This window comes from Festucalex cinctus, chromosome 2 (assembly GCF_051991245.1).
Source record: "Festucalex cinctus isolate MCC-2025b chromosome 2, RoL_Fcin_1.0, whole genome shotgun sequence".
Taxonomy (NCBI): Eukaryota; Metazoa; Chordata; class Actinopteri; order Syngnathiformes; family Syngnathidae; genus Festucalex; species Festucalex cinctus.
Window position 1 is genome coordinate 3,362,562 of NC_135412.1, and position 990,000 is coordinate 4,352,561.

The window sequence follows — 990,000 nt, forward strand, 5'->3', positions numbered from 1 at the left end:
CCAAATGACCTGAAGCCTGCCAGAAAACACAAAAGGAATAGAGTCTCATTTATAGGGATGTAACGATATCCGAACGTCACAATACGATAATTATCACAATATTGTAAAAAAGAGAGCTCATACTAAAAAAAAAAAAGCACAATATTGTGCTTTTGTACATAACAGCAACGCATATAAACCACCTACAATCTCTCATAACAATAATGAGGCACTTGCTTGCTAATGCGAGCACACATTGATCACTTCACAAGCAAATTAGGTTCCCCTTCATAATTTTTAAACATAGAAGGCCAAAACATCCCTAATGAAAATTAAATTGCACTAATAAACTAGCCACTAGAGGGTGCTAGAACTTCACAAATGGAAATCAACCTGACTTTTTTTTTTAACAGATGTGTTCCTTTTAAATATCGTGAACATGACGACGGCGATATTGTGGCAGTTTTAATATCACGATATTGCCCTTATCGTGACATCCCTACTCATTTAGTGTCAGTGTACAGCTGCATCGTTTTATTTTTATCTTCTGAAAAGTGATAGTTTTGGTGGTACGAGGATTCCACCTGACACCGGTGACATATGAAATAACATTTATGTGCAAAAAACTGTATTCGCGCTTCAAAATGTTTGCTTTGTTCTTGTTTACTGCAAAACTGATGTTTATGTACAGCACTTTGTCGACAGCAGCGCCTGTTCTTAAAGCGCTTTATAAATAAAGTTGAGTTGAGTTGCAAGTCTCGCAGCTGGACGCTGGTGTACCAACCTGATTCAACGGAGGCATGTGCAGTAAAGTGGGGCTCCTGACTCCCAGGGGACTTTGCAGCTCCTCACCGGCCGGCACCGAGTTGTGGCTCTGATTGCGCTGGTGCCAGGACCTGAGCTCCTCCGACACCACCTCCCTGGGCGCGACGCGGACGGCGTGATCGGGGTACTCCTTCAGCGAGGGCGTCCGCACCGCCCTCGTGTAAGGGGGCGGGAGCTTGGGCGTCTTCCTGGCCGAAGTCGCGTCTTCCTGCCAAGGCCTTTGCCGGGGGCTGCGCCGGCCCGAGTCCTGAGGGGAGAGGGGCCCCGCCTTCCCGCAACCCGGTGACGCCTTCTTGGGCGCCGCCAAATGGAAACGGTACGGTGGAGGGCAGAGCTTGGGGATCTCGGTGGGCGTGTCCAGGCCTGGCGCGTAGGAGGAGGCCGAGTGCTCGGAGCTGCTGTCGTCCGAGCTGCTGGACTGGTACGGGCGCAGTGGGGAGGAGTCCGGGGAGAGCACCAGGAAGTCGGCGGCGCAGCGCCGCTGCGGCAGGCGGCTTCGCGCTCTGAGGGACTCCGAAATGAGACGCTCCTTGTCGGCGCACGGCTTTCTCTTGGGAAATCTGTCAACGGTCAAAGAGTGTTTTAGATTCCACAACCCATTGACCAGGCAGCACTGACTTACCCCGGGTTTTCACTGGATGCGGTTGCGGTGCGGTTGCGGTGCGGTCCGGCGACGCAAGCAATTAGATTCCATTCATTCGAATGGTGCAGTTTACACCGCTTGCGGGTGCGTTGCGTGTCGACTGCGGAAGGCCTGCGGCGTGCCGCAAGCCTTCCGCAAGGATAGACCTATTTTCTATTTTTTCCGGACGCCGCAGCGGTAGGCCTCCGGCAAATGGCAAGCTAGCACAAAACACATCGAGCGGGACAGGAAGACCGACGCAGTTTCAAAATAAATTTCCGGTTACTTTTCAGAATAAAACACTCGCCAGCTCCTATTTCGCAAGCTTTTCAGCAAAACGTGACGTGGGCGTCGCCGGGCCATGTGCTCATTCACGGTTTAGACACCAGCGAACATGGACGAGGAGAGGTTTATATTGGAGGTGGAAAACCACAAAATAATATATGACACGGCACATCCTTTTTATAAGGACTGTAATGTATTGTGAGTTTGATGTTCGCGATTGCTTGTTGTGCCCGTCTCGCTTGCCGTACTGAGCGGCAGCCGGACGGGGAAGACAGAAATAAAGAGTGGACCCGCACTGACCCGACTCTCGTTATTAATATACTTTACAAGGACAACCAAAAAAAGGATGCTGCATGGAATCTCATAGCAGAAGAAGAAGAAAAGGTTAAATCAAAAGAAGTCCACCTCTCGTTGTGAAATGCCACATGATCGCGCGCGCGCGGTCCCGCGAGACACGTTGGGAAGTGGGCGGCGACGGAGCTGCCGGACCGCAGCTGTGCGGAGCCGGTGTGGATTGACAAAAAAATTGACCCGTCCGGAGCACGCAGTCAAGACGCACCGCACCGCAACCGCACCGCAACCGCATCCAGTGAAAACCCGGGGTTAGACGTTGCACTGAGAAGAATTTTTTTTTAAAAAATTGGTCACGTTATTTAACGTTTGTAACATCAACGGCAGCATCAAAGAATGTCCGTGTGTTTGGTCGTGTTCTTTGACTTTTTGTGGCTTTTTCAGAATGAATGAGGTTCTTTTAAACTCATTTACTCCCAATAACGTATAAATACGTTTTTTTTTAATGTTCTAAGTGTCCCAAAGATGTATTTATACGTTTTTGTTTGTTTGTTTGTTTTTTAATGCTAGAGCATACAGAAGGCTTTGATGCAATATACGTCGTGATTTTATTGTTCGTTATTAAACGTTTTTGGCGGTCAAAGGGTTAATTGCCAAGCCCTACTGGAAACTGGATTAAATTGTGAACTTTTCTCTTTCACCTTTTTGGAAGCGACATGTCAATAACCCTTATAAAGTAGTGTGCATTTTTTTTGTTTGTTTGTTTTTTGCTGTGTATGTTGTGTCACCTGAATGACTGTGAATATTGTCGGCGCACGTGCAGCTCTGGCGTGGTGGGGGCACTCGAGGAGTGATTGTGCCGCAGCGCAGAGTTCTTGATGAACTGCGAGAGAGGAATTCTGCTGGCGTCCGCCGACGCCTGCGTTGCAGCTGTACTGCTGGGTGACAAAACATGAGGGACCTTTGAAAGAAATACTGACGCAAAGAGGGTCGCGCTGGCGTTTCCTTCTGACAAGAGGGCAGAGGTCAACTACTACTCTCACCTGGAGCTTCCGCCGCCGCCGCCGCCAGCAGGCGGAGGTTTTGCCGCCTTGCGATAAGGCTGGTCGAGACTGGACTCCTTCCAGGGAGAATTCCGAATCGGAGAGCGCTCGTAGTCCAAAATGGACGTCTGCAGGTTGGACGCCGGAGCAGAGACGGGGCCGAGCGAGTCCGCATCTGCGCACGGGCAACACGCAAGTCATCAGATGTCGAGAGATGTGCCGTCATCACATACGCCAGCATCAAAGAATTTCCGTGTATATTGTCGTGTTCTTTGACATTTTTTGTGGCTTTTTCAGAATGAATGAGGTTCTTTTTAACTCATTTACTCCCAATAACGTATAAATACGTTTTTTTAATGTTCTAAGTGTCCCAAAGACGTATCTATACGTTTTTTTTTATGCTAGAGTATACAGAAGGCTTTGATGCAGCCTCTCAACTGCAAAGAACGGTTGCAGAAATGGTAGTTATTACACAAACGGCCAGCAGGTGGCAGCAGAGCAAAGGAGATCAACCAGGGCCATGTAGAAAAAAAGCTAAATTACTTCCAATTTTAATTAGATTTGTGGAAATTGATGAAACTTAGCTCTCTTCTAATGCTAATTGCTGCAAAACTGAAACAGATAGAAACATACTTTTTTTTTTCCTGATGAAAGAAGAGACTTTAATCTTTCTTTTGATAGGTTGCATGTTTTTAATAGCAATAGAACACAATATTCTGTGGGCCTTGCAAAATCAGTCAAAATCCAGTAAAACAGCCGGGAGCGAACGGGATTGCGAAACGTGAAAATGGCGGCGAGTGAATGAGTTAAACAGAAAAGACTGTGGTGGTGTTCAAAACAATATACTCTTGAAGAGTGTTTCAGTGTCATGATAGCTGAAGATGATGGCCAGTTGTCACGTGGACAGACAGTTAACACTTTTACTTTGGTAGGGTTCAACTTCCTGTTTCAGTCCATTTCCACGGACCTGATAGAACTCTCAGCCGCCATTGAGCAGATTTTTGCGAATAAACGACATTAATTTGGATCTCCTGTGACTTGTGTAGTGCATTTGAGCCCGTCTGTGATGTTTAACAAAAGTAGCACTCTGATGATGTAGATTGTAGACTGCTACGTTAGCTTGTTGCGCTAACAAATGACTGGACCGGTCACTTGTTCACCAAGCGATAGTTTAGCTTCACGCCAACAATGGTTGATTTTCTTATTATGCCCCATCATCACTTTCACCATTAAAGTCATGTTATGTTTTAACAAAACATACAATAAAAGTGTGTCGCTGTAGCCTTTTTATTACACCAGCTTCGGAACGCTCCACTCAATATCACAACAACGCTCACTCTACTCCCTCAATGTAATCCTAGCAGAGACAGCCCCCTAGTGGTGAAGCTGAACCCATTCAACTATCTCCAAAACACCACAAGTCAGTCAGTTTTGTTGTTTTTAACAGAATATTAGACTGGTTAACTTGACGTTGAACAGTACAGATTGTATTAGAAAAGAAATGCTTTGACAGATTCCATTGAATTGGAGCATTTCTGTCTGAATAAAGACAGAATTATTGAATCAGATCTCATTTGTCGTGTGGACATCTCAACGCAGTCACGAAGATTAAAATTCTTACCTTCATCGAGGGCCACCACATCAGACAGTGAGCTGTCATCAGACGTGTTCAAATCTGCATATGAAATTCAAACCAAACAGTCCAAGTTGAAGCTATTGCAGCAGCACGTTCGGTGTGAGGCGGTGGCAAAAGTCGTTCCTCACCTTTGCTCTTAGCGGCGGCGATATCGCCGACGCACGGAGAGCTGCACTCGCTCCTGATCCTGCACCGGAACACGGCCTCCTGCAGCTCTCGCACCTTCTTCTCCTCGCGCTTGCACTGCTGCACGCGGCTCTTCTTCTGAGGCTTGCTGAGCTTCTCCTCCAGCGAGAGTTTGCGCGCCGCCTCGTAGATCTGCCGCTGGAGGGCCAGCTCCGTCTCAAGGCCGTGCAACTCCGAGTCCTGCGGTCAAGGTAGTCGGTTGTAGCAGGAGGCGCAACATGGGACGGGTGTATCTCAATAATTTGGGAATTTGGAAGCGAAGGATGGCCATGACAACTGCACGTATAAAAATGAATATATTCAAATTAAACCAGCACAAAACACAGACGCAAACTTTCACTTATTTGTTGGCACTGATTTCTTCCTTTTTGGAAACAGTTTGCCTCAGGAGACAAAAGATGCAGACACAATCGTAACAGATCTAATCGTCCAAATTACACTATAAAAACAGGAATTGAATATATATATATATTTTTAATTGTATAATTTTAAACAAGTTATACAAAGAACTTGAGAACACTTCACACACACATTATTAATACAAGAAAAAAAAATACGCCAGGGGGTTACTTAAATAAAAACATTTAAAAAAATAATAATAATAAAAATAAAAAATAAAAAAAGAGCATAAAGCCACAGTTCTCATTGCTTTCTTGTTTGTCGAGTTCAATATTGTATTAATGTATTGTTTGGTTTCCAATTCCAAAACTAAAAACAAAGGTCTTGAATGACTAACTTTAGATTTGTGTAACTGAAAATTAGCCAAAATAATTATCAAGTTAATCATTTACATTTATTTGTTTCGTTCACTATCACCATTACAGAAACCAAACAGTACATTTTTCCAGGAAAGACAGAAAGTAGAGTCAATATAATCAATAATAAATCGAGACACACCTCTTTCCAGAATCTTTTAGTATAAGGGAAATTGAATATGATATGTGAGCTTCAAAACAAAATTGAAAATATTTCTGTCAGTGTCCGTAGTTTCTACTGTTTTGGTCTTAAATTCCTGTATATTTTGTCCTGTTTTCCTCGCGGGGAGCGGAGAAGTCGACAGTTTTTATTTATTTATTTATTTATTTATTTTTTTTTTTTCTTAAGAGCTCAGAATTGTTCATTCGGTAGTCTTACCGATTCAACGTCTTGTCATCATTGCTCTTTTTTTTTTTTTTTTTTTTGTGTGTGTATGTGTGCGTGCGTTTGCGTGCGTGCGTTTGCGTGCGTGCGTGCGTTTGCGTGTGTGCGTTTACGTGCGTGCGCGTGCGTGCGTGTGCGTGCGTGCAAATACGTATAAATTTATACTCATTCATTCACCTAAAACCTTATAAATATCCCATTACCCTTCGCCTTAACCAGGTACTTCAGAATCTTGCCAGAGTCGTGAGGTTTAAATGGTCAGGAGACCAGAGAAAAGGTCAGAAAAAAAAAAAAAAAAAAAAAAAAATCGACAGTTTGGTTTGCGCATACACAATGAGAAATCAATTGTGTTAGTTCCGTGAACGTTGTTTCCGGTACGTGTGGCTTTTGAATGACAAAAAATTTGTAGGTCACGCAGCCTATCTGACAACGCGCATGCGCAAAATTGGCTTACTTGGCTTGTTCTGTGGTCAACAGTCATTGTTCAGTTCAAGTTCATCACCGAATCCCAATGAGTGCCCTTTTCCCGGAGAACTTTTGAGGAAAGGAACTAAGTGGGGTTGTCATTTATGTTGAGCACTATGATGTCTGACTGTTAGTGAACGCAACACAGGTGAAGCAGGAGGGAGGGAGGGACGCGTGCAGTTCAGTTAACGTTGTACTTTTTTTCCTGCTAGCATCGAGAGCTGTTGTACTGTGCTGGTTATATTGTATTATATTGTAATGGGGAAGAATTTCGTTCCTCACTTTCAAGGAAAGACATACGAGAAACATCAGTGGCTAGCTGGCTGTCTAAATAGGTCAGTAAACTTTATTGTTGGTTGAAACCTCTTGCGGCTTTTCTGTTATGTCATTTTTTCCCCCTTCTCCCGGGTTGAGTTTTACATCATGGTCACGAGCCAGTTCCGAATACTGTAAATTCCAACGAATTGGCAAATTGTGATTTTTGTCATTTCATACACCACGGAATTGGTCACATTACAGTGTGTGCGTATCAACCTGCGTCAGTCCTGAATATTTCCACTTTAATTTTCTACCTACACAGCGGTATAAAGTAATATTTAATATTGAAATTAATAATAAAAATACCCCCAAAATGTTCTACTCGTACCCTTACGGGTGCTCGCATATGTGACACTTCAGCATGTCCACTACAAAAACTCACCGCTCGCCACTGTTTGAGTTTAAATGTTGTTGGAAGTCGCTTTTGCACTGCGCTAGTTTAATTTTCGATCTGCGCTAATATTCAAACGAGTTTGACAATTAAAAGCCGAAAGCATTTTGCGAGCCATGTTGTCCCGAGCTGAGCTTTTTACCGAGTATTTGTGTGGCTAGAGCGCAAAGCGTTTGAAGTTGAATGAATGTACACATATGAATGAATATTCCATACCTCTTTCTCCAGATAGATTAGACCTTCATCTAACTTGAAGGATGCACCGATCCTCCTCCTGACCTGCGGGGGGTCCTCATCAGGCATGAGAGGATAGTCCGAGGGCAATTTACCAGTCAGTTCCTGTGGAGGAAAAATAGTAATTCGTACTCCTGTAAATGGCAAATACATTCATAGTAACATACGCAACAATTTTCTTTTGTATCTTTGTTTGGCTATCTATGCCAGCAATGTACAGTGGCAGGCAGAACATTTAAATGTGCTTCTATTAGATGGCAGAAAGTACAATAAACCATATCCACCTGTTGCCATTCATACAGAACAAAACGTGGCTTAAGTCAATTTATAATATTATTATGGAAAAAAGGACAACATCTTTATTATTTAAGTATTCATACTAGGTAGTGTCAAAATGAGTGCATTAATTTTAAAGATCCTTCACACCACAATTTTTTTTCAACGCGCAATTAATGACCGCCCCTTACTTGGAAAGCCTGTACTGGGGGAATTCCAGTTGCAATGCAGCAGACAAGTCCATGTCAAAATTTAGCAATAATAAATTGAATAAATGTATATAATGTGCAGAATTTCACCAGTTACTTCATGTTAAAGATTAGATAGCTCTTAATATGAAAAGAAAAATGCACTGAGCTGTCACCAACCTCTGACAAATGCAATTATGCCATCTAGTGGCAGAAAAAAATGACCAACACAAATCAATAATCACATTTTTTTTTTTTTTTTTACAGAACAGTACATCTTTTAATTTTAACTCAATTTTATGAATTATGAAATTACTGTATTAATGACTAAAAGATGTAGCCATATTTCTATTAGTTAAAAATTTCCCCCAATTTTATGTTAACAAGGGTATGAAAACTTGGGAAAAATGTATTGTACATTTAGAACATATAAAATTTGCGATTAATCGTGAGTTAACTATTAAATATAAATAAATAATAAATAAAATATATAAAAAAAATTAAAGGGATAGTAATGTGAAAAATCATCTTTTTGTAGCTTTTAGCTGTGTTAAAATGCTAATTCCTCACCAAGCACATGACGGAAGTGGTGTTTTCCTCCATTTTGCCCCTCTATGAGAAATTCTAGGTCATTCTGCTCTGCAAGCACCAAGCCCCTCCCAACCTGAGAAAACGAGCTGTTTGCACTTTTTGACGTCATAAGGTGTGGACCCACCCTCTGCGGACTAAATACACGCCCACTTTCTCTGAGACCTCCATTGGATAGTGACAAAAGTAGCCTTTATTGGCAAGCAATCTGTCCAAATGAATTCAAAAGCGATCAATTATCCTTCACATTTGTCTGAAACGTTTTCAACGCTTCTGTTTCTAGTTAAGCTACTTGCACGCTGTTGGGCAGAGATTAGCGCGGTGAACTACTGTCGACAAAAATGTTGCAATATGTCATTTCAGTTGTGCGAGTAGTAGGGGTGTGAATTGCCTAGTACCTGACGATTCGATTCGTATCACGATTCACAGGTCACGATTCGATTCGATACCGATTAATCCCGATACGAATTTATAAGTTGATTGTTGCGATTTTTTTTCATTCAAATTTAGAAAATACTAATCAGTAAGCTTGTAGAGTGTAAGATTTATATGAAAATGTATTATTTATTTATCTGAAATTTCAGTCTTATAGAGGTTGTAATCTGTTTCATGTTTGAACAGCATTAAAATAAAATATTATGGCTTAATGTTCCGTTCATATAACATTCTTCCATGCTCAAGGTGTGAATCCCCAAAAAAAAAAAAAAATAAAAAAAAAAAATAGATTCTGCCGATTATTGAATCGATTCGAGAATCGTGCGATGTAGTATCGCGATATATCGCCGAATCGATTTTTTTTAACACCCCTAGCGAGTAGTAATATTACTCACGGCCTCTCGAATGCATAGCTTCCGCAGCTCCAGCAAGCAGAGCTCCAGACGCCCTTCCAGAGACTGGTGCTTGAGTTTGAGGGCTCTGGTGTGCGTACTTGGATCCTTGACGGGCGATGTGGGGCTCTCCGGACCTGCCCAGCAAGCAGACATCATCAACATCTGTCACTCAGTTGAACACCGTCCCTTCTGGGAACCAAAATATGCACTTGGGCTTGTGTTTAAAATTACTGAGTTCTGACAATTCCATCAGTGGCTGTCCGGCGCAACTCACCAGAGTGCACGATGATCCCACTGTCAGTGTCACTGATCTCCTCTTTGCTCTCAATGGCTGTCATCTTGACTCAAGAACACTCTGTGACACAAAGTAAGGTTAGATATAATTTACATCGAGCACATTATTCTAATCTTATAATAGACCCTTCAAGTAAGGCAATGATGCACAGTATATAGCGCATTCCGTACACAAGGTAATACAATGTGCGTCACATAATACAAGACATTTAATGCCAAAGAGAAAACACACAAATACAAGAAGAATTTAAGACAATTTAAAACAAAGGAATTTTGTTTTTTAACTCATTCACTCCCAGCCATTTTCACGTTTCGCAATCCCGTTCGCTCCCGGCTGTTTTACTGAATTTTGACTGATTTTGCAAGGCCCACAGAATATTGTGTTCAATAGCTATAAAAGCATGGAACCTATCAAAAGAAAGATTAAAGTCTCTTCTTTCATCAGGAAAAAAAAAGTATGTTTCTATCTGTTTCCGTTTTGGAGCAATTAGCATTAGAAGAGAGCTAAGTTTCCTCATTTTTCACAAATCCATTTAAAATTCTAAGTAATTGAGCTTTTTTTCAACATGGCCCTGGTTGATTTCCTTTGCTCTGCTGCCACCTGCTGGCCGTTTGTGTAATAACTACCATTTCTGCAACCGTTCTTTGCAGTTGAGAGGCTGCATCAAAGCCCTCTGTATGCTCTAGCATAAAAAAAAAAAAACTAAACAAAAAACGTATAAATACGTCTTTGGGACACTTAAAACACTAAAAAAACATATTTACATGTTCTTGGGAGCAAATGAGTTAAGTATTTTATCTCAATTACTGAAAGAACGTACAGCGCAAGCATAACAGCTAAATGTTGATTCACCATGTTTGCTTTCAACTCCACTATTTGACACGAATCTGCTGGCATCAGACCCGACAGGGGTGCCCAAGTCCAGTCCTCGAGAGGCCCCTATCCAGCCTGTTTTCCATGTTTCTCTCCACCAACACACCTGATTCATGATCAGGATCGTTATCAGGCTTCTGCATAGCTTGCTGATTAGTTGATCACTAGATTCAGCTGCATTGGAGGAGGGAGACATGAAAAACAGGCTGGGTAGAGTCTCTCTAGGACCAGACTTGGGCACCTCTGGCCGAAAACCGTTCAGTGATTTATAAACCAGAAGCAGAATTTTAAAATCTATTTTTCAGCTGACTGGCAGTGTAAAACTTTAGGACTGTTCTGATCTCTTTGTTTGCACGTACATGTCGTGAATCCGACGGAGATTTTCGCATATGCTTGACTTGAGGGAGCCATTTCATGAAAATTTCACTTTCCAAGACAAATTCCATCCAATCATTTCTACAGCACTTGCTCCCATGAAGGTCAGGAAAATTGCAAAGGGGATTAAAATTGACTCCCACCAATGAAACTAGTTTAGACCTTCTCACATGAAATTGAAATCTGCCCAGTTCTTTCTTCCCCACATCTTCATTCATGCCGGCCTTCTGCTTTACTTAACAAAAGTGAGCAAAGAGTGTCTTTTCACACAACAAGCCAGGCAGCCCCCTGCAATCGTCTTTCTCCCTCCCACGCTCCATCACAAAAGAAGCACACCCCTACGGGGTGACTCGGCACATGTGCGGGGTTAATCCCCCATCGCGCTGTCATGGCGACGGCACACGGCTGACCAAAAGGAGCGTGTGGCCGTGAGGCGCTGTTTCAAAAGTTTCAGACGCCGAAAAAGAAAGCAGATGGCCGCAGGAATGACCCGCAAACCCCAACCCACCCCACCCACCCCACCTTGTCTCATGCTCTGCACCTGTTGTCCCCCGCACACCCCTCCCTCTGTCGCCTATTCAACCAGTGTCCACCAAACCCTCTGGGGGGCTTTGAAGTGGAAGAATGTCTCAATGCTGGGCTAGTCCATGCTGCACCTCGGCACAATGAAGACTCCTGTGACATGCTCACAAAGAGGCGAGCACAAGTCACGTTTATGGCCCACTCTCTTCTTCTTCTTATGTGACCCAACTACTAACAAACCTCTGACAACAAGCAAGACACCGCGCTGATGAGATAACAAAAGCAAAGAGAGGAAAACGATAATAATTAGAACTAGAAGAGGCACTGAAATGGGCCCTTGCGGCGGTTTGAATCGTTGAAATGCTAAAACTGATGCTCCGCCCATAATTTACTGGAATTAGCAATTTAGAATCACACATCTGTCTAGAATGCTTGATTGCCACTGGGGCTCCTTTGGACGAGTTCCCTAGTAGGAGTTTGGGTTTTCAAATGGGATGGTGAATACAGTACACAATGTACATGTAGCATAAAAGTTACTCAGCAAAACCGATTTGCTCACATATACAGGGTGTTCCAAAATGTTTGACCCCATTTCGCAGGCCAATAATTTTGACAATTTTTGTTGGAATGACCTCAAATTTTCACAGCTTGTGTACTAGAAACGTTTCAAGTTTTTGTGCGTAACATCGAGATTACACAAAACGCAGGAAAGGAAGTTCTGAACGTCCTATAAAAGCACTTGGACTGTAATTCCAAAATATAACCTGACACTTGGTTGAACATTTATGAAAATCTGTCATAGAACCAACAAATATTTGTACTTTTCTTTGTAAATTTAACCAATAAAACTTATGACCTTCAACATCAAGTGTATTTAGTTTCCGAGATATTGGCATTTAGAATGGGGTCAACCATCTTGGAACACCCTGTACACTGACTTGCCGCACTGGTTGAGCACATAATCAACCATAAACTGCTTGAACAACAAGTAAAAAACATTCTCAGCTTTGATTGATTGACATTTGACCAAACAAGCGACTGAGCTGCAGGCCGCCATTCAAAACACGACATGGTCGAAAACTGTGGCAAAAATAGCCCCACCAGAAAGACCGCCTTTTATCCTGCTCCATTTATTCGGCATCTCACATGCTTGCTAGTTTTGCCCTCGGACCAGCCTGATCACAAGGGTTGGCATTACAGGAAATAACATGATTAGAGGATGTGCTTTGCTCGCCTCCTCCTTGTGATAGTATCATGACAGCAAAACAGGAAGTAAACAGCAGAGATGCAAACAGGCATATGCTTCCTCCTCTGTGTTTGAAGATGGCTATCTGGGCCCTTTTCCTTTCGGGATCAGGAAGACGCAGAGTACATGTATTAGGATGTGATGATGTAGTCCATATACAGGAGCCAGCTATTCAACACGGCAACTCATGTGCACTGAGTAGCTGCCGGTCACACAATGAGGCGCAGGCAGCCTGACTCGGTAAAACAACAGTACAACAAAAGGCCTTGTGTCCATCCAGCGGCTTCAATATCCTGCTGAGGGTGCGATATTGTGCTGACAACACAGGCGGGAATCCAGCTCGGGAGGCAAAGTAATGCGGGACTTACCCGCTTGCACCCCATAACTCTTTCTGTGGTTATGTTTGGAATGAGTTGGTGGATTTTGGGGGGGGGGGGGTTTGACCGACCTGTTGGGAGCTGAGATGTTGCTACATTTCATTGTGCTGTTGAGGCAATAGCCACTTTTAGACAACTTCTGTCAGTGCTAGGGCTGGGTTTAAAATATCGATATATATCGATATGGTATCGATACACCTTTCCATATCCCAATATTGATACATAAAACCATGTGTCGATATATCGATACATCTCTCTCCTAGGAATTTCGCGAACAAAATAAAATAAAAACAAAGATGCTTTTTTTAAAAAGAAAACTAACTGAAACTACATTTTATGTATACAAAACAAACTAAAATAAAACAAAATAAAAAAATATTACGCACAAGTAATACACATTAAAAAACAAAAAACTAAAACTAATACTGAAACTAACTAAACTAAAACTAAGCATTTATTAAAGAACTAAAACTAATAAAAAACTAACAGAACCACCCTGAAAACTAGTTAAAACTAACTCAATTTAAAAAAAAAAAAAAACTCAAAACTAAATAAAAACTAAAATGAAAAATTCCAAAACTATAATAGCCCTACTGCCATATTACAAATAAATTGGTTTATATATTGTAGCATTTTTCTAAATATGCAAAAGCACAAATAAATTATTTGTACATTTTTTATTGCTAAACACAATTTCTCTTCATAACATTATGTGGCCCTTGCGTCCTTCTGATTTTCTGTATGTGGCCCTCAAATGAAAAAGTTTGGACACCCTTGTTTTAAAGTTTTGTAATGAAACATTATATGTTGTGCAGTTTGGTACTTTGCTTGCAGAAGACTCATTTGAAAAAGCACATATGAAATTGCAATAAGATTAATATGCAGTCCACTGGAGTGGACAGACATAGAATTTGTCCCACAGATGACATGACTGATAGTGATGACCGTCACACCCATCCTCGCAGACCAACCGACCGTGAAAAGTTACATACACGGAAGGGAGTGTTTATGGCGAGATTATAAACGGGGATTCACTGTCTCCCAGCCGCCAAACACCCCCCCCACCCCACCCCACCCCGACCCTTCCCATGAGCCTTGGGAGTCGCGATCGCCTGGAATGACGCCACCGCCCGCGCTCGTTACCACTGCGGTCGAGCCTTGGAATTACCAAGTTGGAGCGGCCTCAGCTCACCGAAAGGAAACGGCTGAGAGGGATGCCTGAAATCAAGCCGAGGCCTGCTGGAAACCAGCAATTAAAATCCTCCACGGAATGCTGATGCGATGGAAGAAAACCAAATGACTTTTCAGCATGCCTGAGTCCGAAGTCAAACCGAGCATCAACGTGGGGGAGCGGCGGAACAAGAGAAATGGAGTGTTTGGTTACAACTTTCCTTGTGGAAGAAAGCCAAAACAAATTGGAGTTGAGTGCGTGCGTGTGCGTGCATACTAGCCACATGGTATTAGCTGCAATCCCAAATATCATTCTGAAGAAATTGTGTTGACACCTCAGAGATTGTGTGGCTTCAACCCGGCACACATGAAACTATTCCACATAGCCCCTGAATTCGCCAGCCCTCGTGGCCTCGTCCTGGTCATGCGCGGGACTTTGTTTACCAGCACAGACAATGCACGGGGTAATCAGCACCACCTGAGCTGAGCGCAGTCCATATGCTGCCGAGCAGACCAGGTCACATAGGGAAGAGATGCCCCATTGTTCTCCTCGGGCAGTTGATTGTGACACCTCATCCCACTGAGTCATCCTTTCAGAACGAAGCAACAGGATGTAGATAGTAGTGATGGGACTTTTGACTCTTTCAGGGGAGCCGTTCATTCGGGAGCCGTTCACGTAAAAGAGCCGTTCAAAAAGACTGGCTCTTTTATTTTTATTTTTTATTTTTTTTTAAGCATTTTTTTTTGTTTATAAATATAACTGTGTAGTGTACAACACTTTACATACATTGACCAGCATGTGTATGTGTACACTGCACCAGTGATGTTTTGACTCTCTAGTCAAATCTACCTTTTAGCTGCTCACTTCTACTAGGTCGCGAGTCCTTCGGCAGCAACTCCTGCTATCCCCCGCCCAGTTTTTCTCCCGGAAAGATGTTATACGCCTCCTCTCCTCTTCATTCCGTCTGTCCGTGACTTGTAAGTTGTTGTGTTCGAACGTCTGCCATGGCGCTAAAGCAGGCGTGTACAGTGAGCGGTGTCCTCTCTCTCTTTTAGTTGTTTGTTTCAGAGTTTAACGAATCAATCACAAGTTAATTGTTTGATTGACGCTAATATGAGAAGTTGACGCTCCCTCCAAAAGCGAACGGTCGGCGCGTGCGCTGGGGGCGGGAGGGAGGTTGTAGGGGGATGAATGACTCTCGATAAAGACTCGGTTCCCATCGTTCACGTTGAAGAGCCGTTCAAAAGACTCGATTCGTTCGTGACCGATACATCCCTAGTAGATAGCAGCTTTTTACCAGGAGTGAAATCAAATTGGGGGATGTGGAGTGAGGGAACACTGCGGGGACGTGTTGTCTTTAACACCGCAAGTCTGTCAACATGTGGACGGTCGACGTTGATTCTGTTGCAGTGGGCACAAACATTCGGTCACAAGTGTCACAGTGTGACGTTTATCTGGTGAAAAGACTATTTACAATACATCAGCCCATTTTGCCCACTCTGAGTGGTCACATATAGTGAATGGCAGGTCTTGAATTTGGTTTGCGTCTTTTAAATCACTATCAACATGGTAATTCCAAGGCTGTATAAAGAGAAACAATAAAGTTCTATCGGTGGAAAATCTCTATTCAGGATACAGTGCATTTATATTCCACAAAAGAGACATGTATGGCATCTCTGATGGATGTTCACAACGATTATCATCATCATCACATATCTATACTGTCTGTGAAAGCAGCTATACAAATAAAGCTTACTTACGTACTTTCACCATTGAGCAGATGGCTCTTAAATGATTTCTTCTGTAAGGCATTTCCATTACATACTGTATGTTTAAAGCTCTTTTCTAACATTAAAAGTATCATTGTAATATTATATCCTGTTGTCTTTTCCAGTAATATTTGTGTTAAAAAAAAAAAAGAAGTAATTTCTAGAAATATTGTAGCCTACATTCTAAGTGAAGTAAATTGCTTAGACATACAGCATGAACATGCAGTAACTTCACTAGACTCATTGTACGAATGCTGATATTAAACCTGGTCTAAAGTTTACTTACAGTTTGCGTTGGTCTTCATGCGCTCATTGCTGGTGGATCAGCTGCGAGACTTTCTCCAAAGGGCCAGCAGCGGTCAAATGTGAGAGCAGAGCCGCTTAGGATATCTGTTCCAGTCTGCTCGAATTTTCCGTTTGAAGGGGGAGGGGAGCTTTGGCTTGATCCAACTAACACGTTTAATTCACAGTTACTGTGCCATTTAGCCAATCCTGGGCATTATGAAATAGTTATAGACTACAAACAACGTATTTCCCCTCGTGTTTACAAAATCACGGTCCAGCAATGATTGGATTGCTCGTGCCTCAACCCCTCTTTGGCCCGTTTGAATGGTTCGGTCCGACTCTGCTGATTTCAGACACGCTTTAGCCTTTTGACTCAGCACGCGACTCGTGGTGACGCTTGGCTAGCGAGCTTATTTGAGCTTTGCTTGCTTTTCCTGCTTATCTTCGAGGCACGGCGATAAACAGAGAAACATTTACCATCTAAAAACAATGTTGCCTCTTCTACAATTGTTTGAAAGCACAAAAACAAAATACAATAATAATACATCTTAATGCTCATTCATTTAGAGCAATAATAAATTAAGAGTAACTTTCCCCCCCCAATTTTTCATTTTGATAAGATTTGATAAAGTACTTTACAAGTCTTTAGTTGTTTACAAAATTCAGCAATCACTAAAATATATAATTAATTTCAGTGTAGTTAAAACTGTAGACATTGACACAATCTTTGGTAGTTTTTAGTCTTAAAAATGTGTATTAGCTTGTGTAATAAAACAAACAAACAAACGAACTTATACATCTCAAATGGACCAATATAAGTGAGTGGCAAATGCTCTTATTTAGCCAAATGTCTCCAGCGCATTAACCGGACCCTTGGGTATTGCCGTGTCCTGAAAAGCCTCCTCCAGATGGTCGGCTTTCTCCTCTCAGTCCGTGAAGGAATGAAAAGATCAGCTCATTAAACAAAGAGTCATATCCATGTGAAAGAGAGGTGCAGTTCCTCGGGGAGCAGAGCCGCATGCAAATCGATCGGCAAACCATTTGAATGAATGGTGTCCAATAAAACACGAGCGAGTCCGTGTTAGCCATACACTTTATTTTCACTGCACTCTGTGAACAGCAAAAGTTGTGACAGAAAACCTTTCATTTTGTGACACTTGATGTTCCAAAACATCCTGAAAATGTAAAGTGGGATAGGAGAGGTGTAACCCGCCCACTGCTTCTTAGTAGCTGCTTTGGGTTAGGCTCAAATAACATCATGACAGTAAAAAACAAAACAAAAAAAAAACATGAAAACCACTCACTCAGCAGATGCAAGACAACTGCAAAGAATAACTGAACGTACGGTAAAACGTATGCCGGACTGTGTTTCTTGGAATAAGTGACTTACTGTTCACAGTCGGACACAAGACACAATTTCAAACCCAGTGAATAAGAGAATCGGGGTTGATTGGCGGGGGACCTCACTGCTCGAACATCTGCGTGCGTCTCAGGTTGTCCTTCACACGAACAAACTCTGGTATCTGCTGCTGGTTCTCCTTCTGCCTGATCTCCTCCTGTTCATACTGCAAACGATAAACGGCAACGTAGTTTCGTCATTCTCCCACCGTAGCATTATTATGACATTAAACAGACTGCACGTTGTAATAGTCACACTTAAAAAGTGCAGATTAACATCCCTGGCACAACATTTTAAAATGGCGGTCTTCCTCGGTGAAATGACCCTGTGCGTCCATTGAACAGCATTGGACTATGGATCGTTGTGATTTGATTTGTGAGGATTATTTTGATTTTAAAGTGTGACGAAATGTCGTTTGACTACTCTAAGGGAGCGTTTTTGTCGTATCATTTCTCTGACGCGTTCCTGACCTCTCGCAGCTTCTGCTGCCTCTTGCGGAGCTCCGTCTCCAGGTCCGAAGGCCGCTGCTGAGCCATCTCCTCCTCCCTGTGCAGCTCCAGTCGCCGCTGCTCCAGCACTCGCTTCAGTTCCGGCTTCTCCTCCAGCACAAGGCCCCTGCAGGTCGAGTCAACGATCGGCAAAAATTGCGACAGCAACCGGACAGGCTTGGCCTTGCGCGCGTACCGCTTGTGACTGAGCAGCAGCTCCCGGTGCAAGTTCTGGTAGCTCGGTGACTCCACAGAAGAACCGTTGAGTTTCCGGGGTTGAGTGTCGTTGCTGCCGTCCAATGTGCACGTGAATGTCTGCGAGTGACTGAGTGACGTGTCTGAGAAAGTCCAACATGCTTGTATCACTACATGGACCACCTTCTACAGTCTACACCATCCAGCTTCAAAACCAATACACATTTGACAAACGTTTTGCGTATCAACAAGAGCTGTCAAACGATTACTTTAAAAAAAATAATCTAAATAATCACATTTTAGAATTTTGATTAATCCCTTAAAAAGGCTTTTTATCAACATTTTTCATTCTTTCAACATTTAATGTCACGAGGACGTCTTCAACATTTTTTTGATCCACTGCACACTCATCCTCCGCTTTTGCTAATCAGTTAATTACTTGCATGATTTAAAATGAGAGAAAAAAAAAAAGACGCCAATATTTTGACATGAACAAATATTCAGAATGTCATACGCAAACATTTATTAAATACTTTCCTTTAACATTTTTATTGCTCAAACACAACCTGTGCTACCTTTAACATAACCATCCACTGTCTAGCTAAAGGATCATCTGCGGTCAAAATTAATAGCATGAATAATCTGCGTTCATCATCAATGCAATATTTTTTTGTGATTAACCAATGAGTTAGCATTTTAAGTTTGACAGCACTAATATCAACATACACTGAGCAGCCACACAAAATTAATATTATTCTAAAAATTCATTTGTTCAAATTAAGTCCTAATGGTAATTTGCAGTTGTTTACATTAAAATCTACGGAGCCCCTAAGGTGACATGGTAGAAAAAACAAACAAAAAAAAACCTTTGCGTTCCCTTGCAAAACATTTTTCCGTTCCTTTGCGAGAGAACGCAAAGTTGTTTTTTTTCGCCTACCATGTCACCTTAGGTGCGTTGTAAACATTTCCGGGTCATCTTCCATGTGACCAAAAGCGACGTGAAAACAAAGCAGTGGGAAAATACATGTTCCATCCTAGTCGCTTTGGGAAAGCTTTCCCACTGCTTTGTTTCATGTTTACAAACGTTCCATCCTCCTCGCTTTTGGTCACATGGAAGATGAGCCGGAAGTGTTTACGGAGCACCTAAGGTGACATGGTAGGGGGAAAACAAAACAACTTTGCGTGCCCTCGCAAAGATTGAGTTCGAAAAAACGCAATTTTTTTTGTTTTAACCATGTGACCTTAGGGGCTCCGTAAAAATCAATCAATCAATCAATAAATAAATAAACAAACTATTAGCAACATTTGGGGGAAAATCCATCACTATCATTGTGATGACAATATAATTCTACTTATTCATCAAAAATTGTTATTTCTTTAAAAAAAATAAAAAATAAAATCTGGAGGCATTATATACCCCCATCCATTTTGATAATTTAATTATTAATTTACCAAGACCTGCAAATTTTACTTTTTTTTTTTTTTTTTATAAATCCTGTTGAAACGATTACTTGCCTCACTCTGAACCTGTTCAACGTATGTTATTAATCTGTGTGCAACTGATGGCATGGGAAGCATAATGTTTCAAATTTGCCTTGGAAAAGGTGTCACAGTGTACCTTTTTGGTGATGTCCGTATTTGCCTTTCTGTGAAGGAAGCACGTGAGGAGAAGAAGAAGAAGAAAAAAAACTGAGTGAATGGACTGTAAACACGTTTGGGAAATCCAGGTCCAGAAATTAAAAAGAAAAAAGTTTGGCTTTAGCCACAGATGCTACTACTCAACTAGCAGGTAAACAAGCTCATCTCCACCTGTTGAATCAAAATGCCCGTGGCTATAAGCCAAACAGTTTTAGGGTTTCTACTTTCCGGACCTGGATCCCCCAACCCTGCATGTAAATGACACGAACATGCCGGCTGAACTGCTTTAACACTCGCATGCAAAACGAGAGTGATGTAACATCGCTGCGGGACGTTCAGAAGGCTTGCGAGGCGTTCATTAAAGGACGCAAGTGCGGTCAACTTCTCACAACTCAACTCAGAAGAAGTGTACAAAGGCGCATTGTGAGCTGGGCGGGAGCCTTGGCGCTCCGATCCTCAGCTCCAGAAGCTTCCAGAGATGTGGAACGTGACCTCTCTGGCAGGGAAGGAGCCTCTGAGTTGGTGAGAGAAGTTGAAAGGTGCCGACTACATCAAGTCAGGCTCGCCTTGAGGCGCAGCTTGGGCTCTGGAAACATCCTCTTGGAGGGGGTCGAACTCTCTTCCACTCTGGAGTTTCCTATTGACAGCTGCTGACCAGGTGTGGGCATACTTAATCAGCCTCCACCAAGTTCTCAGTCATCCACATGACTACAATTGACACCGAACAATGAGACTGAAACACTAATGCTTACTTCCTATGTCAATGAACAGTCATTGTTTACTGTCATATGGAAGTTCACATCACCGACGTTGGTACATTGATCCACAAAACTCGGCCATTTGCATCTGTCACTATTACTAAGGTCCCACGCGATTTACTGCATCATTATCCGTTACATTGATCCTGATCCAAGTACAATTTAAGAATCCTCGTTAAAAAGTAGTAGCGTTAGCAAAGTGACCTGATTGGGTCAATGATTGTGTTGAACACGCAAAAACATACACCAAAAATGTGAGCAAGAAAACGCAACCACTCACTTTGCTTGCATCGGACTCTTCCATGTTATAGAGGGCGGAGCTTGTCTCTTTTGGTCCAGTCTCTTTTTTTCTTTTAGTCCATTGTGTAAAAAAACAAAACCAAACTAAACAATGCCACCGCCTTACATCACCTCTGCTGTCTGATTCTTCCGAGCGCATTGACTCAGGCGTATTGTTGTTGACGCGGAACTTAAGTGTCACCTTGCCGGCCGCGGTAGTAGACGCTCCAATCTGATTACGCCATTCGAGATGACCTCACGGCCCACATGCGGCAAAGGATACTGGATTAGTTAATTAGCGTGGACGCAAATGCAGCTTAAATCCAATATAGCACAGCACTATTACCAGTTCACTGCTCTGTTGTATGGTCCATTATTAATGGATGTCAAGGAACTCAAAGAACTTAGAGGAAAAACCTAAAATGTGGGGAAAATTTGGAGCTATTGTTACAGCAAGTGTCTCTCAATGCATCACATTACTTTTAAATTATTTTCAGTAGAATAACTGTGCAATCCAATACTGTACACTATAGTTTTAACATACCAACCAGCACCGAATGATTAATAATAATATAGTTATGATTAATCATTATAATACTGATGTCATGTTTTGGTTAGGTAGGGTTGTTTTTTTTTGTTTTTTTTTGTATTATCTCCATGTTGTCTTTTGTCTGGTTTGTCTCCCTTGTCTCATTAGCGTTAACCTTGTTCACCTGCGTGTGTCTTCCCTTCCCAGTATATGTGACCAATCAGTGGCCTCAGCCTATTATGTTTCCCACGTGTCTTGTTATTGTCTCGTTAGTGTTGGTGTATTTAGTCAGTGGTGTTTGTTTGTTTGTGTTATTTGCCGTCAAGTCGAGTTTCCCACGTCAAGTCAAGTTTCCCCAAGTCAACTCGAGTTTCACCACGTCAAGTCGAGTTTCACCACGTAAAGTCTAGTTTCCTCACGTCAAGTCCAGTTTCCCAACATCAAGTCCAGTTTCCCCACGTCGAGTTTCCCCAAGTCAAGTCTAGTTTCCCCACGCCAAGTCGAGTTTCCCCACGTCAAGTCGAGTTTCACCACGTCAAGTCGAGTTTCCCAACATCAAGTCGAGTTTCCCCACGTCGAGTTTCCCCACGTCAAGTCGAGTTTCCCCACGCCAAGTCGAGTTTCCCCACGTCAAGTCGAGTTTCACCACGTCAAGTCGAGTTTCCCCACGTCAAGTCGAGTTTCCCAACATCAAGTCGAGTTTCCCCACGTCGAGTTTCCCCACGCCAAGCCGAGTTTCCCCAGGTCAAGTCGAGTTTCCCCAAGTCAAGTCAAGTATCCCCACGTCCCAGGCAAGTTTCATCACGTCCCAGCCAAGTCTTCCACGTCCCTGCCAAGTCTTCCACATCCCTGACAAGTCACCCCTTGTCTCTGCCAAGTCAAGTCGCCCTACATTCAGTCCAGTCAGGGCGACCAGTCCGCTCTCGTCCTGCCCCATCATGGCTACCTGCTTCCCCTTGCCCGGCCGGTCTGGTCTTGGCGACCAGTCCTCTCACATCCCGTCCTGTCTATTACTTGTTTATGGTCAAAGTTGCTCTCATTCCTGTCTGGCTCACTGCCATATTTCCCTGCGTTTGGGTCCACCCACATCGACACCCCCATTCGTGACAGCTTATCCTGTTGAGTTGTAGCGAGCCAGTTGTTCCCAGTTGACATCGGGTGAAAGACAGACTACACTTTGGATTGGTCGCCAGTCAATTACAGGTCATATTGTATATAAAAACAGACAACTATTCTCAATCACAGTCTTATCATCACCTAGTGGGAACTTAACCAACGTGGTCTGTAAAAGGAAGTCAGGCAAATGTACCAGCACATCATCAGTGGCATATTGTAATTTTCATGAATTCATCCTGTGTGGCTTTTAGGGATACTCTTGGTGAAGAGATGATAGGAGAAGAAAAAATAAACAGAGGAAGTCAGTGTGAAGTAAGCGCACTCATATTCTAAACAGAAAAGCCTATGCGGGTGCGGCAAGTACTTTTGTCTTCTGTTTTGACAGATAATAGTGCTGGAACGAGGTCCGGGTCACAAATCTCTTTCAGGTTCTGAATAATTGACGTTATTCGTTAATAAAGATTAATAGATATAGTTTTTGATAACTTGAACCCCTTTTTAGTGGGATACTCAATGTGGCCAAGACCTTGGCTCAACGTAAGAGAATGCAGAATGGTTTATTTTAATTTACGTTTGAATCACAATTTATAATGTTAAAATGATACAACACCATCTGTGCAATGAATGAAGGTTCGATGATGAATAAGTTAATTAGAAATATAATGTATCTCAGTTTGGAAATTTGGTTGTAAAGGTTGACAAAATCAAAGTGACACCAACAACAAGGAATCGTGGTCCAACTTTGATTTATCACCGTATAATCAAATCCAGTTGTTGCAGTGAAGCCAGAGACGGATGGTGCCCACCTTCGACATTGCGTCAGGTGTCCGCCAGTGTGACTTGGAGTCCCTCAACGCGACTGTTGCCTCAACGACAACCAGCGATGGAGCAGCACGTGTGCATGTCGAGCCAAGGCCAGCTGTACTCGTGCTGGTACAGCGAGCTCCACAAACCCGTCCAGCCTTGTCTGCTATTATCCTGGGTTCCACAGGTTTGTTTCCAGTGTGTTCAGGTCCGAGTACCTGCATACAAGACATTTAAATAACTTTGACTGTACACATACTGTACTGTATATATTAACAATTGTATAGACTTGACAGTAAAATTACACATTTACTTTCTGGACTTAAATACATTTCTGTGCCTGTATCATCATTATTATTATTTAGACAGGACTTCAGTCATTATTGATTCATTTTTTAAAAACTCAGTCTCAATCTGGCACGTCTTCAAACGAGCGACTTGAACGAAAACGACTGTGAGTGGAAGAAGGACGTTCCAAAACAGTGCATCCTCTGACTTGTAGAAGTACGCTAGTCTAGTTGGTATCAGCAGTGACCAGTCCTCGACTGACTGGCCAGCTAACAGCCAAGCATTGTTGAGAAGTTACTATCATAAGAATGCTGAGATTATTAGACTTGACCAGATCATTGATTTGGTAACGTTAACTTATTATCATGAGTTAACCAACCTTAAGTAAGGATGGGAACAGTCATACTTTGAAGGTCGTCATGCCACGACGAGACAGGCCGCTGAAATGAATCTAACGCTTAATAATACACTTGTTTGATCTAAATATAGCGTCCTCTCCTGGTTAGAGCCTATGCTGGTTTCAGTATCCTTGCATTGTTCCGAGCTTCTCCGAAACTCCGACACTCCAAAACTGAATTAATTTGACCATCATGTTGTTGAAATATCTCCATGGTTACCGGCCCAGTCGTGACGTGGGGGTGACGTGAGCTACGCTAGCCTGGTAATTTGACAAAGATCAGAATGTTTTTTGTTTAGTTTGATCGGCAGACATTTTAACTAAATGTTGTATTCAGGCAAACGTCCTCATATCAATTTGCACAAATAAATTGCATTTATTTCGGACTATTTTGTTACTTTAAGCCAAGTGTTTATTACCATATTTTTTATTTACTTTTGTTCTTTTTAATTGACGTGTTGTTTTGGAGATGTGTTGGTTTGTGTCGTATTGTTTTAGTAATATTGAGAAAAAAAAAGAAAAAAAAAGATGGGTGGTGCGATTTTCCCATGATGCAACGCGAGTTTATGTATTCCTCCCGGAAGCGGTTGTCGACGTCATAGTTTGAATGGCGTGTGAGAGGGAATGCGTGTTGTGTGCGTGTTTATGGTTGAGTGCGAGTATGAGTACGAATGCGTGTGATTTTTATCCAAAAACCTACACACTGATCTTATTTGATCTGGTCGGAGTTGTGGCCCGACTGTGACCGGAAGTGATAGGAAAACCCGCTCGCTTAGCCTCCGTGGCGATGGGCATCAGGCTTGAGTTCAACCTTCAGGGCCTCCACGCTTTCAAGTTGTGGTCAGAGGTGATGAATTGATCAGATATACTAGTTCGGAGTGCGTTTGGTTTCTTTCCAAACTCCACGACGGACAATGAGTAAAGAGGCGATTCTGATCTAACCACAACGAAAGAAATGAAATCAAACTTAAGATTATAGCTAGCTAAGCTAGCTGAGAGTTAGCTTATTGTCATTGCGTGAATGTGTCGAAAAGAAGTAGAACACAAATGTGCTTCGGGTTCAAGATGGTAAACGGACTTTCAGATGATAGGTATATGTGTTTTAATTGTTAACAACAATAATGTAATAAACACGACTGCGTCTCCGTTGTTTTCCATCGTGAACGTCTACCGCCACATGCTGGACTGGGATGTACTTGCAAGTGTGTAAAATGGGTGCAAAGCATTTCCGGCACCCCGGAAATTCCGGAAAGCGGAAGTGTTTGAAAGCGTTATATAAATAAAGATGACTTGGCTTATAATCACACATAAGATTGTTTTACCCAGGTATTCAATTACAATATCAATTTTTACACTCGACAATTACAAAATCAGCATAATTGTAAAAAAAGATTGTTAATTTAAAAAAAAAAATAGTTTAAATTTATACATTTGCACCGTTTTTAAATTTTAAAATAACTAATTTAATACACTTTAAATATAGTGTTACAAATAATTTCATTTGTCTTGATATTTTTTATTTGTTTTTTACGTTTAAAACAAAATGTTTTGTCCCAAAAAGTAAATGATCGTCTTACTGCACAGTGCACATGCTGCACTCCAACTTCAAGTTTTTGCCAACATAAGTAAATACATATATATGTAATTATACATTTTGTTTGGTCCACAAGGCAAGGCAAGTTTATTTGTATAGCACATTTCATACACAAGGCAACTCAATGTGCTTTACATGAGGAAAGACAACACATAAGCATCAAGAAACAGTAGTTAACATTCAGAGGAAAAAAATAAATAAAAATAGGTTACAAAATGTACTTAAAAAAAAGGAGCTTAAATAATTAGTGTTTTAAAAAAAAATTGGTCTCAATATTTTTAAATGTGCAAACATTTTCTTGTTTTGTAGCAGAAAATAAATGATCGTCCTTTTGCACAGTGCACAAGCTGCACTCCAAGTTTTTGCCAACATATATATATATATATATATATATATATATATATATATATATATAATAAATTTATTTGCTTAATGCTTAAACATTTTTGTCTTGTTTTGTACCAAAAAAAATAAATAATCGTGATTATTTTATTTTATTTTTTTCATAATCGAGCAGCCCTGCCATCAAATTACTTCATGTATTGGTAAAGCTGCCCTAGTTGGAATACAAATACTGTCATCTAGTGGCGGTTTTATTTTATTTATTTTTTTTTTTTAAATTGCGCCCGACAACAACTACGAATCCTCATATAGGGCCTTGGACCACTTACAATGGCAATCTAAATATAAATGAGAACACCTGTATCATCAACATATTTATAAGAGAAGAAATTGAGTTGATGTGAGAAAAATATGGTGGCACACTGCAACTAGATTGTGGGTATTCACATTTGCTAAAGCAAAAGCTAATTATACTTCAGTTGATATTTCAAGATATACATGTTTTGCTTTCGAACCGCAGAAGTCTGAGACGTTATTAAATTGTGTCACTCCCCCCATTCAATGTGTTCATTTATTTGATGTAGCGCTCGAATTACGTAATAACACGTCTGTGCCTTTAAGTGAACCTTGACGCTTGAATGAAGTGCGGCCATTCATAAAAACAGAACCTAAGAGCGCTCCCCTATCTGATTGGTTGTGTTTGACTGACAGATTTGGATGGCCAATGGGAAGGGAGCACTGGGATCGGCTCACACCGAGCGCGGAGGAGTCTCCATTGAGAAAAATCTGCAGTCGCGTTTTTATTCGAAGCTCTGCGGGGAATGTAGGTGTAGAAACACAGGTCGAGTTTAACTCTGACACAGTTGAACAACTAATTTTGCCAGGTGAGACGTGCGGTATATCATTTTTTTCCCATTCTTTTTATTTTACAATCACGCCTTGGCCCTTCGTTGAAGCAGTTGCGGTTAAAGTCGTTCGCCATTTTCTGACGGAGAAACAAGAGTGCGTCCATTTGTTTTAAACTGCTTATCTGTCACCACAGCGCGACCGCACTTTGTGACCGTGTTTTCTCCGGAATGCTTTGTGTCAACCCTACGCGCGTGCGTGTAAATAATGACAAAAATAATGGCGAGCTGCACCAACCTCATCATCCACTCACGCCAGGATCAAGTTTCACTTCACTGTGGAAAACAACACGACCCCGCCCATCGCCGCATCAACTTCATTCGCACTTTTTGTTGATGACCGCAGGAATGTTATGGCTTAAAATTCACGTTACAATAAGAGAATGCTTTATATGTACAGGATGCACAATCTCGACACTCTTTTCGTAAACAAGCCCTCTCATGTGTATTTATTCCAGGGTGACGACTTCTGCAACATGGACTGCTTTCATGACCAACAGGTCCCCTTTGTGGTACCGGAGAGTGTGAGTTTGGAGCACAAGTTGCTATTTTGTTGTCTCGAATGAATGAACGGATGACAATTGATGGCCTAAATCTTGCTGTTTGTGCACAGACATGTCCATCAGACGGAAAAGAGCCATGTCTCAATGACAGGAAGAGGAAGTTCATGGATGCTGGCTTGGATCAAGACACAGAGGGTATGGCCACTAAGTTTTAATTATATCCCCGAAATCTGAAGAAGGTGCGAGAATTGTGGGGTAAAAATACTTTGTTCGGTGTTTGCATGTCCACAAATTGTATTTCTGGATTTCAGAACTTTTCCAAGATCTCAGCCAGCTTCAGGAAATCTGGATAGCAGAAGGTAAAGCACAAGGCATTATGGGACATGTAAGCATTGACTTCCTGGTGTATTATGATGTTTTGTTTTATTATTATTATTATTTTTGCTTCTTGCTTCCACAGCTCAGGCTCCTGATGATGAACAGTTTGTCCCAGATTTCCAGTCCAGTAACTGTGAGTAGATCATTGAAGCTTTTACATACAGCACCGGTACATAAAACCCATTTAAGGGAGAAATTATGACTTTACTCTGCAAATTAAAACAATTCCAAGGAATCTTAACAAGTTTGGGCGGTGCTCTTGTAAAAAAATACCCCAGTGAGAAACATCTTCTCTTGCTGAAATGACCCTGAAAATGGTGGTGTGGTGTTTGCAGCAATGTTTCAAGTGCCGCCAGTCAGCAAAGTGAAGCGAGAGCCCAGCCCAACCGAAGATCTGTCCCCTTGCAGGACACGTCACAGCGACAGGTAGGACGCCTCCCAGGAAAGACAACTTGGGTTGAGGAGGGAAGAGTCTGAAACGTCATCCTTCCCTCCACAGTGCCCGTGACGGGAAAGCGGTTGAGCAGCGGCGGCTCGCTAACAATCCCACCAGGCAGGTGTCCAGCTGCCCCACCCACCACCACCACCAACAACAACACATGCTGGAGGGCAATCAAAGCCATCAATTTGCGTTGCCACATCCTCCCGTTGGCTGCCTTGCTGCAGTTTCAGAGCAGAGGTGAGTGCAAATGCTTAAATAGAAAAAAAACAAACACGTAAAGTCCCCACTAAATGTTTAGCAAGTCAAGTCATCCAATCAAAACAAGTGTTTTTTCACAGATCATAAAACAAAAATGTCGCACCTGACAGTATGAAATTATTATTACCATATCTGTAGGGCTGATTTTGTCCAGTTAAAGCAGTGCTTCTCAAATAGTGGGGAGTAGTTGAGTCTCCATCAAGCGTTTAACCTTGGGTAACATGCTTTTTTATTTTTTTTATTTTTATTTTTTTTACTGTCCTAGAATAAAGTGCAATTGCACCTCCACTACATTAGGGGGCAGTAGCGCTCTCATTATTGGCAGAGTGTGCGCAGGGAGCATTCGCTCGGTGTTTTTTATTTATTTATTTTAATTTTATTATTATTATTTTTTTACTATTTTATACCATAAACTGCATTGTATACTGTTTACCATAGATAAAAAAGGGTAGAAATAGACAATGTTTTATTTTAATAGAAGATATCCTATCTAAAATGATGAAAAAAATGTGCTTGCTTTCTTTGGACCCGTGATTAGGGGCTAATACACGATGCAAAACTTAAAAAAAAAACAAAAAAAAAACATATATGTCATATTTGAGTAAATAACAATGAACAGGTCTGCTCCAAACGAACTTTGAACACGAATGTGCTCCGGAGGAAGCATCCTGGGCATTCGAGTTAGCTCGGCTCCCGAGTGAGTCGCGTTCAGGTACGCTCAGCTTTTTTCAGTTTGGTCGAGAGCCGATTTTTTTTTTTTGGATGAGTTCTGAGACATAAAATTCTAAAATGTTCTGGTCGAAAACCGATTTGGTCGAGAACAGAAGCGTTCGAAAACCGAGGTTTTGACTGTATTATGAATCCCAGTATTCGACTTTTGAGTAAAACATGCCATTTTCAAAAAATGCTTTAAAAAAAAAAAAGCCAGTGTTTTGAACGGCTCTTTTACTCGAACGGCTCCCCTGAAAGAGCCAAAAGTCCCATCACAGCCTGCACTGAAGACAGACATACTGCTGGTCATAATTTCACTGAAGACGTCACAGGGTCTCTTAAAGGGGCAGTTGCCAAAAAATGACAGCAAGGTGGACAGCAATTTCATAGACACATGCAAAATTTTCAATATGATTGTGAGAATAGAACGTACACAATCAAAAGACTTGTTTTTCCAAGTAATTTTTTTTTTTAAGATGCTTGATTGTATAAGTTAATATTTGATGGGTAACTTGGCAGGCACTCCAGAGACCCAACGATTAGTATGCATGAAAATCATCTTAAGCGTGAAGATAACTTACAGTAGAGGTTCCGCTGTATTTACCAGTATGTACATCTGCAAATGTCCTCTCAGGTTTCAGCGGCAGATGTCAGAACCATGTTTGTCCTTTCTACCGGCAAAGAAAACCGCCAAGTTGGCCTTCCCTCACTCACGCCCGCCGTTGTATCAGCGCCACCTGTCCGAGCCTCTGGTTCCGGTCCGTGGCGGAGGCGTTTGCAAACAGGAGACAGTGGATCCGCGTTACCCGGAGGCGATGGCGTGCGGCCCGAGCACGGCGGGCTTCGGCCACATCGCCGTCAAACAGGAGCCAAGGGACTTTAGCTTGGACGCAGGTGTGTGACGAACTGGGTCGCCACAAATCAATTTTTTTGCCTTAAGTTTGATAAAAGTCACCTTTCACTTTTTGGTGTCTTGTAGAGGTTCAAACCTGCCGCTCATCACCCTTCGGCAAAACGTCAGCCTTGTACCCGCCTGGCGGCGCAGGTGAGTGCGGGTCTGTTTTCGTCCTCACTCATGTTTCGTTGTGGATTTCATCTCATTCTCCACTGGCAGGTTTTGCCGGTGACGCCAAAGCTCAGTTCTACTACGACGACGCTTGTGTCGTGCCGGACAAACTGGAAGGTAAGAGCGAAGATGTGACACGTGTGACACTTTGATTCTGACTAAAGTAGTGCTTCTCAAATAGTGGGCCGGGCCACCCCAGGGGGCCGCAAGGCTCCATCAAGGAGGGCGCTTATGACCTCGGGGAACGTGCTTTTTTATTTTTTTATTTTGATGTTTTTTTTTACTGTCCTAGAATAAAGTGCAATTGCACCTCCACTACATTAGGGGGCAGTGGCGCTCTCATTATTGGCAGAGTGTGCGCAGGGGAGCATTCGCTCGATGGTGTTGGGGTTTTGTTTGCACTAATATAAGCATGCGCGCTTTGTACACAGCAAAAAAAAAAAAAAAAATCATCACAAATTATTTTATATATTTTTGTTTTGCAGGTTAAAGGTTTTTTTTTTTTGGTTTTTTTCAAAAATGTCGCACCTGACAGTATGAAATTATTATTACCAAATCTGTCGGGCTGATTTTGTCCACTTAAAGCAGTGCTTCTCAAATAGTGGGGTGCCCCCATCCCCCCCTACCCGGGGGGGGGGGGCTTCATCAAGGGGGGCGCGTTTGACCTCGGGGAACATGCTTTTTTATTTTTTCATTTCATTTGGATTTTTTTTTTTTCTGTCCTAGAATAAAGTGCAATTGCACCTCCACTACATTAGGGGGCAGTGGCGCCCTCATTATTGGCAGTGTGCGCACGGTGGTGTAGGGGTTTTGTTTGCACTGAGCATGCGCGCTTTGCACACAGCAAAAAAATAAATAAAAAATCAGCACAAATTATTTTATTTATTTTTGTTTTGCATGTTAAAGTTTTTTTTTTTTTTTTTTTTTTTTTAATATTGTGTTCCTGAGTTAATGTTGGTGATCAGTTTGAATGCATTATTATTTATTGATTTTATGTCATTTTATTTTTCCGTATCATATGGTTTGACGTGGTCAGTCAAAAAAAATGTTTATAGTTTAATTAAGGATTTAATTTTATTTTTGAATTTCAGATGCACTTTAAATCTTTTCTGTTTCGGTTAATAAAGCTATTCTTTGTTGTAAGTTGGGCCATATTTCTTCTTCTTTTTTTTATTTTTATTCTCTTAGTCGTTAATACGGATACAGTGTTATGCACAGGTGTGCTTATCACAATTTTATAGACAAATGATACTATTTATAGTCGGGGGGGCATGACAGAAAATAATTGAGAAGCACTGGACTAAAGTGTCTTTGTTCCTCAATTCCAGGTAAAATGAAGCCGCATGGTTTGCCTTACCAGCGTCGCGGCTCCCTGCAGCTGTGGCAGTTCCTGCTCACGCTGCTGGACAACCCGGCCAACGCGCATCTGATTGTGTGGACTGGACATAATATGGAATTCAAACTCATTGATTCGGAGGAGGTTCGTCATCTTCTGGCGGCGCGTGGTCCTGAAATCCCAACGTGAGTGGTTTTCATGTCATCTCGTCCCGATCCAGGTGGCTCGGCTCTGGGGCATCCAGAAGAACCGACCCGCCATGAACTACGACAAGCTGAGCCGCTCGCTCAGGTACTACTATGAGAAGGGCATCATGCAGAAGGTAAAAAAAAAAAAAAAAAAGGTCACAAATTGAGAAATGGTGCCGTGACCCGGACGTCAACGCCGAGCGCTCAGCTTCTCTCTTCTGATTGGCTCCTCCGGCAGGTTGCCGGGGAGAGATACGTTTACAAGTTTGTGCGCGACCCAGAGGCCCTCTTCTCCTTGGCATTCGCAGACAAACACAGGCCCGGCGGTCCAAAGTCCGACCCTGACGCCCTCCCACTCGAGGACGATGGCGTGACTCTGCCCCCGTACGAGGAGGAGGAGGGGCCGTACCTGGCGGACGGAGGCGAGCGGTGCATTCAGGGACTGGGCTTCCCCGAAAGCTGCCTGTACTAGTTGACATTTATGTGAGATTTTTGACACTTCAAATCTACAAAAACACCTTTTGAACAATCTGGTCTGTTTGAGCCTACAGAACTATTTTTGTATTACTATTTTGTCCAGGATTTGAATCACAATTTGACCTCAAAACATGCAAATTATTCAAGGGGAAGTTCTAGGATTCAACCCAAAACAAATCTTTTATTTTTTTTATTTTTTATTTTTTTTTCAACCATGCATCTCCTCAACCTGCCTGAAAGGGACATGCTCATATTTTTCAGGCATCCTCATCCGCTTATATATTTGTATATTCAAATGTTTGTTGTTTCAGTTTGAAAGTTAATATTTTTGTCATAATATGAACTTGTGGACTTTTCAAGTAGAACTGTTTTTGACACACACAAAAAAAAAAGTTATACGCCATATTTTTTGATTCACTGTCACTTTGATGGTGCTAAGCATGAGAATTTCTTCAATGTGTCCAGAAAATTTTCTGCATTTTGTATAGTACGCTGTAACAGTCGAGCCGCGCCCGATTTGGGACACGCCTGTTTGCATATTCGCAGATAAAAATTATATATATATATATATAGTTTTTAAAATGAAGACTTTTAAAATATATTTTTTGTGTGTTTGTTTTTTGGGGGATTTTCCCCTATTTTTTCCTATTTCCCCCCATTTTTTTGTGAGAAAATATTGAATCAATGTTTACAGAAGATTTTTTTGAGGTTTAAACTTTTTTTTTTTTTTTTTTTCTTTCCCCAATGCATTTCAATGGGCATCATTTATATGCAGAGTATTCGCAGGCCGGCCCAGTTCCGATCCCCTGCTGACAGCGGGGGGTCGACTGTATAATTATTGTGTATATGAATATATTTTTGCAAAAGGCTGCGAGTTGCACAGTTTCACTTAATGTGTTGGTGGCAGGGCGACGTCTTTCTTTGGTTGTCACTGCAGGAGGTGATTGGCCTTCGCATACTGTACATGTGCCTTCCTGATCTTCCTTTAATCAATAAAATAATATGACTCATTTGATTTGTTTTAATAATAAAAAATATATATTTCAGTTACTGTCGTGTGTTGTTTCTTCATGCATATAACAACTTTAATATATTTACAAAAACTGTGAAGTATTTTCCCCATGTTTTGTGTACAGTGCAGTGCACTACAGTATATGAATTATAGCTACCTACTTTTCAGTAGCTTACTGACATCTGGTGGTCAGATATTGTAAGACAAGTTAAATGAGCAAGGCTTCTTGAGAGTGGGATAACGAGCCAGCCTGATGATGGATGAAAAAAAATAGCTTCCTTAACACACAAAGTTACGGAGCCCCTTTCTCGTCCGCACAAGAAACATTTTTTATTTTTTTTTAATTCTACCATGTCTCTAAAAGTAGATCGTAGTAGTATAAAGTAGATCATTCCTGTAAAGTAAAATTAGACTGGGTCCAACTTTCACAGGATAATCGAATGATTTACATGTTGAGACCAACCTGGTTTGTAAAACTATAAAACACTGACAATTAGTGTATTTTAAACATAGAAGGGCCAAAACATACATAATGAAAATTAAACTGCACTAAAAAAAACTAGCCAACAGAGGGTGCTAGAACTGCACAAATGGAAATCAATCTGACTTTTTTTTTTTTTTTTTTTAACAGATGTGTAGCTTTTAAATATCGTGAACATGACGACGACGACGATATTGTGGTTAGTTTTAATATCACGATATCACGATATGGCCGGTATCGTTACATCCCTATTCGTCCACTAAAATCCACTCAATTTCAAAAGGTTTTCCTTAAAAAAAAAAAAGAGCTGTTATATGATGTAAATGTGATTAATCAAGATCAATTAATTACAAAGCCTGTAATTAATTTTTTTTTTTAAATCATGTCTCACTATATATCACAAAAACTTAGCATTGAACAGTTGTGTAGACTTTTTTTTTTGTAGCCACTGTACTTATTTTGTATTTTCTGTTTAGATTAGTTAACTGCATTTACAACCAATTTTTTGACTGTCAAATCTGTAAAAAACAAAAAACAAAAAAAAACAGCAGACAATATCATAACGGCTCTTTTATTTTGCAAAAAAAACCCAAAACTGTTTTAGTCACCTGGAGCGTTGCCTTAAACACAGCTTCCTCCAAAAGTCACACCATTTTCTTGAATTCCTCTTATAAATTACAACGTCATATTATGCATGCAATACCGCATTAGCCGCTGAGGAGTTTTCACCTTCCACAGACAAAATCCACAATAAACACAAGATTCCCCTCGACGGTCCGGATGAAGCCGTGTGGAAAAGGGGCGGTGCAGAGAAGAGGCCGGCCACAGCATGACGTTTGCGATTGCATAGTACATGAAGGTCCTCGTTGAATGCAGAGCATGCTGCTTTCAATTGCACGTGACCGAAACCTTGCTTACGAAACCATAAACTGTATATCTCTGTGTGGAGCATCTCTCAAGAAGACTCTTTATACATTTCTTAGTAAAATAAATAAATAAATAAATACATAAATGAATAAATCACCTGAACTGAAATGCCCATCTTGTTGCTTTTTGACTGTCATTTTACTTATAATTTCCCTAAATATCTAAGTTTTGATCAACATTTCAGCTAACTGAGGAAAATAAAAATGTATATCCTATCATAAAAGGACATAGAGAAATGAATGTCTCAAATGTTTTCCTTGTTCTGTTAAGCAATATACTTGTTTTTTTTTTTGTTTTTTTTGTTTTTTTGTGGACACTTTTAAATGGGAAATTATTCCTCTTAATCAACCGGAGGTTAATATTGTGTTTTTTTGGGGACATGACAATGGAAAGTCGCTCAGCTTACTTTTTGTGTTTTCATGACGTGCTTCCACAGTTTTAACCTATTGTGTCTTTTTTTTTTTTTTTTTTTTTTTTTTTTTTTAAATGAGGCAAAAAAAATGTAGGACCTGATTTACTAACTTAATCATACTCATGTCAGGTGTGGTCCTCTTCACAATTTTTAAGAAGTTTGTTCGAAATAAATAAGGAAACATGTTTCTGCTTTATGCTACTTTCTCACCAAATCGGAAAAGGCGAACTGGAACTCTTCCTTCGCGAGCGTTTCACCGCCTAAAGTGTTTTTTGGAACGATTGCTGCTCATTGGCGCTTTCGTGCTCACCTGACCGGAGGAGGCGTGTCCATTGGTGAACAAGGAAGTGGAGCACTTTAGCGAGTCAACAAAAAGTGAGCAGCGCCAACTACTTTCACTTCTTTCCTGGGACTAAACAGCCGTGGCACTATTTTCTCCTTTTTTGAGGTACGTGATAGCACTTTCGCTTTTTCAGTGGCAATCGGTCGGCCGGCATTTGTGCTAAAAATAGCTTTGACATGGATGATAAACATTGCGGTACAGCGAAAAAAGTTACTTTTTTTTCCACTGACAATTGTTTGCCTCAACAAAACTGGCTGCTAGTGTTTTTCATCTGGAACTAAATTCATACCAAAAAAAAAAATCAAACAAACAGTAAAACAGCATAAGGTGCCTTAAAATCATTATTAGCTACATCTGTACTTCCATATTTCAGTCTCAGTTCAATCATACTGTCATTTTCTTAATGGCGGTGCAAACACTTTCTAAAACGGTTGCTGCTGTGCCGGGTTGCGTTGCAAGTTTAGAGATCACGTACTGTAGCTGGCTCCACTGATACAAAGTCATATTGTGTCTTTTGCCATTGGCCTCGCTGAAGACCTTTTAAGTTTTTTTTTTTTTTTTTTTTTTTTTTTTTTTAAAGAATGCAAGGTTGGAGGTGAAACTAAATGGAACTTCTCCAAAAATGTTTCAATGGGGAATAAAATAAATGAAGTTGAAAATACGATAATTACGCAGCCAGGAAACCAGGAGCTAAATGCAGGACAATGCAACGAGACACGGATGACCGAGCAGGAAGCTGATTGGCTGACGGAAGTGGGCGGGTCTGGGAAGGACCTGAGGAACCCCAGGTGAAACCAATCACGGGAATTAATTCACTAAAGCAACACCGAAAGCCCAAGCAGAAAGCACAGCTCTCATTTAAATGCTCTCAAAATGAAACCGAAACCTTGGAAAGTTGTCCAAATAAAATTATTCAAACGTCCAAACTGCTTACAACAGGAAGCAGAATACTGTTTTCTCCATTTTAGTCTGACCTGTTTCCAGCAGCAAGGGTCTTTCCCCCATTAATAAGCCACTAAAGTAGGGGTGTCCAAACTACGGCCCGGGGGCCATTTGCGGCCCACCGTCCATTTTTGAGTGGCCCGCGACATATACTAAAAATGGCATTTGACTCAGTTCAAATCAAATAAAAACAAAAATGTTTGGAGATGGTCAAAGTAAGAAGGGAGGGTGTCGAAAAACACAGGTGCTATTAAAGGTTATTTTAATTACCTAAAACCAACGAAGAAATTAAAATTCAAAAAACAATTTCATTAACGAAATAAAATAAAAATGAAGATGCTTTTTTATTTAAAAAAAAGAAAACTAAGTGAAACTACATTTTATGTTTACAAAACTAACTACAATAAAACTAACTACAATTATAGCAAAAGTGTCCTTTGTTTTAGTCTTTGGTAATTAATTGATTGGGATGATTTTAAATGTCATTTTTAGTAGATTTATTTTGATATAAACCGGAATAATGACGCCCATTGTGTTTTTTTAAATATTGCGCACAAGTTACACACAAAAAAATTAAAAACTAACACTGAAACTAACTAACCTAAAACTAAGCATTTATTATAGAACTAACTAAAACTAATAATAAACTATCAGAACCACTCTGAAAACTAATTAAAACTAAATTTAAAAAAACAAAACTCAAAACAAAATAAAAACTAAAATGAAAAATTCCAAAACTACATATAATAACCCTACTGCCATATTACAAATAAATTGGTTTATATACTGTAGCATTTTTCTAAATATGCAAAACCCCAAATAAATTATTTGTACAATTTTTAGGACTAAACACAATTTCTCTTCATTACATTATGTGGCCCTTGCGTCCTTCTAATTTTCTGTATGTGTCCCTCAAATGAAAAAGTTTGGACACCCCTGCGCTAAAGCTATGTCACGTTCAATGACCAAAATAGTTCAAGAATGTGAAGCACCAAATTTTCAACTAGGAGCACGCGGAGACAATCCCCCAAAAAAACACCCGCTGTGAAGCCCTCCCCAGACCACACGTGTCTACGATCTATCGATTAAGAAAATCGGACCGACAGGGCAGATACAAAAAGATCTATGAAGGTTGGAAGGAAGCAAGGAAGGAAGCCGACGTTCATCATCTATTAGCATGCAAGAAGCTAAAAGTTGAGAGAGGGTTTTTACATGTTAGGGAAGGGGTCTGTGTCCAGTGGACCTCCTTTCCCACCTGGTGTGACATCACATCAGCACCGTGTGACCACTACTGATGGCACAATCTATGCAATACGTCTTCTGAGCGTGATCCAGAAGGTCCAGTCGTTGGCTGGGCATCATCAAACTTCAACTTCAATTCACTTCTGTGAATGTTTTGGAGGTTTAATACACAAACGACCCCCCCGCTGAAAATAGGGCAAACTTGGGACAATCTCGGCTCGGTGACGGCGATCATTTTGCGGGAGGAATTTTGGGGCGTTTTGGTCAGCCAGGACGACGCAGCGGGTGTTCAGAGCCGGTGCCGGGAGTCATGGCTGTAGCTGCCCGGGGAGCTGCGGTTGCGGTGCGGCTTGTATGCATCCTGATAGGGGTCCTGGTAGTCCTGGTAGGGGTCCTGCGCCTCTCGGCTGTGCTGCGAGCCCGACGACATCCGATTGCGTCCCTTGTGCGCCCGTTCGTTGTGGTAGTTTTCGTCAGACGTCATCAGGTTGCGACGCTCGTTCGCGGTCGAATGGTCGCCGGTGTGGTTGCTCTGTTGCATTCTTTGGCTCTGCTATTACAAGGGACAAAGCAACACGTGATGCGAATGGGCCTACGTGTCAAGATAACGAGAACGTGAAGTGGCTGAGGCATACTTGCAGTCCAGAGATGCTGGTCGGGTACGCCGTGAGAGTGCTGGGGCCCAGGTTGCGTCCCAGCAAGGGGTTTAGGGGCGTGGCCATGGAGGTATGCGTCGCTTTCCAATAGGCCTCAAGGTATTCTGCAAGGTGCTCACAGGCGTCTTCCAGCTGGTTCTCGTCTAGGATGATGTCAAACATTTCCTGTTGGCAGCAAAAATGCTCAACAGCTATTACGTGCGGTCATTTCAGTGAAAGCGGAACATGCTATGAAGATCGCCACCTACTGGAGGGCATTGAGCGAGTTTGTCTGCAGCCACGAGCTGGACATTCAGGTGCTTGCTTTGGGACTTCCCTCTGGACTTGACTAGCCTCTGTAGAACCTTAGAGGACAAGGACAGACAGATGAAATTAGAGTGTCTTTTTGGGCTTCCTAGGTAGAGATCTGGGTGGTCCCGAGCATGCACTGCTCGTGGTCAGTGCGAGTAAACATTAGCTCCACATGACCAGTGCATCATTCACGACCATATTATTCCTTCCAGACTCAGGAAATTATGGAAAACATCGACCTAAAATAATGTTACATACATTAATATTGGGGAAGTAACAAAATGTTAGTGTTGTCTGTGATCTATCATACTTCATTTTATGCTGCTGGAACTGACCACCATTAATTGACCGCCAAAAATGTTTAAAGGTCCAATCTGCTGGTTTCACTCAGGAAAATGCACTTTTTAAATACAGGATTTAAACAAACAAACTACTTCTCATTCTACACATCTGGGCTTATGTAAACGTTTGGTGGTGATTTTGTCGTAAAAAAAAAAAAAAAGCCTGTTTTTTGCCATTTTGTGTTTGTTTTGTAAACAGCGGGACGTATGTGTGGAAATAGTGTTTACACCCCTCCAGCCAATCGCAGAGCGGGGGGGGTCGCAAACGAACGTGTCGGCTGCATGACGTCACTCCCGCGGCAATTTGAAAGCATGCAGTCTGGCGAGACTCTGAAGTATCTGGTGGCATTTTTATTAGGTTTTAGGTGAATTAATGAGTAGAAATTTACACGTATTTGCATGCATGCACACACATACGCGCACCCACACTAATGCACACATTAAAAAAATAAAATAAAAAAAAAGATTGTAATGCAATCTTTCATTTGGTACCCACATTGTATATGTAGTAAAAGAACAATATTCTGTTTGGCTTGAAAGATGAGTTAAAATGCTTGAAATCGGCTGGCACTGTGTTTTTGTTTTTGTTTTTTGATAAGGTGTGGGAGTAAAAGAGTTAAACTGCATTTGCTCAAGTTTACCTTTGGCGAGGACACTTTGACGTGGACGATGATCGGAGCCAAGGAGGTCTTGAGGAGTTGGGCTGGGTGGTTGATGGTGTCGGCATCCAGCACGACCAGCTGCAGCGAGCGGGCCAACTCAAAGATCCGCTCAATCTCACTTTGCACCTCAGCTGATGATACAAGGCATCAATCAGTAAAGAGCGGCTTGCAGTGCTAACAGGCAGCATTTCTGATGTCGTTTCTTACCTAAGCTGGAACGGGTGTTGGACCGCTCTATGATGGCCCTCTTGCTGGGGTTGTTGAGGACGGACCTCTTGGCTAAAGATATATCTGCAGTCACTCGAGTAATTGATATCCTGCAAGTGTGAGACAATCTGTAAATCGACTTCAAAGAAACAATAAAAGAAAAACAAAGGAAGGAAACGTTGCTTTTGTCTTACCTGCCATCAAATCTGTGCTTGAGAAAGTCGAAGAGTGCTTTCTGCATCATATCAGTCACCTGCATAGAGGAGATTTAATATTTGTCATTTTTTAATGCATCCATCCATCCGGTTCCTTTCAATGGTATCAAAAAGAGGAAGTGACATCATTTGAACCTCGTTAGCAGCCAGGAAGAAAAAAAGTCAAGTTTTTTTTTTTTTTTTTTTAATTGTACTTTTCTTTAAAGATTTTGTCAGGTAACCACGCAAGATATGTTCTTAAATACAAATTTGTGTTGGTTTGTGTCAATAAAAGCATAAAAAAAAGAAAGACGTCAAGTTGGGATGTTCTTTTTTTGCAGTTTTTTCATGTTAGGTCAGTCAAACTCAACCTAACCACACCGTCACGCAATATTTATAATGAAGCTGTTTTTTGTTTTGTTTTTTAAATAAAAAATTTGACACTTTTAATGTAAAGAACATATGTTCAATTGAAAGTATACTCTGAGGTCAGGAACTTGACCACATGGCAAGGCAAGTTTATTTGTAAAGCACATTTCATACACAAGTGCTTTACACAAGGAAAGGCAACATTTGAGCATCAATAAACAATAGTTATCATTAAGAGGAAGAAAAATAAAAATAGGTTACAAAATTTACTTAAAAAAAATCAACAAAAAATATACAATAACAATATTAAAACATTATTCAACAAACTTTAAAACATTTAGCATAAGGAAGTTTAAAATAATAAAAATAATAATTAAAAAGAAAAAAAAAACAATGAAGAACAATGGCCATTTTGAACATATGTGTGTAGTACTCATGTGTTCAAAAATTAATGTTCTGGGAATTTGTTGTGTTGTTTATGTGGGGCTTTGCTTTGGTTTCTTTCTTCTCTTTATTATCTTTGCGCTTGGGATAGGCACGTTTCTTTTTATCTTCCATTGTTTTAATTGTATTTATGTGTTATTGAATAGGAACAATTTGTTAGTATATAAATATGATAGGACTAGATATAAGTACGTGTACTTCTTCCTACTCCTTTAACCTGTAAATGATGGAAATGATATCAGCACTTCAGGGTTTGCCTGGCCAGACTCCATGGCCGCCATATGCTTGCCATCATGCACCATCTTGACGCTTGGCTTCAGAGGGTATGTCCAAAAAATAAAAAATAAATAAAAAATAACACACACGCACAGCTCACATAAAGTCTTCTCAAGCTCACCTCATAACCCTTGAGCGAGGGTCCCACCAGCACCACCGGTCTCATGGAGGGAACCACGTCATATGGGGGGATGTGCTCCGTCTGTCAATCCAAACATTTCGTCAGCGGCAGGCGGCCGAATACGAGTATGACAATGGAGCCCAAAATAACACAATCAGACAGCTCCAATGGGCAGCGGATGAATGCGGATTACAATCAGTTGTTAAAATGATAAGCTGCTCTCGCATGATGCAATCTCACGGAAACCATGTTTCCACCAAGCAGTACAGTTCAGTTTAGCTTAGCATGATATAGCATCTCCTTGAGTGCTTTGGGGTTCCATCGCAAAGTGTTTGGTGCGATTGTGTTAGCTACGTAAACAAAAATGTGCTATCCTAGCCAGTTTTATCCGACAACATCCGACAATATGTTGCTTTTCTTTAGGATGTTATTTCTTAGAACATAAGAAATGTGCTTGAGAAATTGTATTTTGTGGTCTTTCTATCCCATTCCCCTTGTTTTTGAAAATTATGGCACTCTATCATAATGAATATACCGGCTGACGTGTATCTATTTCGACCCTTTTGGTACCCAACGGCGTAAAATATGTTATTTTGGTTACTTTGAGAAGAACATCACCGAAATGGATCCCTTTAATGGCCTACGTCACGATGACGTCACGATGTTTATTGGAGGCAAAAACAACTTGCCGCTGCTGGCAACGGAAGTGCAGCTAGAAGTAAACAACTCTGGTTGTCTGGCGAAAATGTGGTCTTGTTGTGTGTTTTTGGTTGCCAGAACCATAAAAGCACCAACAAAAACTTGAAATTCTATCGCATCCCAGCCTCTGCCAATCAGCGTAATCGCAGACGGCTGTGGTTAAACGCGATTAGGCGAAAGGACTGGACTGAGGCTATCGTCAACAATGCTCGTGTTTGCAGTGCATACTTCATATCAGGTAAGATTCAACTATCAGATTCAGCCTGGACAATGATATGGGCTAGACTTAGTTGCGATTGAAATTATTTAAGTTAGTCATTATTTGTGGGACAAAAAGTCCGTGTTTACATGCTACATGCGCGAATGCTAACCGCTAGCTAACCAAACGTTAGCTGTATGTTTCAGTTTTGTCGAGGCGAAAGCCCCCACAATGGTTCCGATAACTTGTCAAATTTTTGTAGGAGAGGTACATGCCTCATATATCCTCGTCTTCTGTCCCGGTCGTTGACTTGGCAGCACTTGCGACCGCACGGCACAAAAGTCCTCGCTCAAGTTGTTATATTCTAAATTTTGAACATGTCCATTCAAGACGTAGTTGTAGACATCTAATGATTTATAGGCCTTCAGTTTATCTTTAGTATAAACGCTAGGTAGATTTAAATGTCCGGCCATTGCACGCTGGGTAGTCCCGTTAAATCGTCTATCCAGTGCGTGAGTGCGTACGGGTCAGTAAATATCGTCCCATCAGTCAGAGTTAACTTTTTAAAGTAACATTCACGGTCGTGGGGCGTCAGCTTACTCACATATTAACTCAAATGGCCGTTTTCCGCGTCCATTCCGACGTGAACATTCTGTGAAAATATGCTGACCGGTGTTTTTGCCTCCAGCTAAGCCCCGCCCTTTAAATTGCGTCACATTGTTTACAAACTTTGAAGGGGTCTTTAAATCTAACTGTAATGACTGATGAAAACAAGGCTTGAACGTAACAAGAGAATGAATGAAAGGATGAGGAGCAACATGCCAATGTTGTCTGCAAACAGACATTAAACTGGTTGGTTACAGATTGCAGTTTTTAAAAAAAAGACAACTTTGATACTTCAGTGAGCCTGAAGTATGTTGCGCTCCGTGTGATATGTGGCCACTCGCTGCGGCGCCACAAGCTCCTGTCATTCTGCAATGGAGGCCACAAGAGACTCAGTGGATGCTTCATGAGTGGGTCTCACCAACTTACCACTTTCTGTTTCTGCTTTCCTGTGGGAGGGGAGAGAAGACAGCGACGGCGTTGTCAGTGCTTGCTTGGGGAAGGAGTCACAGTCAAAAAAAAACCTGTGCGCCACGAGCAAAGAAAACCTAGCAACTATCAACGAGGATCAAGAAAAATGTGAGTTTCTATGTTCCTATTTATATTCACAAAAATCACATGAGTGCTGTTCAGGGAGGGGGGGGGGGGTTCATAGTCTTGTCGTTGGATTCACACTGTGGTAAGCCCCACTCTCAGAACGCCTGCAGTCCTCAACTGGAGGAAGAGGAGCATCATGGGAAAATGTACCAACAATTGTAGGCAGTGAACTTAGGCTCTAAGCAGAGACAACGGGAAGGCTTTATGTTCTTATACTATGTCGTTGTGCTTCAGGAGGCTCGTCACTAAGCAGGTAGCTGGCTACTTAGGGCCCCCTCCCCCTGTCTGATGTGCTCACCTGCCGAGGATATGAGGGGTCGGATAGAGGCAGAAACCTCATCCTCTACACTGGAAGAGGAGTTCCCTCCAGACTTACTGGAAAACACAAGAGGGGGATAAAGAGAGACAGAAACACAGCGTGGCATTAATGCGGAAAAAAAAAACGTGAGAAGGCGTGAGGAAACGTTAACGTTAGCGGGGGGGGGATCAGTCCGGGAATTCCAGCTAAAGTGAATTTGAACGTGTCCGCTTGTCTGAGACGCTTTTGGTGGCAGTCACCAAGCTCGCAAGCAGAGCGCCGGGGAGCAGTCGGGTCCACAGAGATTAGCGTTAAAAGTCGACTTTGAGGCTTGAAGAAGTGCATGAGTTACTGTACAAATGCCGGGCGACATAACCTTCAAGACACATTACGCACGCGAGAAAGCGCACACAAAGTTCATGGGACCTCTTATTAGGGCCGATGAAAGTGACTGTGTGAGTTGAGGAGATGATATAAACAGATTTGCGCTAGAGAGCCCTTAGAGAATGTCATCTGTTTAACATGACTTTTAACTAGTGCTGTCAAAGTTAAAGCGTTAATAGATTAATTAATCACAAAAAATTATCGCATTAATCATTGCATTACCACAGATTAATCACACTATTAATTTTGACCGCAGATGATCCTTTTTAGCCGACAGCGGATGGTTACGTTAAAGTTCGAGTTTGAGCAATAAACATAACTACATGCATTAAAGTAAAGCATTTAATAAATGTTTACATATGCCGTAGGTCATTTTTTTCCCATTTTAAATTAGGAAAATAATTAATTGATTAGAAAAAGCAGGATGAGTGTGTGCAGTGGATATACATTTTTGAAGACGTCCCCATGACATTAAATGTTGAAAAAATGAACACATAACTGGTGCGCTTCAAATTTAGCAGGCAAAATATGTTGGGGAAAAAAAGCCTTAAGTCAGTGATTAATCACGATTCATCAAAATTCTTAGATGTGATTAATCTGATTAAAAAATGTAATCGTTTGACAGCTCTACTTTTAACGCAAAATATTTTTTATCATTGCCCTTCACTGTAAATACTGAAATGTTGAAAACAGAAGACATTGCACATACAGTATACATCAGAGGTGTCCAAACTACGGCCCGGGGGCCAATTGCGGCCCGCCGTCCATTTTTTAGTGGCCCGCAACATATGCTGAAAATGGCATTTGACACAGTTCATATAAAATAAAAACAAAAATGTTTGGAGATGGTCAAAGTAAGAAGGGAAGGTGTAGAAAAACACAGGTGCTATTAAAGGTTATTTTAGTTAACTAAAACTAACGAAAAAACAAAAATTCAAAAAACAATTTCGTTAACGAAATAAAATAAAAACGAAGATGTTTTTTGTTTTTTTAAAAAGAAAACTAACTGAAACTACATTTTATGTTTACAAAACTAACTAAAACTAACTATAATTATAGCAAACATGTCCTTCGTTTTAGTCTTTGGTACCTAATTAATGCATGAGCCTTTGGGGATGATTTTAAATGTGATTTTTAGTAGATTTATTTTTATATAAACCGGAATAATGACGTCACGCCCATGGTGCACTAATCATGGTGTCTTAATCAGCATCTTGATATGGCACACCTGTGAGGTGGGATGGATCATCTCGGCAAAGGTGAAGTGCTCCCTATCACAGATTTATTCTGGTTTGTGAACAATATTTGAGAGAAATGGTGATATTGTGATATCGTGATAGTCATATACTCATAAAGAAAATGGGAGCAAAACCCAAAGTGTGCGTTTATATTTTTGTTGTGTATATTTATTCACATATCGCATGTACGCAGAATTTACTGGGGGTGCTAATATACACGTTGCCGCACAGCACATTATGCAATATTATCTTGGGGAAGTTTTTTTTTTTTTTAAAGCCGAATTCCAACAAATGTTAAACAACAACGTAGAGCATGTTCTTCTGCTACTTACCCTTGGACTCGTCCTCTTTTCTGCTCCTGCTGGAGCCGGATGTTCTCCAGCTTCAGGGGACTCGGAATGAAGCCGATCTCGCAGCCTTCTTTCACCAAGCGTCCGATCCACCAGTCGTTATTGAACTTCTAGAAAACAAGAACACGGGACACAACCCCACAAAGTTGACTCCACTTGTCTTCACGGCACTAGAAAATAGCTCATCAAAAAAAAATGCCCAAAACAACCTCTTTTATGTGGAGAAAGTCCTTAGCGTCGAAGGAGATGGCTGTGGCGGGAACTGGAACATCCTCATCCAATGCACCACAGTAGCTGACATTGGTCCTCACAGCAAACGCTACAGGTTTAGTCTGGACACACAGTCGCAGTATGCGTTGGGACTAATAATGCACCTGAATTCTTCACAATAATTCGACTGCACGTATGCATGAGGGATGTAACGACATCCAAACATCACGATACGATATTATCACGATATGAAGGTCACGATACGATAATTATCACAATATTGTGGGGGTGGGGGTGGGGTTGATTTTTAACTCATTTGCTCCCAATAACGTGTAAATACGTTTTAAAAAAAAAATGTTTTAAGTGTCCCAAAGACGTATTTATACGTTATTTTGTATTTTATTTTTATTTTTTTATGCTAGAGCATACAGAAGGCTTTGATGCAACCTCTCAACTGCAAAGAACGGTTGCAGAAATGGTAGTTATTACACAAACGGCCAGCAGGTGGCAGCAGAGCAAAGGAGATCAACCAGAGCCAAAAAAAAAGCTAAATTACTTACAATTTTGAATAGATTTGTGAAAACTGATCAAACTTAGCTCACTTCTAATGCTAATTGCTGCAAAACGGAAACAGATAGAAACATACTTTTTTTCCTGATGAAAGAAGAGACTTTAATCTTTCTTTTGATAGGTTCCATGCGTTTATAGCAATAGAACACAATATTCTGTGGGCCTTGCAAAATCAGTCAAAATCCAGTGAAACAGCCGGGAGCGAACGGGATTGCGAAATGTGAAAATGGCGGCGAGTGAACGAGTTAAAAAAAGGTCACAATATTGTGTAAAAAAAAAAAAAAAAAAAAGCAATGTTGTGCTTTTGTACATAATAGCAATGCATATAAACCATCTACAATTTCTAATAACAATATTGAGGCGCTTACTTGCTAATGCACGCACACACTGAGTTCCTCCACATATTGACTCGCTTCAAAGCATATTACGTTCCCCTTCATCTGACAATTAGCATAATTTTAAACAAAGAAGGCCAAAACATCCCTAATGAAAATTAAATTGCACTAATAAACTAGCCACCAGAGGGTGCTAGAACTGCACAAATGGAAATCAACCCGACTTTCTAAACTGATGTGTTCCCTTTAAATATTGTGAACATGACGACGACGATATCGTGGCAGTTTTAACATCACGATATCACCCGTATCATTACATCCCTAGTATGCATATGGCTACCTTGGCTCTCTCCAACTGGATGGTGGCCTGCTGCTCACGCTCCTGCCGGCTCTGTCCCGGTCCTTGGCTCTGGCTTGGGCTCTGGCTCTGGACCTGGGCCTGCACGTCACGCTCCTCCTCCAAAGAGACATCTGAGTCTGATGGTCTACTAGTATAGGAATCAGCTGAACCCTGCAAACATGGCGTACAAAAGCAGACTCTTGCTTAGGCTGTCTGCAATTAACTCATTTACTCCCAATAACGTGTAAATACGTTTTGTTTTTTTTTATGTTCTAAGTGTCCCAAAGACGTATTTATTTATACTTTTTTTTGGTTTTGTTTTTTATGCTAGAGGATACAGAAGGCTTTGATGCAGCCTCTCAACTGCAAAGAAGGGTTGCAGAAATGGTAGTTATTACACAAACGGCCAGCAGGTGGCAGCAGAGCAAAGGAGATCAACCAGGGCCATGTAGAAAAAAAGCTCAATAACTTACAATTTTAAATAGATTTGTGAAAACTGATAAAACTTAGCTCTCTTCTAATGCTAATTGCTGCAAAACGGAAACAGATAGAAAGATACTTTTTTCCATGCCTTTATAGCAATTGAACACAATATTCTGTGGGCCTTGCAAAATCAGTCAAAATTCAGTAAAACAGCCGGGAGCGAACGGGAGTGCTTCTGTGAAAATGGCTGCGAGTGAATGAGTTAAGGATCAGCAATTTAAGGATGTTTGGAATGTTCAATAATGCATTCAGGATCGGGGAAGAATTCAGCTGATTAGGGAGTCTCAAGACCGATGGGGAAGCACTTTTATTCTTGCCATCCCTATTGCCATGCTAGCTCCTCATAAGGTCTGACATAAGCATCATTACGAGCCGACAACATGGATGTCCAAATGATGCAATGCATCCACCGCTCGGCTTGCTCTGTTTTGGTATTGTTGAATAACAGGCACATTCTGCGGATCGTCTGCATCAAGATCAGCTCAGTACAGCGTGCTTAGCCGGGGAAGTGATCTGTGTAATGGCTTTTTTTGGAGGAGACAAAACGGTTACTTCAGCTTGAATACAAATTTATAAAAAAAGATGGGCTACAGAGTGGAGTGGCAGGAAACGAGCGCGAGGGCCAAGGCTGCTCTCTCGCAGGTAATCCAATAAATGCGTGTGTCCTCCTCCACACCATTTTTTTTTTTTTTTTTTACCCTCCATGTCAAATCACTAAGCAAAGCATCTTTTCATCTATGGGGATGCTTTGCAGCATCCGAGCCCTCGTCCAATGGAGTCGCTTCGGCATGTGACTCATCAACATCACAATCCACTTCATGACATCACGATGCGTGATTCTTCCAGTTAGAGCCTTGCACGACGGGCCGCCCTCAGGTGGAGCGGAAAAACGTTCGGTCGCATCTTATTTCGAGCCGAGCCATGTCACGATGAGCATCTTTCCGTCTTCTTCCTGGTGCCGGGATTCGCTGCGTTTGTGGGAGCGTCAGAGCGATTGAGCACCAAATGGTGCCGGACTGCAGCAGCAGCAGCCGCCGCACATCGCGAGCTCACATGGTGGGCCACGGAGATCAAATTGACGGAAGACACATCTGCCAAATGTGCACCCCCACCCTGACAACACACACACACAAAAAACGGAGCCCTTCCGTCCCGCTATGTTGTTAGCTCGAAAGGCCTTTTGACTATGTGAGCACAAGGACAAGCACACACATCCAAACACTCACCGCCTCCGAGTCTTCAAATCCATGCAGGTACAAATTGTCGTACATGGAGGTTTGTTATTCCAACGCGCTCCTCTGACACAGAATGAGAGGGGGGAAGAGCAAGTGTAGAGTCAAAGGAGGAAGGAGGGGGGGCGCTAGTGAATGGGGGGAAAAGGATGGCTGGGATGACGACAATCCCCTCTCTTCACAGCACAGAAGGCTATTTACAAAAAAAAAAAAATATCTCTCTCTCTTTCGCTTCCCGTTGGATGGTGTCTGGTCCTCTGGGGCCTTGATGGATGCAGCGTCTCCCTGGTCCCGCAGAGCTGCTGGCTGGCTCACATTATAGGATGGAGAGGCTCTCCCTGGAGGTAGCAAAATCCTGGCGTTTCATTTCACCACACAGGCAAACGGCGAGCAGCGGTGGCAGCGAGAGCAGCAGCAGCAGCAGCAGCAGCGTATCCTGCCTCAATATCCAAGCCTGATGACTGAGCAAATGTGCACTAATGTGATTGGCTGGCTTGCTGGCCAGTCAGCTTTGAGGCAGCAGGAATCAGTGGGGGAGTAGGGTGGAGCAACATCCTCCATTTCCATTTTCAGCCCTTTTCTCATAGAGCTGAATTATTGTAAGGAAATAATAATAATATTGATTTATATAGTGTAACACTATATAAATAGTATATATATATATATATATATATATATATATATATATATAACAGATGTGTTATTTCATGAGTTTGTGTGTGTGTGCATCGCAAATGCTTAGCACCTGTCTGAGGATGAAGCTGGTCGAGGTGGTGCTGCCGTCAGACCGCTTCAGGCGACTTCTCCGGGAATAAGTCCCCCGGTTCACCTAGATCAAACATAAGTAGCAAAAGAGAAAAGCAGAAAGCTGCCTTACTATAAACACACTATTCAAGTTTATAATAGGCCTATATCACTCACCAATTACGCTATCACACAGTGCTGTAAAGTGTCTTGGTGTCCTAAAAAGATTCTATGATTTCTATGATGAAGAAAGTTCTGGTGAGCACACAGTTGTTTCCCAAATATTATTGGACATAATAATCTGGGAACAAAGCGTCACTTTGCATGGTTGTTCTATTCCGCGGTCTCACTGCTGGTATGAATCTATTACATCTAACGACAATAGTTAAGTGCGAGTGTTTCTTTTTGGGGCGGCACGGTGGAGGAGTGGTCAGCACGTCCGCCTCCCAGTACTGAGGACGCAAGATCAAGTCCAGGCTTCAGGCCTTCCTGCCTGAAGACGGCTGGGATAGGCTCCAGCACCCCCACGACCCTTGTGAGGAGTAAGAGGTTAAGAAAATGTATATATATTCACACATCTGTAGTGATGTGTGCTGACCAAGAGATGGCAGTATAGCCTCAAGGGATCGGGGGCTTCCGGTATTGCTCGAGATGATTCTAGAATGCAGTTCAGAAATAAAGGAAGCTAACGGAGGCTAGCATAAACACGGAATGTGAATGCTTCTCCTTTGAGACTAGAACATTACAACATCTACACACATTTTGTTTTATTTTTTAGATTAAATATTCGACAAATAAATTTGATTTTTTTTTTTTTTAAATAATTAAATATTCAAAGAATGTCAGTGTCAAGGTTTTGTGGTGGTTACGGTCCCAAGTGAAGGGAGGCAAAGCAAGGCGTGGCAGGGGTGCTCTTAAGTGAATTGAATTAAACCAAAACAAAAATTCAACTCCAAAACGTCGCCAAAGCAAGACATTGGGGGGGGGGGGGAAACAAGGCAAACAAACCGGCAGCCATGCTGGATGAAAACAACAATGAACCGACACAGACCGACAGAAGAAAAGAGACAACGAGACACAGCTGGGCAAGACACAAGTGGCAGAGGGTGCTGATTGGTTGACACATGAGGAAGGGCAGGCAAACACAGGTGGGCAAGACAAGGTTTGACAAGACGAGGGGAGACACGAGGAAAGCGGAACAGAAACGTAAAGGAACATGACAAACTCAAAACTAGAACCCCAACAAAAGCAACAAACAAACCAAAACCCAACCCCAAACCAGGACAGTCAAAGTCCAAATTTAAAAGTGGTCAGAAAAAGAGAGACGCAAGATAGATGAAAATTTTCAAAAATTACCTAAAAATGTCCAAGAAGTGACCATAAAATATCCAAAAGGAAGAGGAAAAGCAGAGAATTACTATTAAATATCTTGGGAATTGCGCCCCCCCCCCAAAAAAAAGGCAAAGAGTTGAATAAAAAGGCAGAAAAGGAAACGTTCAAAAAATTAGCCATAAAATGTTCAAAAACAAAAGAAGAAAGGCAGAAAAATAACCATAAAATGTCTTTGGAATTGGCATAAAAAGTCAGAAAATGTATTTTAAAAAAAAGGCAGAAAAGAAAAAGCTCAAATGGATCTATAAAAGGTCCAAAAACAAAACAAGAAATCCCGAAAATTACTCTAAAATGTTCACAAAATTGCCAAAAATGTCAGAAAATTTAATTTATTTAAGAAAAGACAGGAAAGACAATGCTCAAAAAGTATCCCGAAAATGACCATAAAATGTTTTACTCCTTAATTTCTCCTTAACACTTCCTCTCTTTGTCTCCCTCCCACAAAAGCCATACATAAAAGCGGTCTTACACTCTAGAGATCAAAATTAATTATCTGCCAGTGATTTGTTCCAAATCCGTCTATGTCTCCAGGGTGAACGACAATGTCAGAGAAGTCATGGCCCACTTCTCTCAATGTCTAAAACAAGGCTATCAATATGGGTCATCATCTCTCTCTGTCACCAAATGCAAGCCAAGAAAAGCCAAAAAAAGAGAGAGGGCTCTATAAATAGCCTTCTATGACAATTAGATGGCGTTCGAAATCACTCCATTTTGTACAGCAGTCTAACAATGTTTTCAATTAGGACCTGTATCGTTTCGAAAGCTTTAAAGAAATGTGACGTGCAAACTCAAAGGCAAAAGTCTTAAAAACATTAGTAGACCATCGACACATGGTAGAACTGTCCCCACCTGAAGTTTTTATCTGACAATATGAAGTATAAACTGCCATAGTAAACAAAATAAGAATGACAAACATATTCCTGAGCACATTAAGAGGAGATACCTGGAATATGGGCGCTTGGATGCCCTCGCCGATCTTGTTCCGTATGTAGATGTGTCGGGACATTTCAGCCAGGACATCGGTCCAGACTGCCGGCTGCTCCGGTGCGGCCCAGCGGAGGGGTGGCGGCTTGCGGGCTGCGTGCTCCAGCTTCACTCCACGCGGCGGGACATGGGAGCTCTCTTTCTGATCTCCTACCGCTGCCGGGACACGGGTGCTCCTGCTGCTGCTCTTGTGGGCTGGGAGGCTTGAGATGATGATGATGATGATGATGATGATGATGATGATGATGATGATGCTCGCCCACTCAGAAGCAGATGGACTTGAGTGATGGATGATGAGGGAGGGGGGGCTTTATTTAGCCTGCGGAGAGGGATAATTGTAGGCTATTTTTGACACTATTTAAGAGTTACTCCAGACCCATCCTGGATTAGCTGTTGTGTCTAGTTTTTGATGGTTTTGTGTAGTTGTAGTGTTTCCTACCAAAGTGCGTGAGACCTGCTCCATGTTTATAAAGTGATTGCATCTGTTGTGAAATGGAAATGGTAAATAAAATTTACTTGACTGACTTCTGTAACTGCGATTGGCTGGCAACCAGTCCAGGGTGTCCCCCGCCTACTGCCCAGAGCCAGCTGAGATAGGCTCCAGCACCCCCCGCGACCCTTGTGAGGAATAAGCAGTCAAGAAAATGGACGGATGGTTAGAATATACATATTTTAAAAAACAAAACGTAGCAATCTCCAGTCAGTAAATTCAAACATGCTAAAGTGTAGGCGAAGTAAAATTATACCTGCTTCTATGAAGTAACATTTTGTGATTTGATTTTAAAAAAAAAAAACACTAGCATTTTGTAGCAAAGGTTGGGTCAAGAAAATGGATGTATGACTTCTGTAAATGCGACGTCAGCCGGAACCCAGTACGAGCATTTTTTGTAATTCTTACTCGATGACGCTGTCGCGACAAGGGGACTTCCGTGCTGGTTACAGCACCGCCACCTGGCGGTCGTTCGGGACTCATAGAACCGTAGTTACATTCGTAACTTTCGATTTACAAACGGTTTCAACGTTGTCATAGTCCCATTGTAGTGTAAATAACTTCCAGTAGGTGGCATCATTAGAGAAGGAAGTAGCATACAGGATGTTTCACAGTGGGTAACAAGCGATGGCAGCTGCCACCGCTCAATTGCCAATTGACAAATGCGAACATCCGGGCATTTCTGATATTTCTGCAATACAACACAATGGCAAATGCTTCCTTTACATGGTGAAAACAAATGATGTAGTTAACTGTAATGTATACAAACCAGTTCTGAAGTGCTTTCATCACATTTGGAAATCAAAATAATCCTCACAAATCAAATTACAGTGATCTAAAAGCCAATAATTTTCAATGAGTGGAGACACCTACCTTGCGCTTCAGTTTCCTTGCTTGGGACAGAACTTCAGAATATCACGCGAATGCGCGCGCGCACACACACAACCACACAATGAATATACTGTACTGTCTGTGGTGCACTTGTATTTCTGTCTTTATAATTGAACTTGATGTTACATGGTTTCCATCACAGTGTACTTTTTTTTTTTTTGGCGATGTATGAAATGTAGTGGACCAAAACATTTGATCCATTCATCGTTTGGGTACAACAACAGGAGCCAATTCCAGCTGATTTAATATGAGAGGCAGGGACAGGTACACCCTGGAGTGATCACCTGTCAATCACATGAATGACATATAGATACACCAAAAAAGTGAACCTTATTTTACACATTCATGGACATGAAATTTACAAAGAGAAATACTTCGAAGCTTCTGGCTGTGAGGCAAACTCTTCAACTGCCCTACCAGACAACACATTTTTATTTCTCTTGAGCAGTACATTATACAAAAATATAGTGAATATCAACAGTTCAAAAGCCATTGATGGCATTTCATTAAAAAACAAAACAAAACAAAACTGTGAATTCTTTCTGTCAGTCTACAGTCGAAAATTCCAGGAAGCAGGATTTCTTCAGAGAAAGTCTTCCGGTAGGTGATACCAAATAGGTAAAAACAAAAACAAAAGCAAAGCCGATAATGTCTGTGCACAAATCCTGTATTTGTCGTCAGTAATGAGGAAGAAAAACCCTGCTTCTTCATCATCCTCACGTCATCTCCAGGACTGTTTGGTGCTTGTTGACTTTGTGAAGAAAACAAAACTCTGTAGATCTCAAGTGTCTTTGCTCTGCGCGTGCAAGAGTGTGCACTGTAAAAAAAAATAAAAAATTCTGTCGTTTTTACGGGGGGAAAAAAAACGGCAGCTGTGGTTTACCAGGGAAATTCTGGACAAAATACAGTGGGAAAATGTAAACAACTTTACAGAACAACTCGTTTAATTTCATGGTCTTAAATGTACAATAAACAGTAACTGCATGTTAATTTTACATACCTAACTAGTATAAAATCAGCTAAATCCAGTTGTTTCTGGTCCCGTGAAATGAGTCGTTAACCACAAAGCACTACGAGGGCCTTGTAAGGTAGTAACGCGCTATACAAATTAAGTACCATTTTCCGAGCACATGCTGATTTTAGACTTATTTTGTTCTGTAAAATCAACATGCGGATTGTGTTTATTGTACATTGAATCCCAGTAAAATTCAAGCAACAGTTACTGTTGTTTACATTTCCCCACTCTATTTTTTTTACACTAGTGTTGTTCCGATACCGATACTGGTATCGGCAGAGGTGCCGATATTGCATTAAAACAGTGGTATCGGTATCGGTGACTACTCACAAGTAACATGCCGATACCATTAATTCCAACGCTAATATAGGATTTTGGATGCAGCATCTTGTGTCTTGCTCGTGCACGACGTTCACTGATATGTGACATGTTCACTGCATGGCGAGCTAAGGTATCCTATTGGCCCTTGAATGCTCTGAACCAATGGAAGGACAGCTTTTTCATGTTGAGGGAAAAAAAACTTAAGTATCGGTATCGGTATCGGCCGATACTGCAAAGCTGGGTATCGTATCGGGAGCCAAAAAATGGTATCGGAACAACACTAGTAACCACAGCTGCCGGTTTTTCCCCGTAAAAACAATGGAAATTTTTTTACAGTGCATCACAACACAAGTAGTAAAATGTCCAAGGCAGCCAAAACAACAGCGTCCCAATCCTGTGAGTGATGTACCACACCTTGCCGGTATGACTTAACAAAAAAAAACAAAAACAAAAACAAACTAAATATAATAGTAATAACAGTAATATGAGCTTCAGTGAATCCTTGTCCATTTTTATCTTTTCATTTTTTTTTTTTTTTTTTGATCGCTCAGTTACCAAGCTAAACGCCACCAATGCTTGGTTGAGATATTGTGCGACAAGATGAGAAAAAGGTAATGTGGGTATTTCCTCACCCATAAGCACCTGGTGGGTTTTGGCGTTCCACTGGGAGCGGATGCGCTGTTAGCTGTGCACGTAAGCCCTGCATGTCGCTTCCGGCGGAAAGTCATACTTGCTCAGGTTGGGAGGGAAGTAGGTCGTGGCGAACATGTTGCCGGAAGGCACGGAGGAAGCGAAGTGGCGGCTGGTGTCGTCGTTTACATGAAGATTGTTCTTGTGTAGCATCTGCGGGGTTGGGTGAAGCTCCGGTTACCAACATATCGAGGCACAAGCGGGAGATTGTGGAAAAAAATAAAATAAAATGGAAAGATTTGACCGGAACTCACCACCACCTCCATGGGAATGTACTTCTCATTTTTCGGCGTGGCGTTGTCATGCTTGCTGTAGGTGAGGTGGTTGCGCGTGCTGGGGTGGATGACGGCCGACTCTGCGGCCGGTCGGCTCAGATGATGACAATAGGCGACGGCCAGCGCGGACAAGAGGGCAGCTGCAAAGAAACTGGCCATGCCGACGGCGACCAGCTGGAACAACGTGAAAGCTGTCAATGAGAAGAAGGGAGGTGAGTGAGCGAGATGAATAAGCTGCAGGAATCCAAAGACAATTCTTTTTTTTTTTTTTCCCCTCCCACTTACTTCCACAGTTGTGGTCCTCCTCTTCAGGCAAAATGACTAAAATGGCACAAATGGGGGGGAGACACGTCATAATTAACTCATTTGCTCCAAAAGACATATTTATACATTTTTTGTTTTATGCTAGAGCATACAGAAGGCTTTGATGCAGCCTCTGAACTGAAGAGAATGCTTGAATCTAAGGTAGTTATTACAAAAACGGCCAGCAGGTGGCAGCAGAGTATAAGAGATCAACCGGGGCCATGTTGCAAAAAACTATTTTCCCTACTGTTTTAAACAGATTTGTGAGTAATGATTAAACTTAGCTATATTCCAATGCTAATTGACCATCTCCAAACATTTTTGTTTTTATTTTATTTGAACTGAGTCAAATGTCATTTTTAGCATATGTCGCCGGCCACTTAAAAAAAAAAAAAAGGACAGCGGGCCGCGAATGGCCCCCGCGGCCGTAGTTTGGACACCTCTGATCTAGACTATTTAACTCATTCACTCGCAGCCATTTTCACATTTCGCAATCCCGTTCGCTCCCGGCTGTTTTACTGGATTTTGACTGATTTTGCAAGGCCCACAGAATATTGTGTTCTATTGCTATAAAAAACATGGAACCTATCAAAAGAAAGATTAAAGTCTCTTCTTTTATCAGGAAAAAAAGTATGTTTCTATCCGTTTCCATTTTGCAGCAATTAGCATTAGAAGAGAGCTAAGTTTCATCAGTTTTCACAAATCTATTCAAAATTGCAAGTAATTGAGCTTTTTTTCTAGATGGCCCTGGTTGATCTCCTTTGCTCTGCTGCCACCTGCTGGCCGTTTGTGTAATAACTACCATTTTTGCAACCGGTCTTTGCAGTTGAGAGGCTGCATCAAAGCCTTCTGTATGCTCTAGCATTAAAAAAAAAACAACAACAACGTATAAATACGTCTTTGGGTCACTTAGAACATAAAAAAAAACGTATTTACACGTTATTGGGAGCAAATGAGTTAACAGTGAAACAATTGTGCGGCGTTTACCTGCCACCTCGTGTGTCTGGCACGGTCTGGCCTGGCTTAGGTTAGCCTTGCACAAGTTAGCGTTCTGGCTATCGCCGCAGGAGCGAGAGCGGTACTGCAAGCCCTCCTCATCACAGTCCCCCCAGTCTGACCACACCCCCCAACCTGATGACCAGTGAAAAAACAAACCATTCAAAAATGGCAATACGATGAGTCAATGCAGTCACAGAGAATCGAACGGATGATTGTACCTTCACAAGCGTGTGTGTTGCAAAGTGCCTCTTCAGTGTGTAAACCGATACAGATCCCACCTCCGTTGGCAGGAAGTGGATTATCACATGACCTTGTCCGCTGAAAATGACCACCCCCGCAGCTCACAGTACATTGGGACCATGAAGACCAACATGACCAGGCTCCGCCCACTGAAACAAAAGCACAGTCAGTTTTACAGTGTTTGATTGATTGATTGAATTTGGTGATAACACACAACACATACTTCCAATCACTCAGTCAGGCATCACCGAGGATAAAACCACAACAAAGCCAGAAGGCTTATTTCCATTGTGGTCCTCAACACGTAACGTAACAAAAAAAAAACAAGAGACATAAAAGATAACATCATTTCATCAACAAAGGTTAATAAGATAAAAATTTAAAAAGTCAAACATTCAAATTTTAAAACGTTACTTTACGTAGCATTCAATAGTTAAGAGTTACTTTGTAACCATAATTTAAGAGCTATTTTAACTCATTTGCTCCCAATAACGTGTAAATACGTTTTTTTTTAATGTTCTAAGTGTCCCAGAGACGTATTTATACGTTTTGGGGTTTTTTTTTATGATAGAGCATGCAGAAGGCTTTGATGCAGCCTCTCAACTGCAAAGAAGGGTTGCAGAAATGGTAGTTATTACACAAACGGCCAGCAGGTGGCAGCAGAGCAAAGGAGATCAACCAGGGCCATGTAGAAAAAAAGCTCAATTACTTACAATTTTAAATAGATTTGTGAAAACTGATGAAACTTAGCTCTCTTCTAATGCTAATTGCTGCGAAACGGAAATAGATAGAAACATACTTTTTTTTTTCCTGGTGAAAGAAGAGACTTTAATCTTTCTTTTGATAGGTTCCATGCTTTTATAGCAATAGAACACAATATTCTGTGGGCCTTGCAAAATCAGTCAAAATCCAGTAAAATAGCCGGGAGCGAACGGGACTGCTTCTGTGAAAATGGCGGCGAGTGGATGAGTTAAAAACATGTAAAGATCCACTCATTTTGAATTCTTTTGGCAGTTGGTTCCATTGTACTGCTGCACTGGACAAAAAACTGTTTTCACCCATTAGGGTTTTAAATTTGAACGGGACAAAATCTGTTGAACTACCTCGTGTAGAATACTGATGTGTTTGGCAAACGAGGGAAAAATAATTAGCAGGTTTGCAGGTGTTCCAACATTTTTATTTTTTTTTTAAGTTATCCCTTGACCAAGTCGCATTCACAAAATCTGCCACAGTATATACGGCAACACGCATTCTACCTGAGCACGGTTGCATGTTGCAATCTTGATATTCCACCGGGGATCCTACACATGCGCTTGGATTGGTCCTTCCCTCTGCCGTTGAGCAACCTCGTCTCCGGGTTCGAAAGCCTCTGGAACATTCCCGGGAACAGGTGGACCACGTTTCCCAAAGTCCCCAGTGCGTATCTTTGGGCTGTGACAAAGCCCGGCCACCAGACTTTACCAAGTCATCAACCAGAGCTGGAAGCAAGATGCAAAAAAAAAAAAAAAAAAAATTACAAAAATCAGGCTTATGCTTCTCAATCCACATAATTAATGCCTCGTGGTCCCAAATACTCAACAGTCAGTCTGGCAGGTTCCCGAAGCGTCATTTGGACAAAACCTGCTCTCTATTTTCTTCTTTCCTAATTGAAGTTGCTGGACGTCCCTTAGCAATGCCCGGCACGTGTATCTGTATCTCTGCTCTTGGCGTGACCCGTCCTGACTGACGTTGACCGGCATCCAGGGTGTCCACGGGGTGTTGCGACGCACCTCGGGGCAAGCCTCCAGGTTACAGGTCTCGTACTCCTGAACGGCAGAATCGGTAGCTTCGCTGTTAACGGTCCGTTAAAAGACATGAGAATCAAGTGACACAAGCAGAGCGGTACCAAAGCACATCCAGGACAGCTGTTTCCATTCTCACAGGTTCTGGTTCGGGCGTGTACTCCTCCTCCGCATTCAGCATTGCACTGAGCCCAAGACCCCCATGCAGTCCACAGAACTGGTAACGGGCATGCTTTTCTTTCATTGCACAGCCTGAAAATACAGTACACGATTCTTCATAAATATTTGTTTGTGTTCTCATTTGCTCACAATAACGTGTAAATACGTTTTTTTATGTTCTAAGTGACCCAAAGACGTATTTATACGTTTTTTTTGTTTTGTTTTTACGCTAGAGCATACAGAAGGCTTTGATGCAGCCTCTCAACTGCAAAGAACGGTTGCAGAAATGGTAGTTATTACACAAACGGCCAGCAGGTGGCAGCAGAGCAAAGGAGAGCAACCAGGGCCATGTAGGAAAAAAGCTAAATTACTTAGAATTTTAAATAGATTTGTGAAAAATGAGGAATCTTAGCTCTCTTCTAATGCTAATTGCTGCAAAACGGAAACAGATAGAAACATACTTTTTTTCCTGATGAAAGAAGAGACTTTAATCTTTCTTTTGATAGGTTCCATGCTTTTATAACAATTGAATACAATATTCTGTGGGCCTTGCAAAATCAGTCAAAATCCAGTAAAACAGCCGCGAGCGAACGGGATTGCAAAATGTGAAAATGGCGGCGAGTGAATGAGTTAATGTTCACCATGTGCAAATGTTTTTGTTTTTTTCACTTTCCTCTCATTCCTTCTCACCTCTCCTCTCGACCTTGCCCAACACATATCCGACCTCCGTAACGAGGTGAGGGGTTGTTGCAGGAGCGTTGCCTCACTTCAAAACCCACACCGCAGCTGCTGCTGCAGTGGCCCCATGAAGACCAGGGAGTCCAGCCACCATTCCTGAACAGCAGGTGGAAAGTCAATTATATACTTTTCAACGTGTCTTCTTGCGTCATCCACTAATACAGTCAAACCTCGGTTTTCGAACGCTTCTGTTCTCGACCAAATCGGTTTTCGACCAGAAAATTTGAGAATTTTATGTCTCAGAACTTGTCCGAAAAATCGGCTCTCGACCAAACTGAAAAAAGCCGAGCGTACCTGAACGCGACTCACTCGGGAGCCGAGCTAACTCAAATGTTTCCTCCGTAGCGCATTCGTGTTCAAAGTTCGTTCGGAGCAGACCTGTTCATTGTTATTTATGCAAATCTGACTTTTTTTTTTTTTTTTTTTTTTTTTTTTTAAGTTTTGCATCATGTATTAGCCCCTAATCATGGGTCCAAAGAAAGAAAGTGCATTTTGGAATTTTTTTTCATCATTTTAGATAGGATATCTAAATAAAATTGTCTATTTCTACCCTTTTCTATTTATGGTAAACAGTATACAGTGCAGTTTATGGGTGTAAAATAGTAAAAAAAAAAAAAAAAAAAAAAACTTGGAAAAAGTTTTTAGACCCGGAACGGATTAAAATTATTTACATTAATTATAATGGGAAAAATAGTTTCGGATTTCGAACAATTCGCTTTTGGAACAGCCTTCTGAAACGGATTATGTTCAAAAACCGAGGTTTGACTGTATAGTATTAAAATGTTGGTGTTGATGTTGATGTTTAATGGAATGAGTATTTTTTTAATTTTATTTCAATATTTGGGTTTGATAAGCCAGTTCTTGCTTTGAATGCAGCCACTTTGATTTCCTTTATATTTGAGTTGAATTATTTGAATGCAGGGCGGATGACTGGTTAACACGTCCGCCTCCCAGTTTTGAGGACTCGGGTTCGAGTCCAGGCTCCGGCCATCCGGGGTGGAGTTTGCATCTTCTCCCTGTGCCTGCGTGCGTCTTCTCCGGTCTCCTCCCACATTCCAAAAGACATGCATGGCAGGTTATTTGGATGCTCCAAATTGTCCCTAGATGTGATTGTGAGCGTGGATGGCGACCAGCTCAGGGTGTACCCCGCCTACTGCCCAAAGCCAGCTGAGATAGGCTCCAGCACCCCCCGCGACCCTTGTGAGGAATACGCAGTCAAGAAAATGCATCTTGTGTCTTGCTGGTGCACGACATTCACTGATATGTGACATGTTCACTGCATGCCGATCTAAGATATCCTATTGGCCCTTGAATGCTCTGAACCAATAGCAGGAAAGCTTTTTTATGTTGAGGAAAAAAAAACAACTTAAGTATCGGTATCGGCCGATACTGCAAAGCTGGGTATCGGAATCGGTACTGGGGGCCAAAAAATGGTACCGGAACATCACTAATGATAAACCAAACTGGACGCTGTTGCTTGGTGGAAAGGTGGCTCCGAAACATTAGCTGTCCAGTGTTGCTATAATGCTAGTAATAAATAATAATGAGCCATTTGTCCCACTGGCTAATACCATCAGCTTACCTGGAGCAGTTGGCCACCTGGATGTTTGGGCCCTTACAGTCGACCCCACCACACCGGGCCACAGGTCCGTCACACGAGCGGGACCGGCAAACGCAACTGCTGATGGAACCCTCGCCATCATCGTGGTTGCAAGGTTGCCACGGTGCCCACGGGCCAAACCCGCCATCCTGCTTTAGATTCCGCACCTTGAGGAAGAACAAATGTGTGCGCGTGTGTGTGTGTGTGTGTGGGAGGGAGAAAGAGGGGCGGAGTTATCAAGTACAAAACTTACTGGGCACTGCGTGATGTTCTGAGTCCACTGGTTTATGTCAGCGATCCCTTCGATGGTTGTACAACGTCCCCCTTTGTGATCCCAGCCACAATACGGGTCCCGTGCTTCTAAGCAGTGTCTAATTAGAAGAAGTGGTTAATCAATATGTTGGTCAAAATTCTATTTTTAGAAACAATTATTACCATCTATAACAGACACATCCCAATCAAGGAATTTGGGAAGAAAAAAAAAAGTCCTTGAAGAGGGGGTAAACTAGGGGTGTTAAAAAAAAATCGATTCGGCGATATATCGCGATACTACATCGCGCGATTCTCGAATCGATTCAATAATCGGCAGAATCGATTTTTTTTTTTTTTTTTTTTTTTTTTTTTAGGATTCACACCTTGAGCATGGAAGAATGTTATATGAACGGAACATTAAGCCTTAATATTTTATTTTAATGCTGTTCAAACATGAAACAGATTACAACCTCTACAAGACTGAAATTTCAGATAAATAAATAATACATTTTCATATCAATCTTACACTCTACAAGCTTACTGATTAGTATTTTCTAAATTTGAATGAAAAAAATCGCAACAATCGACTTATAAATTCGTATCGGGATTAATCGGTATCGAATCGAATCGTGACCTGTGAATCGTGATACGAATCGAATCGTCAGGTACTAGGCAATTCACACCCCTAGGGTAAACTATGGTTAACAAATGGTTTGGAAAAAACTTGTACAGTACAAAGAAAAATAAGCTATATTGGTAATTTATGAAATATCAAAAGAGATATAAAAAAAGAAATACAAAAACAAATTGACATCTATTTTGAGATGCCAAAAAGATTATTATGACCAGTTTAAAAAAACAAACAAACAAACAAAACAAAAAAACATCAAGCCTACTTGGAGTGCTCTAAATGAGTTGATTAAAAATTGTCATAATCAAAATTGTTAAACATGACAAATCCGTTACTGATAATATAGAGAGTATTGTGAACGAATGAAATGATTTTTGTTGTTGTTGTTAAAGTAGGCCCAAATGTGACAAGAGGGATGGACCAGATGACTTATAAAGTTTGATTGTGCTTTGAATAATTGTCATTCCATGTTTCTTGGAGGGGTCTGTTTGAGTGGTGTGTTAGAAGATGTTAAAAAGTTTAAGAGAAGAAAATAAATCATTGTTATTATAGATGTCAAATGATTTTGATTTTTAAATCTGATTAGTAATTCTTTCGACGTTTATGTTAGGAGGATGTCGTCAACATTTTTTGATCCACTGCATTTGACATGAACAAAGATTCTGAATGTCATAGGCAAACATTTATTAAATTCTTTACTTTCATGGCTGTAGCTATATTTATTGTTCAAACACAACCTGTGCTAACTTCAATGTAACCAACCATTGTCAAGTTAAAGGATCATCTATGGTCAAAATTAGTAGTGCGATTAATCTGCTTTAATGCATGATTAATGCAATAATTTTTTTGTTTGCAACAAATGCTTTTTAACGAGTATTTTTCCTAATAAAATGAAGATAGCAAAAGTGATACCAATTTATAAAAAATGGTGAAAAGCATATCAAATTATCGCTATAACACGGTTGACTTTTCATGGCATTGCTGTTTCATGATTTTTTTAGTGCAATTTTGCATGCATTTTTAAAATAAACTTTATGAAGGTTTGAACATTGACAATGTTTATGTTTGTATTTTCTTTTTGGTGTTACTTTTGCGGCCAAAATAAACCATTCATTCATTCATTTGACACATGCAGGATTATTTCATATTCATTTCCATACCGCTCAGTTAGATGGCCAGAGCATCGTTCTAACGGGATTTTCAGCAGTCTGTCATCAAGCCCCACAAACAGAGATCTGTCACTGTGCAGGATCTGCAGACTCTTGATTGACCCGGTTTGCCCATCAGGAAGGATCCTCAGCTCCTCCAGGTAGCAGCCGTGGAGAATTGTATTTGTTGTGGCCAGAGTCTTCAAGATGGAGCCATATTCTGATCGACCGAGAGGAAACGGTCAAGGCTTTCAAAATGGATTCGAATTGAAATTGGTGTCGCGCCACGTTTACCGGTGCCGATGTACATGACGTGGTAAATGGCGTCACGGCCCTGCACAATGTCCACTACCAGCTTAGAGAAGCGTAGGTTGTCCTGAGTCAGCAGAGGGTTGACTGTCACCGGCTGCACCACATCGTGCATCAGAAAAAGCCGCTGAGCATCCTGCAGGTTGCGTTCGGTCAGGTTCCCGCCAGCGCCACCTTCATCCAGCGTGCCACACTGACGATACCAGCGGGGAAAAACATCCTTTTTGCTGCCCACTAGAAAAGCTTCTCTGCTTAAATACGTGAACATCCACGTGGAGTTACCTGAAAGTTGGCGATGGGATTTGGAGCGGAGAGCCAGGAAGCGCGGGGGTTCTCCTGGTAGCGGAAAGGTCCGTTGAAGGCTTGCGTGATGGCGGTCAGGTTGAAGGCACAAACAGCAGTCGCTGACATGCTGTTTCTGTGAGCGGTTAATCACAATTAGATTACGGGCTGTTACAGAAAAATCAATAACACTTTTGCACACGCGGTTGCAAAAGAAGCAAGCATGAAGATAATGGCCGTTTCTCAATACGCATTTTTTTTTTTTATTGTACATTTCCCAATACGCATTCTTGTCCGTACTTAAGTCCTCGTGATGTCTTGAAACGTCATCAGTCGCGGCCCAAGTACCGTTCCAATTGCAAGTACTCAAAAAGAAATACAGTCTTCCCTCGCTATAACGCGGTTCACTTTTCGCGGTCTCACTGTATCGCGGATTTTTTTTAAGTGCAATTTTGCATATTTTTTTACAGTAATATACCCATTTTATAAAATTTATGAAGGTTTGAACATTGTCAATGTTTGAACAAGAGAGAAATGTGAGAACATGTAAATGCCTCAATGAGAAAAGTGTCTAAATTGTGTGGTAGGGGATTTTAGAGCCTTAAAACATTTATAAGAATTGTAAAACATAAAGCTAACTACTTCGCGGATTTCATTTATTGCGGGTATTTTTTGGAACCTAACCCCAGCGGAAAACGAGGGAACACTACTCAAAAAGAAATAGCATTGAATGGACGGAATACCCGGATGTTGTTCTTACTGCGAGCGTCCTGCTTGTGACGCATTGCCGTAACTGTACCACGTGACTAGATGTTATATAATTACGAGTACTATTTTAAAATATCATTTGAAATTAAATTATACATGGGCTTTATCCAATTTACGGTAATATTTTTTTTTTTTTTTGGGGGGGGGGGGGGGGGGGGGATAAAAAAGATGGAAAGATACCGGTGAGAGTTGCAGGTTTTGTTCCGATTTTTCTGACATTGTGATGATGCGTCCTATGTTCAAGTGTGCAGATCCCAAAAACATGGGAAGGAAATCAAGTTTGACGAAATTTATTCCAAAACACAGCTGCAAAAATACAACAGTACACTTGCAAATGAAAGGAACGAGCTTGCAAAAGGCAAGAAACAAAACCACCGAAACAAGAATAACGCCCCCCACTCCCATAAATAAATAAATAAATAAATAAATAAATAAATGATCAAACAAGCACAAGACTGCGGTGAGACGGGAATCAAAGGTGAGACTAGTTGGGCAAAGTCGGTGGATCAGCAAGAGGATAAGTACGACAAACTAGTGTACTCAGCTGCCAAAGAAAGCCTAATCAACACAAAACAGGTGTGTGGGAAGAAATAATAAAAAACGTGATGCTCCTCCGCTCCCATTCGTTCCTTGAAGTACGAAATCCATCTTGGGATATATTAACAGCCAAGCCTTCACCAAGCAACAACCGATGCATCCTTGGTTTTAAGCTAGCAATCAAGAACGACATCCGGGAATTCCGTGTGGTCTTGATGACGTCTCGCAAAATCACAAGGATGTAAGTAAAGTTTTTAACCCCTGTATTTTGTACAAACACATTTTGAAACATCCAAATAGTAGTACAAATCCATTGTAAGCAAGTCACATGATATAACCGCGATGAATTACGGAAATACGGCAGCGAGATATGCGTGCTTGGGAAGTACGTTCTTGAGACCGCGCTGACCAAGACCCTGCTCGTTGCGTCACAATAACGTACTCTTGTGTTCTTGATATTGAGAAACGGCCAATGTTTAATCGCAGCATTATTAAAAGTCACTCACACGTTAGTCGTGAAAATGCCATAAATGACGTCCTGCTCTGGTAGGTAGAAGGTGCTCTGTAGTTCGTTGTAATGAAATGGGATCTCTCCTGAGCGTGAGCAGTTTAGTCGAGCCTTCATAAAGGTAGTCCAGGTGTCCTCCAAAAGGAAACGACCGCCCATGTCGTTTTTACACACTCTTGCCACGCGAGAGAACACCATCTTTCCACAGTCGTTTTCAACAGCAGTTTCCCTCAGGAAGAAGTAGGCGAATTGGCCAATATCATAAGCAGACACAAATTGAGGCTCTAGAAGGGACAAAGTTATAAAAAACAGAACGAATGAGATGAAATGAAGTAGGGCTGGGTATTGCCGCCAACCTCATCACGATCACGATACATTTGTATCCCAATAGTTGATCTTCAAGGCGATACGTATCCCAACGTATTACATTAATTTACTTGCATTTTATAATAACAGTCATATGTAAAACTAAAGGATATGTATATTATGCTGACTGACAAAAAATGTTTTTATTAGCAGCTGTTTCTGGTTTACCACCAAGCGGCATGCCTGGTTTAAATGTGTACGCACTGCAGAGCAAGGAGCAGTTTTCACAAACACACCGGGAAAATTTACTCATAGGCATGAGCCGATATGAGCCAAAGTATCAAAGTATTATAATTATAGCTCCACAATGTGCTTATTTGAGATATTTGGGGAAATAAAAACAGCATTTTTTTCATGTAACACATTCTATTTCGTTTTTAAACAAAATATATGAAATTTGTAGGGGTGTGCTGAAAAAAATCGATACGGCAATATATCGTTGCGGGCCTCATTACAATACACGTATCGATACGCAGGCGTCAGAATCGATATTGCTCATTAACTTTAAATAGGCAGTTAACGTTTGCCTTTGCAGCTTGCATTGTACCTAAAAAATAAAAATCAGCAGCGTCTTTGAAGTTAATTGCCTTCAATTAATCCAAAAATAGCTCACCAGTGATTGGACACTGTCTTGCTAAGAAAAATGAAAGCAGAGGAAGAATATCAACATTTATTTACTTATAAACTTAACATGGCACGTGTCTTAATGTACCAATTTTCTAATTATTTTGTTTAAAAACGAAATAGAATGTGTTACATGAAAAAAAAAATGCTTTTTATTTCCCCAAATATTTCAAATAAGCACATTTTAGAGCTGTAATTCTAATAATTTGATATTTTTGCTCATAACGTCTTATGCCTAATAAATTTAGACCAGGCATGCCGCTAGGTGGTAAACCAGAAGAGCTACTAACTAAAATATTTTTGTCAGTCAGCATAACAAACATATCCTTTAGGTATACATATGACAGTTTTTATAAAATGCAAGAAAATTAATGTAATATATCGGAACGTATCGCCTTGAAGATCAAGTATTGGGATACATATGTATCGCGATACGTATCGTATCGTGACACATGTATCGTGATACGTATCGTATCGTGAGGTTGGCGGGAATACCCAGCCCTAGAAATTTGGTACATTAAGACACGTCCCATGTTAAGTTTATAAGTAAATAAATGTTGATATTCTTCCTCTGCTTTCATTTTTCTTAGCAAGACACAGGTGAGCTATTTTTGCATTAACTGAAGGCAATTAACTTCAAAGACGCTGCTGGTTTTGATTTTTTTAGGTACAACGCAAGCTGCAAAGACAAACGTGAACTGCCTATTTAAAGTTAACGAGCAATATCGATTCTGAAGCCTCCGTATGGATACGTGTATTGTAAGGACGCCCACAACGATATATTTTGCCGTATCGATTTTTTTTAGCACACCCCTAAAGTGAAGGCTGATGGACTATTACGCGTCTTTGTTTTACCATTGAGCCATTTCGAGTTGTACTGTGCCGTGCGCAGTGGGTGCATGTTGCCCAGGCTCCTGTAGATGACAGGGTCGCGTCCAGAGAAGTCGATCACCGTGGCCGCGTACAGCTCGCCCTTCTCGGAAAGCATGGCGGTGGAGTTGTGACGGGGGTCATACGGACATCGCGCCACACCGTTCACCGTGTCTAACACTTGACTGATGTTATCAATCTGACAGCAAACAGGAAAGCATGACACAGTGTGTGTGTGTGAAGGCTGTTTTTGGAGGTCTGGAGGACGATGACTTGCATTGATTGGTGAAACATCAAGCGAGCACCAACCTGCCTGGTCATACAGATAGGAGTGAAAGCATTGGTCCCGCACGTGACAAGCGTCCTCCCACTGAGCAATAAAACCCGTATGTAGTTCTGACACTCCTCCTGCATACAAGCACGACATTAGCCACGTGTCACGGACTACATTTTGAAAGGACACTTTGGAATCTACCTCTGTCTTGCCCTTGCTCTTGCAAGAGCGTATTGTGTCTTCATCGGGCGTCCATTCTGTTGCCTGAGTCAAAAGAAAAGAAAGGGGAAAAAAAACACTAGTTTAGGAACATTTAACTCATTTGCTCCCAAAAACGTGTAAATATGTTTTTTATGTTCTAAGTGTCCCAAAGACGTATTTATACGTTTTTTTTTTTGTTTTTTTTTTATGCTAGAGCATACAGAAGGCTTTGATGCAGCCTCTCAACTTAAAAGAACGGTTGTAGAAATGGTAGTTATTACACAAACGGCCAGCAGGTGGCAGCAGAGCAAAGGAGATCAACCAGGGCCATGTAGGAAAAAAGCTAAATTACTTACAATTTTGAATAAATTTGTGAAAACTGATGAAACTTAGCTCTCTTGCTGCAAAACGGAAACAGATAGAAACATACTTTTTTTTTCCTGATGAAAGAAGAGACTTTAATCTTTCTTTTGATGGGTTCCATGTTTTTATAGTAATAGAACACAATATTCTGTGGGCCTTGCAAAATCAGTCAAAATCCAGTAAAACAGCCGGGAGCGAACGGGACTGCTTCTGTGAAAATGGCGGCGAGTGAATGTGTTAAAGTCTCTTCTTTCATCAGGAAAAAATAAAGTATGTTTCTATCTGTTTCCATTTTGCAGAAATTAGCATTAGAATAGAGCTAAGTTTCATCAGTTTTCACAAATCGGGAGCGAACGGGACTGCTTCTGTGAAAATGGCTGGGAGTGAATGAATTAATGATCAATTCCCTACTAGATGGAACTAAATCCAAACTGTTACCTGTATGAGTGAGACGTTGCCTAAACTAAGGCTGAAGAGGAAGTTTCTGTAAAAGACATCATAAAGCAGGTCATTATTTCTCAGTTGTTTCTTTTCTGCTTGGCGTGTAATTACTTGCACCTCGCTCCCACAATAAGCCGCTTTCTGCTCGGGTCCAAGGCCAACTGAGAGAAGTCCTTTACTCCTGGGTGTGAGAACTCCGACACCCATGTCTTCAATCCTGTGAAAACATGGAAAAGTCAAATTGCTATGTTTACGTATACAGTAAAAGTAGCAGGATACCTGGCCAATGAACCACAGGAACTGATAATGGAAGAAAATATAGTTGTGTCATTTGTAGTGCAATTTTTTAGTACAGTATTTTCTATAGAATAGTATGTTAATTCAGTCAAGCGGTAATTGAGGCAAGACAAGAGTTGAGTTACACTTTAACTTAAATAGACTTTCTGGCAAACTGCCATCAAAAGCTGAGCTAAAAAGCCCACTTTTGCTAATTTTACTCATGATGTCCTCACCTTGATTGGACACGACAGGATGCTCCTTTCGATCGCAGTCTTCAGGTTTGATAGGGGGCGGCTGGGACAGACACGCAAGTACACACATGACCAGCGCAAGGCCGCAGGGAGGGCGGGCCCATGCCCCCCACCTTAATGTGACCATCGTTACAACTGCATCCAATCAATCCTCTATGGGGTGCTGTGGAACCACCTGCAGAAGCCAAAGAGACACCTGTCAATCTTAACAACAGTCATATTCAACGTCCATATCTCTTAAAGTGGAGTTTTCGCCACCTGCCGGTGCATCAGACTAATTGAATTTCCTCGTGGACTGTCTGCTTGGTGTCCAGCCTCTCTTTTCATTATCAGCAGGACTTTGCCATGGCTATTTCAAACTCAAAAGCCCAAACCAATGATTTATAGCACTGGCTATAAAACGTAGGGTGTCGCCGACAGCACCCTTTGTGACTTAACGGACCCATTCAGTGACCAGCCTGGGCTCAGTGCCAGTGTCAGACTTAAGTCGCATCAGAGGGCCTACTGCAGTGGTGTCCAAACTTTTTCGTTTGAGGGTCGCATATAGACAAATGAAAGGTTGCAAGGGTAACTTTTTAAAATTCTCCCATTTTAATTGATTAAACAATTGAATTCAGTCATTTCAATATATATAAATCAAGCAATAAATTATAGATCGTATCCGTCAGTCCTATAGCATATCACCCATATTCACCCACAGGTACATATGAAATTATAAATATGCTTAAGTACTGTTGTAAAATACAATACATGTACACTGCACTGTGTATCGATGCAGGGGTGTCAAACATAAGGCCCGCGGGCCGGATCAGGCCTGCAAAGGGTTTTAATCCGGCCCACGGGATGATTTTGTAAATGTAAAGTAAAAAAAAAGAATAAATAAAAAATTGTAATGTCAGACTAATTAATCAGCCGGCCACAATCAAAATAGATAAAATTTGTATTTTCACAAGCAGTCCTCAGATGAGCAATGCAACTTGTACGGGGAATCGTCATCTTGGTTGTCATTATTTTACACACAACTTAAAGTTATGTTATTATTATTATTATTATTATTATTATTATTATTATTTTATTTTGTTTATTTCTTTATTTTTTTTAATCATAGACCGCCATGTTAAATACTAAAAAAATTCAATTACTAGTAAGGATTAGCGTCCTTTTAACGTCATTAACTGCGCCACACAATGCATTCTGGGAACAATATATATGCAAAAGAGGTGGATTTAACACGTCCGGAACGTATACCGGCAAAGTGTTGCCGCATACCATTTGCATTTGTGTTATTTTTCGGAACAACATGATCACAGTTGTATTTTAGGGCTGGTCCACGAAAATCTGTGTATAAATGACGGCAATCGTTTTTGAGTTAGCCTATATACCGTTATTTTATTTTATTTTACCGATGCGGCCCACTTGATAATATATTTTCCTCCATGCGGCCCCTGAGCTAACATGAGTTTGACACCGCTGATCTATGGCTTTGCAGTGAATGGCTGTCTCACTTAAAGATGCTGAATGTAGGATTTTGCCCAATAATATCTGAACAATCGCTTTCTTATTTAGCAATTTATGACTCAAACATCTTCTAATTAGCAGATTAACACCATATAGCTACTCACAATGGTTACTCCTGCAAGCCTCTGGCCAATAATTTTTAGACTGGATTCAGGTTTGAATTTCCGGCCCTCTGTCATGCACGTTCTCGTGTTAGCTGGTTATCTCAGAGTCGCGACCAAGGAGCTAGTTTTTCACTATCACGGATTCTACATTTGCTCAAGAGATTGGCATCTGGTACGTCCCACAGCACCCACAGTTACTCCGCCGCAGGAGGCTAAAAAACAAACAAACATGAAACTTGATAGTAGTGGTCGACGCCAGTTTGATTGTTTTCACATTTGGAGAGATATAAGATCTATCTTGGGCTTGAAAAGCGACAAACAAATGTCTTTCTTTCTACTCTAAAGGTAAGAAGTGATGATATTGGCATGCCATTTACAAAGAAATGTGTTGTGTTGATTTCAATTAGCAGTTACCTCAAGCTTTGCCCACTTTTCGGTCATAACCGAGGGTGAAAGTGAAGTGGATGGTGACGTTTAGCATAAAAGGAATGCCAAGAATGGAAGCTGTTCGATTCCATTCAGGCTAAATGTCGCCGTCTTTTCCACGGTGAGGATAGTATGCTAGCGGAATGTCAACGCTTCTGGTATCAGATCGCATCAAATCGTCTTGATTGGAGAGATTTACACCCATAGTATATACTTTTCTAACATAGTACAGACAAGCAGAATATAGTCAGAAAACAAACAAGTCCACGGTCCACTTGTGTTCTCACTGTAAACTGTGGGGAGCTGGTTTACTCCAGAAACACGCATACTGTCAATGTGTATTATGTGGAGGATCTGTTGTAACAAAAAAAAAAAAAAGAGTACCCTTCCCCATAAATTAAAGTTATTATATGTTTGTAGTTTACTATTACAGTCCTTTTCTCCTTTACATAACTTTTATCAGCTTTAGTTTACTTACTGACTTCCCACTAGGGGTGTCAATTGCCTCGTACCTGACGATTCGATCTGTATCACGATTCATAGGTCACGATTCGATTCGATACCTATTAATCCCGATTAGAATTTACAAGTCGATTGTTACGATTTTTTTTTACTCTATTTAGAAAATAGCATTCAGTAAACTTGTACATGTACACTGTAAGATTTGTATGAAAATTTATTATTTATTGATCTCAAACGTCAGTGTTATAACTGTGAGCCACTTTATTTAACAAACAGGTTGCAACCTTTTTCACGTTAGAACAGCATTGAAATAAAATATTAAGGCTTAATGTTCCGTTAATATAACATTCTTCCATGCTTAAGGTGTGAAAGTTCGACATTTTGTTGAATATTTTTTCATCAAAAATGGATGTTAAAAAATCGATTCGGCGGCCTATTGAATCGATTCGAGAATTACGTGCTGTAGTATCGCAATATATTGCCGAATCGATTTTTTTTTTAACACCCCTACTTCCCACGCAATTTTTTTGGAGCAGGAAGTACCCCAAAACCACATCAAACTACCCGCACGCCCTTTGTAGCAACCAAGCACCCCCTAAACGTCTTTATAGCACCCCTAAAAGTCTGATCCTAGAATCGCTTCTGCCCCAGTGTCGCTACCTCACGCGACCTCATTTCAGCCAGTGGACTGATATGAGATGAAACTTTAACAATACTATGTTGTTTGGGGTTCTCATTTATACAACGATGTGTTATGAAACGCAAACATGCAAACTTTTTCTCACTGAATGACAGATGTTATGGAAGAATCTGCAGCCATTTTGAATTTGTGACCCCAGGAGAAAATTCAAACAAATCAAGAGACCAACATGGAGTTAATCTTTCAATAAACAAGCTTGATGGATCATTTGATGTTTTGTGTGGCGGCCTGGGTTGGAAGAACCATTTAAAGCCTTAATAACCTGTGAAGAGATCAGCAGCACAGCGTGTCCAATTCATGTGACATGTATGTTTGGACGGGAGGAAACGGCCATAACACTGAGTGAGCATGTGACTACCAGACAGAAACGGACAGGAACAAAGGTCAAAAGCAGAGCACTGATGGAGATTTTTGCCCAAGAGCTCATTGTTAACCAACTCCTCTCGTCTTGCAGGTTTAACCAAAACCTCTCTGGGTGGGCTCATACCTTGTCACTGTGTGCTACACTGCAATAATCACACACTGCAGATGCCTTCACTTTGCATGGAGCATGTTGTGTGCTGAGAGGTTTGGATCCCAAAGGCGCGGACACAAATAAGAGTTTATCTATTTATTCGCATCGAAAGGCAGAAACTCAGAGACGCAGTACACACACTTTAGTTTTTCCTCTGGTCTCTTGAGATCTCCTTAATTTGTTGGAATTTAGAGGTTTCTGGGGTTGGCGTAAGACTCTGATTTTGTAACCATGTGCATGTGTAATAACCTTATTTATTGATTGATTTAATTTGTATTTTTCATATTATCATCATTATTATTATTATTAATTCAATCTCTGGTGTAATAACCTTATTTATTTATTGATTGATTTTTTGTTTTGTTTTTATTATTATCATTATTAATTCAATCTCTGGTGTAATAACCTTATTTATTGATTGATTGAATTATTTTTTATTTTAATATCTGTTCTCATTGCTGCTGGACATGTAAATTTCCCAGAGGGTGCCATCTCAAAGGGATCAATAAAGTCAAGTCTAAGTCTAATTCTAAAAAATAAATAAATAAATAAGTATTGAGAAAAAAAATCTGCAGCTGAGCTGTGAGTATTCAGGACCCCCTATAGTATAGGAAATATAATAATTTTCTTGGCCTTCAGCAAGAAAAATATATGATTATTAATATATTTTTAGTGCTGTCAAAGTTAAAGCGTTAACTCATTGATTAGTCACAGCAAAATTACCACACTAATCATGTATTAATTAACCACACTTAATTTTGAATGCAGATTGTTATTTAGCTTGACAACGGATGGTTACATTAAATGTATTTAATTTATTTAATTTTTAAGAGTCTTTCAATCGAGTCTTTCACTGGCCCTTGAACTCTCCAAATGTACCCTTTATCTTTTGAATGGATTGATTTGATAAAAGAGGGATATGGAAGGCAGTCTGCAGGTTTGAAATACAGTCTTCCCTCGCTATAACGCGGTTCACTTTTCGCGGTCTCGCTGTATCGCGGATTTTTTTTTTTAAGTGCAATTTTGCATATTTTTTTGACAGTAATATACCCATTTTATAAAATTTATGAAGGTTTGAACATTGTCAAAGTTTGAACAAGAGAGAAATGTGAGAACATGTAAATGCCTCAATGAGAAAAGTGTCTAAATTGTGCGGTCGGGGATTTTAGAGCCTTAAAACATTTATAAGAGTTGTAAAACATAAAGCTAACTACTTCGCGGATTTCATTTATTGCGGGTATTTTTTGGAACCTAACCCCAGCGGAAAACGAGGGAACACTGTAGTCCAACAGGACCTCCATCTTCACGCTGTGACGTGACTATTTCTTTTCCTTGTCAGCGTGTGTAAACGTTCACAAAAACAGCAAGAATTATTTGTGATTCAACTACTTGCGCTCGGCTCCTAGCAAACGGACATGCTGAGACACTGAATGCACACATGAAGAGAGGTTCATTAAAATCCAGTCAAGGCCTCTTTAACCGGCATTATTTAGAACGGGGATATTGATCACAAGTCGTAATGTCCTCATTCAAAAGGGCTTTAATTTGTTCCACATGGCATCCCAAATAAAAGAGGTGCCTTGGGTCTGACTTTGTATATATGAGCCTTGTCTAAACCAGAGTACTTGGACTCCATCCAAACATAATCAAGAGGCACAGCGAATCTCTCTCTCTCTCTCTCTCTCTGCACTCACCCACCTGCCTCCTGCGAGTCCAAAAATGTGCGCTTTTTCTTGAGATCGAAGCAAAAACAAAAACCACAATTTCATCATTGACAGCTTCCATGTGACAATGAAGAAATACATCGAGTCTCCTCTATAGGACATAGTTGGAGAGCAGTGAAGTCAGGTCATGCAGACAGGAGCATGTAAGGACCTCAGAAGGCATCCAAAGTCTCCCCATTAAAATATTCAAGCGGGCGGGGGGGTGGGGGGGGGGGCATTTCCGAGGCAGTTCTCAGCTCCTTCCTACGGAGGTGAATGGCCTCTCTGTGCAACCTGCCAACTATCTGCCAATGGGCGACACTCTTTTACAAGTGAATGGACTTAGTTTCGCTACACTTAAAAGGAAACACTAACGGGCTATGGCCACATCACAATGGGCGTTCGTAAATTGCCAAACCTAATGATCGCGGTTTGGCAGTGGTGAGAGGAGGTAGGGAGCGGGAATCCTTAAAGAGGCACAGCTGCACTGGATGCCCATCTTCACTTCTCTCGCTCGTCACGCAAGCTTTGCAGCTCTGTCCGCCGACAAGGTACAGATGTCGGGTCAGTGATCATTTATGCTACAGTACAAGTAATTAGCTGTCGGGCTATATCAACTCAAAAAGGACGTCCGCGAATCGTCTCAAGTTTCTCATTTGTAGCAAGAGAACTTGTCGAAAACAATGCAAAACCTCACATGCACAACATCAACAAATGCCTCGTTGACATATTGTCATTCAAATCAAGCATGTATACAAACAGCAAACTCCACGTTCTGATTGGCCCATGGGACACATGCACCGATGAACATGCTATTTTTTTTTTTTTTTAGAAATGTGCATAGAATATATTTTGAAACCTACTTGTTCACCATCACCAAAGTAAAGTTGATCCCGCGCTTCACATGTTGACGAAAGAGATGAGAAACAAGAGCGAGGCAAGTTGTTACTTGCCTGTTCGCAAGGGAGGAGGGAGGCGGAAAGTGGAAGTGTGAAGGGTGCTGAAGTTTATACACACTGGACTGTTTACTGCAGGGGGTGGGGTGTATTTTTCAAGACTATCATTTGGTTTTCAGCCTACTTTAAGCTTCACACTTTTTTAATACTACTCCAATAATTCCATTTTGAGGCCAACTCATTCAAACTCTGGTGATGTCTTCAACTAAAAATTGTTGAAAGGAATAGACATTGTGTTTAACCCAGTGCTTCTCAATTATTTTCTGTCATGCCCCCCCCCCCAGTAAGAAGAAAACATCTACCCACATCATGAAATGGATCATTCCTGTGTTCAAGGTATCATACTTTTTTTTTCTAGCATCCCCACACTACATGCCACTTTGGATCTGACATAAATAATTAACGACGTGATTTCCAGTTGGCCCTGGTGATTGGCTGGCAACCAGTCCAGGGTGTCCCCTGCCTACTGCCCAGAGCTAGCTGAGATAGGCTCCAGCACCCCCCACGACCCTTGTGAGGAATAAGCGGTCAAGAAAATGGATGGATGGATGGATGGATGGATGGATGGATGGATGGATGGATTTCCAGTTGAGCGAAGAGTCAATAAGAATTCCAAAAAATGTATTCTCGTATGTGGCATGCCCTTTCCTGACTTTGTGGATGGTGAGTGTGCAACATGTTGATCAGATGTGGCTAAATTTCCATCCATCCATCCATCCATCCATCCATCCATCCATCCATCCATCCATTTTCTGAACCGCTTGCTCCTCACAAGGGTCGCGGAGGGTGCTGGAGCCTATCTCAGCTGGCTTTGGGCAGTAGGCGGAGGACACCCTGGACTGGTTGCCAGCCAATCGCAGGTGGCTAAATTTGCTTTGTTTAAATGCGACATCACATTTAAAAAATTCGGCTGAATCTGAAGAGCGCAATCAAGCACTAGAATACGTCAAGAGCCGTCATGGCAACACTGTTTAGCATGATTTGGGTTTATTAATCTCCAGAGAGCTACACGAATCCACAAGCAGCAGCAAAAGAAGCCCACAGTGGTTAGCCTGCTCCGTATCCCCACCCCTCACGTAATGAACTTCAATGGCAGCCTTGTGCAGCACATAACACTCCAGTGTCAAGCAAGCATGGATGTCACCAGGAAATATTGACTTTAAGTGCTTCAAACACGCAGCTTGCCTCATAAAACAAGATGCCTTAACAAGCTTGGCAGTGTTGGAGTATCAAACCCCTGCAGATGCTGAAAATTTACCTGCCCGTGCAGAGATCACGCACACATAAATAGATGGTTAGACAAATAATGAATCAAGGTTGACTGGAGAGAGAAATTCTGGGAAATTGGTTGACATGAAAAGTATCCAGCGCGGGGCTGCAGGAGGAAGGAGGTCATGTTTATTTACATGTGTGTAGGAATGGAAATGTGAGGCAGACAAGTAAATTCTCTTCCATTCGATGGCATAAAGTACAACAATCAACAGATAAGTCATGGCTTCCCGCCAGTATGTCAGCTTTGTGCTCAATTAAACAGGCTCAGATTGCACAATGATTCAGTACATTTGTGAGCTAATAGACCAGAATTATTTCAGTGTTTATACTATTTGGTTTCTATATTTTTTTAGACGGTGTCAAGGCGCAGCTATGCTTAAGCAAAACAAACAAACAAACAAACAAACAATTCAAACAAGCAAACTGGCACATCCTGATTTTTGTGCCAGTTGTGGGCGTTACACGTAAATATAATGTATGCACAAAACAATTTGTGGCCATTCAATACACATTTTTGCTCCCTACTGACCAACCAGGTAAGCAAATGGAGAGCTCTTTTTATGTAAAACAGTAAGGTAGAGAGGGACAGGGCAACGCTAAAGACAATAGACAGGGTTCAGAGTCAGATTGAATTTTATTTTAAGGCTGGTGTTAAGAGATTATGTCCTCAATTGATTCTTCATATGTACTCATGTGTAATGTTGCGCTTGTGCCACTGTGAGGCGCTCGAACACTTTGTTTTTTTTTATCTTTCTTTTACTTCCGCGGTGTTAAGCCTGAATGATGTTGAGTGCAGACGTGCTTATGTTGTGCTCCGAAATAAATAAGCCATACTTGGCTAAAGAAACTTCATCTTTCCGTCATCCATTCATCCGAATGCATCGTTAAGCTGCCAAAACTTAACAGCTGGGAATAAGATAGACATTTTCAAAAACCTTACATTTACATAGTAGGCGTTTGATGAGAACAGCGTAGTAAATAACTCTTGTCTTTTCAAGCTGCTCTTCGTAACAATTTGCCCCAAAATATCTTTATAATAGCCTTTTTATTTGACCATTTATGACTGAAGCATCTTCCGCCCTCTGTCTGCGGATGTGACGTCATGTGTGCATTGAGTACATGAAAGAGGCTGTGTGAAGTTTTCCTGGCTTCTCTTTGTTTTCGTTTTCTTTGTATTAATAACTTCCTTGTACCCAATTGTTGAAATATATATATATATATATATATATATATATATATATATATATATATATATATATATATATATATATATATATATATATATATATATATATATATAAGTGTGTGCAGTTTCATTTTTCGACCAAATGTGGCAGTAGCGATTCGAAATGGACAGAGCCGCTCTGGAAATGGAATATTCTGCGTTCAGCAGCTGTAGTTTCCCACAAAGATGCACACCGTTTGCTCACCCTTACCAGATATCAAAGTTGGTCATGGGAATTTCAGCCCATTATATCTATTTCATGGGCAAAAAATATTACTTTGTGTCCACATTTCATACATATGCAGACTCTTGTGAAAACCAAAAAATATATATAGAATATACTCGAAAAGTTGAATAATTTCCACTAGGGCTGCACAATATATCGAAAAAATATCGATATCGCAATATTGGCCCTTGCAATATGCATATCGCAAAGGCATGCAATAAGTTTTATATGGAATTTTATGCTTTTTATAGGAATTTGACCCGTCAGATGCTAACTAAAATGTGCATCGCCATTCAATAGTTGAAAATTATCAAGACATAATTACAATTAATTAACTAAGATTGCATTAAGGTAGCTTATTTTGCCACATGAAAAATGTTTTTCTTTCATTAGGTAATAAAAATGTAATTTTTTTAGGTACATGTTAAATATCGCAATAATATCGATATCGCTATGATCAGCAAGTATATCGCATATCGCATGTTTTTCCAATATCGTACAGCCATAATTTCCACAATACCATTAAAAAAAAAGTCACATTTTCATATGCTGTCAGCTTTGTTTTTGGGTCTGGTAGCCCTCATTTTCCTCTTGACAATATTGAATTGTGGCCCTAATTTTTCTCCTACAATACTGTATTATCAAGGGGGTGGTGGGGGGGGGGGGTCTTTTGTACTTCTTAAGTAGGCCTACATTTCAGAGCATTTATATATATATTTATTTTGCACAGGTATACAAGAATTTACTTCTACTTATTCTTCTTTTTCTTCTTCTTCTTTTTTTTTTTAACAAGTAAATGTACTTCTCTGAGCGTGGAAGTGTTTTTGCTAACTCTGCCATCCCTCAAAGTCAAGACGTGACACAGGCACAGATGGCACAGGCTTCAAGAGCAATCTTTTCAGTTAGATTGCCATCTACTGGAGAAAGTTGTAAAAATCCAACCGGAGTTTCAAGCTGTCATGAACCTATCTGTCATATAATTCAATCAATCAATCAATCAATCAATCAATCAATCAATCAATCAATCAGAAAAATAACTTGATACACTACAATCCACACAGAATTTAGAGTAGAGTAGTAAATACTGAGCAATAAACAATAAAATAAACAAAAAATAAAAATTGTGGATGTACAGCGCTCTTAAAAATGTTATTACTTTATACGTTCGTAATATAAGATTTTTACGTGTTTTTACGGTTACATAACATGACAGTCCTGAATATTTTCTTTTCTTTCAACACAATAACTAGAAAATGCTCAGAATAATTTGTGATTGCCACCACGCACAAAGGTTTTATGTTGTATCATCACATGTTGTATCATAGTTTGAAAACAAATATTGAGTTTAAAATCCTGCCTCTCTTAAAAGTAAACTATAGGCTATATCGCACACAACTGACAATTCCGAACATGCCTGCATTTCTGATATTTACGCAATAATTCAAATGCTTCCTTTACACGGCGAAAACAAACGGCGTATTGTATTGCTTTTGCCTGTGAATGGCATACAAACCAGGCAGATTCTTATAGTAGTCAAACGACATTCCATCACATTTTGAAATCGAAATAGGCTAAGCCTCCCAATTTTCAATGAGATGGAGAGCTTCCTTTCATTGAGTTGACCGCCATTTTGACGCGTGACGTAAGCTCGGAATTGTCAATTGACCGCATTGTTGCTTTTTATGTTTTATTGTTCATATTCTTAACGTTTTCCCGCGATTTGGTACATTTCTTCGCGAATTGGAAAGGGACACTCACGACTCCGTCCAATTGACGAGCAGAAAAAAATTGTGCCAATGGCGTGCATCTTTGAGATATCATCTGGCCAATGGGTGTTAAGAAGAGTCGCTAAAATAAACCAATAGGAGGCTCGAATCGTTGAGCGACTGGAGCTGCCTGGAACTGCCGGGCTGAAGTCGCCGCGTCTCCACCCGGCTGGTCTTCTTGGCTCTCTGCAATGGCGGAACAGCAGCAATTCTACCTCTTGCTGGCTAACCTGATGAGCCCTGACAACAATGTCAGGAAACAATCGGAGGTAAGGATTCGTTGGTTCCGTTAGTTTTCACGCCTGCCAAGTGGGAGATTGGTGCCAAGTGGTGTGTCTGCTGTAGCCAAAGCTAACCGCCATGCTATTGCTATGTGTAGCCGCGCATCAGGTTCGGTTAGCCCACGTGCAATGTGAGCCAGCGTTGGGTAGTGGTCAGCTAACACTACAATGTTAACCTGCTGGACCGTGGTGCGTAGTTTTGTGGGCGCGAGTACGCTCAGAAAACGAATCGTCTTCGTGACGTTCGCAGACTTTCATAAACATGAATGGCTTCGTGTCGTTGCCAGTCGTTTAGATTTGGTGTAAAAATGTCCCGGTGGAGATGAAGCATCTAAAATCTCCAGCTGGTATGGAAGCTAGGTGTCTAGCTAACTGTAGTGTACAGGAAGTAGCATGGCGCTACAAAACGTAAGCTACTTCCCTGTGGCTAACTTACTTAGCAGGTAAACTAGCATTGGGCATTAGCACTATTGTGAGGGTCATTTGATTTTTTTTTTCCCCCTTGTGCTTTTCGAATGGTGTTATTAATTAAAACAAATGTTACGGAAGCAAGGATCGAGCTATCTAAGCAACATTACTAAATATCCATTGATGTGTTAATGTTACACAAAAGCACTCTGTTCGCGAAATAAGGAGCCGTCTCAAACTACCAACCAGCCGTGTTTACGATATATCGACTGGCTTGTTTGGTTTTGAGTCGAGCTGTCGTCTTTACTGCGCAATGACGCCAAAGCTTTGTCACTACGCGTGTGGTCCTGGACCGTCTGCAAGTTTTTCTTCGAGATATTTGGGACTTTTCAACAATCAGCAGCCAGTCAGCACTCTGACGTATTTTAAAACGCGAACTATCTTCATCGATCCTACTAAAATAATCGGATTACGCTTTCATTTGATTCCCACGTAATGACAACTTGTAATCAATTACGCTGAGCAATTTATTTGCATATTATGTAGCGTGTGCAGCGTCAGTGGCACTTTTGTCATGTCATGTAATTAGTTTATTTTGGAAGTGCTTTATCTCGATTGGTATGTTCATGTTTTCCGATGTGAAGGAACATTGCAATTTTGTTGTTAAGGTCCTCTTCTCATCTATTTTTAACAAACACAAGCAACACATAAATATGTGTTGCAATAAATACCATGTCCTAAGTAGTATTAATAAACAAAGTGACTATTTTGCCGTGACTGGTTATTTTGCCGTGAAACGTGTGAGAACTAAAAGTACAAATTCTGTGCCAGTGAATGTGTACTACCTTGTGGCCTAATTTTTAAAGTGGTCACCCCGAAAGTGCGGGGTCATGGGTTAGAATCCTCCTCTGTGCATCTCATAGATTAGACAGGTGTGCAAATAAAGGTTTATCTGCTAAAATGATACTTATTAACTTACTAAACACTTTGATTTACAGTCTTTAAAGGGATTGTTCAGATTTTTTTTGACATGAATCTCTATTTCATCCTCACCTCCAGTGTGTGCGATCAGCACCGACTTTCCCTTGACGGCGTTCTGTGACACGAGTTCTGGTCCGGTGTTGGACGAGAGGAAAATAGTCCAGCAAGTTGGCTGGGGTCACCGAAATAAAGCGTTTTTCTTCTAAAAACAATTTGTGTTCAAAGGAGTGATACATTTGCACACAAAACTTCCTCCTGAAAAAAGTCAAGACTCCATTACCGTCAGGCACTACTTTTCTGTTCGTTCGTATCACTGCGCGACACCCTGTAGACAGCTGATAGTTGCGCCTTCCGCCTTCGAAAAGACAAACTTGTAGATTAGTGCGCATCTATCAGCTGTATGCGGGTTGCCGCACAGTGATACGAACGAACAGAAAAGTAGTGCCCGGTGATACCGAAGTCCGTGACTCATAGAACCGTAGTTACAATCGTAACTTTTGTTTTAAATGTAAAAATAGCCATGCCACATCCGCAGTCTGGTCTGTTTCTCTGTGTGATTGCCACTTCAAGACTCAGGGCCGACACAATGAATCTGGTATATTTTACAGAGCATGTTTTCCCAGAGTATGATTGAGCCAGGTAAATTTTGTTCTGCCACTGCAGATCCAAGCAACTGGCTCAGCATTTTGGGGGGTTTCTGGATATATCAGTTAGATTGATTTAACATTGCTAACATCAACTTAGCTACTTGTTATAATGACATGGCACATTTTGGGGGACACTGTGGCCACTTTAACTGTTCATTATCAACAACAAAAATTGGAAGTGGTAGGAAAAATGTGAATTTAGCATTTTTTATTTGATTTTTTTTACATAAGAATATTATCTTAAAATAAAATATAGCACCACAGGACGTGCTTCACTTGTCCCCTCCTTTTGGTGACAAATCCAGTTGCTGAGCTGCAGCCTACTTTATGTCCAAGCTTCTTGTTGTTACACTGCCACGGTGCATATCGCAAATGTGTCACTTCAAGGGACAACAAAAAAAAAAATCTGAATTTTCACTTGAACCATGCGGTGGCATATATTACTGTTTAACCAATGTCCATTCTGTATTTCCAGGAGACCTATGACACCATCCCTGGTCAGACAAAGATCACGCTACTGCTTCAGGCCATCCGAGATCCATCTGCTGCAGAGGAGGTGCGTGCACATCTGTACACTTGTGAGAATCCACCATCCATGTGGTGAATGTGACAAATGCAGTCTTCTCGCTTTGGCCATGACAACTGCTTGCTATGAGTCATAGCTTTGGTATTGGGGCACTTGTTTATCCTGAGTCTACCAGCTGCTTGGTCACTGCGGCTTCTCTTTACCTCCATCCATCTTCTACCGCTTATCCGAGGTCGGGTCGCGGGGGCAGCAGCTCAGGAGGGAAGCCCAGACTTCCCTCTCCCCAGCCACTTCAACCAGCTCCTCCGGCAGGATCCCAAGGCGTTCCCAGGCCAGCCGAGGGACAAAGTCTCTCCAGCATGTCCTGGGTCGTCCGCGGGGCGACATGCCCAGAACACTTCCCCAGGGAGGCGTCCAGGAGGCATCCGAACCAGATGCCCGAGCCACCTCAGCTGGCTCCTCTCAACGCGGAGGAGCAGCGGCTCGACTCTGAGTCCCTCCCGGACACCCTGCGGAGGAAACTCATTTCGCTCGCTTGTATCTGTATCTGTATCGGGATCTTTTTCTTTCGGTCACGACCCACAGCTCGTGACCATAGGTGAGGGTAGGAATGTAGATCGACCGGTAAATCGAGAGCTTCGCCTTTTGGCTCAGCTCTTTCTTCACCACGACGGACCGATACAGAGTCCGCATCACTGCAGACGCTGCACCGATCCGCCTGTGGATCTCCCGCTCCATCCTGCCCTCACTCGTGAACAAGACACAAAGATACTTGAACTCCTCCACTTGGGGCAGGATCTCATCCCCGACCCGGAGAGGACACGCCACCTTTTTCCGACTTAGGACCATGGTCTCGGATTTGGAGGTGCTGATCCTCATCCCAACCGCTTCACACTCGGCTGCGAACCGCTCCAGTGAGAGTTGGAGACTTTACCTCCAAGCTGATATTTTTAGTCTTGCATTGGGAGAAGTCCTTGAGGCACCTGCTTAGACTGCAAAAAGTTTGGCCAGGCAAAGATTTGGGGTCAAACAAATGTAATGTTTTTTGTTTTTTTTGTTCTCCATCCGCCAGGTCAGACAGATGGCAGCAGTGCTTCTGCGACGGCTGCTGTCATCCTCCTTTGAAGAGATCTACCCAGGCCTCACAGTTGACATGCAGACAGCCATCAAAACCGAACTTCTGACCAGCATCCAACAGGAGACTTCAGCGAACATCCGCAAGAAGGTCTGCGACATCGCAGCAGAGCTGTCCCGCAACCTCATCGGTAATATTTGAATACTTCCTTTCTTAAGCTTTAAAAAAAAAAAAAAAAAAAATCACATGAAGTTCATTTTACATAACCGGATTTAGATTTTTTTTTTTTTCAAATCTAGATGATGATGGGAACAACCAGTGGCCCGAGGTGCTTAAATTCCTTTTCGATTCTGTCAATTCGGACAACGTTGGCCTGCGAGAGGCCGCCCTACACATATTCTGGTGAGATTATTTCTGTTCAGTGTATCGACTGCAGTCTTGTGACGTCAGATGTGATATTGATCAACATGATTCGAAAGCATTCGAAATTGCGAGACCTCGTCCTTAAGACATTTGGTGACTATAAAGCAGTGGTGTCCAAACTACGGCCCCGGGGGCCATTTGCGGCCCGCCGTCCATTTTTCAGTGGCCCGCGACATATGCTAGAAATGGCATTTGATCCAGTTCAAATAAAATAAACAAAACAAACATGTTTTGGAGATGGTCAAAGTAAGAAGGGAGGGTATCGAAAAACGGGTGCCATTAAAGGTTATTTCGTTAACTAAAACTAATGAAAAAACTAAAATTAAAATTCAAAAACAATATTGTTACCGAAATAAAATAAAAACGAAAATGCTTTTTAAAAAAACGAAAACTAACTGAAATTACATTTTATGTTTACAAAACAAACTAAAACAAGTTTTTGGTAATTAATTTAATGCATGAGCCTTTAGGGATGATTTTAAATGTGATTTTGATATAAACCGGAATAATGACGATTGAAAGTATGTCACACAGAAAATCTCATGGTGTTTTTTTAATATTGCACACAAGTAATGTGCATTAAAAAAAACTGATACTGAAACTAACTAAACTAAAACTAAGTGTTTTTTTTTTTTAAATAACTAAACTATTAAAAACTAAAATGAAAAACTATAATAACCCTAATGCCATATTACAAATAAATTGGTTTATATACTGTAGCATTTTTCTAAATATGCGAAAGCACAAATAAATTATTTGTACAATTTTTAGGACTAAACACAATTTCTCTTCATAACATTATGTGGCCCTTGCGTCCTTCTGATTTTCGGTATGTGGCCCTCAAATGAAAAAGTTTGGACACCCCTGCGATAAAGTTTTGTCTTGCTTGGTTCTAGGAACTTCCCAGGAATCTTTGGCAACCAGCAGCAGCATTACATGGATGTGATCAAGCGCATGCTTGTCCAGTGCATGCAGGACCAAGCAAACCCTCAGGTAATTTTGTGTTCCAAGTTGAGGTCATAGCAGGCGGTTGACACGCAATGTTTCTTATGCGTTCGTCTTTCAGATCCGCACACTGGCCGCCCGGGCTGCGTCCTCGTTTGTCCTGTCCAATGAAAGCAATTCGGCTCTGCTCAAGCATTTTGCCGACTTGCTGCCGGGTATCCTGCAGGTAAGAAGACTCTTGACCATTTTTCCTTCACAAATTTGTTGTGCTGAGTTTTGCACAACTCTCAAATTGTGTTCTCATGATACCAAAATTTAACATCAGGAAAAAAGAAGGGGGATAATGGTTCGCAGCAAAATAACTTCAAATTTGTTTTATTTATATTTAAAAAAAAAAAATAACGATAATAGCTACCGGTAGATTAGCCTTCTATTGATAAAATAAATTTAAAAAATCCCATTTGAACATTTTCCAACACTTTTAGAGCACGTGTCAAGATCCAATCCTCGATGGCCGGAGTCCTGCATGTTTTTGAGGTTTCTCTACTCCCAACACGCCTGATTCAACAATCAGGATCATTATCAGACTCCTGCAGAGCTTGCTGATGAACTTTAAATATGAATCAGCTGTGTTGAACATGGGAAACCTCCAAAACATGCAGCGCTCAGGTTGAGGACCGGACTTTGACACCATTGCTCGAGAGCAATTGAGGAAAAATACTTAACATGGTTAAAGGGTGCAAAAAAAAAAATCAAAATTGAGATATTGATATATTTCAATTCTGCATTTAATTCCCTCTAAAATGATATATCATACATTGATGTAGCTCAAAAATTGACAAAGTTACAGCAGTTTTAATGTTGGAAGGTTGAAATCACTAGTTTTGAGAAAAAGGGCTTTAAAGTTTTGGTACTTGCATCTTACAAATGTCCATAGCAACCAGTACCTTAGAAAAAAGATCTGAACCTGACATTTCCAGTAACTGTTAAAATATCAGTGGAAAGTCAATTCGAATAGCAGGCAAGGTCATCGTCCAAGATTTGAACCCTTTAAACGTTTTGGAAATTTGACCTCTCAAGAGATACCAAAAAAACCCAGCCGAGAGTGAAGAGGGTTGCTTCAGGGAAAATGGCTGCGTGTGAATGAGTTAATTGACTCATTCACTCCCAGCCATTTTCACAGAAGCAATTCCATTCGCTCTTGGCTGTTTTACTGGATTTTGACTGATTTTGCAAGGCCCACAGAATATTGTGTTCTATTGCTATAAATACATGGAACCTATCAAAAGAAAGATTAAAGTCTCTTCTTTCTTCAGCAAAAAAAAAAAGAAGTATCTTTCTATCTGTTTCCGTTTTGCAGCAATTAGCATTCGAAAAGAGCTAAGTTTAATCAGTTTTCACAAATCTATTTAAAATTGTAATTGAGCTTTTTTTTTTTTTTTCTTTTTTTTTTCTCTCTACATGGCCCTGGTTGATCTCCTTTGCTCTGCTGCCACCTGCTGGCCGTTTGTTTAATAACTACCATTTCTGCAGCCGTTCTTTGCAGTTGAGAGGCTGCATCAAAGCATTTTGTATGCTCTAGCATTAAAAAAAAACACCAAACAATTCATATACATACGTCTTTGGGATACTTAAAACATAAAAAAAAAACGTAATTACACGTTATTGGGCGCAAATGAGTTAATGAAGCTATAAGGATGTCAGTCCCCCCCCCAAAAAACTGTGACTTTAGGTTGTGTGTAAAGGGGTGGCACCCAGGTCAATTGCTACTAAGAATTAACATAAATCTTATAAATATACATATACTTTTAGAAATAGCGTCTTAATGGATATGTCAGACATGTGTCCATACCTTGGAATAAGTTCTCGCCCATCTCTAGATTTGATGAGCCTAGTGTATAGCCACCTGAATTTGCATGCACGTTTAACACCTGCCATTGCCGGCTCTGCTCAGGCAGTGAATGAGTCCTGCTACCAGGGAGACGACTCTGTCCTCAAGTCTTTGGTGGAAATTGCCGACACGGCGCCGAAATATCTGCGTCCAAACCTGGAGGCCACTCTGCAACTCTGCTTGAAGGTGAGATGGGAACCCCTGCAAAACATAAGTTGTTTTTTTGTTTTTTTTGCGCTGCACTCCATGCTCTGCTTTTGATGTCGACACTTGCCGTGATTCCTCAGCTGTGCGCAGATAGCAACTTGCCCAACATGCAGAGACAGTTGGCTTTGGAAGTCATCGTCACCTTATCAGAGACTGCAGCGGCCATGTTGAGGAAACACACCGCCGTTGTGGCGCAGAGTGGTGAGTAATTCTTTACGGTGCGTGGAACTATCAGTTTGTTACTAGGGACAAAAAAACGATTTACCGGGATATCGTTCGTCAAGGACCGTATCTGTAGCAGACTCAATTGATACCAAATTTGCCGGGAACCCTTAGATACATTGCTTGTACTAGTGATGGGATTTTCGGCTCTTTTCGGTGACCCGGTTCATTTGGATCGGCTCTTTTTAGCTTTAGGTTGTTTTTTTGTTTGTTTTTTTTTTTAAATATTTATGACAAATTTACCATACATTTTGATAAATGACTTGGTGAACTAAATGTTGCACTCTACTGACTGCGAATAGCAACAATTATAAAGCAAAGAAAATGTTTTTTTTTCTCATTTTATTGAACAATAATAGGCTGCATACAATAAAAAACAAAAACAAAATTAAAACTTCAACCAACAACAAGCAAAATAACAATCAAATAACACAAATAGTGAGTAGTAATTTAACTGAAACAGCAGCAGCGAACAAAACAAACATTAGCTACTCACCCGGTCCAGGATAAAAAGACCTATGCTTTATTTTAAATTTGCATTTAAAAAAAAAAGCAACAACAACAAAAAAAAACGTATCAACTTGGACGGGCTGATCCGGCTCCTTCTCTCATCTGACTTGAACCAATTAAAATGTCTCCAAATGTTAACTGCGTTTTCGGCTCATCTCGTACAAACCGCGTTTGTGTGTCGTCCTTTCCTCTCCGGTTTTCTCCTCCTCCTCCTGTCTCTCTCTGTCTGCGGCTGCGCAGATGAGGCGGAGCAATGTGCTCCGCGCGCAGTACCGCCTCCCTCTCTGAGCACGGCAGCTGAGACACTGCCAAACCTCGCTTCAGACAGTTTATATACTGTAGCATTTTTCTAAATATGCAAAAGCACAAAGAAATCATTTGTGCAATTTCTCTTCATAACATTATGTGGCCCTTGCGTGCTTCAGATATTCTGTATGTGGCCCTCAAATGAAAAAGTTTGGACACCCCTGGTCTAAAGGAACAAATGTCAACTATATTGTTTTGAATATTGAAATGAATCGTATCGCTCCCAAATTGCAAACCTGTGTATCAAGATATACGTATCGACTCGGCCTCATGGCAGAGATTCTCACCCCTAATTGTTACTACCGTATTTTCACGACTATAAAGCGCACCTAAGAGCCTTCAATTTTTTCAAAAGCTGACCATGCGCCTTAGAATCCAGTGCGCCTTATATATGGATCAATATTGAGCCGCAACAGGTCTCGCTGTCAAGACGCTATCGGTGACCCTTCACGATCGGTGACGCGCATGCGCAGAAGGTCCCGCCATCTTGGATCGCTAGCTAATACTAAGACTTTACCTCAGAGAAAATAATAAAACGTCTGTTTATTCATTTTGGGAGTGAATGGAGTTGTCAGAAAGCTGGTTTGTAATCTATTCCTAAAGTTTGACTGACCTATCTGACTGTTTTGTTGACATTCCCTTTAGCGCAGCACCATCTAATGGATGCATAACGTAACCCCAGCCTCTACTGTAGCGCCTTATAGATGGAAAAAGTTTCAAAATATGTCACTCATTGAAGGTGCGCCTTATAGTCGTGAAAATACGGTAATCCTTTTATACCTGATGATATTATTTGCAATACTCGGTCATTAAGGAGTTTGTTTTGAATGTCTTAGTGCCCCAGATGCTGGCTATGATGGTGGACCTCGAAGAAGATGAAGACTGGGCCATGGCTGACGAGCTGGAAGACGATGATTTTGACAGGTAACGTGATGTTGCTGGCAGAATCAAAAACGTGCGAGCAACGTTGCCACCAACTCTGTTTGTTCTGTCGCCCAACAGCAATGCCGTTGCAGGAGAAAGCGCTCTGGACAGAATCGCCTGTGGTCTGGGAGGAAAGGTCATTTTGCCTCTGATCAAGCAGCACATCAGGCAGATGCTGCAGAACAGTGAGTACACGTCCAAACGGCGGCCAGCAACTGCACTTGAACGGAGCTTGAAAATAAAAGCTGTGGCGTTGGTTGCCAGCTGACTGGAAGTACCGCCACGCCGGGCTGATGGCGCTGTCGGCCATCGGCGAAGGCTGCCACCAGCAGATGGAGGCCATCCTCAACGAGACCGTCATCTCCGTGCTGCACTTTTGCGCAGACCCGGTAACGAAGTCCTTCCGGTTGGCATGACGCTGCTCGTTTAAACTGTGGCAAAGTGACTGAAAAAAGTCAAATCCTCCACAGCATCCGAGGGTGCGGTACGCCGCCTGCAACGCCATCGGACAAATGGCGACGGATTTTGCACCGACTTTCCAAAAGAAGTTCCATGATAAGGTAAAGTCAAATTGAAGCGGGAGCTTTCCGTTTTGCGGAAGACGACGACGACGACGAGTTTCCTCCCTTTTGCCAGGTGATCCCCGCGCTGCTTCAGACCATGAATGACCAGAGCAACCCCCGAGTGCAGGCGCACGCCGCTGCCGCGCTCATCAATTTCACAGAAGACTGCCCCAAATCTCTGCTCATCCCTTACCTGGACAGCTTGGTCAAGCACCTCCACGTCATCATGGTCGCCAAGTTGCAAGAGGTACACATTCGGCATAGGGCTGCTCGATGATGGGGGAGGGAAATAATAATCACGGTTATTTTTGCATTAATTGAAATCATGGTTATTCAAATGATTATTTTTTGGTACAAAACAAGAAAACGTTTTCACATTTAAAATATTAAAACCAATTTAAAAAAAATAAATAAATAGAAACGCAATAATTTCGAAAGTTCTTTTTGGCCCAAACAGAATTCATAATAATTATGTATTTATTTATTTACTTATGTATGCATGTATTAATTTATTTAATTTATTTATTTATGTTGGCAAAAACTTGAAGTGCACTGTGCAGTAGGATGATCATTTATTTTTTTGGTACAAAACAAGAAAATGTTTAAAAGTAAAAAAAAAAATGAATTAAAAAAAAAAATATATATATATTTTATGCAAGTACCTTTTGGAAGAAAAAAATATGAAATTAGTTATTTTAAAATAAAAAAAATGTAAATATATAAATTTAAAAAAAATTAGTATTAAAAGGATACTTTACTTACTTAGCCATTTTTGGCAGTCAAATATTGTGCCTATAATAAATTTGATATTTTCATTATTTTTCATGTGCAATTGGTACCTTTTTTTTAAAATACATTTTGCAACTTGCTGTCGACTGAAAATGACGTCACAAGGGCTCAGGTAACCAATCAGAGCGCAGCTTGTGAATGTCACATGACCAAACCAAGAAATCAGGTGAGCTGTGATTGGTTACCTGAGCCCTTGTGATGTCATTTTCAGTCGACAGCAAGTTGCAAAATGTGTTTTTAAAGGTACTAACTGTACATGAAAAATAATGAAAGTATCAAATGCTGATTTTGTAATTGGAGTATAATAATTAAAATTGTAATTGAATTTCGATTAATTGCACAGCCCTACGTCGGCACAAATCTTTCAGCCACTTGAGTGAGTCAAGTGGCTGCTCGGTTTCAAGTTGTTGAACGGTCTTTCTTTCTTTCGTTGGTTTCCTCTCGCTAGTTATTCCAGAAGGGCACCAAACTGGTCCTGGAGCAGGTGGTGACCTCCATTGCGTCGGTGGCGGACACGGCGGAGGAGAAGTTTGTGCCCTACTACGACTCGTTTATGCCCTCGCTCAAACATATCGTGGAAATTGCCGTGCAGAAGGAGCTGCGGCTGCTTCGGGGCAAGACCATCGAGTGCATCAGCCTCATCGGTCTCGCCGTCGGCAAGGAGAAGGTACGTCGCCCGAGTCGCCGATGGATGCCTGCGCTCTCATTTCTGCGTTCCAAACCAATTTTTTATTTATTTATTTTTTTCTTGTTAGTTCATGCCAGATGCGTACGCCGTCATGCAGCTGCTACTCAAAACCCAGACCGACTTTAATGACCTGGAAGATGATGATCCGCAGGTGAGAGGTTTTGGCAGTACTTGAAACTGGTGTTCATTTTATCAGCCATTTTTAAATTTAGCCTTAAGGCCTCAGTATATACTTCTGCTTGAGGCTCACGCGGAGACGTTACGCAATACACATCACAATACACATCGGTGTCTGCTGTGGGTTCACTCCAAGTCGGGCTGTTGCTACGGCAACAAAAATATAGGATTTTGGATGCAGCATCTTGTGTCTTGCTCGTGCTCACTGCATGCCCATCTAAGATATCCTATTGGCCCTTGAATGCTCTGAACCAATGGCAGGACAGCTTTTTCATATCGAAGGAAAAAAAAATGTAGGTCACGGTATGATATTGGTATCGGCCGATACTGCAAAGCTGGGTATCGGGATCGGGGGCCAAAAAACGGTATCGGAACAACACTAGTTTTTATTCATGAACTAAAATGTCCATAGATTTTAGTTTTAGCTTTTATTAACTCATTCACTCGCAGCCATTTTCACATTTCGCAATCCCGTTCACTCCCGGCTGTTTTACTGGATTTTGACTGATTTTGCAAGGCCCACAGAATATTGTGTTCTATTGCTATAAAAGCATGGAACCTATCAAAAGAAAGATTAAAGTCTCTTCTTTCATCAGAGAAAAAAAAAGTGTTTATATCTGTTTCCGTTTTGCAGCAATTAGCAATAGAAGAGAGCTAAGTTACATCAGTTTTTACAAATCTATTTAAAATTCTAAGTAATTGAGCTTTTTTTCTACATGGCCCTGGTTGATCTCCTTTGCTCTGCCGCCACCTGATGGCCGTTTGCGTAATAACTACCATTTCTGCAACCGGTCTTTGCAGTTGAGAGGCTGCATCAAAGCCTTCTGTATGCTCTAGCATTAAAAAAAACAAAAAAACGTATAAATACGTCTTTGGGACACTTGGAACATAAAAAAACATGTTTATACGTTATTGGAAGCAAATGAGTTAAATGAAGTACACTTTCGCCTAGTCTTCATTAGTCGACAAGAAATGTATACTGATTTAGTCCTAGTCTGGTGAAAAAATGTGTGTTGGCACAATAATTTTTGTTTCGTTTTCATTGACGAAATTAATCTTACTTGAAACACTTTCAAGGTATCCGTGGGTTGGCAATTTCTATGATTTCTTTTTTTTTTTTTCCCCCTTGGACTAAAGATCTCATACATGATCTCAGCCTGGGCCAGGATGTGCAAGATCCTGGGGAAGGAGTTTCAGCAGTACCTCCCGGTGGTGATGGGCCCCTTATTGAAGACGGCCGCCATCAAACCCGAGGTGGCGCTGCTTGACAGTAAGTCGCTTTCGCGCTCGCGCTTCTCGGACGAAGGTCACGCCAAGCAATGTTTGCTGTAGCCCAGGATATGGAGAACATATCGGAGGACGACGGCTGGGAGTTCGTCAACCTTGGAGACCAGCAGAGTTTTGGCATCAAGACCGCCGGGCTGGAGGAAAAGTCCACCGCTTGCCAGATGCTGGTAAAGTGACTCATGTTTTGTGACGTTAAACATAATAGCAGAGGTGGACGTGTCCATGAATTTTGAGGGTCTGTCATCCGACAATCGTCAACAGTCGGGACACACTTCGGTCGTCGTCAAAACGCCAATATTTCAATTCGTACCGTCATTCGTTGTTTGCGCAGCAAGTGAGAGTGCGTCAATGTTTCCATCATTTGAGGTGGGCATCCGTCTAGTGCTGTCACTCTTAAAGGGATACTTTACTTAATTAGCCATTTTTGGCAGTCAAACATGAATATTTTGCCTATAATAAATTTGATATTTTTATTATTTTTCATGTACAATTAGTACCTTTAAAAACAATTTGGCAACTTGCTGTCGACTGAAAATGACGTCACAAGGGCTCAGGTAACCAATCACAGCGCAGCTTGTGAATGTCACATGACCAAACTTAGAAAAGAGGTGAGCTGTGATTGGTTACCTGAGTCCCTGTGATGTCATTTTCAGTCGACAGCAAGTTGCAAAATGTGTTTTTAAAGGTACTAATTGTACGTGAAAAATAATGAAAGTATCAAAATAATTATAGGCAAAATATTCATGTTTGACTGCCAAAAATGGCTAATTAAGTATCCCTTTAAATATTTTTAGAATAGATTAATCGACTAATCAGATTAAATTTTCCCACCAGCAAAAAAAAAAAAAATTTTTTTTTTTTCATTTTATTTTTTTTCACACGTTAGGACGAGAATCCGCCAGTGATTTATTTTTTTTTGATTATTATTATTATTTTTTTTTTTTTACTGGTGGGAATGGGCTTCCATACAGGACAGCTTTTTCATGTTGAGAGAAAAAAACAAACTTTGATGTCGGTATGGTATCGGCGGATATTGCAAGGCTGGGTATCGGAATCTGTATCGGGGGCCAAAAAACGGTATCGGAACAACACGAGTAAAAGTACATCAAGCCCACCCAGAATGTGGCTATCGATAAGCTAATATTTGTGTTTCAGGTGTGTTATGCCAAAGAGCTGAAGGAAGGTTTTGTGGAGTACACTGAACAAGTAGTGAAGCTGATGGTTCCTTTACTCAAGTTCTACTTCCACGATGATATCCTTGTTGTTGACCACAACTGACATCTTTTGAATGGTTTCCAAACAAAACCTGGTCTCTCTCTCAAAAAAAAAAAAAGTCGCAACCAGGAAGAGTCACACTTGCTCAAGAATGATTTCCCTTAACTTGATCACGCGTGCGAGTGGCGGCCGCCGAGTCCATGCCGCTGCTGTTGGAGTGCGCGCGAGTTCGGGGGCCCGAGTACCTCACCCAGATGTGGCTGTTCATGTGCGACGCCCTCATCAAGGCCATCGGGACGGAACCCGACTCGGACGTCCTGTCGGAAATCATGCATTCTTTTGCCAAGGTAACGAAGCCTCGCACGAAACGTTTTCACTGGAACAGATGCTGCTGTCGGCAGATCTTCAAATGAAGCAAAGTTTACAACAACCGTTTTTCAAGACATAATCACGAGGGCTGCACGATATTGGAAAAACATGCGAAATAGTTGCTGAATATATCTATCATTACGATGTTTAACATGTGTCTAAAACGTTATTTTATTTATTTATAATAACCTTATTTATTGATTGATTGAATTTGTATTGGAAGTGACCTGATTTCAACAGGAAGTAACCCAGAACTGACCCTGGTTGATCTCCTTTGCTCTGCTGCCACCTGCTGGCCGTTTGTGTAATAACTACCATTTCTGCAACCGTTCTTTGCAGTTGAGAGGCTGCATCAAAGCCTTCTGTATGCTCTTTTATTAAAAAAAAAAAAAAAAAAAAAAACAACGTATAAATATGTCTTTGGGACACTTAAAACATTATTTAAAAAAAACATATTTACACGTTATTGGGAGCAAATGAGTTAAGCGACGAATAGCCATGCAATTTTTTTTTATTTTTTTTTATTTATTTTTTTAAGCCCACTAAGGTTGAACCTGAGTTGAATTTAGTGGATATAAATACTAATTATCTTCTGCACATATTAACACCAACCAAATTAGCCAATGCTAATCGATTAACAGTCGCAATTAGCATTAGCCCTGAATAAACTCGAATCACTTACTTTAGTGTACCTTTCCTGAAAATCACTTCATAGTCCAACATGGCATGGGAAGAAGGACCTTGAAAAAAAATAATTGCATATTAATAAATTAAAAACTCGATCATTATTCCAAGTGTACTTAAATGTATCCCGAACCGCTTGCCAATATTCCAAATGCGTCTTTCTTGTCACGCAGTGCATCGAGCTGATGGGAGACGGCTGTTTGAACAACGAGCACTTTGAAGAGCTGGGCGGCATTTTGAAAGGCAAACTGGAGGAGCATTTTAAGAACCAGGAGCTGCGGCAGGGTGAGGACGAGCAGCGTTATTTTGTGTGCGCAAGTTTCTCACGTTGCCGCCTCTCGTGTCCTTCCAGCGAAGAGACAGGACGAAGACTATGACGAGCAGGTGGAGGAAACCTTGCAAGATGAGGTAAATGTTTGCTGCATGGAAGTTTGTGGGGCGAACGCAACTCCTTACTGGATCCCCATCTGGCGCGTCAGGACGAGAACGACGTGTACATCCTGACCAAGGTGTCGGACGTCCTGCATTCGGTTTTCAGCAGCTACAAAGAGAAGGTGCTGCCGTGGTTCGAACAGCTGCTCCAGCTCATAGTCCAGCTCATAGTAGGTGTTCCTCCGAATGAAAATGAATCCATTGCTCCTCATCTGACTGGATTTTGTCCTCCCAGTGTCCAAACAGGCCTTGGGCCGACCGGCAGTGGGGTCTGTGCATCTTTGACGACGTGGTGGAGCACTGCAGCCCGTCGTCCTTCAAGTACGCCGAGTACTTCCTGCGGCCCATGTTGCAGTCCCTGTGCGACAACAGCCCCGAAGTTCGCCAGGCGGCCGCCTACGGCGTTGGCGTCATGGCGCAATATGGCGGAGAGAACTACCGGCCGTTCTGCACAGGTGCGACCTGCACACCTGACAACCTGTATTCATTTTTTATTTTTTATTTTGCTGCATAGCGGGTGTGGTCCGTTCAGGATGATTTCTAGTGAGAGACTAGGGGATGTAACGATATCCAAACATCACGATATGAAGGTCACGATACGATAATTATCACGATATTGTGAGGGGGTTGACCATATTTAAAAAAAAGGTCATAATGTTGTGTTAAAAAAAAAAAAAGCACAATATTTTCTAGGGGTGTGAATTGCCTAGTACCTGACGATTCGATTTGTATCACGATTCACAGGTCACGATTCGATTCGATACCGATTAATCCCGATACGAATTTATAAGTCGATTGTTGCGATTTTTTTTCATTCAAATTTAGAAAATACTAATCAGTAAGCTTGTAGAGTGTAAGATTTATATGAAAATGTATTATTTATTTATCTGAAATTTCAGTCTTATAGAGGTTGTAATCTGTTTCATGTTTGAACAGCATTAAAATAAAATATTAAGGCTTAATGTTCCGTTCATATAACATTCTTCCATGCTCAAGGTGTGAATCCTAACCCGAAGTCAGACGTTTTGTTGAATATTTTTCCATTAAAAATGGAAGTTTAAAAATCAATTCACACACACACACAAAAATGATAAGACGTTGAATCGGTAAGACTACCGAATGAACAATTCTGAGCTCTTTTAAAGAAAAAAAAAAAAAAAATTATTGAATCGATTCGAGAATCGCGCGATGTAGTATCGCGATATATCGCCGAATCGTTTTTTTTTTTTTTTTTTTTAACACCCCTAATATTTTCTGTCATTTGGTAGATTCAGTAATATCGCGTGGGTATTGAAAATTTTGAAATTTTCTAAAATGGCCGGCAGTGAATGAGTTAACATAGAAGGCCAAAACATCCCTAATGAAAATTAAATTGCACTAATAAAATAGCCACTAGAGGGTGCTAGAACTGCACAAATGGAAATCAACGGGACATTTTTAGCAGTTGTGTTCCTTTTAAGTATTGTGAACAAACGATGATGATGTTGTGGCAGTATTAATATCAAGATATTGCCCTTATCGTTTGTTTATTGTTTATTCATTTTTTCCTGTCGGACACATTACAGTTTACATCAATCACATCACATCATTTGCAACATTGACATCCGAAAGAAGGGCTGATGGGTAGAAGCTGAGGCTTGTTCGAGACCCGTCCCCATCGACCCATTACTAAAACGCATCAATCATACACATTATTTAGAATAGTCATGAATTTTTATCGTTATCCATCCAATACTATCCCAGACACTGCTCGCTCAGTTCCTCTTGAATGTCCGTGTGTAGATTGTGGCTAGTCCCAGTCATTTGGAACTGATGAGTCGGTTCCCAGACGCCACCAGCAGGCGAGCAGCCAAGGCAAGCGCAATTCTTCTCTTTCACCAGTAGGGTCTTCGCTGACCTCGGATCAGCTTTCACACATGTTGTGCTTTCCAGAAGAGTAGATCGGCTTGCATTCGGCCCATTGCGATTCAAGCAATTTCAGCACTCGATTCTGGTCAGGTAGCACCACTGGTTGCTAGCATGTTGTGGATCTGATGACTCCTGTGCGCTGCCCACGCCAGCCGCATTCCAGGAACCAGACCACCAACCCCCATTTTGCGTATTGACAGCAGATTCATTGGAGCCACAATACAGCCTCATCATGTAGCCTTGACTGTTAGAACAAATGTCCAAACGGAATTCGAGCCAGACAATATTTAGATTCAAACGGGAACAGCAATACATGTTATCAATGCAGGTGTATAAACAAGAGTTAGCCTTGGCAAAGTCAGCAAATAATCATATACAACTCCAGCCAAATCTCTGAGTTGAAGTGTCACTTGCTGTTCCACAGTCGTTGCATCCCTAGTGAGAGGCAGACTAAGATGTCACATGTCATCTGATTTGTGCTCCAGAGGCCATCCCCTTACTGGTGCGAGTCATCCAGGCCGCCGATTCCCGCTCAAAGGAGAACGTCAACGCTACCGAAAACTGCATCTCTGCTGTTGGCAAGGTCATGCGATTCCGGCCCGAGTGCGCCAACGTCAACGAAATTCTCCCCCACTGGATCAGCTGGTTACCTCTCAATGAAGATAAAGAGGAGGCGGTCCACACTTTTGACTTCCTGTGTGATCTAATTGAAAGGTATGATGGAGAGGTGTCAATCGTAATTAGTCGCATGACTTCAATGATTGACTGACAATTAAATCGCAAATTTTATATCAAAATTAACAATAAAATGTAAAAAAAAAAAAAAAAAAAACTAATTTAAATGTTTTTTTTTTGTCATTGATAGAGTAATTTCATAACAATTCAATAAAAAAAAGTTTAAAAAAAAAAAAAAACATTGATAAAGTAATTTCATAACATTTCAATAAAAAGTTTAAACAAAATATGTATTGTACTGTAAAACCAAAGTGTGACTGATTTTTTTATTTTTATTTTTGGTCATTTTTCTGTCACTACAAAATGGCATAATTGCATTTGTAAGACATTGATGACAGCTCAGTGCATTTTTCTTTTCATATTGGGAGCTGCCTAATTTTTAACATGAAGTAACTTGTGAAATTATGCACGTTTTTAAAACTGTAAAATACAACACAATCCCCACAAATGTATGCATTCGCTGATGCTTTTATTTTGTTAAGTGAAATAGGATGTACATTGTAAAATGACGAATTTTTTACGTCATAGGAACCAGAAATAATCTGTTTTTTTCCATATTAAGAGCTATATAATTTTAAACAATAAGTAACTTGCGAGTTTCTGCACATTTTAAAATCGTAAAATATAATTTGACGCCAATCCCCGCAAATATATGCAGTATCATTTAATGTATTGCTGCTAAATTGTTATAGTGACTCATTTTCACAACATTGGACACTTTTATTTTGTTAAGTTCTCGGGAGCGCCATGACGCAGCTGAGGCCGCTCAAATGTTACAGCGAACACGACACTTTTCAGTTTCACCCTTATCAGATATTTTGTGGAGATGCTGAATAAAATGCACCTCACATTTAAAGATAAATAGGCTTGTGCTCACTCCAACGGACAAGACGGCGTCCATTCGGCTCTTTACTCTCACGGGGGTTTCAAGAGTGCCCATGGACGCCTCTTGGTGCTAACGGCTAACCGAGTGCGTTCTTTCAAAGCAAGGCACGGGTGGGCGTGGTGAGACAGTCCAAATTAGCTCCTCCGCGCTACGTTCTGCCCCTTAAACACTGTTTTAGCTCCAGTTCATTTCTATTGTGTAGTTTTGACGTGGACGTTTCTACTGCGTGGTGACTGGAATTCCCCGAGTAGAGGCTTTCCAAATAAGGAGCGGTCGTTAATCGAACGTTTATAAAAAAAAAAAAAAAAAAAAAAAAAAAGTGCCTTTAAAAAAACAACCATGTATAGTAAGGAGTTTTTTTTTTTTTTTTTTTTTTTTTTTAATAATTTAATTTCTTTTTGAATGACCATGTATAGTAAGGCTTTTTTTTTTTTTTTTTGAACAGCCTTTTTTTTTTTAACGACCATGTATAGTAAGGCTTTTTTTTTTTTTTTTTAAAGGCACTAAGTTAACAAGATAACGTGATAATTTTGACACCCATACTATGATGACATTCAATCTGCCAAAAAAAAAAAAAAAAAAACTTAAAATGATGCTTTTCTCTTAATCGTCCCATCTTGTTTGCGCGCAGCAACAACCCCGTCGTCCTCGGCCCCGACAACTCCAACCTGCCCAAACTCTTCGTCATCATTGCTGACGGGGTAGCAAACGAGTCCGTGAAGAGCGAAGACGCCTGCAGTAAACGTCTGGCAAATGTGGTCCGTCAAGTACAGGTGAAACTCGGCATCCGCTCTCGTCACGTCGGCTGAGCGAACTTGTCGGCTGCGTGACAATCACCCGTTTTTGTTTTGTATTTCTTGTCCCTTAGGTGTCAGGAGGCTTGTGGTCCCAGTGCATAGCGACGCTAAATGAGACTCAACAGAAAGCCATACAAGATTTACTGAATGCCGCCTGAGCCTCCTGGGTTAGACTTCCCACCTTTTAAAGTCCCTGAAGAAAAGTTGACTCTTCCCCTCCAACACGTACATACAGACTCCTTGATCTGCAGGGTGTAGGATGCTGGCTTCACCCCCCCTCCCCCCTTTCTATTATACACACTGCACTCAATTGACTAAGCAAAAATAATGGGAGGACCCTGACATCAAGGACCGACTTGTCTCATCTCCTTTAGCTTAGATGTTTGTTTCCAACCATCCCCCCCCCCCTCAAGTGTGACTTGGCTCTGCCCAGAGAGACATATACAAACTCACTAATAAGGATCGGCGGGGGCGGGGGGGCTTTTTGGTGGGGAGAAAGGGTAGCATGGGACAGGACTCTATTGGACTGCACAGCTCAGTGAGTTGAAAAATGCACACTGGGCGATCACTGCCTGTCTCCTGTGAATTTTTTTCTTTCTTTCTTTTTTCGAGCCCCCCTTTTTGGTTACTTTGGGTGCGGGGGATGTTTCCAAAGTCAGGCATGTTTTAAGTGGCTAACTAGTGAACATAGTGAATTTACTTTTCAGATTAATTAGTTGTTTTTTTCTCTGTGAATGTCAAAGCACCACTTTTTAGGTAGCAAAGGTAAAAGGGGGTTAAAAAAAAAATAAATCATTTGGTCGCTGCCAACCAAGTTGAAGTCGAACTGCTTGTAGAGTATCCGTGTGTGTGCGCTACCGTACTCTGCTATTATGGTGTAACCCTTTTACGGCGCTGCAGGTATGTGATGACAATTCACAAACTACCTACAATAAAATCCCATTGAGAATTCTGAAAATGTTTACATGAACTTGTTACTTGATGGAGTTTCGTCCATATTCATGATTTCATTTGCATGGTTAATCAGACTCGTTTCAACATGCTTTTTATTTCGACATCAAAGCAAAGTAAAAGTTCACATTTAAAGCTCTCAACCAGAACAATGTGACACGAGCATTCCTGGAAACTTGATTTCTTCAACACCAACAGAAAATGCACCGAAAATCTAATTGGTAGAACAACCTCACCATCTACTTCAGGGATGGGCAACCAACTGCCACATATAAATGAAAATATATCAAATACTATGCAGAAAACACTAAGCAATTCATTGATTTCCATGAAGATTTTTTTTTTTTCTGATTTGGGAAATACCCAAAATATACTAATTAAAAATAAATAAAAAAAAGTCAATGGGTGCTGAACCTTGAGTACAGTATGCAAGCGTTGACTGTAGTTTTAACTTGTAATATCAGCAACTGTGCTCCTTATGAATCCAAAAATCCACGAATGAGTTGGACGTGGAATCTCCTGCACACGCCGCTTGGGATCGCGTGTGGTATTTATAAAAGGAAATTGCGTGCATATGAGTGTGTACAGTTTTGTTTTTTTGTATGTGAAGTTTAGGTTTTGTTTGTAGTACTTCTATAGGCAAGTTCTCATGTAGCTACAGTTTTCCAAATGATGTCCCAGGTTTGGAAGTATGTGGTCCTCTCTTGCTTATAAGTTGCCCATCCCTGATCTACTTTTAAGATGTTTGTTGAGAAATTTAAAATGGATGACTTAAAGGCCGAGTCTGCCGGTTTGATTCTGGAAAAGGCACTTTTTAAATACACGATTTAAACAATCAAACTACTTCTCAATTTACAGATCAGGGCTTGTCTGCAATTGTCTGGGGTGGAGGTTTAGGACAAAATCACCACCAGAAATGAACACAAGCCCTGATCTGTAAATTGAGAAATAGTTTGTTTAAATCCTGGATTTAAAAAGTGCCTTTTCCAGAGTGAAACTGGCAGAATTCGGCCTTTAAAACTACCTTGAAGGTGGCTGCTGCTGAATTTCTTGATTCATCTACACACCAACACTTGTGGAAATTTGTATTGCGTTTCACTTAACATGGTAAATCCACAGACCAGCTGGGAAACGGGAGCTAGAGTGAAGTGGAAAGTCTCACTTGCTTAAGACTGAATGCTTTGAGCAGTTAGTGGGTGAAGCTAAACGCATTCTCAAGGTCATTCTCGCAGGTTGCGCCCCTTATTTTCACCTTGTGCACATTAAAGTAGACATGCTTTCATCTGCATTTAAAGTGGCAGGTGATCAGTGTTTTTGTCTCAATATGAATATTTGAAGCGTGACCCGTGTGGGTGTGCCGGTGTCAGAAGTTGGATTATTTACAGTGAACGTTCCGTACAAGCTGGGGGGGTCGCCAGTGGCTTGGGGATGAAAAGAAACGTCGACACAGTCGGGTCGGTAACTTCTCGCTCGCCGACGACGTTCTCTACTGGAGCATATCCACGAAGGCGTCGAACTCGTCGATGTTTCTCTCGTAGATGGCCAGTTTCTCCGGCAGCGAGTCCTGAACACATTTTCCTTGGCTGTTAGTGGCAACTTAACTTTACAATTTTTTCTCCTGAATTTTGTCTCCTGAATTTTGTCACTCTTTGACCGCCAAAAACGTTTAATAACGTCTAGTAAAATCACGATGTATGCCGCCAAAAACGTTAAGTGACGTCAACTACTTTTTTATTTTTTATTTTTATTTTTATTTTTGGAATATATGAGTGGTCAGTCCAAGTGCAGCAATGCAGCTCAATAAGTTGTGAAATCAAAAACATCCACTAACTATGGCCAGCAGATGGCAGCATTGTATCTCTTTTCAATGGGCGGCCGGTGTATGGAATTACGCAACTCAACTCAAGTTTATTAAACCTCACAGCGGTAGCTGCTCGGGCCCTAACTAGAGCTGCGAATTACAATGGAACGTTTTCAAGGCTGACGTGAATGATCAAAGCATTAAACCTAATTTGACGGAGCGTCACTACACACGAAATATTCGTATCAAAGTCACTGTTGTGGAGAAAATGTATCTTTTCTTTTCAGTTTTTGCTCAATGTCACTCAAATGGTGATTACTAAAGAATGGAATAAGGTAGAAACATACTTTTTTTTTTTAAATGAAAGAATGGAATGTGATCTTTCATGTGGGACGATACGGGTAAACCACGATTCGATACTGTGACGATATTTGACTCACGATATCGATAATATCATGATACACGATATCTGCGATTTTTGATATATTGTCAAAAGAATTTAGCAATATATCACAATATGTGACTGAAAAAGCCAAACAAATGCCCAGAAAAAGGAAAATGTCTAATTACGCATTTATTTAATGCCAAAACTTGTACAATGTACAAAGTTCTGCATTGTCCCTCACTGCCTTTTAGCCTTTTAGTTATAAACATTGTACAGTGAGACAAATTAAAGTGCATAAACATTTATAACATAACACATGACATCGATCTCTACTGTCAGTGTATCAATAATTTATTGCAACAGAGAGCGCAATAATATATTGCGATATCGATTTTTTTTCTACAACCCCTAGTGGTAGCCATGTTGTATATGTAGCAAAAGAACACAATATTCTGTTTGCTTCGAAAAATGAGTTAAAATGCTCGAAATCCGCCGGCTTTGTTTTTTTTTTTTTTTTTTTTTTTTAATAACGTGTGGCAGTAAAAGAGTTAAAAAAAAACGAAAAAAAATAATACATACTACGAGATCATCAGCCATGGACTGTGAACTGATGTGAAGCGAGAGGCTGGCCAGTTGCGGAGGGTTCTGGAACTCCCTGTAGAACGTTCCTAAATCCATCGGCAGCAGGTCGTCTTTGGAGAAAGCTGGCCGCTGAGAACGCGAAACGTCGGTGAGAGGAACGAAAACGCGGCGATTCCCAAAAACGCTTGAGACGAGCAACGTACAAAGTCGACCATGACAAAGTCGTCCTGCTGCCCCGAGCCGTCTGAGCCCTGCGAGTGGAGGCTGGCCTGCAGAGGGGACATGCGGCAAGGAGAATCTGGAGGATGCACCTGACGCACGCACACACGCACGCACGCACGCAATCAGATTGTCAGTCGTCGGGGCCAGTGCGAAGTGCAACCGCGCTTACCATCGGATCGTTCTCCTCGGAGTCGAGGCCTCTGGGAGCAAACGCAGCAAATGGCAGGTCCATTGTGGCTGATCGCTAAAATCACACCAGAAGCAAAGAAAAACTATTGTTGATATGGATGGAAAATGCATGCTTCGCTAACATATGAAAAGTCTACACACCCCTGTTGACATATTGTTTTGTGGTGTAACAAAAAGGGGAGCAAGATAATCCATTTTAAAAGCCCTTCCACTATTACGACCTCTTCAAAATAAAATCATTGAAAATATTTCTGTCCTCTAAAATACAATACCGCAGTTCTACTGTTTTGCTCTTAACTCATTCACTCGCCGCCATTTTCACATTTCGCAATCCCGTTTGCTCTCGGCTGTTTTACTGGATTTTGACTGATTTTGCAAGGCCCACAGAATATTGTGTTCTATTGCTATAAAAGCATGGAACCTATCAAAAGAAAGATTAAAGTCTCTTCTTTCATCAGGGGAAAAAAAAAAGTATGTTTCCGTTTTGCAGCAATTAGCATTAGAAGAGAGCTAAGTTTCATCAGTTTTCACAAATTATTTAAAATTGTGAGTAATTGAGCTTTTTTTCTACATGGCCCTGGTTGATCTCCTTTGCTCTGCTGCCACCTGCTGGCCGTTTGTGTAATAACTACCATTTCTGTAACCTTCTGTAAAGCCTTCTGTATGCTCTAGCATAAAAACAACAAAAAAACGTATAAATACGTCTTTGGGACACTTGGAACATAAAAAAAAAACGTATTTATACGTTATCAAAATCAAATGACAAAGACTAAACAGATGTCTGTTCAATAAGTGCAACAATGAGGCCCTCTACTGGACTAATAAGACACTACATCAGCGAGTGGATTTCACCGAGGCCATCAATGCGATCAACACACAGATGATAAATTGCCTCATTAGGTCAACGAGGACCCACTTGCAAAACTTAAAATATTAAATTGATGACTTAAAACCAAGTTTTTACTGGCGTCTACAAAGGCCACAATGCCAAATATCTGCAAAAAAACTGCGCAAGGCTTAACAGTTAACCTGGCGTTGTAAAACGATGCTTTCATTTTGTACATCGATGCATATTTTAAGCAGTTGACATCGATATTCCATCGATTTCCGATGCATCGCTACATCCCTAACTCATTGACTGCCATTGACGGAAAAAGACGTCAAATAATGCATTTTTGCTGGGCTGGCAGTGAATGTGTTAATAGTAGGGGTGTTAAAAAAAATCGATTCGGCGATATATCGCGATACTACATCGCGCGATTCTCGAATCGATTCAATAATAGGCAAAATCGATTTTTTTTTTTTTTTTTTTTTAACGATTCACACCTTAAGCATGGAAGAATGTTATATGAACGGAACATTAAGCCTTAATATTTTATTTTAATGCTGTTTAAACATGAAACAGATTACAACCTCTATAAGACTGAAATTTCAGATAAATAAATAATACATTTTCATATAAATCTTACACTCTACAAGCTTACTGATTAGTATTTTCTAAATTTGAATGAAAAAAAATCGCAACAATCGACTTATAAATTCGTATCGGGATTAATCGGTATCGAATCGAATCGTGACCTGTGAATCGTGATACGAATCGAATCGTCAGGTACGAGGCAATTCACACCCCTAGTTAATAGTCATGTGATTGGACGTACTCGTGCATGGGGCTTGTTGACAAACGCTCCAGCTTTCCTGGTGAACGCGTTAAGAGACTCGACCGGGTCGCAGGGAGACGCGCTCCTCCTTCCCTCCGCGCTGTGAGACAAAATGTCGTCGTCTCCGCTGGGAAGAGACGCAACATTTCAGGTCAACGGCAAACAGCTGCCAACATAGCACGGAACGGCATCGTCTGATCATTCCATTTGTACAATTACCTGCTGCCAGGCGTGTTGGCCAAGTGCTCCACCGTCAGGTGCGCATCAGCGCCGTGATACGGCTGCGCCGGATGCAACGCAACCCCGTCCTCCTTCCCGGCATGCAGTGTCTGATGAGCGCATCATTTCAATGTTTGTCTTGAACGCGTCCACGCCTCCTATTCACCAGTCCGATTGTTACCTGGTTTGGATTGGTCGCAGTGTGGCAAAGCTCAGTCGTTCCTGCTAGAACAGGATGCTGGTAGGACAGCCTAGAAGCGTACAGCTGCATTTGCAGACAAAAATGAGAACGGATGTCATGAATAATCTTGTCCGTGTGGATCAATTGGGCTTGTTCTTGACTCTTTGACTGCCAAACATTATCCAAAAAACCCCAACGGTGCCAGCCGATTTGGAGCATTTTCACTCATCTTTCAAAGCAAATTGTGTGGTATGACGATGTACATATTGTGAATACCATATGAAAGGTTGGATTCCATTCTTTCATGAGAACAAAAAAAAAAAAGTATGTTTCCACCTTATTCTTTAGTAATCACCATTTAAAATTAGGGCATTTGAGTGACATAAACGAAAATACAAAAATGTTAAGAGAAAAACAAGCTTTTTGTAAAAAGATACATTTTTTTCTGCACAACAGTGACTTTGACACTAATATTTTTTGTTTAGTGACAAGGCAGTCCAGCACAAGACGTTGAGAAAAAAAACAAAACAAAAAAAAACGTAATAAACGTAAATTAACGTTTATGGCAGCATTCATTAGGATTTTACAATACGTCATTAAACGTTTTTGGCGGTCAAAGAGTTAAGTTGAGATAAGTAAAGAGTGATGGGAAAAGGGGCAAGATCTTTGATCAGCAAAAGTGTAAGCAGGCAGAGTGCAGTCAAACAAAAGCAAAAAGGTGCGCCAGCGGAGACTCACGGTATGAGTGACAAGCCCGGGAACCAGCGGAAACTGCGGATTGTCCAGAGGAAGGCCCTTGGACAGTTTAGAAGGCGAAGGGCTCAGCGTGCAGATGCACTGAAAAGCCGCCCAGTGGCAAGAATGAAAGCGAGAAGAAAATGTGAAATCAAAAACATGCAAGGAAGTCAAGAAAGAGTCCCGTAAAATCACATCTTTTGAGTGCATTGCTTTATTACATATACTGTGCTGCCCCCTATGATGTCGACTGGCAGTAGTGTCACACAGGTAGCGATGATTGATGATATTAACATTTTCTTTTTACTCCCACGTTAGGCCTACATATTTTTTTATATAGATTACATCACGGTATTTTAAGCCCTTCCACAGTTAATTATAAGCGTATGATAATTAAATCGTACCTTTGACACCACGGCAATGCAATTTTTTTTAATGAAATATTAGGTGATTTGGTTACTTTTATCATACGGAAGCAAAAACGCCCGGTCCAGTGGGAGGAGGAGGAAAAAAAAAAAACCCAAACAAACCCAAACCTGAGCAGGTTGTGAACCGGGTAGATAGGTCTTTAGTGCTGTTTAATTTTCACAAGGCATGTTTTGGCCGTTTTCTATGTTTAAAATCCACACTAATGGTCAGATATGTATTGAGGACCAAAACGCCAAAATTAAAAATAAATTACTAAATGAATGAATAAATAAATAAATGACTAACAGTTCTAATATAAATGGATATAAAAAAAATATAATCCAAGTTATATACCAAAAAATTGCAAACTGCCTTTCAATGGTGGAGTGAGCGGGTCGGCAAACATTTCGTCCTGACAGTGTGTCTGCAGCATGAAATCAATCAATCAATCAATAAATGTGAGTGCAGAGCGTTTTTATTTATTGATTGATATTTAATTCTATTTATATATTTATTGTTGTATTTATTTTGAAATATATATTTTTAATTTATTTTTTGAGTCTCGTTTCTTATTTTTGTATTTATTTTTTATATGTATTGCTCCTATGTACAAAAGCACAATATTGTGTGTGTGTGTGTGTGTGTTTTTTAATTTTTTTTATTATGAGCTATTTTTTTTGTTTACAATATTGTGACCTTTATTTATTTATTTTTTATTTTTGTTTTTAGATCGCCAACCTCCCCACAATATCATGAAAATTATCGTATCGCGACCTTGATATCGTGTTGATATCGCATCGTTACATCTAGTTTATTGTCTTTATACTGTACGCTAAGTGAAAAGGGGGCGTGTCATCTTACCTGAGAGGGAGGGGAAGTGGAGAAGGAAGTAGTGCAAACCTCCTGCGAATCCTGAACCCCTGCAAATGCTTCTCCATCATCATCGTCATCTGGTGCTCTGTGGGATAATTATCTCTTTTTTTTTTCAATTCTAGCAAGTATCAGCTTTATGTTCAACTAAACAGGTCCAGATTTTACACTAAGTAGTAGTCTTTGGGAGTAAATTGATACATGAACATTATTTCATCACACTCGATATACTGTATATACTTTTTTTTTTTTTTTTTTACATTTGTTGTTGGTGGTATGGTATGAAATTTTTTTGAATGTAAAATATGAGTCTTGGCTGGATAAGGGCTGGGAAACAAAACATTCATAGCCCTTTTGACTCGTGCATTGGGTACCTGTAGTTGCAGGGCTGACCCATATTTACAGGTCGCTGGCTGCCACAGGGAGCATCCACAAAGTGGTCCACAATGATCCCCATGATGGGCGCAGACCGCTCAAACTGTCTGCAAGGCCAAGATGCATTTGTTTAAAAAGAAAAAAGAAAAAAAAAGGGCAACACATTCACTGCACATTCTATGAAGACAGCTACAGTATAAAGTGTCACAAGGCACAGCAGATGTTATCTACCTGTTGGACATTAAAGCCAGGTTGGTGCGATAGGCGCAAGAAAGTGTGACAGTGCCGATAGGGGTTCCCACAACGCCGATACGCACCGTCTGGAAACCTTCAAAAAAAAAGAAAAAAAAAAGTAACGACTTGATTGCGTAAGATATTGCAGTTTTGGAGGATGAGAAAAACATCTAATTATTTTTCTTGATGATGGGAAAGGGGATACAGTAGTTACTAGGGATGTAACGATATCCAAATGTCACGATACGATAATTATCACGATATTGTAGGGAGGTTGGCAATATTTAAAAAAGGTCACAATATTGTAAAAAAAAAAAAAAAAAAAAAAAAAAAAAAAAGCTCATACTAAAAACAAGTACAATATTGTGCTTTTGTACATAGCATCAATGTTATGTTATTATTATTGTTTTTTTATTATGTTATCATTATTATGTGTTGTTGTTATTTGAGTTCCTGCACATATTGACTTGCTTCACAGGCATGTTACGTTCTCCTGCATCTGACAATTAGTGTAGATTTTAAACATAGAAGGGCCAAAACATCCCTAATGAAAATTAAATTGCACTAAAAAAACTAGTCACCAGAGGGTGCTAGAACTGCACAAATGAAAATCAACATGACTGTTTTTAAACAAATGTGTTCCTTTTAAATATTGGGAACATGACGACGATGATGTTGTGGCAGTTTTAATATCATGATATTGCGCTTATCGTTATATCCCTAATAGTTACCACCTACAATCTATGACCAAATAATAAACTACCTTCTCCTAATCCTCTCATCTGAACGTCTCCAAAATAGACCCTAGACAAAAAAAAAAAGGCACAAAGAATGAGCAGAGTTGGGTGAAAAGTGATGAGAAAGTGAGGCAACTCACCTGTATAATATCACATAATCATGTCCCTGCTTTCGGGACAGTTTGTAGGCAGGCGTTACTCTCGTGATGGCCAGCAGAGATTTCAGAAGGACAGACAGACGGTCGTACACGGTATACGACACTTTTATGTCCTTATCACACCTACAGAAGAAAAAAAACACGCGGACTCGTCATGTTTCTGCATTTTCTGGCTGGATTCAAACTTCAGGTCCAAGCGTCCGAGAAAGATTGCGTCTGTTTTTTTCACTGTCTATTTCCATGTTCATCTCAAAGGACACATATCTCATGTCTGTGTTTACACTGTGAAACATAAGCCACATGTGCAGATGGCCAAACTGCAATCATTGCACAAGGATCAAGCGCAAGCACAGAAGAGTAACAGCAGAAGGAACCAGTGATACACAAATAATGCATAATGAATTGATTAAAACAAGGCTAACGTCAGCATGAAGACACTTGCCACCGAATGATGGGCACGTCTCTAAAAGTATCACACTTGGACCTTTTGCTATAGTTTCGATTGAAAGCATTTTTATGTTCATTTGCGTTGTTTGAACAGATGCAGGTGTGCTCGCCAACATATTCCAATGGCGCCAAGCTCACATTGATGGTGTACATCTCATCTGTCAGTCTCTTTAAGCAGATACGTGTGGACAAAACTGTTTGCAACCCCATCGCTCATCTTAACTCATTTACTTCCAAAAACGTATAAATACGTTCTATTTTAAATATTACCACGCTCCCAAAGATGTAATTATACGTTTTGGCTTTGATGCAACCTTTGAACTGAAGAGAATGCTTGAAACAGAGTATAAGAGATCAAAAAGCTCTTTTCCCCACTATTTTAAACAGATTTGTGAATAATAATAATAGTGATAGACCGATATGGTTTTTTCAAGGCCGATACCGAGACAGATTATTCGTAAACAAGGAGACCGATAACCGATATTTCAAGCCGATATTCAATTTTCAATATAATAGAACAAATATATATATAAAAACAATATTGACAATTTGTCAACAAAAATTGCAGCGCTTCCAGGGTCATTAGCATGGGTTAAGCTAAATTAAAATAATAATAATAATAATTAAAAAGCAAGTAAATAGCTTCCCAAGTTTTCTAAAATTTCAACATAATTTCTTGATTTAATTTTTTAAAATAAAAAGTGTAAGTGTCAGTTTTTTTTTTCTTTCCCTCCAATAAAGTGGAAATTTAAATAGACCCATAAATGAAAAGTTCCCCATATCTCACGGAGTGACAAATGCATGCTAATATAGCTAATTTGGGTTTTTTATTCGGGTTCGTAAAACGTTACAAAAGATCTTCGCAGTGAGAAATTGTCTGAATATGTTCCAAATGTGTTTACGATAAATAAAAACTGACTGAATATCTTAAAATTCCTGATGAAAACCACAAATTCGTTACATTCACAAGTATTCACTGCTCAATGAGATTACAGCTTTATCGGCCTTCAGATTCAAAAAATGGCCGATGCCGATATTTGTCAAAATGCCAAATATCGGCACCGATAATCGGCCCGGCCGATAATCGGTCTATCCCTAAATAATAATGAAACTTAGCCATGTTCTAATGCTAATTGATGCCAAATGGAAACGGCAAGATATACACTTTTTTTTTCCTGATGAAAGAAGAGACTTTAATCTTTCTTTTGGTAGGTTCCATGTTTTTATAGCAATAGGACACAATACGTTATGGGCCTTGCAAAATCAGTCAAAATCCAGTAAAACAGCGAAAATGTCCTGGGAGTGAATGAGTTAAGAAAGCATGATATTTCCTTTCAATGCTATGTGGATGACAGTCAGATCTAAGCAAAAAAAAAAAAAAAAGACACTTTCGCTTTAGGCCACTAAACCACCATATGTCACTGAACTTCTTGAATGTTAATTCAAAGAAAACACAAGTTATGACATTTGGTCCGAGTGGCCCTGGTACATCCCAATCATTTGACTTGGGCTCCATGGCGTCTTATCTAAAGATAACTTCGTATTCCTCATAGTGCTACTACAAGATGAAACCGGGTAAGCGTTCTATTTATCACGACTGTGCACTTCCATCATAGCATGCCATTATGAATCACCATGTTTGAGCATCACGCATGTTAGGAGGGGCGTGTAATGAGTTCCAAATACTTAAATGAATAATGCCTTTGAGCGCTAAGCTCGTGTCTTCGCTTTTTTTTTTTTTTTCTACGTTTGTAAGAAGAAGAAAAAATACCTTACTTTTCATTCATCTCCAGGCACCAAGTCTCTAACTCCATTGAGTCCCCCTGGATGAAAGAAAGGCAGATGATTGTCCAGTAGAGCAGGTCCGTTCTTGAATAGCATCAATTCATCCTTTTAATTTTTGCCCTGAATCGGGATTCACAAGTTTGATGTCCTACAGTGTGTACCAATTCTATTTTGAGTCCTCCGATTGGCTGATGGTGGCTGATTGGCAAGATGAATTTGTCCACTGTCTTTGCGCCAAGCAATAAGATAAATATATAAATAAGTTATACTATTGGAAATGTGTAGCAGCAGATTATAGGGCTGTAAAATTCTATATAGTAACTTATATACACAATGGGGAGTGTCAAAGATGTCGGATGATCTGTGACAGAAGAGCACTGGCGCGCATATTATATATATATATATATATATATATATATATATATATATATATATATATATATATATATATATATATATATATATATATATATATGTATATATATTTTTTTTTAATTTTTTTTTTATTGTATATTCAACCAATAGAACATTTGCACATGTATTTTTTTGTTCTATTTGGTTGGGTATTTTTAGTGAATGAGTCAGAATAGTACGGGTCTATAAAATGTTGCATTTAAAAAAATAAAGAAATGAAGGTTTTACCTCTGAAGTCTTTAGCGAGATCTCCACGCACATCGAGTGTCCGACGCCTGGAAGTTGTCCAGCCAAAATTTTCTTGGCTTCATGGGTCACTTCTGGGATGTCTTTGATTGCTACATTAAACTACAAAATAAAGCATTTCAAAAGGAATTACACTTACAATTAACATGAAAAAAAAAATGAAAGAATCACATTTAAAATATAGTAGTATTTATTTAGATTAAAAATGCATTGTGGGCAAAACAAAAATAACAATACACAGATAAACTGCTAATAAGTTTCTATAAAAAAAAAAAATAGGGTTGGCTCTCCCAAAAACACAACACAATTTATTTTCTTGTCCGAACCACGAGCATTGAGTGTACTAAATCATTTGAATCAGTTACAAAGATTAGTTCAAAAGATTTGTTAATTAAAAACAACAAACAAACATTGCAGCTGTAGAATAAATACGGAATGAATTTTTTTTTTGTCACTGCACACGTCACAACTACAGAGCAACGGAATTCGTTTTACAGTTTCAACTCATCCAAGAAACACAAAGTTTCTATTTCCACAAATATTTACAAGGTGCATTAATGTAACCGGATTCTACGTTGGCTACAATGTGACATGGGATTCTAACATTTTAAGATAAAAAGGAAAACTTAAACGTAAGTTTTATAGCTAACGTTACGTTATCCTCTTGCGCTGTTGGAGGCAGAGCTCGCTCTGTTCCGATTTTTCAATGTATTGTAACTTTTTACTTACCTTCTACTGCCTCCAGTGGTCTACAGATAAAAACTTTACATATGTGCCATTTAAGAAACAAAACAAAACCGAGCAAAAACCATTTTAGTTACCCAATCAGAGCCAGTTGGGGACGAAGACGAGCGAGTACATATCTTCTCACCAAGGCGAGCCTGGACTATCACCTGAACAGTCTACAAATAAATCAACAATAACATCATAAAATGCACAATTCATTTTTACAGTTACAAAGAAAAAATGTCATTCTAATATATTATCAACCACCTTCTCACCTTTAAGGCAAAGAACTTCACGAACTTATCCAAGTCTTTTTTATCCTGGGGATTCAGGTCACCGTCCATGTTGTTATGACCCTGCAATCGAGCACGAGCATATATTGAAGCTGTTTAAAAAGCATAAATGACAACAAGCAGCAAACATCACCATTTTAATGCTACAGTAGTAGTTGTAGTTAAAAAACCAAACAGCAACAAATATACACTATTCTCCATTGGACATAATTCCCTGCTTGCTTTCGGAAACACAAACAAACAAATATATATATATATATATATATATATATATATATATATATATATATATATATATATATATATATATATATATATATATATATATATATATACACACATATATATACACACACACATATATATATATATATATTAGGGGTGTTAAAAAAAATCGATTCGGCGATATATCGCGATACTACATCGCGCGATTCTCGAATCGATTCAATAATCGGCAGAATCGATTTTTTTTTTATTTTTTATTTTTTTTAGGATTCACACCTTGAGCATGGAAGAATGTTATATGAACGGCACATTAAGCCTTAATATTTTTATTTTAATGCTGTTCAAATGTGAAACAGATTGCAAACTGTTTGTGTACAGTGGCTCACGGTTATAAGCCTCAAGTTTTAGATAAATATATTCATACAAATCTTACAGTGTACATGTACAAATTTACTGATAGTATTTTCTAAATTTGAATGGAAAAAAATCGCAACAATCGACTTATAAATTCGTATCGGGATTAATCGGTATCGAATCGTGACCATTCGTATCGGGATTAATCGGTATCGAATCGAATCGTGACCTGTGAATCGTGATACGAATCGAATCGTCAGGTACTAGGCAATTCACACCCCTAATATATATATATATATATATATATATATAAATATATATATATATATATATATATATATATATATATATATATATATATATATATATATATATATATATATATATATATATATGGCTTCCAAAGTTATACCCATTCAAATTAGTACGACACAGAATGAAGTGGTTGACAACCATTGTTAGATCACAAACTATTACAGGCCTCTGCGTCGCTATTACAATGTCCATTGATCTACTCTATAGAAATGAATGGAAAATGTAATCAATTGAGGGACACTTTGCAATGTACACTATCTCATATTGTAAATGTAGTAAATTAGGTTATGCATCAAAGGAACTGATGAATCATTAGTACAAGGCTAATGCTAGGCTGCCCAACAAGCTAGCTGGACATCGCGCACTTTAACCCGACCACAAAAAGCAAACCTACATGAGCGTTTCCTTTAGGAACTCGGCTTTGGTGAGGTACAAATCAGTTCAATAAATAGGACCTTCGATTCAGTTTTCCAGAAACACGAATAAGACCAATTCTGATGTAAGTAATGCCAACAGCGGCTGTGCGACAATTCTGTTTATCTTCCCCATGTCGACGTGTTTAGATAGCAACGCTTTCCCAATGGCACTTTCGCGAAATTTGTGTGCACAAAATATAAAACAAGAAAAATAGAGAGAAGAATTTGGCTGTTTTAATATATGACAGTTTAGACATAAGAAAAGCCCAATTATGCCTTCAGAAGCGATATGCACAAAGCATATATATTTTTCTTTTTTTACTTCTTTGCTGAATCTGCGAACTAGTGCGGTCAGACACTTTTTCTTGGTAGACGTAGCTGGCTGAGAAGGTAAGTCGTAAGGTAAATAACGAAAACAAAATGCATTGTTTTATCGTTCACGTGCATCGTGTTTCATTATTTCTGATATTGTATGTAAGTATTGTAGGCCTATCGTGAGCTTGTTTTCTCTGACACGTTTCTCTGACTTTGAGATGAAGTTGGTGATTTAGCACTTTGGTTTCAATTAATTGGGTTGTTATTAAGCTAATGTTAACATCCGATTCGACAAAAAAAAGAAGAAAAAAAAAGATTCCTTTCAGAAACGAGGTAAAATTTATTTATATATAGATTATATACGTTTGTATAAACAGTCAAAGAAAACAATGGGGGAAGTTTGAATACGTTAAACCTTAATTGGAATATATTGCAACACTGTATTATGTATTTGTTATTATTACACACAGCATGGCGATCTCAATAGCCATTTTGGACTGTGATCTAATGTTGCATGGCCGTGGTCACAAGACCCTGGACCGCTTTGACTTGGGTTCCGTATCGGATGACTTCCTCCTCACACAGTTTGGCTTCCCCAGAGAGTTCATCCTCTACTTGGTAGAGTTACTCAGAGAGGTAAACATCTCTGCGCTTACAAGGGCACACCATCAGATCTTTCCGATAGCGACCACAGTATTTTGTGTTACTCTTACGTTCCAGGCCCTCTGTAGACGCACACAGAGATCGAGAGCCATCAGTCCTGAGGTCCAGGTACTGGCCGCGTTGGGCTTCTACACATCAGGCTCTTTCCAGACATCAATGGGAGATACTATTGGAATCAGCCAAGCATCAATGTCCAGATGTGTTTCCAATGTGACCAAAGCTCTGGTTGAGAAAGCTCCTCGGTTTATTACATTGAATAGGTAAATAAATAATTGAAGACGTTTATCTTGCTGCGATGACGTCTAAAGAAAAATGGTGTTTCTTTGCACAGAGACGCCATGATCCGAGAGGAGAACTTCCAGGAGTTCCAGAGGGTAGCGGGATTGACGGGCGTTCTCGGAGTGCTGGACTGTGTTCAGGTCTCCATCAAGGCTCCGAACAGTGAAGAGTCATCATATGTGAACAAGAAGGGATTTCACTCCATTGGCTGTCAGCTTGTTTGTGATGCCCGAGGCTTGTTACTCAGCGCAGAGACTCACTGGCCCGGAAGGCTCAAAAGTGTAGAGGTTCTGGAAAGATCTGCCCTTTACAAAGAACTTCAAAAAACCGAAGAGGGCTATTTACTGGGTGAGAATTGTTTGCCATGTAACATCTGGAAGGTGAGTTCATTGATGGTGAAGAGGTTTTCTGCTTGTTAGGTGACAGCCGTTATCCTCTAAGGAAGTGGTTGATGACCCCGGTGGAGTGCCCTGAATCCCCTGCAGAGTTTGGATACAATCTTGCTCACTCGGCTACGCATGAAATTGTGGATAGAACCTTTAGAGCCATCCAGACTAGATTCAGGTGTTTAGATGACACCAAAGGATACTTGCAGGTGTTTCACTTCTAATTACATTGAGAACGCAAACACATATTCTTCTGACATGCACAATTAACTAAACCGATGTTGTTATCTGCTCTGTGCAGTACTCACCAGAAAGGAGTGCATCCATCGTGTTGGCTTGTTGTGTTCTCCACAACGCCTCCCTGCAGTCAGGATTAGATGCCTGGACTCTGGAAAGGACGGACCCCCCGGAGCAACCCGAAACTCTGGATCAGAGACCCGAGGACCGTGATGTTCAGGCCGAGGAGCTGCGCAAGCAGCTCATCCTCAAACACTTCAGCTAATGTGCGCCTGACATCTGCAGGGATTTGCTCAACACCAAGTGACACTCGCGCAGGGCGGAGTTGTCAAGAAAGAAAGTCAAGACACAGTGATGCTGATGCAGATTTTTAATATTTTGCTGGTTTCTACTCTACGGACTACACTAATATAATAGGCATATATGGAGGAACATGCAAGACACTGTACAACAACAATAACAATCCTTTGTGAACATTACTTGATTTACTTTCTCAAGTATTTGTGACCCAAACTTTTTCCAAACAAGTTTAGTTTCATTGTTGTCAAGGTTTGGAAAAAAGTGACCGAACCCTCCATCCATCCATACTCCTCCCCCATTAAACGACAACATAATTCCACAGGCACTGATGTTGCAATCCACCACCGAGACCCGTATTTACAACTGCACATTATTTATGTACACGAATGCATTGAGATTGCTCAGGCAACTGTGGCAACATTTTGTGGGTTGATCAACCAAATACAGTGGATGGATATAGAGAATGATCATCCCAATGGTCAATAGAGTGCATGAGAATCTACATACTGTATATATTTATTTCTTTTACATGAACTAAACATGAGTGATTTTTTATTTTTTTTTAACTCCATTTGAAGATGGTCGTGGTGTTTCACATCTGGGAATGTAGTTCGATATATATACACATTTTCTAGAAACAGCAATAAATACGTACACACAAGCATTTATTTTACTTATCCAAAATATTTGAAATCCAGTTTGTGCTAAATTGGAGTCGGTCAAAGTGTAATTTTTGCCCTGATGTTACTACTTATTTGAAGAAAAAAAAAAAAAAAAGATTTTTGAGCAATAGTCGTGAAACCTAAGACAGAATTACAGCAAAAAGACACAACTCCCCCTGGTGGATGCCCACAGAACTACATCAACTACACACCACCATCTAAATCTTTACACAATCACAATGGTAAACACGTCTTTGCTTTTTTTTTTTTTGTTGCATAAAAATGCTTTTTTTTGATGCGAAGAATATATTTTGAAGCAATATTATCGTCATTTTTATACTTTTATAACATTATTTAAAAAAAAGCAAAATTATATGAACTAATCTTTAAAATAGTACATGTAATATTTTTGTTGCATAATTTAAATATGCTCATTTTTATGCTGCAACTATATATATACACACGCACACTTTTTAATTCCATAAAAACATTTTGTCATGTTTCCCACTCTCCCATCAGAACTCTTCAATAGGAAAATATGAATAGAATGTTTTTTTTTTGGTTGCAAAATTAATTCATTTTGAGTAGAACCCTCTTGATTGCCGAGTTCGCCCTCACAAATGAATTGATGAACTGCGATCTCGACATTTCATTCGCGGGGTCGAAAGTTGGCATACTTGACTATCATAAGGGTCGAGCGGAAGGCACTTGTCAGGCTTCCTGTGTCGGAGGACATGAGCATGTCTACTTTGAAACATGTTAGCGGCAACGCTAACGTGCCCAGTGGGGGTGCGCATGATGAAATAGAAACAGTGGCGGTCAATGTGCGCTTACATAGAAATAAGTGAGATCTATGAGGTCATTCATTCCATGTAACAATGTGAGATCTTCATATTGATATATATATATATATATATATATCTACAGTATATATATATAATATGTGCCGTGGGGTTGAGGGGGGCCGTGAAGTTTGAGGGAGGGTCAGCTGGAGTCGGAAGTGCGGTCCGAGCTGTCTGTCAGAAAATTCCTGAACCGTCGTTGGGTTTAGTTTCTCTGAGGGGGGGGCAAAAAAGTCATTGTCAACAAGTCAACATGTAACGTGCACCACTTTTGAGGTCAGAGTGGTGTAATCGCACCTGTGGTCCGACTCGGGCCCGCTTGTCTGGTTCTGGCGGCTGGTCTGCATGTGTATTTGTGATTGCAGCCTCCCCACTAGTAACGTCGCGGGCGTTTCCTCCACCGGAGACCCTTCGTCAAAGAAGAGTAAGCTGCGGGAGCGGACTGTAATACACATAGTCGATTGTCATTTGGTTGTCTTGGACGGTATCAATAAGTGTCTGAATAATGTTTAGGTGAATTGCATGCAACCCCCCCCCCCCCCCCCCCCCAGCCTGTATTTTACCATTTTGTGTTTGTTTTGTAAACAGCGGGACGTTTCTTAACTCATTCACTGCCATTGACGGAAAAAGACGTCAAATGATGCATTTTTTTTTGATGGTCTGGCAATGAATGTGTTAATAAATAACTTTTAAAAAAAATAAATAATCAAAGTGGCCCTTGCAGCTTTCTATTTTTCTGTCTGTGGCCCTCAGAGGAAAACGTTTGGACACCCATGGTGTACATTACATCAACAATTTATAATTGCTTCATTGATTTTTACCCCGTTTAACTCATTCACCGCCATTGACGGAAAAATACGTCAAATGATGCATTTTTTGCTGGTCTGGCAATGAATGTGTTAACACTTATCAGCCCACATTCACTTGGAGGGTTCTAAATGAAAGATACTATTTACTTGAGAGGCAACATACCCTTATTGGTGGTGTATAGGTCCTCTGACTGGGGAGACGGAGAGGGAGAAACATGTAAGGAGGAAGAAGACGCATGGGTGACGAAGGAGAGGCAAGGAGAGAAGGAGCCCAACACCAGGACGAAACACAATGCCATCATCTGCACAGAGAGAACACAATTTATGTGCGTTCAAAAATCCGCAGGAGGAGAAGACGAGCAGCCGCGCTTACCATGAGGCACGTCCCGGTTTGAGTTGAGGCCATTTTACAAGTGCGCGGGACAACTTTCCCTGAAATGAGCGACTGGAGTTTCTGGAGCTGCTGGAGAAGTGTTCTGCAGACACACAATGGATAGTTTGACTACTTTATTTAGCCCACGGTCAACAAATGTAAATCTAATATTGAGAAAAAAAAGAAAAGATCAAGACGTTACATATGACATTAATGTTCAAGTTGTGTTCAAGTATGTGTCACTAATTCAAGACTTGACCTTAGTTTAAACTCAACTCAACTTTATTTATAAAGCACTTTAAGAACAGGCGTTGCTGTATACAAAGTGCTGTACATAAACATCAGTTTTGCAGTAAACGAAAACAAAGCAAACATTTTGAAGTGCGAATACAGGTTGTTGTTGTTGTTGTTTTTTACAAGTAAATACATTATACATCAGTGAACAAATAAGAAGTAGTGAATAAAGAGATAAATAAAAACATAAATAAGTAGAGTAAACATCAAACTCATCCACACCACAAAACGCCAAGAACAAGTCTCATGTTGCGCCAAAAGCCAAAGAATACAGAAACAAATGCACGCATTTTCAATTAATTTAATCCATAATCAACAATGTTGACCCCCCCTCTTGTTCTTGACACCCGTCGCCGTCAGACTGGACCGATACAAGAACGACACATTTGCGTGGCCTGGAGAGCAGGGTTGTGATGGTTATGTGCTGCAATGGCACAACGCGAACACTAGGGGGAGACACGCTCACAAGACCTCATCTGCACATTTACGACATCAACCGCTGAGGCTCCAAAGGCAACCGAATGAACCCGATGAAATGGAGTCAGTCAAGTCAGATATTCGACTGGCACAGCGAGCGAGTCAGTCAGCCGTTCGGCCTTTGTCACTCCCTTGCGAGAGAACACACACACACACACACACTTTGATGTCAAACAGCAATGATTAATGGCTGCTTCAAATATACAGCACGTCTAAAAAGGTCCCACTGGCTGTTTTTTTTTTTTTTAAGTGAATGTGGCTGGATGAAAACATAAAAGTGTACTGGATCGTCATCTCGACTTAAACGCGACACATTTCATACCAACAAACTTGTTTTTAGACTTGTCGTGTTGACTCACGTTGACTAGTTTGCCGAGTGATGGTTTATGAGTGTGTTTACGTGGGTGGGCTGGATGCGGAGGGTGGGTGGGCGTTCCAAGATGAAAACTTTAATTACAGACTGCAGCAGACAGAACCCCCCCCCCCCCCCCCCACCACCACCATCTCGGTCCTCCACCAGCACCAGCTCTACTTGTCTTCTACCCAAGCCTATCACTCGCCAAGAAAATGGCAGATTGGACTCAGAGCAAAAACAACCGTTTCATTCCTATAAATAGAGAGTATGGAGGAGAGATATGTTCAGCATTTGACATAAAGCGCGATATAAAAAGCATTCCATTTACCATATGGGATGCAGACACTGAGATATTATTGTTTCTTTTCTGCTGTCCAACATCAAGACGCATTCTTTAAACTGATAATCCAAACACAAAAATGAGAGTCCCCCCCCTCATTCCAGTTTTGGTCTGTATGTATAATTAAGGTTTAATCTTGCTAAGGTTAAGTGTTACTTCTATATGTGAGCGTCTCTACTTCTGACATGAAAAGTTGCAGTGTTTTGAGAGCAACATATCAAAGTCACTGCGATTGGCTGGCAACCAGTTCAGGGTGTCCCCTGCCTACTGCCCAAAGCCAGCTGAGATAGGCTCCAGCACCCCCCACCACTTTACTGGTGACCCACAGATTAATCCACCCCAACATCCCCCACTGGGGGGGGGGAAAAAAGCTTTTTATTTTTATTTTATTTTATTTTTTAACAATTGAAATTGTAATGGAGTGAATCTGATATAAAAAAAAAAAATGCTGAAGATGCTGGATAAAAGCAGATGCAGGACAACAAAAAATTGGCCGTAATAATAATAATAATAATAATAATAATAATAATAATAATAATGATAATAATAATCATGAATAAGGTGTGTGAAGGCTTTAGCTTCAGCCTTCACACAATAATAATGCGTTTAATGAATTGATTTCTGCAATAATTGAGAGGATTTGATGCACATTGTTGTCATATTTATGAATTAAATGCGCGTCCGCAGAGCTGAAAAATCGGTCCACATCAAGCAAATTCATGAAAGACGCTTAAATATGGTTTCAGCTGAGCTGGGTGTTACATTTAATCTTTCAGGTAGGAAACTGTCAGGTGCGCCATGTGAAAGGAAACGACCTCAATACGCTGTAACGCCGCTGCAGCATGGCGCAGAGAGGAACCAAATTCCCAAACACGGACATCGAGGCTTGCGTCAGCTCAAAAATCAAAAAACGCCGTTTGCAAATATACATCCCATAATGTGCAAGTCGAAGCCGTGTCTTATCAGAGGGGGTGGAAACGAGACAAAAAGAGAATTAACCAATATGAGGCTTAAAAAATGAGTGTTGTACACACTAAATAGGAAGCACGTGTCAATTTGTCAATTTGACGTGATATATGATGTCCTTGAGTTGAGCGTGTGCAGTGGGCTTCACCTGTTGGCTGTCTCCAGGTTTTCCACCTTTCCCCACAAGTCACCGTTTTCTGACGTGTAGTTCTCCACTCTAGGACAACAAGAACAAGCATATCCGAATTTTATTCAGACACAAAATAAACAAGAGTATGGTTTGTAATAAACAAGGTAAGGGAAGGCAAAGCAAAGCATTTTTATTTCCTTACACAAGGCAACTCAATGTGCTTTAGACAAGCAAGAATATAACACCAGAAAATATCAACAAACTGAAAAAAAAAATGGTTTGGGAGAAGCAAAGTTTTCAACCTGGATTTAAAAGCATTTACACTCTGGGCTGACGTCACTTCTGTTAGCTTATTCCGTTTGTGTGCAGCATAACAGCTAAAAACAGCTTCACCATGTTTACTTTGAACTCTGGGTTCCACTATTGATCGAAGTATATTATATTCAATCAGCATTTTTTGAATATATTCAGGACCCAACCCGTTCAGTGATTTATAGACCAGCATCGCAGAATTTTGAACTCTATTCTACAGCTGACTGGGAGCCAGCGTAAATAAAGCCTTAATGTTCCGTTCTCTTTGTTTTGGTCCGCATCCGAGTCGCGGCGCTCTGAAAAAAGCTTTTTTTTGCGAAAGTCCAGTCGGAAAACCATTCGTTACATGAATCATGGCGTCTCCTGGAGATAAAAGCCTGGATGAGCTTCTCTTGGTCTGCCTGCTGGAATATGCAGTCCTTCAGTCTGGAGATGATTTTCAGCTGGTAAAATGCTGTCTTAGTGATTGATTTGATGTGATTGCTGAAAGTCAGGTCTGAGTCTATTAGCGTCCCAAGATTTCGAACTTGGTCTTTGCTTTCCAAAGACAGTGACTCAAGTTGTTTTCTAACAGCAATCGTCTTTTCTTTATTGCCAAAAACAAAAACAAATGACCTCCGTTTTGTTTTCGTTGAGCTGAAGGAAATTTTGGTTCATCCAGTTATTAATTTGCTCTAGACCAGGGGTGTCAAACATACGGCCCGCGGGCCGGATCAGGCACGAAAAAGGGTTGAATTCGGCCCACAAGACGACAATGTGAAGTAAAAAAAAAAAAAAAAAAAAAAAAAAAATGTAATGTCAGACCAATTAACTCATTCACTGCCTTTGACAAGTATACTTGTCAATTGTATTTTTTAGAGCGGTGCTAAATGGGGGCGAATCTGAGCATGCTCCACTGTAAATATCAAACTTGGAAACAACTTTACTGATGCCCAACCACCGGTAGATGACATCATTGCCCCATTTTATAGGAAATAAACACAGTTTCAGAGTCCATGGGAGAAATGGCTGTATTTTGGCAAACCTACATTTTTCTGCTGTCAATTATAAAAGAACGGGACGGGACAAAAAGTAGGGAGTCTATTCTGTTATTTGGTAGATTCGGTTTATATATAATTATTGAATGTAATATCACGTGAGTATTGGAAATGTAAACATTTTCTATAATGACTGGCAGTGAATGAGTTTTAATCAGCCAGCCACAATCAATTATTCAAATTTGTAATTTCCCAAGAAGTCCTCAGATGAATAATATAACTTGTACACGGAATCGACGTAGAAGTCATTATTTTACACAAAACTTAAAGTTATGGTTTGTTTAAAAAAACGTTGTTTTTTTTTTGTTTTTTTTTGTTTTTTTTTAATCATAGACCAACATAAACGTGTTAAATACGACACAAAATTCAAATACTGGTAACACAAATACATATGACAGGGATTAACGTCCTTATAACTTCATTAACTGTGCCACACAATGCATTCTGGGAACTATACAGGGTGTTCCAAAATGGTCGACCCCATTCTAAATACACTTTATGTTGAAGGTCACAAGTTTTATTGGTTAAATTTACAAATAAAAGAAAATTTGTGAAGAAGGCATGCTGCACTGTCTTCGGTGACTGAGTCCGAGAATGCTCTAACACGCAAGATGCCTTTTCTTTTGAAATGAATGACATTTCTTAACCTGAAAAGATAGAAATGCCAAACGTTACACACAAAAACTTGAAACGTTTCTACACAAGCTGTGAAAATTTGAGGTCATTCCAACAAAAATTGACAAAATTATTGGCCTGCGAAATGGGTTCAAAACATTTTGGAACACGCTGTATAGATGCAAAACAGGAAGACTTAACACGTCCGGAGTGTTAGCGAGTTTCATTTGCAGTCGTGTTATTTTTTTCAACAATAGATTATAGTTCAGCTCCGTAATTTTGGGCTGGCCCAAAAATCGCAAAAATCTACGTATAATTGACGGCAATTGTTTTTAAGTTATATAGCATTATTTTACCGATTCGGCCCACTTAGTATCGTATTTTCCGCACTATAAGGCGCACCTAAAAGCCTTCAATTTTTTCAAAAGCAGACCATGCGCCTTATAATCCAGTGCGCCTTATATATGGATCAATATTGAGCCGCAACAGGTCTCGCTGTCAAGACGCTATCGATGACCCTGCACGATCGGCGACGCGCATGCGCAGAAGATCCCGCCATCTTGGATCGCTAGCTAATACTAATACTTAACCTCAGAGAAAATAATAAACCAGCTGTTTATTCATTTTGGGAGTGAATGTAGTTGTCAGAAAGCTGGTTTGTAATCTATTAATAAAGTTTGACTGACCTATCTGACTGTTTTGTTGACATTCCCTTTAGCGCAGCACCATCTAATGGCTGCATAACGTAACCCCAGCCTCTACTGTAGCGACTTTATTTGGAAAAAGTTTGAACATATGTCATTCATTGAAGGTGCGCCTTATAATGCGGAAAACACGGTAATATGTTTTCCTCCATGCGGCCCCTGAGCTAACATGAGTTTGACACCCCTGCTCTAGACAGTGATACAATACGTTAGTTGAATTGTTGTTGTTTGGGGACATCGGTAAGTACAGTTGTGTATCATCTGTTGAGACGATCTTTCCCTCTGGTCTCATGAGGCCATCCAACAGGTTTTCTCCTGATGCACACATAAGCCAAGAGGATGATGTTCCCTTCTTATTCACTTTTTAACAGTGACTAGAAATAAACGGTCTACCTTCAAATCCCATTTTCACTGGGCTGCACGTTAGGTGATATAATCTCACTGATCTCGTCCCAAAGTGAAAGATCGGTGATAATCATTGCTGTTTGCTTTGAAAGCATCTCATTCCAAGTGTGCTCCCCTTAGCCAGCCGCCTGCTGTTTGCTTCTTACGGCATCATTCAATAATCCTGCAGCTCATACGGCGACTACAACCTGACACAAAAGATCATTTCAAGAGACCGCGCTCTGCTCTTTTATGATGAGTCTCGTCTGACCTGCGGCAGCGGTTGCACACTGAGCTGGGAAAACTTTTAAATTACAAACAGCTGGATTTCAACCCCCCCCCCTTCCCATCACTGGCGCGTGGCTGGCGTGCATTCTCACGATGTACACAAGTGGAATGGGGAAGAGACTGCCGGTTTGCTTTCAGGCTTTTGTTGGGTGAATTGTGATTTAAGTGGACGTACAAAACCGGGTGTGCCACTGAGGCACTGTTGTATTTTAGAAGGGTAGAATTTTCAGACAGATAACTTGAAGATAGATTAGATTAGAGAACTGAAGGGGGAAATTGGCGAGAAAAATGGAAACTCACTTTTTCTCCAGACATTCCACATACTCTTTCTTCTTCCGCCGACTCTCCTGAGCTGAGATCTGTTTTTTTTTTTTGTTTTTTTAAAAGCAAATATCAAATTATTTTCATGTTATTGGCAGAAACACGTTACATTTCAGTTTTTTTTAATGCAAAGTTACAAAACAAATGTATTTCAATTTAGGCTTATATTTAACTCATTTACTCCCAATAACGTATAAATACGTTATTTTTTATGTTCTAAGTGTCCCTAAGACGTATTTATACGTTTTTTTTTTGTTTTTTTTTATGCTAGAGCATACAGAAAGCTTTGATGCAGCCTCTCAACTGCAAAGAACGGTTGCGGAAATGGTAGTTATTACACAAACGGCCAGCAGGTGGCAGCAGAGCAAAAAAAGCTCAATTACTTACAATTCTAAATAGATTTGTGAAAACTGATGAAACTTAGCTCTCTTCTAATGCTAATTGCTGCAAAAGGGAAACAGATGGAAACATACTTTTTTTGTCCTGATGAAAGAAGAGACTTTAATCTTTCTTTTGATAGGTTCCATGTTTTTATAGCAATTGAACACAATATTCTGTGGGCCTTGCAAAATCAGTCAAAATCCAGTAAAACAGTCGGGAGCGAACGGGATTGCGAAATGTGAAAATGGCGGCGAGTGAATGAGTTTTAAGTACCGTAATTTCCAGACTATAGAGAGCACCTGATTATAAGCTGCACCCAGTATATTTCTAAAGGAAAAAGCATTTTGTCCATACATAAGCCGCACCTGACTATAAGCCGCATGTGCCCACATTGAAACATGAGATATTTACAAAGAAAGATGGTACACAGAAAGAGTTTTCAAAGGTTGAATAATATACCTTAGCTTTTCTTTCCAAACAGTCCCCGTGACGCTGCAGTAACACAGCAGCAATACGGTAGTATGGTACGGTACGGTAATACGGTAGTAACTAACAGGGCTGGTTAAAAATAACATCCCGGTAAAAGTCACTCAGACTGAGACTTCTTGTATTTTCCATGTTGAGGGTCTGTTCATGCTCATTTTATTCATGCACAAAGCGCAAAGTTATATTAAACTTGTGTCTTCCTCAACACATATATTCCACCTATCTCACTCTCATATTTTCTGCTGGAGCGCCGCTGGCGGCCGTTGCAAAAAAAAAAAAATGCATAAATTAGCCGATTTGTTGTGTAAGCCGCAGGGTTGAAAGCGTGTGACAAAAGTCGGGGCTTATAGTCCGGAAATTGCAGTAAGTAGCCGTTCGGAAAGAACAGCTGACTACAATGCTTAGATCAGGGGTCCCCAACTGGCGGACTGCGGTCCAGCTCTGGACCCCGAGATCCTTTCATCCGGACCTCCAAGAATATGTATTGGTGGGAAAATATATTCAGTTTTAGCGATAGACGATTTTTGAATAGGCGCACACGAGGGCATCTACGCTTGAGCCGGGGGTCCTTTGACAGAGCCGGGGTCCGGTAAGTTTGCAAACTTGTTTGTTTCTCGATGTACACACTTTCGCACGACAAACGTGATGAAGTATAGCTTATCAAAAGTAGGGATGTCACAATAAGGACAATATCGTGATATCGTGATATTAAAACTGCCACAATATCGTCGTCGTCATGTTCACAATATTAAAAGGGAACACATCTGCTAAAAAAAAAAGTCAGGTTGATTTCTATTTGTGTTCTAGCACCCTCGAGTGGCTAGTTTATTAGTGGAATTTAATTTTCAATAGGGATGTTTTGGCCTTCTATGTTAAAAATCTATGCTAATTGTCAAATGAAAGGGAACCTAATTTGCTTGTGAAGCGATCAATGTGTGCTTGCATTACCAAGTAAGTGCCTCAATATTGTTATTAGAGATTGTAGGTGGTTTATATGCATTGCTGTTATGCACAAAAGCAAAATATTGTGCTTTTTTTAAGTATGAGCTCTCTTTTTTTTTTTTACAACATTGTGATATTTTTTAAATATCGCCAACGCCCCCACAATATCGTGATAATTATCGTATCGTGACCTTCATATCGTGATAGTATCGTATCGTGATGTTTGGATATCGTTACATCCCTGTCAACTGGGGTGCGCAAACCAATGAATGTACTGTATGATGTCAACGAATTGAAAATATACAGCACAAGGTACCTTATTTTTAATCTTTCGTCGAACTCTCTTCAGAGCCTTCTCTTCACTCTTGGTGAGAGGAAGTTTGTTGGGTACAGGGTATCCCTCAGCAACGAGGGTCCTCTTCTCTTCGTCTGTCAGCAAGAGGGGTCCAGAACCCTGCAGTTTCTGCACAAACAACAATAATGGCCATTAGCGAAAGCAGGTTTTAATTGGCGATTGGGAATCACAGGAGGCGGCTACTGACGTGCGGCGCAGTGAGTAGCGGCGAAGACGAGATTGCCGTGGACGAGGATGCAGAGCCGCGGCCCGCTGGCCTCTGTTGCGGCTGCGGGGAAGACGGAGGCAGGGCGAGGTGCGGGGAGGATGGTGGCAGGGAGCCGTCACTGTCGCCGTGGTTGCTGCTGGGCGGGGTGGGCGGAAGCTGCAGGGCGTCATCTGGGAGGAAGCGGGGCGAGCGAGGAAGTGCTGTGACGACGGCGGACCGACAAACGGAGGGCAAAACGTGGATGGCGCGCGTACCGGTGGGCAGGCCCAGGTACTGTCCCATCTCTCTGGGTTCATCTTTAATCGCCACAGGCTTCACGTCATCCGGCGGACGCACCTGAACGGATCAGACGCACTCCTTCACATGTCGAGCAGAAAAAACGTGACGTGTCGCTGATTTGCGGGATGCTCACTGTGTGTCTCCATAGCGACCCTCTCCGCACAGGGGCGGGGCTTAGGATAAGGGGCGGGCCTTCCACGGGCTGCAGGTCTGACGTTTGAGTCACATCCGGCTCCTCCTGTTTCACTAAGATGGTCGACAAGTCCTGACTGAAGCTCCATTCAAATTCTGAGAGAGAGAAAGAGAGAAATGTACTGTTTACTATTTCCTACTTCAGAGCCACAATATAATTCAGACAATGTGTATTTTAATTACAGCTGTCAAACAATGACATTTTTTAACGAGGTTAATCACATCTAATTGAGGTATAATAATCAAAATTTTGATTATCCACAATTAAAGGCCCAGTCTGCCGGTTTGACTCTGGAAAAGGCACTTTTTAAATACAGGATTTAAACAAACAAACTACTTCTCAATTTACAGATCAGGGCTTGTCTTCATTTCTGGTGGTGATTTTGTCCTAAGACCCCCCCCCAGCCTGTATTTTGCCATTTTGTGTTTGTTGCGTACACAGCGGGACGTTTCTGTGGAAAGACAGTGTTTACACCCCTCCAGCCAATCGCAGAGCGGGGGGGGGGGGGGGGGGGGAATGAGGGAGTGAAAAAAAAATAATAATCCGTGCGTGCTTTCAAATTGTCGCGGGAGTGACGTCACGACTATAAATCTAAATATAAATAAATAAATATAATTATCTCCGTCTCTCACCGCCTGTCTTCTCATACCTGTTAAGTATTTTTTTTATGGCGTCACTTGAGGGTCTGCTACACTTCGTGCCTACACTTCATACTCGTACTCGTTTGTGCTGTGTGCAAGAAACCCCTACACCACCGAGCGAATGCTCCCTGCGCACACTCTGCCAATGAGAGTGCCAGTGCCCCCTAATGTAGTGGAGGTGCCATTGCACTTTATTCTAAGACAGTAAAAATAAAAAAATAAAAAATAAAATAAAAAAATAAAAAAGCACGTTCCCCTTGACGAAGCCTCGCGCGCCGCCCTGGGGGGGCCCGCCCCGCTATTTGAGAAGCAATGTATTAGCCACTCTTAGTTTGTTTAGTCTTGTGCAATTGTCCCTTGTTATGATAATGTTGTCAGCTACGATGCAGTTGCTATATTCCTTGTGATGATGATGATGATGATGATGATGCTATGCTCTGTTCCTGTAATTGTCACTCTTATTTAGGTTCTGCATTTATGACACTTATTTTGTAATATAAACTTTTATTGTAACATACAGAATTGTGCATTCAAAATATTATATTATAAATATATTATAGTGATTTTTTTTTTATATCTATAAGAATAACCGTAAAAAACGTGTTTTTTTTTGTTTTTGTTTTTTTCTCAGACTATAATCATACACTGCAATTGGCCGGCACCCATTTCAAGGATGTACCCCGCCTACTGCCCGAAGCCAGCTGGGATAGACTCCAGCACCCCCCGCGACCCTTGTGAGCAGCAAGCGGTTAAGAAAATGGATGGGTGGATATAATCGTACATCAAAATCTGAAACCGTTGCACCCCTAATAAACACCCTCTGTTTTCCAAATCCCATGTCTGCGTCTGGGTCCAAATTCCACACCTCACGTGACAGACGCTCTTTGTTTCTTGTGCTCCATGAGGTCGTGTATGTCTGACATTCTTCAGCCCGTCCCTCAATTTATTCTCCAAGTCAGGAAGCACAATGCAGTAACCGCCCGTTCGTCATGTGCTGCTCACGTTTACATCATATGTCTCCCACATTCTTCAACTGTTTTTCTCATGGTCTTCTTCTGTCTAATCCATATACGTATCTCTGAGGGTCCACAAAAATGATTCGTCTACCTGAAGCTTCGCGTCCCTGATTTTTCTCAGGCTCCTCCCACACGCTTGCCATGTTCCTCTGCTATTTCTCCCATTTTGTTCTCATGTTTTTGTTTTTGTTTTTGAACATCCACCTTTGGTTGTTTGGTCGTAGGGATGTCACGATAAGGACAATATCGTGATATCGTGATATTAAAACTGCCACAATATCGTCGTCGTCATGTTCACAATATTTAAAAGGAACACATTTGTGAAAAAAAAAAAAAGTCAGGTTGATTTCCATTTGTGCAGTTCTAGCACCTTCTAGTGGCTAGTTTATTAATGCAATTTAATTTTCATTATGGATGTTTTGGCCTTCTATGTTTAAAATCTACACTAATTGTCAGATGAAGGGGAACTTAATTTGGTTGTGAAGCGATTAATGTGGGCAAGTAAGTGCCTCAATATTCTTATTAGAGATTGTAGGTAGTTTATATGCATTGTTGTTATGTACAAAAGCACAATATTGTGCTTTTTCTTTTAGTATGAACTCTTTTTGACAATATTGTGATCATTATTAAATATCGCCAAATATCGTGATAATTATCGTATCGTGAACTTCATATCGTGATAATATCGTATCGTGATGTTTGGATATCATTACATCCCTATTTGGGAGTAGAGCAACCTTCTCTGTACATATAAATCTGTTGTTTTTCACTCCTTGCATGTCACTTTACAGATTTGTTTTCAAAAGAGAGCGAATTATGTGTTCTTTTGCCAGAGAGAAGCAACACAGAAGTCTTAAATCAAAAGCACTTCCTGACAAGCCTCGTCATTATAGACCACAGGAGGATAGTGCTCCATCATGCAACCATGGTGCACAATTTGGCCCCGGTGAGTATGTGTCGACAACACATATCAAAGACCAGAAGCTTGTCTCCAGGGTCCTTTCACTTTAAAATGTTATTACACACACACGCACAGTCTTTATGTACTATAAAAGAGGGGACTTCTCTGACATAATACCTCAACCATCACAAATTAATGCATATTCCTCAGCCTTACCCTAACCCAGTGCTTCTCAATTATTTTCTTAAAGTGCATCTGAAATTCAAAAATAAAATAAAATCCTTAATTAAACTATAAACATTTTTTGACTATGTCAAACCATATGATACGGAAAAATAAATTTACATAAAATCAAGAAATAATAATGCATTCAAACTGATCACCAACATTAACTCAGGCGCACAATATTAAAAAAAAAAAAACTTTAACCTGCAAAACAAAAATATAAAATAATTTGTGCTGATTTTTTATTTATTTTTTTTGCTGTGTGCAAAGCACGCATGCTCAGTGCAAACAAAACCCTGACACCACCGAGCGAATGCTCCCTGCGCACACTCTGCCAATAATGAGAGCGCCACTGCCCCCTAATGTAGTGGAGGTGCACCTGCACTTTATTCTAGAGCAGTAAAAAAATCAAAATCAAAAAATAAAAAGCATGTTCCCCGAGGTCAAGGCATTATAAGGCGCACCTTCAATGAATGACATATTTTAAAACTTTTTCCATATATAAGGCGCTACAGTAGAGGCTGGGGTTACGTTATGCATCCATTAGAAGGTGCTGCGCTAAAGGGAATGTCAACAAAACAGTCAGATAGGTCAGTCCAACTTTATGAATAGATTACAAACCAGCTTTCTGACAACTACATTCACTCCCAAAATGAATAAACAGCTGTTTTATTATTTTCTCTGAGGTAAAGTATTAGTATTAGCTAGCAATCCAAGATGGCGGGATCTTCTGCGCATGCGCGTCACCGATCGTGAAGGGTCACCGATAGCGTCTTGACAGCGAGACTTGTTGCGGCTCAATATTGATCCATATATAAGGCGCACTGGATTATAAGGCGCATGGTCTGCTTTTGAAAAAAATTGAAGGCTTTTAGGTGCGCCTTATAATGCGGAAAATAACGTACATTTGTTTAAGATGAGTTGTGACGCAAAATCCAACTGTTTTTATCCATCTTAGGGGGCGGCCATTTTGCCACTTGCTGTCGACTGAAGATGACATCACAGTTGCTCAGGGCAACGACCAATCACAGCTCACCTGTTTTCTAAAGCTGAGTTGTGATTGGTTGTTACCTGAGACCGGAACAACTGCGATGTCAGTTTCACTTGACAGCAAGTGGCAAAATGGCTGCCTTCTGATGTTGGTAAAAACTGCTGGATTTTGCTGCTTAACTCAAATTCAAGCTTTTGAAAAAAATTGAAGGCTTTTAGGTGCGCCTTATAGTCGTGAAAATACGGCAAATAGTAGAGTTTATGAGGCATTAATGCCACTTGATTAGAATGAGATATTTACATCAAATCATACACTGTCAGGATTTTGTTCACTGAAATTATGGTTGAAAATAAAAGCCTGCAGACTGTCATCCCAGCGGGTCAACAGAGAAAACTCTGTGATCTCGGCAGGACGGAAGCTGTAATAAAACAACAGTTGGTGGAGCACGGCAGGCGGGCAGATGCAGTAAAACGCGCAGATTTTCCTCGACATGGACCTTAATAAATCAGCGTTAGTCAAGTTGAGCACAACATTTGGGATGTAAATGTGAGCCTCCACATGTGAGCCTATAATAATAGTGCTGAACCTGCAACAGCTAAAATCCCTGAATGGACACAGATGGGCCAAAATTATGTTAACTCATTCACTCCCAAAAACGTATTTATACGTTTGTTTGTTGTTGTTGTTGTTGTTGTTGTTTTTAATGCTAGAGCATACAGAAGGCTTTGATGTAGCTTCAGACCTGAAAAGGTCGCTTAAAGCAATGGTAGTTATTACAAAAAAACGGTCAGCAGGTGGCAACAGAGTATAAGAGAGCAGCACGGGCCATGTTGCAACAAGCTCTTTTTCCCAGTGTTCTTAACAGGTTTGTGAATAATGATGAAACGTGGCTAAATTCTAATGCTAATTGCTGCAAAACAGAAACAGATAAAAAATATATCTTTTTTTCCTGATGAAAGAAGAGACTAATCTTTCTTTTGGTATGTTTCATGTTTTTATAGCAATAGAACACAATATCCTGCTGTGGGCATTGCAAAATCAGTCGAAAAAACAATAAAACAGTGAAAATGCTTGGGAGTGAATGAGTTAACATGTTTTTTTTTTATGTATTTGCTTTCAGCATCTTAATGAAATAATATGCACATTTTTTTTGCCTCCTCACCTATAACAAACATTTCAATACAATGTTAACAACAAACCAACAAAAAAAACATGATACATATTTGAAGAGGAGTGAGAAGAAACTGTTCTGAATCCCCACCTTTAAATCACTCAGTTATAAATAAAATCACTTCTTCCACTTTTTTGTTCTTCATTACATTGTGAAAAATCAAAAGGAAAACAAAATACAAAATTATATATATATATATATAAACACTAGAAGGCGGGGCAGCCAAGATTGTCACGTGGCAATGTGGAGAACCCGTCTTCAGCCCATCAACCCCCTGAGTAAGACATGATACAGACATGACCCCAAACTCGCCCCTAGATTGATTGTGTTTGTGTTTACTGTGTCCACTTCTGTGATGGGTCAAACACAGAGGTCAAATTTCGTGCACATGTGCATACAAGACAAATAGAGTCATGTTCCTATGAACTGTTTGAGGTTTTTTCTTTCCTTTTCTTTTTTTTTTTCTTTTTAAATTCCTCACAAGGGTCGCGGGGGGGTGCTGGAGCCTATCTCAGCTGGCTCTGGGCAGTAGGCGGGGGACACCCTGGACCGGTTGCCAGCCAATCGCAAGGCACGGGTATTGATTCATTAATAAACTATAAATCCTTTTTTTTTTACTTTTTTAGACAAAGCACATAATTCTACAAGGATTTAATTACATTGAGGAGAGAGAGAGAAAGAAAGAGAGAGAGAGAGAGAGAGAGAGAGAGAGAGAGAGTTTTTCTTCTGGCCTCGGCTGCACCACACTCAAAACCATATGCTTGTCATAGTGGAGTGTGTGTGCGCACGTGATAGGTGGGCAGGGCTTACTTAGTTGGGAAAGCTGCACAGACAGAAGGATACCCGGGATAAATGGAGAACGGAGGCGTGTACAGTCAATCGGACAGAGATGCAAAACCAGCCCAGGAGGAGAGCAAGAGAAACCTGCACATCTCGCACACGTATTGTGTGATAATAACGATGACGTGAGAAAATGACAGGAGGTGTTGCATCAAACAAAGCAGCCAGTAGCCTACCTCTATTATCTATTCTTCATGAGATGAAGAGGTTGACAAAAGCAAGTCATGAGAAAGATGAGTCACCCACCAGACTCTTGGTCCATCTTGACTGACAGGGCGGGGCTCTGGGGGGCGGAGTCTTCACTTAACGAGTAGCTGTGTTCACCTTGGATGTCTGCGAAGCCACAAATTGAAGCAGGTCACGAGTGCATTTGTGTTGCTGACAAAATAATCTATGCATACTTTATGCCAGTGGTGTCCAAACTACGGCCCGGGGGCCATTTGCGGCCCGCCATACATTTTTTTTTGGCGGCCCGCGGCAAATAGTAAAAATAATTTTTCAATGCTGTTTATTAAAAAAAAAAAAAAAAAAAAAAAAAAAAAAGAAGAGGGTGGATGAAACATTTCTAGCTACGCAAAGACACAAATTTTCAGCTAATAATTCAGTTCCAGAAATAAAAATTGTTTCATCCACTTGTTTCTTAGTGTCAACGTCCAATTTGTGAAAACATCACATTAATTAATGGTTAATTATTAATGAAAAAAAATGTAAAAACATCACATTAATGGTTAAGTGTGGTCAGTTGACGACCGATTGTTCTTCTTGTGGTTCAGAATGTCAAGTTGGGATCAGTTGCTGCTCAGTGGAGAGGCATATCTATTATAGTGGCACACAGGGGTCACTATTTGCCTTGTGACTGTTAGCAGTTTTCAATAAGTAACTGCACCTTATATCAGCAATTTATAATTGCTTCATTGATTTTTACCATGTTCAACTCATTCACTGCCATTGACGGAAAAAGACGTCAAATGATGCATTTTTTTTTTTTGCTGTCTGGCAATGAATGTGTTAATAAATAACTTTAAAAAAAAATCAAAGTGGCCCTTGCACCTTTCTATTTTTCTGTATGTGGCCCTCAAGAGGAAAAAGTTTGGACACCCCTGCTTTATGCAGACACGGTTGCATGTTAAGAAAATGGAAATATGGAATTGTGTGTTTTTGAAGGAGGGATTACTTTGCGGTTACCACTTTGGTTGACACTTTCGTCTGTTAAGAGTCCCCAATTTTGAAAGCCAAAGCTAATATACACTTGTGAATTTTGGGAATTTGACCTCTCGACTAGGAAGGAGGTGAGCTAAAGGCTGTTTTGAGGGGAAACTCGATACAGTTGGTCTTCATGCCGAGTTGGCTTTGAAATGTAGCCCAATAGAGACTTTGGGGTTCATTTTTGCGCAGATGTTGGCTGAGAGGTCAAGCAACTGGCCAACGTACAGAAATCCAAGGAAATGAAAAGGCAATTGAAAGATGTTATTGGGGCTCCAAAGTGTTTCTTGGATTTCAACCGCTTGAAAGCACACATTCGCATATTTGAGCCGCAATCGGCAGCAAGCGAGAGATCATTCATACTGTGCTGTTTGACCTTTTTTTTTGCAGTATCAGATAAGCATCAAAGTCAAAGATGTTAATTGTGACCTGGGCTGCTGTCTATGTCCATGTGGAGGAAAGAATGTCTGTCTGCCAGCAGGGGGCGCTCCAGCAGGTGGTCTTCAAAGAACGTGCTGAATAATTCACTGCTGAAATCGTCCATCTGGTCACCTGAGAAAGGCTGCAACACAAAAAGTTACAAATGGATTCAAGAAGGTGAGACAGATGCTGGGGAAAGAAGGAAGGGGAACATGACGAAAATACGACTTTTTCTGAGTTGGTATTTCTTTTAGTGATAGACCGATATGGTTTCTTTCAAGGCCGATACAGATACAGATTATTAGTAGTCAAGGAGGCCGAAAACTGATATTTTTGCAGTTAAGTGGGGGAAAAAAAAACTTTTTCTTTTAAACTATATTGACAGATTTGTTCAAAAAAATATAACACAAATTGCAGAGCTTCCAGGGTCATTAGCATGTGTTAAGCTAAATTAAATAATAATGATAATAAAAAAATAAATCAATAAAAAGCAAGTAAATAGATCCCTAAAGATTTCTACTGTAAATAAAGTCTTCTAAAAGTTCAACATAATTTCTTGATTTATTATTATTATTTTTAATAAAAACTGTGGGGAGTTTCTATTTTTTTATAAAGTGGAAATTTAAATAGATCCATAAATAAAAAGTTCCCTGCATCTTACTAAGTGACAAATGCATGTGAATGTATAGCTAATTTGTTTGTTTGTTTTTTGTTAGGGTTTGTAAAACATTTCAAAAGATCTTTGTCGTGAAAAATTGTCTGAATATGTTCCAAATGTGTTTACGACAAGTAAAAACTAATTATGAACATTTTACAATTCCCGATGAAAGCTCCAAATTCGCTGCATTTGCAAGTATTCGCCGCTCAGTGAGATACCAGCTTTATCGGCCTTCAGATTCAAAGAATGGCCGATGCCGATATTTTTCAAAATGCCAAATATCGGCACCGATAATCAGCCCGGCCAATAATCGGTCTATCCCTAATTTCTTTAGCAACAGAGGCTGATTTCGCTGTGTTTGCATTTTGCTGTAAATGGCACAAGATCACACACGTGGGAAAGAAGTACACAAACAGCACTGCACTTCTTGAATTAGGTCTGAGTCAGTGTCAGGAAGCAGACTAGCCAACAACTAGTTGCTATTTTATTTATTTATTTATTGTCCACAGTGGGACTTCAAACATAGCCCTCCAGTTCTGAATTCAAATTATTCTGACAGAAGAATTTGTGTACCTACAGCACGTCCAAATTTGGACAGTTTGATACATTTTCACAAATGGACGCTCTTAGTCGGTGCCCACATGGGTCTGTTATTATTTATTATATTATAATTTATTTTTTATTTTTTTTTACATTTTTGACCAATCTAAAGTGTTGTAAATGGCTTTCTCTTGTTGAAAACGTTAACTCATTTGCTCCCAAAAACGTATAAATACGTTCTATTTTAAATATTATCATACTTCCAAAGATGTATTTATCCGTTTTTTAATTTTTTTTTAAATGTTTTTTCATGATAGATCATACAGAAGGCTTTGATGCAGCCTCTGAACTGAAGAGAATGCTTCAAGCACGGCCATCAGGTGGCAGCAGAGTATAAGAGATCAACCAGTGCCATGTTGCAACAAGCTCTTTTCCCCACTGTTCTAAACAGATTTGTGAATAATGATGAAACCTAGCTATATTCTAATGCTAATTACTGCAGAACTGAAACGGATAGAAACATATTTTCTCTTCCTGATGAAAGAAGAGACTTTAATCTTTCTTTTGGTAGGTTCCATGATTTTACATCAATAGAACACTATATTCTGTGGGCCTTGCAAAATCAGTCAAAATCCAGTAAAACCGCCGGAGCGAAGGGGGTTGCTTCAGTGAAAATGGCTGAGTGAATGAGTTAATAGCTGCATTTGACTGCAAGGAAAATCCCATTGACCACTTTCAGACTCTTAAATCTCCATCTGATCTTGTCACATCTGCTTTTCATTCGTTGACCTTATGTAGGATCTGACATTTGTGCTCCCTCAGATCTTGAATACAGTTCCATAGATCTGATTGAAAAGGTTACCTTAGACACTTATTCATGGATATACAAAGTAAATGGAATTTCTTTCAGGCATTCAGGCAAGTCCAACAGTCCGAAAATGACCTGATTGTCACCCCCAGTGTGCTGATGTCATTACATACAACACATGTTCATCCTGAACTCAGATGAGTCAGTGAGCTGAGACGTTCTGGAAGCCTGGGACAGTGCGGTGCAAGGACTTCACGAGCTTCTAGAGCAGGGGTGTCCAAACTACAGCCAGAGGGGCCATTTGCGGCCCGCCGTCCATTTTTTAGTGGCCCGCCACACATGCTAAAAATGGCATTTGACTCAGTTCAAATCAAATAAAAACAAAAATGTTTGGAGATGGTCAAAGTAAGAAGGGAGGGTGTCGAAAAACATTTTATGTTTACAAAACTAACTAAAATAAAACTAACTTTAATTATAGCAAAAACGTCCTTCGTTTTAATCTTTGGTAATTAATTTAATGCATGAGCCTTTGGGGATGATTTTAAATGTGATTTTTAGTAGATTTATTTTTATATCAACCGGAATAATGACGTCACGCCCATGCTGTTTTTTTTAAATATTGTGCACAAGTAATACACATAAAAAAACTAAAACTAATACTGAAACAAACTAAACTAAAACTAAGCATTTATTAAAGAACTAAAACTAATAGACAAACTAACAGAACCACCCTGAAAACTAATAAAAACTAACTAAACTAAAAAAAACAAAAAAACTAAACAAAACTCAAAAACAAAATAAAAACTAAAATGAAAAATTCCAAAACTATAATAACCCAACTGCCATATTACAAATAAATTGTTTTATATACTGTACAATTTTTATAAATATGCAAAAGGACAAACAAATTATTTGTACAATTTTTAGGACTAAACAAAATTTCTCTTCATAACATTATGTGGCCCTTGCGTCCTTCTGATTTTCCGGATGTGGCCCTCAAATGAAAAAGTTTGGACACCCCTGCTCTAATAGATCAAAATGTTGACGACGACCTCATGACATTAAATTTACAAAGAATTAAAACACACATGTCCTTTTCAAATTTGGCGGGCAAAAAATGTTGATTGAAAAGCTTTTTTAATTAAGCGATAAATCAAAATAATAAAATGTGATTAATCTGATTTAAAAAAAATGTAATTGTTTGAAAGCCCTACTAAGAAGTGTCTCTAGTGTAAGCCTCCATAGATGTCTCCACTGTATAAATGCTCAAGTCAAATGTCTCTTATCTGTCTTTGCCTTGCCAGATTGCAGACCTCAGTCTGTTTTGCACAGCCGTCCAACATGATCATTATAATCGTTGGAAGTTCCCAAAATGCCTCCCGTGTGATTACTCAACCACAAGAACCGTAGAAATGCAAACAGAGAGGTTAGTTCTAACATTAGGAGGACAGACGCTTGTTGCGAGAACAACTGTAGTCCGAGTGGCCCTTTCATTTACTTCACACGGTGCTCTATGATGGGAAACACTTTCACTCTTACAGTTTACTCTCATGATTGTGTGTCATTAGCAAGGAAGAAAAGCGAGCAGCTAGGAAAGAGTCGACAGATGTAAGGAGCAATTATGAACGCAGGGAGTGTGGTTAAGCCTGTAATTAACAACGTTTTGTCCCAAACTATCTATCACACCTTCACCGCGCCAACTGTCACGCCAATACTAGCTTGCATCTTCACCTATTATGACCTACGGAGCCCCTAAGGTGACATGGTAGAAAAAACAAACAAAAAACTTTGCGTTCCCTCGCAAAGATTGCGTTCGCGAGGGAACGCAAAGTTGTTGTTTTTCGCCTACCATGTCACCTTCGCCGCGCCGTAAACACTTCCGGGTCATCTTCCATGTGAACAAAAGCGACGAGGATGGACCGTTTGTAAACATGAAACAAAACAGTGGGAAAGCTTTCCCAAAGCGACGAGGATGGAGCATGTATTTTTCCACTGCTTTGTTTACGCGTCACATGGAAGATGACCCGGAAGTGTTTACGGCGCAGCGCAGGTGACATGGTAGGCGAAAAAAACAACTTTGCGTTCCCACGCAAACGCAATCTTTGCGAGGGAACGCAAAGTTTTTTTTTCTTTCTACCATGTCACCTTAGGGGCTCCGTAATGACCACCAATTTTTAAAAAATAAAAAATACGCTTAAATAAAAAGTAACGCTGGAGACGATTACCACAACACACAGCGCACACATATATCTACCTAACTCCACCCACATTTGTAGTCTCCCCCAAAATCAAATGTCATTTTGGCCTGTGGGGGGCAGCACTATGCTACAGGGCATCCAGTTTGCCAGAAAAGGAAAAGAAGAAAAAAGTCCAATCATAGAAAATGAAATAGATGATGTTAGGCTAACTTTTAGCGTACCTGGTTAATATATGGAAGTTGCAATCTATTCTTGTCTTTTTTATTGTGGTGAAGTTTCATTTTTTTTGGCAGGAGTGATTTGAAATTAAATTTCCTACATAAGCGGCTTGAAACACGTTTCACACTAAACTCGCTCAGTATGAAATGGTCGCGTGGCAGCGTGGAACAACGACAGTGCCCCTAGTGGCTAGCATGCCAATATTTGGACGTGCTGACATAGCAGCGCCAAGAAGTAAAAACAGAGACTCTTGTCACTGGTTGAGATGAAAAGTAGACCACACCTCGACAAGATGTATCTTTCAAATGGTGGAAAAAAAAAAAAAAAAAGCAGCAGAAAAACATAGAATGGTGCATTGTTTACTAATTGTTCAGCAGAAATTTGGATAATTTAATCTCATTCGTGTGCTACATAATGAATGGGTTCGTAGATGTAATGCTGCGCACTACTAAGTGCAGTATGAAAAGGGCTTTAATGTTCAATTATGGGTTATAGTCAACTTTCTGAATAACATCTATCGTTGAACACTTAGGGCTACTACGTGACTGCATTTTACTGTTGTCCTTATGGTGTTACTTAGAGAGCTTAGTATCTTTCGAGGTGGTACTTTGTGTTTAAAAAAAAAAAAACGCTAACACATCCCACAACACACCATCTTTTAGAGCAGTGCTTCTCAAATAGCCTCGGGGAACATGCTTTTTATTTTATTTTATTTTTTTATTTTTTTTTACTGCCCTAGAATAAAGTGCAATTGCACCTCCACTACATTAGGGGGCAGTGGCGCTCTCATTATTGGCAGAGTGTGCGCAGGGAGCATTCGCTCGGTGGTGTAGGGGTTTTGTTTGCACTGAGCATGTGGGCTTTGCACACAGCAAAAAAAAAAATCAGCACAAATTATTTTATATATTTTTGTTTTGCAGGCTAAAGTTTTTTTTATTATTATTTTTTTTTATTTTAATATTATGCTCCTGAGTTAATGTTGGTGATCAGTTGGAATGCATTATTATTTATTGTTACTGGGGGGGCATGACAGAAAATAATTTAGTTTAGAAGCACTGTTTTAGAGTGATCTGATAATCGGACTTTTTGGAACGGGGAATGTGCTTTGTGCATGTGACATCACACTTGAGCTAATAAATTGTGACTGATGGAATTGATTTCTTTTAACGATAATATTCTTCTGACAATTTAAAGAATGAAACTGCGATTGTGCCATCGAGTTCAAAGATGAACGCAGTTCTCCCTACTGTATTTGATTTTATGCGGCTACAGCGGTTTGGCTGCATTTAGCTTCACTCGAGTTAATGTGGAGACTAAAGTCAACTATAGTTCTTAAGAAAACAGGACACACAAGATTTGACTTTCTCTCTCTCTCTCTCTCTCTCTCTCTCTCTCTCTCTCTCTCTCTCTCTCTCTCTCTCTCTCTCTCTCTCTCACAGCATGTCTGCTCACATTCTTCTGGCAGCTGCACGGCCAATCAGAAGTGAGCATGCAAATAAGATGGGTGTGTTTTTCTACAGCTGGAGTGCAGGGTTTGAATGGGGAGTAGCACAAAAAAAAGAAAAAAAAAGAGAAATCACAATATAACACGTATAAATCAGTGATGACTAATTCATTTTGTCACAGGCCGCAATGAAGTTCTGATTCCTCTCAGAGGGTTGTTAACTGAAACCATATAAATGTCTTTTGGACTCACCATATTAAAACATACACGACAAATAGATGGTGGATAACTACTTTTTGTAATCAGATGTCAATGACGATTTTGTTTCAACTATTTGTTGAATGTTCTTTCTCAAAAGGGGTTTGGTGACAAAACATTGTATTATTTTAACATTATTAAATTGGATCCAGATTTGGGCAAGAAACATGAAGAAGATGCACATGATTCGGTTTAGGGGACCACATAAAATAATGTATAGTGGGCCAGCACCAGCCTTTTGAGTTTGACACCAGTGATATAAAGGAACTGAAACAAAACGTGACAAAAGTCCCAAAAGTGAATATTTTAGATGTCCATTTTACACATGAACAGCATTTATGTATATAGTATGCCTAACAAATTCACGTGCCCCCCTGTTATAAAGTATCACAAAGTGCTTTAATACCAACTATTTCAATCTGATGAGCACTTAATTGACAATTTTGAATAAGAGACTGAATTCAGATTTTTACAGCCAAATTTGTGACTGCTCACGAGAGAATTAGAAAAAAAGAAAGAAATATGGACCAACTTACAACAAAGAATAGCTTTATTAACTGTAAGAGAAAAGATTTAAAGTGCATCTGAAATTCAAAAATAAAATTAAATCCTTAATTAAACTATAAAATTTTTTTGACTGACCATGTCAAGCCATATGATACAGAAAAATAAAATGACATAAAATCAATAAATAATAATGCATTCAAACTGATCACTAACATTAACTCAGAACACAATATTTAAAAAAAACTTTAACCTGCAAAATAAAAATATATAAAATAATTTGTGCTGATTTTTATTTTTTTTTTTTGCTGTGTGCAAAGCGCACATGCTCAGTGCAAACAAAACCCCTACACCACCCAGCGAATGCTCCCTGCACACACTCTGCCAATAATGAGAGCGCCACTGCCCCCTAATGTAGTGGAGGTGCAATTGCACTTTATTCTAGGACAGTAAAAAAAATAACAATAAAAATAAAAAAAATAAAAAAGCATGTTCCCAGAGGTCAAACGCGCCCCCCTTGATGGAGCCCCCCCCCCCGGCACTATTTGAGAACTACTGGGATAAGGTTACAAAGTATACAAAGTCAGGTGTGCTTTGGCTCCCATTTATCTAGCCCTTTTTGCTGAATCACACAAAATGCCACCTGTTTGGCAGCAATGTGCTTCTTTTCACATGCTACTATTGCTTCCACACTATTAGCACATAATAAGCATGGTCGCATATCCAATTTGTCACACTGCATTGCATCAGTTGTGATTAAGAAATGATACCGGGTGCTGCTGTTGCTTGTGAATGAATGGCGGGCAACTGTACAATGAGAACACGTTCAGCACTGGTTCCTCATAGCGAGAGCTTTCTGCGGGCATTTGTTCGAACTGTAACTGGACCGCACATGAATATTCGGTGCGCTGAAGACTCTAGATTTTCTGTATCTGTAAATGTGAATGTGACTTGACCCATCCTCTGACTGAACGGTGAATGAGTGACCAGCAAAAAGTTCAAATGCGGCGTGATGGATTGAAAGCTAATTAGCATTAGCATTATTAGTCACGGGGGTCCAAATTCAATAAGCGACTTCAAACTCCACTTTTAAAGTCAAAAGAAACGAATAAAAGTCCAAACACACTACTTGAATCCATTTCACAACTGAACCAGAACCGGAAGTCGACTTGGAGGCTTGGTCAAAGAACACACGTGTCATCAGCAAGGTGATTGACAGGAGGTTAATTAGCAATAGGCTCATTAGCTCAGCCACAGGATGTCAACAAAGTCAACAAACAATTTCAAAGTCCAAATTCTCTGTTGATAAACAACAACAACAGAGAATCTGACAGAAAAACAAAGACACTCAAATAATAAAAAAAGTAATAATTAATAATAAATAATACAATCTGACATAAAAACAAAGACATGAATGAAAACATCCAATGTGGCAAAGTGTGGACTATGGAGTACTACAAATGATAATAAAGTGTTCGGAGCTAAGGCACACAAACAGAATAAGCTAATGTTAGCATGTGTGATTATTTTTTGTATGCTCAAAAGTGACAATGACACGATGATGACAAATGTGCTTGGCTAATTCGCGAACCTTAACTGGTGCCCCTGCTGACCAGGTACTACAAATACTACCGAGCATTTCTTCCAGGTACAATAATCTTGAGCACAGTGCTTCTCAATTATTTTTTTATGCAAATCATCCTATGAACAAGAAGATAATGTTTCCCCTAACTGTCTGCTGTGACAATAAATAGTATCTTTTGTCTGTAAAATTGTTAGCATGTTAGCACGTTAGCACGAGTTTGCATCTTCTCCCCGTGCCCGCGTGGGTCTTCTCCGGGTACTCCGGTCTCCTCCCACATTCCAAAGACATGCATGGCAAGTTAATTGGGCGCTCCGAATTGTCCCTAAGTGTGCTTGTGAGTGAGGATGGTTGTTCGTCTCTGTGTGCCCTGCGATTGGCTGGCAGTCCAGGGTGTCCCCCGCCTTCTGCCCGGAGCCAGCTGAGATAGGCGCCAGCAGCCCCCGCGACCCTTGTGAGGAATAAGCAGTCGAGAAAATGGATGGATGGATGTCTGTCAAATTGTTGTAACTACACCCCTGCTGAAGAGCTAATACTCACTGAGCACCACTGCCACCTACTGTACTGGATGTGCAATTACACTTTATTTTCAGAGGGCAAATAAAAAAAAAATAAAATAAAAAAAAAGTTCCATGGGGTCACATGTGCCCCCACCGGCATTGCACAGCACTCTATTTAAGAACAACTTTGAGTCAATCAATAGCAAGATTGTGGTTATAGAAGCATTTGTGTCATGGTACTCCAAAAAGAAGATCATATCACTGATCCAAGTCAGTGAAGGCCTGATTATCGGCTGACTCTGAAAGATAATGAAAGATAAGCCTGAGTGATTATCCGGTGATGTGGTGTGTTAAGAGTGACCCCTCCCCCCGCCCCCCCCCCCCCCCCCCCCCACCCACCTCATTCTATGGTTGTGGCTGACAATCACAAATGTGTGTTTATGATGACAAATCCTTATTTGTGCGGTCAAAACAGAAATTGGCATCGCAGATTCTGTGTAAGGTTAACTGGCGTTTTACCCATTTTTGATACGCCTTTTCCGGAGTTTTACACTTTATAAAGATTCATGAGTGTGAAGAAGGCTAAGCTTACTTATACACTGAATTAGTATTGACGCACATGCACCCACACGCACACATGGCGCACACAAAGGTGAAAAGGTAACAGCACCGGATGTCAATAGGGATCTGTGATCCGAGGTCCGGGTCCGGCTGTGCACATCCCAGCTATATAGTTGAGTTTGCTTTCAAGGCAATTAAAAGGCAGACGGCAGGCGCACAAGAAGTGAGCGGCGTGTGTTGACTCACCACATTGGTGAGAAAATCTCCCTCGTTGAGTTCCTCCAGGTCCAACAGGTTGGTGCCTCCGGGTGGGTAGAGTTTATCGGCCGTTAAAGTGTCTAAGATAGACTCCATCATAGCGTATGGCCGCACACGTGATAAGAACTAATTCATTACATTAAAAAAAAAAAAAAAATCCAGTTCCGAACGTCTGTCATGCGTGCAGCCGCGATACCAGCGTCCGTGGAGGACGCGACTCAGTCACGAGTGACACGCTCGATTGGTGGTGACGTTCACATCTGTGCGGGCACGACACCGGCCGTCCGTCTCCATCCAGCTTGCGAGAGAGCCGAGCTCCGTCTTCGTTGTCCAACCGCAGCGCTCGCCGTCTCTCCCACGCTCTGATGAATAGGCAGCAAGCCACGCCCACCCAGCGTCATCGTGTGGCGCACACACCCAAAATAGACCAAAACGATGAATTCACACAGAAATGTTATGTAGCCTGTCTAATCTATAGCGTCTGTGGCATCAAGTAGCTAATAAATATATCCCAACGAACAAGAAATATAGCATACTTAACGCCTAATTTGTTTTCTTGTTCAAATTAGCCTGTTTTGAGTGGGTGACCCTTTATGCATCTCAGGGGGCAGCCATTTTTAACCGGTCAATGTTAGGTTTGGAGACTATACTGTTCTCTTGGCAATTATTGTTAATTTGTATTGAAAATGTTTGATTGTTGCCATGTTTGTATGTTTTACAGAAAAAAAAGAAAAAAAAAAAAAAAAAGAAAAAAAAAGGTTGTTTGTTTGTTTGTTTCCCACGGCCTCGGCGCTTCTTGTTTTCGTCACAGCCACGTATCCCGCCCCCAAACGCACCTTTGCTTTTTGATTGGTCCAAACCGTGGCTCGGCTTGCAGAAACTCAGAGGGCAAATTGGTACAAGATGGATTCTCGGGTGTTTGTGCAATGCACAAATACCACAAGAACACCATTTTGCTACTTGCTGTCGACTGAAAGTGACATTTTGCAAATGTTACGTGGCTAAATCCAGAAAACAGGTGAGATGTTGGACTGTGAGGATGTTATTTTCAGTCAAAAACAAATGGGCAAAATGGCAGCCCCCTGATATGGGTAAAAATGTGTGAATTTTGCTGCTTAGTTCATATTCCACAAACAAAATATTAATCAGAATGCCGTGTTTAGACTAGTGGGGGTGCATAGATATAGGAAAGGGCATTTTTGACTTGACTTCCACATTAACTCATTAGCTCCCAAAAACGTATAAATACGTCATATTTTAAATGTTTTAAGTGTCCCAAAGACGTATTTATACGTTTTTTATTGTTTTTAATGCCAGAGCATAGAGAAGGCTTTGATGCACTCTCTCTACTGCAGAAAATGTGGCAGCAGAGTATAAGAGATCAACCAGGTCATATTAAAACAAGTTGATTTCCCCACAGTTCTAAGCAGAATCGTGAAAAACGATGAAACTTAGCTATGTTCTATTGCTAATTGCTGCACAGCGGAAACAGATAGGAATATACTTTTTTTTCCCTGATAAAAGAAGAGACTCAAATCTCTCTTTTGGTATGTTCCATATTTTTATAGCAATAGAACATAATATTTCGCGGGCCTTGAAAAATCAGTCAAAATCCAGGAAAACACTTAAGTGAAAATGGTTGGGAGTGAATGAGTTAATATGGGTCAAAGACAACTAAAGTAGATGTAAAATGCAATTTGTAAATGCTTTCATTTATCAAGTGAGAAATCTAGCTCTTTGAGAAAAGGTTGGTGATTCATCATTAACTGAGACTCAGTTAAGCTGCATTCATTTCACTGGTCGCACTCTGACCTGATTTAGCACAAGATTTGTTTAACCGAGAAATCATTTCAATACCTGTCAGACAAACTTGAATTAGGCCAAAAGAGCTCAAAAAGCAACATATCCATCTGAAGAAAGAGAAGAACAGATGACGCCTGAAAGCTAAGTCTGGAAAAGGTTACTAAGCCATTTCTAAGGCTTTGGGACTGCAGCAAAGCCACAGATGGAGAAAACTCCAAACAGTAGTGAACCTTCCCAGGACTTCTCACACAAGCAAAATTATTCCAAGAGTGAGACAATGACACGATGACTCATCCAGGAGGTCAGAAAAGAACCAAGGATGACATCCAAAGAAGTGCAGGCCCAGCTGCGGGCCTCAGTCATGTTCTGTGTTCACGATGCAAGACACAGGGCAAAAAAAATGGCATCCACGGGAAAGTACCAAGGCAAAGAGAACTATGCTGTGCTTATAGACAAAGGTTTAACTTTTTAACACGAAATCTTTGTGTTCCCACGCAATTTTTTCCTACCATGTCACCTTAGGGGCTCCGTAGTTTTGCCAGGGAACGCAAAGTTGTTTTATTTTCGCCTACCATGTCACCTTAGGTGCGCCGTAAACACTTCCGGGTCCTCTGCCCTGTGACCAAAAGCGACGTGTAAACAAAGCAGTGGGAAAATAAATGCTTAAAAAAAAAAGAAAAGAAATACATGCTCCAACCTAGTCGCTTTGGGAAAGCGTTCCCACTGCTTTGTTTCATGTTTACAAACGTTCCGTCCTCGTCGCTTTTGGTCACATAGAAGATGACCCGGAAGTGTTTACGGCGCACCTAAGGTGACATGGTAGGCGAAAAATACAACTTTGCGTTCCTTCGCAAAGATTGACGCAAAGTTGTTTTGCGAGGGAACGCAGTTATTTTTTTTTCTATTAATGGCTAAAACATGTGCCAAAAACAACTAATTTCAAATATAATTTAAATACAAAGTAGAGCCATCACTCAACATTTTACTGGTGATTAGACTCACCACAAAGGCTTTCTTTCATTTTATGATTTCAGCTAAGCGTGTGACAACCAGATCTTACGTTCACGGCACAATTACTTTTTCACAGAGGGAACATTTTGCATTTATTATAGAATAATTGTTTAGAAATTGTGCATCTATCGGGTAGGCTGTGTCTTTGTGAGATATTAAAACCAATTTGATTATTTTAAGCATGGAAATGTGACAAGGAAGGGGGCAAATACTTTTTTTTTTCCCCATGCCATTGCTTAAATACTGTATTATACGATACAAGTCAAACAAAGTTGTCAAATTCGAATTACAGAGTCCAAACATAAATGTGTGGTTCTCTATTGCTGACGGTTGCCACCTTACCAATTTCTGACCCGTGTATTTCAATTTCTTTTTAAACTGTTTGTTAAGCCTTAATTTCAAATTGTAACCCTGTAGTCCCCCAAACCAAATCTTTGTTGACTAACTCCCCATTGGAAAAAAAAAAATTGAGGAAGCATTGCCGTTCTAGATCCCACTATTTTTGTTTCCCTTCTGACGGAACAAGACTGTAATTTAGAAGAGTGAGAAGAGTCACGCCTATTGTAAGTGTACTCCTTTGTTTGCATCTCTGACTTGTTACACAATCTGTGATTTCATTGAGAAGATTATTTATGGTGCATCTGTAGATTTAGATTTTACATTCACTATATTCAGTAGTTTGCTGAAATACGTTGGGTAAATTTAAACCTGCCCATCCTGTTGTCGACAAAAAAAAATTAGTATGAATAATTGAAATGGTGTTGGTGTTTCCCTGGGATGAATTCTTACATAAGTTATGCATGTAAGCGGGTCCTCACATTGGTATTTAGCCCCAAGCGCCAAAGTTCAACCTTGCAAATCCATTTTGGAATCTGTCTGAGCTTGCCAGTGGATTTGCTCCAGAATCGTGAAATCTGGGGCATTTCCAAAAGTGTCAGAATAAAACTCTTTTTACACACAACGGTGGCCGATTATCATCAGTTAATAAGACTACCTTGTCTCTTGTTACATAATAATCGCCTGCTAGTCTTCAACCTACTTCCTTTATTGTTATCTTCATCTCATCTGCCGCTATCCTTATTGGATATCATTTTACAAAGTCCTAACTCCTTAAGGGAAAATGTGTTCTTTCTACTGGTAATAAAGACACCTATCTGTGCTATGCTGCCCACACAGCCACCTGCCAGCTGGTTTCTTCATACAAGAGTCAATAGTTTTGATAGTCTACAACTGGAACCTCTAAACTTGAGCACAATGTTTTTATGTCATGCTGATTAACCAAATTATAGCAATTAAAAAAACAAACATTTTCCCCATCAAAAATAATTTGAAGTGGCTATCAACGGCATCTGCATGGTAAAGTCATTTGTGTAGGTGATTATTATTTATATATATATATATATATATATATATATATATATATATATATATATATAAATGTTTTGCTCATATTGTATTGAGCAGCCAGACAAAAGTAAGTTCCGAGCATTGTCACTCTTTTCCTCTTTGCCATCCTCATGTGTGTCATCATCACAAAAAGAGGACAGTAAAAATGTGTCACTGTGTTAAAGTTTCACAAGACATTGCATATGTGACGTCTTGTATTATAACAGTTTGAAATTTTAAGTTTCGTTTAAACTTTTGAGGCCTATTTTTTTTTTTTTTCTTGATATGAGGGGTAGAAATTCTACAGTTGTAGCACCTTTGGAATGATTTCCTGTATCTAAAACCACCAAAACCTCCACGAAGTAATAGTTTTTATTTCACAAGACCGTGTCATAGGTTGGAATTTACTTTTATCTATGGTATTTTTGTTAGAGAAACGTTACAATTTATGAAACCTCTTCCACATTTTTTTTAATTATTTTTTTTTAAAGGAAAACACTCCTGTCATCATGTTTTGTCATTTCATCATCACGGATGGATGGATGGATGGATGGATGGATGGATGGATGGATGGATGGATGGATGGATGGATGGATGGACAGACAGACGGACGGATGGATGGAGAGACGGACGGATGGATGGATGGATGGATGGATGGACGGATGGATGGATGGAGAGATGGATGGATGGATGCATGGATGGATGGATGGATGATGGATGGATGGACGGATGGAGGGATTGACGGATGGATGGAGAGACGGACGGATGGATGGAGAGACGGATGGATGGATGCATGGATGGATGGATGGATGGAGAGACGGATGGATGGATGGAGAGACGGACGGATGGATGGATGGACGGATGGAGAGACGGATGGATGGATGCATGGATGGATGGATGATGGATGGACGGATGGAGAGATTGACGGCTGGATGGAGAGACGGACGGATGGATAGAGAGACGGACGGATGGATGTAGAGACGGATGGATGGATGCATGGATGGATGGATGGATGGAGAGACGGATGGATGGATGGAGAGACGGACGGACGGACGTCACTGTTCCTGTCATTCCTCACTGTTTGTTTCCATTCATGAGCAGTAAGTCAGCGATTGGCTGAGTACGTAATAATGCACTATGACTCATCATCTATTCTGAGCCAAAAGAGTTTACTTGCCACTTTGACCTTTTGTCTCCTAGGTGACCACTGTGATGTCATCAAGCCTCCTCATCAACATCCAACACCACTCACTCACATGACTGCCATTCAATCAGCAGCTGTTAAAAGTCATGGGATAGATAGTCATGATGGTGAATATTGATTTATGCTTATCCTTCCAACAAGGCTGGCAAATAATACATTTTAAAAATTAAAACCTGTATTTGGATTTTGCATTGGTGAGGAAATTTTAGCTTGTATGACCTTTTTACAGGTGGTAAATTAGACATCTGTTGACATGTTGCGGCGAGTCTTCTCTTACAGTGATAGTTTTGTTGTTGTTGTTTTTGTTGTTGTGTCCCGCCCCCTCCCCACCGTCTTATAATACCAAAGAAATCACTGGAGGTACAAAAGCAGGCTAATAGCGAGGAAAACTGAGCCAAGACTGCAATCAAAAGCCCTATTTCATTTGTTATTCTTCTCTGCCGCTATATAAATGATTACATTGTCATCACATGCTTACAGTGTGAAATTACTCAATTGCGCATGTAACTAACTGTTTTGGTAAATCAATGTGAGGCTGGTGAGGCTTTAAATGGAAGTACACATTGCCATCTACTGGAGGTGAAGCACATCGCATGCTAGCGTAGTTTATCGCCATCATTTAAGAATTTGTTTTGTACACTCAAATAATTTAAAAACTACCAATACATGAAAAAAATCATTTGCAAATTGAACAAATTTCAATTAAATAAATCACTCATTCAACAGTTTGGATAATATTTTATTCACTTTTGTACATTTTTCAAGCCCCACCCCAACAAAGCTTGTTCTCAGGAGTGAAAACTCTTAAGGTGGCTACAACAACAACAACAACAAGGACTCGTTTAAATTAAACGCTGCAAGACTGAGTTCAGAGAAGTGTGGATTGTTTCAATAACCCGAAGAGTGTAATGGGACGCGTGCGTGCTGGTGTTTAACAAATGGAGGGCTCGTCGACAGCAGCGGCGCCCTCTGTGCTGGCTTTCACACACTTGGCCATTGTCTGCGAGGCTCTGCTGATGGAGTCTGAAGAAGAAGAAGAAGAAGGGGAACAGAAAAAAAAAAAGTATTGACTCAGGCAGCTGGACTCTGCTTTGGCCTTTCCAACTGTAAGTATTGTACATACCCGTCATGTAGAAGTCCTTTACTGAAAGCTGAGGCGGTATCAGAGGAGCCGCGATGAGGTCCTGCTTCACTCCCTGATGGAGAAACGAATGAAGGAGCAGGTGTATGTGTTCATATTTTAGAATTGCAGCAATGATGAACTATATTAATCAATGTGAAAACAATTCAGAGAGCTTTCCATTTGGGTTTGTTTGTTAGCAGGATACTTTGTGGTTAAAAGAGAATGGGAAACACAGCAGGTGTCAATATGATTGGGACAGTCGGACGGACTCGTGTGGCAAAGAAAAATGGAGACCACCCTTATCCGGATCAACAAAATGGATGAAATGAAATGCAATTGGTTAAAATGTAATTGGTTGCCTGTTTGCTGTGTCCAATTCAGTTCATGTCATACTGATGACTGGGAATGTAAAGATAAGGGCAATATCGTGATATTGAAACTGCCACAATATCGTCGTCGTCATGTTCACAATATTTAAAAGGAACACATGTGACTTTTTTTTTTTAGCAGGTTGATTTATGTAGTTCTAGCACCCTCTAGTGGCTAGTTTATTAGTGCAATTTAATTTTCATTAGGGATGTTTTGGCCTTCTACGTTTAAAATTACACTAATTGTCAGATGAAGGGGAATGTAATTTGCTTGTGAAGCGATCAATGTGTGCTTGCATTAGCAAGTAAGTGCCTCAATATTGTTGAGATTGTAGGTGGTTTATATGCATTGCTGTTATGTACAAAAGCACAATATTGTGCTTTTTTTAGTATAAGCGCTTTTGTTTTTTTGTTTTTTACAATATTGTGATCTTTTTTAAATATTGCCGACCCCCCCCTACAATATCGTGATAATTATCGTATCGTGATAATATCACAATATCATTTTTAGTATGAGCTCTTTTTTTTCTTTTTCTTTTTTTTTTTTTAAAACACAATTTTGTGACCTTTTTTAAATATCGACAACCCCCGCACAATATCGTGATAATTATCGTATCGTGATAATATCGTATCGTGATGTTTGGATATCGTTACATCCCTACTGATGACTTTGAAAAGGGCTCTGAAAAACAAAATTAAGACGCAATAAAAAGCAATGAACGCACATTTACCTTAGCGAGTTCGTTTGCTTGCTTAAAATAGTTTGCCTCTTCCACGTCATCATACCGCACCAGGTTTGGAGACACCTCAGCGAGCCTGGATCGAACCTCATCCAGCGTGTCGTAGGGCAGCGTCACACCTGCCAGCTGCGGGCGCACGAGCGCATCTCTTTTAGTGCGGCTGCGAACGCATCGGAATTCAATATGGCGCAACCCTCACGCCCACCTCCGCCACAGCTCTGACGATCTTCCAGTCCTCTCGAGCCATTCCCGGCGCCGTCACGGCTACCCGGGTTTGCTGGCTCCTCCCCTCCGTGTTGACATATGTGGCATTTTTCTCTGTGTACGCAGCACCGGGGAGGATTATGTCCGCCGTTGTTGCGCCAACGTCGCCGTGATGACCTGGAGGAATTTAAAAAGTATACTCTGGCATTACTTAGTAACGCGTTGGTGTCGTGAGCGTGGATTTACCCTGGTAGATGATGATACTGTCTTTAGGAAGGTCAGCTCGGGTGATAGAACCACCGTCAGCTCCCAGCAAGAACAAGACTTTGGGTGGGTTCGTCCTGATGGCATCCACGCCTGCCTTGTAGCCCAGGTCCAAAGCCGCGACTTGACTGGCAACTCTGCTCAAACCGAGAAGCTCAGATTTGACACCCAATTCAACTGTTGCCATAGCTGTGCAGCATCTGCCCTTTTTGTACCTGTGCAGGACATTAAGAACTTTCCAGCCTTCCTCCACTCCGCTACTGGTTCGAGCATTCTGAGCGATGGTGGACACCGAGCTCAAAATGGCAGCACCATCCTCTCTCTGTAGAGCGCTACTGCCTACGACGACGACCGGGCGCTTTGCAGCTGCAAGGACCTGTGGGCGAAGAAAGTAGCCAGTGAGCTTGGTGACGTTGGCAACCGCTCAGCCGAGTAAGAATGTTACCTGGCAGAATGGATGCGTTCCATTGGCCAGCTCTTTCAGCACGGACGTTTCCTCCCCGAGATGGTCATAGGTGTAACTCAGGTCGATATCGTGACCAACCAGGGCAACGCGCAGCTCATTATGAAGCCAGCTGGATCAGAAAGACATAAAGCATGGCAGAGACATGTGAAGTTTTTTTTTTTTTTTTTTAAGAAAACACACCACAAAGGTAAGGCAACAAAAGTTTCACACAAGGCTTATAGCAAAACTTGCATTTATTTTGACATTGACAAAAGAATATTTCAGAGCCACCCATGTTTCATGTTTGAACAGCATTGAAATAAAATATTATGGCTAAATGTTCCATTAATATAACATTCTTCCATGCTTAAGGTGTGAAAGTTAGACGTTCTGTTTAATATTTTTCCATCAAAAATGGATGTTAAAAAAATCGATTCGGCGGCCTACTGAATCGATTCGAGAATTGCGTGCGGTAGTATCGTGATATATTGCCGAATCGATTTTTTTTAACACCCCTATTCCCATCACTCCAAGTTATTGATATAACTCTAGCATAAAGAACATGGTAACAAGTTTACCAAACTATCAGTTTCACTCCAAATCACTAAATCCAATAAAATCTTCATCCTCGGTGTCACTTTTAAGCAACTCCCCCAACTCGGGAGGTAGACGATGCTCTTCCACCTGCAATGTTGAACTTATCAACACAGGCCTAGAGCGCCCTCTTGCAGTTTAGTGTGAAAATAACATGTGAAATGATATAATAATGTGTTAATTTCACACATAAGTCGCACCAGAGTATAAATCGCACCCCCGGCCAAACTATGAAAAAAACTGCGACTTATAATCCGAAAAATACGGTAAGGATGTAAACTTTTGATCACAACTACATGAGTTGAATGTGCTGGCAAGCTAATGTGGTTTTACCTCTTGCGGATTCTGGCGTTGAACAACGGGGCTTCATAACGTGGGTTAGTCCCAACCAGCAGAAGCAGGTCACAGTCCTCAATGCCAGCGATGCGCGAGTTCAACAGGTAGTTGGACCGCAAATCGGCGCTGTAGAGGGAGTAGGAACAGAGGGAAATACATGGAGACACATGGGAGGCTTGTGCTGCATTTTTTTTTCCTTTTCTACATACCCAGCTCCAGCCATCGGGAAGACCTCCTCAGTGCAGAGGCTTTCCGAGTTCAACCTGTTGAGGAGATCTTTAAGGGAGACGAGCGCTTCAGCGTCTGCCATGCCTCCCGCTATGGCCGCCACTTCGCTGCCCTGTACACCTTGCAGCTAAACACAGAGCGGATCTCATGTCTGTCCTTGATGTTTCGAGTGCGACCCAGAAATTGTTGTCATGCCATAATATTAGGCAGCATCTCAATTCTCTTAACTCATTCACTGCCAGCCCAGTAAAAATGGAAATTGGACGTGTATAGCCGTCAATGGCACTGAATGAGTTAATCACATCTTAGAATTTCGATTTATTACCTAATCAAAAAGGCTTTTTCAAAAATTTTTTGAAGAACACCTGTTGTGTGTTAATTCTTTCTACATTTATGAGCACATCTTGAACATTTTTTGATCCTCTGCACACTTGCTCATCCTACTCTTATTTTAATCAGTTAATTACTTTAATTTTTTTTTTATACATTTCCTCCATAAAACAATAACAGATCATTTTAAATGAAAACATATATCCCAATATAGTATTTTACCTTAAAATTGCATGAGGTTAATAGTAATTTTCTGCTTCTAATTCATATTTCCTGTAAAACGGCCACAAGGGGGTGTAAGAGTACATATACTTTGATTTTATTTTATTTTTTTTAACAAAAATTAAAGCTGTCAAGTGATTATTTTTTTATAACCATTAACTCACTCACTGCCAGCCCAGTAAAAATGGATCTTTGACGTGTATAGCCGTCAATGGCACTGAATGAGTTAAATCCACATTGAGGAGCAAGGCGGTTACAAATTGCGAATTATGCCGCACTCATGAGGGATGATGGAGTCTTCGGAAGGATGCTGAGCAAGCAATGACACTTACAGCTCCAGCAACACGAGTCAGTGCATCCTCCCAGCTGGCTGGGGTCAGCTGACCCGACCCATCCTTTACCATTGGCTGAGTCAACCGCTGCCTCTTCAGACCATCATAGGCAAACCTACAAAACAACACACAATCTCTTTTTTTATTATCCTCTTTTTGTGAAACTGATGGAGCAGGGATTTTTACCTGGTCTTGTCCGAGATCCATTCTTCATTAATGTCTTCATGCAGCCTGGGCAGCACCCTCATCACCTCACCTCCTCTTGTGCTCACTATGATGTTACTGCCCACGGCATCCAGCACGTCAATTGACTCCGTTTTCCTGCAATGTAGTCAACATTTCAAATGACGGTCTTTTTTTCTTTTCATGCCAGCACACCTGTAATGTTACCCACCTCGTTTCCCATGGTCGCGCGGTGAAGGCGTACGGCTTGGAGGTGAGTGCGCCGACGGGGCAAATATCAATAACGTTTCCTGACAGCTCAGACATGAACATTTTCTCCACGTAAGTCCCGATTTGCAAGTTGTTCCCTCTTCCTGTTGTTCCCAATTCTTCAACTCCAGCAATTTCACTGGCAAAACTGGAAGAAAACAGTATTGAATGTATTTGTTTGGAGCTAAGACTCACATATGATCACATAATTTCAGACGTCTCTGCTACCGGACGCAGCGTGTGCACTGGATGCAGCGAGTCATGATCGTTTTGATGAGCGGTCCAATGTTCTCGTCTTCCACTGCTCGCTTAGGCTCTGTGAAACGACTGCGGTCGGAACCAAACTGCATGGACTGATCCTGGAAGCACCGCAGCCAAAAATACCGAGTAGTAAATATAATTTCTTCTCTTTTTGTTTCCAATAAAATGGTTACCTGCAAGTCACACTCTCCTCCCTGATCACAAATTGGGCAGTCCAATGGGTGGTTGGCCAACAGGAATTCCATCACCCCCTCTCTGGTAACACAAAGCATCATTAGGTCAGTTTGCCTCCACTTTAAAGACTTAGTAGCAACAGTTGGACGATTTTTGCCAATAACTAAAGCCTGAACCTGGCTTTGCGAGTCTTCTCTGAGTTTGTGAGGATATTCCAACCCTTCATGACGGGCATGGCACAGGCTGCCACCGGCTGGAAGGAGGAACAAAATTACAGCAGCCATCCTGTTATCAAGTGTCTGATATTTGTAGATTTTTTGACAGATCATGTGGACTAGCTGACCTTTGGAGCTTTCTCAATCTCTACTAGACACATGCGGCAATTTCCAGCCACTGAGAGGCGCTCGTGATAGCAGAACCTTGGGATTTGGATTCCTACCTTTTCACAGGCCTGATGGGAAACAGAAACAAAACAATAAAGAACATAAAAACGGATACTGTAAGCTGTCCAAATCTACCTAGTTTAACGGAGTAAAGATGGGTTGAGGACTACTTCTACTTACATTGATTTGGATTAAAATATTAATACATTACCACATCGTTAATCAGTTTCTGTGAATTAGCGTTTAAGTCGACGAATTGCTGTATTTACCTGTAACACAGTAGTACCAGGCTCCACCTCCACTGGTTTTCCGTCAACAAACACCTCCACCATGTTGCTAGCAGAACGCACTAAAACAAATGCATCAACATCGTTTCCGTTAAAATGTAAATGCACAGACCAACGCATACATAGTCAAGCAAAATTTACCGGTGTAGGGTGGAGCCAGGCTGCCCTTGGAGGCTCCGGCCAAAGCTCGGCCAACATTCGGCAGGCGCAACATGATTCTTCATGAAAGAGGGAACAATGTTAACCTTTATTGACATCACAAAAATCTCACAGCACAATATCAACAAAATGATGATGATATAATGATTAGCTCTTCTCAATTTACTTATTCAGTTGATAAAAAAGGAGAAAGTCATGTCTTTTTTTACTGTATGGATACATGTTTACATCTAATGGAAGAGCATTTCATTGTTCTTTCTGTCACTCGACGTCGTTAGCATAGACTGGTGAACATGGATAAAACGTAATTAACAAATAACACATTTCGGACAACTTGAGTGAAACTGGGACAGGTTTAACAAGGCACAGTTGATGATCTGACGGGGGGGGGGGGATGTCAACAACAAAAAAATCTAGTGCTAGTGACAGGACGTACAACAACCCTCAGAAAAACATTTAAGATATTATAATATATGTTTCAGGTACATGCTGACATTAAAGTACGTAAAAATGCAATTTCATACGAGAGAAGTAGCTAATTAGTGACACGAAGCAACCAAATGACTCCTTGCTGGAAGGAGAATGGCATTAGCTAATCGCGCTATTCAAGGACATAGTGTTATAACAACTTTTCTGGTGAATGCACTGGATATCACATCGTTACATCGTTTTACAAACAGGTTTGTAATATTGACACAGTTATGGGATTTTGCCAAAACTAACCTGTCGCTATTTGGCCTTCTGGACCAGAACAGCGGTGAATATATTCTTGCAATCCACAGGGAACGACGTAGTTAGCGGAACTAGCTAGCCTTTCCACTTCCGTTTGAGACGAGGCCTCGAAACTCACATTAAAAGTAATTTTGCCATCTAGTGGACGAACCAGGAAAAGGTTATACAACTGTGATCGGATGATATTAATTACATCTAACCATTATACGGACACATAATTTCAATATCTAGCGCTACCTTGTGTATATTGGACTCGGTATATATCGTTCTTGATCGAGTGTGCACTGGCGTTGTTTGGTCAGTTAGCAAACTACATTACCCATAATGCCCTCTCGTTATTACCGGAAGCTTCTACGTGTTCGGTTTCGCGACACTTGAAGCATCATAACAGCTACACGACACAAGCAAGAAAAAGTTGCTGTCCTTTAGAAAAGGGACAGACACAAAGGTAAATCTATGCAGATGAAAGTAAATATTATTGTAACAGCGTTAGCTGCTTCTGTCAGCATCACTGGAACCTTTTTTTTTTTTTAGTAGTTGTTAGCAGGAAGCTAAATGTGTCTGTTAGCAACAGCATATTAGCATGATTTGAAATGAGGAAAATATTATTTATGGTGAGGTTGATATATTAAATTAGCATTCATTTATAGCACTTCTTTACGTCTGTCTGTGAAGGATGTAGTGAACACAAATGAAAAAACTTATTGTGCGAGATTTGTGTTTACATGCTACTAAGGTACAGTAAAGTGAAGTGTATGTTGTATGTTTTAAAGAACATTATTATTGTTATTCATTGTAATGAATGTGTTATTTTCGATCTTTCTGAACAACACCGTTTTGATTAAGCTGCCTTTTTTAAAGTGCTTTATAATCAATGTTGAGTATGCCGAGCTTTATACAAACACACCCACACACATTCATTATGCGGTACAAGCGTATATAAGCATCTACAATACATGCATTTTGTTTCTTGATAAATTGGCATTTAGCACTGTAGTATATGTACGAAAAAAAAAAAAAAAAACACCCACTCGCACACTCAAGTCCTCCATACTCAAAGAACGTGCTTCTACAATCACTGTTATTTATTTTTTTTAGGTCCATGTTGCCAACCACCAGCCAACACCGCAATGGTTCCCTCAGTTCGAGGGATGCTGCACGTCACACAGCGGGCGCCAAGCGCTACAAGTACCTGCGAAGGCTGCTCCATTTTAAGCAGATGGACTTTGAATTTGCCCTGTGGCAGATGCTTTATTTGTTCACGTCACCGCAGAGAGTCTACCGCAACTTCCACTACAGGAAACAAACCAAGGACCAGTGGGCGAGGGACGACCCGGCTTTCCTGGTGCTGCTCAGCGTCTGGTTATGCGGCAAGTCTGGCGTCGCTCGATAACGTGATGATGTTACATTGTAAAGGCAGAGTGATTCGTCTTTGATATCCTTGTATGTGTACGTGTAGTTTCAACAATAGGCTTTGGTCTGGTGCTGGACATGGGAGTTCTTGAGACATTGAAGCTTCTGCTGTGGGTGGTTTTTGTTGATTGCATAGGAGTGGGTCTCGTCATATCAACCCTGATGTGGTAAGATACACTGACACAATAGCTGCTATAAAAACATTGCTGACCAGTGACACTAATGTTTATCCTTTCAGGGTGATAAGCAACAAATATTTGCTGAAACACCCCAGCCGTGAGTTTGACGTTGAGTGGGGTTACGCCTTTGACGTCCACCTCAACGCTTTCTACCCTCTCCTTGTCATTCTGCACTTCCTGCAGCTGTTTTTCATTAACCGTAAGTGAATCAATTGAATCAACGCTTAGGGGTGGGAACCTCACGATATGACGATACGACGATTATCGATATGTTGCTCACGTAATAAATCTACAATAATCTACAACAAAACTACTCGTAAAATAAAAATAAAAATAAAATAAATAAATAATAAAAATAAATACAAATAATAATATAAATATAATATAAATACATAATATATAAATATATATAATATAGATGTAAATTTAAAAAAATTATAAAAATACTAAGCTCATGAGTCTTCTTCACCTGAAGACTTCCGTCCATTTTCCCGCCACTCTTATGAGGCCCCCCCCCCCCCCCCCCCCCCCTAGTGGCCCGCCAAGTAATTGCTCAATAAGTCATGAACAATGGAGCCGTTATAGTGGATGAATATTAACTACACATATCGCGATACTTGCGTAGACGTATCGATAATCTATCGGGAGACAAGGTATCACGATTTATCGCGATATCGATATATCGTCACACTCCTATCAACGCTCCTCAGTGAAAAGTTCACCTTGGCTACATTCACACTGCAGCTCGATTCTGGGGGGTTTTTTTGTTTGTTTTTTCCACGCGTATATGATTTTTTTTCCCTGTAGTGTGAATGGCACAATTCTCTTATTTTTTTCACACCCGACCTGGGCGTCTTATGTATGTGGCTATAAATCAGATATGTATACGATGCGTTTGCACTTTGAACGCACATCCGCATGCATCCACCCGATCTATGCTCTAGCATAAAAAAAAAAATAAAAAAAAACGACAAACGTATAAATACGTCTTTGGGACACTTAAAACATTAAAAAAAACATATTTACACGTTATTGGGAGCAAATGAGTTAATGTAAATATACATATTTTTACTAATGTATTAAATTAGAGCAAGAAGTTTCTACTATTTGCAGCATTGGTACTTTTGACTGTCTAAAATAGGTGCTGCATGAATTCCTCAACTAAATCGAAAATCGTTGTGAATCGAATCGAATCGTTCCCTTGTGAATCAAATCAAATCGATGCTGGAAATCTGAATCAATACCCGGCCCTACTGTCCAGCATGGTGAATGAGAGTCAGGCCATACGAGTTACGTGCAAACAAAAAACGTATAAATACGTCTTTGGGACACTTAAAACATAAAAAAAAAAAACGTATTTACACGTTATTGGGAGCAAATGAGTTAAGGAGAAGATGAACAGGGTCATGTACAGTATTGTGAGATTTCAGCCAACAACCTCTTTCCCTCAGTCGAGCATTGAAGATGGGTCGTGGTTGGTTCTAAGAGTCTAAAGTGCTTCATTTGTGGTATCGTGTGTTTCAGATGTGATCGTGAGGGAACTTGACTGGTTCCTTGGATACTTTTTGGGCAACACCTTGTGGCTGATAGCCATCGGTTATTATGTCTACATCACCTTCCTGGGCTACAACGGTGAGGCCTCGTTCCATTTCAGATACACAGTCTGCATATCTAAAAAGTCCAAAAAAGATGAGATTGTCTGTGCTGTGTTTAATGTGTTGAAAACGTGCTCAAACAGCTCTTCCATTCCTGAAGAACACGGTGGTGCTTCTGTACCCCTTTGCCCCACTGGTGCTACTCTACATTCTGTCCATCTCACTGGGATGGAACTTCACTCGAGGTCTCTGCTGGTTCTACAAGTACAGAGTCCGGTAGGAGCGGCGCGATGGAAGCCGGACGTCGGTTTGGTTGGCGCACAGCATCAAAGATGCAGTGAATAACTTGGCAGGACTGATTCTAGCTCTGGAATGACTCCATTTTGTTTTCTGTCAGATCATCTCTGTCTGCATGTGGCGACATTGCAGGAACAAAAGGAGATGAGCTACAGCTTTTTGTTGTTTTGTATGATTTTTTTTTTTTTTTTTTGTAAATACAGTTCTGTGAGCTTGTAATATATACACGCAAAGAAATGAGAAGACTTGTGTTTTTGTTTTTCTTTAAAAGTCAGAAAAAAAACAGCTTCAAATGAAAACATGAAACAGTCTTTATTTTATTTTTTTTCTTGAGGGACACATTCCAGAGACTATCAATAAAATGTTTTCTTGACTTTCAACATACAAATTTGACTACATGGTGGGATTTAATGTCTTCTCATTCATCTTCACAACAGATAAATTACAACCCACATCCATCAGGCCATACCACTTTTCACAGGGTATAGGGAAAAAAATCTGTCCCCTCTGCCTCCCTTCACGCTGCTATTTTTCAGTAGAAGTAACTGTTGCTGCCGATTTTGTCCACCAGAGGGCTCACTCAGGACACGAAACATGGCATTCTAAAATTGTCTGCTCGTAGTTCAACACCTGATACGACTGCACTTGTGAGGAGTGAAAGATGCCAAGTTTCAGGTGCACAGTAAGTCGACTTCACATAAAATGCTGGGCCACCTTTGCATTGTGAAGAATGTAATATATAATGTGGCAAAAATAGGAACAGCTTCAGCTCAAAAGAGGTTGATTTGGTGCAATGCTTTTGTTTTCATGCACTGCCATATGTAGCCTGTGTAATTTTATTAGTGCAGTCAAACGATCAAAAGTGTCAAATTAATCACACAAGATTATGTAAAAAAAAAAAAAAATTTGAAACTGAAAAAAATTTGTTGAAACCTCCCAGAAATAAGACCTGAATCTGAAAAAAAAAAAACATGCAACTGAAAAAAATAAGACCTCAAATGTCAAAATATATATGGAAGCAAAAAATGAAAATAATTTATTCAAAGGCAGGACCGAAGTGAATCAAAATTACTTTTGACCCGAAAAAGGTTTTCACATGCTTATTTTTATTTTGAATACCTTTTTATATTTTATGAAATTCAAGATCAACACAACAATTTTCAGTTTCAAGTTGTTGTTTTTTTTTCCCCAAGTACAAAAAGGTTGACCCGAGTTTAACTCCATAGAGTTTTCTGACTTCCGACCATCCTCGAATGCAGCATTAGCTTAGCATAGTTTGCGCCAAAGCACGTCACTTAATCGCTAAGCAGTGAGTTTGTGTTGAGTGTAACGCGACGGGAATATTGATGGACATGTTTACAAAAAAAATAAATAAAGAGCAGGCAAATGTGACAGTTACGGCAGGATCAAGCAAAGAGACTGCCTGACTCGCATGAAAATTAATATGAAAATCAAATGTTTACTTTGAAGTTAGCGTACCTGTACTGCTATTTAACAAAATTCATTTGCTTATCCCTGTCGGACATTTTACAGAAAAAATAAAATACCACTACTGCCACAACTTGTAAAATGATGGCTTAAGCCCCTCCTACTTCAGTGCATTCATCAGCAGTTGCTTAAACACTTCCTGGTCGATTTTCTTCAAGATGGTGACCTTATATTGCTTATGCAGCACGTCAATGTAGTCCAGCACCATCATGCCTCTGGTGTTTTTTCCCTCCAACTCCACCGTAACGGCCACCTGCGCCAGACATGTTTCTTCACATCTTGCCGACGCCAGCTTCTCGAAGAATTGAAGAGAAGCACTTACCTTCTCGCTTTCCGTCACCACGTCGTCACTGATCGCCGCAGCCACCGCGTACGTGTCGCACGTGTTGAATCCAGGTCCTGAAACCAGCTCCTTTTGATAGCGATCTGTCTGAACCATCTGCAGGGTTAACATGTAAATGTGGGATCTGTACAAGTCTCTTCAATGTCCTCATAACAGAAGCTTGAACTTGCTGTACATAGTCGAGATGACTTTTGCACACTGGTGCTACATAATATCATTTTTTACCTTGCGGGTGTGAGCATAAATAGTCTCCATAAAACGAGCCTTTGGTGTATTTTGGGCCAGCCAGGTATCACAAAAGGACTAGGACACAAATATACAGTCAGATATGATTTACATGGAACAGTCATCGAAAAAAAAAAAAAAAACTGGATTCTGACAAGTGAATAGGAAAAATGGACCACTCTACCACTGAGCCATGCCACCCCGATAACAACAATTGAATGTATCGCTATCGAAATGTCGACAACGCACTGGAAACCTGGAAAGTTTCTCTTTCACCGGAAATGAGGGCGTGGTCAATTTGCTTATGACTTAGGGAAAAATTTTTTTTTTATCCTAACACTGCATATTTGACCAAACAGTGGAAATTTTAACACTGTTGTGCATCTGCTCCTCACCCACGGCAGGCTGTTCCTGCAGCTGAACTCCCAGGAGGCGATAGTGGTCGGACACGTGTAGCGCTCCAGAACAATGTAGGCGGCCTCGGGGTCAGCCAGGAAGTTAAATTCTCCGCACACAGTTGTGTTCCCCCTCGCTACATCAATAAATACGCAAGTGTTCGTCATTCTGAACGTTTGCTTGGCAGCGTGAGTTGCATCATTTGGTCATTTACATTCGATGTTGCCTCCCATGATGTAGAGGCCCTTCAGTCTGGAAGGCAAGCAGGGGTCCATTTTGACAGCGAGGGCCAGGTTGGTGAGGGGTCCCGTTGCGACCAGGATCACCTGAACACACAAGAAACGTCATGAACAAAACAAAATGGAATTTCTTTAGATTCTTCATCCACTCACCTGCCCGGGATTTTGCTTGGAAATGGAAATGATGGCCTCCACGGCATTCGTCTTCTGGACCAGTTCCAGACCCGGAGCATCTGGATCAGGGGCGTCGCCCAGCCCATCCTTCCCGTGAAAGTCTCCTGCGTGTATTTTGTTGCCCAGCAGGGGCTCCTCGAAGCCAGGGTACACCTTTACCTGTGACGCATGACATTCCAAAGTTTGACCCCCAAGAAGAGGCAAATATTGAGCATGCAGTAAGATTTATTTGTAGTAATGTTATTGAAAATTTGGTTTTGTTTTATGACCATGTTGTTTTGGGTTATTTTGTAAAGAGTAGGGATGGGCGAGTACCGATACCAGGTATCGGTATCAGGCCGATACCAGGTATCGGTATCAGGCCGATACCAGCCTTTTTTTCAAGTACTCGAGTACTCGTGACGCAGACGAGTACAAGCGAGCGATGGCAGAGTGGGAAGACGTGAAGTGAGTCCTCCTTGCCTGTAAGTGGCGCTAGCTAGCTTGCAGCAGTTTTTCACCAAAACTTCACCGGTTTGGAAATACTTCAAAATTGCGACTCTTAAACTAAAAGAATATTTTTGTGTTTTATTTTGAGCGTTAGACTATTGAAGAGTGACTGTGCTGTTTTTTGTTTTGTGAAAAATTAAAGGAAATATATTTGTTTAAAAATATCTTTTAGTGATTTTTTTTTATTTGTCAAAATGTACTACTGGTATCGGCAGTTGGTATCGGTATCGGTGAGTACTGAGGGTCTGAAAAAAAAGTGGTATCGAACATCCCTAGTAAAGAGTGGTAAATATGACAAAGAAATGGTCTTTGTGGTAAATTTGCTAATTATATTAGCAAAATTCTATTTACACAAATGTAAATTTGGGACTCACAAACCGCTATTTTCTTTATTTTATAAAGACTTTCAATTATATATGCAATCAATCAGTGGCTGCCAGAATAGAAAGGCTGCGAGGACTTTGAATATATGTGCGAAGTTTGAGTTATATGGTTAAAAAGTGACATTTTATTTTCATTCATGTATTTTTGTTTCGAATGTTGTATTCCCCTGGCATTTTAATAGGTTTTTTTTTGTTCTTTTTTTTGTTGGATTGTTGCATTGGTTTGATCGTCTTGTTGATATTTACTGTAAGTTTGCAACAGTTTGTTCAATAAAGCATTAAAAAAAAAAAATCTGTTCAGCAAAATAAATAAATAAATAAATTGGATATTTTCATTAATTTTCATGTACAATTAGTACCTTTAAAAAACACATTTGGCAACTTGCTGTCGACTGAAAATGACATCACAAGGGCTCAGGTAACCAATCACAGCTCAGGTGTTTTCTAGGTTTGGTCATGTGACGTTCACAAGCTGAGCTGTGATTGGTTACCTGAGCCCTTGTGATGTCATTTTCAGTCGACAGCAAGTTGCAAAATGTTTTTTTTTTTTAAAGCTACTAATTGTACATGAAAAATAATGAAAGTATCAAATTAATTACAGACAAAATATTAACTTTTTATTGCTATAATGGGCTAAATAAGTGACGTATCCGCTTTAATGCTCACATCCAGCCTGTTGCACATTTTCAAGACACGGAGAGTGTTTTTCAGGGCGTTCTGAAGGGGCGTGTTCCCGTGAGTGCAGGTGATCCCCAATATTTCCACGTTGGGGGCTGCCAGGGCCATCATGATGCCCTGAGCATCATCCACCCCTGTGTCCACATCGAGGATCAGCCTCTTCATTGTATCTGGAGGAAGTAGAAGGAGGAGATTTGGCATCAATCACATGTCATAAAAATCATCCATTTGTGCACGTTCACAGCTGCTACGAATGAACTCATCTAGGGGGAGCTTTAATACAGGTGAGTTGGCTATGGCTTGTTTAGTTGGTAGCAAAAGCAACCTTCCTGCTGTCTCGACAGGAAGGAACGTTATAATGTTGCACAGTTGCTCGTTCTGATAACATTGACAGGAAACGACCTAGTTTGGTGCAACTCTTCTCAAAACCACACAGCGGGATAACGAGTGTTGTCGGTAACGCCTACTCCATAAAATTTACTTTCCAAAGTGCTAGTAGTACTTTATTCTACAAAGTAGTCTGATTAAAGTTACTATCCAGAGATTCAATGCGTTATTACACATTTTCACGAAGAAGGCAAAATATCGCACTGTCGTAACAGTCACAAACAACTTCCGCTAACTACCAAAATGAGGCGGAAGTCATTGATCACCACACTGAATTCAGCCATGGTCTGGTCGTGAATGGTTTTCACATTCAAAACAAAAGTGATGATACTTTTACTACTAGTTTTTTTTAACCAACAGGCACACAACGCAACAAAAAAAGGTGTACATTATGGATAATAAAAGTGATAAAAAATAATTTATTTCCATCCTCAACTGGTCCGTGAAGCATTATGGGATGAGGTCGTCTCCGCCCTCTCGCCAGGGGGCGTGACGTCAGAGAAGTCACGTTTTCAGCATGCACGAGTCGACTCAAGTGTACACACTGGAATAGCGGAACAAACAAAAGAGGAATTAAGGGGATTTTCATTTTCAACCTGGATAGGTTTTTATTTTTTGTTTTATAAAAAGTATTTATGTTACAAGAAGTCAAGAGAGACTGCCTATTTTGTTTTTCATACAAAAAAAAACTTTATTTTCATGTTAAAAATGCACTTTCAATAAAGTATTTGGAACTCCGTTTCTCCCGCATTATTTTTATGTTGAGATGGTGTTATCGGCAGCTGCTGAAAGTAACTAAAAAAAGTAACTTTTAATCTAACTTAGTTACTTTTAAAATCAAGTAATCAGTAACGCAATTTAGTTACTTTTAAAACCAAGTAATCAGTAAAGTAACTAAGTTACTTTTTCAAAGTTTTCTTTTGTTTTGCTTTTTTAAATCTATGCCAATTTTGACTAGAGATACGCGTTAAGTCCATAAAGATCTTGAAAAGATGTTGCTAAGTACGTTTTAGAGTGAGGTCTACAAAAAGATCAACGTAACCTACCAGGCAAGGTTGTATGATGTATGGAGACTCCTCAGTCAGGAAGTAATGCTTCCTTGTGCTTCAAGCTGCTTTTTATACATGGGGTGGGGCTGGGGTGTGGAAATGTGGGAAGGGTTGCGTAACAGCCACCAGTAAACAATGTCTGCTGGTTAGTGAGGACAATATGTTTGGCAAAAACAAAAAGCCTGAAGCGATTTACTAAAGTTACATAAATTGAGAGACTCCGCCCTTGTCACCATGTCTTCCTGTCAGAATTACTTTCAAAGTCATATGAAGAAACACACCTTATAGGGTCTGATAGTAACTTAACACATGTCTGTCATTCCTCAAAACCACCAAGTTGTTTTCCGTTTTTGTATTTTCAAAGCTGTCTTGTTGATTTGAAAACAACACGGTCTGACTTGAATGCTTTTTGCATGCACTGGTGGCTGTTAGGACAAAAATGGGAAATGTCTGTTAGACATGTGATTACATGCGCTCTGTTTTCCTTTGAAGCCACATAGCCATTATTCTTCGGAGCCCTCATATGACTCTTATACTGCTGCCTCTGACCAGAGAAGAAGGCGCCAGGCAGCTAGTCTGCTGTATTTGGGACTTTTCAGTAACCGGCCCATCGCCTCGGCCAGACTGCCACATCAGCACGTAACTCGTATGGCCTGACTCTCTGGACAGTAGTTCCGGGTATTGATTCAGATTTCCAGAATCGATTCGATTTGATTCACGAGGGAACGATTCGATTCGATTCACGATTCACAACGATTTTCGATTTAGTTGAGGAATTCATGCAGCACCTATTTTAGACAGTCAAAAGTACCAATGCTGCAAATAGTAGGGGTGTGAATTGCCTAGTACCTGACGATTCGATTCGTATCACGATTCACAGGTCACGATTCGATTCGATACCGATTAATCCCGATACGAATTTATAAGTCGATTGTTACGATTTTTTTTCATTCAAATTTAGAAAATACTAATCAGTAAGCTTGTAGAGTGTAAGATTTATATGAAAATGTATTATTTATTGATCTGAAATTTCAGTCTTATAGAGGTTGTAATCAGTTTCATGCTTGAACAGCATTAAAATAAAATATTAAGGCTTAATGTTCCGTTCATATAACATTCTTCCATGCTCAAGGTGTGAATCCTAACCCGAAGTCAGACGTTTTGTTGAATATTTTTTTAAAAGTTTAAAAATCGATTCACACACACAAAAAAAAAAAAAAAAAAAAAAAAGGCAATGATGATAAGACGTTGAATCGGTAAGACTACCGAATGAACAATTCTGAGCTCTTAAAAAAACAAAACAAAAAAAAAAACAATTTTTTTTTGGGAATCGATTCGAGAATCGCGCGATGTAGTATCGCGATATATCGCCGAATCGATTTTTTTTAACACCCCTAGCAAATAGTAGAAACTTCTTGCTCTAATTTAATACATTAATAAAAAATATGAATATTTACATTAACTCATTTCTCCCAATAATGTGTAAATACGTTTTTGTTTTTTTGTTTTTTTAATGTTCTAAGTGTCACAAAGACGTATTTGTACGTTTTTGTTTTTTTATGCTAGAGCATACATAAGGCTTTGATTCAGCCTCTCAACTGCAAAGAACGGTTGCAGAAATGGTAGTTATTACACAAACGGCCAGCAGGTGGCAGCAGAGCAAAGGAGATCAACCAGGGCCATGTAGAAAAAAAGCTAAATTACTTACAATTTTAAATAGATTTGTGAAAACTGATGAAATTGAGCTCAACTCAACGAAATTTGCACACTCTTCGGGCCCGGCGAAAAATTTGATATTCTGATGTTGTCATAACAATGAGACTCTATAGCGCCCCCTAGCATAAAAAAATAAAAACCAATCCCGGCACGTTTGACCTAGAGCTACGAAATTTGGAAGACACTTGTAGCACCCCGGGACGCACAAAAAGTCAATTGGGACCATGGAGCAAAAATGTACAGGAAGTGAATTTTTGAATGTCCAATTTTGGCCCATTTTTGCACATTCACTGTGGTCATACTTTTCCACCCTTTGCAAACAGTTTTAATCCGATTGACTTCAAACTTGGCATGTATCATCTCAAGACCTGAGACAACAACTGGGCAAAATATCTTGACTTTTCGGGATACTATACGACGGGGGCGGGGCATCAAATATTGCCTTTAAAAATTCATTTGTCCAGAAAGACAAAATGCTTAATAACTCCCATGTACAAGCTCCAAAAAATCTCAAACTTCTCATGCAACTTAATAGTCACGGCCTGAAAAACCCAGCCGTACTGGACAGAACTACAGTCAATCTGTTACTGTACTTCCAGAAAACGAAGGTAAATGAAAGCTTTACTTTCATTTGATTCTTTGAGAGGATATTGGGAAACATCCTCCATGGCAATGTATGTTGTATACTTGTCTTACCCAGTGTGGAAAGCGCTGTCGAGATAAAGTTGAATTGAGTTGGCTTGAGTTTTTCTTCAGGCTAACTCATACCAGAGCTGCTTGAGTGCAGCTAAGGACGAGCCCCACATCTGTTTTTGGTCGCATAATAACCACACCCACTCCACGCCACAGAGTTTCTCAGTTAATGACTTCAAAGCGGGCCTGGAGGAAATTCCAGAGCAAAAGTCACTTTAAATGCTGCATCCAAATTTCATTTCAAAGCCAAAAGATAGTAGCGCTCTGTGTTGTGGCAGCAGCTCATCTGTGAAAACTTTTTGGTTTTGGACATAGTTCAAGCACGCATGCAGAAAGAATGTAAAAATTTCAAATGGAACCTTAAAACATGCTATCGCAGCTGAGATGTCGCAGCGGTCAATGAGGAATCTCAACAGCAGAGTTCAGGAATGCAGGAGGACGCCGTAATTAAAAACAAAAAAAGAAAGAAAAAAAAGAAAAGAAAATGCCATCGTTGTTTCTAAAGGGATGTTTTAAGGTTTCAATTGCCATGAACAAAATATTTTGCTTCTCTCACTCTTGGTTCTATTGGACTGTTAAAAAGTTTCTTTTTTTTTTGTGTCACTATAGGGTTTGTTTAAAAACATCTGAACACACGAATATTTGCAGTTCATCATTCCCTTTAAATTACTACACTAATACGGAACGTGTTTGAATGTCATTGATCAGTTATGTACACAGCCACAATCCCAGTTTTAAGAGGATGTTCTTAAGTTGTTACTGTCACGTTTTTAGTCTGTCACTCTAATTTTAGCTTGTTTCCATTATTCACGATAGAAATGATAATAAATGTGCACCTTTTTTGTAGCCTCTGTGCAGTTCTACAGTAAAGCTGATGGAGTTTTCCCCACAAAGATTTTCCTGCAATTCACTATTTCCATCCCTCCATCCATCTTCTTGACCGCCTATTCCTCACAAGGGACACGGGGGGTGCTGGCGCCTATCCCAGCTGGCTCTGGGCAGTAGGCGGGGGTCACCCTGGACTGGTTGCCAGCCAATCGCAGGGCACACAGAGACGAACAAGCATCCACACCTCGGGACAATTCGGAGCGCCCAATTAACCTGCCATGCATGTCTTTGGAAAGTGGGAGGGGACCGGAGTACCCGGAGAAGACCCACGCGGGCACCGGGGAGAACATGCAAACTCCACCCAGGAAGGCCGGAGCCTGGACTCGAACCCGAGTCCTCAGAACTGGGAGGCGGACGTGCTAACCAGTCATCCACCGTGCGGCGGATGGCTCCCAAAAGGGCCTAATTGAAATGAAAATGGCCAAGAGACATGTAACCAAATATTAGCATATAAATATGTATATTTTTTGTGACGACTCAGCAGAGTCGATGAACAACAGATCCCAAAAATGCAGGCTCAGAGCAGGAAAACAATCTCGATTTATTCTTTTTGATAGACCGATTGCACAAAGCTTGCTCGCAGGCAAGTAGGCGAAATTTACAGAGGTGTCCCTGCACACAGGCGAGGAACACGGAAGTAACACAAGGCACTTGCAAAAGGCAAGGAGGAATTGGGAAACACAAATCTCCTGCAAAAGGCAGGGAACACGAATGTAACAAAAAGCGCTTGCAACTGCAAGGAAAACTAACATAACCAAAATCGCTTGCAAACGGCAAGGAGAACTAACGTAACAAAAAACACTTGCTAACAGCAAGGACAAGAAAAACATAACTCACTTGCAACCGGCAAGGACGACACGAAATGTACACGGTATCAATCAACACGAGTATATCAAACAAAAGGCGACGCGGAAACACACACGTGAATACAAGTAAACTAAAGACGACGGCAGATTCAAAAAACTTTTACCAACAGGGAAACGCGGAGAACACTTGGACACGGAGGTGAGCAAATAATAATCCGACAGCTGTCAGTGCTGTTCGGAGTCCTTTTAAAGCCTTGATTACCAACGCGTTGCAGGTGCGACGCTGGGGAACGCCCCCCTCGTTACAGGCACTGAAAGAGACAAGCACAACAGGGCTGAGAACCGAACCATGACAGTACCCCCCCCTTAACGGACGCCCCTTGGCGGACCACCTGGTTTCTCTGGGTGTGCTGTATGAAAGGTGGTCAATAATGACGGGTCCAGGATCCAGGAGCGGGGGACCCACTGCCGCTCTTCAGGTCCGTAGCCCTCCCAGTCGACCAGGTACTGGAAGCCCCGGCCCCTGCACCTTGAGTCCAAAATCTCTTTCACAGTGTAGACAGGGTCCCCGTCGACCAATCGGGGAGGAGGCGGAGCTGGTGCAGGTGGATTCAACGGACTAGGAGTCTCTGGCTTGAGGAGGGAAACGTGGAACACTGGATGCACCTTGAGTGAGGGTGGAAGACGGAGCTTTACAGTCACTGGATTGATGACGGTAAGAATCTCGAAGGGACCGATGTAGCGCGGACCCAATTTCTTGGAGCACCCCGCCAGGCGCATGTCCCGGGACGAGAGCCAGACCTTGTCCCCGGGCCGGTAAGTGGGTTCCGGACGCCGCCGCCGATCCGCAATCTCTTTGTTACGGGCTGCTGAGCGGGATAGCGCCGCTCGGGTCTCCCGCCATACCTTGTGGGCCCGCCGTAGGTGGTGCTGAACGGTGGGTAGTTCGATGGAACTCTCCTGAGACGGGAACAGGGGTGGCTGATAGCCGTATGCCGCCCTAAAGGGTGAGTGTCCCGTCGCCGATGATGGCAGAGTGTTCGTGGCGTACTCGATCCAGGAGAGGTGCGAAGACCAGGATTCAGGGTTGTGTAGGCAAACACATCGGAGGGCAGCCTCGAGGTCCTGGTTGGCCCTCTCTGTCTGGCCGTTGGTCTGGGGATGATACCCAGACGACAAACTGGCTGTGGCGCCCAACAGCTTGCAGAACTTCTTCCAGACCTGGGAGATGAATTGTGGTCCACGGTCGGACACCAAGTCCACCGGGATGCCGTGGAGCCTGAATACATGACGGACGAGGAGTTGTGCAGTCTCCCAGGATGACGGCAGTTTGGAGAGGGCAACAAAGTGAGACAGCTTGGAGAACCGGTCGACCACGGTCATGATAACCGTGTTTCCTCTTGACTTAGGAAGGCCGGTGATGAAGTCCAGGGAGACGTGCGACCACGGCCGCGACGGAATGGGTAGCGGCCTTAATAAGCCCATCGGCGGCTGGTGGGAGGCTTTCCCACACGCACAAGCTGTACATGCCTTGATGAATTCAGTAGTGTCTTTCTTCATGTCTGGCCACCAGAATCGCTGGCCGATTAGGGCTAGGGTCCTGTTAATCCCTGGATGACAGGCAACTCGAGAGGTATGCCCCCACCGTAGGACCTCGGCACGCAATTGATTGGGAACAAAGAGTCTCTCGGTCGGGCATTCCGGAGGAATGGCAATTCCTTCCAGCGCGTCCATGACCCTCTTCTCGACCTCCCAACGTACCGCACCCAAGAAACAACGTTCAGGTAAGACCGGTTCCGTCCCGGTCTCAGGAGTGGCAGCATCGTGCATCCGGGACAAGGCATCTGGTTTCTGGTTCCGGGATCCCTGGCGGTAGTCCACGACAAAGTTGAACCTGGTGAACAGCAATGCCCATCGCGCTTGTCGAGAGTTGAGTCTTTTGGCGGACCGAAGGTACGCCAGGTTCTTGTGGTCCGTCAAAACCTTGAACGGCTCCTTGGCGCCCTCCAGCCAGTGTCGCCATTCTTGCAGCGCCAAGACAATCGCCAGCAGTTCCCGATTCCCGACGTCGTAGTTGGCCTCTGCGGGGCTTAGTCGCCGGGAGAAGAAGGCGCAGGGATGGAGCTTCCCGTCTTCTGGCGACCGCTGGGACAGGACCGCCCCCACTCCTGAATCCGATGCGTCAACCTCGACCACAAAAGGCAAATCCGTATTAGAGTGGATGAGTACTGGTGGGTTTACAAACTGCTGTTTTAGTTTCAAAAATGCATTTTCGGCACCAGGTGACCACTTAAAAGGAACCTTGCTCGACGTCAGTTTCGTAAGGGGGGCTGCCCGTGAACTATAATCCTTAAAGCGACGATAGAAATTGGCGAATCCCAAAAATCGTTGTAGCTGTTTACGACTTTTGGGACTCGGCCACTCAACCACGGCCTGAGTCTTTACTGGATCTGCTCGTAATTGCCCTCCCTCAATAATAAAACCAAGGAATTGCACCGACTTAGCGTGGAATTCGCACTTCTCCGCCTTAACATAGAGTCGGTTCTCTAAGAGACGCTGGAGAACCAGGCGGACATGTTGCCTGTGCTCGTGCTCATCGCGGGAGAAGATTAGGATGTCGTCTAAATAAACAAAACAAAAGATATTCAGCATATCCCTGAGTACATCATTAATCAGACATTGAAACACTGCAGGGGCGTTAGTCAGACCAAAAGGCATTACACAGTACTCAAAATGTCCGAGTGGTGTCTTAAAGGCAGTCTTCCACTCGTCCCCTTCCCGTATCCTCACCAGATGATAGGCGCTTCGTAGGTCTAACTTAGTAAAAATTCTTGCGGACTGTAACGGGGCGAATGCTGAGTCTAACAGGGGGAGCGGATATTTATTTTTCACGGTAATATCATTCAAGCCGCGATAGTCGACGCATGGACGGAGAGTTTTATCCTTCTTCTCGATGAAGAAAAACCCGGCCCCTACGGGAGATTTTGACGGGCGTATCTGTCCAGTCGCGAGCGAAGTCGTAATATACTCCCGTAAAGCGTCCTGTTCTGGCTGGGACACCTGATAAAGGCGTGAACCCGGCAACGGTGCATTTGGGATCAACTCAATCGCACAATCATAAGGCCTATGGGGCGGCAATGCCTGCGCGCAATCTTTGCTAAAAACCTTACTTAGGTCATGGTATTCCTCGGGGACATGATCAAGACAAACGGGTTCTGGAGCTACGCTAACCGGTACAGTGGTAGCCCCTCCTGCCGACTTCAGACAATGGGCATGGCAGAAGGGACTCCAGTTCTCTAAGGCCGGCTTCTCCCAGTCAATATCGGGATTATGCGTCTTAAGCCACGGCAACCCCAACACTAGGGGGGCAGAACGGGACGGCATAACAAAAAACCTCCGTCTCTCCACGTGATTTCCTGAAAGTCTCAAGATCAGGGGACCGGTGGAATGTCGAACCTCCGCCAGCAGACGTCCGTTGAGGTCGAAAACCTCCTTGACCTCCTCTAACGTTTCCAGCGGGCTTCCTAACGCTTCCACGACACACGGGTCTACGAAACAATCATCTGCACCCGAATCAATAAACGCGATTATCTTAAGACTCACCCCGTACCCTGACAGCTCTCCCGACAATTCTAGCCGTTTATTGCTAAGAATCGACCTCGACGATGGGCTTGGTTCGGTTCCCCCCGGTTCGTGCTTACCCTGATGTGCGTCCATTCCAGACCCCTGGGTCTCGTCGGCTCGGCCTCCCAGTCGAGTCAGGCGTGGAGGTCTTGCTGGACACGAAGCAACCCGATGCCCAGGTTGACCGCAGTAGAGACAGGCTCCGGCGAGCCACCGGCGACGACGCTCCTCGGGGTGCAGGCGTCCACCTCCAATTTGCATGGGCTCCCCTCCGTTGGCTGGAGGTCCCGGAAGGGTATGCGTTTCCGCGACGTCGACGAGAGTGAGTCCGGACATGTTGTTGACTGCCGCTCCCTGTCGCTCAACAGCACGCTCCCGGCACCGTTCTCGTAACCGGTTATCCAAACGTATGGTAAGTTCAATAAGTCCCTCAAGAGACCTCGTGTTGTCGCGGACTGCCAGTTCATCCTTAAGTCCAGTGTTCAGTCCCCGACGGAAGATACTACGCAACGCACAGTCATCAAAACCGCTCTCGGCAGCCAAAATACGAAATTCGATGGAGTAATCCGCGACCGATCTTTCTCCCTGTTCTAAATCTAACAACCGACCTCCGGCCTCTTTCCCCTTGACTGGATGATCAAACACGCGTTGAAACTCAACAACAAAATTGGGGAAAGAAGACCGAAGGTCTGGTCGTGCGTTGCTCACCACCATCGCCCACGTAGCGGCTTGACCAGACAGGAGGCTCATAATGAACGCCACTTTGGACTGATCACGAGCGTATGTAAATGGTTGCTGGTCGAAAATGAGAGAACACTGGTGCAAAAACTGACCGCAACCTCCGGGCTGTCCTTCGTAGCGTGACGGGTGGGGCAAAACGGGTTCAGGGAGCGCCGACGTGGCAGTGTCTGAACGCGACAGTTCCGGGTTTGGCACTTCGCGAGAACCGAGCTGCACGAGCCTAGCAAACATTTCCTCACACTGGTGAGCTAGCCTGTCCACGACCTCTTGTAGACCGGCTAATACAGTTTCGGTTTGCCCAACCCGTTGCCCCTGGCTGGCCAACGCCCTTCTCACCTTCTCTGAGTCTGCGGGATCCATGGTCGGATTATTCTGTGACGACTCAGCAGAGTCGATGAACAACAGATCCCAAAAATGCAGGCTCAGAGCAGGAAAACAATCTCGATTTATTCTTTTTGATAGACCGATTGCACAAAGCTTGCTCGCAGGCAAGTAGGCGAAATTTACAGAGGTGTCCCTGCACACAGGCGAGGAACACGGAAGTAACAAAAGGCACTTGCAAAAGGCAAGGAGGAATTGGGAAACACAAATCTCCTGCAAAAGGCAGGGAACACGAATGTAACAAAAAGCGCTTGCAACTGCAAGGAAAACTAACATAACCAAAATCGCTTGCAAACGGCAAGGAGAACTAACGTAACAAAAAACACTTGCTAACAGCAAGGACAAGAAAAACATAACTCACTTGCAACCGGCAAGGACGACACGAAATGTACACGGTATCAATCAACACGAGTATATCAAACAAAAGGCGACGCGGAAACACACACGTGAATACAAGTAAACTAAAGACGACGGCAGATTCAAAAAACTTTTACCAACAGGGAAACGCGGAGAACACTTGGACACGGAGGTGAGCAAATAATAATCCGACAGCTGTCAGTGCTGTTCGGAGTCCTTTTAAAGCCTTGATTACCAACGCGTTGCAGGTGCGACGCTGGGGAACGCCCCCCTCGTTACAGGCACTGAAAGAGACAAGCACAACAGGGCTGAGAACCGAACCATGACATTTTTGACCCAGCAGATTTGCTCACTTTTTCTGTTAAACTCCTAATAAAGTCATAAAACAACACAATTTCACAAATGTTTTTTGTGACAATAAAATATCCGTTTCAATTACTCTATCAGAGAAAAATCAGCGTTATAGAAATAACTGGAAGTTAAGGACAGCCATGACATCAATGATGTTCTGTGTGTAAACTTTTGATCACAACTCTAAAACTACCAGTGAAACATCAAGTGTGCAAACGAGGCACCAAATTTCAGTTTGTTCACGTAAACCAACATAAAACAAAACAAATCTTTCTTTTCTTAATAAAGCTTTTATTTTGACTTATTGAGCACAATTATGAATTCCCATCTCAGCATGTTGCAAACACATCCTACTGGAGTGCCTTGACGAGCATCTGCTTGAACTTCTCCAAGTCGACTTTCTTGATGATGGTCACCTTGTGCTTCTTCTTCAGCAGGTCCATGTAGTCCAGCACCATCATGCCTCGGGTAAAGGCCCCGTTCAGCTCCACTGTCACAGCCACCTGAAGGCCCAGCACAAGCAGTGGCTGGGTGCATTTGTTTTCCATTTCAAACCAGGATAAAAAGCCACCGTCGTTCACCTGCTCGCTCTCCGTGATGAGTGAGTTATCGATGGCGGCGGCCAGGGCGTAGGTGTCGCAAGCGTTGAACCCTTTCCCCGCTGTGATTTCCTTCTGGTAATCCGCGGACTGAGATTTCTGTTGTTGTGTGAAGAGTGATAAAATGTCAGGTTTGAGGGGTGAGGTCTTTTGCAAACTTGTGTTGTATGAGCTTAAAGGGGAAGTCAACCTTAAACATTTCTTGACAATGTTATATATGTGACCTAGCTAGTATAACTCATTCACTGCCATCCCAGTTAAAATGGATAATTAACGTCTAAAGCCGTCATTGGCAATGAACGCGTTAAACGACATTCTGATTTAAATTACCGTATTTTCCGCACTATAAGGCGCACCTTCAACGAATGACATATTTTGAAACTTTTTACATATATAAGGCGCTACAGTAGAGGCTGGGGTTACGTTATGCATCCATTAGATGGTGCTGCGCTAAAGGGAATGTCAACAAAACAGTCAGATAGGTCAGTCAAACTTTATTAATAGATTACAAAGCAGCTTTCTGACAACTCCATTCACTCCCAAAATGAATAAACAGCTGTTTTATTATTTTCTCTGAGGTAAAGTATTAGCATTAGCTAGCGATCCAAGATGGCGGGATCTTCTGCGCATGCGCGTCACCGATTGTGCAGGGTCACCGATAGCGTCTTGACAGCGAGACCTGTTGCGGCTCAATATTGATCCATATATAAGGCGCAGTGGATTATAAGGCGCATGGTCAGTTTTTGAAAAAATTGAAGGCTTTTAGGTGCGCTTTAGAGTGCAGAAAATAACGTACATTTGTTTAATATGAGTTGTGACGCAAAATCCAGCTGTTTTTATCCATCTTAGGGGGCGGCCATTTTGCCAGTTGCTGTCGACTGAAGATGACATCACAGTTGCTCAGGGCAACGGCCAATCACAGCTCACCTGTTTTCAAAAGTTGAGCTGTGGTTGGTTGTTACCTGAGACCGGAACAACAGTGATGTCAGTTTCACTTGACAGCAAGTGGCAAAATGGCTGCCTTCTAATGTTGATACAACTGCTGGATTTTGCTGCTTAACTCAAATTCAACTAACACAATATTAACTTATTTACTCCCCAAAACGTATAAATGCGTTATATTTTACATGTTTTAAGTGTCCCGAAGACGTATTTATACGTTTTTTTATGTTTTTTATTTTTATTTTTAATGCTAGAGCATACAGAAGGCTTTGATGCAACCTCTCAATTGCAAAAAACGGTTGAAGAAATGGCAGTTATTACACAAACTGCCAGCAGGTGGCAGATGAGCAAAGGAGGTCAACCAGGGCCATGTTGGAAAAAAAAAAAAAAAAAAAGCTCCATTACAATTCCAAATAGATTTGTGAATAACGGTGAAACTTAGCCATATTCTAATGCTAATTGTTGCAAAAAGGAAACAGATAAAAATACATTTTTTTGTCTTGATGAAAGACTAGACTTTAATCTTTATTTTGGTTGGTTCCATGTTTTTATAGCAATAGAAGACAATATTCTGTGATTCTTGTCAAAATCCAGTAAAACAGCTGGGAGTGAATAAGTTAACCAGAATATCCTATTTAGAGTAGTGTGACTGTATAGAACATATTTTTGTCAATTTTTTGGAGGGTTAATTTCATCTTTATAGGGCACATAGTAGGGAAAATTTACTTTTGAATTGCTTGTATATAAAAAGTGTTTTACAATCAGGAGTGTAACTTTTCTCTCTTACCGTCCTGGAAAGGCATGAAATGTTTTTCATGAAGGCGGCTTTCTCGGTCTTTAGAGAAAGCCACTGGTCACAAAAAGACTGAGGAGGGAAGACAAGACAAAAAAAATAAAAAATAAAAAACAAAAAAAGTCAATGTAGAAAGAATTTACTTTAGTGCATGGGTGTCCAAACTTTTTCATTTGAGGGCCACATACAGAAAATCAGAAGGACGTAAGGGCCACATCATGTTATGAAAGAGAAATTGTGTTTCGTCACATAATTTATTTGTGCTTTTGCATATTTAGAAAAATTCTGCAGTTTTCAAACCAATTTATTTGTAATATGGCAGTAGGGAATTTTTCATTTGAGTTCGTTTTGATTAGTTTTCAGGGTGGTTCTGTTAGTTTTTATTAGTTTAGTTCTTTCAAAAATGCTTAGTTTTAGTTTAGTTAGTTAGTTTCAGTATTAGTATTAGTTTTTTTTTAATGTGTATTACTTGTGTACAAGTGAAGGTGAAGGTGCTTTTCTATTGGCTGCTGCTCGATGACATCACTTCTGTGTGACATACTTTCAGACGTCATTATTCCGGTTAATATTGACATAAATATTTTTAAAATCACGTTTAAAATTATCCCCGAAGGCTCATGCATTAAATTAATTACCAAAGACTAAAACGAAAGACGTGTGCTATAATTATAGTTAGTTTTAGTTACTTTTGTAAACATAAAATGTAGTTTCAGTTAGTTTTCGTTTTTTAAAAAGAATTTTCGTTTTTATTTTATTTCGGTAACAATATTGTTTTTTGAATTTTAGTTTTATTTTTTTCATTATTTTTAGTTGGCTAACATAACCTTTAACTCATTTGCTCCCTTTTTTTTTTTTTATGTTTTAAGTGTCCCAAAGACGTATTTATACCTTTTTTTGTTGTTTTTTTATGCTAGGCTAGAGCATACAGAAGGCTTTGATGCAGCCTCTCAACTGTAAAGAACGGTTGCAGAAATTGTAGTTATTACACAAACGGCCAGCAGGTGGCAGCAGAGCAAAGGAGAGCAACCAGGTCCATGTAGAAAAAAAGCTCAATTACTTACAATTTTAAATAGATTTGTGAAAACTGATGAAACTTAGCTCTCTTCTAATGCTAATTGCTGCAAAACGGAAACAGATAGAAACTTTTTTTTTCCTGATGAAAGAAGAGACTTTAATCTTTCTTTTGATAGGTTCCATGCTTTTATAGCAATAGAACACAATATTCTGTGGGCCTTGCAAAATCAGTCAAAATTCAGTAAAACAGACTGGACGGGATTGCTTCTGTGAAAATGAGTTAATGGCACCTGTTTTTCGATACCCTCCCTTCTTTACTTTGACCATCTCCAAACATTTTTTTATTTTGTTTATTTTATTTGAACCGAGTCAAATGCCATTTTTAAGCGTATGTCACGGGCCACTGCAAAACGGACGGCGGGCCGCAAATGGCCCCCTGGGGCCCGTAGTTTGGACACCTCCGCTTTCGCGCAAATTGGGACTCCATTGGTCTTACCCATGGCAGGCTGTTACTGCAGGTGAACTCCCAGGAAGCGATGGTGGTGGGGCAGGTGTAGCGTTCCAAAACAATGTAGGCAGCCTCCGTGTCGGCGACAAAGTTAAACTCGCCGCATGTTGTGGTGTTGCCCCTGGCTGTACACATCACACAGCATGTCACGCAAGAGGTCGCTGAGGAAAAGAGCTTCGAGTGCATTTAGGAAAGGATCGACTACAGTCAATGTTGCCTCCCATGATGTAGAGAGCCTTAAGCTTCTTGGGAAGGGAAGGATCCAGTTGCACTGCGACCGCGAGGTTCGTCAAAGGTGCTGTGGCCACCAGAGTCACCTACGGGACAATTAAGACACGTCCTGCTGACTCTCACCCGGGATTGACATTTACACCGGATGCAGTTGCGGTGCGTGTGCGTTGCGTGTCGACTGCGTCCTTCCGCAAGGATCGACCTTTATTTTCAATAATATTTACCCATCTAAAGAATTATTGAGATTACGATTTCATATTGAGGATAACATCTGTTCGTTCTGTGATGGAGATGTTGAAACTACTGACCATATGTTCTTTTCATGTCCTATGACTCAACTATTTTGGAAAGCTTTAAGTCTCTGGATTACACCTGTGTTCGCCTCATTCCCAGCATCTTTATCCATTGATCATATCATTTTCGGGCTCATCCTTCGAAACAAAAATGAAGAAATTTCTGTTAATATCATTTTATGTATGGCAAAATTTTTCATTCACAAGAAAAAATTTCAAAAATCTCCCCCCATCCTTCAAAATTTTGTAAACGAATTTAGAATGTATATTAAATCTTTGCAATTGATTAAAAGGCCCAAAGTACAAATTATATATAATATCTTGAAAAAAAATACCTCTTGTGTTGTGAATGCCCTGATTTCATTTTTGTAATTTTTTTTTTTTGTTTATTTACAATTGTATGTGTACATTCTATGTTTGATCATTGTGTATATTTTTCTGTAAACTACTGTTCCTTTGGCAATTATTGTTGACTTATACTGAAAATCTTTGATTGTTACCATGTTTGTATGTCTTACAGCAAAAAAAAAAAAAAAGACCTTTATTTTCTATTTTTGCCGGACGCTGCAGCGGTCGGCTTCCGGCAAATGGCAAGCTAGCACAAAACACATCGAGCGGGACAGGAAGACCGACGCAGTTTCAAAAATAAATTTCCGGTTACCTTTCAAGATAAAACACTCGCCAGCTCCTATTTCGCAAGCATGCTAGCAAAACGTGACGTGGGCGTAAGACGGCGAGGTGCTCATTCACGGTTTAGGCACCAGCGAACATGGACGAGGAGAGGTTTATAATGGAGGTAGAAAGCCAGAAAATAATAAAAGTCCACCTCTCTTTCTGCTTCTCTGTTGAGCACAGACTTTCTGTGTGTTTGTCGTTGTTTTTAATGCCACGTGATCGCGCGCGGTCACGCGAGACACGGCGGGAAGTGGTCGGCGACGGAGCTTTTAAAAAAAATATATATATATTTTTATTTTTTTTTAAGTCTAGTTTTGTATTTTTTACCTAAAACTGTTGTTTTCATTTATTTATTTATTTTTATTTCACACTTTCAAATACAAAACAATGAATACAAAGCTCAACAAAACAAAAACAAATTAACCTTCCAGGGGTTATACAAGACTCGACAATCATACATAAATGTTTTCATATCGCTCAGACTTGATACAATGAAGGGATTGTAAATATAACTTAAATTCTATCAGAAAAACAGCAAAGATGAGAGGCGATTTGAGAAGTCTTCGTTTGTGAATAAAGAATTTGGCAAAGCCTAAAATTAAATTATAGCACAGTTCTTCGTTTTTGTCTCCAAGAAAAGTTCCAAATGTTACAATGTCTCTTGTTATAAGTCGATCTCCAATGTCTGTAATGTCTGATTTATCGTATTTATTTCCAATGTTATTATTGTTGCATTTACCAGGGAAAAAGAGTACTAGTAAGATATTGTCTAATGAACTTGTTTGTGCATTTTCTGTCAGTGAGAGAAATCCCTTGAATATTAATGGTACCCAATTGTGGGTGGTCGGCGACGGAGCTGCCGGACCGCAGCTGTGCGGAGCCGGCGCGAGTTGCCCAAAAAAAATTGACGCGTCCGGAGCACGCAGTCAAGTCGCACCACACCGCAGCCGCACCGCAACCGGTGTCAACCCGGGGTCACTCCGAAATGAAAACTCGCTTAGCTCGTTTGCCTTACCTCGCCCTGGTTCTGCTTGACCATTTTGATTAAGGCCTGGACCCCTTTTTTCTTCTTTACCAGTTCCAAACCCGGAGCATCAGGATCTGGGACGTCACCCAGCCCGTCCTTCCCATGGTAATCGCTGGCATGTTGTTTGTTCGACAGGAGTGGTTGCGAGCATCCCGCGTACACTGGGATCTTTGGATTTAACAGCTTAGCAACACTCCGAAGCGTTTACGTACGGTATAGCTGAATTAGAACGAAAAACCGCAGCTACTTACATCCAGCCTGTTGCACACCTTGAGAACCCGGAGGGTGTTTTTCAGGACTTTCTCAAGGGGGGTGTTGCCATGGCAGCAAGTGATGCCCAGTATCTCCACATCGGGCGCTGACAGGGCCATCATGATGGCCTGAGCGTCATCCACCCCTGTGTCCACATCGAGGATTAGCTTCCTTTTCATCCTGCAATCAAGCACAAGAAGAAGAAGCATGTGTCAGATGGAAATTTACGCTCAACTGATCTTGACACTCGCCGCCATTTTCACATTTCGCAATCCCGTTCGCTCCCGGCTGTTTTACTGGATTTTGACTGATTTCGCAAGACCCACAGAATATTTTGTTCTATTGCTATTAAAAAACATGGAACCTATCAAAAGAAAGATTAAAGTCTCTTCTTTCATCAGGAAGAGAAAATATGTTTCTATCTTTCTATCCGTTTTGCAGCAATTAGCATTAGAAGAGAGCTAAGTTTACTTAGTTTTCAAAAATCTATTCAAAATTGTAAGTAATTTAACTTTTTTTCTATATGCCTCTGGTTGATCTCCTCCTTTGCTCTGCTGCCACCTGCTGGCCGTTTGTATAATAACTACCATTTCTCTGCAACCGTTCTTTGCAGTTGAGAAGCTGCATCAAAGCCTTCTGTATGCTCTAGCATAAAAAAATAAATAAATAAAAAGAATTTTAAAAAAAAGAAGTAAAAATACGTCTTTGGGAAACTTAAAACGTAAAAAAAAAGTATTTACATGTTATTGGGAGCAAATGAGTTAAGTGTCATGGACACAGCTGACAAAATATGAGGTTAGCAAAACAAAATAAAAAAACTAAACAAAAAAACAAAGCAACAACAACAAACAAAGCATTTGAAACATAGGCATAAGTCAAATATATTTGACGTACTCATGCATGCATGTTCATGTGTATAAAGTGTGAATGCTCACAATGGAGAAGAAAAAAAAAATTGTGTAATAGGACACATAAGGAAGCCAGTTTCTGCCAGTAAAAAAAAAAAAAAAAAAAAAAAACTTAATGGAGGAAGCCTGTTTCTGTGCCTGTAAAAAAAAGATTATTTTTTTTAACTCTATGGAAAACATAAAAAAAAAGAAAAAAGAAGAGATCTATATAATACACAAAGAGATGCACTATAATTAAAAACAAAGACATATTTAAATGACAGCACAACTCACCTGGAGAGAATTTGTTGAAAGATGATCTTCTGTTTGCTGCCTCGAACTGTGAGAGAGACTTGCAGAACCTCTTTTTTTTATAAGACACTCGAGTTTCTTACACAATAGGCCCCGCCTATGCCCGGAGGCGTAATAAATTGCTTGTCTTAGCAAAACTCGGGAGTTTTACAACACGTGTTGAAATCACACGTCGTACTTGTTTTTATGGCATCGAAATACCGTAACCGTTTTGGAGGCATCCTGGTTAAAAGTAAAGTTTATTAAATCACCATTCAACAGTCAGCAAGACATCTGCCAGTGCGTCGTAACTCGAAACCCCTTGGGAGATGATGAATTAAATCAGAATGGTTTTAGTGGTGCAGATGGATAGATGAAATGCATTTCCCATGTGGAATATTACAGGACATTTTGTTATTTGAAATAAGTCCTTAACAAACCCCTTTGAGCACTGAACTGCTTGTAGCAGGTTTGTGCAAACCTGTTTGCTCCTTCAATAGCTCGAGTGCCTGCAGGTCCTTGAGCAAGTGTCACCAGATAAATACGTTTTCGATTGAAGGGTTATTCTTTTGATGAAACCATTAAAAGAGCAATCATCATTTAAGCGCAGACATCTATACATAGAATGGGGTAAACGCCACGGAAGAGGCGGGACTGTTTTTTTGCACATCAGTTTGTTTCCGGTTCGGTTTGCGACGTGTTAAAATAATTGTGCTTCCGACTTTGTGCCACGAGGTTGCGCGTTCGCAACCCGGACCGGAAGAAATAAACTGTTGTGCAAAATGACGTCATGCCTTTTCCGTGGCATATACCCCATAAGACTCCTTTTTGAATACTCCTGGAAGTTATTGCATGTCAAACTCACTGAACAGATTGGCACCAAAAGCAACTTTTAGTTATTTGTAATTTGATCATTATGTATGTTACTCTCACATTTAGCATATTGGAATATTTATGATCGCAGTTTGACACTTATCACTTAAAGGTGCATGATGCAAAAAAAACAAAATAAAACTTAGCCTAATGTCGGACCAATTAACTCATTCACTGCCATTGATGTGTATATCCGTCAATGGCAGTGAATGAGTTAAGTCAATTCCGTTCCCATTGACGTGTATATCCGTCAATGGCAGTGAATGAGTTAATCAGCCAGCCACAATCAAATATATAAATTTGTAATTTCACAAGCCAGGTGAGTAATATAACGTACACAGAATCGCCCTGGAAGTCATTATTTTACACACAACTTAAAATTATGGTTTAATTTTTGATTTGTTTTTAAAGCATAGACCAACATAAACGTGTTAAATATGACAAATTCAATTACTGGTAACACAAATACCCGATACATATGACAGAGATGATCGTCTTTATAACTTCATTAACTGTGCCACACAATGCATTCTGGGAACTATACAAATGCAAAAGAGTAGATTTAACACGTCCGGAACTCATACAGGCAAAGTCTTGCCACCTTTCATTTGTATTCGTGTTATTATTTTTTTTTAAACAACAGATTACAGTTGAGCTCCATAATTTAGGGCTGGCCCAAAAATCTAAAAAAAAAAATCTGCATCTAATTGTCGACAATTGTTTTTAAGTCATATACCATTATTTTACCGATTCGGCCCACTTAGTAATAAATTTTCCTCCATGTGGCCCCTGTTTGCATAACCAAAGAATTTCGACACAAACTGTCAGAAACCGTCACAGGGAAGCTCATCTGCATGCAGTTGGTCATCGTAACATTTGGTGTCACCTGGCATGTTGAAGAGGTCGTCACAGATGATAACAAACTGATCAACCGCGTGAAGACGATGTTGAGGCAAACGATGGTCACAGCAGATAACTGACCGGTTTCCTGACATCGCAGACACCCACAATAAAGCAAAAACAGCACATTTCAGAGTGGTCATCTATTGTGGCTCGCCTAAGGCACACCTGTGCAAAAATTAATCTGTCTAAATCAGCATCATGATTTGCCACACCTGCGAGTAGGGATGGATTATCTCGACAAAAGGAGAAATGCTCTCTAACACAGATTTGTGAGCAATATTTGAGGGAGATGACCTTTTGTGTATGTAGGAAAAATTTAGATCTTTGAATCCAACTCACAAAAAAAAATGGGAGCAAAATCAAAAGTGTTGCATTTATATTTTTGTCCAGTGTATATTAATGCACTGTACTGTACAACCAAGTTTTTATACTAAATATTTGATTGTGGAGGTTTTTTTTTTTTTAATGTTTTAAAATATTTTTAATGAATTTTTGCTTCACTTTTTTTTTTTTTTTTTTTATTTTGCACAAGAGAAATACACATACAGTAATTTTAAAAACAAATCAAAACTAATAGCAAAACATATAAAAAGTAAACTTAAAACAAAGGATTTTCAAAAAATAAAACAAGCTAATAAAGATTTTTCCTTGCTATTTTTATGGTGGTGAGTGAGCACATTGCAAAAACTCAAAACAACCATTTTCCCTTTTATTTTAGTCCTGCAACAGTGCCAGCTTCAGCAAGCGTCATCGACTGCGTTGTTCCGTTTCACTTGACAATCTATGACAGGGGTGTCCAAACTTTTTCATTTGAGGGCCACATACAGGAAATCAGAAGGACGCAAGGGCCACATAATGCTATGAAGAGAAATTGTGTTTAGTCCTAAAAATTGTACAAATAATTTCTTTGTGCTTTTGCATATTTTGAAAAATGCTACAGTATATAAACCAATTTATTTGTAATATGGCAGTAAGGTTATTATAGTTTTGGAATTTTTAATTTTAGTTAGTTTTTCAGTTTTCAGGGTGGTTCTGTTAGTTTTTAGTAGTTAAAAAATGCTTAGTTTTAGTTTAGTTTGTTAGTTTTAGTATTAGTATTCTTTTTTTTTTTTTTTTTAAATGTGTATTGTGCGCGATATTTAAAAAAGAACAGCATGGGAGCGGCGTCTATCTTTTGGTGCTTTTCTATTGGCTGCTGCGCGATGATGTCACTTCTGTGCGACACGCTTTCAAACGTCATTATTCCGGTTTATATCAAAATAAATCTACTAAAAATCACATTTCAAATCATCCCCAAAGGCTCATGCATTAAATTAATTACCAAAGACTAAAACCAAGGACATGTTTGCTATAATTATTTAGCTAGTTTTAGTTAGTTTTGAAAAGCATTTTCGTTTTTATTTTATTTCGTAACAATATTGTTTTTGAATTTTAGTTTTAGTTTAAAAAAAAATTAGTTTTAGTTAACTAAAATAACCTTTAATGGCACCAGTTTTTCGACACCCTCCCTTCTTACTTTGACCATCTCCAAACGTTTTTGTTTTGTTTATTTTATTTGAACTGAGTCAAATTCCATTTTTAGCATATGTCGCGGGCCACTGAAAAATGGACAGCGGGCCGCAAATGGCCCCCGGGCCGTAGTTTGGACACCCCGGGTCTATGATCATACACAAGGATTTGTGAATGTGACTTTTTGTGGAAATGTGGCAGATGTCCAACTTTGAACAAACATGAAGAGTTCCGTGCAAATAAATGTTTGCTTCTCCATCTCGTACTTCTGCTTTTCATGAACGTACCATCGATTCTACATTTAAATAACAGAATCCGCTGAGCTGTCCTCATCCTGACTCATCCTGACACGGGCCTGGTCCACCGCATCCAGCAGGTTCTTGGAGTTCAGCGCCAGTGTGTGCGCGGCGGCCAGCATCTGTCGTTGGCACTCCTGCTTCAGAGTTGTCACCGAGTTCTGCTGGGCCAATCTCATCTTGTTGATCAACTCCCCTAAATCCTTGTTCAGGAGCTTCTTTGTGCCGACGATCTGAGAAAGGCCCGTGAAAAAAAAAAGCACAAAACGTCCTTTCTTTTTTAATTGTTGTTTCTCTGCTGTTTGTTTTTATGTCTATATGATCAATCAATCAATCAATCAATCAATCAATCAATCAATCAATCAATCAATCCATCCATTCATCCCTAGTAGACAGTAGGCCAGGGGTGTCCAAACTTTTTCCTCTGAGGGCCACATACAGAAAAATAGAAAGCTGTAAGGGCCACTTTGATATTTTTTTTTTTAAAGTTATTTATTAACACATTCATTGCCAGACCAGCAAAAAAATTTGACGTCTTGTTCCGTCAATGGCAGTGAATGAGTTAAACATGGTAAAAATCAATGAACCAATTATAAATTGTTGATATAATGTACAGTTACTTATTGAAAACTGCTAACAGTCACAAGGCAAATAGTGACCCCTGTGTGTCACTATAATAGATGCGCCTCTCCACTGAGCAGCAGCTGATCCCAACTTGACATTCTGAACCACAACAAGAACAATCGGTCGTCAACTGACCACACTTAAGAACCATTAATCTAATGTGACACTAAGCAACAAGTGGATGAAATTATTTTCATTTCTGAAACTGAATTATTAGCTTCAAATTTGTGTCTTTGCATAGCTAGAAATGTTTAATCCACCCTCTTTAATTTTTTTTGTTTAAACAGCATTGAAAAATTATTTTTAGTATTTGCCACGGCCCGTCACAAAAATGTATGGCGGGCCGCAAATGGCCCCCGGGGGCCGTAGTTTGGACACCCCTGCGGTAGGCATACCAAGAAGTACAATACCTCGTTTGTAACTGAGCTGTGCAGAGAAGGCATGACATCATCAACGTGTTGAATGAGGCTTCGCAAGGTGACGCCAATTGCCTGGAGATGGAGAGGAGCGACGAAGGGGCCAGTTGGCCAGGTTACATCCGATTTAATAAATACAAAAATAAATAAATAAAAAAAAAAAAAATAAATAAAAAAAATAAATAAATAAAAAGCGCACTCTTACTTTGACAGCGTTGGGATACTCTGAGGCAGGCAGCATGTGGACGTCATTCTTCAGCTGCACCACCTGTTTGACAATTGCCATGACGCTCGAGTAAACCTGATCGTTGGATCGGTCCAATTCAGCTGTGGGACGAGACTGCAACACAACTATTCTGTTCTTATTGTCTGCATAAGCACCTAAATAAAATAATAGAAATGTGATGCAATCAGCGGGCCAACAGAGAGATGATGATGGTTTTACCAAGGTGACGTCAGGAGGGGCTGGGGAAGTTGGCGGAGAACCTTTAAAAACAATATTTGTTATTTTTACATACTCTGCATTACCATTTGTGAACGTCAACAAACGGCAAGGCAACTTACCGTCAGCTGGATTTTTCTCCGTAAGCTGCAAATTAAAAAAGGGCCCGATCAGGCTGTTGCTTAACTCTTTTACCGCCAAAAACGTTTAATAACGTTCAGCACAATCACGATGTATGCCGCCATAAACGTTAAGTGACGTCAACTACTTTTTTTTTGTGTGAATATATCAGTGGTCAGTGCAACGTCCAAGTGCAGTGAAGCCGGTTCAATGAGTTGTGAAATCAAAAACTAACTATGGCCAGCAGATGGCAGCGGTAGCTGCTCGGGCCCTAACTAGAGCTGCGAATTACAATGAAACATGACGCAATCTGATGAAATCGAACGTTTTCAAGGCTGACGTGAATGATCAAAGCCTTTGTAACATTAAATCTAATTTGACGGAGCGTCACTAAACACAAAATATTCGTATCAAAGTCACTGTTGTGGAGGAAATGTATCTTTTCTTTTCGATTTTCGCTCAATGTCACTCAAATGACCCATTTTCAAATGGTGATTACTCGGGGTGTGAATTGCCTAGTAACTGACGATTCGATTCGTATCACGATTCACAGGTCACGATCCGATTCGATACCGATTAATACCGATACGAATGTTGCAATTTTTTTTTTTCTTCAAATTTAGAAAATACTAATCAGTAAACTTGTCCAGTGTAAGATTTGTATGAAAATGTATTCTTTATTTATCTGAAACTTATAGAGGTTGTAATCTGTTTCATGTTTGAACAGCATTAAAATAAAATATTAAGGTTTAATGTTCCATTAATATAACATTCTTCCATGCTTAAGGTGTGAACCCTAACCCGAAGTAAGACGTTTTGTTGAATATTTTTTACATTAAAAATGGAAGTTTAAAAATCGATTCAGCCGCCTATTGAATCGATTCGAGAATTGCGCGATTTAATATCGCGATATATTGCCGAATCGATTTTTTTTTAACACCCCTAGTGATTACTAAAGAACGGAATAAGGTAGAAACATACTTTTTTTTTCTAATGAAAGAATGGAATGCGATCTTTCATGTGGTACCCATGTTGTTTATGTAGCAAAAAAAACAACAAAAAAACACAATATTCTGTTTGCTTCGAAAAATGAGTTAAAATGCTCGAAATCCGCTGGCATTGGGGGTTGTTTTTTTTAATAACGTGTGGCAGTAAAAAGAGTTAAGCTGCTGTTTGCAGAACAGCTTTATATCTTTTAAATAGTTAAATGAGTCAAACAGACAGAGGGAGCGCTTGCATTTTAACAGGTGCAACTTTCGAGCACTAATTCAATACACACAAACATCAGTGCAGTAATGCAAATATTTGAGCTGTTGAAACAAACATGGCACCTTGGCGTTTGAGGCTTGCCTCACGGCGGGATCCTGCAAGACAAAAACGCACGAGTCGCACGATTGCGTCGGGGTGCGTGATGACGTGTAGAGGTTGCTGCATCACCATTTGTCGCTCCTCTTGCTCCAGCCACTGTCTGTCCATCGCCATCTCCCTTTTTTGCCTTTCAAGAGTGTCGTCAACTCGTGCTTGCTCTTTCTCCCAAACTGGCGAATCCCAGGCCGTTCCCTAAACACGCCCACACACACGACAAGCTGACATGGCGCAACTCGATATGCACAACATCCACTGCAAATTGAAGCTATCTAACCTAGACTTAAAGACTTATCTCAAGCCATAAAGTCTTATTGATGTTGTTATGAGTATTATTTACTGTACAAGAGCAGAATTTCTAAGATTATTAATAATGTTTTAAGATGATTTGTCTTTTATTTCTTACTTAGTTTGTAAATCCTAAAATTAGTTAATTTTCACGCATAATAAGCTAAAATGCTCTAAGTCTGTTCACTAAAAAAAAAAAAAAATCAGATATCAAACCTAGACTTAAATGCTTATATCAAGCAATAGTCTTCTTTGTCTTGTTTTGAGAATTATATACTTTTTGCAAGAGCAGAATTTCCAAGATTATTCATCTTGTTTTGAGATTATTTGTCTCATTTCTCACTTCGTTTGTAAATCTTAAAATTGGTTCATTTTTTATGCACAATAAGCTAAAACAACCCTAAAACATACTGTTGCATTTTATGGTCCTGGTCATACTTATTAAGCTCATTTGCCTTCTTTCCAGTGAACAGACTAACAGCTCTGTGGTCGAGTGGTCGAGTGTTTACCCTCAGACACGGAGGTTGTGGGTTCGATCCCGGGCTGAGTCAAACCAAATGCAATTAAAAAATGGTGCCATCTCCCTGCTTGACAGTCAACCTTCAGTACAAATAAAGAATGACACTTGATGCTCTCTTTTAGTAGTGATTTACGCTTTTAAAAAACAAAAAAGATGAAGTGTTTTTGGCTTATTTTAAGATTTAATTGCTTGTTTTGGGTACTTAGAATAAGTGCATACATCTTATTTTAAGATTTAATTTCCTTGATTTGTTGCTTAGATTAAGTGTTTTAAGCTCATTTTAAGATTAATATAGAGCTACACATTTTTCTTATTTCAAGAAATCTAAGTAAGTAAATTTATCTTACTGCAACTGGCAGATAATTTCACTTGTTTCTAGTAAATTTACACTAAGAACAAGTGTATTTTATCTCATATTAACTCATTCACTCCCAAAGACGTATTTATACGTTTTTTAGGTTTTTGTTTGCTAGAGTTTTTGTATGAAGGCTTTGATGCAGTTTCTGAAGTGGAAGCTGAAAGCGATGGTAATTATTACAAAAAAAAGTGTTATGAAACAGATGAAGCACACTTTTTTTTTTTTTGTAATAACTACTATCACTTTAAGCGACCACTTCAGGTCAGAAACTGCATCAAAGCCTTCATACAAAAACTCTAGCAAACAAAAACCTAAAAAACGTATACGTTTTTGGGAGTGAATGAGTTAAGCAGACGTGTTTTTGCAGCGTGTGCATGGCACAAATTGTGAGCCAGCAATGCGCTGCAATTTACGGACAGGTGTTGAAGCACACCTGCATGTAGGAGACATGGGGACAGGCGGCGCCGGCTCTGGAAGGCTGAAGAGAGATCAGAAGAGATGACGTGTTAGTGGTTAACAAATTCATTGCCAGACCAGCAAAAAAAAATGCATCATTTGACATCTTTTTCCGTCAATGGCAGTGAATGAGTTACAAAACTGCGAGAAGTTAACTGCGCCTTCTTGTGACCATACAGCACCTTTGGAGGAGGTTCAGTGTCGTCGTAGTCCAGCAGTGGCGAGCTGGAAGTGTTGCAGTGTTGTGTATCTGCCTCTTCTATTTTGAGAATATCCCTTTCGTCAAAGCACAATGAGCGTCAGTATATTTACATTAGGTCAGGCGTGTCTAAATCCGGTTCTCAGGGCCACAATCCTGCATGTTTTAGATGTTTCCCTCTTCCAGCACACCTGATTCAAATGATCAGGATCAGCCTAATAAGGATAACAATGGTTGTTGTTGTTTAAAAAAAATGATTTTAAAATAACATTTCTGTTGAATTTCTACAACACGATACATATGGTAAGGTTTAAATTTTTGAAAACGAGAACTAATACAAACTCAATTAAAGCAAAGCATTTTGTGAACCCCCCCACAAAAAAAACCTGACTGACACTGACACTATTCAGATTTTGAAAATTCAATATTACATGACCTTTGGTTCACTGTGAGTCCCGCTCATATTTTGATCACTCGTTTTTTCCAGTGGCCCTGATCCTCATCATTTGAATCTGGTGTGTTGGAGGAGGGAAACATCTACAACATACAAGATAATTTTATTTGAACTGAGTTAAATGCCATTTTTAGCATATGTCGCGGGCCACTAAAAAATGGACGGCGGGCCGCAGATGGCCCTCGGGCCGTAGTTTGGACACCACTAGAAGTAGAAGTTAGGGACTGTCCACAAATGACATATTGCAGGGTGGCTAGTAGCGGCAATATATCGCGATGCTTACAGCACCCAATTCTCGAATCGATTCAATAGGCAGCCGAATCGATTTTTTAACATCCATTTTTGATGAAAAAAATATTCAACAAACCGTCTAAATTTCACACCTTAAGCATGGAAGAATGTTATATTAATGGAACATTAAGCCTTAATATTTGAATTTCAATGCTGTTCTAACATTTGTTTGTTAAATAAAGTGGCTCACAGTTATAACACTGAAGTTTGAGATCAATAAATAATAAATTTTCATACAAATCTTACAGTGTACATGTACAAGTTTACTGAATGGTATTTTCTAAATTTGAGTAAAAAAAAATCCCAACAATCAACTTGTAAATTCATATCGGGATTAATCGGTATCGAATCGAATCGTGACCTGTGAATCGTGATACGAATCGAATCGTCAGGTACGAGGCAATTCACACCCCTAGTCCCCAACCTAGACGGTAAACATCCAGCCAACTTTTACTCGTGCCAGCTACATTTTGCTGTGCTGAGCATGCTTACCGCTACATTTGTTATGCTGGAATTAGCTTATTTTTAAGAGCGGCTCATTCAGTGAGCCAGCTCAGCTCTCATGGAGGCTTTAAGTAAGAAGCCGAGTACCTCAGGGAGCAGACGAGCTGGCTGAAGCTGGGGCGGATATACGGCTCGTAGGTCCAGCAGCTGCTCAGCAGAGAGTAGACATTGGGCGGGCACAACATCGGCTTGGGAAGTCGGACGCCAGATTCCAGCTGGGTGATCACCTGTCCGTTTTCCAGCCAGAGGAATGGTTGTTGGCCCAAGGAGAAGATCTCCCACACACATACACCTGTTTGGATGCATACACACACACATTCTGGTTTACACGTTGTGTGCAAATGAGCCAGCTGGTCCATCTCAGCGTCTGTTATGGAAACGCAACCAACAAAGTGCTTGTAGCTGGGTGCATATGCAGCTTGGTGGATGTTAACACATTCACTGCCATAGACGGCTATAGACGTCAAAGATTAATTTTTACCGTGCTGGCAGTGAATGAGTTAAGTGGCCTGGGAGACTTTGCATCACGACATTTTGGGCATTTGTCATGGCTCCTTGGTGTTTGCCTTCACAACCATCAAATGGCTGTCACTGCTCAACAAGGTGCTGTCATGCTTATTAAATTTTGGACATCATTTTAGGTGCGGGGAATCCTGTGGGGCGTGCTTTGGGAGTACGGGGTACCTGGCCCCCTGATACGGGCTGTTCGGTCCCTGTACGACCGGTGTCAGAGTTTGGTCCGCATTGCCGGCCGGCAGTAAGTCAGATTCGTTTCCGGTGAGGGTTGGACTCCGCCAAGGTTGCCCTTTGTCACCGATTCTGTTCATAACTTTTATGGACCGAATTTCTAGGCGCAGCCGAGGCGTCGAGGGAGTCCGGTTTGGTGGCGTCAGCATTGCCTCTCTGCTCTTTGCAGATGATGTGGTCCTGTTGGCTTCATCAAGCTGGGACCTCCAACTCTCGTTGGAGCGGTTCGCAGCCGACTGTGAAGTGGTTGGGATGAGGATCAGCACCTCCAAATCCGAGACCATGGTCCTCAGTCGGAGAAGGGTGGAGTGCCGTCTTCGGTTCGGGGATGAGATCCTGTCCTGCCCCAAGTGGAGCAGTTCAAGTATCTTGGGGTCTTGTTCACGAATGAGGGCAGGATGGATCGGGAGATCGACAGGCGGATCGGTGCAGCGTCTGCAGTGACGCTGTATCGGTCCGTCGTGGTGAAGAAGGAGCTGAGTCGAAAGGCAAAGCTCTCGATTTACCGGTCGGTCTGCGTTCCGACCCTCACCTATGGTCACGAGCTGAAAGAACGAGATCCCGGATACAAGCGGCCGAAATGAGTTTCCCTCAAATGGTTCTCCCTTAGAGATTGGGTGAGAAGCTCGGTCATCCGGGAGGGACTCAGAGCCGAGCCGCTGCTCCTCCGCGTCGAGAGGAACCAGTTGAGGTGGCTCGGGCACCTGGTTCGGATGCCTCCCAGGGGAGGTGTTCCGGGCATGTCCCACCGGCGGGAGGCCACTGGGACGACCCAGGACACGCTGGAGAGACTATGCCTCTCGGCTGGCCTGGGATCGCCTTGGGATCCTGTCGGAGGAGTTGTTTGAAGTGGCTGGGGAGAGCGAAGTCTGGGCTTCCGTGCTAAAGCTACTGCCGCCGCGACACGACCCTGGATAAGCGGTAGATGATGGATGGTTGGATGGATTTTAGGTGTCAGAAGAATTGGTCATGTTTCCCTTCCATGATAATACTTGAGAAATGCCCGCACTGATTTTCACCCATTTAGGAGAGCGCCCGATATGCCATCCGTTTGGGGGGGGTGGGGTCAGAACTGTCTTTGGCCAAAAATGTTTCTCCTTCTCTTTCTGCTTATTCTGTATTTGGCTGAGATACGTGTGCATATTCTGGACAGCTTCAGCGGAAGGCACCAGGGTGGGGACGTTCCACTGAGACTTTCAGATGTTCCTCAGCCGAAATAAACTCATTCCGCATTTCCTGGTGGACTTCTTCGAACTCACTGCCTTTCTCAACAAGAACATTTTGTTGTCCGTGATTAAACCAAGAGTTTTGAATAGTTTTCTGGCTTTAACTAGCTCAGTTTGGATAATAAAGAGGCCTGTGTCGTCAAACCCCCACGTTGCCTTCTCAGCTGTGCTCATCTGCATGTACCTTTGTAGTCTATAAGGTCTTCCATACGTTCTAAAAAAAAAATGTAAGGAAATTTGCAACTTGCTTTGCACGCAATGCTATTTTCTGGCTGCTATTTCACCTTTGTTCAACATAGGCACTTTTCCACCGTACCGGTTCCACACCGAAGCGGCAATCTTTGTCCCCGGATGTTAGCGGCTCCACGGGACTTTTTCGGGGCCGAGCCGTTCCGTTGTAACCGCTGTTTAGAACCCTTTCGACAGAGGTTCTGCAGCGCCGGTCGTCGGGGGACTAGCGGGGCCGTGACGTCACCTGTCGCCTGATTGGCCGCCGCAAGCAACGCCGTGGCACACGCCCATTTCCTTGTTTTAAGCGAGAGAGGCAGAAGCGCCCGTCGGTCTTCACCAAAGTCATAAAAATACAGTATATACAATAAATATGATAATGTTTTACAACAATGCTTAACTATATTCATAATTTGAAAGATACTTGTGGATGGATTTGTAATGTTTGTGGTTTAAAAAAACAAAACAAAACAAAACATCGCGAGGCTGCCGTGTGTTCCTATTCACTTGAATGAGAGCTCCAGCGGCAGAAATAGCTGTTTTCGCGAGACGGTCGTGAATCGCAATATTTCATCCATGGTGGTCTATATAAAATAAATAAATTGTAAATATTAGGGGTGTTAAAAAAATCAATTCGGCGATATATCGCGATACTACATCGCGCGATTCTCGAATCGATTCAATAAAAAAAAAATCTTTTTTTTTTTTTTTTTTAAGAGCTCAGAATTGTTCATTCGGTAGTCTTACTGATTCAACGTCTTATCATCATTGCATTTTTATTTTATTTTTTTGTGTGCGTGTGAATCGATTTTTAAACTTCCATTTTTAATGGAAAAATATTCAACAAAACGTCTGACTTCGGGTTAGGATTCACACCTTGAGCATGGAAGAATGTTATATGAACGGAACATTAAGACTTAATATTTTATTTTAATGCTGTTCAAACATGAAACAGATTACAACCTCTATAAGACTGAAATTTCAGATAAATAAATAATACATTTTCATATAAATCTTACACTCTACAAGCGTACTGATTAGTATTTTCTAAATTTGAATGAAAAAAAATCGCAACAATCGACTTATAAATTCGTATCGGGATTAATCGGTATCGAATCGTGACCTGTGAATCGTGATACGAATCGAATCGTCAGGTACTAGGCAATTCACACCCCTAGTAAATATGGTTCAATGTTGGCGCGACTTGCCACTCGGGAAATGTTATTTCAGATCCGCACGCAATGCGGGAGTGCAAGCTTGGCGTGGACGGTTCAAATGTTGCCGCCCCCTTCTCGCCGTGCGCCAGTTGTCATGGAAAACCGGCGGTTGCTGTCTGGTGTGGTTGCGTGAGGTGCGGTGTGGTGTGGTACCCGGCCGTGCGGGCACGATGGAAAAGGCCCACATGTGGTGCCCAATACAGAAAATGGCTGTCAGGACTGTGACATTATTCACACCCCAAATGAAAAAAAGTGACTGAAAAAGGTTCATCCCTGGTTTAGGAGGAACGATGTTGGATTAAAGCCCACATATGCAGACATGTCACCACAAGTACTTAAGGTATGTATAGTGCTTTAAGATCCCTCTGTGTCTTTTTGCGGCTGTTTAAACTGAACCACTTCACTCGCTTTTGGATCCATGACCCCGGAATTATGTGCAAATAATATTAGTCTTTATGGACGCATTGTAAGTGCCAAGTTCTCTTCAGGCCTGGAGCAAACAAGTAGTAATGTCTCTTGCTGTGCATTCCTTTTGTGCTTTTTCGGTAGACAAAAAAAACAAACCTTCACAGACGTTACAATTTGGTGTAGAAGTGTCTTTCATCTGAAATGACACAATAAAGCGTTTCATCCAAAAGTTCTAGTTTTAAATATATTGTATGTGATTAATTGCTTACCTTGTGTTTCACAAGGTTTAACTTGTATCCATCCAATGAAAAACATTAGTTGGCCGAATTGATCAGTTCTTCAAAACACGAACTTCTCCACATTGTATTTCCGAATTTCTAACGTGCAATGTGTATGAGATGCTGCTCTTTATACTATTTGTATTCAGACTAAATCTTGTTGCATTGTTTTGTGTGCTTATTTTTTTTTTCCATCCATCCATTATCTGCCGCTTATCCGGAGTCGGGTGGTGGGGGTAGCAACTTTTACTGTAAATTCCAACGTATTGGCAAATTTGTGGGCATGTGATTGCGTCATTTCACTTACCACGGTGCTGGTTATATTAATTAACTCATTTGCTCCCTATAACGTGTAATAGTACTTTTTTTTTTTTTATATGTTCTAAGTGTCCCAAAGAGGTATTTATACGTTTTTGTTGTTGTTGTTTTTTTATGCTAGAGCATAAATGCATAAATGGCAGTTATTACACAAACGGCCAGCAGGTGGCAGCAGAGCAAAGGAGATCAACCAGGGCCATGTAGAAAAAAAGCTAAATTACTTACAATTTTAAGTAGATTTGTGAAAACAGATGAAACTTAGCTCTCTTCTAATGCTAATTGGTGCAAAACGGAAACAGATAGAAACATACATTTTTTCCTGATGAAAGAAGAGACTTTAATCTTTCTTTTGATAGCTTCCATGCTCTTATAGCAATAGAACACAATATTCTGTGGGCCTTGCAAAATCAGTCCAAATCCAGTAAAACAGCCGGGAGCGAACTGGATTCTTTCTGTGAAAATGGCTGGGAGTGAATGAGATAAAATGTGTGTGCGTTTCAACCTGCGTCAGTCCTAAATATTTCCCCTTTAATTTTATACCTACACGGTGGTATTAAATAATAATGAAATCATATTTAACATTAAAATTAACAATAAAAATACTCCCACATTTTTCAGCTCGCTAAGGGCGCTCGCATTTTTCTCAGTCCAGCATGCCCAGGTCACCGCTCGCCACTGGAACGATCATATGATGTCATAATTATCCATCCATCTTATTAACCGCTTATTCCTCACAACAATCACAGGGGTGCTGGAGCCTATCCCAGTTGGCTTCGGGCAGTAGGCAGGATAAAACCCCGAACTGGTTGCCAGCCAATTGCAAGCAGTGAATGTACTGTATATTAAATATAAATAAATAAATAATTACAGACAAAAGTGGCATGAGAGGGTCTCTAACCAAACATCCAGACGTCACTGGCAACGGTGAACCGACGGAAGTTGATGGATTCTGGTGCCATCCACTTGATTGGCAATCGTGACACAGATGCTGCATAATCAAGGAGAGAAATTTCAATAAATGGGAACACCGGCACCCAAAATCTTCGAAGCTTGGGAATGTGTGCGTACCTTTATAGTACTCCTGGTCGTCTATGTAACGAGAGAGGCCGAAGTCACCGAGCTTGACACAGTCAGGAGATGCCACGAGGATGTTTCTCACTGCTATATCTCTACAGAAGCACGGTAGAAGAATGCACAACAAAAGGCAAAGATGGCACATGGAGGAAAAGGTCATCTGCACGTACCTGTGCACCATGCTGAGGCCCTCCAGGTAAGATAATGCTTTGCAGATTTGTAGACAGTATAGGATTAATGTTGCTGTAGTCAGGACATATTTCTGCTCCTTCAGATACTTTCCAAGCTGACGCCATAGTCACAGAAAAACATAAAATGACTCATTGATTTATTTATTTTTTTTAAGTTTACGGGGTAAGATGCTGAAGTCTGACTATGTTGTTTACTGAGAGGTTTGGATCCCAAGGCGCAGACACAAATAAGGTTTTAACTATTTATTCACATTGAGAGGCAGAAACTAAGAGAGCGGTACACAGAAACAGTTGGACAATAATCCGGCAAACCACACACAATTCTCAGACTGTACCCACAGGCAGTGAATCGTAAAGGACTAAAGAACGACATCACCTAAAGGATTAAAGGTTGACATCACGAACATCATTTTTTGTAAACAGACACTTGTTACATCAGTACCTAAACAGACACATAACAGGTCATGAAATCTGGCGCGACTCAGGCGCATGCGACCCAGGCCATGACGGACTGTGGTCCAATTAATACAAGGTAAAAGCAACCTTTGAGAATCCAGTATCCCCCATTTCTCAGGTGGGATGGGTAACACATTAGATACAACTTAGCAATGCACATTAATGTTTTGAATAGTTTAACTCATTCACTGCCAGTCCAGGACAAAAAAAAAACTTTGACGTCTAAAACCGTCTATGGCAGTGAATGTGTTAAAGTTGGATGTCCGCATGTTTTGAATATTCTTGGAGACTACACAAAAGTTGTTGTTTTTTTAAACTATGTGTAGTAAACGCTACAATTTACTGTTGTTGCTTTAATACCAAGTTGATGCATAACGAAAAAGCTTTTTTTGCACATTGTTTTATTGCGTGTGCAGGAAAAAAATGAATCTTTGACGTCTAAAGCCGTCTATGGCAGTGAATGTGTTAAAGGGGCTCTCTGCCGGTTTCACTCAGGAAAATACACTTTTTAAATACAAGATTTAAATAAACTAACTACTTTTCAATTTATAGATCTGGGCTTTTCATAACGTGTGGGGGTGATTTTGTCCTAAACCCCCACACCCACAGCCTGTATTTTGCCATTTTGTGTTTGTTTTGTAAGCAGCGGGACGTTTCTGTGGAAAGACAGTGTTTACACCCCTCCAGCCAATCGCAGAGTGGGGGGGCGTGTCGCAAACGGGGCCGGGCGAACGTGTCGGCTGCGTGACGTCACTCCCGTGGCAATTTGAAAGCACGCACGGATTTTTTTTTTTCACTCACTCATTCACACATGTAAGCTTCTGTGAGTGAGTGAGTGAAAACAAATCCGCGCGTGCTTTCAAATTGCTGCGGGAGTGACGTCATGCAGCCGGCAAATTCGTCCGACCCCGTTTGCGACACGCCCCCCCCCCGCTCTGCGATTGGCTGGAGAGGTGTAAACACTGTTTTTCCACAGAAACGTCCCGCTGTTTACAAAACAAACACAAAATGGCGAAATACAGGCTGGGGGTGTGGGGGTTTAGGACAAAATCACCCCCACACGTTATGAAAAGCCCATATCTATAAATTGAAAAGTAGTTAATTTGTTTAAATCCTGTATTTAAAAAGTGCATTTTCCTGAGTGAAACCGGCAGACAGCCCCTTTAAATGTCCAAACTTTTTTTTTTTTAACAGTAAAATCCTGGATTAAGTACATTTTCTAATTGTAAAATCAACAGTGTCAATACAATCTTTTACCGTAAACGTAGTAAATGTGTTACCGTAATTTAACGGTACACTTTCGGCAACCACAGCTGCCGGTATTTTACCGTAAAAACAGCATTTTTCTTTTTACAGTGTATACTCTCACCACAGATCACAATGTCATTTGTAAACATCGTAGCCCAGGGGGGGATTCCTGGTTCGCCTCATTAGTCAATCTGTCCATCACCATAGCAAACAAGACGGGACTCAGATACGATCCTTGATGCAGCCCCACGTTAAGTTTTCTGCCACTACTATTTCCTAAGTGATCATTGCAAAGCTGGGCAATTTAATTCCTCCTTAGATTAGATTGGATTAGATTAGATTAGATTAGATTAGATTAGATTAGATGACAAAATTTCAGTCTGTGTTCCTCAGTTTGACGCACAACAATGAGGGGGACAAATCATTGTATGCTGTGATCATAGTCAATCATTTTTTTTTTTTATCTTTCAGCATTAACATGCAATTCGTGTCTAAACATAACATCAATTTTCTAAAAAAAAAAAAAAAATGAATGAATGCACACCTCTCCATGTTCACAGAGTTCCATGACAATCCAGACCGGATCAACATTAATGACTCCAATCAGCCGCACAATGTGGGGGTGGTCCAGATTTTTCATCAAGTCTGCAATTTAATGGCAATTTAAACAGCATTTAAGGCATTTATGTATGTCAGGGGTGTCCAAACTACGGCCCGGGGGCCATTTGCGGCCCGCCGTCCATTTTTTTAGTGGCCCGCGACATATGCTTAAAAATGGCATTTGACTCAGTTCAAATCAAATCAAAACAAAAATGTTTGGAGATGGTCAAAGTAAGAAGGGAAGGTGTCGAAAAACACAGGTGCTATTAAAGGTTATTTTAGTTAACTAAAACTAACGGAAAAAAATACAATTCAAAAAACAATTTCGTTAACGAAATAAAATAAAAACGAAGATGCTTTTTAAAAAAGAAAACCAACTGAAACTACATTTTATGTTTACAAAACTAACTAAAATAAAACTAAATATAATTATCGCAAAAAATTTCCTTTTTTTTTTAGTCTTTGGTAATTAATTGAATACATGAGCCTTTGGGGATGATTTTAAATGTGATTTGAAGTTGATTTATTTTGATATTAACCGGAATAATGACATCACGCCCATGGTGGTTTTTTTAAATATTGCGCACAAGTAATACACATTAAAAAAACTAAATCTAACACTGAAACTAACTAAATTAAAACTAATCATTTATTAAAGAACTAAAACTAATACAAAAACTAACAGAACCACCCTGAAAACTAATTAAAACGAACTAAATAAAAAAAAAAAAAACACAAAACAAAATAAAAACTAAAATGAAAAATTCCAAAACTATAATAAACCTACTGCCATATTACAAATAAATTGGTTTATATAATGTAGCATTTTTGTAAATATGAAAAAGCACAAATAAATTATTTTGTACAATTTTTAGGACTAAACTATTTCTCTTCATAACATTATGTGGCCCTTGCATCCTTCTGATTTTCTGTACGTGGCCCTCAAATGAAAAAGTTTGGACACCCCTGACGTTTGTGATTGATTTCAAGAAAAGTATTACATGGATATTTGGCGTGAACGTGTGAACAAACTGACCCGCTTCACTGAGAAACTTTTCCTTCACGCCCGCTGAGCAGTCCTTGCAGGTTTTGATGGCCACTTGGATCGTCTCACCCGTCTTGATAGACAAAAAACACAGTAGCCGCAATGATTTGATCGCACGGGGTAAGCTGTGCAGTGATGTCATTACAGCGCAGATCAGCTTACCTGGCTTTTGTATACACCATCATGAACCTCGCCAAAAAAGCCCTCCCCCAGGATCTGGTTTGCAGTTACATCAGCTCGGGAGATGCTATGCTTCTCTGAAACTACAAACACATTTTTTTATTATTTTTTTTTTTAATGATCGGGCCACATTCTTTCAGGTATTATTATTGGGTGTGCGGAAACCTGACTCACCAGACGGGTCTATTGTGTTCTCCGGAATCTCAGCATAAATGTCTGAACCTGAAGACAGAAGAGAGAAATGCAGTCTATGCGTGTTAGTTTATTGAAAGTGTGCATGTTTAGTGTGAAACTTAGTCCAACCTCGACTGCGTCCAGTTGAATCATTGCTAAAAGAGATGAAACATATTTCATTAAACTGACAGTATATAGTAGGGCTGCTCGATTATGGAGAAAAAAAAATAATAATCATGATTATTTTGGCAATAATTGAAATCACGATTATTCAAACGATTATTTATGTTTTTGGTACAAAACAAGAACATGTTCAAGCATTTAAGAATATTAAAGGGATACTTTACTTATTTGGCCATTTTTGGTAGTCAATCATTAATATTTTGCCTATAATAAATTTTATATTTTCATTATTTTTCATGTACAATTAGTACCTTTAAAAACACATTTTGCAACTTGCTGTCAACTGAAAATGACATCACAAGGGCTCAGGTAACCAATCACACCTCACCTGTTTTCTAGGTTTGGTCATGTGACATACACAAGCTGAGCTGTGATTGGTTACCTGAGCCCTTGTGATGCCATTTTCAGTCGACGGCAAGTTGCAAAATGTGTTTTTAAAGGTACTAATTGTACATGAAAAATAATGAAAGTATCAAATTAATTATAGACAAAATATTAACTTTTTATTGCTATAATGGGCTAAATAAGTGAAGTATCCCTTTAAGACAGGGGTGTCCAAACTTTTTCATTTGAGGGCCACATACAGAAAATCAGAAGGACGTAAGGGCCACATCATGTTATGAAGAGAAATTGTGTTAGTCCGAAAAATTGTACAAATAATTTATTTGTGCTTTTGCATATTTAGTTATATATATTTTAGCTATATATTTAGTTTACGTTTGTTTTTTTTTTTGTTTTTTTTATTTAGTTAGTTTTAATTATTTTTCAGGGTGGTTCTGTTTTTTCTATTATTAGTTTCAGTTCTTTAATAAATGCTTAGTTTTAGTTTAGTTAGTTTCAGTATTAGTTTTAGTTTGTTTTTTTTAATGTGTATTACTCGTGCGCAACATTTAAAAAACACAATGGGCGCGACGTCATTATTCCGGTTTATATCAAATTAAATATACTAAAAGTCACATTTAAAATCATCCCCAAAGGTTCATGCATTCAATTAATTACCAAAGACTAACATGAAAAATAATGAAGTTATCAAATTCATTCTGCACAAAATGTTAACTATTCACTGCTGAAAATTGTTCAATAAGTCAAGTATAAAAAAAGGTGCAAATATATACATTTAAACAACTCAAAAATTAGTATTAATATTATTTTTTTTTACGATGATGCTAATTTTGTAATTGTGGAGTGTAATAATTGAAATTGTAATTGGATTTTGATTAATTGGACAGCCCTAGTATATAGTAATTTAATATATCAGCTACAAAAGTAAAAACAATCTTTATCAGTTTAATTACTGGTGGTAAGTAATCATATATAAGTTCCAACATTTTTCTAGAGTTGACACGTATGACCATTAAGTACAGTCCATTTTTAAGGTGCCCTTTAAAGGTTTATTAACTCACAGTTTTGGAATGTCGGGCAGTTTCTGTCTCACTATAAGAAAAAAAAAAAATGATACATCATTTTACCAAACGTTCATTTTAAATGACTTCCTCACTTTTAGGCCACTGCTTCAAATGTGTACCTTTTCTAGGCCTGCTAATGAGCGAGCCCTGAGGGGGGGAGCACTCCAGCTGGCAGAAGCCATCAATTAGGTTGGCCATGTTTTCTGCAACAGCCATAGACTCCGTACTCACCGAGAGAGGCTGCGGGGTAGAACAGGATATTTGGGGCTAAATTAAATCACAAGGCCAGAGCACTTTGGTTGTGTAGAAGTGCAAACAATTGTGTAAAAATAAAGACTCAAAGAAGCACAAAAGTAAAATGTATAAATTATTTTCTTACTGTCAATTATTATTTAATAACTTGGCACAACACCAAAAAAATTATACACACAAAATAGCCAAAACAACCAATCACAGCTCACCTGTGACATTCACAAGCTGAGCTGTGTGATTGGCTACCTGAGCCCTTGTGATGTCATTTTCAGTCGACGGCAAGTTGCAAAATGTGTTTTTAAAGGTACTAATTGTACATGAAAAATAATGAAAACATCACATTTATTATAGGCAAAATATTAAATGTTTGACTGCCAAAAATGGCTAAATAAGTAAAGTATCTCTTTAAGCTGTAAGCCATAATCAGCAATATTAAAATAATAAAAGGCTTGCAATATTTCAGTTGATTTGTAATGAATTCAGAATGTATGGCATTTTTGCTTGTTTAATTGCACTACAGAAAATAATGGACTTTATCACAATATTCAAATTTTCCGAGACAGTCCTGTATATTACTGTAAAGAAAATGTTGGGTTGACTTCTCCTTTCAGCAACAATGCATTTGGACTTCATTATTTCCCCCCCATTGCACTGGTGTTTTGTGCAAATCTGACACAATCTCTTACTTAGCATCAAGGTTGTCACGGGAAATTTACCTGCTTGGTTCCCTCTATGTATACAGTGAGAAGCGCTCGGCCATGGCTCTCTGCAGAGAACAAGATACTGCTCACCTGAGGGAACGTGGCTAGGCGGACAGGCTAGGAAAAAAAAAAAAAGTTTATTTCACCAAAATGTATATTTAAAAGCAGGAATTTGTTTTATTTAGAGAGAGTGAGCTTACTATTGAATTGTCAGTTTGCTGACTGATACCTTCAGCCCCAATGACCAGGTCTATAGTTACACGCCAACCATGCTATGGGGAAGCACATAGTACATACATCAATCTATCTTATATGTGGAACACAGAGCAGGACTTGCAAAAATGGGTCAGTGGTAAGATGCTTCCTCTCATCAGCTAGTAGCAAAGGTTTTCACGTGACATTCAGCAGCCACAGCATTTAATACAATTAATAAACCAGAAGCTGATTAAACATTAAACGTCTATTGCTGCGTTCTCACCAAATCGAACTGGAACGCTTCCTTCGTGAGCGTTTCACTGCGTAGTGTTTTTGGAACGATTGCTGCTCATTGGCGCTTTCGTGCTCACCGGGGCGGAGGAGGCGTGTCCATTTGTGAACAAGGAAGTGGAGCACTTTAGCGAGTCAACAAAAAGTGAGCGCCGCCAACTACTTTCACTTCTTTCCTGGGACTAAACAACCGTGGCACTATTTTTTTCCTTTTTTTGAGGTACGTGATAGCACTTTCGCTTTTTTTAGTGGCAATCGGGCGGCCGGCATTTGTGCTAAAAAATAGCTTTGACATGGATGATAAACATTGCGGTGTAGCGAGTAGTGACGGGAGTCGGAGGCGGAGTGTTGAAGTTCGGAGCCAAAGACTGGCGTTTTATTGACACCAGTTTCTCAGTGTTTAACAGCAACTCTTCACTCTGCGCGAGGCTCACAGGCCAACTAACATTTTGTCCTTTTATCCTTTCATCCTAACCAACTCCTCCCACCCGGAACTCCCCCTTCGTCCCAAACTTTCCGTGGGTGAATTATGTTCCCATCACTACAGCGGTACAGTTCATTAGCAGGTAAACAGATTTACCAGCACTTGAATGCTGCTTCTTTGCTCACCATTCTGTCCCGGCTGGCGTGTTGTTGCGCTCGGGTGACAATAGAGAGGAAGCGGTGTGTGACGTCGCGCCCGTACTCGAAGCCGATTGGCTGCCGTGAGGCGAAAAGTGAAAAAAGTTTTTTTTTTTTTTTTTTTTTTTTTTTTTTTTTGGCGAATATGCGATTGTGCGGATTTTCGTCACGAATGTGCGGATTTTCGCTGCTGCTAACCGCGTCCCAGCGCGTGAAACGTGTCCTCGGCGCCGCCCCAGCACTTTCGTTCCGTTGTGCGCAAACTCCATTGACTACAATGCAAACGCGCTCATTTTTAATAAAAAAATAAAAAATATTACGTTTTTATTTCCAGAGAGATAAATGTTTTACCGTTCTTATTTTCACTTTAACTTATTTTGGCATTTTTGTCCTCCTTACGAGCGTGGCAGGTGCAACGTTTGAAAAAGTAATGGCATTTAATTATAATAATCGTGATAATTCACTCAACTTTCCATTATCGATTTCACAAGTGTAAGAAGTTAACAATATTGAAAATGAATTGTGGTTATGTTCCTGTTACTGACTTATCGCTCAATAAAACCAAGGTTGAGGGGGGTTGAAATGAAAAAAAATAAAATAATGCAAACGCGCCGCCGAAACGCCTTCCCCCGCTTTTGGTGAGAACGTAGCATGAGGCACAGGAAGCCAGAGCACTAGTCAGGGCTCTTCGTAAGGCTGTAGGCATATTAATGAAAAAACAACTGCTACAAAAGTACCCCATGTTGTGGTGGGTAAGACAATGTCACAAATGATCTCCTGGAAAGTTAACGTAACTTTCCTTCCGCACACACTCACCACCAGTTGGCAGGCAAATCTCTCCTGTGTATAGCTGTAACATTGAGCCAGTGTACTGAAGAACTTGACCATGCACTGTTCCTGGTTCAGAGTGCCGTAGCCTTGAAATGTCTGCCGGATCATGCGACGCAGCTGCTTCGGCTGACAAGTCAAAAATCACAAAAGTGTAGTGGCGGAGGACACCACACAATATGTACGAGATGGATCGCTACCTTCATGCTGTTGATAAGCTCAATTGGAAAGAACAAGTCCAATCCCACATCCTTCCTAAAGAAAAAAAAATCAGATGTATTAGTGTTCACACATGACCTACAAACACAACATCCAACAGAGTTGGGACGTTGTGGAAAATGTTACAAACAAAATATGATGACGTTAAAACTCGACCATGCAAAGCGAAAGTCAAACATCATCAACACACACAAAATACAACAACTGAGGCCACGGATTGTTGACCGACTGAAGTTGTGCAGTACATCAAGCAAGAATGGAAAAGAATTCCACCAACGAAGCTTCAACACTAGTCGCTAGGGATGTCACGATAAGGGCAATATCGTGATATCGTGATATTAAAACTGCCACAATATCATCGTCGTCATATTCACAATACTTAAAAGGAACACATTTGTTAAAAAAAAAGTCAGGTTGATTTCCATTTGTGCAGTTCTAGCACCCTCTAGTGGCTAGTTTCTTAGCGCAATTTAATTTTCATTAGGGATGTTTTGGCCTTCTATGTTTAAAGTCTATGCTAATTGTCAGATGAAGGGGAACCTATATCTACACTAAATAGTATTGTGATGCAAATGTATCCCTCTTTTGAACACAAATTGTTTTTAGTTGAAAAACGCTTTATTTAGGTGACACCAGCCAGCTTGCTGGACTATTTTCCTCTCGTCCAACACCGGACCAGAACTCGTTGCACAGAACACTATCAAGGGTAAGTCAGTGCTGACCGCACACACTGGAGGTGAGGATGAAATAGAGATTCATGTCAGAAAATCCGAATGATCCCTTTAATATTGTGTCTTTTTTAGTATATTTAATTGAACATAGGTTGAAAATGTTTTCTTCTTTGTATTCTCTTTTTATTTACATTTTACACATTGTCCCTAAATAACTGGAATTGGGTGCTGTTTTAGTGCTGTACGCATTATTAAATTAAAATCCTTGTTTTTGTGCACACAAAACTTGCTTAAAACACTCCAGCGAAAGGGGAAGTTGTTTAATTGCCAACATGAAAAGCGGCACAAAACAAATAGCAAGAAGTATGATTACATCTTTATTTGTTTATGTTTTGCATTCATCCCTTTTATTAATTCAATATTTGCTGGAGTTGTTTTTAATTAATTCAATATTTGTTGGAGTGTTTCTTTGTTTGTTTGTTTTTAAGCACCATAATTAAGAATTGTATTTATAATCAGTTCTTTAAATATTTGGCGACAGTGAAGCCTCCATTTGGAGAATGTTTTCACTTAAAATGCTTCTGAACAGGGCGGCACGGTGGTTGATTGGTTAGCATGTTAGCATGTTAGCGCCCCCAACCCCCCAGTTACAGGCCAGGAGGACTCACTTAACGTCTTCCCCCTCTGCCATCGGTCGCTTGTACTCGTCTGCGTCACGAGTACTCGAGTACTTGAAAAAAGGCTGGTATCGGCCCGATACCGATACCTGGTATCGGTACTCGCCCATCCCAAATGAAAACCAAACCAATCGGCACCAAACTGTCTGTGAGTCATACATACTTCAAACGTCAAAAATATTAGAACAAAAGTCGCAATACGTTTGTAAGCCATTAATTGCCTCCTAAAACAATAACATCACTTAAATGAATGAAAAAAAAACATTACCATCACAAACAGTGATCCATTGTCACTAAAATTTGTGTGCACGCATATATTGTCAAATGTTGTTGACTTACTCTAACAGCTCAAAGTTGGACTTTTTCTCCAGTCCATTTGGATTCATGTCTTTGAAGTATCGCCTGCCAAAGCAATAAAAGAGCAGGCCATTTTTTGGTTGTTTTTTTTTTCATGCAAAAAACAGATACAGATGTGTGTACTTGGAAGTATGCCCTACCTAATCTCCAGGCAACCAAGCTGGAGAGCCATCCCATCACTGACTTTAGAGGCAAACTTCTGCATATAGTCACTGCGTACCTGCAAACACACTCACTTGTAGTTAGGTACCTTAAACCGTTGTGTTTTAAAAGCCCTTCAATCAATAACATAACTGACCTGCTGGTAAAAGTAGAGCATGGTGGTTTCATCCTCTTGGAATTTTTCCAAGAAATCTGACGGAATATATCTGATCCTTAAGTCATATCTGGGGGGGAAAAGTAACATTGGCAGTAACTTCCTTGTTTCATTTCGAGCATATTTACTCTACCACAATCACCTCCACTCGGCCTCCAGGTGCTGCTGCTCAAAACGCTGGGTGAGTTCCGTCATGGTCAGGTCCGGGTGCAGCCAGTGTATCACAGACGACTTGAGGTGTTTGAGGAGTAGACCATAACATTGGGTGTGTTTTATGCCAGGACCCACGCAGCCACCCAGCAGGACACTGTTGATGACTTCCTGTGACAGAAGATGGTGATGTCGCAACACAGGCCACGATACACCCAGAACCCCACAATCCAGAACAAAACTACAATAGTATTTAGTTAGTAGTGATGTAACGACATCCAAACATCACAATACGATATCATGATATGAAGGTCACGATACGATCATTATCACGATATTGTGGGGGCGTTGGCATTATTTAAAAAAGATCGCAATATTGTAAAAAAAGAGCGCACACGAAAAAAAAAAAGCAATGCATATAAACCACCTACAATCTCTAATAACAATAGCACTTACTTGCTAATGCAAGCACACATTGATCACTTCACAAGCAAATTAGGTTCCCCTTCATCTGACAATTAGCATATATTTTAAACATAGAAGGCCAAAACATTCCTAATGAAAATTAAATTGCACTATAAAATAGCCACTAGAAGGTGCTAGAACTGCACAAATGGAAATCAACCTGACTTTTTTTTTTTTTTTTAACAGATGTGTTCCTTTTAAATATTGTGAACATGACGACGACGATATTGTGGCAGTTGTAATATCGCGATATCACGATATTGCTAGTATCGTTACATCCCTATTAGTTAGTGAGCATCGTAGTTGTAAAATACCCTGACTGTCGTTCCTTCGCCGCAGCGGACCAGTTTGAAGTTCTTGCCGAGGTTAAAACTGTTGCTGAGGAAACACACTTTGATAATCTTCGCCGGGAAGATGCTGCTACTGCCGATAGTTGCTGTGGGGGACATGTCTGGGGTCTTGGCTTGGCCGGTGGGAGACATGCTCGTCCAACACAAGGTACTGGTGTCTCCTGCCATCTCACATGCGTACACACTCAGGCAGAGAGCATGTAAACTGCAAATGCCACAGTTTTGTCAAACATCCACGGAAGAACAAACCAGTGCTGCGAACAGGAAAGAAATCATAATGAGTTGTTGTATTTGAGCAAGTAAATGACTTTCTCTCGTACTCACCCATCTTGTGCAAGTCCCACAAGTCCCTGCACAATGATTCTAAGCTGAAACCAAACTTAACTTGTCGCTCCGTTCGTAAAATCCGTTATGTGAGGATTATTTTCTGTCAAATTTGTCGCCTGTCGCCTTTTTGAAGCCTCACCCTGAGAAACATTCATGGCGGTAAGCGAAAGAGGAAGCGACACGCAGTCAAACGAGGAAGTTGAAGAGCCGCTGACAGAAAAGCTGGCAGGACTGATGAATTGCTGTATCGAGTTTTCTTCTTAATGTTGCTGGTTTTCATTAAAAAGATGCATCGAATTGATGCTTTTAAGTTGATGGAATATCATTATTAGGGCCCAAGCTCCAGACTGTGCAAAGGCCTTCTTGGAATTGTGGTGTTGATATTTTTATGACATAGCAACCACTTTTTTGGAGGCCTCATAGTGAAAAGTCACCAATTTTTTTTTTTTTAGGGAGTCCTGAGAACATTCTTGTGTGTTGTGGGGCGGTGGGGGTACTTTGCTCAGTCCCTGGTTGCAATCTTCTTGGCTGGTCTCCCCGACATGACTGTCTGGGCAAGCAAGGCCTCTGTGAAAAAGTCTGTATGGCGTCATTGCATAAATAGTACAGTTCAACAGCACCACCTATTGGTGAAATTACTACACCAAAACAGGAAGTGTCTATTCTGTCACTTCACGTCTCCAATACATTGGACCCAGTCACTGCTCAAGACAGTTTTACGTCAAAGGAGTGGCAGGAGCAGTGGCTCAGCTCACCAATAAGTGAGGTGCTATTTTAGGACACTATTTTAGGACATTTCACCCCCCTTTTTTTCTCCCAGAGCAGTATTAGCTTTAATTGGTTTCTGGCAGTTAAAAAGTTGGATCACAGATCTGTAGTATATTGCCGACTTAGACACTATGTTGGGTGATTGATGGTTCTAATATCCCAATAATACCACCACAAGAATTTTGAGTTGTAAAGGTATATTCTCTTCTAGGGGTGTAAAAAAAAAAAAAATCGATTCGGCGATATATCGCGATACTACATCGCGCGATTCTCGAATCGATTCAATAATCGGCAGAATTTTTTTATTTTTTATTTTTTTTTATTTTATTTTTTATTTTTTTATTTTTTTTTAGGATTCACACCTTGAGCATGGAAGAATGTTATATGAACGGAACATTAAGCCTTAATATTTTATTTTAATGCTGTTCAAACATGAAACAGATTACAACCTCTATAAGTCTGAAATTTCAGATAAATAAATAATACATTTTCATATAAATCTTACACTCTACAAGCTTACTGATTAGTATTTTCTAAATTTGAATGAAAAAAATCGCAACAATCGACTTATAAATTCGTATCGGGATTAATCGGTATCGAATCGAATCGTGACCTGTGAATCGTGATACGAATCGAATCGTCAGGTACTAGGCAATTCACACCCCTATCTCTTCTATATTCTTGTAGACTTAGATCTACAAGGTCTTCTTAGTTGGATAGTGATTTGAGTCAAGCTATGGAGGAAATGGCGACCCCCACCCCCCAAATATGGAGACCAATAAATGAGAATAAACTTTTGGGTTGAACCATCCATCCATCCGTCCATTTTCTTAACTGCTTATTCCTCACAAGGGTCGTAGGGGGTGCAGGCGCCTATTTCAGCTGGCTCTGAGCAGTAGGCGAGTGACACCCTGGACTGGTTGCCAGCCAATCGCAAGGCACACAGAGACAAACAACCATCCACGCTCACAAGGAGACCTAGGGTAAATTTGGAGCACCAATTAACCTGCCATGCATGCCCTGGAATGTGGGAGGAGACCGGAGTACCCGGAGAAGACCCACGCGGGCACGGGGAGAGCATGCAAACTCCACCCAGGAAGGCCGGAGCCTGGACTCGAACCCGAGTCCTCAGAACTGGGAGGCGGACGTGCTAACCACTCAACCGCCCCTGAGTTGAACTAAGCGTAAATACTTTCATTTTTTGAGATATCGAAAATTTAGCAAACCTTTTTGAAATTGCAAACTATTTCAATAATTACTACCAAGACGAAGTGAAAATGATAAGAAATTAAATGCCCCAAGTGAGTGGTAGAGTGTCACAATCGATTATAAAAGAAAAAAATGTGTGACAATTACTGTTCACTTATTTTTAAACCTGCTAATAATGTCGATATACAAAGAACATTTTAAAATATAAACCGTGACCAACCTTGTGCAATTGATCATATGGATGGAAAACTTCAAGATTGCAGCTAAATCAGTGGTCAAGTCTTTTTTTTTTTTTTTTAAGGCATTACCGGTATATTAAATGTATTCACACATTTGTGTAAAGAAAACGTAAAGTTTGAAGAATGTGTTTATCCAGATGTGTGAAGAATATCAAAAGTTGTTCCTCTGGCTAAAAATTCAAAATAACCTCTGATTAGGCAAAACAGCAGACTCATAAGCGTCACCTGTCTTGACTAAACTGATGGAAGGGGTTACCGGTATGTTTAAACAGAATTATTTTTTTAAGTGAACCATCTTCAGTCTGGTGCTCAACATGCATATACAGAAGGGTATTTGACTAGCTCAGCACTTATAGCGCGCCGCTAACCGATTAAAGGCTGCAACAAATTGACTTTAAATTTTAAAGCACATTTTACTGAAAGTGGTTTGTGACGTTACATCGTACCTAAGGGGGCCACTTCTCATCATTGTCCACCAGGTAGCGTCACAACCCCATTTAGCACAGCTGCAAACGGAATGTTACCAGTTACACTCCCCGAATAAAACAATAAAGCAATAATGGCGTGTCTCGCAGCAACAGTAAATATGAACCACTTTACAACACAATCGACCCGTTGAGGCAGACATGAATAGTTGACTGTCTGTATAATGTAGATAGAGAGAGAGAGAGAGAGAGAGACGAGAGAGAGAGAGAGAGAGAGAGAGAGAGAGATGAGAGAGAGAGAGAGAGAGAGAGAGAGAGAGAGAGAGAGAGAGAGAGAGAGAGAGAGAGAGAGAGAGAGAGAGAGAATCCATGTTTTGACATTGGAATATTAGCTGGGGTGATCAACAATGAGTTGTACGTTAGGCCGACTATGCTCCACTTCTGCCCCATTTTAAAAAGACACAATTAATCGTCATTCTACGATGAACGCGGCAGAGCAGACGGTAACGTGGCTCATCACGCTCGGGGTGCTGGAGTCTCCTAAGAAGAGCATCTCTGATCCAGAAGCTTTCCTCCGGACGTCTCTCCAGGACGGGGTGGTGCTGTGCAAACTGCTGGAGCGGCTGAGACCTGGGACGACGGAAAAAGTATGTATTGTTTTTTTTCTCCAAGATTAACAAGAAGAACATTTATTTCAATATAATAGAAAATGTAAACATAAACAGATGACCTCAAACACAAGAGCCTTTGTTTACTGGGGATGGGGTGGGGGGTGACTGGGTGAGTATGACAGTATTGTATCGTCTATATATGCAATGAATGATCTGTAAATTAATTACCAGGTCACATTTGTGTTAAAAAAGGTCGGACATGTCTCTTTCGAAATAAGGGCAACATCCGCCTCTGTGGGAGATACTCATCGATAGAAGCAACTCATTCGTAGCTAATCAACTCATTATAATTGTCTATGTTACGTTTAGGAAATAAATTACTTGTAAGCCACGGTGAAACGAAATAGGATTAGGCCTAAATAAACCTTTACTTTGAAACGTCAACCGGAATTGTAGCTCGATACTGATACTAGCGCTCACCATATCTATACCGACAAGTGCAACAAACTATGCTTGAAATAAACGTTTTTTCGGTGTAGAACACGCTCCTAATTTTTACCAGTTAAAAAAACAAACAATTTGCGTTATATTCTGCTTTAATTGGTCGACTTCTTATGTGTAGTTTTTTCAGGAACCGAGGAGTGACAGCGAGTATCAAGTCAACATTAACGAATTCATCAAAGGGATTGGGGCTTTCGGCGTGGAGGTGGGTTACTCTGTATTAATGTTTTATCTATATGCTTATTGCTTGAATGACAGTTCCATGTACACCCACATTGATATTTCCAGTTTCCACCATTTTTTTTTTTAAATATCTGTTTCCGAACCTGTTGATATGCAGGTGCACCTGCTCTTGTGGTCCGAACAGTTACAGGTGCGCACTATTTGGCAGGAAACGTCACATTAACGCGGAAATCGGACATTGAATGAACTCAGCAGCAGAATGTGAATTACAAACAATGTAGATAATTGTTTTTAGGGGTTCTGTTGAGTGAAAACTTGATACAGAAGTACAATCATATAAATAGATTATATAAAGTAGTTGCGAGCACCAGTGTATGTCAATAATGCTACATCAAGTTAATGTGTGAATGCATTCTACTAGTGGTAGTCATGGCAACAGGAAGCAGGAATAGTTTTGTTTTAAACTGTGACCTTACAGTAGGCGTAGCTCTTAGAATGTATGTAGTAGGTGTACTGTCTGATGCACATAATAATACTATACCTTTTTTTTTCAACACATACATTTGAATGAAGCAGCAAATTAATCCTTCAGTTCTGTTTTCACAATACAATCACACACACAGGTTATTGTTGTGGAATCTAGAAGCAGAATGGAAAAGAGCAGATTACATAACACAGGGTCCATTGCTGATGTCCATAACGTCAGAACCGCATAGTGGGGGTGGCGGGGTGGAGTGGGGAGATGAGTGGGTGGGGGTGGGACTCAGTTCGAAGAACAAAAGATGAAGGAGAGGAGAAGAGTAGTAGGCTGATGTAATGCAACATGTCATGCGGCTAGTGGATTTTCCAATCAGGTTGATTAAAAGTCAACCGTGATGCTGGACGCCAAGGCCTCCATTACTGGCAGCCTGGCTGACATCAGCGTGCTAATTCCGATGATTCGGCCTGTCTCTCCAATTGTGCGGGACATCTAAATCTTGTAGGAGCTGATTGATTTATTAGATGACAATTGTGGTCATATATGTTGGCCTGAGGTAAATTATTTGAGCTGTCTTTCCATGTGAATAGCCAATCGCTGGTACATTTACTCTCTTTTCTATCAACCCGTCAAGTAGAATATTGAGTCAATATTATGTTACAGTAGCAGCCGTACTGAGCTAATGGATATGGTGATAAATTAAAGTAAGGAACCTGTTTTGTGGCTACTCATCAATTGTTATGTGTTGGAAGCAGCTGAATATGTTGTAATGCAGCACTGCAGCAATTAATTACAGTACAAAGTGGATTATTGTAAATTAACTTAGTAGTAGGTTAGAGAGGGGATTTTTTTTTTTTTTTTTTTTACGTCGATGGCTTCTAACTACTACTCAGCCAGGCTACATTAATTAATGAGCACTGCAGTGGACTGCACAGCACTGGGGCTTTGATTTATTGGAACAAATTCAGTGAATATAATTCATGATATCATTCATCAGCCATATTTAATACCGTGCGCCTTGAATACTCCAGTCACGCTTTGGGAATGTTATTGTGTTGTTTCACACGATTAGGCAGGCACCTCAGAGGTATTTTGCCTGTGACTGTGCATGTGTGCGCGCATGTTTAGTGTGTAATGGCGAGATTACCAGGGGGAGCTCAGACTTGAAGTAATCCCGTCTGCTCAGGCTGTAGATGGAATGTGGCATCCTAAACAGTAAACAAAACAGTAAAACTGGAGAATGCCATGATGGATATGAATCAGAAGATGTAAACAAAGAGCCACACAGACGAGCTGCATTTAATGCATTCTGGGGAATTACCGTATTTTCCGCACTATAAGGCGCACCTAAGAGCCTTCAATTTTTCCAAAAGCTGACCATGCGCCTAATAATCCAGTGCGCCTTATATATGGATCAATATTGAGCCGCAACAGGTCGGTGACCCTGCACGATCGGTGACGCGCATACGCAGAAGATCCCGCCATCTTGGATCGCTAGCTAATACAAATACTTTACCTCAGAGAAAATAGCTGTTTATTAATTTTGTGAGTGAATGGAGTTGTCAGAAATCTGGTTTGTAATCTATTAATAAAGTTTGACTGACCTATCTGACTGTTTTGTTAACATTCCCTTTAGCGCAGCACCATCTAATGGATGCATAACGTAACCCCAGCCTCTACTGTAGCGCCTTATATATGGAAAAAGTTTTAAAATATGTAATTCACTGAAGGTGCGCCTTATAATGCGGTGCGCCTTATATACGGAAAAGGTTTTAAAATACAGTCTTCCCTCGCTATAACGCGGTTCACTTTTCATGGTCTCGCTGTATCGCGGATTTTTTTTTAAGTGCAATTTTGCATATTTTTTTTACAGTAATATACCCATTTTATAAAATTTATGAAGGTTTGAACATTGTCAATGTTTGAACAAGAGAGAAATGTGAGAACATGTAAATGCCTCAATGAGAAAAGTGTCTAAATTGTGCGGTCGGGGATTTTAGAGCCTTAAAACATTTATAAGAGTTGTAAAACATAAAGCTAACTACTTCGCGGATTTCATTTATTGTGGGTATTTTTTGGAACCTAACCCCAGCGGAAAACGAGGGAACACTGTATGTCATTTGAAGGTGCGCCTTATAATGTGGTGCGCCTTATAATGCGGAAAATACGGTAGTAAACTTCGGTTTCATCCCGTCAGCCCTTTTTCTTTTCGGATGTAATGAATATATGTTGTTTTGTATTCCACAATGATATGTCCAAAAGGGAAAAACAAAACAAAAAAACCCTCAACCTAAACAAAGTGCTTTCAGATATGTCATCATACTAAAGTTTCATGCGATGATGAAGAGGATGCTATCGTGTGATTGTGCATCGTAATATTATCATGATGTTGCATATAATCCATCTTCTAAATTCTGCAGCCTTTTGAGGTCAATGACCTCCTTCAGGGGCTGAACTTCACCAAGGTCCTAAACTGCTTGGTTGCACTGAACAAAGCCACTGAAGCCACTGAAGGTTTGCATTTGCATAAATGTTTTCAATAGTATACAGTTTAAAAAAAAATATATATTTGAATCTTAATTAACTCATTGTTGTGCAGATTCCGATGTTTCTGATTGCGCGCCACACTCCGCCACATTGAGGATTAAATCATTTGATTCTCTGAACAGCCAAAGTCGTTCCTCCAAACTGCAGCCGCCTCAATTTCGCAGCCTTGTAAGTTATCAACGCAAAGGCAGCGAATAGCGCTTAGCTAATAGCAATCAACAAATACATAATTTCACACTCTGTTCTCCTATGGCATTTTGACGCGTGCGCATTTCTTGTATCACAGGACATGTCTGAGGGCAGTGGGTGCGGCCATTTTCTTTTCAAGGCACGCTTCCCATTCCAGCAGACAAATGAGGACGAACTGTCCTTCTCCAAGGGCGACATCATTAATGTGAGCAGGCAGGAGGAGGGGGGCTGGTGGGAAGGTTCGCTCAATGGCAAGACCGGCTGGTTCCCCAGTAACTATGTGCGGGAATTGAAAGGAAGCGGTGAGTAGGGATGTAACGAGATCCACACATCACGATACGATAATTATCACGATATTGTGGGGGCGTTGGCGATATTTGAAAAAGATCACAATATTGTAAAAAAAAGAGCTCATTCTAAAAAAAAAAGAAAAAAAAAGAACAATAACTTTTGTACATAACAGCAATGCATATAAACCACCTACAATCTCTAATAACAATATTGAGGCACTTACTTGCTAATGCAAGCACACATTGATCGCTTCACAAGCAAATTAGGTTCCCCTTCATCTGACAATTAGCATAGATTTTAAACATAGAAGGCCAAAACATCCCTAATGAAAATTAAATTGCACTAATAAAATAGCCACTAGAGGGTGCTAAAACTGCACAAATGGAAATCAACGTGACCTTTGTTTAACAGATGTGTTCCTTTTAAATATTGTGGACATGACGACGACGATATTGTGGCAGTTTTAATATCACGATATCACGATATTGGCCTTATCGTGACATCCCTAGCGGTGAGTGCAGCAAAGTCAAGACACGTCTACCATCTCTGCAAATATGCAAAGATGTCCGAAGCAGTTAACGCTCAAACACACGAGTAGAGTAGGAAGTTGTGGGTTTTTTTTTTGGAAAGAAAGACAGGAAGGAAACTGGCCTGACAAACAAAGCCAGGAAGTTCCACAGATGCTGGATGTAGAGGAACATCCTGAAAGTGAGTGTAGAGAACATCAACTGTAATTGCAGAGGGCTGGCTGTGGATCGGTCTGGCTAACATCAGTTGCCTGCTGTGAGGCTGCAGGCTATCATCACACATGTCTGCCGTTGTCACTGACCAGCATCAAACAAACAGTTTAAAAGCAATCATCCCAAAGAAACAAAACAAAACAGGATTATATAATTTCCAATAAAAACTCAATTAACTAATTTACTCCCAATGATGTATAAATACGTTTTTTTTATGTTCTGTGTCCCAAAGACGTATTTATATGTTTTTTTTTTTTTTTTTTTTTAATGCTAGAGCATACAGAAGGCTTTGATCAGCCTCTCAACTGCAAAGAACGGTTGCAGAAATGGTAGTTATTACACAAACGGCCAGCAGGTGGCAGCAGAGCAAAGGAGATCAACCAGGGCCATCTTGAAAAAAAAGCTCAATTACTTAAAATTTTAAATAGATTTGTGAAAACTGATTAAACTTAGCTCTCTTCTAATGCTAATTGCTGCAAAACGGAAACGGATAGAAACACTTTTTTTTTCCTGATGAAAGAAGAGACTTTAATCTTTCTTTTGGTAGGATCCATGCTTTTATAGCAATTGAACACAATATTCTGTGGGCCTTGCAAAATCAGTCAAAATCCAGTAAAACAGCCGGGAGCGAACGGGATTGCTTCTGTGAAAATGGCTGGGAGTGAATGAGTTAAACTGCTGAGTGTGCTACTGGTCTGAATATTGTTCTCCCTTTTACTGTGCAGACAAGCCATTAGACAAACCAAAGTCTGGGACGCTGAGAAGTCCACCAAAAGGTTTCGACACGTCTATCATCAGCAAGACCTACTACAATGTGGTTAGTATCTCATCTTCATAGAGCGTATTGTTAGAAGTGGGCGAAATGGGTCTGACCCTCAGTCGATCACAGGACTGACACATAAAATATAGTGGCTATAAAAGTCTACACACATTTGGAAATGAGACTACAAACCAGTACAAACGTTTTTCAACTATTAATTGAAACTAGTAGCAGCTACAGCTCATTAAAAAAATATTTTATTGAGGGGATGTAAAAAATTAAATAACAGTGGATTACGGCTGTCTTCATAATTAACCACTCACATCCAAACTCGTGTTAAATGGGAGTCAGGATATACCTGACACCATTTTTTTTAAGAAGTGCCTCTGATTAGCCCCCAAAAAATTACAGCTTATCTAATAGGCTTTCCTGGCATTACTGTCGTCACATTTTACAGCACAATCCATTGTCCGCAGAGCTTCTTCCACAGCATATGAGGGATCTCGTTGTTCAACGATATCAGTCAAAAGAAGAGTACAGTAGAATTTCCAAGTTATTAAGTAACCATGAAACAGATAAGATAACATTTATTTATTGATTGATTGGATTTTTATTTTATTATTATTATTATTATTATTATTATTATTATTATTATTATTATTATTATTATTATTATTATTATTATTATTATTATTAATCCAATCTCCGGTGTAATAACCTTATTTATTGATTGATTGAATTTTTATTTATTTATTTATTATTATTATTATTATTATTATTATTATTATTATTATTATTATTATTATTATTATTAATCCAATCTCCGGTGTAATAACCTTATTTATTGATTGATGGAATTTTTATTTTCATTTTATTACCTGTTATTTTATTACCTGCTGCTGGCGGATGTTTTTCTTCAGCTAAAACTGGGGCTCTTGTCAAAGTGGAGGAAATGAATGAATAGTTCCAAAATACTAATAAGTGTTAGCAAAAATAAATAAATACAGAAGACAGGAAAATCCTACTGGAATAGCTGAACGTTTTGGGTGTTAATCTGATACACTGTAAGTGGTGGCATGAATGTGATTGGTTAATTGTAAACACAGCCACATCCTCATGGGGGCGGGAATATATGTGCAACTAATATCTCCACTTAGTTGTTTATTTATAAAAAAAAAACAACAACAACCAATCAAACAAACAAACTTGAGTTTTGTAGGTCACGATATTGGTGAAAAAATAAATCTTTGTCCTAGCATTAGATAGAAAGAGAGTGTGTGGACTTTGTGTCTGTGTAATAATGTAGGTTATTTCTTCCATTCCATTGGTTTCTGGGACAGCCTTGCCTCAGGGTTGGTCTGCCTCTTGTTGTGTGCATGTGTTTTAATATTGCAAGCTGCCACAGTCTCCACAGGCCTCTCATCTTCAGTTGGGGGTACCTGAAATCTAGCTTACTAACACATAGACTGACCCGCCTCGGGTAAAATGTGGAAAGGAAAGAGAATCAACATGTTTGGCCTGCCCTCTAATGGATCCCCCTCAAAAGGAAGAAGTGCTGAGATGCTTTTAGCTTTTTGTCTTGTCTGTCTACATTTGTTAAATGTGTGCTTTAAGGTCCTCCAGAACATCTTCGAAGCAGAGAGTGAGTATTCAAGGGAACTACAAAGTCTTTTGGGGTCCTACCTGCGCTCCCTCCAACCCACAGACAGGTTGAGTTATTTTTTTGATATACTTTTCCCATGAATGTAAAGCAGTGGTGTCCAAACTATGGCCCGGGGGCCATTTGCGGCCCGCCGTCCATTTTTTTAGTGACCCGCGACATATGCTAAAAATGGCATTTGACTCAGTTCAAATCAAATAAAACCAAAAATGTTTGGAGATGGTCAAAGTAAAGGGCTGTACAAATAATAATAATAATAATAATAATAATAATAATAATAATAATAATAAATTGTTAATGAAAATTCAAAAAACAATTTCATTCACGAAATAAAACAAAAACGAAGATGCTTTAAAAAAAAAGAAAACTAATGAACTACATTTTATGTTTACAAAACTAACTAAAATAAAACTATAATTATAGCAAAAATGTCCTTCGTTTTAGTCTTTGGTAATTAATTTAATGCATGAGCCTTTGGGGATGATTTTAAATGTGATTTTTAGTAGATTTATTTTGATATAAACTGGAATAATGACGTCGCGCCCATGGTGTTTTTTAAATATTGAGCACAAGTAATACACATTAAAAAAAAACTAAAACTGATACTGAAACTAACTAAACTAAAAGGAAACATTTATTAAAGGACTAAAACTAATAATAAAAAAAACAAAAACTAACAGAACCACCCTGAAAAATAATTAAAACTAACAAAATTTAAAAAAACAAAACTCAAAACAAAATAAAAACTAAAATGAAAAATTCCAAAACTACATATAATAACCCTACTGCCATATTACAAATAAATTGGTTTATATACTGTAGGATTTTTCTAAATATGCTAAAGCACAAATAAATTATTTGTCCAATTTTTAGGACTAAACACAATTTCTCTTCATAACATTATGTGGCCCTTGCGTCCTTCTGATTTTCTGTATGTGGCCCTCAAATGAAAAAGTTTGGACACCCCTGATGTAAAGCAACACAACAGCATGCTGCAGCATGCAACATGCTAGCGTACACACACCAGGGAATACGTAAAAAAATGATTAGAAATAGAACTTGTGAATTATGAATGACTCCTCGCTGATTCTCCGCAGGCTGAGCGGTGATGACATCAGCCACATTCAAGGAAATCTCGAGGAGATTTCGACCTTCCAGCAGATGCTGGTTCAGTCCTTGGAGGAGCACACAAAGTCAGTAGCCGCGTCTGTTTCGTCTGCTAAGGATGCACAAATTCTGTTCAAATGCCACCTATAACCTGTGCAACTCATACTGCATATAATTTGCATATCCGGTGTCCACATGCTGTCTTGCAGCCTAGAAACGCAAGACATGCTGAGTTTCTCGAAATGCACTTTTCTTTTTTGTTAGACTTTTTGTGCTTGAGTGCATAGACATCTGGTGTTAGGTTGCAGTACTGCAGTGCAGTGTCACAGCAAAATTCACGAAAAACAACAAGCAGGGTTCAAGCAAATAGACTATAACTTCATGTCATGTGATATGTTTTTTTTGTTTGTTTTTCTAAGACTTCCAGAATGTCAGCAGAGGGTAGGAGGCTTCTTCTTGAGTTTAATGCCCCAGATGAAGACTCTTTATGTGACTTACTGCTCAAACCATCCATCTGCCGTCAGTGTGCTCACTCAGCAAAGGTCAGGTGCTCCTTTCATAATTAGACATTTTCGCAATGTTTTAGGATAATCCCGTAATGTTTGGACGGAGAAAGAGGAAAAAGTGGCTTAAGAAAGACGAGGATCCATATCTCAAATGTTTGTTTTGCAGCGAGGAGCTGGGGGATTACATGGAATCCAAGGGGGCAACTAGTCCAGGGATTTTGACACTGACCACCAGTCTGAGTAAACCCTTCACTCGCCTGGAGAGATACCCAACCCTGCTCAAGGAAATGGACAGACACATGGAGGTACTTCTGTCCCCTGACAATTCGGAGCGCCCAATTAACCTGCCATGCATGTCTTTGCAATGCGGGAGGAGACCGGAGTACCCGGAGAAGACCCACGCGGGGACGGGGAGAACATGCAAACTCCAGGAAGGCCGGAGCCTGGACTCGAACCCGAATCCTCAGAACTGGGAGGCGGACGTGCTAACCACTCGACCACCTGTTATTCATTCATTATTATTAGGGATGGGCGAGTACCGATACCAGATATCGGTATCGGGCCGATACCAGCCCTTTTTTCAAGTACTCGAGTACTCGTGACGCAGTACAAGCGAGCGATGGCAGAGGGGGAAGACGTTAAGTGAGTCCTCCTTGCCTGTAAGTGGCGCTAGCTTGCAGCAGTTTTTCACCAAAACTTCACCGGTTTGGAAACACTTCAAAATTGTGAATCTTAAACTAAAAGAGCATTTTTGTGTTTTATTTTGAGCGTTAAGACTATTGAAGAGTGACTGTGCTGTTTTTTTGTTGTTGACAAAATTAATGGAAATATATTTGTTTAAAAATATCTTTTAGTGATTTTTTTTTTTATTTGTCAAAATGTACTACTGGTATCGGCAGTTGGTATCGGTATCGGTGAGTACTGAGGGTCTGAGTATCAGTCTGAAAATAAGTGGTATCGAACATCCCTAATTATTATTGTATATTATTAATAATAATAATTATTATTATTATAAATATTATTATTATACCCTTGTGAGGAATAAGCGGTCAAGAAAATGGATGGATGGATATTATTATTATTATTATTATTATTATAAATGAGGCTCCAGATGATAGCATCCGATGACTGATCTATTTCCAAGTAAACAGAAAGCAACAAAATGACTTTTGTTGTGAACAAACATGAATCTGTTTTACGTTCTTGTTCTCAGGAGCAACACCCCGACAGAGTCGACCTCCAAACGTGTATGGCGTCATTTCAAAGCCTTGCAGTAAGACGCAAACGCGTGGCCATCAGTCCACTCAAGTATTCCCGTCCTGCCAGATAATTCATCGAGTGCCGTCTCATGTCTTTTTGTTCAGGCCCAGTGCCAGGAAGTGAGGAAGAAGAAGGACCTGGAGTTACAAATTTTGACCGAGCCAATCAGGAACTGGGAAGGGGAGGACATCAGGACCCTCGGCCCGGTCCTTCACATGTCCCAGGCTGCCGTCCGCTCTCAGAACTGTCAGGTGAACCTTTTTGACCGCACACCGAGTTGCAACGTCGCGAGCGCAAGTGTGTAAGAAACGCTTTGTATGCCTTTTAGGAGTCAAGTGAACGCTACCTTGTCCTCTTCCCTCACACTTTGCTCTTCCTCTCCGCAAGCATGAGGATGAGTGGATTCATCTACCAGGTTTGGTTAGATATTATTTCCTGCCTTGATGTTCAATCATGTCAGCCTCGTAAAGTCATTACAGTGAACCACTTAAAATGTTGCTGTGATGTTGCACAAACAACATTGTGAGTTTGTCTTTGCAGGGGAAGATGTCACTGTCAGGCATGCTGATCTCCAGGATGGAAGATGGGGAAAGCATGAGGAATGCTTTTGAAATTTCTGGTCCGTCTTTGTTTTCTATATGTTATTCGAATCACAGTCTCTAAAGGGATATTTGACTCTTTTAGCCATTTTCAGCAGTAGGAAGTTAAAATTGTCTATAATTAACACATCCACTTCCAGCCATTTTCACAGAAGCAACCCCCTTTGCTCCCGGCTGCCTTACTGGATTTTGACTGATTTTGCAAGGCCCGCAGAATATTGTGTTCTATTGCTATATAAACATGGAACCTACCAAAAGAAAGATTAGAGTCTCTTCTCTCATCAGGAAAATAAACTATATTCGTATCTGTTTCCATTTTGCAGCAATTAGCATTAGAATATAGCTACGTTTCATCATTCACAAATCTGTTTAGAATTGTGAGTAATTGAGCTTTTTTTCAACATGGCCCTGGTCGATCTCCTTTGCTCTGCTGCCACCTGCTGGCCGTTTGCAGTTGAGAGGCTGCATCAAAGCCTTCTGTGTGCTCCATCCATCCATCCATCCATTTTCTTGACCGCTTATTCCTCACAAGGGTCACGGGGGGGTGCTGGCGCCTATCTCAGCTGGCTCTGAGCAGTAGGCAGGGGACACCCTGGACTGGTTGCCAGCCAATCGCGGGGCACACAGAGACGAACACCTTCTGTATGCTCTAGCATTAAAAAAAAACAAAAACAAAAAACAAAACTAAAAAACGTATATATACGTCTTTGGGACACTTAAAACCATTTAAAATAGCACATATTTATAAATTTTTGGCAGCAAATTAGTTAATTTGATAACTTCATTATTTTTCATGTGCAATTAATACCTGTAAAAACACATTTTGCCACTTTGTCGACTGATCATGACATCACGTGTGTTCGGGGCTCAGGTAATGACCTATCATTGACCATCATTGACATGACCAAAGTCTGAAAATAAGTGTGCCGTGATAGGTCATTAACTGAGCCCCGAACACACGTGATGTCATCATCAGTTGACAAAGTGGCAAAATGTGTTTTTCAAGGTCTTAATTGTACATGAAAAATAATTATAGACAAAATACTAACGTTTTATTGCTGAAAAAAATGTTTTCTTCTTTTTTCTGTGCCAATGACTTGGAGTTAAATTTGTTATTGTTTTTCAAAGGCAGTATAGAAACTATAGAACATAATTGACAGGTGGTGTATTTATATGTGTTGTTGTGCAGGTGCCCAATGTGACCGTATGCAGGTGGCATGCAACAATCAGCAGGATCTGCTGGAGTGGCTGGACCTTCTCACCAAACACACGCACACCCCCGCTGCACACGCACACAGGACTCAGTCGGTGTGTCACACAGTAAGTCTGCCTTTCTACTCGATGACAAACCCAGGGAAGGCAGTCATAATCGACTGCTCTCCTGTCACTCCCTCTTAGTTGCCCCCAATGCCCGTCACCCCTTGCCGGCACTCGGAGTCTCGTGGCGGAAGCGCCGCCTTTCACACCCTCCCTCCTCTTTCCTCATTCGGCGGCAGCCCCATGTGGGGGGCCCTGGAGCCACCGAGTACCCCCAAACCCTGGAGCATGAGCTGTCTTCGGCCTGCGCCCCCCCTCAGACCATCTGCCGCCCTTAACAACAAGGAGGTGCCGATTGACTGGCGGATTAAAAAACGAACCACTTACACTTTAGTGGAGCTTTGAAACGCTTGTTCTTTCGTGTCAAACGTCTCCTGTGCTAAGCATGTGAATTGTTTGCAGGATATGAGTAAGAGTCCAAAGAATATGAAGAAGCTGCTTCCCAAGAGGAAACCGGAGAGGAAACCCTCTGAAGAAGACTTCACTGTTAGAAAGAGTAAGTGGGTCAATCAAACCAGGGATGGGCAACTGGTGGCCCGTGTCCCCTTGATTACCGTATTTTACGCACTATAAGGCGCACATAAAAGCCTTCAATTTTTTTAAAAACTGACCATGTACATTCTAATCCAGTGCACCTTATATATGGATCAATATTGAGCTGCAACAGGTCTCGCTGTCAAGACGCTATCGGTGACCCTGCACAATTGGTGACGCGCATGCGCAGAAGATCCCGCCATCTTAGATCACTAGCTAATACTAATACTTTACCTCAGAGAAAATAATAAAACAGCTGCTTATTCATTTTGGGAGTGAATGGAGTTGTCAGAAAGCTGGTTTGTAATCTATTCATAAAGTTTGACTGACCTATCTGACTGTTTTGTTGACATTCCCTTTAGCGCAGCACCATCTAATGGATGCATAACGTAACCCCAGCCTCTACTGTAGCGCCTTATATATGGAAAAAGTTTGAAAATATGTCATTCATTGAAGGTGCGCCTTATAATGCGGTGCCTTTCTATCATATTTAAATAAAAATTATAATATATAACAATACAAATTAAATACTATCATATTTTCCGCCTTATAGTGCGGAAAATATGATAGTTTAAAAAAAAAAAGAAGAAAAAAATATTTACAAATCCCCCAAATTCCTCAAAAAACACCAATGATTTTTTTTTTTTTAAAGTTTTTCTTTGAAAAAACGGGGTGCATCACGGGAAAATACCCAAAATATAAAAAGAATACTGAAAAGATTGAAAAAAAGGGGCTTATTTTGCAGATCTGTGATTATTGATTGATTGATTTTATTGAACATACATCATAAACACACAAACAGAGAGACAGCAGAAAAGAAAATTTTAACATAAAAGAAACATAAAATCAGTCAATAACAAATTATAACAAACAGAAACAAAAGAAAGTCCCTCACCATTAGCACTTTGAGTGAGTTGATTTTTGTGAATTCTTGCACGTAATGTTGGTTTGCTGTTAAACAATTTTGCGCCATCCTTGAATGGTCATTTTTGTACAAGACAGCTGAGTGTAAAACTGGATTTTTTTATTTATTTTATTTAATTTTTTTACCGTGTGTGGTTATTTTGTCATTTACTTCAAACCCTTTATTGTTGGGATCATGACTGCTTTTCTACATGCATTGAGTAATGTATTACGAAAAATGTAACCTTTTAAGAGCATGTATTTTGCATGTATGTGCATAGTTAAAGTGACATTTTTGTTATTTATCTAGTTAGGAAGTATGTGGCGGTCCCATGTGGCCTCCCAGTAGCACGGAGGAAAAATTGTGCCCCCCCCCCTAGCATTTCAGTTGCCCATTCCTGATGAACTAAACTGAGATGTTCTTGTAAAAAAAATAAAAAAAATTGCATGTTGGGTTGAAGAATCACTTGTCCATGATTGTTTTTCAGGCACAGCAGCTCTGGAGGAGGACGCTCAGATATTAAAAGTGATTGAGGCGTACTGCACCAGTGCCAAGACGCGACAGACCCTCAACTCCAGTGAGTCCCCGCACACTTTCCACAAAGTGCCGTGAATATGCATGCTCACCTGAAACTCTTTTTTTTTCTTAGCTTTCAACTCTAACAAGGCTTTTTTCTCTCTTCTCCCTCTTTTTTTTCATCCATTGATTCCTCCACTCTCACCATCCTGTGTATATTATTCTATATGTGTTGTACTTTTTTTTATGCTCGCTAACCACTGTCCTCTTTGTAATTAATATAATTTTTGCTATTTTTCCCGAAAATTCCAATGGATTATCCCCCTCGAGCCATTTTCTCCCTTTGTGTTTGGATTTTTTTTTTTTTTTTTTTTTGGCCCACGCCTCTATTTAATTTTGTTCTGCATCCCAACTTTGTTTTCCTGCACCGTCATTGCCCTCTGTATCCGCCCTGCTGGTGCAGCCTGGCAAGGCACTGACCTCATGCACAACCATGTGCTCGCTGACTCCAGCCTCATCGTTGCTGGCGTCCCGGGCAACCTGCCATGTTCCGACCAATCAGAAGACTCGGATTATGACAGTATCTGGACCGCCACTAGTTACAGGACTGCCTCATTTTCTCGTAAGATTTCGGGTTGTAGCGAGTCCGAATATACTCGGTGGCGACCTGGCTAGCTTGCAAATAGCGTTAGCGCTCTAGAGTCCGTATATGGTGTGTTTGTTTGTGTGTGTAAGTCGCTGCGTTTGCATGTTGTCACATGATCTGTGAGTAAGAACGATTACAGCTGACACTTTTGTCCTGTTTTTGATCAGGTTCCAGCAGGAGGGATGTTCACATGTTGTTCCCAGAGGAAGAGAAGATCATAGTGGAGGAAATCAGGAGTAACGGACAAACTGTAATGGAGGAGAGGTGAGGCAAGTGTGTGGCGTGTAAACAGTGTTGTCGGTAACGCGTTACTACTCCAAAAAATTTGCTTTCCAAAGTAACTAGTAGTCTAACGCGTTACTTTATTCTACAGAGTAGTCTGATTAAAGTTACTCTCCAGAGATTCAATGCGTTACTCCACATTTTCATGAAGAAGGCAAAATATCTCACTGTTGTAACAGTCACAAACAACTTCCGCTAACTACCAAGATGAGGCGGAAGTTCATTGATCACCACACTGAATTCAGCCATGGTCTGGTCGTGAATGGTTTGCACATTCAAAACAAAAGTGATGATACTTTTAACTAATAGTTTTATTAACCAACAGGCACACAATGCAACAAAAAAAAAGTGTACATTATGGACCATAAAAGTGGTAAAAAATAATTTATTTCCATCCTCAACTGGTCCGTGAAGCATTATGGGATGAGGTCGTCTCCGCCCTCTCGCCAGGGGGCGTGACGTCAGACAAGTCACGTTTTCAGCATGCACGAGTCGACTCAAGTGTACACACTGGAATAGCGGAACAAACAATAGAGGAATTAAGGGGATTTTCATTTTCAACCTGGATAGGTTTTTATTTTGTGTTTTATAAAAAGTATTTATGTTACAAGAAGTCAAGAGAGACTGCCTATTTTGTTTTTCAAAAAAACAACTTTATTTTCATGTTAAAACTCATTTGCTCTCAATAACGTTTAAATACGTTTTTTTATGTTTTAAGTGTCCCAAAGACGTATTTATCCGTTTTTTGTTGTTGTTTTTTTTTTATGCTAAAGCATACAGAAGGCTTTGATGCAGCCTCTCAACTGCAAAGAACGGTTGCAGAAATGGTAGTTATTACACAAACGTCCAGCAGGTGGCAGCAGAGCAAAGGAGATCAACTTGGGCCATCTAGAGAAAAAGCTCAATTACTTAGAATTTTAAATATATTTGTGAAAACTGATGAAACTTAGCTCTCTTCTAATGCTAAGTGCTGCAAAACGGTAACAGATAGAAACATGCTTTTTTTTCCTGATGAAAGAAGAGACTTTAATCTTTCTTTTGACAGGTTTCATGCTTTTATAGCAATTGAACACAATATTCTGTGGGCCTTGCAAAATCAGTCAAAATTCAGTAAAACAGCCGGGAGCGAACGGGATTGTTTCTGTGAAAATGGCTGGGAGCGAATGAGTTAAAAATGCACTTTCAATAAAGTATTTGGAAGTCCGTTTCTACCGCATTAATTTTATGTTGAGATGGTGTTATCGGCAGCTGCTGAAAGTAACTAAAAAAGTAACTTTTAATCTAACTTAGTTACTTTTAAAATCAAGTAATCAGTAACGCAGTTTAGTTACTTTTAAAACCAAGTAATCAGTAAAGTAACTAAGTTACTTTTTCAAGGTAACTGTGGCAACACTGCGTGTAAAGCATGATGTGGCCACACTAATATGTGAGAGCAGGTCAGCGTGCATCATGCTGCAGCTGGTGTCAATATAACGCCATGTTGCCGTTCTGCTGCAGGAGCCTGGTTGACACTGTATACAGTTTGAGAGATGAGGTCCAAGAACTCAAACAGGTGAGCGTGCGCCGGCCGTGCTAGCGGAGTGGACGGTATTTGTGGGAGAGACATGTCTTTGTGGTCTTGCAGGACAACAAGAGGATGAAGAGGACATTAGAGGAGGAGCAGCGAGCCAGGAAAGATCTTGAGAGGATCATCAGGAGAGTTTTGAAGAACATGAACGACCCAACCTGGGATGAGACGAACCTCTAAAACTGGGAAAAGGCCACGGAGATTAATGAGGCAGAACCAGCCCAAATAAACTTTCAGGTTTTCAACCACTGAGCTAGTAAGATGACATTTCATCTTGTTAGAACGACCTTCATCAGCCAAGTGAGTGAAAAATGACTTGCTTATTTTTAGACAGTTAAAAGAAATAATCACAGTGAATCAGGTAATTGGTATGTCTCTCAACCAAAGCAATACAATCTGTTATTTTAATGTCAATTATGCAATTCATGATTTTTTTTTTTTTATTGTTAATATTGTTTTTTTAAATATTCTGTGCTGTTTTTATTTTTGCTATTTTGTATACTTGACCTAGATCACGCTGGGGATTGTCAGCAGGCAAGCAAAACATTCCCTTTTCCTCCTAAGCTTATAACACTTTACAATGTCAGCCACAAAAAAAAAAAAAAAAAAAAAAATTGTCACATACAGACATCAACTTTATAAGCTATATAATGCAATATGAGTGTAAATTGTGTATTTGATAGCAGCTAAAATCCTATTGTGTTTTAATGATAATGACTTAGAAGAATCACACACCCCTATTTATTTCACCCGTGTCTTAAAAATAAACTTTTTTTTTTTCCCGGCCATGAATGGTTTTTCTTCAAACATTCAGATCAGAATCATACTCGGTACACTGGAAGACTTCTGTTAGTTGTGGATGAGTTTTACAGGACTAATAGGACTTGTGAGACGATGCATTAATAAATAAAAAATTACAATAACATGCAATGGGCGAGGAGGATGCAGAAGGTACATTCACCAGTAGCATAAATTATTCATCCATTTTCTTAACCGCATATTCCTCACAAGGGTCGCGGGGGTGCCGGAGTCTATCCCAGGTGGCTTCGGGCTGGAGGCGAGGTAGGCTACACCCTGAACCGGTTGCCAGCCAATTCAGCCAAGGAACATAACCGTACTAATTACACACATACTTTGGAAGTGGTAGCACACGTAGTTCTATTTTCTACCACAAGATGTCACAACCCGACAAAAAAAAAAAATAGGCTAACAAAATTGTCAATGGTTATCGTTAATACATAAAGATGAGAGTGGTGTGGCAATAATGTACTGTACAGTTTACACCCAAATAATATTTTATGTGATCATTTGAGCCTCACAAAAAACAAAAAAAAAAAAAAAAACGAACGCCTCCCCAAGTCCTCCAGTACCACAGTGATACTGGTGAATCATCTTTGCTCAGGTCTTGACAAATAACTGCCACATGATGGCGCAGTGCGGACACTTATGAAAGCGGCGTAATGTTGTAGTCACTGATCTGAATATATTGTGGCGGGGTGGTCACTAAAAGTGGGATTGTTTGTGGCAAGGTGGTCATTCAAAAAAAAAAAAAAAAAAGACGATATGTGCTGCATTGAAGATCCCCCTTTTATTGCTCAGTTCCTTAGACACCAATATTAGATTTGTGTAATTCTTTAATTAAAAAAAAGGTCCACATTTGCTCCTGTAAATATCATTAATCATATAATTTATACATGTATTTAAGGCAAGTTGTAATATGTAGTCCTCTTGTTTATGTTTAACAAATTTAAAACATCATAAATCATGCTGTTTTTACGAAGGACCGTCTCAAATGTTATCCAATTTCGATAGTGTAAATTTATAGGATTTATGCCGAGGAAGGTTTCTTGAGAGTAGCAATATGGCAGCCTCAAAAGTCTTGGCCTATAAAGGCTTGGCCATAAATCCCACCCCCGACCCCCGGCCAGCCGACGAGCTGTAGTAGTACTCTGCTCGCGAGATGGGAGGAGCAAAATGGCCGCCTGTCGCTTCACCGGCTTGTACGGACGTGTATGGGCTATCGGCTATCCAGTCATATATGGAGATCAGTGGTACTGCGTACACAACTGTAGAACCACGGTATGCCTGAGGCATTACTGCCATCTAGGGGTAGTGACCGTTCACAACATTAACAGTGTTTTGAACGTTTAATGAATTGTCTATCTTTCAGCTGTTCAGACACATTTATCAGATAATACATCATTCCAAACCAACACGTTTTCGACATATCAGTGTTGAAACTTATTTATTTTTCAGCACATCATCATCCAGTTGTGAGCAGAAGGTAATTCCCTTCCCCGACATTTATATTGTGTATTTAGAAACTTAATTTGACCGTTGTCCATGGTCAACGTGTCACTGATTGACCAGCATCAGCCCGTTTCGTTCTTCTGCTGTCTGTTTATGTAGTAGTTTATTTGGAAAACGTTTGGTGTGGGCTGGTGCTAGGCCACAATTCATTGTTATTTGTTTTATGTAGTTCTGTAACTGGATTTTATGTGGGTAACATTGAATAGAAATGATGAGGAAAACGTCGATGTAATCCCATGCATTTGAAGTGCACTCAAGAGCAACCAAAGTTGAATCGAGGCATTTAGCTTCTTCTTGGTTGTTGAAAGACGCTTCACCTTTCATCGAAAAGGCTTTGTTTTGACTTTTAATTTTTAGGTGTGGTGTCCTCCAATAGTTTATGATCATGAGATTAATTGGTATGTTTGTCCGCCATGTTGGAGGTTGAGCTTGGTCATAATAAGTCAGGTGGAAAGACTAGTAGTAGAATGACTAATCATTTTTCCCTGGTTCTACTATTAGAAATTCTGAACATCTGGATATTTGTTTTATTTCCTCATTGACATCTGAATGTCATGTCTGTGATTCCCCCCCCAACAACAACAAAATCAGGCAGCTGAGTGATTCCATTTTTTTTTTTTTTTTTTTGCCAGGGGTTGTAGATGTCACTTGCACTGGCTTATCAGCCTTAAACCATGTTTAAACACTCAATTACGTCTTCCTATTCTTTGCTGTCTTACAAGCAAGACAATGCAGCAGGTTCTTCTTTTACATTGTCAATAAACTTGTAATCCACATTTGGAAAACACCTTAAAGTGTTGAGTTTAAATTTCTCTTGAGAAACTTTGCCAGTTGGCCACTTGTTCCCAGTGTCACATTGTGGCGCATGTGGATTACGCCTTGGTCTTTATTTAGTCTGCTCCATCACAAGATTTCCATCCTTATGACTGGAGCCATGCTGCTCTATTGTTAAAAGTTAATGAAAGGAACTACTGTGAGAAAACTTGTAATTGTGCCAGGGAACGCTTTGATTGTTCATCTCATGTGATTTATGGAAAACTGATGGTATATTTGAAATTAAGATTCCATCTCGTATGTCAGGAATTATTTTGATTCCTAAATTGAATGTGAACATTTGCAAAGTTATTAAAGATGTACAAGTATTTAAAAGCCGTTGCTCGATACTTTATTGATGCCGCTTTTAGCAGCAATTACAGCCTCAAGTCTATTTTCATATGATGTGATGATCTGCCATTTTTATGACGAAACATGTAGCTTGTCACTTTGACCCATTAACAGTTTGTACGCACCTAAGAAACAAACCCAACGGGAGCGTTTAGGATGCCTTCCTTGAAATGAAGCAGAAGTTGAGGGTTTCTTGTACTTGCTTACTGCAGTCGCTGTGGTTTGCCTTTTTCAGGCTGTGAAGACGCATGCGAGGAAGAGGGTTATGACCTTTTCACATCACCGGGATGAGAGCAAAGCTGTCGGTGGAAGACGAGCTGGAGCAAACACCGGAGGTGCTGTCGACAATCAGTGGTAGGAAACCAATCTTTCAGTTGCATTGCGGGACTGCTCACGTCATGACTTCAACTGTAGGTCTCTATAATAATATAGCTAACCTTCTTAATATACACTATCTCTTATCTACACCACTAAAACGACAACAAAATAATAATAATAAATAGTAGGTGTGTGAATTGCCAAGTACCTGACGATACGATCCGTATCACGATTCATAGGTCACGATTCGATCCAATACCGATTAATCCCGATATGAATTTACAAGTCGATTGTTGCGATTTTTTTTTTTTTTACTCAAATTTAGAAAATACCATTCAGTAAACTTGTACATGTACACTGTAAGATTTGTATGAAAATGTATTATTTATTGATCTCAAACTTCAGTTTTATAACTGTGAGCCACTGTATTTAACAAACAGGTTGTAACCTTTTTTCATATTAGAACAGCATTGAATTAAAATCTTAAGGCTTAATGTTCCATTAATATAACATTCTTCCATGATTAAGGTGTGAAAGTTAGACGTTTTGTTGAATATTTTTTCATCAAAAATGGATGTTAAAAAATCGATTCGGCTGCCTATTGAATCGATTCGAGAATTGCGTGCTTTAGTATCGCGATATATTGCCAAATCGATTTTTTTAACACCCCTAATAAATAGTGATGCACGATAATATCGTTGGCCGATAATTATCGGCACTTATCGACCAATTTGACGTCAAGCAGATAAAACAGATAATAGAGAAACCTGCCGATAATTATCGGCAATTTGATTTCATACAGATAAACCAGATAATAAGAAATCCAGCAATAATTATAGACATGCCACGTTTGTTGTGGTTGTGGCTCATATCAATAAAATTCAGCTTCATGGTGTTTTACATACATTGAAACATTGTGCAAAGTTTAGACAATGTTTCAATGTATTTGTTAGACTTATAGTAGGACTTGAAAGTACATTTGTATTCAAGTTAATTTTGCAAACAATTATCGGCTTACTTATCGGTTATCGACATCGGCACTTCTAAATTATTGGTTTATCGGTATCGGTTGAAAATAGCATTATCGTGCATCCCTAATAATAAATAAACTTTTGGGGGGGGTCATGACTGAATAAAATTGAGAAGCACTGAACTACAGTATGATGCCATTCTGTGAAGACAGCACCAGTAAAACACAGCCTCTAATGCGGGAGCAAAATAATTTTTTGAGGCAGCAATCAGTGGGCTCCGATTATTAGTTTGTTGGGCCTCCTTCGATAGTCTGCTTGGAAAACTGAACAACCGCTGACGTGAAGCCACTCAAACCTTGTCATGTCATGTCAGTCCACATGCCAGTCACTCTTCTTCTACCCTCTCCAGTTCGCCTCCGGTTTGTTGTTCACTTACGTTGGTTGATCTCCTTTGCTCTGCTGCCACCTGCTGGTCGTTTGTGTAATAACTACCATTTCTGCAACCGTTCTTTGCAGTTGAGAGGCTGCATCAAAGCCTTCTGTATAGTCTAGCATAAAAAAACAAAACAAAACAACAACGTATAAATACGTCTTTGGGACACTTACATAAAAAACGTATTTACACGTTATTGGGAGCAAATGAGTTAATACTTTAATTATGGAGTTGTTTTATTCCATTGGCGAAATCAGGTAGTGCACGTAACTATACAGTACACTCTGTAAGTTGGCAGTAATTATTTGCTTTTTTTTTCTGGAACGGAAGGCGCCAGTCAATCTTCCGTCGTGCCCAGAAGGGCGGTTTGCAAATTCATTCGGTACGTTAAGTTGAAAGGAGGCGGTGGGTGATGTCAGAGGACAACCTCCTCCTCTCTCTTCCTGTGATAAAGCCGACCAGACATTAAGAAAAATAAACATGCACAAACAGCAAGCGGTGGGCTAGTACCGGGCTAGCCGAGCCATGTTAATATGACATCAGTTGACCGGGACCATGTCCATGGTGGAGTTGATACAAGAGGTTCAGACTTTGTTGAGTCGACTGCTTCACGGTTTGTCTTTTGGCTCACATGCTGGACATGCATCGAATATCACCGGCGGCCATCATCCCACCTCAGGTCAGTGTTGTCTTTGCCTTGTACTGTACATATCATGGAAACGACACAAATTAACACCTTCAGATTAGCCGCCATACAGTCGTTTCTGTAGCAGTTTGTGTTGTACTGCCACTGGTACGCGGCAGCTTGACCTTTTAGTAACTGATTAGATTTTGCAAGTGGCTAATTGCTAACAGACTTTATGGCTTTATACGCCCGCATGCAGATTTGTGGCTCATCTGACTTGCCACCACAGGTTGAGCAATCAATTTGACTATATGAGAAAAGAATAAGGTCGCAGCCGCACAAGCAAGCGCGTTTGTACTGTTTATCATGAATTGCTGTCTTTGCTGTGGAGGAGCGGGACAAAAAAAGAAACCAGAGTACTCGCGGATCGACAAGACAGGTGAGCGTGGACTTACATTACGTTTCGGGTCACGAGTTGATATGGTTACAGCCGACGCTGAATTGTTACATGGGAATGTTTATCTTGCCGAATCCGTGTTTTCTCACGGTGCATGAAACCAGACAGGCCTTAGGACTTTGCCTTGTTTTGTTGGGACATTTTGTGTTTGAGCATTTCTAAGTAAACAGTGCGCGATCCCTTCGGGCAACTGATGTGTGTTTTGAAGGCGCAGGCGAATCATTCAGTAGCAGTAGTTTGGTATCGAGGTGGAGCTATGCTAATGCTAGCACTTTCCACTTGCTGGCTTATGGTCACTTGAAAGTACATTCAAATTTTGCAGTTTAAGTGGAGGATTACTTGGGCTGGGTATCGATTCAAATTTCCTCAATTCGATTTCGATTCACAAGAGTTGAATTCGATTCGATTTCGATGTTTCCCCCCCCGTTTCGACTCAATTCACCTCAGTTCTAATCTAGAAATCTAGAAAGATTTGCTTTGATTTAATTGTACCTTTCAAGTGAGCCTGAACTGTAATTTTGTTCACATACTAAACACGTAAAACAGTCCGCATGAACAGATATCGTGTACATACATGTAATCAACTATAAGTGTCAACATCAGTCAAAAACGTGGGAAAGAAAACATGGAAGTAATAAATAAATAAATAAATAAATAAATATAATAATAATAATAATAATTAAAATAAAATCTGAATTTTGTCACTTGAAACTTAGTGTAAATACAAGCTTGCATGTTTTTAGTAGGGATGTAACGATATCCAAACATCAAGATACGATATCACGATATGAAGGTCACGATACAATAATTATCACGATATTGTGGGGGCGTTGGCGATATTTAAAAAAGATCACAATATTTTAAAAGAGAGCTCATAATAAAAAATAAAAAAAGCGAGAGCAAGGTAACCTCAGTTCAATTCGATATTAATTATGAAACATCAATTCTTAAATAAAAGACATGATAAAAAATTTGAAAAGGAACAAATGAAATTTTGCAGCCGCAGTGACTGGTTAAATGATTTATTTAATGAAAATAACACGTTATCAGTGAAGTGTTACACAAACATTGACATCAGCATGGATGAGATGACAATGTTTCCATAATTCTAATCCAATAATTGTAAATATAAGTTACAAAGATTCTGAATTGTCTTAAAGTGCTCTAAGTCAGGTCTTTCATAAATGTAAGAAAATACTTTCAAATTCACGTGAACAGTAAATTTCAAGAAAACTACGACGGGGAAAATGGCCTTTAAAATTAAATTTTCTTGTTACGTTAGGGGGGAAAAAGATATTAAAACAATCAATTGATGGTTTTAATAATCGAAAAGGAAAATCGATTATATATATATATATATATATATTTTATTTATTTTTTTAACCCATCCCTAGAAATAGCTTATCCACATCATTGACTGTGCAATGAGCAGATCGCATGCTCACAGGTGCATGTGTCTGTGCATGTGTCTGTGTCTGTGTTTGTGTTTGTGTCTGCATGCGAGTGTAACGTGGGATCAGGGATGTGTGTTTTGGGGTCAGGCCACAAAATGGAACTGCACATCACCATGTCTCATTTGGTCTGATACTTATCTGCAGAGCAGCAGGGAGGCGGGGAAAAAAAAAAAAGGAGGTGTGATCACGCTAGTTTGACAGGTGTAATTGTGCAAGGAGAGCGAGAGACTGCCGGATGCATCAAATGCAATAAGGAGTGCAGGATAAGTTGGGCAGTACTTGTTTCTTAACCTGTGGCGATGAAGATGGGCACCAAAGAGGCGAACGGTGGGAAGGAGCATGGAGGTGAGCGGTTTGTCTGCATCTCACTGGCGGAGATGGAGAGCTACTACAGATACAGCCGGAGCTGTCAACAGCTGCATTGTAAGTCTGTTTGCCTTTTGTCTTATTTCACCTACTTCCACTGTTGCCTCAGTGTGCATGAACAGGAGAACAATTTAGTAAGTGTGCAATCATGGCCAACAAATGAGCTGCTGTCTTTTTAATGATGTCATCCGTCACCCAGGAGCTTGACTTGTCCAGCTTTTAAGGTCTTCAGGATGTGCTCATTGAATTTGAAAAATAATTTAAGCTGCTTTTTAGTTAAATATACCCTTCAAAGCCCTGTCAGCTCATTCGAGTTCTCCTCTTCAATGTTAGACAACATCAACCACAAAGCGACGATTGGGGTTTGTGGCAATTAAAGTTCAAAATGTTTTGCCACAGATCGCATTACATATTTTTACAGCCTGGGAGGAGAACAGCTGGTTCTGAGAAAGTACCACATCCTTGTTTATTCAAGGTGGTTTGATAAGACATTTACATAAATTGTGTGTGCCTGTCAGTGAGTGTGTGTGTGATGATAGAACCTGTTATAGTGAGTATATTTTTGGACCTCAATTGCTTGCTAAGGCTACTCTGATCCATTTCCTTTGGTCTTTATTTAGAGCGGATCTGTGTATTTTTAGTATTTACTACAGCACTCTTGCACATGTGGTGCCACTTAACAGCTTCTGACTCGTCTTACCCCGGGTTTTCACTGGATGCGGTTGCGGTGCGGTTGCAGTGCGGTCCGGCGACGCAAGCAATTAGATTCCATTCATTCGAATGGTGCAGTCTACACCGCTTGCGGGTGCGTTGCGTGTTGACTGCGGAAGGCTTGCGGCGTGCCGCAAGCCTTCCGCAAGGATAGCCTATTTTCTATTTTTGCCGGACGCCGCAGCGGTAGGCCTCCGGCAAATGGCAAGCTAGCACAAAACACATCGAGCGCGACAGGAAGACCGAGGCAGTTTAAAAATAAATTTCCGGTTACCTTTCAGAATAAAATACTCGCCAGCTCCTATTTCGCAAGTTTTTCAGCAAAACGTGACGTGGGCGTCGCCGGGCCATGTGCTCATTCACGGTTTAGACACCAGCGAACATGGACGAGGAGAGGTTTATATTGGAGGTGGAAAACCACAAAATAATATATGACACGGCACATCCTTTTTATAAGGACTGTAATGTATTGTGAGTTTGATGTTCGCGATTGCTTGTTGTGCCCGTCTCGCTTGCCGTACTGAGCGGCAGCCGGACCCGGAAGACAGAAATAAAGAGTGGACCCGCACTGACCCGACTCTCGTTATTAATATACTTTACAAGGACAACCAAAAAAAGGATGCTGCATGGAATCTCATATCTTTCTGCTTCTCTGTTGAGCAGACTTTCTGTATGTTTGTCGTTGTGAAATGCCACATGATCGCGCGCGCGCGGTCCCGCGAGACACATTGGGAAGTGGGCGGCGACGGAGCTGCCGGACCGCAGCTGTGCGGAGCCGGTGTGGATTGACAAAAAAATTGACCCGTCCGGAGCACGCAGTCAAGACGCACCGCACCGCAACCGCACCGCAACCGCATCCAGTGAAAACCCGGGGTTAGTGGTGCTCTGACATCTGTTACTGCCATACTGTATAGTGGCCGAACCGGAGCGACTTAGGATGTGCAGTGCAGATCTATGCCTACACCTACAATCTCTAATAACAATATTGAGGCACTTGCTTGCTAATACAAGCACACATTGATCGCTTCACAAGCAAATTAGGTTCCCCTTCATCTGACAATTAGCATAGATATTAAACATCGAAGGCCAAAACATCCCTAATGAAAATTAAATTGCACTAATAAACTCGCCACTAGAGGGTGCTAGAACTGCACAAATGGAAATCAATCTGACTTTTTTTTAACAAATGTGTTCCTTTTAAATATTGTGAACATGACGACGACGATATCGTGGCAGTTTTAATATCACGATATCACGATATTGCCCTTATTGGGACATCCCTAGTTTTTAGCGCTCACATCGGGCAATGTTTATTTCACGACAAGATGTTGAACACAAAATAGTTATTTGTGTTCAGCACTTCTATCCGCTTCTGTCTCTTGATAATCAACCTGCTGGCGGACTTTTAAAGGAAAAAAAAAAATCAATCGTTGCTTTCTCTATAAGTCTCTAATACTACAAAGTCGCCTGTTTATAATAAAATTGCAAGAGGATATTGCTTGTGACTTGCGCAACCAAATCACCTGCTCATAACTGATTCCAGTGTGTGACCTTCCCATATGTTTGTGCGTTGTGTATTCATATGTGGCGTTGGGGACACTTCCTCTTTCATCGAAACAAAATCACAAGATTGGTCACACTGTGTTGTTCATTATTTCAGTTACTTAATCGGACATGCTTCCATCATGTCCAGTAAGGCGCAAACGTATTTGACCACCTTTGAATGACACATTAGTCATGTTGACATAATACAGTAACTAACACATTTAACAGGATTTTTTTTTTTTTTTTTTTTTTTTTTTTTTTATAGCAACGTTGAGGGGTGGCATACGTATATTGGCATGGAAAAGCTGATTTAGTTTGGTCCAAATCTGGAGACAGGTGGTTGACAGCTGCTGGGTAAAGGAGAACCCATTCCCAATTATGCGCACTCCCCAGATCAACATTTGTCTAATGATCTCTTCTTTAACCGTTCCACAATATCAGTTTGGTAGTAAATTCAGTGACAACACAATAGCAAACAACCAACCATGAAACCATAACCTGCCGTGTGTGATGAATGAGCCTATTTCCTCTGCCGTCCGAGTTGCCTCTCAATTGGCGTCTTCCTGTTTACCATCCATCGACCGGCAGCGGAAGAGTATCAAATAAATACATTTCCTATATTCTGCTACCCACCCCCCTCACACACACACACAGACACCCACACGTCTCCTTTACATCCCGTGGACGCATGTCTGTCTGTGTTCAGATTTAATCCACAATGATCTCATTTCAGTGGAAAGATAGAAATATTTCTCAGTGGGTGGTTTAAACATGATGTGTAAATATTTTAATAAATGACCACAGAGTGAAAACAAAGACAGGAAATAGGCTGCAGTAAAAAAAAAACCCAAAAAAACAAACAAAAACCATCTAGCTTTGTTTTTAGTGTCATTTGTTTAGGCCTAATCCTAATCCCAATCCCAAAACCACGAATATGGAAACATGTGTTTATGCAGCATGTTCACTCTGAGTGATTCTGAATTCAACGTGCACGTAAATGAATTGACTTTACCGTTTCATTTGAATAACATTTCGACTTGGCTGTACGGCTCAAAACTGCCAAAATTCAAAATAAATAAATGACTAAATAAATAAATGCTGAAATAAATAAATAAATGACAAAATAAATAAATAAATAAATGACTAAATAAAGAGATAAATAAATGACTAAATAAATACATGTCTAAATAAATAAATAAATACATGACTAAAAGTGAAAATAAAAACGGTTTTATTTCAATTTATATTTATTTTTTTAGATACAATTTTAGAATTATATATTTTTTATATTCATTTTTACTTTCACTTTTAGTCATTTATTTATTTAGTCATTTATTTATTTCGAATTTTGGCAGTTTTGGTCCTCCATAGCACTGATGCTCTTGTGCAGAAACGGGGTAAAATGTGAAACTGGGGGCGGAGCTTCTGTAGCTCCGCCTACCAGGGGGATACTTTGTATTCAAGTGTGTGTGTGCCACCACTGTGCCGTGACAGCTCAGTGAGCGGCTTCAGCCCTCAGCTGTGCAGAAATGGACTGCCGGTGCCGGAACTTCCACTGGGATGTTCTCTGACAGCATGCGGCTGTGTGCGGGGGTGCTCTCGGGCGTGTGCGTGTTTTTTTGTGTGTGCACGCATCGGAGAAAGGGTCAACTAGGTCCCAGCAATCATGGCTGTCAACCGAGTATCTCAACTGTGCTTTGACATCACCAGGCTTTGGCTGCAACTGAAGATGATGACAGGTAGAGTGACTTGTCAAAAGTTCACACGTTGTTTTTTGTTTTGTAGCTTTTTTTTGTTGTTGTTGTTCCTAATAGGTGCAAAACTGGCATCAGTGTTCTGGGTAGTTTGTATGACCATGCTAGTATGCTACTTTAGTTTAAGTTAGCCACCTGATAAAAGTGGATGTTTCACTTGTGCATATTGAAGTAAACAAATCAAAAAATATTCTTACATATCAATAATATTAAGTGCTCCCATATGTTAGGAAATAAATAAAGCCCAATCTTTATTTGCTGGCATGTCTTGCGCTTGTTAATCTGTCCAATGGAGTGTGATGGTCACAGTTTACTTCTGTAAGATTTTGAAGTGGAAATCCAAACATTGTGGTTAGGGTTAAGATGAGCTAATTAATTTTAATGGATTTTTTTTTCGGTCTATAATGCGCAAAATGTGACAAAATGTAGACATGTAGTATGTAGGAAATGGCTATCTATGAACGTGGGCGTTATGGGCTGTGATGTCATTGCTTTGCTCAGCGGTACCTCGGCAGTTGTCAGGAGGTGCCAGGACTCAAACTCAAACACATGAGCTTCTGTCACCTATCTGGCAATATTGTTTGCCGTTGTTTTTTTGTCAGTGTTATATTTGAAAGGAACTAAAGTGTCGCCTTCGAAGTTCGCACTTAGAGTGGAAATGAGCCCCCCAAAAATTCTTGACAATGTTTAATGCAGTCCTAGTCTAAATATGTTATTCTGTTTAATATTGTGCTAGCTAAATATGAGTAAAGCAGCAAAATAAAGCCATTTTTTATCCATCTCAGGGGGGCGGCCATTTTGCCACTTGCTACCTACTGAAGATGACATCAATGTTTCTTGGGTCTCAGGTAACAACCAATAAAAGCGCAGCTGCACAAAACAGGAGAGCTGTGATTGGTTGTTGCCTCAGCCCTGAGCAACTGCGATGTCATCTTCAGTTGACAGCAAGTGGCAAAACGGTCGCCTCATAACTCATATTCCACAAATGTAATATTAATCAGTATGTCATGTTTAGACTAGTGAGGTCACATACAACATATTATTGTCAACAAATGTTGACTTATACTTTAAACACCCTGTACAGATTGTTGGAAAATCCACAAATGACCTCATGTTGCTCCATGAGGAATAATTTTTTGAATCAGCTGATCATCGCTCAATGTTCCCTTAAGGCGAATGTGTCAAGATCCGGTCCTCGAGGGCCACAGTCCTGCATGTTTTCCAGGTTTCCCTACTCCAACGCACCTGATTCAAGGATCAGGATAATTATCAGGCTCCTGCAGAGCTTGCTGATGAGCTTAAATATGAATCAGCTGTGTTGAAAGGGGGAAACCTCCAAAACCCGCAGGACTGGGGCCCTCGAGGACTGCAGTTTGACACCTATGCTTAAGGCATAAGGATCTGGATTAGGATAATGAATGAAAGAACATGACTTGCCTTTTGTCATCATCATTGATTTTGTTTCATGGTAGCATTCTGAAAGCATCACTCTCCATCAGCCTTACATAATACAAAGCATGGATTTTATCCAGAGGTTAAAAGCATATATTGAAGCAGTGTTTGCGCTTGTGTGTGTATTTTAGGGATGTAACGAGAAGGGCAGTATCGTGACATCGTAATATTAAAACTGCCACAATATCGTCGTCGTCATGTTCACAATATTTAAAAGGAACACATCTGTTAAAAAAAGTCAGGTTGATTTCCAATTGTGCAGTTCTAGCACCCTCTAGTGGCTAGTTTATTAGTGCAATTTAATTTTTGTTATGGATGTTTTGGCCTTCTGTGTTTAAAATATATGCTAATTGTCAGATGAAGGGGAACCTAATTTGCTTGTGAAGCGATCAATGTATGCTTGCATTTGCAAGTAAGTGCCTCAATATTGTTATTAGAGATTGTAGGTTGTTTATATGCATTGCTGTTATGTACAAAAGCACAATATTGTGCTTTTTTAGTATGAGCTATTTTTTATTTATTTATTTTTTTACAATATTGTGACCTTCTTTAAATGATTAATTATCTTATCGTGGCCTTGATATCGTGATATCGTATCGTGATGTTTGGATATCGTTGCATCCCTAGTGTATTTATGTTTTGGCCTATGCACAGATAGTGTTTGTGTTCTTCCTGTTGTTCTCCTGAAACAACATTGAAACAAACTATTATTTGCGTTGAATGTCAAATTGTTATGCATATTTGTGTGTGTGTGTTTGCTATTCAGACAGGTAGCCTAGCCCTCACACACTCTCTCAAAGGCAGTTAAGATATTGGTGCTTGCTGTTTACTTTCTGTTTTGCCAAGTCAGGATTAGAAGTGCTGAGCTCCCATAATGCAGGCTGGAATGTGAGCTGTGCTGCATGCATGTCGGACGAAGTGTAATAACGTACGGCAATGGGGGTTGTAGTGGACTGCATTTGCTCCTCAAGGAGCTACTGAACACCTGCATCCACACAAGGCAGAGGTGTCCAAACTGCTGCCCAGGGGCCATTTGTGGCCCACCATCCATGTTTCAGCGGATATAAATGAAGTATTTACGACTGAAATTAGACCATTTCTCTCGAAAGCACTGTGGTGAATAAAGGTAATTCAATTTTAGAAGCAAAACTCATTTCTTCCACTTTCTGCTGGGTCAAGGTCTGATTTATTTACACAATCTCGAAAGTTTAATAATTGTTATCTTTAGGGATGTTTGTACGACAGTTTTTCCAGACCGTTACAAGTATTGAGTACTCAACTCTTGAGTAGTAACTTTTTTTTTTTTTTTTTTTTTTTTTTTTTTTTGAGGAGGAGGAGGATATTTGCTAATCAGTGGCAACTTTTTAATATTGAGTATATCTATAATATATATATATATATATATATATATATATATATATATATATATATATATATATATATAATTTATTTTTTTTTGATCATCTTTCGGGTTCACATGTACCCTTTGGCAGCACAGAATAACTCTGGTTGTTTTTCCTCTATGTCTTATTTTGCGGATCCAATCAATGATGTCAATGACTGCTTGCGCAAATTATGACATTACTGTCGATCACTGATCTCGCATAAAAATGCCAAATAACGTCCGATTGCAACAATCCAGGCGATCAAATTGGCATAAAGCCCAGTATATAATTTTTGAAGAACACAGTCGACACTGCTCTGACCTATGGAGTCAGAATGAATTTCCCATTCAGGTACTATTACTAACCTTTCAGCAGATGGATCACCTTCCCCTCTCTCAGGCAATTGTTGACCTTTTGATTAGGACACGTTTAACTTTAGCACTGCACTGCATGCGCTGCTGGTGTCAGGTGCATTTTGTTTTTTTCACGACTGTAGAACAAACTTGTGTACTAATAGTCATCACTTGTCTATAGTTTGTCTTGTTTAAAGTTGTTCTCAGTTATATTTGGCTTTCTATCGTAATAACTAATAAGATCAAAGTCATCTAACACTCAGTCAGACTTTTGCCACTGCTTTAACTGTAGGGCAACTCATTCTTGAATGTGCATACCTTTGTTTTTGTTTTTTCATTCCACTATTTTTTCCCTCCTCAACAGTTTGACAAGCATCACTTCACGGCAGCAGCCAAATTATCCAACTCAACCACAAACCAATTTGCAGCTTGGCACTCAGTGTGCTTTGTAAATATAAAATCTTTTGTGACCAACCTTTCTGGCTACAATTTTCCTCTTATCCCTAATTCTGTCTTTGGGGTTGGCAATGGACGACACGACACGACACGACACATACACATTCCACATCGCTGTCGGCCTGGGTGACCCACTTTTTTGTCAAGCATTTTGTGTGTGTGCGTGTGTGTGCGTATCGGTGACAGATGGCATTTTGGTAAAGCCTCACCGTAATGCCCCATAATAGAGCTCTGCTTCACTTACAAGAGTGTGTGCACACGCAGCTGCACAGTGACTGGTAAATCCTGGCATTGCTACAAGCCCGCACGCGTGTGTTGAAAACGCAACTGTCCATTTCTCTGTCGGTATTTGACGAGTGGACCCCTGCGGCGTGTGCGTGTCATCCTTACTAACATACTGTACATGCTTTTGCTTGTTTGCGTTGCCCTCAAGCCGGATTTTGTGCTCGTCTGTGTACATGGTGGCCGAAGCAGTCCAGCTTGTCGGGACTTTGAACTTTGACTGGCCATTAGCATTTGCAGCCATTAACAGCTGGCTGCTGTGTTTGAACTGGCAGTGTGTGTTTAGCAACAATTAAAAGCTGCAGGGAACAAAGGACTGGGCGTGTGTCTCGGTGGTTTGACGCTGTGATTAAAAGTATTGCTTTCATTGCCAGATACAGCAAATTGTTCTTGAATAAATGGTGTGTATTGCAACAAGATTAACGATATAACAGTACAAGGTAGCTGTTGTGGGTCAGTAAAGCAGTCTGTGTATTTTTATTTATTTATTTATTTATTAGTTTTTATTTTCCCCCTAAGAGAGAGCTCAGAATTGTTCATTCAACATCTTAACATCATTGCTCTCTCTCTCTTTTATTTTTATTTATTTTTTTTTATGTCTTTTGTGCGTTTGTGTGTGTGCGTGCATGTGCACATGCGGGTAAATACGTGTAAATTTATACTCATTAATTCACCTAAAACCTAATAAAAATGCCATTACCCTTCACCTTAACCGGATACTTCAGAGTCTCGCCAGAGTCTTGAAGTTCAGAAGGTCAGGAGACCAGAGGAAAGGTCAAAGAAAAGAAAGATAAATCAAAGTGAAATCCAGCACTGACTACACACCTCCACATCCACAATCCACATGGTTACAAAATCAGAGTCTTACGCCAACCCCAGAAACCTCTAAATTTCAACAGATTAAGGAGATCTCAAGAGACCAGAGCAAAGACTAAAGAGAGGAAGGAGGGAAGGACAGATGAACCAGAGTGAGTAGTCTGTGTTTTTTATCCTCACTGCCAAAACACATGGATTTGCGTGTTACTTCTGTCGGGTGAGGGTGGATGCTTGTCAAGTGTTGGAAAGTTTGACGGTGTTGTTGAGCCGTAGTGGAAACTAGTGTTGTTCCGATACCGTTTTTTGGCCCCCGATACCGATTCCGATACTCAGCGTTACAGTATCGGCCGATACGATACCTAAGTTTTTTTTTTTCCTCAACATGAAAAAGCTGTCCTGCCATTGGTTCAGAGCATTCAAGGGCCAATAGGATATCTTAGATCGGCATGCAGTGAACATGTCACATATCAATGAATGTTGTGCACCAGCAAGACACAAAATGCTGCTTCCAAAATCCTATATTAGCTTTGAAATTAATGGTATCGGCATGTTACTTGTGAGTACTCACCGATACCGATACCACTGTTTTAATGCAGTATCGGCACCTCTGCCGATACCAGTATCGGAACAACACGTAGTGGAAACGCATCAGAAGTGTCAACAAGCAGCGGACCAACACATTAAATATGTAGGCATGTGTAAAGAAATCCTTTCCTGGGTTACGCAATTGACAAGCACCTCCATACTCTCCTCCTCCTCCTTTACTTTCTCAGCCAAAACACTCTTTTGGGAAATAAATCATGGCCCTATTTAAATTAATATTTCCTTCCAGGCATGCTCGGATGTTTTATTTCCTCCTAAGCCTATGAACAAGTATGAATGAAGTGAGGAAGGGGCATCCGGTTGGGGGGGAAGGGTGTGAATAACGTGGAGGGACATTCTTTTCTCTGCTCCCCATAATCGCTATTTGAGTGGCCCACTTCCACTGCGTGTGTGCGTGCGTGCGCGATTGTGTGGTTTCACTAGCCACAGTTTGTCATTCAACAGAGTGAATGCAGGCACTTTTAGAGTTCTGCAAAAAAAAGACGCCTGCATGTCTGATGTCTCTCTTTGCAACTTCTATTTCGGAGTTTTTTTGTTTTTCTCTAGAATGCTGCGTTTGACCCAAGTAGCACTGGTCTCGTCAATGTATTTAAAATAACTTCAGGAGAGACAAGTAAGGCCGTCCCACAAAAACAAATCCCAACCTAAAGTATGAGCTGCTAAAGTCTACCTTAACTGACCAGCCAAAATTCATGTAGGGACATACAACAAGGCATGTGTGCTTATATAGCAGTCTTAGTCTGCTGTATACGCTAAGCTAGCAACCAACTGCAATGAGCCATCATGTAGCCAACAAACTGAACACATGCGTAAAAAAAGCCTGTACTGGATTTTCCACATTTCTTAAAAACAACTCTTTACAAATTGCTCTTAATTGTGTACATTTGTTTCACTCTCGTGTAGTACCAGATAATTATAGCAGAGTGGTTGCTGTTGGTCAAATTAGAGGCTTCTGGGCTTTGCTGGAATGCTTGTGGTCTGTTTAAAATCTGCCAATGGGACCTGCGGCTGTGCCACGTCTCCAACTTACCATCGTTTAAGTCAACTTCCATGTGTTTTACTACTTTTCCTGTCCTTCCTCCTTTGCCTAGTGGCTTCAGCACATCTATTATTTATTTAAAAAAAAAAAGACATTAAGCAGGTAGCCTTTTTTTTTTTTTTTTTTGCCTCGATTTCTCTAAGATTGCTGGTTTGAGACTTCTACGCAGTCATAAAAGTTCACCAAAGGTTTTATTTGTGACCGTCAAGTTACAATCTACGCGAAGGTAGGCTACCCTTTTGGTTGATTGTTGAGCTTGTGGGAAGCATATTCCATGTTGACATGAATGGGCTGGGAGGTGAGAAATGACACAGTTGCGTGCTGAGAGTACTTTATAATTCCGCAGTCTGGCCACCAATCAATGCTATGTTTTATGGTAGAAATAATGACTGTTTATAAAATGCATCAATAAAAATAACAATTGATGTTTCAAAACTTTTGATGATATTTGAACTTTGTCTGTATATTTTGAGAACATCTGTTTACACGGCATGCTTACCCCCTACTCTGACCGGTATTTTTTGGTATGGTGCTTTGGATGATGAGTCCGACTCACGGCGGCATGTCTTCCATATTATACATGTGCTGCTATTTTATTAAGCTTGGTCTGAGACAAAGCGTACATTTTAATGTGTTTATGTACAATATTATTACTCACTGGTGATGTATATAACGAACTGACTTGAAGAATAAAAACATGCGCGCAAATGTCTCTTCCCAGATGAAGTTTTGCAGACAGAAGATCTTCCACTGTGTGCAGCCCAAATTGGCAGTGAACTCGGGAAGCAGTTTGCCACCCTACCAGGTCGGTTTGTTTTCTCACTCTTCTGCACTGTACAATCATGTGGCCGCATACAGACAAATGCCGTCCTTTTGCGTGACGCTTCAAACTTTTGCACTCGAGATGTGCGCAGCGAACCACACAGTCGTGTTGGGTTGGGTTGCCATGACGATAACGACTGCTTCATGACGCTATGTGAATAATTCATCACTGTGATTATCTGCTTTGCAACCGGAGCCACTAGTTAAAAAAAAAAAAAAAAAAGATTTTCTTTCTGCTGTCGAACCGCTAAATCAGGGGTGTCCAAACTTTTTCATTTGAGGGGCACATCCAGAAAATCAGAAGGACCCAAGGGCCACATCATGTTATGAAGAGAAATTGGGTTTAATCTTAAAAATTGTACAAATAATTTATTTGTGCTTTTGCATATTTAGAAAAATGCTACAGTATATAAACCAATTTATTTGTAATATGGCAGGAGGGTTATTGTAATCGTTTTGGAATTTTTCATTTTAGTTAGTTTTTATTAGTTTTCAGGGTGATTCTGTTATTTTTATTAATTTAATTCTTTAAAAAATGCTTAGTTTTAGCTTAGTTTGTTAGTTTCAGTATTAGTATGAGTTTTTTTGTGTATTATTTGTGCGCAATATTAAAAAACACCATGGGCGCAACGTCATATGAAGGTGCTTCTCTATTGGCTGCTGCTAGATGACGTCACTTCTGTGTGACATACTTTATTTTGGTTTATGTCAAACTAAATCTACTAAAAATCACATTTAAAATCATCCCCAAAGGCTCATGCATTAAATTAATTACCAAAGATTAAAACAAAGGACATGTTTGCTATAATTATAGTTAATTTTAGTTAGTTTTGTAAACATAAAATGTAGTTTTCAGTTAGTTTCGTTTTTTAAAGAGCATTTACGTTTTTATTTTATTTCGGTAACAATATTGTTTTTTGAATTTTAGTTTTAGTCTTTTCATTAGTTTTAGTGAACTAAAATAACCTTTAATGGCACCTGTTTTTCGATACCCTTCCTTCATACTTTGACCATCTCCAAACATTTTTGTTTATTTTATTTGAACTGAGTCTAATGCCATTTTTAGCATATGGCGCTGGGCCACTGAAAAATGGACGGTGGGCCGCAAATGGCCCCCGGGCCGTAGTTTGGACACCTCTGCGCTAAATGCTCAAGTTTCTGGCCCAGCAAAGATCAGCATTACGCTGTCATTGGTGTGGTTCACTGTGAACGCAACTCTTGCTTGATTTTCCCCTGTCTGCCCGCAGGGGGCCGCGGGACTGATGGCAGCCCCATCGTCATCTTCCCAGAATTCCCAACTTTCAGCGAACTGGAAGAGGACGAGATCAAAAATGTGCTCAACTACCTCACGACTGTGCCCAGGTCAGTTTCACGTTTTTTTTTTTTTTTTTTTTTTTGCCTGTCGGTAATACCGTCTTACACCAACAGATGACAGCGCAAAACCACAGCGCTGCCTGAGGGATGACATCACCGATGGTTTAAAAATAGATCCGAGAGCCGGCATAAGAAAGAAGGAAATAGATATGAAAGATAAAGCACCGAATTTTGTGTAAGGAGTGTAGAACAACGTGCATTTGCGTGGATCGTATAAATATATATGCACACCTATGTGTGTGTGTGTCATGGGTGCCTTTCTGTGTATGTGTTTTTGTTTTGTTTTTTTCCCTTCTTGCGGCGATTGCTCTTCATATCCTGCACCCATCGCCGAGTCCCCTCCCTTTTCCCCACTTGCTCTTTGCACCCAACTGCCGATCTGGCTTCTCTCTACAATGCTGATTGGCTGTGGGAGAACAGAAAGATGCAGAGCTCTTCTGTAATTGGCTGAGTAGGAGATGCTGGTGGATGAGGAGGAGGAGGAGGAGGAGGAGGAGGGGAGGAGGAGGGGGGGGGGATGCTCTTGAAGGATGAGAACAGTCCCCCTCTCTTCGTCTGCAGGCTGCAAACAGATGATCAGCGATGCAGGACAAAATGGAATAACGGAAGATAAAGGAATATATAACATTGGATTATTGAGGATGTACGTGATTTTTTTTTTTTTTAAGGACTGGAATTAGATGGATGATTGTCTTTCATTGAGCTGGTTTGGATTTTGATCATTGTTGGAATGGATTGAAGATTTACTGCTGCTGCATTCGCCAGGTAGCATTACGCTAACCTGCATGCTCGTATGTGCTCATTACCAAATTAGTAGACACCCCACTGGGGGAAAAATATAGATAGTGTTTATATATGATATAGTATATAGAAATTTAAGTTCACATTGCGCGTTGTTGTGTTTTTGCTCGTTTGTGCATGAGCAGGATTGGAGCTGAAATGCTAATGTCCAGCCAGACCTTTACTGAGAAGGCTGGCTTTACACACACACACGCACACACGCACGCACACGCACTGACACCTGCATTATCTTGATGAGATGTCTGCATATGGCACTGTCCTTGGACTGGATGGTGATATGGTTGCATACATACACAAAAAGGCAGAGCCAAGCCAAGGTTGCCATGGTGATGATTTTGAAGGGTTTCAATCGCTGCAAATTGCTGATTGCAAACATTGTTGGCAGCAAGTTATCAAAACATATGCTCCCTAAAGCATTTGACTCCCAATACACACACACCATGCATGCACTTAAAACCCAAATAAAGCCAAAATAAAATGACAACATGAAATATTTATAAATCTACTCGACTTAAAAGGGCTCGCGGGGAAATGCAATGCGAAAATGCGCGACTAAAGAAACAAACGTGTTCTTCTCTCTTGCAGCATTGCCGCATCAGGAGTCGGATTCATTCTAGTCATCGACAGGCGACTGGACCGATGGGCCGCTGTAAGGGCCACCCTGCTTCGAATCGCAGTAAGACGCTCTATGCTAACGTGTGTGTGTGTGTGTGTGTGTGCGGTATGCGTTGTGCGAAGCCACAGAGGGTAGCCTAAAAACATGCTGGTTGTTTGGATGAGAAGTTGTCTCTCTTCTCACAACTGTGTGAATTCCTTTAGCCTGCTAGCCTACTTCATCTGCAGGTCAGTGAGCACTAGAACAGAGAGCCCAAAGGGAAATGCGTCTGTTAACCACCATTAAGCAACTCTTGCTCATCAGGGGATGCATCTTTAGCATAGCACATACATCTGTCGTCAATATGTTTATACTGAGCAACACTGTTGAGCTTGTTTGGTGTATGCATATGTATGCTAATATATGCTAATTGGACACCAAAGCTCACCAGGCCCCGTGTTCCCCCTTACAGCACAATCTCTGCACTTAAGAGGATTATTACTGGTCTATTACATTTATGTATAAAATGATAACCTGTTTTTGTTGTTGTTGTTGGTAAGATTTTTTTTTTTTCAGTCACCTGAAGGTGTCTGCCTGCTTTGTCACCTAGCCATTAATAGCTCTCAATCTGTTGCCCAGTGAAGGTCTCTTCCTGTCCCATGAGAAGCTCCACTGCTCAAGGTCATTGAAGGTCACCTGCTGTTGTTATCCTGCTGGTGATAACGAATGAGGAGAGGCCAGTGTTGACATGTAGATACAGGGATGGTGTTGGCCAGATGAGCAGCGGTGCCTGGTTTCCGCCAAACGTGACATCTGGCATTAACGCCAAAGAGTTCAACGTATGTCCCGTCAGAACAGAACATTTTGTTTCATTTTGCACCATTTCTTCAGATATCTCATCCTCTTGGATGATGGAGTGCCAGAGTTCTGATTTTGCAACAGTTTCACTCCCAATTAAGCTTGTAAAGACGTCTCAAGGATGAATTGGAAACGGGGTGCACCTGAACAATCTTGAGAATCAGGAGAGCCTTACAAAGTTGACATGGCTGACTGGCAGAGTGGAGAAACTGAGAGATTGTGATTAGGGCCCGACCGATATGCACTTTTGGAGGCTGATGCCGATACCGATTTTTGGCAGGAAAAAATACCGATTACCGATTAATCTGCTGATTATTTATTAAAAAATATATGTAATACAAATACTGACAGCTAAGGCTGTTTGAAAGTGCTATATAAATCAAGATAACTTGACTGTTCCTGTGCTTTTTGGCCTCTTGAGGGCAGTGTGGTGCCATGCATCCATGGCATACGCACTTTAAGTGAGTACAGAATAAGGTTTTTCACACATTGGGAAGAATTTGTGCCTTTGCGTAGTGTTATCCCATCTGTTAGTTTGTGCCCCCACAAGATTTGTTTGTGGATATTCATTATTTGAAGGAAAAACACTCCCGAAGTCAATGCTAACTTCCTGTCTTCCTGTTAGCATTTGCTAACTTCCTGTTCGTGCTAGGCTAGCGATGTTTAAGAAACGAAGCTTATTTTGTATATACAGTGGATGTAATTCTTTATGTTGTGTGGTTTTATTTTACAGTTAACTCCAACTGTGTTGTCATTAAACAGCTTAAAGGACACTCAGGGACAACAGAATAACCAGAATAACATACGCTACACACTTGCTAGTTGCTAGGGCACTTTCACAGCGTCGGAAACTTCTGTTTTCTTAGATAACGTTTTAAGGGAGAAATAAACGTCCATTAGGCCCAATTTGCCGATTAATTTTTTTTGGCCGATGTTTGAATCCCAATAATCGGCCGATTATAATCGGTGACCGGTTAATCGGTCGGGCCCTAATTGTGATGCACATCAAGAACATATGCTGGCTGCTCTACAGTTCATCTGAAAGTTGTTTGTGTTTGAGGTCAGGGCAGTGAAGTTTTTCCACACCTTAACCTATCTAACCATCTTGTATTGTCACGTTGAAGCAGAAATTGTCTTTCCCCACTGTTGCTACACAGTTGGAAGTACAGATTTTTTTTCCAGAAGGTCTTGGTAAGATGAGGAGTGAACAACAAAAGAATAAGAGGTCTAAGCCTGATTGGAGGAAAAAAAGTCAATCTTGTGTATTTTAGATATGACTGCTCAGAAAAAGCAGCTGCATTAAAGCCCCCTTTGTCACAAAGGATAGTGGGGGGGGGCTGGAGCTTGTGGATTAGCACGTGGCTATCCTGCTCCCGGGAGAGCGACCGGCACATTGTTTGGAAGACAGCGAAAATTCTCGTCAATGACAGAATATAAATCAGAAACGATTATTCTAATTCTTATCATTTATTTATAAGAGCCTTTGATCTGATAGTCTGACGGCGTGTCTTGTGAGCGTGCACATCATTTGACGGCGAACGCGTGCTTCCAGCCATGTACTGTACGTGTCTGCATTAGCATGTTGAGGCAGAATCTGCATTGTCATGTTAATGTAACAAGGCCACTCGGAATTAATTACTTTTAATGAATTCCACTTGCGGGTGCGTCAGTGTTATTGTAAACATTCAGCTGATCTTTGCACTATGAAAAAAAGCGACATTTTGTTGTTGGTGCCTGTCACTTTCTCCGTCATCCCTCACTCTGACTTCATTGCGGCCTGGATCTTTTCCGAGGTGATTGGTTTCCATAGCAACGTCGTGCATTTCCTGACTAAGATGAATGTGTTTGTGTGGGTCATATTTTTGACCTAGTTTTTGACCAACTATTATTATTATTATTATTATTATTATTATTATTATTATTATTATTATTATTGATGGTGATGATGATGCTCCTCCAGGGCTCCTTCCCAGCGACTGTAAATTTGGTTCTGGTGTTGCGTCCCACTACTTTGCTGCAGCGGGCACTATCGGACTTCCTCTTCAAGTTCAACAAGGATGAGTTCAAGATGAAGGTGGGGCTTTTCTCCCCGTAATTGTCACTCCTGTGACTTCCCGTGTAATTTGGCCAATTTCTCTGCTCTGCTTGCCTCACACGCCACCGCCCGTTTGTTCCAATCTGCGTCCTCGCAGGTGGTCATGCTGAGTTCGGTGACCGAGCTCCATGCTTATATCGACCCAGGACAACTAACCACGGAATTGGGGGGTGCGCAGGAATACTGCCATGAAAGCTGGATTTCACACCGCACGGTATATACAACGCACACATGGGCGCACTCTCATGAGGATCACATCTTTTGTAAAAACGCATATACGTCACCAACTGTTTCTGCATTTCCGACGCAGGCAATTGAAGCGTTTGCTCTCATGGTGAAGACGACGGCTCACACGCTGCAGGCCTTTGGCACTGAGCTCGCAGAAACGGAATTGCCCAATGACGCTGAGGCCACCACCAGCCTTCTCCACTCGCATTCGCTAAAAAAAGACAAAATGAAGGTCTCTTTCTCCCTCTCAGAAAAACTTTTTCTCCTACTTAAGGACTCATTCTGGGTTCTGGAAAGTTGGATTGCTAATTGAGTAATGCTTAAAGCTTTTCAGTGATCATCAAATAGGTACCATATATGTTTTATGGGCTATTTGATTTGTTTTCTGTGATAATCAATGAGCGAAAAAAAAAAAAAAGTAAGATTAAACCTTAGAAGTGGTTCTATAATTCAATTAGGCAATTTTAGCTGAAAGTAACAAATTAATCAAGTAATTAATTAAGTAATTAATTAATGAATGAATTAATTAATTGCCCCATGCTGGCCCGAGTTTTCCAAAAAGTAAATTTTAGATGTTTATATGCTATTAAAGAAATTTTTTTTGTCATGTGGTTAATAGTGATTTAACGATATCAGGAATATCGTGATATTGCGATATTAAATATATCGTCATGTCACGATATTAAAAGCAGCAGATCTGTTAAAAAAATAAATAAAAAAATCAGGCTGATTCCCATTTGTGCAGTTCCAGCACCTTCTGGTGGCGAGGTTTTTTTTGTTTTTTGTTTTTTTTTAAGCGCAGTTTATTTTGCACAAGGCATGTTTTGGCCCTTCTATGTTTCAAATTCACACTAATGGTTAGATGAAGGGGCACATAATATGCTTTTGAGCCGAGTCAATATGTGGAGGAACTCAATGTGTTTGTTTGCATTAGCAAGAATGTTCCTCAATATTAGTGTTATTAATGATAAGTGTTATTAGAGATTGTAGGTTGTTTATATGCACTGCTGTAAAGTACAGTATTGCGTGTATTTGTATTTTTTTTCTTAGTATGAGCTCACTTTTTTTTTTTACAATATTGTGACCTTTTTTTGTATCGCCAACCTCCCCACAATATCGTGATAATTATCGTATCGTCACCTTCATATCGTGATAATATCATATTGTGATGTTTGGATATCCCTAGTGGTTAATGCCTGATGTCTTAAACTGTTTGTGTTCCAGGAGGACCTCCAGGTGTCGCAATCTCAAGGCGCACGTCTGTTGGGCTGCATCAACGAGCCTTTTCAAACTAACACAGAATACAACATGACCCACGATGAGCTGGAGAACTTGGCCACCGTACAGCGGTAGGAGCAACTTGGTTGTGTGTGCATGTTGGATTTCTTCATTCCCTGCAGCGTCAGTCTCCTCCCACCCTCAGACTCTTGGGTCAACTGGATGAGACTGAGGCAGCATTTGATGATTTCTGGGAACGCCACCGGTCCAAGCTGGAACAGTGTTTGCAACTTCGCCATTTTGAGCAACACTTCCGTGAAGTGAGCTGAAACCAATTCAAACCCATGTTTGGCAAGAAAAAACCCCCAATTCTGTCGAATCATGCCTTGCTGTTGTGACGTCGCTCATAGGTGCGCTCCCAACTTGATGCAACGTCGGAGCGGTTATGCGGTTTCTCAGAGGTCAGCGTAAATCCCGCCCATGCCGAGCACGTCCTCCGCGAGCTCAGCAGTCACGAGGAAAAGGCCTGTGTAAGAGCACACGCACACGTTTGTCTTTGTACCTTACTGGGGACATCTCATTGACATCATGCATTTCCTAGCCCCTTATGCTAATATTAGCCATCACAACTTCTTTGACTAACCCCAACCAAAATCCAATTCAAATCTAAAACCAAGTCGACCCTCAAAAAGAGGTCTGAACTTGTGGGGCCCACCAAAATATCCCCACGCGGACAAGTGGTCCCCACAATGACAGTAAAAACTCGGAATATGGGCCCACTCATGGAGCAAGCACACACACACTGCTGAAACTCACACCTATAATTAACCTGCACTCGAAAAACAACTCAAAATGGGTCAAAAAGGGCCCGACACAATTTTTTGGGTTATTCACTTGACCCAAAAAGTTGGTTTAAATCAGGGGTGTCCAAACTTCATTTGAGGGCCAGATACAGAACATCTGGACAACGCAAGGGCCACATAATGTAATGAAGAGAAATTGGGTTTAGTCCTAAAAATTGTGCAAATAATTTATTTGTGTTTTTGCATATTTAGAAAAATGCTACAGTATATAAACTAATTTATTTGTAATATGACAGGAGGGTTATTATAGTTTTGGAATTTTTCATTTTAGTTAGTTTTTATTGGTTTTCCGGGTGGTTCTGTTACTTTTTATTAGTTTAGTTATTTAAAAAATGCTTAATTTTAGTTTACTTTGTTAGTTTCATGGGTGTGATGTCATCATTTTTTTAATTTTTGTTTTTTCATTAGTTTTAGTTAACTAAAATAACCTTTAATGGCACCTGTTTTTCGATACCCTCCCTTCTTACTTTGACCATCTCCAAACATTTTTGTTTTGTTTATTTTATTTGAATTGAGTCAAATGCCATTTTGTAGCAAATGTTGCGGGCCACCGAAAAATGGACGGCGGGCCGCAAATGGCCCCCGGGCCGTACTTTGGACACCACTGGTTTAAATGAATAACCTGCAAAAGACCCCCCCCCCCCAACAAACAAATTAATTAATTAATTAATTAAAAACAAAACAAAACAAAAACTTTGTGGGTTATTAATTTAATTTGACCCAAATATTTGGGTTTGGGTTGGCTAAATGGACTGACTATTTTGCAGTTGAAGTGGTTTGAGTAGAATGAAAAAAAAACAAAAAAAGAATAATTTTGGTGAATAATAGGTTGCTTTTCTTGTACACTTAAAGGCAGTGAGGATGTGAAACATGGTTGGTCAAGCATGTGTTGCATCACGTCGCCAGGTTACAAAAGTTGCAAAAGTCCCCTGAAATCTTGCACTTTATTCTTCAGTTAAATAACTCAGAAAGATGGGTTGGTCCATTCTTGACCCCGTTTGGGTTATTTTTGGCCCAACTGTTTTTAGAGTTGTGGTGGCTCGTTGCAGCTTACTGAAAGAAGAGATGAATTTAGGGGGAATATTTACAATGGCATTTGGATCTGACTTTTCTATGAAGGTTACTGTTTAATTTGGCTACCTATTTATAACGAACGCATTAGTTGCGTGGTTTAACATCTATTGTGGTTATTTTTTTTTAAAGGCTTTTATTTGTACCTCATTAGGGTTGCGTGAGGCCTGACTCCTCTCTCTCCTCATCAATGGACCTAACAAACGTGATTTTTGGAATGCGAGCGTAATCTGGAGTGCAAACCCAAAACACGCAAACGCTAATCAGATGCTTCAAACAGGACGTCCTGGACTACGCACTGTCGCTTGCCAGCGAAGGTGACGGCCTGATCGAGAACGCTCACTATGCGGAGGACTCCATTCGGCCAAAGTGTTGCGAGCTGAGGTCAGTGTGTGAGGAGATCACATCTACTCTGAGGGACAAGAAGAGCCTTCTTCTGACGGCGATGGAGCTCCACCATTCCCTGGAGAAGGTACTCTCTCTCCATGCACACACAAGCTGTATTTTTTCTGAGCGCATATGAAAGTGCATCACGGATTTGTTTGATCAGGCCTCCCGTTGGTGCGAAGAGGGAATTTTTCTGTTGGCGAGCCAGCCGGTGGACCGGTGTCAGTCTCAAGATGGAGCTGAGGCTGCTCTCCAGGAATTGGAGCGATACCTGGAAACCGCACCGCTTCACACCCTCATCGACTGCAGTGCCATCTGCTGCCAGTATGAGGCGGTGCTCACTACTCAGCTCAGGGTCAGTCAGTTGTATACTTGGTATTCTTCTCAGGATGTAGTGACATTATAAAAGGGATGGGAAAAAAAAAAAGATTAACTCATTCGTTCCCAAAAACGTAGAAATACATTCTATTTTAAATGTTTTGTGTCCCAGATGTATTCACATGTTTTTTTATGCTAGAGCATACAGAAGGCTCTCAACTGCAGAGAAGGGGTGAAGCAATGGTAGTTACTACAAAAACAGCCAGCAGGTGGCAGTGGAGTATAAGAGATCAACCAGTGCCATGTTGCAAACAAACTGATTTCCACACAATTCTAAACAGATTCTTGAATAATGATGAAAGTTAGCTATATTCTAACGCTAATTGCTGCAAAGTGGAATCGGATTATTTTTTTTTCCTGATGAAAGAAGAGACTCTAATCTTTCTTTTGGTAGGTTCCATGTTTTTATAGCAATAGAACACAATATTCTGTGGGCCTTGCAAAATCAGTCAAAATCCAGTAAAACAACCGGGAGCGAAGGGGGTTGCTTCAGTGAAAATGGCTGCGAGTGAATGAGTTAATGAACTTGGAAATAAATCTGAGAAAAAAAAAAAGAATAATCTCTATCATGATCCATTTTGATATCTGCCCTCCATCAGGACCAGGTAGAAAGAGTTTTCCAGAAGCAAAGCTCCGTCCAGGAGATGTTCGAGAAGCGACGCGTCAGCCTAAAAAAACTTGCCGCCAAACAGACACGACCAGTCCAGCCAGTGGCTCCAAGACCGGAAGTCAAATCTCCACAGACGTCTCCCAGTATGTTTTCAAGATGACGATGTCATCAAAGACATTGATCAGTTTTTTTCAACCTTTTCTGTGTCTCAGATCAACAGAGAAAAGAGAGGAGATACTCGGCAGATAATGCCCTCTGCAGAAAGGTAAATGCTTGTTGTCCCGTCACGGCTGAATGTGACACGTTGGAAACTTTTGAGAGTCCACTGAGAAAGTGTCTTTTGTCCAGGTGGAGTCTCCCGTGCGCAACGGTGGCACCAGACATGCCTCCCTTTCCGAGGAAGACGAAAACCTGGCTGTGCTTCGACGGTGAGGCGTTTATCTTGTCTGCCTGGACAAAAAAAAAAATCAATAAAATCACATTTTGTGTTTTCTAGTCACGTGATGAATGAACTGCTGGAGACCGAGAGAGCGTATGTGGAGGAGCTTCTGTGCGTTTTAGAGGTGAGCTTCCTCGTGTGGCTCTACCACAGCTGTACAGCTGACGATACGATCACATAACGGACTTTGAATAATGGCGGTCGTGTTGCTGCAGGGCTACGCGGCAGAGATGGACAACCCCTCAATGGCTCACCTCATTCCAAGTACGCTGCTGAGTAAGAAGGACATCCTGTTTGGGAACATGTCCGAAATCTATCAGTTTCATAAAAGGTACTTTTTTGTTTGTTTGCTTTTAAAGAGGACTTGCATTTGTGTACTTCCTGTATGTATCGTAACCATGACTGATATTTAATTTTTAGGACATTTCTGAAGGAATTGGAGGCTTACACAAACTGTCCTGAACTTGTGGGCCGCTGCTTTTTAGAAAGAGTAAGCACTCTTTGGTTTTGAACAAAAGGATGCAAGGATCACCGTTGAAGAAAAACAAACTGGTTGTTCTCTCTGCCCAGATGAAGGACCTACAGATCTATGAAGCTTACTGCCAGAATAAACCTCGCTCGGAGAGCTTGTGGCGGCAGTGCTCGGATTGTGCCTTCTTCCAGGTTCCAAAGCCCGATTTTGTATTTTATTTGGTTGGAACATCCACTCAGTGGACACAACATTCTGTCTTTACAATTTGCGTCTGCGGATCCATTTTCACAATGATAAATCTCGTGCCACTATCGAATGTTTTTAGAATTGATTAATATATTGATTATTCAATCAAACGACTAATCTGATTCATTTTTTAAGTTTGCATTAAAGAGTATCACAAAAGCATTTTTTTTTTCACTGATTACTGTTTATAAAGCAGTGATACTGGGCCTTTAATGTACAATCGCTCACTGCGCTAATAAGCCTCTTTTTTTTTTTTTCCTTTTTTTTGGGGGGGGGGGGGGGGGGCACCAGGAGTGTCAGAAAAAGCTGGAACATAAACTTGGATTAGACTCCTACCTCCTTAAACCCGTCCAGAGAATCACAAAGTACCAGCTGCTGCTGAAGGTGAGCTGCCTTCATGTCGTCATCACATGTGGCGGAGGAGACCGGCTGTGCTTCCCTGTTTTTGTGTTTTGCAGGAGTTGTTAAAGTACAGTAAAGGTTGCGATGGCTGCGACGACCTGCAGGAAGCTCTCTCCTCCATTTTGGGCATCCTGAAAGCTGTCAACGACTCCATGCACCTGATTGCCATCACAGGATACGAGGTCTGATTACATTTGTTTTGTTTTTTTAACTCACTGAAGTTTGCTCCCAGCTGTTTGAATGGATTTTGACTGATGTTGCAAGGACCACAGAATATTGTGTTCTATTACTATAAAAAGATGGAACCTACCAAAAAAAGATTAGGGTCTCTTCTGCCATCCAGAAAAAAAAAGTATGTTTGTATGTGTTTCTGTTTTGCAGCAATTAGCATTAGAATATAGCTAAGTTTCATCATTATTCACAAACTTGTTTAAAACATTGGGGAAAAGAGCTTGCTGCCACACCGCCCTGGTTGATCTCTTATACTCTACTGACACCTGCTGTCTGTTTATTTATTTATTTTATTTTTTTGGGTAATAACTACCACTGCTTTAAGCCACCTCTTCAGGTCAGAAGCTGCATCAAAGCTTTATATAACATTTAAAAAAAAAAAAAAAAAAAAATTTAAAAAAGTGTATACATATGTTTTTGGGAGTGAATGACAAAGTATTAAAAAACACATTTATAAGTTTTTTGGGATTGAATGAGTTAATATATACATTTTTCAAAATTTCATCTTCGACTTTCTGTGCATTCTGTGAGTGAGAGTGTTTCTTCTCTTCTTATTTCAGGGTAACCTCTCAGTGCTGGGTCGCCTGCTGATGCAAGGCTCCTTCAGCATGTGGACGGAGCACAAGAAAGGTCATGCCAAGGTCAAGGACCTGGCCAGGTTCAAGCCCATGCAGAGGCATCTGTTCTTGCATGAGAAGGCCCTGCTCTTCTGCAAGAAGAGGGATGAGAATGGCGAGGGATACGAAAAAGCTCCGTCTTACAGCTTCAAGCACTCCCTCAACGTGAGCCACGTACAGAATCGCACGTATTTCGTGTTGCTAAGCTCACGTTTCCGCTCCGTTTCCCAATCAGATGAGTGCGGTGGGAATTACGGAGAATGCGAAAGGAGACAACAAGAAGTTTGAGGTTTGGTGTAATTCAAGAGAGGAAGTTTTTATTGTCCAGGTAAGCTTTATCGTTCTGGAAAAGAAATCATAACTAAGCAAATAGATTCGAAAGTGTTAAGTTCTGTAGCTCATAATCATCAAGTTCATCATCTTTTTTTTTTTTTTCTTTTTTTTTTGAACTAGCATACTACATATAGTACTAGATAGGGCTGCTCGATTATGAATAAATAATAATCACGATTATTTTAGAAGCAATTGAAATCACAATTATAAAAACTTTTATTTTTTGGTACAAAACAAGAAAATGTTTAAGCATTTAAAAATAGTAAAACTTTAAAAAAACAAACAAAAAACCCCCACTATAATTATGTAATTTCCTTTTGGACCAAACAGAATGTATAATAATTATATTTATGTATGTATTTATTTATTTATGTTGACAAAAACTTGAAGTTTGAGTGCAGGATCTTTTTGTTTTTTTTGTTTTTTTTTTGGACAAAACGAGAAAATGTTCAAGCGTAAAAAACAAAACAAATATAAAATACAGTATTAAGACAAATTAAATTATTTGAAACACTATAATTATGGAGTGTAATAATTGAAATTGTAATTGAATTTCGATTAATTGCGCAGCCCTAGTACTAGAGTATTTTGGAGTTTTAAGAACTATACAATCTTCGATGAGACTAAACCATGCTTTTTGTATGTTATTCACATCAATCATACATTTTACATGATCACAATTGTTTCAATAAAACATTTTTTCCTTAATGACTTTTTCAACCTGAACCCTATATTGAAATGTTTTGTTTGTTTGTTTAGGCGCCAACGCCTGAGATCAAAACATCGTGGGTGAATGAGATCCGCAAAGTTCTCACCCAGCAGCTGAAAGCCTGCAGAGGTACCGCCAACACTTCACTCATTGGCAAAGCCGATCTGCTTGTAAGCTTTTTGGTTCCCTCGTTTGTAGATGCCAGCCAGCAGAAGAGCTGTGAGCCCCCAAACCAAACCACCAACTCACTCAGGTCAGTAGTGTGGGTCGCTCCACACGTCACTTGTTAAACCTTCAAAGTGTGGTGGTGACTCGATTTTGCCGTTTTAACACAGCCCCTTTCGGAGCAGCAGTCAAAAGAACCAGAAGAAGCAGGAGGACAAGAAGGCGGACGCGAACCCCGTGTCCGACAACAGCTCGTCGCTTCCCAAACACAAAGGTGAAAACTCTTGATGGCATCGAGGGCCTGATTTCAAGCTGCTTCGTTATCCTGAACTGATCTTGTGATCCCGCTCTTCCCTTCACCACCTCATCTATCGCGTCTTCTTCTGTGACCGTCTTGCCTCCCATATATCAACTCATTGCTTGCAGATGAGATGGTGACAAGTCCGACCGCCGACAGGTCCTCCGTGGCTAAAAAGCGTTTTACTTTGCAGGGCTTCAGTAATCTCAAGAGTCCAAAAGGTAACAAGATAAATCTTGACTGGCCTTTTTAGAGACGCGCCGCAGACGCTGTAATGATTCAATTTAATTCAAGTTTATTTAGAGAGCGTCAAATCACAAGTTAACAGAAGTCTCAGCACGATTAGTATGAAACATAGCATAACTGTGCTATGACAATTCATGGTTTTGACGCAACCACAATTAATTATGAAGAACGTTCACGATGTTTGGAGGAGTGTCGTACACGCATCAGCTCACTGCTGCGCTCTGTTCCGTACGCAAATAAAAATAATTTGTTCACATTAGAAATCTGACAATAGCCGAGTCTGTAAAATCTGACCTGTGTTATGGAGGGGCATGGCTGTGCACTCAACAAATTACAGCCTAATTGGCACATTTGACACCGATATGTCTGTTACAGTATTAAATCTGTTACACTGTTAAATCTGATGTATCTTGATGACAGGGTTACAGTCTGATCCAAATTCACTGCAGTCTCACTGTTTAAGACACTGAAAGTTGCCATCTTTTTCGATACTTTAGCCCAAGGGTGTCAAACATACGGCCCGCGGGCCGGATCAGGCCCGCAAAGGGGTTTAATCCGGCCCACGAGACGACTTTGTAAAGTTAAAAAAAATAAAAAAAATTCTAATCATAGACAAACATAAATGTGTTAAATACGACACAAATTCAATTACTGGTAACACAAATACATATGACAAGGATTAGGGGCTCGACACACGGGAGGCGACGTCGCTCGCTCGCCATTCATTTCCTATGGAAGCAAGGCGGCAAGGCGAAAATCGCCTTCACATTCGTGCTTGTGAAAAATCGCGGTCCGTGACAGACATCCAAAACAAACTGAGCACACAAAACCGTGCTGCCGAACCACACAATAACGAAAAAGAAAAAAAAAAAAATATAGGAAAAAAAAAAACTCAAAAAGGTCTGATCAGACAGTAATTTCTTCAAGTTATTAAATTCCATGAAACATGTTCAACTTTTGTCGCGTCGCCGATTTCATCGACGAACCAATGAACGCATGAATGCATGCTAGACAGTGCGATACGCGGCAAAATGGGAGGATCTAATTTTAGCAGTGTCCGACCACCCAGTTTTAAATGATACTTCACGCAATGATCCGTGACGTGGACAGGACACTTAGCAACAATAGTTCAGTTAATTCCAGTAATATATTGTGAGTCTTCATCCTCGAACTATGTAGTGGGACGTCCGTTTACAATGATTCCCTCCAATTTATTAGCCAATCAAATCTGTTGTCAACAAGCCGCGCGAGACGGTGACGTCAGTCGCTGCCGTCGTCGCCTCCCGTGTGTGCAGTTTGACATGGGAGGCGACGCGATACGTAATTCGCCGTCGCCCGTGTGTCGAGCCCCTAAAATACCAAGTATCTCAGTCATGCTTTGACCTCTAGTGGCCATAATGCAGAATTGCATGAATCCGTGTAGTTTGTGCTAAAAACCAAATTGATTCTTGTTGTCTGTATCTGTCTGCTCCTTCACTCTCCTTGCCTGTTCAGGCTCGGGCATGAGCCCCGAGCACAGTGCCAAGCACCACTTGGCCAAGAGTGACCCGACTCCGTGTGGGTTCAAAGGTAGAATGTTGTCTCATTATTCAGCAGGGTGTCATCTGTCTTTCCATGCTTCAAACATTTGAGACTCTTCTTGTTGTGTCTGTTTTCATCATCTTGTGTTTTCAACACACTGCGGTTGGCGACTGGCTTTGGTGTTGGAATGGGCACATCCATAATTAGAGGGACCGACACTTCACATTGTCTTGTGTATAATTATTATCCACAGGTCGGAATCATCATCATCATCATCATGTTTTGTAATTTGTGGCGTTTTTGTCCGTTTTCCACGGAGAAGGCTTCTCTTAATTTTTGCTGGCTCTTTGTCCTTGTCTAGCCCCTCACATCAGTCTGAGCAAAGTCAAATGGGCCAGTGCCTCTAGTCTGTTGCAGAGCAAGCGGCGAGGTACAGAGCAGCCATTGTGGGCTTTTGCTGTGACTTGCTGTGCTCGTTGTTTGACTTTGTCAAAATGTGGCCCAAATTCAGGGCTCTAGCGTGGATCATATTTTGGGCTATTGCTACAAGAGGCACAATGCCGGCAAATGTTGCACACATCATGTTCTCGTGTGCCATTCTATCACTTCTTTAAAAAGTTCTTAAACACAAATGACAAGCACAACGGAAACGTGGTGCTGCTGTTGTCCTCTCAAATCAGCAAATATTTGACTAGTTATCAACTGAGACAACATTTGCAGCTAATTAAATATGCTGCTTTTTTTTTTCTAATACAAAGCTCTCATGCAAGCTCACACCTTCTTACAGGTTGGGCCAAAGTGTCGCTCTCGGTGGATGCCTCCGAGGAGAACGATGGCTACTCCAGTGGCGAGGAGCCGTTGAACTCTGACGCTGAGGATGATGCAGGACAGAAGCTGGTGAGAATTGCAAAAATTGGTGCGCTGCGGGGATACCTGGAACTCTTTTACTGCCACACGTTATCAAAAACAAACAAAACAAAAACAAATTTTCGAGCATTTTAACTCATCTTTCAAGGCAAACAGAATTTGTGTTCTTTTACTACATATACAACGTGGGTGCTACTCCGGTCTCCACCCACATTCCAAAGACATGCATGGCAGGTTAATTGGGCGCTCCGAATTGTCCCTAGGTGTGCGTGTTAGTGTGGATGGTTGTTCGTCTCTGTGTGCCCTGCGATTGGTTGGCAACCAGTCCAGGGTGTCCCTCGCCTACTGCCCAGAGCCAGCTGAGATAGGCGCCAGCAGCCCCCGTGACCCTTGTGAGGAATAAGCGGTCAAGAAAATGGATGGATGGATGGACAACGTGGGTGCCACATGAAAGATCACATTCCATTCTTTCATGAGAAAAAAAATGTATGTTTCTACCTTATTCCGTGCTTTAGTAATCACCATTTGAAAATAGGTCATTTGAGTGACATTGAGCGAAAATTGAAAAGATAAGGAAAAAAAAAAAAGCTTTTTGTGAAACGATATTTTTTTTTCCCACAACAGTGAAACTAATTTTTTTTTTTTTTGTGATGCTCTGTGAATTGGGTCTAATGTTACAAAGGCTTTGACCATTCACATCATTGTTGAAAACATTATATTTCGTCAGATTCCGTCATGTTTCATTGCAATTTTATACATTGGCAGCCCATTGAAAAAAAGAGATACAATCCTGCCATCTGCTGGCCATAGTTTGTTGATGTTTTTGTTTTCACAACCCATTAACCAGGCAGCGCTGCACTTAGATGATGTACTTTCCTTTGATTAAAAAAAACAAAAACAAAAAACGTATTTGACGTCATTTAACGTTTATGGCAGCATACATCGTGATTTTACTAATTATTAACTTTTCTACCGCCAAAAATGTTTAATAACATAAACGTTAAATTAACGTTTAATAAACGTTAAATGACGTCAATTAAGTTATTAATTTTATTTTTTTTCTCAGTGAAACGTCTAAGTGCAGTGCTGCCTGGTCAATGTGTTGTGGAATCAAAAACACCCACTCACTATGGCCAGCAGATGGAAGCATTGTATCTCTTTTCGTGAATGATCAAAGCCTTTGTCATATCATAGTTTTGTTTTTGTTTTTTTGATCACGTGTGGCAGTAAAAGAGTCAAAGGTTTTTGCCGGTCATAGACAATCTGTTTTGGGACACTATCTCCAAATTGCATATGAGCTCAGGCATGTTAAGATAGTAATGAAGTAGACAAGAACCTGCTTTGTATGGTTTTTGACTCAAAGAAGATTGTCTTTTTAGATTCCAGGGAAGTACACGGTGGTAGCAGACTCGGAGAAGGCGGGACCTCAGGAGCTGTCAGTCAAGAGCGGAGATGTGGTGCAGCTCGTCAGAGAGGGAGAGGACGGCCAGTGGTAAAAAAGTCTCGTAATGCAGTTTTCGTTGCTCCTCCGCAGCCGACGGCAAACGTTGTTCCCGCGCAGGTTCGTCAGGAATCTTCGCAGCAGCAAGGAGGGCTGGATGGCGCACGCAAACCTGCTCACCTTAATATCGGAGTCCAAGTCCTCGCAGTCGCTCAGCAGCTCAGGTCGGGCTCAGTCATCAGTTCACACTGTGTGCATTGAATTTAATTTTGTTGTGTGCGTGCGTTTTTTTTTTTTGTTTTGTTTTGTTTTTTTTTCTAGTCCAGACCATTGCATTCTGAATTAAAATTGAATTTATCCTGCAGATGACAGCGTGTCGGGAAACCTTAGCACGTCCTCCAGCTGCAGTGAGACCTACACCAGCTTCTCAGACATCAAACCCTGACCCGGCCAGCGCCGCGGACGGAAAACCACGTGAGATGGTCGCCAGTGTTTTAGCTGAGCGTCACACGTCTCTGTATGTTCACTTATGTAGCACTAATGTGGACATGCCTCAAGAATGCTCGATTGTTATCGCGTCCCGCCGCCTGGCAGTGAGTCGCAGCCAGCGAGAAAAAGCAGAGGCATCAAGAGTCCGCAAAAAACGTCCATCCGAATAAGGCTTCTCTGATGTTTGCAGCCGTTCCCATCAACGTTGAATGCCACGCCGCTGGAAGCACCGGCGCCATCTGGTGGTCAGGCATGCTTTTTTTTTTTTTTTAACCTTCCACAAAGCAATCCGAGAGGACGTGGACCTTGTTCCGTATGAGAGAGCTCGCCGGGCTCACCTCTCAGCTGCTCTGGATTAACCTCGGAGGCAGCACGCGGGGGCTGGCAGGTGTGGCCGCATTCCAGCCCCACTTGGACTCGTCTTTTTAAGCGTGCACATTCTTCAACATATACATGCAAATATGTTTTCAGAACAAATCACACGTGCTCGTGTCGCATACGCAAAACGGCATAGCTTAAGTCCACTCAAAGATTTTTTTTTTTCAGGTTCTGTTTACTTATCTCTGGTTTGCACTTTGCAAAACAAAAAACAAAAACAAAAAACAGGCTTTGTCCCATTGTGCTGCTCCCAGCCCAACTCAGGCATGTGACCGTCGTCACTTCTCTCCAAGCAAGTAGACCAAGACCGGCTCAGCTCGTTTGTCCCATCGGCCTGACAACCATCTTCGACAGCGCCGCCATATAACTTGGCGGCCGGGCGCACGCAAAAATGTTTATTTTTATGCGCGAGATACACGGCAAGGATTATGGCGCACCACACCTTGCGACAACATTAGGATGATTAAAGTTTTGCCACCCTCAACGGTGACGAATGCTTCTTACCTTGTTTGCTATGGGCAGACATTTTTACAACCTTCTATTTTTACTGTACTCGCATCACATGGTTTTTTTGTGGCACCTAAATCCAGTGCAGCTCGCTACTGCGGTAAAAGCAGCCCCACCTGTTTATTGCGTGGAATCAGGTCTGTCTTGTGACAATTATCAGTGTTCTTGATGTTTTTTTGGTTGAGAATCACTTTTTCAGTCCAGTGTAATTGTCCGGCACAGGCTGCATGTCTGGGTACGTTGTTGTTCTCATAAAAGCTACAAAAAAAAAACAAAAAACTGGCTGCCGCTGAAATATAGAATTGTTCGCTCTTGTACTGTGCTCTGTCAAATACCTCACCTAATTCTCTCGTGCTTTGCGAGTCATGTCGAGAATATCTTTTGTGAGTCTCTTCCCCCAGAAGACGTTTTACCAGCCATTGTTGTGCATGTTGGAGTATTTATTTTCTGCCCTCATAACGAAAGCTGACACAAGCACTAAAGTTGTTAGTGTTTGATCACAGACACACGATTATTTGTACTGTCAACATGGAGCCGGAGAGATTGTGTTTATATTTTGTACTTTCTTTTTTTACACAGCACATTGCAGCAACCACAATCTTTATTTTCCTACTGTATATCTACTGATTATGGCATTGATTTAAAAAGCTATTAGAAGTGTATATTTGTAAATATGTAATTCTGTATTGTATGTAAAATCAGAAGCAGTTTTAATAAAGTCAGATGGTTTCCTTTTTTTTATTTTTGTTTTTCATTCGAGCAATTAATGCCAGTTAACCACATTAATCCACATCTTATCTTCATTCGGGTCGCAGGTGAGCTGGAGCCTACCTCAACTTGCTTTTTGCGTGAAAGGCAGGGTACATCCTGGACTGGTCGCCAGCCTGCTGCGGAGCACGTCCTATAGAGACAAATAACCATTTCACTTTCACATTTGCGCCAACTGACAATTTAATGTCTTCAATTGGCCTAAGAAATGTGTTTGGAATGTGGGCGGAAGCTAGAATGCTGGAGCTTGTGTAAAACCAGGATTCAAACCACAACGTCAGAACTGTGATGTGCTAACCAGTGGCTCAGTCATGCTAATGACCACAGTTATCGTTTGCTAAATGTCTAAAAAAGATTATTGATAATCCTGTGATTTGATGTGTATCTCGTTATATAAGGTACAATATTACAATATGAAGTTTATTTTAAAAGAGAACGATGAGGTTCAATTTAGTGTAACCCACCGCCTACTGCCCGAAGCCAGCTGGGATAGGCTCCAGCACTCCCCGCGACCCTTGTGAGGAGCAAGCGGTTAAGAAAATGGATGGATGGATGAACTTGTCGGTACTGTGGATGTGGCATTTCCTACAAAAAAATATATATTACTCTCCGTAACAGACGATTTGATAAATATCTTGTGGTGACCTTGGATATTTAACTCTTTGACTGCCAGACATTATCCAAAAAACAACCCCAACAGTGCCAGCCGATTTCGAGCATTTTCACTCATCTTTAAAGGCAAACAAAATATTGTGCGCTACGACTACATAAACATAAAAAAAAAAGTATGTTTCTACCTTATTCTGCTCATTAGTAATCACCATTTGAAAATAGGTAATTTGATTGACATTGAAAAGATACTTTTTTTTTTCTTTTTCTTTTTTGTGCGTATGTGCGTGCGTGTATGTGTGCGTGCCTGCGTGTGAATTCGTGTAAATTTGTAACCTGAATTTTTCTGGTTGTAAGCAGAAAATTTAGGGGCACACACTGTAAATGGACTTGCAAAGTAAAAATTCATCCCACTCATTTCACTATATTACTGATATTTGTCCTGAAGTGTAGTGTGGAGCACAAGTTAGTCAATGTCAAACTACTCAACAATAGCAATTATTTTAAAAAATAATAATCATCGTTAAGAAAGAAAGAAAGAAATCAGCAAATGCTGGTTGCACTGGTGTGAGCTGATGAAAATATTTGCATTGTCTCAAATTTTAGGGCCAAAATCTCAGATTACGTGGATGTGCGTGCGTGTGCGCACGCGCGTGCGTGTCTATCAATGAAGTAATGAACATTTATCGGATAGCGTCACAATGCAATCAGGTGCAACCTAAAAATATTGCGAGCGTGTGAAAAAAACAAAAATAAAAAATCCACATGAATGATACTAACCATTTAAAAAAAAAAAAAAAGAAATTAAAATAATCAATTTTATATCTTATTTACAATGTGTTATATTTAGGACAATTAAAAAAACAAAACAAAAGTCGAGCAGTGTGATGGTGAACGAGAGACGAGACTGACCGCGGTTGCAAAGCTAGCTGTCATGCGAAATCTAACCAGAAGTGACGTAATACCACAGTAAAAGCATTTTAGATTTCAGTATGATATCATCAAATTATACTTTATATTATTATTTATTAAGTGTGGCCCATTAAAATTCGTTTAATCGTATAAATCTGCATTTGTTCTTGTATTTCCAGTACGGAAGCAAAAGGTTAATGTTCGGACTGAAAATTCGCTTTTCTATGAAACTTTGAAACCGGTTTACACCGGAAGTCGCGTAGTTTGCCCTTGCGAGCTCGACAAAAGGCTGGAACGTAACCAGATGGAATTCCGCACTGCCTTCCTAACAGATTCCTCACATTTTAAATTGTTTCGCACACTTTTTAGCCGGCGGCCCAGTGGACTAACAGCCCTGACGTGAAAACCGAAGTTCATCAGGGCGGCTGTGAAGCGCGACAGAAGCGTTGTAGACGCTCAAAGATACAGATTCTTCTCACTGTAAGTATCCTTTCGAGGATAGCTGCTTGTAAAACGCTACTGGCGTGTTTTATTGCCCTTGGTCGTCCTGTGTAACGTCACTCGGGGTCCACTCGCGGATATGTTTCTTGCATTTTCAGTAGCGGTTTGCGGTACAAGGGAGACAACTGTGATTAGCTGTGGAAATCCGTCCGACAAAAAAGCGACTTGAGCCAGGGCGAGAGGGGTGTAGCCTTGTCAAATCACGTTGTCTGGCGCTCTACGTGTGCAGTCTGCTTCTCAAATGTATCAAAAACATGAACCTATTGAGACGCCGTCGGTATATTTACGCCACCATTAGTTGAAGTGCAATGGCTGTTTATTTTGTTTTGCTCTTTTCCACCCTGCTGTTACTTTAGACGTCAGGTGTCAGGTTTAACACGATGACAACAAACCAGCTTCCGGGCATTTTCAATGTAAAACCCGGAAGTTGGATTTATGCCGTGAACGTCATAAGATAGGCAGCAGGGAAGTAGTCTTATGAATGAGGCATTTGCTGGGAAAGGAATCCAGGGCTGAGTCAAAGGCATTTTACGTTAACGACTACACTACCTGTGATTAAAATCTAGAGCTACAAACCAAAAGCCTCGGAGCTTTGAGGCAGACATGATTGCCACATGGTCACTGGGCTGCCTTTACTTAACGAAGTATAATACATTTATTAATGTAGTGTCATAATTACATGCGCTTACATTTCTTTGCTGACTGGCTGCTAAATGTATTCATGGTAGGGGTGGGTGATCTTGCAAAAATAGAACATCACGATTTTTTAATTATAAATTCACGATTTCGATTTTACCATAATTTTTTATTCATAAGAAATACAAATTAAATTACACATGAAATAAGAGACATGTTGAATAAATGCAGTTATTTGTGAGAATGATCAAGTAATAAATACCTTTTGTAAAGTAAAATATAAATTATAAAGCTGCTGCAAAACACCTGAGTAAAGTAGGGATGGGTATCGATTCGGTTTGATTTCAGAAGTGCCCGATTCGATTCGTTATTTGAAGTATAAACACTCCCGAAGTCGATGCTAACTTCCCGTTAGCATTTGCACACTTCCTGTTAGCGCTAGGCTAGCGATGTTTGAAAAATAAAGCGTGTTTTGTATTCATTAAATATACAGTGGATGTAATTCTTAACGTTGTGTATTTAGTTTCACAGTTAACTCCAGCTGTGGTAATTAAACAGCTTAAAGAACGCTTAGGGACAAGAGAAGAACCAGAATAACATACGCTACACACTTGCTAGTTGCTAATGCTACGCAAGCAAAAATGGTACATTCAGGGTACTTTCACAGCATCAGAAACTTTCGCTTTCTTCGATAACGTTTTAAGGCGAAAATAATCGGCTATTTAACTCAATTGGCCGATTGTTTTGGCTGATGTTTGAAGGCCAATAATCGGTCAATTATAATCGGCGGCCGATTAATTGATCAGGCCCTATTTGGCACATTAATTTAAGGGGAAAAAAACTATTAAAAGTATTGATTCATGGTTTTATGAATCGATATTGGGCTATGAAAAGGAATATCGATTCAATATCGATATATTGATATTTTAGACCCAGCCCTAGAGTAAAGCATTAACAAAAGTCACATTTCTGTTTTCAAGTACTGTCGTCTAATCAAAATAGTGAATTTCTTGCACACAATTTGGCTGCTAGTGATGATTAAAGAAAAAAAAAGAAGCATGTAAACAAAGTTGAAAACAACTGCTGCTAGTGGGTAAGTAAAAAGCAACTTTTCATAAGTAAAGATCACAATTTTGTAGCAACCATTGTGGGTGGTGGGTTTATGTAGTTTCCTATGGTCTAGGCAGCCCGTGAATGCAACACACACTTTTTTAATTTAGTGCCATTAAAGGCACCTTTAGTTAACGTGATAATTTTGACTCTCATAATATCGTCATATCGCCCACCCCTAATTCATGGTCATGTTTTCAGCCTTTTTATGGTCATCTTTTTGTGGCCAGAAGTAATGAAGACAAAAAACAAAAAAAATGGCATATTAATTCCAGTCATGACCACAGAGCCGTTTCAATAGTAAAGTGGGCTGTGTTTACACTGCTGGTCCAAGTGCCCGATTTCGATTTCGATAGAAACACATCTATGTAGAATATTGTGTTTATTTGCGTTGTTTGAGCAGATGAGGTTATGTAACCTTGCCTGCAAGATATCTGATTCCGTTTGGGAGTTTTCTCTTTACCATGACACATGTGCCAATTGTGAAACTTGACAGCAACAAATCTGACTTGTCATGTTAACCTTTGCAATGTAAATCCTTGCTTGAGGGTTAAAGACGCAGTGTCTTGACCCTGCAGAGAGGTCACACACTGGCGGCTTTGTCTTGCTTGATGACACCGCAGCGTTGCTCGGGAACCGACCCATTTCGAGAGGTCTTGCACAAGCACGGATGTGGCCGCTTTTATTTTGGATGTCAAATGACTGCTGCTCCTTGTGCTCCTGGCTTGCCCGAGTTTGTATTAGCAACGCCCACAGACACATCAGATAAAAAGAAAGTCCTTGTCTGCGGTGAAAAGTCCCCTCGTGACCGTTCGCATACCTGCCGCAAACTAAAAATATGTGGATCGAGTTACCGTGCGGCGGTGCAGGTACAGTACAATAGTGCATTGTTTAGAAAACGAGCTCAACTACAAGCGTTTATTGTGTCAGGATTTTGCCCCAAATCTGCCACAGCCTTTCAAGAAAAGCTTGCCTGGCAGACCGTTCGAACGCGACGAAGCTGCTTGTTTCTTTCTGAGCATTGCTGATCTTTTTTTTTTAATCGTGTTCGTTTGTGCATGCTTATTTGCTGCACTGCGCTTGGACTAATGTCAAACTTTTACCCAGGTGAAGTTTCATCCAATATTGGCCATCACTAGTGCTTTCAGCTGTGGTGCCTAAACTGACAGATATGTTGTCATAATTGGAGACAGCAGCACAGTTGTTTGTGCAAGCGTGGATCTAAAAGTGCGACTGGTTTGTGTAGACGGCATGTATGCGTGTTCATCTATACCTTAACTCTTTTACTGCCACACGTTATCAAAAAAAAAAAAAAAACAGTGCCAGCCAACTTTGAACATTTTGACTCATCTTTCAAGGCAAAAAGAATATTGTATTGTATTCTACCTTATTCCCTTCTTTATTAATCACCATTTGAAAATAGGTCATTTGAGTGGCATTTAGCGAAAATTGATAAAGATAAGTTGAAAACAACCTTTTTTTGTGTGTAGATTTTCTCCGCAACAGTGACTTTGACACTAATATTTTTGTTTAGCGACACTCTATGAATTAGGTTTAATGTGACAAAGGCTTTGATCATTCACATCATCCTGGAAAATGTTCCATTTCATCAGATTCCGTCACGTTTCATTGTAATTGCATACACCAGCAACCCTTTGAAAAGAGATACAATACTGCCATTTGCTGGCTATAGTTAGTGGGTGTTTTTGATTCCACAACTCATTGACCAGGCAGCGCTCCACTTAGACTTGCACTTCCCATTGATTTAAAAAAAAAAAAAAAAAAAGTAGTTGACATCATTTATCATCATGTGCTCCCAGTAACGTGTAAATACGTTTTTTAAATGTTTTAAGTGTCCCAAAGACTTATTTATACGTTTTTTTTATTTTATTTTTTATGCTTTTATGTTTTTTATGAAGGCTTTGATGCAGCCTCTCAACTGCAAAGAACGGTTGCAGAAATGGTAGTTATTACACAAACGGCCAGCAGGTGGCAGCAGAGCAAAGGAAATCAACCAGGGCCATGTAGAAAAAAAATCTCAATTACTTACAATTTTAAATAGATTTGTGAAAACTGATGGAACTTATCTCTCTTCTAATGCTAATTGCTGCAAAATGGAAACGGATAGAAACATACTTTTTTTTTTTTTTTTCCTGATGAAAGAAGAGACTTTAATCTTTCTTTTGATAGGTTCCATGTTTTTATAGCAAAAGAAGAAAATCCAGTAAAACAGCCGGGAGCGAACGGGATTGCTTCCGTGAAAATGGCGGCGAGTGAATGAGTTAACATTTATGGCGGCATATATCGTGATTTTACTAATCATTATGAACCGTTTTTGGCAGGCAAAGAATTAATGTTTCGTGTATGTGGGCAATTTTCAGTTCCACATAGAAGCAGTGTGTTGGAGGCGGACCCAAGTAGTCAGAGCCAGATTTATGTGTCAGCAGTATAACTTCTGGTCATGCTTCCTGGGTCGAAAAGAAGTGGACTTCAGTGGTGTCTTGGTCCCTGGAGGAGTGGCATGAAAATCACTCACCTTATGGTGAACTTCGCCGTTGTGAAACCAAAATAGGTGACCTACGTGAATCGTGCGGATCCGATGAGAAAATATTTCGGGGGCTTGTGTCACTGAGTTGAACACGGAGCATTTATCCTTCGTCGCTTCTTCATTCCAAGTTCCTGTGAGCGAGCTCGCGCCAATAAACGAGTTTAAGCGTAGTTCATGTTTGTTTCATTTTTGTAAATGCACCGTAAATGAGCCATAACTCTTTGACGGCCAAAAACGTTTAATAACGATTAGTAAAATCACGATGTATGCTGCCATAAACGTGAAATGACGTCATCTACGTGTTTTGTTTTTTTTTTCTTAAATAGACGGAGCAACGTCTAAGTGCAGCGCTGCCTGGTTAATGGGTTGTGGAATCCAAAACACCACCTAACTATGGCCAGCAGATGGCAGCATTGTGTCTCTTTTCAATGGGCTGCTGATGTATGGAATTACAATGAAATGTGACAGAATCTGATGAATGCTCATAATCGGCGAAATGGCACGTTTTTTTTTTTGTTTTGTTTTTCATAATGTGTGGCAGTTAAAGAGTTAACTAAGTTGCCACATGATGGTGTAAAAGACAACATTTTTACATTAGACTTTTTGCCTAGACACAAACAGTGAATAGTTTTTCAGCAAATCGTGCCAAAATGACTGCAAATAGGTGAAATTAGGGAACACTGTTACATCATATCGAACACACGGTCCATGCCTATACGATGATTCTGTGTCAACGGTACGCTATTGACAAAAAAGAAAAAAAAGACAAGTGCATGAGATGCTCCTGGTAGATGTCAAACTTTATTTGTCCTTTTGTGCAACTGAACTGAGCAACATTCAGCTCAGGCCTTTCGGCCATCACTAACCTGTGAGTGTGCGTGATTCCGCCTCGCTTCTCCTCACATGACGAGCACGCGCTCGCATCTTGACCAGTCTGACACGTTGAGGACGGAATGTTTGCGTAACGAGCTTACGTGACGACCAATCCAAATCATCGTACGAACTACAATTCCCATCGCGAGATGCTGTGACTATCGCGTGACCGGTAGCGAGACTGGGAAAATCTAACATGGCGGCGCTCTGTTGCTAAAATAGAATTAGCTTTATATTTCTAATTAAACCCGAATTTAATGATTAGATAAATTCGATTTTTTTCTTTTCTAAGAAAGATCGGAAATATTATCCAGTGTGGACGACCTCGAACGTTTTATTGACGATCATTTTTATAGCTGCGCGATGGATGAGCCGGCGGCTAGTCGGGATAATCCTTCGAAAAAAAAAAGGAAAAATGACTCGTCAACAGACACGGACGATTTAGCAACCGCCGACGTATCGGTGAGTATGCTGGATTCCATAAATAAAAAACTTGACGTCCTCTGTCTTATCCGCGAGGACGTCAAAGAATTAAAGGCAAGTTTGGAATTCGTTAGCCAACAGGTAAGCGATCTCCAATGCGATAACTCCGAGCTACGCTCCTCTCTCGTCGCTGTCACAGCCGAGTTGGAGACGATTAAAAAGGAAAATAAAATGCTAAAGGAAACGGTCTTAGATGTTCAATCCCGTAGTATGCGGGAAAATCTAATATTCTCAGGTATATCCGAAAATTCTCCAGATAATCCAGAGGGTGAGATAAAAAAATTCATGACATCATCGCTAAAGATCCCACAGGAGACGGTAAATAATATCTCTTTTCACCGTGTACACCGGCTCGGAGCTCGTAAGGGCAATAAGCCCCGTCCTATTATTGCTAAGTTCGAACATTTTAAACATAAAGAATTGGTAAAAAGTAAAGGACGGGAGCTCAAAGGGACATCTTTCGGGATGAATGATCAATTCCCAAGAGAGATAAACGAGCGGCGAAAAGTACTGTTTCCTATCATGAAACAAAATAGACAGGAGGGTAAACGGACTTCGATGGTCGTTGATAAATTATATATCGACGGCCAGCTATTCCGAAACCCAACCTCGACCCCTTGGCTGTTCTAACTGACAATTGGTAGAGCCGAGCATTGTGTGATTATTTGACGTAGGTATATGTATATGTATGTGTATGTATATGTGTATATATGTATATATATGTATATGTATATGTATGTATATGTATGGATAATGGGTTACGAAATAGAATATGAATTTATATTATGCATAGGCTATATAGTAATAATAATAATAATAATAATAATAATAATAATAATAATAATATAGAAATATATTCTTAAAAAAAATAAATTAATAATAATAATAATAATCTCGCTTAGGTCACCATTTACTGGTGTATTGTTATGTTGAATCCCCCACAGATTTCCTTCACACTCACTTCCCCCCACGTTTCTTCACTATTATACTTATCTACTTGCTATCTCTCTCTTTATATAAATTATATAAATTGCCTAATTACTCTTTTGCTATCCTACAATATGTTAATATTAATAAGCAGCTTATATAGATGTATACATAAGACTGAGTCTATATTGCTTGTATGCAGAAATTAGTTCTGGTCTCCTGGAATGTGTGTGGCGCTCGCTCCCAGGCAAAAAGAATAAAAATTTTAGACCATCTCTCAAAATTTAAGGCAGATATTTGTCTCCTACAAGAAACCCACTTACAAAAATCAGAAGAAAAATTATTTATAGATAAAAATTTTAGTCAAGTTTACTCTGCCTCCTATAATAGTAGACAAAGAGGTGTCTCTATACTTATACATAAGAATTTATTCTTTACTCTAAATAATATAGTAACAGATTTAGAGGGCCGATATATTATTATCCAGGTAACTATATTTAATAAAGTATATACAATTGGTAATTTATATGCCCCAAATAATGATGACCCTGATTTTTTCCATGAATTTTTCTCTCGGTTACTCGATTTAGCAACAAATTCTACTATTATTATTGGAGGTGATTTTAACACGGTCTTGAACCCGTTAATAGATCGTTCTAATAATACGATATATACAAGGCGATTACGATCCGCTAAAGTAATAGATGAATATATGGAGGATTTTGGCCTCAGCGATGGCTGGAGACTTCAAAACCCAACTAAGAAGGAATTTACTTTCTTCTCTGCTGTGCACCGATCATTCTCAAGAATTGATTTTTTCCTTACAAATAATTCTATTGTTGATAAAACTGCTATAAAAATACATTCTATAATTATAAGTGATCATGCACCAGTCTCCCTCACTCTACAAATTGACTCTACCTTTAAACCTCCCCCGATATGGCGTTTTAACATCTCATTACTGAAAGACGTAGAGTTTGATAAAATTATTAGAAGGGAGTGGGCAGATTTTTTGGAAATAAATGACTCTCCAAATATATCTCCATCTCTTCTCTGGGAAGCAGGGAAAGCGGTAATTAGAGGGAAAATTATATCATATTCAACTTATAAAAAGAAACAGGATCAAAAATTAGAAAAATACCTGGAAGATAAAATTAAACAACTAACGGATGAATATGTATTAAACCCAAATAATCAAATATGGATAGAACTACAGAATATAAAAATACAGTTAGATAACATGTTATCTAAAAAGACAGAGTTTATAATACAACAGTTGAGATATAATAATTTTGAACATAATAATAAATCAGGTAAATTCCTGGCAAATCAACTTCAACGGAATCGGGAAAAATCTCTTATAACGGCTATTAAAGATATAAATGGTGAATGCACACAATCACCAGAAGAAATTAACCATATTTTTTATAACTATTATCGAAATCTATACACAGAAATTAATAGACCTAACCCTGAATATATTGAGGAATTCCTAAACAGCTTAAATATACCTCAGTTATCTATTGAACATAAAGATATTCTCGATACCCCGCTTACTATAGATGAGTTGTATCGTGCTTTAGACAGTATGCCTAATGGCAGAGCACCTGGTCCAGACGGCTTTCCGGCTATATTTTTTAAACATTTCTGGTTAATGTTTGCTCCATTATTTCTAAGAGTAGTAACTGAAATTAAAAGTAAAGGTGATATACGTCAAGATATGAATATAGCAGCAATTAAACTTTTATTAAAGCCAGAAAAAGACCCTACCCTCCCGTCAAGTTACCGACCGATATCACTAATTAATACCGATATTAAAATTATCGCTAAGGCCTTGGCATCTCGATTAGTGACGGTAATCTCGACAATTATTCATAGTGATCAAACAGGTTTTATTAAAGGTCGTCATTCTACTAATAATATTAGGAGACTCTTTAACTTGATCAGTATGTCACAGCGGTATGATAAAAAGGCAGTTGTTATTTCGCTGGATGCAGAAAAAGCATTCGATAAAGTTAACTGGTCCTTCCTCTTTGCTGTCTTAAATAAATTCGGCTTCGGGGAGTCATTCATTCAATGGGTCTCAATATTATATGATTCTCCTAAAGCTACAGTTACTACTAATGGGATTACATCACAGAGTTTTACTTTACAAAGGGGAACAAGACAAGGGTGCCCAATTTCTCCTTTATTATTTGCTATATTTATTGAGCCGCTTGCATTAGCTATACGTCAGGATAGACGGATCCAAGGAATCCACTCCGGGACAATAGAACATAAAATTAATCTATATGCCGATGATATATTACTCTATTTAGAAGAACCTGCTATCTCGCTAGGGGAAGCATTTAAATTAATAACTAAATTCTCTCACTTATCAGATTACTCTATTAACTGGACAAAATCAACATTATTACCTATTACAGAAAATTCATGGAATCCTACAAGTCAGGATCCACACTACTCCTTTCCTACAGGTAATTTAAAATACTTAGGTGTTAAAATTTCACCTAAGTTAACTGAATTAACTTCTTTAAATTTTTCACCATTATTGGATAGTATCCGTAGTGACCTGGAGCGCTGGAATAATCTTCCGATCTCTTTAATAGGACGGATAGCTACTATAAAAATGAAAGTTTTACCAAAGATTAATTATTTATTTTCAATGATTCCATTTAAACCTACGTCTAACTGGTTCCAATCGCTGGACTCTGCTATCATAAAATTCTATTGGAATAAAAAAAAAGCCAAAATTAGTCTATCTACTCTTCAGGAAAGTAAATCTAAAGGAGGTTTAGAGGCACCAAACTTTATGTACTATTATCTAGCTAATCAACTACAATATCTTGTGCTATGGACACAACCCAACAGAGATACTAACTGTTGGTTGGAATTGGAGCAGAAGGATTGTAATAATCTTAGACTGTCAGATTTACTCTTTATTACAAAATCAATAAGACGACATAATTGTTTTAAAAACCCAATGATAGCCGCCACCCTGACTGCCTGGTGGAAGGCATTAGAAATTACAAACTCCCAATTGGCGCCCTGTGGGCTCTCTCCCATTTGGCATAACCCCGACTTTCAACTTAATAATCAGTCGTTCCATTTAAGCCTATGGGAGCAGAAAGGAATTACACACCTTCATCATCTTTTCTCAGATAATAAGTTTATATCGTATACAAACTTGGTCCAGAAATATGAAATAAAAAAGGGAAATTTCTTACATTATCTGCAAGTTAAAAATATGGTTAAGAAACAAATCCCAACACTTCAGGATACGCTCCAACTGCCTGTCTTAGCTAAAGATATTATAAAGCTTTCTCCAACAACAATAAAGAAAATATCAAAAATATATAAGTTATTTTTATACACAAATAAAACGTATTTACCGACTTTAAAATGGGAAAAAGACTTGTCTATAGTTCCGGAACCAGACTTTTGGACCCAAATCTGTGAAAATGTATTTAAAATGACCAAACAGACAAATTTGCAACTTATCCAATATAAGATACTTCATAGAACATATATTACACAATATATGATGAAAAAAATGGGACTCTCTGACTCCGACATTTGTCTCCAGTGCTCACAAAACACTGCCGATACTTATCTTCATGCTTTATGGTCATGTACTCCAGTGCTGCATTTCTGGACTAAAATCTTGGAAAAGCTCGCTGATATATTAAACTGTAGGCTTCCTTTATCTCCAAGACTGTGTTTACTAGGTGACTTAACAATAACTGAGCTACCATGTAAACAATCTCAATCTATATTTATAGCCCTTACTATTGCTAAAAAAATAATCCTTGTCAATTGGAAAAATAAACAATCTCTAAATATCGACCACTGGTTAAACTTACTAATAAATTATATCTCAATGGAAAAAATCTCTGCCTTAAATAAAAATCAAGTATCAAGATTTAAACAAATATGGTCTATGTACATAGAATATTTTAATCTCAATTTGGCAACTTAATCCTGCCAAGATTCTGCCTGTTAACGAGAGCCACCACATCGTTACAACTTCTGTTTTCGCTGCTCCTGTATTTGGTATTTTGTATCTGATTGTTTTTATTTTTATATAGTCAGGAACCTAGTTGCTGCTAGTGGGCTCGAGCATACCACACTATACGACACTATACTCAATAACTCCTTAAGATCTATTTCTAGTGGGCACTAAGCATCAACACTTGGTGTTACTGCATGCTAATTAGTCAATTTTCTTGACGCCGTCCCCTGTGGTCGGGCGGGGGTGGTTCTGCCCCCCCCGTTGTCTGCTCGGTGGCGGTTGCGTCTTGGCCGCTCCCTGGGCCCCCTGTGGGGTGCGGTGTTGGGGTGCTTCCCCTGGTGCCCGGGGCGGTGCCGTCCCGGCGCGGTCCGCTGCTCCGTGCCCGGCGGCGCGGTTCGGGGTGGGTGGGCCTCCGGTGTGCCCCGTGGTTCCCTCTCCCCTCCCCCTTCCTCCCCCCCGTCGCCTCTCCCTCCTCGCCTCCTCCCGCCCATCCTCCTCTGCCTCCCGGTCCCTTTTCCCTTGTCGCCCTCCCTCCTCCTCTCCCCCCCCCGCCTCCTGCCCTGCAGCCGCCCTTTCGCCTTCTTGTCGTCTTCTCCCCGCTTCCCCCGCCCCCCCCCCCCTTCCCTGTCTGCCCTGCGGCCCCTCCCCCTCCCTCTCCCTGGGCCTGGGGCTCCCTCCCCGGCCCGGGCGTCGGGCTCCAGGGGCCGGGCGAGGGTTTGGGGCCTGCCCCACTCCGGTATAACTCCTGGCGCCCCGGGCGGGCTCCGGTGGCCGGTGGGCTGTCCGGTAGCCCTGCTGCGCTGGCTGTCCGCCCATTGTGGTGCCGGGTGGATGAGGTGGGGGGCGGCAGGGGGTGGGGGTGCTGGGGGGCGGGCGTGCCACCTACACCCGCCGGGTTGGGTGAGGCCCCGCTGGTCGCTCCTCTTACTCACTTCACTAGCTTGCACTATACACTTTGTAAATATACACATAGGGCACACAACACATTTCTTGGTGGGGTGGGGAAGGGTGGAAACACCGTCTTCACCCTTCAACTCCCCTCCAATTTTAATGCACCTCACGTCCAAGGGGAGGGGTGAGTTGGGGCGGGGAGCCATCAGAGGGGATGGACTGCAGTGCCTGGCAGCGCTGTGGTCCCCCCCATTTGTGTCCCTGCCCCACCACTTTGTCCCTCCATTCCCTTTTTTAATGCACCACACATATACATATTCATTTTTTGGGGGGGGGGTACGGGTGGGTCGGAATAGGGGAAATTTTTTCCCTCTGCTCCGACTCACCTGCTCCCAATTTTAATGCACCACACGCACACACTTGTATATACACTGGGTGGGGCCACATTCACGGTGTAAGGGTAGAGCTCGCCAGTCGGCGAGCTGGCGGACTCAGTAACAGGGTTAGGTGTCACTTGTACTCTGGCGTGACGACCGGGGCCTCTCCCCACCGGGCTCGGTGTTCTGGTGTTCCGCCTTCTCCCCTGGTGCTTCCTCCTCTGCTTCCCCCCTCCCGCCGCTGTGCAAATCTCGCGCGGCTGGAGGTGGGGTGGGCACATCTTCCCTCTCTGCGCTGCTGCCCGGTGCCGGTTTCCGGGGGGGGGTGGGGGGTTCTCGCGGGGGGCCGGGTTTGCGGGGGGGGGGTGGCGGCCGTCGGGGGGGGGCGGCTTGTTTGGGGGGGGGGTGGAGGTATGGGTGGGTGGGGGGTTGGGTGCTGGGGGTCGGGGTGTGTTCGGGGGTTTGGGGGTCGGGGGTGGTGGGGCCTGGGTCGTGGTGGATGGCGGGTTTGGGTGGGGTGCGGGGGGGTCGTGGGGGGATGGGGGCTGGGGACCGGTGGGGCGCTGTGGGGGCCCGCTGGGCCTCGTTCTGCGGCCTTGGGCTCGGGGGTGTGGGCCGGGGCTGGGGCGGGGGTGTTCCGGGTGTCTGGGTCGGCTCGCCGACCGGTGTCCGCTCGGGTGGCTTGGGGGTGGCCTTGGTGCTGCCGCGGCCTGGGGATTCCGGGGGGGGGGTGCTCGCTTTGCTGGACCGCGGTTGACGGCTTCTTTCTTTGGTGGTGGTCCTTATGCATGCCAGATCCGTCGCACCAGCATCTACTGAAACTCAACAGAAGTACCCTCTCCCTCCCACAGCCCCTTGAATCAGTTGGTGCTGGTGTCTGTGGTTCTCACTTTGCTTTATCTATCCTTCCCTCCTTCCTCTCTTTAGTTTTTCCTCTGGTCACTTGAGATCTTAATTTATTAGAAGTATGAGGTTTCTGGGGTTGGCATAAGACTCCGGTTTTGTAACCACGCAGGAGGGGTCTTGTTGGTGCTGGACTTCACTTTGATGGATTGGATGTACTGGCTTCTATTGATCTCACTCTGCCTTATCGATCCTTCCCTCCTTCCTCTCTTTAGTTTTTCCTCTGGGCTCTTGAGATCTCGCTAAATTTGCTGGAATTTAGAGGCTTCCGGGGTTGGCGTAAGACTTTGATTTTGTAATCATGGGGAAGGCAGGAAGTGTTTGGTCGGTGCTGGATGTCACTTTGATTTACCTTTCTTTTCTCTTTATTTCTTTTTTTTTCTGACCTTTTCTCTGGTCTCCTGACCATTTAAATCTCACGACTCTGGCAAGATTCTGAAGTACCTGGCTAAGGCGAAGGGTAATGGGATATTTATAAGGTTTTAGGTGAATGAATGAGTATAAATTTATAAGTATTTGCACGCACGCACGCAAACGCACGCAAACGCACACACGCAAACGCACGCACGCACGCAAACGCACGCACGCACGCAAACGCACGCACACATACACAAAAAAAAAAAAAAAAAAAAAAAAAAAAAAAGAGCAATGATGACAAGACGTTGAATCGGTAAGACTACCGAATGAACAATTCTTAGCTCTTCAAAAAAAAAAAAAAAAAGAGTTAACTAAGTTGCCACATGATGGTGTAAAAGACAACATTTTTACATTAGACTTTTTGCCTAGACACAAACAGTGAATAGTTTTTCAGCAAATCGTGCCAAAATGACTGCAATTAGGTGAAATTAGGGAACACTGTTACATCATATCGAACACACGGTCCATGCCTATACGATGATTCTGTGTCAAAACGGTACGCTATTGACAAAAAAAAAAAAAAAGAAAAGTGCATGAGATGCTCCTGGTAGATGTCAAACTTTATTTGTCCTTTTGTGCAACTGAACTGAGCAACATTCAGCTCAGGCCTTTCGGCCATCACTAACCTGTGAGTGTGCGTGATTCCGCCTCGCTTCTCCTCACATGACGAGCACGCGCTCGCATCTTGACCAGTCTGACACGTTGAGGACGGAATGTTTGCGTAACGAGCTTACGTGACGACCTCCTCTGTGAAGGATTGTGCAGTCGCCATGGCAACCAGCATACGGAGGGGCTGAGTTAGCTTTGGCTTTTACCTTTTTTTTTTTTTTTTTTTTTAGCTGACGTTGCCGTTCGTCCCCGCGCAAACAGAAAGTAGCTCAGTCGAGGCTGGAGGAGTGGAAGGTCGGAAGACCCGCGCTAATGCTGCGTTCGAGGACGATGGGAAGTCGGACATAAGTGGTTGAGAATAATCAACAAAGATGGCTGATTCCAGTAAATTCGTTGTTGAGTTAACCATCGGGTTAACTCAGTCAGTTGAAATCACATTGGGTTAAAAGTTACTACTTTTTTGAACAACTAAATTAATGTTATAATAAATAGAAAAATATGTTTAGAATCGCTCCAATTATGTTCTGCCATTCACGTCTTTGTCTCCAAGGGGTTCACCATTGTCGAGTAACGTCAGATTTAAAGCGGTCGGTGAAGTCAAAAAATGTAGTAATTTTTTGAGTAATTGTCTGTTCAATGCGTCCTCATGCAAGATGTCAGAATACTCCATGTTCTTCCATTTATGCTGGTCGGGAGTTAAATTGGGTGCAAAAGTTTTGTGCTTGAAAAAAAATACAATTTGAAACTGAAAATTCATGCGTTGATCTTGAATTTCGTAAAATATAATACATATGTGTTCAAAATAAAAAATAAGTGTGCGAATAGAAATTTTGATTCATTTTGGACTTTCTTTTGAATAAATTAATTGTTTTCATTTTTTTATGAGGTCCTATTTTTTCAGTTGATGATTTATCTTTTCAGATTCAAATCTTATTTTTATCCAGTTTCAATTTTTTTTTTCACATTCAGATCTCCCCACCCCAGTTTCAAATCTGTATTTTAAGTTTCAGACTTTTTAATTTTTTTTTAACCCTGATGTGGCATCCACAGGGTGTGGAATCATGACTACCAGCTGAACAAAAACATTTCGAACCTCCACCAGTGACAGTTCCTTAAAAGGAACATATAGGAAATAAAGGAAATCCAACTTAATACGTATATACACCACATTTATGTGATTGCCGGAATATGAATTAATGGTCCTTACACTTTTTTTTTTGCCATTCTTTTTAACTTTTGATGTTGGTGAATGGAAAATGGGAAATTAGATTTTAATTTTTTTGTTTGGGGAAAAAGAATAAATAGTCTCCTGTGTTTATTTCAAAGTGTCTATTTTGTAATTTTTTTTTTTCCACTCAAGCTAAATATTGCCTTATTCCAGAGAGCACTCATTTCCATAGGTTGCAGCCTGTTGCAGCTGTTTTGCTGCCCCCTAGCGTCTATTTCGAGGCAATGTTGTCATTCTACGTGACTTCCAAACATAGAAATAAACGGTTACGAACTTAGGACAACTCAGTAGAGATGAAAATCAACAATCAAAAAGCATACACATAAGCTGAGCACTTTTTTTTTTTTTTTTTTTTTGGTGTACCTTGATGCTACCTTCACACCAAACGAGCACTTTACTCGTATTTCACCGCAGGACATGTAAACAGAAAAGTACAGACATGATCACTTTTGCTTGGCTAGACTATTTCTATTTATGTACCATTTATAACCATAAAAAGTTATTATTATTTTATTTTATTTTATTTTTTTATTTTATTTTGAGAGTGTACTACTGATGTCAATGCCTCCAGTACAGTATATTTGTTTGTCTGTGTTAAACACTGCCCCCAGATGGCCATGGTGGACATGCGCACAGTGGCCTTTCCTTTGCCAAGTGTGACAATAACGGTTTAATTGTATTTATGTTTTTGCTAAATTATAATAATTCTTATTATTAATAATAATAATGTATATAGACTGCTATTTTTCTCATTGAAAACACTTCACCATGATTCACCCCCCCGGCCCCCTTTTTGTGGGGAAGGGGGTGTTGGAACAACAAATACCATTCATTTAATTTCAAGGGAGGAAGTTGATTTGAGATATGAGTGCTTTGAGTTACCAGCATAATCACAGAACGGATAAAACTATTATCTGAAGATGAGATCCACAGACTTGGGCCAACGAGTGGAACCCAGAGTTGGAAGCAAACATGGTGAAGCTGCATTTAGCTATTATGCTGCACACAGATGGAATAGGCTAAGTCAAGTGTAAATGCTTTTAAATCCAGGTTAAAAACTTTGCTTTTTTCTTATACCTTTGATTAGGGACTTTTAAACAGCTTTAATTAAGTGTTTTTTTTTTTTTAAATATTATTTTAAACTTTTTTATGTTAAAAGTTTTAAAGTTTGTTGAATAATGTTTTAAGATTGTTCCTGTATTTTTTTTTTTTTGTAAATTTTGTAACCTATTTTTATTTATTTATTTTTTTCCTCTGAATATTACTATTGTTTTTTTATGCTTATGTGTTGTCTTTCCTCGTGTAAAGCACATTGAGTTGCCTTGTGTATGAAATGTGCTATACAAATAAACTTGCCTTGCCTTGCCTTACCACTGCTGTATATGTACTTAACTATGAGTTGAATTTGTTATTTTTTTTTCTCTTGAACTGAACACACCTGCACCCTTCCAGGACCCGAGGCGAGCGTGCGGACATCATGCCTCTGTTTGGCAAATCCCACAAGACTCCGGTGGAGCTCGTCAAGACCCTCAAGGAGAACTTGGCCGTGCTGATTAAACAGGACAAGAAGAGCGACAAGGTGGGTGATTCGGGCGAACGCGGTGGCTCCGCCCTCACGCGCGCGCGACCGTCGCGAGTTGGACGTTCCGTTGAGCCGCCGCCGCCGCCTGCCGCCGCTCTCCCGCAGGCATCGGAGGAGGTGTCCAAGTGTCTGGTGTCCATGAAGGAGATTCTGTACGGGAGCAACGACAAGGAGCCGCACACCGAGACGGTGGCCCAGTTGGCCCAGGAGCTCTACAACAGCGGCCTGCTGATCACACTGGTGGAAAACCTGCAGGTCATTGACTTTGAGGTGAGGAGGGATGCACGTCGCGGCCCAACGAGCGCTTAAGCCCCATTTGACGCCGCAACACGTGCGCTTGCCAGGGCAAGAAGGACGTGTGTCAGATCTTCAACAACATCCTGAGGAGGCAGATCGGAACCAGGAGCCCCACTGTGGAGTACTTCTGCTCCCATCAAGACGTTCTCTTCATCCTGTTGAAAGGGTACGTCGCTCTCACTCACCAACACAAACAAACAAAAAAGCCTGCTTCAGTGGCGAACTGAAAACCCACCTCGGTTTTCAAGGTACGAGACACCCCAGGTGGCGCTCAACTGTGGGATCATGCTGCGGGAGTGCATCCGCCACGAGCCCCTCGCCAAGGTGGTTCTCTATTCCGATCACTTCCACAGTTTCTTCAGCTATGTCGAGATGTCCACTTTCGACATCGCCTCCGATGCCTTTGCCACCTTCAAGGTACGTCAGGAAAGCAATTCGGCAGCATTCGGCAAAAGTCCAAGTCAGGGTGCAGCTGTTGTTTCTGCTCGCAGGATCTCCTGACGAGGCACAAAGTGCTCGTAGCGGAGTATCTCGAACACAACTACGACGCGGTGAGTGATTTTATTTGATTTTTTTCCTTGCAACCAGCCCGCCCGGTCCAAACGCAAAATGTTTTGGAGATAAATATGACCCGTGCTGAACTTCTGTGTCGCTGCAGGTGTTTGCAGACTACGAGAAGCTTCTGCACTCTGAGAACTACGTCACCAAGAGGCAGTCGCTCAAGGTTTGCATGCTCGCGATCGGTCATCGTAGCCGCCGCGCCGCGGCTCATCATGTGACGTCGTTTTCCTGCAGCTTTTGGGCGAGCTCTTGCTGGACCGACACAACTTCACGGTGATGACGCGCTACATCAGCAAGCCGGAAAATCTCAAGATGATGATGAACCTGTTAAGGGACAAGAGTGCCAACATCCAGTTTGAGGCCTTCCACGTCTTCAAGGTAAAAAAAAAAAAAAAGACAACTGCTATGCTGCATTCGAGGATGGTCGGATGTCGGAAATATCCGAGTTGAAACTTCCCAGTTCCGACCTGAAAGCGTTCGAGGCGAACGTAAACAACCAAAATGGCGGGTAGTGATAAATTGTTTTTCATTTTGGTCCTCAAAACTCAATTTGATCTCCAGAAAACTGACATTTTTGCAATTTTGCTTCATTTAATTGTTTTAATCTTATTTCATAAGCATTCCATACAGTTAAGTGGTTTCCCGTATAATTTTATGCAGGGATATAGCGGCAATACTGTCACGTATGTTGCGTTACGTGAAGTTATGATGAATATTTATGAATGAAGAAAGCTATCTAGTTTTATACTCGAGTAAATTGTGTTTTGTCGTGATGGGATTTTCGACTCTTTTTCTGTGAGCCGGTTCATTTGGATCTCAAATGGCTCTTTCAAATATTTATGACAAATTTACCATACATTTTGATAAATGACTTGGTGAACTAAATGTGCACTCTACTGACTGCAAATAGCAACAATTATCAAGCAAAGAAAATGATTGTTTTCTCATTTTATAGAACACATTAACTCATTGACTGCCATTGACGGAAAAAGACGTCAAATAATGCATTTTTGCTGGGCTGGCAGTGAATGTTTTAAACACAATGTGCCAATATATTTTGTGATTATATTGCAGCATCCTTTTTTCCCTTTTTCTTTTTTTAAGGCAAATTTTGCTTAAAAATCTGTCAATTTTGGTTACATCTCATCTTAACTCATTGATTGCCATTGACGGAAAAAGACGTCAAATAATGCATTTTTGCTGGGCTGGCAGTGAATGTGTTAATAGGCTCCATACAATAAACAAGAAACAAAATTAAAACTTCAACCAACAACAATCAAAATAACAAAAATAGTGAGTAGGAATTTAACTGCAAGAGCAGCATCTGACTTGAACTAATTAAAATGTCTCCAAATGTTAACTGCGTATCCGGCTCATCTTGTACAAACCGCGTTTGTGTGTTGTCCTTTCCTCTCCTGTTTTCTCCTCCTCCTGTCTCTCTCTGTCTGTCCACCTTTTTTTTTCTTCCGACTTCACAAGTGGAATTTCCGAGTTCAAGGGGGCGTTCCTGTACACACTTCCTGGTTTGAACTCGGAAAACTCCGACTTCCGACCATCCTCGAATGCAGCACTAGTATCTTTTCAGGTTCTTTTTCGTCTTTTGAATCCAGAGGCCATTCCAACTTCAGAGGTTCCATGTGTCCTTCGTGAAGTTTTATGTTGAAAAAGGTGCATGTGCTCATCCTCAGGTGTTTGTGGCCAACCCCAACAAGTCGCAGCCCATCGTTGACATCCTCCTCAAGAACCAGACCAAATTGATTGACTTCCTGAGCAACTTCCAGAAGGACCGCACGGACGACGAGCAGTTCAACGACGAGAAAACCTACCTTATCAAACAGATCAGGGATCTTAAGAAGCCAGCGTCCTAGAGAAGCCCCTCCCCACTCAACAATATGAACCTATAGGGAAAAAAAAAAAAAAAACTATTTAAAAAAAAAAAAAAAATGTTTGTATTTTCTCTTTTGCTTCACTAAAATTATGTGCAAGAATAGTTCTCAATCACTCACCTTTTTGTAAATTTATTTTCGATCATTAGTATGTAGCAGTGCCACAACTCATTTGTTTGGCTGAGTGGGCAACACCAGCAGTTCAAATGCATCGGACGGCTGCTTGAGAGAACATACACCACCCGTGTGGTGACGATTTTTTTCGGATGACATGGATGCACATTAGTCACCCCTCCTCAACACTTTGTTGCTCATATGAGTTTGGTTGTCGAGGTGACACTGAACTCATAAACAAATGGTCACGTGCAAAGGATGTTTACTGCTTTGGAAGCCTGCAGGCACCATCCTGTAAACGCACATCAAATGTTGCCAACACTTGATTTCCAATGTAGGGACTTTTAAATGGATACTTGTCTCACTGAGCCATTTTCAGCAGTAAAAAGTTAATTTGTCCAGATTAGAATGAATTTGAAAATGTAATTTTTCATGTACAATTAATACCTTTTGAAAACACTTTTTTTTTTTTTTTCTCCCATTTGCTGTTGACTGAAGACGACATCACCTGTGCTGAGGAAATAGTTAACGACCAATCACGGCTCACTTGTTTCCTGAGTTTGGTCGGCAAACTGAGCAATGATTGGTCGTAACCTGTTTCCTCAGCACAAGTGATGTCATCTTCAGTCGACAGCAAGTAGAAGAATGTGTTTTTAAGCGACTTGGCCTGTCACAAGGAATGCTTGTACATTAAAAATAAGTTGTAACTTAATCATTTCTCAACCTTTTTTTTACGAGGTTCACCATTTTATCAATGGGTTATATGCCAGGGAGGAGGCGGGACTTCCAGGTTTTCACACATGAGCTTTGTTTCCGGTTCCTATTTGAGACGTGTGTGCGTACTTGCGCTTCCGCCTTTGTGCCCCTTGGTTGCGTTTTCCCGCCGACGGGTGCGACGTGTGTTGGTTGGTCTGTCTCAGTTGTCCGAAGCATTTCAGAGAGCTGAGACGCCCATTAGGCGGCAGCGCACGGTTGAGGGGTGGGGCGTAGGGGTGGTGTGCGAGTGCTGGAACGCGGCCAGCAGTGACCGGAAACGGGCTGAATTGTGAAACCCGGAAGTCCGTGGCATCTACCCCATACAGCACATTTGAAGAAGAAAAGAAGACTCACCAGCTGTGTGCAATGTTTTTGGCATTAAATACAGTAGTTAAACTGGAAAAAAAAGTGTTTTTAAAAGTATTAATTGTTCATGAAAAATAATGTTAGACTATTTCTGGACAAAAATATCTTCTTACTGTTGAAAATGGCACGAGTCAAGTATCCCTTTAACTGAGCTATCACTGATTCTTTTCGTGGCACCTCTTTGCACTTTGTGTATTCTAAATGCTTGGGGGGAAAAAAAAAAAAAAGAATGGGCTAATCAACATGTTCATGCTGTTGTGTTATTTTATACAGTGGTGCAGAGACTGAGTGACAAGCTGTCTTTCCTTCGTTTAGGTCCGATTCAGCTACCGAGTGGAAGATTCAAGAAGTGCCATTTTAGTTTGCGGTGTTTTTCTATTTTGTTTACTTGTATCTTTCAAGGGAGGTTTAATTGTCTGAGCGTTGCGCTTTGGACTAGATTTTTGATGTGATTAGGCAGCATATGTCTGCAGAGTTCCGCTTTGCGTCAATATCTTGATTACAAAGTGGAGTGGCAACTGTGAAAAGCCACATAGACAACAAAATGTGCAAAAATCATTAAGCATGAGAAGTTGGTTTTAGAGAGGAAAAAAGTGCATCACACGCAACACTTAAGCTTTAATGAAAGTAGTTTATTTCCCAGTGGATGTTTCTCCAAGTCTTGTCCGCATTCTGGATCGTGTTGCTAGCGTTTCATGTTGAGTGACGCGCAGCTTCATTTGTGTACTATACTGAGAATGAATTAAAAGGATTGAAACTCAGCGTTTTGCGCTTCTTTTATCACACCAGCCTCAAGTCACTCTCTGCAAACTAAAGTATCAAGATTAAACTTCATCATCAGCCAAGCCAAATTAGGAATTCTTTTGACTGGATTCAAAAAACTGTGGGATCAAGTTTCATCCGTTTGTACCATTTTAGCATTTGTGCAACTGCCATTTATTTCAAATAGAACAATGACTAACATCTCAATTCCTATCATTTGAAAAAGAAAAAGAAAAAAGTGTCCAATAAAATATACATTTGACATAAAATAGATTTGACGCGCACATACATATAAAATAATTCACCACTTACATAATATATATTGTTTTAATGTGGGTATCACAACCCACATTAAGGTTTATATCTTCAATAGAATTAAACTATAAGTTGCTGCTGCTTAATGATGAGGTCGATGTGGTCAGCTGTGTTTTTGTGTCTCAAAGCTGATGGCAAGATTAACGCTCCCAGTTCAGTTACAAGGTGCACGTGCGGTGACGCCAGTTTGGGGGCGACACTTTACGGAGCCCCTAAGGTGACATGGTAGGAAAAAAAACAAAAAAACTTTACGTTCCCTCACAAACATCTTTGAGGGAACGCAAAAATTGCGTGCCCTCGCAAAGTTGTTTTTTTCGCCTACCATGTCACCTTAGCTGCGCTGTAAACACTTCCGGGTCATCTTCCATGTGAACAAAAGCGACGAGGACGGAACGTTTGTAAACATGAAACAAAGCAGTGGGAAAGCTTTCCCAAAGCGACTAGGATGGAGCATGTATTTCTTTTCTTTTTTTTAAGCATTTATTTTTCCACTGCTTTGTTTACACGTCGCTTTTGTTCTCACGGAAGATGACCCGGAAGTGTTTACGGCACAGCGTAGGTGACACGGTAGGCGAAAAAAATAACTTTGCGTTCCCTCTCAAAACGGCTCGCAATCTTTGCGAGAGAACGCAAAGTTTTTTGCGAGGGCACGCAATCTTTGTGTTCCCTCGCAAAACGCAAAATGTTTTTCAATTTTGCGAGGGAACGCAAAGTTGGTGTTTTTTTTTTTTCTACCCTGTCACCTTAGGGGCTCCGTAACACTCAGCTGACAGAAGACAAGTTGTTAGAACTGCTGTCGTTGTTTCTTGATGCCGTGCTTCTCATCCGCCTCTTGCCTGGTGCGCTTGCTCGCGTGACCGTCTGGAAGCAAAAATGCGGCTGTCACGACGTTGAGGCAGGTCAGGTGCAGACATTTTTTGACTTTTACCAGATGGAGCTTACTGATTATGTTCAAAGGAGGTGCTACGGGGTCCTTTTGCCACTGTGGGGGAAAAAAAAAAGACCTGTCACTCATTTGATTGACCAATTCTGCATTTCATTATGGCAACCTGGATTTGTTATCATGGGAAAGAAATTATCAAATGTTGCAGGAATACCGAGTACCCCCAAAATTTAATATTTCTGGTACTACCACTTTTCCAATGAAGCTGTGGCAACTTTTGTCATTTGCAACTTCTGGATTTGGAAAAATACATAAATAACAATCAATTTGCTCACTATGAACTTTTGGATTTCCTTCAAGTTGCTGAATCGGAGGTAGGAAATGTCGCCTTTGTTCTTGTCCCGGTCCTGGTCGGTGGTGTAAATGTGCGTGATGCCGGCGCCTCGAATCAGAGGGACGCACTCGTCACATGGACATTTCGTCACAAACAGCACGGCGGCTTCCTCCGGGCTGATATCACGAGTCCTACAAACATCAGAGACGTCAAAGCGCAGCCCAGCGGATCAGCGTGATCGGGCGCTCGGTCGACCCCGATACCTGAAGGTGAGGGCGTTCTGCTCAGCGTGGATGATGTATCGGTACTTGCGCCGCTTGCGGTCCTCTTGCTTGTCATCCATGAGTGGGTACTCTGCATATTGCGAGCCCGCTGGGTAAGCGTTGTACCCGCAGCCCACCAGGGACAGCCGACCAGGTCCATTAAGTCCAGCCTGGGGCAAAAAAAAAAAAAAAAAATTTTCTGAACATGCTCGTTAAATTGAAGAAAAACAAGAAATGAACTTACCAAATGTCTGCTGGCCCAGATAACGGCACCAACTCCCACTTTAGGGTCCTCTGAAACAATAATCGCAAGTTGGACTCTGTAAATGTTTGTACTGTATAAAAATGTGCGTCTCAAGTGCCCGCCCACTCGTCAAGTGTGAAAATCAGCACGTGAAAATCGTGTTTTGTAATCCTTGGGCTACTTCGGGACATATTGAGATACTTCAAACTAGGGGCGTTAAAAAAAAATCGATTCGGCGATATATCGCGATACTACATCGCGCGATTCTCGAATCGATTCAATAATCGGCAGAATTGAATTTTTTTTTTTTTTTTTTTTTTTTTTTTTTTTTTTTTAGGATTCACACCTTGAGCATGGAAGAATGTTATATGAACGGCACATTAAGCCTTAATATTTTTATTTTAATGCTGTTCAAACATGAAACAGATTACAACCTCTATAAGTCTGAAATTTCAGATAAATAAATAATACATTTTCATATAAATCTTACACTCTACAAGCTTACTGATTAGTATTTTCTAAATATGAATGAAGAAAAATCGCAACAATCGACTTATAAATTCGTATCGGGATTAATCGGTATCGAATCGAATCGTGACCTGTGAATCGTGATACGAATCGAATCGTCAGGTACTAGGCAATTCACACCCCTACTTCAAACTAGGGCGGTGCAATTAATCGAAATTCAATTACAATTTCAATGATTACACTTCACAATTACAAAATCAGCAATATCGTAAAAAAAGATTATTAATACTAATTTTTGAGTTGTTAAAATTTATACCGTTTTTGGCACCGTCTTAAAATTCTAAAATAACTAATTGAATTATTATTTTTTTAATTCTACTTTTCCCAAAGAATTGTATTTGTCTTAATAAATAAATAAATAAATAAATATATATATATATATATATATATATATATATATATATATATATATATATATATATATATTTTAATTTTTATTTATTTATTTTTTTTTACATTTAAATATTTTCTTGTTTTGTACCAAAAAAAAAATGATCGTCCTACAGCACAGTGCACGTTGCAGTCCAACCTTAAGTTTTTGCCAACATAAATAAATAGATATATTATTATAAATGTATATTATTATAAATTGTTTGGTCCAAAAGGAACTTATATAATTATAGTGTTTCTATTTTCTTTAATTGGTCTTAATATTCGTAAATGCTTAAACATTTTCTTGTTTTATACCAAAAAATAAATAATTGCTTGAATAATCGTGATTTCAATTATTGCCCAATTAATCGTGATTATTATTTTTTCCCCATAATCGAGCAGCCCTACTTCAAACTGCTTCGCGATGTGGGAGACATAATAAGCCTCCTCCAAGCTTGCATATTTATGTATTTATTTATCTCTTTATTCCCTTGCCGACTTCTTATTTATTTACTGATGTAAAATGCATTGACTTGAAAAAACAAACAAAAAAACTTGTATTGCACTTCAAAATGTTTGCTTTGTTCTTGTTTGACTGCAAAACTGATATTTATGTTTACGTACAGCACTTTGTATACAGCAACGCCTGTTCTTAAAGCGCTTTATAAATAAAGTTGAGTTGAGTTGAGACCTGTTCTGTAGGCAAGTAGTCTGGCTTGGATGATGCAATGGCGGGCGACTTCTTGGGACACGCCCTCATGGTGAGAGGGCGGCGACGAGTTGGTGACTAATGTTTCCGGGGCCGCCGGTTCCCTGTTAGAGATGATGTCAACATTCTTAAATGGGAAGTCAAATTTAAAAAAATAAAAAATAAAAAAAAATTAAAATATGTGGCACCACTAGCTTGTGCAATATGAATAATGCAGCAAAATCCAGTCAACTGAAAATGACATCACAGTTGCTCAGGGCTCGCCTGTTGTCTGAGTTTGCTCATGTGATGTTTGCACGATGAGCCGTGATCGGTTTCCTGAGCAACTGTGATGTCATTTTCAGTAGGCAGCGAGTAACAAAATGGACCCCAAGGTGGATAAAAACAGGCCAATAATGCTGCTTAATTCATAATTCAAAAATGCAATGTTAATCTGAATACTATGTTTAGGCAAGTGGTGCCACATAAAACATTATCGTTGACTTCCTCTTTTAAAGTGGAAGTCAACCTATTATGTGACCTCACTCAGTCTAAACATGACATTCTGATTAATATTACATTTGTGGAATATGAGTTATGAAGCAAAATCCAGCCATTTTTGCCACTTGCTGTCGACTGAAGATGACATCACAGTTGCGCACGGGCTCAGGCAACGACCAATCACAGATCATCTGTTTTCGAAAGCTAAGCTGTGATTTGTTGTTAACACTTGAGCTCTGAGCAACAATGATGTCATCTTCAGTCGACAGCCAGTGGCAAAAATGGCCGCCCCCTGTGATGGCTTAAAACGGCTGGATTTTGCTGCTTAACTCGTATCTCATACTCACCAACACAATATCAGCCAGAATACCACATTTAGACTAGTGGGGCTGCATAGAACATATTATTGTAAAAAAAAAAAAAAAAAAAAAAAAAAATTCTGGGGTTACTTCTCTCTTTTAAATAATAAATAAATAAATAACTAGATAAATAAATAAATAAATAACTAGATAAATAAATAAATAAATATCCATCCATTTTCTTGACTGCTTATTCCTCACAAGGGTCACGGGGGGTGCTGGAGCCTATCTTAGCTGGCTTTGGGCAGTAGGCGGGGGACACCCTGGACTGGTTGCCAGCCAATCGCAGGGCATAAGTAAATAAATAAATAAATAGAAGGGGCGGCGCGGTGGATGAGTGGTTAGCACGTCCGCCTCCCAGTTCTGAGGACTCGGGTTCGAGTCCAGGCTCCGGCCTTCCTGGGTGGAGTTTGCACGTTCTCCCCGTGCCCGCGTGGGTCTTCTCCGGGTACTCCGGTCTCCTCCCACATTCCAAAGACATGCATGGCAGGTTAATTGGGCGCTCCGAATTGTCCCGAGGTGTGGATGGTTGTTTGTCTCTGTGTGCCCTGCGATTGGCTGGCAACCAGTCCAGGGTGTCCCCCGCCGACTGCCCAAAGCCGGCTGAGATAGGCGCCAGCACCCCCCGCGACCCTTGTGAGGAATAAGCGGTCAAGAAAATGGATGGATGGATAAATCGAAGGGCAGAGTTTACAGAGCATTTCTCACCGGTGAAATCCGTAATGTCGCCGCGGCAACCCGGCCGCCACGGCAGCCAGAACCTTCACCAGCTCCTTCATGTTGTTTCTGAGGTTGGCAAAGTAGGGCTCCACGCAGAAGTTCTCCAGATGCATTTGGGTCAGAATCTCTCGGTGCTGATGGGAATCCTCAATCAGGAAGCGTTTGGAGAAGTCTTCGAGATGTTGCTCCTGCTCCCTACAAAAGTGCCACAATCGCTCTCGTCATCCGGGGTCGGACTTGCGTTCTCAGCAAAACGCGTTCAAGCGGCACCTGCGGAAGACTTCCTCCGTGTCCGGGCCGGGGTCGTCATCGGCCAGCGCCGCCACGAAATCGCACTCTCTGGACGTCTCGCTGACGAACTGCAGCATGCCCGTGGCCAGAGGTTGCAGGAGCAAGCAGATGTGCGAGCGGCTGTTGGACTTGAGCTTCTCCGTGGCCGCGGCGTCCAGCGCCGCCTCCTCGGGGACGCGGCCGGCGGCAGCGTGGGGGTCGGATCGCAGCATGCTGACCTCGGGGTCTCCGGGCCAGAAGGAGATCTGAGTCACTCCAGCTGCAAAGACGATGCGCGGAATTGATGTCAACATGAACTCGCCGCAGGATTGCTATCCTGAAGACGAGGGATGTAACGATAAGGCCAATATCGTGATATCGTGATATTAAAAACTGCCACAATATCGTCGTCGTCATGTCCACAATATTTAAAAGGAACACATCTGTTAAAAAAAAAGTCAGCTTGATTTCCATTTGTGCAGTTCTAGTACCCTCTGGTGGCTAGTTTATTAGTGCAATTTAATTTTCATTAGGGATGTTTTGGCCTTCTATGTTTAAAATCTATGCTAATTGTCAGATGAAGGGGAACCTAATTTGCTTGTGAAGCGATCAATGTGTGCTTGCATTAGCAAGTAAGAGCCTCAATATTGTTATTAGAGATTGTAGGTGGTTTATATGCATTGCTGTTATGTACAAAAGCACAATATTGTGCTTTTTTTTTTTTTTTTTTTTTTTTAGTATGAGCTATCTTTTTTACAATATTGCAATCTTTTTTAAAATCGCCAACGCCCAAAATATTGTGATAATTATCATATCGTAACCTTCATATCGTGATAATATCGTACCGTGATGTTTGGATATCGTTACATCACTAATCGTGATATTAAAACTGCCACAATATCATCGTCGTCATGTTCACGATATTTAAAAGGAACACATCTGTTAAAAAAGTGAGCTTGATTTCCATTTGTGCAGTTCTAGCACCCTCTAGTGGCTATTTTATTAGTGCAATTTAATTTTCATTAGGGATGTTTTGGCCTTCTATGTTTAAAATTGATGCTAATTGTCAGATGAAGGGGAACCTAATTTGCTTGTGAAGCGATCAATGTGTGCTTGCATTAGCAAGTAAGTGCCTCAATATTGTTATTAGAGATTGTAGGTGGTTTATATGCATTGCTGTTATGTACAAAAGCACAATATTGTGCTTTTTTTTGTATGAGCTCTTTTTTTTTTTTTTTTTACAATATTGTGATCTTTTTTAAATCTCACCAATGCACCCACAATATTGTGATAATTATCGTATCGTGATGTTTGGATATCGTTACATCCCGACTGAAGACATCACATTCATTACTCATGACATCTCTGCACACCATTGATGATCATCTTCAAGCAGGTGGCGCACGGTCGCCGAGAGAAGTACAGCTGACAGTCGGCCAGGCGGGCGCCATGTTGGATGATGGCCGCCTGGCCAGCGTGGAGTTCATGTCCACTATAGTGGAGCCCCACCACCTTCCTGTCCCGCACCACCACGAGACCCACGCTGCGGATCTGGAACACAGCAGGTCGGACCAAACTGATATTGAAATGTGAACGATGAGCTACTTCTACATCAGGGGTGTCCAAACGACGGCCCGGGGCCATTTGCGGCCCGCCATCCATTTTTTTTAGTGGCCCGCGATATATGCTAAAAATGGCATTTGACTCAGTTCAAATAAAATAAAAACAAAAATGTTTGGAGATGGTTAAAGTAAAAGGGAAGGTGCCGAAAAACACAAGTGCTATTAAAGGTTATTTTGGTTAATTAAAACTCACGAAAATATTAAAACTAAAATTAAAAAAAAAAATTGTTAACGAAATAAAAAAAGTAAAAAAAAAAAGTAAACTAACTGAAACTACATATTGTGTTTACAAAATTAACTAAAATAAAACTATAATTATAGCAAAAATGTCCTTCGTTTTAGTCTTTGATAATTATGTTAATGCATGAGCCGCTGGAGATGATTTTAAATGTGATTTTTAGTAGATTTATTTTGGTATAAACCGGAATAATGACGTCGCGCCATGGTATTCTTTAAATATTGCGCACAAGTAATACACGTTTAAAAAAAAAAACTAAAACTAATACTGAAACTAACTAAACTAAAACAAAGCATTTATTAAAGAACTATAACTAATAAAAACTATCAGAACCACCCTGAAAACTAATTAAAACTAACTAAATTTTAAAAATCAAAACGAAATAAAAACTAAAATGAAAAATTCCCAAACTATAATAACCCATATTACAAATAAATTGGTTTATATACTGTAGCATTTTTCTAAATATGCAAAAGCACAAATAAATTATTTGTACAATTTTTAGGACTAAACACAATTTCTCTTCATAACATTATGTGGCCCTTGCGTCCTTCTGATATTCTGTATGTGGCCCTCAAATGAAAAAGTTTGGACACGCCTGTTCTACACCAACCTGATTGTCGTCGTCCTCTGCTTGCGCCTGAGGGAACAGCTCTAACCACAAACTCAACAAGCTAAACAGGTTGATCTTTGACAACCTGGGGCTATGACCTGTACCGCAAAAAAAACAAAACACAATTATTCATATTACTGCTCCATTTGGATTGACACGGATACTTGTCAAATAGGCCGAACCTTGCACGACGCTGACGGTCTGGCTGCTGGCGTCTGTTGTGATAGGCGAAGCTTGGCCCGCTGGACTCTCTCTGCGGCTTTCTTCCATCCAATCAGCGCGCCGCAAAAGTCGGCCAACAGAGTCCCTATCGCGACCAGTCGGGCCTCGGACAGACACCTCCGACTTCCCACTCGGATCCGTCGACCTCAACTGCGAGTGAAAAGCGTCGCAGCACCGCGTCGTAGTCAACCAACTTGCCGTTGCTGTCACGTTTCATGCATTACAACAGTTAACGCTGAATATGCTCTCTATTTATTTCGAGCACTTACTTGGGAAACAGACTGGCGACCACTTTTGCTAGCTTTCGGTAGTAAAGGTCGTTATAAACGTACGATGGATGTTTCGCGCGCTTCGGTCAACACGACCAGGACGAGCGTTCTTACAGAAGGCTTTTCGTGTCTGACGTCAAACACGACGTACCGTTATGATATTTCTGCGTTTGCACAAGAAGTCGGATGCGTTTGTTGCTCCCCCGGCGGGTTACTTCCGCAAATAAGGGGTGACGTCATCACGTGGGCGTGTGTGTGACAAGTCTGGCACAAAACATAACGGAGAAGAAAATACTTGTAATACTTTTTTTTTTTTTTCTCCCCGCCAGACGTGGCTTTTTGCGAAGGAATATTAAGGCTCGACACAAAAATATGCTACGAGGATAACTACATAAATAGTCTTCTTTTTCTGTGTTTCTTCCGCTAGGGGTCGCCGCAGCGCGTCATCCTTTTTCAATCCAAGCCTATCTTCTGCATCGACAGTATCTAACACAGTCATCCCTCACTCCATCTTTCAACCTTTCACTCAGGTCTTCCTCTCGATCTCTTGCCTGTGTCAGCTCCATCCTCATCACATTTCTATCGATATCCTCACTACCACAAGTCTGCTCTCCTTTTTGCCCCCCCCCCCCCAAAATATCTTACTTCACCTCGGCTACCCATCTGATGAGCTCATTTTCATTTCCACACTTCCAGCTCTTTTTGCTATCTCTTCATTGCCACTCTATCAAATCTGTACATCGTCATTACTGTTTTATGAACTTCCCCCTCCATCCTCTTCTATCACAAGAGCACACCTGACACTTTCCTCCACCTGTTCCTGTTTGAATCCGTCTCGTCACCTCCTTACTACACTCACTATTGCTTTGGACTGTTGACCCCAAGCATTTAAAGGGGAAGTCAAAAATTATTCAGGCATATGTAATGTTTTTGGTTTTGAAACTGTTTAATACTCAAATGTTTGAAACTGATCTATTCAACAAGACAAAAAATATACAATCAAATTGTGACTAAAAAATAAAATCTTGATTTTTGGGGGGGGAGTCTTTCAGGATGATTGCAATTTTAATCTAATCAACAACAACAACAAAAACATTTATTTGAAGGTTTCATTTATTCCAAAATAATTCCAATGCAAAATGTTCAAACAAGCCAAAAGAGCGTCTCTACAGACAGTTTGAGTTATTCCCCACATGTGTGAAAAACAAGTTTTTTTGAAAATACAAAGTATTTAATTTATTTGAATTTTGTTCAAGTTATTTCAGTGATTCAGCTTTTCTTTCTTCAACGGAGGGGCTGTACTAGCCTAACTACGATAGGGAAGTAACGATAACGGCAATATCGTGATATTGCGATATTAAAACTGCCACAAAAATGGTGTTGTCGTGTCACAAAAGTCAGGTTGATTTAACTTTGTGCAGTTCTAGCACCCTCTGGTGGCTAGTTTGTTAGTGCAGTTACCATCATGTCGTCGGTCTTTGACCAACTACGGCAAGCTAAAGTATTCACCAAATTAGATCTCCGAAATGCTTATCACGTGGCAAGTTTATTTTTATAGCACATTTCATACACAAGGCAACTCAATGTGCTTTACACAAGGAAAGACAACACATAAGCATAAACAAACAGTAGTTAACATTCAGAGGAAGAAGAGAAAATAAAAGTTGGTTACAAAATTTACTTAAAAAAAAACAAAAAACATACATTGTCAATATTAAAACATTATTCAGTAAACTTTAAAAACATTTAGCGAAGTTAAAATAATAAAAATAATAATTAAAAAGGAAAAATAAAAAAAAACAATTAAAGCAATGAGCGGCCTGTGTTGTGGTGCCTGCTGTATTTTGTGTTATGAATGTGATATTTATTTATTTATTTATTCATTCATTCACTTACCTACTTATTATTAATTGATGTAAATTTTATTCACTTGTATACTGACAATGTTTTGTGTTGCTCTTATTTTACTTATATTACTCTTTACTGCATGACCGATTTCTGTTTCATGTAGAGCACTTTGTATACAGCAATGCTTGTCTTAAAGTGCTTTAGAAATAATGTTGAGTTGAGTAGCGGTAGGAAAAAAAAAAAAAAGAAGAAGAAGTTCTTCCAATATAGTCAGGATTTTCTAATTCCATTATTGGTGAAATTGTTACATTAATGGGTTTTATTATATTTTTGATCGATTTAAGTGCACATTTTATTCCATTGTCAGGAAATTATTGCATTTTAGGGAGGGGTGTGCCAAAAAAATCGATTCATAAAAGAATCAAGATTCTCATTTATTAATCAAATCGATATCAATATCCCAAAATTGATTTTATTTAAATTAGAAATGAAGAAGAAGGGGAAACGGAAGTTGTAGCCCACATGCTGTTTTTGTGGAAAAAGGCACTTAAATACAAAATTAATATGTTTAAAAAACAAAACAAAAACAAAACTTTCATGTCTCTATTTGTAATTTTGTCTTGCAAAGCAGACTGGAGTAGATCATGACAATGTTGTGCATATCTGTAAATTGAAGCAGAAATCATTTGTCAATCAAATCATTTTGAATTGAAAATCATTTGAATCGAGAATCGATTCTGAAACGAATCGTCGACCCAAAAAATCGTAATCGAATCGAATCGTGAGACAGTCAAAGATTCCCAGCCCTACTACACACCCTGTGGAGCATTTGCGCGTCGGCTCTTTTATTGCGAAGGTTGCGCACCGGAAATCACCGAGTTTCTCGCTCCTGCTCCCTCACAGGTTGCTTTAAATAAAGCGAGTCGGTGCAACTCTCCTTCGCTTGTCGGGAGAGCAGCAGCCGAGGGCGCCCGCACGAGCTCCCATCCCGCCCGCCGCCACTTTATCGCAACAGCTCCCGCAACGTGCAGGCGGCATCTTGGCGCTTCGGAGTTGACGGATTATTGAGAAGCGGAGGCCCAAAGACTGATCAAATATTCATTAGGACTTTTGCGGGGTGCGGGGGGGGGGGGGGCGAATGGAGCGCAAGACGGGACAGTGCAGATATTCCCTGCAGTGATTCCTCTCAGTTGAGCAGATCGAGGAGGACCAGCGCGGCTGCAGCTGCTGCTCACGCTGGAGGATTCTGCGTCGAGCGTGCGTGCGTGCGCCTTTGGAAAGCAGCCCCCCCGCTGCAGTTGTTGCCCGCTCTAACTGATACAAAGATGCCACCGACTTGCTGACGGACACCCGGGATCCGCATCCCGCCCACCTCCCCTTCCTCCTTTGCACACACGCCACCCTCCCGCCCCCTCCCCGGACGCACCGAAGCCCTGCCATCCCTCCGTCACTAATATGCAATGTTTTTTTGTACAGAAGCCGACAGCTGCCGCGTACCGCCGACTTCCCACTAGCGCCGCCGCATGCCTGCCCGCCGCCGCCGCTCCTCTCCCCGCGCCGCGCGGCACACGACGACGCCATTTGAAGAGGAGCGCTCGGGGGCTCTTGACGCCGCGGCGGGAGCGCGGCAACAGCGGCGGCAACAGCGGCGGCCGCTCCTCCTTCTTCCCCACCTCCTCCTCCGCTGCTGAGCACCGCCGGCCTCTCCGGCAGCAGCCCGAGGCGGAGGTCGTCGTTTTCCTGGCGCGCGCGGACGACGACGACGACGACGACGAGGAGGAGAAATACTACGTGGAGGCGGGCGAGAAACCGGGCGACGGCCCGGGCTTGCTTCTGCTCTTCCATTCTATGGTGCGGATCGGCGGAGCCGAGCGCGGTGGAACCGAGCCCGACAGCTGGCCGTTTCCGCTGGCATGCAAACAGGGGGGCGGGCCGGCCCCCATGCGGTGGCAGAAATTTAGGCTGCCGCATCCGGTGCGCCTCTCGTCTCCCACCTCCTGTTCTCCTTCCTACTCCTACTCCTCCCCCTTGTCGGCCAAATCCATGCGGTTTATTTGGAAGAACATTTTCAGCAAAGGATCGCATATGCTGCAGTGTCTTTGTGGCAGGAGCCTCAAGAAAACCAAGAACCCAACTGGTGAGTTGGACTGTGTGCGTGCGGAGCCAATTCGAGAGACTTTGCGTTGCTTGCACGACTGTTTCTACTGGTTGCTGCTGTTTTCTCTGCAGTTGTGCAGCAAGTGCAAAGGAGGGAGGACGGTGCGTGGGGGTGGGGGTGGGGTGTGGGTGGCTGATAAACCTAATACAGTGGCAGTGGGTGCACAAAAAAGTGCGTGTGGCAGTGATGCTGCAGAAAATCAAGTCTAATGCAGCATTCGCTCATTCAGACTTCACTAAGCTCGCCGAAATGAGGGGCACGTTGCTTTATTTTTCACTCTCACTGGGTGACACAGTCTGTCCAGAGCGAAAAAGTGTTTGTGATTGTGTCAAGGCCCAGTGAGATGCTTCGCTCATCAGAGCTTGTTGTCAGCCTGCTGCTGACTTCTCGGAACCAAGCGAGTGTCGCTGTCAACTTTTTGGTTTGGCCAAGTGATGAGCGATGCCACTTGGGTTGGGTGCAACCGTGCAAGCGATGAGTTACTCAATTGCTAAAGTCAACTCCAAGTTGATGATGTTTGCAAAACGCGGGCAACCGTGCTCAACAAATATGGCAGGTCAGCGATTGGCATTGGCGTGTTTGAGGTTATGCTCAAGTTAAAGCCTTACAATTGAGGTTTAAAGTTCACCTCAGCTCAGCTCGACGTTATTTATCGAGCACTTTAACTCGTTCAAACGTCATTATTCTGGTTTATATCAAAATACATCAACTTAAAAATCACATTAAAAATCCTCCCCAAAGGCTCATGCATTAAATTAATTACCAAAGACTAAAATGAAGGACATGTTTGCTATAATTATAGTTAGTTTTAGTCAGTTTTGTTAACATAAAATGTAGTTTCAGTTAGTTTTCCTTTTTTTAAAAGAATTTGTGTTTTTATTTTATTTCAGTAACAATATTGTTTTTTGAATTTTAGTTTTAGTTAACTAAAATATCCTTTAATGGCACCCTTCTTACTTTGATCATCTCCAAACATTTTTGTTTTGTTTATTTTATTTGAACTGAGTCAAATGCCATTTTTAGCATATGTTGCGGGCCACTGAAAAATGGACGGTGGGCCGCAAATGGCCCCCGGGCCGTAGTTTGGACACCCCTGGTGTAAAAGTAGCTCATCGTTCACATTTCAATATCAGTTTGTTTTGCTCAATCATGTATTTTCGAGGCATGATGGCCATATTATGGAATTGAGTTCATCACTGAGCACAGGTGGTGGCAATTTTTTGAAGGTTTTAGAACAGGGGTCTGAAATCTGCGGTTCTGAAGCCAGATGAGATTCTTTAGTCACTCTCCTGTGGCCTCAAAATTTAATTTTTTATTTTATTTTTTTACATTTTTTTTTTTAGATGAAATATTCATTAAATGAATTGATGATTAAATATAAAGGAATCATTAAATATTCAAAATATTCCAAAAAAATTCAGAGTCCAAATTTTTAAGTTGTCAGAAAATGAGACATTAAAAAAAAAGAAAACGAAAAACCTAAAAATGTCCAAAAAGCGAGCATAAAATACCCAAAGAGGAAGAGGAAATTCAGAAAATTGCTATTTGTCCACAAAATTTCAAAAAAATTCAGAAAATTGACTTGCTAAAAAGGCAGAAAATGTAAAAAAAAAAAAAAAAAAAAAAAAGCCATAAAACGTACAAGAAAAAAATGAAGCAGAAAATTACCATATGTCCATAAAATTTAGATGAAATATTCATTAAATGATTTGATGATTAAATATAAAGGAATCATTAAATATTCAAAATATTCCAAAAAAATTCAGAGTCCAAATTTTTAAGTTGTCAGAAAATGAGACATTTAAAAAAAAGAAAAGAAAAGAAAACGAAAAACCTAAAAATGTCCAAAAAGCGAGCATAAAATACCCAAAGAGGAAGAGGAAATTCAGAAAATTGCTATTTGTCCACAAAATTTTAAAAAAATTCAGAAAATTGACTTGCTAAAAAGGCTGAAAATGTAAAAAAAAAAAAAAAAAAAAAAAAAGCCATAAAATGTACAAGAAAAAAATGAAGCAGAAAATTACCATATGTCCATAAAATTTCCAAAACTAATCAGGTTTCCATCCACCTATATTTATTAGAATTTTCAAAAATGCGTCAGTCATTAGCGTCCCCATACAAAACACACATAAAGAACATTAGTTCCACTACAAAAAAACGAGCCCTTAAAACAACAAATGCATAAAATAAATCTTAATATTGAAATGAAGTTAAACTAAACATATTTAATTTCAAAGCTGACTCTCAACATATCTGTTTCGTTCATCACAATGTTCAAATGTTTTGCGTCTCCCTCCGGACAGATATTTGTTTATTGATTTGACCCAAAATGGCTCTCTTGACAGGAAAGGTTGCTGACCCCTGTTTTAGAAGTTTCACAACGTCCTCTGCATACTTAACTCATTCACTGCCAATGACAACTATAGACGTAAAAAATCCAAGCAAACGGCCAATGTTAATTTTGAAAAAAAAAAAAAAAAAAGAAAGAAAATTTTAAATTAAAATTTTAATAAAAAAAAAAAAAGAAATTTCAATTTAGTTTTAGTTATAGTCTTCTGACTAAATTTAATTAAAGCCTTAGTCATAACTTAGTCACCTAATTGTATTTGAGTTTTAATCCAACTTTAGTTGACAAAAATAAGGAGCAATTGACTTCTGGAGGTCGAGACCCAGTTTGTGGTCTCAGTAAGACCAAGACCGATCACTATGCACGATGGTAGCACTTAGCAATGAAATTGTTGTCATCGTTATTAATAACAATGAGGATTAATAACTATGAATGAAAAAAATGAATAACTAAAACTAAATTCAAGTTTCTTGTCAAAATTTGCACTGGCTGATTGCTTGGATTTTTGACGTCTATAGTCGTCATTGGCAGTGAATGAGTTAATATTAAGTTAGTCCAGCTTCTCATACGGCAAAGCACCTCAACATCAGCTTTGACTTGCACGTAGAGTTCCGGCGCATGGCTGAAGTGCGGCCGTGACGAGACGATGTATTGCGGCCGTAAAATGTTTATCATCTCTTCAAAGCCGTCGTTTTCCACAGTTGAAAATGGTATCATGACGTTAGCGATAGGAACCGAGATGGACCGTTGATGTACTTAGTTACACCCCCCCCCCCCCCAAGCGACAAACGACAAATTGTCTCCCATTTGGTGACTTTGCCCTGGTTAGTGTCACCCTGGCCAAAGCAGCAATGGCGCCATTCATTGTGAAAGATCCCTTCGAAGTGGGTATGATGCGTCCCACGTGGTGTGACCTAGATTGAAGACGGGGGCCCTTTTATAGCTCATGGTCGACTCGTATATGTGCACATGCTCGCTTGCCTCCTCTGGAGAGTTGCCATCAAGGCGACGTGCTTCATATTTTATTGAAACGCTCACGTGCTTTGCAATGGGGGGGGGGGGGGGTGGGGGGGGGGGGGGGGGGTGGGGGGGGGTTCGTGCCAGCTCTGACTGTTGCAGCCCAAAAAGCTGCTCGCGCTCAGTCCGTGTTTGCGCTGCACGCTGACAAATATCAGATGACATCACAAAGTTTTCCTGTGGCTTTGCTAACTTTGCTTGAGCTGCTGCTGCTGCTGCTGCTGCTGCGGTTTGAGCTGACAGAGATGATGCGTCCTCTACGCTAAACCCAAAGAGATTGATGTGTGTGTGCGTGTTAGCATGTACGAGTGTCAGTGTGTGTTTGTGTCAGTGAGCTCATTAGTTTGTGGCCTGTTTGTCCAAGCAGTCTGACTCTGCAGAAAAAAAAAACCAGAATGACTTTGCTGTTACTGTACTTGCGTTGCACCCCCCCCCCCCCCCCCCCCCCCCACACACACACACACACACACACACACACACAGAGTCCAGGTCATATCTTAGTGCTGTCAAAGTTAAAACGTTACCTAATTAATTAATCACAAAAAATAATTAATACATTAATCATTGTATTACCACAGATTAATCACACTATTAATTTTTGACCGCAGATGATCCTTTTTAGCCGACAGCGGGTGGTTATGTTAAAGGTAGCCGTTCGAGTTTGAGCAATAAACATAACTACATGTATTAAAGTAAAGCATTTAACAAATGTTTCCATATGCCATAAGTCATTTCTTCCCATTTTAAATTATGCAAATAATTAATTGATAAGAAAAAGCAGGATGAGCGCGTGCAGTGGATATAAATTTTTGAAGACGTCCTCATAACATTAAATGGCGAAAAAATTAACACATAACAGGTGCGCTTCAAATTTAGCGGGCAAAATATGTTGGGGAAAAAAGCTTTTTTTAAGTCAGTGATTAATCATGATTAATCAAAATTCTAAGATGTGATTAATCAGATTAAAAAATGTAATCGTTTGACAGCTCTAATTCATATATATATATATATATATATATATATATATATATATATATATATATATATGAATGTACAAACTTTGTGCATTTCGAATCTAATCAGAATATACACTGATTTCACACATCATGTTCACACCACCATGACACCGTGCACCTGTCCCTTATTTCGGGATGAGAAAGTTGGCAACCCTACTTCAGACATGAGGCGATGTGCTATGTCCAAAGTTCTGAGGCATGTCAGTCCCTACACAATAATAAAGTTGGTCATGTTTTGTTCAGACGTAGGAGCCAGCCTAACCCGCTACTTCCCACTACATGTTAATCACATATTGATATATGCAATAATTACACAAAATCGTTTCTCCATGAGATCCCTCAGGAATAAGGTGGATTGATCATTAAAAGATAGTGCTTAGTAATGGGCTGGTAGAATATTCAAATCACTGTTGTGAGTCCGGTTAGAACTCCAGTAAAGGGTCTTGGGTTTGTTTTGCTGATTTTTAATCAGGTTAACTCCACAGTACAGTTCTTGATGCTTCACGTGTGTGGTTCTACAAACAAATAATAATAATAGCTCAATATCTAAGTATCACAGCACAACATAGGGAGATGAGCACTATCTAACTCTAAATACAAAATAAATCCACAATGTTAACTCTCCATTAAATGTGCTCATAAGGCATGCTAATGATTAGCAGAAAACGAATACTCATACAACAAATAATTGGTGTTATGAACTTACTTGTCTCACGCACAACGTAGAAGCAGGATAAACTGTCAACTGAGGCTGAACTTAACTTAAACTTGACGGTAATAATTTGCCCAAGTCTTCGCTTGTTACCGTGTCTCGTATCGACCTCTCACCACTGTGTCCCCTCTTACTTCCTACTATGCCAACCGGAGCTCTAAGCCCCGCCCCCTTAAAGGAGCCAGCATCAGGCTTTTAACAACCTTTTCTACAATAACGTTTTGTTGACTTAAAATGCTTAGCACTAATGCTAATCGTGATCGCTAATCGTTAGTTAATTTTGTCTGTATTGATTTGTTTCCATTTCTTGTTGCGATTTCACAATCTAGACAATTTCACTGCACACCTGGAGTTTGTTTACGAAAGTTTAACTGTTTGGATAAGCTAGCTCCCTCAACTAGCAAGGCTTTCACAACATGAGAACAAGATGATGCTATGAGTGTGTGTGGGTGTGAGAGAGGTTTCTGTCCGAGCAGTAGAGAGTGCTGAGTGTTAGTTTTCCAAGGGCACTTAAAGAGCGGCGAGCCATCAAAGACTCCACAAGGAGGTGTTTTCACTGACGTGGTGATAAGAAGCTGGGAAACATGCCCACACTTTTTAGATCCTCCACCTCCTCCATTCACATCACCGGCTCCTCTGCATACCTCACCACATTGGGGAGCCCTGAAATCAAACACACTGTATTATTATTTATTATTAAACATTCTGCAAATCTTTTGTGGACTCGGTGAGGGAAACGTGTTGAATTGACGATGCTCGAGATGTTAAGGTGCGGGCAGGCGGCTTCGTTTCTTCCGGAGTGTCGCTCACTCTCACTTGAACTCGGGCTTTGTTCACCTTTTGCCCGATGACAGCCCCGTGTGACATCACCGCATGTTTGTGTGAGGCCTTGATAGGGACTTGAAGACCCAGTCGAAAAGCTTTGCTGTGGTCAGTCGCCGCGTTTGTGTTGGCCATGGACTTTGAGTTCATCTTAAAAGTTGCGGAGAGGCGCATACGAGCTGCTTTAAATCAAACGGCGCCAGGTAAGGGATTGTTTTGCCTACGGGGAGAAAGGTGCCAACTGTGTTTATATGAAGACGGGATCACGAAAAGACAAAATGATCTTTCTTGACCTTAAATGGGTGAAAGCCTGACAAAATGTGGCGCGGACAAAAGGTGTGTGCGTTTGTGTCTATTATTGTGTGTGTAAGTGGGAGTTTTCAAACTTGTCAAATCGTGAACCAACATTGACGGGTTACTGGACAAATTGCATATTACTTTGAATATCATTATGTCTGTCATTTTCATGGGAAGCTTTTTTTTTCTTCACTCACTCATTCACACACGTAAGCTTCTGTGAGTGAGTGAGTGAGTGAGTGAGTGAGTGAGTGAGTGAGTGAGTGAGTGAGTGAGTGAGTGAGTGAGTGATAAAAAAAAATATTGCAAGTAAGACTGCTTTTAATATGGTAGCTTGAATTGGGACTTAACTCTTTTACTGCCACGTTATTAAAAAACAACACTCAATGCCAGCTGATTTCGAGCATTTTAACTCATTTTTCAAAGCAAACAGTAAATTGTCTTCTTTTGCCACATATACAACATGGGTACCACATGAAAGATTGCATTCTATTCTTTCATTAGAAAAAAAAGTATGTTTCGACCTTATTCTGCTCTTTAGTAATCACCATTTGAAAATAGGTAATTTGAGTGACGTTGAGCGAAAATCGAAAAGAAATTTCCTCCACAACAGTGACTTTGATACTAATATTTTTTGTTTAGTGACGCTCCGTCAAATTAGGTTTAACGTTACAAAGGTTTTGATCATTCACGTCAGCCTTGAAAACGTTCTATTTCATCAGACTGCATCATGTTTCGTTGTAATTCGCAGCTCTAGTTAGGGCCCGAGCAGCCACCGCTGCGAGGTTAAATATACTTGAGTTGAGTTGAGTAATTCCATACACCAGCAGCCCATTGAAAAGAGATACAATGCTGCCATCTGCTGGCCATAGTTAGTGGGTGTTTTTGATTTCACAACACATTGACACGGCTGCGCTTCACTTGGACGTTGCACTGACCACTGGTATATTTAAAAAAAAAAAATAAATAAAAAGTAGTTGACGTCATTTAACGTTTATGGCAGCATACATCGTGATTTTACTAAACGTTATTAAACATTTTTAGGCGGTCAAAGAGTTAATTTGCTTACCACAGGGCTCGATTTGACTACAAAATATCCCGAGACTTGACTTGCCAAGACGGAATGACTTGGGATTTGTTTGAGACTTTCCCATGTGTGATTTGATCCCGTTTCTGCTCGTTAGCAGAGTTTTTATCTGGACTTTGTGAGCAACGCATGCCTCTGAAGAAGCAAAAGGAATGAAGGGAGGAGACAAGAAAATTGCCAAGAACAAACAGAAGGAAAAAAAAAAAAACGATGGGATGAATAATTTAGTCTCTCTGTTCTCTTTCTACTCCCCCCTACTGGATTGGTGATGTTGTGAGGTGAGAAGGAGGCAAGGGAGCAGGATGCGAAACAAGGAAAGGAGATGACGCCATGAAGGAAAGGAAACAAGGGTGGTGAAACACATGCGGGGGGAGAAAACAGACTATTCGATGAGAAAAAAAAAACACACAAAAAAAACAATTATAACTGTCAATAACTACTAATAAATATTTAAACTGATACATTTTTCAGTCATATCGCCCACCCCTTTGTTGCGGTATATTTAAATAAATGATTCAAAATATAAAAATATAGAAGACATTTTTGTTGTTGTTCACATTTGTTGATACTGTAAAAATTTGTGGTGTTTTAAGATTAATATTTACAAGCAACAAATGTCACTATAAGTTGTAGGGGTGTTAAAAAAAAAATCGATTCGGCGATATATCGCGATACTACATCGCGCGATTCTCGAATCGATTCAATAATTGGCAGAATCGATTTTTTTTTTTTTTTTTTTTTTTTTTTTTTTTTTTTTTTTTTAGGATTCACACCTTGAGCATGGAAGAATGTTATATGAACGGCACATTAAGCCTTAATATTTTTATTTTAATGCTGTTCAAACATGAAACAGATTACAACCTCTATAAGACTGAAATTTCAGATAAATAAATAATACATTTTCATATAAATCTTACACTCTACAAGCTTACTGATTAGTATTTTCTAAATATGAATGAAAAAAAATCGCAACAATCGACTTATAAATTCGTATCGAGATTAATCGGTATCGAATCGTGACCATTCGTATCGGGATTAATCGGTATCGAATCGAATCGTGACTTGTGAATCGTGATACGAATCGAATCGTCAGGTACTAGGCAATTCACACCCCTAATAAGTTGTGAATATTGAAATGAATCGTATCGTATCGAAAATTGTATCGTTCCCAAACTTAATCGAACCGTATCGAACCGTTCTGTTCTGAAAGATAATCGGTTTTCAATCGAATCGCAACCTGTGTATCGAGATACATATCGAATCGGCCTCATTTCATAGATTCTCACCCCTAGTTTTCAGCATGCACGAGTCGACTCAAGTGTACACACTGGAATAGCGGAACAAAACAAAAGAGGAATAAGGGGATTTTCATTTTCAACCTGGATAGATTTTTATTTTTTGTTTTATAAAAAGTATTTACAAGAAGTCAAGAGAGACTGCCTATTTTGGAACTCTGTTTCTACCGCATTATTTTTATGTTGCGTGTTATCGGCAGCTGCTGAAAGTAAATAAAAAAAGTAACTTTTAATCTAACTTAGTTACTTTTAAAATCAAGTAAGCAGTAACGCAATTTAGTTACTTTTAAAACCAAGTAATCTGTAAAGTAACTAAGTTACTTTTTCAATGTAACTGTGGCAACACTGTGTGCGACGTATTAGTTCGGCGTGTGCGTGCACCTTCTCCGCATTCAGCAAGTGCTATACTGTATCTTCCCGACTCGAAGAGCCACCTGCGTCACATCACTGTGGCTACCCTGGTAACGGCGGACTTCCCCCGTGCCTCGATCGTGTGAAGCTGCGCGTGTGGGCGGGTGCCTGAGTGTGAATTATGACTCATCCTGCTCACTTCACAGCGGCTATCCTCACACTCCTCCCATGCACAGCTGTCTCCCTCCCTGTCTGAACCCACTCCCCGCATCACGCCCTATCTGACTGAGTCGCTAGGTTACGACCCCCCCCAACTCCCCTCCCACCCTGTGATAAACACAGTTTGTATTTGTAGACAGTGACTGGCCAGGCAAAGATTAGAATGCCACATTGATAAAATCTCAACTCTCTAGGGATGTCCCGATCATACTGTTTTAGACCCGAGTCCCGATCACTCACTCACTCACTCACTCACTCACTCACTCACTCACTCACTCACTCACTCACTCACTCACTCACTCACTCACTCACAGAAGCTTACGTGTGTGAATGAGTGAAGAAAAAAAAAAAAATCAGTGCGTGCTTTCGAATTGCCGCGGGAGTGACGTCACGCAGCTGGCACGTTCGCCCGGCCCCGTTTGCGACACGCCCCGCCCCCGCTCTGCGATTGGCTGGAGGGTTGTAAACACTGTCTTTCCACAGAAACGTCCCGCTGTATACAAAACAAACACAAAATGGCAAAATACAGGCTTTAGGACGAAATTAACACAAAAGATTAACAACAACACAGATGTGTAGACTGAGAGAAAGTTAAAGTGTGTATTTAAAAAGTGCATTTTCCTGAGTGAACCCGACAGACAGCCCCTTTAAGAGACGTCAAACAATAAGTGAATCGATTTTATCCATACTTTTTATCCCACTCATCCAAAAGTTTGCAATATTTTTTATTGTAATATATTAATTTCAATTAAATGTTCTGATTTTTGTCCTTTTACTGTAGTGTGAATTAAAATTTGTCAAATCACCGCAACTAATTGCATACATCTTCTTTTGCTATTGCAATCCATCCATCCATTTCATCTTCTTGGCCGCTTATTCCTCACAAGGGTCACGGGGGGTGCTGGAGCCTATCTCAGCTGGTTATGGGCAGTAGGCGGGGGGGACACCCTGGACTGGTTGCCAGCCAATCGCAGGGCACACAGAGACGAACAACCATCCACACCGAGGGACAAATCGGAGCGGCCAATTAACCTGCCATGCATGTCTTTGGAATGTGGGAGGGGACCGGAGTACCCGGAGAAGACCCACGCGGGCACGGGGAGAACATGCAAACTCCACCCAGGAAGGCCGGAGCCAAACCCGAGTCCTCAGTACTGGGAGGCGGACGTGCTAACCACTCAACCACCATGTCGCCCCTTGCTATTGCAATGACTCTTATTTTTGGGCCTCTGGTGAGCACAGGCCCCGCCCTGCTACAGTGGTCAATAAGTGTCGGCTTCAGCAATGCATGCATACAGAAAAAAAATAAAATACACATTTCCTTACGTTTAATGTGATATGCTCATTAGCACATTGCAGAACCAACAAATAACAACAACAAATGTAAACGCGGCTTAACACTTTTGCATATTACTGTACTAGCACATCCATTCAAGTGTGACGCAGATAGAAATTATATTTGTTGCAGGTGTAGCACAAACCATGACCAAGATAAAATCAAGCAAGTGTAGAACTCTGATCTTTATAGACGTAAAACAGCATTCTGAATGATGGTCAATAGGGGGCGCCATTCTACCTGTGCAGCCCGAGCGGATGATGAGACGAATACTGTGTGAATGTGTTTGCCCTCTGCAGTCTAAATGGAAAATTGGAGCATTGTTGTTCATAATGAATGAGTGTGTCTCTTGTGTGTTTTAATGTTTTATGTGCGCAAGTGTTTTGCATGCGGATGAAAGAGGATTCTGTGAGCAGAATTTGTCTTTTGAAGTGAATTGCGGTTTTATAAAAAGAAGCAGAAGGTGTGATTTTTAATGTATGTAAGCTCGGCTTTATTCGCATGTTAGTAAAATATAGCTTATCATTAAACATCAAATAGAATGAGGGGCTATCCTTCGAGAGTTGAAAAACAAAATGAGAACCGGATGCCACCGCATGTGTTGTTGGTCAATGAACTTTTACGTCATCGGGCAAGTCAGCATATATCAACGTGACATTTCTAGCCAAAATAACACTGACTTGATGGGTTATGAAAGCAAACAGAAAACCGGTTGCAACTCCTCTTGCCAGGCCGTCGCCCTTGCGTGTACTCTGGCGCTCTCAAGTGGCCTTCACGGTAATTGTTTTTTTGTGTTGCTGACTGTCCATGGTGCTGAAGCGTTTTCGCAACGCGTTCACATGTATGATCAGCCAGCAAGAATACATGTACAAGTTGACCTGTTGCCATTATGATTGGTAGCAAGTTATGACCAAACCATAACTGAAATATGAGCGGAGTCTAGTTGCGTCCTGTACAAGCTTAGCCTGTTTGAAAGGTTGAGGCAGCTCTTTGTATGCATTTAAAAACCTCTTCCAGGCGAATGTCACAAGACAACAGCCAAGTGGAGATAGTGTTTGGGTACATTATAGCTAAGTGGAAAAAATATGAGCAAACGTGCACGTTGATAGTTGTCTTTCGAATGACAGCAGTTTAATTTGAAATGAGGTCATAATTAGGATTGTTTTGGGGGCATTTTAACTACATTTGTGCGTATACGCACAGTGTCAAAACAATTAGAGGGTGTCTGGTGGTATAGATTGTGGTCACCCACGACCATGTATTTCTAGTTATAACATAGTAAACAATTAAAGCTTCAAGTATAATTTCGGAATTCCATTTAATAATTTTTTTTTGCTTTGCATGGAATTATACATGGGATTTTTAACACATTAGCCATTTTTTTTAAAGAAGGAGGCCCCCTACAAAAAGCAGCAATCTCATGCAATGACCAACACAACACAAAATATATCTACACCAGGGGTGTCCAGAATTTTTCATTTGAGGGCCACATCCAGAAAATCAGAGGGACGCAAGGGCCACGTAATGTTATGAAGAGAAATTGTGTTTAGTCTTAAAAATTGTACAAATAATTTATTTGTGCTTTTGCATATTTACAAAAATGCTACAGTATATAAACCAATTTATTTGTAATATGGCAATAGGGTTATTATAGTTTTGGAATTTTTCATTTTAGTTTTTATTTTGTTTGGGTTTTTTTGTGTTAGTTTTAATTAGTTTTCATGGTGGTTCTGATAGTTTTTTTAATTAGTTTTAGGTTTTTAATAAATGCTTAGTTTTTGTTTAGTTATTTTCAGTATTAGTTTTAGTTTTTTTTTTTTTTTAACGTGTATTACTTGTGCGCAATATTTAAAAAACACCTTTCAAATAAACACTGATTATTGTGCAGATGCATTAAAAAAAATGAAAGTAGTAAAAACAAAACAAAAAAGCGATAGTGTATATTTGAAATAATATATTTGGATGTTTTTCTGGTGACTTCACTCATGATGACGAGCTGTTTTCATGCTCGCTGGGCGCGTGGCTTCAGCAACACTGTGACACTCCACAAAGCGCCAAGCAGCCGCAAGACAATCACGATGGCATCCGTTTAGTTGCTTTCAAAATAAAACGTTTGGCAGCTTCTCCGTTTGGAATGTACAAGGTAAATGCATGCTGACCTTGTGCAAAATTATCCATTTTAGTGGACCTTTTTCCCAGTTGAGTCAATCGCAGGGCACAAATACAAACAACCATTCACATTCACAGTTAAGGACAATTTAGAGTCTTCAATTTACAAAAAAAAAAAAAAAAGCATGTTTTTTGGGGGGAATATGTGAGGAAGCCGAAATAGCTTCCACCCACACAAGCATGGATTTGAACCCCCAACCTCAGAAATGTGAGGCGGATGTAGATACTAACCACTAGGGGTGTGCCAAAAAAATCGATTCATGAAAGAATCGAGATTCTCATTTATTAATCGAATCGAATCGATATTTAATATCCAAAAATTGATTTTGTTTAAATTAGAAATGAAGAAGAAGGGGGAAAGGAAGTTGTAGCTGACATGCTATTTTTGTGGAAAAAGGCACTTACAATACAAAATTAATAAATGTTTAAACAAAAAAACAAAACAAAAAGACACTTTAATGTCTCTATTTATCATTTTGCAAAGCAGACTGGAATCGATCATGACAATGTTGTGCATATCTGTAAATTGAAGCAGAAATCATTTGTCAATCAAATAATTTTGAAGTGAAAAATCGTTGGAATCGAGAATCGATTCTGAATCGAATCGTAGACCCAAAAATCGTAATCGAATCGAATCGTGAGACAGTCAAAGATTCCCAGCCCTACTAACCACGTTGTTCGTGCCGCCAGTATGCTATAATTAACTCATTTGCTCCCAAAGACGTATTTATACGTTTTTGTTTTTTTGTTTTGTTGTATTTTTTATTTTTTTGGTTGTTGTTTTTTTATGCTAGAGCAGGGTTTGAGGCTTTGATGCAGCCTCTGACCTGAAGCGGTCGCTTAAAGCAATGATAGTTATTACAAAATTCGGCCATCAAGTTGCAGCAGAGTATAAGAGATCAACCAAGCCACGTTGCAACAAGCTCTTTTCCCCAACGTTTTCAACAACACATTTGTGAATAATGATGAAACTTAGCTGTATTCTAATGCTAATTGCTGCAAAACAGAAACAGTTACAAATATACTTTTTTTTTTTTTTTCCTGATGAAAGAATTGACTCTAAACTTTCTTTTGGTAGGTTCCATGTTTTTATAGCAATAGAACACAATATTCTGTGGGCCTTGCAAAAATCAGTCCAAATCCAGTAAAACAGGGAAGGGGGGGGGGGGGGTTGCTTCAGTGAAAACGGCTGGGAGTGAATAAATTAATCATTTGGTTAATATAGTAGCAACAGGTGCCCGAGACTAATTGTACTAAAGGACCAATGTGAAGTGGAGGTATATGAGCGTTTTAAAATGAAATTAAAGGCGCTCCATCATCCATCTTGCCATGCGGATATTTGTTTAACTTTGAAAGTCCAAGCGCTCGATTTCCGGCGAGGCCGTGCGTGACTCGCGTTCGTTTTACACACCTGGAGCGGCTCGCGCCCGCACGCGCGCCTCGCGCCCCTCGCAGCGGACGCAAAGGGACGTTTTTGCCGTCTTCCGATTGTTGTCCTTCAGAGGGTCGCGTTCGCCTCGGGTGGTGTCGGCCATGGGGAGGAGCACCCGAAAGGCACTCGGATGAAGCGCACGCAGGTGTCATTCATTCATAGAGCGCTGCTGACAGGCGAGGGCGGCGGGACGTGACGGACAGGTGAACCGCTGCATGCGCGTTCGAAGCCAATGGCCCGCGGCCGTGACGCGCAGCGGCGTGAATACAGCTCGGACTCCGAAGTGATGGGGCGGTTGTAGCCGGCAGAGGCGCGACACTTGCGGGGTGCGGTATCGTCTGCGATCCGAGCCCCCCCCCCCACCCCCATCACCACCACCACCACCACACGAACCGGAGCAGGCGAGTGACTCTAGATCGGAGACGCGGGCGGAGACGGCTCTGCTTTTTGTGTCGGCGGCTGTCTCGGCGGGGACATGGCAGCGGCCATCGCCAGCGGTTTGATCCGCCAGAAGCGGCAGGCGAGGGAGCAACACGCCCACCGACCGACCACTCACCGGCGGCGCAAGAGCCCCGGCAAGAAGCAGGGGCTGTGCAACGGCAACCTGGTCGACATCTTCTCCAAAGTCCGGATATTTGGCTTGAAGAAGAGGAGGCTACGGAGACAAGGTGCGCGCGCATGCACGCAAACACGCACGGACGCAAATGTACGTTTTACGCGCTTCGCTTGACATACATGCACACATCTGGACACAAAAAGCGCGCACACCCTCTTTTTTTTTTTTCTTTTTTTTTTTGCATGAAGCCAGACTGACAGATTCGGCCCCTTCCTCCCTGTCGCGAACACATGCACAAACGCGCGCACACGCACTGTCATGTCTTGTAGCGCCCTATGGTTCACCAGTTCCCGAACACATCCATTATTGAAGCCACAGATTGGTCTGTCTCGCCTCTCTCTCTCTCTTTTTCAACGTCTCAACTCGTTTGAAATTAAAAAGCGGGACCTGTTTTATTTTGGAAACGATCCATTTTGTTTTGTGCTGTTTTTTGTTAGTTTTTGTTGCCACAGAGGTCAAAGACGGAATACAGATGTTAAATGTGCGCTTGTACTGGTCTCAGTTGTGTGGAAAGTCAGCAGGTGCAACTCATGGGAAGGTGACAAGTAAGATTTAGAGCAGGGGCGTCCAAACGTTTTTCATTTGAGGGCCACATACAGAAAATCAGAAGGACGCAAGGGCCACATCATGTTATGAAGAGAAATTGTGTTTAGTCCTAAAAAATTGTACTAATAATTTATTTGTGCTTTTTGCATATTTAGAAAAATGCTACTTAATATAAACCAATTTATTTGTAATATGGCAGTAGGGTTATTATAGTTTTGGAAATTTTCTTTTTAGTTTTTATTTTGTTTTGAGTTTTTATTTTTTAAATTTTGTTAGTTTTAATTAGTTTTCAAGGTGGGTCTGTAAGGTTTTTTTTATTATTAGTTTTAATTCTTTAATAAATGCTTATTTTTAGTTTTTTTTAAAATGTGTATTATATGGCTGGGAATATTTGACTGTCTCACGATTCGATTCGATTACGATTTTTGGGTCTACGATTCGATTCAGAATCGATTTTCGATTCTCGATTCAAACGCTTTTCGATGCAAAATGATTTGATTGACAAATGATTTCTGCTTCAATTTACAGATATACAAAAAATTGTTATGATCTACTCCAGTCTGCTTTGCAAGACAAAATGACAAATAGAGACATTAAAGTGTCTTTTTTTTGTTTTTTTTTGTTTAAACATTTATTAATTTTGTATTGTAAGTGCCCTTTTCCACAAAAACAGCATGTGGGCTACAACTGCCTTTCCCCCTTCTTCTTCATTTATAATTTAAATAAAATCGATTTTTGGATATTAATATCGATTCGATTCGATTTATAAATGAGAGTCTCGATTCTTTTATGAATCGATTCTTTGGCACACCCCTAGTGTATTACTTGTGCGCATTATTAAAAACAAACAAACAAACAAAAAAAAAACCACCATGAGCGCGTCATTATTTCGGTTTATATCAAAATAAATCGACTAAAAATCACATTTCAAATCATCCCCAAAGGCTCATGCGTTAAATTAACTCATTCACTCCCAAAAACGTAGTTTCTGACCTGAAGTGGTCGCTTAAAGCGATGGTAGTTATTACAAAACAAAAAAAACAAAAAAACAAAAATGGCCAGCAGGTGGCAGCAAAGTATGGGATCAACCAGGTCCATGTTGCAACAAGCTCTTTTTCCCAGTATTTTCAACAGGTTTGTGAATAATGATGAAACTTAGCAAATTCTAATGCTAATTGCTACAAAACATAAAAACAGATAAAAAAATATACTGTACTTTTTTTTTTTTTTTTTTTTTTCCCCTGATGAAAGAAGAGACACATTTTTCTTTTGGTAGGTTCCATGTTTTTATGGCAATAGAACATGAAAATGGCTGGGAGTGAATGAGTTAATTACCAAAGACTAAAACAAAGGACATTTTTTGCTATAATTATAGTTAGTTTTGTAAACATAAAATGTAGTTTCTGTTATTTTTTCTACATCTTCATTTTTATTTATTTTTTTTGTTCACGAAATTGTTTTGAATTGTAGTTTTTTTGTTAGTTTTAGTTCACTAAAATAAACTTTAATAGCACCTGTGTTTTTCGAGACGCTCCCTTCTTATGTTGACCATCTCCAAACATTTTGGTTTTTATTTGATTTGAACTGAGTCAAATGCCATTTTAAGCATATGTCTCGGGCCACAAAAAAAAAAACGGACGGCGGGCCTCGAGAAGCAAGTTTTTTCATCAAAAATTGATGTTAAAAAATCGATTCGGCTGCCTATTGAATTGATTCGAGAATTGCATGCTGTAGTATATAGTATATATTGCCGAATCGATTTTTTTTTTTAACACCCCTAGTACCCGGTAATAGTTTTAATTAGTTATTAGGGTAGTTCTGCTAGTTTGTATTATTTTTTGTTCAGTTTTTATTATTTTTTGTTCTTTAATAAATTCTTAACTCATTCACTGCCAATGACAACTATAGACGTCAAAAATGCAAGCAAACAGCCAGTGTTAATTTTGAAAAAAAAAAAAAAAAAAAAAGAGAAAATTTAAAATTAAAATTTTAATTACAAAATAAATACATTTTAATTTAGTTTTAGTTATAGTCTTCTGACTAAATTTAATTCAAGCCTTAGTCATAACTCAGTCACCTGATTGTATTTTAGTTTTAATCCAATTTTAGTCAACAAAAATAAAGACCAATTTTAGTCAACTAAAATTGGCTTTTGGAGGCCGAGACCCAGTATGTGGTCTCAGTAAGACCAAGACCGATCACAAGAACGTCAACGTCCCTCTTGTAGGGTAACAGCAATCTGTTCTATGCACGATGGTAGCACTTAGCAATGAAATTGTCATTGTTGTTATTCATAACAACAATGATTAATAACTATGAGTGAAAACAATGAATAACTAAAACTAAATTCAAATTTCTTGTCAAAATTTGTACTGGCTGTTTGCTTGGATTTTTGACGTCTATAGTCGTCATTGGCAGTGAATGAGTTAATTAGGGTTTAATTTAGTTAGTTTGAGTCTTAGTTTTATTTTTTTTATTTTTTATTTGTAATACTTGTGCGCAATATTTTAAAAAACGTGAGCGACATCATCTGAAGGTGCTTTTCCATTGGCTGCTGTTAAAAAGCATTTTCGTTTTTATTGTATTTCATTAACGACATTGTTTTTGGAATTTTAGTTTTAGTTATTTCATTAGTTTTAGTGAACTAAAATAACCTTTAATGGCACCTGTTTTTCGACACCCTCCCTTCTTACTTTGACCATCTCCAAACATTTTTGTTTTGTTTATTTTCTTTGAACTGAGTCAAATGCCATTTTTTAGCATATGTCGCGGGCCACTGACAAATGGCCGGCGGGCCGCAAATGGCCCCCGGGCCGTAGTTTGGACACCTCTGTTTTAGATCGTTTAAATGTTAGTAAAAGCCAGCGGTTTCTCGATGACTCTTACGGTCGCTCATGTTTACTTGGAGCATGCCAAATAAAGCAGAATTAGAAAATTGCTAGGCCAGCTCCATCACCTTTACTTATAAATGTCCTCCCTGTGAATTAGGGCTGCACAATATATCGAAAAAATATCGACATCGCGATATTGGCCCTTGCAATATGCATATCGCAAAGGTATGCAATAAGTTTTATATGGAATTTTATGCTTTTTATATGAATTTGACCAGTCAGATGCTAACTAAAATGTACATCGCCATCCAATAGTTGAAAATTATCAAGACATAATTACAATTAATTAACTAAGATTACATTAACTCATTTGCTCCCAAAGACGTATTTATACGTTTTTTTTTTTGGGGGGGGGGGTTGTTGTTTTTTTATACTAGAGCACGGTTAGAGGCTTTGATGCAGCCTCTGACCTGAAGAGGTCGCTTAAAAGCAATGGTAGTTATTACAAAATTCGGCCATCAGGTGGCAGCAGAGTATAAGAGATCAACCAGGCCCGCGTTACAACAAGCAACTTGTGAATAATGATGAAACTTAGCTATATTCTAATGCTAATTGTTGCAAAACGGAAACAGATATAAATATACTTTGTTTTCCTGATGAAAGAAGAGACTCTAAACTTTCTTTTGGTAGGGTCCATGTTTTTACAGCAGTAGAACACAATATTGTGTGGCCCTTGCAAAAATCAGTCCAAATCCAGTAAAACAGGGAACAGGGTTGCTTCAGTGAAAAAGGCTGGGAGTGAATGAGTTAAGGTTGCTTATTTTGCCACATGAAAAAAAGTTTTTCTTTCATTCGGTCATAAAAATGAAATTTCTTTAGGTAGATATTAAATAATCGCAATAATATCGATATCGCTATGTTCAGCAAGTATATCGCATATCGCATAATTTTCCCGATATCGTGCAGCCCTACTATGGAGAGGCTCTCGTGTGCATTGATGCCGTGACTCGAAATCAATACATGTAGCTATGGAAAATGGATGGCAGACTGAAGCCGCCTCCACGCCGTTGCGTTATTTGAAGTGTGTGCGCGAGAGTCACAGATGTCAACGACGGTCGCCGGCGTTTGACAGTCACGGATTGCGTCGCCGCCGCCGTATTGGAGGCGGTCCTCCTGGCATTCGTTTGTGATGCTGGAAATCATCACGCTCGAGTGGTTTGATTGTCACGCGTCACATCCAAAAAATGTGTGTGTGTGTGTGTAAAAGCCTGAATCGAGGCTGAAATGAACGATGACAGCGTGACGTGTCCGACGATCACATGAGCTCAACGGATTGTGTGTGCGTGCGTATGTGGGGTGTGTGGATGGGGGAATACCCCTCTACTGGAACACGGTGGAATCGCGAGACTGTTGTCATGGAAACGCAAAGATGGGGAATTTCCCTAGTAACAGACAGGGTGTGGAAATGCTGGGATGGGAATATTACCGTGGCGACTGTGGGAAGAGCCGCTTGAGTGCTGCGTGTTGAAAGGACGAAGGGATGATTCGGGGCCGCTCCCCCCCGTGGACCATCATCGACTCGTTTTCATCAATTATACAGCAAGCGTCGTCAATCCATCACCGAGCCGTAATTGTGATTCAAATCGAAACGGAGTTTATGAATAAGCCGGTTTACCTCGAGACACGAGTCTGGATTGCGGCCTGCAGTGAGGTGCTCGTTTTAGTCTGGCGGTCAGACGTGAGCACGTCCGGTGAAACAACAACAAAAAAGTCGATCCGACCTTGACCGCATGCAAGGTTATCTCATTCACTGCCAGCCCAGTAAAAATGGATCTTTGACGTGTATAGCCGTCAATGGCACTGAATGAGTTATATATCGTCCTCCAGTTTGAAAGCCATTTCAATTCGATCAGCTGAACTGTCCCATTTTTTTTGTTCTTTTACGCTGCTGCTTTCCTCTTTTTGTGTGCTGTGGACGTTATGTTTTCATCGCAGAATTACAGAAAATCTACTGACTCGCAAAACTTTGTAGATACTAGTGATGTGTCGGCCACGAACGAATCGAGTCTTTTGAACGGCTCTTCAACATGAACGATGGGAACCGAGTCTTTATCGAGAGCCGTTCATCCCCCTACATTTATATTATGTTCTAAGAGAACAAAACTTCATTGAATGTTTTTAGACTATTCCAAATGTAATTTTTGCTAAAAAAAAAAAAAAAAAGCTAAAACCAATGCTTTAAAAAAAAGTCTTTATATTTATTTATATTATGTTCTAAGAGAACAAAACTTTATTGAATGTTATTTTTAGACGATTCCATGTCATTTTTGCAAAAAAAAAAAAAAAAAAAAAAAGAAAGAAAAAAGCTAAAACCAATGTTTAAAAAAAAAAAAAAAAAAAAAAAAGTCTTTTGAACGGTTCTTTTACGTGAACGGCTCCCGAATGAACGGCTCCCCTGAAAGAGCCAAAAGTCCCATCACTAGTCAACACTCTCGTGTTGTTATTAGGGCTGTCACGATAAGGGCTATATTGTGATATCGCGATGTTAAAACTGCCACAATATCGTCATCGTCATGCTCACAATATTTGAAAGGAATACATTTGTTAAAAAAAAAGTCTCGTTGATTTCCATTTGTGCAGTTCTAGCACCCTCTAGTGGCTATTTTATTAGTGCAATTTAATTTTCATTAGGGATGTTTTGGCCTTCTATGTTTAAAATCTATGCTAATTGTCAGATGAAGGGGAACCTAATTTGCTTGTGAAGCAATTAATGTGTGCTTGCATTAGCAAGTAAGAGCCTCAATATTAACTCATTCACTCGCCGCCATTTTCACAGAAGCAGTCCCGTTCGCTCCCGGCTGTTTTACTGGATTTTGACTGATTTTGCAAGGGCCACAGAATATTGTGTTCTATTGCTATAAAAGCATAGAACCTATCAAAAGAAAGATTAAAGTCTCTTCTTTCATCAGGAAAAAAAGTATGTTTCTTTCTGTTTCTGTTTTGCAGCAATTAGCATTAGAAGAGAGCTAAGTTACATCAGTTTTCACAAATCTATTTAAAATTGTAAGTACTTTAACTTTTTTTTCTACATGGCCCTGGTTGATCTCCTTTGCTCTGCTGCCACCTGCTGGCCGTTTGTGTAATAACTGCCATTTCTGCAATCGTTCTTTGCAGTTGAGAGGCTGCATCAAAGCCTTCTGTATGCTCTAGCAGAAAAAACAAAAACAAAAAAAACGTATAAATACGTCTTTGGGATTCTTAAAACATACAAAACGTATTTACACGTTATTGGGAGAAAATGAGTTAATAGAGATTGCAGGTGGTTTAAATGTATTGCTGTTATGTACAAAAGCACAATATTGTGCTTTTTTTTTTTTACGTATGAGATCTTTTTTTTTTTTTTTTTTTTTACAATATTGTGATCTTTTTTAAATATCGCCAGTGCCCCCCCACAATATCGTGATAATTATCGTATCGTGACCTTCATATCGTGATAATATCGTATCATGAATTTTGGTTGGATGCTGGCCGCTGTTGTGTTTACGATATGGTGTCGGTGTACGCATATGCCGTGCTGATAATGTGCCACAACGCGAGCTCGCTTTGTTGCAAAGCTTCACACCTCGTCTTCCCTGCCACAAAATGGAGCCGTCACAAAGATGGAACCCCCCCGCCGCCCCCTATCCCTAACTGGGTCAGTCTCGGTTTTGTCACCTTGACTCTACCTTTACGCTCTGCCTCACTGACACTCTCAAAGGGGATTCCCAGCATGCTTTGGAACACTGGGTGTGGTCGTATGTGTTGTTGTTGTTTTTTTTTTTATTAGTCTGTGATTTAAAACATTTCCTGCCTCTGACCCAAAAACCTTATCGAATTTTTTCAAGTGGAACAATGACCGGTAAGGAAAGGATTAGTCGGAGAATCCTGTGATGGATTTGACGTGCATGACCGGTCCTCTGCAGGAAGTCCCTCAGGATGGCGGCCATTCGTGCTGAATCTCAAATGGACCTTCAACAAATAGTTGAAGCTGGATATGAATTGCTTGAAAGTTGTTATTTCATTAATACTAGTACGGCTTTACAGTCTCATAACATCTAATACTATATGAAAAATTCCAACCAAAGCTAACAGGTGTAATATTTGCTCCTCTCATGTAAAGAGGTAAGGGGGAAAAAAGCATTGATTGGGGCAAGGTAAATTACTTTCATTATAGATAATTATATATATATATATATATATATATATATATATATATATATATATATATATATATATATATATATATATATATATATATATATATTAGGGGTGTTTAAAAAAATCGAGTCGGCGATATATCGCGATACTACATCACGCGATTCTCGAATCGATTCAATAATCGGCAGAATCGATTTTTTTTATTTTTTTTTTTTTTTTTAGGATTCACACCTTGAGCATGGAAGAATGTTATATGAACGGAACATTAAGCCTTAATATTTTATTTTTATTTCAAACATGAAACAGATTACAACCTCTATAAGACTGAAATTTCAGATAAATAAATAATACATTTTCATATAAATCTTACACTCTACAAGCTTATTGATTAGTATTTTCTAAATTTGAATGAAAAAAAATCGCAACAATCGACTTATAAATTCGTATCGGGATTAATTGGTATCGAATCGAATCGTGACCTGTGAATCGTGATACGAATCGAATCGTCAGGTACTAGGCAATTCACACCCCTACTATATATATATATATATATATATATATATATATATATATATATATATATATATATATATATATATATATATATATATATATATTTTTTTTTTTCAGTTAGTTTTAACTCATTCACTGCCAGCCCAGTAAAAATTGATCTTTGACGTGTATAGCCGTCAATGGCACTGAATGAGTTAATTAGTTTTCAGAGCGGGTTTGTTCGTTTTTATTAGTTTTATTAATTTTTTCTAAAATGGTGTGTTTTTTTTATTGGCGGAGGACAATAATTCTGTCAAAGGACCAGTGGATATCTACAATTGAGGACATTTTCCAAATGGAAAAACTAGCACACAGACTGAGAATACAAGAAGAACCACAATTCTATAAGAAATGGAGGAAATGGACAAGAAGGGAACAACTCTCATAGACTTGATTGCCGATGCTTTGCTTTTCAGTTTATTTTATTTTTATTTTTTATTTTCATTTTTTTATTTTGGATTATTGTTGTTTGGTTTTGGTTTGTAAGATTGTGTTATTGGTGTGCAATTGTTGAAAAATTAATATAATTCTTAAGTGAAAAAAAATGCTGTATTTTAGTTAAATTTGTATTAGTTTTTTAATTGTACTTTTATTTTTTTTAATGTCATTTCTGCATCTACGATCAAAACAATAAGCGTTAAAAAAAAAAGTAGTATATTTAAAACATTTTTAGAATGACAGCTAAGTGGTCTAGTGGTAAGGTCCACCCTCAGACTGGGAGGTTGTGGGATCAATCCCCTGGCCAGGTCATACCAAAAACTATAAAAATGGGACCCAATTGCCTCCCTGCTTGACACTCAGCATTAAGGGTTGGAATTGGGGGGTTCGATCACCAAAAATGATTCCTTAGCACAGCCCCCTGCTGGTCACCACTCCCTCAGGGGATGGGTCAAATGTGGAGAACAAATTTCACCCCACTTTAGTTTAATCCTTTTAAAATAACCATCCACAAATCCAAAACAAGTACTGTGTAACAGCACACAAACATTGAAGTGCAATTAGTGCAGTACAATACTGCTTCTCATGTTAGATGCATCACAACCCTTATGTCGGGTTGGTCTCATTTTCCATCCCTTGATTGTCAAGTTGCCGACTTCTAAAGTGGGTTTGTGGCTTGAGTTCCTCTTAACTCTTTCGCCGCCAAAAGCGTTTAATAACGATTAGTAAAATCACGATGTATGCCGCCATACACGTTAAATGACGTCAACTAAGTTTTTTGTTGTTGTTGTTTTTTTTTCAATGGGCAGTTCACCGTGTAAGTGCAGAGCGCACTGCCTGGTCAGTGAGTTGTGGAATCAAAAACACTATCTATGGCCAGCAGATGGCAGCATTGTATCTCTTTTCAATGGGCTCAATGTGTATGAAATTACAATGAAACATGACAAAATCTGATGAAATCGAACATTTTCAAGGATGCCGTAAATGATCAAAGCCTTTATCATATTAAAGTTTTTTTTTTGATAACGTGTGGCAGTAAAAGAATTAAGAAGTATAAAAAACCCAAAAAAAAGTATGGAGAATAAAAATCACATTAACAAATGTGGGAATGCTTCAGCAAGGACTCGGGTTCGAGTCCAGGCGCCGGCCTTCCTGGGTGGAGTTTGCATGTTCTCCCCGTGCCCGCGTGGGTCTTCTCCGGGTACTCCGGTCTCCTCCCACATTCCAAAGACATGCATGGCAGGTTAATTGGGCGCTCCGAATTGTCCCGAGGTGTGGATGGTTGTTCGTCTCTGTGTGCCCTGCGATTGGCTGGCAACCGGTCCAGGGTGTACCTGCCCAGAGCCAGCTGAGATAGGCTCCAGCACCCCACACGACGCTTGTGAGGAATAAGCGGTCAAGAAAATGAATGGATGGATGGATGGATGGATGGAATGCTTCAGCATTCCCACAAATAATGCAAGTGTCCATCATACCTGAACCTTTTTTGCAATGACGAACTTGTTGATGCTCTTCTATTGGACTCACACAGGTGTGATCACCTCCAGCATTGACTTTTTTCCCAACCGGCCTCCTTGTTGTTTCCTTTAGAACCGCAGCTGAAGGGCATAGTGACCAGGTTGTTCTGCAGGCAAGGCTTCTATCTCCAGATGGGCCAAGATGGAAGTCTGGATGGGACCAAAGACGACAGCACCAACTCCTGTGAGTAGAAACAACACTCATGCACATGCAATAATTGTTGATCCCCCTTGATTGGACCTCTCATAGCTTCTAGTTGAAGTTTTTCACCAAAAAAAAAAAAAAAGTGCTATATTTGCAGCTGTAACTTGCCGGCGCAGTCCTTGCATCAAATGTTCATCTGCTGCAGTCCTCCCATTCATGTGGACACTCATGTCTTGACATGCTTTTAAAAACACCAATTTTCAAAAGCGCACAAATCCCAGTGACCAGTTTCACTAATCGACATGAAATTAGGTGCAGAATGCGTGCAAAAGTCTCAAGAACCCATGCGCAAAATTCAACTGGATGTCGGCCATTTTGGTTTGAAGCTGCCATTCCAAATTCCTGCCAAATTCCAGTAAATTGGTCCAAATGAGTCCCATTCGGAAGCAGGCCCCCCATGGGCCTCACTAAATTATATAAAAAATGCTAAAGTATATAAACCAATTTATTTGTAAGATGGTAGTAGGGTTATTATAGTTTTGGAATTTTTCATTTTAGTTAGGGTTTTTTTCAGGGTGGTTAGTTTTTTATTAGTTTTAGTTCTTTAATAAATGCTTAGTGTTAGTTTGTTTCAGTATTAGTTTTAGTTTTTTATTTTTTTTATTTTTTTAATTTTTTTATGTGTATTACTCGTGCTCAACATTTAAAAAACACCATGGGCGGGCGTGATGTCATTCTTCCAGTTTATATCAAAATAAATCTACTAAAAGTCACATTTAAAATCATCGCCAAAGGCTCATGCATTAAATTAATTAGCAAAGACTAAAACGAAGGACATTTTTGCTATAATTATAGTTTTATTTTAGTTAGTTTTGTAAATATAAAATGTAGTTTCAGTTATTTTTCTTTTTTTTAAAAGCATCTTCGTTTTTGTTTTATTTTGTGAACAAAATTGTTTTTTTTTAATCTAAAATAACCTTTTAATGGCAGCTGTTTTTCGATACCCTCCCTTCTTACTTTGACCATCTCCAAACATTTTTGTTATTATTTTATTTGAACTGAGTCAAATGCCATTTTTAGCATATGTGGCGGGCCACTGAAAAATGGACGGCGGGCCGCAAATGGCCCCCGGGCCGTAGTTTGGACACCTCTGGTTTAAATCCTGTATTTAAAAAGTGCCTTTTCCAGAGTCAAACCGGCAGACTGGCCCTTTAATTTTTGCTTCTAATCAGCAGGAAGCATTTTTGCCACGATCACCTTTGCACGTTTCCTTCATTTCTTGTTCCCAACGCTTAATGTTGTGTGTGTTGCTTTCGAAAGTGGTTCAAAAAGCACTTGGAAGCAACCGTGATTAATGAGGACTCTGCCTTCCTTCCCGTAATCAAGCCTTGATTGGAGGGAAGACGGACTGCAAAAAAAAGAAAAGAAAAAAAAAAAGTCATGTCTGCTGTCAAGCCTTTCATCATAGGTCGTTATTGTGATCACGTGCACACGTATCTTCGCAGCATAATCGAGATCTACTTCCATGAAAGATACACCATGTCGAGACAAGCATTAAGACTAATGGCTCGCGAACATGGAAGAAAATGGAGTTCCCTTGTAGCTACAGAAGCTTCCGCTCTTGACAAGATTTTCAAAGTGTACTCACCAAGCAAAACAATTGCGAGGTCACTGATGTTGGCTGCTCTTTTACTTCAAGGATGTTTGATGGGGTTGAGGTCAGGGCTCTCAACTTCTTCCAAACAAAAGAACTATCGTTTCTACAAAGTTAGAAACACGACATTGCCAAGCAAGATGGACTCCTTCACTGAATATTATCCTGTTGTGCAAACTACCCCTTCAACCACTTTGTCTTATCTTGTTTCGCAGCACTGTTCAACTTAATTCCAGTGGGACTTCGAGTTGTGGCCATCCAATCAGTAAAAACTGGTCTCTACATCGCCATGAACGGAGAGGGTCACCTCTACTCCTCGGTAAGCACACCCTCATGTGCGTAGACATGTGAACATACGCGTCAAAGCACTGTAAGCGCAAATGACAAGTACGCTGGAGCTGAATGCAAATGTTTCGCTCACTCGCTCGCGCTCTCGCTCTCATCAGGGCTTCCTTTAAATAACTAATTTCTTCTCAAATAGTGGGTCGGGCCCCCCCCAGGGGGGCGTGCGGCTCCATCAAGGGGGGTGTGTTTGACCTGGGGGACATGCTTTTTTATTTTATTATTTTTTATTTTTTTACTGTCCTAGAATAAACTGCAATTGCACCTCCACTACATTAGGGGGCAGTGGCGCTCTCATTATTGGCAGAGTGTGCTCAGAGAGCATTTGCTCGGTGGTGTAGTTTTTTTTTTTTTTTTTCTTCTTTTTTTTCTTTTTTTTTTTTTTCTTTTTTTTTTTTTCTTTCTTTCTTTTTTTTTTTCCTTGGTGTAGGGGTTTTGTTTGCACGAGCATGCACACTTTGCACACAGCAAAAAATAAATAAAAAATCAGCACAAATTATTTGATATTTTTGTTTTACAGGTTAAAGTTTTTTGTTTTTGTTTTTTTTTAAATATTGTGCTCCTGAGTTAATGTTGGTGATCAGTTTGAATACATTATTATTTATTGATTTTATGTAATTGTATTTTTCCGTATCATATGGTTTGACATGGTCAGTCAAAAAATGTTTATAGTTTAATTAAGGATTTAATTTTATTTTTGAATTTCAGATGCATTTTAAATCTCTTCTGTTACAGTTAATAAAGCTATTCTTCGTTGTAAGTTGGTCCATATTTTCTTATTTTTTTCTCTAAAACGTTAATACGGATACAGTGTTATGCACAGGTGTGCTTATAACAATTTTATAGATAAATGATACTATTCATAGTCACGTCGGGGGGGGGGGGGGGGGGGGGGTAGATGTTTTTCTTCTTACTAGGGGGGGCATGACAGAAAATAATTGAGAAGCACTGAAATAACTGAAGTGGAGTCCCCCTTAATTTCCACACACACACACATTGAATTTTCGAACCCCAACCGAAATCCAGCCTCTTATTCACGATGTCAGCATTGTTTGACGTTTAATTGGTTGCTGCAAGTTGGCAGCTTGTCATGCACGGCTGAATCGATGCTTGTTAAACATCACAAGGTCTCCATCTGCGAAGCGGGTCAGTCGGATTCAGTTTGCCGTGGTGCGCAAGTTTCCCCACAAAATCAAAAGGAAGACGATAAGGGCCAGTGAAGAAGAAGAAGAAGAAGAAAAAAAAAAAGGTTGGCACTTTTATCTCAGAATTGTCAAAATTCTGACTTTAATCTCATAATTCTGACGAAGGTGGAAATTCTGACTTTTCAGAATTCCAACTTTCATCACATAATTCAGACTTTATTCTCACAATTCTCACTAACTCTTTCACTACCAGCCATTTTAGAAAATTTCAAAATTTTCAATACCCACACGATATTACGTTTAATAATTATATATAAGCCGAATCTACCAAATGACAGAATAGAATAAAATACTTTTTAGCCCCGTCCCGTTCTTTTATAATTGACAGTAGAAAAATGTAGTTTTGCCAAAATACAGCCATTTCTCCCATGGACTCTGAAACTGTATTTATTTCATATAAAATGGGGCAATGCTTCGTCTCAGAATGTGGCTGTAAAGTCTCCTCTGTAGTATAGTTGTTGTTGTTGTTGTTTTTTACCTCCGTGCTGAATGGCAGTTGCCCAACGGCGCAACCCTGCGGGTCCCGGCGACGTGTCAGATGTTCATTGAAATGAATAAAACCGCCTAAATGACAGCTCTGGGAGATCGAGGTCCATGTCACTTTGCCTCGCTCTCCTGTGCCGCATTCGCGTCCATGTCTTCAGTTGTCCCTCAGATCGTAGTTTTTTGTTTTTTTTGTTTTTAATATATATTTTTTAACATCATTCATGGCAGAGACACTGCAGCCTACGGGTCCCTCAATAGGCCAAATTTCAAATGCTTGCGCATTGACTTGCCGCTCACGATCAATTGCGTTATTTTTTTAATGCAGTAATGTGCAGTGTTAATTAATTATCCGGATCCAGATACGTACAGCACCAAATTGGACCATTATTTGTCCGTTATTATTATTATTATTCCATCCAACCATCCATTTTCTTGACCGTTTATTCCTCACAAGGGGCGCGGGGGGTGCTGGAGCCTATCTCAGCTGGCTTTAGGCAGTAGGCGGGGTACACCCTGGACTGTTTGCCAGCCAATCGCAGGGCAACACAGAGACGAACAACCATCCACACTCACAAGCACACCTAGGGACAATTCAGAGTGGCCACCATATCTTAACCTGCCAAGCATATCTTTTAAATGTGGGCGGAGACCGGAGTACCCGGAGAAAACCCACGCGGGCACGGGGAGAACATGCAAACTCCATCCAGGAAGGCCGGACTCAAACCCGAGTCCTCAGAACTGGGAGGCGGACGTGCTAACCACTCCAACACCGTGGCGCCCTGTTATTATTATTATTATTATTATTATTATTATTATTATTATTATTATTGTTGTTGTTGTTGTTGTTGTTGTTGTTATTTCAACCCCAAATTATGAACAGCTTGCTGGCAGACAAAAGATTTACTTGGCTTTTAACTCATTCATTGCCATTGACGGCTATAGACGTCAAAGATAAATTTTAATTGGTCAGGCAGTGAATGGGTTAATTTTACTCTCGATGAGTGAAGGGACATATTTGCATAACTTTTCCCCTTTCACCATTAAATAATGTAATGGCGTTTTTTTTTTTAATTTATTTATTTATTTATTTTGTTCTCTTGCCTCACATGAACTACAATCTATAGTTAGAATAAGATTGCATTCTATATTGCACTGGAGTCACTCTGATTTTTAATTCGCCATTTGTTGTTGCTCCATGAGATTTTTTAGCTTTTTTTTTTTTTTTTTTTTTGCAATTTCTTAATGATGTGCTGCAAACTTAGTGATACATGGCAGCACTGTCCCATGAATCCAAGCATCTGGTTGTGTTCGTGTACGGGAGGGTGTGTGCTTGCGTGTGTGCGTGTGAGGGTGTGTGACCAACAGATGGCTTCGTGTGCAATGAGCTGCTGCCTGATAATTATGGACCGTGTCGCAAAGTACGGATGAGTTTGGCGCATGAGCAAGACAAGGAGTACAAAGGAGTGTGCCCTCTGTTTATGGGTGTCAAATACGTGTTGTGGCGTTCCACATGCACATTGCGTTTTTGTTTTTAATCAGGCTATCTAAGAAGCAAACGCGTTCTTTCATCATTTTATGCCTGACTTAAATACATCCTTTCCACCTTGGCGCTAATCCTGCTACTTTTTTTTGTCTCAGCTGTGTGTGAGTTTTCTATTCTAAATACAAGATGGCTTCATTGTAGATTCAATTGTCCATATGTGAATGTGTTTTATTTATCCATTTGTGCCATGCGATTTGTTGACAACCTACTCAGGGTGTAACCCCGCCTCTCATCTCACCTAACGACAGCCGGGATAGGCTGAGGATAAACGGTATAGAGCGGGGGGGGGTTGGGTGTCCAAACTTTTTAATTTGAGGGCCACATACAGAAAATCAGAAGGACGCAAGGGCCACATAATGTTATGAAGAGAAATTGTGTTTAGTCCTAAAAATTGTACAAATAATGTATTTGTGCTTTTGCATATTTAGAAAAATGCTACAGTATATAAAAACCATTTTATTTGTAATATGGCAATACGGTTATTTTAGTTTGGGAATTTTTCATTTTAGTTAGTTTTTTCTTAGTTTTCAGGGTGGTTCTGTTAATTTTTATTAGTTTATTTCTTTAAAAAAATGCTTAGTTTTAGTTTAGGTTGTTAGTTTCAGTATTAGTATTAGTTTTTTTTTTAAATGTGTATTACTTTTGCGCAATATTTAAAAAACACCATGTGAGCAACGTCATCTGAAGGTGCTTTTCTATTGGCTGCTGCTTGATGACATCACTACCGTGTGACATACTTTCAAACGTCATTATTCCGGTTTATATCAAAATAAAAATTTACTTAAAAATCACATTTAAAATCATCCCCAAAGGCTCATGCATTAAATTAATAACCAAAAACTAAAATAAAGGACATGTTTGCTATAATTATAGTTAGTTTTAATTAGTTTTGTAAACATAAAATGTAGTTTCAGTTTGTTAGTTTCGGTTTTATTTTATTTCGGTAACAATATTGTTTTTTGAATTTTAGTTTTTTCATTTGTTTTAGTTAACTAAAATAACCTTTAATGGCACCAGTTTTTCGACATCCTCCCTTCTTACTTTGACCATCTCCAAACATTTTTGTTTTGTTTATTTTATTTGAACTGAGTCAAATGCCATTTTTAGCATATGTCGCGGGCCACTGAAAAATGGCCACAAATGGCCCCCGGGCCGTAGTTTGGACATCTTTGGTATAGAGGATGGATGGATATCTTAATTTCAAATATATAAGTAAAAGAGTGCTGATTATTTATTTATTTATTATTATTAAAATGTCCTGTTATCTCAACAATTCATAAATTGTACCGTAATTGAGAGGGAACAAAAAAAAAAAGAAAGAAAGAAAGGAATACTGAACACAAGCCAGCAAGGTATTTAAAACACACTTCTTCAAGCCGGCGTCGTAAAGGTGCATGCCGTTGATCTCTTTGTCGCCTCATTTTATGAATTCAACTCACCAGACCCTGTAATTGTGATCTTGACCTTATTTTTCTGCTCTTCCTGCTGAGCCAAGGAATATTTTCTTCAGGTTTTGTGTACAAATCAGAGCACGTGGGCAAGTGCTTCCATTTAGAGCACTGTCATTGCAGCACTCGGAAGGGCGGCTGCTGAGATTTTAGTATCGAGCGGCAAGATTCGCTGGATTCCAGTGAGATGAGAGGGGAAAAACAACTTCCAGTGTCGCTTGACGAGAACGTGAATTTTTCTGCGCGTTTTGAAATATAACAGCGTCTCTGTCACAATCTCGGACCAGCTCGTAGTCTCCCTTTTAGCGAGACTGCACAATTCGCAATTCAGTCAATTTCCTACAAGTTCGGTTGTGTTTTTACCTCCGCCAAGGAGGTGATGCTTGCAGCCAGTTTATTTGTCAGCAGAATTACACAAAAACTGTCTCCGACGGCGCTCTTCACTCCTTTTGTCTTGCCTCCTCCACACTCCTCCTCGTCACACTCGCTGGCTCTTTTTTTTTTCTGTGGAACAATTTGTTTACCCACAATCCCCCTGGGTAATTAGTGCTGTGATAATAACTGGAAACAAACACACCCACAAACTGAGCAGCGCGTGCACGTACACAGACACGTGTGTTTGCCCATACATCTGAGTGAAAAACAACTTCCACGACCTGAAAGAGGGTCTGAATTATAATGTGTTCATAAAATCATTAACCAGTATAATATGATTGCAGTTCAATATATGTAAGTCAGAATTTTTCATTATTATTGTAGGATATTGCCTTATAAAGACATCCTATATCAGAGGTCCCCAACCTTTTTTTGCGCCACAGACTGGCGCTTTCACTTAAGTTAAGACAATGCAGCTGTGAAACAAATAAAAGATCATTTAAATTAAAAATGATTAAATATAAAAAATGAGTGTTATGATGAACTGTACTGTCCCATTAGAGTTGTAATTAGTGGCAAGCAAATTACAGAGGCTGCAATTTAAACAAAAAATAAATAAATACATTAACAACTCTAAATGAAGTAAAAAAAAAAAAAAAAAAAGCCCTTCTCGATTGTCTCATTTTTGATCCACCGGGGCAATCCCCGGCCCGGGTGACAAAGGAGGAAGCAGCACCGAATTTCTGGAGTCACGTCTCAAGCTCCACTCAAAACATTTTTCTTCCAGCCGACTTTGAAGCCCGGTGGTTGGGGACCCCTGCTACACGTTTGACACGTCACGAGTTTGAATGTGGCCACAGTCTTCAGCCTGTCGGCCCTCACAGTCACATCTCTCAGGAATAGGACGACTTGTGACCTTTCTGTCATTCAATGACTGCTCGGGTTGACGTCGTCACGTACGTCAGCTGGCTGCCTTTTAGCAGTTTGTTTTTCAATGCCATTCATCCTTGCCGCTAACCACAAACACCACTTCTGGCTCCTTTTTAGCACAATTTGTCTCTTATTTTTTGGTGTTCACAGCACAAATAGCTACAAATTAATTTACACAACACTTTTTGTAAGGGCCTGTATCAACGATTAGTCCATCTCTCCCTATATGAAACAGTTTCATAGTCCTTGAAAAAGTATACATTTAGCTTTATGTTAGCATTTGCAATAATTGAAGAAAGCTTGGTAATGTTCTGAGGATGCCTTGTTGCATCTGGAACGGTGTCTTGAATATGTACGGAATGGAATGAAATCAGGGCATTCTATTGAAAACTGTGATTCCCAGTGCCATAAAGCTTAGTCTCAGCTGCAGGCAGAGGTGGGTCGTAACGAGTTACATTTACTCCGTTACATGTACTTGAGTAACTTTTTTTTTTAAATGTACTTCTAAGCGTAGTTTTACCACACAATACTTTTTACTTTTACTTGAGTAGATGTGTGAAAAAGGATCGCTACTCTTACTCCGCTATTTTTGGCTACACTAAAGTCGTTACTTTTTTTTTTTCTCTCCATTTTTCGTTCATTATCTTTACCAGAGACGTCAACAGCGGTTCTGCCGCATGACTGCGTTTCACCAATCAGACGTAGCAACAATAATCACGTGACGACTCCTTCCCTTAACATTCTACCAATCAGACGTAACAATGCAGTCACATGACTACAGGCGGCGTTTGGAACGTAGCAGCGGCGGCATTTTGGCATATAAAAATTCCACATCGAACCTGAGTTAACATGTCGCGGTAAGTTTGACCTAAATTCCCTTTTTGCTGTGTTTTAGGCAAGTATTTGTCTTAAGTGTTGAAAAGGACCTTTTCACATGGACACTTTGTTTACTGTTGCCATAAATGTTTATGGAGGCATGAATTGGCGATAGCCACTAAGTGTCACAAATTATTAACTGTAAAGACGTTTTGAGAACAGATAAACACTTGACTCCATGTAATGCCAGAACCTGGTAAGAAAACATATCAACGTTAAGCCATTCTTATTCAATGTAGCAATGATAGCATATGTAAACATAAAGGATTTAGGCTAAAAAGTACAAGTTTCTAATTGTTATGCTGGATGGGTATTAACAGAAATGTAGTGACCGCAATATTTCCAGTGTACACTCAGATTTAATACATTAATCATCAGAAATCCTACTCTAATATAGTTAACTTAATTTAACTTTGCAAATTGAACTGAATGTGTGATTTCAATGGCTTACTTGCCTGTAAACTCATAGCCTGATATTTTTTGTGACAACAGAAGGGTTCACCCCAACAAAATGAATTTTTTTGTCTGTCTGATTACGTTGGTTTTAAAAAATAAATCAGACAATTTTCAAGCAGTTACTCAGTACTTGAATATTCTTTTCAGCGAATACTTTTTTACTTCTACTTGAGTAAATGTTTTAATGACTACTTTTTACTTTTACTTGAGTAATTTTATTTTGAAGTAACGCTACTCTTACTTGTGTACAATTTTTGGCTACTCTACACACCTCTGGCTGCAGCTCAGGAGTCCTCTAACAGGACAAAGACCCAAGACAGACAGCAAAAAATACTCATCATTGTTAAGAACGAAACATTTGACTATTCTGGAGATTCCTGATCGAAATATGGCTAGCATTATTTGTTTATTTTTCTTAACCAAAAAAGTCACACAATTGTTAGATAAGGGGACAATTTGGTACAAGGGAGCTTGATGCTCAACATATTTGTTCCCCTTTTTGTGTTTCATCACGTATGGAAAAGCTCAGACTCGGCCTCGCATACAAAGTACGTCGAAGTGAAAAGATGCCAGAGAGAACGCTCATGTGCACTGTGAGGCACAAAAAAAAAAAAAAAAAAAGCGTGACGGAATAAAATGCAAGATAGCAAATGCAAGATAAGAAGAAAGTGAGAGAGAATCTCCTGCTGTTTTTTCCAAGCAGGAGGCTGTTGTCGTCGCCGTGCCGCCTTTGTGATTTATTCTCCCTCTTTTCCTTCATGTCCCAGTTTCACTCTGCTCTGTGCTCTTTCATTCATTCTTTTGCCCTTCTGCTATTTCGAAATGATGACAGGACCACACAGCAGCGCACCGCTAAAATGACTCACCTGGCTTCAGCTCGAGCGTCAAACAGCTTCTATTCTAAAAGCAGCTTTGAATGATGCATGGCCTCCCTGACCGACGCAAACATGAGACGGCGCGACACAAAAGATGGTCTTCTTCCACAAATGAATAATGAATCTTGGCCCAAGGTCGAGACTAAATATGTATTACCAGCTATTCAAGCCCCCAACAATCCGGTGACTGTTTGGAATCAGAGCAGTCACCCACGCGAGTGATTGGTGGCGGCATGCTAGTGTCTTAAAGAGAGCATTTAATCTTCATCACCCGCCTCGTTCTGTCACCAACCAATTATTTAGTCGCATTTCAAGAGCTGAGCAAATGCTCCTGAATCTCCCTCCATTCATCCCCGAGAGCCACAAGTGTGTGTGCGTGTGTGGGTGCATACATACACTATGATGTGTACACTGCTTACTGCCGACGACTTCCCGCAGTCGTGTTCTGCAAGAACAATCTTGTGTGGAAGAGCGTTGTAATATGTATATCTCTTTATGTCTCACGTTTGCAGCCCACCAACCACTCCACTCCACTCTACACACACAGACACGCACACACTGACCCCTCCCTCTCAGCGCTGGTTGGTTGCCACGGCTACATTGTCGCCTCTCTTCCTCATGTTGCTATGAGACTCGGACCGGCAGACCTGAGCTGAATGACAATGTGTCTGTTGCGCTGGCAAGAGGCCCAAACAGCCAATACGAGGAGGCCCAGACAAACAGACCCAACGGAGACTTTATTTGGGCCTCCTTGGACATGCGGGGGGTACCTCATCCACACATTTGTTCATCTGCACAGACAATTCATTCATGGGAAGAGCTGACAATTATATTACCCCTCCACACTTTGTTTTCATTGCCATTTCTTTGTTGTTTGGAAGTTGTGAGCATTACTCAATGACTTGCTTAAAACTTTGTGAAGTGTGAGGTGGGCCTAGGGTTATTATAGTTTGGAATAGGGGTGTTAAAAAGAATCGATTCGGCAATATATCGCGATACTACAGCACGCAATTCTCAGATCGATTCAATAGGCACCCGAATCGATTTTTTTAACATCCATTTTTGATGGAAAAATATTCAACAAAACTAACTTTCATACCTTAAGCATGGAAGAATGTTATATTAATGGAACATTATGCCTTAATATTTTATTTCAACGCTGTTCACACATGAAAAATGTTACAACCTGTTTGTTAAATACAGTGGCTCAGTTATAAAACTGAGGTTTCAGATCAATAAATAATACATTTTCATCCAAATCGTACAGTGTACATTGTACAAGTTTACTGAATGGTATTTTCTAAATTTGAGTAAAAGAAATCGCAACAATCGACTTGTAAATTCATATCGGGATTAATCGGTATCGAATCGTGACCTATGAATCGTGATACGGATCGAATCGTCAGGTACTGGGCAATTCACACTCCTATTTTAGAATTTGCATTTCAGTTCCTTTTAATTTTGTTTTGAGTTTTGTTTTTTAAAATTTAGTCAGACCACCAAAAAAGTAACACATTTCTGACCACGCGTTGCATTTCGACTGAGTTAAATGAAAAAAAAAAGCAAGCGAGCCGTGCTATTGGAGCCAAAATTCAAGCACGCAAAATTGTCACCTAGTAGCGACATCATCTGAAGGTGCTTTTCTATTGGCTGCTGCTAGATGACGTCGCTTCTGCGTGACACACTTTCCTTATTCCGGTTAATATTGAAAAATATAATAAATATAGTTAAAGGGGCTGTCTGCCGGTTTCACTCAGGAAAATGCACTTTTTAAATACAGGATTTAAACAAACTACTTCTCAATTTATAAATATGGGCTTTTCATAACGCGTGGGGGTGATTTTGACCTAAACCCCCACCCCCCCAGCCTGTATTTTGCCATTTTGTGTTTGTTTTGTAAACAGCGGGCCGTTTCTGTGGAAAGACGGTGTTTACACCTCTCCAGCCAATCGCAGAGTGGGGTGGTGGGGGCCGTGCTTCATTACTATTATGTTAAACGTCTTTTCATGCCTGTGTCCTCAGGAAATGTTCACCCCGGAGTGCAAATTTAAGGAGTCTGTGTTTGAGAACTACTACGTGATCTACAGCTCCATGCTGTACAGGCAAAAGGAGTCCGGCCGGGCCTGGTTCCTGGGCCTCAACAAGGAAGGGCAGGCCATGAAGGGCAACAGAGTCAAGAAGACCAAACCAGCTGCACACTTCCTGCCTAAACCTATAGAAGGTAATTCCCAATCGCCTTCACGCCTTGCTGCAAATGGGTGTTGAATAATAATCATCAAGATTATCATCATCATCAGAATCATAATAATAGGGATGATACTTTTTTTGAGATGGATACAATACCGATTCTCAACTCTTGAGTAGTCACGATACAAGATACCAATACCACTAGTATATAAAATTCCCACCCCCTCCAAAAAAATGACAGATCATTTTAAGAGAAAGACCTATAACTCCCAATACAGTATTTTTCTTTAAAACTGCATGAAATTAATGGCAATTTTCTATCCTTTAATTTCTAGTAAAACGACCAGTACAGGGCAGCCGATACTCGTGACGAGTACCGATACCTTAAAATAAGGCTGGTATTGGCACCGATACCTTGTATCGATACTCGCCCATCCCTAAATAACAACGATAACATAGCTATAAAGAGCCCTCACAACCGTGGCCACGTTGCATGTACTTACTTTCATGTTGGACAATAACCCAAGATTCACGAGTTTTCGTCTGGGTTTAGACCCTGAAAAATAGCACAATTTTTCTCCAGCAAACGGAACATCGCCACAGCAACAGCATGCAACAAAATAAAAAGCTTTCAATAACTTATCTTTTGTTGCCAAGTGTTGACAGAAGTTTTGACGAGCTTTAAAAATGTCTAAGGAAGTACAATCACTGATTTTAGTAGTAGTCGTTTATTTGGGGTGTCAGATTATTTGTAATCGTAATTAATCTCATGACTTCAATAGTTAACACGATTAATAGCAAATTTTATATCTGTTCTAAATGTACAGTAAAATATTTTTTCTGTTTCATACTCTTGTTAACATAAAAGTAGAAAAAATGTTAAATTAATAGAAATATGGCTGCATCTTTTAGTCATTGATACAGTAATTAAATAATTTATAAAATTGAGTTAAAATTAAAAAGATGTAGTGTACTGTAAAAAAATGAATGTGATATTGATTTGTGTTGAGGTAATTTTTCTGTCACTAGATGGCATAATTGCATTTGTAAGACAGCTCAGTGTATTTTTCTTTTCACATTAAGAGCTATCTAATCTTTAACATGAAGGAAATTGTGAAGTTCTACACATTTTTTAAATTGTAAAATACAACTTCACCCCACTCTCCACAAAATTTGTATTAAATTTATTACTACTATATTTTGACGTGGACGTATCTGCAGCATTGGGACTGGAATTCCCCCAGTACAGGCTTTCCAAGTAAGGGGGCGGTCATTAATCGCTCGTTAAAAACATTAGTGGCGTTAGAGGAACTTTAAATTAACTCAAAATTAACGCATTCATTTTTAACACCCTTTAGAACTATAATGCTTACATTTTCTTTTTTTTCTTTTTTTTTTTGCTGCTCTTCATCATTCCCATACATTTACCTTGTTGTTTCCCTTGCAAATGTCTTCCATCCTCTCCTCATCCCAACTTCCCCGCCCACCCCTCAAGTTGCAATGTACCGAGAGCCTTCACTGCACGACGTAGGGGAGGCGGCGCCTAAGATCGCCGGGGGCCCGCCTTCCAAAAGCACAACCAGCGAGCCAGTGGTCATGAACGGTGGAAAGCCCGTCAGCAAACCCAACAAGGAGGAGACATAGCCCACCACCTCCCCCACCCCCGCTCCCCCTTTCCATTCACAAGTAACCAGAGGCCAGTGCAAGTCAGCGATTCTGCAACAAACGCCACAGAAAAGTCAAGTCAAGTTGAGACTGGTTGACGGCGAGTTTGGCACCTGGCACCGCACTGCTCACGATAGGATCGAACTGATGTTGGAGGCGGGCAAGGGCCAAACGGGAAGAAAAATGAAGTGGCAGCAGTGCGACCTCCCCTTGGCAGAAAAGGGTAACAAACAATGATACAAATGTGTCACCTCCACCGGTGTTTTCCTGTGACGGTCTTGTTACGAAGAGGCCTGCTTTTCCTCCCCTGATCGTGTTCGGTTTGCCTGGTATGCTTGCCGTCGACACGCGCGCGCGCACGCTCCACGCGATGCATCCGGAGAAAGAAATATGTCTGCGTGCTGAAGATGCATCCAATCTGGCACACAATGTTCTGTATCTCGACCTCACTTAATTCGGTTGCAGTTGACAGTCGAGCATGTTTCTTTACTTCGTTGTTGGTAACTGGTTTAAGGACACGAAACACTGATGAAAACAAAGCTGCATTACCCCGGGATTACACCGGTTGCGTGTGCGGTGCGGCTGCGTCTTGACTGCGTGCTCCGGACGCGTCAACTTTTTGGGCAACTCGCACGCTGCGGTCCGGCAGCTCCGTCGCCGGCCACTTCCCGCCGTGTCTCGCGTGACCGCGCGCGATCATGTGGCATTGAAAACAACGACAAACGCACAGAAAGTCTGTGCTCAACAGAGAAGCAGAAAGAGAGGTGGACTTTTATTATTTTGTGGCTTACCCTCTCAAATATAAACCTCTCCTCGTCCATGTTCGCTGGTGTCTAAACCGTGAATGAGCACCTCGCACGTTAACTCCAGGCCCGTCTATGCCCACATCACGTTTTGCTAACATGCTTGCGAAATAGGAGCTGGCGAGTGTTTTATTTTGAAAGGTCACTGGAAATTCATTTTGAAACTGCGTCGGTCTTCCTGTCCCGCTCGATGTGTTTTGTGCTGGCTTGCCATTTGCCGGAGGCCGGCAAAAATAGAAAATAGGTCTATCCTTGCGGAAGGGCTTCGGCACGCCGCAGCTGAGACGCAGTCGAAACGCAACGCACACGCAAGCGGTGTAAATTGCACCATTCGAATGAATGGAATCTAATTAGTTGCGTCGCCGGACCGCACCGCAGCCGCAACCGGTGTGAGTCCCGGGTTATTGTGCAGATACAGAACAGATTTTAGTTGCTACCTCCCTGCCAATCACCTAAAGAATGCTACCACCTCTTTCCTTATGTAGCCATTTGAGAATCCTGGCAATGACTTGCTCACATTGGCATGGAGCAAGAACCGAAGAGATTTCACATGTTTTAGCAAATGAAGGCGGAGCTGCGGGCGAATTGATTGTTTACACGGAATAGCAGAGGACACGTAGAATGTAGCTGAAGGGAAAAGTGCAAAGCGACACTCAGAGAAAAAGGACATATTTGTACTTATAATGGTGTACAATGGCGTGCACCCTTGATGCTGTACTTTTGACTGCTTGGACCTCAAAAAAGGGTAAAAACATGGCACCCATAAAAGTCTTGTACACGCGCACATAGTGATTGTACCTTGAGGGACAGAAATGAACTCCCATTTCTGACAGTGTATCATAACTTGCTGCCTTCCCATTAACTTGAATTGACAGACAGGAGGGTAAAAGTGAACAGGGTAAATCGTGTTAAAGGCAGGGTGTGTCGTTTTCACTCAGGAAAATGCACTTTTTAAATACAGGATGTACACACTTTAACACATCTGGGCTTATGTTAATGTTTGATGGTGATTTTTTTTCCTAAAGCCTGTATTTTGCCATTTTGTGTTTGTTTTGTAAACAGCGGGAGGTTTCTCTGGACAGAGTGTTTATACCGCTCCGGCCAATCGCAGAGTGGGGGATGGCGGGGGGGTTGTCGGAGAAGGGGGCTGCTCGAATTTGTCAGCTTCGTGACGTCACTCCCGCGGCAACGACAGCACTCACCAATTTTTTTTTTCCACTCACTCACTCACTCACTCACTCACTCACTCACTCACTCACTCACTCACTCACACATGTAAGCTAGAGTGAGTGAGTGAGTGAGTGAGTGAGTGAGTGAGTGAGTGAGTGAGTGAGTGAGGAAAAAAATCCATGCGTGCTGTCAAGTTGCCGCGGGAGTGACGTCACGCAGCCAAATGCGCCCGGCCCCGTTTGTGACACGCCCCTCGCCCTGCGATTGGCTGGAGGAGTATAAACACTGTCTGCCCAGAAAAACGTCCCGCTGTTTACAAAACGCAAAATATAAGGTGGGGGTTGGTGGGGGTTTAGGAAAAAATCACCACCAAACATTAACATAAGCCCAGATGTGTAGAGAAAGAGTTATTGTGTACATCCTGTATTTAAAATGCATTTTCCTGAATGAAAACGACACACCCTACCTTTAAAGCCGCAATACGTCATTGATGTGAGGCAGGATGTGTGACATGAAGATATTGTAGCGACAACGCTTTTGAACAGGTGGCTTAAAATATCCGGCGAGTGTTTGACCGTAAATACAGCGCCGAGATTTTAGCCTCAATCAGCATATTGCATGATCAGCTTGTGTGGGTAAAAGAAAGCAAACCAAATAGATTCCTCACTGTGACCATCAACATGGCTCCAATCTGTTCAGCACTTGAAGCCTTGGCTTTTTCTTCACACGCCAGTAAACAAAACTGATAGTTGTTTGTAAACTATCCCTGCGAAGGTCAGAATACTGTGATCTCACTTGCTGGTGCGAGTGAAAGAGCGAGGAAAAGCGGGTGCGGGCACACCAGTCTCACCGATCAACATGAATTCAAATGGGCATGTCGATCATAACAGCACGCGTGAAAATGTCTCAGTCATTGTGGTTGCAAGCAGCCTTACATGGTGAATTCCAGAGCTCGCATATGATGCTGTATGATGCCAGACATGTATGAGAATAGCAAGACGGTGGTGAGACGTGCTGCTATTAACTTCATTAAGCTCAACTGTGATTTCTCTTATTTTTGTTTGTTAAGGTGATGCTAGATTGACTGATGAGGTCAGACTACGTCAACTATGATGTTTGCAGATGAAGTTGTGATCTGTGAGAGAGTAGGAAGCAGGTGTAAAAAGCACCTAGAGAGCTGGAGGGATCCACCAGAGAGACGAGGACTAAAGGTCAGTCGCAGCAAGACAGAGCGCATGGGTGGCCATATTAAGCTCATCAACAAATGACCTGGCCCTTCTGTCCATTTAAAAAAAAAATCAAATGTGACCCTCGAGCGCCAAAGTTGGCCCCACCCGTGTGTTATAGGCTCAGATTCCAGGAGGGGTTCTTGGACTGGAACGAGCACTCTGTGAAGATAGCCACAAAGATAGAAACCAGGCTGTGTTGTTCAGGCGAGCTGCATCGCCTCAGCAACAGGACGTCAGTGCGGCTTTATTTGCTTCACAGTGGCAGAAACAACTGACTTATTCCTCGTACTGCAACATCTTGTCGTGTTGTTTGCTCTCTCCAATGACGTGTCTGCTCTGCACCCACGATGACTAAATCACTGCAAGCTTCGTATTCTTATCACAAAAGTGTCAACTTGCAACGTGTCAAGTGTATTTCTGCTGTCGTCTCAATGGGAAGTTGTTGTAGATTTGCTGATCTGAAGCTATTTGGTTTATAATGGAACCTCTAAAGTTGAACACCCTCGTGGTTGTACTATTTGCGTTTGCACATGAGATCGCAATTAAGAGTGCATCAAAGGAATAATTGTGGGTTTTTTGTTTTGTTTTTTACACATTACAAATGTGGCAGCAGCCTCAACATGAGGTTTTAGAGAAGAACACGAGAAGTGAATAGAAGGTCCACCAGAAATTATAGACTTAATACTGATATTTAGGCCGACTCTGAGCCTGATGACCGTTTTCCGGCCGATAAAAGCCCGATTATCGTCTGTCTATAAAAGATGATCCGTGATGGTTAACCTGTGTTGTCAGAAGTGTTGAGTGTTGCCCAAATCAAGCCTGGAAGGCCGGCAGTTACAAATGCTAAACCTGTTCAATATTTAGAATTAGGAGTTATAACATCTGTGTCAACACAAAGGGGCCTATTCACTAAAGGTTTGCGTCGCCTTTGCACGCTAACCGGTTAAAATGGAGCAATCCTGGAGCGCTTAATTCACTAAACACGCGCAGATGGGGAAATCCGTCACTAAGTGCTCTGCCGACCAGATTGCGCCACGGTGCGCCCGTGTTATTTGCGCGTATGCAAATTAGGTCATTTGCATACATTTGATGCAAAATATGCCCACCCCAATGCAAATGAGACTCATTGATATGCAGCGTCTAATTCACTAACGCCAGCGCAATTAGCCACATCGAGTTTGCGTGACGCAAATAAAGTTTTTGGAAAGCATGTATTAACTAGGGCTGTCAAAGTTGAAGCGTTAATATATTAATTAATCACAGAGAAATGTCACATTAATCACGTATTAACGCATATTAATCGCACTATTTTTTTTTTTACCGCACTTGAGCCTTGACCGTAACCGCGGATGGTTACATTGAAGGCTGCGCAGGTCAGTGATGAGGTCAATGCACAGCATTTCCTACGCCTGTTGTTCCAAAATGAGCGGGGTGACTCCAGTTGGTGTGCTCGCAGGTAAATTTCGCTTTAAAAAAAACACCCCAACGGGACTTTAGATAAAACAAAAGTAATTTACTTTTAATTAATTAATAATTGCTGAATTGCACCCAATTGATATGATGCTGTTGCGTTTTGAGCAATACGCGCAATGCATGCAATTGCGTACATGCATTTAATCAATGGTTACAAATGACATTCAAATAAAATACGGTATTTTGTATTTATTTTCTATTACGCAAATACGCAAGTAATTTAGCTGATTACTCGTGATTAATCAAAATTAAAAAGTGTGATGAAGCAGATTACAAATTTTAATCGTTTGGCAGCACTAGTATTAACCTGACGCAACCTCGTTCCCGGGATTATGACAGCAGTGGATGTGGTTCGGTGCATGTCATTTTGCTGATCACGCGGAGAGGAGAGCTTCAAAATTATTTCTGAATGTAACCAAATCTCATGTCGGCCAGCGCCTTAGAGGTTCCACTGTCGACCAAATGTTTACGTGCTTCTTTGGGTCCTGTGCGTTCTCAAAGTAATTTTCCACTGTGAGGGCCCCGATGAGTCTTTTGGCCAGTGTTGTGCTTGTCTTTTGTAGATGAAATGTGGATCTTTTGCGTGTATTGTAGCACTCGTGTCGCGCTATAAAGGTTGCTAGGTAACGATCGGAAAACAAGCCCTGACAATCACGTCTTTTGTCGTCATTTGATCTCACTGGGAGAGTTTGGAGAATAACCACCACATAGATCACGCACAGTTTGGTGTTCTTATTGACCGTATTTCTTCCAGTTATTTTTTTATTTTTTTTACAAAGTTTGAGCTGACTTTATCATTGGAACCCAAACCGTGATTCATGCTACACGTATACGTAGCATCACGTACAATTGGAGTAAGCCTGGTGTGATGCATTGTGGTCATCACGCAGCACTCGCTTTTTATCGGGACGGAATGTTCTTCATTGTGCACTTCAGCACCGAATAATCAGTCTTTCAGCTTGTTGGGTTAGCACCTGGGGAGAATGCTGCTTTTGAAGATCTCTCCCACGTGTTCAAGAATATTTCCCCGGGCCGCCGACCAAAGAAGCCGACATAACAGGGTCTTCCGGGTTGCTAATCACACATCCCAATTAACTCTTTGACTGCCAAAAACGTTTAATAACGTTGAATAAAATCACGATGTATGCCGCCATAAACGTTAAGTGACGTCAACTCCTTTTTGTGTGTGTGTGTGTGTGTGTGTGTGTGTGTGTGTGTGTGTGTGTGTGTGTGTGTGAATATATCAGTGGTCAGTGCAACGTCCAACTGCAGCGCAGCCGGGTCAATGAGTTGTGAAATCAAAAACACCCACGAGCTGTGGCCAGCAGATGGCAGCGGTAGCTGCTCGGGCCCTAACTAGAGCTGCGAATTACAATGAAACATGACGCAATCTGATGAAATAGAACGATTTCAAGGCTGACGTGAATGATCAAAGTCTTTGTAACATTAACCTAATTTGACGGAGCGTCACTTAAACAAAAAATATTAGTATCAAAGTCACAGTTGTGGAGAAAATGTATCTTTTCTTTTCAATTTTCGCTCAATGTCACTCAAATGACCTATTTTCAAATGGTGATTACTAAAGAACGGAATAAGGTAGAAACATACTTTTTTTTCCCCTAATGAAAGAATGGAATGCGATCTTTCATGTGGCACCCATGTTGTTTATGTGGAAAAAAGAACACAATATTCTGTTAGCTTCGAAAAATGAGTTAAAATGCTCGAAATCCGCTGGCATTGGGGGTTGTTTTTTTGATAACGTGTGGCAGTAAAAGAGTTAAAGGTGAGCATCTCCATAGTAAACCTACCGATGGCACCAAAGCTACAATTCTGAGCCCTAACGACGTGTTTCTGCGTCTGCTTTAATGAGCAGGGAGCAATCACGACAAACCCGGGACGTCTTTTCATTTTCATTCCTGCGCGCAGCTGCTAGCGACGTGTGTTGTAGCGTGAACGTGCAGCCGTTAGCTAGTCGGCGGCGTGGGCACATTGTAGCGACAAGGGCATGTGACGGTTCGAACTGTGCTCATGATGTAGCCTGTCTCCTTCAGATTCACTCTGTTCTTGGAACAGGAGAACGCCTTACTCGACATGCATACAAGCATCCTTTGGTCCACTCCGTTGCTCACTGCTTGGACTCTTTCCACTTGTTGCACGTGTTATTTAAAAAAAACAAAAAACAACAACAACAAAAAACGGTACAGTGGTATGGGGTGGGAGGGGCTAATGCATGTGGTCATGTAGGAAATATGAATATAAAGCAGCATATAGCCAAGGGGTGGGTAAAGTCCGTTTTGTAATCCAGCCTACTAAGCATTTACATCATCGAGAGCCTTGTCACATTTGTTGCATTAATTCAGATGATTTTTCCCCCTCATTGAAATATTTATTCATATTATTATTATTTTTTTTAACTTTTCAATTCACATCTCTTTAAAAAAAAAAAAAAAAAAAAACTTTGATGACCCTCATGAAGATGAGCTGTGTAGGAAATGGTTGGATAAATAAAAATTGAAAACATGATCATTATTATTATTTTTTCATACACTTTAACATAAAAGTTTCATCTGTCCATTTTAAAAGTCATAATATATGTGACCGCTGAGCAAATCAATTTGCCCACCCCTGAGAAAGTCCGTTTCTGCTACTGATTTGCACCGGTCGAGATGCTTTACAGTCTGTTGGATGGTGTCTTTTTTTTTTTTTTTTGGTATCTATTTTTACTGTCTTGAATGTATTTTTGTTTTCGGATTAGATGAAAAAGAGCAGTAATTAAAGCAAGCTGATGTCCAGCATCTCACCAGTGTTCATCCTGTACCGTTACAGCGAAATGTGACGAGTGCTGACCGTCTTTCAGTTAAAGGTTCAGTTTCTCTAATGTCCATAATATGCAAATATTGTACAGTTTGTGTCCAACTTATTGTATACACTCAGATCAGAACAATATGAAATAAAAGATTTCTAGAAAGAGAGCGTGACTTGCTTGAAGTTATTTGTGTTTCCTGTCAATGCACTGTGTTCATTTAATAAATCATAGCAAAAAAAAAAAAAAAACATTCCACATTTGCACACATTCAGATAGGCTAACGAGCAGCAAATCATGATGCATGACTTCAAACACACATGGCTAATGAATCGTGCTCACATGTCAATTATGTCATGCAGTGATTAGTTTTAGCAGAGCACAACAAAAGGCTGAATCTGTCTTTTAAAAGCACAGGTGCAAATTGTTCTCTTTGCTCTCATATCATCACACATTCTCCCTTTACACTTGCTGTTTGCCTGTCCCTGTGGCTGTGTGGTGTTTTTGCTACACCAACATAGGGGTGTTAAAAAAAAAAATCGATTCGGCGATATATCGTGCGATTCTCGAATCGATAAAAAAATATTTTTTATTTATTTTATTTTTTTTTAAGAGCTCAGAATTGTTCATTCTGTAGTCTTACTGATTAAACGTCTTATCATCATTGCCTTTTTTTTTTTTTTGGGTGTGTGTCAATCGATTTTTAAACTTCCATTTTTACTGGAAAAATATTCAACAAAACGTCTGACTTCGGGTTAGGATTCACACCTTGAGCATGGAAGAATGTTATATGAACGGAACATTAAGCCTTAATATTTTATTTTAATGCTGTTCAAACATGAAACAGATTACAACCTCTATAAGACTGAAATTTCAGATAAATAAATAATACATTTTCATATAAATCTTACACTCTACAAGCTTACTGATTAGTATTTTCTAAATTTGAATGGAAAAAAATCGCAACAATCGACTTATAAATTCGTATCGGGATTAATCGAATCGAATCGTGACCTGTGAATCGTGATACGAATCGAATCGTCAGGTACTCGGCAATTCACACCCCTACACCAACAACACACTAACGGAGCATTCAATTCAATTCAATTCAAAAACACTTTATTTGTCCCCGAGGGGCAATTCAATGGCATACGAGCAAAAAACATACATAAATACTATAGCTAATACGCAAAATGGGGGTTGGTGGTCTGGTTCCTGGAATGCGGCTGGCGTGGGCCGCTCTGCTGGGGGAGCTAGGCTGGGCAGCGCACAGGAGTCATCAGATCTACAACGTGCTAGCAACCAGTGGTGCTAGCTGACCAGAATCGAGGCAAAAATTGCTTGAAAGCAATGGGCAGGAATGCAAGCCGATCTGCTCTTCTGGAAACCACAACGTGTAAAAGCTGTAACCTTGGCGACTGGCTGATCTATACACAAAAGCCTGAATGTGGAAAATAAGGTTTCCACACAGCAACAGGATTATTTAAAGCCCTCACACATATAAATCTCCTCACTTCAACACTCACTGGTCTTATTGGGAAACAATATTTTGTGCTTCGATATGTATTGCTGGATTTTATTTATTTTTTATTTTTTAATCATTGAACTACAAACATGCCGCGATTGTCAAGGAAGTAACAATTGACTTGGCTGCTGTAGCTATATTAAAAAAAACAAAGGCAGGAAAATTTGTGAGAAATAAAACAAGGGAGTGTGAATATTTTAGAGGCTTATGGTTCTATTTCTTCATTGTACACTGCATTTCCAGGAATGAGGTACACAGGTACATATAAAAATTCTAAATGTAAAGTATTAATGTATGATATAGTTCGCTTTGGCGGCAACCATGGATGTCGTTTTATACCCGGAAATCGATTTTGTTGTTGTTGAAAGCTTGTCTGTGGTCGGGCTATCCTTGCTTCCCTATTTCATCCAAAGGTACATATACAATTAAAAATATAGTTAAGTATTATTGTCAATTACAACATACTATATATTAGGAAAATTTGTTACCACTTTGTTTTTCAGACCAATACCAGTACGAGTACTCAACTCTTGAGTAGTTACTGATACCAATAGCACTGATACCGATACTACGTACTTTTAAAAACAAAACAATGACAGATTTTAGAGAAAGACACATATATATATGTGTATATATATATGTATATATTAGAGGTGTCACTCGATTAATTTTTTTTAATCGTAATTAATCGCATGACTTCAATAATTAACTGACGATTAATCGCGCATTAATCGCACATTTTATATCTAAATTTATATCTAAATTTACAATGAAATGTAAAAATGTTACCCCCTAATTTAAATATGATTTACTTTTTAGTCATTGTTACAGTAATTTCTTAGCAATTCAATATAAAAAAAAAAAAAGTTAAAAAATAAAATATGTACTGTACTGTAAAAAACAAAGCAAAGTGTGACTGATTTGTGTTGGTCCTTTTTCTGTCACTACAGTATATACATATATATATATATATATATATATATATATATATATATATATGTATATATTAGAGGTGTCACTCGATTAAATTTTTTTAAATCGTAATTAATCGCATGACTTCAATAATTAACTGACGATTAATCGCGCATTAATCGCACATTTTATGTCTAAATTTATATCTAAATTTACAATGAAATGTAAAAATGTTACCCCCTAATTTAAATATGGTTTACTTTTTAGTCATTGTTACATTAATTTCTTAGCAATTCAATATAAAAAAAAAAAAAGTTAAAAAATAAAATATGTACTGTACTGTAAAAAACAAAGCAAAGTGTGACTGATTTGTGTTGGTCCTTTTTCTGTCACTACAGTATATACATATATATATATATATATATATATATATATGTATATATTAGAGGTGTCACTCGATTAAATTTTTTTTAATCGTAATTAATCGCATGACTTCAATAATTAACTGACGATTAATCGCGCATTAATCGCACATTTTATATCTAAATTTATATCTAAATTTACAATGAAATGTAAAAATGTTACCCCCTAATTTAAATATGGTTTACTTTTTAGTCATTGTTACAGTAATTTCTTAGCAATTCAATATAAAAAAAAAAAAGTTAAAAAATAAAATATGTACTGTACTGTAAAAAACAAAGCAAAGTGTGACTGATTTGTGTTGGTCATTTTTCTGTCACTACAGTATATACATATATATATATATATATATATATATATATATATATATATATATATATATATATATATATATATATATATATATATATATATATATATATATTTGTAGTGACACTTTGCTTTGTTTTTCACAGTAATCGTCAGTTAATTATTGAAGTCATGCAATTAATTACATTTAAAAAATTTTATCGGCTGACACCTCTAATATATATGTATATAAATTTTTCTATTTTTCTCATTTTAATTTCTACTTCCTGATCATAAAACGGCAACAAGAGGGCAACCGATACTGCTGGTATCGTCTGCTGTCGTGAGTATCGATACCTTAAAATATTTACCCATCCCGACTCTGTATATCATCACTGTCCTGTGAAAAACACGTCCATTTTTGTCTTTTTTTTTTTTTTTTATTCTTTATGGGATGAAACTGAATGTAGACAACCCAAAAAGATATATTAAAAAAAAATCAAATAAATAAATGGACATCCGTGTTTTTTCACAGGACAGTGATGTAATGCGCTTTATTGGTATGACTTAATTGGCAAAGTCGGCAGTCTCACTTCTGACCGAAAACGTATCTTCTGGTTGTAAACGCTTAAATATGGTGCGACAGGACTGTGACGCCGTTCACTGGCAGCTCATATTGCACAAAACTGTGACACTGTTGACAGTTGTTAGCGTTGATTGCTTCACAATGAAGCTCTCCGCTAATGCTAATGTGTCGCGTACACGAGCTAGGAACCACTTTGAATCCCTCCAAGAGCTTGTGGAAGCTAAACAGACTCGCAGCTCGGAATTGTCAGAGTAACAGTAAATAGTAAAATAGGAAATTGAGGGTACAAATGAGTAAAACTGAGGGAACAGATCGCCATAGAATGTTCCTGTACAAAAGTCCTGCTTTTGTACTGTTTTGTTTAAGATGCTCGTTCTGTGACGGATCATGTTTCCCCCTTTTTACCTGCCCATTGCCTCCGTCTATCGTCCTCCAATCACCTCCTCCTCCTCCTCCAATCACCACCCTCCCCTTCCATCTATCACCTCTCCTCCCCTTCACACTGGAAGACTGATGAAGAAAGAGAAATGTGGCGATGGGAGGTGAGAAAGCAATCATTTATCTCTTCGGTGATAAAGTGACATTTGGCGCATGTGCCGTCCAGCAAAACACACAGTCGGAATACTGATGAACCAATCAGGAACTGCTTCTGCCCGGCACCGGAGATGCTTGTTTGGTATCATAGCAACCGTAAAAGCGTCAGCCAAGTCTCTCACTGAGGATGGATTTGCGCGTATCCCTCCTGCTTCAACGGGGAAATAGCTTTGAAGTGGGTGGTGGGGGGGGGGGGGGGGGGGGGGGGGGTTCACCACACCACGCCACTCACTGCTAATTAACTCTTTTACTGCTACACTTTATTATTTAACTCATTCACTCCCAAAAACGTATACGTTTTTTAGGTTTTTGTTTGCTAGAGTTTTTGTATGAAGGCTTTGATGCAGTTTCTGACCTGAAGTGGTCGCTTAAAGTGATAGTAGTTATTACAAAAAAAAAAAAAAAAAAAATGTGCTTCATCTGTTTTATTATTACCATCGCTTTCAGCTTCCACTTCAGAAACTGCATCAAAGCCTTCATACAAAAACTCTAGCAAACAAAAACCTAAAAAACGTATAAATACGTCTTTGGGAGTGAATGAGTTAAAAAATACAAAAAAAACAAAAACAAAACAATGCCAGCTAGGGCTGGGTATTGCCGCCAACCTCACGATACGATACGTATCACGATACAGGGGCCACGATACGATACGTATTGCGATACATATGTATCCAACATAAGACATTTTATTTCGTTTTTTTTTAAACAAAATATAGGAAAATAGGTACACTGAGACACATACCATGTTAAGTTTAGAAGTAAAGAAATGTTGATATTCTTCCTCTGCTTTCATTTATCTTAGCAAGACACAGTGTCCAATCACTGGTGAGCTATTTTTGCATTAATTGAAGGCAATTAACTTCAAAGACGCTGCTGGTTTTTATTTTTTAGGTACAATGCAAGCTGCAAAGGCAAACGTTAACTGTCTATTTAAAGTTAACGAGCAATATCGATACTGACGCTTGCGTATCGATACGTGTATTGTAATGAGGCCCGCAACGATATATTGCCGTATCGATTTTTGGAGCACACCCCTAATATAAGCGGATTTCGAGCATTTTAACTCATTTTTCGAAGCAAACAGAATATTGTGTTCTTTTGCTACATTAACAACATTTTGTCCAAAACAGTGACTTTGATACTAATATTTTTTTGTTTAGTGACGCGCCGTCAAATTAGGTTTAATGTTACAAAGGCTTTGATCATTCACGTCAGCCTTGAAAACGTTCGATTTCATCGGATTGCGTCATGTTTCATTGTAATTTGCAGCTCTAGTTAGGGCCCGAGCAGCCATCTGCTGGCCATATTTAGTGGGTGTTTTTGATTTCACAACTCATTGACCCGGATGCGCTGCACTTGGACGTTGCACTGACCACTGATATATTGAAAAAAAAAAAAAAAAAAAGTAATTGACGTTTATGGCGGCATACGTTGTGATTTTACTAAACGTTATTAAACGTTTTTGGCGGTCAAAGAGTTAAAATACAGCCTTTGTCCGAATATGAACCCTATTCCCTATATAGTGCCCTACTGAGGGGGGGGGGTCATGCCATTTTGTAGTGGTGTCCGAATGTCTCGGGAACGAAAATGTAGGACACTCAAAATTACCCACCATGCACTCTGAGTAGTAGTGAACATCGATGTCCACTGAATCGGGTTGACGTAGACCACGATGGATTGCGAGCAGGAAAAAGAAATGGCGCAAGTGAGAGAATCAAAGCGATGCATTAATAATGCAGGGGTGTCCAAACTTTTTCATTTGAGGGCCACATACAGAAAATCAGAAGGACGCAAGGGCCACATAATGTTATGAAGAGAAATTTTTAAAAAGATCACAATATTGTAAAAAAAAAAGATCTCATACTTAAAAAAAAAGCACAATATTGTGCTTTTGTGCATAACAGCAATGCATATAATACAATCTCTAATAACAATATTGAGGCGTTTACTTGTCAGCACACATTGATGGCTTCACAAGCAAATTAGGTTCCCTTTCATCTGACAATTAGCATAGATTTTAAACATAGAAGGCCAAAACATCCCGAATGAAAATTAAATTGCACTAATAATCTAGCCACTAGAGGCTGCTAGAACTGCACAAATGGAAATCAACCTGACTTTTTTTTTTTTTTTTTTTTTAAACAGATGTGTTCCTTTTAAATATTGTGAACATGACGACGACGATATTGTGGCAGTTCTAATATCACGATATTGCCCTTATCGTGGTTAGCACATCCGCCTCCCAGTTGCTGAGGACTCGGGTTCGAGTCCAGGCTCCGGCATTCCTGGGTGGAGTTTGCATGTTCTCCCCGTGCCTGCGTGGGTCTTCTCCGGGTACTTTTTTTTTTTTTTTTTTTTTAAGACTTGGAACGGATTAAAATTATTAACATTAATTATAATGGGAAAAATTGCTCCGGATTTCGAACAAGTCGCTTATAGAACAGCCTTCTGGAACGGATTATGTTCGAAAACCGAGGTTTGACTGTATTGGGATGCAGAGTTTATGATGTGATATATTTCAGCCTATTGTTGTGAAAACATCTCAGGACATCTAACGGATTAACATATTGGAAGGAAATAAACACGCACATCCATCTAATATTGTCTTTATTTTCCCCTATCAGGAGAACAGCCCAGCATGTCGCTTCGTTCATAAAAATGCCATATCGAGCGTTTTCCTCCCACTCTGTTTGAAGTGTCTTTGAAGCCGCTGTGCTATAAAGAAACAGGAGAGATATTTGTTTTGAGTACCCCCCGCACCCTCGAAAACCGGTTTATGTATTTCTGCGTGCCCATTTTCAGACAGAAGGGAATCGGCGAGACGAAGAGATCAGTGTAAAACGAGATCAAAATAAAAACGCCAAGGTTTTTTTTTTTTTTTTTTTTTGGCTTGGTGACCTTGGTAACAAGACAGTAGAGGCAAAACATTTGATTGGTGTTCGTGTCACACGCAAGTGGCTGAAGGAATTTGGAACCGATATATTTGTCCCCGCAAATGCGGGGGAGGAGTGGTTTGCTCATCTGCCTCAAGGTTGGTGGTTCCAATCTAGATTCTGATTTGCAGCGGGGCGCTCGGAGATCGCGGGTGAATGTTGGGACGTCTTGAGTGCTCACATGCAGATAGGAACCATAACGACATGCTCAATAATGGCTGGGTTCAACTCATTCACTCGCCGCCATTTTCACATTTCGCAATCCCGTTCGCTGTTTTACTGGATTTTGACTGATTTTGCAAGGCCCACAGAATATTGTGTTCAATTGCTATAAAAACATGGGACCTATCAAAAGAAAGATTAAAGTCTCTTGAACTCTCTTCTTTCATCGGGGAAAAAAAAAAAAGTATGTTTCTATCTGTTTACATTTTGCAGCAATTAGCATTAGAAGAGAGCTAAGTTTCATTAGTTTTCACAAATCTATTTAAAATTGTAAGTAATTTAGCTTTTTTTCTACATGGCCCTGGTTGATCCCCTTTGCTCTGCTGCCACCTGCTGGCCGTTTGTGTAATAACTACCATTTCTCCAACCGTTCTTTGCAGTTGAGAGGCTGCATCAAAGCCTTCTGTATGCTCTAGCATATAAAAAAACAAAAAACGTATAAATACGTCTTTGGGACACTTAAAATATAAAAAAACATATTTACACGTAATTGGGAGCAAATGAGTTAAAAGATCAAATAATCGTAAGCGAATCGATTTTCCTTTTCGAGCCTAAGATCGATTTGTAAAACCATGAATCCATTATTTTAAAATCTCTCTTTTTTCCCATAAACTCACGTAAGAAAACAACATTTTAACGGCCAATTTTTTTTAGTTTTTTTTTTTTTACATCTTGAAATTTATTGTTGTATTTTCTTACATTTATGAAAGACCTGATACATTGCACTTTTAGACAATTCAGAATAATTTTAATTTATATTGACTGACTTATTGAATTTGAATTATGAAAATATTTTCATCTCTTCCTTGCAATCTTTGTGTTACATTTAAGTGATTATAACACCTGTTACTTTCATTAATAAACCACGTAAATCACTTAACCAGTTACTGCCTCTGCAAAAGTAAATTTTGAATTAAATTTTTGTGACGTTTTTAATCATGTCCTTGACATTTTTGTTTTTTTATTTGTTTATTTGTTTTATTTCATTATTATTTTTTATTCTTTGTTGTTTTATTAATTATATAACATGTTATATAATTAATATCGTATTAAATTGAAATGAACCAGATCGGGGAAAAAATCGAATTGAAGTGAACGCTTGTGAATCAAAAATTGAACCATTATGTTCTTTACAAGTGGATGTAAACTTCAACTGTTTTTCACATCATTTTTATTTCCACTTTTAAATTTTTAAAAAAAAATGAAAACCTGGCCCATATCACATAAACGAAGGGTGTAAACATTTTGTAAACATTTTGTCATCGTCTGTACGAAACTGTTGCTCGCGTCTGCTGTGAGTTCAGCTCAACCAAAGAGCAACGCGCCTGTTTGATAAAATTCTCAGACACGCGTCTGCTACAGGAAATGCCGTTAAATGTCAGCTTTTGACTTGACGGCAGTTATTTTAAGGTGCACCTTAAAATGTTAGTCAAAGCTCCTAAGAGAATATCGGAAGGCTTTCTAGGTCTGCCCAAAATACCAATTTCAACACCCAACCGAGAAAATATCAGAAAAATGCTGCTTAGGTTGATTTGTAAAATTGCACTTTGATAAATTATTGCCACACAAAGTGCGGTGTCCATCTTAGAAACAGCTCATGATTATTGTTTGTGTTGCCGCGTGCGCGTGAGGAATCGAGCCGATTCAAAGAAACAGCTCCCCCTGGTGGCGTTTTATAAGTGCAGCATTGATGGGGACTGGGCGGCTTGATAACTGTTGCTCGATGAATGAGCAATAAATTAGCACATCATGGGAAACATGAGATTTCATCCATTCAATTTATATCAGTTTTGATGTACGAAAGCTTGATGAAGTTTTTAAACCTTGGCTGATGTTAAATTTTGTACCAAGTAAGGTGGCAGTAAATATGAATAGTCTGAAGACTCCTTTAATAATAATCATAATAATAAAAAAAAAAAAAAAAAAAACTTTATTGAGCGCACATTGCGTTGCTTTCGTTCTATTCCGTTGACACATTATCAGATGTGCAATGTAAAGGACAGAAAAAAAAAAACCCAATTTCAGCGCCACATCATCTATTTACATGCGCAGCACCAAAAAAAAACCCCCAAAACAAAACAAAACAAAAACATGCGCAGCACCAATCAATTTTAATACGACAAATACCAGGAAGAAAACGATTTCACTCATTAAAGCAGCACTAAGGAACTTTTCAACCTTGATTAAATATTTTCATAACTCTTCTGATGAAACCGACTGCCAACACTGGATGGTGAATGGTACCTTTGCCGTGGCCTGACGGGGTCTGTATCAGTTTTTACTGGCACGAAGCAACTTTGAGGAGGATGGTAGGAACGCTGCCACAAAAAATAAATAAATAAATAAATAAATAAAAATAAAAACGTGCTGAATGCTTTATGGCAAACGTTACTTCCCCATTTCTCCATTTGTTACATACATTTGTTACGCACGATTACTGCTTTCATGGCAGAAGTTGCAAAGTAACTGAATGAGGAGACAAAAAAGAAAATTGTAAGCTACCTGGACAAACAAAAAAAAAAGAAAAAAAAAAGAAAAAGACAGTCAAGGATCGACATTGGGTTTCACTCACTGGCGTGAGCTCAAAACCGATGCAATGCGCTTGTCCTCATGGGAAATGTGGTCTTCCTTCAGGTTTAACATTACTGCTTTTGTCCCTATGGCGCCATAATAATAAACGTTCGGTCCGGGTATAGCCGCCAACCTCACGATACGATACGTATCGCGATACATATGTGTCCCAATACTTGATTTTCAAGGCGATACGTATCCCAATATATGACATTAATTTTCTTGCATTTTATAATAACAGTCATATGTATGCCTAAAGGATATGTTTGTTATGCTGACTGACAAAAATATTTTTGTTAGCAGCTCTTCTGGTTTACCACCAAAGCCTGGTCTAAATTTGCAGCTTTCACAGACACACGGGAACATTCATTAATCGGCATGAGCCAATATGAGCAAAAATATCAAAGTATTAAAATTACAGCTCTAAAATGTGCTTATTTGAAATATTTGGGGAAATGAAAACAGCATTTTTTTTTCATGTGACACATTTTATTTAGTTTTTAAACAAAATATAGGAAAACTGGTACTTTAAGACATGTGCCATGTTGATATTCTTCCTCTGCTTGAATTTTTCTTAGCATGACACAGCGTCCAATCACTGGTGAGCTATTTTTGCATTAATTGAAGGCAATTAACTTCAAAGACGCTGCTGGTTTTTATTTTTTTTTAGCTACAACGCAAGCTGCAAAGGCAAACGTCAACTGCCTATTTAAAGTTAACGAGCAATATTGATTCTGACGCCTGCGTATCGATACGTGTATTGTAATGAGGCCCGCAACGATATATTGCCGTATCGATTTTTTGAGCACCCCCCTAATAAACGTAAACTGAAAGTTCCTTAGTGTTGTTTCAAAATAAAAAAATAAGATCCAGCAGAACTTTATGGCTGATGATATTTTTTTTGATCTGAGGTAAAGTTAATTATTAGTTGACTTTCACTTAATATTGCCTCGAAGAACACATAGTAGTCTTTTCAGTCATTGTGGAATAAAGTTCATTTAAAAAAAAAAAAAATCACACAAGGGCAAACATGAGCTTGTCTAAATACTTTGTACATACAAAACGTAACTCGATCGCCTCTTCACCGTGCCATGTAATCCGATTATCGGCAGATACGGAATGAAAAGGCTCCATGTTAACGCCTCAATCTGTCCTAGCGCGACTCCTGCAGCTCCAGTATGATTGTGACAGTCTGTCCTGATTGACTTGAATAAAGATGACCCGTCACGCTGCTACTCGTCTCCACGGCAGCAACCCGCTTTTTGTCGAACTGCACAACTGTCATGAAATGGACTGAATTTGTCGAAATAACTAAATTGAAAAAAAAAAACAGTAAGGCAGAAATGTAATATACATGCATACAGCCTGTACACGTGTGTTGGGGCGTAAGAAGTTCTCACGAGAGTAAGGCCGTTTGATCGTTTCCTGGAGCTGATTCCACCGAGTCGTCATCATTTGGCTCCCACTTAATGTCACATCGTTGAGTGCGGCGCCAAAACAACTCCACCAAGGCGCGACATTATCTTGGAATGGCGTGCTGGTGGTGGTCTGGTCGGTGACGTCGTAGAAAAATGTCCCGGCGGAGTAAGCGGTCAGATATTGGACATCCGTCGCCCCCGTGTGGCTCCTAGTGATGCTCGCAGCCTCGGTTCTCTGGCCCTGAGTACAAAACGGGGAGCAGCGTGTTGATTCCTCAGCGGGGCCGAGTAATCCGTCCACACTGCAAATTGAAGCTATCTAACCTAGACTTAAAGACTTATATCAAGCCATAAAGTCTTATTGATCTTGTTATGAGAATTATTTACTATACAAGAGCAGAATTTCTAAGATTATTAATCTTGTTTTAAGATGAAGCAATTCCGTTCGCTCCCGGCTGTTTTACTGGATTTCGACTGATTTTGCAAGGCCTAGTACAGAATATTGTGTTCTATTGCTATAAAAGCATGAGAGAGATTAAAGTCTCTTCTTTCATCAGGAAAAAAAAGTATGTTTCTGTTTTACAGCAATTAGCATTAGAAAAGACAGCTAAGTTTCATCAGTTTTCACAAATCTATTTAAAATTGTAAGTAATTGAGATTTTTTTTTTCTACATGGCCCTGGTTGATCTCCTTTGCTCTGCTGCCACCTGCTGGCCGTTTGTGTAATAACTACCATTTCTCCAATTCTCTTCTTTGCAGTTGAGAGGCTGCATCAAAGCCTTCTGTATGCTCTAGCATAAAGAAAAAAACAAAACAAAAAACGTATAAATATGTCTTTGGGACACTTAAAACATTTAAAAAAAAACGTATTTACACGTTATTGGGAACTGATTAGAAAAAGAGGAGGATGCAGTGGATCAAAACATTTTTTTTAAATTTATTTATTTTTTATATTATTATTATTATTATTCTTCTTCTTATTATTATTTAATGGTGCATTTTAAATTTGGCGGGCAAAAAAATGTTGATAAAAAGCCTTTTTAATTAAGCGATTAATCGCGATTAATAATCAAAATTCTAAGATGTGATTAATCTGATTAAAAAATGTAATCGTTTGACAGCTCTCATTTGATCTCGTATTAAGCTGATGTGTTTTTGCAAGTGCAGTTCGGTCTCCGCCATACCTGTAATGTTCATTGAAGTCAAGTCTGAAGCTGAGGAAACGAAGACTCTCGTCTGAGCTGGTGGTTAGCAGCACCAGGAACTGCTGGACAATACTCTGAGAAGAGCACGATGCAAGCGACAACGTGAGCGAGCGGACGGGCAAGCGGGCGGAGGCGATACGTGGGGAAAGCCCCCCCGCTACCTGGTAGAAGTGCGTGAGGATGCGGAATTGGGAGGACATCTTTGGTACGGTTTCCTGAAACTCCCGAATCCTCCTCTTCTCCTCTGCTTCCTGTTCAGCCGTCACCCCCCACTGACCCTGAAACAACATCACACGTGAGTTCAGTGAAATGCGAGGCGCGGCTTTTTGTTGCTCTCTCTCTCTCTCTTGGCCGTCTCACCTCCTCCTCGTTCTGCTGCTTCTTCTCCTCAAACTGCAACTGGAGGGCCAGTTCCTCCAGCGCAGAACGGTATAGGGCGTCCTGGGCATTCTGGAACTCGATGATTTGGTCAAAGATGGCCCTCAGCTGGTTCAAAAGAGACTTGAAAAGGCAGGTGGATTACAGTCAGTGATGATTTTAGAAACGTCATACTTCCCACGTACACTGCTATGATGTTACCCTGCTGTTATTGTCCAGCAAGCATCTGGAGATGATGGTGTCCAGGAATACTTCATGGGCAGCAATGATGTGATCGAGGTCCTGTGCTTGCTGTACTTTATTCCATAGCTCATCCCAGGAACACTCCAGCACCTACCAAGACATGAGAGAAGATTGAAATGGAGAGCCTTTGCTAGGGATAGACCAGAGGTGTCCAAACTACGGCCCGGGGGCCATTTGTGGCCCGCCGCCCATTTTTTTTCTGGCCCGCGACATATGCTAAAAATGGCATTTGACTCAGTTCAAATAAAATAAAAACAAAAATGTTTGGAGATGGTCAAAGTAAGAAGGGAGGGTGTCGAAAAAACCATTTAAACCTCACGACTCTGGCAAGATTCTGAAGTACCTGGTTAAGGCGAAGGGTAATGGGATATTTATAAGGTTTTAGGTGAATGAATGAGTATAAATTTATAAGTTTTTGCACGCACGCACACGCACGCACGCGTACGCACGCAAAAAAAAAAGAAAAAAAAAAAAAAAAAAAAAAAAGAAGGGAGGGTGTCGAAAAACACAGGTGCTATTAAAGGTTATTTTAGTTAACTAAAACTAACGAAATAACCACAACTAAAATTCAAAAAACGAATATTCGGCTTGAAATATCGGTTATTGGCCTCCTTGATGATTAAAAATCGGTAATCGGCATTAGGGATGTAACGATATCCAAACATAACGACACGATATTATCACGATATGATAATTATCACGATATTGTGGGGGGGTTGGCGATATTTAAAAAAAGATCGCAATATTGTTAAAAAAAAACAAAAACGAGCTCATGCTTTTAGTACATAACAGCAATGCATATAAACCACCTACAATCTCTAATAACAATATTAATGCAAGCACACATTGATCGCTTCACAAGCAAATTAGGTTCCCCTTCCTCTCACAATTAGCATAGATTTTAAACATAGAAGGCCAAAACATCCCTAATGAAAATTTATTTGCACTAATAAACTCGCCACTAGGGGGTGCTATAACTGCACAAATGGAAATCAACCTGACTTTTTTTTTTTAAACAAATGTGTTCCTTTTTAAATATTGTGAACATGACGACGATATTGTGGCAGTTTTAATATCTCGATATCACGACATTGCCCTTATCGTTACATCCCTAATCGGCATCGGCCCTGACAAAATCATATCGGTCTATCGCTAGCCTTTGCCCTACTAATAACACTCACACCTCAGTACAAGTCGGCAGTCGATGGACTAATCTTTTAACGACATGATGGCAAAAGCCTCGCGATCGGGCTGACCTCGAAGGTGATGTAGTACTGCATTTGATGGATGAAGTGGACCATCTCGGACGCCAGGATGTGGCACTGATGCAGCACGCCGGACAGCTCTGTAAAGTGAAGCGAGCGCCTCGTAAAGGACGTTATAGTCAGATGCTTTGCAAACGTTTTGCTGTCTTTCCAAACCTGGCATAGTTTTGAGCAGCTTGGCGTTGCACATCTGTCCTTTCCAGATGTCAGTTAGGATGTACTCCATTCTCTTGGCCCTCCACAGGAAGTTAAAAACTCGCAGGTAGTGGCCCATACATTCCCTGGTGAACACCTGTTACACACACACCTTCACCATCAGAGGACCTTGACTTTATAAATACTTGGTGGAAATGTGTCCTTGCTGCTACTACTGCTGTTATTGTCTATTACTAAAGTTGATATGTGTGTTTATGTCTTATGTCTGGATTTGGACTGATTTTGCAAAGCCCACAGAATATTGTGTTTAATTGCTATAAACGCATGGAACCTACCAAAAGAAAGACTAAAGTCTCTTCTTTCATCAGAAAAAAAAAAAAAAGTATGTTTCAATCTGTTTCCGTTTTGCAGCAATTAGCATTAGAAGAGAGCTAAGTTTCATTAGTTTTCACAAATCTATTTAAAATTGTAAGTAATTTAGCTTTTTTTCTACATGGCCCTGGTTGATCTCCTTTGCTCTGCTGCCACCTGCTGGCCGTTTGTCTAATAACTACCATTTCTAGAACCGTTCTTTGCAGTTGAGAGGCTGCATCAAAGCCTTCTGTATGCTCTAGCATAAAAAACAAACAAACAAAACGTATAAATACGTATTTGGGACACTTACAACATAAAAAAAACAAAACGTATTTACACGTTATTGGGAGCAAATGAGTTAAGATAGAAATACTGTAACTTGCAGGAAGTACTGTATATTTGTATGTTTATAGATTAGAGACCGGGTTGGGATTAAATAAGTGTTCTTCTTCCCACTCCCTTTCAGGCAGAATCAAATTTTTCTCTCTTTTCTGTATTTATTTTTTTTTTTTTCATATTATGAAACTACAGTACTACTTGTTGCTGCTGTGTTCAACTGTACACTATTGCCTGAAATAAATGAAAATAATGATGATGGCCTTCATGAAGACAGAAGACACGCAAACGTGCGTCAACGGCTGTGTGCGTGCGTTTTACCGTAGCAATCGGTCCATCGACGTGGTAGTCCAGGCTGAACACATCCCAGCCAGTGTCGCCAGGAGACACCTCGAGCAGTCGCACGTCCAGCCGCTTGAGGATCTCCACGTTGTCGTACTGGGCGTTGGTTGCTCTGACGGCCGTCTCCAAGATACCCGTCAGGTTGTGTTGGTACAAAGTGGTGGCCGGTCTCGCCAGCTCTGGTCTACAAAAAAAAAAAAAAAAAAAGGTTGGTAAAATGCAAGAACTTGAATAATTGCAGCTATCCAATTGAACCTCCATTATTTCCAAGTTAGAAAAATGAGCTGCTTACTTGAGCAGATCCATCAGGTGTCTGATGAAGTCCCCCTGGCCCAACAGCAGGTACCTCCTCATGGCCTGCAGGTGCTCCAGCAGCAGGTAGTTCCGGTTGAGGACGTCCAGCAGGTATTTACTGGTGTCAAAGTAGGCGGCGTCAATTTTCTCCTGAAATGCCCCCTCCAGGTCTGACAGCAGTTCTGCTGCTACGAGGAGAGAAGGAAGGCTTGTTTGAAATGCTTAAAATACAAACAAACCATTTCAAGTGCACACATTCACCCACAGCCGCTAATTAGATAAACCTCCAACACATACACAAGCTTCGTCACAATCGCTCCTATTCAAAGATGAATGAACTAATATTAATCTAGTCGCAACTAATCAAATGATACATTGCAACCGCGGCTAATGAGATATTTAGAGTTGGAAACATTTTGTGTAACCATGGCAATGTAATTCCAATGAATAAACATCCGAAAGATTCCCACCGGAACTGAATGGAGAGCCCTTAAAAGAGCGATCATAATCACGAGTCCCTTTTATCAAGGCACTAGGGGTGTGAATTGCCTAATACCTGAGGATTCGATTCGTATCACGATTCATAGGTCACGATTCGATTCGATACCGATTAATCCCGTTACGAATTTATAAGTCGGTTGTTGCGATTTTTTGACATTCAAATTTCGAAAATACTAATCAATAAACTTGTACAGTGTATGATTTGTACGGAAATGTATTATTTATCTGAAACTTCAGTCTTATACAGGTTGTAATTTGTTTCATGTCAGCATTGAAATAAAATATTAAGGCTTAATGTTCCATTAATATAACATTATTTCATGCTTAAGGTGTGAACCCAAAGACGTTTTGGTAAATATGGTGAATTTGGTGAAGTTTAAAAATCGATTCGGCCGCCTATTGAATCGATTCAAGAATTGCGCGATGTAATATTGCGATATATTGCCAAATCGATTTTTTTTTTAACACCCCTACAAGGCACACAATAATACCAAATGTGGGGAGCACCTTTATTTGGTTTCCACGCTTCTTCTGCTCTTTGCCTACATGTAGCCTAATAATAAATGTGGTGGGATGGTTTCTTTTGTGAGCAGTTTGGTGTTGTGATGTCACCCTTCAACACAGACAGTAAAAGCGGAAAATGCCCCAGATGGAGTCATTAGCTACAGTAAATGTGCCTCATTGATAGCGCGAAGGCAAGGACAGTGAGCGGGAAGAGCATTGATCACTGACACCCACCGGAATGTATCAATACAGAAATATCAATATCTCCAAACAACTCCTACCATCTTTGGGTGTGTCCGTAGAATTGGACGCTGGTGTGATTTTGCCCGGTGGCGTTCTGTCATGACAAACCTGGTGCAGGAAGTTGATGGATTTACCAATTAGGAGAACCTGCAGGGGGAGTCAATGAGAAGCGGCCGTGACAACAAACCGCCCGAGGGTCCGAGCTCCTCTTGGCGTAAGACGGGCGTTTAAACACAAACGTGTATACCTTACGAGCCTGGTCCATGGTAACGAACGAAGGGATCATTGATTTCCTGAGAGAGTACTTGTCGTGCCACAGGCGATCGGTTTTCACGTTTGGATCTGATGCCACAAAGAACTACACACACGTATAGACAATCACTGTTAATTATTGCACAATTGAATCTGCTTTACCGGTAGTGTGTGCGAATGCACCTCATGGTACGTGTCTTCAAGCTCTCCATCATAGATCCACCGATACAGGAAGTTAAGAATGGGATGTGACACCAGGCTGAGGATGTGTTGCACCAGTGCCCTCATCTGGGGGTCTCCCGTTTTCCCATAGGCGTGAACAGCTGAGGCCAGCTCGCCACCTTTCCGGCCTAATACCAACATAATGAAAATTTACCGGATTTTTCGGATTATAAGTCGCAGTTTTTTTTCATAGTTTGTCCGGGGGTGCGACTTATGTGTGAAATGAACACATTATTATATTATTTCACATGTTATTTTCACACTAAACCGCAAGAGGGCGCTCTAGGCCTGTGTTGATAAGTTCAACATTGCCGGTAGAAGGGCATCGTCTACCTCCCGAGTTGGGGGAGTTGTTTAAAAGTGACACCGAGGATGAAGATGCATTGGATTTAGTGATTTGGAATGAAACTGATAGTTTGCTAAACTTGTTAGCATGTTCTTTATGCTAGAGTTATATGAATAACTTGTTGTGATGGGAACATAATTCACCCACGGAACGTTGGGACGAAGGAAGAGTTCCGGGTGGGAAGGTTTTGTTATGTGGAAAAGGGGAGTTAGCCTGTTAGCTTCTAGCTGAGTGGGGAGTTGCTGTTGCCTTTGGCTCCGTGCTTCAACACTCCGCCTCCGACTCCCGTCACTGCTCGCTACAAACTCTTAATATGTTACTGACATTACCAGGCATGTCAGTCATGTAACGTTAGTATACCGTACACTTATTCAGCCTGTTCTCTCTTTTATTTTTATTTAAATTGCCTTTCAAGATGACGTATGTTTCTGGTGTTGGATTTTTCCAAATAAATTTCCCCCAAAAATGCGACTTATACTGCAGTGCGACTTATATAAGTTTTTTCCTTCTTAATTATGCATTTTTTGGCTGGTGCGATTTATAATCCGGAGCGACGTATAATCCGAAAAATACGGTACATGCTAAAGCCCCAAATAGGTCTGATTCACAGCATCATCCAAATGCCAAAGTTACCTTGACAGAAGTCGACGAGGGCGGCAAGCGTTTTGAGACGCACTTTGGGGTCATACATCCACACCAGGAGCCTTCTGAGGGTCAGATTGCTCTCTGTGCACATGTTCACACCCTGGTCATCTTCTACCTGCATCTACAATTTGCATTCATGTCAGCAAACAGAATAAGGCTAGCTAACAGTGTTAGCAAAATGAGCATTTAGGGATGTAACGATATCCAAACATCACGATACGATATTATCGATATGAAGGTCAGGATACGATAATTATCACGATATTGTGTGTGTGTGTGTGTGTGTGTGTGTGTGTGTGTGTGGGGGGGGGGGGGGGGGGGGGGGGTTTGGTTATATATAAATAAGATCACAATATTGTAAAAAAAAAAAAAAAAAAAAGCTCGTACCAAAAAAAAGCACAATATTGTGCTTTTGTACATAACAGCAATGCATATAAACCACCTACAATCTCAAAAACAATAGTGAGGCATACATTGATCGCTTCACAAGCAAATTAGGTTCCCCTTCATCTGACAATTAGCATAGATTTTAAACATAGAAGGCCAAAACATCCCTAATGAAAATCAAATTGCACTAATAAACTAGCCACCAGAGGGTGCTAGAACTGCACAAATGGAAATCAACTTTTTTAACAGATGTGTTCCTTTTAAATATTGTGAACATGACGACGACGACGATATTGTGGAAGTTTTAACATCACGATATTGCCCTTATCGTTACATCCCTAATGAGCATATGAATCAGCTTTCATACCTGAGAGTGAAGCACAGACAGGAGTCTGTAGTATTCCTTCAGTTCTTGGTGGAGCGATGCACAGAAGCTCTGGAAGGAAAGACGTCACACAAATTGCATTGGTGAGTGGATCCAATCAAGGTCAACGGCAAATCAGCTATTAGCGTCACAAAACCACACCTGTCCAACTAGTCCAAAGGCCCGGTCGAGGCTCCTGGCGTCTGTGTACTTGCGGACTTTATTGTGGAGCCAGCCAAGCTCCGCCAGTCTACTGCTGGTGTCCCTCAGGGATTTGCTCACCATCACCTGGTGAGCCGCAAGGGTATGACAAGAGAAAACATAATGGCCAGGTCATATCTTCTATTTTTACATAAACAGTAAGAGCATAGAGGCGAGATGGACGGAACAAGGACAATGTGGCTTTTTGCTAAAGGGCTCCCTATTGATCTGTTGAAGCTTTTACGATCAACCCAGATTGTCTGGATATGAAATCATCTGCTGGGCTGTGTGATAAAGTGTTGCAGATTGTGAACATTCATTCCAAAATCTGCTCAAAACGAATTTGAAAAGGCAAAAACTTCAGCGCGGATATGCACGACACTTGGTCTTCACGGTATTGTGTTCATCGTCTTCAAACGGCGTAAGGTACCTTGCTGTCTATTCTGTAACAATTATCTTGGGTGCTCATCTTGATGAACTTGCCGTCGATCCCCTGGAAGACGTACAGGATGTCCCGCACCAGCGCTGCCTCGTTCACCTCGCCTACATCAGCCAAAGGATGGACAAATAACAGGATTTATGTTATGATAGCAGTTCACTGTGTCACCTTGAGATGCAGAGGCCATCGCGTCCCTTTTAAAAAGTCAAACTCCTTTGAAAAGTTTCACTCAAAATGTTTCATTACAACAATACGGAGCCTCACTAGCTTAACACATTATGATTAAGATTATGTTTGTGAAATGTGACGTAAACAGCAAAATTCACGTGTTTTCGTCCATATCAGTGGACGGCCATTTTGCCATTTGCTGTCGACTGAAAATGACATCACAGTTTGCTCAGTAATGAGCAATCATGGCTCACCTGATATCGGAGTTTACTCATGTGACATTTGCAAGCTGAGCCATGATTGGTCGTTACCTGACCCCTGAGGAACTGTGATGTCATTTTCAGTCGACAGCAGGAGACAATATCTCCCCCAACACTGAGCACCCACTCCTCCCAGGGATGGTTAAAAACGAGTATATTTTGCAGGCTGATTCATATTCCACAAACACAATATAAATCAGAATGCCGTATTTAGACTAGTAGAGGACATAGACCATATTATTGTAAAGAAAACGTTTAGATTGAATTCCCTTTTAATGAAACCGTCACAAAATAGTCCCACAGTGTCCAGTAAATTAGTCAAACTGCCTCATAGGTTTAGGTGGTATTACGGTGACACCATACCCAGGGGTATCTAAAAATAGCAATGGATGTCACTTTCAATACTGAAAAAAATATATATGATTTTAAACAACATATTTTTGGATAGCTCATATATATATTTTTTTGTAGTTTTGTTTTCGTTAGCATTACTATAACAAGTTGAAATTAATAGTGGGCTTCTATTCGTAATAACGTGACAATCACATGACCTTCTATTCGAATGAGACAAGATGACCTGTCAGTCACGCAGCTCGAGAATCAAGCAACCCCCCCCCCCATCAATTTGGCAGTAAATATCAGTGAGGCCTTTATGCAAAACCTGCATGAAGACGGTAATGGTGTGAGATTGACTATACTTAGCATCTCCAGACTCATCTGAGGAAAAATAATTACCCGCTGACTGCAGCAAAGAGTTGAGTTTGCTCTCGAATCCAAAAAGTGGTATTACCACCTACTATTATGGTTCAGTCCATATTCATATGACCTCCAGAAACGCGCCACAAAGCGCCATTTACACTAAAAAGCAGGAAGTGCCTCGGTTTCGTCCATGGACACACGTCAAACCGAGACGGTAGCACGCAGGTGAGCGTTTAATCTATGCTTGTGTGTCGTGTAGGTGTCTAAGTGTGTAACCTCAACACCCACAACGGGAGGAACAAAAGTGTCCAGGAATCTGAGAAAAAGTGTGTGGATGTGTAGGGCCACTAGACGTTTGTACGAGTCTGTGGGGAAAGAGTTTAAACGGAGCTTGGCTCGGGTAAAAAGAGTGCATTTCGTGCGCTCACGCCAGCTGCACACTTCAGCCAATGACAGCATGTACCACTCAGGGAGTGACAGACAAGGTGTTCCATCACACAAAAGATTCTTACAAAAACGCAACCGGAACACACAGTGAACATTGTGACTACTAACTACTCGACAGATTGGCGGAGGTCAGCGCAATATACGTCTAACATTAATGACGGTATTACCGTGTACCCCGGTGAAATCAGGAGATGGCAAAATGGTTTCAAAGTTTGAATACCGCCCAACCCTACTGCCTCATATGAACCCACCGGCTGCATCGCCATCCTGTCTAAGGCGGACAGCTCTGGTGGTGGGAGGCGAAGGTCCGAGAGGTGGCCGGATGGGGGCGGCGCCCACAGCCGAGGAGGGGAAGGAGCTTGCAGGAAGAGCCCAGGCGAGTCGAGACACCAGAGGGGGAGCAACTCCTGCCGCAGACTGAGGAGGTTGTCTAAAACGTCCACATATTGCCATTAGTTTTGGTTTTTGAAAGACTGAATTGCAGATATTGTAAGCACAGCTGACCAAAAGCAACCTGCTTTATTAATTTGCTTGACTAGAATGTAATAGTCTTCTGATTCTGAATAAGACAGATGTAGTATAAAAGCTCAGAATCAGAATCTTTGTCTGATCTTTACATTTGGTTGAAGATCCATCCATCCATCCATCTTCTTCCGCTTATCCGGGGTCGGGTCGCGGGGGCAGCAGCTTCAGGAGGGAGACCCAGACTTCCCTCTCCCCAGCCACTTCTACCAGCTCCTCCGGCAGGATCCCAAGGCGTTCCCAGGCCAGCCGAGAGACATAGTCTCTCCAGCGTGTCCTGGGTCGCCCCCGGGGCCTCCCACCGGTGGGACATGCCCGGAACACCTCCCCAGGGAGGCGTCCAGGAGGCATCCGAACCAGATGCCCGAGCCACCTCAGCTGGCTCCTCTCAACGCGGAGGAGCAGCGGCTCGACTCTGAGTCCCTCCCGGATGACCGAGCTTCTCACCCAATCTCTAAGGGAGAGCCCGGAAACCCTGCGGAGGAAACTCATTTCGGCCGCTTGTATCCGGGATCTCGTTCTTTCTGTCACGACCCACAGCTCGTGACCATAGGTGAGGGTCGGAACGTAGATCGACCGGTAAATCGAGAGCTTTGCCTTTTGGCTCAGCTGGTCCACTCTTCCACGGCCAGGACGAAAACCACACTGCTCCTCCTGAATCAGAGATTCGACCTCCCGACGGACCCTCCTCTCCAGCACCCCCGAATAGACCTTACCAGGGAGGCTGCCAATCCAGAGCCACTGTCCCCGATGTCCACGCGATGTTGTAGAGGCGTGTCAACCACGACAGCCCCACAACATCCAGAGTCTTTAGGAACTCCGAGCGGATCTCATCCACCCCCGGGGCCCCGCCACCGAGGAGCTTTCCAACCACCTCAGTGACTTCGACCCCAGAGATAGGAGAGCCCACCCCAGAGTCCCCAGACTCTGCTTCCTCAAAGGAAGAAGTGTCGGTGGAATTGAGGAGGTCTTCGAAGTATTCCCCCCACCGCTTCACGACGTCCCGAGTCGAGGTCAGCAGCACCCCATCGCCACTATACACAGTGTTAATGGTGCACTGCTTTCCTCTCCTGAGACGCCGGATGGTGGACCAGAATTTCCTCGAAGCCGTCCGAAAGTCGTTTTCCATGGCCTCACCAAACTCCTCCCATGTCCGAGTTTTTGCCTCAGCAACCGCCGAAGCCGCGTTCCGCTTGGCCATCCGGTACCTGTCAGCTGCCTCCGGAGTCCCACAGGCCAAAAAGGCCCAATAGGACTCCTTCTTCAGCTTGACGGCATCCCTTACCGCTGGTGTCCACCAGCGGGTTCGAAGATTGCCGCCGCGACAGGCACCGACCACCTTACGGCCACAGCTCCGATCGGCCGCCTCAACAATGGAGGCGCGGAACATGGCCCATTCGGACTCAATGTCCCCCCCCCTCCCCCGAAACAAGGGAGAAGCTCTGCCGGAGGTGGGCATTGAAACTCTTTCTGACAGGGGATTCCGCCAGACGTTCCCAGCAAACCCTCACAATACGTTTGGGTCTGCCAGGTCGGACTGGCATCTTCCCCCACCATCGGAGCCAACACACCACCAGATGGTGATCAGTTGACAGCTCCGCCCCTCTCTTCACCCGAGTGTCCAAAACATGCGGCCGCAAATCCGATGACACGACTACAAAGTCGATCATCGAACTGCGGCCTAGGGTGTCCTGGTGCCAAGTGCACATATGGACACCCTTATGTTTGAACATGGTGTTCGTTATGGACAAACCGTGACGAGCACAGAAGTCCAATAACAGAACGCCGCTCGGGTTCTGATCAGGGGGGCCGTTCCTCCCAATCACGCCCCTCCAGGTCTCACTGTCATTCCCCACGTGAGCGTTGAAGTCCCCCAAGCAAGACGAGGGAGTCCCCAGGGGGAGCGCTCTCCAGCACACCCTCCAAGGACTCCAAAAAGGGTGGGTACTCTGAACTGCTGTTTGGTGCATATGCACAAACAACAGTCAGGACCCGTCCCCCCACCCGAAGGCGGAGGGATGCTACCCTCTCGTCTCCCGGGGTGAACCCCAACGTACAGGCGCCGAGCCGGGGGGCAATAAGTATGCCCACACCTGCTCTGCGCCTCTCACCGTGGGCGACTCCAGAGTGGAAGAGAGTCCAACCCCTCTCGAGAGGACTGGTATCAGAGCCCAAGCCGTGCGTGGAGGCGAGTCCGACTATATCTAGTCGGAACTTCTCGGCCTCACACACCAGCTCGGGCTCCTTCCCTGCCAGAGAGGTGACATTCCATGTCCCGAGAGCCAGCTTCTGTAGCCGGGGGTCGGTCCGCCAAGGTCTCCTCCCTTGGCTGCCACCCAGCCTACATTGCACCCGACCCCTTTGGCCCCTCCCACCGGTGGTGAGCCCGTGGGAAGGGGGACCCACGTTTCCTCTTCGGGCTGTGCCCGGCCGGGCCCCATGGGTGCAGGCCCGGCCACCAGGCGCTCGCCAGCGAGCCCCACCTCCAGGCCTGGCTCCAGAGGGGGGCCCCGGTGACCAGCATCCGGGCAAGGGAAACGTGCCTCCATTAATCTCATTCATCATAAGGGTCTTCTGAGCCGTGCTTAGTCTGGCCCCTCACCTAGGACCTGTTTGCCATGGGTGACCCTGCCAGGGGCATAAAGCCCCAGACAACATAGCTCCTAGGATCATTGGGACACGCAAACCCCTCCACCACGTTAAGGTGCCGGCTCATAGAGGGGCATTAAAGACATGAAATCTGCATGAAATCTGTGAAAAAACGCAAATTTGAAAAGGTGGCTAATACTTTTTTCACGGTGCAGAAACAATCTGAGCTGAATATATGATGACATAAGGGTTTAAACGTGTATGCATGAAAAAAAAATCTGTCATTTGATGGATTTGTCTTCACAGCCTCACCCTGCCATAAGTGACTGCGGTGTTGGCGTGGGTCCGTTAAGCGTGTACACTCCTAGACTCGAGATCCCACTGGTGCCCATGCTGGCTAACAAACCGCCGCTCCTCTCCCCATAGCCCAGGGCCAGACTCTGGGGCCGCGCGCAGTAGAACGGAGTGGAGTGAGCGTCTCTAGGGAGGGCCTGGGCAAACAGAGTCCCGAAGTTTCCAACCTAGAAAAACAGACTATTGTTGTACTTGGACTATAACAGTGGAAACATCGAGCACAGAAGAGCCAGAAAAGAATTAGACGTACCCTGCTGGAGGGCTTGCGGGGATCTTCAGAGAGGCTGAGAAGCAAGTAGAGAACAGACCAGCGATGCTTCAGAACACCCTGTCAAACATAAAAGACAGTCAAAACCATGAACAAACATTAAAAGTTACATATTACGTTACAATGTCATAACAGACTTCAGTTGGCTGAACTAGAAAGAACTGGACAATCAACATTGGTTGTTTTAAAAGTGTTTTGTAAATAAAGTTGAGTTAAAGGTCAATTTTGAATCGCTACTGCCACCTGTTGACAAAAAATAAAACTGCACACACACACACACACACACACACACCCTTTTTCACGTACACAATGCACACCTGACATAACTTCACATCCCAGACAGAGGGCGGGAAATTCAAACCCAAATCCACTCTGAAAACTATTGGCCAGAGGCTTGCAAGTTTACCCGTTTTGAACAGCTAAGGTCTTAATCTACTAATTAGAAGACGTTGTGGTCATGAATAGTCAAATAAAAAGCTATTGTAAAGACATTTTCGTCGAAATTGTTACAGAGGTCAGCTTTAAGTTAATTTAAAAATGTCTGTTCCAATACTCATGCTCACTCAAAAAAATGGGTGGGTTGAAACAAAAGGTGCTCTGTTCTGACTGTGACAGGAAACAGAACCAACCTGTGTCTGCAGTTTTCTATGCAGCTCTGAGAAGAGAGCAGCGTCTGCCTCTCGCCGCTGCTTCAGCACTGTAGACCATAGGAAACAAGTTTATACCATAAGGGGTAAACACACACAATAAATAAACTGCTTCTTTCACCTTGCTTTTCATTTAAAAATCTGCTCAAACTCTGCGTTTTGTTATAAAGCGCCAGTGACGACATGCAATGCATTGTCTCGAAGCCTGCCAGACAATGTGTGCTCAATAAACATGTCAAACTGTAAATGGAGTGCTATTTTTACACAAGAGCTTTGATTGATTGTTTCTCAACTAATGGTACAACCAAGGTAACTTTGATGGGACGACTGGGAATTGACTCTTACAGTGTTTCAGCATTTTCTGTAGAGTGCAACGTAAAAAGCTTTAAGTACACTAGGAAGCGTGTCTAAAAAGCACTCGACAGCGGTAGAGACTGTACATTGAAGCTAAAATGAGAAACGTTGCTGTGTTGTTATCGGCAGACGGTTTTAGCGAAACCGTGACTTACATTCTTTTTTGATCTTCTCGGTCACCAGGAATTCATCCCGTTCAATAGTGGGAGCGTAGTTACTGCCAATGACTCTCACTGCATACTGGAACTGTTGGGCAACTTCAGCTGGCCAGAAAAATAAACAGTGATGAATGAGGCATAGTGAAGTCACACTGTCTGCTCCTGAATATATTAGCCTACAAATGAATAGTATTGTTATTTTATGTTTATATGTCATTGTGATTTTTAGTTATTGTTGTGCATCTGCTCAAATAATACAAATTTTCCATTTTTGTGCACACAACAAATGTCGTGGTCTGGGGATGCCTAAATTTAAGAGTTTCCCTACAATGAAAAGCCACATACAAAACACCGGCATCTTGACAACTACCCACATGCGTAGGGCACAGCACAGCCCACTGGTTAATAGCCGCGATTGCACAGGTTTAAAGCAAGGTTGGTTTGTGTGTACAGTACTTGCAGAATTGCAGTGCTGTTTGTAGGGGGGGGGGGGGGGGGGGGGACACTAAATTATAGAATCAATCGTTTTAATAATACTGGTCTCTCTTCGCATCCCATCATTAGGCACACTTTAGACACCCAACGTATCAGGGTAAAATGAATAGAATATCGTCAGAATGTGTGACGTGATGTCTGAAAAGAAAGCGACAAATGAATGTGCCGGGTGTTGACAAAGATTACAACCAAACATTTACATTAAGTGAGGGATGATGTGACAAAAATCATACATTTGAACCAGGTTCGGATTCAGAGTTATGCTAATCTACCTTCGCTTTTCCCCGTAATTCTGCAGCAGAGGCTCTGGAGAAGAACGTTGGGTGATTTCTGATCTAGGGTTGCCATTCTATCCGAGAATAACGTTTTGTGCGTTGTAAATTCCGAATAAATGTCACAGTGTATACCGCAGAAAGGCTTTCAATCACCCAGTACGAGCAACGCCATTTTGCTACGGTAAGTCAAGTTCGCGTAAAGAAGAGCGAAATCTCCCACAGCTGGAGCAATGATCTTCAAAATACGAGATAATACATATGTACGCTCTACAAATAACACCATTTATCAATGAAATAATGAAAAATATAAAACACTTTAAATATCTAAACATCTTAACGTTAATCACATTCATTTGAAAGTTCAAGAATAAGAGTCAGGTTAACAGAGGTTATCTAATATTTTATATTGAAATGCTTAACCGGATATTGATATACTTGCCATTGGTACTTAACGTTGCTGTTCAACATAACCCGCCGAAAAGCGTCTCCAGGAAACGCAAGACGGACAAACGTGGGAAAACATTTCCGTCTCGAAACATTATACTAACTTCACACTGTGAACTGTGGTTCCTAGTCATGTAGCAACTTCCTAATCGAAATTATTATAAGATTATTTATTAATATAATTTCCGGGGAGGGCTGGGCGGTATTTTTAGGAGGGTAACGATATGGTGGCTGGAATTTGAAAGAGAGTCATAGGTATGGCAGGTGGTGGTAATGGCAGATAATTTGAGTGGTCAGTGATGGATGGTGTGAGAGAGAGAGAGAGAGAGAGAGAGAGAGAGAGAGAGAGAGAGAGAGAGAGAGAGAGAGAGAGAGAGAGCAAAAGTTATTCAACCCGCTCAGAAACACAATTGAAAAAGTGACGTAACTAAGTGAGGGAAAAAAAAGTTACTTCTGAGTTTCTTCGTTCCCTCGTTTAGTGTTTGTTGTTCTTCTTTTTCTTTTATTTTAACTTCAAGGCAGTTGTCGATAGCTCACTCCACAGCACGAGAGAGCGCATGCGCATGCGCCAACAACACCTGGCTGCGCGTGACGCCCACGAGAGAAAAGCTCTTTTGTCAAGCGCGCAAGCAAAGGAGATTATAAAAGTATAGTGAACGGCTGCGAGCGGCGGCGAGGTGGATTTCTTTCGCCCCGTCCAGGCAGGGGGATACACAGTTTAACTTTTAGTCACCTTTTTGTCGCCCTACCAGGTGAGCGCGCACCGTTTTTTTCCTTCTTTTTTTTTTTTTTTTTTTAAAGTCCGAGACGAAGAGAAAGGAGAAAAGTAATGGACATGGGAGGAGAATTAAGAACAAGCTAGCGCCATTCGTGCGGAAAACGAGACGGGAAGAAGAGAAGAATAATTTGTCGGGCGAGATAGAAGGACAGGATGGGGCTGGATCTCAGCACTCTCCGGACCCTCATCAGCAGATATGTAAGTTCCGTATAACCCATGCCATCAGTGTATCACCATTTGTTTACACACATACAAACACAAGCACACTTGACTATACTATAAGAGCAGCACTGATGCTTTTTTTTTTTTTTTTTTTTTTATCACTCATCAGGATTAAGTTTAACTCGCGATATGAAGACGCAAGAAGGTATCTTATACAAGTAGGAAACTGTTCTGGAAGCGAACCTTGTCGTTGTCGAATGAAGCTGGACTTCTTTTCGACAGCATTTTTTTTGTAATGCTATCACTGGAAGTTATTCATTTTCGGTTGAGTAGAATTATAGGGGGAGTTCTATTGGTAATTGAAAATGTGTTGTATTTAATTAGATGTTCAACAAACAGTGTCCTCATAACCAAGCAGCCACTTTAGATGGATTTACTCTGTAGCAGTAAGTTCCGAGTGCCCAATTCTGAATAATGCCTATGTCCTTTTTTTTTTTTTGTATATGCTTACAATGTCAACACGTACCATATGTGTGTGACTATAAAGCCAACATTTGTTTGAAGTAATCACTCGGAAGTTAGCAAAGTTAGCAGTGATGGCACCCTTTGTTGAAACTGTATATTGTGACAAGTTGGAACTTGCACAGAGAAACAAGGCATTCAGTCACAAAGTGCAGGTTATCATGGTCAATCAATCCAGCTATAAAATCCCAATAATTGAGTTTCATAGAGCACAAAATAATCCACTTTTTAAAAATGTGCCATTCATTTTTTTTTTAATATGTATTTCTTGCTGAAGATAGTCTATGCAATCCAGTCTAATATATTATGCGACATCTCCCATTTGAGAAGGACTACAAATGGAACAGTCACATGAATTATGTAATCCACTTGTTTTCCCCCTGCTAGTCAAATCGATGGGCTGCAATTGAGCCACCATCCTGTATGGCTCTTGCATTAGACTCCACACTAATGTGTTGCACCAGCAAGCGAACGCTGCTCACATGAGTCAGAGAGCTCCTTGCTCAGCTGAGGCTCAGCTCCGGCCTCCCAACTGTTGCTAATGGGTAATAAAATGAAATCCCTCCCTTGCTGCATGAGAGCTGAAATGGAGCTAAGGTAGTAGGACCCAGTTTGTGAGACACGACTGTGACTGATTGGTTGTGCAATTGCTGATGAGGTCTGCTTGTGTAATTGATCTGGATAACAGCTCAAGACAAATGGCTTGAGGCTAAATTGATTGTGATACCAGTTTATGCATGGAAAATTTGGAATATTTTAAATTAGGGTTAAGTCTCAGAGCATTTTTATTTTTGTCAATAGTGTGCTTTCGTGAAATAGAAGTCAGTACATCTTCATTGGGTCATATGGAGAAAAAGTGGGATTTTTTAAATCAACTCAGTTTTGTATTTGCGCTTTCTACAATTCACTTACAAATACAGTGCACCTTGTTCACTCGCTGCCCATTTACAGCATAACAGTCTCTCCAATCGCCGCCATCTCCCATTAGAAAGAGATGGTTATGTAAGATCACTTGTCAAGTGTAGTATGCACTGTAATCTCCATGCCCACGCAGAATGACAATAAAATGTGACATGAAAGAACTCACTTGAGGTCCAGTCGTGCTGCCGGCTCGCTTCCTCCCATTTCCTGTATCCCGTCTTCCCTGCAATGGTTTTAACAAGATTGTTTGGGAAGACTTTAAATGTACAAACTAGTAGAGTCGACAGTGTTTAGGGCCTGACGATGGTTTTCAACTAGAGGTGTTAAAAAAAAAAAATCGATTTGGCAATATATCGCGATATTACATCGCACAATTCTCGAATCGATTCAATAGGCGGTCGAATCAATTTTTAAACATCCATATTTGATGGAAAAATATTCACCAAAACGTCTTAGGATTCACACTTTAAGCATGAAAGAATGTTATATTAATGGAACATTTAGCCTTAATATTTTATTTCAATGCTGTTCAAACAGGAAACTGATTACAACCTGTATAAGACTGAAGTTTCAGATAAATAAATAATACATTTCATTAGGGGTGTGAATTGTCTAGTACCTGACGATTCGATTTGTATCACGATTCACAGGTCACGATTCGATTCGATACCGATTAATCCCGATACGAATTTATAAGTCGATTGTTGCGATTTTTTTTCATTCAAATTTAGAAAATACTAATCAGTAAGCTTGTAGAGTGTAAGATTTATATGAAAATGTATTATTTATTTATTTGAAATTTCAGTCTTATAGAGGTTGTAATCTGTTTTATGTTTGAACAGCATTAAAATAAAATATTAAGGCTTAATGTTCCGTTCATATAACATTCTTCCATGCTCAAGGTGTGAATCCTAACCCGAAGTCAGACGTTTTGTTGAATATTTTTCCATTAAAAATGGAAGTTTAAAAATCGATTCACACACACACACACAAAAAAAAAAAAAAAAAAAAAAGGCAATGATAATAAGACGTTGAATCGGTAAGACTACCGAATGAACAATTCTGAGCTCTTAAAAAAAAAAAAAAAAAAAAGAAATAGATTTTTTTTTAATTGAATCGATTCGAGAATCGCGCGATGTAGTATCGCGATATATCGGCGAATCGATTTTTTTTAACACCCCTACATTTCATACAAATCTTATACTGTACAAGTTTACTGATTAGTATTTTCTAAATTTGAATAAAAAAAAAAAATCGCAACAATCGACTTATGAATTCGTATTGGGATTAATCGGTATCGAATCGAATCGTGATGCGAATCAAATCGTCAGGTACTAAGCAATTCACACCCCTATTTTCAACTAATAATCCTAATTTTGTGAAGACTCCACAAGATTTTCACAATTTTGTCTCATTCTCTAAGATACTGTACATTGACTCAAAATGTTTCTCAGTACATGCATGGTTGCGACAAGAGCGTGCCTCAGTGCGTGTTCAACGTCATGACTGCCCCACCTCTGTGTCGAGGTGTGCATCTGCAGCCAAGCAGCATTCCTCCGCGCCTGACTAATCGCGATTCCTGGACAGGAAAACAAATCTCCTCCTTCTGCTTGGGGATTAAAGGGTTACTGGTGTTCACTACCTTCACACACTTAATCTGGCGCACGGATCCGAGCCAATCACTGGCCTTCAGCTGCTGGTATTCCACCTGTTACACTTTGCCGTTGGTACAAAGTTTTCAAACATGAAACGCTGCTTACAGAGACAGTGATATCTTTGTGACGTCATGCACGCCGGGACAGGGAATGGAGTTGTAGCTAGGTGAAGTGGAGGCCGGTGGCTCACATGCACTCCTTGGCGCTGTCTGCTTGTCAATAATTCATAAGCAGACTAGATGATAGCACTTGTGGAGTCTTCTATTCTTTTATGGGAGATGTGTGTGGGTGGTGGTGTGTGTGCCGGGGGCGGGGGCGGGGGCGTTGCTTGAGTGCTTGAGGCCTCTGTTGGGTCAGCAGCCACATGATGAGCAGGTAAATGTCCTTACAATACAGGACCTGGTCAATACAATGCAGCCTCAAAGGAATATATATATATATTTTTTGTTGTTGTTTTGTTATAAATTGTGCAGGACTTCCACTTGTTGAAGTTGTATAATGAGCCAAGGAAGCAGCAACAGGTTGATCCTAATTATTTAACACCCACCAGCAGGGTTAACCTATTTAACAGAAGGATTTATAAGTTCTTACTAAGCTTGTCTTTCATCTGTTTTTCTCGTCAACTGGTTGCTGTTCTCCTTTCATCTCAATGCATAGAGCATTAGTAATTAGGGATGTAACGATATCCAAATATCACAATACAATATTGTCACGATATGAAGCTCACGATGCGATAATTATCACGATATTGTGGGGAGGTTGGCGATATTTAAAAAAGGTCACGATATTGTAAAAAAATGAGCTCATAGTAAAAAAAAACAAACAAAAAAAACAATATTGTGCTTTTGTACATGACAGCAATACATATAAATGACCTACCGTCTCTAATAACACTTCATGTTGAGGCACTTACTCACCTAATGCAAGCCCACATTGAGTTCCTACACATATTGACTCGCTACACAAGCATATTACGACGATCATCTAACGATTAGCTTAGTTTTTAAACATAGAAGGGTCAAAACATCCCTAATGAAAATTAAACTGTACTAAAAAAACTCGCCCCCAGAGCGTGCTAGAACTGCACAAATGGAAATCAACCTGACTTTTTTTTTAACAGATGTGTTGCATTTAAATATCGTGAACATGACGACGACGATATTGTGGCAGTTTTAATATCGTGATATCACGATATTTCCATTATCGTTACATCCCTATTAGTAATATAAGAATAGAAGAGCTAAGTAAGCATCTACAAAGTTACTACTGTAGTGTCTCCTTTAAGCCCCGAGAGTACAGTTCAGGTCAGTCTGACATAGAATGCAATGTTTTCATTTCGTTGGTCACAGGCAAGGGTGTCAAAATACCGGTAACTGACCTGTCTAGTACTCAACAACAGGTCCATTACTCGCTTACCAAATGCCATACATACAACACATCACCCATCCACTTCATCAAAACAAGAGTCCACTACGTTCAGAACACGGGTTAAACAGTTAAGTTTTGGAGGGCTCGCATTTGGAAGAGCATCAATGTGGCGCTTCCCGCCCTGAATAGCAGGCCTGGTTGACCACCCAGTCTTCTATTGTATCATCTTTTATGTGGTTTATTGTTGTCAATTGTTTGTTTATTTTTGTTGTTGTTTTCTCCTGCTGCCCGATACACTGGCAGAGTGTTTTTGCTTACAAATGAACCCCTTATGGTTTTGGAAACTAAAATTTAATTACAAAAGAGAAGGCAGTGTAGTGCATTCTGCTTTCCTCACTGATCGCAGTAGCAATACTGGCCTGGTCTCAACCAGTCTTGATTTAAAAAAAAAAAATAAAATAAAAAATCCAGAGTTTGCCCTGTCTGAGGCAAGATCGAGTAAAAATGTCTTCAATTCTGAGACGAGACCGAGACCGTTTAAAAAAATGGTCTCATGACCGGTCTCGAGACCAAGACCAATCTCAAACTGCCACACTGGTCTGCTTTGATTCATGTTAAAACTTTTAATTGTAATCTGTTAAATAAATATGCATCCTATTTGGCCCAAACCTAAGCTGTGCTTTTGCCTTGCATGTGACTGAGATTGACACCCATGTTGCAGTTAATATCAACCATCACAATACTGTAAGGCATTTGGACTTGTGCAGAACTGGAGCTGTGTTAAGGGCTTGTGTCAGCAACGCTGCAGTTGCATCCAAAGACATTGCAGCCCATGGAGCAAGGAGACAGAGGATAGATAGCCCAGAGTTAATGACACGTGGACTCCTCTGTTCATAGTGAGCACTATGTTTGAACTTGGCCTGTCATAATACCGTTGCTCTCTGCAACCTTAATGTTCTCCTCGACACTGGGAGTGATAGCGACGCAACTCACTGGAACAAAGCATTCCCAGTTTCTATCCCAGACAGTAAATAAAAGTGCAGCGATAATATACAGCCCATCCCCTCAAACGCTGACTGTGCACCCGACCGCTACCCTGACTCTCTTAGATGTGTTTGCTTTAAAAGCTTTCGCACTCAGTATCATACTGACCTTGGACAGAGCTAGTAGCGGCGTGAAAATGTATGTAGTTAGTTGTATGCTGAAGTGAACCCCCCCTCCCTCATTAACAACGTACACAAATCAACATTGATTGTTGTGTAATATAATTGAGCCATGCTGGCAGCCATCATGAAGAAATTGTCTGTGATCCTTGCTGACCTCTGACATAACAGCAATTGCATCCCATTTTTATGGGCATCCTCATTGGACACCACTTTTTATAATTCGGACTAGGGATGAACAATTTATCGCTTTTTTTTTTTTTCCCCTCAAAATTACATATTTATGTTATTACGTACATTTATTTAAAGTACAAAAAGCAGACATACCATTCTATATGTTTTCATAAAAAAATAGTGCTGTCAAAGTTAAAGTGTTAACTTTGACTAATTGCAAAAATGTATCGCAGTAATCACGTATTAATGCAGATTAAACACACTATTAATTTTGACTGCAGATGATCCTTTATTAAAGGTAGCGCAGGATTTGTTTGAGCAATAAACATAACTACATGCATTCAAGTAAAGCATTTAATAAATGTTTGCATATAATACTCAGAATATTTGTTTATGTCAAAATATTGGGGTAATTTATTTTCATTTTAAATGATGAAAGTATTTAACTGATGACAAAAAAGTGGAGAATGAGCTTGTTTAGTGGATGAAAAAATGTTGAAGACGACCTCATAAAATTAAATGTAGAAATAATTAACACAATACAGTAGGTGCTCCAGTAGGTGCTGGCAAAATGTTTGTGATTAATCATTATTAATCTAAATTATTTATTTATTTTTCTTAAGAGATTAATTTAATTTAATCTAAATTCTAAGATGTTATTAATCTGATTTAAAAAATGTAATCGTTGGATAGCTCTAACATCCATCCATCCAATTTCTGAACCACTTGCTCCTCTCAAGGGTCGCGGGGGGTGCTGGAGCCTATCCCAGCTGTCTATGGGCAGTAGGCGGGGCACACCCTGAACTGGTTGCCAGCCAATCGCAAGGCACACATGCCAATCATGTCTTTGGAATGTGGGAGGAGACCGGAGTACCCAGAGAAGAACCACGCAGGCACGGGGAGAACATGCAAACTCCACCCAGGAAGGCCGGAGCCCGGACTCGAACCTGAGTCCTCAGTACTGGGAGACGGATGTGCTCACAACTCATCCACCCTGCCGCCCACAGCTCTAACAAAAATCCAAAATTTAAAATAAAAGAGAGAAGAATCTCATTTAGTGTAAACTACAACTTAAAACATTTTGGATTAAAAAAAATATCCTTACATATAGTATTGCACCTACTATGAGGTTTTACAGTGATTATAAGGTTGTTTATTCTTATTTACATTTATTTTCTTATTTACCGTATCTTCAGCAAATTAAAAAAAAGTTGTTGTTTTTTTAAATCTTAGACAATATACTTCATTTTAAATTTTTAAAAATACATTTTTAGGGAGCTCCTAAGGTTATCAGTATGATCTAAGAAGTGAAATGGAAACAAGAAGTAAATACTGTAGCTGTAGTTCCTGTATCCTGTCATACATGCACGTTATAGCAAACAATGCCCTTGAAGCTTGGTTAGGGAAAAAACAAAACAAAACAGTGGATCGAATTTGCAATATCTGTCAGAGAAATCACAATTCTTTTTCTGAATTTGTTCAACCCTAATCTAGACGTTTTGCACTTAACAGCAGTGGAAAGTCACCTACACAAGAAAATGTGCCATCCAAAAAAAGTCTATGATGCCAGAGGACAGTTATCAATAATGTAACAAAGTGCAGCGTTACTCAGCGTAAATCCAAAAAAAGATGTTTAACAGCACTACATCAAGCATTTAAGCATGAATAAATAATCACTGCATTAATGCTTGATTGTAATTTCTACAAGGAAAGCAGCCACTGCTGAATTAGCAAATCTGTGTTACAATACTTATTTCCACATGCCATGAGCTGTTGACCTCTACTTAGAAGCAATGCCTGCTTTTCGTGCAACAAAGTCAATTCTCTCCCATTTGGTTAGTGATCTGGTGGCTGAGAAGTCATTTTCTACTGCCTACTTCTGAGACGGCATTTTCTTACTACCGTTGAAAACAGTTACTGCCAATCTAATTGTGGCTGTGTGCACTTCTCGTACGTTTATTCTAACCTTAATGGCTGGATGTGCTGGAACGCTCTTGCGAGGAACTCATGAGTTGTAAAATCCATTTCCACTCTGGTGCTCAGCCCATGTCATGCGTTGAGCCTCATGATGGCCACATGATGTCACAATGTTCTTGCTCCCATTTGAGTCTCCCAGTTGTTGACACTCTGATGAAGTGATTCATCTTGTTCCACGTTTCAGCCGTAGAGTGGGAAAAAAATTCAACAAAATATTGAATTGACAGCGAGATAAGGTGCATTTCAGGGAAATAGAGAAGGTTATTCATCCTCTGGTTGTCAAGGAGATAATTAAGAACAACCTCAGCACACAGTAATGTTCTGTTTTGTGTATTTGTCTCCCATGGTGACGCCAAAGGGCGACAGGATTCATAAGGATGCTGTGGTGTCGCATCATGAACAGAAGTGCAAAATGCAAATTTAACAGCTCATCTAATGTCCAGCACTGATGATTCAAGCTAGCTGTATTATAACACAAGGTAAAAGTATTAGAGAAAGAGAGAGAGTGAGAGAGATAAAAAGATAAAAAGACATAAACATTCTAAATGTAGTTAAGTATTAGTGTATTGATACAGTTAGCTTTGGCAGCAACCATGGATGTCGTTTTATATCCGGAAATTGATTTTGTTGTTGTTGTGAAAGCTTGTCTGTGATCGGACTAATCTTGCTTCCCTATTTCATCCAACGGTACATCCATCCATCTATCCATCCATCCATCCATTTTCTTGACCGCTTATTCTTCACAAGGGTCGCGGGGGGTGCTGGAGCCTATCTCAGCTGGCTCTGGGCAGTAGGCGGGGAACACCCTGAACTGGTTGCCAGCCAATCGCAGGGCACGACGAACAACCATCCACACTCACAAGCACACCTATAGGGACAATTCGGAGCATCCAATTAACCTGCCATGCATGTCTTTGGAATGTGGGAGTAAACCGGAGTACCCGGAGAAGACCCACGCGGGTACGGGGAGAACATGCAAACTCGAGTCCTCAGAACTGGGAGGCGGACGTGCTAAGCAGTCATCCACGCCTTCTGAGTTTTAAAATGTTTCATTTAATTTATTCACCCACTCAGGATTTCTCCTTTCACCATGCCTCTTTAGATGTGCTGTCAAAATGAATGTTAATAAATGTTACCATCTTTATAAAAGTCAATTAACAAAAAAATTATAGTAAAATTACACATTTTTACTGTTAATTTTTATATGGTTTTAAAGTTGAATCTTAGTTTATTCCATTAAATAACAGACAAATACCTGTGAAATTACAGTACATTTGTGACAGTTAATATATGTATTCTATTTCTAACAGTCAATATGTTTTTCTTTTAAAGAATAGAAATATTGTTTTTTGTTTTTTTTACAGTTACAGTGATTTCATGTTATTTTACATTTGACATGGAAAATTTGAGTTTATTTTTGTAAGTTAAATGGTATTTTTAAAATGCAGAAAAAAACAGAAAATTAAAAAGTCAAATCTATTAAATTACTTTTTTATTATTATTATTTTTTATTACAGTGTAGGATGCCTGTTCTGTCATCCTTTAGTGGTATAGCTAAAAAACTAACGCAGAGGAACACGAAAACTGCGGTTCTGCCATCAGAAAGCGCAAATCGTGCTTATGATTGACCACTTTTGAGAGCCCATCAGTAGCGGATACACACATACTTAATAAGTGTGAGCTCACTGGTTCATTCCAAGCGGTGCACGCACTTTCACGCCCGACCCGAGGACCTTGGCGGCCAGGCAGCCTTCTTGCTCCGGGCTGCAGAGGCGGGTGTATTTTGGGTTTGTTTCCCCTGCCACCCACGTTCAGTCTGCATCGTGGGTGCCCAGACCGCCATGACGGACCGCTACCCCCGAGACTGTGAGGTTCACACCGGTTTGTCAATCAAGTCAAAAATCTTCTTTACGATAACATGTTCTATGCGTCCCCACTCGTCTAAACACAGTATTCTGATTACTATTGTGTTTGTACAATATGAAAATGATCACATAACAGCACCTATGTGCTCAGGTAGTCCATCATGGCCTTACCTGTTTTCTGGGTTTGCTCATGTGACGTCCGCAAGCTGAGCCCATTTTTCCATGTTTCATGGTCAACGCGTTGACAAAATTGTAGTTATGACCTCTACTTTTGTGTTTTGCTTGTATTTGTTTTGTGTGGTGGTGATTACTGGCAATATAATGTAATGGAGACCATTACACAAAAGTCTCCCCACAGGACAAACATTAGGGATGACTGAGAAGCGCTTCCACTAATGTGCAGGGCACGGTAAAGTGGTGAAACATACACATTGGTGGGAGATAAAAAGTGAAAAGCATTTTGGTTCTTTTTTTTTTTTTTTCCCCAGCCTCCTGTGAGACACATAGATAGATATTGAGTTACTTGCAGGAAGTGGAAGTTGTGACACAAAGTGAAGTATAACTTTAGTGTACCAAAAGCTAATGGCAACACTAACCTTGACGAGAGACACCATCCCTAATTAATTGTTGACAATTACATCAATACATGCTTTCGATTTAGGTTTGTTCCAAATAATTATATCAGAATGGTTGCATATTATGAAACAAATGATGAATTGCTTATCTGGTACCAAAATGAGATTTCAAGTGGTCTGAATGCTTGCTTCCAAGCCAGACAAGATTTCCCACGTGACTTGAACTAAGAAATTGAAGTTGTGGGGCTGGATCATGTGACTCTCAGCAGTTCTTCCCCCCTCGCCGAGCACAATGAACTAAGTGAGCACTGTTTGCTTGATTACCCTGACATGCAAAGAATGACCGAGCTTATTCTCAGGAAATTCCTGCCAGTGGTTTTGTCCACTTCAGAGACAAAATCTATCAATGCTGTTTGCATGTTTGTTACTCTACGGAGACACGGCGTCCTCACATGTTCTCGGGGGAAATTTGAGGAGAAAACTAGTTCTTTTAAATACCGTGTATTGAATCTCTGCTTGGCACAATCAAATCTGCGATGCATTCTGGAGCAAAATGTGCCTCCCAGTCTCACGAAGCTTGTTTTCTTTTTTTTTTCTTACTTTTTTCTTTTTTTTAATGGAAGGTCAATTTTGTCCTCATCTTCAAATAGGGATGTAACGATATCCAAGCATCACGATAAAAAGAGAGCTCATGCTAAAAAAAAAAAGAACAATATTGTGCTTTTGTACATAACAGCAATGCATATAAACCACCTACAATCTCTAATAACAATATTGAGGCACTTTCTTGCTAATGCAAGCACATATTGATCACTTCACAAGCAAATTAGATTCCCATTCATCTGACAATTAGCATAGATTTTAAACATAAAAGGCCGAAACATCCCTAATGAAAATTAAAATACACAAATAAACTAGACACTAGAGGGTGCTAGAATTGCACAAATGGAAATCAACCTGACTTTTTAAAAAGATGTGTTCCTTTTAAATATTGTGAACATGACGACGACGATATTGTGGCAGTTTTAATATCGCGATATCACGATATTGCCTTTATCGTGACATCCCTATCTTCAAATGACCTTCTGAAGAATTGAGCACTGCCAAAGCACCAGTACACCACATTTCAAATTTTTTGTTTTGTTTTTTTTGTTCTTTATCTCAAAGTTGATTAAAAACTTGGTCATTTAGTCCTTTTGTTGAATTGACAGCTTATGAAGTCTGAAAATATTGAAGTGTTAGATCTTGAAAACAAGACAACTGAAAACATTTATTTGGCAATACAATTTGCGGGACAAAGCATTATAGTGTTTGTGCTGATAATGCTTCTCCAGTAAAATGTATATTTATGGCAGAGTTAATGTGCCCAGTGGGGAAGCATTACTTATTTATATCAACTGTAAAGTCACATATATGCTGACTAAGGTTATACTATTCCCAAAAAGTGTTTAGTTGTATAGCAGAAGTACTTAGTGTGACATAGCTTAACTATTGGTGTGGCATCCATATTACATATTTTCACATGTGAACACTGTAATATTATTTTTCACATCTGTATGTGAAAATTTTTGAAATCATGAAAAACATTGTGATTTTTTTCTCGGTTGTATAAACTTGCCCTACCTCAAGAGTTTGAAAGCTGCTTTCTGCTGTCAGTGGCCTGCTTACGTTAAATCAGCAAAACACAATGTGCAGTGCACTTAACAAGCAACTCTTCTTGCTCTGTTTTTTTTTTTTTTTTTTTTCCAGATAGACATTCTTTTTCAGTAAGACATTAGGCCTGTCTGCTGGCCTAAACATAAACAGAAGCACAGACGTATATTTTAGGGCTCGAGACTGCAACCAATTTGAATGAGCAGACATCAGAATCATAAAAAAAAAAAAAAAACAGACCTTAGATCGAACACATCAGAAAACTTTGAGAAGATTTGGAAAAAGACCCATCACACCAACTCATATTTAAAGACAAGTGATTTAAGTCACAACCTAGTCTCAGACTGAGATTTTATAAAAACTTGAAATTTTGCAGGGTCTCTATTTACAAGATTACAACTACATTCTTATATATATATTTTTCCCACAATGCAAATTTTTCCCCATCATGGTCTCAGTGATGCCAGTCCATTGCGAGAGTTTACGTTAAACAGGCTGGGCAGTCCTGACCACAGCTCGTCTTTCTGGACAGTCCATGTTCTTTGGAGCAGTCGCGTTTTTGCCGGTCTTTCCTCCCTTTCGTCCGTGCTGCTCTCATGATTGTTTGCAAAGTTTCCTGTTTCCGCTTTTGTTAGAGCTCTTCTATTGCTTGCTGGTTGTGTCATGTAGACTGTAGTGTAGGCCTGCCTTTTCCCCTTCTTCTTCATTTCTAATTTAAATAAAATCAATTTTTGGATATTAATATCGATTCGATTCGATTAATAAATGAGGATCTTGATTCTTTGATGAATCGATTTTTTTTGGCACACCCCTAATAATTGCATCTAATAAAGAAATAAATGAAGAAGGTAGAATGTTATTGTCTACGTCCACATGGCTGTTTAAGCGACCAACTATAATTATTGTATCTGCTCTAGTTACTAAAAAGTTGGGTTTTGTATATGTTAATAAAGTTGAGTTAAAAAGAGATGTTTCTCAAGCAATGTGAGCGTTAATATGATTGGCGGAGTGGATTACGGTAATTTAGGCTCAAATATTCATCTGGACTTAGATCTCAGGAAGACAAAATAGATCATCTATGTTATAATCAGAAATTAGTTCGTTCACAATGACTGCTTTATTTGAGAGTGATCTGACGTTGAGAGTGTGTGTGTGTGTGTGTGCACTTGCTCTATTACCCAATACACAGCACAAAGCAACACAGACACAGTTGTCACGTCTGATTCATTCAGGTGTGTGTAGCCGTATCACAGCGAACAGGCCGCCATCATTTGCCTTTGTTGACTTTGTCTTTGTCGCATCCTCTTGGCAAGAGAGATAAAGAGATAAAAGATTGAGGTTATCAGTGACGACAATGACTCAACCTCAAAAGCTGCGTTGAAACAATGGTCATTTGCTTCCGTGATTTAACTGTCCTTTGGGTTATCTTTACACACCAGATGTCACACAGCCCTAATATGTACATCACTTTGCCCACGGTGCACTGCTGATAAATTGCATGGGCATATTGGGGCACCTGGCTATTAAATATTCACAAAGTTAGACTTTTTGGGGAGACTTTTTGTCATCCTGACGAACATTTGAGAGATCCAAGAGATTGGCTCTGAGGAAGGGTCGTCTTTTGATCGCCATATCTGATTACGTTCATCACTATTGGTGTTTTACAGGATTAAGGCCAGGTCTCGACCTTAACAAATTCATCCATGCATGCCTTTATAGTCTTTGCCCAAACTGTTCCCAAGTAGAGAACATAGAATTGTGAAAAGTGAGGGAAAAACGGGGGGAAAATGAAAAAATCACGAGTCAGGGTGTACTATGTTGGCTGTGGTGGGTAGAAGGTGTTAGAATCAGTTTTTAGGAAGTGTGTCCTCGCTGTAATGGGTGGGTCCTTGTCCTGCTTGTAGTGCTCGCCGTCAGAGATTTGAGGAAACCGAACTGTGAAGAACAATAGGAGAGGTGGAGTTTGTTTGTGCATCTAAATATATCTAACTAGTGAGGCAACACTGGATCGGGATGTTTGTGTGGCAGTGTGGAACCCCATGTGTGGCACTGATTGAGTCAGTCAGATATAAAGTCTGCAAGCTCCCATCATCCACCTCCCCTCCATCCTCACCACAAACGCTTCCCCTCAAACTATAAATAAACTTCTGAAAGCCACCATGTCCTGAAACATGAAACGCCGCTCGAAGAGATTACCAGGGTTCAGAATAGCCTAATGTCTCCAGTTACACACAAGGGCTGAAGATCCCAGCTCATGTTGGCAGCTTTCATAGTATAAGCAGAGTTTTATTTTGTAAGGATGCCATCTGATTAAATTAAACTCAGACAGGCTTTTCTGCAAAAAGCTTGAACGCGGGTGGAAGTTGAGCTCAATCGATAGCGGGCGACGATGAGCTTAGAAGCCTTCTCCAGAGAGACGCGAGTGATGGAAAGGACACAGAGCCCAAAGATGGCGGTTGAAATGAACAATCAATTACACTCCATCTAATTCACAGTAGGGAACAACAGTTTCAAATATAACTGTCACCCGCAAAGGCAGTGTGCAATAAAACACAGGCAATGAGGCATTTTTTAAATTGCGTCACAATGACTTTCCAGGGCTGTAGAATAGCTACAAAATAATCAATAAACCAATTTCATTGATGAACCTTTAGAACAAAACCATTTATTGGAAGCTGTGCCTCTGTTCCATATGCCAGCATCGGATGTGGTTGTGTGTTTGAGAGTTGTGTTAGATGAAGCAAACGGATTTGGGCGAAGATGAGGAACAATGATGGTGCGTTGGCGGGTGAGTTTTCTCATTTTCAACTCGGGTAGCTACCGGCAGATGCTAAGAGTTTGGCCGCGTTATTACTTTTGACTTAACTTTAATTTACAACAACACATGAGAAAGTAAGAGTCATAGTGGAGGAAGGTTAATAAAGAGTTCAGTGAAATGCTTAGGGTTGATTTGAGCAACGTGTAGGCCTCTGAGCTTTAACGAACTTGAATGATTCTATTTTGGTGAAAGAAAGCCATCCATGCATCCATATATTTTCTAAATTTCTTTTCCTCGTGAGGATGACTGGTGAGCATATCCCAGTTGATGTTGAGGCAAGAGACAGGATACATCATGGGCTGGTCGGCAGGTCAGTCACAGGACAAAATTCAGAAAAACAACCACGATTCACACTCATATTCACACCCATGGACAATTTCGCGCAGGAGTCTCAAACTCAATTTATGTGGGGGCTGCTGGGGATACAGTCTGCATGTGTCTGTATGTCACACAACAAAAAGAAGGTTCAAGTACTTCAAAATAGTACAAGTAAGTTAATCTTCTCACTCTACTAATAACAGTTCTGAACATTATCGTTCTTCAGAATGTGAAGAAGATTGCTGACGTGGTCCTCTCTCATTTATTTGAGCTGATTTCTTGAGCACCGCAACTTTTTGTGTGCATTCAAGACGTTTTGTGTGCCCCTGTGCTCAATTAAAAAAATATTTTGGGGCATATTCACTAGGTTTGCGTCACCTTTGCACTGCGCTAACCGGTCAAAATGGAGCAATCCGGGAGCGCCTAATTCACTAAACAGGCGCAGATGGGGAAATCCGTCACTAAGTGCGCTGCCTACCAGATTGCACCACGGCGCGGCGGTGTTATTTGCGCGTATGTAAACTAGGTAATTTGCATACATTTGATGCAAAATATGCCCGCCCCAATGCAAATGAGACTCAATGATAGACAGCGTCTAATTCACTAACGCCGGTGCAAATAGCCACATGTAGTTTGCGGGACGCAAATAATGTTTATGGAAAGCATGTATGAACCTGCCGCAACCTCGATCCCGGGACAGCAGTGCATGCCATTTGCAGCACAACATGCGGGGGGGAAAGGGGGGGGGGGGGGTGTTTCGCTATAAACATCATCTTTCTTACAACCATGTTCTTGGCGCAAATCCATTGCCATGTGTGGTAAATCAGGTGCAAATTTGCTCCAAGCTGTCAGTTTTGTGGCCGTGTTTGCACCTTGCACTGGTATATGATTAGAGCAATATCCTTAGTGAATAGGCGGGTAACTGGACGCAAAATGCGGGTGCAGTAGTGGTGCAATATTTCGCGCTATTACCGGACACAGCGCATTCAGAGTGAATATGCCCCTTTGTGTATCTGTGGAAACAAAAGCTTCTGTTTATTGAGAACAACAGTAATCTTGACTATTTGTTGGAAATATATGTTGGATGTCACATGACATGCTGCTGTTGAAATTGACAGTTCAACTTCACTATGTAGGCCAATCACAAATAAGTTGACTAATAAAACATATTTGATGAATTTCCTGTACAGCCTGTATGAGTTATGATATATTCCCCTTGTAGTGTGTAGGTGAGGAGAATTGGGTGGACAGCAGGACAGTCTACATTGGACACAAGGAGCCTCCTCCAGGGGCAGAAGCCTTCATACAGCAAAGATTCCCAGACAACCGCATCGTGTCCTCAAAGGTGGGTGAAAGCACATGAGGGCCAGTCACACAAGGCCTGGTTTATTAAGATATCAAATAGTGAGCACTAATTTGCCTGCTTCCTTAAGCAAATTGCATGCACTGTTAGTGGGTTTTCTGCGCATGACTACGTAGACTGCAATCTTTTAATAAGAGCCCAAATAATGGGTACAAAATTGCGTGTTCACTCATTCTTCCACATTGCACATGCTGTTGTCAACTGGTGTAAAAGCTGTGGAGACATCTGTATTTAAGAGAGTTAGCATTTTAGGTTCTGTAGCGCTGATTTCAGCATGAAAAGTTTTGGAGAGCACCAGAACTGCAAAATGAAGTTTGAAGTGATGGCACCCAATTTGACCAGGCACTGCTAACAACACAAGGAAGCATATTTGACACACACAGTATAATAATAAAAATAAAAAAAATCAGTTGGGTATGCATATGAGAGTTTTTCATAAAAACGTATGCAAAGTAATGTAATATATATCATCCATCCATCCATTTTCTTGACCGCTTATTCCTCACAAGGGTCGCGGGGGGTGCTGGCGCCTATCTCAGCTGGCTCTGGGCAGTAGTAATATATACTTAATATCACCTTGAAGGCCATGTATTTTTCCCATTTGGCAGACGCAGTCCTGGGTGTGCCCAGTTAACTTCCAAATCTGTTTGAGTGAGCAATCAAACTCCCAGACTAACTGTGGTGGTGCTTTGATTATTTTAATTTATTTATTTATTATTATTTTTGACATATTTAAATATCAATGGAATTGCAAACACTAACAGATGCATAAACGGACTACTGTTCTGTGTTCCCAGTACACATTTTGGAACTTCATCCCCAAAAATATGTTTGAGCAATTCCGAAGAGTTGCCAACTTCTACTTTCTCATCATATTTCTGGTTCAGGTAAAACACAACTTCTGATCAGACTTGGAATTCACCTATTAAATGTATAGGACGTGATGTTTAGCTGCAGCCTCTGTGTCAATCAAGGGTCACCAACTCCAGTGCATGTTTTTTTGAGTTTCCCACTTCCAACACACCAGATTCATATTATTAGCTCATCAGCAAGCTCTGCAGAACCCTGATAACAATCCTGATCATTTGAATGAATCAGGTGTTTTGGAGGAGGGAAACACCCGAAACATGCTGTATAGGCACTCGAGAGCTGGAGTTGGTGACGCCCTAGTGTAACATGTGTGACATCATACTAGTATAGGAATATGTAAGATTCAGTCACATAAACAAGTCAGGAATATTACAAAATAAGCAGTTGATGACAATCTAAGTCACCTAATGCAGTATTTATTTATTTATTTTTTTATTCTTGGCATGGAGTGCAATTACATGAAAAAGTAGAGCATGTGCCCTTTTGCTACTTTAGGCATTGTACCATTCGGGTTGGAACATCATAAGAATGGTTCGACATACTCGTAGTGATTTGGATCAGTTGTTTTTGTACCCTTTGAATTTGAGAAAATTGTGTACTGTATGGAACCGAACTAAATGGCGCTGCTTGTCGCAAATGGGCTAATTTCATTGATATGTCCTGTTTCAAAACTTTCCATTCTGTTTCTCTAGTTGATAATTGACACGCCCACCAGTCCAGTCACTAGTGGACTGCCACTCTTCTTTGTCATCACAGTTACGGCGATCAAACAGGTGAGAGCCCAAGGTCTGATGACACGTCATGTCACTTGCCATCATCCACCGTAGTATACTCTCTGTTTTTCAGGGTTATGAGGACTGGCTGAGACACAAAGCTGACAAAGCTGTGAACCAGTGTCCCGTCCACGTGCTGCAACATGGCAAAGTGATCCGCAAGCAGAGTCGCAAGTTGCGGGTGTGTTCGCGTGTGCGTGTGTCCAGATCAATCACTCGTACCATGAATTTTGCCACACATATCAGGCCTGGCAAAAACATTTTATGTTTTAGAGTTCATTGTCCTATATGTGCCAGTACCCCCATGTGGCCGGAATTGCGAGGGCCCTTTATAGCTACTCTAATTAAGCTAGTGTTTTTTACTTTAAATAAAAAAAAAAAAGGCTTTGGGTCAACAATGCTCTCAGTCAATTACATTGCAAATGAATGACAGATGATTGCTTGATTTGCCTCAGGTGGGGGACATAGTCTTTGTGAAGGAAGATGAATCATTCCCCTGCGATCTCATCCTGTTGTCCTCTTCCCGGGATGATGGAACCTGCTATGTCACCACCGCCAGTCTGGATGGCGAGAGCAGCCACAAGGTGCGTGAGCGTTTGTTATTATGCTGGACACTTACTTGACACAGCTCGCCTGTCTCCTGTCAGTTCGGATCTCTCAAGAATGTTTGTATTTCCTGCACCCTCAGACGTACTACGCAGTGCAGGACACCAAAGCTTACAACGCCGAGAAGGAGGTGGACTCAATCCACGCTACCATCGAGTGTGAACAACCACAGCCAGACCTGTACAAGTCAGTGAAATCTGCTCCTGCTGCTCTCAAGGAATTAATTTTTTTGAACATATTTATTCTTTCTGGTTTTCTTTGTCTTTTTCCTACTAGGTTTGTTGGTCGCATCAACATTTACATGAACAATGAGCCAGTGGCGAGGTAATATCATGTTTACCTTCACATACCGGGTTTCATTTGTGTCTGTCACTTTTTATCATCAATGTTTTGCTGTAACATATATATATATATATATATAGTAAGTTTTTCTTATATATTATCCTGTAAATCCTGTATAGAGTCACCATGTTCCTGAAAATGCTAACAATAATATTGCTGTTCACAGGCCACTAGGATCAGAGAACCTGCTTCTCAGAGGAGCCACATTAAAGAACACAGAGTACATTTATGGTAAAGTAGAACAGGATTTCAGGATCCTATTGTTTGTAAACGCTCCCTAAAAGAGATTATCATCAGGCAAATATTTTTGTTGCTCCCTTATTGTAGCAGTTGCCATCTACACTGGGATGGAAACAAAGATGGCTCTCAACTACCAGTCAAAGTCTCAGAAACGCTCTGCAGTGGAAAAGTAAGCTTTTCGTGACCTTCCCATTCTTTTAAACTACTAGATTTTAGAATCTAGATATTAGAATCTCTATTTTTTTTCGACCGCTTGTATACTGTTTAGCAGAATGCTTTGGTTAGTAACCATCCTTCCATCGATCCATGCATTTTCTATACCGCCTATCACGAGGGTTGAAGTTGAGCTGGAGGCGATCGCAGCTGATTTTGTTAGAGGCGGGTTAACACCCTGGACTGGTTACAAACAACCATTAATACTCACTCACAATCACACCTAATGAAAATTTTGAGTATTTAATTAAAGCGGAAGTCAGTCCAATTTTTTTATTTTTTTATTTTTTAATAATAATATGTACTATGTAGCCCCACCGGTCTAAATATGATTAAAATTGCAAATTGCGTTGGTGCAATTAAGCGACAAAATCCAGCTGTTTTTATCCATCTCAGTGGGCAGCCATTTTGCCACTTGCTGTCGACTGAAGATGACATCAATGCTGCTCAAGGGTCGGGTAACAACCAATCACAGCTCAGCTTCAGAAAACAGGTGAACTGCAATTGGTCGTTGCCTGAGCCTTGAGCAACATTGATGTCGTCTTCAGTCATCTTCAGCTCACCTGTTTTCTGAAGCTGTGCTGTGATTGGTTGTTACCCGAGCAAGTGGCAAAATGGCTACACCTGTGGTAGATAAAAAAAAATAAAAAAATAAAAATAGCCTGGATTTTGCTTCATACTGAAACTCGTGTTCCACAAATGTAATATTAATCAGAATGTCATGTTTAGACTAGTGAGGTCACATATAAGTATATTATTGTCAAGAAATGTTTAAGGTTGACTTCCTCTTTAACCTTCGAAGCAAGTTTTGGCAGTGTGAAAGGAAACCCACACTAGCATGGGGAAACGTGCAAACACTACATTCCAAACCTCAGAACTGTTACGTTGACACCAGCTTTAATATCCTGAGCATGTGTGGGTATTTAACAACTTTTGTCTTGGCAGGTCAATGAATGCCTATTTGGTGGTCTACCTATGCATTCTCATCAGCAAGGCCTTTATCAACACGGTGCTAAAATATGCGTGGCAGGCCGATCCTATCCGAGACGAACCCTGGTATGATCAGAGAACCGAGGCTGAGAGGCAGAGAAACATTGTAAGTCTGTTAACTCATTCACTCGCCGCCATTTTCACAGAAGCAATCCCGTTCGCTCCCGGCTGTTTTACAGGATTTTGACAGATTTTGCAAGGCCCACGGAATATTGTGTTCTATTGCTATAAAAGCATGGAACCTATCAAAAGAAAGATATAAGTCTCTTCTTTCATCAGGAAAAAAAAGTATGTTTCTATCCGTTTCCGTTTGGCAGCAATTAGCATTAGAAGAGAGCTAAGTTTAATCAGTTTTCACAAATCTATTCAAAATTGTAAGTAATTGAGCTTTTTTTCTACATGGCCCTGGTTGATCTCCTTTGCTCTGCTGCCACCTGCTGGCCGTTTGTGTAATAACTACCATTTCTGCAACCGTTCTTTGCAGTTGAGAGGCTGCATCAAAGCCTTCTGTATGCTCTAGCATTAAAAAAACAAAAGCAAAAAAAACAAAAAAACAACAACATATAAATATGTCTTTGGGACACTTAGAACATTAAAAAAAAACGCATTTATACGTTATTGGGAGCAAATTAGTTAATTGCAGCATGTTACGATGTTGGTTACTTAGTTGTATTTTTTTCCAACAATGCTTATTCCTTGTGTAGAGCTTCTCACAGTCTCCTGTTGCCTCCACAGGTGATCAGGGCCTTCACAGACTTTCTGGCCTTCATGGTCCTATTCAACTACATCATCCCTGTTTCCATGTACGTCACCGTGGAGATGCAAAAGTTCCTGGGCTCGTATTTCATAATGTGGGATGATGAGATGTTTGACAAGGAGCTTGGAGAGAGAGCAGTGGTCAACACGTCAGATCTGAACGAAGAGCTGGGACAGGTTCCGCACTGTCTTCCCCTTTGTAAAAATCATTCCTCCAGGCGGCCTGTTCGTAGATTTAGCCGTTTACTCTTCTCTCCAGGTGGAGTATGTGTTTACTGATAAGACAGGGACACTGACGGAGAATAACATGGAGTTCATCGAGTGCTGTGTGGACGGCCACGTTTATGTCGCCCAAGCTATCTGTAACGGACAGGTAATATTGAAACGTTGGTTTCTCAGTTCAAAGAATTGTGCAATACATCTCAGCATTCCTTGCATCTGCTCATTATTTCACGTTCTCAGGTGATGCCTGGTGCAGACAGCATGGACATGATTGACACATCACCAGGTCCTGAGGCCAGAGTGAGTGAGGACTGAGGACACGTGTTTTTTTTTTTTTTTTTTTTTTTTATAGTACTTGTGTCTAAGTGAGAGTAACTGTTTTGGCTCTCAAAACAACAGGAGCGTGAGGAGCTGTTCTTCCGTGCACTGTGCTTATGCCACACTGTGCAAGTGAAAGAGGAGGAGACTATCGACGGCATCAAGCACGGCATCCACCACGGCAAGTCTACTTCCTTCTACATCTCGTCATCCCCGGATGAGGTGGCACTCGTGGAGGGCATGAAGAGGTGCGTTACAAAAGCGCACGTGAAACATTCGGTCATAGTATGCCACCTTGCATAAACGGTTTTATTGTGCAATATGTCTGTTGTAATATTTTCATTGTGCTGAAGGCTTGGCTTCACATATCTACGGCTCAAGGACAGTCACATGGAGATCTTGAACAGAGAGGAGGAGATTGAGAGGTTAGTATCCCTCCTTGAAACGTATTTTTAAAACTATTGATCCCTTTACTGCACAGGATTATTAATCTGCATCTTTTATGGGGGTGTGCTCAAAAAATCGATACGGCAATATATGGTTGCAGGCCTCATTACAATACACGTATCGATACGCAGGCGTCAGAATCGATATTGCTCGTTAACGTTAAATAGGCAGTTGACGTTTGCCTTTGCAGCTTACGTTGTAGCTAAAAAATACAAACCAGCAGCGTCTTTGAAGTTAATTGCCTTCAATTAATGCAAAAATAGCTCACCAGTAATTGGACACTGTCTTGCTAAGAAAAATGAAAGCAGAGGAAGAATATCAACATTTATTTACTTATAAACGTAACATGGCACGTGTCTTAACGTACCAGTTTTCCTATATTTTGTTTAAAAACGAAATAAAATGTGTCACATGAAAAAAAAAAATGCTGTTTTTATTTCCCCAAATATTTCAAATAAGCACATTTTAGAGCTGTAATTTTAATACTTTGATATTTTTGCTCATATTGGCTCATGCCTATTAATGAATGTTCCCGTGTGTCTGTGAACACTGCAAATTTAGACCAGGCTTTAGGGTAAACCAGTAGTGTTGTTCCGATACCGTTTTTTGGCTCCCGATACCGATACCCAGCTTTGCAGTATCGGCCGATACCGATACTTAAGGGTTTTTTTTCCGCAACATGAAAAAGCTGTCCTGCCATTGGTTCAGAGCATTCAAGGGCCAATAGGATATCTTAGATGCAGTGAACATATCAGTGAATGTTGTGCACGAGTAACACACAAGATGCTGCATCCAAAATCCTATATTAGCGTTGGAATTAATGGTATCGGCATGTTACTTCTGAGTAGTCACCGATACCGATACCACTGTTTTAATGCAGTATCGGCACCTCTGCCGATACCAGTGTCGGTATCGGAACAACACTATAAACCAGAAGAGCTGCTAACAAAAATATTTTTGTCAGTCAGCATGACAAACATATCCTTTAGGCATACATATGATTGTTATTATAAAATGCAAGAAAATTAATGTAATATATCGGGATACGTATCGCCTTGAAGATCAAGTATTGGGACACATATGTATCGCGACCCCTGTATCGTGATACGTATCATATCGTGAGGTTGGCGGCAATACCCAGCACTAATCTTGTAAATGGTTGATTGGATGTAGTTCAGTTACATTGTTGTCTTCCTTCCCAATCAGGTTTGAACTCCTTGAAGTTCTGACCTTTGACTCGGTTAGACGGAGGATGAGCGTCATTGTCAAGGCCAGCAATGGTAATGTCTATTCTGTTTGACTTACTCATTTCAGATTTTTTTTATGTTATATAGTTCTTCTTTGTTTATGTGCCCATGTGTGAAGGTGAACTATACCTATTCTGCAAAGGAGCAGACTCGTCTATCTTCCCAAGGGTTGTATCAGGCAAGGTGGATCAAGTCAGAGCTCGGGTGGAGCACAACGCAGTGGTGAGAGCACCCACAGACACACGATCAAAGACATGCTGCACTGGATCTCCCTTCTGCATTCATTCCGCGTCAACTGAATGTCTCCCAAGGAGGGTCTTAGGACACTCTGTGTGGCCTATCGGCCTCTCAGTCCAGCACAGTACCAAGAGGTGTGCCTGCTGTTGAGTCAAGCCAAGTTGGCGCTACAGGACAGGGACAAACGGCTGGCGGAGGCGTACGACATCATTGAGAAAGATCTCATCCTGCTGGGAGCCACCGCTGTGGAGGACAGGTAGATGGCAACTGCCATTTTGGTCTCGTCTAACTCATTTGGGATGTAGTCTCGGTAAATTTCACTCTGAGCATTCTGTGTGGAGTTTGCATGCTCTCTCCGTGCTTCTGTGAGTTTTTCTCCAGGTGCTCAGGCTTCCTCATCCGATCCCAAAGCAAGCATGCTAGGTTACATTTAACACTCTAAATTGCCCACAGGCGTTGACTTGTGACTAGTGTTGTGCAAATGGAGTCAATTAATTATTGAATTGATAATTATTAATTCATGAAACTCATAATCAATTGATTCATTAATTGTAGGAGACTCAAATGTAAAATTTAAATTAACTTTGAGCACGCCTTGGCGGCATCACATCGGTTTTTGATGATTTTTATCAGGATAACTTGATAACCTTGTTAAATCAGTCAAATGAAGGTTGGACCCTTGAACAATTTGTGAGTTATTTTTTCCAGCTTAGAGGTTAATATAAATTGATAAAACACAATCAAGTTTTGAGTTTGTGTACGTTTTTTTTTCTAATCTACGGTACTTGGAAAACTCTATTTAGGAATTCAAAAGAAGCAAAAATAGGTGGATGGAAACACCACTAATGTTAGCTAAGAGAGTATTTCAGGTCACTTTGTACTTTGCAGATTGAAGCAGAGAAAACGTTGTTTGGCCCTCCTTTTGTTTCTTGCAGACTGCAAGAAAAAGCGGCAGACACCATTGAATCTCTGCACAAGGCCGGTATGAAGGTGTGGGTGCTGACTGGTGACAAGATGGAGACGGCGGCCGCCACCTGCTACGCCAGCAAGCTTTTCCACCGCAACACGCATATCCTGGAGCTGACCACCAAGCGCACAGAAGAGCAGAGCCTTCACGATGTCCTGTTTGATCTGAGCAGAACCGTCCTCAGGCAGCACGGTGGCATGAGCAGGGACATTTCCGGGTGTGTTTGCATGTTTTGAACCACGTCAGCAGCTGAAAGTCGTGTAGTTGGTGCGCAGCGTGTCTGATTTGTGGTTGTGCAGTTTATCAGGCGACTACATGGACTACGGCCTCATCATCGATGGAGCGACCCTCTCAACGGTTATGAAGCCGGGCCAGGAGGAATCCAACTCGGGGAACTACAAAGAGATTTTCCTCGAAATTTGCCGCAACTGCAGTGCCGTACTCTGCTGTCGAATGGCACCGCTTCAGAAAGCGCAGGTGCAAAAAAAGTCATCTCAGCCCACAGATAGGGACTCACAACTCGGACACGGACTTGTGAGAGACTTGAGTGACTATATTTTGAGAATTGCAACTCGACTTAGACTCGTCCACTAAAGACTCTAGACTTGACTCTCTTTTTTTGACTCGTGAACATTACGAGTCTCTAAGGTGTGGCTTGCTCTTCTTTTCTCTTATTACTACCAATGGTGCAGCTTAGGTCCCTCTCTCTCTCTGTCTCTCTGTCTCTGTGTCTTTCTCTCTCTCTCTGTTTCTCTCTCTGTGTCTCTCTCTCTCTCTCTCTCTCTCTGTCTCTCTCTGTCTGTGTCTATCGGCGTCTCTCTTGGTGTGTCTATCTCTCTCTCTCTGTCTGTCTGTCTCTCTTTCTCTCTCTGTCACTCTCTATCGGTGTCTCTCTTGGTGTGTCTCCGTCTCTCTCTCTCTCTCTCTCTCTCTCTCTCTCTCTCTCTCTCTCTCTCTCTCTCTCTCTCTCTCTCTTTCTCTCTTTCTCTCTCTCTCTCTCTCTGTCACTATCTGTGTCTGTCTGTCTCTCTCTCTCTGTCACTCTATTTGTGTCTGTCTGTCTCTCTCTCTCTGTCACTCTCTATCTGTGTCTATCGGTGTCTCTCTCTCTGTTTTTCTCTCTCTCTCTCTCTGTCTTTCTCTCTCTCTCTCTGTTTCTCTCTCTCTCTCTCTGTCTTTCTCTCTCTCTCTGTTTCTCTCTCTCTGTCACTCTCTCTCTGTGTCTATCGGTGTCTCTCTTTCTCTCTCTCTGTCACTCTCTATCGGTGTCTATTGGTGTGTGTCTCTCTCTCTCGCTCTCTCTCTCTCTCTCTCTCTCTCTCTGTCACTCTCTATCGGTGTCTCTCTTGGTGTGTCTATCTCTCTCTCTCTGTCTGTCTCTCTTTCTCTCTCTCTGTCTCTTTCTCTCTCTGTCACTATCGGTGTCTCTCTGTCACTCTCTATCGGTGTCTATCGGTGTCTCTCTTTCTCTCTCTCTGTCACTCTCTATCGGTGTCTCTCTTTCTCTCTCTCTGTCACTCTCTATCGGTGTCTATCGGTGTCTCTCTTGGTGTGTCTGTCTCTCTCTCTCTCTCTCTCTCTCTCTCTCTCTCTCTCTCTCTCTCTGTCACTCTCTATCGGTGTCTCTCTTGGTGTGTCTATCTCTCTCTCTGTCTGTCTCTCTTTCTCTCTCTCTGTCTCTTTCTCTCTCTGTCACTATCGGTGTGTCTCTCTCTCTCTCTCTCTCTCTCTCTCTCTCTCTCTCTCTCTCTCTCACTCTCTGTCTATTGGTATCTCTCTTGGTGTCTGTCTGTCTGTCTGTCTGTCTCTCTCTCTCTCTCTATCTATCTGTCTATCGGTATCTCTATTGGTGTGTCTCTGCCTGTCTCTCTCTCTGTCTCTCTCTCTCTGTATCTATCTCTCTCTGTCTGTATCTCTCTCTCTCTTTCTGTCTCTCTCTGTCGCTGTGTGTGTGTGTATGTGTGTCTCTCTCTCTCTTTATCTCTTTCTCTCTCCTCTCTTCTCTCTCCCCCCCTAGCTTTCCATGCACCCAAGCAACATCCTGTGTTAATGAGTCGACATAATAGTAGACAAATGCAACAACACGCAATCACCAGCATGACAAAGTGGAGCAACAGGCCGCTGCAATGCTCAGCTGCCATTTGTTGTCGCTTTTGCTTTTCAACATTTTATCCAGCGACACGACGAGACATTTTATATGCAAAGTGTGTGGAGTTCAAATTACCATTGCAAATACCGTTCATTTCAGACCTCTTATTTTATTAGACATTAGAAAACACACCCAGGTAGGTGAGTCAGGGTGCTAAGTGCTACCAAGACTTGGACACGTGGTCAGGGACTTGAGACTTGACTTGAACTTGAAATTTAGACTTGATCTTGACTTGCCACTTGAGGATCAGACTTCAGACTTGGCCTTAGAGACTTGTGCCCATCTCTGTCAGCCTCTGTATCTGATGATGTCCTAAAAATAGGAGAGTAAAGATTACTGCTTTTCACTCATTGGCTCACCTTGGATTTTTTTTCTTTCTTTCTAGATTGTGAAGCTGATCAAGACGTCAAAGGAGCATCCAATCACGCTTGCCATTGGAGATGGAGCCAATGATGTCAGCATGATCCTTGAAGCTCATGTCGGCATAGGTTAACACTTTTTTTTTTTTTTCCCCCACACTTTACGCTTGCAAGTAATGTAAAGTTCAAGGGTCAAAATAGCTGGTCTTGTCCCTCAGGTATCATGGGTAAAGAGGGACGTCAGGCAGTGAGGAACAGTGACTATGCCATCCCGAAATTCAAACACCTCAAAAAGATTCTGCTTGTCCACGGACACTATTACTACATACGCATCTCTGAACTTGTACAGTACTTCTTTTACAAGGTACAGTCACATGCAGCGCGGATCGTGTTTTGTTTTCCGGCAAAGTGCAGTTGACCGACCATGTTTCCGCTTCCCTTCCCCCAGAATGTCTGCTTCATCTTTCCGCAGTTCTTATACCAGTTCTTCTGCGGTTTCTCACAACAGGTTGAGATGCGCTCACACAAACACGGCAAAGCGCAAAACGACACCACAACTCAAACGTATCATTTGTCTCTCCCTCGTCCTCAGCCACTGTATGATACAGCCTACTTGACTCTGTACAACATCAGCTTCACTTCGCTGCCTATTCTGGTCTACAGTCTCATCGAGCAGCACATCAACATGGACATCCTGAAGAAGGACCCAACTTTGTACAGGTTGGCCAAAGTTGACTCACTTCCTTCTCTGCGGATTAGTCACAAGGTTGACTGTAGGATGTGGTCATCTGACGGACATTTTCTGCGTGACTCAAACACGCTGCCGAATTTACTTATCCAAAAACACTTAACCAGCAAACAATAGTTATGTGTCGTTCCAGAAGTAATTGGACAATGTTTTATATACACCGCCATAATGAATTAACGGAACCAAAATGTCACTTTTCGGCCACTGAACGTGAACATCAATTATACTATGCATAAGTTGGCGACTATACATATTTTTGTTGGACAGCTGAAATTCTACACTCCAATTTCACTTGAGATGTTTTATTTGAAATTCATTGTTTAAATGTGGGGGGGGGGGGGGTGGAACATTGTCCAAATATTTTTTACATAACTGTACCTAGTCCAAAGTTGGACATAACATTGGTTGGAAAAAAAAAAAACAAATCTCCAATTTGTTTACTAAATCAAAAGTAACTCCCTCAGATGACCTCATAACATCCTGATCTGTAGCTCCTCCAAAAGGAGACGAATGAAGTATTGATTAGTGGATGTGTTATTGCTCAACATCACATCACGGTTTGTCCTTACCTCCACAGAGACATTGCCAAGAACTCATTACTGCGGTGGCCCATCTTCATATACTGGACTGTATTAGGTGCATATGACGCCATTGTGATGTTCTTTGGCGCTTACTTCCTGTTTGACAACACCACCTTTACCAGCAATGGACAGGTAGCAGCAATGTGTCCACAACAACACACTCTTGCTAAGTCTATTTCACAAGTCACAGTTGAGGTCACCAAAACAATTAACCGAGCAGAACAAAAATAGGCTCAGGTGAGGAAATAATAGCAGGTAGTACAAAGTCATGCACAAACAGTTTGAGGCAGTTGTCTAACTAGTTTATTTTGGTTTAGTCACGCACAGTGATCAGGTGCAGATCTACTGTAATGCCAGCTGAGTGTTAGATATCAGAGAACATTAAGACTGTCTGCTCAAATGTCACCACCATCAGTCTGCCGCCTTTCATTCTTGGCTGTTGTTACTGTCCTAAAACTTTGCAGCTTCTTGGATTATTTTTCTTTGCATCGGTTTATTTTTAATTTTTTTCTCCAGCTGCCAAACTATTGTTCAGTTTGTTATGATTTCCTTTTTCTGGCCTTCGTTTTTCTCTCTTCTTACCTTTTTGTTGCCTTTTCTTTATGCTTCTCTTTTTCCTCCTCCCAGCTAATGACAACCAACACGCAGATGGTAAGCCTGTCCACGTCTCACTGTCACCAATCCAGATCCCCAGTTTGACCCATCGCACTGCCTCATACAGAACCGCTCACCTCTCATCTCATATCCCTCTCTTGATGCTTGCTGTAGACACACCAGCTGTAGGCTAGTAGCATTTTCACTCATGCCCATGTTTACTCATATTTCAAACCTCTCTTGTACAATTAGTGAGCACTCTCAAAAAAAGGACAACTCTAGGGATCCATTTTTGTTCTCTTTTTGTGTGATGTAGCCTGTAGGGTTCACAGTTGAAGTCCGAGGTACATACACTGTAAGTACCGTATTTTCCGCACTATAAGGCGCACCTTCAATGAATGACATATTTTAAAACTTTTTCCATATATAAGGCGCTACAGTAGAGGCTGGAATTACGTTATGTATCCATTAGATGGTGCTGCGCTAAAGGGAATGTCAACAAAACAGTCAGATAGGTTAGTCAAACTTTATTAATAGATTACAATCCAGCTTTCTGACAACTCCCAAAATGAATAAACAGCCATTTTATTTTCTCTGAGGTAAAGTATTAGTATTAGCTAGCGATCCAAGATGGCGGGATCTTCTGCGCATGCGCGTCACCGATAGCGTCTTGACGGCGAGACCTGTTGCGGCTCAATATTGATCCGTATATAAGGCGCATGGTCAGCTTTTGAAAAAATTGAAGGCTCTTAGGTGCGCCTTATAGTGCGGAAAATGCGGTAGTTGAAGATGTAGCTATGTATTGAACCGAAGCGTACACTGGTGTGTTGACGGAGTGGCGTTAACCTACATAAAGGTTTTCTTTTTTTTAGTTTAAAATGGCTTTTGTCAACTTCCTGGATCCCTCCATCAAATGCTGACCAATGATAGAATACATTTTGTTCTTCTTGATTTGGTCCAGTAAATCCATCTGTATTGCGTCATACCAGCTGGGTAGCACGAAGCTAACCTTCGTCTCCTTCATCCAGGTTGCCAAACCACCTTCGTATGCTGATATGGCGAAGTAACAAAGACAAAGAGGCGTTGAAACACTGCCTAGCTGGGCTTTATTGACTGACTGCGTGACACGCAAACGCGCATTGTGCTCGAATGTAACGCGCTTCCACGCATGTGCACCCCTCACGTGCATATGTGATACTGAGACGTGAGCGTTGCCACCCAAACATTCTTCTGTGACACTACACGGGACAATACGCTATGACCCGTTCCGGCTTGAATCCAAAAATTCTGATTTGTCTTTGGTTTTTAACAGCCAGTTTGCATCTCATTATGAGTCACCTCCGATTTGTGCACAGCCATAATTTATATGAATGATGTAATTACAGGTTAAAACTGATCAGGTGTGATCAAAGATATAGTTTGTCTGTATCCATTCTTAAACGAAAGAATTATCAAGTGGAGAAGCTACATTGTAAGTACTGTTCAAGGACTTTTTGTTGTTGTTGTTGTTGTTGTTACCATAAAGGGAAGTGAAGTGTTTGAAAGGTTGCTTGGCACCTTGTGAATTTGTTGTTCATGTTGTATTCTATCCACTAATGGCCATTAGCTATTATGACCTTGGTGGGAGAATTGAAATGGATTCACCTGGCAAAAAAGTATGTTTTCTTACTTTGTGCAGAACCCAACAGTCATATGCAGAAAAATTAAGAGGTCCAGGGATAGATTCTTTTCTGTTTGGAACCCAATAGTGACATACTTGAAAGGCCTTAAAATATTCCTACTTGATAAACATATCAGCCAGTTTTGTTACGTCATCTTAAACTCAATGAATTGGTACAGATTGCAAAAGTACGTATTGTACACTTTAATATTAGCGTACAGTATTTCATATTTTCCTTACTTCCAAATGCTCATTAAAATAATTTTATCATGTTTTCAGGTTCAGTTTAATTCCAAGTTCTTTAGTTTATAACTGTGTGCCTCGTAAAGTTCTCGGGATGGGGGGAATTAGTTGTTACTGCAGAATTTTGTTTTGTTTTGTTTTGGGGTTTTTTAAAGGCATTACCGGTATATTAAATGTATTCACACATTAGTGTAAAGAAAACGTAAATTTTCATGCATGTATGATGCTCAATAAAAACAAATTATTTAAAAAAAAAAAAAAACAACAACAAAAAAAACAGGCCAAAGTTATGTTGCTTATTTAATTGCTCCAAATTGCGTTAATTTGCCAACTGCATACTCTGGTATCATTTTTACAACCGCTGTTGTCCCTCCCTCTGCTTCATGTTGCTGTTCACCATCTGTTTGATTGATTGACTTGTGCTGATTTTGTGCACATATTCCTCACATATGTTACTCCACAATGTTTGTTTTGTACAATTAAAATGATTTATGACTTGGACTTGAACAAGAAAACCTTTTTTTCTTTTTTTTTTTTTCCCCTCTCTGCAGATGTTTGGAAATTGGACCTTTGGGACGCTGGTTTTTACAGTGCTGGTCTTCACAGTTACATTCAAGGTACTCAAATGCACAAACACTCACTCACGCTCGCATGCATTTGACACGTCTGTCTGCTTCCAGTTGGCCCTGGACACACATTACTGGACCTGGATCAACCACTTTGTCATATGGGGCTCGCTTATCTTCTTTGTGGTGTTCTCTCTGCTGTGGGGAGGGATCATCTGGTAGCTTTTTTGTACCACATCATATTTCGATGTCATGATGAGCTCTTCTCGCTGTTAAAACTCACTTTTGTGACTTTTGCCCCGCAGGCCTTTCCTCAACTACCAAAGGATGTACTACGTGTTCATGCAGATGTTGTCCAGTGGCCCCGCCTGGCTTAGCATAGTACTGTTGGTTACAGCCAGTCTTCTGCCAGATGTGCTTAAGAAGGTCATTTGGAGGACACTGTGGCCCACTACAACGGAACGTATACAGGTAAAGCGCTTCTCCTTTTTTGCCCAACGTACCAGATTTGCTTCCAGCATTAATTTGTGTCGTTTAAAAGTTGGTAAGATTGTGACAGCGCGTTGTCTAACTGTTGGCTGTGGGTCAGCAGATGTATGCAGGACTCGGATATGTTCCTGCTCTTGTGGATGTAAGTCACTCAGCCTCTCTGTGTGCGCTTCCGTGCTCTTTTACTTCATTTCACACGAGTGCAATCGAAGTTGTGTTTAGCGAAGAGGCGTGCTGGAGATCTGGACCTGAAAGTGTTGATTTTGAAACTGTTTTCTGAACTCATTTTCACGGAAGCTGTTTGACTGGATTTTGACTGATATTGCAAGGCCCACAGAAGATTGTGTTCTATTGCTATAAAAAAAAAAAAAAAATGGAACCTACCAAAAGAAAGATTAGAGGCTTTTCTTTCATCAGGAAATATATTTCCGTTTCTGTTTTGCAGCAATTAGCATTAAAATATAGCTAAGTTTCATCATTATTCACAAATCTGCTTAGAATTGTGGGGAAACAGCTCGTTTCCATCATGGCCCTGGTTGATCTATTATACTCTGGTGCCACCTGCTGGCTGTTTTTGTCATTACAGGTACTACTGGGTTTTTATTTATTTATTTATTTATTTATGTATATATTTATTTTTTTCCCGCCACATGTTCTTTGCAGTTGAGAGGCTGCATCAAAGCCTTCTGTATGCTCTAACATAAAAAAAAAAACGTAAAAATAAGTCTTTGGGACACTTAGTACATTTAAAATACAACGTATTTATACGTTTTTGGGAGCAAATGAGTTAGTATTGTCCCCATCCTTTCAGCCTGAAGTGCATTCATTGGCCAGTTAGAAATGCATCAGTGAGCTGCTTGATCCATATTACGATTTGTGATCTAAACTTTCTCAGCTCCCTTTACTTGTAGAGATCTAATAATCAACATGATTGATCCTAAAATGTTTCTCTCACTCTTCCCTTCAGTTTTAATAACTATCACTTCAATGCTGTACATCTTTTTATAGCTCTGATGTCCTGAGCTTTAACTTTCTGCCCTTTCCCTTCTTTTCCTCACCATCCTGACTTCCTGGTTCCTCCGTCCCCCTCCTACGACCTTGCTGCTCCCCTGTCAGATGAAACGTCGGTGCCTTGCCTCTCAGCCTTCCACCATCTTTATGCTGTCTCAGACCTCCAGCCGAATCAGTTTCTAACCCCGCCCCGAGGTGACCCGTCCGCTGCCTTTCCTTTCAGCCCCGCCTACACGTCCTCTTTCCGGCTGCGTTCTTTTTTCTTTTTTCTTTTTTAATGTGTTCATTTTGCATGAAACTGAAGTCACGTCTGGATTCGCCTATGAAGAGAAGAAAAAAAATGTTTGTTTGTGTGTGTGTTCGTGTATGCAGCATGTGACAGATAATAGAGCTTATGACGAGGCCGAAGCCTGCCTGAGTTCTGACTCCTTGCTAGGTGGGCTAGCAGTCACACAAGCATGGTAAAGCTTACCTAATTGCGCGCGTGCGTGCGTGCGTGCGTGCGTGTGCTGTTCTACATCAATGAAGTTTGAAGCTCAGGTGGTTGTGCATGTGTGTGGGCCGCTTGGGTGGATCTCTGGGGCCCTCTGGTGACTGAGCGCATCCTTTCTATCAAAAAAAAAAAAAAAGAAGAAAAAATCCATGGCGCTGAACATTCATGTTTCTATTTGCATGGTTTGGTTGTTCATAAAGAAGCCATAAAAGTAGGGATGTAACGGTATCCAAACGTCACGAGACGGCATTATCACGATATGACCATCATGCTACAAATATTATCACAACATTGTGGGGAGGTTGGCAATGAAAAAGCTCACCATACTAGGGCTGGGTTCAAAATATCGATATATCGATATCGTATCGATACGCCTTTTCATATCACAATATCGATACATAAAACAATGTATCGATATAACAATCCCCCCCAGAAGCCAGCTGGGATAGGCTCCAGCACCCCCATGACCCTTGTGAGGAAAAGTGGTTCAGAAAATGGATGGATAGATATCACAACAATGTGAATGTTGTGAGTCCGTTTTTTTTTTTTTTTTTTTTTTTTTTTTGTCAATTATTTACACAGCCTGTAATGTGGTTGTAATTGATTTAAATGATTTGTTTTTATAAGGCCATGTTGGATAAAAGATTATTAATGTAACTGCAATGGATTAAATTCTTAATGTAAATATTCATATTTTTACTTATGCATTAAATTAGAGTAACAAGTTTCTACTATTTGCTGCATTGGTCATTTTGACTGTCTAAAATACCTCGCGTGAATTCCTCAACTGAACCGAAAATTGTTGTGAATCGGGAATCGACTCAAATCGGGCCCTTGTGAATCAAATCGAATCGATTTTGGAAATCTGAATCGATACCTAGCCCTACACCATACTATATAAAAACGCTCAATACTGTGTTTAAAAAAAAAAAAAAAAAAAAAAAAAAAAAAAAAAAAAAAAAAAATCACAATATTGTGTTTTTGTACGTAATGGACCCTTTTCGCAAAAAAAGGAAAATACGTCATTACTGTGAATCTTAGCTTCCGGTCCTTTTATTAAGTGCCAGAAGCAAGATGGATCGCAGAGTATATTGTACACTATCTCGACAATTTGCCCAAAATCCCCTTTGCCGATGTGGAAACGAGCATTGTGCAAGAAATCTCCTATCAGGAATAAAAGAAGAATGAAGAAAGGGTACACCCGCACATCTCTATACGTCTTACTGTATGCCGAGTTCAACCTCTGAAAATATAACAATCGCCAGAGTGTTTTGCATTATTTTGGCATTCAGCCTTCCTCCCCCATAGACCAGGGATGGGCAATCTCGGTCCTCGAGGGCCGGTGTCCCTGCAGGTTTTTGAGGCTTCCGTTTTCCAACACAGCTGATATATGATCAGCTCATCAGCAAGCTCTGCATAAGAGGGATAACGATCTCGTTGATTGGAATCAGCTTGTGTTGGAAAACGGACACCTCAAAAACCTGCAGGGACACCGGCCCTCGAGGACCGAGATTGCCCATCCCTGCCATAGACGCTCACTATAAAAAGCGCAACGGGTTAACACGTGGCAGTTTTCATATTGTGATATTGCCATTATTATATTGCCATTATCGTTACATCCCTATATAAAAGTGAACACCAGCATCCCGGTTGATCAATCGGACTAAAAAAAAAATCAAGTGCTGCTAATTCAGGCATTTATTTGGAAGCATGCTTCAAAAGTTTAAGGAATCTCTTTTGAAAATCTGAACTCAACCGGGATGCTCGTCCAACTCTATGGAGGACCAAAACTGACAAAATTCGAAATAAATAAATGACTAAATAAATAAATAAATGTCTAAAAGTGAAAATAAAAATGAATATAAAAAAATAATCATTCGAAAATTCTATCTATAAAAATAAATGGAAATAAATCCGTTTTTATTTTCACTTTTAGTCATTTATTTATTTAGACTATTTATTTCGTCATTTATTTATCTATTTATTTAGTCATTTCTTTTTGTATTTCGTCATTTATTTACTTAGTCATTTATTTAGTCATTTATTTATTTTGGATTTTGGCAGTTTTGGGCCGTACAGCCAAGTCGAAATGTTATTCAAATAAGGGGGCGGTCCTAAGCGTGTCTTGGGTTGGACTCCGCCGTTGCAAACTGCCTGTGATTGGCCGAGTGAGCAGCTCGGCGAACAAGGAAGTCTCGCCGGCTTGCAATGGACGACGATCGTGTCCACTGTCTGCTCTCACTTGTTGTCTTGCAACTCAAGTCGCAAGTTGAGGTGACGGTGGACACGATCGTCGTCCATTACTGGAGGTCTCCATTGCAAGCCGGCGAGACTTCCTTGTTCGCCGAGCTGCTCACTCGACCAATCACAGGCAGTTTACAACGGCGGAGTCCAACCCAAGACACGCTTAGGACCGCCCCCTCATTTGAAGAACATTTCGACTTGTATTTACGGCCCAAAAGTGCCAAAATTCAAAATAAATAAATGACTAAATAAATAAATGACGAAATACAAAAAGAAATGACTAAATAAATAGATAAATAAATAATCAAATAAATAATTGTCTAAATAAATAAATAAATGACTAAATAAATAAATAAATGTAAAAAGAAAATTAATAAATAAATGACAAAGTGAAAATAAAAACGGATTTATTTCCATTTATATATATATTTTTTTTAGATATAATTTTCTAATTATATTTTTTATATTCATTTTTATTTTCACTTTTAGACATTTATTTATTTGTTTAGTCATTTATTTATTTCGAATTTTGGCAGTTTTGGTCCTCCGTACCACCTCCTCCACAGCCTTCCATAACTTTATGCCCCCCCCCCCCCCCCACCCTTCTGCTACTCCCACAGAATGCTGATAAACTATACAAGGGTCAGCTTTCGGAGTTCACCCCCCTGTCATCCATCCACGCTGCTCCCAAGGCCGGCGGCCACCGTCGAGGTTCCGGCAACCGCAGGAACACGCCTAACCCTCCGAGGTCTGAACCTTTTACCAAGAAAGCCATGTTGGCACGCTGGCAAATGCCACCAGACTATTGCACCTTCGCGCCGCTGCTGAGATTCACTGACGTCAACCGCACCTCAAAGCAGGGCCACGCCTTCAGCGGGGCAGGGCCCGAGACCTCGGTCTAATTTTTTTTTTTAATTGCCATCAAACAACTGTTTTGTGAACGGAACACATTGAATTCTCCACAGATGGACCAGAATCTTCTAAGCGGAGCTATGCTAATTTATTGACGTCACTACACTGGAATACCAGAACATGTTGCAAATAGCAGGTTGAAAGTGACCTTTCACGACTGTTCCCCAAGTCAGCAGCCAAGCACGACACAAAGCATTATGGGATGACTACGAAGGAGGACCACATCCCGATAAGGGCTCCAGTGTCACAACTTCGCAGCTCGACGGCATCACGCGTACTGGCCCTTTAATTCTGAAGTGCAATTGGATTGTGGGGCGGTATTTCGAATTATGACGGGTTCATCGAGCGCCGTCATCTTATGCAGACTGAAATTGTGATGGCGGCCGCGAGATCTCCTCTTAGCCCCGCCTATGAACTGAGCTTCTGCTTCCTTCTTTCTCACTGTCCGTGTGCTCTGTGTCTTTTATAGGACAAACTGGTCCTGCCTGCGTGCAAACACTTTGTCCCGAAACGCTTCATAAGGACACACTGCAGCAAGTGTAAGGAGGGTGTCTCAAGAGGGCTGAGGCTCGCGTGTTTTACGCTTGCCGGCTTCTCCGTGTATCTCGTCTAGCTAGCATTAGCCTAGCATTATAGCCATCACAGTATGTAGTGTGTTTTGTAGGGATAGACCGATAATCGGCTGGGCCGATTATCGGTGCCGATATTTGGCATTTTGACAAATATCGGCATCGGCCATGTTTTTTAATCCGAAGGCCGATAAAGCTGGTATCTCGCTGAGCAGTAAATCCTTGCGAACGTAACGAATTTGGGGTTTTCATCAGGAATTGTAAGATGTTCACAGACAGTTTTTAACTAGTTGTAAACACATTTGGAACATATTCAGACAAATCTTTCACTGCAAAGTTCTTTTGAAACGTTTTACGAATCCGAATAAAAACCCCAAATGAGCTACATTCGCATGCATTTGTCACGAAGTGAGATGCGGGGAACTTTTCATTTACGGATCTATTTAAAATTCCACTTTATAAAAAATAGGAACTTCCCACATGTTTTAATTTAAAAAAATAAATAAATAAATCAAGAAATTATGTTGAAATTTTTTATATATATATATATATGTATATATATATATATTTACAGTATAAATCTTCTATTTACTTGCTTTTTAAATTTTTATTTATATATTTTTAATTTAGCCTAACACATGCTAACGACCCTGGAAGCTCCCTGCAATTGTTATTTTTTTTTTTATTAAACAAATGGGTCAATATAGTATTTAATTTTTTATTTTCTATTTTACTGCAAATGAATATCGGCATGAAATATAGGTTATCGGCCTCTTGACTACTAATAATCTGTATCGTTATCGGCCTTGATAAAACCATATCGGTCTATCTCTATTGTTTTGCTTGCGTACACTAGACATTAGAATAGCATGTATGCTGCTAGCACTTTACCCTTCTTAGTTGTGGCCCTTTTTCGAAGGAATCTTCTGCTAGCAGTGGTAGTTGCGCAACTGCGCTAGCTGTCTCGTTGCCTTCGATGTTATAAATATGTATCAAATTTCCACGTCCGTTTCATCTGCCTCCTCTCCTGTCTTCTTTCTTTCCCTTTCCTCCTTCAAACTTATCCACCAGTCGTTGCCCGTCGCGACAACGCCGCCGCCGATGTGGTCCGGCCCACGTGACCGCCAGCTTCACTTTGTCCGCCATCGTCGTCTTCAACGCGTCGCCGCCGCCCCGCTACGTGAATAGAAAGAAGTAGAAGGAATGTTACTCTCGATTTGTCGTCTCAGAACCAAAGCCTCGTCGCCGCTCGGGGATCTTTGTAGCTGCTTCCTGTTAGGTGCCTTGTGTAGCTGTCGTGTCCGCGACGCCGAGTGCGTGTGGGTACGTCACCGAGCGGGTGAATGTAAAACGGCGCTGGAAAACCAATCAAAGAACAAAACTGCACGTTTGACCACTTGCATATACGTTCATTCTTTGTATGTATGTTTTGTTTTTTTTATGTTTTATATGCCGCACATGGAGAAAGACTTATTTAAATGCCGTCAACCGATGTTACAAACTGTGACTTTATTTTTAACCGATGTATTTCTTACACGAGCGTCTCTATTTGGACTTGTGTTGCTGTTGGCTTATGACAGAAGCAGTTCATGTACTTTTTGTATCTAATTTTGTCATGTACCTCTAGTTTTGGCTGCGGTACTTCAACTATTTTACTATCTGGCGAAAGTATTGATTTGACACGAATAAAGTGGATTGGGATGGACGAAACACTTGACCGTGCATTGAGAAGAGCTTGAAAAGTTGAAGAAAAAATGCCCTTGGGATACCTGACACTGCAGAAAATTGGTTATTTGCCTTTTGCTATAAAAGCTTCCGAAGCCATTTGTGTGGATGTGGGGGTCAAACTGCACCAACTGAACTTGACCTATTGACCTACCAAAGCCATCCAAAACTGACAGTTTCGACTACAATGTTCAATTTTACACGTTAATTAAATGGTGTCCTGTGTTCGTCTTTGCAGACAGTATATAGAAATAAATGTTGACACAAATACAAAACACAGACTTAAGTTAATAAATGTTCTGTTCTTTTGAGTACAATTTTGGGGTCTCTTGTATGCTGTTTTAAAGGGATACTTAACGACCAATCACAGGTGACCTGTTTTCTGGGTTTGGTTTCCTCAGCACAGGTGATGTCATCTTCTGTTGACAGCAAGTGGAAAAACGAGTTTTTTTTTTAAAGGTATTCATTGTTCATGAAAAATAATGAAGGTATCACATTAATTATAGACAAAATCTTATTACTGTTGAAAATGGCTCAATGAATCAAGAATGCTTGCCGACCATATACGAAGCTATAGAAGGCAACCGTACATTTGCAAACAAACTAAATTTCAAACCAAAATGGGCAGACTAAACTCAGGTGTCAAACTTTTTTCTTTCAGAGCAACACTGTCATTTGTCGCAGAAAAATAAATCCCCTCAATTTATCTTCTCTTCATGCCCTCGTAGATATGCTTTTTTTTTTTTTTTTGCCTGCAATTCACCTGTTCTCCACTGAGGTGCAGCACAGTAGTACTGTAAACCAAAGTGAAAACCCAGAGTTTCTCTTATATAGATCACCGATTTCAAGTGATGTACTACATCATACATTATTATGTACTATACTGTTATGTCCTAAAGTGTAAAAAGAGATTTTTACCATGCTTTGTATGTATCTTGGACGCATTTGATTGGATTGGAGTCATCCTCCATTCACTTCTGTCGCAGCACATCTCTGCACTCTCTTCCTTGCTGGGAGCCGTGAAGAAGGTCACTGTTGAGAGGTGGGCATTGGGGCCTTAAGTGAATATAGGTGATGACTCTGAAAACATTTACTCCCAGCAAATCTTTAAAAAAAAAAAAAAAAAAAAAAAAAAAGGCAAAACCAATTCATGCTGAACTGTTTTACTCAATTGGCTGCAAATTACAAAAGACGTTCCTTCTAAAAAGAAATGCTGAACACACGTTGACTAGAAGCGAAGTGCGCGCCTCGAATTCAAGGTGCATTATGGGTAGCGGCGTGGTGCATTGTGGGTAGACGAAACTACCAAACGGTCATTGAAAATGAATTGGATCCAATGGAATCGGCTCTGAAAGAAACGTTTCAACCGATGGAAAGTTGTTGTTTTGTTTTTTTCATTAACATGCATAGCATGTGGTTTACTGACATCGGGGAAGTTGACTTGAAAGCTTTAAAGTGTACAGTTAGGCAAAGATTGTCACCACTCTTAATCTCAGTCTTTCAAGTTTTCCCTCGCGCATGCGCAAACTTAATGCGCACTTCGCTTATTGCGTTACATGGATGTGTTTACACCTGAATACTCGTGGTGGAGGATCCTCTATCCACATGTTTATCTGGATCTGCGTTAACCTGCTACTAAATAACTAATGATGAAAGGTAGGTAAAGAAAACATAAATATTCACTGGCTTTGCACCCATGTCAAACCTGAGGCAGCCAATGGCGTGAAAAATCATTGAATTAGTTGTAAAATTCTGACATTAGTGCAATGCTTCTCAATTATTTTCTGTCATGCCCCCCCAGTAAGAAGAAAACATCTCACGCCCCCCACCCCCACGCGATTAGAAATCGTATCATTTGTCTATAAAATTGTTATAAGCACACCTCTGCATAACACTGTATCCTTATTAACGTATAAGAGAATTAAAAAAAAGAAAGAAATATGGAGCAACTTACAACAAAGAATAGCTTTATTAACTGTAACAGAAAAGATTTAAAGTGCATCTGAAATTCAAAAATAAAATTAAATCCGTAATTAAACATTTTTTGACTGACCATTTCAAACCATATGATACGAAAAATAAAATTACATAGAATCAATAAATAATAATGCATTCAAACTGATCACCAACATTAACTCAGGAGCACAATATTAAAACAAAAAAAACAAAAAAACTTTAACCTGCAAAACCTAAATTATATAAAATAATTTGTGCTGATTTTTTTTTTTTTTTTTTTTTTGCTGTGTGCAACGCGTGCATGCTCAATTCAAACAAAACCCCTAAACCACCGAGCAAATCCTCCGTGCGCACACTCTGCCAATAACGAGAGTGCCACTGCCCCCTAATGTAGTGGAGGTGCAATTGCACTTTATTCTAGAACAGGAAAAAATTTAAAAAAAAAAAACATAAAAAAGCATGTTCCCCGAGGTCAATGATGGAGCCTCGTGCCACCGTCCCCCCCCCCTTGGGGGCCGCCCCACTATTTGAGAAGCGCTGGTATTGTTGGATTGTTTTCTTTCATTTCGCTCATCATGACCTTGCTTGAAAAACGAGTTGAAGCCGCAAGGAAAAACTTAAGTCTGTTTATTCTTTTGAATGTTTGTCAACAAGGTTCAAATATCTTTTTTCTTTTTTTTTTAATTGTTTGGCAGGATCCTCAACCTTGGTCGCTCCTCTCAAGGGAAATTGTGCAGAATTTTTTTTTTCTTTCCCTCCCGTCATTTCAAGATTGTCTTGTCTTCAGCGTTCATTACTGTCTTGAGTGACAGACAATAGACTCAGATAGCAAACCAGACAATCAGGTCTGAAGGATGTCCAGTCAGTGTGAGCAATATACAATGTCAGTACGTGTCTTCGCCCAACAATGTCACTGAATTCTCACATGCAAGCCGCAAATGGTTTCGTGTTGTAAGGGTTTTCTTTTCATTTCCAAAACATACATTTTTACTATTTATCAATAACAATAAAATCAATATTTTTTGACTGTTATAATCCTGACCTTGAGGGTATTTTGTTGTTTTTACAAAATAAAAATAGAGCCCCCTTTTTTTTCTGTCTGCTCAGTAAAGCAACGTGAGCGACTAGATTGGGAGGATCCTCAAAAACTTGAGCACCAGAACAAAACTGTGTGTGTGCCAATGTCAACCTCCATCATGGCGGTGCATGTCGTTATGGGAAAACTGTCTATTATAGTGAGACATTTGAAAAATATATAAGAACTAACGACCCCCCTTCTGAAAGCTAATTACAACTAACTGACTAAGAAAAAAATGTCTCTTTCTCTCTGCTTACCCTCTTTTTTTTATTGTTCTCCACTATCAGCCACTCAGCCTAAAAGCTTGTTGTGCTCTCCTGACTTTCCTTAAAAACAAAAAAAAACAAAAACATACAACCAGTCCTGAGCAGGTTGAGGATTCTGCTGCTGGTTACAGTTCTCCATAAATCCTCTTCAAAGCTTGAACTGAGGTTAAAGGTCATCACTCATTATCTTCATACATGCAGGTTTGTGTGCGTGCGTGCATATCAAATCACACCCAGGTGACATATACGTCAAGTGTCTTTCTCAGCAGGGGAAAGTCTGAGTTTCTGAGGAGGAAGGGATAAAAACCCTGAAAGATTTAGACTGAGACTTCGACTTGACTTTATTGATCCCTTCGGGATGGCTCCCTCTGGGAAATTTACATGTCCAGCAGCAATGAGAACAGATAATAAAATAAAAAATAATTCAATCAATCAATAAATAAGGTTATTACACCAGAGATTGAATTAATAATAATAATAATAATAATAATAATAATAATAATAAAAATCAAATGACAATTAAAAATTCAATATATCAATCAATGTTATTACACCAGAGATTGAATTAATAATAATAATAATAATAATAACAACAATAATAATAATAATAATAAAAAAAAGAAAAATAAAAATTCAATCAATCAATAAATAAGGTTATTACACCAGAGATTGAATTAATAATAATAATAATAATAATAATAAATAAAATGAAAAATAAAAATTCAATCAATCAACAAATAAGGTTATTACACCAGAGATTGAATTAATAATAATAATAATAATAATAATAATAATAACAATAAAAATCAAATGAAAATTAAAAATTCAATATATCAATCAATGTTATTACACCAGAGATTGAATTAATAATAATAATAACAATAATAATAATAATAATAATAATAATAAATAAATAACATGAAAAATAAAAATTAAATCAATCAATAAATAAGGTTATTACACCAGAGAGTGAATTAATAATAATAATAATAATAATAATAATAATAATAATAAATAAAATGAAAAATAAAAATTCAATCAATCAATAAATAAGGTTATTACACCAGAGATTGAATTAATAATAATAATAATAATAATAATAATAATAATAATAAATAAAATGAAAAATAAAAATTCAATCAATCAATAAATAAGGTTATTACACCAGAGATTGAATTAATAATAATAATAATAATAAAATAAAATGAAAAATAAAAATTCAATCAATCAATAAATAAGGTTATTACACCAGAGATTGAATTAATAATAATAATAATAATAATAATAAATAAAATGAAAAATAAAAATTCAATCAATCAATAAATATTACACCAGAGATTGAATTAATAATAATAATAATAATAATAAAATAAAATGAAAAATAAAAATAAAAATTCAATCAATCAATAAATAAGGTTATTACACCAGAGATTGAATTAATAATAATAATAATAATAATAAGAAGAAGAAAAATAATACAAAAAAAGACATCCTAAAGCGCATATGTACCGACATGCACACGCACACTCGTGACGATGCTTTTGTAACGACTTGGAGACACAGTAATGACTTCCATAATATCTTCCTGTTGCGAAGGAGAGCGAGCGAGGGCACGGAGGAAAGCGAGCGAGCACTTTTCCTGGCCTCCTATTGTCACTCGACCCTGCAAGAGCTTTTAGTCTTCGCCTCCAACTTATCGGCCGAGCAGCCGCGCGGGGGGGACAGTTGGAGAGCACCGCATGAGTAGGGGCCAATTGCTACTGTAAAATGGAGGCTTGCGGCGGCATCTGAGAGGTCAAAGCTTCAGTCGATTAGAACCACCCCGCCTTGTCACTTTTCTTTTTTCTTTCTTTCTTTTTTTTTTGCCATCACTGTGACTCGTTCTCATCTGAACTATTGATCTGCATCAGTTCCGATCTTTACTGGTCAAGGAACCAAAGTACGTGTTGCAAGTGGACCACACGCACGTCACATCACTTCATAAATTGATTTGATTCAAAAGTGCAAATCTATAGTTTTCATTTCCAGATACTCGTGACTTCAAGATTTGTGCACTGAGTGTGTTGAGATAAAATGCAATTTTAATAATTTTGTTTAAGAATAGTGCCTCCATCCATCCATTTTTTACTGTCGCCTGTCCTCATTCAGGTCACAGGTGAGCTGGACCAATCCTCGCTTATTCCTCATAAGGGTCGCGAGGGGTGCTGGAGCCTATCCCAGCTGGCTTCGGGCAGTAGGCGGGGGACACCCTGAGCTGGTTGCCAGCCAATCGCAGGGCACACAGAGACAAACAACCACTCACACTCGCTAGGGATGTCACGATAAGGGCAATATTGTGATATCGTGATATTAAAACTGCTACAATATCATCGTCGCCTGTTCACAATATTTAAAAGGAACACGTTTGTTAAAAAAAGTCAGGTTGATTTCCATTTGTGAAGTTCTAGCACCCTCTAGTGGCTAGTTTATTAGTGCAATTTAATTTTCATGAGGGATGTTTTGGCCTTCTATGTTTAAAATCTATGCTAATTGTCAGATGAAGGGGAACCTAATTTGCTTGTGAAGCGATCAATGTGTGCTTGCATTAGCAAGTAAGTGCCTCAATATTGTTATTAGCGATTGTAGGTGGTTTATATGCATTGCTGTTATGTACAAAAGTACAATATTGTGCTTTTTTTTTTAGTATGAGCTCTATTTTTTACAATACAGTATTGTGATCTTTTTTAAATATCGGCGTGATAATTATCATATCGTGATGTTTTGATTCGTTACATCCCTAACACTCACAAGCACACCTTGGGACAATTCGGAGCGCCCAATTCACCTGCCAAGCATGTCTTTGGAATGTGGGAGGAGACAGAAGAACCCGGAAAAGACCCACGCAGGCACGGGGAGAACATGCAAACTCCACCCAGGAAGCCAGAACTCGATTTTTCCAGCCTCAGCACTGTGAGGTGGACCTGCTAACCACTCGGCCCCCTTTTTGACCCAAATTGAGTTATTGAGGTCACCCGTCGCATCCCCGCATGTAAACGCATCCACATCCATATGAACTCGCCCACCCACTTTTGTACCCAGTGTAACTACCCCGGTAAAGAATCACGCTTCGTACTTATGTCCACAATCGATTTATTCCTCGTCAAACATGGAACAGTTATGGTACACCGTGAAAACTAAAAACAAAGAAATTGCGCATATTTACAATCAATATTTACTAGGGGTGTTAAAAAAAATCGATTCGGCGATATATCGCGATACTACATCGCACGATTCTCGAATCGATTCAATAAAAAAAAAATCTTTTTTTTTTTTTTTTTAAAGAGCTCAGAATTGTTCATTCGGTAGTCTTACCGATTCAACGTCTTATCATCAATACCTTTTTTTTTTCTTTTTTTTTGTGTGTGTGAATCGATTTTTAAACTTCCATTTTTAATGGAAAAATATTCAACAAAACGTCTGACTTCGGGTTAGGATTCACACCTTGAGCATGGAAGAATGTTATATGAACGGAACAATAAGCCTTAATATTTTATTTTAATGCTGTTCAAACATGAAACAGATTACAACCTCTATAAGACTGAAATTTCAGATAAATAAATAATACATTTTCATATAAATCTTACACTCTACAAGCTTATTGATTAGTATTTTCTAAATTTGAATGGAAAAAATCGCAACAATCAACTTATAAATTCGTATCGGGATTAATCGGTATCGAATCGAATCGTGACCTGTGAATTGTGATATGAATCGAATCGTCAGGTACTAGGCAATTCACACCCCTAATATTTACAGTCATTTCTTTAAATCAAATATTCATAAACAAACAAAACATACCGTGTGCGCCCTGTTAACCAATGGTAGATAAATTGTCCAAAGGAAGTCTTTCTCTCTCTCTCGCTTTGTGTCTCTCTCTCGCGTTCTCGCACCTTCCAAACTTTTTGACCCGAACCGGAAGTGATTGATACCGGAATATTCTCAGCATAAATTATTTCATTAAAATAAACAGAAAAACAAAACTATAAATGGTTTTATGTACATTTATAGTCAAATAAGAATTATTAAAAAAAAATAAACTCAAACAAAGATTGCATACTTTCGTTGTCAGGGCAACCATTCAGGGGCAAAACTATAGCGCCAGCTACACCCAGACACACTTAAGTGACAGTCGTTCCTTTGCCGGATTGGAATTGAGCAACAGATAGATACAAACTCCACACAGAAAATCTACTGTGCTGTACGCGAACAAGAAGCTCCTCGTTTTATTCCACGAGCGTCTTGTAATAGTATCCTGTCGTTCATCTGCATGTATGATTGACAGCTGACAAAAATAAACGGGGATGTGGAAGATGGTTGAGTCATCGTCATTTGCCCAAACTGGGACGCCACGGTTGCCACGGCGCAGCTCTGAAGGCTTTCCAAGCTCCGCGGTGGCAAGGTGACGTCCTGGACACTTTTTTTTTTTTTTTTTTTTTTTTTCTCGCGGCTGCCTCCACGCTTGATTATGCGGCTTATTCTCTCCATCTCGCCATCGGTGAGCACGCTGATGCAACCATCTGCAAGCTCGTTCTGCCTCTCACCCGCCTCCTCTTCCTCATCCCTCTCGCCCCCGTCCTCACCTCTGACCCTCATTTCTTCGTTTGTCCTCATTCTATTTTGCCTGGTGTCGTCCTGATGGCCTTCCGCTGTTTTTTAATTTATTTATTTATTTATTTTTAATGTTTTCATTCCAACTTCCTGTTTGTCTGGCACTTCCTTCTTTGTACCATTTTATCGGTCATGGAACGTACGATGAGCCTCCAGCTAATCCCATGCCTAAAGCACCTTAGCAACGCTCACTAAGAGAATTTGGTGGGAGCCACGCACACACGCACGCACAACACACGCACGCAAGAGGCATACACAAAGCACAGCAAGCAGCCCCCTATTGGCAGCGAGTGGTTTCTGGGATGCACTAATACATCATCAAATGTGCTTTTTAAAGCGTGTGGAGCGTCTCTGTGGTCGGATGATAACACGCCAGCAGTTAAAGGACGGATGCTCCCATTGTGTCTGCATGGGCACCGCTATCCTCTTTCCTACTGTGCTGCATCCCCTCCTCGCCTCCTTCGTTCTTCTTCTCGACTTAAAAAGTTTGTGTTGCAACAACTAGCTTCCTGAACAGTGCAAAGTTCAAAATTCCACATTAAATACAATCTGCTGATCCACCATCACTCTCATGATCTGTTTTTGTTTTTTAGTTTACATTTACTTTACAGTAGTTTCATTTTGTCTCTCTTCCTTGTGTGCCGTTTTTCTTTTCTTTTTTTTTCTTTTTTCCCTCACCTGTTCTCGCGTCAGCCCGGATCCCTTGTGTGGTCCCTCCAACCACTCGTGTCTTGTCTTGTGTTCCTCGTCGTCTTGTCAGTTTGTTTGTAGTAATGCTGCATTCGAGGAAAGTGGGAAGTTGGACTTTTCCAAACTTCGATTAGGAAAAGTGCTCCTAGGAAATGGGAGGTCCGAGTTGCGAAGTCGGAAAAAAAAAAAAAAAGACCCCACCTTAACTGGCCAGTTGAAATCTGACGTCACTTGAACGTATTTATCTCTATTTGTTAACATTCGTTTATGAATTGAGTTGTTCAAAATATGTAACTTCACATCCAGTAACACAACGTGATTTTTTAGCTGACTCGCTGTGTGAACCAGAACAACAAACAATTGATCAGAATCAGCCATCTTTGTTGTCGGAAGATTCGGAACTGGGCCAATTCTCGTGAGATAAATTGGACTTCCAACCTTCTTTGAATGCAGCATAAGTTCCCTGGTTTCTTTCCGTCCTTGTTCAGGATGTGTATTGTTAAGATTTTAGCAATACTACTACTCTTAACGAGTCTGCTATACAACTCAGTTGTATTCTTATCTGTACTTTGGTTGTTTTGGTTTTGGGTCATTTCCTGTTTCTGTTTTTCCCTCCCTTGCAGTTGCTAAGGGAACGGCTGGAGGGCGGATCCTGCCAACACACCTGCTGCCCATCTCGTCATTAGCCCGACTTTAAAAGCCTGGTAGCAACAGTGAGGAGTGTCGGGTTATTGTTCCGCTATGCTACTTGCCGTGCCTGATGGTTTGTGAGTCTGCTGCCCTCCAAGCAGTTACTCTTAATGTTGCGGACGAAACTAGTTGTTTGACTTGTGGCTAGTGATGGCAAAAGGAAGCCCCGTAAAGCAGTGAAGCCCTGCAGTGAAAAGCGTCACACACACGTAGGGGCTTCAAGATGATTCATTTCCTCGACTACGCCATCATGTGGACAGAAAAATGTATAACATGCTTGGTGCACGCAATAAAATGGTGGGGTGTAATTTTGTAAATCATGCTCTAAATACAAAAGAATATATATTTGAAGAGTGTTTTAGCATGAATTGTTGTGTTACTTTGTCTATGTTTGTGCTTATGCAACAAGTGAAAGTGTGAAATGAGGTAAAATAAAGTGCTTATTCATATTTATTTAAAAACAATATTTTTTCCAAAGTTTTTGGACTCAGGCGGTTTGTTTGTTTTTGCAGAGAATTTCACCTCCTTTGGGAAAAAAACTCTTTCACATGGTACTAATGAAGCAGGGGTGCATCGATATGAGATAGCAAGTTTGTATAGAATTGGACGCGTATATTTCTGTGATTCCAGGACTGAAGGGGACTTTCAACTGTGAACAGAAAAATGTGAATTTTATGTGTTGTCACATTTTATTTTATTTTATTATTGGAATCTGTTAAAATAGTACTGTAATTGCAGTGCATTATTTTCTGAGGTGAGATCTGCTCAAAGTGCTCCAGTCCCAAACAAGGGAAAATCTCTTTCTTGCTGGTTCCATCGCAAAAAGAAGCTCGGCAAATCGAATGCCAAAAGCAAAAAAAAGTAGCGCAATAAGGGACCCGAAAACAGAAAAAGTGAAGGGGAATCCATAGCGTTTCTTTGCGGCTTTTATTTCGAACTACACTCAAACCTAGCGAATCATTTCCTGAATCAGTCACATGGTACACCCGCTTCGCGGGGCTTCAAACGTCATCACGTACGTCATCGACACACGCATTGAATCGCCGTTCATGAACCACTCATCTACATTACTCGGCACACGCTTCAGGGATTCGACCCGAGAAGCACATCACTACTTGTGGCCTTTTGTGTTAATCCCGTACCGAGTAATACACTCAAGTTTTCATCCAGCCCCCAGCGTGTTTTTTTTTTTTTTTCTTCTACTTTTTCTCATGACGTCCATTTTTTGTCATCGTCACCTTTTGTTCCAAGCGAGACTTTGTCCACTTATGTGCGCCTTTTGTTGTCCTAATTAAACTGAGCAACTTTCGCTCTGTCTGGGTCCTCCTTTCTTTTTGGATCAAACAAACACAACTACTCCTAACAGACCAAATCAAATTATTAAAAAGTTTTTTTTTTTTAAATAAATAAATAAATATATATATATATATATATATATATATATATATATATATATATATATATATGTATACAGTATAAATTAACTTGTATTGCAACTCCAACAACCAGAGATGGGTAAAACTGTCATTACATCGGCCTGTCATTGACACCCACCTTTCGGCAAGTGCTTTATGATGCGAAGCTTCGTAAAAAATACAATTATTGAGAAGGACCGTTCGTCTGTACTGATCCGGATTGACGGACGTAAACCTGCTTCAGGCGGTGCTCAGTCCGTGTATTTTTTTTTTTAGGGTTCGTGTCAAAAAACACTCGCAAAAAAGTGGGCATCGGACAATGACGGGCTGTTGTAGAAACGGTTTTGCCCACCTCTGCAAACAACATTAGTGTAAAGTGTAGTGTAAAATGTCAGCACTGTTGGACTATCTGTGATGGTATGGCTAAATGAATGGTGGAGGATGAGCAGCGTTGTCGACGTGGAGCCCAGATGAAAGCCGGTGTTTGGAGAATTGAACCAATTCTTTTTCTATGTGTTTTTGAGTTGCTAGTTTACTTTCAAACATTGGAGATGTGAGCAACATCATACATGATGTGATGGTGACGTCTCTGCTCCACTGGTGAAAGAAGTCTTCAAATCGCTCACCTGGCTGCAGGTGATTTCTCAATTCAGCATCCCGAAATGTTGCAAACAGATTCCTAACATCTCAACTCGCTGCCATAGACGCGCGCACGCAAACAGGCACACAAACTGGAAGGCCTGCATAAGTGGATCAGTGAGGTGGGTGTGTGTGGGAATCTTTAGCCGAGCTATCACTAACACGTATGCCCGTCTCGCGCTCCTTTTTATACAGCAAATCCCTCTACTCCACGCCAGAGATTAGCATATTGTCTTACACACGCACGTTTGTCTTTGTATCATCGTGGGGACTTCTCATTGACATTATGCCGGTTTGTTCACAAATCGGAGACACAAGAGTTCTTTACGCTGATGTTTTACTGTAGGTCTTGCTTTTTACCACAGACACACCGTAGAACTGGTCAGACAAATGCACAAGGAAATAAACTTAGCTTTACAAAACATAGAAAACATCAAATACAAATAAAACATATACATACCACTTTGGCCTGCTCGAGGCGGGACTGTTTTTTTTTGCATGTCAGTTTGTTTCCGGTTTGGTTTGCGACGTGCAGGCTGCGTCAAAAATACTTGTGCTTCCGACTTTGTGCCCCTCGGTTGCACGTTCGCAACGCGGACCGGAAATAAACTGATGTGCAAAATCACGTCCCGCCTCTTCCGTGGCATATACCAACCCCATTAGCTTCACTTAAGCTCTGCAATTTTCGTGATGGAGAGCTACTGTGGCTGCAACGGACTACTGACTTGCTATGCTAACGAAAACAGGAAGTGAACTAATCGTGCTTTAAAAGTCAAACATAATTTACTTGCAAACGAATTATTAATGAGTATATAGTCCTCATAAGGATACAAAGATAATAGAAAAATAAAAACAGTACACATAAACAAAATAAGTTTGCGCTATAGTAACCTTTCTATTACAATTACTGAAACACCAGCTCCTCCTACTGGCGAAACACAAAATCCCAACTGCTTCAACCGTTACAGACAAAATGCCTTTCCCGAATCCTTTCCCTAAACTCAACCATCAAAAAATTGCCTACCCGCATTCCTTACCCCAAACTCAACCATAACCCAATTCCAACCTAAACTCTAAAACCAAGTCTTGACCCTCAAAAAAAGGTCCGAACTTGTGGGGAGTCTGGGGACCACCAAAAATGTCACACAATTTCAGGTCGCTCCCCACAATGGAAGTTAAAGGGATCGTTCGGATTTTTTTAACATGAATCTCAATTTGATCCTGCGATCAGCACTGACTTACCCCTGACAGCGTTCTGTGACACGAGTTCTGGTCCGGTGTTGGACGAGGGGAAAATAGTCCAGCAAGCTGGCTGGGGTCTCGGAAATAAAGCGTTTTTCTTCTAAAAACTATTTGTTTTCAAAAGCGTGATACATTTCCATCACAATACTCTTTTCTGAATAAAGTCAGACGCCATTACCGCCAGCCACTACTTTTCTGTTCGTTCGTTCGTATCACTGCGCGGCGCCCTGTAGAACGCTAACCGACGCACTGCAGCCAGCTAGCTGATACTTCCGCCTCAAGTTGTTTGCCTTTTCGGAGCAGGTCTGATCTCACGAAGAGGTGGGTTGGTCAGCTCAGCCATGCTTGTTGTTGTTTTGAATCTCGAGGCGTGAGTTGTGGATGTGTAGTCTCGGTCCGTCCCAAAAAGCGTCCCAAAAAGCGTCCCGAAGACCGCGCGCGCTACTGCGTTTCAGTTCCGCGTACTTTTCGCTCGTTTCGCTTCCCTTGGCATATTTATATAATCGGAATTTGGACGTTTGTGAATCGTTCTCGATTGTTCCACGGCCGAATCGTGAATAATCTAAGAATCTGAAATTTTGCACACCTCTACCGATAATCGGCCCGGACGATAATCGGTCTATCCCTGATAAATTGGACCAACAGTACCATTTCATGTTCCGTAGCCCTAATTGACTTTTCGCTGTAGGTGTTGTTTCAGAAACCCGCATTTCCACCTGCCACCCTTCCATTCCAGCCGTCCGAAAAGTGTTGGTCCATAGATGGCCCGAGCAAAAACGTACAAGATGAACCATTTTGATGCAACAAGATTTGCCTCAAATCCACCTCAAACACACCTACTTGTACTATTTGCTGGCGTGTTTTCATTGTCTTTGATCAAGTCCACAGTCAACGCAGCTGTCTATCAGAAAATTATGGAGCACTTCATGATTCACGCCAGAGACGGTGATTTTCTTTTCCAGCATCTGCCAGTGCCAAAACTACCAAAACCTGCTTTAATAGCCATGGAATAACAACACTTGATTGGCCAGAAATCTCACCCGACTGGAACCCCATTGAAATTGACGTTGTATGTATTGTCGAGAGGAACATGAGGAAACACTCTTTTGGGAGGACATTTGGGAGGAGCACCGCATTACCGAGACTGGTATACCACATTCTTGAGACCAGGCCGAGAGTCCTCTTTTTTTTGGAAATAAAAATATGGCTGCCCTAGGGAACAGAAACACAGAAATGTATAGACGATGTAAAGGCCAATATCAAATCATCTTGTGCTACAATAACACGTGAATCGTTCAAAAAGTTGATCGTCCTCATGCCACACCACCTGCTGTCATGAATGCAAACAAAGGCCCAAAGAACTGAGGGCATATGGCTTGAACTTTTCAGAGGGCAACATTTGTGTGTTTGAGATCCTCTTTTGTTGGTCACATGAAATATTCTTATTTTGTGAAACACCCCTATTTTGTACATTTTTGTGTCTGTCTGCCATAATCATCAAAATTGAAACAAATAAAGGCTTAATATTGCACTTTATGTGTAACATATACACATTTCACTTTTTGAAACAAATTAATGAAAAAAAAAATGAAAAAAACAATGCAATAAGGTGACTAACGGTGAGCAGCTCAGTCAGCAACAAGCAGGTGCGAGGGAGTGGAAGGACAGGAAACGTCGCGGCAGCTGGCATTTTGTAGAACAGCTAAATGATATATAGTGAAATAAAAACCAGATAGCCTACATTCATTTATAACTTGTAGGCAGTATCTTATTTTGAAATGACTTGGTCAGAACCATGAAAAAGCCCAAAACGGGTCACAATATATACTGCCTAGGGGTTGAAATAAAGGAGTTTGTCGTGTCACAGGGCCCCCATTTAGTCAAATAAAATAATAATAATAACTAGTGGTGTGCCAAAAAATCGATTCGAAAAATAATCGAGATTCTCATTTATTAATCGAATCAAATCGATATTAATATCCAAAAATTGATTTTATGTAAATTAGAAATGGTGAAGAAGGGGAAAAGGCAGTTGTAGCCCACATGCTGTTTTTTTGTGGAAAAGGGCACTTACAATCCAAAAATTAATAAATGTTTAAACAAAACAAAAAAAAGACACTTTAATGTCTCTATTTGTCATTTTGTCTTGCAAAGCAGACTGGAGTAGATTATGACAATGTTGTGCATATCTGTAAATTGAAGCAGAAATCATTTGTCAATCAAATCATTTTGAATCGAAAATCGTTTGAATCGATAATCGACGAAAACCGATTCTGAATCAATCGTGTAGACCCAAAAATCGTAATCGAATTGTGAGACAGTCAAAGATTCACAGCCCTAATAATAATAATAATTATTATAATTATAATTATAATTATAATTATAATAATGATAATAGTGTTATATTTTTGATATCACACTGACCCATGTTCAAGAAACAAACACAACGGGCTTTAAAAATGTAGGCCTATACCGATATTTGCAACTTTTAAAACCGATACCGTTTCTTCGTCGGTATGTATATGCGAGCATGGCGCGTGCGTCGTGTGTGTGTTAAATATCTTTCTCTCACGTTCACCACAGAGCACTGGAAAGAAACAAAAGGGGTGCTTTGAATGGCATCGTGGTCTGCTCCGTCAGTCAACTCGTCTCCTAGCAACAGACAACAGAAACGCACCTGTGGCTCTTGAATAGAGCAAAGCAGAGCAGAGCCAGTTGGTGGTTGTCAAAAGCGCAGAGAAATTCCAAACATTTCATTTACAGCGGTTGGTTATTGATTTAAAATAGAAGTCATATATATGGACGATTTGTGAAATTGTTTATTTGTTCAGGAGTTGTCTTTTCTATAACGTTGACAACATTCATATTCATTAAAAGTAATTGTTTTGTTTTTGTGGAGAATTATATTATACTCTGATCGCTTTTATTTTACCCCTAAATCAGTATAAGCGATGAAAAAAAATAGTTTTTAATAATACTCATGTCGTGATGCTAAACAAGTTCTAAACCGCACTTGCATCAAAGTTGAGATATTTAATAGCCACATTCACGCACGCGCCCAGCCACTGTGACGTCAACCGAAGCTCGGGCCCGCGCATGCAAATGACGTCCCCGCTCGAGCTTCTCCATTGGCCGCCCGGGCTCATTTAGCGGCTGTCAGCGAACGAGCGGCCCGGGCACGCTATAGCCAACTTTTTTCTTCTTTTTTTTTTTTGCCAGCGCGCTCGGAGCAAAGTGGCGCATGCAAGCACGCTGAGCTCCCAGGCTGCCTTTTTTCCTTTCCCTGCCAGGCTGATGACAGCAAAAAGGGCAACGAGGGGGAAGTGAGGAGCAAGTTTCCCCTCTGAGACGACCACTGCTCTTCATCACTCTTCAGCAACCTCGAGGGGGGTTGAGGCGGCCTGAATGTTTCTGCGGGTCTGAGTGGTTCGACCAAGACAAGGTGAATGTACAGCATCATGATGGAGACGGACTTGCACTCCCCCGTGGTGCAACAGACCAACCCGTCCAACGGAGGAGGAGGAGGAGGAGGAGGAGGAGGTAAAGTCCCCCAGGAGCGAATCAAGAGACCCATGAACGCCTTCATGGTGTGGTCGCGCGGCCAGCGTCGCAAGATGGCCCAGGAGAACCCCAAGATGCACAACTCGGAGATCAGCAAGCGGCTGGGGGCCGAGTGGAAGGTGATGACCGAGGCCGAGAAGCGGCCCTTCATCGACGAGGCCAAGCGGCTGCGGGCCATGCACATGAAGGAGCACCCGGACTACAAGTACCGGCCGCGGCGGAAGACCAAGACGCTGCTCAAGAAGGACAAGTACTCGTTGGCCGGCGGGCTCCTCGGCAACGCGGCCGCCGCCGCCGGGCAGCGGCTGGACAGCCCCGGCGGCGGGGGGCCGCCCTGCATGGGCTCCGGCGCGGGCGTGTACGCGGCCCACGTCAACGGCTGGCCCAACGGCGCGTACCCGGGACAGGTGGCCGCCGCGGCTCACGCGGCGGCTCACGCCATGATGCAGGAGGCGCAGCTGGCTTACACGCAGCAACACCCGGGCGCCGGCGCTCACCACCCGCACCACCAGCACTCGCACCCGCCGCACAGGTACGACATGAGCGCCTTATCTTACAGCCCCATCTCGAACTCGCAGAGCTACATGAGCGCCTCTCCGCCGGTCTACGGGGGCATCACGGGCTACACGCACCAGCACCACGGCGCCGGCGTGTCACCCGTGTCGGGGGCTCTCGGGGGGACTCTGGGGCCGCTGGTGAAGGCGGAGCCGAGCGCCAGCCCGCCGCTGCCCACGGTTCGTCAGACGTGCCATGCATCCGGGGACCTGCGGGACATGATCAGCATGTACTTGCCCGCCGGGGACGCGGCGGGTGACTCGTCGGTGCAGGGGCGCCTGCACGTGCTCCACACGCAGCACTACCAGGGGAGCAGCCCCCACGTGACCGGGACGCTTCCCCTGACGCACATTTAATAAATATGTCATTTCATGTTGTGCGAACCGCAACCAAATACTCCAGCGGGCCGCTGCCACTCGCGTGTAATTTGAGGCGTTTACAGCCATAAAAATGCAATTTTCCTTGAACATTTTTTTTTTTCTTCGTTCTCCTCCAAATGTTTTCTTCTTTTCTTCTTTTGTTTGGCCATGCTTGACGCAACGCTCACGCTGATTTGTTTGAGCTCTCGGTGTAGCAGAAGGTTGCCAACATTTCACACGATTTAAATTATAATCCTCCAGGTCTGCTGCATTAGTTTTTTTTTTTTTTCTTTCTCCCCCTCGGTTTTGTGGAATTTAACGAGGCTCCGAGGAAGGCGTGCAAATGTGTTTTGAAAAAGTTTCCATGCAGGCAGCAAAATACATTTGATTTCAAGTTTCAATCCTTGTAAACGCGTGAGTCGGTCGCTGTAATTTTTTTCGATTTTGTTGTTGTAAGTGTTGTTAATGGTGAATAAACGCTTTATGCAATGGTGTTATCACAAGGAGGAGACTGTCGCTTCTCCAGCTGATTTATTTCCAAAGTATTTTCACACCATTGGGAAAGGCCTATTTTTATTTTTATTTTTTTTATTTTATTTTTTTGCCACCAAACCGGTTGCTTTGCAGTGCAAATGCTCGCCTGATATTTATGCTATAAATGATTCTTTTATCAAGTGATTTTTCTATATCTTTTTTTTTTTTTTTACATTTAAAGGGAAGTAAACTGTCTAATTCATTTTCAATTGCGATCTGAATTATTGTTGTAGGCCTACGCATTATCAAAACTGTTTTTTTTTATTTTTTAACATTTATAAATGTAAGATTAGGTTATATTCTGTTTAACATTTGAAAACTGATTTCATGTCATCAACATTATAATTTTAATCGCATTTGCAGGTATACTTAAAATGTCACAGATTTGCCGTCTCTTGATTTGATTAATTTCCAACAGAGCCACAGACAATTATTTCAAATCACTTGATAGTTTTTTTTGTGTTCAAATCCATGAAACTTGCAAAATAAAAAACACGTGCAAGCTTGCATAAGGCCTTCCCATAACTTGCTTGCATTATCATTTAGATATTAAAATGTGAACTGTTTGTCTTTCAAAGCTTTAATAAGTGCAGTGTGATTTGGCTTTTGGGCAGCCCATTCATCTTTAATTCCGTTCACATTTCTTCATGTGAAAAAGAGTTGAAAGATAATACAAATGTGTGTACCTGCTGAACTCAAACTGTGTCCTTAATCAGTCTATTGTCAAACTTGCAATTGGAATTGAATGAGCGGTTTTGGGGAGGGGAGGTTGTTGGTAGGACATTTTTTTTTCTTTATCCACGCCCACCTTCCCAATTTTTGCAACATAATTTCCTTGACCAATAAACTAAAATCAGCTCGACTATTGGTTCATTTTGGCAGATATGCAGCTGTTTTTTTTTTCAACTAAATTAAATTAAATCAATATTGACAAATTCAAACCACACAATACTCCTTTCCTGAAAAAAGTCCGACGCGATTACCGCCAGTCACTACTTTTCTGTTCGTTCGTATCACTGCGCGTCGCCCTGTTGAGTGTAGACGACTAATTGACGCACTGCAGCCAGCTAGCTGGCACTTCCGCCTTTGAAAAGACAAACAACTTCTAGCGGAAGGATCAGCTAGCTGGCTGCAGTGCGTCAATTAAAAAAAAAAAAAAAAAAAAAAAGTGAACTTTTCATATGAGGGGGCCTTTAACTCATTCACTGCCAATGACAACTATAGACATCAAAAATCCAAGCAAACAGCCAGTGTTAATTTTGAAAAAAATAAATAAATAAATAAAATTAAATTAAAATTTTAATAAAAAAAAAAAAGAAATTCAATTTAGTTTTAGTTATAGTCTTCTGACTAAATATAATTAAAGCCTTAGTCATAACTTAGTCACCTGATTGTATTGGAGTTTTAATCCAACTTTAGTCGACAAAAATAAGGAGCAATTTTAGTCGACTAAATTGACTTCTGGAGGTCGAGACCCAGTTTGTGGTCTCAGTAAGACCAAGACCGATCACTATGCACGAAATTGTTGTCATTGTTGTTATTAATAACAATGAGGATTAAGAACTATGAATGAAAACAATGAATAACTAAAACTAAATTCAAATTTCTTGTCAAAATTTGCACTGGCTGTTTGCTTGGATTTTTGACGTCTATAGTCGTCATTGGCAGTGAATGAGTTAAGTGATTTCATCAAACATATGTGAATTCATGTGGTCAGATTGTGTCACGTTTTTATGCCAGCCCACTAATCAACATTGAATTGCGAGTCCCTGAAATTGTTTTGTTGTTGCTCTTTTCAAAAGGCGAACATGTAACACACGCACGTGCGCGTGGATGTCAAACAACAAGTAATTCTCGCACACTCGCCGGTGATTGGCACTAATTGAGCTGTGTTTATGACGGCCGCGGCGCTTGAGAGGTCGCCGAGACGTGAACCGGGTGTCACCTGCGGTCTGTAAATGACACAGTTGGCCGCCACCGTGGTGGTTTGACTGGCCTTGGGGCTGGCAGGAGACCTTTTAACTCCAGTGATTAGCCTGAACCTGAGTTGCTGTGATAATGATGTGAGTGTTTCCCGTTTCTCTTTACTATGGAGCTCTTCCCCCCCCCTCCTGCTTCTCTCGGAGGTGTCTTAACCCAACAGGAAAATGTTGTTGCAGGTAATTGCTCCTGCACTTAAAAGTGGCTTTGAGCTCACCCGTTGCCATTGTGCAAGATTACGTTTTCTTGTAGAACGCTCGGTGGCACCTTCGCTATGGCCAATTTCCACATTTAGCATTGTGGTTTCTTTTTGTAATTCCTTTCTTTAGGAAGGGCTCTAAATGGACCCGGCAGGCTCATGATGTGGCAATGCAATCAACAGAAATAAATGAAGCTGATAGTGAAACATGCACAATGAAATTGCATTCAACTGATATTGTTTTAGGATGATTCTTATTTGCTCGCAATAACGTGTACATATATTTTTTTTCAATGTTTTAAATGTCCCAAAGACGTATTTTTACGTTTTTTTTTTTTTTTTTTTTTTTTTTTTTTTTTTTTTATGCTAGAGCATACAGAAGGCTTTGACGCAGCCTCTCAACTGCAAAGAACGGTTGCAGGAATGGTAGTTATTACACAAACGTCCAGCAGGTGGCAGTAGAGCAAAGGAGATCAACCAGGGCCATGTAGAAAAAAAAGCTAAATTACTTACAGTTTTGAATAGATTTGTGAAAACTGATGAAACTTAGCTCTCTTCTAATGCTAATTGCTGCAAAACAGAAACATATAGAAATATACTTTTTTTTTCCTGATGAAAGAAGAGACTTTAATCTTTCTTTTGATAGGTTCCATGCTTTTATAGCAATTGAACACAATATTCTGTGGGCCTTGCAAAATCAGTCAAAATCCAGTAAAACAGCCGGGAGCGAACTGGATTGTTTCTGTGAAAATGGCGGCGAGTGAATGAGTTAAAGTACAAGTCTCCATTTTTGTTTTCTTACTTTAAAATCTTCTGAGCCTTTGGACACATAAGAAAATAAAACGTCCTTCCAACATCCTTTTATACATTTTGTGAGGTAATCAACTATTTAAAGTTCAATCTAGCCAACTACATTTGCGCTCATAAGTTTACATCGGCACGTGGCTGGATGGGATCAAACTTTTACCAGTCACTGGACTGTGCACACGATTGCGACTTCTGATTTCAGTTATTCATTTGTCATTATTTCCACACTCAATCTATTGACGATTCTTTCGCAATTCATCATCGTGTTGGCACAACAGTCTTTGTTACTCCTGAGCGGCGCTCCCCAGTGCCCATGTAAGCAGATGGTGCATGATGATTATAGACCCCCCCTGGGGAGATTCAGGGGCCGCTCCCTAATTGATTGTCATGAAAGGCGCTAATTGAATACAAGGACGTGCTGGAACAACACTCGCTGCGCTCCATTGGATGTTCACCGATTTGGTTCAAGTTGGCGGCAAACCCGACTGCTACCTGGTTTAACGGGTTTGAGACAGAGTGAGGTTGAAAGTGATTACCGGGAGACTCTGATGGTGCATTCAAGATGTTACCCCGACTTGTTCATAATTGAGCAGAGACCGTTTGTAAAGGCAGCAGAGACGGACGGAGGCAACTGTGGTTGTGGCAGCGAGAAGAGAAAGTGAAGCATCAGGCTAGTGGAGAGAGTCAGGCAGCGAGCAAGCTCCAATAGTTCTCCTTTTCGAAGCGGGTAGGGTGGGTGGGGGGTGGGGGGGGGCTCTCGGATTAGGAGGCTGCAAAATGGTTAAAAGTGTCAACGTGTAATTGCACGATAAGGCCCCCCCCCCCTCGTGAAAAATTTGTCTGCCCCGTTGCTATTTTCAATGGCGGCCCTGCTAATCTCCCCGCGCCACATTCGGTCTTGTGCAATCGCCCCCCCCCCTAATCTCCCGTGACAGGACCACGGAGGTGCAGGCTTTTATAGGGGGATTGGGATGGGAGGGATGGGAGGGAGGGGGGGGGGGTGCGTAGGCGTGATAAACTGCCGACGATTATCCATGTTTAGGACCGCAAGAACATGCAGCAATGGGGGGGGGGGGGGGGGGGGGGGGGGATATGGTCCGCATACCAGAGGAGCGCGGTCGGTCCTATATGTGAAGCCCACACTGAGTGACGTCATTACAACGTCATGATTTGATGACATCACCGAACTGTTCTAAAACGATCTAAAGCATCGGTGTCAAACATACGGCACGCGGGCCGGATCAGGCCCGCAAAGGGGTTTAATACGGCCCGCGAGACAATTTTTTGTAAAGTGAAGAAAAAAATAAATAATAATATTGTCGGACCAATTAATCAGCCAGCCACAATAAAATATATAAATTTGTAATTTCACAAGCAGTCCTCAGATGAGTAATGTACTGACTCGCCTTGGAAGTCATTATTTTACATACAACTTAATTAAAGTTATGGTTTGTTTAAAAAAAATAAATAAAATTAAATCATAGACCAACATAAACGTTTTAAATACGACACAAATTCAATTACTGGTAACACAAATACATATGATAAGGATTAACATCTTTATAACTTCATTAACTGCGCCACACAATGCATTCTGGGAACTAATATATGCAAAACGGGTAGATTGAACACGTCTGGAACTCATACAGGCAAAGTGTTGCCACGTTTCATTTGCATTTGTGTTATTTTTTTTTAACAATAGATTACAGTTGAGCTCCGTAATTTAGAGCTGGCTGAAAAATCGCAAAAATCTTCGTATAATTGACGGCAATTGTTTTGAAGTTATATAGCATTATTTTACGTATCCGGCCCACTTAGTAATATATTTTCTTCCAAAGTATTTGAGACTTGGGATGTAGCACCTGATCACCAAACGTACTGATAAATATCAAATCATTTGTTTGAAGAGCTGCTCACCAAGCCGAGTGTCATTATTTGGATCATCACCCTTTTTTGACAAACCAACAATTTTCAAAGTCTTCCTGAGTTCCATTTTCATGCAACTGCTTCTGAGTTCCTCGTGATTATTGTTATGAATTTGCAGGAGTCAACTGGAATTGTATATTGAAACTCTGGAGGTTTTTGTGCTTCCACACAAGTTCCGGCATTTTGGTGATGACGGTGCAGCTCAAGTTGCTTCTTCATCTGTGCCTTTGAAAGAAGATTTCTGGATGACGGCACTTTCATAAACAATATCCGGCAGTAACTGATCATGCATCTCTAAGTATACAACCTTGTGCTCTTGACTGATTTTTAATTATTTATTTTTAGAAGCAATACAATTTAATTATGTAGTTACCTTAATTGATCAAGTCCAAATAAACAATCATAAATCTTTGAATATCAAAAATAATAATGGATCAGCACATTACATTCTCTACAAAAATTCTCCTTGAATAATGAGAACATGAGAAAAGAATTATTAACATTTATTAATAGAGATCAACCATGCAGCATTAAATGCAGTACAAATTGATAAATTATGAAATATGGTAGAAAAGAAACAACAGATGATTTAATAACCAATCAAATTAACGTTTGCGTGTTCATTTAAATGGTTGGTTTGAATTTGTCAATATTGATTTAATTTAATTTAGTTGAAAAAAAAAAACAGCTGCATATCTGCCAAAATGAACCAATAGTCGAGCTGATTTTAGTTTATTGGTCAAGGAAATTATGTTGCAAAAATTGGGAAGGTGGGCGTGGATAAAGAAAAAAAAATGTCCTACCAACAACCTCCCCTCCCCAAAACCGCTCATTCAATTCCAATTGCAAGTTTGACAATAGACTGATTAAGGACACAGTTTGAGTTCAGCAGGTACACACATTTGTATTATCTTTCAACTCTTTTTCACATGAAGAAATGTGAACGGAATTAAAGATGAATGGGCTGCCCAAAAGCCAAATCACACTGCACTTATTAAAGCTTTGAAAGACAAACAGTTCACATTTTAATATCTAAATGATAATGCAAGCAAGTTATGGGAAGGCCTTATGCAAGCTTGCACGTGTTTTTTATTTTGCAAGTTTCATGGATTTGAACACAAAAAAAACTATCAAGTGATTTGAAATAATTGTCTGTGGCTCTGTTGGAAATTAATCAAATCAAGAGACGGCAAATCTGTGACATTTTAAGTATACCTGCAAATGCGATTAAAATTATAATGTTGATGACATGAAATCAGTTTTCAAATGTTAAACAGAATATAACCTAATCTTACATTTATAAATGTTAAAAAATAAAAAAAAACAGTTTTGATAATGCGTAGGCCTACAACAATAATTCAGATCGCAATTGAAAATGAATTAGACAGTTTACTTCCCTTTAAATGTAAAAAAAAAAAAAAAAGATATAGAAAAATCACTTGATAAAAGAATCATTTATAGCATAAATATCAGGCGAGCATTTGCACTGCAAAGCAACCGGTTTGGTGGCAAAAAAATAAAATAAAAAAAATAAAAATAAAAATAGGCCTTTCCCAATGGTGTGAAAATACTTTGGAAATAAATCAGCTGGAGAAGCGACAGTCTCCTCCTTGTGATAACACCATTGCATAAAGCGTTTATTCACCATTAACAACACTTACAACAACAAAATCGAAAAAAATTACAGCGACCGACTCACGCGTTTACAAGGATTGAAACTTGAAATCAAATGTATTTTGCTGCCTGCATGGAAACTTTTTCAAAACACATTTGCACGCCTTCCTCGGAGCCTCGTTAAATTCCACAAAACCGAGGGGGAGAAAGAAAAAAAAAAAAAACTAATGCAGCAGACCTGGAGGATTATAATTTAAATCGTGTGAAATGTTGGCAACCTTCTGCTACACCGAGAGCTCAAACAAATCAGCGTGAGCGTTGCGTCAAGCATGGCCAAACAAAAGAAGAAAAGAAGAAAACATTTGGAGGAGAACGAAGAAAAAAAAAAATGTTCAAGGAAAATTGCATTTTTATGGCTGTAAACGCCTCAAATTACACGCGAGTGGCAGCGGCCCGCTGGAGTATTTGGTTGCGGTTCGCACAACATGAAATGACATATTTATTAAATGTGCGTCAGGGGAAGCGTCCCGGTCACGTGGGGGCTGCTCCCCTGGTAGTGCTGCGTGTGGAGCACGTGCAGGCGCCCCTGCACCGACGAGTCACCCGCCGCGTCCCCGGCGGGCAAGTACATGCTGATCATGTCCCGCAGGTCCCCGGATGCATGGCACGTCTGACGAACCGTGGGCAGCGGCGGGCTGGCGCTCGGCTCCGCCTTCACCAGCGGCCCCAGAGTCCCCCCGAGAGCCCCCGACACGGGTGACACGCCGGCGCCGTGGTGCTGGTGCGTGTAGCCCGTGATGCCCCCGTAGACCGGCGGAGAGGCGCTCATGTAGCTCTGCGAGTTCGAGATGGGGCTGTAAGATAAGGCGCTCATGTCGTACCTGTGCGGCGGGTGCGAGTGCTGGTGGTGCGGGTGGTGAGCGCCGGCGCCCGGGTGTTGCTGCGTGTAAGCCAGCTGCGCCTCCTGCATCATGGCGTGAGCCGCCGCGTGAGCCGCGGCGGCCACCTGTCCCGGGTACGCGCCGTTGGGCCAGCCGTTGACGTGGGCCGCGTACACGCCCGCGCCGGAGCCCATGCAGGGCGGCCCCCCGCCGCCGGGGCTGTCCAGCCGCTGCCCGGCGGCGGCGGCCGCGTTGCCGAGGAGCCCGCCGGCCAACGAGTACTTGTCCTTCTTGAGCAGCGTCTTGGTCTTCCGCCGCGGCCGGTACTTGTAGTCCGGGTGCTCCTTCATGTGCATGGCCCGCAGCCGCTTGGCCTCGTCGATGAAGGGCCGCTTCTCGGCCTCGGTCATCACCTTCCACTCGGCCCCCAGCCGCTTGCTGATCTCCGAGTTGTGCATCTTGGGGTTCTCCTGGGCCATCTTGCGACGCTGGCCGCGCGACCACACCATGAAGGCGTTCATGGGTCTCTTGATTCGCTCCTGGGGGACTTTACCTCCTCCTCCTCCTCCTCCTCCTCCTCCGTTGGACGGGTTGGTCTGTTGCACCACGGGGGAGTGCAAGTCCGTCTCCATCATGATGCTGTACATTCACCTTGTCTTGGTCGAACCACTCAGACCCGCAGAAACATTCAGGCCGCCTCAACCCCCCTCGAGGTTGCTGAAGAGTGATGAAGAGCAGTGGTCGTCTCAGAGGGGAAACTTGCTCCTCACTTCCCCCTCGTTGCCCTTTTTGCTGTCATCAGCCTGGCAGGGAAAGGAAAAAAGGCAGCCTGGGAGCTCAGCGTGCTTGCATGCGCCACTTTGCTCCGAGCGCGCTGGCAAAAAAAAAAAAGAAGAAAAAAGTTGGCTATAGCGTGCCCGGGCCGCTCGTTCGCTGACAGCCGCTAAATGAGCCCGGGCGGCCAATGGAGAAGCTCGAGCGGGGACGTCATTTGCATGCGCGGGCCCGAGCTTCGGTTGACGTCACAGTGGCTGGGCGCGTGCGTGAATGTGGCTATTAAATATCTCAACTTTGATGCAAGTGCGGTTTAGAACTTGTTTAGCATCACGACATGAGTATTATTAAAAACTATTTTTTTTCATCGCTTATACTGATTTAGGGGTAAAATAAAAGCGATCAGAGTATAATATAATTCTCCACAAAAACAAAACAATTACTTTTAATGAATATGAATGTTGTCAACGTTATAGAAAAGACAACTCCTGAACAAATAAACAATTTCACAAATCGTCCATATATATGACTTCTATTTTAAATCAATAACCAACCGCTGTAAATGAAATGTTTGGAATTTCTCTGCGCTTTTGACAACCACCAACTGGCTCTGCTCTGCTTTGCTCTATTCAAGAGCCACAGGTGCGTTTCTGTTGTCTGTTGCTAGGAGACGAGTTGACTGACGGAGCAGACCACGATGCCATTCAAAGCACCCCTTTTGTTTCTTTCCAGTGCTCTGTGGTGAACGTGAGAGAAAGATATTTAACACACACACGACGCACGCGCCATGCTCGCATATACATACCGACGAAGAAACGGTATCGGTTTTAAAAGTTGCAAATATCGGTATAGGCCTACATTTTTAAAGCCCGTTGTGTTTGTTTCTTGAACATGGGTCAGTGTGATATCAAAAATATAACACTATTATCATTATTATAATTATAATTATAATTATAATTATAATAATTATTATTATTATTAGGGCTGTGAATCTTTGACTGTCTCACAATTCGATTACGATTTTTGGGTCTACACGATTGATTCAGAATCGGTTTTCGTCGATTATCGATTCAAACGATTTTCGATTCAAAATGATTTGATTGACAAATGATTTCTGCTTCAATTTACAGATATGCACAACATTGTCATAATCTACTCCAGTCTGCTTTGCAAGACAAAATGACAAATAGAGACATTAAAGTGTCTTTTTTTTGTTTTGTTTAAACATTTATTAATTTTTGGATTGTAAGTGCCCTTTTCCACAAAAAAACAGCATGTGGGCTACAACTGCCTTTTCCCCTTCTTCACCATTTCTAATTTACATAAAATCAATTTTTGGATATTAATATCGATTTGATTCGATTAATAAATGAGAATCTCGATTATTTTTCGAATCGATTTTTTGGCACACCACTAGTTATTATTATTATTTTATTTGACTAAATGGGGGCCCTGTGACACGACAAACTCCTTTATTTCAACCCCTAGGCAGTATATATTGTGACCCGTTTTGGGCTTTTTCATGGTTCTGACCAAGTCATTTCAAAATAAGATACTGCCTACAAGTTATAAATGAATGTAGGCTATCTGGTTTTTATTTCACTATATATCATTTAGCTGTTCTACAAAATGCCAGCTGCCGCGACGTTTCCTGTCCTTCCACTCCCTCGCACCTGCTTGTTGCTGACTGAGCTGCTCACCGTTAGTCACCTTATTGCATTGTTTTTTTCATTTTTTTTTTCATTAATTTGTTTCAAAAAGTGAAATGTGTATATGTTACACATAAAGTGCAATATTAAGCCTTTATTTGTTTCAATTTTGATGATTATGGCAGACAGACACAAAAAAGTAAAAAATAGGGGTGTTTCACAAAATAAGAATATTTCATGTGACCAACAAAAGAGGATCTCAAACACACAAATGTTGCCCTCTGAAAAGTTCAAGCCATATGCCCTCAGTTCTTTGGGCCTTTGTTTGCATTCATGACAGCAGGTGGTGTGGCATGAGGACGATCAACTTTTTGAACGATTCACGTGTTATTGTAGCACAAGATGATTTGATATTGGCCTTTACATCGTCTATACATTTCTGTGTTTCTGTTCCCTAGGGCAGCCATATTTTTATTTCCAAAAAAAAGAGGACTCTCGGCCTGGTCTCAAGAATGTGGTATACCAGTCTCGGTAATGCGGTGCTCGTCCCAAATGTCCTCCCAAAACAGTGTTTCCTCATGTTCCTCTCGACAATACATACAACGTCAATTTCAATGGGGTTCCAGTCGGGTGAGATTTCTGGCCAATCAAGTGTTGTTATTCCATGGCTATTAAAGCAGGTTTTGGTAGTTTTGGCACTGGCAGATGCTGGAAAAGAAAATCACCGTCTCTGGCGTGAATCATGAAGTGCTCCATAATTTTCTGATAGACAGCTGCGTTGACTGTGGACTTGATCAAAGACAATGAAAACACGCCAGCAAATAGTACAAGTAGGTGTGTTTGAGGTGGATTTGAGGCAAATCTTGTTGCATCAAAACGGTTCATCTTGTACGTTTTTGCTCGGGCCATCTATGGACCAACACTTTTCGGACGGCTGGAATGGAAGGGTGGCAGGTGGAAATGCGGGTTTCTGAAACAACACCTACAGCGAAAATGTCAATTAGGGCTACGGAACATGAAATGGTACTGTTGGTCCAATATATCAGGGATAGACCGATTATCGTCCGGGCCGATTATTGGTGCCGATATTTGGCATTTTGACAAATGTGAAGGCCGATAAAGCGGGTATTTTGAACATATTCTGACAATTTTTCACCGTCTGCGAAAATCTTTTGAAACTTTTTGTGACCCCTGATGAAAACCCTAAATTTGCTACGTTCGCATGCATTTGTTGCGCAGTGAGATACAAGAACTTTTCATGTATGGATCAATTTCAATTTCCACTTTATAAATAATGATTGGAATTCCCTACACTTTTTATTTTTAAGAATAATAATTAAAAAAAAAGTAAAAAAAAAAAAAAGTTGAAACTCCCTGAAAGATTGTGATGTGCCCGCCGTTAAATGTGTCACCTTGGCCACCCCACGGAAAATTTTTGGTCAAGTCCCTGGATTGATTGGCAGCCACTCGCAGGTACCCGCAACTGCAAAACTGGCAATTGAAAGCTGCATAAGATGAAGCTGGAAACAGTCTGCGTCACACAGGAGTGACAGTCGGCGGGCTTGAAGCGGTTAGCTGATCGATCACGTTAATAATAATCCCGCAAACACTCACTCACTTCAAAGGAATATCTGCTGTGCATTCGGACGGCACAGCCAGTTGCTTTTTCACTCTCTGTCATAGCAAACTGTCAACTCGTCTGCAGATCAGCTGCACGCGCGCACGCACTCACACAAAGGTTCCAGCTCTGACCTCTACGTCCTTCACTAATTTGAACATGGCCGATGCTGTTGGCTGTACAAAATAATAGACACTTCACACATCCTGAGAGGTGATCATAATTGGAATTAAAAAAAAAAGCGTGGCAGTGACAGAGAAGGGTCAAGGGAGATCAAATATGAAAGCATACAATAAAGCAGCAGTACTCGAAGTAATATTTGTGTTTTATGATTTCAAATAGCGGTGAGCTGAATTTTCTTTACAGAACCGGTTCTTTGTCAGGGTGACGGGTGGCTGTTTACTAACCCCAGCAGCGAAAACAGATTAGTCAACCAAGAAAAGGATTACCAATGATGATAGTCCCTTTGAGGGACCCAGAAAGCTGGAGCCAATGCATGCACTCACACGCACACACGCAAACACACACGCGTGCATCGTGAGTGCATGCACGCTCACGCACGCTCATTCAGATTGTCAGACCATGGGAAGGCCAAACGTAAAATCAACTTTTGATTTTTGATTTCTCTGTATATTTGATGGTATTCCAGTGGTGTGTGTGTGTTTGGGGGGTGTTGGAGGGTGGGGGCTTTCCCCCGCTGACTCCCGAATACCAGAATACTCATATTACTTCATGTTTCCTTTTTTGTTAAGTCATTATTAAAAAGGAAAAAAAAAAGATTAATCAGTGTAATATGCTTAGTAGGGATGTAACGATATCCAAACATCACAATACGATACCACGATATGAAGGTCATGATACGATAATTATCACGATATTGTGGGGGCGTTGGCGATATTTAAAAAAGATCACAATATTTAAAAAAAGAGAGCTCATACTAAAAAAAAACAAAAAAAAAACAACAATATTGTGCTTTTGTACATAACAGTAATGCATATAAACCACCTACAATCTCAAATAACAATATTGAGGCACTTGCTAATTGCTAAAGCAAATTAGGTTCCCCTTCATCTGACAATTAGCATAGATTTTAAACATAGAAGGCCAAAACATCCCTAATGAAAATTAAATTGCACTAATAAACTAGCCACTAGAGGGTGCTAGAACTGCACAAACGGAAATCAACCTGCTAAAAAAGTAACATGTGTTCCTTTTAAATATTGTGAACATGACGACGATGATATTGTGGCAGTTTTAATATCGCGATATCACGATATTGCCCTTATCGTGACATCCCTAGTGCTTAGTACGTTAGCAACATACCATTTGCATAAATGCCATGCAGTTATATTTGATGTATTTGCTAATTCTATGCTAAAAATCCTGCTACTTTCAGTCCTGTTACTCAAAGGAGGAGATTTGGTACAATAAAATGATGACATTGAAAAATTTAATTGCCCCAGATTGACCAACACACATTTTGAGTAGTTCAGCACGTGTATTATCAGATTTAGAGTTGGGGAAAAACAAACAGAAATGTAAGTTTACTTTTAGAGCAGGACGACATCCACATATTACTGATTGATTAGTAAAATGATCCCCATACATGAAGATGTTAAAATGTTTTGTAAATTATACAATCATTCTCAATGCATTGTAATAATTACATAAGATAACCTTTTATTGATCGCAATAGGGAAATTCAGGTACAACCGCAGATTAAAAAAAAAAAAAAAAAACGTTTTTAAAGAGCTTTCTATCAACATTTTTAAAAGCAGATGTAAAAATGACAGGCCTTGTTTTGTTGACGGTAATATTTATTTATCAGTGCAATATAATTGTCTCCTTTTTCTGTAATTTAATTTAATACTAACACGCTTTTTAACGAGGCATGTGGTACCCAGTCCGACAAAAGTTAGCAGTATGATTTGCAGTTATTCTTACTTGTATGTGGACAAGTGGACCGAGGCATCTTGTAAAATAAATAAATAAATAAATAAATAAATGAATAAATAAATAAAAATCTTCTATAGGTCTTTCAGTAATGATTTCAGATTTTGGATATATTATGCAAGCTGTCGTTTTTTTACAGTCATCACATCAAGTGGCAAAAGACAGTCGCTAAGCTTCCTCTGTCAAATGTCACACAGCGAGTGGATTACAAGGTTTGCACACACAAATAAATGAGAAAATACACTAATGCTTGTCTTCTTGCTGACATTTACCTTCGAGTTTTGATGTGACACCCCCACCCGGCTTATAGGAAGAATGGGGGTCCTCCTCTCGCCCCCCCCCCCCCCCCCCCCCCCCCCCTTCCTTTCCTCCCACATGCTAAATTAGGCATTTTGCTACTACTCGTGCTGCTGAAGAGGCGGAAGAATGAGGACTTCCTGCAGAGGGCCTTTTAAGTGCAGGTCTGAGGAGCCCCCACCCCCTTCGGCCCCCACTTCCCCCGAGTAGCTCCAGAGTTCTCTCGCTCGTCCTGAATGGGGTCAAGCTCCCAGCCAAGATCTCCAGGCTTTCAAAGAGCCCAAAGAGCGGCACCCCTCCAACTGCCCTTTTCTCCATCCCATCAGCAACCATTTTTGCTCGCTCACTCACTCGGCCTCACGTGTGCTTTGTCACGCCAATCGAACATGTCACGGGACTGCTTATTAGACAATAGACACGATTACTGGCTTGATCAACACAGGACAGAAGCAAGGGTGAAAATCAAATCGGGCAAATTAGTGAAATCAAACACTTGTACGAAACAAGTAAACACTCATCAACGGAGTAACTAACCTGAAAAAAGCGCAATGGCTTCTGACACATTAAACATCCTCGCAGGATTTGTTTATCAACCAATGTCCAAATGTCTTTTTGGTGCTCGTGCTTAAGTGTTGTTTGCTGAAGCACTGGCAGTGCAAACAGTTGACCAAAATTCACAGTAAATATTCTGTAGCTGAACATTTCAGAATAAGATTCAGCCATGTATGAAACATACATTCATGTAAGGCCTCTGTGTGTCAAGAAGAGCAACATACCTTCCCTTCTTCTCAGCAGGCCTCCATCATACAGTTATCACCTGCTGCAGCTTTGCAAAAATAAAAAAATGAAAAACAGAAAGCGGCTAATCGCTAATTCACCAAGTTGCCAACTGTTGCTGCAACAAGAGCGGCCATGCAGTATTATTTGCATCAACATCTTTCAATGCTTCCCTCTCATGTGGCTTCAGTTGAGATCCTCCTGAGCCCGAATGCCACTGGCGAATGTCAGCAACACTCTCAGCCCTCCTCTGACCCCATACTCGCTTTTATTTAATTTGTCTGTATAATGGCTTTGAATGAAACCCGGGCTTTTGGGAGGGGCAGGCCGCTCAGCCAAATAGAAACAATAATTTTTGATTGGCTTCCCCCCTTTTTGAAAATGACTTTCAAAGTGTGATTTCCCATTGTCGGGCCAGAATAATGCTGAACAATGCAGCTGGGGGCAGGGGGTTTAGTCTTATACATGCAAGCTGATATTGAAGGGGCTTTTGGCCAGTGCTGGCCGCTGTGCACTGGATAACCCTGCAGGGCTGCGACCGGGCCTGGGGTTAGTGTCATAATGGGAGGCCTTTAGCTACCATTGTGGCGGCTGTGTCAACAGAGAGGCCGCTGGGAGTTGCCTGGCATGGCGGGGTGGAGGAAAGGCCTTTTATGCCTTTCCTATTCAGACAAGGAGGAATGGACGAAGTGCGACGTTATCGCCACCGTTTGTGGCATCAGCCCTCTGTCGTATCCAATATGATGGGGAGTAGGGGTGTTAAAAAAAATCGATTCGCCGATATATCGCGAGACTACATCGCGCGATTCTCGAATCGGTTTAATAAAAAAAAATCTTCTTTTTTTTTTTTTTTTTTTTTTTTTTTTTTTAAGAGCTCAGAATTGTTCATTCGGTAGTCTTACCGATTCAACGTCTTATCATCATTGCCTTTTTGTGTGTGTGTGTGTGTGTGTGAATAGATTTTTAAACTTCCATTTTTAATGGAAAAATATTCAACAAAACATCTGACTTCGGGTTAGGATTCACACCTTGAGCATGGAAGAATGTTATATGAACGGAACATTAATCCTTAATATTTTATTTTAATGCTGTTCAAACATGAAACAGATTACAACCTCTATAAGACTGAAATTTCAGATAAATAAATAATACATTTTCATATAAATCTTACACTCTACAAGCTTACTGATTAGTATTTTCTAAATTTGAATGAAAAAAAATCTCAACAATCGACTTATAAATTCGTATCGGGATTAATCGGTATCGAATCGAATCGTGACCTGTGAATCGTGATACGAATCGAATCGTCAGGTACGAGGCAATTCACACCCCTAATGGGGAGTTTGAGCATCTTTCAGCAGTATGGGCACACAGTAAATTCTGTAGAGTGTATGTGATTCTATTTACAGTGAGACCAAATAGACTCAGTTTTAGAGTAATATTTACATTTGGAAGAGAGTAATATAAAGAATTTGAAAAAAATAAATAAAAGTCACTCAAGGGTTGTGGAACTAACTTATGACATCTGATCTACTCCCTGAGCCATGCAGCTCCTGCTGTATGTTAATATATCGCTCATGTCAGCAGGAATCTTCATAACTCCAAGAAAAACGATGTTTGGTCTCCTCTTGGAGATAAGTAAACCGTCGGAGTGGCATAACTCAGGTGATAGTGTGCTGAAGGTCCGCTCGTTCGTCAAACCTTGAGTAACTTTTTTTTTTTCAATTCTTTATTTTACTCTCTTCTAAGTGTAAAGACTCTAAAACTGAGTCTATTTGGTACCACTCTAAATAGAGAAGAATAATGTTCACTATGTTATTTGACAATTCTGTGCTTACAATTATTTGACAACAGTTTGGGGATTTCTGATGGCCACGATGCTTCACTAGGGTGACAAAGATATCTTGTCAAACATAGGATATTGAGGCTGCATCGCGTATGTTGTGCTAAAACTACTGACGTCTTTAAGTTATAGAAAAATGTGTATCAGTGACACCAAGGTGAATTCCTAAGGAACAGGTAGCCATGCAGTGCACTGCCTGTTGGAGTGTTCAGAATCATTAAACACAGGATATAATGGTCAATTTTCCATTGTACCAGTAGATGGTGGTCACATGATGTACGCCTTGAAAGTATGGGAACTGTATTTTGACATGCAGAGGACAGCAAAGTCGTCTGGAAGTGATTTTCCATGGCCTCTGCACTGAACTACCATCAGCTGCCTCAGGAGTACCATAGGCCAAAAAAACAATTCGGTCGGACCTGCATCTTCTCCCACCTTAGCATTAGAAGACAGCTAAGTTTCATCAGTTTTCACAAATCTATTTAAAATTGTAAGGAATTTAGCTTTTTTTTCAAGATGGCCCTGGTTGATCTCCTTTGCTCTGCTGCCACCTGCTGGCCGTTTGTGTAATAACTACCATTTCTGCAACCGTTCTTTGCAGTTGAGGGGCTGCATCAAAGCCTTCTGTATGCTCTAGCATTAAAAAATAAATAAAAAAACAAATAAACGTATAAATACGTCTTTGGGACACTTAGAACTTTAAAAAAAACGTATTTGCATGTTATTGGGAGCAAATGAGCTAAGGTGTTGACACGCATTTTAAGTCTTTTTCCAGTGGATTTGATCATCTGATTTTCTTTTGTGCATGTAAATGTACTGACTGTCAATCTGTTCATCCGTCCCACTGCAGCTGGGAGAGCGCATGTTTGCTATGGATTCTGTTCCCTCTGGCAAAGACATTCACACAAATGTACTGTGATGAGGCAACCTTGAGAAAGCAGGCAAAGCTGAACAAATAGTGGCATCCGCACATGCACACGCCTACACGTGGACGTAAATACACACGCTCAGGGCACCTAATCAAACAGGCCCGGCAATGGTGGCAGCACAAGACTAGTGTCTCTTATTACCAGCATAGTAAGCAAACAACCGTACACACGCACGCATGCAAGTTGTTCTTGCAATCTAGACAACAGGCTCAAAACATGGTGTCCTGTGGATTATGACAGTTACCTCAGTTAAAACTAATGTGTATGTGTATTTTGATATCGCACAATATTACTTTTATATGGCCTGCTATTTGCTTGCGACCAATCCAGGGTGCCTCTCACTAAAAGTCACCTGAGATCGACACTAACTCAGCCCTAATGTGGACGAAAGAATGCAGCCATAGAAAATCGATGGTTAGATTATTTTTGTAACCGCATGTGAGTGAAAAGCAGACGAGTTGAAAAACTGGTGGGCAGGTGGACGCCACTGGATGGTGTTTGTTTACGACTGGAGCAGTGTCAGCGTTTTCGTTGCTGCTGATGATAGACACAGCAGCCGAGAGAGAAGTGCCAGTCAGCATGGAAAGCAACAGAAGGCAGGGAAAGGCCAACGAGTGTCTGCAAAAAAACAAAAAAAACAACAAAAAAAACACTGGAAATGTTTGCGTGTTACTTTCGTCATGCACTTTAGGAAGAGCGCCATGATCAAAAACGTAGAATTTACTAGCTAACCAATATAAAACTAAGAATAAGCAAGTATATCTATCACTGTGTGGGCCCACAGTACTGTATATATATATATATATATATATATATATATATATATATATATATATATATATATATATATATATATATATATATATATATATATATATATATATATATATATATATATATATATATTTCAACCGGTTCAGGGTGTACTCCACCTACTGCCAGAAGCTGGGGGATAGGCTCCAGCACCCCTGCGACCCTTGTGAGGAGTAAGCAGTTAAGAAAATGGATATATATATGTGCACGGATCAGCTGATTGCTGATTATTAAAGACTGTTTTCTTGCGTAGGCCTACTACACATGTACCACACTTCACCTGCACGCATCTATACACACACACCCAGCTAATGACAAGCCCCCTCCCCGGCTGACCTCGTGACCCTCATCAGAGCTACAAAGAGATAGAAAGCGATGGCAGGACAATAAGATAGAGAGGTTGCTCCGGGTGACGAGATAAAAGGGGTGACGCGGCAACAATGGCGTAATCACCAGTGTGGCATGGAGGAGTAGAGGAGAGGATGGGAAGAAGGCAGTGACACTACAAATTCAACTTGATTCAAGAAGTGATCGCAGGCAGCTCCGGACAAGAGTCTCAACCTTACATGGGAATACAGATTCTGATGTGGTAATATTACTTTTACCAGCACTCCAGACAGTGTCAAAGCCAGGAGCTTGATGTTAAAATGTTACTTAAAAATCTGCATGTACACTCAAAGTATTTTGATGGAGACAGATTGAACCTGGAGCAGATTGTTGATATATCCATTAGCCGACTGTTCATGGTGGAAAAATGTCATAAAATTCAAACAAATCAGAAGACTACAAGCATCTTGGAACTGTTTGTGTGCAATTGTGATTTAATGTCTAAATCTGGTGTACATATGGCTGTATTTTCCATGACGGCACACAAGTAAGCCCCCAAATGCTCGAAAATAACACCACAAGTGTCATCACAACACGTTTTAAAACTGGAATTAGCTTTAGACCAAGTACAGTATGTGAAAACACTGAACGAGTTACTAGTACTACAACAAAAAAAGCCACTATAAAAATAAAATATACATTTGGGACATAATAAACAGAACAGTAATGTTCAAAGTTCAGAGAGTCATTAAGCAATACAATATAAAGTGTCCAGTCGTGCAGTAATACTGATGCGTAGTAATGGACCCAGACTTTTGGACCCAAATCTGTGAAAATGTATTTAAAATGACCAAACAGACAAATTTGCAACTTATCCAATATAAGATACTTCATAGAACATATATTACACAATATATGATGAAAAAAATGGGACTCTCTGACTCCGACATTTGTCTCCAGTGCTCACAAAACACTGCCGATACTTATCTTCATGCTTTATGGTCATGTACTCCAGTGCTGCATTTCTGGACTAAAATCTGGGAAAAGCTCGCTGATATATTAAACTGTAGGCTTCCTTTATCTCCAAGATTGTGTTTACTAGGTGACTTAACAATAACTGAGCTACCATGTAAACAATCTCAATCTATACTTATAGCCCTTACTATTGCTAAAAAAATAATCCTTGCCAATTGGAAAAATAAACAACCTCTAAATATCGACCACTGGTTAAACTTACTAATAAATTATATCTCAATGGAAAAAATCTCTGCCTTAAATAAAAATCAAGTATCAAGATTTAAACAAATATGGTCTATGTACATAGAATATTTTAATCTTAATTTGGCAACTTAATCCTGCCTAGATTCTGCCTGTTAACGAGAGCCACCACATCGTTACAACTTCTGTTTTCGCTGCTTCTGTAACCTCGCTAGCTGCGTCTTGCTCTGCCGCGTCTACCTCAACCTCTCATCTCACCCAAGGTCCTGAGGAATAATGGAATATATCACGTTAGCAATGTGCCACAAACAGCGGCTGCAACGAGGCCATTCACTGAGACCTGAAAAATTAATTAAGGTCACCCGTCCAAGTGCTTTCACATTTTGCTATTTGTATGTCTCTATGTAGCCAGTATGAAAAGGAGCTGAACCTGCAGTGGATGCTCTACAGAAGGACATACAACATATTGAATATGAAACCAAAACAGCATTTTTTTTTTCTCTTTTCAATTTAAATATCAAAATGTCGAACGTCATCAGACAATATGGCTCATCTGCACACGGACTAACATCCTGCAAGTATTCATCCATCCTGGATTATCTGTTTTATTACTGAAAATGTGTCTGTGAGCGAGCCATTCTATAAAAGTGATGCATTTTGTCGGATGGCAACGTGTTCACACAACAACAACAATGGGTTTATAAAAGAATCGAGATTCTCATTTATTAATCGAATCGAATCGATATTAATATCCAAAAATCGATTTTATTTAAATTAGAAATGAAGAAGAAGGGGAAAAGGCAGTTGTAGCCCACATGCTGTTTTTGTGGAAAAAGGCACTTACAATCCAAAATTAATAAATGTTTAAACAAAAAAAAAACACTTTAATGTCTCTATTTGTCATTTTGTCTTGCAAAGCAGACCGGAGTAGATCATGACAATGTTGTGCATATCTGTAAATTGAAGCAGAACTCATTTGTCAATCAAAAAATTTTGAATCGAAAATCGTTTGAATCGAGAATCGATTCTGAATCGAATCGTAGACCCAAAAATCGTAATCGAATCGAATCGTGTGACAGTCAAAGATTCCCAGCCCTAATAATCACCCACCACTAATTTTCAAGTAATGGCCCTTTAGATAGAGCCCACTCAAGCAGGGAAGGAAGGTATGAGTTTAATCTTAATTTAATATTTTATTTTTATTTTTTTTCTAAGGTGTAGCATGACGTTCACGAGCAATGACAAAGGCATTTTGTGTTTTTTCATATGCTTGAACACAGTCAAACAAGAGTGTGCAATATTGCGGTAATTCAACAAAAATACACCGACTGGAAAGCACATTTGGGCGTGGCCGAAAAAAAAATCAAAGAGGAATGCAAAAAAGGAAGAGTGCCGCGCATATTGAATATTTGTGAAACTAAATCAAATCTATTTGTTCAAATATGACTTTATCATTTTTTTTTCCAACATGATGCATACTAAATTTCATTTACCTAGGACAGCTAATGTGGACTCAGATGTCCATATTTCTCCTTCTATGGGAATTCCTTGTATTATATCATTTATATCATTAAATTAATTTACCTATTTTATTATTTGTTAATTTGCACCTGAAGTCTGTTGCCTTCACAAAAACGTATTTGGGATTTCTCGATCTTGAACTTCTCACAGAAATGTAACAGTGCTCAACACCAAGTTGCCCATTGACAGATGGGCCAATCAGCTTCCAGATGGCGATTAGAATCATACTCATGACTGATCAATACGCCGACCATTTGTTTGCACTTAGAGTGTCAACGCGAGTGAAGACATTGGTTCGTTAAAGACCCTTGCTGTCAATCGGCTGAATGTCGCGCGCATTTGTTCTCTTGTGACATCGGCGGGACGTCATTGCCAGGTTGACACACGCACGCACACACACACACACGACAAAGGGGCCAAGAGGAGTCGATGCTTATCAGTCATAATCGGAAATTAAAAGAAATGGTCCAGTGCTAATATGCTGATATGCAGATTGAGAGATATCGAGAGCTGTGCTGGTGCATACGCACACACATCTTATCCGAACAACGACCAACTCGGCTGCAACAATATTTAATGTACTGTATGTCTAATATCACACAGCAGGAAGTAATGATGTGCAAACATTCACATGCAGCAACTCTCATCTAATGTGTGTTTTGATGTGACGTTTCCCAAAGGCTGTTTCTTTACCATGGCTTGTGTGTGAAGCCCAACGCAAACAAGGAATATCTCCTGCTCCTTCATGCGCACCACTTCCCTCGAAAACAAGACGCTGGCATGCGAGCTGTTAGCCAAAAAATGAAAAGCGTGGCAGTCCGTTTTTGGATTCTTAAAATGAAACCATTCAAAGCAAAGGCTTTCGAGTTAGCAAGAAAAGTGTGTGCGCGCACAAGTATTATTACAGGTTTACTTCAGGTCCCTTTTATTCAGACAGCTCGTCTTTTAAAATCAGATGCTCCTTTGACGAACGTGTCTTATTGCAGGTATTACGCGAAATTGCCGTGTTAGCTGGAGGGGGCTTTTGGGTCAATACTTCCTTTCGAGCTGTTTGGCTGCCTGAGCGGAGGAGCGATTAGGCCTTTGTCTGTCAATCAAGGAGCAAGTGCAAATACGAGCACACGCACACACGAGGTTAGTTGTGTACGCAAAAACACACTTCGCAAATCCACGTCAGAACCAACTACTCTATTAGTGATGCATTTAATACAGAAAGGTCCTCTTCAGGTTTTGTTTTATTTTCAAAGAATATTTCTTCATACGCACCAGCAACAAATCTTCCCGTCATTGCTGTCGTAAGGAGTCGCATCTTGTTCATGTTGTTTTGCTTGCTCATGTGTGATGTTGACATAGACATGACCTTTTAATTAAAAAAAAAAAAACACATATAGGGCATTCCCCCCAACAGTTTGATAAAAATAACTCTCATGTGTCTTTAAAATGGTATTTGACATTGTTGTGTGTCAACATGCACAAAGGATAAAGAATTACAGCATCAAATCATTTCATGTCGGTGGTGTGGAAAAATCTTTTTCAACTGCTTTTTATTTACTTTATTTTAATCCCTTTGGTTGATATCATGGCGGCACGGTGGGTGACTGGTTAGCACGTCCGGCTCCCAGTACCGAGGACAAGATCGAGTCCAGGCTCCGGCCCTCCTTGGGTGGAGTTTGCATGTTCTCCCTGTGCCCGCGTGGGTCTTCTCCGGGTACTCCGGTCTCCTCCCACATTCCAAAGACATGCATGGTAGGTTAATTGGGCGCTTTGAATTGTATCTAAGTGTGTTTGTGTGTGTGGATGGTGTGTTTGTCTCTGTGTGCCCTGCGATTGGCTGGCAACCAGTTCAGGGTGTACCCCGCCTACTGCCTGATGCCAGCTAGGATAGGCTCCAGCACCCCCGTGTGAGGAGTAAGCGGTGAAGAAAATGGATGGATGGATGGATGGATGTATGGATGGATGGTTGATATCATACTCCTCTATTATGGTCTAAATCAAACTGGGGGATTCTTCCAAAATGTTTTGTTGTCAGGGTGGAAGACATTCAAGATTACTGAATTAAACAAGCTAAACAAGTGGCAACTGCTAAAGACGGGAGAAATGGGATAGAAAGGACGGCGAAATATCCGCTTATGAATTAGACATGAGCTAACTGGCTCATTTTCAGCAAGCCCGCATGGGATGAACTGAATCTGATCGAATGTCATGGCAACAATGTCCAACGGGAAAAACTACAAATAACTCCCTTTTGACTTCATTTTGAGCCAGGAATACTTTAATAATGTCCGAACAACAGAAAACAACACAAAGACAATATACAAATATAAGATTTCTTTCAATGGTTAGGCCACCTTAGGTGTACTGTACGCCTATAATCTATCACATACTATCAGTTATGGGGATTAAATTGGCTCCGGGTCCATATGACAAGTCAATTTTAAGCATTCTGTAGTGGTGTGAAAACCCTTTGTCTATTTTGATGGGAAAATGACACCTGGAAACAATCTTATATTTTGAATCAAATGATAATATGTCAGTTGTGGTCTGAGCCAACATTCGACGCAGCACTTAGAGCAGGGGTGTCCAAACTTTTTCCTCTGAGGGCCACATACAGAAAAATAGAAAGTTGTAAGGGCCACTTTGATTTTTTTTTTTTTTTTAAAGTTATTTATTAACACATTCATTGCCAGACCAGCAAAAAAAAATTCATCATTTGACGTCTTTTGCGTTAATGACATGAGTTAAACATGGTAAAAATCAATGAAGCAATTGTAAATTGTTGATATAATGAACAATTACTTATTGGAAACTGCTAACAGTCACAAGGCAAATAGTGACCCCTGTGTGCCACTATAATAGATATGCCTCTCCACTGAGCAGCAGCTGATCCCAACTTGACATTCTGAACCACAAGAACAATCGGTCGTCAACTGACCACACTTAACAACCATTAATGTGATTTTTTCACATTTTTTCCCATTAATTATTAACCATTAATTAATGTGATGTTTTCACAAATTGGACGTTGACACTAAGAAACAAGTGGATGAAACTATTTTTATTTATGGAACTGAATTAGTAGCTGCAAATGTGTGTCTTTGCATAGCTAGAAATGTTTAATCCACCCTTTTTTTTTTAAACAGCATTGAAATTTTTTTTTCGTATTTGCCGCGGGCCGCCAACAAATGTATGGCAGGCTGCAAATGGCCCCCGGGCCGTAGTTTGGACACCCCTGACTTAGAGCAAGCTTTTTTCATATTATTTGCTAATGAAATTGTTGTCTTCAAAAAACCAAAACATTCCTTTTACAAGCAGCAGTGATGCTATAGCATGTGCCGAGCTAGTTGCGCAGTCAGGACTGAGCTCACAAGGCTGCGATGATTTCCACTTTACTTTTGTGTGCGTTAATGAAAAAAGCCGAAGCCTAATGGGATTTGGTGATAAGAATTACCAGCGCCAGGTCCTTGTCTTTTGTCTCATTCAATGGGCTCAGCTAGCAAGAGGGAACGCAGGGCCCCGGTTGCCGTAGAGACGGGAGAACACAGAGCTTTGGCGTCGTCATGGCGAACAGGGGGCTTGTCAAAGTTCTTTTCATACACGAATATGCAACACATGAACACGAGTGTTTGCGTTGGGGTACAATTTGCACACAAATGTATGTGATGGCGAGAAAAATTTCAAGATGAAATTTCTTGCATGTCATTTGATGAATGCTTATGTTATATATAGTGGCAGAAAGGTCACACACACAGCATCAACAATGGGAAGGAGCAAAGGAGCGAGCAAACGAAGAGCCAATGGGAAGAGAGAGAGAGAGAGAGAGAGAGAGAGAGAGAGAGAGAGAGAGAGAGAGAGAGAGAGAGAGAGAGAGAGAGAGAGAGAGAGAGAGAGAGAAACCGGCAGTATGTCAGCTCCATGGCGGAATTGCAAAACAAGCAAATTACAGAGCGCAGGTAAAAACAGAGTGGCCTTGTCATCCGGCACTGCCAAGAAAGATTTCCTGAATTACAGTATGGTGCGTAGCAGGCCGCCCTGTTGCATGCCTGCCACTCCGGCAGGGACATTGTGACGGCAAGGTCATACCTCTACACTTGAAGCCAATATCTTTCAAAAGCAGGACATGGGATGGCAGCATGGGGACGTTTGCGTGGACTATCAATCATGACACCCTCTTGTTACATTCTTACTTAAAGTTTGACACCACTGTTAGATTAGATTTGCTGTTGTTGACCTCTTAGAAGTAAAAAAACAACAAAAACAAAAACAAAAAAAACTTTGGAAACATCTCAAATCTGCAGGACTCTGGCCCTCGAGGACCAGAACTGGGGAAACCTGCCCCCTAAACCCAACAGGAAGTCCTCCATTTTGATTTTGTTTTAACATTTTCTACATTTTCATCTACAGAATGTATCTGATCATCTAAAAATTTTGGGTGTTTCATCGAGCAGGAAATTGCATGGCAATTCCGGTCCTTGAGGGCCGGAGTCCTACAGTTTTTAGAGGTTTCCTTCCAACACAGCTGAATCCAATGAACCTGATCACATTAATGATTAACTAAGAACCTCAAGTGATTTAAAATTTGTCATTTTATTACCCACTACTCTTCCTTTGATTCTGAATGTGGAGATTGGTTCAGAGATGGGGCGGATCTATTCTTGAGGGATACAGGGGTGTGGGGCCACCCCAAAATCAAGAAAAATTCCACACTGTCCTGTTTAAAAATAACTAGCTAAACTATAGTACATTATTAATCGACATTATTTTTGGCGTGTTTGATAAAGTCAGACAATTTCAAAATGGCCCGAGCATCCTTCGATTATTGTGTATGCGGACCTCAAAGGAAAAAGTTTGGACACCCCTGTGGTAGGACGTTCGTGTGCGACATGAACAAAGATTACATTTTTTTACCCGTGGCCGTGATTGGTTAAAACAAGCGTGTAGAATGTCGCATCGTCCAATGAGCTCAAATTATTGTACAGAATGTCCCGCCTTTTCCCGACGAAATTACTGTGGAGCGGTACCAGATGGATGCGCTATATTGCCAGGTTATTGTTTCTACTGTAAACTGCCAAATAATAATAAAAAAAAAACATGTTAGAGCATCTGAGCGTTGGTAATTTCCCTTGTCAGGAAGACGAAGACACACATACGCGTGCTAATGACATTTAAATGGCTCATTTGAAGATAAAAGGCCTGCTGACATCAAATGGAGCCTTGTTCTGCATAATAGCGAGCAACTAAGCAGAAATGAAGCTTGCATAAAAAGGTTTGTGTTTTTTCAGTGCAAACACAATAAGGCCACAGCAACAAATATTGCCAGATTGCAATGTAAACAGTTTATTAACGTCAACATGTTACACAGGCTCTGCGCAATTTAGGAAGGCCGAAATTAGTGCACTTTACAATGCCGCTCTGCACAGATTTTCCATGAAATACTTGTAATACGGGAGACTCACCTACTCACATATACCGTACCCTTTGTCATGATGGTTCTCATGGACAAACACGACATCCTAGGAGGATGTATCACTATGGCAACAGTAGAACTAAAAGATGCTACAGCTACACCACTAAGTTTCTGCACTGTAAACTTTGATCCCGTTCATCTTTGCCGTCCCATTCATCTCCTGGCCATTTCCTTCACTCTCTGGTGGTGTCTGCATGTAATAGGCAGGTAATCTGCCCCCAGCCTCCCCACCTCCAACCCCATTACCTGGCAGTGCATTAGTCCCTAGGTGCACCATTACAAAGTTAGCAGTCTAACGCCACCGCTTACAGACGATCATTACGGCATGTGGTGTCCCAATCCGCTTGGGAATTTCAAGAAGACTCGAAGCATGCGAGAGAGACGCTAAGAGAAGGCAAGATATCCTCTTAAAAGCTCAATTCCGGATATATGATGCTATTAAGATTTTTGGAGCACCAATTACTCCGGCACTAGCTTAAAGTGGCGCCGCAGCTATTATGAAGATGGCCTGGCATATTATGCTCCTTGCACAAGTTCCTCATCTGAAGGCCTCAGAGTGCAACTGTCAATTGACAGAATTGGCGATTCTTGGCAGGCCGCTTTTTCTAGAGGTGACGTCATCCCGTAAAGTTGCATTGCCTGTTTGCCTTCCATTTGAAGTGCTGCTACACATCAAGGGCAGTCAAAAATAAAATGTAGAAATGGGAAGTAATGAAGTACAAATACTTTGTTAATGTACTTGAGTACTTTTTCCCAGTATTTTGTAATTCACGAGTATTTATTTTTTAGAATACTTTTTACTTTTATCTGTTACATTTTACAAAACCGTATCTGTAACTTTTTACTCGATACATTTTCAAAACAGAGGGTCGTTGCTCGTTACTTTTGTTTTACGTGCATGACAATGATTAAAAGAGAAGCGCAAAAGCTGCCGAAGATGTTCCTGGCTCGGCCAATCATATCAAGCGTTACACACGGTCCCCACATCCCCACTTGTGATAGGCTCCGTCTCAACCTATGAGATGAGGCGATGGAGAGTGTCAATGTTGAAACGAGGTTGAAACTGTCAAAATTATGGACTCGACTCAGAAGGAGCTAGCGAGTCAGCTGGCTACCCAGTCCGCCCACCCATGGCCTTACCTGCGGGAAATGTTCACCTTGGTTGGCTCGAAGAACGATTCATGGCAAATGCATTGTGTCCTGGGTAAACCTAAAGTCCACGAGCGATAGACACTTGCAAGAATTCCCCATCCAATCGGAAACAACTTATCGAGGTAAGGTACAGTAAAGCTAAATAATCATGACCCTTTTGTTAGCTTGGCCCTGGTTAATGCACTGATCTGAATATATGTCTGGATAGCCGCTAGCCCATACACGCCGTGCAAGCCGTTGAAGCGACAGGGCGGCAATCTTACTCCTCCCATCTCATATACAAGTCAAGTCATGTTTATTTATATAGCGTTTTAAAATAGCCTTAGCTGTCACAAAGTACTTTACAGAAACACAACAAAACAAACATAACACAAAACATTAACAGCTCGTAGGCAGTTAGTATATGGCCAGGAGGCGGGGCTTGGGGTTTTGTGGCGTAGTGGTCACTATTTTTTTTATAAAAAGAAAATTAACAAGTGAACGGTATGTGCTGCTTTGAAGACCCCTTTTTTCTTTTATCGCTCAGTTCATTAAACCCCAATATTAGATTTGGCAGCGGCATCTTTTGTTGAATTACAATTATAATTCTTTAATAAAAAATAAAAAAAGGTTTCGTCCTGTAAATATCATTAAGCATATAATTTATGCATGTATTTAAGACAAGTTGCAAAATGCCTGAAGTACTCTTGTTTATGATTAATAGATTTAAAACATTATAAATCATGCTGTTTCTACTAAGTACTGGATCATACCGAGAAATGTTTCTTGGCCTGTTGGCTATCCAGTAATATATTCAGATCAGTGGGTTAATGACATTAGTTTAGCACGAAATGCTATATTAGCGTAATAGCGCAGCTTGGTTCCAGTTATATGCTGTCAGGTTTCATGAAGCACTTATTATATATATTTTTTTAACTCCTCTAAATGATATTCTCTGTTAATTTCCATTGCATCTTTAAACTACGTGCACCATCTAGAGGGGAAAAAAATAAATAAATGTTGCATTGGCTTCATGAGGCAAACTAGTCAGTTTTAAGGGTTTGTTAAGTGATGATCTTTTAAATGTAATGGTCTTCAAATTATGTTTTATTGTCGTACATTTTAGAGCCTGTACTTTTTTACTTTCACTTGAGTAATTATTTGAATGAGTCCTTTTACTTTCACCAAAGTCATATTTTATGGCAGTAATTGTAGTTTTACTCAAGTACAGAATGTCAGTACTTTTACCATTTCTGGTCACCGCTGAACATTGCTTCCAATGAAAAACATGTTGAATCTTAAAGAAGCAGCGTGTCGTGAGGTGAAGACTCGCTCTTAACGATTTCTCCCAGGGGTCATAGATGTCCGGGATGGGCCTAACACACACACACATATGCATATACAGCACGTGAATGCTACACATTGAATGGTCTCCCATGGCAGCATCACTCGAACATTGTCAGGTCAGACAAAAGACCTTATCTCCTGCTCCCCTTTCAGTCTGGGTGATTGGCCGCAAGAAATGTCCACGCTCGACACTGCACAAATGTCAGCCACCTTGCTATCTCTGTTCAACCTGTGCGCGTGTGGGTGCGCGTATGTGTGTGCTCACAATGGAACATCTACAGTATAATTATCTGTCTGACAAGGCTGCAGGCTGAAATCGTCGGAAAACATGGAAATGGATGGATGTATGACTACATACAGACAGACTAGGGCTGCACAATATATCGAAATAATATCGATATCGCGATATTGGCCCTTGCAATATGCATTTCGCAAAGGCATGCAATAAGTTTTATGTGGAATTTTATGCTTTTTATATGAATGTGACCAGTCAGATGCTAACTAAAATGTGCATCGCCATTCAATAGTTGAAAATTATCAAGACATAATTACAATTAATTAACTAAGATTACATTAAGGTTGCTTATTTAGCCACATGAAAAATGTTCTTCTTTCATTACGTAATAAAAAGGAAATTTCTTTAGGTACATGTTAAATATCGCAATAATATCGATATCGCTATGTTCAGCAAGTATATCGCATATCGCATGGTTTTCCAATATCGTGCAGCCCTAAGACAGACTTATTCGCTTTTGCCTCGTGAATCGCTGCACTGCATTGTACATTGTAAGGAGAGTGGGGGGGGGGGGGGGGGGGGGGTATCGCAGGTCATCCTGCCATGCATTTGATTGTCACATGAGGTGTGGAAATTCAACCCAAATGTAGGACGGACACAGAAGTTGAAAAGCAGGGAGTCTCTTTATACAAACATACAAAGTAACAATGGAGAGCAGGGCTGGATGCTGATGGACTCCAAGAAAAAACTTAACGAAGAAACCTTGATGAAAAAACCTTGACCAAAAAAAAACCTCGACGCACTGATAAAAGTGTCACTCAGCAAGTCCTGCTAGGATCATGCTCAATTCTATATGACAGAATAAATGCCTATATGACAAAATAAGAGTGACAAACACAAAACCATAGCACTACATATCTATAGACAACATCATCATCAAAATAGACAAATACTGTAAATAAACTTAAGCCCATGTCTCACTGAGCAGCACAGGCTTGCGAGGGTGCTCGCACATGGTGACTGTTGATTTTTCGGCCGGCTTCCATCAGTGTTGCAACTCTGCATCTTTATACTCTCACACCGATTTTCTTGTCGCAATCAAATTTTGAACATGTTCAAAACAGACGGTACCAACAAGATCAGAATGACCCAACCCTAAACTCAGTCACACCATTTATGATGTTGGACTCACATTCTTCCACAACCTTCGTCTTTTTGAATTTTTCGTGGTAACTAAGGAGTCTAGTTCCAACACTGATTGATTAGGAGTTGTGTTTCATTTTTCTCTGAACGTTTTTCCTTCCTTACAAGAACCTGTGGATCATTCATTCACTGCGGGGCTCTTCTTCAGCGCTAATTAAGAGATCGTGGTCGCCACTGGATGTGGCTGGAAACACTAATCAAGACCTTGTTAAAGCTCGTTAGGAGACAATTGCTCATAATTTAGCAAAGCTGCTGGATAGTTCATTTAATTAACCAACAATTAGAGAATCCCCATTTGGAAAGTTCTTTCCACACAGACATCTACCATGGGTTTGTGATGTGTTAGGAAATGCAGACAGTAGCGGGTTTTTTCCATGGAATCTTTTTCCTTATTCTGAGTGAATGATAATCTGAGGTCACCTGTTTACATGTGACGTGATCCATTCCAATCTGCCGTCTACTCGGGCGCACTGGTCGGGTGATTTATCAAGATGGGAGTTCATTCGTCATTTAGTAGTTGTGATAGTTTGAACACTTTTGTTGAAGCAACAACATCTTGATAAAAACAAGTTCCAAGTACTTTAAAACAAGTTCTTCCCTCGCAGAAAAAGCTCTTGGCAAGACGGCACCATTTTAATGTGCGGAAACAAGGACGTTACATCGTTTCTGTCAAAACAGAACATGCGCTTACCGGATGCAGCCTGGCCATTCCGATTGGACTATTTATATGACACTCCGTCGGATTGAGAAAAGGAATACGGTACCCCACCTGTGATTTCGAATGACATTCCATTCAGATTCAGCCTATTCGTTCCCATTGAATTGTTTATTGTAGGCTATTGCTTTTTCTTGTGACTAGCATACACACCAGGCATATTTTTATTGTAGACATTTATCACATTTTCAAATCAAAATAATTCTCACAAATCAAATTACAACAATCCAAAGTCCACTGCTTTTCAATGAGCAGAGAGCTTCGTTTGAGGAAAGTGGGAAATTGGACTTATCTCACTCTGATTGTGTCAGCTCCGACTTCAAAGCGTTCAAGGCAAATGTAAATATAAGACACATGTTCATGTCACACAACACGATTTGGAATGACCGCGTTACTAGTACTCACTTCCAGGCAATTAAGTCAGTGGACTCTTTGGTAAAATGCTAAGCTAAGGTCCAAAAGGAACACACGTCTGTCATGCGGTGACATGCTTCCTGCGGCACCTTCAAAATAAAAGTCACTAAACATTTCAGCTGCCAAGACACTTTTATTGTGACGAGGTCCGACAACGACAGTGCCTCTAACTGTGTGCAAATGACATTTCAGAGAAAGATTGCGACTGCACGTCTTGTAGCTTACTTCAAGCCTTGACAGCGTTGCTAGGTGGAAAATATAGGATTATCGTACCATAGATTGAAAATTATCGTATTTTGATGGAAATTATCGTAGTCAAATATAGTCGTTCTTGTGTTTAAAAGCGCTCACAGGCACTCAGGGCTTCGTTGCAGGTTAACGTTACTAATCTGTATATATTACTGGATAGGTGGTTTGTGTCTTGTGCAATTTCCTGTTTGGGAGCGTCTCCTGGGGGCGGGCACTTACCATTCAGCCAATCAATGCATGGACGTCACACATTTCTCATGCTCATTGGCTGGTATTGTGTCACATGAGAACAGATACCTTCAGGGTTCGCAAAAAAACTGGTAGTTTCAGTTTTACCGGCAATAATACGAAATGGTCAAATTATCGTACATTTACCATTTTTTAGGATTATTGATGGTACATCATACAAAGGGTCAAATTACCGTACAAATACGATAATTATCGTAGACCTGGCAACACTGAGCCTCGCAACTAATAAATGAATTGTAACGCAACGCATTTCACATACAATAAAGATAACGGAGTTTCAAATATGAGGAGAATATTTAGTTAGATTAGTCTGTTTATGAAAAAAACTGAGTTACCTCTGCCGTTAGTTTAAACGCTGTGATTCCCAACACTGTCTATTACTAATGTTTCTAGTAGTAATAATAATAATTTAAAAAATGGTGACTGAAATGAAAGAGGTAAAAAGAGGCTGCAGAATCAATTAGTTCTGCAAAGCATAAGTTCAGCTCACAATCGCACATACACCTGCCGTCAACCACCCCTCCCCACCCCCGCAGAGGGCCACCCGCAGACCATGTGCCATGACAAAAGACCCCCCCCACTCGCCTCAACATTCCCTCCACCCACTGTGTTTCTTGAAAGTACAGACTTCATCAGTGCCCCCCCACGGGGATCATCTATCCACACACTAAGGCACACTGCAGGCTCTTTTCTTTTTCTTCTAATGCTAATTAGTGCTCAGCCTGCCTGCCCAATTATTACCAGCCATGCACTAATTAGGACTTGTTTAAAGTGCTTGTCAATTAGTCTTTAACATCGTTGTCTGCCTGAGCGGGTTGCACCAGTTACCAGTTCAGAGATTCTTGCATGAGTAACATGTTCTAATATGTCTGCTGTATGTTCCGTGTGCAGCACTAGCTCAATGCAAGCGCAACAAAGGAGTGAATCGCTCCTTCAGTTTTTGTGCATGACAGTGAGCTAAACATGGCCTTGAGACAAGCGTGTGATTGGGCCCGCCCTATAATCGATTCGTTGTGTCCATATCAGGCACAAACATCAATGTGCTACTTGTTCAGCTCTAACAGAATCTGCATTTGTGGGCAATAGGAATGGGAAAAAAAAAGTGGATTATCCAGCGCTAATCTTTTTGCAAACCAGGCAGCTCAAATGTCGACACAATATACACTCACTATATATATTTAGCTTCCTTTCTTCAGCAGGTTGCGCTTCTTGACACTGTGTGAAAGTGACAGAATTGGAAGATGGAGAAATGTGGTCCAGACAAAGACGGTGAAACAGATTCAAATAGACAAAAAAACAATGAGAAGTGGAGTCTTCTTAAAATGCTAAAAATGCCCGAAATCGCTATACTGAAGCACAGTTAGTTAGTTAGGTAACTAGTGAACTAGGTATGCAGGTATTTATTTTGTTTTCCAAAACCAGGATGGGCATGAACAGGATCAATAAAGTCAAGTCTAAGTCTAAGTAATTGAAATGCCATTAAAACCCAGGGGACCCACGTGCTTAATGCTTATATCATACAATACTAACTTCTATTAATGCTATTATCTCACTATATCGTTAATATTCTATTTTAATCTTTTGTACACATATAATTGCTTAGTGGTCAAAAAGCAGTATAAAATAAATACACTTTAAAAAATATTACTCACTTAGGGGGCGTGGTGACCGTGCAGTACAGAAAGAAAATTAAGTCATAACAGAAGAAAAAGGAAGCCAAGTACAAATGTACGCCGTGCACACAGTAATTTCCAGGGCACATTATGCTCTAAACAACTCATTACCTTTTCACAGTTTATTAGCAGTCTATTGGTGGAAAGCAGGGCTGGACTGGCCATCTGGCATACAGGACAGATTCTCGGTGGGCCGGCCTCTTATGGGGCCGATGCAGTGCTTTTTAATCATTATTTTCCTACATTTTATCCCAACCAGTCCAGGGGGTCCCCCGCCTACTGCCCAGAGCCAGCTGAGATAGGCTCCAGCATCCCCCACGACCCTTGTGACGAATAAGCGGTCAAGAAAATGGATGGACGGATGTATTAAGTTTAAAGCCAAAAATATACAATAAACTATAATCCTGAAACACTTTACGACCATTTCAGATTTAACATTACCCTAATAATACCTTACGGATTATTTAATGTAAAAAATAAAATTAAAATAAAAAGTGGTGTGTGTATATAACATGTTTCATTGAAACTTTTTTTTTTCTCTTTTTTTATATATATATCTGTACATCGCAAATAAGTCTTTATCTTCAGATTTGCACGTAATGTACTTTAGCACCTGCTGTAAGCATCTAAATATTTGTTACTAGCAGGTTAGCTTTTAACTTAAACTATTGCGAGTAGCAATCCGGACATTTATGTGCATCATTTTGGGAATGACATGACATCTTGCGCCCCATTAAAAGTTTGTGCTGTCGCTGCACATTTTTTAAAACATGAAAAGAGGAGTGGGTCCTTAAATCCATGCTTTCATCCTTACACCATATTTCCTTCCTTCCTTGTTTCCTCCCTTTCTACACGTTCTATCCTTTTACAGCATCGACTTCCTCCGACTGCATCCCTCCCATTGCCTTTCTTTCTTGCAGAACCTCTAAAAGGCTGACATGCAAATGGGCCTTATTAAATCCTATTAAGCCGTCTGTCACCAGCCAAGCCAAGTGGGAAGCGGGCAGAGGGAGGAGGGTGGGGATTGTAGTTATGATTGGAGAACGCAGCGCTATAAAGTAAAAAAAAAAAAAAAAGTGACATGGGGTAGCTGGAAAACGATTCTTCTTTCAACTGTCAATGGCCGTGTCCACGTCAACATGTATTTGTAGGCTGTCAAGCTCAATGAAAAGAAACAAGTTGCACTATGACATTGAAACACACTGCTATTCGAGCACATCTGGAAAAAGGAAACGTGTCGACTGGTTGGAAAGTGTCGTTACTTGGCGTATAATGCACATGCCAGAAACAGCCGCTGATGCAAAGAAATCTAAAGAAATCATTTGTTTTTTCGCTTTTATTTTGCTTTGCAGGGCGGCACAGTGGTAACTGGTTAGCACGTCCGCCTCTCAGTACTGAGGACGCAAGATCGAGTCTGGGGTCCGGGTGGAGTTTGCATGTTCTCCCCGTGCCTGCGTGGGCATTCTCCGGGTAGTCCGGTCTCCTCCCACGTTCCAAAAGCATGCATGGCAGGTTAATTGGGCACTCCGAATTGTCCCTCGGTGTGCTTGTGAGTTTGAGTGTGAGTGGTTGTTCGTCTCTGTGTGCCCTGCGATTGGCTGGCAACCAGTTAAGGGTGTCCCCCCCGCCTACTGCACGGTGCCAGCTGGGATAGGCTCCAGCACCCCTGGGACCCTTATGAGGAGCAAGCGGTTAAGAAAATGGATGTATAATTATCATGCTTGACAGAATAAAACTATTCAATTCAAATACATTTTGGTTGATGAATAGCCATATACGATATGTGACCATAAGGGGCCCCAATTTTCTTGCCCAGGACAAGTCTTAATGGGCACTTGGATGGAGTTTTATATCCTTTTGTATTTTCATAGACTTTGCGCATGTTGAATTGGGAGTAACAGGGCGGTTGCATCATTGTGGGATGGATTGTAGCTTCTCCCAGCCAATCATACCGGCATCATATTTCCATTCAAATCAGGTTGGTTGTCATTGATTGTCATACCAAAGTGACTTGCTGGGCTCCGAGAGATGAGATTGACATGCGCATCAGCTGATGATGTAGTCGGCCAATTGGAGACTGCCTTGCCCCCGATCGTGCAACTATATGTGACCTCCCCCTGCCCAAATTGGGACCCTCGGTCAGGGGTGCTATTAAAATATTTTTCAGATGATAATGATAAGAATTCATTCAAAACAATCAAATAAATGCTTCTATCCATCTTTCATTCTTTCTTTGCGTCTTCAGCCTCATCTGCTACTCAAGGAACTCGAAAATCTAAGGGGGGGTCACGAAAATCTGGGATACAAGTATTCAGGAGTAAATCCCCATTTTCCCACCACTACAGAATTATCAGATACAGACTCCAGCTGTGGTTTTCTCAGTGGAGTCATATTTTTCATGTATTGTACTTACACTTAGGATGAGGCAGAGGTCGACTCAGCCTGTGGTGACTTCAACTCCTGCTCTGACTGTATCTGAGCGAGAGTCTCAGTGTCTTCAACAATCTCCACCTGAAGAAATGGCAACATTTGTTGTTTTTTTTAAATAAATCGCTACCACTCAACAACAACAACAACAAAAACATGTCATGAAATGCATTTGGAATTGATTTTCTATCACAAAATAACAAGCATCGAATGAAAGAAGATGCAATAACAAATATAAATTTGTACTCAAACATGTCAGCATAGAAGTGTGGAAGCACACATTAGCTGTTCAGGTAATATTGCCGAATGTCGTTATGGGTGCTGGGGGCCCCATAGCGGCAAGCCACAAGTTATTTCGCCCCTTCTCTTCATCCTCCGTCACTTGTACTCTTTCGCTTTGATTTCCTTTTTCAGTGATGAGACTGAGAGGATGACGGATGCCTTTTTTCTTGCCTGTCAATTATCCTCGTCTGTCTCTCTGTCCACCTTAATTGGCGTTCAGGAGACGCACGCGACCATCCCAGTGGGCTCGGCCGGGACAATGGCGGCCCATATTGCTGACCGGCCTGCGACTCAGCCCAAATTGGATTGGAAATCTTCCATCTTCTCTTTAGCATAACAAAGGTTGTTAGACAAAGATGCCGTTTTAATGGAGAAAATCAATCTCACAGAGGAAGCGGTGGCATTGTCTCCCATCAGCTGTGCAGGTGTGTCTCTCCCACAGCGGCCTTAATCGGAGGTGGCAGGGGAGACATCGGTATACCCAACCGCTATATCTCGATCCCTGCGGGAAAGGTTGGCAGTCGGTGGGGAAGGGGGAATCCTAACAGAAGTGGGATCAGCAGCCAGATCAAAGCTGGACCCTCTAACTTTGACCTGAACGCCCGCGTCCCCCACCTGCACTGACCAGCTAAGAGTATAAAGCAGCTCTGTAGTTTCACACGATGTAACTTGAGAAAGTAGTCAGTTTCCTCCTCGCTCCAGAAGTGTGGTTCTTTGGTGTGAGCGTCATGTTTGTTTATACTTATATACTTGTATAACAGGTACAAACAGTGGCGTTCTCTCTATAGAGACAAAATAATGTGAAAACGCCATGGAGAAATGACTGTATTCGAGCGAGGCTCCTTTAGCGAGTGCACTCTAAAAATGGATTGAAAACTACCAATTTAGCAGGTTAAGCTCATATGACTTGATTAAGCAATAGATTGGTTAGACATTGACCATGCCGGGTGGTTACGGGCATACCAATTTTATTGGTTGGCCAAATAACCAATGAAATTGCTTACAATAGAAAGTATGTCTAGATAGATCACTTGGGAATATGTTTAATGTATCAATTACTGTATTCTAAATGTATTTAATAATCATTATATGATTACAAAATATGATAACATAAAAATAGTGTTTAAAAATTGAAATGTGTTTCTAGATAGATCACTATAGGTATGACTAGCTCTGTAGCCTAGTGGTAGAGTGTCCTCCCTAAGACTGGGAGGTTGTGGGTTCAATCCTTACCCGCGTCATAACAAAGACTATAAATATTAGGGGTGTGAATTGCCTAGTACCTGACGATTCGATTCGTATCACGATTCACAGGTCACGATTCGATTCGATACCGATTAATCCCGATACGAATTTATAAGTCGATTATTGCGATTTTTTTCATTCAAATTTAGAAAATACTAATCAGTAAGCTTGTAGAGTGTAAGATTTATATGAAAATGTATTATTTATTTATCTGAAATTTCAGTCTTATAGAGGTTGTAATCTGTTTCATGTTTGAACAGCATTAAAATAAAATATTATGGCTTAATGTTCCGTTCATATAACATTCTTCCATGCTCAAGGTGTGAATCCTAAAAAAAAAAAAAAAAAAAATAAAAAATAAAATAAAAATAAAAATAAAAAAAATAAAATCGATTCTGCCGATTATTGAATCGATTCGAGAATCGCGCGATGTAGTATCGCGATATATCGCCGAATCGATTTTTTTTTAACACCCCTAATAAATATGGGTTGGAATTGAGAGCTTAGATCAAAAAATGATTCCCAAATGCAGCCACTGCTTCTCACCACTCACTCAGTGGATGGGTCAAATGCAGACAACATATTTGGCCTCACTTAGGTGGGTGTGACAATCAGTGGCACTTTTTCAGATTAACCAATCTCGTGGTCAGAATGACCAATTTGTATTGGTTGGCCCAATCACCAATATATATTAGTTGAAAAGACGTACCATGCTAGAGTGGTTGTTTTAACCAAAGGATTATTATTTTTTTTAATAATGCGCCATTCAATCGAGGTATGCACAAGAATTCGTGTTTTGAAAGTAACCCAGTGGTCTTATTCGGGTTTTCAAAAACCCGAATAAGCTGCGCATATTCGGGTTACTGCAGGTTTTTACATGGCCTTACAAAACCCGAATATTGCCAATATTTTGGTTTTAAAAGAGTTATTGCCTGCATGTAAATGTCGACACAGACAGATCTGAGCTGAGATTCAAACCCAAAGCCTTCTTGTTATGAGGCAGCAGTAATTAACTCTGTTCCACAAACCCGCGTGCCTATGCTGCATTCAAGTGCCATGTGATGGCCGCATGATTATTTAGTAAAAAAATGTGAGCGGGTATTTGTATGTATGGCAGTACAGTGAAGCAAAACTCCTTCATTTCTGTGTATTCCGATAAGGTGAGTGCTTGTGTTTATCTGCGCACTCGCAGCCCCATGCACATTACCATGAGAATGGCATCAGCCCTTGGATAATCCTCCAAGTCTGTTGTAATAAACGTCTTCATTCACACATTCATGAGACAACATTTTGTCGGCAGCCGGTGCAGTACATCACCAAGGTGTAGCATTTTGCCTATGACCAAGCACGTGTTATCTGGATTGTTCTTGCTCAAGATGGCCTTGTTCATTTTTAATTGCAAACACGCATTTACATGAATGTACGGATCAGTAGGACAGCAATTTGAGCAGTGATGCTCCGCTTGAGTTTTTTTATGTCTCAGGCTCCCATCTTTTTTTTTTTTTGCCTCCCGTTTCCAGGTCTCCCTTGGGAATCACCCCACCCTAGGGTGTCCACACAAAGCAGTCTATTAAAAAGCCTTTATCGAGTTTATTCACTCAGCGCGCTTCTGCAGAGATGAGGGATAGGTGCAGGGTAAAGGTTAGAATGTGCGTGCAGTGTTTATCCAAGGAAAGACTGGCCTTGCTGGCTTAGGAAAAATCAGCATTTCAAGAGCCACATGCGGCAAATGTACCATAGGCCAATGTAATGATGCGTATACTTAGGCTACAGTAAATTCACTTATAATGCTAATGCCTATAATACGGCGTGTCATGTAATTTATTGTCCTAACTTGTGTAAATAAATGTCGACCTCCTGCAGGGGCAGCTTGTCAAAGCAAATACATTGCTTGCTTCTTCGGTGCAAGCATGATAATAAAAGTATCGCCTCAGTATGCTCCAAGGCCAACCCTCTGATTGTTTTAGAACTGAAAATTACAAGACGACACCATTCCTCAGAACTGAGTGATTCCGTTTTTTCCCTCTACTTGTGGTTTTAAAAAAAAAAAAAAAAGGCAGTCTTGCTTTTTTAGAGAAAAAAAAAGTGCTTCTTAAAGCCACAATGGTGGCATTTTGTATACAGATTTTGTACATTTGTGGTTTGCCTTTTGTTTCTCCAAAATTAATCATGTAAATGATCATTCTTCAGGACGGATGATTCTATCATTTTTGTACAAGCACAGGAAACTGAGCTAAGGAAATCACCACCTGTGTCAGAGTTTTCCAAAAAGTCTGTCTTCAGTGACCTTTAAAGCAGTGTGTGTACGACAGGTTTCAAGCATTTCAATGTGCAAGCAGTATTTCAGTCAAGATATTTGAAACACGCAGTTGGCCTTTAGCTTTGGCAGTTAGCTCTCTGCACCGTTGGCCTTTTGAAGAAGATGAAGGGAATTGTGAGGAAGGATCCCAAGATGGCCAACCTCTTCAACACCTTTGATGCTGAAATAGCGGCAGGAGATCAGAGACATGGCAAAAAAAAAAAAAAAAAAAAAAAAAGGGAGCCACAGCCTATGACAATGATATGGGAAGAGGAGATCCCATGCGGAAAGTAATGAAGATGCTCAATTGATGGGAACAGTGGGAGTATGTTGTTGTTGACTGCTGTTAAACAGGATGCTTACAACACATGGAGGAAAATGCAAAAGGACTTCTTGATCCTTCCGTCATTGAAGTCACTTTTTAACGAAGAAGCTTTCCCCCCAGATTTTAACATCAGTCAAGAATCAGATGAAAATTGTTGAATCCACTATCAAACTAAAAATAAATAGATTAATTGATCCAACTATGATGTTGTCACCACTTTTAACAGTTGTGAGAGGTCTTATTTTATATGTCTAGGTTTCATAGTCTGTCCATCCTATTCCTGTCCTGTTCAGTGTTGTGGAGAGCTGCAGCCAATCCCAGCTTACTCTGAGCAAAAGACAAAATGATCAGGAAATATACATCTTTTCATTCCATTTCCCAAAGTGGGAAGGCCTAGATTACAGCTCAGCAAAGGCCAGAGTGTAAAAAGAAAAAAAAAGAAAAACCAAGCAGCAAAAAGACAATAAAATCATTTTCATTTATGGAATCAGCACTTCATCACCAAGCCGCTGAATTGCACTTGCACAATTGGTGGGAGATTTGATGACTTCTCCAGTGACGTCCCGTGTGACACTAAATATACACAGCACACGTTCTCTCTCGTCGACATGCACTGCATACACATTACTTGGCTTGGAACGAGAGATGGATCAGCAAACATTGAGACATGACAGAGTAAACAATGCGCCGGTAACCAGATGGCTGAACACGCAGACACACTCACACATACGCACGCACACACACATCCATCATGTTCTGTATGTCCATACTGATCCTATGTGTCATGTGACAAGTAGGTGGTGGTGTCTAACGAAAAATAAATACTAATTAAATGAATTAATAATGCCAAAAGTTGGTTTATCTGTTTCCCACAACGTGACCAATTTGTATTCCAGTATATTCCAAAACGGACTATTCGTCTAATGGTTGTGTCACTTGTGGCGGTGAAGCTTCAGCACCATGGCCAGCGACTGCCACACCGTTGCCAAAGTACTTTTGACATCATTTCTGATCTTTTCTTTCGACGCAAGTACTCTCCAAGTGCCCACTGCACAGAACTGTGATCTTCCTAGCCAACTTTACATCATCCGGCTGTGGCGGTCTACTTGCAGTTTCTTGTAAAAGTACTTCGTGCGATTCAACCTCCAGCATCGACTTCAGCAATTCGGTTTCTGCTTTCGCCATGTTAAGGACTGTGCGGCAATTTTGAAGGGAATGAGAGGAGATGTTTTGGTTGAAGGTGAATCAAGTGGGCTGTGTTCACGCCCACAAGAGTGCAAAACACACGTACAGTAATTGACTACGCTACGCTGCGTGTGTCGGCGCAAAAAAAAAAAAAAAGATTTGCACCGTGGCAAAGATTTGGACCGTGTTAAGGTTACACAATGTTAGTTACACTAGATCATCCATTTTCTTGACCGCTTATTCCTCACGAGGGTCGCGGGGGGTGCTGGAGCCTATCTCAGCTGGCTTTAGGCAGTAGGCAGGCAGGGTACACCCTGGACTGGCTGCCAGCCAATCGCTGGGCAATAATATATCATATAATATGAATTAATGTTTTCTAAATATTGTTTTACTGGTCATTATTGAAGTTTTCTGCACACATATTGTGACGTCTTGGTATGTGCAACCTAACCATAATAGGTGTCACATGAGCATGACAACAAATCACTCACATGACTCTCTCTGCTCATCAGCTGTATGCTTCTTTGTTGTCTGAGCACTCACTAATTAATATGATTAAAAAAAAAATGCTATTTAATTGGAGGGAGCCGTGATTGGCACATGAGCCAGGTAAAGATTAGCGGGCTGTTTGCCACAATATTTTCCTCCTCACTTCCTGTCTGTCTTTTTTTGACAGCTAGAATAGTGGCTGTTGGATGCTTTGTATTCAGCCACATTTCCATCAAGTGGTACAGTTTAGTTTATGGATTTACAAATTTGGAACCGTTTCAATGGATGGGTGACAAAAAGCATTATGGCCCAGATCAATTGTTTTGGTAACTTGTACTAAACCAAACTACAGTTAAGTGGTAATGTGGTAACAGTTTAGCAACAATGTAAACAGATCAATTGAGGAAAAATAGGGCCTTACACATTTCTGACAGTGTTCTCTGCACAGTGAACCATTGATGGAGCAAGAAAGTCAGTCAAATAGCCGCCAGCTTTGCCTCAAGCGTCTATGTAATAGTATAATAGCAGCAAGATCCTGTGATCTCCTCATCCTGAGCTAATCCCAGCTCTATCTGGATCCCAACAAACAGCCTGCGGGGGACTCACTTCTGTTGTTCTGCGCCCCCTAATCCCCCACTCCATCATTCTCACATGCCGCTTGTGTCTGACAAGATCAACATCGCTGCACATGTGTGCGCTTATTGAGAGAAGCGCATTCACCACATCCCGGAGATCTATTTTAACAGCATCTGACTGGACACAACTAACCTGTCCAGAGAGATGCTGCGCCTCCACAATGATGTCCCCCTGGCACGAGCTGCTGGCGCAAGTGGCAAGCGGGGAAGAAAGAGGAGGAGGCTTGGCGAGCAGACGAGCGAGGATATGAAAAGAGATTAGCGCTTAAGAGGAGACAGGAGAGAGTGGCGAAAAAGAACAGGAGAGATGATAGGAGATGCTGGTGAGGATGGAGATGAATCGCAATGAAAGGAGGAAGATTACACAAACAAGTCATTGCTGCATGGTCAAATGTGCAACAAGTTGTCAGATCACGGGGGCGTACTTAATAGATGGCGAGGAGAGGAGGGATCAGCAGCCTTTAAAACTGTAATGACAGGCCAGAGAATGATAAGAGACTCACTGGAGAGGCGACTGTAGCCGCACTCCTCGGCCTGCTAACAACTGTAATTATCCAAACTCCACTCCAGCTACTATTGATCTTCCCCTTGCCCTCTCGCTCATTGACGGGGTAGCACTGGGGTGCTTCCCTCTCAGGATGAGAGTTGTTCACATCTGCTGCCTCCGCACATGGAGAGCAACGACGAGCACCCGCACAAATACGTGATGCCTGCAAAACACAAACACGGGGCAGAAGTGACACTCCCCTTGCCGTGTGCGTCAAGTAGGAGCGTGTGTACTTGAAATTTGCGTCAAACTCTCTCGTTTGGAGAGTGTGGCAGCAATATTGCGAGTTTGGATATTATTCCACACAAGATAGAATCTATTCAAGGTTGATATATAAATTATAGTTATTACAGCTTCACATGCATCCTCGTCATAAGTGTCTATAAGTTACATGAGAGAGTTCCTCAATACGGGGGAGCTGTCAAGAGATTCTTGGCCCCATAAAAAGAAATCTTATTGATTCCCGCGCAGCCGGCCAAAAGGCCAGTGGAAAGTTTTGATACTGTTTTACACAAAATTATCTATTCTAATATTTTTTACAATTTCCATAATTGTGAACAACAATTGACAAATGCACACTAGGAATATTATCTCGTCCTATTGGAAAGCAGTGGGGGATAGTCTCAAACTAAATATAAAACATCAGATTTCAGAGATAGCTGTCTTACGGTTGGGCTAGAGCTGTCAAAATTAATTGATTAATTGACAAGTAATCAATTATCAAATTAATCGACAACGATTTTAATAAAAAGAGTAATGGTTTGGAGCAGTTTTTAAAATGTAAAATTGTCCAAATCATCTGATTTACAAACTTGCCTTGATGGACCTTACTTTATGCACTGGAACAGAGTTCTACCCAAACTTGTCCCATAAACTCAGAACCGTGAGTTGCCTCCTGGATCATAATCTCCTGAATAAACTCCTGAATGATTCATACATTGACTGAATGTATCAATTGAAATGCTTTTTCAGAAGACTTTAGTCCCACTTGGAGACGTTGGAGAAGCCCTCTTCGAACACACACTAAAATAATTTGTATGGCTAACACCAGACTGCTTGCTTGCTTTGTGGTTAGAATGTTTCTCTCACTATTTCTGAGAAGCTTTGCGTTTGGGATTCATAACTGGACCCCGCCTTCCTGTATAGTGTTTACATCAGAGGTGGCCAAGTCCAGCCCATTTTGCATGTCTCCCTCCTCCAACACAGATGAATCCAATGATCAGCTCATCAGTGAGCTTTGCAGAAGCCTAATAACGATCCTAATCAAGAATCAGGTGTGTTGATGGAAATCAACATGTAAAACAGGCAGCATAGGGGCTCTCGAGGACCGGACTTGGGCTTCCTTGGTTGACATGTTCTCCATATGTTCGCATGGATTTTATCCAAAGTTAACCAGCAACAAGTCCAATGTGTGCACTGCCTCTCTCAGTCAACCTGGATAGGCTGTGAGACCTAATGAGGACAAACGGGATAGAAAATGCATGGGTGGATGGATGACTATGGCACTTTTTGAGGGGGCATTGATCAAGCCTTGCACAAAGGCCCCTCGACAGTGATCAGGAAGCAGACTAGCATCCCACCCATATCTAGTCACTGCTTTTTTTTCGTTTCTTTTTTTGTCCACAGAGGGTCTCAAACTCCAGTTTCAAAGCCCAAGTCCTTAGATATGAACTACTGCCACTCCTTAACTTCTTATGGTGCTCTTTTTTTTTTAACCTCTCCTCTTTGAAATGATTCTTATTTGGCTATTTGATCTTTTCAACATCCTCAACTCATGTTGACAATAAAGTGACTTACTTTGCTTCTACTTGCTTGACCTCCGTGCCGAATAAACAATGCAAAGAGAACAAAACGCTAATAACAATTATTAGTCTGTGAAAGATGGACAGTTTTACGGTGACAAAGAGCAGAGGAAGACTCGGGTGAAATTGAAAATGTCAGCGCTTTAAGTGTGGACGCTAATCAGACGAGCTGTCATTATAACAGCAAGGTTAATAGCTGCTGGCAGAATCACATTCAGCCATGATAACATCCAAGGCCTCGCTCTCTCTCTCTCTCTCACACATACGCACGCACACACACAGGGTAAATATATGATTGTGTAGTCTAGCACTGACAGAGGATTGATGAGGGATCTCCAACAGTCACGCATCTCCTGTAGTCGTACATGCAGCGTCCATAGTGCCATTGAGTAGGGGGGAGGATTTACAAGTCACTCCAGTGGGCCTCCATACGCAGACCAAAGGCCTCTTTTGTTCCTCCATCACCTGTTCCAGATTTATGACACCCAATTACAAGCAAGTGTGCTAACAGCATTCCCCATTAGCCTATCAAATGCTTTAGTTCTTGTTCCCTCAATGGGTTATCTGGCCTTTCAGCATGGCCAGAGCCAATTTACGCCTCCCCCAAGACCATGTGAACAAAGACCTCCCTGGCTCTGCTTTTTGTTTTGTTGCAATGCTCCCCAAGACAGGTAATTAAAAGGGAAAGAGTTTGTGGTTAATTTGTGAGATAATTATCTAAATTAAACTGCTTTCTCCTCACATGGCGGCACAGGGTATGTGAAGGGAGGGCTCGATCTATCTCGCTCTCTCACTTGCCTGACGAGGGTGGTCACAAGGTATTGCGGTGCCACCGAAACAAAACCGCTAATGACACCTTCTCCTTTTATTTTCTACGCTTTGTTTTTCCTGCTCTTTTGTTTTAGAAGTCTGATAATTAAATGAAGATTGAGAATGGGGCAGTTTACTTACAGGGCCTTTGTCTCATCTGGGTTGTCTGGTAAAGCCAAAAAGAATACCAATACCGCGGATGAGCAATGAAAGCAGAAAAATTATGTCCTTCATGGTGGAATTTGACCAATATATTTTCGACAGCACTTTGGTGTAAAACGACATCACCAGGAAGCGGTCGATACATGGCTGTTGGTAAGCACAAACAGCCGAGAAAATAACATATAGATGGACATGAGGTATTGACAATTTGCACGTGTCGTCACTTCCGCCATGGGAACGCCCCCTCCTGAAGTATGGACGGCAAAAGAACCACTTGCCTGGATTGTAACAATTGAATCGTGTACAGCGTGAAGTCCTTTGTCTAGTCGATTCAATTATAAAATGGTCATATCTTGCTGTGCGGTCGGTTGTACAAACAGACAAGGGAGTAAACCAAATGTTGCTTTTTTACCGAATACCTACTAATGAGGACAAAAGACTTCGATGGATAGCGTCAATCAACAGAAAGGACTGACAGCCCATATAGTATTCACGGATTTCCAGAGAGCATTTTTTTTTACGAGGTTAGTAGCTCAATGTTCATACATTTTACTAGTAAATGTACACTTAATACATACACTCTAACAAAGATTGTAACAGGGGTGTCGAATTACATGTTTCAAATCACATTAACGATCGTTAATGTGAACGTGGCCACGTGGTTAGCGTCCACTCCAACTGCACACACATACACAAAAAAAGCAATAAAAGTGTACCCCAACAACTATGAAAGACGTAAGACAACCAGATATGACAGACAGGTCATATGGTGGTAAAGGAAGGATAGCTAGTTGAAACTGGGTAATGTCAGTGTCAGTCGCGTAGGACAATGTTTTGAGGGGGAGGAAGAAAAAAAACAAAAAAACATTTACCTGTAGGCCGGCTCCTTTCCTCGTCTTTTTCAGCCCTCTACACGAAAGTCATCTCTTCAATTGAACATTAGTATTGTTCTTCGACGTTTATACCGGTGAACTTGGCACCAGGGATATCATTCTCGGACAGAATTAGCAGATTTAGCGCCGTAGACATCTTGCTAGTAGACTGTTTACATTATTAGCATGACTGGCCCGCCGAGTTTGACCCTCCTCCCTAGACTCGTGAATATTAATTAAGTGTGGTGACGTGTATCGTGCGGTTCCCCATTCCGGAAAAATCGGAGATTTGATTAGGTCTGTGAAAAGGGGGCAGAAGGGTCTGTTTTCAAACCAGCCAGTTTCTATAAAATATCGCACTCTCTGAGCAGCTCCTAAATGTTCCACGTAAGTTGAACTAGCAGATTCCATGGCTCGATGGGCAATAATAACTTTTAATTTGTAAAATAAAAGTTCTCTAAGTACCGAAATCGCTCCGCGGCACGTCCACCCACTTCCATTCAAACGTCATTTCCTTCCGCCGTCCATGGTGGGGCAGTCACGTGATCACATGACGTCGCTGCAAATCGTCAATTTGGGAGATAGTGTTTATTCCATATGGATGTGGACTGCGAGGCAAGTATGATCTCAAAAAAGTACTTAAATTTAACAAGAACAGAAAGGCAAGCTATTTATTTAAGGCTATTCAAAAAAATACTAAATAAACAAAAGTCCAAAATAACAAAATACTAAAATAATAAGGGTTTAATTTACCAAACAAAACACAAGGGGGAAAAAAAGGCAACAAGACAGAAAGCGGTGAACTAAATACAAACAACTTGATGTGATGAGAGACACCTGCACAAGATGCACATGGCTGAGGGAGCTGATTGGATGGCACAAGCACCACGTCTACAAACACAGGTGGACACAATAAATCTTATGAGACAGACAGTGACAACAGGGAGGGACACAAGGAAAGCATGGCAAGTAAAATCTAACTTAAACCAAATTAACATATCTTGGCAGACATGTTGAATTATTTTTGAATTAACCGTTACAATGCCAAAGAATCTTGGTCATTTGCTTGAAAATGCCTGCATGGAGACGCAGCTAGTGTCTCTCTCTCAGTCTCCCCCAACACACACGCATGGGATGAAGAAATGAGCGCTCACTGTCAGATGTGGTGGCACGTTGCCATCAGGCCCTGACAGGAAAATAACACTCTTCAAGGAAAATAATACACTCATTCTGCTGTTGCCGGTCACAGACGATGGCTCGCGGACGGTGCACGTGTCCGTACGCATGTGTGCGCGCATGAGTGCATATGTCTAAAAGCCCTCATCACTGCTGTCAACCTGAGTACAAAGGATCACTTTATATGATTAGTATGCATCTCTGAAAAACATACTGCACAAAAAGCCCTGCCCCGCTGGCTGCTCCACGCCAATTAATGGATTAAGAAATTATTTCCAGGCGAGTCTTGTTGTGGAGACAGCTATGATATGCGGTTGTTGTGGCTCCTGCCAGCCACGCGTTCCAATTCTCACTCAGCAACTCGGTGTTGACTTCAGTGACAAGACTTCAATCAGATACCCTCCAAAGGTGTTCCGCCCTGTGTACAGGACAATTAATAACAGGCTAAAGCCAAACTAATTCACTCCCAAAAAGTTCAGAACCATGTTCCAAAAGTGTATGTTCAAGTGCATCTCAATAAATTAGAATATCGAGGACAACTTTGTTCATTTGAGGCCTTTTTTCTATGCATGATGGCCTGCAGCCTTTAGTGGGCATCCGTTGCTCAAGAGATGGTTGATCAGCCACAAAAGGCAGGCACCAAATCTTCCACCAGCTCAGCATACCTGGTTCTCTTCAACAGATGAGGAAAACCCCAAGAAATTCTAATGTGACATAAGAAACAATGAAACTTGTTTGTAAAAGGAACTAGGTAGGAATTAGCCTGAAAACAATTTTCCGTGTTTGATGTAGACTACTGTATATGTCTTTCATTATTTTAATTGAAGACTGGAACTTTTGTGCGATTTAATTCATGAAGATGAACCTGTTAAAAACAAAAACAAAAAACAGGAACATCACATGAACAACACTTTGGCCACAGTGGTGGATTAAAAACTGACAGTGTGGGGTGGTTATCTGCCTCAAATGATTGTTTTTCTTGTTTTGTTTTTTTGTTTTTTGTTTTTATTATTATTTATTTATTGAACATATAAACAAGCAAACAGCAGAAAAAAAGAGAAATTGAAATTTAAAAAATAAATAAAATCATCAATCAATCACAGTTTACATGTTCTAAAGGGAGTAGGAAGAAGTTAAAATCTTATCTAGTCCTACCCCTTTTACTTTATATATTTAAACTTGTTTCATTATTAATATAATACTAATTTACTATTACTATTATTTTTTAATAAAATGTATATATACAAGTGCACTTAGACATGCATGCATTTGCCAATAACATATCTACATGAATTTCCTAGACATATACCATAATACTTATCTAAATCATATACACATACTTTCATACTCTGGTCTGACATAAGTATTTTTTTTTAACTTTACTTTTACACATTTTTTTTTTTAAACTCCAGAAGTGAGTCACATTTTTTTCAGATCAACTCCCAAATTATTCCACAAATTTACACCTTTTACAAATACATACCTTTGCTTATATAAAGATAAAAAGAAACACGAGAGACGGATGTATTGATAATTGCGGCAACATATGAATCTGAATAATAGTCTACTATCAATAACATTACTTGTATTATTAGTAGTATTGCAAAATAGTAATGGTAAACGACACTCAGAGTGACTACCTGTGTGTTTGCGTTGGGGGATATGAGGTGGTCACATACTGAGCTCTAAATTTCAATGATATTGGCTATATGTTTTTTTATTATAATTATTATTATTATTATTCAATACAATTTTCAAACATTCCAATATATGTGGTGGAATACTTTATTAAAACATGTCCCTTACGAACAGTGCAAGACTTGTTTTTTAAGTGTATAATTGAGAGAGATGAGAGTTGCACATGCGACAGCAAAATGACACACATTTGTACGTCATTGACATGACATGTAATGATGACCTTAGTTGACCTGCACGTAGATCATCTTGATTCTGAGGACAACAAGCGACATATGCAGCTGTATTGCAACATGTGCTTGAAGCAAATGAACAAACTAATTCAGGCTGTATTTGTCATTCTCATTTAAGAGCGAGAGCGTCAGCTCAGCGCTGCAGGCCAGTGTTTAGCGCGCGGCGGATGAATGCAGGAATCCGATCCATCACATTAACACACTTTGATAGCAGCTTGGCACTTTGAGGCGTCTTAAGTCTACAGGAAGGCTCTCATATCCCACCGGCCCTGGCATTTGAAATGCCGTACGCCTCTTATGTCTTCAGCTTTATTTATAGAAACTATTTCAGTGCTGTGGTGTGGGTGGCAGTTGTTGTCTTTTCTACTTCTTCAGTACGGCTGTTTGTTGGCCTTTTCCTCTTCTATCAAACATTACATTTGAAAATTGACTGCGACAACACCATTTGTTGAAGTTTAGATATCCGACACAACCAACTGAAGCTGCAGAATTGAACCAATTAGGGAGAAAACAGTTTATATTGAGAACCCGTGATAAGACAATTAGAATTATGGTACTTCACTTCAAATTGTAATTACCATTAATAATGAATTTTGTTTATCTGAGGGTAAATGGCTCTTGAGCTGGCTCCTCTTAGGGGCATGGTGGCAAATGGGAAATTGAGAACAACTCCCGAACAGCAGCAAATTTGAAGCTAGTGTTTTTTTTTCAATTGGTTATTAGGTTAATTGTTTTTTTTTTTAAATATGGGCATCTTCAAATGCTGGACTGCCCATCGTCACAACTGGTCTCATTGTGATAACGTGACCACAACGAGCCAATTAAACTGGACGAGAGTTTCAAGGATTCAAGATTCATGGCATGCCTTGTTCCAAAGTTCTAAAAGCTAAAAAAATGGATGGACGGACCAGTACTTCTCCTTTTTTTTTTCTTTTTTTTTCTCCAGCTTTAATCCAGTGTGTGCCATGTGTTGCAAGACCGAATGTGCACCCTACTCCCTATACGTGTCCTACTAAGGGGTCACACCATTTTGCAGTGGTGTCCGAATGTCCAGGGAGCGAAAATGTAGGGCACTCAAAATTACCCACCATGCACTCTGAGAAGTAGTGAACATCGATGTTCACACTCAACTGGGTTGATAGACCACAATGCATTGCGAGTTTGAAAAAAAAAAAAACATGGCGAGAGTGACAGCGCAAGCGTGAGAATCGAAGTGATGCATTACTATATACTATGGAAATAATTAACGTGTTTTAGTTGAAAATATTTACAACAAAGGAACTAAAGTACAGTTTTCAAACATTTTCACACTCCACAATTAGCACAACCATGCGCACGAGATGCAGAACATATCACATCCTGTGCAAAATGAATTATTCTTGTAAAAACTATAAACACATGTAAATAATCCATTTTGTGTTACCATATCAAATTTGCACTTTTCATAAGGTTTAACTCTGAACCAGTTCACACTACTATGTTTAACTTCAAAAACTTTGAGCAGTTACTGTAAGCGAAGTACCCAAATAGTGCACATTTGCGACATGGTAAATTAATCAAACACAAGATCAATGCTACACACTATTGAAAATGGGATTTATTTTTCTTAATATAAATAACCAAAATGAGTCAACGTCGACAATCACAACCAACACCAATAAAAGTACAAATTATATCAAAGATTATTTAGGATAAGCAGGTCAGATAATGAATGGACGGATGAAATAAATAAATAAAGAGGCAGAAGGGGGCCTTTATGGGCTATGCAAATACAGTAAATGAGACCGGAGAAGACATCCTGAAAATCTTGATTTTTAAATGTTCATTAAAGTTGTGCCCTAAATATCTAATTTATATGATGAATTATGATATATCAAATTTAACACTAAGCAAACGTTAACGTGATCTTGAGCTACGAGGGGAAAAAGCGCTGCCACCTGTTCCAAGCCACCACAAGTGTTTGGTCTTTATGTGGAGCTCCGGCGCCCTCTTGTGATACTTTTTGGATACATTTGCATTCAAAAGCCCCACAACCATCATCATCATCATCATCATCATTACCATAGTCGTCGCCGTTGTCGTCGTCATTCACAAACCATACTTGACACCGTGACGCGTTAAAATGGCATGTTTTTGTTTTAACTTTTATTCAACTAGGTAAAAAAGTGTTTGAGAACTTTCTCATTTACAAACATGACATGGACAGTCCCAGCAGGGACACATAGTGTGTGTTTGTATTCATCACGATCTGTTTAATGGAACTGGTCCTTGGATGTCTGGTCCCCAAAAGTGCATACAACCTCCTTTCCTTCCTTCCTTTAAAATAAGGTTAGGGTTTCAAAGTAGAATTTCAATCTAGGGTAAGGATTTAAGTTTCAATCTCAACACCCAAAGGAGAGTTTCAAAGTAGGGTTTTGATATGGTTCATCATTTCAAAGAAGAGTCAGGGTTTAAAAATAGGGTCACAATTTATAATATTGTTTGTACCATTAATGTGATGGGCTGGGTTCATGATGGATGGATGGATGGATGGATGGATGGATGGATGGATGGATGGATGGATGGATGGATGGATGGATGGATGGATGGATGGGCCATTATTTAACATATAACTGTCACTCACTCTCTTTTCATTATGGACAATCCCAACACTCAAAACACTTTTTACATGACTTTGGTCTCAACTTTGATGATACTCAAATGCAGGCTGAAAATAGTTCTATTTAGTTGTGCATAATGAAGTCAGTATCATTTCAATGTTTACTTTTATGTAAAGATTTTATTTACCTTCTTGAAATTGAGAGACGGCAGCGCGCCCAGAGTTGTTGTTTAGGTAGTGCTGCCATCTATCGGATATTTTAAGACCTGCAAAGTTGCTGCTTATCAGTCCAATCCTTACAACCGTTTTCTGTAACGCGTAGAACTGACGAATGAAAAAAAAAAATGTCAAAGTCGACTTGCATCATCTTAAGCAAGAGTTGATAACTTGTTGTTTTTCAGAGGCCTTAATTCAACATGTGAGGAATGTGGATTTTAGACTTGCTCCGTGTGTTTGTGAACTTGCACAACATATCTAACGTTGACTTGACTTGCTTGTGTTTCTCTTTGAAAAACACAGCGCGACTTGACATGCACCTCTCTTTAACAAGGTCAAGCATATGAAAGGCTTTCAGCTGAAGATGAACTATCCAAAGAGCCACACTTACCAAATCCACATCTGTTGATGTCCCTATCAAGCGTCAACAACACGTCTCCTAAGTTGGACTTGATCCAGAATGTCCCCAGAGAAAGACAACATCCTCAGTCACTTTCCTCTGTATGAAATTATAAACTTCCTTCTTGACGAAAACATCCAAGAATCTTTATTATTGAACAGGAAAACATCCTCGAAAGTGCTCTCAGCCTCTGCTGTCCTTCCCGTCCGGTTTGTTGTCACCAACGGAATCCCATGTTAAACGCCTTGTGCTTGTGTGCCCTTCCTGTTTTCTCCACTTGTGGATGTCCTTCTCGTGATCTTCCAGGAAGAGCAAGGCCTGGGTGCAACATATCTTGGGTCGCTCATGTGTTGGGAAGAATGAAGTCAACACAGGAGTTCCGAGCAAGTGGACCAGAACTTTTCTTGAGAGACGGAGAAAGTCTTCTAAGATACAAGAGGCTGAAGGACAGTGGCCCCGTCGTCTGCAGTTAGAAGGATGAATGGAAAGTCTTCCTCTGCCTCCTTTTATACTCTCCTCTCTTCCCCGTCCACCATGCGTCGCTTCAGTCTGAGCGCACGCATGTGTGTGTGTGTGTGTGTGTGTGTGTGTGTTAGTGAGTGTGCGTGCACACGCGCAAAGACCTCTTTCAGAACAGCACGAATATATTATATCCCAAACAAAAGGAGATGGCTTATTGTTTATGAATTACCAGCCTTGCAAAGCCAACAAAGGGCCTCCTTTTCATAGAAAACTCCATTTTCATTTCAGCTCCATTTGATTAGCAGAGCAAAAGGGGAAAAAGAAAAAAGAAAAAAAAAAGGCCTGCTTAGTCACAGCACCCCAGTGGGATTCATTCCTCTTTCCTGCGCTCATTCAAAGCCACTGAAAGGTTTTCTTTATGGCTTTCTTTGCTGAGCTGACGTCAATTGGGCTTTTAGGAGTCAACCAATGACACACGCGCGCACACGCAAAATTGCTGGGCAATATTTTCTATAATAACTAGTGGAAAAGGAGAGTCCAATGCTGTCTTTGTCATGCCTCTTTTCAGTTTCTGTTGGAGAAAATTGCAGAGGCTGGAAATGAATGGCATGTTATTAAAGGGGATGACAGAGAGTGAAGAGAGAGATAAAATGTGTAGCAGGCCAACAAAAATGTTCAACAGCTACTGAAAACGGTGAGGAGGCCACTGCACACAGCGCACAGGCCAGAAAGCTACAGTGGGTGCTTTTCAGCGGGTGTGTTGCGTTCAAAGAACGAACGTCACCTTGATGACAGCAAGTGGAACAAGTTGACTCTTTCATTCTTTCTTTTTTGTCCTGTGGGATGTGTGTGTTTTGGCAGGTGACAAAAGGTGTGCCCAATCAATGCTTTTTATTTTCTCCTTTGGGGTGAATATTTTTGGCAGGAGACAAAAAGGTGAGCCAATCAATTCCTCCGCTTGCTGTTGTGAAAAGCTTTTGACATTTGAGCTTTGCAGGCGACGTCTGCAAATTTATATGCCATCCATTGTGTAAGGCTCTGTATCAAAGGCTGTGAAAGGCCTTGTCAATTTAGTCAGGATAACTCAACAAAGACGCCTTTCTCCTCTCGGCTCCTGTTGTTATGGGAACAATGCTCCTCACCGGCGCATTGCTAAAAGCTAATGTCAGTTGCAGTCGTGTGACGTTATTGATCACGCTGATAACAGATGTCTTCCCGAGAAACCGCCAAACTGTTGGTGATACCGTTGTCTTTACAGAGGCTGACAACAATGAACAGGAGGCATCGAAGCTATCCCAGTGATATTCAAATGGAACTTTCTAACTCCTGAAATGAGTAGTAAAGTTACTGATGGTGTAGTAGTGGTTCACTCAGCATACTTCTGTGACGACATGGCTGTGTCAAAACTATGTATGTGCCGTGGGATTAACTGGCAACTTTAAATTAGTCAAGACTGAAGACCACATTTTGCTGGGATAGGCTCCAGCAGCCCTCAACTCTCAATAGGATAAGCAATATCAGAAACGAATGGATGGTAATAAGTAGGGGTGTTAAAAAAAAATCGATTCAGCGATATATCGCGATACTACATCGCGCGATTCTCGAATCGATTCAAAAAGGGCAGAATCGATTTTTTTTTTTTTTTTTTTTTTTTTTTTTTTAGGATTCACACCTTGAGCATGGAAGAATGTTATATGAACGGAACATTAAGCCTTAATATTTTATTTTAATGCTGTTCAAACATGAAACAGATTAGAACCTCTATAAGACTGAAATTTCAGATAAATAAATAATACATTTTCATATAAATCTTACACTCTACAAGCTTACTGATTAGTATTTTCTAAATTTGAATGAAAAAAAATCGCAAAAATCGACTTATAAATTCGTATCGGGATTAATCGGTATCGAATCGAATCGTGACCTGTGAATCGTGATACGAATCGAATCGTCAGGTACTAGGCAATTCACACCCCTAGTAATAAGTAAAATTGGACCTAGCTTTGAATCTTTGAACTTTTCTGTGTGGATACATTCCAAAAGTATGCAGGCAAGTTATCCAAAGTCATGTTTAGAAATATCCTGTCAGGTTTTACCACTCAAAACTGACTTGAGTAATGTGAAAAATTTGATTCATAAAAAAATGCATCATAAAACAGAAACATAAGCTCACAAATTGTCAGTAAGATGCTGATTGACAGTGACAAGACTTGTGAAGGAGATGTGATGCTTCTCTCCACCACTTGACAAAGTAACAGTTTGTTCTTCTTTAAACAAGCATGAACTGTTAATTTACATGTAGGAGATGAATATTTAACGGTATTTTACAAGTTTTTACAAATACAATATGGTTTAATATTAGAAATTTACAGCAATTACACTTATCTACTGTTGTTAACTGAACTGATTTAACTCTTAATTTACATGCAGCCGATAAATCCATCCATCCATCCATCCATCCATCCATCCATCCATCCATCCATCCATCCATCCATCCATCCATCCATCCATCCATCTTCTGAACCGCTTACTCCTCACAAGGGTCGCAGGGTGTGCTGGAGCCTATCTCAGCTGGCAATGGGCAGTAGGCGGGGTACACCCTGAACTGGTCGCCAGCCAATCACAGGCAACCGATGAATATTTAATACAATAGTATTGGACAAATGTTTTCAAACAAACAAACAAACAAACAATAATATACTCTTGTAAATTCCCCAGAAATTTGTTACCAAACATCTTCTAAGACAACCAGAATAGTACACTTGTGATCAATGTCCTGAGAATGAAATGATCCAGATGATAGATAGATAGATAGATAGATAGATAGATAGATAGATAGATAGATAGATAGATAGATAGATAGATAGATAGATAGATAGATAGATAGATAGATAGATAGATAGATAGATAGATAGATAGATAGATTGATTGATTGATTGATTGATTGATTGATTGATTGATTGATTGATTGATTGATTGATTGATTGATTGATTGATTGATTGATTAAAGTTAGCCCCTTTAAGGCAACACCTTGACTGATTGATGGATATAGACGTCATTATCAGCTTCTTATAGTGAAGGGAAATAGTGACATCAAGTGGTTAGAGGTATAAGTGCAGAAGAGGACTGGATAGAATCAACAAGTGTTTGTGAAATGATTGATTTCTGGGTTGACTCAAATGTTGACAACGCTGTCAAAGGGATTCCATTACTGTGTTGTATCAAGATGTCTGAGCAACAGTTAGTTGTTAGACCGAATTTAAAACGCCTTAGGCGACATGTTTTGTACCGCAGCCAAAATTGAGTGTATTTTGTAGTAATAGCAGAAATTGGTGTAAAATGTCTCTTTACGAATGATTGTGATTGATATTGAATGTTGTTGATTAGATTAGATGTTAATCTGACGGCCCGTCTTGAAACGGTTCATGTATTTATTTATTTATTTATTTTTCAAAGCTCTTACCGGAAGCTCTAGATGTGTATTCCGGAAGGCTCGAGACTCTCAAATCGCCTTATGGTTGTTTAGACATCAACGGTTTTTATGTCGGTGGAAATTTGCTCGTGAAACGCAACGCACACACGAAGAAGGAAGCGTTACGGATTCCTTTCACCGATTGTAGTTTGCCACGCAAAAAGAGGTCAGGCTTTTCTCTCGTTTAAGAGACATACTCTTCCTCCCGGTGAGTTGCTTCTCATCGACGAGCTACTCAAGTTTGATGTAATAGCGGAAATCCTCGTGGTCGACGTTTTTTTCCCCCCCTAACAGCACCAGCATGTTAGATATGAACTGGGAACATATACGTGTCTGTTTCTCCAGTTACACAACAACGCTTGGGTGACTGACATGTTTTTTTTTTTTCCCCCCTCTAAACTTCACAGTCTACCCGGGGGCAGCCTTTGGCTACCGTTTGACTTGACCCGTTATTTAGACTACACCCATTAGCTAGGAAATGTTTTGCCTTTTCATGGCCATCTTTCGATTAAATGTGCAATATCTTTGCTAGAAGAAACTCACGTTCATCTTTTAACAAAGTTGTCACCAAGATTAGGCGTTGAAAAAAGTGATTTCGTTGTACTTTTTAGCGATTGGATTATTTTTGCTCGAAGCGTCTGTTTGTTTTGTTTTGTTTTCTTCATTAGTTTGGTTAGATCCTGGCTACGTTGTTGTGGAACGGAACTCTGGGAAGAAAGCAGATGTACTAATTGCTAACGAGCAACAAGTGGGCACTTCCCTGGTAGCCGCATGTTGAGCCGCTACGCTGAAACCTGCTCATGCTCAGTTAACTTCTACAGAAAATGATGTCATTTAATGCTACGTGGACTCGATTACACGTGCTCTCTATGACGCTTCCCGTTTTCCACCCTGACACAAGTTTGACTATTGTAGGTGACCATTTAACAAATGTGTGGTTTTCTTTCTAAAGAACAAATTAAAAGTTGCGTGTGTAATTGCTCAGAAATAGTCTAAAGTTATGATCAATACGTCACACAATATTATATCAACATCCCAGTACTGTACTGTACAAAAATGCTGCCATCAGGCATAACATCATAATGCTGTGATGCTATCATCTTTTGGAGACGCTGACAGCATTTCAGCATTAATTGTCATCACATTTGTGCATGACCTCACTTTATGTAATTATTACAGAAAAAGACATTTTGGAACTAAGTTGATACTAATAAAATCAATGCACAGAAAAATGAACCATATGTTTTCCTCTGTGACTGCAACTCCAATCTTATCTGAATTAAATTCTATTGTGGATTGGGTTTTGTGAACGTTTGTCAGTTCTTTGAATACTCTGCTTCAACACCGTTTTAATCTTTTTCTCAGGTTGTGTGACGAAGCTGTTGTGTTGTCGTCATCCTCTGACACGGGTATCTTCTCATCTGGTTGGTTTAAGGAGGACAGGAAGCAACAATGCCGAAACCGGTAAGACGACGAAAGGAAGTGAGCAAGTAAAATTTGACACCTTTACTGTCATTTTACTCCCTCTACATGTGAGGCAGGAGTTTGTGACAGTTGTTTGTATGTGACCAGTGCGCTGTGATTGGCTGGTGACCAGCCAAGGGTGTACCCTAAATCTTTCCCAAAGTCAGCCGGGATAAGCTGCGGTACACCCGAATGAAGATAAGTGGTATAGGAAATTGATGTATTGATGGATGGTAGCCAGCATTCAATGTTAAGTTTGGAATAATAAGCAGTAAGAGTTAGACAAGCAAACTAGAATCTCCTTGATATTTCCAGCAGTAAGATTCAAATAGTTTATGAGAAAATGTACTATCTGTGTGGCTCATTTATTACTATAACAATGTGACAAGCAACCACCATTTTGGTGGAATTAAAAAAGCAAAACGTCATGGTGGAATTTAAAAGAACACACCAATAATAAGTCATTTTCCAGCATGGCCTGTCAGAGTAAAAGTCACCCGGGTGTTTACTGTGCAGGTTAGGGACCTTCCACAACTTGCATTTCCAGAGTGACCAATGTCAATGGTGACTTGGCTGGTAATCTGAGCCTCTGTAACATGCAACTTGCAGATGCTCCCTAAATTATACTCGCTATGGGCCGGCTAAATACGTCCTCCTGATCGAACCACAATTTCATCTTCACTTTCGGCTGGACACAAATCGTTGGCGTCCCTTATGGCTGTACTGCTTTTGAAGACGTGCTTCTTTGATGTAAGGCGTAATTCCACCTTTGATGTCGCCGTGGGACGCAATAATTTTGTCATGATCTCATTGTAGTCACGAGTCACTGACTGCCATGTTATTTTAAGTGTGTTTATAGCACGTGATGCATCTTGATGATCATGTGACTGTCCAAAGATGGCCGATACTGTACTGAATGCAAACGTATTCATAAAAGTACTATAAAATCATAATGGCTCAACATAAATTGACAATTTTTACAGGGAAGTGTTGAAATTAACTATTTCACAGAATACTAGAATAAAGACTATAATTTTTTTTATGGCAAATGATGCAGTTGTGAAACGTCAGTGATGTAGTGGTCCGATGAGAATGTTTTATTTATTTATTTTTATTAATTAATTTATTTATTTTGCACAAAAACCTGTGTTTGTGCGTGCTTTATGTGATGTATTACAATTGGGTGTCACGATACAATGTGTGTTCCAGTTGTGTTGAAAGCAATTGCCTGTTTGACAAGTATCGTATACATACATTACACCTGATGTTAACGCACGTCTAATTGGCTGTTTTGACACATACAGAGCGTGGCAACATTCGGTTTGATCTCTCGCCCATCAATTTTGCAGAACTCGGTCAAAGAGGCGAATGGGTCAGCAGTTTAAATGGTGTCCAGTCAGAGATTTTTGTTGAACAGCAGTCCGTGAGATATCAGGAACGATTCCTTGGAGACTGTTTTATTAGGTGTGGCATGTTATTGTCCACCCCCAGCCCAATGTACAGGGCAGGAGAGGATTAACTGACCGTCTGGTTCACATGCACAGGATTCATCCACCAAGCTTCACTCTGTCGTCGGTTGGCTTTGTTTTGGCTCTAACACCCTACTGCTGATGGCTGACAGGCCCCACACGAACATGAACCACCACCTGGCACTGCAGTATGGCTGCAATGATGATGATTATCATTGTTTATTATTAGTATTATTATTATTAACTCATTTACTCCCAGCCATTTTCACAGAAGCATTTCCGTTCGCTCCCGGCTGTTTTACTGGATTTTGACTGATTTTGCTAGGCCCACAGAATATTGTGTTCTTTTGCTATAAAAGCATGGAACCTATCAAAAGAAAGATTGAAGTCTCTTCTTTCATCAGGACAAAAAGTATGTTTCTATCTGTTTCCGTTTTGCAGCAATTAGCATTAGAAGAGAGCTAGGTGTCATCAGTTTTCACAAATCTATTTAAAATTGTAAGTAATTTAGCTTTTTTTTTTTTTCTATATGGCCCTGGTTGATCTCCTTTGCTCTGCTGCCACCTGCTGGCCGTTTGTGTAATAACTACCATTTCTGCAACCGTTCTTTGCAGTTGAGAGGCTACATCAAAGCCTTCTGTATGCTCTAGCATAATAAAAAATAAAAAATAAATAAAAAACAACGTCTTTGGGACACGTAAAACATCCATCCATCCATCCATCCATCCATCCATCCATCTTCTTCCGCTTATCTAGGGTCGGGTCGCGGGGGCAGCAGCTTCAGGAGGGAAACCCAGACTTCCCTCTCCCCAGCCACTTCAACCAGCTCCTCCGGCGGGATCCCAAGGCGTTCCCAGGCCAGCCGAAAGACATAGTCTCTCCAGCGTGTCCTGGGTCGTCCCCGGGGCCTCCCGCCAGAGGGACATGCCCGGAACACCTCCCCAGGGAGGCGTCCAGGAGGCATCCGAACCAGATGCCCGAGCCACCTCAGCTGGCTCCTCCCAACGCGGAGGAGCAGCGGCTCGACTCTGAGTCCCTCCCGGATGACCGAGCTTCTCACCCTATCTCTAAGGGAGAGCCCGGACACCCTGCGGAGGAAACTCATTTCGGCCGCTTGTATCCGGGATCTCGTTCTTTCGGTCATGACCCACAGCTCGTGACCATAGGTGAGGGTTGGAACGTAGATCGACCGGTAAATCGAGAGCTTTGCCTTTTGGCTCAGCTCTTTCTTCACCACGACGGACCGATACAGAGTCCGCATCACTGCAGACGCTGCACCGATCCGCCTGTCGATCTCCCGCTCCATCCTACCCTCACTCGTGAACAAGACCCCAAGATACTTGAACTCCTCCACTTGGGGCAGGATCTCATTCCCGACCTGAAGACGACACTCCACCCTTTTCCGACTGAGGACCATGGTCTCGCATTTGGAGGTGCTGATCCTCATCCCAGCCGCTTCACACTCGGCTGCGAATCACTCCAGTGAGAGCTGGAGGCCCCGGCTTGATGAAGCCAACAGCACCACATCATCTGCAAAGAGCAGAGATGCAATGCTGAGGCCACCAAACCGGAACCCCTCCACGCCTCGGCTGCGCCTAGAAATTCTGTCCATAAAAGTTATGAACAGAATAGGTGACAAAGGCCAACCTTGGCGGAGTCCAACCCTCACCGGAAACGAATCCGACTTACTGCCGGCAATGCGAACCAAACTCTGGCAACGGTCGTACAGGGACCGAACAGCCCGTATCAAGGGGCCCGGCACCCCGTACTCCCAAAGCACCCCCCACAGAACTCCCCGAGGGACACGGTCGAACACCTTCTCCAACTCCACAAAACACATGTGAACTGGATGAGCGAACTCCCACGCACCCTCGAGGATTCTGCGGAGGGTGTAGAGCTGGTCCACTGTTCCACGGCCAGGACAAAAAACGCACTGCTCCTCCTGAATCCGAGATTCGACCTCCCGACGGACCCTCCTCTCCAGCATCCCTGAATAGACCTTACCAGGGAGGCTGAGGAGTGTGATCCCTCTGTAGTTGGAACACACCCTCCGGTCCCCCTTCTTAAAAAGGGGGACCACCACCCCGGTCTGCCAATCCAGAGGCACTGTCCCCGATGTCCACGCGATGTTGTAGAGGCATGTCAACCACGACAGCCCCACAACATCCAGAGTCTTTAGGAACTCCGGGCGGATCTCATCCACCCCCGGGGCCCTGCCACCGAGGAGCTTTCCAACCACTTCAGTGACTTCGACCCCAGCGATAGGAGAGCCCACCTCAGAGTCCCCAGACTCTGCTTCCTCAAAAGAAGACGTGTCGGTGGAATTGAGGAGGTCTTCGAAGTATTCCCCCCACCGCTTCACGACGTCCCGAGTCGAGGTCAGCAGCACCCCATCGCCACTATACACAGTGTTAATGGTGCACTGCTTTCCTCTCCTGAGACGCCGGATGGTGGACCAGAATTTCCTCGAAGCCGTCCGAAAGTCGTTTTCCATGGCCTCACCAAACTCCTCCCATGTCCGAGTTTTTGCCTCAGCAACCGCCGATACTTTGAGCTCATTGAACGATACGGCCTCTTTATGGGGAGAGATTTGTCTAAAAAATATTCACACAAATGAATTTGTGATTTTCACGTTTTTGAGATCTACAAATACATCCGTGACTGTCACGTGTTTTTCAGATTCACAAATATATCCGCGATTTTCACGTCTTTAAATTTTGTGTGTGCATTTTCCATGACTTTTGCTTGCGAGTTGTCGAAAGTACGTTTGTGGATCGCCGCACGCGCGCATTTATTTTTGAGACAAGCATCACGCTGTTTTTGAGATTTTCACACACACAAGCCGTCTGATATTCACCTGTCTCAGGCCGTTCCTCCTCCGTCCACAGGGAGGCAGTGTTGCTGTCTCAATTGAATGAGAAGGAGCCGCTTCTCGTTTAAAATTGGACACTGAAAAACAGAAATCAAGTCTTTATCTGACCTTCCATTATGTGTTTATGTTGCACAAGTAGCGAAACAAAATGCGACCTTAGTTTGTTTCCCTTGAGCTTGTTTTGCCTTCACTTGAAAGACACTCTTCTTCCGCTGTTAAATTTTCTTCTTCTACGCCAATAAGCAGCAGTTCTGATCTGTATATATTACTGGATAGCCAATAGACCAAGACTACATTTACAATATCAAAATTGGAGAACATTTGAAACAGTTAGTAGAAAGAGGATGATTTATGACGTTTTAAATGTGTTAAACATAAACAACAGGACTTCAGACGTTTTACAACTTGCCTTAAATACATGATGTATATATTATATCCTGAATGATGTTTACAGGAGGAAACATTTTTTTAATTAAAAATTAAAACAAAATTCAACAAAAGATGCCTCTGCCAAATCTAATATTGGGGTCTATGGAATTGAGCCCCTTTTTCTTTTATCGCTCAGTTCCTTAGTTCCTTATTTTCACAAGTTGACGTGGATGTACAGTATGTGCATCTGTCACGTAAAAATGAGCTGTACTTAAAAATGCTCGTTATCTGAGCAAAAATATATATAAATATAGAGTACATTAACTGGAATCTGGAATCATCCATTAGAGCTGATTGTTACATTAAAGTATTATATTTTCGTGGCTTGAAAACACCCAAAATAGTACAAATTATTGACTTGTACTTTTTTCATAGCCTAATATTACCCGGTACAGGGGAAGAAGGCACATTAGCCGAAACGCAGCACTTTTTTGTCAGCTGCTTTTTTGTTGTGCTTCCAGCACAGCTCATCAGCCGAGAATAGCCAATGACATTCCTTTCCCTGACCCACCAGTGAGCTGCTAGCATGGAACATGGGAGCCAATTTCCTGAGTAGTTTAACTCAGGTGATGATTGAAGGAAGTCGACTCATGCGTTGCGATGAGCAAACATTCTGTTCCTGTCAATAAGTTGTGGGGATATTGTTGTTGTTGCTGCTGCTGCTGTATTGGTGCCTACATGTAATGTCAAAAAGTAGACGTTCTGTACATTCCACAAATTATTTCACACATCATGTACTTGGAGACCATTTGTAGCTTGGGCTCTTGACCAGTGTGATGTCGATGAGCTTGTCTTGACATTCAGCTGAGCTGAGACAATTTCGAATTGCGTCTTTTTAGATCAACGTTCGTGTGACCACCATGGATGCAGAGCTGGAGTTTGCCATTCAGCCAAACACCACTGGAAAACAGCTTTTTGACCAGGTCAGAAGAATTATTGGTGTTTTCGTCACGTGATTGAAAGAGGCGGTTTGATGTCATTCTTTCTGTTGTGAAGGTGGTGAAGACCGTGGGGCTGCGGGAGGTCTGGTTTTTTGGCCTCCAATATGTGGACAGTAAAGGCTACATCACTTGGCTCAAACTTAATAAAAAGGTCAGTGCTTGCTTTCTATAGACCCCTTCAAAGTTTGTAAATAATGTGATGCAATTTAAAGGGTGGGGCTTAGTGGAGGCAAAAACACCTCAGTGGCGTGTGGTTCTAACACCGGTCAGCATATTTTCACAGAAAGTTCATGTCGGAATGGATGGGGAAAACGGCCATTTGAGTTAATATGCGAGTAAACTGACTCCCCACGACCGTGAATGTTACTTTAAAAAGTTAACTCTGACTGATGGGACGATATTTACTGACCCCTACGCACTCACGCACTGGATAGACGATTTAACGGGACTACCCAGCGTGCAATGGCCGGACATTTAAATCTACCTTATAGAAAAACGGAGTGTTTATATTAAAGATAAATTGATAAATCATTGCATTTCTACAACTATGTCTTGAATGGACATATTCAAAATTTAGAATATAACAACTTGAGCGAGGACTTTTGTGTCGTGCGGTCGCAAGTGCTGCCAAGTCAACGACCGGGACAGAAGACGAGGATATACGAGGCATGTACCTCTCCTACAAAAATTTGACAAGAAGTTATCGGAACCATTGTGGGGGCTTTCGCCTCCACAAAACTGAAACATACAGCCAACGTTTGGTTAGCTAGCGGTTAGCATTCGCGCATGTAAAATGTAAACACTGACTTTTTGTAAGTCCGTGCATGTAAAAACAATCCCACAAATAATGAGTAATTTAAGTAATTTAAATCACAACTAATTCTAGCCCATATCATTGTCCAGACTGAATCTGATAGTTAAATATTACCTGATGTGAATTGTGCGCTGCAAACACGAGCATTGTTGATGATAGCCTCAGTCCAGTCCTTTCGCCTAATCGCGTTTAACCAGATCCGTCTGCGATTACTCTGACCGGCAGAGGCTGGGATGCGATAGAATTTTTGTTGGTGCTTTTACACTGCTTTTACACTTCTGGCAACCAAAAACACACCAAGATGACATTTTCTACAGACAACCAGCGTTGTTTACTTCTAGCTGCACTTCCGTTGTCTGCAGCGGCAAGTTGTTTTTGCCTCCAGTAAACACCGTGACGTCATCGTGACGTAGGCCATGAAGGGGTCCATTTGTCTTATGTTTTGTCAACATTTTTTTTTTTTTTTTTTTCCCAACCATCACTGCTCCACCTTGCATGTCATCGTTGTCCAGGTGACCCAGCAGGATGTAAAGAAAGAGAACCCGCTCCAGTTTAAGTTCCGAGCCAAGTTCTTCCCCGAGGATGTTTCAGAGGAGCTCATCCAGGAGATCACCCAAAGACTCTTCTTCCTCCAGGTAAGCACTCAAATGCACCTTTACTCCACTTGCTTCAATAAGTACTGCAATTATGCTGACAGATAGTGACTCTTGAGTTGAAAAAAAAAAAAAGTCTGTCCTAAAAGATGTGTTAAGTGTGGTATTTGTTGTCGCGTGGCTGGTTGTGTCAGGTGAAGGAGGCCATCCTGAACGATGAGAATTATTGTCCCCCTGAAACGGCAGTGTTGCTCGCCTCATACGCTGTACAGGCCAAATATGGAGACTATGGCAAGGATGTCCACAAACCCGGATACCTGACACATGACCGACTGCTGCCTCAAAGGTTTCACTTTTCTCACAGTTGACAAATTTGTATTTTGTTACGAGCAGTTGTTTCGGAGAGATGTGAGCAAGTAGGTAGCACGCATTTGACCTTCTGTAAGTAATTGTGGCTTGTAATTGGCCAACAAGATTTTGTCTCCAATCGCAATAACAGTTTTTAATGATGCAGTGTAAAAAAAACTAAATAAATAAAATAAAATAAAAAAAACAGGCTAAAGCGCATCTGGTGCTGCGAGCAGCTCCATCAGCTTCAACTGCGGCTGGCTAGCTTGCATGTCTAAACACGGACGCTTCTCTAAAAGTCACCGATTATCACCTCCATGGCAGCGAATAAACAAAAATTATCATTGTCAGGAAAGGACATAATAATTGAATCTTAATTTTTTTGGCTCTGATCTGAATGAATTTACAATATACAACTTACTGGTACTTTAATGTGAAACTCAGACAAGAGCTGTAACTATTGCCATTGCGCAAGGAAAAGAGAAAAACTGTTTTTATGTCTATTTTTTGGGGGGGGAACTTTTTTCTTTTTTTTTTCTTTTTTTTCACCTGTTTTTCCGTATATTTTTTGTTTTGTTTTACTTAATATTTGTTTCTGTCATTAAAAAAAATCTGAAAAACGGGGGAAAAAATATTCAGAAAAACTGGAGGAAAAATTATTCAGAAAAACAGGGGGGAAAACATTAAAAAAAAAAAAAAAAAGAAAACAGAAAAAAAATTATTCTGAAAAACAGATCACCAAATTCTGTTTTTTTTGGAGTAATTCTTTTTTGACTTCTGAACTCCAAGTGACTTGTTGCAGACTCGCTAATAGCGGAAGCCGACACTTTCTCGCATACCTCCAACGTACCTTCTGGCTCAGTTAAGGTAAGACATGTACCGTAATTAGTAACACGCACTGTATTGTTAATGTTTTTAAAAAATATTCAGAAAAACTGAAAAATAATTATTTTATTAAACGGGGAAAAAAATTAAGAAAAACAGAAATACATTTCAGAAAAACGGGAAAAATATATTTTAAAAAAACAGAGAAAAAAATACTCGGAAAAACAGGAGAAAAATATTTAATAAAACTGAAAATTAAAAAACAAAAACAAAAAAAAAACAAAAAAAAGAGCCACCCCAAAAAAATTAGTTAGAAAAAGTTGTTTTTTTTTTCGTTTTTTTTTTTTTTTTTCTAGTGAACGCAATACGCTTCCATAGTTTTGACACTGTTTTTGTTTGCTAAAAACTTCAGTGTTCCTGACAAAATATCCAGAATGTTCCTGAGAGGTGAAAAGAAGGATGGGCATCGCTGTATACTTTTTCAGTGTGTCTTCTAATAAGTTATTTTGTCATAATTTCTTTATTTATTCTTTTAATTGGGTGTGCACGCCAGAGTGCTGGAGCAGCACAAGCTGACCAAGGAGCAGTGGGAGGACAGGATCCAGACTTGGCATGAGGAACACAGAGGAATGCTCAGGTTGGTTGACATCAGGAGCAGGAAGTTGTGCTCTGGACATGTTGCGTCATGTACAGTAAGAATGTGTATTGTGCAGCCAAGCACATTGTGAGTGTGGCGTTGTCTCATCACCAGAGAGGATTCTATGATGGAGTATTTAAAAATCGCCCAGGACCTGGAGATGTACGGAGTCAATTACTTTGAAATCAAAAACAAGAAGGGCACGCAGCTGTGGCTGGGCGTGGATGCACTCGGCCTGAACATCTATGAGCATGAAGACAAGTATGTGACAAATCCTTCAAGCGTTATGATTGTGGAAAAAAAAATGTATATACGTCTGTGACCGTTGGTGACTCAAGCATTTTGTTTATAAGAAAACAACGCCGCCATCTGTTGCCCTTGCAGGTTGACCCCAAAGATTGGCTTCCCCTGGAGCGAGATTCGAAACATCTCCTTTAACGACAAGAAGTTTGTTATCAAACCCATTGACAAGAAAGCGCCTGTGAGCGGTGTACACGATTGCAGCTTCAAACGCATAATCGGAAACAGCTCTCGTCACGTGTGCTTACGCTTTGACTGTCGTCCGCAGGACTTTGTGTTTTACGCGCCGCGGCTGCGCATCAACAAGCGTATCTTGGCACTGTGCATGGGTAACCATGAGCTGTACATGAGGAGGAGGAAGCCCGACACTATCGAGGTGCAGCAGATGAAGGCTCAGGCTCGGGAGGAGAAGCATCACAAGCAGATGGAGAGGTGCAAAGCGGTTGCTGACGCCGCCCATGCCTTTATCATACGAACGTAAAAGTGATGTGATGTACAGCGGAGTAGCTCGACTGGAAAGAATTTTTAGCGCTTGATTTGTGTTATGTATTCATGCACTCGGCATTGAAATATGTCAGGGCCCAGCTGGAGAACGAGAAGAAGAAGCGAGAGGCCGCAGAGAAGGAGAAGGAACGGATCGAGCGGGAGAAAGACGAACTCATGGAGAGGCTGAAACAGATTGAGGGGCAGACCGTAAGGGCACAAAAAGGTAAGGACAGCAACGGAATTGTCTTCGCCGTCCCAAACGTCAGAAGTGCAAATCCGGCTGTGTTTGTGCGTTGTCAGAGCTGGAGGAGCAGACGCGCCGGGCCATGGAGCTGGAGCAAGAGCGAAGAAAGGCGCGAGAGGAATCCGAGAGGTTGGACAAGGAGAGACGAGCAGCGGAGGAGGCCAAAGGCGAGCTGGCCAAACAGGCTGCAGACCAGCAGAAGAACCAGGAGCAGCTGGTGGGTGTCTTGCGGATTGCAATATAGACAACTAGATTATCATAGTTAGTGGTGCATAGCTTTTTTATTTTTTTTTTACTCACAACTGCCATCTCTGGCCTACTAAAGTGTAAATGCATCCTCTGTGTCAAGCTTGTGTATGGCGTCACAATCGCCCCCCCCCACCCCCAATAATTGGTGGAGAATGCGTGATGTAGAAAAATATTTAACATTTTGAAGTCAGTTTAATGTCAATGAAATATAATCAAACAAAAATGATTATTAAACTATATCTTACGTTTCTAAAACTAACTAATTATGGCACAAATGTCCTTTTGTTTCCATCTTTGTTAATTAATCAATGAATATTATACATGAGCTGTTGGAGTTCATTTATTTTGGGATTGTTGTATGTCCATACAAAAAGCAGCGCAAACAGTCATTTGAGAATTGTATTTTACTTTATTACATAATACAGTATTGTTCGTTTTATTTTATTTTATTTTATTGTTTACAAATACTACATGTACCCAAAATCTAAAGCTAATAATAGCTAAACTAAAATAAAGCATTTTCCAGGAAAACAAAGCGAAAACGAACAACCCCGCTAAAATAAATAAATTAATAATAATAATAATAATAATAATAATAATAATAATAATAATAATTAAACTGCATTTTAAAAAAATCCAAGCAAAAATAAAAACTATAAGGAAAATCCCAAAGCTATAACACTGCATTTCAAAATATTATGCAAAAGTTTTTGTGATTTATTTAATTTTAATTTTTTTAAGTGTAGTAAATGGCACTCAGCATAATTTCAAGTCATCAAATGTTGGAGAATAATTTGAATGTTTATGAAGAAAGTTTAACAAACCTCCCAATGATAACAGTAAAAAAAATAATAATAATAAAAAATAAAATGGCTTTTTTTTTTTTTTTTACTTGGTCTGAAGAAATATTCTGATATTTTGAGATAGGATATTTGAGTTTTCTTAAACTGTAAGCCATAATCAGCAATATTAAAATAATAAAAGGCTTGCAATATTTCAGTTGATTTATAACGAATACAGAATGTTTGGCATCTTTGCTTCTTTAATTGCCTTACAGAAAATAATGGACTTTATCACAATATTCTGATTTTCTGAGACAGTCCTGTGGAAATATATACTTTTTTTTTTTTTTTTTTATGTACTGTTCCAAATTATTATGCACCACAGTGTTTGAAGACATTTCATAGGTTATTTAATTAAAAAAAAAAAAACATGCTAACAAGTCAAGTTGCATTTCAACATGGGACCTCGTATTTGACAGCAAATCAGCAATCCTGTTTTTGATTTCAGGCTGCAGAGCTGGCTGAGTTCACAGCCAAGATTGCTCTTCTGGAGGACGCCAGGAAGAAGAAAGAGGACGAGGCCACCGAATGGCAACACAAGGTGCGGCTGGCTCGCCTCAATCCACGCCAATGCCGACGTCGACAGCGCGCTCTGTGGCCTCACTCGCTCGCTCCGCTTCTTCTTCCGCAGGCGCTTTCGGCCCAGGAAGACCTGGAGAAGACCAAAGAGGAGCTGAAGACGGCCATAACCACGTTGCCAACCCCCGTGAGCGGCCACGCGGAGAGCGAGAACGACGAGCAGGACGAGAACCACGCCGAGGCCAGCGCCGAGCTGTCCAACGAGGGCGTCTGCCAACTGGATCTGCGCAGCGAGGAGGCCCGCGTCACCGAAGCCCAGAAGAACGAGCGCGTCAAGAAGCAGCTGCAGGTACGTCAGTCGCCCGTTTCTCTCCTCTCCGTCCGAAATGCCATTTTACGGACCCGCTCCTTTTCGTGCGTCGTCAGACTTTGAGTTCCGAGCTGGCCGAAGCCCGAGACGAAACCAAGAAGACTCAGAACGACGTCCTGCACGCTGAAAACGTGAAGGCGGGCCGGGACAAGTACAAAACGCTGCGTCAGATCCGGCAGGGCAACACCAAGCAGCGCATCGATGAGTTTGAGTCCATGTGAAAAAGAAGAGGCGAACGTCTTCTCCAAATTGGCCGCGCGCGTTCTCGTGGACAACTGATGCCGCCGCCCTTCGCGCCCCCCTCAACAAATGTTCACCTTTTGATCTTGTCAGTCTGCCAAAGTTGTGCTCCTTGTGGGATGCCTGCCGTGTGTGGGGAAAGACACCGTCGCACCAAAGAGGAAACACACTGGCTTCTTTTCAGAGCAATCCTTAGAAAGTTACACGTCTTTGATCTCGTGTCTTCAATTCAATATGATAGGTCCGTCGCTTGCGCTGCTTTTGTTTCGTTTTATCGCTTGCCGCCTTGTTTTTTTTATTTTTTTTAGCTTACTGGTCCCGGCGCTTCCCACAAGTCGTTATCGTCATTCGTGTTTAATTTAAAATTGTTCTGCAGTATTTTATTTGTTGCATTTCAAACTGGATTTCTAGAGTAGAGGAGATTTACTTGCAGATTTTGTTGGGAAAAGCGACACCCCAGCCTGTGGATTTCAATTGCAGGTTGATACTGGATGAATGTAGCAAAGGTGTCAAAAGGGAAAGTGTTATTAGACCGCAAGCCTCCGGCTCGAATGTGTTAGCAACGTAAGCTAGCTGGTCGTTGCATCTCAGCGTCTCGTGTGCAGCTCCCAAAGGTGTCCCAAGTCAAAATGTACAACATGAGGCCCGTTTTAATGACAGGCCCCTCCCTACCCGTCCCAAAAACATGGAAGTGGACCTCCAACTCAGCTTGAGACAAGTCCCAAGATGTACTGTAATATGCAACATTTACAAAAGGGGTTATTTGCATTTGCATTTGGCGTATACTTCGTGGTTAACCTGTTACAATGGGAAGTGTTACAGACACGTCCTCTAATTTCATTCAATGAAAACGGCCTTTGTGCAGAGATAAAGTGCTGTGGGCATTTGAAAGGAATTAACATGAAGATGAACTTTTTTTTTTTTTTTTTTTTAATTAACAGTACAATATTGCGGTACTGTATTGTTGTAAACATTTACAGTACGTTTGATATGCTATACTTGACAGCTGGTGCAGGTTGAGTTGTTGTGGTTTTTTTTTTTTTTTTTTTTTTTTTTTTTTTAAATAGTTGTTTTTAAAGCACTTGCCCTGCCCCTTATGTTTAAAGTGTTTGCCATAGCAGGGAAAAAAAAATAGCATGTGTTTCCCGACCATTTTTGAGTAGCATTCACAATGCCTTGGTCACTTCTCAAATTGACTTGAGTTATTCATGTTCGACAAAGCCAGCTTGTGTATGTTGTTCTGGCACCAGCTGTCACGGTGTGTCGCTATTTTTTTGTGATTCATTTCAGAGGCAGTATGTTAGGACTGTTTCATATAGGTTTGCAAACCTTTGGGTCAAATCACCAATAAAATGTTTTAAATTTGTTCCCTTTCACTTGAAATTTGTTTTCCGTTTTGAGCAATAAAGCAGCAAATCAATCTTACACTATATCTCATGATGGCTCATTTCACCCACACGCGCACAAATGATAGGACAACGTATGTGACATAAAAGCAGTGCTTTTCAAATAGTGGGGCGGGGCCCCCCAGGGGGGCGCCTTTGACCTCGGGGAACATGCATTTTTATTTTTATTTTTTTATTTACCTGTCCTCGAATAAAGTGCAATTGCACCTCCACTACATTAGGGGGCAGTGGCGCTCTCATTATTGGCAGAGTGTGCGCAGGTTAGCATTTGCTAGGTGGTGTGTAGAGGTTTTGTTTGCACTGAGCATGCGTGCTTTGCACACAGTAAAAAAAATAAAAATAAAAATCAGCACAAATTATTTTATGTATTTTGGTTTTGCAGGTTAAAGTTGTTTTTTTTAATATATTGTGCTCCTGGGTTAATGTTGGTGATCAGTTTGCATTATTATTTATTGAATTTATGTTATTTTATTTTTCCGTATCATTAGCGCGCGTCGATCAGCTGCATGCGGGGTGCCGCGCAGCGATACGAACGAACAGAAAAGTAGTGCCCGGCCGTAATGGCGTCTTACTTTTTTTCAGGAGAGAGTATTGTGATGTAAATGTATCACTCTTTTGAACACAAATTGTTTTAAAAGAAAAACGCTTTATCTAGGTGACCCCAGCCAACTCGCCGGACAATTTTCTTCTCGTCCAACACCGGACCAGAACTCGTGTCACAGAACGCTGTCAAGGGTAAGTCAGTGCTGATCGCACACACTGGAGGTGAGGATGAAATTGAGATTCATGTCAAAAAATCCGAACGATCCCTTTAACTGCTTTCAACTGGTAAGTGGTGCCAAAGATGGGTAACCGTCCAACCAGAGAAGGTCACAGCGATAACCATTTTATTTCATAGTTTAGTGAACAGTCACAAGAGTAAAATCTTACAGAGTTATTGGAGTGAACTTTAAATGATGCGGGGAGTCAAATCGTCACAAATACACATGCATAAATCAAAAGGCGCGGAAAACATGCACAACAGTTAGCTGAACATAGTTCAGAGTATCGGATGTGTCGTAAGCACGATGCCACGAAGAGGCATTACTTTGGGCCCACGCTCGGGTGCCACGCTGACACACGGTGCCAGCAGGCCCCAGTGAAGGCGCTTCATTGTTACACACTTTTTTTTCTTTTTTGGGGGGATTTGCTTCTTTTTCAACAGCATCGCAAGTCAGGTAAACAGGCTGCAAGAAAAGCAGCTTTCATTCTCAACACTCTTCACTGGTCAAGAAAGACTCGACCCACATCACATTTGTTTTCTCGACAGAGATGCTGCGGAAAAGAAGCGGTCTTGAACCAAAAATCCCAAAAGCAGCTAACATACCTATACAAAGTAGGCCACAAACTGCCTTTGTCCACAGGAATTTTCCATAATAATAAAAATAATAAATGAGCTGAAACATATTTAGTACATCAGGAGTGTTGAGCTACACACGGAGTGACAAGTTAACATACCGCATCACATCGGCGACTCAGCTCCTGATACAATTCGTATCAAATGTGGCTCATCGGGGATTGCGCTGGAATCTGCTGAAAGTCGTTAAATATATTTACATGACACATTTACACATGAGAGGTTCTGTCTGTAGCAGATTCCAGTCAACCCAATAGAAGGGGCCACACAGATCAGTTTGTGTTATATATATATATATATATATATATATATATAATTTAAAAAAAAAATTATATATGTTTTACATGAGAACGAGATGTCCCTTACTAAAACTAAGGTACACGCCACAGGTTTGCCTTGCGTCATCTCCAACAAGATGACGAGCACACAAAAAAGGCCCCCCAAACACAGATTAATTTTGGTGTGCAATGTGAAATGCAACGTACACATGATGTGCTGCCTAACAGGTGCAATGGTGACACCAAATCAGCACTGTTCACTGATCAAGTCATCAAAGCAGACCTTATCAGCTTATCCATCAGCATTTTGCTGTCAGCCACACATTCTGGAATCCACAAGTCCAACCATCCATTTTCTTAACCGCTGAATCCTCACAAGGGTCGCCGGGGGGGCTGGAGCCTATCCCTGCCAGCTTCGGGCAGTGGGGTACACCCTGAACTGGTTGCCAGCCAATTGACATTACCGTGGCACGTCCCTCCCCGCCCACATTTTGCGACACGCAGCTGGTTGTCAAATGTTCCTTGTGATTTCTCGGTCAGGTATTTTCAGGACGCCGATATTTCTCTTTGAAGCAAGCAAAGGGCTTTAAATTTTTTACTCTTCACTCCCTCACCATGCAATTTTGCCCCAAAACAGAAGGAAATACGCATCGCTCTCTGCTGCTGCAGATGTAAGGAAAAGAAAGTCGCCTCACTTATTTCGACCTGTTGTCGGCAAAAAACGAAGTTTTTGGACATTATTCCTGTCAAGTCAGGTGAGAATGAATTTATATTACGTTTATTTATTTTACGTTTATATTATGTTTTGTTGGCATTTATAGTAAATAGTAAGTCAAACGTGTGGACGTTTAGCTACCCGGAGCTATTGTTAGCCTTTGGCTAATGACAACAATGGAGACGTAGTAGTTTCTGGTCATTTTAGAGGGATTCGACTGGTCGTGTGTGTGGTCTTCCACATAGTTTGATCCAGCGCAGACATTTTTCATAGTTGTTTGAGGGTCGAGGGCAGGGGTGTCCAAACTACAGCCCGGGGGCCATTTGCGGCCCGCCATCCATTTTTCAGTGGCCCACAACGTATGCTAAAAATGACATTTGACTCAGTTCAAATAAAATAAACAAAACAAAAATGTTTGGAGATGGTCAAATTAAGAACGGAGGGTATCGAAAAACAGGTGCCAATAAAGGTTATTTTAGTTAACTAAAACTAATGAAAAAAATAAAACTAAAATTAAAAAAACAATACAGTTACCGAAATAAAATAAAAACGAAAATGCTTTTAAAAAACGAAAACTAACTGAAACTACATTTTATGTTTACAAAACTAACTATAATTATAGCAAAAATGTCTTTCGCTTTAGTCATTGGTAATTAATTTAATGCATGAGACTTTGGGGATGATTTTAAATGTGATTTTTAGGAGATTTATTTTGATATAAACCAGAATAATGACGCTTGAAAGTATGTCACACAAAAGTGACGTCATCTAGCAGCAGCCAATAGAAAAGCACCTTCAGATGACGTTGCTCACATGGTGTTTTTTTTTAATATTGCGCACAAGTAATACACATTTAATAAAAAACAAAACACTAATACTAATACTGAAACTAACAAACTCAACTAAAATTAAGCATTTTTAAAGAACTAAACTCATAAAAACTAACAGAATCACCCTGAAAACTAATAAAAACTAACCAAAATGAAAAATTCCAAAACTATAATAACCGTATTGCTATATTACAAATAAATTGGTTTATATACTGTAGCATTTTTCTAAATATGCAAAAGCACAAATAAATTATTTGTACAATTTTTTGGACTAAACACAATTTCTCAAGTGGCCCTTGTGTCCTTCTGATTTTCTGTTTGTGGCCCTCAAATGAAAAAGTTTGGACACCCCTGGTTTAGGGGAATGGAATAAACCGGGTAGTGTCTCTCTTGTGTCTCTCTTACACAAGCTGTGACTTATAGTGTTTAACCATTTTCATTTTTTTTTCTTCTTGGCTTTGGATAACCACGCAATGCGCTACAGGGAGCTGGATTGCTTTTGTTTGTCCGCAGCAAAACGCACATGCCGTCACAGACATGGCGTCTTGCATCTTGACTGGTTTACTAAGGTCATGCGGGCGCGGTTTATGGTCAGGTCAATTGCAGGGAATACAGAGACAAACGACCACCCACCGTCACAATCACACCTAGGGACAAGTCAGAGTGGTAAATGAAGAATCCGTAAGTCCCTTCTCCAATTCCCTTCAGTAACCCATCTGCGCTTTCTCGGCCAGGATGGCAGCTGCGAGCTGCTGGGGGTCCGTGACGTGGGGGCTCCTGGCCATCACCCGACTCACCAGATCAGACGGGAAGATGTTGCACAGGTTTGCGTATGCTTTCTCCCTCGCGTCCCCGTACCGGCTGTGCCCCGGAGATTCTGGAAGCTGCGAGGTGTAAGGGGACGTGGTGAGGTGAGGTGGGAGAGGAGACTGGGCAGGAGGTATTGGGTGACTTAAATAGTGCGAAGGAGCTGAGTGGGGCGCTTGATGAGACACGTGGCGCGACGTGAAGCCATCTTGTGCCCAATGAGGCGAGTGCCATGGTGACTGGCACGTTTCTGGCACGCTCTGATAGGCACCGGGACCGCACCGAGGAAGCGCCGGCGGCTCCCTATAGTACGCATCCCAGGTGGGCAAAGCTTTCATTCGATGGTGATGTTGGGATATGCATAGGTGCTCATAAAGGTGAGATTCTGATGCGCTCTCCGCTCTGGCCGGAGCCACGCGGCGACCAATGGGAGAGCTCGGGGTATTCGACGCAGCCAGCGTGTGGTAGTCGGCGGGACAGCTAGAACGTGTCGCAAGCGGATGGTGCTGGAAATGAAGGGGTAATGGGTAGAGGGGCCGCTTTGGGACCGTGTCGGGAGTTTGACTGTGATCCCAGCTTTGGCCCGGTGACGCGCTTGTGTCATAACCGTGCGCTTTACCGTGTGGGACGTTGGCGTAATCGGCCACAGGAAAGCCGCACGGTTCGTGGCTTCCTTGACGGAAATGCGGCCGACCGTGGGGGTTGGCGTAAGCGTCGTCCACCGAGCCGTCCTGGCAAGCGTGACACGGCCGCTCGCCGTACGAGTCGCAGCTGCTGCCGCAGCTTGCGCTGCTTTCGCTGCCGCACTCGGACCCGGCCGACCCCGCGGAGCCGAGTCGGAGGTCGCCGTCGTGCGGGAAGCGACCGTCCGGGCTCTGCCTGGACGAGATGCGCAGGCAGCTGTAGGCGTGCGCCACCGAGTAGTAGTTCAGGTCTGGGGACTCGCAGTGTGGGTAGAGGTCATGACAGGGGGGCAGGGGCACACACTGAGGGGTGCCCGATCGGGACTGTTGATCCTGGTGAGGGCCTCCTGCGACCGCAGACAAGCTTGTGGTCCCGCCGCAATTACCGCCGCTCCTCTGGCTTTCCGTCCGCCCTTTCGCCGCCAGTTTCTCCTCGGCGTCGCTGTACGAAAGCGCTCGCACGCCGGGGTCCGACTGGCGTTTCGCCACGCCTTTATTTGCCTCCGTGCTGCCAGCCGGCACGCTGTGGCTCTTCACCAGCCCGGCGTCGCCCTGGTTCTTGGTGGCAACGCAGGTCTTGGCACTGGCCCGCAGCTCATCGGCCACGGCGCGTTGCGGCTGAGCGCCTCTCTCTGGGTGGTAGTACTTACATTTGTGGCCGTAGGTGCACTTCTTTCCTGAAGATGCAGACAGATGTGGAGTCAATAAAGCAGATTCGTAAACGACGTGGGTCTGTCTTATCCCACTGTGCGCTCACCATACGGACAAGGCTGTTTTTTCTGCTCGGGCATCACAGGTCGTTTCCTCAAGAAGTTGTCCAAACTGGGACCGTGTCGCCCGAGTGGGTCGTCCGGGGGCATGAATCTGACAGACGGGGAGGGAAGATCAGGAGAAACAATACAGTACAATACTCATATCCCACATAAGTGTACACAAATTTACATACATATATGCATATGCTGTTTACATATTAAGGCTGTTAGTCGATTATAATTTTATAATTAATAGCATGATTTCCAGTTAACTTGTGATTAATCTGAAATTCTTCACCCATTTTATATCTGTTGTAAATGTAGAATAAAATATTTTTCAAGTTGTTTAATCAACATATAAGTTGACAAATATGGTTTACAAATACAAATGTGGTTGTATCTTTTAGTTTTAGTTTCGTTTACATACAGTAATTTTTTTTTAGTAATCCATAAACTTACGTTTACTGAAGTTAAAAAGAGACAGTTTAAAAGAGTGTGAAACATTGAGTCATAGATTTGTGTTAAGGAATTTTTCTGCCACTAGAAGGCACTGATGTTTCATGTTAGATGTTGGTAATAGAAACAATACATTTTTCTTTTCAATGTCAAAGCAAATGTTATTTGGAACAGGCCATTTTGTTCATTGCAAATTACAGATAGTCACCAGTCCCCACGTTATTCCCAAATTGTGTTTCGTGGCTCCTTTGCACAATGTTGTATATGTGAAATACAGCATCAACAACAATCTTTTACATCAACTGTTTTTTTATGCCATTTAAGGACTTCATTTTAGCTAAATCAATTTAACGACTTTTAATCCTTTTTAATGACCTGTGAAAACCCTGCAATTAGATGAATGTTTAAAGCAATATTAAATGTAGACCTGTTAGCTCAGTCAAGGTCAATTTTGTGAGGTCTTGCATCCGTGAAAATTCATTTTAGTTGTTGCTGTTTGAAATTTCAACTGAAAGGTACATGGGGTTGTTTCAAATATTCCTTGTCCTCAAAATTCTTGGACTTAATTGTCCAATCTTCCGTGGCGCAGACCTACTTGTCATTGACAAAGGAGTACATGAGTAGTCGTTCATCAATGAACTTCTTCCACTCGGGTTTCTCATTGGCGAGGTCTCTGTAGTTGTCGTTTGACACGATGATGCCGTCCGACTCGTAAGCTAGCTTGACGATGAAGCGGTCGTCGTAGCAGACCACACGCCGGCCTTGCACGCGGCGCGAGGGAGTGAACACAAGGATCTTCTCCTTCTCCAGACGCCGCAGGATCTCTTGGTCTGCAGAGGACGTGAGACACAGTCGGCTGCATTTACGAACGCTTCTGTCCAGATTTTCCAACTGACCTGTTATCGGGGCGTCTGGCCGAGACTGCTCCTTCCTCCATGCCGGAACGAAAACTGTGACATCGTGGTGGCCGCGTTCTAAAAACCAGTCGACAGCCAGCTGGATGCCCTGGCAGGAGAATACCTCCTTGTTGCCATGGCTACGGGACAGAAGAATATTATAAGTCTCCTTCTAAAAACGCCGAGGAGTCGCGATGGGCTGCTCACCTCATGGCTACGTTACTGCCGTCCACCACGACAGGCCGCAGGTTTTCCTGGTCACACAGAGGCTCTGGCGGGCACGGTGAATCCAAACCCGAGGCTGCCGGCAAATCGGAGGAACCGTAAGAGGAACAAGAGGACGAGGACGCCGAAGTGGAGGCAGACGACCCGACTGGTTGCTCGCCGTCTGACGAGCCCCGTTTGACCAGCTCTCCCAGTATGTCGTTGATCAAAGTGCGCGGTCCCAGTTTGGAAAGTACCAGCCGCACCGTCTCCTCGGAATAGCCAAGTTTGAGCGCAAATCCCAGTTTGGCCTGGTACTGCTCGTCGGCCAGCGTGGGCTCGGACTGGGAGGACTTTTCCGGAGACACGGGTGGCTGGAGGGCGAGATCGTCTTGTGGGCCCTCTAATGAAAGTTCGACTGGCAGCTCGGGTGGTCCTTCTGTCCCCAAGTCCACACATTGGGTCCGACAGAGCGGCTGGTGGTTGCTCTTGCTGTGAGTTGAGCTGTTGTCTCCTTTTGGGTTGAGGTCACCAGTGAGCGCGGGAGTGGGAGACGCCCGTGGCTCGTCCGCTTTGTGGAAACGGGCACCATCCTCCGCCATGGCTGCCAGGGGGGCGGTGCCAGTGCCGGTCTCCCCCTGCTCCTCCATGGCAGGAGGCCCGTCGGCGCCGCCAGCCTGCCGGTCAGCCCCCGCTACGTGGAGATACTCGAGCTCCAGGTCGAGGATGCGGTCAGCTCCTGCATCCGCATGATTCTTCTGGCCCATGGAGCTGTCACGGACATCCGGTCGATTGCAGCCACCTCACAATCATGGAGTCAGCGATGCCTGAAGAAGTGAAAAGAATTGGTGATGTTGACAGTTTACAATTGGAAGCCTCCAGTACTCAAGTGTAACTCACTCTGAAGCCACGGTGGCATTTGTTCAGTGAAAACACATGGCCAAATTGTAATGAAAGAATGTGCTAAGCACTAACAGAAATTCACTTCATGCCTGGCAATAATGTGACTGATGTCATCTTACCATTTCAGTTTGTTGAAGCACTGAACACAATCATTAGCACAGACACCATCACAAGTTCACAACATAAGAGCAGCTGGAGAAGGGTTCAGAAAAATTCTTGCTGACATCCTGGTTGAAAACCTACGGTAAGGTGACATGGTAGAAAGAAAAAAAAACAACAACTTTGCGTTCCCTCGCAAGGATTGCTGATTGATGGATGGAAAAATGTCAGACATTCTGGATTCCTTACAAATCAACTGAAATATTGCAAGCCTTTTATTATTTTAATATTGCTGATTATGGCTTACAGCTTAAGCAAAACTCAAATATCCTATCTCAAAATATTTGAATATCATAAAAAGGTATACTAGTAGGCTATTCAAAACCTTGTACCTCCAAAATAGTCACTTTTCAGGAGACCCCAAAAACAGCATCTCTGTTCAACCGCTAACATTACATCATCAAAGCGAGCAAGCTTTGATGATGTAATGACATGTTTCAATGTTTCAACACTTTGGATTGGTCAATAATTTTTTAAAAATAACACCCATACTGACCAACAGAATAGATTTTTGAAAAAATATTAATTGACCAAATTGTGAATTTTTTTTCAGCCTGTCAGTTGAAATGCTTTTTAAAACGAGGAAAATTTCAGTTACTATGTGAATAAATATGGTTTTATAATAAAGTTTATTAAAGTTACAGGGGTTGCCCTGCGCCACTCTCGCCCCTGGCTGGTGGCCACACGATTCAAACACAAACAGAAAACAAAAAAAAACCACTATGTCGAGAGTTGCATGACCCTACGGGAAAACAACCTAATTACGATGGTCAAAATGTACACAATCGGGAAGGAATTCAAAACGGCATTTTACATTTTTAAGCAATGCATGCTAGTTCTCTTGTCTCATCATGTCAGGTTCTCGTGGCAACAAGTTAACAACAGAGCTCTTCTTAATAAATATGCGTGACTTGTCAGTCACATGTCAAAATAAGAATAAAAACATTACAGACTTTTTATTCAACAACCCAGTGGAAACTGGGAAAACCAAAGCCCACAATGGGACACAAATAAGCCTCTCCACTCGCACATTCAACTTTTGGTACAAGTTTCTTTTCACTGGGATGGTTTGCATGCAAGTGCGTGGTGGAGTGGTGGACCCACGGGTGGAAACACAATTGAAACTCAGCAGGTCAGAAGGTGATGGATGGGGAAAAAGACAGCAAGGGTGGGAAAAAAAAAAAATGACGTTCATGCACATAGAAATTGCTGCACACTGGAGACAGATCGAGAGAGAGAGACCCTGAAAAGGTCATGTGGATAAAACCGAAGAACAAGCTGGGAGGAGATTAGGGGATGGGACACGGGGTGCATTTCATAAAAAAAGGGGGACTACTTAGCAACCAAGCCACGGTTGCTAAGCTGTTTAAAACACCCCACCGTCCCCCCATACACAAAAAAAAGCCCGCTCAAACCGCCCAGACGGGGCGTGTTAGACTGTGTGGGGATGTGAAGGGGGGTGGGCTCTCAATGTGTCTTTAGTCCAACACCAACACAACACATGATAGCGACAGCTCATTAATTATTTTACACCAACACAAGCTCATGAGGACCAAACAAGAATAATACTTTTAATTTACACTCTGGGAGGTATACAATATTACTGTACTGTGATTGGACTTAGATTTGATTCAGAAGATGATTTTTTTTTTTTTTTTTTTTAAATAATAAAAACATTTGACTGCAATCTCACTATGGATGTGAACCTGATGAAAGTATGTCACAGTTTAGCATTGAATACAAGAAGTTGGGGGGCGGGTGGTTGGTGCAGTTATCTCTTGTGTTATTGTTTAATGTTTTGAAGTTTAAAATGGTAACATAAAATTAAGCGTAAAAAAAAGATAACATAAAAGATTATTTATGTATTTGTTTGTTTATTGTTAAATGGAGTTTGAATTTTTTGACATGAATCTCTATTTCATCCTCACCTCCAGTGTGTGCGATCAGCACTGACTTACTCTTGACAGCGTTCTGTGACACGAGTTCTGGTCCGGTCTTGGACGAGAAGAAAATAGTCCGGCGAGTTGGCTGGGGCCACTTAAATAAAAGCGTTTTTCTTCTAAAAACAATTTGTTCAAAAGAGTGATACAGTTGCACATAAAACTCCTTTCTTTTTTTTTTTTTTTTTTTCTTTTTTCTTTTTTTAATTTTTTTTTTTTTTTAAATAAAAAAAATAATTAAAAAAAATTAAAAAAAAAATAAAAATAAAAAAATAAAAACTCCTTTCTGAAAAAAAAAAAAGTCAGACTCCATTACCCCCCAAAAGGCACTATTTTTCTGTTCATTGGTAATTTCGTATCACTGCGCGTCGCCCTGTAGACAGCTGATAGTCGCGCCTTCCGCTTTCGAAAAGACAAACTTGTAGATGAGTACACGTCTATCAACTGCATGCGGGGGCGCAGCTCAGTGATACGAACAACAGAAAAGTAGTGCCTGGCGGTAATGGCGTCTGACTTTTTTCTTTTTTTTCAGAAAGGAGTACTGTGATGCAAATGTATCACTCTTTTGAACACAAATTGTTTTCGAAGAATAACGCTTTATTTATGTTACGCCAGCCAACTTGCCGGCCTATTTTCTTCTCGTCCAAGACCGGACCAGAACTCGCCTCACAGAACACCGTCAAGGCTGATCGCACACACTGGAGGTGAGGATATGAAATCCGAACGATCCCTTTAATTGTTGATGCACCAAAGAAACAAATCCAACCTAAGCGTTAAAACATGGTACAATAATTACAATTAGTTGCAAAATACTAATTTTAAGTAAATGTAAGTCAAATTGAAGTCCTAAATCCATCTAATTTTGCTGTCTGATCTGTGGAAGTTCCGCTCCATCATCAACGTGTCTCAACGGAACAAAACTGACGAGCATTTGTGCCACGCAGTGCGGTTGCATCTTTCAAACTTGAGCGAGACCCCTCAGGTCAGTTAATACAGTCTGGTGGCGGTTGAGATTGTGAGGGACGGGGCGGGGGGGGGCAGACCGGCATTTGTCTGGCACCGCCCACCACTGATCGAGCTAGCCCAGCTATGGGCGCTACTATAGAGGACGCTGGGCTTTCCCAACTGACACAAATCTCCGCAGCCAAATGATTTGAATGAGCGCGCACACTTTTAAGTGAAGCTCACTTTGGTCACGTGCGCTGCCACAAAGTAAACACACACAAGACCTGTTATATCCAGGCAATATTTACAATTCATATTTCTTGCTCTAAGTGGAGCAATTGGAAAATGTGTCATCATGCTAACGTAAAGAGAAAAAAAAAAAAAAACACACACACGGGATCATATCAGGCCTCATCCAAATGTGGAGAAAAATCTGCCACATATTGGACGCACAAAAAAGGAAATACGTAAACAATAACATATTAGCTTGACATCATCAGAATGCGCAAATTTGGTCTGCATATGCCAAAACAACACAAACGCATAGAAAGCATTGTTTCATATTAGGGTTGTGCCGTTAATTTAAGTTCAACTACTATTTCAATTATTACACTCCACAATTACAAAATCAGCGTAATCGTTTGAAAAAAAATATTTAATACAAATTTTTGAGTTGTTTAAATTTATACATTTGCACCTTTTGTAAAGTTTAAAATAACTACTTTAATCAATTTTGCTTCATCCAAAAGGAACTTGCATAATTACAGTGTTTGTCTTTAATATTTTTTTTTTAGTTGTTTTTTTTTTAGATTTAAACATTTTTTTGGGCCAAAAAAAATAAATGGTCCTACTGCACAGTGCACTTCAATTTCAAGTTTTTGCCAATATAAATAAATACATTAAAAATAATTGTTTAAAAAAAGATTGATACTAATTGTTGTTGTTTGAGTTATTTATAGATATTTGCACCTTTTTTTTATATTTTAATATAACTAATAAATTTGGTTTCATCCAAAAGGAACTTGCATAATTATAGCGTCTCAAAGAATTTGATTTGTCTAAGTTAACAATTTTTACACTTAAACATTTTCTTGTTTTGTACCACAAAAAGAAATGATCTGCCTAATCATGATTTCATTTCTTACCCAAATAATATTTTCTTCATAATCGAGCAGCCCTACTTCATATAGCTTATATAGTTGTCACATGATGTCCAGCTCTGTCAACAGATGTGCACATTAGGGTATTAAGATTTTGACATCGTTTCACCGTCTCACACCGGGGTAAACCGTAATATCATCACATTTTTCCTCTTTAGTTTTCTGGGCGTTACATTTTGTGATTTGGGTGCTCCATGGTTGCAATGGCAAAATATATTTATATATATTTTTTTTAAATAGTGGTATTTAAAGTGACACCGTTTCTATTTTTAGACAGCGCGATACCTTAATACCGTATTACCGCCCAACCCTAATATACATAAAAAAACAAAAACAAAAAAAAACAAAAAACTTTGTTGTAAGGACATAGACATTAAATTGGTCCTGCAGTGTAAATCCAGCCTTAATCAACATAACCTAACCCGCCACTCTGCACACCTCAAAAGTGGTCTTACTGTGGCCAACTTTGCTTGATTCAATCCAAGCTGCGTTACTTCACATCTCAAAGCGGCATTAAGAAGATCACATCAGCTCCACTATCACTCTCCTCGCACGGGAAGGCCTGCATGCATCATTTCATTGCGAGCGCATACTCACTTGCAAGATCGTCAGCGAGCACTGAGGGGGGAAAATAAAAAAAAAAGCCATCCCAGTTTCCGCATGTTTAGATTCTCAAATCCGAAATCTGCGGGTGGAAGTGAAGAAGAACTGCAAATGTTTCCCGTCCCAGAAGCGCTTTGGACAAGTGAGAAGCAGAACAGATGGAGGAACAATGTCAGCCAAGCGCCCGCATCTGCACCAATCACGGGCAGGATGTGTCACAATGAGGCGGGGCCACAACGGCGGGAGGAGTCGGGGGAGCCCGCGACACCCGCTTTCCCCCCAAGGCACGCGCAGGCGATGCAGCCACAAACACACACACACACGCGTAAACATCTGAATGAGAGTCCGCTTGTGTGGCCGATGAATCAACGCGGGGCGGGCGGCCGCACAATCGACGCGCACAATGGGAGGCCGGCGAGGGCAGCTGTCGGGTGAGGGATGGTGCCATTACGACCCGGGGCAGCAGTGGGGAACACCTGGCTGCAAGAGCGCCACCGTATCCGTCCTCTTTTGTCTGGGCCTGGAAGGAGGGCGCATGGGGGTGGATTGGGGGGGGGGTCAAGACTAGCGTGGCCTTTAAGAGAACGCAGGGGTTAAAAGAGGAGTGTGGCTCAGCTCAAAGGGAGAAAGGACTCGGACGTCTCAAAGTTTTATGTGAGGCCTCCTTATTGTGGCGGCACACTTCAGGCAGATGACTTGCAAGAAGACATCATCTGCTTTTTTTTTATTCGGTGATTAACAGGATCATTTAAAGACGACATCTTATGAAGAAATGACTTTTTAACTCATTCACTCGCCACCATCACAGAAGCAGTCCCGTTCGCTCCCGGCTGTTTTACTGGATTTTGACTGCTTTTACAAGGCCCACAGAATATTGTGTTCTATTGCTATAAAAACATGGAACCTATCAAAAGAAAGATTAAAGTCTCTTCTTTCATCAGGAAAAAAAAGTATGTTTCTGTTTCCGTTTTGCAGCAATTAGCATTAGAAGAGAGCTAAGTTTCATCAGTTTTCACAAATCTATTTAAAATTATAAGTAATTTAACTTTTTTTCTACATGGCCCTGGTTGATCTCCTTTGCTCTGCTGCCACCTGCTGGCCGTTTGTGTAATAACTACCATTTCTGCAACCGTTCTTTGCAGTTGAGAGGCTGCATCAAAGCCTTCTCTATGCTTTACCATAAAAAAAAACAAAAAAAAACGCATAAATACGTCTTTGGGACACTTAAAACATTAAAAAAAAAACGTATTTACATGTTATTGGGAGCAAATAAGTTAATTGTTTGTATACAAATGAATATGCTATGTGTACAATTATAAGGCAAGTGAGTATTTTTGATCATTTTGTCAACTTTATAAATATTTTCCAACTCCAAGCTCGATAAACTAGAATGCTTATTAGATTTAAGCATATCAGGTGCTGTTGTGACTATCCAAACCAAATGTAGTCACTGAGCTAATACTCAATAATAAATAACTAAATAATATTATTAGAGTGAAGGGTAGACAGGGACATTTTTTGTTTGCACAAAGCACTGAAAAAGTGCAGACCAGAGTACAGACTAGAGCGTGTTTTGGGGGCTTCTAATTTATAACTGTAGGTTATTGTTTTGTTTTTTGTAATTTCCTGTTCTGCATTTAATTATATTTAATATTTATTGAAACCATTTTTTTTATATTACCTGTTAAACATTAGTATTATTACCATTAAATGTCAGTTCACTAAGCAAGACAGAGTTTACAAACCTTAAAGCTGCTCTATGTAGCAATTTTCCCAAAAATATATTTACAATAGCCTTTTTTTTTATTTGACCATTTCCGACTCAAACAACTTCTAATTGGGAGATTAGCACCTTGGCTGTTCCCAATGAGTACTCCTGCAAGCCTCCGGCCAAAAGGTTTCAGACTAGATTCGGGTTTGAATTTCCCGCCCTCCGTCTGCGAATGTGACGTCATGCGCGTAGTTTGTACATGAAGAAGTTCAGTTTCATTTTTCGTCCACAAGTTGTACTACTTGATGTTGTCTGGTAAAATAAAGTACAATACAAGCATAATAATAACACTAATATTTTGTACAAGTTGTACCCTGTGTGCCATCTTCATTTACTTTTACATATATTACACATATATTTACACATCTGAACACATCTCACAAGTGTTGCCTTTACTATGACAAGAATTATTCAAATAGACCTTTGGATGCAGAGATATTCAGTTTTTATTTTGGGTATGTAATTTTCAAGCAAAAACTTGAAAAATAGCTTTGGGCTTAAAGGGATACTTTACTTATTTAGCCATTTTTGGCAGTCAATATTAATATTTTGCCTATAATAGATGTGATATTTTCATTGTTTTTCATGTACAATTAGTACCTTTAAAAACACATTTTGCAACTTGCTGTCGACTGCAAAATGACATCACAGGGGCTCAGGTAACCAATCACAGCTCACCTGTTTTTTTTTTTTAAAGGTACTAATTGTATGTGGAAATATAATAAAAGTATCAAATTAATTACAGACAAAATATTAACTTTTTATTGCTATAATGGGCTAAATAAGTGAAGTGTCCCTTTAAAATGATCCTGAAATTATTGGTGATGCTACTTGTTTTGGTTTTGACACTTTTGTTTGACACTGTTTTTTTGTAATTCCAAACAACTGACAAAACCATGCTGCTTAGTATGGATGGATGGATGATGGATGGATGGATGAATGCCCCCAAGTAATGTGTTTCTCAATTATTATTCTTATACTTTACTCATTGTTGCCTATTTACTACAAAAGTACCTTTTCTACTAAAGTGATCTACAATGATATCAATATCATATCACGTACACTTCGTGTGTGTGCTTGTGCGCGTGCGTAGATGACATTTGGGCTACTTTTAAGAGAAGGTGGGACGAAAATACACACCACACGGGGGATGGCGAGACAGCTGCAGACACTCCCTCTGTACTCCCAAATTGCTCAAATCCCTCCGGGACACCAGCAGGCTCACAGATGTAGCAAAGCACCCGACAAGCATTAAGGGTCACGATCACAAATAACAAAAAATAAATAGCGGGGCGCCTTCAAAACAAACAAAGTGCCCTGAAAGACATTTGGAACGCTTTTCAACAGCCTGTTGAGGAGCAAAAGCGGTGCTTGTAGGGAGCGCGCAGTTTGCGTGCACAGTCAGTGCAACGCAAACCGTCACGACCTCCCTGTTGCAGCACAACGGACTGACACCGCTTTAGCATGCTAGGCTAAGCTACAACCGCCCGCCTACCTGGCAGGTGGCCGTCGCGGGGTCCTTCGACAATCGCCTCCATATCAAACCAACAAAATGTTCCTGTCACATTGTTGCGGCGAGTCTGGCGACGCACAAAACATCCGACTGTCTTTGGAGCGTGACGCAGCCTTAGTGAATCAAGTTAACAATAGTCAACACGGCACTAGAAATTTTGAATTCAAGTTGTATTTCAAAATAAAGCACATAGCTTGTCGCTCGATGGATTTAACGACTGTGTTTGAGTAATAAATACCGACCGAATTATGTGGTGTTTTTATTATGCACGAGATAATTGGAGGTTAATTCTCTTTTGGAAACGTTAACAGTAACACCATTTTATTATTCCCTCCCCCAGACCCCCCAACGTGGGCGGAAACGACGCGTGAATAGTCAGCTCAGCGCCCCACATGCGCCACCAAAATAAAGGTAATCTTTACCAAGAACAAAACATCCCAAATCTCGATGGATGACATATCCAAGTTTAAAAATATTTAGTAAATACATAGTGGAATACGTTGAGAGCAAAATAGCATATGAATGATCAGTGTCAAATCGAAATTCAAATCTTAGTAGAAATAGCATGATCTATGGTGTTTTAAATTTATTAAACATAAACAAGAGGACTTCAGACATTTTGCAACTTGCCTTATATACATCTATAAATTATGTGCTTAATGATGTTTAGTATGAAGAAATGAAGAAAAAGAACGAACTATACATATTTGATATATATACATATACACACACACAATTGCAGGGCATCTCAGAAGCATTATTATTTTAATGTTGCAGTAAACGCTTGCCATTTGAATGTGCTATACAACTAAAATTGACATTGAATTCATGACAAAGAATGACAACACAATGTAAATTTCCGTTTATTCAATGGAAAGGACCTTTGGGAAACAACAGTAATTCCCATAGTATACACAAAGGACATAAATTAAAGAGGAAAATTAAAGACGTGGGGCAAAAAAAATGAATCCACGCTGCCCAGAGGCAAACTGAGCAGATTGCAGAAGAATCAGTGAAGTCTGGATTTGTCATTCATTATGTGAGCAGTTTCTTTTATCCTGTACATGAAATTCTAAACGATAGTACAAAAAGGAATACAAAATACAAAAACAGTACAACTGCCCTCAAATTATCCATAAATATTCATATTGATGCACATTGGTTTGACAATGACTTCTGTAAACATTTTCCACATAACGTGTGCATTACAACAAAAACAAACCAAAAAAAAAAAAAAAAAAAAAAAACAGCAGTCGCATAGTAATCCTTTTGATAGACTAAAAACTACGCCTGGGTTAAAAATATGCCTTTTTTTTTGCCATCACTGTGGAGTTTCTTTGCAACACTGCTGCTGGGAGAGGCGGGAAGTGATGTCATCTTGTTCATACAAACAGAAAAGCTGCAGAATGTGACTTTAGATGATAAATGACAGCAGCCTTGTCATGTCATATAGATGGGCGGGGTGGAATTAAGGAAAAAAAAGACAAGCTCAAAAATGTCAAAACAAGGTCCATTTAAGTCTCCGGTCGGTCACTGGTTCAGACTAAAGCCTTCAACTTTTTTTTTTTGCTTCATAGAACCGGCAAAGGATTTTCAGCAGTTGTATTCGCGTAGAGACGTAACTTTTAAGGCAACCGGAGCTCATACGAGCTACAGCGGCACTGCGGCGCTCACATCCTGTCACATCTCATGCACACAAGCTTCGCTCTTTTACAGGTTCTTGTAAACCAACTGCTGACTTTTGTAAAACTAATTCACAGTTTACTTCCGAGACCCACCCACCGCCCAAAACCCACCAATTGCTTAATACGAATTTGGCCCCCTTAGTTGCGATGGCAGATCGCCCCTCTATTCACGTGCAGCAATCAAATAACAAATATACAGTGTTTGAGAAGTCAGATATTGTGACCAATGCAACTTGCTTGGCGGCATGCTTGGAATCTGCTGGGGCTGATAAACCTGTACCCTGTTGTTATCATCAAGGTCCTTCAAAGTATATTAAAGGCATACAAGTGTTTATTGAGCCGCTGAGTGGAAGGAGGAGGAGCTTGTGCCACCCGAACCAAAAACGGCAACAAACGGTCGGAAGCGTACTCCTCAGTCGTGCGTCCTGCGCTGAGCTTGCGCACGCACGTAAATTGCGAGGATGCTTGAAGGACAGAAAGATTTAGACATTCCACAAAGGTTAAAGGTCGGAGACTGGAGGGATTTTCGGTGGGAATAAAGTTTAACTAGCACACACATACCACCATCACCACCCACCCACGCATACCCACAAAACGCAACACCCCGCCCACCGCTTGGCTATTCATGACGACGGATGTGCAAAAGATCTTCATCGTCACAGTAGTCATCTGTTGGTCGCCGCGCAAGCTGTGCCGGCACCTCCGCTACCAGCTCATGAGGGAAGTGCGTCCAAGGGTCATGAAGTACACCTGGCTGGCGCCTCCGGCACGCACGGAGGCAAAGAAGACCTGCGGGGGGGACGAAGGCCACAAATATGGGACTTGTCTGTGGAGTCGCGCCGAGATCTCGGCCGACGCGGGACGCACCTTGTCATTCCTCTCGCACAGGAACTTGAGTCTCTGGGCCCGCTTGTGCATGAAGACGCCATCCAGGTGGCCAGTCTCCACTGAGCGGATCTCGATGGCCTTTTCACCCCAGCCCATGATCTGGTTCGACCTAATGTAGGCTGCGCAACAGGGAGACGCGGTCAGCGTTGACGCCGCTACCCGTGTCGCTCGCGTGTCTTGCGCACTTGAGTCTAAGAGCCCTCTTCTGTTTGTTTCCAGTTCAACTCACACTTCTTGCACAGAGGCACTAAATAAATAAATAAATGCTAAATAAATATATAAATCTATGGTAATTGTCAGATGAAGGGGAACCTAATTTGCTTGTGAAGTGATCAATGTGTGCTTGCATTAGCAAGTAAGTTCCTCAATATTGTTATTAGCGATTGTAGGTGGTTTATATGCATTGCTGTTATGTACAAAAGCACAATATTGTGCTTTTTTTTTTTTTAGTACGAGCTCTCTTTTTTTTATAATATTGTGATCTTTTTTAAATATCACCAAGGCCCCCACAATATCGTGATAATTATCGTATCGTGACCTTCATATCGTGATATCGTGTTTTGATATCGTTACATCCCTCGTATCTGAATTGTGCCAAACAATCGCAACTGTGTCACTTCAACTACGCAGATTAAATCCAGCCTCAGTCACTTGATCCCACTTACCCACTGAAGTCGGCATTTCCCCCCACTGCAGCACCACATCCTTGGTGATGCGCCCGTACGTGTTCACGTAGACGCCCTCATCCTCATAGCAGACAAGCAGCTCGATCCCATCGGTGTTGGGCAGGATGATGATGGCGTGGCACTGAATGCTGGTCTGGATCTGAAGGCAATTGAGGAAGTCGTTTTGGGAGGGCAAATCAAAACAGCGTAGTGGATGCTGAGCATTTACGGGCATTTACGTGAGTGGGGAGGTAAATGTCATAGACGGCGCCCGAGTCCACATCCACAGCATGGAAGCCTGAGCAGGAGCCATAGATGACCTTTAACCTCTGACCTTCCTCGACGGTCAGGTCCACCAGCAGAGGCTTGTGGACCAAGTCGCCAAATGACTGAAAGCGAGCGAGGGTGAAACTATTCATCAGGCATCCAATCGAGGTGGAAACCAAACATCCGATTGGCTCGGCCTGCTCACCTTGAAGGCCATAAACTTGTGGTACGGTTTCGGCGCCCAAGCGTAAACCTCCACGGAGTTCTTTAAGGCCAGCACCAAGAATTTAATCCTCTCGTATTTAACTGGAACACACGCTCATCAATTACAACCAGAAGATTTCTTTTAGCCGGTCTCGCGAACGCAGGGGTGTCCAAACTTTTTCATTTGAGGGCCACGTACAGAAAATCAGAAGGACGCAAGGGCCACATAATCTTATGTTGTACAAATAATTTATTTGTGCTTTTGCATAATTAGAAAAATGCTACAGTGTCTAAACCAATTTATTTGTAATATGGCAGTAGGGTTATTATAGTTTGGGAATTTTTCATTTTAGTTCATTTTTATTAGTTTTCAGGGTGGTTCTTTTAGTTTTTATTAGTTTAGTTCTTAAAAAATGTTTAGTTTTAGTTTAGTTTGTTAGTTTCAGTATTCGTATTATTATTTTTTTTTTTGTGTAAAACAGCATGGGAACAACGTCATCTTTTGGTGCTTTTCTATTGGCTGCTGCTAGATGACGTCACTTCTGTGTGACATACTTTTAAACGTCATTATTCCGCTGTATATCAAAATAAATCTACTCAAAATCCCATTTAAAATCATCCCCAAAGGCTCATGCATTAAATTAATTACCAAAGACTAAAACAAAGGACGTTTGCTATAATTATTTAGTTATAGTTATAAAATGTAGTTTCAGTTAGTTTTCGTTTTTTAAAAAGCATTTTTGTTTTTATTTGATTTCAGTAACAATATTGTTTTTTTAATTTTAGTGTTTTTCATTAGTTATAGTGAACTAAAATAACCTTTAATGGCACCTGTTTTTCAATTACCTCCCTTCTTACTTACTTTGACCATCTCCAAACATTTTTGTTTTGTTTATTTTATTTGAACTGAGTCAAACGCCATTTTTAGCATACGTCGCGGGCCACTGACAAATGGACGGCGGGCCACAAACGGCCCCCGGGCCGCAGTTTGGACACCACTACGCTATCGGTTGTCGATTCGGTCCACGTACCAACTTTGTAGTGGACGCAGCCTTCCAGGTCGCCCACGTTAACCCAACCCTGTTTCTTCTCCACCTCCGGGTCATTATGCAGAATCTTGTTCCGCAGCCACGACAGGTAATAAACTCGCAGTTTGTTCTTTTTGCCTGACAGTAGAAGACGCATTCCTCCAGTTAACCATCTGCCAATCCTTCAACAACAACATACACTAGCTGACTGCTGGTACCTGAAATGGTTACCAGAACGTTGAGACCCTCAAGGACATCCATCTGCTGGATACGCCGCCGGTTGATCAGCGGGTAAACCTTCCCCTGACCGCTGCGGTCCAGCAGCATCAGACCGCTCTCGGTGCCCACCAGCAGGTTGACCCCTGCCGTTACAAAAGGTGGCTTAGCGGCCGTCGCCTGGGAGGGTGCGATGACGTCACAGGACCAACTCTTACCCCAAAGGGCCGCACACAGGATCTCCGAGTTGAACCTCTTTTTGTATTTGCGGATCTCTGGTGTGTCACTTGGCGGGCGCGTGTTGACGGGGTTGACATTGACCACCGAGCCTTTGCGGGACGGGTCAGACCTCAGCGGGTCTGCTAGACGTACATCCTGCCCGAATCCAGCTGCAGACAGATGGCGCAAGACATTCTGTTCAAACTGTTTCATTGCAAAAAGAAGCTTGATGGCGTCCTCGCATACTCCGCAGCAGACCTTTGACCTACCCATGTTGTTGAGCGAGCTTCCGCTTGATGGGGAAATCTGGAGCAGGCGAGGGTCGATAAAGGGAGTGAAGGAGGACGACGACTTGTGTTTGGACATGGAATTACTCTCCGATTGGCTCTGTCCAAGACAGCAAAAACAAGGAATTAACACACACACACACCGAACACATAACATATGTTTAATCTGTTGTAGCAACAGTGGAACCTCGATTTAGTTGGCGTCTTCCATTACAGCAGTGCTTCTCAATTAGTGGGGCGGTCCCCCCCAGGGGGGCGTGAGGCTCCATCAAGGGGGGCGCGTTTGACCTCGGGGAACATGCTTTTTTATTTTTTTTATTTTTTTATTTTTTTTACTGTCCTAGAGTAAAGTGCAATTGCACCTCCACTACATTAGGGGGCAGTGGCGCTCATTATTGGCGGAGTGCGCGCAGCGAGCATTCACTCGGTGGTGGAGGGGTTTTGTTTGCACTGAGCATGCGCGCTTTGCACACAGCAAAAAAAATAAAAAATAAAAAATAGCACAAATTAATATATTTTTGTTTTGCAGGTTAAAGTTGTTTATTTGTGCTCCGAGTTAATGTTGGTGATCAGTTTGAATGCATTATTTATTGATTTTATGTAATTTTATTTTTCCGTATCATATGGTTTTGACATGGCCGGCCAGTCAAAAAATGTTTATAGTTTAAGGATTTAATTTTATTTTTGAATTTCAGGTGCACTTTAAATCTTTTCTGTTAGTTAATAAAGCTATACTTTGTTGTAAGTTGGTACATATTTCTTTTTTTATTCTCTTATACGTTAATACGGATACAGTGTTATGCAGAGGTGTGCTTATAACAATTTTACAGACAAATGATACTATTTATAGTCGCGGGGGGGATGGGGGGAGAGAGGTTTTCTTATTACTGGGGTGGGGGCATGACAGAAAATAGTCGCGAAGTGCTGCATTACAGCCAAATGTCCGTTAGCATTGAAGTACTTTCGTTCACGGCCTACAAAAGCCTTCTGGCTTTGTTGTGTTTTTATCCTCGGTGATGCCCGAGTGATTGGAAGTATGTGTTGTGTGTTATCACCAAATAAAATCAATCTACAGACCCAATAGTCTTCAGAATTACTGTTTAGTAGTTTCTTTTGTGCCCAGTACCGTACAAATTTATTTTTAATAAATATAAAATATTCCACAATGACGTGCTTTTTAGCCCGCTCTAGTCTACTCTGTCTGTTTATCCATGACAAGAGAGAAGCACAAGCTGGAACCACGTGAACAGTCTCAACAGCTGATGATTGTGCAGCGCCGTCTACTGGCAATGTGGCAAACTGCAGTCAATTCTAGGAACTGACAGACTTTGAGAGGTACTGAAAGGGGGATTTTGTGCATACTGGGCAATGCTTTACATCCATTGAATCTGATTGAATTAGTCGTGGGTCCGTTAAATCAAGGTTCCACTGTGTGTGCAAGCATATGCACAAACATAAGCAGGGCAGTCCGTGGTTTAGGACTGAGTTCTAGTACTTCCTACTTGTACTGCGTGACATATTAAGCTGCTGCACAAACTACAATATTGCATGCTGGTTGTAACCTCAAAATTGTGTGTCAGGAATGTTGCAAACGAAACCCGTGTGCGTGTGTGTATATACAGTGCAGAGTTTCCCCCAGTGTTTTATAAGCCTGGCGGTCCGCGAGTGATTTCTTTCTCACACAACATGTGTTGCCATATCAACAACCCCCGAAGATAGCGTTCGTCGACCGCAAACCTTTCCACAAATGATTCGGCACATGTCGTTCTTAGTCCATCCCTGACCACCAGGCTTAGCAAGTTTTCTGGGGGAAGCCCATCAAAAACATTTAGTTAAGACACACAAGCTTTATAGAACATGTAGCTGGAGTGAATATGCAGTCTTGAAGTTAGTTTCAACAGAAAAAGAAAAGGGGAAAGGAAGAAACTGTAGCAATATATTTTAATTCTGCAGTATAACACAGGCAGAAGAGGATCCTAAATCCACCACCAAGATGCATCTGGTTTGACGCAGTACTAATAGTAATGAAAGAACACCAAGCACCTACAAGCACAATGCAAATTCAAGACACTCGCTTGTTAGTTCACCCCAAGAAGTTCCAGTGGGGTTGCCTCCATGCTATGACCATGTTATACCACCAGGAGGCAGCCATGTTAGCAGGAGGTGTCAGCTAGGCCACGAGGAGGAAGAGCCAGAGTAAAAGTTAGCAGGATGGAGCCAGAGAACACGGATCTGCCAGACCCAACAATCAGAATGGTACTATAGGTTTTGTACAGGCTCAGTGATATTTTTTGGGTGGGGGCGGGGGCACCATTAAAAAAGCAATTGCGACTACAGTGGAACCTCTAAAGTCAAATGCAGCTGACGTTGAGCAGGTGGGAATAGCCTACCATAAAAAAAGGCACACAAACGTTTACATAGTTTTATCCTTTTGTCTTTTCCAGTGCATCGACCTTGCATGACGATGGCTTGCATGGCTTTATTGCAACACTAACCCCTCAGGAGGAGCCTAAATATGAAAATTAAAGGACATACACGGGATTGTGCATAAAAGCAACACAATTGCATTCACTTTTGTTAGACTGTCAAAAATGTGACATTTTACTGCCGAAAACCAATTGACTTTTTTTCTTTATATGCATACTTTATGCTACATCAATCACCTTTCACAACAGATCTCAGCCATGCGGTGCTATGGTGGGCAAATTTTTGTGCTATCAAACTGTATTGAAATTGAAACTATGATTTGGACCATTTCAACCACTGGAAAATTTACACTTTTTATTTAATCTATTTTAAGAATGTCGTTTTGATACTCACTCCGACATATAGTTAATATCAGTAAATGTGCACCGGGAGACGTACCGAGGAGCAAAACTGGTATATAAGAGACAGGTAGGAGCTTTCTTCACCGAGGCGACGTGGGGCTGGAAGCAAGTTCACAACGACTATACTGACTGTACTTCGGGTATCAGAATTTTATTCTGCTAAGTATCAGAGCCAGCATCAGGCTGGAAAAAAAAAAAGAAATCCATATTGGTGAGACTGTAGTTATTTATGATATGTTAAAATTAGTAGTTGTTGGTATTCATTTATGAAAAGACACTGTTCATGTTAATGACTTCTCATAATAATGAGGAAACCGGTATATATCTATATGCAACCTTTTGCTATTAATATCTGCTAGTGTTCACATTTCCAAACGATCACTACTTCAAAATTCTTTGGAAATCACAATTGTCCATCAGTGGTGAGCTATTTTTAGAACAGGCCCACAGGTACCAGCTTGTTGTCACCTGCAATATGCATTCTTCTTTCATCATTAAAGTTCTAAGGTTTAATTGCTATTACATTTCATGCTTAACAAGTGGTTAGTGAATTGATTTTTACACTTTGCTTGACAAGAAAAGGCTGCCAATCGTACTGTTAATAAAAGTATGTCAAGAGACTATTTTATCATTTTATTAGTTCCTGTGGCAAAAACGGTGTGGCAGTCATTGTGTGCGACGATGAAAGCTGCACTGTAATATGCATTAGTATGTAGTCAGAGGAAGTTAAAGGTTCCACTGTAGTTCAGTATAACTGGCAGCAAAAACTATTATGGCGCTAGTCTAAATCCTATGCCAATGTCGTTCTTGAAAACTAAGTGAAAATAAATCGATTCAATTGCTATGTGACGCAGTCTGGCTGCCTTTATGTCCGAGCCTGAACTCCCTGGAGTCCATTCCTGCATTTGCTGGCCTCAGCCGAGTGAGGGCAACGTACCTCCATGGAAACAAGCCTGTCCAGGGGATTCAGTGGGGACATGGCCAGACTGGCATGGCTAAGTTGTGATGATGATGATGATGAGGAGAAGGAGGAGGAAAGCATGGATGTGGAAGAGGAAGGGGAGTGATGGCTCTGCTGGATAAGGTCTGGTAGGTGGTGAGTGTAGCCATTTTTCTCTTGTAGGCTGAGGCTGAGGGGTTGGGGCTGGCCGTGAGAAGCACCGGCCGGGTAAGAGGAGGAGAGACTGACCAACCGCTTAATGTCAGCGGTGCTCTGTAAGCAAGAACAGGTACACTTTTGGCTTTCGTGAACAGGAGGAAAGATGATGCATTCTGCAGTCTTGTGATTTTAAGATCCTCTTCTTCCAACAAACAATATACTTGGAGTAGGTCTATGATGATAAACTAATGTTTACTTCATACAAAAATGGAGGATTGTGGTGAGTGATTGGATGAAAATCTCGGACAAGACTACCCATGTGTTCTTTGGGGGTTGACGACGTTACCTGTCTGATGACCAGTGTGCCATCCTTTGAAGGCGTGGTGGCCTGGTTGCTCTCAGAATCTTCAACCAGCATGGTTTTGGCAGATCCAGTATCTCCATTGCTCAGCCTCCTGTGGAAGCCGTGAGAAGATCTGATGTGCACAATCAGAACATCTTAGAACAAAACGCAACTTTCTATAAAGAATCACAGCAGAATGATTAGTTGGTGCCTTCCGCTAACCCAGAACGGGAGTCCTCTGCTCCCGAGGTTGACTCTTCTCCCGCCTCCTGGTCCACTTCTTCGTCGTCCTCCTCATCGGTGGTGCCGGACTCTTCACTTGAGGAAGAGTAGTCGGTCACCTTGTGGGGAGGCCGCACATCGTCCACTGCACGAAGCTCCTTGGCAAGGGCTGTCAGGTCCTAAGGAGTAGTGAGAACCAAAAAACAAGTAAGACATCTGACAAGTCGGTGACAGAAGAGCTCATGTATATTCAAATGTCTTAAAATGCAGTTGGAGTGTTCCACCACTGCATAATTGTGCAGGCACACAATGTCACAATCCAAGAGCGCAAAGAATTTGACTCCATTAATCATCCAAAGAAATCAAAGGGTCTAAGCAGTGGTTTCTCAACCTCTTTTCATTGATGTGCCCCCTTTTGGGGCGGCGTAGCTCAGTGGTAGAGTGGTCATCTCCCAAACCAGATTGTGGGTTCGATCCCACGCCACTGTGACCACGTCGAAGCATGCTTGAGCAACATACTGAACTCCCAGTTGCTCCTGATGCTGTCATCAGTAGCTGAATGAGTAGTCAAATGTAAAGCGCCTTGAGGTCCTTGTGAAGGGGAAAAGCGCTATATAAATGAAGTACCACTTACCATGTGAAATATTTTTTTTCAGCCAAGTACCCCCTAACCAGCGCCAAGGTTTTTTGTTGATAAACAGAGAAGATTTAAAATAAAGCATTGTGCTATCATTGACTGATTTTCAAACATTGGATCTTCATTTGTATAGTGGTCTCTTGAACGTTTTGGAAATAAAGAGATATAAAGAGAAAGAATACATTATTTATAAATATTTTGCACATTAAAAGTATCACTGCAAATTGACCACCTTTGGGGTCATAGAAAAGATCTGTACTCAAAAAGAAATCGCAAAGTTAATTTTAAATTACCTTTTGAAATGAGTCACAGGTTTTACTAGGTGGCATATAACAGGTTGGGTCGAACCATTCGAATCAGATCTTTTAAGACAATGAACTTGAATAGCCTATTGAATATGAATATAACGTTCATTTTATGAACTTATATTTTTCTAATTCAATAATTATTTAAGGATTTTTGTAGGATGCTAATTTTGAAATGTATTTTAAAATCTCACGTACCCCCATTTGAGAACCACTGCTCTAAGATTTGATATGTAAGGCACAATGCAAAGAACTGATGCCGTCTCCTTTAACAGCCTTACCATGAAATAGGGGATTTAAGTGAAGTTATAGTATATGCCAGGTGGGTGTGTGGAAAAACATTTGAGCGAAAAGACATGTCGGCCCATTACGAGAAGGAAAAACACTTACAGCAGGTCGAGTAGGTCTGGCAAAGTTCTTTTCATCAGTTTTTTTGGGAACATTCTCAGGGCGCTGGAGAGGCGATCCTTCAGATTTGGAGGATGCTTTGAGGGTCAAAAGGGGAAACTGGATTAGAAAATGTTGGGTTTTCATTGTAGTTAAGTCGATAGACAGACAGCGAGTGTCTGTCTGCGATACCAGGGAACTCACAGCGTGGCCTGAAGCGGTCTCCAGGACTGGCCTGGGCGCTGGAGTTGGAGGAGCCAGACGAACTCCCACTGCCCGGCCGAGGCTGCAGCTTCTCGACGCGGTCCCACAGAGGGCGCTGCTCCACGTTACTGCCCAAGAGAAGAACATTGCATTTAACCTAAATGACAATTTTCAAGTGACAATTTATCTACTTTAACGTCTTCTCTACTTACCCGGATACATTCCTCTGGCCACCAGGCTGCAATGGCAGAGGAGACTCCCGGCGTGAGAGGACCGGTGAACGGGACGTAGTTCTAACAGGAACCTGGACAAGACGCAACACAATGTTTGCTTTCCTCCACCTCTTAACTATCGCCCACAAGCGAACACACAAATCACATCTTTACAGTCAGCAAAACATTTTTACATGAATTCTAAGTTCAGTGACAAACATACTGGTTGTGGTAGAGCAGTACGGTCAGTAGAGTGACAGACATGACAGGAAATAAACGAGGACAACTGAGGGGAGACCAGGGGAAGGATGCGGCCCTCTCCAACTCCTTACCTTGGGTGGCACTTCGTCACCGGGCTGGACCTGAGGCTGGTGGAGGGGAGGTTGGGGCTGGGGGTCAGTGCGTGCAGGCGATGGGTGATGATGGTGGGGATCCTGGGAGCGTAGGTGGAGTTGTGCAAAGCTAGTAGTAACGCCACCGGGCTCACTGAAGGACTGGGAGCGAGCGACCACAGGCGGAGGAGGAGGAGAGGGGGCAGCGCTGTTACTGCTCTTTAGAGCAGCAAGGTGGGACCACTGGACCTTTGGGGAGTGAGGGAGTCGGTGAAACACAGTGAGACACGAGGGAAGATGTGTGGTTTCGTGCATGCGGTCATATTAACACGCATGCAAACAGGAGACAACATAAAATAAAGACACCAATCACTGTCACGACACAAATCACGTACAACGGTGATTCCTACAGCTTGGACTCGAACCTTACATCCACGTTCGCCATTTGTTTTACGTTTTAACCAGCAAGTACTGAATCAACTCGAATGGGTTAGTAATTGTACTTGCAGAAAAGAAAACATCATTGTACAAAAAAATAAAAAATAAATACAATATCATCATAATGCTCAATGGAATTCACTTATATAGGTATTTATTTACACAGTTTTGTGAGACTTCTCTAATAAATATGTGTGCCTTGGCTCAATAAACATTAGGGGAACACAGCGAACATTTGAATTTGCGTTTGCATGTGTGTGCAATTGACCACACCTTGTCCACACCTTGGCTGGCCCAGTCCATTCCCCCCCCCAGTATTTCAGTGAATTTTTTGCAAAAGATATTAGAAAAGAAATTTATGGCACGTCTTGCTTTTTAAATCTGTTACAATGACCTGACAGCTTAAAAGTTAGTCTACTAATATTTACCACCAAAGAGTTTGAATATTGTTTAGCATTATTTAAAAAGTACGAATTTTAGAAAATTATCGTACTTCCTTGAAATCTTTAAGAATTATTAATCTAACAAGTGAAGAATCTCAACACTTTTGCTATAATTAGTAATAACATTCTTCATCCTTTAATATAGTTTACCTTTTCACCAAAATGTATTACCAATTATGATTATTACCAATTTCTGATTTGCTCTGATTTCTGGGCAAGACAATTTGGGCCGATTCACAACAAAAAGTGGCATAAAATCCTTCACCGATTCTTACAAACTAGGGCTAATTATATTTCTGCCACAAATCTCTATCCAATGATATGCTCAATTTTGATATATAGGGGGTCTGACTTCTTTTGTAACGTAGCTTGGCCGCCATGTGCATGCCTGTTGTTGCTCACCATGATCCAACGAATGCTCAGTGAGTTTGTGTGAATTCTCAGATGTATGGAAACTTAGAGGGAACATTGCGGAGCACTCACTTTTACAATCATGATTGGTCGCTGATCAATTGGAGCAACACTACTGTACAGTATATTATCGCAGCTATGTGGAAAAGCACTTATGACCAGTTTGAAAAAAAAATTGGGGAGATTTCTGCATTCAGTTTCATCCTAAAAACATAAAAATGTTAAAATGAGAAATATGGACAAGTGTTTTTTTTACATAGCGACGATATACAGGTACGTGCATTCTAAAGCATGGGCGCTCAGTTGTGTAGTTTTTACATAATCCTGTAAAGAAATTAAACTAACAAAGCCAAATGTAGATGTTTACATCACGTTATTTGCCATGATATAGTATAGTGCAAACTTTTGATCACACAGCAACACTATTATCAATTTTATTTATCTATCAGTAAGGGAGAAGGAAGCAGGTGGATGTAGTGAAGTGGAGCAGTTACCTGAGGCTCCATGGGCCTGTGCATGGCAGAGGCCTCGGATGAGCTGCTACCGTTTGCGAAGGGTTCAGTAGAGCGAGGGGGAAGAGGAGGCTGCTTGGGAGGAGGGGCAACCTGAGGAGAGCCCTGAATATTTTTACGATATCGCTCATCAGCCTGGGGTGAGGGAAACACAACGAGACAAACAATAAGGTGCGTGTGGGAAACAGGAGTGGTGAGAATAAAGCTCAACGGTCCATCATCACACTCAGAACTCCTCTTTCACTGCCTATAAAGACGAGCAGCAAGAGTGACGGGAGTCATGCTTGAAGCTGTGCTGCGCAAACACACGGTTACATGTTACTGCTTCCACAACATTGAATACTGAAAAGGGAGGAAAGACTGCTGTTAATAATCAAGTGCTTCACTGCTTGGATGTTGCATGTTAGTTTGGGCTTTATCCATGTACATGCAGCTGCCCAACTCATATTGACAGTGCAGCCATAACTCGTCAGAAATTCGCCATGTTTCGCCTCCAAAAGAGAAATCATGGCAACTCGAGTGTTGCTGGTGCCATGTCGGTCATCGTCGTCACAGGGACGGAGCAAAGACAAAGCGAGAAGATTGAAAGAGCAGGTGGCAGGGCAGTCAATCAACAAGGGGGTTCACCTCTCTGATAGGCTGAGGAGGATGATTGATCGGTCTATCAGGCTCAGCATATTCTTCTTGGGGAGGTGTGGAGTGAATGGAAGGTTCAGCCTGAGGGGGGCTGGGACTAAAGGTGGCGAGTTTGTGGCTGACGTTCTCCTCAGAGTCACTTTTCTCCTGAGCTTGAGTGCCGTCAGGGTGAATCGCCTGTAGTGATCCAGAGCTCAGTATTGCGGCAGCACTGTTGAGTACCACCGCTTGTGGGGGCAGGGTGAGGATTCTATCGGGTGTGGTCATCAGAGGTTTGCTAGGGTCTGAGGGGAGTTTGGCTTCGTCATCAAGCTGCTGCCGGGATACACGCTGGAGTGACCGCAGCTGCTCCTGTTGCAGCCGCTTGTGAAGCCGCTCAGCTTTGCGCTGCTCCTCCAACTCGCGCCACTTGAACTCCTAACCACAATTTGGGGGGAGGGTAATTCAAGGCTGCCGCTGCAATCTTTTTTTTCTTTTCTGTGTTGTTTTGTTTTTGTAGAAAAACTCCTGCAAAGCATTTGTCTAATTTCTTCTTCAGAGATGGTCCTACAAACTCTCTTCCTTCCTCTTTAACATTTGACAAAGATGCACAACCTGGAGTCAGTTCAGATGAAGTGCTGTGACAGACTTAAATATATTGTGCCTTTATTAGGTCAACATGTTTGTGTGACTGACCAGTAACATAGCCTGTTCACGCAGCAGCTGTTCCTGTAGCATCTCCAAGTGTCTCTGCTCCTCCTCCAGCTGCCGCCGGATGTACTCCTGTCAAGTAAATCAATACTCCGTGTTAGAATTCAATAGCAAGGTCCATGTTAGTGTTGCACCCAAGTACAGATACCAAGGGCCAGCGAATAGGCAATTTGGGGAAAGAACCTTTTGGAAATGTGCTTGGCAAGGGTACAAGATGGCCTACAAGTTCAAATGTGAATTTTCGAAAGTAAAGGTAATAATGTTATAAGGCCATGTGAAACTCAGTCGGACTAATTAAAATTTTGAATTATTCATTTAGTAACCGTTTAATTAAATAAAGGACAAGTCATACAAAAAATGTATAAACAGTTACAGAGCAACAATGAACTGTAGGTATTATGTAACATTGCAATTTTAAATTGTAACATTTCCATCCTTTTTGTTTATATCAAACAATGGCAAATTAGGTTATAGGAAATACAAAATATAAAGCAAACAATTGTAATTGAAAACACTAAAGTATTTGCTTCCACTCAATACCATAGCACTGTGACACATATCTTAAATACATGCGGTTGTATGATCACATAGGAAGTAAAAGTTGACTGGACGTCCTGGCAAATGTAAATAAATCTTGTTCCGCAATGAACGAGGACACACGTATTATCAAGCGTGTGGCTGTTGCACACGACAAACAATTTGTTATGTTGTAAAGTGAACTTGACTAAAGTGAACAGACCTGCTCACGATCGTTCCTCCTCTTCTCGTCCTCAGCACGCCGGCGTTCCTCCTCCTCTTTGCGCCTGCGATCCTCAATGCGTCTCTTCTCCTCTTGCTCCCGCCGACGCTGATCACGCTCCTGTTGCCGTCTCATTTCGCGTTCACGTCTCTGTTGCTGCAGTTTGAATACAAATGTAACACTCAGCTCTCATGTATTTATTGACACTCATTTTATATAACTGCATCTGAAAAAAAGATGGAACCTCATCTTTCCAATGAACCGTAAAACCACTTGGAAGTGAACAGAAAGCATGAAAAGTGAAACGTGAGTGAGCCGAGACGCAAATTATGTTACTGGTCTATAAATCACTGAATGGAAAGGTTTCTGGGCTAAACCCTGCAATCGTTTGCCGACGTCAGCACGATTACAGAATGTGTTGATATTTATCTAATAAGACTTGAGGCAATCGTGGTTCGCCTCAAGTAGCTTTCAGGTAACGCCGCACTCCACTAGCTTCCCACATCGCAGTGTAGTGAGGTGATGCATTACCTCCCCAGAGCCACCAACAGAAGATCGCAATTATCGAATATTTTTGCTCGTTTCAAACTGTTTGAGCAATGTGACCCATGATGATTTTTTTTTTCTTTTTCTTTTTTAAAAAACATCCGGAATAGTTGTAACAACGTAGCGCTGAGTGACTTCCATAACAAAATACGGACAATCTGTAACAGTTGGCAGCTCTGGTAACAAATGTGTTACAAATCTAAACAACTCGAGTTAGAATGGAGTTGTGTTCCATCTTCGAGATTCTATGAATAAAACCAACCTCCTCTAGGCGCCGCCGCTGCTCCTTCTGCTGCTCAATGCGCTTCTGCCTCTCAGCCAGTAGTTGTCGCTTGTATTCTTCCTGTTCACGAAGCTGCTGCTCCTGAAGCAGTTGCTGACGGCGGAGTGCCTCCGACCTCTCCTTGTTCTCCTGCTGCAGGCGGATGAAGTCCCGGCGCAGCGTTGACTCACCCGGCACATTAACAATGGAGCTAGGCCATGAGAGCAACCAGAGACGTGTTAAACTGACGTAGTACATGTAGTGAGGTGTAAGTTGTGAGGACAGCACGTAAAAAGAACTCTGCTGCAACCAAACCTTGGTTCCCCCTCCTGCTCCGCTGGATCCTCTTCCTCCTCCTCACTGCCACTGTACTCATACTCAGTCTCATCTGTACACAGGAGACATTCTAAGTGATGCAAATGTCACATAATTATGTTCTTCAGAATTTGGGAAACAAATGCACCTTTCTCGCCCCTCTTCTTCTTAGTGCGATCAATGTGGTCTTTCAGCTGAATTCGGACCTGCCTCTCATTGGGTTGGTCACGAATGAAGGGATGTTTGAGCAACTGCTCGGTTGGCGGCCGCTGCGTGTAGTTCTTCACCAGGCAGCTTTCGATGAAACTGAAAAACTTTTTGGACCTGCACATGCAAAATTGAAATTCAATTCAGTTACCGGTATAAATGGGCTTGACACGTTCTGCATACACGGCAGAATTCATTCAAATTTAATTATACTATGTTTAACAGATATACAGTACGACTGTTTGGTGGTACTATTTCTAAAACTACATATAATTATAACACTTTTCAAGTGTTACATGACTGATTCAAGTGTAAGAGTGAGAAAACACGTGTAACAGTACAATTAAAATTTAGTTTGATTGTTATAAGGAGAGCATTCAGATTGGATTTAAAAAAAAATAAATAAAAAAAATCAGAAAACCCAGCCACACTGAACGATGCCCGTGAACTAAGGTGTTAATCTACTAATGAGAAGATGTTTGCGTTATAAATGGTCAAATAAAAAAGCTATTGTAAAGATATTTTTGGGCAAATTGTTACATAGAGCAGCTTTAATGCTAATAAGCAAACAATGTTATGCAGCTTTTACAGCAAAAAAATTGAAGGCACATTATCACCTCTCAATTGAAGTTACACCATAATTTGCAAACATGTCCTGAGTTCTGGTACAAGCTGCAAAGTTTAATAAATGTTGAACGTACATTCATCAATCATAATTGTGTATCCATCCATCCATTTTCTTAACTTCTTTTCCTCACGTATGTGTGTGCTGGCATACATCCCAGCGGTCTTTGGGCATCAGGTGGAGTTAAGAGCGGGCGTTTTATATCGTCACATTACATTATCGAGTTGTAATACTGTCTCAAAAACGGACCCCCATGGATTAGTCGCCATTTTCCACCATGAACTATGTAAAGGGTTTCGCGACTCCCCAAGCACAACTACTGCTAAAGGAAAAAAAAAGTAAAGCGAGCAACACACTGTGAAACCCTCGCCAAGTTGAGCAAATACACAGTCACATAGTACACACACGCTCAGTTTGAATTTTGAATCATTGCTCAACTAGTTGGAGACGATCAAACGGTCAGAAGCGCATGAAGTCTAGTTGCAGTTAGCCTGCACAGTGAACATTGCGTGAGTTGACTTAATTGCTCAGAGGTGTTAAGCCTCATCGCTTGTTGGTCTGCTGAATTGAGGAAGAGAGATCTGCAGATAAAGATCAGTTTTCACTGAACGGTACCGACTCTACTTACCATTTTTTGGATTTGAGCCTTGGAGGTGGGTTCCTTGGAATCAGGAAGAGTGCTCGCATGGGATGCATGTCACAAAGCGCTGCAAGTACACGTATCATACGTCAGAGACAACTCTAGAACTGTGCCCGCAAAGCAGGAAGCAGAAAGAAGCCCTTACGTGGCGCTCCTTCAGCCATCTCAATTGCTGTGATGCCGCACGACCACAGATCACTCTGCAAGAAATTAACAGTGTCAGCCATGCACGAACACGCGCACAGAATCCAAAAGAGGGTCTTACTCTGTAGTCATATGTTGCATCGGGGTTCTCGTCACAGGCGATGACTTCAGGGGCCATCCAATAGGGAGTACCAATAAAGGTGTTTCTCCTGCCCACAGTTCGATCAAGCTGGGCACTTACACCAAAGTCCACTGGGGGGGAGGGCAGATTGACCATTGTCAGATAAGAGCTGCACCACCAGTTTTTTTTTTTTGTCCTTTCTTTTTTTAATACACAAACAGCAGGGTTTTACAGCTCACCTAATTTGACTTCAGCATTCTCCGTCAATAGGACATTCTGGCCCTTGATGTCACGGTGGATGACGTGGTGGGCATGTAGGTGAGCCAGACCCTACCAAAGACACAAACAGAGGAGATAAGTGAGACAGCCGAGACGTTTGACAGTAGCCAAGCCCAAGGATCCGCACGAACAAACAGGGCGCCGATCAAGCAAAGCCTGGAAAGGAGTCAATGATGGAGGTGGATGTAGGCCACAAAAGATGAACGGGAGAAAGTAGAGCAGGGCTAACCACCAAATGGTAGATGAAAATAATTCTAAGGTGGAGCAAGATAACAAAAGCATGTCAGTGAGTCCACCTAAAACATCATGATGGAAGCTAAAAAGGGCCAGTCAGCTACCCAAGCAAGCTAACTAGCAAGCATGAAAAGAGGGAAATGGACCCAGGCAGTGAGATTTTACCACAAACTAAAGCCTATGCCAGCATGTATGTACTTGTATATTGAAACTAAGGTTGCTACTTGGTAACCGACTAATTTGATGATTTATTTATTTTTTTTGATTAACTGAATTGAATCAGATATAAAAATAAATAACTTCCATCCATTTATTGACAAACAAGACATTATTTAAAATTGACAAAGAAATTTAGGATTCAGTTAATGCTTTGGTCTGGAACAGGTCTGAAAATAGGCAAACATTTTGATCATTGTTTTCCAAAGTAAAAGCAAATGTCTTCTTTCAAGAAGGACTACAGAAATCGGAGAATATATATGCTGTTGATGAGTCGATATAGATTGTGGACAATTTTACATTGAAAAAGCTAGCTGATTAACAATTGATGACCAACAATTATTTTCAATTAATTTGATAATCAATTAGGTGTTGATTAATCGCCGCACCTCTACTAGAAACCAACGTATGATGTCACTTTACAATTCTTTGAAAAGTTAGAAAAAAAAAAAAAAAAAAAAAAAAAAGATGAGAATCAAGAGGAAGAAGTGCACTTACTCTGAGGATTTCTCTAGAGATGTAGGCAATCCAGTCTTCCTTCAGCTGGTTTCCCTTGGTGTTCTTCACTAGGTCTGTGATGGAACCAGCACCACAGAATTCCATCACCAACTAAAGCCCCAAAAATATGTTGAAAAAATAAGCATAAGCGGACCAACATCATCTGACAAACACAAAAAGCAAAAAAAAAAAAAATATATATATATATATATATATATATATATATATATATATATATGGTGGTTACATGATTTTCAACCTTCTCCCAAACGCTAACATTCTTGTATCGATTTATATGTGTAAATATGTCCAGAATGCCTTACCCAAAGCTGGTCATCATGTCCAGGTGGACTCTTTTTAATAAATGCCCCATAGTAGGTGGCAATGTTTCTGTGGTGGGAATACTTCTTCAGCATATTAATCTCCAGTTTAATTTCCTCCTCTTCATCCTGCACACAAACAAATGTTGAGTGAGTGAGTGTCCAAATTCACAAGGCTGGGTCCTCCGAAGGACAAATTTGTCGGCTGCATGATGTCACTTACAGATGAATGGATTGTCAATGTTGCTTGCCGGGAGCAAATTGACTGACAGTCCATTCATGTCTAAGTCCATGCGTGCTGTTTCCCATCAACAAACTAAAATATTAGTCAAAGACAAAACAAGTAAACACAAAGTTCAGTTTTTAAATGAAGGTTTTAATTATTAACGGTGACAACAATATCCAAACCTACATGGCCCAGCGAGGAATACGTGATTGCCCCCTGAAACTTAATAACCAGTTGGCCCACCTTTAGCAGCTACATCTGCATTCGAGGGTTTGTGATAACTTGCAATCAGTCTCAGAGTGCCGTGGAAGAACTTTGGCCCACTCATCGTTGCACAATTATTATAATTCAGTCATATTGGAGGGTTTTCGAGCATGAAGCGCTTTTTTAAGGTATGTAATGCCACAGCATCTCAATAGGATTCAGGTCAGGACTTTGACTAGGCCACTCCAAAGTCTTCATTTTGTTTTGTTCAAAGGTAGACTTGCTGGAGCAAAGTTCGTTTCAGCTTCAGGGAACAAACAGACGGCCAGACATTCTTCCTTGGTAGACAGTGGAATAATGGCTCTCTTTATCACAGCAAGTCTTCCAGATCCCGAAGGAGCAAAACAGCCATAGATCATCACACTACCACCACCATATTTTACTGTTGGTACGACGTTCTTTTTCTGAAATGAGGTGTTACTTTTACACCATATATAATGTAACATACACCTACCCAAAAGTGTAACTTTTCTCTCGTCAAGCCACCAAGTATTTTATCAAAAGGCTTGGGAATCATCAAGATATCAACTGGCAAACATAAGAGCCTAAAATGTTCTTTTTGTTGACTAGTGTTGTTTTTTTTGCCACAGAAGTCTGTCCTGCAGGCCAGTTTATTTTATATGATGGAGTCACGAAACTTAACTGAAGCAAGTGAGGCTCAGTTCAAGACCCAAATTGGTTGTTTCACTGGACTTTCACAATGCAGGAAGGCCAGGGAGAATCATGACACAAAAGAGCCAAATCTGTCATATTCATTTGTCTACAGATAGAACCAGCTGAAGCTAGCTTGCTGACTGTATTTTGTTGCTCATTACCCAAAAAGACATTTACGGTATGTAGCTCTGTATATATGTGTGGTCACGTCTCCATGTGAGCGTTTTATGCTCTGGACGTCCCCTAGATCAACGCAGAAAGAACTGTCAGGCTTCACCTCTGTGACGTCCATGACCTTGATGGCAGCCAGCTGTCCAGTCTTGACATGTCGTCCCTGTTTGGAAGAAATGACAGAAGTGGTTTCAAAATCTTACCAAACTCCTCAGACATTGGTTACATTAATTATTTATAAATACTACATACTTTCAACTACAAAACACATTCACACACGACGCATACAAGTCAGTCATCACTTTTGCTAAATCATCCATCCATCCATCCAGTCTAGAACTGAATACTGATTTTCATAACTAAAGCCACATTCATCTTTAATATATTTCACTTTGATCCCAGAAGACTGCTGTGTGCTGCAAACAAAAAGGCCTTAGGGACAACTGTCCAAAAGTGGCTTGGTTCCACAACCGTGTCAGCTAAAAGGTGACACTTTGCTGCATACCTGGCAGCATTGCTTAAGTGTCCTTTTAACTTGCTACATGGGTGCAAGGCGACCTTAAGGTCCACATTGGTTCACGCAGGAATGCAAGCAAAAGCATCATGTGTTTTTTTTTTTTTTTTTTTTTAAATAAAAAGGTCAGCAATGTGCATGTGACCTTCCTTGTGACAGGAGCAGAGCGAGAACACCAATTCCACCTTCTGCCAAAATCTTACGGATTGAAAGCAAGGCAACAGCACACATTCTTGCCGTTGTGCAAAGAAAGGATCTAGCAGCAGCAAATGACATCCAGAGTTGTGCATTTTTCATTCATTCCCCTACCAGCAATCAAGGATTGACCATTCAATCCCACGTCAAAAGTAAGGATTCAAGCAGGGAGGGAGGGAGACTGAAGACAAGGCGAAATCAAAATATTACGTAACACGTCAAAAATTACATAGCCTACTGTGTAGATGTGGTGTTTCTTTCCACTCATGCGTTTGCAAGAAAAAGTATGCGAATTCTGCATAAATTGGTCAGCCATAACATCATTTTTAATGTCCAATAACACCTGTCGACGGAAAATGACATCACATATTGAGGGCTCAGGTAACAACCAATCACGACTGACCTAATTTTGGGCACCCTGAACTGCTCGCCAGCCAATTGCAGGGCAAACAAAGACAAACAACCATCCAAGCTCACAATCACACCTAGGGACAATTCAGAGCGTTCAATTAATCTGCCAAGCATGTCTTTGGAATATGGGAGGAGACCGGAGTACCCGGAGAAGACCCACGCAGGCACGAGGAGAACATGCAAACTCCACCCAGGAAGGCCGAAGCCTGGACTCGAACCTGCGTCCTTATCAAATTCATGCTAGGAAAAAAAAAAATTTACTTGTTACTGCTGAAAATTGCTAAATTAATTATCCTTTTAAATTACCGGTAACCTTGCCGGTAGGTTGCACAATGTCTGCCATTGACTTTCTTTGTGTTTCAACTCCAACACATTGTGACAATCAACTGAAAGGTGAAATGCACACACGGAAGAACACCGAAAGTTTTGTTCCAAAGGATCAGCCACTCAGAGAATACTGTGGGTCTTGTGACTTGTGATTAGGCTGTGGGTCGTCATGGGGGAAGATGGGCACAAAAGAAACGTGTCAGTTTGAGAGTCTGAAGTAACACTGCATGTTGTGTTGCATTTAACAGTTTTCCATTCCGATGAATGTAATGAGGGAATTCAAAACCAAATGCCGTCCTTATGCTGCAGTCAGACTGAACACAAATTGAACTATTCTCATGACGCGATTACACATAACGCCATTTCGCATATGTAACATGAGTTGACGCTTTTGAGGCGTTGCGAGTGGGGGAGAGCACATTCACTCAAGTTTGTAAATTTGAACTGGAAAACACGCGGAAACGTGCATTTATTGTACAGTATTCATCATCAGGGATCTGTGAGCCGTGCTTTGTCTGGCCACTCACCGAGGACCTGTTTGCCATGGGTGACCCTGCCAGGGGCATAAAGCCCCACAACACATCGCTCCAAGGATCATTGGGACACACATACCCCTCCACCATGGTAAATTGACGGCTCACGGAGGAAGAGAAAAAGGCAAGAGACAACGTCCGCCCCGTTTCGCACTGGGGGGGCTGCTCTTTTACCACATCCAACTTCAGCCCCCATCCAATAGCACAATGACACTTGTCACATGACCTGCACTCAGCTATCAATACACTGATCAGCACGATGAGAGAGCTGCGAACTGCGCAGTGCAGTCGGACTCATCCAGTGCCTTTGCAACAACTATCAACATAAAGAGCGAAAATATTAGAATCAGCTCAGTTTTTCACCCATACCAATTAAAGCCATAATAATTAATCATATAATGTTACTTGAAATTATTACTTTCCTCACAGTACCAAAAAAAAAAAAAAAGCAGCGCATTATTATTCTTTCGAATAAGTCTAAAACAGAGTTAATTTGTAATTGACCTTACCGTAAAGCACGCCCACATGACCTAGTAAACAAATCAAGACGCAAGACATCATGTCTGCGTCGGTCAGCATGTGCGTTTTGCTATGGACAAACAAAGCAATCCAGCTCCCGGTGGTGCATTGTGTGATTATACAAAGGCAAGAAGGAAGAAAAAAAATAAAAATAAAATAAAAATGGTTAAATGTTGTAGTCATGGCTTGTGACCGAGTGATAGCCATTATACCAACTGACTAACCGGCGCCCTGCTGTCGTCACGGCGTGTGTAAGAGATACAAGAGAGACACTGTTATTCTCTTCCCTAAACCCTCAAACAACTATGAAAAATGTCATCAGACTTTGTGGAAGACCACACGACCAGTCGAATCCCTCCAAAATTACCAGAAACTACTACGTCTGCACTAAGGTAATGTTCACCGTCGTTGTTTTTAGCCAACGGCTAACGGTAGCTAACCTTCCATGCGTTTGTTGACTATTTACTATTAATGACAACAACACATTGAAACTATGAGGTAATATAAATTCATTCTTCATTCATTCTGCTTGACAAGAACAATGTCCAAAAACTTTGGTTTTTCTATCGATCGGTCGAAGCAAGTGAAGCGACTCTCTTTTTCTGACTGCAGCAGACAGTGATGTATATTTCCTTTTGTTTTTGGGCAAAATTGCATGGTGAGGAAATGAAGATACCGTTCACTAAAAAAAAATTATAGCCCCTCTGCTTGCTTCGAAGAGAAATATCGGCATCCTGAAAATACCTGACCAAGAAATCACAAGGAAGATCTGACAACTTTGCCATTCATGTGAATGCACTTTAGCTCAGCTTGACCGGTAAATGTACGAGGGGGCTGCTCGTCGCATTTAGTGGGCGGGGATGGGCTTGCCACAGTGAGGTCAATTAAGCACTTTAGCTAAATTGTGCATGTCAATGTTGATGCGCTCTCCCTTCTCATCAGCCAGAGAAGTTCATTTCTAAAAGAGAGAAAACACCGAAAGCAAGCTTAACTTCCAGTGAGGAACATTCCCATTCACTGAACTGGACTTAGTTCTGATGAGAGCAGAAAAAGAGAATTGGGTCTGACTTCGAAGGACCACATGCAATATGATGAGTCGTTTGCCCAATTGGGCCTTCTCTTCAACTTTTCAATAAGGCGAGTTATGTAAGACAGTTGAACAAACCAACTACCTGATTCACTCTTTTACTTAAAGCTCACATTTGGTTAAATGAACAATCAGCAACAGCTCCAAATCAGGGTCAGACAACTGAGCCTAGACAAAAGTGATGTCATGTTTCTGCAGCACACATCAGCAACGTAGTCTGATAGCAACATCTGCAAGATTTCCATTTGAAAACGGGAGTTGTTTTGTTCTCACGGAGGAGATCAGTGGGGGGAGAAAACGGAAGAAAAAAAACAAGCTTGTGGTAATCATCCTTCTCCTGCCGGACAGAGCACGCACTGCGCCTCCAACCAACCTTGTATACTTGTCCGTAGGTGCCATTTCCAACCACCTCCACCAATTCAAATATCCCGGCTGGGTCCTATAAGAGAAAAGAAAAGACAGAGTGGATAGAAAAGCAGATATCCAGTGTTGTGAGTAGCAATGTGCGCGGTGAGCCAGCTGTTGCGCTCTGGTTAAGCCTCATGTGCCAAATACATGTGGAACAAAGGAAAAGCAGACAGCGGCAACACCTCGCGGCGGCTCAGCGCTCGTTTTCACCGCTTCGCCCGAGACAAGAAACATCTGTGCCTCGATTGAAGGCCACTCACGTTAGCCAAACGAAATGGCGTGTGATTTGTCGAATGGTGTTAAATACACGCAAAGAAAACAGTCGAAAAACACACAAGTCTCGGGTCGGAAGCACTCACCCGCAGCGAAGCCAAGTCGATGTCTACTAGACTTTTAGCTGGGGAGTCGTTCGCCATCTTTCATACAAAAGCCGTGTTTCACTTTACAGCTAATAACGTGTCCACGAATGTCTCATTTGCGAGGAGCTCGACGGATATATTGAATTAATGGATGTAGCCTATTCCTCTCTGTGGAGCCCGCTTTTCGGAAGTGAACACTGGGCTCTTCCTACTTCATGTTGAGGTGGCAGCAGCAGCAGCGGACTCCCTGTTAGCTCCCTAGCCGCCTAGCCTATGTCGGTGTCCTGAATCAGGGTTAGTGACTTCCGCCAATAATATTTCAACATAAAAGTCATCATTCTTCTGGAGATTGCGTTTTGTGTTTTATTGCAATTGACATCTTTTGTTGTGACTCAACGTGAACATAAAGAACCTATCTGTTATTTATTTATTTATTTTATCATAGAGTGGAGTTTATTGTTTTTATGAGCCTCTCGCCCTCAATGTTGATCCTTTCTTTAAATATTCTACACTGAACGTATTAGTGCCCAACTTCCGTTTTTTTGTATGTGTTTGTTCTTGCCCGCTTAGTAGCTTGCCGCAATTTTAACGAGCCAAACCAGCGGCGGTTCTGAACCGCTCCGAACACTTTAGGTGACAATAACTGGCCCTCCACCATATATCTAGCAAGGACAAGAAGATTATCACTCTAATACCAATACACTATATATTAAGCCTACACCACAGTTGCCAGCTACTACACGTAGTTCGTAAGAGATGTACAACCCCATCCGCACGCTTGTGGTCAATGGTCATGCGCAGGAAGACTACATTATCAATATTGGTCGACAAGGGTGTGGCAATTGTGGCGAATGAGCCACCTCAGAAGTGATGGTCACTTGCTCAGTATACCTCCTGTATGTACTACAACTGGATAATGCAGTCGTTTAGAGGTAGCCCGAATGGGACAAAATAAACACAAACAACTTTTCTTTTTTTTTTTTCTTTTTTTTTTTAGTACCTTCAGTACTCAATACTTTGACATACAATACTGTGCAAAAGTCTAGCTTTGAGGATCCAATGACATTTTCACATAAATACATAAAAGTCGTAGAAATCAGGACAGACAGATGAACAATTACAGTACATCAATTAAATGGAAACTCCAGCCGTGATGGCCTATATTTCACTCATAAACTGTCTTTATATATTTTTTTCATCAGGAAAATTATATTAGCTTGCATTTTCAATTTCATCAATTTGTTTTGGAGAATTCGTCAGTAAATAATTAATAAAAAAAAAAAAAAAAAAAAAAAAGCCCCTTCATAATAATTAATAACCAGTATAGCCACCCCCCACTCCTTCTTCCCATGTGTTGGTACGCCTCACAGCCGGACATAATTCAAAATCACTAATAATATCCAAATACAGCAATTTGTCGGCAACAATATTTAAAGGCTAATGCAACACAAAATCATCTGGGGTTTTTTCTCTGACAGACTGTATATACTGGTATCTACAAATGCTGTTTACATATCCTGGTCATTAATTTGACATTTTAGTGCAAGCTTGAATTGGGGAATTTGGGACAAAAAACGTGTGTTTGGTGCCATCTTAAGGTGCCATCTAAAACACTGAGATAAACAATGGGGTATATGTCACGGAGGAGGCAGGACTTCCGACTTCTGGGTTTCACACACTTGTGCTGTTTCAGACGTGGACGTCCAGACAGGAAGCGGCAGTCCGACGATGTTGTCACATCAGCTGGATGCCAGTTAGCGACACCTGCCACGCCTCCAGCCACTTGACGCGTCGCAGGTCGTGAACTTGATAGTTGTACGCCATCTGGTGGAGGTCGTTGAAGGTCGTATGGAAAGCGTCAGCCTCACACCGGATGACAATCTGGACCGCAACAAGACAGGAATGTCAATAAGCATTCAAACGTACAGTTTCTACAGGTAGACCCTTGAATATCTACACAGACGATAGGACTCGTGAGTCACTGCTTCATATCAGAAAGCTACAGAACTGTCACCAAAATTGAGGTGGACATCTTTTACTTAGGCGCACTAAAATCAATTCAGGCGAAGATTTCTGTTTTCGGACATGAAGCAATGCTCAGCTTTTTTTATGCTTATGTTTAGCGTTTTAGAAATGATCACTGGAACAAGTTGTTGCTTGTCATTCAAGTTCACATTTTTCCAATGTGGGAGGAAAAAGGCACACGTTGACGAAGTAGTGATTGACGTGACCTTAAAGTCGAGTCCAGGTCCAAAGGGGAAGCTTTGCTCTGGAAACACCTTGATCTGCTTTTGGCCCCACAAGTTGTCTACTTTGGAGTTTAGCGTGATGGTTCTGCTTTCAAAGTCCAACTTTATGTGCAGCGCCGTTGTGTTGTCATCCTCGCCATTTGCGTCAGCAACGAGGTCACCCGCCAGCAGGTTGACGATGACCCTGCCGCACGAATGTGCAAAGATATTGTCTTAAACAGGCATCATTGTTGGTGGGGGGGCTATTATACCTGTCTGCGTTCAGACCGACTCGTCCTCTGATGGCGATACTGCGGTTCACGCTGAGACCGTCGTTCAGCACACCTTTGAATCCACCACGCTGCACACAAACAATTGAACAAAATGACAACTACAAAATGCACTTTGTGTACAACTGAACTTTTTCATGTCCTGAATGAGGTCACTTTATTTGCATAGGCATACATTTCCCCCATGAAAATTTGCGAACCACCCAAACAACTACAAGCAATTTTGTTTGCATGTTTTGAATCCAGAGAAACGGCAATGGATGGCGTCACGCAAAATAATAATAATGAAAAAAAACGTGTCAAATAATCCATTTGCTGTTGGTACCATTGCACATGTACCTTTAAGTAGCACGACTGAGCAAGTGATGTCAGAAGCTGCTTGGCTGCACCGTTGCCAGGTGTACGATAATTATCGGATTTGTGTGATAATTTGACTCTGTACGATCAATAATCCTAAAAAATGGCAAATGTACAATAATTTGACCATTTAAGTCTTATTGCCGGTAAAATTCAAACGGCCAGAGTTTTTTTTTTTGCGAACCCTGAAGGTATCTGTTCTCATGTGACATAATATCAGCCAATCGCGTTTTGCTGAGTATGAGAAACGACTGACGTAAATGTTAAGTGCCTACCCCAAGGAGACACTTCCAAACAAGAAATCACGCAAGACGCAAACCACCTATCCAGTAATATATACAGATCAGTGACGTTAACCCGCAACGAAGCCCTGAGTGCCTGTGAGCGTTTTTAAACACAAGAACGACTATACTTGACTGTCGCGAATCAGTGTATTTTGGTTTTGACGGGTGTACGATAATTTCCATCAAAATATGCTAATTTTGAGGCTACGGTACTATAATCCTATATTTCCCGTCTGGCAACGCTGCTTGGCTGATTAGTCTGCGTGTGAGTGTCCGAGCATGAGCTGTCGCCTACAGTAGCTACTTGTCAATGTTTTCATTTTGCCAGGTTCAAAATCTCCTTGCCAGGGCGCAACAGCCCCTTCAATTGCTTCAGTTTTCCTTTCCCATTTCACTCAAGCGATGGCCTATTAGAACAGGGGTGTCCAAACTTTTTCCTCTGAGGGCCACATACAGAAAAATAGAAAGCTGCAAGGGCCACTTTGATTATTTATTTTTAGTTATTTATTAACACATTCATTGCCAGACCAGCAAATAAAATGCATCATTTGACGTCTTTTTCCGTCAATGGCAGTGAATGAGTTAAACATGGTAAAAATCAATGGAGCAATTATAAATTGCTGATATAATATACAGTTACTTATTGAAAACTGCTAACAGTCACAAGGCAAATAGTGACCCCTGTGTGCCACTATAATAGATATGCCTCTCCACTGAGCTGCAGCTGATCCCAACTTGACATTCTGAACCACAAGAACAATCGGTCGTCAACTGACCACATTTAACCATTAATGTGATTTTTTCACTTTTTTTTTTTTTTTTTAATAATAATTAACCATTAATTAATGTGATGTTTAGTATGATTTTTAGTATTTGCCGCGGGCCACCAAAAAATGTATGGCGGGCCGCAAATGGCCCCCGGGCCGTAGTTTGGACACCACTGTATTAGAACCTCAAAATCTACGGTTGGTAATGGGAAAAATTCCGAGTAGGGCATTCATAAATCCAGCTAGCGCTGCAGTTTGATATTTGAAGGTATTGAGAAATGTTATTACCGTTAAAGGAAAAAACACGGGGAGATGAAAAATGCTCTTCAGCATTCACACCACAAATAATCAACTCACCGGGCTAGCAGCCATGGCGAGCAGGCACGAGCATGTGATGTCATGAGAGGAACATGACTGCTGTCCGGCGGAACTTGTGCAGATCTCTGGCTCCCAATTGGTCGGCTGAGCGGCGGTTGACGTCTCCAAGGTCGGGCAGGTAGGCGGAGGGCCGGTTGGAAGGGGGGCACAGGTAGTAGTAGCAGGACAGGAGGGACACGTTGGAGTAGGAAGAGTGGGGCAGGTAATAGGATCAGGACAATTATGACAGATAGGAGGATCAGGGCAAGTAGGAGGAGGACATTGGGTCTCACCTGCAGAAATACAGTTCATTTGAAATGAGAGCGCACATTAGAAGACATGAAAATGTTCTTCTTGATGCACTTCTACATATGGCCATGAGGTGGCGACATAAGGCGTCTTTTTAAAATACATAAGTCTGCCCTTTGCTTGCTTGCACCTATCGAAAGCTGTAATGTTCTAGAGCGCTTGATCGTGTGCTTGAAACTGGATTATGAGGACTTTAATTCAGTCTACCTATTCGAGAATAAAGTTCAATTAGCCGCTAATTCATGGATGTTTTTGTATTGCATTTGATTTGACTTTCAATGTGCCATTTGCAGCCAGCAATTTGGTCTCAATTTACTTAACTGGAAAAAGAAAAAAGGGACCAAACAAGCATGCATTATGCAGCCCCAAAGCCATACTTTTCTACGGATCCGCTAAGGTGACATGGTAGAAAAAAAAAAGAAAAAAAAAACTTTGCGTGCCCTCGCAAAAAAAAACAAAAAAACTTTGCGTTCCCTCGCAAAACATTTTGCGAGATTGCGAGGGAACGAAATCTTTGCGAGAGAACGCAAAATTGTTTTTTTCGCCTACCATGTCACCTTCGCTGCGCCGTAAACACTTCCGGGTCGTCTTCCATGTGACCAAAAGCGACGAGGATGGAACGTTTGTAAACATTAAACAAAACAGTGGGAAAGCTTTCCCAAAGCGACTAGGATGGAGCATGTATTTTTCCACTGCTTTGTTTACACGTCGCTTTTGTTCACATGGAAGATGATCCGGAAGTGTTTACGGCGCAGCGAAGGTGACATGGTAAGCGAAAAAAACAACTTCGCGTTCCCTCGCAAAACAACTTTGCGAGGGAACGCAAAGTTTCATTTTTTTTTCTACCATGTCACCGTAGGGGCTCCGTACTTTTCTGGAACCTCTTTCAACATCGCTTTCTTGTATCAAGCCAGGCGAGGGTTACTAACCCTACTTAACATTGCGTAGCACTGTAGCGACACGCTAACGTAATGCCGCCCTATATCAACGCATGGACTCACTGTTGGCGCGCTTGCAGATGTACTTCAACTTGGTACTGCATGTCAAGTCGTTCCAATGACCTGAGGCCCATGAGCCCGCCATCTGACCACAGTTCTCATTTCCGCCATTGTTGTTCGGCTCATCAGTAGGCGTATTCCAGTTCCTGGAACAGACAAACTTTCCATAGAGATCATGCCAAATAGCATGTCGCCGCGTTTGGCCTTTCACCGACAAGCAGGCCGGCGAAGATGCAGCCTGCGTTTCCGTTTACAATTTCTTTCAACACACTTTAGTGAGTGTCATCCATTAACGTACATTCCTTCTGTTACGAGTACAGTACAGTACCCGACCTGGCAAAAGTGGGACAAATCCATTAGCGTGAGCTAAGGGCTGCTGACTCGCTTTTGCTATCTTCAGCCCACTTTTGCTTCCTTTTACAAATCTACATTTTTTTTCCCTCTAAATTTTGTGCACAGTTCTAGAAAGCCATCATCATCAACGATGATCTCTAGCGACAAATGAGCAGAAGGAAGATTTTGAGTGATTCTATGTTGCAGGCTCACGAGCTTCACGGCACTTTCTTACAAGCCTGCTACTTACGACAGAGAATGATCGTAAGGACTTCCATCTGTCCACTTCCACTCTCCCTCCCTGATTTGGTCCGTCAGGCCGATCCAGAAGTCCTGCTGGCCAATTTGTGACGTCAGCCAGGACTGCAAGAGAGAGGGAGAGTTAGAGGAGAGTGAGGGAGGAGAGAGAGAGAGAGAGCTGGGTGGGTCACCTGCTCTGAGTCGTCCCGAATGCTCGCCAGGTGTGCTCCCATGGAGAGACAGGTGTCTTCAGCCACCTCCCACTGTGTTGTCTCCCGGGAGAAGTAGAAACAGTCATCCCTGTAGGTCCGCCAACCCGGCGCACCGCCGCAAAGTGCTAGAACAACAGCAGCAGCATGTGAAACACGCCAACAGACAACAGATAAAAATAAAATACGACTCCTCCGTTGCATCGTGGCAATGTAGCTCGTGTAACACAGCCACAAATCATCACGGTGTGGACTCACCACTGGCGCGCTTGCAGATGTATTTGAGAGTGCTGCTGCATGGTTGGTCGTTCCAGTGACCTGAAGCCCATGAACCCGCCATCTCACCACAGTGCTCATTTCCGCCCCCGTTGTTCGGCTCATTAGTATACCAGTCCCTAGAACAGACAACCTTTTTGACATATTGTGCCAAATATAGCCTAGAGCCGCCTTTGCCTCACAAACCCAAGTTGGCTGGCAAAGGACCGTATAATTAAGGCCGTGTAAGTGGCAATACTCGCAAGTGACAATTGCTTTCGACACGTCGTAGCGTCGGACATCAATGTTCCATTATTCTTTCCACGTCACTTTTGCGTTGGAAAATCATGAAACTATACTAGTGATGATTATTCTCAAATGAATATGACTTTCGTCTTGAATGATGACCATGAACATTATGCTATTTTTTTCGTCCAAAAAAAACTTGTCTTGTATCCTAATGTTTTGTTTTGTTTTTTTCACTCAGAAAGGTACACCCTTAAAACTGCTGGATCAAAAATAACCTAATTTTGCTCAAAAATTGGACTGACCCGCTACTTGGGTCAATTTGAGTTTTTGGGTTGTTTTGGACATAGCATGGAGTCACTGGCATGGAGTATCATAGCTATATGCCCTTCAGAAACAAATTGCAGTTGTGAAAACAAGAAGCCAGGTTTATATTTCTGGTAAACCTGGCTTCTTGTTTTCACAACTGCAATTTGTTTCTGAAGGGCATAGCTATGATACTAGACAGGCCCTGGGTAATCACTTAAACTTGCCTATTTCCTGGACTAATGCACTTAAAAGAACAGTTATGTACAGAGCAATTTCATACTGGAACCATCTGCCTCTATACCTACATGTTATGGTTAAAACGCTAAGTTTTAAAAGCAAATTTAAAAAAGCAATAATTGGAAAAGAAATTATGAATGGTGTTTTATGACTTTGTATTAAAATGAACTAAGTGAAATGTGAAATGTCAAAATTGGTAGTACATTGTGATTCAAGGCTGTTAGCTGCAGGTTCCTTTTGTTTTTTGTTTCTGTTTATTTTATGTATGTACTTTGGAATGTTTAAGTTAATTATGTTGATTATGGTGATTTTGATTTTCTAAAGAATAATATTTTATTTATAGTTTTGTGAGGGACCCCAGGAAGAATAGTTTTCACCACAGTGACTGAAAACTAATGGGGAACCCATTTTATACAATAAACAATAAACTGGCAGGGAGATGAATAAACATGGACGATAGGTAGTTTTACTTTCCGATTGCGATAAATTAGTTAAAAAAAAAAAAAAAAAAGTAATCATATGACAACACTAATTTATTGTTTATAATGATCGCGCTTAATTCTTACTGGAATGCTAAAGGACTTCCGTCCGTCCATCTCCAGTTACCCTCCTGGATCCTGTCTGCCAGGCCGATCCAAAAGTGCTGCTGTCCGATTTGTGAGATCAGCCATGACTGCAAGAAAGAGGTTGACTTGGTGTGAGATAGAGAGAGAGAGAGAGAGAGAGAGAGAGAGAGAGAGAGAGAGAGAGAGACAGACAGACAGAGAGAGAGACAGAGAGAGAGAGAAAGACAGAGAGAGAGAGAAACAGAGAGAGAGAGAGACAGAGAGAGAGAGAAAGACAGAGAGACAGAGGGAGAGAAACAGAGAGAGAGAGACAGAGAGTCGGAGAGAGAGAGACAGAGAGAGAGATAGAGAGAGACAGAGCGAGAGAGAGAAACAGACAGAGAGAGAGACAGAGAGAAAGAGAGAGAGAGAAACAGAGAGAGACAGAGAGAGAGAGAAAGACAGAGAGAGACAGAGGGAGAGAGAGACAGAGAGAGAGAGACAGAGAGTCTGAGAGAGAGAGACAGAGAGTCGGAGAGAGAGACAGAGAGAGAGAGAGAAACAGAGAGAGAGAAACAGAGACAGAGAGAGAAACAGAGACAGAGAGAGAGAGACAGAGAGAGAGAAACAAAGAGAGAGAGACAGAAAGAGAGAGAGAGAGAGACAGAGAGAGAGAGAGAGAAACAGAGACACAGAGAGAGAAACAGAGACAGAGAGAGAAACAGAGAGAAACAGAGAGAGGGAGACCGAGAGACAGAGAGAGAGAAACAAAGAGAGAGAGACAGAAAGAGAGAGAGAGAGAGAGAGAGAGAGAGAGAGAGAGAGAGAGAAAGGGCGAGACATATTGCTGGCGTGTCACTGACTCACTGACCTGCTCATCGTTGTCCCAAATGCTCGCCAGGTGGCCTCCAATAGAGCGACAGGTGTCCTCAGCCTGCTCCCACGCAGCCGTGTCGCTGGAGAAAAAGTAACATTGTCCACCGTGATTCGTCCAGTACGGCGGACACAGAGTCAGCGCTGGAACAACAACAACAACAACTTGAGCAACAAGTCAACAGCCACATGTCGTCAAGTCAGCTTTATTTATATCGCACTTTCATCATAAACTCTAATCATTCACTAAATTATAAACTATCATAAAGAAGCCGACTTTGTATTTTTCCATCATGCAAGAAATATACAAAGTCGACTTGTTTGTCATTTTGCAATAATGTTCACAGATCTGATATGGAATGCTTTGGCTTTTGGCAGTGCAATGCCGTAGAGACTAATGGAAGAACTTTTGAAGGGTTTTTGGTTATCAATTAAACCGTAGGAAAATGTTTCAGTCAGCGCTTAAAATTAACCTCTTATGCGCTACTCTTGTTGGTCTAAATGAGGCATTTACAGACCCTTTTCAAAATATTAGAATATTCTCAAAAAAGTTGAATCATTTCCAATTTTCCACAATTCCATTCAAAAAGTCAAACTTTCATAGATTATAGATCCAGGGATCACAATTTAAGTGATTTTTACTCTTAATGTATTCTCCACGTATACTTCTCAGTGTATTGCGGCCCGCAGCTAGAAGCCCAAATTACACTATGTAAAAATGAACAAATAATCTGAATCTATATGAAAGTATGACTTTTTGAATGAAATTATGGAACTTATTCAACTTTTCAAGGATATTCTATTTTTTATTTTTTTTTAAAGGGTCTGTAAAATGAACAGGAAACTAAAGAAACAAAGGAGATCTTTTAATTTCTTCCTTGGCTGTATATAAATATAAACATAATAGTAATCTTTTTTTTTTTTTTTGCACTAATGGGACGTCAATATTTGATTAAATCTCTGCAGGTAGGGTTGTGCATGCAGGTAACTCATAGACGACGAATGTTCTCAAAGGAAAAACTGCAAGACAAGAAGGCAGACGAAAAGTCATGTGACGTGTTGGTCTCCATGACTGATCATATTCGTTCTATATTTTCTCTGGACACCGCAGAGCCTTTGTAGTGCACAATGTCAACCCCCAACCATTTGTTTACAGTGTAATTTCAAAAATGACTATCATTTTGATGCTATATTTATTTGCCATCAAAAGGTCAAATGTTAAAAAATAACTCAAAACATACACAGTAAATTGTGTAGAGTAAATTTGACTATTTAGAGTGAGACCAAATAGACTCAGTTTTAGCGTAATTACACTTGGAAGAGAGTAAAATAAAGAATTGAAAAAATACAAACTAAAAGTCACTCAAGGGTTTAGGAACGAACTCCCTGAGCCACGCAGCTCCTGCTTGTTTGTTAGTATATCGCTCATGTCAGCTACAGCTAATTCCATGATTCCATGGAATCTTCTCCAAGAGACCAAAAACAATGTCTTTGGTCTCTTGGAGAAAAGCAAATAGTTCGAGGGGCATAACTCAGGTGGGAGTGTGGCAGTCTCACAAGCTGAAGGTTGTGAGTTTGCTCCTCAACCCTTGAATGACTGGAGCTCTGTTTTTTTTTTTTTTTTTTTTTACTCTATTTCTAGTGTAAATCTTAGCCTACTGTAAAATTTAGTCTATTTGGTGCCTCTCTAAATAGTCAAATTTACAGAATTTACTGTGTACATGAAGTAACTCAATACTTGTGAGAAATAAACCCTCAACGATAGATTTGAACTCTAAGTGAATTCAACTCCATTTGACTTTTGGAGAAAGCTATCAGGCGAAAAAAAAAAGCCATTTCAGTCCAAAAGTAAACGAAGTGAATATTTTCTCACCTGCACAAGTCCAACAAAGGCCAAACGTGACTACGACTCGGAGCATCTTCATGTAGCCTGTGCGACCTTCACAGCCAGAAACGTAGCGAGCAGAAGTGTCCCAACCCAAATACATTGCTGCTCCCCGCGCCTTCTTTCTTATAGACCCTTCTCGTGTGATGTCACGTTTGGGTGCCGCCCCTTTCTGGAGAACAGGGCGTCAATGCGAGTGAATTAGAAAACAATCAGCGTGACCTAGAAAATAGGTCAAACAGTTGATAAGTCAGCGACCAATGCGATGGTGAACTTGTGCGCGGCCGACGGATGCTCTAACGGCTCAAACAGAGATCAGATCATTCTTTTGGCAGTGATTCTAAACCAGGCGGAAGACAGTGAGGAGTTGAGTGACAAATGAGCACGGTTAGCTAACGAACCTACGACGCGACTGCTTTACACCCACAAAAAGTACGAGGATATGGTCAGATCATTTGATATCAGGTAGTTTTTCTCATTTATATACAGTGGGTCATAACATTAACCTATAATAGGAAATTCCAGGCAGACGTGATGACTGTGCCATAATATATTGAGTGAAACAATCATACTTTTTTTTTTTTTTTTTGTTCAAGTAATTTTGAACGATTTAAACGCTATTATCATAAAACTTTAACTCAGGCTTGATCTCTGCTTAGGAATGTGTTGCAAACATGGAGACTTGTGGTGACGTAGAGACTAGAGGAGACGTGGAGACTTGAGGAGACGTGGAGACTTGAGGAGACGTGGAGAATTGAGGAGACGTGGAGACTTGAGGAGACGTGGAGACTTGAGGAGACGTGGAGACTTGAGGAGATGTGGAGACTTGAGGAGACGTGGAGAATTGAGGAGACGTGGAGACTTGAGGAGACGTGGAGAATTGAGGAGACGTGGAGACTTGAGGAGACATGGAGACTTGAGGAGACTAGAGGAGACGTGGAGACTTGTGGAGACGTGGAGAATTGAGGAGACGTGGAGACTTGAGGAGACATGGAGACTTGAGGAGATGTGGAGACTTGAGGAGCCGTGGAGAATTGAGGAGACGTGGAGACTTGAGGAGACGTGGAGAATTGAGGAGACGTGGAGACTTGAGGAGACATGGAGACTTGAGGAGACTAGAGGAGACGTGGAGACTTGTGGAGACGTGGAGAATTGAGGAGATGTGGAGACTTGAGGAGACGTGGAGACTTGAGGAGATGTGGAGACTTGAGGAGACGTGGAGAATTGAGGAGACGTGGAGACTTGAGGAGACGTGGAGACTTGAGGAGATGTGGAGACTTGAGGAGACGTGGAGAATTGAGGAGACGTGGAGACTTGAGGAAACATGGAGACTTGAGGAGATGTGGAGACTTGAGGAGACGTGGAGACTTGAGGAGACGTGGAGACTTTAGGAGACGTGGAGAATTGAGGAGATGTGGAGACTTGAGGAGACGTGGAGAATTGAGGAGACGTGGAGACTTGAGGAGACGTGGAGACTTGAGGAGACATGGAGACTTTAGGAGACGTGGAGAATTGAGGAGATGTGGAGACTTGAGGAGACGTGGAGAATTGAGGAGACGTGGAGACTTGAGGAGACGTGGAGACTTGAGGAGACATGGAGACTTGTGGTGACGTGGAGAATTGAGGAGACGTGGAGACTTAAATAAACTTGACCTGACTTGATTAAACTTGACCAGACGTAGCTTTGACTTAACAGCAACAACGCACCACACCAGGACAAGACAAGGTAAGGTAATGCTCCCGCGACGCGTGAAACAAACACCACTCACTAAATACAAACGCTAACAATACACAGCTTGGAAACACAGCAGGCAGAGGGAACCAATTAGCAACACACACTGGGAAGGGGGATGACACACAGGTGGACCTACTCAGACATAAACAAGACAGGGGAAACACACAAGAACACCAGATAAACAACACTCTCACCAAAATAAAGCAAAACCCAAGTCAAACAAAACTAAAACATGACATACTGTTCAGAGTAAAATACTCAGCACGTCTGGTTTCATGTCATTGCGTGAGGGGGTGGGGCGGTGGGGGGTGGCCGCTCCTAATGGGGGCTAAACTGTGCTGAGTGAGTTCTTTGTTGTCATTCATGCCATGTCATTCAATGTGTATTTTACGCACGCAATACGTCATGATGATCACGTGACTGTCCAAAATGCCCGATACAGTACTTAGCGCAAATATATTCATAAAAAGTGCTACAAAATCAGAAATTGACTTTTTTTTTTCAGGGAAGAATTGAAATTAACAATTTCACAGAATAGCTGGTGAGTTTTTTCATAAATCTTGTGTTCCTTTAAGCCACTATATAGTGCGGGGCTATGTAGTGAATGAGGGGTTAGGGGACAAGGGTGGACATTCGGACACATCCGATGTCTCCCTTCACCAATGCAGATGAGGATTGTTATCAGGCTTCTCCGGAACTTGCTTATGAGCTGATTATTGGAAACACCTGCGTTGGAATAGGGAGACATGGAAAACGGGCTGCATCGTGTTCCCCGAGGACCAGGGTTGAGAAACAGTGGCTTAGATGAAAGGAGGGAAAGGATGACGATAAGTAGGCTTCGGGATTGATGTGTTACTTATTCAGGATACAAAACATATGTAAGTATATTCTGCTACAGATACAGAAAAAAACCCAATCAGATTTCAGATACATTTATGGGGATTATTTCACAGGACTACCATTTCCGTCAGCGCAACAATCGGATAAATTGTTGTGTACCCCATTGGGCCACCTGACTCCACTCCCTTTCAATTTGATCAAACAGGTCTCCTGTCAAGGGAAGGCGGAAGAACTGGCTGTGACATAGGTCATCAACCTTTTTGAAACTGAGAGCTACTTCTTGAGAATCGGTAATGATTAATGCGAAGGGCCACCAGTTTGATAAGCATTTCGGAAATAGGGCACTTGCTAAAGTGACCTTTAATAATGTTACTTATTATGTTATTATAACGATTTAATAACGACGAGCGGGTGAAGCTTCATGAAGTGTTAAGGCTTTCCTGCAAATGGTACCAAAAGAGATTCAGAGCTTTGGTGCTGCAGTGAAAGCAACATTTGGGACATGGAATATATATGAGTGAGTCAAGGCATCCGATGTCACTAAGAGTGAAACATTCACTCTTATCTTTGAGCAATAAAAGTAGAAATAATAAAGATGACATTGATCAATATTAGGGTCATTCTCCCGTCACGTGTGTGATAGGGAGTCACGTCACGGGAGTGCCAAAATAGGAAATACAAGCAATCAATAAAAGAGAACAATCACAAATGCAGATGTATAAAGACATTCAATAAAAGAGAATATTTACTAATTCAGACATACAATGGTATTCAATAAAAGCACATTTATAAATACAGACATACAAAGGAATTCAATAAAACAAAACATTTATTTTTTATTAATTTTGGCACTCCAGTGACTCTATAGAGTCATAGGAGTGCCAAAATTAATTGAAAATACAAAGACAATCAATATAAGGTAGTCATATGAAGGCATTCAATAAAAGAGACCATTTACAAATGCAGATACAGTATAGGCTTTCGATAAAGGAGAACATTTACAGACGCAGTCATATAAAGACAATCAATAAAAGAGAATATTAACAAATGCTTTCCCCATTTGGCTTTTGCTTATTCAGATTCAGATTCAGTTTATTGTCATTACAACAACGTTTTGTTATTTCTCGGAAAGACAAATGCCCCGCCCATAGCAATGGCCTTGGATTTGCATTTGTTTTTATGAATGCGTGTCTGAAGTCGTTTTCGGAAAAGCAAAAAGCCCCGCCCCTAATCTGTCCAGCCTGACTAGTTGATACCCGTCACACCCGATACCCGTTTTGAAAGAGTGACGTCACATTGTAGTCCGCCGGTGAAGTCTGTGTCCTTTTTTTTCTTCCGACTTCGCAAATGGAATTTCCGAGTTCAAGGGGGCGTCCCCGTACACACTTCCAGGTTTGTAGCCCTGAACCATGTTGTCATACCATAAGAACTCCCTACTGTCCCCCCTCATACATTTCTAACAGCTGAATAAATGAAAAACATTTTTTTTATGGAATTTCCTAATTTTTTTAATTTTCGGCCTTAGGCACTGTCTTCTTTTTAACTCAAATTATACAAAAAATAAATATGTTGGTTTGAAAATAAGTAATATAACAATAATAAACAAAGAATAAACATGCCTCTGTAAGTAGCTTAACTACCACACAAAAAAGATATGTGTATCAGTTACCTCTGAACAGGTATGTAAAATAAATATCAGGAACAAACCACTGAACAAGAATAATATTAAGACCCACTATGGTAGTTTTCCCTGAGCTTTAATGAGAAACTTGAGTTGAGCTTTGACGCGGCTGTTCTAATTTTGGTGCGTCTGTATCAGAGGTTATTAATCTAAAAAAATAAATTATAAAACATTTCCACGCACATCCTGCAACGTGCTCACTGCTAATCTACTAGCTGCTGTTGCATTGAATTAGTTTTCAAAGAATTTAGATGTCCTACTGTGTGAATGGTCAATTGAACGCATCTCAAGTCCACTGCCGAACCTGCCCTACTTGTTTTTCTTTTGAATTTCAATGCCACGACATTTCAATGATTGAAATAAAGTCTTTTTCAATCTTATTTATAAAACTGAAAATCCCATAAAACAAAATTGTGTTCATGTTTTTCAATGAAAACATAGTAATGTGGCACCGCTTTCATTGGATGCATGCGCGCTTCCGGGATGGGACGGTTGGAATCAACTTCGGCGTAGTGCTTTTGGGCAGCATGAAACCGAGCGTTTTTTACATGCTACTGCACCGTTATAAACAACACGGTATGGTGGGGTGGTGATCGGGTTCTTTGCTGTATTCAAACTGGCTAGAAGCATTGGATCGACAGACATCCGCCTCATGTGGTGCTCCGAGTCACCATTAGGTATGTGCTATTTAGCAGCTGGTCGGCTATCTTCACTGATATCAAGCTTGACAACGCCAGCCAGGCGCCTGGTTGCTGTCGCCACGCCTTCCAGCAAGAAAATCCACCTTAGTTTCTGGCCCCACACCCGTTAGCCAGTTTAGCGCTAGTGGCTCTCAAAAATCCACGGCTACCAACTGGAGCGAATGGCTAGGCTAGTGAGTGAGCTAGCTGTTAGCATTCTCGGGGCATTGACTCGAACGCAAATGGACTCGTTTGCTTGTGAGTGAAGACGCTTCAACTTCCATCCGAGCAGACGTCATCGCTTCATGACCATGTTAGGGGCATCTTCTAGCTTGACATAGCTGTCAACAGCCACCCAGAGGGATTCCTTGGCCGCAGGCTGATGCAGCGATGCGGCACCACTGGCTCTTCCTCGGAGCTTGCGGCTGGGTGCTGCTCATCCTCGTGTTTGTCACCAAGTTCATTAGCCGCAAAGCTGTCGATGGTGGGTTCTTATCTCTGTGACGGGCTAAAGTGTTTTGTTTTGTTTTGTCTTGTTTTGTCTTGTCTTAAACGCGCCCTCATTATGTTCCAGAATATGAGGAGCGGTTTGGTGGTCAGAGCTCAACTACGTCGGAACTCAGGGCTGTGAAGCTTCCGCTGTCCACTGTAGGAAAAACGGTTTCACAGCAACCAGATCAGGTAACTAAGAAAACAAGGAAAATAATAACAATGACTTGTGACTTATTGTGTGACTTCTTGAAGTGGAGGGCTCAGTCCTCAGCCACCCCTGCTATGACTGAGTGGGACTTTGTTGTTGAGAAGCGACTACAACTGCTCTCAGCCGTATGTAAGAACAACAGCCTGATGAATTTGACTCACATCCCCATCAGCAAGTTTGTCCTGGACCGCATATTCGTCTGCGACAAGCACAACATCTTGTTCTGCCAGACCCCCAAAGTGGGAAACACGCAGTGGAAGAAGGTCCTGATCACGCTCAATGGTGTGTTGGGCACGTTTTTGATTTCACAGTGCGCCGTCAACTCGTCTGCTGACTTTTCGTGTTATTGTCGTCATTTGCCAGGAGCCTTTTCAGGCGTGGAGGAGATCCCGGAAAACCTCGTCCACGACCATGAGAAGAACGGCCTGCCTCGCCTCTCATCGATGACGCCGCAGGAAATTACACACAGGTGAGTCACAATCATTAGGCTTTGCACACGTTTTAACTATGATGAACTGCAGAAACACAACATACACGTACAACTGTGAGATCCCGAGATGGCGTGAATGCTCTCCCTGCCGCACTACTCAACTCTGGTAAGTCCACTATCAGGGTTCCCGTTCGTGGAACTTAATTTCTTTAGGTTAGCTATCTGTGAATGTGATGTGGTCCTAGTCTAAGTCTAAGTCAAAACAGATAAACCAGATAATAAAGAAATCTGCCCATAATAATAGAGATGCCACGTTGGTCCATCTGTTATGGTTGTGGCTCAAGTTGCGCCCAAGTCCTCGGCCCCTCCCCTCTCTTATGGGAGTGTCGCATATTTGTGTCATCATAATGCGCACAACCTCGTGTTGGCAGAAGTTGCACTATTGCGGCATAGCAGTCGCCAGTATGGGCTTTCTGTGCAGTGTCTCCCCAAAATGTTACACTCGCAGTTTTTTTGTTGCATTTTTTTAAAACATGACAACTCCAAATGAGATACTGGTCGTCTTTGAATAAAATTCAGCTTCAGTGTTTCAATGTATTTTTAGGTTAGCCTTATAGTAGGACTCAAAAGTATATTTGTATTCAAGTTAATTTTGCAAACAATTATCAGCTTACTTATCGTTTATCGAAATTGGCATGCTCTAAAATATTGGTTTATCGGTCAGTGATGTCATCCTCAGTCGACAGCAAGTGGCAAAATGGCCGCCCCCTGAGATGGATAAAAACGACTGGATTTTTCATTCATAACTCATATTCCACGAACGCAATATTAACCAGAATACCATATATAGACTAGTGTGGTTGTATAGAGCATATTATTGTCCAAAAAAAAATTGTCAGGTTTACTTTCTATTTAAGAATATGTAATACTCAATAATAGATAAGGGCAATATCGTGATATTAAAACTGCCACAATATCGTCGTCATCATGTTATTTAAAAGTAACACATCTGTTAAAAAAAAAAAGTCATGTTAATTTCCATTTGTGCAGTTCTACCACCCTCTAGTGGCTAGTTTATTAGTGCAATTTAATTTTCATTCGGGATGTTTTGGCCTTCTATGTTTAAAATCTATGCTAATTGTCAGATGAAGGGGAACCTAATTTGCTTGTGAAGCGTTCAATGTGTGCTTGCATTAGCAAGTAAGTGCCTCAATATTGTTATTAGAGATTGTAGGTGGTTTATATGCATTGCTGTTATGTACAAAATCACAATATTGTGATTTTCCTTTTTTTAGTATGAGCTCTTTTTTTTTTTTTTTACAATATTGTGATCTGTTTTAAATATCACCAACGCCCCCACAATATCGTGATAATTAGCGTATCGTGAACTTCATATCGTGATAATATCGTATTGTGATGTTTGGATATCGTTACATCCCCACTCGGTAACGTGTTGTGTTTCGCTCAACAGGTTAAAAACTTACTTCAAGTTTTTCATCGTGAGAGATCCATTCGAGCGTCTGATTTCTGCCTTCAGTGACAAGTTCATAAAGAACCCCCGCTTCGAGCCTTGGTATCGGCACAACATCGCTCCCGTCATCATCCGCAAATACCGCCGAAGCCATCGTGACAGTGACCTGGCGGCGGCCGGCCTGCACTTTGAGGACTTCGTCCGCTACCTGGGGGACGTGGAGGGCCGCCGCCGCCTGGACCGTCAGTTTGGCGAGCACATCATTCACTGGACGACGTACGCCGAGTTGTGCGCGCCGTGCGACATCCGCTACGATGTGATCGGCCACCACGAGACACTGGAGCGGGACGCCGCCCACATCTTGAAGCGAGCGGCCATCGAGCGACTGGTGTCGTACCCGTCCATCCCGCCCGGCATCACGCGCTACAATAAGACCAAGATTGAGCGCTACTTCTCAGGCGTCAGCAAACGGGACATCAGGCGGCTGTACGTGCGATACCAAGGGGACTTTCGCTTATTTGGGTACCCAACGCCCGACTTTCTACTCAACTGACACAAATTCATCTGATGGCGTGTAACTCGGCTGACGTGGATTGAATCTAACAAGTGAAATGTCGCGTCATTTGATCGTGACGGTCGCTCAAATGCAATTGATTATGTAGCACTGACGAGCTAGTTTCTGTACACTGTATGGATCGTTAAGGTCTGAGAACTTTTCTACATTTTTTGTACACTTGAGAGGATGTGGTTTAAAGGTAATAAAGGTCCTGATAATAACTGAAGTCCCGCTCCATGGTGGAGTCACTGTTCAAGATGGCAAAATCACACTTACGCCATTCTTTTAGCTGCTCGTCACAAGGACCTGCTCAAATGTTTCAGAATGATTTACATGTGCAACCTGCAGTGTAAAAATGAAGGACGGAAACAGTCCTGAACACAGGTGGCGGTCCGCTCTACTGGGTGCTTTCGTATTGCTCTGTGCTAGAACAATAAAAACATGCACAACCAGTTTGTATAAGCGTTCGTCCTTATTTGGATCATGGATGAGCCGGTGCATATCCCAGCTCATTCGGCTGAGAGGAACATCCTGGGACTTGTGCCAACCGAATGGCAAGAGGTCCGAGCCAAATTCAAACCCAGAACTTCAGACCGGTAAAGCGCTAACCACTAGCTGCCTGTAACGACAACTTTAGCGAACAATTTCTACTGCACAGGTTCCCGTTTAGCTGCAGGTTTTATGCTAATGGGAAGTGCTGCCGATATTTTCAAGAACACCGTCATCCATCTTGAGTCATCCTGTGGAACGAGTTTTCCCTGCTCTCATTGTCGACCTGTGGCCTTGCTTTCGCTTATTTCTGAATGCGAGGAGAGAAAAAAACTCGAAGACAATAGAAGGTAAGATGCTATCGTTTGTTTATTGTACGTTGTCCAGTTTGGCCTCATTTTGCAGATTAACAGATTAAAAAAAAAAAAAAAAATCAGGCACAAACTGTTTTGATTGTACTGTGTGTAGTGTGGTGTGTGTCTTCCCTCTCATGTTTTGTATCTTGTGTTTCCTGTTGTTGCTATTTCTTCTTTTGTCAAGTTCCATTACCTTTGATCATGCCAGATTTCTAACGTGGAGGATAAGGGTCTATATCAGCGGTGGAAGAGATTGATAATCTCTTGGGGGGGATCTTCATGTGTATACCAAGCCTAAAGCTCTGTACACACATCCCAACAATCCTGCCAGAGTTTAGTATTTTCCTTCCCTTGCTGTTGAAGTCAGCAAAGGCCTGACTGAGATCTTATCGATATCGATAGTTTAAGGCTTATCCGGGACTCTCTAACCTGCTGTGAAAACAGTCGAACCAACAAAGGTTGTAGCTGCAGCTAGTCCACAAGAACATAACAGACTTACTTACACTTTTACATTTATCCATCCATCCATCCATTTTCTTGACCGCTTATTCCTCACAAGGGTCGCGGGGGCTGCTGGCGCCTATCTCAGCTGGCTCTGGGCAGTAGGCGGGGGACACCCTGGACTGGTTGCCAACCAATCGCAGACTTTTACATTTAAACATGTATAAGTAAGCGCAAGATCAATGAATATAATATATTGTGCAAACAATGCAACAGTGTGCACTCATGACAATTCACGTTGACGACGATGATGAAGCTGGTGTCATTTTTTTTTTTTTTTCTAAAAATGTCTTTGTTAAAAAAAAAAAAAAAAAAGTTAATGTATGAAACGGACAACTGCACATGAACAGTCTCAGATCTTCTACATCAGTGTCTTTTTTTTCTTTTTTTTGGCGAACATGTTTGGACATGTTAAATTCACCTGTTTTGCATATATATATATATATATTAGGGGTGTGAATTGCCTAGTACCTGACGATTCGATTCGTATCACGATTCACAGGTCACGATTCGATTCGATACCGATTAATCCCGATACGAATTTATAAGTCGATTGTTGCGATTTTTTTTCCATTCAAATTTAGAAAATACTAATCAGTACGCTTGTAGAGCGTAAGATTTATATGAAAATGTATTATTTATCTGAAATTTCAGTCTTATAGAGGTTGTAATCTGTTTCATGTTTGAACAGCATTAAAATAAAATATTAAGGCTTAATGTTCCGTTCATATAACATTCTTCCATGCTCAAGGTGTGAATCCTAACCCGAAGTCAGACGTTTTGTTGAATATTTTTCCATTAAAAATGGAAGTTTAAAAATCGATTCACACACACACACAAAAAAAAAAAAAAAAAAAAAAAAAAAAAAAGGCAATGATGATAAGACGTTGAATCGGTAAGACTACCGAATGAACAATTCTGAGCTCTTTAAAAAAAATAATAAAAATAAATTTAAAAAAATCATTTTTTTTAATTGAATCGATTCGAGAATCGTGCGATGTAGTATCGCGATATATCGCCGAATCGATTTTTTTAAACACCCCTAATATATATATATATATATATATATATATATATATATATATATGGTTCCCAGAATGCATTGCGTGGCGCAGTTAATGACGTTAAGGATGCTAATCCTTGTCATATCTATTTGTTACCAGTAATTTAATTTGTATCGTATTTAACATGTTTGTCGGTCTATGATTAATAATAATAATAATGATAATAATAATAATAATTAAACAAACCGTAACTTTAAGTTGTGTGTAAAATAATGACATCCAGGACGATTCTCCCGTACAAGTTGCATTACTTCTCTGATGACTGCTTGTGAAGTTACAACTTTTATATATTTTGATTGTGGCCGACTAATTAATTAGTCCGCCATAAAAAAAATGTAATTTTTTTGTTAACTTTACAAAATCATCTCGCGGGCCGGATTAAACCCCTTTGCGGGCCTGATTAGACAAGATCCATTTTATGTAGTTCAGAACAATAAAGCTTTTTTTTTTTTCTGACGTAAAAATAGCCTCTGGAAATGTGTACAGTATGTTTTATTTTGCAGTTTAAATGACTTTGCCATACACCACTAAAAAAAGCGTATTGCTAGCTAGCTACGGCGTCTGCTAGCTAAAGGCTAAACTGTGCTGTATTTCCAGATTAGCTAGTTTAGTAGCTAGTTTATCCAATATTACTGTATGCTCGATGTGGGAACTTGGTAAGCCTCAGTACTGGATACTGATATAAAACAGTTATAAAACAGTCACAACACAAATATGTGTCATTTTTACTAGCTGTGTGAAACCACACAAAATGGCTGTGTGACCTACTTTTAGGTTCCGAACTAATTCACTGCTTCAGAGTATTGTGCGTATTAGTGTTTTTCGTCATTAAAATAATAATAAAAATGATGACAGGCGCTTCATATTAACATTTTTTTTTTTTAAGGCAACATTTAATCTCGAGCAGAAAATTCAAGGATGCGGTTCGGCTGGCGCATCTTCTTCGCTTGTGGCTGGCTGCTGCTCCTGCTCACAGTGATTGATTGGCTCCTTAGAGATACAACGGGTGAGTTTTATTTGAAAAATCATCCCGATTCACTTGTGCCAACTGTCTGCTCTCTTTCTTTGTTTTCCTCAGATATTGACTTCATCATCGCAGAAAATTCATTTAACCAGGTTGGTTTGAGCTACACTACAGTGGATCTAGAAAGTGAGCAAACCACTATTAAAGCACAATACTGTTTACTAGGGTAAGTCATTAAAAATCCATTATTCGACTTTAGATTTCAGTCTTTTGGGTAAGGGTCTACTCGGTCAAAATTTACTAGTTCAACTTTGCTGTTATTCAAGTGAGGGTACTTGAACAAAGTATATCAAACAGATCCAACCAGCATATTAAAAGGTCCATGTTTTATTTTCCACCGGATTTATTTATTTTTCAGTCATATTGTACAGGTTTACGTCTTAATGTACAGGCAAACAGATATCTGATCAGTTCACCTTCTCAGGTCCACTCTAGTTACAATGACAATATGTGGTACATAAATTCAGAAATGAAAGGCAAATGCTTTTTTTTTTTAATGGATTTTTTTAGTCCTCAGTGGCAAATTGGGAGACGGTCGTTGAGCATAGGAATCGGATACTCTCTGCTGTATGTAAGAGCAAGAAACTTTGGGGTGACACCCACGTCTCCAAGGTGGCCTTAGACAACATCTTTGTCTTGGAACGACACAACATATTGTTCTGCCAGACGCCTGACGGGGGTGCCAATGAATGGAAGAAACTCCTCATTGTTTTAAGTGGTGAGTAGTACGAGGACACTGCCTGCGTAACATCATTGTGGTAAATGCAACAATGAATTAATTAACTGTGTCATTTTTTAGAAAAAAAAAAAAAAAAAAAAGAGGCCGATATTGTGCCCTTAGACCACCTCTCATGCATCTCAAAACTTGGCACACCGCGTTTATGAAGGCTTCCTCCGTGGTCCTCATAAGCACCTTTGGCATATTGCAGTGCTCAATTAGACTTAATTGACGGCATTGCGATACTAACAGCACATTGGGGACATACTTCCATCATTTCTAGCTTACTATGATGTTATATATGACTATATTTGACCAATATCAGTCATCAGTTTTGTCATGCTTGTCCTGCACGTCTGTCAGCATTCTGACTGAAATTGTTCTTGTGCTTAACGTGCTGTTGTTGGCAGGAGCCTTTTCCAATGTGGAAGAGATCCCAGAGAATCTAATTGATGACCATGAGAAGAACGGCCTGCCCCGCCTCTCATCGCTGTCATCACAGGAAATTACAGACAGGTGAGTCACAGTAAACGTTCCCGTAATGACCACAATAGATCACGTTTTGCGCGGAACACACGTAATGAAGACGAAATTTTGACCCAGATTGTAAGATGTCCAATCAAAGTCCACAAAGGTCAGATTACCAGGTATCTAACAATAAAAAGATCCCATTAATTCCAACGCTAATATAGGATTTTGGATGCAGCATCTTGTGTCTTGCTGGTGTACGACATTCACTCGTATGTGACATGTTCACTGCATACTGATCCAAGATATCCTATTGGCCCTTAAATGCTCTGAACCAATAGCAGGACAGCTTTTTCATGTGGAGGGGGGGAAAAAAAAACAAAAACAAACTTGAATATCTGTATGGTATTGGTATCTGCCGATACTGCAAAGCTGGGTATCGGTGGCCAAAAAACGGTATTGGAACAACACTAGTAACAACCAATCACAGCTCAGCTTCATAAAACAGGCATAAAACAGGCAAGCCATGATTGGCGCATAGTATTGTTCCGATACCATTTTTTCGCCCCCGATACCGATATCCAGCTTTGCAGTATCGGCCGATACCATACCGATACTTAAGGTTTTTTTTCCTCAACATGAAAAAGCTGTCCTGCTATTGGTTCAGAGCATGCAAGGGCCAATAGGAAATCTTAGATCGGCATGCAGTGAACATGTCATGTACCAGTGAATGTCGTGCACCAGCAAGACACAAGATGCTGCATCCAAATTCTTATATTAGTGTTGGAATTAATGGTATCGGCATGTGTGAGCACTTACCGATACCACTGTTTTAATGCAGTATCGGCACTTCTGTCGATACCAGCATCGGTATCGGAACAACACTATTGATGCAGGTTACCTGAGCCCTGAGCAACTGTGATGTCATTTTCAGTCGTTAAAGCGGCGAAATGGCCATCCACATAGATGGGGTGGGGGGGTTGTTTGACAGGTGGATTTTGCTAATTAACTCATTATCGTGTTTAGATTAGTGGGGAAAAATTTTTCGACTTCCCCTTTAAACATTATATTCACAAATGGTTAATTTGTCCAACAGATTAAAACATTACTTCAAGTTTTTCATCGTGAGAGATCCATTTGAGCGTCTCATTTCCACATTTGAGGACAAGTTCCTGTTTAACAAACCCTCTGAACCTTGGTACAAGTACACCATCGGACCTGCCATCATCCGCAAATACCGCAAAGGCTTTCCCTACCTCGCTGATACTGGCTTATTCTTTGACGAATTTGTCCGTTACCTGGGGGACAAGCGCGGCCGCAAGGCCATGGACTGGCAGTTTGACCAGCACATCCTCCAATGGGCGACCTACGTGGAATTGTGCTCGCCGTGCGACATCCGCTACGATGTCGTGGGCCACCTGGAGACGTTGCAGCAAGACTCCGCCCACATTCTGAGGAGAGCAGGTGTTGAGCAGCTGGAGCCCTCCTTGGCCTTCACTCCGAGCGTCGCACACGTCAACAAGACAGAGGTGGAGCGTTACTTCTCAGGAATCAGGAAGTGGGACATCCGACGCCTCTTTGCACGCTATCAGGGCGACTTCCACTTATTTGGATACTCAGCACCTAACTTTTTACTCAACTGAAATGCTTACAAGAGGACATATTATGGTTAACGCTACTTTTTGTTTGTATTTGTTTACAGTGGCTGCAATTGACGTAAGAGCTCCTCTGGCCATGACATTATCAGCAGTGTTGGCAAAGATGGAGAAAAAAAAAAAGTAATTGTTACTTCACTGATGACCAGTAGTTGATTTTAAATTGTTCCTATGTTAGTTACATTTAAAGTTATAGTCAGCAGCTGGCAAAAACACCGCCTCAAACGTAACCAGTTTTGCAAACATTTTTGGGGAAGTGCATTATTAAGTGTTTAAAAATGAAGCTCTTATGGAAAAAGTCTTTCTTGTCTCAAATATTTGCTTATAGATAAAAAGCAGTATTTCTTAATTAAACTTTTATGATAAAATATCTTGAGAATTCACTTAAACTTTATTAACAGTCTTTATACATAAATATTTAACATTTAGGATGTACTTTTTTTTTAAATTAATAATTATTAAAATATTTTTAATTATGTTCTGCTAATGTTCAGAGCATCAGCGCAGCATTTGGTCACATAAAATGAAAAACGTTTCGCTTGTTCCACACAGTTATGGCATTCAATGAAATACATAAGCAACATACCGCTGCACTGTATAGCTTACATATTTACAAGTCACTTCAAATATGCAAAATGATATTTTTCTGTCATTTTTAATTGCTCTCAGCATCACTTTCGGGCCTTGAGAGAAAGTTTGGATGCTTTTAAAGAATCCTCACAATTATAAATATATATATATAAAAAAATACTGTTTCAAATTATTATGAACAGCATTTAAAGGTCGTAAAGAACTGAAAATGGTCATTTGTGAATTTGCAGCAGTATGAGGTTGCATTTTCTAAACTCAAAAAAGTAATTTTAATAGATCGTTACACTTTAATGTAGGACCTCTCATATTTTTTATATAATTGAACCATTCTTTTTTGTATGTCGCTCATCCCGGACGCAGCAGGTGCTTGTTTACAAGTACGACCGAACTTGTAGCAAACTACTTATAGCAAACGTGTGACATCACGCACGTTGTGAACACACGTCTTATCATCAACTGCTGAAAGGAGACTGGTTCTCTCTTCTTTCATCTATAACTGCTTCAAACATTAAAACGTATGTGGGAATTAAAAAAATGTTTGTTTGTTGTGATTGTATTGCTGTTAATGGTTTGCTATGATTATTTTTATGATGCACTTTGTGACAGCTGTTTGAAAGTGCTATATAAAGATGACTTGACTAATTTGATCTCTTATTTATAACAATTCTTGAATTTTTTTTCTAGGATATCAAAATAAACTCCGAGGAACATTTTGCTGAAATAGATCGTTTGGATTTATTTACATGAATCTCTATTTCATCCACACCTCCAGTGTGCGATCAGCACTGACTTACCCTTGACAGTGTTCTGTGAGACGAGTTCTAGTCCGTTCTTAGACAAGAAGAAAATAGTCGGCTGGGGCCACTTCAATAAAGCGTTTTTCTTCTCAAAACAATTTGTGTTCAAAAGAGTGATACATTTGCACACAAAACTCTACTGAAAAAAAAAAAAAAAGTCAGACTCCGTTACCGCCGGGCACTATTTTTCTGTTTGCTCGTATCACTGCGCGTCACCCTGTAGACAGCTGATAGACGCGCTGCAGACCAGACAACAGCTGATATTCGCGCCTTCCGCCTTCGAAAAGACAAACAACTTGTAGATTAGTGCGCGTCTATCAGCTGTAACTAAAGTATTCTATTCTGTCATTTGGTAGATTCGGTTTATATATAATTATTGAACATAATATCGCGTGGGTATTGAAAATTTTGAAATTTTCTAAAATGGCTGGCAGTGAATGAGTTAAATTGGTTCAACAATTCTCTTTTTAAAGTGTACAAAACAGAAAATTTTCAAGTTTTAAGGTCAAAACAAAACAAAGCTCATGTAGCTCAAACAAGAACTTTTATTGAGGTATTCCACTCTCACGTTAATTTTCATCAACATTGACTGTCTGCAGACCTGCAGGAGAGAAAAGCGCGGAGGTCAACCCATCTGTAAAGCTGAACTTCCAGGTGAATGAGCCAAAGGAGTGCTCACCTTTGCATGTTGTGACTGGTACATACGTCACCAGCGTGTACAACTTGTTGGGGGAATCCTCGTCTTCGTTCCTTTTCCTTGAGAGGCGAACACGCACTCTGTATGGAACGTTCCTGAAGAAACAAATAATGGTTACCAATTATGTTCTCCTACAACTTCAGCCAGGGGGTTCTCTGCTGTAAACGACTCCCATAAAGCATTTTACATGTGACAAGGATACCATATAATAAGAAAAGGAGATAACTGCATTGACAATGACATGAAGTTATTTTTTAACAATTGAATTATATGTTGTGGAAACAAAACAATTGGGAACTTTCAGCTCCAGGCGAAACATTATAAAATGTCTTACCGGACCCCCTTGCTCCAGACTGCCTTGTTAAGTCGCGTGTCGATGCGGACATCAGGGGTGCCCATCTCCTTTACCGCAAACTTACGGATTTCTTTGATAGCTCGCGGAGCCCTCTTCTTGAACCCCCTGAAAAAAAAAAAAGACAAATACTCCATTATCTTAAAGAAATTAGAGAGCGAGAGATGAAAATACCACTGACAAAAGTTGAGTATGCTTAAACATTTGTGGCACACATGTACTTAAGCAAACGTGCATGTCTGTCGTTAGTATTTTCATTTTCATGTGTTACACTCACACTCCATGGATGCGCTTGTGGATATTGATGGTGTACTCTCTGGTCACCACCTCATTGATAGCAGAACGCCCTTTCTTCTTTTCAGCTTTCTTGTTTGGGGCCATCTAATTGAAAATCACACGAACGCTTCAAACCAAGTTGCCACGACGTTCGCTGAGCATTTGTAACCATTTTTAGAAGACCACTGCGAGGTAAAACTACGCGCAGTAGTAACGTTTTAGAAGGAAAAACAAACGTTTAATGTAAGTAAACATACAATAACACCACATCGAACTCATACATATCGCACAAGCACTCGGTCAATCTACCGCTACATTTCCTCGCTTTAAATGCTCTTTAACACCAACTATACGCAACCAATTCCACCTCCGTAAAGCCGGACGACACTCGTGTACACTTTTATAACCTCATTATCTACATTCTTGTCTTTAAAACGCAGGATGGTAATAGATTACTGAAATGCATTTTTGCGAAGAACATACTCACTTTAGCTGACTGCTGAGGCGGAAATCGGAAGGACGGAACCGAAGGCGAGCATTGTGGGTAAAGGAAACAGGTCCGTTTTTGTAAGATGTTCGTGGGGAAACATGTAGACGAGTTAAAGCCCTCCTATTTTTCACATTGAGCAGATCCCTATTTATTTATGTATTTATTTATTTTTAACAGCGCGGTAAGACTCGTGCTGCTAGCAACAGTAATGAGCTAGCGCTTTCCAAGCCATGTGAAAGTACAAAACATGTAACTACTACAGTGTTTACATAATTAGTAGATGGCATCAATTCTGTCTGCCTTGTCAGATTCGTCTGCCTTGCTGATTTTGAAAATTTTCACACACATAAAGCCTGGCACAAACATATCTTAGAGGGTTCTTGTTATTATTTATTGAAACGTAAAGGGTATAACCAGACCCAGCTTTCATACGGCCTGAGAATACTTACGAGCATCTCCTCCTCTCCTCTCTGATTTCATTCACCAACCAGGAAACGTCCGTCGCCAGTCACGGACTGATATTTGGTGTTTTGCTGGTTAGTTTTGTAACGCGGAAGTAAAACACCCGGTAAAACCCCACCTCTCCCCGTGTGATTGCCGCGCCCCCGGCAAGACGACTGCTGTTGGAGCTCTGCGTTTGGACTCTCCTCCTCTTGAGTACGCCACACAACTTAACGCAAGCCGATTCTTCAAGAACGGCTCCTTGCCGCATGAAATCGTGGAGGAGGAGGGGAGAGAAGAAGAGTAGAGGAAATGAGGAGGAAAAAATACCAAACAAACCTGGGCTGGTTTCGAACCAGTCACTTGCTGCTTACAGAGAAAGTACACAAACCATTATACTATTGGTTTAGTTCGATTCAACAGTGCAAACGTTTTACTTGTAGTTTACACAAGTGTCAGCCAGAACCTTTGTGAGATTTTAAGGATTGCAATTGTCGTTGCACTTTAGCGTTGCAAACGTGAAGGATAATTGATGGCTTTGAATTCATTTGGATGGAATGTTTACTGATAAAGGCTACTTTTGTCACTATCCCATGGAGGTCTCAGAGAAAGTGGGCGGTGCGTTTAGTCCCCAGAGGCAGTGCGGGGGTGTGTCCGTACTTTATGATGTCATAAAGTGAGCACCAGGGTTATTATAGTTTTGGAATTTTCGTTTTAGTTAGTTTTTATGTCCTTTTAAGTTTTGTTTTTTAAATTTAGTTTTAATTAGTTTTCAGGGTGCTTATGTTAGTTTTTATTAGTTTTAGTTATTTAATAAATGTTTAGTTTTAGTTTAGGTTGAGTATTAGTTTTTAAAAATGTCCATTACTTGTGTGCAATATTTAAAAAAAAAAAAAAAAAAAAACACGCCTTCAAACCTTATTTAGTTAATATCAAAATACATCTACTGTACTTAAAATCACATTTAAAATCATCCCCAAAGGCTCATGCATTAAATTAATTACCAAAGACTAAAACGAAGGACATTTTTGCCCTAATTATAGTTTTGTTAACATAAAATGTAGTTTCAGTTAGTTTTCGTTTTTCAAAAAACATTTTCGTTTTTATTTGATTTGGTGAACGAAATTGTTTTAGTTAACTAAAATAACCTTGTGGACACTTGCTCATTTTCTCAGGTTGGGAGGAGCTTGGTGCTTGGAGAGCAGAATGACCTAGAATTTCTCATAGAAGGGCCAATGGAGGAAAACACCACTTCAGTCATGTGTTTGGTGAGGAATTAGCATTTTAACATGGCTAAAAGCTCCCAAAAGTTGATTTTTCACATTGCTGTCCCTTTAATACAACCAGTGTAACAATAAACACATTTGGATGCAATTTTTCTTGATAAACTGTATATATTTCTTCTTCTGGCTACCACAGGTAGACTTTAAGATGAGGGGAGGCAATAATTTTGCCCAGTCCATTTGGAGTTTGGGGTGCCAATGTTTTAGGCTCAACTGTGTTACAGACTTTGACAATTTGAGGTGACTTCTAAATATATCCATGTATCCAGCTGTGTTTTCTTCTGCATTGACCAATTCATCTGAACCATTAACATTTATGAACAACGTATAAAAATATGACACTGACAACAAAAATTAGAACAGATTTAAAAAAAACAAAAAACAAAAAAACAATTTCTTGCAACATTTCCAAGTCAATGACATGTATTTAATGGCACGGATCATGCATGTAATGTAAAACATTTTGAATGTAAATAATGAGTCCCAATTTTCGTAGCTTTATTTCCTACCAAAACGTTAATGTCTACGATATGATGAGATAGGGGAGAAGTCGAGGCATACCAGCCGTCATGTTCATACGCCTCCCGACTAAAAGCCACCTGGTGCATCTCATGACACACAAACCTCTGGCTGTCCCACGGCGAGCTTACTGATGCTGCCCGCCGAGGCTTCTTCAGGAGCTGGATCCGGCCCACCGTCGGATGTTTCTGGGACGGAAGTCTGACCGTTGACAGTTCTCCTAAAAAGACGCATGCTCATTTGCAGCAGCTCGCTGTCCACCACAGGATTCATGGGATACTGTTTGGTGAGGCCCTTGAAGGAAAGGAGAACGATTACAAGCTGCTACAACACTCACTTCCAATACAGCTGAGATAAACAATGAAATGTCTTTACTGAATGGACCTTTCATAGATAACAGTTAATTCTTTACCTTGTCATTTTTCAAGAGCTGCCTGCGGATGCTAAAGTCCCTGCGGGCACACAGAGCCTTGCAGCAGGGCCCCAGGTTGCTGAGTAATCCTGCCCTCTCCACTCGCCTGTTCATGGCTGCCATGTTCAAGGCCCCGAGGTCATGCTCAAACATCTTGTCGCCATCTGGAAAGGATGCATAATATCTTGTGTTTGTATATCAGGCCTGGTACACTCGTCAGGATTTGTTTCCCAACCTTCACATGTATGTTTATGGTCAAGGCCTATCTCTACGACAACATTCGGTTAGAAATACAGCGCCACCTAGCCCTTGAGGCAAAAATAAAAAAAAATACCCCACATACAGTATTTTGTACAAAATTTGGATACTCATTATAAGTGTTTTAACTAAGTCATTTATGAATATTCTTTTACTTTCCACCACTCAAAATGTTCAGTGGCATCAGACCTATCCATACATATGTACTTTTTATTTTGTTTTTATTTAATTATTTGTGATGGACTCTATTGACAATAATAGCAATATTGACTACAACGAACGATGACGTGTATACGGTATACAATTTTACAAAAAAATACCAATCCGGGCAACTAATTGCCTAAACATAAAAAATGCAGATTTTTGTGAATCTTAACATTCACCAAAACTCGTTGAGGTTTACACACTCATCACACCTGGCAAAAAAAAATCCACATGTGAAGGTTTATTATGCCATTTTCAAAGAAATTCTGCTTCCAATGTGCCAGTACCCCAACGTGCAAGTACCCCAAAGTGGCACGGGCTGCAAGGGCCCTTTATAGCAGCTTGCAGCTCGCGTTTTATTTAGCCTTTTATACTGAAATGACCTTTGTGCCGACGGGCGGTGAAATTACCGCATAGGCGCGTATTGTTGCGCGGCGCGATGATGTAATGCTTGCAGTATGTGTCTGTCCACATTAGTTTTCATTAATATGATTTGTTGCATGAGGCTTTTTCAAGATAGGTGATCAATGAGAGAAGATTGATGAACGTTTAAAATGTTTAAGATCATTCGTGTGCATGTGACATCGGAGCAAGTCTGGATGACCCAACATCTAGCACACATGGTGTTTGCGGAATCAAAATGCACCAAAAAGCTGTTTGTGTCACTGTTTTCCTCTATCACCAGAATGTGCAGACTACATACGCTAGGTACAGACTTGACTTGAGTTTCACATTCAGTTTGTTTTCTATAAATACCATCTTTAGCACAGAAATGTTCATACGTAAAGTTTTGGCCTCATTTTGATCGTATGCAAGCTTTATAAATGAGGCCCAGACCCTTCAAAATTGAGTACCACGCCCACTTGTTCGGATCTCAGGGAGATCATACATTTAAAAAAAAGAACTGGTCAGATGCAAACTCTCACCTTTGGGGTCGTCCAGCTCTGCTTTGCACACTTCTCTGACCTTCTCCAGGAGTGCGGTCCCAGCAAGCCGCTTCGAGACGCCCGCCCTAAGGAGAACGGCCCCGGGGGTGAAGCGCAGGAGAGCTGCACCGGCCGCTCGGGGCTCTGGCTTCTGTTTGGGCATCAGACTGGACCAGTCCACATCAATGACATCCAGAGGGCCTGACAACACATGGAGGATGAAGGGGCAACTGCCATGAGAGCTCTGACATATAATATAAGAAAGAGATAAACACGGTACCTGTAATTTTCTCCTCATCCTGCTGGTCCTCTTTTTTCTGACTATCAGCCAGAATTTCATCAAGCTCATCATCACTGATTAGTTCATACCCCTCTCCGACAGATGCCACTGACTGGCTGTCGTCTTCTTTCCCCTCATCCTCTCCTGACAACACAACAGCCCATGCACACACACACACACACATTCATAAAATACAAACACTAGGAGCAAAATGCATTAGCGGTGTAATGAAAACAGATTGCAATCGGAAAAAGATTTTTACTAAACCAATCCGAATCAAATCATTACGTTATAAAATGCGTATCGCAGCCATTGTGATATGTATCAAATTGACCCTATTTGTTATACGATGCACACCAGATATAAATGTGTATAACTTAGTTTTTTTCGCAATCAGAATCGAATCGGTCCACTTGAAAATGTACCGTTCCGGAATTGACCTTACCGTGGCACGTCCCTCCCCGCTCACTAAATGTGACGAGCAGCGCCCTCCGACATTTACCGGTCGAGATGAGCTGAAATGCATTCACAGTCATTGAAAAGTTGTCAAATCTTCTTTGTGATTTCTCGGTCAGTTATTTTCAGGACGCCGATATTTCTCTTCGAAGCAAGCAAATGGGGCTTTAATTTTTTTTTTAGTGAAGGGTGTCTTCACTCCCTCACCATGCAATTTTGCCCCAAAACAAAAGTAACTACGTGTCGCTATCTGCTGCTGCTAAAAAGACAAAGTTTTTAGACATTATTCCTGTTAAGCAGGGTAAGAATGAATTTATATTACCTCATAGTTTGATTTTTTTGTTGCCATTTATAGTAAATAGTAAGTCAGCAAACGTGTGGACGGTTAGCTACCCGGCGCTATCGTTCGCCTTTGGCTAAAAACAACAATGGAGAACATTAGCTTAGTGCAGACGTAATTGTTTCTGGCCATTTTGGCGGGATTCAACTGACTGTGTGTGTGGTCTTGCACAAAGTTTGATCCAGCGCAGACATTTTTCGTCGTCGTTTGAGAGTTTAGGGACGGGAATAAACTGGACAGTGTCTCTCTTACACAAGCCGTGACAACCGCAGGACACCGGTTAGTCGATCGGGATAACGGGTCTCACTCTTATACAAGCCGCCGCTACAGCTTTTGACCATTTTTATTGATTTTTTTCTTGGCTTTGAATAACCACACAATGCACCACCGGGAGCTTGATTGCTTTTGTTTGTCCGCGGTAAAACGCACGCGCCGTTGCAGGGATGACGTCTTGCATCTTGATTGGTTTACTAGGTCATGCGGGCGTGGTTTATGGTTAGGTCAATTGTATCATACCCTAATGTATCAAACCGACTTTTATTGGATAAAGTGTATATTTTTACCGTCAATGTTGTCAATCCTCTCCATCTCTGGCTGCTCACCCACAGACTGGTGGCTGTTGCTTGGTTTCTCCGCCTCTGGTGGGCTGAAGGCTTCTCTTGGCAGAAGGGGCTCATAATCACCTCGATCCTGCCGCATCAGGTCACCTCGCCCTGCAACTCTCGAGTCACAGTGGGGGGGCAAATCCAGCATCATCAATCGCTCCCTCTCTCTATCGCTGCCTCTTTCAGCCCGGTTGTCTCTGTCCCGTTCCCTCTCGCGCTCCCTTTCCCGCTCATGCTGCTGGATGAGTCCCTCGGGCAGTAGGCGTTCCCGGTCCCGGACGTCCCTCTCACGCAGAAGAGGTTCGCGGCCAGGACGCATGGGCGGAGGCTCTCGTCCCCTGCCAGGCCAATCCCTGGATTCGGGATCCCAGTCTCTCGGTTGTTGAAGAGGCTGTTGGAGAAGAAGGCCTGGCTGCTGTTGCCGGAGGTCCTTTCGGTCCCGCTCCCGATCAAACTGTTCCCTGTCACGCTCCCGTTCTCGACTGTCGTACGAGCCGGCACGGGATTGGGACCTGGCTTGCCTCTCAGAATCAGGGGAGCTACGTCTGGAGCTGTGGCTGCGGGAATCCTGGCGGTCTACAAGGGAAGCACACTCAGTGTTAGGGTGGTACATGCAAACATATTCAGAGTTGATGCGACTGCTGACCTGAAGAGGTGCTGCGGCTTGGCTCGCCTCTTCTCAACTGATCTATTCGCGATTTCCTCTCCGTTCCCGGTGGCTCGCTCACTCCAAGCCTCTCTCTTTCTCTCTCCCTTTCTCCCCGGTCATGTGTGGCGGTGCCCTGTAGCCGGCCCCTGTGGGCACGCGGTCCCTGCAGGTCATCTCGGTGGGCCGACTCGTTGGAGGGCGAGCGCGGGCGCCTGGTTGACGTGCGACTTTGGTTACTTCCCATGCTGCTGCTGCGCGTCTGATCTGGGGGAGGCTTGCGGAGAAGGGGCTGGGACATCAGCGGCTGTGGGGTCAAAGTCTGCAGCAGCATCGGAGGATCCTGCAGAAGCAGCGGCGCGATGGGAGGGGGGTTGCACCGGTCTCTGTCCCGACCCAACCTGGGGCCGCCACCTCTTCGAAGGGGCTCAGGTGGATCCCGCTCAGCAGAAGCGGAATCCAGTTGTCCTCCGCGATCTGAGACCTCTTCATCTGACCAGTCACTGAAGTTGTCCATCTTGGACAGTTGGGCGGGCTCAGCATTGCCTCCGGTGCCACGAGGACCTGTCCTCAGCGAGGGAGGCGGTGTCCGAGGACCTCTCTTCCTCTTATTGTGGGGCTGAAGCACTGAAGAATCCTCCTCGGATGCCTCGGAATCTCTTCCGCGTTTCCTCTTGCGCTCAAGCACTTTCCTCTTTACTCCTTTCCTTGGTGAAATGAGAGATGGAGGACCATCAGTCGAAACAGCCGCCGGGGGATCGGGGATGGCGCCGCTTGCGTCTTCATCTTTGCGCCCTTTCTTAATGCCCTTCCTCAGTGATTTAGTCTTCTTTTTGCCTTCCTCAGGGGGTTGCGGCACAGCGACATCTCTGTCTTCGTTGTCAGCTCCAGGAACGACAGGAACAGGAGGCGGTGAGGACTCTCGGACGTCTCTGCCTCGGCTACGAGCATCAGGGTGCGCATCTGAAAGCTGATCGGCTCGCCGGTCACCTCCCCGGCTGCGTTCATTTCGGGGATCCTGCTCGTCATGCCGGCTGCGTGCTTCCCTCTTATCCCCGGCTCCTCTGCGCTCCTCATCCTTCCAGTGGCTTGGCTTGTCATCGGATATTACAGGTCTTGATGGCGAACGCAACAGGGGCTCCAAGGGCCGCACCACCTGGCTGAGCACGCGATGCTTATCCGCACCTGCACATGAGCATGTCACAAGAACTCAGACTTATTAAATAGCAATATATTCGCCAAATATTAAATCCTCATTCACAAAAAAAGGATGTGTCCTCTCTAAAAGAATTTCCTACTGTCACTTGGAGGCGGACACACAGGGCTGGGGAGGAGGGGCTGTGGGTGGAGCTTGGCCAGCCCTCGGCCAATTGGACGCTCACTTTTCTCATCTGTACTGTTGTAGCCATCACTGTCTGCGGGACTGTGGTCACGCGTCCCTCGCTTGGGCGAAGGTCGGGGGCTCGGGCTGCTCTCCAACCTGGGTCGCTTGCGGCTGCAGGGCATGAAGGGGAAGGTAATTGTGAAAAATACATTTGAGCAAAACAACATAAGCCTTCACAATAAACTACCGTAGTTTCTGGACTATTAAGCAACACCATACAGTATATAGGCCGCACTGGTCTCTAGAGGTGTCCATGCTGCAACATGGAATACTGTATTCACAACGCAAGATGTTACATAGATTTAATAAGGGTCATTTTGAGATTAACAAGCGTATTTTACCCCACATTACACTTTGAAGCTTGTTAGTCTGTAAAAATTAGACACAATTTGCAGTCTACAAAGTGTGTCAAAATAACGGCTCATAGTGCAGAAATTACAGTAACTTAAAACTCTTCATGCAGTACATGCCTTGTTTTGCGGTCGTCTCTTGTCTCTCGAATGTTGCGGTCGTCTCGGGCATCTTCCCTCCTCTCCCTCCTTTCCTCCCTTCCCCGCTCTCGCTCCTCCCATTCCCGCTGCCTCTCTCGCTCGCGCTGCTCTCGCTCCCGTTCCCGCTCCTTCCTCTCTCGCTCTCGTTCTTCCCGCTCTCGTTCCCGCTCCCGTTCCCGCTCTCTCTCTCGCTCCCGTTCCCGCTCTCTCTCACGTTCCCGCTCTCTGGTGCGCTCCCTCTCAGCCTCCCTCTCCTTTTCTCGTTCCTTTTCCCTCTCCCGCTCCCTCTCCCGCTCCCGCTCCCTATCTTTCTCCCGTTCCCTCTCTCGCTCCCTCTCTCTCTCGCGGTCTCTAGTCCGGTCATCCCGTCTTTCTTCTCCTCGGTCTGTCCTGCGTTCGTCCCTTCGTTCGTCCCTCTCGGACTCCTCCGATCTTCTCTGATGTCTGTTTGGGGAAGCGGCCCTTTGATCTAGGAAAACAAAAGTCACGATTGTTGAAGCCAACAAAATTGTTTTTCCCCCTTGTTTCAATAGCAAAGGCTTTATGCAGATCTTGATCAAGACAAATTTAAAATCTGATGCATGTAAAGCACACTAAATCAATTATGTATGAAATGCACTACATAGATAAAAGGTACCTTGCCTTGCCTTTACAGCAGTGGTTCTTAACCTGGGTTCAATCAAACCCCAGGGGTTCGGCGGAGGTCAAGACAACACACGACCCAAATGACTCGTGATGATACGTCCCACTTCGCCATCATTAGCTGCGTTTCCATTACAGTTTTTCACAAAAATAAAAGCGATATTCTACTATTTCGATAAAGTACAATTTCAAAGTTTCCATTGAAGAGCATTTCGCTTCTGAGGCATTCTCGTAATTCTCGGAATTTGGCTCAAGTATGCTACTGTGTCGAACAAAACAAGAAAGTGTTCGAACGAATGAGTAATATCAATTCATACTTATAACTGAATGTATGGTGTTCCACAGGGTCCTTGTTTTCACTGTATCTGCTGGCCCTGGGTTCCATCCTAGGAAAGCAGCAGTGGTTGTTGTAAAGTGTGAATATCGAGTTGAGTTGCATGATGGGAGTCAACGTCCTATCTGCATGATTTGCAATGCCAAGTTGAGCAATTCTAGTCCATCACAACGAGCTATCTAGCACAGCTAAGGGAAGACTTCAATAAGCTGCATGGAGATGTGGAACACATGAACACAACGCTTTCTGAATTCAAGATGAAGAAAGCCAGATTTGATGAAAAGGCTACTACCAACAACCAGGTTAAGAACCACTGCCTTACAGGAATGCTCATAAGTGGGTGTTCCTGTGCGTATTCACACTGAAAATATTAAAAGTGCACCCAATTTAGGTGTTTTACTGTGCATTTGTGCACCAAACATTTTGGCTGGATGTAGAAAAAACATATGCTTTTCGCAAAGCAAATACAGCTCAAATTTCTTTGGTGGGAAAATTGCACAATCCAGGACATACAGTAGTACCGTATTTTCCGCACTATAAGGCGCACCTAAGAGCCTTCAATTTTTTCAAAAGCTGACCATGCGCTTTATAATCCAGTGCGCCTTATATATGGATCAATACTGAGCCGCAACAGGTCTCGCTGTCAAGACGCTATCGGTGACCCTGCATGATCGGTGACGTGCATGCGCAGAAGATCCCGCCATCTTGGATCGCTAGCTAATACTAATACTTTACCTCAGAGAAAATAATAAAATAGCTGTTAATTCATTTTGGGAGTGAATGGAGTTGTCAGAAAGCTGGTTTGTAATCTATGAATAAAGTTTGACTAACCTATCTGACTGTTTTGTTGACATTCCCTTTAGCGCAGCACCTTCTAATGGATGCATAACGTAACCCCAGCCTCTACTGTAGCGCCTTATATATGGAAAAAGTTTGAAAATATGTCATTCATTGAAGGTGTGCCTTATAATGCGGTGCGCCTTATAGTGCGGAAAATATGGTAGATGGACTTGTGCAACAGTTTGATGCTTGTGGTTTACATTATGCAATGACAGAGCCGTTAATGTATGCATCTATAAATGAGCTTGTTCACAAAATATGGCAGATGGTGGATATCGGGGATTCCCTTGTGTATGTCTGCGCACTGCTTGAGCAGAGGTCCCTCACCACCGGGCAACAGCTCTGTCAAAGAGTTGAGTCTTCTCTAATATATGATCCTATTATTTAGCTTTAAATCCTACTAAGAAAAACTCTCTCCTGTTATGTATCGACATGGCACGTAGTAATACAGTTTTCAAAAGTTATACTTTGTATATGATTTTTTTTTTTTATAACAGTTATATTTGTTGATTAAAAAATAATAATAATGACCAAGCGTCACCCAAAAAAATTCTATAGCAAATATGGAGTCACACTTTTTTTTTCTTTTTTTTTTAAAACTCCCACCTCTCTCACGGTTATCTCTGCGGTCTCTTTCGCTGTGGCCGCCTCTTCTGTCATAAGAAGAGTCTCGGACCTGCTCTCCTCTTCTGTCCCGTTCCGAAATTCTCTCGGTGGCATTGCGTTCCGTGCTGCGTTCACGTGCGCCACTGCTCCGGGACTCCCAGTTGTCATGACTGCTGTCCAGCTGGCGTCCTCTCGAGTTCCTGTTCGAGCCTGATGGCGGAAGACAGTTGACACTGCACATGACACACAAGCTTTTTTTTTTCCTGGCTGAGATATTCATGTCTTGCCTTTGTCAGAGAAATCGCGCCCCCTCCCACGACTGCTTCGCTCTGTTCTGGTCTCTCTTCCTCCTTCGTCACGCCCATGAGCTCTTCCATAACTCCTGTCTTCCTGGGCCATTTCCTCCTTCCTGAGGGTGTCAATCCTGTCCCTTTCTTTCTCTTTTTCCCGCTCTCGCTCCCGTTCCCTTTCTTTCTCACGCTCGCGATCTCGTCGTTCCAACGACTCTCGATTGGAGCGGGTTTCTGTCCTGCTTTCTCTAGTTTCCTTCACATCCCTGCGGTCACGAGACTCCCTTTCGCGACCTCTATCGCGGCCATCCCGTCGATCTCGGGCATCCCTGGACTCTCTGTCATCGCGACTGTCCCTTGACAAGGCATGTTCTGAATCAAAATCCCAGTCATCGCGGTTATTGTCCTTATCTCCCTTCCTGCGGCTTTCTATTTGAAAGACACAGAAAAAAAAAAAAGGATTACTTGAACATTTCCTTTGCCACGACAAGAGATTCCATCTTCCACTCAAGCAACACAACAGTAGGATTCTGTAATGATGCAAAGCACAACCTTTTGTCAAAATCTATAAAGGGTAATGCTTTAAAACACAGTGGTGTAGACCATGCACACGCCAATTGCTCATGATACTGTATATATTGTTTAACTGAACTGACCTGACTCGTCAAACTTATCTTGCATGCATGTTAAAGCTTCTCCAGCAAACTTAGCATAGCTTGCTCAAAAGCATGTCTCTTAACACATTGCTAAGAAAAGATCAAGTGCAACAGTGTAAAGTTGCATCATTACTGTAAGAAATGTGACTCAAAAATAAATAGCGAGCAGGCGAACGTTGATTATCACGGCTGCATTTTTTTAAAATTTATGTTTAAGTCCTCACATCCACTGCCTGCAGGCCATCGCAGCAGCCTAAATGGCCATAAGAGGCACTTGACTCCTAAGAGCATGACATCACATCCTGGCTAGGGATGGGTACTGAAGAGGGTACTTTTTGTGGTATGGACCGATTCATGTAAAATTAAACGGTGCCATGTTTTGGTTATGAAGCACGTCTTTCTAAATTGTCATTGTGCGGGAATAGAATAGTTGACGATTTTCCAATTGAACGCAACATGTATGTATGCCAACGTACTTACGTCGCCCACTCGCGCATGATTTCCCACGCTAAGAATATATTTCAAACGAGCGACATTTTTGCGACACCAAGCCAAACAAATACAGTTTATGAACTATGACAGCCTCCACGCCCGGTTCCCCGCAATAAGTGCACGACTGAGAGAGCGGGAGATGTCGGCGGCGTCCTCCCTCGCTGCACCCGTCACACACACCGAAACTGAGAGGTCAGTCTTCCCGCACCAAATCTTTTTCTGGCTATACATAGTCCAACGTGGGTTCAAACTTCGAACTCAGCGCACGGCAGGCTTTACATTTAACATCAATATTAATTTATTAATTTACTGCCCAACTTTGTTCATTGTCTTGTTCATTGGACACAACTTTGCGTCACACTTTAATGTAATATTAATTTATGTGTATTAACTCTACTTCAGTAATTGTAAAATGTTGTACCGTTATTTTTACTATTCCTCTCTGGCTCATTCGTTTTAAATATTTATGTCAAGTTTTATATATTGAAAAGTAATTTTACATCCATCCATCCATTTTCTTGACCGCTTATTCCTCAAAAGGGTCGCAGGGGTTGCTGGCGCCTATCTCAGCTGGCTCTGGGCAGTAGGCAGGGGACACCTTGGATGGGTTGCCAGCCAATCGCAGGGCACACAGAGACGAACAACCATCCACACGCACAAGCACACCTCGGGACAATTCGGAGCGCCCAATTAACCTGCCATGCATGTCTTTGGAATGTGGGATGAGACCGGAGTACCCGGAGAAGACCCACGCGGGCACGGGGAGAACATGCAAACTCCACCCAGGAAGGCCGGAGCCTGGACTCGAACCCGAGTCCTCAGAACTGGGAGGCGGACGTGCTAACCACTCGATCACCGTGCCGCCGTAATTTTACATAGATTTTTCAAAATATTGTATTGTTAAATAAACAATGATGAACATTTATTCTTACCAGCCAAATAAATAAATAAATAAATAAATAAATAAATAAATAAATAAATGATAGCGAGGGAGTACAAAAGTACCGAAAATTGGTACCGTTGAGTACCGGTATCGATTCCTAGGTACCGAGAATTGGAACAGTATTGGTTCAAATGTGAAAGGTACCCATCCCTAATCCTAGCTTATATTTTTTTTACATCTGAGCATAGATACATCAATTATGGCAAATAAGTGGCATATCATTGTGAGACATGATTTCCCCCCCAACTGTCAACTGGACAATATGTGTGTTTGTGTGTGTGTGAGTGGAATAATTGATAGTTGAATCAATTCTAAAAAAAAAAAAAAAAAAAAAAAAAAAATCACAGCCCAAATGTGAAGATTGTGTCCAAACTTTTGACAGGTATTGCACCTTCATCAAAACTGAATGAATAGGTACAATAACATATTTGGTAATTTTTGTTATACAACTTCCAGGCACATAAAATGTGAATGTGATCTAAATAAAACATTAACCTGTGCTCTGCGCACGCACGCGTTACCCAACGATTGGAATCTCTACTGCTTTGTGACAACTGAAATAGAACGGGGAAGTAGACAAAAGACATTTACCATCTCTGCGCTCGTGTCTGCGCTCCTGAGTGTGCGGACTCCTCTCTCTATCCCCACGACTTCTCTCACGGCCTCTGGAGTGGTGCAGAGCAGGGCTCGACTTGTCCGATCGACGGTGGGGGGAGGCCGCATCTTGGGACGTGGCAGGAGAACGCGAGCGCTGGGACCTTGGCGGGGAAGAGGCTGCGGCCGCGGAGCTGCGGTGGTAGTTGGGAGAAGATGAGCGGCGGCGGCGAGGAGAGGGCGAACGTCTCTGAGGAGAGGAGTCCGAGCGGGAGGAAGGAGAGTGGCGGTGGGGCGGGGTGGGAGTTCGCTGGTGGCGTGGAGGTGTCGGAGACCTACGGACAAGAGAGGCAAATGAATTCATCACATCCCTGGTTTTGAGCCGTCCAACTGCAGCCAACTCGTGTGCTGACCTGCGTGGAGGAGACGGTAGCAGAGCGGCCTTATGCGAAGAAGGTTTGGGAGAGGCGGACTTCTTCCTCACTGAGTGTGAAGGCGACACACTACCAGAACGGTCCTCTGAGGTCACTGAGAGCTTTGCCTTGTGAGAACTGTCGGATCGGTCCCTATAAAACAGCGAGAGATTAGCATGAACAGCAAAAAAAAAAAAAAAAAAAAAAAAAATGGGTGTAACTGTGGTCAAATGAAGAATGCAATCTTTACCTGCGTTTCTCCTTCTTCTCTTTGTGTTTTTCTGCATCACGCCCCCGGTCTTTCCCTTCTTTCTGCTTTTCTTCGCACTTTTCTTTGTTTTTGTGCTTGCCTTTGTGCTTCTTTACAACCACAGGGACGTCCAGGGGCGCTGGAGGTGGAGGACTGGGGGTACGAGGCCCTTTCTTCTTACTGTGGGATCCTTTCGATGTTCTGGTGCAAGTGACAAGCAGGAATGTCATCATTTTACGCTTCTTAGAGATATTTTTTCCCACAACAGAAACTTGACAGTGTTTTCACTGCATTCTGGTAAATCTGTGTTGTGTGTACTGTAAACATTCATCCCATTTCTACCAAGCCGCAGTTTACTTAACTCAACTATATCTATAGAGCACTTTAAACACAAGAACCAACAATGTCCTAACGCTCTTAGCTTACCACAACAAAAGTCTGTGTTGCCTTCATGGCCCATCCAGAACATGGGAAACTACCCAAACTTCCTCCCACCCACAAGGATTGCTACAGAATGCTATTTTTTATTTTATTTTTTTAAATCAAATCGGAAAATGTTACGTCATGTAAGCAAGTATAATTTTACTTTGCCTACACTTTAACGTGTGTATTGACTGGAAATCGCTAAGTTTCACATTGCGTATATTGCATTTATGTATCGATAAATTCAGCGTTTAAAAAGTGCAGTGCATGTTATGTTTCATGCAGCATGAAAAGTTGGATATGTTGAAGTGGTAACGCCACAAATTTGTTTTCATTATCGTTATAATCTGCACTTCATTTCTTATTGATTTACAGTTCAAGACATACACGTGTGACAGAAATATGTTGTCATGGTGAAGAATACATTTGAAAGTATGTAGTAAGTTTAAACGCCATTTTTTTGTTGGTAAAATATAAATTGATCTTTATTTATCTCGAAAAAGAACAAAAGGACCTTGAAAAAAATAAATCGCATATGATATCGCAATCGCGATTTGATTATTTTACATAATCGTTCAGCCCTAATTCAAACTGAACTCCGCAGTACTAACTGGTGGAAACAGGTGTAAGGAAACCTACTTAGCAGTTTCTGCGACAGGTGAGGATCCAGACGCCTTCTTTTCTTTCTTTCCCGACCCTTTAACTCCACTTTTTTGTTTTGGCGAGCCACTGGACTTCCTGGGCGGAGAGGAGTCTCGTGAGCGTAACAGCTCAGGCGAGGCCTGTGTATCAGAACAGAATCATCTTCATTGGCAAAGTATGTCAACACACTCAAAGACTTTGTCACTGATAGTTTGTGTAAACTCTAGAACTGAAAAAACAAAAAAACAAAAAAAACGTTGTTAATGAAAGGAAAAAACAATGGAAGAAAGGGAAAAAAAATGTGACAGAGCAACAACACTGAATAGACACAACAAAGATGTGCATAATGACAGCAAGTGCTACAGGTTGAGAAGCTGCGTCAAGCTGTCTGTATGGACAGACAAGGCGTATAAGGGGCTACTAAATCCCTTGCTTCTTACTTTTTGCATTGCTGTGGACCTTGTTTTGGTGGGTGTCTCGTCCTTCTTGATGACAATTTCCTCTCTCTTCTCCAAATTCTCCTGCTCCAGTTTCATCAGCTCACGTTGAATCTTCTGCCGTTTCATCTCGAGGGACAACTCGTAGTCGTAGTCGCCAATATCAGAATCTGCAAAGCCACCAAGAATACACTTAAAACGGAGCCTTCAAGAAATAAATACCATATACAAAACAGGACAAAGAAATAAATGACAAATTATACATAAAAAAAAAAAAAAAAGAGCTGGCAAACCTTCGCGGTTTGTTTCCCACTCTGTGGGCTCTTCTTCGCTGGCTGGGGTGCGCTCCTTAGTAATTTTGATATCCTCTTTCTCTCTACGTCGGCCCCTGGAGGAGTCTCTTTTCTGTGGTTCAGAAAAGTCACACAGATATAATATAATAATTATTTCCATTGTGATAATATCCTACGTTGAGCCTTCCTCTTAATTGTGATGAAGGGCTAAGTTGTCTGGGGCTTTACACATTGCCCCTAGCAGGGTCACCTATGGCAAACGATGTGAGGGAGCAGACAACTCACTTTTCCCTTGCCCGGGACACAGGTCACCACGGCCTCTCTCTGGAGCCAGGCCCGAAGGTGGGGTTTGTTGGGGAGCGCCTAGTGGCCAGGCTACGCTCAGCACATGCCAAAGAGGCAACGTGGGTCTCCCTTCTTATCACCTGTGGGTGGCTGCCGAAGGGAGGGAGATTGAAGGCTTCGGGGGTGGGTAATGTTTCTGGATGTCATGGAGCTGTCCTGGTTGGCACGCCTCTGCAGACATTGCATAGACATCAGGGACGGAGTGGGGTGAGTTCCAACAATTGGAGGAATCACACTACTCAGCCTCCTTGGGAAGATATATTTGGGGTTCTCAAGAGGAGGGTCCATCAGGAAGTCGAATCTCAGATTCAGGAGGAGCAATGTAGTTTGTCCTGGCTGTGGAGCAATGCACCAATGATCCTCAAGAGTGAGTCAGTCTACATGTGTTTGGTGGACTTGGAGAAGGTGTTCCACCGTACCACTTCAAGGACTTCTATGTGAGGTGCTTCAGGAATATGGGAGTACCAGACACCCTAATAAGCGCAGTTTGGTCTCTGTACAAGCAATGTCAAAGTTTTTGCTGGCTCAAGTTGGATTCATGTCCAGTTGGATTCCTCCAAGGCCGCCCTTTGTTGTTGATCCTGTTCATAACCTTTATGGATTTCTCGACATAGCAGAACCGTTGAAGAGATAATGTCGTTCTGTTGGCTTCAAACCATGATCTTCAAAACAACAAGATCACAGACACAAGCTGCCCAAAATGAGATTCCTCTGCAGTGTTGTATTGGTAGTACCCACCCATCCCCAATTCTGACTATATTTTCTTTTCAAGATGATGATTCATATCATAAGGCTATATACATTGCCACTGCTCGGATTTTGAACAATTACTTGTGATCAGTGGGAAATCCAAAGCCGAACGTCTACTCACGCGTCCTGTCGGAGATGCTGGCTCATCTAAATCACGCTTTACGTTGTCTGAGTCATTATCCTGCCTTTTATTCTTCATCCTCTCCCGCAAGTCGCCAGTGGGTCTCTCTGCTGACCTGCTCCAAACACAGAGAGAGAGACAGATAGACACACTAAGAGTGGCAAGTCAAAGAGACTTCAAAGAGATTTCAATAAGATCACAATATTATATATATAGGGGGAAAAAAAAGGGCTCATACTAAAAAAAAGCACAATATTGTGCTTTTGTACATAACAGCAATGCATATAAACCACCTACAATCTCTAATAACAATATTGAGGCACTTACTTGCTAATGCAAGCACACATTGATCGCTTCACAAGCAAATTAGGTTCCCCTTAATCTAACAATTAGCATAGATTTTAAACATAAAAGGCCAAAACATCCCTAATGAAAATTAATTTGCACTAATAAACCAGCCACTAGAGGGTGCTAGAACTGCACAAATGGAAATCAATCTGACTTTTTTTTAACAGAAGTGTTCCTTTTAAATATTGTGAACATGACGACGACGATATTGTGGAAGTTTTAATATCACGATATTGCCCTTATCGTTACATCCCTAGTAAATACTATAATGAAGCTTTCATGAAGTGTCACTCTTGTGCCTACCTAAAGTGGCACAAATACTCAAAAATGTCCCTTCCAACCTGAAGAAGCACATTAAGGTAATTTAAAATTTGTATGATTAGAGCCAAGTCGAGACTTCAGTGTTCTTTTAGATATCACGAGTTTAAAGCAGACAGTATGGTCAACGCGTGCTCACTAACTTCGCGAATCAGCGAATACAAAGACCTTAAGCAACTGTACAACGAAATTAGATTATTTTCTAAAATGAATGTACCGGCTGAAATTAAATCCTTTGCCTCGTGGTTGAGTTCCATGTGTGTAGCGACAAGTGTTTCCGTAACTGCAGTTTCCCGTCTTCAGCCAATTTCTACAGTGACTCTGAAAGACAAAAATGAGCATTCAAATGACTCACAACAGCGGGGGCCCGCTGTATGTTGACAGATATAATGTGCAACCGTCTGCGTTGTACGTACGTCCGCAGCATTACTCCCAGTGCTCGGGCCGAGTCTTTCAAACACGCTGGGCCGTCGCGAGGGGGCGGCAGGGTTACTGGTGCTGCTGGATGCGGTGTTGGTGCTGCTATCGGATATCGTTTTTGAATTCTCCACTGTAACCTTCCGCCTGATCTTGGACATTCTGCAGGACTGGTAGGTGTAAATCGTGCAAAAATCAGTTGTTACGAGCTTAGATAAATGCAACAGCTGAATCCAGTGTGCTCTCCAGCCATTTCACTTTGTTCATCACAAGTTACAACAGCAGTGAGTAGTGAAGATTACGATAATACATAATTAGCATTGACTGTATGCATTGATGCCATTAAGGTGTTACTCCAATGTGACAATTTTTGGGGGTTACTAGTATTCTAATGTGTAACCATTAAGACCCGTAAACAGATTTTAAATTAGCTATCCAAGTCATATGTCATATTTCAAAGTAAAAAGATATGCTTTCTTTTTCTCATGTCATGGGTGGGAAAACTGGAACGGTTATGCTGTGCTAGGGGCCCCTAACGACAGTGTGCATTTCCGCGGCTCAACCCCCCAAGTACTAATTGAGAAGAGCAGATTCGTGCAGTCATAACTGACGATTCGTGTCTTGTGTGGTTGAGGAAAAAACGTTTGAAAAAGTGACAGTATAGTGTATTTTGCAACACTCACGCATACAGATCACGTTCTACGAGTGTGTGTGGAACTTTTAGTGGTGATTGATGTGTGGATCAAAGCATTGTGTCGTACCTGCAGATTTGAGAGATCGTGTTTGGTGATTTGTATCCGTGCACTTTGAAAATATTCCCATGATATTTTTGCCTTTTTTTTTTTAAATTTATTTTATTTTTTATTTATTTTATTTTTTTACAACTATAATCTTCAATTACGCATATGTGCCTCTTGGTTTAAGGGTACAAATATACAGTTACGTATATGTGACTTTTATCTACGGGCATGTCACTTTTGCGCCCTCCATACTAATCTATGTACACCTCGAAAGTATCTAATAGCTCTATTCTGGATAGCATCTATTGCTTTATATTATTTAATTCCCCACACCCCAGCAGAATAATTTAAAAACAGGTGAAACACATGCATTAAGTATATTTATTGTAACGAAGCTCCTTACATACTTTAAGGTTATTCATCACCGATCCCAAGGCTTTTCATGCAGTTAGCAAATCTCCATTTATGGCACCATGATAATATAGCCTACAGTACCGTATTTTAACATTCTGTAGGTAGGGGAAGCTCAGATTCCGCCAAAAGAATAATATCAACTGTATAGTAATACGCCCATATTAAAATCATCCAGACATAGGCCTATATGTGTTTGGTATTGTGGTGCCGAAGCCAAGGAGATGCAGGAGGTGTGTCGCAAAAGACTTTACTGAACATTACTGAAAAACCAAACAGGAAAAAACTTAATGTACGTCACTCTCAATCCTTCCCCCTCAACCCACTTAACAAAACATTAGTTCCATGGGGGAATTATGTCATGAGCACCACAGCATTATATATATTTGTGCGCAAGTATGTGAGCCTTGAAAAATCAACCTGCCTTCCTTACCTACATCATGACTTAAATTGCGATGCCAACAGACCGAGGCTGATGATTATCCTGAATGCAATAATTGGCATCTTACGACAGTTAACTGCATTGCGCCATTAGCCAAACATATGCACCTGTGTATGCTCAACGTCTGGGGCAGGCAAACGAACGAAAGAGGCTAAGCTAACATGATGCACTTCGTGTTGTCATTTGAGCACAAGGCCTTTGTAGTTCCGAGCGCGTGTGCTGCACAATACACAGACAACACGACGACTCACCCAGGATTCTGAATCGGTGTCGCATCTACTGTTATCCCGATACAAGACTCACTGTTGAATAAATTACATTTATACTTTAAAGGCAAAATCTAATACTTCCCGAGGAGCCCGCATATTGACGGAGTAGGTGCGTCACAGTCAGTGGTCTTCTTTGGTGGCGCTGAAAGGCCACGTAAGGTGCATGAGTGATAGTAGCGCCATCTAATGGTCGAAAAAAAGATAGAGTTTTGCTTCTTTTTTTTTACCCTATCCTTCAGACCAACAGTACTCATCGTGAGTTTTGAATGACTGAATGAATGAATGACTGACTGAATGAATGAATGAATGAATGAATGAATGAATGAATGAATGAATGAACGAACGAACGAACGAACGAACGAACGAACGAACGAACGAACGAACGAACGAACGAATAAATAAATACATACATACATACATACATACATAAATAGTTACAGTGCTTAGATGCCATTCACTTGGGCCAAAGTTTTCTCATGTCCATCAGACAATACAAAAGTACAGGCCTGGAATTATATTATAATAATAATAATTATACTATTAATTATAAATGAGACAGCTCCCAAAATATGTTTTTTTTAATCACTCGAAAATACTAGACAGAGTTCACTGTACACACTGCAAACCTCAAGCACAGCAATAAACATAATGGTTAAATTAATGCCTTAATTCTGAAACTGATGACCAAGGTTAAACATTATTATTGTAAAATAACACTGTTTAATATCATTGTTGTATATTGTTTAATTATATTGTGGAAGTAGTCATAATGTGCCTGGTTGAAGTAACGGATAATATAACAAATTGGCAACTTATTAAAATAATGGCCTAAGTCATATTTACACTCCAAGTGGCCACTTCCCTAGAGCAACCTGTTTGAAGTCTACTGTTAAACAATTGTTAGGCATAGTATTGTCTCGTGATTTCAAAATTTGAACAGCATGATGAAGAGGACTGTTTAAATACCAATTATTTTAATGTTTGGTTTCCTTTCAATGCAAAAAGCAATATATTCAGTCAAAGAGCTATATTTATCTATTTCACTCTGAGATCGGAGCACTTTTCACCCCTTGAAAACATTCAACGTCCTTTAAAAAAATGAGGAGAAAAACAAGTTGAGCACAGCAACAGTAATTTTCAGGTTTTTCCCACATTTTTTTTGGATACTGCTACTTAAACAGTTGAAGAAGGGCTCCTAGAAGCTCGTGTTTTTTCTAGGACCCTTTGAGCGATGATCTTCACGGCAAGCAGCGCTTCATTGCACGCCTTGGAAATGTGAGACGGTGGCAGAAGAAAGCCATAGCGTCCGCGGTCCTGAAGCTCAAATGTGAATGAGTACTTTATGCCAAGATTGTATGCCCAGTCATCAGAGCCCCCGGGAGCCAGGTCTGCAGATAGTTATAGCTGTGAATCAGTACTTTGAATCACTCAAATGAGTTTGAATTTAAAATAACACTCACATATCGTCCGGGCTCCTGCGCCATATTTGTAAGTGTTTCTGTAGTATCGTCTGATATTTTGTGAAGCTTCTTGGGCCATCTCAAGCTTAAAGTTTGACATTCACAATGGGGGGGGGGGGGGGGGGGGGAAGATAATGTTGATAAAACTGAGCCTCTGTCTTTGGCTCACGGGCAGAATTCTCACCAACTCATTGTGGTTCTGTGCCTCATCCAAGGTGCAGGAGTATGGAAAAAGCAGCATCTGAGAGTAAGCGTGGATGCTGAGGTAAAGCTGGATGATGTCCTTGTGACTGCGCAGGAAATTGGCTACAGCCTCCGATTCGGGCTCTGATTCAGGGAAGGCACCGCAGTAGATCTCACTGCAGGGATCATTGGAGGCTCCCTCCGCTGGTGGTCAACACAGACTTCAAATAGCATCAAATCCAAAGCATTTGAAAATACTGTACTGGCTACACATGCACACTTCTTTACTGTAAGGGTATCAACAAGTTTGTCCAGGTGTGTATGTTAGAGGGAGACTTACTGCACCAGTTTGCATCAAAGTTCCTGTTTAGGTCAACACCAGCGCAGTAGCTAATCGGGCGGATTGACCGGTTCTTCCTCCACATTCGGTTCTGAGACACACGAAAAAAATTTGCGTATGTAAATAAAACATCCTCTATAAATGACAGTCCACTTATGCTGGCTGCACTTTTACCGTAGTCCATGTATAGAGGTACCCATCAGGATTCATCACAGGCAGGACGTAAACATCCATGTTGTCTAAAATGTCAGTTATGTCTTGGTTTTGGTTGTAAAAATCTAAGGACTGTGAAGAGGAGAACGTCTTAGCCAAGTGATTTGTGCACCATCCCACAGAACATGCAGATTGACTCACATATTGGACAAACCACAAGCAGAAAGCAGGAGAGATCCACTCTCTGGCGTGGATCCCACAGTCAATCCACAAGGCTTTCGTATTCTCACTGTTAAATGACATCTGAGAGCAGAACAATATGATCCCAATCATATCTAGTGAATGCATTTCTAACCAAGGCTGTGTTTGTCACTGTGACTTGCGTTTGTCACTGTTTTATGTATCAACTCAGGCTTTATTCTCACAAGGATGATATACCGTTAAATGTTGGGGAAAATCCACAAATTAATCATGTTGAAATTGGCTATGCAGGGCCAGAAGCTGAACCAAGTTTCGATTGGATCAGAGCCATCAAAACCTTCAGATGCTTATCACCGTGCAGAGTAACTTTTGCTCTCGTAAGATGAATTCTCGCGGTATTTGTGAGTTCGCAACCATCTTGAACCACTCCCGTTGATTGCGCTGGTGGTTGGGACCAATCACAGAGCGACATTGTGTTTGGGGGCGGGATATATTGTGACGATACCAGGAAGCCAGCGCTAACGCCGGTGCTAGCAAACAAACCTAAGATGGACGAATGGACGCTGCAATTAATTCTGTTCTTGCGGAATTACTCACCGATTCCTTGTTGAATGTTGAACAGCGAGGGGCGCTTTGTGAATTTCTAGCTGGTAAGATGTTTGTGCTCCCCCCCTCGGCAAGAACTAAGACGAAATTTTCACCCATGGCCGTGATTGGTTAAAACAAACGCGTAGAATGACGCATCGTCCAATAAACTCGAATTATTGCACAGAATGTCCCGCCTTTCCCGACCAAATTACCAAATTACCGTGGAGCAGTACCAGATGGATATTGCTGAGAACTCACTTGAGTGAAGCGCATATCCATCTGGCTATTGTCAGGTTACGTGCAGAGTTAGTTGCATTTTCTTAAGGAACATGTGCACCTTCAGAGCATAGAGTGGTCGCTTCTCAAATGAGGAACCCAGAAGAATGGTTTTTATGGTGTTTGGGTTGTCCTGAGCGGTCCTGTTGATCCAATAATAGATCTGAAGAGGAGATAAAGAAAAAAAAAAAAAGAAGAAGAAGGGCGTCATCCTGTATCATGAGTGAACCAAGCGTGTGATGGAAGGCTTAAACTGTACATCCTCCAGGCTGTGATATCGCTCATAGAAACTCATCGTGCTTCTGGGGTCCGTGGAGTCATTCCTTGTCTGCATTTCAATCAGTTCATTGGTGTTGTCCAGTAACACTCTAAAAAACAACAATCATCAGAATGGAAACAAATAAAGGCTTGAAATAGTTCGCTTTGTGTGTGGTGAACTAACGTAACGTGAAAGTTTCACCTTCACTTTTTGAAATAAATTATTGAAATACTGTAAATGGATGACTTTCCCTCCATATTCTAATTGTCCGACCAGCACTAATAAACAAACAAACAATAAATATCTGGATAAAAATTAGAACTATTTTAGATATCTCAAATACATGAACTTTTATGCATGTCGTTTCAAATGTGTTAATTTACTGTATTTACTGTTAGTATTTTAAACAGATTGGATTTACTAAAGCTGAATAATCTGTCATTGCTTAATCAAAACAAATGGGATTTATTAGTTATTTTATACAACTCTCATTTTTTATTATTTCATTTACATTTGACATGCAAATATACACCATATCTTGGCATGTTTATTTTAAGTAATTCAAATGGATGGAAATCTTATATGCAACTGATATACATAAATCTTGAGAATTATCCCTAAAAAATTCGGTGTGTCTTTTTTTTTTACACATACTCATGCGCTATATCATATCGCTGCAGCAAATCCTTGACCGTGGCTGAGCTGTTTGCAGGAACAAAAAGGTGAACTTGAGTTTCTTCTTGGATGTACTGAGGGTGGACGGGCTGCCACAATGTCGTCTGTGAAAATGTCAAATAAATAAAATGCAGAAGCAGACGAAAAACAAAGCAAAAAAAAAAAAATCTATTCTACCTCATATTGACTGGAGATATTCTTCACAATGCCCACTTGTTCTGGTGTTGTTGGTGCGATTGACAGAATTTGGTCGCTACCAAAAAAAGAATAATTCAAATAAATATAAGTACATATAATTGGATTGAAAACTCTAACTTACTGTGTTTCAGTGCAGTGCCCCATCTCAGGGAGTTGGGCCATTAAAACCAACCAAATCACAAGTATCTTCATGATGGAAACGGTGCAAATGACAGAAACGTTCGTTCAACTGTGAGTGTAGGGAGTTGTTATTGATTTAAGTGTTTATTTAGAAGTTAAACTTTGGCTTTTTCAGAGAGCGGGGGCATAGATCAATCTGTACGGCTATGAGGGAACAGATTGGGAAAATTACAAACACGTATTTACCCATACTTAAAAGTCAGATTAATTTAGACATTACCTATACTGTCAGGTACACGAGGATAGGTGCGACGAAATTAAATAAATACATACTTACAGTTATTGAACATATAAATGTGACATTTTATTTAATTACAAATCAAAATTGATGACAGATTATTATTTTTTTAATTTCTTGCATACACTTTTTTTTCGAGGTTTGATTGCGTACCTGTCTGACACGAGTGGTAATGTAAAATGAATCTGTCCAGTTGTGGCGTAGTTATACATCCTCACCTATAGATGGCGCTAATCAAGTGAAGCCACACAAAAATGTGACAAGTTGAAAGGTGACGCGTGCTGTCCGGTGTCTGTCTGTTGGCAAAATGTCGGCACACGACGAACTCGTTTTGTGTTTGGGGTATGTACACCAGTCACACGATACACGTTTTTACAAGTGAAAATCTTAAACCACTTTGAAAACCTTTCTTTTTTTTTTATTTTCTCGCCGCAGTGTCATTGTTATCTTCGGGGGTCCTCTGTTTACAATCGAGTTACCTTCTTCCGGCGACGACATAACGTATTAGTACAGTAAATGTTTGAATGAAAATACACTTTTAGCCCATAAATACTGTGGACCACGAATAAAATCATAACTGAGATGCCCAGCATGTATTATTATTTTTTTCAATACTTGGGTTTTGTTTTTACATTGTACTCATAATCTAAATAACCAAAAATGAGCTGTGTTGTCCACCAATACTGCATCATACGCAGATGTTTCCAGTGTTTGTTTAGCACTTTGTACATGAAGAGGCAACACGGTGAATACAGTTGTCAGTGTGTTGCAGTATAATATACAATCATAACGACAATCATAAGTGTTATAGCAATCCCGTATCTATGTGTTTCTGTTGGGCTGCTGTAGCTTCCTGTGGAAGGTGCTGTACCACTTGCTGTTTGTGTTTGTGCTACTGCTTTCCGTGCTGGTCCTGCTGATACTGGCAGTGCGTCTGTGGCTGAGAGGCAAAAGGAGCACTCGATACGCCAGGACCGGACGTCCCGCCGTGGCATTCTTCCACCCTTACTGCAATGCTGGCGGCGGGGGAGAGAGGGTGCTCTGGTGTGCGATCAGGGCTCTACAGCGAAGGTATAGTTGACGGATTATGCCCAACTCACGAGAGTTAAATTAATGATGCGCGTTCCATGTCTACACAGGTACCCAGGCATCGACATTGTGGTCTACACGGGCGACCTCGGCGTTTCGGCACACGAGATAGTGGATGGAGCGCGACGCCGATTTAACATCGTGCTCCCTCGGCCGGTTCACTTTGTTTTCCTCAGGCTGAGGCTCCTTGTGGAGCCCGGTCTGTTTCCTCACTTCACCCTGCTCGGGCAAAGCATGGGCTCCATCTTTTTGGGATGGGAAGCGCTCACAGAATTCGTCCCTGACATTTATATCGACTCAATGGGATACGCTTTCACTCTGCCGCTTTTCCGCTACTTGGGAGGATGCAGCGTATGCGCTTACGTCCACTACCCCACCATCAGCACCGACATGCTCTCGGTGGTGAGAGAAAGGAACCCCAGGTATGTGTTTACTTGTAGGGATGTAACGATATCCAAACATCACGATACGATATTATCACGATATGAAGGTCACGATACGATAATTATCACGATATTGTGGGGCCGTTGGCGATATTTAAAAAAAGATCACAATATTGTAAAAAAAAAAAAAAAAAAAGCTCATACTAAAAAAGCACAATATTGTAATATTGTGCTTTTGTACATAACAGCAATGCATATATACCACCTACAATCTAAAATATAGAGGCTAGGGTTGCACCGATCACAATTTTCCGGCCGATCACCAATCCCCGATCTTTTAAGAAGTCTGACCTGCCGATCCCGATTTTGCCGATACCGATTTTTTTTTCATTACAAGCATCATATACCTTTAGTGTTCCAATCTTGTTTTATAGGAAAACATTGAACAATATCGGCAAAATAAAACAAACGGGTTGTTTTAACTGCACGTGAAGTGGTTCTCTCAAATAAAAATGAAAATCCTATTAATCATCTCAGCAGAAGAGGACAGTGGCTCACTTTTTCAGACCTCTGAGGATGGAGATGAGATTGGTGGAAAAGATCGGCTTATTTTTAAGAGATCGGACGATCATTGATCTTCCAAAAATAAGGAAATCGGGGCCGATAAATCGGCCGGCCAATCGATCGGTGCAACCCTAATTGAGGCACTTACTTGCTAATGCAAGCACACACATTGATCGCTTCACATTCACAAGCAAATTAGGTTCCCCGTCATCTGACAATTAGCATAATTTTAAACATAGAAGGCCAAAACATCCCTACTGAAAATTAAATTGCACTAATAAACTAGCCACTAGAGGGTGCTAGAACTTCACAAATGGAAATCAACCTGACTTCTTTTTTTTTTTTAAAATTTTTTAACAGATGTGTTTCTTTTAAATATTGTGAACACGACGACGACGATATCACAATATTGCCCTCATCGTGACATCCCTATTTGCTTACATCATAAAGATGAAGCGGTGACCCTAATTATGAACTATTCTCATGTCAGGTTCAACAACACAGACTACATTTCAGGCAGTCTGTTCCTGAGCGCCTTCAAGCTGCTCTACTACTGCCTGTTTGCGGTGTTCTATGGCATGGCCGGTTCCTGCAGTGATCTCGTCATGGTCAACTCCTCCTGGACGCTCGAGCACATACTGTCACTGTGGCACGCCTCCAACCGCACCAGTGTGGTCTACCCGCCCTGCGACGTCAGCGCGTTCCTGGACGTCCCGCTGGAGGAGGACGAGAAGAAGAAGTGCCACTCGATCGTCTCCATCGGCCAGTTCCGGCCCGAGAAGGACCACCGGCTGCAGATCAAAGCTTTCAAGAAGGTGTTGGATCGGCGGACGGAGACCGCTGAGGGCAGGGAGACTCTGAAGCTGGTCCTGATTGGAGGATGCAGGAATCAGGAGGATGAGGATAGGGTAGTGATGCTGCGGGGGCTGTGCCAGGAGCAGGGCGTGGCCGACAGGGTGGAGTTTAAACTTAACATACCCTTTGCAGAGTTAAAAAAAGAGTTGGGCGGGGCCACTATCGGACTGCACACCATGTGGAACGAGCACTTTGGCATTGGTAATTGAGCATCATGGGACCCGCTTGTTTGTTAAATGTGCTGACCGCTCTGCCCCTCCCACTCCAGGTGTTGTGGAGTGCATGGCGGCAGGCAAAGTGATCCTCGCCCACAAGTCCGGCGGTCCCAAGCTGGACATCGTGGTGCCTTTCGAGGGAGGCCAAACGGGCTTCCTTGCCCATGATGAGGACAGCTACGCCGAGGCCATCGAGGAGATTTTGAGTCTTGCGCCTGCGAGCCGCCTGCAGATACGACGCAACGCCCGCCAGTCAGTGGCTCGCTTCTCAGATCAGGAGTTTGAAGTGTCGCTCCTGGCGGCTTTGGAACTTCTGATGAGGACACTTGAACGATGAGAAGGACAGTGTACATGTCATCTGTGACTGGAGCCTTTGAAACTTTGCACTTGGGGGACATATATGGTATATTCCAAAAGTGTGAAATTGTGAAACACTATGGTAGTGGGTAATTAAAAAAATAAATCAATAAAATAAAAAATAGACAGAGGTTCTCCACTTATGACACTTTATGCTAATGCAGTATTAAAGTCATAATAGTCAAAGTATCTAGAAAAACAACGTAGTTGAAATAAATGACAACAGGCGGCGGCAGACTAGCCTGGTGCAAGGTTTGTTTTGCATATGGATTGGTTTTGGCACATGCTCTGCGATTGGCTGGCAACCAGTCCAGGGTGTCCCCCGCCTACTGCCCAGAGCCAGCTGAGATGGGCGCCAGCACCCCCCGCGACCCTTGTGAGGAATAAGCGGTCAAGAAAATGGATGGATGGATAGTTTTGACACACACTCACGCTAGGCCAGTTCTCTATCTAGCAAAAATACCGGAAATGGGAACATACCAGAAATGAGAAAACGTCATAAATCAGTGTAATTAACCATACCTACATTGAATTAGGCTGTTTTGAGACGTCAAAAGGCAGACATCTCTTCAATAGCCCAGTTTCTACTGATAATGCAAAGTACTAAAACTACTGACTGAAACTCTTAATGTACATAGGGTATTTAATAGTAAGGTATTTAATAGTAGGCCTACCAGGAGGACCCAAAACACCTCCACAGTCCCACAAAGTATATCAGTAACGCTCTGGTTTGAAAATAAAAGTCTGGATGAACTTGTTCAACATCCTTGGATTGGACTACTCAATGGGGTAGAGGCGGGACGAGATTTTATTTCCGGTCCAGGTTGCGAACGCGCAACCGAGGGGCACAAAGTCGGAAATACAAGTATTTTTTGACGCAGCCCATACGTCGCAAACTTAAAAAAAATAAAATAAATAAATAAATAAAAATAAGAAATAAAAAAACCCGTCGCAAACCGAACCGGAAACAAACTGATGTGCAAAAAACAGCCCCGCCTCTTCCGTTGCATATACCCCATTGTACAGGAGAAGACGGTACAGGCCAGGTAGAAAAGATAGAGACATGGGAAACCACTAGAGGGCGCTGCCCTTTGACATCAGGAAACGCTTTCGGCCCCAACTTTGAAATAATCACCTGACCTTCGATAAAATAGGGCTGTACAAGCTGAACAAATAACTCAGGACAAGTTTTGGTTGTAACATTTATATTGTGAATTTCGGTTTATAAGCAAGGACACGTTGAATCAATTTGCAACCATGTAGGCCCCACATGAGTACATCAATAACTTACACACAAAACCGTAGCAAATGTCCCATTAAGGACAGATTTAAAAAAGAAAAAGAAATATGCAACAACCATGTTGGTTAGAATAGAGTACCATGTTGAACTGTACAGAGTCAACCAATACCACAAAGACTTCTTTTTTTCTTTTTTTTAAGATAGACCATGTGAATGTAACAGTTTCCATTGGTCTTCATCACCCTTTCAACAAATTCTACGCTATTTCATCTTTACTCGCGATGTAAATATGTCATCTTGACACATGTTTAAATGTTGGGACAGCTCAAGCACCCTGATGAAAATGAAGGCATTTCTGTAAGCAGTTAGGCTGAAAACTTTGATGGCACCACAAAGAATTCAGCTGCAACAGACTCAAATACTGTAATATGAGCGCAACAGTCAAGTCTTATGTCCCCCACCCCCTCACATGAATTGAATGTTCCACGACATGACTTGATGTACTGTACATTAAGTAAACTGTTGAGTATCCTTTACATAGATGAATCCACCCTACTTCCTGGATTGTTGCAATGAGATGGTGGGTGTATTTGGGGGGGCAGAATGGAAGCAGCAGCTGCAGCAACTGTACAGACTCAAACTAAAAAAAAACAAATAATAAAATAAAAACACTCCACAACAATTCCCCTCCAATTTTCTTCAGAAGTCCTTGTAAAGTTTTGCATGAGTATTCTGAACCCCAGCCCAGCCCGCCGCACTGTGCAAGTCTCAAAGATTAAGGCCTCCTTCTTTGCTTTTGTCACAGAGTAAGACCATTGACAAAGACGCCACTTTAGAAAGCAGATTTTAAACTATAATATTGACATTGTGTGGATGTGAGCCATTTATGTTTTACTTCCGATATACATTCCGAAGTCACATCTGACCAGACCTTCGTTGATCCGAAATAAAAACACTTCAATTGATCATTTAAATAATTTCACACAAACTATCCCACATTGGCATCTTACTCATGTACATGCATGTGCTTAATGCATGTTTGTACGAGTCCCACACAGTAATCACACACATGCACTCACTCACATTTACAACCTGAACAAGGTCCTTTTTTTTTTTTTTTTTTTTCTTTCCAATACGCAACAACAGAAGATGGTACTTGGTTTGGGTCCAACCTGAATCTAGTCAAGTCATATTGACCAAATCCATTTGTAATTTAGTTCAAAATGCTTAATGCACAAGATTTATCATTACGAGTTTGTGAGAGATTGGTGGTAAGGTCAAAACTACATGCCAAGAGTCTAAATATGGATAAGAAGTAAAATCCTGAGCATTAGAAAAAATGTGAACCCTCACTGACCCAATTCTGAATTAGCTTTTGGTATATACACAATAGCAATTTGTTCTTGTGATCCCAAACAGGTCTCTCATTCCAAAAACGTTTTTTTTCCACCACTACCCAGTAAGCTTGGTGGCATCCCCCCGTTTCGGTGGTGCAGGTGGGGGTCCCCGTCGTAGCGTTGCATAGCCTGAGATGTTGCCGGACATGTAGCCGTCGTTCCCTCCATTGCTTTGCTTTCCTTGTTCAAGGAGCAGCTCGGGGGGCGGCGGCGGGAGCGCCATGTCATCCATAGTCCCAGCAGGGTCCACTTTGCCTTGCCTGCCCACAGATTTGCGCTTGAGGGTCCGGTTCAGATCCGCAAGGAAGTTGGGCTGGCCTGAGCTGCCCTTCGGTGAGGTGGGCGGAGGTAGCTGCGGCGGCGGTGAGAGCGGCGGCGGTTCCGGCGTGGTGTTGCTACGGCGCACAAGTGTCGGCGGAGGGGGTTTTTTCAGGGAGCTCTTACCCCAAGTGGAGTTGTTCGTAAAACAGACTGGTGGTGGTGGTGGGGGAGGAGGAGGAGGAGGAGCTTGAGGCTGGGGGTTCACCACAGCTACTCTCGGAGGTCCACCGCTATGCGTTTCGCTCCCGGGGGGAGGCGGAGGCGGGAACAGCTCAGACGGTGGCGGCGGGGGAGGGAAGTAGGCACACTCGGCTGGCGGGGAGGGGAAGTCACCGCCGGATTGCTTCGCCTGGCTCACTTTGGCCTGAAGACCCAAGGACAGGTTGGCCAGGTTCAGCTTACCGGGTTTTGGGGGCGCGCGGGGTCCCCCTGAGGGATCCTTTGATGGAGACCCAGTTGAGGCAGAGGTGGGAGATTGGGAGGACGAAGGGACGTTGCTCTGCGGGGCAAACTTACTGAGAAGATTCCTCCTGGATTCTTCATAGAACGCTGAAGAGTTGGACTTGATGCTGGAGTCCCTCTGGGGGGTCGGAGGAGGTTTTTTCCATCCTAGACTGGAGGGTGACGTCCTCACGGGTGATTCCATGTTCCCCAGAGGAAGGGGAGGGGGTGGTGGCGTCGGACAGAAGGCAGGGGCTAACGGGGCTGGCGGCGGAGCAGGAAAACCAGCACTGTTGACTTGAACGCTATCTGGAGGGGGCGGGAACTCTGAAGACTGCAGCTGCTGGCCGCCAACAGGCTGCCATTTCGGTTTGGACTTGACTGCGGGCGGGGAGAGGGGAACTTTGGGGCTCTCCGTGTGGTTGGCTACTTGGGACGAAGCCCCTGGAAACTGACTTGCGAGCTGTTTGACCAAAGACGAGACGGGGGGCGTTCCCGTGGAAACGGGCGGGGGCTTGGACAGGCTGTGCTGCTTGGGAAGAGTCGGCGGAGGCTGGCTGCAGGTGTAGCCCGTCTGGAGGCTGAACTGCTTCTTGAGGGGTGCCGGTGGAGGAGGGGGCGGCGGGGGTGGCAGCCCACCCATGGTGGCCGGTGGTGGGGCTGGTGGGAAAGGTGAGACAGGCGACACGGGCTTGGGGGCAGTATGAGGAACAAATCCTGGGGTAAAGGATTTGGGTGGCGCTGGTGGAGGAGGTGGGAACTGGGCAGACACCGGGAGCCGCTGGGGAGGTGGCGGTGGGGGCGGTGGAGGAGGTGGTGGGGGTGGCGGCGGCGGCGATGGGGTCGGAGCAGGAGGCGGGGAGTCTTCCACTTCGCCGTTTGCAGCCAGGAGATCTCGTGGCGGGCTGGGAAACCGTTCTTTTAGTGCGCGCTTCAGCCCGATTGGATAAATGGATTGGCTGATGGGCGCCGCTGATGATGGGGGCGGGGGAGGAGGGGGTTGAAATAGTCCTCCATTGGTCTGCGGAGGCGGCGGCGGGATGAAGGCAGCGAGGGCATTTGGGCTGGGTGGGCCGAACTTGAGCGCAGCCATGGCGGAACCGGGAGTTGGCATGGATGGCGGCGGTGGAGGCGGCGGCGGAGGCGGGACATTAGTCCTTGCTGCAATGTGATTGACATTTGGTTTGATTTGCACCTTTGCGGGGGGCGGCGTTTGGGATGGGGGAGGTGGCTGAGGATGCATCCTGTGGTGACTGCCAGCCTGGTTCTGGTTCTGCAGCCTAGTTATCGTGCTGAACTTGTACATGTTGAGGGCTGGAGAGTAGTGCGACATGGTTTGGACTGGGAGTGGTGGAGGTGGCGGGGGCGGTGGCGGGGGCGGTGGCGGAGGAGCTGGCTGTTGCTGTGGGGAACACGCGTGGCTGTAGTTACTCACGCCGCCGTGTGGCGGCGGTTGGGACATCACGACGTTGTAGCTTCTCGCTTTGTGCGGCGGCTGATTGGAGTTTGCGTGCGTCTGCTGCTGCTGCTGCTGCTGAAGTGACGGCGGGGGTGGAGGCACTTGGATGTAGCTGTTCTGGGGGGGCGTGTGGCCGTAGCCGCTCGTGGCGTGCGGCTCCTGCTGTTGCGGAGGCTGCTGCAAGCGCTGGGGCGACTGCGGGAACTGTTGAGGCGACTGAGGCTTTGGGGGCAGGTGCTGCTCAATTGGGTGCGGTTGAGACGGTTGTTGGGGGTGAGGCTGAGGCGGAGGAGGTGTCGTCAGGGCCGCGTGGTCAACCGAATGCTGGCTGTGATGGCGGTGACTGTGGGAAGCATGTGGCAAGGTGGCGGCGCCTCTGGAAGCCTCCATTCGCATCTGATGGAAGCAGACAGTGAAGAAAACCGACAGACTTGAGCCCCTTACGTAACAACCATCAAAGCCACCGTCATGTGGGTGCAGTCCCAATGCGGGATGGCAGATTAAAGCTGACGAGAATTATTATCAGAGGCGGTTGGGTACGATCAGTTTTAAATTCACAGCCTGTGTGTTTAAAGCAATTTTTTACTAGCAACTTTAGCAACTTTTTTTAAAGGCCCAGTCTGCCGGTTTCACTCAGGAAAATGCACTTTTTAAATACAGGATTTAAACAAACAAACTACTTCTCAATTTACAGCTCTGGGCTTCTCTTAATGTCTGGTGGTGATTTTGTCCTAAACCCCCACCCCCCCCAGCCTATATTTTGCCATTTTGTGTTTTGTAAACAGCAGGACGCTTCTGTGTTTACACCCCTCCAGCCAATCGCAGAGCGGGGGGGGGGGGGGGGGGGGTGGGGGGGGGTGGGGGGGGCGTGTCACAAACGGGGGCCGGGCGAATTTGCCGGTTGCGTGACATCACTCCCACGGCAATTTGACAGCACACACGGATTATTTTGTTTTTCTCACTCACTCACTCACAGAAGCTTACATGCATGAATGAGTGAGTGAAAAAAAAAAAATCTGTGTGTGCTTTCAAATTGCCGCGGGAGTGACGTCACGCATCCGACGCGTTCGCCCGGCCCCGTTTGCGACACGCCATCCCCCGCTCTGCGATTGGCTGGAGGGGTGTAAACACCGTCTTTCCACAGAAACGTCCCGCTGTTTACAAAACAAACACAAAATGGCAAAATACAGGCTGGGGGAGGTGGGTGTTTAGGACAAAATCACCACCAGACATTAAAAGAAGCCCAGAGCTGTAAATTGAGAAGTAGTTTCGTTTAAATCCTGTATTTAAAAAGTGCATTTTCCTGAGTTAAACCTGGCAGACTGGGCCTTTAAAGTCTTAAGTGACAAATTAATAAATAATCACACAATGTAAGTCCAACATTTTTTGGTCCTGCGATCGACTTTTCCTTTCTTTTTTCTGTTTTAAATGGAACGAGTGGGGATCGTACATGAGCCCTCAGGTGCGGCAGATCAATGCTTTACTACTTGAGCTAAAGTTTTAGGCTGCTTTCACAGCTCAGGACATATGTAATGCTAAGGAAGTGAGCTTCATATACCGCTCAACTCAACTCAAGTTAATTTGTATAACGCTTTCAAACAGCCTAAGCTGTCACAAAGCGCTTTACTGACCTTTTTTATTTAAAAAGCACAAAATACTTTTTTAATACATAATAATAATACAGACAAAATCCACCACTAGGCGGATTGGTTCACGAGACGTATTTTCAAAAGCACATTTTTTTCACCACAGTGCTTTTTCACAATGTTCACACTTGGTAAACATCGATAAATCCTGTTTTTACTGATACGCTTGTAATTCATTCCATAACCAGGTCTGCGGTGTGAAAGCAGTTTTTGAGTGGTCATACCTTCGTGTTTTCTTCTAATTGAGTGCCTCTCTTCCATGCCTCAGAGAAAATGGAGCTCACAACACTCTGGGAGCGACCATGGCAGGACGCTGTGTCCACGCCGCTGTCTGAATGGCCTGAATGATTCGATTGCGATTCTAGAGGCATGAATGAGGATGGAAAATAGATTCAGAGACTTGAAGCGGACAGCATCTTATTTCTTCCGACTGAAAATGACCAACCATGTATGCTTGCAGAACTGGATCCTGAACGAATGCTCGAGGTAGATAGGGAGGACCAATCATACGCTGCCTCTGTTCTTCTCATAGCCTCCTGGTAGTTCATATACAGCTGCTTCCCATACTGGAGACAAGAGGTTTTTTACATTGACATTTTGATGCAAACATAATTGGTGTTGGACAGAAACTCGATCTTGGCTGACTTACCTTTGCAATTCTAATTCCATTCACCCACTGGTGCAAGGTCCTGACGTCGTCACAGCACAGGTACTTAATATATTGCGACTTCTTCTGGATCTGTGGATGCTGGATGGCAACAAAACGGAGCGCATTCCTTGTCATGGAGAACAATAAACGGACAAAACATGACCCCTGCATTTACCTTCAAAGCCAGGCAGTAGTCAGTAGGGGCTTTATATTTGCTGCGATAGTCTTGACCATAATAGACGTTAACGTGGTCCAGTTGCAGGAAGCACACGAGATCTCTGGATGCCTGCAGAAAACGGAAACGACGTGATGTGCAAGACTTGACTTGTTAAGTCGGTACTTTATGACCTTGCAGGCGCTAAAAGTAAAACAAAGCGCCGGAAATACCAAGCAGCGGCCCTCATGATTGTGGTTCTTATAAACAAAATTTACATTACTGTCATTTTTTTTTTTAAAGAGGCTGTCTGCCGGTTTCACTAAGGAAAATGCACTTTTAAAACACAGGATTTAAACAAACTAACTACTTTTCAATTTATAGCTCTGGGCTTTTCATAACGTGTGGGGGTGATTTTGTCCTAAACCCCCACACCCCCAGCCTGTATTGTGCCATTTTGTGTTTGTTTTGTAAACAGCGGGACGTTTCTGTGGAAAGACAGTGTTTACACCCCTCCAGCCAATCGCAAACGGGGCCGGGCGAACGTGTCAGCAATTTGAAAGCATGCAAGGATTTTTTTTTTCACTCACTCATTCACACATGTAAGCTTCTGTGAGTGAGTGAGTGAAAAAAATAAATAAATAATCTGTGCGTGCTTTCAAATTGCCGCGGGAGTGACGTCACGCTGCCGACACGTTCGCCCGGCCCCGTTTGCGACACGCCACCCTCCCGCTCTGTGATTGGCTGGAGGGGTGTAAACACTGTCTTTCCACAGAAATGTCCCACTGTTTACAAAACAAACACAAAATGGCAAAATACAGGCTGGTGGTGTGGAGGTTTAGGACAAAATCACCACCAAATGTTTACATAAGCCCAAATGTGTAGACTGAGAAGTAGTTTGTTTAAATCCTGTGTTTAAAAAGTGCATTTTCCTGACTGAAACCGGCAGACAGCCCCTTTGAATGATGAGAGACTTAAGACTCACTGACCTTGGCTTTGGCTTTGGGGACATAGTAGATTCCAGAAGCCCTGAGGAGGAAGTAGCGCTTCTTCCATGACTTCTTCCCATCATCCTTTAGCCACAGCACACCTTCAATCTCGGGCACTGACACGGAGCCACCGCAGAAGCACTCCTGAAAATGGACGTATCAAAGCTCGTTTGATGCTTTTAAGGAGAAGATGTCCATGCGCGGTTGTTCGTCATCGTACCTCTAATAAAGCCTCCTTATTCCTGTCAGCCATTTCGGAAGTCTCTTTACGACCCAACAAATAGTTCTGGATGGAGAAGATTAGATAAGCGGTGGAAGAAGGAGACGGTGTTAAGTCAGTGGCTCACGACGTCTTACATTAAATAAATTATTCACATTTACTTGCTTTACAGCGTCGACCTACTTCTAATTCTCCAGCACAAACACACACGTTCGCTCGTTTGCTCTCTAAGCAACGTAAGCGCCACAGCGTGTGCATAAACTACGCGTTTGTGTCTACAGCCTGAGACGTGTATTCAGCATACAAGCCATCCTGCTGGCATGGATGTGTGCAAGTGTCAGGCACGTACCTGCGGGTTCTTGAAGAGAGCATATTTCTCGATGCGCTCAATGAACATGAGCTTGTTGTGACTGTCCCGCGTCCAGTTCAACAGATTCTCCACCAAGTTCTCGTGGTCCTCGAAAATACGTTCTGACCAAGAGAGAAGAGGAGAGCCTAAGGCCCCTGTGTCCAAACTTTTTCATTTGAGGGTCACATCCAGAAAATTGGAAGGACGCGAGGGCCACATCATGTTATGAAGAGAAATTGTGTTTAGTCCTAAAAATTGTACAAATAATGTATTTGTGCTTTTGCATATTACAAACCAATTTATTTGTAATATTATTATGAATTCGCTCCGTGTCGTGGACCGTACGGGTTGTCACACTACAAGTCTGAAACCTACATGACACCACCCGATCATCGCGCGCGGTCATGACAAGATTTCTGCGTTTGCACTGGTGTCGGGGAGGCGGAACAAAAAGGGGGGGGAAAAAAAAAAAAAAAAAAAAAAAAAAAAAAAAGTCAGGACAGGGAGCGTTTGCGTGAAAGGAGCGCAATGCGACCGCACCATTTTCCATAAACATGAGCGCATTGCTTGTGCTCCCCGTTTGGTGTTTTAAATTTAAAATATGATTTAGATTCAATTAATACAGTTTGTAAATTTTTTTTAGATGCGTCGGGGTAATATAGCCTATTTTGTTTATTAATTTGGAGATGACATCTTGTTTTATTATTTTATCAAACACGGAAATATATCGCGTTTGAGTAAATTCTCTACTCCTTAAATATTTATTCACATTTGACTTGTTTTAGTTCGGTGCATTGGATACGCACATTGACTCCGAACCGTCCTTCGATGGAGAGAAAACAAAAAAACAAAAAAACCCTCATGTGAGGCGGGTGATAATTTAGGCGACCAGTCCGACCTCTGAAAATGTGATCGATCTTCACCAAATATGTGCCCATCCCTACTCATATGCCCAAATCTTTGAAATTATTAGAACGACAGTCACGATATTTTTTTTAGTCCTCTATTCACGTCGCCGTTGCCTGACGATGGATTGCATGCCGATGTGTTCTTTTCGTTTTTTTTTTTTTTGTTCAGGTTGCACCTGTCTGGCCCCATCCCAATAGACATCCACGGGATGGATGGATGGATGGATTGGAACTTGGATGGATGGATGGATGGATAGATAAATAAATAAAAAGAGCTGTAAAGTGCTGGTCAGTGTGTGATTGACGTTTTCCTGCCTCTCGCTATTGGACAATGCTGCGGAACCAAACGGACGACGACGTAGGTATGTCACATTGTGCGTCAAGACGAGCAAAAATTCCAACACGCCAGACTTTCGTCGTGATGGTCGTGAACCGTCCCGGACAACAGGCGACCAATCGTTGAACGTGTCACACTACACGGGCGACGCTACATCAAGACAACCCAAAATCGTTTACGACGTGCCCCGTTTGTCCGCGACACGTCGGTCGTAGGGGTGTGAATTGCCTAGTACCTGACGATTCGATTCGTATCACGATTCACAGGTCACGATTCGATTCGATACCGATTAATCCCGATACGAATGGTCACGATTCGATACCGATTAATCCCGATACGAATTTATAAGTCGATTGTTGCGATTTTTTTCCATTCAAATTTAGAAAATACTATCAGTAAATTTGTACATGTACACTGTAAGATTTGTATGAATATATTTATCTAAAACTTGAGGCTTATAACCGTGAGCCACTGTACACAAACAGTTTGCAATCTGTTTCACATTTGAACAGCATTAAAATAAAAATATTAAGGCTTAATGTGCCGTTCATATAACATTCTTCCATGCTCAAGGTGTGAATCCTAAAAAAAAAAAAAAAAAAAAATCGATTCTGACGATTAATGAATCGATTCGAGAATCGCGCGATGTAGTATCGCGATATATCGCCGAATCGATTATTTTTAACACCCCTAGTCGGTCGGGCTAAAATTTTCTTGTAGTCTGACCAAGGCATAAGAGAAAACATTGAAGCATATAATTCCCTCAACATTTAGGGAACGTTAATCAGAACAGCCCATTCTAAAAACGCTTCTTTGTTTTGGTTCTAACTAACCTTCACATAACCAAACACTGATGTTCTTTAAACGTTTGGTGTTACACGTAGCTTACAACAATGTCCTCCCTCTGGGGGATTCTATTTTTGTAGAGGTGGGTTATGACTAAGAAATAACATTAATTTGATTCAGTTAAGGCGCCTCTTACCCATTTGGAGCTCAGTAATGGTTTCCACCAGAGACCAGTCTGGGCTGTAGCCACAGTGAGACTTGTCGAGCAGGCTGTCCAGCACCTGCCTGACCGTCTGCCTCTCGTCCACCATCATGGTCTTGGAACTCTCGTCTGACATGTGCACCCTGATCACCAGCTGGGAAGAAGGTGCAAGAGGAGATGACGACAAGTGACGGTTTATTGCCGGAGCGACTTTTCATCCGCTCATTTTTACGTGACCTAGTTATGCGACCGGGTCCAAGTGGGGTGAAGTGGATCATCGGGTATTGAGGTTTGATGCAAACACTGTACAAAGAGGTATTAACGGGTCACAGTGTGACCATTAAAGACCAACTTCCAGTAATCTGGTTTTGCATCTAAATCGCAGGAAAAGTCGAGGAAGATTAAACTCAAGTGAACGTGACGAGCACGTGCCAAATCCAGCCTTGCGCGGCTCGTCCTGGTGTGAAACCGAGTAAAACCCTCAATTGCTTGATCTCCTTTCACTGATCCCAGCATCCAATCAGTGTGGCTTCAAGAGAAATTTGGATGAATGACAACACTAAGAAAGCTGCAGACATAGGGAGTCTGGTCTGACATGTTCGTCACCAGTGTTGTTCCGATACCGTTTTTTGGCCGCCGATACCGATACCCAGCTTTGCAGTATTGGTCGATACTGACACAATACCGATTAGGGGTGGGACGATACGGGTAAACCACAATTCGATACTGTGACGATATTTGGCTCACAATATCGATAATATCACGATACACGACATCTACGATTTTTTACATATTGTCAAAAAAAAAATTAGCAATATATCACAATATGTAACTGAAAAAGCCAACAAATGCCCATAAAAAGGAAAATGTCTATTTATGCATTTATTCTGCATAGTGCCTCACTGCCTCCGAGCCTTTTAACTGTAAACATTGTAAAGTAAGACAAATTAAAGTGCATAAACATTTATAACATAACAATGCACAACAGGGCACATCGATATCGGTATCGATATCTACCGTCAGTGCATCGATAATTTATTGCAACACAGAGCACAACAATATATTGCGATATCAATTTTTTCTCCCACCCCTAATACCGATACTTAAGTTTTTTTTTTTTCCTCAACGTGAAAAAGCTGTCCTGACATTGGTTCAGAGCATTCAAGGGCCAATCGGATATCTTAGATCGGCATGCAGTGAACATGTCACATATCAGTAAATGTCGTGCACGAGCAAGACACAAGATGCTGCATCCGAAATTCTATGTTAGTGTTGGAATTAATGGCATCGGCATGTTACTTGCGAGTACTCACCGATACCACTGTTCTAATGCAGTATCGGCACCTCTGCCGATACCAGTATCGGTATCGGAACAACACTATTTGTCACGGCTTTGTCCAGCCACAAAACCAGAAATAAGAGGAAGATTCACCCCTACTCTGAAAGCTTCAATGTCAAAATACATACTGGTACAATTGTGAGACATGTAGTTTAAAAAAATAAAATAAAAAAAATAAAAAATAAACAGTACAGCACTAATAATTACCTAAAGTATTACCTAAATCTAACCGTTACTTCCTCTATGTATGTATACAAAGCGATTTCTTCTAAATGATGTTGTTTACATAGAAGCAGTTCGTTCATTGAAGAAACGAGAAGAAAAAAAAAACAACACACATCAGCCTCATATAAATGTCATCTTTATATGGAGGCGTACACGCTAGATCTTTGCAACCTCTTGCAGATGCACACTCACAATCAAACGCTGCAATGACCTACTTTTTGGGGCTGTGAATGAAGTTCACAAAGGAACGCAGCATGCAGTGAATCGGACAAGACAGCCGTATCGACACGAGTCACGTAAGCTTCTGATGACACAAAAGAAAAGACGGCCCCTCACCTTTTTGACCTGCGCCTCTTTGATTTTCTCCAGGGCCACTCGGATCTTCTCTGCCTTCAGCTTGGCGGCGTGCTCCTCCTGAACGGTTCAAACAGGAGCACGGTTAATAGACTCAGCAATCGCACACATTGGGCTGTTTGTGTGCTCGTAACCTCGCCATCCCCGAGATTATTCATCTACGACTGAAACCAAGACTCTAAAACCTTAACTTCATGAAATAATCATCAGTCTTCCTTGGGCGTGATGGTTCAAAGAAAAATGTCAGAATGCATTTGTTTTTTTTCCTTCCGTGCCGCCGCTTTACTCACCTGCCCTCTCCAACAAGATGCCATCACCTCCATCCGGCAGGTTACAAACAAAACGTCTCCTCGTGCTTCAAGTGAACAACTGACCCGAAACAAACGCCGTAAAGCCAAGTGTCATCGATTGCGACGTTCGGTCCGTTGCTCCCTCAAATATGGCGATTCAGTCCCCCGCTTACGGTTCCCCCTTTTTAGATTCTTACAGTGCTGCAGCAGCTCCCTTTGATCCCTTGTATGAGCAAAGCGAGACAATACGAGGAGATCCCCGGAGAGAGCTGCGAGCTTCTGATGAGCGTGGGATCAGTTCAGAAAGCCTCCGTGCCCTCCGGCCACGGAAAATATTGGGACAAAAACATCAAAATGTTTGTTTAAAAAAAAAAAACTGACCCCGGAAAGCAAAATCTTCTATCATGTGATGTCAGCAGACGTGCTTAATGACAAGTGCACAACTTGACCACTAACATAAGTAAAAGAAGGATGCCCCTCCCCCTTCTAACCCTTCAGTCTCTCTCTCTCTCTCTCTCTCTCGCTGACTGGTTTAAGAGTGTGCCCGATTGAGGGACCCCCACAAAATAGCAGAATGGCTGTTCTGCCAACCCAGTGAGCTCCATTTTCATGACTTTGAACCAATCAGGCGATTGGGGGGGGGTGGGGGGGACCGTGACCAGGCCTGACCTCAGCACTAACGCACAAAGACAAGGATAGAGCAATCGAGTAAAAGTGTTGAATATTTGAAGTAGCGTGTTACCACGTTAGCCAAGAGCCTCAATCTGGGGGCATTGAGGAGCGCGCCTCAAGCCTCTTACCTCCTTGACCCAGACTACCATTTACACATGACTGGCTGCAGTACTATGTCGCGGCAGGCTTTTAGTCGCCCTTGAGTGTGTGAAACAGGGTCACGAGGGTTCCGCGGTCACACTTTCGCTTTAATCCCCTTCACGTAGCAGTCTTCCATTGTTGCTTTCGTGTATCTCAAAAACGTAAGATGTCATTTTTCACCCCGCTCACACTATATTATTAACATCCAAAAATGGAGCCACATTCTAGCAGACATCACTTGCTATCACAAAAACTCCACAACAAAGAACGATCGCTGCGTCTCTGCTTAATTAGCTCATTTACTCCCAATAACGTATAAATACGTTTTTTATGTTCTAAGTGTCCTAAAGACGTATTTATACGTTTTGTTGTTGTTTTGTTTTTAATGCTAGAGCATGCAGTAGACTTTGATGCAGCCTCTCAACTGCAAAGAACGGTTGCAGAAATGGTAGTTATTACACAAACGGCCATCAGGTGGCAGCAGAACAAAGGAGATCAACCAGGGCCATGTAGAAAAAAAGCTCAATTACTTACAATTTTAAATAGATTTGTGAAAACTGATGAAACTTAGCTCTCTTCTAATGCTAATTGCTGCAAAACGGAAACATACTTTTTTTTCCTGATGAAAGAAGAGACTTTAATCTTTCTTTTGATCGGTTCCATGCTTTTACAGCAAAAGAACACAATATTCTGTGGGCCTTGCAAAATCAGTCAAAATCCAGTAAAACAGCCGGGAACGAAAGGGATTGCTTCTGTGAAAATGGCGGCGAGTGAATGAGTTAATATTAGTACAGTACACCTGTGCAAGTGAACGTTGATTGTGATGTAGGCATCAATCACATAACAGATCTGTGACATGCAGATTAGCAGCGTGTGTGAGCGTGAATCCAATAAAGGGCAAAACACAAGCGTGTAGTTGAAAGAAATTCACCTTAGTCAGGAGGTGAGAAGGCTTTCCAGCTATGCTTTTCAGAATAAGCGAAGTTTCTTGGTCCAGATAGGAGTGCTTGGGGTGAGAAGAACAAACATAGCAACAGAGAGGAATGGGAAAATAAAGAAGTCAATGTCGGGTCATTTTTTTGAAGGTTAATAATAGTTATACACTACTCACAAAAAGTTCAGGATATTCGACTTTGGGTGAAATTTCAGAATGCACCAACAGCAAGTTGTACAAAAGTACTGAAACAATGAAATGTGCATTCAAATGTTTAGAGAAGGTCCAATTTAATACATGCGAGGGTCATCATGAACTTTGACCCCAGAGCTGTTTACCCTTGCTTTCTGTGAGTAATCTGTATTTGCTATAAAAGTGCGCAAGTGAGAGTGTAGTTCAATAAATGAAAAAGGTGGAGCTTCTAGTTATAAGATGAAGCAAAGAAGCACCGATTGTGGAGAGCACAACAGATGATCCATAATGCGCTTTACAAATTTATTACATCCAGTATCCATCAAGACTTTAGCCCTAAAAAAAAATTAGAATAATTCCATGAATAATTGAAATTGAATAATAATTAAAAAAATCTTATATATATTCTAACCTAAAAAAAATCTTGAATAAGTAGGATACATGCCACCAATAAAAACGAAAAACAGGAAACGTTTTTTTTTTTTTTTAAATATTGGAGGGTGAAAAATATGCAAATAGGTGAACAGTAAATATTTTTTCTCTTCCGGAATGCAAGTAAATACATACTGATATAAATAATTTCACATCTTAAGAATGTTTTAAACTATTTTCATTTTTTTGTGCAACAGTAAATTTTAAAATTCTTGGCTACCGTTAAGATTTTATTAGTCTTTGTTTTACTTTTAGCATTAAAAATGCCATTATGGTTAAAAAGCTTCAACATATTTTTTAACCATTAGTTTAATTATTAATTACTGATGCTGTCCATTAGGGCGACTGTATTGATTGCGCCGGAATAGTAAATTTGTTCAGCAATGTTTTTGTATAAATGCCTCACCAGGCAAAATAAGAGGATGAAAACAACATATTCATATACAAAAGCTGCATAAAATATGATGTCTTTACAAACATTTTTGAGCATCACTGTCAGAGCGACATTAATTTAGCATGACTTTGTTTCCTATTGTTGTAGTTGAGTCGTACTTGATCTATTTTAGTCTTTTTTAATATGATTGCGTTTGAAATGCTTCTCTGTATGATGTATGTGCAGTGCTACACCACAACTGATATTAACTCATTGACTGCCATTGACGGAAAAAGACGTCAAATAATGCATTTTTGCTGGGCTGGCAGTGAATGTGTTAAACACAATGTGCCAATATATTTTGTGATTATATTGCAGCCTCCTTTTTTCATTTTTTTTTTAAGGCAAATGTTGCTTAAAAATCCATCAATTTTGGTTACATCTCATCTTAAGTCATTGACTGCCATTGACGGAAAAAGACGTCAAATAATGCATTTTTTGCTGGGCTGGCAGTGAATGTGTTAATAAAAACACGTATACATCTCTGACAGTCGAAATCATTGAAAAGGCAAAATATTGGGTACAGTTCTTGTATTAGATTGCAATAGATTGTGCAGGTGTACCTAATATTGTGGCCAGGGCATGCATCTTCAGGCTCAAGTAACAATATCAGGAGGTCATATAGAATCAAGTTAACATGCATACACACAGAAACACACACATGCACTTACAGTGGCCCGATCCACTTCACCCTCTTGTGAGGTGAAGTCAAGTTGCCGCCGAGCCGTTTTACCGTTGGCCCACCGCAGTGTGACATGCTGGAAATGTGCACGTGTGGAAGATGAAGATGATGCAAACAAAATATGAACACATGCATGGTTGGCTGGGGAGGTCACAGTGCATGCCAAACTTCACTGAATGAACTGAAACATTTATTGTTTCTCGTGAACTTTACCCTTAACAATTGTTAAAAAAAAAAATAAATGTACGAGAGTGAAAGGAGTCATTCAGGAGCAGTCACGCTTAGAAGATTACGATGCCTGTATTAGCTAGCTACACAGAGCAATAACAATAAATGTGCTGTATTGCAAACACATGCAGCGTCTCACATGCTTTGTGGCTAAACGTACACAATAACAACCAGACTGAAGCCAAATAGTCAACTCTTTTTTCCATAAGCCTTTTATGCCTAATCTGATTGTGATTGTAAACGCACACAGAAGCGGACGCACATTGTGAAGCTAACTTTTCATGTCGTACCTCCGTGCTGGTTTGGTTTTGTCTCTGTGCGGTCGGGCTGCTCCGTCCATCCACCTCCCCAGCCGTCATCCCTTTATCAATGTCCAGCGAGTCCATACTGGACGCCGACGCGCAAGCCGAGTTCACGCTCGACCTCTGGGATGGAGCCTCCTGTTCGCTGACCGCGCCCACCGAGCCCGTCCGCCGATGGTGCTGCCCGCCGGCGGACGAGCCGGATGAGGGACGTCTCAACGTGGCGGAGGAGACGGAGGACGAGGACGACGAGGACGACGAGGACGTCTGACGGGCGGCTTCGTCCATGCTGAGAGAGGCTTTCTCCAGCTGAGAGGTGATGTCGTCCAGGGAAATGTTGGAGGCCGCGGGGCGCGTGTTGACACTGCCGCCTCGCACCGTGTTGGCCGGGGACGCCCGCGTGCTGCTACTGGCACTTCCTGTTTGAGGATATGTGCATTTCAGCAACACGTTCACGATACATTTCTACAAAGACTGACCAACATAGCCAACATGGATTAGAAGATTCAGAAGAAGTTCATCCATCCATCCATCCATTTTCTTGACCGCTTATTCCTCACAAGGGTCGGGGGGTTGCTGGAGCCTATCCCAGCTGGCTACGGGCAGTAGGCGGGGTACACCGTGAACTGGTTGCCAGCCAATCGCAGGGCACACAGAGACAAACAATCATCCACACCGAGGGACAATTCGGAGCGCCCAATTAACCTGCCATGCATGTCTCTGGAATGTGGGAGGAGATCGGAGTACTTAGATCAGCTGCATCCAAACTACGGCCCGGGGGCCAATTGCGGCCCAATGTCCATTTTTCAGTGGCCCGCGACATATGCTAAAAATGGCATTTTAAATAAAATAAACAAAACAAAAATGTTGAGATGGTCAAAGTAAGAAGGGAGGGTATCGAAAAACTGGTGCCATTAAAGGTTATTTTAGTTCACTAAAACTAATTTAAAAAAAAAACTTAAAAAAAAAAAAAACAGTGTTACCAAAATAAAATAAAAACAGAAATCCTTTTTCAAAAAAGGAAAACTAACTGAAAACTCCATTTTATGTTTACAAAACTAACTAAAATTAACTATAATTATAGTAAACATCCTTCGTTTTAGTCTTTGCTAATTAATTTAATGCATGAGGCTTTAAATGTGATATTGTAGATTTATTTTGATATAAACCGGAATAATGACATCTGAAAGTATGTCACACACAAGTCATCTTGCAGCAGCCAATAGAAAAAGCACCAAAAGATGATGTCGTTCCCATGCTGTTTTTTTTTTTTTTTTATATCGCGCACAATACACATTAAAAAAAACTAATACTAATACTGAAACTAATAAACTAAACTAAAACTAAGCATTTTTTTAAAGAACTAAACTAATAAAAACTAACAGAACCATCCCTAAAAACTAATAAAAACTAACTAAAATGAAAAATTCCAAAACTATAATAACCCTACTGCCATATTACAAATAAATTGGTTTATATGCTGTAGCATTTTTCTAAATATGCAAAAGAACAAATAAATTATTTGTACAAATTTTAGGACTAAACACAATTTCTCTTCTGATTTTCTGTATGTGGCCCTCAAATGAAAAAGTTTGGACACCCCTGACTTAGAAGAAGTTCAGAACCAAAACCCTTAACAACCCCGACTCCCAATACTTGTACGTCAACCGGACTACCTCCACTGCTTCCCCCTCCACTGGTGCCGGGATGCTTGGCGTTGGCACCGCGTCCCCCTGGGGTGCGCTTGCTCTGACTCCGAGAGTTTGGCTTGGAAATGGTACTGAGCTCCTGTTCAATGGTACACAAGTCAGCCATCAGAGCATCCAGGTCAACTGTGTCGCCCTGGTTCAGTGCCTCTGCAGGAGGAAGCCACAAGGGGCGTTAGTGTATACCTTTTTTTGGCGGGGGATCATGAATGAGATGAGGGCTCACCATTTATGTTATACATCGAGAAGCGGTAGGAGAAGTTGGCAATGTTTGTCTCTTGCCTGAGAGGAGGCTTCTGCAGCGCCTTCTGGGGCTTGCCGTCATCCATACTCTATAAAGACAATACAAACAATGATGGTGTTTGGTCAACACAAAAATGTCAATGCTCAAGACATTCACTCACGGGGTGTCCATCTGCTTCGGAAACACACGCAAGATTGCTCGCATACATAACACAAAGGACGTGGTAGGTTGCTAGGATACAGAGCGTGGTAATACGAACAGCAGTGTTCAAGTTGCTATGGTTACAGCCCCATCCTTAAAACGTGTGTTGTTAATCTGTGTGGTCACCTGTGTGATCTTGTCCAACTCCCCCAGCCAGGCTCCAAACATCTTGTCCAGGTCTTGGTCCTCCTTATCACTGTCCTCCTCGGCTCCATGATCCAACTCGTCATCTGATACTTGCTCCATCTAGCACGCACACGTCAAAAGTTAGTTGACTGTACAATGCAGGCACACTAACCGCTCACGTAGCTGCTGTGGCTGAAAGTGTAGCGCAATGAGCAGAAACGCTTCTTTGGTGAAAGTTTCTGTGGGCTGCAGCCGCATCGTTGTTTAGCTGTCGCTCATCTACAAACCACAAGGATCACATGACGCTGCATTGCCATGGAGACAACGCCATGCAAAGCAGTCTGACACACTTGCATTTGTATTGGCAGGCAAAGACAACCGCTGCTGCGCGCTTTCAAAAGGGGACAACAGCTCCCTCTTATGGACTCACAAGGAAATAGTGAAATTGCAGCTGTGTGCCACTTCACCCAATTTGACATTTTCATTCATTTCATTTATTAAACGAGCTAATTTACAATTGACATTTGACACCTTAGGTGATGGATTTATTGCATACAATGAGGCACTGTGCAGCAGATATTTACCCACCTACTATTTTATGATAATGAATATAGGGTACAAAAGTAACACAAAAACACAAAGCGAGGGTTCATCAACTGATACTTCACTGCATGTTTAATGCGGAGGGCTCCACACTTCTGAAATAAAGTGATGTAGACAGACACTGATCATGTTAAAGATTTCTATCAACAAAACGTAACCACCATTTTGAATGGTGGCCCCTGTAAAACAGAACACAAAACTGCTAATACAGCACTGAGCAAGATTGAGTGCTGACATTGATCACCCCTGTTTCATTTACACGACATGACGCTTTGCATCATGTGGAATGAACCACCATGCCAGTGGAGAGCAATATTCGTATGACAATTATTACATCACATGGGTGCTCGCCTTGCATTTCCATTTCAGTCTTTTTTTTTTTTTTTTTGGTCACATTTTGCTTTCCCTGTCCATCAACCACACAGAGGGTGACATGGGAGTGGATTTTCACTCCCGTCCCATCCCACTCCCATAGCAACAATCCTGTCCCGTCTCAGTCCTGGACAATAGATTTTTTTCATAAAAAAAAAAAAAAAAAACACACAGCGTATGGAAAGAAAAATATAAATGTGTGTATCTGTCCAAGGTTTTTCTTAGCCGCACAGATAATGAATGAATTAATCCCGCTCCTGTGAAGTTTTTATCCTGTCCTGTTTCCAATCCTGTGGTTAAAGGTAAAGTTCGCGCCAATCCTACAGGAATCCCGCGGCAATCCCGGGACCCTCAAAATTCCTAAAAAAAAAAAAAAAAAAAAAAAAAAAAAAGTCAGCCTCTACCACATATGCCAAAAGACAAAACAAAAACCCTTTCCTATTTCTGTATATGAGGAGAATATGAAAATACAAAATGCAAATATTGTACTGCTTATGTTGGATTATTTATTATTTTTTTTATGCACTGCAAACATTTGCTGCACATTGCCTGGATGTGGGAGGACCAAGAGAGCAGGATGGCTTGAATCCAACTGTTTACCAATATTCTCTGGAGTGCCTCTCTATGTGCAAATACTCACTTTTAACAGCTGTGTTTAAACAGCAATCAGCCTGCAGTTCTTCAAGACACAGTTGCTGGTAGACACACATACACCAACAACCATGAATATGCTAAATCTATCCAACTGCAAGAAGTTAAAAAAAAAAATAAAAAAAATAAAAAAAAAAAAATAACCACAGACAGAATTTTAAAAACGAAGACAAAAACAGAAAGTGACTTGCTGCCGTTTTATGGGATTGTATCCTCAATGGTGTGCGCAAGTGCAGTTTTAAGTGAATTACCACCTGAGCCGGTGCTTTTAAGATTATGTAGTATGACCCAAGGGAGGTTTCAGTGGGCCGGTGGAAAGTGCATGTGTCCTAAGGCATCATTTTGTACCAGACAGCTTTGGCCTTTCATCTGCCGATACTGCAGGGGTCCTCTCTCGTCTGAGCATGACCGGCACTCATCTGTCTCCTGCGACTCTAAGGGTGGCTCAGAGGTCAGAGGTTTAATGGGGTCAGCGATGGCAAGTCCCTTTGCTGTAAAAGTGGTGGTGCTTTGCACGAGCAGAGATGACAAAAACGTGCAACGTTCCTTAAGCAGCCTTAAAGAATGTGAAGGCGCATGATGAAAAGGAGGCAGCGGAGGAGACGATTTCTATCTTTAGACACTCATCAGAGTGTTGGGAGTCGGGACGCTTGAAAAGAGGAGCGGTGTGTGTAGTTTCCCCTCTGTATTTGCAAGAACACTGACTATAGGTTTTAAAGTATGCCAACATTCCTTACACTGGGAGGAGATAAATACAGTAAATTACTTAAATATTCCTAATACTTTTCTCATACAATTTCATACCTAGGGTAAATGACTTAAAAACACACACACACACACACAAAAAATGTTTGAACTTGCTGACTGTGCTCATTTTCAGTCACATGACATGGAATAACTGATGCGGCCTGAAGCCAAATGTGGACGTTGCCAACTGCAAGTAAGCTTTATTTTCCATAGTTCCAAAAGCATTCATTCATGCGTCAGACAGTGGCCTGTGGTAGGATTTTATGAAGAGACTAGATGTTGATGACAACGACTGTTAACAAGAATGAAACTCCACTTAGAGCAAATTCTGGCTTGCTTGAGCTGTTAGTAAAAAAAAAAAAAAACAAATTGAGCTGAAGAGCTAACAATTAGCCTAGCCTCTTCTTTTTTTGTATTTTTCTGGCAGCCTGGGACACAGAAAAGTAGCAGCCCGGCTAACCGACATTCATATGTGGTAGCCATGTTGGCAGGGACAATATTCCCATCAAATCCCTAAAAAAATTTGTTGTAAATTTCATTTTTCAACCATGTGCAGCACAATCTGCCAGCATCCTTTGTTTTCAGCTTTCTTGCCATCCACACACACAGAATCCACTAATGCCAATTCCCGTCCAGCATCAGCACCACTTCAACATTCACATTTCAAACTTAGAAATGAATCCTTACATAACTCAGTCGCTCAGGAAACAGGATGGTTGGCGGGATGAATCAACGGTTAAGCTGAGTAAACACTATTGTAGTCGAATTCAGTCCACCTATGATGACCGAGTTTCAGTCAAGACTATTTTTGGACCTCGTCACAATTCAACAAGCAGAATTACAGAGCAAGACTGAGGTTCTTTTTCCCAGGCCGATGACTGCAGACATGGCTAATGCCTGACCAATACTCCAAATAATTCCTTTGATGCTCAACAAACCACGAAAGGAATGCGGCTACGCCGGGCAGGCTATGATTCATCCCCGAGCCGTCAACATGTGTCGAGCTGCTGACATTATGTCTGCAAAACACATTTTCCTTGGTGGTCAAGACAAGCCACTTTTTCTTCCAGGCAAACCAGAAGACAAAAGAAGTCAGCAGGAGACATGCTTAAAGTAGGAAAGAAAATTGGCTAATATCTTCAAAATTTGTGGTGCAAATTAAATAGTGAAAAAGAGAAAAACGAATGATGATTCTAACCCTATGAATAGATAAGACTGTTACCCCTTTTCCCTAAAACTTTTTTTTTTTTTTTTACCTCATGTTATAAAATGGGATTTTACATTAAATTGCTGCCAAATGCATGATAATCGGGATTAGGTATGAAACTTGACATGACAGGGAAGTAGGGCTGGGTATTGCCGCCAACCTCACGATACGATACGTATCACGATACAGGAGTCGCGATACGATATGTATCGCGATACATATGTATCCCACTACTTGATCTTCAAGGGGATACGTATCCCGATATATTAAATAAATTTTCTTGCATTTTATATACAGTAATATGTATACCAAAAGGATATGTTTATTATGCTGACTGACAAAAATATTTTTGTTAGCAGCTCTTCTGGTTTAGCACCAAGCAACATGCCTGGTCTAAATGTGTACGCACTGCAGAGCAAGGAGCAGCTTTCACAGACACACCGGGAACATTTATTAATAGGCATGAGCCGATATGAGCAAAAATATCAAAGTATTAAAATTACAGCTCTAAAATGTGCTTATTCGAAATATTTGGGGAAATGAAAACAGCATTTTTTTTTTCATGTGACACATTTTATTTAGTTTTTAAAAAAAATATAGGAAAACTGGTACTTTAAGACATGTGCCATGTTGATATTCTTCCTCTGCTTTCATTTTTCTTAGCAAAACACAGCATCCAATCACTGGTGAGCTATTTTTGCATTAATTGAAGGCAATTAACTTCAAAGACGCTGCTGGTTTTTATTTTTTAGGTACAACGCAAGCTGCAAAGGCAAACGTTAACTGCCTATTTTTAGTTAATGAGCAATATCGATTCTGACGCCTGCGTATCGATACGTGTATTGTAATGAGGCCCGCAACGATATATCGCCGTATCGATTTTTTGAGCACACTCATACAGGGAAGGGAATAATCTATGTAGTGCAGGTACTGTACACCTGACTTCAGCCCTCAAATGGCAGATGGAGCTCTTATCATTCATACAATCTTCATCCTAGATTTTTCCCTTTGTCAAGGGTCACCATTTTATGGATGAAGCTTTGTTCTACTTATTTATTTATTTTTTGTAAATGGACCCCCCCCCAACACCTATTCAAAAAGCAAACACAAAAACACATGAGAAGACATCTTCCTCGGCTAAGAAACAAAAGCAGATCGGTTCAATTTCAAATGACGCACACCAAATGTGACGCGTGCCATAAATAAGGAGCGGCTACAACGGGAGGGTGCAACTGATGGTAGATGAGATGGATAACGGAGGGAATGATGGACATGTTCAGCGAGCGAGCGAGCCGCCTCGGATGCGAACAGAGCGGAGAGTGCAATGAGGCCAACAGCTCCAGTGTCATTACTCGTCAAACGTGACTGACAGTGTGCAAGCAAGGGGAGGCGACGCACGTTTACGGAGCCACGCGTCCTCACACGAGTGCACTGAAGCGGAGCATGACACAGTGAACAGCTCGGGCTTACACGCCCAATTATGGAGGACAGAAAGAGGAGGCTTGAAATGGGCAGGGAGGTGGAGACAAGGCCGGCAGATGGAGAATAAGAGAGGGGGGAGAATAAAAATGAGATTGGTCAGCAGATGCAATGAACAGCGCCCCAATATCAGACAAGAGAGTGAGCGAGAGAACAGTCGTTTCCATGGCGACCACACTCACTCTACAGATACTACAAGCACAGAGCCTTGCAAGAATTGCCAGTCATCACTGCGGTGACATCACATGACCCATTTGCTTGGTCCTATCAGCAAAAGCATAGTAATACAGCGGTGCCTTGAAATATGAGTGACTTGATACAAGTCGTTTGGCCCCTTTTTTTTATTTTCCTTTTTTTGCTTTGACTTGCGAGCGCACACTTGAGTTACAAGTGCCGTATGCTGGCAGTCAACTCAACTGAGCTCCCTTCACAACAAGCAATGGTTTGGTTCTGAAATAAGGATTTTTTTCCCCCTTTCCACTCCTAGTTTAAGTTTACTCTCAGACTAAAAATAAACCACAGAGGTTCATTGAAGACTCTAAATTGTCCCTCTGTGTGATTGTGAGTGTGAATGGTTGTTCGTCTTAGACCAGGGGTGTCCAAACTACGGCCCGCTGGCCAGCAAATACTAAAAATAATTTTTCAATGCCGTTTAAAAAAAAATAAAAAAATAAAAAAATAAAATAAAATACAATACTGTGCTTTTGTACATAACAGCAATGCATAAACCACCTGCAATCTCTAATACTTATTGAGGCGCTTACTTGTTAACGTACGCACACATTGAGTTCCCCTTCATCTGACAATTAGTCTAGATTTTAAACATAGAAGGGCCAAAACATCCCTAATAAAAATTTTATTGAACTAAAAAAAAATAGCCACAAGAGGGTGCTAGAAATGCACAAATGGAAATCAATCCGACTTTTTTTTTTTAACAGATGTGCTGCTTTTAAATATTGTGAACATGACGACAACGATATTGTGGCACTTTGAATATCACGATATTGCACTTAGTGTTACATTCCTAGTATATATATTGTGGCCCTGTTTGCAGTTCAGGGTTGTAATGTCCCACGCATGCCGGGTTCAGACGTCACTGACGGGCGACGATGGTGGCATCCTCACCACTTTGGCTAGAACACCACCAAAGTGAATTTAACAGTTAAGTACAATCACTGCAAATGCAATATCCAAGAAGTAATTTCGCTCCATACTAACCAAATTTAGAAAAGCACTAAGCTTATTCTCTGCTATTATTTGAACTAGAATGTAAAAATGGCCTCAATACCAGAAACTATAAGGTTTCATAATGTTTGAGTGCAACGAGAGAATGGGCTGTATGCCTGCCTGCTTCTTGTTCGATCATGATGATACCATAACACACTTGCTGCATAAGCAACACATTACTCCTTGTGCTCAGCTAAACACACGAGCGGATGCAGAGGCCGTGCATCAAAGCATTCCTCCTCTTGCTGTTTGCTGGATACAACCTACAGGCAGAGAGATGTGCACTCTGGACGGTATACTACAAATCGCCTTCACCCCGTTTCCTTCATTGTTCATTTCTGCAGCACTGCAGCGAGCCAGTGAGTGCCTGGTGCTGAACGGCAGAATTCAACACAGCAGTTTCTGTTTGCTTGTCGTAATTAACAGACGCAAATGTGGGCTATCTGTTTTTTTTCTGTCACGATCTGCTAGTGCTGTCTTCTTCAAAAAATTGCAGCATGGGTTCCATGATAACAAACACAGACCACAAGATGTCCGCCAGCCTCGAGTGCACACGACTGTAGTCATCATCTGAAGGCTTCATCACATCCCCACAGAAAAAAAAAATAAAAAATAAAAAAAATAAAAATAAAAATAAAAAATAAAAAATTTTGAGTGGTAAGTAGTAGGGGTGTGAATTGCCTAGTACCTGACGATTCGATTCGTATCACGATTCACAGGTCACGAGTCGATTCGATACCGATTAATCCCGATACGAATTTATAAGTCGATTGTTGCGATTTTTTTCCATTCAAATTTAGAAAATACTAATCAGTAAGCTTGTAGAGTGTAAGATTTATATGAAAATGTATTATTTATTTATCTGAAATTTCAGTCTTATAGAGGTTGTAATCTGTTTCATGTTTGAACAGCATTAAAATTAAATATTAAGGCTTAATGTTCCGTTCATATAACATTCTTCCATGCTCAAGGTGTGAATCCTAAAAAAAAAAAAAAAAAAAAAAAAAAAAAAAGATTCTGCCGATTATTGAATCGATTCGAGAATCGCGCGATGTAGTATCGCGATATATCGCCGAATCGATTTTTTTTAACACCCCTAGTAAGTAGACTTTTAATTAACCATTCAAGATATGATTGTCCATCTGTAAACAAAGACAAGATGAACAAACGTTGATAACGTTGATACAGCGCAACGATCATCAAGTCCTCTCTCTGTGGCCAGCAGAGGATAAAAGCTTGCAAGCCAGTGTTGCCTTCTCTTGCGTCAAAGTCGGTCATGGTTGACGCTCACATGGTTTCACTTAAAATGGGAATTGTCTCCTGAGGCTTGCCTCCTCTTTCACTTGACTCTTACTTACAATGAACCTTTGACTGAAAACAAGCACATGCATCCTTGCTGGAATATTCAAGAACATAAAGATTCCAGCTTCAATGCAACTTCTGCGGCGGTTTTCGATCACAGCAACTTGTGCATTGGTTTTAATAGAAGCGAGTGGCAGATCAGCTCTTTAGAATTTAATCGCCCGCCAGCAAGCAGCCATTCGTCATCCCGGTGTACAGGAACGCTTACCTCTGAAGTGGCTTGGCCTTCTTCCTACTGAGGTTACAGCTTACAGGTCAGTCAAAAACCACCACTCCACTCTGACAGGTTCTCCAATCCGCTGAAAAAGAGACAAAATGACAAGAAAAAGACATCAGTCAGGGAAATTCTCAAACTTAAAAATGGGCTGCAACAGAGTAGCAGAGCAAGCTGGCACCTGGAGGAGAGCAAGATGATCCTTCTCTTACAAGAATGCAGCAGATTAACTGCAGAATGGCACTTGGCAAATGGCACTTCATTTATATAGCGCTTTTTCCACCTTCAAGGCCCTCAAAGCGCTTTACATTTTTGACTACCCATTCACCTACTGATGACGCAGCATCAGGAGCAATTGGGGGTTCAGTATCTTGCTCAAGGATACTTCGACGTGGTCACAATGGCCTGGGATCGAACCCACAACCTCTGGGTTGGGAGACGACCACCATACCAGTGAGCCATGCCGCCCCCCCAGAAGAAACTGACACGCAGGCTGTGAGAAGCAAGAATTGCTTTTACATTATGTTTCACCTTTTTATTTATATATAGTGTTGTTCCGATACCGATACTGGTATCGGCAGAGGCGCCGATACTGCATTAAAACAGTGGTATCGGTATTGGTGACTACCCACAAGTACCATGTCGATACCATTAATTCCAAAGCTAATATAGGATTTTGGATGCAGCATCTTGTGTCTTGCTTGTGCACGACATTCACTGATTTGTGACATGTTCACTGCATGCCGATCAAAGATATCCTATTGGCCCTTGAATGCTCTGAACCAATGGCAGGACAGCTTTTTCATGTTGAGGGGAAAAAAACCTTGGGTATCGGAATCGCTATCGGGGGCCAAAAAACGGTATCGGAACAACACTAATATATAGCCCTGCGATTGGCTGGCAACCAGTCCAGGGTGTACCCCGCCTACTGCCCAAAGCCAGCTGAGATAGGCTCCAGCACCCCCACGACCCTTGTGAGGAATAAGCGGTCAAGAAAATGGATGGAGGGATATGGATATGGTTCGGGTCCAGGCTCCGGACTTCCTGGATGTGGCGTTTGCATGTTCTCGCCGTTCCTGCGTGGGTCTTCTCCGGGTACTCCGGTCTCCTCCCACATTCCAAAGACATGCATGGCGGGTTAATTGGTGCTACAAATTTACCCTCGGTGTGCTTGTGCGTGTCGATGGTTGTTCGTCTCTGTGTCCTCTGCGATTGGCTGGCAACCAGTCCAGGGTGTCCCCCGCCTACTGCCCAAAGCCAGCTGAGATAGGCTCCAGCACCTCCCTTGTGAGGAATAAGTGGTCAAGAAAATGGATGGAGATATATCTATATCAGTCACTGCAACGCCGCTCACAAAACATAACTTGACCATGTTCATTTGTGAAGACAAATTTGTTTCCTCATGTTGGCCTTTCATCAGGCCGCAAACTCAATTTTAGGTGATTAAAAGCGAAGGGGGGAGAAGTCAGCTGCTGGGATGTATCAGGAAGCAGTTCGCGCTGGCCTCAGCTGTCCCTTCGTTTTTCTGTGCACCAACTGTTGTTCACACCACAGCGTGCACTGCAGGCTGTCCCCCTTGCACAAGAACAAACACTGACTGCCTATTTCCAAACACACACCAGGCACCGAGTTTGCGTGCGTGTTTGTTAGCACGCCCGTCACCAATTCTCGAGCGCACGCCCCACCCCCTTCCAGCTGCCTGGTGCAAACTGTGCCCGGTCGACGTGTAATAACACTCCGTCAGCGCGGGGGCAGCGAGCAGGTGTGGCAATGACACATGGACCAGTGCAGCTGCAAGGGAACACAGTTGCTGAAGTCACAACAGTGCCAGGGTCAGCGCCGCGGGCAGCTGCTCACAGGCAGAAGACAAAGAGGCCATGTCATGAAAAGGAACCGAGACCCCGAAAAAATATTTATTTGACAGACTCAAACAAATGCGCACTTTGAAGTGTCTTTAGCGTTCTTTGTGCTAATATTCAGGTATAGTCCCAGAAACAAAAACAACATCTGGACTTTCCAGCCAGAAGCAACATTAAAGGGATCGTTCGGATTTTTTAACATGAATCTCAATTTCATCCTCACCTCCAGTGTGTGCGATCAGCACTGACTTCCCCCTGACAGCGTTCTGCGACACGAGTTCTGGTCTGGTGTTGGACGAGAGGAAAATAGTCCAGCAAGTTAGCTTGGGTCACCGAAATAAAGAGTTTTTCTTCTAAAAACAATTAGTGTTCAAAAGAGTGATACATTTCCATCACAATACTCCTTTTCTGAAAAAAGTCCGACGCCATTACCGCCGGCCACTACTTTTCTGTTTGTTCGTATCACTGGGCGGCGCCCTGTAGACGGCTAATTGACGCACTGCAGCCAGCTGATCCTTCCGCTAGAAGTTGTTTGTCTTTTCGAAGGCGGAAGGATCAGCTAGCTGGCTGCAGTGCGTCGATTAGCCGTCTACTGGGTGACGCGCAGCGATACGAATGAACAGAAAAGTAGTGGCTGGCGGTAATGGCGTCTGACTTTTTTTCAGAAAAGGAGTATTGTGATGGAAATGTATCACGCTTTTGAATACAAATAGTTTTTAGAAGAAAAACGCTTTATTTCCGACACCCCAGCCAGCTTGCTGGACTATTTTTCTCTCGTCCAACACCGGACCAGAACTCGTGTCACAGAACGCTGTCAGGGGTAAGTCAGTGCTGATCGCAGGATGAAATTGAGATTCATGTTAAAAAAAAAATCCGAACGATCCCTTTAAGTACAGGCCAGACCTTTTTACAGCAAAAGGACCCCTTATGAGGATGGTAAATAAAAACAACATACGGCCACCCTGATAAGCGCCCTGCAGACAGTCGTAAGGGCCCCACTTCAACAACGGAACAAGGGGAAACACTGTAGTCCTGAGTACAGGTGCGTCCTTGTTCACCCACGCTGCAAAACCATTAGCCACACTCCTCGGGAGGTAGCTCATTTCCTGTTGGGGCAGGAAGTCGAAAAGAGGGAAGGACGGCGGCCCAGCAAAGGCGATGATTATGTCATAGGAAAAGAGAAAGACGGGATTGTTGTCGGAAAGCACCGTGAATGACCGCATCGGCCCGAATCCACCGAGCAACACTGAAGACGACTTCCTGTGAGGAGAAATGAGCGTCGGCACTCGGCATAAACCAATACTGCGGTTTCCCTGACCATGACCATTGCCTTCAGTAGGCTGATGAATGGTTATGAACCGAGTTGAGTAGGTGCATTAGTATTGATCAGCAAGCGCATTACTTTTCGTACAGATGATAAACCAAACAAGTCTGGGCTCTTTCTTGGCCAACTGCCTGTCAAGCATTTAACACATAAAAACTGGTTTGAGTGCAGTTGTGGAGAACAAACAACATCATATTACACCTGTTCAACAATACAGTTGGACTCGTATGCCAATTATTCATACAAACAACACTGAGACAACTGCCCGTAGAGCAAATCACAAGGCTAGCTGGAATTGCAAAGGAGGTCACGTCTGGTTGCGATTACGAGGGGCTGATCTCCCTTTCCTCAGCGGGATTCTCCACGCTTCGTGCAGAGAGCACTCTGCGAGGGAGAGCGCACACATGGTGAGAATTATGGAATAATGCTGCGTCAGGAATGTTCCCACGGTGGCCCGTGCGGTCGGATGGAGCGTCCCCATTGGCTGGCTCGCTGCCAACGAGGTTTATGGACAATAGAACACGCACATACAAAGTTATGTGATAAAATGCCTCTTGCGTTGGCTTGCATTTTGACCTGCTGAAACATCAGCCTCACGCCAACTTGAAGAATCTTTGCATCATCACCGTAAAGGGTGATGGGTTAAATTGCACTACGTTAAGTCACTTGAAGTCTGTCACGGTGGTTCATTTTCCTGCGTGATCCAGGAATCATCAGCGCGAGAGAGGATCACCAGAGCAGAAAGAGATTAGCAAGCTACTCAGTCTAAGCGCCAGAGGCTGGATGCCAGAGTATTTAGTCAATGACATCCATACACTGATATTTGCTCGGATTCCGCCTACAGGTTTGAGTGACTGTCAAGGGACTTTTCTTTTGCACCAAAATGTGTCAGTCTACTGCAGCTGCTTGTTCTTCAGATCGTAGGTCATTATTACAGGCAGAGTCCTAAATGAACCCTGATGTAAAAAAATAAAAAGGAGCAGCGGGTCGGCTTGCCTCCATAAAGTCAATTGTGCGAATGACTTCTGCAAGCTGGCAAGCAAAACCACAAGTGACCTGTGTCGTGAATCCATTTACACTTTTCACCCTCTAGCTTCCAGATGCATCGAGGGCAGACTGCCATGCGCAACCTCCATGTTTCCCTGCAAACTTGGCGCCCGTCAACATAACAACGCTCGCTTCCCAAACGTTAGCTAGGTTGATTCCAGCAACAGATCTGATGGAAGGAAAATAGGCTTTAGTGCATATTTTATGAACACATCAGATTTAGAACTCGGGAATCTTAATGCAGAAAATCTATTCTACTTTCTATGAAAGGGTGCTTTAAACAATTGAAAGCACATACCCAGACAGTAGGGGTGTTAAAAAAAAATAAAATAAAATCGATTCGGCAATATATCGCGATACTACAGCATGCAATTCTCGAATCGATTCAATAGGCAGCTGAATCGATTTTTTAACATCCATTTTTGATGAAAAAATATTCAACAAAACGTCTAACTTTCACACCTTAAGCATGGAAGAATGTTATATTAATGGAACATTAAGCCTTAATATTTTATTTCAATGCTGTTCTAACGTGAAAAAGGTTACAACCTGTTTGTTAAATACAGGGCTCACAGTTATAACACTGAAGTTTCAGATCAATAAATAATACATTTTCATACAAATCTTACAGTGTACGTGTACAAGTTTACTGAATGCTATTTTCTAAATTGAGTAAAAAAAAAAAATCGGAACAATCGACTTGTAAATTCATACCGGGATTAATCGGTATCGAATCGAATCGTGACCTATGAATCGTGGTACGGATCGAATCATCAGGTACTGGGCAATTCATACCCTTACCAGACAGACTTTTTTATGTTTATTTTTTTAAGGAAATACTAATTGGCATTGAACATATTATGCTGCTAGTTTTTCGAGTTTCACGTTTACATAAAATGAATTGGAAATGATTTGAAAGTGAACAAACAATTTTGGTACCAGTAGATCGCTTGATATACTGTACTATCTCCATCTACAAGGGAAAGTCACTAAGCAAACACTGTTGACCAACACAACCACATATATGGAAGTAGTTGAACTCTGATCACACCGGCCATGTTTATTCCTCTGGCGTACAGCAGCTGCGCAGCACAGGCAATTTAATTAAGGCAATCGGATGATGAAGAAATAAATCCTCCTCCCGTATCTACTTATGTGATACATCAGCCGCAGTCGGCTTGCGCCATGCCTTTGCTCCTCTCCTCTGAAGGAGCCCAATAAGTCACACGCACTCCTCACATCGTAGCCGCTCTCACGCAGGCGCATTCTGTTCGTTGGGACGGCTATATGGCACAATCATGTGAGGAAAACTGGGGAGCGACCCAAATGAATCACCTTCTCTCAGTCATGTTGAAATCTGATGTGGGTTGATGGTCTTCAAGATCCCTTTTGGTTTCTTGGCTTTATGGCAGTCACAAACATCTCTCAGCAGTGTGACAGTGCAACGACCAGAGCAGCACTTCCTGTCACATGCATCATTGGGTTGAATGACTGACTGACCTTAGATGTTATTGTAGAGGGGAGGGGGAAAGGAGGTTATTGGAAAGAGCAGCAGCCCCATAGTATGAAGTAGGGGTGTTAAAAAAAAAAAAATCGATTCGGCGATATATCGCGATACTACATCGCGCGATTCTCGAATCGATTCAATAAAAAAAAAAAAAAGTCGATTTTTTTTTTTTTTTTTTTTTTTTTTTTTTTTAAAGAGCTCAGAATTGTTCATTCGGTATTCGGATTCAACGGATTCAACGTCTTATCATCATTGCCTTTTTTTTTTTTTTTGTGAATCGATTTTTAAACTTCCATTTTTAATGGAAAAATATTCAACAAAACGTCTGACTTCGGGTTAGGATTCACACCTTGAGCATGGAAGAATGTTATATGAACGGAACATTAAGCCTTAATATTTTATTTTAATGCTGTTCAAACATGAAACAGATTACAACCTCTATAAGATAAATAAATAATACATTTTCATATAAATCTTACACTCTACAAGCTTACTGATTAGTATTTTCTAAATTTGAATGGAAAAAAATCACAACAATCGACTTATAAATTCGTATCGGGATTAATCGGTATCGAATCGAATCGTGACCTGTGAATCGTGATATGAATCGAATCGTCAGGTACTAGGCAATTCACACCCCTAGTATGAAGGGGGGAAAAAAAAACACCCGCTATTGTCACATTCATAAAGCTAAATAACTTACTAAGCTGCTTAAATGGAGTGGTGCAAGATGAGGCGCACACAGGACAATTAACGATGCACTCTAAGTAATTGTCAAAGTAAACACACAAAAAGAAAAAGTATCAGTAGCAGTGGCAGGGAGGCTTTCATACTGACTTTTGCTGAGATTTGGGTCTCTTTTGAGGAATTCCCTGGCCAACAACATTTTTTTTTTCCATTCTTTGCGTGTAGACAAGTTACATTTTTCCTGGCAAAAGGGCTGGAGGCAATTGTAGGTCAATGCCCGAGTGGGCCTGCCTGCTACCAATGAACATGAACGAGCGGAGATGCGGCTCGTGTGCCCTCCTTGTGTCTCCTCCCATTATCGGTGTAGCTGGTGATAGCAGTTAATTTGCAGTTATTCTGCCAATGTGACATTTTGAAAGATTTTCTCCAAGATTTTGCAGTATCCATGGCTACATTGACGCTACAGGGTGTGATCCCCATTTCAGATTGTTAAATCCAATCTTTTTGTCCGTTCGTTCAGAATAGGATTTGTGAGGTTGAGTTTAAAATAGAGCTGTCAAACGATTATATTTTTTAATCAGATTAATCACATCTTAAAATTTTGATTAATCATGATTAATCGCTTAATTAAAAGGCCTTTTTAATCAACATTTTTTGACCGCCAAATTTAAAATGCACCTATTATGTGTTCATTTTTTCTGCATTTAATGTTAAGAGGACGTCTCATCCTCCTCTTTTTTTCTAATCAGTTAATTACTTGCATAATTTAAAGTGGAAAAATATGACCCCAATAGTTTGACATGAGCAAATATTCTGAATGTCACGCAAACATTTATGAAATGCTTCACTATAATGCATGTTACGTTTATTGTTCAAACACAACCTGTGCTACCGTTAACGTAGCCATCCTGTGTCAAGCTAAAGGATCATCTGCGGTCAAAATTAATAGTGCGATTAATCTGCGTTAATACATGATTAATGCGATAATTCTTTTGTGATTAATTAATTAGTTAACGCTTTAACTTTGACAGCACTAGTTTAAAAACTTATCTTCTAGGGGAAAGTTATACGGGGGTCAGATGTTCCAATTTGTAACATCCTAACTGAACTGACGCTAGGCTAACTGTTAGCTTATCTGGGAACTACATTGCAGTGGCAGATGTAATCCACAGTAATACAAACAAATCCGAAATCCAATAAAAATACTCATGTTAAGAGTTTAAAAAAAAAACATTTTTTTAAGGTGTGATAATTGTATGGGAGTGCCTATAAACGGATCTTAAAAATAATAACATGGCAGTTAGATCTCTCCCCTCAAGCAAGGCCCAGGTAGCAAATGTAACGCCCACCGCTGTTTTATTGTAGTTTACTTTGTAATGTTTACACACGTTGTGGATGCCATAAATGTCAACTTTGTAATTGTGAGCGACGATGCAAGGCAAGTGTAAAACTATGTGTTTTCTTTAAAACTCATTCACTGCCAGTCATTTTAGAAAATTTTAAAATGTTCAATACTCACGCGATATTAGATTCAATAATTATATATAAACCGAATCTACCAAATATCAGAATAGACTCCCTACTTTTTGCCCCGTCCCATTCTTTTATAATTGACAGTAGAAAAATGTAGGTTTGCCAAAATACAGCCATTTCTCCCATGGACTCTGAAACTGTGTTTATTTCGTATAAAATGGGGCAATGATGTCATCTACCGGTGGTTGGGCATCAGTAAAGTTGTTTCCAAGTTTGATATTTAGAGTGAGAGCATAACCAGATTCGCCCCCATTTAGCAGCGCTCTAAAAAAAATACAATTGACAAGTATACTTGTCAAAGGCAGTGAATGAGTTAAATACATTTTAGATGTTACACCACACCATTAGAACCAGAACAGTAGCATAAATAGAGTGAACAGGAAGAGAAATGCTGTCATATCACATCATAATCATTACTTTTCAAGGTTTGCGTAAGCACTGACTGTTTTACCTTCATCCTCAACAGAAACAAAAATCAGTCACTGCAAGCCTGCAAGCAACTGATTTAGTGCCATTGCGTGTGCTGATATTCATCCTGGACTGTGCATGAAAAGGCCAACGGGAAGAGCAACAATTTCTTAAATAGGAGAGATTTTTGGCTACAGTCAAGCCAACTGACCATTGCCTTTGTTTCCAAATGCTACGGACAGATGCTGTCAAAGGTCAGCAAAATGTTAACAGAACAAGGGGCTGTACAAGCTGGTGAACATGTGCATGCGTCAAGAGAAGGGACACACCTAGGCAAGTAGTCAACATACACACATTAGTTCCCCTTTTGCCGAAACACCTCCACAACAAGGAGCTGAGTCTCACTGCAGCTTGATGATACTTTCCATCCCAAATTTCCTTCAGTCTACGGGGCTGGATCAGGTTTCACTTTAGCCTCTGGCGCGCCAACAGAGTGCGCTCAAGTCGACGTTTGAAGCCGCATCCTCCGGTTGTAACACAACCTGAGGAAATATACACTGCTGCCACCCGCCGCCTTGTCTTTTGTGTGGGGAATTTTCTGCCCAAGGACACGGGTGGGTTGCTGTTTGCTTAGATGGGTGGGAGGAAGTCACGCACAGCCCTCGTGCAACGGAGCTTAAAGCGGTGACAGACACTAGCAAGAACACACATACAGTAATATTTTATAGTCTTACATGATCATTGGTCAAGCCTAAATCGAATGTGACTGCTGTTATTTTTATTTAATCAATGATGGCCCCCGCATCACCCAAAAAATAAAATCAGGCAACACAGACTTTTGAAAAACGTCTTTTCTTTTACTTGGAGAGGTCTAGCTTCTCTTCTCAATGACGTGGAGAGGGGGGGAAAAAAAAAAGAAAAAAAGATGACAAAGCATTCATGTTCTTTTAAACAGGAGCCGCGAAATGACTAACTCCCTTCCAACGTACTGGAAATCTAATCCGTGTCTGCGCTTTTTATGGCTGAGCTGTACAGCAACAGCCCAAATGTTGCGCCTTGGGGCATTTAAGTCTGCTGACAAAATGTTTTGCACAATCCTGTTACATATCGCACATGTGGATAACTACTATTTTAGGTTAGCGGTATATGTGTTTGTTATTGCCGCAACTGGGGTTAGGAATCCAAACAAAAGACATCAGATAAAACAAATTTGACAACACTATCAAGTTACATTATACAAATATGTCAGCACATGATGCAAAGCCCAAAGGAACAAAAACTAAACAATAATAAAAAAATAAGTTGTACAGATGTACAGGTACTCTCAGCATCTTCTATGTCGAGTGAAACCCCTTCAAATCCATATCCTGCAAAAGAATAAGTACATAAAAAGCTGAAAGGCATCTCACTACAACGGCGCAACCACAACACTAACAAGCCATTAACTGCACTTTAAGCAAATGGGGCACACATTTTGTTGCCACCACACTGCGAATAATGCAAATCATGAATGCTCAAGGAAACAAACGGCTGTCTGGGCAGTTAAAGTCTGGGCCAAACGCCATCTCCAAGTCTCATACCGGTTTGGTGAAACTCCCATGGCACCAGGGAGGAATGGGCTCTTTGCACAAATCCACTACTTCCTGAACTCAACACCAGTCCTTCATTTTCTGTCTTTCATGAGTGGACACGCTGATTAATCCAGGTGTGCCTGATCTCAGTAACTACAACATTGGCCAGACACACCTGGATTAATCAGCTTGTCCACTCATGAAAGACAGGAAACAAAAACATGGTATTCCGTTCAGGAAATAGTCGAGCTGTGCAAAGAGCCCATTAGTGCTACCTTGGATGACTTTTGCAGTACCAGTATGACAAAATTTGCAGCCTTGGGAGCAGCCAGACGCTGGCATGATATTCGGTTCCCAGTGTGAATAACCTTTGAACCCTTCACGGTGTTTGCGTGTCATATTCAGACAGTTGAAGCAAATACAAAATTCAAAGCTTTTACCACTAGCCTGGTTGGAACTTGACACAACAGACAACAGCTCGTAGGCTCGTTAGCTTTGAATGGATGCTAACTAAATGTGAACATCGCCGCCGGTCAAGATAACCAATCCCATGCGGTGACGTCACCAAACAAAAGAGATTATACCGGCGTTAGTACTTATACTGATACGATGCAAAAAAAAAAAAAAAAAAACACATCCAATACGTTTCATTTTACAGCTCAAAGTCGCAAAATTGGCATTTTCAAGAGGCGCGACAACACCATCGGCCATGAGCAGAAAGCTGCTGGCCTCCCCTCGCTCGCCAGGGTGGAGACTGTCTGCTACGCTTCCACGGCGACAACTGAGCTACTAAACATCCCATTCCGCCGCCACAAGTCCATTAAACGCTTTAATAAAGACCCCCAGAAGATCGTTGCCCTATCCATATGTCCCCTACTCCCCCAAAACGGTGTGCTTTTCCCCAGGCGGCCCAAGCACCCCCTTCTCCCCAAGAAAGGAGTCATTCAATGGCTGCATTGGGGGGCTCCAACAACCCGTGCCCACGTCCCTTTCTTAGGGCCAAGGGGATTTACGGATGCTCCTTTTAGAATCAGAACAGCCTTTAGGAAATGCGGCAGGCTGCTGCTTCTCTTTACAGTGTCAACGGCGTGCGGCATAGCGATAAAGACATCAATGAATTAAATCGTGGATCTTACCTTATAAAGGGCGTTCCCGAACACCACAGTAAAAGTTAAAAATGAGATTAGAGCGCACACACGTTCGGACAGTGAATTAAAAAAAATAAAAAATACTTACAGTGAAATGCGACTCACAAAGAGGGTCCTCTCCTCCGGTTGTCTCCCTTCCCCTGGGGGGGGGGATATAACAGTCGTGTGGAAAAGATGCGTCACACTTCTTGGGTCTTGGTGGTGAGCCGTTTTAAAAATATGATTTAAAAAACTACTTAAAAGTATCCGCCGTCCTCATGTTTTCACGCTCGACCTCGTCTACATATATCGCAGACTGCTCCCCATTCTTCTCCCTGACCGCGTAGGGGACACGCTGCGCGTCTCCGTCGTTTCCTGTCCAACCCAGGACCAATGTTGCCTTCACGACCTACTAATAATCGGACATAAAAGTGTCCAATTGTTGAGTCGGTGTATGGATACTAGTAGGTCACGTGTTTCTTCTGTCTGAAATTAAAAAACAAAAAACAAAAAAAACAACAAAGTGCGTGGCCCGTGTGATATACACAAGCCTACACACTTACACAAAAAAAATAAAAAATACAAAAATAAAAATAAAATAAAATGCGTGAACTGTTGAAGCAACAACAGCACCACAGGTCCAAAACCCGCCACTTTGGATAATAGTAGTTTATCCACTTGCACCGCCAAAAACTCCTCATCCATTTCTTAAGAAGGACAAACATTTTGGAAATTCTATAAACCGCATTCTCCAATCACATTAATCTACCGAACAGTAACCGTGCAAAGTAAAGTAAAAACAGTAGAATATATTGTGTTGACCACAAGGGATAGATCGAAATTCACCAGGGAGGGACCCATTATGGGAGGGGCGGGATAATGACTTTATGACGTCAAAGGGACAAGAGAGAGTGTACTAGTTTGTCGCTTGCAATGAAAACTGTCAGTTATGTGTTGACAGTACGACATGACTTGTCTTTATCGTCTCATTTACTGCATCTCCACAGTATTCGAAGCAGTCAAGAATTTATGCCACCTTCCCCAGCGAGGTTAAATGAACTAAAATGATATACCTGTAAACTAATAGTTATAAGAGACGCATGGCAATTAAAAATCAATTTTTAAACAAAATTGGCCTGTTTCCCGGTCTGCGGCAGTGACGAACGTCAACAGGTTGATCAGAACCCAATGCTATGTTGCCATCTAGTGGCTCAAAGAGGTCTGTGAAGCTGTGTGTGTGCGCGTGCGTGTTAGAGGTTAAAATTCTTTATCGGGTCAATCTGTCAAATCATTGCGATTTGCTTTCAAAGTACATAAACAACTACTAAAATACATAAACAACAAACAAAAAAAAAAAATCACCAAAAACAAACCGATCATTCCAGGAGACAGGTCACAGGTAGAAATATAATAACATACATTTGAATTGGAGCACAATTTCAAATTTTCTTACTTATAGCAAGCGGGCATCGAAAATACAGATAAAAATCTTTCACAGAGACACAAAGAGAGGTATGTACTCTTTTTTTTTTTTTTTTTCTTTCTTTCTTTCTTCTTCTTCTTCTCCCCCCCCCCCTCCCCTTCTTCTTCACTTCATGAAACCAAAACTGTCTACATGTTTGCGTGCTCCTGACGTAGGTCACGGGTCAAACCAGGAGTGGAAACTTAAGGAGGCGTTTGCAGTCACAGGATGCTTTGAATACAAACTGTCACAACTAGTTGAGGAAACCATAGAATGCAAAATTTATCCTCTCACTGTTAAGTTTGAAATGAGTTCCTGGCTAATTCTGATCCTCTTGGGGTACAGGTTCTCTCTAGCTAGCCCAACACAGAGCAAGTGTGCCTGCAAATGTAAGTATTGTACCAGGTCTCATTGTAAAATATTTTCATTCTGGAATTATTCTTTCGAGCCACCAGTTAGCGAATTGTGTCGACTCAAGACACTTACATGCAATCTACACTGGTTGCAAAATTCAGATTCATGACATTTTCCTCACCAGATAAACTACAAGCCGTGTGTACGCGCGACCCAGCCACAGTCTCTGTCCCGTGCCCGACGATGGCTGGCGAGGAACTGACATTTACGCTTCGAAAGGATGAACGAGAGATTCACATCCAGAAGTGCAATAACACCGCAAACACGTTGGACTGCGAATCAAGCGCCAACGCTGACCTGGTGCTACGTGAAGTCAACACGTCAGTCAGCTTTGTCCTTACTGGAGAGTTGGCCAAAAACGGCGGACTCTACTCGTGCGAGGGCATGGTCAGATTCCCACCTCCCTTCAAGACGGAGATGAGTGCTGTGAGGATACTGGTGCATGTCGAGGGTAAGCAAAGGTGCGTCAAAAAGACACTTGGCACATTAGATGCAGTACACATATTCAAACTGTTCTCTAGGTCGCAAATGCAGCAGTGGAGAAACCAAAGTGGGCAATGGACACCTCTGGATTTGGATCCCTGTGCTTGGAGTTTTATGCATCTACAGCATCGTCGTAACCATTATCGCGGTGGTCAACTGGGTAAGGCACACCTAAATAAGTACCGTATTTTCCGCACTATAAGGCACACCTCATTATAAGGCGCACCTTCAATGTATGACATATTTATAAACGTTTCCCATATATAAGGTGCACCTTCAATGAATGACATATTTTAAAACTTTTTTCATATATAAGGCGCTACAGTAGAGGCTGGGGTTACGGTATGCATCCATTAGATGGTGCTGCGCTAAAGGGAATGTCAACAAAACAGTCAGATATAGGGGTGTGAATTGCCTAGTACCTGACGATTCGATTCGTATCACGATTCACAGGTCACGATTCGATTCGATACCGATTAATCCCGATACGAATTTATAAGTCGATTGTTGCGATTTTTTTCATTCAAATTTAGAAAATACTAATCAGTAAGCTTGTAGAGTGTAAGATTTATATGAAAATGTATTATTTATTTATCTGAAATTTCAGTCTTATAGAGGTTGTAATCTGTTTCATGTTTGAACAGCATTAAAATAAAATATTAAGGCTTAATGTTCCGTTCATATAACATTCTTCCATGCTCAAGGTGTGAATCCTAACCCGAAGTCAGACGTTTTGTTGAATATTTTTCCATTAAAAATGGAAGATTAAAAATCGATTCACACACAAAAAAAAAAAAAAAAGGCAATGATGATAAGACGTTGAATCAGTCTACCGAATGAACAATTCTGAGCTCTTAAAAAAATAATAAAAAAAAATACAAAAATATTATATTATTATTGTTGTTATTATTGAATCGATTAGAGAATCGCGCGATGTAGTATCGCGATATATCGCCGAATCGATTTTTTTTTTAACACCCCTAGTCAGATAGGTCAGTCAAACTTTATTAATAGATTAGAAACCAGCTTTCTGACAACTCCATTCACTCCCAAAATGAATAAACAGCTGTTTTGTTATTTTCTCTGAGGTAAAGTATTAGTATTAGCTAGCGATCCAAGATGGCGGGATCTTCTGCGCATGCGCGTCACCGATCGTGCAGGGTCACTGATAGCGTCTTGACAGCGAGACCTGTTGCGGCTCAATATTGATCCATATATAAGGCGCACTGGATTATAAGGTGCATGGTCAGCTTTTGAAAAAATGGAAGGCTTTTAGGTGCGCCTTATAGTGCGGAAAATACGGTATATGTAAACCTAAAACAAGCATCTGAATGTACACTTTCTTTTTTTTTTGCGTGTGTGAAAAAGCTAGACCAAATCCATGTTCTTGTGTTTGTACTTTAAATGTAATGGCCACATCCCATTATTTTTGTCCCATATCTACCAACTGAGCCTTCCTTAGGTGCAGTTTATTCATTTACACTTTTTTTCTTTCTTCTTTTTACATGTTTGGAGGCCAATGTGAGGCAGTCAAATTCCCAGAATGACTACATGAACACAAAACCCAGAGTCACCAGCCAGCGTCGGAGGGAGAGAACCTTTCGGGACACTCCACGACAGCACTTTTGATTTTCCTCTGAAGACAACTGCTCTTTGTTATAATCAGAGGTGGTCAATATTGACAAAAGGTCCATCAATCATCAATGACGATTTGTTGACGATTAATGAATAACAGGAAAAATTGAAAAATTGACAGACTTTAAGCATTGCCAGAAGTGGGGTTTCGTCACAAGTGAATATTCAATATACACTTACCAGGTATGCTAACTTCCTTGCACATCATTCTTCTCTCTTCTGTCTTAGTTCTAATACTGATACCGTAGCTAGACATGTTGTAGAACTCGGGTGACGACAGACAGATAATGTTTTTTTTTCTCCTGTTGTTCCTCATTAATGCTACATTTATGCAAGCATTAATTTAGTGCTCAGTTTGTTTATTTTACGTCAGGCATGTTGTTAGATAGCTAAGGGGTCCTTCGGTGCGCCATTTTACGTCAGGCAGGTTATTGAACTGCTAAAAACTGCTTAAAAAGTGAATGTAGAGTCCGTTGTGGCGACATTAGTGAGGAAAAGAATAGTAACAAAAAATGTGAAGCGAAAAATAATGGTGACAAAATGTAATTTAGTATGACACAAGCATGGTTAAAATGATGTTGACGGACTGACGATTAATGGACTGCATCCATGAAATTTACTGTCGGTCCAAAAATAGCGACTGTAAATTAGCAATGTTGGAAGCCCAACATTTTAGCAATAAAAAGTTAATATTTTGTCTATAATTAGTTACTTTCATTATTTTTCATGTACAATTAGTACCTTTAAAACACAACTTGCTGTCGACTGAAAATGACATCACAAAGGCTCAGGTAACCAATCACAGATCAGCTTGTAAATGTCACATGACCAAACCTAGAAAACAGGTGAGCTGTGATTGGTTACCTGAGCCCTTGTGATGTCATTTTCAGCCGACACTCGACAGCAAGTTGCAAAATGTGTTTTTAAAGGTACTAATTGTACATGAAAAATAATGAAAATATCAAATTTCTTATAGGCAAAATATTCATGTTTGACTGCCAAAAATGGCTAAATAAGTAAAGTATCCCTTTAAAATAACGTTGACGGATGGACGATTACAATTTGGTTCGACTTAAAATATTAACGATGACGGAGGGGTGTCCCGACTGCTGACGATTGCCGAATGATGGACGTCAAATGCTCAAAATTCATTGATGTGTCCACCTCTGGTTATAACTGTGTGCTTTCAAGCTTGGTTTACCTTTGAGGAAATTTCTCTGGAGTTGCTGTAGCGACAGCTGAAGTTGTGCAAAGTACAAAAAAAAAAAAAAAAAAAAAAAACATCCTGCAACTTACATTCATTCATAGAGCTGTAAGAAGACGCCCCTGTGGTTAAACGCAAAGTGGGGTTTAATGTAGCCGCAGTTTCAGAAGCCCCCGTGTCTTTCCTCACCACAAAATCATTTTCTTTTCTTTTTTACAAGCCTTAAAAACAGAGTTCCTCTCAAATACGCCATTACGTTACACAAATGACCTCATCTTGAACATTTTAGATTCTTCTGAAAGTGAAGCAACAGTTTGTTTTCCGAGTACTGAGGAAGATCGAAGAAATGTTATATACCAAAATCAGTTGTAGATACTAAAGGCAGCATGCTCCGTTTCCTGTTCGTACCACACGTTTCCTGTTTTTTTTTTTTTTTTTTGCAAATGTGGCTGCCTCACACACCATTTGTATAAAGGTACTGCAAGAAGTTGATTTACTGGCTCCAGTGCAAACAACATTCATCAGCATGCAACTCATATTTGGTACATTAAATCATTAAAAATCAACTGCATAAACTGTAGCAGAAATTAGCGACAGTCTCAGCATTTTAATTGGCAGATAAATATCTTAGCTTTTGGTGTATTTCACGGTTTGAATACATCATACAAAACACAATTCCAAAGAAGTTTGGACGTGTAAAATGTAAATGAAACAGAATACAATGGCTGTGTCCGAATGTGCACCCGACCCTCCATATAATGCTCTATACGGGGTGACGCCATTTTGAAGAGGTGTCCGAATGTACAGGGAGCAAAAATGTAAAATTATCCACAATGTACTTTGAAAGGTGGTGAATATCGATGGTCACTCAACCGGGTTGATATAGACCACAATGTATTGCAAGAATGGAAAAAAACAAACAAACAAAAAAACGTGGCAGTCTTTCCCATTTTTGATTGATGTACAACTTCAGTTGCGCAATAGTCCGGGGTCTGCATTGCCGTATTTCGTTATCGCCTCAACTTCATTGGAATTCGGGTTTGTACAAATGTTGTAACGAGTTCAACTACACTTAGTAGCATATTCACAGGTCCTCTGGTTTGTGGTTTCAAACCTTTTAGTCTTTGTGACAATTGCACAGATCATCAGATGCTGATTGTCTTTCCGGCCTTCTCTTCAGACTTCAACTCCCGTTCCGTTATCTGGGGAGTGAAGATGAAGATGATGATGATGATGATGGGCTCACTAAGTACGATGGTGAAGGAACTTCTAACGTCAAACAATGTATCAAGTCTTATTGTGACGACTGGTTCAGAAGTAGAAAAGAATCTTACCACGTTTGGAATATATCCTAAAATCTTGAGATGGCGAAGCTTGACAGCCAGCGGACCTCGAGGTTCAGATGTTCCAAAGCAGAAAGCAGAGGGAGCCGGACAAAGAACTGCCATTCTTAGAAGAGTGACAAGATTGTTTTATTTTTTTCTTACACATTACAACATAGGACAAAGATAATGACATTCAACACCACCCCAGCCAAAAAAAAACAAAACTTTGGATTGTTGCCTATTTTTCTCTATATTGTAAAATTACACAAATACTGAAGGACAAATTAATGCAAGTCGGTCAAACGTTCTGCCTGTAATTTATTGCTTTATTGTAAGCGTTGGGCACCAAAAAAAGAAGTCACTTTACAAATAGTCTTTAAATAAAGCGTATGGCTGGGTTTAAAATAGCAATATATCGATATCGTATCGATACGCCTTTTCATATCCCAATATCAATACATAAAACCATGTATCGATATCTCGACTACCCCCCCCCCCCCCCCCACCCCCTTTTCGTCACTTAATTTACACAGCCTGTACTGTGGTTGTAATTGATTTAAATGATTATTTATTGCTTTTATAAGGCCAAGTTAAATAAAACAGATGAATGGAACTGCAATGGATTCAATTCCTAATGTAAATATTCATATTTTTACTAATGCATTAAATTAGAGCAAGAAGTTTCTACTCTTTGCAGCATTGGTACGTTTGACTGTCTAAAATATAATACGGGGACAGGAGAGTGTTCCAACTAACCTGCTGCGGAAGCGCGGAACCAACACAAAACCTGACACAAAATAAGCGGAAGATCTTACCTGTGTGTTTGCGTTTCTTCACTTGAGGTTTGGTTTTCCCCAGGTTTGCTTATCACGCCATCTAACAGTCAATGCAAAAAAAAAGAAAAAAAGAAGCCATCTTATTCGAGACTCGTAATCAGTTTTTTAGCAAGCTATAGGCAGTGCTAGATACATTATTTTCTCTTAGCATTTATATGATTTATCATAACAGAATGCATTTTCTTTACCTATGAAGTAGAAGTCCTCCACCACCGCCATTTCCTGGATCTCTACATCTGCTTGGGTGGACAACACCCTTTGCAGGAGCTGCGAGAGATGCTGACTGACCGGCCGAGTGCTGCTGGATGTCGCTTCTCCCAGCATAGTTGCAGGGACACTGAGTGGCTGAGGGAGGACAGGCCGGTCAAGATGGAGGCACAGGTGCACAGTCTGAAACATCCGCTCCTGTTTCCTGAGATGCTTTGATTCTGTAAAGGCAATTCAGATGAATTCAGATGATATTTTGTCTTTTTTTTTTTTAAATTGTTGCTTTAGCAAACTGTGGCCGAGACCTCTGCTACTCAGATCCTCTAGTGTGGTACTCTGGAGGAGTTTCTCCAAAGGCGCGGATGGAAAGTGGCCAAGAAGGCATAGGCAATAACAAGCCTTTAACAAATCATAACTACACATCCTGGGCAGGTAGAAGTCCAGAGTTTTGCTGAGACTCTGCAGAAACCTGCAGCAACACAAGGGGCAGATACCACAACAATCAGCCAGTACACAGCTAAACATCTTCTGCCGTCGTCGTTGTGTACTGTCATGTGAATCTGCAGAAATGTAACTGGCTGCGAAATCAAAACGCAACGAAGAACATACGGCTCTCTGTCATGCTGCGGACAATAGTTGAGGGACGAGTACACCTTGAGCACGCAGAGCAGGTCTTTAAGCGTCAGAGCGTCTGGGTTGGCCACAACTCTTTGAGCAAATTCCGCCAACAATGCAGTCGGACTAAAGGCAAGTCTCTCAAACATACACAGCATGAGGACAATCTGGAGTGAAGTGAGACGAGATCGTGTTTTAAAAACAACCACAAAGATCGATATACCGTTGTCATTTTTTCAACTAGCCATTCTAAACATTCCCAACTTTCCCACAAAGTCCACTTAAATATTCAAAAAGCATTGAAATGATTTGGAATGCAATTCTTAACTCCTAAACCACAAAATAATAATAAATAAATAAATAAACATCAGCAACAGCAACAATACAAACAATTCAAAATGGGCATTACCTCCTTTTGGCTCCATATGTCAAGTGTGGAGGCAACGTAGTCGGAGATGCCAGTAAGCAGGTTTACGTTTCGGTAGTGCAGCTCCCGGCATGACAACAGCACTGCTGTAAGTTTGCTGAACGGGACTCCATGGAGATTTTCTGCACAGATCACATGCAAGACGTTTCTCTTCTTATTGTTAAGATTAGTTGAATAGAATTTTGTAGTAGTGTAGCGTAAGACTTGGTCATACCTGTGATTCTCCGACTGCAGATATCCAGCAGTGGTTTGGAATAGAAGCCCATCTTGGCCATGGTGGAGATCATGTACTGCGTGTTGGGAAGGGTGAACTGCTCTGTCATTGATAACGCCTTTCGCTGAAAGATAAATTGATTGGTTAATATTTGGTGCTAAAAAAGATAATATGTCATGAAAGAATATTTGTCCTCTTCTGAAATTTCTGGGTTTTTTTTTGCATTTCCCACTTTAAAGGGGGGTTCAAGGATATTTTTGTGGCCGCGTCTTCCGGGTGGACCATCTGAACGATTGTTTCTCGATCCTGTCAATCAATATGCGTAACGACGTCGTGTTTGCTCGTTCCTAGCTTCGAGTGTTTGTAGCGAGCTACGTGTAGCGAGCTCCGGATTCGGCCATTCATCGTTGTAGCTCCACCGAGCTGACCGCGTACTTTGAAAATAGCTGAGAGCCGCAAGAGGACATCCGTATGAAGCGAGGCCGGCTGCAGAGACTGATGAAGATGATGATGAAGATGAGCTCGGACGTTAGCGACATTCGAGAGGCGTTTCCCCCAGACGAGCAGGATTAGATAAAATATTCAAAGCTAAGTGGTCCTGCACGAGCTGAGTACTTGTCTCCTTTGTTAAATCTAGGGCTGGGCGATATGGCCAAAAAATAAAATCTCGATTTTTTTGCAGTCATTCAGGACGATTACGATTTTAATCGATTTTAACCTAATAAATCCAACAAACGTTTACTTAAAGGTTTCATTTATTCAAAAAATAATTCCTGTGCAAAACGTTCAGACACCAGTAACGTATACTGATTCTAGATCAGTTTTAAGGCAAAATTACATCACATAAAAGCATTTGGATGTAACAGAACATAAGAACAACAGCTTTTAATCATCCAGAAGACAAAATTCGATTTCACGATTTAGCAAATTTTCAACGATTCGATTTTTTAAAATGACGATGTATCGAATTAATTCGATTTCTTGCCCAGCCCTAGTTAAATCACAAACTAACTGTGGCAATCTTTGGAAAGCTGAGTCAGTTGAAAAATAAATTGACATCCATCAGCCTGGGAAGGCTTAAAAAGTCAGAGTCATTATCCAAAAATGGAAAAAACATGGGACAGTGGTGAACATTCCTAAATTAAAATAAAAAAAATGGAAAAATTAAATCAGTGAATATGCGAAACAGCGGGTGCTGAACCTCCAGTATGCGAGGATCCACTTGCTATGTTAAGTGAGCAGTACAAACTACAAAGTTGAGGTAATTGCAGTAAATAAACAACTTATTGAAAAAAAAAAATTGATATTGTGCCATCTTGTGGTCGTAACTGTAATTAAAATTTTATCCTGGGAAGATGCTCCTCAACTACCAGCCTGGAGCAGAAAAAAAAATATTACATGACATAGAAAATTAGAACGAAATGATAGAAAGAACTAAGCTGATGAGTCTTCTTCGCCTGAAGACTTCCATCCATTTACCCGCCACTCTTATGAGGCGCACCCCCTAGTGACCCGCCAAGTAATTGCGCAATAAGTCACAAACAATGGAGCCGTTATAGTGGCTGTATATTAACTACAAATATTGCGATACTTGCGTAGACTTATCGATCATCTATCAGGAGACAAAGGTAGCAGCTGGGGAACATACCTCAAGTTTCTGTTGGAGATCATGTGGTATATCTTTACCCAAGGCACGCATCATGGTCTGGAGCGTCAAGACATTCTTTATCCTGGGAAGATGCTGCTCAACTACCAGCCTGGAGAAAGCAAAAAAAAACATGGAAAAGTAGAGCTAAAACATCCATCCATCCATCCATCCATCCATTTTCTTGACCGCTTATTCCTCACAAGGGTCGCGGTGGTGCTGGAGCCTATCTCAGCTGGCTTTGGGCAGTAGGCGGGGTTACACCCTGGACTGTTTGCCAGCCAATCGCAGAGAGCTAAAACATAATCTAGCAAAAGAACCCAATATTGTTTTAACTCAAACCACACTCATACACTACTTAACTCATTCACTGCCATTGACGGAAAAATACGTCAAATGATGCATTTTTTTTGTGCTGGTCTGGCAATGAATGTGTTAATAAATAACTTTTAAAAATAAAAAAATCAAAGTGGCCCTTGCAGCTTTCTATTTTTCTGTCTGTGGCCCTCAGAGGAAAAAGTTTGGACACCCCTGCTGTACATTATATAAACAACTTATAATTGCTTCATTGATTTTTACCACGTTTAACTCATTCACTGCCATTGATGGAAAAAGACGTCAAATGATGCATTTTTTGCTGGTCTGGCAATGAATGTGTTAATAAGGCTGACCTGAAGCCGTGTTTCAGTGCATCAACATTGGGGGTGCTCTCCATTTTTTCCAGACAGGAGGCCAAAATGGATAGACTCTTCTCATCAAAGTCATTCAACTTCTCCTGTCAGCGTGCAAGAAAAAAAAAATTGTGGAATGAAATAAAAGTGTATAAAAAGAAGTTTGCATTAGGTTAATTTACCTGGCAGGCACGGAGGTACAGCTGGACCACACGGCTCCTCTGAGGCACACCTAGATTCACCATAGCCAGCAAGGAGTAAGCCAAGTTTTCATTTTGCATAGAACCTAAAAGGGTCATGGCATTTTGCAGCAGCTGGTCAAATGCGGGATGCTCGAACATCAGCTGCAGCTCACAACGTCGCTTCTCATCCGACATCTTCTTGATGACGGTCCACATACGTGTAAGGTAGTTGCTGATTTGTCCAGGGTTGGGCGCAAATTGTTGGCTGAGGTCAAGCACATCTGATGGAGAGCCGCACTGTTGAAGGAGCTCAGAAAAAGGGAACCTTCTCTGTCTCTGGCCTGAGGGGTGCTGGTTTTCATCCAGAACTAAGGACCCTGTAACTGAGGTAGAGACTACCTTCTCTGGTCCTAAAGTGTAATGCCGAGAATGGAACCTCACGGAACTCGTTAAACTAGTAACCCGCCGTGGACGGATTTGCCTTGTGCTGTCTGCCAACAGTTGTATGGAGGAACATGAGTTCTTGCCTGACACTATCACTCTAGAGGTGCAGTGTTGGACCAAATGTAGAGACCGCCTCATGACTCCCCATGTCACCCAAAGTGACATTGTCAACTAAGATGGTGAGTGCGTTCAAATAAGTAATAATCTGAGACAAATGACCGGTTACATATTTTGCCTAGCTAATTGAGTCAACGTTAGCGTCGGGCGTATTTTAATTTACCGCAAGGTCAACAACGAACAAACTGCCTGTATGCTAGGTAATGATTGCTAAATGACAAATAATCCGTCCACTTTGACATTGCGTCGAATTTATATTTATGTAATTTAAACGAGAAAACACTGAACAGGTACTGTAATTGTTCAATAATGTTTTTTTTGTTGCCTTCTTTTTAAAAAAAAAAAAATCTTACGTGATCACGCACGCGTACGTTCCACATCCAGATGTGTGCACCGCTTTAACCAGCCCCCCCTCGAAACATTATAAGGTGGAACCTTTGATAACCGAACGTAAACTACAAATGAATGCAAATAAATAAAATTCAACGCAAAATAATGCTCATTATTAATAACATTAGAGTTACATATAACATTTTAAATTAATTCTAAAACCGCCCTCACTGTCTTACTGTAAATGTATTATTTTTTAGCCCTCTGTTTGTTGTTTCTTCCGAACTCATACACTGTTGAACAACCGTTACCTAGCAACTGACAACACAAATGACAACGAAATAACGCCGAAATTATTGAGCGTGAGGAAACCTTCCATTGTGTTGTGCGTTGCACCGCCATCTCGCCTTGCAGCCAGTCTACTTATAAAATGGCAAAATTTGTGCTCGCTGGTAAGTTGATGAATGTGGCTTGAATTGTTTTTAATACACAGGTAGCGATTCTAGGGTCTGAAAAAGCAACAAAAAAATATGTGAACAGTTAACGTTTTTATTTGACATTAACACACACTACCACATTCACTGCTGATAACGTATACTTAATGTTAGCACAGTGCAGAAAATAGCCAACAAAAGTGTCAATTACCTTATGGTTTAAAATTGGAAAAAAAATAATAAAAATCTTCAAACTAGAATCGTTTAACCTTTGGAAATTGTTCTGTACAAAAAAAAGGCATATTTTCATAGCAACAATGAATAGCTCCTCGTCATTATTTGTTGCACGATTTGCAGGTTAAATGGAATTCATTTTCAAAACACGATCGCCATGCTATATTGTAGTAAGGCACTAGATGGCGCCCAAGCCAGGCTACTGTCTTGTGGGGCCCCAAACAGCTGCAAGGCTTGCATTGTGAGTTACAAGAATCACCTCTCAAGTAGGGCTTTTCTTTTTCTCAGAACCTTTTTTTTTTCTTGGATTTATCCGTTGTTTGCCTACTGAGGGTCGAATAGCTCAATAAATCTTGGTGCTACATGTTATTTTATTTTAATTTTACAAGAATACCATCATTTGAAAACCGAACAAAGTAATTCCACATTTGACTCTGGTTACTCACAGGTTGCAAACGTCTGCGATAGATCATAATAAAAAATAAAAAAAATTTCGTGAAGTGAAAAGTAGCTGTTTTACAAATAAAAATCTGAAATTTTGGCGTGTGAAAGTATATTCACCCCCTCTGACATCTCTAGATAAAATCCTGTGTAATCAATTGTCCATATAGTTATACAATTGTATGTATTCCCACAGGCAAAACAGACTGCCCGTATTATGCCAAAGTGGAACTTTTGGCCGACAGATTGCAGCGTTCTTTGCCACATTTCCGCATTCACAAGATCTCAATCCTCCCAGATGAATGGCAGGTAAAATTGGCGGTTTTCTCATGTTGAATATTAACTTGCCATCTTACTAAGCTTTATAAGCATATTATTGATAACTCACTGGTCTCCAGGATTGGCTACAAGACACATGCATAAAAAATAGCTGGAAACATGAAGAGTCCCCTCTGGTATGGAGAGAATTGGTGCACCAAGGAGGCAAAGGGGTGTATTTAGGAGGCTTCAATGACTTTTTAGAGCATTGTCAGGTTGGCCTCATATTTGACTCATTTTCTGGCTGTGTTGTGGAGCATTTTTGTTTGTAATATAATGTACTGTACCTTATTACTAGAACTTCTACAACATCACATCAGACATGTCTGAAGAATTAATGCAGAGTATTGCAGAAGAAAACCTCGAGACCAAGCTCAACCTTATTATGGAGGAACAGCATCGTGCCAGTCTCATCCAACCCCTTCACATATGGATCAGCAGGTGAAATAGACACGAAAAGTACACATACAAGACTTGGCGGAGAAGTGTGCGCATACAACGAATTGGCCTGATTTGTATTTGTTCAGCGCCCTGAACCCAACATGCAACATGCTGATCCCCAGTCTGCTCTCTGCCGAGGTGTTGTCCCAAGCCTCTGCCATCAGCCTCCATCTTCTGGATCTGGAAGGCAATGAGGAGGAATTGGAGTCACTGAAGATGGAGACCGAAGATCTGGCTCTGCCTCTGCTTCATCAGGCAGATAATTCTATTTCCCTTCTAGAATAGGGCGTTTCCTAAGTCTGTGTCACTTTACAAAATCTCATATCTTAGATGTGCATCTGACTTATTTCAGCAGTACAAAGATAGTATTTTGTCTGTAATTAATTTTTCATGGACAATTAATATTTTTAAAAACACATTTTGCAACTTGTCGAATGAAGATGACATCACGCGTGCTCAGGAAACAGACAACGACCAATCACGGCTGACCTGTTTTCTCGGTTTGCTATTGTGACGTTAGCAGGCTGAGCCATGGTTGGTCGTTACTCGTTACCCGTTTCCTGAGCAACTGTGATGTTGTTTTCAGTCGACAGCAAGTAGCAAAGTGTGTTTTTAAAGATATTAACTCATTCACTGCCATTGACGGAAAAAGACGATGCAAATGATGCATTTTTTGCTGGTCTGGCAATGAATGTGTTAATTGTACGTGAAAAATAATAAACTTATCAAATTAATTCTAGACAAAATATGAACTTTTACTGCTGCAAATGGCAAAATCTGACATGTTTAAAGGGATACTTTACATATTTAGCCATTTTTGGCAGTCAAACATTAATATTTTGCCAATAATAAATTTTATATTTTCACTATTTTTCATGTACAATTAGTACCTTTTAAAAACACATTTTGCAACTTGCTGTCGACTGAAAATGACATCACAAGGGCTCAGGTAACCAATCACAGCTCAGTTTGTGAATGTCACATGACCAAACCTAGAAAACAGGTGAGCTGTGATTCGTTGCCTGAGCCTTGTGATGTCATTTTCAGTCGACAGCAAGTTGCAAAATGTGTTTTTAAAGGCACTAATTGTACGTGAAAAATAGTGAAAATATAAAATTAATTATAGACAAAATATTAACTTTTTATTGCTATAATGGGCTAAATAGGTGAAGTACAGTATCTCTTTAAGGTGTGGTTGTGGAAGCAAAACTAATTGACACAACGAGACACAGCTGGGCAAGACACAAGTAGCAGAGGGTTCTGATTGGTTGACAGACAAGGAAGTCAGGCAAACACAGGTGGGCAGGACAATGCTTGACGAGACAATGGGAGACATACAAGGAAAGCGGTTCATAACAGAAACTTAACTCATTGACTGCCATTGACGGAAAAAGACGTCAAATAATGCATTTTTGCTGGGCTGGCAGTGAATGTGTTAAACACAATGTGCCAATATATTTTGTGATTATATTGCAGCATCCTTTTTTCCTTTTTTCTTTTTTTAAGGCAAATTTTGCTTAAAAATCCGTCAATTTTGGTTACATCTCATCTTAACTCATTGATTGCCATTGACGGAAAAAGACATCAAATAAGGGATTTTTTCTGGGCTGGCAGTGAATGTGTTAAGGAACATGATGACAAATTCAAACAAAACCCACCCATTGCATTGTTAATCCTGTGTCACTCCGTTATTACTTAAACTTTCAGCTCCTACGAACCTCGAAGTGAGGTGTACATACTCTGAAGTGGGTTACAATAAGTTGGATTTTCACATCTCCACCACTCATTGAGACGTAAGGTAACATAAAGTGGCACAGACTTTCTGAAACAGCATATCAAAGCAGCCATCTATCTTCGTGCGTGGACAGGTGACCATTCACACAGATCTCCAAGAAGCTTTCCAGAAAGCTGAGATCATCCTCCTGCTGGATGACCGCTTGTCCGAAGATGCAAAGGATGCGCAGCCGCACCAGAAGATAAAAGCACTGGCCGACCTGTACACCGAATACGGGCGCTTGATCGAGGCGAGGGCCAACGGGGACGTGAAGGTGATCGTGTCGGGCGGCTCGCTCGTGAACCTCAGGTGCTCATTTCTCCTGAAGGCGTGCTCGATTGACAGCAGTCACTTCGTTGCCGTTGCAACTCAGCTGGAGAATGAAGCCAGAGCTGCCATCGCCAACAAGCTCAAAGTGAGGACTTCAGGTAGCGACGCCAGTTCCGTTTGAGCGGACTCGCTTGTCGACATTTCCTATCATGTGTGTCGTGATCTGCTTCAGAGGTGACAGACGTCATTGTGTGGGGAGATGTTGGAGACGGCTTCTACATAGATCTGCAGAGGGCACATGTTTTTAATTATGATGGGCCAATCAAGGGGCCACCTTTCTTTTCCCAGCCAGTGCTTGAGATTATCTACGACAGGTCAGTAAATAAACAGTATATACTCACTGGAAAAGCACACAGAAATTGATCGAACGTTTGAGTCATTCCAGAACCGGAGGACATTTAGGCAACTAACATTTGGGAAAAAAAACAGATCAATTATCTCATTTTTTGTTATGTTATCAAGAAAAACAGGTAAAAACATTACATAATTTCTTGTGAGGAGCAAGCGGTTCAGAAAATGGATGGATGGTTGTTTATATGCATTAACAAAAGCACAATATTGTATGTATTTGAATAACACACTTCATTAGAGCTGAAATCACAAAAAAGCAAGGACTTCTTTTAGGTCTATTTGTGGTCATTGCTAATTTTACTGTTGAGTCTTATTTTCTTTTTATTTCTTTTTATTTTTTTTACCACCTCTCGAGTGGGTCTCAAACTCTATTTATGTGTCTGGGCTGCATCAATTATTCCCCAAAACACAACTATTCCAATCTTCTCATTCTTGATGAACAGTTCCGAACATTAACGGTTCTTCAGAACATGATGACCAAGATTTGACCCAGTCCCCTCATCTCTCCAGAACTGGCGTGTCGCAAACGGGGCCGGACGAGCGTGACGTCACTCCCGCGGCAATTTGAAAGCACGCACGGATTTATTTTTTTTTCGCTCACTCACTCACAGAAGTTTACGTGTGTGAATGAGTGAGTGAAGAAAAAAAAATCCGTGCGTGCTTTCTAATTACCGCGGGAGTGACGTCACGCAGCCGACACGCCCACCGCTCTGCGATTGGCAGGAGGGGTGTAAACACTGTCTTTCCACAGAAACGTCCTGCTGTTTACAAAACAAACACAAAATGGCAAAATACAGGCTTTTAGGACAAAATCACCACCAGACATGAAGAGAATCCCAAATCTGTAAATTGAGTAGTAGTTTGTTTAAATCCTGTATTTAAAAAGTGCATTTTCCTGAGTGAATCCGGCAGACTGGCCAGGGCCGATTTTTTTTTTTTTTTTTTTGTGACAGTCCATCCCTGTGCGTACCTGATAGTTGAGATGAACTAATGAAGATTCATGAACCCCATCTTTAAACCAAGATCTGAAGGAGTTTAAAAAAATAAAATAAAAAATCACAAGTGCTTCTTGAAGCTTCATTTCCCCATCCCTGCCTGGATAGCATCCATAGACAAACAAAAATGACAGATCCAGTACCCTCTGCCCCAAAAAAAAGCCACTGAGCACCTTCTTTTGTTTAGGGAATGGGTTGAGAATGACTTCCAAGATATTGTGCGGTGTCAGCAGACAGCCTTAGTCTCAAAGACCTGTCGCGGAGCAGACATGTCTAATGCCAATGGGATCCTCACTCTCCTAAAGGCATGGAATGGGATGGCTACTCCCAGTCAGATGTTCTCTGTGGGAGTCTTGTACGCAGGTGAAACATTCAAAAGAGGGGGGGGGGGCTATAGTGTGCTCATTTTGATGACCCGTGTTTACATTTTTTATTTTTTTTGGACAACTCGCAGGCCCTTACGATCTACCCGGCGACATCGTCTTTTCAGTGCCAGTCATCTTCACAGACGGCCAATGGTCCATGGTGCCCGACGTGACTGTTGGAGAAGATCTGAAGCAGAGACTTCAACTTTCGGCAAGTGAACTGAGGCAAGCAAAAGTGGCCAAGATACCTTTTTTTTTTGTGCTTTTTCAAACCCCAACATCACCCTAATGCATGATGGATTTCCTTCACAGGAAAAAGATGTCAAATGAGGAAACCGTAACGTCAAATGAGAACGCTGCAGCGTCAGATGACAAGACCACATCGAATGAGAACACCGGAGCATCAAATGAGAACACGACAACATCAAATGAGAACACCGGAGCATCAAATGAGAACACGACAACATCAAATGAGAACACCGGAGCGTCAAATGAGAACACCGCAGCGTCAGACGACAACACGACAACATCAAATGAGAACACCGGAGCGTCAAATGAGAACACCAGAGCGTCAAATGAGAACACCGCAATGTCAAATGAGACCATCGCAATGGCAAATGAGAACACCACAATGTCAGATGAGAAAGCGGCACCGTCAAATGAGAACGCCGCAATGTCAGATGACACCACAACCTCAAGTGAGAACACCGCAGCATCAAATGAGAAAGCCGCAACGTCAGATGAGAACGCCACATCAAATGAGAACACCGTCACATCAAATGAGAATCCAACAGATGAAGAAAAAGCCTGATCAAACCTTTAACTCCTCCAGACCCATAGATGGTTGCGGTGGACATGACATATTTGCGTGTTAAACCAATAAAAACACGTTTTGGCTGATGCCAACACTCCTGGCTCATGATTGGATCCTAGCTAACCAATCACAATCGCAAGTTGATTTGCATGATGTTCATATTAAAAATGTTACATATAAGCTTAGTAAAGTTTACAACACATTACAGCCATATCCTGACATCCACTATAACAAATAAAAACAAGATAACCCCCAAATTTTTCCTATGTTATGTGGTAAATAGGAAAAAAAAAAAGTCCAACAGAAAAGAATGTATATGTCTGTAGGGGTTAACGGTAAACAATTATATGTAAAAAAGACAAATGAATTAAATATATTTTAGTGCATGATACGTTTCAGTTTTTTTATTCCGTCACTCTCTCATGTGGAGTTGTGGTTCAATTCACCGGTTTAATACAATAAACTTCCTTGCCTGGGCTAACGTGTCTTTTTCTTTTGATAGTCTCAAGATTTAAAAAGACCAAACTGAGTACTTTATGGAAAACCAAAGCACTTAGAAAATATCGACAGTTACGAATGTAACTATGGTTCTTTGAGTCTCAAACGACCACCAGATGGCGGTGCTGAAACAGTATGGAAATTCCCCACACGCGACGCTCGAGAAAAGTAAAGGTCCCAGGCGGGGACACGAGGCAGGTTCTTGGAACGAAGCCCCCGAAGGGCCCCTCTGAGGAAGGAGGCCACAAAGCTATGGCATCCAACAGATTTGCCCTCCACAGCAACATGGCAGGCCAAAATGGCCGCCACGTAAACAGTGAGCGGAGAAAGGGTATGCCCCTTATCCAAAACCGATTGAAGGAATTCGAAAAAAGCAGGAATTGGGCACGCTACGGGATCCACCCCGGAGCCGGCACACCACTCCGCAAACAACTTCCACCTCTTAGCATACAGCAAACGAGTGGAAGGAGCCCTGGCATTAAGGATCGTGTCAGCAATGGGTCCCGACCCTCAGCGATGATGATTGATGTGGTATTGATGAGGTGTTGTCCGAACGTACCAGGACGTGGCGCCCTGCAATGAAGGGCAGAAAATTAATGAGGGCACATTGATGTGCAGCGAGCTGTCCCCTACTGACCACTGGCCTTGAGTCGTCCTATGTTGCCAAACTGCACACCACCTGCTCAGGCTGGCAACTTTGCGGCGGACTGACACCACACCCAGCAGGACTCGCGCTGACAGAAAAGATCGGCGTCCCAAGGGCGCAAGGGCAACCATGAAGCAGCGGGTCGAGACGGAAACTGATCAGCCACCGTTGCAATGGGTGCAGCGACAGCAAGGCCCAGCGGAACAATCGCCGTCAGGGACGTTAGCTTGTTGCCCAGCAGTCGCAGAAAGACGACGTAAGGCAGCAATCTTCCCGAGCGTCCGTAATAGATTCCCAAGTGGGCCGAAAGAGCCGCATAGTACACGACCAAGAGGTGGCCGGGAGAGCAGCTCCCACAGAGTTTGGAGGAGCATAGGGCCTGACGATGCTAGCAAACTTCAACCTCGTGTCATTAGCATGGACTGTATGTTCCAGCGCCCCTATCGCGGCTGAACTGAAAACTTGTCCGGGAATCACATGGAGTTGATGCAGTTCCTTCCGGGAAGCCTCTACCAAGAGGGACTGAGACAGCCAGACCTGACGGCACACCTGGATGCGAAATTACATACACCGGCTATGCTCCCTAGAAAGGACGGAGAAGTCCCTCAAAGCCATTTTATAGAATGATAAAGCCTCTTCCACCTCACTATCCCACAAAGCTGCAGAGAGCAAGCAGAAGATGAGCCAAGGAGTTGCCCAGGTGTGCTACAACCGCCGCCGTGTTCTACGACCTAGTGATCAGGTTGTCCATCAAGCGACATGTAGAAGGACAAACGGCAGCAGTGTGGGAATGTTCCATGCTGTTGCAGCACCCCCATCTGGTGGTCGGGAGGGGACGAAATAGAAATTCCTTTAATAAGTGTCATTTTTATAGTCTGAGAAGCAATCTTGTAAGCACACTACATACCACCAAACACAAATTATTCTGTTAACCTCTGAATATGTTATCAACTGTGTTTCATTTACATTTGGCTTGAATCGAAAACGATAAAAGTTCCAAACATGTATTCCCCTCATTGGAAAATATTCAACATACTGACGTTTACCTGAAACATTCACATGTATTTTTCCCCACACATTGTGCAGCAGTGTTGTTTTACATGCAGAATATTGCGGAATATGCAAATTCCTTTTTTTTTTTTTTTTTTTAAATCATTTAATTTCTACAATATACACAGGGAGGCTGGTAAACTGGGATGTTAGTACAAATACAGTTCACAAGGACAAGTGGGGGAATAAACATAATGCTGCGAGCCAATTTGTACACCCGGGCCCCCTGAGATTTGGATGCTGAGCGGTTAAAGCAAAACCGACCCTTTATTCGGAACCCAAAACCTGACAATCCAACATGGTTAGTACGTGTGTAATGCATGGCATGCAATGTACATGTCGTGGTTAGTCGGTAAATATGAAGAACTATAAGAGCTCAATCTCACCTGCAGCAATGAGATGTGGCATAAAATTAGATTCTGCTCGCAAATAGTTGTCAAAATGAGGCGTCGACCGCAGAGGAAAGCTGTTTAAGTCACTTATGTGTGTGGGTAAAGATCTTCTTCCAACATCCAACATTGTCAAAGTTTCCATTTCCAGGCAACAAGTGAAAGCGCAACAATTGACTCATTGTGCCCGATTACACAAAGAGTTAGGTCAATGCCACCGACAGCATTAAAGGGGTGCAATACAAATTTGAATTCAGCCTCAGCAAAATATACCATCTAACAGTTCAATGAAATAATTTAGAGCACGTACTCGCTACATTGTAATCCTAATCTCTGTAACAGCTTGGACAAACGTCTGCTTCTGACAGCAGGTTGACTCAACACGGGGAATTTGCTTACGAAGCAAACGTTAACGCTTAAGAGGGCCCGATCTGAAATGCTGACAGCTGAAGCCGCTGTCAGGCACCAACAGAATCAATTGCTCTTTGAGAAACCTTTTTGGATGTAGTGGTGTGTATGATGTCATTGTGACGGACAATTTAAAAACAAAACACATAGATATGATTGTGGGGGAGGGCCAAAGGGAAAGCTATGACTGATGGTGCTGTGGAGCTCCCGAGGCTCCACCCACCCGCAGTCTTTCAGGGCTGAGGTCCAGCCCCTCATCCACTTGCTCGAGTTCACTTTGGTCCAGAAGCTCAAAATCCTCTTCCTCGGTAGCAACCAGCGTATCGTCACGCGCGTCGTCGCTCTCTGTGGTTATCGTCTCCGCGTCCTCCTCGGGCCCGGGCGCCGTCGCCGCGGCGGGTTGGGCGAAGGTCTCCGTAATGCCTGGGGGGGATTCATGAGGGAGGAACTCAGCCAGGACGGGCTCCTCGCTGGCCTCGCTCGAGCGTAGCAGCGCTGACAAAGTGTTCTGCACCACAGTGGAGATGGCTGTGCTCACAATCTCCTCACTTAGGGCCTCCAGTGACCGCTGTGCGCCCTGGGTGACGGCGGCTCCCTCGTCCTCTCCTCCCGGACCCGACGCTCCTCCCCCCGTAGGAGGGCCCACCTCGCCGCCGGGCGGTCTCCCGTGGCCGTTGAAGTGGGTGTTGACAAAGTGCAGCGGGGATGCAAGGTGCTGGATGAGGAGGCTGGCGGGGCTCAAAGGTTCGGCCTCGGCAGGGGCGCCGGCCTGAGACCTGTCGCCTTGGCCCGAGCCTTGCAGTGGAAAGCGCAGGAGGTTGTGCTCCAAGGATGGAAACTCCTCAACCGAGGGAAACTCGGGCAGATCCCGCAGATAGGACTCTTCTGGGTCACTGTGTAAACTCTGCTGATCCAGGTCTGAACAGAGGGGACAGCATGCAAGGAAATGAAGGCAGGAGTGTGACGATATATCGATATCGCGATAAATCGTGATACTTTGTCTCCTGATAGATGATCGATACGTCTACGCAAGTATCGCAATATTTGTAGTTAATATACAGCCACTATAACGGCTCCATTGTTTGTGACTTATTGCGCAATTACTTGGCGGGTCACTAGGGGGTGCGCCTCATAAGAGTGGCAGGTAAATGGATGGAAGTCTTCAGGCGAAGAAGACTCATCAGCTTAGTTCTTTCTATCATTTCTTATTATTTATCATTGTAATTTATATATTTTTTAATTATGTATTTATATTTATTTATATTATTATGTTATGAATTATTGAGCTTTTATTATTTATTATTATTATTATTATTATTATTTTCTGATTAGTTTTAGGACTCGGGTTCGAGTCCAGGCTCCGGCCTTCCTGGGTGGAGTTTGCATGTTCTCCCCGTGCCCGCGTGGGTCTTCTCCGGGTACTCCGGTCTCCTCCCACATTCCAAAGACATGCATGGCAGGTTAATTGGGTGGTCCAAAATTGTACCCAGGTGTGCTTGTGAGTGTGGATGGTTGTTCGTCTCTGTGTGCCTTGCGATTGGCTGGCAACCGGTTCAGGTTGTACCCTGTCTTCTGCCCATAGCCAGCTGGGATAGGCTCCAGCACCCCCCCACGAGAGGTTCAGAGAATGGATGGATGGGTGGATGATTAGTTTTATCGTAGATTATTGTGGATTTATTACCTGAGCAATATACCGAAAATCGTGGTATCGTAATATCACAAGATAATCATTATCGTGAGCCTTTTATCGCATATCTTATCGTATCGTGAGATAGCCAGAGGTTTCCACCCCTATTCCACAGGTATTCAACGAACACATATTGAGGAATTGTTTGTGGCTCCGGCACCGACATGAACTCGACCTCAGCCTTCCTCCAAAGGGAAAGGCCATTTGTATACCGGTGGAATTCCAAGTGTCACGTTGACGCAAGCAATATTTACCTTCAGAGACATCCGTCAGTTGGGGGGTCGTGGCTCTGGAAACTGAGAAGCCGCCGCTCTCCAATATGGAAGCCTCTTCGTCAGACAACTCAGAGTCGGTGATGGCCATTGCCAGGGCCGTTGTCTTAACATCCACCTGAGCAAGACAACCACAACCGCAATTAATAGTGTGTCAAGACACATACAGTGCTCAGCATAAATGAGTACACCCCAACTGGTTTGTAAGAACACCTTCAGTTTCCTTTTAGAATCAAGATTTTCTTTGGTCTACTACACAGGGAGTCCTCGAGTTACGTCGTACGTAACCCTGCGACGTTTTGACTTTACGATGCCCGTGCCTCGTCCGTGGCATCTTCTTTTTCGTTATTTTCCCACAATAATAACACAGTTTTAAAGTTATTTAAATTTGTGTTGTTGTTACCTCCAGCAACGGGCATCCATCGAGCAGGTCGGCTCGCCATTAGGCTCGTCACATTTCCGTCTTTAAGTTTCCATTAGCTCTGCCTTGCAGTCCTTCAGCAATGAACGTCCGCGCCGAAACACGAAATATTGGTTGCGGCATCTTCCGGGTGGCGCAAATATGTTTTTATGTGACTGCTGCTTTCGCTACTGCTTGCGAAGCAAAGCAGGCACATATTACTATCGTAGAAAACGGCCCCAGCGTTTATTATAGCGGAATTTTTCAGAAAAAATGCGGCCCGAACTGTTGAATGTACCAGCACAAACGAGGCATCAAAAGATGCGGCTCGATCTGACTCGGTGGGGAACCATTTTTTTCCTGGAATTCCGAGTTACCATGGTGACGCAATTTGCAAAAAAACCCCCCCGCCAAAAAGCACCATAGGAATGAATGGAGAAGGGGGGGGCACAAATTAAACACCTTTTTCCAAGCCACGCTGTGCGCGCATACATTAACCGACCAATATGATTTCTAGCTCATTTTGTTGCAATTTTTATAAATATTGTGACTGTCGTTCTAACAATTTCAGAGATTTGGGCACATATTTAGTGAGGATTTATTATGTTTTTGGGACAAACAAATTTTTTTCAGAAGTCGGGCCAAGTCTTGACTGCTGCTCCGCTAGTTGCCTTTTTTTTTTTTTCTCCCCTTCGAAGGACGGTCGATGTGAATGCGAGTATCAGAGGCTATATTACTCTGACACATGTAAATAAATGAATTAAAATGCAGTACCAATTGGCTAGTAAATCATAAAGTATTATTCCAAACACTACTGAGCAGGGAGCGCGAGCAACGCGCTCGTTTTGTGCTCCATTCACGCCAATGCTCCCTGTCCTGCCTCTTTTTTTTTTTTTTTTTTTTTTTTGTTCCGCCTCCCAGACAACCAGTGCCGACGCGGTTGTCTTGGCATGACAGCACGCGATGATCGAGTTCAGACTTGTAGTGTGACTACACGCCCGGTCCACGATACAGATCGAATTTATCGGGTAATCTGACAGAGCGACTGTTGTGAAACACAAAAAAAGAAAATTGTGGAGTTTGAGCGAATGGAGCGAAAGACCACTTCGGTGATGTTTTTGGTGAGGAATTAGCATTTTAACATGGCTAAAAGCTCCAAAAAAGCTGATTTTTCACGTTACTGCCCCTTTAATAAACTCATATCAGTGGAGGCAACATGTCAGTCAGTTACATAGTCAATTGCTTCATTTCATAAACTGTGACAATTTTTTTTTTTATGTTAAAATCGAAGATAAAATACATATTTTTCAAAGAAAGGTATGCAAAACTGAGTCAGTTGCCGGACAGAAAAATGTCTTACACAAGTAAAGTAAGTTCATGAGTCTTCTTTGCCTGAAGACTTCTGTACATTTCCACGCCACTCTGATGAGGCAATCCCCCGAGTGGCCAACCAAGTAATTGCTCAATCAGTAATGACCAATGGAGCTGTTATAGTAGCTATGTATATCAGGGGTGTCCAAATTTTTTCATTTGAGGGCCACATACAGAAAATCAGAAGGACGCAAGGGCCACATAATGTCATGAAGAGAAATTGTGTTTAGTCCTAAAAATTGTACAAATAATTTATTTGTGCTTTTGCATATTTAGAATGCTACAGTATATAAACCAATTTATTTGAAATATGGCAGTTGGGTTATTATAGTTTTTGAATTTTTCATTTTAGTTAGTTTTTATTAGTTTAGTTCTTTAAAAAATGCTTAGTTTTATTTTAGTTTGTTATTTTTTAGTATTATCATTATTATTTTTAATGTGTATTACTTGTGCGCAATATTTAAAAAAACACCATGGGAGCGACGTCATCTTTTGGTGCTTTTCTATTGGCTGCTGCTAGATGACATCACTTCTGTGTGACATACTTTCAAACGTCATTATTCCAGTTTATATCAAAATAAATCTACTTAAAAATCACATTTGAAATCATCCCCAAAGGCTCATGCATTAAATTAATTACCAAAGACTAAAACGAAGGACATGTTTGTTATAATTAGTTAGTTTTGTAAACATAAAATGTAGTTTCAGTTAGTTTTCGTTTTTTAAAAAGCATTTTCGTTTTTAATTCGGTAACAATATTGTTTTTTTAATTGTATTTTTTTTCCCATTAGTTTTAACTAAAATAACCTTTAATGGGACCTGTTTTTCGATACCCTCCCTTCTTACTTTAACCATCTCCAAACATTTTTGTTTTGTTTATTTTATTTGAACTGAGTCAAATGCCATTTTTAGCATATGTCGCGGGCCACTGAAAAATGGACAGCGGGCCGCAAATGGCCGTAGTTTGGACACCTCTGGTGTATATGAACTACAAATATCACGATACTTGTGTAGTGGTATCGATAATCTATCGGGAGACAAAGTATCACGATTTATCGTGATATCGATACATCGTCCCACTCCTAGCCGTGAGAGGGACTACAGACATGGTTGCTCTACAGAGTTTTGACGGAGGTCCATACCGTCGGGGCAAAACAGGAGAGCTCCTCCTCACTTTCACTCTCTGTTTCAGCTCTTGGCTCGTCGCCTTCCTCCGCCTCCTTCTTCACCTCTGGGTAGACAAACACAAACGTTTCTAAAGGTCAATATTGGGACATAAAACAGCCACAAAACAAGACGATGCAGCGCTCCCCGCTTTGCAGACATCTGTTAAAAAGCAAACAAAGGTGCTCAACTCCTCTTGTCGTGCTTGCGGCGCTCTGTATCTCCCTTCATGCTGTAGTCCAGTTTCATCAGGATGGGCTCCAAGCCGGTGTACATCCTTTGGATCAGCTCGTGGTACACCACCAGTGGCCAGAGAATGACACTAAGACCTGAAGGAATTCAAATAAAAGGGACATGAGCGCTGCAAAAATCATTGTTCATGTCATAGAAAATTGAAAGGAATCACAAAGGGGTTGTTGGCACAGATGCGACCCAACGTGACTCACCTATAATATAAGAAATCATGATTCCAGGAACGTAATGTCCGACAACCGCGAGTGCAAAACAGCCGCTGCACATCATTGCACAGAACTGAGAAATAAAATCATATAAAAGTGATACTGAGACTGACTGTCGTCAAGCTGCAAAAGGGTAGACAGGAAACGAAAGAGGAACGGCTCTGCAGGTGCACAGCACGTTTGCCAGCTCGTGTACGACTATCATATGAAACAGCAACTTTTAGTTATTTAAAAACAAAATGACTGCACATTCCAATTACACCAAGGAGCCAAACTGAGTTTTACCTTGCCGTGATTCTGCCGTTTGTACTGCAGCGTCTCGTGCAGGAAAAGACAGCACGTCAGGTAACTTTCCGCCAGGTGGTGACTCAGCTCAGGAACACTGAGCAGACGTTGCTTTGTGCTCATCGATTCACTGCGTACACAGAACAAGAAGAAGGGAGAAAACATTTCTATCCGTGTGGTGCTTAAAATGATTTCTGACATGACATAAAGACACACATAATGGCAATCAGTAGGGATGTAACGATATCCAAACATCACGATACAATATTAGCACGATATGAAGGTCACGATATGATGATTTTCACGATATTGTGGGGGGGGGGGGGGGTTGGTGATATTTTAAAAAGATCAAAATATTGTAAAAAAAAAAAAAAAAAAAAAAAAAAAAAAAAAGAGCTCATACTTAAAAAAAAAAAAAAAAAAAAAAAAAAGCACAATATTTGTGCTTTTGTACATAACAGCAATGCATATAAACCACCTTCAAACTCTAATAACAATATTGAGGCATTTACTTGATAATGCAAGCACACATTGATCGCTTCACAAGCAAATTAGGTTCCCCTTCATCTGACAATTAGCATAGATTTTAAACATAGAAGGCCAAAACATCCCTAATGAAAAATAAATTGCACTAATAAACTAGCCACAAGAGGGTGCGAGAACTGCACAAATTGAAATCAACCAGACTTTTTTTTTTAACAGATGTGTTCCTTTTAAATATTGTGAATATGACGACGACGATATTGTGACAGTTTTTAATATCACAATATTGCCCTTATCGTCACATCCCTAACCATCAGTGGCACAAATATAATTTCCACTCCACGATATTCATACCTTTGAATGGGGGAAATCTCGACACGTGGAACTAGAGTAGCCAGAAAAACAAAAGTTTAGATTCATACATATTGAAATTGCAATTAAATACAATATATAATAAACTGCAATCAATGAACAGCATGCAATGAACAGTATAAAACTACAGTATGTATTAGGGATAAACCAATTATCAGCCAGGCCAATTACTGGTGCCGGTATTCAGCATTTTGATGAATATCAGTATCAGCCTTTTTTTAAAAGTCTGACGGCCAATAAAAAAAAATAATCTAGAACTGTATTAACCTCAGGGAACTATTTATTTAAATTTGCATTCAACTTCATAAGAGATGCAGCTGACGCTGGGTATCCTGCACCTTTTGCTTGTGGTTAAAACTAAAATAAAGATATGTGAAAGTTTAACGTTTCAGTTATTTTGACATTTTGTAAAAAATAAAAAAATAAAAATAACCCTACTACTGAAGAAAACTAAAGAGAGCTATGGTATTTTATTGTTTAAGTTTTCATGTAACTTTTGAAGACATACTGATGACTCTGGGAGCTCCCTGAATATTTTGTTCGAATTTTAAAACAAAGATTCCATTGTCTACTATAACAATAACGCTAAAAAAAATATAAATATTTTTCTTGTTTTAAGACATCTCAACAAAGTTAAGAGTTGGAATTTGTATTTTTAAAAATTCTGACACCAATACAGTACTATTTGGACTTTCATTGAAAAGGAATATTTACCTCCAACTATCTAAATAATGTTTAGGTTACACTGACTGGACGTTATCTTAAATACTAGTGCATGAAAATAGTAGCAGGTCAACCTTTGTTCATTTAACATGCAAAAATTTTGGTTGCAAGGTATTTTTTATGTTGTATTTGTGTTACTGTTATTGTTATGTTGAACAACACCTGCAAAAGTGGCATGTAAACATACTGTTTGTTCAACAAATTTACAGATTTGATTCCCAACCACTGAATCATTTTAGATTTTATCGTTCTAAATGAACCAATATCATCCTTGAATTGAATCGGCAACTTCAAATTGTGATATTTAAATGAAGGACTGGATGTTTGTTTGTTTGTTTGTTTGTTTTGTTTTTTTTTGTGTGCATACAAATACCTACTTATTGTTACTTAACTTTACAGCTGCAATTTGCTGGACAAAAATGCTTTGCTTTGGAATGACATTTTTTTCATCCACGGAGAGCACCGTGCATTATGTGGTGGTATGTTTTCCACATTAAATGGATCCTAACTGGAGCAGCAACAGCAGTTGAGGCAATGTTAAATTTCCAGAAAACAATATATAAACATGAATGTTTTTTTTGTTTTTTGGTTTATCTTCCTTACTAGTAGTAACGGTGAGCAACTTGGGCTTCCATCTCTCCAGGAGCATCAGTCCCAAGAGGGACACACTCAACAGGAAAAGCGGGCGCAGGGACGTGTACGACAGGAGCCTGTTACAAACACACACAAAAAAACATTTCATTAACTTGAGTGTTTGATTAAAATCTGTCATGATTGACAACACAGACGGGGGGGGGGGGGGGGGCTCTTCCATGTGAATATTTACCCAGCTAACCTCAGCATCTCGCCTCGTTTCACAGTGCCAGCTGATATTTAACTAGGTCCACTCATTGAGTTGAACCCTTTAAAAACAGCCAAACTAGCACAAATTACTCGACCGATTTGACCAGCGCGGTCATTTGCTGTCACACTTTTATCGCGACGGTGCGACACTTCCAACGAGCCGTGCTAGCATTCGGCTAAAGATGGGATTAGCCGTCTTTATCCTGACAACCATATCCTGACTGACGTTTTAGCTCGCACATCTCTGCAACATCAACGAGCTGCCAGTGAGGTGACAGTCGCCTCGTTTGAACGAGGTCTTACCAGAATAACGTGTTTAGCGTGAGCGCCACCGAGATGCTGTACAGCGGCCTCTCCCACACCAGCAACCGCTGAAGCCACAGCAGCGCAGGCTCGTACGGCGACAGCCAGTCTTGAAGGCGCTCCTGCAGCCGCTCCAGCTCCGGGTTCCCTTCGCCGCAGGAGTGCTCCGACGTGCCGGCGGGAAACAAGGCCTCCAGGCTCACCGAAGAGGATGTGACAGAGAGGCGTCTTCGTGACTCCTCGGCGCTCGCCATGTTCCTTTGCGCCACTTTGTTGTGTTGTTTTTGGAGATCACGGGGTGTATGGCGAGATCCGTGTCAAGAAAAACATTCCAAAGAAATACAACCTCCGGTTAGACTTTCAAAATAAAATACAATTAATAAACACTCGGAGACTCGTTGTCATGAAATGTCGTGTTTGTATAATCAAAATTGTGACAGCTAAACTCGTGTTGTTGGTATCTTCATCAAATCGCGTAGAAAAAAAAATCGACGACTCAAATAAAACACTTCCGATAATACACGGCTTGATGGGCGGGCGGAACAGGTCACGTGTGATGAAAAGGTCACGTGTTTCCTTGTTTACTCTATGGATTAGTCCAGTCTACCACCCCATGGATGAAAATATTACTGCATGAATGAACTTCGATGTCATGTGGAATTTAGGACATCTCGATTGACGACTGAGAAATTGTGAGACGACTTGGTTCCATTCCGACAGAAGCGACTACGCCGTTAACGAACAGTAAACACTTCTAAGCCACAATAAGGAAAGAAAAAAAGAAAACCCAGCAATGAGAGGTCAATGGCCAGGAAAGCCTTCTCGGATGGCCCGATTTTACTGTCAAAAGCGCTGACACAAGCAAATTAATTTGTATTGTTTCCCAGCAGCACTTAATTTTGAAGCCTTTCTATATGTTCACTACTTCCAGTATGTCTGTGTGAAGATTATTTTCATCCTTCAACCTCTTTGTGTGTGCCGCCATCTCAGACATATGGACCTTCAAAATCTGCAGTGTAAATTAAACTATGTATTTTGACAATGTGACTGTTTCCTTAACCAGATTCGGCCCACAGATTTTTTTTTCGTTTTCTAACTCTGCACTGATACAAAGTATGAAAATGACATGAATTCAAAAAAAATATATACCTTAAGAGTTTGGTCGTTCATCTTGTATACATTTTCTTTATATATGATGTATTGATTCCTAAAAATATATAAAAGTATATTAAAAAAAAAAAAAAAAAAAAGTGATACAACTAGCCCCGGACGGACTCCCTAAACTATTGCATCTGTGGTTTCTATAATTATGCCACAATAGTGCTTGGTTTCCGAGGTGAATTAAGTCAGGTAAAAGTCTGTCCAGGTACCAAATGGTTGGCCCACCACTGTGAAATACAGTAACTACAAGTAACTGAGTTTGTGTCCTTCAGTTGTAGCACAACGTATTCTTCTTACGCCACCTGCCGTTCATACAAAAAAAAAGTGATAAAATCAAGGACCTCTCGAATTCAAATTAATTAAACTCTAGAAGATTCTCTTATTTATGTTTTATTCCCATCAAACTGACAAAAAAAAATGTTAATTGAAATACTTTATTACAAACTGTACAGCAATCGTAAGGATCACAACAATGTGTTAAATATAAAAAAATGAACAACACATTGTACAAATATTGATCAAATCGATCAGATGTAGTCAAAACAAGACTGCATTGGAGACCTTGCAAAACAGAAGCGTATATCGAGAGGCTGTAAGGTCAGCTCGGTCGCCCGTTCCAATTGCCTCGCAGCACGGACATCTGTAGAGAAACAGCTGCACAGCAGCTGCATTTGTCACCCCGCTCACTTTGTAATTTCTGAAACACAACAGAATGCTGAAGAAAAAAAAAAATACAGACACTTTATTTTGTATGATAAATGTGAGGCTTGAGGAGCTAACACGACAGGATGGGCACTAGAAAAGTATGAGGTGGTTCTTTAGGTTGGGAGGATAAGAAGTTGCACAGCCTACCTGGCTGGGAAGACAGCCACAGCTGAAGCCTTAAAAAAAAAAAAACAACACTGGGGGCCCGGGCGGCCTTATGCCCCTTGCTGCTAGGACAAAAGGGCCTCAATACCTGCTGGTGTTAAGACCATAGCCTGAAGCAGGTCAGATAGTGAGATGATGCCCCTCAGCATGTCAGCTCGGTCCACAAGCACCAGCCGGTGGACCTGCCATGTACAGAAAAAGAACATAGGGTGTTCTCGAGCCTTCTTACACATCTCATGCTATGTAGATTGCGCGGAAGGACGCACCCACCTCCGCTGTGACGATGCGGTCTATGATAGTCTCCAAGGTTTCATCTGGATAGCACTTGATCACGCCCTCCATGAAACACCTGCGCCTATCGAGGGCCTCCAGCATAGTCACGTCCAGATTGTTGTACGTCTTCTGGGCTGCCAGGTTCTGCCACCGAGGGTGTGCCAACAACATGCAGTGCGGAATGAGAGCGTGACACAAATTAGCAGACGACGGCTGATTTTCAGGGATGAAACGTCTCTCAGGTACTCACAATGACGTCAAATCGTGAGTAGAGTGCCACAACTTTGCCTGTTAAAATGAAAAATTTGTGGTGCGTAGAAGGTCTCAATCAACATATTACTTCAACTACAGACAAAAAAAAAAATAAGGCATACCTTTTTCATCTACCACCGGAAGAGCTGACACCCTCCTGTCCACAAATATGCTGAGAGCATCGTAAAGCGTCGCTGTTTGCTGAACAGCGGCAATGTTCCTGAAAGTTCCGATTCCCATTTCCTGGATCTGCCTGTGGATGAACGCAGGCTTCGGAACCTTTTCTCCCTGGCAGCATAGCTCAGTTCAATCACACGTGACAAAGATAACCGTAAAGATCAGTAAACGATAAAAAGGAAAGAAAAAAAAAGCTTGCTCACAAATATATGGAGGAATTTAAGGATTCTTTTATGTGTCAGAATGTGGAGGACGTTCCCAGATTTTGGCTCGATGACCGGCAGCCTGTGGATCTTGTGTTTGAGTAAGGAATAGATGGCATCAAAGAGACTTGGGGAAGAGGAAAGAGTGATCGGGCACAGCACAGAGCAAAATGATCCCAAGGTGATTCCCTGTCCTCACCTGGCATCTGGTGAAATACTAATCAGAAATGGACAGGAACACTTCAAATAGACATCTAAACAAGAAGAGGAAAAACCAACCTCAGCAAATTTACTAAATTGCACGCGTAAAATGATGAAGCAAAACTTTTATGGTGTGATTGTTTCTTGTTTACCACTGACTTCTGTTTTGACACAACTCACCTCTCCATGTCTCAATTTTGTGGTTCTCCAGCTCATACATCTGCACCTTATAAGCAGGAACCACAATATAGAATTCATGACCAGTCATTTAAGTGATTTGTCATGATTACCATACACTCCCCTCAAAAAGTATTCCAAAGGTGAATTTAATTCCTACTGTTAGAGCCATAGAAAAATATGAATAGGTTCGTTCAAATGTGACTATATGTTTATTTGTGTTCCATTTGAATAGTTTTTGTTTATTAGTCAGAAACCTGTATTTGGCATTTTATATTTGTTATTTTGTGTAATGTAGATTTACTTAGAATATTTGAGTAGTTGTGCTTCATATTATGTCCTGCTTGTTAGGCTGTCGTAAAGTAAGGAGTTGTCGTAAAGCATGTTGACGAATGACGACGTAAAGAAAAAAGGAAAACCAAGTAGGGCTAGGAGCAACAACTTTATCTAACCGTGCCAATCGATTTAATAGTGGTAGGTTTTATGCATTGTTGCCATTATTGATTTATTTTTTTGTAAATAAAGTGGAAACATTTTTTGTTCACCAGCAACGGCGTTTTGCATTTGTGGTCATTGCTGAAGAGGAAAGAGCGATTACGGTTGGTGCGCGTTAGAGACTCAAGGCCCTGCTTACGTAGCGACAAAAGGAAGCCAAAAGTGCCGCTACACCTACAATGAAATGTTATGTATAAGATGAAGACACAAATATCTGGAAATAAAAGGTACAATATTGACCTTGATGTTACTTCATCACACGGACTCAAATGTTTTTAGTCTACGGCAAACATAAAGAAATGACCTTCACTGTTACAATACTTTTGGAGGGGATCATTGATATACAGTAAGTACTATTAAAGTGTAAGTCATTACTTCAAATCTCACCAAAGGTGATTTGTAGTAGCAATGAATGATGTTGATGAAATCTGTAATAGTCAGCATACCTGTAAGTGAGGAAAACATTTTTTTTTCCCTCCTGCACTTTAATGTTTACAGATGCATTTTTTTTTTTTACTGCCATACCTACAAATCTCTTCAACTTGCTGTCCCATAAAGGTGCAGCCCTCAAGCTGTTTGCCACCAGTGCAAAAAAGGCCTTTTGCACCTGAAGGACGCAAATGTGACAACTGACATGCTGTCATTTTCTGACGCATGTGACCACATAGAATGAACACGGTCAGGAGAATACTTACTTGTAGCTTGGTATCAAATACGACCAGTTTACAACTAGTAGGAATCGCATCATAGCAGCAGTGACTCTTCATAAAATCCATATAGGCTGTGGCATTATCCTCTAGATAAACACATGATAAACGTGCACAAGAAACAAATGAACAGAACAAAATTACGCTTACGTCATAACAAATGCGACTCCAAACTACAAGTATCGCAGTCTTACCTTGTTTCTGTATCCCCCGCTTTGTTTGGACCGAAACCTACAACACACCCAGCGACACATTCTCAGCATGACAGTTGTTATAAAAGGTGGACAGAAAGCTCCAAGAAACAAAGCACAGGACATTAACTCAACAATCACATTGACGGCAATGTTGCCGACCTGCGACGGAGCCTCCATAATTCCGTGGCGTCCATTAAAAAGCGTTTTTCAAAGCAGCAAATGCACGTCACTACCCCTCAAGTCCTCGCTCTTTCCTAGGAAGAGGTTGGAACTATATTAGGACTTGTGCAGTGGTAGGTGTCAAGCCCAGAGCACAAGGGGGGTCGGTGGGTGGGTTCCACTCTAAGCACGTTCCCTGTGTACTAATCATTCCTACGGTGCTTTACCATAAAATATGGCCGTCATGCAGTGAAGCAAACAACCGGATTTCTCGGTATTTTGAGTACTGTACACCCACTTCAGAAAAGTAACCAATCAATTTTACAGTAGACACAGTAACAACTCTGGCTTTTAATTATTCGAAATTCTTTTATTTTATTTTAACTTAAAATGGCCACATACAATTTGCAGTCAATGGCCCAATTTACTGTTTTGTAGTAGACAACAGAAAATACTGACTGTACAATTAGTCAAGATTTATGATTTTGTTGTTGTGTGCACTCATTTATGATGCTAGTTGCTAAAAATATGATAAACAGTTAAGAGAACGTGTTGAGAGATACGTACTCAGTGATGTGTAATGTTACGTTTGTGCCTCTGTGAGGCGCTCGAACACTTTTCTTTTATCTTCTTTTTACTTTGAGCCTGGAGGCTGATGAGTGCAGACGTGCTTTGTTGTGCTCCACAATAAATACGCCATACTTGGCTAAAGTACATTTCACCTTTCAGTCATCCATTCATCCGAATGCATCGTTAAGCTGCCAAAACTTAACAGAATGGCTGTTGGATGGATGTCTTTAATGTAAGAACATGGACAAATTTTTTAGAACGTTAAGTTTTTCACGAGTTGATGCAGACAATGACGAAACATCAAAGAATGTCATTCTTTATTAATTTAGCTCGCTTGCTTTGCAATATTTGCATTTCGCATGCATGTACAAAAAGGACATTGTGCTTCCAAGTATATCAAATTCTCAAAATGTCCAATTATAAATTTCTGGGGACCACTTTGGTTTTGTCAGAATGAAACGTAAAAAAAACAAACAAAACAAAAACTGCATACAAAAACCTCTAGCCTACTGTCCAAAAGAATTCTGGAGTGAAAGGTGCTGTTGCAACAGAAATAGAAGCAAATGTGCAACATCCAGAGCACAACAGCGAAGGTACATACATGGCAGCTAGTGTTAGCATGCTAAATCAGGTGGTTTTATGTACCAAAACACATGCACGCGCGCGCACACAGATCCACCAGAAAATAGCAAATTACTATATAGGAATTTATCATTTTACCCTGTTGTAATAATGTTCACAGCTTCTGCAGGTATTGATTTATGAACATCTTCATTTCAAGAGTTGCAGCATTCTGTGTATGAGCATGACACGTTGACCATCAAAAAATGTAAAAAAAAAAAAAAAAAAAAAAAAAAAAGGATCAACATGGTAAAGCAGTTACCCGATATTTTCCCCCCACCGAGCCCCATCATTTAAACTCAACATACTTAAACCCTTCCCCAGCCGAGACTGTCTCATTCAGAACGCACAGATCAAGACCTCCCACTGACTGTAGCACCCCCACAAAAAACAGTAACACAATAAATCCTCAAAAATCTCTGAAAATAAGTTATTATTTCTGTGGTCAAATAAAGTGACTATACTGAACATCTCATATCTGAGATGTGTTTGTGTGTAATATATCACCTGTGTGTTCAAGATATGGAGAATACAAATACGAGGTGGTGGAAAAAAAAAAAAAAAAAAAGCAGTGCTGGCTTCTTCTCCAGAGTACACGACAATAAGCAGTGGAGTCTGCAGCGTGCTAGCCGGTCATGAGGAGCGCTTGCGTCTTGTCGACAGGTAACATAAACTTTGGATGACAAGATCCCTGCGGCCCAAGTGGAATCGCTTTGAGGTGATCCATTTGGCTTGCTTCAGCACCGCCCATCAAAATGGAGGCCAACCACGATGCACAACTGGTGAACGCGGATGAGGTGTTTCTCAGCATGCACTCCGACAGTGAGAGGCGACGACGACAGCCAGGACAAAAGGCAGAGGAAGTGAACTGGCTTTCGGGAGATTCCAATGGCGTTTCGAGCTGTACGGAGCCCACAGAGGTGAGCAGCGAGCCCCACAGACACAATATGGATGTCGGTGGGGTGGCGTGTGGCGAAGCCGCTCCGAGCGCATCGGCGTGCCCGTTCAGACTCTCGTTGGACAGAGTGCAACAGGGGAGCCGCTGGGCTTGAGCGGGGGCGTCGGGGTTCGGGATTGCCGGGGTGACTTGGCCTGGGGGTCTCAACAGGGTCTGGCCGCTTGGACAGAGACTGAGCTGGTGGAGCACAGTGCTTGTGGCAATGAGACCGGCCACACTGGTCAGATACAAAAATCCCAGCATACAGGAAACCTGGGGAGGGGGGTCAAAACAAAACACTATTACATCACCACAGAATGATCATATCTGGAGTGGAGTTACATACTGCATTGTTCTAGTGACACAATTAACAATTTGCATGCATACTGGCAGGGTTAGAATGCACGCCGTTTGCTAACAAATGTTGATTTCCTGTCTTGGTTCATCAGGGTTCATTCAACTTACCGATCACTAAATTCTTCTCAACCTTTGCACACTTTCACCACTTAAAAATCCATTTTCTTGACTGCTTATTCCTCACAAGGGTCACTGGAGCCTATCTCAGCAGTAGGCTGGGTACACCCTGAACTGGTCGCCAGCCAATCGCAGGGCACACAGAGACGAACAACCATCCACACGCACAAGCACACCTAGGGACAATTCCGAGCGCCCAATTAACCTGCCATGCATGTCTTTGGAATGTGGGAGGAGACCGGAGTACCCGGAGAAGACCCACGCGGGCACGGGGAGAACATGCAAACTCCACCCAGGAAGGCCGGAGCCTGGACTCGAACCCGAGTCCTCAGAAATGGGAGGCGGACGTGCTAACCACTCGCCCACCGTGCTGCCTCCACCTAAAAATGCTTAATGAATTTACAAGCCAATCACTTTACAGGATCATCAATTTTGTGCGGTCATGCAAGATAATCAATTTTGATTTGAAAAACATTCATAGGCTTGTGCAATTTTTTTTTTTTGTATTCAAAATAAAACCTGTGGCAATGCTTGTGGTGCACTGATCTGTTTTTAATTTATATTTGTGTTAGCTATATTGTGATAATGATAATCTGGATCGTTTCTGTCACTGTAATTGTGATGTGAAATAATGATTGAGCTTCATCTTCGCCATCATCAGCTTTTTGTATCTCACACAATCGCTGCTAAAAAAGAATGTTACAATTTCCAAACTATGTGAACTTGTGACCACCATCAAGTCCTATATGCTCCTTATGAGACTCCCTGCTCACCTTGATAAAGTGCTGGTAGATGGCTGCAAGTGTTTGGCTCCACGCCGATTGCTCGAGCAGCACGCAGAGGTCAGTGTAGGTAAACCAGCCTCGCGTCATCCCCTGACGCTCAGCAATGCTGAGGACACAAAATCACTTTCGTCACAGGAAAGCCTTTCATTTGCCAAGTGATGCATTTCAACTTGGAGAAAATGCACAGACCTGCTCTCTAATTGGCCCAGTGCATCCAAGAAGTCAGTTGACCCTGTGAAGAGACTCCAGTCCTGCAAGAAGTGACACAAGGATTGGGACAAAGAACGAGCACACACACGTGAACACACACACACAAACTTACAATAGCGTTAAGGAAATTCATTTCCAGCTGATTGACTGTTTCCACATCCAGTTTTCCAGCTGCTCCCCACTCATCGTTGAAGACCTCCTCTTCCTCTCCTTCGTCATACAAGTACTTGCTGGCAACCATCTAACGCAGAGTGGCAGATAAATGTCAAACTTGTCAAAGTAATCATGATAATTGAGAACATAGTCTATTATGTACCAAGACAAAATGACCTAAGAATATACTTACAATAACTGAATTGACATTAGGAAGAATTCAACTTCCATTCATTACATTAATTGAGAATATGCTGAATTCAAGTACATAGTGAAGCAAAGTTAAAACAAGGCAGCAAGACTCTGATGCGAAGAGCTAAAGCAGATGTGCTACATTTCAAGCAGCCAGTACAGATTGCGAAAGAGTCTCCAAGAATCACATAAAAACAACATCCAGAAATTTCCTCTAAGTGGCACATTTGGACCATTTGATTCACATGAAGTGAAAGCAAGAAACAGACAATTAACTCAGTAGCTCCCAAAGACGTATAAATATGTTCTATTTTAAATATTACCAGTGTCCCAAAGACGTATTTATACGTTTTTTTTTTTTTTTTTTTTAAATGCTAGAGCATACAGAAGGCTTTGATGCAGCCTCTGAACTGAAGCTAAAGGTTGAATGCTAATTGCTGCAAAACGGAAACAAATTGAAATAAAACAACGAATTAAAACAAAATCAGTCAAAATCGAGCTTCAGTGAAAATGGCTGGGAATGAATGAGTTAATAAATGACAAATTAATAAATGAATTTGATTAATGTTTTAACAGTGCCCCACCAGTATACAGCACTGTGGCCTTGAGATTGTATACAGTGTACATAGTAATGCAAATATTGTATAGTGTATTATTTTTATATTAAAAATCTAACATGTTGCAGTGCCTTCAGCGAATTGCTTTATTTTTTTAAACATTTATTTTTGCAACTGTTATAATACTAATAATTGTAGTCATGATAATCACTGTCATTTTATTTTTAAATTGTTGTATCTCTAATACATATACACTTGAACAACCTTTGACCCCAGACACATACCATGGAGATCAGGAAGAGGTCAGAGGAGGAGATCTTTTGTAAGTATTCAGGGTTTCTATTTCGGAGCCTTTCAATGTAAACCAGCGCCAGCATCATGGCACACGGTGAAATACAAGCCTCTCTGCAACACAAACAAGCAAAAAAAATAATAATAATAAAAAAGAAAAAAGAAAAAAATAAGGAAAGAATCTCTGTTAACCTGAAATCCTGTTGAGTTTAATTTCTGTGAAAATGCATTATAGAATCGTGCACACCTGGACACATGAACGGCATATTTCTTGTGGAGTTTCCTTATTGGACTTGGTGCTGATTTCTGGAAGATTTCGACGGCGATATCTGAAAGAGATCACAATGAACCATTTGGTGAGTAGTTCAAGTGAAAGATCCACGTTCTGAAAGTAAATCACCTGTCACAGGAGATGAGAGTACTTCAAGTGACACATCGCGATCCAGTCCATAATACAGTCGCTTTCTTACTCGTTCGGACAACCTTTGATGTCCAGGAAGACACTGCAAACGCAACACAGAATGCAGATTACATAAAATGTCATTACGTAGCATTTATTGTCGGAGCAGAGCGCTGTTATTAAATGGTTCAAATAAGCGGCGGGCGAAAGGAAGCCCAGAGTCCGCTCAAATAGCGTACAGTTGAACTTAGCATGGTTAGCACTCGCAGGTTCGAGATAAAACTTTACACAATAACGCCGGAAGCCATTTATTTGACACGTAAAAACACTTTCGACGGTAAGGTAAGCTCCCAACTCATTTGATAAACGAATCCAAACGACACAATTTAAAAAACATACACATTCATGATCTAAACTAGCACGCTAATATATATAGCACCTGGAGTTAGCTTCGCTTCGCTAGTTGTTGGGTTTAGGACAACCTACCGTGAACTCTCGGAAGTCCGAAAATTGAATCGCGGTATCGTTAAATAAAAAGTCAAAATCCATAGCTCTGTTTAGTGACGGTTCAACATTTATCCCCGGCTGACGTTGGTAAGCCAACTGTTTTGGCCTGGTGACCGCCTTAGCTCCTCCAGACACACACGCCCAGCTTGAACTAACAGTGACGTCAGATACTCCTCCTGGTAGGTGTTCTCCCCATGACCGACCAACAGGGGGCGCGCTGAATGGATGCGGTACGCAGTGATGTGCGTGCCATCTGGAATCTGCCATGTTCTGTGCACAGTACTCTGGACCGGTCACACTGTAACTTGTGAATACAATCAAAGCCAATCACAATGCATATATAGACAAATAACGTAACTCATTAGTTGTGAATACACAATCAGTCCACGAGCATTATACACTTATGGAGTTGTTGATATATGATATATGACGTAGGCCTATTATCCTGTATAAATTTTTGGTGGGAAATTTGGTCATTGTGGGCGGTGGGAAGAGTCATGCATGGAATATTAATATTACTAAGACTAAAAGGGAAGTCAGTCAACCCCCAAATTTCCTTTACAATATATTATATGGGACTAGTGTCAAAGTCCAGTCCTTGAGGGCCAGAGTGCTGCATGTTTTAGAGATGTTTCCCTACTCCAACACAGCTGATTCAAATGATCAGCTCATCAGCAAGCTTTTCAGAAGCCTGATGCTGATCCTGATCAGGTGCGCTGGAGTATGGAAACCTCAAAAACATGCAGGACTCCAACCCTTGTCGTCGAACAGATTTTTGACACCAGTGTACAATGCAATCTTTGTGAGAGAACGCAAAGTTGTTGTTTTTTCACCGTAGCAACAGCTACACTGGAAAGGAGACAAGTTTATTTGAAACAACAACCTTTACAACAAATACCATATAAACAGTACATTGGAACACATTAGGCATTCTTAAAATGTATTTTAACAGCTATACCAGGCACTTTATCACAAAGCCTCAAACCCAGTGGCACAATGTATGGCTTTATTATCACCTCCATAAAAATATTTGAAAACAGTTATCACCATTATTTCCCTTATTACCTATGACATGTGCGAAAGTATAGTGGGCCCCTGCATAGTTATCCCCGCATATTCAATAATTTTTGGGTTACCTACCAACCTAATGCAAAAGGAAATATAGGCATACATTTTATGCAGATTTTCAATCTGCATGGGGGGCTTTTTCATAAAATTCTGAGAACTGAAACCTGACATTAACGCCATAACTAGTGTTGTGTGATCGCTAGGGCTAGTTAAATTGCACCAGTAAAACACAGAAAAAAAAAGAAGTTTTGTATCACATTCAGAAATGCACACAATTTTAAATAAAAATATAAAAACAGAACGATACATTCTATCAAGTTCAAATAATATCTAAATTCAGGATCATCACATCAACCATCCAACCAAGGAACATTCAATGGCCATGGTGGTCTGAGGGAGTGGAAGGTGGCTGCAGTTTCTCGGACTTGCAGTCTTTGGCTTCGGTGTCTGATGAGGAATCAGAGTCCTGAGCCTGCTGTTGATTTGCCCACATGTCTGCATACAGGCCTTGCTTTTCCAGGAGCTCCTCATGTCTTCAATAGAACGATAGTGACTTTATTACTATGTCGTTAAATATGAGAAAGTTTCCTATTAATGGAAAACAGCTCTTACCGTCCTTGCTCAGCAATCCGACCCTCGCTGATGACAAGAATCTGGTCTGCGCCAATGATTGTAGACAACCTATGAGCAGAGTTTATTAGCGAAAATAAAAGTCAATTGAAGACCTGTGAAGCGATCGTTTTACCTGTGCGCTACAACAATTGTCGTACGATTAGCACACACTTTGGCTAGTGAGGCCTGGATGTTGCGTTCTGTTTGGGTATCGAGCGCTGATGTGGCCTGTAAGAGACACCACGCCTGATCAGATCGGAAATACTGTAGACTTTGGACTTGGGTAAGCTGGGTGGCAAAATGAAAAGCCATGCTGTAATCGTCTCACCTCATCTAGAAGGATAATATGTGGCGCCTTGAGGATGGTCCGAGCTATCGCCACTCTCTGTTTCTCTCCTCCACTCAACTTTAGGCCTCTTTCCCCCACTTGAGTTTCATAACCTACCATAGACAAATATTATAACATATTGCACTTTTGTCAACCCGAATGACAAATCAGAGCTGACAAATTCTCATTTATCACTGCATCAATCACCTTCAGGGAATGCTATGATTCTGTCATGGATATCACCAGCTATAGCAGCCTCTTCCACCTCCTGGTTGCTTGCAGTGACGCGACCGTAGCGGATGTTCTCCAGGATGGTGTCGTTGAACAGCACCGTGTCTTGGGGGACCACTCCAATGTGCGCTCGCAGAGATTTCTGTGTTAACTGAACACGATCAAAAGTGTATGTCACTTGCTCGCCTCCTGCTTTTATCCTGTGCTGGAATTATTGCAGAAACGCACACCCTTAACTCATTTGCTCCCAATAATGTATAAATACGTTGTTTTTTTTTTAATGTTCTAAGTGTCCCAAAGACGTATTTATACGTTTTTTGTATTTTTTTTATGCTAGAGCATACAGAAATAATTGAAGCATATTTATTTAGTTTGACCTTATTACAATTATGTATTTAATGTCATTTGACTGCATTGATCTTTCATTTATTTTTATGTTTATTTTTGTTGTTTAGTGTATGTATGTGAGAGTAGGTGTGTATATGTCTATATGTTTATTAGAAATGATTGTAATGAATGTGAAAAGACCCCAGGAAGATTAGCTCCTGAGATGTCAGGAGCTAATGGGGCTCTTCTTAATAAACGAAACGAAATGAAACAGATGGCTTTGATGCAGCCTCTCAACTGCAAAGAACGGTTGCAGAAATGGTAGTTATTACACAAACGGCCAGCAGGTGGCAGCAGAGCAAAGGAGATCAACCAGGGCCATCTAGAAAAAAAGTTAAATTACTTATAATTTTAAATAGATTTGTGAAAACTGATGAAACTTAGCTCTCTTCTAATGCTAATTGCTGCAAAACGGAAACAGATAGAAACATACTTTTTTCCCTGATGAAAGAAGAGACTTTAATCTTTCTTTTGATAGGTTCCATGTTTTTATAGCAATCGAACACAATATTCTATGGCCCTTGCAAAATCAGTCAAAATCCAGTAAAACAGCCGGGAGCGAATGGGATTGTTTCTGTGAAAATGGCTGGGAGTCAAAGAGTTAAACATACTCACTTTGGATATGTCCTGACCATCTATGCGAATGCAACCCCCCTTAACGTCATAGAAGCGGAAGAGGAGTCGGATGATGGTACTCTTCCCGGACCCTGATGGTCCTACCTATGGAAAAGGTCTATAAAAATCATCTTTCATTTGGCATTAAAATAGTTTCACACAGGTTTTGACATACCAGGGCCACAGTATGTCCAGGTAGTACTGTAAAGGAGACATCCTTGAGAACCTCCTTTCTATAAAACGAGGGTGAAACACTGAGTGGAACTGCCCGTTCATCATGTTTCAATGAGAAAGCAATGGAGAACTCACCCATTTGTGTAACTGAAGTAAACATTTTCAAATTCTACTTTTCCTAGCTTGTAGTGAAAATTCACAGCATTTATAGCATCTCTCACCTGTGTAAATAAAAAAAATAAAAATAAAAAAGTTTTAGGAAAGTGTGAACAACAGATATTGGAGCACCTGTGAGATTCAAATGTACCTCCTCCTCCTCCTCAAAAAGCTTGATCATGCTTTCCATGTCAATGAATGAGTTTTGGATCATTCTAAAATGTTTAAAAAAAAAAAAAAAAAAAAAAAAAAAAGCATTGAAAACAGCAATTATTATCTAACTAACTAAAGCACATGAGGAGTTGCATGTCCTTACCTGTAGTAGGTACCAAACCAGTTGAGAGGAGTATACAGTTGGATGATATACGTTCCAAACAGAACAAAATCACCAACCTGGAATAACAAACACATGGAACATTTTAAGCAGGCACTGCTATGACATTTATTCAGAAAAACAAACAAACAATTTCACGTGCATATCAGCACCTGGAACTTTCCTTCAGTCACAAAATAGGCACAGAGCAGGGAGCCGGCCAGCAGACCTCCTCCAATGATCACGTTTTGGGTTTGGTTGAGGAGGGCCAAGGAGGCCTGCGTCTTCCACTCGGATGACTGCAATGGAAAGACGCCACAACCATTAGACACACTGACTACATTATTTACATTAACCGGTCTACTGTCCTGAAATCGTTCTTTTTCACATTTTTACATGGGCCAAACTATATGTACCTCTCTGCTATGCTAAACTATGAAGGAACAAGAGTGCCAAAATGAAAACAATATATACATTTAAATAAATGTATGAATAAATATTGAAATAATAAAATAAATACTGAAATAATGACAAAATGCATTACATTTAATTTTGGCACTCTTGGACCGCCTCTGTCTTAGAGTACTTTTTGCACTCTAAGACAGAAAATGAACAAATGCCCCTGATGTGCCAACTTTTGACACAACTACAAAGGCGTCGTAATGGTTGAACACCGATCAAAAGTCCAGATGAGCATGATAAGAGTGCAAACATCCAACAATCCAAACATCCTGATGGATTGCGATGGCGGTAGTTGAAGACAAAGTCTCCACTGTGCAGGGTGTGACTTTAAAGGGATACTTCACTTATTTAGCCCATTATAGCAATTAAAAAGTTCATATTTTGCCTATAATAAATTTGATACTTTCATTATTTTTCACGTACAATTAGTACCCTTAAAAACACATTTTGCAACTTGCTGCCGACTGAAAATGACATCACAAGGGCTCAGGTAACCAATCACAGCTCACAAAGGTTTGGTCATGTGACATTCACAAGCTGAGCTGTGATTGGTTACCTGAGCCCTTGTGATGTCATTTTCAGTCGATAGCAAGTTGCAAAATGTGTTTTTAAAAAGGTATTAATTGTACATGAAAAATTATGAAAATATAAATTTATTATAGGCAAAATATTAATGTTTGACTGCCAAAAATGGCTAAATAAGTAAAGTATCTCTTTAATGTATTCGGCTACGAGGTTCTTGACTTAAAATTGTGCATGTGCATTATTACTTGACCAAATGAAGTTTGCTTGTTAATGAAAGGCATTTGAGGACATTTGTTTGATGTTGTTCTTTTAATTGACAAAATTCCCTCACATTATTTTAAATATAAATAAATATAAATATATAAAAATATATATATATATATATATATATATATTAGGGGTGTGAATTGCCTAGTACCTGACGATTCGATTCGTATCACGATTCATAGGTCACGATTCGATTCAATACCGATTAATCCCGAAATGAATTTATAAGTCGATTGTTGCGATTTTTTTTTATTTAAATTTTGAAAATCCTAATCAGTAAATTTGTACAGTGTAAGATTTGTATGAAAATGTATCATTTATTTATCTGAAACTTCAATCTTATAAAGGTTGTAATCTGTTTCATGTTTGAACAGCATTAAAATAAAATATTAAGGCATAATGTGCCATTAATATAACATTCTTCCATGCTTAAGTTGTGAACCCTAAGACGCTTTGGTGAATATTTTTCCATCAAAAATGGATATTTAAAAATCGATTCGGCTGCCTATTGAATCGATTCGAGAATTGCGCGATGTAATATCGCGATATATTGCCGAATCGATTTTTTTTAACACCCCTAATATATATATATATATATATATATATATATATATATATATATATATATATATATATATATATATGTTTGTTTTGTTTTTTTATCTCAATGCTAATAGGAAAAAAAATGGACAGCTGTTCGACAAGTGGATTTGATCAGTCATTACTGTAATTTCTCAAGGAAATTATGCTCTAAAATGTAATACGCTCCCCCAAAACTCACCCTTCAAAAACGGTTGTTTTTCTGTACTTATGTATTTTGTGCTCCCCCAATTTGCTGGTATTCATGTTCAAAAATGTAACTATTAACTATTTCTTTACAAAACATGACATCCGGTAAGACTTTTCAACCATTTACTTGTTTTACTTATGGTGAGTGGTGAAAATGATAGCTGCCTTCATAGTGAAATTGCTGGAAATTACGGTATATCACAGTTTAAAACAGTCATGGTGCTGTCATCAGTAGACATAGCCTACCTGGTATTTCAAGATGGCGTCTTCAAAGCGACTGACTTCATAGTTCTCTGCATTGTAGTATTTCACTGTCTCAAAGTTCAGCAAGGAGTCAACGGCCTTAGTCTTGGCAATATTGTCCTGCTGATTCATGTCCCGTCTATACTTGGTCCTCCACTCTGTGATAATGATGGTCAAAGCTGGTAGACAGAGACAGAATTTTATTTTTATTTTTACTGGCAGTAACAGCTGAGAAAAATAAAGGATTTCTGAAGCACAGCTGATGTTACTCACTGAGGTAGAGGGTCATGCATACAAAGACAATGAGGCCGAACCACGCGTTGAAATAGGTGATGAAGTAAATGATGGATATGACAATGTCAGCAATTGTTGGGACGATGCTGAACACGATATAGCTGTGGAGGGAAACAAATCTTTCAGTCCATTTTCCCTACTTTAGCATCATAACCAACCAACCAAACCTTGTGACCACAATGTTGGAACTTGTAAAAAAGGGACCATCAAAACTTGAATGTGTCTGGTGAATGACGAGAGCACGAGGGATGGTGACTGTCCTGTTCGCATTTTGTTTCTTTAGGAAGGCAATGAGGCTTACCTCGCTTTCTTTTTAGTCGTTTCACATTGCTCAGCAGACAGCCAGCCGCCATTCTACATCACTACGCACTGAGGGGGCATATTCACTAAGAATGCGCTGCGTCCGGTAATAGCGCGAAATATTGCACCACAACTGCACCCGCAGTCTGCGCCCAGTTACCCACCTATTCACGAAGGATATTGCTCTGATCATATACCGGCGCAAACACGGCCACAAAACTGACAGCTTGGAGCAAATTTGCACCTGATTTACCACACATGGCAATGGATTTGCGCCAACAACATGGTTGTTATAGTAACAGTTGCGAAAAAGAAGACATTATCAGAACGCGAGGTTGGACCGAGAGTAAACGTTTCGCGCGCCATTAAGCTCTACAGAGCAGAGAGGACGACAACAACGTCATTCATTAATAAAATACAAATTATTGGTGCGATCGTTTTAAAAAAATATATTTTCAGAGGTTGGCGTGGGCGTACAGTATGCATCTGGCACGTAAGAATGATCGTAAAATGCCTCCCCGCCCCCCCGCAGATCAGCCCGGGTTACGTTATGTGTCCTAAACTAACACGGAAAAATTTCTCTCTCTTTCTCTCTCTCTCCACTCTGTGTGATCAGCCGCGCATGTTGTGCCGCAAATGGCATGCACTGCTGTCATGATCCCGGAAATCGAGGTTGCGGCAGGTTAATACACGCTTTCCAAAAACGTTATTTGCGTCACGCAAACTCGGTGTGGCTATTTGCGCTGGCGTTAGTGAATTAGACGCTGCATATCAATGAGTCTCATTTGCATTGGGGTGGGCATATTTTGCATCAAATGTACGCAAATTACCTAATTTACATACGCGCAAACAACACCGGCGCATAGTGGCGCATTCTGGTTGACAGTGCACTTAGTGACGGATTTCCCCATCTGCGCCTGTTTAGTGAATTAGGCGCTCCTGGATTGCTCCATTTTATCGGTTCGCGCGTGAATAGGGCCCTTAATGTGTTGCGACGTAAATAACAATGGCGGTGTACGTCCAAATAAAGTTTCTACGAAATGTATTAAACTGGAAATGATTTTTGAAAAATGAATCTCATAGTTATGTTAGTAAAGAAAGTCTATATAATACATAGAGAGCAAACTTGTCATTCCAGTCGGGGTTTCTTTTAACAACTGTATTTAACATGCAAGTACAAGGCTGAAACTAACAAAACTACATCTGTTTGTTGACTTCATTCACCTGAGCAAGCTGTTGATGGACGAGGTGCCACGGTCGATGCTTCTCAGCACGTCACCTGTTTTGCGGCCCACGTGCCAGCGCAACGAGAGGGCGTGCAGGTGGGCAAACAGGCGTACCTGCACCACCCGGTTGGTGAACTGCTGCACTCGGATCCACAGGAAGGAGCGCAGGTTGCTGACAAAACCCGAGGCGCCTGCAAGAGGAGGTAGGGTATCACTTGCAAAGTGCCTTGTGTGACTCGGGGGTTCCGTATGCACAAATGTGGGCCAGACATTTACACAAGCTTCTTTCAACTCAAAACAGTTCACTGGATGTGATGCGCGTGGAGCCTTTAAGAACTGCTTGATTTGATAAATTTTAGAGGCAAGAGGGAATTTGTGCAATTACTGCTAAATGTGTAAATACAGCCGTTTCTGCAATTGAATATTTTTGTTAAATTTAAATAAAAAAAAAAAAAAAAAAAAAAAAGCGCTTTGTTGTGATACAGATGCTAGCCTGCTTTCAGACTACTGTAGAGTTGAGGTGACCTTGAACCAAGCCAGTAGCTTCCAACCTGACCTCAAGGGGTGTAGGACTGTTTGTGCTAGGGATGTCACAATAAGGGCAATATCGTGATATTAAAACTGCCACAATATTGTCGTCGTCATGTTCACAATATTTAAAAGGAACACATCTGTTAAAAAAAAAAAAAAAAGTCAGGTTGATATCCATTTGTGCAGTTCTAGCACCCTCTAGTGGCTAGTTTATTAGTGCAATTTAATTTTCATGAGGGATGTTTTGGCCTTCTATGTTTAAAATCTATGCTAATTATCAGCTGAAGGGGAACCTAATTTGCTTGTGAAGTGATCAATGTGTGCTTGCATTAGCAAGTAAGTGCCTCAATATTGTTATTAGAGATTGTAGGTGGTTTATATGCATTGCTGTTATGTACAAAAGCACAATATTGTGCTTTTTTTTTAGTATGAGCTCTTTTTTTTGTTTTTTTTTTAACGATATTGTGATCTTTTTTAAATAATCGCCAACACCCCCACAATATTGTGATAATTATTGTATCGTGACCTTCATATCGTGATGTTTGGATATTGTTACATCCCTAGTTTCTGCACCCACTTCTCATTGCAGGCTTGTGTGATTTTGGATCTCGGGATGGTATGCAACTCAACAAATATATACAGCATACAGCAGAGCTGAAACTGAATTTCTCTGAGGGATGACAGTCAGGACTAAACAATACATTAAATTGCATGGTCTTGAATTGTCAACTTTTCACTTTTTACTTGCATCTTTGTTTCACAAAATATTTGTCTCAATGTTTGTGTTCGCTGACATGATTCACAGTGAAGTACAATTGATCAACAGGCTCATAGACAGTCATATAGTTTTATAAATATGGTGCTTTGCATTATCCTTTTCTCGTTTCATATGGGTGCGTCGATGCATGGCTCGGTGTTGAGATTCACAAGGGGAAGATTGTGTGCAGGTGCATACGCTTTCTTAAATGATACTGAAAAGCTAACTCAGCATCCCGTGTGTGAAAAGGTCTGTCATACCTGCCCCCCCGCCCTGCATGAACTTTAGCAGGACATAAACACACACAGTGGTGGTCAGAGTGTTCCAGCTGCTGCCATCAGTCAGTTCATTAACTAAGAGGGGCAAGAAGCGAAGTCATGATTAAAAACATGAAGCATCAGGTGAAGATGAGGCGCTCCGGTTGGTATACTTGCCTATATTTTTGTAGAAAATGGGAACAAAAACATTGATTGCCCTCTCGACTCCCAGCAGCCCCAAACAGAAGAGGACAAGCAGCTGCAGCCAGATGCTGCCCCGAGGCCACATGTAAGGTAACAGCAGCTTGACCTTCTTCGTGAAGCCCTTCCAAGTCGACTGGTTCTCATCTGGTCTGCCCAAGAGGCTCTGAAACGGTGACAAGAAGCCAATCTAAATGACCAAATGGACTGATGTATGGAGGATGTTTTTATTATTATTTTGCACGTCATTACCTGGCCGCTCTGCTCTACATCTCGCTCATCTTCATTTATAAGCAGCATGTATGGTCGTCTCGGCAAGCCTGGGGCCTTAAGACCAACAAAGAAGAGCAGTCCTGTGCCCACATAGCGCATCAGCCATAAGCCAAACTGCACCTGAGGATAGTTAAAACAAACATCAACATGAAAGTAAAACGTGTCGTGACATAAGCCTGTCTGCATGACGCATGCATGTCACTTGAAATGTTTGGAGTGGGAGGGGCAAGATGTGGCCTCTTGTTGACAGTTTTGGGTAGCTGAACGTTAAGACACAGTGACTCAGCAAAAACAGCAAGGGCATGCATTTCAGAGCTGTTCATTAAGTACTTTTTACAATACAGCAAGTCAGGGCGCCGGCAATCTATTTATACAGGAAACAAGACTGACAACATGCACTCCAAGGGAATAACACGCCTATTGTAAATAATCAACCTCTGACCCACTAAACTCTAGAACAAGTACCCACTATTAAATATTAACGCTAACTTGATGCATTGCTCAAAGTATGATATATTTTGAACCACGCCAATCTGAAATAACAATTACACTGCGGTGAGGCTAAAAGTAGAGACTTGCATACACAATTTAAGACAAATACACCGACCAGTGACCACAATCGAAGGTCATTAACTCATTCACTCCCAGCCATTTTCATGTTCTATTGCTATCAAAACATGGAACCTACCAAAAGAAAAATGTGTCTCTTCTTTCATCAGGGAAAAAAAAAAAAGTACGGTATATTTTTTTTTTATCTGTTTTTATGTTTTGTAGCAATTAGCATTAGAATTAGCTAAGTTTCATCATTATTCACAAACCTGTTGAAAATACTGGGGAAAAGAGCTTGTTGCAACATGGACCTGGTTGATCTCTTATACTTTGCTGCCACCTGTTGGCCGTTTTTTTTTTTTTTTTTGTAATAAGTACCATCGCTTTAAGCAACCGCTTCAGGTCAGAAACTGCATCAAAGCCTTCATGCAAAAACTCCAGCATACAAAAACCTAAAAAACGTATAAATACGTTTTTGGGAGTGAATGAGTTAAAGAACTGCAGCAAAGTTGATGTCTTTATCATGATAATTTTAGGTATGCTCAATTATAGTTGACAAGGGTCGGAAAGTTAGGTCGACCATGTTGCATTATACTGACAGCTATTTGTAATAATTGTTCCTGAGAGGGGGCAAAATGTTTCACCCAGCTCTGTATGGTGCACTGCAATTCAATTTGACACTACTAGAAAATTACAACATGCATAAACATTGTTGAATTTGTGCATTAGATTGCGAATTGTTTTTGGTGTGACTTCTGTTGTGCCCAATATTTCAGTGTCTCACACCTGTTGCTGATTGTCTTCCAGGCCCCACCACCAGTGAGGACTGAACCATGAGACAAATGCCAGGTTCTCAGCTACGAACGCCATCGCCCAGAACAGGAGTAGCGCTGCACTGTGGCCCCGTGTTCGATCCATGACCAGGGCCCTCCGCCTCTCCACAGTGAGCAAGGCAATCCCCCAAACCCAGGCTAGGGCAGAGAAGCAGCCGTAGAGCAGCACATAGCCTGGGAGCTCGTCTCCTTGGGTGGCTCGCCACACCATTCCACCCAGAAACTGAACCAAAACAAGGCTGGAAATGACCAGCTGGAGTGTGTAGAGACGGGAACGGGGGATGAACTTCGGCTCCATTGCTGTGCCATACTTTTTGTAAAAGATGAAGTGGATAGTTCCCAGGAAGAAAGAGATGGTGAGCAGGACAGCAGGGGCCAGAGTGAAGTAAAAGCAGGGGGCGATTCCTTCATCCACCCACGTGTGGGAGATGGGAAACCCGGCTTCACAATAGCTGTGTACCAACACCATGACTCCTGTCGAGAAATGCCAGAAAACACAAGAGCGAACATGAGCACCTAATGTTGCTGGTTTTATTTTACAACCACATTACGTCTAAAAATGGTGAAACAACGAGTTATACTGTTACTAAATGTATTAGCTTACCATTAACGATGCACACTCACCTAGTGTCAATAGCAGATGTGCTAGCCTAGTCCGTTCCAAACAACTTGAGCTCGAAGAAAGGCGACCAACATTGGAGCATGGTTGCGTACAAAACTGACTTGTGTTGTGTCTCCCGGTGGTAGCTTCTCGAGCTGTTCGGTGACGTCACGCGTGTTAGACAACACATTCGTTACGAAAACGGCGCACGTCATTTGACGAATTAGCCTTCAGCGCCCCCCAGAGGATATCATCAGAAAAAAATCATCTTGTTCTGTCTTCTGTGGCGGATGGCAACCCATTTGATGATGCATTGTCGCCATCAGCGGGACTGGGGTGTGAAATGCAGGAAAAAAAAAATGGATTTACAGCAAAAACAAAACATCAAAAATAAATTATATCACGCTATGAACACCATAAAATTTGTTAGGACATTCTTTTTCCTGGAGGATATCAACTTTGTTTACCAAGCCTCTTCAGTACATTAACTGAAACCGGCAATAAAAAGTTGTGTTACTTATTTTATTTTGTAGCCAATTCGCCAAATTCAATTAGTTGAAGTGGATTGGCACATGTTGTTTTGTTTCTTGTTGAGCTCAGTGATTGCATTTTCCTGTCGGGCATTTGCCCATTTTGTGTAGATTTCAGACCTGTGTGTCCATTTCTCATAGCCTACTAGTGAATTATGCCATCTCTCCTTTTCCTGTGTCAACCTCCCTTTCGATATTGGAGAAATCATGTCGATCAGTTTCACTTTTATCCCAGTATTCCTGTCATGCAAGGATATGTGCATGCTTTGATAAATGTCATTAGACAAATTTAAATAAATAAATAAAAAATCACTGCTGCTACAGCTTGATGTTGTGTGAAATAGCAGTGCAAACATTTTCACAATAAATTGAGTTTTGCATGACTTTCACATACTGTGAAATGTACTATAGCAATTAATTTCACAGCTGTGATATTACAATGCATTGTTGTAAAAGCACAACTGTATACTGTAACTTCACAGTTACAGTGTAAAAGCAGTACAGTGGCATTACAGTACATTACTGGTGAATTACAACCTTTTCCTGTGCTCTGCAAAATTGTGTGAAAAAGTCTCACATATGCTTGACTATACTGCCATGCAGGGTGCTGCCAGTTCCACTGGGAGAAAATTTGGGTTCTGTGTCTTGCTCAAGGACAGTTCAACATGGTCACTAGAGCTGAGTATTGAACCCACAACCTCCTGGTTGGAAGACAACCACACTACCATTGAGCCATGGCACCCTTTGTGCTCAAGCTACAGCAAGCGAGCAAAAGCTATACGTACCGCCACGTACGCACCAGTTTTGTAATGCCATTTTTTTCCCCAAAAGTTTTTATCTCAACAGTTTAACCTAATTGTATGACTTTCTTCACCTTAAAATTGATGATATTCATTAACGACATAATTTGGATTTCACGTCACAACTCAAATGGGAGCAAAAGATAATATTTTTCCCCTCATTCACTGATCATACTTTTTCCCCGATACAAGGTCTCATGAGCTCTACCGGAAGGGGCTTTGTCGTTGATTTATATTTCATTAATAACACAAGAAAATATGATCGTTGTTACACTTTGGAGGAAGTGCCTTTGTCATCCTCTCAGAGAAAAGGGAAACGGTGTCCTCAGGTTCAGCGCCTAGTTCGGTTACGTCATGTGACTTACCAGGGAATATTTGGATACAAATATGACACTGCAGTAATGCTGTTGAATACTGTGAAATTCTTGCATCTTTTTTTTTTTTTTTTTTTTACTGTGTTAATGTGATATTGTAGACCTTGTTGTAATTTTTTTTTTTTTTTTAATTACTAAATTTTACTGTAAAACAACAGTTAAATGCTGCAAAATCCAAGTATGTTGTAGTTTATAGGATATTCTTTGGGAACTAAGTTGCAACAATTTACTGTAAAATACTGTTATTGATTGTGAAATGCAGTTTCTTGCAAAAAAAAAAAAAAAGGAACTTGAGGGACTTCTGACTTAAGGCTCGGATAACCCATAGTTATCCAAAATTTAGCTAATTACAGAAAATAGACAATCATCGACTCAGACTCACATTCACCCCGACAGACAATTTAGAGCTTTCAATGAACCTACCAGAAAAGTGCTATCTGATGTATCATCATCATCATCATCATCATTATTATTAAGCCTGTTTTTGGAATGTGGGACGAAAGCAGAACAGAAAGCAGGAGAATGTGCAACTAGGTCTATATACCGATATTGAGCATGCACGATGCATGTTTGTAAATTCAAAAATAATAACGAAAACACAAAAAAAATAAAAAAATAAAAAATAAATAAAAAGACATAATGATATTCTTAAAATGTAGCCTGTCCGTGGTCATGGTGGCCCCCGGAGTGATCCTATCCCAACCCACCACAGCCCCCAGGGCTCACGTCATTGAAAGCCCCCCTCCTCGATTGGAATACTTCAGAATAAAAAGGACTGATCCTTGTCAACCATTCTTGAAATTAATTATTTGTACCCCATTAGTTCCTTATCGCTACTAAATCATCACAGCGTGTAATGAAATTCAAACAATATTAATGTCTAAAAACCTGATTTGTGAAACACAAAATGACTGCAATATTGCCACGTGGCCATTAGATGGTGCTAAATACAAGCGCACGGTTGTACCCAAGAATCAGTCAAACAAGCGACCGCCCACAAGCCCGCACAGGCAGGTGCTGAATTATTATTATTATTATTTTTTACACAAGTATAGTAGTAGGCTATTGCTGCAACAGGATAGATGGCACATAATATAAATGCAGTTTCACACAGATAGAAACGGCATCTCAGACTGTAAAGGGAAAAGAGGATTTACAGTTTCCCTGTCATTTAAAACCCAAGTTTCTGTAAAAAAAAAGAGAGAAAAAAAAAAGATGCCTGAAAAGCCAGCTGTCTCATCTGTCCTTTGAACGGGGATTAATGAAAGGCTCAGAAGTAAGTGAGTCTATACCTGCATATGAAAGGAAGGAAATAAAGAGGATCATCTTTTCCTGATGGGAGAGTGCAAAGGATTTGGGAAACACACACACGTGCGCGCGCACACACACACACATGGTGTAAAATCTTACCATTTAGACTAAAGCCATCACAATGGCCACACAGAAGCTGTTAATCTGCTACATTGCCACGGTGCTTTTGTGTGAGTGGAAACGGTCCTTCTGTCCACACCGGCTGGTTGTCACCCGACTCTTTTGTCCCCCTGAAGATGTGACGGCCTGCCCATCACAGCCTTCATCTTCCTCTCCTTTTTGTGAGTCTTTCCGACTTCAGCACACGCTTCGCTCTGAATCTCACACATGAGCGAGGTGGGTTCATTCCGACATTTTCGCTTCCCCTTGTGGCCGAGCGGCACGTATGGATTGTGACGGGCTGGGATGAGGTGACTGTGGACGCCAATCTAATCCTGTGATTTAGCCAGAAAAGAATATCGGTGGTGTTGGGGATGCTGCTTCCAATCTCATTAGCCACAAGGGAGATCAATAAAGCTTTCAGTTACGTTAGATTGGAAGTACTCATGCTAGAAGCTTTGTGAAGTCAGTCCTTGTCATAAGCTCTGTGGCAGGGGACCTTTGCAACCTTTAATACTCAGCCACGATCAATCTATTGTGCGGTCCAAGCTGCACAAGCATGAGAAACAGTAGGCTATGTTAGTCAGGGGCATTATATTCATTTTTTTGTTCCCTCTGTGAGGTTAAAGCGGACACATGTAAACTGTACTTTTTGTCATGGTGTGTGTCTTTAAGTTTTTTGTTTTGGGTTTTACTCTAGAACAGCAACACAGCATTTGTGTGTTTTGGTGATATTGCTTATCGGGAGTTTTTTGTTTCTGTGTCTCATGTTTGTGCATTCCCCCTGTCTGCTTGTAATGTCCTTTTCTCCACCTGGTCACATCAGTTCTGCTCCCTTAACTCATTTACTCCCAAAAAAAACGTATAAATACGTTCTATTTTAAATATTACCATGCTCACAAAGATGTAATTATACTTTTTGGCTTCGATGCAACCTCTGAACTGAAGAGAATGCTTGAAGCAATGGTAGTTATTACAAAAACGGCCAGAAGATGGCAGCAGAGTATAAGAGACCAAAAAGCTCTTTTCCTCACTATTTGAAACGGATTTGTGAATAATGATGAAACTCAGCCATATTATAATGCTAATTGATGCAAAAAGGAAACAGCTAGAAATACACTTTTTTTTTTCCTGATGAAAGAAGAGACTTTAATCTTTCTTTTGGTCGGTTCCATGTTTTTAAAACAAGAGGACACAATATGCCATGGGCCTTTCAAAATCAGTCAAAATCCAGTAAAACCGTGAAAATGTCCTGGGAGTGAATGAGTTAATATCAACCAATCAGCTCCCTCCAGTCGTTTGTGTCTCATAATGCTGTTTGTATTTACATTAGTTCCCAGTTTCCTTTCACTCAGTCTCTGGTCATTGTCAACGGTCCCCTGTGGGGGGGGGGGGGGGGGGGGGGGGAGTCTGTCCCAGTTCCTGCCTTGCAAGGATGTGTGCATTTTATGATAAATGTCATGATATTTTTTTGGGTGGGAGGGGCTAAATAGCTACCACCATAATGGCCATCAATCCCGCATGAGCAGGGACCCAAATGAAAAAAGCAGTTTTAGACCCCTATTTTTTTTTAATAACATGAATGAAATATCAGAACTAACTAATGTTCTTCTTCTTCCACTAAATCAGTGGTCACCAACCCGTCTTTTTTCCTGCCATGGACTGGTTCAAGGCCCACTATTTTTGCTATAATTGTGATATAAAAATGGGGTAATACACGTAATAAATACACGTAATAAACACAGAGGCATATAAATACTTATTAGTCATGTCATTTGTATAATTTGTGTGACATCTAAATATTGTGCATCTCCTTATTATTGTTATTCTGATATTTCAGACTCTGCTTCATCTGTTTCATCTACATCCATTTCACCTGTTGCTTCAACCCGCTTGTCTCGACCTCATTGTCTCAACACCTGTAACCCTCATCTCCTGAATAATAGTGTTGTTCCGATACCGATACTGGTATCGGCAGAGGTGCCGATACTGCATTAAAACAGTGGTTATCGGTATCGGTGACTACTCACAAGTAACATACCGATACCATTAATTCCAACGCGCATGCTTCAAGCAGACCAAGAGAAGCTTATCCATGCTTTTATCTCCAGCAGACTAGATTACTGTAACGGTCTTCTGACTGGACTCTCTCAAAAGAACATGAGACAATTGCAGCTCATTCAGAACGCTGCAGCTCGAGTTCTGACCAAAACAAAAAGATCAGAACATATTACTCCAGTACTTAAGGATTTACACTGGCTCCCTGTCAGCTGTAGAATCGATTTTAAAGTTCTGCTACTCGTCTATAAATCACTAAATGGTTTGGGTCCTGAATATATCCAAGAAATGCTGATTGAGTACAAACCCAGCAGGGCTCTGAGATCTACAGACTCGGGCCAACTAGTGGAACCCAGAGTTGGAAGCAAACATGGTGAAGCTGCATTTAGCTATTATGCTGCACACAGATGGAATAGGCTGCCAACAGAAGTGAAGTCAGCCCCGAGTGTAAACGCTTTTAAATCCAGGTTAAAAACTTTGCTTTTTTCTTATACCTTTGATTAGGGACTTTTAAACAGCTTAAATTAAGTGTTTTTTTTAATTATTATTTTTATTTTTATTTTTATCATTATCATTTTAAACTTCCTTATGTTAAATTTTTTAAAGTTTGTTGAATAATGTTTTAAGATTGTTAGTTTGTAACCTATTTTCATTTATTTTTCTTCCTCTGAATGTTAACTACTGTTTCTTGATGCTTATGTGTTGTCTTTCCTCGTGTAAAGCACATTGAGTTGCCTTGTGTATGAAATGTGCTATACAAATAAACTTGCCTTGCCTTGCCTAATATAGGATTTTGGATGCAGCATCTTGTGTCTTGCTGGTGCACGAATTCACTGGTATGTGACATGTTCACTGCATGCCGATCCTATTGGCCCCTGAATGCTTTGAACCAATAGCAGGACAGCTTTTTCATGCTGAGGAAAATAAACCTTAAGTATCGGTATTGGCCGATACTGCAAAACTGGCTATCGGTATTGGTATCGGGAGCCAAAAAACGGTATCGGAACAACACTACTGAATAACCAGTAAAGAATCAACAAACCACCATAAAGCATTCTCCTGTATTCTGATCACCTGATACGCCATCCTGTATAGTGTATACACCTTCAACGAGCCAGCATAATAGCCTCCCCAATACCTATAAGTTTGACAATGTATCGTATTTTTGAGTTTGCGGCTAAACTTTACCATTTCGGCAGCCCCGAGAATAATTTAGTCAGCGCTGCTGCCACCACATTGGGTTGGACTTGCTCTAGTCTAACCTTTGCTGTGACTGACCTGCAACCTCACCACAGGTCTCTGACAGATCCATAAAGAGGATGTAGTACCTGACAAATGACCAGTAAATGTGTGCACAAAAGATGACATCACAGGACCCGTGTAGGGAATCTGCCACAGATGCACAGTGGAGGATGGGATCTGTTTGATCCAATGCATCACAAGTAAAAGGCATTGCTGTACATTACTCACCACCCGAATAGAATCAGAAGGAGATGGTGGCTCACAGCAGGGACGGTGCCAGGCTAAGAAGTGTCACTTTAAAAAAGAGTATGCTTTGCTCAGGTGATGGATAGTGTTTTGTTTTGCATTTCATAGAGGGCCATCCATCAAAGCAGGGCCGGCCCGAGGTGATTTGGTGCCCTTGGCGAAAGTGTAGATTCCAGCCCCCCCTCCCCGCAGCAAAATAAATAAATAAATAGATGAAATACACACACACACATATATATATATATATATATATATATGTATATATATATTAGGGGTGGGATGATACGGGGGTAAACCACGATTCGATACTGTGACGATATTTGACTCACGAAGGCGATAATATCACGATACATGATATCTATGATTTTTGATATATTGAATTAATTTTTTTTTTAGCAATATATCACGATATGTGACTGAAAAAACAAACAAACAATGCCCATAAAAAGGAAAATGTCGAATTATGCATTTATTTAATGCCAAAACATGTACAATTCAAGTTCTGCATTGTACCTCACTGCCTATTAGCCTTTTTACTATAAACACTGTAAAGTGAGAGACAAATTAAAGCGCACACACATTTATAAAATAACACGGCACAACTGGACACATGACATCGATATCTATTGTCAGTGTATCGATAATTTATTGCAAAAGAGAGTGCAACAATATATTGTGATATCGATTTTTTTCCCACCCCAATATATATAAATAAATAAATATATATATATATATATATATATATATATATATATATATATATATATATACAATTATACACAATGAATTCCAAATCTTACAGACATCTACAAATAAAAATAAATAGCATAAGTACAATGCAATGCAACTGTTTCTTTATTATCTGGTTTATCTGTATGAAATCAAATTGCTGATAATTATCGGCCACCGATATTATCGCGCATCCCTAAAATGAATTGATTTCTAGCAATGATTGAGAGGGATTGTCACAAATTGTTGTCATATTTATTAATAAAAGAAATAGGATGAAATTCACCACACATGTTCAGGGAGCTCATGCAAGCCCCTGGTATTAATTTGGTTCCCCACATTCTAATGATTCTAATGTATTCAGATGCACCTGTTATTGGATAAAATTTTACAGCGCACAGCCGCACACTAGTTTTAGTGTTACTTTCTTTGGCACGTCACGCGTAAAGTTCGCTAGCAATACCGAAGCCATTCCAATGCTTCAGGTTGTTTCCATAACGACTAAAGGTGAACATGGTGCAAAGGCGGGGGTGGCAGATCTCCGGCAGTTACACAAGCAGGCTCACACACACACACACATCCTCTATAATTTACAAACACACAGCATCCATCCACCCACGCACTCATACGCCTACACTTGTTATTTTTCCTCCCCAGGTGTGTTTTGGAAGGTTCGGCAGGTGGTGCACGCTCCCCTGCGTCCGTCCTCAGAGGGGTTTTGCATTTACAAATAATCCCACGATGACGCCAAGTCAAAACAGTTGCAACAAAATAAAGACAGGATATTGATTTGACATTTGCCAGAGGGCTTACACGGTAGTATCGGTTGCCGTTTTTCTTATTTTATGTCTGAGTGTGGCCTTGGTCATGGGAGGAAGGTCTTTTGTGTGGCTTGCTTACTCGACCGTGATGTGTTTACTTGACTTCCTTCGTACGCCCCAGTGGCCTGGTACTGTTATGTCTCGGGGGGGGGGGGGGGGGGGGGTGCAAACTGTATCTTGAGAAGAACTGATAAGCAAAATGAGCAAGCCCCTTCTCACTTCTTGCTAATAAGCAGTGTGATCGTTTCACTAGCATACCATTTGTTTTCTCACATCCATCCATCTTTGATTCACTTTATGCGTATTGTGAGTGCTCAAGCTTGCGTTTAAGGCACTCAAAAGATATGCCGAGAATTGAGGGATAAACGTTTCAAAATAGGAACTGCTCTGTTCCAGTTTCCTGCGTGACAATATTAGGCGCTTTCACACCACAGGAACTTATGAAGGAACTTCCTTATGTTCCGGGGGAGTTTGTTCCAAAGTTTGCGTTCACACACAAAACCAGTTCCGGGTCTGGGGGGGTCGGAACGGTACTACCTAAGTTCCTAGGCCTGAGGAGGGTATTTGGGTGTACCCTGAACTACACAAGGTGGGGGCGTGTTGTGAAGTGTGTCATGATTGGTTGACAGGACGAGGAGGTGTGTTGTTTTGGATAGGTGAGTTTTTCGCGGTAAAGCCGCCATTTCTTTTTGACTATACACTGCTATAGAGCGCGACGGTTTTCCCCCCCAAAACGTTTTGGCAATGGAAGGATTTAAAAAAAAAACCGATAGGTGGACGGACGAAGAAGTGCAGGCTCTCGAGGAGACCCAACGACACTTTGAAAGTGCCACAAGAAACGATAAAGTCTCTTATCCAGAAAGAGCAGGATGGTGCGTGCGGCGACGCCGGTGAGATGGTTAAGTTGCCAGTTTTGGATGATTTTTAGCTGATGCTCAACACAGCAGCATGGGGCTGTAAATCTACGTTTTCTCAGGTGCAGTTTCTTCATTATGACACCGTCACAGAAGGGTGTCACCACATTACACCAGCACACATACACAGGCATAAAATATTAGCGGTGCCATTAACAGCCACGCACTCACTAGGGATGTCACAATACGGGCAATATCGTGATATCGTGATATTAAAACTGCCACAATATCGTCGTCGTCATGTTCACAATATTTAAAAGGAACACATCTGTTAAAAAAAAAGTCAGGTTGATTTCCATTTGTGCGGTTCTAGCACCCTCTAGTGGCTAGTTTAATAGTGCTATTTAATTTTCATGATGGATGTTTTGGCCTTCTGTGTTTAAAATCTATGCTAATTGTCAGATGAAGGGGAACCTAATTAGCCTGTGAAGCGATCAATGTGTGCTTGCATTAGCAAGTAAGTGCCTCAATATTGTTATTAGAGATTGTAGGCGGTTTATATGTATTACTGTTATGTACAAAAGAACAATAATGCGCTTTCTTTTAGTATGAGCTCTTTTTTTTCCAATATTGTGACCTTTTTTAAATATCGCCAACCCCCCACAATATCATGATAATTATCGTATTGTGACCTTCATATGGTGATAATATCGTATCGTGATGTTTGGATATCGTTACATCCCTACCACTCACACCAAGCACATCAGAGATCTTATCCTACATAAGCTCATCTCGCAACTCCCTCACTACTCGTAGCCAGGGACTGGGACTGGGATTCATTTTCAGATCTGGAGTTTCATGGCTCAGACCGGCCCACTTTAGTTTACGGTGTTTTAAAAGCAGGGTCTGTCGTTTTCATTCAAGAAAATGCACTTTTGAAATACAGGATGTACACACTTTAAAAGGTCGGGTACACCCTGGACGTTGTTCTGGACGGCGGCCATTTGCAGAGCACGCATAGTCAAAGAACAATTCATACTCACGCTCACAGCTATGGGCAATTTAGAATTTTAAGCAACAGTAATGTGCATCCTTTTTGTAATGCCGCAGTTAACCGAAATATCTGAAGAAAACCCACACGTGCAAGGGAAGAACATGCAAACTCCACACATGAGGGCCAAATTAATTACCAAAGACTAAAACGAAGGACATCTTTGCTATAATTATCGTTAGTTTTATTTTAGTTAGTTTGTAAACATAAAATGTAGTTTCAGTTAGTTTTCTTTAAAAAAAAAAAAATCTTCGTTTTTATTTTATTTCGTTAACGAAATTGTTTTTTGAATTTTAGTTTTTTCGTTAGTTTTAGTTAACTAATATAACCTTTAATAGCGCTCGTGTTTTTCGCCACCTTCGCTTCTTACTTTGTCCATCTCCAAATATTTTTGTTTTAATTTTGTTTGAACTGAGTCAAATGCCATTTTTAGCATATGTCGCGGGCCACTAAAAAAATGGACGGCGGGCCGCAAATGGCCCCCAGGCCGTAGTTTGGACACCCCTGATCTATACATTCTAGTCACAGTGCAGGAGATCCACACATGCAGATAATGTAAAATTGGCCGCTGCCAAGTGAAGACTTGGAGACCACCGCCAACCCTCGATTGTGTGTGTGTGAATGTGCCCTGTGTGCAAAATGTCTAGTGTTTGTTGTAGTTGTTTTTTATCACGATGAGCTTATGAACACAAACGAGGGGAAAATGAAAACTATCAATGTGCATCGTGATATGACATCACAAGGAAATTAGGAAAGCAAATAAAACAGCAAAATTGTTGCAACAAAGCCACAACAGGACCACCAACCCTGCCAGCAACTTTTCTGGCACAAATGAGGCCGGATCTAGGGGTGTGCTCAAAAAATCGATACGGCAATATATCGTTGCGGGCCTCATTACAATACACGTATCGATACGCAGGCGTGAGAATCGATATTGCTCAGTAACTTTAAATAGGCAGTTAACGTTTGCCTTTGCAGCTTGCATTGTACCTAAAAAATAAAAACCAGCAGCGTCTTTGAAATTAATTGCCTTCAATTAATGCAAAAAATAGGTCACCAGTGATTGGACACCGTATCTTGCGAAGATAAATGAAAACAAGGAACAATATCAACATTTATTTACTTATATACTAAACATGCCACATTTCTTAACACATTCACTGCCAGCCCAGCAAAAATGCATCATTTGACGTCTTTTTCCGTCAATGGCAATGAATGAGTTAATGTACCAATTTTCATATATTTTGTTTAAAAACGAAATAGAATTTGTTACATGAAAAAAATTCTGTTTTTGTTTCCCCAAATATTTCAAATAAGCAAATTTTAGAGCTGTAATTTTAATACTTTGATATTTTTGCTCCTATCGGCTCATGCCTATTAATAAATGTTCCCGGTGTGTCTGTAAAAAGTGCTCCTTGCTCTGCAGTGCGTGCACATTTAGACCAGGTGGTAAACCAGAAGAGCTACTAACAAAAATACTTTTGTCAGTAAGCATAACAAACATATCCTTTATGTATACATATGACTGTTATTATAAAATGCAAGAAAATTAATGCAATATATTAGGAAACGTATCGCCTCGAAGATCAAGTATTGGGATACATATGTATCGCGATACTAGGGGTGTTAAAAAAAAATCGATTCGGCGATATATCGCGATACTACATTGCGCGATTCTCGAATCGATTCAATAAAAAAAATCGTTATTTTTTTTTTTTTTTTTTTTTCAAGAGCTCAGAATTGTTCATTCGGTAGACTGATTCAACGTCTTATCATCATTGCCTTTTTTTTTTTTTTTGTGTGTGAATCGATTTTTAATCTTCCATTTTTAATGGAAAAATATTCAACAAAACGTCTGACTTCGGGTTAGGATTCACACCTTGAGCATGGAAGAATGTTATATGAACGGAACATTAAGCCTTAATATTTTATTTTAATGCTGTTCAAACATGAAACAGATTACAACCTCTATAAGACTGAAATTTCAGATAAATAAATAATACATTTTCATATAAATCTTACACTCTACAAGCTTACTGATTAGTATTTTCTAAATTTGAATAAAAAAAATCGCAACAATCGACTTATAAATTCGTATCGGGATTAATCGGTATCGAATCGAATCGTGACCTGTGAATCGTGATACGAATCAAATCGTCAGGTACTAGGCAATTCACACCCCTACGCGATACGTATCGTATCGTGACCCCTGTATCGCGATACGTATCGTATCGTGACCCCTGTATCGCGATACGTATCGTATCGTGACCCCTGTATCGCGATACGTATCATATCGTGACCCCTGTATCGTGATACGTATCGTATGGTGAGGTTTGCGGCAATACCCAGCACTAGCCGGATCAGTGGTCACTCTGAAAATCTGCAGTGGATAATACGAACAAACAAAAAGGCTTGCGTACACGCTCTCAGAAGAAGTTCATTTCCTCCATGTTGGTTTGGCCTAGTTTACATCTGTGAGTTGAACATCATAATTTCCTCCCATGTATTTGTTTTCAGAGGCAGGATCCTCTGGTGGTGTGCACATGATAATGGAACAGACACAGGAAAGTGACGGTCTGCCTTGTGGCTGTACAAGATCCTGGCAGCGCACACCCCAACACACATTCTCTATACACTGACCCACATAGGTGCTTTGAACCACTGGCAGACCCTGCAAGATTATCTGGGCCCCCTTCCCAGCAAGACCACTGGGACGGGTGGGTGGTTGTGCTCTGATGTGCGCGCGAAACATATTTGCTAACTGAAGTGTCAGCCTCTGCACGTGTTTATGCATTGCTGCCGCGGTTTGTGACAGCGCGTCGGATGCCGTTGAAAGACGCGGCAAGGTTTCGTCTCCGGGTGCTTCTGTTCTTCTGACTTCAGACTCTCTTTGAGGACGCATGAAGGAGAAAAAAAGAGGAGTTGCGCTCTCTGAAATTTCTCCAGGAAGGAGGCGTTCTCTGCCATTAATATGCATGACTGTATATGATATTTGCTGGGGTTAAATGCAGTTGTACGATTGTAGATGGAGATAGTTGAAGATACTTGATTTGTAGCCATCTATTCATTGTCTGTACATACACTTCTTCTTAGTGTACATTTACTAGAAACAAGTGAAATTATAAGATAATTTTACTTACTTAGATTTCTTGAAATAAGAAAAATGTGTAGCTCTATATTAATCTTAAAATGAGCTTAAAACACTTATTCTAAGCAACAAATCAGGAAATTAAATCTTAAAATAAGCTGTATGCACTTATTCTAAGTAACAAAAACAAGCAATTACATCTTAAAATAAGCCATAAATACTTAATTTTTTAAAAGTGTAAATCACTACTGAAACAGAGCATCATGTGTCACTCTTCAGTTGTACTTTAAATTGACTGTCAAGGAGGGAGATGGGACTATTTTTAATTGCATTTGGTTAGACTCAGCCTGGGATCGAACCTACAACCTCCGCGACTGAAGGTAGACACTCTACTACCACTAGACCACGGAGCTGTCAGTCTGTTTTCTGGAAAGAGGGCAAATGAGCTTATTAAGTATGACCAGGAAATTTCTTACAATAAAATGCAACAGTATGTTGTAGGATTTGTAGGTGTGGAAAAGCGCTATATAAATGAAGTGCCATTTACCATGCCAGTTTACTAGGGATGGGCGAGTACCGATACCAGGTATCGGTATCGGGCCGATACCAGCCTTTTTTCAAGTACTCGTGACGCAGACGAGTACAAGCGAGCGATGGCAGAGGGGGAAGACGTTAAGTGATTCCTCCTTGCCTGTAAGTGGCGCTAGCTTGCAGCAGTTTTTCACCAAAACTTCACCGGTTTGGAAATACTTCAAATTTGTGAATCTTAAACTAAAAGAGCTTTTTTGTGTTATATTATGAGCGTTAAGATTAGAGTTGTTCCGATACCGTTTTTTGGCTCCCGATACCGATACCCAGCTTTGCAGTATCGGCCGATACCGATACCATACCGATACTAAAAAAAAGAAGCTGTCCTGCTATTGGTTCAGAGCATTCAAGGGCCAATAGGATATCTTAGATCGGCATACAGTGAACATGTCACATATCAGTGAATGTCGTGCACCAGCAAGACACAAGATGCTGCATCCAAAATCCTATATTAGCGTTTGAATTAATGGTATCGGCATGTTACTTGTGAGTAGTCACCGATACCGATACCACTGTTTTAATGCAGTATCGGCACCTCTGCCGATACCAGTATCGGTATCGGAACAACACTAGTTAAGACTCTTGAAAAGTGACTGTTTTTTTGACAAAATTAAAGGAATTATATTTGTTTAAAAATATCTTTTAGTGATTTTTTTTTTATTGGTCAAAATGTACTACTGGTATCGGCAGTTGGTATCGGTGAGTACTGAGGGTCTGAGTATCGGTCTGAAAAAAAAAGTGGTATCGAACATCCCTACAATTTATCATAACCTGCACGAATTTTTGGAAAATGGTGGTGGTGAAGCCTGCAATAAAAACTCATGCAAGCATGGGAAGAACAATCAAAATTCCAGACTGAGCTGCATGAGGTTCAAATCTGGGACCACTTCATCGTGCCATCATGCATACTATGAGTCCACTGTGCTGCCTTCAATTGTATCCATACACACTGTATACTAGTATTTGTTGAACTGTAATGACCTGTGTGCCTGATTTTCTATCTTGATTACTTCAGATTACCTCCAAAATAATTGGCTGTTCGTTCCAGTTACTTCCTGTAGCGCAACCCTGAAATCGGCTCTCTCTGCAATCTGGCCTATCACTTTACATGGCGCCAGTTTTTTTTTTTTTTTTTTTTTCTTTGAAGGCTTCAGAGGCGAAAAACTCTCTGATCTAGTGAAGGAAAGGGCCCCTGCAGTTTACATTTTGATAAAAAAAAAAAGAAAAAAAAAAGAAAACCTGCAATTTGGCTTACACACAAACAAGAAATAAAGTTAAGTTCGATTTGCTTGAGAAAACAAGAGGTTGTATGGAACAGTGACAATCTGGCCACTCGGGTAATTTCCCGTTTGTGTGATGTGGTGATGATTGTTCTGCCGGGATCAATCAAACTCCTGAGCAGATGGCGTTACACTCCTCCAGTGGACTGGCGAGTGTCTGCGTTTTTATTCCGAGCCAGTAATTGGCCTGCTGTGTCGCGTCACCGACCGGAGCTCGCTAACTGCCACCGCTGCTGCGAGGCGTCAAAACATGCGCCTTCTGCTTTAGCACACCTCTGACAGGCTAAACCTGTGCTACTATTCCATACTGACTCTCAGTGGTTGGTTACATGTTGTCATCGTTAATAAGCTATGACGTCCACCTGTTAAAAACCCCCCCAAAACATTTCAGGAGTGCGAAGTAGCTAAATAATGCAGCGCTAATTTGAGCCCGCTCATTAATCGTTCGTCACAACTTCGCATCTCCCCCCGTGCAAATAATCTTGGGCTGCATTACCGGTATCCACAAAGAAATGGCACAGAAGCTTTGACAGCCTGTGGCTGCGCTTGCTAACAAGCGTTGCTTTTAGGCGAGGAACGACCGTGTGGATAAATGGAACCGCGTGTGGGAGACTTTGCACACTTTAGAAAAGGGAACGGGAGTAATTGCAAGGTATCGTATATTTTTGTGTGTGTGGTTGGGCGGGTTGAGGCTGAGATGCCACGCACTTCAAAGCTTTGATGTAGGCGCTCTAAATGAGGGCCACCAGAGGTCCGGGCTAATGGGAGTTCATGGGGAGATTAGAGGCCCAGTATGGCAGGCAGTCAATACAAAATAATATCTTTGTATGTGACAGCACAAGTTTGTGAGCAATTATTGTGCTATTTTTTTTTGCAATTAAAAGTAAAAGTTTGTTTTGAAAAGTCTACAGGGAAGTTAGATGGTGAGAAGAACAATGCTGGCTTGTTATCATTTATTAGGGGTGTTAAAAAAAAAAAAATCGATTCGGCAATATATCGCGATACTCCAGCACGCAATTCTCGAAATCGATTCGATAGGCAGCCGAATCGATTTTTTAAACATCCATTTTTGATGAAAAAATATTCAACAAAACGTTTAACTTTCACACCTTAAGCATGGAAGAATTTTATATTAATGGAACATTAAGCCTTAATATTTTATTTCAATGCTGTTCTAACATGAAAAAGGTTACAACCTGTTTGTTAACTCATTCACTCCCAGCCATTTTCACAGAAGCAATCCCGTTTGCTCCCAAGGCCCACAGAATATTGTGTTCGATTGCTATAAAAGCATGGAACCTATTAAAAGAAAGATTAAAGTCTCTTCTTTCATCAGGGAAAAAAGAATGTTTCTATCTGTTTCCGTTTTGCAGCAATTAGCATTAGAAGAGAGCTAAGTTTCATCAGTTTTCACAAATCTATTTAAAATTGTAATTGAGCTTTTTTTCTACATGGTCCTGGTTGATCTCCTTTGCTCTGCTGCCACCTGCTGGCCGTTTGTGTAATAACTACCATTTCTGCAACCGTTCTTTGCAGTTGAGAGGCTGCATCAAAGCCTTCTGTATGCTCTAGCATAAAAAAACACACACAAAAAACATGTAAATACGTCTTTGGGACACTTAGAACATTTAAAAAAACGTATTTATACGTTATTGGGAGTAAATGAGTTAAATACAGTGGCTCACAGTTATAACACTGAAGTTTGAGATCAATAAATAATAAATTTTCATACAAATCTTACAGTGTACATGTACAAGTTTACTGAATGCTATTTTCTAAATTGAGTAAAAAAAAAATCGTAACAGTCGACTTGTAAATTCATATCGGGATTAATCGGTATCGAATCGAATCGTGACCTATGAATCGTGATACGGATCGAAACGTCAGGTACGAGGCAATTCACACCCCTATCTATTATGGTATAAATCCTTTATTAAATAATCATAACAATAAACAAAACAATCATACAAAGAGCATTTCTGTACAAAGACCCCTTTAAAACAACAACAACGAGAACAACAGCAGCAGCAGCAGTCCAAGCAGTGCAAGAGGAGGGAGGTCTCGTTCGCGAATGTGTTTGGTCCTCCCAAGTCAAAGGGGGCGCTGTTACGGTCACTCTCAAGTGTCATGCGACTGTCTGGAACTGGATCCAAAGGCAAGCCGGATCCCCGAGGCTCCAAGGCACTTTGAAGAGACTCAGTGGGGTCCAGAGATGAGTGGGGGGCCTCAGAGGAGAGGTCTTGTTTGTGTGCGTATGATTTGAGATGAAATGTTGAGTGGGTGTAAAACGTGGACTTCGGCGCTGGGTGTGTTTCTTCATAACGTCACCAGGCTCAAATATGTACCTCAGGGATCTCAGTACAGTAATCCCTGTTTTTTTTTTGGCAAGTATTATGTTCCGAAAACTGCAGCAAAAAGTGGAAATACTAAAATACCAGACCCTATTTTTCATAAATACATGTAAGTAAAGATACTTTGTAGGTACTTACCACGAGTGAATATGCAAAATGAAAGTAAAGATTGATATTGTACAGGTGAGTTAACCTACGACATTGGGACGCAACATCGATATATTACTACGACGTATTTGTGGCATTAATACGAATCAGTATGCTCAGTTACCACCATACTTAATGGTGTCGTTCCGATACCGTTTTTTTGGCCCCCGATACCGATTCCGATACCCAGCTTTGCAGTATCGGCTGATACCGATACCTAAGGTTTTTTTTCCCTCAACATGAAAAAGCTGTCCTGCCATTGGTTCAGAGCATTCAAGGGCCAATAGGATATCTTAGATCGGCATGCAGTGAACATGTCACATATCAGTGAACGTCGTGCACGAGCAAGACACAAGATGCTGCATCTAAAATCCTATATTAGCGTTGAAATTAATGGTATCGGCATGTTACTTGTGAGTAGTCACCGATACCGATACCACTGTTTTAATGCTGTATCGGCGCCTCTGCCGATACCAGTATCGGTATTGGAACAAAACTAATACTTACTGCTTATCCTTTTCATTATTTTATAGTTACGGCCTACACTTGTTTTTTTTTTCTTCCTTCAAACACTTCATGTAATTATGTTACTACTAGTGTTGTTCTGATACCGATGCTGGTATCGGCAGAGGTGCCGATACTGCATTAAAACAGTGGTATCGGTGAGTACTCACAAGTAACATGCCGGTACCATTAATCCCCCCCCCCAAAAAAACCTTATGTATCGGTATCGGCCGATACTGCAATGCTGGGTATCGGTATCGGGGGCCAAAAAATGGTATCGGAACAACACTAGTTACTACTGCATTCGTATTACACTATGGCGTTCTAACTTACTGTACACAATAATGACCTTGTCTGTGTCATAAGAATGGAGCAGCGGAACAGCATTTTCATCGCTTCAGACTCAATAAAAATAATTTGTGGTAGGCTGTGGGTGCCGCTAGATTTCAGGGGTACGTGTTCCAAGTACAAATCCGTGAAGACTAAACTGCAATATAGTGGGCGGGATTACTGTGGCGGCCTCGGTTTCATCTTTGCGTGTGCGTGCATGCGTGTGTCGAGAGTGACCTTTGTTCTTTGCAGATGTATATGTACAAGACACTCGTGTCAAGTGTTTTGTTGTGAGATTTATAATGTAGCATCACAGCAAAAATCAATATTTTCTCTCCCATTCTCCATCTTGAGACTTAGTCCGTTCCTGTGCGGGGTGGCAAATTTCCAACTTGCTTTGCGACAGCTGGAAATAGCAAAAAAAAAAAAAAAAAAAAAAAAATCGAATAAAGTTGAGTGAGGTTTGTGCAGCGAATGTTTCTGATCGCGGTGGGTTAGGTCCTTCAAATGATGGCTTCTCCGGTCCAAAGCAGAGCCGGGATGCGCTCTCACCTTGGCGCCTCCTCCTCAGCACGGTTGCGCAACATTTCCAGTTTAAGGCTTGACGTGTGTCCATTGGCAATGTGGTCGGAACTTCCTGGCTGCGTGTTCGCTTCTCGTCTTTGGCAGCGCTTGGGTCAGTTGTTCCGTCACTCGCGGCCGAGTTCTGCTTCTCCTTGTTTCTCTTTTCCTCCGCACTCGCCGGTTCAGCGACCCCTCGGCGGCAATCCATAGGTTGCACTCGGCAAAACTCCTTGACCTTTCTCCATTAAGTACAAAGAAAACATGACCTCCCCAAAGAACAGTCTGCAACGACTATAACTCTCCCTGTCATTAAAAAAAAAAAAAAAAAAAAAAAAAAAAAAACACACTCACACACACTACCACTGCACTAACCTTCACGCCCCACTTTCAGTGCCTCGTCCCCTACTTATCAGCCATCGCTAATTGGCCATGAGCCAGAACAGAAACATTAAACAGAAAGAGAGCGAGTGCAGAAATATAAAGTTGACGCGAGGGCTGCACAATATATCGGAAAAATATCGATATCGCGATATTGGCCCTTGCAATATCGCAAAGGCATGCAATAAGTTTTATATGGAATTTTATGCTTTTTATATGAATTTGACCAGTCAGATGCTCACTAAAATGTGCGTCGCCATTCAATAGTTGAAAATGATCAAGACATAATTACAATTAATGAACTAAGATTACATGAAGGTTGCTTATTTTGCCACATGAAAAATGTTTTTCTTTCATTCGGTCATAAAAATGAAATTTCTTCAGGTACATGTTAAATATCGCAACAATATCGATATCGCTATGATCAGCAAGTATATCGCACATCGCATGTTTTTTCAATATCGCGCAGCCCTAAGTTGACGCACAGCAATGACTAAAAAAAAAAACACGGCAAAGTCATGCCCAGTGAGGAGCAGAGTCCACAATGGAACAAAAAGTCTCGAGTTTGAGTCAAAAAAAAAAAAAAAAAAGATGCTTGCTAAGCACGTTCCTAACCTACCACCTTTCCAACACGATATATTGACTCAGTATGTGCACTTTCAAAACTAGAAGTCTTACAAATCTATGACGATCATTTAGAAACCTTTTGGTGGGGCGGGCAATAAAAGTTGATATGTGTAAGATATTTCGCATGTCCGAGGCCTTGGAATGGAGCGATCCATTGTGCAGACCTCCAGTGATTTTCACATTGTTGCTTTCACCACAAAATTATGGACTGTGCCATTTTTTTTCTCTCCCCAAAACAGGAAAAGGAGAGCTCACTTGAACTTGTTCATGTGTCCAAGGGGATCCGCCGTCTCCTTGAGAAAGTCAGCCGGCACTAAAGTGAAGCTTAGGAGCAAATGAAGAAAATAGTGAGAAGCTTTCGCAAAAAAACCGCCGCGCTCGTTTCGTCTCCCTTTCGCGTCCTCACGCTTCGGTGCAGCAGCGCTGCTGGTTCAGTTTGACCTTGTGCTTGAGGCCGTCGTACAGTTCGAAGTTGTAGTTCTCCAGCGTGGTGGAGGAGCGCGAGGACAGGCCGCTGTAGGAGCAGGTGCAGTAGAGGAGGAGGCCCGCGCACACGGCCCCCAGCAGGACGCCCAGCGAACTCATGACAATGATCGTGACCAGGATGGGGTCCAACGTGTACAGCCACGAGTTGTCCTTCTCCGAGGCCGGAGTCACCGCGGGTTCCGACGACGGCGATGCCGTGTTCCGTTCCGGAAACTGCAAACCTAAGGACGGCGCCGGTGCGTCAAGTGGGAATTTGTGCGAATCTGAAAGAACGAGACTTATTTTGCTTACCTCCGCCCAGCGGTGCCCTGCCGCTGTCGAGCCGCACGTCTCCAAACTGATTTGGTGTCTTGACTGCTAGAGAGAAGCACACATTTGTTGCCTTTACACAGATCCATATATATATATATATATATATATATATATATATATATATATATATATATATATATATATATATATATATATATATATATATATATATATATATATATATATATATATATATATATATATATATATATATATATATATATATATATATATATATATACACACACACACGCGCACGCACCGTATTTCCCGCACTATAAGGCGCACCTTCAATGAATGACATATTTAAAAACTTTTTCCATATATAAGGCGCTATAGTAGAGGCTGGGGTTACGTTATGCATCCATTAGATGGTGCTGCGCTAAAGGGAATGTCAACAAAACAGTCAGATAGGTCAGTCCAACTTTATGAATAGATTACAAAGCAGCTTTCTGACAACTCCATTCACTCCCAAAATGAATAAACAGCTGTTTTATTATTTTCTCTGAGGTAAAGTATTCGTATTAGCTAGCGATCCAAGATGGCGGGATCTTCTGCGCATGCGCGTCACCGATCATGCAGGGTCACCGATTGCGTCTTGACAGGGAGACCTGTTGCGGCTCAATATTGATCCATATATAAGGCGCACTGGATTATAAGGCGCATGGTCAGCTTTTGAAAAAAATTGAAGGCTTTTAGGTGCGCCTTATAGTCGTGAAAATACGGTGTGTATGTATATATATATATATATATATATATATATATATATATATATATATGTAAAGTTAATGTGATAGAACAGATTTTTTTGCATATTACCGAAATTAACAGTTTTTTTTTTTTTTTTACGAATGAACATTGAAAATTTTACACACTGTCTCTTTAAAGACTTTAAGGGGGTACACACATTTCAATAATCGAGCTTCATTTGAGTATTTTCGTCTCTTCTGATCAGTCAGCAAAGGCTTGATTGTCGCGTCTCTCAGATCAATTATCCTGTGGTGCTATAATAGTGATTTTTCCTCCAACATCTGTTTAGAAAATTTCGGGCTTATCATAAATCTTAAACCCATTTAACTCATTCACTGCCAGTCATTATAGAAAATTTTTACATTTCCAATACTCACGTGATATTACATTCAATAATTATATATAAACCGAATCTACCAAATAACAGAATAGACTCCCTACTTTTTGTCCCGTCCCGTTCTTTTATAATTGACAGCAGAAAAATGTAGGTTTGCCAAAATACAGCCATTTCTCCCATGGACTCTGAAACTGTGTTTATTTCCTATAAAATGGGGCAATGATGTCATCTACCGGTGGTTGGGCATCAGTAAAGTTGTTTCCAAGTTTGATATTTACAGTGGAGCATGCTCAGATTCGCCCCCATTTAGCACCGCTCTAAAAAATACAATTGACAAGTATACTTGTCAAAGGCAGTGAATGAGTTAAACATTTCTGATCGCAAATCCTTATGTGTCAACACTAAAGTCTGCTGAGCCCCATTGTGACGTGAAATGGAATTCAAATTAAGAAGCGACATTTGCCAGACAGAAAGAGACTTGATTTTTTTTTTTTTTTGACTGATTTTGCAAGGCCCACAGAATATTGTGTTCAATTGCTATAAAAACATGGAACCTATCAAAAGAAAGATTAAAGTCTCTTCTTTCATCAGGAAAAAAAAGTATGTTTCTATCTGTTTCCGTTTTGCAGCAGTTAGCATTAGAAGAGAGCTAAGTTTCATTAGTTTTCACAAATCTATTTAAATTTGTAAGTAATTTAGCTTTTTTTCCTACATGGCCCTGGTTGATCTCATTTGCTCTGCTGCCACCTGCTGGCCGTTTGTGTAATAACTACCATTTCTGCAACCGTTCTTTGCAGTTGAGAGGCTGCATCAAAGCCTTCTGTATGCTCTAGCATGAAAAAAAAAGCAAAAAAACAAAACAAAAAAACAACAACGTATAAATACGTCTTTGGAACACAAAACATAAAAAAAACCAAAACGTATTTACACCTTATTGGGAGCAAATGAGTTAATAAGGACAAGTGCTATCGAAAACGGATGGATAGTTTGGTGTGGAGGAACTTGAGAGCCCTGACCTCAACCTAATCAAACAGCTTTGGAAATTGAATGAAGTAGGACAGAGATGTTGAGCCACCATCAGTGACCTCTGACCTCACAACTGTTCTTCTTGATAAATAAACAAAAATCCCCACAAACACTCCAACATCAGTTTTCCCAGCAGAGCGGAAGCTGTTGTAGCTGCAAGGGAGGAACAACTGCCATTTTATAGTCTTCCATTTTCACTTTGTGCATGTGTAATGCCACGAGGACCCCGTGGACATTTGTCCGTGCGATGTGTAAATTAGGGATGCACGATAATGCTATTTTCAACCGATACCGATAAAGCAATCATTTATAAAGTGTCGATGTCGATAACCGATAAGTAAACCGACGACCGTTTGCAAAATTTACTTGAATACAATTGAAATCAATTTGGTCAATAATTATCGGCAGATTTCTCTATTATCCAGGTTATCTGTATGAAATCAAATTGGTCGATTGTTGCTGATCATTTTCGGCGAATTTCTTTATTATCCGGTTTATCCGTATGAAATCAAATTGGTCGATAGTTGCCGATAATTTTTGGCAAATGTATCTATTGTCCGGTTTATCTGGATGAAATCAAATTGGTCGGTAGTTGTCGATAATTTTCGGCAAATGTCTTTATTATCCGGTTTATCTGTATAACGTCAAGATTGGGCGATAGTTGCCGATAATTATCGGAGGATTTCTCTATCATCTGGTTTATCTGTTTGATGTCAAATAGGTCGATAATTGCCGATAATTATCGGTCACCGATATTATCGTGCATCCCTAGTGTAAATATATCAACAACCTTGTGCATTCATACGGCGTTTACACAAAAGCAATGACAGGCGGCTCTTGAAATTGTAGAAAAATACGACTTTATTAATTAGAGAAAGATCATTATGATACATTGCTGTCCAAAACACAGTCAAGGTGCAGCATAGTGATGTTATAAGACCATTCTGTGTGAATAAAGATGCAAACTTGTCATCTTCCTTTGAAAACAATCAAAACGATTACGCTTAAGAGCTGCGCATAAAGTGAGCGAAGACTTTGTGAATGCGTGTGCGCGCGCGCGCGCGTGTGTGTGTTGTGCACTCTCTGCGGTTGGCAGGCGTGCAGGAATGGCAAGTAACTGCTTGGCAAGGCACGCGTCTCGATCTGAAGGGCTGCGGTGGCCAATAGCGTGATTACAAATGTTTCCAGGGCAACTGAACTTGGCAGGCTACAGAATGGTGGAAGTAGAAGGGAGGGAAAAGTGCATTGCGTAGCCTTAATAAATGTTATCTGTCCATTAACTAATTACAAGTATTGGAGGCTTCAAGCGGAACAGTGTCAAGCCAGGTGTACAGTCCCTCCTCCTCCTGATTTAAAAGCACGGCATCAGCCAAAACCACTCTGGAGACAAAAGTGCGGCGACTAAAAGTGCATCCTGCTGAGTGGCATGTGAGGTGCAATTTCATTTGAAAAGACACAAAGAAACTTTGCATCATTTTGTAGCCTCACTCCCAAGTAATTATATGCAAATGCTAAAGGACAAGCCTGCGCACTCATACATAAAAATGTTCTTTGCATTCTTTTTCCAGTTTAACCGCATGTATTAGCGAATCCATAGCTCGGTAGGTTCAAACGCAGTCATTAAGAACAAAAAGTGGCTCGGGAAAAGAGCAAATTGGTTAAGTTAAGTACAGTCAAACCTCGGTTTTCGAACATAAGCCGTTCCAGAAGGCTGTTCCAAAAGCGAATTGTTCGAAATCCGAAACTATTTTTCCCATTATAATTAATGTAAATCATTTTAATCCGTTCCAAGTCTAAAAAAACCTTTTCTAATTTTTTTTTTCTATTTTACACCACAAACTGCACTATATACTGTTTACCATAAATAGAAAAGGGTAGAAATAGACACCGTTTTATTTTAATAGAAGATATCCTATCTAAAATGATGAAAAAAAATGCACTTCCAGTATTTCTTTAATCTTCAAACATATGTTCATTGTTTGCAGCTTTTGGTTTAAGTTGTTTGTGTCTGTGTGCTGGTGTGCGTGAGTGTGTGGTTTCCGAAAGAAAGACAGAAAATAGGTCAATAAGTAAATGTATAAACGTAAGTTAAGGCACTCACATTAATAAACAAAGCAAATTAAATTAGCGCGGTTAAGCTAGCGTCATTTAGAACATCACTTCCGGTACGCGCTCTTATTGTGAAACTAAATGGTGACACTTCCGGTTTCGGGCTTCGCAGCGGAACATCAACTTACGAGTGCTACGTGGTAACGTGCGGATGAGGAAACACCTCCCAAACATTCGTAACAAACATTTTAGAAGGAACAAGCTATAGCTGATTCTGGCAAGAAGGTTACAGACCAGAAATAAGGACAACAGGACCCACCAGTCATTGACGCACACGCTAGCTAGCGCCAGACTTCCTGCTGCTATCGCTGATTCTGTTCAAGCGGCCACACGCACGAACGCGAGGGTAAGTTGTGTCACGTGAACTCGCTTTCCAAGGAACAGACTACAAATTATGCAAATTAGGATTCGTCTCAGTTATGTAGTTAAAGTTGAACATATCAGACTTAAGGAATAGACAGCTTTGTAGCCTTTTCTACACTCGGCGAGTGAGTCGCGTTCAGGTACGCTCGGCTTTTTTTCAGTTCGAAAGCCCATTTTTTGGACGAGTTCTCAGACATAAAATTCTCGAATTTTCTGGTCGAAAACCCATTTTTTTTTTAAAACTGAGGTTTGACTGTATTATTAAGTTGTTTTTTTCTGCAAGAGAATCAAAGATGAGATTGTGGATGGAAAAAAACAACAACACAAAACAGTAACTTAAGTGTGATGTCATCCCTATGGTGCTCAACATAGCCACTGCCTGGCATATTTTCATGATATTAACATGCGTGGAACTGCCAATGCGGAGTAAATCTTTTTGAATGGCAAACTCGTTCGGCCAGATTTGAAAATATGTCCAAACGTGCTTGTAAGCTAAATGCTAAAAACATAGCATCTTGTCCCATAATGCCACGGAGTAAACATGGTTTATGCGTAACTTCTGTGGTTTTATTATGGCAGCAGTGCATGTTTTCCATTCTACATTTTTCCCATAATGCCACTGGGTATTGACCAGTGCACTGGTTCCCAACTTCAAGTACCCTATCTAGCCTGTTTTCCATGTCTCCCTCAACCAATACAGCTGAGGATCGTTATCAGGCTTCATGCAGATTAGCTGATCGTTTGACACACCTGTGTTGGCTATGGACCTGCAGCTGAGAATGACTGGATGACTTGACTTGGACTAGCTATCCTGTGGCATTATGGGAAAAAAAGCTATGTTTTTATTATTTAGCGACGTCTGAATATATTTGCAATTGCATTCGAACGAGTTGGCAGTCAAAAATTTTACTCCACACTTCCATATTAACTCATTTACTCCCAATAACGTATAAATACGTTTTTTTTAATGTTCTAAGTGTCCCAAAGACGTATTTATATGTTTTTTTTTATGCTAGAGCATACAGAAGGCTTTGATGCAGCCTCTCAACTGCAAAGAAAGGTTGCAGAAATGGTAGTTATTACACAAACGGCCAGCAGGTGGCAGCAGAGCAAAGGAGATCAACCAGGGCCATTGAGAAAAAAAGCTCAATTACTTTGAATTTTAAATAGATTTGTGAAAACTGATGAAACTTAGCCCTTTTCTAATGCTAATTGCTGCAAAACGGGAACAGATAGAAACGTACTTTTTTTTCCTGATGAAAGAAAAGACTTTAATCTTTCTTTTGATAGGTTCCATGCTTTTATAGCAATAGAACACAATATTCTGTGGACCTTGCAAAATCAGTCAAAGTCCAGTAAAACAGCCGGGAGCGAACGGGATTGCGAAATGTGAAAATAGCTGGGAGTGAATGAGTTAATAATATGCTGTAATGAAATACTGTAATTACCATTGGGAGACACCATATCTCAGCATTCATATATAATATATAAAATATTCTGGGACTCATAACTTCTACTTTCCTGTTGAACACTGCCAAAAATAAAAAATAAAATATATCATCAATGCTTCATGTTGCTCTTCGTTTTCATGGTGCCTTGGCTCAATCTTGAAATAAACCGCAATACACAGCAGCTGATTTGATGGCACTCTTGGATTGGTAGGCGCAAATATCAAGAGAGGGATGATGGCAGACAGCTGTGTCTATTTACAAGCCAGCGCACATTCCCACCGAAAACACCCACAACTTAAATTGGCTCCGCGCGGCTTTCATCCGGGCGGCTCGAAAAGATGTGCAGAGAACAACGCAGGTGGGCGGCGCGATGCGTTAAAATGGGAGAGGCCAGACGTGCTTTATTACGAAAGACAAGAGCATAAAAACTGAGCACTGATGACTGCATCCATCACCGATTGACACCTCACCAGCCAGCATTTCTTAATTGTGCACATGCTTTGTTTTGGAAATGATAATGGATCCCCCCCTCCATCCCGCCGCCGCCACCACGACAACAGGCCAAAGTCCAAGCAAGGGCAGAGTTCATTTCTCGTGTCTCGGATGTTTGCTTTTAGCTGGTGGTTTGGCAGCTCCGGCTGGCTAAACGCAGCCCACAAGTCTGTGTAGAGGTCCGTGCTGGGGGAGTTCCAAGAGGATGGTCGGGGCCTGAGGGGCCAGACAGCACGCAACAAGCTGTTCGGATAAATAAGTCATCCAGTCCTCCACTGCGGCCCTGAGATTAGGATCAGTGGGTCACAGTGTGACGTGTGTCGATACCGACGAGGGAAAAAAAAAAAAAAAAGCAACCAAAGCGACATCCAGCAGTGAGTCCACCCATTTTGTTTTTGTAGACTTGCATCCTCACCCGTGCTGCTGTCAACCGATGTGCTTGAGCGATTTGCGACACCGACGTCAAAACGCTCGAGCCGATCGGCTCGTTTCAGCAGAGGGTGCGGTGTCGGTCCCGGCTGTCCAACCTCACCGTCAGCACTGGCTCCACCCCTGGGGCGGCCATACTGGAGGACCAGTTTGAGTACTGGAAGCACTGCGAGGAGCTGTGATAGGCCACCGACTGTTGGCTCTTCTGGGTGGCAAGGTGTCGTCTGCAGCAACAAAGAGCTCGCACCAAGATGGCCACAGCCAGGACGAGGAGGGTGGCGCCAACGGCCATAATGTAATACCAGTGGATGGGGAAGGGAGGCACGGGAATACCTCCCCCTGGTGGAGAGATACAGAATAATTGGCCGACAGGAAAAGAGAGGAGTGGCGCTACAGTTACTGAAATTCTCAACTTTCTATCCCAAAAAAAGGAGGCGTGCACCTGAGCATGCACAAGCATGCCGAGTGAAGAAGAAATAAAAAAAAAAAAAAATGGCCAAAGAAATATTCAAATGCATCCATGGGCCATAAATGCATCTTTGGGTTGGAGGACACATTTTCACACCAAGAACATTCATTTTAAATCAGCCCAATTGTTCCAACTAACCAATGGAAATGCTGCTGCATTTCTCGGCAACTCGCAATGACATGACTTGGTGTGAAAGCAAATAATTAGTTGCAACGCTGAATTAGGGAGCTTTTTCTTCTCGTTAGGCCCTTCAACTACATCACCATGCAAGACTCACAAGAACACCACATGGGAATCGAGTGCTGCCAGAGGTCATTTTGAGCCGATGCGGGATTTGTTATTTAACTGGCTTGACTTGGCAGATGCGTTTCAAGCATATACCGTAGCTCGTGTTATTTTTGCTTTCTCACGTTGCCTTTCTTCTCATGCATCAGCCTCCAGGCCAGTCCTCTCCTCCACGAGCCAAAAAGCGTTTCACAATCTTGCCCCTGGATTGAACCCCTTTCTTCATTTATTGGGAAGAACTAACCTAAGCGCTTTCCAAGAAGTGTCTACTCCAAGATTTCACAGACATCTACAATCCAGGGACTAAAGAAATTAATTTCACAAGCATGATCCAAATATGATTCTGAGAACTTCAAACGCCGGCAGAGCAACAGTGAACTTGGAGGAGAGAAGCGTAGCTGTTTTTATTTTTTTGTTTTTTTTACTGCATGCCGCCGATGCTGCTGCTGCTGCTTCAGACTGTGCACATTCATTAGGTGAGTTGCGGAGCGGAGGGACGCTCAGGCTTGCTGTGTGTATACGTGTGAACATATTATTGTGTGAGATGTCGGAGATGCTGTGGAAAAAGAAAAAGAAAAAAAAAAAAAGGCGTAGGAGAACTCGGGTGGGCATACGTGATATTTGCAGTGACAGCAACCACCAGGCTCTTATCTTATTGGAGGACATTATGAGATGCCAGAGCACAAACATCAATCTCATAGCGTCCCGCAGGATGCTCTAAATATTTTTCATGAGGCAGACGGTTATTTAAAAGCCGTCAGGCGGGGTCTGTGAGCCACAAACCGAGATCACGAAAAAGATTTTCTCATATCTGACTGCCTGAGGCGTCCTTGATTTCACGTGCCTTTCACGCAACATTTGTACTTTCTTTGGGACACAATAAATTAGAGGTGGGTCAAAGTCGATGGCCACTTTTTGGCGAGTGTACAATGACACGAAGCCTCGAAAAAATACACAGACTGAATCAGGTTTACGTCTCTCGATTAGGGTGACGACAGACGGTCCCTTTTCATTCTGTGTATTTTTGCAAGGCTTCGCATCATAAAGCATTCGCCGAAAATGCGGCCAATGGTGGCAATCGTGACTGACGGGAATTGACGATTGACGGAAGTGCCCACCTGTGATGAATTACCAAAAACTTTTTTTCTGCTAACTCACATAATCTGGCAATCATTAGTTGGGTGTTTAGTATTTGTTTGGTGATAACTACATGCCGCTTGCATTCATTCTGAAACTCTTGCAGTCAGGGATGTAGCGATAAACACGATATCGTGATATTAAAACTGCCACAATATCGTCGTCGTCATGTTCGCGATATTTGTGCAGTTCCAGCACCCTCTGGTGGCAATTTTTTTAGTGCAGTTTAATTTTCACAAGGCATATTTTGGCCTTTCTATGTTTAAAATTACACTAATTTTCAGATGAAGGGGAACGTAATATGCCTGTGAAGTCAATGTGTGGGGGAACTCAATGTTTGTGTGCAATAACATCATAACATAATAATAACATAATAATAATAATAATAATAATAATAATAATAATAAAATAACATTAATGTTATGCACAAAAGCTCAATATTGTGCTTTTTTTAGTATGAGCTTTTTATTTTTTACATTATGACCTGTAATAACATAATAATAACAATAATAATAATAATAATAAGAATACTAATAATAATACTAATAATACTAATAATAATAATAATAATAATAATAATAATAAAATAACATTGATGTTATGCACAAAAGCGTTTTTAGTATGAGGTTTTTTTGTTTTTTGTTTTTTAACATTATGACCTTTCACCAACCTCCCCACAATATCGTAATAACTATCGTATCGTGAGCTTCATATCGTGATAATATCGTATCGTGACGTTCGGATATCGTTACATCCCTACTTGCAGTGTAGTAGGATGGGATAGTTTGTGCAGCTTATATCGTCATTGAGGCATGTTGGTGCCGCCAAGCGAAAACCCACAGCCTGGTGCATACTAACAAGCAGAAGCAGCAAGGCCAGAGAGGAAGTGACATCATACACTCACCGGTCATATCTGGAGAGAAGGCATTGATGGGTTCTGTGAGGACAGCCCGCAAACATGGGTGACGAGGAGGGAGCGAGAGAAGGAGAAAGAGAGAGCGAACTGTTAGCTAACTTTACACATGACATGAAAAGCACGGCAAATGTCAAATAAATGTCACAAGACTACCAAAGCCCTCCTGAGGAAATTTAAGTTAATTCCGGAGACAGCTCACAAATTATGGCCTTTACTGGGCTCCATTGTGAGAATGCAATTTGTGTAAGCTGGGAACAGAATGCGTCTCAAGATGTTTATCAGTCCAGTTCAACGGTTTGGGAAGCCACAGAGCACAGCCTTCACTTTGATTGCAGGGAATGCAAACACAAAGATGTGGAGTTTGTGTGTGTGTGCACGAGATGGGGAAAGGGGGAAAAACGCCTTAGAAACTGGCGCCTTGTGGCAGAACCGCCAACGTACTGTGAAAAATTCTACCGTGTTGGATGATAAGCAGCATCCCAGCACGATGTGGGAGTGGCGAAGGAGCCAAGCTTGGCTGTCATTTTTTGCTTTCTTGACTGCTGAGCTGTTTAGACTCTCAATATACGCCCTCCATGACTGATGCAAATGCAGAGAGGCAAAAAGCACACACAAGAGGCCTTCTCCTCAACTGGCGGGTCTGGCTCAAAAGCACCACCACGGACGTCAGGCAGAAACCGGTGGCAGGTTTCTAAACTGCGCACCTCCAGCTTGGTCTCTGATCTGCTTAAGACCCTCTTCCAAAGCACCGACTCAGGCCAGATTAAGGAGGCTGCCTTGGCTTTCGGCTCGCGCCAGCCGCTGCGCCATTTACTTTGGAAACAGCCTGTCGAGTAATTCCCTTTGACAGCTCGGGAAAAGCTCTGTTTACAAATACGACCGGCTTGTGCGCATAAGAGATAGACGGAGGAGAGAAAGAGAAGAATAGAAATCTAATGAAACATAGATTAGCATCGCGGGGGCCCACAGGGCGTTTATGGCCTACTTTTCCTATTCTTCTTTTTTTCCAGAGGAGTTTATACACTGCCTCGCCTTCGCTCGCTTCGCCTCTTTCATCTATGTACTAGGTGGGTGTTTTGGAATAAAACGTCTCTCTAAAGCTGCATGTGGAGGAATGTCGGGGGTGTTTATCACGTCGCATGCATTACTGATGCCTTAAAAGGGACAGTAACATGAAAAATCAACTTTTTGGAGCTTTTAGCTGTGTTAAAATGCAAATTCCTCACCAAACATGACCAAAGTAGTGTTTTGCTCCGTTCGTCCGTCCCTCTTTGAGAAATTCTAGGTCATTCTGCTCTCCAAGTACCAGCCCCTCCCAACCTGAGAAAACGAGCGGGTGTTCACTTTGTGACGTCATTAGGTGCGGCCACACCCCCAAACCGCTTCTGCGGGCTAATTGCACACCCACTTTCTCGGAGACTTCCATGGGATAGTGACAAAGGTAGCCTTTATCAGTAAACATTCTGTCCAAATGAATTCAAATCCTTAACATTTGCAATGCCTGCGATTGGCTGGCAACCAGTCCAGGGTGTCCCCCGCCTACTGCCCAGAGCCAGCTGATATAGGTTCCAGCGCCCCCCGCGAGGAGCAGTCAAGAAAATGGATGGATGGATGGAACATTTGCAATGCCAAAGTGCTGTCATAAGATCCCAGAAAGGTTCTGGCTGGCACTTGTGTAAACTACATGTAAAAGTTTTTCACTATGAACCTAACTGAACAAATAGTATAGTGGTTAGTGTGCTCTCTCTAAGCAGCAAGTCCCCGGTTCGAGACCAGCTCAGTTTTTTTCCCCTCTCTTCCGCCACGATTTCCTGCGGCAAGGAGCCGTTTTGTTTCAAATAGTTATTGAAGAATTGATAGCTTGCATTCAGAGAAGTGCTCCAACAGCAGACTGCAGTCGGCTTGCTGGGGGTGCGGCAATCAAACGGGGGGAGGCGGGGTTTTACTGAGCCGGGCGTTTTACTTCCGCGTTAGAAAACTAACCAGCAAAACACCTAATATTTCTTAAAAAAATTACATCGCCATGGTGTCAAAGGTAAGACTTAATTATTATATGCCTAAGGTTAACTGCTGAAATTAAGAGGTGTAAGTGGAGAGGACGGTGACGGTGACAGAGGGTGGGTGGGTCAAATAAGGAAGAAAATGTACAGCTGGTCCCACTCTTGTGTGTGGGCTTGTGCCACTTACGTGTACACTCCTCCAGCGGCGTGCTGGAGCTCATGTGGATATTGTCAATCCAGACGTGTCCTCTCGTGCCGTGCGCAAAGAAGCCCTCCATCACAACCTAAGCAGCAGGAAGAAGAAAGAGGCGAGGAAGGAACGGAGGAAGCGTGGAAGGAGAGAAGGAAGGCGGAAGGCAACACAAGGGACAAGAAGGAGGAAGAGACGGGATGAAAACTTAATAAGAGTGCTTGCGATTTCAAAGCAACAACTCGTACTTGAAAACATCTTCCCCCTCGCTTGCAAGCAACTTACTCTTTTATGAGAACATCAGTGTGATGGCTGTAAAAAATGCATCTCTAAACAATCATGCAACCCAAGCGTGGCTTCTTTTCGGCTGATTGTTATTTATCTTGCATGTGAAGCTTCCAGAGAGAATTCATCACTACCTGGTAGTCTTTCGGTGAGCGAGGCAGGATGGTGCGGCCCTCCTTCCACACTGGGCCCTGGTCACCTTTTAGGGTCCATAGCAGGGTCTCCTCATTGTGGGTGTCTCGCAGCAGGACCCTGAGGTGCCCCTCGGCCTCCCCCCACATTTGGTAGGAAAAGAGGAGGCAGACAGGCCCGGTGTCGGCCGGCACCACTGGGCTGAGGAGGCGGGCTAGCTGCTCCTCTGTCTTTGGACTGGCTTCGATATACAGATGACTGTTGAGCTCTGAAGAAGAAGCAGCACCACCAGAGATCGTTTGTTATTTCCATCTTAAATGTGTTTGTGCGAAATACGTGAGCAGCGAATATAATATTTCAGAGAATTTGCTGAAAAATTACTGTGAAACATAACACAACTGGATAAGCTAAATCTGTGTTCCCAGTAGTGAGCTAAATAAAATGGTTTTTATTTTTATTATTTTAGCCCTGGAGGCCCTAAAAGTATTTTCCACAATAAGTGCATGATGCTGTATTTAAAGGAAAAATTGTGCCCCAAGTAGTGTAAACATATTTTGATTTAATATTGTGTTTGTGGAATATGAATTAAGCAGCAAAATCCATCCGTTTTTAACCATCTGAAGGAGGTGGCCATTTTGCCACTTGCCCTTGACTGAAAATGACATTACAGCAAGGGGTGTCCAAACTTTTTCATTTGAGGGCCACATCCAGAAAATCAGAAGGACGCAAGGGCCACATAATTTTAGAAAAATGCTACAGTATATAAGCCAATTTATTTGCAATATGGCCGTAGGGTTATTATATTTTTGGAATTTTTCATTTTATTTTTTATTTGTTTTGCTTTTTTAAATTTAGATTTAAATTAAATGTTTTTAAAATTTATTTTAATTAGTTTTTAGGGTGGTTCTGTTAGTTTCAGTTCTTTAATAAATGCTTAGTTTTAGTTTAGTTAGTTTCAGTATTATTATTATTATTATTTTTTGTTTTTTAAATAAATGTGTATTACTTGTGCGCAGTATTTAAAAAACACCATGGGCACAACGTCATTATTCCGGTTTATATCAAAATTAATCTACTAAAAATCACATTTAAAATCATCCCCAAAGGCTCATGCATTAAATTAATTACCAAAGACTAAAACGAAGGCCATTTTTTTCCATAGTTTTATTTTAGTTAGTTTTGTAAACATATAATGTAGTTTCAGTTAGTTTCCTTTTTTTTTTCTTTAAAAAAAAAAAAAAAAAAAAAAAAAGCATCTTTGTTTTTATTTTATTTCGTTAACGGAATTGTTTTGAATGTTAGTTTTTTCGTTAGTTTCAGTGAACTAAAATAACCTTTAATAGCACCTGTGTGTTTCGACACCCTCCCGTGATTGTTACCCGAGCCCTGCGCAACTGTGATGTCATTTTCAGTCGACAGCAAGCAGCAAAATGGCCACCCCTTGACATGGATAAAAACGGCAGGACTTCATTCATATTCCACAAATGTAATATTAATTTGAACACTGTGTTAAGTAGGGGTGGGACAAAAAACCGATTCGACCGAACCATCGGTCGGCATGGGGAGCTAAACGGCCGTATCGGTAGCAGATATGTCAACCGATACAAAATCCGCCGGGAATCCTTAGATACATTGCTTGTCAAGCTGTGGACCGGATATCACGTGGCTGTGAATCGGTTGCGAGTGAGGCTTTATGGTTTTCATAACAATAGCAAGAGTTCTGCACCGTGCTCTACTTGTTTTGTTTACATTTCAGTAGCAGCACTATTCGAACTACTTCCGTGTTTACAGAGAGCGAGCAAAGTAGCGCTCAGAGACGCTTCATTCCCCGGATGTTGTAAACATAATGCAAAGACGTTACGCACCTTTTTTTTGGGGGGGGCGCCTACCGTCAACGCCGTGCTCGCGACACGGCACGCGCGCAGTCGCGCACAACGAGTGACAACATGCACTGGAGACAGTTAGCAAAAGCCGGTGCCGTACATCTCGGTATTTCCCATTGCTATCGAGTCCTCTCGGTGCACTTGTATGTCCCGGGCCGGCGTTGGTACTGCGCGTGAGCCAAAACTCCCGTGACAATCCAATGCATGGATTCAAACGACACAGGTATGTCCCACAGCCAACACACCAGCGAAGCTAAAAGCACACTGCAAGTATCTCATTTCTCAGTTTGTGGCTCCCTGTCAATGTACACAACTAGCATGAGCAGCAGGGAACTGAGACGTGCCCGCAATTACGTCATCAAACTCAAAATGAACGACAGCCCAAAAAACAAAACAAACAGTCGTGATTCCGTGGTCATCATCGTGTCTCAGATTAAAAAAAACAAAAAAGATGTCATACATTAACCAAAAATGAATGTGATGGCAAAGAAAAACAAAAATTGTTAAAAACAAAAATTGTTGATAAAAAGGTTAGGGCACTTTTGGAAATATTTTTGGATATATTAAGTTGTTAAAATGTGTTTGATAGATTTATTGTTCCATAAGGTGGCTTCATATTTCTTTTGGCTGGACGGTAGGTTTATTTCATGTCTTAAATTTATGTTTCTGAAATACTTCACAATGTGGACATATTCTGTTTAATTGTGTTGGTGTCTTTTTAAAGGTTAAATATTTATATTTCAAATTGAATTATCAGCCTTTTGTTTTCCTGATCCTTATTTTGAATAAAAACAAAACAAAAAACAATTATAACTGTCAATAACAACTAATAAATATTTAAACTGATACATTTTTCAATCATATCGCCCAGCCCTTTGTTGCTGTCTTTAAATAATTGATTCAAAATATAAAATTATAGAAGACATTGTTGTTGTTCTTTTTTAACACATTTGTAGATACTGTAAAAATTTGTGGTGTTTTAAGATGAATGTTTTCAAGCAACAAATGTCACTATAAGTTTTGAATATTGAAATTAATCGTATCGAATCGAAAATTGTATCGTTCCCAAACTTAATCGAACCGTATCAAACCGTTCTGTTCTGAAAGATAATCGTTTTTCAATCGAATCGCAACTTGTGTATCGAGATACATATCGAATCGGCCTCATGTCAGAGATTCCCACCCCTAGTGTTAAGACTAGTGGGGTTGCATAGACAGAACACTGTCAAGAAAATTTTGGGGTTGACTTCTCTTTTGAGGTAAATGGCATGAATGGAGAACAAAGATGCTACGAGTGCGTTCATGGCTGCAGAGACACATTTGTCATCTGTCATCATTTGTCATTTGTCAAAAATTTGTTACTCCCCTTCAAACAAAACACAAATATAAACATGCAGACTAGGCCCCGTGAAACCTGCATTCTGATGACGAATTTGATAATTGATTACTTATCAATTAATCAATGCATTTTGACACATTTGGGTTTAACAGGCAGGGGAAATTAAGACTTAATTAAGTACTTAATATTGGGGCGTATGCATGCTTACATTTGTGCATAATTTCACAGATTTGACTTTTAAGTCCTCACAAACAGTTGCCAAGCAATCAGTTAACTTCTTTTGAGAAGTGAACTTGTGGTTCTTGATTTCTTCTTTCCAAATGCACACCATCTGTTCGGCGTACACTTGCTGGTGAGTCAACGAGAGGAACTTCACAATGCGTCTCTCGACGGATTGGTCATGAAAATAAGCATAAAAACTTTAACAAGACATAAATATGGTGTGTAAAGTTTACTGCAGCTCTTAATCTCGGTATATATTGACAAAAGCATGCCATGATAGCCATGCCATTAAAACACCAGGGAAGTGTTTCAAATTGGACAGTTTGAAATTGTCCATTCAGTTGCACGCTTACTGTGTGCATGAAAGGGAAAGAAACTCCTTAGGGGCATATTCACTAAGAATGCGCTACGTCCGGTAATAGCGTGAAATATTGCACCACAACTGCACCCGCAGTCTGCGCCCAGTTACCCACCTATTCACGAAGGATATTGCTCTAATCATATACCGGCGCAAACACGCCCACAAAACTGACAGCTTGGAGCAAATTTGCACCTGATTTACCACACATGGCAATGGATTTGCGCCAAGAACATGGTTGTTATAGTAACAGTTGCGAGAAAGATGATATTATCAGAACGCGAGGTTGGACCGAGAGTAAGTGTTTATAGCGCCATTAAGCTGTACAGAGCAGAGAAGACGACGACGACGTCATTCATTCATAAAGTCCAAATTATTGATGCGATCATTTTTTTTTTTAAATGTATTTTCAGATGTTGGCGTGGGCGTACAGTATGCATCTGGCACATAAGAATGAGCGTAAAATGCCTCCCTGCTATTGCTGATCAGCCCGGGTTACGTTATGTGTCCTAAACCAACATAGAAAAATGTCCCCTCCACCCCCCCTCTCTCTCTCTCTCTCTCTGCGTGATCAGCCGCTCGAGGTTGCGTCAGGTTAATATGTGCTTTGCAAAAACGTCATGCTAACACGGTGTGGCTATTTGCGCTGGCGTTAGTGAATTGGACGCTGCATATCAATGAGTCTCATTTGCATTGGGGCGGACATATTTTGCGTCAAATGTATGCAAATTACCTAATTTACATACGCGCAAATAACACCGCTGCACATTGGTGCATTCTGGTTGGCAGTGCACATAGTGACGAATTTCCCCATTTGCGCGTTTTGAATTAGGCACTTGATAATTGCTCCATTTTTACCGGTTAGTGTGTTGCAAAGGCGACGCAAACCTTTAGTGAATAGGCCTCTCAATGTTTTTGCCGCCCCCCCCCCCATCTCTCCATCCCACTATGTTGTGTTTGCTGGCCAAGACAGCTCATAATTGAGGCTGCTTCGCAACGCAAAGCACAAATGAGCATTGGGAATCCATTTCACAGTAGCAGGAAGCAAACTAAACCTACATGTTTCAAGCATATTTTGGGGAAATCCCATTTTGTTGCACACGATGTAATGACAATAACGGCTTTCTTCTATTCTATTCTATTCTATTCTATTCTATTCTGTTCTATTCTAGGATCATTGAGCTAAAATGGTTCATCATTGTGTCTTATTCAGAGCAAGTTCGTATGAGGATAAGTTAGCTTGTGGGTAACGAGAGCGAAAACACATCAGCAGTGATTCGACAGCGGTGAAATAATGATCCTGTACTATCCTGGCTGGGATTTCGGACCTTTGACACCAGCCAGGAATTCAAAGGCTATGCGGTGCCTGTGGACGGCTGGAAATGATTCCTTGTGCACGAAAGCCCCAACTTGGACTAATCCAAGGAGAAGCCTTGAATGCTGCGTTGAAAGACGTCACTTTGAAGCCCCTTTGTCAGAGACAGCGCGGCGCTCCGTATAGGTCACACCGGAGCAAAATGTCCTCCCTTTTGCTTTGAGATCGGACGAACATGATCCAGGTACCATCTGGTGTTTGACAAAATAGGTTTAATTCCCACCAGATGCGAAAAATGAAATATTTCACTAAAGACAGTGAATTTGGATATAAGGTTTGGCTGAGTATCTCTTGCACTTCATAAAAAAAAGCTATGCATTACATCTAAAAAAATAAAATACAAAATATAAGCTCAAAGACAGCTACTCTGGCGTATTATATGCCAAGAGTTGCACTTTAGATCCACTGATATACAGAAAAAAACAGGGGATACTTTCTTAACAGATGTCCGAAGATAGGCAGAAAAGTCTGCCTTTCGATAATAGACTGCTTCTCTTTGGAATCTCCTCTTCCGAATTATATATTTTTTTCCCTCCAATTGCTGCTGCCTCACATATTATTAGTGTGTATGTGTTTCTGACACAAAGCAGCATGTCTGGGACACACGTCTAAAATTAGCTGTTTTCAATTGAAGGAATTATCTTGAAAAAGGAACTCAGCCAACTTGAATGAGGAAGAAAAAGACTCCATTAAATTGCAAAAAAAAAAAAAAACATATCTCGTCTAGACTCGGTGATATACTCAACTTTAATACATTTCAGCTTGTGCAATTTTCTGTGACCAAATGGAATTTTGCCTCAAGTTGCACACATAAACACTCTGTAGTAAATAGAAAACCTTGGGAGTGCTAACAGTCTCCCATTTTAATTGTGAGCTGCTAAGCCGCATCATGTTTTGCTGTTGTATCCCTCAGCTTGATTTGTCCATCAAAAGCTCACTACATGGAGAAAAACATCATCTTGTGACAGCTGAGCAGGCAGAGGTGCTGACTGCCGAGGGTACTCACCATGACTGTGCAAGGACCAGAGGAAGGGGGCGCCGGGGTCGTGCGTCCACCCGCACAGACCGTTCTCAAAGTCGCACACGCCGTCTGCTGGCGAGGGGGTGGCGACTGTGGAGTCGAGAGGGGAACAACCGTGAGAGCCGGCGAGCAGCGTGCCCCCTTTTCTCCGTGATTGCGGTTTGGTGCTACCTGTGGTGGATGCGGCGCCGGTGGTGGTCTGCACAGGGAGTGTGGGCGTGGCCGTGTCTGCTGGCGTGGTGATTTCTGCAGCAACAATAGAGTCATCAGATGTTATATTTCACAAATCATATGAAGTGAACCGATTGGGAAAAAATGGAACGTGTGGCAGAACCGCAACCAAACCCTCACTGGGATAGACTCCAGCTTTTAGAAGAGTGGTGTCCAAACTACGGCCCGGGGGCCATTTGCGGCCCGCTGTCCATTTTTCGGTGGCCCGCGACATATGCTAAAAATAGCATTTGACTCAGTTCAAATAAATTAAACAGAACAAAAATGTTTGGAGTAAGAAGGGAGGGTGTCGAAAAACAGGTGCAATTAAAGGTTATTTTAGTTAAATTCAAAAAACACAATATTGTTACCGAAACAAAATAAAAACGAAAATGCTTTTTAAAAAACGAAAACTAACCGAAACTACATTTTATGTTTACAAAACAAACTATAATTATAGCAAACGTCCTTCGTTTTAGTCTTTGGTAATTAATTTAATGCATGAGCCTTTGGGGATGATTTCAAATGTGATTTTTAAGCAGATTTATTTTGATATAAACCGGAATAATGACGTTTGAAAGTATGTCACACAGAAGTGACGTCATCTAGCAGCAGCCAATAGAAAAGCACCAAAAGATGACGTTGCTCCCATGCTGTTTTCTAAATACTGTGCACAAGTAATACACATAAAAAAAACTAATAATAATACTGAAACTAACAAACTAAACTAAAACTAAGATTTTTTTTTAAAGAACTAAACTAATAAAAACTAACAGAACCACCCTGAAAACTAATAAAAACTAACTAAAATGAACAATTCCAAAACTATAATAACCCTACTGCCATATTACAAATAAATTGTTTTTTATACTGTAGCATTTTTTTTTTAAATATGCAAAAGCACAAATCAATTATTTGTACAATTTTTAGGACTAAACACAATTTCTCTTCATAACATGATGTGGCCCTTGCGTCCTTCTGATTTTCTGTATGTGGCCCTCAAATGAAAAAGTGTGGACACCCCTGTTTTAGAATAATGTTTACAGTTTGGATAATGTCGGTATCACATATTGGATAATGAAGGTGTTTTGCATTCTTGCCAACTAACACATGATAAGTTACCACGCTGGTGCCAGCGAGCAGCTGAAGTCCACCAACCACCAACACTTGAAGCGTCCTAATGCACCCCTGAGTGCTCGTATCAACACATAAACCCAAAGTGAGAAAATGACAATTGAGAATATTACAGTGGGCTACGTGTCAGATTATTTCTTGGCTGAGAGCAGACACTTCTCGGTGTCTGTGCTGGTTGCCTGGCAACTGGTCCTGGCAAAGCTCTTTGTGTGGCACAAATAGCAAATGAACATTTTTGGTGGCGGGGGGGTTTCATTGCAATGTAAAGCATACATAATAACATGCTTTTCCTTGAAGATCAGCTCCTTTGACAGGAAGAGAAGATGCTTCAAATCCATCAGCTAAAGTTTTAGAATTCTTCTCCTACTGATCCAGGCGTGGAGAATGCGAGTGCACGTAAGGTGAGTGCCATGTTGTGTCTGCGTGATTTTATAGCTCGTGTGACTTTGAAGCTCAATTAATAACAAAATAACATTAACTAGGGATGGGTTAAAAAAAAATGGAATAATCGATATCAAATCGATTTTCCTTTTCGAGCCCTGATATCGATTCATAAATCGATCCTATAAAATCCTAAGAAAATTGTATTTGTATCTTATTGTTTTCTAGAAATTTACTGTTCACGTGAATTTAAAAGTACTTAGAAAGACCTGACATATAGCACTTTATGATAATTAATAATCTTTTTAATTTATATTTACAATTATTTAATTAGAATTATAAAAAATATTTCCGTCTGACTCTTGTTGAAAATAATGTAAACTAAATCATTTAATCAGTTACTGCCTCCATCCATCCTCTCATCCATCCATCCATCCTTTTTCTGAACCGCTTGTTCCTCACAAGGGTCGTGGGGGGTGCTGGCGCCTATCTCAGCTGACTCTGGGCAGTAGGCGGGGGACACCCTGAACTGGTTGCCAGCCAATCGCAGGGCACGCAGAGACAAACAACCATCCACACTCACAAGCACACCTCGGGACAATTCAGAGCGCTCAATTAACCTGCCATGCATGTCTTTGAAATGTGGGAGGAGACGGGAGTACCCGGAGAAGACCCACACTGGCACGGGGAGAACATGCAAACTCCACCCAGGAAGGCCGGAGCCTGGACTCGAACCCGAGTCCTCAGTACTGGGAGGCGGACGTGCTAGCCAGTCAACCACCGTGCCGCTCAGGTTTTATCATGTCATTGATATTGATATCAATATCATTGATATTGATTTTAAAACTTCCACAATATCACCGTCGTCATGCGCACAATATTTAAAAGGAACACATCTGTTAAAAAAAGTCAGGTTGATTTCCATTTATGTAGTTCTAGCACCTTCTAGTGGCTAGTTTATTAGTGCAATTTAATTTTCATGAGGGATGTTTTGGCCTTCTATGTTTAAAATCTATGCTAATTGTGAGATGAAGGGGAACCTAATTTGCTTGTGAAGCGATCAATGTGTGCTTGCATTACCAAGTAAGTGCCTCAATATTGTTATTAGAGATTGCAGGTGGTTTATATGCATTGCTGTTATGTACAAAAGCACAATATTGTGTTTTTTTTTTAGTATGAGCTCTTTTTTTTTTTTTACAATATTGTGACCTTTTTTAAAATATTGCCAACACCCCCACAATATGATGATAATTATCATATCGTGACCTTCATATCGTGATAATATCGTATCGTGATGTTTGGATATCGTTACATCCCTATTATGAACCTCAGTAAAATGGTTTCACATGCATTCAAGCGCACATACTTTAGCAATATGCCTCCAATTTACTCAGTAGAACACAGCACATGTGTGCACTGCACATGTGCTGAGCAAGCTGTGGGCAGAATGTGAAGTTGGAAAAAGTGCTATTGGGAGCAGATGGGTCAAGATGACAAGTGCATGTGGATGTTGGGGTGAGGCCAATGATTCAACGTTGTCATGTGGCTTGAAGCTGGGAGCTGTTTACAACCTCTTATAGTGAATAGTCCGTATGTTCATAACAATATTTCCACGCATTTGCAGACTCACTGGCCACAAAATTAGCCACGGATCCAGGACAGTTGTATACAAATGTGCCTGTAGGAAAATATAAATTTCCATTCATCTCAGAGGTATTAATTTAACAGTAAGTTTATGATGATGTTTCTCTCTAGTTGCAGCTGTACCAAATATAAGTGTTGCTTAACACCAATTAGAAGCATCCTACTGATGACCCTCCTCTTTCTGAATGACTCGTGACGATCCTTTAACAGCCGTGAAAGGCAGTGAGGGGAACAAACGCAGTGTGACAATTGGTCTACTTAAAGGAACTTCCCGTGAAAGGAACTGTGACCGATCGCCAACTGCCGAGAAGGCTGACATGAAAGCGCCGTCGCAGCTGGCGAAAAGCTCCTGACATTAATGATGCATTTATGCCCCGTCCGTGATGCCAGTCATTAGCCAACTAATGAGATGCTTATCTGTCGCCATGCTGAGACGTTACGGCAGGACGCTTTCCAAATCCAAGAATTTCCTTTCGCCTCTTGCGCTTGTTCGTCTGCTGTTTTTAATCAAGTGTAACTATTTGGTCCCTCAGGTTTTGGGGTAAAACCTTGGAGTGTGCCTAATGCCTAATTGTAACCTTCTTCCTGGCGAGTAAACACACATGCATGTGTCAAAGCGCCCAGAAGACACAGTCTCTTAGTCCATTAAAATTCTCTGCAGCTCCTGAGAGCACAGTGCTTTCAAAGGTCACAGTGTAAATGTGTTGACCTTTCGCGGGTGACAGGAGTGTCATGGGCAATGGGAATAAGATCGACTCGTGTGATTGTGTGCGTGTGGATGTTTATGTGCTTGACATGCCTAGTTCACTCTGAGCTACTGTTCACTTAGCATATACGCGCGATGAAGTGTGTGCCACAGTTGCAGGTTATGATGCAAGCCATCATCATGCATGGGATGAGACATTAATATTTGCAGACGGACTCAAAGCGGACTGTAAATGACCAATTGGTGCACCTGCTAATCAGATAATACCTGCAAGACTAAGTCTGTTCTCATGATATGAATAGTTTGAAAATTAAAGAACTAGAATTCGCAGAAAATGGGGGTGGTGGGGGGGATGAAAATTAACTAATTTTAGGATTTACAAACTAAGTAAGAAATAAAAGACGAATAATCTCAAAACAAGATTAATAATCTTAAAAATTCTGCTATTGCATAGTAAATAATTCTCATAACAAGATCAATAAGACTTTATGGCTTGATATAAGCGTTTAAGTCTAGATTAGATAAATATCAAATATCCTGTCTCAAAATATTACAATATTTCCTCAGACCAAGTAAAAAAAAAAAAAGCCATAATCAGCAATATTAAAAATAATAAAAGGCTTGCAATATTTCAGTTGATTTGTAATGAATCCAGAATGTATGGCATTTTTGCTTATTTCATTGCATTACAGAAAATAATGGACTTTATCACAATATTCTAATATTCTGAGACAGTCCTGTATTTTCGTTGAGGCCATCTGAACCAATCCACACTCTCTGTTTACTTCATATTTTTGTCTCTTTTTTTTTTTCAACTTGCGTCTGTGATCTGCTTTTGGGTCCAATTCCGCACCGCCCAAATGCAAACTCCACTGTTTTAAATAATACATACAATTTTGGTGGCATAAAACTGGATTTGAAGTGTATTTGTTGAGTGTGCCTGTAAGGACTGTTTTTTTTTTTTTTTTTTTGTCACTGGAAACCATTTCCATTCAAATATAATGCCGCATTTGCTTCTAAATTGTGACGGGAAGATTAAAAGGAACACCTTTTTTTACTCTATTCCTGCCACCATCCCAAATTTTGCACGTTGCGCCGCTGTGGCACCTGACGCGTAATTTTCAGACGAGCACGTTTTGAACAATGCAATCTTCCTCTCCGACTGAAATCATCCTCATGCATTTTGCATTTTTGGAGGGAGTACATTTGCAAATGTGTGCGCGTGTGCACAAGTGAGATACGTCGAGGGTGAGATGGGGAGGATGGGAGAAAAAAAAAAAAAAAGACTAAAAACATTATGAACCCACGCACGGGGGCCTCGAGGGGCAAAGAAGTGCAACCATATGTTGGGGATGGTGAGGAGGATCTTATTCTAGTCTTCTGTCACAACTTCTACTTCAAACTGCACCAGGTTAAAAAAAAAAAATGAAATGCAAAGCAGAACCTAAGAGGACAGAAGCGAGTAATATATTCACTACATGAGGGAAAATGGAGGATTTACATGCAGTCATCAGCGTGACCCTCGACATTAGACATGTGCTATGTTCCAACCTTACTTAAAGGTAAATTTGCCTGATGATCTTTCCTTGCCGAACATGTCGGGCACCATCAACAAAACTCAAGTCACCTGTGCCAGGTGAATGGGGCCTGATGTCCAATGTGTGTTTGTCTCTCAGTAGTTTGCTTGATGTGAGCGTTGCACGTACGTGACATGCTTGGCTACGCTACACGGCATCCGTCATCTTGTTCTGGCTCAGAGGGGAGTGGTGAACAGTGAAAGTCCATATGTGCGCTTGTGCAAGGAGATGTATGAACATGTATCGGTGTGCACGTGTGTCGGTGTGTACCACACACATCTGGAAAACAGACTACGCTGAAAGTTCTCTCCGGGGATGCATTCCTGTAAGACGAACCCTGTCCACTCCCTCCTGGTAATAGAGAATGTTTCTGGAAGTCATATTTTCCAGGTGAAATAATTTCAAAACGTATCAGGCTGAAACACTTTTGTAATTTGTGCTGGCTCTTCCAATCCGCGATGGTCGCGTCTTTCTTCCGCTGACGGATATCCACGCAGATCCACGTTTGTTTGACGCCAGCCTCACTATTCTCGGAAGCACCTTCTGGCAGGTCCGTTTTGCTTGGACGGTCTGTGTTTGCATTCCATGTAGTCATTCATTTTGTTAGATGTTATTTATTGTAAATGATATAATAGAAAACATTTTTAGTAAAATAAACAATTACATCTACATTTAAAAAAAAAATTTCCGCACAAAAAAAAAAAAAAAAAAAAAAAAGAGCAATGATGATAAGACGTTGAATCGGTAAGACTACCGAATGAACAATTCTGAGCTCTTAAAAAAAAATAAAAATACGTTTAAAATTCTAATAAAATAATTTGTTGATTCAATAAAATGAATTTAATAAAGGCTAATTAAAACAAAAATTTTTTGCATGATTTGCAAAAACGATTTTACTTCTATTGTCATGATCTGTTTTTGTGTTTTGTTTTGAATGGATATAGTTTTGTCATGTTTTTTCACATCTTATCTGTCTCAATTAGCTCCCTCAGCCACCTGTGTCATGTCCAGGTGTTCCGCGTCGTCTCGTTAGTTTGCTCGTATTTATGCTGCATTCGAGGAAGCTGGGAAGTCGGACTTTTCAGACCGCCGACCAGGAAAAGTGCTCTGGAACGCCTCTTTGAAGAAGTCAGGGGAAAAAAAATAATACGTAATGCAAATTCACTGACTAGCTTCAACCTGACGTTACTCGACAATGTAGACAGACCGTGAATCACAAAACAATTTACACAATATTAATGTCGTTATTATTACCGGTACATTAATTTAGTTATTCAAAGTAAGTAACTTCACATAAACACAATGTGATTTGTTGTAACGGTGTGAACCAGAATAACAAACAATTGATCAGAATTAGCCATCTTTATTGTTTAGATTGACCTCAAACGCTTTGAGGACCGAACTCTGACAATCCGAGTGGGAAAAAAAAACGACTTCCAATGCCACTTCCTCGAATGCAGCATTAGTTTACTGGTTTCTTTCCTGTCTTTGTCAGATCATTGCTTCCGTTTCTGTTGCCGTTTCTTTTCAAGTCGCCAGGTTAAGTCTCGTTCCCAGTTTGGTTGATTTCATTCAGAGCGTTTGTTTTGTTACTATAAACCTTGTTTTTTCTTTTTTATATCCATACATCCATCAATTTTCTTGACCGCTTATTCCTCACAAGGGTCACGGGGTTGCTGGAGCCTATCTCAGCTGGCTCTGGGCAGTAGGCGGGGTAAACCCTGGACTGGTTGCCAGCCAATCGCAGTCTTTTTTTATATCTATTCTTAATAATTATATCTATTCTTAATAATTCCACATTCCTTGTTTCTCTGTTTCTCTTGGTTAATTAGAAAATAAATTATTCTTGAGACCCCCCTGCTTCCCTGCACTTGGGTCCCCACCGTGCGAAACCATGACACATATTTCACATCCAAATTAAAAATAAAGTTGAATTTCCTACCTGGGAGGTCACAGCCCAGTATTTCCACTCTCATCCCAATCCCCGCTGGAGACCACCGTTCAGGGTACAGTCGGATGTACTGGGCCACCGTCTCCTCAAAATGACGCAGCTCTGGGGTGTCATAATGTGTGTTCCCCTCGAAAATCTGGAAGAAATAACCGCGCACGCAATCCGCAAAGTTGAACCTCCAACAAACGCACAACACGTACTGTATCCTGTTCTCGATACCGACCTTAGGCTGGCTGGTCTTTCGGTCCATGATGAAATTCCATTCTTTTGCATTCAGGCTATATGCAACTTTGTACTTGCGGACAAAAGCCCGGTTCTCTGTGGCTCCTCCACTTGCTGCATCTCCCCCCCTTGCTCCCTGGGTGATGACTCCGCGCACTGTTTTGGGCACACCCAGGTCCACCTGGAATCAATCAATAATGGGGGGGAAAAATGCTTTGATGGTTCTCCAGCAGTTTGGATCATTATCCCTACAAAGGAGCTTATGTGTTTGTTTGCTAGTGAGCAGAAAAACGCAAAATCTGCTTAACCAATACCCATGAAAATGTTTTGGGTGAGATTAAGCATGGGCCAGTGAGGAACCCATTGCATTTTATGGAGTCAGATAAAAGGGAAATGTAGGATTTTATTTGCCACTTTTTTTTTTTTTTTAATTTTCTGCAAACAGTCATGAACAGTAGGACTAAACTTCGTCATTTGAGGTGCAGCACTATTGCCGCTTTTCCATCGTGCCCGCACGGCCGGGTACCACACCACACCGCACCGCACGCAACCACACCAGACAGCAACCGCCGGTTTTCCATTACAACCGGCGCACGTCGAGAAGGGGGCGGCAACATTTGAGCAGTCCACGCCAAGCTTGCGCTCCCGCATTGCGCGCGGATCTGAAGTAACATTTCCCGGGTGGCACGTCGCGCCAACATTGAACCATATTTAAGGTTTAATATAGACCACCATGGATGAAATATTGCGAATCACGACCGGCTATTTCTGAATGGAGGTCTGCCGCTGGAGCTCTCATTCAAGTGAATAGGAACACGCCACCAGCCTCGCGATGTTTTTTAAAACCACAAACATTACAAATCGATCCACAAGTACTTTTTAAATTGTAAATACAGTTAAGCGTTGTTGTAAAACATGTTGTAAAACAACTTGTGTTGCACTTCAAAATGTTTGCTTTGTTCTTGCTTACTGCAAAACTGATATTTATGTTTATGTACAGCACTTTGTATACAGCAATGCCTGTTCTTAAAGCGCTTTATAAATAAAGTTGAGTTGAATTATTATATTTATTGTATATACTGTATTTTTATGACTTTGGCGAAGACCGGCGGGCGCTTCTGCTTCTCTCGCTTAAGACAAGGAAATGGGCGTGTGCCACGGCGTTGCTTGCAGCGGCGTTGCTGTCGGCCAATCAGACGACAGGTGACGTCACGGCCCCGCTAGTCCCCTGACGACCGGCGTTGCAGAACCGCTGCCGAAAGGGTTCTAAACAGCGGTTACAACGGAACGGCTTGGCCCCAAAAAAGTCCCGTGCAGACACTAACATCCGGGGACAATAATTGCCGCTTCGGTGTGGAACTGGTACGGTGGAAAAGCGCCTTATGACGGCGTAAAATTTGGCGCTATATGTCGTTCAATACTCTCGTACCTGAAGCCACTCCTCCCCAGCAAGTGGCTGTGAAGGTGCCGGGAACCAGCCGGAGCGGCTGGCCACTAAGCGGGCCGTGCTGGGGTTCCACATCATGTCCCTGCCGGAGGAGGCCGAGATCTGGTTGTCGGGCAGCAGGCCGGACAGCAGGCCCTGCAGTCTGGAGCACGGAGCATCTGTGGTGATTGAGCAGAACGGGCCAACGTTATTTCCACTTTCACCTCAGGGGGGCGGCCGGACACGCCTGAGTCATTGACCTGACACGTACACTCATGCTGTTACACATATTCCCACCTGGGAGCTGTTAAGCTCCACCGCATCATAGCACTACTGGCCACTCAAGCACTATGGAGTTAGATGGGAGATAGAGACGCAACTATGCTTAAAAAGCAATTAGGGTTTATGCTGCGGCATTTACTCGCTCAGCATTCATGCAAACATGTCACTATATTTTAAATGTTATTTAGGATCTCATCACTTCCTTTCCATTCACACACACCAGTGTTGCCAGGTGGGAAATAAAGGATTATCGTACCATAGACTCAAAATTATCGTATTTGGATGGAAATTATCGTACACCTGTCATAACCAAAATAGACTGATTCGTGACAGTCAAATATAGTCGTTCTTGTGTTTATTAAAAGTACTCGCGGCTTCCAGGCACTCGGAGCTTCGTTGCGTGTTAACGTCACTGATCTGTATATATTACTGGATAGTCAAGCCAAGACGTTTGAAGCCGCGAGGCCGCCATATTGCTACTCCCAAGAAAGAAACGTTCCTCAGTATGATCCTATACATTTACAGTACATTTGATACAGCACTTAGTAGAAACAGCATGATTTATGATGTTTTAAAATTTGTTTTAACGTAAACAAGAGGACTTCAGACATTTTACAATTTGCATTCAATACATATGCTGAATGATGTTTACAGGAGGAAACGTGTGTATTTTCTATTAACTCTTTTACTGCCACACGTTATCAAAAAAAACGTTAATATGACAAAGGCTTTGATCATTCACGTCATCCTTGAAAACGTTCCCTTTCATCAGATTTCGTCATGATTTATTGTAATTTCATACACCAGCAGCCCATTGAAAAGAGAGACAATGCTGCCATCTGCTGGCCATGGTTAGTGAGTGTTTTTGATTCCACACCCTATTGACCAGGCAGCGCTCACTGCCCATTGATTTGAAAAAAAAAAAAAAAAAATGTAGTTGATGTCATTTAACGTTGATGGCGGCATACATCGTGATTTTACTAATCTTTAATAAACGTTTTTGGCGGTCAAAGAGTTAAAGAATTATAGCTGTAATTCAAAAGATGCCTCTGCCAGATCTAAGATTGGGGTCTAAGGAACAAAATAAAAACTAATAAAAGAAAAAGAGGTGTTCAAAGCAACACATTTTTTTTTTAAACCATTAATTCAGCAAAGCGCGATTGGCTGTTATTATGTCACATGACAACAGATGCCTTCAGGGTTCGCAAAAAAACTGGCAGTTTCAGTTTCGCCGGCAATAATATGAAATGGTCAAATTATTGTACATTTGCTATTTTTTAGGATTATTGATCGTACAGAGGGTCAAATTTTCGTACAACTACGATAATTATCGTACACCGGGCAACACTGACACACACAGACACACATGCACTGAATAAAAACACACCCGTAGGAATAAAACTCATTCAGATATTGGCAGTGGAAGTTGCTGCATGCGAGAGAGAAATTAGGATAAAGGGGGGGCGGCGGATGACGGCTCGGGGATTTTGGGATGACACTCCGGCAGTCACGAGCGGCAGCAGAGAGAAGGCAAGAGCGAGGCGACCAAGGAAGAGGGAGGAGGAAGAGGAGGAGAGACAGGAAGCGAGAAAGGGCCGGAGGAAGGGAGAAGTTAGCTGCGCTGACAGTTTAAGAGAACGCAGATCAAAGTTTCATGCCGTTATGTCACTGCAAAGATGAAGGAATAAATCATTTAGTTAAGGCATGGGGATTTTCATACGCTTGTGTGTGTACATTTCAAAGGATGTGCCGCTGCATTTAGGAACTATCAGCGCGTGGATGTACCTGGTCGGTGACGCTAATAGTTACTTTCGCTCGCAGCGGTTAGCAGCTGAAGTGGATCACAGCGTGCCATGTGTGGACGCGGAGGCAGCCATGAAAGATTGATCGCTACTCATTCCCCGATCGGGTGCGCTCACGGAGCAAAGAGGACACATCAAAAAAGAAAGAAAAAAAAAAAAAAAAAAAAAAAAAAAAAAAAAGAGTCTAAAACCATGAGAGGGAAGACGGGCGCCGTCTTGAGGGGGTGCGTGAGCTCAGAGAGATTGTGGGAAAGGCAAATGACACAAGTGAAGACTCTGGAAGGAAGAATAGAGTAACACTTTCCTTTCATTAGCCTGAGGCGAGCTATGTTTAAAATATAGCACGGTGAGTGTGAGACAGCCTAAATGTGTGCGAGGCTTCCTGCTTTTTGTGGTTCGGGGAATTCTTTTTTGTTTAAGTTCAGCTTATATTTAGTTACACTTTCTTTTTCAAGGCAAGACAGAACATGGAAATGGAAATTACATCATTTTGAGCATAACTTTCATACAATAATAAAGAGAGATGGGCGAGTACTGAAACCAGGTATTGGTATCAGCTTCATTTGAACTCATTCACTCCCAAACCATTTTGACTGAAGCAACCCCTTTCGCTCAAAATGTCATTAAAAGTGAAAAAAAATTCCTGGAGTGTCTGTCATACTTGGGTTAAACGATGCTAGGTTACGTCATTTTGTGTTGTGTTATAACATGCTGTGTCATGTCATGCGCTTTTTTTTTTTTTTCATTGCGCTGAATCAGCAACGACAAACAATAGAACCTTATGTTGTCTTCTTACACACCTGTAATCTGGCATCCATAGAGCTCAAAGCGCAAGGCGATGCCGTTACGCCACGTCTGCGGTCGGATACGCACAAACCGGGCCAAGACGGGCTGCGGTACGCGATTGAGCACCACCTCGGCCGGGTCCGTGTTGGCGTGGAAAACCTGCGAAGAGAGGCGGAGACTATCATCAGCAGGTTGCTTGCTGTTGAATGTGCTAGCCCTTATGCGGGTTTGTCTTATCGGCCATTTCCTCACACTTCAACGCGCACTGAACGGCTTCGCTTGGCTACACACACACACACAAACACCCCCCCCCCCCCCCCAAACCCCCACCCCCCCACACACAGTGGCAGGCCAAAACAGCGGAGACAACCCAAACATGGATCCGATGTCAGCAGCCCAGCTGTCATTGTGTTTTGGGGTCAAAGGTTTGGCTCTAGGAGGCTGGGAAAGCGAGAGAATAGATGAGGGTTTATGATCGTACGCGCACACAAGCTCCTTACACACCTTCTGTGGTGCCTGTGAGTGAGTCATGACCTGACACGACCAAACATGATTGGCCATTAAGCACGGGAAGTGTGCCCAGGTGGGCAGGATGTGAGGATATGAGGTATCCAACCCATCCCAAAGCATCAACATTCCCTCCCTCCCATTGGGTCTTTTTGCGGCAGGGTGGGCCTGCAGGGGTGAGAGGGCAAACGTCGCCCGCATGCTCGGGTTACTTCCTGTTTTGGGGGGGGATGCTCAAGGGGGTATTTCATGGTGGCTTTCATTGACACACACTTTCCTATGGCACATCCTCTCGTTGCATCTGTGCATTTCTCACGACTACAGTCAAACCTCGGTTTTCAAACAAATCGGTTTTCGACCAGAAAATTCGAGAATTTTACGTCTCAGAACTCGTCTAAAAAAATGGGTTCTCGAACTGAAAAAAGCCGAGCGTACCTGAACGCGACTCACTCGCAGAGTGCAGAAATTGCTACAAAGCTGTCTATTCCTTAAGTCTGATATGTTCAACTTTAACTGCGTAACTGAGACGAATCCTAATTTGCATAATTTGTAGTCTGTTCCTTGGAAAGCGAGTTCACGTCAGACAACTTACCCTCGCGTTCGTACTTGTGGCCGCTTGAACAGAATCAGTCTTCGCCAGCAGCGATAGCAGCAGGAAGTCTGGCGCTAGCTAGCGTGTGCGTCAATGACTGGTGGGTCCTTTTGTCCTTATTTCTTGTCTGTAACCTTCTTGCCAGAATCAACTATAGCTTGTTCCTTCTAAAATGTTTGTTACGAATGTTTGGGCGGCGTTTCCTCATCCGCACGTTACCACATAGCACTCGTAAGTTGATGTTGCGCTGCTAAGCCCGAAACCGGAAGTGTCACCATTTAGTTTCACAATAAGAGCGCATACCGGAAGTGATGTTCTAAATGAGGCTACCTTAACTGCGCTAATTTAATTTGCTTAATGTGAGTGCCTTCACTTACGTTTATACATTTACTTATTGGCCTATTTTCTGTCGTTCTTTAGGAAACCTCACACTCACACACACACACACGCGCCTACAGACACAAACAACTTAAACCAAAAGCTGCAAACAATGAACATATGTATGAAGATTGAAGAAATACTCTTAAGTGCATTTTTTTTCATCATTTTAGATAGGATATCTTCTATTAAAATAAAACGGTGTCTATTTCTACCCTTTTCTGTTTATGGTAAACGGTACACAGTGCAGTTTATGGTGTAAAATAGTAAAAAAAATAAAAATAAAATATATATATATATATATATTAGAAAACGATTTTTTAGACTTGGAACGGATTAAAATTATTTACATTAATTATAATGGGAAAATTGTTTCGGATTTCGAACAATTCGGTTTTGGAACAGACTTCTGGAACGGCTTATGTTCGAAAACCGAGGTTTGACTGTAATTGAAACTACACACGAGGAAGTTTAGCTGAAAGACAGTTCGATTGCAGTGATCAAAAGACTAAATGTATCCATTCAGAAAAGCACAAAATAAAAAAAAAGATTTAACGTGCCTGAAAATACTTTGATTCAATGTTGGTGGAAAGTGACCCATTTACCCATTTATAATATTTACAATATCTGGCATAAGCCTCACAGTGACATATGATAGGACTTCAAAACGTTACTCTGGGGTTTTATTTGATTTCGGGCATGGCCTGATTTAATCAAGTAGAGCTGACAGTGGTTATACAAACCAGTCGGTGTTTGAACAGAAAAGTGGGCTATCTGTGCTCGTCTGCTGCTGGATGGATGACCGGCAACCGTCGTGTTTACCTAAGAGGCCAAACAGTGGATGCGAGAGCTCTTATGGGGGTTATGCAAACGCCCACACGCGTTTACACAAAAGGCAACGACTTCGCTGCTCCCAGATATTTGGAACAAAGCCTTGGACACCACTGGTTTAATGTGTCTCACAAGTTGCTCACGGTAGTTACGTGTGTATGTGTACTGTGTTGATTAACTAACACGAGATTTCTCCTTGCTCATGTTTTTTTTAAACAGGATGTTCAAATGTTTTATTTGTGCACTGCATTTATATTGATGAGACAAAAGAACACAGTAAGCGAGGAGGCGGTGGAGGGGCAAGCGGGAAGCAAAGCACAATGAGCAGCTTCTTCACTGGGACAGGAAATAATCCATCAGAGCATTAAATGGCAAATTAGCTGGAAATTCCATTAATATGGATCATGAGGAAGTTTCATCATTTGGAAATTAAAATTGGGACAGCAGACATGTGAGTACAAAAAGGTTCCAAAATGTCTCCCATAAATAAATGACGATATTTGGGATTTTCTTGCCCTTCCATACTGGCGACGACTCAAAATATTAGCATGGGCTAGCTAAGGCAAATTATCTCTCAAGAGATGAGAGCAGAGAAGACAAGTTCGGAAAAGAAGAGGAGACAGGGGAGGGACAAAGACAATGGTGGTTCAGTTTCCTCTACTTCCTCCTGTCTATTGTCGCAGCGCCCGACCCCATCGCTACAAAGGTTAAAGGCCGTCGCCTCTGGGAAGCAGATGGTTGCTCATCGACCAACTTGTGGCGGTGCCACTTTTTAAATGAAACCGCATCGGAGACAAAAAATGTTCATTTCAACCGCTTCGCTCTAATCTGCCCGACGACCGGGGTGCGGTTCCCGCTTCTGCCACATGCAGGAGAGGTGAGTTGAATAATTAAAGCCGCCATGTTGTGTCTCCTGGCGTGGAGAAGTCATGAAAATATAACGAAGCGCCGCTCGTTGCGGAAAGCTCAGCACACACGTTGGCCGCATGCGACGGCCAGACTGGGTGTGGACCATGACTATTTAACTATTGATGACCTTTGTGGAAAACAAGGTCATGGTGGAAGGTGTGTATGAGTATTATGCTACAGCATCTGAAGCTCGAACAAGCTCAAAACAATCGTGCACCACAAAACAAGACATCATTTCACTGAATGTTGTCAGTGCTGTAAAAAATGCTGTGTTTACGCACATCACAGCTCAATTCATTTAACATTCCTCTCACTTGTGTCCGTTTGGCCTGTGCAGCCTCAGCAGTGCGGCGCTGACTGAGTACACCACAGGGAGACGTAGCGAGCCCTGCACAACACATTATCCAACTGATATTTCATTCATTTGTGTTTTTCCGTCATCTTTCTTTGTCAATGCGATTCTCACAGGTCCCCTCCCAGCTTCCCCCCCCCATTTGTTTCCTCTTTCTCAGCCTGCGAAGCCATGACCTCCACTCCTCTCCCTTCCTCGTTCTCGCTATGAAGATGTTGACAGCAGGAACTGGTTCCAGCTGGCCGATTGCTGCTCTGCGCCCTGAGATGGACTGGGTGCATATTGCATGTTAACATATTTTATGGATGTGAGAGAGGTGGGCTAGACGTGGGCTAACATCCCGTCAAGGAATGAGATGCACGTGTGAATGGTTTTCAATCAAGATGTCACATGACATGTCTGTTGGACAATGTATTGCAACAAAAACAGTCATAAAACACAGGCTGATAAGACACACGTATCAGCACTTTCCTCCAGTCAACAAATTTAAGGGGGAAATAATGTTTATCCATCTGCTTACAATGACAAATGACATCACATTTACTCAGGGCTCAGGTAACAACCAATCACACTGCAAATTGAAGCTATCTAACCTAGACTTAAACACTTATATCAAGCCATAAAGTGTCATTGATCTTGTTATGAGAATTATTTACATTACAAGAGCAGAATTTCTAAGATTATTAATCTTGTTTTAAGCATATTTGTCTTTTATTTCTTACTTAGTTTGTAAATCCTAAAATTAGTTAACTTTCACGCATAATAAGCTAAAATACTCTAAGAGTCTATGTTCACTAAAAAATAAAAATCAGATATCTAACGTGGACTTAAATGCTTATATCAAGCCATAGTCTTCTTTGTCTTGTTTTGAGAATTATATACTTTGCAAGAGCAGAATTTCCAAGATTATTAAACAACCCTACAACATACTGTTGCATTTTATTATAAGCAATTTCCTGGTCATACTTACTAAGCTCATTTGTCCTCTTTCCAGTGAACAGGCTAACAGCTCTGTGATCTAGTGGTAGGGTGTTTACCCTCAGGCACGGAGGTTTTGGGTTCGATCCCGGGCTGAGTCAAACCAAATGCAATTAAAAATGGTGCCATCTCCCTGCTTGACAGTCAACCTTCAGTACAAACAAAGGTGACACTTGATGATCTCCTTTAGTAGTGATTTACGCTTTAAAAAAAAAAAAAGATTGTGTTTATGGCTTATTTTAAGATTTAATTGCTTGTTTTGTTACTTAGAATAAGTGCATACAGCTCATTTTAAGATTTAATGTCCTTGATTTGTTGCTTAGATTAAGTGTTTTAAGCTAATTTTAAGATTAATATAGAGCTACACATTATTCTTATTTCAAGAAATTTAAGTAAGTAAAATGATCTTACTGCACCGGCAGATAATTTCACTTGTTTCTAGTAAATTTACACTAAGAACAAGTGTATTTTATCTCATATTAAGCAGACGTGTTTTTGCAGTGCAGTTTATGAACATCACATGACCAAACTCAGAAAACTGTGAACAACTGTGATGTCATTTTCAGCCAACGGGAAGTGGCAAAATGGCCGTAACAGGCATAATAATGATTCGATTTTGCTGCTTAACTCATATTCCACAAATGAAATATTAATCAGAATGCTGTGTTGAGGCGAGTGGAGGCACTTTTTTTTTTGGTTGACTTCCGCCTAAAAAAAACAAAAGTCCATAAAGTTGTAAGCGCACGCTCACACAAACGCAAATTATAATAAGCCAAGCATGCACGTGCGCAAGTCTCCAAAGCCACAATATGCTCTTGAGCGCTGCGTTAAATGACAATTACAGAAGTAAAATCCTTGTCATTACAGGACCCCCTGACGGAAAATGAGCTTCAACCACTTAAGGGCTCTTTGGGGGGCTTAGGACGGCTAACCGGGAGTTTGTACTGCGTGGACGATGGATTAGCAGTCACAGTAGATTTGACTGTGGCCCACGGGGACCGTGGGTGGAGCCTGGCCGGCGAAGAGAGTGAAAAGTGCTGCTTAGTATTTTTTGTTTTTCATTTGGAAAGTTGCACCTAACAAAAAAATAATTAGGTCATTTTTGGAGGCTCAGAAAGGTGAGCAGGGGTTCAGATTACAAAGAGGCCGACATCATATCTGTCTCCAGACAGGGTGACAGGCCAGAGGTTATTTAAAGGTGGTGTGCATTGCGGGCTTCGAACAAACTGCACAGATGTTGCTTCTTTTCAAGTGAAATCCACATTTCACTGGGTAATCTCCACATCCGATGCCCCCCACCGGACCCACCCAAACTAATCAGTGGCCAGCGCAGAAGGGGTCTACGTTGTAAAATGTGGAAGTGTGTGCGTGTGTCTGTGGATTAACGCTTCCACAGAGTAACCCCCCCCACCCACTCTCCATTTTCCAACTAAAAATCCACGGTGACCTCAACCCAGATATGAGGAATGGAGACCAATGCGAATTGACAACAACATCTTGTAGTAAACATACATTTATACATTAATGTGTATGTGTGCAAGTGTGGAAATGGTAGAATGGTAGATTACAGATAACACACGCAGAAAGGCACACAGAGGACTCCATTGTACTTGTTTGTCAACTTCACCTCCTCTCTGGCTCTCTCCAGCTCTTCCTCCCTCACATCACCTCTTTTTTTTTTTTTTGTCACATGACCAACGTCATGATCTGGGTATACAAGTTCTAGGAATGTTTACACCAAGAAGTACGTTTCAGTTTAACACAGGAGGCAGTCTTTTGGTTTGATTTGTACTTTCACTACCATACTGTGCTTGTGTGGTACACGAAATATCTAAAGGCGTACTTTACTTATTTAGCCATTTTTGGCAGTCAAACGTTCATATTTTGCCTATGATAAATTTGATATTTTCATTATTTTTCATGTACAATTAGTACCTTTAAAAACACATTTTGCAACTTGCTGTTGACTGAAAATGACATCACAAGGGCTCAGGTAACCAATCACAGCTCACCTGCTTTCTAGGTTTGGTCACGTGACATTCACAAGCTGAGCTGTGATTGGTTACCTGGGCCCTTGTGATGTCATTTTCAGTCGACAGCAAGTTGCAAAATGTGTTTTTAAAGGTACTATTTGTACGTGAAAAGTAATAAAGGAATCAAATTAATTATAGACAAAATATTAACTTTTTATTGCTATAATGCGCTAAATAAGTGAAGTATCCCTTTAAAGGCCCGATCTGCCGTTTTCACTCAGGAAAATGCACTTTTTAAATACAGGATGTACACACTAGAACTCTTTCTCAGTCTCCACATCTGGGCTTATGTTAATGTTTGGTGGTGATTTTGTCCTAAACCCCCACCCCCTCCAGCTTGTATTTTGCCAATTTGACAGCACGCACGGATTATTATTTTTTTTTCTCACTCACTCACTCACTCACTCACTCACTCACTCACTCACTCACTCACTCACTCACTCACTTACTCACAGAAGCTTACATGTGTGAATAAGTGAGTGACGTCACGCAGCCGACAAATTCACCCGGCCCGTTTGCGACACGCCCCCCCCCCGCTCTGCGATTGGCTGGAGGGGTGTAAACACTGTCTTTCCACAGAAACGTCCCGCTGTTTACAAAACAAACACAAAATGGCAAACTACAGGCTGGGGGGGGGTTAGGACAAAATCACCACCAAACATTAACATAAGCCCAGATGTGTAGACTGAGAAAAAGTCAAAGTGTGTACATCCTGTACTTAAAAAGTGCATTTTCCTGAGTGAAACCGGCAGACTGGGCCGTTAATATCTCAAGAAATTAGACAAAACAAAGTATTTTGTAATAACCAACCAGGGAAATGAAAACACATATACACTACATCGGCCTATGAGCATTCCTGTACCTTGTGATTCTTGCCATGCCGATAGACCATCCAGTCCTCCCCGTTGGTGCTGACCTCCAGCTTGAAGGTGGTGACGTAGTAAGACTTTTGTGTCTCCTTGGAAATGGCCCCCTGGGTGGCAATGCCCGTCAACACCTTCAGGAAGTGGAGGTCAACCTTGAAAAAGAGGCAAAGGGAACATTGACTTTAAAATCTGGGTTATGTTTTCTTAATAGAGAATGATAGATAGGAGAGGAGAGGAGAAACCACAAAGAATCTAGTGGGGATTTATGATGCACAGGAATGACAGAGATAACCAAGACTGTTTCTATTTGTCACGCGGACAGCAGCGGGACGGTACGCAGGAAAATGTGGTGGCGCTTGCGTCTCGGCATTGTCATGTGTAAATGAAGAAGAACGCTGGATGCTAAGATCAGTGGTGTAACATGAATGGGATCCTCTGAAACACCTTCATCCATCACTGTGCTCTCGCCTGCACATGTGCACGTATATGAATATCAATATACAGTGTAGAGTTAGGAGCACTTCCTTGTCATCAGATTGCAGTTCCTTCAGTGCACCTTTCTATATTAGTGCATCTTTATTGTCAACAAGACACAATAGTGTTTTCATTGTCTAGTTTTGTTCCTGGGCGAGCAGTATTAACAAAACAAAAACAAGTTCTATTATTTTTTCAGTGAATTATGCATGGATCTTAACTCATTCCCTCCCAGCCATTTTCACTGAAGCGACACCCTTCGCTCCCGGCTGTTTTACTGGATTTTGACTGATTTTGCAAGGCCCACAGAATATTGTGTTCTTTTGCTATAAAGACATGGAACCTACCAAAAGAAAGATTAGAATCTCTTCTTTCATCAGGGAAAAAAAAAAAAGTATGTTGCTATCTGTTTCCGTTTTGCAGCAATTAGCATTAGGATACAGCTAAATTTCATCATTCTTCGCAAATCTGTTTAGAATTGTGGGGAAGCAGCTTGTTTTCAACATGGCCCGGGATCATCTCTTATACTCTGCTGCCACCTGCTGGGCTTTTTTTTTGTAATTACTACCATTGTTTCACCTGTTCTCTGCAGTTGAGAGGCTGCATCAAAGCCTTCTGTATGCTCTAGCATAAAAACAAACAAACATTTAAAATAGAACGTATTTATATGGGGTGTTAAAAAAAATCGATTCGGCAATATATTTCGCGATATTACAGTGGGCAATTCTCAAACCGATTCAATAGGCGGCCGAATCGATTTTTAAACATCCATTTTTGATGGAAAAATATTCAACAAAATGTCTTACTTAGGGTTAGAGTTCACACCTTGAAAATGGAAGAATGTTATATTAATGAAACATTAAGCCTTAATATTTTATTCCAATGCTGTTCAAACATGAAACAGATCACAACCCGTTTGTTAAATACAGTGGCTCCCAGTTATAAGTTTTAGATAAATAAATAACACATTTTCATACAAATATTAGTGTGCATGTACAAGTTTACTGAATAATATATTCTAAATTTTAGGACAATCGCAACAATCGACGTATAAATTCGTATCGGGATTAATCGGTATCGAATTGAATCGTGACCTACAAATCGTGATACGAATTGAATCGTAAGGCACGAGGCATTTCACACCCCTACTGTTTAGAATTGTGGGGAAACAGCTTGTTTTCAACATAGCCCTGGATCATCTCTTATACTCTGCTGCCACCTGCTGGGCTTTTTTTTTTTTTTTTTTTTGTAATTACTACCATTGTTTCACCCGTTCTCTGCAGTTGAGAGGCTGCATCAAAGCCTTCTGTATGCTCCAGCATAAAAACAAACAAACAAACATTTAAAATAGAACATATTTATACGTTTTTGGGAGCAAATGAGTTAATACCCAAATTCTGACATCTGCAGGAGGTGATTGTGTATGACGATGTGAAATTTGGTACTGATTTTTTTGACCTTGGTGGAAAACTTCTAAGTATGCTATGTGTCCAAACATAGAATTCTGGACATGGAAAGGTAGACTGTCAGACCTGGATGTACTCCTTGTTGCTGTCTTCTGAGGGCGTCCAGGCGTTGTCATGGTTGTTGAGGCGAGCCTGGCGCGGCAACCAGCGGTTGTCGTAGAAGCTCGTGGAGGCGCTGATCTGGTCGTCACTGATCTTCCCCGACTCCATGCCGAGTGCCATGCTACAGTGAAATGCTGAGAGAGGGAAACAAATGGAAATTGAGTTGTCATGGGAGGTTGAAAAGAACGGATGACGGGGGCAAGACGTAGCAGATTATAAAGACAGAAGACGTGAGTGTAAAGCAAGGGTGTCCAAACTACGGCCCGGGGGCCATTTGCGGCCCGCCGTCCGTTTTTTTGTGGCCCACGACATGTGCTAAAAAATGGCATTTGACTCAGTTCAAATAAAATAAAAACAAAAATGTTTGGAGATGGTCAAAGTAAGAAGGGAAGGTGTCGAAAAACACAGGAGCTATTAAAGTTTATTTTAGTTAACTAAAACTAACGAAAAAACTAAATTTCAAAAAACAATTTTGTTAACGAAATAAAATAAAAACGAAGATGCTTTTTAAAAAAAGAAAACTAACTGAAACTACATTTTATGTTTAAAAAACTAACTAATTATCACAAACATGTCCTTCGTTTTAGTCTTTGGTAATTAATTTAATGCATGAGCCTTTGGGGATGATTTTAAATGTGATTTTTAGTAGATTTATTTTGATCTAAACAGGAATAATGACGTCACGCCCTTGGTGTTTTTTTAATATTGCACACAAGTAATACACATAAAAAAACAAAAACTAATACTGAAATTAACTACACTAAAACTAAGCATTTATTAAAGAACTAAAACTAATAAAAAAAACTAACAGAACCACCCGGAAAACTAATTAAAACTAACTAAATTAAAATAAAAAAAACTCAAAACAAAATAAAAACTAAAATGAAAAATTCCAAAACTATAATAACCCGACTGCCACAAATAAATTGGTTTATATACTGTAGCATTTTTCTAAATATGCAAACGCACAAATAAATTATTTGTACAATTTTTAGGACTAAACACAATTTCTCTTCATAACATTATGTGGCCCTTTCGTCCTTCTGATTTTCTGTATGTGGCCCTCAAATGAAAAAGTTTGGACACCCCTGGTGTAAAGCCACGGAGAAAATGGGCAAATAGCGTCAGAAGAAGTCAATTGAGGTGGTGACAATTTAAATATTTAAATTCGAAGAAAAAAAAAAAAGGGGTTCAACTCCAGGATTACATTCAGTGGGCAAGCTTCAATGACAGTGAGGTGTAAAAAAGAAAAATGAATGTCAGAAGATGGTGCAGAAATAGAGATTTAATAAGAGCAGGTAAACATAGCAGGCAAGCACAAAACAAACACGCCCCCCAGAGACATATTGAGACATCCGGCACTTACATTCGCTGACTTCTTTCCGTGTCATGTTGTACCGGGCAGAAAAGCCGTCTTTGGCCACCGCCATGTCCGTGTGGAAGGAGAGGGACAGCAGGCCAGACGACGACTGAATCTCTGGAGGGATCTTTGTACCGCAGTACCGCCCGATCAGTGGTGACACTGCAGATGAACAAATCAGGTTTGTCAGCAAGTTAAGACCTTTCATTGATTTTTTCTCAAAGAACACTGGACTTTTTATTTTGTTGACGATGTTTGTTGGTGCATTGGGGGATATACTACAGAAGAAATCAACTTTTATGCCGCTAAGCGATGGCTAACGAGTTACTCCTGCTTCCCTTCTTTTCCCCTCTCCATGCCGCCGTCCATCTGTGTGTCTTAGCCGGACACCAGCAGGGGGACTGGAATCCCCCGCCTTAATGCAAGCTGCTCCGGGATCATCCGCATGCGCGCGCACACCGGACCAGTGAGGATTACAGTAGTCTCGAGACACGCTCGCTTGCCAGACGCCAAATTCTTTACCCTTTTCCCTCTTGTCTGCCGAGACCCTTTCACGCCTGAGGACGAGGCTCACACAAAAAGTGGGCTACGGTTTAATTTCCTCCTAATTCTCCTTTGAATGTCTGCGACTACCAGAGCTCCAAATTCAAGGCTATGCGTAATTGAAAAATGAAATCCATGTGGAGCCTTTTTTTTTTTTAGAAACCAAATATGGAATTATTAGAGCAAAGCTACGGAGCCCCTAAGGTGACATGGGAGAAAAAAAAACAACAACTTTGCGTTTCCTCGCAATCTTTGTGAGAGAACGCAAAGTTGTTTTTTTCGCCTACCATGTCACCTTCGCTGCGCCGTAAACACTTCCAGGTCATCTTCCATGTGACCAAAAGCGACGAGGACGGAACGTTTGTAAACATGAAATAGGGGTGTGAATTGCCTAGTACCTGACGATTCGATTCGTATCACGATTCACAGGTCACGATTCGATTCGATACCGATTAATCCCGATACGAATTTATAAGTCGATTGTTGCGACTTTTTTCATTCAAATTTAGAAAATACTAATCAGTAAGCTTGTAGAGTGTAATATTTATATGAAAATGTATTATTTATTTATCTGAAATTTCAGTCTTATAGAGGTTGTAATCTGTTTCATGTTTGAACAGCATTAAAATAAAATATTAAGGCTTAATGTTCCGTTCATAAAACATTCTTCCATGCTCAAGGTGTGAATCCTAACCCGAAGTCAGACGTTTTGTTGAATATTTTTCGATTATAAATCGATTCACACACACACACACACACACAAAAAAAAAAAAAAAGGCAATGATGATAAGACGTCGTAAGACAATTCTGAGCTCTTTAAAAAAAAAATTTGTTTGAATCGATTCGAGAATCGCGCGATGTAGTATCGCGATATATCGCCGAATCGATTTTTTTTTTAACACCCCTAACATGAAACAAAGCAGTGGGAAAGCTTTCCCAAAGCGACTAGGATGGAGCATGTATTTTTCCACTGCTTTGTTTACACGTCGCTTATGTTCACATGGAAGATGACCCGGAAGTGTTTACGGCGCAGCGAAGGTGACATGGTAAGCGAAGAAAACAAAACTTTGCGTTCCCTCGCAAAACAACTTTGCGTTCTCTCGCGATCTTTGAGAGGGAACGCAAAGTTGTTTTGCGAGGGAACGCAATAGGGGTGTTAAAAAAAAATCGATTCGGCAATATATCGCGATATTACATCGCACAATTCTCGAATCGATTCAATAGGCGGCCGAATCGATTTTTAAACGTCCATTTTTGATGGAAAATATTCAAGAAAATGTCTTACTTAAGAGTTAGGGTTCACACCTTAATCATGGAAAAATGTTATATTAATGAATGGAACATTAAGCCTTCATATTTTATTTCATAGCCGTTCAAATATGAAACAGGTTGCAATACAGTGGCTCACAGTTTCAGATAAATAAATAATACATTTTCATACAAATCTTAACAGTGTACATGTACAAGTTTACTGAATAGTATTTTCTAGGGGTGTGAATTGCCTCGTACCTGGCGATTCGATCCGTATCACGATTCATAGGTCACGATTCGATTCAATACCGATTAATCCCGATATGAATTTACACGTCGATTGTTGCGACTTTTTCTCAAATTTAGAAAATACCATTCAGTAAACTTGTACATGCACACTGTAAGATTTGTATGAAAATGTATTATTTATTGATCTGAAACTTCAGTCAGTGATCCACTGTATTTAACAAACAGGTTGTAACGCATTGAAATAAAATATTAGGGCTTAATGTTCTATTAATATAACCTTCTTCCATGCTTAAGGTGTGAAAGTTAGACGTTTTGTTGAATATTTTTCCATCAAAAAAGATGTTAAAAAAATCGATTCGGCTGCCTATTGAATCAATTCAAGAATTGCGTGATGTAGTATCTCGATATATTGCCAAATCGAATTTTTTAACACCCCTAGTATTTTCTAAATTTGAGTAAAAAAAAATAAATAAAAAATTGCAACAATCGACTTCTAAATTCGTATCGGGATTAATCGGTATCGAATCGCATCGTGACCTATGAATCGTGATACGAATCGAATCGTCAGGTACTAGGCAATTCACACCCCTAGAACGCAAAATGTTTTGCGAGGGAACGCAAAGTTCTTTTTTTTTTTTAAATATATATCATGTCACCTTAGGGGCTCCGTAGTAGTCGTTGGTCCCATATTTTTTTTTTAAATAAAAGGGAAGAGAGGCGTGAGGTGCAAAAACATCATTTAGTTCCACTAACGTGGTTTTCAGCAATAATTATTCTTTGGTGGTGACCATCAAAGCACTTTATAACAACTGTTTTTTGCTTTGCCATTTCCTGGCATTCAGCACTTCTCATTGGAGCCGAATAAGAGTCCCATCACGGCACCCACTCTCATCCGGGGGAGGAAGGAAACAGAAGGTGATAAGGAGTTAAGGACGTTGAGAATAGGAAGGGGCTGATGAAGGCTGTTCATATAAGTGGGGAAGTGGGGCATGAGAAAGGGCTGCACCTTCGGGGTGTCGAAGCACTTTCGGATGCCAGTGTGAAATAATGTTTCCTATATGTAACCCAAAGGAATGGAAGGCAAGGCTTGCACATCAAAGTGAGCGCTTCCCTGACGGAATGTCCACGTGGGAATTGCGTGAGCGCTTTGCAGTGTGGAAATGAAGTTGAATGTTGGCTCGAAGAGCATCTGTAGGTGCGTTTCCATGACCCTCCGTTTTGCGCAAAAGGCATGTTTGGCAAAAGTCAGCTAGTAATGGAAACATTTGCGAAAAAAAACTCTCAAATATCGCAAAAACGTTTTTGCGCTCTCGTGAGGTGCTTTTTGAGACGTATCGAAAAAGAAGTATTTCGCAAAAGTGTAATGGAAACACTTTTTGAGCATTAGTAGTCATGTGACACCCGCCCGGTCACGGCGGAAAGGACTGTAACATGTTGTTTATGTGTATTTTTTATTAAACTTGCAATAACTATTTGTTTTGAGAATGAATAATATCGGTTTTGTATTTTAGTTGTACATGCTGAAGTGATTTGTATCGGCCACTGCACGTCAAAAGAGAGAGAGAGGTGGAATCGAGCGAGTCTCCTTCGAGAAGTTGAAGGAGAGGAGAGCTTGAAATCGTGTCCTGCCATGTCTGGTTAATTTAGCAGAAAACATCAGAAACTTTTAACAATTTGTAACCCGCCTTTTACCCAACATTTTAGGATTACAGGAAGTAGGAAGTACGGTGCCACTCGCTTTCGTGTCAGAACTGTTTGCCGACTGCCGAGGAAAACACACAACAACACCAACACTAAATGCCCGAAACCGCCCGATGAGGGGTGAATGTTTTTTAAAGTAATATAACTACACCGGGCGTCCGTCTACGGTAAACATCATGATAGGGCTGGGTATTGCCGCCTACCTCATGATACGATACGTATCACGATACAGGGGTCACGATATGATACGTATCACGATACAGGGGTCACGATACGATACGTATCGCGATACATATGTATCCCAATACTTGATCTTCAAGGCGATACGTATCCTGATATTTTACATGAATTTATTTACATTTTACAATAACAGTCATATGTATACCTAAAGGATATGTTTATTATGCTGGATAACAAAAATGTTTTTGTTAGTAGCTGTTCTGGTTTACTACCAAGCGGCATGCCTGGTCTAAATGTGTACGCACTGCAGAACAAGGAGCCGTTTTCACAGACACACCAGGAAAATGTATTAATAGGCATGAGCCGGTATGAGCAAAAATATTAAAGTATTAAAATTACAGCTCTAAAATGTGCTTATTTGAAATTTTTGGGGAAATAAAAACAGCATTTGCTTCATGTAACACATTCTATTTCGTTTTTAAATAAAATATAGGAAAATTGGTACATTAAGACACGTGCTATGTTAAGTTTATAAGTAAATAAATGTTGATATTCTTCCTTTGCTTTCATTTTTCTTAGCAAGACACGGTGTCCAATCACTGGTGAGCTATTTTTGCATTAATTGAAGGCAATTAACTTCAAAGACACTGCCGATTTTTATTATTTAGGTACAATGCAAGCTCCAAAGGCAAATTTTAACGGCCAAATTAAAGTTAACGAACAATATCGATACTGACACATGCGTATCGATACGTGTATTGTAATGAGGCCCGCAACGATATATTGCCATATCGATTTTTTTTAGCTCACCCTTACAACATGAGCACCTCCGACAGAACAGCGAGGTCTCGCGAGATGAGACATTCCGAGAATTGCGCCTCAGAAGCAAAACTCTCTTCTAAACTCTCTTTTATCGAAATAGTACAATATCGCTTTTATTTTTGCGAAAAAGGGTCACGGAAACGCACCTTGTGCGTGCACTTACCTTGCGGCAAGCCGTCCCACACGTCCAACCAGTCGTACTTGCAGTCGCCCTCTCCCACTAGCAGCGGGTCATTCTCCAGGTCAAAGGTGAGGAACGTCAGGCTGATTTCCATGTGGGCCGGAGCGATGATCATGTAGGAGCACTCCAGATTGTGGGGGTATTTGTCAGGGAAGCCCGGTGACTCGATCATGCCGGAGCTACTGGTGAAATTGCGGAAGCAGAATTCTGACCCTGAAGATGAGACAAAGATGAGACGAAGCCGTCCGTCATAAAAGAACATACAGATCAGACGCGAGCCAATGGATCAAACCGAAGGAACATCTGACTTGCAGATGAAGTTCTTCACTGACATCTTACAGCGTATCCAACGCTACGTATGACATGAAGACAACCCGCCGCCCCAGCAGGCCTGCCAATCACGAGCACTCTGACACAGCATCATGCAACTTTTGCGTCCTAAAAATCGATTTCATTGTTTCAAGATGTGAAGAAAGATCTGTTACTCATTCCAGCTTCCAAGCAAATGTGTTTTTTTTTTTTTTTTTTTTTTTACAGGAGGTAATTTGACACGCTTCGTTTTTGAGGACTTCAGTGGTGCTTCTGACTTCTGAGCGTTTGCATACATTCCAAATAAATGTTCTCAACTGCTTCCAATGCTCTCTGCGAGGCTCGCCCTTTTTCTCATGATGTCAAACATACCACAGACCTTGTGTCATGGCTCTAAGTGAGCCCTTTGCGGCAGCTCCTCATCAGCGATGCAGATTTATTCAATCGGGGCCACTGTGTGGCTCACCTTGAGTGTCTGCAGCTGCACCAATCCTGACATCTACCCACATCGGCTAATCCACCGTTTGTAGACGTGCGCCTATAAATGGGTTGATTCACGAGCCTCTGCTATATTCACTAGGGCTGGGTATTCCCGCCCACCTCACGATACGATACGTATCACGATACAGCGGTCACGATACAATACGTATCGCGATACAGCGGGCACGATACGATACGTATCACGATACAGCGGTCACGGTACGATACGTATCACGATACAGCGGGCACGACACGATACGTATCGCGATACAGCGGTCACGATACGATACGTATCGCGATACAGCGGTCACGATACGATACGTATCGCGATACATATGTATCCCAATACTTGATCTTCAAGGCGATACGTATCCCCATATTTCACATTCATTTACTTGCATTTTATAACAACAGTCATATGTATACCTAAAGGATATGTTTATTATGCTGGATGACAAAAATGTTTTTGTTATTAGCTCTTCTGGTTTAGCACCAAGCGGCATGCCTGGTCTAAATATGTACGCACTGCAGAGCGAGGAGCAGTTTTCACAAACACACCGGGAACATTTATTAATAGGCAAGAGCCGATATGAGTAAAAATATCAAAGTATTAAAATTACAGCTCGAAAATGTGTTTATTTGAAATATTTGGTAAAATAAAAACCTTTTTTTCATGTAACACATTCTATTTCATTTTTAAACAAAATTTAAGAAAATTGGTACATTAAGACACGTGCCATGTTACGTTTATAAGTAAATAAATGTTGATGTTCTTCCTCTGCTTTCATTTATCTTAGCAAGACACAGTGTCCAATCATTGGTGAGCTATTTTTTGCATTAATTGAAGGCAATTAACTTCAAAGACGCTTCTGGTTTTTATTTTTTTAGGTACAATGCAAGCTGCAAAGGCAAACGTTAACTGCCTTTTGAAAGTTAACAAGCAATATCGATTCTGATGCCTGCGTATCGATACGTGTATTGTAATGAGGCCCGCAACGATATATTGCCGTATCGATTTTTTGAGCACACCCCTAATATTCACCTTCATCGTCATCTTTTTTTTTTCAACGCAGGTTATTTGGTTGCATTACACGTTTTATGCTATGCTGAAAGTGGTGAAGTTGATCGTCTTGATTGTATTTTACAAAGTTCTGCATAACAGTTCAGAGGAGAGTTTTCCTGACCAGTGAGTCAACAGCCGCATGCAAATGTACAAAAAGCAGCATCAGGAGCTCAGACATGTTAATAGCAACATTCCTGCAGCAGCATTCCAACGAGGCACCAGTCTTTATTATCAGGCAGACCTATAAAAGTGGTGGTGTGTTCTGCTCTCGCCTACGCTTGGTAATGGCAGAGGGAGCCACCTTATTTAGCCCAGGGACAAGTGAACAACTTCAGGAAACCAACACCATGTTTTCTGCTGTGTATTTTCTTACTCAACTCAACTTTTTTTTTTTTTTTTATCCCAATTCTTTATTTTACTCTCTTCCAAGTGTAAGTTTTACTCTAAAGCTGAGTCTATTTGGTCAATTTACTTGACAGAATTTACTGTGTAGGATTTACTTTTATAGTACAAAATAGTCTGTAGTGCCTGTGGGTGTTCTTCGCATAAATCATGAGTATGCCTTGTTTATGTTTTTATTTCCAGCCCCCAGAAGAGCTTTCCAGTTGCTTTTTTTCTAACAATAAGAAAATAGTGACAACCGATGCCAATGGTAAGAAGCGGGATTAGTTCTCACACATGTACAGAAGGTACTTAATAATTGACATTGGTGCCTGTCTGTTGCGGTGTGTACTTCCATAATTTCTCCAACGTGACATGCCGGAAGCCAGGTCGATGTCACGGAGGGGGATGCCACTGTAGTAAGAACACACCCTCCTTCTTAACTCATTTGCTCCCAAAAACGTATAAATACGTTCTATTTTAAATGTTTTAAATGTCCCAAAGACGTATTTGTACGTTTTTTATGTTTTGTTTTGTTTTTTATCCTAGAGCATACAGAAGGCTTTGATGCAGCCTCTCAACTGCAAAGAACTGTTGAAAAAAAAATGGTAGTTATTGCACAAATGGCCAACAGGTGGCAGCAGAGCAAAGGAGATCAACCAGGGCCATGTCGAAAATAAAAAAGCTCAGTTCCTCACAATTCTAAATAGATTTGTGAATAATGACGAAATGTAGCTTTTTAATACACTTTTTTTTTTCCTGATGAAAGAAGAGACTTGTAATCTTTCTTATGGTCGGTTTCATGTTTTTACAGCAATAGAACACAAAATCCTGTGGGCCTTGCAAAATCAGTCAAAATCCAGTAAAACAGCCGGGAGTGAAGGAGATTGCTTCTGTGAAAATGGCTGGGAGTGAATGAGTTAATATGAGTGACAACCACCTCAGGGTGCCAATCCAGAGACAGTCTATGATGTTTATTGACAAATAGACAAACGAGCATTCATTCTTACGCTCAGAATTTAGATTCTTCAATGAACTTAAATGTGTTGTTTGTTTGCTGGACGAGCATACAAATCCGACACAGGAAGGCCTGGAATGAGACTTGAACCCAACACCTCGGAACTGCGTGGCAAATGTGCCACCCTAAAGTGCACTGCGCTGCCTGCATGCTTGCAATAATCAGCGAGTCGGAAGCGAAGTACATGCACATAATTGCAACCTTCTCATGTGAATCATGTGTTACGAGCGTCTTTGCTTTGTTCTTCCATTTTATTAACATCCTTGTGTTTTCTTCCTCGCCACTGGCATTTTTTTTTTTTTCTTCTTCTTGGCATGTGCGTTCCGTGAGGTGAGTGCGTGACAGCTTCTCAGTGTGTGTGAGACCTAGTAACACAGTAGCCCCGTTTCTTACTGGGTCACAAATCAGCAGTCTGGAGTGGCGAAAACTTCAATATGAGCACAGCTTGACTCCGTGTCTCCAAGCACAGCGCTCCACTGTGTTTGCGTTTTCCAGACGGTGTGCACCAACTGGTCAGTGTGCACGCAGCCGCACACAGTGCAAGGGTGTCTTCTTCATTTGGCACGTATGCATGAGTGCCCTCCTCCTTTTTCGTTAGTGGTCGTTAGTTCACGCTGTGTGAGCACGCCAAAAACAAGTCGCGGAAGCTTCCTCCGTCAACTCCTGCGCACGTGTCCCACCAATACAAGCTCAAGCTTGGCGTGAGCTGTCATTGGCCAAAAAAAGCTGTGCACGGGCAAAGGGGAGGGGTCACGCTGTACGCCAGTGTGAGCTTGAAACGGGAGCGAAAAAGCTGAGTTGCTGGGTAAAAAAAAAAACTCACCCAAGTTTTGCACATGAGTGCCCCCTGATTCACCTCCCATCCAGTCTTGTTTTGTTTTTTTTGTTTTTTTCCCCACTGTTGTGATGTGCAGTCTGCGCTCTCTCCATCTTGTCTGCTGTCTGATGTCTCGGCACCTTTAGTGCACAGTTCCCCGTAGAGGGTTCACCTACGCGCTCACCTCGCTGTCTTGTATCTATCTTGTGTAACTACATCCACCTGCTTGCTTGACACAAGTCAACTACCTAGACACACATATCTCACCCTTCCTGAGCGATGAGAGTTCACTGACAAAAATCTCTCTTAAAACTCATTCACTCGCAGCCATTTTCACAGAAGCAATCCCGGCTGTTTTACAGGATTTTGACTGATTTTGCAAGGCCCATGGAATATTGTGTTCTATTGCTCTAAAAAGATGGAACCTATCAAAAGAAAGATTAAAGTCTCTTCTTTCATCAGGAAAAAAAAAGTATGTTTCTATCTGCTTCCGTTTTGTAGCAATTAGCATTAGAAGAGAGCTAAGTTTCATCAGTTTTCACAAATCTATTTAAAATTGTAAGTAGGGATGTTCGATACCGATACCGATACTGATACTTAGTACTCACCGATACCGATACCAACTGCCGATACCAGTAGTACATTTTGACAAATAAAAAAAAAATCACTAAAAGATATTTTTAAACAAATATATTTCCTTTAATTTTGACAAAAAAAAAAAACAGCACAGTCACTCTTCAATAGTCTTAACGCTCAAAATAAAACACAAAAATGCTCTTTTAGTTTAAGATTCACAATTTTGAAGTATTTCCAAACCGGTGACGTTTTGGTGAAAAACTGCTGCAAGCTAGCGCCACTTACAGGCAAGGAGGACTCGCTTAGCGTCTTTGCCCTCTGCCATCGGTCGCTTGTACTCGTCTGCGTCACGAGTACTCGAGTACTTGAAAAAAGGCTGGTATCGGCCCGATACCGATACCTGGTATCGGTACTTGCCCATCCCTATTATAAGTAATTGAACTTTTTTTTTCTACATGGCCCTGGTTGATCTCCTTTGCTCTGCTGCCACCTGCTGGACATTTGCGGAATAACTACCATTTCTGCAACCGGTCTTTGCAGTTGAGAGGCTGCATCAAAGCCTTCTGTATGCTCTAGCATAAAAAACAAAACAAAACGTATAAATACGTCTTTGAGACACTTAAAACATTAAACAAAAAACATATTTACACGTTATTGGGAGCAAATGAGTTAATGTCAGGATATGTGCAAAAGGTGTGTTCTAAATGAGACACAAAGACACACACAAATGTCAAAGGTCAACATGTTTCAGGAGCGGCAACATATTACTCAGATGCTGATCATACCTCATTATTTCAGTTTGGGCCACAATTGCTTCTGAGCTGACCAGACTTAAACAGTGTTTACTTATTTCATTTACCTTCTTGTTTCTTGGAGGGCGACTACAAATGATGATGACGTAAAGCATTTGAGTCAGTCAGGCGTACATAAACTGTAGCAACACCGCACTGTTGTCAGGCGGGGTCAACGTCCAATCAATGTGACGGCATCAGAAATACATCCAGTGTACACACACAACGTGTGACTGGCGCCCTGGCGAACGGGGGGGTTTTCCAGCCTCTGGCTGCGCTCCCGCCGAGACTACACATGTCACGTAGCGGTCAGCAGTGGTCGCAGAAGGGACCTCGTGCCCTCAAGTGCTTCCCCGCCTTGCCTTCAACCCAGGATTGCCTGCGACGTGCCCCCCCCCCAATACCACTCTAGTAGTGGGGCTTCGAGGGAACTGGGACAAGAGGTAAACTGGTTAAGTCTGCCTCCAGTAGCCGTGGTAACAGCATCAATGGGCACGTGAGGATGGATGACGAATGGATGGGGGCGTTGGGGGAGGGGGTAGTCTGCGATAAATAAAGGGTTAAGAACGCACCAGTGAGAGTAAAGTAGGCCACAACGTTATGGGCATGGGGCTTGGGGTGAGGGGGGCGGAGCATGCACTTTCACTGTACAGCATTTTGGTTGAGGCATACATTGGCGATTGGGAGCCTGCTTTTGGTGGCACAATTTCAGCGATGGTGGAGTATTTACTGGACTTTAATTTATTTAATTCAATGTCCGGTGTAATAACCTCATTTATTGATTGATTGAATTTTTATTTTTTATTTTATTTTTCTTCTTCTTATTATTATTATTATTATGATTAATTCAATCTCTGGTGTAATAACCTTATTTATTGATTGATTGAATTTTTATTTTTCATTTTATTTTTCTTCTTCTTATTATTATTATTATTATTATTATGATTAATTCAATCTCTGGTGTAATAACCTTATTTATTGATTGATTGAATTCTTATTTTTCATTTTATTATTATTATTATTATTATTATTATTGTTATTAATTCAATCTCTGGTGTAATAACCTTATTTATTGAATTCTTATTTTTCATTTTATTTTTATTATTGTTGTTATTAATTCAATCTCTGGTGTAATAACCTTATTTATTGATTGATTGGATTATTTTTTATTTTATTATCTGTTCTCATTGCTGCTGGACATGTAAATTTCCCAGAGGGAGCCATCCCGAAGGGATCAATAGAGTCAAGTCTAAGTCTAAGTCTATTCTGTCATGGTGGATGTGGACTCAAAACGGGCATTCCGACATGGAAATGATGAGCATGCGTGCACACAAAAGCACAAATGTGCTCAGGACCACACACACATGCACATGTTGACACAAACCACTTAACACTCCCTGGAGTAGTTACACTCATCAGCTTATGTAACAAGGTTGAATGAGCCAAACAACAAGTCAGTCGTCTCTCTCTCTCTATCTCTATCTCTCTATCTATCTATCTATCTTTTACGCTCGCACTCCCCAAACAAGATGACCAGTGTCTGGCCCTCGGAAGCAATGTGTTGGGGTCAGCCTGAGCTCTAAGCGGTGCTGTCTGGATGTCAACACGCGCGCGCGTCTCACAACACATGTAATTGTGTCCTGAGATGTCGATCTGTAGAAAGGCGCGCCTGTTAACAACACTTGTACATCAAAGAGCTTTCCAAGTGATTACCAAAGGAGGTAAACATTTGGCTCAAATAGCTCGCTGGCTATTTACGTGTTCGGAAAAGGTACAGCCGAAATGTTAGACTGTAATCACCTGAAGAGTGAAAGTGATTTAAATGCAATTGCTTTCTTTCTGGTGAATAAACATTTGTTCATTCAGTTGGGAAGTGTCGTGTGTGCGTGCGCGTGCGTGCAGGCGTGGCTGTGTTTGTGTTTGCTGCCTGACAAAAAAAAAACTATGATGATAACGAAAGTGCAGCAATTAACACACATCTTATCATCAACATCATTCTTCGCCGGCATGATCATCATCACCATCGTCATCACATCATGATCATCATCATCATCACCATCAAAATCATCGTCATCGTCATGGGTCTCAATATTATATGATTCTCCTAAAGCTACAGTTACTACTAATGGGATTACATCACAGAGTTTTACTTTACAAAGGGGAACAAGACAAGGGTGCCCAATTTCTCCTTTATTATTTGCTATATTTATTGAGCCGCTTGCATTAGCTATACGTCAGGATAGACGGATCCAAGGAATCCACTCCGGGACAATAGAACATAAAATTAATCTATATGCCGATGATATATTACTCTATTTAGAAGAACCTGCTATCTCGCTAGGGGAAGCATTTAAATTAATAACTAAATTCTCTCACTTATCAGATTACTCTATTAACTGGACAAAATCAACATTATTACCTATTACAGAAAATTCATGGAATCCTACAAGTCAGGATCCACACTACTCCTTTCCTACAGGTAATTTAAAATACTTAGGTGTTAAAATTTCACCTAAGTTAACTGAATTAACTTCTTTAAATTTTTCACCATTATTGGATAGTATCCGTAGTGACCTGGAGCGCTGAAATAATCTTCCGATCTCTTTAATAGGACGGATAGCTACTATAAAAATGAAAGTTTTACCAAAGATTAATTATTTATTTTCAATGATTCCATTTAAACCTACGTCTAACTGGTTCCAATCGCTGGACTCTGCTATCATAAAATTCTATTGGAATAAAAAAAAAGCCAAAATTAGTCTATCTACTCTTCAGGAAAGTAAATCTAAAGGAGGTTTAGAGGCACCAAACTTTATGTACTATTATTTAGCTAATCAACTACAATATCTTGTGCTATGGACACAACCCAACAGAGATACTAACTGTTGGTTGGAATTGGAGCAGAAGGATTGTAATAATCTTAGACTGTCAGATTTACTCTTTATTACAAAATCAATAAGACGACATAATTGTTTTAAAAACCCAATGATAGCCGCCACCCTGACTGCCTGGTGGAAGGCATTAGAAATTACAAACTCCCAATTGGCGCCCTGTGGGCTCTCTCCCATTTGGCATAACCCCGACTTTCAACTTAATAATCAGTCGTTCCATTTAAGCCTATGGGAGCAGAAAGGAATTACACACCTTCATCATCTTTTCTCAGATAATAAGTTTATATCGTATACAAACTTGGTCCAGAAATATGAAATAAAAAAGGGAAATTTCTTACATTATCTGCAAGTTAAAAATATGGTTAAGAAACAAATCCCAACACTTCAGGATACGCTCCAACTGCCTGTCTTAGCTAAAGATATTATAAAGCTTTCTCCAACAACAATAAAGAAAATATCAAAAATATATAAGTTATTTTTATACACAAATAAAACGTATTTACCGACTTTAAAATGGGAAAAAGACTTGTCTATAGTTCCGGAACCAGACTTTTGGACCCAAATCTGTGAAAATGTATTTAAAATGACCAAACAGACAAATTTGCAACTTATCCAATATAAGATACTTCATAGAACATATATTACACAATATATGATGAAAAAAATGGGACTCTCTGACTCCGACATTTGTCTCCAGTGCTCACAAAACACTGCCGATACTTATCTTCATGCTTTATGGTCATGTACTCCAGTGCTGCATTTCTGGACTAAAATCTTGGGAAAGCTCGCTGATATATTAAACTGTAGGCTTCCTTTATCTCCAAGACTGTGTTTACTAGGTGACTTAACAATAACTGAGCTACCATGTAAACAATCTCAATCTATATTTATAGCCCTTACTATTGCTAAAAAAATAATCCTTGTCAATTGGAAAAATAAACAATCTCTAAATATCGACCACTGGTTAAACTTACTAATAAATTATATCTCAATGGAAAAAATCTCTGCCTTAAATAAAAATCAAGTATCAAGATTTAAACAAATATGGTCTATGTACATAGAATATTTTAATCTCAATTTGGCAACTTAATCCTGCCAAGATTCTGCCTGTTAACGAGAGCCACCACATCGTTACAACTTCTGTTTTCGCTGCTCCTGTATTTGGTATTTTGTATCTGATTGTTTTTATTTTTATATAGTCAGGAACCTAGTTGCTGCTAGTGGGCTCGAGCTTACCACACTATACGACACTATACTCAATAACTCCTTAAGATCTGCTTCCCCTGGTGCCCGGGGCGGTGCCGTCCCGGCGCGGTCCGCTGCTCCGTGCCCGGCGGCGCGGTTCGGGGTGGGTGGGCCTCCGGTGTGCCCCGTGGTTCCCTCTCCCCTCCCCCTTCCTCCCCCCCGTCGCCTCTCCCTCCTCGCCTCCTCCCGCCCATCCTCCTCTGCCTCCCGGTCCCTTTTCCCTTGTCGCCCTCCCTCCTCCTCTTCCCCCCCCGCCTCCTGCCCTGCAGCCGCCCTTTCGCCTTCTTGTCGTCTTCTCCCCGCTTCCCCCGCCCCCCCCCCCTTCCCTGTCTGCCCTGCGGCCCCTCCCCCTCCCTCTCCCTGGGGCTCCCTCCCCGGCCCGGGCGTCGGGCTCCGGGGGCCGGGCGAGGGTTTGGGGCCTGCCCCACTCCGGTATAACTCCTGGCGCCCCGGGCGGGCTCCGGTGGCCGGTGGGCTGTCCGGTAGCCCTGCTGCGCTGGCTGTCCGCCCATTGTGGTGCCGGGTGGATGAGGTGGGGGGCGGGTGGGGCTGGGGGTGCTGGGGGGCGGGCGTGCCACCTACACCCGCCGGGTTGGGTGAGGCCCCGCTGGTCGCTCCTCTTACTCACTTCACTAGCTTGCACTATACACTTTGTAAATATACACATAGGGCACACAACACATTTCTTGGTGGGGTGGGGAAGGGTGGAAACACCGTCTTCACCCTTCAACTCCCCTCCAATTTTAATGCACCTCACGTCCAAGGGGAGGGGTGAGTTGGGGCGGGGAGCCATCAGAGGGGATGGACTGCAGTGCCTGGCAGCGCTGTGGTCCCCCCCATTTGTGTCCCTGCCCCACCACTTTGTCCCTCCATTCCCTTTTTTAATGCACCACACATATACATATTCATTTTTTTGGGGGGGATACGGGTGTGTCGGAGTAGGGGAAATTTTTTCCCTCTGCTCCGACTCACCTGCTCCCAATTTTAATGCACCACACGCACACACTTGTATATACACTGGGTGGGGCCACATTCACGGTGTAAGGGTAGAGCTCGCCAGTCGGCGAGCTGGCGGACTCAGTAACAGGGTTAGGTGTCACTAGTACTCTGGCGTGACGACCGGGGCCTCTCCCCACCGGGCTCGGTGTTCTGGTGTTCCGCCTTCTCCCCTGGTGCTTCCTCCTCTGCTTCCCCCCTCCCGCCGCTGTGCAAATCTCGCGCGGCTGGAGGTGGGGTGGGCACATCTTCCCTCTCTGCGCTGCTGCCCGGTGCCGGTTTCCGGGGGGGGGGGGGGGTTGGGGGGTTCTCGCGGGGGGCCGGGTTCGCGGGGGGGGGGGGTGGCGGCCGTCGGGGGGGGGGGCGGCTTGTTTGGGGGGGGGTGGAGGTATGGGTGGGTGGGGGGTTGGGTGCTGGGGGTCGGGGTGTGTTCGGGGGTTTGGGGGTCGGGGGTGGTGGGGCCTGGGTCGTGGTGGATGGCGGGTTTGGGTGGGGTGCGGGGGGGGTCGTGGGGGGGGTGGGGGCTGGGGACCGGTGGGGCGCTGTGGGGGCCCGCTGGGCCTCGTTCTGCGGCCTTGGGCTCGGGGGTGTGGGCCGGGGCTGGGGCGGGGGTGTTCCGGGTGTCTGGGTCGGCTCGCCGACCGGTGTCCGCTCGGGTGGCTTGGGGGTGGCCTTGGTGCTGCCGCGGCCTGGGGATTCCGGGGGGGGGGGGGTGCTCGCTTTGCTGGACCGCGGTTGACGGCTTCTTTCTTTGGTGGTGGTCCTTATGCATGCCAGATCCGTCGCACCAGCATCTACTGAAACTCAACAGAAGTACCCTCTCCCTCCCACAGCCCCTTGAATCAGTTGGTGCTGGTGTCTGTGGTTCTCACTTTGCTTTATCTATCCTTCCCTCCTTCCTCTCTTTAGTTTTTCCTCTGGTCACTTGAGATCTTAATTTATTAGAAGTATGAGGTTTCTGGGGTTGGCATAAGACTCTGGTTTTGTAACCACACAGGAGGGGTCTCGTTGGTGCTGGACTTCACTTTGATGGATTGGATGTACTGGCTTCTATTGATCTCACTCTGCCTTATCGATCCTTCCCTCCTTCCTCTCTTTAGTTTTTCCTCTGGGCTCTTGAGATCTCGCTAAATTTGCTGGAATTTAGAGGCTTCCGGGGTTGGCGTAAGACTTTGATTTTGTAATCATGGGGAAGGCAGGAAGTGTTTGGTCGGTGCTGGATGTCACTTTGATTTACCTTTCTTTTCTCTTTATTTCTTTTTTTTTTTTCCTGACCTTTTCTCTGGTCTCCTGACCATTTAAATCTCACGACTCTGGCAAGATTCTGAAGTACCTGGTTAAGGCGAAGGGTAATGGGATATTTATAAGGTTTTAGGTGAATGAATGAGTATAAATTTATACGTATTTGCACGCACGCACACGCACGCACGCAAACGCACGCAAACGCACACACGCAAACGCACGCACGCACGCACGCACGCACGCACGCACGCACGCAAACGCACGCACGCAAACGCACGCACACATACACAAAAAAAAAAAAAAAAAAAAAGAGCAATGATGACAAGACGTTGAATCGGTAAGACTACCGAATGAACAATTCTGAGCTCTTAGAAAAAAAAAAAAAAAAAAAAAAAAAAAAAAAATCATCGTCATCATGATCATGATCATCACCATCAATATCTATCGTCATCATTATCATCATCACCATCACATCAATATCATCACCATTATCACCATTATCATCATCATCATCATCACCATCATCATCACCACCATCATCATCACATCAATATCATCATCATCATCACATCATTTTCATCATCATCACCGTCTTCATCATCATCATTATCATCATCATCATCTTCACCATCTTCATCATCATCATCATCATCACCATCATCTTCACCACCATCATCATCATCATCATCATCTTCACCATCTTCATCATCATCATCATCATCACCACCATCATCATCACATCAATATCATCATCATCATCACATCATTTTCATCATCATCACCGTCTTCATCATCATCATTATCATCATCATCATCTTCACCATCTTCATCATCATCATCACCATCATCTTCACCACCATCATCATCATCATCATCATCATCATCACATCATTTTCATCATCATCACCGTCTTCATCATCATCATTATCATCATAATCATCTTCACCATCTTCATCATCATCATCATCATCACCATCATCTTCACCACCATCATCATCATCATCATCATCATCTTCACCATCTTCATCATCATCATCATCATCATCACCATCATCTTCACCACCATCATCATCATCATCTTCACCATCTTCATCATCATCATCATCATCATCATCATCACCATCTTCATCATCATCATCATCATCACCATCATATTCACCACCATCATCATCATCATCATCATCATCATCATCATCATGTTCATCACCATTCATCGTATTGCGAGTCAATTTCACTACTCATCTCTGTTGTCATGCATTTATCGCTCTCCGCCCACACATTGAGGACCAATCATACTGAGTGAAACCGCCCACTCGAGCTGCAAGCCGACACCTACGTGTGCTCGCAGTATCACACATCTGGTGAATGCTGCAAATGTATGCCCCGATCTTCTTAAAACCATGGAAATATGCTGTGTTTATGTGTAAAGCTGGATTTAACACTGCAGGTCCAAGGGCACATTTCTACTCTAACGCCAGTTTCAATGTGCATTTCCAGCCACACATATCTCATATGGCTCTTTACGCCAACGAACCACATGAAAGGACGCACATGTGCAGACGCCCAATGCGCGCAGATAATTCCACAAGCACTGACAACACAGATGAAAATACTGACAGTAAATAAAATATTACAAATACGAAAAACATGAGGATAACCTCAGCATTATTCCATAGACAATTATTTTGCAAAACATTTCCAACACAGCTCTCATCAACCATATTTAGCGCAACTTTAGTTGCCTATGCTTTCGTGGTAGATTTGCAGCTGGTGATTTTTCATGTGGATATTAGTGATTAGTGGAATTCAATTATCCCCTCCGTGAGCCGGTACCTTAACGTGGTGGAGGGGTTTGCGTGTTCCAATGACCCTAGGAGCTATGTTGTCTGGGGCTTTATGCCCCTGGTAGGGTCACCCATGGCAAACAGGTCCTAGGTGAGGGGCCAGACTAAGAACGGCTCAGAAGACCCCTATGATGACGACGATATTTGGAGAAGCGTTTCCCTCGCCCGGACGCGGGTCACCGGGGCCCCCCTCTGGAGCCAGGCCTGGAGGCGGGGCTCGCTGGCGAGCGCCTGGTGGCCGGGCCTGCACCCATGGGGCCCGGCCGGGCACAGCCCGAAGAGGCAACGTGGGTCCCCCTTCCCACGGGCTCACCACCGGTGGGAGGGGCCAAAGGGGTCGGGTGCAGTGTAGGCTGGGTGGCGGCCAAGGGAGGAGACCTTGGCGGACCGACCCCCGGCTACAGAAACTGGCTCTTGGGACATGGAATGTCACCTCTCTGGCAGGGAAGGAGCCCGAGCTGGTGTGTGAGGCAGAGAAGTTCCGACTAGACATAGTCGGACTCGCCTCCACACACAGCTTGGGCTCTGGTACCAGTCCTCTTGAGAGGGGTTGGACTCTCTTCCACTCTGGAGTTGCCCATGGTGTGAGGCGCAGAGCAGGTGTGGGCATACTTATTGCCCCCCGGCTCGGCGCCTGTACGTTGGGGTTTACCCCGGTGGACGAGAGGGTTGCTTCCCTCCGCCTTCGGGTGGGGGGACGGGTCCTGACTGTTGTTTGTGCATATGCACCAAACAGCAGTTCAGAGTACCCACCCTTTTTGGAGTCCTTGGAGGGTGTGCTGGAGAGCGCTCCCTCTGGGGACTCCCTCGTCCTGCTGGGGGACTTCAACGCTCACGTGGGGAATGACATTGAGGCCTGGAGGGGCGTGATTGGGAGGAACGGCCCCCCTGATCGGAACCCGAGCGGTGTTCTGTTATTGGACTTCTGTGCTCGTCACGGTTTGTCCATAACGAACACCATGTTCAAGCATAAGGGTGTCCATATGTGCACTTGGCACCAGGACACCCTAGGCCGCAGTTCGATGATCGACTTTGTAGTCGTGTCATCGGATTTGCGGCCGCATGTTTTGGACACTCGGGTGAAGAGAGGGGCGGAGCTGTCAACTGATCACCACCTGGTGGTGTGTTGGCTCCGATGGTGGGGGAAGATGCCGGTCCGACCTGGCAGACCCAAACGTATTGTGAGGGTTTGCTGGGAACGTCTGGCGGAATCCCCTGTCAGAAGGAGTTTCAATGCCCACCTCCGGCAGAGCTTCTCCCTTGTCTCGGGGGAGGCGGGGGACATTGAGTCCGAATGGGCCATGTTCCGCGTCTCCATTGTTGAGGCGGCCGATCGGAGCTGTGGCCGTAAGGTGGTCGGTGCCTGTCGTGGCGGAAATCCTCGAACCCGCTGGTGGACACCAGCGGTAAGGGATGCCGTCAAGCTGAAGAAGGAGTCCTATCGGGCCTTTTTGGCCTGTCGGACTCCGGAGGCAGCTGACAGGTACCGGATGGCCAAGCGGAACGCGGCTTCGGCGGTTGCTGAGGCAAAAACTCGGGCATGGGAGGAATTCGGTGAGGCCATGGAAAACGACTTCCGGACGGCTTCGAGGAAATTCTGGTCCACCATCCGGCGTCTCAGGAGGGGAAAGCAGTGCACCGTTAACACTGTTTATAGTGGCGATGGGGTGCTGCTGACCTCGACTCGGGACGTCGTGAAGCGGTGGGGGGAATACTTCGAAGACCTCCTCAATTCCACCAACACGTCTCCTTTTGAGGAAGCAGAGTCTGGGGACTCTGGGGTGGGCTCTCCTATCTCTGGGGTCGAAGTCACTGAGGTGGTTGGAAAGCTCCTCGGTGGCAGGGCCCCGGGGGTGGATGAGATCCGCCCGGAGTTCCTAAAGACTTTGGATGTTGTGGGGCTGTCGTGGTTGACACGCCTCTACAACATCGCGTGGACATCGGGGACAGTGCCTCTGGATTGGCAGACCGGGGTGGTGGTCCCCCTTTTTAAGAAGGGGGACCGGAGGGTGTGTTCCAACTACAGAGGGATCACACTCCTCAGCCTCCCTGGTAAGGTCTATTCAGGGGTGCTGGAGAGGAGGGTCCGTCGGGAGGTCGAATCTCGGATTCAGGAGGAGCAGTGTGGTTTTCGTCCTGGCCGTGGAACAGTGGACCAGCTCTACACCCTCCGCAGGATCCTCGAGGGTGCGTGGGAGTTCGCTCAACCAGTCCACATGTGTTTTGTGGATTTGGAGAAGGCGTTCGACCGTGTCCCTCGGGGAGTTCTGTGGGGGGTGCTTCGGGAGTACGGGGTGCCGGACCCCTTGATACGGGCTGTTCGGTCCCTGTACGACCGTTGCCAGAGTTTGGTCCGCATTGCCGGCAGTAAGTCGGATTCGTTTCCGGTGAGGGTTGGACTCCGCCAAGGTTGCCCTTTGTCACCGATTCTGTTCATAACTTTTATGGACAGAATTTCTAGGCGCAGCCGAGGCGTGGAGGGGTTCCGGTTTGGTGGCCTCAACATTGCATCTCTGCTCTTTGCAGATGATGTGGTGCTGTTGGCTTCATCAGGCCGGGGCCTTCAGCTCTCACTGGAGCGGTTCGCAGCCGAGTGTGAAGCGGCTGGGATGAGGATCAGCACCTCCAAATCCGAGACCATGGTCCTCAGTCGGAAAAGGGTGGAGTGTCGTCTTCAGGTCGGGGATGAGATCCTGCCCCAAGTGGAGGAGTTCAAGTATCTTGGGGTCTTGTTCACGAGTGAGGGTGGGATGGAGCGGGAGATCGACAGGCGGATCGGTGCAGCGTCTGCAGTGATGCGGACTCTGTATCGGTCCGTCGTGGTGAAGAAAGAGCTGAGCCAAAAGGCAAAGCTCTCGATTTACCGGTCGATCTACGTTCCAACCCTCACCTATGGTCACGAGCTGTGGGTCGTGACCGAAAGAACGAGATCCCGGATACAAGCGGCCGAAATGAGCTTCCTCCGCAGGGTGTCCGGGCTCTCCCTTAGAGATAGGGTGAGAAGCTCGGTCATCCGGGAGGGACTCAGAGTCGAGCCGCTGCTCCTCCGCGTTGAGAGGAGCCAGCTGAGGTGGCTCGGGCATCTGGTTCGGATGCCTCCTGGACGCCTCCCTGGGGAGGTGTTCCGGGCATGTCCCACTGGCGGGAGGCCCCGGGGACGACCCAGGACACGCTGGAGAGACTATGTCTCTCGGCTGGCCTGGGAACGCCTCGGGATCCCGCCGGAGGAGCTGGTTGAAGTGGCTGGGGAGAGGGAAGTCTGGGTTTCCCTCCTGAAGCTGCTGCCCCCGCGACCCGACCCCGGATAAGCGGAAGAAGATGGATGGATGGATGGATGGAATTCAATTATCACATTAATTCATTCGCTCCCAATAACGTATAAATACGTTCTATTTTAAATGGATTGAGTGTCCCAAAGACGTGTTTATACGTTTTTATGTTTTTTTTGTTTTTTGTTTTGTTTTTTTAATGCTAGAGCATACAGAATCCTTTGATGCAGCCTCTCAACTGTACATTATGGGAACGAAAAATTTTATTAATTACAAAAACGGGCCAGCAGGTGGCAGAAGAGTATAAGAGATCAACCAGGGCCATGATGAAAACAACTTCACAGCAAACAACTTCAGTGAAAATGGCTGGGAGTGAATGAGTTAATGATGCACACATGATTAGTGTGTGTACGATGTACTTGCAGTGATAGACACAGCATAGATTTATCTTCGCATTTGGAAGAGGCCGTGTGGGTGTCATTTTTATGAATTATTGACCAATCTAAAGTGTTGAAAATGGCTTGGCTTCTTGGATTATGCAATGCTAATTAGAGATAGACCGATAAGGTTTTTTCGGGCCCGATACAGATACCAATTATTAGTAGTGAAGGATGCCGATAACCGATATTTGGAGCCGATATTCATTTTCACTAAAAAGGGACATCAAAATTTGGAAAAAATACAAACGCCAACTCTTATCTTTTTTTTATTTATTTTTTATTTTTTATTTTATTTTTATTTTTTTTATTTTTTTTTTTTTAAAGCATATGTTTATTGAGCAACTTTTAGGGTTAGTAAAATATTTTTACGGGGTTTTTTTTCTACACGAAATAAAAGTCTTCCAAAATTTAAAAATATCCAAATTATTAAATTTTTACTTATCTCAGTTTTAATTTCAACCAAAAACAGAAGGTGCAGAGAGTTCCCAGGGTCGACAAAAATGAAAATAAAAACTTTTTTAAAACATTTACATTTAAATTAGTTTCCTGAAGTTAACACTTAAAAAAAAAAATGGATCTATTATCGGCCATATGATTCGTCAAAATGGCCGATGCCGATATTTCTCAAAATGCTAAATATCGGCGCCGATAATCGGCCCAGCCGATAATCGGTCTATCCCTAATGCTAATGGTTGAAAAATACATGTCGTTTTTGGAGTCTCCTGAAACGTGACGATTTTGGAGGTACAAGGTTTTGGCCCGACGCCAACGATATCTAGGCTACCTGGTAAAATTATATGCAAAGCGGCATACGTACCACGTCAGTTACAATAAAATGAACTGGAACAAAGCCCCGTCAATAAACGTAAGTACAGTAAGCAAGTATTTACTCAGTTTTACATTACAGGACTGCTGGTGACCAAAGTATCGTTGTCAACATCAAGCTCACTGACACTCTTCTCAGAAGCTTAAAACATGTAAGAAGTGACAACTAAATTCTGCATTTTGAAGTTTGTGCCAGCTGCTTTAATCCTGAGATGCTTTTAAAATTCATGCTCCCTTTCAGGGAGGAGATAGTTTGGCTCAAATGGAGCCACCTAAAACGTTGTCAAGTCAAATCAGACCACTTGAACATAAATCCTTCGACTGCCTCAAGGCCGCCTGACCATTTCATCTCCTCACGCACACGCACGCACGCACGGACACCTTCAAACTGCACTTCACCTTGTGCAACTTCATCGGCCTTCGCAAAATTCCATTGAGGCTCCCGCTCGTCCCCATCAATCTCCTCGCCTCAGCCTTTAAACCATAAACCTTTGACCTGAGGAGATCCGGCTCCAAGAGGCCGCCATCACTCCTCCCAACTGCAGACGGCCATCTCCTCATCGCCCAAGAGGAAAAACGGATTTCACTTCAATTAATAAGCATTCTTCACATAGTTTCTTGCAGCTGACGGCTGTGAATAAAAGCTGACTTTTCACACTTGTGTTCCATATGCTTCGCCGCTTCATTTGATTTCAATTTCTGGGAGTTGTGTGGAACACAGTGTTGACCGAGCCTCGGTTCTAGGCCATTAACCCGGAGCAAAGAACAGGAGTGGACTACACAAAGTCATTAAGTGAAGTTTTAGTGTCAAAGACTTTCAGGCAGTGAGATAAATGTTCAACATGTGCACATCTGTGTATGATTGCACTCCTTTGGGGGAGTTTAATCCGCAACATGATTTAAATACAAATGGATTTTATTTGGCCCGCTGCAACGGGAGCCAGTACCAGTTGTCATTTGAAAACGGTCTATTAACGGCATCCGTTACACGAGTGACGGCAGACTCCTCACCTGTTTTGAAGATTTCGTAGCGCAGAGAGAAGCCGGCCCCTTGGTGAGCGTAGTCCGACACAAATCGTATCTGGAGGGAAGGACCCGATGATATGATCGGCGCCGGGGCGATGTTGCTGCAGTGCCGACCCAAGACGTCTGCGTTTTCCGAAGTGCCGTCTCGGATTTCAATGAAGTCGTACCTGATTTGAGAAAAATAAAATAAAAAATTGGGTAAAAACGGGAGCGGTTAAACTTTTTCCTGACCAGGGACAAATCAGGAAGGGATTATTATGATGATGGGAAGGAGTAGGGATGTAACGATATCCAAACATCACGATACCATATTATCACGATATGAAGGTCACGATACGGTAATAATCACGATATTGTGCGGGCGATGGCGATATTTAAAAAAAGATCACAATATTGTAAATAAGAGAGCTCATACTAAAAAAAAGCACAATATTATGCATTTGTACATAACAGCAATGCATATAAACCACCTACAATCTCTAATAACAATATTGAGGCACTTGCTCATTGCTAATTGCTAAAGCAAATTAGGTTCCCCTTCATCTGACAATTAGCATAGATTTTAACACATTCATTGCCAGACCAGCAAAAAAAATGCATCATTTGACGTCTTTTTCCGTCAATGGCAGTGAATGAGTTAAACATAGAAGGCCAAAACATCCCGAATGAAAATTAAATTGCACTAATAAACTAGCCACTAGAGGGTACTAGAACTGCACAAATGGAAATCAACGTGGCTTTTTTTTTTTTAAACAGATGTGTTCCTTTTAAATATTGTAACCATGACGACGACGATATTGTGGCAGTTATCATGATATCACGATATTGCCCTGATCGTTACATCCCTAGTAAGGAGACGAGAGAACATTAACAAACAAGCTAATGTGTTATGTAATGATGAACAGTGCTGATTAAACAAACAAACAAAAATAGACATCTAGGGTTCAACCTCCGGACACATTTGCACTGTAGAGGCAAAGCGTTAACACCCACGCCACGATACAAGTAAACATTTTGGCCAAGTAGGCATCAGCTGCTTCAGATGAGCCGCGTTCGTTTGAAATCATCAAGTCACACCAGACAAGCCTGGAAACCCCCCCCCCCGACTTTGGACCATGGGGAAAAACAAGTCGCAGCAATCTGAGGACATGATTTCCGTTTCACCCTCGGAACACAGTTTTAGATCACATGACATTATTTTTGGAACACTCTTTTGCTTACTGTATGCTGAAGGATGTCTGGCTGAGATAGTCAGAAACTTCATTTCACTATTGTTTTAAATGAAACCTGCAGCTTTTGTTATTAGTACATTTTCACCACCTGTTGCTTTGGCATGCGGTGAAAAGTCTTCAAAGTTGTTTTCATGGTGACAGAGGGGGAAAAAAAAACAACATTTTTCTAAATGCCAGTTTAAGGAAAGAGCCTGAGGGAAGTGATGCATGATGCGTAATTCATTAAATGGGTGGTGGTTGTGGGGAGGGGCATTATCGGGCGCAGGGGATTAAGCAAAGAGAAAATTAGGATAAATAAATGTAAAGACGCTTCACATGCTTGGGTTCACAGTTCACAGTGATCTTTGACCCGCCAGCTGACCCTGGACAATAAAAGCAAATTCTTTGAGGTCAAAATTGAGCCCACCTGGCCCCATCCCAAATTAGTTCGCTCTTTTTGGCCTGCGTCTATCATTGCGTAAACATAATTAGACGCACACACAAAAAGAGGATGACGTTACCCCTTTCGGACACCCAGATGCGCGGTCACATGAGTTCATGTTTGACTTTGCTAATGTCACACAGGCCAGTCAGTGGCATGTTGATGAGTCAGGGTTCCACGTTTTCTTTTGTTTGAACGTTCAAATGGAGAACAAAGACAGCAGACATGAAAAACAAACATGAAAAAAGAAAAGTGTGGTTGTTGTATTGCAACATCAACATATCTGCTTGCACAAATGCAGCACCCAATGACAATGTGTCCGTCCATCCATCCGTCCGTCCGTCCGTCCGTCCGTCCATCCATCCATCCATCCAGTTGCTTTTGTGTCGTAAACTTTGCCAGATTGAAACCAAAAAGCCGACAAAAGGGAAATCTTCACAACTGGTGTCGCAACTGAGCAGTGACGTGTCGTCAGGGCCGGCACTGAAATTAAAAGCTCACAATTTTAAACAGATTTGTGAAAACTGATGAAACTTAGCTCTCTTCTAATGCTAATTGCTGCAAAACGGAAACAGATAGAAAACATACTTTTTTTTTTTTCCCCTGATAAAAGAAGAGACTTTAATCTTTCTTTTGGTGGGTTCCATGTTTTTTTCTGGCAATATAACAGAATATTCTGTGGGCCTTGCAAAATCAGTCCAAATCCAGTAAAACAGCCGGGATCGAACGGGATTGCTTCTGTGAAAATGGCTGCGAGTGAATGAGTTCAACAGCTCCAGTCCGGCAAGATTATGTCTCAATTCTGTGATTTAAGTCACATTTCAATGAAAAGAGAACTACAGTGGAACCTCTACTTACGAACGCCTCTTCATACGAAATTTCCGAGTTACGAAACGCCTCAACGGGAAAATATTGCCTCTTATTACGAAAGAAATTTCTAGATACGAAAGGTAAAAATACATTATCGAACGTAACATACTTTCGGCTATGGCTATTTCCTACCATAGGTACCTATGAGCGTAAATACTAGATCGGTGTTTGTGCATCGTTCTGGCATCCCATTGGCTAAGAGGAACCTTCTACCATAGGTATCTATGAACGTAGACACTAGATCGGTGTCTATACAGCGTCCTCATCATTCATCCCGCGGCCCATGAAGTGTTCCCATAGTTTTTCGTAAATGTATGAACTAACGGCCAACGAATTTGTGCAAAAATTCAAACAATTTGTTATTGATGAAGGCACAGTAAGTTTTTAATTGCGACGAGACGGGCCTTTTTTGGAAAAAAGATGCCTCGCCATACCGGAAGGTTCCATCAAGTTTCGGAATTTGTTTAAAACAATCGGCCAGAAAAAGTGTTCACCAGTCGGGTGTTCGCTCACTAAGATGATGTTTGCCTTGGACATTTACGAAGCATTGTTTAAAATAAATAAATAAACAAATATATAAAAACAAATAAAAATCATTGGATCAGTTCTTTACAAAACACCAGGCAAAAAAAAAAACACTTCTGAGAGAGAACATGAACCAAAGAGGGCAAAAAACAATGAGGACAGCAGTTAAGGTAAATAACCATCATTTTTATTATTCTTTATTCTTTGTTTTTTACATTACGCACAACTCTCATTTATTGTGCAATAATCTAATTGTAACATGTATTTGTTACATGTTTTGATGCATTTTTATGCTTTATCAAACATTTATGTCTGAATTTTGGGAGGCTTGGAACGGATTAGGGCATTTACATGGAAAATGCGTCTCTACTTACAAAATTTTCAACTTAAGAACTTTCTTCCAGAACCAATTCATTTCGTAAGTAGAGGTACCACTGTACGCCTGAAATTTCAGCGATGTGTCATTGACGGAAAATTGAAATTAGTGAGGAGGTGCATATAATCTGGTAGCACCGAGAATGAATGGTTGCAGTCCTATTGTATGCTAGTGCAAAACACACTCTTGGGGAAAACACACATGCACATACAAAGGCAGGAGAGCGCTCATGTTCATAGCAGCATTTTGCCAACAGTGAGGATAAAAGGCCTGTGAAGAATCTGAGAGCCTAATTAGGTTTTAATTGATTTTGGAGTGGGTCTCTATGTTGGTTTCGCACTTCCCCTCCCTCTGTCTCACGCTCTCCTGTCGTGGATTAGCGTCAGTGAGTGAGTGTTCCTCAGATGTGATTATTGACCGGTGCGCTCGGCCTCTGATGAATACACGCGTGAGCGTCTGACACGTCTCCTGCGCGCACTTGAACGCATTCCGGTGCCCGTGACGCATTCCTCTTGAGACCCAAGCCCGGGTCCAAAAGCCCCGCCTCTGTCTGGCTCAGTCAACTCCCCCGTCTTTTGTCTTTCAGGCAGAATAAACAGCAAAACGGTCAATGTTAAATTTCCAGGGTTCGGTCAAATATGCAGTAAGCAGTGCTTTAACACTGTTAATATAACAAGTTACTAGGGGTGTGAATTGCCGAGTACCTGACGATTCGATTCGTATCACGATTCACAGGTCACGATTCGATTCGATACCGATTAATCCCGATACGAATTTATAAGTCGATTGTTGCGATTTTTTTTCATTCAAATTTAGAAAATACTAATCAGTAAGCTTGTAGAGTGTAAGATTTATATGAAAATGTATTATTTATTTATCTGAAATTTCAGTCTTATAGAGGTTGTAATCTGTTTCATGTTTGAACAGCATTAAAATAAAATATTAAGGCTTAATGTTCCGTTCATATAACATTCTTCCATGCTCAAGGTGTGAATCCTAAAAAAAAAAAAAAAAAAAAAAAAAAATAATAATAAAAAAAATAAATAAATAAAAAAAATCGATTCTGCCGATTATTGAATCGATTCGAGAATCGCGCGATGTAGTATCGCGATATATCGCCGAATCGATTTTTTTTAACACCCCTACAAGTTACACTGTCAGAGTAAATTTTCGTGTGTTGGGGTGGATGTTGGGTGTAACTTCAATAGTACTACATTGAGGGGCCTATTCACGAAACGTTTGCGTCGCCTTTGTACCATGCTAACCGGCAAAAATGGAGCAATCTAGGAGCGCCTAATTCACTAAACACGCGCAGATGGAGAAATCCGTCGCTAAGTGCGCTGCCAACCAGATTGCGCCACGGTGCGCCGGTGTTATTTGCGTGTATGTAAATTAGGTAATTTGCATACATTTGACGCAAAATATGCCCACCCCAATGCGAATGAGTCTCATTGATGTACGGCGTCTAATTCCCTCCAACAACGCCAGCGCAAATAGTCTCACCGCGTTTGCGTGACGCAAATAACGTTTTTGGACAGCATGTATTAAAGGGATAGTTTGGCTTTTTTGACATGAATCTCTATTTCATCCTCACCTCGAGTGTGTGCGATCAGCACTGACTTACGCACGCCATTACCGCCAGGCAGTACTTTTCTGTTCGTTCGTATCACTGTGCGGCGCCCTGTAGGCAGTTGATTGACGCGGCTGATAGTTGCGCCTTCCGCCGTCGAAAAGACAAACAACTTGTAGATTAGTGAGCATCTATCAGCGCACATGCCGCTGACAGATAGGGCGCCGCGCAGTGATACGAACTAACAGAAAAGTAGTGCCCGGCGGTAATGGCGTCTGACTTTTTTCAGAAAAGGAGTTTAATGATGCAAATGTATCACTCTTTTGAACACAAATTGTTTTTAGAAGAAAAATTTCCGTGACCCCAGCCAGCTTGCTGGACTATTTTCCTCTCGTCCAACACCGGACCAGAACTCGTGTCACAGAACGCTGTCAGGGGTAAGTCAGTGCTGATCGCACACACAGGAGGTGAGGATGAAATAGAGATTCATGTCAAAAAAGCCAAACTATCCCTTTAACCTGACGCAACCTCGATCCTGGAACCATGACAGCAATGCGTGCCATTTGCAGCACAACATCCACGGCAGATCACGCAGAGAGGAGAGAGAGAGAGAGAGAGTGGTGGGAATTTTCCCGTGTTGGTGTAGGACAACATAACGTAACCCGGGCTGATCGGCAATGGCGGGGAGGCATTTTACAATCATTTTTTTACGTGCCAAATGCATACTGTACGCCCAGGCCAACCTCTGAAAATATATTTTTAAAAACCGATCGCACCAATAACTTGTACTTTATGAATGAATGACGTCGTTGTCGACCTCTCTGCTCTAAACGCTTACTCTCGGTCCAACCTCGCTTTCTGATAATATCATCTTTCTTGCAACTGTTGCTATAACAACCATGTTCTTGGCACAAATCCATTGCCATGTGTGGTAAATCAGGTGCAAATTTGCTCCAAGCTGTCAGTTTTGTGGCCGTGTTTGCACCGGCACATGATTAGAGCAATATCCTGAGTGAATAGGTGAGTAACTGGCGCAGAATGCGGGTGCAGTTGTGGTGCAATATTTCGCGCTATTACCGGACGCAGCGCATTCTAGGTGAATATGCCCCATAGTGTTTACCAGTGTAGATTTTCATTTTGCAATCATTTTCACGTGAAAGGTGCATTAACACGGCGTTATGATATATGAAAATCCATTTCTACTGAATGACCACGTCGACCTCTGAAAATATAAAATGATCGCACCAATAATTTGTATTTTATGGACAGTAAATGTCGTCCTCGCCGCTCACTACAGCTTCATCGCGCTAAATGAGAAAAACGCTTTTGGACGTCCTCGGTCTAACCTCGCGTTCTGATGATGTCATCTTTCTGTGTTCTTGGCGCAAATCCATTGCCATGTGTGGTAAATCAGGCGCAAATTGCTCCCAGCTGTCGAACTTTGTGGGCGTGTTTTCGCTGGTATATCATGAGAGCAGGGGTGTCCAAACTTTTTCATTTGAGGGCCACATCCAGAAAATCAGAAGGACGCAAGGGCCACATAATGTTTTGAAGAGAAATTGTGTTTAGTCCTAAAAATTGTACAAATAATATATTTGTGCTTTAGTTATATATATTTAGTTTAGTTTAAGTTTTTTTAAATTTAGTTCTAATTCTTTTTCAGGGTGGTTTTTGTTAGTTTTTTATTCGTTTTAGTTCTTCTTTAGTTCTTATTATTAGTTTTAGTTCTATGCTTAGTTTTAGTTTAGTTAGTTTCAGTATCCAGTATTAGTTTTTTTTATTTTTTTTTTAAATTTTTTTATTTTTTATTTTTTTAAAGTGTGTATTACTCGTGCGCAACATTTAAAAAACACCATGGGCGCAACGTCATTATTCTAGTTGATATCAAAATAAATCTACTAAAAGTCACATTTAAAATCACCCCCAAAAGGGGTTAATGCTCATGCATTAAATTAATTACCAAAGACTAAAACGAAGGACATTTTTGCTATTATTATAGTTTTATTTTAGTTTTGTAAACATAAAATGTAGTTTCAGTTAGTTTTTGTTTTTAAAAAAAAGCATCGTCGTTTTTGTTTTATTTCGTTAACGAAATTGTTTTTTTAATTTTAGTTTTTTTGTTAGAGTTAACTAAAATAACCTTAAATAGCTCCTGTGTTTTCGACACCCTCCCTTCTTACTTTGACCATCTCCAAACATGTTTGTTCTTATTTTATTTGAACTGAGTCAAATGCCATTTTTAGCATATGTCGCGGGCCACTAAAAAAATGGACGGCGGGCCGCAAATGGCCCCCGGGCCGTAGTTTGGACACCGCTGCATTAGAGCAATAGATTCCTTAGTGAATAAGATGTTAACAAGGCGCCATTGTGGAGCAATATTTAGCGCTCTTAGCGGACGCAGTGCATTCTTGGTGGATTTGGCCCTGAGTCCGTGTAAATCTAACAACGATGATTTTGCTGCGTATGCGTGAGCCTGCGCTACCCTCAGGACGCAATGATTGGGTGGAGTGCAGCTCAAAGCCCATTGAAGATGAGCAGATACTGTGTGGCTCCACCTTGCCTCCATAACAACTAATTGCCTTTCACACCTTTGGCTGTTTGTTGGTGTCCTGGGACTGTTCCTGCAGTATGCACCCTCACATCATGAATGGTGGTGGCTTCAAGGGCACAATTGCGTCAAATTTTCTTCCTCTGTGGAGCGAAAACGGTTGGCCATGTTGTTTTTGATCACATTTCATCCCGAAGACATCATTTACTGTAGTCGCTCGTGTTTATTCGGGTTCAGCTTGAGCTGCTCGTGAGTGTCAGTAAATAAAACTTCGCACACTCTTGAGTTGTCTCCACTCCATTGTGTACCCTTCCCTTGTTTTCCCACAACGGAACAAATGGGAACACAATCTGCTAACAATCGGGGAGCTGTCATCTTTTGTTTTATTTTTTTTTTGCTTCTGCCTTCAACAAGAAGGAATTAAATAAGGGGAGGGGGAGCGTGTACAGTAGAAAGACACACACAGACTCACACTCCTCCCCGCCCCTCTAATAAACCATAAGTGCCTCTGAAATATTAACAAGATGCTGGGAGCGAAATCCCAGCAGAACCCGGGGGCCTGCCATCTTCAATCCAGCCCAAAACCAAACAGCTCTCTTCCTCCTCATGTCCTCACGTATCAGCTTCCCAATCTCGCCGCCCATTTCGGAGACACCACAACTTGGGTCAGGCGGTTACGACTCTCAACTTAGAGCTGAAAAATGAAGCTGTGGTGTTATCAGCAAATCTTTGTTGTTTTGAGACTGCTGCAATTAATTGATTATATCGTTGATTGTCAACACCGTCAACAACTGGTATCGTAATCCTGCCTTTAACGCCAGTCTGATATTGACATTCCACAATAAATGGCAATATCGTGATATCGCGATATTAAAACTGCTACAATATATCGTCGTCGTCATGTCACGATACTAAAAGCAGCACATCTGTGGAAAAAAAAAGGTCGGTTGATTTACATTTGTGCAGTTTGAGCACCCTCTGTTGGCTAGTTTTTTTTGTGTTTTTTTTTTTGTGCCGTTTAAAATCCACTAATGATCAGACGAAGGGGGACAAAATATGTTTGTGAACCGAGTCAACTCAGTGTGTTCAAGCATTAGCAAGTCGGTGCCTCAATATTTTTTATATATACTATAGTTATGAATTTTATATCTAATATTTATAATATTTTTCGTTGCTGTAATGTACAAAAGCACAAATTGGTTGTTTTTTTAGTATGAGCTCATTTTTTTTTCTTTCTTTTTTTGTATCGCCAACCTCCCCACAATATCGTGATAATTATTGTATCATGACTCGGGGTGGGACGATACGGATAAACCACGATTCGATACTGTGAAGATATGTGACTTACGATATCGATAATATCACGATACACGATATCTACGATTTTTTATATATTGTCAAAAAAAATTGGAATATATCACGATATGTGACTGAAAAAGCCAAACAAATGCCCATAAAAAGGAAAATGTCTAATTATGCAATTATTTAATGCCAAAACTTGTACAATATACAAAGTTCTGCATTGTGCCTCACAGCCTTTTAAGTAGTGTTGTTCCAATACCAATGCTGGTATCGGCAGAGGTGCCGATACTGCATTAAAACAGTGGTATCGGTATCGGTGAGTACTAAAAAGTAACATGCCGATCGATACCATTAATTCCAACACTAAGGGTATAGGATTTTAGATGCAGCATCTTGTGTCTTGCTCATGCACGACATTCACTGATATGTGACATGTTCTCTCCATGCCGATCTAAGATATCCTATTGGCCCTTGAATGCTCTCAATCAATGGCAGGACAGCTTTTTCATGTTGAGGAAAATAAACCTTAAGTATCGGTATCGGCCGATACTGCAAAGCTGGGTATCGGTATCGGGGGAAAAAAAATGGTATCGGAACAACACTGCTTTTAACTATAAACATTGTAAAGTGAGACAAATTAAAGTACATAAACATTTATAACATAACACTGCACAACTGGACACATGACATCGATATTTACTGTCAGTGTATCGATAATTTATTGCAACAGAGATATCGATTTTTTTTTTTCCCCCACCCCTAATCGTGACCTTCATATCGTGATAATATCGTATCATAATGTTTGGATATCGTGACATCCCTATCCCTTTGGTGACTCTCCTGTGTCTGTCAAGACAGTTTGTCCCTCTCACTGTCTTCGCCCGGCGTTGCTACATCCATCCGTTAGCTATCATCTATTGACCGCCCATTACAAGCAGAATAAAGACATTGATCCGAGATCCCCCCCCCCCCCCCCCCCTACTGGGAAGGTGAACTCATGCATGTGCACGCGCACGCACACACGGTTAACATCCATCATCAACTGTTTACACCTCAGGCGAAATGTAGCAGCAAATTGGCCAATTTAATTCCACAAAAAAAGGAGGAAGAAAGGGAATAAACACAGTTCCTAATGCGATGCGTGTGTGTATTGCGATTCCGGAAGCTCCCATGTTTAATTCAGGTGAGTAAAAATACAACCACCCCCCTTCTGGCCAAGTAGAGAGGGAGAAAAAGGAGGCAGAAATGTGAGGAAGCTCAAGAAAAGGAACAAGTGGGAGGCGGAGCCTTCAAGAAGCAGCCCTCGGCTGCTCCTGGTGCATCTTGGGGCGCGACAATGGCAGATTGCATTAGAGGTATGGGCCTGATATTTCATCTAGCCTTTATTACATTTAGCTCACATCAATCGGCTGGCAGCCGGCAGGAAAGAGCTTTTTGGCATGCGGCCGGACTCCCTGCGAGATGAAATCCTGAATTAAAGTGCCACCTCAGACAGGGAACGCTTCGATGCAGCAGCTGCAGATTTGATTGCTGCAGCGGCGTGGCAGTTCGGGTGCGCTCCGGTAGGGCCGAGTGCCGACGGTTTGAACCCGCTGAGGGAAAAACTCGCCGGCGGGGATGTTAGCTGGAGAGATTCTCGCCGGGGCTGACCAAGCACTTCTTGCGGGTGTTGCAGTTTGCAGTTACGTGCATGAAAAGTGTGACCAGATTCTCATAAATTTAAAAACCGGAACACTACGATTTGACTGAAAATCAAATGTAGAATCAATGATCACCAGGAACTACTGAAAACAAATTTAAAGGGGCTGTCTGCCGGTTTCACTCAGGAAAATGCACTTTTTAAATAAAGGATTTATACAAACAAACTACTTCTCAATTTACAGATCTGGGCTTTTCTTAACGGGTGGGGGTGATTTTGTCCTAAACCCCCACACCCCCAGCCTGTATTTTGCCATTTTGTGTTTGTTTTGTAAACAGTGGGACGTTTGTGTGGAAAGACAGTGTTTACACCCCTCCAAGCCAATCGCTGAGCGGGGGGGCGTGTCACAAACGGTCCGGGCGAAAGTGTCAGCTGCGTGACATCACTCCCGCGGCATTTTGAAAGCGCGCACGGATTATTATTTTTTTTTCACTCACTCACTCACTCACTCACTCACTCACTCACTCACTCACTCACAGAAACTTACATGTGTGAATGAGTGAGTGAAAAAACCCCCACTGTCTTTCCACAGAAACGGCCCGCTGTTTACAAAACAAGCAGTTTTCAATAAGTAACTGTACATTATATCAACAATTTACAATTGCTTCATTGATTTTTAAAATGTTTAACTCATTCACTGCCATGGACGGAAAAAGACGTCAAATGATGAATTTTTTTGCTGGTCTGGCAATGAATGTGTTAATAAATAACTAAAAAAAAAAAAAATCAAAGTGGCCCTTGCAGCTTTCTATTTTTCTGTATGTGGCCCTCAGAGGAAAAAGTTTGGACACCCCTGGCCTAAACGGTAAGAAACTTCTGTGGATACACTGAAACGGGCTTTCGTGTGTAATCTGTGTGAGCACTTCTCATTTGCCTCACAGGTGTGACATTTCAACATGCTGATGATTAGACGCCATGATTAGTGCACAGGTGTGCCTTAGACTGCCCACAATAAAAGGCCACTAGTCTAGGTGCTGTTTTGTTTTATTGGAAGGGGATCTGTGGTGTTGGAAAACCAGTCAGTACTGACTTTCTTTCGGTAAATTACAGCTCCGGTGCGGTCTGTAATCCCAGCTGTCACGCAGATTTCTTGGGACCCCAATGAGACAGGGAAGCCTTTAGCCTCCGCACCCCTCCAGCGGCTGCCCACCCCCTTAACCTCACAGACGAGCATGAAAATATTGCACAAATCTACTCCTCTGCTCGCTGGCACTGCTGTGCCTCATCGCGCCGGGAAAAGAGAGGCAGCTACCCATGACGGCGCTCGCGGGGGCGTGCATGCGCCGAAAGGGGGTAGAGAGCATCGCGGGTCTCAAAGAAGAGATTTTTATTTTTCATAAAAATAGATGCTGGTATGATATGCTAACTCTAACGAGACAGAGGGGAGGGAGCAGCAACTCTGACTAAACTCACATGCTTGCAGACTTACTCACAGGCGCCCACCGTTTCGCCACCCACGCTCGCATGCAAACGCGTCCAGAGAGAAGGGAGACTGAGTGGGTGTGTGTCAGAGGGGAAGGCCTTCGTCCCTTCAGGCGAGCGTACATGAACGAACCCCCCCCCCATAAAATTCTGTGGCGAAGATGGAACATTTTATGTTTCTCATCATCATCATCCTCTTTGCCTTCTCTCACACTCGAGTCGAACTAAGTTGCTCAACAATAGTTTCGCTAATGTGCCATGCTGTGGCCGGGAAATCCATTGTGCTACATTATCCGCGGGGTTCACAACAGGAGGCTAATAAAAATCAGACATCATCAACTGTCTATGACATAGCTGCTTTTGGTAGCTCGTGACAGGAAAACATCATTTCTTTATTAGCTTAAGTTTGCAGGGAAACGCGGGATGAGTGGAAAATGAAGTTCAATTGTGTCTGTTTATGATATTGAGGCTTGGGGTGAACGATATATCGATACACTACTGTAACTGCTAACATTTGTTTTGGCATACATCGTTGCAGGAGAGGAAAAGCTGAGATTGTCGTCTGTTAGTAGTGATGCTGAAAAGAGTCTTTAGTTAAGTACGATGTTTTATTTGATCAAAATATTAGGTGATCACGATCTAAATTTAAAAGGAGCCTTGTGGAGATTGTCTTTTTTTTTCTTTTTTTTTCAAACTTGTGACTGCCATCTTTGGCCTAAAGCGTAACTGCAGCCTCTGTGCTACATTGTGACCAAATCCGAAAAGGCGAACTGGAAAGCTTCATTCGCGTTTCACCGTGTAGTGTTTCTTTGGAACGATTGCCGTTCATTCGCTCTTTCGTGAGCACCGGAGCGGAGGAGGCGTGTCCATTGGTCAACAAGGAAGTGGAGCACTTTAGCGAGTCAACAAAAAGTGGGCGCCGCCAACTACTTCTACTTCATTCCTGGGACAAAACAGCCGTGGCACAATTTTCTCCTCTTTTGAGGAACGTGATAGCACTTTCGCTTTTTTTAGTGGCAATCTGGCGGCCGGCATTTGTGCTAAAAATAGCTTTGGCATTAACTCTTTGACTGCCAAAAACGTTTAATAACGTTGAGTAAAATCACGAGGTATGCTGCCATGAACGTTAAGTGACGTCAACTATTTTTTTTTTTGTGTGTGAATATATTAGTGGTCAGTGCACCGTCCAAATGCAGCGCTGCCGGGTCAATGAGTTGTGAAATCAAAAACACCCACTAAATATGGCCAGCAGATGGCAGCGGTATCTGCTCGGGCCCTAACTAGAGCTGCGAATTACAATGAAACATGACGCAATCTGATAAAATAGAACGATTTCAAGGCTGACGTGAATGATCAAAGCCTTTGTAACATTAAACCTAATTTGACGGAGCGTCACTAAACAAAAAATACTAGTATCAAAGCCACTGTTGTGGAGAAAATGTATCTTTTCTTTTAAATTTTCGCTCAATGTCACTCTTTTCTTTTCAATTTTCGCTCAATGTCACTCAAATGATCTATTTTCAAATCTTGATTACTAAAGAACGGAATAAGGTAGAAACATACTTTTTTTCCTAATGAAAGAATGGAATGCGATCTTTCATGTGGCACCCATGTTGTTTATGTAGCAAAAAGAACACAATATTCTGTTTGCTTCGAAGAATGAGTTAAAATGCTCGAAATCCGCTGGCATTGGGGGTTGTTTTTTGATAACGTGTGGCAGTAAAAGAGTAAATAATAAGCACTGCTGCTAACTCGGTACAGTTCAAAAGCAAGTAAACAGACTTACCAGCACTTTCTTGATCATCATTCTGTCACGGCTGGCCGTGTTGTCGCGCTCGGGGTGACAATAGAGAGGACGCTGTGTGTGACGTGACCCGTACTCGAAGCCGATTGGCTACCATGAAGTGAAACGTGAAAAAAGTTAAATTTTTTAAACTTCGACCAATATGCGAATGTGCGGATTTTCGTCACGAATGTGCGGATTTTCGCTGCTGCGCACCGCGTCCAACCAAGAAACGTGGCGCATTAACCACAAATATTCCACACTGAAGGGACGATACAAGCTAATAGGCGCAGTCGCAGTAAGAAAATTAGGGTTCTTTGTACTCATTTGGCCATTGGTGGAGCATGCATGATGTAGAAAAAGCTTTAATATTACCTTTGTAAACTGCACAATGCACCTTTAAAAAAAATGTATTTGCAACTAAACATTCTTCAAGGAAGGAAAATTTGAGATAGCACACGTTCAACTTTCAATTTATATGAATGTGCAGCAGCATATTTTTCAAATTGGGGAAAAAAGCAACAAGTATTTTTGCATTTGCTTCTGTCGTTTAAAAAAAAACAAAAAAAACTGCAAACTTGCTACATCTTGTGTATTGTTTTGACTTAATTGTGAACACTTTCCAATATTACGAAAATATTGGCGCACGAGTTTTGAAAGCAGATAAAACAGAGAAGTGTTTTCGCTCTCTACCAGGAAAAAAAATAATAAAATCAGATGATTTGGATTATTTGACTGAATCACATCCAAACAGCTGGACTTTATTCCCTGCTTCTTGTCCTTCCCTCCCCTTGCTTGCCTTCTCTCTGACACCCCCAGCAACCTTTAATCATTTCTTCCATCGGTTCAGTCTCGATCTGAAATAATTCCTTCCATTCAGCCTTTAAGGTTGTGACCCGCTTTCCTCGTCTGTTTCAACAGCTGAACTGAGGCGCTTATGAACAGCTGAGGTGCCCCCGAGCAAAGGAACTCTACCCGGTAATTGCCCCCGGAGAAGCGCTGAAGAGGCCAAGATGTTTTGCGGTCGAGCTCGGGCCGCATCCACCCCATTAAAATGCGCGCAATGCTGTTTGTGCGCAATTCTCTCAATAACAAAACCACAGTCCACTTAAATGGCCTGCATCTTACACGGAGCTTGTAAGCACAATTAAAGCTGCCTTTGCGACTGACCAGAATGTTGGGATCAAACCATGCGGAACCGCTGACAGCAAATTACAACAATATGTAAAACAAAAAACAAAAACAAAAAAAACGTGTAAACACGCTCGCCAAGCCTCCCTGTCTTACTTGCAATCCAGCCTCTCGATCTCAAAGTGCGGGTTGAAGTTGAGGACGATGCGCTGCGAGGGCTCCGGCGCCGTGATGACCCACTGGCAGCTCTGGTGAGGCGGGTACTCCAGAGGGTATCCGGGGGAGGTGATGTATCCGGCCTCGCTGGCATCGAAGATACCTCGACACTCGCTCGCTGCCAAAAGACCACACAGTGGCAACATTGAAAAAAACCCAACTGATTCCGAACAATTGTAACCGTTGATTACGAAGATACGATTACAGTATAGAAGAGCAATTTCTCGGCGTACTTTGCATGAATGGATTATAAACGTTATACTCATTATCTTGTAAAGATGTAGTGCAACAGATGAACAGTAAAACAAAGAAAGCAATTTAGGCCGCCAGTTTGGAGGAAATTGGAAAAACTTCCACCATTGTGGATCCTCAATGCGAAGCGGCTAATAAAACAATACGACATCATCGCACACACATTCGTTGTTACACGCGCACACTCACTCAGCCCTTTCCACACCCAGGCTCTTATCGCCCCGTTCCCCCTTGGGGAGCGTTCTCCAACTCTAATTGTTGCGCCGGCAAGCCAATCTGCAAACATTAGAACACATTCTCCGATCCTATCACGCTCTCCCAGGAACAATAGCCTGCCAATGGCGTCGCTCGGTAGGCTTAGACAGGAAGTGACACGCAGACGGCCTGTCTCGCGGGGCTCTGGGTTGGTCACCCCAACTCTGTAATGAGAAACTAACGCAACAACAAAGTGGCCTTTCTCTTCTCAGCCACACGCAGCTCTTTTGCTGTCTTATCTCCCCAAAACACGTCAACACACATACAAAAGAAACACGTATAGAGTTATTCCACATGTGCGCACACCCCAAGGAATCTTTGTGAACAATGTATCTTTTATTACTTTTGACTTGCCATATATTTGCAGATATTATTAGTTTATATTATACAGGAGCCAGGCTGATTGGCCTCCATGACAACAGCAGGTGCTGGCTGTCGGTCTGGCTTACTGTATGGAGCCCTTCAAAGTTTGTAAACAATGTGACGCAATTTAAAGGGCGGGGCTTAGCTGGAGGCAAAGACACCTCAGTGGCGTGTGGTTCTAACACCGGTCAGCATATTTTCACAGAAAGTTCACGTGGGAATGGACGCGGAAAACGGCCATTTGAGTTAATATGTGAGTAAACTGACTCCCCACAACGGTGAATGTTACTTTAAAAAGTTAACTCTGACTGATGGGCCGATATTTACTGACCCCTACGCACGCACTGGATAGACGATTTAACGGGACTACCCACCGTGCAATGGCCGGACATTTAAATCTACCTTATAGAAAAACTGAGCGTTTATACTAAAGATAAACTGAAGGCCTATAAATCATTACAGGTCTACAACTACGTCTTGAATGGACATGTTCAAAATTTAGAATATAACAACTTGAGCGAGGATTTTGTGTCGTGCGGTCGCAAGTGCTGCCAAGTCAACGACAGGGACAGAAGACGAGGATATACGAGGCATGCACCTCTCCTACAAAAATTTGACAACAAGTTATCGGAACCATTGTGGGGGCTTTCGCCTCCACAAAACTGAAACATACAGCTAACGTTTGGTTAGCTAGCGGTTAGCATTAGCGCATGTAGCATGTAAACACAGACTTTTTGTAAGTCCGTGCATGTAAAAAGAATAATGACACACAAATAATGACTAACTTAAGTAATTTAAATCACAACTAAGTTTAGCTCATATCATTGCCCAGGCTGAATCTGATAGTTAAATCTTACTTGATATGAAGTGTGCGCTGCAAACCCGAGCATTGTTGATGATAGCCTCATTCCAGTCCTTTCGCCTAATCGCGTTTAACCACAGCCGTCTGCGATTACTTAATTTCAAATTTTTGTTGGTGCTTTTACGGTTCTGGCAACCAAAAACACAACAAGAGGACATTTTCGACCAGCATACTTCTAGCTGCACTTCATTGCATGCAGCGGCAAGTTGTTTTTGCCTCCAGTACACACCGTGAAGTCATCGTGACATGGGCCATGAAAGGGTCTATACCTTTGTATAGTTTCTATACATTTGATGTTCAAATGGTGTGGTCTTGAATGTAAAACAATACTTTGACTGGCATTTATTGGATAAACAAGAGAAACTGCTCTCTAAACTACACAGTGACAACTTAGTGAGCTGCGGCCCGTCTTGACATAAATGGGTTGATATTCTTGCAAGTTTCTTAAAAAAAAAAACAATCGGTGAAAACAACAAGGAAGTGAAAAAAGGTGCACCACAGGCTTGAAGTGTAATAGACCCTTCAAGCTTTGACATTTCCACCTCCTATTGTGCTTAAAAGGCACACTTAAGATTCTTTGACATTTGAAAGCGCTGCAATGACTTCCTTTGTGGAGAGACGCCCACGCGTACTATTGTGCACGTCTTCCTGGCACAGAAGATTTCAGCCTTTGGGGAAAGCTGCCCGGCGAGTAGCTCTCAGTCTCCGATGATTGGAAGGTTAAAAGATGAACACACAAGTGCACGTACCCATGTGCAAACACACTTATTTAACTCTTTGACTGCCAAAAACGTCTAATAACGATTAAGAAAATCACAATGTATGCTGCCATAAACGTGAAATTACGTCTTCTATGTTTTGTTTTGTTTTTTTCTTCAATGGACGGAACAATGTCTAAGTGCAGCGCTGCCTGGTCAATGGGTTGTGGAATCAAAAACACCACCTAACTATGGCCAGCAGATGGCAACATTGTATCTCTTTTCAATGGGCTGCTGGTGTATGTAATTACAATAAAATGTGACGGAATCTGATGAATGCTCGTAATCGGCGAAATGGCACTGTGGGGGTTGTTTGTTTTGGGGTTTTTTTTTTGGCAGTAAAAGAGTTAAACTAGGCCTACGCAAGGGTCTGGATGCTGGAGCCTATCTCAGCTGGCTTTGGGCAGTAGGCGGGGTACACCCCGGACTGGTTGCCAGCCAATCGCAGAGATGACCAACACAGCACGCAAAACCAGAGCAAGTGTCTGTCAGGGATCCTAAACTGACCCGTAAGAGGCAGCGTGGTGCCACGGGATGTCCAGACAGTCAAAAAAAATACAAAAAAGAAGAAAAAGTAGGATGAGAATCTGCACCTGTTTGCTTTTCTTGTAACTACGTTGTGGTTGCAAAAATCTTCTCCTTGTTATTTACATTGTGATGAATGAATTATGAGACACGTTGTACAAACACTCAACACAACCAGTTGCTCCTCTCAGCGCGTGTCAGGTTGCAATCACGGAATCTGTGACTCGCTGACAACACACATCAGGATTTGTGAGCACAAATAATGAACAAAAAAGCCGACTCCCGAGAAAGAAAGAAAGAAAGAAAGAAAGAAAAAAAAAAAACACTCTTAGCACACCTCAGGACAATCACCCAGCATCATTTTTACACACATCTGTCACATCTGTCAGGCCTTTACTGACGTTGATAGCACGGGAGAGAAAAAAAATGCTCCAATTGTGGCCCGATTTTCAGTATGTGTGTGTTAAGCCATGCCGGGAGCATCCTGCAACATTGACACTTTCTTCCTCTGCTGCCTATTTAAGCCACAGGGAAGGACGGGGAGGGAGAAAAGGGGAATGCACTACGGATAAAAGATGGATTGAGGCAGAAAAAGAAAAAAAAACGCAGGGAGATTGATCAGAAGGTAGTGGGAAAATGAAAGGAAGCAATTTAGGATTATAAAGGAGAAAAACAATGACAAGAGTGAGTGGTGCTCGTGAAGAAACGCAAGTCACACGCATGTTTGTGTGGAAATCTTCTTTGTTAGTTACAAAATGACATCTATGTTTTAGTTATGTCACTTGAGGGCATTACGGAGACGCGCAGTTATTTCCTGGAGTTGTTTCATAATACAGTAAACGTGATCAACTATTTGAGCACGGAACAGTCTGTCCTCAATTAAGCGGCCTTCCCTGTTTACAGTGCATGTCGCCTTTGCATGAATTCTAGGGTTGTGCCAAAAAAATCGGTTCATAAAAGAATCGAGATTCTCATTTCTGAATCGAATCGATATTAATATCCAAAAATCGATTTTATTTCAATTAGAAATTAAGAAGAAGGGGAAAAGGCAGTTGTAGCCCACATGCTGTTTTTGTGGAAAAAGGCACTTATAATACAAAATTAATAAATATTTAAACTAGAGCTGTCAAACGATTAAATTTTTAATCAGATTAATCACATCGTAGAATTGTGATTAATCATTGACTTAAAAAAGCTTCTTTTTTTTTTGCCCGCTGCACACGCTCATCCTACTTTTTCTAATCAATTAATTATTTGCAGAATTTAAAATGGTAAAAATTCACCCACGCCATATGTAAACATTTATTAAATGCTTCACTTTAATGCATGTAGTTATGTTTATTGCTCAAACTCCAACAGCTACCTTTAATGTAACCATCCACTGTCGGCTAAAAAAAGGATCATCTGCGATCAAAATTAATAGTGTGATTAATCTGTGGTAATACAATGAATAATACGATATTTTTTTGTGATTAATTAATTATTTAACGCTTTAACTTTGACAGCACTACTTTAAACAAAAAAAAAAAAAAACACTTTAATGTCTCTATTTGTCATTTTGTCTTACAAAGCAGACCGGAGTCGATCATGACAATTTTGTGCATATCTGTAAATTGAAGCAGAAATCATTTGTCAATCAAATCATTTTGAATCGAAAATCGTTTGAATCGAGAATCGATTCTGAATCGCAATCAAATCGAATCATGAGACAGTCAAAGATTCCCGGCCCTAATGAATTCATATTCGCCAAACTTTCTGCGCGCATGCATGTAATAATTGCAACGTTTCGTTCCATTTATGAAGTGTTCTCTCTGTGTGTGTTTTTGTGTGTGTGGTGTTCCCACATCCAGCCAGATCCAGACATCTCCGCACAAAGGAGCCACCGCCTTATCTTCATTATCGGCGAAAATGTGCATGTCTGCGTATGGCGCTCATTTCTATTAGCTGCCTTATCTGGGAAGGGTGCCGTAACGCTCTGGGATAAGCAGCGAATGTGGAGGGAGGCTGATAAATCCCTCCATCATTCCCAGTCTACCCCACCACCACCACCACCTTAATTAAAAAGTGCTATCACCCAGAGTGAGGGAATGAGAGGGGCCAATGAGCAGCGCTCATCCATTCAGTCCAGAGATGAGCTTTAATCTCAGCATACTGGACTCGGGGAGAAGATGAGGAGTGACGAAGAAGAGAGGTCCGCTCGCAGTTGCATTGGGGGGGGGTCTCAGTTATGAGTTTACACATCATCGACACGGCAATATATCGTTGCGGGCCTCATTACAATACACGTATCGATACGCAGGCTTCAGAATCGATATTGCTCGTTAACGTTAAATAGGCAGTTAACTCATTCACTCGCCGCCATTTTCACAGAAGCAGTCCCGTTCGCTCCCGGCTGTTTTACTGTATTTTGACTGATTTTGCAAGGGCCACAGAATATTGTGTTCTATTGCTATAAAAGCATGGAACCTATCAAAAGAAAGATTAAAGTCTCTTCTTTCATCAGGAAAAAAAAGTATGTCTCTATCTGTTTCCGTTTTGCAGCAATTAGCATTAGAAGAGAGCTAAGTTCCATCAGTTTTCACAAATCTATTTAAAATTCTAAGAAATTTAGCTTTTTTCTACATGGCCCTGGTTGATCTCCTTTGCTCTGCTGCCACCTGCTGGCCGTTTGTATAATAACTACCATTTCTGCAACCGTTCTTTGCAGTTGAGAGGCTGCATCAAAGCCTTCTGTATGCTCTAGCATAAAAAAACAAAAAAACAAAAAACGTATAAATACGTCTTTGGGACACAACATTAAAAAAAAAGTATTTACACGTTATTGGGAGCAAATGAGTTAACATAGCACGTATGTGTCTTAATATACAAATTTTAATATATGTTGCTTAAAAATGAAATAGAATGTGTTACATGAAAAAAAATGCTGTTTTTATTTTCCCAAATATTTCTGCAGCGCGTGTACATTTAAACCAGGCATGCCGCTAGGTGGTAAACCAGAAGAGCTGCTAACAAAAATATTTTTGTCAGTCAGCATAACAAACATATCCTGTAGGTAAATATATGACTGTTATTATAAAATACAAGTAAATTAATGTAATATATCGGGATACGTATCGCCTTGAAGAACAAGTATTGGGATACGTATGTATCGCGAAACGTATCGTACCGTATCGTGACCCCTGTATCGCGATACGTATCGTATCGTGACGTTGGCGAAAATAACCAGCCCTAATCGACACTTTCGTGCTGCTGATCATCCGACAGAAATGATTGTCGGCGAGCTTTTTGTTCCTCAGTTTGAAATCTTTAACGGGATTTTCTTCCCTTAAGGAACTAACAAAAGCCACATAAAGGAGAGATAATGTGAACCACCCACCCGCTTTTTTTTTTTTTTTTACTTCCATTCTTCTTCCTTTCTGCTCTTCCCTCCCTAACAGGATAAGTGCCCCATGCTAATTAGCTAAATGCACAGTGCTGCCCATTGTGATCGATGGTTCAATGGATCAATCGGGAAACAGATGGTTGGGGGGGGGGTAATTGCGGGGACCTAATCCTAAACACTACCTGACTGCAGTATCATGTCTCTTTGCCTCCCTGCCGCTCTCTTTCCTCAGCGCGGCGGTGTCCAAATGACAACGGCGAGGCAATTCTCCAGAGACGCACTTCGGCGAGTCAACATCAGCAGGGGAGAGGCGTGAAGAATTAGTATTTTGCTGCGTGACTCCGCTGATTTGTTGCCACCCCTGTCCTGAACGCTTTATCTTCTCACGGGCTCGCACACCTCGCAACGCTAACGCTTTCGCCCCGCTTTTGAATCACAATGAATCCTATATGCTCCGCCAAACTCGGTGCTCTCATCTACTAAGCGCCCCCCCCACCCCCCCAGGCCATTAAAATAAAGCCACGTGAAAGACCCAGCTCTGGTCTATTTATGGAGGCTGTTTGCATGCATGCATGCATACCTGACTCAAATTGAACAGGCCGCTTGGCCAAGTAACGCTGAGACGTGACCTTGTTTTCACAGCTGATACCTCTGCGAGCGAGGCAGATTTAAAGATTGGAAAGGGCGGCTCGAGGGAAGACAGACAACAAACAGCAAAAAAAAACACGAGGAGGGGAAAAACGAGAAGCGGCCCGAAGCCAGCATTTGAAAAACAAATGATTAAACGAGCAGAGCAAACTCTGGGAGAAAACGATACCATAGGTTGGAGGCGCCGCACAACCGCCCACTCGATAAACATGCAAATGAGCGGCTTAATGCAGGGAATATTAATCCTGGTGGTTCTGGTAATTAATGTACATGTCAGCGAGTCAAGCATTGTGATTAGCAGCACAAGTGTGGAATGTAAGTTTGTCTGCATCCCGAGTGGTGGGCAGCCTTGAAAAGTGGACAAGTGAAGCGTGCACATCCAAGCACATTTCTGCTTTGCAAGGGTCATCGGTCACGGTCACGATAGTTGCGGGAAGTCGAGCTCCAGCTTGTTGCTGGATGCTTTGCTCATATTAACGGAGGCCACTTGCTCAAATGTCTCTTTAAAGGGGCTGTCTGCCGGATTCACTCAGGAAAATGCACTTTTTAAATACAGGATTTAAACAAACAAATTACTTCTCAATTTGTATATATGGGCTTTTCATAAAGTGTGGGGGTAATTTTCTCCTAAACCCCCACACCCCCAGTCTGTATTTTGCCATTTTGTGTTTGTTTTGTAAACAGCGGCTGTTTCTGTGGAAAGACACCCCTCCAGCCAATCGCAGAGCGGGGGCGGGGCGTGTCACAAACGGGCCGGGCGAACGTGTCAGCTGCGTGACGTCACTGCCGCGGCAATTTGAAAGCACGCACGGATTTTTTTTTCACTCACTCACTCACTCACAGAAGCTTACATGTGTGAATGAGTGAGTGAGAAAAAAAAAATCCGCGCGTGCTTTCAAATTGCCGCGGGAGTGACGTCACGCAGCTGACACGTTCGCCCGGCCCCGTTTGCGACACGCCCCCCCACTCTGCGATTGGCTGGAGGGGTGTAAACACACTAAAATAGAAAGCTGCAAGGGCCACTTTGATTTTTTTTTTTTAATTATTTATTAACACATTCATTGCCAGACCAGCACAAAAAAAATAATCATCATTTGACGTCTTTTTCCGTCCATGGCAGTGAATGAGTTAAACATGGTAAAAATCAATGAAGCAATTGTAAATTGTTGATATAATGTACAGTTACTTATTGAAAAATGCTTGTTTTGTAAACAGCGGGCTGTTTCTGTGGAAAGACAGTGGGTTTTTTTTTCACTCACTCCTTCACACATGTAAGTTTCTGTGAGTGAGTGAGTGGAAAAAAAATAACAATCCGTGCGTGCTTTCAAATTGCCGCGGGAGTGACGTCACGCAGCCGACACGTTCGCCCGGCCCCGTTTGCGACGCGCCCCCCCCCCCCCGCTCTGCGATTGGCTGGAGGGTGTAAACACTGTCTTTCCACAGAAACGGCCCGCTGTTTACAAGACAAACACAAAATGGCAAAATACAGGTTGGGGGTGTGGGGGTTTAGGACGAAATCGCCCCCACACGTTATGAAAAGCCCATATCTGTAAATTGAGAAGTAATTTTTTTGTTTAAATCCTGTATTCAAAAAGTGCATTTTCCTGAGTGAAACCGGCCCCTTTAAAGAGGCCCTGTTGCGCATCAACTCACAAGGGAGCCACTGTCTGTGAATCCACTCTCACTTCTTGAACCTTGATCCGCTCCGTCTCCGTCCATTTTAACTCGGCGACCCGGCAGCTTTGATGTTGCCCTCTGGCATGAACAGCCCACCCCACGAGCCTCGCCGGCAGGCCTCCCTCCTTCCACGTCACGTTTTGGCGGATGGCGCGCATCTCCACACACACACACACACAACTCTTTTCTCTAATACTGCTGCTCCTCCTCTTCCACCGGCTCCCCGAGGCTGCCTGCCCGGCCTTCGGGCTGCTCCCTTCCTGCCTCTCCCTCCTCTGCCGCCGACTGTAATGTGGCTCTTGAGGCAGCCTCTTGGCAGGGGGACACAAGAAGGAGGGGATGGAGCTTCTTGGGGCCGTGGCTACCAAGAGGTCTTACATCTGTCTAGCATCAGCGGTGCATCGGCAGCCAGGGAAACGCGCACAAGCACACGCACGCGCGCACCTACAAACCAACATGTTACAGTCTCCCACAAACATGAGACACATGATGGAACAAGTAGCCAAAAAGAGGAAGAGGTCATAAAAAGCAACCGTCACCATCAGTGAGATCATATGCTTCCCACTTATCTTGGTGACTAAGAGCAATAAAACTTTGATTAAATGACACATAAATACTCTTTACAAAAACAACACATTTTTCCTTTCGCTACTTCATCTTTCAAAATTCACTATTTAGTTGAGCCTAGCCTACGTGCTACATTTTGGTAATGATTAATTCAGTTACCATTTATCACAAAAAAAATAAAATAAATAGTTTACATGCTTTACATATTTCGAGAATGATTAACTACATAAATTGTCATTTGTCGTGGAAAATCTACAAAGCTTACAAGATGCACACATTTTGATTATGAGTAATTAAATTCCATTTTTGGCTACTTACTATCATGATATTACACGTCAAATGGGTTAAAATAATGTTTTGTACTTAATAGGGGTGTTAAAAAAAAATCGATTCGGCAATACATCGCGATACTACAGCACGCAATTCTCGAATCGATTCAATAGGCAGCCGAATCGATTTTTTTAACATCCATTTTTGATGGAAAAATATTCAACAAAACGTCTAACTTTCACACCTTAAGCATGGAAGAATGTTATATTAATGGAACATAAAGCCTTAATATTGTATTTCAAGGCTGTTCAAACGTGAAAAATGTTGTTAAACCTGTTTGTTACATACAGTGGCTCACAGTTAGAAGATAATAATACATTTTCATACAAATCTTACAGTGTACATATAAATTAACTGAATGCTATTTTATAAATTTGAGTAAAAAAATATCGCAACAATCGACTTGTAAATTCGTATCGGGATTAATCGGTATCGAATTGAATCGTGACCTGTGAATCGTGATACGGATCAAATCGTCAGGTACGAGGCAATTCACACCCCTAGTACTTAACATGTATTTATTTGTGAATAAAAAGGCATCTTTTATATTATTTGATGACATAAAATGCTCCGCTGGTTTATTTCATCCTGTGTTCTGGTGCGTTTATGCTTCCGGGGGGGTCGCGTGAGCCAACCGAACAGGAGGCGATAATGAAGGACGCAGACTTTTACTCCCAGATGAAGATTATTGTGGTGCCGATTAGGCGCCAGTTAGCATTCCTATAAACAACTACTAGCTCAGATGTTTACTCTTGCTTTTTGGACACCAATTCGGAGTTTCTTAAAGTTAAGAGAAAAAGCGAGAACTGTGGATAAAGCCACTTTTGGAATAGATAACAATAAATAATAGGCAATAACAAGACCGGATCAAGTTTGTCACACACAGACTAAAAGCACAAGTTAAACTCACCTTCTCCTCTGACCTGCAGCACCACATGGCACAGTGCCAATAACCATCCAAACATCGAGCACACAAAATCCATCTTGGAAGATGCAATAGGTTGGTCTGAATTTTTCGTAGAAGCTAAAACGTGCTCCACATCCTCTCGCGATTAAACAGGAATGAGTTCAATAATCCCTTTCAAATCACCGTCGATGGGACAACGTGACAACTACATGTCACACAACAAATAAAAACGTCTTGAATTTGCCTCACGCCATGCACGGGCAGCACATCCACATTCAAAGCGAATGAAAGTCATCCAAAAAAAAATAAAAAATAAAAATAAAAAAAAAGGGGTGCTGATGACTCCCAGCGTGGAGGAGTCAAGAGGATCCGCGGAGTGTGCAGTCCGTGTTCCGGGGTGCGCCTCTCTGGTCCACGCGTGATTTTACGCACACGAGGGGGGGGGTCGATTCGACTGCCGTGAAGTGGACAGCAGGTCCGCGGCAGGCAGCGTCACTTGAGCGAAGATGCAAGGAGCCAGAAATGTGAGCGTCGCGGAGCAGAATGCGTGAGCGTGTCTACGAGCAGCAGAGTCTGAGATCTGCTCCGTCCCCAAGCGTGCGTCCCGTGTGCGTAACAGTTGTGTGTGTGAATGTGGGGGGGAGAGAGAGTCGCCTCACTTTTGAGCCGAGCTGCTATCGCATTACAGTCGCTGCGCCTTGGCCCCGCCCCCTCCAAGCGGTTGCTGAATTTAGGGGAGAGAGAAAGAGAGAGAGAGGAAAGGGGTGGGCTACTGGGGGGGGAATGGGGGGGTTGTACACTCACGCGCAATCTCGTCACAAAAACAACGTGAGACGATCCGAGCAGAGATAGGGAGCCCTTCACACAGATAAGGCCTTGATAAGACAGCGCGTCCCATAAACCAAACACCTCCGAAGTCTGTTTGCAAAGATTTGGAGGAAGGAGACAGAAAGATCATCCCAGGAAAGACAGTGAGGGTTGGGGTACGGCAGGGGTGTCCAAACTTTTTCATTTGAGGGCCACAGAAGGACGCAAGGGCCACATAATGTTGTGAAGAGAAATTGTGTTTAGTCCTAAAAAAAAAAATTGTACAAATAATTGATTTGTGCTTTTGCATATTTAGAAAACTGCGACAGGTATATAATGCAATTTATTTGTAATATGGTAGTGGGGTTATTTTTATAGTTTTGGAATTTTTCATTTTAGTTTTTATTTTGATTTGAGTTTTTTTTTTAGTTAGTTTTAATTAGTTTTCAGGGTGATTCTGTTAGTTTTTGTATTAGTTTTAGTTTTTTAATGAATGCTTAGTTTTAGTTTAGTTAGTTTCAGTATTAGTTTTAGTTTTTTTTAATGTATATTACTTGTGCTCAATATTTAAAAAACACCATGGGCGTCATTATTCCGGTTGATATCAAAATAAATCGACTAAAAGTCACATTTAAAATCATCCCCAAAGGCTCATGCATTAAATTAATTACCAAAGAGTAAAACATTTTTGCTATAATTATAGTTAGTTTTATTTTAGTTAGTTTTTTAAACATAAAATGTAGTTTCAGTTAGTTTTCTTTTTTTAAAAAAGCATCTTCATTTTTATTTTATTTCGTTAACGAAATTATTTTTTGAATTTTAATTTTTTCGTTAGTTTTAGTTAAATAAAATAACCTTTAATAGCTCCTGTGTTTTTTGACACCTTCGCTTCTTACTTTGTCCATCTCCAAATATTTTTGTTTTTATTTTATTTGAACTGAGTCAAATGCCATTTTTAGCATATGTCGCGGGCCACTGAAAAATGGACGGCGGGCCGCAAATGGCCCCCGGGCCGTAGTTTGGACACCCCTGGGGTACGGCCTTGGGCAAAGGGGAGGGGTGCAAAACAAATGGCACATGGTGGCCTTTCACCACCGAACCCATCAAACAGCCTCGCAATTGTCATAAGAGACCTTGACTCAACTGGTGCAGCGGAGCCCACCTCAGCCCGGCCCAGTCAGCCCTGCAATCAACCGGACTAAATTCAGAGCGGCGGCGGTCTAATGACACACTAGCGGGCCCAAAATAATCTGCTGAGAAAGTCCTACCCATGTGCCCTGCCCATGGCTTGAGTTACTATGTAATAGAAGGACTCCACATAATGAGGCCTCATTGGCATCTTTATTTGAGTTGGCGAGGTGCATTCTTAAAAGGTGCGGACCCACAGGAAGCCGAGGGAGGCGGTGAAAAATCGTGGATGCTGAACGCTCCGAGACACACGAGCCCAACGCCGCTGAGGTTGGATGATTTATCATGGAACCAAACATTCTGGGAAAATATGCCCTTTTCCCACAAAACTTCATTCCCAACTGTTGTCATGCATGATGTCACACAAAATGTTGTAATTTACAAGACCTCAGTTCAGCCAGCATTGAAAGATGAACTTGATGTGTGCTGTGCTTTTTCATTTCTGTGGGTACTGTTACTGTATTTTGCTGTACACAGAACTACCATCACAATGATGATAAAGAGAAGATAAAAAAAAAAAGAGTGCAAAAGAATAAACATTCTCTCAAGAGAGCAGAATTACATTCAAAACGCTGTCATTTGCTGTGAAAGTTAACGTGAGTGTTATTATTGTGGGAATGCTGAAGCATTCCCACATATGTTATTGTAATTTTTATTCTCCACACTTTTTTGCCGCGTAAAAACTCCCAGATAATACTTTCAATTTACATCATTCAAATTTCAACTTGCTTCAAAAATTCACGCCATCTTGGGTATTTATTGCCTGATTCCAAATTACTTAGAGTATTCACACAATTTAATGTTAAATATCAACTTTTCACCATTCATTCTCAATGGGACAGACATTAAACTTTTTCTAAGTATCACTTTCCACGCCCACTTCCATTCGTAGAACTTATCAATACCAGGTGTCTGATACTGCTTGGTGGCACCAGGAGGTTATAATTTCATAATTTATCTCTCAATTTACTTCATAAGCATCCCACATGCATTCAAATCTTAGCATTCAGCATTCCCACGCAATTTCTCCAGAAATTGCACTTAGTCTAGTTATTATTATTATTATTTTTAATAATAAAATGTTTTCAGATTTTACAACAACTTCTTTTTCACATGTATGACAACTAGGGATGTAACGTTATCCAAACATCACAATATTATATTATCACGATATGGTCACGATATGATAATTATCACAATATTGTGGGGAGGTTGGAGAGATAAAAAAAAAAAGTCACAATATCATAAAAAAAAAAAAAAAATGAACAAAAAAAAAAATATATATATATATATATATATATTGATGATGCATAGGAGAAGGAATCATTCCAAAAGACCCAAAGGTGTTTCATGGGTGTGTAAAAAAATATAACAGAATATGTAGGCATAAACCTAAATATTAAGCGTATGACTGTCAAAAACAAAAAAAATTCACATAAAAGTAGTATGGCTCCAACTAACATGCTAACCACTAGGGGTGTGCCAAAAAATCGATTCATAAAAGAATCAAGATTCTCATTTATTAATCGAATCGAATTGATATTAATATACAAAAATCAATTTTATTTAAATTACAAATGAAGAAGAAGGGGAAAATGCAGTTGTAGCCCACATTTTGTCTTGCAAAGCAGACTGGAGTAGATCATGACAATGTTGTGCATATCTGGAAATTGAAACAGAAATCATTTGTCAATTAAATCATTTTGAATCGAAAATCGTTTGAATCGAGAATCGATTCTGAATCGAATTGTAGGCCCAAAAATAGTAATCGAATCGAATCGTGAGACAGTCAAAGATTCCCAGCCCTATTCCACCGGGCTGTTTATTTATTTATTTATTTTTAATTTTAATGTAACTTCACAGTTCGAGGTAAACCAGTTCCCAGGATAAGATTGTGTTTGAACCAGAAGTAGAAGGGAAAAAAAAGAAAAGAAAAGGAACCATTAAAGTTTCATTCTACGTATTTGAAAAGAACATAACTACTTTATAAAACTTAAGAACTTCCCTGCAGGAATAAAAAGAATCCAGTGCCCTTGACTGAAGGTTGCATGACAAGTGTGTCTGCGTGTGCGTGCGTGTATATATTTATGCATGTGTGTATTAACCCCGCCCCTGACTCAACCCTATGGTTGACTAGCTGCCATCAACTTGCACCCTTCTTGCAGCATGTCACTCACTTTTTAAGACCACCTCTGGCCCGGGGGAGGGGGGGGCTGTCAAATGTCATTCTGATTGGCTAATCTGGGCCTTCTGCTCTTGTATGTAGGCCGTAAAGCAATTCATCAATATTTAGCGTCATGCATGCAAACTAAAAATGTGGTTGGCGGTGGGTAGGAACTCCCTTCATTTAACCCCCCCTCACTTGATAAACAGATAAAGACTCGGACAGTGTACAACCACCACGCAACTCTGTTCTACCACAACTACCCCCACTCTCATTCCTCAGGGGTCATGTGATACCCCTCTCGCCCATTTGTCAACATCCACCACGCCCCCCCCCCCTCCTATGCGCTCTCACCTAACATTAGGTCAATGCTTGGCTAATGGAGCCTCAACAGTCCACTAGAGGATTTCAAAAGAGTTGTCGGAGGGAAAAGAAGATGGCGTGAATTCCAATATGGAGTAGCCTACTGACGCTTTAGTAGAATTGTCCACATTTTTTTTTTTTTTCTGAACGATTTCACCAGGGGAAGAAATCATCAAGTGGGTTTGACCTCGGGGAACATGCTTTTTTATTTTATTATTATTATTATTATTTTTTTTACTGTCCTCGAATAAAGTGCAATTGCACCTCCACTACATTAGGGGGCAGTGGCGCTCTCATTATTGGCAGAGTGTGCGCAAGGAGCATCGCTCGGTGGTGTAGGGGTTTTGTTAGCACTGAGCATGGACGCTTTGCACACGGCAAAAAAAAAAAAAATCGGCACAAATTATTTTAGATTTTTGTTTTGCAGGTTAAAGTTTTTTTTTTTTTTTTTTTTTAATATTGTGCTCCTGAGTTAATGTTGGTGATCAGTTTGAATGCATCATCAGGCTGAGCTATTGAACGTAGACAAAAGTATTGGGACAAGCAGAACTCAGCACATGCACTAAGAGGAGACCGCGAGATGTCGCGTTGCCTCTCTTATCACAAAGTTGTCCTTGGAGACTGACAGCGTGACTGATAACACCCCCACCTCTACATTTCACTCTCTCAGCTTCTCGCCGCCCGCCCACCACAACAATCATCGCAGCATTTTTACCAGTCAACATTCTCGAGGTTGTTGGAGTGTTTTTGAGTGGTTCTTAACTCCTGCTCATCAGACTCAACATTTGATCTAATGGCGGCGATTTGATTGGCCCTATCAGCTTGTAAGTGTGTATCAGAGAGAGAGAGAGAGGGCGGGGCTAAGAGGACTTGTCGGTAGAGCAAGGGTGGAGGATCAAGATGAAGATTTTGGTATTCATCCGTGTTGCGCCTCTGTTCTATCCATTCGTTTTTTTGTTACTGCAGCATGAAATGTAGACTGAAGTGTCTTGCAAGAGTCAACATTTGTCGTACTTTTACCTTTCCTTAGTGCTTGGCACCCACGGTGACCCAGATTCCCGGGTGGGATCATAAAAATTTCATCTGATCTCGATTCTCAAAGGCCCGTCTGCATTGTGAACGCACAGCACCAACCTGCCCCCCCACACACAGACACTTTGGAACATTTTCTCAAAAATGGCGGGCCCTTTTCACAACTTCTGCTATATTTTGCCGCTATACAGTCAATGCAAGGTAGCAATTGCACACGTGCACATCATCATCATCATCATACAGTCTCAAACAATGGTCCTGCATGTGCTGTGATGTGAAACATCTGGATGTCATGCAGCTCCTCCTCCATTCTTATGAACATGCAGTAAAAAAACAAAACAAAACAAAACAAAAGAAAACAAAAAACTCCAAGACTGCTATTACTTCAGAGAGAAGCAACACAGACCGCAGACATATTAAACTCTATCTATCTATCTATGATCGTTGTGATTCCTTTGCAGTGCCCAAGTGTGCCTAATGGGGGCAGGCAACTGCACGTGGACGTCAGGCTCCAGGAGTGCGAATAGAGACCAGGGGTGTCCAAACTTTTTTCATTTGAGGGCCACATAATGTTATGAAGAGAAATTGTGTTTAGTACTAAAAATTGTAAAAATAATTAATTTTTGCATATTTAGAAAAATGCTACAGTATATAAACTAATTTATTTATAATATGGTAGTAAATTATTATAGTTTGGGAATTTTTCCTTTTTTTTATTAGTTTAGTTCTTTAAAAATGCTTAGTTTTAGTTTAGTTAGTTTCAGTATTAGTATTAGTTTTTTTTCTTTTTTAATGTGTATAACTTGTGCGCAATATTTAAAAAAAAAATATGGGTGCAACTTCATCTGAAGGTGCTTTTCTATTGGCTGCTGTTAGATGACTGTTAGATTCTGTGTGACAGACATACTTTCAAACGTCATTATTCCGGTTTATATCGAAATAAATCTACTAAAAAAATCAAACCAAACCAAAGACTAAAATGAAGGACATTTTTGCTATAATTATAGTTTTAGTTAGTTTTGTAAACATAAAATGTAATTTCAGTTAGTTTTCGTTTTTTTAAAAAGCATTTTCGTTTTTATTTTATTTTGTAAATGAGTTTGCTTTTTGAATTTTAGTATTAGTTATTTCATTAATTTTAATGGCATCTGTGTTTTTTGACACCCTCCGGTCTTACTTTAACCATCTCCAAACATTTTTGTTTAGTTTATTTTTATTTGAACTGAGTCAAATGCCATTTTTAGCATATGTCGCGGGCCACTGAAAAATGGACGGCGGGCCGCAAATGGCCCCCGGCCCGTAGTTTGGACACCACTGACCTAGCGTAAACATGTTGTTTAATTTAGCATTATTTTGGCAAAACATACAAAAAAAATTAAAAGAAAACATAAAAAACAAGAATATTCATCTTATTAGCAGAGATGTGAAGTTGCCGTTATTTTTTGTTTTGTTGAAATCTGCAGAAACTTTTTTGTCATTTTGTCACACGTATGATGAGCAAATATTTCAACGTTGTTGATTTTGCTTGATTCTGGTACTTGGGGAGGCTGTGGGTTTTGTTCCGCCGCTGTCAAGAGAATGTTGTTTGCTTGCTTTAATTGCAAGGTGCCTGCTTTATTCCCCAGCCACCTCTGGTTTATGATGCGGCATCATTATCCACAGTGTGCTGCGGGAGAGATGAGAGGACGCAACTCCGCTTCCTCGCCTTCTCCACCAGGATCCATTTTACGTCTGCTCGACCTCTTTTCATCTCCTTCCACTGGTCCGCTGTGTGTCTTTATTGGCACATGAAAGTGACCTTCAACACCCCGTTTCCCTCCGAAACGCGCCCCTCCCCACCGCATCCATTGCTTCACTTTAGCAAGCAGGAAGACTCAGGGGAGGGGGCTTACGACGCACACTTTCCAGATGGCAATCCAATACCTGACAGGAGTGGTTTTCAAATTAAACCTCCACCAAAAAAAAAAAAAAAAAAAAAAAAAAAAGATGTTTGTGCAGAAGTTGGAAAGGATCGGCGTGTGTTCGCAACATTTTGAAGTTTCCCTCAGGCCTGCTCAAATGATGTCATTAGGCCGAGCTGTGCATAACAAAGAGAAAAGATGCCATTCTCCACGCCTTGTTTACTGTGAGGGGCTTTTATCGCGCGCTGCAAGCTCAAGCACGAACAGAGCACTTGAGAACAAGTGTATGCAAATGAGAAAGAGAGAGTATATCGTTTGATCGTGGGGGAGGGGGCGACACAAGGAGGGCTGCTAAAAGAGTGTTAAAAGGTAGTCAAACTTTTATGGGCCGTATTGATGTTGTTATGGTTTCTCTCAAGGAGGCCGGTTGCATGGTGTATATATATTAGTGTTGTTCCGATACCATTTTATGGCCCCCGATACCGATACCGATACCCAGCTTTGCAGTATCGGCCAGGCTGCAATGGATGCTGAATGGGCCACATTAATTACAAGATAAATAAACACTATACAATGTTAGTTTAAACAGCATGAGTGTCTATTAAATGAAATGAGATGCCACCAGTAGACAACTCCATGAAAGTAATTAACTACTAACTGTGGAAGAACACTGGAGCCTGAATGGTGAATTCTCTTCAACCTGTTGTCTTTTTCGCTTTTGAAGTCACAAAATCCCCCCCCCCAGCAAGTTTTGAACATAAAGATCGGGATGGAGCATAAGGCACCACTGAGTTCGCAAGTAAACAAAGCACTCAACTCAACTTAACTTTATTTATAAAGCACTTTAAGACAAGCATTTCTGTATGTATACAAAGTGCTGTACATGTAACAGAAATCGGTCGTGCAGTGAAGAATAAGATAAGAAAAACAAGAACTAAGCAAACATTTTAAGTGAGTATGCAAGTCATAATTGTCAGGTTAGTGCAAATATAACAATATGTTAGTGTAAAATGTATAGGCTACAATTATGTGCAAAGACGCAGGCATTTAACTGTTTGAGGTTTTTTTTTTTTTTAAGAACTATTTGAGTATTGAAGACGTATTTCGCAGTGTCAACGATTAATTCTGCCGAGTTACGCAGTGTCGTTGACAGATTGTGATGTCATTTATTCAGTAGTCTGATGGCGTGTGGGTAGAAGCTGTTTTTGAGTCTTTTTGTTCCGGCTGTGACGCTCCTGTAGCGTCTGCCAGATGGGAGACATTTGAAAAGTGCATGTTGTGGATGTCTCTGACAATGTTGTGTGCCCTCTTTGTGGCACGGCTGTCATATACAGAATGTGGAGAAGTTTATTGTGTGGCTATTTTCCTCCAGAACCCCCCTTTCTCTTTCTTTCTTTTTTCTTTTTTTTTTTTTAAAGCAAAAGCACTTCCAATTTAAGCGAGTGTAGAACCTTGTGAATTCTCCAACCAACATGGTAAAAATGCTAAGAATAAAAAAAACGGACATTAAAATAAAATTATAAAACATTATAATTACACTGCATGGTAATATTTTCTTTCTTATACCGTACAGCAGTGCTTCTCAAATAGTGGGGCGGGCCCCCCTAGGGGGGCACGAGGCTCCATCAAGGGGGGCGTGTTTGACCTCAGGGAACATGCTTTTTTATTTTATTTTATTTTTTTTACTGTCCTAGAATAAAGTGCAATTGCACCTCCACTACATTAGGGGGCAGTGGCTCTCATTGGCAGAGTGTGCGCAAGGAGCATCGCTCGGTGGTGTAGGGGTTTTGTTTGCACTGAGCATGCACGATTTGCACACAGCAAAAAAAAAATAAAAAATAAAAAAAATAAAATAAAAAAAAAAAACACAAAAAAAGATTCAGCACAAATTATTTTATGTATTGGTTTTGCCGGTTAAAGTTTTATTATTTTTAGTATATTTTTTTTTATATTGTGCTCCTGAGTTAATGTTGGTGATCAGTTTGAATGCATTATTATTTATTGATTTTATGTAATTTTATTTTTCCATATCATATGGTTTGAAATGGTCAGTCAAAACATGTTTATAGTTTAATTAAGGATTAAATTTTATTTTTGAATTTCAGATGCACTTTAAATCTTTTCTGTTACAACTAATAAAGCTATTCTTTGTTGCAAGTTGGTCCACATTTCTTTCTTTTTTTATTCTCTTATACGTTACTGATACAATGTTATTCAGAGGTGTGCTTATAACAATTTTATAGACAAATGATACTATTTATAGTTGCGTGGGGGTGGTGGGGGGGCGTGATGTTTTATTCTGACTAGGGGGGGCATGACAGAAAATAATTGAGAAGCACTGCTGTACAGCAATAGATGTCGGGGTTTAAAGTTGCGTTAAAACAATTTGAGTGAGTATCCCATAAAGATTTAAAGTAAAATGACTGCGCATTACATTAGAGCAGAAGAGAAATATCATGAAGAGAAACTAAAGACAAAGTAAAATGTAGAAAGTGCAGGATTTCTGACAACGGAATTATTCCACTAAAGGCAGCCAATTAAAAAGGAGGCAGATAAGGACGATGTGAAGATAAAAAAGCGGAGGAGATTTGCTGTGGAAGATGATGAGGGCGAGGCGAAGGGCATACAAGAAGAAAAGTCCTATTAAAAGAGATGGCAAAAAGCAGCACCAGCGCCAGAGGAAGCCACTTAGGACGACAATTTGAAAAAAAAAAAAAAACGGAAGAATCTTGGAGAAGAAGGTCTTCTTAATGTGGTTTAACCCAGCTGTGTTCACATTACCATGGTAATCTTATCAATATGAGATGGCAAAGCGGTGAGCTCCATTAGTGGAACCAAATCCACTTGCAGCCTTTTGACCACAAAAGGTAACATCTGTGTCACCCAACTAAGTGAGTAGCCGTGCGCCGCCACCGCATCCACACACACGCACTCATTGTGTTCCTTCTTTGCCACTGATTGACCTTGATATGCACCACTGGATGGAAAATGGAGCGCGTCGTCGTCTCCTTGAGGCAAAAATTGTGGAGACAAAGATGCTGTCTAGCCTACACGGTGGCACAAAGGAGCATCTCGGCACGAGGCCGCGAGGTCACCAAGGCTGTGGCGCACACAAGATGCGTGACTAAGAGGAGACAGGTGAACAAGACGGGCCACAGGTCCATCATTATTTAGCCATGGATATCAAATGGCGTCCAGGCGTCTAATATATTCCGACTAGAGAGCAAGAGAGATGTAAGACACATGGAATCTGATGAGGAATGACACTCCGTCTTGCTGAACTGTAATCCAATAAAGTCTCCGGAGCTTCCTCATGGTTAATCAATAGCGGCGGAAAAAAACAAATAGCGTAAAAGTTAATAAACGGCCATCTGGGTAAACGCTCGTGTTTTCCACGAGTGCGCGCTCCCACCAACGGCGAGGGAAAGAATGAGTTGCTAGTTTAAGTATGCATATGAGGTTGACTTGGAATGGCATAAGGCGATATGTGTACGGGCTGTTATCAAACCTACTGTGACCTCAAGTGAAGATGGATGAAGATCAATGGGTGACAAGGGCAAACACAACAAACAAGTTTATCAGAAAAAGAGCAGTTGAGGTCATCTCACACCTTCATCAGACTTCATTGTGCAACTACCCACATCGGTTTCAGTCTTACTATTGTTGACACACCACCCCACCCATGCCAAGGTTATTTTAGTTCACGAAAACTAACCGAAAAAACTAAAAGTAAAATTGGAAAAACGTTTGTTAACGAAATAAAATAAAAATGCTTTTTGAGAAACGAAAACTAACTGAAACTACATTTTATGTTGACAAAACTAACTATCATTACAGCGAAAATGTCCTTTGTTCTAGTCTTTGGTAATTAATTTAATACACGAGCCTTTGGGGATGATTTTAAATGTTATATTAACTCATTCACTGCCAGCCCAGTAAAAATGGATCTTTGACGTAGGGCTGCTCGATTATGGGGAAAATAATAATCAGGATTATTTTGGCAATAGTTGAAATCACAATTATCGGTTATTTATGTTTTGGCACATAGCGTTTAAAAATATTAGGACCAAATTTAAAAAAACAAAAATAGAAACACTATAATTAAGTTTTGGACCAAACAGAATTTATAATAATATATATTTATTTATGTTGGCAAAAATGTGAAAGTTGGAGTGCAGCATATGCACTGTGCAGTAGGGCAATATATATTTTTTATTTTTGGTACAAAAAAAAAAAAAAAATTAAACATAAAAACCAAATAAAAAATATTAAGACAAATAAAATTATTTGAAACACTATATTTATGCAAGTTCCTTTTGGATGAAACAAAATTGATCAAATTAGTTATTTAAAAAAAAAAAAGGTGAAAATGTATAAATTTAAACAACTCAATCTTTTTACTTTGCGATTATGCTGATTTTTAATTGTGGAGTGTAATAATTTAAATTATAATTGAATTTCAATTAATTGCACAGCCCTACTTTGACGTGTATAGCCGTCAATGGCACTGAATGAGTTAAGTATATTTATTTTTATATGAACCGAATGTAAGGACGTTTGAAAGTGTCACACAGAAGTGACGTCATCGAGCAGCGGCCAATAGAAAAGCACCTTCAGATGATGCTGCTCCAGGCTGACAATTTTGTGAGCTTGACTTTTGGCTCCAATGGCTCGTCTCGCCTGCTTTTTCATTTAACTCAGCCGAAATGCAGCACTAGCTAAGAAATGCATTGTTTTTTATTTTACTATTATTTTTTTTTATTTTACCAGGGTGTTTATTAAATATTGCGCACAAGTAATACACATAAAAAAAAAAGGAAAACTAATACCGAAACTAAAACTAAACTTTTTTTTTTTTTTTAATGACTAAAACTAGTAAAGGCGGCCTCGCAGTACTGAGTACTCAGGTTCGAGTTCAGGCGCCGGCCTTCCTGGGTGGAGTTTGCATGTTCTCCCCGTGCCTGCGTGGGTCTTCTCCGGGTACTCTGGTCTCCTCCCACATTCCAAACACATGCATGGCAGGTTAATTGGGCGCTCCGAATTGTCCCTAGGTGTGCTTGTGAGTGTGGATGGTTGTTCGTCTCTGTGTGTCCTGCGATTGGCTGGCAACCGGTTCAGGGTGTCCCCCGCCTACTGCCTAGAGCTAGCTGAGATAGGCTCCAGCACCCACTGACCCTTATGAGGAATAAGCGGTCAAGAAAATGGATGGATTGACGGATGGATGGATGGATGGATGGATGGATGGATAAAACTAACAGAACCACCCTGAAAACTAACTAAAATTTAAAAAACAAAACTCAAACCAACTAACTTAAATGCAAACTCCAGAAGTATAATAACCGTGCCCCATGCAGCCTTGATTTGACACCGGTGCGCGTATCTTCCTTGCCACGGGCTTCGTATTCAAACTGCATTCATTAGTAAACAGTCGGCCAGCTCGAAAACAAATAGTTAGCGTCACTCACTCACATTAGTGGTTGCATGCAGGTCCACATCTTGTAAATAAAGTAGCAGAGCCAATGCGAAGCTAATTAACTGCTTAATTAGAAGCACCTCCAACACACCTGCGTTGCCCGTTCTAATGAGCCGCTGCCCGTTGGAGCAGAAATGTGTGTGCGTGTGAGTGCGTGGTTGCTCGCACACGCTTCCCTAATAGGGCTAAAGACTTTCTTGTTACTTTATTGTCAACATTAGATTACACTGGCCATAAGTCCCGTTTTCCCACACGCCTCAAACTATCAAGATTGACCTGCCGTGCAGCGATTGGCCAAATACAAAATATCAAAAAACACGGACACACCAACTAGGCCAAAATATCCTGGATTAAGAAAGGTCAAATATGGTTACCCATCGGTTAGAACCTACTCCTCATTTCAAATGAACGAACTGTTGTGTCCTCAACATGATGGTTTTGGTGTTTTTTATCTCAAGCATTGTGTATGTTTCAAGACATTATGAGCATCCAGGAATTACAAATATCACCTAAAAGCCAACAAAGTGTCCTGTTGTGTCTTGTAAAAGTAAATGTTTGTTCTGAAGTTATTGAGGACATCAATTTCTTTTGTTGCCAGATGAGCACAATGTGTCTGTTTTAATACATTGAACTAGACAAATTATTATTATTATTATTATTATTATTATTATTGAATGTTCATGTTTAAGTCATCATCAGAAAAAATTCAGGAACTAGGGGAGACCGGGGCCATTTGTATCACTTTTTACACTTTTATATATTGCTTGGAATCCATACATCACAAATAAACAAAACGTATACCAGAGGAAAGATCAAAGTCTTGGGTACATTTTTTGTATTCATGTCATTTTTGTACTTTGAGTCAGTGCCGAGTTATAAGCCATAAAACTGAGGGAGTGAACATGTGACCTGTTGCCCCACCAATGGGTAAGTTGTCACACTATATGGGGTAAGATGTCACATTGGATTTTGCAATTAATAAAACAAGGACAAAATTATCCTTGTTCTCCTGTTTGTTTTTCCATCCAGAGAAATTGTTTATCATTAATTGTGAAAATTTACCATAGTCATTGAGCAAACTTTATCATAAAATATTCTGAAATACGTTAAAGTCCTTAGAAACTGCTGGCATATAGGTCATAGCTCTCAGGCTCAAATTTGCTTCCCTTATACTGGAAATTTGAGATTAAATTCAATTTAAAAAAAATAAAGCAATTGCTGGATGGATGGTTCATTATGAAACTTCAACCAGTCTTGACTTATGAGCATACTGGAGTTGTAATAACTGGAAAATGCATTTTTAAACAATGAAACAAAACCGAGCAAACTAAATTCCTCACTGTTCCGAATCATCATCGGAAAAGCAATTCTGGCATAAGTAAAAAGAGTTGCCAGAGGTGCATTTTTCATCGGCCCATTCTTTGCATATGTGACAACAAACCCCGAAATGACAAATTGCCCCAAACGACCATGTTGGCTTATACTTGCTCTAGTTTAAAGTTAGCTTAAAACAGAGCAGTGACTGAGGCATGACAAGATGTCTGAATCTCTCCCACATGATTTGCTGCTAGAATTCGTCTATGTACGACACCTGTTTAAAAAAAAAAAAAATGAAGTTGAAATTTTCGTTGCGCCCTCTGGTGGGGAAGAAAATTGCAAGGTGAAAACTTACCCGTAATACAACTAGCCCCGGTCTCCCCTCCATTTGATTATTTTTTTCAAAAGACATTTTTCCATCAACACTTTTCCACTATTCATCTCCCACCAGCAAAGTTACAGTAAAAAAAAAAAAAAAAAAGAGGTTACAGATAAATCTGATTACACCAAAATTAAACTCCTGTGGCGCCAACTTGACATAATGGGATTGTACCCTTAGGTCAAAAGTCTAGACAAATAATTGTATACTTTTATTTTTGTGAATTATCAATTAATTAGCAAATTATTGCTTCTCCCCAGGCATTGGTAGGCTGACCTAATAATCAGACGGTGATAGTTACCAGAATGAGAAATTTGATTCCCCACTAACACTGCTTGCGAGTTTGGCTCCTAAATTTATTTCTGGAACAATCACATTAAAAATGGAATTGGTACATTTTGATACAGATATTGCTGGCGGAGTTGCTCAGCGGCACGAGACTGTGCTGACACGTACGCAACAAGCTACTTTCACACAGTTGCCCATTAACGCAGCCGTAGTTGAAAAGCTGCTAATTATACAGTGCAACACTTCTTTGCAGACATGTGAGATGAAATCTCAGCCAACGGACCTCGGCGTGCTTCTGTGTGCGCAGTGATGAGCACAATCTGATGTATGTAGTGTGTGTGAAAAAGAAAGTGACTGACAAGTAGAACTTTATCTTCTTCTCTCAGTCGCCGCCCCTCATCTTTGTCTCTTTTCAACGGAAACAACAATGGTGGTCCGAGGGGGTTCTTTCATGTGAATGGACCTTAAATTGTCCTTAACGAAATTAGCCACAGAAGTCTGGGGGAGGGGAAGCATTCACACCCTTCACCCTTCCAATAGAATAGGAAATCAAGGACAAACAGTAGAACTGGCCTAGAACGTTTGGCCTCAAATATGGACTTGATCCTTATTTTGAAGCGACTCTGCGAGGGCGGTTGACTGAAGCGCAACCAGCAGGAACAACATCGAGTTTTTCCTGCCAATGACGTACACAGCTGTGAAACAAAAAGAGGTAGCTCAAGACGATAAATAGCGCCAAGGAAGGGATGACAGCCAATCCGACGACATACACTGTCATATCATTGCTGTTTTGGGATGACTGATTGCAGTTGCCATGGCAATGGCTGGCACAGTGTGTGCATACTGCAATTGTGCCTCTGAGTTGTTATTTGGACATGCGTGTTGATGCGGAAGGTAAGAGAAAACGTGATGGTTATGTGGACCATGCAAAAATAATAACAGACAAATGGAACTACTGTACACAGTTCCATTCTATGTATTGTACCGTATTTTCCGCACTATAAGGCGGACCTCATTATAAGGCGCACCTTCTATGTATGACATATTTTACAAATTTTTCCCTATATATGGCGCTATAGTAGAGGCTGGGGTTACGTTATGCATCCATTAGATGGTGCTGCGCTAAAGGGAATGTCAACAAAACAGTCAGATAGGTCAGTCAAACTTTATTAATAGATTACAAACTAGCTTTCTGACAACGCCATTCACTCCCAAAATGAATAAACAGCTGTTTTATTATTTTCTCTGAGGTAACGTATTAGTATTAGCTAGCGATCCAAGATGGCGGGATCTTCTGCGCATGCGCGTCACCGATCGTGCAGGGTCACCGATAGCGTCTTGACAGCGAGACCTGTTGCGGCTCAATATTGATCCATATATAAGGCGCACTGGATTATAAGGCGCATGGTCAGCTTTTGAAAAAATTGAAGGCTTTTAGGAGCGCCTTAGTGTGGAAAATACGGTAAGTCTTTTTTTTTTTTTTTACAGACCTGACTTGCGCACCTTTCACCTATGTGCAATCTTCCATCTAGACTCCTGATCCACCAAATAGGCTTGACTCACTGAAATCTGAGATAATGTAAATCATGGAGCATGGAGTGTTCTTGAGCCGTGCAAGTTTCATTCAAATCACTTTGAAAAATATAGCACGCTTACATACGACAACACATTTCATAGCGGATGTGTCGTTGTGGGACCTGCACACAACTAAGGTAGCCAGGAGTCCTGATTTCGACACGACAGTCCTAATTTTCAGTGATGCGCAACCCTAAGCAGGATGCGGGTTTGCCCTCCTTTTTCCAGGAAAGCCGCTGGCCCGGACAAAGTGTGTCCAAGACTACTGCGCTGCAGAACTGGGGGAACCAGTACAACGGATCTTAAACCTCAGCCTGCAGACTGGGCGAGTGCCAACACTCTGGAAGACATCCCGCATCGTTCCTGTTCCGAAGAAGAACCAGCCCGGCGAGCTGAATGACTTCCGACCAGTGGCACTCACTTCACATCTGATGAAGATGTTCGTTGCTAGGGATGTAACGATATCCAAACATCACGATACGATATTATCACGATATGATGGTCACGATACGATAATTATCACGATATTGTGGGGGCGTTGGCGATATTTAAAAAAGATCACAATATTGTAGTAAAAAAAAAAATAAAAAAATAAAAAAAAAAAAAATAAAAAAAAGACACCCCATAATAAAAAAACAAAAAAACAAAACACAATATTGTGCTTTTGTGCAAGAGCAATGCATATAAACCACCTACAATCTCTAATAACAATTGAGACACTTACTTGGTAATGCAAGCACACATTGATCGCTTCACAAGCAAATTAGGTTCCCCTTCATCTGACAATTAGCATAGATTTTAAACATAGAAAGCCAAAACATCCCTAATGAAAATTAAATGGCACTAATAAACTAGCCACTAGAGGGTGCTAGAACTGCACAAATGAAATCAACCTGACTTTTTTTTTAACAGTTGTGTTCCTTTAAATATTGTGAACATGACGACGACGATATTGTGACAGTTTTAATATCACGATATCACGATATTGCCCTTATCGTGACATCCGTATTCGTTGCACAAGCTGAGCATTGTAAACTTTGTGAAGGGAGACGTAGCGGTTGTTCTGAATTGCACCCAGATTGTGTACTTTACATTGTGGCTGCATCCGTACTCATTATTTCCAAACCCCAGTTGACGGAGCAAAAACCATCCAAAAGGTCACGGTGATACCTTCTAATTGTTTGGAGGGGTGGGTCACAGGCTTGTTTTGTGAAACAAGATGTTAGCATGGCATGCTCATTATCAATAATGGCCACATGGTTAGAAACCGCGGTGCGTTCAGGTCAATGTTTCCAGCCTGAGCGGGTTAACAATCGGATGTTACTGAAGTCACGCTGTCACAACTTACACAATAACCGCAACCAGTGTGCAAACGTCAACTCAAAGTTGTTGCTGCTCATGCCAGCATCGCTCCGGTGGTCCACCAGAGTTATCCAAGTCTCATCTGTGACAGACAAGTGCGTAACAAAAATGATAAAGGACGTGCACGTGCACGTGCGCAGCCCACCCCCACAAGGTTCTTTTTATAGCACTTGAATGAACAAATATAGCTGGAGTCCAGTTGGTCATGCAGTGTTGTAATGTCAACAATGAGGTTACATTGCTGACTCGTGACAACAACTTTCCAGTCATCACACTTTACAAGTGTCACACATACACACGCTTTCTGTAAATGCGTTTGTTGTCACGTCCCCTCAAATCCTGCTGTCAGCCCATACGTAAATCGATTTTTTTTTTTTCCTTGCTGTCGGGCAGAAAACCCGTTTGCCAGCATTTGGCCAATTTCATTTTCCCATTATATTAGTTATTTTGCTGATTGCGAGAAGGCCAAACAAACCGCCATGCCATTGATTCGGCTATTTACCGCAGAGACAAAAAAACGTTTCCGACACAATCTGCAGGTTTGGGAGCAGACTCGCTTCTTGCTGCCACAATCGGCTTTTTAGGGAAGCTTTAGTGCCATGACAATTAAGACGGTTGGATAAGGCGGCTAGAATTGGGATTGCCATTTTCTGCTGCTTGCTAGTGAGCTGATCCACAGTGTGCACACACCGTGCATACACAATCGACTGGCAGCTGCTGTAAACGATTGCTGGGTCATCAGCTTCAGCAGGTTGCTTTCTGTCCAAGCTTACAAAATTAAGAATATTTGCATCACTGGAAATGTCTAACACAGTGGTGTCCAAACGGCGGCCCGAGGGCCATTTGCGGCCCGCTGTCCATTTTTCAGTGGCCCGTGACATATGCTAAAAATGGCATTTGACTTGGTTAAAAAAAATAAATAATAATAAAAATAATAATAATAAATAAAAATAAAAATAAAAATAAAAAAATGGAGATGGTCAAAGAAAGAAGGGAGGGTATCGAAAAATATTTTAGTTAACTAAAACTAATGAAAAAACTAAAACTAAAATTCAAAAAAACAATACTCAACTTATGGGCTTCTCTTAACGTCTGGTGGTGATTTTGTCCTAAACCCCCAACCTCCCAGCCTGTATTTTGTCATTTTGTGTTTGTCATGTAAACAGCAGGACGTTTCTGTGGAAAGACAGTGTTTACACACCTCCAGCCAATCGCAGAGCGGGGGGTGGTGTGTCACAAACGGGGCCGGGTGAATTTGTCAGCTGCGTGACGTCACTCCCGCGGCAATTTGACAGCACGCACGATTTTTCTTTTCACTAACCCACTCACTCACTCACTCACTCACTCACTCACAGAAGCTTACCCCCCCAGACAGTGTTTATACACCTCCCCCCCCCCCGCTCTGCGATTGGCTGGAGGGGTGTAAACACTGTCTTTGGGGTTTAGGACAAAATCACCACCAGACATTAAGAGAAGCCCATAGCTGTAAATTGAGTATTGTTTTAGAATTTTAGTTTTAGTTTTTTCATTAGTTTTTGTTAAATAAAATATTTTTCCATACCCTCCATTCTTACTTTGACCATCTCCAAAGATTTTAGTTTTTTTATTTTTACAAAACAAACACAAAATGGCAAAATACAGGCTTGTTAGGAAAAAAATCACCATCAGACATTTAGAGAAGCCCATAGCTGAAAATTGAGAAGCAGTTTATTTGTTTAAATCCTGTATTTAAAAAGTGTCTTTTCCTGAGTGAAAACGCCAGACCGGGCCTTTAATCTTAACTAGAAACAATTCTTTTTGAATGACAGGTGATCGAAGAAGTCACTTTGCTGCACTCCACATTTCCTTCTTTTCCTGACCTGCATCCAGCCACATAACTTTACGGCAGAGCACACCAGTTGCTGTCATGCTATGTGGCACGCTAAAAATAGAGATGCTATTACTGTGCCAGTCCCATGCTATTATCTTTGCAACACCATCTTGACATGGACATTTTGGAGGGAAGATCATACAGTATAGATGTATTTGTGTGTGTGTGTGTGTGCAGCTGTCGAAGAGGAATTATTGTGACGTCAGTGTGGTTTAGAGCCAGCTCATTTTCATATCAGAGGTGATGTTATGGTGCCATGATTGATTAATGTGTCTTCAGAAGGATACGCGGCCGTGTTTTTTTCAAAGACCCGCACATGACACGAAATAGCACACGCGCACGCAGATGAGATGAACACCAGGCTGTAAACGGCTCTTAATTGAAGCGCCGCATCCTTTGATTCATTATTTACGGGCCCGCCTCATTATTCCCATTCCACAGCGCTGCTTCCATCATAGGAGCAAATACAAAACAGGAGCCCAGAATAGCAAATGACCCAACATCATTATACCAAAGTGGTACAGGTGTGACAACATCAGACATTGAGGAGACAACAAATCAACGCCAAGCTTGCATACTTGCTTCATATTTAGAGCGTGGAAGCAAGAACGTGAGAGTGAAGCAAATTCTCTAACCGTTGCCGCACACTTTGAAACAAAAGCGGTTCAAATGTCTCTAATGATGTGGTTTCATCGGCTTTATACATTCCTGACAGGAGTCAACTTATATGAGCAGGTGTCAGCTTTTCCGGCTAATGGAGACGGCGCCTTGGAACAGACGTGTAACTTGTAAAGGGCTGATGAAAAAGTCATTTTTGAGTGTTGTCGCGAGACTGTGATGTGGGGGCCATTGAATCAGGCTGCAGGTTGCAGACTGGCCATGAAGAGGCCAAATCTTTATCCGCAGGGCTCTACACTAACTTTTCCACTACGTTTTTAAACATAGTGCAGAGGGAGCATTAATGCGCTCGCGCTGTGCGAGCAATTTTTTTTTTTCACTAGCACGCACTTGAAAGGTGCCCGCATTTGCGAGTGAAATGCTCGCACTGTCGAGCCCTGATCCGCCTTAGATAAAGCTTCTATACAAGAGTCCAATCACGACACGGGTTGGAAAACAGGAGCGTGTGTGTGTGCGTGCAGGGTTTGAAATTGAGCCAACGGCAGAACGGCATGCCTGCAGCATGAGCAGCAAACTTTCCCGAGAAACTGAGAACTCCAGCTGCCTTCCAAAGAGTTGTGTAACGCTTATCCCGCTAAACGTGAAGTGACGTTCCAAAACAGAGCAGAGCAAGGCCCGGGTCCCGTCTGAGGATGATGAAACCAGAGAAAATGATGGCGAGAAGAAGGAGCTCAGAGGAAGAAAAATGTACAAAAGAGAAGAAGAAATGCCAGCCCAAACGCTGGTGCTGGACTAAAAGAGCAACTTGTCAGTCAGGAGCCCAGCGGACACGCGAGGAGCAGGTGAGCTGAGGTTTAACTGATACTCACGCTGACGAGTCAATTACGGCCCGGCCAGGCGGAATGTCACGGCCGCCTGGACGCTAAACCGGCGGCTTAACCTTCACGCGCCACATCAATATGCCGCCGTCGCCGGAGAGGAAAAGAGACGGTGTGGAGGCGGGACTGCTGGGGGATGAGAGCACATACATGATGGCCAGTTTCAAGCATCACACACATTCAAATTCATGTGGATAGACGGGAAATTACACTAGTTTGTGTCATCATGGAAGTTACATTTTGATCACTCTTGGTTAATAGAATGATATCAAAAATGCACAAATCCTAATTCCACTTATGGGTGATTTTTTTCCCCTTCCTTCTTTATTACTAGGGGTGTTAAAAAAAATTGATTAGGCGATATATCGCGATACTACATCGCGCGATTCTCGAATCGATTCAATAATAGGCAAAATCGATTTTTTTTTTTTTTTTTTTTTTTTTTTAGGATTCACACCTTAAGCATGGAAGAATGTTATATGAACGGAACATTAAGCCTTAATATTTTTATTTTAATGCTGTTTAAACATGAAACAGATTACAACCTCTATAAGACTGAAATTTCAGATAAATAAATAATACATTTTCATATAAATCTTACACTCTACAAGCTTACTGATTAGTATTTTCTAAATTTGAATGAAAAAAAATCGCAACAAACGACTTATAAATTCGTATCGGGATTAATCGGTATCGAATCGAATCGTGACCTGTGAATCGTGATACGAATCGAATCGTCAGGTACGAGGCAATTCACACCCCTATTTATTACTGACAGTTTCCTTAATTTCTTCTTTAAATAGCTGCAAAGTTGCTAACATGTCTGCCTCACAGTTTTGACGTTTTAAAAATAGACCCAACTACGCAGGTAATGAACTTCCCGTACACAAATAAAATCAACTAAATCATGCATACACTAACATAGACCGACAGTAGATTTTCCTCATCATGACACATCGGCAGTCATTTGTTTCTAGGCAGAGTTTATGGACAACAATACAGTTTTGTATATGCCTCCAAGCAGATCTTTGGTGCTGATCCAAATGAAGATGAAAGGCTCCATTTTCTTTGAAAAAAAAAAAAAAGCACATCTGATCTTGTGTGCAAGCCTCCTTTAGCGTGTTTAACAATTTGGCAAAGCATGCTGCACCACGTTGGGCATTCGGATGGACCGAGGCCGTTTTCTGGCACACCTGACAATTTGGTGACAAAAACTAGACTCCTCTTTAGACCAGTTGAAATCAGGTCTAAGTTGTGGCACAGGTGGTGGACTGCGATTTTAGTGGAGCTCCGTGGACGTGTGTGCTGGATGTCACGTTCTTTCATTTATAAATATGACAACACACATGGACGCGTGATCAGTGGTGGAAGTGGTCCCCAAGTGGAGATGTTGCAGTTCCTCTGTTGTGTGCTGAGAGGTAGGATCCCAAACGCCGACACAAATAAGTCTTTATCGATTTATTCACATTGAGAGGCAGAAGCTAAGGGAGCGATACACGGGAACAGTTGAGCAATAATCTGGCGAAACACACACACAATTCTCAGACCCTTAAATAGACAGTTAATCAATCTCATTGGTTGTAGCTCAACATGTGAGTACTAGTACTGACATGGAATTCTCTGATTGGCTGTTGACTGCGTAATTACAGATAGTTCCTGACATCAACAAACATCATATAGCATAAAAGATCCTTGACATCATATAGTCCAGACATCTTACAGCCTAAAACTAGTTGAAACTGGATGCTGTTACATCAATACCAAAACAGATGGGTCGTGAACTCTGGCGCACGGTAATGAACTCTACTCAAACTTAACCCAGGCGTGACCCCAGACATGAGACAAGACCCAATGATTCGGTGATTTAATGATTCGATGAACGAATCTTTTGAACGGTTCTTTTAAATGAACTGATTCTCGTGATTTAGTTCGCCTAAAACAGTGCTTCTCAAATAGTGGGGCGGGCCCCGCCATGGGGGGCGCGAGGCTCCATCAAGGGGGGCGCGTTTAACCTCGGGGAACATGCTCTTTTATTTTTATTTTTATTTATTTTTTTTACTGTCCTAGAATGAAGTGCAATTGCACCTCCACTACATTAGGGGGCAGTGGCGCTCATTATTGGCAGAGTGTGCGCAGGGAGGATTCGCTCGGTGGTGTAGAGGTTACGTTTGCACTGAGCATGTGTGCTCCTGAGTTAATGTTGGTGATCAGTTTTAATGCATTATCATTTATTGATTTTATGGAATTTTATTTTTCCGTGTCATATGGTTTGACATGGTCAGTCAAAAAATGTTTGTATGTAAAGCTGGTCCATATTTTTTTCTTTTTTTATTCTCTTATACGTTAATACGGGTACAGTGTTATGCAGAGGTGTGCTTCTAACAATTTTATAGACAAATGATACTATTTATAGTCGCGTTGTTTTCTTCTTACTTCATGGCAGAAAATAATTGAGAAGCACTGACCTAAAAGAACTGCTCAGCGGGTGAGCAGGTCATCAGCGCTGCTGTTTTACAGGGGAAATCCACAGTGTGAGTGGGCACGGGGACAGCGCTGGCCTGCGTGTGCGTGCGTGCGCGCGCGCGAGGGAGACGACTCATCATTCTTATCTGCAGGGAAAGACTGCGCGACTCCCAAGGTGACTGCACTACTGCGACTGCCAGGGAATGTGAATTTTAATAAAGGCAAGAGGTCAGCGGGGTGAGAAAGAGTCAGGAATAGTTGCAGCTTGCACATTTCAACATAAATATATTACATTCCTTATGACTGGTGTGTGTGTGCGCGGACCGGGGGTGTATGTGTGGTGTAGGTCATTTCCTTCCTATCAGTGCTCATCTGTGCACTTGCTGAATTGAGAGTGAATGTGAATGAAGCGATGCAAAAAAGGTGGCAGAGGGTAACGGATGGAGGTAGGACCAATAGGGAACGATGTGAGGCGGCAGCCATGCACGCACACACAGTCCCGATTAGGGATGGGCGAGTACCGATACCAGGTATCGGTATCGGGCCGATACCAGCCTTTTTTCAAGTACTCGAGTACATGTGACGCAGACGAGTACAGGCGACCGATGGCAGAGGGGGAAGACGTTAAGTGAGTCCTCCTTGCCTGTAAGTGGCGCTAGCTTGCAGCAGTTTTTCACCAAAACTTCACCGGTTTGGAAATACTTCAAAATTGTGAATCTTAAACAAAAAGAGTATTTTTGTGTTTTATTTTGAGCGTTAAGACTATTGAAGAGTGACTGTGCTGGTTTTTTTTTTTTTTTTGGCAAAATTAAAGGAAATGTATTTGTTTAAAAATACATTTAAGTGATTTTTTTTTATTTGTCAAAATGTACTACTGGTATCGGCAGTTGGTATTGGTATCGGTGAGTACTGAGGGTCTGAGTATCGGTATCGGTATTGGTCTGAAAAAAAAAAGTGGTATCGAACATCCCTAGTACTGATGTTTATTTATTTATTTACTTATATTGTAATGTTTTATATCATCTTACAAGGATTTCAAAGAGTGCAGCAGCAGCGGCAGCTTCCGTGAGCTTCCTGATTGGCTATCGTTCTGTTTCACAATACAATCATCTTGCTAATGACCACATACATAAGGATTTGCCATTGTAAATATTGAACTGTTTTAACATTTATGATTGTCAGGCCCGACCATTTTCTGATCAGTTTGGGGAGGATAAAAAAAAAAAAAAAAAAAAAAAAAAGAAAGAAAGAAAGAAAGTTCTTGATAATCTATCAGAAACATCCCAAAATTGGGCCTTTATTGACTTTGATCAGAAGAGAGGAAAATAAACTCTCTAATTTGCCCAATTATTGATATGTATGTAACCCGCTTAAATCTTTTTTTTTTTTTTTTTTTACATCATCCAGCTAACGAAGAAGCAAACTGCAACGACACGCCTTAATAGTGGCGGCGTGTGCACGGAATACAGATGCATGCTTGTGGAGGCGGTGTCGCTGCAGAGAGCTTCTCAAATTGCAAACAGGACATTTTGCACTAATGAATTTGGCAGCTGTGTGTGTGTTTTGAGAGATTGAACGCGAAGATCTAATGGGCTCATATTCAGCAGGCTGTTTGGCATAGCCTGGAAGGAATGCGTGGATGGATTACACTGCTGGCTGCCACGTTGACTTTCCAATGAGACTCCACTTTGTCTTCAACCATATCTATCCATCTTGGCAAAATAAGAGCATGAGAGCCAAAGATTATTTTTGCATGGGTTTTAGTACCTACATTCTGTTCTCTCCACAAAGAACAGGGTGAAATATACGTACAGTACAGTTGTGCTAGAAAGTTTACATAAGGTAGAGTTATGTCAACTATGAGCACACTGTATGGTGAGAAAATGCCCATAAAATCTGAAATACTGTGGCCAGTGGGAAATATAGTATTATCGTACTATAGACTCAAAATTACCGTATTTTGATGGAAATTACCATACACCCGTCATAACCAAAATAGACTGATTCGCGACAGTCAAATATAGTCGCGCTTGTGTTTAAAAGCGCTCGCGGCTTACAGGCACTCGGAGCTTCGTTGCGGGTTAATGTCACTGATCTGTATATATTACTGGATAGCCAGGTAAAGACATCTGAAGCGTGTAAATTTATGGGAATTAAGCCTTCTTTTATGGCCTTCATGAACGAACTCAGGCTTTATTTTCGGTCTGTTGGACGTTGTAAGAACAAAAAGGCTATGAAGACTGTTTCAGTTTGTGTTTAATGTAACATATTCAACTCAACTCAAGTTTATTTATATAGCGCTTTCAAACAGCCTGAACTGTCACATTTAATTTGACATATTTTTAATTACCCCCTAGCGTTTCTTGTTTCTTGTGTGTGTTGTTTTTTTTTTTTTTTTTTTTTTTTTTTTTTTTTTATTTCTTTTTGTATTGTTTGAATGGTACTGGCTCGTTGTACTGGATTGATTAGTATTGAATAAAGGAAAGAAAAAAAAAAAGCCGCGAGGCCGCCATGTTACTACTCCCAAGAAAGAACCGTTCCTCAGTATGATCCTATACATTTACAGTACATTTGATACAGCACTTAGTAGAAACAGCATGATTTATGATGTTTTAAAAAAAAATTTTAACGTAAACAAGAGGACTTCAGACATTTTACAATTTGCCTTCAATACATATGCTGAATGTTGTTTACAGGATGAAACTCAAAGCAATACATTTTTTTAAACCATTAATTAAGCAACAACAAGGGAAAAAGGCTTACCATGTAAACCCGCAACAGGTTTCAGCCAACCGGCAACGTGGGCCTGGCTTTCCCATTCTTTTCTCTGTAAGTTTGTGGACAATGCTGCTTATTTCCCTTTCTTGTCTCTCGTCCCTCCTCACCATCACCTTCATTTTGCTTCGGTTTATCTCTCCTCTGTCTTGTCTTCTACTTTTGGCTCTCATTCACGTTGTTTTGGTGATTTGAGTCTTGCGCGATTTCCTGTCTGGGAGCATCTCCTGGGGGCGGGCACTTACCATTCAGCCAATCAATGCATGGACGTCATTCATTTCTCGCGCTCAGCGAAGCGCGATTGGCTGTTATTATGTCACATGACAACAGATGCCTTCATGGTTCGCAAAAAAACTGGCAGTTTCAGTTTCGGCGGCAATAATATGAAATGGTCAAATTATCGTACATTTGTTATTTTTTAGGATTATTGATCGTACAGAGGGTCAAATTATGGTACAACTACGATAATTATCGTACACCTGGCAACACTGACTGTGGCAATTGTTTTTGAGGTTGAAGTTGACATGAGTAAAGACGTGCATGTGAATTTTGGTGACATTCATAGCAAGTTTTGTGTCATGAAGCAACATTTAGCTTTTGTACATTTACAGTTGTGCTCATAAGTTTACAAACACCAAGTGTATGTCAACTTTCAAGCAGAACTGTATTTGAATAAATGACAACATGACGAACTAAACTGGAAAGTCTGTTGGAAGAGTTCTGGTTGAAAGTTCGGGGGTCAAAGTTAAGCAAAGTGTGGAAGCGTGTGATGTTTGTGAGTGGTGTCAACAACACAAAGTCAGTTGGGCCTTTCTCCAGTGCTCCATATTTGCGGGCCAATTGGGACAGACACATTACACCCGCAGCAACCCAACACTTGTGACCCCCCCCCCGACCGCCAAGTAAACACCTGACATCTGTATGAGAAAGGGCACCCATTTCACAGTGATCACGCGCGCACACATACACACACATATATCCAACGCGTGGGCTGTACGGGCAGTGGTGTGAAAGCCTAGGAAACATCCTGAAGTTTCCAGTCACATGCACGGAAAGGGTGAAACGAGTCCCCGAGTGATTCAAGTACTTCTGCTTGAGGCATTTTTTTAGACATCAAAAGTTCATTCGCTAATTATATACACTATAGCAATGTACATCGTTACAATGACAGGACATTGTATTATACAGCGCCTTTAGCGGCCGCTCATCGTTAGCGGCTAGCAGCATAAGCGGCTAATGCATGAGCTATCGGATTACCGTATTTTCCACACTATAAGGCGCACCTAAGAGCCTTCAATTTTTTCAAAAGCTGACCATGCACTTTATAATCCAGTGCGCCTTATATATGGATCAATATTGAGCCGCAACAGGTCTCGCTGTCAAGACGCTATCGGTGACCCTGCACGATCGGTGACGCGCATGCGTAGAAGATCCCGCCATCTTGGATCGCTAGCTAATACCAATACTTTACCTCAGAGAAAATAATAAACAGCTGTTTATTCATTTTGGGAGTGAAAAGAGTTGTCAGAAAGCTGGTTTGTAATCTATTAATAAAGTTTGACTGACTGTTTTGTTGACATTCCCTTTAGCGCAGCACCATCTAATGGATACATAACGTAATCCCAGCCTCTACTGTACCGCCTTATATATGGAAAAAGTTTTAAAATATGTGATTCATTGAAGGTGCGCCTTATAATGCGGAAAATACGGTATTTTTCAAAGGCATAAATGACTGCGCACATCTTGGTGCTGACCGGCTGACAACGTTGCCGTTCCTACTGATCACTTTTTAACAAGACAGGCTTACTCAAATGTGTTAGCCAGCAAAGCCGCCCAAAGTCCTAAAAATACAGTACATAGCTACAATAAACATATCCATGGTGGCCCATATGAAATTGTAAATATGGTTCAATGTTGGCGCGACTTGCCACTCGTGAAATGTTATGGCAGAGCTGAATTCACTGCGGGTGGTCAAGCTTGGCTTAGACCGTTCCCGGCGAGTGCCTGTTGTAATGGAAATTCAATGGAGGCCATGTAGTGTCATTCCAAGCAGTGTGGTGTGGTACCGGGCTGATGGAAAAGCGGCAAAAGAAACCATACTTAGCAGAACCACCACCACATACTACCAATTAGTATTTGGAGTGAACGAGCGAGCAGTGAGTAAGAGCGACTAGCAAGAACTAGCTGAAGCGGCTAACAAGACTGGCTAGCGGGATAAGCTAGCAAAAGCTAGCAAGAGCTTAGCGGAGGGAAACAAGTGGCTAGCCCGAATCATGGGAGTCAGCGACGATTACCTGCAGGCCTCAGCTGTGGAAGGTAAGCGCCGGTCGACCCATTCGGTCCGACACTTGCTATGAGCACCAGCAAAATGCTAACTACATTAAGATGGTGGTGAAATATATCAGCCTCCTGTAAGGCAAGTCGTAATAGCGATCACCAGACCTACGATTTAATGTAATTTGATGTGATAGAACTTTATCAAAATTAAGATTTTTTTTTTTCACACTGAATGAATTATTAGTTCACCACTAGATGGCGTTGAATAATACACTGTCTTAAGTTAAAAAAAAAAAAAAAAAAAAAAAAGACTAGAAAGAATAGCTTAATTAAGTGTAACAGAAAATATTTAAAGTGCATCTGAAATTCAAAAATAAAATAAAATCCTTAATTAAACTAACATTTTTTTGACTGACCATGTCAAACCATATGATACGTAAAAATAAAATTACATAAAATCAATAAATAATAATGCAGTCAAACTGATCACCAACATTAACTCAGGAGCACAATATTAAAAAAAAAAACAACAACAACAACAACAACAAAAACTTTAACCTGCAAAAAAAATTTATAAAATAATTTGTGCTGATTTTTTTTTTCTGTGTGCAAAGCGCGCTCAGTGCAAACAAAACCCCTACACCACCGAGCGAATGCTCCCTGCACACACTCTGCCAATAATGAGAACGCCACTGCCCCCTAATGTAGTGGAGGTGCAATTGCACTTTATTCTAGGACAGTAAAAAATAAAAAAATAAAAAAATAAATAAATAAAAAAGCATATTCCCCGAGGTCAAACGCGTCTACCTTGATGGAGCCTCGCCCGCCCCACTATTTGAGAAGCACTGTGAAAGGACGCCAAATGCCAACAATGGACAATCAGACAGGTTTCACAAATAAAATGTCCGCTCCCAGCAAGCTATTCTTCGTAGCACAAAGCACAAATCAACCTTTTTGTGTTACCACGACGATGCCATCAGCTCAGAAAAGGGCTGCTGTGCAGGAGAGCTGGCCCACGTTTCCATGGTGACAGTTGGAGTAAAAGCTGATGTGTGGGCGACCCAGAGCCAGCCGGCAACATTGCTTTTAGGGGTAAATCTACAAAATCAAAAAACAAAACAAAAAAAAAAACAGGCAAGATGTAAAAATGGAAGATTTAAACAAAGCAAGACTATTGCACAGGATATGAAATCATTTCTAATATCAGGCCAAGTGTGGAAATCCAATTTCACAGCTGGTGAACAATATCAAACAAACATGGCGGCTGAAGGAGCGCCCTCCAAGTTGAGTGACGCGGCGGGCGCCACCACGGCAGACATGAAAGCGGATGAGGTGGGTGGAAGGGCAGGCGAGCTGGCAAGCGTCGTCCACAAACGGCTCCAATCTCCATATTCGGCCCATTTCAAAAGCACATCAGCCGCCAGATATTCCCATGGCCTCACGCGGACCTCAAGGTGGGGGGGAGGGGGCTTTTTAATGACCGGCATAATTAACTCATTCACTGCCAATGACAACTATAGACGTCAAAAATCCAAGCAAACAGCCAGTGTTAATTTTGAAAAATAAAAATAAAAATAAAAAGTAAAACATTTAATTTTAATAATAACAAAAAAAAAATTTTTTATTTAGTTTTAGTTATTCTGACTAAATTTCATTAAAGCCTTAGTCATAACTCAGTCACCTGATTGTATTTTAGTTTTAATCCAATTTTAGTCAACAAAAATAAAGAGCAATTTTAGTCGACTAAAATTGACTTTTAGAGGCCGAGACCCAGTATGTGGTCTCAGTAAGACCAAGACCGACCACAAGAACGTCAACGCCCAGGAATCCGTTCTACGCACGGTGGTAGCACTTAGCAATGAAACTGCTGTCATCGTTGTTATTAATAACAACAATGATTAATAACTATGAATGAAAACAATGAATAACTAAAACTAAATTCAGATTTCTTGTCAAAATTTGCACTGGCTGTTTGCTTGGATTTTTGACGTCTATAGTCGTCATTGGCAGTGAATGAGTTAAACGAGAAGACCCGCTCGGCCCGTTTCGGCCACGGCGGGTTTGCGACGTTGTAACGAGGAATTGAAATCAGCGGCGGCGGGTGAGGGGGCCAACGTGGGGGCGGACGCGCCTTTAATGAAGAAGATGAACGAGGGCGATAGCGAGAGGAGGTGGGGGTCACCGAGGGTGCTCACCTGGAACTTCATTGTGGATTTCGAGGGCGAGTCATCCCAACGTGCACGCTACAGACAACCTCACCCCCCCCCCCCCCCCCCCCCCCCCCTCCCCCACCCCCCGCCCGCCTGCCGTTTCGGGAACTGTGTGAGGGGGAGATAAGTGGTTGAGCCCTCCACTCTGCCCTCTCTGGAGCTTGCCGTTTGATTGACACATGCTAACAAGGGAAGGTGTTGGACAGAATTGGCCCATGCACGAGTCACAGCAAAGCGACCAGGGGGACGGCTTCTTGTTCTTTTTCAGCGTACGAAGGTGTGCGTGCTACTTAACCATGCAGCTACCACCGCAACACCACAAGGAAGCACAAATATTCGTATTACAACATGAATTTCAATTCTGTCTGAATTCTTTCATTAACCTTCATGCAATATTCATCGTGGAAAAGGAAAAAAAAAAAAAGGGTATGAAAAACAAACCATGGATGTGCTCCAACATTTAACAGGTTCTTCATGGTCTGCCCTTCCAGAAAGCTTCAGAGAGAAATAGCCAACTTCATTTATAAAACACTTTAATGAGTTTTTAGCTTAAAAACAGGAAGTGACGTGACCTGTCAGATATTCGTTCCATAGTCTCGGTACAGCCACTGGAAAGCCCCCCATCACCAATCACAGGGATGTAACGATAAGGGCAATATCGTGAAATTAAAACTGCCACAATATCGTCGTCGTCATGTTCACAATATTTAAAAGGAACACATCTGTTAAAAAAAAAGTCAGGTTGATTTCCATTTGTGCAGTTCTAGCACCCTCTGGTGGCTAGTTTATTAGTGCAATTTAATTTTCATTAGTGATGTTTTGGCCTTCTATGTTTAAAATCTATGCTAATTGTCAGATGAAGGGGAACCTAATTTGCTTGTGAAGCGATCAATGTGTGCTAGCATTAGCAAGTAAGTGCCTTAATATTGTTATTCGAGATTGTAGGTGGTTTATATGCATTCCTGTTATGTACAAATGCACGATATTGAGCTTTTTTTGTATGAGCTCTGTCTTTTTTTTTTTTTACAATATTGTGACCTTTTTTGAAACAGTGTCAAAATCTTAATACCGCCCAACCCGAGTGAGCAGTCAGGGACAGTAAATTTACCTCTGCTGTCCCAAATGCCATCGTAAGCATTGACCTATATTTTCCCAAATTGTAATATTTGTTCCATGCTATTGTATTGTCTTTTCCGATGTAGATCAGTCTCCTGAGATAACACATCCTGGAGATGTCCTCCACAGCAGGAAGTGCAGTGATGTGTTGGGAGTTTTTTTTTTTTTTTTTTTTTTTAAACCACCTTTTGCAATGCTTTCCGGTGTGAGACAGAGCAGTTGCTGTCACTATAGTCAGGTAAAGTTCATTTTCTATGCAAACGAGTCTTTTGATCCATGATCCCCTCTCGCCGTTTCTAGTCTAGTTTTCGCTGTCTCATCTAGTCGTGAGTACGCAAACCGCTTATTTCAACACTTAATGGGCGTTCATGTTTAGCGTTTGGCCCTGGCTGATGCAAGAAGCTTTGCTGTCTTTGTGATGTCACGGTTAGCCTTGACGATTGCGTCACCTTCAAGTTGAAACTTTGTTTTGCAAATAAATAATAGTCGTTACTATTATTTGTGTCTGCGTTTTTGGGATCCAACTCTTGAACATAACAATCATAGCCTCGTGCGTGTATTTCATGCCATGTCATGTGGAACAACCCAAAAAAAAAAAAGTTCTTGAATCTTTGAATTTAAAGGAAAAGGAAATTCCTTAAATCCTTGAAAACTCAACGTTAAATAAAATGTAACTTAAAAGGACAATGAGAACTAACTCAGTGAGAACTCAGCAATGCAAGCAAACAAGAGCAGTGACTTGTCTTCAGTGTTGCCAATTTAAAAGATCCTCTCCACACCATTTTAGACTTAGACTTAGCATATGTGATTACTAATATTGTTTTCTTAATTCAGTGCTTCTCAATTATTTTCTGCCATGCCCCCCCTAGTAAGAATAAAACATCTCGTGACTATAAATAGTATCATTTGTCTATAAAATTGTAATAAGCACACCTCTGCATAACACTGTATTCGTTTTAACGTATAAGAGAATAAAAAAAGAAAGAAATATGGACAACAAAGAATAGCTTCATTAACTGTAACATGCATCTGAAAATGCATCTGAAATTCAAAAATAAAATTAAATCCTTAATTAAACTCTAAACATTTTCTGACTGACCATTTCAAACCATATGATATGGAAAAATAAAATTACATAAAATCAATAAATAATAATGTATCCAAACTGATCACCAACATTAACTCTGCCGCACAATATTAAAAAACAAACAAACAAACAAAAACCTTGTAACTTGCAAAACAAAAACCTGGTAGCCACTTTCACATGAGCTCATCATTTAGAAATGTAGTTTTATCCACGTAAATTGTGAGCACCAGCACTACAGTGCATGTAATTTTATGAAGGGGCCGGTAGTACAGATGAACAAATTAAGGCTTTCTAATGACTGTAATTACAGATTTTAAAGTGTTTATGTACTCGTTTATGACTTACTAATTGTAAATGATCTGATATTTCACACGCTAATTACCCAAATTGCTGCTTGCGACAAACGTGGTTGAACAAACAAGTACAACTTTGCCAGAGTTACGCACTATTTCAAGCGTTTCGCAAAACGCAAGTCATAGCTAGGGTTGATTTTGGTCAAATGAATCTGAAAACGGCGATTGTTTTTGATTGTCTGTGCGACCGATGCCGGTTTGAAAGGTGCAGACCGGAGCGTCGTGGCTGACTGGCAGAGGCCTGCCCTCGGTTGGCTTTGATGCTAATTAAGGACTGATTAAAAAAAAAAAAACGGCCTCTCTCCACAGTAATTATCCCCCTTTCAGGACTAATTTTGCCAATCAGTGCCATCTTTATTTCGGAGAGCAAATTGGGCCATAATCATCATCCTGGAGGAGATCTAATTGCTGCTGCTGATTTGGTCCTTATCAGAACACTGGCTACTTCTATCAGTCATCTGACAGAGCTCATTTATGGGAGATGATGTGCAGAGAAATTAGGCTGAATATTATAAAAGTGATGACTAATGAGGTTGTATTAGTTAAGACTGCGCATTTGAAATATGCATGCATGTGAATAAATGAAGCACAGTGAAATCATTTCCACATTTATTAATGCAAAATAGTTGTATAAAAATGAACGAGTTAAATTAACTGATAGAGGCACTCTGCATAAAGTCATTTATAGTCTAAACTTGATCAAACGTTTTACACTTTATTAGAAACACCAAATTGTAGCTATAAAAATTGCATTTCATTTGCAAATGTAAATGGCTGGCAAAAAACAAAAAAAAACTATTCTCATTTAAACATAATTTCCTTTTCCTGTATTGTGATTCCGACATCCTGCGACTCCAGGATGTCCTCACCATGTCCTGCCCATTGAAGCCCAGTTTTTTGGGAAATAACCGTTGATTCTATGAAAAAAAAATGCAGCACAAAGTTTGTTCTATATGTCGTTTAAATACCCTAGATTTTACAGTTCTACGCGATTTTAAATACATCCACATGCTTGTACATATACAACATATACAGTCTGCTTTTTGGCCATCATTACTTTAAAAAATAATCTCAGGATAATATTTCACAGACTTGCCAATAGTTTCAATTAAACAGCACCTATCATGGGGTTCTTGCGTCTTGGATCAGGCCGTCGATCATCTCTGTAGCCATAGCGGTCCGGGCTGGCATAACGGCCCGGGCTGGCCTGCCGGTGGCCGTCCCGCCCGTGTCCGACAGCCTCATAGTGGTGGCGTCCTTTGCGGCCAGAAGTTGGGGAGGGAAGAACGTCCTGGGGCGTGGCGGCGCGGTACTGCTGTCCGGCACGGGGAGATGAGGTGTGCTGACGTTGGTTGTGGGACGCTGGCTGATGGACGGACTGACTTTTGTCACGGTGGTGGTCTTGGGAGTGAGCAGGGTCTCTGTGCGCAGATCTGGAGTGGGTCGGGTAATCATATGGGTCCCTCCTGAAAGACACAAATTCAGAAGGTGTCGACACGGGACTGTACTGATTTAACTGGTGTCAGCGGCAAGTGTCGGGTTGCATCATACTAGCTGTAAAAGATTAGGATTACTGTATTTTTCGGATTATAAATCGCGGTTTCTTTTCATAGTTTGGCCGGGGGTGCGACTTATACTCTGGTGCGATTTATGTGTGAAATTAACACATTATTATATCATTTCACATGTTATTTTCACACTAAACCGCAAGAGGGCGCTCTAGGCCTGTGTTGATAAGTTCAACATTGTATCGTCTACCTCCCGAGTTGGGGGAGTTGTTTAAAAGTGACACCGAGGATGAAGATTTCATTGGATTTCGTGATTTGGAGTGAAACTGCTAGTTTGGTAAACTTGTTAGCATGTTCTTTATGCTAGAGTTATATGAATAACTTGTAGTGATGGGAACATAATTCACCCACGGAACGTTGGGACGAAGGGAGAGTTCCGGGTGGGAAGGTTTTGTTATGTGGAAAAGGGGAGTTAGCCTGTTAGCTTCTAGCTGAGTCAATAAAATGTCAGCCTTTGGCTCCGCCCTTCAACACTCCGCCTCCGACTCACGTCACTGCTCGCTACAAACTCTTAATATGTTACGTCGTTACTGACATTACCAGGCATGTCAGTCATGTAACGTTAGTATACCGTACACTTATTCAGCCTGTTGTTCTCTCTTTTATTTTTATTTTAAATTTCCTTTCAAGATGACATGTATGTTTTTGGTGTTGGATTTTACCAAATAAATTTCCCCCCAAAATGCGACTTATACTCCAATACGACTTATACATGTTTTTTCCTTCTTAATTATGCATTTGTTGGCTGGTTCGATTTATAATCTGGAGCGACGTATAATCCGAAAAATACGGTACCTTAGATAAAATAAGATTAGATTCCATCCTTAGTCCCCACAAGAGCAACATAGGAAAGTTAAGTGGAGGGCGCAAATACTGCATGTGCTGATTCACACGAGGCTTGCTGGAGTTTGGCTAACGCTAACTCGCTTCCCTTCTTGTGTCATCATACCGAAGCGTCTCCGCTGTCCAGTCCCGAGTCTGGCTCAGCACCTGTTGACTGGCCAATTAGAATGTCTCACTCAGCACAGATTAGGCAGCGATTTCGGCTGAGTTCAGCCTTTGCCATCAGGATATTCCTGGACCGGAGCTGGCGTGCTATACAAGGACGTGTGCGTGCGCTTTGACCACCCAAACCGAGCGGTGCCGCGCAGGTGGTCCCAAGAATGAACAGCTCTGCTTTGTCTGTCAGCAGGGGTGGAGTCATGCACAACACATGCGCCGCTGCCGCTCAGTTCAAGGAATGTTAAGCTCCGTTTCCACAAGGATGTACAGTTTGCAATGGGGCGGCGTGGCTCAGTGGCATGGTGTTCGTCTCCCGACCCAGAGGTTGTGGGTTCGATCCCATGCCATTGTGACCACGTCAAAGCATCCTCGAGCAAGTTACTGAACCTCCAATTGCTCCTGATGCTGCGTCATCAGTAGGTAGTCAAAAATGTAAAGCGCTTTGAGGGCCTTAGAAGGTGGAAAAGTGCAATACAAATGAAGTGCCAAGTGGCATTTGAGATGAGATTGGGTCGATTGGCAAAAGTTGCGAAGGGAAGATTGGGAAGGGAAGATCATCCACAAGAAGTACAATCAAACTTAATTCATACAAGGTGGGTCAAAAATGCTCATGGCTATGCTGTATTTGAAATACTTTCTCTTATCCTTCCTCTAATAAAAAAAAAAAAAAAAGTGGACTTAGTACTTGCATTGTGGGGGTAGGGGGGATCCGCCCGGAGTTCCTCAAGGCTCTGGATGTTGGGGGGCTGTCGTGGTTGACACGCCTTTACAACATCGCTTGGACATCAGGGACAGTATCTCTGGATTGGCAGACCGGGTGGTGTTTTAACCTTTTTAACAAGAGGTGTGTACACAGAGATCGCATTCCTCAGCCTCCCCGGTAAGGTCTATATTTAGTATTGTATTTTACTGTCACGCCGCCACCAGAGTGGCGGTTCATGCTTTTGTTTTCACAGTCAGGTTCCCGTTTTATTTTGAAAGTATTAACTCTCCTCTCACCCCAGGTCACTTACCCTTCCTGCAGCTCACTGATTACCGGTCCACGCCCATGATCACCACCACCTGTTCCCAATCAACCCGGACATAAAAGCCACCTGCATTCTCCCCTCCGTTGCCGAAGTGTCACATCTCAGTGCATGGAAGCGTTCTCACAGTCCTTGATCCACAGTCCTAGTTTGATGTCTTGCCTTGCTTTGTCTTGCGCCCTTTGTTTGCCCCTTGTTTTCCTCCCTTGTGGAGCGCCTTTAGTTGTCCCTGTTTTTGAGTGCCCTTTTTGTATCTCCAGTTTGGAGCTCTTTTTGTTCAGCCTTTTTTCCCTCTTTGAGAGGTGTTTTGAGTTTCGTTATATTAAAACTGCAGCCTTGTTGGCCAACTGTCACTCTGCGTCTGAGTCCTACCTCCTCGCTTCGTGTCAGTACACTTCGGCCAGCATGGACCCAGCGGAGAAGTTGGTGGCTGCACTTCGGCAACAGGCTGCCCGCCTGTCGCACACGGAGGAGGCCCAGCAGGCTATGGTCACCCGGATGGATGAGCTCTCTGGACAGGTGCAGGAGCTGGTGAGCCACCTGCAACACGCCACGCCGAACGTCACGAAACCAGAGACCGCTGAACTACCGATCCCGACTACAGTCGTGTCCGGGGCTGGTTTGAGATTGGCTTCCCCGGAGCGATACTCGGGAGACCAAGGACAATGTCAGGCATTCCTGACCGAATGCGACATACACTTTGAACTCTCACCACAGGCATTCCCCACGGACCGTTCCCGCGTGGCCTTTATGATTTCCCACCTGACTGGACGAGCCAGAGACTGGGCCACCGCGGAATGGGCACGGCACTCCCCGACTTGCTCAACCGCAGCCGGGTTTAGCAGGGCACTTCGCCTCGTGTTCGATCCAACCAACATGGATCGGGAAAAGACTCGAGAGCTTAGTAACCTCAGACAAGGCCGAGAATCGGTGAATGATTATGCAATCCGATTCCGAACTCTAGCGGCCAAGAGTGGCTGGAATGACACAGCCCTTTTTGACCACTTTTTAAAGGGGCTTTCCACAGCCATGCAAGAACTCCTACTGCCCGTGGACTTACCTGGCGATTTGGACTCATTGATCTCGTTGGCCATCCGCACAGGTCATCGAAGGCGAGATCTTTTGCAGACCAGCGGACATCAACGGGGACACGGCTCCGGATTCTTCTGGCATCCAGAAGCAAGAGGCCCTCCGCAAGGTGCACTTCCCCAGTCGCCCACCGCGGGAAGGCCCAGCGAGAGTGACGAGGAGCCGATGCAGCTGGACCGCGCCCGATTGTCTCACCACGAACGCCAGCGACGTCGTCAAGAGGGGCGGTGCTACTATTGTGGAGAAAGAGGACATTTGGTGGTCGCTTGTCCCACCAAGCGAGGCCCTCCGGTGACTTCCGAGACTCCCAAACTGGTCAAGAACCGAAAACTCACGCAAGTCACGATTTCCTGCAATGCCACTTCCACAGACCTACTAGCTCTCATTGACTCCGGAGCGGACGAGAGCCTCATGGATTGGGGTCTGGTAAAGAAATTGCAGGCCGGCACGGAACCACTTTCGACCCATATGAGGGCCAGGGCGCTCAATGGCAAAGACCTATTCCTCATCACGCACGTCACAGAGCCACTCGAGATCCACATTGGACAGCACAGAGAACTTCTTCGCTTCCATGTCTTCCGTTCCTCTTCACACACACTGGTCCTGGGTCATCCCTGGTTGCAGTTGCACAACCCCCGCATCGACTGGCGATCGGGGCGAGTCCTGGACTGGGGAGATGATTGTGAACACCATGGGGTGGAGCGGCCAGCGGCAGAGGCACCTCCCGCTGCCATCCGACAGGTGTCTCTCGTGAATGACCAGGATTACCCGGACTTGAACACCGTTCCCACCTGCTATCATCCTCTCAGGGAGGTGTTCAGCAAGACCAAGGCCATGTCACTTCCCCCACATCGATCCTATGACTGTGCGATCGAGTTGATTCCTGGATCTACCATCCCCAAGGGGAGATTGTACTCGGTTTCGGGTCCCGAACGCAAGGCCCTAAACGAGTACATAGACACTTCATTGAAAGCCGGACTTATTCGGCCCTCGTCATCGCCGGCTGGAGCCGGTTTTTTCTTTGTGGGCAAGAAGGATGGCTCATTACGCCCTTGCATTGACTACAGTCCCCTGAATGAAATCACAGTCAAGAATCGTTATCCTTTGCCCTTGATGTCTTCAGTATTCGACCAGCTCCAGCAAGCCAAGATATTCACCAAACTGGATCTCCGCAACGCCTATCATCTCGTCCGTATTCGTGCAGGAGATGAGTGGAAAACTGGCTTCAATACTCCACGAGGCCACTACGAATATTTGGTCATGCCCTTTGGACTCACTAATGCGCCAGCGGTTTTCCAGGCCATGATTAATGATGTGCTCAAGGACTTCCTCGACCAGTTCGTGTATGTGTATCTTGACGACATATTGATCTACTCACCGGATTTGAAAACCCACCAGAACCATGTCACCCAGGTCCTGAAACGCTTGCTAGAACACAAGCTCTATGTAAAGGCTGAAAAGAGCCTTTTTCATGCGGATACCGTCTCATTTCTGGGATTCATTGTATCTCCTGGCAAAGTCGAGATGGAGCTGGAGAAGGTCAGCGCGGTCAGGGACTGGCCCACACCGGAATCCAGAAAAAAGGTGCAACAGTTCCTGGGCTTCGCCAACTTCTACCGACGCTTCATCCGCAACTTCAGCTCCATCGCTGCTCCACTCCATGCCTTGACCTCGCCACAGCAACGCTTCGTCTGGACCCCGGAAGCCAACGCCGCATTCAACACACTTAAGAAACGTTTCACAGAGGCTCCGATACTCAGAGTTCCCGACCCTACCCGCCAGTTCGTGGTTGAGGTAGATGCCTCCAATCTGGGCGTCGGAGCCGTGCTTTCCCAAAGGAGCCAGGAGGATGGAAAAGTGCATCCCTGCGCCTTCTTGTCCCGGAAACTCTCAAAGGCCGAGCGCAACTACAGCGTAGGAGACCGAGAATTGCTGGCTGTCAAGGTCGCTTTGGAAGAGTGGAGGCACTGGCTGGAGGGCGCGGAACACCCCTTCATCATCTGGACAGACCACCGCAACCTGGAATACCTACGTCAAGCCAAAAGACTGAACCCACGACAGGCCAGGTGGTCATTATTCTTTAACAGATTCTCGTTTTCTCTGACCTACAGACCCGGAAGCAAGAATGTTAAAGCAGACGCTCTTTCGCGTATTCATGACCCGGAAACCACAGCAACCGAACCTGAACCCATCCTGCCTAGAGACTGCATTGTCGGAGCCATGTCCTGGCAGGTTGAAGAGGATGTCAAGGAGGCCCTCCAAGACACGATCGTTCCAAAGGAGTGTCCACCACGACGGCTCTACGTCCCGGAGGGTCTACGAGCACAGGTGATCAATTGGGCACACACCTCTCGTCTGTCTTGCCACCCAGGCACTCGCAGGACCCTGTTCGCCGTCGCCCGGAGATTCTGGTGGCCTTCTATGGAGACATCGGTGCAGGAATACATCAAGGCTTGCCCAGTTTGTGCCAGGAATAAAGTATCGACTCAACCAAGGATGGGTCTCCTCCAGCCACTGCCGATTCCCTCAAGACCCTGGGCGGAGATTTCTATGGACTTTGTTACTGGACTTCCCACCTCACAGGGTAAAACCACGATACTTACAGTTGTCGACCGCTTTTCAAAGATGGTCCGCTTTATTCCCTTACCCAAGCTACCCTCCGCCAAGAGAACAGCCGAAATCATGATCGACCAGGTATTCAGGATCCATGGATTCCCGCGACACATTGTGTCGGACCGCGGGCCCCAGTTTGTTTCTCGTTTTTGGAAGGAGTTTTGCAGAGCCATAGGAGCCAAGGCGAACCAAACCTCAGGCTATCACCCAGAGGCCAATGGACAAGCTGAGAGGCTCAACCAGCAGCTGGAGACCGGACTTCGATGCTTGGTCTCCCAAAACCCATCCACTTGGAGCAAGAACTTGGTATGGGTCGAACTTGCACATAACTCCTTACCCACCTCTGCCACAGGAATCACGCCATTCAAATGTGTTCACGGATACGATCCACCTTACTTCGCGGACCTGGAGGAGGAAGCCTCAGTTCCCTCGGTTCTCGCCATGGTCCGCAGATGTCGCCGAATCTGGTCAGCAGCTCGACTGGCACTACAGCGTCAAGGCGACAGGGTGAAAAGAGCTGCTGACCGGAGGAGGAAGGCCGCACCCCAATACCAGCCAGGCCAAAAGGTATGGCTTTCCACAAAACACCTTCATCTCAAAGTTCCATGTCCAAAGTTGGCCCCTAGATTCGTGGGGCCGTTCCCAATTGCCAAGACCATAGGTCCTGCCGCCGTGCGCCTTCGCCTGCCTCGATCCCTCCGCGCCCACCCCACCTTCCACGTGAGTCAGGTCAAGCCAGTCCAGGACAGTTCCCTGGTCCCGCCCGAGCCTGCGCCGCCCCCTCCGGAGATGGTGGAGGGGGGCCCGGTGTATAAAGTTAAGAAATTGTTGGACGTCAGAAAGCGGGGCCGGGGACACCAATACCTGGTGGATTGGGAGGGTTACGGGCCAGAAGAGAGGCAGTGGGTGCCCGCCCGGTTCATCGTGGACCCCTCCCTCATTGACGATTTCTATGAAGAGCACCCTGACATTCCTGGGCCGTCGAGAGCCGGCCGTTGAGGGGGGGGTACTGTCACGCCGCCACCAGAGTGGCGGTTCATGCTTTTGTTTTCACAGTCAGGTTCCCGTTTTATTTTGAAAGTATTAACTCTCCTCTCACCCCAGGTCACTTACCCTTCCTGCAGCTCACTGATTACCGGTCCACGCCCATGATCACCACCACCTGTTCCCAATCAACCCGGACATAAAAGCCACCTGCATTCTCCCCTCCGTTGCCGAAGTGTCACATCTCAGTGCATGGAAGCGTTCTCACAGTCCTTGATCCACAGTCCTAGTTTGATGTCTTGCCTTGCTTTGTCTTGCGCCCTTTGTTTGCCCCTTGTTTTCCTCCCTTGTGGAGCGCCTTTAGTTGTCCCTGTTTTTGAGTGCCCTTTTTGTATCTCCAGTTTGGAGCTCTTTTTGTTCAGCCTTTTTTCCCTCTTTGAGAGGTGTTTTGAGTTTCGTTATATTAAAACTGCAGCCTTGTTGGCCAACTGTCACTCTGCGTCTGAGTCCTACCTCCTCGCTTCGTGTCATTTACATTTTGTCCTGGCCGTGGACCAGTTCTACACCGTCAGCAGGGTCCTCAACGGTGCATGGGATTTCGCCCAACGAGATGTGTTTTGTGGACTTGGAGAAGGCGTTCGACCGTGTGCCTCATGGTGGTGCTTTGGGAGTACAGGGAACCGAGCCCCCAGATGAGGGCTGTTCGGTCCCCGTACGACTGGTGTCAGAGTTTAGTCCGCATTGCTGGCAGTAAGTCAGATTCGTTCCCAGTTAAGGTTGGACTCCACCAATGATGTCCTTTGTTACCGATTCTGTTCCTATGGATAGAATTTCTCGGCACAGCCGAGGTGTTGAGGGGGTTTGGTGTGGTGGCCTCAGTATTGCATTTCTGCTTTTTGCAGATGATGTGCAGCAGAAGCATTTTTGTTCCATTAATAACAGCAAGTCGTCCGGGTCCTGACGGATCAAAGCAGCCCCAGAACATCCCGTTATTTTTATGCAGGTTGCACACCTTCCAAAAAAAAACAAAAAAACTAATAGGTTCAATCACTTCTTCTTGAATTTATTTGCATGATGCCGCTATCTTCCTTTCAGAAATCTTGCCGCTTACTTCACTTTGTCTGACATGCACAATTGAAGTGATTTCTTGATTCAACAAATCTGCCGGTAATCATGCATGAGTGTGGACTGTGAAATTAACTCATTCACTGCCATTGACGGAAAAAGACGTCAAATGATGCATTTTTTTCTGGTCTGGCAATGAATATGTTAAAAAAAGAAAGAAAAGGAAAAAAGAAAACTCAGCCTTTTAGCATTGACTAACTCATTTTATCAAATGCACAGATGCGAAGAGTGATGCAATCCATTTGGGCAGTGGCGTAGTTAGGACTATTTGGGGGCTGGTGTCAGACAGAAGCCCCCTTAAATATTGTTAAGCTACATTATTTTTTTTAAACATGGTAAAAATCAATGAAGAAATTATAAATTGTTGATATAATGTATAGCAGGGGTGTCCAAACTTTTTCCTCTGAAGGCCACATACAGAAAAATAGAAAGCTGCAAGGGCCACTTTGATTTTTTTTTTTTTTTTTAGTTATTTAGTAACACATTCATTGCCAGACCAGAAAAAAAAATGCATCATTTGACATCTTTTTCCGTCAATGGCAGTGAATGAGTTAAAAGCAGTTTTCCAAAAACTGTGGTTAATCAGAGTTAATTCATGATTTAACAAGGGTGAAGAAGGCAATTACTTTTTCCACACAGGAGCAGATTTCTTTCCCTTAATCATTTAGAAACTGCATTATAGGATGATGTCTGTGAGACGTTCAAATTAGTTTGATTAGTTAAAACATTTGTGTTTCATATATATATATATATATATATATATATATATATATATATATATATATATATATATATATATATATATATATAGCAGCCAGGCCACCATGGCAGGTTGCCCATTCAAAGACTATGTCAACAACAGGCACACGCGTCCCGTGCGCGGTGGCTTTCGTTTGCGCGCGCCGCTGCTATATGGAAAACAATGCCAGTGGATATGCATAGGATCATTGGCAGGTTGTACTCGTACAGTATATGGGAACACCATCAGCAATAGTCCGTCTGTCAGTCCGAGGTCATACTTGGGCCGAAGGAGAGTGAGCGTGCAATCGAGGCACGCCGAAAGAAGAAAATCTGTAACATTACTGTTAATGACAGAAACAGATGGATTTCTCTGTCCCCAGTTGCTGTAGCAGCTCGTGTCGAGTTTCCTGGAGGTTTTGACAGTTCATATTAAGTTCGCCACATGTCTGCACGATCCCACTCGCTTCTATTTGGGGTCAAGATGAGTTTTGGGGTTTGACACACACAGGGATTCCTGAATACCACACAGTCATGTACATGGCAGTCTATGTATTACGGGGGTGTCCAAACTTTTTCATTTGAGGGCCACATCCGGAAAATCGGAAGGACGCAAGGGCCACATGATGTTATGAAGAGAAATTGTGTTTAGTCCTAAAAATTGTACAAATAATTTATTTGTGCTGTTGCATATTTAGAAAAATGCTACAGTATATAAACCAATTTATTTGTAATTTGGCAGTAGGGTTATGATAGTTTTGGAATTTTTCTTTTTTCAGGGTGGTTTTGTTAGTTTTTATTAGTTTAGTTCTTTAAAAAAATGCTTAGTTTTAGTTTCAGTATTAGTATTAGTTTTTGTATGTGTATTACTTGTGCGCAATATTTAAAAAAAAAACACCATGTGAGCGACGTCATCTGAAGGTGCTTTTCTATTGGCTGCTGCTAGATGACGTCACTTCTGTGTGACATACTTTCAAACGTCATTATTCTGGTTTATATCAAAATCAATCTACTAAAAAAATCACATTTAAAATCATCCCCAAAGGCTCATGCATTAAATTAATTACCAAAGACTAAAATGAAGGACATGTTTGCTATAATTATAGTTAGTTTTAGTTAGTTTTGTAAACATAAAATGTAGTTTCAGTTAGTTTTCGTTTTTTAAAAAGCATTTTCGTTTTTATTTTATTTCGGTAACAATATTGTTTTTTGAATATTAGTTTTTTCATTAGTTTTAAAATAAAATAACCTTTAATGGCACCTGTTTTTCGATACCCTCCCTTCTTACTTTGACCTCCAAACATTTTTGTTTTGTTTATTTTATTTGAGCTGAGTCAAATCCCATTTTTAGCATATGTCGCAGGCCACTGAAAAATGGACGGCGGGCCGCAAATGGCCCCCGGGCCGTAGTTTGGACACCACTGATGTATTTACTTTTGGAACTTACAGGGAGCACTAAGAACTCAAAGCGTTTACCTTTTGATGTATTTATAATATCATGATTGTATTTTCCCATAACCGGCTCAGGGAGGACTTGTGGTGAAGGGATGCAGAAAGACAGACATAAACAGAGGAGACATACGAATGCGAGTGGGAGGATTTATGGAATCACAGCGTGATTGTAAACAGGTAGCGCCACAGACGTCTCGGCCATGTGACAAAGGCAGCTAAAGACCTTTCATTTCCTACCGCCCGACTGTGAGCTCAAATGCGGTTTAGCTGGACAAACACGGCCGTCCCTGCAGAACTTTCAAAACAGGCGACGGCATAGGAACTCAACATCCAGAATCCCTGCATGTTGTTTCATTATCAACTATTAACTCATTTGCTCCCAATAACATGTAAAATATGTTTTTTTTAATGTTTTAAGTGTCCCAAAGACGTATTTATACGTTTATTTGTTTTTTTTTTTAATGCTAGAGCAAACATAAGGCTTTGATTCAGCCTCTCAACTGCAAAGAACGGTTGCAGAAATGGTAGTTATTACACAAACGGCCAGCAGGTGGCAGCAGAGCAAAGGAGATCAACCAGGGCCATCTAGAAAAAAAAAAGCTCAATTACTTAGAATTTTGAATAGATTTGTGAAAACTGATGAAACTTAGCTTTCTTCTAACGCTAATTGCTGCAAAACGGAAACAGATAGAAACATACTTTTTTTTCCTGATGAAAGAAGAGACTTTAATCATTCTTTTGTAGCATGCTTTTATAGCAATAGAACACAATTTTCTGTGGGCCTTGAAAAATCAGTCAAAATCCAGTAAAACAGACTGAACGGGATTGCTTCTGTGAAAATGGCGGCGAGTGAATGAATTAAGTGTTGGCTCACGGTTTGAAATGCAGCATGCAGCTGTTGAAAAAGAAAAAAACAGACATCCACAGACTTTTTATGATAATTAAATGAGGTGCACTGAGTTGCCTAAGTTCAAAATGAGTCCTTCAGAAGCTGCGTAGCTGAAACTTACGTCACAAGTTGTGACACCTAAAATATGAACAAAATGGCAGGAGGCAACATGCCAAAAAAAAATGCACGAGCTTCTTCTATTGTCTTTGTTTTCGTCTTCATCATTGCCAAAGGGTTCACAGAAGGAGACATGGCAGAGAAACACCTAACCGCCAGACCCATTTTGCCAGAATCAGAATACCAAAACTACCAATTTGGTGAAAAAGGCATGATAATAACTCGGGATGTTCGATACCACTTTTTTTTTCAGACCGATACCGATACTCAGACCCTCAGTACTCACCGATACCGATACCAACTGCCGATACCAGTAGTACATTTTGACAAATAAAAAAAAAATCACTAAAAGATATTTTTAGACAAATATATTTCCTTTAATTTTGACAAAAAAAAACAGCACAGTCACTCTTCAATAGTCTTAACGCTCAAAATAAAACACAAAAATGCTCTTTTAGTTTAAGATTCACAATTTTGAAGTATTTCCAAACCTGTGAAGTTTTGATGAGAAACTGCTGCAAGCTAGCGCCACTTACAGGCAAGGAGGACTCACTTCACGTCTTCCCCCTCTGCCATCGCTCGCTTGTACTGCGTCACGAGTACTCGAGTACTTGAAAAAAGGCTGGTATCGGCCCGATACCGATACCTGGTATCGGTACTCGCCCATCCCTAATAATAACAATGAAGTGTAGAAAAAACGGGAACTCGCACAATAAAATGAAAGATGAAAAATCGGGACCCGTTCTTCAGCAGGATGTTTCGGTCTCTGGCTCAGCAGCTGCACATTCATCAACCAATCATCAGCTTTGCCAGCAATGACAACGCACCATCATTGACCCCCCCAAAAAAAAAAATCCAATCACCTACAGGGAATGGTTGAGGGGAGGGGCTTTGATTGGATAACCTGGGGCTGGGTCACTGAGCCCCTGACCCGCTGCTTTGAATTGGTAATGAAGTTAATGTTGTCCATATGTCAGCGTGCAAACGTGGCCCGCAGCGTCCGGCTGCGTTGAAGCGCTCAGCTAACGCAGAGGCCGACAAGAAGCTCAGTCACAAAATCCTCCTCCCTGGGGGGTCACCAGAACACACTTCAAATCCTGTTTACTGGACCGGCGTGCACAAACTGCTCTTCCTTTGAGTTGGATTCAACAATGCAACAATGACGATGACGTCTGACGCCGGAGTAACTTGAAGGGAGCGACACAAATCTGGTCCGGTTTGACCTCGCCCCCGCCCCGACGTGCTTTCATTTGACGGGATAAAGTTGCATTTGCGGATTGACTCTCACTGTACTTTGCCTCAATTTCAAGCCATCCGCTAAGTACGATCCTCTCTCCATCTGCGAGGCGCTTTACTTGTGAATGATCCAAACGTGCGCACGCACCCACACGCACTCTCTCTACTCCCGTCCTTCCAGCTGCAGCTCTTCACAAAGGCAGCCCAAATGTATGCTAATGAGTGCCGGGCCAATGGCAGAGCCACCCTCATTTTGAGAGGAAATGGCTTTCAATGATGGTGGCACCCGAGGGGATTTTTGCACTAAGTTCAACTCCCTTCATCAAAGACACGTTCTATCCACTGCTGTTTTCTCGCTTTCCTCCCCATTCCTCCTCCACCTCCTTTTTCTCACCTTGACGAAGATACAAAACAAAACAACACTTTGAGAATATATTTATGTTGCCTGCTCCTCTTGCTGTATTGTTAAGTGCTGCGCTTCTTCACAGTTCTGACTCTTCGTCTCTCTTTTTGTCGAACTTCGAGGCAAATAGAAACTGTACATGTGTATCACACTGATGACAAGCAGGTAAGGCCTAAAATCATTTCAAAAACAGGGTTGATTTTTCCTGTACAAAATACAATGTATCAATATGTATCATAAGGATGAAAACAATATGTAGCCCATCCATCAATTGACAAGGTGAGTTGGAGCGTGTATCTTGCGTATGGGCTAGAGCAGGGGTGTCCAAACTTTTCCATTTGAGGGCCACATACAGAAAATCAGAAGGACGCAAGGGCCACATAATGTTATGAAGAGAAATTGTGTTTAGTCCTAAAACTTGTACAAATAATTCATTTGTGCTTTTACATATTTAGAAAGATGCTACAATATATAAACCATATATATATATATATATATATATATATTAGGGGTGTTAAAAAAATCGATTCGGCGATATATCGCGATACTACACCGCACGATTCTCGAATCGATTCAATAAAAAAAAAAATCTTTTTTTTTAAATTTTTTTTTAAGAGCTCAGAATTGTTCATTCGGTAGTCTTACCGATTCAACGTCTTATCATCATTGCCTTTTTTTTTTTTTTTTTTTTTTTTTTGTGTGTGTGAATCGATTTTTAAACTTCCATTTTTAATGGAAAAATATTCAACAAAACGTCTGACTTCGGGTTAGGATTCACACCTTGAGCATGGAAGAATGTTATATGAACGGAACATTAAGCCTTAATATTTTATTTTAATGCTGTTCAAACATGAAACAGATTACAACCTCTATAAGACTGAAATTTCAGATAAATAAATAATACATTTTCATATAAATCTTACACTCTACAAGCTTACTGATTAGTATTTTCTAAATTTGAATGAAAAAAAATCGCAACAATCGACTTATAAATTCGTATCGGGATTAATCGGTATCGAATCGAATCGTGACCTGTGAATCGTGATACGAATCGAATCGTCAGGTATGAGGCAATTCACACCCCTAATATATATACACACACATATATATACATATATATACACATATATATATATATATTTATGTAGTTAGTTCTTAACTATCCAATGTCATGAGGTCTCAGTTTGAATTGTTACTCATTCGTCTGCTCCGTGATGTTCCCCCTCGGTTCGCTCCCTGCTTTCGGTTATATCAGGCGGCCCAATAAGCCGTGAAATGACTTTTCTCTCCCCTCATCTCCCTATTGGTGTCCTCTCGACATTCACCTTGCATCCTTGCGTCCCTCTGCCGCGTGGCGCTAATGTGAAACCTTCCACAGAGAACTGATGAGCCACGCGTGTTTACGTCCCTAATTTGACAGGAGAGCAGCTAAACAAACGCGCGGCGCGAAACGCAGCGGCGGCAGTTCAAGCCACACGAGAAGCTGCGCATTGCCTGACAAGCGCCGAGCGTCCTCGGGCTGCTTCCGCGCGGAAGCTTCCTGCCGCTGCCGTGCTCTCTGGAGACCTGATCAGTCCTATTCCTGGGATGAGTAGACACTCCCAAGGCAAACACTCCAGATTTAATTATGAGCTCCAAAGAGGATTAGCTTGGGATGTGTACGTCTGCGTGGATGTGTGTGCGTGTGTTTGAGGGAAGGAGGTGGGGGGGGCACAAAGATCGTCATAATCCCGTCTTCTCCCCTTTCGTTGTGGAAGAAATACTTGCTCTTACCTCGTGTGTGTGGGGTGCAGCCGGTCCAATTCCTCATACAGGCGCGACGCTCGGGATTCTTCACCTCTGGGTGCCACCTGCAAGGGAAGCACAACAGAAAGTTGACTCTCCAAACTGAGACGCGACAGTACAAAACTGAGACCTGCAAAATGAACTGGGATAGGCACAAGCTCGGCCGTGGAATATCGCCCCCAAAAAAGAAAAAAAAATAAGCACCTCATTTATGATGGCTTGTCCACATCCAAAATGGTGAGCACCAAACGTGGGTCCCCATTTCAACAAAGGGTGCCGTATTTTCCGCACTATAAGGCGCACCTTCAATGAATGACATATTTTCAAACTTTTTCCATATATAAGGCGCTACAATAGAGGCTGGGGTTACGTTATGCATCCATTAGATGGTGCTGCGCTAAAGGGAACGTCAACAAAACAGTCAGATAGGTCAGTCAAATTTTATTAATAGATTACAAACCAGCTTTCTGACAACTCCATTCACTCCCAAAATGAATAAACAGCTCTTTTATTATTTTCTCTGAGGTAAAGTATTAGCATTAGCTAGCGATCCAAGATGGCGGGATCTTCTGCGCATGCGCGTCACCGATCGCGTCTTGACAGCGAGACCTGTTGCGGCTCAATATTGATCCATATATAAGGCGCACCGGATTATAAGGCGCATGGTCAGCTTTTGAAAAAAATGGAAGGCTTTTAGGTGCGCCTTATAGTGCGGAAAATACGGTAATTCAACACAGCAGCGTTGCATGAAACATTTAGAACGTGCTCACATGTGGCCGTATGGTTTCCGTGGTATCAAACAACAAAGGAGTGAGGACTGGAATGCCCCACATGTGGTAACACACACACACGGAACCACAAGTAAGCACTGCACCCTCATGATGAACATGTGTGAGTATGTTTTATGCAAACAATAGTGGTCTTATGAAAAAAAAAAAAAATGCAGAGTAGGGTGGAGGGGGCACGTATCCTTCCACCCTGTAGAGTGCTAATTAAAGCCACGCCATGTCATATAAACGGCAACTTTTAAAAGACCAACAAAACCGCCTCGATGACTGCAGACATATTTTCGGTGTTGCTGTTGGGTGACTCAGCTCACTCTCACCATGAGATGCTTCTTTTCTTCCTGTGCTCTGGGTGCAACCGAACGGCAACGATTGGAAGAACCATACCATAGACTAGGGGTGGGCAATATGATGACATAAGATTAAGAACTTTAATGTGTTGACGATTTCATAAAGCTGACAGATCGGCAAGATCGTCTGTACAGTTCCACTTTGTGCGGGCTCAAGCTTGGTTTATGCTTGATGCATCCGTGGGAGAATATCGAGAATATCCACGGAAAGCTAAAGTGATGCCGATTTGGTCCGGAAAAGAAAGTCCACCTGCATAGTGTGGAATTGGTTTGGCTTTTTTCCCCAGAGGATAGGCACAGACAGAAGTCATTTGCAAAGATTGCGGGGATGGCAACACAACCCGTTTAACTCATTTGCTCCTAATAACGTGTAAATACGTTTTTGTTTTGTTTTTTTAAATGTTTTAAGAGTCCCAAAGACGTATTTATGCGTTTTTTGTGTGTGTTTTTTTTATGCTAGAGCATACAGAAGGCTTTGATGCAGCCTCAACTGCAAAGAACGGTTGCAGAAATGGTAGTTATTACACAAACGGCCAGCAGGTGGCAGCAGAGCAAAGGAGATCAACCAGGGGCATGTAGAAAGAAAGCTCAATTACTTTGAATTTTAAATAGATTTGTGAAAACTGATGAAACTTAGCTCTCTTCTAATGCTAATTGCTGCAAAACGGAAACAGATAGAAACATACTTTTTTTTTTTCCCTGATGAAAGAAGAGACTTTAAACTTTAGGTTCCATGCTTTTATAGCAATAGAACACAATATTCTGTGGACCTTGCAAAATCAGTCAAAATTCAGTAAAACAGCCGGGAGCGAACGGGATTACGAAATGTGAAAATGGCGGCGAGTGAATGAATTAATCACATGCGGAGACAGCATCCGAAGCCGTACGCCGACAGCCAAAACAAACGGAGACCGAGACCAGCCGCTAGCAGATCCAAGCTAACACTTCTTTTACCAAGGGCACTCCATATGAAAAAACAAGCAAGTGGTGGAAAGGAGTAACTGAGGCTGTTCATTACATTTATGGTTACATTTGATACAAATTGCACCTATAAAAATTTCAATTGAAACCTGTTCAGAAAGCTTAGTTGGCTTAAACGTGTTTTTTTTTTTCTTTTAGGGTTTTATATACATTGTAAATATGTTTTAAATTTTACAAAAATGTTCAGAAATGTGAAGATTAGTCTAAAAATATGTAGTAAAAAAAAAAAAAAAAAAAAAAAAGAATCGTGATGAAATCGAGATTGTGAATTTCTTTTTGAAGAATCGTGATATGACATTTTGACCATATCGCCCACCCCTACCAAAGGCCATTGGGAGTCTTCGAAGTGACCCTATTTTGGTGAGTCATATAACACCACCTCACAAGGAGGAGAGACGCCCTAGTGGTGAATATTTACAATTTAAGAACTAAACTGATAAAAACTAACAGAACCACCCTGAAAACTAATAAAAAATAACTAAAATGAAAAACTCCAAAACTATAATAACCCTACTGCCATATTACAAATAAATTGGTTTATATACTGTAGCATTTTTCTAAATATGCAAAACCACAAATAAACTATCTGTACAATTTTTAGGACTAAACACAATTTCTCTTCATAACATTATGTGGCCCTTGCGTCCTTCCGATTTTCTGGATGTGGCCCTCAAATGGAAAAAGTTTGGACACCCCTGATCTAAAAGTTCAAAATGCTTTCAATCCATATCAGCACTGCCATTATCATTAAACTAACATTACAAACAAGCTATCGCTAACATACAATGGGGAATTTAGTTGGTGCATCTTATTACCTGTGGACTCCCTCAACAGAAATTTATTGCCGTTTCACTTATCTATCATCTCGCGTCTGGTCTGAGTTTTGTCATCCAAACAGGCCGTTTACCCGTCAAACCTGCCACACGCCGTTGCAGGAAAGCATGCGCGCCGGGCGTGTTGCTCACGTGCACACCGACAGACGTGTACAAGATCGCCGACAAGCTGAACAACCGAGCGCGGGTCATACACGACACGCGGGGGGTTCGACACAACAAACAAACACAGCTCAGTGAGCCCACACGGGGAAACACTTAATGCTCGATTCCGCAAGCACATACTCACTCGTTCTGAACGCCGTTGTACATTAGCACGTATCATTAGCATGTCTGGGTACGACAGGGAGCACTAATGTCTCTCAACAGGAACCCCAGAGCCACGATTGGAGAGAGGAAGTCTCTCACTGGCCTACTTCAATGTCTTTAGGTCTTGCTTTCAAATGTAAAAAGATCGTATAAAGTAAATATTCCATCTTTGTGTGGCAAGCCATATTTCATCAGGCAAATGGGACATTAGGCGCAGCAGGATGCTGGGAGTCAGGTGGAGCAGGACCTTAACTCATTTACTCCCAATAACGTATAAATACGTTTTTTTTAATGTTCTAAGTGTCCCAAAGACGTATTTATACGTTTTTTTGTTTGTTTTGTTTTTAAATGCTAAAGCATACAGAAGGCTTTGATGCAGCCTTTCAACTGCAATGAATGGTTGCAGAAATGGTAGTTATTACACAAACGGCCAGCAGGTGGCAGCAGAGCAAAGGAGATCAACCAGGGCCATGTAGAAAACAAAAGCTCAATTACTGACAATTTTAAATAGATCTGTGAAAACTGCTGAAACTTAGCTCTCTTCTAATGCTAATTGCTGCAAAACGTAAACAGATAGAAACATACTTTTTTTTCCTGTTGAAAGAAGAGACTTTAATCTTTCTTTTGATAGGTTCCATGCTTTTATAGCAATAGAACACAATATTCTGTGGGCCTTGCAAAATCAGTCAAAATCCAGTAAAACAGCCGTGAGCGAACGGGATTGCGAAATGTGAAAATGGCGGCGAGTGAATGAGTTAATGTGTGTGTCCGTGTGTTGAGCAAGACATAATGCACATTCTCACAAATTTGCAGGAAAAACAAGAGGTCAGTGGGGAGATACAACGTGGTGGTGAGGAGAAGAGAAGGAAGTGTGTTCAGACAAATTGAGGAAAATTCTTTTGTCTATTGATTATATTACCATAATAGCCTGGAGGCAGTGTCTCGATTAGCCCGTTTAAATCACGCACATGCACACAATGGATGCTTTTCAGAGACAATCCCATTTATCCAAACTTGACAGCCAGCTTTAGTGGCAGATGTCTGGGGGGAAGCAAAAAATAAAAAATATATCCAGGTCATCCTGGCAGGTGGATTTTGGTGCACGGTTTGAGGCGGTTAGGACACAATCAAAAAAGATGTCAGGCGGAAAAACACTAAACTGCAAAAAAAACTTTGTTTTGTGGCATTGTGGCTGCTTTGTGCAAGAATTGGTGAGGCTGACAAAGCAGAATCTTCCAGTCAGATTTCAATCAGCGAATCAGACTCGCACCCCCCAAACCGCCTCCCGCCCAATCACACCAAACAATCTCTGTCTTCTAAAGTGTATAATTGTGTTTGGCTGAGTGAGCACAGACTAACTCTTCTCCATTTTCCCCAAATTAGAGAGCTCTGCTTTGACGCTGCCAGATGAGACTGAGACACACGCACACGCACGCACACGCGCGCACACGCGCGCACAGGGGCGGCACAGCTGTCACATTCATCACTAAGTATTGCTGGAGCTCCGGAAATGAATTTCTCGGGAGCGCGGTGGGCTTTTGATGCAATGTTGTGACGCTCACATATACAATAAGGCTCCGATGAGAGTCCAAATGCTTTGACACAAAGCCCGAGCTTTCATTCTGCCACTGAGACGCACAGATTGGTCTCCTTCAAGCGGCTTTCCTCCGCTTTTCAAATAGCATAATTAGGATCCTGTACAGTTTTGCCTTTTCTTTTTTTTTTTCCACCCTTCTGCTTCCTACTGCCCGCAATTCATCTTAGATGCTAATTAAGCATGTTTAGACTATCATCATGCAGTATCGTGTTTCACAGCCGTTGCTACACTGCTTTGCTAAGTGGCAAATTCACTTTTGACTTTCTCACTATTGAGCAGATGCGCACTTCACCTCGACCATGACGGAACAACAGACACAAAACATTGTGCATGTAGCCTAAATTGATGCCATAATAGAAGGCAGAACGTGTTTATATGAGTTGAGTGTGTGTGTGAGAGAGAGAGAGAGAGAGAGAGAGAGAGACTTTTGCCACACAGTGAGGAATAAACACCTGGACCCATTTGGTGAGTGGGCTCGTTATCCGGCAATGTTGTGTATACGAGCACATACACTCACATACTTTTTTCCCTGCTGGTGGTGATTGTCTTCAATGTTTACTGTTTCGGCTTCAACTATCATATATAATGTATAGACCCTTTCATGGCTTACGTCACAATGATGTCACGGTGTTTACTGGAGGCAAAAACAACCGCTGGAAGCAACGGAAGTGCAGCTAGAAGTAAACAATGTCGTCTTGTTGTGTTTTTGGTTGCCAGAACCGTAACAGCACCAACAAAAACTTGGAATTCTATCGCATCCCAGCCTCTGCCGGTCAGAGTAATCACAGACGGATGTGGTTATTAAACGCGATTTGCAGCGCACACTTCATATCAGGTAAGATTAAACGATCAGCTTCAGCCTGGACAATGATATGGGCTAGACTTAGTTGTGATTGAAATGACTTAAGTTAGTCATTATTTGTGGGATTCCTTTTACATGCACGGACTTATAAAAAGTCCGTGTTGACATGCTACATGCTCGAATGCTAACTGCTAGCTAACCAAACGTTAGCTGTACGGTTCAGTTTTGTCGAAGCGAAAGCTCCACAATGGTTCCGATAACTTCTTGTCAAATTTTTGTAGGAGAGGTACATGCCTCGTATATCCTCGTCTTCTGTCCCTGTCGTTGACTTGGCAGCACTTGCGACCGCACGACACAAAAGTCCTCGCCCAAGTTGTTATATTCTCAATTTTGAACATGTCCATTCAAGACGTAGTTGTAGAAATGCAATGATTTATAAGCCTTCAGTCTATCTTTAGTATAAACGCTCAGTTTTTCTATAAGGTCGATTTAAATGTCCGGCCATTGCACGGTGGGTAGTCCCGTTAAATCGTCTATCCAGTGCGTGAGTGCGTACGGGTCAGTAAATATCGGCCCATCATCAGTCAGAGGGAACTTTTTAAAGTAACATTCACGGTCGTGGGGAGTCAGTTTACTCACATATTAACTCAAATGGCCGTTTTCCGCGTCCATTCCGACGTGAACTTTGTGTGAAAATATGCTGACCGGTGTTAGAACCACACGCCACTGAGGAGTTTTTGCCTCCAGCTAAGCCCCGCCCTTTAAATTGCATCACATTGTTTACAAACTTTAAAGGGGTCTATATGTACGGTATATGGGTGCTGTGCCACGAGATATCTGGGCTGAGAGGGAAATTATTCAATTTCACTTTTTTTTCATTAATTAAATGTATATTTTTGTTTTTATATCTTAGTTAAGAATTCAATACTTTTCCATTACTGTAGATGTATGCAGTTACAATGAACATGCTTCCATTGTCATTCCATTCCATTCATAGAGCAAATTAAGTCCGTTTTGTATTTCAGTACTCATACATTTTTCAGTACTCATACTTTCCATCACATTTTTGGCAGTGTGATTTTAGACTTTTCTTCTGGTTAAATGGCTCAATCAAATTTGGGAAACTGTTGTAATTGACTGTAACTTGAATTTTGCACTTGAACTGTAATCGTCAACAGGTGAATTTGGCCCGCCTTAATATATTTAAATGTTTATATATGCGGCCTAAATAAATGTAATATGTTTACAAACCCGGGAAGCCCATTGTGGTAATAGTAAGCAAATCTGCTTCACAGTTCTGACATTTGGTGTTTGAATTTCGGCTCTGGCTTTCCTGTGTGGAGCATTCCAAAAATGTCAACTATGTAAACTATGCTAGATTTACTGAAGACTCAAAATTGCCCATAGGTGCAAATGTGGTTTTGAATGCTTGTTTGTCTACACAGTATGAGCCCACAGTTAATGGCTGGTGAAAAGTTCAGGGTATAAACTTGCCTCTTGCCCCAAGTCAACCGGCTCCAGCTCACCCACGAACACGAGACGAACTTTTCAAAGATTTACATGGCAACAGGAAGGACCGGACCAGCTTCAGCTTTAGATGGAAAAAGAAGAATCCGCAGAGGAGTAGAGTAAATTGTGTGCAGGCGTGCATGTGGCCATAGGAGTGGCCCTGAGGTGTTTCTTTACTTGGGTGGGCAAAAAAAAAAAAAAAAAAATCCCAGCGAGTTTGACAGGATGTTACTGTACGTTCCCACTCAAGGTTCTGATAACAAAGTCCTTCCATAGCTACTAAAACTGTTAAAGGCTCGGTCTGCCGTTTTCACTCAGGAAAAGGCGCTTTTTAAATACAGGATTTAAACAGACTAACTAACAAAATTTGTTGGCTGCGTGAGGTCACTCCCACATTTACAGAAGCTTACATGTGTGAATGAGTGAGTGAAAAAAAAATAAAAAATCCGTGCGTGCTGTCAAATTGCCGCGGGAGTGACGTCACGCAGCCGACAAATTCGTCCGGCCCCGTTTGTGACACGCCCCCCCCCGCTTTGCGATTGGCTGGAGGGGTATAAACACCGTCTTTCCACAGAAACGTCCCGCTGTTTACAAAACAAACACAAAATGGCAAAATACAGGCTGAGAGTGTGGGGGTTTAGGACAAAATCACCACCAGACATTAAGAGAAGCCCATAGCTGTAAATTGAGAAGTAGTTTGTTTGTTTGTTTAAATCCTGTATTTAAAAAGTGAATTTTCCTGAGTGAAAACGGCAGACCGGGCATTTAAATTCACAGCAAAGCAACTGTGCACGTGTTAAACAATAAAGTGGATAATTTATTTATCTTTTAGTGTAAACTATCAAACAACTCTCTGTGTGTCATTCATTCCAATTTATGTTTGGATGTATTTCCACAAAAGGTCAATGATAACCCCATTCCTACTAAATGGAACAAAAAAAAAAAAAAAGGCCATCAATAGACTCTCCAGCTTAGCGAAAACCTCTTGAATCAGTCGCAGCACTTTGCCCGTGGGCCAGATACGAAAAAGGGAGAACGGCGGGTAGCTGCACAGCATCCGAATGAAGAGACTTAAAATAAAAGCGAGCGGAAAGGAGTACGTGCCGAGCCCGAGGGAAGTTGTGCGCCGATGACAGCCGAGAGGAGTCCGTGGACGTTACACCTCACGGTGACTTTGCTTCTGAATGAAACAAATGGGTGAAGGAACATCACGTTGGATTTCAACTCGTCTTGGGAGAAAGTGAACGTGGCCTGTTCCCCCGGCAGCTGGTCCTGGTAACTTCTTCAGGGTTATTCTGGGTTTTATGGTGGAAAAAAACCCAACAACATGTGGTGTGGTGTATGTAATTATACGGGCCGAAATAGTGCACCAAGCGCAAGCTATCCTTTAATTAGTGCTGGCTTAGAGCGGCGCACCAGGTTACACGTGTATGGGGGGGTGAGAGCGACAGTAAAAGGCCGCAGTACGTGTTCTGTGATCTCAGAGGAGGCCCAATGTCCAAAGCGTGTCTTGTAGTTATTGTATTGTGAGCTACTATATTTGTGCATGGGCGTGTGCACAGAAGCTTTCAAGCCTGCATTTGCTTCCTGCTTTAACAGCTTCAATTGTGGCCAAAGCTTGAGGTGACACAGATGGTGACGTTCTGCGTGTGCGGATGGATGGATGGATGGATGGGTGTTGCTTCTCTGTGTATGATTGTGGCGCGTGTTTACGGCATTTCACATGCTAAAACGCGTGCGGTTTGGTGGAGTCAGCCACAAGTGTGTTTTATCCTCCAACTTGCTTGGGCGGATTGCTTTTGTAAAGTTTGGACAATGAGCCACAACTTTTTATCCCTTACAATTCTGCTTATGTGTGGTTTCTCCTAATGACAGGAGCGCAACGTTTTCATCTATTTTTAAGTGTCTCTCCAAATCGCAAAAATTGTGTTTTCAAGAATTTTTCAATGTTGAAGTGTTAACTGCTCCCATGTTTAATTCATTAAGACATTTGGATCTGATTGGATAATATTTAGATTTGCTCTGTTCAATCGCACAACGTCGTCATACCCAAAACACAATACAGTAGTACCTCTACTTACGAAATTATTTGGTTCTGGAAGAAAGTTCTTAAGTAGAAAATTTTGTAAGTAGAGACGCATTTTCCATGTAAATGCCCTAATCCGTTCCAAGCCTCCCAAAATTCAGACATAAATTTTTTATAACACATAAAAATGCATCAAAACATGTAACAATACATGTTACAATTAGATTATTGCACAATAAATGAGAGTTGTGCATAATGAAAAAAAACAATCAATAGAGTAAATAATAAAAATGATGCTCATTTACCTTTTTAACTGCTATCTTTGTTTTTTGCCCTCTTTCTGGTTCATGTTCTCTCTCAGAAGTGTTTTTGCCTGGTGATTTGTTTTTTTTAACAATCTTATATATTATTATTATTATTTTTTTTTGTCATTCACTCACTCACGCTTACATCATGTAAGCCGCACATGATCTCCCAGGCGGATAAGTGAACCTACGCAATCCGGCACCGAAGGCAAGTGACGGTTACACTCCTCCACCCGGAGCCCTTGTTTTTTTTTTTTTTTTTTGTTTTTTTAACAATCCTTCGAAAATGTCCAAGGCAAACATCATCATAGTGAGCGATCGCCCGAATGGTGAACACTTTTTCTGGGTAATTCTTTTCAATAAATTCCAAAACTTGATGGAAACTTCAGGAACGGCGAGGCACCTTTTTCCAAAAAAGGCCCGTCTCGTCGCAATTAAAAACTTAGTGTGCAACGTAGCCTTCATCAATCGCCAATTGTTTGAATTTTTGCACAAATTCGTCGGCCGTTAGTTAATACATTTACGTAAAACTATCTAAACACCTCATGGCCCGAGGGGCGAATGACGAGGACGCTACATAGACACATTCCATTCTGTATCTACGGTCACATACGGTACAGGTCCCTCTGAGCCAATGGGATGCCAGGAAGATGCCAGTAATAGCCAATGGCAGAGCAGCTGTAAGTATGTTGCGTTCAGGAAACTCTGGATTTTGGATGCAGCATCTTGTGTCTTGCTGGTGCACGACATTCACTGGTATGTGACATGTTCACGGCATGCCGATCTAAGATATCCTATTGGCCCTTGAATGCTCTGAACCAATAGCAGGACAGCTTTTTCATGTTGAGGAAAATAAACCTTAAGTATCGGTATGGTATCGGTATCGGCCGATACTGCAAAGCTGGGTATCGGTATCGGTATCGGGAGCCAAAAAACGGTATCGGAACAACACTAATACATATTATATATATATATATATATATATTATTATTATTATTTTTTTTTTTTTTTGAAGAAGAAGAAAACATCCTAGATTCTCACTACAAATAGGATTTCAATCTTGTTTGCACATGCTGAATGCACTGTTTGGCATTTGAGAATGCATTTAGCGTTAATGTCAGTTGCGTGTGGATGTTATTTGCCCAACATGTTTGATTTGGGAATTGTCCAACTTTAGAACAGAGCCCAAGCTGCATTCTGTCACCTGAAACCATCAAATTGTCTCTTCCCGCCTCGTTGTGCTTTCTGTCAATACCTCCAAGTGTCTCTCTGTCGGTGCCTCCATCCCATCCCATCTGCCTCCTCCTCATGCCAATCCGACTCCCGTTAGATCTCGTTTCCTCTCATCCTCCCATATTCCCCCTTAGGCTCCATTTTCTTCACATTTTTCAGGGGCTTTGCTCTGTTGCTTTGTCATGTTCTCAACATCCCTCACGTTATACGTCATCCGGTGCTGCTCCCCCTTTCTCGGGTTTATCACCACCACCTTCTTATTTCTGCCTCAGGAACACACACCCCTTTGTCTGCTGGAGCAGCTTTTCCGTGGGCCACAGCACCGGCGAGCAGGCTCGCACAGCGGGAACCGCCAAGCCCACACATCATCTACACCTCTCGACTGCGTGCCGGCCCGAGATGTTCACAACGCAAGGTGTGCTCATGAGGAACTACTTGTCAGGTCAAAGTGGCGAGTTGTTAGGACACAGCGGGAGCAGATGAATCTCACCAATAGAACAATACAACAGCTTGCCACGTGGGTGGGGGGATTTGGGGGTGTCGTGTGACAGCCTAATAATATCTTTCTGATGTCTTCATCGTGCGCACGTGAATAAGAGCGTATTCATTACAATAAGAAACAGACAAAAACTATGAAGGGGCTTTGCCTGCGGGCACGAAGCGCCACGCATAGATCGGCAGCAGCGTGAAACGCACGCGCGCGTGCTTGCGTCTGCAAGAGAACGTGAGCCATCGATCACCCAGACAGGCGGGTGTGCGTTTACTTAATGATGTGGGGGGTTTTATTTATGAAGTGATGGCCAAAGTGAGGGGAGAGAGGGAAGGAAGGCGGGTGGCGGCGCTTGAAGCAGAGACAGCCCAAGGATGCGACATTAAAATATCATCAAGGTGATGGATGTCCATAGCACACGCAACATTAAAGGGAAATACAAAACACAAGAGATCGGAATCGGGACGTGTGGTAATGACGAGCGTGCAAACGACGCACAGTAAGTGCGAGGTCCTGCCATTACATTACAATGCCAAATGCACTCTTGTTCATCACCCATAGAAAATTAGTAGACGGTGATGCATGCACTGCGCTCATCAAACATTTCTGACAACATCATAAACATCTGAGTTTTTTTTTCCGATTCATCTCCTTGGTCGATATACCGTATTTTCCGCACTATAAGGCGCATCTAAGAGCCTTCAATTTTTTCAAAAGCTGACCATGCGCCTTATAATCCAGTGCGCCTTATATATGGATCGATATTGAGCCGCAACAGGTCTCGCTGTCAAGACGCTATCGGTGACCCTGCACGATCGGTGACGCGCATGCGCAGAAGATCCCGCCATCTTGGATCGCTAGCTAATACTAATACTTTAGCTCAGAGAAAATAATAAAACAGCTGTTTATTCATTTTGGGAGTGAACGGAGTTGTCAGAAAGCTGCTTTGTAATAGGGCTGGGTATTGCCGCCAACCTCACGATACGATACGTATCACGATACAGGGGCCACGATACGATACAAAACACGATACAGGGGCCACGATATGATACATATTGCGATACATATGTATCCCACATAAGACACATTTGATTTCGTTTTTTTAACCAAAATATAGGAAAATTGGTACACTGAGACACGTGGCAAAAAAAACAAAAACCGGATAAATACGTCTTTGGGACACTTACATGAAAAAAAACGTATTTACACGTTATTGGGAGCAAATGAGTTAACAGTGGGGGTTTTTTTCTGTTATGTTAATCACTCAAAAACATGGACCGAATTAAATTCAGGTTTGTATCAAAAACTTTAAACATTTCACAAGAAAAAAAAAAGTTTGGTAAAGTTTGATTGATCAGTCGTTTGATTGATCAGGTGAGCTGGCCGTAGCAATTAGCTAATAATTGCCTTTCGCTTTTCTGGGAGTTGTCAACCCGAAGGGCAAGGTCAAATTTCGTGAATATTGAGGTCAGGAAAAATGAAATATGTCATGTTCTTTGCCACTTAATTGGCATTGCCACCATTAGAGAGACTGACATTTATATGAAGATGAGAGCTTGTCATAATTACAAGTGTGACCTATTCACACATACAGGGAACATGGGAGAATGGTCAAATTAGAGGGGCATAGATAGGCCGGGGCACAGAGGGGAAAAAGTGTGGAGAGGAATGAAGGAGACTACTTTTACATTTATGGATTAATACTGATATAAACGCACGCAAAGACACCCCCCCAAAAAAACGGGTCAAATAAACTCAGTTGGGGTTCGCCTTCTGTACACGCAGACAAAAAAAATAAACAGAAGTCATGAATAGATACTTTAACCAGACTCTTAAGTTATGTCAGTGCTACTTGGGATCAACCGGCTTGAATGAGCAAATAAGAGACACACTCACCTTTGCTTTCAAACGTGTATGGAAAAAAAAAAAAAAAAAAGAGTGAGAATCCCGTCCTTGAGCTGCCAAGCTTGTGAAAAAGCCTTTTAACCAACCGAGGCTTCAGATATACGAGCGCATAAAAGAGCAACTTGGCGGCTAAAGGGCTGATCCTGCAAGGTCGATACATACAAGTGTGCTCAAGTTGATACTGCTCTCATAGAGCAAAAAAAATAATAATAATAAAATAAATGCTGATGGCACATTACATGTGTCACATAGCCAAGTTACAACATGGATTGCATTCGCCTTTCCAAGTTCCGATTGTACATGTGGTTGGTGTCACAAATATAACAAACATAAGTCATCCGGACTGTTGATTACTTCTGAGCGAGCAAGTGGACAAGCACACAACTTGTAAGCAAATACTTCACTAATGCCCCGCCTCCACCAATCACCCAAAGCGTCACTATTTAGTCAGATATCACAGTCCTAGTATTAAAATGACATGCATGTGTGAGACACAGCAGGAATGAAGCTAACTTCGCTTTTTTACTTTTCACTTATAAACACGAGTCATGTGGAAAGGTTTGAAAAAGTTTGACACTTCTTTGTATGTTTATCTTCAGCATGGTGCACAAGTGGTTATAGCATGTCTGCCTCACAGGTCTTATTCTATGAATTTGAATTGCAGGTGCTCAGACTTCCTCCCGCATTCCAAAACTTTGCATATTAAACATCCATAAGACAAAAAAAGAGCAAGTAAATATATATAAACATATATCCTATTGATTTTTTCTTCTTTTTAAAAAAAAAGATATTTAAGTAATGAAAAGTGATCAAGTTCCATCAATGTTAGTTTCTTTATTAATTATTGCAGTTGTATTACATTGCTAATTTTTTTAAATGAGTAACTAATTAATGTATCAGACTGCATTTTACCCTTTAATGGCCGGACTAATAAATTGTCATTGGGAAAAAAAAAAAAAAGAAAAAAAAAAAAAAAGCTGCCTTGCATTTTCTGTTTATTAGGGACACAAACAACAAAAAAACATACATTAAAAAAACAAAAAAACAAACAAACAAACAAACAAAAAACACACCTAAATTGTGTTGATGAGTTAATGAGTTGAAGGTCATTTCCAAACAAATGTCTAAAATTTAAAAACATTCTAAAGTTAGTGCGCCAAACTGATGCAGTGGATTTTAAAGGGTTAAAAGTAACCCTCCAAATCCTGTGTACATGTTCATGATACAAAAATGGAACAATATGTATTCAATTATTTTCAATATTTTGGTCATGGACTAACTGCTCCAAAAGTTGACTGCACTGCTATTCATTTTTCCCATAAGCTCTTTATGATTAATATTCTAAGTATGCTAAGTCAACAATTATACATCATTGTATAGAATGATTCTTGATAGCTACACAAATGTGAACGTCGGTACGGCTTCTTCGGAAAGCACATCACTGTCATGCTGACTTATCCTGCTTGACAAGATGGTCATGGCTGCCATAATATGGCAGCTGCTCTTACGTATGTAAGAATGGGGGCAGACACAGGCACTGCGGTTTCTGTTGATGTCTATGGTCAGATGCACAGTTTTGGTAGCTTTTGCTGTGTGTGCTTTTAAAAGTAGGTATTGAAACATTAAAAAAATGGTCTAAACCCTGGATTCATGAATTAACTGACAATTTAGAAACAGTGTGGAACAACTTCATTTCTAAATCTATTTTCAAAACAACGCAACAATCTAAGGATATAAATCCAGAAAGGTGCTTAGTAAAAAAAAAAAAAGAAAAAAAAGTGGTGTTGCACATTTATCCACAGAAATGTATCAACGGGTGGCAACAGACTTCCTTTATTTTTAAATATTCTCCATTGTCTCACCCCAAATTACATTTAATCCTTTGCTATTTTAGTTTCATCTTTTCCTGTGTTACTTCCAGGACGTTTTGTCTTGAATTTCCCGTTCTCACAACGTGTTTGTATGTGAATAGGGAGCAATGTGTTTCATTAATAGCTCCTTAGGGGACAAACACACTTTTATTTCTCACTGCTGGCAAGGCTGTCTTTTTATGGGGTAAAAAAAAAAACCCCAACAACAATCAGAGGGCACACCCACGCCGGCTGCACTTTAATTGCATCAGCGTTTGGATAACAAGAGAGCGGCAGCCAAATGACGGGAGCCACGCACGCTGCACAGGGGCGACGTGTAATGAGCGACACAAGCCTCAGGCCACAAAGAAAGCAGCTGCGTTGTGAGTCTATGAGTGGCTAATGACGACCAGCGTATACAGCTTCATCGCTCGGTAAACACGGACGACTGCGGGGGAAGGAAACGAGCGCAGCGGGAGGCGAGTTGAGGTTGGACAGTAAACCCGTCACATGTTTCCAGCCAGGCCTCGGCTTGCGTCTTTGCTCAGTAGAGCCTTGTGAAATATGAAACCAACTCTGAGGAATTGCCTTTGCAACTCGCTGTGGTCAAGGCAAAGTACTAAAGTATGACATTTTTGGATTTACTATTTCAAGGAATCCCATTCAAAAGTGGCGGTTAATGGCTATTGATTTCCACGAAGGTAGACTCATCATCGACATCATTTGTGCGCATTTTCTTCAATCTTGATCAATGAAGACTCAGAGATAAGATAACTCTAGCAGAGTGGGCTGGTCAGGAGAAGCCATTACATCACTGACAGGGCATAATAACAATAATAATAATAAAGAGAACAATAATAAAGATAACAGAAGAAGAAGATAGAAGAAGAAGAAGAAGAAGAAAAAGGTAGAAGAAGAAGAAGAAGAAGAAAACAGAAGAAGATAGAAGAAGAAGATAGAAGAAGAAGAAAAAGATAGAAGAAGAAGAAAAAGATAGAAGAAGAAGAAAAAGGTAGAAGAAAAAGATAGAAGAAGAAGAAAAAGGTAGAAGAAGAAGAAGAAGAAGAAGAAGATAGAAGAAGATAGAAGAAGAAGAAGAAGAAGATAGAAGAAGATAGAAGATAGAAGATAGAAGAAGAAGAAGAAGATAGAAGAAGAAGAAGAAGAAGAAGAAGAAGATAGAAGATAGAAGAAGATAGAAGATAGAAGAAGAAGAAGATAGAAGAAAAAGATAGAAGAAGAAGAAAAAGATAGAAGAAGAAGAAAAAGGTAGAAGAAGAAGAAGAAGAAGAAGAAGAAGAAGAAGAAGATAGAAGAAGAAGAAGATAGAAGAAGATAGAAGATAGAAGAAGAAGATAGAAGAAGAAGAAGAAGAAGAAGATAGAAGATAGAAGAAGATAGAAGATAGAAGAAGATAGAAGAAGAAGAAGATAGAAGAAGAAGATAGAAGAAGAAGAAGACGAAGAAGAAGAAGATAGAAGATAGAAGAAGAAGATAGAAGAAGAAGATAGAAGAAGAAGAAGATAGAAGAAGAAGAAGATAGAAGAAGAAGATAGAAGAAGAAGAAATAATGTCTCTATACTGTTCCTGTATGGTACAGTCAAGGACAGAGGAGAAAAGACCTGACTGAAAAGAAAACTGCAGGGGGAGAAGAAAAAAAAAAAAAAGGGTTTTACGGAAATGTCACCAGTCTAAAAGATGCCTCAATAAATTAAATGAAGAGTAGAAACAGGTGCTGCCGGGATGCCATATGCCAACTCCAAATGTTGGCAAATGAGCTACAACTAACCCAAGTGGGTAACATGTATGGGGTTGTGTTTTTATAAACTTCAATGTTACAAATATATTTGCCAAGAATGTTGCGTTTTTAATCTGCACTTTTTCTTTTTTTGCACATACGGTGAAATCTTTTGATAAATAGTGGTTCCATTTGGATGGCTTCTATTTCAGTTTGACATTTAAATTTGAGTGACAATCCATACTATGATTACTTTACATCTTTCACTTATCCCGGGATCGGTACCAACTATTGAAACTATTGAGCCGATATTCAACTAATTTTGTAGTCAAAAACACACGGAAGTCTGGCGAGCATTGGCCACGCCCACCAAAATCTGCTCGTTTAGGCTAACAGTAGACCTTCCTAGTGGAGACTGCAACTCTACAACAAGGTACAATTTCGTGAACATTGCTTTTGATACAAGTATTGCAGGGGTGTCAAACATAAGGCCCGCGGGCCAGATCAGGCCCGCAAAGGGGTTTAATGCGGCCCGCGAGATGATTTTGTAAAGTAAAAAAAATAATAAAATAAATAAATAACATTGTAATGTCGGACTAATTAATCAGCCGGCCACAATCAAAATATATAAAATTTGTAATTTCACAAGGAGTCCTCAGACGAGCAATGCAACGTACGGGGGAATTGTCCTGGATGTCATTTTTTTCACACAACTTAAAGTTATGGTTTGTTTAATTGTTATTATTATTATTTTAAATCATAGACCAACATAAATGTGTTAAATACGACACAAATTCAATTACTGTTAACAAAAATCGATATGACAAGGATTAGCGTCCTTATAACAACATTAAATACGCCAGGCAATGCATTCTGGGAATGCATACAATATATATGCAAAACAGGTCGATTTAACACGTCCGGAACGTATACCGGGAAAGTGTTAGCATTTGTGTTATTCTTCGGAACAACATAATTACACTTGAGTTCTGTAATTTAGGGCTGGTCCACGAAAATCTGCGTATAAATGACGGTAATCGTATATAAGTTATATACCGTTATTTTACCGATGTGGCCCACTTGGTAATATATTTTCTTCCATGCGGCCCCTGAGCTAATATGAGTTTGACACCCCTGTATTAGGGCGTCCAGAGGATGGTTGGTGTCATTGCTGCAAAGCTCACATCAGGTGATCTTTAAAGTATTTCAAACTGCACATCATCAAATCTTGTGCATCTCATTTCTATTTGGTTCATGTCGAGTAAAGAAAGCAAAGCATGTGCCACTCACCCTGTGAGGGTTGTTCTCCAGCACCCTACGTCGCGCTGCGTCCAGCTCCTCATAGCCTGGAGCCGCCCGGGGAGCCTGTGGGTACTCCCGCCGCATCCCCTGGCCCCGCTGATCACTGCAATGACATGCATAAGTGATGCGGACCGGTCGTGTTTGGAGTCAAAACGCGCACGGATTCTCATGAAAGATAAACACCCGCGCACGTCGAGAGTCTGCTCACACTATAAAGCAGGTGAAATGAAAAGAACACGATGCAGTCTGCATCATCTTCCCTCACATTCTTTGGCTGCACGGTGACAAGCAAGGAAAGAGCACATCGAGGCTGACAAGCAGACAGATAACATCCACAAAACAGACTCTCAGCTGGCATCAGAATATGAAGGGAACTTTTCAAGGTGGAAAAACCGGAATACAGTGGTAACCGCTACTTGCGAACGTCTCTTCATGCGAAATTTTCGAGTTACGAAACGGCTCAACGGGAAAATCTTGTTACGAAAGAAATTTCTAGATACGAAAGGTAAAAATACATTATACATCATTCATCCCGCGGCCCATGAGGTGTTCCCATAGTTTTTCGTAAATGTATGAACTAACGGCCGACGAATTTGTGCAAAAATTCAAACAATTGGTGATTGATGAAGGCACAGTAAGTTTTTAATTGCGACGAGACTTTTTGGAAAAAGATGCCTCGGAATTCGTTTAAAAGAATCACCCAGAAAAAGTGTTCACCAGTCGGGCGTTTGCTCAAAGATGATGTTTGCCTTGGACATTTTTGAAGGATTGTTTTTTATTTAAAAAAATAAATAAAAAAAATCAGTTCTTTCCAAAACACCAGGCACAAAAACACTTCTGAGAGAGAACATGAAAGGGCAAAAACCGATGAGGACAGCAGTTAAAAAGGTAAATGAGCATCATTTTTATTTTTTACTCTATTCTTTGCACAACTCTCATTTATTGTGCAATAATCTAATTGTAACATGTATTTGTTACACGTTTTGATGCATTTTTAGGCTTTATAAAACATTTATGTCTGAATTTTGGGAGCCTTGGAACGGATTAGGGCATTTACATGGAAAATGCGTCTCTACTTACGAAATTTTCGACTTAAGAACTTTCTTCCAGAACCAATTCATTTCGTAAGTAGAGGTACCACTGTACTGTATTCTTCTTCAATCCGCCAATCACTGCAATTCAAAGACAACAACTTGGATGCCTTTACTAATAGTTAGTGTACATCAGCTTGGAATGTTCTGACCTGCAATCGTTATTGACTGTGACAGAGCAATAGGGAGCAGATAGAGAAGTTCACTCGGGAAATGCACAGCCTACAACTTTATCGCTCTTTTTCATGGTCGACTGCGTGCGGTCGTGTGTTACGTGTGCGTCGGGACGACGTACTGTATATGGAATGCATATTAAAAACTGCAGTTGACTATGTGGGAAAGATGGTGACCCTCCTGTGATTTAATGGAGCTCTTTTCAAGGAGAGAAGGCTGAGTCATACACTTCCCCGTGCCAGTATTGATATGCAAAGTGTTGCCATTATTCAAGTCACGAGCGCGTACGCGTCTGCAAGGTCCTCGCCAACGCTTTGGGCACAAAACGCAAATCTTAATTGTGCCCGCAGGAGCACCGGCACACATGCTTCGGTTTTTATCAAGATAAATATGTGAAGCGGGATCAGACCGTGTGGCGCTTTCTTCATCGTTCCGGGTTGTCGATGCTCAGAAATTCACCAAATTTCACCAAAGTGTGTATATGCTGGCGAAAATGTTTTCATTTTAGGGGGCCTGAATACGACTCCTGCAGTCACTCAGTCGCATGGAGTTCGGAATTCAAAACAGAACGCAGTCTCAAGGACCAAACACAAAACTAAACAGGAAGTCGACCATTTTGGTTGAATTCCAGCACTCGTACTTTGAGGACCTTACGAGGAAATTTGGGTAAAATGAGTCCCGATTTGAAGCGGGTATCGTAGAGAAATAGTTAACGATCAATTGTAAAGCTTTCATGCCGATCCCGTCGCACGTGGGAGGAGCATGGCGCCAAAAAGCAACGCCCACTTCATTCACAATGAAGCAAGGTAACAAGAGGCCGAGCCATGCTGCCGTCATCTAAATTCACATTCATATCTTGACTCATGCAGACAATATTTCATTGCATGCCGCCCATCTGGTGCCGAGCCCCATTTTAACCAATGGCGTCCATTGTGAATAGGGCTGCACGATATTGGAAAAACATGCGATATGCGATATACTTGCTGAACATAGCGATATCGATATTATTGCGATATTTAACATTTACCTAAAGAAATTACATTTTTATTACCTCATGAAAGAAAAACATTTTTCATGGGGCAAAATAAGCAACCTTCATGTAATCTTAGTTCATTAATTGTAATTATGTCTTGATCATTTTCAACTATTGAATGGCGATGCACATTTTAGTTAGCATCTGACTGGTCAAATTCATATAAAAAGCATGAAATTCCATATAAAACTTATTGCGTGCCTTTGCGATATGCATATTGCAAGGGCCAATATCGCGATATCGATATTTTTTCGATATATTGTGCAGCCCTAATTGTGAATGAGCATGCATGTTTCTCTACAAATGAAACAACACAGTCATTACGACGTGGCTGTCAAGACTGACAATATCAACATCATCTTATTAATGGCCGAGACGGACAGCAAAGCTCTAAATTCTTTCACCCCCAAAGATGCTGATGGGATTAAGATCCACCTTCACAAGTTCTTTCTCTCGGCACTGGGTTACAAACTCCAAACGAGTGCATTACAATCGCTTTACAATGATGAAAAAATTGACTGGGAAATTACAATTACTGCGTTTTGGCCTTGACACACTATTCGTAGAGTGATGCATGCTGATGTAGTCTCCCGTGACAGTCGTGCATATCGCTGGCGATATGAAACCTTGTACCTCCGAAATCGTCACTTTTCAGGAGACCACAAATACGGTATATTTGTTCAGCCACGGAAATTGCATCATCAAAGACAGCAAGCAATTTTCAACACTTTAAATTGGTTAGATACCGATTAATCCCGATATGAATTCATAAGTAGGGATGTAACGATATCCAAACATCAGGATACGATATTATCCCGATATGAAGTTCATGATACGATAATTATCACGATATTGTGGGGGCGTTGGCGATATTTAAAAAAGATCACAATATCGTAAAAAAAGAGCTCACACCTAAAAAAAAATAAAAAAAAAAATAAAAAAAAATTGTGCTTTCGTACATAACAGCAATGCATACAAACCACCTACAATCTCTAATAACAATATTAAGGCACTTCCTTGCTAATGCAAGCACACATTGATCGCTTCACAAGCAAATTAGGTTCCCCTCATGTGACAATTAGCATAGATTTTAAACATAGAAGGCCAAAACATCCCTAATGAAAATTAAATTGCACTAATAAACTAGCCACTAGAGGGTGCTAGAACTGTACAAACGGAAATCAACCTGACTTTTTTTTTAACAGATGTGTTCCTTTTTTTTTTTCCAATTTTAATACCATGATGTCACGATATTGCGCTTATTGTGACATCCCCATTTTATAAGTAAATTTTTTTTTTTTATTCAAATTTAGAAAATAGTAATCAGTAAACTTGTAGAGTGTAAGGTTTGTATGAAAATGTATTATTTATTTATCTGAAACTTCAGTCTTATACAGGTTGTAATTTGTTTCATGGTTGAACAGCATTGAAATAAAAATATTAAGGCTTAATTAATTAATTAAGGCTTATTTTTTATTTTTAACACCGCAAGATAATAATTTGTAAAAAAAAAAAAGACTCCCACATGTGTGGTCTGACCAATGCTTCTTGATAAAATATGAAATTTGCCCAATTGTGACTGATGAAATTTCAGCCCGACACCAGCGATATGCAACTCTTATTAGAGTACCGCATTCTTAACTCATTTACTCCCAATAACGTATAAATACGTTTTTTTTAAATGCTCTAAGTGTCCCAAAGACGTATTTATACGTTTTTTGTTTTGTTTGTTTTTTTATGCTAGAGCATACAGAAGGCTTTGATGCAGCCTCTCAACTGCAAAGAACGGTTGCAGAAATGGTAGTTATTACACAAACGGCCAGCAGGTAGCAGCAGAGCAAAGGAGATCAACCAAGGCCATCTAGAAAAAAAAGCTAAATTACTTACAATTTTAAATAGATTTGTGAAAACTGATGAAACTTAGCTCTCTTCTAATGCTAATTGCTGCAAAACGGAAACAGATAGAAACATACTTTTTTTTCCTGATGAAAGAAGAGACTTTAATCTTTCTTTTGATAGGTTCCATGCTTTTATAGCATAGAACACAATATTCTGTGGGCCTTGCAAAAGCAGTCAAAATCCAGTAAAACAGCCGGGAGCGAACGGGATTGCTTTTGTGAAAATGGCTGGCAGTCAATGAGTTAATTTAGGGGTTTCCTCCAATCATAAATGTGTGGGTGACGCAGCAAAGAGTCAATAAATCTGCATACATGTAAAAGCATAACGACATACAAACTGACTCCACTGACAGCAAAAAAAAGTGAGGACAAAATGAAAGCAAACGCAAGCAATATTTTCAATATCTTTGCGAAGAAGGAGGAATAATTAAAACGTGTTATGGAACGTGGCTTCTTCTATATTTCTCGCCACCGATTTAGACCCAACACACACTTGCAAGATGAGGGCAAGGACAAAAGTTTTTTTTTTTTCTGTCTGGATGCTGGAAGTCGGCAAACATCAAAGTACACAGTCAGCGTTGGGATTCCAGGTGTGATACTTGGGATTTCCAGACAAGCCCACAGGAGCTCCCACTTGGAAGGCAACAGAAGAACAAAGAGGCGAACATTCAGGAAGATACGTTCGTCTATTCTTACATCAGCTGCACTGAAAACGAGAACTGCTTCTCAGTGTACTCGTTAAAAGAACACTATAGTCAGAAAAGTTATTTGTTCTTAAAATACTGATCCACTTCTGCATTGATTCCATTTTTTTCAGAGACAAACCAACACATACAGTTGTGCTTGAAAGTTTACATATCCTATGAGCACACTGTATTGTGAGGAAAAGGCTTAATAATACAGTGGTACTTCTACTTACGAACGTCCCTTCATACGAAAGTTACGAAATTCTTCAACAGGAAAATGTTGCCTCTAGTTACGAAAGAAGTTTCAGGATACGAAAGGTAAAACTACAGTATGGGCCGCTAATCGCAGCTCCCAGAGTTTCTTGAACGCAACATACTTACAGCTGCTCTGCCATTGGCTATTACTGGCATCTTCCTGGCATCCCATTGGCTAAGAGGGACCTGTACCGTATGTGACCATAGATATAAAATAGAACGTGTCTATGTAGCGTCCTCGTCATTCGCCTCTCCGGCCATGAGGCGTTTAGATAGTTTTACGTAAATGTATTAACTAACAGCCGACGAATTTGTGCAAAAATTCAAACAATTGGTGATTGATGAAGGCTACGTTGCACAGTAAGTTTTTAATTGCGACGAGACGAGCCTTTTTTGGAAAAAGGTGCCTCGCCGTTCCTGAAGTTTCCATCAAGTTTTGGAATTTATTGAAAAGAATTACCCAGAAAAAGTGTTCACCATTCGGGCGATCGCTCACTATGATGATGTTTGCCTTGGACATTTTCGAAGGATTGTTAAAAAAAACAAAAAACAAGGGCTTCAGGTGGAGGAGTGGAACCGTCACATGCCTTCGGTGCCGGATGGCGTAGGTTCACTTATCCGCCTGGGAGATCATGTGCGGCTTACATGATGTAAGCGTGAGTGAGTGAGTGATTAAAAAAAAAAAGAAGAAGAAGATTGTTAAAAAAAAAAAACATCCTTGGATCAGTTCTTTACGAAACACCAGGCAAAAACACTTCTGAGAGAGAACATGAACCAGAAAGAGGGCAAAAAACGAAGAGGACATCATTTTTATTCTTTACTCTATTCTATGTTTTTTTACATTATGCACAACTCTCATTTATTGTGCAATAATCTAATTGTAACATGTATTTGTTACATGTTTGATGCATTTGTATGCATTATAAAACATTTATGTCTGAATTTTGGGAGGCTTGGAACAGATTAGGGCATTTACATGGAAAATGCGTCTCTACTTACAAAATTTTCTACTTAAGAACTTTCTTCCAGAACCAATTAATTTCGTAAGTAGAGGTACCACTGTACCCATAAAATCCAACATACTGTGGCAGTTGTTTTGATATTTTCAGAGGCTGAAGTTGACACGAGTAGATGTGCATGTGAATTTTGGTGACGATTCATCGCTTTTCCACGTTTACAGTTGTCCTCATGAGTTTACACACATAGTTTACTTCGAAAAGGGATTTTTGTTGTGCTTCTTTCTAGAAAGCTTTAACAAATATTGGGCCATATGCCATTCTTTCTACTGAGCTCACCATTGTTTTTTTTCTTTTCTTCCAGACAAGTCTTTTATCTCCTCACACCGCTCGCTGGCCCCGCTACTGTATGACAAGGGCCCTCTGCCTTAATACCTTTTGACAAGCATAGCTAACCTTTTCCCGCTACAGGTCACACTCGCGCGCGGCGCTAATCAAATGTGACGCCCGTCACGACACGCACCTGCCATCCGAGGCACTAATGAAAATGTCCCAGCGGTAAAATAGGCGGACGCCACTTGGGAGTCCGCTGCTCGTAGCTTGACGGGATTGCGGGGGGGGGGGGTGACTTGGCTTCAAAAACATTTGGATAAAGCTGTGCGGAAATAAGAGTTTCACAAGCACATGTCTCTCATCTCCCACATGACTTTTTTTTTTTTTTTGCACCAATAAAATGTAAAAGATGAGGGGAACCAGGTGGGCTGTTTCCAGGGACTGCAGTATGCTAAAGCCACACAGGATAGCTTTAATTTATAAGGTGTTCCATATTCTTGCATATCATTTCAAATATTATTAACGGAGTAACTAGTCGCGGAGTCACAAAGCTTTCTAAATGATCAATATGTGCACTGCGTGTCGCAAAACACACGTTAAGCTGGTATTCCATATCCTGCTGAACATACGCTAGCACGTCTTGCATAACATTTTCCAATGCCTCAAAGATTTGCAGCTTAGAATTGTTGACTTGTTTTGTGACAAGGTGGCCCCCTCAAAACACGACTTTCAGCAAGGCAAGAAATAAGTTGTGTGAAGTGATACTTCTTGATCTTTGGTATATTTGGACAAACGTCACAAAAACAACGTCACAGATGTTAATGGCCAATCAAAATGTCAGCTTGAATCACATGATCTTTCATGACCAAAATTATGATTCCAAGGTATCAAGCAAGATTCAGCCGGTACAGCCAACAAGCAGTATAAGCAGTATACAATAGGGATAGACCGATTATCGGCTGGGCCGATTATCGGTGCCGATATTTGGCATGTTGACAGGTATCGGCATCGGCCTTTTTACGAATCGAAAAGTCGATAAAGCTGGAATCTCACCGAACAGCGAATGCTTGCAAATGTAGCAAATTTTGCGTTTTCATCAGGATTTTACTTGTTGCAAAAACATTTCAAACATATTCAGACAATTTTTCACTGTCTGCAAAGATCTTTTTGAACCCTGACGAAAACCCAAAATTAGATATTCAATTTTGCATATATTTGTCACTGCTGACACTGAGAAGTCCCAACACTATTTATAAAAATTAAAAAAAATAATAATTAAAAAATAAATAAATTTAGAAATTATGTTGAAATTTTGCAAAACTTTATTTACAGTAGAAAAGTATTTATTTATTTAATTATTTATTTATTCACTGAAAATACTGGGAAGTCCCAACACTTTTTAATTATTATTAAAAAATAATAAAAAAAAAAAACAAATTTAGAAATTATGTTGAAATTTTGGAAAACTTTATTTATGGTAGAAAACTATGTATTTATTTATTTATTTATTTACTTGCGTAGTTTTGAATTTAGCGTAACACATGCTGATGACCCTGGAAGTTTGTTTCTGCAACACTTTCTACAATTTCTGTTAAAATTTTTAATTAAACAAAGCGGTCTATTCTTTATATGTTAAATAAAAAAATAATAATAATTTTCTTTTTTTTATGCTATTATTTTCCCGTTTACTGCAAATGAATATCGGCTCGAAATATCGGTTATCAGCCTCCTTGACGACTAATAATCGGCTCTGAAAAAAAACGTATCGGTATATCATTAGTATACATATTTATTTATTGTGTTTTACAACAACACTTAACTATTTACAATTCCACAAGTACCAGTGGCTAGAAAGTTGTCAGAAGTCTTTCTGTTCCTGAAAAGCACACGTGTAGTAGTAAGATTTAACATAGTAAGATTAAAAAAAAAATTGGAGATCCTTTATTTTATTTTTATTTATTTATTTTTTTAAAATCATTTTGGGTGATAGCCTATCATTTAAGATGTGACATTCAAATGAACCCCCTTAACAAAAGACATTGAAATGAAACGGTATGTAAGCAATGACTCATCATTGGACCACACACATACACATGTTGCTAGGTTACACTTGGCTGTCTCGTAAAAATAGACCAATTAAGTGTCTGTGTGTGCATATTTGTGCCCGTGTAAGCAGTGTGCTTGTGTGGGCCCTTGACCAACCAGAAAAAGAGTCGGCAATGAGCTTAAATGAAGTTAGGCGCCAATGATTAATTAATATGTGGACATATGCTAAAACATATGGAAAATTAAAATTACGAGTCATTTAGATGTCACGGGACTACATGCAACGTCGATGCACACTGTAAAATAATATTCAACGTGCGTTTCAGTGGTTCCTGGAGACTCTCAGAGACAGAATGCTCCTCATCCATCATGCTAACGCTAAAGACGAACTCATACACATTACCAGCAAAGCAGCGGGGTGACACAGCGAGAAAATGAGACGGAGAAAACGGGCCGGTAATGAATCACCCGCCACTAGTGAATGAGTTCAAGTGGTCCAACAGATCTGTCAGGCCGCTGGACTGTGGCTAATTATCTCAGCTTTGTCTGCATCCTCCCGTCTTCAACATCCTCTGTGGCGCTAACACACAAGCCCACTCTGCCCGTGCTATTTGTCCCTCATTCTGCCACGTCTTTCCATCTGTTCCCTTCTCTCGTCATCCTCTTTGCAATTTGCAAGTCAATAGCGTGAGCTCTCGGAGTTTAGTATGCAAGGAGTTTTAAAGTCGTCTGAATTATTTCACCGGGGAGATGATACATTTGCATTAGAACCCTCTTCAGATTTTACACATGCTCACTTACAAAGCTAAATTTAAATGCACAATTTCCAAAGCAGCTACTGTTATGATGTATAATTCAAAAGGAAGAAGCTTTGTGTGTTTTTAAGCACTTCGATGCTGAATACTAAGGACTCTCATCTGGTGGGATAAATGTGATACGTCGTTTTGTTTTGCTTTTTATCATCATCATCCATGTAGATGGACAATAATCTCACCTTCGACCGCCACATCACGAATGTGCAAACACAGAGTCACCAGACGCTATCAGTTATCCACAAACTCTACATACCATTAGGGTACTGTTGGTAACTTATGAGCACGCGTATAAACGTAGAAACCGGGACCGAAAGCCCAAATTCGGGTACGGGGTTTTGGACACTCGTAAAGCCGGAACCGTACGACCCACAGCCAAAATGAGCACATCACTAGAACCGCGGAGACCAGAGCTTTACAACGATATGTGGCTCGCGCCGGTCCGACCTTCCCATCCCCGGATCCAGGGGGGTGCATAGCCACTAGGGGTGTGAATTGCCTAGTACCTGACGATTCGATTCGTATCACGATTCACAGGTCACGATTCGATTCGATACCGATTAATCCCGATACGAATGGTCACGATTCGATACCGATTAATCCCGATACGAATTTATAAGTCGATTGTTGCGATTTTTTTTCATTCATATTTAGAAAATACTAATCAGTAAGCTTGTAGAGTGTAAGATTTATATGAAAATGTATTATTTATTTATCTGAAATTTCAGTCTTATAGAGGTTGTAATCTGTTTCATGTTTGAACAGCATTAAAATAAAAATATTAAGGCTTAATGTGCCGTTCATATAACATTCTTCCATGCTCAAGGTGTGAATCCTAAAAAAAAAAAAAAAAAAAAAAAAAAAAATTATTGAATCGATTCGAGAATCGCGCGATGTAGTATCGCGATATATCGCCGAATCGATTTTTTTTTTAACACCCCTAATAGCCACATACCTATAGCCCGAAATCAAGCTCGATTTCCGGGTAAAGTCACGGAGGTCCCGGTCCACTGGAGGTCCTTTTCCTCCGGAACCGGACGTCCTACAGGGAAAATGAACACATCCCCGGAACCGCCTGGACGAGAGCTTAACAACGGTGTGTGGATCGTGCCGGTCCGACCTTCCATTCCGGGGATACAGGGGGGGAAACTTCGGATCAACCTATAGCCTGACATCGAGCTTGATTTCCGGGTAAAGTCACGGAGGTCCCAGTCCCCTGGAGGTCCTTTTTCCCCGGAACCGGACGTCCTACGGGGAAAATGGACACATCCACGGAACCGCCTGGACGAGAGCTTTACAACGGTGTGTGGATCGTGCCGGTCCGACATTCCATTCCAGGGATACAGGGGGGGAAACTTCGGACCAACCGAAAGCCTGACATCGAGCACGATTTCCGGGTAAACGTGCCGGTACCGTACGCGGGCCTCCAGCCCGCTTCGCACGCGTATACAAAGCATACACGTACGTATCATACATACATATATGTGTAACTATTGACTGTTGATCCTCTCCACTGCTGTCTCACCTTTCTGGAGGTTGTTGCCTGGACTTGTTGACCTTGGCGTAGAGCCCCTCCAACTCCTCGGCAGAGGCCTTAGGCTGTTTGGTCTCTACAGTTGCAGGGGAAGGGGTACGACCAATCAACTGCAGCGAGTTTGGCTGGAGGAAGTTGGTGATGTGTGCATAGTTGGGGTCGTCGTCGTCGTCTTGCAGATCGGGGAGGGAGCGCGGGCCCGAGTTGAGCTGGGCAGCGTCGATTTCGGCATACCGCGGATCGTAGCTGTTAGCGGCGAGGGCGAGCGAGAAGGGAAGACGGGAGAAGATGTCGCCATGACTCGGAAGTTCACGTTTGTTTCATGTCAAAGTCGAGCTGATTCCTACCTCCGCTCTCTGCTGTCAGGAAACCTGTCGCCCTCCTCCTCGCTCCAGGCTTCCAGTTTGTTTTTTGCCACTTTCGCTGCATCTTTGCTCCTGTCGTCTCTCTTCTTACCGAACCTGCACAAGAAGCAGAAACATCGTTTAATTACTTCAGCAAGATTAATTGTTTGCTGACTTGATCCCAGAAACTCATCTAAACCTATTAAAGGCAGGCCATTTTCCTGGAAATGAATTTTAATTTAATTTAATTTTTTTTTTCCATTAGGATGACAATCAAGAGAGATTATGCGCGACCATGTAGTTCAGCATATGATGCATGAATATTTCAAACGTTTATTACGCATGTTGTTAAATTGCTGCATCTATTTTTTTCACATCACGTTTGCTCGTGTGGCCATCATTACGCCTTTCCCTTTAAATAATTAAGATTCTTTCATCTCATGCTTTCCTCGGAAAGTTTGCTGAGGCAATCTAATGTCTGCGTTTATCTCATTAACAGCGAGACACTTTTCATTAGTGCTACAGGAAGACACGCGGCCTGAATGGTAACCTGTCGGTCCAGCTAAAAGTGGCACAGGGTGAAGGGAAACCAATTACAGGAATCGTTAGGGTTATTTACTGGCATTGGCTCACTTGTTCAAAGTTACCAACAGGAGTTCTTTAAACCAATAACGCCCATAATGTAATCCTAACCCGCATTACCATTAGGGGTGTGCTCCAAAAATCGATACGGCAATATATCGTTGCGGGCCTCATTACAATACACGTATCGATACGCAGGCGTCAGAATCGATATTGCTCATTCACTTTAAATAGGTAGTTAACGTTTGCCTTTGCAGCTTGCACTGTACCTAAAAAAATAAAAACCAGCCGTCTTTGAAGTTAATTGCCTTCAATTAATGCAAAAATAGCTCACCAGTGATTGGACACTGTGTCTTGCTAAAAAAAATTAATGCAAAGGAAGAATAACATTTATTTACTTATAAACTTAACGTGGCACATGTGTCTTAATATACCAGTTTTCCTAATTTTGTTTAAAAAAAGAAACTAAATAGAATGTGTTACAAAAAAATGCTGTTTTTATTTCCCAAATATTTCAAATAGGCACATTTTAGAGCTGTCATTTTAATACTTTGATATTTTTACTCATATCGGCTCATGCCTATACATTTTCCCGGTGTGTCTGTGAAAACGTCTCCTTGCTCTGCAGTGCGTACACATTTAGACCAGGCATGCCGCTTTTTGGTAAACCACAAGAGCTACTTAACAAAAACATTTTTGTCATCCAGCATAATAAACATATCCTTTAGGTATAATATGACTGTTATTATAAAATGCAAGTAAATGAATGTGAAATATCGGGATACGTATCGCCTTGAAGATCGAGTATTGGGTTACATATGTATCGCGATACGTATCGTAACGTGACCCCTGTATCGTGATATGTATCGTATCGTGAGGTTGGCGTCAATACCCAGCCCTAATTACCATCACATCTTATAACATTCCTCTTTCTTTCAAAAAACAGCATTGGAGCGCCAACACTTATTTCCTTTTGTCAAGGCTGCACCAAAAGAAGACCGCTAATTACCTCACCGCCGCCATGCACGACCCGGAAAAAGAACGTCAGTGCCGTTTACCTTCCTATGCACCATCAAGCATAATTATATTTCCTCATTATTATTCAGAATAGCAGATTTATGTGATTGTGTGAGCTGTTAGATAGCATCCCTCTCCAAAGGCATACTGACGGAGCTCCTTAATTAACATTCCAAGGGGGGGCAAAGGTCCACAGCAGGACTCATTATACCTGCATTCATTAGGAAAAGGCAAATCAACTGAGGTTTGAAAGTTAAAAAAGGAAAAAAAAAGAAAGAAAATACACACACATAATGAGGGTGGGACTTTCAATTAGAGACATGTACCTGCCATGAGGATGGTTGTTATCCCGCACTCTCCTATTATCTTACACTATCCCCAAAACTTCCACTTTAACCCTGTTATGGAGAGGAAACTGTGCTAATGGCATGCCTATGCTCCTTTCCTCTACTTGATTGCAATAGGTAACTGAAAATGAATGAGAAACATTTTCTTTTTTTTTTTTGCTTGCCGCAAATGAAAATGTCTCTGTGATGCCATGAGATGAAACCATTAAGGCCTAAGGCGCCTGCCAAAACATGCCTCTAAAACCGATGGGTGACTTTAGAGACACGAAAACCTGAAGTTTTCCTGGAAATTCAACAATATTATACATCTCAACTCCTGAAGGAGACAGAAACATAATTCCAAAAACATTGCAGAGCTTCACACAAACGTAAGTTTATTATTATAAGCGTATTATAAATAATAAATAAATAAAAAGATAACTGTCGCATCAGCCAAGGTCATGACTGATGAGCTCAACTCAACTCTTTAAAATAAATGTGGAACTTGTCAGCCAGCAAAAAAAAGCCATAACGAGGGAAAGGTTCAAAGTTGACCCCCCAACGAAGAAGCAGTGGCTGGGGCTAGTGGAAGAATTATTTGATATAGAAAGATTCACTGATATACTGAGGGTTCAGGAAGGGAAGTTTGAATCAAGATGGGAAAAATGGTTGGAATATAAGAGACAACTGAATGACACCACAAATGCGGAGAAAAGAAAGTAGACCATGAATGTGCGTTATAAAATGATGTGAGGCCCATATGTCACTGTTGATTAGGGCAATATCGTGATATAAAAACTGCCACAATATCCTCGTCGTCATGATCGCAATATTTAAAAGGAACACATCTGTTCAAAAAATCAGGTTGATTTCCATTTGTGCCGTTCTAGCAGCCTCTAGTGGCTAGTTTATTAGTGCAATTTAGTTTTCATTAGGGATGTTTTGGCCTTCTATGTTTAAAATCTATGCTAATTGTCAGATGAAGGGGAACCTAATTAGCCTGTGAAGCGATCAATGTGTGCTTGCATTAGTAAGTAAGTGCCTCAATATTATTATTGAAGATTGTAGGTGGTTTATATGCATTGCTGTTATGTACAAAAGCACAATATTGTGCTTTTTTTTTTTAGTATGAGCTCTTTTTTTTTTTTACAATATTGCGATCTATTTTGAATATCGCCAACGCCCCCACAATATCGTGATAATTATCGTATCGTGACCTTCATATCGTGATAATATCGTATCGTGATGTTTGGATATCGTTGCATCCCTACTGTTGATTGCTTTTTTTTTTTTCCTCTGTTTTTGTTTTTGTTTTGTTTTAGTTTGTATGAAGATGTTATTTCATGCACGTGTGATATTGTAAATTGTAAAAGACTTCAATAAAAATTAAAGTGAAAAAAAATGTAATAAAATAAATAAATAAATAAATGTGGAACATGCTGAACAACATCGAGCTGCGGCTTAATCAATAAAGATATTTAAAATTTAGAGAAATCCAGACGAATCGCTTCAATGAATACATACGAGAAGCGGAGGGAAGACCAAAGTGAGAGTAAGAAATATGCAAGGGCAGACGCGGGAGCAAAAAAAAGCGCCAATGAAAAGTGCTGCTCAGCTTGGGAGGAATAAGGAGATTAGCTATAGACTGTGTTGAGGCGATGCTCCAGCATTGAGGCACCGGGAGAACACTTAATCAGCCAAGCAGAACTGTTATCTCCGTAATTAGATTGCTCTGTATGTATTTTGAGAGGAGCGCACATATCTCAGCGGAGTTTGCTGCAGAAAGAGAGAGCCCGCTGAAAAAAAAGATTAACACAGTAGAGTTGTGTAACAGAGCTTCACTCTCCTTCACGCTGATATGTTTGGAAAATATTCCAGGATGAAAAACCTAATAACAGTCACGGCACACATACGCAGTCAGCGGGGACTTTTTCAGTTGGGGCAGGGGTGTCCAAACTTTTTCCATTTGAGGGCCACATCCAGAAAATCAGAAGGACGCAAGGGCCGCATCATGTTATGAAGAGAAATTCCTAAAAATTGTACAAATAATTCATTTGTGCGTTTGCATATTTAGAAAAAATGCTACAGCATATAAACCAATTTATTTGTAATATGGCAGTAGGGTTATTATTCCGGATGGGCGAGTACCGATACCAGGTATCGGTATCGGGCCGATACCAGCCTTTTTTTCCAAGTACTCGGGTACTCGTGACCACAGACGAGTACAAGCGAGCGATGGCAGAGGGGGAAGACGTTAAGTGAGTCCTCCTTGCCTGTAAGTGGCGCTAGCTTGCAGCAGTTTTTCACCAAAACTTCACCGGTTTGGAAATACTTCAAAATTGGGAATCTTAAACTAAAAGAGCATTTTTGTGTTTTATTTTGAGCGTTAAGACTAGTGTTGTTCCGATACCGTTTTTTGGCCCCCGATACCGATTTCGATACCCAGCTTTGCAGTATCGGCCGATACCGATACCATACCGATACCTAAGTTTTTTTTTTTTCCTCAACAAGAAAAAGCTGTCCTGCCATTGGTTCAGAGCATTCAAGGACCAATCGGATATCTTAGATCAGCATGCAGTAAGCATGTCACATATCAGTGAATGTCGTGCACGAGCAAAACACAAGATGCTGCATCCAAAATCTTATATTAGCATTGGAATTAATGGTATCGGCATGTTACTTGTGAGTACTCACCGATACCGATACCACTGTTTTAATGCAGTATTGGCGCCTCTGCCGATACCAGTATCGGTATCGGAACAACACTAGTTAAGACGATTGAAGAGTGACTGTGCTGTTTTTTTTTGTCAAAATTAAAGGAAATATATTTGTTTAAAAATATATTTTCGGGATTTTTTATTTATTTGTCAAAATGTACTACTGTTATCGGCAGTTGGTATCAGTATCGGTGAGTACTGAGGGTCTGAGTATCGGTATCAGTCTGAAAAAAAGCGGTATCGAACATCCCTAGTTATTATAGTTTGAGAATTTTTCATTTTAGTTAGTTTTTATTTTAGGGTGGTTCTGTTAATTTTTATTAGTTTAAGGTGAGAGAAACAGAGAAAGTCAATTCATGAGTCTTGGTTGAGGAAGACGACTGGACAGGTTGTGCGGTTGTGTAATGGCTTCCTGGCGTCCAGTGCTTCAGCGGATCAGCGTGTATGACTAATATATGACCAAATAATAATTGTTCGGCACCGTTTCCTGTTGCGTCTGTAATATCTTTAATTGACTGCTGAGTGATGGGCAGTCGGCAGCTGAAATGCCTCGAAGCTGTCTCGCCGATACCGATACGTTGTCTGCACTTCAAACTGGCCGTCCCTGAGGGTCAATTCAAATGTCATAACTCCATAAGAACTGATGAATTGCGTAGCTGATCAACACAAATGGAAAGTCTCCGCTCAGGGTCTCATTTGATAATTACCTTCCGCACAATAATTCACTGCCTAAATGGCGGTGTCAAATTCCCTACTGGATGAGTCACTGGCAATATAAATAATAACAATAAAAAAATAAAAAAAAAGTTTAATTTCTTCAATGAGGTTCTTGCCATTTGGAAAATGCCACTGTTTAAGAAGAAGTGCGTGCAATAAGTTCCCGGGCAATCATTTTAGCCTCCAAGAGAAAGTAAAAGTGATGCATGGAATGAAGGAGACCTTTTTGGACTGTTTTGCTTGCTAAGAGACAGAAAACCTTATTCACCCTTTAACTCATTCACTGCCATTGACGGAAAAAGACGTCAAATGATGCTTTTTTTTTTTTTTTTTTTGGTCTGGCAATGAATGCGTTAAAGGGGCTGTCTGCCGGTTTCACTCACGCACTTTTTAAATAAAGGATTTAAACAAATTAACTACTTTTCAATTGATAGATATGGGCTTTTCATAACGTGTGGGGGTGATTTTGTCCTAACCCCCCACACCCCCAGCCTGTATTTCGCCATTTTGTGTTTGTTTTGTAAACAGTGGAACGTTTCTGTGAAAAGACGTGTTTATACCCCTCCAGCCAATCGCAGAGCGGGGGGGGGGGGTGGAGTGTCGCAAACGGGGCCGGACGATCGTGTCAGCTGCGGGACGTCACTCCTGCGGCAATTTGAAAGCACACATGGATTATTTTTATTTTTCTCACTCACTCACTCACTCACTCACTCACTCACTCACTCACTCACTCACAGAAGCTTACGTGTGTGAATGAGTGAGTGAAGAAAAAAAGAATCCGTGCGTGCTTTCAAATTGCCGCAGGAGTGACGTCACGCAGCCGACACATTCGCCCGGCCCCGTTTGCGACACGCCCCGCCCCCGCTCTGCGATTGGCTGGAGGGTTGTAAATACTCCACAGAAACGTCCCGCTGTTTACAAAAAAAAAAAACACACAAAATGGCAAAATACAGGCAGGCTGGGCGTGTGGGGGTTCAGGACAAAATCACCCCCACACGTTATGAAAAGCCCATATCCATAAATTGAAAAGTATTTAGTTTTAGGGCTGCACAATATATCGAAAAAATATCAATATCGTGATATTGGCCCTTGCAATATGCATATCGCAAAGGCATGCAATAAGTTTTATATGGAATTTCATGCTTTTTATATGAATTTGACCAGTCAAATGCTTACTAAAATGTGCATCGCCATTCAATAGTTGAAAAATATCAAGACATAATTACAATTAATTAACTAAGATTACATTAAGGTTGCTTATATTGCCACATGAAAAAAAGTTTTTCTTTCATTAGGTAATAAAAATGTAATTTCTTTAGGTACATGTTAAATATCGCAATAATATCGATATCGCTATGTTCAGCAAGTATATCGCATATCGCATGTTTTTCCAATATCGTGCAGCTCTAGTTAGTTTATTTAAATCCTGTATTTAAAAAGTGCATTTTCCTGAGTGAAACCGGCAGACAGCCGCTTTAACTGAGGCATGGGTTCTAGTTTGCAAAGTGCAGAAGGGCGAGCACAAAAAGACACTTCCAAGTCAAGCACTCAGCTTGAGAAAGGAGGAAGGCAGGACAGTTGCCCTAACATGAAAGAGAAAAAAAAAAAACCTGAAAGCTTTTTGTGTCGGAACAGAAGAGGGCCTATCAAGGAAAGACCTGAGAGATGCAGCCGGTTCAGGTGCAAGAAATGGAGATGCAGGAGCTTGTTGTGACTGCGCCTTTATCAGCCGATATATATGCATGAGGACTTCCTCATCATCCTCCGTGTTGATTCCCCAGCCAGCCCCTCTGATATTTGACTGGCAGCTCACATCAGTGCCAGCAAAGCCGCACATCATTTCAGGAAAGCTGCCCGTTGCACTGAATGGATGGCAGAAAGTAGAGGGAGAAATTAATTTGTTTTCTAGCGGCTGGTGACGGCGATAGCGCCCGTGTCCATTTGCCAACGCTGGGAAGTTGTAAATTAGAATTGCGCCTCAGTAGCGCAGAAAGGATGCTGCTTCTGCTGTGCAGAATTCATTTCCAACAATCATATTTCTCACGTTTTTTTTTATTTTTCAACAATTAGGGGTGGGGGTGGGGGCGGGGGGCGATTGTACATCGGCCTTAATTTTGACAAACTGCGCTGGGGACTGGGTTGAGGGACAATTTGGAGAATAATAATGGATTCAAGCAGAATCACCAGAATCTGCATAATTTAAACAAATGGAGGATTGGCGTGCAAATCAGCGTTTAAGCCAGTGCTTCTCAAATAGTGGGGCGGGCCCCCCCAGGAGGGCGCGAGGCTCCATCAAGGGGGGCGCATTTGACCTCGGGGAACATGCTTTTTTATTTTTTTATTTTGATTTTTTTTTTTAACTGTCCTAGAATAAAGTGCAATTGCACCTCCACTACATTAGGGGGCAGTGGCACTCTCATTATTGGCAGAGTGTGCGCAGGGAGCATTCGCTCGGTGGTGTTGGGGTTTTGTTTGCACTGAGCATGCGCGCTTTGCACACAGCAAAAAAAAAAAAAAAAAAAAAAAAATAATAATAATTCAGCACAAATTATATTATATTTTGGTTTTGCAGGTTAAAGTTTGTTGTTTTTTTTTTTTTTGGGGGGGGGGGGGGGGGTTAATATTGTGCTCCTGATCAGTTTGAATGCATTATTATTTATTGATTTTATGTAATTTTATTTTTCCGTATCATGGTTTGACATGGTCAGTCAAAAAAAAATTATGTTTATAGTTTAATTAAGGATTTAATTTTATTTTTGATTTTCAGATGCACTTTAAATCTTTTCTATTACAGTTAATAAAGCTATTCTTTATCGTAATTTGGTCCACATTTCTTTCTTTTTTTTATTCTTTTATACGTTAATACGGATACAGTGTTATGCACAGGTATGCTTTTAACAATTTTATAGACAATTAATACTATTTATAGGGGTTGGGGGGGTGAGATGTTTTCTTCTTCATGACAGAAAATAATTGAGAAGCACTGGTTTAAGGCAACCCTCATAAGTGAGCCATCGCCGTAGAAGAACTGCCAAACAGGAACTTTTGCATCAACAATTCATAAGGTTGATCAAGGGATGAGTAGCGATGCGGTAAGGGAGCAATACTGCTTATCCACAGGAGAGAGCTTGGAGCTGTGGGCAAAATGAAGAGCTTAATGTATATTTTATAAAAGGGAATACTAATATGAATGAACCGTCTCTTGGAAGACTCCAAGATGGGGCAGCTAACCGCCTTTAAGTGCCAGACGAGATGGCGGATCAAAGAATTACACCTGTGATGCTTGAAACAATGGCGGCATTACGTAACGCATCGTTTTGTTTCCATCGGTTTGAAAGTCAGATGATATTACAACGGTCCATATTTCCCAACCAAACTGGGGTATGCAGGCCTAGGCAAGTAAAGGAGAGAGTCCCTCATATAGCTCATTTTTAAGCATAAAATTACAATGTATTTATTTTATTTTTTATTTTAATAAGTTTATGTATTATTTTTGACTTGGATGGCAGGGTAAAACCACAAAAAGAATGCTTTTTACATGGTTTCGTGGTGCAGATTTTCGTGACATCTACAGTGTTACCTCTACTTACGAACGTCTCTTCATACGAAATTTTCGAGTTACGAAACACCTCAACGGGAAAATATTGCCTCTCCATCTGAAACTTCAGTCTCATAACTTTGAACCACTGTATTTAACAAATAGGTTGTAATCTGTTTCATGTTTGAACAGCATTGAAATAAAATATTAACTCATTCACTGCTAGTTCAGGGAAAAAATAATAATCTTTGACGTCTAAAGCCGTCTATGGAAATGAATGCGTTAATTTTTAATGTTCCATTAATATAACATTCTTCCATTATTAAGGTGTGAACTAGGGCTGGGAATCTTTGACTGTCTCACGATTCGATTCGAGTACGATTTTTGGGTCTACCAATCAATTGAGAATCGATTTTCGATTCTCGATTCAAACAAATTTCGATTCAAAATTATTTGATTGACAAATGATTTCTGCTTCAATTTACAGATATGCACAACATTGTTATGATCTACTCCAGTCTGCTTTGCAAGACAAAATGACAAATAGAGACATGAAAGTATCTTTTTTTGTGTTTTTGTTTAAACATTTATTAAATTTTGTATTGTAAGTGCCTTTTTCCACAAAAACAGCATGTGGGCTACAACTGCCTTTTCCCCTTTGTCTTCATTTCTAATTTAAATAAAATCGATTTTTGGACATTAATATCGATTTGATTTGATTTGATTAATAAATGAGAATCTCGATTCTTTTAGGAATAGATTTTTTTTGGGCACACCCCTAGTGTGAACCCTAACCCTAAGTAAGACGTTTTGTTGAATATTTTTCCATCAAAAATGGATGTTTAAAAATCGATTCGGCCACCTATGTAATCGAGTCGAGAACTGTGCTCTGTAATATCGCGATATATTGCCGAATCGATTTTTTTCTCAACACCCCTAATATTACATATATATATATATATATATATATATATATATATATATATATATATATATATATATACATATATATATATATATACTGTGTATATATAAAATATGCGTATTATATACGCATCTACTTTGTGTGCCTGCACGCGTGTATGAGCAAGACGGCCAAAATCCACTTTTTGTAACAATTACCCCACACTTGCATGGCACCGGCAACCCACCTTGTATGATGAAATATAATGTATGTCAGAAGACACAACCTGGTCTGCAAGTATCAGCTGCATTTATCCCCATGCCTTCTTTTGTAGGGTGTCGCAGCAAGAGGATTCTTACAGTTGACTACTCTAGATTAGGCAAACGGCAGCAGTGGCAAATGTCATTCGACAACAAAACTGAGTGTAAAGAGGCTCGTCGGGGAAAAGGAGCAAAGGATGAAGGGAAGCGAGCGAGGAGGCAAAGTTGCCCAAAAACAACCGTAATAATCCATCAGAAATCGTCTTGCGGCGAGCCCCTTCAGTTTGACAACTGGCTTGCGTCGAGCGCAGTTAACCGGTGACTGTCTTTCAGCCAAGCACATCCTGCCACCCTGCGATAGGATAAAAAGCGGAACGGACCTCGCTAATTGGCTTGCCTCTCTGTCGGATTTCTTCAGCGCGACACATGGAGAAGGAGAAGGTGAGGGTTCGGGGAGGGGGGTGTTTAGCATGATGTTGTGTGGATTTGTAAACAGTGCATCAGTGCTGGCTTTCATGTACTTAATAGCGGCGGAGGGGGAGGAGTCAGCTGAATGTGCACCGATACTGATGGCTGAACACTGATCCTGGGGCAGGTGGGATTTGTCACCACCAGTCAGGATTTGCCATGACAGGTTGAACGCTGGCACACCCGGCGATCGGAGAGCGGAATGAAGACTGTGTCCAACGCCACCTGAAAGTGAGGCTGCGAGTCACGAGCTGCATCCGTCAAAGCCTGACCTGCTGGATCAAACTAATCCCAGCGCACAAACGCGACACAAATGAGCACACGCTTAATCTTTGCAAACTCCCGAAGCCCGGGAGCTGAGCTTAGCTAATATTTTTGACACGGATCATATTAACAGGAAATGAGTGGTGACAATATCTTGTTTGACATGGCCAAGTTCAAGACTGAAGACTTGTTAGCCTGTATTTACGCTACATGGCTCAAGGGGCCCAAATTACGCACAACTCATTTATTGTGCAATAATCTAATTGTAACATGTATTTATTACATGTTTTGATGCATTTTTATGCTTTATAAATCATGTCTGAATTTTGGGAGGTTTGGAACGGATTAGGGCATTTACATGGAAAATGCGTCTCTACTGACAACATTTTCTAGTTTACAACTTTCTTCCTGAACCAGTTAATTTCATATGCAGAGGTACCGCTGGATGGAACTCGGATGTGAGTCCTGTTGAGACGGCTCATTATTTCAGTCTGTTAAAGCTTAAAGCTGGTAATTATCAGTTTTTCAGTTTTTTTATGTATTTATTTTTTACTGAATGATGATGCATTGTGCCGAAAGGCTTTTGTATGAATTTTCTTGAAAATGTTTTTGTCTAAAATTAAGTTGATTATATGACTGTTGTTGTTGTTTTTCTCCCAATTAATATAGCCAATGGCACTCACCATAAATGCAAAAAAAATAGAGATGATCAATGTCGGTATCGGTATCGGCCGATCTTAGTCATTGATGATCGGTATCGGCAGCATAAAACCCTGATCGGAGCATCCCCAATTGTGACGGCCTCAACTGGCAGCTTTCTGAGTATTTTTTTTTAATTTTTTTTTTACCATAAATTTAACGCAATGCTCGATTTTCATTATTCAATTTACACACTTAGCACACTTTATATTGGTCATTTTTTTGTCAATTTAAAGTTCTGTGGCTATTGTGGGTTTTCTGCAAGAGATTATTGCTCACACCTGTAAAACAGGGAATTAAGTCAGTCCGGGCAAAATTAAATTTTGGGGGGGGGGTGACTGCGATTGGTCCAGGGTTTACCTCGCCTACTGTCCATAGGCAGCTGAGATAGGTTCCAGCACCCCCCGCAACCCTTGTGAGGAATAAGCGGTCAAGAAAATGGATGGATGGATGGATGGGATGGGATGGGGGGGGGGCTACCACAAGTAATGGATACAATAGTTTGTTTACTTCCGCTAAATTTTTTTGCAGTAAAAAGGATTTGAACTTTTAAGACCTGCAGTGTCAATACAGTCTTAAAAAATGTGCCAAAAAAAAGCAGAAGCGTTGCATGGGAAAGGAAAACAGACGAGGTCAAGCTTGGCTGTTTTTGCGGTTGGTCGGTGGCCTCTGAGGCACCATTCCAGGTGAAGGCTTCACTGCTGTCTGCTGAGCACAGAGCAGACAGGCAAGGTCTTCGAGGTGCCGCCATTTGTCCTGGCTTATTTAGCAATCAAGGAGACGAGACAGCAATGGGCCTTGATGGCGAGCCAGGTGGAAAAAAAAAAAAAAAGACTTGAAGCTTCATCACAGTGAAACATGAGAGACAAATGAGCATTTTCACTCTCAACTGTTCCCTGACATTTCATTACCATTACCGTTGGACATGCGGAATTATTATTACGCGATTTGCAATATGATGGGACGCGCACGTTGAAAATACAAGTTCCAAATGTTCCTACGTTACCGTATTTTTCGGATTATACGTCGCTCCGGATTATAAATCGAACCAGCCATAAAATATGCATAATTAACTCATTTACTCCCAATAACGTATAAATACGTTTTTTTATGTTCTTAGTGTCCCAAAGACGTATTTATACGTTTTTGTTTTTGTTTTGTTTTTTATGCTAGAGCATACAGAAGAAGGCTTTGATGCAGCCTCTCAACTGCAAAGAACGGTTGCAGAAATTGTAGTTATTACACAAACGGCCAGCAGGTGGCAGCAGAGCAAAGGAGATCAACCAGGGCCATGTAGAAAAAAAGCTAAATTACTTACAATTTTAAATAGATTTGTGAAAACTGATGAAACTTAGCTCTCTTCTAATGCTAATTGCTGCAAAACGGAAACAGATAGAAACATACTTTTTTTTTTTTTTTTCCTGATGAAAGAAGAGACTTTAATCGTTCTTTTGGTAGGTTCCATGCTTTTATAGCAATTGAACACAATATTCAATATTCATCCTCGGTGTCACTTTTAAGCAACTCCCCCAACTCGGGAGGTAGACGATGCTCTTCAACCGGCAATGTTGAAATTATCAACACAGGCCGAGAGCGCCCTCATGCGGTTTAGTGTGAAAATAACAATATGAAATGATATAATAACGTGTTAATTTCACACATAAGTCGCACCAGAGTATAAGTCGCACCCCCGGCCAAACTATGAAAAAAAACAGCGATTTATAATCCGAAAAATACGGTAAAACAAAACATTTAAGGGTATGGACAACCTCCAGGAGTTGTGCAGGCTGCTGCCGTGCACGTTTTCACCACAGGGGTAAAGCGAGGTCATATGCTTACGAGTTGCCCTTTTCCAAATGTTGCCACCGGACTAAAATAACATTTGAGAGGTGCAATTAGATTGAAGCGCACAATGCTACAGATAATGAAGTCATATTTCAAATTCAATAACAATCAACTTGGACAGAGAAAGGCCACACTGCGAGCGCTTCGGGTTGAATGAGGGTGGTGGGAGCAGGTAATTGTGTGGTGGTAGTTTTTCTGGAGGCTGGAATATGCATTTTATTTATTTATTTGTTTATTTATTTACTTACTTATTTTCGCTTCAGAGATGGGGTCATGGGGTTTGTTCCAAATGCTTCACAGTGCCGTCTTGGATACTATAAAGCTAAATTTTAGGGATGTTCGATACCACTTTTTTTTCAGACCGATACCGATACCAACTGCCGATACCAGTAGTACATTTTGACAAATAAAAAAAAATAAAAAAATCACTAAAAGATATTTTTAAACAAATATATTTCCTTTAATTTTGACAAAAAAAAAAAAAAAAAAAAAAAAAAAAAAAAAACAGCACAGTCACTCCTCAATAGTCTTAACGCTCAAAATAAAACACAAAAATGCTCTTTTGGTTTAAGAGTCACAATTTTGAAGTATTTCCAAACCGGTGCAGTTTTGGTGAAAAACTGCTGCAAGCAAGCGCCACTTACAGGCAAGGAGGACTCACTTCACGTCTTCCCCCTCTGCCATCGGTCGCTTGTACTCGTCTGCGTCACGAGTACTTGAAAAAAGGCTGGTATCGGCCCGATACCGATACCTGGTATCGGTACTCGCCCATCCCTACTAAATTTGCATCTGTATTTGCAAAATGCAACCCAATAATATGAGAACGCGCTCTCAGATGCAACTTAAAGGCCGGTCCCATGTGCGTGTCCTTCACTCCGCCCTTCTCTTTGCGTGTGAACATCTCCTCCATTGCTGCCCTTGACACTGTAGCCGATTGGATTGTTATCTGCCATCTGCGGGCTCGCGTTCAGCACGCTCTATCTGTTGCGACAGCCTAATTGAATCTGCCGTGTTGGAAGTGTGGCGATACACTGGCCACACCGTGTCACTGCCAAAAGATAAGGGCTTGCTTGGAGGAAGATTGGCCTCACTACAATCAAGATGGGGACGTGTTGATAAATGCCTGATAAGCGCTCTGGGTAGGTAATGTGTCGATGGACTTTGCTCAGATTGGCCGATAATTGTTTCCTTCTATTGCCAACAAGGTTGCTTTCATATGTAATATCCCATAATCTTTTGTTCAACAGTTAATTTGATTAACACATTCACTGCCAGCCCAGTAAAAATGCATTATTTGACGTCTTTTTCCGTCAATGGCAGTCAATGAGTTAAAATGAGATGTAACCAAAATTGACGGATTTTTAAGCAAAATTTGCCTTAAAAAAAGAAAAAAGGAAAAAAGGATGCTGCAATATAATCACAAAATATATTGGCACATTGTGTTTAACACATTCACTGCCAGCCCAGCAAAAATGCATTATTTGACGTCTTTTTCCGTCAATGGCAGTCAATGAGTTAAATGCATTGGAAAAGGTGGCAGAGTTCTTACTTGCCTCGATTCCTGCATAAAGAATGAGCACACTATATTTTTCTATTTCAACGGGTTACCTGTCAGTTTAAGTAGAAAAGCCTCAACAACACAGAAAATATTTTTTTTTGTGTGTGTGTCTCCTACCTCAAAAGAGCAAATCCTTTCTTTTTCGTCTTCTTCTCCACCTCCTCTGCAGCATCCTCACTTCTCTTCTTTCCTTTGCTCTTTTTCTCTTGCTTCTTTCCGTTGACTTTCTTCTGCATTCTCCCATCTTCAACATCCAGGTCCTGGCGTGACGAGCTGCTGACCGGTGTTTCATGACCGGAGCTCAGCTCAGATGGGTCGTCATCTACGGAGGAATGACTTACGTTGACTGAGGTTTGCGGCTGCCCACATGGACAAGTCAAATGAATTCAAAGGTTTAATGGTCAGACAAGCCTATCCGAAGGAGTTGACGCAAGGCGTTCAAAGTACGTTGTACTATCAAAACATGTTGGTTGGATAGCATCGTGTTCTGGGGCTGCCAGTGGTTCTGGTGCACTGCACGAAGAGGAAGGAATATTAGGGGGGGGGGGGGGGGGGGGGGGGTAGGAATTTGACCAAATTCTTCATAGCCACCTGAAATCAACACTTCAAAAGTTGAAACTTGTTCTAAAGCAGGGGTGTCAAACTCATGTGAGCTCAGGGGCCGCATGGAGTAAAATATATTACCAAGTGGGCCGCATCGGTGAAATAACGGTATATAACTTCAAAACGATTGCCGTCCATTATACGCAGATTTTCGCTATTTGTGTGCCAGCCCTAAATTATGGAGCTCAACTGTAATCATATTGTTACAAAAAATAATACAAATGGAAAGCGGCAACACTGAGTCCTGGACGTGTTAAATCCACCCGTTTTGCGCATATATATATATATATATATATATATATATATATATATATATATATATATATATATATATATATATATATATATATATATATATTTATATTTAGTTCCCAGAATAATGCATTGCATGGCGCAGTTAATGACGTTATAAGGACGCTGATCTTTGTCATATCTATTTGTGTTACCAGTAATTGAATTTATGTCGTATTTAACACGTTTGTTGGTCTATGATTAATAATAATAATAATAATAATAATAATGCTTATAAAAATAATTAAACAAACCGTAACTTTAAGTTGTGTGTAAAATAATGACATCGAGGACGATTCCCCCGTATAAATTGCATTGCTAATCTGAGGACTGCTTGTGACGTTACAAATGTTATATATTTTGATTGTGGCCGACAGATGAATTACTCCGACATAGCGTTTTTATTTATTTATTTATTTATTTTTTTAACTTTACAAAATCATCTCGCGGGCCGGGTTAAACCCCTTTGTGGGCCTGATCCAGCCCGCGGGCCTTATGTTTGACACCACTGTTCTAAACAAACACCAAAACTGGCTTTGTTTTCGGCTAACAAAGTTTTACAAGGCCTTACAGAGCCTGAGCTTCAACCCTACTGAACATTTGTCAACTATGCTTCTATCAGAAGATTTTAAAATTTAAACGAACTGAGGAAAAGTAGTCAAGCGTCCAACCAGAATTATGCCAGCAGCTTGTGGTGACGACAAAACCTGCCTGGTGGATGTGAGACAAGTACGCAAATAGTGTATATTTGACATTGTGAGGTTTAAAACTGCAAACAAATTCTTATTGGTATATTTATCCCACAAAGGAGGAAAAACAGCTCAAATACACAATTAAAATCTCAAAGTCAACAAGATACTCTTGAACATGAAGAATGTAAACTTCTGATCACAACTGATTGTGGGTTTTGATTGGCGAACGTTTTGAACGTTAAAAATTAAAGTTGCTTTTCCTAAATTGCTGACGGGATAAAAATCACATGTCGTTTCATTAGTCTAAGCGCTGCACCTTGGCCGGTCTCCAGCTACGTGGATGCCAGCGTGCTATAAAACTGGAGGAATTTGTGTTGGTAATATGAAATGCAATTTCAGCACAGAATCCTTTGTTAGGCTTGAGATCTTATGAAAGTATAAAACATGCACAGCGAGTACAGTCAGACGCTAATAATCCCGAGCCTTACCGTCTTCAGACGGTCCTTCATAAGACTTGTCGATGGCAATGCGGAAACTCTGGTTGCATCCGCGCCCCCGGACCATGTGTGGCCGTGGGCGGTGAAAGGGGACCTGGGCCTGGATGTCATTGTGCTGGGCCTCCGACATGGCTGACTGGAGGCTTTCGAGGGAGCTGGACTTCCAGAGACCCAGCGTTGGGCCCAGCGTTCCACCGGCAGCGGGACCTGGATGATGCAGAAGTGGGAGAAGAGCAAATGGAATGTCGTTGAAAGGCTGTTGAAAGAAAATGAGGGAATAAACGGATAGACCAGTTGTGATGGACAACGTAAGAAATAGTGAGTGCTCTTGAAAGGCATTATAAACGGGATGACAAGATGCGAGTTTTTCATCATTTTAACATGTTCTGTATGGATGACTTAAATCACGACACTGATGATTTTCTCGGTGAACTAGATACTTCAAGGGGTTCCAAATGGGGCAAAAAAAAAAAAAAAAAGAGTGAAACTGAAGAGTTGACAGAGTCAACGGCGGTGGAGGGCAGGGGGATAAGCACAGTTGCTTTTTAAGTCTTAAATTGACTTTCTGGGAGGAAGTGGGATTTGCTGGGAATATAAGGGGTTATAAATAGAGAGGGGGGGGGGGGGGAGCATTCAAGACTAAAACGCTCAATTTGAGAGTCAGGATTTGTGTCACAAATGTAATTATGGCTGTCCAGCTTGCAGTCTGATAGAATTAAGCTCCTTCCTAGCAGACTTCTGCACTATACAGAAAGAAAAAAAAACGTGCAAATGTGTGGCCATGGATGCATGGCTACAAAATGTGAGGTGAGAAAAAAAAAAGAAATTAAAGTCATGATATTCCCCAGCAAATAGCGGTGCGCGCCCTTTGACTGACTGAAGAGAAGGAAAAAAAAATAAAAGCCCCATCCACTTTTGCTCAGGTCTTTGCGAGTCTGGTGTGCTCACTCCATGTGTGTCAGGTAGTTAAGGTTGGAGTTAAATGAATAATGAGGGCTTAATGGGATGGATGAGCGCCGGAGAGGTGGATATCATCGCCAGCTCGATCCAGTGGAGGGTGAAATCAGCGCTCATCACATATCGTTGCTCACGGTGCCAGCAGAAGCTCTCGTGGATCGGTTTGCATCATGTCCACCTGATTGCCACCGATTCAAGCTGGTGCACACATTTGACAAGCAGCCTAAAAGCTGACCAGGATGACAGGCAATGGCCTTCACAGCTGGAACAAGTTTAAGCAAGGCTCAAATGCGTCTTTTATATATATATATATATATATATATATATATATATATATATATATATATATATATATATATATATATATATATATATATATATATATATATATATATATATATATTAGGGGTGTTAAAAAAAAAATCGATTCTGCGATATATCGCGATACTACATCGCGCGATTCTCGAATCGATTCAATAATCGGCAGAATCGATTTTTTTTTTTTTTTTTTTTTTTTTTTTTTTTAGGATTCACACCTTGAGCATGGAAGAATGTTATATGAACGGCACATTAAGCCTTAATATTTTTATTTTAATGCTGTTCAAACATGAAACAGATTACAACCTCTATAAGACTGAAATTTCAGATAAATAAATAATACATTTTCATATAAATCTTACACTCTACAAGCTTACTGATTAGTATTTTCTAAATATGAATGAAAAAAAATTGCAACAATCGACTTATAAATTCGTATCGGGATTAATCGGTATCGAATCGTGACCATTCGTATCGGGATTAATCGGTATCGAATCGAATCGTGACCTGTGAATCGTGATACGAATCGAATCGTCAGGTACTAGGCAATTCACACCCCTAATATATATATATATATATATGTGCACATCTGGCTCTGTTGCTGTCAATGCAAAACCGTGGTTTGTACAAGTGTTCCGTTTTCACCTTGCGGCCATTCTGGCTGAATATTACTTACCCAATTGTGTCTTAGTAGGATTTAAAGGAGCTGTATGATGGGGAAACTTGACCTTTTAGTATCCCATATCAAATACTGTCAAACACTGTCTTTCCACAGAAACATGTTCACAAAACAAACACAAAATGGCAAAATACAGGCTGGTGGGGTGGGGGTTTAGGACAAAATCACCACCAGACATTAAGCGAAGCCCAGAGCTGTAAATTGAGAAGAAGTTTGTCTGTTTAAATCCTACAGGAAGTAGGAAGTACGGTGCCACTCGCGTTCGTGTCAGAACTGTTTGCCGACTGCCGAGGAAAACACACAACAACACCAACACTGAATGCCCGAAACCGTCCGATGAGGGGTGAGTGTTTTTTAAACTAATATAACTACACCGGGCGTCCGTCTACCGTAAACATCGCGAGCACCTCCGACAGAACATCGAGGTCTCGCGAGACGGGACATTCCGAGAATTGCGCCTCAGAAGCGAAAGTCTCGTCAATGGAAACACCGACAATTCGAAATTGTACTTGATCGAAATAGTACAATACCGCTTTTATTTTTGCGAAAAAGGGTCATGGAAACGCACCTACTGATGTATTTGGAAATGAAAGAAAAAATGTGATTCAGAAAACTGAATCGGAAAAGGAATAGAAAGGAAGAAGATAGGAGGAACGAGAGTGAAGTGCTTCCCCCTGAGAGGAAAAGAGGGTTTTAGCCAGATTAAAACAAGTCAGGCAGACCTCTTAAGCCTGGCCCTCTAATGAAATATGTCAAACCCATAAAAAAACAAAAAACAAAAAAAACACTAAGGCCATTTAAGAGTGCACGGGAAGCCTGTCTAATACGCTGTGTCAGCAAAAACGAGAAACTCGCAAAAGCACTGTCAATACGCATTAGCAAAGACGTCGGCAGGAGATGAGAGGAAAACAACATGAGTGGAATGCTGCGGGGAATAAATAGACACGTTTATTTATCATGGGTCGCGGAGTTACGGGCAGTGATAAGACATTCCAGGAAAATCTTAGCAGCGGAGCTTGTGGGAGGAGCTGAGAGAAGAGGAGGATGAGCATGAAGGTGAAGGTTGAGGTGGAGGAAAGGGTGGAGGAGGAGGCAAAGCTACTGCACTTGTGGGACTGGAAGGCATTCAAGGTCAGCGACAGTTTTAAGTACGCGTGTATTTCATCAGCAACAGGCTTATTTGCTGCAGAAAATCAGGCCAGCAACCTCGTATGATATAATACAACACTGTAAAGGAGAATTAAGATATTTCTAACTGATTTCCAAATCAAATCTAAGCACACATCCACCAGCATATGGAAAAGAGGGAAAAAAAACTACTAGGAAGTAGGGATGTAATGATAAGGGCAATATCGTGATATTAAAACTGCGACAATATCGTTTTTGTCATGTTTACAATATTTAAAAGGAACACATCTGTTAAAAAGTCAGGTTGATTTCCATTTGTGCAGTTGTAGCACCCTCTAGTGGCTACTTTAGTAGTGCAATTTAATTTTCATTGGGGATGTTTTGGCCTTCTATGTTTAAAATCTATGCTAATTGTCAGATGAAGGGGAACCGAATTTGCTTGTGAAGCGATCAATGTGTGCTAGCATTAGCAAGTAAGTGCCTCAATATTGTCATTAGAGATTTTAGGTGTCATATGCATTACTGTTTTGGACAAAAGCACAATATTGTGCTTTTTTAGTATGAACTCTCTCTTTTTTTTTACGATATTGTGATCTTTATGAAATATCGCCAACCCCCCTACAATACCGTGATAATTATCGTACGACCGTGACCAAAATTATTCCGATAAGAAATGTAAAAAAAAAAAAAAAATCACTCTTAAGTTTTTCTCAATCCAAAAAAATACGATATCAGAAACCCTATGTACTTTATGCACATCGAAAATGGACAGTAGCAACCAAAAGAAATCTTGTGTACAAGACACTACACAACACTGTATACATGAATCATAGCTCACTCCCAATTGGTTAGTCAGTCAGCGAATGAGTTAATGATTTGAAATAATAACTCACCCTTTCGATGTCCGTCCAGCGATCGCACATTACTCTCATCCGCCACTGGAACACACAGAAAAAAGTTTTTTGTTTGTTTTTTTTCTTCCTCCCCTGTGCATATTAAACCGTAGTCCAACATCTCAATGCAGTGAGACAAGAAGCCTCTGCTGGTGCTAGTGCAAAAATGATGCCTCAAAACAATGACCACAGACATTAGAGGGCAAAAAAAAAATGAAGCAAAAAAACAGATAAAAGAACATTATGACTTCGGTAAAATGGGATGAGTGAGACATTAGCAGGAAAAAAAAAAAAAGGAGACCATCGCCATCCTATTAAGCGGCACCCAACTAAGCCCAACATGATTGCAGGTAGCCACCACATGTGGACCACCACAGGAGACAATAATAGGTTTTCATTGAGCTGCTTTCTCTCTAAAATCATCATTTTAATTTTTGATGAGGTCAATTTTCCCCAGGGGGTAGATTACTGGGAAACATGAGAAATGGAGGAGGCTGAAATGATGCCAAGTTTTTGGTGAGGGCGGTGTTGTACAACAGAGAGACAATGCCACCCATGCAGATGACACACAAAATGCACGGCTTCCAAAAAGAAATGTTATTTATCTTCTTGTACTATCGTGGAAGGTTTAAAAATGTGAACCCTGTTTTCATCTGCAACTTAATTTATGCAGTACATAGAGTATTTATAATTTAACTCATTTACTGCCAATAATGTATTAATACGTTTTTTTTAATGTAAGTGTCCCAAAGACGTATTTATACGTTTTTTGTGTTTTTTTTTTTATGCTAGAGCATACAGAAGGCTTTGATGCAGCCTTTCAACTGCAAAGAACGGTTGCAGAGATGGTAGTTATTACACAAACGGCCAGTAGGTGGCAGCAGAGCAAAGGAGATCAACCAGGGCCATGTAGAAAAAAAAAACGCTAAATTACTTACAATTTAAATAGATTTGTGAAAACTGATGAAACTTAGCTCTTTTCTAACGCTAATTGCTGCAAAACGGAAACAGATAGAAACATACTTTTTTTTTTCCTGATGAAAGAAGAGACTTTAATCTTTCTTTTGATAGGTTCCATGCTTTTATAGCAATAGAACACGATATTCTGTGGGCCTTGCAAAATCAGTCAAAATCCAGTAAAACAGCCGGGAGCGAACGGGATTGCTTCTGTGAAAATGGCTGGGAGGGAATGAGTTAAAAGTGTCTGTGCATATCGCTTCTACATCTGATGATGAACATCATCTTGTAAAAAAACAGGGTCAGGAATTGCACTACTCTTTGTGCATGGTGTGTGCGTGTGTTTCCGTAAGTATATACAGTACTTAAGCTCTGGTCAATACACTTGAAGCTCAAGTCATTCAAGGTCAACAGAGGGAGTTCAGCTGTTTCGGGCGAGCGGTATTTAATAAAAGCCAACCGATGTTAGAGCGCAAATAAAGCCAGACGCACGAGACGGAAAAGCCTGAGAAGGTGCGCAGCTCACAAGCGGCAGGAACTTCCTGCTGAACCTCAGACGCAATAGAGATGAACAGAAGTGGGGAGATAACGTAAACAGATTGAGAATGGCCAAAGATGGAGACAGAAGAGGGGGGGGGGGGGGGGGGGTGTGAAGTGGGTCTCAGTGGAGCAGGGCAGGGGGAGCGTGTGATAAGACCACCCTTGTCCATAATGAATGGCAATCAAGCTTGGCGTGTGCTGCAGCAAGAAAACCAATCCGCAGAACCTAATGAACCAGAATTGGAAAACTGAGTCAAAGGGGATCGCGACAGGAGCGGCTTTCACATTGCGCAAGGGCCAAAGAGGAAATAAGAGAGGAGAACCAATGTTTTATGAAAGTGAATTTAACAGGGGCTTGGTGAAAACAACACAATTGTAACAGTATAAAAAAACAAGAACGAATTGGGGTCAATAAAGGTCAATACAAGGAATTAACCTTAGTTTTTACCTTACAGCAGGGGTGTCCAAACTTTTTCATTTGAGGGCCACATACAGAAAATCAGAAGGACACAAGGGCCACATAATGTTATGAAGAGAAATTGTGTTTAGTCCTAAAAATTCTACAAATAATTTATTTGTGCTTTTAAATATTTAGAAAAATGCTACAGTATGTATACACCATTTTATTTTTAATATGGCAGTACGGTTAATATAGTTTTGGAATTTTTAATTTTGGTTCTTTAATAAATGCTTAGTTTTAGTTTAGTTTTAGTTAGTTTCAGTATTAGTATTAGTTTTTTTTTGTTAAATGTGTATTAGTTGTGCGCAATACTTAAAAAACACCATGAAAGCGACGTCATCTGAAGGTGCTTTTCTATTGGCTGCTGCTAGATGACGTCACTTCTGTGTGACATACTTTCAAATGTCATTATTCAGATTGATATAAAAATAAATCTACAAAAAAAAATCACACCAAAAACGAAGTACATTTTTGCTATAATATAGTTCTAGTTAGTTTTGTAAACATAAAATGTAACTTCAGTTAGTTTTCGTTTTTTAAAGCATTTTTGTTTTTATTTTATTTTGTTAACGAAATTGTTTTTTGTTGTGGTTATTTCGTTTACCTTTAATAGCACCTGTGTTTTTCGACACCCTCCCTTCTTACTTTGACCATCTCCAAAAAATTTTGTTTTTATTTTATTTGAACTGAGTCAAATGCCATTTTTAGCATATGTCGCGGGCCACTAAAAAAATCGACGGCGGGCCGCAAATGGCCCCCGGGCCGTAGTTTGGACACCTCTGCCTTACACGCACGCATGCAGAAAAACACAAACATGAACAAGGTCAGATCCTTCACAACGGGATAAAAAAAAAAAAGGGTGTCTCCATAGGTGCTGGTGTGTTTGCTCACCCAAGTCCATGCTTTTGGATCCTCGATTTCGAGGTAAGCTGCCCTTGTGGTTGGCCTTGAGCTCATCCATGAGACGCTCACTGCAAAACAGACACCCGTCTTCAAAACAAAACTTTCTCATGGTGACAGCAGCCAGATACCAAGGCTGCATTCGGCAAGAAAATCTGATAAATGTTACGTTCACCATGCCACTCACACCAAAGATAATACGTAAAGTTTATACTATAAACATACCTTGTACATGCACTATACAGTACATACCAAGGGTTGCATGGACTAGCTCACTTGTTGAATTCTAGAGCACGACGTCGACTAGTTGCTATTACATGTTTTTGCCCTTCTTGAGAAGGCGGCAGAGCCGCTTGCAAAAAACAGCCGAGTGTGCTGAATGAAATTATTGTGTCGCCCTAATGGATGTAAATTGTCTTCTATATAAAAAAAAAAAAAAGAGACATCTTTAGTAAGTGAGGGAGACCCGATAAAGGGGAGGTTGAGGGAGCGCCAGCGTCGAACAACATTTTGAACGGCCGTATTTTCACGACTATAAGGCGCACCGCATTATAAGGCGCACCATCAATGAATGACATATTTTCAAACTTTTTCCATATGTAAGGCGCTACAGTAGAGGCTGGGTTTACGTTATACATCCATTAGATGGTGCTGCGCTAAAGGGAATGTCAACAAAACAGTCAGATAGGTCAGTCAAACTTTATTAATAGATTACAAATCAGCTTTCTGACAACTCCCAAAATGAATAAACAGCCATTTTATTTTCTCTGAGGTAAAGTATTAGTATTAGCTAGCGATCCAAGATGGCGGGATCTTCTGCGCATGCGCGTCACCGATCGTGCGGGGTCACCGATAGCGTCTTGACAGCGAGACCTGTTGCGGCTCAATATTGATCCATATATAAGGCGCACTGGATTATAAGGCGCACGGTCAGATTTTGAAAAAATTGAAGGCTTTTAGGTGCGCCTTATAGTGCGGAAAATACGGTTCTTTCAGCCGACAAAGAGGTTAACGATGATTTGCAAACAGCCCAAATGCTCACCATAATCCACTGCTGTGGTGGGGAGAACATGCCTTTGCACGTTTCCCCCGTTTGAACAAGTTGTGTAAACGTTACCTGGTTCTTCCAGCGGCAAGCAGACAAAGAGGATTTTTTTCCCCCACCCTCTGGTTGTAAATACCATTGTGTCACAAAACAGAATATTCACCCAGCCGTTTGCAACCAAATGGAGTGCAGGTTCTAATAACTCCAGGCTTATGTTTTAAAAGTGTGATGATTGTGCTGTGTGGGGACACCTGTAGTGAGAAGAAGTGACAGCTGGGTCTCGACTCATTTCCTCCATGGAAGGTGGCTGACGGTAGCCTCCCCTGGAGTCTTCCTGATTGTTGCCATAGAGACCATGGTTGCCATTGGTGGTTGCAACAGGATGCAGTTCTAAAGAGAAGTAAAGCCAATGTTTAAGTTTGTGTTTTTCTTTCTTGGCTGGTGCACATTTTCCACAAAAGTTACACTTGTAACAAAGCGCACACACAGAGGCACAATGAAAAGCTCCTGCATCACCTTGGTGGAGGTAAAAAAATAAAAAATAAAAAATAAAAATACTCTACTATAATTACCTGGGACCAGACAATGCAAAAAGGAACTTCCATCCAGCCATCCATCTTCTTGACCGCTTATTCCTCACAAGGGTCGTGGGGGGTGCTGGAGCCTATCTCAGCTGGCTCTGGGCAGTAGGCGGGGAACACCCTGGATTGGTTGTCGGCCAATCGCAGGGCACACGGAGACGAACAACCATCCACGCACACAAGCACACCTAGGGACAATTCGGAGCGCTCAATTAACCTGCCATGCATGTCTTTGAAATGTGGGAGGAGACGGGAGTACCCGGAGAAGACCCACGTGGGCACGGGGAGAACAAGCAAACTCCACCCAGGAAGGCCGGACCCTGGACTCGAACCCGAGTCCTCAGAACTGTGAGGCGGACGTGCTAACCAGTCAACCACCATGCCGCCCAAAAAGGAACTTTTAATAATAAAAATAAATCAGCAGAAAGTAGAATGTGGAGGATCAACAGAGAGGAAGCATACATAATTTTTTTATTTTATTTTTCTTATTATTATTAATTCTATCTCTGGTGTAATAACCTTATTTATTGATTGATTGAATTTTTATTTTCATTTTATTATTATTATTATTATTATTATTATTATTATTATTATTATTATTAATTAAATCTCTGGTGTAATAACCTTATTTATTGATTGATTGAATTATTTTTTATTTTATTATCTGTTCTCATTGCTGCTGGACATGTAAATTTCCCAGAGGGAACCATCCCAAAGGGATCAATAAAGTCAAGTCTAAATCTAAGTCTAAGTCTAATTACAAAAAAAATCATAACAAAGACATGAAACAACTGTACGCAACTCAAGCAGAATGAAGAATTATTTCCATGCAAACGTATCACTCAAACTTCTTTCATCTTTCAACATTTCCATAAATAATGAACCCCAGACGGGTTTAAAAAAAAAAAAAAAAAAAAAAAAAAAAAAAAAAAAAAAGGCATCCCGCCCCTGTTGTATAGCCTTTTGTGTTCAACCCCTTGTGTACAAAATGATTGTCAACACACAACGGCTGCCATAATCGGATGGGGAAGTGACAATAGAAGATCTCCAGCTCCCAGCAGACAGGGGGAGCTGGAGATGGGAAATAAAGAACGAACACAAATCAATCTGGGAGTCTTCTTTTGTTGTTGTCTTTCTTCGATGGCACACATGCGGAACATAACTTATTTATGCAAATCAGGCAATTAACATCAACAAAATGATTCCGAGGTCAGATCTTTTTCACATGAAGAGTTAATGCAGCATTCAGGAAAAAAAGAACCGTGGAAGTGAATAGGGATGTCATGATAAGGGCAATATCGTGATATTAAAACTGCCACAATATCGTCGTCGTCATGTTCACAATATTTAAAAGGAACACATCTGTTTAAAAAGTCAGGTTGATTTCCATTGGTGCAGTTCTAGCACCCTCTAGTGGCTCGTTTAATAGTGCAATTTAATTTTTGTTAGGGATGTTTTGGCCTTCTATGTTTAAAATCTATGCTAATTGTCAGATGAAGGGGAACCTAATTTGCTTGTGAAGTGATGAATGTGTGCTTGCATTACCAATAAGTGCCTCAATATCGTTATTAGAGATTTTAGATGGCTTATATGCATTGCTGTTATATACAAAAGCACAATATTGTGCTTTTTTTTTTTTTTTAAGTATGATCTCTCTTTTTCACAATATTGTGATCTTTTAAATATTGCCAACGCCCGCACAATATCGTGTTTATTACCGTATCGTGACCTTCATATCGTGATAATATCGTATCGTGATGTTTGGATATCGTTACATCCCTAGAAGTGAAATCCCCTCTCTTGATGTTGTAAACATAACACTTTAACATTATTTGAAAGAAACGTATCATATTTATAAAAGGTTGTGGGTTCAAATGTCTGCTTTGGCTTTGGTGTGTGGAGTCAAACATGTTCTCCCTGAGCGTAAGTGGGTACATCATCTTCCTCATGCGGCCAAAAAACATATATGTTGGTTTCATTGAATATTCTAAAGTGTCCCACGGGTGGAATTTGAGTGTGAGAGGTTTTCTTTTCTGTGATCGGCAAGGTGGTCAGTTCAGGGTGTCCCCCGTCCGTCTCTCGCACCAAAGTGAGCTGTTAAAGGCTCCACCTTCCCTGTGACCCTGATCTGGATGAGCGGCAGTGAAAATGAACGGTTGGTGGGTCCTACTGTAGGGCATAGAAACGCTTGAATGGCTGCTCAAGTGGCGTTTAAAAAATAAATAAATAAATAAATAAAGTGTCAAAAGACTTCACAAACACACGCCGACAAACATGCTGTGCACACTCAGTCGTTGATAACGGAGCACACAAACGTTCGGTGTTGTGACAGCTCAAATGGACCAAGATTTTTTTTTTTCGGCGCGGCAAAGTCAAGCGTGCACTCACCACTGTCGTACGAATACTTGTCATTGAGACTGTTGCCGTTGAGCTCCGGGGGTCTCGAAGCCCCCTGGTAGGCCCGGTGGTGCCGAGGCTCCTGGAAACATAAAAGTACAAAGAAGATCATGAAAGATGACAAATATGGAAATGAAAGACTCATATGCAAGTATACGTGCTGCGTGCAAACCCATTGTGACTTGTAAAAAATGGATGATGTTGACGAAAACATCACAAGATTTGAGTGAACCCGTTTTATTACCCAGTAGAATTAGCGTAGTGGTGTTTATTCCTTTTGTTGACTGCATCTCAGCTGATGGCCGCATATAATATGCAAATAATATGAATCGGTAAATATATCTGAAGGAATTTTGAAGTTCACATGTAAAATTTATTTCTGTTATTCAGGGTTGCATGTAGATTAGTGTTGTTCCGATACCGATGCTGGTATCGGCAGAGGTGCCGATACTGCATTAAAACAGTGGTATCGGTATCGGTGAGTAATCACAAGTAACATGCCGATACCATTAATTCCAACGCTAATATAGGATTTTGGATGCAGCATCGTTTGTCTTTGTGGTGCACATATTCACTGCATGCCGATCTAAGATATCCTATTGGCCCTTGAATGCTCTGAACCAATAACAGGACAGCTTTTTCATGTTGGGGGAAAAAAAAAACCTTAGTTATCGGTATGGTATTTGTATCGGCCGATACTACAAATCTGGGTATCGGTTAGTGTTGTTCCGATACCGTTTTTTGGCTCCCGATACCGATACCGATACCCAGCTTTGCAGTATCGGCCGATACCGATACCATACCGATACTTACGTTTTTTTTTCCTCAACATGAAAAAGCTGTCCTGCCATTGGCTCAGAGCATTCAAGGGCCAATAGGATATCTTAGATCGGCATGCAGTGAACATGTCACATATCAGTGAATGTCGTGCACCAGCAAGACACAAGATGCTGCATCCAAAATTATATATTAGCGTTGGAATTAATGGTATCGGCATGTTACTTGTGAGTAGTCACCGATACCGATACCACTGTTTTAATGCAGTATCGGCGCCTCTGCCGATACCAGTATCGGTATCGGAACAACACTAGTATCGGTATTGGGGGGCAAAAAACGGTATTGGAACAACACTAATGTAGATATTTGCTGACATTCACTTTTAATTTCATTACTTCATCCACCGGTCAATTGTGATTTGGCGAAATGGGACTAAAGCTTTTTGACGGACAAGCAGATTGACTTGACTTAGAGGATCCAGGTAATAAAACAGGCATAACGATTGTTATTTTGGAAGATATTTGTGATAGCCGTACCTAAAAACCAGACAAATGTTCACAGGGATGCTCTCATATTGTAGCTGCACAGCCTGATCACAATATTGGAATGACCTCTCCGCACGACAATTTCGATACGTTTCACCCTTGTGAAGTTCGGGATTTACATGTCATCAATATGTGTATTCGCTACTCTACCTACGCATAAAAAAAAAGTCCAGTTCGATCCAGTATTCCAGAAAGTGAACACAGGTATATTGTGACAAACAAGCCCACAGCACTCTTTGATGGCGGTGATATGTACCTGCACTTCGTTCAAATCTTGACAATATAAAGTATCTCTGCCAAGACCTAATTCCCGCTGGTCTACACAACATAAGGCAATTAAGATTCTTTTTCCCACAGAATGAATGCAAGCACACTATCCAGCCCCCTCCCAAGCACCACAACAAAGAAACCTCCCACCTTCTGAAGATGGAGATATGGGGGGGATTGATGGAGGATTAACTAAGCTGCTTCCGGACAAATAGATGTGCAGCTGTCACAAACAGTAGACAACAAGCCATATAATAATGAAAGGTTTTCCTCTCACAAAGGGTCCCAAGGGTATCATTATTAAGTATTATGTACCTGCTGTCAATCACTTTTCCGATTGGTGGGAAATTTGTGACAGGACCACTGACGAATTCATCATTGCTCGCCCGCTCCCCGTAAACAGACAGCCCGGGGCGAAGCAGGCAGCCCGTCTTCACAGGATGTCTCAATCGCCCCACAATTACGTAAACAGGAAGGGATCCATCTATTAGGCTGACATGTATACAACTATACATGTATACAATCGGCTTCAGGAGGCTTACAGTAGATATCGACATAACCCTGGTCAAATGCCAGGCTTTTGCGATATAACAAACAAGACCAAGACAAATAATTGCAAAACCTTTGCATTATTAATGTGGACTATAATCTGGACAACTCAACTGAATTTAAAAAAAAAAAAAAAAAAAAAAAAAAAAAAAAAAAAAAACTTTTCAAGAGGGGAAGTGAAAATAAACAACTGAGATAATGCGGTTGTACAAGCGTGCAGACCCTCTTATAAGTGGGATGTCTGTGTTCAGAATTAACATTCTAACGGACACACCTGCCACAATTTCAGGTCAGACTGACCCAAAATAAATCTCAGCTGTTCTAGTATGCTTTTACTATTTGGTTTTGCTTTTTTGAGCTGTTCATAATTCTTCCACATTGCCTAATTCCCCAGTTCCAGCTGAAGAAAACCCCCCCCAAAAAACTGCATGTTGAGAAATGTTGTGTTTGCGTCAAACATACCTTTGGAATTTTAGACAAAAAGTTCAACATTGGTATCATTAGACCAGTGCAATTGCACCTCCACTACATTAGGGGGCAGTGGCGCTTTCATTTTTGAGTGTGTGCAGGGAGCATTCGCTCGGTGGTGTAGGGGTTTTGTTTGCACTGATCATGCGCGCTTTGCACACAGCAAAAAAAATAAAAAATCAGCACAAATTATTTCATATATTTTTGTTTTGCAGGCCGAAGTTTTTTTTTTTTAAATCTTGTGCTCCTGAGTTAATGTTGGTGATCAATTTGAATACATTATTTATTGATTTTATGTAATTTTACTTTTCCGTATCATATGGTTTGATATGGTTAGTCAAAAAATGTTTATAGTTTAATTAAGGATTTCATTTTATTTTTGAATTTCAGATGCACTTGAAATCTTTTCTGTTACAGTTAATCAAGCTATTCTTTGTTGTAAGTTGCTCCATATTTCTTTCTTCTTTTATCCTCTTATACGTTAATACGGATACAGTGTTATGCAGAGGTGTGCTTATAACAATTTTAGAGACAAATGATACGATTTATAGTCGCGGGGGGGGCGAGATGTTTTTTTCTTACTAGGGGAGCATGACCGAAAATAATTGAGAAGCACTGCATTAGACCAATATAAGGCCCCGTTCACACGAAAGCCCGTTTCAGTGTATCCGCCTACGTTTCTTACCATTTAGGCAGTTCGTCCACACAGCGGCTCGGTTTCGGAGCTTGAAACCGATCACGTTTGAAACCGGGCTCCAGAGTGGAAAGATTTCAAAACGCAAAACGTACGTTCCAATGTGGACACCATAGCAGGTAGGGCTGGGTATTGCCGCCAACCTCACGATACGATACGTATTACGATACAGGGGTCGCGATACGATACGTATCACGATATAGGGGTATATGTGTTCCAATACTTGATCTTCAAGGCGATATGTATTCCAATATGTTAGATTAATTTTCTTGCATTTTATAATAACATATATAATAACATATATAGTCATATGTATGCCTAAAGGATATGTTTGTTATGCTGACTGACAAAAATATTTTTGTTAGCAGCTCTTCTGGGTGACCACCAAAGCGGCGTGCCTGGTCTAAATTTGCAGCTTTCACAGACACACCGGGAATAATTATTAATTGGCATAAGCCAATATGAGCAAAAATATCACCGTATTAAAATTACAGCTCTAAAATGTGCTTATTTGACATATTTGGGGAAATAAAAACAGCATTTTTTTTCATGTAACACATTCTATTTCGTTTTTTAAACAAAATATAGGAAAACTGGTACATTAAGACGTGTAATGTTAAGTTTATAAGTAAATAAATATTAATATTCTTCCTCTGCTTTAATTTTTCTTAGCAAGACAGTGCCCAATCACGGGTGAGCTAGTTTTGCATTAATTGAAGGCAATTAACTTCAAAGACGCTGCTGGTTTTTATTTTTTAGGTACAACGCAAGCTGCAACGGCAAACGTTAACTGCCTGTTTAAAGTTAACAAGCAATATTGATTCTGACGCCTGCGTATCGATACGTGTATTGTAATGAGGCCCGCAACGATATATTGCCGCATCGACTTTTTGAGCACACACCTAATAGCAGGATTGCTACTTCGCCCGTGACTGCGCACAAAACTGCCAGTCTGTCAACAACAATGGCGGATAGCCGGGTGGTCGTCAATATCCGCAACCTCCTTAGCTTGCTTATGCTTTTACAGCAAGATGTTTTGCGTGATGTTGTACTTGAATTAACCAGCATTGTCACCTCTCAAGGAGGCTTTGCTTCCTTGTAAACAGGGCCGAACTCTCCTCGTCACATGACGGAAAACGGAGAGGTAAAGTTATGTAGTTTATTTTTTCTTACTTGACTAATACTTTTACAACCTTGTGCCTCAGTCTCCCTTCTTTTGTCATGTGTTTGTGAATCTAAGCATTGGTATAAAATGGTTTAAAGGTTTGGGTGTGCAAAAACGGGAGATCTGGAAGCTGATCTACTGGTGCAAGCAAACAAAAATAGCTGCACAATCTATCGCATTTCTATTTAAATGCACTTTTAGCATGCAAAATATCCATGGTTAATTGGACTCTTCTACTCACAATTTCAACTCCATAACGTCAAACTCGGGCTGCTCAATAAGTCGAATTAATTCGATACATCGTCATTTTAAAAAATCGAATCGTTGAAAATTTGTTAAATCGTGAAATCGAGTTTTGTCTTCTGGATTAGAAAAAAAATGTTGTTCTTATGTTCTGTTACATCCAAATGCTTTTATGTGTTGTAATTGTTCACAAGTGGCAGAATGCTGGATGGGTGTTTTACAAAACGTGTTTACAATCGCTACCAACGACTTAATTGTGGCATTTAAGCACAAACTATGAAGGTTAAGTTTATGTTAAAGCTAATCTAGAACAGGTCTACATTACTGGTGTGTGAACATTTTGCACAGGAAATATTTTTGAATAAGTGAAACCTTTTAAATAAACGTTTGTTGGATTTATTAGATTAAAATCGATTAAAATCGTAATCGTCCTGAATGACTGCAAAAATCGAGATTTTATTTTTTGGCCATATCGCCCAGCCCGACGTCAAACTAAGTACTCCAGAGCTACAGTACCTAAAATGTGAGTTTCTCTTTTAAATGGTGTGGTCTCTTATTTTTATACCTGTTGCGAATTGCTTAGTATTTCAACTTCATCCACCAACACTTCACGCAATCTGTTAAAGTGAGCACGCAATGGGGTATATGCCACAGAAGAGGCGGTACGTGATTTTGCACATCAGTTTATTTACGGTCCGGGTTGTGAACGCGCAACCCATGGGCATAGAATCGGAAGCACAAGTATTTTTGACGCAGCCCACACGTCGCAAACCGAACCGGAAATAAACTGTTGTACAAAAAACAGTCCCGCCTCTTCCGTGGCATTGACAACTATTTGGGATCTCAGTAAATCTGGCCCTAATTGTATGGGTGTGCATACCAAGAGGAATAAGGTAAGGACAGAAAAAGATGCAAGAGAGAAGAGAGTATCATTTAATAAGCAAAAGAGTACAAATCAGGGAAACTACGTCTGAAAACCCAGGATAACATAAACCAGCATGCAGGAGGCTTTGGATTACCTTTATTAAAAAAAAAAAAAAAAAAAAAAAGAGGAATGTCAGGCAGGTGAAATAGAAAGCAGAGAACATTGTGCTGTAGCAATAAAGGAATAAACAGAAGGTTTGATTTCACAAGACAAGAGAAAGAAAAAGAAAAGCCAACAGTGATGTGAGAGGTGATGAGACAATCGGTGCCACAAATCATTTCCATGCATTAAATCAAGTGGACAGGCGAGGAGATGCATACAAAAGCAGAGAGGTGCATGTTGTCTATGCGAGCTTGTTTACGGGCAATGCCTTGTCGACACGCACACACAAAGAAATCAGAGTCCGCCAGAGAGCCACAGGTGATGTTGTCGAGTGAGAGCGTGGTTGTATGCGTAGAAATCCGAGTGCGTGTCTCTGTGTCTGCGCGCGCTCGCTTCGCTGCCGTGGGTATGCGGGTCGGCGTACATCTGCCCCGCCATTGCCCTGATGTCTTCCGCGTACGCGCTCCTCTTCAAACTGCCGTGAGGGTAGGCCAGAGCGTGACCACGTGTGTAATCGAGTAAGATTTCTGGTTGTGCGTGTGTGCCGCGCTCAAAGTCCCTCGTTACTTCCGCAGTTCCCGTTAAGCTGCTCGGCGTGAGGTCATGAGACGCAAACCCGTGGGCGGGCCTGTATCCGCTGGCCTCGTCGCCGTACTGAACATTCGCACGCGCGAGACCAAACGTGTAGCAACTGCGTCTCTCCCTATGATTCCAGCCGTGGGTGGCGTGCGCCTCCCCTGGCCTCTGTGTGCAAAACTGCCGCTGGCCGTGAGGTAGCGGCTCGGACGCTCGCCTCCACGGGGTCGGTAGGAGGGAGGAGGAGCACTGAGGCAGAGGCGGCCGGCTGATGCTGCCCGCTTGTACCTGATTGTCGGAAGACTGATGAGGAGTGGCTTGACTGTTGCCGGTATTGTTGGAGTTGGACTGCCCCTACAGGAAAACGAACAAAAGAAGCAGAAATGTGCACTCTTTCAGAACTTATGTGTAAGTGTTGGGTTAAGAGAAATATAAATTCACGCTATTAGAAGCAATTACTACCTAGCAAAAAGTATGGAATCACCAGTCTTGGACGACCACTCACACAGACGTTTTATTGTGTAGATCAAACTCAGATAAAAAGCATGAAACGGTCGTAAGGTCATTCCAAAGTGCAACATCTTGGCTTTCAGAAACACTCAAAGAAATGAAGAAAAAAAACATTGTGCTGGTCAGTAAATGTTACTTTCATAGAGCAAGTGCAGGGAAATAAATATGGAAACACTCCATTCTGAGGAAAAAAAAAAATGGAATCACTCCATTTTGAGCAGAAAATTACGGAGCCCCTATGGTGACATGGTGGGAAAAAAAATAAATAAATTGCGTTCCCTCGCAAAACATTTTGCATTCCCTCGTTGTTTTGCGAGGGAACGCAAAGTTGTTTTTTTCGCCTACCATGTCACCTTCGCTGCGCCGTAAACACTTCCGGGTCATCTTCCATGTGAACAAAAGCGACGAGGATGGAACGTTTGTAAACATGAAACAAAACAGTGGGAAAGCTTTCCCAAAGCGACTAGGATGGAGCATGTATTTTTCCACTGCTTTGTTTACACGTCGCTTTTGTTCACATGGAAGATGACCCCGAAGTGTTTACGGCGCAGCGAAGGTGACATGGTAGGCGAAAAAAACTTTGCGTTCCCTCGCAAAACAACTTTGCGTTTGAGCGAAAAGATTGCGAGGGAACGCAAAATGTTTTGCGAGGGAACGCAAAGTTTTTTGTTTTTTTTTCTACCATGTCACCTTAGGGGCTCCGTAGAAAATAAAGACACACCCAGTCAATTTCCTTTCCTTAATTCGGCACCTGCCTCAAATGACATCTGCTCGTTAGTCAGCAGTTAAAATCGGTGCAGTAATCACAGCTTGGATGGCTTCTGGACCAAGTGGATTGGCAAGAATCATGGCTCCAACAAGGGAGATGTTTCTTGAGACCAAAGACAGGATTATCAAACTTCTTGAAGAAGATAACTCGACACGTATGGTTGCCAAAGATGCGGGCTGTCCGCAGTCAGCTGTATCGAAGATCTGGACCAAGTACAAACAGCATGGGAAGGTTGTTCAAGTCAAGCGTAGACCAGGGAAGACATCGAAGCGTCAAGACAAACAAAAGACCATATGTCTTGAAAACAGAAAATGCACAGCAAGACAAATGAAGAAGAAACGGGAGGAAGCTGGAGTCAATGTATGTGACAGAACTCTGCAAAATCCCTTCAAGGAAATGGAATTTACATACAGGAAAGCTAAAAGGAAACCATCATTGACGCTTAAACGAAAAAAAGAACAAGACTGCAATGGGCTAAGGAGAGCCAATCGTGGACTGTGGATGATTGGATGAAGGTTATCTTCAGTGATGACTCACGAATCAGCATTGGACAAAGTGATGATGCTGGAACTTTTGTTTGGTGCCGTTCCAGTGAGATGTACAAAAAACATCAAAATCCCCACAGTGCTTGATGATATGGGGCTGCATGTCAGGCAAAGGCACTGGGGTTAAATCTTCAATAAATGCACAAGTTTACATTGACATTTTGGACAGCTTTCGTCTCCCTTCAATTGAAAAAAATGTTTGGGGATGATGAAATCATTTTCCAAGATGACACAGAGCAAAAACTGTGAAAGCATTCCTTGGAGAAAGACGCATCCAGTCAATGTTATGGCCTGCAAATAGCCCAGATCTCAACCTAATTGAGAAGCTGTGGTGGAAATTGAAAAAAAAAAAAAAAAAAAGGTCCACAGATGCAAAGTTGATCTGGCAACTACAATCAAAGAGAGTTGGCACCAGATGGATGAAGAATACTGTTTATCACTCATTAAGTCCATACCTCAGCGACTGCAAGCTGTCATAAAATCCAGAGATGGTGCAACTAAATACTAGTGATGTGTTTTGATTGTTTTTTCTTTGTCTGTTTTTCATGATTCCATATTTTTTTTTCCTCAGAATGGAGTGATTCCATATTTATTTACCGGCACTTGCTCTATAAAAGTAACATTTACTGACCAGCACAATGTTTTTTTCTTCATTTCTTTGAGTGTTTCTGAAAGTCAAGATGTTGCACTCTGGAATGACCTTACGACTGTTTCATGCTTTTTATCGGAGTTTGATCTACAGGATAAAACATCTGAGTGAGTGCTCGTCCAAGACTGGCGATTCCATACTTTTTGCTTGGGGTTGTAAAATGATCTTGCATTAAATGTTTGAGCTGTCAAACGATGAAATGTTTTAATCAGATTAATCACATCTTAGAATTTTGATTAATCGTGATTAATCACGGACTTAAAAAAAGCTTTTTTCCCCCAACATATTATGCCTGCTAAATTTGAAGCGCACCAGTTATGTGTTAATTTTTTCGACATTTAATGTTATGAGGACGTCTTCAAAAATTTCTTTCTACTGCACACGCTCATCCTGCTTTTTCTAATCAATTAATGATTTTCATAATTTAAAATGGGGGAAAAAAATGACCTACGGCATATATAAACATTTATTAAATGCTTTACTTTAATGCATGTAGTTATGTTTATTGCTCAAACTCAAACAGCTACCTTTTAAAGTAAAAGGATCATCTGCGGTCAAAATTAATAGTGTGATTAATCTGTGGTAATACAATGATTAATGCGATAATTTTTTGTGATTAATTAATTAGTTAACGCTTTAACTCATTCACTCCCAACCATTTTCACTTAAGTGTTTTCCTGGATTTTGACTGATTTTTCAAGGCCAGCGAAATATTATGTTCTATTGCTATAAAAATATGGAACATACCAAAAGAGAGATTAGAGTCTCTTCTTTTATCAGGAAAAAAAAAAGTATATTCCTTTCTGTTTCCGCTGTGCAACAATTAGCAATAGAACATAGCTAAGTTTCATCATTTTTCACAATTCTGCTTGGAACTGTGAGGAAATCAGCCGGTTTTAACATGCCGTGGTTGATCTCTTATACTCTGCTGCCACTCAACCATTTTCTGCAGTAGATAGACTGCATCAAAGCCTTCTCTATGCTCTGGCATAAAAAAAACGTATAAGTACGTCTTTGGGACACTTAAAACATTTAAAATATGACGTATTTTTACGTTTTTGGGAGCTAATGAGTTAACTTTGACAGCACTAATTAAATGGTAATCTTTCGTGTTTTTTTTTATTTTTTATTTTTTTTATTTTTTTTAACGCTGACCAATTTGCTGTGCATCATCAAAACAATGGCGCGTTACCTCCACTCTGGACGCTCGCAGTACCACAAGCTGGATGGTGCCCCGGGCGTTGCCCTCCGACGACATGGAGCGCCGCAGGGTCTCCATAGCAGCATGGTTGGACCGTCCAAGCAGCGCTTCGCCATTGACTGCAATCAGCTGGTCATTTACTCTCAGACGGCCGTCCTGCGGAAAGAAGTTGGCGGTGATGTTAAGAGGAAAGCCGCCCAGTTGACGTTAAGAACACATCAAATGAAAAACACACAGGGCGCAGAATAAAAAAAATAAAAGGGAAAGGCTTTCTAAAAGTTGAAGGCGAGATAATTGTGGAGTTAGTAATCTCGGGAGAGCCAGAGCGCCATGATAAATATATAGCACGGCTAATGGAATAGCCTCTGTGGGCACTAGATCATGTTTAAGTGTTTTACAAAGCATCCACTTGTGAAGCGCCAATGCAGAGCGGTGCCTTGGCTGGCGAACGCGAGGAAGAGAAAGTGAGGTATGAGATGACTGAGGCGCTGTAGGAGGGTCTTAAAGGAAGGCAGCGCACAGAGAAAAATGAATAATAGGACAATAAAGATGAGAACATACAATTAAGAGTGCGACGTTATGAATGGTCCATTATGGCCAGTGCTGACCTTTGATCGCGCTTCATTAATCAGGCAACGTCTGATGCCAAAGATGAGACTGCTATGACGCTACACAATCATACAAAGCCACATGAACAATTGTATTTTCAACACACTGTCACTGGATTTACACTGCAAGGTTCAAGGTGGTTAGCACGTCCGCCTCCCAGTTCTGAGGACTCGGGTTCGAGTCGGCCTTCCTGGGTGGCGTTTGCACGTTCTCCGGGTACTCCGGTCTCCTCCCACATTCCAAAGACATGCATGGCAGGTTAATTGGGTGGTCCAAAATTGTACCCAGGTGTGCTTGTGAGTGTGGATGGTTGTTTGTCTCTGTGTGCCCTGCGATTGGTTGGCAACCAGTTCAGGGTGTCCCCCGCCTACTGCCCAGAGCCAGCTGAGATAGGCTCCAGCATCCCCCGCGACCCTTGTGAGGAATAAGCGGTCAAGAAAATGCATGGATGGATGGGTGCAAGAGACTTTTTTTTTTTTTTTTGTTGCTCTGTAGTAGCACAGTTGGGATACGCTTCATTTCAGCGTAAAGACAAAAACATGCAGGAATTGTGTATCGTTAGATTGGTATATAAGGCCTCTTTGAAACGTAGATAAAAAGATTGGTGACTGGTGTGTACATAGCCACATCTGCTCAAATAATACAAACACACACACACACACACAAAAACACACCCATACCTGAGTATAATTACACTTTTGTGGGAACATCTATTTTACAAAGACTGAGACCAAGAACAGTTTTTTTTGTTTTTTGTTTTTCTCTCTCCCCGTCCCCTGCCCAGAAAGCTTCCGTGAAGGCAACCGTGTTTGGCGGCGCAAATCCACTTCCTGCCCGGAGATCATGGCTGTACATGTGGATATGTGCGTGGGATGAGAGGCGGGGGGGGGGGATGCACTGTGTTTGCTAAGCACGTGGCTGTTGTGTTTTGGCGCGTTTACGGCTGACACGGTGCAAATTCACAGTGCAAATTGGCATTAAATAATTGCCACTGTGATGAGCCCACTCTTCCCCCCGGCTTTGTTTCGTGTTCCTGAATGGAATTGGACTTCCTGAATTCGTCATAAAATGAGCGGAATCTCCCGTCTGAGGCGTAGCGACAGCCTGACTTGGAGTGAAACTAGTGCAGACACCGATGTGTATTGTGATGTGTATTGCGCACAAGTTTGAAGGCAAACGCACGAGCGGAACTCGGCCGTTGACGTCTCCGCGTGAGCCTGAAGCAGAAGTATAAGGAAGCCTTTAGCAAGAATACAAGCATCCTTCGGTCCCTTTGAAAGACGCTATATAAATCTAAGCTACTATTGATGTCATTGAATAATTAAAATAATTGAAGGTGGTGGCAAGTAGAGTAATGTGGAGGTTACGCCCACTTAAATCAAAGAGTCAACCCAGGCTAACTAAAGTCTGTGTAATGATTAATATATGTATTATTTATGTATTTATGTTTACTTCTTAACGTTGATGCTTGTGGAGTAAATTTTTATTTTTTATTTTATTTTTATTAGTAGTAGTAGCATTAATTCAATCTCTGGTGTAATAACCTTATTTATTGATTGATATAATTTTTATTTTTTATTTTATTATTATTATTATTATTATTATTATTATTATTATTAATTCAATCTCTGGTGTAATAACCTTATTTATTGATTGATATAATTTTTTATTTTATTTTATTATTATTATTATTATTATTTCAATCTCTGGTGTAATAATCTTATTTATTGATTGATTGAATTTTTATTTTTTATTTTATTTTTATTAGTAGTAGTAGTAGTAGTATTAATTCAATCTCTGGTGTACCTTATTTCTTTAAACCTTATTTATTGATTGATTGAATTATTTTTTATTTTATTATCTGTTCTCATTGCTGCTGGACATGTAAATTTCCCAGAGGGAGCATCCCAAAGGGATCAATAAAGTCAAGTCTAAGTCTAAGTCTATTGGATATTTGTCACTTGAATTGTACATCGACATATACAAAAAGTCTCAGTCAGAGGCAGGGTAACTAAATTGAGCCTAAATTTTCTTGAGTTCTCTCTAAAGTAGTCTTTAAAAAGATGTGGATCAAAAATTAAGTGACAAACTACTTTCAAATGTGTTTCTGGGAAATAGGTTAGTCCTCACCATGAGTCTTTTTTTTTTTTTTTTTTTTTCCCATCTCCTCCCCTCTCTGCCTGCTGCTGAATGACGGTTTGCATGACATTTCTCGGCGGAACCTGACGTCCCCTCCTCCGCCCCAGCCCGCCGCCGTAAAGTCTAATCAGGAGCCTGTGCTGCTTTTCATTAGCATGCGTCAATACTGAGGAAGAGGCGCGCTCAGACACGCAAGCCCTCGTGTATTGTGACCCCAATGAGTGTTTCCACATTTCATTATTTTCTCCCTCTTTGCTAGTCTTCAGTCTTTTCAGTCTTCTCTATGTGACACCGCTTAGTTCACTTCTCCCCAACTGTCTTCCCTTCTCCCGAGCAGTTCTTCCTTCTTGTGTGGTATCTCGTCCCAGAAACCTGCTTTGCATGTATCTCATTGGCCCATTCCGTGCGAGTGCAATCTGTACAGGCAGCTGTCAGAAAAACGACTTCTGAAGCTGCTTTAGGGACCTCGAGTCTAGGATCCCTGATCCCAGACCAGCCATTTATCTTCAAGGCCACACTCCTCTCTGTGTGTTTCCTCATTGAGTGCTACAGATCTGAGAGCAGCAAAGAGGGGCACTAGGGGCTGACATGTAAAACGAGGGGGGGAAAAAAAAAAAAAAGAGAAATTGAGGCCAAATGGAGGAATCTCCAAAGTGCTGAAATGGATGTTTTTTGTTTTTTTTTTAACCCTCACGATAGACTCACAGCTACAAGTGAGTGTTCAGTGATCAAGATAAGATGGCTGCAGAGTTGATGAGATGAGGTCAATGGGGGTCAAGGGTCTGCACAAGAGATGCCCTGCTTAGGGAGGAGCTGTGGCGTCAGTGAAAGACAGGAAGAAAGACAAAGAGCCGACAGAGGAGTGAAAGGAGCAGATAACAGAAGACACAAAAATACATGAGCACACAAAAATATGGCAAAAGGCAGACAAATGAAAAATGGCAAGAAAAGTGAACAGTCCATCGCAACATATTATTTGGAATCCTTGCATTTTAATTCAAAGCTATTTAAAACTCATTCACTGCCAGTCATTTTAGAAAATTTTAAAACTGTCAATACTCACGTGATATTACATTCAATAATTATATATAAACCGAATCTACCAAATGACAGAATAGAATAGAATACTTTTTGCCCCGTCCCATTCTTTTATAATTGACAGTAGAAAAATGTAGGTTTGCCAAAATACAGCCATTTCTCCCATGGACTCTGAAACTGTGTTTATTTCGTATAAAATGGGGCAATGATGTCATCTACCGGTGGTTGGGCATCAGTAAAGTTGTTTCCAAGTTTGACATTTACAGTGGTGCATCATCATAATCAGATTCTCCCCCATCTATCCCCACTCTGAAAAATTATAATTGGCAAGTATACTTGTCACTGGGAGTGAATGAGTTAATTGGAATTGTGGTTTGTAATTATGCTGTGATTTGTTTTGTTTTTTTGTTTTACATCAAATTGAGCTGTACGTGGCCCCTGAACCACCAGTTATGACACTGCTGACTTAGATCTTGTTAACTCATTCACTCGCCGCCATTTTCACAGAAGCAGTCCCGTTCGGCTGCTTTACTGGATTTGGACTGATTTTGCAAGGCCCACAGAATATTGTGTTCAATTGCTATAAAAGCATGGAACCTATCAAAAGAAAGATTAAAGTCTCTTCTTTCATCAGGAAAAAAAATGTAATTTTAGCAAGTCCGTACAAACAGATGCTGTACCTTGTAGGCAGCGCCTCCATGGATGATGGACTTGATGAAAATGCCCAAGTCCTCGCCAGTCTCTCTCGACTTGTTGCCCTTCAAGCTGACTCCAAGGCCGGCAGAACCCGTTTCGTTCAGCGGGATTTCGTACATGAGCTGCTCCCTGCCGTCTTCCAACACCAGACTTCCAGCATCTTCACCTTTCTGAAAAGGGAGAGGAAAAGATGGCACGGCGGAAGCCCCAGTGTATGAATGACATTTAGAAAGATGAAAGCCCACTTTTAATAACTACAGCCGTGTATTGCGTGCTGAAGCTTGAGCTCCAAATCAAGTGCACAAACTGATCTTATATGCCTTGACACTTCACTGGTTCTATTTAAAACTAAAATATTGGGATTGAAAGCAAGTACGGGCTTAAGGTGAGTCGGTTTATAAAAAAAAAAAATAAAAAAAAAGGTTGGGAGAAGCAGGTGTTTTGTACTGGAAAGAGAGATGAAGGCACAGAGTGAAAAATAATACAGTAGTGTAGAGAGGTTATTCCGTTTTGAAATGAAAGGCGGCAGATGGAAAGCGAGCCATCTTTAAAGGAAACATAATAACCTTTTCTTACTTCCTCCTAGAGCACAGTGGAGGAGGAAAGGGTGGGGGGAGGCATAGAGGGGCATTTTAAAGTGATAAGCCATCCCTGAGGTATACACGCTTCTGTCGCTCAATGCTGATTCTTTACATTTAATCTCTCAATCCTTCCCTTCTCTCACCCTCTTTGTCCCCAGGCTCTACTTTCTCTTCCAACCACTCACTCGCTCGCTTCTATACAATGTTAAGAAAATGACCGTGGAGACAAGCAACGGCAGCCAACGGTGAGATGAGGTTAAGAATTATCAAGAGCAGAGGGGAAGGAAACTGTCTGTCATGACAGCGTGGCAAAATGGAGTGCAAGCGAAAAGCAATGGGTTGCATCACTCAAGGGGCAAGAAGCAACACAACGCCCACAAGCCTGACGTGTGTGTATATACATATTTATATATAGTATATGTAGTATGTACAGTGTAGAGCAGTGGTGTCCAACCTACGGCCCGGGGGCCATTTGCGGCCCGCCGAACATCTTTCAGTGGCCCGTGACATGTGCTAAAAATGACATTGGACTCAGATCAAATAAAATAAACAAAAGAAAAATGTTTGGAGATGGTCAAAGTAAGAAGGGAGTGTATCGAAAAACAGGTGCCATTAAAAGGTTATTTTAGTTAACTAAAACTAATGAAAAAAACTAAAATTCAAAGAACAATATTGTTACTGAAATAAAATAAAAATGAAAATGCTTTTTAACTCATTTGCTCCCAATAACGTAAAAATATGTTTTTTTTTATGTTTTAAGTGTCCCAAAGACGTACTTATACGTTTTTTTTTGTTTTTTTTTATGCTAAAGCATACAGAAGGCTTTGATGCAGCCTTTCAACTGCAAAGAACGGTTGCAGAAATGGTAGTTAATACACAAATGGCCAGCAGGTGGCAGCAGAGCAGGAGATCAACCAGGGCCATCTAGAAAAAAAGCTCAATTACTTAGAATTTTAAATAGATTTGTGAAAACTGATGAAACTTAGCTCTCTTCTAATGCTAATTGCTGCATAACGGAAACAGATAGAAACATACTTTTTTTTTCCTGATGAAAGAAGAGACTTTAATCTTTCTTTTGATAGGTTCCATGCTTTTATAGCAATAGAACACAATATTCTGTGGGCCTTGCAAAATCAGTCAAAAGCCAGTAAAACAGCCGGGAGCGAACGGGATTGATTCTGTGAAAATGGATGGGAGTGAATGAGTTAATATGTAAAGGCTACATATGTGCTGCCATGACATAATGCATACCCCATTAAATATGGGAGCAGAAATATTGGAGCAGATTCCAATTCTGGAATAAAACTAATAATGGCAAGTAATTACTTCTACCATGATTTTTTTGTGGCATAATTTTCACCATGATATGTAAAATCAGCCTTTAAAAAAAAGTCACTGATCTATTTCTACTCTAACTTAATGCCGGAATTTCAGCGCAGGCTTATTTTTATCAACAAAGCATGTAAGCCTCCGTCAAAAAACAGCTGAACTACAAAGCCGACTCACAACTTCCTGCGTGAAATGTGAGAGACGACTCAGGTGGCAACTTGCGAGGTTTTTAATATTTTTTTGTAATCTAGCAGCGGGTGAGCTAAAGATGGCCCAATCAGAGAAAGAAGGTTTGCGAGGGGGGGGGGCAATAAAAACAAAACCACACAAACTGTTTATTTGTCGAAGCGTACTGCTGATGTGGCGGTACATTCGATGCGATCTCCCCTAATGCCCTTTGCTTGAGGGCACCTGGGGGTGTCTGAGACCCCGTGGCTCCGTTGCGCGACCCCTGCTCCCTCCGCTAATGGCCCTCAGCAATGGCTTTTTAACAAGTTTGCAGCCAGGAGACAGACCACCCTCCTTCAACACCCAAATGACAGACAAAAAGGAGCTTTTCCTCTCCTCTGGGTGGGTGGTGTGGAGTGAGTGATACACAGCGTTTACACACAGAGGCTTTTTGTCATGGAGGATTTCTGGACGGGGGTGGTGGTGGTGGTGGGGGTGGAGGTTGGGGGAAGCTTCAAAGCTGCGGGATTAGTGATGAGAGCGACATTCAATTAAGATGAGATCTCGCCGTGTGCCACAGTAGCGCCGGAGCTCCCAATTAATCGCCTTAATGTCTGCTTGGATGGCGCTTTACACCTTTGCCACACAATGAGAAGCGGGGAAAGCAAAATGTGTGATTCGAAAAGAATAATGTCATATTCGCGGTGGGCGGCGGCGGAGGAGTGGTGGTCTTGAGTGAGGCTGACGTGAAATGGAAAAGCACCGGCAAAGTCACTTTCTGCCTAGCGAACTCCTTTTCCTGCAGACTGAGCTGGGCTCGCAGGTTTAGGTTCAACCATGTGCAGTGTGACCTCTCCATCCTGTCCTTTGTGGGGAAAAAAAAATCTTTAAAAATTAACAACTCACCGCACTACAAAACATCCATCTTATCTCTAGCAGAAACGCGGGCAGGAATTAAGGTGCAATTAGAGTTTAACTTTTTTCTTTTACTGTGTGGACAGTGCTCACAAATACAGGAGAAGAACCAACAAAGTATTAATACAAATTCAAATGCTTTAATTGTTGCTCCTCTGACTGAAAGGGACCGAGGGTGTTTCGCCGTGCCGCATGCTACTCAGGAAACATCAATAGTCACTATTAAAACGAATCAATCAGCAGCTCAGCTCAGCTCACTCTCTGCGACAAGCCTACTTGTACACAGGAGATAAACGCGACTGTATGAAAGCCGGAGCGAAGAATATAAATCACAAGGTGGTTTGGCATCGGTGTGATGAACTGAGCAATGGAACCCTTTTAGCCAGATGACCTGATCCTCAACTGCTGAATCAGCAAGTGTCTTTTTTTTTTTTTTTTTTTTTTTTTTTTGCAGTGACAGATTTCAAGCCTGCTGTTACTTAAACGAGCGGGAAACAGTCCGTGAAAGTGTGTGCGCGCGCGCGCGCACAATCTGAGGAGATACGAAAACATCTGAGATAGAGGACCATGTTGCAGATAAGGGCGAGCTCTGCTCTCTCAAGACCCCATTGAATTTTACAGCATCGATAGAGGCAAGAGTGAAGGCACGCTCTCGCATGGCTCTCCCATCCTTTAAGTCTCTCCCTCTAATGAACAAAAACAAGCAACTGTTAGATAAAGACTATAGAGGCTCTTCAAAGTGCACTTGTTATACCATAAGAGTGCCGGACCATTAATGACTGGGCTTTTTAAATATTGTGATACGTGGTCCGCTGTGGTTGCATTATATTGACTACGTTAAAGTACTTGATGGTAGCAGGTGTTTAAAAAAGCGTGTGGACCACAGTGGACAGAGAACAATTAGATGGAGAAACAGTATTTTAGTGTTCTTAGGATTGTCGTCCGAAACGCGGCCTAAGGGGCTCGACACACGATAGGCGAAAAGCGACAGCGAATTACGTATGGCGTCGCTCCCGTGTGTGCAGTTTGACATGGGAGGTACTTGTCGCCGCACACGGAAAGCGACAAGCAGTTGCTACGGCGGCAGCGACTGACGTCACCCTCGAGCGCGGCTTGTTGACAACAGATTTGATTGGCTATTAAAGTGGAGGGAATCATTGTAAACGGACGTCCCACTGCATAGTTCGAGGATGAAGATTCACAATATTACTGGAATTGCATTGTTGTTGTATTGTTGCTAAGTGTCCTGTCCACGTCACGGAAATCATTGCGTGAAGTGTCATATAAAACTGGATGGTCGGACACTGCTAAAATTAGATCCTCCCATTTTGCCGTGTATCGCACTGTCTAGCATGCCCTGCGTTCATTGGCTCATCAATGAAATCTCCGCTGATTGGTTGAAGCTTCACCCGGGATTTACACCGGATGCGGCTGTGGTACGTTCCGGCGACGCAAGCAATTAGATTCCATTCATTCGAATGGTGCAGTTTACACCGCTTGCGTGTGCGTTGCGTGTCGACTGCGTCTCAGCTGGGCCGTGCCGCAGCCCTTCCGCAAGGATAGATCTATTTTTTATTTTTGCCCGACGCCGCATCCGTCTGCCTCCGGCAAATGGCAAGCTAGCACGAAACACATCGAGCGGGACAGGAAGACCGACGCAGTTTCAAAATAAATTTCCGGTTACACTCGCCAGCTCCTATTTCGCAAACTTCTCAGCAAAACGTGATGTGGGCGTAGACGGGCCTGGAGTTAACGTGCGAGGTGCTCATTCACAGTTTAGACACCAGCGAAAATGGACGAGGAGAGGTTTATATTGGAGGTGGAAAGCCACAAAATAATAAAAGTCCACCTTTCTTTCTGCTTCTCTGTTGAGCACAGACTTTCTGTGTGTTTGTCGTTGTTTTGAATGTCACATGATCGCGCGCGGTCACGCGAGACACGGCGGGAAGTGGTCGGCGACGGAGCTGCCGGACAAAAAATTTACGCGTCCGGAGCACGCAGTCAAGAAGCACCGCACCGCACAAGCAACCAGTGTAAATCAGCGATAGCCTCGGCGACGCGGCAAAAGTTGAACATGTTTCAACTTTTTTTTTTTGTGTATTTGTGCGTGCGTTTGTGTGCGTGCGTTTGCGTGCATGTGCCTTATAACCTTATAAAAAATCCCATTACCCTTCACCTTAACCAGGTACTTCAGAGTCTCGCCAGAGTCGTGAGGTTCAAATGGTCAGGAGACCAGAGAAAAGGTCAGAAAAGAAAAAGAGAAAAGAAAGATAAATCAAAGTGAAATCCAGCACCGACCAAACACTTCCTGCCTTCCCCATGGTTACAAAATCAAAGTCTTACGCCAACCCCAGAAGCCTCTAAATTCCAACAAATTAAAGAGATCTCAAGAGACCAGAGGAAAAACTAAAGAGGGGAAGGAGGGAAGGATCGAAGAGGCAGAGTGACATCCATAGAAACCAGTACATCCAATCATCCATCATCCATGTTTCAACTTTCTAGCATCGCGTCACGGACCTACGTACACGTGCACGCGTGCGATTTTTCACATGCACGAATGTCGCGTGTCGCCCGGGGGGAGGGAGGAAGGCGATTTTCGCCTTGTCGCCTTGCTTCCATAGGAAACGAATGGAGAGCGAGCGACGTCGCTTCCCGTGTGTCGAGCCCCGAATTCAAAATGGCGACCTCTGAACCCTTTAGCCTAAACAGGTAAAGGGTCAGTCATCACCCGTCGTGTGCCAACATGCGTGTCTGTGCTCACACTCTTCCTGTGGGGCCGCTGCGGCTTGCGTGTGACTTCCTCTGGCAAGGCTGAGTCAACAAACCGTAGTGGGACAGGAAAGCCGAGCGTGTCATGCGTGTGTTTGCATGTCAATCCATGTGCGATGTTTATAGGCAAAGGGGCATCAACATGAAGGTGTTTGATCCTTTGAGAGGGGAAAGGGGAAAAGTGACTCAATGTGCAGGAAATGGTTAAAAAAAAACAGACTACAAAGGAGAACGTGGGATGAGAGGAGACAGCAAAAAAAAAAAGAGGGAGCATCAGGGGAGCGATGCAGATGAAAAGAGCACTTAAGGGATGCTGCATTATCATGAAGTTGAGCACTTCCTTACCAGTTCCCGTGGCAGGAAGATGTCCTCCTGTCGGGCAACTACCACACAAACACTTTCTCCCTGTTTGGTACTGCGCAACATGGCCACAAGTTCCTCTTGGCTCCGGCCTGTCATGTCCATTCCGTTCACCTACGCACATCAGCAACACAGCTTAGAAAAGCCTCCCGAGTATAAAATTTGCCACATTAAGAGAAGCATTCTCATATTTACATTTGCAGCATCTAACTGCAGTTAGGGCTGGGTATGCCGCCAACCTCACAATACGATACGTATCACGATACAGTGGTCATGTTACGATACGTATCGCGATACATATGTAACCCAATACTTGATCTTCAAGGCGATACGTATCCCGATATTTCACATTCATTTACTTGCATTTTATAATAACAGTCATATTATACCTAAAGGATATGTTTATTATGCTGGATGACAAAAACGTTTTTGTTAGTAATTTTTCTGGTTTACCAAAAAGCGGCATGCCTGGTGTAAATGTGTACGCACTGCAGAGCAAGGAGCAGTTTTCACAGACACACCGGGAACATTTATTGATAGGCATGAGCCGATATGAGTAAAAATATCAAAGTATTAAAATTACAGCTCTAAAATGTTCTTATTTGAAATATTTGGGAAATAAAAACAACATGTAACACATTCTATTTCGTTTTTTTAAACAAAATATAGGAAAATTGGTACATTAAGACACAAGTTTATAAGTAAATAAATGTTGATATTCTTTCTCTGCTTTCATTTTTCTTCGCAAGACACAGTGTCCAATCACTGGTGAGCTATTTTTGCATTAATTGAAGGCAATTAACTTCAAAGACGCTGCTGGTTTTTATTTTTTTAGGTACAGTGCAAGCTGCAAAGGCAAACGTAAACTACCTATTTAAAGTTAATGAGCAATATCGATTCTGACGCCTGCGTATCGATACGTGTATTGTAATGAGGCCCGCAACGATATATTGCCGTATCGATTTTTTGAGCACACCCCTAGTCAGAGAGTGCTGCTGATGACGTACAGCCTTCGTATTTCTGTCTACAGCCGCCGTCTTACCTCGAGGATGCGGTCACCAGGCTGCAGGCGGCCATCTTTGATTGCTGCACCGCGTTGCAGTATATTCTTCACCAGAATTGGTCCAGGCCCACTAGAAGACGAGTCCCGAGTCACCACTGTGAAGCCTAGACCCTCTGCACCTGCAAGAGGACATGATCAAAATGTACTTTTGCGTATGTATAATCATCTTATTGAAAAAAAACAAAAAAAAAAGTGTTTGTAGCAAAGCATATTGTAAAACAATCCTCATCTTATTTTGCTCTGCTCAGTTGTGGTGGGCATCGTGTGCCAAACATAAATCCATTACCCAAATATTTGTGCACAAATAACCAATGTTTTGCCAGTGTTGAAATTCAAGCTAACACACTGGATGTATTTTTTGATATCAGTCTTTTGTTTACATTTTTCTCAGGCTGTATGGGGACCCAACATGTCCTCAAAACTATTCTACACAGCCTGATCCAAGTCTGACAAGACTCAGTTTATTTTAAAAAGTGCTCATACAAGTGACTCTTGTCTCTGCAGTGACTCCATTCATCCTAATAACAAAATAAAGTGGGTGAATATATTTACGAGCTTTTTCTGGCAACTCATTGAGAAAAACGTTACAAGAAAATAAGGACGACATATTTTGAAAAGTGAAAGTCAAGAACAGAACATTCATCAATCCAAGTTTTATATCGACATCTTAAAATAATCGCCTGTTTTTTGTTTTGTTGTTTTCAGATTTTTCAGTAAACACAAAAAAAATTAACCGTTAACATCATGAGGAGATGATTTATGATTTAGGCAAAAAATATACCGGTATATATTTAGGCAATTATTTTAAGAGGCTCACGATATGAAATGTCCTCACTGCAAGTGGATCCGATGCCAGCTAAATTCAGGAGAGAGGCGACCAACCAATCACAGGACACATCAACAAACAAGAATTCACACACACACACACACACGTTTTAAAATCGTCAATTAACCTACAGCACAGGTCAAAAGTTTGGACACACCTGCTCATGCTAATGCTCATTTTCATGACTATTTACATTGTAGATTCTCACTGGAGGCATCAAAACTATGAATGAACATGTGGACGTAAAAAGAAGGTGAAATAATTGAAAACACGTTTTATATTGTAGTTCCTTCAAAATCGTAGCTCTGCTCTGATGATATTTTTTTTTTTGCACACTATTGGCATGACCTCGAAAATGGTTTTCAAACAGTACTGAAGGAGTTCCCAGAGGTGAGAATACCAAGAATGTGCAAAGCAGTAATCAGAGCAAAGGGTGGCCATTTTGAAGAAACAACAATCTAAAACGTGTTTTCACGTATTTTACCTTTTTTGTGGCGTTACGGTACATAACTCCACTGTTTTGATGCCTTCAATGAGCATCTGCAATGTAAATAGTCATAAAAATAAAGCAAACACATTGACTGACGTGTGTGTGGGCCCAAACTTTTTACGTGTACTTTATATGCACGCTTTTGGAATGTGGGAGGAAACTGGAGTACCAGGAAGCATGCAAACCACCACAAATGCCCGACTTAAATACCTGTGCAATGTTTTGACACACATTCTTATTCGACAGCATGACAATGTCCGTCCAAACCTAGATAATATCCGACTTTGGCCACATAAGGGTTTTGTACTAAACAAAGATTCCCAGTTTAGTGTCTTCTGAATCGACCGATTTCAACCTTTGAGTAAGAGAGAGACGGTTCGCTTCTTGCTGGATTAGCCAGAGTCTGCGTTTAATTTCACGTGTGAGCAGGCCTTGCGGTGCCTGATGAAGGGCGGTAACAGAAAAAGATGGGAGGTTCGAGAGCAGAATATGGGCGATATAACGCTGCTCTTCAGCTTCCCTCTCTGGGGATGCAACAGGAAGATTTTCCTCCAGACCAAGAGCCGGGGTCTCACCGTGCATCACGGAGCAAATGAGGAAGTGGTGACCAGTATTCACTGTTTGGAACTTTACAAAGAAAAGTCTGAGCTGTCCAGTGGCATCCTACTACTTGCTATAATGCGGGTTCCACCTTCCGTTCAAATCACCAATCGTTTTACTATTTAAAGACCATATCAATAGAACCCTTCAGAGTTTGTAAACAATGTGACGCAATTTAAAGGGAGAGGCTTAGCTGGAGGCAAAAACACCTCAGTGGCGTGTGATTCTAACACCGGTCAGCATATTTTCACAGAAAGTTCACGCGGGAATGGACGCGGAAAACGGCCATTTGAGTTAATATGCGAGTAAACTGACTCCCCACGACCGTAAATGTTACTTTAAAAAGTTAACTCTGACTGATGGCCCGATATTTACTGACCCGTACGCACTCACGCACTGGATAGATGATTTAACGGGACTACCCACCGTGCAATGGCCGGACATTTAAATCTACCTTATAGAAAAACTGAGCGTTTATACTAAAGATAAACTGAAGGCCTATAATCATTAGACTACGTCTTGAATGGACATGTTCAAAATTTACAATATAACAACTTGAGCGAGGACTTTTGTGTCGTGCGGTCGCAAGTGCTGCCAAGTCAACGACAGGGACAGAAGACGAGGATATACGAGGCATGTACCTCTCCTACAAAAATTAGACAAGTTATCGGAACCATAGTGGGGGGTTTCGCCTCGACAAAACTGAAACATACAGCTAACGTTTGGTTAGCTAGCGGTTAGCATTCGCGCATGTAGCATGTAAACACGGACTTTTTGTAAGTCCGTGCATGGAAAAATAATCCCACAAATAATGACTAATTTAAGTAATTTCAATCACAACTAATTCTAGCCCATATCATTGTCCAGGCTGAATCTTAAATCTTCCCTGATATGAATTGTGCGCTGCAAACACGAGCATTGTTGATGATAGCCTCAGTCCAGTCCTTTCGCCTAATCGCGTTTAACCACAGCCGTCTGCGATTGCTCTGACTGGCAGAGGCTGGGATGCGATATAATTCCAAGTTTTTGTTGGTGCTTTTACGGTTCTGGCAACCAAAAACACAACAAGACGACATTTTCTACAGACAACCAGCGTTGTTTACTTCTAGCTGCACTTCCGTTGCCTGCAGCGGCAAGTTGTTTTTGCCTCCAGTAAACATTGTGACGTCATCGTGACGTCGGCCATGAAAGGGTCTATCAGAAAAAGAGCTAAACTTGTGACTGGGATAACGCAGGTAACGTCATGCATCGTCATTATTATTGTGTGCGTGTGTGTGTGTGTGTGAGTCCTCCCAGTCATGCGCCATTAACCCCAGAGAGCCTATTGCACCTTGCTCATTCTTTCACAGCCCTGCAAACCCAAAGCTATCAGCGATATGTGCCGTGCTTGCTGTCTGTGTTGGGAGAGCAAAGCCCGTGTGGCATACTAAGGCAGCACACGATGCTATCTGGTTTGTGCACTAAGCCTCTGCCTGCCCTACATTAGCGCATCTAAACCCTGCCGCCTGTCAATCACAAAAGGGGGGGGGGGGGGAAGTCTGTAGCCGAGTGAAAAGCATTAGAACCCCGTAATATTCGCTGCTCTGATCAGGTGAAAGACTGGGAAAGTGAAAATCAAAAAAAAGATGGATAAGGGGGGAAAAGTTGCTCTAAAAAAAAACAATAAATAATTAAAAAGCAATGAAAACCCTTCAATGGCAGTGCGCCAATTCTTTCCATTTTTCATTTTGATAACTTCAAGTAATGTATGTCACGGTGGTTAACACCTCTGCTTCACAGTTTTGTGGTTCTATGTTCAAATTTCAACTTCATTTTTCTGTGTGGACTTTGCATGTACTCCACATGCTTGCATGGGTTTTCTCCTGGTACTCTGGCTTCCCTACCCCATTCAAAAAAAAATGCTAGGTTCATTGAAGATGCTAATATATATTTAATAGGCCTGGGAATCTTTGACTGTCACGATTCGATTCAGAATCGATTTTCGATTCTCGATTCAAACGATTTCCGATTCTAAATTATTTGATTGTGAAATGATTTCTGCTTCAATTTACAGATATGCACAACATTGTCATGATCTACTCCAGTCTGCTTTACAAGACAAAATGACAAATAGATTAAAGTGTCTTTTTTTTAAATTTTATTTAAACATTTATTAATTTTGTATTGTTAGTGCCTTTTTCCACAAAAACAGGATGTGGGCTACAACTGCCTTTTCCCCTTCTTCTTCATTTCTAATTTAAATAACATTGATTTTTGGATATTAATATCGATTCTATTCAATTAATAAATGAGAATCTCGATTCTTTTATGAATCGATTTTTTGGCACACCCCTAATATTTAATATATCCATCCATCCATTATCTTAACCGCTTATTCCTCACAAGGGTCATATATATAACTAATATTTGTATTTTATTTTTTCCAACAAATCAATGAAATTATTTAATGGAATAAATGAATAAAAAAAAATTGTATCAAAACATTTAAAAAAGCCAATTTTATAGAAATCAATTCAACAAATATTACAGGACTCCCATGAATGTTACATGGGCTTGAATGGACTGTGGCCTCAGGCTAATTCTGCCCATCTCTGGTTTAAAATCTAATCGCAAAACAAGTGACGAATGTACCTTTCTTCAGGTCGATTTTGATCCTCTTGCCACCTTTCTTGTTTGTAAGGCTGGCTGGGCCAGGCACACCAGAGGTCGTAGTGGCCGGAGGGCTCTGCCTGCGGCTCCCCGCTGGGGAAGAGCTCGCAGTCCGTGCCGGAGGTGTGGGAGAAACCCTTTCCGACTGGGAGTCGCCGTACTGAGAATCTGACGACAGTGGCTTCACGGGGGTCGCCGCTTGGTTTAGCAGAGGTGGCTCTGGGATTTTGGCTTCTGCATTTTGACGCGTCAAACTTTCACTGGGTTTGGAATCTTGTTTGGGCACAGGTTGGAGATCAATTTTGGCACGGGTCACCATTGGACTCTTTGCTTTCAAGTCTTTGCCTTCTCCGCTGAACAGCTGACCAATCAGGCCCTTCTCGTAGCGTGGTTTGTTGGCGACGGGGACAACTTCCAGGTGCATAGAAGGGGCGGACATGGCCTGGCAGAACACTTCCTGTGAACTGCAAGAAGAGAAAAATGGGGTTCAGGAATGTGTTTACCGTATTTTTCGGATTATACGTCGCTCCGGATTATAAATCGCACCAGCCAAAAAATGTGTCATTAAGAAGGAAAAAACATATATAAGTCGCACTGGAGTGTAAGTCGCATTTTTGGGGGAAATTTATTTCATAAAATCCAACACCAAAAACATACATGTCATCTTGAAAGGCAATTTAAAATAAAAATAAAAGAGAGAACAACAGGCTGAATAAGTGTACGGTATACTAACGTTACACGACTGACATGCCTGGTAATGTCAGCAACGACGTAACATATTAAGAGTTTGTAGCGAGCAGTGACGGGAGTCGGAGGCGGAGTGTTGAAGGGCGGAGCCTAAGGCTGGCATTTTATTGACTCAGCTAGAAGCTAACAGGCTAACTCCCCTTTTCCACATAACAAAACCTTCCCACCCGGAACTCTTCCTTCGTCCCAACGTTCCGTGGGTGAATTATGTTCCCATCACAACAAGTTATTCATATAACTCTAGCATAAAGAACATGCTAACAAGTTTACCAAACTATCAGTTTCACTCCAAATCACTAAATCCAATGAAATCTTCATCCTCGGTGTCACTTTTAAACAACTCCCCCAACTCGGGAGGGAGACGATGCGCCGCTTCCTCTTCTACCGGCAATGTTGAATTTATCAACACAGGCCTAGAGCGCCCTCTTGCTGTTTAGTGTGAACATAACATGTGAAATGATATGATAATGTGTTAATAATTTCACACATAAGTCGCACCAGAGTACAAGTCGCACCCCCAGCGAAACTATGGAAGAAACTGCGACTTATAATCCGAAAAATACAGTATTTATTTATTTATTTATTATTATTATTTATTTATACCAAGTGTTGTTCGAAGGAGACATCAAACTGTGAACAAGATGACTCCTATTAACTGGAGAGTCAATGAGTGTTTGTGAAACACTCCGACATTGCAAAACGGCAAAAGTAATTTGCCAGGCAAACAATAAGAGCGAGGAAAAAAAAACCAAAAAAAATGGAAGGTAAATGAGGCTTATGTATCCTTAAATGAGCTTTACCAAGGAGAGGAAGAAGTGAAGAAGAACCGGGGCAGGAGATTGTAGGTGTGTGTGCGCGCTAGACAGAAGCGTATTAAGACACACACTATTTAAGAGATAGAGCAGACAGAAAATGAGGCTTCTTTTTTTTTTTCTGGCAAACTGAGTGACAGGTAAAGTATCAAGCTACAGCAATGGTGGATTGGCTTTTCTGGTTTTGGTTCTTAATTAAATCCTTGAGACTTAATCCCAGAGTCGTTTTCGAATGGCCAGTTCCATTTTTCCATTAAATCTTTTTTTTTTTTTTTGTAAACTTCGGGCCAGGCAATGGGAAGGGACTTTCAGCTTCAGGTTTCAGGTATTCAGATATAGCCTAAAAATTACCGTCTATAACACGATTTCAGTAAATATTGCAATGTTGATATTTCAGAAGAATTATTAATGAATTAAATGATGGATAGGACGCATATCACATCGAAACAGCAGCTATTTTGGAGGACACAATTCTGATATCCTGCAAAACAATTCAAAGCAGAAGCTATCACAAAAACTCAAAAAGTTCAATGGATAAAGAATTGAGAAGCTGCAATCATTACCGTTTTAGAATAAGAGCAGTTGCCCCTCCACTACATTAGGGGTCAGTGGCGCGCTCATTGGTAGAGTGTGCGCAGGGAGCATTCGCTCGGTGGTGTCGGGGTTTTGTTTACACTGAGCATGCGCGCTTTGCACACAGCACAGAGTATGAGTATGAAGTGTAGGCACGAAGTCTAGCAGACCCTCAAGTGACACCATGAAAAAATATTTAACAGGGATGAGAAGACAGGCGGAGAGAGACGGAGATAAAGAGACAAACGAAAGTCTCTCGAAAGCTAAGACGAGGAAATATGATTAACTCTTTGACCGCCAAAAGCGTTTAATGACGTATTCTAAAATCCTAATGAATGTCGCCAAAATCGTTAATTTACGTTTATTACGTTTTTTGTTTTTGTTTTCTCTCAATGGGCAGCGCAACGTCTTGTGCAGCGCTGCCTTGTCACTAAACAAAAACTATTCGTGTCAAAGTCACTGTTGTGCAAAAAAAATTTATCTTTCCACAAAAAGCTTGTTTTTTCCTCTTAATATTTTTGTATAGTCACTGAAATGACCTCATTTCAAACGGCGATTACTAAAGAACAGAATAAAGTTGAAATACTTTTTTTTTTCTCATTAAAGAATGGAATCCAATCTTTCATGTGGTATCCACCAAATTTATGTCGTCATACCGCCACCATATTATGTTTGCTTTGAAAGATGAAAGGTGAAAATGCTCAGAATCATCTGGCACCGTTGGGGGGTTTTTTTTGGATAACATTTGGCAGTTAAAGAGTTAAGCATATGGGGGGGGGGGGGGGTGTTCTTCTTCCTGGGGGGGGTTTATGGCAGAAAATAATTGAGAAGCACTGGCCTAGTCCAAATTTCAAAATACACGTTTTGTTTTTGTTTGTTTGTTTTTTTGTGTCGCCGTACCAGCACGTTTATGTTTTACATACACTATGATCACTTCCCAACATACTCACTCTGCAAAGGACTTATCCTGGAGGTGTATTCCGTTAATTTGAACAATACACTCATCCTCTTGAAAGATATTCTCTCTCTTGGTGCGACTGGTGTCCTCGATGTTTGTAATGTGGAGGCCCAACATCCTGCGCGACACACACGGAGGAGAAAATGTCGACTCACGGAGTGGGTGACCACATTCAGTGTATGATGTCATGGCAGAACTTGATTCTCTCGTGCATTTCCAGTCAACATTGCCATCTGCCTTTCTCTAATGTTGTTTGATGGATTACAAGTGGCAGGAACAAAGCGCGGTTGTATTTGTGTGCGTGTGTGCGTCTGCATGTCCTCACCTTCCACTGAGAGAGGAGCAATAGGGCATGACTTGGATACCGAGGGGCCCGCGATCCCCCAGTAAGTTCACCGTTCTTGTGAGGGAGCTGCCAACAAAATGCACACATTATAAAGCAAATACAGATGTATTGTGTACACCCACACCCACTTTTCCTATCTTTTTAAGCCGGACTGCTGCATATAGCTTGCCTTTTTTTTTTTTGTCCAGGAAACATTGATAAAAACAAATTAGTTTACAGGTAGCTGCTCTTAGTTGTGTCTGTGGGGGTGTGGTGGCGTGTGCATGCATGTGTGAGAAAGACTGGGCTGCAGGTTGCTACTTCACTCCTTATCTGGCTGCTTCTTAAACATCCAAAGCCGCTGGACAATGGAGGAGAGATAAACGTATGAAAAAGGCCAAGAGGAAACAAGAATGAGCCCCTCTTAATAAGCTTGTGCTAGATATGAACTGTGACTCGAGAGCACATAAACAAGGATGATACCACTCAAGATAAAGAAAAAGAAGGCTGCTTTTGATACGAAAGAGACTTTCGGCCCGTTTGTCTGATCCGGAACAAATCTTAGTTGTATAAGTTGTGCAGCAAGTGGTGGTGCAGGCAAGCAAGAGTGAAGAAATGAACACTATATTGTTTGCTTTCACGCATAATGCAAGTTTGGGGGGCTTGTGACACACGCCTCTGTAGTCATCACTGACCACTCTCCACTCAAGCCCCACAAGGATCACACATACTGTACTGTATACAGCAGAGGTGTCCAAACTACGGCCCGAGGGCCATTTGCATTTTTCATTGTCCCAGCGACATATGCTAATAATGGCATTTGACTCAGTTCAAATAAAATAAAAACAAAAATGTTTGGAGATGGTCAAAGTAAGAAGGGAGGGTATCGAAAAACGGGTGCTATTAACTCATTTACTCCCAATAGCGTATAAATACGTTTTTTTTAAATGTTCTAAGTGTCCCAAAGACGTGTTTATACGTTTTTTGTTTTTTTGTTTTTTTATGCTAGAGCATACAGAAGGCTTTGATGCAGCCTCTCAATTGCAAAGAACGGTTGCAGAAATGGTAGTTATTACACAAACGGCCAGCAGGTGGCAGCAGAGCAAAGGAGATCAACCAGGGCCATGTAGAAAAAAAGCTCAATTACTTACAATTTTAAATAGATTTGTGAAAACTGATGAAACTTAGCTCTCTTCTCATGCTAATTGCTGCAAAACGGAAACAGATAGAAACATACTTTTTTCTCCTGATGAAAGAAGAGACTTTAATCTTTCTTTTGATCGGTTCCATGCTTTTATAGCAATAGAACACAATATTCTGTGGGCCTTGCAAAATCTGTCAAAATCCAATAAAACAGCCGGGAGCGAACGGGACTGCTTATGTGAAAATGGCTGGGAGTGAATGAGTTAAAGGTTATTTTAGTAAACTAAAACTAACGAAATAACCACAACTAAAATTCAAAAAACAATTTCGATAACAAAATAAAATAAAAACAAAATGCTTTAAAAAACAAAAACTAACTGAAATTACATCTTATGTTTACAAAACTAACTAGAACTATTATTATAGCAAAAATGTACTTAGTTTTTGTCTTTGGTGTGATTTTTAGTAGATTTATTTTTATATCAACCGGAATAATGACGTTTGAAAGTATGTCACACAGAAGTGACATCATCTAGCAGCAGCCAATAGAAAAGCACCTTAAGATGACGTCGCTCCCATGGTGTTTATTAAAGAACCAAAATGAAAAATTCCCCAACTATAATAACCTTACTGCCATATTACAAATAAAATGGTGTATATACTGTAGAATTTTTCGAAATATGCAAAAGCACAAATACATTTTTAGGACTAAACACAATTTCTCTTCATAACATGATGTGGCCCTTGCGTCCTTCTGATTTTCTGTATGTGGTCCTCAAATTAAAAAGTTTGGACACCCCTGGTATACAGTAAACAAACAAACGCATGTAAGCTACAGTACCTTCAAATTGTAAATCCTGTGTCCTTACAAACACACAAACCATTTTACATACGTGGAATTTACAGACATGCACGACTTGTAGAGCACAGTTACATCAGAATTAAATAGTGCTCCCGGCTTCCCTATCGTGCACTCAAAACCATCTATTATTTATGCACATTAGGCTGTGTGGACCACTTCATCACAGTTGGACACCTGCAGGAGGCATCGATCAACTTGTTGACACCCAAGAACCTGCTGGAGCCTGATTGGTAGGACATTTAAACTGCTCCACCGACTTGCCATCTAGTGAAGGCAAGAGTGGAAGCAAGACACCTCCCCACACACCTAGGCATCAGGTAGCTTTTTAACTTTTGCACCACAGCTTTTGTAGGGGAGTGATGTAATGATAGAATAATGATTTTAATACTGCAATATTAAAATTGTCACAATTTCATCATTACGTTATATTAAAAACAGCCATCTATCAGCCATCTAAGGCCAGGTTGTTTTTCTTTTCTTTTTTCAGTTCGAGCACCCTCTGGTGGTTAGTTTATTAGTGCATCTTAATTTAAATTAAACATGTTTTGGCCACCTACATGTTCATCATTGCCAGATGAAGGGGAATATACTGCATTTGAGTTCCTACACAAATTGACTCAATTCACAATGTACACATGTATTAGCAAAGAAGTGCCTCAATATTAAGTATGAGTACTGAATACTGATTGAACGTTGTTGATGTACATTGAGGTTAATATAACCTGCACTATTTCAACTCTATGCATAATTATAAACTCGTCTAATTAGCATTGTATACACGAGACATTAATATTCAATTACTCATGTTTATTTGTATTTATATTTTGTGTTCTACGGAATCCACACACACACCCACATAAGCCAATTAAACTATCCAAAGAGGAAACCTGCTCTGATTATTAATAGCTCACATGGCAAAACAATGTTCTACGGACATACTGCAGGGGCTGGCACGCCCATAAATCAGTCACACCAGCAAAAATTTTTTCAACATCTCTGTCAAAAAACATGACTTTTCACCCGATTCAGCCAAACACAGCATTGTGCACCGTTGAGCCAACAGGAGGAGCACATGACAATAAAATGACTGGCCAAGCCTATTTCTTTGTAACTGCTGCTATTTAGCAGGGATGTAACAATACCGACAATATCACGATATCGTGATATTAAAACTGCCACAATATCGTCGTCGTCATGTTCACGATATTTAAAAGCTACACATCTGTTTAAAAAAAAAGCAGGTTGTTTCCATTTGTGCAGTTATAGCACCCTCTGGTGGCTAGTTTTTTAGTGCAGTTTAATTTTAATTAGGTATGTTTTGGCCCTTCTATGTTTAAAATACACTAATTGTCAGATGAAGGGGATTGTAAAATGTTTTGAAGCGAGTCAATATGTGGAGGAACTCGATGTGGGTTTGCATTAGCGATTAAAAGTGTCAATATTGAGTGTTATTAGAGATTGAAGGTAGTTTATATGTATTGCTGTTATGTACAAAAGCACAATATTGTTTTTTTTTTGTTTTTTTTAGGATGAGCTATTTTTTTTTTTACAATATTGTGACCTTTTTTAAATATTGCCAACCTCCCCACAATATCGTGATAATTATCGTATCGTGAGCTTCATATCGTGATATCATATCGTGATATTTGGATATCGTTACATCCCTAAAAGAATATTTAAGCTTTTTTTAACAATATCGTGAGCTTCTATACAGTATTGTGAGTCTTTGTGACCCTGTTTTTTATATCGCCAACATCCCCCCCACAATATTATACATTATGTTGTGAGGTTCATATCGTGACATTATCGTATCATTTGGATATTGTTACTTGATGTTGATGTTGACTTGGCGATTATGGCAGATGTACTGTATGGTAGGACCATGGTGTACCTACTTGGATACCTGACGCATTTTGAAAATGACAGTTTTAGTGTAAAACACATTACAAGTGTGGTTTACCCAAAATAAACAAGCAGAGACCAAGACAATATGCACTCAAACACTTAGTGATGAATGATGTATAGTCTCACAGTAGTACTGGTATCAGCACGCACGCACATACTTCAGTTAATTATGTTCATTTATATTTTATAAAATTGCAAACAAGCTCATCAGACGAAGCCACAGCTTGTTAGTGCAACATCCCAATATATATTCACCCGTTTCAGCCTACCACCGACAAAACAAAACAGTCATTCACGGAAGTAGGGGGAAGGGGGGGTACATTAGGATGAATGAAAAGAGCAACAAGGAGTGAGACAGATGGCGCACCCACTCGTGGTTGACTTCCCCTACATCAACAGGGGACCGAGTGCCTAACGAACTTGTAGGCGATCGCTGAAACGCAACTCCTTCCACCACCATCCATCTGTTACCATGGCAAACTATCTGCGCGAGCCGGGCCTCCGCTCTGTCATGAGGCTGTCAAAATATCGCTGTACTGTAAAATGGTACACACACACACACAATATCCATCCGGGCCACCTGTGAGCTCCAGTATCCACTGTTAAATAATCCTGACACCTTTCGGAGATGCTGTGATGGGGGCAGTCAGATGTTGACTTGGCGATTATGACAGATGTTGATAACCTCCCATCATGCCATGGGACTGTGAGGTCCCCCCCCAAAAAAAACGGATTAATGATACAAACAATAAACCAGTTTCCGTGATGATGAATCTCACCACACCAAAGAACAGTTTGAAATAAGGGGGAAAAAACAATGATGAAGGTCAGCCATGTCAGTTAAAAAAAAAAATATATATATATATATATATATATATATATATATATATTTTTTTTTTTTTTTTTTTTTTTTCAGTCTTTCTCCAGTCATGCAGCATTAATATGTTTTTTGCTATTTGGGTCTAATATTTCTGATGACTTACAGAAGGGCGTCATATAAACGCAAATGAGCTCTACATAGTCTTACCTAAATGTAATCTGGTTCATCTTGGTGAGATTTTTTGGACCTCCTTCAGTGCATGATTGATTTCCTGCAATGATAAAAAATACAAATTCATTCAGTATTGCCCAAATAAAAACATAACGACGCATATAAATAAGATTTAACTAACGTCTCACAGGAAGCAGTAGATACAAAGCGAACCGCTCTCAATTAGTGCAGTAAACGAGCGGCGTCATCATCAATCACCTTCGCAAATTGTGGACCGCTGGACACCGAGCTCCGCCAGGCGACACTTTCCTCCCCTCGCTACCTTTGTGTTTACGTCTTTCTAGTTGGCCCCACCCCCGCACTGCATCACAGCCCCGTGTCAAGCAAGGATCTAGTTGTTGAGTCTGAAAGTCAACAAGCCGTGAGCAAACGGACGAGGAGTGAGATGTGAAAATAAACGAAGGGTAACTTCAACGTCCACTGCTGCAAGACCCTTAGATACACTCGCCCCAAAATCATTTAAGACATGACGGGCGCAATTAGATCCTTCTGCTTCGTCACTTTCATTTTGTCACTAGCACTAATGGCTAAAAAAGTTCCCGCCCACCAGCTCCCTAACTCAGCACACACCCCCCACCACAACCAACCTGCCCACCCGCCCATATCTATAATGAAACACACACAACCAACTCCCCAAACAACAATCTGTCACACTAAATCAAAGCTGTAGTGCTATTATTCCCCCAAAAAATATTACCAGCTTGTTTAAGGAGACATAAAAATTCCAAGAGTGCATTTCTGAATGTGCACGTATATGTCGCCTGAACAAATAGTGACCTACTTATGCGGCCGTGTGAGATTATCACACAATAGAGTGTATATTAGGGCTGGGGGGGGGGGGGGGGGGGGGTGTTACAGGAGGATGAGCCACAGGCACTATTGTTGCTGAGCGTCTTTCCGTGACCTAACGCAAGATGGGCTAATGTCAAGCGCTTAAATACACATTGCGTCTGGAAAACAGTGCAAATGATGACTTGCACACAGAGTGGTCGCCTGCCTGTATGTTGTACTTGCACCTGCTTATAACTTAAATGACACAAATTGAGACGTGTTATAAAATGAATAGTCTATGATATATTGTATATGAGAGAGAGGAGAGGAGAGAGAGAGAGAGAGAGAGAGAGGAGAGAGAGAGAGAGAGAGAGAGAGAGAGAGAGAGAGAGAGAGAGAGAGAGAGAGAGAGAGAGAGAGAGAGAGAGAGAGAGAGAGAGAGGAGAGAGAGAGAGAGAGAGGCAGTGTGATGTTAAACCTCTGATTAAGAGCAATTCAACTTGGACCTTAAAATCAACATAGTAACTCTGAACCTGAAATCAGTTGTACAATTTTATTCATATGATTTAGAAAATTTGAGCTGAATGTATTATTGAGTGTGACGTAGAGATAAGACGTCAACCAGGTGTGAGGTGTGTGAGTGGTGCCAATGGATGCCAGTCTGTCAAGAGATGGTGTTCAATGCTGCTGTGAGGTCAAGTAGGATGAGAATAGAGTAGGCCAGAGTCCGAAGCTATGACGAGGTCATTGGCTGTTTCAGTACTATGGAAGGGACAGCAACCAGACTGAAACTGCTCATAGATGTTATTTGAGATGAGATGGTTGTGAAGTTGGGTGGCAAGTTGCCACTGGCAACAGATTTTTCTAGAATTTTGGAGATGAAAGGTAGGTTGGATATGGGTCGAAGGTTACTGAAGTGGGTTTGGTCTTGGCCTTTTTTTTTTTTAAGCATTGGTGGAATAGAAGCATTTTTGAGAGTCCGGGGAACAATACCAGTAACTAGGGAAGAGTGGATAATGGTGATGAGGGAGATTGAGATTGAGATTGAGATTGAGATTAGATGAGATGAGATTGAGATGAGATTGAGATGAGAATGAGATGAGAATGAGATGAATTGAGATTGAGATGAGAATGAGATGAGATTAATTGAGATTGAGATGAGATGAGTTGAGATGAATTGAGATGAGAATGAGAATGAGATGAGGATGAGATGAATTGAGAATGAGATGAATTGAGATGAATTGAGATTGAGATGAGTTGAGAATGAGAATGAGAATGAGAATGAGAAGAGTGAGACGAGACGAGACGAGACGAGACGAGACGAGATTGAGATGAGATTGAGATGAGATTGAGATGAGATTGAGATGAGATGGAGACGGGGTTTAACAAGTGCAGTGGGAGTGGATCAAGATGGCAGGTTGTTGGTTTTGAGTTGAGAACGAGCTCAGATATGGTCTGGAAGGGGAAGAGAGTCAAGTTGGAGAGCAAGGTTGGGGGGGGGGGGGGAGCTGAAGCTGTGCATGAATTCAAACATCGATGTGTTTACTACACATTCAGTCACACAGTAACTGAGAAAGTCTAACTCAGCTAGGCTGCTGCTAAATCCATGTAGGAAAATAGAATGCATGCTCTCTTGCAGGAGCTTGTGTGCTTTGTCATTCACGGTTGCCTGTTTACGTTTGAGATCAAAGTGTAGCCACCTTTAGCTCAGGCCTTAGTCATCCAATTGATGACATCTGTACTCATTGGCCCAGCAGTATGTGGAATAGGATCAGGGCTGGATTACTTGAAGCATCAAGCTTCTTTGAACTTAAACCAGAAAGAATGGTTTATGAAATGCTTTTATTCTTGATGTTTTGGGTTTTTTGAAGGTGATTTTCACAGATATGTTAATAAGAAACCTGGGAACTAAAAAAAAATAGGCTAAATGTGTCCTTTAAATCATCGGAAATGATCCAGCACGCTCAGGTTGAAGTAAGCGTTGCATTTACTTCGGGTAATGCTGAGTCATTGCTGACTCTAATGTTGGTACCATGGTTTCTCTTTTCACTCTCACACACACGCCAACACGCAAACACACCCCAACAGTCAACAGTGTGCTGTTAAATGGCAGCTTCTTTGGAAAAGATGGAGTGCACTTCATTTCAAAGTGCACCCCGAAGCAGAGTTCTGGGCCAGGGTGAATGCTTCTTCATCTTTGTCCTCAAAGAGGGCATGCCTCAAAGAGCATAATGGCAAATGGGATGTCTTCATGCCTTGGTTATTTATTTACTTTCTTTTATACGTCCAAGACATTTGACAGAAAATGCTCACATGTCCATTTTTTTAAACAAATTAATTCAGTGGAATTTAAAAGGAGCAAACGTACGTGTTGAGCCGGGTTTACGATGGAGCCTTGTGTTCTGATTCGAATGAAATTGAATGACCAAACAGAATGAAAAATGCTCCGAACGAAGACCTCAATCGGAAAATAAAGGCTGGATTCATTCGGAATTGCATCGGTGGTGTATTCCTGTTGCCAATCCAAACAAACATCATGTAAATAGTTAAATCAGAACGTGAAATGAATTTGTCATTAACACACTTGAAAATGGCAAAGTCCCACCAGATTTCATCTCGTCTGCAATGGGAAAACGTATTTCAAACTACTTGTATCTAGTTTATATCAAGCTGTTTCTTTAATAAATTGCTCAAATAACAGCCAATATTACACTAAATAGATTAATCAACTCCATCTTGATAAGACATGGCTGTAAACGAGCTCTTCTGATTAATGTTGCGGTGCATAGAAACGGCTGATTGGAATAGAACATGTCACATGTAAATGGTTGACCAGACATTTTCCGTTGGAATAGTTTCAACCGGAATGACAAAAAAAAAATTCTCCATGTAAACCCAGCTACAGTGACAAAACGCTCACCATTTGGGATGCTTCATTGTTTCGTTCATCGTGTATTGACGCAGTGGTCATCTCAAGGGGAGGAGCCAATACGGAGTCACTGCTGCTCCTCACCAAAAGGGGCGTGTCTGCAATAAAGAAGGAAGTTTAGTTCCCTAAGCATTTTTTTCACAGTAAGCAGTACAGTTGAAAATGATATTGTCACTTCTATGTACAATAAGGAAGGGAACATGAAGAACACAAAAAAGCTTATTTTCCTAAACAAAGCTACTTTTAATAAACGAGAAGTTAAGAAGAAAGAACATTGGAGGCTGTACGTCCACACTGTTAGAAGACAACTGCTACTAGTCGTGCTACTTGAACAATTTTGGCGCCTATGGGGCAGTTTGGGGTATGTTGCTCAAGGATACCACAGCCGTGTGTCTGGGAAATGTTGAGATGGATGGTCTTTAACCTGGACCGCCATAGTGGCAGGTGATGATCTTAACTCATTCCCTCCCAAAAACGTATTTATATGTTTGTTTTAATGTCTTTTTTTTTTTCATGCAAGAGCATACAGAAGGCTTTGGTGCAGCTTCTGACATGAAGAGGTGGCTTAAAACAATGGTAGTTACTACAAAAAATGGCCAGCAGGTGGCGGCAGAGTGAGATCAGCCAGGGCTATGTTGCAACAAGCTCTTTTTCATAGTGTTTTCACCTGGAATGTGAATTTCTGTATTCTAATGCGAATTGCTACAAAACAGAAACAGACACAAATCTATTTTTTTTCCTGATGAAAGAAAAGATTCTTAATGTTTCTTTTTGTAGGTTCCATGTTTTGATAGCAATAGAACACAATATTCTGTGGGCCTTGTAAAATCAGTCAAAATCCAGTATAACAGCTGGGAGCAAAGGAGTTGTTTCTGTGAAAATGGCTGGGAGTGAATGAGTTAATAACCCTTTTTTGACATGGGTGACAAGTTACGGCCTTTTTTTTTTTTTTGTTTTTTTGCTGAACTCATCAATGTGTTACTGTGTCAAGCTGTTATGATGTCACATTATTTGCACAGCGAATAAATATTTCCACCCCACTTGCACACACAGCAGTGGAAATAGAAGCCAGATTACAGTTTATGGTTCCAAACAGTCCCGTGGTGAGCTAAATAAAATTGCACTGCTCGGACAAAATCTGGAGGTTGAAGTCCAGACTTATAGCTGATGGTTTTAATCATAAATAAATACATAAATAAATACATAAATAAATACATAAATAAATACATAAATAAAAAAGGATGCAATAACATGAGGTGCGCAATTATTAACGGCTGCCTCACAAACCTGAACTGTTGTAAACCATATCAGCATCCATCTAACAATAATTGTAAAGCTTACATGGCACCAATCCTTCACTCATACACATTTATAATACCGTATTTTCTGCACTATAAGGTGCACCTAAAAGCCTTCAATTTTTTCAAAAGCTGACCATGCGCCTTATAATCCAGTGCGCCTTATATATGGATCAATACTGAGCCGCAACAGGTCTCGCTGTCAAGACGCTATCGGTGACCCTGCACGATCGGTGACGCGCATGCGCAGAAGATCCCGCCATCTTGGAACGCTAGCTAATACTAATACTTTACCTCAGAGAAAATAATAAAACAACTGTTAATTCATTTTGGGAGTGAATGGAGTTGTCAGAAAGCTGCTTTGTAATCTATTAATAAAGTTTGACTGACCTATCTGACTGTTTTGTTGACATTCCCTTTAGCGCAGCACCATCTAATGGATGCATAACGTAACCCCAGCCTCTACTTTAGCGACTTTATATGGAAAAAGTTTTAAAATATGTCATTCATTGAAGGCGCGCCTTATAGTGCGGAAAATACGGTAATCATTTAGCCCTGCCCAAACCAGCAGGGTGCGAGAGAGTTGGCACAAGACAGGTCTTTGAATCCATCAAGAAACAATTCAAAAGAATGTAATTTGGAGCTTTGTGTTGCCTTGGGATTTTAATATGCAGCCTAATGGGAGCTGGTGTGATATCAAATCCTCTGTCAGGGTGTGGTCACACAGAAGCCAACAGAGAAAAAAGAAAGACTGGAGCAAGTGCAGGATAAATGAGAGTAGTGCACTGAAAGATTGTGACGGAGAAGGGAAGGAGAAAACTGAGAAAAGGGGAATACGAGCAAAATCCTCTCCTTTCCTGTAATCAATCTCTCTTTAGGGGGCAGTGACAGGGTCCTGATCCAACGTGGGCAGAATACAGAGTGTCAAGGAGGAAAACAAGCAGGAATGGGAACGTTTTTTGTGTGTGCGTGCGTGTGTAGCTGATAAAAAATGGTCACAAATATCCTTTCAAACAGCGTTCACATATTACTCGTCTAGTAGTGATGTGTTTGGGTTTGTTGAGCAATTTATATCATCAAACTTCAGTACAGTACGGAAGAATGAGCCCTAGTGTGAGCAACAAATCTCGTGGCATTATTGGAGATTTCTTAAGACTCCCTCCAGAGCAGGAGATGTTCGCCCTTCTGCGTAAAGACTGCGCACTAATGATGCTTGCTTGATGCCACCACATGCTCCCCGGTGATTTGCCAGAACACGAAGTACACATTCACTGTACACTTGTGTGGTCTATGGTCACAGCTAGGGTCCATTACTTAGCCCCATAAATCCTTCTTCGTTCATTTACCCAAGTCCTCCAGCTGTTTAATGTCCCTTGCCTTCATCAGCTATTTGAAAGAGCATAAGGGCGACTATGTTGACCCCTGAGCTAAAGTGACCTTTGGGTCAAGTGGTGGCGCCAGGGGTCACATCTATGGATTAGAATGACACTGGCAACTCTTTCAGGGCATGACCAAGATTACCTTGGAGACGTTTCTGATAGTGACTGAAAGGTTCAAAACAGGCCTTATTTAATGCAAGGTTCCGCTCACTTTCCAGTGAGTTTTTCGAGAGACCCAAAAGGGGCCTCACAAATTTATCTGCTTAGAACTCTCCATCTGCTAACTCGGCTGCTTGTACAGCTCTGGGAGGTATACTGCAAGGATTTCCTCTTGTTGTCTCTTCTAAAAAAAAAAAAAAGTTCAGTAGCACTACAGTGCCGGTTCACTGCAGGGGCAGCGGTAACAGCAAGGACACTTCTGTCTGAAAGCTTACCAGCATAATCGGTGTCACGTGATAGGTGCTGATGGTGACTTTGTCTTGCAAGCACACTAAGTAATGACTGAGTGTGTATGTTTGCATGTACATGTGTGTGTTGCCCAGTGGTCTGTTTCTCTGGCAATCGACCGAGCGACCCGGTACAGGCTGCTCATGGGATGATGCGATAAGGACTCTTCCGAGAGTGTGTGTGTGCGCGTGTGTCCATGTAGCAGCGGATCAATGCAGGCCTAATCATCCCACTGGGCCAGTGTGAAGTCCAATCATCCTGTTCAAACAAACCGCTCAGCCACACACATAACACGCGCACACGCAAGCACTTTGATGCCTAACTGATTACAGAATTACTCCTTGCTCCTTCCGCCACCACTCAACCGGATTACATGCACGCTATAACCAGATTATTGTGAATAATCAAATGGAGGTAAGCACACCAATAAAGGAATTAGAATAAACCTGAATTTCCAGAAAAAAAAAATGAGTTTACATGGTTGGTTAAAACTTAGTGCATGTTCTCCCCGTGCCTGCGTGGGTCTTCTCCGGGTACTCCGGTCTCCTCCCACATTCCAAAGACATGCATGGCAGGTTAATTGGGCGCTCCAAATTGTCCTTAGGTGTGCTTGTGAGTGTGGATGGTTGTTCGTCTCTGTGTGCCCTGCAATTGGCTGGCAACCGGTCCCGGGTGCACCCCACCTACTGCCCAAAGCCAGCTGAGATAGGCTCCAGCACCCCCCACGACCTTTATGAGAAATAAGCGGTCAAGAAAATGGATGGATGGATGGATGGATGGATGCATGGATGGTTGGATTAGGTACACCAAAACAACGTGACATATTCTTTTCATATTCTGTTATGTTCTCTGGCGACCCAACATTTAACCGTTATTTCTATTGTTAACTCATTTACTCCCAATAACGTATAAATACGTCTTTGGGACACTTAAAACATAAAAAAAACAAACGTATTTACACGTTATTGGGAGCAAATGAGTTAAGAGGTGGAGGAAGTTCCACTCACATAGGCTGCGCATTTGGATGTGAAGAAAACTGTGCGCTGCAGTCGAACAGTTGTTTCATTTGTATTTTTCTAAGTTATGAGTTAACCGAGTTATTAATGATTTCACATATTCAGCAGCCTGGAGTTTTAGGCACAAATCACGAGTCAAGATGACTAAACCTAACACTCAGTGACTTACTGGATTTGAGGACGGCCTCATTGACTTCTATCTCCCCTTTGTTTGGCTCCTGGAGCTGCACGTGTGAATAGTAGCTCAGCGGCTCTGGACTGGGTGGAGTACTTGAATCGCCATTAGAGATGCTCTCCCTGGGGCTGTCTGTCATCCCACGCTGCACTTCGAACAGCGCCACCAGCTAGAAAAGAAAGACGAGTGTCAATTTGAGAGCCATGATTGCAGTCAAAGGCCTGGTGCTTCTCAAAAAAAAAGGATTTTCATAAATGTGAACATTCGTCCTACTCCCAACCACATGACCACCGCGTGGCTTCAAGTTTCAAGTACGAAGTTACGAGGATTCGCGAAGTTTTGGCAGTGTTCTAACGCCCCCCCTCCGCCACCCCCCACACTCCACCAGGCAGTTCTTCCATGGTCCTGTGAGCGTCGCTGTTTTGTAATTCAATGGGACTTTTTGAAATTGCAGTTTCAAAACAACATTGAAAACATTGTCAGTCTTTCAACCAATGTCCAGGGAAAACAATGCCAAAATGCCTTTTTTTAAACTTGGCTGGTGACCGTTTTGAATCTCTGAAAGTTTGTGGGTGAAACACTGTAAAATTAAATTATGGGGGGAAAAAAAAGGTTGTCTTTTTGAATGATTTAACATGCTTTTTGGAGATTCAAACCCACTTTTCAGGTTTGGAAATATTTTTTCAACGTTTTGAGAACGTTCAGAGTTTACAGGTTTCAAAAACGGGCAACAAATAAATGCCGAGGGAGAACAATGCCAAAATGCCATTTTTGAAACTTGGCTAGTGACTGTTTTGAACCTTTTTTTTTTTTTTTTTTTTAACGCTTTTTCAGTGATTTTTTCAGTCATTCAAAAAATATTTTTGGAGATTCAAAATAATTTTTGGGAGATTCAAAACATTTTTTCAGTCATACAAAAATGTTTTCGGAGATTCAAACCGAGGTTTCGAGTATTGGCAGGATTCTGATTCCATATATAACCAGGTGCGAGACTCTGAGGTCGTGTGTCTGCGTGCCTGTGTGTGTGGTGGTGGGTGGGGAGGGGTTTTGAGGGCGAAATTGACAGTCCCGTGAGATGTGGCATGAGAAAGAGAAGCTGTCATATGCAATGACACGGCCAGCACAATGAGCCAGGCACGGTAGATGAATAGGATTGAGGGAGAGTGCAAGGGAACAACAAACTGTCTAATTGAGAGCGCTTTCAATTGAGCAAATGAGAAGGTGTGTATATCAGCAGTGGGGCGACACCTCCGCTCAAGTGTGGATGTGTGGCTAATGTGGATAATGGGTGTGTGTTGGAGGTCTCACGCCCAGTTATTAGAAATATAAAGCAAAGAAGATAACTGCTTAATAAAAAGAAAAAAACTGCAATTAACTCATTCACTCCCAGCCATTTTCACAGAAGCAATCCCGTTCGCTCCCGGCTGTTTTACTGGGTTTTGACTGATTTTGCAAGGCCCACAGAATATTGTGTTCTATTGCTATAAAAACATGGAACCTACCAAAAGAAAGATTAAAGTATCTTCTTTCATCAGGAAAAAAAAAAAGTATGTTTCTATCTGTTTCCCTTTTGCAGCAATTAGCATTAGAAGAGAGCTAAGTTTCATCAGTTTTCACAAATCTATTTAAAATTGTAAGTAATTGAGCTTTTTTTCTACATGGCCCTGGTTTGCTCTGCTGCCACCTGCTGGCCGTTTGTGTAATAACTACCATTTCTGCAACCGTTCTTTGCAGTTGAGAGGCTGCATCAAAGCCTTCTGTATGCTCTAGCATAAAAAACAAACAAACAAACAAACAAAAAACGTATAAATACGTCTTTGGGACACTTACATTTAAAAAAACGTATTTACACGTTATTGGGAGCAAATGAGTTAAACACTGGAGCTGAACTACGGTGTGCATACGTATATATTTCCACTGGCTAAGGCAGCGTGGCACACATTTTCTATCCCACCATGACGTCATCTCTCACCTGAACCTCCCATGATTCAATATCAGCATGCTACATGGCCACACACACAAAAAAAAAAAAAAAAGGAGAAAGGAATTGAGGGAACTGGCAGTTGCAGCGAGAAAAAGATGAGGAAAAAAAAAAAGGAAGACTTGACACCAGGAAAACAATCTGATTGTGCCGCTTGATGAATGCATTTCCAGCTCTTTCTTTCTCCTTTATCAGCTTTCCTCTTTGCCTCCTTATCTCCATCCATCCCCAGCGGCCGTCTCTTTCCCCCCCGAGCTTGCTGACTGCATCAATCAAAGTCCATGCCCATGGGTTGAGTGCTAGACGTGTGAGTGAACACACCAACGTGCACATGCACAAAGTTGCAGGGATGAGCTTGGCCTAGCGTGCATTATTTTGAGAAACGTCTTTCAGCATGTGGAATGGAGGTAATCATTTCTATTTTTTATCTATTTATTTATTTTTATTTTGTTTTTGTTTTTTTAGATAACAGAGAGCCTTGATAAAGAGCAGTGGAGAATTTAAATTTGAGTCGTTGTATTTTTGCGACACCCGCTGGCTTTTTTTTGGCAGTTTTGGGAAATAACACAATACATGTACGTATGTGTGTAGGTTACAAAAATAAAATAATTGTATTCAAAAATAGGAAATCAGATTAAAGGTACATTAAATCCAAATGTGGATTATTTTACAGGATTACAATTTCCATGCAGTAAGAGAACTGGCACGGCCGTTTATGTCGATCGATCAATCTAACACTAACACTAGATTGATCAATCCATCAATCAATAAATCCATCAATCCATCAAACCATCAAACCATCCATCAATCAAATCAATCAAATCCATCAATCAAATCCATCCATCCATCCATCCATCCGACAATCAAATTAATCCATCAATCAATCAAATTAATCCATCAATCAATCAATTAATCCATCAATCAATCAATTAATCCATCAATCCATCAATCAAATCCATCAATCCATCAATCAAATCCATCAATCCATCAATCAAATCCATCAATCAAATCAAGCAAATCCATCAATCCATCAATCAAATCCATCCAACAATCAATAAATTAATCCATCAATTAATCCATCAATCAATAAATTAATCCATCAATCAATCGATTAATCCATCAATCCATCAATCAATCCATCAATCCAACAATCAATCCATCATCACACAATCCATCAATCGATGCATCAATCAATCCATCAATCAATCCACCCACCCATCCATCCACCAATCCACCCATCCATCGAGGAGATAACAGGTCAACAATACCACGACCACCTCAAATGAGGAGACTGTTCATGCGATTGTTAATAAATAATATTATTTTTTTATTTTTACGATTATTTTTAATAAATAATAAAAGGGAAAAAAAAAGAAGAAGTTTTTAACTTCTTCCTACTCCCTTTTGAACATGTAAGTTATGATTAATTGAATGATTATGTTATTGGGATTTTCTTCTATTTTGATTGTTGTTGTTTTTTGTTTTATTTCTGCTGTTCATCTGTTTATATGTTCAAAAAAATAAATAATAAAAAAAAATTGTTCAATAACCAAATGGATGACTGTGGCATACACGTGTCACATGCCACATGTATGCATAAAGGACGAACAGGTTTCATTTCTCAGGACCATATCCTGCCCATCCATCACTTACAATTCCAAAGCACTTTAATTCACCTGAAGATGAAAATGGACACTAACACTCGGTTGTCATTTACCTCCTGTAAATAATATAATAAATTGCCAATGAATACAAAGACAAAAACAATTAAAGCCGCAAGCAGCAATCGTGAACATTCATTCACACCCACTTCTTCATGGCAAATCTTCAGATGAATCAAACTTTGACACCATGGTCCGCCCACATTCGATGGCGGAGGCACCAAAGTTTCACAGATTAGCGTCGCCCATCTGTCTGGAAGACCTGCTTCCAATTTGGCTAATTTCGGCAAATTCCTTTGTACAAGCCCTGAAATTCAACAATGGCTAATAAACCAAAATGGTCCAGCTCAATTTCGGGCAAGGACACTTGACACCATTTTGTGTTATGATCGATAGTTTTGTGATGATCGAGCAAACTGGTTGGGGCATACAAAACAGCCCTTCTTAAAAACAAGTTAATTCCTGGTGAAACATTAAATCTTGTCATTAATCATTAAAACACAGGCAACATTATTTTCACTCCTGACCCTCAATGCGTTTGTTTCCTTCTTCAGCATAAATGAATATGAGACACAGATGTTAGAAACAGGAGACATTGTTTACATGTTACAACTCACAGATGGAATGGTGGAGTGGCATTAATAATGTATTCAATCACTTGCTAAAAATAATTGCATGCAATAACAGAGCCAGTAGAGAAGAACCCCCAACCCATTCCCGCCACGCGCACACACGCAGACACACATAAAATAATGAAGCAGTGAATCACCGCTACATTGCGGTTCGTCGTTAGCGCCCCCGTTCTATTGTGGATTTTTTATTTATTTTTTTAAGTGACCCTTTATAATGTGTTTTACGTTATACAGGCTATAAATTTAGTAGCACATTTTGCCACCTTAATTATTAGTGTTCCCATGGAGAAAAGAGAATACAGTAAAAGCTGTTGTTGCCCTATGTGTGTGAAAGTAGTACTTGTTTGAAGGGATATAACTACTTTAACATTTCATTTCTGTAAGCCTGTTTATGGAGTTTTGTGTTTATAATGTTGGCATTAAGCTAGAGAACTTTTGTTGAACATGGTTTGTTTGAACATATTAGTGTGAAAATTAGGGTTGGGCGGTTAAACGGTATCCCGCGGTGTCTAAAAATAGAAACGGTGTCACTTTAAATACCGCCATTTAAAAAAAAAAAGACAGAAAAAGAAATATGATGTAAGTATATTTTTTGAGAGAAATATATAAATGTGTACTTGTTTTCAACTTAATATAACTATTTACTTATAACTATTTAAAAAAAAAAAAACTAATAGCAATAATTAATCATGTGCCAGTCATCTGTAAAGCAGCACCCGTTGAACTGTGCATTGCAAAAAATAAAAACAGCGAGTCAGACTCAGCGACAGATCAGAAAAAAAAACAAAACACAATGTATAATAACTTAACTAACGACCTGCTGTTTTTTTTTTTTCTTTTTTCTTTTTTGTCTCCTCACTGTTAGTGCCGCGATGGGTTGCTTTCACGCGTCCTGTGGCTCGGGCCACAAGACTCAGTCTTTAATAATAATAGTGACTGTCACTAATATATTTCTTTTTTTTTGGGGGGGGGGTTGTGTTGTTTGTGTGGTAAAGTAAAGCTTTGAAAACGGGGGGGGGGGAAATCATTGCCATTGCAACCATGGAGAAAAACTAAAGAGAAAAAAATTTGACGATATTACCGTATACCCCGGTGTAATGAGGAGACGGTGAAACGTTGTCAAAATCTTAATACCGCCCAAACCTAGTGAAAATACACGGCATAAGATTTCATTCTTTTTTGTTGAAGTGTCAGTCTTACAGTCAACTTTAACTGGGATCAACAAACAGCTCGAAGCAAGCGCAAGGGCCTCTCATTTGGAAAACTTTGGAGAGCTTTTTTGTTTGTTCAAAAGACCGTGATATACTGTCTCCCATTTCTTTACAGCAAGAGAGTGAGAATGGGGGCTAGTAATACTTTAGAGCATATCTTACTAAGTTTAAGTGTGTTTAAACAAGTTTAAATATGTTTAAAGTATGTAAGAGGGATACAACTGTTTAAATAGGTGAGACTGGAACATATCCCTGCGCTAAACTGGCGTTTACTTCTGCCCAATAACGAATGTTTTAAGGACAATATGTGCCTGAAACACATTGCGCTGCAAAAAGGATGAACAGTGCCACCTTGCTTTAGCCAAACAGTTCTGCATGCCAGTAAAAAGTCAATATCAGCTGTGCGCACACACACAAATCTAAAAAAAAAAAAAAAAGCCCCCCAAAAAAACACACTCACTTCCTTTTCTCATTGCCTCGTACTAATCAGCTCATTTTTCTTCGAGGCTGCGGTGCTTGCATGTGTGCCTGTGAGTAAGTGTGTGTGTGAGGTACCAGTCTATTGAGATACTTTGCTTTTGTGCTGTTGTCATCCATCTCACAAATACCCCCTTCCCCATCCTTCATTCTTTCTTTGAAAGGACGATGCATAATTCAGAAGGTGGATGCTGCATCCTGACAGCAAATGGTAACCCAATCATCTCTCTCACACGCGCCTGTGCGAGGCTGCAAACCTTAAGTAAATACATAAATAAATAATAGCGGTTTTAAGCACCTACATGGCAATCAGAGTGTAACACTCAAATCTCAGGGGGAAAATCTGCTAAAACACTAAAAGGAAGTCAGACGATACATCAACGGGCCACACGTGGCAAAACTCACTTTTAAGTGAAGTTGAGTGGAAAAGATTGAAAGGCTTGATATCAGTGGCATCACATGAGGATATGACAACGATAGGAAACAGTAATGTGGGCCACGCCATCCTACAAATAGCGAAAAGCCATTAGTCACGCCCAAATATATTCATAGTAGGCCTTGCACGATATACCGTTTGAACATCGCGGTTGCGATGTGCGCATGCGCGATAGCCACGTCGCAAGACGTGCGATGTTTCCTGTTTTTTGTTTTGTAGAGCAAGCAAACGTTTGTTTTGCTTCATAAAAGCAGCAAACTACTACGCCTGCTTCGCGCTCCCCTCCTTTCTACTACCGTAGGAGTCACCGGAGGCCCCTCCCCCCTGCACTCTTCAAGTGTTCGAGAAACTGCCCAAAAATATACTTTAATGCACACAGTAAATAACTTGTACCTTATGGATCATATTTTAAACCGAGAAAAGCACTTACGGTATTACAGTACTGTATTCTGAACTGATATTTGTTAAATTTACGTTGATTTTATTTTCAAGGAATTAGTAAATGTCATATTCCACAAAAACTACAAAATATATGCTGCAGAAAATATGTATAGTAGCATCGTTAACTTGGTTCAGTGGAGCAACAGGTAATTGTAAGTAGTAAACTGCACTGCACTTGTGCTCTTCCAACAACCAAATCTTTATAATAAGAAAATTGGTTAAAAAAAAATAAAATAAAATATATATATATATATATATATATATATATATATATAATAATAAGTATGAAACACTTGTTTAACTCTTTTACTGCCACACATTATTTAAAAAAACAACCCCCAATGCCAACGGATTTCGAGCATTTTAACTATTTTTTTTCGAAGCAAACAGAATATTGTGTTTTTTTGCTCCATAAACAACATGGGTACCACATGAAATTTCGCATTCCATTCTTTCATGAAAAAAAAAGTATGTTTCTACCTTATTTCGTTCTTTGGTAATCACCATTTGAAAATAGGTCATTTGAGTGACATTGAGCGAAAACTGAAAAGAAAATTGACAGTGACTTTGATACTAATATTTTTTGTTTAGTGACGCTCCATCAAATTTGGTTTAATGTTACAAAGGCTTTGAAAATTCACATTAGCCTTGAAAACGTTCTATTTCATCAGATTTCGTCATGTTTCATTGTAATTCGCAGCTCTAGTTAGGGACCGAGCAGCTCCCGCTGCCATCTGCTGGCCATAGTTAGTGGGTGTTTTTGATTTCACAACTCATTGACCCGGCTGCGCTGCACTTGGACGTGGCACTGACCACTGATATGTTTAAAAAAAAAAAAAAAAAAAAAAAAAAAAAAAAGTAGTTGACGTCACTTAACGTTTATGGTGGCATAGATCGTGATTCTATTAAACGTTATTAAACGTTTTTGTTTAACTACTGTGCATTTCCTCCAATTTAATGCCAGTTACCATTTGTCTTGTTGGTGTTTTGATCTGGGGTTTTTTTTGGGGGGGGGAAGTACCGGTAGCATTAGAAACCAATGAGTGTGGAGCTAATCCTGCAGATGTTGGGGATTACTTGACAGAATAGCACACAGACAGAAACATACACATGATGTGAAGTGCAGAAACAGATGCTTAATCGAGCTTGTCAAGGCTGTGATGAGGGACTCCTTAAAAAGGGAATTTTATGCAGAGATGTTGCCACATCGACTTTTTTTCATGTTCCTTGCTTGTCGTTTGAAGAGACGCCAGCAGTTGCACATCGAAGCAAGAATATCCACATCGAACATAACATTGCTTTGATGCTGCTGACAGACCCATCCGCTGCAGCAGCAAAGTAAACTACACCCGCTGTTTAAGCACTCGTGCAAAATTTGCAAATGACCCAGATATTATACACGACATAAAAATAGAAAATTGGCAAATGCAATAAACTGTCACTACTGACACTGTAATTTAGAGTGGAAGTGTCATCTTAGTCTTGTCTTAGTGTTGAGGGAGCGTTAACAGGTGTAGCGCTAAAAAATAATATAAAAAAAAAAATAAATTAAAAAAAAAAAAACAGGGATGCACGATAATGATATTTTCAACTGATACCGATAAATCAACAATTTAGAGGTGCCAATGTCGATAACCGATAAGTAAGCCGATAATTGTTTGCAAAATTAACTTAAATACAAATATACTTTCGAGATTTTTCTATTATCTGGTTTATCTGTTTGACGTCAAATTGGTCGATAATTGCCGAGAATTATCGGCTGCCGATATTATTGTACATTCCTTAAAAAAAAAAAAACTAATTTTAAAGGAGACAGATGCATTTTTTTTGTCATAATTTAAAATCGTTCCCAGGTGCTTTAATCACAAAGTCTATCTATGTCCTCTGCTCTTATGTATGTTTATCTGATTCTTAAGAACAATTTAACTGACAATATTGTACCTCATGTTATCATTTAAGCACAAGCACACTACTGTGTTGGCTCTAAACATTTTTGTCACAGTATTTTTTATTTTTTTATTTATTTATTTATTGTCACCCTTTTTGCGCGGCACGCCCATGTTAAACATTGCCAAGGATAATTCAAGTTGCCTATTCAGACACATTAGCGGCAGTGGAGCTCCATTCATTAAGCTAATCAGCTTGAAGATGAGTGTTGAGAAGCAGGAAAATAGAATAATAATATAACAAGTGATGCACTCACAATGAACGCAGACGTGGGTTCAGCTGTGCAGTCGCAGCAAAGAATCATGAAACGTTTTTAGCCTAAATGAGCTGGATTCGGGCTTACGCGCATTCATCATCCCCACCGCTGCAGTGAACGTGTCCCTCCACCCAAAGTGTGACTCTCGGCTGATTTGCGTTATTAGCACAAAAAGACTTTCAGAAAACACGCTAATAGGGATGTAACGATATCCACGATACGATATCACGATATGAAGGTCACGATACGATAATTATGGGGGCGTTGGCGATATTTAAAAAAGATCACAATATTGTAAATGAGTGCTGTCAAAGTTAAAGCATTAACTAATTAATTAATCACAAAAAATTATCGCATTAATCATTGTTTTACCACAGATTAATCACACTATTAATTTTGACCGCAGATGATCCTTTTTAGCCGACAGTAGATGGTTACATTAAAGGTAGCTGTTGGAGTTTGAGCAATAAACATAACTACCGGTACATGCATTAAAGTAAAGCATTTAATAAATGTTTAAATATGCCGTAGGTCATTTTTTCCCCATTTTAAATTATGAAATTAATTTATTAGAAAAAGCAGGATGAGCGTGTGCAGTGGATATACATTTTTGAAGACGTCATTACATTAAATGTCGAAAAAAATAACACATAACAGGTGCGCTTCAAATTTAGCGGGCAAAATATGTTGGAAATAAAAAGCTTTTTTAAGTCAGTGATTAATCATGATTCATCAAAATTCTAAGATGTGATTAATCTGATTAAAAAATGTAATCGTTTGACAGCTCTATTGTAAATAAGAGCTCATACTAAAAAAAAAAAAAAAAAAAAAAAAGCACAATATTGTGCATTTGTACATAACAGCAATGCATATAAACCACCTACAATCTCTAATAACAATATTGAGGCACTTCCTTGCTAATGCAAGCACACATTGATTGATCGCTTCACAAGCAAATTAGGTTCCCCTTCATCTGACAATTAGCACAGATTTTAAACATAGAAGGCCAAAACATCCCTAATGAAAATTAAATTGCACTTATAAACTAGCCACTAGAGGGTGCTAGAACTGCACAAATGGAAATCAACCTGCCTTTTTTTTTAACAACTGTGTTCCTTTTAAATATTGTGAACATGACGACGCCGATATTGTAGCAGTTTTAATTATCACGATATTGCCCTTATCGTGACATCCCTACACCCTAAGTGATGTCAGCGAGTCCAGTAAGAGTAGGTCTGCTGTAAATAAGTTGATCTAATCTTTAACAGGGTGTGAACTGCTGCTCAGCAGGCTTCTGGGTCAAAATGCTCGATAACTGCTAAAGCCAATTCATCCTTTCTTCCTTCAAAGATTGGTTGCATGTCCCTTTGAAACGGCAGCCCTCTGGGATCTCATAACCGTGACCCTGCAGGCATAGCAGCTAATGCAGGAGGGGAGTGGCGAGGGACAAGATCTGACACGGCGTTGACCCCGCGCCATCTCCGTTAGCCACAACACGCCAATTGCGGCAAGAACGCAGAGGCCTCATTCCACTCTTTTGCTTTGGTGAGCCGACAAATCACTTTGGAGGGGCTCCATCAGTCAAAGTCGTAAGCTCGCGCAGTGGCCCATGTTAACCGAATTAAAATTTAGAGGCAAAACTTGCTCGGCAGCACACGAGGAGTGAGCACAATTGTGGGAGTGTATTGTTCAAAGGGATTGCGAAGAGGGTGAGGCTGAGGAGTTGAAATTTTAAGAAATTGGAGGGGGAAGAAAAACATGGTGTTACAGTGACAGATGTACTAGAGTTGATTTACTTTATTCGTGACAAGCCACGGTCCTAATTAACATGCCGACATGTCAGATTGTCAGGGTGTTGAACATTTTCACAGGTAAAAGATGTATGGATAATGATTAGTATGCAAAGAAGGTATACAGATTATAATTAGGCTGGCACTAATTAGCGCACCTGGACCTCGCGCCGGTTTCCTGAGCCACTATTCACACGCCAATCAAACGCCGCTCACCGTGACGATTTTTCAGGAGCAAAGGGGTGGGCGAGCCTGAGCTGTCATGGAGCTTACCGGTGAAGCCTGGGATCACATCTTATTCACTCACACCGAGTTTCTCTCCGTTAGATTACCACAAATTAAGAGCTGCCTTATTGTCACCTATTAAAACGAGCTGACATTTACTATGTAATAGTCAGGGTTAGGGATAGACCGATTATCGGCTGGGCCGATTATCGGCGCCGATATTCAGCATTTTGAGAAATATCGGCATCGGCCATTTTGAAGAATCATATGGCCGATAATAGATCCATTGTTTTTTAAGTGTTAACTTCAGGGAATCAATTTAAATGTAAATTAAAAAAAATATATATTTTTTCATTTTTGTCGACTCTGGGAACTCTCTTCACCTTCTGTTTTTGATTGAAATTAAAACTAAGATAAGTAAAAATGTAATACTTTGGATATTTTGAAATTTTGGAAGACTTTTATTTTGTGTAGAAAATAATTGTTTGTTTTTATTTAACTTTTGAAAACATGCTACTGCGCCTGGAAGATCCAAGAACTTGTCTATTGACTAAGATTTTGAAGGGGAAAAAAACAAAAAAAACAACCTTAAAGATATTTTACGAACCCTAAAAGTTGCTCAACAAACATATGCTAAAAAAAAAAAAAAAAAAAAAAAAAAGAAAAGAGAGCTGGAGTTTGTATTTTTTCCAAATTTTGATGTCCCCTTTTAGTGAAAATGAATATCGGCTCCAAATATCGGTTATCGGCATCCTTCACGACTAATAATTGGTATCAGTAACGGGCCCGGAAAAATCTTATCGGTCAGTTGACCAGAAAAAAAAAAAAAATGACAGTGTATACAAAAATCACCTATCCCTTTGCATTTGAATAAAAAAAAAAAAATGATAGCATCCACATCCAGTTGGGTTGATTGAAACATGATTTATGACTTCTTTTGCTTTTAAGTTGATCTCTTTTCAAGGGTTTTCACAGAGAATTCTTCTGCTCTCTCCAGCTACATACAAAGTACAAGTCTTTCTTCATGACATTCATAAATCACCATCCGTCCACTCATACGTCATCGTCCATCTTCTTAGCCGCAGTGGGGTAACGGTGACAGGGGCTTTAGCAGGCAAATCCGAGACTTCTCTCTCCCCAGCCACTTCCTCCAGAGGTGTTCTCAAGCCAGTAGGGAGACATGGTCTCTCCAGCATGTCCTGGGTCTTCCCCAGGGCCTCTTCCCAGTGGGACATGCCCCGAAGATCTAACCAGTGAAGCGCTCAGGAGGCATCCTAACCAGATGCCCGAGTATGTACAGCCCTTTGTATACAGCAATGCCTGTTCTTAAAGCGCTTTACAAATAAAGTCGAGTCGAGTCGAGTCGAGTCGAGAGCGCATATTAGCTTAGCGGTCGATTAGCATCACAAACTCAAAAAATAAAATAAATAAATAAATAAAATAAACACCGCAGATTGTTGATCTTGGCCAAACGATGTCGTATCATACAGATTAATGAACTTTCTTACGAGAAACTCTTTTTAAAAGCTTTCCCCAGATCCTAAAAACTTCTTCTGTACATACAACACAAGTCAATTCTATAAGTGTCTAACATGATGTCTAATTAGTTTCCTCATGAGAGAAAACGCCAGCAATCCATCCATCCATTTTCTTGACCGCTTATTCCTCACAAGGGTCACAGGGGGTGCGGGAGCCTATCTCAGCTGGCTTTGGGCAGTAGGCGGGGTACACCCTGGACTGGTTGCCAGCCAATCGCAGGGCACACAGAGACGAACAACCATCCACACTCACAAGCACACCTAGGGACAATTCGGACCGCCCAATTAACCTGCCACGCATGTCTTTGGAATGTGGGAGGAGACCGGAGAACCCGGAGAAGACCCACGCGGGCACCGGGGAGAACATGCAAACTCCACCCAGGAAGGCCGAAGCCTGGACTCAAACCTGAGTCCTCAGAACTGGGAGGCGGACGCGCTAACCACTCGATCACCAACTCAAGCAATCCTAACCATAAAAATGAATGCTTTAAGAAGCAAATATTAAAACAGCTTACGACTGTCACACACAAATGTGGATCTGGAGAAATCGGCAAATCTCCACTTTGGCCGGCGTTTTTTGAAATTTTCGTTTTTAATTTAAAAAAAAAAAAATTCCTTGGGATGTGTGGATGACAGTGCAAAATGCAGAAAAATATATCCCGTTTGCAAAAATCCTGATCATTACATAAGGAATATTTAAAAAAAAAAAAAAAAAAGTGTTGAAAAACTTCTTTTATTCTGAGAGCTTTGTTACCATGGACCGATAAACATTTAAGGCTTATAGAAATATTTTTGTGACCCTTTCCAGCTTCCTTTTTACAGGGCAGGGCAGCTTGAACCAAAACCTCCAATCTCGCCACATTGATTGTATTTTAGGTCGGCTCACTCCTGACTGTGATAAGCTCTTGGAATTGGGGCTTTTTCTGGCCACTGGATTTATGGAGTATACTCAAGTCTTTCATTTTATGTATTTATTTTCATTCATTTTATTGGTTGTTCTATACAAAATACATATTTTATCGAATAAATGGAAAAAAGAAAATGAAAAATGTCATTAATGTTACATGATTTTAATGAAAAATGCTACATCGAGACATTGGGGATCAAAAACTTAAGTAATTTTTTTATGTTATTTTTAAACGTTATTATTTTTTTTTAATCAATCGGCCGATCATTTAATTATTTTTTTTTTTACCCCAAGCATAAGCCTAAATAAATGTCATATTGGTTGTGTCCCAATCCATAGTATTGTAGATTAAAAACTAGTGTTGTTCAGATACCGATACTGCATTAAAACAGTGATATCGGTATCGGTGAGTACTCACAAGTAACATGCCAATACCATTAATTCCAACGCTAATATAGGATTTTGGATGCAGCATCTTGTGTCTTGCTCGTGCACGACATTCACTGATATGTGACATGTTCACTGAACGCCGATCTAAGATATCATATTGGCTAGGGGTGTGAATTGCCTAGTACCTGAAGATTCGATTCGTATCACGATTCACAGGTCACGATTCGATTCGATACCGATTAATCCCGATACGAATTTATAAGTCGATTGTTGCGATTTTTTTTCATTCAAATTTAGAAAATACTAATCAGTAAGCTTGTAGAGTGTAAGATTTATATGAAAATGTATTATTTATTTATCTGAAATTTCAGTCTTATAGAGGTTGTAATCTGTTTCATGTTTGAACAGCATTAAAATAAAATATTAAGGCTTAATGTTCCGTTCATATAACATTCTTCCATGCTCAAGGTGTGAATCCTTAAAAAAAAAAAAAAAAAAAAAATCGATTCTGCCGATTATTGAATCGATTCGAGAATCGCGCGATGTAGTATCGCGATATATCGCTGAATCGATTTTTTTAACACCCCTAATATTGGCCCTTGAATGCTCTGAACCAATAGCAGGACAGCTTTTTCATGTTGAAGAAAAAAAAAACTTAAGTATCAGTATGGTATCTGTATCGGCCGATACTTTAAAGCTGGGTATCGGTATCGGGGGCTAAAAATCGGTATCGGAACAACACTATTAAAAACCATAACATAACAAATTCAGTCAGACGTTTTGTCTGGTGGAAAACTGAGTTGAGTAAGTGAAAGAAATTTGCTCCTAAAAAGACAGCAACCAAACCAGATCGAAAGTCTTTTCATTTTGACAGGTTGGCGATAAAGAGAAGACACATTTCCAAAAAAGTATCGTTTTGTTGTAAATGTGAGCGACTACAAGTCCTTAACACACTCACATTTATGGTGAGTTGAGAGGCTAATGACATGCTTCTGTGTACATGCATGTCCACCAGCCAACCATTGTAAGTCATTAGCATCCGGGGCTAATAGCGGGGTCCATGCTGTGCTGGGGCTCGCCTTCACAATGAGTCCACTGCGGGATGATTGATGGCATGATGCCGTTGGCCAAAATAACGGGGGAAAAACAAACGCGCGCGCACACACTAACGACAGAATTAGTTTGCTGTGGCAAGGCAGACAAACAAAAGAAAGCCAGCCTAATCAGAAGAAGCAGGCGCAGCTCATTAATCTACACAAGCTCAAAGTGTCTGGAAGCCCAGAGACGAGACAAGTCAGATGATTGGCACATGGCGAGGATCACTGCCTTGCCATCTTTTTCATCAGCCAGCAAAGCATGAGAATAAAATTAGAGTGGAGATGAAAGTGGGGAAGTTGTTTAGAGAATCGGGAGGAAGCTGAACAAGGTAAATAGGACAGTTCCTCAGCAGCAAAAGGTTCGAGCGAAGCCTGTAATTGCCCAAAAAAAACGCAGCTAGAGAAAGGCAGCTGATGCCAATATGACTTGTTAGCAAAGGAGCTGATCTGTGACACTGGGAAACAGAGCCTGGGAATGGAATCATTAAAATCTGTGAGTCACAAACACGACGCACATATTATTACGATGCAGCCTGAAAATGATGCCTCTGTTCTGACAGATTAAAAAAAAAACAAAAAAACGCCTCTTTCCCACCTCTGCAGAACAATTCCGCATCTAGAATTCACTTCTGTCATTGTTTTACTGACACTGTGCACACACAGAAAACAAGCGTACCATTGCTCACACATCGTAAAATAACAAAGAGGAAGATGTACAATACTTGCCAAGACGTCAATTTGTCTTCTAGTTGAAAAAGTATCCCTCATTTACCTGTCAATTTCCCCTTGAGAAAGCATCATCAGCACAATACGTTTTAGAAAATTAAAATGAAAAATTCCACGTGCCTTAGAGCATTTACATTAGTGTTGTTCCGATACCGATACTGGTATCGGCAGAGGTGCCGATACTGCATTAAAACAGTGGTATCGGTATCGGTGAGTACTCACAAGTAACATGCCGATACCATTAATTCCAACGCTAATATAGGATTTTGGATGCAGCATCTTGTGTCTTGCTGGTGCACGACATTCACTGGTATGTGACATGTTCACTGTATGCCAATCTAAGATATCCTATTGGCCCTTGAATGCTCTGAACCAATGGCAGGACAGCTTTTTCATGTTGAGGAAAAAAAAACTTAAGTATCGGTATGGTATCGGTATCGGCCGATACTGCAAAGCTGGGTATCGGTATCGGTAAGCCAAAAAATGGTATCGGAACAACACTAATTTACATATTGCATGTTTATATCATAACAAAAAGGTGTTTTAGCTTCATGCAAATTTACATGACAGCTTAATCCCAAAAGTTAAGCCTCATTGCCACACCTTCAGTCTCTCAAACAAAGGAACAGAAAGATTGTCAGATGACAGTTTTGCTGTCAAGTCTCAGTGACCATCATCAGCCTGGCAGGCAAAGACATCAAAAATGGAGCAAACCTGAGTGACGAATGGATTCGCATTGCTCACTTCAAAGCAATCAAGAGCCCTTTCTTGGCTTACCTTGTCCCTATCATCCACTAGGTCTGTCAGCAGGTCATCCATGTCCAGGATGCCTCCATCAGGGTACTCTAGATGAAGGGTTTTCACGGCACTCCTCCCATGCTGCACAGAGAAGCAAGAAGAAGTAACTAACATATTTAGTGACTTTTTTTTTTTTTTTGCATGTGGCACCATTAGTAGGCATTAGGGGTGTTAAAAAATATCGATTCGGCAATATCGCGATATTACATCGCGCAATTTTCAAATCGATTCAATAGGCGGCCGAATCGATTTTTAAATATCCATTTTTGATGGAAAAATATTCACCAAAACGTCTTAGGGTTCACACCTTAAGCATGGAAGAATGTTATATTAATGGAACGTTAACCTTAATATTTTATATTAATGCTGCTCAAACATGAAACAGATTCCAACCTGTATAAGACTGAAGTTCCAGATAAATAAATAATACATTTTCATACAAATCTTACACCGTGCAAGTTTACTGATTATTTTCTACATTTAAATTTAAAAAAAAAAATCGCAACAATCGACTTAGAAATTTGTATCGGGATTAATCGGTATCGAATCGAATCGTGACCTATGAATCGTGATATGAATCGAATCGTCAGGTACTAGGCAATTCACACCCCTAGTAGGCATTATCTGTAGACATGTCAGTCGATGTGTTAAGTGGCCTGATGTTTTAGAGCGGTGAAGTACAAAGTACAATTAACTTCTAATTCCGAAGAATTTCAAAACTGGGTTTGATACGTAGATCAGGAAATAAAATATCGTAGGTAAATGAAAAGTAAAATAATGCCCGACAAACGTGTTGCAGACAAATTGAGCATGCCAAATTAATTCACAAAATAGGCCACATTATTCCAACGCATGTAAATAAATTCAAGTACAGTACTAATTGTACGAAAATCATATTTTAGACATGCACAAGCAGGGAGCGCGAGCAATGCACTCAAAGTTTGTGCAGAGTGGCACGGCTGCACTTGTCCGGGGTGTTCCACTCAAACAAACACTCCCTGCTCCGCCTCTTTTATTCTTGCCCCGCCTCCCCGACAACCATTGCTGACACGGTGCTTATGGCAAAACAACACACTATGATCGGGTGGAGCCTTGTTGGTTTCAGACTTGTAGTGTGACTACACGTCGGGTCCATGACAGAGTGAATTTATCGGGTAATCTGACAGCGCGACTGTCATGAAAGACAAAAAAAAAGTCGTGAAGTTTGAACTCAACATACATCCTCCACTATTGTATTTTTAATGTTGATCATGCTGATGGTGCTTGGAGAGTTTTTTTAGATGGTGCTTAGTGTAAAATGTTTTAAAGCAAAAATAAATGGATTTAAAAAATGTACAGAAATGTTTTTTTTTTTTTTTTTTTTAAACATTCTTCGTATAGGCGGAGTGCCAGCGGTCAAATTCCAGGCTGGTTTCATTATCATAATGCAGACAGAGCACAAAACATACACACCCTAAGACACTGAACAGGCTACAATTCACAATCTAATGAGATGCTAGACTGAAATTCTGAGTTAGCAAAGAATGTTCCATTTTGAACGACACAAAAACTGCTTAAAGATTGAGCATTTTTATATTTGAAATTGAGACTTTTTTTTTTTTTTTTTTCAAGTGGACATCAAATTGTCAAATTGTGCTAATCGTGATGAAAAAAAAATTACAGCAACAGGTCATAACCAGCATATTCTGCTGCAACAACATCAGGGCAAAGCATGTGCACAGGATCACAGGACAAGCCGGTCAAACCTGATGGGTGACATTCTTCTGCCGCTCATTTGTTTCAGGCGTGTACTTGGGATTGAGTAAACACAATTTAAAACAATGAGTAGCTCACATGCAGTGATGTCACAAAAAGGTCAAGAAATGTGAGGCATGATTTTTCCCACCCAGAAAGCACAAGTTTGCCCATCTGCTAATTAGTGACCTTATTTGGGTAAGCCTGGAGAGACTGATAACATCCGACTACCAGCTGATCATGATGAAAAGGTACCACTGCATGACAATTCAGAGGGAGATCATCGATTGAGGAGTTTAAGAGAACATTCATCTGAGCGCTCATTCATTGTCAAATCCTGTGAATTCCTCTCTGTGTCCACAGCTCTTCCAGTAACATGAGATATGAAAGGATCTAGACTTAGGTCCTCAGTGGAGGACACTTTGAATGGATCAGGTCATTTTCAAACATAAATGGGTTCCTTACAACAAACAAATAATACGATTGTTGTACAATACTTTGTCACAGTTTGGGAGGAAGTCAAAACTTTGAAAGACTCACAGCCAAGCACCCGCTGAAGTAAACAACTCATTAACAAGGTCCGTGTTCCTCTTAGCATCGCCATAAACAATCCCAGCGTCAGTGATTAAAACCAGCTTTCCGACGCTGTCCTAAGGATGTGGAGTTTATGTGGCTGCAAAGTGGATGTTGTTGGCAGCGCTGCAACTGTCCTCGTGATCATCTGCTTCTATTAGGAGGAGGCTACAGGCTGTTGAGTCAGCATCCAAGGCGGCTAATTAACATGCCCGTTCAAGAGAGATCGAGGCCCCGGGTGTAATCTAATCACGCGCTCGCATTTAGACTTCTTCGGAATCAATAGGGGCCGGTGGGCTGAGCGGGCTGTCAGTGAAGTGTGTGCGTGCGCGCGCGCGATTGAGACTCGGCGTGTTTTGTCACCCCGCCACTTGCCAAGGGAAAGGCCGCACAGGCAGGATGAAGCGGCGCAGCCAGATGATAAGAGCGCAACCTGTCACCAATCCTAATCCCCCATCACTCAAGAGGACAAAGCCTCGTGTCTGCCGCGCACATCCCAGACCGCGGCCACATAGAGGCGCATTAAACAGTCAACTTCCACCTGCCCACTGAGATACCAGAGCTTTAAAGAGGAAGCTATTGTCCGTGTAGACAGGCAGGGCCGCTCACATCCACACAGTGAGGAGGAAAACAGATATACAGGTAACGGCACAAATGGTGTTAATTTTGTCAATGAAAACTATCCATCCATCCATCCATTTTCTTGACCGCTTATTCCTCACAAGGTTCACGGAGCCTATCTCAGCTGGCTCTGGGCAGTAGGCGGGGTACACCCTGGGCTGGTTGCCAGCCAATCGCAGCAATGAAAATTAAATAAAAATATTTTGGTCAACACACATTTTTCAACGGACAAAAACTAAACTAGACTACGGTGGACTAAAACTCCCTTTAATAAACAATAACAATAACAACCATCCACGCTCACAAGCACACCTAGGGACAATTAGGAGCGCCCAATTAACCTGCCATGCATGTCTGGAATGTGGGAGGAGATCGGAGTACCCGGGGAAGACCCACGCAGGCACGGGGAGAACATGCAAACTCCACCCAGGAAGGCCGGAGCCTGGACTCGAACCCGAGTCCTCAGAACTGGGAGGCGGACGTGCTAACCAGTCATGCCGCCCTATTGTAATAATAATAATAATAATAATAATAATAAAAACTATAATAATAATAATAATAATAATAATAATAATAATAATAATAATAAAAACTATAATAATAATAAGAATCATAATAATAATAATGTGTTTTACTTGAGCCCTGCGATTGGCTGGTAACCAGTCCAGGGTGTCCCCCGCCTACTGCTCAGAGCCAGCTGAGATAGGCGCCAGCACCCCCCGCGACCCTTGTGAGGAACAAGCGGTCAACAAAATGGATGGATGGATGGATGGATGTTTACTTGAATTCCTCTTCAGGTTCCACTGTACTGAATGTTTCTAAATATTTTTGTATGAATGACAGCCACAACCTTGACTCATGAGGCATAACATCCAGAAGAAATTAATAAACATAATGATTGCCAAATGTATCAATGATAGATCTAGTAAATAATGATGATAATGTATGGAGTTGATGGCACCTGTGTTTGCATGAATCTTCTGTGGGGTGATGAAAATTATATGTATCTCACAAATGATAATGATTATTATTATTATTATTATTATTATTATTATTATTATTATTATATTTGTAAGACTTTCATATATATTATTTCCTTCTACTTTTTGAAAAACAATTTTAAGCATTTATGTGTGGACTAAATATGACAACTGAAGTCATGTGGAAAAATAAGAGAAACAATGATGTGCAGTTTTACTTATTTCTGCATGTAAACTATGTAGGAAATCAGGAAGTGCAGACTCGGTTTTCTTTCATACAAGGCAATCTCCCGTTCAACAGGAAACTTCCGGTTTTTAAGCGTTTCTGTCGCGTTCTATGTCACGTGACAAATGACGTAACCAATCGTATTTGGTTCAAATGGGAAGAATGTTAGGAATGAATACAGGTTGATTATAATTTCAGTACACGAGCTGTGTCTCCCAAAGTGAAAATTGTGTGTTTTTTAAATTGAAAAATGAGGAATGTGTTTACCTGATCCAAGATCCGACGGTATCTTCGCGTGGATTGGTCGGTTAAATCCCGTACAGTCCATTCGGGTTTACACGGAACCACCACCACTGTGTCTCCAAACGTCACCGTGACCTTCATAATGGCGAAACAAATGTACTCGAAATGTCAGATAAGGGGGTGGAAGAAAAAAAAAGTCCGCTGTGTGGCCGGCCGGTTCCTTGCACGTCCAAAGTCAAGCAACAGGTGTCTCGAGTCGGGGCAGGATCAACCTACGAGTCGCTCCCCCGCTTGAACCGGGCCGTTCAGGTGTGAAAATGCACGCCAAACATCGTCCTGAAAGCTCCCCGCCACTTGCGGATCACAAACGCGGTCACAGCGGCACACGTTTCGTCATGTTTGGCCGCTACACCCAATCAAAACAAACAAGTCTCAAACCCGGAAGAAATCACAGCTTTGAGGCGCTTCAGGAAATCACTCGCGTAAGAGGACGGTCGCTGAGCCAATCACATTTCGTCACCTTCCACCTGGCTGAAGTCGCTTTATTTTTCTTTCCTTTTTTTGTCTTTTCTTTTCTTTTCTTTTCTTCCTGAAAACATGAAAAACGGAAACAAATACTAATGATAATTTAATTTATTAATAATTTCATTTGTATATATTTTTTTTTTGTAAAGCAAAAAAAAAAAAAAAAAACAGACTGGACCTGGAGAAGTAATATTACTGTAGCAATAAAAATAAGTTCAAGAGCAAACTATAGAATGATACTAAAACCACTGTATGTTTCTTCCATGTTACTTTGTCATAAATTTTATATTTATATCTTAATTTAAAATGGCACGTGTATGCTCAAATTGTGTATATAACCTGTGTCTTCTGTCCAAAAGTGTTCTAACAGGAAAAAAAATCAGATAAACTCCCTTCCTCTATTAAAATTAACTTACAGTATTTCTTTTCTAAAATATCAAATTAATTTTAATCAACCAAAAACACAGAAATTTTGTTTGTTTTTTTGTCGTTCCCCCTCTTTCTCTCTCTCTCTCTCAATATTTCAGAGTAACTTAACCCAAAAGTACTTTTCAATTGCTTATTGTTCTTCCTCTCCCTGTCTAATTGTATTGCTACCAAAACCATGTTGCTAGCTATGTTAGCCGATGATGTTTGCCGATTGAGGCGTGACACTGTGATGACTAGTTTGCTGGCGATTGTTGTGTTAATGTCAAGACATACCTGAATGTGTCCTTATTAAATTTGTTTTGGATTTCCACGATGTTGACAGGATCTTATTTTGCGATTTGCACAGTCAACATCTGAATGTTTTGTTGTTGTTTTTTGAGGCTCCATTAGTACGATGAATTTGTTAAAGTACGATGAATTTGTTAAAGAGATTGACAAGATGCACACGTCTGCTATTATCTCCAGATGTGCTGGCCGATTAGACAGTGAATTCACTTATTTACATAATTAATTCAGACTAGAGTGAAGTGTTTGAGGGGTTGAACGGTTATATGAGATGAAGCAAAGAGAGAAATCCATATTTAAACTCCTACCACAATTTCATTTGGTTTCAAGCTGTTTTTGCAAAGCAACTGAATATGCTCCACTTTCCATCCCGACTTAGCAGTCGGACTTGTTGCTAGCGATTAGCGGCAGTCAGTTTGAGACGAGAATACCGTCAAGACAGTCGAAGCAACACCTGAATCCAACTGGATAACACATACTATTCAACTGTCACCTCCTATTCTTTGTCATAGTTTCACTTGGCAACTTTCTGCTCCTGCCATCGGATGTGACAATGGCACAACGCCGGTCTGACTTCATTACACGGCAATCATGTACAGTGTTCTCATTCATATTGCTGCCAAGTGACACCGGGCCGACAGGCTGACAAATCACATAAGCATGCGCACACACGAGCAATGGATTTCTCACATGATTGCCTGTGTGGCGTTATTTTAAGAGAGACGCTTTTGGTGTTTGTTCAAGGTGACTTTCGTCATCAGTAATGTTTACATAATACAAACGTTAATACCTCAAATGTGGTCCATTTCATATGTGATCTCAAATCTATACTATTGGTCAGCTCCTACAATTGAATGACATCCTTACTATTATAATGTGTTAAAAGAAACAAACATCCTTACTATTATAAAATGTTAAAAGAAACAAACAAAAAACTAGTTTGCTCTAATGTTAATGGACTTTTTCTTGGTTTTCTGAAAAGTGATGGTTCTGGGGGTACAAGGATTCTGCCCAACACTTTTTTTTCTCCATTCCAAGTATTTAGCATGTCCAAAGAGCTGAGTGATTACAAAAAAAAAATAAAAAATAAAAAAAATCTCTCCCACATGGAAATTACGGAGCCCCTCTGGTGTCAGGGTCTGAATTTTTTTATTTTTTTATTTGTTTGTTTATTTATTTTTGCTAATCTGTACCCACAGTTTACTAATCTGTACCCACAGTTTAGTAAAGCGTACCCACGGTACACTAAACCGTACCCACGGTTTAGCTCTTCTGTGGCGTTATGTAACACGCATGCGCACGCAACGTTGGAGCGGTTGCTTGACAGCAGTATTAGCAGCGAACGGCTGCTTCTTTTCCATCTTAAACTGTAGACTTATGTATCCAGTTGATGCGTAATGTTGCGCTTGTGCCACTGTGAGGCGCTCGAACACTTTTCTTCTTTCTTTCTTTTACTTCCGTGTTAAACCCGAAAGCTGTTGAAATGCAGACGTGTTTTGTTGTGTTCCGCAATTATTACGCCACACTTGGCTAAAGAAACTTCATCTTTCCGCCATCCATTCATCCGAATGCATCGGTAAGCTGCCAAAACGAGTCTATAGTTTAAGATAAAAAAAATAAAATGAAAAAAAAGCAGCCGTTCGCTGCTAATACTGCTGTCAAGCAACCACTCGAACGTTGCGTGCGCATGCGTATTACATAACGCCACAGAAGTGCTAAACCGTGGGTACAGTTTACTAAACTGTGGGTACAGATTGTTAAACTGTGTGCACAGTTTACTAAATTGTGGCTACAGATTACTAAACTGTGGGTACAGATTAGCAAAAAATAAATAAAAAATTCAGACCCTGATGACACCAGGGGGGCTCCGTAGGTAGAAAAGAAAGGTGCTTGATAACAATGCATATTTTCAGGTGATGTCACACTTTGTTATGCCATCACAAACGACAACTCTGTGAAATTACTGTATATGAGATGCAAACCATGGAAATATTGGGGGGGGAAAAATAGCAAACTTTATCAAGTATGTCTTTTGGGTCTTTTCAGTCAGGAAGTGAGGTGTGCCAGCCAAAGTGCTCGTTGTCAATAAAAGCCCAGTGATGGTTTTTGTTGTTTTGTTAGTCTCTCTGAGTGCAATTTACAGGGTTGGGTTGTCTGGGTCGATAATCGTGTTGATTTGCTTTCACTCTCTGAGCAGTGCCCCTTTTCTAAAGAGCAAAATTGACGTTCTCAGCGGCAGCAACACTGCCCTCGCGTTTTTGTTCTGTTTGAGACGAAGGCCGCTCAATAGCTGCGACTCGCTTCACTTCCTGCTGTGCTACTTTATCAGCCAAGTCAAGTCGGCATTCAGGATTTCAAGTGGCAAGATATGTACTTGACAGTGATGACGAGAAAATAATTTATAAGTGTGAAAGGAATAAAATTAAAGCTTTAAAATTACTTTTTTTTGTGTGTGTGGAAAAACAACTAATACCACAAAAGTAAAGGGTGAAACAGTAACTCACATAAGTGAGTCGACTCCAGGGATGTCCAAACTACGGCCCGGGGGCCATTTGCGGCCCGCCATCCTTTTTTTTAGTGGCCCGCGACATGTGCTAAAATTGGCATTTGACTCAGTTCAAATAAAATAAAAACAAAAATGTTTGGAGAATGTCAAAGTAAGAAGGGAAGGTGTCGAAAAACACAAGTGCTATTAAAGGTTATTTTAGTTAACTAAAACTAACGAAAAACCTAAAATTCAAAACTACAATTTCGTTAACGAAATAAAACAAAAACGAAGATGCTTGTTAAAAAAAAGAAAACTAACTGAAACTACATTTTATGTTTACAAAACTAACTAAAATAAAACTATTATAATATAATAATAATTATAATTATAGCAAAAATGTCCTTCGTTTTAGTCTTTGGTAATTAATTTAATGCATGAGTCTTTGGGGATGATTTTAAATGTGACTTTTAGTAGATTTATTTTAATATAAACCGGAATAATGATGGATTTATTTATTTATTTATTTATTGTCCAGGCTTAGCACTAGTAGTGGCTGGGTGTTTGTGCACTGAATCCATGCCACAGTTGCTATTGCAGATAAATGAAACGTTTAACTTTAGAAGCGTTTTGGACGGTGAGCGTGAGATGCCATGGGGAATAAAAGTGCTTCCCATTACACCAAAGAACACCTTCGAGTCGTGTTTCATCGCATTTTGTAATGTCAGATATGGTTGCAGACATCACGTTTTACTACGGATGACGAGGTTTCTCATCCCCACTGTAACTGCCATGCCAAATGTTTCGACAATTTAAACAATCTCACCGGGCATCAACGGCAATCACGGCCTGACACTTTTGCCTTTTCTGTCCCCTTCGTTGTCTTGCGACCATTCCTTGTTTGTCCACGGTGGCTGAAAACAGGACTGCTACGTTGTTATTATTTTTATTAATTAAATCTCTGGTGTAATAACCTTATTTATTGATTGAATTGAATTTTTATTTTTCATTCTATTTTATTATTATTATTAATTCAATCTCTGGTGTAATAACCTTATTTATTGATTTAATTGAATTGTTATTTTTCATTCTATTTTATTTTTATTATTATTATTATTATTATTATTATTATTATTATTATTATTAATTCAATCTCTGGTGTAATAACCTTATTTATTGATTTAATTGAATTTTTATTTTTCATTCTATTTTATTATTATTATTATTATTATTATTATTATTATTATTATTAATTCAATCTCTGGTGTAATAACCTTATTTATTGATTGAATTGAATTTTTATTTTTCATTCTATTTTATTATTATTATTAATTCAATCTCTGGTGTAATAACCTCATTTATTGATTTAATTGAATTTTTATTTTTCATTCTATTTTATTATTATTATTATTATTATTATTATTATTATTATTATTATTATTATTAATTCAATCTCTGGTGTAATGACCTTATTTATTGATTTAATTGAATTTTTATTTTTAATTTTATTTTATTTTATTATTATTATTGTTATTATTATTATTATTATTAATTCAATCTCTGGTGTAATAACCTTATTTATTGATTGATTGAATTATTTTTTATTTTATTATCTGTTCTCATTGCTGCTGGACATGTAAATTTCCCAGAGGGAGCCATCCCAAAGGGATCAATAAAGTCTAAGTCTAAGTCTAAGAGGAGTACACAGAAGTCAGGCAAGCAAACTTACATGACTTACATTAACAAAAGTGTGACTTAAGATTTGCATGTACAGTTAATAAAGGTTCTATGGTGGAGACAGTTTGACCCTGGAAGGGATTATTTCTATTTCCATTACTTCTTATAACTTTCATTGTCCCAGAACAGATTGTGTTCAGCCTTGACTGTCCTGTAAATGCCAAATAATATCTGAAATGTCACTTTCCGATGATGAATATTCTACAGAAGTTGTTGCCGATCACCATTTACTCTTGCAGCAGAGAAACCCGAATGAATTATGATCTCATCAGCTATACAAAGAACATCATTTAGCAGGTTTGGGAGGAAGAAATCCGACTGCAGGCGTGAGTTATTATCAGAGTTGCACTTAATTCCCCGCTCAAGGTAGAAAGCCATTTTCTCACATCCATCAGGCTGAACGCTGCAGAAGGGATCTTCGGCTGTCACACACAGCTAATTAAACCAATGTGATTTTTCTCAACTTTAACAAGATGCAGCCCCTTTGCACCCCACACCTTGATGGGTGTGAAGACTTC

General features: G+C 41.2%; 43 protein-coding genes and 1 non-coding gene across 130 annotated transcripts in view; 17 read left to right on the forward strand and 27 right to left on the reverse strand.

Annotated features, from left to right (window-relative positions):
• Positions 1-16,535, reverse strand: part of inavaa (innate immunity activator a) — a 17,110-nt gene extending 575 nt beyond the window's left edge. Inside the window, exons 1-10 of one of the 2 annotated variants that reach the window (XM_077512227.1) lie at positions 16,212-16,535; positions 9,572-9,652; positions 9,298-9,431; positions 7,398-7,520; positions 4,810-5,047; positions 4,667-4,720; positions 3,046-3,220; positions 2,791-2,937; positions 764-1,364; positions 1-16 (exon numbers count right to left, since the gene is read on the reverse strand). The exon at positions 1-16 is cut by the window's left edge and continues 575 nt beyond it. In XM_077512227.1, coding sequence (XP_077368353.1) covers positions 1-16; positions 764-1,364; positions 2,791-2,937; positions 3,046-3,220; positions 4,667-4,720; positions 4,810-5,047; positions 7,398-7,520; positions 9,298-9,431; positions 9,572-9,635 — 1,552 coding nt within the window. In that variant the 5' untranslated portion in view covers positions 9,636-9,652; positions 16,212-16,535. Of the gene's footprint in view, positions 17-763; positions 1,365-2,790; positions 2,941-3,045; positions 3,221-4,666; positions 4,721-4,809; positions 5,048-7,397; positions 7,521-9,297; positions 9,432-9,571; positions 9,653-16,211 lie in introns of both variants that reach the window. The other variant, XM_077512226.1, reaches the window with a different exon arrangement.
• A 750-nt stretch (positions 16,536-17,285) lies between these two features.
• Positions 17,286-24,311, reverse strand: LOC144013408 (protein FAM107B). 2 transcript variants are annotated; one of them, XM_077512230.1, is made up of 6 exons: positions 24,084-24,311; positions 23,419-23,634; positions 19,911-19,938; positions 18,294-18,435; positions 18,080-18,224; positions 17,286-17,775 (listed from the first exon to the last, which is right to left on the reverse strand). In XM_077512230.1, the coding sequence occupies exons 2-6, from the start codon at positions 23,425-23,427 to the stop codon at positions 17,674-17,676; spliced, it is 426 nt and encodes a 141-aa protein (XP_077368356.1). In that variant the 5' UTR covers positions 23,428-23,634; positions 24,084-24,311; the 3' UTR covers positions 17,286-17,673. The 2 variants fall into 2 exon arrangements, with proteins under 2 accessions (XP_077368356.1, XP_077368354.1); XM_077512228.1 differs by lacking the exons at positions 23,419-23,634; positions 24,084-24,311 and adding an exon at positions 20,969-21,976.
• A 363-nt stretch (positions 24,312-24,674) lies between these two features.
• On the forward strand, positions 24,675-25,042 carry LOC144015113 (small Cajal body-specific RNA 2). Its single transcript, XR_013282696.1, has one exon.
• On the forward strand, positions 24,709-33,347 carry LOC144013409 (ETS translocation variant 5-like). 5 transcript variants are annotated; one of them, XM_077512232.1, is made up of 14 exons: positions 24,709-25,192; positions 26,749-26,921; positions 27,401-27,466; positions 27,556-27,640; positions 27,757-27,804; positions 27,906-27,956; positions 28,159-28,249; positions 28,323-28,502; positions 29,869-30,128; positions 30,214-30,279; positions 30,349-30,417; positions 31,629-31,780; positions 31,857-31,958; positions 32,063-33,347. In XM_077512232.1, exons 3-14 carry the CDS (start codon positions 27,419-27,421, stop codon positions 32,294-32,296), a joined length of 1,386 nt encoding a protein of 461 aa, XP_077368358.1. In that variant the 5' UTR covers positions 24,709-25,192; positions 26,749-26,921; positions 27,401-27,418; the 3' UTR covers positions 32,297-33,347. The 5 variants fall into 5 exon arrangements, with proteins under 5 accessions (XP_077368358.1, XP_077368359.1, XP_077368360.1 ...); XM_077512233.1 differs by lacking the exon at positions 26,749-26,921; XM_077512234.1 differs by lacking the exon at positions 24,709-25,192 and having other exon boundaries at positions 26,646-26,921; positions 31,857-31,927; positions 32,133-33,347.
• A 999-nt stretch (positions 33,348-34,346) lies between these two features.
• On the reverse strand, positions 34,347-52,708 carry LOC144013410 (voltage-dependent L-type calcium channel subunit beta-4-like). Of its 5 annotated transcripts, none has more exons than XM_077512237.1 (16): positions 52,626-52,708; positions 52,405-52,497; positions 51,839-52,198; positions 49,505-49,588; positions 47,045-47,215; positions 45,799-45,921; positions 45,572-45,699; positions 43,618-43,694; positions 43,152-43,171; positions 41,222-41,302; positions 40,012-40,070; positions 39,818-39,927; positions 39,590-39,741; positions 38,565-38,660; positions 38,296-38,481; positions 34,347-38,210 (listed from the first exon to the last, which is right to left on the reverse strand). In XM_077512237.1, exons 3-16 carry the CDS (start codon positions 51,899-51,901, stop codon positions 37,950-37,952), a joined length of 1,611 nt encoding a protein of 536 aa, XP_077368363.1. In that variant the 5' UTR covers positions 51,902-52,198; positions 52,405-52,497; positions 52,626-52,708; the 3' UTR covers positions 34,347-37,949. The 5 variants fall into 5 exon arrangements, with proteins under 5 accessions (XP_077368363.1, XP_077368362.1, XP_077368364.1 ...); XM_077512236.1 differs by having other exon boundaries at positions 34,347-38,213; positions 52,626-52,654; XM_077512238.1 differs by lacking the exon at positions 43,618-43,694 and having other exon boundaries at positions 34,347-38,213; positions 43,152-43,170; positions 52,626-52,649.
• Positions 52,709-53,486: 778 nt separating this feature from the next.
• LOC144013411 (semaphorin-5B-like) lies at positions 53,487-75,881 on the reverse strand. The gene is made up of 22 exons (XM_077512242.1): positions 75,776-75,881; positions 69,468-69,660; positions 69,073-69,172; positions 68,953-68,998; positions 68,152-68,214; positions 67,986-68,084; positions 67,662-67,875; positions 65,815-66,100; positions 64,004-64,139; positions 63,707-63,914; positions 63,425-63,632; positions 61,635-61,752; positions 61,364-61,548; positions 59,734-59,877; positions 58,989-59,136; positions 58,683-58,908; positions 58,360-58,581; positions 57,082-57,252; positions 56,852-56,995; positions 55,847-55,882; positions 55,541-55,752; positions 53,487-55,439 (listed from the first exon to the last, which is right to left on the reverse strand). The coding sequence occupies exons 2-22, from the start codon at positions 69,610-69,612 to the stop codon at positions 55,278-55,280; spliced, it is 3,273 nt and encodes a 1,090-aa protein (XP_077368368.1). The 5' UTR covers positions 69,613-69,660; positions 75,776-75,881; the 3' UTR covers positions 53,487-55,277.
• Positions 75,882-80,473: 4,592 nt separating this feature from the next.
• Positions 80,474-101,191, forward strand: kpnb3 (karyopherin (importin) beta 3). Its single transcript, XM_077512243.1, has 26 exons — positions 80,474-80,626; positions 83,150-83,230; positions 84,273-84,465; positions 84,575-84,677; positions 85,595-85,691; positions 85,765-85,869; positions 87,598-87,720; positions 87,822-87,942; positions 89,616-89,703; positions 89,782-89,888; positions 89,968-90,092; positions 90,174-90,263; positions 90,340-90,513; positions 91,504-91,722; positions 91,811-91,894; positions 93,058-93,190; positions 93,253-93,374; positions 94,363-94,459; positions 94,597-94,769; positions 95,649-95,760; positions 95,828-95,883; positions 95,955-96,077; positions 96,143-96,362; positions 98,301-98,529; positions 100,068-100,209; positions 100,305-101,191. Exons 1-26 carry the CDS (start codon positions 80,549-80,551, stop codon positions 100,389-100,391), a joined length of 3,282 nt encoding a protein of 1,093 aa, XP_077368369.1. The 5' UTR covers positions 80,474-80,548; the 3' UTR covers positions 100,392-101,191.
• Positions 101,192-101,262: 71 nt separating this feature from the next.
• Positions 101,263-115,310, reverse strand: atg13 (ATG13 autophagy related 13 homolog (S. cerevisiae)). 3 transcript variants are annotated; one of them, XM_077512245.1, is made up of 18 exons: positions 115,138-115,310; positions 113,832-113,912; positions 113,652-113,732; positions 112,813-112,932; positions 112,162-112,208; positions 109,921-110,061; positions 109,807-109,847; positions 109,041-109,137; positions 108,809-108,916; positions 108,426-108,522; positions 107,160-107,258; positions 106,422-106,505; positions 106,241-106,350; positions 106,022-106,148; positions 104,344-104,418; positions 104,156-104,221; positions 103,950-104,081; positions 101,263-102,748 (listed from the first exon to the last, which is right to left on the reverse strand). In XM_077512245.1, exons 2-18 carry the CDS (start codon positions 113,898-113,900, stop codon positions 102,671-102,673), a joined length of 1,572 nt encoding a protein of 523 aa, XP_077368371.1. In that variant the 5' UTR covers positions 113,901-113,912; positions 115,138-115,310; the 3' UTR covers positions 101,263-102,670. The 3 variants fall into 3 exon arrangements, with proteins under 3 accessions (XP_077368371.1, XP_077368370.1, XP_077368372.1); XM_077512244.1 differs by having other exon boundaries at positions 104,156-104,263; XM_077512246.1 differs by lacking the exon at positions 107,160-107,258 and having other exon boundaries at positions 104,156-104,263.
• Positions 115,311-115,497: 187 nt separating this feature from the next.
• harbi1 (harbinger transposase derived 1) lies at positions 115,498-118,003 on the forward strand. Of its 3 annotated transcripts, none has more exons than XM_077512253.1 (6): positions 115,498-115,561; positions 115,945-116,110; positions 116,195-116,397; positions 116,469-116,764; positions 116,836-117,011; positions 117,104-118,003. In XM_077512253.1, exons 2-6 carry the CDS (start codon positions 115,946-115,948, stop codon positions 117,302-117,304), a joined length of 1,041 nt encoding a protein of 346 aa, XP_077368379.1. In that variant the 5' UTR covers positions 115,498-115,561; position 115,945; the 3' UTR covers positions 117,305-118,003. The 3 variants fall into 3 exon arrangements, with proteins under 3 accessions (XP_077368379.1, XP_077368378.1, XP_077368380.1); XM_077512252.1 differs by having other exon boundaries at positions 115,523-115,549; XM_077512254.1 differs by lacking the exon at positions 115,498-115,561 and adding an exon at positions 115,575-115,633.
• creb3l1 (cAMP responsive element binding protein 3-like 1) lies at positions 117,416-146,375 on the reverse strand. 4 transcript variants are annotated; one of them, XM_077512251.1, is made up of 13 exons: positions 146,019-146,375; positions 136,510-136,642; positions 135,124-135,210; positions 129,033-129,187; positions 128,875-128,956; positions 128,600-128,790; positions 128,374-128,520; positions 126,228-126,286; positions 122,606-122,674; positions 120,026-120,128; positions 119,816-119,954; positions 119,141-119,285; positions 117,416-119,057 (listed from the first exon to the last, which is right to left on the reverse strand). In XM_077512251.1, exons 1-13 carry the CDS (start codon positions 146,127-146,129, stop codon positions 119,021-119,023), a joined length of 1,458 nt encoding a protein of 485 aa, XP_077368377.1. In that variant the 5' UTR covers positions 146,130-146,375; the 3' UTR covers positions 117,416-119,020. The 4 variants fall into 4 exon arrangements, with proteins under 4 accessions (XP_077368377.1, XP_077368373.1, XP_077368375.1 ...); XM_077512247.1 differs by having other exon boundaries at positions 128,600-128,956; XM_077512249.1 differs by lacking the exon at positions 146,019-146,375 and adding an exon at positions 140,356-140,483 and having other exon boundaries at positions 128,600-128,956.
• A 5,777-nt stretch (positions 146,376-152,152) lies between these two features.
• Positions 152,153-159,201, reverse strand: ndufs1 (NADH:ubiquinone oxidoreductase core subunit S1). The gene is made up of 19 exons (XM_077512255.1): positions 159,040-159,201; positions 158,299-158,375; positions 158,140-158,219; positions 157,831-157,938; positions 157,664-157,740; positions 157,487-157,568; positions 157,281-157,411; positions 157,015-157,200; positions 156,807-156,941; positions 156,621-156,735; positions 155,718-155,863; positions 155,506-155,634; positions 154,579-154,708; positions 154,349-154,509; positions 154,116-154,270; positions 153,871-154,046; positions 153,657-153,791; positions 152,558-152,630; positions 152,153-152,457 (listed from the first exon to the last, which is right to left on the reverse strand). Exons 2-19 carry the CDS (start codon positions 158,369-158,371, stop codon positions 152,366-152,368), a joined length of 2,184 nt encoding a protein of 727 aa, XP_077368381.1. The 5' UTR covers positions 158,372-158,375; positions 159,040-159,201; the 3' UTR covers positions 152,153-152,365.
• Positions 159,202-159,350: 149 nt separating this feature from the next.
• unc50 (unc-50 homolog (C. elegans)) lies at positions 159,351-162,920 on the forward strand. 2 transcript variants are annotated; one of them, XM_077512261.1, is made up of 6 exons: positions 159,351-159,496; positions 160,147-160,418; positions 160,508-160,628; positions 160,700-160,839; positions 162,165-162,272; positions 162,379-162,920. In XM_077512261.1, the coding sequence occupies exons 2-6, from the start codon at positions 160,151-160,153 to the stop codon at positions 162,513-162,515; spliced, it is 774 nt and encodes a 257-aa protein (XP_077368387.1). In that variant the 5' UTR covers positions 159,351-159,496; positions 160,147-160,150; the 3' UTR covers positions 162,516-162,920. The 2 variants fall into 2 exon arrangements, with proteins under 2 accessions (XP_077368387.1, XP_077368386.1); XM_077512260.1 differs by lacking the exon at positions 159,351-159,496 and adding an exon at positions 159,541-159,662.
• LOC144013417 (inosine-uridine preferring nucleoside hydrolase-like) lies at positions 162,826-168,517 on the reverse strand. Of its 3 annotated transcripts, XM_077512257.1 has the most exons (9): positions 168,381-168,515; positions 167,771-167,878; positions 166,936-167,117; positions 165,377-165,556; positions 165,199-165,310; positions 164,984-165,120; positions 164,589-164,666; positions 164,343-164,459; positions 162,826-164,273 (listed from the first exon to the last, which is right to left on the reverse strand). In XM_077512257.1, exons 3-9 carry the CDS (start codon positions 167,110-167,112, stop codon positions 164,121-164,123), a joined length of 954 nt encoding a protein of 317 aa, XP_077368383.1. In that variant the 5' UTR covers positions 167,113-167,117; positions 167,771-167,878; positions 168,381-168,515; the 3' UTR covers positions 162,826-164,120. The 3 variants fall into 3 exon arrangements, with proteins under 3 accessions (XP_077368383.1, XP_077368385.1, XP_077368382.1); XM_077512259.1 differs by lacking the exon at positions 167,771-167,878 and having other exon boundaries at positions 168,381-168,517; XM_077512256.1 differs by lacking the exons at positions 167,771-167,878; positions 168,381-168,515 and having other exon boundaries at positions 166,936-167,753.
• Positions 168,518-178,210: 9,693 nt separating this feature from the next.
• Positions 178,211-187,772, reverse strand: LOC144013420 (inosine-uridine preferring nucleoside hydrolase-like). Of its 2 annotated transcripts, none has more exons than XM_077512264.1 (8): positions 187,212-187,772; positions 184,274-184,454; positions 184,011-184,190; positions 182,002-182,113; positions 181,785-181,921; positions 180,269-180,346; positions 178,522-178,638; positions 178,211-178,443 (listed from the first exon to the last, which is right to left on the reverse strand). In XM_077512264.1, exons 2-8 carry the CDS (start codon positions 184,451-184,453, stop codon positions 178,291-178,293), a joined length of 957 nt encoding a protein of 318 aa, XP_077368390.1. In that variant the 5' UTR covers position 184,454; positions 187,212-187,772; the 3' UTR covers positions 178,211-178,290. The 2 variants fall into 2 exon arrangements, with proteins under 2 accessions (XP_077368390.1, XP_077368389.1); XM_077512263.1 differs by lacking the exon at positions 187,212-187,772 and adding an exon at positions 185,456-185,539.
• A 152-nt stretch (positions 187,773-187,924) lies between these two features.
• On the reverse strand, positions 187,925-212,640 carry LOC144013419 (protein-tyrosine kinase 2-beta-like). 2 transcript variants are annotated; one of them, XM_077512262.1, is made up of 30 exons: positions 212,467-212,638; positions 212,107-212,396; positions 211,320-211,498; positions 211,160-211,247; positions 211,002-211,081; positions 210,844-210,906; positions 209,138-209,192; positions 208,926-209,066; positions 207,203-207,274; positions 207,018-207,119; positions 206,169-206,289; positions 206,047-206,077; positions 204,590-204,615; positions 204,461-204,508; positions 204,269-204,369; positions 204,098-204,179; positions 203,006-203,106; positions 200,737-200,852; positions 200,561-200,661; positions 200,391-200,480; positions 195,158-195,362; positions 193,805-193,898; positions 193,600-193,644; positions 192,073-192,195; positions 191,967-191,999; positions 190,638-190,662; positions 190,519-190,559; positions 190,279-190,413; positions 190,068-190,148; positions 187,925-189,266 (listed from the first exon to the last, which is right to left on the reverse strand). In XM_077512262.1, the coding sequence occupies exons 2-30, from the start codon at positions 212,308-212,310 to the stop codon at positions 189,039-189,041; spliced, it is 2,811 nt and encodes a 936-aa protein (XP_077368388.1). In that variant the 5' UTR covers positions 212,311-212,396; positions 212,467-212,638; the 3' UTR covers positions 187,925-189,038. The 2 variants fall into 2 exon arrangements, 1 of the variants encoding a protein (XP_077368388.1); XR_013282237.1 differs by lacking the exon at positions 187,925-189,266 and having other exon boundaries at positions 190,126-190,148; positions 190,279-190,454; positions 212,467-212,640.
• Positions 212,641-215,462: 2,822 nt separating this feature from the next.
• Positions 215,463-233,082, forward strand: arhgef7b (Rho guanine nucleotide exchange factor (GEF) 7b). Of its 4 annotated transcripts, none has more exons than XR_013282238.1 (22): positions 215,463-215,757; positions 216,344-216,427; positions 219,304-219,397; positions 219,483-219,598; positions 219,717-219,921; positions 221,376-221,467; positions 223,025-223,119; positions 224,168-224,263; positions 224,597-224,719; positions 224,850-224,988; positions 225,897-225,956; positions 226,048-226,194; positions 226,272-226,358; positions 226,484-226,562; positions 227,732-227,862; positions 227,941-228,147; positions 228,262-228,355; positions 229,785-229,874; positions 230,326-230,435; positions 230,627-230,723; positions 232,239-232,293; positions 232,366-232,458. XR_013282238.1 is itself a non-coding variant. In XM_077512265.1 (22 exons), the coding sequence occupies exons 1-22, from the start codon at positions 215,593-215,595 to the stop codon at positions 232,486-232,488; spliced, it is 2,538 nt and encodes an 845-aa protein (XP_077368391.1). In that variant the 5' UTR covers positions 215,463-215,592; the 3' UTR covers positions 232,489-233,082. The 4 variants fall into 4 exon arrangements, 3 of the variants coding, with proteins under 3 accessions (XP_077368391.1, XP_077368392.1, XP_077368393.1); XM_077512265.1 differs by having other exon boundaries at positions 230,277-230,435; positions 232,366-233,082; XM_077512266.1 differs by lacking the exon at positions 230,326-230,435 and having other exon boundaries at positions 232,366-233,082.
• A 1,279-nt stretch (positions 233,083-234,361) lies between these two features.
• mcf2la (mcf.2 cell line derived transforming sequence-like a) lies at positions 234,362-272,198 on the forward strand. 9 transcript variants are annotated; one of them, XM_077512272.1, is made up of 33 exons: positions 234,362-234,592; positions 236,018-236,136; positions 251,524-251,607; positions 252,872-252,986; positions 254,385-254,475; positions 257,213-257,326; positions 257,445-257,561; positions 257,658-257,807; positions 258,800-258,924; positions 258,999-259,113; positions 259,204-259,323; positions 261,008-261,199; positions 261,278-261,469; positions 262,092-262,245; positions 262,315-262,367; positions 262,451-262,530; positions 262,599-262,665; positions 262,757-262,872; positions 262,962-263,031; positions 263,112-263,204; positions 263,551-263,643; positions 263,718-263,843; positions 264,453-264,674; positions 264,745-264,837; positions 265,602-265,680; positions 265,750-265,804; positions 265,887-265,990; positions 266,143-266,235; positions 267,755-267,829; positions 268,569-268,678; positions 270,028-270,140; positions 270,210-270,313; positions 270,455-272,198. In XM_077512272.1, the coding sequence occupies exons 2-33, from the start codon at positions 236,070-236,072 to the stop codon at positions 270,532-270,534; spliced, it is 3,462 nt and encodes a 1,153-aa protein (XP_077368398.1). In that variant the 5' UTR covers positions 234,362-234,592; positions 236,018-236,069; the 3' UTR covers positions 270,535-272,198. The 9 variants fall into 9 exon arrangements, with proteins under 9 accessions (XP_077368398.1, XP_077368399.1, XP_077368400.1 ...); XM_077512273.1 differs by lacking the exon at positions 234,362-234,592 and adding an exon at positions 234,912-235,016; XM_077512274.1 differs by lacking the exon at positions 234,362-234,592 and adding an exon at positions 249,244-249,312 and having other exon boundaries at positions 236,043-236,136.
• Positions 272,199-273,994: 1,796 nt separating this feature from the next.
• On the forward strand, positions 273,995-295,590 carry cab39l (calcium binding protein 39-like). 2 transcript variants are annotated; one of them, XM_077512281.1, is made up of 9 exons: positions 273,995-274,232; positions 290,720-290,846; positions 290,955-291,119; positions 291,194-291,312; positions 291,395-291,563; positions 291,638-291,697; positions 291,805-291,870; positions 291,942-292,085; positions 293,396-295,590. In XM_077512281.1, the coding sequence occupies exons 2-9, from the start codon at positions 290,745-290,747 to the stop codon at positions 293,573-293,575; spliced, it is 1,005 nt and encodes a 334-aa protein (XP_077368407.1). In that variant the 5' UTR covers positions 273,995-274,232; positions 290,720-290,744; the 3' UTR covers positions 293,576-295,590. The 2 variants fall into 2 exon arrangements, with proteins under 2 accessions (XP_077368407.1, XP_077368408.1); XM_077512282.1 differs by lacking the exon at positions 273,995-274,232 and adding an exon at positions 276,752-276,868.
• On the reverse strand, positions 295,441-304,267 carry cdadc1 (cytidine and dCMP deaminase domain containing 1). 2 transcript variants are annotated; one of them, XM_077512278.1, is made up of 12 exons: positions 304,033-304,267; positions 303,724-303,913; positions 303,542-303,639; positions 302,442-302,619; positions 301,069-301,348; positions 300,787-300,993; positions 299,222-299,343; positions 297,631-297,680; positions 297,387-297,556; positions 297,125-297,314; positions 296,849-296,888; positions 295,441-296,767 (listed from the first exon to the last, which is right to left on the reverse strand). In XM_077512278.1, exons 2-12 carry the CDS (start codon positions 303,809-303,811, stop codon positions 296,691-296,693), a joined length of 1,500 nt encoding a protein of 499 aa, XP_077368404.1. In that variant the 5' UTR covers positions 303,812-303,913; positions 304,033-304,267; the 3' UTR covers positions 295,441-296,690. The 2 variants fall into 2 exon arrangements, with proteins under 2 accessions (XP_077368404.1, XP_077368405.1); XM_077512279.1 differs by having other exon boundaries at positions 303,724-304,267.
• Positions 304,268-306,825: 2,558 nt separating this feature from the next.
• On the forward strand, positions 306,826-348,937 carry LOC144013426 (fibroblast growth factor 14-like). Of its 2 annotated transcripts, none has more exons than XM_077512283.1 (5): positions 306,826-308,017; positions 332,909-333,019; positions 334,850-334,953; positions 345,193-345,391; positions 346,853-348,937. In XM_077512283.1, exons 1-5 carry the CDS (start codon positions 307,336-307,338, stop codon positions 346,999-347,001), a joined length of 1,245 nt encoding a protein of 414 aa, XP_077368409.1. In that variant the 5' UTR covers positions 306,826-307,335; the 3' UTR covers positions 347,002-348,937. The 2 variants fall into 2 exon arrangements, with proteins under 2 accessions (XP_077368409.1, XP_077368410.1); XM_077512284.1 differs by lacking the exon at positions 306,826-308,017 and adding an exon at positions 321,908-322,806.
• Positions 348,938-365,528: 16,591 nt separating this feature from the next.
• tubgcp3 (tubulin gamma complex component 3) lies at positions 365,529-382,054 on the reverse strand. Of its 3 annotated transcripts, none has more exons than XM_077512286.1 (22): positions 381,880-382,054; positions 381,110-381,217; positions 380,583-380,650; positions 379,936-380,013; positions 379,644-379,852; positions 376,472-376,650; positions 374,638-374,750; positions 374,169-374,294; positions 374,010-374,078; positions 373,244-373,376; positions 372,226-372,392; positions 372,038-372,148; positions 371,829-371,937; positions 370,541-370,727; positions 370,228-370,432; positions 369,217-369,352; positions 369,052-369,140; positions 367,754-367,885; positions 367,535-367,675; positions 367,336-367,452; positions 367,154-367,248; positions 365,529-366,210 (listed from the first exon to the last, which is right to left on the reverse strand). In XM_077512286.1, the coding sequence occupies exons 1-22, from the start codon at positions 381,953-381,955 to the stop codon at positions 366,144-366,146; spliced, it is 2,715 nt and encodes a 904-aa protein (XP_077368412.1). In that variant the 5' UTR covers positions 381,956-382,054; the 3' UTR covers positions 365,529-366,143. The 3 variants fall into 3 exon arrangements, with proteins under 3 accessions (XP_077368412.1, XP_077368411.1, XP_077368413.1); XM_077512285.1 differs by having other exon boundaries at positions 370,541-370,730; XM_077512287.1 differs by lacking the exons at positions 379,644-379,852; positions 379,936-380,013; positions 380,583-380,650; positions 381,110-381,217; positions 381,880-382,054 and adding an exon at positions 376,838-377,962 and having other exon boundaries at positions 370,541-370,730.
• A 783-nt stretch (positions 382,055-382,837) lies between these two features.
• On the forward strand, positions 382,838-422,484 carry atp11a (ATPase phospholipid transporting 11A). 9 transcript variants are annotated; one of them, XM_077512291.1, is made up of 33 exons: positions 382,842-383,302; positions 399,498-399,620; positions 400,436-400,525; positions 401,201-401,281; positions 401,355-401,462; positions 401,737-401,865; positions 401,970-402,073; positions 402,164-402,211; positions 402,396-402,460; positions 402,557-402,638; positions 403,628-403,778; positions 404,408-404,605; positions 404,688-404,801; positions 404,891-404,950; positions 405,050-405,216; positions 405,322-405,393; positions 406,622-406,695; positions 406,781-406,884; positions 406,974-407,155; positions 407,835-408,083; positions 408,166-408,343; positions 410,401-410,503; positions 410,593-410,738; positions 410,823-410,882; positions 410,967-411,094; positions 411,700-411,835; positions 412,331-412,354; positions 414,752-414,817; positions 414,881-414,984; positions 415,072-415,237; positions 419,624-419,751; positions 420,385-420,454; positions 421,556-422,484. In XM_077512291.1, exons 1-32 carry the CDS (start codon positions 383,258-383,260, stop codon positions 420,434-420,436), a joined length of 3,537 nt encoding a protein of 1,178 aa, XP_077368417.1. In that variant the 5' UTR covers positions 382,842-383,257; the 3' UTR covers positions 420,437-420,454; positions 421,556-422,484. The 9 variants fall into 9 exon arrangements, 6 of the variants coding, with proteins under 6 accessions (XP_077368421.1, XP_077368419.1, XP_077368418.1 ...); XM_077512293.1 differs by lacking the exons at positions 419,624-419,751; positions 420,385-420,454; positions 421,556-422,484 and adding exons at positions 416,372-416,461; positions 416,639-416,704 and having other exon boundaries at positions 382,839-383,302; XR_013282239.1 differs by having other exon boundaries at positions 419,624-420,454.
• LOC144013431 (transcription factor Sox-1b-like) lies at positions 416,752-493,543 on the reverse strand. Of its 10 annotated transcripts, XR_013282243.1 has the most exons (5): positions 493,038-493,543; positions 476,061-476,158; positions 423,128-423,241; positions 421,376-421,660; positions 416,752-416,875 (listed from the first exon to the last, which is right to left on the reverse strand). XR_013282243.1 is itself a non-coding variant. In XM_077512296.1 (3 exons), the coding sequence occupies exon 3, from the start codon at positions 447,893-447,895 to the stop codon at positions 446,870-446,872; it is 1,026 nt and encodes a 341-aa protein (XP_077368422.1). In that variant the 5' UTR covers positions 447,896-448,122; positions 476,061-476,158; positions 493,038-493,543; the 3' UTR covers positions 445,330-446,869. The 10 variants fall into 10 exon arrangements, 5 of the variants coding, with proteins under 5 accessions (XP_077368422.1, XP_077368423.1, XP_077368426.1 ...); XR_013282244.1 differs by lacking the exons at positions 476,061-476,158; positions 493,038-493,543 and adding an exon at positions 430,835-431,013; XR_013282245.1 differs by lacking the exons at positions 416,752-416,875; positions 421,376-421,660 and adding an exon at positions 422,568-422,628.
• Positions 437,400-439,992, forward strand: LOC144013428 (transcription factor Sox-1b-like). The gene has a single exon (XM_077512288.1). The coding sequence runs from the start codon at positions 438,279-438,281 to the stop codon at positions 439,302-439,304; it is 1,026 nt and encodes a 341-aa protein (XP_077368414.1). The 5' UTR covers positions 437,400-438,278; the 3' UTR covers positions 439,305-439,992.
• A 3,144-nt stretch (positions 493,544-496,687) lies between the features above and the next one.
• Positions 496,688-511,989, forward strand: LOC144013433 (radixin). Its single transcript, XM_077512301.1, has 15 exons — positions 496,688-497,189; positions 498,347-498,445; positions 504,055-504,138; positions 504,212-504,307; positions 505,483-505,605; positions 505,758-505,909; positions 507,290-507,373; positions 507,488-507,634; positions 507,758-507,854; positions 507,942-508,105; positions 508,252-508,382; positions 508,460-508,620; positions 509,943-510,035; positions 510,126-510,362; positions 510,440-511,989. Exons 2-15 carry the CDS (start codon positions 498,434-498,436, stop codon positions 510,602-510,604), a joined length of 1,746 nt encoding a protein of 581 aa, XP_077368427.1. The 5' UTR covers positions 496,688-497,189; positions 498,347-498,433; the 3' UTR covers positions 510,605-511,989.
• Positions 511,990-512,889: 900 nt separating this feature from the next.
• On the reverse strand, positions 512,890-528,297 carry LOC144013434 (putative ribonuclease ZC3H12C). Of its 3 annotated transcripts, XM_077512304.1 has the most exons (6): positions 528,023-528,297; positions 519,050-519,873; positions 518,843-518,982; positions 518,542-518,776; positions 517,496-517,602; positions 512,890-517,415 (listed from the first exon to the last, which is right to left on the reverse strand). In XM_077512304.1, exons 2-6 carry the CDS (start codon positions 519,811-519,813, stop codon positions 515,953-515,955), a joined length of 2,709 nt encoding a protein of 902 aa, XP_077368430.1. In that variant the 5' UTR covers positions 519,814-519,873; positions 528,023-528,297; the 3' UTR covers positions 512,890-515,952. The 3 variants fall into 3 exon arrangements, with proteins under 3 accessions (XP_077368430.1, XP_077368428.1, XP_077368429.1); XM_077512302.1 differs by having other exon boundaries at positions 518,542-518,982; positions 528,023-528,288; XM_077512303.1 differs by lacking the exon at positions 528,023-528,297 and adding an exon at positions 524,751-524,988 and having other exon boundaries at positions 518,542-518,982.
• A 593-nt stretch (positions 528,298-528,890) lies between these two features.
• On the reverse strand, positions 528,891-554,296 carry LOC144013435 (mitogen-activated protein kinase kinase kinase kinase 4-like). Of its 5 annotated transcripts, XM_077512310.1 has the most exons (32): positions 554,013-554,296; positions 553,619-553,684; positions 549,766-549,822; positions 548,348-548,473; positions 548,025-548,135; positions 547,037-547,127; positions 546,798-546,928; positions 546,678-546,732; positions 546,521-546,599; positions 545,209-545,384; positions 545,061-545,133; positions 544,746-544,956; positions 543,938-544,093; positions 543,184-543,270; positions 542,500-542,925; positions 541,855-542,007; positions 540,069-540,317; positions 539,737-539,828; positions 539,525-539,652; positions 539,324-539,418; positions 537,992-538,170; positions 537,773-537,881; positions 537,265-537,540; positions 533,482-533,599; positions 533,212-533,382; positions 532,996-533,139; positions 532,781-532,915; positions 531,751-531,851; positions 531,518-531,667; positions 531,279-531,438; positions 530,593-530,732; positions 528,891-530,514 (listed from the first exon to the last, which is right to left on the reverse strand). In XM_077512310.1, exons 1-32 carry the CDS (start codon positions 554,067-554,069, stop codon positions 530,431-530,433), a joined length of 4,386 nt encoding a protein of 1,461 aa, XP_077368436.1. In that variant the 5' UTR covers positions 554,070-554,296; the 3' UTR covers positions 528,891-530,430. The 5 variants fall into 5 exon arrangements, with proteins under 5 accessions (XP_077368436.1, XP_077368433.1, XP_077368432.1 ...); XM_077512307.1 differs by lacking the exon at positions 542,500-542,925; XM_077512306.1 differs by lacking the exon at positions 542,500-542,925 and having other exon boundaries at positions 537,773-537,902.
• Positions 554,297-555,087: 791 nt separating this feature from the next.
• On the reverse strand, positions 555,088-564,812 carry LOC144014908 (macrophage mannose receptor 1-like). The gene is made up of 11 exons (XM_077515219.1): positions 564,723-564,812; positions 562,848-562,993; positions 561,998-562,104; positions 560,643-560,779; positions 560,367-560,512; positions 560,186-560,298; positions 559,606-559,748; positions 558,296-558,588; positions 556,513-556,601; positions 556,244-556,445; positions 555,088-555,893 (listed from the first exon to the last, which is right to left on the reverse strand). The coding sequence occupies exons 1-11, from the start codon at positions 564,772-564,774 to the stop codon at positions 555,747-555,749; spliced, it is 1,575 nt and encodes a 524-aa protein (XP_077371345.1). The 5' UTR covers positions 564,775-564,812; the 3' UTR covers positions 555,088-555,746.
• A 4,534-nt stretch (positions 564,813-569,346) lies between these two features.
• LOC144013436 (carbohydrate sulfotransferase 10-like) lies at positions 569,347-573,053 on the forward strand. 4 transcript variants are annotated; one of them, XM_077512311.1, is made up of 6 exons: positions 569,347-570,154; positions 570,245-570,351; positions 570,415-570,652; positions 570,734-570,839; positions 570,892-570,966; positions 572,272-573,053. In XM_077512311.1, exons 1-6 carry the CDS (start codon positions 570,061-570,063, stop codon positions 572,822-572,824), a joined length of 1,173 nt encoding a protein of 390 aa, XP_077368437.1. In that variant the 5' UTR covers positions 569,347-570,060; the 3' UTR covers positions 572,825-573,053. The 4 variants fall into 4 exon arrangements, with proteins under 4 accessions (XP_077368437.1, XP_077368440.1, XP_077368439.1 ...); XM_077512312.1 differs by having other exon boundaries at positions 569,356-570,154; positions 570,427-570,652; XM_077512314.1 differs by lacking the exon at positions 570,892-570,966 and having other exon boundaries at positions 572,338-573,053.
• A 555-nt stretch (positions 573,054-573,608) lies between these two features.
• On the forward strand, positions 573,609-579,844 carry LOC144013437 (carbohydrate sulfotransferase 10-like). Of its 2 annotated transcripts, none has more exons than XM_077512317.1 (6): positions 573,609-573,666; positions 576,124-576,243; positions 576,316-576,353; positions 576,772-576,979; positions 577,390-577,495; positions 578,544-579,844. In XM_077512317.1, the coding sequence occupies exons 2-6, from the start codon at positions 576,156-576,158 to the stop codon at positions 579,088-579,090; spliced, it is 987 nt and encodes a 328-aa protein (XP_077368443.1). In that variant the 5' UTR covers positions 573,609-573,666; positions 576,124-576,155; the 3' UTR covers positions 579,091-579,844. The 2 variants fall into 2 exon arrangements, with proteins under 2 accessions (XP_077368443.1, XP_077368442.1); XM_077512316.1 differs by lacking the exon at positions 573,609-573,666 and adding an exon at positions 575,497-575,572.
• A 1,173-nt stretch (positions 579,845-581,017) lies between these two features.
• Positions 581,018-582,910, reverse strand: rpl31 (ribosomal protein L31). Of its 2 annotated transcripts, none has more exons than XM_077512321.1 (5): positions 582,755-582,910; positions 581,817-581,920; positions 581,522-581,647; positions 581,170-581,282; positions 581,018-581,091 (listed from the first exon to the last, which is right to left on the reverse strand). In XM_077512321.1, the coding sequence occupies exons 1-5, from the start codon at positions 582,758-582,760 to the stop codon at positions 581,060-581,062; spliced, it is 381 nt and encodes a 126-aa protein (XP_077368447.1). In that variant the 5' UTR covers positions 582,761-582,910; the 3' UTR covers positions 581,018-581,059. The 2 variants fall into 2 exon arrangements, with proteins under 2 accessions (XP_077368447.1, XP_077368448.1); XM_077512322.1 differs by lacking the exon at positions 582,755-582,910 and adding an exon at positions 582,303-582,436.
• A 1,146-nt stretch (positions 582,911-584,056) lies between these two features.
• On the reverse strand, positions 584,057-602,728 carry zc3h13 (zinc finger CCCH-type containing 13). 3 transcript variants are annotated; one of them, XM_077512320.1, is made up of 20 exons: positions 602,549-602,728; positions 600,704-600,874; positions 600,505-600,608; positions 599,622-599,736; positions 598,406-598,517; positions 598,116-598,282; positions 597,673-597,815; positions 596,611-596,811; positions 596,361-596,513; positions 595,945-596,282; positions 593,260-593,691; positions 592,973-593,182; positions 590,530-591,019; positions 590,058-590,170; positions 588,676-589,860; positions 587,988-588,605; positions 586,629-586,772; positions 586,349-586,549; positions 584,961-585,124; positions 584,057-584,842 (listed from the first exon to the last, which is right to left on the reverse strand). In XM_077512320.1, exons 2-20 carry the CDS (start codon positions 600,863-600,865, stop codon positions 584,639-584,641), a joined length of 5,256 nt encoding a protein of 1,751 aa, XP_077368446.1. In that variant the 5' UTR covers positions 600,866-600,874; positions 602,549-602,728; the 3' UTR covers positions 584,057-584,638. The 3 variants fall into 3 exon arrangements, with proteins under 3 accessions (XP_077368446.1, XP_077368444.1, XP_077368445.1); XM_077512318.1 differs by having other exon boundaries at positions 589,974-590,170; positions 602,549-602,727; XM_077512319.1 differs by lacking the exon at positions 602,549-602,728 and adding an exon at positions 602,289-602,446 and having other exon boundaries at positions 589,974-590,170.
• A 400-nt stretch (positions 602,729-603,128) lies between these two features.
• On the reverse strand, positions 603,129-607,173 carry cpb2 (carboxypeptidase B2 (plasma)). Of its 2 annotated transcripts, none has more exons than XM_077512323.1 (11): positions 607,021-607,173; positions 606,879-606,954; positions 606,681-606,805; positions 606,027-606,135; positions 605,829-605,930; positions 604,904-605,005; positions 604,724-604,834; positions 604,550-604,640; positions 604,211-604,413; positions 604,027-604,111; positions 603,129-603,954 (listed from the first exon to the last, which is right to left on the reverse strand). In XM_077512323.1, the coding sequence occupies exons 1-11, from the start codon at positions 607,089-607,091 to the stop codon at positions 603,740-603,742; spliced, it is 1,290 nt and encodes a 429-aa protein (XP_077368449.1). In that variant the 5' UTR covers positions 607,092-607,173; the 3' UTR covers positions 603,129-603,739. The 2 variants fall into 2 exon arrangements, with proteins under 2 accessions (XP_077368449.1, XP_077368450.1); XM_077512324.1 differs by having other exon boundaries at positions 603,682-603,954; positions 604,215-604,413.
• A 369-nt stretch (positions 607,174-607,542) lies between these two features.
• alg11 (ALG11 alpha-1,2-mannosyltransferase) lies at positions 607,543-612,122 on the forward strand. The gene is made up of 5 exons (XM_077512332.1): positions 607,543-607,659; positions 608,167-608,388; positions 608,457-608,828; positions 609,844-610,409; positions 610,477-612,122. Exons 1-5 carry the CDS (start codon positions 607,625-607,627, stop codon positions 610,758-610,760), a joined length of 1,479 nt encoding a protein of 492 aa, XP_077368458.1. The 5' UTR covers positions 607,543-607,624; the 3' UTR covers positions 610,761-612,122.
• On the reverse strand, positions 611,816-650,145 carry raph1b (Ras association (RalGDS/AF-6) and pleckstrin homology domains 1b). 6 transcript variants are annotated; one of them, XM_077512327.1, is made up of 18 exons: positions 649,414-650,145; positions 638,236-638,326; positions 630,380-630,499; positions 630,035-630,140; positions 629,779-629,958; positions 628,091-628,521; positions 627,562-627,648; positions 625,831-625,905; positions 623,779-623,856; positions 621,873-622,032; positions 619,646-619,767; positions 619,297-619,362; positions 619,077-619,220; positions 618,109-618,219; positions 617,934-618,032; positions 617,730-617,850; positions 617,509-617,645; positions 611,816-616,034 (listed from the first exon to the last, which is right to left on the reverse strand). In XM_077512327.1, the coding sequence occupies exons 3-18, from the start codon at positions 630,497-630,499 to the stop codon at positions 613,473-613,475; spliced, it is 4,599 nt and encodes a 1,532-aa protein (XP_077368453.1). In that variant the 5' UTR covers positions 638,236-638,326; positions 649,414-650,145; the 3' UTR covers positions 611,816-613,472. The 6 variants fall into 6 exon arrangements, with proteins under 6 accessions (XP_077368453.1, XP_077368451.1, XP_077368452.1 ...); XM_077512325.1 differs by having other exon boundaries at positions 638,236-638,299; positions 649,414-650,144; XM_077512326.1 differs by lacking the exon at positions 649,414-650,145 and adding an exon at positions 648,187-648,295 and having other exon boundaries at positions 638,236-638,299.
• An 876-nt stretch (positions 650,146-651,021) lies between these two features.
• LOC144014909 (uncharacterized) lies at positions 651,022-653,959 on the forward strand. 2 transcript variants are annotated; one of them, XM_077515221.1, is made up of 4 exons: positions 651,022-651,155; positions 651,305-651,641; positions 651,702-651,823; positions 653,179-653,959. In XM_077515221.1, exons 1-4 carry the CDS (start codon positions 651,074-651,076, stop codon positions 653,208-653,210), a joined length of 573 nt encoding a protein of 190 aa, XP_077371347.1. In that variant the 5' UTR covers positions 651,022-651,073; the 3' UTR covers positions 653,211-653,959. The 2 variants fall into 2 exon arrangements, with proteins under 2 accessions (XP_077371347.1, XP_077371346.1); XM_077515220.1 differs by having other exon boundaries at positions 651,305-651,631.
• A 1,130-nt stretch (positions 653,960-655,089) lies between these two features.
• On the reverse strand, positions 655,090-661,532 carry fastkd2 (FAST kinase domains 2). 2 transcript variants are annotated; one of them, XM_077512334.1, is made up of 12 exons: positions 660,843-661,532; positions 660,625-660,728; positions 660,443-660,546; positions 659,775-659,883; positions 658,127-658,250; positions 657,895-658,034; positions 657,480-657,652; positions 657,176-657,339; positions 656,852-657,091; positions 656,643-656,703; positions 655,837-655,951; positions 655,090-655,704 (listed from the first exon to the last, which is right to left on the reverse strand). In XM_077512334.1, exons 1-12 carry the CDS (start codon positions 661,231-661,233, stop codon positions 655,648-655,650), a joined length of 1,782 nt encoding a protein of 593 aa, XP_077368460.1. In that variant the 5' UTR covers positions 661,234-661,532; the 3' UTR covers positions 655,090-655,647. The 2 variants fall into 2 exon arrangements, with proteins under 2 accessions (XP_077368460.1, XP_077368459.1); XM_077512333.1 differs by having other exon boundaries at positions 660,625-661,532.
• Positions 661,533-661,819: 287 nt separating this feature from the next.
• On the forward strand, positions 661,820-668,400 carry mdh1b (malate dehydrogenase 1B, NAD (soluble)). Of its 3 annotated transcripts, none has more exons than XM_077512336.1 (10): positions 661,820-661,967; positions 662,821-662,933; positions 663,023-663,157; positions 663,241-663,383; positions 663,470-663,638; positions 665,252-665,585; positions 665,660-665,801; positions 667,021-667,196; positions 667,324-667,423; positions 667,511-668,400. In XM_077512336.1, exons 1-10 carry the CDS (start codon positions 661,946-661,948, stop codon positions 668,007-668,009), a joined length of 1,833 nt encoding a protein of 610 aa, XP_077368462.1. In that variant the 5' UTR covers positions 661,820-661,945; the 3' UTR covers positions 668,010-668,400. The 3 variants fall into 3 exon arrangements, with proteins under 3 accessions (XP_077368462.1, XP_077368461.1, XP_077368463.1); XM_077512335.1 differs by having other exon boundaries at positions 667,288-667,423; positions 667,511-668,398; XM_077512337.1 differs by having other exon boundaries at positions 667,288-667,409; positions 667,511-667,672.
• Positions 668,385-679,876, reverse strand: retreg2 (reticulophagy regulator family member 2). The gene is made up of 9 exons (XM_077512338.1): positions 679,365-679,876; positions 678,822-678,928; positions 677,478-677,508; positions 676,641-676,770; positions 676,344-676,428; positions 676,089-676,226; positions 675,876-675,964; positions 672,945-673,080; positions 668,385-671,921 (listed from the first exon to the last, which is right to left on the reverse strand). Exons 1-9 carry the CDS (start codon positions 679,616-679,618, stop codon positions 671,185-671,187), a joined length of 1,707 nt encoding a protein of 568 aa, XP_077368464.1. The 5' UTR covers positions 679,619-679,876; the 3' UTR covers positions 668,385-671,184.
• A 1,067-nt stretch (positions 679,877-680,943) lies between these two features.
• On the reverse strand, positions 680,944-684,588 carry prkag3a (protein kinase, AMP-activated, gamma 3a non-catalytic subunit). Of its 7 annotated transcripts, none has more exons than XM_077512341.1 (13): positions 684,234-684,581; positions 684,075-684,111; positions 683,869-683,969; positions 683,699-683,780; positions 683,561-683,619; positions 682,682-682,727; positions 682,500-682,554; positions 682,301-682,427; positions 682,043-682,220; positions 681,919-681,956; positions 681,666-681,812; positions 681,378-681,577; positions 680,944-681,222 (listed from the first exon to the last, which is right to left on the reverse strand). In XM_077512341.1, exons 1-12 carry the CDS (start codon positions 684,249-684,251, stop codon positions 681,461-681,463), a joined length of 1,005 nt encoding a protein of 334 aa, XP_077368467.1. In that variant the 5' UTR covers positions 684,252-684,581; the 3' UTR covers positions 680,944-681,222; positions 681,378-681,460. The 7 variants fall into 7 exon arrangements, with proteins under 7 accessions (XP_077368467.1, XP_077368470.1, XP_077368469.1 ...); XM_077512344.1 differs by having other exon boundaries at positions 683,699-683,802; XM_077512343.1 differs by having other exon boundaries at positions 682,043-682,208; positions 684,234-684,578.
• Positions 684,589-685,103: 515 nt separating this feature from the next.
• Positions 685,104-690,106, reverse strand: cnppd1 (cyclin Pas1/PHO80 domain containing 1). Its single transcript, XM_077512340.1, has 8 exons — positions 689,910-690,106; positions 689,424-689,526; positions 689,271-689,352; positions 689,017-689,137; positions 687,943-688,071; positions 687,810-687,871; positions 687,609-687,726; positions 685,104-686,634 (listed from the first exon to the last, which is right to left on the reverse strand). Exons 1-8 carry the CDS (start codon positions 689,970-689,972, stop codon positions 686,050-686,052), a joined length of 1,263 nt encoding a protein of 420 aa, XP_077368466.1. The 5' UTR covers positions 689,973-690,106; the 3' UTR covers positions 685,104-686,049.
• A 642-nt stretch (positions 690,107-690,748) lies between these two features.
• On the reverse strand, positions 690,749-702,154 carry abcb6a (ATP binding cassette subfamily B member 6 (LAN blood group) a). The gene is made up of 19 exons (XM_077512339.1): positions 701,946-702,154; positions 701,275-701,795; positions 699,919-700,059; positions 699,643-699,832; positions 699,469-699,561; positions 697,919-698,111; positions 696,374-696,495; positions 696,104-696,279; positions 693,988-694,113; positions 693,818-693,894; positions 693,653-693,716; positions 693,481-693,566; positions 693,347-693,404; positions 693,172-693,276; positions 692,146-692,320; positions 691,939-692,051; positions 691,744-691,838; positions 691,611-691,679; positions 690,749-691,531 (listed from the first exon to the last, which is right to left on the reverse strand). Exons 2-19 carry the CDS (start codon positions 701,788-701,790, stop codon positions 691,372-691,374), a joined length of 2,559 nt encoding a protein of 852 aa, XP_077368465.1. The 5' UTR covers positions 701,791-701,795; positions 701,946-702,154; the 3' UTR covers positions 690,749-691,371.
• Positions 702,155-721,514: 19,360 nt separating this feature from the next.
• nrp2a (neuropilin 2a) lies at positions 721,515-814,638 on the reverse strand. Of its 3 annotated transcripts, none has more exons than XM_077512350.1 (18): positions 813,995-814,638; positions 803,406-803,583; positions 788,356-788,537; positions 769,140-769,370; positions 764,237-764,392; positions 762,835-763,004; positions 760,825-760,980; positions 753,397-753,541; positions 750,516-750,691; positions 749,088-749,267; positions 748,856-749,000; positions 741,433-741,507; positions 741,247-741,351; positions 735,066-735,331; positions 734,644-734,740; positions 732,445-732,477; positions 722,672-722,734; positions 721,515-722,601 (listed from the first exon to the last, which is right to left on the reverse strand). In XM_077512350.1, exons 1-18 carry the CDS (start codon positions 814,065-814,067, stop codon positions 722,297-722,299), a joined length of 2,736 nt encoding a protein of 911 aa, XP_077368476.1. In that variant the 5' UTR covers positions 814,068-814,638; the 3' UTR covers positions 721,515-722,296. The 3 variants fall into 3 exon arrangements, with proteins under 3 accessions (XP_077368476.1, XP_077368475.1, XP_077368477.1); XM_077512349.1 differs by having other exon boundaries at positions 722,672-722,737; XM_077512351.1 differs by lacking the exons at positions 721,515-722,601; positions 722,672-722,734 and adding an exon at positions 725,643-729,988.
• Positions 814,639-848,083: 33,445 nt separating this feature from the next.
• On the reverse strand, positions 848,084-984,490 carry pard3ba (par-3 family cell polarity regulator beta a). The gene is given in 25 exon segments (XM_077512352.1): positions 848,084-848,953; positions 863,502-863,578; positions 881,517-881,631; positions 892,338-892,592; positions 892,694-892,807; positions 907,703-907,907; positions 909,660-909,875; positions 913,644-913,688; positions 916,492-916,571; positions 917,797-917,935; positions 920,515-920,605; positions 927,123-927,188; positions 930,500-930,664; positions 934,975-935,160; positions 941,098-941,226; positions 942,155-942,294; positions 946,723-947,204; positions 949,823-949,948; positions 950,156-950,242; positions 955,093-955,138; positions 955,141-955,156; positions 958,808-958,914; positions 963,126-963,300; positions 979,624-979,725; positions 984,046-984,490. Coding segments are annotated over 25 exon segments (3,639 nt in total). The 5' UTR covers positions 984,163-984,490; the 3' UTR covers positions 848,084-848,595.
• Positions 984,491-990,000: the final 5,510 nt, after the last annotated feature.

Bases quoted from the DNA above. Each gene is read 5' to 3' on its own strand.
- cab39l (XM_077512281.1), top strand. From the start codon at position 290,745: ATGCCTCTGTTTGGCAAATCCCACAAGACTCCGGTGGAGCTCGTCAAG. The intron at 290,847-290,954 runs GTGGGTGATTCG...GCTCTCCCGCAG, and splicing joins AGGACAAGAAGAGCGACAAG to GCATCGGAGGAGGTGTCCAA. The intron at 291,120-291,193 runs GTGAGGAGGGAT...TGCGCTTGCCAG, and splicing joins TGCAGGTCATTGACTTTGAG to GGCAAGAAGGACGTGTGTCA.
- LOC144013435 (XM_077512309.1), bottom strand. From the start codon at position 554,069: ATGGCGAACGACTCCCCAGCTAAAAGTCTAGTAGACATCGACTTGGCT. The intron at 546,600-546,677 runs GTAAGGGCTTCT...GTGTACTTGCAG, and splicing joins GATGGCTGAAGGAGCGCCAC to CGCTTTGTGACATGCATCCC. The intron at 537,541-537,772 runs GTAACGTCGTCA...TCTTGCTTACAG, and splicing joins GCACACTGGTCATCAGACAG to AGCACCGCTGACATTAAGCG.
- LOC144013426 (XM_077512283.1), top strand. From the start codon at position 307,336: ATGCAATGTTTTTTTGTACAGAAGCCGACAGCTGCCGCGTACCGCCGA. The intron at 333,020-334,849 runs GTGAGTAGAAAC...CTTGTTTCGCAG, and splicing joins AGACGACAGCACCAACTCCT to CACTGTTCAACTTAATTCCA. The intron at 334,954-345,192 runs GTAAGCACACCC...CTGTGTCCTCAG, and splicing joins AGGGTCACCTCTACTCCTCG to GAAATGTTCACCCCGGAGTG.
- tubgcp3 (XM_077512285.1), bottom strand. From the start codon at position 381,955: ATGGCAACCCTAGATCAGAAATCACCCAACGTTCTTCTCCAGAGCCTC. The intron at 374,079-374,168 runs GTGTGGTTTTGT...CTTTCCTTCCAG, and splicing joins CCTTTGGACTAGTTGGACAG to AGCTTCTGTGCATCGCTCCA. The intron at 370,731-371,828 runs GTAGGAGTTGTT...CTCTCCTCGTAG, and splicing joins TACGGACACACCCAAAGATG to CAGCAGAACTGCTGTCAGAC.
- kpnb3 (XM_077512243.1), top strand. From the start codon at position 80,549: ATGGCGGAACAGCAGCAATTCTACCTCTTGCTGGCTAACCTGATGAGC. The intron at 85,692-85,764 runs GTAATTTTGTGT...TTCGTCTTTCAG, and splicing joins AGGACCAAGCAAACCCTCAG to ATCCGCACACTGGCCGCCCG. The intron at 94,460-94,596 runs ATATCCTTGTTG...TAACTTGATCAC, and splicing joins CAAGTTCTACTTCCACGATG to GCGTGCGAGTGGCGGCCGCC.
- LOC144013417 (XM_077512256.1), bottom strand. From the start codon at position 167,148: ATGCCAAATCTCCTCCTTCTACTTCCTCCAGATACAATGAAGAGGCTG. The intron at 165,557-166,935 runs GTGAGCATTAAA...CATGCGTCACAG, and splicing joins AAATGTGCAACAGGCTGGAT to GTAAAGGTGTACCCTGGCTT. The intron at 164,460-164,588 runs GTAAAAAATGAT...TTAACCCTGCAG, and splicing joins TTTATGCTCACACCCGCAAG to ATGGTTCAGACAGATCGCTA.
- LOC144013411 (XM_077512242.1), bottom strand. From the start codon at position 69,612: ATGGTCACATTAAGGTGGGGGGCATGGGCCCGCCCTCCCTGCGGCCTT. The intron at 57,253-58,359 runs GTAGAATGCGTG...CTTTTGTTTCAG, and splicing joins CAACATGCAACCGTGCTCAG to TGGGCGGAGCCTGGTCATGT. The intron at 55,883-56,851 runs GTAAACGCCGCA...GTGCCATTTTAG, and splicing joins CCAGACACACGAGGTGGCAG to TCATTTTGCCTGAAGAGGAG.
- LOC144013434 (XM_077512302.1), bottom strand. From the start codon at position 519,813: ATGGGCCAGAAGAATCATGCGGATGCAGGAGCTGACCGCATCCTCGAC. The intron at 518,983-519,049 runs GTGAGCAGCCCA...TCTGTCCCGTAG, and splicing joins GGCAGTAACGTAGCCATGAG to CCATGGCAACAAGGAGGTAT. The intron at 517,603-518,541 runs GTAGGTCTGCGC...CCCGTCTGTCAG, and splicing joins TACTCCTTTGTCAATGACAA to ATTCATGCCCCCGGACGACC.
- cpb2 (XM_077512323.1), bottom strand. From the start codon at position 607,091: ATGAAGATACTTGTGATTTGGTTGGTTTTAATGGCCCAACTCCCTGAG. The intron at 606,955-607,020 runs GTAAGTTAGAGT...TTTTTTTGGTAG, and splicing joins GGGCACTGCACTGAAACACA to CGACCAAATTCTGTCAATCG. The intron at 604,414-604,549 runs GTAAGTCTCCCT...GTTGACCACCAG, and splicing joins CTTTGATGCAAACTGGTGCA to CGGAGGGAGCCTCCAATGAT.
- LOC144013408 (XM_077512228.1), bottom strand. From the start codon at position 21,127: ATGCGCTCGGAAGAATCAGACAGCAGAGGTGATGTAAGGCGGTGGCAT. The intron at 18,436-19,910 runs GTACACTGTGAC...GGACTTTCTCAG, and splicing joins ATACGGACATCACCAAAAAG to ACACGTCACTCAGTCACTCG. The intron at 18,225-18,293 runs GTACGCGCGCAA...CTCGACCTGCAG, and splicing joins CTGCTGCTCAGTCACAAGCG to GGGCCTTGTGCTGGAGGAGA.
- LOC144013433 (XM_077512301.1), top strand. The intron at 507,635-507,757 runs GTATGTGACAAA...TTGCCCTTGCAG, and splicing joins ATCTATGAGCATGAAGACAA to GTTGACCCCAAAGATTGGCT. The intron at 508,621-509,942 runs GTGGGTGTCTTG...TTTTGATTTCAG, and splicing joins AGAAGAACCAGGAGCAGCTG to GCTGCAGAGCTGGCTGAGTT.
- LOC144013428 (XM_077512288.1), top strand. From the start codon at position 438,279: ATGTACAGCATCATGATGGAGACGGACTTGCACTCCCCCGTGGTGCAA.
- raph1b (XM_077512327.1), bottom strand. From the start codon at position 630,499: ATGGAGCAAGTATCAGATGACGAGTTGGATCATGGAGCCGAGGAGGAC. The intron at 625,906-627,561 runs GTAAGTGCATGT...TCTCACCCCAAG, and splicing joins GTGAAGTGGATCGGGCCACT to CACTCCTATCTGGACCAAGA. The intron at 623,857-625,830 runs GTGAATTTCTTT...TGAACCGTTCAG, and splicing joins CTTCTCACCTCCTGACTAAG to GAGGAGCACGCCGCCAAGCT.
- LOC144013409 (XM_077512232.1), top strand. From the start codon at position 27,419: ATGGACTGCTTTCATGACCAACAGGTCCCCTTTGTGGTACCGGAGAGT. The intron at 27,805-27,905 runs GTAAAGCACAAG...TTGCTTCCACAG, and splicing joins GGAAATCTGGATAGCAGAAG to CTCAGGCTCCTGATGATGAA. The intron at 30,129-30,213 runs GTGTGTGACGAA...GGTGTCTTGTAG, and splicing joins GGACTTTAGCTTGGACGCAG to AGGTTCAAACCTGCCGCTCA.
- LOC144013436 (XM_077512311.1), top strand. From the start codon at position 570,061: ATGCGGCACCACTGGCTCTTCCTCGGAGCTTGCGGCTGGGTGCTGCTC. The intron at 570,352-570,414 runs GTAACTAAGAAA...GACTTCTTGAAG, and splicing joins TTTCACAGCAACCAGATCAG to TGGAGGGCTCAGTCCTCAGC. The intron at 570,840-570,891 runs GTGAGTCACAAT...GATGAACTGCAG, and splicing joins CCGCAGGAAATTACACACAG to AAACACAACATACACGTACA.
- abcb6a (XM_077512339.1), bottom strand. From the start codon at position 701,790: ATGGTGTTGGTACACAGCTATTGTGAAGCCGGGTTTCCCATCTCCCAC. The intron at 692,052-692,145 runs GTGATTGATGCA...TGTCTATGGTAG, and splicing joins AATCATAGCATTCCCTGAAG to GTTATGAAACTCAAGTGGGG. The intron at 691,532-691,610 runs GTAAGAGCTGTT...GTTCTATTGAAG, and splicing joins CGGATTGCTGAGCAAGGACG to ACATGAGGAGCTCCTGGAAA.
- fastkd2 (XM_077512333.1), bottom strand. From the start codon at position 661,233: ATGTCACTTTGGGTGACATGGGGAGTCATGAGGCGGTCTCTACATTTG. The intron at 658,251-659,774 runs GTATGTTCCCCA...TTTATCTTTCAG, and splicing joins ATCTCCAACAGAAACTTGAG to CGAAAGGCGTTATCAATGAC. The intron at 656,704-656,851 runs GTAAAGAAAATG...ATTGACTGTTAG, and splicing joins GGAGGACTTCTACTTCATAG to ATGGCGTGATAAGCAAACCT.
- prkag3a (XM_077512342.1), bottom strand. The intron at 683,620-683,698 runs GTATGGCAGTAA...CCTCACTTACAG, and splicing joins CAAGTTGAAGAGATTTGTAG to GTATGCTGACTATTACAGAT. The intron at 682,221-682,300 runs GTGAGCAAGCTT...GATTGAACTGAG, and splicing joins TTAAATTCCTCCATATATTT to CTATGCTGCCAGGGAGAAAA.
- LOC144014908 (XM_077515219.1), bottom strand. From the start codon at position 564,774: ATGAAGATGCTCCGAGTCGTAGTCACGTTTGGCCTTTGTTGGACTTGT. The intron at 562,105-562,847 runs GTCAGTGAGTCA...TCTTTCTTGCAG, and splicing joins TTTGGGACAACGATGAGCAG to TCATGGCTGATCTCACAAAT. The intron at 558,589-559,605 runs GTGAGTCCATGC...GTATTTCTGCAG, and splicing joins CATCTGCAAGCGCGCCAACA to GTGAGACCCAATGTCCTCCT.
- alg11 (XM_077512332.1), top strand. From the start codon at position 607,625: ATGTCGGCACACGACGAACTCGTTTTGTGTTTGGG. The intron at 608,389-608,456 runs GTATAGTTGACG...ATGTCTACACAG, and splicing joins ATCAGGGCTCTACAGCGAAG to GTACCCAGGCATCGACATTG. The intron at 608,829-609,843 runs GTATGTGTTTAC...TTCTCATGTCAG, and splicing joins GTGAGAGAAAGGAACCCCAG to GTTCAACAACACAGACTACA.
- mcf2la (XM_077512268.1), top strand. From the start codon at position 238,060: ATGTCCATGGTGGAGTTGATACAAGAGGTTCAGACTTTGTTGAGTCGA. The intron at 262,368-262,450 runs GTAAATGCTTGT...TCTTTTGTCCAG, and splicing joins ATAATGCCCTCTGCAGAAAG to GTGGAGTCTCCCGTGCGCAA. The intron at 270,314-270,454 runs GTCGGGCTCAGT...TTTATCCTGCAG, and splicing joins GCAGTCGCTCAGCAGCTCAG to ATGACAGCGTGTCGGGAAAC.
- cdadc1 (XM_077512278.1), bottom strand. From the start codon at position 303,811: ATGGAAGAAAGCCGCAGAGAGAGTCCAGCGGGCCAAGCTTCGCCTATC. The intron at 301,349-302,441 runs GTGTGCAGAGAT...TCGTCTTTGCAG, and splicing joins CTTGAAGATGATCATCAATG to CTGGAGTGACTCAGATCTCC. The intron at 297,681-299,221 runs GTCTCAACTCAA...TTATTGTTTCAG, and splicing joins ACTACTTGCCTACAGAACAG to AGGACCCTAAAGTGGGAGTT.
- ndufs1 (XM_077512255.1), bottom strand. From the start codon at position 158,371: ATGTTGCGCCTGCCGAATGTTGGCCGAGCTTTGGCCGGAGCCTCCAAG. The intron at 158,220-158,298 runs GTAAATTTTGCT...CATTTGTTTTAG, and splicing joins CCTGGCTCCACCCTACACCG to TGCGTTCTGCTAGCAACATG. The intron at 157,939-158,139 runs GTAAATACAGCA...GTTTCCCATCAG, and splicing joins CTGGTACTACTGTGTTACAG to GCCTGTGAAAAGGTAGGAAT.
- zc3h13 (XM_077512318.1), bottom strand. From the start codon at position 600,865: ATGTCCAAGATCAGGCGGAAGGTTACAGTGGAGAATTCAAAAACGATA. The intron at 586,550-586,628 runs GTACCGTGTTTA...ATGTGTTGTCAG, and splicing joins GGATGAGGAGAAAATTACAG to GCCCTCTGGATGTCATTGAT. The intron at 585,125-586,348 runs GTGAGAGTTTGC...CATCCTTTCCAG, and splicing joins AGAGCTGGACGACCCCAAAG to ATGGCGACAAGATGTTTGAG.
- atg13 (XM_077512244.1), bottom strand. From the start codon at position 113,900: ATGGACGGTGACCTGAATCCCCAGGATAAAAAAGACTTGGATAAGTTC. The intron at 108,523-108,808 runs GTACCCAATGCA...ATTATCCCACAG, and splicing joins GGTCAGCCCTGCAACTACAG to AGCACCAGATGACGATGATG. The intron at 104,082-104,155 runs GTACGTTGCTCG...TCGCGTTCTCAG, and splicing joins ACTTTGTCATGGTCGACTTT to CGGCCAGCTTTCTCCAAAGA.
- creb3l1 (XM_077512247.1), bottom strand. From the start codon at position 146,129: ATGATGGAGTCTATCTTAGACACTTTAACGGCCGATAAACTCTACCCA. The intron at 136,643-146,018 runs GTGAGTCAACAC...TTTGTGTTGCAG, and splicing joins GAGATTTTCTCACCAATGTG to CCTTTCTCAGGTGACCAGAT. The intron at 135,211-136,509 runs GTCACAATTAAC...GTGGCTTCGCAG, and splicing joins GGACATAGACAGCAGCCCAG to ACATCCAAGGTGAACACAGC.
- harbi1 (XM_077512253.1), top strand. From the start codon at position 115,946: ATGGCGATCTCAATAGCCATTTTGGACTGTGATCTAATGTTGCATGGC. The intron at 116,765-116,835 runs GTGAGAATTGTT...TCTGCTTGTTAG, and splicing joins CGAAGAGGGCTATTTACTGG to GTGACAGCCGTTATCCTCTA. The intron at 117,012-117,103 runs GTGTTTCACTTC...TGCTCTGTGCAG, and splicing joins ACACCAAAGGATACTTGCAG to TACTCACCAGAAAGGAGTGC.
- cnppd1 (XM_077512340.1), bottom strand. From the start codon at position 689,972: ATGGATTTTGACTTTTTATTTAACGATACCGCGATTCAATTTTCGGAC. The intron at 689,138-689,270 runs GTGTGCACGATT...TTTGTGTTGCAG, and splicing joins TATGCCGTTCATGTGTCCAG to AGAGGCTTGTATTTCACCGT. The intron at 687,872-687,942 runs GTAAGTTTGTGT...CACTTCTTGCAG, and splicing joins TGAATTTCCTTAACGCTATT to GACTGGAGTCTCTTCACAGG.
- LOC144013437 (XM_077512317.1), top strand. From the start codon at position 576,156: ATGCGGTTCGGCTGGCGCATCTTCTTCGCTTGTGGCTGGCTGCTGCTC. The intron at 576,244-576,315 runs GTGAGTTTTATT...TGTTTTCCTCAG, and splicing joins GCTCCTTAGAGATACAACGG to ATATTGACTTCATCATCGCA. The intron at 576,354-576,771 runs GTTGGTTTGAGC...GGATTTTTTTAG, and splicing joins CAGAAAATTCATTTAACCAG to TCCTCAGTGGCAAATTGGGA.
- mdh1b (XM_077512335.1), top strand. From the start codon at position 661,946: ATGGCAAAATTTGTGCTCGCTG. The intron at 663,158-663,240 runs GTTGGCCTCATA...CCTTATTACTAG, and splicing joins ACTTTTTAGAGCATTGTCAG to AACTTCTACAACATCACATC. The intron at 667,424-667,510 runs GCAAGCAAAAGT...TTTCCTTCACAG, and splicing joins CTTTCGGCAAGTGAACTGAG to GAAAAAGATGTCAAATGAGG.
- LOC144013420 (XM_077512264.1), bottom strand. From the start codon at position 184,453: ATGAAAAGGAAGCTAATCCTCGATGTGGACACAGGGGTGGATGACGCT. The intron at 182,114-184,010 runs GTAAGGCAAACG...ATTGTCCCGTAG, and splicing joins TCAAGCAGAACCAGGGCGAG to GTGACTCTGGTGGCCACAGC. The intron at 181,922-182,001 runs GTAGTCGATCCT...TGATGTGTACAG, and splicing joins CATGGGAGGCAACATTGACT to CCAGGGGCAACACCACAACA.
- atp11a (XM_077512289.1), top strand. From the start codon at position 383,258: ATGGGGCTGGATCTCAGCACTCTCCGGACCCTCATCAGCAGATAT. The intron at 404,951-405,049 runs GTGAGTGAGGAC...TCAAAACAACAG, and splicing joins CACCAGGTCCTGAGGCCAGA to GAGCGTGAGGAGCTGTTCTT. The intron at 411,836-412,330 runs GTAGCAGCAATG...TCCTCCTCCCAG, and splicing joins CCTTTACCAGCAATGGACAG to CTAATGACAACCAACACGCA.
- LOC144013419 (XM_077512262.1), bottom strand. From the start codon at position 212,310: ATGGCAGGAGACACCAGTACCTTGTGTTGGACGAGCATGTCTCCCACC. The intron at 211,499-212,106 runs GTATTTTACAAC...CTTCTGTCACAG, and splicing joins GCGAAGGAACGACAGTCAGG to GAAGTCATCAACAGTGTCCT. The intron at 192,196-193,599 runs GTGTGCTTCAAC...GGGCGTGTTTAG, and splicing joins CCCATGTCTCCTACATGCAG to GGAACGGCCTGGGATTCGCC.
- rpl31 (XM_077512321.1), bottom strand. The intron at 581,648-581,816 runs GTGAGTGTAACA...TTTTTTTTTCAG, and splicing joins CACAAGCGCATCCATGGAGT to GGGGTTCAAGAAGAGGGCTC. The intron at 581,283-581,521 runs GTAAGACATTTT...TTGTTTCTTCAG, and splicing joins GTCTGGAGCAAGGGGGTCCG to GAACGTTCCATACAGAGTGC.
- LOC144014909 (XM_077515220.1), top strand. From the start codon at position 651,074: ATGAGTTCCTGGCTAATTCTGATCCTCTTGGGGTACAGGTTCTCTCTA. The intron at 651,156-651,304 runs GTAAGTATTGTA...TTTCCTCACCAG, and splicing joins GAGCAAGTGTGCCTGCAAAT to ATAAACTACAAGCCGTGTGT. The intron at 651,632-651,701 runs GTAAGCAAAGGT...ACTGTTCTCTAG, and splicing joins GATACTGGTGCATGTCGAGG to GTCGCAAATGCAGCAGTGGA.
- arhgef7b (XM_077512265.1), top strand. From the start codon at position 215,593: ATGAACGCGGCAGAGCAGACGGTAACGTGGCTCATCACGCTCGGGGTG. The intron at 224,720-224,849 runs GTCAGGTGCTCC...TTTGTTTTGCAG, and splicing joins AGTGTGCTCACTCAGCAAAG to CGAGGAGCTGGGGGATTACA. The intron at 230,436-230,626 runs GTAAGATTTCGG...GTTTTTGATCAG, and splicing joins CAGGACTGCCTCATTTTCTC to GTTCCAGCAGGAGGGATGTT.
- unc50 (XM_077512261.1), top strand. From the start codon at position 160,151: ATGTTGCCAACCACCAGCCAACACCGCAATGGTTCCCTCAGTTCGAGG. The intron at 160,419-160,507 runs GCAAGTCTGGCG...GTGTACGTGTAG, and splicing joins GCTCAGCGTCTGGTTATGCG to TTTCAACAATAGGCTTTGGT. The intron at 162,273-162,378 runs GTGAGGCCTCGT...GTGCTCAAACAG, and splicing joins CACCTTCCTGGGCTACAACG to CTCTTCCATTCCTGAAGAAC.
- LOC144013431 (XM_077512296.1), bottom strand. From the start codon at position 447,895: ATGTACAGCATCATGATGGAGACGGACTTGCACTCCCCCGTGGTGCAA.
- nrp2a (XM_077512349.1), bottom strand. From the start codon at position 814,067: ATGGATTTTGTGTGCTCGATGTTTGGATGGTTATTGGCACTGTGCCAT. The intron at 749,268-750,515 runs GTACGAGAGTAT...GATTGATTCCAG, and splicing joins CTGGGGAGGAGTGGCTTCAG to GTGGACCTGGGTGTGCCCAA. The intron at 732,478-734,643 runs GTAAGTGGCACA...CTGTCCTCACAG, and splicing joins GCCGCTGGAGGAGTGTACAC to AACCCATCAATGCCTTCTCT.
- retreg2 (XM_077512338.1), bottom strand. From the start codon at position 679,618: ATGGCGAGCGCCGAGGAGTCACGAAGACGCCTCTCTGTCACATCCTCT. The intron at 677,509-678,821 runs GTAAGGAAGATA...TGGCTACTCTAG, and splicing joins GTTGCTCACCGTTACTACTA to TTCCACGTGTCGAGATTTCC. The intron at 675,965-676,088 runs GTTGAGCACCTT...TTGTCTACCCAG, and splicing joins CCGCAAGCACGACAAGAGGA to AGGTGAAGAAGGAGGCGGAG.
- LOC144013410 (XM_077512236.1), bottom strand. From the start codon at position 51,901: ATGTCCCGACACATCTACATACGGAACAAGATCGGCGAGGGCATCCAA. The intron at 47,216-49,504 runs GTGCTAAGCATT...CCATGTTTGCAG, and splicing joins CCAGCTTCATCCTCAGACAG to GGTTCAGCTGATTCCTATAC. The intron at 41,303-43,151 runs GTAAGTTGGTGA...TTGGATTGACAG, and splicing joins GAAAGCAGAAACAGAAAGTG to ACGGAGCACATCCCCCCATA.